At 41.1% G+C, this 946703-nt stretch overlaps 6 protein-coding genes, 7 long non-coding RNA genes and 1 other non-coding gene across 59 annotated transcripts; 10 read left to right on the top strand and 4 right to left on the bottom strand.

The window, feature by feature from the left end:
- The first annotated feature begins 38200 nt into the window (after nt 1–38200).
- ACTC1 (actin alpha cardiac muscle 1) lies at nt 38201–43535 on the top strand. Its single transcript, XM_086318982.1, has 7 exons — nt 38201–38248; nt 38836–38986; nt 40118–40442; nt 41213–41374; nt 41503–41694; nt 42476–42657; nt 43205–43535. Exons 2-7 carry the CDS (start codon nt 38858–38860, stop codon nt 43346–43348), a joined length of 1134 nt encoding a protein of 377 aa, XP_086175108.1. The 5' UTR covers nt 38201–38248; nt 38836–38857; the 3' UTR covers nt 43349–43535.
- A 31078-nt stretch (nt 43536–74613) lies between these two features.
- On the top strand, nt 74614–78640 carry GJD2 (gap junction protein delta 2). Its single transcript, XM_086318983.1, has 2 exons — nt 74614–75360; nt 76347–78640. The coding sequence occupies exons 1-2, from the start codon at nt 75290–75292 to the stop codon at nt 77239–77241; spliced, it is 966 nt and encodes a 321-aa protein (XP_086175109.1). The 5' UTR covers nt 74614–75289; the 3' UTR covers nt 77242–78640.
- A 48351-nt stretch (nt 78641–126991) lies between these two features.
- TRNAY-GUA (transfer RNA tyrosine (anticodon GUA)) lies at nt 126992–127063 on the top strand. The gene has a single exon. It is a non-coding gene; the product is annotated as a tRNA-Tyr (tRNA).
- A 6867-nt stretch (nt 127064–133930) lies between these two features.
- Nucleotides 133931–136330, top strand: LOC147364819 (uncharacterized). Its single transcript, XR_015133560.1, has 2 exons — nt 133931–134064; nt 135341–136330. It is a non-coding gene; the product is annotated as an uncharacterized LOC147364819 (long non-coding RNA).
- A 108198-nt stretch (nt 136331–244528) lies between these two features.
- ARHGAP11A (Rho GTPase activating protein 11A) lies at nt 244529–267110 on the top strand. Of its 5 annotated transcripts, none has more exons than XM_086322023.1 (12): nt 244529–245500; nt 250529–250599; nt 252306–252402; nt 252909–253162; nt 253815–253978; nt 254138–254284; nt 258042–258116; nt 259183–259347; nt 261482–261611; nt 262071–262179; nt 263964–264102; nt 264636–267110. In XM_086322023.1, the coding sequence occupies exons 1-12, from the start codon at nt 245363–245365 to the stop codon at nt 266216–266218; spliced, it is 3072 nt and encodes a 1023-aa protein (XP_086178149.1). In that variant the 5' UTR covers nt 244529–245362; the 3' UTR covers nt 266219–267110. The 5 variants fall into 5 exon arrangements, 3 of the variants coding, with proteins under 3 accessions (XP_086178149.1, XP_086178150.1, XP_086178151.1); XR_015135035.1 differs by having other exon boundaries at nt 244589–245500; nt 253815–253944; XM_086322024.1 differs by lacking the exon at nt 258042–258116 and having other exon boundaries at nt 244589–245500.
- Nucleotides 267111–269518: 2408 nt separating this feature from the next.
- On the top strand, nt 269519–325943 carry SCG5 (secretogranin V). Of its 8 annotated transcripts, none has more exons than XM_086322027.1 (7): nt 269519–269550; nt 269989–270109; nt 271054–271286; nt 308242–308391; nt 313000–313112; nt 319644–319697; nt 325567–325943. In XM_086322027.1, exons 3-7 carry the CDS (start codon nt 271061–271063, stop codon nt 325660–325662), a joined length of 639 nt encoding a protein of 212 aa, XP_086178153.1. In that variant the 5' UTR covers nt 269519–269550; nt 269989–270109; nt 271054–271060; the 3' UTR covers nt 325663–325943. The 8 variants fall into 8 exon arrangements, with proteins under 8 accessions (XP_086178153.1, XP_086178156.1, XP_086178158.1 ...); XM_086322030.1 differs by having other exon boundaries at nt 313003–313112; XM_086322032.1 differs by having other exon boundaries at nt 308242–308337.
- LOC147364822 (uncharacterized) lies at nt 274584–279629 on the bottom strand. The gene is made up of 3 exons (XR_015135038.1): nt 279448–279629; nt 278974–279130; nt 274584–274713 (listed from the first exon to the last, which is right to left on the bottom strand). It is a non-coding gene; the product is annotated as an uncharacterized LOC147364822 (long non-coding RNA).
- On the top strand, nt 279980–280793 carry LOC147364823 (uncharacterized). Its single transcript, XR_015135037.1, has 2 exons — nt 279980–280179; nt 280547–280793. It is a non-coding gene; the product is annotated as an uncharacterized LOC147364823 (long non-coding RNA).
- Nucleotides 325944–326571: 628 nt separating the features above from the next.
- Nucleotides 326572–330474, bottom strand: LOC147364824 (uncharacterized). The gene is made up of 2 exons (XR_015135039.1): nt 329459–330474; nt 326572–326877 (listed from the first exon to the last, which is right to left on the bottom strand). It is a non-coding gene; the product is annotated as an uncharacterized LOC147364824 (long non-coding RNA).
- On the top strand, nt 327744–343714 carry LOC147364825 (uncharacterized). The gene is made up of 3 exons (XR_015135040.1): nt 327744–328264; nt 340541–340628; nt 342987–343714. It is a non-coding gene; the product is annotated as an uncharacterized LOC147364825 (long non-coding RNA).
- A 6644-nt stretch (nt 343715–350358) lies between these two features.
- Nucleotides 350359–366453, top strand: GREM1 (gremlin 1, DAN family BMP antagonist). The gene is made up of 2 exons (XM_086318984.1): nt 350359–350943; nt 362316–366453. Exons 1-2 carry the CDS (start codon nt 350777–350779, stop codon nt 362869–362871), a joined length of 723 nt encoding a protein of 240 aa, XP_086175110.1. The 5' UTR covers nt 350359–350776; the 3' UTR covers nt 362872–366453.
- Nucleotides 366454–369681: 3228 nt separating this feature from the next.
- On the top strand, nt 369682–393742 carry LOC147364827 (uncharacterized). Of its 7 annotated transcripts, none has more exons than XR_015133726.1 (4): nt 369682–369750; nt 384640–385166; nt 385432–385642; nt 393516–393742. It is a non-coding gene; the product is annotated as an uncharacterized LOC147364827 (long non-coding RNA). The 7 variants fall into 7 exon arrangements; XR_015133725.1 differs by lacking the exon at nt 393516–393742 and adding an exon at nt 392027–392365; XR_015133724.1 differs by lacking the exon at nt 393516–393742 and adding an exon at nt 390444–390576.
- A 45104-nt stretch (nt 393743–438846) lies between these two features.
- Nucleotides 438847–936057, bottom strand: FMN1 (formin 1). Of its 27 annotated transcripts, none has more exons than XM_086322036.1 (22): nt 935843–936057; nt 935241–935321; nt 920408–920472; nt 917844–917875; nt 893592–895583; nt 796578–796756; nt 775317–775434; nt 717366–717427; nt 678086–678852; nt 670694–670844; nt 628407–628494; nt 610654–610715; nt 608379–608467; nt 598921–599050; nt 597331–597477; nt 596178–596237; nt 591800–591920; nt 538825–538917; nt 475220–475271; nt 470138–470287; nt 442040–442124; nt 438847–440883 (listed from the first exon to the last, which is right to left on the bottom strand). In XM_086322036.1, the coding sequence occupies exons 5-22, from the start codon at nt 895450–895452 to the stop codon at nt 440839–440841; spliced, it is 4260 nt and encodes a 1419-aa protein (XP_086178162.1). In that variant the 5' UTR covers nt 895453–895583; nt 917844–917875; nt 920408–920472; nt 935241–935321; nt 935843–936057; the 3' UTR covers nt 438847–440838. The 27 variants fall into 27 exon arrangements, 26 of the variants coding, with proteins under 26 accessions (XP_086178162.1, XP_086178163.1, XP_086178185.1 ...); XM_086322037.1 differs by having other exon boundaries at nt 935241–935375; nt 935843–935988; XM_086322059.1 differs by lacking the exon at nt 796578–796756 and having other exon boundaries at nt 893592–893878; nt 894415–895583; nt 935843–935970.
- A 2730-nt stretch (nt 936058–938787) lies between these two features.
- LOC147364829 (uncharacterized) lies at nt 938788–943106 on the bottom strand. 3 transcript variants are annotated; one of them, XR_015135044.1, is made up of 3 exons: nt 942435–943106; nt 940844–941407; nt 938788–940066 (listed from the first exon to the last, which is right to left on the bottom strand). It is a non-coding gene; the product is annotated as an uncharacterized LOC147364829 (long non-coding RNA). The 3 variants fall into 3 exon arrangements; XR_015135043.1 differs by having other exon boundaries at nt 940819–941407; XR_015135042.1 differs by lacking the exon at nt 940844–941407.
- Between the last annotated feature and the right edge of the window lie 3597 nt (nt 943107–946703).

Here is a 946703-nt window from a genome sequence, read left to right on the forward strand (position 1 = left end):
CATCAAGGAAATGCACATCAAAACTACAATGAGATATCATCTCAGAACTGATAAGATAACTGTCATCAGAAAGACAAGAAATAGTTTTGGCAAAGATGCGGAGGAAAGGAAATCCTTGTGTACCATTGGTGGAAATGTAAATTTGAATAGCGGCTATGGAAAACATTATGGAATTTCCTCAAAAAATTAAAAATAGAATGACTGTATGACCCATCAATTCCACTTCTGGGAATACATATGAAGGAAACAAAATCACAATCACTATCTTGAAGAACTATCTGCACCCCCATGTTCATGGCAGCATTATTTACAATAACCAAGACATGGAAATGGATGAATGGACTGAGAAGATGTGGTGTATACATATATGGAGTACTATTCAGCCATAAAAAAATACGGAAATCCTGCTATATGCAACAACATGGGTGTGCCTTGAGGGTATTATGCTAAGTGAAATGTGCCAGACAAAGACAAATGATGCATGATATCATTTATACATGAAAACCAAGAGAAAATGAATTCATAGAAGCAGAAAACAGAACGGTCATTACCAGAGATAAGGGGCAGGGGGTTGGTAAATTGGGGGAAGGTGATAAAAAGATATAAATTTCAAGTTATATGATAATTAATTTCTATTGATATACAGCATGTAAACTACTTAGAAATATACAGTAATTAACTATACTACTGTATACAACTATAGTTAACAATACTCTGTATTATACATTTGAACATTGCTAAGAGAACAGATCTTAAAAGTTCTCATCACAAGAAAAAATGTTGTAACTATGTGAGGTGATGGATATAAATAAACTTGAATATTATTTCACAAAATTAAATAATTATGTTGTACCTTAAACTAATTAAATATTTACATCAATTATAGCTCAGTAAAACTGAGAAAATAATAAAAATGCAATTCTATGCCCCTCAGATTATTTTCAACGTGTCTTAATTATGAGTTTTATTTCACCAAGTCCGTGATACCTAGGAGATAATTCCAAGTTAATTTATTGTCCATGGATGTGTGAAATATATAAAGAACTCCCAAATGAGATCGGTGGCTATTTTTTCAGAGCTGTCTATAGTAAGGGACTCACCACCTTCACTGGTGTTTAGCAGAGACTCAAAAAACAGATGGGCAGTGGAAAAGTTTCATAGTCCAAAAAGGAGAAGGCCTGACTGAAGACTGTTGACCTGAGGAAGCTGGAGGGAGGCTGACTAGAAGCAGGGCATCTCCCAGGACTGGTCTGGGGAGCATATTTGACTTTCTCTGATTGGTCCTGCATTGGAAGCAGGGATTAAACATAGGAAACCTGGCAGTCATTATCCAAGTTCTTAACCATTTTAGGCTCGTTGCTACAGGGGTTGAGGTTTGGCTTCCTGGATTGGCTGCTACAGACCTGTGGGTCAGAGTTTTATGATCATATATACTGTCTTACTTTACTGTTGTCTGTTTACATACTCATTCTCTGACGTTTCAGAGTTTTGGCTTAGTAGCTATTTGAATCAGACTCAAGAATGGCTGGTAACCAAGACATGGAAATTACTGAAGTGTCTATCAGTGCATGAACAGACCAAGAAGAAATGGTGTATACGTATACAAAGGAGTACTATTCAGCCATAAAAAATAAGGAAATATGAGGTGGGTTCACTTGGACATGGCTTAGGAGTTGGGACAGCTAAAGGAGCATCCTCACATCTGACAAACCAAATTCTACACAGCAGACTATGGGTAAATAGCATGGATGGGAAACACATGTAAGGATTCCAAAGACTTCCTTTAATGCTAAGAATCTCAAGATTCTATGAGATCGTTGTTGAGAAATGCAGTCTTTCAGTTCCTGCTCTGCTACATGAGAATGGGCCTTGGCCCTGGAAACCTTAAGAAAATAAACAGCCCTTACGTCCTGTGCTGGGTTTATTGCCTTGTGTTTAAATATCTTTTCCTGTTCTAGACTCAAGTGTACTCCTTCTGTTCTGTGTAAGCCTGTGTGTCATATGGCATTTGGCTGACCCCACTACTATATCCATTACTGAGGAGGAGGGAACCGGGTCCCTCTCTTGCAGTACAAGAGGGATGTGTGCGGACCATCACCCTGCATCAGCTGCAGGGTGAGACCCACTGGCTGTGGGGGAGCCAACACCCACCGCTGAAGTTGATGTTGCTCTGTCTCATCTCTGTTTGAGTGAAATGTTTTTCCATCCCGTGCCTGTGTGCATTGTATCCTTCTTGGTGACCTTGAACCATGGAGTGGATTGACATCTGAGGGCTGCCACTCCTGGTGGACTGGGACTCTTCCCCTTGAGGTGATGCTGGGTGTCACTTGCCTGACAGTTGTCATCAAGGAAATCTGGCTGTAGAAAGAGGGAACTCAGACACAAGACTAGGATTCCAGAGGAAGATTTAAGCCCTAGGTTCTAGAGTACTACCAGGTCCCTTGTAGGCAGATGAATGAAGGGAGGACTGAGAAGAAGATACAACCCTATCCAGAAACTTACCAGGATGAAAAAATGGTGCTAGATCTGGAAAATAAGGTTCTCTGCCAGAAGCCAGGCACCATTAATAGAACAAGGACATAAGGTCCTGCTTGATGCTGAGTTACTCAAAATTGCTCACGATAAGAAATTAAATGGGCCCCAGACAACTTTATGTGAAATGGCAGCTGCCTTCCAGGCAGCATCACAAGCCATGGGTTTCCTTTAACCCAGGGCCGAGCTGACTGCAGCAGGCTGTTGCCTGGACTGTTCATGCTGTTCCTCCGAGCACACACCCTCTCTCCTTGCCTCCTTTCCAGAGTATTCCTGTGCCTCCAGAGCACCCACCAGATCCCCAGTTCCCTCGGACCTCTGATTCAGGACTTCCCTGGCGGTCCAGTGGTTAAGACTGCGCTTCCACTGCAGGGGCATGGTTTTAGTCCCTTGTCAGGTAAGTTTCACATGCTGCACAGTGAGGGAAAAAAAAAAAAAACAACTCTCATTCAAACACCTCATCCCTCCACCTCCTCTGGCTCCTCTCTGAGGTCTTTGGCCACCAGCTCATCAGAAGGGCCCCTAGCCCTCCTCTCACGCTCCTCCAAGTCCTCTTTTCCCACCTGTCACCTCTGTTGCTGTCTTTTGTAAGAAGCATCCTTCTTTGAAGCTATAGTATCCTGTTCCTGCCTCTAAGTCTATCATTTCACTGTTTAAATCCTTTTGATACCTTTCAATTTCTCTTAAGATAAAGACCAATATCCTTAATAAGGCCATGGAAGGTGCTAAGTGAGCTGGTCCTTGCCAACAGCATGATGAATACGTTCCCACAAGGCATGTGGATCTATGTAGTAGAGAGTTTAACCTAAATGAACTTGCTCCCTACCTCAAAGTACAGACTTCACCTCAGATTCTTGAGCATTACACTCATCCAACAAGTGTTTAAGTCATACGTGCCACAGGGCACTGATGCAGACACTGAGCAGTCAATAAAACAAAACAAAAAAACAGCAGATGTGATCCTTGCCCCTCAAGGAGTTAAGACTCTCTCCATTGGCTCTCAAACTTCAGAATCACCCTGGGGGCTGGTTAAAACCTGAAATGCTGGGCCCCACCCACAGAGTTTCTGACTCAGTAGGTCTGGAGTGGGGCTGGATGATTTGCATTCCTACCAAATTACCAGGTGATGCTATCAGTCCACAGCATACACTTTGCGAACTCCTGCTCTAGCAAGGCATAAAAATAAAACAGTTAATTACACAATACTTTACTTACTATGTATGCCAAGGAGAAGTATAGGGTACTATAATCTAGGTTAGCCAAGGCCTCCTTGAGAAATCATTGAGCAGAACCCTGGGAATGAACTCAAATGGGATGGAAGAACAAGGAGAGGGAGTAAGATCCTTCTAGGCAGAAAGCCTTTGTGAAGTTTTGATGCATTTGGAGGAATGAAAGAGGGCCTCGGTTGGAGGTCAGAACAAGAGAAAAGGCATGCTTTCAGATGAAGCTGGACTCATCTCCCTTTACTTAACAGGTGGTGTTCACTGTTGATTAGCTAAAAGAGCGTGTCTCCAACCAGGGTGCACACTGGAATCACGAGGAGGAAGTTATAAAACTACTAATGCCCAGAAATTCTAATTTAACCAGTCTAGGATGAGACCTGGATTTTAATAATTTAAAAAAATTTCCCCAAGTGTTTCTACTTTGCAGACAGGGTTGAGAATCTAATAAGATTGTAATTTCCATTTTTCCTCTCACTTCTCCAAAGGACTTGTTTCATTGTTTTCTTCTTTTCCAGTGGGTTAACATTTCTATATTCTAATTCTCCACCCTCCCCTTTAAAATATATCCTCTGGGATTTACTGTAAGATGAGAGAAACCAGCACAAAATTCACTAGTAGTCTCTCCTTTTAAGCAATAATCAAAGTAAAAATTGAAACAGGAGAGAAAAAGACTGATTTTAATCAGCTAGGAATCTTAAATTGGGCTCATTGACTTTTAGGTGATAGAATTTCTGTTTGAAGGTGAATTTTTGAAGGTGAATTTTTGAATTTTGAAGGTGAATTTCACCATGTAATTTTGTATTCTAAGTAAAGTGGAGTTTTTTTCACTCATATATGTAGAGCTATAAGCATCTAGATAGAAGGATTACGTCTTATTAGTGAGACATTTCCCACAGAATCTGGTTTGCAATGACTGAATAAAGAGCTAAGGTAGAATTAGTCATTATTTTGTATTTTATCCCTATCTACCTATGGGCTCAGGCCTCCCTGGTGACTCAGTGGCAAAGAATCCTCCTGCTAAGGAGACTTGGGTTTGATCCCTGGGTCGGCAATATCCCTGGAGAAGAAAAGAGCAACCTACTCCAGTATTCTTGCCTGGAGAATCTCATGGGCAGAGGAGACTGGCAGGCTACAGTCCATGGGGTCCCAAAAGTATCGGACGCGATTTAGCGACTAAATGACCACCACCACCTATGGGCTCATGATTTTTCCCCATTACACTCCTTTAAAAGAAACCAATATTCTTCCACTCAGTATATGTATGTCTGATTCATTTTTATTGTACAGTTGAAACTGACACCACATTATAAAGCAACTAAACTCCAATAAAAGTTAAATTAAAAAATTATTCCACTCACCTTGTCACTCTAGTCAATGAATACTTATCAAGGGAAAAGACAGAAGGAAGGAAGCCTGAGAGAATGGGAGCCGGGGGAGGAGAGAAAAACACCAAGATCAAGACTGACCTCAGGAATCTGCCCACATAGCAGAAAAGAAGCAGCAAGGGGCCACCTGTGGGTGGTGTGCCCTCCACACACACTGCTTCATTTTATCCTCCCAAACACCCTGGACAATGGTCCTATCATTCTTATTTTGCTCACAAGGAGCCAAGACTGAGAGAGCTTAAGCTTACAGATTTTTTCACTCTATGCTAGACACAGTGTTAAGTATGTTCTGTGAATTATTTTTTCAAACAGTCACAACTACTTGAGTTTGGCACCATGATCCCCATTTTACAAAAAACCATTGGGGAGAGACAAAATCACCTGCCTGGTCATACACACCTAATCAGAGGTGCAAGTGGGACCTGAACTCAGGCAGGACCTTCTCACCCCAATTCTGGACTGTTCACACAAAGCTGCTTCACAAACTGAAGCAGGAAGGAAGTGGTTCTCCGTGACCCCAAGTCCCTGGCTTTCTCAGTGATCCCACACTGCCAAGGAAGAAGTTTATGTCTGCAGCACAGAAAAAGGAGAGTCAGTCAAGAATGGACTTAGGAGTGGGGACATGAGACACTAGAAGACACTGGTTGAGGGACTTTACTGGTGGGCCGGTGGTTAAGACTACGCACTTCCACTGCAGGGAGCACAGGTTCAGTCCTTTGTTGGGGAACTAAGATACTGCATGCTGTGCTGTGCGGTCAAAAGAAAAATAGAAGACACTGGTTGATGCTTATTTGTGTTGTCTTCCTGGGACAACCTGTATGGAACTCCATACCTGTATTTGGGCAGAGGACAAAAGGGAGAAAAGTCATGACTTCTGTTCTTAAAGACTGAACAGAGGATGTAAATAGATATAATGGGCATGAGGACACAAATGGAAAAATGACACTGTGTGAATAGACCCAATTAAAAATACACATGTGCTAGGGGCCCTGCTAAAACTGGACCAAGGATCTGGAGCCAGGGAGGGTCAATCAGGGCAGCAACTGTGAGCTGGAATGGAGGTGAGTTGGTGGGAAAGAAGGGGTGGGCAGGAGAAATGCTTTGAAGGTGACCGTGTGAGGAGCAGAGGATGTGGGCTTTGCCAGGATGGGACGTACTCATCAAGAATTGAGCCAAAATGTGACAAAAGATGAGGGCAGTGGGGTCACAGAGTTGAAGGGTTGGCAGACCTCACTAGAGTTCTTAAACCTGCTGAGTGTCAATGAAAAGTCCTACACAACAGGCCAAGCAAAGTTCTCCAGCCAGAGCTGGATAGGACCTTAGAGGTCATTGGGTCTGATGCTACTCAAAGGTGGTCTGGAGAGCTTATTGGGCTGCCTTGGTGGCTCAGATGGTAAAGAATCTGCCAGCAATGCAGGAAACCTGGGTTCAACCCCTGGGTCAGAAAGATCCTCTGGAGAAGGAAGTGGCAACCCCCTCCTGTATTCTTGCCTGGAGAATCCCATGGACAGAGGAGCTTGGAGAGCTACAGTCCATGGGGTCACAAAGAGTTGGACACAACTGAGTGACTAACAAACACACACACAGAGCTTATTTAACATGCAAACTCTCAGCACCCTCCCAACTCCTGAATTAGGATCTACATTTTAACAAGACCCTCCAGTAACTGTATGCACACTGAAGTTTAACAAGCACTGAAAGAGAGTGCCTAAGGGATTAAGAGTCCTTGCCTCTTGTCATTGTTGAAAAGAACTAGGTCCAGAATGCTAAGAAATGATCATTTCCTGGAAGAGGGATGTGGCTTTTTAATGCTTCTTATCATTTAATGCTTCCCTGGTTCTGCAAGAATATTGAACTTCTTGAGAGATAAAAGGTGAGCCCTCACCCCTTGGAGCAGTAGAAGATGTGGTTTGGCCTCCTACAGGTCTAAGTCAGTAAGTTCAGAATGCTTCAGTCAGCTGATCCTAGTTGCCCTAACTCTATTATCAGGCACAAAACCCCTACAAAGTCCAGGGAGTCAAGGCCCCTGGGAAGAGTGGTCTGAGGAATGAGAAGGGAGCTTGGTGCGATGCAGGAGATCCAGAGAGCCAGACGTGATTCCCAGGTTCTCGGTGGCTGTCAAATATTTCAAGCTGGTGGTAGCTTGAAATCAGATGTGGCAGGAATCTTTATATCACAGAAGTCAACAAACAGTACAAATCCAGGCTTTATTTTTTTCAGAGAGCCAGTTTAGCAGCACTTGGCTGTGGGAAAGTACAGGTGGGAAGAGAGAAAGCCCAAGAGTCAGTATGTGTAAAGTGTGGAGGGAGAAATTCAGCGAAGAAGACAAGCGAAATCCTAGAAAATGATGCTACTAGGGGACCCTCATTTCAAACTCCTGGTAGTGACTGGGATTCATCAATAGCCTCACTTCTAAAAGCCCTTTTCAGAGGTCTATCTTAAAAGTGGGAATTCACTGAAGCTTTGACAAGCATGAAAAAGAGTGAACTAATGTGGAGAATAACACCATAAACTGACTAGAGAAACATATAAAGATTACTGGGCAGCTGCTGCTCTATGGGGTGAAAGGTCCTGGTAAGTTTTCACCTGCTAGGGTATAAGCCTAGAGAAAGTGCCTGGCAGGTTCATCTGGGCTGGGGGCTTTTCATCAATCCCCTGGATATGTGTTTAATTCTTATTATGTTTGCACCCAAACCAATCTTTTCTGTGACTTACGTTTATCCTTGTGCTTCTGATATTATCACTACTTTTAGTTAAAAAACAAGTGTCTGAAAAAGAATCATGTCATAAGAATGCACCTCTCTCTCTTTTTTATTTAAACTGTCAAATGCATTTAATAAATTATATCCACCAACATCTCTGCTTCAGTCAGGTCATGTTTCTTAGTTTCCATTGAAAATGTCTTGAACTCTTCCACTTCTATGGCTTTGGTTTTTCCGTGCCTCTTGTTTGGGATGCTATTCCTTTTCCTGTCCTCTTGGTCAACTCTACTCGAAACTTAAGACCAAATACTACCTCCTCCAGGAAGTCTTCTTGGATTACTCCAGCCTGTAGTAACCTCTTTCTCCATTCTATGCTGATTGTCTGAACAATGTCCTTGGGATTGTGTCTTGTACTTTCCCAAGTGAATTTTAGGAGGTATGGTCTATCCGGGCTTCCGTGGTAGATCAGCTGGTAAAGAATCTGCCTGCAATGCAGGAGACCCCAGTTTGATTCCTGGGTCAGGAATAACCCCTGGAGAAGGAATAGCTACCCACTCCAGTTTCTTGAGCTTCCCTGCTGGCTCAGTCAGTAAAGACTCTGCCTACAATGCGGGAGACCTGGGTTCGACCCCTGGGTTGGGAGGATCCCCTGAAGGAGGTCATGGCAACCCACTCCAGTTCTTGCCTGGAGAATCCCCATGGACAGAGGAGCCTGGTGGGCTGCAGTCCATGGCGTCGCAAAGTATCAGACACACCTGAGCGGCTAAGCACAGCACAGCAGGTAGTCTATCCACTGCAGAGTTCCAGCTATGGAGGTAGGGCCCCTGATAAAAATACACATTTTTCCCCTTCACATATCTTCTCTCCACTGTCAAATTCCTCAGTAGTCTAAGTATGCCACCTTATGCCAGTTAGCATTCTTGTCTGTCTCTTTGTTCTAAAACTAGACATTGTGACAATACCAATGGCACCACTGCCCCTCCTTCCATCCTACCAGCCAGCTCAAGTCGGTAAAAAGGATCAGCTGACTTTGGTTCTGATCTAAATCTTTGCTTTGAGATGATCGAATTGCATAAAACCTAATTTAAGTAAACAAGAATAAGTGCATAAATAATATAATAGGCTTACCCTTACTGGGACAAAGGGAAAAAAATAGATATCTTGATAATCCTAAATGAGTCTCTTATTAGCTAAATAGAAAGGGATATACTTTTGCGAACTGGGAGAAGGGAGCAGGGCAAATGTTCCCAGCCTTCCTCCCTGGCACCCCAGGAGACCCATGGCAACACAGTTGCGTAGTAGGGTGGCCTGATCATGTGGGTACCCTTCTTACACATACACAATATTTTCCTTGAAGAGAGGATTTTTTTTTTCTTTTTTTGCCTCCTGATGCCTCATGAAAAGCTTAGACTAGCTCGTGTCACACAGAGACGTGACCAGATCTCTAGAAGAGCTTCTAATTATAAACATGTTGTTTATTTTCCTGGCTTCGTGTCATCTGATTTTCTTTTCATTTATATGAAACAGGAGACATCAGCTTTGAAGACTTGCTGACACTTTAATGAAAAGAACTTTGGTTGTGAGTTGGGTGTTTTTATTTGTTTCCACATAGTCCCTAAACTGAATATCTCAAATTCACTTTGGAGCTGAGATTCACATCCTACTTTCTACTAGAGAAAATCCATAAATTAGCACAAGATAGGAATCTGGCCCTGACTCCCAGTTATTATACTCATATTTTTGGGGTTTACAATTTCATGTGATCCTTTCTCATAGGTTCCAACCCTTTGATGAAATTCTCTATTTTGCCATTTATTTTCTTGAATATATTCATCAGGTTTTAAAAAAATATATCTCACATCCTTGTCAGGTAACTTCAGTGTCCGGATCTCCTGGTGCTCTCTTTCCATTGTCTATAAGTTTTTCTCACAGATTTTTCAATTATTTGGTCTTGCCAAATACTCCTTTATTATGTACTAGTCAGTATGCATGAAAAAGTGTAGAGATACTTTAAAGCTCTGTAGGACATCTTTGGGCTTCCCAGGTGGCACAGCGGTAAAGAATCCACCTGCCAATGCAGGAGACCTGGTTTTGATCCCTGGGTCAGAAAGATTCGCTGGAGAGGGAGATGGCAACCCACTCCAGTATTCCTGCCTGGAAAATCCCATGGACTGAGAAGCCTCAGGGCATACAGTCCACGGGGTCACAAAGAGTCCAACATGACTGAGCACACATGCAGGCAAGGTATCTTCCTCCAGAGGCAATTTACTTTTGATTTTGACTGACAGGGTAAGGCCAATTACTCTAAATTATCCCAGGATTGAGCTGATTCAAATCCTGTTTACTGTCAGTCTGTCTTTATTCCTGGGGTGTAACCCACTTCAAACAAATGTTTTTGTATAAATAAATGCTTTAAATACATACCTTCAACTAAATGCCTTTTTAAAATGCTTGGGGCTTCCCTGGTAGTCCAGTGGTTAAGACTTTGCCTTCCAATGTAGGGAGTGAGGTTCAATCCCTGGTTGGGGAGCTAAAATTCTACATGCCTCATGGCCAAAAAAACAAAACAGAAAACAGAAGCAATATTGTAACAAATTCAATAAAGAATTTTTTAAATGTCCCACATTAGAAAATTTAAAAAAAAACCTTAAATAAATAATTTTTAAAATAAAATCTTTATCCAACTTTTCTAGTTAGTACTGGATGGGGGACATGCTAGTCCATCGTAGCCAGTGGAGGTTTATGTGAGTTAACGATTCATCAGCAACTTAGTGTTCACCAACCACTTAGGGAATGGTTTTCTATGAAATATCACTGTGTCAATAAACTTTATGTTAAGCAGTCTTATCTACTCATCTGTTTAAACTAAGAAAATACAACTCGAGAACAGGATGGCAGAGGAGTAAGTGGACATGGAGTACGTCTCTCTCCACAGAAACATCAGGGATACACTTTCAGACACAGAAGTGCATGCACAACACCAGCTGAGAGCAGACAGGAATGCTTGGCCAGAGGAAAAGAATGTATAGAACCACAAAAACTCGGTAAGAAGAAGAAACTAGGGGGGAAAACAGGAGTGTTAGTAGGACTGGACCTGCTCGGCGGGTGGGGGACTGATCAGATCAGATCAGTCGCTCAGTCCTGTCCGACTCTTTGCGACCCCATGAATCGCAGCACGCCAGGCCTCCCTGTCCATCACCAACTCCCGGAGTTCACTCAGACTCACATCCATCGAGTCAGTGATGCCATCCAGCCATCTCATCCTCTGTTGTCCCCTTCTCCTCCTGCCCCCAATCCCTCCCAGCACCAGAGTCTTTTCCAATGAGTCAACTCTTCGCATGAGGTGGCCAAAGGACTGGAGTTTCAGCTTTAGCATCATTCCTTCCAAAGAAATCCCAGGACTGATCTCCTTCAGAATGGACTGGTTGGATCTCCTTGCAGTCCAAGGGACTCTCAAGAGTCTTCTCCAACACCACAGTTCAAAAGCATCAATTCTTCAGCGCTCAGCTTTCTTTATAGTGCAACTCTCATGTCTATACATGACTACTGGAAAAACCATAACTTAGACTAGAAGGACTTTTGTTAGCAAAGAAATGTCTCTGCTTGTTAATATGCTGTCTAGGTTGTCATAACTTTTCTTCCAAGTAGCAAGTGTCTCTTAATTTCATGCTGCAGTCACCATCTGCAGTGATTTTGGAACCCCCCCCCCAAAATAAAGTCTGTAATTGTTTCCATAGTTTCCCCATCTATTTGCCGCAAAGTGATGGGACCAGATGCCATGATCTTAGTTTTCTGAATGTTGAGTTTTAAGCCAAGTTTTTGACTCTCCTTTTTCACTTTCATCAAGAGGCTCTTTAGTTCTTCTTTGCTTTCTGCCATAAGGGTGGTGTCATCTGCATATCTGAGGTTATTGATATTTCTCCTGGCAATCTTGATTCCAGCTTGTGCTTCATCCAGCCCAGCATTTCTCATGATGTACTCTGCATTTAAGTTAAATAAGCAGGGGGGCAATATACAGCCTTGACGTACTTCTTTCCTGATTTGGAACCAGTCTGTTGTTCCATGTCCAGTTCTAATTGTTGCTTCATGACCTGTATACAGATTTCTCAGGAGGCAGGTCAGGTGGTCTGTTATTCCCATCTCGTTCAGAATTTTCCACAGTTTGTTGTGATCCACACAGTCAAAGGCTTTGGCATAGTCAATAAAACAGAAGTAGATGTTTTTCTGGAACTCTCTAGCTTTTTTGATGATCCAACAGATTTTGGCAATTTGATCTCTGGTTCCTCTGCCTTTTCTAAATTCAGCTTGGACATCTGGAAGTTCACGGTTCACATGTTGTTGAAGCCTGGCTTGGAGAATTTTGATCAATTTTTTACTAGCTTGTGAGATGAGTGCAACTGTGAGGTACTTTGAGCATTCTTTGGCATTGCCTTTCTTTGGGATTGGAATGAAAACTGACCTTTTCCAGTCCTGAGGCCACTGCTGAGTTTTCCAAATTTGCTGGTATATTGAGTGCAGCACTTTCACAGCATTATCTTTTAGGATTTGGAATAGCTCAACTGGAATTCCATCACCTCCACTAGCTTTGTTCGTAGTGATGCTTCCTAAGGCCCACTGGACTTCACATTTCAGGATGTCTGGCTCTACATGAGTGGTCACACCATTGTGATTATCTGAGTCGTGAAGATCTAGCTCTTCTGTGTATTCTTGCCACCTCTTAATATCTTCTGCTTCTGTTAGGTCCATACCATTTCTGTCCTTTACTGTGCCCATCTTTGCATGAAATGTTCCCTTGGTATCTCTCATTTTCTTGAAGAAATCTCTAGTCTTTCCCATTCTGTTGTTTTCCTCTATTTCTTTGCATTGATCACTGAGGAAGGCTTTCTTATCTCTTCTTGCTATTCTTTGGAACTCTGCATTCAAATAGGTATATCTTTCCTTTTCTCCTTTGCCATTCACTTCTCTTCTTTTCACAGCTATTTGTAAGACCTCCTCAGACAACCATTTTGCCTTTTTGCATTCCTTTTTCTTGGGGATGGTCTTGATCCCTGCCATCTGTACAATGTCATGAACCTCCATCCATAGTTCTTCAGGCACTCTGTCTATCCCAGATCTAATCCCTTGAGTCAATTTCTCACTTTCATTGTATAAATGTAAGGGATTTGATTTAGGTCATACCTGAATGGCCTAGTGGTTTTCCCTACTTTCTTCAATTTCAGTCTGAATTTGACAATAAGGAGTTCATGATCTGAGCCACAGTCAGCTCCTAGTCTTGTTTTTTCTGACTGTATAGAGCTTCTCCATCTTTGGCTGCAAAGAATATAATCAATCTGATTTCAGTATTGACCATCTGGTGATGTCCATGTATAGAGTCTTCTCTTGTGTTGTTGGAAAAGGGTGTTTGCCATGACCAGTGTGTTCTCTTGACAAAACTCTATTAGCCTTTGCCCTGCTTCATTCTGTACTCCAAGGCCAAATTTGCCTGTTACTCCAGGTAGTTCTTGACTTCCTACTTTGACATTCCAGTCCCCTGCAATGAAAAGGACATCTTTTGTGGGTGTTAGTTCTACAAGGTCTTGTAGGTCTTCATAGAACTGTTCAACTTCAGCTTCTTCAGCATTACTGGTTGGGGCATAGACTTGGATTACCGTGATATTGAATGGTTTGCCTTGGAAACGAACAGAGATCATTCTGTCGTTTTTGAGATTGAATCCAAGTATTGCATTTCAGACTCTTTTGTTGACTATGATGACTACTGCATTTCTTCTAAGGGATTCTTACTCACAGTAGTAAATATAATGGTCATCTGAGTGAAATTCACCCATTCCAGTCCATTTTAGTTCGCTGATTCCTAAAATGTTGATGTTCACTCTTGCCATCTCCTGTTTGACCACTTCCAATTTGCCTTGATTCATGACCTAACATTCCAGGTTTCTATGCAATTGCTCTTTATAGCATCGGACTTAACTTCCATCACCAATCAAATCCACAGCTGGGTGTTGTTTTTGCTTTGGCTCTGTCTCTTCATTCTTTCTGGAGTTATTTCTCCACTGATCTCCAGTACATATTGGGCAACTACCGACCTGGGGATTTTATCTTTCAGTGTCCTAACTTTTTGCCTTTTCACACTGTTCATGGGGTTCTCAAGGCAAGAATACTGAAGTGGTTTGCCATTCCCTTCTCCAGTGGACCACATCTTGTCAAACTCTCCACCTTGACCCGTCCATCTTGGGTGGCCCTATATAGCATGGCTCATAGTTTCATTGAGTTAGACAAGGCTGTGATCCATGTGATAAGATTGGTTAGTTTCCTGTGACTGTGGTTTTCAGTCTGTCTGCCCTCTGATGGAGAAGGATAAGAGGTTTATAGAAGCTTCCTGATGGGAGAGACTGACTGAGGGGAAAACTGGGTCTGATAGGGCTGTAACTCCTGTGGTAGAGGCAGTCTGTGTCCCTGCACACTTGGCACCTCCAGGGGCACTGCAATCCAAGCAGCTGTGCCACCTTCACGCTCAACTCTCACTGGGGTAGAGCTGCCACAGACAAAAAATGTCTTGCATCTATGTGCTCAGGGTTGCTTCAGTAGTGTCTGACTCTTTGTGACCCTGTAAACTGTGGCCTGCCAGGCTTCTCTGGCAGGGAGGGGGGTTCTCCAGGCAAGAATATTGGAGTGCATTGACCAATACTAGTTGCCATACCCTTCTAGAACTCTATATTTCCTTCTGCCCTAGCCGCCAACTCCCCGAGTACCTGGTGCTTCCAGAATCCCTGCAACCGAAGCAGCTGCACCACCTCCACACCTGGCCCTCACAGGGGCAAACCCAAGTCCTCCAGGGTAGCCTCAGGAGCAAACCCCAGTGGACGACCCACTTGCAGAGGTGGAGATAAAACCACAGTTGAAATCCAGGGGCAGAGTGGCTAAGGAAGAAGATCTAAAACCTTCCCACCAGCTTTTGAGCTTTTCTCTCAGTCATTTTTTTTACTGTCATTATAAACCTCTGCCTCTACATTGGGCTTTTGCAGTTCTGGGGAGTTTTCATTTTTTTCTCTCTCTTCTTTTTTTGATTTTAATTTTTAAACCTATTATTATTTTCTCTACATTTATTCCTTTCTTTTGTTACCCTACTGCTCTTTTGCCCTTGCAGTTAATCTTTAACATATATAAATCTTCTTTATCTATCTCTATTTAACTTTGCATATCTATTCTTTTTTTCTTTTCTTTCTCTCCTTTCCTCTCAACATATTTATTAGTTTTATTTTCATTGTTTTATTCCCCAATTGGCACCTTGCTTTAGTTTTGTTTTCTAGTTTGTGCTTCAGTTAGTTTTGTTCTGGTAGATATAATTTTTGGTTTCCTTTGTTCGCCAGGTCAATCTACTATACTTAACTTTTGTTGGACTGTTTTGATTTTGCTTATGGGCGTATATGTATATGTGTATATTCAGTCACATTTTTATTGTTGTTATAAACCTCTGCCTCTACGTTTGGTTTTTGCAGTTCTGTGGCATTTTCCTTTTTTCCCCTTTTTTCTTCTTCCTTTTTTTTTTCTCTTTTAATAATTTTAATTTTAATATATTTTATACATTTACTCCTTTGTTTGCCTTTCCTACTGTTCTTATCCCCTTGCAGTTAATCTTTAATGTATATAAACCTTCATCTACCTATATTTAACTTTGCATATCTATTCTTTCTTTCATTTCTTTCTTTCCTTTCCCCTCAACATATTTGTTACTTTTGTTTTCATTGCTTTATTCCCCACTTGGCACCTTGTTTTAGTTTTGTTTTCCAGTTTGTGCTTTAGTTAGTTTTGTTCTTAACTGGTAAACAAAAATATCGATTTGCTTTGTTCACCTGGTCAATCTGCTGTAATTTATTTTTTTGGACTGTTTTGACTTTGCTCATGGATATATATGTTTAAGTGTGTATATTCCATTATTTTAATTATTACTTGCCTGGTTTTGTAACTGCCATTTGTCTGGGGTTCATCTTTGGCTTCTCATTTTTGGATATTTGTTTTAATCTCACTTAATGTTATAACAAACCACTAGTAGAATCTTTGTTCTTGACCAGAGATCAAGCCCTGAACCTTTGGAGTGGGAGCACTGAGTCTAAGACCCTAGACTATCAGAGAACTAACCCTGGGGAGTATCAGAAGTGAGAACTCACACAAAGGAAACCACTTGAATACAAGACCCAGCATCAGCCAACCACCGGTAGCACCCTGTGCAGGATGCCTCATCTAAACAACAACAAACCAAAAAACACAAACCCAGTCATCAGCAGACAGGATTACCACCTCACTCAGCCTTGCCCATCAGAGGAAAAACAAACAAACAAACAAAAACTAAGCACAAATCTCACCCTATATGAAGCTGACACAAACCACTGGACCAACCTTAGGAGGGCAGAAACCAAAAGGAAGAAAGAATTCAACCTTCTTCAAGGAAAGAATTCAACCTTAAGGAAAGAATTCAACTTTCCTTGAAGCCTGGGAAAAGGAGACCTCAAACAAGATAAGTTAAAAAAAAATAATGAAAAAGCAGAGAAATATTACACAAATGAAGGAACTAACTAGAAACACAGAAATCAAAATAAATGAAAAAGAAATAGGCAAACTACCTGAAAAAGAATTCAGAATAAGGATAGTAAAGAGGATCAAAAACTTTGAAAACAAAATGGAAAAAAATGCAAGAATCAATTAACAAAGACTTAGAAGAATTAAAGAATAAACATACAGAGACAAACAACACAATGATTGAAATTAAAAATACTCTAGAAGGAATCAATAGCAGAATATCTGAAGCAGAAGAACAAATCAGTGAGCTGGAAGATAAAATGGTGGAAATAACTTCTGAAGAGGAGAATAAAGTAAAAAAATGAAAAGAACTGAGGACAGTCTCAGAGACCTCTGGGACAATGTCAAGTGCACCAACATTTGAATTATAGAGGTCCCAGAAGAAGAAGAGCAAAAGAAAGGGTATAAGAAAATTTTTGAAGAGATTATAGTAGAAAATTTCCCCAACATGGAAAAGTAACTAGTCAATCAAGCACAAAGAGCCCCATATAGGATAAACCCAAGGAGAAACACACCAAGACACATACTAATCACATGAACAAAGACTAAACACAAAGGAAGAATATTGAAAGCAGCCAGGGAGAAGCAACAAGTAACATACAAGGGAAACCCCATACGATTAACAGCTGATCTTTCAGCAGAAACTCCGTAGGCCAGAGTGGATGGCAGGATATATTTAAAGTACTAAAAGGGAAAAATCTACAACCAAGATTACTGTACCCAGCAAAGATCTCACTGAAAATTGATGGATAAATCAAAAGATTTTCAGACAAATCAACAAAATTAGAAATGAAAAAGGAGAGGTTACAACAGACAATGCAGAAATACAAAGGATTATTAGAGACTATTATGAACAACTATATGGCAATAAAATTGATAACCTGGAAGAAATGGACAGATTCTTAGAAAAGTTCAATCTTCCAAGACTGAACCAAGAAGAATAGAAATCATGAACAACCCAATTACAAGCACTGAAATTGAAACTGTGGTCAAAAATCTCCTCAAAAACAAAAAGCCCAGGACCAGATGGCTTCACAGGAGAAGTCTATCAAACATTTAGAGAAGAGCTAATGCCTATCCTTCTAAAGATCTTTCAAAAAATTGCAGAGGAAGGAACTCTTCCAAGCTCATTCTATGAGGCCACCATCACCCTGATACCAAAACCAGATAGAGACAACACAAAAAAGAAAACTAAAGGCCAATATCACTGATGAACATAGATGCAAAATTCCTCAACAAAATTTTAGCAAACAGAATTCAGCAACACATCAAAATGCTCATATACCATGATCAAGTTGGGTTTAATCCAGAAATGCAAGGATTCTTCAATATACACAAATCAATCAATGTGATACACCATATTAACAAATTGAAAGATAAAAACCACATGATCATCTCAATAGATGCAGAAAAAGCCTTTGACAAATTTCAGCACCCATTTATGATTAAAACTCTTCAAAAAATGGGCATAGAAGGAACCTACCTCAACATAGTAAAGGCCATATATGATAAGCCTATAGCAAACATTATTCTCAATGGTGAAAAATTGAAAGCATTCCCCCAAAGATCAGGAGCAAGATAAGGGTGTCCACTTTTGCCACTATTATTCAGCATAGTTCTGGAAGTCCTAGCTACACCAATCAGAGAAGAAAAAGAAATAAAAGGAATATAGATCAGAAAATAAGAAGTAAATTCTCCCTGTTCACAGATGACATGATACTGTACATAGAAAACCCCATAGATAGTATCAGAAAATTACTAGAGCTAATCAATCAGTGAATCTAGCAAAGTTGCAGGATACAAAATCAATACACAGAAATCATTTGCATTTCTATATACTAACAATGAAAAATCAGAAAGAGAAATTAAGGAATCAATCCCATTCACCAACAAAAAGAATTAAATATCTAGGAATAAACTTACTCAAGGAAACAAAAGAACTGTACACAGAAAATTATAAGACACTAATGAAAGAAACCAAAGATGACATAAACAGATGGAGAGATATTCCATGTTCCTGGGTAGGAAGAATCAATATTGTGAAAATGACTATACTACCAAACGCAGTCTACAGATTCAATACAATCCCTATCAAATTACCAGTGGCATTTTTCACAGAACTAGAATGAAAAATTTCACGATTCATATGGGAACACAAAAGACCCCAAATAGCCAAAGCAGTCTTGAGAAAGAAGAATGGAGCCGGAGGAATCAACCTTCCTGACTTCAGATTATACTACAAAGCTACAGTTATCAAGACAGTATGATACTCATGCAAAAACAGAAGTATAGACCAATGGAACAAGACAGAAAGTCCAGAAATAAACCCACGCACCTATGGGTACCTTGTATTTGACAAAGGAGGCAAGAATATACAATGGGGCAGAGACAGCCTCTTCAATAAATGGTGCTGGGAAAACTGGACAGTTGCATGTAAAAGAATGAAATTAGAACGCTTCCTAACACCATACACAAAGATAAACTCAAAATGGATCAAAGACCTAAATGTTAGACCAGAAACCATAAAACTCTTTGAGGAAAACATAGGCAGAACACTCAATGACATAAATCAAAGCAAGATCCTCTATGACCTCCTCCTAGAGTAATAGAAATAAAAACAAAAGTAAACAAGTGGGACCTGATTAAACTTAAAACCTTTTGCACAGCAAAGGAAACTGTAAGTAAGGTGAAAAGACAACCTTCAGAATGGGAGAAAAATAATAGCAAAAGAAACAATCGACAAAGGATTAATTTCAAAATATACAGCTCATACAACTCAATACCAGATAAACAAACAACCCAATCAAAATGTGGGAAAAAGACCTAAACAGACATTTCTCCAAAGAAGATATACATGTGGTTAACACATGAAAAGATGCTCAACATCGCCCATTGTTGATGCTGCTGCTGCTGCTGCTGCTGCTGCTAAGTCACTTCAGTCATGTCCGACTCTCTGCGACCCCATAGACGGCAGCCCACCAGGCTCCCCCGTCCCTGGGATTCTCCAGGCAAGAACACTGGAGTGGGTTGCCATTTCCTTCTCCAATGCATGAAAGTGAAAAGTGAAAGTGAAGTCGCTCAGCCGTGCCAACTCTTAGCGACCCCATAGGCTGCAGCCCACCAGGCTCCTCCATCCATGGGATTTTCCAGGCAAGAGTACTGGAGTGGGGTGCCATTGCCTTCTCCCATTGTTAGAGAAATGCAAATCAAAACTACAGTGAGATCTCACCTCACAGCAGTCAGAATGGCCATCATCAAAAAGTCTACAAACAGTAAATGCTGGAGAGGGTGTGGAGAAAAGGGAACGCTCTTGCACTGTTGGTGGGAATGTAAATTGATACAGTCAGTATGGAAGATGTTATGGAGATTCCTTAAAAAACTAGGAATAAAACCACCATATAGACCCAGCAATGCCACTCCTAGGTATATACCCTGAAGAAACCAAAATTGAAAGAGACACATGTATCCCATTGTTCACTGGAGCACTCTTTACAATAGCTAGAACATGGAAGCAACTTAAATGTCCATTCACAGATGAATGGATAAAGAAGTCGTGGTACATATACACATGGAATAATACTCAGCCATGAAAAGGAACACATTTGAGTCAATTCTAATAGAGTGGATGAACCTAGAACCTATTATACAGAGTGAAATAAGTCATAAAGAGAAAGATAAATATCGTATTCTAAATCTGTATGCAGGTCAGGAAGCAACAGTTAGAACTGGACATGGAACAACAGACTGGTTCCAAATAGGAAAAGGAGTACTTCAAGGCTGTGTATTATCACCCTGCTTATTTAACTTATATGCAGAATCACATAAGCTGGAATCAAGATTGCCAGGAGAAATATCAATAACCTCAGATATGCAGATGACACCACCCTTATGGCAGAAAGTGAAGAGGAACTGAAAAGCCTCTTGATGAAAGTAAAAGTGGAGAGTGAAAAAGTTGGCTTAAAGCTCAACATTCAGAAAACAAAGATCATGGCATCCAGTCCCATCACTTCATGGGAAATAGATGGGGAAACAGTGGAAACAGTGTCAGACTTTATTTTTGGGGGCTCCAAAATCACTGCAGATGGTGACTGCAGCCATGAAATTAAAAGACACTTACTCCTTGGAAGGAAAGTTATGACTAACCTAGATAGCATATTCAAAAGCAGAGACATTACTTTGCCAGCAAAGGTCCGTCTAGTCAAGGCTATGGCTTTTCCTGTGGTCATGTATGGATGTGAGCGTTGGACTGTGAAGAAGGCTGAGCACCGAAGAATTGATGCTTTTGAACTGTGGTGTTGGAGAAGACTCTTGAGAGTCCCTTGGACTGCAAGGAGATCCAACCAGTCCATTCTGAAGGAGATCAGCCCTGGGATTTCTTTGGAGGGAATGATACTAAAGCTGAAACTCCAGTGCTTTGGCCACCTCATGCGAAGAGTTGACTCATTGGAAAAGACTCTGCTGCTGGGAGGGATTGGGGGCAGGAGGAGAAGGGGAAGACAGAGGATAAAATGGCTGGATGGCATCACTGACTTGATGGACGTGAGTCTGAGCGAACTCTGAGAGTTGGTGATGGACAGGGAGGCCTGGCGTGCTGCGATTCATGAGGTCGCAAAGAGTCGGACACGACTGAGCGACTGAACTGAGCTGAACTGAATGCATATATACAGAATCTAGAAAAATGATACTGAAGATTTTATTTACAGGGCAACAACGGAGAAACAAACATAGAGAATAGACTTATGGACATGGAGAGGGGGATGTGTGGAAAGAGTAACAAGGAAACTTACATTACCATATGTAAAATAGATAGCCAGTGGGAATTTGCCTTATGGCTCAGGAAACTCAAACAGGGGCTCTGTATCAACCTAGAAGAGTGGGATGGGGAGGGAGATGGGAGGGAGGTTCAAAAGGGAGGGGATATATGTATACCTAAGGCTGATTCACTTTGAGGTTTGACAGAAAACAGCAAAATTCTGTAAAGGAATTATCCTTCAATAAAAATAAATTAATAAAAAAACAAGAAACTACAACTCATCTGTTTAAATTAATCTATTAAATTAAATTAAGAAAGTCAGAAATTTAGCCATGCTTTAAAAACAAATGATGTGCTTATTTTATTTGTCAAGTTGGGTTCTCAAGTCACCACATATGGCAATGCTCTAGCTTTTAAATGACACATTTCATGCATTATTTTGTTTGCACACTTATGAAAGCTTAAATGAGAGACTTCATACTTTTCTCAAACTATAGCCCATTGTATCTGAGCTGCCCCAAATAATATATTGTAAATTCATAAAAAGTAGCAGTAAGAGGAACACTGGATCAGTCTCAGGAATTGGAAAAGAGTAATGACAAACTATGTTTTATTTAAAGCATGTGTCAGTCCCCTGCCCCGAGAGCCTGTGACTCCTTAGATTTGAGGAAGAAAATTTCCAGATGATTCCTTTGCAGATAATCTGAGAAACACTAGTTAATAGATTTGATTCCAGGAATTTCCAATGTCTATTCTTACTCAATTGTATCTGTATTTCATGAAAACCAGAAACTGATCTGAAGTTTTTGGAGTTCCATGTACATTTAATTTTTAATAAATTATATCCATGACCACCATAAAAAAATTCTACAAATAATAAATGCCAGAGAGGGTGTGGGCAAAAGGGAACCCTACCACACTGTTGATGGATTTGTTAATTCATATAGCCTCTATGGAGAACTGCATGGAGTATGAGGTTCCTAAAAATCTAAAATTAGAACTACCGTATGACCCAGCAACCCCACTCCTGAGCATATTCTCAGAGAAACCATAATTCGAAAAGATACACGCACCTTAATGTTCATTGCAGCACTGTTTACAGCAGCCAAGACACAGAAGCAACCTAAATATCCATCAACAGAGGAATGGATAAATAATATGTGCTACATATATACAATGGAATATTATTCAGCCATAAAAAGGAACAAAATGTTAATAGTGCCATTTGCAGCAACACGGATGGACCTAGAGACTGTCACATTGAGTGAAATAAGTCAAACACAGAAAGACAAATATCATATAATATCACTTATATGTAGAATCTAAAAAAAAATGGGTACAAATGAACTTACTTACAAAACAGAAATAGAATCACAGATGTAGAAAACAAACTTATGGTTACCAGGGGATGGGGTGGGGGAGGATAAATTGGGAGATTGTGATTGACATATACATGTGATAGATAACTCATAAGAGCCTGCTGTATAGCACGGGGGACTCAGTGCTCTGTAATGGCCTATTTGGGAAAAGAATCTAAAAGAAAACAGTGAATATATGTTTACGTATAACTGATTCGCTTTGTTGTACACCTGAAAAGCATACAACATTGTAAATTAACTGTATTCCAATAAAGATTTTAAAAATTATATGTAATTACTATCCAAAGCAGTGAGTATTTATTGCATTGCTGCTGCTGCTGCTGCTGCTAAGTCGCTTTAGTCGTGTCCGACTCTGTGCGACCCTATAGATGGCACCCCACCAGGCTCCGCTGTCCCTGGGATTCTCCAGGCAAGAACACTGGAGTGGGTTGCCATTTCCTTCTCCAGTGGATGAAAGTGAAAAGTGAAAGTGAATTTGCTCAGTCGTGTCCGACTCTAGCGACCCCATGGACTGCAGCCCACCAGGCTCCTCTGTCCATGGGATTTTCCAAGCAAGAGTACTGGATTACATTAGTGTAGTGTATGAGTTTGGGAGTTTCCCTAATGTTTAAATTCTAGTCTCATCCTAACTAGCTATGTGACTTTGGAAAAGTAATTTAACTTTTCTGAACCCTGTGCAGGGATTAAATTGTTATAATGTATGAAATGTGTTTATCAGTGATAAAAAGCACTTTTTAAATACTGATTATTACAACAACCTTCTGAGTAGATGGCATAAGGTTTTTTTTTTTTTTTTTTTTGCTTTCCTGAAGGGAAAGTTTAAGTCTAGAAAATTTGAGTAAACTATTTAAGATCATGTAGTTGCTGAGAGGCAGAGGCAGTGGTGAGGCTCAGGTCTTTATGAGCCGATTCATTGGCTCTTACTCTAAACTGCTTCCCGCTCTCCAATGTCGCCAGCACCCTCACCACCTGGTGGGTATAAATGTTATTTCAGCAAACATTCACCCTAGGTCAGCACCACTCAGAGTGTGTTCCTTCAGCATCAGCATCTTGCAGGAACATCTCAGAAGTGCAAATTATCATGCCCACCTCAGACCTACTGAATCAGAAACTCTAGGGGTGGGGCCCACCAATTTGAGGCTGACCAAGCTCTCCAGGTGATTCTGCTGTAGGTTTAAGTTGGAGAAGCACACAATTAGATTGATGATTCTCTAGGGACTTCCCTGGTGGTCCAGTGGTTAAGAATCCGTCTTCCAAAGCAGGGAAAGCAGATTCGATCCCTGGTTAGGGAACTAAGATCCCACATTCCACAGGGCAGCTAAGCCAGAGCACCACAACTACTAAGCCCACTTACTCTAGAGCCTGTGGTCCAAGACAAACCAGCATGCAGCAACTAGAGAAAAACTGTGTGCCGTCACAGAGAGCCTGCTGCAACGAAGACCCAGCACAGGCAAAAACAAGTAAATGAAAAAATAAAGAGTGCTGAATTATTCCTGTAAAAAATTTCCCAAATGCCAGGTGTACCCAGACCAATTAAGTCAGAATCTATGGAGGCACGACCCAGCTATCAGCTCCCCAGTTGATTCTATGTGTGGCTGAGATTGAGAACAACTGGCCTAGATTTTTGTCTGCTAGATGCCCCTATCCGCACAACTGATGGTTCCCATCCCCATCCCTCATACACTCCTGCCTTTTTTAGGTTCCCAAAAGTCCCTGGGGATACTTCATGGATGCTCAGGGTAAAGAGTGGGCTGTGCCTTTTGGCTGCAGCCATGCCTCGTCCACTCTGGCCATCATTTGAGCATCCTGTGCCACTTGCTCCTTACTGCCAACATTCCAGCCCCACTGACGCCTTCTCCTGGTGCTACATCTCAGGCTAAACACCATTCACTGCTCAGCTGTGGATCTGGACCAGCTCAGGAAACTGGATTCCCATCCTTGAAGTTCTGCTTTTTTACTCTGGGATGGCTCTCTTTGTTGGCAAAATAGGCCTTCCAGTTCAAGTGTTTACCTGCAGCAGCAGTAGCTCGGCTGGGATGTTTTAAAGAGCTACCATGCTATTAATCAGGAGCATCATCCCTCTCCAGTCTTCCAAGTCTGCTGAGTCTGTTTGTGGTACCAGATTCCACCTTCAGTAGGTGTAAACTCTCTCTCTGGGGTTCTTCCATCACGCTGTGGTTTGCCTACTGTCATCAGGACCTGATTCGTCAGACTTGCCCATGGATGTTGGAACGTCTTCAGCCTCAGTGGCGCCTAATTGCACCTGCCAGATCTAAACTGGGCCAGCCAGTATTCTTGCTATAAATACAGAAAAGGAGATATATTTAATATGACTAGTATTTAAATTTCATAACTACGGCAACCTGAACATAGGAACTAATTCATTCAGAATCTGACTGAATGGAAAACTGAAAACACTGGATTTTAGAGAGCGTACCTTGTGTTTTATTTTCAAGACTTTTATATTTTGAGATAATTGTAGATTCATATGCAACTATAAAAAACAATCCAGAGATCCTGTATACCCTTCACTCAGATATAACTATGAAATCCTTTATTCTTATTAAACCATATCATAGCTAAGAAACTGGCACTGATGCAATCCATCAGCAGCATTCAGATATCACCAGTTTTAATTTTACACGCACTCATGTGTGTGTCTATATGTGTATTTGTTGTTGTTTACTCACTAAGTCATGTCCAATTCTTTTGCAACCCCCATGGACTGTAGCCCGCCAGGCTCCTCTGTCCATGGGAATTCTCAGGCAAGAATACTGGAGTGGGTTGCCTTTTCCTTCTCTAGGGCCTCTTCTCAACCCAGGGATTGAACCTGCATCTGCTACATTGGCAGGGGGATTCTTTAACACTGAACCACCTGGGAAGGGCATGAATGTATTCAGTGCTATGTAATTTTATCACATGTAGAGATACATATGGCCACCAAAATACAGAACAGTTCCATCACAAGGATCCCTCATGCCATCCTGCTGACACCACCCTGGTGGGAGAATAGGAGCATTGCCCATTGATAACAGGCAGGAAAGATTAGATCAGCTCCCAGATCATCCTACCAATACCACCAGGCAAGAGAATTAGAGCACCACCACCTGCCTCTGCAGAGATGGGGTGGGGAGAAAAATCAACTCCCCATTCTGCCCCACTGAAATGAAGGGATATTGGGATGCAATTTCCTTAGTGTTTGGCTGGAGTGGGGTAGGTATTGCCACAGAGGCTTTCCACTGTGAGGCCTCTCTTTTGTTGGCCCCTTGACCAGAGCCCTGATGGTTCAGACAGTAAAGAATCTGCCTGCAATGCAGGAGACCTGGGTTCGATCCCTGGGTTGGGAAGATCCCCTGGAGAAGGAACAGCCACCCACTCCAGCGTTCTTGCCTGGAGAATTCCATGGACAGATGAGCCTGGCAGGCCTCAGGCCATGTGGTCGCAAAGAGTTGGACACGATGGAGCAACTTTCACTTCACACTGACCAGAGGAATTTTTGTAGAGCTTCCTTAGAGCTTTTCTTGGGCTTCCCTGGTAGCTCAGTGGTAAAGAATCTGCCTGCCAATGTAGGAGAGGTGGGTTATATACCTGGGATGGGAAGATCCCCTGGAGAAGGAAATGGCAACACACTCCAGTATTCTTGCCTGGAGAATCCCATGGGCGGAGGAGCCTAGCTGGCTACAGTGCCTGGGGTCTCAGAAGAGTCAGACACAGCTCAGTGACTAAACAACAACAGAGCTTTACTCAGTGCTTCCTTTATCCGTGCCCATTGGCAGTTCCAGGATGGAGGCCACTAGAGTTCCTGTCTGGGGTCTATGGAAGGCGATAGGGGAAACTATAGAACTCATCACTGTCCCCAGGTCCCTATGAGTCCACCTCTTTCCTCCTTTGCGTCTTCCTCTGCTTGCTTTTTATATAATGTCCACAGTTATAAGAGGGAGGATCTGGGAGGAATAGTATGCTTTATCTTGGCCAGAACTAGAAGTCAGATCTATATTTGATTTTTTTTAAAGTCTTTATTGAATTTGTTACAACATTGCTTCTGTTTTATGTTTTGGGTTTTCAACTACAAGGCGTGTGGGATCTTAGCTTCCTGACCAGGGATCGAATCTGCATTCCCTGCATTGAAAGTCAAAGTCTTAACCACTGGACCACCAGGGAAGTCCCTATACTTGATTTTTAAGAGGAATAACCATTAATAGATAACAGGTATGTTGATACCAACAATTATTTCATATAAGCGACTTTTCATGATTACAATTTTAGTTCAGCTCAATATTCTGCATCTGTCATATATATTATGCCATAGTATTTAACAAGAATTCATTTTCAAAATGAAACCATTCTATAAATAACTCCTGAAACATCAAAGAAAATTAAATTATCTTCTCTGTAGTTTTGTGTAGATGTACTTAGATGAGTTTAATTCTCCAAACAATGGTTGTTTTCCACTTAACAAGAAACTCAATACCTAACCAATTTAACTAAAAGAGATTTTTATTGCACACAGAAAACTTGGAGCAGAGTGAGATAATTGACCAAATATGAGGACAGTTTTAAAAATAGCATTACTGGAGAAAAAGATCCTAAACAACACTCAGAGATGCAATATCTTTCTTCAAGTATGTGGAGGCTATTAATGTAGAAATCGCCACTGGCTAAGCAAGACAAAAGCGTTGATTGAATCAACAATATCTTGATGTTAATGGCTAACCCCATTTAGCCACAAAATTGGACTCTTCCTCTTGTTCATGTCTGTATTTGCAAAATAAGCATCATTCTTTTGATCCTGCTTAGTTAGAAATAATGCTTTTTCAAATCAGAGGGTTTATTCATTTAAAATATTTTGCTCAGTGACTTGCAAAATGACAGACTAAGAAAGCATTTAAGCATACACATAGGTGAAAGCAAGCCTGAATGTCTCAAAGAAATTATTTGAAGCCCTTTGTTCAAAATCAGTCATTGAACTGAATATCTTCTTGGTTGATGCTGAGAATTTAAATAGTATTCAGAGACACTAGGAGGGTAAAAAATATTTTATTAGAAATGACACAAACTCCAAGAACAGGGTACCAAATTTTCCTAGCATGACACTTTTTTGGATGAAAGGTATATTGCCACATATCAGTCTCAGAGTGGTGACATTATGAAACGTTATCTAGCCCTTCTACTCCCACAAATACCTAAGGAAATAAAGAACATTAGTTCATTCTTAGCCACTGCCCAACACCAACCTTTTAAAAAATTTATTTTTTTAATTGAAATATAGTCGATTTACAATATTGTGTTAGTTTTAGATGTACAGCAAAAAGATATAGTTGTACACATATTCATCTTCAGATTCTTTTCTAAGTTATTACAAAATATTGAATACAGTTTCCTGTGCTATAATACAGTAGGTCCTTGTTTTTCTATTTCACATATAGTAGTGTGTATATGTTAATCCCAAATGCCTAATTTGTCCCTCCCTGTCACCCTTTCCCCTTTGGTAACCATACATTTGTTTTCCATGTTTGTGAGTCTATTTCTGTTTTGTGTATAACACCAACTTTTTAAACATTCTGTCTGTGTGATTGTGGTTAAAGCAGATGCTTTGGGAAGGTGTGCTTGGTCTCGCTACAGCAATCTTTTTACTAAATAGAGGAAACAGGAGCAAAAAGATTTTTACTCAGAGTCTCTCAGATTCACACAAATATGTTCCAGGTGAGCAAGTAGGCAAGCTTAACATTTAAGCTTTCATATTCAGTCAGAATAAAGGTTAGTTTCCAGGCAGATCAAAGAAAACTCTTGAGTACACGAAGATATAAACTATGAAACACTATTTTAAGATCTTTTCTTTAGGCCTGAGGGGCTTCCCTGGTGGCTCAGTGGTAAAGAAGGTAAAGAACCTGCCTGTCAGTGCAGGAGACCTGGGTTCAATCCCGACCCCCTGGAGAAAGAAATGGCAATCTATTCCAGTATACTTGCCTGGAGAAGCCCATGGACAGAGGGCCTGGTGGGCTATAGTCCATGGGATTGCAAAGAGTTGGTCACCACTTAGTGACTAAAGAACAACAACAACTTCAGATCTGAAGTGTGGGTACTTCTAGAACATTGGAGCAGTTCTAATAAACGTTTTGTGCCTCTTAGAATCACTTTTGCCGTTTCCATTACCATTCTGGGGTGCACATCCCTGAGCAGGACAAGATGAGCACAGTTTACCTAAAATTTTCCACTGCCCAGTGTGAAAGCAAAGCATCAGGGTATATCCAATGTTTCCCATTTATCATTTTTCATTTCCTATTCAGACAGAAACTAATGGGGAGGGTGGAGGGGGCATAGGTCTGTACCCCCACCATCTCCCCACTTGTTTCCCTCTTTCTCCACCACCACCTTTGGCAATACTTGAGTGAACACAGAAGGAACTGGTTGTGCCTGTCTAAGGGATCCCTTTCTGCACCCTCAGGAGTAGGGCTCTGAGCAGAGGATACAGAAAGAAGATAGCTGTACCTACGATGGAGAGGGGAGCCCAGCATAAATCTACAGATGTTGAGCTACAAAGTTATATAGCAACTGTGAACTCCCTGGAAAACAGCATATTTAAATAGAGTTTACAAAAGGGTTAACTGAACAGAGGGCACCCTTCCTGTTCATCCATAAAGAATATTCTCACTTGAGGGCTGTCTAGTCCTTGCAAGTGTTTCTTGGGTGATGTGATACTTTACGTGGTTACACCCTGTGGGTCATGCTCAAGATTGTTCTGATCACTTTTCAAAGTCACATCAGGGCTCAATGGTGGATTCTTTTCTCAGCTCTCAAAGACTGGCTCATCTCTCTGAAATGCCATATACGTGGAGACCTGGTTACATGTGTAAGTGCCAGCATCTTCACTCAAGTAACAACTCAAGAAGACTTTTCAATTGTTTTTTTTAATTGAGTTGGCCAAAAAGTTCATGCATTTAGTGAATACATTGTTCAATAAAGTTCTTGGCAAAAATAAAGAGTATGTCTCTTATTTGTACTTAAAACTGAACAAACTTTTTGGTCAATCCAATATTTTGGAGGAACAACCTCAGTTTCCTATCTCTGGTGAACACAGGCTTCAGGCAAAGCCTTTATTTTTATTACTTTTTAATTTATGAAATTAAGTTAGAGGCTATAAAGGAAAGAGGAGTTGGTTATTTGTAGTCCTAAGAAGAGTTTGGAAATATTGATCATAAAGTAGCTATAAATATGCTCCCTAAAAACAACTGTTTTCAGACTCTTCACAAAAGGACAAAGCCTTCAGCAATACAGTTGCACCATTTAATTTTATGTTCATGATAGATTCCTCCTTTTAGACTAATTTTGAAACAGTTCAACAGCTGGGTTGGCAATGAAAACCCACCCTCGAAAATATAAAAGTGAAATGTAGATTCTGTAATCCTAAGGGTAGAGCCTGTTCCCGGTTTGGCATTCTTTGGTTCCAGCTGTTGACTAGAGATAATTTAGATTAATATAGTAAAACCAAAAAAATGCTTTTAATGCAAATTCCTTGCATTGCTTGTCTCTCTTTAAAGAGCAAGTGGACATTCTTACAAACGACCAGAATAGGAGGAATAGATATGGAAACCAAGGCCTCATGAATTTTATGTCACATTTAATTTCATTTTAGGGAAGTTAAAATGGAAGGCTTTAAAAACTCAACCAGACATGTCATTTTCTTTGTCCTTCTCTGTTTAGTGTTTCCTAGTTTACCACAATAAGCACTTATTATTTTTATAGTGAGGGAAAGGTTATTTTAAATTGCCAAGTAGATTTACCATGATGTTAAGAGGAAAATAAAAAAGATACAATCCCTCACAGGCAAAGGGTGTTTTCATGAAGCATATATGCTTGCATTTGGAAGGAAGAAACCAGCAGACATATGCAAGATATCTTGGATTCTTGGTTACTTGATCACCCCAATTTCAATTTCAAATATTCTCTCCATGGTCCCATGAGTTCATTTTTATCTATTTATCCATTCATCCTTTGTTATCTCTCATAAAAGATGCATGGCAGCTTCGCTTATAAAGATAGATGGACATAGAAAAATTTAAGGTGGAAGAAAAAAGAAAATGAAAAATAGAAGTGGATGTGCAAGACAGATCATAATGAAAACTGGGCCACAAGTATAGTTTTCTGAGGTTTTTCTTGTGCTGTGCTTAGTTGCTCTGTCATGTCCAACTCTGGGTGACCCCATGGACAGAGTCCATTCTTCAGGCAAGAATACTGGAGTGGGTTGCCATGCCCTCCTCCATGGGATCTTCCCAACCCAGAGATCAACCCAGGTCTCCCATACTGCAGGTGGATTCTTTACCATCTGAGCCACTGGGCAAGCCCAAGAATGCTGGGGTGGGTAGCCTATCCCTTCTCCAGTGGATCTTCCTGACTCAGGAATCAAAGTGGATCTCCTGCATTGCAGATGGATTCTTTACCAGTTGAGCTTCCAGGGAAGCCCTAAGGGTTTTCTTGGCCACTGCCAAAAGAAAAATCTGATCAGTCACTAGATTCAGGATCTACAGGATCAAAACAAACCAGTTACTTGGTAGAAATCCTTTGTTCTTGGTACAAGAACCAGACAGGAAATTCTTCTAAGAGGCTCATAAAGACCATACTCTATGTATTATTGCTGATTTGCATTGTTTATGGCAGAAAACAACACAACATGGTAAGCAATTTTCCTCCAATTAAAAAATAAATTAAAAAGACCATATCCTATGAAGAATACCCATGGCAACATCCTTGCAATGGTGTGACTTGTTTCCTACACAGCCTCTTCATATAGGCTACTAACATCATATTAAAGAGTAGGTCTGTAAAAATGGAATAGCGGTCAGTCCAGCTTCATCTAGAAGCTTACTATGTTGATCATGTACACATATGAAGTCTCAGTATAGTGCACGGACCCAGTATATACTTTAAAAATGTTAGCAGTCTTACCGCTACTTCTGTTGCATGTCAGATGTGTGCCTACTTTTTAAAAAAAAAATTTATTTGCAGTATAGGTGATTTACAATGTTGTGTTAGTTTCAGGTGTACAGTAAAGTGAATCTGTTATGCTGCTGCTGCTGCTGCTGCTAAGTCGCTTCAGTCGTGTCCGACTCTATGTGACCCCATAGACGGCGGCCCACCAGGCTCCGCCGTCCCTGGGATTCTCCAGGCAAGAACACTGGAGTGGTTTGCCATTTCCTTCTCCAATGCATGAAGTGAAAAGTGAAAGGGAAGTCACTCAGTCGTGTCCGACTCTTAGCGACCCCATGGACTGCAGCCTACCAGGCTCCTCCGTCCGTGGGATTTTCCAGGCAAGAGTACTACACATATGTATTACAGAGCATTGAGTAGAGCTCTTTGTGCTATAAAGTTCTTATTAGTTATCTATTTTATATATAGTTGAGTCTGACTCTTTGCAACCCCATGGACTGTAGCCTACCATGCTTCTCCGTCCATGAGATTTTCCAGGCAAGACTACTGGAATGGGTTGCCATTTCCTTCTCCAGGGGATCTTCCCAACACCCAGGGATTGAACCTGGGTTTCCCGCATTGCAGGCAGACGCTTTACTGTCTGATCCACCAGGCAAAATCCCTTGGAGAAGGAAATGGCAATCCACTCCAACACTCTTGCCTGGAAAATCCCATAGACGGAGGAGCCTGACAGGCTACAGTCCATGGAGTCGCAAAGAGTCGGACACGACTGAGTGACTTCACTTTATATATAGTAGTGTGTTTATGTCAATTCCAGTCTCCCAATTTATTCCTCCCCTACTTATCCCCTGATAACCAAAAGTCTGTTTTCCATATCTATGACTCTATTCCGGTTTTGTAGATAAGTTCATTCATACCCTATTTTTAAGATTCCACGTATAAGCAATATCATATGATATTTGTCTGTGTCTGACTTATTTCACTCAATATGACAATCTCTAGATCATCCATGTTGCTGCAAATGGCACTATTTCATTTCTTTCGATGGCTGAGTAATATTCCATTGTATATATGTACCACATCTTCTTGAGAGATGTGAGTGTTGGACCATAAATAAAGCTGAGCACCGAAGAATTGATGCTTTTGAATTGTAGTGTTGGAGAAGACGCTTGACAGTCCCTTGGACAGCAAGGAGATCAAACCAGTCAATTCTAAAGGAAATCAGCCCTGAATAATCATTGGAAGGACTGATGCTGAAGCTGACGCTCTAATACTTTGGCCACCTGATGCAAAGCACTGACACATTGGAAAAGACCCTGATGCTGGGAAAGACTGAAGACAGGAGGAGAAGGGGATGACAGAGGATGAGATGGTTGGATGGCATCACCAACTCCATAGACACAAGCAAGCTTCAAGAGTTGGTAATGGACAGAGAAGACTGGTGTGCTGCAGTCCATGGGGTTGCAAAAAGCTGGACACGACTGAGCAACTAAACTTGTCTGACCACATCTTCTTTCTGCATTCCTGTATTGATGGACATTTAGGTTGCTGCCATGTTCTGGCTATTGTAAATAGTGCTGCAATGATTACTGAGGTGCATGTATGTTTTTGAATTGCAGTTTATTTACTCTGAGTGTATGCCCAGGAGTGGGATTTCTGGGTCATATGGTAGTTCTGTTTTTATTTTTTAAGGAACCTTCATACTGTTCTCCATAGTAACTATACCAGTTTACAATCCTACCCAGTTGTGCCTACTTTTGACAAGGCAGAGATGGACTCCACACACACAGCTGAGGGAATGTGGCTGGCAGGAGGATTGCTGAGATCACAGCTCTCACCTCCCACACAGACCCCCTAGCTCTTGTGTGATCTCAAAACTTAGGCTTGGGTTTGGGTGATGCCACATTTGGGCTCTCTGGGGAAGACAGGATTGCTCCAGGTAACACTTGAAAAGTCGAAACTCCATAAATAGTTACTGCCAGTGTGGGGAGCAAGCCAAATCTGAGCTAAGAGGAATACCTTCCAAGCAGAAACCTGCGAGCTTCAGCACTTCATTCTAGAAGGATTCAAACTCCTTTTAAGGAATTCAGATTAGAAATCCTTTGTGATTTCCCAGGATAGAAGAGAGTAAAGATTTGGCTTTTCAAGCATTAGTCCCAGGTGACTCAGACTCAGAAGGACGCCCTTCTACATGATGTTCCCCTTCCCTCATCGTCTTTTCTCTAAATCTCATTAAATGGTTCATCACAGTTGCTCCTATCATGTCAGAAGGCAGTGACTGCCAGAATCTGCCTAGAACAGAATCCATTTGGAGTTGAAATACCCTCCCCCTGGGTTAATCTTCTCGGCGGTTGCATGTAAAACATGGGGCAGCATGTGGCAGAGATTAGGCATGCCCCGGTATTGAATTCTGAGCGCCAGGATGTGTGGGGGCCTGCATCCCTCACAACCCCGTCACTTTCCTCTTTTAATGAAAACTGAAGCCCAGCTCCTGCCAGAGGGCAGGGGGAGTGGACAAATGTGTAGGAAAAGAAAATAGAAATGGTTAGGAAGGGTGGCTCCCTGACCCCTGGTCTGGGCTAGAAAAAGCACCTCCCCACACTGCCTCCTAGCACGTGGAATGCAGGAGGGGCTACAGAAGGAGCTAGGAGGGCTCCTGGGGAGGAATTAAGTGTGGCTCAGTCTGTTTCTGGCTTCTCTGTAAATACTGTGACACCTCCGAATGGAGGAACAGCTGAGATAAGTGACTGTTAATCCCCCAGTGCCGGGAGGAGGCCGGCCGCTCCCTTGCAGATCCCAGCAGATGGTGGATGAAACAGGCTTCCCTCGAGGCAAGGGCAGCAGGAACTGTCCCACCTTCTGTTCCTTCAGCCAGCCCTGCACGTCTCCCTCATGGCCTGTCCCTGCCCAGAAGGGCCTTGCTGGCCCTCGAGAGCCTGGGGACATGCCCAAGTTTGGCTTTTGCCATCCCGCTGGGATGTTCAAGGTCAGCCAAGCTGGATTCAGGCCGGTGCTGGCAGCTTGGGCAGCCTTCAGCACAGCTCCTCGGGCCTGGGGAAGAAGAGCCAGGCAGTGCCTGCAAGTTTGTCTGTGAAGTACCTGGGGAAGAGGGGTGGTGACTTATTTAAAATGCAGATTCACTGTTCCAGGGTGAAACCTGGGAATCTGCATTGCTATTAGGCAGTCCGGGTAATTTGGCTACAAGTGGTTGCAGCATTCCACTCGGAGAAACAGCAGTCTGAGTGGACTACGTGGCATTTGAGGTGGTGGTTAGGATTATGGAGTGGTCTGGTGCCTGGATTTGAAGCCTCACTCTTCCATCTGCTCACCCATGTGACCTTGGGCAAAGCAGGCACAATGGTTCTCTACCATGTAAAAGACAGTCTTTCTCAAACTGCAGGGCACAGTCATTCCTGGATTTTTGAAGTCAATTTATTCACAAGTTGCATCAAAAACTGGGAGTTTGTCTGGCTGCACAGTAATGTGAATGTACTTAACACTACTGAACTGTGCAATTTTAGAGGATTAAAGTGGTACATTTTGTGGTATGTATATTTTACCAAAATTTTTTTAAAAGTCCAGAATGCACCACAAAAGGTAAGTCACTTTTCTATACTTAAGTAGACACTATCAACTTTCAAATTAAATGGATCCATGAAAAATGGTGTCAAAGGAAAATCAATCTTGGAATCTTATATTCCCATTGACTTAAATTTTAAAATATATAAAAACAGGGTTTAGAGTTTTAAAATGTGGAAATTGAATAGTATTACAATGAACAAAGATCGAACCATCATGTCTTGAATGGGAAAAAGTGTTCTTACCATAAGTATAATGCATAAGAAAATATGTTTTGTTCTAAATGGGAAAACATGAAATTATTTTTTAAACATTTTAAGGATGATGATTATGAAACTGGTTTCAGTACTCCACCGACCTACTCCCAGGGCAGACTGATCCCTAGGTGGGTGGGGTGGAATTGGTGTCCTGAGCCCTGGAAGTATTTACAAAGGGTTCAGAAATAACCATGGTGTTTGGTGATCTGCTAAACTTTCCAGGAGTTCCCTTTACACAAATGGCAGTGAATGTGGGAATGTGCCATCAGTCACTCCCAAGGAGAAACTGTTTCTTTCACACAAAAAGTCCTACTCTACTTTAAAAGTAATGAAATATTTCCTCAGGAAGCCTTTCTCTGAACTCTTTTTTTGGTGGGGGAGCGTACCACGAAGCATGCAGAACTTTCCCTGTCCAGGGATCGAACTCATCCTCTGAAGTGGAAGCTTGGAGTCTTAACCACTGGACTACCAGGGAAGTCCTGAACCCTCTTTTTTTTTTTTCTGAACCCTCTTTTGAATCCCCATTTTTGTGACGATCCCAGTGATTCTTTGTCCTTCCCAGCACATACCATAAATAACTGTCTCTGACTCCTTTGCAGTTGCTCTGCAGTATGAGTCCTGCTCTGTTTTATTGCTCACTATTTCCCAGTGACAAGCACAGTTCTTGTCCCAAAAATATTTGCTGAATCAATAAGTGAATGAAATTGACCCAAAATTTCAAGAGTGAGAACTACAGCTGCCTGTGTTATTATTACTGAATTGTAATAGTTACTATTTGCTTTCTATCTTCTGTGTGGCTTATATCACTTGTCTCTAGTTATTACTATAACTAGTAACCCCTGCCGAAAAGAATTGTATCCGTTTTCAGAGGGTAAAATTGGGGCTTAAGACAGTGAAGCGATTTGCCCAAGAGCAAAACAGGTAATAAGTGATAGAGGTGAGGGTCAAACCCAGGGATATTGGCCTGTATCACCAGTCACATTTCTGCTTTTTCTTGGTTCTTCTGCATCTGCCTGAGCCCAAGCAGCTCTGCTCTTTGCCTCCTGTCTATGGGCATTTTCACTGAAAAAGGCTTACCGCATTGGCAGAACAAGCCCAGCTGGCATGACCCTCACCTGGCTCCATCACCCAGCCGCCCTCAGGCTTTCTTCTCCAGACCAACCCAAACATGGTTGGGGAGCTCAGAGGGGAGGACCCAGCATTCCCCAGTCTGGACAAGTATCTAATCAGCAGGCCTCCTTAGCATATCAATCCAAGACCACTCCAGAGATGGATGCCTGTGCCCAGTTTTCTATTTTTAACTGGTGTGAACGGGAGGAAAAACACAAGCATTAAAAATCAAAGTGCCGGTCAAGAACTGAGAATACAGGGCACCCCAGGGCAAACCAGGGATCTGTGTCCTTCTATCTCTCTGTTCCTTTCTCGCCTCCTTCATTCATGTCATCCCTTTCTCCAAAATCCCCAGATCCTCCACAAAGGAGCTGATATCGTTTATACCTGGGCTTTTTACACATCGACATACATATGAATCAACCAAGCATCTTGCTAGAAAGCAGCTTCTGCTTCAGTAGTTCTGGGGTGGGGCCTGAGACTCTGCTTTTCTAATTCATGCCTGGTTATGATGATATCTCTTTGGTATGTTCATAGGTTGAAGTTGCTGCTATCTTCTTGACAAGAATAGTTCTCTTTCAGTCTTGTCTTCACCTGGAGTAAAGGCCTTGGCCCTCAGTTTATGGATGTTCCCCTGTGTGCGTGTGTTAGTCACTTAGTGGTGTTCGACTCTTTGTGACCCCATGGACTGTAGCCCGCTAGGCTCCTCTGTCCATGGAATTCTCCCAGCAAGAATACTGGAGTGGGTTGCCATTCCCTTCTCCAGGGCATCTTCCCAACCCAGGGATTGAACCCAGGTCTCCTGTATTGCAGGCCAACTCTTTACCATCTGAGCCACCAGGGAAACCTTCATCCACCAGCTAATGGACAAGTCACCTTTGGCATTTGTTCCTTCATTTACTTTTACAGCAAGGAGTCCTTTTCTGGCCTAAAGACTGGAGTCTGAGTTTGAGCAAAACCCTGGAGACATGGAGGAAAGCCACCTGATGTCTGGGCCGGGGTACACCTGCTCTGTCCCCCAGCAAGACTAAGCAAGCTCTCAGAGCAGCTCTGTCTGGCCTCTTCCTAACCAGCCCCTGGAACCAAGCATAAATCGGGGACCAAGGTGGCCTTGGTTAATCTCGGCTTTCTGCCACAAAAGAGTACAGATCTCTGAGCTGTCATGCAGGTTGGTGGGGACCAGCCCAGGAGGGTGTCCTGTGCCATGCGCCCCTTTTCTGGCCCCCAATTGTGCTGCTGGGGTGCCGTTAGGGCCCATGAGGATTCCCAGGGCTCTGCTCCTCCAGCTCCCAGAGCAGGAGGATGACAAGCTGCCGTCACTCCCCGGCTGCCTTGGCCCAGCTGTCAGGACCCCTCAGCAGAGGGCAGGGCGCCAAGCCTTCCCACTTGTATGTGGCTTATTGTCTCTTAGGCTGGCGGGGCTGCGGAGGAACCAGTCCGACGCACACCCAGGGAGCACCCCCACCCAGGAAGGGGGTGGGGGTGGGTTGGCGTCACTCAGTCTTCCCCTGCCCCCTACCCTTCACGGTCTGCCCCTCCCTAGCTCCCTATTTGGCCATCCCCCTGGTTGCCCCCTCCCCTTCCTTACATGGTCTGGGGGCCCCCTGGCTGATACTCTCCCCTGCCCTTGGCTCCATGAATGGCCTCGGCGCTCCTCAGTGGTGCGAAGGCGACCAAATAAGGCAAGGTGGCCGACCGGGCCCCCCACCCCTGCCCCCGATCTCTCCAACTGACCCCGTCCATCAGCGCGCTATAAAGCCGCGCGCCGCGCGCGGGGCACCAGCGCCTGCAGCCGTCTGAGCAACCGAGCAGATCCCGCCCCGCGGACCGTGAGTCAGCGCCGCCCGCTTCCGCGCCTCCCTCCGCCCCGCGCCCTGAGCCAGTGCCCCGCGCTCCCGCCGCTCCATCACTTTTCTTCTTTTAAGACCAAACTTTCCATTTGGTTCTAACTTCTTTTGTCCTGGGTCTCGATCTTCACAGGAGAGGGGCTCACAGGAGAGGGGCTCGCAGAGGGGGAGCCTTGCGCCCCACTGGGGGTCCCTGTTGTCTTGTGCTTTTCTCTCCCCCTGGGGCTGGAGCATGGATGGGAGTGTGGATGGAGCCGTAGTGGGTTCCCAGTTTGTGAAAAGGCGAAAGTGTGAAGGGCTGGGGAGGACCTTCTAAGGGATGGCTGTCCCTCTTGCCCTGGGGCAGAGGGTGAGCCTGCTGGCCGGGGAGCCTGTCCGGGTCCTCACCCTCTGCTCCGCAGCTTCTTCTCACTCTTTTTCTGCCCCAGGGGAAGGGAGATGGCAGGCGTCCCCCGCCCCCGACTCCCGCCCGCGGAACCCCCTCTGCTCTGTCCCCTCCTCCGGGGGAGAGGACTAGGCCAGCTCCGCAGGCACTGAACTTGGGCCGCCTTGCTCTGCTCCACCTGCAGACCCCGCTGAAGCTGTGCCAAGATGTGCGACGATGAGGAGACCACCGCCCTGGTGTGCGACAACGGTTCCGGGCTGGTGAAGGCCGGCTTCGCGGGCGACGACGCGCCCCGCGCCGTCTTCCCTTCCATCGTGGGCCGCCCGCGCCACCAGGTAAACTTCACCCCGCTTCGTAGTCCCCAGCCCTATTGCACACCCTTCTCCTGCCACCTCTTCAGCCCAGCAACCAAGGAAATGACTCACTTGACCCTCCTGTTTCGTGAACTTTTTAGGTCAGATAGAAAAAGATGAATTAGCTTCAAATCCGAGCTGACAAGTAACAACTTACAGCCGCCAACAGACCAGGAAATGTGCATTCCACACCCCACCCCAGTCCACTTCAGGGACACAGCTCGCCAAGGGTCCAACTCCCTGGTGTGAAAAGGCAGCAGCTTCTCTCAGTCCTCTCTTCCTCTTATACATTTCACCTTACTCCTTGGCCTTTTTTTTTTCAGTCCTGTTCAAAACTCATAATAATACAACTTCTCCCAGCCAACCAGGGGCCAAGCCACATTGCTCCCTCTTGTTCACAGCCAGTTTTTAGGGCTCCCAAAAGATGCAATCTATCTGCTTCCTGGCCATTGCATTTTTAGAAGCCAGGCGTGACAGAGGCAGTAAGTGCGTAGTGATAGTGACATACCACCTTGTTTATTAAAAGAGACACGATGCTCTCTGGCTGTGCCATAATGCCTGGCCAGACAGACTGCCAGGGAGGAGAGGGTATTCCTCAGTGTGGGTGACCATGGGTACTCCAGGACACTCTAGATTTCACTCAGGCTGGATTTCACAGACACAACAATAATGGCATATCTGTCCTTCTTTTTAGGTTCACTTGATGAATGTCAAAATCTTTTCTGAGGAGACATACAATGTGTCATTAATACAGTCATTCCACAATGTAGTCATTTATATTCCAGTTGACATAGGTGATAAGCTTAATAATTTAATGAAGACATTATGGCAATTTAAAAATGAGATGAAGCTCAGCTTCTTCAGTGAAATAGCTTCATTCCTCCTCACCCCCAGTTATATTCTAAACAATAGAATTATGCCTCCTGAGAGTGGGGTGGAGAAAGGTGCAGGACTGATTTTAAATGATATTTCTGAATCGGGGTAAACTATTGTTTATTATTTCTGGTATTCATAAGATGCCCCTTGATTTGGGCAGTTAGACAAATTAATTAGGCATTGAATACATTCCTGACATGGAGGAAGCTTGATTTTCTAATCTCTTTCTTCTTGTAGGGAGTCATGGTGGGTATGGGTCAGAAGGATTCCTATGTAGGTGATGAAGCCCAGAGCAAGCGAGGTATCCTGACTCTCAAGTACCCCATTGAACATGGCATCATCACCAACTGGGATGACATGGAGAAGATCTGGCACCATACCTTCTACAATGAGCTCCGTGTAGCCCCAGAGGAGCACCCCACTCTGCTCACCGAGGCTCCACTGAACCCCAAGGCCAACCGTGAGAAGATGACTCAGATCATGTTTGAGACCTTCAATGTCCCCGCCATGTATGTGGCCATCCAGGCAGTGCTGTCCCTGTATGCTTCTGGCCGTACCACAGGTGTGTTTGGATTGTAAGGTGTGCGATCATGAGATAGTCTGTCTTAATTACACTCCCAAGTCACTGACCTTGCAAGGTGTGCGATCATGAGATAGTCTGTCTTAATTACACTCCTAAGTCACTGACCTTGCTGTGAATCAGTTTCCCCAATGAAAAAAGAACGATCTCTTTCCTCACACTCTCTGGGAAGGTGTCTGTGCCAAGAGAGAGAGGTAGCAATAGTACCCTGAGCACGCTTATTTCTAAGAGCGGAAAGAATATGGAGTTAGAGCCTTGCCTTGCCTAAAATATGTGATGTCAGATATTGAGGCTCTGCACAAACTAGTAGCCTGGAATGTAGCAATCGGTGTGTGTTCACATTATCTCAGCCCCTGGGCAAACATCTCCAGTAGAGACAACCCAGAGAGAACCTACATTCCCTACGAGGTCTGAGTCAAAAAAGAGAAATGTGTAAATTAGATGTGAGGAAAAACAAAAAAACACACCTGGAGGCTTGCATAATATGCTAATGACTGGTAAGAAGGATGGTCATTTGAAAGTCTCCTGGGGAAATTCTTCTACCACAATATTTAAAAGGATGAGCTGTCGCTGGCTTTAGGCTTAGCATTCATTATGCTCATTTTTATTCTTCACGTCTAAGGGATCTAATTTTATCTGGATCTTTGCCCAGTGCTAGTATCTCTTAGCCAAGAGTGAAAGTAGGCTTTGACATGGCGAAAGCAGTGGTGTCCTCAGAGATTTACCTTGTTTTTGCCTACTTCCTCTGACAGGCATTGTTCTGGACTCTGGGGATGGTGTGACCCACAACGTCCCCATTTATGAGGGCTATGCCTTGCCCCACGCCATCATGCGTCTGGATCTAGCTGGTCGGGATCTCACAGATTACCTCATGAAGATCCTCACTGAGCGTGGCTACTCCTTTGTCACCACCGGTGAGTCTGTGTGTGTTTCATCTGCCACAGTAAGTGTCTGGTTTTCTCCTCCACCGGTGACCCCACCTACCTCTCCAAAGCTGATGTCATTCTTCAGAGCTTACCTGTGACCCCCTTTATTTCTGCAGCTGAACGTGAGATTGTTCGTGACATTAAAGAGAAGCTGTGCTATGTTGCTCTGGATTTTGAGAATGAAATGGCTACGGCTGCTTCTTCCTCCTCCCTGGAGAAGAGCTATGAACTGCCTGATGGCCAAGTCATCACTATTGGCAACGAGCGCTTCCGCTGCCCTGAGACGCTCTTCCAGCCCTCCTTCATTGGTGAGTTGGATGGTCTGGTGCAGAAACGCAGCTTGGGGCTTCCAGAGAAAAATCTATTATAATCAACAATGATTAAGGGGCCCTTGTGTTGAAAGTAGTCATAGCTTGGAGACCCACACAGTTCAGCCTCAGGTCCTGATGGCTTTTGCAGGGATGGCCATTCCTCCTCTGCAGCAATGATATGATAAAGCATGACACACCGGCTTCATCTTGAAACAAGGAATGAGATAGAGTAGTAACGGAATAATCCATATCTGCAAGGAAGAGCTGATGACTCAAGAGTGCTGACTTATTCTGGTAGATTCCATCACCAAGTAGTTAGACCTTACTTCTGAGTCACTCATTATTAAGTGTGATAACAATCCTACTTATAGTAATAACTGGACACTCACGTGTCACTGAACATCTTTCCTAAGCAGGGATTTCCAAGAGGAAGCTTGCCAGTATCTTATTTTAGTCCATAAATAAGAATGGCATTCATTTCACATGAATGTGTGTCTCATGCTTTTCTATTACATCTCCATAGGTCTGATGGGTACAGCGCGTGTTCCCTCCAAACAGGTGCTAAAAGCAGTTGTTTGTGTCTTGGCAGTCTGTTGTAGATTACTCTCAGCACTTTTAAGACATCTGTTCCACAAAACTCTGCAGTGTATCTTATAGAGGAACATATGTTTCAGAGACAAATGGTGACAGTTTACCAACACAGAGGAGTCTTGTTCTCTTCCCTCCACCCTGGCCCCATGGCCTGAATGCACTGTGACTTTTTTAAACTTGCTCATAGGTATGGAATCTGCCGGCATCCATGAAACGACTTACAACAGCATCATGAAATGTGACATTGATATTCGCAAGGACCTGTATGCCAACAATGTCTTATCCGGAGGTACCACCATGTACCCTGGTATTGCTGATCGCATGCAAAAGGAAATCACTGCCCTGGCTCCCAGCACCATGAAAATTAAGGTAAAGAACTTCTGTGGTGGGGTAGGGGGAACCAAGGCAGGTCTCCATATACCAAGCAGAATTCCTAACTCCTTTCCCCTCACACAAATAGCTTCCTGTTCTCACAGAAACCTTTTGCTTTTATAGCACCTTTTCTGACTTTTCTGGCACTTTTCCCAAGATAGGAGATTTTAAAACACTTTGAAGCAGTGGATAAAAATAAATCTTTGAGGAAAAAAAAATCTAAATCTTTGAACACATTTTAAAAGACCCCAACTTTCAAACTAGGCTTCACCATGCCTATAGCTTATTGCCACATATTCTCTGGTTCAGAGAAGTGGGGAACTTCTATTTTACAGAGTCTTTGATCATGGAATTGATGAAATAGAGAAAATGCATTCATCGTGAGTCAACCATATTCATTTGTAGGATTACTGAGCTTATTCATTTGTATCACATTATAGCAACTTGATCACCAGTGTATTTTCTGTGAATCTCCCCACCATGTTGCTTTCTCTGTTGCTTGGAACCTCAGAGTTCACTGGCAGTTTTCGCTTTCCTTCTACAGATTATTGCTCCCCCTGAGCGTAAGTACTCTGTCTGGATTGGGGGCTCCATCCTGGCCTCCCTGTCCACCTTCCAGCAGATGTGGATCAGCAAGCAAGAGTATGATGAGGCAGGCCCCTCCATCGTCCACCGCAAGTGCTTCTAAGGTGCCTTCTCTCTTAGTCTACATTACATTCAGGATGATGGTATGATGCTTTTTGGAGTCTTCTGAACCACCCTCCCTCATCTCTCATCAATCATTGTACAGTTTGTTTACACACGTGCAATTTATTTGTGCTTCTAATATTTATTGCTTTATAAATAAACCAGATCAGGACTTGCAACCTACAAAAGCAAGCATTTCTTATTTCTGTTTGGGGTTTGGGGAAGGGGTGGGATGGGGCCAATGTTTGCTTGCTCAGTCTGTGAGCTCGTATACTGATGGCCTTGATACCATGAGCTTTGTAATATCACAGCACCACATAAGTTCATCAGTGTGACTTTTAGCTGGGAGCTACAATATTAAATTTTGATTTTACCCTTTGGGACTGAATCATGAAGATAATTTATATCTGAAAAGCAGATTCGGTTTTCAGTTCAGTTCAGTTGCTCAGTCATGTCCAACTCTTTGTGACCCCATGAACTGCAGCATGCCAGGCTTCCCTGTCCATCACCAACTCCCAGAGATTGCTCAAACTCATGTCCATTGAGTTGGTGATGCCATCCAGCCATCTCATCCTCTGTCATTTCATTAGTGTGATTAGGTTTAGGTCCACATAAATGAGAAATGGATTGGAGAATACAGTTTGTGAAGATTAGTTTCTATGATAACACTGAAAATTGTGGTTTTAGCACATGTTCCAGTTATTTTTGTGACTTTGCTGAAGCCACATAGATATGGGTAATGAGAAAGTCAAATGTTATTTTAAATAGATTAGTATAAATTCTCAATTCACAGTCTTTTCCGTTGTCTTCCTGAGGGCCAGGCATGTTAACAGTGAAACACTGAGGCCAGCTGACAGAAAAGCCCAGCCATACCCCATTCCAAATACTCCCTAAGCAAATCAAGACCACTGTGAACGTTCAAAACAAACGTGAGGATGGGGAATTCTCTGGAGGTCCAGCTGTTAGGACTCCGAGCTTTTATTGCTGTGGGAGCAGATTCAGCCCCTGGAACTAAGATCACACAAGCCACATGGTGTGGCCAAAAACAAACACCGAAAGAATGTGAGGAAACAGGCACCAGATACCTCCGCCTAGTCAGTGACTGACTTGTGGGACAGACATCTTCAGGCTCTTCAGTTCTCTGAAATCTTGGGATCTTGGGTTGAGTAGAGTGAAGGCTCTAAAGTCCTGAGGAGTTAAGGGGGCAGAAACGCACAATATTCCCTTCACTCTGTGCTGTACTCTTTGCAAAGGACGTTGGGGATAGCACCTCTATCATACTCTGTCTTTGAGGGGTTCACATACACACTACTCAGAAGCTCCCAGTGTATGTGGTTTGGGAGGTTTCAAGGAAATGGACATATGAGTATGGGTCTTGAAGGGTGGTTAAGAATTAAAGAGGTGGGAAAAGGAGGGAGAAAATCTCAGCAGGAGACAAGGCAGACACCATCACACAAAGTACAAGGCAGGCTGGTGGGAACTGATGAATTTTAGGCCATCAATTTGGAAAGGTAGATTTCAACCTGATTGCAGAGCTTTAAAAATTTTCACCTTCAATTTAATTGTTGATGAACTGTTAGACCATTTGTATGGGTATGTGTGTGTTTCCACTCAGTCGTGTCCGACTCTTTGCAACCCATGGACTGTAGCCCACCAGGCTCCTCTGTCCATGGAATTTTCCAGGCAAGAATACTGGATTGGGTTGCCATGCCCTTCTCCAAAGGATCTTCCCAACCCAGGAATTGAACCCAAGTCTTTTACATCTCCTGCATTGGCAGGCAGATTATTTACCACTAGTGCTACCTGGGAAGCCATGTAAGACCAATTGAATGAAGTTAATTAAACTTTTATCTATTGATGAGAGAATTAAAACACAGATTAAGCAATGGGTACAATGTTATATGGGCTTCCAGGTGGTGCTAGTGGTAAAGAACCACCTGCCCAGGCAATAAGAGACACAGGTTCGATCTCTGGGTCGGAAAGACCCCCTAGAGTGGGAGATGGCAGCTTACTTACTTACTTCTTGCCTGGAGAATCCCATGGACAGAGAAGCCTGGTGACTTATAGTCCATGGGTTGCAAAGAGTCGGACAAAACTGAGTGCACATGCCCACACAAACACACACACACACACACACACACGATGTTATATAGCTTCTTTGCGGAATACCCAAGGCAGGAACCCAGATTTTTTGGCATCTAATCTAATGATTCTTCTACAACAATCTTTTCTAACTTAGTCATAGTTTATCAAAAGTAACCACATTCTATCACACACTCTTTTGAGAGTCTGGGTTCAAAATTCAGAGTATTTATAGCTCATCAGACAATCTTAATAAGTTCCCAATGTCATTATCATTCAAGGTAGTAATTATGTCTTTATGTTCATTCACTTATAAAAACATCTCTTGATCCTTGATTGTGGGCCAGGCACAGTAGTAGGTGTGGGGGACACAAAGATGGAACAGAGCACATTGGCTGCGCTTAGAGCTCCATATTTAGCACAGCTAAATGGAAGTCTTTCTTTGCATTAAGGGTTAGAGAATAAATAATTAGTGACATTTACATAAGATACAATAAACTTTACTGTAGATTTTCCTTTCTTCCCCCAACTATTTCTTGTAGCACAGATAGATTGATTTAAAAATTAAGTATCAACCAGAGACAGATTTGGAGCATGTATGGGAAGATACTATTTAGCCAGTCTCTGTGTCTCTTTTTTCTCAAATTGAAAAGGTTGTAAATTATGAATTTTATTCTCTAAATACAGTATTAATACTTTAGGTTTAGGCAACTGGCTTCTGTATCACCTGTGGTTCTTTCTATGTGTGAATGTAAATGAAATGGGTATTGTTTCTGCTTAAAAGTGGAAGTTTTTGGAATCAGTTTCTGATATTTGTATCAAAAGTGGAAAGTACACAGGTTCTTATTGAATTTTGAGGTTTCCTCATCTCGGCTTGATAGGGTATAAGATATTAGAACAAGTGACTCTTCTAATAATCATACTTAAGAAAGGTATTAAGGCAATAAGATTTTTCTTAAGGCCACCCTCACATGTATAAATTGAAATGTCTACAGTAAATAGATCTTGGTTAAGATGCAATGTAAAACAACCCATATTGATCATGATATTTTTCTCAGTCTAAAATGAAAGAAGTAGTTGGATTTATTTCTAAGATTCTAAAACACTGTGTCTTTATTTTCCTTAACAATGGTCACTTCTTAGCAATGGTTATTATGTAGATGTGTTTAAATAATTAAAGTGCAGAGTTGGAAAAGGATAATAACTGAAGAAAATGGAATAGAGAGGTAGGATCAGTTTACTATACCCTGAGCTAGATACAATGTCAGCCTAAAACTGGGTCTCCACCTTCCTCTCCACTTCTTCTATGGAATCCGTTATGGCCTGAATTATGTATGGCACTCCCAACCCACCTTGACCCCTGCCACAATTGCAATTCATATGTTGAAACCCTAACCTCCGCAACGTGACTGTGTTTGGAGACAAGACCTTTAAGGAGTCATTAAGGTTAAATGAGATATAAAGGTGGGGCCCTAATCCAACAGGACTGATGTTCTTATAAGAAGGTGAGCTACCTGGAGTGTGCCCATACACAGGAAAGGGCAGGTAAGGGCACAGCAAGAAGGTGACTGTCTGCCAGCCACAGTGCAAAAAGAAAGAAGAACACAGGATCCCTACACCTTTGTTCTTTATCTCCAACCCCTGACTGCAAGCTCCAACTTGATTCTCCTAGATTCCCTATGGAGGGGAAACACAGTTCTTGAGGCATGAGCCTACTATGTTCTCTCCTCTACTGGCTTGATGATTAAAGCCATTTTTCTGCTTCCTCCAAACTGTCTCCGTATTTTCATACTTGGCTCCGGTGGGCAGAGAAAGCCAAGATTTTGGCGGCAACAATCTCTCCAGACTCCACTGTGGCCTGGGGATCCAGAAACCCAACAATCTCTATAAGACTTGATTAGCCAGATGTTGAAAAGGAAATAAAAAGTCAGACTCACTTTATGATTAAAATTACATAAATACCATAAATATTTCCTAGGAACTAATAGGTAGGGAAGAAATTTCAAGTCTTTTAGGCCTGAAATAGCAAAAGTTGTCTATATTCAACTTGAGCTCTTCCAGGCTCATTATAGAAGGAGTCTCTCCTTCAGGCAGAGCTTGGCCATTGCTATGGCAACCAAGCCGATATTAGGAAGAAGGGGGAAAATGCAAAAGTCTGCCTCTGGTCACTGGTGAACTCAATGCTAGACAGTAATTTCTGCAATTCACACAACGGCTCTGCATGCAACAGATGTAATCAAGCTTCCTTTCAGGCTCTGTGGTAAAGAATCCCCTGCCATTGCAGGAGACTAGGGTTCAATCCCTGGGTTGGGAAGATCCCCTGGAGAAGGAAATGGTAAACCTCTCCAGTATTCTTGCTGGGGAAATCCCGTGGACAGAGGAGCCTGAGGGGCTAGAGTCTATAGGGTTGCAAGAGTCGGACACGACTTAGCAACTAAACAGCAATAACAAAGATTGACTAGTAGGATAAAGAGCTTCAGTCAAGCATAGCTCTCTTGAGTCCTCTAGTCCTGGGCCATCTCTCCTGCCAGGGAAAGGGAGCTGAGTCAGAAGAGATGTAAGCAGGGGTGGTCTGCAGTTCCTCCATGGCATTATTTGCTAATTGCTGTGCACTGTTTTACTGCAGCTTCCTTGGGAATCGGGGTTGGGGAAGAGAGGCAGAGAGAAAACAGACCCAAGGGAAGATTGCAGTAAAGCTGAACTAAAATGTGGCATCAATAGTAAATGAAAAGTGAACTCTGGAGTCAAGGGTAAGCAAGAGATTAAGTCAGTAGGTTTAGTGCTGAACACAGAAATGATTTGAGGAACTCTGGAAATACTACTGGATGGTGACATCATATTGGGTAGGATATGATAGAGCAGGCAACGTGTGGGAAATTTAAAAGCAAACCTGCCTAAGCAAAATACTTAAATTTTCCCAAGGCATCTTTAACTCTAGGATCTACGCTTTGGAATTCTTTTCCAGTGCCTTGAACCAAGGCTGGCCACCCAGGAAATTCTTCCTACTACTCATATGGTGATGACACTTGCCTGACCTTTATATGCATTCCTCAAAAGCAGGCTATGCTAATTAACATATTAGTTACATAATTACCTAATCTGTTCCTGGGGAAAAGTTAGAACATATATTCCCACTAGAAAACACACTCATAATTTAACAATAATTTTTGGCGTTGCATGGGCTTTCAGTCAAAAAAGATTTGAGTGCAAATCCTAGTTCTGCTGTTGACTAGTTGCCAACTAGTGAAGTAAATTAATTACCTAAACTCTCTAAACTTTAGAACAGAAGGAGTAACTAAAATCATGGTCCAAGAGTTGTCATGGGAATGTAATGGTATCATGCATTTAAGACACTAAGCACAGTGCCCCTCAGGAGGGCATTTAGGCTCCAGATAAACAACAAAGTTTACTTCCCTCTCTCCCCTTTTTTTTGTTTCTAGCATAGATTTTGGGGGCTTGGGTTGGGTAGTAGACAGGGAGGTGAGCTGTAAATGTCTCTTTACATTGCAGTGGTTTCTCTATTCGTTGCTGTTTAGCCACTCAGCCATGTCCAACTCTTTTGTGACCCCATGAACGGGGGCCCACCAGGTTCCTCTGCCCAGGGACTCTCCAGGCAAGAATACTGGAGTGGGTTACCATGCCTTCCTCCAAGGGATCTTCCTGACCCAGGGGTCAAACCCACGTCTCTTATGTCTCCTGCATTGGCAGGTGGTGCCAGGGGTCTTTACCACTAGTGCCATCTGGGAAGCCTGTATTTCCTGGTAAGATCTTTTAATTCTATTACTTAGAACTTTTCTTCATTCCTCTGCCCTCCAGACTAGCTCCTATATGTTTGAAACTCAGATCCAAACTTGCCCAGATGCTCATGTATCCATTTTGGGAAACATATCATCAGTCACAGAGAAAGCATGAGGGTCAGGGGGTGTCTCTTCAGTGTTTTCACAGTGCCTTGTTTCTGACTCTACAAAGCATTTACAGCACATGACTACAACAGTTGGTGCACTTGTGAATCTCCTTAGACTGAGCTCGGGGGAGAGGTCTATGTTATTAATGTGTGTGTGTGTGTGTGTGTGTGTGTGTTAATCGTTCAGTTGTGTCCGACTCTGTGAACCACTGTCTGGAGGCAGCCAGGCTCCTCTGTCCATGGAATTCCCCAGGCAAGAATACTGGAGTGGATTGCCATTCGCTTCTCCAGAGGATCTTCCCAACCCAGGAATTGAACCTGGGTCTCCTGCATTGCAGGCAGATTCTTTACCATCTAAACCACCAGGGAAGTCCATGTTACTCACATGAGTATCCAATCCTATTACTCAAACAGGGATTGCTGATAATAAGACATTAAAGTTTTCTTCATTAAAGACATCGAAAGGTACTTTTATTTACACATTACTCTGGGCTGCTCATCCCAACTAACCGAAAAGTATGATGATATTTTCTTTTTTATAGTAAACTACGGATTTGGCTCTGTGCCCTCATCCTTGCTTTTGCATAAGGAAGAAATTATTCCATTCCCAGAGCTTATTAGGCAGCTGGCCAGACAGTTTTATCCCCTGAACAACTGCAAATAGAAAGCAAGAGGGGTCAGTCTCTGGCAGTGTGATGGTGGGTTGAAATGTCCTTTGACCCCAAACCTTTGGGGAAACATTTTCATCTCTAGCATCAGATACATGGTGCATAGTCTTCCTTTGTTCCTCCCTTCTGACTAGTTCCTACAAGCTATAAGAAGTCAGTGTTAGTTGCTAAGCCATGTCCAACTCTTTGCAACCCCATGAACTATAGCCCACCAGGCTCCTCTGTCCATGGGATTCTCCAGGCAAGAATACTAGAGTGGGGTGCCATTCCCTTCTCCAGGGGAATCTTCCTGACTCAGGGATGGAATCTGGGTCTCACACATTGCAGGCAGATTCTTTACCGTCTGAGCCACCAAGGGAGCCACTTAAGGTGGCTACAGTGGCTAAGTTCCCACAAGCTGTTAGAACAGCCAGAGTGGGTGAGAAAGCAGGCAGCTGCAGTGCGGTAGCAGCCTCCCACTGCTCTTCCCAACCCTCTTCCCGAACAATTGCTTATACACGCTCTTCTGCAGCCAGTGGATGTCCTCAGCAAGGAAAGCAGATATACAGGATATACTTATGTTTTGCCGAACTAAGTTGGGTTAGAAACTTAGCTTACGTAGTGGGAATCCTTACTGCTCCCTGGAATGAAGTAGACATGGCTTCTTCTTTCGGGAGGCAGCTTTTTATCTTTGTGCTTCTCACATTGGCCACCTTTAGACCAAAGCAACTTGACCTCACCAAAAGGTTGGGTGCCTAAAATAATGATGAGGATACTAATGTTATTATTTAACAATGACTAGGCCCTTACCTATGTCCTCCACTGCACTTAAACCCTTCAAATCTATTATCTAATTTAACCAAACAATGAATTACTATCCCCCTCCCCACCCTTTTTGATGAAAACTGAGAGCTGAAGAGGCCATTTGCCTTAGGTCAGGCTGCTAGTAAGTGGCAGAGCTGAGCATCAGCACTCTTGGGGTGTGGCTCCAAGTCCCCCGTCAGCAGTCCAGACAGTCTCAGCATCAGTGAGGACAGCTAGAAACCAGAGGACACCCTCTCTCAGCATGCAGTCAGATACTAGTCCAGTAAGGAGTTTCTGAATTCCGGTCATATTCTCTGTGTTCAGAAAGGATACATATGTTTTTTCTTTTTTTAGAAAGGAGCTTTAAGGAGAAGGGGGGGAAATGGTGGGATGAAGTGAGAGAGTAGCAGCGACATATATACACCACCACATGTAAAACAGAGAGCTAGTGGGAAGCAGCTGTGTAACACAAGGAGCTCAGCCCAGTGCTCTGTGATGACCTAGAGGGGTGGGGTGTGGGGTGTGGGAGGGAGGCTCAAGAGGGAGAAGATGTACGGATATACTTACAGCTGACTCACGGTGTTGTACAGAAAGAACTAATGCAACATTGTAAGGCAATTACCCTCCAATTAAAAAAACATAACCTGCCAAACAGTTTAAATCTGGCTAGGGGAATTGACTGATTGACTAATTGATTAGACCAACGTTTACTCATTGAGATCTGTCTACTGGGTGCTGGGGACAAAACAGACATGGCCACTGTACTCACGTGGCTTACAGTAGAGTGGTCCAGGGCGCATGTGTGTGTGTTGTGGGGGGAGGGGAGACAAGCAATAGATAAATCTGCAAATACACAGCTACCCAGATAGAACATGATCTCAGCCCATGGAAGGAATAACAGAGTGCAGTGAAAGGAGATTCTAGTTGAGAGGAGGGTTTTACTTAGATAAGGCTGTCAGGAAAAGCCTCTTTGAAAAGGTAACATTTAATCTGAGAACTGAAGAAAGGAAAAAGCAAGCAGGGGAAACAACCCCTGCAAAGACCTGGAGGTAGGAAAATCTATCATGTTCAAAGATGTGGGAGAACCCAAGTGATGGATAGTGATGGGGGGATGTGGGGAGTGGGGTAAGTGATGCTAGAGAGGTGATCAGAACGCCCATCAAGGGCTTCCCTGGTGGTCCACTGGCTAAGACTCCATGCTCCTAATGCAGGGGGCCCAGGTTTGATTCCTGGTCAGAGAACTAGATCCCACATGCTGCAACTAAGAGTTCTTGGGCCACATCTAAAGATCTCGCAGGCTGCAAATTAAAAAAGAAAAAAGGATCCTGCATGCCACAATTAAGACCTGGCACAGCCAAATAATAAAAAGAACACCCGTCATACAGAGCCTTTAGACCACTCTGAAAGTTTAGATTCTAAGTGTAACAGAATGATCCTAAAAGGTTTAAAACATAGAAATAGGAACCATATATTTTAAAAGCTTGTTCTAGGTACCAAGTGGAGACAGGATTTGAGAAGCAAGAATAGAGACAAGTAAACCACTGAGAAGCTCTTTGATGCAGGTGGGATATCGTGGGTCTCAGACCCAGAGGAAGCTGTGAAGATGGAGCGCAGTGTGGACAGGGTCCAGATGGATCTCCTAGGAAGCCATGACAGGATGTACTAGTGGGCTAGAGAGGGCCAGGCAAGAAGAGAGAGTGCCACGGAGGCTGCCCAGGCTGTGGTCTTGAGTGGACAAAGAGTCTTCAGGGAAATTAAGATTTCAAGGTAATTCAAATGCAGCTTCAGCCCAGCATTGGAAAGGAACGTTTTGCTCTCTCAAACCTCAAAAATGGGATCTGCTCTGGGTCTTGGAACTGCTTTCTGGGAGAAAGGGAGAGAGACTGAATGAGCAGGGGGTGGTTTTGGGGACAGGGAGGTGGTGAACCGAGCGGGGAGTGTGTGTTGGATTGGGACCTGATAGGGTAAGGGCCACAGCACGGATTTTACAGGCACAGGTGGGCTGTGTTCTTGCCTATAACACACAAATGATGATAGGACTGTCCTTTGAGGTTGCTGGTATGGGGTGAGGTCAGCACTATGCTCAGGCCTTGGCACACACTGGGAGTTTAACTAATGCTCAGTAATTATAGTTATTGATATTGTTGTATTTGCATATATTTATATTTGGCACATATATATTGCATGTTAATATACATGCATATGTATGTGTGTGTGTGTTGTAGAAGAATTGAAAGACAAATGTAGAAATTTGTATTTGATAAGAAAGTGTGCGTGGTTCTGCTGATGACACTTCCTGAGAAGTGGTTGACTGAATGATATTTGAATTCTGGCACCTGGGCCCAGAGCAGTCTAGTGATTAGAGAACCTTACTGAACCACCCAATAGTCCAAGAGCAACTAGAGAAAGTAGGGAGCGAATATTCCAAAGACTGAGACTGTGGAGTTAGATTCTCCTTCATCTATCAAAGAAGAAAGTCAGGAAAGTATGGCTTCATGATACAGGATATAAAGAGTTTGATTAACAGTCATCATGGCCTTCCATTATAGGAACTGTTAAGAAAATCTAAATTGGCTTCCTGAATTCTCAGTGCAGGAAGAACTTTTTATACACTTTTGAGTCTCCTTTCAAGTTGAAGGAATTTATTTTAAAACTGTTTAAATCCTACAGCAAAGGGCAGCCATATTCTCTTTTATACCCATTACCCTAGAGTGTCAATTCCATTGTGTTCTAATAACTGGTTTGATTTTAATACATAAAAGGAAACTCCAGCACTGAAATATAGTCTAAGGATTCCAGTCTTTAAAAAGAAAAGTGTAGGTTGGTAGGGAAAAGAGATTCAATAGGAAGAATTTGATTAGTGTTTACTCCAAACATAAATCTTAACTTGGAGGATATAAAAGTATGCATCCAAACTCTGAGAATAAAGTACGATACAAGGAATAAAAAATCTACTGTAATGTTCACTTGCTGATATTGAAGCCTCCATCAGCCTGGGTCCTCACAAGATTAGAATGAGCAGCACCCTCTGCAGACTGAAAGCATGACTCAGACACAAACTGACCACTGAGACTGTGCTTGTTACCACTGCACAACTCAGCCAGTTCTGGCTATTATCACCAGCTTTTCACTCACCTCTAGATGATTTCACTTTGCGCTGGGGCTCTGAGGTGACTGAATGCCAATGATGAGCAATACATTTCGAATAACAAACATAATCCTGGACGGTTTTTATTTCAGTCAGGATGGTTGTTCAGGGTGTCCAAAGTGCCACACTTGTCAAAAATGAGTTTAGTGTTGGGCAATTTTATTCCATGTTTGGAGGGAGGGCATGGAATTTTGTTTTTCTTTGGCATGTGAATGAAATAGAAAATGTATCTGAAGTTACCCCACATACATCTTGTAGGAGATGAGTAGGAGGCTAAAAATGAAGAGTTTCATCCAGGTTACTTTGCTTAATCTATGTTTAAAGTTTGCATCTGAACTGGCCTCATCTTGGAATTATATAACCTTATTGTTTTACAGCTTCAAAATATCATTCACATATACAATTCACTAAGATTTGGACACGACTGAGCAACTGAACAACAAAAAAAAAACAATTCAACTGTTTTTTAGTAGTTTCACATGTAAGTGCTACCATGGCCACAGCCAACTTTAGAATGTTTTCATCACCTTAAAAAGAAGACTCAGTACTAAAAACTAAAAAGGGAAAAGAGAAGAAAAGGAAGAAGCCTCAGACTCTATAGCTCTCACTCCATCGTAACCCACCCCTCTTCTCTCACCTCCACAAGGAATTAGTGGGATGATCTGCTTGCATGTATCTTCTCTCCATGGGAGAGTAAAATTAGGATTCTTGTCTTAATAAAGTCCTCTATTGCAAGAGACATAAAAAGAATGATCAAGGTTTTTGCTCATGTGATTCTTTCTGCATCAGCCTCTTTCCTCCTGGTGGCCAAGAACCTCCTCTGCAGAGAAGCCTTCTTGAGATACCCTTCTTGGTTGCACTCCTGCTTCGCCTCCACTCTTTGTTTGCTTGTTTTATATCTCATATTATGTTTGTTTCAACTTAACTTGATTAACGTGTAATTTAAATAAAATAAAATGTGCCATCCTAAGCATGCAATTCATTTTGCCAAATGCTTATAATCCAGTAACCACCTCAATCAAAGTATAGTACATTCCATCAGCCCCTAAATTACTGCTCCTCTTCCAGATTTAACCCTCTCCATCTCAACGCCAGAGAACCTTTTTTGTCACTATAGATTAGTTTTGTCTGTTCTCAAATTTCATAATAATCATAATAATTTAAATTGTTCATTTCTTTTCAGTTTCTACAACTAGATCTTTTTATACAATTCTTTTTTATTGAAGCATAGTTGATTTACAATGTGTTAGCTTCAAGTGTATACCAAGGTGATTCAGGTGATATATACACACATATATATATATTCTTATATATATATATATACTTTTTCAGATCCTTTTCCCTTATAATTTATTGCAAAATTTTAAGTATAGTTATCTGTGCTACACAGTAGGTCCTTGATTATCTATTTTTTCTGTAAATTGATATTAGAGTAGAGTTGTTTAACAACATAGATTATTTTTTTACTCACAATTTTCTAGCACAAGGCCAGGCAATGCCAGAATGAATAAATGCCAAATCATTCTATTTATCAGCTTTAACTTAAAAAATTGAAGCAGCTAAATATTTGAGAGTAACAGTGTAACAGTGAGGATTTGATTGCAAGGGTTAGGGAACAGGAGTCTTATTCATCTTGTTTGCTTTCTTTCTTTCCCTACCTTTCCCCTTTTCATCACAACAAGGACAAAGGAAGCCTCGGATGGGAGAGAAAGCTGTGTTAGGAGTCACATTCCTTTGCCTTTGGGCAAAATGTGTTACCATTTTGAATGAACAGGTAGAAATAGTTTCATTCATTTGTTTTGTAACTTTCAACTTTGAGCTTTCAATTTCCTTGATGAAGACATTTTAAGTCTGTGCCCTTGATAAGATATGAGATTCACTCAAATGGGATCTCAGTTTCTGAAAATACAGCTGAGATTTGTGTTCTATCAGCAAAATCATAGCAGCTCTGTGAATTTTCGGCAAGATATTTCTCTCAGTGCATTGTAATCAAGCCTCATCACATACCTGTGAACTGGCCTCTCTCATTCAAGCACAGGAGAGGAACGGGTCATGCTCAGTGTCTCTTCCTCACAGAGGCAAGAGCTGAGGCAGAGACTCCTAAGGGCTGCTTTTCCTTGCTTCTTTCCGTGCATTCATTTCCGGTTTGGCAGTGTCTGCATCCCCCTTCAGCCCAAGTTCTAAATCTCTTTCTCTCTCACTATCTAGGACACATGAGAATTAACCTACTCATGTAGATTACAGGGCCCCAGCCCTCATTAACCTTAATATTGAAAGAAATACAGCTTTTGCAGTAGGAGAAGTGAAAATGCATTTCCTTTCAGCATAAATAGTGGCACCAGTGTGAGCCAAGGAGATGGGTTTTTTAGGTGGTAGTTCATGCCACACACGCATTTGCATCCAGTCACTGATAATTTCACATGGATGATATTTCTGGATTTGTGGGCACCTTGATACAGCCTTGTAAAATTGCAGCCCTGAGGTGATTTTGGAGGAGCTCAAGATGCTGTCTATTTTGTGTTTTCTTCATGTCCTTTGAATTAACAATTCTGTCCTGAAATTCTCATCTTCCTTCCCAGTGGATATTCAACTGGTACCTGCTGCAGGACAGAAGAGCTGACATTTCTCTCTCAAACGCTGTAGTCAATGTTCCCTTGACCTCTTCTTTGCCAGACATCAGGTGCTCCGTCTGTCCCCTATTTGCCGGGCCTGACCTTTGCTTTAATGAGATTTGAGTGCTGAGCAGATCTCAGCCATGTCCTCATCCCTCCTCTATGGAAGATGCAGCTTTGGTTGATGACCCTTGAGTTTGGGGAGGACAGTAATGATTATTCAGGGATGGGGAAGAGGCAAGAGGGGACAGGATATAAATTCATAACTCAGACAAGGTTAGAGGAATGCCGAGGATGGGCTTGAACCTCAGAGAAGGCAAAACCAGAAGACAGGTGGAATGAAAAGCTGTTTAGAGCAGCCCAGGCCATGACCTCTGGCTAGCAGTACAGTTTCTAGAATCAAATAGAGAAGGTGGGCAATGGGCTGATGTACAAAGAAGTGGGAGCTTGTCAAACTCTTTCGTTTCTAAGCCCGATGACACCAGAGGAGGGTCAGGCTTTCCCAAGAACACTGGGAAAATTTTCATTCATTCTCTTCCATTGCTCCCACTTGTCTCTTGATTCAGGCCAACAGGAAAATATTGATTTGCCTCCAGAATGATCTAATACCATTTAGACCTGTGTTCTTCAAACTGTGGATCAAGATCTATTAAATGAGTTTTGAATCAGGTGAGTAGGTTTCAGCTAGCACATACACTCCCAAAACAAGCAGGGCAGAGAACAGAAAATATCAGAGTATACTGTATGTAGTGAGAGTAAATAATATTTTGTGAAACTGTTTTAGTCTCTATGTGTATGTATTAAGTTGTAATATGGAATGTATTTTGTGGATCATGGTAAAAAAAAAGTTTAAAATCAATGGTTTACAATGATCAATTTTCATATATTATTAAAAAACTTTTTAGTAGGAAAATATAGATAAATAATAACAATAGCAAATTTACCTAAAATAGCAATATAGTAAGATAGACCCTGTACATCATCATCTAGTTTCCAAATTGTCTTTTGTAGATACTACAGTTCTATTTATTTCCTTCAGTAATTAAAACTTTTTTTTTCTCCATACTACTAAATTCAGGGGAGGTTTCAGGTAGAACTGAAGTTATCTTTCCTAAAGGTTCAAGCTGTGACTATTTCAAGTCAATTAGGAGCCTTCCTGAGAGGTTAATTACTGGGGAAAACAAGTTTGGAAGAAAAATGGAGGCAAATCTCACAGATGCTGCTTGTACCCAGGGCTCTGTGCTTTTCCTAGAGTCAGTGATGTCTCCTGGTTTAGTTCAATGTTCTCCTTTGTCCCCAGCCCCCTTACAGAATAGAGAAAAGTAGAGCTGGGTGGGACTGGAGAACACTCAGTCCAACTTTTGTGTCTTATAGATGAAGAAACTGAACCCTAGGAGTGGGAACTGGGTTATTACCCAAGAGAGCCTCTCATCTCAAGGCCCTTATCCCCCATGCCAGGAGCCATGTATATTTCAGATACAGTGAAAAGTTTTTTTTTTTTATACTCAGCCTTAACCTCCTTCTCTGTTTTTCCTCCAATCTCCTGAAATGGGCTCTTGCTCTTCTAATCCACGAATTGGTATTCTTTATATATTTGTGCAAAGAAATAGAGGAAAACAACAGAATGGGAAAGACTAGAGATCTCTTCAAGAAAATTAGAGATACCAACGGAACATTTCATGCAAAGATGGGCTCGATAAAGGACAGAAATGGTATGGACCTAACAGAAGCAGAAGATATGAAGAAGAGGTGGCAGGAATACACAGAAAACTGTACAAAAAGATCTTCATGACCCAGAAATCACGATGGTGTGATCACTGACCTAGAGCCAGACATCTTGGAATGTGAAGTCAAGTGGGCCTTAGAAAGCATCACTACGAACAAAGCTAGTGGAGGTGATGGAATTCCAATTGAGCTATTTCAAATCCTGAAAGATGATGCTGTGAAAGTGCTGCACTCAATATGCCAGCAAATTTGGAAAACTCAGCAGTGGCCACAGGACTGGAAAAGGTCAGTTTTCATTCCAATCCCAAAGAAAGGCAATGCCAAAGAATGCTCAAACTACTGCACAATTGTACTCATCTCACATGCTAGTAAAGTAATGCTCAAAATTCTCCAAGCCAGGGAATGCTCAAACTACTGCACAATTGTACTCATCTCACATGCTAGTAAAGTAATGCTCAAAATTCTCCAAGCCAGGCTTCAGCATTACCTGAACCATGAACTTCCAGATATTCAAGCTGGTTTTAGAAAAGGCAGAGGAACCAGAGATCAAATTGCCAACATCCGCTGGATCATTGAAAAAGCAAGAGAGTTCCAGAAAAACATCTATTTCTGCTTTATTGACTATGCCAAAGCCTTTGACTGTATGGATCACAAGAAACTGTGGAAAATTCTGAAAGAGATGGGAATACCAGACCACCTGACCTGCCTCTTGAGAAACCTATATCCAGGTCAGGAAGCAACAGTTAGAACTGGACATGGAACAACAGACTGGTTCCAAATAGGAAAAGGAGTACGTCAAGGCTGTATATTGTCACCCTGCTTATTTAACTTATATACAGAGTACATCATGAGAAACGCTGGGCTGGAAGAAGCACAAGCTGGAATCAAGATTGCCAGGAGAAATATCAATAACCTCAGATATGCAGATGACACCACCCTTATGGCAGAAAGTGAAGAGGAACTAAAAAGCCTCTTGATGAAAGTGAAAGAGGAGATTGAAAAAGTTGGCTTAAAGCTCAACATTCAGAAAATGAAGATCATGGCATCTGGTCCCATCACTTCATGGGAAATAGATGGGGAAACAGTGAAAACAGTGTCAGACTTTATTTTTTTGGGCTCCAAAATCACTGCAGATGGTGACTGCAGCCATGAAATTCAAAGACGCTTACTCCTTGAAAGAAAAGTTATGACAAACCTAGACACCATATTGAAAAGCAGAGACATTATTTTGCCAACAAAGGTCTGTCTAGTCAAGGCTATGGTTTTTCCTGTGGTCATGTATGGATGGGAGAGTTGGACTGTGAAGAAGGCTGAGCACCGAAGAATTGATGCTTTTGAACTGTGGTGTTGGAGAAGACTCTTGAGAGTCTCTTGGACTGCAAGGAGATCCAACCAGTCCATTCTGAAGGAGATAAGCCCTGGGATTTCTTTGGAGGGAATGATACTAAAGCTGAAACTCCAGTACTTTGGCCACCTCATGCGAAGAGTTGACTCATTGGAAAAGACTCTGCTGCTGGGAGGGATTGGGGGCAGGAGGAGAAGGGGACGACAGAGGATGAGATGGCTGGATGGCATCACCGACTCGAAGGATGTGAGTTTGAGTGAACTCCGGGAGCTGGTGATGGACAGGGAGGCCTGGCGTGCTGCGGTTCATGGGGTCGCAAAGAGTCGGACATGACTGAGCAACTGAACTGAACTGAACTGATACATCTGCCAACTATCTATATACCTACTAAATATTCCTGTACAAAGTATAGGCTACTGCTTCCTATGTTTTACATTTATACGAATGGAGTTATAGTCTACTTACTATACAGCATCTTGCTTTTTTCACTCAATATTTAGTTTTTGAAATCTATCTTTGTTGAGATATATAGATCAATTTCATTCATTCCTCACTTCTGAGTATTATGGTGTGAGATGACTAAATCATAGTTGGATACTTCTATCACTGAGTTTTGTGTTTTTCACTTACTATGTTTTTTGCTTTGCTTTGTTTCCTTTTCTTCTTTTACTGACAGTTATGGGTTGAATGTATCCTCACAAAATTCATATGTTGAAGCCTTTAACTTCACTGTGATGGAGGCTGGGCCTTTGTGAGTAATTAGAGTTAGATGAGCTCATGAGAGTGGGACCTTTATGATAAGATTGACTCAGACAGTAAAGAATCTGCCTGCAATGCAGGAGACACCAGTTTGATCTATAGGTTAGGAAGATTCTCTTTAGAAGGAAATGACAACCCACTCAAGTATTATTGCCCACAAATCCCATGGACAGAGGAGCCTGGTAGCTACAGTCCATGGGCTTGCAAAGAATCAGACACGACTGAATGATTAACACTTTCACTTTCAAGAAGAGACACCAGAAAACTTGCTTTCTCTTTTCTCCATTTGAGGACATGGCAAGAAGGTGGCCATTTGCAATTCCTGGACTGCAGGAAAAGATCCCTCAGACAAAGCAGCTGGCATTTTGATCTTAGACTTTCAAAAACTGTGAGAAAATATATTTCTCTTGTTTAAGCCACCCAGTTGATCATATTTTATTTCGGCAGTTTGAGCAGACTAAAACACTGACCTCTACTGAGTTGATGTTTTCTCTACTAGTCTGGAAGTTTTTACATTCTATTTCTATTCTTTCTTAAATTTTCTCTAAAGCTCTTAATATACATTAAAATAAATACAACCTAAAATTAATTTCTATGCCTCTCCTATTATGTGGGCATTCTTAGTCACTCAACTGTGTCCGACTCTTTGAAACCCCATGGACTATAGCCCACCAGCCTCCTCTGGCCCTGGAATTCTCCAGGCATGAATACTGGAGTGGGTTGTCCTGCCTTCCTCCAGGGGATCTTCCCAACCCAGGGATCAAATCCAGGTCTCCTGCATTTCAGGCAGTTTCTTTACCATTAGGGGTAAAGCCACCAGGGAAGTCCCTCCCGCCTTGATTTATCCCCATTCTGCCCACATTAAGTATTTACAGTAGATACTTACCTTTATAAACAAGACTATCTTTCTTTTTCATATTTTTTTTTCTCATACCCCGCTCTAGGTTTAATTTCTTTCTTGACTGTTAGTTCTTCACTATTCTTTCAGTGCAGATGTGTGTATCAGAAACTCATTCTTTGTCTGAAAAAAATATCTTGCTCTCCCTCTTTAAGATAGTTGGGCATATGGGCGAAGAAAAATAACTGCAAGGTAGTGCTTATATCTAAATGGAAATACCACTGGCAGTTTTCTTCAGTTACTTGAGCATTCTAATTTTTCTAGGTTGAATATTTGTGTAATTTCTCAAAAGTTAAAAAATACACACCAAGATGCAGTAGGGTGTGAAAATCCTTTGATTGGTGCCTCATCCAATCAATGCCAAATCTTCAAGTATTCTGATCCTGTTTCTGCAAGATTTTCTTCAGGGGAACCATTGAAGGTGATGCTGTTGCCATGGCATCATAGAAGTCGTCCCCTGAGATATTGAAATGGAGGAGTCTCCTCATTCTAGGCTCAGGTTTCAGCTGCTCTGGGCTGGTTTTATTTGCATACCTTCAATGCAAATGTGCCTTTAATCTTGCTTTCTACTTGACATTAGAAATTCTTCTTCACAGTGATGGAATGTAATGTCTGTCTTCATGCAAGACTTGAAGCTAGAGTGTAAAAGAATTCAGACCAGCACCCACTATACCTGGAAAGTGTGGCTACATGCCCTCTCTGCTTTCAAAGCAGGCGCTTTTTTTCTCTTTTTTTAAAATGCAAATGATGCTCCATTTGGCCTTGAGAGCAGCATCTGTGCATGAGATGGAAATCCAGAGCACAATCCAGGTCCTCTCCAAAGTCACCGAATTTCAAAGGACAATAGTGAAAATTAGATTTCTAGAGAGCAACAGATCTTGAGTGACCTTGAGCTAAGATCATTTTCCAGCTGCTCAAGGAGCTGGTCAGCTGGAGAAATCTGAATTCTTTTCACACAGAACTTCAGTTAGTCAATTAGTCTACACTGCTATTTTATTTTTAGTAAATTATGTTTGGATTCTTATTTTCTCTTGGGTTTAGGTTTAAAAAAATGTTTTTTCCTGGCTCCTATCACACTGCATCCTACAGATTAAATGGGCTCCAAATTAGCTTCTCCTCACATTTAGTCAGTAGATTTATTTAAGAAAGAAACCACGTGCATTTACTTTCATTTGCTCTCTGTCCCTTCAGAAGTCTCACGAATAAGATACTAAAAGGACTTTTAAGAAGTCATAGTCTATACAGGCAAAGAGAAAAGGAAACTGGAAAGCAGATAGATACACAGTGACAATAATTAAGCTCAGATATAGAAAAAGCTGAGCAACAAGTATTTTGTTTAGTAGAAACCCACCTCTGCCCACAATGAAGGTTTAGAAACTGGGCATGAAGGGGAGGTAAGAACGTAGCTAAAATCAGGATGATTGCTTAAAAATCTATTTAAGAAACTAAAATTCTATGTTTCCATTTCCCATTTCATACAGCCAAGTGACTCCCTTTCCTCCAGCCTAGAAGAAAACTGGATGCTTAGCCTCTGGAGGGGGTTTCTCTGGACTGAGGGAACAGTGGCTATAGTTGATGGTAAGGAGACAATATTGTCAACAGAGTGATTGCCCACCAACTGTTAAAACCATAAGCCCACTATTCCTGGTTTTTGGAATACTGGAAGACTGGACTATCCCCACCATGCAGGAGGCTGGTAGGTTCTTGTCTGCAGAATCTGACCAGACCAAGAGGAAAAAAAAAAAAACAATCAGGAATTTTCCTAACTAACTGGTCCAACGAGATACTCTATATTAGGATTTCTCAACCAAAACTAGACATTCGGGACAGGGTAACTCTGTTGTGGAGGCAGTCCTGTGCTTTATAGGATGTTTAATAGCATCCCTGGCCTCTACCCACTATATGCTAAATGCACCACTCTTCACTGAAGCCCACGGGTAGCGGGCCCAACTCATGCACTTGGTCTTCAATCACTTCCTTAGTGCTTTATTCACTTTCCAATGTGAGCTGACACTCAAAAGTCAGAAGACACCTGAAGAGGAAAGCCTTTAATGTGAAATATAGACATGAAAACAATGGAAATGTTTTTCCATTGGAGGATGGTGGATTGGGGAAGTGCACAGAGATCTGCAGGGCTGGAGTGCAGACATTGTGTGGGAAGAGAACAGGCCTTTAAACTAGAGAAGTGAAGTGAAGTGAAGTCGCTCAGTTGCATCTGACTCTTTGCGACCCCGTGGACTGTAGCCCACCAGGCCCCTCTGTCCATGGGATTCTCCAGGCAATGGAGTGGGTTGCCATTTCCTTCTCCAGGGTATCTTCCCGACCAGGGATCGAACCCAGGTCTCCTGCATTGCAGGCAGATGCTTTAACCTCTGAGCCACCAGAGAGGCAGGTACAAACCAGATCTGAGGAACTCTTATGGGTTTGTGTATGGTCAGGCCACTAAGACGGCTGTACTCTTGCTCTCTGTACATCCCCTACTTGACCAGTGCCTTCTTTACCTGCATCCTATTCACATGAATGTGTTTACCCCCAGCTCCAGCCAGTGATTGTTCTAATCCTTAGGCCAGAATGGTTCCACCAGCTAATTTATTAAAGGGAAATATCTGCCCTTGTGATGATCGTTAATCTGAGGGGCTGTGCAGGTTTCCCTGCCCCAGCTGCTGGTTTCCCTGGTAACGGATAAGCCAATCTGAGGTCGTGCTACATGCTCAGAGGCTTCAGTCATGTCCAACTCTTTGCGATGCTACAGACTGTAGCCCGCCAGGCTCCTCTGTCCATGGGATTCTCCAGGCAAGGATACTGGAGTGGGTTGCCGTGTCCTCCTCCAGGGGATCTTCTTAACCCAGAGATCGAACTTGCATCTCTTTTGTCTCCTGCACTGGCAGGCGGGTTCTTTACTACTAGCGCCTGCTGGGAAGCCCAACTTGAAGTCAAGTCCCGCTAAAAACAGTTGCTGCATTCTCTCCAAGGAGTGAAGACTGCTGTCATGTCACTCCAGGACCCTGTTTCAGACATGTAAAATCCCCTCTGATGCACCACTTATGTCACCATCACCATATCCAGGCTTTTCCACGGGACTTGAGGCTGGGTGATTGCAAGGCGTGCAGCCCTACAGGGTGGAACCCAAGAGTTTGCTAAAGAGTCTGACCTACCCAGAAGGCAACAGGAAGCACTGTAGAACTGTAGTTGGCTTGTTACTGTAATAATATTCCCAGTAAACACACTTTGAGTCAAAGGTTAATCTATCCAGTATGACCTATCCATTCATCAAGAAAAGCTATGCAGTCTCTCACCTCATATTATCAACACACAGACTTGACAGTGTGAACCACAACGTATTTCAAAGTAGCTCCTCTGTCTACTACTTGGAAGGTCCCAAGTATGCTTCACAGCATGCCCCAGTACACAGAATATTTCAGGAACTTGCTTGATGTTATTTGCTCTGGAGCTGGCCAATGTGTGTATGAATATTTTCAGAGATGGCAAACCCACACTTCGAAGGGGAGTTTGATTTTGTAAATAGCTGAAAGTCATTAATGGACAACACAAGGAAACCTTCCAAACCTGAATGCTGAAGAAGCAGAAGGAACCTGAATCCCAGCTCACAGTTGGCAAGAAACTCTATATGATGCAGGTGCAAATCATTTTGTCTCCCTTTTTTAAATTTCACTCATTAAAGTATGTATTTTAGAAGCTACTAATGAAAATAAATTGGGTAATCAAAGTGGCTCATATACCTTGTAGTATAAAACAAGGGGTGATTTTTCAAATATGATTTTCTTACATGTTAACAAGGGGTGATTCAAGTGCATTATGTTTATTGTGCACTTTTATTATTACTTCAGCTCCACCTCAGATCATCAGGCATTAGACCCTGGAGGTTGGGGTCCCCTGCCCTAGATCATTTCACTGAGAGCAGACAGGCTTAGATACTGGAGGCGCTTCCCTGGTATAGCCACCCACTCCCACAGGAAGGCAGGCAAATGCATATGGGTTTTACTGAGTGTAGCCCATCAGCAGTGGTGGTGTGGTCACTGGTTTCCCTGCATCCAGCCTTGCCCAGCCCCTCCAAACTATTCTGTCTACAATGCAAATAGACTGAGCTTTCAAAAACAAGCCTAATTATGTCAATCTCCTCTAAAGCCTTCAAAAGTGGCACATTATTTTTATGGAAAAAGGCAACTGCTTTACCCTGGCCTGTGGGTCTTTCTTGGTGGCTCAGAGAGTAAACAATCTGTCTGCAATGCAGGAGACCTGAGTTTGATCCCTGGGTCGGGAAGATCACCTGGAGAAGGAAATGGCAACCCACTCCAGTCTTCTTGCTTGGGAAATTCCATGGACAAAGGAGCCTGGTGGGCTACAGTACATGGGGTCACAAAGAGTCGGACACGACTGAGTAACTAACAACAACCTTACTCTGGCCTGTAAGGTTCTGCTTGATCCGATTCCTACCAGTATCTCTAGCCTCCCCACTCCCTACCCTCTTGCTTCGTGGACCACCATATTAGCTCTTGCAGTTCTTTGAAGATGCTACTTTTCTCCTGCCCCAGGGCCTGTTCACTCCTGTTCCCCCAGCCGAGAAGCAATGCTTTCACCCTTTGCCCTTGGTTTACTCCTCCTTCTTTAGATCTCAGCTATAGACTACCTTCTACCCCTACCCTTTACCACAAAGTAGGTCAGCCCCTCCCTGCTCCATTCTTTTTTTAAAAAATTATTTATTTATTTGACTATTTCAGATCTTTGTTGAGGCACTCGGGATCTTCATTTCTATGCTCCAGCTCAGTTGTTCTGTGGCCTGTAGGATCTCAGTTCCCCAATCAGGGATTGAACCTGTGTCCTACGCATTGCAAGGTGGATTCTTAACCACTGGACCACCAGGGAAGACCCCTTGCCCCATTCTTTACTCAGGGCTACAGATCTATCTCAGAGTTATCTAGTAGCACTTAGCTCAATTTTAAAATTATACATTAGTATTTGAGATTATTTGATTAATTAGTTTGTCTCTCCTAATAAACTTTAAATTCCATGAGGTCAAAGTCCGTGTTGTTCTACTCACTTTTGTATCCCCCTGGCACAGAGCAGGAAATGAATAAATCTTCACTCAAATGACAGGGCCAAGAATCTATGTGCAAATAAAAAAGGAATCTATGTGCAAAGATGAAATGTAATGGGTTGGTAGAATTTGGTTGTAGCATAGCATATATTGCTACATGGTAGATACACTTGCATCTCTGTCAGTTTTTTAAATGTATGTTCTAGGAAGGTAAAGGGGCAGGCGAGGACATGACTAGTTAATACAGGATGAAGTGAAGAGTAAAAGTGTTAGTTGCTCAGTCAGGACCAACTCTTTGCGACCCCATGGACTGTAGCCTAGCAGGTTCCTCTGTCCATGGAATTCTCCAGACAAGAATACTGGAATGACTAGTCATCCAGAGGATCTTTCCAACACAGGCATCAACCTTGAGTCTCCGGCATTGCGGGCAGATTCTTTACTGACTGAGCCACCAATAAAGAGTGAATAGCATGTTAATTAATCCATTCATTCATATTTCACTCATTTTTGTTCATTCAGATGTCACAATATGGAAAGACTTCCTTTTTATTTGAACAGTTGGCACTCAAATTTCCCTTTGGAAAAGAACTGTCTTGATTGCAACAACACAAAAGACTATGGTAAGTATTCAGGTTAAGTTGGTCCCCCCACCCTCCACAACCTGCAACCCTTTCCTCCTCAACTGAGAAGGCAAAAAAATATAGTCTAAGCATGTGACTTTCTGACCATCTGTACTGTTGCAGAGGCAAAGCCTAAACAAACTAAGAAAAAGTTATTAACTTAGCTCTGAGGTGATCCTTCTTGTGTACCAACTGTCACAAGTTAGTTATTAATATGAAATATATGATGGATATTTAAAAACAGAGACTACTAACAAGTGGTTTATGCTCTTCACTGAAATATCTATATCACAGATACCAGGCAGCAAAATTAAAAGTTTATTGAAAGCAACAATATTATTTGATTTATACTCTTACCTTAATGGAAGACCATGCCACCTCTGCCTGAAGTAGAAAGGATAACTTAATTAGTGACATCATGACAGAAACGGTGATGCTGGAGAAAACACACGGACTCTTCCTGTGCTCTGAATAAAAGATGTAATCGGATGCAATCATTTCATTAATACACACATGGCTCTGTAATGGGAAGACAGGGGACCAGATGGCCAGGAATGGACTGAGATGAAATGAGATGGGTGCTTGCAGTTTAGCAACTAACTACTTAGCCTGTATGGATTATACTAAGTCCTTACAGAATCACAGGAACACATTTTCAGAATGAAATTCTGGCTTTGTCTCCAGAAGCACCATTCCCAGCACAAGGAGAAAGCCCATCTTATGGGAGTCCTATGGGGCAATTGTGTATAAGTAGTTGATGGTGGTTATAATTGCACTAGTGCGCTCGTGCTCAAACTTAACTGCATATTAGAATCACTTGGAGAGTTCTTTAAAAAAAAATACCAATGCTTGGGGCTCATCTCCAGAGATGCTGGTTTAATTGGTCTGGGGTCCAGCCCAGGCATTGGAATTTTTCAAAGCTCCCCCGGTGATTCAAAGGTGCAGTAAAATTTAAGAACCATTGCATTAGTGTAATTCCTGTATTTATACAAATAAGCCCACTTCATAGATCAATAAAAGAAGCCAGTTCTTGCATGGTATGATTTGGGACAGCACAGAACATCTCTGGCCCTCAAATAGCTATTCTCTCCTTCAGTGTTTGGAAAACTCCCTAGAAAAATTCATTTCTTTGAATGAAGGCTTTGCAACTTAAATGAGGATAATTCCTCTGAGAAGGATAATACATTAAGTGGTTATCAGTTATTAACACCCTGGTGTGCCTGTTTATCGGATTACTTTCCTTAATGGTGGGGGAATCAGGGGGCAGGGAATGAGTGAAGCATGATGGTGGGAAGCTCAAAGGTCAATAGGATGTGGATTCAGGGTGAGTTCCAGGGCTGAGGGATATGACCAAAGGCAGTCTATAGGCAAGAGGGAAGGATGAGTCTAGACCAAAAAGATAAATCTTTGTGTGAGATTCTGAAGGTCAGAGAAGACTGTGAACCAAATCCAATGGACAAGTGGGAGAGTTGCCTTGACAAACCCTTGGCTGACTATCCAAACACTGCAACCAGGGAGCTGAACATGTGAGTGACAAGAAAGTGGGAGCCCCTTTCCAGTCTCGCCCATCTCCAGAAACAGGAGGTTCTCTGGACCAGACTTGGATATTCAAGAGGGATGAGAAGGCAGGTAGATTGACAAGAACTGGAACATCACAAAGGCCTCTGGGTTGATCATGCCTGAGTTGCCAGAATTCTGACAAAAATGGGAACTGGCTAAATTTCAGGAGGTCAAGATACCAGGCAGCCAGGAGTATCCATGCATGATTGATTGAAGAACCTTGAAAATCAGCTCCAGGTCTTAGAGAGGATTCCTTTGGGGACAAATATCAATTCAGCATAATTATCTTGGCTGTAGATATGAGGCAACAGGATGAATCCAGCTTTTAGCAGCCTACTCTGATGTGGCAAAAGTGCAGGAAGGGCACCTATGGGAACTAACGTATATTCTCTCAGCTTAACGATTGTGTCCAGGTCCTACCCATGTGCATTTCCCCTACAATTTCCTCATCTCTTCTAAATAGACTGGAAATGCACTCAGCAGGAAGCCCAGGTATATCCCTTGTGGCTGGGATTCTATCTGGACCATGACAATGACAGTGTAAAGAGGCGGATGTTCACCACCCAGGCAGGCTCTTCTGCACTGTAGCTGAATGACTTTTGAATAATGTTGACTTAAAAGAAATCTCTTCCTGCAGGTTTAATGAGCCCCCCTGGGAAGCTCCTGATGTGAATGGGGATCACGACTTGACATAAACATGAAAGATTATGTGTCAGCAGGCCTGATTTGATTCTTAATGAGTGTTAATTTATTTGCTGTGATTTCACACATCTGCTTTGGCCACAATGTCATATTACATTAATCCTGAGATATTACTACACATACTATATTTTCTATACACAAGGTGGGGAATGGGAAATTAGTACATGTGATGTTTCTTAAAGGGATACACACCCTTTAATGCAAAGGACTAGTAGGCAGATGTTAGATTTCCCCACTATTTGGATATACAATCTCTTGAGGCTAAAACATAACTTGGCGTTTGTGTCCGTGACATTGCAGAATAGTTTCCATGGTAACAGGCTCAGGGGAATCCTAAGGTACACAGTAAGCTACCATATTTAGGGTTACTTATGATTGGTGGATTGGACAGTTCTACTTCTGTATGGAATATGATTTTCTATTACTTTGTCTGGACAATAAAATCCAAAAGGTGTTTCCCTAAACATATAAGCCAGGGCTTAAACAGAGGGAAGGAAACACACACAAAAGACGAGAAAAATCACTTTGCGGCATAAAGAGTCTGTTTCACCTGCCACTTATGTTCTTTCAAGTCTCACAAGACAGTTTGGGTTTGTTCTGTCAGAAGACAAATTTGATGGCTTCATTAGTAAACAGATGTATGTAGGCCACTGGGGGAGATAAAGCTCAGTTAATCCTAGTTGTTTGTGAATGAAATGTGGAGGACTTTAACACAGAGACCAATCCCAAACCGAATGCAGTCCCTCACAAATCCCGGAGGCTACAGATGCTGGCGCTTCCCAGAGGCTGTGTATCCAGAGCTGAGATCAGCTTTCTGAGGCTGCCTCTCTGATGCTGAAGCCCAAATCTTGCACACTCAGCAGCATTTTCCGGGTTAGTTCAGTGGGTGTTGGGATCACACTGAGTAAAAGCAGCACAAAGGTGAGAGCAGGGGACTAGTGGTCAGCAAGAAAGCTTTTTAGTGAGGGGTCTGGCTGCCCTAAGTGTGTGGGATTTTCACTGAACAAAGGGAACTTCTTTCTTTTCTTGATTTGAATGTAATCTATAGTTGTGCAGGAGCCAGGATCTGCCTCTGTTCAAAGAACATGCAACTTTCCCGGGTTGATGGTAATACAGAGCCAGAATAGCTACCCTACTCCTCCAACAAACTTTAAGTTTCCATAATGCTAGTTTCCACAACACTATGGAAAGTGCTGTGAGGTATAATGCATGCCCTCTGCTCTCCAAGAATTTATGATCCAGGAGAGGACAGATCAGTGGATTCACTATCATTCTTACACCTTACAAAGTTCCTAGGGGGTTTCATTTACCAAGTATTTGAAGCTACTAAGCTAAGCTACTAAGCTACTATACCTGGGAATCTGAGGTTGAAAAGAGAATGAATCTGGATGAAGGTGCTCAAAAGCTACAGACCTCCAATTGTAAGATAAAAGTACTGGGGATAGAATGTACCTGATCAATTTTATTAACACTGCCGTATGTAACATATGAAAGTTGTTTAAGAGAGTAAATCCTAAGAGTTCTCATCACCAGGAATAAATTGTTTCTATTTCCTTTATTTTGTATCTATATGAGATGTGAACTAAATCTAAACTACATCTAAACTTGTGAAAACTATTTCATGATGTATGTAAAGTCAAATCATTATGCTCTACACCTTAAATTTATATAGAACTGTATGTCAATTATATTTGTAAAAAACTAGAAGAAAAAGAATAAAATTCTAAGCATATATAAAGATAAGAGCAAATCCAGATATATCCATGTAGAAAATTGGATTATTCTTAGTAACTCTTCATTTCCACCCTGTATTAGAATATTTAACTAGGCCATTTGCTATGTGTCTTTACAGTTTTTTTCCCACTAGACATGGAGAGTCTTTGCTTCGTCTACCAAGGGACATTTCTGCTTGGAAAGACCTAGCTTCAGAAAGCCAACAATCCAGGTATGATTTTACTTTAGATGCTTTCAGGTGGCTATGTCCCCATGACCCAAACCATGTTTAATTTCTTCTTCCTTTCTTAAAAGTCACCTTTTCTCATCTTTTGAAATTATTTATTCCTCCTCTCTAGGACCCTTAAATAGCACTTTATTCATAGCTTTTTCCTTAAGTACTTGCATGACTTTAGGTACCTAATCTTTGGATCAGTTTTAACATCTATCAGAGCTATTGGTGAGAACTTGATAAAAATGCAGGTACCTAAACCTCATTTCTATAAGATTTTAATTTAGCAGATCTGGGAGAGGACTCCAGTATCTGTATTTGTATTGAGTATCCTTAGATGGGCTAAGATACACCAAAGTTTATTCTTCAAGTTCTTTTTTTTTCATGCAAAACTATTATTTTAATAGAGTAGAATGAGTTTTAAATAAGAATTAAAGAACTTCCCAGTTGTCTTAAATGGGGATCTTCAATCAGGTGGGAATTGAGTCAGAATCCAGTTGTTTGAGACAATGTACTGAGGAAACAGATTCCCAGCTCTACACAGAAGCTTTTCATATAATTGCAGCACAACCAGGAGAATTTATTAATTAAGAGTATTGGGCTCAAAAAAATACATAAAAAAAGAATGAAATATTATTTGCATTGATAGGGATACACTTGGGGGACTTTATGCTAAGTGAAATAAATCAGAGAAAGATATACTGTATGACAGGGGTCCCTAACCCCTGGTATCTAATGCCTGATGACCTGAGGTGGAGCTGATGTAATAATAATATAAATAAAGTACACAGTAAATGGAATGCACTTGAATCATCCTGAAACCAACCTCCCCCACTCCACTCTGTCTGTGGAAAAACTGTCTTCCACAAAACTGCTCCCTGGTGCCAAAAAGGTTGGAGACCGCTGCTATGTGATATCATTTACATGTGGAATCTAAAAAATACAACAGACTAGTGAATATAATGTAAAAAGAGACAGATTCACAGATACAGAGAACAAGTCAGTGGTTACCAATAGGGAGTGGGGAAATGGGGAGAGGCAATGTGGGACAAGAGATTAAGAGGTACAAACTATTAGATATAAAATAAATTATAAAGATATACTGTACAACATGAGCAATGTAGTCTGTATAGTAACTATAAAGGAAGTATAATCTTTAAAAATTGTGAATCATTATATTGTATACCTGTAATGTATATATTGTATATCAACTATATGTGAAAAAAAATGTTTAAAGGTTAAAAAAAGGAAACATAGCACAGTAATGTAAGACAACTTATAAATGATTTTTAAAAATAAAGAGTTCATTTTTTCAAGGTGTAGTGGGGAGAATAAGGTTTTTATCTAAAAGAAGACTACTGAATCTAATAAATGAGTCTTTTAAAAATACGGATTCTGTATATAGGTGTTTCTGTGTGTTTACACATGTATACACATGTGCTCATGTGTTAAATCTATATGTCATGTTAGTGTAATTTTAAAAGTTAATTAAATGATAAACAATTTAGTCATAGCCCAGAATTTCAAAACTGCACTGTGAGAATGTTTGAAACGTCTCTCCTGTGATCTATGTCCTTAGGATCACCATCTTAAAGGGTTTGGGAAAGCCACATGTATAGAACATCATGCAGCCTATTTTGGGGACATTTAAATATGTGAAACAGATTTCCTTAGGGACTTTCTAATTCATTCACTCCTTGTCTGAGACCCTTCACCCCAAAGAATCTGCTAGGGAAGGAGGAACTACAGGGAGCTAGAGCCAAAGGGAGCAGATGGAAGTCTGAGCAAACACACGAAGTCCGAGTTGGGGGATCACCATTCCATCTGGAGGCAGATTAGGTAATAGGCTATCCAACCACTCCCATCTTTGTACCTCTTCTCTACCCTGCAGGAAACAAGGAGCATTTGCCACAGCCTTAATGTTCCATTTTCAACCTACAACCTTCTCCATTTTCAGTGGACTCTTTCCTTCTTTGCAGTGAAAACCAACTTCTTTGGTCTAAAGGTGTCAAGTCTAGGAGAGATCTCACTGATTCCTCTCTCACTGAAGCTTAGGTTGTGCCTTTAAATGTCATTTTATGTAGAGGTGCACTGTGAGTAGACTCAAGCCCATGCCCTGTACCCAATTCTTCCCAGTCTCTGCGCCACCAACTAGCCAACTAACTTGTATGGTCACAAACTGAAGGCTCATCATGATGTAGCTTACATAATACATACATAATAATATGTGCGATGATCCCTGTGGATAATTAAGGCTGCGTTACCTGTCTAGAAGGGAGCTAGCAGCTCTTTCACAGCTGTGTTTTTTAAAAGGGTGACAACCACTTACTGTGCTTTTTGTACATATATATAAGAGAGTCTCAACTACTATGTCTCCTAATACCTAGTTCTGTGCAGGCATGCTCAGTCACTCAGTCCTGTCGGACTCTTTGTGACCCCATCGATTGCAGCCCAGCAGTCTCCTCTGTCTGTGAAATTCTCCAGGCAAGAAATACTGGAGTGGGTTGCCATTTCCTCCTCCCCAGACTGAACTCACATCTCCCGAGACATCTGCATTGGCAGGCAAGGCAGATTCTTTACCCCTAAGCCACCTGGGAAGCCCCTCCTAATACTGACCCCTGAGCTAATTAGTATCAGTGTGATTGTCTTAATTTTCTAGCTACCAATTAAGCAGTTGCTCCAGAGAGAACTGTCAGCAATATGTAAATTTAAAAACAGAAACCAGGAGCTGCTGGTTGACAGTATAGAAAGTCAAGGTTGGAAAACAAAAGTGATGGTGGAGTGAGATTGTGAGTGGCTCTTCTAGCTAGTTGAATACTGAGCTTCCTTATGATCCGATTAGCTCACAGTTTACCCGAGAAGTACCCACTCCTTCAAATAAATAAGTAAAAGATAGATACAGAATAGCAGAGCGTCTGGGTTTGCGCTGGGGTAGCGAGTCCTTTAACCATGGCCATCCATTCGCTCAAACTAGGCACCTATTTGGTAGTCTTGCACAAAGACTTTGAGCATTTGAGGATGATCAAACCCCATCCTCAGAGACAGCTTCACTCCTACATTTAAGCTTCAGCCTAAATGGACACGCATCGAGCCTTCCTCATTCCTGTATCCGATTCACGATGGCACCGACCGCGGACTCACTCTTAAGTCACGCAGTCCTCTCTTAAGAGAGACTGAAAAACGTCCTATTGTTGCCCCCGCTTTCCTTCCCCCAACCAGCATCTTCATTTAGAGAGGGAATTTCAGTTGCATCACCAAACACGAAAAGCAAAAGGTGAGGGATGCAGGGAGAGACGATAACTCCCTACTCAACACCCCTCCCCACTCACCCACGCGTCGGCTCCCGGCTCCCCCTCCTCCTGCCCCGGGCTGGCGGTCAGGTGAGGTTACCTGGGCGCCCCGAGAAGCCTCGAGGGGCGCAGCGATCCTTCCTTTCGAAGTCGCCCCATTCCCCACCGGGCCCCCAAGACTCTGGCCCCTTCTCCCCCTGCGCGCGTCCCCTGCCCCTCGGGCTCCGGCGCGCAGCGACAGCCGCACGCAGCGCTCGGCTCCCCTCCGCCGACCTGGCGTGACGCAGGCGGAGACTACTTAAGGCCAGATTAGAGGCGGCGGCCGCGGATTCCCGAGCCCTGCAACCGGCTCCGCGCGCTCCGCCCCGGCTTCGCAGGCGGCAGCGCGGGAGCGCCCGGTGCCCGCTGAAGTGCCAGGCGCGGGGATTGGTGCCCGGACCTTTCCTCGGCCCCTAACCCCCGGGAGTGAGTGGCGCTCAAACACCTCGCTCGGGCGGGCGAGAGCTCGCGGACCTGCACGCGGCCACCACCGCTCCGCCCCTCCCCTCGCCCGGCCATCCCCCGGCTCCAGACCTGACCCCCGGACGGCGCCCGAGGTTCGTGCCCGCTCTCCGGATCGCGCCAGCTGCCCATCAGTTGGACGCGCTTGGGTTTCCTTCCCCATTTTCCCTGTTTTAAGTACAATAAAAGGGAGAGGGGGATCTTGGATTTTTAAAAATTTTGTTTGATTCTTTAATTGGGGGGCATTTCGCTCCCAGTCGGGAGGTGCGGCCCGGGGAGGGGCCCGAAGCGGGAACGTGCCCTGTGCTGCCCCGTCTTTGTCTGCTGCCTCCGGATGCACAGCGATGGGGGAATGGACCATCTTGGAGAGGCTGCTGGAAGCCGCGGTGCAGCAGCACTCCACTATGATCGGGAGGTAAGGGCGACGAGCCGGCCATCAGCGGGCCCCGTCGGGCGGCTCCCGGGAGTCCTTTCTAACGTCCAGACCGAGCCCCAGCAGCCCTCAGACCATCCTCTGTCTCCTTCCCATCATCCTTGGTCCATGCGCCTGTGTTCCCAGCATTGAGGGATTGCCTGACGCCCAGTGAGGCCCCCCTCCTCCAGCTGCTCCTCATCAGGAATCCATCCCTTCCCTATGAAGCACCACCAGGGGATTCACTTTTCTTCCATTAGCAAAGGAGTTATTGGCTCAGTCGTGGTACCCCCACTCTCTGGAGTCAGAGCCAATCTTCATCCAGTTCCCTAAATAGAATCTACAAAGAAGGCAGGATTGTATTTGGACAGAGAAGGGCAAATGGGGAGATGGATTTGCTCTTCGGAGCAGATATATCTTTCCCCAACAAATATTTAACAAGCTAAACTGATTTGCCTGTTAAGACCTACAGTGTCAGAAACCTACATGCCCAGTTGATACATTTTGTCTCTATATATACTAATATATTCGTGTATATATGTGTATATATAATTATAACTGTTTATGTAAAGCTTAAGTTCAGTATTCATATTGAGGATAAACTAAATATCCAGTTGGAGTACTTACATATACATACTCTGTGTGTAGACTTTGTATTTGCTGTATTCAGCTATTCCATGTGCATTTGCCATATCCAGAGGGAAGTTATATTTTGTGCCTCTCTACATTCCATCTGTTGCAAATACACCACGTCCAGTGTATGGAAATACACATGCTTAAGATCCCTGTAGTATGAAGTGTTCCCAGACTACTAACACCCAGCAGAAGGGGAAGAGACCAAAAGGTTTGCTGAATTCCCAGTTCAGGACCACGCTGGATGGATAGCTCCCCAGTCAAGGACAGAGCTGGGAACTGAGCAATAGGGCTTTTCTATTGAGTCAGTGACTTAACCCTTGAGAACCTCTCTCCCTCCATTTTCCCCTGCTCAGGATCCTCTTGACTGTGGTGGTGATCTTCCGGATTCTCATTGTGGCCATTGTGGGGGAGACGGTGTACGATGATGAGCAGACCATGTTTGTATGCAACACACTGCAGCCCGGCTGTAACCAGGCCTGCTATGACCGCGCCTTCCCCATCTCCCACATACGTTACTGGGTCTTCCAGATCATAATGGTATGTACCCCCAGTCTCTGCTTCATCACTTACTCTGTGCACCAGTCTGCCAAGCAACGAGAACGCCGCTACTCTACTGTCTTCCTGGCTCTGGACAGAGATCCTCCTGAGTCCATGGGGGGTCCTGGAGGAACTGGGGGTGGGGGCAGTGGTGGTGGCAAACGAGAAGATAAGAAGTTGCAAAATGCCATTGTTAATGGAGTGCTGCAGAACACAGAGAACACGAGCAAGGAGACAGAGCCAGATTGTTTAGAGGTGAAGGAGCTGACCCCACACCCATCAGGGTTGCGCACTGCTTCTCGATCCAAGCTCCGAAGGCAGGAAGGCATCTCCCGCTTCTACATTATCCAAGTGGTATTCCGAAATGCCCTGGAGATTGGGTTTCTTGTGGGCCAATACTTTCTCTATGGCTTCAGTGTCCCAGGGTTGTACGAATGTGACCGCTACCCCTGTATCAAGGAGGTGGAATGTTATGTGTCCCGGCCTACTGAGAAGACTGTTTTTCTAGTGTTCATGTTTGCAGTGAGCGGGATCTGTGTTGTGCTCAACCTGGCTGAACTCAACCACCTAGGATGGCGCAAGATCAAGCTGGCTGTGCGAGGAGCCCAGGCCAAGAGAAAGTCAGTCTATGAGATCCGCAACAAGGACCTGCCCCGGGTCAGTGTTCCCAATTTTGGCAGGACTCAGTCCAGTGACTCTGCCTATGTGTGAAAGGGCAGGTTTTGGGAAGGCCTAGGGGATGACAAGTAGCCCCAAGGCAGATGACTATGGAGGGTGGCTCTATCGGCCCTCATTTTTGTGACTGTCATCATTGAGATATAGAATGAGGCTGGTTAAGAGAAGATCTTGCATCAGTTGGAGAGGAGAGAAAATAGAACCGTTACCACATCACACCACTGGTTCCAGAGACAACTGGACAAAGTGATGAGACTGATGAGTTGGACTCCTTTGGGCCCTTTTCTTTTGTGGTCCAGTTTGATCCCATAGTGGACTTGAACAGCTACCAAGTAGGACTTAGCTCTGCTAAGCTCTGTATTCTGGTGAATGGCATGAGTCAACTATTTTACTGGTACAAAATTTGTGACCAGCTCAACACATCCCTTCCTCCTGGGCTGCAGGACAAACATCCTTGGGGTATCCTTCATGTACCTCCCCCATCAGCATGCCCCTCTCCCTCAACCCAGGACAGCATGCCAGCTTTCTCCTCAATCTGGCCTTACAGTAAACCTAATATGGTTTATCTGCAAGCTAGAGGGAATTCTGTGGGGTGCTTTTCAGAGAATGGCCATGGCATAGGTTTGCATCATAGCCCCACCTGATTGGCCCTTAGTCATTATGAAAACCTTAGGAATGTCTCAATATTTCCAGTTTTCTAACTCAAACTGCACTGGTGCTGTTTATTAGGGGCAGGGGTTGGGTGGGAGGGACGGGATTGCAATATGCAACTATAACAGTCCTATGGGATGGTCATTGCACTGTTAGGCATGTGGTTATGAGCTTTGGGATATTTCTGCCTTCCAGATTGTGGACTTTGGACATTAAAAACAATTTTGTTGTTCTTGTTAATATCAAGGGTGTCTACCCAAGCCACAGAATCTCTAACTGGTGTATTTAATTCATTTTCTTATATAGTTTTGTTGTGCAACACAGCTGCACTTCATTTTGCCATGGTTTGAATTGACCTGTGTGCTCACACCAGAGACCTTAATCAGTCCATGTCAATCCTGATTTATAATTTTATCAGTTATTTTTGAAACACATGCAATCACTGGCTTAAGAAACCTGAAACTAAACACTATTGGCTAACATGCGTTTACGGATACTTATTTGAGACATATACATATACCAAAGGTTCAAAAACCTGTTGCTTTGGACTGTGAATATGTTTCCTTCTCTTTGCTCTTATTTATTTAAGTGCCATACTGTACCTTTCATATCCACTGTTTATTTAGTTAAAGCATTGGCCAAGAGTAATGTTTGGATAAATGTGCTTTTATGAAGCCCTCCATTTCCTTTGCATTATCATTATGATTTTTGGTTTAGGTAACAGACGTGATGTAATACACAACTGAGGATATGTTTAAAATAAAGTTCTTGCCTTTTTTTTTAATGGGAAGAGTCTGCAATTTTATGTTTTGATTTGGATTCTATTTATTTAAATATATGTTCAAAAATGTTTTGTCACATATTTAAAAATCGGAACTGTGAGGGCAGGAAGTGATGGATGGTTGAATAGTACTTGGGGGATGACTGATAATGTCTAGTCACTAACAGATGAGACAAGACTGGTACATTTTGTGAAAGTTTAGAAGACTGTGATGAGGTATTCAAATAGTGGTGTTTACTAACTCCTTTCCATTTTAGTCCAAGATTTCTCTGCTTGTCTAAGGATATTTCTTGTAATAAAATGTCAATGCTGCAACATATTAGTTTATTCCAGGAGTGGAATTATTTTTCCCATTTTACCATACTTTCCTGCTCTCAGCTGTCACATTTGGCAGCAGGCCGTGCTCCCTGTGCTCATCTATTTGAGACCTGATGTTTAAATGATGCTAATCCAGTAGTCAAACAGAACCTTCTAGACCAGCATTGTTCAATACAACTTGGTGTAGTGACAGAAACTTCTGTTGTCTTTGCTGCTTAATATGACAATGACTATTGAGCTCTTAAAATGTGGCTAGGACAATTGAATAACTGAAATTCTAATTTTATTTAATTTTAATTAATTTAAATAACCATATAGGGTTAGTTGCTACTGTATCATAAAGCACAATGATAGACTTTTAATCAAGCACTTCTTACTGGGTTATTCCAAAAGAGATTAATCCTTTGCTTATGTGTCCTAAGATATTACTTTTTAGCAACACATTTTACTAACATATTTGGCATTTTCTTTCTTTTTTAGTTTTGTTTTTTTTTTAAAACACCTTTTTATTTTATATTGCAGTATAGCTGATAAACAGTGTTTGTGATAGTTTCAGGTATACAGCAAAGTGATTCAGTTATAGATATACACATATCTGTTCGTGTTTGGCATTTTCTGTCTACATTAATGGTCCCCTTAGTTCCGTAAACTAATGCTCTTCCTCAGTTCTTAAATGCTATTCACCTTCTAATTCCAATACGCCCTTCATCTGAATATTGCAAAGCAACGTGAAATTTCTTGGATGATTGCTTTTCAAACACGATTGTTGCATCCTTTAACTATGACAGTGTGGATGCCAATTTTAGAATGAAAATCTGTTTATTTCCATCTATAGGTTTCCATCTGCAGTATAAATAGGCAGTTGAAAAGGATTATTCTTGAGTAAAGAAACAGATCCTCCTCTGTTTTGTGTTTGGTGAGCTAAAAATGTTTTAAGATGCCTCCCAGAGATGGAGGAAGAGTGTTGCTTGAAAGCTCTTAGCATATGCTTGGGTGTGAAAGAAGTAGGAAGCTGTGTGGAAAACAAGGGCTGTTGTATTTATGCCACAATGTGAGATTGGGAGAACGATAGTGTTTCCTGGTAGAAATGCATCCCGTATCAGTGGAGCTCTGTGATGTTTCCAAACACCTGCAAATTCAAGATTAATTCACTTGTTGGTAGTAGAGAAGGGAACACGCCTTCCACTAGGCTTATAGAGTCATTCCTCAGATTTACTGAGTGTCAGTCTGATTCTTTCGCTTTCTATTTAATGAAGGAAATACACTGATGATTTGATGGTTCACATAGCTATGTGATGGGTATGATCTTAATCTGTACTTTTGAGAGGACAGAACCAATCTCTTCTTATAAATTTAAGAGCCCTATAGTGAACCACAGGGCTTCCCTGATAGCTCAGTTGGTAAAGAGTCTGCCTGCAATGCAGGAGACCCTTGTTCGATTCTTGGGTTGAGAAGATCCACTGGAGAAGGGATAAACTACCCACTCCAGTATTCTTGGGCTTCCCTCATAGCTAAGCAGGTAAAAAAATCTGCTTTTGATGTGGGAGACCTGGGTTCAATCCCTGGATTGGGAAGATCCCCTGGAGAAAGGAACAGCTACCCAGTCCAGTATTCTGGCCTGGAGAATTCCATGGACTGTATAGTCCATGGGATTGCAAAGAGTCGGACATGACTGAGTGACTTTCACTCACTCAGTAGTGAACCATAGGCCCTTTTGGCCTGCGTGTGCATAATGTGTGTATGTGTGTGTGTGCGCATGTTGGTGGGGGTGAGGGGTGGGTGCTAAGGCATAAACTGAGTCTAAAAGTTTGAAGAATAGCCTGGAGAGACTGAAGTTACTTAGCCTGGGGAAAGGAAAGCCTGAAGTACAGAATTTGTCATTTTTAAGTCCTCAAATATTTAAAGGGTTAAAAAGTATAAGGGATAACAGCTGTACTTACTGACCTCTGAGAGCAGAGGAAAAAGACTGGATTCAAAATCAAGGGTGTAGAAAATAAAGTACCAGAAAGAACATGGTTTCTCTTTCACCTCTGCTTTTCTTTCCTTCTTCTTCTTCTTTTTTTTTTTTTAATGCTGTTTCTTCTGCAGTGAATACCTGTCTCACCACCTTCTTTCACTAAGTGTGTTCCTCTTCACTCCCTAAAAATTCTCGCACAGGAACCTATTCTAAACTCTCCTCCAGGCTGGCTTAGTGTGCCTGTGGTGAGCCTCCATAAAAGTCTCTCTGTCGCTTACTGCTTGGAGGTGAGATGTTTCTAGATCAGTGTGTGGGTCCTTGAGGATGGGAACTGTGCCTTAGCCATTGTAACCATATGTGGCATTTATCATCATCGCTACATCTACTACAAGAGAGATGGATGCTCAGTGTTCCATCTGGCAACAGCCTTACAGACTCAGTGTATGGAAGCTAAAAGCACCTTACAGAGACATTAAGTCAAACTCTTTATTATATGGTTGAGAAAACTGAAAGATCTATAATTGGGACATGGAGTTTCTTGGAAAATGATGTAACTGTTCATCTTGGAGAACTGTAATATTTAGGAAATCAATATTTATGTTGGTTTTACTTACTTTGTATTTTACAAGGTGTATTCATCTACTTGGGCTGCTGTAACAAAATATCACGAATGGGGCGGCTTGAACAAGAGGAATTTGTCTTCTCACCACTCTGCAATCTGCAAGTCCAAGATCAAGATGCTGGCAGGATTAGTTTCTTTTTCGGCTTTTCCTGGTTTTGCAGATGGTCACCTTCTCTCTGTGTCCTCACGTGGTCACCCCTCTGTACATGTGCATTCTTAGTGTCTCTCTTGTGTCTTAATCTGCTCTTCTTATGAGGACATAAGTCACATTGAATTAGGGCCGACCCTAATGGCCTCCTTTTAACATAATCACTTCTCAAAAGACCCTGTCTTTAAATACAGTAGCATTTTGATGCAAGGGACACAGTTTAGCCCATAATACTAAATATTTTCAAACCTTTAGGTACCCTTTTGCTTGGGAGTGGTTACATAATTTACTGTACAAAATGGGTTATCTTTGAGAATAAAAGGGGCAGGATATCTAATTGAATGGAACACCAGACCTGGGAATGTAAATTGGATCTGTCCTTAAGCAAACCAAGTTGTGTGGCTGCTTTACTTAAGACAATCAACAATCATTGAGCTCTTGCTCCAGGGCCTGGAACCCTGGAGATAATGACACCTAAGTCTCAGCTCTTGAGAAGGGCTATGAACTGCTGTCAGACAGAGATAAAAATTTATGTCAGTAATAATCAGGTGGCACTAGTGGTAAAGAACCTGCCTGCCAATGCAGGAGACGTAAGAGACGTGGGTTCAATCCCTGGGTCAGGAAGATTCCCTGGAGGAGCGCATGGCAACCCACTCCAGTATTCTTGCCTAGAGAATGCCATGGACAGAGTAGCCTGGCGGGCTACAGTGCAAGTGTCTCGAAGAGTTGGACATGACTGAAGCGACTTATCACTCAATAACGGGAAAATAATATTTTTAAAAATACATATGTCTTTGCCCTCCAGACAACCTAACTTAGAATCTCTGATGCTGTAGCCTGGGCATTTCTTTCCCTATTTCTAGGGGATTGAATGTGTAGTCAGGATGGAGGGCCACGACATCAGAACCTACATCAGCATAAAATAACGAGAATCAGATATTTGGAGAAGTTAGGAAAGGGGGAGAAGAGAAGTGTGAGGTTCTCAGTGCTGCCCTTGCTTATGTCATGTGAAAAGTTAGTGATGAGAAGCTCTAAGTAGAGGACTAACAGCAATTCTCAGGGCTTTAAGAGTAGAAACAGTGGCCTTGGTGGTAAGAGAGGCTAACCAAGGATAGAGCCTGGAGTGAATGGAAGAGGAGAGGCCCAGTTTAAGGGCTGACAGGGCAAGTTGCAAAGTGGTTTCATAAAGTTCAAGGAGGTGGAATCTCAAGGAAGAAGGTCTGTTCTGAGTATTCAACTTATAGTAAGCATTCCGTTAGACTAAAACGCTAAATTGAAGCTAGTTAAAGCTTCCAAACCATCCACTAAACTTGGTGAGTGAGTGGGAAGTGATAAAGCAGTGAGCACAGACTGTCCTTTGTTTTGGATACTTCCCAGACCTCCTGCGGTTTCACTGAAACAGTTAAAGTCAGAGCAGGTGAACAGAAAATTATCCATCCCATCCAAGCCAGGGCTCTGAGACTCAATCAGGCATGGCAAGCCAGCTTTGTGACTACTCAAAGCTTATGTTCATTTAGGGCATATTATACACCAGGTTATAATGTACTTTAGCTCAAACAGACCTGATAGAACACAGCCTAAATGAATATTGTGGCTAAAATGTGTTTAGTGGCTCTTGTCATCTTAGGATCCTGGGGCTGTAAGCAAGGACAGTGTATAAATATAGAGGCCTCTGGGAATTCCCTGGCTGTGGCTAGGACTCCACGCTTTTTCTGCAGGGGACATGGGTTTGATCCCTGGTTGGGGAATTAAGATCCCACATGGTGTGCGCCATGGCCAAAATAAATTAATTTAATTTAATTTAAAATATGAAAAAAAGGAAAAATAGAGGCCTCTGAGAGGATTTTTGTTGTTGTTCAGTCGCTAAGTTGTCTCTGACTCTATGATCACATAGACTGAACCATGCCAGGCTTCCTTGTCTTTCACTATCTCCTGGAGTTTGCTCAAACTTATGTCCATTGAGTTGGTGATGCCACTCAACCATCTCATCCTTTACGGCTCCCTTCTCCTCCTGCCCTCACTCTTTCCCAGCATCAGGGTCTTTGCCAATGAATCAGCTCTTTGCGTCAGGTGGCCAAAGTATTGGAGCTTCAGCTTCAGCATCAGTCCTTCAAATGAATATTCAGGATTGATTTCCTTTAGGATTGACTGGTTTGATCTCCTTGCAGTCCAAGGGACTCTTAAGAGTCTTTTCCAGCACCACAGTTTGAAAGCATCAATTCTTTGATGCTCTGCCTTCTTTATGGTCCAACTCTCCCATCTTTACATGACTACTGGAAAAACCATAGCTTTGACTATATAGATCTTTGTCTGAGAGGATACTGGTACCAAATATCTATGCAGCATTTGCTGTTGTGAATCAGATCCTTGGTTCACCCAGACCAGTATTCTAAGTCTCTAGCATCTGGGGCTGGAGAAGGCAATGGCAACCCACTCCAGTACTCTTTCCTGGAAAATCCCATGAACGGAGGAGCCTGGTAGGCTGCAGTCCATGGGGTCGCTAAGAGTCGGACATGATTGAACGACTTCACTTTCACTTTTCACTTTCATGCATTGGAGAAAGCAATGGCACCCCACTCCAGTGTTCTTGCCTGGAGAATCCCAGGGACAGGGGAGCCTCATGGGCTGCCATCTCTGGGGTCTCACGGAGTCAGACACAACTGAAGTGACTTAGCAGCAGCAGCAGCAGCAGCAGCTGGGGCAAACCCAGTTCTGAGGAGTGGGCCAGTTCTCTCTGACTCCAAAGACTAGGATGCTCTTTAAGTTAGATAAGTCTATCTAACTTAAAAAATAAAGGACCTATCATCTATAACTACACCCCAGCTCCCCAGTCCCCAGTCCCTTCCTTGAAAGTCTCAGTCCCTCCAAACATCAAGCAATAGAAATTCATTCAATTCAATTCAGTGCTTTCTTGAATGCTGATGGTATGCAAGGGCTTGGATTAGGTATTAAAGAAAATTTACAGATAGGTGTGATGCCCTCCCTGCCCTCACAGGTCCTACAGTCTATCTGAGGGGAACAAATCAAGTTCATAAAGAACATGAAGTGTCATGTTCAAAGCTCAAAGTTTTCTGAGATCTAAGAAGGAAGCCATCGCTCCAGTATGTGTGTTTGTTGAAGGTGGGAAGCTACAGAAAACATCACCAACAAACTGGTATTGAGTTGGGTCTCCTTGAAGAATAAAAGAGGTATGGACCAACATAACCATTTATCTCTCAAGTGGTGCTAGTGGTAAAGACCCTGCCTGCCAGTGCAGGAGAGAAAAGAGACAAGGGTTCTATCCCTGGGTTGGGAAGATACCCTGAAGTAGGAAATGGCAACCCACTCCAGTATTCTTGGCTGGAAAATTCCATGGACAGAGGAGCCTGGTAGGCTACAGTCAATGGGGCCACAAAGAGTCAGACACGACTGAACACCAGCCCACTGGGACATAGTGGAGAATTGGGAGATTGCTGTTTTGTTTGGAGTTCACAGAGAGAAGTGGTGGGAAGTGAGTTTGGAAGGTGAGGAGAGTGGACCACGTGGTATATTCGGCAAAGAAATCTGCACTAAACTGGGAAAAAATGTGAAGAAACACCTTTCAACAAAGCCCCTTCATGCCATCATTTTGAGTACACTTAGGTCCCCAGGCATCAGCCACACTGTCCCTTTCTGACCATGCAGAAATTCCATCTCAGGATCAGCCTTGATTTGGAAAACACATTTCAATCTCAACAGTAACGGATTGGAGCAAATATCCAGGGTGAAGGTTGGGGATTTGGCAGCATGGCCCCATTAACATTAGTGGGAGTTAGTCTGCTAAATCCTAGACACTGAACAGAATCCTCATGTTTATTCACCAGGATGACCTTTCTGCTGTAAATTGATACAATATTTCAGAATCACTTAGAACCGATTAAGCTTTGTAGCATCTCTCTCCTAAAAGGGAAATCTTTTTGAAAATTGCTGTTCTGTTCACTGAAACGTCTGTATTTGTGGGCAACTCTGACCAGCAGGAACATATGGGCACCTAAATATAGAATTGGTGAATTTTTATACCTCTGAGACGCTTAATCTGGGGAACTTTGTCTGTTGTACCTGTCTCCAGGTAGGGGCCAAGCTTTTTGCAAATGATTGCTTTCTCCAAAAAACTTCTTTTTTTTGCATAATTTTCTACTTTCTTCCTTTCATATTTTTAATTTTCTTAAATATAATTTTTTAAATTCTGAAGGTTTTTTATTATGAAATTCTGATCTCAATAATAGCAAAGACGTATTAAACATTTCCCCCTTAACCTTCACAACGGCCCTGTAAGAAGAGTGCTAAGTATGAGTACATCCATTTTTCAGATGAGGAAACCAAAATATGTAGATGTTAAGTCAATTTCCTAGGGCATATAGCTAGTCCACAGCTATGTTTAGACTTCAGCGCATGCAATGCGACCTTGAAGCCAAGTTTTAACACTTCTTGACCTTGCAATTAAGAAAGCTCTGCAGGATGAGGTCTCGAGAAACCTGACACATTGGTCTGTTACTTTGCTCTCAGTACATTTTTCTCCTCCCCAAGGAGGACGTTTCTCCTCCCCAAGAAGAATGTTCTTTTCTTGGTATGTCTCAGTGCAATGTGAGACTGTGATGTTTTCCAAGGTGTTACCACATCATAGTCACCTTTGTTTCTGCTGGTACAGATAGAGCAAGACTTCATACATGTCTACTGATTGGATAAATAAATAAAAATATAGATTTACAGGACCTTGAGGTGGGATGGGAAAGGTCTTTCCGTTCACTCCTTCATTTTGTAGAGACAACTTAGATCCAGAGAGAAAGCCTAAATAAAGAGCTCCAGGTTAGAAAGACGTTGAGGCAGGGTGTGATTAAGATGTAGCTCATCAAATTGTCAGGAAAAGACATCCTGGGTGGACAAAGGTCACTAGCAGTGGCTGGCAATGTCAGAGCTCCTCTGATTCCTAGTCCAGTTTCTCCAACCACAGGTCATGGGAACCATGAGTTGGCAACGGTGTTGGAGAACCATGAACCATTGTCTTGGTTTAGCACATAGCCCATCCAGCTTCTAGGCACCATATTCCTGAGCTTAGTCCTGGTCAGAGGATAACTCAAGGTCACAGACTCATGGCCTTGACCCCCAGTTATGCACATGAGTGTGTGTCTATCTCTGGGAACACTTTGGGCAACTTCACACCCCTTACTCTGAGAAACCATCTTCTTGAACATTTCTTCCAGACCCCTGGTAGTGTATGTGTGTGTGGCGGGGGCGGGGGGAGGGGCAGGGGGCATTCACAGATGGAACTCAGGCTTCCCTAGCTAGAAGAAGACCCCTGACCCTCACCCATCCTAACTGCAGCTTCTCTGCAGATTTTTCTCTGTTTCTTCCAGGAGCCCATGGATAGATAACCAGTGCTGCATGCTCATTAGCTAGTATTTCCCAGTTCTGTGTAGAAGCTTCTCTTTCTGCCCCATTTTGTCCCATCACTATGCTTTGCCTGAAGCCAGGCACTCAGGGACTTCCCTTGTGGTCCAGTGGTTAAGATTTCACCTGCCAGTGTTGGGGAGCTGGGGTCCCACATGCCTCACAGCCAAAACAAAAACAAAACAGAAGCAATGTTGTGGCAAATTCAGTAAAAATCTTGAAGATGGTCCACATAAAAAATCTTTAAAAATAAAAGGTACTCAGAAAATTATTATTTTTGCACATGTAAGCTAAATGTAGTGTTTATACATGTTCAGTTCTGAGCTAGGCACTAAGGATACAGAAGACATGTCAGAGAAAACCAAAGGAAGCAGCTTGGGGCTGGTCTTGCTTTATAAGAAAAAAAATCAGAGGTGAGAGATATCCAAGCACAATGGGAAAGAGCATGAACACTAGAGTTCCAGGCCCTTCCTCCAGAGAAGCAAACAGACTATATGCATCTGAAAACATAAAGGCAAGTCTTTTCTTTTATTAAAATATATAATAATATAACCTCAAATGATGCTATAGGCCAAAGGTAACTTGGTGAGCTGGGCATGGAGATACTGTTTCTCCTTTTCCAAAAACTAAATTCAAATTTTAAGATCAGTGACTGATTTTCTTCAGTTATAAGAACTGTAATAGTGATACTAATGACCATGATACAATCATGCTAGTGAGAATAAACATTTGAGTAGATACGTTTTCTCACTTCTTCCTTGTGTATTGTCTTATTTGGTCTTTGCAGCCCTGTCTAGGAGTGGGCAGAGTACAGAACAGGTGGTACTTGTTTCTCCTTAAAGGAACAAAATCGTAGAACTTCAGTTTTCGTGGTTTGTCCAAAACTACAGTTAGTTTTAATATGGTAGGACAGAGCCCTTTTCTCTGCCTTGTAATCTGATACAGTCAAATGTTAAGCTTTAACTTGTCAAGAGAGAGATCTAGAAATGATAGGAGGGAAATGAATATATTCTTAGAAAGTGGCTTCCTATATTTTTAAAGAAGTTTCAGGGAAATGTGGCAGACTAGTCTTTAGGGAAGGACATTGCCTTGGTCTCCTGGGAACTGCAATTCATTCAGGAAAGTTAGAACTGAATTTTTCTGGACCTTGGACTGCAAACCAGAGAAAGTGAAGTGAGAATCCTGGCAAGGCAGCCAGGTCTGACATGGTTTCTTCCTCTTATCTATTTTCCTTGATTCCAGAGATGAGAGAAGAAATAAAAAGCAGCACTTTTTCTTTTAAAAAAACACTCTGCACTTATTTCCTCTAATTGCCAAAATAATACAAATTCAGGGCAGAGAGAAGCACAACAAAAACATTTTGTTACTCAAAGAGAATCATCATTTGTCCTTTGGTATAAGACTTCTGTTCAGTAGCTAGAGAGATGGGTGCACATAAGATCTTGGATATGGAGTTCCTAGAGGTAACATCACAGGGTCCATACTGTTTGGTAGGCTTTTTTCCACTTAGAAATAGATAGCCATTATTTTTCACATATCAAATAGCTGGAAACAAGCTTTTGATTAGTGGATACATGTTTTGTAATACGGTGGAACCACAATTTACTTGGACAATTCCCTAGTTTTGGACATTTAGCTTGTTACCAGTTGTCTCTGTCTTACACAATAGTGGGGTAAATTTACACACACTTCCTAGATTGCTTCTTCAGGATAACTGGATTACAGAGCAGGCATTTAACATTTGCTGCTGTTGCTGCTGCTGCTAAGTCACTTCTGTCATGTCCGATTCTCTGCGACCTCATAGATGGCAGCCCACCAGGCTCCCCCATCCCTGGGATTCTCCAGGCAAGAACACTGGAGTGGGTTGCCATTTCCTTCTCCAATGCATGAAAGTGAAAAGTGAAAGTGAAGTAGCTCAGTCGTGTCCAACTCTTTGCAACCCCATGGACTGCAGCCTACCAGGCTCCCCCGTCTGTGGGATTTTCCAGGGAAGGGTACTAGAGTGGGGTGCCATTGCTTTCTCCAAACATTTGTTGCTACATTTTGCCAAATTTTCAAAAGATGAATATGAAAATGTTAGTAGATATTGGTAGCTAATGAGAAAATTTAAGAAGCAGATATTTCTGAGATTCAGGCAAAACTAACTTACAAGACAGGAAGATGCAGAAAATCTCTTCAAATTTGTTTTGGCGGGGGGAGGGGGTGGGGAAGGTGAAGGAAAAAGTTAAGGCTCATTTTTGTCTCTTATTGAGAACAATCAGTATGTGTGTGTGTTCAGTCACTGAAGTTGTGTCTGACTCTTTGTGACCCTATGGTCTGTAGTCTGTCCGGCTCCTCAGTCCACAGGATTCCCCAGGCAAGGATACTGGAGTGGGTAGCCATTCCTTTCTCCAGGGAATCTTCCTGACCCAGGGATCAAACCGATGTCTCTTATGTCTCCTGTGTTGGCAGGCAGGTTCTTTACCATTCGTGTCACCTGGGATGTGTTAATAATGGGAGCTAACCCTTTAAATCAGGGATCCCCAACCTAATGCCTGATGATCTGAGATGGAGCTGATGTAATAATAGCAGAAATATAGTGCACAATAAATGTAATGCACTTGAATTATTCTGAAACCATCCCCTCATCCCCAAGTCTGTGGAAAAATTGTCTTCCACAAAACCAGTCACTGGTGCCAAAAAGGTTGGAGACTGCTGCTCTACATGTGTGTTAGTTACTCAGTCGTGTCTGACTCTTTGCAACCCCATGAACTATAGCCCACTAGGCTCCTCTGTCCAAGGAATTCTCCAGGCAAGAACATTGGAGTGGGTTGCCATTCCCTTTTCCAGGGGATCTTCCTGATCCAGGGATCGAACCTGGGTCTCCCACATTGCAAGCAGATTCTTTACGGTCTGAGCCACCATAGTCTCAGCTGCTCTAAATACAAGATGTCAGTACTGAGACTCTGGGAAGCTGTGACTCCTGAGTTTGAGACAAAAATAAGGTTGAGGAAGAGCATAATGCCCAGCCAGATCAGGGAAGCAAATTGGAGTATCCATAAAAGGATGGCAAAGTTGTGAGTGAGAAAACAACAGATAGAATTAAATACTGAAGGCCAGCTCACACATTGGACCATGAAGCAGTCTTCGGTAAAAGAATCATACAGTTTGAAAACCATTGCTGAGTGATCAAAACCCAGCTGGGGAATCCCAAGGAAGGGGTGAAGCCCTAGCTCCTGGTCGCAGAGGTGGCATTCCACTCACCCACCAAGGTTTCACATGCCTCCACTCAGGCCTATGCTTGGGCTAGAACCCAAATGGACAAATGGCTGAGATGGAGATTTGATAAGGGAACAAGTGTCAAGACTTACATGTTACATATCTGGGGATAAAAAGCAGGCTAGAAAGGGCACATAATATAACCAGTCCTTATTAAAAGGAAAACTTATTTCAAAAGAAACCCTTTTTCTTTATCAAATCACTCTGGAATTCATTTAAATGTAGGTGCACTTGATAAAAATAGCAGTTTCCTTTTCTGTGCCTGGGTGCTAATGAGCTCGACAGGCATTGATTCTTCACTTTGATAAATTCTCTTTCCTCACCACACCTCTTTCTGGTGCTCTGAGGGTCCTAGGGTGTTGAGATGAGAGTGGCTGGTACTTAAAAAGACTTTCTTAGGTGAGAAAATACAGTGACGTAATGACTTCTTTTTTAAGGACAAGAGAGGGAACAAGAGAGGTGAGTGGTGGGTAGAAAAAGTATCGTTTTAAATAAATTGAAAGTTAAACTAACTTCACTTGTCTGCATACTTTGTATGTGGGGGTAGATTTCATATCTAGCATGTGCTCGGGGGCTTTCTAGGGTCAAAGGAATAATAATAAATGAGGAATATATAGGAGAATGACAGATAGCTGACAAGTAGTTGCAAGCGCAAGCTTTAGAGTCAAATGCCCTACAAATAGAATAGTAACTTGCAATTTAGTAGCGTCCCATGACCATCTTTGATTAATAGTGACATATTCATTCTATGGGCTTCCCTTGTGGCTCAGCTGGTAAAGAATCTGCCTTCAATGTGAGAGACCTGCGTTCCATCCCTGGGTTGGGAAGATTCCCTGGAGAAGGGAAAAGGCTAACCATTCCAGTATTTTGGCCTGGAGCATTCCATGGATTGTATAGTCCATGGGGTCACAAAGAGTTGGACACGACTGAGCGACTTTCACATTCATTCTATAAGTATTTACTGAGACACAGCTGTGGATCAGACACTGAATTAGCTTCATGAATCTTACTTTCTAGTTGTGGGATCTGGGCCAGTTACTTAACCTTACTAAACCTCAGTTTCCAGGTCTGTGAAATGGAAATAATAAAGCCATCTATCTCATTGGTTGTTGGGAGTGACAAATTTGATTACGTTTACAAAGAGCTCTTTTCATTGTTTGATAACCAATAAGTACTTAAAAAATGTTATTGATTTATTATAATAATGGTCAGGCTTTTTTGGGGGGGGGCTCCAAAATCACTGCAGATGGTGACTGCAGCCATGAAATTAAAAGACGCTTACTCCTTGGAAGGAAAGTTATGACCGACCTAGATAGCATATTCAAAAGCAGAGACATTCCTTTGCCAACAAAGGTCCGTCTAGTCAAGGCTATGGTTTTTCCTGTGATCATGTATGGATGTGAGAGTTGGACTGTGAAGAAGGCTGAGTGCCGAAGAATTGATGCTTTTGAATTGTGGTGTTGGAGAAGACCCTTTGAGAGTCCCTTGGACTGCAAGGAGATCCAACCAGTCCATTCTGAAGGAGATCAGCCCTGGGATTTCTTTGGAAGGACTGATGCTAAAGCTGAAACTCCAGTACCTTGGCCACCTCATGCGAAGAGTTGACTCATTGGAAAAGACTCTGCGGCTGGGAGGGATTGGGGGCAGGAGGAAAAGGACGACAGAGGATGAGATGGCTGGATGGCTTCACTGACTCAATGGACGTGAGTCTGAGTGAACTCTGGGAGTTGGTGATGGACAGGGAAGCCTGGCATGCTTCGATTCATGGGGTGGCAAAGAGTCGGACACGACTGAGCGATTGAACTGAACTGAACTGAACTGAGGTGACTGGATGTGATTATTGGTATCTGGAGTTCATCACAGCCCTATCTGAAGAGGATACTGAAAAAGGAGAAAAGAAATATAGAAAGAGGGATCTGGCAAGGACATCAGCTTCTTCTCATTCCACAGTTTGTCTCAGGCCAATGCCATGACTCCTAGAGTCAATTTGATGGGAGGAGAAGGTGATGTGTAGGCAGCACATGATGCAATCCAGCTTTGACACCAAAGAAGGTGGGTCACACTGCCAAGACACGGGGCTCCTTGCTGAAGAAGTAGTTAGAAAGCGATATGGAAGATCTGGAAATGCCTTTTTATTTACCTAGAACTCTGCTTTGTTGCAAGATCTAAATAAGCAGCTTCTGTTTGTGTAGACTTCTATGTTATCCTACAAGATGCTATCATCAGCATTCTCCAATGAACCTTTGTCAGCAGCCTTGTAAGACAGAGTGGAAAATACCCTATCTTACACATGAGAAAATGACATTTAGAGACACTTATTCTTTTTTTTTTTTTCAAACTTTTTATTTTGTGTTGGGGTATGGCCAGTTAACACTGTTGTGATAGTTTCAGCTGAACAGCCAAGGGACTCAACCATACATTTACATGTATGCATTCAGTTCAGTTCAGTTCAGTCACTCAGTTGTGTCCGACTCTTTGCCACCCCATGAATCGCAGCACGCCAGGCCTCCCTGTCCATCACCAACTCCCAGAATTCACTCAGACTCACGTCCATCGAGTCAGTGAAGCCATCCAGCCATCTCATCCTCTGTCGTCCTTTTCCTCCTGCCCCCAATCCCTCCCAGCAGCAGAGTCTTTTCCAATGAGTCAACTCTTCACATGAGGTGGCCAAAGTACTGGAGTTTCAGCTTCAGCATCATTCCCTCCAAAGAAATCCCAAGGCTGATCTCCTTCAGAATGGACTGGTTGGATCTCCTTGCAGTCCAAGGGACTCTCAAGAGTCTTCTCCAACACCACATTTCAAAAGCATCAATTCTTCGGCACTCAGCCTTCTTCACAGTCCAACTCTCACATCCATACATGATCACAGGAAAAACCATAGCCTTGACTAGACGGACCTTTGTTGGCAAAGGAATGTCTCTGCTTTTGAACATGCTATCTAGGTTGGTCATAACTTTCCTTCCAAGGAGTAAGCGTCTTTTAATTTCATGGCTGCAGTCACCATCTGCAGTGATTTTGGAGCCCAGAAAAATAAAGTCACACTGTTTCCACTGTTTCCCCATCTATTTCCCATGAAGTGATGGGACCGGATGCCATGATCTTCATTTTCTGAATGTTGAGCTTTAAGCCAACTTTTCACTCTCCACTCTCACTTTCATCAAGAGGCTTTTTAGTTCCTCTTCACTTTCTGCCATAAGGGTGGTGTCATCTGCACATCTGAGGTTATTGACATTTCTCCCGGCAATCTTGATTCCAGCTGGTGTTTCTTCCAGTCCAGCATTTCTCACGATGTACTCTGCATATAAGTTAAATAAGCAGGGTGACAATATACAGCCTTGACGTACTCCTTTTCCTATTTGGAACCAGTCTGTTGTTCCATGTCCAGTTCTAACTGTTGCTTCCTGACCTGGATATAGGTTTCTCAAGAGGCAGGTCAGGTGGTCTGGTATTCCCATCTCTTTCAGAATTTCCCACAGTTTCTTGTGATCCACACAGTCAGAAGCTTTGGCATAGTCAATAAAGCAGAAATAGATGCTTTTCTGGAACTCTCTTGCTTTTTCGATGATCCAGCGGATGTTGGCAATTTGATCTCTGGTTCCTCTGCCTTTTCTAAAACCAGCTTGAACATCTGGAAGTTCACGGTTCACATATTGCTGAAGCCTGGCTTGGAGAATTTTGAGCATTACTTTACTAGCATGTGAGATGAGTGCAATTGTGCGGTAGTTTGAGCATTCTTTGACATTGCCTTTCTTTGGGATTGGAATGAAAACTGACCTTTTCCAGTCCTGTGGCCACTGCTGAGTTTTCCAAATTTGCTGGCATATTGAGTGCAGCACTTTCACAGCATCATCTTTCAGGATTTGAAATAGCTCAACTGGAATTCCATCACCTCCACTAGCTTTGTTTGTAGTGATGCTTTCTAAGGCCCACTTGACTTCACATTCCAGGATGTCTGGCTCTAGGTCAGTAATCACACCATCGTGATTATCTGGGTCATGAAGATCTTTTTTGTACAGTTCTTCTGTGTATTCTTGCCACCTCTTCTTGATATCTTCTGCTTCTGTTAGGTCCATACCATTTCTGTCCTTTATCCAGCCCATCTTTGCATGAAATATTCCCTTGGTATCTCTAATTTTCTTGAAGAGATCTCTAGTCTTTCCCATTCTGTTGTTTTCCTCTATTTCTTTGCATTTATTGCTGAGGAATGCTTTCTTATCTCTTCTTGATATTCTTTGGAACTCTGCATTCAGATGCTTGTATCTTTCCTTTTCTCCTTTGCTTTTCGTTTCTCTTCTTTTCACAGCTATTTTTAAGGCCTCCCCAGACAGCCATTTTGCTTTTTTGCATTTCTTTTCCATGGGGATAGTCTTGATCCCTGTCTCCTGTACAATGTCATGAACCTCATTCCATAGTTCATCAGGCACTCTCATTATCAGATCTAGACCCTTAAATCTATTTCTCACTTCCACTGTATAATCATAAGGGATTTGATTTAGGTCATACCTGAATGGTCTAATGGTTTTCCCTACTTTCTTCAATTTAAGTCTGAATTTGGTAATCAGGAGTTCATGATCTGAGCCACAGTCAGCTCCTGGTCTTGTTTTTGTTGACTGTATATAGCTTCTCCATCTTTGGCTGCAAAGAATATAATCAATCTGATTTCAGTGTTGACCATCTGGTGATGTCCATATGTAGAGTCTTCTCTTGTGTTGTTGCAAGAGGGTGTTTGCTATGACCAGAGCATTTTCTTGGCAAAACTCTATTAGTCTTTTCCCTGCTTCATTCCGTATTCCAAGGCCAAATTTGCCTGTTACTCCAGGTGTTTCTTGACTTCCTACTTTTGCATTCCAGTTCCCTATAATGAAAAGGACATCTTTTTTGGGTGTTAGTTCTACAAGGTCTTGTAGGTCTTCATAGAACCGTTCAGCTTCTTCAGCATTACTAGTTGGGGCATAGACCTGGATTACTGTGATATTGAATGGTTTGCCTTGGAAACGAACAGAGATCATTCTGTCATTTTTGAGATTGCATCCAAGTACTGCATTTCAGACTCTTTGTTGACCATGATGGCTACTCCATTTCTTCTAAGGGATTCCTGCCCACAGTAGTAGATATAATGGTCATCTGAGTTAAATTCACCCATTCCAGTCCATTTCAGTTCGCTGATTCCTAGAGACACTTATTCTTTAATACCAAACAGCCAGGCCCAGAGTCAGGATTGAATCAAAGCTGCTCGGAACCCAAATTTCCTGTTACTAGAATGTTCAGCTATTCCTAATACTGACCCCTTTACAGTTTACGTGAATATTTGTGCTCTTCTGAGGCCTTCTCTGGGCAGAGGGAAGCTTAGTTTAACCTTGGCCAGAGAAGAACATGATAAAATTAGCACAACTTTTGTAGACATAGCAAAGCATGTAGAGACTAAAGTCTAAAGTCATAGAAAAATTTGAGCATTACTGTTACTTATTATCCATGACCTTGACCTTGGCTTTTGTTGAGGCACTACTCATGGACTCATTTATTGAATTAACAGATGTGAAACTTTTATGAACAGTGTCTGGCATGTAGCATGTCCTCAATGGAGTCCTGTATTGTTGTGTAATAAGTTGTGTTTTATTTATTGAATGCTTATTAGGAATTTTACATGTAATAATGAACTTAGTAACCAAAACAACCCAACGAGCCCATTTTAGAGAAGAGGAAGCTGAGGCCCAGAAAGGTTCCAAAGCACTAAGTGTGGTATGAACTCATTTTTGGCTGTATATATTTGCATGTAGAGAAGTCAGCAAGGAATGTGCTTCTCTTTGCTCATGCTTGTGCATGCTGAGTCTTGTCCAACTCTTTGTGACCCCATGGACTGTAGCCTGCCAGGCTCCTCTGTCTATGGAATTTTCCAGGCAAGAATACTGGAGTAGGTTGCCATATCCTTGTTCAGGGGATCTTCCTGACCCAGGGATCCGGAAGGGTCTCCTGCATCTCCTGTGTTGGCAGGTGGGTTCTTTATCACTAGCACCACCAGGAAAATCCCACTGTTCCTGAGTGGTAGACAAATTTAAATTTAATTCCACTTACAGATTTTCCACAAACAATTCTAATATATGATACTTTAATAAGATATGACTATGATATATTTAATTTTATAATTTTCAGGAATTTTTGCTTACTGTATTTAGAGAAAAGTATGAAGTTTAACACTGTCTGGTCTTCTGTGGCTTTTGTCAATTGTTTATTCATGAAGTCTTCTTAAAACACTCAGATTAAATATGCCACCAACATCCAATCTGGGCCCTGACTGACACAAGCATCCATTCTATGTTGTGCTAATGCAGTGTCCTTGTGAGAAAGGTATTTTTAGACTCAGTTTACAGGTGGAAAAACTGAGGTAAGTCGCTATCTTGCCCAAGGCTACAAGGAGAGAATGTGTAAGTGCTAAGTCACTTCAGTTATGTCTGACTGTTTGTGACCCCATGAACTTTAGCTGGCCAGGTCCCTCTGTCCATTGGATTTTCCAGCAAAAATGCTGGAGTAGGTTGCCATTCCCTCCTCTAGGGGATTTTCCTGATGCAGGGATCAAACCCAAGTCTCCCGTGTCTCCTGTATTGCAGGAGGATTCTTTACCAACTGAGCCAGCAGAGAGAGGGTACCTCATTACAAAGCCTTTTGCTGATTTTGTCTTTACTAGACTCTTATAATGGGCTTAAGGGAACAGTAGGAGATGGAAGGGCAGAGGTAAAAGCGCAAGTCACTGACCGGTAAAGAGAGGAAGGCTCTTGGTTGAAGTTACCCTCCCGCTGAAGATCTTAGGATTCTGACACTGAGCATGGCCTAGTTGGGTGGAGTAAGGGGTAAGGTCAGGGAGGCAGTGCACAGCTGTGAAGGTTGGAATCTATATTGAAAGTGCCCTGGTAAAATTGCTAGATGTTTGAGATGCTGGGGCGGAAATATTTGTAAGAGATACTCTACAAGTATTTGAGAAATTCTAAAGATGTCTCAGCCCATGTCAGACTTTGTCCCAAACGATTGTAGTGTGGGTAGATTTTCTCATAGGTCTGCTTTCCACCCTCCCTCTCTCCTTCCTTCCTTTTTTCTCTCTGTTCATAATTTTATGGGGCCTCCATCTTTTCTCTCTTGGTAGAGGGGGCAGATTTTTTTAAGTTCTTTCACTCCAAGGATGAAGTTTTAAAATTACTATTTCTTTAAAAAAAGAAAAACACCTTAGTAAAAGAAAAATATTTGACCCCAAAGAAGATATTACTGACGATGGAATTTCAGGTGTCAATGAAGGTCTTTTTAAGCAGAATTTTCTAACTCACTCAAACAATACCACAGGGGCCTCTCCTACTTTTATTTTTTATTTTATTCAAGTACAGTTAATTTACAGTATTGTGTTAATTATTGCTGTACACTAAAGTGACTCAGTCATATATATACAAAATCATGAAAGAATGCATGTATATATACGTATATATATATATATATATATGTGTGTGTGTGTGTGTACATATATACATGCATTCTTTTTAATATTCTTTTCCATTATGGTTTACCATGGGACATTGAATACAGTGCCCTGTGTGATGCAGCAGACCTCGTTGTTTATCCATTCTATGTATGATAGTTTTCATCTGCTAATCCCAAACTCCCAGTCCAACCCTCCCTCACCACCCCACCCCCACGTGGCAACCACAAATCTGTTCTCCATGTCTATGAGTCTGTTTCATAAATAAGTTCATTCGTGTCAGATTTTAGATTCCACATATAAGTAATGCTAAGTCGCTTCAGTTGTGTCTGACTGTGTGCGACCCCATAGACGGCAGCCCACCAGGCTCCCCTGTCCCTGGGATTCTCCAGGCAAGACCACTGGAGTGGGTTGCCATTTCCTTCTCCAATGCATGAAAGTGAAAAGTGAAAGTGAAGTCGCTCAGTCGTGTCCGACTCTTCTCGACCCCATGGACTGCAGCCTACCAGGCTCCTCCATCCATGGGATTTTCTAGGCAAGAGTACTGGAGTGGGGTGCCATCGCCTTCTCCGACATATAGGTAATACCATATGGCGTTTATCTTTGTCTTTCTGACTTACTTCACTTAGTATAATAACCTCGAGGTTCATCTATGTTGCTGCAAATGGCATTAGTTAATTCTTTTCTATGGCTGAGTAGTATTCCATTTTATACACACACCCTATCTTCTTTATCTACTCATTTGTGGATGACAATTTAGGTTGCTTCCATGTCTTGGCTAATGTGGATAGTGTTGCTGCTAGGAAAGGGGGCTCCTTCCGGGGCCTGAGATGGGGTTCTTGTCTAACACGTAGAAATGGATTGTCGGAGGAGACACACACGCTGACCAAGCAGGAAAACTGCCATGTGGCTCACAGTCTCAGGTTGTATGGTCATTGGGTTAGTTTCTGGGTTGTCTCTGGCCAGTCATTCTGACTCACAGTCCTTCCTGGTGGCATGAGCATCTCTCAGCCACCGTGAGGATTTCTGGGAGGTTGGCAAGATGTACTGTCTCTTCCCTCTTGTGGGCTGGCATGTTCCCCACCTCCTTTCAGCCCCTCCTGAATTCTCCCGGTTAGTTTTCTACTGGCAGCACCTCCTTCTTTATTGGGACCTCCTGTTGTGAGACAACTCAGGCAAGTTGTTATCATTGTGCCTGGCCAAGGGGGGTGGTTTCGGTCAACAACTCCCTAAATGTGCTATGAACATCAGGATGCATGTATCTTTTTGAATTATAAGTTTTGTCTGGATATATGCCCAGAAGTGGGATTGCTGGATCATATGGCAACTCTATATTTAGTGTTTTGAAGAACCTCTATACTGTTTTCCAGAGTGGGTGTACCAATTTACATTCCCACCCACAGTGTAGGAGGTCTTCCTACTTTTTATCAGCCATTCAGAACGCTCATAGACTCACAGGCTCCCAGGGTGGCAGTGGTATTGTATGCAGTTAGTCCAGCCTATTCTCAGATATTTGAATTCCCTGCACAGCATCCTTCCTCAGTATTTGCTCACATCTGCTGGTGAGGGACTGGTTTCATTCAAGAGAGTCCATTCTGCATCTCTGATTGCTTCAGAGTTCTTCCTTGTGTTGAGTTGAAATCTACCCTTTCAGACAAGAGCCCAGCAGAAAAGGTGCTTGTTTTTTCTTCTCTAGTTTCTTCCCATTCAGACTCACATGGTTCACTGCTAGTAGTGGAGTTAATAGCTACATGCTTTCCACTGGAAAAAATTGTTATTGAGATGGTGCCTGATACAATGCACTCAGGAGGGAGGAGAAACTCTTGGAGTTGAGGGTTTGAAATTGGAAAAGGCAGGGCATAGAGCTGTGTTGGAACATCAGAGGTCGTACACACTAGATTCAATGGTCGTCTCTCTTTGCCAGGAATACAAATAGTTCATTCTGAGGAAAATAGAGATAATGAAATGCAAGTAGCAAGAGCATAATTTACCCCCCACACAAGCAGTAATACTTGTACCAGGTTCGCATTTGGAAAAATAGACAAGTTTGTTCATTCAGATCGAGTTGGTACCAGATAACTATGAATTCCATATGTTGCTTTTTCTGTTTGGGTTGCTGGGCACAAGGAACTCATGGGAAGCTTACTAAATATGCCTGACACATTTTGCATGTGAATTATAAATATTGATGGATTCTTTTCAGGAGTGACTGTCATTTAGAAATAGATCCTGAATGAAGCTTTCTTCCCCAAGAATGAGACCTGGATTTCAGGCTGAAAAAGGCCTGAGTGTGGGAGGCTGGTTCCCCGGGTATGATGTTAAACCGTAGTAGAAATGTCAGTCCTTTACAGTTGCATGGTATTGTGAGGTTCACAGAATGCCTCCCCATCACAATCTTATTTGATCTCCTAAATTTCCTGTGAGATGAGTATTAGGGCTGTCATCTGCCTCCATCCCAGGAATAACTTCGTGGGCCCAAAGAGTCGTGATGGGGAAGAAGCCCCCAGCATGGGAATCTCCTGAGAATGACTCTAGCTCATCTTGGCAGTTCTGGGGCTGGGCTTCTTAGTGTGGGAAAACACACTCCGCTACCCTGCTGAGTCCAGCCATTTCATTTCTTATCTTGGTTTACTCAGTACCCAGCCAGTGGCGCTTACATAAATGTCCTTCTGGCAAGAGGGAGAGAGAGAGAGAGAGAAGGGAAACAGCAGCTGTCAGCAGAGTGTCAGGCTGTGGAGCTGCCATCTCATTGAACAAAGCTCCGGTCAGTTCCTACAGTGTCCTGGGTGCATCTCTAATCATGGGTGATGGGATTGTCCCCAGGCTCAGGGTTACTCCCTGCCCTTAACGAGAACAGGGAGAGAGAGTCCTTTAGCTGTTACCAAGGTGTCGCTTGTAAATCATTAACCAGGGCAGAGAGGAACCAGAGCAAGATCAAAACAAATGAATCCTGATCCTGAGGCCTCTCAAGACCTTATCTCAGTGGTAACAATTGAGCATAAATCATACTTGGCTATCACAAACAGGCCATATGTTTAGAAGTGGGGCGGGGTCTACATTTTGCATTTCTTTTAACTCTAAAGGGTCTTCCAATATGTAGCATTTTCCACTGAGGCTGGAAAAACACCCTCTGGGGTGATGCAACCCACCTTCTTGCCTCTGACAGCACTGTAGACCTCTCTACTCTTGGCAGCCGTGCTTCTTTGAGTTCAACACCTCTTATTTTTCTGCAGTTCTCCACGGAGGATCACTGCACAACCATACTGTGGACCCCACTCCAAGGCCTCAAATCCTAAAGAGTTCTCTTCTCTTTGACAGCCCCCAGCTTACAAGGCAATCAAGAAACAAGTGTGGTAAACGTGTATAATGGTTGAAGTTGGTCAATCAGTTCATGTGGGAATCATACTAGTCTGTCTGCGTTATGAGTGTAAAATCTATAGAATAAAATTTTTAAAAGACAAATGGACTTGACAGAATCACAAAGTGGAAATCTTGACTCAAGCTCTGAAATCTGTCTCGTCTGGGATCAAATCCCAGCTCTGCTACTTTCCTGTAGTGATTGGACATGATACTTAACCGTCCCAAAACTTCATCTGTAAAATCAGAGAGAGATTAGTTACCCCAACAGGTTTCTCTCAATATTAAATGATGTAATAAAGTTTTTTTTTTTCCAGTTCTTTAAAAAAGTGAAGTATAGCTACTGTATGGGCTTCCCAAGTGGCACTAGTGGTAAAGAACCTGCCTGCCAATGCAGGAGACAAAGATATGCTGGTTCAATTCCTGGGTTGGGATGATCTCCTGCAGGAGGGCATGGCGACCCACTCCGGTATTCTTGCCTGGAAAATCCCATGCACAGAGGAGCCTGGTGGGCTACAGTCCATAGGGTCACCAAGAGGCAGACACCATTGAAGCGACTTAGCACACACACATAGTTGCTGTACAATATTACAGAAGTTACAGGTGTACAACAGAGTGATTCACAAATTTTAAAGGTTCTATCCCATTAGCTTCTACAAAATACTGGTTGTATTTCCTGTATTATATAATACATCATTGTAGCTTATTTATTTTATTCATAATAATTTGTACCTCTTAATCCTCTACCCTTATCTTAATGAGTAGTTTTCTTAATAAGGGACAGAAATCACCTTTAATGAGCTTTTAAAAAGAGAGAATGCAGTATATGGATATAAGGGTATTTTTAAAATTCTAAGATGGGAGTGTAGCTGATTCTCAAGAGTACATTGAAATCAGGGACTCCAAGGGCATCAGGACCACGTTTGGTCTGACATCTCTGTGACTCTCTGCATGATCCGTCTACTCTTCTCTTTACTGCAGACCAGCTTTCTGTTTGCCAGTCTGCATAACTGAAAAGGTGGTCGCTCTCAGTAGCTCCCAGGTTTCTATTTTCTCAGTTCATTAGCACAACCAGCCTGAGTTTGGATCCCCTGGTCTGGATTCCAAGTTTTCTGGGGAGATCTTTTGTCTAGCTTGAACAAGAAGTCTAGTCTACTCCTATACCCAACAAAATGAGGGCTGGATCTAAGGTCATGCTGTGTTAAAATGGAGGCTCCAAGGTGGTCAGACAGATGGAGCTGGCCTGGTGAAGTTTCCAGAGGAAGGGAAAGCAGTCTCCAAATACTGCTCACGGTGGGTGTGGGGATGGTGGGTGTGGGGATGGTACTGGGCAGACAACACAGTGAGAGTCAAAATGCAAAATGCTTAGAACACAGCCATTGAAACCTAAGTACTGGTTCCTACTCCTTTGAATCGACCCATTTTTCATGCCTCAGGGAAAAGTTGTAGGTTAGCCCATCTAACATGAAGGAAGGAGAACTACACAACTGTTCATTCATGCCTTCATTCCAGAGTGCCTACTCTGAACCAGACAAAGAGGATACAGCAGGGAACAGACACAACAATCCCCGCCTTCATGGAATTTACAACGAGAAGAGAAGACTGTGTGCTCAGTCATGTCTGACTCTGTGACTCCATGGGCTATAGCCCACCAGGCTCCTCTGTCTATTGAATTTTTCCAGGTAAGAATACTGGAGTGGGTTGCCATTTCCTTCTCCAAGGGATCTTCCTGACCCAGGATCAAACCCACGTCTTTTGTGTCTCCTGCATTGACAGGCAGATTCTTTACCCCAGCACCACCTGGGCATTCTTTCAGTTCAGTTCAGTCGCTCAGTCGTGTCCAACTCTTTGCGACCCCATGAATCGCAGCACGCCAGGCCTCCCTGTCCATCACCAACTCCCGGAGTTCACCCAGACTCACGTCCATCGAGTCAGTGATGCCATCCAGCCATCTCATCCTCTGTTGTCCCCTTCTCCTCCTGCCCCCAATCCCTCCCAGCATCAGAGTCTTTTCCAATGAGTCGACTCTTCACATGAGGTGGCCAAAGTACTGGAGTTTCAGCTTTAGCGTCATTCCTTCTTTAGAAATCCCACGGCTGATCTCCTTCAGAATGGACTGATTGGATCTCCTTGCAGTCCAAGGGACTCTTAAGAGTCTTCTCCAACACCACAGTTCAAAAGCATCAATTCTTTGGCACTCAGCCTTCTTCACAGTCCAACTCTCACATCCATACATGACCACAGGAAAAATCATAGCCTTGACTAGGCGAACCTTTGTTGGCAAAGTAATGTCTCTGCTTTTGAATATGCTATCTAGGTTGGTCATAGCTTTCCTTCCAAGGAGTAAGCATCTTTTAATTTCATGGCTACAGTCACCATCTGCAGTGATTTTGGAGCCCCAAAAAATAAAGTCTGACGCTGTTTCCACTGTTTCCCCATCTATTTCCCATGAAGTGATGGGACCAGATGCCATGATCTTCGTTTTCTGAATGTTGAGCTTTAAGCCAACTTTTTCACTCTCTGCTTTCACTTTCATCAAGAGGCTTTTTAGTTCCTCTTCACTTTCTGCCATGAGGGTGGTGTCATCTGCATATCTGAGGTTATTGATATTTCTCCTGGCAATCTTGATTCCAGCTTGTGTTTCTTCCAGTCCAGCATTTCTCATGATGTACTCTGCATATAAGTTAAATAAACAGAGTGACAATATACAGCCTTGACGTACTCCTTTTCCTATTTGGAACCAGTCTGTTGTTCCATGTCCAGTTCTAACTGTTGCTTCCTGACCTGGATATAGGTTTCTCAAGAGGCAGATCAGGTGGTCTGGTATTCCCATCTCTTTCAGAATTTCCCACAGTTTATTGTGATCCACGGTGATCGCTAAATGACCCATTTCTAATGGGATAAAATCTGGAATACGTCAGTTGCTCACTGTAAGAATAACAGGAAATTATAGACAGGGTTGCAAATGGAAGGCCCAAATGTGTGAAAGTGCCAGTACAATCCTCACCTCCAGGGCACTGTTCTCTATCAAGCAACTGATAGCTCACAGTGCTGGGGAGAGAACTGAGGTTTCCATGAAAGTGTGAATGTCCTTTTGCACACATATGGGTCAGTGAGGGAAGAAAATGCAAGACTGGGAAGGAAGAAATTTAATAACCATGTAATAAAAGATGGTTAAGGTAAAAACCACTTAATAAAAGATGCCGACATAGTCATAGTTTCCAGTGCCTTTGATTCTGAATCTTGATCAAGAGATGGTCCATGTCATCCCAGAGAACACCCCTGTTATGTGATTGTGCCCCAGAGTCCTTTTTGCAATGATCATAGCCAAGGATTTGAAGTGAGAACATCAGCTACCAAACAGCTAGGAGTAAATGAAAAGGGAGAGCTGGAAAGATCCTTCCCTGCTCCCAGGAATTTAGTATCAACCCAAAGCCCACAGGGATGTGCTCTTTTCTGGAAACCATGATTTGTACAGCACAAGAATGGCTTGTACTCTTGAACAGAATGTAGTTCACTTCTGAGCCTTGGACAACTACATACAAGAAAGAACATGTGGCGATTGGGTGAGGGACTCCAGAAGTTAAGCACCTGTCAAACATATGGGCGGAATGAAAGAGGAAAATGTAATTTAGAGACAATGAATTACAAAGGAGAAGCACAGTAAATCCACTCCTCCTGTAGCAGGCAGTCCAGGAAAAAGACAGGGTACAGGATAAGCCTCTTCAGTGATCTAGATTAGTAACAATATTCCGCTCTTTAATAAGTGATTTTGATGATTGGAAAAGCGAACTTTTTTCTGTGGTTTGAATAGGTGGTGTCTCAAGAAAGAACCATTTCTAACAGGTAATTTGAATCTATCTTTAAACTCATGAACTTCCTAAGAGGCTCAGTAGGAAAGAATCTGTCTACTAATGCAGGAGACACAGGAAATGTGGGTTTGATCCCTGGGTTGGGAAGATCCCCTAGAGGAGGAAATAGCACCCCACTCCAGTATTCTTGCCTGGAGAATCCCAGGGATGGGGGAGCCTGGTGGGCTGCCGTCTATGGGGTCGCACAGAGTCGGACACGACTGAAGCGACTTAGCAGGAGCAGCAGCCAGTATTCTTGCCTGGAAAATCTCATGGACAGAGGAGCCTGGCAGGCTACAATCCATGGGGTCACAAAGAGTCGGACATAACTGAGTGTCTGAGCATGATAACTACCATTTCTTTCTTCTGGGCACCTTTGTTACCAAGAGCAGAGGATTTCGGGGTAATATATTCCAGATCACACTGTATCACAGAACATATCATTGTTAAAATGTGAGTCTATCTATCTACCCATTCTATCTATCTAATAAGCAATACAAATAAATAGCACAAAATTCAAAGGTTACATACATTCTTCATTTTCCCCAGAGACAAGAGACGTTATGAGCATCTCTTGTTTAATGGTACCATACACACTATTCTCACATTGCCTTTTCACTTAACAAAATAACACTGGGTTGGCTCCATATAGTACTGTGCTTCATTTTCCCCAAAGGCCATATAGTATTCCATTGCATGTTTGCTCCGTAACTTATTTAACCACTCTCCTGTGCTGTCCTATTCTTTGCAACTCTATGGACTATAGCCCTCCAGGCTCCCTTGTCCATGGGATTCTCTAGGCAAGAATATTGGAGTGGGTTGTCGTGCCCTTCTCCAGGGGATCTTCCCGACTCAGGGATGGAACTCACGATTGTCACATCTTCTGTGTTGGCAGGAGGGTTCCTTACCACCAGGGCCTCCTGGGAAGCCCCAAGCTTTCATTGCTAAGTCACTTCAGTCGTGTCCGACTCTGTGTGACCCCATAGATGGCAGCCCACCAGGCTTCCCCGTCCCTGGGATTCTCCAGGCAAGAACACTGGAGTGGATTGCCATTTCCTCCTCCAGTGCATGGAAGTGAAAAGTGAAAGTGAAGTTGCTCAGTCATGTCCGACTCTAGCAACCCCATGGACTGCAGCCTACCAGGCTCCTCCATCCATGGGATTTTCTAGGCAAAAGTACTGAAGTGGGGTGCCATAGGGGATGTCAATTAGATAGCCAGGGAATTTCAGAGGTCTTTAAGATAAGTGTAAATTCTCAGCTGAGATGGCTTAATTGCAATCCTACTTCAAGTGAAGGGATGAATAAATGGTTGTGAGAGTTCTTTCCAGTACTAATGTCATACCACAACCACATAAAGACTCAAGAAATGCCACATTAAGTCAGTTCACTGGTTCCAGCCCATGATTCTTTTTTCTTCCCGTGGCCCTAAGAGCTGTTTGTGGGAGGATACAGTTGTACTCCAGTGTATCACCTAAAGGTGAAGGATGCCCTCCAGCAGCCTTTTCCAAACTCTATGAACATCCTTCTCTGCCTCCTATGTAGTGCCTTTGGATATCATTTCATTGCTGCTGTTTGGAGGACATCCTTGTTTCCCTATAAACTGTTACTTGTCAAAATCAAAGTCTGGAAGTTAAATGTTTTCAATATAACTTTGCTGAGCTAAATACCTGGGTTAAACTTGGCTTTTGGCCTCTCCCAAAGAGTGTTTTTTTTTTTTTTTTTTTAAGTGAGACCTATTGCTGCTGCTGCTGCTGCTAAGTCGTTTCAGTTGTGTCTGACTCTGTGCGACCCCATAGACGGCAGCCCACCAGGCTCCCGTCCGTGGGATTCTCCAGGCAAGAACACTGGAGTGAGTTGCCATTTCCTTCTCCAATGCATGAAAGTGAAAAGAGGACGTCGCTCAATCGTGTCCGACTCTCAGCGACCCCATGGACTGCAGCCTACCAGGCTCCTCTGCCCATGGGATTTTCTGCATTACCCAATTCTTTTTATTCTGTTATTATAATAATATAACATAAGCATTGCCATTTTAACAAATTTTAAGTGTAAGATTTAGTGGCATTGATTACATTCATGATAGTGTGCAACCGTCACCACTGTTATCAAATTTTTTTCATCCTCCCCCGCCCCCATCCCTGCAAATGGAAACTCTGTAACCGGTAAGCAATACTGCTCCATCCCTTCCTCTCCCCAGTCCCTGGTAACCTGGAATCTATGATCTCTAAGAATTTGCCCATTGTACGTATGTCATGTAAGTAGAAAATGCAATATTTGTCCTTTTGCAACTGGCTTATTTCACTTAGCATAATGTTTTTGGGTACTCAATTCTTGATATGTCCTGGGAAAGATTGAAGGTGGGAGGAGAAGGGGGTGACAGAGGATGAGATGGTTGGATGGCACCACGGACTCGGTGGACATGAGTTTGAGCAAGCTCCGGGATTTGGCTATGGACAGGGAAGCCTGGTGTGCTGCAGTCCATGGGATCGAAAAGAGCTGGACACGACTGAGCAACTGAACTGAACTGAACTTCTGTTCAGATTGGATATGTTTTCCTTCCCTTCCTGTTTTAGGAATCATTTTGTGACTTCTTAACTGTCATCCTGGAAGAGAAATTGACCTAAACACACAAGGCCTTCTTCAAATGTGATGTTCTAAAAACATAAAATGATGAAGAAATAAATTCAACTATGTGAAGATACTCTTTTACAAATCTCAATAGCCTTAAAATTTAACAACCATAATTCAGATGAACTATCAATGAGATATTTTCTTCTATCTTTGTATTGAGACAGTTGAGGTCATAGAGCTACTGATATAAATATTTTTTCAAGGCTGCCAAGTCCCTGACTATCTCATGATGGACTATAAGTGTTTAAACACAACCCAGTCCTTCAATATATAAGAGGGCTAACATGTCCATGCATCTTTAATGCATGATTAATCTTTTTTGACATTTCTCTTCAGTGCCGAGGAAGATGGTTGAATTTGCTTGTGGCTGCATCGACAATAACTTATCTCTTCCTCTTTCATTCCTGAAGAGAAATGTCATAACAAGAATCCACCATTAAATAAAACATGTACATCACAGGTTTTTTTGGTTTTTTTTTTCTGAAAAACAAAAGAGGATGACCTCACAGTCAGAATGAATTTATAGTGAGCAGAGACAAAGTGAGGCCTAAATGTAGAATCTGCTTTATTTGTTTTAGCATTTGTTATTAATAATTTTCCTACAGCAAGAAAGCTACTCCAAAGAATAAAACAATTGGAAAGTAGCTACTGCCCACTTAGGTCAGTAGATTGTAAAATTATCTGCTTGTACTAATAGAAAAGTATCAGCACTGTAATGTGTATAGTTTAGAGTTTGGTTCATATAATCACTTATCCATCCTCCCAGCCAATAAATGTTACTATGTGTCTACTTTGTGAAAAAGTGCAGACATTATCTGCTCTGCCCTCCGTGGCTAATGGGAGCCACTAGCCACATTGGACTTTGAAATGTAAATTGGATGAATTCAATAAATAAAATCCCTTTGTTGTACTAGCCGTGTTTCAAGTACCCAACACTCAGGGGTAGCTGGTGGCTACAATCTTGGACAGCAAAGATAGTAGATCATTCTCATCGTTGCAGAAAGGTCTACTGAGCATCACTGTTATAGAGTGTCAAAATGTATAATGCATGGGGGGGGAGGGATAAGTTAGGAGCTTGATATTAACATATATACACAGTTATATATAAAATAGATAACCAACATAGTCTTACTATATAGCACAGGGAACTCTACTCAGGATTTTGTAATAACCTATAAGGGATAAGAATCTGAAACAGGATATATATGATTGAATCACTTTGTTGTAAGCCTAAAACTAACAAAATGTTGTACATCAGCTATACTTCAAAAAAAAGAGTATAAGACAAAGTTATTTCTTTAAAAGATTCTGCAATTTAGTTGAGGAGACTGCATATATACATAAAAGTATAATTCCTGTTTTATTCAGCAATACATGACAGTAATAAAATCAGAGGGGCTGCCCTTTGGGGAGCATGTATGATGTGCCAAGTCGTGCTAAATTCTTTACGCATGTGGCAGAACATAAATAACCCGAGAGTGTTTGGCCTTCTCCCTGTGCTTGTTGGCCTTTCCCCCTTCCTCCCCTCCAAGTGTGTATGTGAAAGTACCGGCCTTTGTCATATCAACTGTGTTTGTTCTGGAGACCTGTAGGAATGGGGAGACAGACACAGAATTGGAAGAGAGGAAAGGGGTACGAGTAATATGCCAGATTATTATGGTCTAAAACTTGGAGTGGAGTTAGTTGAAAGTTATGGAAAGAAGGGTTCTAAGCAGCTATGGGGTGTAAGGGAAACATATAGGGAAACGGGGGGATTATAAAGGGTTTCTGGTGGACTATATATTCCTTCCAGGTATAGAGAAATGTGAGTAAAAAGTTGAGATATTTTGAAGCTAATGTTTTTTAATTGGACCTTGCTCTTTGATAATTACATTCTGAGATAGGGCTATATGAATCACACGTGAATCATATGAATCACATATAAAGTAAGGTTGTACAATCGTTATTCTCGTTAATTTAACCTTCTCTACTACTCTGCAAGGCAGGTCATTATTATTCTTGTTTTCTAATACACAGCCTGAAATTAAGAAAGTTAATTAAACACATGCCCACAGTCATATAACCAGTTAATTGGCAATGTCAGATTTGAACCTAGATGTATTTCACTCCAGGGGCTCCCTAGGTGGCGATAGTAGTAAAGAACCTTTATGCCAATACAGTAGACATACTCGATGCGGGGTTTGATCCCTGGGTTGGGAAGATCCCCTGGAGGAGGGCATGGCAACCCACTCCAGTATTCTTGCCTGGAGATTCCCATGGACAGAGGAGCCTGAAGGGCTACAATCCATAGGGTCGCAAAGAGTCGGACACGACTGAAGCAACTTAGCAGGCATGCACATATTTGACTACAATGTCAAATAAGCTTTTAATAATTCTGACTTACTGCTTCAGTACAAGAAGGATCAGGTAGTATGTGACAGTGGCAAGAAAGCCATACGGACAGTAATGTTGCCTATGAGATCCAACGAAACAGAGATTATAGTGAGCTGGAGTAACTAGTACATGCTTCATAAAGAGGAAATACAAGCTGCCCTTGGAGGACAGATAGGATTTAGACCAGGGGCAGGGAGAGGGAGATGAAGGCATATATAGGGCATAAACAAAAACCAGGAATGTTGGCTGCAGCAGAGGTTTATGGTCTTTTCATGATGATATCCTAGAAGCTGGACCGAATTAGGGGTAAAAGACCAAATGCATACAGACATACATATTTTGATAGAATTCCTATTGGAGGTATTTAAAGATTTAAAGATAATGTCTAAAATAATATTGAGCTGGCCAAAAAATTTATTTGGGTTTCATGTACGATGTTATAGAAAGCTTGAACAAACATTTTGGCCAACCCAATACTTAAACTTCAGTCTCGTTGCAAATTGCTCAGTCCTTCCTGGCAGCTCTTTCTCAGGGAACAGTAAATAGTGGAGCTGGCTCCAGATCCTCTTTTTATGAGATTCTATGTATGTGTGATGGTAAATTTTATGTGTCAACTTGATTGGGCCACAGGGTGATATCTAATTTAAAAATTACCCTAGATATTTCTGTGAGGGTATTTCTGAATGAGATTAATATTGGAATTGGTAGGATGACTAAACCAGATTGCCCTCTCCTCTGCGGGTGGACCTCATCCTATCTTCTAGAGGCCTGAATGAAATAAAAAATGGTCAATAAGGGAGAATTCATGCTTTCTCTGTCTGCCTGTTTTTGAGCTGGAACATCAGCTTTTCCTGCTTTCAGATTTGGACTAAACTGTGGCTCAGCTGGTAAAGAATCCGCCTGCAATGTGGGAGATCTGGGTTCAATCCCTGGATTGGGAAGATTTCCTGGAGGAGGGCATAGCAATCCACGCCAGTATTCTTGCCTGGGGAATTCCGTGGACAGAAGAGCCTGGCGGGCTACAGTCCACGGGGTCACAAAGAGTCAGACACGACTGCATGACTAAGCACACGCACACACACTATCAGCTCTCCTGGGTCTCCGATTTGGGACTTCTCAGCCTCCATAATCCTGTGAAACAACTCAGAGTAAATCTCTTGTATACCTATACATTCTATCGGTTCTGCTTCTCTGGTGAACCTTGAGTTCTCCAGAGAACTTCTGTGGGTTGATCATGATGAAGCAATGAATCAGGGAGTTCAACTATCTTCTCACTCCCTAGTCATACAGCTCCTTGGGGTATGAGTCCAGAGTGAGGAGTGGGCTCTCCTGCCCTCTCAAATCTCTAGGTCTGATCTGGAATGGGAGGAATTCCTATAAATCTGGATCAATAAGATCTGGAGGCCAAGGATTGGATGTGAGTGATATTCCTATGACTGAAGACTTAGTAGTCTCCCCCAGACTTCTAAGAGAAAATTTATTCAAACAGCATGACTTTGGGTAACAAATAAAACAATAAAGGGAAAAACAGACTATCCAAGAAAGGCATGGGAGTCTTGTCACCAGACTTGGGCTTGGAATGTTACATTCATAAGCCTACCTGGTATCACTCTGAAAATCATCGGCAAGTACAGACAAGTAATCCCAAAATAGAAAAATGACCAAGCTTCAGTTCTTCAGCTAAGTAGGGCTTGTTCCACTGAGTCAGACTCTGAGGTTAACTCTGTTCCAGCCAGAATATGGACTTCTTTGTCCAGAGTAAGCTTTGCCACATGAAACACTTAGACCAACAAACCAACAAACTTGGAGCTAGGGCTCTTCCTCCAGTATTAAGATTTAATTATTTGAGCAACAATTTAGCACAAATAAATTTTCAGTACTCTAGTAATTCTAAAATGCAACTGGGATTAAGAAGCACTGGTCTAGACCACTCTACAGTAATATTCCATATAGGACCAAGACATAAGATTAGCCTACAAATTCTGAAGAAAATTAGATTCCTGTAATTCTCTTATATGTAATTTTGCCAGAATAAGACAGCACACATCAGTCCTGTCCTACTTTCCCTGTTTTGTAGCAATTCAGGAGTCTTTTAGGGGGCCGCTCGCCCATCTCTTTCCTCCATATTTGTTTGATCCCTATCACCCTCTTCTTAGACTAAGCCTCTGCTTTTTAAAGTATGGTCCTCAGACAAGTGCCAGTGCCATTACCTGGATAGAAATAGGGCTTCCTTTGGTAAAGAAAGGTGGTAAAGAATCTGCTCAGATGGTAAAGAATCTGCTTGCAGTGCAGTAGACCCAGGTTTAATCCCTGGGTCAGGAACATCCCCTGGAGAAGGGAATGGCTACCCACTCCAGTATTCTTGCCTGGAGAATTTCATGGACAAAGGAGCCTGCTGAACTACAGATGGTGTTACAAAGAGTCAGACACGACTGAGCAACTTTCACTTTCACTGATGGAAATGCAGAATCCCAGGCACCACCTAATGCGTCAAATTCTGCACTTTAATAAGATCTTCAGGTGATTTTTGTGTGTTTTAAAATTTGTGGCCCACTGCTGTACCCCATCTCTACATAGATCCCCTTTTTAGGCATTTTTCCTTTTCAGGGATATATGCCTGAAAAGGCCTTGACACCAGGATATTTATTATGCACTCCGTTCCTTCTTTTATCTCATAAGAAATGAGGTTATTAGTTCTTTACCATAAAGCCTGTTCATGTCATTCACAAAGTGAAATTAATTTATATTCAGAGTCAAATATATATGTGTATGTGTGTATATACGTGTGTGTGTATTTATGGGGAAAGAGAGGGGCCACCAGTTGTCCCTGCAGTTGGCCAGACAACAACTGGCTGATAGAGGGGTGAGGATGGGGGAGGGAGGAGCTGCATCAGATGTCAAAGCTCAGCACTCAATTATGTACTCAATGTACAACAGCTGAATGTGTGAGCTGTTCAGATGCCATCCATGTTTCTTGAGCCTTGTTTTCTCCTTAATTTGGCTGGGGGGGCTCTCTTAGCTTGTGTCAGGTGGGATCTCTTTGCTTTATGATCTAGTGACTGTGGGACAGACCCTGGCAGCTGGGTCTGAGCAATGCCTTAGGTATTTGACTATTTCAACAGGACATGCCAAAGGGCTGCTGGATCTGAAATAAATCTCTTGAGCACATGCTGCTCTTTATCTCCTCATTATTAGTCAATGATGGAGTCTTCTGTTGAGAGTAGAAGTCCAGAGAAGTTTAAGTCAAGGTGAGGTTCCTCTCTCACACATTCATTTTGATCGCCACCATTTAGTGAGGACTGTCTCTGGTTCCAGTGAGGGCAGTGTAACAATACAGTACATAGTGCTGAAATTAAGAATACGGTTTTTGAGAAAGAGACTCACAGACTTAGAAAATGAACATATGGTTGCTGGGGGGAAGGGACAGTTAGGGAGTTTGAGGTGGTTATGGACACACTGCTATATTTAAAATGGATAACCAACAAGGACCTATTGTATAGCACCTAGAAATCTGCTCAATGTAATGTGGCAGCCTGGATAGGAGGGGGATTTTAGGGGAGAATGGATACATGTGTATGTATGGCTGAGTCCCTTTGCTGTTCACCTGAAACTATCACAGCATTGTTAATTGGCTGTACCCCAATACAAAATAAAAAGCTCAAGAAATCAAAAAAAGAATATGGTTTCCGGAATTAGGAAATTTTTGCTTGAATCCCACTTCTGCCACATCTAAGCTTTGACCTTGGAAATGTTTCTTCTTATGTTAAATATACAGTACATAGCATTGCATCAAGTACATAGAAGGGCTCCATAGATATTATTAGGATCATCATTATGATCATACTCTGAGTTTCATGAATTAGCAATCACTACAGATCCAGGGTGAGCCTGGGATTCCCTTAGGGACTGTGGTCTTATTTTTCTTTAATGAAATACAGTTAATGTACAATATTATATGTTACATGTATACAACATAATAATTCACAGATTCAAAGGTTGTACTCCATCTATAGTTATTGTAAAATATTGGCTATATTCCCCATGATGTACAATATATTTTTGTAGTTTATTCTATACCTAAGAGTTTGTTGGAGAAGACAATGGCACCCCGCTCCAGTACTCTTGCCTGGAAAATCCCATGGACAGAGGAACCTGGTAGGCTGCAGTCCACGGGGTCGCTAAGAGTTGGACACGACTGAGCGACTTCACTTTCACTTTTCACTTTCATGCATTGGAGAAGGAAATGGCAACCCACTCCAGTGTTCTTGCCTGGAGAATCCCAGGGACGGGGGAGCCTGGTGGGCTGCCATCCATGGGGTCACACAGAGTCAGACACGACTGAAGTGATGCAGCAGCAGTAGCGGCAGCAAGACTTTGTACCTATTAGTCCCCTACCCCCAGAGCACCCCACTGGTAAACACTAGTTTGTTCTCTATGTATGTGAGTCTGCTTCTTTTTTGTTATATTCACTAGTCTGCTGCATTTTTTAGATTCCACACATAAGTGAGATCATACAAGATTAGTCTTTCTCTGTCTGACTGCATAATGTCCTCCAAGTCCATTCATGTTGCTGCAAATGGAAAAATTTCACTCTTTTTTTTATGGCCGAGTAGTATTCCATTGTGTGTGTGTGTATATATATATGTATATATATATATATACATACATACACATACACATTTGCTTCCATATATTGGCAATTGTTAATAATGCAGCTGTGAACATTGGGGTGCATGTATCTTTTTGAATTAGTGTTTTTATTTTTTTCAGATACATGCCCAGGAGTGGAATTACTGGATCATATGGTAGTTCTATTTTTTGTTTCTTGATAAACTTTCATATTGTTTTCCACAGTGGCTGCAACAATTTACCTTCCCACCAGCAGTGCATGAGGGTTCTCTTTAGTATACGTAGTGTTCTGTGTGAGTTGCTTTGAGACTAAAGAACATAGACATCCTTCTCCAAAGAATAGCAGGTATATTTAATAATACACAGGCATCTAGGCTCCTGAGGAAATACTTTTTGAAGAAAAAGGTACAAGCTGAGGTGGATTCCTGTGAGTCTTAAGAATTCAAGAGTGTACGGAAAAAAAATTCAAGTCCTAATGCAAAAGGATTTAGCACCATGCATGTTTGTTTAAATAAAGCTGCTGCTACCATGGTTTATTCATTGCGTGCCTTTTTTTTTTTTTTTTTTGAGCCATGCTCTAGTTCCAGCCAAGTGCTAGACTGCATTTACTGTCTTCAGCCTGCTGAGTTTCCCTGTGACAGCTCCATCTCAACCCTTACTGGAATGGAAGAGATTTTAGGCAAATGGTTTGAGTCCCTGGATGCTGGGTTATTCTTGGCAATAATCCACCTTGGCCTGGATGGAGTCATGTGGCTTTATCCTCATCGTCTGGGGCTAGAACCAGGAGTAATCACATCTGTGTGGAGTAATGCAGGCATGGAAACCCCACCAAGGCACAAACCTACATATAATGAAAGGGTAAATAGGAACCGCTTTTTAAGTAATAGAATCCCCTATCACACAATGAAGTAGCCCCAGACAGAAAACAGACAAGTTTTTTTTTATTGTTGTTGTTCTGGTTGATAAATATGTATACATGCGTAAGACACTTTCAGAGCCTCTGTTTTTCCATATAGAGTCACCCTTCCATATCTATGGGCTTTGCATCCACAGATTCAACCAACTGGGGATCAGTTGGTAGAATCAGTGGATGCTGAACTGGCAGTTGCAGAGGGTCAGAACTTCGCCAGTTTATGGATGTAAGCATCTCAGGATTCTGGTATCCTTGTGGGTCCTGGAACGGATCCCCTGCGGAGACCGAGGGATGATGTACTTACTGCTGTGAGTACTTGCTATTTCACACACGTGCACATACTCAGTGGCCTCCCCACTGAGGAATCCCCAGGGCTTCTTGAACCTTGTTTAAAAATCACTGCATTAACTGATGTCCAAAGCATACTCAGCTCTTGTTTTCTATTATACCAGTGAACTCACTATAGCTTCAGGGGTGTAAGAAAGGGTTCCTTATGCTGAGGTGGAGGTTGGCTGATAGAGTCTGTACGAAAAGCCAAAGCTCAGAGAAGGGCCTGAGCCTAGGGCTGAACAGAGAAATGGCAAAGGGGCCCAGGGAAGGGCTGAGTGGTACTAATAGAGATGAGCAGCTTTTTAAGAGTGAATGAGGCAGGAGGGGATTATTTCTGGGTTCTCAGGCATGATACACTTGCCCCTAGCTCACCCGAGGCAGTGTTTGTCATCCATTTGCGCCCTGGATTGTTCATGTACCATCAAGGTATCAAACCTGCTTCCTGCACCCAGCTCGCTAAGACATTCCTCCTCTGTGGTCTGCTGCTCCTGTGGGCCAAGGAGGAGGCCTGGGAGGCTAGCAGAGTGCAGAGGGCAGTAGAGGTGCCCAAGCTTCCGTGCATGAAGTCCAGGCAGGACTCCAAATCTCTAGGCCTCTTGAGTTACTTATTTTTATAAACTGTGTGCTTGAGAGCATTTTAGAAGCTTTTTATATCATATTTGAGATCTGTAAGATAGAAGTCTGACATTTGGCCAAATACCCTCATGACTAATTCTTAGAAAGACAGAACCATAGTGAAATGAGTGATCTAGACAGAAACAGGGAAAACATAAAGTAGCCCCTGGGTTAGGCAAACATACTGGCAGGATTAGAAAATTTACAGGAAAAGAATACCAGCCACTTTTTGAAAAACTGAAGTATATATATATGCACATATATATATATATATAAGATTTATTCTATTATTTGGCTGTGCTGGGTCTTTGTTGCTGCAAGGGCTTTCTCTTATCATGGTGAGTGGGGCCTTCATTGTGGAGCATGGGCTCTAGGCACTGGGCTTCAGTTTCAGCACAGAGGCTTCAGTGTGTGGCATATGCAGCTTCGTTGCTCTGCGGCATGTGGAATCTTCCTGGACAAGGATCAAACTGGTGTCCCTTGCATTGCAAGGTGGATTTTTAAACACTGCTGCTGCTGCAGCTAAGTCGCTTCAGCTGTGTCCCACTCTAAGCGACCCCATAGACGTCAGCCCACCAGGCTCCTCCATCCCTGGGATTCTCCAGGCAAGAACACTGGAGTGGGTTGACATTTCCTTCTCCAATGCATGAAAGTGAAAAGTGAAAGTGAAGTCATTCAGTCATGTCCAACTCTTAGTGACCCCATGGACTGTAGCCCACCAGGCTCCTCCATCCATGGGATTTTCCAGGCAAGAGTACTGGAGTGGGTTGCCATTGCCGCACCGGATCACCAGAAAAGCCCTGAAGTATAGTTAATTTACAATGTTGTGTAAGTTTCAAGTGTACAGCAACCCTCCTTCAGTTATATAGGTCAAAAAGACCCACAGAACCAGAGACAAACCCCTTTACCTGCTAGATATCGTCCTGACTTCCATTTTAGATACTTAAAGCTTTAGATTTGTACAACTCTCTCACCGAATCTCTAATGAAACCTGTAAAAATGCTTTTTTCCATGATCCAGAATATGCTTCTTTCTGCCTGGGCGGGACTGATGATACCTACAAAGGAGTTGTCAAGCCATCAAGATTGATTTCAAAGTCAATTTCATTTCAAAATTGGGCTTTCTAAGTTGAAGTGTTCACCCACTGTATTTTCTTTTTTTTCTTCCACTCTCCTTCCTGACCTGTCTTGGGAGTGCAGCTACTAAAGGAATTACTGGTCTGCTCTGTCCAGTTCAATGTAAACAGGGGAACAAATGGACCAAGATTATGGACAGGAGGAAGCAGCAGGACTTGCTCTCCATGGGCACAAAGGGGCTGCTCCACATAAAAAACCGAGGCCTTTTGGCCACTGAAACACCTTGAGAAGGAAGTGTCCTGGGAGCAGTGGCAATGAGTGATTTCCTTCTCCTAATTTAGACACTGGGGTGGTGATTTCCTCCCAGTCATCAATTCCATCCTGGAGTCTGGACTTGGGCAGATTCCCGTGTGGATTTAAAGAAAAACCCACTGTGATGGGAGTGGAAACAGAGTGGTGGGGAGGCTGGAGGATGGATCAAGAAGTAAGGAGTGGGTTGGGGTTGTAAGGAATGGGAGGTAACTGAGGTGGCTTTTGCAGACTCTGAACATAGTGAAAGTAAGAGAGCTGGGTTTCTCAGAAGGGCTCTTCTAAGAAATCCCACTGGCACCAGCCTGTCTGGTTTCGACTGTCCTAAGGCTTTGATGGGGAACTGGCTGCCTCTGTCTAGTCCCTGTCTCCTCATTGGGCAGTGAGTGGAGTCATGGATGCGAAAGGACTTGCGCAGACGCCTCCCTGTACACTGCCTCCGCGATGTGCAGGCGCCCAGCATCTGCTCCTGCCGCCTGCCCGAAATAGAACGTCTATTTTGTGATGGATTAGTCCTTTGGCTCCGATCCTGCCCGGGTCACCAGCTCAGCCTGCGACGCGTGCTGGGAGGGTGGTGGGGTGGGAACAGGGGGGCACTTAACTCGTTCAACACATTCCCTCTTCTCTTCTGCGGGAGTGCCTGTCCAGTTGCCCAGAGCGTAACTTATGTGGAAAGCTGGGGCTGGCAGGTGCTCAGAGGCGCCTCCAACAAGAGGATTGTCTGCCTCGTGGATCCCTGCGTCCAGAGAACCAAATTAAGGAAGATCTTTCCTTTCTCTCAGAACATTTACTTTCTACTTCTCACTTAACCTATTTGTGTTTCAATGTCCTCATCTATAAAATGGGTTAGTAATCCTACCTTATATACATACATACATATATTCGATCAATTGCTCAGTTGTGTCAGTCTCTGCAACCCCAGGGACTGTAGCCCATCAGGCTCCTCTGTCCATGGAATTTTCCAGGCAACAAAACTAGAGTAGGGAGCCATTTCCTCCTCCAGGGGATCTTCCTGACCCAGGGATCAAGGCTGCAGTGGCCTGCATTGGCAGGCAGATTCTTTACCACTGTGCCACTTGGGAAGCAAAATCTTACCTTATGGAGCTAGCATGATAATTAAACAAGTTAAACGGCATGAAGTGCTTGTAACTTCACAAAAGTATGGATACTGAAGGACACCAGTTGTACGAGGTATCTGCTGCTGCTGCTGCTAAGTCGCTTCAGTCTGCAGCAGTCAGATTCACAGAGACCAAAAGTTAGAAAGTAGAATGCAATTGCCTGTGGTTGAGAGGAGGGGGAATTGAAAGTTATTGTTTAATGGGCACAGAGTTTCAGTTTAGGAAGATGAAAAAGTTCTGGAGGTGGATGGTGGTGATGGTTGCATAACAATGTGAGTGTACATAATGACACCATACCCTTAAATATGCTGTAAATGGTAAATTTTATGTATGTTTTACCACAATAAAACAGACACAAACTTTCCCGGGTTTATGAGGAGCTATGGCATTCTAGTTACTATTTATTATTATTATTCCCTTCCCACTTCATTTTATACACATTTTTGTGTGCATATATATATCTATATATATATTCTCAAAACAAACCAAAGAAAAGCCTTTTGCTCATGTATTAGGGAGGTGTCCTGTCTCCTCACTCATGGACAGCTTCATTTTATCCACACAGAATGAAAGAACAGGTTTGGGGCCAGAAAGTAGAGTCTGTCCAAAGTAAATTCTGTTGCCTATAACCTCTTGACTTCAAAGGAGACCATGGTCTCCTCCAGTGGAAATTCTGAAGGCAGCCTAGGTAAGACTCTTGGAGTGATGACTGTTACTGGTTCTCCAGTTTATTTGGTGAATTGGTTTTGGAAAAGTATAGTGAGAGCTGCTCAGGGACTCACCTCAGGACATCCTGTGTTTGGAGGACTGTTTGGAAACAGAGTCAGGATGTCAGGAATTCCGAGGGCCCCGCCTAGGGTAAACTTGAGACTTCATTAAAGATTCTCTGTGTCTGTGTCTCCATTGCCTCCCTGGAGAAGGACAGGGTGGGCCAAATAGAGTAGCATTGAAATATACGCATTACCATATGTAAAACAGTCAGCCGATGGGAATTTGCTGTATGACACAGGGAGCTGAAACCCAGTGCTCTATGACAACCTAGAGGGGTAGGATAGGGTGGGAGGTTCATATGTATGCCTATGGCTGATTCATGTTGACATATGGCAGAAACCAACACAATATTGAAAAGCAATTATCCTTCAATTAAAAATAAATTAATTTTAAAAAAAGATTCCCCATGCCCGTCTCCCAGGACTAGCCCTTAAGCAACCCAGCCTTTGGAAGAAGCAGAGAGTCATGCATCCTGCCATAGTCACTATAAAGGCCATCCTCTCACAGAGCTGTGCTCTCATATTTTCTCACCACCCTATCACCCATCCAGAGTGAGTGAGGACAAGACAGCCAGTCTGTAGTTTTCAGTGAAGTTCCAAACCTGACTGGAGTGAGTCTTATAAGACATTATTTAAGAAAAAAAAAAAAAAGACTAAAAAGCCCTTGGATCATCTCAGAGGATTCTTTGGAAAGATCCCAGAAATGATTGATTGTATCTTGTAAGTCTGGAGGAAAACCAGAGGGAGCAATTTGGGGCTAAATATGTGAAAACTCTTGACTCACACAGTCAGCATGAGGCTATTTCTGTGTGGAATATTTTCACAAGCTCATTGGGGGTGTGAGGCTCCATCAGAAAACAACATTTCACCTTGTGGGAGATGAAAGTGAATTTTCAAGGACCTTAAACAACCTTTGGCCCTGGCTCGGGAGGCTGGGGAAGGAGGGGGAGTTGAGTGACACTGGGCAGCAGAGAGGAGAAGCCACAAGGCTGATGATTAAAATGGTGGCTGGAAAGGGCAGGAGAGCACGACGAGCCAAAGACTTGAAGATGATGAGAGAGCACCAAATGGAAAAAGTTGAGGCTCTGGCCCCAGCCCTCCTGCTGACCTGAATAGTTTCTGCCCCACACTGACCTCCAGTTTCACACACTTGGGTCTTGTAAAGCGGATTTTGCTTAAATTCCCTGTTAGCTAGAGATTACAGATGAGTCACTGTGTATCAAGGGTTGTACCCTCTGTGCCACCTTGGGAAGGCACATTCTGCTGAGTAGGTCCAAATGCAGCAGGTGACAAGTCGATGCCTTGCCAGCCAAAGGCTCCCTTTTGAAGTCTCCCCAGGGGGCCTCTGCAGGGACAAGGGCAGAACAGCCTGTGGGAGCTGGGAACCTGATCCAAGCTGCGTGACGGCTGCTCCCGCACATGGGATCAGACATAAAGATGCCACCCTCACAGGCATCCTGAGTCCATTCAGACCCTCAAGATCAGCTTGATGCACCCACTCACCACGGGTGTGCGTGCGCACACACGCACATCCCCATAGAATCTGGGACCGGCTTCTGAAGCCCATGGAAACTTGTTCCAGAGGGGGATGGAATTGCCTGCTAGAAATAGCAGGCTGCTGCTTCCAGCCATACACAGTCTGTGTGCACTTTGCATGCAGAGGCCCGAAATAAAAATTAATACAAATAAAAATATTTGACATTCATGCTAAAGTGAAGAGAGACAGTGACCAGAGAGAATCAAGAAGTACTTGTTTTTGAATCCAGTTCTGCCGTTGGTGACCTTGAGCAAATAATTTAATCTGTGTTTCTTGATTTCTCTAAACGTAAATCAGGGGCCACGAGTCTGACCAGTGATTCAGCTACACAGAGGAAAATTGGGGTCAGGGTGGTCTGGAGGGGAAGAGAGAATGTTAGTAAAATTTCTTGTCTATATACAAAAGTATGAAGTGTTGAGGAACGCAGTAAAGCCCTTATAGTGACATTGGGTTTACATGTTGTAATTTCCTGTCTCCATCTCATATCTTTGGGCTAAGTGTTCTTACTAACTCAAGCTAAGATACATCCACTCAATGCTGAGCACCCCATAAACACTGCTTGCTCCAGTGATTATGGCGAAATGAAATAGAGCATACAGCCTTACCTTACAACCTTACCTGCCAACTGATCAGGTAAATCTTAGTGAGATTCCTGGCTTATCATTCATGGACGTTTATACTTCAGGCTTCTTGTTTTGCTCAGGTTTCTTAAAAATTTTTGTTTTCCCCATATTCCACAGTTGAAGCCTCCATGTAAAAATGAAAATGTCATCATTTTACTAATTTAAACTTGATGTTTCTAAGAGCTGATCACTTTGGGATTTGGATATGGAAATACTCAATTATTCTGCACTTGTCCGAAGCAGAAATAATGGTTTCTCTTGAGAGTCATGTTCTGTTCAATGGGATTATGAGTTACAAATCAGTCTTCATTCATTCCAACAAAATCTCATCTGCTATGAACCTCTTCTTCATGGCTTACATATTTGGATCTTCACGAGGATAGACTAGGAGAGATAGGCTGAAAAATATGTGTAAAATCTATAACATTCTATCAAGGGATGGGGTAAAGGAAGTTACTGATGTAAATATTTCATCCATGTCTGATAGCCAGTTTGTTGAGACAGTGAGACCTAGCCTTTTTGGTCAGTCTTCTGTGGAGAGACTGCTCTGGTATATTTCTGTTTTAGTTAGATTCTGTGCTCTAAAACTAAACAGTTTGTTGCTTTGAAGTAAAATAAACTAAGTTCTCTTCAGCCAGTGCAATTATTCTCTTTGACTTGAATATTCTGCATGTCTGTGTTATTTTCTGCAGCATTTCAATATAAATGTCTAACAAGGTGACCAGAAATAATAAGCTCTTGACATTTCCCTCCCCCTCGCCAACAGAACCTAATTATTCCCTGACACCAACTTTCCTTGTCAGGAGAGTCCCAGAGAGCCTAGAAGCAAGGACATTTTAGACTTTACAGATTAGCAGAGCTGAGGAATTTGTACATGTAGCTTTAAAATAGCTGAGCTGTTAAGCAGGGGTCAGTTTTCACGTAGGACATTTATGGTGAAGAGTCTGGTAAGTAACTCACACTGCTTAGCATATTTATTTATAGTAAATTAACTGTTGCCAAGTTTAGTGCCAATTTATTTCAGGGGCTGTAGGGAAGTCCACACACACACACACACACACACACACGAGACAGACATCATTTAAACACCTATTTCTTCCAGCTTATTCTATCTTCTAAAAATGATTCAGAGAAATTCGAGAGGAATTGTCAGAATCAAATTCCCAAAGACTTTATATAAAAACAAGACTGTCTTTACAAAGCGGAATTTCCATTAGCTGATTTTGTACATTCAAGTGCATCTTAGCATGGACCTGTCCTTCTCAGAGCAGGAAAGGCTCTTCCCAGCTCCCTTTCTGGGCCTTCTGTTCCCTTTTCCTCACTCTAACCATCTTCATCTTCCAAAAACTGGGAGCTCTTCTGTGGGATCAGGGCTGAAAGCAAGCTGAAAAAGTCATGACCAGTAAGAAATTGGGGGTTTGCATGTTAAAGGAGAAGCCTAGAAAAGACTCACCTTGAAAGAAGTATATCTCTAATGGTGGACTAGTTGGGGGTCTTGGTGGAATAGGGGTGGAAGAAGAAGGGGGTGGTTGTTTCGAAGGGAAAGGCATCTTCCCTGTGACCTTAAAAACATACCAGAGATGTCACCTTCTATTCTCTTCACTTATAACGCCACTGCTTGGCCCTTCTAATGGAATTTGGTGTTTTAACACAAGAAGTTTGGTTCCCACTTGCTTTATTCTTTCCCAGAAGATGTTCCTACAACTGTGAACATGTTTATTAGTAAACACTGTACCTGCTTTTAGCAACAAGCTGTCTGATAAACCTTTCCAGGGTTTCTGGCAGATGGGCCCTGTGTACCCCATGTCTGTTCTTTTTCAAACTCTTTCCTGACACAATTTTCCTGGTCCAGGAAAACTCACACAGTCCTGTCCATCTATTACTGCTGTTCCTGATGAGCCTGGATCAAAGGGTTAAACACCCCTCGTTCAGGGGGGATGGATGTCAGTCCACTGCGCACAGCAACCCGCATGCAAGGACAGCCGACATGACGTGCCAGGTCTGCGAGGTTCCTGCCTGAGGAGCAGCAGGGTCTCGTTCTGGAAGGTGAGGGACAGCCTGGTCACTGCGGAGGGCCGAAGGGCAGGAAACACCATGTACTTTCCAGTCTCTGTCCAAGCTGTGCTGGCAGCTGGATGGAGCAGAGAAGCCCGGAGGCAGCGAGGGCACGTCTGTTCACCAGCTCTGCGCCTCCCGAGCCACAGAAACAGTTCAGTCATGAGGAAGCCTGTGTCTGTTCACACACGTGGCTTCCCTCACCCGGACACAAAGAGCACAGCCCTCAGAAACGATCGTTATGTATGTCCAGCTTTTCAAGCTAGAGCTGGTTTTCATACTCAACCAAACTCTGGGGAAGGGTAGTGAGGTGCTGGGCAACCGAGTTGAAGGCCGGAATTCATTGGTGTTACTGAACACAGTTTACTCATGGTTGGTCTGAAAGGATGACGGCCCTTGGTCAGGCTCCTATTCCACCTTCTCTGCAGTTTAACTCAAACTCCTCTACCCCAGAGTCCTCGAAATGAGATCAACTGTAGCTTCTTTCTGGTAGATTAACTCTGTCTGGCTAACTTGATTGTCCCTAACTTTCCTTCCCACATAATTGATATTTCTCTAACATCTCAGAGATGGCAGGACTTGAAGAACATCGATTGCTGTTATTATCTGTGTCTTGGTTGGAAACCGTTTTCATAGGGTTCCCTATGATGCAGCTCATGGAGCCCAGAATACTGGTTTGGACTCTGTGCTTCTACCCTACTTGAGGGACCAAGCAGCTTGGGATTGGGTGTGGTGTGTAGTCACACAAGCTGTTCTGCAGGTGTGTTTACCCCATGTTGCTTTCTTTCTCTGGGATTTTGGTGCCCAGAAGCAGTTCAACAAGTGCTTGTTGAGTAAATGAACAAGTTTTAAAATGAAAATGCCCTCTTCTGGACTTTCAGTGCAGCGTCTTGTATGCAGCAGCCACTCAGTAAGTACCTGGTTGATAATGTTATATTTCATCTCACTGTATATACAGAACTTAGAGCCTGATGTCAGCTACTTTGGCATTGTGTTGCTTTTAAGATGGATAAGGGGTGGTACTCAAGGTTGCTCATACCAGCACCCTGTGAGTAACGAGGGTGCAGGTATCTCTGCAGTGCAGTGAGAGGCACTGCAATTCTGTGGCTTCACTTGGGAAACCCAAGCAATCAGGAAGATGCAGTGGAGTCACTGTTGACCCTAAAGAACAAGTGGATCCATTCTTCCAAATTCTCATTGAATAAAAGAGCTAGACATAGCCATACCTAGCTGTGCCCAGCCAACACCCTCCCTGAGCTTCTGGTCAGAAACGTAACTCCACTTATGTTTCTTTCTGGGTCCTTGTACCATGAGCAAGCACATCTTGCTTATTGCACAACCTCAGGTCCCCCAGCACCTGTGTGGAGCAGAGGGTGCAGGCCCATCCACCACTCACATGCTTTCCCCAAGTCAGAGCAGAGATGTGCTGTGCCTTTGGTCTCGTCTTGTATGCAACTTGTCATATGTATGTGGTCAAGACAGCGCATCAAGGAAGTCCTTTTCCTTGAACTGCCTCATGTCCAGGTGTGGTTGCAAGTATAGCCATGTTATTTCCGTTAGACAAAAATTTATTGTATTATTAAGTATTAAATGAGTATTAAGTGAGTATTAAGGGCTTCTGAGGTGGCTCTGTGGTAAAGAATCCACCTGCCAATGCAGGAGACACAGGAAATGAGGGTTCAATCCCTGGGTCAGGAAGATCCCTTAGAGGAGGAAAATCTGTTTTCTTCCCAGGAAAATCCCATGGACAGAGGAGCCCAGTGGGTTATAGTCCATGGTATTGCAAAGAGTTGGACACGACTGAGCACGCAAGAGAGTTTTAAAAGGGTTATTCTTCTGTTTGCCGACAAATTCACCAGCCTCAGTGTTTGTTAAAGTGAGTGATAACTGACCATAGAAGTGAGGACTGGGGTGAACAGACAGACCTCAAGTTTCAGGAATTTATCATGAAATGAAGGGGAAAAATAGTACTGCAACTGTGACAGAAGGCAATGGGAAATTGCAACTGGCTGCCCATAAAGTCACACGCACCTGAAAGTGATTATTTCTGAAAAGCTTAAGAGCCCATTGGAATAAGTATTTTACCATCTCTGAATGAGGCTGCATGAAGGCTGTGCCTCTTTCCAGCAAGGAAAGATGTTTGTCTGCATCTCTGTGTTGTGATAGGTATAGAGTCTAGCTTATAAGTGCTTCACAGGAACAATTAATGTCAAATTACTGAAACAATAGTGCATTTTCCATAAGCCCCTTCCACCTCCTATGCTCCATCTGCTAAATGTGCTCGAGGCCTTGTATGGTGCAGCATTTAGAATGTTCCAACCGTCTGAGGACAAAGTGACCTTCCCCCAGGTTGGAGAACGTTGTGCTATGACCCAATGAGGACATTCCCTTCAGATCCAAAAGTCAAGGACACTTTCTCCTCTGGATGCGCTCATGATGTCTGCTGACCAGCTTGGCTTCCACTCCTGTGCATCCCTGCACATAGAATGGCCCGTCAACAATTGAATGATTCCAATATTCATATGGTCCTGTACAATAAGGAACTCCTGTAACTGCCTCTGAAAGTCAGCCTTATTCATTACCATTGTTATATAATATATTGCTGTCAAACCGAGATACTTACAGTTTCCAACGATGAATTCTCCTTCCCTTGTCCACACTCACCCAACTCCCCATCTCCTTGTTTACCTTCTAAAGTCCTCTGTGTTATTTCAGGCTGAGTTCATGTGTCCTTTGCCTGCAAAGCCTTCCTGGTTGCCCCAGGTGTAAGAAAGCACTTCTTCACTCACATTCTTTGTTTTAAAATTTGTGCTATAACATAATTTTCACATTATATAGTCAAAGATTACATATTCAATGTGGACAACATTTTAAAGTTGAAACATAAAGAAAATAAAGATTATTTATATTTGTATCTTTATTCCCCAAAGACAATTTCATCTGAGTAGAGCATTTTGCTGTTTCCACTTACAGTTATTTTCACACACATATACACACCAGCCTCCCTGGTGGCTCAGACAGTAGAGAATCTGCCTGTAATGCAGGAGACCCAGGTTCAATCCCTGGGCAGGGAAGATCCCTTGGAGACGATCCACTCCAGTATTCCTGCTGGTGGCCTACAGTCCATGGGGTCGCAGAGTCGGACGTGACTGAGAGACGAGTAACACTTTATATACATATAATCTCATACTTTCTGTTTCACCTTACTGTTTGTGTTTGGGTATTGTTTTAGAGGGTAGATATATAGTACCAATAATGTAGTGTACTTATCATTTTTATGATTATTTAATGTACAAACAGTGCAATGTATCCCATACTAGACTGGTCTCCCCATAGACCAGGATTCTTTTTATTCCTATGGTGCTGAGCACAGAGCTATACTGAGTACAGTTATGTGTATGTTTGTTGAAAACCAGAATAAAGTAATATACTTCCCTGAACACCTAGAGAAAATCTCAATAAACATTACCCGATAACAATTAAAGAGCTGTCATAAAAAATTTATTTCTTTTATTCAATGAACTACTCTTATTAGTTAATTGTAGTGAAATGTTCAGGTTTTGAATCTTGTAAAGTCATGGGGAACCAATAAGCTAAGGCAGGCAATAGTCAGTTGATTCTGGATATCCAGTAGATTCACAGACTCCCACTCTTACCTTCTTAACGGAAGTGGGAAAGGTATAGGAGATGTAGGGAGTATGTTCTGGAAACTCTGTTCCTAGTCCAGCTCTTCATGTCCCTAATAGGGGTGCATGTTCCACCTCCAGACCTTCCATCATTCCTGGGAAATATGTGGTTTTTAGATGAGAAGCTAAAGAGTATGACTAGCTCAGTGCTCACATTTTTAAAGTACCTACCTGACTTTAGGACTGCCCTCTTCCTGTGCCATAGAAAGCCATTCTTTACCCTGGCCCTAAAGGAAATACCCATATCTTGCTTTGTAACTGAAGCTAGTGTGGTTGCTGAGTGCTTATTCAGAAAATATCTTCATGGGAGTGGAATGACTGTTCAAGGGCTGAGCTGCCCAGTTCAATTTTTCAGATGACTCACATGGTGAGAGCTGCACTGACCTGAGGGAGCCAGCAGGCTGGATGCAGGGCTGGTAGGTGAGGCCCTGCCCTGGCATTGGGGTGGATATGTGAATCTGTGCTGTCACATCCCTTCTTAGGAGCTACAGAAAGCAAAAAGAAAAAAAGTGGCCCTTAGAGCCACTCTAAGCCTTTTTTAGGAAGTAATGGGGTTGTTCAGAGCCTGGCAATGGAAATTGAAAAGGACTACAGTCTGTAAAGATGCTGATGGTGTGTTTTATTGTCCTTGCTGTGATCATGTTTGTTTGTTTTGAAAATAATACTTTTTTTTGTTTGTTTTTACTAATTCAAAGCAAAGTGCAGGGGAAAAAAGAGTAATTCTGAGTTATTAGGAGAAAATGTGTGTTTATTGTGGGTAATAGGTATGTCTCATTATTTTATAGTGATATATAAATATACTATTTTTCATTCTAGAAGTGCTAAGCAGAGTTCAAGATAAACAAGTGGGGAGTTCTCAGTTATTTGGGAGACACACTCTGGTAATGATGATTTGGGGGCAAATTAAAAGAGATCTAAATGAATGTCAGCTCCAGGGACTGGGCTGCTGTTTTGGTCTGAGTAGCTCTGCAAAGGCTGACATATGCTGCAGGAAATCACTGCTGCATCTGCCCAGGTGAGTCAGTGCCTGTTAAGGAATAGTCCATCTTCCTTCAGGAAAGGAAGGTAAGAGGAAGTCTTCAGGATAAGAGTGTTCTCTCCTTGGAGACATTGTAGGCAGGATGTTGTGTTTCAAGAAAACTAATTCACAAAATGAAGCTTTCTGTTTTCATTCAGCTTCCTGATTTTTGTTGTTCAGTCTCTCAGTCATGTCCGACTCTTTGCGACCCCATGGACTGCAGCACACCAGGCTTCCCTTTCCTTCACCATCTCCTAGAGCTTGCTCAAATTCATGTCCATTGACTCTGTGATGCCATCCAACTGTCTCATCCTCTTCGTCCACTTCTCCTCCTGTGTTCGATCTTTCCCAGCATTAAGGTCTTTTCCAATGAGTCGGTAATTCACATCAGGTGGCCAAAGTATTGGAGCTTTAGCTTCAGCATCAGTCCTTCCAATGAATGTTCAGAGTTGATTTTCTTTAGGACTGACTGGTTTGATCTCCTTGCTTAGTTTCCTAATAGTAAGAGAAATTTATAATATTCCAAATACAAAGAGAAGAGCCCCTCTCTGCAAGACATTGTACATTTTGCTGTAAAGTATGTCTCGACTGAAAATCATTTTCATTGGTCTCCTGTGAGACCACAGAGCCCAGAATGCTGGTTTGGCCTTTGTCCATCTACATTATTTGAGAAAACCTCTTCCACTTTTCTGTTTCCGTTCCCTCATGTCTGAGATAAAGGTTTTTCTCTTTCTGCCTCTTAGGGATGCTGTCAGGTAGGGAGTAAAGGAATTGAGGAGGTTCTGAGGCTAAGACTTAAGACCCTTCAAGGTTGCCAGGGGAGAGCTACTTTGGCTAGGAGACAGGGCCATAGCTTTAATCCTACCTCTGCAGCCTCTTCTAACACAGGAGGGATGACACAGCCTGTAGTAGGTTTTGTTGTTATACAGGTTGTCCTCTGGGTGTGTTTACCCCACGTTATATTCTTCATCACTGGGACCTCAACCCCTGGGAAGAGTTTAACAACTGCTTGTTGAATAATCGAATGACTGGCTGGATGAAATGCTCTTTTCTGGACTTCAAGTGCAGTGCCCTGTGAGCCTGGACATTGAATAAATGCATGGTTGATGATAAACTGTTACACTGCAACCCGCTTTGCATACAGAATTCAAGCCTGCTATTGTCTGCTTTGGCATTTTGTCACCTTTAAGATGAATGAGGGGTGGTACTCAGAATACACCATCATCCTATTGGCATCAAGGGTGCAGATACCTATGTAGTGAAAAGCAGTGGCATTCTGTGGCTTCAGTTGGCCAGTGAAAAGCCTGGTTACCGGTCTTTTTTCTACTTCTTCTAGTTTAAGGCTTGGGCTTCACAATGAAGAACTCTGTTGAAAAGCCAGCAGCTAGGACAGTCACATTTAATAAGTCCTGTTGAAATCTGTTAGGATTCTGCCTCATAATGACCCTGTTCATGTGATGACAAAGGAGCCCTCTTAGGTAAGAGCTAATGACTCTGAGCAAATGAGTTAAATACTGGGTAAGCAGCACAGTTGGAGGAGAGATGGGAAAGTCTGACGCCTAGTGGTCATCAGGGAGGGCCTGGAACTAACTACACATGATTCAAGGAGGAAAATGTCTAAACGCATCTCTTAAACCTAGATCTTGATGAGACTTAATGAGAACCATTTCTACCTTAAAAACAGATTTTGGTTTTTGGTTTGCTTTAAAGATACCAGATCTGAGATCCTGCCTGCATCCTGACTCTGGTGTACATGGTGAGGTTGGTTAAAATTGTGGTGGAAGGGACTGGTTACCATAAAAATATAGACCCAATTAAAAAAAAAAAAAATCTAGAGCTTATAGCACTGGAGTGGCAGGATGGCTCCATGTCAAGTTGCACACACCAGCCTCCAATTCAAGGAAGGGCTGAAGAGAGAAGCCCTCTAATCCAGAGGTTACACACCTTCCTTCTTCAATTTGCCTATAATAGACTTAGATGAAGTGATTTCAGTAGGTATCGCCAGCTCTGAAACATCTCAAGTTTTTAACAGATGGATATATAAGTGCTTCCCTGGTAGCTCAGTGGTAAAGAATTTGCCTGCCAATGCAGGAGACGTGGGTTTGATCCCTGAGTCAAGAGAAGGAAATGGCACCCCACTCCAGGAATCTTGCCTGGAAAATCCCATGGAAAGAGGAGCCTGGCGGGCTACAGTCCATGGGGTCGCAAGAGTTGAACATGACTGAGACTGAACAACAACGACACATGTAAGTACATCAGTGAGTGATTGAATCATCTTCAGCAAGCCATTGCTTCTCTCTATGCCATTGTCTATGAAAAGGGAAAAGTAATTCTATTCCCTGAAAACCTTTCTGAAAGGTAACTCCGCTGCAGTTAACCCAGGAGTTTAAAAGTGCAAAATCTCTTAAATCCAGAATCTGGGATTAACCTCCTAAGAAAATCATCAAACAAGTGCTGAAAGATGTATAGATGAGTTATTCATTACAAAAAAATGTTAAAAACAGTCTAAATGTCCATCCTCAGTAAAGAATTGATTGAGTCAAGTACTTTTACATAGTAGGATACTATAAAGGAATTAAAAATATTAAACTAGGTCTATTATTCTAGTATTGTAAGATGTTAAGAATATCTTGATAAAAGCAGTCTACAAGACATGATAATCTTTTTTGGCAGTGAGTCAAAATGTATACAGAAATGTTTGAAAATCTCAACACTCAGTGGTAGGATTATGCATGTTATCTTTTACTCTTTATGCCCTTTTGTATTGTCGGATTTATTTTTGGCAATGAGTTTATACATCACTTAGTCATTTCTGACTCTTTGTGACCCCATGGACTATAGCCTACCAGGCTCCTCTGTCCATGGAATTCTCCAGGCAAGAATACTAAAGTAGGTTGCTATTTCCTACTCCAGGGGATATTTACAATCCAGGGGTCAAACCCATGTCTCCTGCATTTTAGGCCGGTTGTTTACCATTTGAGCCACCAGGGAAGCCCTTCTTATATAAAACTTTGTGACAACAACAACAACAATAATAAAACAACTCAAATTTTTCATTCCTATTCTTGTATCACCAAAAACTCTCATTTTCACCAAGAAAATGAAAAGGTAAGAGGGGACAATGTATATGAAAGCTGTTAAAGCTTTATTCTAAAGCACATGACCATTAGTAAGGCACTTTTACTTATTTATGTTATTTTTCTCTTAGTAGTGATGTGCTTGTAGATTTTAAAAATATTTTCTTGGTGACCCCATGAACTGTAGCCCTCCAAGCTCCTCTGTCCATGGGATTTCCCAGGCAAGCATACTGGAGTGAGTTGCCATTTCCTTGTCCAGGGGTCTCCTTGACTCAGGGATCAAACCCATGTCATTTATGTTGGCAGGCAGACTCTTTACTGCTGAGCCACCAATGGTGCACATGACCAGAAGCTAACTTGGTGCAAATGACCTAACCTCTCTGTCTCTAGTTTCCTCAATTGCAAAACAAGGAATGGAACCCTTACCACACAAGGCTGTTATGAGGAGTCAGGAAGTTAGCATCTAGAAAGTGCACAATAGAGTGCAGCACACAGCAGTAAGCATTTGTCATCTTTATTATGATCGTTCTTAATGTTTAGTATTTTGCATGTGTCATCTCACTGAACCCTAGCAGTAAGTTTAGTCATGTAGGACATTAAGGTTTGGGAGGTTAAATAACCTGTGAAGGAGAAGGGACTAACCTGTGGAAGGGCAGGGATTCCAACTCAGATCAGGGTCCAGAGTGCTCCCTATGCAACTGTCCATGCTGGCCATCTTACCAAGATAATAATGCAATGTCATCAATTTGGGAGGACTGTTGAATTTACTCTCTGCATTGTAGCAAGAGGATTTATTTCAGAGTACAAGAAAATACTCAAGTTTGTTCCCGAGGCTACAGCAATGTGATTATATTTTAAATGTCTGTGTAAGTCAGAACTTTCTCAGTGAGAGTGAAAACAGCCAGTTTATTCACTGACTAAATGAAATACCCCAGGATAGATCTTCCTGATATTCAGATGTGACTTGATCCAAGTGTCAAATGATGTCACTAGGAATATTTCTCTCTCCATTTATTATCTTTCCCTCTGTTGGCTTCTTTTTCACTCAGGCTTTACCCTCTTCAAGGCAAGATGATTACCAAGGGCTCTGGGCTTTTATCTTAATAGTCACATCTATTGGACAAGGGCTTCTCTCTCCCTTTGATGGCATCTCATTAACCTGGAGTCACATGTCCCTTCCTGAACCAAACCACGTGGCCAGGATGGAATGCTCTGACTGTCCAGGCTTGGCTTGAGTGGTAATCCTTTGCTGCCCCCAAACCAAAGTGAGACACATGAACTTAGAGTGGGGATCAGATGAGTTTCTAAAGGAAGCTTAATTTGCTATACTAGAAGAAGGAGGAATGGATGCTGTTTAAGCAGAGAGGAACTATGCCTACTACCACTGTGCTGTTCACTGGTGGAAAATGGTGTCGTGAACTGGAGTGAGGAGACTGGAGTCCATTGCTGACTAACTGAGGAAACTTAACACAAATCCTGTAACTCAGAGCTTCAGTCTTCCCATCTGTAGTAACATCTAACATATACATATAGACCCATTTATTTCTTATAATAACCCCAAACTGCACGTACGTTCACTAGCTTGTAACTTTCATTTTCCAGTATTGAAAAACAAAGTACAGACAAATAAATCACTTGGCCAAGGTCACACAGCTGGAAAGTGGCTAAGCCAGGATTTGAACTCGGCCAGATTGACTTGCTGAACCTCCACTGTTAACCACCTGATATTTACTGTGATGATGAGACTGGAGACGATGAGGTTTTTTTTTTTTTTTTTTTTTTGGCCTCAATGTTTTTGCCTCAGTGAAGAAGGAGAGGAATGGGAAGAAAAATTAATAATAGAATGGAAACTCCTGAAAGCCCCATTTTACAATAAGTGCTAATTTGGAGGCATAATGTAGACCTGGTCTCTTGGTTTCATGTACTCTTATCTTGAGTGGATGTTCTCTGAATCTTTTAACAGGAAAACAGTTGCTCTGTCATTTCCAAATAATTTGGAGTCTATCCTTTATAACAGCCAGCACACCAAGGACTTTATTCATTGTCAGTTTAGTTGCAGAAATACAATGATTTCTTAATGCAATTGTGTAAAACACACTACTTAATGAAAACTTAACAGCTGAATATGACTGTGAAGAGGCTATTTTTCCTGCCCAACAGTAACTTCCTTTTCATTGTTTTCTTTTGATGAATTATTGAGGAAACATCAAGCTGCCTTAAATATTCTCCTGCTTTAAGCTGCTTATCTTCAAAATATACTTCTGGAACAGTGCTTTGTCACCAGATGACTTAAGGTAAAAGCAGTCTATAAATTAGTAACTTACATCAAAGTGAAAAATAGCTACTTAATGTTGAATAATGAATAAGGCAAAGCCTTTTCAGGTTAGCAGTTCATGGTTAAATAAATAAAAATAGCCATAAAATATGAAAAGTTAACTTTTTTTAGACGGTTCAATAATACAAAAATTTAAGCTATAGCCTTTGGTATAAAAATGCCAACATTAAATATATATTATATTCATTTTTAAGTTATCCAGCAAATGGATACTTACCTTACGCTTCGTGGTGCCTTGAAGAAATTTTTGAGTTTATGGATTGCTCTGGTGCAGGGGTGTATGTTCCAAATTTTCTGCTTCTTGTTTGGGATGGTTTGTTCAAACTTCTCCCTTCTGTGACATATTAAGATTTTGAATAGGTTATGACTGGTATCATGATTCTAATTGTCTCTATGATAGTCATGTGACTTGTTCATTACTAAGAAATATGTAGCAACTATGAATAATAATTTTCTTCTGAGCTCCCTTCCTGAAATAAGAGTGGTAAATGTAATAATAACTACAAATATAGCATCAGCAACAACTACTATTTATGCAACATTTTCATTGGGTCAGGCTTTGTGCAAAGTATTTTACTTACATTTAGTCATGTAATTCTAACAAGTCTATAAAGTGGATGCCGTTGTTTAGTCGCTCAGTTGTGTCTCTTTGCAACCCCATGGACTGTAGCCTGCCAGACTCCTCTGTTCATGGTATTTCCCAGGCAAGAGTAGATTGCTATTTCCTTCTCCAGGGGATCTTCCCAATCTAGGAACTGAACCTGCATTTCTTACATTAGCAGGCAGATTCTTTACCACTGAGCCACCTAGGAAGCCCATAAAATAGATATTGCTATATATATTGTTTACAGTGAGGGTAAGAGAAGTTAACTAAAATTTGCCAAGTTACTCAGATGGTAAGTGATAGACATAAGATTTAAACTTTCTTAAAATCCTATTCTGAGGCTAACATCTTCCTCTCAGGTTTAGATAAATTTAAATTCTGAACTCTAACACAGGCCCTGTATAAAATATCCCCTTGCCACTCTGTTGAGATCTTAAGTTTCTGAATATCTTTCATGGCCTCCCAAGGGCTAGATCTATAGACTATTTTGTAGGAAGAGTCTTGATGGTGAAAAAAGGTGACCATGAATTTGGTCCCATACAGATCATATGTTATATTGAAACTGTGCTTGAATCACTGGGAAGTTTTTCTCTTTAAGCCACTGGCATTAATTTTTTTTTTTTTTTTTTAGCACAAAACACCACATGTATTATGCTGTCATCAGAGCCATCCTCGGTGATAATTGCAACATGCCAGCAATAAAAACGCCCAGCCCTAGCTCCCATGGCCTACTTCTGAAAGAAACTGCATGGCTTTACAATTATCACTCAGACTGGTAGGGAGAAGGGGAGGGTGGGAGAGCAGCAGGAGAAGAAATCTTTTCAATCTGGATGAACAGATCAGCTGCCTTGGACACCATGCTGATCTGACCAAGCCAGGGTTCCTGTGACATCATGCCCCACTCTCATACTGTCAGCAAAATTCCCTGAGGACCACAGCTGCCACTGCCTACAAATGAGTGTTTCTGCTCACTCCATTCAAGAATGCATGCCAAATCCTCCTTTCTGTGAGGCTGCTCATCTCCTTTCTATCCCCTAGAGATGCTGAGTTCAGTGAGGATAGGGATGCTGGAAGAACATGTTTTCATGATAGAGGACCACAGGAGAGGTTACCAAAACCCAACAATCTCTAGAGCTTCGCTATTAGAGAGCCACAGATAGGTTCTAGGTGAGCAGAGATGTAGGTCTCTTACCTTTGAGTCAGCAGGAAGAGGCATTGATAGGTCAGAGCCCAGCAGCCTCCTCCATTTTTCCAGGGTGCTATTTGAAGATTATTACTTGTATCAGGATGTGATAGAGTTTGGGAAGTACTCATAAAATAATGAGGGAAAGACTCAACCTTCATCTGTCCACCTGTCTATCTACCAATAATGTAAAATTACAAAGAATCTTATTTCCTGGAAAATAGAGGAAGCATATCAGGTATCTAATTTCTGCCTATTAATAATTTACTTTATAATCTATGTTAAGACTGTAACTGTGTCCAAATAACCATAAAATGCAAATGTCAAGGTTTTCATGGTTCGAAGTGAAGGCTCTGAAGCATAGTCCTACAGTATGGTGGCATTATTAAGGCCTCTGAATTATTGAAGGTTAATAAAGTGTTTCCTGTCATGACTGGGTATTTGTTTATAGTCTAATTCATCACAAAATTGTAATCCATTTATAATGTGACATTAGAATATTTTACAGTTTTATCACTGTAAGTTTAGCTCTTATGAAGTACTTTGACTATGATTAAGGTAATCTACCAAATCCTCAATAATCAAATAGTGATTACACCTTGGTTATGGAGTTGTGACTTTATTGCACAGATTTCCTAACTTCGTTGCTTTGTCAACCAGGTTAATGGAGAGTCTGCCTTGGTCTTCTACTCAATAGTCATTACTTTAATTGTGAAGGAAATTTTAAACATACTATATTCCCAAAAAATGATACATAGGAGAAATGTTTGAAGTAATTTAATCAAGAAATATTTTCTACTAACCCTTAACTTCTATCCATTAGGGCATTAAGTTGACCTTTCTCTCTACATCACAGTGGATTTTTTTTCTTCACTATAAGAATAGATCATTCTTGGGAATTTGTCTACAGGTTCTTAAGATTCTAGATGCATTTGGTATGAAAAGTCTTTGAGATGATTTTCCCAGACAGCAAAGCAACCCACCTCTGTTTCATTTGACTGCTGGTCTTAAACCATCACTCTTGTCATCCTCTTGGGTTCCACCAGTCTTCCTACTTTGTGCTAAGTCACGTCAGTCATGTCTGACTCTGTGCGATCCCATAGACGGCAGCCCACCAGGCTCCCCCGTCCCTGGGAGTGGGTTGCCATTTCCTTCTCCAATGAATGAGAGTGAAAAGTGAAAGTGAAATCTCTCAGTCGTGTCCGACCCTCAGCGACCCCATGGACTGCAGCCTTCCAGGCTCCTCCATCCATGGGATTTTCCAGGCAAGAGTACTGGAGTGGGGTGCCATTGCCTTCTCCGTCCTACTTTACATTTAACTACAAATATCAAGAGAGACTATCATGTTAGCATGCTCTCTGTATGTAATATTCTCCACTCTTATCTTTTTCAATCAAGATTTCTTCTGCACAATTTTCAAAGAAAAAATTTTTCTAGCTCTTCCTTTCTGCATTCAGGAATCTAGTTCTTACATTATGCTTACTAGTATTTTGTAGATGATCATGTTCTAAGTAACCAACTTGCCTGTAACAAAACACTTGTTCAACACAATCTGTATACACCCTATAGATCATTTTCTGAAGAGAAATTTTAGGAAATGTCTCTAATATTTGAGAAAATTGTTAGACAAAGATGGTGGCTCAGCTGGTAAATAATCTGCCTGCAATGCAGGAGACCCCTGTTCGATTCCTGGGTCAGGAAGACCCCCTGGAGAAGGGAATGGCTACCCACTCCAGTATTCTAGTCTGGAGAATTCCGTGGACTGTATAGTCCATGGCGTCTCAAAGAGTCAGACACGACTGAGTGACTTTCACTTTCACACATGGTAAATGCTCCATAAATACTAAATTACATATATACAATTTATTTGATATTTATTTTGCTGGTCAATAATAACATTAAACTGAAACATGTGCATTCTTGGAAAAATGACACAGTATAAAATATTGCCTCTGCCTTACTGAATTGGCAATGAGTAGGGATTAAAAACTAATAAGGGCCAACAAAGAATACAAAATAGTTTGGGGTAGCTGCTGAATGTGTGACAAAGACCACCCGTATTGCCAAGTGTGGAAGGATGACTGAAAACGGGAGTGGTTAAATACAGATTTTTGAAGGGGGAATAGATGAGCCTGGGAGAATCTCAATCATAAGGAAGAAGACAGTGAAAACACAAGGGCAAGAGCACACACAAAACCCACCCCAGATCTTAACCAGTTTCAATTAATTTGGGCTAAACTAATTTAGTGCAACTAAAAAGAAAGAGGAAAAAAGAGAGCCATATTACTCCATTAGGAATGTCTTTGAAAGGCTAAAGCATGTGCCTTCCCGTCTTCCAATATGTAATTTCTTAGCCTATTCCCAGGCAAATACAAGTTAGAGCTATTTTGAAGTTTTCTCATTGTTTCTTTTTTACTTTGGCTATGCTGTGTCTTCATTGTGGTGCAGGGGCTTTCTCTAGTTGTGGTGCACAAGCTTAGTTGCCCTGAGACGTGTGGGATCTTAGTTCCCCAACCAGAGATTGAACCCGTGTCCGCTGCATTGGAAGGTGGATTCTCAACCACTGGATCCCCAGGTTAAGTCCCCAGAGCTATTTTTAAGGACCTAAAGAGGGAGATTTCACAACCTTCTTCAGTGACCTGGCCTGTTAACAGCCCTTGTTAAGAACTAAGCTTGCCTGTAAAGATAATGTTATAGTCTCGCTACCCTATAACCCAGCTTCTTTCTTGTTCTGTCTTCGTGATGTTAAACAGACATGTTGATGACTCTTCTTTTGGTCAGATGCCCTCTGTGGAATGAAGTCTCTCTTTGGTTTTCTCTTCCTTTTTCTTAATCTGTTTCTGAGTTCAGGCATCCCGTTTTCTTCTCTGCCTGGTTTTCCCCTGTTCATTCTGATTTTGGCAGTGAGAGGCCCACATCCCCTTCATTCCCAGTGGGTGTAATGAGAAGTGATGACCTGCCTGGGTGAGGACTATCCTCTCCCCCTGGGCACTCAGGTCACACTGTACTGCCCCTGTGGGCATCTGGGCCATGCAGCAGGTGAAGAGGGTAGTCTGGTTTCCAGCAAAGGCTAGAAAGTGAATAGATTATAGCTGCATCTCATTAGCAGCCTTTGGAACATCTAGCAAACCACATCATCATGATCTGAGAGATGTGGGTTACAGAGAAAATGAGAACTGTGAAAGGGGAGAGAATTGCCTTCCGTTCCCATTTCTGTGCTGTGCATCTAGGCCACAGGAATGTGACTCTTCTACTCTAATTGGAAGTGTTCATTTTCATTAAATTATCTGTGGAAATGGGAGGAAGTGTCACTTTAACTAGTGATGGCCACTGGCTTCTCGTCCTTTTTCTTCATACTGTCCCCCAGCTCAGGATCATGACAATGGCTGTCTCATGCCTGCAGTGCCAACTTGGAATTCCTTTGCCTGATATTAAGAGCATCCAATAACCTGGTCCAATCTATCCTTTCAGTCACATTTATCATGATTTCCTGGGGAAAGTCTTTGCCCTACCAGAAAGATCTATCCACCCACCCTAGCATGGTGGCAGTGGTGGTTTAGGTGCTAAGTTGTGTCCAATTCTTTGTGACCCTATGCACTGTAGCCTGCCAGGCTCCTCTCTGTCCATGGGATTTCCAGGCAAAAATACTAGAATGAGTTATTATTATTATCATTTCCTTCTCCAGAGGATCTTCATGACCCATAGACTGAACCTACATCTCCTGCTTGGCAGGCAGATTCTTTACCACTGAGCCACCTGGGAAGCTGCTATTCTAGCACAAGCCACTATTATTCCTACCAGTGTCCTTCATTAATATGATATGGAAAGCTGTCCCTTCTTGTCTCCTGTCTACAAAATTTGATGAATTTTTCCAGACCCATTTCAATTTTCTCTTAGATTCACTGATTCTCAAAATCAGAAGGAATGACTACTACTAAGTCGCTTCAGTTGTGTCCGACTCTGTGCGACCCCATGGACTGCAGCCTACCAGGCTTCTCTGTCCATGGGATTCTCCAGGCAAGAACACTGGAGTGGGTTGCCATTTCCTTCTCCAATTCAGCAACAAGCTTATAATAGAAACAGACATTTTGTAAATATGTGTAGATGAATTAATGGGCTACATCTCCCCTAGACACTTCTGCTGAAAAAATATTCTGTCATATCTATTCAAAGTGTATTATGAGTCAGAACTAAGGCTAACTAGGTTCTCCCCAACAACTCATCTTAAAAATTTCAGTTCTAATTTTCAAAGATCTGGGAAAAGCCATTTAATGGCTTGTGATTATTTTTAATTCCTTGTAATTATGAAAATATGCAGCAGTTGTTTCAAATGGTTAGACTGAACCATGGAGGGTACCTTGGTTCAGTAAGGCCTCCATCAACACTTTAAGAATTTTAGACCAGGGAGCTCTTTGTTAAGGGCATTTACACCTGCTAATTCATTCTCTTAAACTGGCAGAAAGAAAGGACAGATAAGGAGTAAGGGATGCCTACCAAGTATTAATATGTGTGTGTATGAATAGTTGCTATCTTATCTTTTAGGGATGGTATCACTGACTCAATGGACATGAGTTTGAGCAAACTCCAGGATATAGTGAAGGATAGGGAAGCCTGTCATGCTGCAGTCCATGGGGTCACAAAGAGTCAGACATGCCTGAGCAACTGAACAACAATGACATCTTTTAGGGAGGATAGAGAGGACATTCCAGAGCCAGAGGAGGTACTGGACTTTTCTTATATGTAAAATGAAGAAAATAACAGTACATGGGAGGATTTTTAGAGAAAAGTAAGAATTGCTTCAGTCAAGCAGTAAGCACTCCATCTGATAAAAGGCAACTATATTTTTGTTGAAGAAAAACAATGAAAAGTAAAAGGGAGAATAGTAAGAGTTTTTCACTTTCTTTTTTTTTAATATAAATTTATTTATTTTAATTGGAAGCTAATTACTTTACAATATTGTATTGGTTTTGCCATACATTGACATGAATCCACCACGGGTGTACATGTGTTCCCCATCCTGAACCCCCCGCCCACCTCCCTCCCCATCCCATCCCTCTGGGTCATCCCAGTGCACCAGCCCTGAGCATCCTGTATCATGCATCGAACCTGGACTGGCAATTTGTTTCACATATGATATTATACATGTTTCAGTGGTATTCTCCCAAATCATCCCACCCTCGCCCTCTCCCACAGAGTCCAAAAGACAATTCTATACATCTGTGTCTCTTTTGCTGTCTCGGATACAGGGTTATCATTACCATCTTTCTAAATTCCATATATATGCGTTAGTATACTGTATTAGTGTTTTTCTTTCTGACTTACTTCACTCTGTATAATAGGCTCCAGTTTCAACCACCTCATTAGAACTGATTCAAATGTATTCTTTTTAAAGGCTGAGTAATACTCCATTGTGTATATGTACCACAGCTTTCTTATCCATTCATCTGCTGATGGACATCTAGGTTGCTTCCATGTCCTGGCTATTATAAACAGTGCTGCAATGAACATTAGGGTATACATGTCTCTTTCAATTCTGGTTTCCTCGGTGTATATGCCCAGCAGTGGGATTGCTGGGTCATAAGGCAGTTCTATTTCCAGTTTTTTAAGGAATCTCCACACTGTTCTCCATAGTGGCTGTACTAGTTTGCATTCCCACCAACGGTGTAAGAGGGTTCCCTTTTCTCCACACCCTCTCCAGCATTTATTATTTGTAGACTTTTGGATCGCAGCCATTCTGACTGGCGTGAAATGGTACCTCATAGGGGTTTTGATTTGCATTTCTCTGATGATGAGTGATGTTGAGCATCTTTTCATGTGTTTGTTAGCCATCTGTATGTCTTCTTTGGAGAAATGTCTGTTTAGTTCTTTGCCCCATTTTTTGGATGGGTCGTTTATTTTTCTGGAATTGAGCTGCAGGAGTTGCTTGTATATTTTTGAGATTAGTTGTTTGTCAGTTGCTTCATTTGCTATTATTTTCTCCCATTCTGAAGGCTATCTTTTCACCTTGCTTATAGTTTCCTTTGTTGTGCAGAAGCTCTTAAGTTTAATTAGGTCCCATCTGTTTATTTTTGCTTTATTTCCAATATTCTGGGAGGTGATCATAGAGGATCCTGCTGTGATTTATGTCGGAGAGTGTTTTGCCCATGTTTTCCTCTAGGAGTTTTATAGTTTCTGGTCTTACTATTTAGATCTTTAATCCATTTTGAGTTTATTTTTGTGTATGGTGTTAGAAAGTGTTCTAGTTTCCTTCTTTTACAAGTGGTTGACCAGTTTTCCCAGCACCACTTGTTAAAGAGATTGTCTTTTCTCCATTGTATATTTTTGCCTCCTTTGTCAAAGATAGGATGTCCATAGGTGCATGGATTTATCTCTGGGCTTTCTATTTTGTTCCATTGATCTATATTTCTGTCTTTGTGCCAGTACCATACTGTCTTGATGACTGTGGCTTTGTAGTAGAGCCTGAAGTCAGGCAAGTTGATTCCTCCAGTTCCATTCTTCTTTCTCAAGGTTGTTTTGGCTATTCGAGGTTTTTTGTATTTCCATACAAATTGTGAAATTATTTGTTCTAGCTCTGTGAAAAATACCATTGGTAGCTTGATAGGGATTGCCTTGAATCTATAGATTGCTTTGTGTAGTATATTCATTTTCACTATATTGATTCTTCCGATCCATGAACACAGTATATTTCTCCATCTATTAGTGTCCTCTTTGATTTCTTTCACCAGTGTTTTATAGTTTTCTATATATAGGTCTTTTGTTTCTTTAGGTAGATATATTCCTAAGTATTTTATTCTTTTCATTGCAATGGTGAATGGAATTATTTCCTTAATTTCTCTATTTTCTCATTATCAGTGTATAGAAATGAAAGGGATTTCTGTGTGTTGATTTTATATCCTGAAACTTTACTATATTCATTGATTAGCTCTAGTAATCTTCTGGTGGAGTCTTTAGGGTTTTCTATGTAGAAGATCATGTCATTTGCAAAGAGTGAGAGTTTTACTTCTTCTTTTCCAATCTGGATTCCTTTTATTTCTTTTTCTGCTCTGATTGCTATGGCCAAAACTTCCAAAACTATGTTGAATAGTAGTGGTGAGAGTGGGTACCCTTGGCTTGTTCCTGACTTTAGGGGAAACGCTTTCAATTTTTCACCATTGAGGATAATGTTTGCTGTGGGTTTAACATATATAGCTTTTATTATATTGAGGTATGTTCCTTCTATTCCTGCTTTCTGGAGGGTTTTTATCATAAATGGATGTTGAATTTTGTCAAAGGCTTTCTCTGCATCTATTGAGATAATCATATGGTTTTTATTTTTCAATTCGTTAATGTGGTGTATTACATTGATTGATTTGTGGATATTGAAGAATCCTTGTATCCCTGGGATAAAGCCCACTTGGTCATGACGTGTGATCTTTTTAATGTGTTGTTGGATTCTGATTGCTAGAATTTTGTTAAGGATTTTTGCATCTGTGTTCATCAGTGATGTTGGCCTGTAGTTTTCTTTTTTTGTGGCATCTTTGTCTGGTTTTGGTATTAGGGTGATGGTGGACTCATAGAATGAGTTTGGAAGTTTACCTTCCTCTGCAATTTGCTGCAAGAGTTTGAGTAGGATAGGTGTTAGCTCTTCTCTAAATTTTTGCTAGAATTCAGCTGTGAAGCCATCTGATCCTTTGTATTTCTGTGTTGTCTGTTGTGATCTCTCCATTTCCATTTCTAATTTTATTGATTTGATTTTTCTCCCTTTGTTTCTTGATGAGTCTGCTAATGGTTTGTCAATTTTATTTATCTTCTCAAAGAACCGGCTTTGGGTTTTGTTGATTTTTGCTATGGTCTCTTGTTTCTTTTGCATTTATTTCTGCCCTAATTTTTAAAATTTCTTTCCTTCTACTAACTCTGGGGTTCTTCATTTCTTCCTTTTCTAGTTGCTTTAGGTGTAGAGTTAGGTTATTTATTTAACTTTTTTCTTGTTTCTTGAGGTATGCCTGTATTGCTATGAGCCTTCCCTGTAGCACTGCTTTTACAGTGTCCCACAGGTTTTGAGTTGTTGTGCTTTCATTTTCATTCATTTCTATGCATATTTTGATTTCTTTTTTGATTTCTTCTGTGATTTGTTGGTTATTTAGCAGCGTGTTGTTCAGCCTCCATATGTTGGAATTTTTAGTAGTTTTTTTCCCTTGTAATTGAGATCTAATCTTACTGCATTGTGGTCAGAAAAGATGCTTGGAATGGTTTTAATTTTTTTGAACTTACCAAGGGTAGATTTATGGCCCAGGATGTGATCTATCCTGGAGAAGGTTCCATGTGCGCTTGAGAAAAAAGTGAAATTCATTGTTTTGTGGTGAAATGTCCTATAGATATCAATTAGGTCTAACTGGTCTATTGTATCATTTAAAGTTTGTGTTTCCTTGTTAATTTTCTGTTTAGTTGATCTATTCATAGGTGTGAGTGGGGTATTAAAGTCTTCCACTATTATTGTGTTGTTGTTAATTTCCCCTTTCATACTTGTTAGCATTTGTCTTACATATTGTGGTGCTCCTATGTTGGGTGCATATATATTTATAATTGTTATATCTTCTTCTTGGATTGATCCTTTGATCATTATGTAGTGTCCTTCTTTATCTCTTTTCACAGCCTTTGTTTTAAAGTCTATTTTATCTAATATAAGCATTGCTACTCCTGCTTTCTTTTAGTCTCTATTTGTGTGGAATATCTTTTTCCAGCCCTTCACTCTCAATCTATATGAGTCCCTTGGTTTGAGGCAGGTCTCTTACAGATAGCATATATATAGGGGTCTTGTTTTTGTATCCATTCAGCCAGTCTTTATCTTTTGGTTGGGGCATTCAACCCATTTACATTTAAGGTAATTATTGATAAGTATGATCCCGTTGCCATTTACTTTATTGTTTTGGGTTTGAGTTTATACACCCTTTCTGTGTTTCCTGTCTAGAGAAGATCCTTTAGCATTTGTTGGAGAGCTGGTTTGGTGGTGCTGAATTCTCTCAGCTTTTGCTTGTCTGTAAAGCTTTTGATTTCTCCTTCATATTTGAATGAGATCCTTGCTGGGTACAGTAATCTGGGCTGTAGGTTATTTTCTTTCATCACTTTAAGTATGTCCTGCCATTCTCTCCTGGCCTGAAGAGTTTCTATCGAAAGATCAGCTGTTATCCTTATGGGAATCCCCTTGTGTGTTATTTGTTGTTTTTCCTTTGCTGTTTTTAATATTTTCTCTTTGTGTTTGATCTTTGTTAATTTGATTAATATGTATCTTGGGGTGTTTTGCCTTGGATTTATCCTGTTTGGGACTCCCTGGGTTTCTTGGACTTGGGTGATTATTTCCTCCCCCATTTTAGGGAAGTTTTCAACTATTATCTCAAGTATTTTCTCATGGTCTTTATTTTTGTCTTATTCTTCTGGGACTCCTATGATTTGAATGTTGGGGCATTTAACATTTTCCCAGAGGTCTCTGAGATTGTCCTCATTTCTTTTAATTTGTTTTTCTTTTTTCCTCTCTGTTTCATTTATATCTACCATTCTATCTTCTACCTCACTTATCCTATCTTCTGCCTCCGTTATTCTACTGTTGGTTCCCTCCAAAGTGTTTTTAATTTCATTTATTGCATTATTCATTATATATTGACTCTTATAATAAAATTCTTCTAGGTCCTTGTTAAACCTTTCTTGCATCTTCTCAATCCTGTCTCCAGCCTATTTATCTGTGATTCCATTTTAATTTCAAGATTTTGGATCATTTTCACTATCATTATTCAGAATTCTTTATCAGGTAGACTCCCTATCTCTTCCTCTTGTGTTTGGTTTGGTGGGCATTTATCCTGTTCCTTTACCTGATGGGTATTTCTCTGCCTTTTCATCTTGTTTATATTGCTGTATTTGGGGTGGCCTTTCCATATTCTGGCAGTTTGTGGAGTTCTCTTTATTGTGGAGTTTCCTCGCTGTGGGTGGGGTTGGACCGGTGGCTGGTCAAGGTTTCCTGGTTAGGGAAGCTTGTTTCAGTGTTCTGGTGGGTGGAGCTGGATTTCTTCTCTCTGGAATGTAATGAAGTGTCCAGTAATGAGTTATGAGATGTCAGTAGGTTTGGAGTGACTTTGGGCAGCCTGTATATTGAAGCTCAGGGCTATGTTCCTGTGTTGCTGGAGAATTTGCATGGTATGTCTTGCTCTGGAACTTGTTGGCCTTTGGGTGGTGCTTGGTTTCAGTGTAGGTATGGAGGTGTTTGATGAGCTCCTATTGATTAATGTTCCCTGGAGTCAGGAGTTCTCTGGTGTTCTCAGGATTTGGACTTAAGCCTCCTGCCTCTGGTTTTCAGTCTTATTTTTACAGTAGCCTCAAGACTTCTCTATCTATACAGCACTAATGACAAAACATCTAAGTTAAAGATAAAAAGTTTCTCCACAGTGAGGGACACCCAGAGAGGTTCACAGAGTTACGTGGAGAAGAGAAGAGGGAGGAAGGAGATAGAGGTGAACAGGAGGAGAAGAAAGGGAATCAAAAGAGGAGAGAGCAAGCTAGCCAGTAATCACTTCCTTATGTGTGCTCCACAGTCTGGACCACTCAGAGATGTTCACAGAGTTATACAGAGAAGAGAAAAGAAAGGAAGAAGACAGAGGTGGCCAGGAGGATAAAGGGGAGAATCAAAAGGAGAGAGACAGATACAGCCAGTAATCAGTTCCCTAAGTGTTCTCCACAGTCCGAAACACACAAAGAGATTCACAGAGTTGGGTAGAGAAGAGAAGGGGGAGGGAGGAGACAGAGGTGACCTGGTGGAGAAAAAGGAGAGTCCAAAGGGGGAGAGAGCAGTCAAGCCAGTAATCTCGCTCCCAAGTAAAAATGGGTACTGAAGCTTGGGTTCTTAAAGGTACAAAATTGATAACAAATACCAAAAAGCAAAGATTAAAAATCTAGAGTAGAGGTTGGATTCTCAAAAATAAAATATTAAAGAAAAAAACAAAGTCACAAAAATTATAATATATATATATGAAGTTTTCTTTTTAAGAAATAGGGTCTTTTTTTTTTTTGCAAAGTATGCTATGCTATGCTATGCTATGCTAAGTCACTTTAGTTGTGTCTGACTCTGTGTGACCCCATAGACGGTAGCCCACCAGGCTCCTCCGTCCCTGGGATTCTCCAGGCAAGAACACTGGAGTGGGTTGCCATTTCCTTCTCCAATGCATGAAAGTGAAAAGTGAAAGTGAAGTCGCTCAGTCGTGTCCGACTCTTAGCACCCCATGGACTGCAGCCTACCAGGCTCCTCCGTCCGTGGGATTTTCCAGGCAAGAGTACTGGAGTGGGGTGCCATTGCCTTCTCCATTTGCAAAGTAATAGTAGGTTATAAAAATGAAAATTAAAGGAGTAATGCTGCTGCTGCTGCTGCTAAGTCGCTTCAGTCGTGTCCGACTCTGTGCAACCCCATAGACGGCAGCCTACCAGGCTCCGCCGTCCCTGGGATTCTCCAGGCAAGAACACTGGAGGACTTACAAATTAAAATTTTTTTTTGTAATTTAAAAAATGATAATAGTAAAAATATATCTAGGACTTTCTCTGGTGTTGTTGTGGACAGTGTGGGGTCAGTTCATTTTCATATAGGTCCTTGATCTGGCTTACACTTCCAAAGATCTATAGGCCCCTTCCTATGCAGTCGGTGCTAACTACAGGGTTTTAATCTATTGCACCTGTCACTTCCGAGGCAGTTTCCTCTGTTTGTTTAGCTTCTTCTGTTTATTGGTCTCTTCAGTGTCTAATTTCCGCCCTGACACAAGGGGGCGGTGGTGGACACTTTTTTAGGCTGGCTTGTTCAGTAGTGCTGTGGGGAGGGAGGAATACTCCAAACAAATAACACTGGCGTGTGCTCTGCTCGCAGTGTCTCGGCCACACTGGGTTTGCCCCCGCTCAGGGCGTGTGTGCTTTCCCTGCCTACATTGCTTAGGCTCTAGGTTGCCCTGCCGGGAACTGCCTGAGGCTAGCCCTGGGTCGTGTGCATTTCCAAGATCTAAGCCGCTCAGGTTCAGGTACTCAGGGACTCCTCAAAGGTACAGACCAGGTCCGAGCAGCTCAGGTGACCAGGTGCTTGGCTAGCGTGGTCGCTGCGACTTATCGCCTCCCCCGTCCCTGCCACTCAGTTTTCTGGGTGTGCAACCGGCGCACCTTCTCAGCTGTGCCATGTGTCTCTTCTGGGGAGCTGATCTCTGGCTGCGACCCTCCCAGCGGATGTCGACCGTCCAGAATCCCAAGAAGTCTTGGTTAGCAACAAAGCCTGCTTGCAGTTTGGTAGATGATGCCTCTCTGGGGCTGCGATTGCCCGCTTCTGGCTTTGGCTGCCCTTGCCTCCCTGTCTCCAGCGGGGAATGGGCCGGTCTGCGGCTCTGCTCAGTCCTTTGTTCTGTGAGCGGTCCTGGCGGTGTCTTAGGTTAGGGCTTTTTCCGGGATAGCTATCCCACAGTCTGGTTTGCTATCTAGGCCTGGTCATTACTCTAAGCAATGCAGCCCGCGCCTCCCTGCCCAGCTTGCTAGTGGTGGATGTGGCCGTCTGCGCTGCTTCTCTGCTGGGAGTTACTGTTGGGCACGTAATCTGTGGGTTTTAATTATTTATTTATTTTTCCCTCCCAGTTATGTTGCCCTCTGAGGTTCCAAGGCTTGCCACAGACTCACCAGTGAGAGTGTTTCCTGATGTTTGGAAACTTCTCCCTTTTTTAAGACTCCCTTGCCTGGACGGATCTCCATCCCTACCTCTTTTGTCTCTTTATCTTTTATATTTTTTCCTACCTCCTTTTGAAGACAATGGGCTGCTTTTCTGGGTGCCTGATGTCCTCTGCCAGCATTCAGAAGTTGTTTTGTGGAATTTTCTCAGCGTTCAAATGTTCTTTTGATGAATTTGTGGGGGAGAAAATGGTCTCCCCGTCCTATTCCTCCACCATCTTAGGACCGCCCCTGAGTTTTTCACTTTCTAAAACATCACTTCTTGTTGACAGGGGCAAGGAGAGGAATGAATATTTTTCTATTCATTCAAAACAAACAGAGGGAACCGCCTTGGAAGTGACAGGGCTCAGGTAGAGGAATGAATATTTTTCCAGGGGGAGGGGGTAATAATAAATTTAAGATTTTGTAAATCATGAGACGAGGTCATGTGAAAGATTTTCATGTAGCTTCACACTGAGAGCTCAGTCCTGTACAGACATTACAGAAGGTTATGGGTGTGATGGGTGTGAAGTTAGTAAAAAAGTAAGAATAAGTCCCTTGGAAGCTGGACTGAGGGTTCCAGCAAAACAGTAAGATTGGGAATGCTATGGATGATCTGAGAAATAGGACAATTCCTGGGTATGAGAATATGGAGGAAAAAAATAAAACATTTTATAGACCAGTGGCTGAAAGGCCCAATGTGGAGTCCTCTCATTGACCGTTGCATTGGCCCAGAGTGAATACTTAACCTTCCTGAAAGCAGTCCATAGAGGAGATGGGGCAAAGGAATGTGCATTGAAGGCAGATGAAGGAGGCATGTGGTTGGGAGGCTGAGGCAATCCCGCAGTTTTAGGGACCTGTGCTATCATATTGCTTTTCTGTTAAGGTTCAATATTTGAAAAATGATGTCTTTGGGAAGAAGTGGCCCCAGGCAGGATCAGTATAAACATAATTTGCCTTCCTTGCTTTATGGAAGTGTTTGTCCTAGGGCATGCTGTAGGTAGCTCCAGGAGTTCCAAGCAAGACTTACATGCCTAAATTCATGTTTCATTACTCACATTCTGAAATCACTGACCCTTACTGGTCCATCTTTGGCCTTGAGAGAAGAATTTGCACTGCAAGCTCTGCTTGTGCTGTTCCCCAAAAAGCCAGGAGATCAACGGGTGTCAATGTTGGCTCCTTGAGAGAGGTCACTTTGCTTGGTGAGAGAGTATAAGTAAAAATAGAAGTCCCAGTGTAGCCTCTTGGGCAAATGACTTATTCATGGGTTCTAAATTATTAAGGTCATTGAAGAGAGTGCTATTTTTAATCTTTGAGAGAGGAATAAATGGGGTGAACTGGGTTTTAAGAAAGGCTATGTCTCCATAGGGCAAAAGGTAGATGATGCAAACCCCTCTAAAAGGAGAGGGGTGGGTGTGCTTGCCTGTGATGGGCATGTGCTCTGTGGGTGACTTTCAGAAGCCTTATGTCTGTAGACCAGTCTGCCTCATCAGCGGCCCCTGCAGAGCTGGGCTGGCCCCTGCACTTTAGCTGGAGCAATTGTATAGAGTGCTGGTAAGAGCGCTCTGCCACCAAATACAGTCCCCACCTTTTGTCGCTCCTCTAGAACTCAAAGATCTTGTTTTTCTCTTGAAATGGAAATGCTTGTTGAGGAGCTGCACACATTGATGACTGGTTTATCAGCTGCCACCCTCATTTTTGGTGAACACCTTTGCAAAAAATCAATGAGTTGGTAGTTGATTAAGAGCCAAAATGGAAGGCAGAGAGTCCTTGGGGTGAGGGGAGGGGAGGAGAGTGGCAGTAGGAATGTAGAAATGAGGATCCTGAGATAGGAGGGGAAATTGACAAAACTTGTTTGAAAACACCTTATTTCCACTGTACTGTCTCTAAGCTCCTTAAGGAATTCCAGATGACTTTCCCTTCTATTCATTTTTCATCCTCTTATAACAACTTCTTACCCACATGGATCAATAATACTATAGATAGCCAACAATTGGTCAAGTCTGTGTGTGGATTTGCTGATTCTTCCATTTAATAGTCTTAGAATCCTTCTTTCCTGGTGCCCCCAGCCCCGACCATTTAGCCCTCTTGCTGACTTCCCACTGAGTTTCATTTCTAAAATTGGGAAATCCCCTAATTTGTGAGGCAGAGCTTACCTCCTACTAAAGAAGCTCCCATGCCACTGTGACATGAGCCCTAACCTAGCCCACCCCAGACATGAGTCTGTACCCACACAAAACTTGGAATTGGAAGGTGATGGCCCAAGGAAGCAGGGATACTATAGAATGGCCTCTGGGGAGAATGTGTGCAGTAACCTACAATTCCCAGTGGCAGCATTCAAGGTCCGCATTGTCTCCTTGGCAACCTGCAGTGTCTGTTGTTATCTTTGCCCTTCATGCCTGTACTATCTTCATGGGCCAGCTCTGCCTATCTATTCATCCCAGATATTCTATGAGCTAGACAGTACCCTCTTAATAAAGTCCAAATTTCTTTAAACTGACAAAGATTGGTATTTGTTTGTGCAACTTAGACGTCTGTTTTTTTTTTTTATTTAACTTATACAAAATTTTCTATGTACCAGCACTTTAAAAATACATTAGCTCATTTAATCAATTAAGTCTTTAATCCTAACACTCAGTAGAGACTATTATTCCCATTTTATACATAAGAAAACCAAGATACAGAGATGACACATAATTTACGTTTAGGTAACTCAGTTGGTCAGCGGTAGAGCTGGGATTTAAACCCAAGCTCTCTCTCTCTCACTTTCTCTCTCTCTCTCTCTTTTTTTCTTAGCTGTGCCATGCAGCATGCAGGATCTTAGTTCCCCAACCAGGGACTGAACCCACCCTCTTGAAGTAGAAGCACAGAGTCTTAACCGCTGGATCGCCAGGGAAGTCCAAAACTCAAGCTCTTAGCCACTGTGTTCCCTTGCCTTCTAGGCAGATCTTTCCCCATTGTCTTCCTTTACAGTCTTCCCCACCACTTCTGTCTGCCTTCATGCTTGGGCTTCCCCATCCTGAAGTGAACCATAAGAGCCTGTGTCTCAGACCTGCCTGGTTACTTCACTGATTTACAAACCTAAGTTGTTTTTTTAAAAAAAAAAAGGCTAGATGTTTTCCTCCTGAGACCTAAAAACATTTTATTACAATCGTGAGAAATAATTTCTCCTGAAAAATCTTAGGGTTTGTCTTAACTAAATAGCTGTGGGAATTTCTAATAGTTTTTAGACATAAGGAAGATATATTGCTATCAGTTAAGGAGGAGCAAGGCCAAAAGAAATACTGATATTAATTCAAGCCAATTTATGAGAACTTTCCCTGTGTGCAATAGCTTATGATGAAATTTTGAATAAAGTAGGTTATTTCTATGTAGGATATTGAATAAAGTAGGTTATTTCTTATGCCGTTTCTGATTTTTTTTTTGTTTGTTTTTTTTTGACTTCTGTTTCTCACCATCTTTCTCTTTCCAAGCCTTCTGTCTTCATATTAATTTGCCCCTGATTCTGAGCAAAACACTAATTGGCATCTAAGAGGAAATGTCTTCCATTTGACTGGGAGCCCTGCAAGGAGTACTGTGGCCCCAAAGACCTGTCAGTGCCCTGTTACCATTTATTCCTTCTGGATCTGTCAAAGCGTCCCAACAACTTGATTCATTCTGCTGGCTGTTGCTAAGTGTCCATCATTCCCTTGGAGGAGGATGAAAACCAACACAATTACATTCCACTTAGGTCACATTTACCCTTAAGAGATTTGACAGAAGGCTGCAGTATGCAAAGATATTTTCCACAAATGGGAGGCAATAGCAGAGGACTGGATAAGAGAACAATGGTCATCCAAATCAGCAGTGTATCTGAGCAAAAGGCTGAAAGGAATTCTCAGGTGGCAAAAATACTGAGTTAGAGAGACTCTCAGATTCTCCTTCTTGGGTTTTTTTTTCAGTACAGACAATTGCCAACCAGAAATTAGAGAGTAGTCCTGCCTTAAAGCATGAGTAGCTATCCCGCTTTGTCACCCAAGTGGCCCTGATAGGCTGAATCTATAGGAAGTTTCAGGAGGTCCAGGGAGGAAGAGAAAAAGTGAAGAAAATGGAATTAAGCATGCCTGTAATGCTGTGCTTGTCAACATTCCCAAGGACTTGACAAAGCGTGTGTCTAAATTAACAAAAATGCCAATAAAGGGGTAGCCAGTGCATAGATGAACAAAAATGTTAGGTTCACATGTTCTACAAAGTAAAGAAATACATTCTTTGACCCAAAGAATGCTCATAGACAAAAAAGTAGGACTCTAGGTGGCATTTTAAGGAGTCTCTCCATTTATCTGCCCCAATTGCCTGAAATGCTGTTTATTCCTTCTTTTCTCAAACCTCATTTGGTCTTTATGACCTGACCCAAAACCCATCTCTTCCAGGAAGCTATCAATGGTGACTCTAACCTTGATTAAAATTTCCTCCAAAATCCTGTTAAATTCAGAGTCTGTGGATACTTACCATCTGTATTGGATTGTTTGTCCTTGTATGTTAGTCTCATCTCCCTGTCAGGAGTTAAGCTTCATATGAGACCAGTTTATCCTCTGCTTTTATATCTCCTGGGCTTCCCCTGTGGCTCAGCTGGTAAAGAATCTGCCTGCAATGCAGGAGACCTGGGTTTGATCCCTGGGTTGGGAAGATCCCCTGGAGAAGGGAAAGGCTACCCACTCCAGTACTCTGGCCTGGAGAATCCCATGGACTGTATAGTCCATGGGGTTGCAAAGAGTCGGACACAACTGAGCAACTTTCACTTTCACTTTGTCTCCCAAACTCCCTTCAGAGTAGGAAACAACTTTACTTTCAGTTGCAAGTAACTGAAAACTCCAACTCAAACTAGCTTAAGCACTTAGGACATGTCAGGTAACAAGAGGGTCAGCAGTTGTGTGGGCTCCAAGTGTGGCTTCCAGCTCCACCTCTCTCTGTGATGCTGATGGCTCCAGCTTTCTTTATAAGTTGACCTCCCTCAGCTGCAGGGAAATGGCTATGGCCACTCCCAAGTCCCTTCAATCATGACACTGTCTGAAAGGGGATCATCTCCTCCTGTGCCTCTTGTCTAGGAATGAGGAAATTTCTTCCACAACTCCTTCAGCAGACTTTACCTCACATCTTATTACCCAGAATTGAGTTACATGACCTTTAACTGGGCTTCTCTGGTAGCTCAGCTGGTAAAGAACCCACCTACAATGGAGGAGACCCCAGTTCGATTCCTGGGTTGGGAAGATGCCCTGGAGAAGGAATAGGCTACCTACTCCAGTATTCTTGGGCTTCTCTGGTGGCTCAGATGGTAAAGAATCCTCCTGCAATGCAGGAGAACTGGGTTCAATCCCTGGGTTGGGAAGATCCCCTGGAGGAGGGCATGGCAACCCACTACAATATTCTTGCCTGAAGAATCCCATGGACAGAGGAGCCTGGCAGGCTGCAGTCCATGGGGTAGAAAAGAGTGAGACATGACTGAGCAACTAACAGCTAAAGGTACTATTATCTGTGCTTCTGATGTTATTGATAGCTGTGTATCTGTATGGTGAAAGTGCCAAATAATGGTAAGCTACAGTGCGTCACCCCCAACTCTGCATTCAGTAACATCATGTTAACTATTTGAAATGGCAATGGTGTGAGTACTCAACCATGGAAATAGTCAAATGATAGAAATCATGGTTTGATTTATTGTTTTGCTGATTATCTAGATTTAACAAAGTGATGGAGAAAATGTGTCTAATGAAGATGAAACATAAAAGTGTGGTGTGTCCACATCCATTTTATTGTGAATAGCACAAAACATCAAAGAAGGGTTCTTCCTGTTTTCAAAAGCCATTATTTGAACCAGTGAAGTCATTCACATTGACAAATGAATGACATATCTCTTCTTTGTTTTACTTTCATATTACTTTTATTATTACAGTAACATAAATGAAAATATCAACCAACATTCAGATCAGAATTATGCTCATTTATTAATTGTAACCATAAAATGATTAGGGATACAAGAGTTCAGAAAAAAAATCAACAAAAGGATGCTGTGAGAATTGGCTCTATGGAATTTGCAATGAAAATATTATATACTTAATAATTATATATAAATTGTATGTTATATTAGTAAAACTTATAACATATATAGGTACTAATATATCATATAATACTAAAATATGTAGTATAATACTAATATACATAGTGTAATATACATAGTATAATATGTGTGTGTGTGTGTGTGTGTATCCCCCGAAAGCCTCTTATTACACATTTATCAGTACAACACTGGGACTATCAATATATTTAAAGATCTACGGTATCTTCAATGACCAACCATGGTTAATTTTGTTTGGGTGTCATTTAGAAAATATATTAATCTGATTTTAGATTTCTTCAGTAAGTTAAAAGATAGATTCAAAATGGTTCAGTAAGTTTATTTTGTGGAAGAAAGTCTTGAATGAACAACTCTGCTTTGGTTTAGTTTGATGGTGATTTCAGCAATCAGTGAAGATATTGAGTCCATAGTCTGAATCAGTTCAAGTTCCTGGTAATAATAAGCCACACTGACAAAGAGATTTACCATAATCACATTATTCTCTCTCATCATGATGAATCCTCCAGGATATGGCGCATCTAGGCATTTTAACACCCGCTGAGCCAGTGCTCAGCTCTGAGCTTACACCAGGGGAAGCAAGGAACTTCATTCATAAAATGTTCCTGCCTCCTTTTTGACTTGCTTTCCCTTAGCGAACAGATTAGGGTTCACCTGCAATTCTTTCTATACATAAGTCATGTTATCCAGTGGTGAGAGGAAAGAAGAGGTTTTGGCCCCTGGAAATGCACATTCAAGATTTGACTCTCAGGAATTTCCTGGCAGTCCAGTGGTTAGGACTCGGAATTTTCACTGCTGTAGGCCTGGGTTCAATCCCTGTTCAGGAAATTAAGATCCTTCAAGCCATGTGACATGGCCAAAAAGAAAAAGAAAATCAATTTTTAAAAAAGATTTGAATCTCTTAGGCCAGGCGTGAGTTGAAGATGTGCCCTCTTTGGGGAAGTTGCCCTCTGGGCTTTTTTTTTTTTTTTCAAGGAATGGTTTCTCTTCTCAGTAAATGTGGTGGTTTATGTTGAAATGGGGAATGGTGGGAACCCAGTCATTATAGTTTCCTCTGTAATCTTATATCTCTTTGTTGCTTATTTCAGCAGTGTTTTTCCTTTAAATTCTCAACATAGTTAAACAGATCTCGACACCTCAGGTGTTATTGTTGTTGTTATTAATATAAGGGGAATGGTAGTTCTTATCGATCCTTTGCCATGTTTAAGTCAGTAGGCCAAATGCTTACCCATATCTTCTCTAATACTCAGAATAACTGCACAGGTAGAGGTGTGTGTGCTAAGTCACTTCAGTCATGTTCAACTCTTTGTGACCCTATGGACTGTAGCCCACCAGGCTTCTCTGTCCAAGGGATTCTCCAGGAAAGAATACCGGAGAGGGTTGCCATTTCCTTTTCCATGGATAATCATTGTCTTTTCCAAATAATAAAACTGAAGCCCAAAGAGATTTAATAAGCAAGGTTTTAACCAGAGTCTGTGTGACTCTAAAGCTCTCATTTTCCCCTCTATGTCAGGATTTCTCTCTTTCCTCAATAACTTTTTAGGGCTTAATCCTATCAGAGAAACATACTGAATGAGGAAAGTTTTCAAAAGTTGCATTTGGGTAGTATAGGTCAATAATCCACATTAGGACATTCTTACTTTAAGCTTGACCATTTGCTAATACTGATTTTTTTTAAAAAAAACGCACTTTTGGTGTCCTTACAAGTCTGCAAAGGTCAGGTGGAACCAGAGCAATAAGTGCTCAGGGACACTTCCTGAAAACCTAGGAGACTCTCTGGGGCACAGAGTCCTGTTTCACTGGCTTCATGGACCTCTTGGTATTTGAATCTCAGAAGGCAGGCCAAGGCCACATACAGTTTTTTCATTTTGTAGCTGTAATGCCATGAAGGTCCAGCAGTTTGAGAAACACAGCATGCCTTGTCTAGTTTTCCTTGTGAAATCCTAGCTTTCAGGTCAGAAAAGAAATGCGTCAGGTGTAAGGCCAACCAGATGAGGAGCAAGCAGCCTCTCAACAAGATGATCCAGTTCCTGTTACAGAATATTGTTCTAGTCCTGCATCATACAATCAGAAGAAATGAAAAAGGCCAAAACATCAGTGTAGAACCATGGCAACGCCTGGCACCCACAACCCAGTGGCAGTATGCCTAGAGAGAGAAAGGCTATTGCTGGCATCCTTTTACTTGCATGGATTGCGCCTAAACATCAGAATCAAAAACAGATGGAGATGCTTTACACCATAACAACTGAGGTGCTCCAGCATCATTACAGGCCAGGATAGGCTTGTCCACATTTGTAAGCTCAGCACAGTCCTCAGACACACAAGTAGGTTCAGCCTCATCAAAGAAGGTTCTCTCCAGCCCTCATCAAATCATTGAAATGAGCAACTGGGGTAGCCTTGAAATGAAAGATGTATCACTAAAGGGCAACCAAGCCTATGGCAGTGTATTCAAAATGTTTTCCTCCTGTACCCACTTAACAAATTAGGAAAAACAATATACCCCTGATATACTTTTACGTTTACAAGTTTTATCCTCAATTTTTTATAGTGGCAAAGGATAGTTTCTGACATACTATGCTGTGCATGCACGTTCAAGATCTTTTCAACAAAACTCTTGAAATTACATATTTAAATAGCATCCAATTTATTGAAAAAAATCTACCATATCTAATTGACAAAAGTGCTCCTCATTGTCAAACTAATAAATCAGGGATGCTTTGTGTCAGAAAAAACAAGTAATTATAAGTAATTCAAGTAAATGATTGAATATGCATTTCCCCCTGACAGTCTTCTCCCTTCTGAATAATAATTGTGAAGAGTGTGTCAGTTGGATGACACAAAGTTACTGTTCTCTCCAGTGTCCCTTAATCAGTCCTTCTTGGCTTTCTCCCAGGGTCCTCTCCCTCTAGAATGATGTACTCTTGATTTGACCCTTTGTTTTTACTCCCAGAGCAATGAACCTTGGTATCACTGGGGGTGGTTAGTGTGATTTTCTTTTTAAAGTTGGAGAAGTTCTGCTGTGAAAGTGGAGGTGGGGAAGGAGAACCCGTGGCAGCAGGAAAGTCCTCAGGCCGAGCATTCAGCAAAGGGCTGTAGGGAAGCTGAGTCTGAAAAGTTATTCTCTCAAAGCTCTTAATACTGCATATCACTTGGAAAGCCTCTTTTATGCCCAGCATTAAGCAATCTGTTTTTAAGAACCAGTGTTCCAAGCCATGGAAACAAATATGGTTTTGTTTCCAGGACACTGTGTTTATGAATTTTGAGGGCCTTCTTTATTTCTTTTTCCCTTTTCCTTCCTTTCTCCATCCCTGGTGGCTCAGATGATAAAGGATCTGCCTGCGTTGCAGGAGACCTGGGTTCGATCCCTGGGTCGGAAATATCCCCAGGAGAAGGGAATGGCTACCCACTGCAGTATTCTTGCCTGGAGAATCCCATGGACAGAAGAGCCTGGTGGGCTACAGTCCATGGGGATGCAAAGAGTTGAACATGGCTGACTGACTAATAATTTCATTTTCCCTTCATCAACAGATAGGAGTATGGAGGATGTGTTCCTCCTCAGTATCTGATGTCCCTACAGCCATTAACATTGCTCCTTCCCCCCAAACTGAGAAATCCCTCCCTCCTTGCCGTGCCTTAGTGCTGACATACAGAGTTTACACTGAGACTTGGCACAGAGGAAAATTTACCATGAAGATCATTGTGAAGGTGAAGTGTCAGAGTCCCTCATGTTCACAGCATCTTCCAAGCTCTTGGGAGGGTCCCTAACATGTGTAGCAATATCATGTACTTCTGCAAACTTTTAAAAAATGTATGTCCCTATTCTCTTACTTAAAAAGGATCCCTCCACACAAATATAAGCTTCCCATCCCATTAGAATTTCCAGATTTAGCAAATAAAACTTCAAGATCACAGTTAAGTTTGAATTGAAGATAAGCTATTGATAATTTTTGATTATTCCAAATATTGCATGGAACAGAGTTATACTAAAACACTATTTGTTGTTCATCTGAAATTTTGCCTAGCAGCCAGTTTTGTCTATCAGCTGCCCTTCCTCCCTCAAAACTTTGATCCTCTGCTGTTTGGACCAAAAATGATAAGACAAACCTTGCTTTTCCCAAATCGGATAAAGAATTGTTTAGTTTATGTTGTAAACTCTTCTCAAACTATAATTTGAGACTTTGAAAGTCAGTCCTGACCAATCTTATGCAACCTTATTTTTTGGCACATTTTTTTGCTACAGAAACACAGATTAAAATAATTTCCCAACTTTGTGGGAAAATGAGAAACTCTCCTGTTGTCTGGCGAGAGACAAGAGAACTGTGAAATGTCACTGTTGGGCTTTGAGTTGGGATCCAGAGTGGAGCATGTGTTTTTGGAAAGGAAGCTCTGTAAATGGCTGCAGGAAATCAGTAGCTAGTGGGGGAGGAGAGAATCCTGGCTCAAGAAGATTTGGGTCACAATAAAAAGTACTAGGGGCTTTCCTGGTGGCTCAGCAATAAAGAATCCACTTGCCAATGCAGGGAATGCAGGGTGGATCCCTAGGTCGGGAAGATCACCTGGAGAGGAAGTGGCAACCCACTCCAGTACTCTTGCCTCGGAAACCCTGTCGACAGAGGAGCCCGGCAGGCTAAAATCCTTGGGGCCACAAAAGAGTCAGACAAAACTTAGCAACTAAACGACAAGGAAGTACTGGAGAGTATTTCTCAATCTTACACCCTGATCTACAGGGAGAAACACATTCTCCATCATGACCCCAAATTTGCCTCTCTGTATATGTGATTGAAACCAAAGTTTTATGCAGCATTCACCATTACTACATGTACAATTACTGTGTAATGCACGCTGATATTTTCTACTCTAATGTATATGATTTTTTTTTAAGAGCTAATTGTACTCAGTTGATTTCACAACAAACTGATGGATCATTAACTTAAAAACTGCTTAAGTGGCTTAAAAACTACTGCATGGGAGCACTGCTATTCAAAGGCACTGCTCAGGGCGCTGGCTTTAGTGGTCTCCAGAAGAAAAGGAGCCTGTGGGAATTCCGTGTTTACAGTGGTTAAGACTCTGCACTTTCACTTCAGGGACCTAGGTTTGATTCCTGGTTGGGGAACTAAGATCCCGCAAGCCACGTGGTATGACCAAAAAAAAAAAAAAAGAGAGAGAGCGAAAAGGAGCTTGTGTCACAGTGTAACTCAATGAGCTGCTCTCTTCCTTGAGAAAATCTTTCTCTGAAAACAGTGTCAGCTGAAGATAACACTTAGGGACAGTGGAGTCATCCTCTGGTGAGTTCCTTACCCTCTCACAATGGGTAACAAACGATTCGCAAGTGAGTACCAGTCCTCCAATGACCCTTTGAGAAGCAGTGTGGGCTGGAGTGTGGCACAGAAGAGATGAACTAAACCCGTGGAGCAGGGGTTCAGAGGAGCCCAGAGGGAATGTAGGCTAGAGTGGAGGGGAGGGAAGCAAGAGCAGGCGCTCTGTGCCACTTCAAGCATCCGTGAGAACACATCCCTGAGACCAAGGGGCCTGTTTTGGAGAAGGGGAAGCCCCTTTCCAGGGATGCCATCCACCCAAAGGAGAAAGTCCTTTTCAGACATCTGGTCCAAATACAAAAATATTCCTGCATTCAGAGAGATTCATCAGAGAAAATGTGAAGATTTTACCACAAAGAACAAGATTTGTTTTTTTTAACCCTGAAGAAAGTAAATTTCATCTCTCTTTCTGTCTAGTACCTATGTCAGACCCTTTCCTTTATCCTGGAATCATCATTTCTTTCATTTGGTCTCCTCCCTCTAACTTAATGACCTTTCCTTACACTTCATAGTGAAAACAGAATTTTTTTCATCTTTTCTCCACTAAACCTGCCAGTCCACCAACACAACCCTCCATCTCCCCTCCCAAGGAATGTACTGCCTGGTGATGTGAGGAATTATGAGAACTTTTATTATCCCATTACGGTGGGGGTCTATACTCCTTCAAGTCTAGTATACAAACACTGAATTATATTGCTGTCTTCATTAACAGGGAAAATGACTGTTGACTAACACTTAGCAAAACAGATATATTCTGGTTGTCAAACTTCATTTATTTATTTCATTGCACTCTGTATCTCTGAATTTGAGAAAAGAATAACATGGAATCTTTTGCATTTCCATACAAATTATGAAATTTTTGTTCTAGTCCTGCAAAAAATACCATTGGTAGTTTGATAGGGATTGCATTGGATCTGTAGATTAATTTGCTGTCTCTGCAAGCATCTTCCAGCATTCCCTCTCTACCAGATGCTTTCCCAAGCACTCAGTTTATCCCATCTTTTAAAATATGCCTCCATTGATTCTGTCTATGCTGTCTCTCTACACTATTCACAGATAATTTTCTCTAAAGAATTTCCATCTCCATTTATTTCCCTTTGCTACTCTGCCTACAGCACCTACCACCCTACCAAAAATATTCTGGCTATAAAAGTCATCAGTGGCTTCTATATTGCTAAATCTAACAGAGACTTTTCAATTCTCACCTTCCTCGGCATTTTAGCAGCTTTAGACACAGTTCCAGCTCCCTCCTCCTTGAACTGCTCAGATCTTGACCTCGCTGATGACATACCTACTCCCTGGCTTTTCCTCCTATCATACAGTCATCTATTCTTTCCTGGCTTATCCATCTTTCATTGGATCTTTGCTTGTTGGGAGATCCCCTCCTTCCATCAAGAAAAGGATACTCCTTCCCCAGTGGCTTAGGCAGTGAAGAATCTTCCTGCAATGCAGGAGAGCTGGGTTTGATCCCTGGGTTGGGAAGATCCTCTGGAGAAGGAAATGGCAACCTACTCCAGTATTCTTGCCTAGAGAATTCCATGGACAGAGGCTACAGTCCATGGGGTTGCAAAGAGTCAAACATGACTGAGCAGCTAACACTTTCACCTTGTATCCCTGACTTAGGTAAATGGCAACTCCATCCATACAGTTGTTCCCTAAAACAAGCCCTCTTGATTCCACTTCCAGTACACAACTCACATCTGTTCATTTTGCTCTGTCTCCATTGCTCCTACCTGAGACCAAGCCACCATCATACTTCATCTCTACTCTGCAATCATTTCCTTACTGGTATCCCCATTTTTATTTTTACCCTCTACCCAGAAATCTGTTCTCCATATAGCAATCATCATCATATTTCTAAAACATAAATCAAGTTATGTCACCTTTTTGCTTGGAAAGAATAAATCATTTTCCCACTGAACTTCAAATAGAATCCAAGCTCTTAAACTTGGTTTGCAAGACCCAGAGTGATCCAGCCCCTGCCTATTTCTCCAGCCACACCTTCCATTTCCCCTTCATCTACCACTCTTCTGTAGCACAGCCTTTCTTTGTTTCTTACAGGATCAAGATCTTTCCTGCTTGAGGTTCTTTGTACCAACTGTCCCATTTTCTGAGGTTGATACCCCCTCTACTTCACTTGCTCCTCTCCTGTGACCTCCCTCTCATCTGTCCATTAGGTAAAAGTTGAAATGTTAATTCTTGAGAAAAACCTGTCCCGAGTCACTCATTCCCAGCTCATCATCAATCTGAATTAAGTTCCCTTGGTTACATTCCTTAGCATCCTGCATTTTCTTCATAACACATTCTACAATTTATAATTGAGCAATTATCTGTGTTTTTCTGCCTGCTTAATATCTTTTGTCTCCATTTAACTGTAGGCCTCATGAGGCTAGTGCCTAGAACATTAGGAAGTGCTCAACAAATTGTTTAATTTATGTATTTATTTACTTTTGGCTACGCTGGTTCTTTGTTTCTGCATACCAGCTTTCTCTAGTCACGGAGTGTGTGGGCTAGTCCTTCTTGCAGTGCACGGGCTTCCCATTGTGGTGGCTTCTCTTGTCTCAGAGCACATGGGCTTCAGGCGCACGGCGCATCTCTAGGTCCACGGGCTTCAGGAGTTGCAGCATGAGGGCTTCAATAGTTGTGTCACGCAGCCTTAGTTGCCCCACGGCATGTGGAATCTTCCCGGACTAGGATTTGAACCCGTGTCCCCTGCACTGGCAAGTAGATTCTTAACTACCGGACCTCCAGGGAAGTCCATCAGCAATTTTTAACTGAATGAATGAGGGATATCGTGACTAATTTTTCAAATGTATGCTAAACATTGACAATATTGCTTTCAACCCCAAGGCTGTTGGCAAGTATGATTCATGCAGTGAGTGTGAAATAGGTCAGTTTCCTGTATATTAGTGTCCATCATTGGTGTGCTGGAGCACACCAGTTAAGAGAACCAGTTCTGGGCATCTTTCTTCCCAACTTCACATCGAGTGACAATGTGTTGGTAGCTGTGATAGGAGTATGTATACCACAAAAATAACAAATGCTACAAATCATAGCTTGTTTTTCCCCTTTGGAGAGCCAGGTTACTGGCATACCACTGGTATCTACTATATATCCAACATGTTAGGTATTATGGAGTCACCATTAAAAAAATAAGTCATTGTCCCACACCAGCAATAGTTACCACTCTAGTCTAGGGAATATGACATACATCAAGAATCAAGGAGAATCAGGGTATAGCTATGGCATGTGAGCACATCCATGGTCAGGGAAGGATAAGGTCAGTAGGGACTGGAATAAGTACCAGTGGGCATCCAGGAAGTGGAGCCAATGCTAAAACTGGTGGATTGAGAGGATCTATGTACCTGGACCATGGAAGGTAATCCCAGCAGAGGGACAGTAAGGACCTAGGGCTGGTCATGAGCCAGGGAAATGTAGTTGGAATGGGAGTAGACAGAAGTAGGAAAGATTGTCTTATTAGTTGTAAAGAGGTTCTCTTGAGATTTCTTTGTGCATGTAATTTTGGTAAATCAGATGGTATTTTAAAAATGAATCCAGATGTTCAAGAATTCTTAAGGCAAATTTGTTTCAAAAAGAGAAGTGAAGGGTAAACAATTTTACTTTATTTTTCAGACTTAGGTTTTACTGGAATAATGTTTCCTTGAAGCCATGCACATCTCTACTACATACCCTGCCCCCTGCCCCCCCACCCCCAACCACATCTTCAACCTGCCAGATGCTCTGTCAGGTTGGAGATTTCCCCTATTTTCCCTTGGTTCCTTATCTGTGAAATGAAAGGGTCCAACTTGATTGTCTCTCAGATCCTTTATAGCTCAGAAAAATTGCATTGTTCTAAGTGGTCAGGCACATGAACCCTATTTCTAAATGAGTCTAAGAAGAAGGCCAGGAAAACACTATTCTGAAATGTCCTTGCCTGGGATTAAAGGATGCTGAGGGATTCCATTTGGGGATAACAGGGTGAAGTAACATGGTCCTCTTGCTGCAGAGTTAGGTCAGTTTTCTTTTAGTTAAAGAAGAGATTTGACATCTAAGGATAGTGGGCGATCTCATGGGTTTTCCCTATGAGCATCATTAGGTAAATCCAGTGACCATTTGACAGGAAAATAACGGCACTATTTTTAAATCAACAGGAAAAGGGCAGAGCAGCAAGATAGATGATTTATCCTGTGGCCAGAAGTGCACAAAATTGACTGAAGAAACTAATCGAATCAGACTTGATCAAGCTGATGCTGCCTTACAGCCCCTGTGCCTAGAAGCTTTGTCGGAGCTGGTCTGCCACGGACCCTGATTTAGGATAGAGGCTGACTCATTCATGTCTTCTGAGTAGCAGTGCAGCTGCACACATTGCTATTATTGGTTTTTAAAAAATTACTATTAAGTGTAACATGAGGCTTTGATGATGCTAAGTAACAGCAAAAGGCTAGTGTCTATTGAAAGAAACTGTTTCTAGGCATTTTTGGGACCCTGGCTGGCTGTGGGCTCCTAGGGCCTTCTTTTCCCTCTCCCTCTCTGCCTCCTCCTCATTCCTAAAGGTCGAAACGGCTGCTGCCAGGTTGGCTTGTTCAGTCCACTCCTCTCAAGTCTCCCTAAAGCTGCAGCACAGCAGGAAGCCAGAGAAATGTGCTTTCCCCCATCAGCACAGGCCAGCTGTGGCTCTGCTCTGCTGCAGGTGGCCATGCTGATATCTGGCTCAAAGAGAAGAAAACCTGAATGAAGTCTTCTGAGTCCGGTGTTACCCAACCCAAATGGCTGTGGCCCTGGCAGAAAATGCGGGTCAGTGCTCAGCTACCCCACAGGGCAATTAGATATTTTGGAGGGCCTGAACCTTTTGATCTTTCCAGTTGGAGGGTGAAGACAGTAAAGATCTGGTGCTCAGAATGGTTCAATTCACCATAGATTTAATAAGTGCCTGCACCAAGGGTAGACAGGTAAGTACTGTGAGCCAAGAGGAAAAAGGACACGGTTTCTGCATTTGAAGAGTTCACAGTCTCACATTTTACATGAACAGAAACTTTCAGTGAAACCAGATAAGTGGTAATGTAAACATATGCACAGGTTGCTATGGGAGCCCAGAGGAAGGATCTTAGACCAAAAGGCGCTGTCACCTAAATCGTGTTGTGAAAAATAAGGAAGAGTCAGATAAAGCAAGCTAGTTCCCAGGCAAAGGGAAGTGCACAGAGAATTAACAACATAGCACCACTGGGGACTCACAGGCAGTTCGGTGTAGGAAGGTGTAAAGTGGAAGACAGAGCTTGAGAAACATACAGCTGGGATGGAGGCTGCAGCCAGGTAGAGAGGGACTTGAGAGCCTTGGTAAGGAAACAGAACTGAGCTCTGTTCTGCAGGAGTTTGGGAGCCGTTGAAGGACAGCTAGTAAAGAAGTTATATGATCAGTTTGCATGGATTGATTCCTCTAGTGCATGGAGAGGATGGATTTAAAGAGAGTGAGATAAAAGGCAAGCAAATCCACTAGTTCGTGCAAAGGTATGGGTGCTCCAAGGCATTACTCATATAGGTAGAAAGGAGTGGGCGAGACTGAGAAGCATTTAGGAGTTAAGATCAGAAAAACCAGAAGAACTTGATAAAGGACTGAGTATGTGGAATGGGGTGACGGGAGAGGGATTTGCCTAGGATTGTTGTCATGTTTCTTGCCAAGTATATAGATCTGTGTTTCTCAAAGTATGTGCCTTGTAATACCAGCTCTATTGGGTGCGAGAAGGCATTGTGTCAAAAGCGACTATATCCACAAAAAAGTCTGAGAAATAACAGACTTAAACAAAAGTAAACAGAACTCTTTAGAACTTCTTAGAGCCTTTAATGTGGTACTGCTGCAAATAACAGTAATTGCCATTATTAAGCGTTTATGAGTTCCATTTATCATGTCTTTGAGCAACTGGGAAAGAAGGAAAGCCCCAAGAAAACTATTCTGAAACTTGAAAATAATGTGTGAGCCAGTACACAAATATAAACAAATAATATTGGCTACCAAGCAAGAAGTTCCTAGGGCAGGTGATATGAGCCTGCCTTTTGGGACATGGTCCAGTGCAGGACTAAATATTTGATATACATTATTTCAGGTTCCCATAACAACACTGTGAGGTATGCATTTTGTACCTATTTTACAGGTGGGGAAACAGGGGCTCATAAAGATTAAATAACTAACCAAAATTGCCGCACATGTGGTAGAGTCGAATCTCACTGTTAACACTGATATCATATCATTTCTGTATGCTAATGTATATAGTGAGTCTGCAAGACAGGGAAGGATGTAGCATGCTGTGTCTTCTGTTGAAAAGAAGCAATAAAAGGGCCAGTCATTTTTACCAGCTTTATTCAGGAACAGCAAAGAAATGCAGTTCAGGACATGTAGTCTGTGGAAACCACAGGGAAGTCTGGAGAACAAAGGAGAGGAGCATTCTGTTATAAAGTAGAAAGGGGAGGTGGGATGGGGCTGTTATAAACAGAGTCCTTTGGAGGAAACGGGATCCTTTTCAGTGGCTGAGCTGTGAGTCTCTCACTGGCTGCTCTGTTGCCAGGTGAGAAGAAATTCTTCCTTCCTCCAGGTGGGTAATAAAGTGGTGATTTCTTCCTATTGGAGACGCAAAGGCACATTTCTTCCCTTCAGTCTGCAATTGATGTTGAGTGGTAGGGGGTGACAGTGCCCCCTTCTGGCCTCCTGACTGCATTTTAAATGAGGCTTCTGTTTATTAATTTTCATTCTCCCAAACTTAAATGAATCTTCATTCTCCCAAACTCATTTCACATGCTAGCAAAGTAATGCTCAAAGTTCTCCAAGCCAGGCTTCAACAGTACATAAACCAAAAACTTCCAGATGTTCAAGCTGGATTTAGAAAAGTAGAGGAACCAGGAATCAAGTTGCCAACATCCGTTGAGTCATAAAAAAACAAGAGAATGCCTGAAAAACATCTATTTTTGCTTCATTGACTACGCTAAAACCTTGACTTTGTGGATCACAACAAACTGGAAAATTCTTTAAGAGATGGGAATACCAGACCACCTGACCTGCCTCCTGAGAAATTTGTATGCAGGTCAAGAAACAACAGTTAGAACCAGCCGTGGAACAACAGACTGGTTCCAAACTGGGAAAGAAGTACGTCAAGGCTGTATGTTGTCACCCTGCTTATTTAACTTATAGGCAGAATACATCATGAGAAGTGCCAGAATGGATGAAGCACAAGCTGGAATCAAGATTGCCAGGAGAAATATCAACAACCTCTGATGTGCAGATGACATCACCCTTATGGTAGAAAGTAAAGAGGAACTAAAGAGCCTCTTGATGAAAGTGAAAGAGAAGAGCGAAAAAGCTGGCTTAAAACTCAACATTCAGAAAACAAAGATCATGGCACCTGATCCTATCACTCATGGCAAATAGATGGGGAAACAATGGAAACAGTGAGAGACTTTATTTTCTTGGGCTCCAAAATCACTGCACATGGTGATTGCAGCCATGAAATTAAAAAATGCTTGCTCCTTGGAATAAAAGCTATGACCAACCTAGAAAGCATATTAAAAAGCAGAAACATTACTTTGCCAACATAGGTCTGTATAGTCAAAGCTATGGTTTTTCCAGTAGTCATGTATGGGTGTGAGAGTTGGACTATAAAGAAAGCTGAGTAAAGAAGAATTGATGCTTTTGAACTGTGGTGTTGGAGAAGACTCTTGAGAGTCCCGTGGACTGCAGTCCTAAAGGAAATCAATCCTGAATATTCATTAAAAGGACTGATGCTGAAGCTGAAGCTCCAATACTTTGGCCACCTGAGGCCAAAAGCCAACTTATTAGAAAAGACCCTGATGCTGGGAAAGATTGAAGGCAGGAGGAGAAGGGGACAAGAGAGGATAAGATGGTTGGATGGCATCACTGACTCAATGGACATGAGTTTGAGCAAGGTCTGGGAGATGGTGAAGGACAGGGAAGCCTAGTGTGCTGCAGTCCATTGGGTCACAAAGAATCAGACATGACTGAGTGACTGAACAGCAACAACAACAGAACCTAAATGACAGAATGCTGTGTTAATGAAGTATCTTACAGAATTATTGGTACTTGGAAGACATTTTGTGGAGAATAATGCTTTAACTAAGATCAAGAGTACAGGTTGATAAGAGAGAAGTTATTTTTATGTTAAGTCATGGCAGTTTAGTATAAGGTTGAAACTTGCCATAATAGAAATATAACTGAAATGTAACAGAAAGTCAAGGTGGGCAGAGATTGTTTCCAATATTAGTGTTCAGAGGAAACATTCAGTTAAAATGCTGTAAGCATCAAGTAGCAGAAGACCCAACTAAAAATGGCTAAACAAACAAATTTATTAAAGCACAAAATCCAGAGGTAGAACAATCCCACTATTGGTTAACTCAGTGTTTAAACAAAATCATCAAAGATGCAAGGTTTTTTTTTTTTTTTTTTCCTGTTTTTCTGCCTTGCCATTTTCAATATGTTAGATAGTCCCCTGAGGTCCCAAGGTGGCCGGCACAGTTCCAGGTGTTGGATGCCAGCAGCGCACAGCATGTCAGGACTGATAGAAGAGTACCACGGCTGCACATTAGGCTCTCAGAAAAGAGAGGTTGAAGAGGTGGCTATTAAGTGATGCTACTAAGAAAACATCTCCTCATGCTGCAAGAAGAAAGTGACGCTTCCTGCTAAAGAGCATTTCAATCATTTTTTGAGTCCATCGCACAAACAGATTGAACTGGGCAAAGTTCACCCAGTCACGGGGCGCTTAGGTTGAGAGAGACAAGCTGCCATGAACAAGCAAGATGCCGGTGCTGCCCTGAGCCAAACCTTGGTGAGTACTGTCCTGAAAGTTAACTGTGAGTCAGCCCAGAACAACTATTAATTTTGAAATTAGCGGCCTGCTGCCGAGAGCCTGGGCCAGGGCACTGTGGACCTGAGACACAGAGATGATCAAAGTTGATTATCAGTTCCCTAGTGGATTGGGTGATAGACTGTCACACGGGGCCTCAAACAAAAGGAATGTTGGGAGTGTGCCTTCTGCCGGTTCTCAAAAGTCCTATTATTATTTTCACAACTGAGTGATCAAGACATTTCAGGGCTTGTTATTTGAGGTATCTGGACTAGGTGAGACCTAGCTCTGGCTCAGACTGATTCTAAGAATCAAAATGATCACAGTTAAGGAAGTCTGTCTTATGGAGGCTCGTTTCTGAATTACAAAATCTCTTGGTGAACTGTAGGTCCCTATGCAAATAGTAGATCTGTTATTAGGAGGCATATTGAATGAGTTCTTGGCATGCACTTTGGAGGACCAAAAAAAAAAAAAAAACGCACAAAAAAGGGAGGGATGGGAATTCTCTGGTGGTCCACTGGTTAGGACTCATGCTCTCACTGCCAAGGTCCTGGGTTTGATTCTGTAGTTGGTGAATTAAGTGCCCACAAGTCTTACAGCATGGTAAAAAAAAAAAAAAAAAACACAAAGCCAAAAAATCCCATAAAAAATGGGGGGGGATTAAAAGTAAATAAAATAAAATGAAAATAAATGTGGAATAATTTAAATAATAGAAAACAAAGAAAATCTAAGAGAACCATCTCTGGTGTCAGTTTTCTTACAGATCATTTCCATTTTTCAATAGCCTCAGAGATGTGGTAGAACTGATAGGTTCTCATTTTATGAGAACTAATCATGGTGTGATGGAGTATCAGGGCAAAAGCTATCAGGAGGCATGTCACACGGCAGCCTTGGGAACAGCTCTATTGTTTAGTCCCTTGGAGTTTCAAGCGTTAAGACAGGAGACAACAGGAAAAGTGTACCTGGTTCACATTTCATCTCCAAGTGTTGCAGAGTGGTGAGAAAGGAGTGCTATGCTGAAGAGCAAAGTTTTCAAAAACAGAACAGCTCAGCCTACAAAACGATATCAGAAGGAAGTTGCAGAGGAGCATGTGAAAGCCAAGCACCTAAAAATGAAAAGCAGGCATGGGTGAGGCTGGAGAGGCAATTGACATTTATGGGCATGCAGCTGCTCTGCTAAGTGCTTTCACACCTCAAAACATTTAATCAGGAAGGTATCATTTCAAGGCCGTATCAAATAACATTTAGACTTATAAAACAGAATTTATGTTGCAGGCTAAAAGCACTGTCAAGTTCTGGAGGAAGAGACACAATGTCTGCCCAAGAGACAGACATGGGAAGAACAGCAACAATTCGTTTCAGAATGACCCCTAATAACCCATCATTGGCCAGGGTTATCAGGAAAACCCTGGATGTGCTGTGGTCAGAAGGAAAGATTTATTGGGGGTCTTATTGAAAAAGCAGGTATTGTGGGATCTGGAGGATTCTTTCTCCCAGTTTCATGTCACTATTTGGAGAAGGCAATGGCAACCAACTCCAGTACTCTCACCTGGAAAATCCCATGGACAGAGGAGCCTGGTAGGTTGCAGTCCGTGGGGTCACACAGAGTTGGACACGACTGAAGTGACTTAGCAGCAGCAGCATGTCACTATTGGAGGGGGCTACAGCTTCTTAATCCATCTCTTCCTCTCTAAGAAAGGAGGGATAGCTTGTATAATTGATGAGCTTGGGAGAAGTGAAAAGTGCCTATCTCAGCCCCATTCTCCTTGCTCTTTGGAGATCTGCCATCCCTCAGAGCACACATCCTGCCTTGGCACCCACAGGGGAGACTTGGAGACCTGGCACCACCATGACCCATTGAGGAGCTAAACCTGAATGAGGGTTGCACACTGCACACTGAGGAACCCATTTTTGCTGCACTCAAATACCATGTCCTCCAAGTCCAACCAACCCTGTAGCAGATCCCTGGTCCTCTCCTTACTTGCTGCAAGTAAAAATAAATCCCCTCCTTCTTACTTTTGGCTTGGTTGTGTCTTTTGGCTCAACATCCACCAAAAGGTGAACCCAGTTGTTCAGTAGCAATGCTAATATATCCTTGCATGTGATCTAACACTGCTTTCCTGTATGTGCGCCACAATCCGATTTTGCATCATGCAGGAGCACACGAAGTGCTTGTCTGTCTCAGTCCCTTCACTCCGGGTGATCCCCCCAAGTGGAAAATTTTGCCCATTTTTTCACACCTATATTCTGACCTGTTCTTCAAGGACTAACCCAAATTTCACCAAATCCATACGTGCTTCTCTAACAGGTTCTATTTAGAGGTTCCCTACCGACACTCATCCCACTTTCTTCTTTTTCCACAGAGTCTCAATTTTTCTTAGTTCATAGATGACTATATACTTCCAACAAGGCAGTGCCTGTGACTATCTGAACCAAACTAGGGAGTGCCATTCCCCTTGCCAGTGACTGATTTGGGAGTGAACATGTAACTCAGTTTTGGACTTGAGCCATAGAAAGACATTGTCAAGACTGAGAAAGTACTTTCCACCCCAACTTTGGATACTCTGGAAACACTTTAAAAAAAAAAGAAAAAAGGTTTATTTATTTATTTTTATTTTTCACTGTGCTGGGTCTTTGTTGCTACACACGAGCTTTCTCTAGTCGTGGAGAGAGAGGGCTACTCTTCGTTACATGTGCAGGCTTCCCATTGGGGTGGCTTCTCTCATTGCAGAGCATGGGCTCTAGAAACACAGGCCTTAGAAGTTGCAGTGCGTGGGCTCATTAGTTGTGACACATGGGGCTTACTTGCTTCGTGGCATGTGGGATCTTCCCGGACCAGGGGTCAAAGCAATATCCTTTGCATTGCATTCTTAACCATTGGACCACCAGGGAAGCCCCCTCTGGAAATGTTTTTTGTTAAAACTTCTTCAATGCTAGAAGTTTCTCTTTCAGCAGCATTTTCACCTCCCTCCTTTTTCTCTCAGTAAATCACCCTGTCTTCTTTCCTTTTCTTGTATTCTTGAGGACATTCTGTTTTATTCTTCCTTGCCCTCCCTTGACTTTCTTTTCTCATAACCTTGACTCCTGACTTCATTTGGCCTACCACCAACCCTTCACCTCTCACCAATTAAATGTATTCCAGTGAATTCTCTCCTAGAAATGTCTGTTTTGGTTTGTGAATCCTTTGGCTCTACTCTCCTGCTTGAAAGATTTCTACATATTATACAATCGTCCGTTCCACCTCTTGGATACTTTTAATTTGCTTCCTGTTAAGAAGTGCACCACTGTTTTCAGACGGAATTCACTTTAGCAGTTTTAGATCTTTATCTTTCACTTTACATCTGACAATGTCTAACTTTTCTTGCATACGAATTATATCAATTCACCAACTTACTCCCCTTTCACTGTAAAATACAAATGTCCAAACTACAATAAATAAGTAATCTTTAATCTTTTTTAAAATCCCAATTCTAAATATTTGGTTTCCTGGCTGCTACTGCTGCTAAGTCACTTCAGTCATGTCCGACTCTCTGCAACCCCATAGACGGCAGCCCACCAGGCTCCCCTGTCCCTGGGATTCTCCAGGCAAGAACACTGGAGTGGGTTGCCATTTCCTTCTCCAATGCATGAAAGTGAAAGGTGACAGTGAAAGTGAGGTAGCTCAGTCATGTTTCATGGATCACTTCCTTAATGCAACTCCTTCTGCTACCAACCCTCCTGAGTGGATCCCCAACAAGGGTCCATCTGCCCAGTGTTGCTCAGGCAAATAGAACAAGACTGAGTTTGATACAGAAGCCAAGGAAAGCTTTATTCTTGCATCAAAGTATGGAGAGATACAAGCTTGTGCTCTAGAGAACACACTGCCTCCCCGCCCCTCACAGGCCTTGGAAGGGCTTCGTCACAGGCCGCTGGTCTGCAGGGAGGGGGCGGAGTTCTGGCCTTCCTTCATTTGCATGTTGCTCACAGTTTCACCCCCATCTTGCATTGCAGTGTCTACTGCAGCTTCTGCACATAGCCTGCTGAGCCTGAATGTCAGTGCAGCTTTTTCATATGAGGAACTCTGGTCTGAAGTGAAGTGTACAAGGCCCCCTGCACACCACCCTTATGAGCAAGTGACACTACACTCAGCACAAAGGAAAACAAAAATGTTAGACTTTATTTTTGACCCAGGTTCTATTTTTATTTCTCAGGAATTGTTAATGGGTTCTGCCAGTGACACTTTCACTTTTGCCCAAAGTTATGTTTAAAATTTTGTTCTAAAACCCCCTTCCCGGTCTCAGTAGGAATGGCTCCCAAAACATAAGAACCTGGGATCATTTCCTCTCCTAGCTTTCCTTATGCATTGTGGGTAGAGGTGTTTCTTCCTAATTCACATGGCAATCCCACGTTCATGGAAGCAGGGTAATGAACAGATAAATGTATTAGTATCTTTTTTTCACCAGCTTTCCTATGCCTTTCTCCCTCTTGCCTGCTAGGACAAAGTAAATGACAATCCTTTTCTAAGAGAGAGACAGTTAGAGATGGGAGTCCCTGGTAAAAGCTGGAGAAAGGTTCTAGCAGAGAAGCCAAGGTGCTTCATAGAATAAAAATCTGGGTGAGAAGGAGAGAAGATTCTGAGAAAAAAATTAAAGGAGAGGAGGAATTGGGGAGGGGGTGCAAAAGAGAAAGAGATTTGTGTTTAAGAGGCCCTAGAACATTCTCCATCATGAGAAAACTAAGGAGGAAAAGGACTTTTGAGAAGCTCTTGGGAAGAAATTGCTGGCAGTGTAAGCCCATGTGAACAATGAGAAGCCAATAGTTTTGCTCCTGGTACCATCTTTTCATCTATTTCAATTAAAATTAAAAATCAACGGAGATCTAATCAGAGCAGAAAGAAATTGGCCTCCCCACCAAATCCTAAATTTCTATGAATGTATGAGGCTTAGATTCATTATTTTTAACAGTGAACCTTGAGACTTTTAACCATTATTTTTAACAATGAACCTTACCAGTTGGTAGATTTGGTAGTAGTGTAATCTGCCTTCAGGTGTTTGCTGAAGTCTTCATGGATAACTCAGTGTCAAAAGTATTATTTCTTCCATCTTTAACTCTTCCATCCCTTTGATATGTTTAATTTAGAATGAGTGCAGTATATTAATGTGGCTTCCCTGGTAGCTCAGACAGTAAAGAATCTGCCTGCAATGTGAGAGACCTAGGTTCAATCCCTGGGTAGGGAAGATTTCCTGGAGAAGGAAATGGCAATCCACTCCAGTATTCTTGCCTAGAGAATTCCATGGACAGAGGAGCCTACAGGAAAACATATATATGATTTATAAAGAAAATATGAGTATATTCGGAGGGCGAGTGCTTAAAATCTTTTGTTGATGGGGTTCATAGTCAAAATTATTGAAAGACTGCTCCTTTATATTCTATACTAGGTACAGGTCCGGTATCCACTGCGCAGCCAGGACTTCCCTGGTGCTTTGCACTCTGAAAAAGAGGTGGCATGGGGACATTAGATAATTAAGAGGCAATGAAACATGAAGAGACTCTTGCCTGACCCTCCTATTTAAAATACTAACCCATGCCATTCTCTATGCCTCTCCTAACCTCATTTCTCTCTGTAGCACTTATCACTTATCATATTCTATTAAATTCCCTTACTCCATTTGTATCTATCTCCCTCCTACTAGGCTGTGAACTCTTTCAAGGCAGATTTTTTTTTTCCTGCTTTGTTAATTGCTATATTTCTGGTGCCTGGAACATTTCCTGACATATAGTAGACCCTCAATTAATGTTGGTTGAATGAAAGCATAAAATATCTATTCATCTCTGAGAAGCAGTTCCAAGAGCACTCAGGTTGGTAGATTTGGTAGCAGTTTTTAAAATTTTTGTTTGTTTATTTTTTGCTGTGCTGGGTCTTCATTGCTGTGAAGGCTTTTCTCTAATTGCAGAGTGGAAGCTATTTCTAGCTGGGATGCGTGGACTTATGTGGATGGCTTCTCTTGTTGCTGAGCATGAGCTCTAGGGCATGTGGTTTCAGTAATTGTGACTCCTGCGTTCTAGAGCACAGGCTCAATAGTGGCGCATGGGCAACTAACTAAGTGCTCCATGGCGTGTGGGATCTTCCCAGACTAGGGATCAAACCCATGTCTCCTGCATTGGCAGGAGGATTCTTTACCACTGAGCCACCAGGGAAGTCCAATTTGACAGCAATTTTAAGCCATTGAATCTTCAGCAGGATAAGCCTTACGTTGATAAAGTTGCCAAGACGGGAAGTCTTCTCTGGTTTATTTCCATCTCTTTTGTCCACATTCTTATATTGCTTCCCTGCTGCCAAGAAGGGATGTAATGTTCCCCCCACCCCACCCCAACTCGGTGCAGTGTTTATGTGCTGTACTTTTATCTCTCCTCCCTGTCCCCTGATTCACACACACCTTAGGTTTCTGTTTCAAATATAATTTCTAAGTGAATTGGTATGCTGCACAGAGCCATGGCTGATTTTTGATCAGGTCCATACCTGCATCACGACTTATAACTAATGAAGGAATGCCCCAGCTGGGGAGCCTGACTCTAACGGGAGCATTTCAGAATCCTGAGCAGAGAGGTCTTTGGTACTTTACGGTTTCTTCAAATCACCCTTTTGGGGCAACTGCCTTGGGGTCAGCCTTCACCCTTACTGATATACAGATCACCCTCTTCTTGCTGCTCTTAGGTTTCCAGGAATTGCTGAGTTGAGAAATGGGCTGGTGATAATGATCAGTAGGCACTGATTAGGTGCTCCTTGCTGGCCAGTGAATCTTTCAATGGAGGGCCTGGGTCTGAGATTCAGATTGTTTTGTGCTCTGGGTGGGTGGTGTCAACAGAGGCAGACAAAGAGGCTCTTGCTGTGCTTCCTTCTGCTCTAGTTGGTACGAGTGTTGCAGACACTAATCAGGACTGAACAAACATGGTGTTCCCTAACTCAAATCTTAAGGGGAAGCCATTTGAAATCTCCACAAGCCTAAAAACCAGAGACTTGTTTTTCTAGCACATGCTAGGTTTTTAAATAAAGCAACAGATGTTCGGTTTTTGCCTCTTTCTTTCCTGTTCATGGCTCCTAATGTGGGTGATATTAACCAAGTGTGACAGGTTTCAGATTTTTATTTATAGCAGTAGAAAATGGTTTTTATGTCTTTGCAGAGTTCTGGGCCTCTGAGGCTGTCTTTCTACAGTCTCAGCTTAAAATCCTGAGGATTGAACACAAGAATCTTAAAGGCTCTAGAAATTAGAAGTTGCATTCCAAGTGTGGGAGAGAGCATGAGGAGTCAGGCAGGATTTTTAAATCTTTATTTCCAATGTCTAGCATGATGCCTGGCATAGAATATGTCTTCTATAAATCTTTGTTGAAAGTTGCATGAATGAATGAAGAGTATAGCAGAATTGAGAAAACCATATTTGGAACTACTTGTAGTTGCTACTTTACAAAATTATCATATGACTCCAAAGATTTATATTTTGCATATCTTGCCCAGATCAGTTCAGACGCTCAGTCAGATTTGACTCTGCAGCCCCATGGACTGCAGCATGCCAGGCTTCCCTGTCCATCACCAACCCCTGGAGCCTGCTCAAACTCATGTCCATGGAGTCAGTGATGCCATCCAACCATCTCATTCTCTGTCGTCCCCTTCTCCTGCTTTCAATCTTTCCCAGCATCAGGGTCTTTTCCAATGAGTCACTTTTTCACATCAGGTGGCCAAAGTATTGGAGCTCCAGCTTAGGCATCAGTCCCTCCAATGAATATTCAGGACTGATTTCCTTTAGGATTGACTAGTTTGATCTCCTTGCAGTCCAAGGGACTCAGTCTAGAAAAGCCTTCACAGCAATGAAGACCCAGCACAGTTCAAAAGCATCAATTCTTCAGTGCTCAGCTTTCTTTATAGTCCAACTCTCACATCCACACGTGAGTACTGGAAAAACCATAGCTTTGACTATATGGACCTTTGTTGGCAAAGTAAGGTCTCTGCTTTTTATTTATTTTTAATATAAATTTATTTGTTTTAATTGGAGGCTAATTACTTTACAATATTGTATTGGTTTTGCCATACATCAACATGAATCTACCACGGGTGTACACGTGTTCCCCATCCTGAACCCCCCGCCCACCTCCCTCCCCAAGTACCAGCCCCGAGCATCCTGCATTGTGCATGGAACCTGGACTGGTGATTCATTTCATATATGATATTATACATGTTTCAATATCATTCTCCCAAATCATCCCACCCTCGCCCTCTCCTACAGAGTCCAAAATACTGTTCTATACATCTGTGTCTCTTTTGCTGTCTCGCATACAGGGTTATCATTACCATCTTTCTAAATTCCATATATATGCATTAGTATACTGTATTGGTGGAGAAGGCAATGGCACCCCACTCCAGCACTCTTGCCTGGGAAATCCCATGGACAGAAGAGCCTGGTAGGCTACAGTCCATGGGGTCGCAAAGAGTTGGACACGACTGAGCAACTTCCCTTTCACTGTTCACTTTCATGCATTGGAGAAGGAAATGGCAACCCACTCCAGTTTTCTTGCCTGGAGAATCCCAGGGATGGGGGAGCCTGGTGGGCTGCTGTCTCTGGGGTCGCACAGAGTCAGACACGACTGAAGAGACTTAGCAGCAGCAGCAGCAGCAGCAGCATACTGTATTGGTGTTTTTCTTTCTGGCTTGCTTCAGTTTCATCCTAATAGGCTCCAGTTTCATCCACCTCATTAGAACTGATTCAAATGTATTCTTTTTAATGGCTGAGTAATACTCCATTGTGTATATGTACCACAGCTTTCTTATCCATTCCTCTGCTGATGGACATCTAGGTTGCTTCCATGTCCTGGCTATTATAAACAGTGCTGCGATGAACATTGGGGTACACGTGTCTCTTTCAATTCTGGTTTCCTCGGTGTGTATCCCCAGTAGTGGGATTGCTGGGTCATAAGGCAGCTCTGTTTCCAGTTTCTTAATGAATCTCCACACTGTTCTCCATAGTGGCTGTACTAGTTTGCATTCCCACCAACAGTGTAAGAGGCTTCCCTTTTCTCCACACCCTCTCCAGCATTTATTGCCTGTAGACTTTTGGATCACAGCCATTCTGACTGGTGTGAAATGGTACCTCATTGTGGTTTTGATTTGCATTTCTCTGATAAAGGGTGATGTTGAGCATCTTTTCATGTGTTTGTTAGCCATCTGTATGTCTTCTTTGGAGAAATGTCTATTTAGTTCTTTGGCCCATTTTTTGATTGGGTCATTTATTTTTCTGGAGTTGAGCTGTAGGAGTTGCTTGTATATTTTTGAGATTAGTTGTTTGTCAGTTGCTTCATTTGCTATTATTTTCTCCCATTCTGAAGGCTGTCTTTTCACCTTGCTAATAGTTTCCTCTGATGTGCAGAAGCTTTTAAGGTTAATTAGGTCCCATTTGTTTATTTTTGATTTTATTTCCAATATTCTGGGAGGTGGGTCATAGAGGATCCTGCTGTGATGTATGTCAGAGAGTGTTTTGCCTATGTTCTCCTCTAGGAGTTTTATAGTTTCTGGTCTTACTATTTAGATCTTTAATCCATTTTGAGTTTATTTCTGTGTATGGTGTTAGAAAGTGTTCTAGTTTCATTCTTTTACAAGTGGTTGACCAGTTTTCCCAGCACCACTTGTTAAAGAGATTGTCTTTTCTCCATTGTATATTTTTGCCTCCTTTGTCAAAGATAGTGTGTCCATAGGTGCATGGATTTATCTCTGGGCTTTCTATTTTGTTCCATTGATCTCTATTTCTGTCTTTGTGCCAGTACCATACTGTCTGGATGACTGTGGCTTTGTAGTAGAGCCTGAAGTCAGGCAGGTTGATTCCTCCAGTTCCATTTTTCTTTCTCAAGATTGCTTTGGCTATTCAAGGTTTTTTGTATTTCCATACAAATTGTGAAAATATTTGTTCTAGCTCTGTGAAAATACCGTTGGTAGCTTGATAGGAATTGCCTTGAATCTATAGATTGCTTTGGGTACTATACTCATTTTCATTATATTGCTTCTTCCAATCCATGAACATGGTATATTTCTCCATCTATTAGCGTCTTCTTTGATTTCTTTCACCAGTGTTTTATAGTTTTTTATATATAGGTCTTTTGTTTCTTTAGGTAGATATATTCCTAAGTATTTTATTCTTTTTGTTGCAATGGTGAATGGAATTGTTTCCTTAATTTCTCTATTTTCTCATTATCAGTGTATAGGAATGCAAGGGATTTCTGTGTGTTGATTTTATGTCCTGCAACTTTACTATATTCATTGATTAGCTCTAGTAATTTTCTGGTGGAGTCTTTAGGGTTTTCTATGTAGAGGATTATGTCATCTGCAAACAGTGAGAGTTTTACTTCTTCTTTTCCAATTTGGATTCCTTTTATTTCTTTTTTCTGCTCTGATTGCTATGGCCAAAACTTCCAAAACTATGTAGAATAGTAGAGGTGAAAGTGGGCACCCTTGTCTTGTTCCTGACTTTAGAGGAAATGCTTTCAATTTTTCACCATTGAGGATAATGTTTGCTGTCGGTCTGTCATATATAGCTTTTATTATGTTGAGGTATGTTCCTTCTATTCTTGCTTTCTGGAGAGTTTTTATCATAAATGGATGTTGAATCTTGTCAAAGGCTTTCTCTGCATCTATTGAGATAATCACATGGCTTTTATCTTTCAATTTGTTAATGGGGTGTATTACATTGATTGATTTGTGGATATTGAAGAATCCTTGCATCCCTGGGATAAAGCCCACTTGGTCATGGCGTATGATCTTTTTAATGTGTTGTTGGATTCTGTTTGCTAGAATTCTGTTAAGGATTTTTGCATCTATGTTCATCAGTGATATTAGCCTGTAGTTTTCTTTGTTTGTGGCATCTTTGTCAGGTTTTGGTATTGGGGTGATGGTGGCCTCATAGAATGAGTTTGGAAGTTTACCTTTGCAATTTGCTGGAAGAGTTTGAGTAGGATAGGTGTTAGCTCTTCTCTAAATTTTTGGTAGAATTCAGCTGTGAAGCTGTCTGGTCCTGGGTTTTTGTTTGCTGGAAGATTTCTGATTACAGTTTCAATTTCTATGTTTGTGATGGGTCGGTTAAGTAAGGTTTTCTATTTCTTTCTGGTTCAGTTTTGGAAAGTTGTGCTTTTCTAAGAATTCATCCATTTCTTCCAACTTGTCCATTTTATTGGCATCTAGTTGCTGATAGTAGTCTCTTATGATCCTTTGTATTTCTCTGTTGTCTGTTGTGATCTCTCCATTTTCATTTCTAATTTTATTGATTTGATTTTTCTCCCTTTGTTTCTTGATGAGTCTGGCTAATGGCTTATCAATTTTATTTATCCTCTTAAAGAACCAGCTTTTGGCTTTGTTGATTTTTTGCTATGGTCTCTTTTGTTTCTTTTACATCTATTTCTGCCCTAATTTTTAAAATTTATTTCCTTCACTAACCCTGGGGTTCTTCATTTCTTCCTTTTCTAGTTGCTTTAGGTGTAGAGTTAGGTTATTTATTTAACTTTTTTCTTGTTTCTTGAGGTATGCCTGTATTGCTATGAACCTTCCCCTTAGCACTGCTTTTACAGTGTCCCACAGGTTTGGGGTTGTTGTGTTTTCATTTTCATTCATTTCTATGCATATTTTGATTTCTTTTTTGATTTCTTCTGTAATTTGTTGGTTATTCAGCAGCGTGTTGTTCAGCCTCCATATGTTGGAATTTTTAATAGTTTTTCTCCTGTAATTGAGATCTAATCTTACTGCATTGTGGTCAGAAAAGATGCTTGGAATGATTTCAGTTTTTTTGAATTTACCAAGGCCAGATTTATGGCCCAGGATGAGATCTATCCTGGAGAAGGTTCTGTGTGTGCTTGAGAAAAAGGTGAAATTCATTGTTTGGGGGTGAAATGTCCTATAGATATCAATTAGGTCTAACTGGTCTATTGTATCATTTAAAGTTTGTGTTTCCTTGTTAATTTTCTGTTTAGTTGATCTATCCATAGGTGTGAGTGGGGTATTAAAGTCTCCCACTATTATTGTGTTGTTGTTAATTTTCCCTTTCATACTTGTTAGCATTTGTCTTACATATTGTGGTGCTCCTATGTTGGGTGCATATATATTTATAATTGTTATATCTTCTTCTTAGATTGATCCTTTGATCATTACATAGTGTCCTTCTTTGTCTCTTTTCACAGCCTTTGTTTTAAAGTCTATTTTATCTGATATGAGTATTGCTGCTCCTGCTTTCTTTTGGTCCCTATTTGCATGGAAAATCTTTTTCCAGCCCTTCACTTTCAGTCTGTATGTGTCCCCTGTTTTGAGGTGGGTCTCTTGTAGACAACATATGTAGGGGTCTTGTTTTTGTATCCATTCAGCCAGTCTTTGTCTTTTGGTTGGGGCATTCAACCCATTTATGTTTAAGGTAATTATTGATAAGTATGATCCCGTTGCCATTTACTTTATTGTTTTGGGTTCAAGTTTATACACCCTTTTTGTGTTTCCTGTCTAGAGAAGATCCTTTAGCATTTGTTGGAGAGCTGATTTGGTGGTGCTGAATTCTCTCAGCTTTTGCTTGTCTGTAAAGCTTTTGATTTCTCCTTCATATTTAAATGAGATCCTTGCTGGGTACAGTAATCTGGGCTGTAGGTTATTTTCTTTCATCACTTTAAGTATGTCCTGCCATTCCCTCCTGGCCTGAAGAGTTTCTATTGAAAGGTCAGCTGTTATCCTTATGGGAATCCCCTTGTGTGTTATTTGTTGCTTTTCCCTTACTGCTTTTAATATTTGCTTTTTGTGTTTGATCTTTGTTAATTTGATTAATAAGTGTCTTGGGGTGTTTTGCCTTGGGTTTATCCTGTTGGGGACTCTCTGGGTTTCTTGGACTTGGGTGATTATTTTCTTCCCCATTTTAGGGAAGTTTTCAGCTATTATCTCCTCAAGTATTTTCTCATGGTCTTTCTTTTTGTCTTCTTCTTCTGGGACTCATATGATTCAAATGTTGGGGCATTTAACATTGTCCCGGAGGTCTCTAAGATTGTCCACATTTCTTTTTTGTTTTTCTTTTTTCCTCTCTGATTCGTTTATTTCTACTATTCTATCTTCTACTTCACTAATCCTATCTTCTGCCTCCGTTATTCTACTATTTGTTCCCTCCAGAATGTTTTTGATCTCATTTATTGCATTATTCATTATATACTGACTCTTTTTTATTTCTTCTAGGTCCTTGTTAAACCTTTCTTGCATCTTCTCAATCCTGTCTCCAGCCTATTTATCTGTGATTCCATTTTAATTTCAAGATTTTGGATCATTTTCACTATCATTATTCAGAATTCTTTATCAGATAGATTCCCTATCTCTTCCTCTTTTGTTTGGTTTGGTGGGCATTTATCCTGTTCCTTTACCTGCTGGGTATTCCTCTGTCTCTTCATCCTGTTTATATTCCTGTGTTTGGGGTGGGCTTTCTGTATTCTGGCAGTTTGTAGAGTTCTCTTTATTGTGGAGTTTCCTCGCTGTGGGTGGGGTTGTATGGGTGGCTTGTCAAGGTTTCCTGGTTAGGGAAGCTTGTTTCAGTGTTCTGGTGGGTGGAGCTGGATTTCTTCTCTCTGGAATGTAATGAAGTGTCCAGTAACAAGTTATGAGATGTCAGTGGGTTTGGAGTGACTTTGGGCAGCCTGTATCTTGAAGCTCGGGGCTGTGTTCCTGCGTTGCTGGAGAATTTGCATGATATGTCTTGCTCTGGAACTTGTTGGCCCTGGGTGGTTCTTGGTTTCAGTGTAGGTATGGAAGTGTTTGATGAGCTCCTGTCAATTAATGTTCCCTAGAGTCAGGAGTTCTCTGGTGTTCTCCAGATTTGGACTTCAGCCTCCTGCCTCTGGTTTTCAGTCTTATTTTTACAGTGGACTCAAGACTTCTCCATTATACAGCACCATTGATAAAACATCTAGGTTAAAGATGAAAAGTTTCTCCAGTGAGGGACACCCAGAGAGGTTCACAGAGTTACATGGAGAAGAGAAGAGGGAGGAGGGAGTTAGAGGTGACCCAAATGAGATGAAGTGGAATCAAAAGAGGAGACAGCAAGCTAGCCAATAATCACTTCCTTATGTGCGCTCCACAGTCTGGACAGCTCACAGATGTTCACGAAGTTATACAGAGAAGAGAAGAGTGAGGAAGGAGACAGAGGTCGCCAGGAGGATAAAGGTGGGGAATCAAAAGGAGAGAGACAGATCCAGCCAGTAATCAGTTCCCGAAGTGTTCTCCATCGTCTGGAACACACAAAGAGAGTCACAGAGCTGGGTAGAGAAGAGAAGGGGGAGGGAGGAGATAGAGGTGACCTGGTGGAGAAAAAGGAGAGTCCAAATGGGGAGAGAGCAGTCAAGCCAGTAATCTCGCTCCCAAGTAAAAATGGGTACTAAAGATTGGGTTTTTAAAGGTACAAAATTGATAACTAATACCAAAAAGCAAAGATTAAAAATCTAGAGTAGGGGTTGTATTTTAAAAAATACAATATTAAAGGAAAGAAAAAAAGAAAAAAAATCACAAAAATTACAAAATATATATATATATATATGGTTTGCTTTAAAAAATTGGGTCTCTTTTTTTTGCAAAGTAATAGGTTATAAAAATGAAAATTAACTAAGTAATAGAGGACTTAAAAATTTTTTAAAATGATAGTAAAAATAGTAAAAATATATCTAGGACTTTCTCTGGTGTTGTGGGCAGTGTGGGGTCAGTTCATTTTCAGCTAGTTCCTTGGTCTGACTTATATTTTCAAGATCTATAGGCCCCTTCCTATGTAGTCAGTGCTAACTACAGGGTTTTAATCTATTTCACCTGTCACTTTCAAGATGGTTCCCTCTGTTTTAGCTTCTTATGTTTGCTGGTCTCTTCAGTGTCTGGTTTCCGCCCTGACACAAGGGGGCGGTGGTGAACACTTTTTTAGGCTCACTTGTTCAGTCGTGCTATGGGGAGGGAGGGACGCTGCAAGCAAGTAACGCTGGCGTGTGCTCGCAGTGTCTCAGCCACACTGGGCCTGCCCCCACTCCCGGCGCGTGTGCCCTCCCTGCCCACACTGCTCAGGCTCTAGGTTGCTCTGCCAGGAATCATCCGAGGCCGGCCCTGGGCTGCTTGCACCTCCCAGGTCTAAGCCGCTCAGGTTCAGGCACTTGGGTAGTCCTCAGAGGCGCAGACTGGGTTGGGCCTGTGTTTTGTGCCTTTCCCAGGTCCAAGCATCTCAGGTGATGAGGTGTTTGGTGAGCGCAGTCGCTGCGACTTATCACCTCCCCTGTCCCTGCCGCTCGGTTTTCTGGGTGTACAACCAGCACACCTTCTCAGGTGGATGTTGACTGTCCAGAACCCCAAGAAGTCTTAGTTAGCAAAGAAGCCTGCTTGCAGTTTGGTAGATAATGTTTCTCTGGAGCTGTGATTGCCCTCTTCAGGCTCTGGCTGCCTGTTACTGGACAGGGATGGTCTGCAGCCGGCTATCTCTGTTCAGTCCTTTGTTCTGAAGCGGGCCTGGTGGTGTCTAAGGTTAGGGCTTTTCGCATGGTAGCTATCCCACCTGGTTTGCTAGCCCAAGTTAGTTCCCTCAGATTGCCCTCAGGGCATTTAGGCCCAGTCCTTACTCTAAGCAATGTAGCCCGCACCTCCCTGCCCAGCCCCTGCTTGCTAGCGGTGGGTGCAGGCATCTGCGCTGCTTCTCCGCCAGGGGAGTTACCTTTGGGCTCGTAATCTGTGGGTTTTAATTATTTATTTATTTTTCCTCCCTGTTATGTTGCCCTCTGTGGTTCCAAGGCTTATCACAGACTCGGCAGTGAGAGTGTTTCCTGGTGTTGGAAACTTCTCTCTTTTTAAGACTCCCTTCCCAGGACGGATCTCCATCCCTACCTCTTTTGTCTCTCTTTTTGTCTTTTATATTTTTTCCTACCTCCTTTCGAAGACAATGGGCTGCTTTTCTGGGTGCCTGATGTCCTCTGCCGGCATTCAGAAGTTGTTTTGTGGAATTTTCAAAAGTATTTAAATGTTCTTTTGATGAATTTGTTGGGGAGAAAGTGGTCTCCCCATCCTATTCCTCCTCCATCTTCGAAAACACCTTCTCTGCTTTTTAATATGCTGTCTAGTTTGGTCATAGCTTTTCTTCCAAGGAGCCAGTGTCTTTTAATTTCAAGGCTGCAGTCACCATCTGTGGTAATTTTGGAGCCCAAGAAAATAAAGCCTTTCACTGTTTTCCCACCTATTTGCCATGAAGTGATGGGACCAGATGCCATGATCTTCATTTTTTGAATGTTGAGTTTTAAGCCAGCTTTTTCACTCTCCTTCATTTTCATCAAGAGATTCTCTAGTTCCTCTTTGCTTTCTGCCATAAGGGCGGTGTCATCTGCATATCTGAGGTTATTGATACTTCTTCCGGCAATTTTGATTCCAGCTTGTGCTTCATCCAGCCTAGCATTCCTCATGATGTACTCTGCATATAAGTTAAATAAGCAGGGTGACAATATACAGCCTTGACGTACTCCTTCCCAATTTGGAACCAGTCTGTTGTTTTATGTCTGGTTCTAACTGTTGCTTCTTGACCTGCATACATATTTCTCAGGAGGCAGGTAAGGTGATCTGGTAATTATCTCTTTCAGAACTTTCCACAGTTTGTTGTGAGGCACACAGTTAAAGGCTTTGGCATAGTCAATAAAGCAGAAATAGATGTTTTTCTGGAACTTTCTTGCTATTTCTATTACCCAACGGATGTTGGCAATTTGATCTCTGGTTCCTCTGCCTTTTCTTTTTTTTTTTTTTTTCACGTACATTCTCTGTCAGATGCAATTTATTTAACTGATTTTTTTTTTTTTTTTTGGTTTGGGGAAACAAGGTAATATTTTTTATTTTTATTTTTTAAATTTTATTTTATTTTTAAACTTTACATAATTGTATTAGTTTTGCCAAATATCAAAATGAATCCGCCACAGGTATACATGTGTTCCCCATCCTGAACCCTCCACCCTCCTCCCTCCCCATACCATCCCTCTGGGTCATCCCAGTGCACTAGCCCCAAGCATCCAGTATCGTGCATCGAACCTGGACTGGCATCTCGTTTCATACATGATATTTTACATGTTTCAATGCCATTCTCCCAAATCTTCCCACCCACTCCCTCTTCCATTGAGTCCATAAGACTGTTCTATACATCTGCCTTTTCTAAATCAAGTTTGAACATCTGGAAGTTCTCTGTTCATGTACTGTTGAAGCCTGGCTTGGAGAATTTTGAGCATTACTTTGCTAGCGTGTGAGATGAGTACAATTGTGCTTTATCTTGTTAAAGATCCATAAAAATGAAATTCCTTTAGCACTCCTTTGTGGTTGTTTCGTTGCTAAGTTATGTCCAACTCTTTTGCAACCCCATGGACTGTAGCCTCCTAGGCTCCTCTAGCCAGGGGATTTCCCAGCAAGAATACTGGAGTGGGTTGCCATTTCCTTTTCCAGGGGATCTTTCCAACCCAGGGATCAAATCTGCATCTCCTGCGTTGCAGGCAAATTCTTTACCTCTGAGCCATCAAGAAAGCCCTTAGCACTTTTTACCCAAAACATATTAACTATTAGACTATGATTCTTTCCCTATGCAAAGCTCTTAATTTTTTGAGACTTCACTTTTACCATCTTATTCTTATTTAAATTTCAGTCATAGGGACGTCCTCTTAGCTGTTTCTATGCAGTTACTACAGTATCCCTTTCTTTCTTGATAAAACAGATATGGAAGTATAACTTAGAATAAAAGGAGAAAAGTCAGGGCATTTTTTTTTTTTTTTCTGTTTCACAAGCTACTCATGCCCATGAGATTTTCTGCCTTAGAATCATTCTACTGGTCTCTTAAAAATGTTCTCTTGCCTGGGGCAGGTATTCTGAGAAGGGAAAGTTACCCAAAATCTCCTGAGCAAGTTGTAGAATGTTGAATAATGAATTACGAGTACCCTTCTGGCCTGACCAGTTGGGGTTTATCCCAGGGATGCAAGGATTCTTCAGTATTCACAAATCAATCAATGTGATACACCACATTAACAAATTGAAAGATAAAAACCATATGGTTATCTCAATAGATGCAGAGAAAGCCTTTGACAAAATTCAACATCCATTTATGATAAAAACTCTCCAGGAAGCAGGCATAGAAGGAACATTCCTCAATATAATAAAAGCCTCCCTCCCCATCCCATCCCTCTGGGTTGTTCCAGTGCACTGGCTTTGAGTGCCCTGTTTCATCCATCGAACTTGGATGGTCATGTGTTTCACATATGGTAATATACATGTTTCAATGCTATTCTCTCAAATCATCCCACCCTCACCTTCTCCCACAGAGTCCAAATGTCTGCTTTTTGTATCTGTGTCTCTTTTGCTGTCTCATATATAAGGTTGTCATTACCATCTTTGTAAATTCCATATATAGGCATTACTATATTGTATTGGTGTTTTTCTTTCTGACTTACTTCGCTCTGTATAATAGGCTCCAGTTTCATCCACCTCATTAGAATTGATTCAAATGTGTTCTTTTTAATAGCTGAGTAATATTCCATCATGTATACGTACACAGTTTCTTATCCATTCATCTGCCAATGGACATCTAGGTTGCTTCCATGTCCTAGGTATTGTAAACAGTGCTGCAATGAACATTGGGGCACCTGTGTCTCTTTCTGTTTTTCTCCATGTGTATGCCCAGCAATAGCATTGCTGGGTCATATGACAGTTCTATTTCCAGGTTTTTAAGGAATCTCCACACTGTTCTCCATAGTGGCTGTACTAGTTTGCATTCCCACCAACAGTGTAAGAGGCTTCCCTTTTCTCCACACCCTCTCCAGCATTTATTGCTTGTAGACTTTTGGATAGCAGCCATTTGTGACCAGTATGAGATGGTACCTCATTGTGGTTTTGATTTGCATTTCTCTGATGATGGGTGATGTTGAGCATCTTTTCATGTGTTTGCTAGCCATCTGTATGTCTTCTTTGTAGAAATGTCTGTTTTGTTCTTTGGACCATTTTTTGATTGGGTCATTTATTTTTCTGGTATTGAGCTGCATGAGCTGCTTGTATATTTTTGAGATTAATTCTTTGTCAGTTGCTTCATTTACTATTATTTTCTCCCATTCAGAAGACTGTCTTTTCACCTTGCTTATAGTTTCCTTCATTGTGCAAAAGCTTTTAAGTTTAATTAGGTCCCGCTTGTTTATTTTTGCTTTTATTTCCATTACTCTGGGAGGTGGGTCATAGAGGATCTTGCTGTGATTTATGTCAGAGAGTGTTTTGCCTATGTTTTCCTCTAGAAGTTTTATAGTTTCTGGTCTTACATTTAGATCTTTAATCCATTTTGAGTTTATTTTTGTGTATGGTGTTAGAAAGTGTTCTAGTTTCATTCTTTTACAGGTGGTTGACCAGTTTTCCCAGCACCACTTGTTAAAAAGATTGTCTTTTCTCCATTGCATATTTTTGCCTCCTTTGTCAAAGATAAGGTGTCCATAGGTGCGTGGATTTATCTCTGGGCTTTCTATTTTGTTCCATTGATCTATAGTTATGTCTTTGTGCCAGTAACATACTCTCTTGATTACTGTAGCTTTGTAGTATAGTCTGAAGTCAGGCAGGTTGATTCCTCCAGTTCCATTCTTCTTTCTCAAGATTGTTTTGGCTTTTGAGGTTTTTTGTGTTTCCATACAAATTGTAAAATTGTTTGTTCTAGTTTCATGAAAAATACCACTGGTAACCTGACAGGGCTTGCACTGAATCTATATGTTGCTTTGGGAAGTATACTCATTTTCACTATATTTATTCTTCTGATCCATGAACATAGTATATTTCTCCATTTATTTGTGTCATCCTTGATTTCTTTCATCAGTGTTTTATAGTTTTCTATATATAGGTCTTTTGTTTCTTTAGGTAAATTTATTCCTAAATATTTTATTCTTTTCATTGCAATGGTGAGTGAGATTGTTTCCTTAATTTCTCTTTCTGTTTTCTCATTATTAATGCATAGGAAGCAAGAGATTTCTGTGTATTAATTTTATATCCTGAAACTTTATTATATTCATTGATTAGCTCTAGTAATTGTCTGGTGGTGTCTTTAGGGTTTTCTATGTAGAAGATCATGTCATCTGCACACAGTGAGAATTTTGCTTCTTCTTTTCCAATTTGGATTCCTTTTATTTCATTTCCTACTCTGATTGCTATGGCTAAAACTTCCAAAACTATGTTAAATAGTAGTGGTGAGAGTCGGCACCCTTGTCTTGTTCCTGACTTTAGGGGAAATGCTTTCAATTTTTCGCCATTGAGGATAATGTTTGCTCTGGATTTATCATATATGGCTTTTATTATATTGAGGAATGTTCCTTCTATGCCTGCTTCCTGGAGAGTTTTTATCATAAATGGATGTGAATTTTGTCAAAGGCTTTCTCTGCATCTATTGAGATAACCATATGGTTTTTATCTTTCAATTTGTTAATGTGGTGTATCACATTGATTGACTTGTGAATACTGAAGAATCCTTGCATCCCTGGGATAAACCCCAACTGGTCATGATGTATGATCTTTTTAATATGTTGTTGGATTCTGTTTGCTAGAATTTTTGGGGGGATTTTTGCATCTATGTTCATCAGTGATAGTGGCCTGTAGATTTCTTTTTTTGTGGCATCTTTGTCTGGTTTTGGCCTTAGGGTGATGGTGACCTCATAGAATGGGTTTGGGAGTTTAACTTCCTCTGCAATTTTCTGGAAGAGTTTGAGTAGGATAGGTGTTAGCTCTTCTCTAAATTTTTGGTAGAATTCACCTGTGGAGATTTCTGGTCCTAGGCTTTTGTTTGTTGGGAGATTTTTTATTACAGTTTCGATTTCTGTGCTTGTGATGGGTCAGTTAAGATTTTTTTATTTCTTCCTGGTTCAGTTTTGTAAGGTTATACTTTTCTAAGAATTCATCTATTTCTTCCAAGTTGTCCATTTTATTGGTATCTAGTTGCTGATAGTAGTCTCTTATGATCCTTTGTATTTCTGTGTTGTCTCTTGTGATTTCTCCATTTTCATTTCTAATTTTGTTGATTTGATTCTTCTCCCTTTTTTTTCTTGATGAATCTGGCTAGTGGTTTGTCTATTTTATTTATTTTCTCAAAGAACCAGCTTTTAGTTTTGTTGATTTTTGCTATAGTCTCCTTTGTCTCTTTTTCACTTATTTCTGCTCTTATTTTTATGATTTATTTCCTTCTACTAACTTTGAGGTTCTTCCTTTCTTTTACTAGTTGCTTTAGGAGTAAAGTTAGGTTATTTATTTGATTTTTCTCTTGTTTCTTGAGGTATGCTTGTATTGCTATGAACCTTCCTCTTAGCACTGCTTCTATTGAATCCCATAGGTTTTGGGTTGTCGTGTTTTCATTTTCATTTTCATTTGCTTCTATGCATATTTTTATTTCCTTTTTTATTTTTCAGTGATTTGTTGGTTATTCAGAAGTGCGTTGTTTAGCCTCCATGTTTGTATTTTTAATAGGTTTTTTCCTGTAGTTAACATCTAGTCTTACTGCATTGTGATCAGAAAAGATGTTTGTAATGATTTCAATTTTTTTAACATTTACCAAGGTTGGTTTATGGCCCAGGATGCAAGCTATCCTGGAGAATGCTGTCTGTGCATATGAGAAAAGGTTGAAATTCATTGTTTTGGGGTGAAATGTCCTATAGATATCAGTTAGGTCTAACTGGTCCATTGTATCATTTAAGTTTGTCTTTCTTTGCTAATTTTCTGTTTAGTTGATCTATCCATAGGTGTGAGTGGGATATAAAGTCTCCCACTACTATTGTTTTACTGATAATTTCCCCTTTGGTTCAGTTCAGGTCAGTTGCTCAGTCGAATCCGACTCTTTGCGACCCAATGGACTGCAGCACTCTAGCCTTCCCTGTCCTTCACCAACTCCCAGAGCTTACTTAAACTCATGCCATTGAGTCGGTGATGCCATCCAGCCATCTCATCCTCTTTCGTCCATTTCACCCACATTCAATCTTTTCAGCATCAGGGTCTTTTCCAATGAGTCAGCTTTTTGCATCAGGTGGCCAAAGTATTGGAGTTTCAGCTTCAGCATCAGTCCTTCCAATGAATATTCAGGATTGATTTCCTTTAGGATTGACTGGTTGGATCTCTTTGCAGTCCAAGGGACTCCCAAGAGTCTTCTCCAACACCACAGTTCAAAAGCATAAATTCTTTAGCGCTCAGCTTTCTTTACAGTCCAGCTCTCACATCCATACATGACTACTGGAAAAACCATCGCTTTGACTATATGTACCTTTGTTAGCAAAGTAATGTCTCTGCTTTTTAATATGCTGTCTAGGTTGGTCATAACTTTTCTTCCAAGGAGCAAGCATCTTTAAATTTCATGGCTGCAGTCACCATCTGCAGTGATTTTTGGAGCTCCCAAAAATAAAATCTCTCACTGTTTCCAATTATTTTCCCATCTATTTGCCATGAAGTGATGAGACCAAATTCTATGGTCTTGATTAGCTAAATGTTGAGTTTCAAGCTAACTTTTTCACTCTCCTCTTTCACTTTCATTAAGATGCTCTTTAGTTCTTCTTTCTGTAAGTGTGGTGTCATCTGCATATCAGAGGTTATTGATATTTCTCCCAGCCATCTTGATTCCAGTTTGTGCTTCATTCAGTCCAGCATTTCTGATGATGTACTCTGCATATAAGTTAAATAAGCAGGGTGACAATATACAGCCTTGATGTCCTCCTTTCCCAATTTAGAACCAGTCTGTTGTTTTATGTCTGGTTCTAACTGTTGCTTCTTGACCTGCATACAGATTTCTCAGGAGGCAGGTCAGGTGATCTGGTATTCCCATCTCTTTAAGAATTTTCCACAGTTTGCTGTGATCCACACATTCAAAGGCTTTGGTGTAGTCAATAAAGCAGAAACAGATGTTTTTCTGGAACTTTCTTGCTTTTTCTATGATCCAACAGATGTTGGCAATTTGATCTCTGATTCCTCTGCCTTTTCTAAACCCAGCTTGAACATCTGGAAGTTCACAGTTGACATACTGTTGAAGCCTGTTGGAGAATTTTGAGCATTACTTTACTAGCATGTGAGATGAGTGCAATTGTGCAGTAGTTTGAGTATTCTTTGACATTGCCCTTCTTTGGGATTGGAATGAAAACTGACCTTTTCCAGTCTTGTGACCACTGCTGAGTTTTCCAAATTTGCTGGCATATTGAGTGCAGCACTTTCACAGCATCATATTTCAGCATTTGAGATAGTTCAACTGGAATTCTATTACCTCCACTAGCTTTGTTCATAGTGATGCTTTCTAAGGCCCACTTGACTTCACATTCCAGGATGTTTGGCTCTAGGTGAGTGATCGCACCATTGTGATTATCTGGGTCTTGAAACTCTTTTTTGTACAATTCTCCTGTGTATACTTGGGACCTCTTCATAATATCTTCTGCTTCTGTTTGATCCATACCATTTCTGTCCTTTATCAAACCCATTTTTGCATGAAATATTCCTTTTGTATCTCTAATTTTCTTGAAGAGAATTCTAGTCTTTCCCATTCTGTTGTTTTCTTCTATGTCTTTGAATTGATCACTGAGGAAAGCTTTCTTATCTCTGTTTGCTATTCTTTTGGATCTCTGCATTCAGATACATATATCTTTTCTTTTCTTCTTTGCTTTGCTTCACTTCTTTCCTCAGCTATCTGTAAGGCCTCATCAGACCATCATTTTGCCTTTTTGCATTTCTTTTTCTTGGGGATGGTCTTGATCACTGCCTCCTGTACAATGTCATGAACATCCATCCATAGTTCTTCAGGCACTCTGAAAGATCTAATCCCTTGAATCGATTTCTCACTTCCACTGTATAATCATAGGGATTTGATTTAGGTCATACCTGAATGGTCCCCTTTCATACTTGTTAGCATTTGACTTATGTATTGAGGTGCTCCTATGTTGGGTGCATATTTATTTATAGTTGTTATATCTTCTTGGGTTGATCCTTTGATTATTATGTAGTATCCTTCTTTGTCTTTTTTCAGTCTTTATTTCAAAGTCTATTTTATCTGATATGAGTACTGCTACTCCTGCTTTCTTTAGGTCTCCATTTGCATGAAATATCTTTTTCCAGACCTTCACTTTCAGTCCGTATGTGTCCCTTGGTTTGAAGTGGGTCTCTTGTAGACAGCATATATAGGGGTCTTGTTTTTATATCCATTCAGCCAGTCTTTGTCTTTTGGTTGGGGCACTCAACCCATTTACATTTCAGGATGGGGAACACATGTATACCTGTGGCAGATTCATTTTGATATTTGGCAAAACTAATACAATTATGTAAAGTTTAAAAATAAAGATAAATAAAGTAATTATTAATAAGTATGATCCCTTTGCCATTTACTTTGTTGTTTTGGGTTCAATTTTATAAGCCTTTTCTGTGTTTCCTGTCTAGAGAAGATCCTTTAGCATTTGACAAAGAGCTGGTTTGGTGGTGCTGAATTCTCTCAGCTTTTGCTTGTCTGTAAAGTTTTTGATTTTTCCTTCATATCTGAATGAGATCGTTGCTGGGCATAGTAATCTGGGTTGTAGGTTTTTCTCTTTCATCACTTTAAGTATGTCCTGCCATTCCCTTCTGGCCTAAAGAGTTTCTAATGAAAGATCAGCTGTTATCCTTATGGGGTGTTATCTGTGTGTTGTATCCCCTTGTGTGTTATTTGTTGCTTTTCCCTTGCTGCTTTTAATATTTGCTATTTGTATTTGATCTTCATTAGCTTGATTAATATTTGTCTTGGGCTGTTTCACCTTGGGTTTATCCTGTTTGGGACTCTCTGGGTTTCTTGGACTTGGGTGGCTATTTCCTTCCCCATTTTAGGGACATTTTCAACTACTAACTCCTCAAGTATTTTCTCATGCCCTTTCTTTTTGTCTTATTCTGGGTTTCTTTTTCTTTCTAAGATTTTTTGATGTGGACCATTTTTAAAGTCTTTATTGAATTTGTTACAATATTGCTTCTGTTTTATGTTTTGGTGTTTTGGCCATGAGACATGTGAGATCTTAGCTCCCCTACCAGGCATCAAACCCATACCCCCTGCGTTGGAAGATAAAGTATTAATCACTGGACCACCAGGGAAGTCGCCATCCCCTAGTCTTTATTGATGACCCAGCCAGTCCTTTCTGCATTCACACTGCAGTAGTCATATATGCCTATGACAGCTGTACTTCCAGAAGTCCCCGATTTGGCTCAGTCATTTCAACCAGGGATCACCAAAACTGAATTACCACTCAAACACTCTGAGAATACTTGAACACAGCTCCTGGATCCCTGGGTGCTTCTAATCATCAACCAGGGGGAGCAACCATTCAGCTAACCAACAGCAAGAAGGTGGAGAAATCACAGACCCAAAGCTGAGGGAAGGGGAGAGTGAGAGCTAGCTGACCTCGGGCTCTGAGAGCCTTCCCTCTTACACCTTCCCACGGTACATCTCAGTTTCCTGTATCACCTAATATTGATGTTACAGCAGCATCTGGGCTACTTCAGATTGACAACCTTGAGGGCTGCAGCATCATGTCAGCTGTCACTTTGAATTCACCCTGGATCATCGGAGTAATTGCATAGAAAGGCAGCAGAATGCTCAGGCCCCACCCAGCCCCTCATATGGTTCTCTCTTCTGACTTCTCTCATTCAAAATACAGCTTCTGAGCAGAATCACCCTTTTCTCCCAGCTCCCACCTCCATCCTGTCTTCAAATCCACTCTTCGAAAATCCTCCTTCCTAAAGTGCACAGTTGTTATAGAATATTTTTAAGTTACAAAGGGATTGTACATATTCCAAAAATTTCCTTGTTGAAATTTCTTTGGAACTCAAAGCACATTTCCCCAAAAAAATGGTGTCAGACAGATTCTTAGATCACCCATAAAGCTCTGTTTAACATATGATTAGATTAATTCATCATACTTTACTCTTTTAGTTACTGCTTATGTGATGGATGAGTAAACCAAGGCCCAGTGAAAGTGAGTTGCCCAACCCAAGGCTCTCAAGGAGATTGGAGTGAGGACAGAGAATACTTGGAGGTTGTGTGACAGGTGGCTTTGATGGGCTGGAGCTCAGGCAGTGGAGAACATGCTGGAGACAGGGTTGTATGGACACAGTTCGAAAGGCATTAGAGGAAAAGGGATGGAGAGTCTCTGAAAATGGATAGAATTTCAAAACTGAATATCACAAACTTTAGTCTCCAGTAAAGACATAAAAAATAACCAAAGAGTGCAGATCTAATATGTGGAAATTGTCATGGCAACTCATTCCAGGGTCAGGGAAAGCAAGCATCTGAGAACTGCATAACCCTGTCTTCTGACTCTTTATCAGGGGACTGGGCGATTAAGGAGAATGAGAGGGCAGCTGTCAACACAATCACAGTAAGTGTCTCCCTTTCTTCACTGCCCACACCACCTCCCCATCAGTCATAGATATCTCACAGGTGGGCCGTCCATGATAGAACATAACCCTCCTTTAAGGAAGGGAGTAGTGTTTCCCACGGAGAAGGCAATGGCAACCCACTCCAGTACTCTTGCCTGGAAAATCCCATGGGCGGAGGAGCCTGGTAGGCTGCAGTCCATGAGGTCGCAAAGAGTCAGACACGACTGAATGACTTCACTTTCATTTTTCACTTTCATGCATTGGAGAAGGAAATGGCAACCCACTCCAGCGTTCTGGCCTGGAGAATCCCATGGACAGAGGAGCCTGGTGGGCTGCCATCTATGGGGTCGCACAGAGTCGGACACGACTGAAGCAACTTAGCAGCAGCAGCAGCAGCAGTGTTTCCCATTCTTGCCTTGATTCAGGCCTAGTATGTAAGTGTCCGGAAAGCTGGGAGGCCCCTCAGTTTCTGGACACACCATGGGCCTTGGAACGACTCCAACACTGGAGGGGAGGGGACCTGGGGAATGTCTTCACTTGCCCCTGGCGAGAAGTAGTGTGGTGAACTTGGAGCAGTGGCTCTGTCGCAGTGGTCCTTTAATTTAAGTGAATCTTCAACATATATTGAGCACCTGCCATTGTGTGAAATATTTCCACATATTGATCTTGAAGTTTGCTTTAATTTGACTCTATCTATATAAAAATAAGTAAATTGAGGGGGCAGGAAAGGTACTCTTCCACTCCTGCTTTCTAAGTGAATATTTATTTTATAGTTTTCCTGTCATAAGCATATGAAGAAGGCCCACTCTGTGTAAAACCTTGTGATCAATTGTATGTGTGGCAGGAAAGTTTGCAAATGTAAAAACAGTCCTTCAAAATACTTTGCAGTTTATATGGGAAATCAAATGTGCCTCAATCATATGTGGAAATTAGGTAAAGGAATGCTGATTGTGGAAGAGGTGTACTAAGGGTCAGCCTTGATATTCCAAACTGGGGTTCTGCTCTTATGAATCCACTTTTTCATAGTTCATTTCTTTTGAATAAGTAAAGCATGCCTGGCAGGCTACAGTCCATGGGGTACTCCCAAAAAGTTGGACATGACTGAAGCGACTTAGCACACATACATGCATGCTCACAGTACAAACTCCAGTAGGGACAAAATGATATTCAATGAATAGCCTATCTCCCCTTCTTCCCAGTCTTCTCATTTCTGTCCCCAGATGCAACCATATTTATAATTTCTTATACAACCTTTCGGAGTTTTCTATGTATTTACATATGTCTGTTATTTTCTTCCTCTTTGATTTAATTAACAGCATATCTTAGAATACTTTCCAGAGTAGTGTTTACATAGACTTCCTTGTTTCTTTAAATTAGGATGGGCAAGATGCCTACAGCATCATATCTAGTCTCTGTCTATTTTTGTAAGTGAAGTTTTATTAGAACACGATCACCCCCATCATCCACACATTGTCTGTGGCTGTTGTTACACCACAATGGCAGAGCTGAGCAATTGTAACAGAGAATGTACGATCTGCAAAACCTAAATGCCCTTTACTGAATAAGGTTATGACCCCTGTTTTAAATGACTGCCTAATGTTCTATGTATGAACTGTCAAAACTTAAATAGCCCCCTATTAAAGGACAATTCAGTTATTTCTAATGTTTTGCTATAAATACAGCTATAATTGACATATTACTATTTGTGTTATTCTCAAATATGTGAGTATATCTCTATAATTACAGGAGGAGACTACTGGGAAAAAAATGTCATAGATTTTTCATGAATATATGTGTTAATGATGTGAAAGAAGGCTAAGACCAGAATATAGACCAATAGCAAGAATGAACTGAGAGCTCTGGGCTGCTAGGAGATAAAATGAAGAACACTATTTCAAAAGAGAGTAAAGGTGGTTGCTTTCATCCATTTCCCTGAAATGGGACTGTGGGAATCTGATGGATAGAAAGTACATTGTTGTTGTTGTTGTTTAGTTGGTAAGTGTCCAACTCTTTTGTGACCCCGTGGACTGTGGCTCACCAGGCTCCTCTGTCTATGGAATTTCCCAGACAAGAATACTGGAGTGGGTTGCCAATGTCTTCTTCAGGTGATCTTTTCAACACAGAGATAGAACCCATGTCTCCTGCATTGCAGATGGATTCTTTACCAATGAGCCAACTGAGAAGCCCACATAGAAAGTATGTGTCTCATTCACATAATCTACTGATGTATCACAACCGTGGAAACCAATGCAAGAGCATTCACTCCTGTGAAGGTCACTCTTTGTCCTGATTGCAAACTCCTCTCCACCTCCCTCCCTCTTCTCATTGCCCAAAAAGAGCTGCGTCAGAGCCTTGGAGGCAAACACGTTTGACTGTCAGAGCTGCCGCTTTTGGGGACAGCTGCATAGATCACTGGGGTCAGGGAGTTTGACTTTGTGTGGACAAGTTTGCTTGGCTTTGCCTTTACTAGACTGAACGGGTCTCGATGATGGGGCTCTGGGTTCCCCAGCCTAGGAAGCCAATTTGAGTTCATGTCCTTGGAAATGTGGATCAGGAGTCAACGAGCTTTGGGAAGAAAATCTCTCCAAGAGACTCAGAAGAGTTCAGATCTTCTCTGTAGAGAACAAGAGGTGGATCCAAGAACTAGGAGCAAATCAGGCTTCTTCTTTCACCCACTAATGCCCTTCTGGGTGCCAAGCCATATGCTAAGAGTGAGCATGTAGGGATTAAGAAGAGAACTTGGATGCCTGGCCAAGGGCTCACAGCCTAGTGAAGGGAAACAGGAAGACTTGCAGTTCTCAAACTGTGTGCACCTTTTAAATTTTCAAGAAATACACATCAATGCCTCTGTCAGACATGGCACAAACAGCTGACTCAAAGTAGTTCACAGCTTCAACTTTAGATTGAAACAATCCTTTCAATAATGCCATATCTTTGCAAAGCTAGGCTGTTGGCGGTTATTGTAATAAAAAGAAAATAACACATAAAATTCAACATAGAAGAGAAAACATGGCACAAACAGCTGACTCAAAGTAGTTCACAGCTTCAACTTTAGATTGAAACAATCCTTTCAATAATGCCATATCTTTGCAAAGCTAGGCTATTGGAGGTTATTGTACTAAAAAGAAAATAACACATAAAACTCAACATAGAAGAGAAAATGAGGGTGGTAGTATCCAGTTTGACTTCAAGTTTGAGAAGCTATGTATGCCAAGTGGGTACACACATCCCACTGGTAAGTGAATGTGGTTAAGAATGAAATAAAGAATGACTTTTTTTCTCCCAATTTATACATATATATTGTTTTGTGAAATGGCTACTAAGTTATCAGGACAGAAATATTTATAAGTAAATGGAACTATTACTACATTTTTTTTGGCCTTTGTGCACTAGGAAAGAAGTTCAGGAAACACTAGGGCACTGAGAACTGAAAATGTTTAGGAACTCTGAAATGGACATGTAACACTACTTCCAATATTGTGGCCTAGTGAAAGTTAACACTCCAAGCTCAACTACCAGTTCCTCAACTATAAAATAGGGATAATAAGACTGAATACCTTTGGGAGGCTATTGTGAAAGTTAAATGAGATAATGCAAGTAAAGAAACACTGGCAAGCCTAAATCCACAGAACCTTGGGTACCATAAGAGAAGTAGAGTTTAGCCCTAACTACACTGACCTACACGAGCTTCAATCCATTTGTAAGCCTTTGGGTTCTCAAATCAAGTGCTGTTGCCATGGTAACTGTTGTAATGTCTGTAATATCTGGTGTCAATCAACTCATTCTGAAACCAGAAAATTAACAATCCCCCTGAGATTTGTCATGGTATTATGTGAATGATTTCACCATCAGTCTTTCATTAGGGCTTTCCTCCTAACATTAGTTCACAGACTGCTTATTCTGTTTGAGAAGCCTAAGGATCCTTGAAGAAACAAATTTAAGACAAATTGTATCAAAAGTATTCTCAAGAGTCTCTGAAATATTTCTGTTTCAAAAAGCTCAATTGGCTTGACTATGGTACGGTTTTATTTTGGTTTATACCTATTAAAAACCAATTTTGTGTCTGAGATCTTATTTCCCTCCCAAAGACAACTATATAGTAAGATTTATTTGAAAAAAGAAACGAACAAGAAAATCCTTCCATTTTGGATGCCACCCTAATTCCAAAGCATCCGTGAGGATGGCTGTTTCTATCATTAAACAGAGCCTTCCAAACCTTTCAGCAAAGCTGGTAACTTTTCTGCTAGTTACAGATGGGTTTTAAGAACTTAATAGACGTGTAAACTTTAGGAAAGATGATCTGATTAGATAAAAGAAGAGAGAACATCCACACTCTAATTGTCTAAATCAGTTGTTCTCAAATGGCGTGGGGCCGGAGGGGGAAGCGTGTTCACACATTAGAAGACATTTGGCAATGCCTGGAGACATTTTTGATTGTCACAACTGTGGAGGGGACATTGCTACTGGCATAGAAGCCAAGGTTGCTGCTAAATTTCTTAACAGTGCATACTGGACAGCCCCCACAACAAAGCTTTATCTGACCGCAAATGTTAAGATGACTGAGGTTGAGAAGCCCAAGATGGCCTTGCTATTATTCCTTTTCTTCATTGAATCACACTTTTTGATTCTTCCTTCTAATACCTTTTCTCCTGACCTTATGGATTTCTTTGAATAATTAGCTTCCGAAATTAGGTTACAGTAGCTGTGGAAAAATATCAAGTTTTCCTCCAAATCAGTGGTCCTCAACAGTTCTGCACATTAGTATAACCTGGGAGAACTTTCAAATTATGTCAGTGTACAGACTCCACCTTGACCAATTAAATCCATATCATCAGGGTTAGGACCTAACTGAGTATGTTTTTAGTTTCCCAAATGACTCTAATGGGCAGCCAGGGTTGAGCACCAGGAATCTAAATTAAGAGAAAGGTTATTTACTATACTGTTCATGCACCCATGAAGAGAGAACTCAGTTACAAGAGGGTGGGTAGTGATATCTTTATCAATGTAGAAATGCTTTTTCCCCCCAGGGCTCAGGTTGACTATTGGAAGGAAGGGCTGTTTGAGATTTTCACTCATGAGGCTTGATCACCTGTAATATTTCACTTTTTGGTGGCTAAACTATGCATGACCAAAATTTTATGTACTTATAAGTTCTCAAAGCTTTCTTAATCTTTTTAAAAAAATTACAAGTAGAAGAGAATTATATAGCCCTCTTACAGTACCCCCAAAACTTGACTTTCACCGTTCCCCGAGTCTAAAGAAGACTGGAGTATTTTTTCCCTTGGATCTCATTCACCAGTGGAACCTGGTGCTTCTTAGCATGCTGAAAGGCCAAAGGAAGGTTTTCCGATTTACCCTTTCTCTGTCCCTTTCACCCTCACCCGCAACCCCCTTAGCAAATGCTGCTTGAGCAGATGGTTTTGGTGTGATGCCCCAGAGGTTAACAGATGTTAATTCTGATGGAACAAGAGGACAGAACTTTTCCATTGCCACATTCAACCTAAACTTATGGTGTTCCCCCAACAAACAAATGGTGCTTCAGATGGCTGACTTTAAAAATCCAAGCCAGGGTCAAAGAATTCCAAGAACAAGGGGAGAAGTAGAAGTCATCAAGGGAGAACTGATTTCAGCATCACAAGAAATGAAAAATTTTTAGTAGGCAACCTACTTCTAATTTCCCAAGGATTACCACTGTCTGGCCCTGCCCAGTGTCCTCCTTGAAGGACACCAGATATTTAGGGAAGTAGACCTCTTTCTCTTGATGGACTGTGATAAACTATAAGTGTTCTATCAAAATGGAGCAAAGGCCCATAGATATATCCTCAAGAGTTCAAGAGTTTCTTTTGATGAATATTTTTAGTATCATGCTGTCATGTCATTCTAAACAGTATGCGTTAGTCTCTCAGTCATGTCTGACTCTTTGAGATCCCGTGGACTGTAGCCCACCAGGCTCCTCTGTCCATGGGGATTCTCCAGGCAAGAATACTGGAGTGGGTTGCCATTCTCTTCTCCAGTTCTAAACAGTCTATTAGCACAATTCTGATCATCTGAATAACTACTTTAAAATTAAGATGCCACTCTCTATAGGTACCTGAAATTGTGTTTGTGTTTATGTTCAAACCCCGCAAAGGGTCAGTAATGTTGCTGAGTGTTGCCCTAAAGCTGCAGTAGTGGTTTGACTACAGAAAGATAGGATAATGGAGTTATCACCTTCCCATAGCATAACAATCCTACAATATTTGTTCTATGAATGGATACCCTGCATGGATACCAGTTGTGAACATACCACCTCGAGCCAACAGTTATTGACAGTAAGCAGAGTAACATATAGACAATAAAGCACTTTTTGTTCAATTCAATAAAAATATTTTAATTATTACTATTAACACCATTTTATAATGTCTCCTTATGATAACCAGTGTTCACTACTTTAATGCTTTTATTTTGAAGTATAAAATGACTAAATTTAGAATTGTACCAGAGGCTACTTCTTTCTAGCATTAAACTCCAAATCATCTTTTTTGCTTCTGCAAATCATTATTTATCATATTTAATTGGTATTTTAAATTTAATTTGCATTAGTCTTATATTTTGTTTATCCTTAATGTACACATTTGTCTGTGCTTTGTATTCACATAAAAGCCATAAGTATATACATGTTTATATTTAGGGAATATTAAAAATGTTAGTTCTTACTGGAATTCTATGAGCACTCATTTTTTTTCCTTAAAGATTTGCACATTGGTCCATTTTGAGAAATGCAGGACTAAAATGTTTCTTTTGAAACCAAGGCTGGTTGAAACCTCAGATTTAGACTAGATCTGAACTTGGAGCCTAGGTGAGCCACCAGATTGACGTTCTCCACTCTTTTGAGAGGATATTAAGACAGATTTTACCCAATTTTCCCTGCCTTTACCAGAAGATAAATAGCCATATTTTCTTCCTTCCTAGGTAGACTTGCTGAATACTTGTTCAATAATAACGGGAAGGAAAAAAGAAGTTTAAAAATAGACAAAAATGAATAAATCTGAAAACAAGATTACCAACAGGAAGAATACAGATTGTAAACTTTACTTCCTATTGGTATAATTTCAAAACTAATACCCTTAATCCTTTTATCTAAAATCTACTGTAACCTATTTCAGTGCATGATCCCAGACCCCGGCAAAGTCCTCCTGATCATAGAGCTCAGTGTTCTCAGTCTCACAGATGCTCATGAAGGCATCTGGTCAGATACCATGAGATGCTGACCGCTTCTTTCCCTGCCCCTGCTGGCAGCTCTGTAGTGGCCAGTCCCTCTGTCTCAGTTACCATTTGCTGAACACTGCCCCTGATGCCTGTGCTCTTGAGTTAAAAGCATTGGGAATATCCCCCGCCTCTTTTTTTATGTAACATTTTGTTAGCAGGATACCAAAGGTCTTGTGCTTTTGTGTCTTACAGATTTTCTATTTAAAGGGAAAAAAACACAGTTTTTATCTTTAGCTCTCTTTCCCTAGGACCAAGAAGTAGAATTACTAATACAAAGGGAGAAGGGAAAAGACAGGTATCTACAAGGCAAGGTGAGAGTCCCCAAAAGATGCTAACTCTGCTGACACCTTGACTGTGGATCTCTAGCCTCAGAATTATGAGAAATCGATTTCTGTTTAAGCTACCATGTCTGTGGCACTTTGCTGTAGTAGACCAAGCAAACTGGTACAGGCAGAAAGAGCTTGGGGCTTTCAGAAATCCACAAGTACTATGGAGGGGCCCGTTATATGGTGTCAGTCTTACTTTTCTGCAAATTTCTCTGTGTGATCAAGTGACCTGTCAATAGATTTCCTTAGTATACAGTGAAACATTAGTTCCCACTCTTTCCATTCCAGGTTATAATGTTCTCTGAGCTCTCACAGACATCTTACTTGCACCTTTATTATAAAGCTATGTCTTATGTTTAAACTGTCTGTTTCAACCGTTGTCCAGTTCTCCAGAAGATAATGAGTCTGAAGAACAGGGACTGTGGCTGTTTTTTTGTCTTCTAGTAGATAGTAAGTACTCAACAAATGTTTATGGAACAATGATTTAATAAATGAATATGACAGGGATTTCCCTGTCAGTCCAGTGATTAAGAATTTGTTTTACAATGCAGGGGAGACAGATTTGATCCCTGGTTGGGAACTAAGATCCCACATGCCATGGGGCTGCAACTACTGAGCCCATGCACTCTAGAGCCCATTCTCCACAACTAGAGAAAGTCTAAGTGCTGCAAGGAAGACCCAGTGCAGCCAAATTAAAATAATAATAATAACTAAAAGTAAATGAATGAGAAGTATATTTTAAAAGAACAACAAAAAAATAAATACATTAATAGAAAAAAGCCACCTTTTTATAATTTATTTATTTTAACTAGAGTCTAATTACTTTACAATATTGTATTGGTTTTGCCATACATTAACATGAATCTGCCACGGGTGTACACGTGTTCCCAATCCTGTACCCCCCTCCCACCTCTCTCCCCATACCATCCCTCTGGGTCATCCCAGTGCACCAGCCCCAAGCATCCTGTCTCATGCATCGAACCTGGACTGGCAATTCGTTTCTTATATGATATTATACCTGTTTCAATGCCATTCTCCCAAATCATCCCCTCTCTCCCTCTCCCACAGAATCCAAAAGACTGTTCTATACATCTGTGTCTCTTTTGCTGTCTCACATACAGGGTTATCATTACTATCTTTCTAAATTCCATATATATGCATTAGTATACTGTATTGGTGTTTTTCTTTCTGGCTTACTTCACTCTGTATAATTGGCTCCAGTTTCAACCACCTCATTAGAACTGATTCAAATGTATTCTTTTTAATGGCTGAGTAATACTCCATTGTGTATATGTACCACAGCTTTCTTATCCATTCATCTGCTGATGGACATCTAGGTTGCTTCCATGTCCTGGCTATTATAAACAGTGCTGCGATGAACATTGGGGTACACGTGTCTCTTTCAATTCTGGTTTCCTCGGTGTATATGCCCAGCAGTGGGATTGCTGGATCATAAGGCAGTTCTATTTCCAGTTTTTTAAGGAATCTCCACACTGTTCTCCATAGTGGCTGTACTAGTTTTCATTCCCACCAACAGTGTAAGAGGGTTCCCTGAAAAAAGCCACCTTTATCCAAAAGATAACTTGAAGGAGATTTTTTTCCCTGGGAGACTTAGACTAAACCAGTTAAAATTATTTATCTAGCCCTTAAGTCAAAGTTGTGGTGACAGCTGGGCACCAGAGTGGTGCCACTTTTTGGAAGCTACCCAAAAGCCACTGCCTACGTGCCCAACCATGGAAGAGGTCATCTACACCCTGCACGTTCTCTGGAGGGAAGAGGCCCCCAGGTGCTCTGCCCTGGGAAATCTGCAATGGCCTCCTATCCCTGGGAGGGACCTCTGTTAAATGCTAGCAAGGGAGAAGCTGACTGAGGTAAAAAATTTGCTCACTCAGACACATTTGTTGTTGAAAGGGTTTATCGCTCCCCTTCTGAACCACTTTCTTTTTAGGAGCTACTTGATGCTGATCAGTTTTCCTAGGCAGCATACATTTTCTGTAAAGGGCCAGATAATCAATCCTTTGGCCTGTGTGGACCATGCAAATATGCAGGTAAATATTTCTAGAAAATAATGGACACTCTACTCACTCATTTCCAGCTCACTGAGAATGAGCAAACATCAAGGGCTGTCCTCAAAGACTGGAAGAAAATGAAGATAAAGGATACTGGAAAGGAAATAAGATAAAGCCACGTTTAGCCCAACAAAGCCTAGGTTGCCACCTGCAAAACAGCTCATTTAGGTTACAGCTCAAGTTATGTTGATTTTTCATTGAAAAAGGATGAGCTTATTTCTCTCATCAGAGTAAATGCTCTCATTTCAGACAAACCAAGGAAACTGGTGACTCGCTGACCTCAAATTCAGTGAATGCCCATGAGGGGTTGGCCTGGTCCTCGGTACGAAAGAAGGAGAACTCACAGCTGATATGACCTGGTGTTGTGCCAGTCTGTGCAGAATTAGAAGATGGATTATTGTGGATTTGTTTTCCTTTAGGAATTAGGGCTGGCACTGGCTTAGCTTCAGTGCAGCTGAGGTATTAACTGAAATGCATTTCTATCTTAACAGCCACATCCCATTTAGCCCAGTGACTTTGGGGTGACTTCCAAAACAATCTCATCAGAATGAGTTGGCAGATTAGGGCTAACTTGCATGTCAGAACTGCAGGCAAGGAGAAATGAAATGCACGACATTGGTCCTCCTTCTGCTTGCTGCAGAAGATGAAACTGCACAGTATGAGGTAGGCAAATGAGTATTGGTTGAACTTTCAGATGTATCTCCTTTAGTCAGCTAGCTTCAGGAAGATTCAAAGCAGTGTAGAACCTTCACGACTAGGTAAAAATATGCCACCATGTCTGGCCACGCATGATGCTGGAAGGCTTTCTAGGTTCCATGTCAGCTCTGATTTGAAGTTTTCCCCTATCTCCTTACCTGTTTGGTGAATTCATGCAGTTCAATCAGAACAAATATGTGCACATGTACTGAGCATAACTCCCTCTAGATGGCCCTCCCCTTAACTGAGAAGTCTCCTAGCTCTGGAAGGCTCAGTTTTCTTATCTGCAAAATAAGGCTTAGCCTCCACATCTCACGATTGCTGTAAGGATTAGAGCAATAATGTATGATAACACATGTGAGGATGGCTTATAAACTCTACCAACATTGGCTTTCATTTTACCCTCTCTCCTTGCCTAGAACCCAAACAGAATGTGTTCTATTCAGCTGCCTGGAAACTGGGGAATGGACAGCTGAGTCAGTGACCCAAAAACTTGATCTCTCATGGTCTTCTTGCCTTTTGCTTCCATCAATCAGCTCTTATCAAAAGAATGTATGCATTAGAGCAGGAGACATTTGCTTTACAGAAGCATGTATTTCTTGAAGGATTGGGACTAAAAATATTTTTTCAGATGCAATTCAATTTGTTAGTAGCTCCTAATTTTTACCTGTCCATCCCTGCCAAGCCAGTTCTGCACAGATCTGTCCTTTAAACACATATAGAAAATCCCTAACACAGTACCATGCAAATAAGCACTACATACACACAGAATCAGTCTTACAAATGGACAGCCAGGTGATCACCCATATTCTGTAATATAGGAATGCTGCTGAGGTTTCTCTGCTGTAAAATACCTCTCTACTAACTTGGGCTATATTCCCCAAATGCCACCATTATGGAGTTGTTCACTTAAAAAAAAAATTTTTTTTTAATTTGTATATATTTGGCTGCAACAGCTCTTAGTGGCGGCATGCAGATCTTCATTGTGGCGTGTAGACTCTCTAGTTGTGGCACAAGGGATCAGCAGTTGCACCAGATAGGCTCAGTTGCTCCACAGCGTGTGCGATCTTAGTTCCCTGACCAGGGTTAGAACCTATATCCCCTACATTGCAAGGTGGATTCTTAACTATTGCACCCACCAGGGAAGTCCCTGGAGTTGGTCACTTAACTACAGAATTGTCCCTTTTAAAAAGCAAATATTTCTTAGAAAGGTAATATTTTGCAACAACCAGATATTAACAAGTTCATGTAAATTTCTTTATATCTTTTCTAAAGTGCAGCCAGGAGCTTCCTTTAATCTAGTAGAACAGAGAGGGGTACTGGGGACACAGAAAGGGATGTAGCATGTATCAAAGAAAAGAATATTCCCATTTCATCCCATGTACTGTTCTGTAGCACTTTCCAGTGGATTCTTGACTATCTCCTCAGCTTTGTGTCAAATGCACCCTAGGGAGTATTCATTTGATTGGTCAACCCCAGGTGTCATGTCCATTCCCTATCTGCAGAGTTGGGGATGTAAAACTGCCAAGGTTTCCACTTCTTGAGTGGGAGAGGTACTCTGTCTTATGTTAAAAAACAAAATCCCACTGGGTAAATTTTAAAAATCTTACTGGCTCTATTCAGCAATTCCTGAATCAGGCAATATCCAATCTGGCAGAGAGGAAGGAGCTCTGAAGAGCTGAACAAGGAGAGATTTTTATAGGCCAAAGTGAGCAGAAACAAAGAAGTTATCCTGTGTATTTGCTGATTGGTCGAAGCAGAGTTTGTTTCCGTATATGGAACAAAGAGAAGTCTTAGAGCCAGGTCAGGTAACTTGTGCTAAGTAGACAAGAGCTAATTGGCTGACCTAGGCCTGCCTTTTCTGGGAGAGTAGCATATAGAATCTTAGTTTGGGCTTGCTGATGTGGGGCTTAGCATGAGTGAATCCATCTGGGCTTGTTGATGTAGGGCTTAGCATGAGTGACTCCATCTCCAGGGCCCAGTTTGGTTACACTGATAGCATCAAGACTCATATAGTGAATAATTCCCTCAAATATAACAGGAGTGAAATGGTAGACAGTTTCCAAAATGACAAACGCCCTTTATTCACCTTTCATATGTCAAGTACTGTGTTCAATTCCAGGGATAAAACACAGCCACTGTCCTTAAGTAATTGATAGTGAAATGGGAGAAACAGACATGTCAGGGGACAGCTACACAGCTGTGCCCATTATAACAGTACTTAATAGGTTGCAAAAAGTACTATTGGATCCTGCTGCAGAGAGCGACTAAAACCCAGAAAACTGGAAAAGGCCACAGTGAGGAAACACCATTTGAAATGAGTCTTGAAGGATCAGTAGAGTTTGCTTCCTGCAGAAGAGAGGGAGGTAACTACCTTTCTTGTGTGGGGAGGACAGCTTGTAGAAAGGTGTGGAGTCATAAAAAGTGAACCACTCGGAATTCTTTGTTATAATCAACTTCCACTGATTTAGGCCAACTTATTTTTTTTTTTAGTTTTTATTTACTTTTTTATTTATTTTTGGCTGTGCTGGATCTTCATCGCTGCATGCAGGCTTTCTCGAGGTATGGTAAGTGGAGGTTACTCTCTAGTTGCGGTGTACCTGCTTTTCATTACGGTGGCTTCTCTTATTGCAGAGCACAGGTTCTAGGGCACGCAGGCTTAGTTGCCCTGTGGTATGTGGAATCTTCCTGGACCAGGGATTGACCCTGTATCCCCTTAATTGGCAGGCTGATTCTTAGCCGTTGGTCCATCAGGGAAGTCTGGTCAACTTAATTGGAAAATGAATTCATGAGATGTTAGGTGATAGCTCAGAGTTAATAGAAAGTCTGGAAAACTGGTAGGAATCAAGGGATTGTAGCTAAAGGGCTGGATCTTGCCCTAGTAGCAGCTTGTCAGGGTCTCACCACTGTCCTTTAACACGGAATGTTGCTGCCACTGCCACCCGCAGAATGGATTATCGATGGCCTTTGCATCTTTCAAAGTCCTGGGCCAGAACACTCAAGTCACCAAACCAGAGGGTACACCCATACTTTCACCACTCCCCAGTGAGAATGCCCTTGGACTCCCACCCAAACTCACCACTTGGGATTCTCCCCAAATACGAAAAGGGTTTGTAAACTGAGCAGCCAAAAAAGTAATAAATAAACTAACATAGGTTCTCAGCAAAGAGTATGGCCTAGTCTGAGACTATTCAGAAATTCTTATTGTTAGATTCTAGGGTAGTGGAGGAAAGGGATGATAGAGGAGGTTGGAGAGAGAAGAAACCAAAATTTTGAAGACTTGAATGACCACCTCATTAATTTGAACTTTCTCCCATAGGCAGAGAGGGTCAGCAGAGATAGTAAGAGCCAAATGACTGTGTGCAATTCTTGTCTTTCCAGAAAGATAATGTTGGTGGCATTGTGGACAGTGAACAGAAATGGAAAGAGATGGAGAGGAGGGTCAGTCAGGGCTTGTTGCTGGATTACAAATGAGAGACACAGAGAACTTGGGCTTAGACAGTGGTGGGGCTGGAATTGAATGACAAGTAGTGGGATTTGATCAACTTGAGGTTGCACAGATTTTACCAGCTTCACTCCCCTGCTCAGTGACTTCAGTGTGGAGAGTAATAGAGAGCCAGGAAGCAGCTGCAGATAAAGAAGCCTATCTTCCCCACTTATCTATGCCTACCCCAGGAGCCAGCCGAGGTACTTGTGGGTCAGGGCAGAGAGGAGATCCTTTGTGTTTTCCTCATCGAGGCAGGACCCTGTATTCTGAGGCTCCTTAAACACTCTCTACTGCTGGGCCTTAGGGGCCTAGAAGAACTGAAGGTGTGATGATGTCCTGGTACCCTGCTGAGAACTCAATATCTGCTCCACAGTCAGCTCATTTTAGAAGTGTGGACCTTAAGTTCTCAGCAGTCTTGATTTGTATGTTGTCACCCTGCTTATTTAACTTTTACGCAGAATACATCATGTGAAATGCTGGGCTGGATGAATCACAAGTTGGAATCAAGATTGCAGGGAGAAATATCAATAACTTTAGATATGCAGATGACACCAACCTTATGGCAGAAAGCAAAGAGGAAGTAAAGAGCCTGTTGATGAAGGTAGAAGAGGGGAGTGAAAAAACTGGCTTAAGACTCAACACTAAAAAAACAAAGATCATGGAATCCAATCCCATCAGTTGATGGCAAATAGATGGGAAACAGTGACAGACTTTATTTTCTTGGGCTTCAAAGTCACTGTAGATGGTGACTGCAGCCATGAAATTAGAAGACGCTTGTTCCTTGCAAGAAAAGCTATATCAAACTTAGCATACTAGAAAGCAGAGCTATCACTTTGCCAACAAAGGTCCATATAGTCAAAGCACTTCCCTGATAGTTCAGTTGGTAAAGAATCCGCCTGTAATGAGGAGACCCTGGTTTGATTCCTGGTTCAGAAAGATCCACTGGAGAAGGGATAGACTACCCACTCCAGTATCCTTGGGCTTCTCTTGTGACTCAGCTGCTAAAGAATCCAGTTGCAATGCAGGAGACCTGGGTTTGACCCCTGGGTTGGGAAGATCCCCTGGAGAAGGGAAAGGCTACCCACTGCAGTATTCTGGCCTGGAGAATTCCATGGACCATATAGTCCATGGGGTCACAAAGAGTTGGACATGACTGAGCAACTTTCACTTTTCATGTTTTTTTCTAGCAGTCATGCACAGATATGAGAGTTGGACCATAAAGAAAGCTGAGCACCAAAGAATGAATACTTTTGAACTGTAGTGCTGGAGAAGACTCTTGAAAATTCTTTGGACTGAAAGGAGATCCAACCAGTCCATCCTAAAGGAAATCAGTCCTGAATATTCATTGGAAAGACTGATGCTGAAGCTGAAACTCCAATACTTTGGCCATGTGATGGGAAGAATGTGACTCATTGGAAAAGACCCTGATGCTGGGAAAGATTGAAGGCAGCAAGAGAAGGGGAGGACAGAGGATGAAATGGTTTGATGGCATCACTGACTCAATGGACATGAGTTTAAGCAAGCTCCAGGAGTTGGTGATGGACAGGGAGGCCTGGCATGCTATAGTCCATGGGGTCACAAGGAATTGGAACAACAACAACAATTCTTGAGAGCTTTATTGCCTGAATTAATTTCACTCTGTCATCCATTCTATGGGCTAAATGTTATTATAATACACATTTTACACGTTACTAAGCTGAAACACAAAATTAAGTAAACTGTGCAAGTTTAGAAAACTGACAAATAGGAGAAACAAGACTTAAGGCCAGAAATCTGGCTTCAGAGGCCATACTCAGCAGCCCCTCAAGAAAGGAAAAGGCAAGAAGGAAGTGATCCAAGAATACTGTGCCTATTAGCCCTACAGTTCATATGGATTTGACTGAGAACACCATGGTGTCCATGTTCTGGAGCAAGGTCAGCAGTGGTCTTCATACCTGAAAACAAGTGCCCCCCATACATATGCAGAGGCTTTCCAAGTGTATTGAGGGTGCAGTCAGTTTTAAGGGGACTGATTTCCATGTCCTCACCTTCCATGTGTTCTTTCCTAAGATGGATCTTCTTCAGAACTTACCGGCATAGACAGGCAGGCTCTCCTTCCCATCTCCCTTCCATTAACACCCAAAAAGCACACCTCTTGTCCTTCCCAACTATTGACTATCCCAGATTGTAGGGCCTCAGACAAAGGGACAATTGGAAATTCTGGAGCTGAGAAAGCAAATAACTCTAATAATTGGACAACACAGTCTTTAGAAATAAATGTTTCCAATGCTTGGCTTTCAACAAGACTGAAACACTACCTAATAGGGATAAGAAGGGGACGACAGAGGATGAGATGGTTGGATGGCATCACCGACTCAATGGACATGGGTTTGGGTGGACTCCGGGAGTTGGTGATGGACAGGGAGGCCTGGCGTGCTGTAGTCCATGGGGTCACAAAGAGTTGGATGTGACTGAGTGACTGAACTGAACTGAATAGAGATAATGGATCACTAAAAATACTTGTTGATGCTAGAGCACTACAGGACTTCTGGCATATAATTCAGGAGTCTGAATATTGGATGACACTCCTATAGAGAAGGGCTTCCCAGGTAGCGCTAGTGGTGAAGAACCCACCTGCCAATGCAGGAGACATGAGATTCGATCCTTGGGTCAGAAAGATCCCCTGCAGGAGGGCATGGCAACCCCTCTGGTATTCTTGCCTGGAGAATCCCATGGATAGAGGAGCCTGGTGGGCTACAGTCCATAGGGTCACAAAGATTGGACTAGAACAACTTAGCATGCATGGATGCTTATAAAAATACCTCTTCAGGTATGCAAATATGTGAACAAGATTATTTAGTACTCATATCTGTTAAAATGGAACTAGGAATATAATTTTACCTTCATTTGAAATATCCACCCATGGGTATATAGCACTATTCAGCCATGGATATACGATTAATTGGAGGTTGGAGGTGACACCCACTAAAGATGTATTTCCCAAAGTTTTACTTTTATACTTCTTTTAATTGAAGTATGGTTGATTAACAATATCATGTTAATTTCAGATATACAACACAATGATAAAGTTATACACATACACACACATTCTTTTTCAGATTCTTTTCCCCTCTAGGTTATTACAAAATATTGAGAATAGTTCCCTGTGCTATACAGGAGGTCCTTGTTGGTTCTGTATTTTACTTATAGTAGTGTGTATATTTTAATCTCAACTTCCAAATTTATTTCACCCTCCTTTCCCCTTTAGTAACCATAGTTTGTTTTCTATGTCTGTGAGTCTCTTTCTGTTTTGGAAATAAGTTATCTGTATTTTTAAAAAAATTTTTTAAAGTAAGCCAGGCAAAGAAAGATATCATGTGATATGGCTTATTTGTGTAATCTACTTTTACCTTTAATAATCATCAAAATTTATAATATAATTATATTGTCTTGATATATTACACACCAATAGTCATTTTGATGATACCTCAATGCAGAAAACTGTTTTTAACACTTAGACAAAAGGTTCTCAAAGGTTTTATTGTGTCATAGCCCCCTTATTGAACCAGAAGTATTTCCACTTAATGATATTTATATCCTAATAACATAGTAGACATTTGCAAAAATTAAACACATAAAGTGAAAGGAAAAATAATATTTCTATTTCATTCTTAAATAACCACAATTACTTAATAAGACATGTGCACCTGTTGTACTCTGCACAGCTGCTTAAACCTGGTGGTCAGATTGGGCACCACACCCTCATCGCCTGTCCCACACTGACTTTGTGCTGACTTGCTTTCAAATCAAAGCAACTCCCGAAAAAACAGTTTTTCAAAAATGTAACCTCATCAAAGGAATGTAGAAGCTGTAACTACTTCTAAACTGGCAGTTGACACAGTGTTTCCCTTGCAAATTTAAAATATCCCACAGTTCCCCCATGAATTCACTGAAAAGCCCCTGGCACACCTCTTAAGTAGTTTGGGAGTGGCTGTCTTAGAGCCTTAGAGTCACAGGAAATAATTCCTTTAATTTCAATTTATGCATCTCTTTTGTTGCAGAGAAAATGATTGTATAATTAATAAGACTTACAAGCATAAACTACATTTTGTTGGAATAATATTCCATGGAGGAGGTAGAATTTAAATACCCTTTTTCATGTGTCTTTTTAAAAAGATGCTAATATGTGGCAATTTGATATGGTATTTAAATATCACTGGATACATTTAAAGGAATGATATGACCCTTATTTTAAAATATTTATTTTTCAATTTCAGAATTAATGACATATCAGCTGTTAATATGCTTTGCCACTGTTTAAGTTTGTGATTAAATATTTACATGTCAACCTATGTGTGAAGGGGCTACATTTTTTCAAAATTCCTTTAGGGCAGGGCTTCTCAACTTTAGCACCATCGGCACTTGGGGGAGCTGTGGAAGTCTTTGCTGGAAGGGCTGCTCTGTCTGGTAGGTTGCTTATTAGCAGCAGTCCTGGCCTCTTTCCACTATAGCCAGTAGTATTTCCCCTGACCATTTTGACAACCAGAAATGTTTCCACTGCTGCTGCTGCTGCTAAGTCGCTTCAGTCATGTCCGACTCTGTGCGACCCCATAGACGGCAGCCCACCAGGCTCCGCTATCCCTGGGATTCTCCAGGCAAGAACACTGGAGTGGGTTGCCATTTCCTTCTCCAATGCATGAAAGTGAAAAGTGAAAGTGAATTCACTCAGTCGTGTCCGACTCTTCGAGACTCCATGGACTGCAGCCTACCAGGCTCCTCCGTCCATGGGATTTTCCAGGCAAGAGTACTGGAGTGGGTTGCCATGGTCTTCTCCGGAAATGTCTCTAGATATTGCCAAATGTCTGGGATGAGGGTGGCAAAACATCCCAGTTGAGAGCCATTGTTTTTGTGATATTTAAGTAAAAAGGTACAAAGACCATAATCTAGACTTGACTTACGTGAGAAGCAATAAAGCATAATCCTTAGGAATTTATGTTTTAGAATTTCTGGTCCTACTCTTACTTGTCTTGGGTGAGAGACCCGATTTCTCTAAACCCATCTCTTCATCTATAACCAGAAACAAATTTTATTAGCACTCCAGAGAGCTGTTGTGAGCCTTAGATGAGAATATTTGTGTGAGAGCCATAGTGAATCTGACACACAGTAACCTGTTGATAAATCTTAGGCATTATAAATAGTTATGCCCAACACTTCTTCAGAATGTACTTCCCTATGGAGGCTCCTTGTCTATAGCATCATTTGCCTGAACTCCTCTGTCTAGATATTCAGAACTTTTATCATCTGTCCCCACATTCTCAAGCTAGCCTTACGCCCTAGTGAGGAAAACATTGCACACCAGACTCAACATGATGCAGTCTGATTTTTGTCTGAGTCTAGTTTCTGATTTTGTCACCAAAGACCACTGTGATCCACTAGACCTATTTCCTGGTGTATGTGTGTGTGTGTGTGTGTGTGTGTGTGTGTGTGTGATGGTGTGTGTGTTTGTGTGTGTGTTAAGAAGTCTGCAACAAGATATCAGTTCATTTCAATCACTCAGTTATGTCCAGTTCTTTGCAACCCCTTGGACTGTAGCACGCCAGGCTTTCCTGTCCATCAACTCCTAGCGCTTGCTCAAACTCATGCCCATCGAGTCAGTGATGCCATCCAACCATCTCATCCTCTGTCATCCCCTTCTCCTCCTGCCTTCAATCTTTCCCAGCATCAGAGTCTTTTCCAATGAGTCAGTTCTTCCCATCACATGGCCAAAGTATTGGAGTTTCAGCTTCAGGATCAGTCTTTCCAATGAATATTCAGGACTGATTTCCTTTAGGATGGACTGGTTGGATCTCCTTGCAGTCCAAGGAACTCTCAAGAGTCTTCTTCAACACCACAGTTCAAAAGCATCAATTCTTTGGCACTCAGCTTTCTTCACAGTCCAACTCTCACATCCATACATGACCACTGGAAAAACCATAGCCTTGACTAGACAGACCTTTGTTGGCAAAGTAATGTCCCTGCTTTTGAATATGCTATCTAGGTTGGTCATAACTTTCCTTCCAAGGAGTAAGCGTCTTTTAATTTCATGGCTGCAATCACATCTGCAGTGATTTTGGAGCCCAAAAAAATAAAGTCTGACGCTGTTTCCACTGTTTCCCCATCTATTTCCCATGAAGTGATGGGACCAGATGCCATGATCTTCGTTTTCTGAATGTTGAGCTTTAAGCCAACTTTTTCACTCTCCTCTTTCACTTTCATCAAGAGGCTTTTGAGTTCCTCTTCACTTTCTGCCATAAAGATGGTGTCATCTGCATATCTGAGGTTATTGATATTTCTCCCAGCAATCTTGATTCCAGCTTGTGTTTCTTCCAGTCCAGCATTTCTCATGATGTACTCTGCATATAAATTAAATAAGCAGGGTGACAATATACAGCCTTGACGTACTCCTTTTCCTATTTGGAACCAGTCTGTTGTTCCATGTCCAGTTCTAACTGTTGCTTCCTGACCTGCATATAGGTTTCTCAAGAGGCAGGTCAGGTGGTCTGGTATTCCCATCTCTTTCAGAATTTTCCACAGTTTATTGTGATCCACACAGTGAAAGGCTTTGGCATAGTCAATAAAGCAGAAATAGATGTTTTTCTGGAACTCTCTTGCTTTTTCCATGATCCAGCAGATGTTGGCAATTTGATCTCTGGTTCCTCTGCCTTTTCTAAAACCAGCTTGAACATCAGGAAGTTCACGGTTCACATATTGCTGAAGCCTGGCTTGGAGAATTTTGAGCATTACTTTACTAGCGTGTGAGATGAGTGCAATTGTGCGGTAGTTTGAACATTCTTTGGCATTGTCTTTCTTTGGGATTGGGATGCAAAGTGACCTTTTCCAGTCCTATGGCCACTGCTGAGTTTTCCAAATTTGCTGGCATATTGAGTGAGCACTTTAACAGCACCATCTTTTATGATTTGAGATAGCTCAGCTGGAATTGCATCATCTCAACTCTTTTGTGTGTAGTGATCCTTCCCAAGGCCCACTTGACTTTGCATTCCAGGATGTCTAGCCCTAGGTGAGTGATCACACCATCGTGGTTATCTGGGTCATTAAGATCTTTTTTGTATAGTTCTTCTGTGTATTTTTGCCACTTCTTAATATCTTCTGCTTCTGTTAGGTCCCTACCACTTCTGTCCTTAATTATGCCCATCTTTGCATGAAATATTCCCTTGGTAACTCTAATTATCTTGAAGAGATCTCTAGTCTTTCCCATTCTATTGTTTTCTTCAATTTTCTCTATACCAAGCTAGACTTGTTAATCTCAAATTGTCTCATTGAACTTAAGTGAAAGTTGTTCAGTTGTGTCTGATTCTTGGCGAGTCTTTGGACTATATAGTTCATGGAATTCTCCAGGCCAGAATACCAGAGTGGGTAGCCTTACCCTTCTCCAGGGGATCTTCCCAACCCCGTAATCGAACCGGGGTCTCCTGCATTGCAGGTGGGTTCTTTACCAACTGAGCTATCAGAGAACTTAAGAAAGAGGAGAAGGAAAGGAAAAGGAGAGGAAGAAGAATTCAGAAAGGAGAATTCTGTAGACCATGGCATGAAATTCTTTACTTAAGGCAAAACTCTCAGTTTGATGTCTTCCAGGCCACACTCCCTGCCTTTATCTGTGCTGTCCCTGCTCCTCTCTGCCATTGTGATTCCCTCAAGCCAGTTTAGATTCCAGTCTCCTAAACCTGCTCTGCTCACACAGTTGTCTCTCACCTCTCTAAACTCCTTTAGCACTGGTGATCTGTATCACACAGTGTAATGCTTAATACCCTTGTAGTACCCACTGTAATACCCTGTAATACCCAGTGTAGTGCTTATACCCTTGGGTCACGCCCCTTGTTCTTTATGTCTGTTGCATGGCCCCATTGAGATGAGTTCTTTAGGGCAGAAAGTACCTTACATCCTTTTTAGTATGTGTGTGTGATGCTCAAATGACAGCACACAGCATTGAGTCAAGACCGGTTAATCAGTTAATTGTCTGGATCATTATATTTTGGCATGTGCTACTCATGACATGTGTGTCCTAGGAAAGTTTATTCAGAAATTATCGTGGGATTTGAAAATAAATAGCTCCTCAAAGTTGTGCATGCATAGTCAGACGAGGCTATGTTGTGGAAATCCCCCGGTTGTTTCAGATTTAATATGTCCTTCTGTGATTGAACGCTGATGGGAAGGACAGGGAGCATTAGACACCCAAGCTCCTCTTGTTCATGTACGTTTATAGTCTCTAGTGTGCTCTCCTAAGTAATTCCCTCAACTGTGCTTCATTAACAGCCGTTAACAGCCCCTTCTGGCCTTAATTAATTACCTTGCTTTGGAGTTAAAGAGGGAGAATGCTTGTCAAGGGCATTATTTGCTCAATTACCCGAAAGCCATAGATAATGTGTGGTAATGAATTGGAAGATGGAACACCCAGCCCTTCTCCAACCCCATAGTGGTAAAACAGTTCTGCCCTTCAAGGTGTGTAACGTCAGCCCTTAGAAAGAACTTGTATTCAGGACGACCCTAAATGAAATGAGAGGACATAATATCTTCATTTTCCTTCCAGCAGAAACACTAAAATTCTACATTAATGACACGGCTCGGTTTTTTAGATGATTCAAGGACCAATTACCAAGGCTTCTTGCTTTTCTTTCATTGCCTACTCCTCCTCATGGTCTGCTTTTTTGGTCATTTCATGGCTATTTCATAGCTGGCTTCATCCCTAGGCTAATTATATATTGTACGGTATAATTAGACCTCTTTTTGCAGGGGCTTCTGTTATAAAACTACATTTTACTTTTGTTTGCTTTTTAAAAAGCATATTCTGTTAGGCTTGGGTTTTAAACTATAAAAGGAATACTTTCTCCTTTATTAAAGAAAGAGTGATCTTCATCAGACTGGAGATAAATCTGATCCTCTTTGAGATAATTGCTCAGGAGATAGTTGGTATTATGTGGAAAATAACAAGGCTTCAGTGGGTAAAGAGCTAAGGTGAAGAGAAGGAAGACAGAAGCCAACCACCTCTTCTCTAATAGGAAAGTGAAATCATGGCATTTTCCTTCTCTAATAGAAAAATTATATATTTTATGTCCTTGAGATCTTTATCTTTGTACTTGAACCAAGGGAATCTGAAAGCAAATTTTTTGATTGGGTCATGAGTTGTCAGTAATTGTGACTTCCTTCTATCTACCTATAGCAGATTTTGAACTGATATTGGCTTGGGGTCCTGAAACTATGACAGTTCTAGGATCAGTGAAGGGAGTGAGTAGGGATGGGGTTGGATTAAACAGTGGTTGCAAACCACTTGGGAATTCACAGCACTTGAAATGTTGTGATTCTGTACAGTATTTAGATATAATTATTAGAAAATGTAAGGGCTTCCCAGGCAGCACAGTGGTAAAGAATCCACAGGAGACACAAGAGACATGGGATCAATCTCTGGGTCAAGAAGATCCCCTGGAGGAGGAAGTGGTGACTCATTCCAATATTCTTGCCTGGAGAATCCCATGGACAGAGGAGCCTGGTGGGCTGCAGTCCATAAGAGTTGCAAAGAGTCAGATATAACTGAGTGACTGAGCATAAGGAAATTATTGTTTAAAATTGTAAGATATGTGTAACAACAGGGGTATATCAACTTGCACGGCTAGCACTGAGAAAGAGTCTCTAACTTTCTGGTGGTGGAAGGGGGGCTCTATGAGGTGTGTGCGCATGGATGTATGTTCACATATGTGGTTGGTGCATGAGTGTGCAGTATGTGTAAGTATCCACGTTGTGGTATGGTGGGGTGTGTGTGTGTGTGAAGGCTTCATTCAGAAGGTAACTCCTGAGCTGAGTCTTGAGGAATGAGTGTCCCAGGTGGATAGAAGGGTGAAGACCTTTCAATCAGAATAAACAGCACTTCAGCAGTAGAGAGACAATGAGGAAGCAGAAGCTAGATTCAGCTAAAGTGGAGAGTGCAGGCTGGAAGATGAGACCGTATGAGCGGCTACACACCAGCTTACAAATGCCTTGTCTGCCCATGTGCTGTGTTGTGCTTAGTCGCTCAGTTGTGTCTGACTCTTTGCAACCCCATGGATTGCAGCCCATCAGGCTCCTCTGTCCATGGGGATTCTTCAAGCAAGAATACTGGAGTAAGCTGCCATGCCCTCCTCCAGGGGATCTTCCTGACCCAGGATTGAATCCAGGTCTCCCACATTGCTGGTGGATTCTTTACCATCTGAGCCACCAGGGAAGCCTAAGAATACTGGAGTGGGTAGCCTAACCCTTCTCCAGGGAATTTTCCCCACCAAAGAATCAAACCAGGGTCTCCTGAGTTACAGGCAGATTCTTTACCAGCTGTCATATTTGGCCTGAGCAATACTCAGGCCAAATATGACACCTGAGGAGAGGGCAGCTAGTTGATCATTGATCAGATAACTATTAAGCTGGCAGCATGGAGCTCACCCTTTTGTGCTGAGGCCTGGCCTCTCTGCTCCTCAGCCATCTCCTCAGGTTCCCTTGTCCTCAGAAGCTAACCTAAGCCAATTTGTTTAGACTCACTGGATTCAAACTTTGGTCTACTCCCTGAGTCAGCCTGTTACGGCCTATGTGGCAGACACTTTAGGCTTTGACTCCACTTGCCAACTCTGAATCTGATTCTTTTCAGCTGAAGGGCACATCCACATCCTTCCTTAAAATGGAGGTTCCAGATCGTTGCTTTTGTACATACCTCATTTCTGTACCCTTCATATCCACCTCCTCAACCAAGTGTTTATCTTATTTTTATTTATTTATGGCTGCGCCGAGTCTTTCACTGTTGTGTGCAGGCTTTCTCTAGCTGAGCGGAGGGGGCGCTACTCTTCATTGTGGTGCGTGGGCTTCTCATCCCGGTGGTTTCTCTCGTTCAGGAGCATGGGCTCTAGAACTTCTGGGCTCCGGTAGCTGCAGTGCATGGGCTTAGTTGCTCCATGGCATGTGGGATCTTCCCAGACCAGGGGTTGAACCCATGTTCCCTACATTGGCAAGTGGATTATTAACCACTAGAAGTCCCCAAGTGTTTATTTTGAACATTCTTTTCAGTTCACGACACAAACTTCAAATATCTCTTCTTACCTATTTGAATAAAAGATTTATTTTGTTTTGTTGTGTCTTAAAACACCATTGACTGAAAAACTATATGCCATCCTTCCCCCCACTGTGGCACAATAGGAAATATATTTGATCTTTGTCCTCAGCAACTTGGGATTTCCTGAGTAATAGGAATGTCTTTTGTCATTCATAAGGAGTGCCTTTGAGCCTACCTGAGTTTATGTTAATGAGGTCACTTAGTTTTGATTCAATAGACATGAGTTTGAGCAAACTCCCAGAGATAGTGAAGGACAGGGAAGCCTAGCATGCTTCAGTCCATGGGGTCACAAAGAGTCGGACACTACTGAGCGACTGAACAACAAGTGGCCCATAGGTAGCCTCAAGATGCGGCTGGTCACCAGAAATCCTAAGAGATTAGAAAGCTGGAATTTTTAGTCCCACCTACTGACCACTGTAAGGAGTGGCTGCAGATTAAGTCCTATAAAAACTCTTGAACCACAAGAGCTGATGGGACTCCTTGCCGGTAAGGGTGGTACACCTCAGTTTTGTGAGAACAGAAACTTCTGTGCTCGGGGTGCTTCTGAACCTTACCCTATGTATCTCTTCATCTGTAGCTTTTTTAATATCCTTTATAATAAACTGATAAAAGTAAGAAAATGTTTGACTTCTGTAAGCTGCTCTAGCAAAATGTTTTAATCCAAGGAGGAATCACAGGAACCACCAATTTAGAGCCAGTGGGTCAGAAACACAGGGAACAACTTGCACTTGTAAATGCCACGGGAAGTGGGCCAGTCTTGTAGGACTGACCCTCAGCCTGTGGGGTCTGACACTCTCCTGGTAGATAATGTCAGAGTTGGGTTAAATATGCAGTACACCCGTATGACCACTAAGAATCGGAGAATGGCTTGGTGATGTTAGACAACATACACCAAACCCACTAATCAACCCCATTTGGCCATTTAGGCCAAGAGGTCTCATTATCACTGTTTCCCCCATCCTTCATCAGTCATGGTTTGGCACAGTCCTTCTAGAAGATAGAAAAACAAATTTGGAATCTACCAAAGTTCTTCCAGTTCTCATTACTTCATGATTTTATCCCTAGGTTTATTTGCAGCTCATAAACGCAAACAATGAAAGCTAAATAATACTTTTTGCATAATTTCTTTTTCAATTTCTCATCCCTGTATATCACTTTTCTGTGTCAGAGGAAAGCATGTTGACACTCTGTCTCACAGAAAGAAGGAAATGTCCCCAGGAGCTCCCCAGCTGCCACTCCTGATGCCAGGATAATGAGTGCTGATACCCTCACTAGTATCGAGGCATCATCAGCCTGGAATTTTTGCATGGGCTCCCTCATTCTGGGAGGGAAACATAATAATGTTTAATTATTAATGTTTAAACACATAATGAAAACAGACAGAATTCCTGATTTCAGTAGGCACTTGACATCCAAGAAACTTGACTGTAGGACTGTGAGATGATTTTAGCTCACATTTGATCATATCTCAGCGCCTGGCTCAGTTTGATGGTGTCACCACTATCTCTGGAGGTCTGGCACACCTTAGCACCTCATCCAGATTTCTTAGTAACTCCACATATTTGCAGTTTGTAAAATGATCAGATCTTGTCTTTGTCGTTTAGGCTGCTATAACAGAAGTATTAATACCATTGAGTGGGGGCACCTAAACAACAAATATTTATTTCTCTCAGTCTGGAAGCTGAGAAGTCCAAGACCAAGGTGCCAGCAGATCTGGGGTCTGGTGAGTCCTGTTCCTGGTTTGTAAATAAATGTCTTCCTGCTGTGTTCTCACATGATGGAGAGCTAGACTGAGAAGAGACAGTATTACGGACTGAAGCGTGTCCCCCCAAAATTCATGTTGAAGCCCTAACCCCAGTACCTCAGAATGTGTTTGGAGATAGGGCCTTTAAACAGTGATTAAGTTGAGGACTTAAGAGTCAGCCCTAGTCCAGTCTGATCAATGTCCTTATAAGAAGAGGAGATTAGGATACACAGAGAGACACATGGATGACCATGGATGTCATGGTCCATGACTGGATGCACACAGAATGACCATGTTAGGGCATGGAGAGAAGGTGGCCATCTGCAAACAAACAGGCCTCAGAAGAAACTAATCCTACCAACATCTTGATCTTGGACTTCTAGTCTCCAGAAATGTGAGGAAATTAATTTCTGTCTTTTAAACCACCCAGTCTGTGATATTTTGCTATTGCAGCCTGTGTGGTCAGGCCATTCAAGACGGCTGTTCTCTTGCCCTAGGTGCATCCCCTTGCTCAACTAGCCCCTTCACTCACATGACTATTCAATTCTCACTTGACCTTCCAATCCTCTTAATTAGAGGGCATCATCAGTAACTGCCTATGTACTTGCCCCCTGCCCCAGCCACTGGTTTCCCTGGTAACTGATGAGCCTACCTGACAGTAATTCCCCCTGTAAATGGGAGCCTCCTTCTCTCCTGAGTAGCGTAGACTGCTGCCCAGGCCTGCCTGCTGTCTGTCCTTCACAGTGGGGTGTTGCTCCAGGACCTTTTGTTTCAGATTTGTAAGATTCCGTATTCAACAAACTATTGATGTCTCTATTGCTGTCTCTGGGCTCTTTCTTTTGTCTCGTGGCTGGGCAACTGGAAGGCCTGTGAGATGCAGCGAACACAGCCTTAGCAAATTAACACATATCCCAATAGACAATTGTTAGTAAGCATTTAAACAAATAAAATAAGAAACTTCTTTTTGCAGTCATCATGTAAAGCAGAAATAGAATGACCTAGTGATTTTGCAGTCTTATCCTTGTTTCCAGGGTGTTTGGAGGAAAGCAGCAGCACCATAAGCCCACTGAGAACTGAATTGGGCTGATTCTGGGTCTGAATTACTGCCACTACTCAGGTGCCTGTGCGTGCATGCCCATGCTCAGTCATGTCTGACTCTTTGCGACCCTATGGACTATACCCCACCAGGCTCCTCCGTCCGTGGAATTTTCCAGGCAAGAATATTGGAGTGGGTTGCCATGTCCTCTTGTGGGGAATCTTCCTGACCCAGAGATCGAACCTGCATCTCTTGAGTATCCTGCATTGGCAGGCAGACTCTTTACCACTGCACCACCTGGAAATCCCTATTCAGGCGCGTAGTAGTGAACTATGGATCATATGTTTTCACCTATTGTAGATCAGTTACTGTCTACCGCTTCTTTTCAGTGCCCACTTTGACTTTGAAATGTGTCCTGACTTATATGAGCAGTGATATAGTCATCTTTATAGGTAAGTTTAGGTAACAGGCTTTTCTACAAGAAATCTCTTTTGAGCTTGGATCAGATCCATTATACTGTGGGATCTCCTCCATAGGCCCATATATATTTATGCAGATGCAGCAAGTAAAATTGAATGCCTTTATTTTTTTTAATAAATATGTCAGTTTTTAAAAAAATATTTTTTTACAACAGTTTCCCTGGATGATCTGCTGAGGGAGAAAAGGTGCCAAGTGTCAGTGGCAATGTGGCAAGCTCATACCACAAAACAAATGAGCAAGCTAACAAATAAAAAGCAAGGTTTGTTAATGGTACATTGTTATAGGCCTCAGTAACTGCCCCCCACCACGCCATCAGCCTAGAAACACACCATCAGCCTAGAAACCCTCCACCACCCAAGTGCATGCATGGGGTTGCATTTCACCTGACCTCTCTTCCTCCATGTTCTTTCAAAGGGTTTCTAGAGGATTTTAGCTTTGATGATTTCTCCCATTAAGCCTGCTTTTTAAAGAAATCCAGTAACTTCCACTGATGGTCCAGTCTAAGACTCCGCACTCACAGGGGCTCAGGTTTGATCTCTAGTCAGGGAACTAAATCCCACATGCCACAACTAAGACCTGGCACAGCCAAATAAATAAAAATATTCTTTTTTAAAACTGAAATATTTATTAAAAAAATAAAGGCATTCAATTTTACTTGCTCCATCTGCATAAATATATATGGGCCTATGCAGGAGATCCCACGGTATAATGGACCAGCTACCCTTGACTTCCTGTCTCTGCACAGAGAGCGGAAGGATATTTTCCCTTCCTGCAAGTAAATTTGCTTACAGGCAGAATGAATGCAAATAAAATTTTTAAAGAGTAGCTGTAAAGAAAGAAGATCCTAAGTGTTCTCAGTGCATATGCACACACAATGGTAATTATGTGAGGTGATGAATGTGTTAATTAACTTTAGTATGGTAATCATTTCATAATATATACACATATCAAATCATCCCCTTGTGCATCTTAAATTTACACAATATTATATGTCAATTATATCTCAATAAAGCTGGAAAAATGAAAGAGCAGCTATGATGAGGAAGATGGCTAGCAAGTAACAGTAGCTTAAGGAAAAATAAAATCTTTATATGAAATAACAGAAAGCTTGGGAAGTAGCCTCCTAGATGCTATTTTTATTTTCAGCATTTCAGGTTAACACAGATTGAGTTAATGATGTTTTCCTATAGCTCCCAGGCAGCTCAGCAATGGCAGGGCTCAGACTAGCAGAGATGCACTTCATGCAGATTTGGAAGAGAAGAGAAGTCAGGCCTGGGGGGTGTGCTGAGTCTCCAGACTGCAGACATAGAGGAAAGCAGTATTATGTCAGGGATTTCCTACTGCACCCTAGACACATGGCAATTTTCACAGGTCTTTTCCTTGTCAGTTTAACCAGTTTGACTCAGCTACCCAATTTCAATGGCTAACAGGCTTTTTTATTAAAGTAACCCCAGAGGTTCAATGATGGAAAATGAGCCGTATTAGAGCAGAGGATCATTTAAGAATCCTGAATTCCATTTCACCCCTGGTGTTTATGTTTTCCAAGGGAGAGATAAAATTGTGTATGTTCAGAAAAAGGAAATTTCTGAAACCCTAATGGGAAAGTTTGAGATGCTTCCTGCTGCAAATGGATTGTTAAAGACTAAAGAATCAGCTCAAACTGAGGTCCACTTTTTGGTTGACTGGTGATTGCTACTTAGAGACTTTATGTCAATCTGTTTCAGTCAATGAAGATTGGTTGAGACATTTTGAAGTTCCAGTTCCACTGTCTTTAGAAACATTTTCTCAATATATGCCTTTTATGGAATTATTTTCTCAACATTATTCAATTATTCAAAAACCTGACTCATGAATGCTTCATGAGTTTCAGCAAGTTGTGTCTGTGTGTGTGTGAGTGTGCACACATGCTCACATGCATGTGTATATTTCCATGTGCACTCTTTGGGCAACTCTCTTAAGTTTTCTGGACAATTGTCTGCATTGGGGTCATATTCTTTGAATCATAAGCTCCAATAGGACTACTCCTAGATCACTGAGTATTGAATTCTATTATTGTATGATGCTTAAAACATAAGCATAATAGAGATGGTGTAAGATAGAGGGTTTTCCTGAAAAGGGAATTGGAATTTTTTGGATATTCCTATCATATTATAATTCATATTATCAATGCACATTGTCATATTTTGTTATTAAATTAAAATGGTATAGGTTTCGTGTATCCTTTTTTGCCCTCCCCGGCCCCAAAATGCATTCAAGATAAATGAGATAAAGACAATCAGCCTGATGTGACCTATAAAAACAGACGTCATAAATGTTTGGTCTTCCTATCAAACTCTTGACCTTTAGGCAGCATCTGTTTCACATCAAATGCACTATTGTGTTTTTATTGACTTGTTTTATTGTGGCAAAAGCACAGAACATAAAATTCACCATGTTAACCATTCTTAAGTGTACAGTTTAGTAGGGTTAAGTATATTTCATTGTTGTACAAAGGATCTACAGAACTTTTTCATCTTGTAGAACTGAAAGTCTATACCCATAAAACAACAACCCTATCTTTCCTCTTTTTCTCAGCCCCAAGTAACAACCATTCTACTTTCCATTTCTAAGAATTCAATTACTCTCATGTAAGTGGAATAATAGGTATCTCATGTAAGTGGAATAATACAATATTCATCCTTTTTGTGATTAGCTTATTTCATTTAGCATGATGTTCTCAAAGTTCATCCATGTTGTAGCATCTGACAGGATGTCCTTCATTTTTAAAGGCTGAATAATATCCCATTGCGTGTATATGTCACATTTTGTTTATCCATTCATTCATTGATGGACATTTGAGTTGCTTCTACCTCTTGGCTATTATAAATAGTGCTGCCATGACCGTAGGTATGTAGATATCTATTTGAGGTCCTGACATCAATTCTTTTGCATGCATACCCAGAAGTGGGAATGCTGGATCATACTATAGATGTATTTTGAAATTTTTGAGAAACCACTGTCTGTTTTCCATAGTGGTTGAATCTTTTTACAGTCCTACTAACAGTGCACAAAGGTTCTAGTTTCTCCTCATCCTCACCAACAGTTGTTGTTTTCTGTTTTTCTGATATTAGCCATCCTACTGGCTATGAGTCTTATTGACTTTTGATTAACAGGTTCCACAACTTTTTTTTAGGATACATTTCAGTCGCCTATAATCCTCACTATTGAAATTTCTTGGTTTCTGTTTCTTCACTCAGCCTTCATTTAGCACTGACTTTGTGACAGGGATAAGGGGATACAAAGACTTTTTTAAAAGACACCTTACATGCCATCAGAGAGCTGACAGTCTCATCAGGGACAGACCCGTAAATATATAATCATGTATTTACATGTGATAAACATGTTACATGTACATTACATGAGCAATGTGCCAAGTGTCAAAATACACTCAGATACAGTGTTACATGGCAGTGTTAAGGAGGGAGTACTTAACTGCTTGGGGAGAGAACCCCAAGGAAACAGTGGTTGAGCTGATTCTTGAAACATAAGACAGAGCAGGAGACAGTAAAGGCTTAGGGATTTTGCACGCGCAGAGGTACAAAAGAATGGAAGAACATTCCAGCTTAGGAAACCAGCAGGTGTTTCTTCTGGATATGGTCAGAGCGGCATATGTAGAGAAGTGTGGAAAGGCACGAAGGAATGTGACAGAGGGAATGGCAGCGTTGACACTAAAATGTACGCAAGAGTCATATACGAAGAGTCTGTGTGTCACGCTCTGGAAGAGGATGTCACTTCCATGATTAGGGAAGTGACATGGTTGCACAGTGCAGTGGGGCTGGAGGAGGGTTGGGGGGGGACAGGAATGAAGATAAGGAGGACACTTCAGAAATTTCAGTTGTCCTCTACAAGTTAAATTCAATAGAGATGTTGATGTTGGGCCAGATTCAAAAGAGGCTTAATGGTTGAATACACGGGGTCTGATGAGTCTTTTGAAGTGATGCGTAATGGAAGGTGAGGAATCTTGTATGGCTCAGATTTCTGATATTTCTCATATTTCTGAAGGGTGATGGCATTAGCTGAGAAGAGAAAACAGGAAAAAGGACAAGCAGGCTGTTGGTGTTTGTCAGGGTGAGACTCTAGGAAGATGACAAGGAGATAGAGCGGTAAGAAGCACCTGTGAGATACAGAACAAAGATGCTTAAAGACGTAATTGGGAAAACTAGGCTGGAGTCCCAGAATGAGGTCTGAGCCAGAATGGCGTAGATTTGGAAGTCACCACTGGTGAGTTAGTAAAGCCATGGGAGGGGATGACATTATTTAAGCAGACCATGCTGATCAGGAGAAGGTTGAGTACAAAGCTCCAGGGAGCCCTGTATTCACAGGGTGAGGACTTCTTTAGAAGAGCCAGAAGGAAAGGGTTCTCTGGTTAGCCAGAGAAGTGACATAATGACTGAAAATTGTCCAGTGAACTTGGTAACCAGGTTATAGTTACCTTGGCAAGAGCATGTTCAGTGGATTAAAGGCTTCAGAACTCAGATTGCAGTGACCTGAGGGAGGTGAGGACTGAAAACCCTAAAGGCAGAATACTCTTTCAGGATTTTTGTAAAAAAGAAGAGGAGAGGGTAGGAGAAATAGCTGGAGAACCAGAAGAAAGTTTTTTATTTTTCACTTTTTTGGTTGTTAGTTTTTCTGAGGTGCATATTAGGAACCAGTAAAGAATAAAAAGTTGGCAATGGAAAAGAACGGGGAAAATGGATGAATTGAAAATTTGGATGGATTCAAAATAATAAGTAAAGACAGCATATTTGACCAAAATAGAGTCCCTTCTTCTTCAAGAAGATAAAAAAAAAAAAAGATGTTCTAGAGTATACATCTGTATATGTAAGTGGTATCATTCCTATTCTTTATAGAAAATCTCTTAATTCTCAGCGAAGATAGAGTGGATCAACATTTTTCTCCATTTGTAAAACAATAACAGAAATACAAATCCTTCTATCTAAATTTCTACTCCTCTTAGTCATTAGAACTCCAAATAAATCTTTTGTAAAAGTCACCTTTGATTTGAATGATCCAACAACAAACAAAAGTTTTCTCCTAGGCATTACTCTTTAGGATTTCCTAGCAAAAGAGGGATCCTGAGTTCATTAATGGTGAGGTTACTATGCAATGATGGCACTATCTAATATCTACCACAATGGCCCTTCAAAGCTTCTAAACCAGGTAAGTAACAATGTGGCCAGTATATTCATTAAAGGACAGGGGATGGTATTACTCCTAGATCCTGCATAGAAAACTAATGAAATTGATGAGTAGATATTTCTTGAAATGAGATCTAGAGTTAACACTTCTCTCACCTTCCAGATTAGAACTCTCTGGTTAAGAGCACAAAACTCTGGTTACCACAGTTCAATTAACTGAACAAGGAGGCCATGAGAGTGGGGTGGCTTTACTTCTATTGTGGCCCATGTAAGCAAAGCACAATCTCAGCCTATAAATGCCTCCAGGTTACAAAATTGAAGCCTGAGGACAACCAATCACAAACAGCCAAATTGCTTAAACTATACTTGATCAACAATTTCCTTGCTCTGTTCCACGCTTTCTCTAAAAGTCTTTCCCTGAGCTCCTGTTTGGAGAAGGAAATGGCAACCCACTCCAGTATTCTTGCCTAGAAAATACCATGGACAGAGGAGTGTGGCAGGCTACTGTTCATGGGGTCATGAAGAGTCGGACATGACTGAGCGACTTCACTTGAGCTCCCGTTAGTGGAGCACTCCTCACCACTTCAGATTTGGCACTATTTCAAATATATTTTTGCTCAGATATGCCTCAGTTTATCTGTTAACACCACTCTATAAAAACTATGGACAGGATGAATGAGGAAAAAACTTGGTGAATGATACCTGGATTCGATTTTGCAATTCACATCTATTCGAGCAAATGGTCTTCTCTTTCCCCTAAGGGCTATTTCACTGCAAAATATACTCTGGTCTGCCTCCTCAGTGAGATGTTCCCTCCCAAGGTAATGGCCTCTACAACACTGCTGTGTCTCTAATGCCTGTCATGGGAATCTACTCAATATTTATGTCAGGCTTCTGGCAATGATCCCTGCTATCTATTCCTTCTAGAAAGCGCTTCAAACATTCTAATCTAGTTGCCTTCCTTCAAGATCTGGAGAAAGAGATTTTGGAATATTAACCACCATCTACCTAGAAGAAAATAACTGGCTTTTCAAAGGTGAATGTGTGTGTGTATGTGTGTAGCACACAATTCTGGTACATTTTGAACAGGCATCAGATTGTGTTACTACATCCGCTCTTCATATGAATAAAGACTGTAGGTCTGAGATACAATCTGTGAGAGTCAAATTTCCACCCATAAAGACAGAGCTACCTTGAAAAATGCATATCACTGAAATTTTATTCTAAATGAATATTCAGAACTGCTGCTGCTGCTGCTGAGTCGCTTCAGTCATGTCCGACTCTGTGCGACCCCATAGACAGCCTCCCACCAGGATCCCCTGTCCCTGGGATTCTCCAGGCAAGAACACTGGAATGGGTTGCCTTTTCCTTCTCCAATGCATGAAACTGAAAAGTGAAACTGAAGTCTCTCAGTCATGTCTGACTCTTAGCGACCTCATGGACTGCAGCCTACCAGGCTCCTCCGTCCATGGGATTTTCCAAGCAAGAGTATTGCAGTGGGATGCCATTGCCTTCTCCATTCAGAACTAGACATGCAAATTAATAAATTGATTTTAATACAGTAAAATTGATTTCACCATAGTTCCAAGAAACTTGGAAAATAGAACTTCACACTTGGCAAACTTGGCCATAAAAATGCACTAAGGTATTTCATTCTTCTCATCAACCATAACTTTTGATCAAAAGTGAATGCCTTACCAGAAAAACAAACGACCCAATCAAAAATGGAAAGAAGACCTAAACAGACATTTCTCCAAAGAATACATACAGATGGCTAATAAACACATGGAGAGATGCTCAACATTGTTTATTATTAGAAAAATGCAAATCGAAACTATAATGAGGTATCACCTCATATCAACCAGAATGTCCATCATCAAAAAAAAAAAAAACACACAAACAACAAATGCTGGAGAGGGTATGGAGAAAAGGGAACCCTCTTCATTGTTGGTGGGAATGTAAATTGATACAGCCACTATAGAGAACAGTAGAGAGATTCCTTTAAAAACTAAGAATAAAACTACCATATGACCCAACAATCCCATTATTGGGCATATACTTTGAGAAGGCCATAATTGAAGAATACTCATGTACCCCAATGTTCATGGCAGCACTGTTTACAATAGCTAGGACATGGAAGTAACCTAGATGTCCATCGACAGGTGAATGGATAAGGATGTGGTACGTATACACAATGGAATATTACTCAGTCGTGAAAAGGAACACATTTGAGTCAGTTCTAATGAGGTAGATGAACCTAGGGCCTGTTATACACAGTGAATTAGGTCAGAAAGAGGGAAACAAATATCATATATTAACACATATATATGGACTCTAGAAAGATAGTACTGATGGACCTACGTGCAGGGCAGCAGTGGAGACAGACTTGCAGACACAGTGAGGGAAGGAAAGGGTGGAATGAATTGAGAAAGCAGCATTGAATCATATACATTACCATATGTAAAATAAATAGTGGGAATTTGCTGTATGACACAGGGAGCTCAAATCCCGGGTTCTGTGATGACCTAGAGGGGTGAGATAGAGTGGGACGTGGGAGGGAGGTTCAGGAGGAAGGGGACATATGTATACATACGGATGATTCATGTTGATGTATGACAGAAACTAACAATATTACAAATTACAATTATCCTCCAATTAAAAATAAATTAAAAAAATAAATGCCTTTGTTATCTACAGATTTGTTTGTTTACCTCTGTCAGAGACTCAAGCTGTCCATAAAATTTCATGTGTTCATGTGGATCCATATTGGCTAATTTTTCTTAAAAGGCATGGATTTGAGGACTTTTCTGCCCTGTTTAGACACAAAAATTATCCTAAACTGAAAGATGTTTTGTGTTCCTTTACTCCCCTCTGCTGGTAAGTTCTAATATAGTGCTTAACTATTGAAAAGTTGATAGAAAATGTTCACTGTGTTCTTAAAACCATAAGAGAAAATAATGTTGAAAATCATGCAAAAAAGTTTGCAATTCTTTCAGTTTTATTAAACATTATTTTCTAGAATAAATCATTGGCCTCAGTTCAGTCATTCAGTTGTGTTTGACTCTTTGTGACCCCATGGACTGCAGCACGCCAGGCTTTCCTGTCCATCACCAACTCCAGGACCTTGCTCAAATTCATGTCCATCGAGTCGGTGATGCCAGCCAACCATCTCATCCTCTGTTATCCCCTTCTCTTCCTGCCTTCAATCTTTCCCAGCATGAAGGTCTTTTTCAATGAGTCAGTTCTCCTCATCAGGTGGCCAAGTATTGGAGTTTCAGCTTCAGCATCAGTCCTTCCAATGAATATTCAGGACTGATTTCCTTTAGGATGGACTGGTTGGATCTCCTTGCATTCCAAGGGACTCTCAAGAGTCTTCTCCAACACCACAGTTCAAAAGCATCAATGCTTTAGCGCTCATTGCCTATATAATTTGTTTCTAGAGTCCACATATGGTTTTCCCCCATACTTGTATTTAATACATAGTCAAGAGAATGGAGGACTTCCCAGGTGGCTCAGTGTAAAGAATCTGCCAGCTAGTGCAGAAACCACAGGAGAAATGAGTTCAATCCCTGTGTTAGGAAGATCCCCTGGAGTAGGAAGTGGCAACCACTCCAGTATTCTTGCCTGGAAAATCCCATGCGTAGAGGAACCAGGAGGGCTACAGTCTGTGGGATCACAGAGCCGGACATGACTGAGCAACTGTGCATGCATGCACCCAAGAGAATAGAGTCACATGGAATAATAGAAAAAGGGCATTTAGCCATAAGACAGAGTGCATTTACAAACTGAAATACTCCCATACCTTGTTTGTATAAGCCATTTAGTTTACAGAACTTCCTCGCATCAGTCTCATTTATTTCTTACAACAGTAGCATTTGATAGATACGCACATTCTAAAATATAGAACTTATTCTTCCTAAAAAGCAAAAAGGATCACTGGGTTGGCTACAGGTAAAATTCTGAAATAGACTCAAGTACTTGGCACCTCCAACTGTTCCTTTTTTTTCCTTTTCTTTGGCCATTTTCTCTGTAAAGTCCTCTTTCTCTTCTTCTGGTGATGCATGATCTAATATTATCAAGGTCTTCCTTTAGGAAACAAAGTATGTCTCTCAGTGTAATTTGAGTTTTAAAAGAAAGTCAGAATGAAAGCTGAAGCGATCAGCCACTAACAGGAAATTACAGAGGATAGGAGGTTTTCAGTTGCTACTCAAATCAAGATGTGTGATGGCTTTTGAATCAAAACCAAAATATATAAGCAGCTCATGCAGCTCAATATCAGAAAAACAACCAAATCAAAAAATGGGCAGAAGACCTAAGCAGACATTTCTCCAAAGAAGACATACAAATGGCTAATAAATACATGAGAAGATGCTGAACTTTGCTCATTACTAGAGAAATGAAAGTCAGAACTATCATAAGATATCAGAATGACCATCATCAAAAAGACTACAAATAATAAGTGCGGGAGAGTGTGTGGAGAAAAGAAAACGCTCTTGACTGTTGGTGGGAATGTAAATTGATACAGCCACTATGGAAGACAGTATGGAGATTCCTTTAAAAACTAGGAATAAAACCACCATAAGACCCAGAAATCCTACTCCTAGGCATATACATTGAGGAAACCAAAATTGAAAGAGACACATTGTTCTTTGAAGCACTATTTACAGTAGCTAGAACATGGAAGCAACCTAGATGTCCATCGACAGATGAATGGATAAAGAAGTTATGGTACATATACACAATGGAATATTCAGTTCAGTTCAGTTCAGTCACTCAGTTGTGTCTGACTCTTTTCGACCCCATGAATTGCAGCAGGCCAGGCCTCCCTGTCCATCACCAACTCCTGGAGTTCACTCAGACTCACATCCATTGAGTCAGTGATGCCATCCAGCCATCTCATCCTCTGTCGTCCCCTTCTCCTCCTGCCCCCAATCCCTCCCAGCATCAGAATCTTTTCCAATGAGTCAACTTTTTGCATGAGGTGGCCAAAGTACTGGAGTTTCAGCTTTAGCATCATTCCTTCCAAAGAAATCCCAGGGCTGATCTCCTTCACAATGGACTGGTTGGATCTCCTTGCAGTCCAAGGGACTCTCAAGAGTCTTTTCCAACACCACAGTTCAAAAACATCAATTCTTTGGCTCTCAGCCTTCTTCACAGTCCAACTCTCACATCCATACATGACCACAGGAAAAACCATAGCCTTGACTAGATGGACCTTTGTTGGCAAAGTAATGTCTCTACTTTTGAATATGCTATCTAGGTTGGTCATAACTTTCCTTCCAAGGAGTAAGCGTCTTTTAATTTCATGGCTGCAATCACCATCCGCAGTGATTTTGGAGCCCCAAAAGATAAAGTCTGACGCTGTTTCCACTGTTTCCCCATCTATTTCCCATGAAGTGATGGGACTGGATGCCATGACCTTCGTTTTCTGAATGTTGAGCTTTAAGCCAACTTTTTCACTCTCCACTTTCACCAAGAGGCTTTTTAGTTTCTCTTCACTTTCTGCCATAAGGATGGTGTTATCTGCATATCTGAGGTTATTGAGATTTCTCCCGACAATCTTGATTCCAGCTTGTGTTTCTTCCAGTCCAGCGTTTCTCATATGTACTTTGCACATAAGTTAAATAAGCAGGGTGACAATATACAGCCTTAACGTACTCCTTTTCCTATTTGGAACCAGTCTGTTGTTCCATGTCCAGTTCTAACTGTTGCTTCCTGACCTGCATATAGGTTTCTCAAGAGGCAGGTCATGTGGTCTGGTATTCCCATCTCTTGAAGAATTTTCCACAGTTTATTGTGATCCACACAGTCACTCAGCCATAAAAGGGAATGCATTTGAGTCAGTTCTGATGAAATGGATGAACCTAGAACCTATTATACAGAGTGAAGTGAGTCAGAAAGAGAAAGATAAATATCATATTCTAATGCATATATACGGAATCTAGAAAAATGGTACTGAAAATTTTATTTATAGACCACCAATGGAAAAACAGACATAGAGAATGGATTTATGGACATGGGGAGAGGGGAGGAGAGGGTGAGATGTATGGAAAGAGTAACATGGACACTTACATGACCATATGTAAAATAGATAGCCAATGAGAATTTGCTATATGGCAGGGGCTCTGTGTTAGCCTGGAGGGGTGGGATGGGGCAGGAGATGGGAGGGAGGTTCAGGAGGGAGGGGACATGTGTATACCTATGGCTGATTTATGTTGAGGTTTGACAGAAAACAGCAGAATTCTGTAAATCAATTATCCTTCAATAAAAAATAAATAAATTTTAAAAACAAAACCTATGGACAATAAAGATTGGAGAGGATGTGAAGAAATGGAAACTCTCCTGCACTGTTGGTGGGAATGTAAATTGATACAGACCCTATGGAGAATATAGGGAGATTCCTTAAGACACTAGGAATAAAGCTGCCATGTGTTAGTTGCTCAGTCATGTCAGACTCTTTGCGACCCCATGGACTGTAACCTGCCACGCTCCTCTGTCCATGGAATTTCCCAGGCAAGAATCCTGGAAAAGGTTGCCATTTCCTTCTCCAGGGGATCTTCCTGACCCAGGGATTGAACTCCAGTCTCCTGCATTGCAGGCAGACACTTTACCATCTGAGCCACCAGGGAAGCTATGACCCAGCAATTCCACTTCTGGGCATATATCCTGAGAACACCACAATTCAAAAAGACACATGCAGCCCAGTGTTCATTGCAACACTATTTACAATAGCCAGGACATGGAAGCAACCTAATTGTCCATCGACAGAAGAATGGATAAAGAAGTTGTGGTACATATATACAATGGAATATTGTTGTTGTTCAGTCACTAGGTCATGTTTGACTCTTTGCAACCTCATGAACTGCAGCATGCCAGGCTTCACTGTCCTTTACTATCTCCCTGAGTTTGCTCAAATTCATGTTCATTGATTCAGTGATGCTATCTAACCATGTCATCTTCTTCTCTTTCTGCCTTCAATCTTTCCCAGCATCGGGTCTTTTCCAATGAATCGTCTCTTTGCATCAGGTGGCCAAAGTATTGGAGCTTCAGCGTTGGTCCTTCCAATGAATATTCAGGGTTAGGTATAGTAAAGTGGATGAACCTAGAGCCTGCTGTACAGAGTGAAGTAAGTCAGGAAGAGAAGAACAAATATTGTATACTAACGCAAGTGTGTGTGTCCTTAGCTGCTCATTCGTGTCCGACTCTTTGTGGCCCCATGGAATGTAGCCTGCCAGCCTCCTCTGTCCTTGGGGATTCTCCAGGCAATATCACTGGAGTGGGTTGCCAAGCCCTCCTCCAGGGGATATTCCTAATCCAGGGATTGAACCCAGGTTTCCCACATTGCAGGCGAATTCTTTACCATCTAAGCCACCAGGGAATGGAATTTAGAAAAATAGTACAGATGAACTTATGTGCATGGAAGGAATGGAGATACAGATGTAGAGAACAGACCTGTGGACTCAGCAGGGGAAGGAGAGAGTGGGACGAATTGAGAAAGTAGCATCTACATATATATATATTATCATGTGTAAAACAGATAGCTAGGGGGAAGCTGCTATATAACACAGGAAGCCCAGCCATGTGCTCTGTGATGACCTAGAGGGATGGGATGGGAGAGGGCAGGGAGGCTCAAGAAGGAGGCTCAAATCATTACAGATGATTTGCATTGTTGTATGGCAGAAACCAACACAACACTGTAAAGCAATTATTCTCCAGTTAGAAAACAAAATTTTTAAAAAGTACGAAAAACAAAAACAAAAAAAGGCTGTTCTCAAGTTCACCGGCATTCCCTGCAGAAAAAGTGCTGCAGTCCAGTTGCGTGTGTATCAGACTGAGTATGTATTCTGGAGCCAGGCTGGAATATTAGCTCTGCCATCTAACAGTTTAGGACCTTGTACAATTTTCTTAACCTTGCTAAGCCTCATTTTCCCCCTTTGTAAAACAGGAATAGTACCTATTTCTGAGGGCTACTATGAGGATTAACGCCTGACATGTTGTATACAATAAACACTAGTTCCTTCTGCCTCTTCTCTTGGTGGGACTTCTCAGATGGCAGAGTAATTAAGTTTTGCCAAAGGTGAGACAGGAACACCATCGATCATTTCAGTTATGAGGTTGAGAAGGTGAGTAAGCTCTTTCCAAGGAATTTTTCTTAAGAACTATTTCCTAGAAATATTTACCAACCAGGCCCCATAGCTGCCTCACCCAGAGTTTCTGTAGGTATCAAGGATCCTCTGTTGAATGTGAGAGATCCATGGAGCTTCACGTTTGCTTCTGTATACTCTTTCTGGGCTGCAAGGCTACTATCTACAGTGAACAACTGCTTCTACTTGTTACAAAATTGCTTCCATTTTAAGTTTTTGGTTTTTTGGCCATGAGGCACATGGGATTTTAGCTCCCCGACCAGGGGTCGAACCCACACTCCCTGCATACCACTTCTGCTTGGAGCGGTGCAGAGGGACAGATCCATGTAGGGCTGACCCTGCTGCATGGATAGTGGATGAACAGGTCATGAATTTAGGCTGCTGCTACTGCTGCTGCTGCTAAGTTGCTTCAGTCGTGTCTGACTCTGTGCAACACCTGAGACAGCAGCCCACCAGGCTCCCCCGTCCCTGGGATTCTCTAGGCAAGAACACTGGAGTGGGTTGCCATTTCCTTCTCCAATGCATGAAAGTGAAAAGTGAAAAGTGAAAGTGAAGTCGCTCAGTCATGTCCGACTCTTATCGACCCCATGGACTGCAGCCTACCAGGCTCCTCCGTCCATGGGATTCTCCAGGCAACAGTACTGGAGTGGGTTGCCATTGCCTTCTCTGGAATTTAGGCTGATCAGCATCATAGACCCAGGGGGTTAGCTCCCCGGTATCCTTGAGAAACCACCAGCACTCGTTTAACCATCACTCTGGTCTCAAATGTGTGAAGATGTCTCGCCTGCTCGCCTGCTGGTCCTGTGATCTATCACCCACTCTTGTCTCACCTTTCAACTTCAGGGAAAGTTCCAAAGCCATAAGAGTTCCCCATCACATTGAGTTCCATAGAGACAGAATTCTGTGGACACCGAAGGTGGTTCAATGAATTTAAGACTGCTGGCAGGGCTTAAGAGAATACACTTGTTTTAATTCTGGCCATAAAAATGTACTGAGGTAGTTCATTCTTCTCATCTCCAATAAATTTTGATCAAAATCAAGGCATTTGGATTTTAAAGCCTCATATATTCTGTGGATTATAGTAATGTACTTTACTGCCATGACCTTTTCAATTTTCTGGAATTTGCTTGACTCAGTCTGGAGCTCTTCTCTGTTTACAGTATTATTGACCTCTCTGCACGAGGCACACAGAAGACACAGATGAACACACTAAACTCTTTGAAGGACACTTGCAAAGGGGAAGTCTCACATCAGCTTTGTCAGTCTAACAGTGAAATGGGGATGCTATTCTTTCCCCTTGTGTTCAGCATTTGGGAGTGAACGCCTTTGCTCTAAGGAGTAGGGAGAAAGGATCACATTCAAAAGATCCCAGAGAATTCTACACACCGTACGGCACACAGAGGTAAACTTCTCCTATGGTTTGGCATTTCCTCCAGCTGTTAGAATTCCCCAATGGCTGAGACTTCTGAGTTTGTACCAGCTACAAATACTTGCAAGGAGATCCAACTAGTCCATTCTAAAGGAGATCAGTCCTGGGTGTTCTTTGGAAGGACTGATGCTAAAGCTGAAACTCCAGTACTTTGGCCACCTCATGCAAAAAGTTGACTCATTGGAAAAGACTCTGATGCTGGGAGGGATTGGGGGCAGGAGGAGAAGGGGACGACAGAGGATGAGATGGCTGGATGGCACCACCGACTCGATAGACATGAGTTTGAGTGAACTCCGGGAGTTGGTGGTGGACAGGGAGGCCTGGCATGCTGCGATTCATGGGGTTGCAAAGAGTCAGACACAACTGAGCGACTGAACTGAACTGAACTGAACTGACAAATACCTGTAATACTTATTAACAGTTAACATTTATTGAAGTCTTCAGTACACTGGGCAAGACACTAATAATTTCATGAGTCATGTAAGTCTTATAAGAGGTGGATACATTAATAATTTCTCACTATAGGTGAGGAATCTGGGGCTCAGACAAGTTAGGTAACTCTTCCATAATTACATGGTAGAGCTGGAATTCAACCTCAGGTCACCTGACTTCACTCTCTCCTAAGGGTATTCTCAATGGGCTTACATGAACACCGTGAACATTCCTCAAACATCCACCACCAAGTGCTTGGAAATAATGAGAGAAAAAATAACTTACCAGTCAAATGCAGGAAGAGCAGCCCCACTCCCTCCTCTTATTAGAAAGTCCCAGTGCACAATGACGTTTTTAAAGCCCCCGGAGTCCCTGTGGTGAAGAAACTGTTACATTTGTTTGACAGGAGACCTTTTTAACACTCCACACAACTAGAGATCAGGAGTCTGTGCCCACAGACGTGCTGGCCTACGGGACCCCTGCCTTCCGCTCCTCCCAAATCCAGAGTCTTTCCGTTCTCATCCTCCAGGTGCTTTGTTGCTTTTGTTTGTCTGATTATCCTATTCTGTAAGAGTGGGAGGGAAAGCTTTTCTTGCTAATAGGAATCCCTTATTCAATAATTCAAAAAGCATTCATTGAGATCTTTAGTTCAAGTTCAGAGCTACATTTTATGGGAAGTGAACATGAACCTGGCCCCTGCCCTCTCAAGGGAATTTAGACCTGGAGGAGGAAAGTGATGCGTGCAATTAGCTGCTCCCACCAAGGATTCTAGTGTTGCCTCTCTGAACCTTCAGGGAAGGTTTTGTGGGAGAAATCACCTTTGTGCAGGCTGATGAGTGTCATCTTCCTTCAGATCAATTACAGCTCCATTTAATTTTCAAAATGGCAATGACTATACTTTTTAATGCTTGTCAGGTAACATCTGTATTAATTTTCTAGGGCTATCTTAAAGAAGTAGCACAAACTGGGTGCCTTCAAACAACAGAATTTTATTTCCCATGATTCTGAAAACTAGAAGTCAAGGTTGGTGGGGCCGTGCTCCCTCTGAAAACTAGGGGAGAACACTTCCTTAATTCTTCCTAGCTTGTGGCAGGGGCCACCAATCTTTGGTGTTTCTGGGCATGCAGATTCAGCACTTCAATTGCTTTCTCCATCATCACACAGCATTCTTACCTCACATGACTGTACCTCCTCTTATGATAAGTAAAATATTTATATTGGATTAGGGTGCCACCCTACTTTGGTATGACCTTATTTTAACTAATAATGTCATATTTTGAGATTCTGGGGGTTAAGACATCAACATATCTTTTGGAGGGACACAATTCAACCCTCAACAATATACCCATTATAAATATTCACGTGGTGCCCATTATATCCATTATAAATATTTAAATATTATCACTTCTGTAAAAAGTGGTAATAGAAGAAAAGCACAAAGATGAATGTAAAAGTCACTTGGCTATGTTACCACTCGGATGTAACTACTGTTAATATCATTCCATTTTTCTTTTCATATACACATATAAAGCACAACAATCATACTATTCATATAACTTTGTGACTTGCTTTTTCTCAAATTATATCTTGAACACCCTCCAAATCAATAAACTTATATCACCCGTGTATGTATGTATGTGTTAGTCGCTCAGTTGTGTCTGACTCTTTGTGACTCCATGGACTGTAGCCCACCGGGCTCCTTTGTCCATGGGATTCTCCAGACAAGAATACTGGAGTGGGTTGCCATTTCCTTCTCCATGTAATGGTGCTCATTAACCTATCAAGCCTGTATTGTGGTTGAAGGCACTATGAAACTGCCCACTTTGTAGTTTTGTGAAAGACAGAAAAATTCTTAAGCTTTTCTGTACTTATAGCTTTTATCTAATCATTTTGGCTTATCTATCATTGTCTTTTTCCATTCCATTTTCCCTACCTTCCCTCAGACCACTGCAAAAAAACCAGCTTGAATTTCTTGCTCTAGAACAGAACAGAAATTTGCATGTGTCTCTTCCACTCACAAGTCTCAGAAGGCTATTATTCTATGTTTGACACCTTTTGTCTGTCATTTCAGAGTTGTCACAAGTCCTGGACTATTCTTTTGGATATCAGAACACCATACAAGGCAACCTCAAAAGGCAAGAGAAAACCCTGTGATCTGAGATTAAAAGACCTAAACTTGAGCAGTCAGATGATAACATTTACTCTCTATTTGTATAATATAAAATACAACAAAACATGTTGTTGAGTTTTCCCACTTAATAACCCACAGGAAGAAATATTTTTGAGTTCAGACCATTGTCCTTTGAGCCTAGTTCAGAGTTTCTTAACCTTTAGTGTACAGACAACTCATCTGGAAACCTTATAAAAAGGCAGATTCTGATTCAGTAGATCTGGAGTGAGGCCTGAGTTACTTCTTTTCTAACTTTTCCATGTTGACAGCAGTGGTGCTGATTCATGGACTGCATTTTGATAGCAAGGCTCTAGCTGAGAGCACAGATTAAGGAAAGCATCAACCCTATGCCTTAAGTTGGGCTGCCTGAATAACAGGCCCTGAGATTTGTGAGCAGGGGGCTTACTGGGGCAAACTTTTGGAATAGCAAGAGCAAATGAGTTTGGAAAGCAGGACTGGACAGATGGAAAGGCTGAGTTGTGATACAGTTGCCACATAGGCCTCAGCTCATCCTATAAGACTTTCTAAGGTTGGAAGGCCCTTCAGTTGTCCTAAACTGAGGTAAGGGACAGGTCTATGTCCCCCCACATGGACCAGACATGGCGCACAGACTGCCCCCAGGAGGAGGTGTCATCTCGGGTGAGGCAGCTCCCTTCTATGAGAGCAATTCTCTGTCCTCAAAGGAACTTGGCTATGAGCTGTCTGTAGCCAATACTCCTGTAAGCAAAGAAGAGCAAGCATCTCAGTCTTGGAGGGCAATGTAGGTGAAGCATCGCTGTGCCATTATTCTGGTGAGAACTCCACTGACCTGAGAAAATCACTAAATTATTTTCTGTTAGTCAAGCTGAATTTTAGACATCTTCCCAAATGTTTTGGTTTATTAATCAATGAAATCATGTCTGTGCAATGTGCCAAGCCTTGAAGGCAATGATTTCAAGGCCGATCACTTTGGCTTTACAGAGAATATCTCCGGATCTGATTTGGAAAGCTACTCAAGTCACCTTCTCCCAAGCGGGGGTGCAGGAAGAAAATGTAGGGAAGAATTGTGAGAGATACTCGATTAATTTCACAGAAAAGAGAGTGAGATAGCTAAAGAAAAAGATGTGTGCTGCCTAGTGGTGCTAACTAGAAGCAAAGTCTAGGGAATCCCCTTGCCATCTAGTGGTTAGGACTCTAGGGACCTGGGGTTCAATCCCTGATCGGGGAATTAAGATCCCCACAAACTGCGGGGCATAGACAAAATTAAAAATAAATAGATAAAAATAAAGGCAAAGTCTAATGATCCAGTCAAGGTACTCTGTGGGGCATTCAGTATAGTGTATTGTTACTTCTAGAGGTAGGTGTGGGAGTTTGCTGAAGTGAGACAAAATGTCTAGGGATGAGTAGCCATATGGAAAAAGATAAAGCTTGATCCAGCCTTTATTCTACAATGGATAAATTCCAAATGGATCAGAGATCTAAATTTTTCAAAAATGAAACCATACTGGTATTTTTTCAAAAAGAATAAATGAATTCTTTTATAACTTGGAAGTGGGAAAAACATTCATACCTATCATTCAGAGTCTCATTAAGGGAAGAGGTTGATTATTTTAACTACAGTTTAAACAGACAACAGACAAGCAAAGCAAATAGTCCAATAAGGGTTAGTTTTTAAAAGTGCAACACAGGACTTCCTTGGTGGCCTAGTGGTTAAAGTTTCACCTGCTGATGCAAGGGACATGGGTTCGATCCCTGGTTGGGGAAGATCCCACATATTGCAGAGCACCTAGGCCCCTGCACCACAACTATGGGCCTGCCCTAGAACCACTCTCTGTACCAAGAGAAAGCACCTCAGTAGAGGTCCGGCTGAATAAACTATAGTACATTCATAATAACCAAAGAGAAGGTGTATAACTAGCTCATTTTAAACACAGTATTTTTTCTGTACATTTCCAGTGGGACACTAATATGGAGGGAAAAAACACACATGCAAATTTAAACTTCATTCAGTAGTCTTATGTTAGTAATACTGCTATTCTTATTCTGTTAATATATATGTATTATTTATACATATATATTTATATGCGTGTATTTATAAATATGAATAAAGAAGTAAATAATTGTGTCAATACATTAAGAACTAGTATTTTCATCTTAAGAGAAAGGACAAAACATAAAATCAAAGCACTCAGCTTTAAAGAAAAAGCATTAAGATACAGTTAGAAAAATTAATATTCAAGAGATACAGTGGGTCCTAAAACCCAAAACAAAGGGAAGTTTGGGTAAAGGAGGAGGCTAAAAACCATGTAAGTAATTTTTTATAGTTATGTCTGAAGCAGGAAGAAAAGAGAAATACGTTTAGTAGAGCTTCTGATGCACTACTCCTATTAAAACTGATGGCTTTTTCTGTAGTGTTTTTGTCTTCTGAATGCTAGGCCCAGTCCACCATTCCACCTTCACTTTTTATTAAGTTAATTTCTGCTGATTCTTCAGATCAGTTCATTGTTACATCACCCCTCCCCCATCAAGGATCTTTCATTGTACCCTATCATAGAATATTCCTTTCCTTAGGGCATGTCTCTTAGTTAATAATTATGTCCCCATTCATATAATTACTTGGTTGATATTCTCCCCTGCTCCCTCCCCCCTTGGAGGGCCAAAATCGTGTCTGGTTTCACTCATCCTGTACCAAACTGCACGTGTGTGCTCAGTCGCTTCAGTCCTGTCTGACTCTGTAACCCCATGGACTGCAGTCCGCCAGGCTCTTCCTTCCATGGGATTCTCCAGGCAAGAATACTGCAGTGGGTTGCCATGTTTGTTTCCATTTCAGGGCATCCTCTTTAGATTGGAAAAGGTAGAATATCTAAGTACATGAACTCCAAAAGGAACAAAATGCTTCTAAGAAAACTGTTTCCCATTTAAACCCTTTCAAGTCGGGCAAATGACGTATTTGGCCTCTGGCACTATTAGGCGATAAGCACACAACTGGATACGGCAGATACAGTTTTGTATTTTGTTTTAGTTTTTGCTACTCTTGCCAAGTTTACATGGGACTGAGGAACGGTGGTAATAAACGTATGCTGTATTGTCTGTAGTATTTGAGTCCACATCTCCAGCCCTAAAAATATTTAATCTCCGATGGGACTGCTGACGTTTGAGAATGGAAAAGCAGCCCGGGACGAGGGCTGGGTATGTGCGGTCTTGCCTGTCAACAAGATAAACCACGATCTCTGCACCGTGAGGGTCAGGAACCAGTCTCCTTCGTGGTCTAAGTCCAGACCCCACCGAATGAAGCTTTTGCAGCGGCCGCCTCCCCTAGACTTTCCTCCCGCACTCCACTCTCTCGACAGGTCTTCTTTGTTGTATTTTAACTACCTAAACGCAAAGATCTGGGTGTCATCATCAGTCCCCTAAGTATGGACCAGTTCCCAAAGCCGAAGTTTCCACCAAACATTCCCGCTTAGGGTTACTAAAATCAGCGTTGATGAATCCCGACCAAATGGTCTCCCTTACGGTTCAGTAGAACCGGTTTCTCCGTAAAAGGGCCTTCGGCCTCCGCCGAGACCTAAAAAAAAAGAGAGAGAGAATGAGGTGTCTATTACATTTCCCCAAATATATTATCTCGGGTTCAGGCCAGGTGTTTTAAAATATATAATAGATAGTATTTCCCTGTAAATTATGGCTAAGAAGGAGCAAGTAGAACTCATCTTTCTTTCCGTGTTTCTTAGTTTTGCCCTCCAAACCTTTCGTGCCCAACCCCGTCGCCCGCCCCCGGCCGGTAACCCGGTAACTCCATGGACAGGCAGCTCCTGGCCACCTTCCGGGGTCCTGATTTTGAAAAGAGGAGCGGACCAATCAGAGTGTGGAGCGCTGTTTGGCGCTGCCATTTGAGCTTGGGTTGAAACCGAGGGTGGGCCGGCCGCGGCGCCTCCGGTGTCTGCAGAGGCGGTGCGGGCGGAGGAATGAAGAGGGTCGCTTGACTTCAGTAAGCGCACCGGGATGTGTTGGCCGGGGCAGCCGGCAGGCTGATGGGGGAGGGAAGGAGCAGCCTGTGAGACGGGGTGACGGCGGCCACCAGCCCGGGCGGGGACCGGGACTGGGAGAGGCCTCTGAGCAGCCGGCTGGTCCGGTGGCTGGGCTAGGGTGGGGGGCGTGGGGTCGCAGGGATAGACGCTCAGCTGAGCCTGCTGGGGTCAGGAGGGCGAGAAGAAGGGTAGTCTTTACTATTCGGAGAGAGCCGAGGACAAAGGGAGGTTTGGAAGAGAGTGGCTGGAAGTAGTGAGAAGCTGGTAACAGGCGTGCTGCAAGGAACTGAAAGGATCTGAGAGAAAGAAGGGAAATCTGTGTAAGTAGCTGAAAGAATTAAGTGACAAGAAAGGCCAGTGAAAGTGAAGGAAAGGTGAGGGGTGGCACAGAGCTAAGAGAAGGGTCGGTGAAAGTGTATAGAGGATCGAGGAAAAAGCCGTGGAAGTGGCTGGGGTCCGGGGCCAGAAGAGTGTCAGACGGGGCCGGAAGGCAGCGGAGCTGAACGCAAAACTGAGAGTGTTTGGAAACTGGAAGACTTGGTGGCGAAAGAGGGTCAGGACTCAGATCGCACCTCGGAGAGTGAGCGACATGTCCGGGATGTGGGATCAGAGGCTGGTGCGTTTGGCGGTTGTACAGCAGCTTCGGGCTGCCTATGGAATTAAGGTCAAGGGTGGCCGTGCTCAGTGCGATCGCAGGAGACAGGAAACAGCAACCACGGAAACAGTGGTAAGTTCTGGGGAAAGAGGTTTAGATTTTAAAAGGGGCCGGGGAGGGGGGGTGCGCATTCTGTACCATCGCTTATTACTAGGTCATGCTAAAATGTTCATTCTGTATGGATCCAAAAGAGAATATGTTTAACTGTGTCAACCGCAGCAACATTGACATTTTGAACTAGATAATCCTTTGAGGATTTCCTAAGGGTCAGCTGTCGTGTACATCATAGGATCTTTAGCAGCATTGGCTTCTACACACGAGAGGCCAATAGTGTGTCCCAATTGTGACAATTAAAAATGCCACCAGAGATTGCCAACTTACTGTATTTTGAACAAGTTGCACGTGGGAAGGGAGACAAACACTTTCCCCACTGTTGAGTAACATTTGGAAAGGGGCAAGGGATACCAGTCCATTTTCTAAATGAATCAGTAAATGAGGAGATGTGATAGCATTAGGAATAGGGAAATGAGTAAATTGAGAAACCACAGTAGAATGGTTCAGAAGCAGTTGATTTTTGGGTGGTTGAGGTAAGGGGATTTTGAATGAGATTTTAATATTTGTACAGAATCCTGAAGAATTTCATTGTGAAAAATAAGTTGTATATAAGGATTTTGTTTTAGATTTATATCTAAATATAAATCAGATCAGATCAGACCAGTCGCTCAGTCGTGTTCGACTCTTTGCAACCCCATGAATCGCAGTACGCCAGGCCTCCCTGTCCATCACCAACCCCCAGAGTTCACTGAGATTCATGTCCATCGAGTCAGTGATGCCATCCAGCCATCTCATCCTCTGTCGTCCCCTTCTCCTCTTGCCCCCAGTCCCTTCCAGCATCAGAGTCTTTTCCAATGAGTCAACTCTTCGCATGAGGTGGCCAAAGGACTGGAGTTTCAGCTTTAGCATCATTCCTTCCAAAGAAATCCCAGGGCTGATCTCCTTCAGAATGGACTGGTTGGATCTCCTTGCAGTCCAAGTCTTCTCCAACACCACAGTTCAAAAGCATCAATTCTTCGGCGCTCAGCCTTCTTCACAGTCCAACTCTCACATCCATACATGACCACAGGAAAAACCATAGCCTTGACTAGACGAACCTTTGTTGGCAAAGTAATGTCTCTGCTTTTGAATATGCTATCTAAGTTGGTCATAACTTTCCTTCCAAGGAGTAAGCGTCTTTTAATTTCATGGCTGCAGTCACCATCTGCAGTGATTTTGGAGCCCAGAAAAATAAAGCAGTTTCCACTGCTTCCCCGTCTATTTCCCATGAAGTGATGGGACCGGATGCCATGATCTTCGTTTTCTGAATGTTGAGCGTTAAGCCAACTTTTTCACTCTCCACTTTCACTTTCATCAAGAGGCTTTTTAGTTCCTCTTCACTTTCTGATATCTAATATATATATATATATATATATACACCTAATTATATGGTACTTTATTTTAAGATCACAAATATAGTAGGTTTGTAAGTGTGTGAAAGAATTTGTGTGCATATTTCTTTTTTTTACTTCTAAGGAAAACTGACACTTTGCTTTTAGAGTCAGATAGACTTTTTTTAGGCAATGGCACCCCACTCCAGTACTCTTGCCTGGAAAATCCCATGGATGGAGGAGCCTGGTGGGCTGCAGTCCATGGGGTCGCTAGGAGTCAGACACGACTGAGTGACTTCACTTTCACATTTCACTTTCAAGCATTGGAGAAGGAAATGGCAACCCACTCCAGTGTTTTTGCCTGGAGAATCCCAGGGACGAGGGAGCCTGTTGGGCTGCCATCTATGGGGTCACACAGAGCCGGACACGACTGAAGCAACTTAGCAGCAGCAGCAGACTTTGATTTGTGTTTGATTCCTGCTCTCCTCCTATTTGGGGTGTGATCTTGGGCTGCTTGTCCTAAGCCTCAGTTTCCTACTCTATAAAATTGGAATGATATCTCTCCTTGAGTTGTTTGGGGGAGTTAAAAAATAAGATTTGTAGATAAGACTAGCACACAGTGCCTGTCACATGCCACTTATTTATTCAGCCAGTTGTTATGATAATCAGAGATCTACATTCTAATTAGTAGTCATGCTAGAAACCCTAATAAAGTAGAGAAATACAGAAGATCGTTGTGTTATGAGCTCTAACATGTTAGGTAATTATTTAAATACTAGATTTCTTTAGTTCTTTGGTGTTTATTATCTAATGAGAGTTTTGAGCTCTTTACGAAAAGTGCTAGGCATCTTTTTAAAGATGGTATTGTAAGTGGTGTTCTAATAAAATTTTAAAAGCGTGTTATTAGTTTTATTTTATGAGATTAAATTATAGCACTTATTTGTGAAGTCAATTATTGAGTGTAATGAACAAAAAAACACCAACTCTGAATTCTAGGTATGTGTGATATTTGTAAACTTCAGCTTCGGCATATGATTTATTTTTGCATTTTGTTTGATTGTGTAGTATCAAGAAAATTCTGATTTACCCAAATAAGGGGTTGCCTATACTAACATAATTTTTTTTTCCTTTAAATTTTTTTTGGCTGCGCCTTGTAGCATGTGGGAAATTAGTCCCCGACCCGGACTTTTTCCAATGAGTCAGCTCTTCCAAATCAGGTGGCCAAAGTACTGGAGCTTCAGCTTCAGCATCAGTCCTTCCAATGAATATTCAGGGTTGCTTTCCTTTATGATTGACTGGTTTGATCTCCTTGCAGTCCAAGGGACTCTCAGGAGTCCTCTGTAGCACCATTTTGAAAGCATCAATTATTCAGCACTCAGCCTTCTTTATGGATCATCTCTCACATCTGTACATGAATACTAGAAAAACCATAGCTTGACTAGACGGACCTTTGCTGGCAAAGTGATGTTGCTGCTTTTTAATACGTTGTCTGGGTTTGTCATAGCTTTCCTTCCAAGGAGCAAGCGTCTGAATTTCATGGCGGCAGTCACCATCTGCAGTGATTTTGGAGCCCAAGAAAATAAAATGTCACTGCTTCCCCTTTTCCCCTTCCTATTTGCAATGAAGTGATGGGACCAGATGCCATGATCTTCGTTTTTTAAAAGTTGAGTTTCAAGCCAGCTTCTTCACTCTCCTCTTTTCACACCCATCAAGAGGCTCTTTGGTTCTTCTTCACTTTGTGCCATCAGAGTGGTTGTTACTGTTCAGTTGCCCACCCCTCTTCCATCTCCTTCATCGGCTCCCTTTTTCTTCTATTCCTTAAGTGTGGATCTTCCCCAGGGTTCAGCTCTCTGTTCCTCTTTTCTGCTCTGTCCCTTTTGTTGTTGTTCCATCGCTAAGTCATGCCCAACTCTTTTTGATTCCATGGACTGCAGCACTCCAGTCCTCCCTGTCCTTGACTGTCTCCTGGAATTTGCTCAAACTCATGTCCATTGAATCCATAATGCTGTTCCACCATCTCATTCTCTGTCACCCTCTTCTCCTCCTGTCCTCAGTCTTTCCCAGCATCAGGGTCTTTTCCAGTGAGTCGGCTCTTCATATCAGGTGTCTAAAAATATTGGAGCTTCAGCTTCAGCGTTAGAGTAGTATCATCGGCATAGCTGAGGCTGTTGATATTTCTCCCAGCAATCTTGATTCCAGCTTGTGATTCATCCAGCCTGGGATTTCGCATGATGTACTCTGCAAAGAAGTTAAATAAGCAGATGACAACATACTGCTTTGTCATGCTCGTTTCCCAATTTTGAACCAGTTAGTTTTTCCATGTGTGGTTCTAACTATTGCTTCTTGACCCGATACAGGTTTCTCAGGAGACAGGTAAGGTGGTCTGGTACTCCCAGCTCTTTAAGAATTTTCCATTTTGTTGTGATCCACACAGTCAAAGACTTTAGCATAGTCAATGAAGCAGAAGTAGATGTTTTTCTGGAACTCTGTTGCTCTTTTCTATATTCATCTACTAAATTGAACCAGATGCTTGAGAAAGGACTAGTAAGATTTTGTCAGATCATTAAGAATGTAAATGATTTTGCCATGTCATGCAGCTTGCAGGACCTTAGTTTCCTCCACCAGGGATGGAACCCTGACTCAAAGCAGTGAGTCCTAACCACTGGACTGCCAGGAAATTCCCTGAATGATTTATTATTGTAAATAATAGTTAAATGTTAATAACATGCTTTTAAAATGTTAAGTGCTTCAAGAGCATTCAGGGAGAGCAGATGTATCTAAAATAAATTAACATATATGTGATTAGGTATGCCCACTTAATCTAATTTTATATAAGCAGACATGTACAGGCTTGAATTAAAACTAAATTCAAGTCTAAGGTATTGCTACAGCCTTCTTCAACAGTGACTCATTTTTGAAGTTTGAATATACGCCCAAAGATAGTGATAGATTCTTTATTCAGAGGTGTGCACACTCAATCAACATATGGATATACTCTTGGGATCTTCAAATGTATTAACATTTGAACATAATACACTCTATTGTGACTTCTTAAAAATGGTTTTCAAAGTGTGAAATAAAATTTAAATTGTTTACAAAATCCTTTCCTTCGATATTCAGAGCAGTTTGCTTAGTACTCTCCAGTAATGTGGAAAGTGTTCCCAGATGGCACAAAGACTCTGCCTGCCAATGCAGGAAATGCCAGAGATGTATGGGTTCAATCCCTGGGTCAGATCAGTCAATTTGACCTTCTGTTCAAGTTAGTAAATATTTATAAGGTGACCAATAGAAAGTTTAAGGTCAGTATTTATATGTAGTTACTGAAGGAGCTTGTAGTATTTTCCAGAAATGTTAGTATTTGGGGCCAAATTCTGTATAAGAATTTCCTGACCGAACACTAAATGGATTAAAAGATTTTCCATTATGGGATTGGAAACAGGGAATGTGCGTCCTTGCTTAAGGGCAAAGTGTTTTTGCACTCCCAGCACCTAGCATCTTAGTATACAGTAGTTACTTTTTAACAAATGCACTTGATGTAACTGTTTTCTATGTCTTGACTAATAGTTTATTTTTGCTATCTTGTTTTATTTTTTTCAATTTTTAATTTACCTAATATTTAAGACAGCTTATATTGAGCCTAATATTTGTGTTAGAGTAACTGAATTTGTCATTCTAGGGTAAAATATTTGGAGTACCACTAAATGCATTGCCCCAGTCCGTTGTACCAGAATATGGACATATTCCAAGGTGAGCAAAGTTTGAAATGAAGAGTAAATATTTCAAACTACTATTTGAATGTATGAAAATAAATAATTGATGCACACAATTAGTTGGAACTAGCAAATGATTTTTATTTCTCAACATTTACTCAGATTAAAAGTTGTTTATTTTTAATTTTGCATATTTTAACTTTTTAATTTGTATTCATTTTCAGGATTGAATTTTAAGGTTCAGTAATGAATAAATGTTAGAAACAAGAATTTTTGGTTCTCTATCAGTCTTTTCACTGCTGTTCTGATTATACTCAGTGATATACTAAACTACCAATTCAGTTATAATTTTTATTATTTTTTGTTTTAGAAATGTTGGATAAAAGAATATTTAAGCTTTTGGGGTATTTGTGAATATAAATTATGTAACCCATGAACTTTTTTATATCATTATTTGTAAATAACCTTTTGGACTAACCGCATCAGAAATTACTAGGGAAGTTTACATCTTAAGAAAATAGTTTAAAAGTGTGTAATATAAACAAAATACCTTAGCTCTTACTAATTCATTTCTCCTCTATCCAAAATAGGGTTCATTCTGGTTACTATTGTCCAATAACCTAAGTTTTTAGTTGATGTATTCTCTAAAAGCTTTTGAACTCCTTTTTGCCTTAGGACAGTTTTCCCTCACTCACACTGTAGATTCACAGTCTTCATGAGGTAACCACTTAGTATTTTGCCTTTTAGATGGCCTATGAAAGGCCTTTTTATGATGATATTCAACATTTAGAATTGCAGTCATAACCCTAATGTGTGTATGTGCATGCTAAGTCGCTTCAGACGTGTCTAACTCTTTGTGATCCCATGGACTGTAGCTCACCAGGCTCCTCTGCCCATGGGATTATACCAGCAGGAATACTGGAGTGGGTGGCCATGCCCTCCTCTAGGCATCTTCCCAACCCATGGATCAAACCCACCTGTCTTATGTTTCCTGCATTGGCAGGCGGGATCCTTACTACTAGTGCCACCTGCGAAGCCCCATGTCCCTAATAATAATGACTAAATCTTTGTTGTAATTTGTTTGCCTGCTTTAAAAAGAAAACTTTTCTGTCAGTAATTCTGCAATCTTCTGCCACTCTACATCAGTAGAATGCCTTCATTTTCTTGCAGCTGACATCCATTCAGATTTGTGTTACCAGCTGTTAACTAAGCATATAAAGCCAATATTGATTGTTAAAAATTATTCAGTATAAAGAAATTAAGCACACACCTCTAAAAACATGAGAAGGGTTGTAAAGACTGGGATCAATTTATCCGACTTTCTGAGAGGTAATATTGATGAGGGGAAAAACCTTCACTTATTTTGGGGCAAATGTGCAGATGCTAGGTTTTTTAAGCTATGTGTGTTGTGCAAGATCACCTGTGGAAAGAGAGTAGGTAAAGAAAAGAAGGAGGCCTTGGAGCCCTGGGTGATCTTAGGATGGAGAAGTCTGGCAGAAAAAGAAGAACCAGAAAAGAAGTTTGAGAAAGAGCAGTCAGGCAGACAGCAGGAAATAAGTGTAGTGAAAAAGAGTATTTAAAAGATCATCAGGAGTGGTCAAGTATCAAGCAAGATAAAGACAGTGACTTGACTCTGGATTTGGCAAGGCAGAGGCCATTAGTGACTTTGATGGAGTAATGGGGATGAGTTTGATTGCAGAGGATTTGTGCATCTTGCCACCTGAAAAGAGTTCTGTCTTTCAGTTTCCTTGTTGATGCTTGCACGTCTTTAGAAGAGCATGTTCATACAGAAGGGCTTTTTAGGAAATCAGGATCTGTTATTCGTCTAAAAGCACTAAAGGTAAGCATATGCTTGAACTCTGTTTGTACCACTCTTTGATTTGGTTTTTAGGATTGAAATATTTAGAATTATTACATGAATTATTGACAGAAATTGAGTTTGCAAACAGCTTTTTTTCATGACAGAAGAACCTTTTTCCAAAGTGTGTATCATTTATATAATGCTTTTTTAAAAAATTGAGGTCTAATTCACAAATATATTTAAGGCATACAACCTGATGTTTTGATATACATATATGTTGTGAAATGATTTTCACAATCAAGCTGTTTATATAATGCTTTAAAAATTTACAGAGTACTTTCAAACTCATGGTCCTTGTCCCTCTGTATGATAGGAAATGAAAGTTTGTTTAAAATTTTGTTTTTAGCCTTCTAAAAAGTACTGATATATACTAAAGAGTTAAGAGAAATTCGTTCAAGAAAGCTCTTTAGAGTATAAGGAAGGATACTTTATTTGTGTTAAACCCTCAAACCCCAGAGTACTCAAAATGATTATATTTATTTTAGAATAAACTCGATCATGGTGAAAGATGCCTGTCTTCTGCACCTCCTTGTGATACCGCAGGACTTCTTAAGCAGTTTTTTAGGGAATTGCCAGAGCCCATTCTCCCAGCTGATTTGCATGAAGCACTTTTCAAAGCTCAACAATTAAAAACAGAGGAGAAGAATAAAGCTACATTGTTGCTCTCCTGTCTAATGGCTGACCACACAATTGATATATTAAGATACTTCTTTAACTTTCTCAGGAAAGTTTCTCTTAGGTAAGTAGTAAAAAAAAGTTTTTGGGAAATGACAGTTTAATTTCTCAACTAGCTAGATATACCCTTATGATAATAAATTTCATTTGGAATAGAAATTTTTCTTAAAAATATTATATTTTTCCTTACTATAAGAAGTATATCCTGTATAATGAAAAATATGTAATATTTCCTTGCTGTCTTGGGGTTGCCATTGTGAATGCCTTAAAGGCTTATTAGTGTTACAGGATTCTGAGGCCATTAAATGGCTTCTAATGATTACTGTGTTTTTAAAATATTTGTGGTTTGCTTTTCAATTTGTCCCTTCTGCTGGCTGTCATTGAGCCTGTTTGTTCTAGACATACTTACTGCCTTCAGTACTTTGAATTTTCTGTGTGTGAAAATCAAAGAAATGTGTTCAATTTGTGTGGGGGGAAAAAAGTGTGGACTCTAGGGGTAGCAGTGTTTTCGTGACATATATTTAAGCACACAGAGGCTGTGTATTTCTGATTCTGTCTTATTTCAAGTCAGTCATGTAGATGGGTAGGTGAGGGGTAACTGTATCTTGGTTTGTGTTTAACTGGTAAAGTGAGAGGTCTTCAGAATGTGCTCAGTGTTATTTTAACTCTGTATTTTTATCTTTGACTCCATCTTATAAAACTTTTTTTCATTTAAGGTCCAGTGAGAATAAGATGGATAGCAGCAATCTTGCTGTAATATTTGCACCAAATCTTCTTCAGACAAGTGAAGGACATGAAAAGATGTCTGCTAACACAGAAAAAAAGCTACGACTACAGGCTGCAGTAGTACAAACTTTTATTGATTATGCATCAGATATCGGTAGTTGCATTCTTAAGTAATGGGATTTGTTTAAATGAGGGAGATCCCAGCTTTTTCTAAGTGAGCTACCAAGACAACTGTTGGGAAGTAGTTATGTACTATTTAAACATTTTGGGAGGGGGTAGAGGAAAAATCTTGATTGTGAACATTTTCATTTAGGGCATGTTCCAGATCTTATCCTAGAAAAGATACCAGCTATGTTGGGTATTGATGGTCTCTGTGCTACTCCATCGCTAGAAGGCTTTGAAGAAGGCGATTATGAAACTCCTGGTGACTATAAGAGAAAACGAAGACAAAGTGTAGGAGGTAAGTGGTCATAGCAGCCCCATATGTGGAGGTATGGCAGTTTGCTTTTGCCTGAAATGTGTTTCAACATAAAAAAACATAAGTTATTAACTGTCCCATTGCTTTTTTGAATCTTTTGGCTTGTATGGTATTCCCACCTTCTGTTTCTTCTTGCCTTCTTTAGAGGTTTTCCTTGTGCCTTCCTTGTAGATTTTCCTTGTACCTTCTTTGTTCTGTAACAAAATACTTATGGTCCATCCCATATCAAGGTATTTATCCAAAGAATATGAAAACACTAATTTGAGAAGACATATGCACCCTTATGTTCATCACAGAATTGTTTTCAATAGCCAAGATAAGGAAATAACCTAAGTATCCATCAATGGATGAATAATAAAGATGTAGTATGTACATATATTATGAATACTACTATTGTTAATTTTTTGAGGAGTCTCCATAATGTTTTCCATAGTGGCTGCACCAATTTACATTCCCTTTTCTCCACATCCTCTCCAACACTTGTTATTTCTTGCCTTTTTGATAGTAACCGTTTTAACAGTTGTAGTGTCTCATGGTTTTGATTTGCATTTCCCTAATTGTCAATAATTTTGGACATCTTTTCATGTGCCTGTTGGCCATGTGTGTGTCTTTAGAAAAATGTCTATTCAGTTCCTCTGCCTATTTTTTGACTGGGTTGTTTGTTTTATTTGGTTGTTGTTGTTGAATTATATCAGTTCTTTATATATTTTGGATATTAACCACTTATCAGATATGTGATTTGCAGATATCTTCTCCCATTTAGTAGGTTGTCCTTTCATAAAACTGATGTCACATAGGCTACTGCCTATGTTTTCTTCTAGGGGTTTTATGGTTTCAGGTCTTACATTCAGGCCTTTAATCCATTTTGATGATTTTTGTCTGTAATGTAATACAGTGGTTTAATTTCCCTCTTTTGCATGTGACTGTCCAGTTTTCCCAACACCATTTATTAAAAAGACTATTCTCTCTGCATTTTATATTCCTTTGTCGTAAGTTAATTTTCCGTATATGTATGGGTTTATTTCTGGACTCTTTCTGGCTTCCCTGCTGGCTCAGTGGTAAAGAATCTGCCTGCTAATGTAGGAGACGTGGGTTTGAACCCTGGATTGGGAAGATTCCCCAGAGAAGGAAATGGCAACCCACCCCAGTATTCTAGTCTGGGAAATCCCATGAACAGAAGAGCACAGTGGGTTACAGCCCATGGGGTCGCAAAGAGTTGGACACGGCATAGCAACTGAGCATGTACATATACCTACATTTATCCACTTTGTTTTGGCTGCCATTTGCTTGGAGTATCACCTTTTATCCCTTCACTTTGAGCTTATCTATCTTTAGAGCTGAGGTAAGTCTCCTGGAGGCAGTGTATAGTTGGGTTTTGTTTTTTAATCCATCCAGCCACTCTGTATCTTTCGATCAGTGAATTCAGTCCATGTACATTGTGGCTCAGACAGTGAAGAATCTGCCTGCAAGGCAGAAGACCTGGGTTCGATCCCTGGGTTGGGAAAATCCCCTGGAGAAGGGAATAGCTACCCACTCCAGTAGTCTTGGACTTGCCTGGTGACTCAGATGGTAAAGAATCTGGCTGCAATGCAGGAGACCTGGGTTTGATCCCTGGGTCAGGAAGATCCCCTGGAGAAGCGAATGGCAACCCACTCCAGTATTCTGTCCTGGAGAATTCCATGGACAGAGGGGCCTGGCGGGCTACACGTGGTAGCAAAGTCAGACTTGACTGAGTGACTAACACTTTCACTTTCACATTTAGGATGATTATTAACAGATGAAAACTTAGTACTGCCTAAACTAAAACTGTTTTCTGGTTGTTCTCTTTGTCCATTGTTTCTTTTTCTTTGTGTTTCTGTCTTCCATTTTGTTCTGTGGTGTTTTTCTGTTTTCTCTTTCATGGTTTGTGTCTCTGCTCTAGATTTATATTTTGTGGTTACTGTGAAGTTGGTATAAATTGTCTTGTAGATGAAATAGTCCTTTTTCTGCCAACAGCGTCTTATTACCTTCACTTGCTTATATGAGTTTCATCCTTTTCCTTTTCCTCTTTTGTGTTTTTGTTGTCTCACATTATGTCTTTATGTTGTGTGTTCACTACCAAATTGAAGTAGCTACTGTTTTACTGCTTTTTTTCCCTTTAACCTTTAATATAGAATTGTTTGACAACTTATTCTGATACAGAGTTGCAATTTTCTGATACTGTTTATCCTCTTATTCAAAGCTTTGTTTACTTTTGCCTTTTGTTTCTGGTAGAAGAGTTCCTTTCAACATTTTTGTAAGGCAAGTCTAGCACTGATGAACTCCCTCAGCTTCTATTTCTCCTTCTAATCTGAATAATATAGCTGACAGTTTTTATCTTTAAATATTTTGAGTATGTCATGTCATTCCAATCTGTCCTGGCTTGTTGTCCTGGCTTGTCCTTAGTCATCAAAATTAGAATTCTGCGTGTTCTTATCTGCTCTTTTCTCATTCCTATATCCTACTGTCTACCAAGTCTTATCACTCTGATCTTGTAAATACCTTTATAACTGCCTGTTTCCACAGGACCTACCTCAGTTCAGAGCCTCATCTCTTGCCTGGCTAATTCCCATTCTTCCTTCAGGTCTTACCTTAAATACCACCTCCTCAAAGATACCTTCTCTCACTCCACGATTTAAATCTGTTGTTAATATTTGTACTTCATGCTATTTACCCATTTTTCGATAGGTATTTATTTGCTTGTTATATTTAATGTTTGCTTCCTCCAATAGAAAGTTTCATAAAGGTCACTGTTTCATATTTTGGCTACTGTTGTATCTTCATTGTGTCTGACACATAATAGGTATGAAATATATATTTGTTGAATGACTGAATAACATACTTAGAAGAACCTTTAGCTAGTTTGCCTATCTCCGAGGAGGCTTACACACACACACACACACACACACACACACACACACACACCCTGCTGCTGCTGCTGCTAAGTCACGTCAGTCGTGTCCGACTCTGTGTGACCCCACAGACTGCAGCCCACCAGGCTCCTCTGTCCCTGGGATTCTCCAGGCAAGAACAGTGGAGTGGGTTGCCATTTCCTTCTCCAATGCTTGAAAGTGAAAAGTGAAAGTGAAGTCGCTCAGTCGTGTCTGACTCTTAGTGACCCCATGGACTGCAGCCTACCAGGCTCCTCCATCCATGGGATTCTCCAGGCAAGAGTACTGGAGTGGGTTGCCATTGCCTTCTCTGACATACACTCTACCCCCAACTAATCTATTATACTGCTGTCAAAGCGCAGAAATGATGGTTTTGTTCCTTTTTCCCTTTGAAGAAGTTCAGATTCTTCAAAATTATATACAGCCTTGTTTTCCTAACACACAAGACTTCTCTCTTAACCATATCCACTGTTCACTAGTTGCTCTAGCTGTATCAAACTCCTGGCTTCTAGTATGCATACATTCTGTTTTGTCTTACATGTCTTTGCATATGCTAGTCACCTAGCCTGAATTCTACCTTCTACCTAATCAACACCTACAAGGTTTTATTTCCCTTTCCAAGCTTTCTCTCTTGGTGCCATTTCTTCCCTTCCTCAAAAGGTAATGATACCCTCTTCTGTACTCTTTTATACATTGTATTCATTTTATACATTGTAGTTAATTGTTTTACGGTTCATTCTGTATTTAATGTTTTCCTATTTATTTATGTGTTATTGATGAAAGGTAAATGTTGTTATAGTTGATTATATTATATATGCCTTGCATTTCAGATTTTGTTAGTGGAGCATTAAATAAATTTAAATCTAACAGGACACCTTCTATTACACCTCAACAGGAAAGAATTGGTAGGTATTATATATTTTTATTTAATTGTACATTTATATATGTACATTATGGGCTTCCCTGTTGGCTCAGAGCATAAAGAATCTGCCTGCATTGTGGGAGACCCAGGGTCTATCCCTGGGTCTGGTAGACCCCCCTGGAAAAAGGAATGGCACCCAACTCCAGTATTCTTGCCTGGAGAATCCCATGGACAAAGGAGCCTAGTGGGCCACAGTCCATGGGGTCACAAAGAGTCAAACATGACTGAACAACTAAGTTTCACAGTTTCATGTATATTATACAGAAATTAATTGTGATAATAATTACCTGATTTATTTTGGTTAATCAATTCCAAGTGTAATTTTTAGTGGAGATATTGTACTATAATACTATATTATGACATTGGATATAAATGTGTTTACATATATAATTACATTGGATATGTTGAACTTAATATTATAGGTAAGAATTGATTTTAGTCTGTGTTTGTTTGTTTTCATTTTCTTGTTTTTCTTTTGAACTTTTAATTTTGTATTAGGGTGTAACCAGTTAACAATGTGATAGTTTCAGGTGAACAGCTAAGGGACTCAGCCATACATATACAATATTTTAGTCTGTTGTTATATCTGTGATCTTCTAAGTCATGTTCTTCCATTTGCAAGTGGGATGCTACTGAACATGTGAGACTGAAAAACTCAATCTCATTTTTATTCAGAACCAGAAAATTATTAGTGTTCCAGTTTTTTATTTTGATTTGCTTGTAGCTAAAATTATTTAACCTGGTAATAGAAAATTTGATTGTTTTCATTTTCCAGATTGAAGACATTAATTGGTTAATAGTTACTATGAAAAGCAAAAATATTTAGATTAGTTTTTGTTTCAGCTGTTACTAAGAATCTTGCCTCTTTACAACTTGACTTTTTAAGTAATTGCATAGTGTTAATTTAGTTATTAATGTATTTTTGATAATACTAATGTAAACATCCCCCCATTTTTGGTTAGTTTTAAGTAATAGCTTTATAGGAAGAAATTATATGAAGTGTTTGTATTTTATCAACTCTGGGAGAAAAAACAAAATTTTTTTTTCAGCCCAGCTATCCGTTTCACCAACAATTCTTACACCAAATGCTAAGCGTAAACTGCCGGTAGATTCTCATGGTCTCTCAAGTAAGAAAAGGAAGTCCATCAAGCACAATTTTAACTTTGAGTTGTTGCCAAGTAATCTCTTCAGTAGCAGTTCTACACCAATATCAGGTAACAAATAGAATTTGTATAACTGGATTATAAACATTAACAGGAGTGCTTATTCTGGACAAAGTGCTATTTCATAATAATTCCTTTAGGAGGCAGATTTTATTCTCTATTTTATCAAATCTCTGGATTTTGTAAAGTCCCCTAACTTTTAAAATAGACAGTGTGGTTCAGTGTAGTTAATGTGTGTGTGTGTGTGTGTGTGTGTGTTTTACCGCCTTGCCTGTTGAAAGCTATGGGTCACTGTGAATAGGAATAGTACTGGCGCTCAGGTTTTACCTGATTGAATAGCCTGAATTCTGCTTTAGTTGCTTCTGGATCTATGGCTGTGACTTGATTATTGCCTTCTGTTGAATTGAGGTCACCAGCATTAGAGTGTCTCTGAATTCAGAGTTGGGGTGTTACCATTAATGTAATCATTGTGGGTTAGTTGTGGGGGCTTTTATAAAAAGCCTTAAAAGCTTTAACACTATTCCTTATGACATGGTTTCCACATCCCTTTACCAGCCCGGTCATTTTATTCTGAATGAACTGCAAGTTTCTAATGTGGCCAACCAGAGCCTCCAGAGAAAAATAAAATCACAGTAATTTGAATACCAGGTTTTTGTTAGCATGATCTTGGATTGGCTTGGCTCCTTTAACATGTACGTGTAGAATACAAGTTGGCTCGTATTAAACTATGATCAACCCAAAATGAAATGAAGCTCTAAGCCCAGAGTCTTCCATCTCATATTTGTCTCACATTTAGTTAAAATTTGAGTGGTCTCAGATTCTTTTAGATTTTCTTTGTTTTCAGACAATGTTAAGAGTTCTACTTTGAATTTGTTAGCTGGATTATGAGGTCTTCCCAAAAGCCTCTGTTTTGTTTCTGTTATCCAAAAGCTTTACATTTTACTTGTCTGTTTTATTTTAAAAGATGAACAGAATAGCAACTTGTTCTCTATGGTTCATTAAAGTATAATAATAAGAACTCTGAAGCTATGTCTGTAGTTCTTCCAGTGTTTACAGGTTGGAGATACAAACTTTAACTTAGTATATTTTTAATGTTCAGAGTTTTCCACTTTGGAGGACTATTTCCAAATGGCAGATGTGCATCGGCGTTCTTCTTGCCTTTGTTTATATTAGCAATACAATGTCTTCCTCAGGAAACAAACCTCCTTCTCTCCACGCTCCTGACCCTAGAATAAAGCTACCTGAGTCACATTTGATATATCATAGTGCCTCCAAGTTTTTTTGTTTTTTGTTTTTAAAGGCAAACGCACCCAAAAAGTCACTGTAATGGAAAATTCTGGGGACCTGTGTAAATTCTTCATCAGTACCAGTGGGAAGTTGAGCAGGTTCATGTTCGCTGAGTGTATCCTGGGCAATATTCAAATACAAGTCAAATGTATATGGAGCCTTTGCTCATAACTCATAATACTTTACCCCTACTTTTTTTCATTATAGTTGGTTTCATGATATAGTGTTAAATAACTTTATCAAAATGAGCTATTGTAACCTCCAGTTGTTAGCATGGAACATGGCAGTAACCATGTGGTTATATGTGTGTTATGGGTCATCAGTTTTTGTCAAAAATATTGGACAAATTACACTCTAGAGTCAGATAGACAGGAGGTTGGCTAGCAGGTGCATACTGCATACTCAGACACTAAATTGTTTTCAGTAGTTCATTTTTGATAATGGCATTAATTAATCTTATTCACCAGGTTCTGTGCTAGACGTCTTATATACATTATAGCAATACTTATATTCACCATAAAAATCCAAATTTAGAGCCTAAAGCCATTTAGTAAGTGGTGGACAAACTCAAAGTCTGTCTCAAAAGCTTATTTCTCTAAACTGCAACAGTGCCCATCTCTCCCTTGTAAGCAAGTATTGAGTTTAAAGTAAAACTCTAATATAAAAATAATGTTTAATCTGACCTTTAATTGGCAACTAAAGAGAAATTGATACTTTTTTTTTTTCTTTTTTGGTGAACTTGGGTTATTTGACCCTTGAAGAGTCTAACCAGAGATTATGTGATTTTGTTGTTGTTTAGGGGTAGAAGTTAAGACTTTAGATCTAATTGCTGTTAATATTTTATACTTTGAAAAGCAAGTAAATATGTATGGTCCATCACATGTGGTTGTTTTTATAGTTCACTGTGATACAAGCCCGGAAGGGTCATCTCAGAGTTCATTCTCTCCTGTCGCCATCAGTGGAAACCATTTGATCAGTACAAATGTGCTAAGGCGAAGTAAAAGGCTTGCAAGCAAAAAGGTTTGCAGGTAAGTTATCCAGGTTGGGTAAAAATTTGATATATATACTTAAAAAATATTTTGTCTTTCTATTGAAAATCATATTTGAATAATAATTTTTTAAAATCCCCTTTGCCTATAGTCTTATTAATCTAGGGCCTATCCTCCAGAGAAAGATTCCTAATTTGAGTCCATTTTGCCTGTTTAAAATCCTATTTTATGTTGATGTGGGTAATTTTTAAATTTCCTGAATATAAAAAGCTGGTCTAATGATTCTGGTTTATAAGTGACTGAACTCTTGTGATCAACAGGAAAGATCATTTTTTATGCATATACAATGTGTTCATGTATGGTATCTTAAACCTGAAAAATTATTACTCTATTCAGTTACTAACAATGTGATTTGCTCTGGGCTTTCAAACTTTATTTTGTAGGAATTCCTCTAGTTCTTACGCTGTAAACTGATGTTTTTAATTTCACTCTTTCTAGGGTGGAATCAGGAAAAGCAGGCTGCTTCTCTCCTAAAATCAGCCGTAAAGAAAAGGTTCGAAGATCTCTTCGTTTGAAATTTAATCTAGGGAAAAATAGCAAAGATGGAGTAAGTGTCTTTCACCATTTCCCTGCTATTTATATTAGTGTAAAGCTGAAGACTTGATGCTAAAAGACCCTCCCAACCCTGTCTCTCCTCCATCTACTGCCCTGTTCAAGCATTTACACTTGCATTGTTATCTCCAGTTCCTCCTTTTCTATCCTCCTGAAATCAATTCCAGTGACGCTTTCATCCCAATCTCTCACTGAAATAGATCTCACAAGATTACTCATGAATTCAGCACTGCTCAAACAGGTGGACTCGATCCATCAGCAACATGTAACCCAGCTAATGACTTGCTCTTCTTTGGCATATTTTCTTTCCTCGCTTCAAGGACATTTCCTTGCTTCAAGGACATTTTTATTTTCTTCCTTCTTTGCCAGTTAATTTTCTAATTCCTTTATATTGGAGTACCCAAAAAGCTTTGCCCTTGTATTTCTCATCCCACTGCACTCACTCAAGGTGATCATCAGCTCTAACTAAATATCATGTATTTACTTAAAACTTCAAATTTGTATTTCTAGCCCACATTGCTCTCCTGAAAACAACTTGACTACTTAACATTTACCTATTTGACCTCCCAGTTGGGAGGTACTGACATCTTAATAGAGCTCCTGAGATGCATTTCTTCTTTGCTGTTATTTCTCCACTCCTTCCTCTCTCCCCAACCCACGCTTCTGCCTGCAGTCTTCACCATCTCAGTTATGGCAACTTATTCTTCCAAGCGCTTAGGCCAAACCATGCAGACATTCTAAGCCATTAGGGAATCCTGTCTAACTCTGCTTCCAGAGTCTATCCAGACTGACCACTTTTCACAGCACTTTATTTCTAACTTTTTGAGTTATGTCATTTAAAACTTAGATTACTACAATAAGTTCCTACCACCTGCTTCTATTTTGCTGCAGTACTAGGACCAAAATTATCCCCTAAAAAGCAGAGTTAAGTCATGTCACCCCTCTTTTCAGAACCCTCCAGTGGCTCCCTGCTTCACTCTCAGGAGAGAAATAAAGTCAAAGTCCTTACATTGACTTGCAGTGCTCCACATGGTCTGTTCCTGGCCTCCCTCTTGGAGCTCTCCTCCCACCACCCTCCCCTGCTCCTCTGACTTCATTCACTTTTGCCTCTTTGTGATTTCTTGAATGTGCCAGACCTTGCGTCAGCATTAGAGGCTACAGTGGCATTTTCCTTTCCTTGGAATGTTCATTCCCCTTATATGTTCATGACTCTCACTCTGTTTACTTTACTCACAAATGATCTTCAGATCAATGTATTTAAAATTGTACCTCCCCCCGGCCACAAAAAAATTATACCCCCACCCTTCACCAGTCCATATCCTTCTTACTCTGTTTTACTTTTCCTTCTAGCACTTTTCATCTTATGTATTGTATATTGTACATTATAATTTATTGTCTATCTTATTCTGGTCTGAATCTCCCCATCAAGAATGTAAATTCCATGAGGGTAAGATTTTGGTCTGTTTTTGTTTTCTTTCACTCTTGTGAACAGTCCTGGGCACAGAATCACCACACACAAAAAATTTTTAAGTTAATGTATGAGGCTGTTTTATTTTAGATCATAATATATCCATTAATAGCCAGTCAAATGCTTATAGTTTCCATCAGCATGCATGCAAATATATTGTTTGCTATAAAATTATTCCTAAATTATATATATCTACCTTTTAAAATTAGCTATAGAGGATTTTGATAACTACAAAACAATAGTCTGTGTTAATATTTTGAATTAACTAGGTTTATTTGTTAACCAAAACTTTTTCAATTTTTTCTGTACAGAATGAGTGTTCTGGTGTCAATAGATCTGAAAATGTTGGTCGACGACTTGCAAATCAACAAAGTTTAAAAAATAGGATTGACTCTGTAAAAACAGGTCTGCTTTTTAGTCCAGATACTGATGAAAGATTAACACAGAAAGGTATGTTTACACGATATTGGTAGAGTTTTACCCCAAAAACCTACTTTAATTTTTTTTTTAGTTTTCTTTACATTTTATTGAGATAATTGACATATAACCTTTAGTTGCTTTTTTAGTGATAAAATGTGTTAAGTACTTTACTGTTCTAGAAATTGAAAATTTATGTTTGAATAGTGAAAATATTTGAATTAGAGTGTATGTTTCTATGAACAATTGGATCTTTACAATGTAAATACAAAAATGTTTAGTATTTATACATTAAAAAATTACTTTTTTTGTATTGACTTGTCATTTTTTATCCACACTTTAAACTTTTTATTTTGTATTGGAGTATAGCCAGTTAACAATGTTGTGGTAGTTTCAGGTAAGCTGCAAAGGGACTCAGCCATACATATATATCATAAAAAATTATTTTTAATACAAATCTAATTTATTGGAATTAAATGCTTAGTGTTTCATTTATCATGTATTTGAATAACACTTCAAAAGTAAGTCAAATATAAGTTTAAAAACACTGAACTGCTTTATTTTAGGTTCGAAAAAGATCAGTAAGTCGGAGGAAAACTTATTAACTCCAGAGCAACTAAGTGGAACAAATTACCGGATATCTTGGATAGGACCTAGTAATTCTGATTTTCAAGAAGTAGATGGAAATGAAGCTTCTCCAATAGATGGAACTCTTGAGGTGGAGAACTCTTCTTTGGAGCCTGATATGATGGTTGAAAAGTCCCCTGTGAGCTCATCCGGGCTCACCCCTCCTAATGTACACAGTCAGCACAGTAACAACACAACTGGCAGCTCTCTTAGTGGTGATGAAAATAACTTGACCACAGAGACTGTGGTAAAAATTCAGAAAGCATTTTCTGAATCTGGAAGTAATCTTCATGCATTGATAAATCACAAGCAGTCATCATTAACTAATGTGGAGAAAGTAAAATTCAATGAAACATCTTCTACCAAAGGTAGCCCAGAGAAAAATCTCTTGAAAACTAATTTGACTGTGATAGAATCAAATGGACACCATACCAGTAACAATGAAGATAGCTTTTCAGAAAGAGACTTCTCACTACATCAGCCTCAAAAATCAGATAGAGAAGCCACTGTAAAATGTTACTCAACTCAGTTGAAGATACAACTAGAAAACAGCATTCATTTCAATATACCAACAGATTATTTAATCAAGCAGGAGTTGCCCAGTGATGAACATGTAAGGAAACAAGAGTCCCCAAGGGATACCCTCAATACTAAATTAAAGGAGAATGAAAATTTGATTGAAGAGAACTTACTGAAACACACAGCTTCTAGGGAGGTTGTGGCTAGCACCTCTTCCTTGGGACAGAGCACATGCAGTAGCACAAACTTGTCAAAACCTAGTCCTGGGGGAATCATTAAACAGCAGTCACCAGTGGAGACACGTGATGAAACGGTTTCTGAATGTTTACAAATGACAAAGCATGGAAGGGTTTCAGACCACATACAGTGGTTTAACAAGCTGTCTTTAAATGAACCAAATAGGACAAAAGTTAAGTCACCTCTTAAGTTTCAGCGTACGCCTGTCCGTCAGTCAGTGAGAAGAATCAGTTCTTTGTTGGAGTATGGTGGACAACCTCCAAGGCGTAAATTAGCAAGTCTTGGTGATACTGCTTCTCCTCTGGTTAAATCAGTGAGCTGTGAGAGTGCTCTTCCCTCTTGTGTAGAAAGTATGACAAAAGATTCCTCCCATCCATGTACCAGATCAGGTCCTAAAGAACAGAAGTCTTCATCTTGCAAGCAGTCAAATATTGATATGATTTCAAAATCAAGCATGGAGGTAACTTCTACATCTTTCTTACAAATGAAGAGGCACCCAAACTCTGTGAATGCTTCTCTTGGGTCCACCAGAGTTTGTAAACAAGAAGTGATATCTAATAGCCAAATTAAGCTTCCCTTGGATGATCTAACAAACCATGATATAGTAAAATCTATTGTAAGTAATGATAAGGTCTTTCCCCCTGGCGTAAACAGCAGGGTCCTTAGAAAACCATCAGAAAAAGAGCGGATCTGGTATAAAGGTTCTCCCAAAAATCCTATTGGAAAACTTCAACTACTACCAACAAGTAAACCTGTAGACTTATAGTTGGTAAATGTTGTACTCGTCATTAACGTATATAAAATTATCAATTGGTGATATGACTTGCAAGGTAATTGATGTGTTTGTAGCTCAGGATGATTGTTATGTGATGAATTTAATTTCATTGCACAAGCAACTTGAATTCTTATTTTTCTTAATTATGGCAATATTTAAGCTGTCTTTAATTTTATTGTGATCTCTTAAAGCAGAGGTTACACTTAACTTTTTTAAAGAAATTGTTGACTGGGTTTGTAAGACGTTAATTTTTGAGAATTGGATGAATTTTATTTTTTAACGTGTGATAGAATGGAATGAGTCGTGCTGATTTCTTGTTACTCCTAGGCCAGATGAGGTTTCTCCAAGAAATCTTAACACATAGAGGGAGAGATAAGCCCTGCAGATCTTATTTCTCAAATTCCATTAATGTTCAGTGTCTTTAAAAATCCCTAGAAATTAATTTTCTTCAATAGCATTTTAATCCTTTGTTCCTTTTGGGTGTAATTAGGTTTATATTGCCTATAGATGTGACAGTGTGTTCCCTTGAACTAAGAATAATGGCCGATGCAGAATGACGATGACTCAAGTGTGCTGATATAGTATGAGGCTGCAGAAATAACAGATGACTTTTAAGCCATACTATATTTTTAAAGTTAATTTGCACAAATACAATTGTATCTGTTTTGTCCAATATAGAATTTAAAATTTTTTAAGGAGTAATTAAGCTTGGGAGATTTTAATCAAAGTGATTGCTTGTATGCAGATGCTTGGTTTTAGACTTTGTAGTAATTGATGCGCCTCTGTACATTTACCTTGGATTCTTAAAAGAACCTGTGATGGTTTGTCATGTGTGTAAATGTTATTTATTTAGCATAGACATTAAAGATAACTTTCTGGAAAATGACTTGCCTGAGACTCTAATGAAATTCAAAGTACCTTTTAGAATTTGATCCAGATTGTCAAGCTAATCTGTCTAATTATTAGAAATAACAAAGTTTTAAGGACAGAATACTATCAACAGTAGAGTGTATTTAAGTTTTAGAAGAAGGAATAGGTGTGCAGAATCCATCACTAAAGATAGTTTTGCAGGCCAGGTGTTAGCATGCCTCATTCAAAGGCGAGGGCAGGACAGAACCACACTGCACACCACGCAACAACCAGGCAGTGTGAGTATGTGGGAGGAACTGAAAGTCATCAGAGGTTTGCTTTACCAAGTCCTCCTTGATAGTGGTACATCTTATTTAAAAGCTATTTCCTATTTCTATAATCACTACCTAGGAATTGACCCTTTCTCAGAATTAGGAAGTATTACTTATTATATATAAAGACTAAAATCTATAGATAGAAACATCATGTTTATCTGACATCAAAACAGGTTTTTAATACAGGTATGCATTTCTGTTGATGGTATTTCTAATAGTAAATGGATATGGAAAATATTCATAAATTCTGAGATGTTTGTTGCTGCAAGCAGTTTTTTTTAACTTTATTTTAAAAATGTATTAATGTCCTTTGATTTCCATGGGAGTAGGTGAAATGTTGAATTGGAAGCCTAATTCAGTAAGAAGACAAGAAATTAACTGTACAAATCACCTGGATCAGTGGATTTTCTAAGAGACTAATCATTAATAATAAAAGATGTTTACTAAGGAAAAAAAACTACCCACATGTCACTCCGTTTTTTGTTAGCTGAAAGCTGCAGTGCAGAGTAAAGGATTATGAAGGTGCAAAGCTTGGAGATGTGGGAACTGGAGAGTTGGGAAAGTTGAGTTTTAGACTTGATTTCGTATTCATGTTTTCATTTTTTCTTATACAATATAGAGATAATATTTTTAACCTCATGGGGATATTTAATCATATGATATACAAACATACTTAAAAGTCTGGGCATGTGCAGTAACTCCAAAAACTATTTTCATTTTATTCTTACAAGTAAATAAAAATCTAGTATTAATTTGGTTATTATGGGCAACAAACAACACAGTTATGCATAGAACTTAATAGATAGCAACATTCTAAAATCACTAAAAATTTTTGATACAAGATTTTGAAAATCATCAAGCCCAGGATGTACAATGTTTTGTTTTTAGAATATAAAATTTCACATGAAGCATAAACAGTGTAGTTTGGTCAGATTTCCATTCAACACAAAGGCAGTCAATTATAATGGCATTTCTGTTTTTCCAGGCACAAAATGAAGATAATAGTGAAACAGTAAAGTAAAATTTAGAATTGGAAAAAGCCCTCATCATGTGTGAATAATAAATATTAAACTCCAGCATGGTCTTTCAGCCTAGAACCAATGGACAATATATTTGTTATTTTGTACTGTTAGCATCCACTGAAATAAAAAGCTGGAAGCATAAGAGCATCCACAGAAGAAAAGGTGCTAGGAAGGAGGTTGGCTTCAAACTAAAAGGTCATGGATGAATTTTGCAGGCCCCCTCTTCATTGCGTAAAATTGCTGTAGATGATAATGGATTTGGGGACAGAACAAGGATACAGAATTCTGGATTCTAACCTCATCAGGGTATTCACTCTGGGATCTCCAAGTACTTTACTCATCCCCAGTCTTGATGAAAGAAATTGAAATACTTATATTCATCCTATGGTTTTACATTTCAATTCTTGTGTTTGAAAAGAATAAAAATGGATACATTTTCCAATGTGCAGAGAGTATGATTTCTCTTCAGGCAAAAGAAATCTTACTTGATAGCTGGTGTGGAAGTTTAGAAATAACAATCAGAACTAATAGTCCTAGAGGTTTTCATGTGGTTTTGGTTTATCACTTTAACAGAAATTTAGAGTATCTTGTATTAAATATCTCCAAAGTTTTCCTGCTCAATGAAAAGTCTTCTGAAAGCACTCAATATACAAAACCTTTAATGATCACTGCCATCATTAAAGGTTCTTAAGGCCTCAACTTTTGTCTCTCCTATCAATGCCCCAGTGCCTGTTTCCTCTTAAAGCTAAAAGACGTTTAAAAAGGTGAAAGGTGGCAAAATGAAAGGTGTGCTATTGCGAATGAAGGACAGAAGTGGGGAGGCAATCTAGCACGTTGTTTAGATAATTGCTTGAGAAAAGATTCATTACTTCCATAGGGGTCGAGAGAGGAAGGGGGCGTCGGGGAGATGTGTATGTGGAATGCGTGGCCGGAAGGCCCCCGGCTTCTGGGTCGCCTTCTGGGGAGTCCTGGCCAGGCAGCCTCCACCTGCTGGAGGAGGGACGGGGCGGGGCTAAGACGAGGAGGGAGGTGACGCACGAGCGACCCACATCACCCCACTTCTCGCCCGACCCCCACCGAGGCCCAGACCGCGGCAGGCTCCTCCGATTGCAGCTCGGTGAGTCCTTCGCTGATGCCAGCTTAGACCCCCGCCTGACGCTCACCCGAGACCGACGGGTTCTTCGCGATCGGGAGTCGGGGAGGGCGTCCTGCTGAAATCCTTGAGCCGGAGGCTGGGGGCAGACAAAGGATGGGTAGAAAATCGGAGGGTCGGCTCTAAATGAGAGGGAAAGAGTCGGGAGGAAGAAGGTTGGGTAGCTCATCAGATCTGAACGATGTTGGCTGGGGGTGTAAATGAAACAAAGACATCCTGCGTGCAGAGCCGGGGAGGGAAAGACGGAGATGGCCGGAGAGGCGGATCCCTGCCTTTTGGTCAGATTGCGGGCTCTGCTGTCTCAGCTCTTTGTAGAACAAGGTTTTACATCTGAGAGTGGCTTCTTAAAAGCCTTTCCTTTACAGAAATAGAATTGGGGGGTTATAAATATTTCCTTTTCAGGGGAGAAATGCACGCCGCCTCCATCTCCGCCGGCTCCCAGAGAAGGATGGCAGAAGAGGGTTTGCAGGGCCCCTGCCTGAGATGTCCGCCCTAAGGTCCAGCAGCTGCAGAAGGAATCTGTGTGAATATTTGTTCTCTTGTTCTGCAGGCTTCTGGTTGCATAGGAGCCAATGTTCAGGACAGGTTGACTCCCCAGACTTTCACCTCTTTCACTTGTTCTCTCTCATCACCTTTCGATTCCCCCCAATTCCAACCTCCAAAACAGTGAGGTAATATTGCCAACATAATAACAGCAATCTGGGGGTCTCTGTGCCCAGCACTGTTCCCAGTGCTCTTGCACATGCTCCCACACGTATCCTCACAGTGACCCTAAAAGACAGATGCTTTTCTCGTCCCTTTTTGCAGAGAAGGAAGCTGAGGCTTTGCCTACGATCCCCTGCTCTCATTTGGTGCAGCAAGCAGCCCTCATCTTCCTTCCCAGGTTGCAGGGCAGTGTGAGCTGTGTGTATCATCATCCCCACCCAGGATCTCAAGTGTATCCCATGTTTGCTAAGCTAAGATGGTCTCTTCTACCAGCCCCAAGCTTTCTGTGCTTCTTTACCATGTATGTCTTCCAACGCCTTCCCATGAGCCTTTTCTTCCCCAGGACTAGAAAAGTCAAGATGTCACTCTCCCTGTCCCTTTCTCAAGATGGAAGCAAAGTTTTGTTGTTTGTTTCTGTTTGTTTCAAAGCAGGAGAGAGTGGTGGAGTAGGAATGGTGCAGAACTTCCAGAGAGCTATGACGACAGTAAAAAATGACAGAACTGCCATTATAGTCTAGTCTTCCCCAGGATGTGAGGACACAGGGAACTGGCCATCTCGGACAGTTTTGTTTCTTTAATACCTTCTCACAGCTGATGTCCTGGGTAGCGTGGACACGTAAGGCCTAAGCAAACCCTTAAAATTTTTCATTGCAGTCTCTCCCTGGGTGATCCTTGAATCACTCCCTGGAGGGAATCACATGATTGCATCATCACAGTTGACGATTGTGGCCAATCGATCTGTGTGTGGTCTTTTATCTGCAGGTTAAAAATGGTCTCCAGGATGGTTTCTACCATGCTGTCTGGCCTGGTGTTATGGCTGACGTTTGGATGGACTCCAACAGCTGCTTATAGCCCAAGGACCCCAGACCGGGTCTCAGAAACAGATATCCAGAGGCTGCTCCATGGCGTGATGGAGCAGCTGGGCATTGCCAGGCCACGGGTAGAGTACCCAGCTCACCAAGCCATGAACCTTGTGGGCCCGCAGAGTATCGAAGGTATTTACTGTGTTCTGCCAGTTAGCAGTTTCTATCATTGCTGTTGTTCGGTTGCTAAGTTGTGTCTGACTGTTCGCACCTCCATGGTCTGTAGCACGCCAGGCTTCCCTGTCCTCCACTATTAGCAGTTTCTATTAGCAGTAAAATAATTAATCCATATTGAAGAAACTCCACTTTCTCCCTGTTTTCCCTTTCTTCTTATACTATACAGCATATACATGCAGACACATAAGAATATGTCCTGTGAGAACAGTGACCTTATCTAATTCACAGCTGTAGCCCTAGCATCTAGCACAAAGCCTGATACATTAGTATTTATCAAGGGAATGAAGAAACATCTAGTGTTGTCACTAAAAAAAGATTAGAACCCAGATGCCACATCTTCTCCCAAACTGATCTTTAGGAAATTGTATCTCCAGCTGCCTACCTCTGAGCTACTGCCAGCCGGTATTTGTAAAAGATCTTCAAAATGTAGGACCTAAAGGATCTGACTTGATTCTTAAGGAGGACATCAGATAAACCCAGAAGGAGCCAATGACGTACTGGCATTAAGAGTTTAGGTCAAAAACTTTAAAAATATATCTTCAAGTATAACGAATGTTAATTTAATTGTTTCATGGTGGTAAGACCATTGCCCCCTTGAGTTTTCCTGAGTTTCTGGCAATATACTTTTAATACTTTTGTTAGAAAGTGGTACTTTTTTGCTTAGTGCTTTATTTATAGAGAATTGGAGTCTAGGTCTTGAGCAGCTTTTAAGAGCAGCTGCCTTATTTCCATGCCTGGCTTTATAGCTCTGATTCTGAATGTTCTCTTTCCACTGAGGTGGAGCCCTAAAGCCGGAGCGTGGTTGATTTCATTTGAACACAAGAGAACACAAGAGCACAGGAGTGGGTCTGAAGAAAACATGTGAATTCTTTCTCTGAGTCTTGTCAAAACACACATCCAGCAAATGCTATGTCCTGTGCATCAATTTTGTATAATTTTGCCTAAGTCTGTAAATTCTTACAACAGCTATCTGCCTTGGGAGTCCAGAGAATGCCATGGATATTGCTGACATATGATTCTCATTTCTGTCGTGTTACCCATAGCTCTAAACCACTGAGTAAAACTAACTCCATGGGATTGTTGTCTATGTGGCTAACATTTGATTTCAGGAATGAATTAATGCAGATGACTTGAATCAAAAGCATGCCAGCCTAGCACAGGGCTTGAGGTGGAACAAATCAGACAGAGCTTCACACCACCCCTTCTGGGCTGAATCTAAATCCTGCCCAGCACCCGCTGCCACCTCTGGCTTCAAACACACCTACCCATTTCAGACCAGCTCTTTCAAGACAGTGAATATCTGCCCCTTTAACCGTAAGTGCTGTTTAGTCACCCAGCTGTTGTCATGGAGATGGTTTCCCAGGTTTCCGTTAATCCTGGAAGCCTGATCATCTGTGCAGAAGAGAAACAGCAAATCCCTGGACATCAGCAGCCTGCGTTTATCCAGAGCCTCCTTACCTGCACTCAGTAGCCAGCTGTTTGGCACCTGCTCTGTGCCCGCCACCGTGCAGGAGGCTCTGAGACAGCTCTGTTCTAGAGGATTCTTGTCTGGGAGTAGGGGCGAGGCGAGGTGATTACAGTGTGTCAGGGCCAGTGTTTTGACAGATATGCAGGCAAGGTGCTACCATGGAAGTGAAGAACAAAGTGTAACTTATTCTGCTTGGTGTAGATGGAGGTGGTGGCTTTAAAGAAATGCTTCTTTGAAGAAGCAATGTTTGAACTGGGTTTTGAAGTTTGAATAGGAATTCATCAGGGAATGGCAAGTGAAAGGACACAGAGATGTGAAAGCGTGGCTTAAAACAATTCACAATCAGAAACTGTGTTTATTACCCTTGGGGTAATGTGATGTTATGAGCTTCCCGGGTGGCGCCAGTGGTAAAGAACCCACCTGGTGCAAGGGATATAAGAGATGTGGCTTCCATCTCTAGTTTGGGAAGATCTTCTGGAGGAGGGCATGGCAACCCTCTCAGTATTCTTGCCCGGAGAATCCCAAGGACAGAGAAGCCTGGTGGACTATAGTCCACAGGTCACACAGCGTTGAACCTGAATGAAGCGCCTTAGCATGCGTGCTGTGTGATGTCATAGCCATGTTGGATCTCTTCTAACAGTGTCTGTGGATGGTATGAATATCAGCTTGTGTTCTAGATTTCTGTTACTGTGTAGAAATTATTAGACATTTAGCAGCTTAATACAATACTTGCTTGTTACGTCAGAGTTTCCTTTCGTCAGGAGTCAGGCACGGGTTAGCAGGGCCCTCGGCTCGGGGTCTCATTAGGCTGAAATCTCAGTGTTGACAGGAGATGCAGTGCTGGCTGGAGCTTGGGGTTCTCTTCCAAACTCATCTAGGTTGTTGGCAGAATTCAATTTTTTGCTCTTGTGGGACCAAGGCCCCTTTCTCTGGTTGGCTGTCATTGGGGTCCCTCAGGTTGGTTGTAAGCCTCTTGCAACTTGGCAGCTTACTTTCTCAAAGCCAGAGGGAGAATGTCCCTTTAGTCTGCTAATCATCATACAGTATAATTATAGGAGTGATGGTCCCTTTATCTTTGTCATTAAGTGATAGTCCTCTATGTTCCCAGGTCCCACCCACACTTGAAGGATTCATGCAGGGCATATGCACCAGTAGGTGGGAATCTTGGGGGAGCAGGGTTGTCATCACAGAATTCTGCCTATTACAGCTTGAATGCAAACTAACGGAGAAAATAATCCAAAGACTTTAGAGGGAAGAGGAAACAAACTGACTTTTTACCTGTTGTGGACTTTGGCATTTAAGTTATTGTGTGGTCTAATGTTTTCTTATGTGAGTGTATAATTGTTTCAACTCACTTGTTTATTTGAATTGTCTCTGCTCAGATGATCATTCCTGCTAATTCCCAGGGGTCTGTCAGATGCATGGGTTATCTTCTATATACCTTCAACATTTATTTTAGTATTTTGTTATGAAAGACCAAGTTAGAAAGGTTTTCTGATTTTTATAGGAAGAATACCAAGAATATAAATACAAAAACCTCAAGATGAGAGCAGGGAGGCTGGTGTGGCTGTAGTTTCAAAGTCATCCGCTCAGAGAGGCTTGCCCAACTGCCCAGAATAGCTCTCCCCATTCTCTGATATGGTGCCCTTTTGTATTTTTTAAACTCTAGCGTTTAAAAAAAAATTATAATGAATGTTTATTTCCTTGCTTGTTTTTTGTCTGTCTTCCCGCTGGAATGTCAGTTCCACGAGGCCGCATGGAACATGGAACATTTTTTGTTTACTGCTTTATACCCAGACACATCGTAGGCACTTGGTAATTATTTGAAGATGAATGTGTATTTGAATAAATATTTAAAAACTCGATGTATCTGGCAGTGGGCTGTCTGGGTGGCTCAGAGGGTAAAGAATCCACCTACAACAAAAGAGACATGGTTCAATCCCTGGGTTAGGAAGATCCCCTGGAGAAAGAAATGGCAACCCCCTCCAGTATTCTTGCCTGGAGAATTCCATGGACAGAGGAGCCTGGAGGGCTACAGTCCATGAGGTTGGAAAAGAATTGGATACAACTTTGAACAACAACATATCTGGCAGCAGTAAGCATATGAGTATAGAATTTATATTCTATTTGACATCTGGGTCTCTTGAGACTTCTTCCCCAAGGAAAATATTCCATTTCTATTGTCTCTTTTAAAAATCAGGAACTAGTGATAATGTGCTCGTCAAAAGGTCTGTTTACTTTGACTATGACCGACCAGCAGGGTGCAAGTTTCCTACCTTCTGTGCAGGGGCGTATTGAGAAATGGAGACTTTTTGCAGTTATGGCACGAAACCAGCAGAGGGCCTACTAGACCTGAAGCATATAGATGTAACAGGATTCCTGAAACCTGGTACCCAGCCACCGGGTTGTTAAGCCAGTCTCCTTGTTGACCTGCTCTAGATGGTCACTGGAGAGGAATCATTTGCCCAAAACATCAAAAGGTTGGAGGTTATTTTTCACTTCTCCATAGGTACCTTAATCATGACTTAGTAAGGAATATCTTTCAACTGTGTAAATTAGTAACCCAAAGCAAAACAAAAATACAGAGTAAAGACAAACAGGCATCAATGTATTGTTTTATAGAGAAGAAAACGCGCTTTAATGGAAAGGAAAACCTGAGTTGAGTCTTTTTTTTTTTTTTGGATGGTAGTTTATTTTTCCAGAGGCTCCAGCCTACTCACATGCGAAAAGCAGGTGCTATTAGTAACTGAATGAGGCCAGCCTTTTCTCACTTTGTGGAGTATCAGGAGCACAGCTGCAGTCTTTACTGGCCTTCCCTGGTATTACTGTGGATGATTCACCCAGTGAGCAGTACAGCTCAGCAGTGCTACTGTGCATCTTGCATCTCAGCAGCGTCCCCAAGCTCAAATCGGCTCATTGGTCAAAATGACACAGATAAGTGGCTACTGTTGTTATATTTTCCCCAGAAACAAGGAAAGCCACCAGCTGTCCAAGAGATTAGTTCAGAGAGCCATTAGCTATGAGGTAGAGATGCTTGGGAGTCAGAAGTGGCTCTGCCAGCAGACACTAATGTTAGCTTTTGATGAATCCAATCAGAAAATGTGCTTCCGTTTTCAGGATAGCAGCCTCAGGTAGAAAGGGGTCTGCTCAATGCCACGGGTTCATTTCCCCCTACCCTCCTAGACCACCTGATAACACCAGATATCAAACCACTGAGGGATTTATATATATTGGCACTTCATGGATCCCAAATAAATTTAAACTAATAATGCCAAACATAAAAATACCAAAATTCCTTTTCATAACGCTAAATTTGGGGCTTTAATTTTTTTTTACTTTAAAGAGAACAAAAAGTGTTTACTTAATAAATGTCAGGTAGAGAAAGAATCCGTAAGGTAAGGTTTATTTAAAGGGGTGGATACTAAGGAGCCTCTATTTCATCAACCTCTGGCCTCGTAAAGGAACCGCAGTGCCTTCATTTGACCACAAGGGGGCACCAGTTGCCTCCTATTTGAAGGTTGATGGTGGTTTAGTTGCTAAAGCATGTCTGACTCTTGAGACCTCAAGGACTGTAGCCCACAAGGTTCCTCTGTCCATGGGATTTCCCAGGCAAGAATACTGGAGTGGGTTGCCATTCCCTTCTCCAGGGGATGTTCCTGACCCAGGGATCAAACCTTAATCTCCTGCATTGGTGTGGTCTCCTGCACTGTAGGCGGATTTTTTACCGACTGAGCCACTAAAGATGCAGGTTGGAGAGAAGAGTCTTAAACATTGATCAGCTGACCTGAGCCTCTCAATTTCAGGTTAGCCTCTGTCTGCAGTTGGAGGAAGGGGTGGGGGCTGAGACAGATATCTTGACTATAATCTGTTTCTAGGTTATCCTCATTCTGGGGGAGCCAGTGAGAGCAATGGGCTTGCAGGGTTGTCTTTGAGTGCAGCAGGGCCTCCAGTTTGGCTCATGTCCTTTGGGGTTCTGTTGAGCTCACCCTAAATTCAAATCCTTAATATTTCCCTGGATGATTTTCAGTTTTTTGTCTTAGGCAATGACACCAATGGTGATAAGAAATTGAAAAGGAATAGGGGGAAATTTGTTTTTTTTTTCTGGTGGTAGGGGAATAAGGAGATAAAAATGATGACTTATTTTACTGTTGCTTTTAAGGTGTCCTGGGACATCCAGGTGTAGGTGTCCAGATGGCACTTAGATGTATATGACACAGGAGAGCTCTTTGGGTGAAGGAAGGGGTTTGAGAGCCATTGTCATATTAGTGGTAGCTGATGTCATAGGAATGGATGAAGTTTCCTGGTCAAGTATTAATTAAGAAGAGCAGACACCTGAGAAAAAGCCTGGAAGACTCCATTTATAGGGTCAGGTAGAAGAATCTGCAAAGGAAACCAGAAAGATTGGGCATTAAGGAGAACCAGACAGGTGCAGTGTAAACAAAGAATGAGAGTTTCAGGAAGGGGCCGTGGTCACTTTGTCAAGATTAGCAGAGAGTTTGTATGAAATCAGGACCACTGGTGCAGAGTGTACCCTGAGTGTAACCGCCCTGAAGTTCCTGGGACTTTGGGTGGAACAGGTTCTGCAGAATAGTGGGGGCCAGAAACCACAGTGTGGGAAACAGAAGACACGGTATAGAAGCTGTTCCCAAATGTCGGGCTGTGGGACATTCCCGAATGTCAGGCTATGGGGGAAGACTGTGAAATGGTTGTGGAAGGATGAGGGGGTTGGTGATGGAGAGATGAGGAAGGTTTTTGTGTAGGTTGCTTTAGAGATTTGAACTTGTCAAAGTGCTAACTGGCAAGAGCTGATGGAGAGAGGGGCTTCCCTGGTGGCTCAGACAGTAAAGAATCTGCCTACAATGCAGGAGACACAGGTTTGATCCCTGGGTTGGGACGATCCCCTGGAGAAGGAACTGGCAACCCACTCCAGTATTCTTGCCTGGAGAATGCCTTGGGCAGAGGAGCCGGGGTGGGCTACAGTCCATGAGGTTGCAAAAGAGTCAAACATGGTTGAGCAACTGAGCATGCATGCACACACGATGGAGAGAGAGTTAAAGTTACGGGATAAAGGGCAGATGACTGATGGGTAAACGTTCCTGAGGATATGAGAGGAGATGAAACCAAGAGCTCAGGTGGAGGCCGGGGTTTAGGTCTTTCCACAACTGGGAAAAAAGGGAAGAGGCAGAAGTGTGTCGGGATGCAGTGAAGTTCATGATTTGTTGTTGTTATTGTTGTTCAGTCGCCAAGTTGCGTCTGACTCTGCAAGCCCATGGGCCGCAGCATGCCAGGCTTCCCTGCCCCTCACCATATCCCGGAGTTTGCCCAAGTTCATGTCCATGGAATCAGTGATGCCATCCAACTATCTCATCCTCTGTCTCCCTCTTCTTCCCCCTTCAATCTTTCCCAGCATCAAGGTCTTTGCTAATGAGTCAGCTGTTCATGCTCACCCCCCACAATCACTCCCTCAATTCAGTTGAGGAGGGCAGGTATTCTTTGCCACACTGTACAGAGGTGGAAGGCAAAGTTCAGAGAAGTGACTTCTCTAAGGGATGCAGTTCGTATTTGAACATGGTTCAAACACACTAGACCCTGGTGTACCCTTCTTCTATTCTGGTCTGCTGTACGCAGCATGCTACTTCTTAGGCTAGTTGATTAATGGTATGGTAGAGCACAGGCTTGATCTTGGGCCAAACTGGGAAACAGATTTATCTTTAGGGATAATCCTTGTTCCTGGGCTCATTGTTGCCCTTTCTTTGAATTTGCTGCTCCATATAGACTGCCTGTGAAGTGGCATTTATGATAAAGGGCTGCTTCCCTTCCCCACCAAACTATGAGATCTGCAGGAGCAGATGCAGGGTCTGACCTGCTTTTTCTGTATGCAGGGCCTAGACGGGGCTGGGCATGTAATAGATGCTCATGAAACGTTTTTTGAAAGAACCTCTCACGGTATGCGTCCTAGAAACATTGACCTCTGAGATGTCAGCAGGTGAAACTGGTATTATTTTAGCTCAGATCATCTAGCCTGTAAGTATATTTTGAGCATTTAACCCTGACAATCCAATACTCACTGGCTTTCCTCCTACCCGCTTATTTAGGATCTCAGCTCCTCAAAGTGTCTTAAATACATGCATGATCCAGAACACAGAGGACTGGTCCCTACCCCGGGGCACCTACCCATGTTCCCCTCTTTCCTCTCCTTGTCCCCTTCAGCTGGGCACCACCTCATCCTCCAGACTCCAGTTGAGCAGTTGCAGCCTCAGGGAGTCTGTCATAAAGTGTTGGGTGGCGAGGATAGGAGGAGACCCCTCTGAGTACCTTGTGTCCCTAAACCCTAGAGAGGTTTAGGAAAACAGAGCTTTCCATTTTATTTCTCACTGTTCCCAACAACCCCCTACCCCACCCCCACCGTGCTCTCCATAGATTCACAGGAGAGGTTGCATAGGAGAGGTTGCACAGAGAGACAGGCCTACCTGGGCATCAGGCACCAAAGGGGTGAGGGTGGAAGGGGCTTCCCTGACAGCTAAGTTGGTAAAGAATCTGCCTGCATGCAGGAGACCCCGGTTTAATTCCCGGGTTGGGAAGATCCGCTGGAGAAGGGATAGCCCCATTTCCCTCCACACCCCCACTGCCCATGAAGGCAGAGCTTACCCCTGCCTCTGGTTGGCCAGCCAGACTCCTTCTTCCTTTAGTTTGAGCTTTTCTCCAGGAGAAGTCTCATTCCTGGTGCACACAGGCTTCTGGCGGGTGTCCTCCCAGACACGCTGTCCCGTCTGAAGCCCAGAGCAGGTTCAAGCTGGGACCTCGACCTCGTCCCACATCACCTGAGACTCACCATCTGGAGAGAGGGTGTGGCAACGGCAGCTGCTGAGTCACGGCAGGGCGTGATGTCCACAGACAATGGGAAAAGTGGGTCACACACGTATGGGAAATGGGAAAATGGTAACCAAATCTTACATAATACTCTATGGTTTGTAAAAAATCCTTTCCTGAGCCCTGTCTCATTTGATATAACCTTTCTAACCGTTAAGAAAAAAAAAAGATGTTGCCTACACCGCTTGAGCTTTTCAATTTAGCTGGCAAGACAGCTGTGTTAGGTTTGATTGCATTTCTCCAGCCAGCTGTCTTCCATCCCCATCGACTTGGCTAATCCTGTGATATTTAGCTGAGAAGCTGTAATGACGCTGGGAGTGGTGGTAAACCACAGGCGAGTTGGGGCAGATGGTGTTCCCAGGATAGGAAGCTTCAGAAAGCAAATTGTCTGACAAAACTGCCCTCTTGGAACAAATTTGTGCAAATACCTTGGGCACCGTGGTCATAAAGAAAGCTATGGAAACCGGCTGGGAGGGTTTAGCAGATCCCAGCATGGCACTACAGTTAAAAGTAAGCGTGACTTAAACCCATGGCAGGCCGTGGGATTGGAGTAGCAGAAGGGGCATGTGGTGTGCATGGTGGGGGACGTGGTCACCGTGGAGCTGAGCAGGAAGAACGGTGAGGCTCGAAGCCCAGGGGTTTGGGTCCTGGCTCAGACCAGCTGCGTGGCACTAAGTCAGTCCCTTAAACTCTATGAAGCTTAGTTTCCCAGTCTGAAGACAGAGGTGAGCTACCCAGACCGTCTCTCGGGGTTGATATAGTAGTCATGTTAAATCAGGTATATAAAAGTGTTTGGGGCACTATGAAGCTTTACTCATAATGGGAAGTACCACTGTCATGGCCATTACTGCTTTCATTCAACCATATGTATTTCCAGGTGTAAATGGCTCCAGGGCTGGAAGATGGTATGTCTGCAGTGGTATCCTGTGTTTCCTGTTCCCCGTGTCCTTGACTTGGCCTGGGGAAAACTGCCTGCAATAGTTAGACTTGGAGGAACCAGTTGACCTCTGGCCTTATGAACAACTATGCCGCCTGTTAGTGTTACCTTAGGAGTTAGGGTCTGTGTCTGCAGTGAGGATGGATGGTTTCTGAAAACCAGTAAAGAGTAACTTTTCCATACTCAACAGTGCTCCGTTCTGCTTCTTTTCTGGGTGGCTATATAAGCCTTGTGTTTGGCTGTGACGTGGGTTGTAGAAGCATCTTAAAAGTCAGGAAGACTGGCTGTTTAGTCAACTGCCGAGCCAACAGCATGCCCATGTGCATGTAGGAGACACTGATGTGAGGATGGTGTGCACATGGGTTGGAAAGCGTGTTCTCAGGGGCTTGAGAGGAGGCTATCTACATGTCCGTGTTTCCATGGACGTGACTGGCAGGCCAGGATCAGTACGCTTCCCCTGAACCATGCACTCTATCAAAATGCCATTTAACATATTTCCATTTTTATTAACTTCCTAAGTAATTATTGCGTGCCTACACATTCGGGCTTCCCAGGTGGTGCTAGTGGTCAAGAACCTGCATGCCAACACAGGACGCGAAGGAGACAAGTGCTCGATCCCCGGCTCAGGAAGATGCCCTGGAGGACAGCATGCAACCCACTCCAGTATTCCTGCCAGGAGAATCCCATGGACAGACGAACCTGGCGGGCTGCAGTCCATGGGGTTGCAGAGTTGGACACAATTGAAGTGACTGAAGTGACTGAGCAAGCATGTTACCACGAGCCAGGAACTGTGGCCTGGACATTTGCAAACCAACCAACATACATCTAATGTATTTACAAAGGATCTTTGTGAACTAGTTAAGAGTCAGCCATTATCTTCTAACCTATTAGTAAAGGTTAAACTCTGACCTGAGGGACTGAGGCGTTTTCCCGAGAACCGGGGCTGCGGCAGGACTGGACAGGTTTTCCCCTCACTTTCGCATCCCTTTTCCATCGGCGCTTCAGTCTCGAGGTCTCCAGAGGAATGTGTGTGTGCTGAGTCGCTTCACTCGTGTATGTCTCTTTGCAACCCTGTGGACTGTAGCCCGCCAAGCTCCTCTGTCCATGGGCTTCTCTAGGCAAGAATGCTGAAGTGGGTTGTCATTTCTACTTCAGGGGATCTTCCTGACCCAGGGATAGAACCCACGTCTCTTACGTCTCCTGCATTGGCAGGCAGGTTCTTTAACGCTGGCACCACCTAGGAAGCCCTCCTGAAGGATAAGAATCAGAGAACACAGGCGAGACCAGGAATAATGAGCTGTGTTTTCATACACCTGCCAACTCCAGTGGGGTGGGCAGGCTAAACACAAGCTCATGTCCAAGGAGCTGCTGGTTAGTGGCTGGGCCCGTGGTCTCTTACTGTAACCAGAAGCCCTTGTTTAAGCAGCTTGAAGTCTAGGTGAGGAAAAGGGATGTAAAAATGGAAATGCATGCTTTCCACAGGCTGGGATAGAAGCTGGGAGTCCAGGATATAGTTCTCATAATCACCATGACAGGAACTCTGTGGGGAGTAAGGTGATGTGCCCGCAGCCTGCCCCCCACCAGTTGAAAAGATGTAGCAGGCCAGTTGAACTTGAGCTGGGCTTCCTTGAGGAGGGAGCGTGTGGATCAGGGGGACTCAGGTTCAGGAAGGAAGAAGTAGGAGGAAATAGACTTTTTTATCTAGATTGTGTTGAGTGCAGGATGGTTGGGGGTGGGGAGGAGGTGGCAGGAAGGCTGGACACTTTTAAGGTTGTCACTGAATTTCTTTAAGGGGATCTGGGGGGACTTAACCTGGCGGTCCAGTGGTTAAGACTGTGTTTCCACTGCAGGGGGCATGAGTTTGAGCCCTGTTTGGGGAACTAAGATCCCACATGCCAAGCAGTACAGCCAAATAAAGAAATAAAAGCTCTTAAAAAATAAAAAAAGATTTATACAAAGAATGTTGTAAGCACCTCTGGGGACAGGGACACGTGGTCTGTGAGGCTCAGGGCCCTGAACTCCCCCAGGGAAGGACCTGCCTCCCCAGCCCATCCCCTTGTCTGCAGAATGTCCAGTGAGCTCTGTCTGCTGGCAGATAGGTCACCCGAGTCTGGAGGTGCCCTGGAGGCAGCAGTAGGCTGGTGGTACTGGGTGGGACGTGGGGTGGGTACTGCTTTATGTTTTGGTCAAATACATGCACACTCAGCACAGCACTGTTGGAGTCTCAGGGGCTGGAGGTGGATGTCGCTTCAGTCACTCAGCACGTGTGGACGTCAGAGAATAGAGGGAGCCTGCCTCCCACCACGCTCAGCATGGGCGGATGATCTACCTGCATACCCGCTCATTCCTCTAGCGGCTTCACTATCCTGGGTAGTTCTTCCCTTGGACACCCTAGATTGTAAGCCCCCAGGGGAGCAGACACTGACCCTTCCCAGCACTTCAGAGGACACTGATGCCCTGTGGGAGGTGACACTGTGCAGTGGGAAGAGAGCTTTGGCGTAGCATCTGGCCTGAGCAAGGCAGAGCGATGCTCCCCCAGGGCCCGTATTGACTGTGGTGATAGGCCCTTCCCCTGGGGCTCCCCGGCAGGCTCAGGACACCACTGGCCCCCTCCCATGGAGGCCTGTCAAGAGTTTATCTTTGCACGAGACATTGTGGCCGAGGAGACAGTCAGTCCAGGAGACTGGCTGGCCCTGCAGAGGCTCAGGGGACCTGCCTGGTACCATCCTCCTGGTCCAAGGACTCAGCAGGCCTGTTGTCAACAAGCCCAGCCCAGTTTGGATGAGATGCGGGTGACTAACGTTTTCCTCCCGGGCAGCAGGAGGGGACCGGCCGGCTGGGAGGAGTCCCTTTGCTGTAAACTACCAGAGACGCCCGTCTCCCGAGCTGAACCAGTGGGTGTCTTGCTTTCTTCTTTTTTCTTAATCCTTCAGCAGATGATGGGAGGGGTCATCTGTTGAGTTTGTCCAGACTCTGAATAGCCCTTGGTCACTGGAGTGTGCAAAAATATGGCAACAATGCAGGTGCTCTTGTCTGAAAATGTTTCCGAAAGGATGGGAATAAGAGCAGTTCTTCTGACAGTAAATGATGCATTATGCTAATATCAGAAGGACTTTTTTTTTTTTTCCCTCCCCACATGTGTGGTCAGTGAAGAGAATTTTGGCAGTTGGTTCTCATTGAACCAGGCCTGTATACAGCACTCTGGAGCCCGGTCATCGCCTCTAGCTTTTTTTACAGGCAGGGTTGCAGTGCCTAGGGGTCTGGGCTGTGACGGCAGGACGTGCCTGCAGCAGGCAGGGAGTGGTCAGCCCACTCTCAGCTCTCCAGATCCAGGCCTTGAGCAGAGTAAGCTGTTGATACCCACACAGCTGTCTTTGCAGCCTGCCCGCCCACCCAGGCTTCCCGACCCTGCTTCAGGGCATTCATTTGTGGTTAATGATGAGTCAAATCTCATCCTTTACCCCCAGTTACAGCACTGAGGAGAGCACATGGGGACCATCAGCCTCGCTCCAATCTAAGCAGAGGAGCTGAGAAGCAACTAGTGGGATACATAACAGTGTTCTTTCTTTAAATGTGTTAGGGGAAGAGAGCTAAGATTTATTTTGTATCTACTATGTGCCGGATACTATATATATATGTGGTGGCGGTGGTGATTTAATCGCCAAGTTGTATCCAACTCTTGCAACCCCATGGACTGTTGCCCACCAGGCTCCTCTGATCCTGGGATTTCCTAGGCAAGAATATTGGAGTGGGTTGTCATTTCCTTCTCCAGGGGATCTTCCCAACCCAGGGATTGAACCTAAGCCTCCTGCAATGCTGGTGGGTCTCCTGCGTTGCAGGTAGATATACATATGTATGTGTGTGTGTGTAGTGTGTGTATATATATATATATGTGTGTGTGTATTTTTGTCCTCAGAAATCCTATGTGATGCTTTCCTCTTGCAAGGACAAGTTGAGGTGGAAAGTCGGTGAGTAATTAATCGGGCAGGACTGACTAGCTAAGGGGGATATGGGTCTAGATTCAAATTATGTGAGTTTGACTCTAGAGCAGGGTTTCATTCTCAGGACCTGTGATATTGGCCAGAGACTCCTTTTGTTGTGGGGCACCTCTAGATGCTGGCAGAACGCCCTTGCTTATAACAACCAGAAATGTCACCTGTAGATCATATTGCCCCCTATGGAGAACCAGTTTTCTACAGGCTTTATTATTCCTGCCACAGCACATTTCAAAAGGATATTTGGGGCTACCTTGGTGGCTCAGAGGTTAAAGCGTATGCCTGCAATGCGGGAGACCTGGGTTTGATCCCTGGGTCGGGAAGATCCCCTGGAGAAGGAAATGGTAACCCACTCCAGTATTCTTGCCTGGAGAATCCCATGGATGGAGGAGCCTGGTGGGCTACAGTCCACAGGGTAGCAAAGAGTCCGACATGACTGAGCGACTTCACTTTCACTTAAAGACTCTCTAGATGGTATGGACTAATTATTTATATTAATTTTTATTATAAAAGTAATAAAGGTCATTATGGATGATTTGGAAAATCATATATAATTGCATATATTTCTATGAAAAGAAAAATTAGGTCAAACTCCATGCATATTTTTAGGCTCCATTTCCTACATAGTATCAGATTGATTTCTGTAAATGTTCGACTAATAAAGTTGTTCTCTCTCTCTCTGTTTGTGGGAATCTTATTTCACTAGTTAACTACGAGTATTACCTTAGGAATCCTTGAATTTAACAGGCACAAAAGATGTCTCTTTGTTTCAGTTTGTATTTATTTGATTACTAACAAAACTGACCATCTTTCTATTATGCAGCTGTTTGTTTTTCTTATTCTCTGAAACATTTGTTAATAATATGTGTTTTTGTTTAGTAGATCGAGTTGTGTCTACCCACTTTCAGAGTTTGCCTTCTTCACAGCGCAGGCTCATAACTTAAGTTCCTTATGCTTTTTAGCACTAATTGAGGGATTGGACTCTGGGAAAGGATTGGGAGAAGAGAGGAAGGGAATGCTTGTGTATAAATAATTGATTACCTAAATTATAATGAATCGAACCCTGAAGTTGGAAGCAGAAAAGAGGAGAGAATGGCTTATGTCTGAGGTCCTCAGACTCTGTGAGAGAGAAGGGGAGAGCCCAAGTACCTGGTCAGAGAGTTCCTGTGATGGCCACCAGGTGGTGCTATCGGCCTGGGACGATTTTGGTGTCTGGTAGGGGAGGGAGCACAGAGTCGGACAGGACTGAAGCGACTTAGCAGCAGCAGCAGCACAGGGGATTGAGGTGATAAGGAGGCTGAGTGTCCAACACAGAGGCTTGTTGGGTGTTTGGAGTTAACCTGCCAGTGATCACAAGTTGGCCTGGTGTGTGTATGTGTTTTTATATGTGTGTACAGAAGAGGAAGGGAAGGTTAGGACTGGTTATTATTTATTTATTGAGATGTAATTCATATACCATAAAATTTACCCATCTACAGCATACACTTTGATGGTTTTCAGCATATTCTCATCACCATAATCAACTTTAGAACATTTTTATCACCCCTAGAAGAAACCCCCTTCCCCTTAGCTATCACTCCCCTCCATCTCTGCCCCCCACCCCCTCCCTTCACTTCGTGTTCCCCTTTCCCAGTCCCTGGCAACCACTAATCTACTTTCTGTCTGTCTGGATTTGTGTACTCTGGACACTTCATGTAACAGGATTGTACACGGGTGTTCTCTTGTGAAAGAGTTATTCTCTGGCTGTTACTACTTGTCCCAGCCAACACTACCCCAGTTGACTTTGTAGCAAGAGGCATCAGAGTAGCTGGATAGACTATTTCAAGTGCTGTGGCATTTCCAGGCCTATTAGGATAGAGAAAACGACAGACAACAGCAAGATTCTCATTTGATAGATAAACAGAATCACCTGGGAAGCTTATGGAACTAAAGATTCCTGGCTCCCAATCTCTCCAGAGGGCTTCCCACGTGGTACAGTGGGAAAGAATCCGCCTGCCAATGCAGGAGATGTGGTTCGATCCCTGAATCAGGAAGATCCACTAGAGAAGGAAAATGGCAACCCACTCCAGTATTCTTGCCTGGGAAATCCCACGGACAGAGGAGCCCGGTGGACTGCAGTCCATGGGGTTGCAAGAGTTGGACACAACTTAGCAACTAACCAACAACTTCTCCAGGACTTTATATTTGGTAGTTCTGGGGAGTTGAGGCTGCTGAGGATTTTTTTTTTTTTTTGGTGCCCCAGGTGATTCCAATGATTGTCTAGCTGTCGGCAGTGGGCAGTCAAGTAGTGGAGAAAAAGAAATCTGGTTTGGAATATGGAGGCATGAGACCAAAATGACCTTTTCCTGCAGACCGTCTCTTTCAGCTGCAGCCTCAAATCCAGCACCTCTCGTGGGAAGGGAGCTGCATGCTTATGGTCTCCACAACCGCGTGCTACAAGGCTGGTTCATGTCAGAGCGTCATCTTTGACTCGGCGTGACAAGAGTGCATTTTTGAAGGCCATCAAAAACAATGACATCAGCCTTATTTAAATACTGCTCGGCTGGCAAATAGCTTTAATGGGGTATAGCAGAAAGAACACTGAATTAGAAGCCGGAAACTTGCCAGAATTCTCCACTGAATACTCCCTGGAGCTGTTGTGAGCATCTGGTGAGAGTGGGTGAGAGGTGTGGCCCCTGGCTTAGATTAGGGAAGCGCATGACCAGAGGGGGCTTCAGAGAGCATCTTGTCCACCTGTCTTGTTTCATGGTAGAGAACACTGGTCCTGAAGTTCCTTGCTGAGGTGACGGATGTACCAGCTACAGCAGTGCAGCCAGGAGTGGAGCTGAGGGCCAGGGTCCTCTGCCACCTACTTTCCCCACTGCGTCTCACTTCACATCTCTCTCTTTGGGGATCTGAGGAATCCTATTGAGTCACCTGTCATTTTCAGAAGTGAGGAAAACCAGGCCTAATTTGTCCAGGGTTCCGGAGCTAGATGATTTATATTTGCCTTGGATAAGTAGGAGTTAAAATAATGGCAGATGAAAACTTCACGATGGCATTCATGGATGGCTTTTAAGAACAAGCCCAGAACAGATCTAAGCTTTGTGAGGCCTGAAGCTTATGTAATTTGGAAACCCTCTTTAAGACAAATAATACCAAATTACAAAATTAGGTCCAGGGCCTTGGAAGCAGTCTATGCAAACGAAAGACTTTGAATCTTCAGCTTCATTCACTTCACTGTCAGTTCACCTCTAGGGACAGTTATAGCAAGATCCCTGGTCATGTGTGTCCTGCTAGAATTTTTTTATTTGTATAATAACATATATCCTGCTTTGAACCACTTAGTTACACCAGTCTCACAAAATGGAGGCCATTCTATCAACAAATACATCTTGAGTAGCTGCTGTACATAAAGAATACTGAAGGGGGCGAATTCCCTGGTGGCCTAGTGGTTGGGATTCTGGGCTTTTACTGCTGTGGCCTGGGTTCAATCCCTGGTCAGGGAAATGAGATCCTACAAGCTGTGTGGCCAAATTAAAAAAAAAAAAAAAGAATACTGAAGGGGACAGAGGCTACGGTAAGGAGAAAGTACAGTAAGTAACAGGAACTTCCCTGGTGGCTCAGACAGTAAAGAGTCTACCTGCAATGCGGGAGACCTGGGTTCAATCCCTGGGTCAGGAAGATCCCCTGGAGAAGGAAATGGCAACCCATTCCAGTACTCTTGCCTGGAAAATCCCATGGATGGAGAAGCCTAGTAGGCTACAGAGCATGGGGTCGCAAAGAGTCGGACACGACTGAGCGACTTCACTTCACTTCACTTCACAGTAAGTAAGGTGTAAGTACAGTAAGGAGACCACAGTCTCAGGATATGCAGTTCCAAAGTATATAATAATAAATCCCGAGACCACTCTTTTCTTCCCAACCGTGGGCTGGGCCAGGGATGGATGCCTACGGGATCTCAGCCTCTATTTGTGTCTTCAATTTTGGTCTCAGAGAGCCTTCTTCCTTTCACAGTCATTCCTCTCCCTCCATCATATGGGGAACGGACATCAATATGAGTGAAACTCTTGGGGTTTTTGAATGAAAACCTTTTCATGATTTAAATGACATCTCTGTGGTTGGGCACCCCTTCCCAAGCCACTGCAAAGTCCCTTAAATCTAAAATCATTGTCTTCAAATGAATTAAAAGTACATTCATCCATCAGGGTCCCCTTTCCCTAAAACGTGCCTGATGCCATTGAGATTGTTAGAATAACATGAGTATCCTGAAAAATCTCTGTGAAGATTCTCAGGATATTTATTTCCACTTTGGTAAGAAGTGCGTGCATGCTAAGTCACTTCAGTCCTGTCTGACTCTGTGTGACCCTATGGGTGGTAGCCTGCCAGGCTTCTCTGCTCATGGGATTCTTGAGGCAAGAATACTGGAGTGATTTGTTATGCCCTCCTCAGTATCTCTTATGTCTCCTGCATTGGCAGATGGGTTCTTTACCTCTAGTGCCACCTGGGAAGCCCTTTGGTAAGACATCTGTACTCATTTCTGTTTATTTAATTGATCATATCAGCATTAACGCCTGTATTTTTTTAAAGGTGTGGGTTTTGCCACTTTCTGAGAGAAAGAACATGGTGATAGAGATATGTCTGGGTCAAGAGGGGGCCTAGGTCAGTGGAGGGTGTTTTGTGATGTTTGTTTTATTTCACTTTTTAACTGTTACCCTTAGTTTTATTGATTTCCCTGGAGAAATGGGGAGTCAGAGATGTGAATCCATTTAGGTAGAATCAAGTACTGTTCACATCTTACTGAATTTCCCTTTCTATTGGTGGGAGGAATGGCTGAACCCTTGGTGTCACCTAAAGCTCACTGTGATTCTCGTGGCAGTTTTATTATTAAAAAAAAAAGCCTTCTGGAACATTAAAGCATGAAGGGACATTAAAACCTTGGGAGGAGTTACAACATTTTGAAGTGCAGGGTGGAAGGTTCTGAGCCCCTGGGTAGAGGAATGGCTGGATCCTTCTGGTGTCATAAGCAATCCCATCACTCTTGGGACCCTCCCTGTTTTGAATCATGGATTTCAAACATCCTCAAAAGCTCTTCTCTGGTAATTCCAAAACTCTTAACAAATCAATCCTAAGAAAAAATAAACAAATATGCAGAGGAGGAGAAGGATATTTAGGATATGGTTCTAATTAAAATTTTTAAGTTTTCCTTCTCAAAATCTTGTATAAGCCATTAAATATGAAAAAAACAAACCCCAGAGTAGGAAAGCAGTCAAAGCCATTACCATTAGAGATTTTGAATTTTATAACACACGAATAGTTTGTTTTTCTTCTTATTAACACCAAGAGGATCAAGTCAAGGCTGTAACTTTAAAATACTGAATGGCCGTCTATTGAATTGGGCATACATAGGGACACAGCACAGAAGGTGAAACTCCATCCTCCATCAGCATAGGAAACAGCGAGCCTGCTTGCTGTCAGACGGCTTCTAGTACAGGCACCAGAAAAGAAACGCGTCTTGTGGGCCCTCTCAAACTGCCCGAGGTAGGTTGGAGCCATCTGGATGTTTTCCTGCAGTTCCCTTGTGACGACCGAGTCTGCCAGTTACTTCTGTTGCTGTTCTGTTGGCCTTTTGGCTGTTTCTCTGTTTGGTGACACCTGAAGCCAAGGGGAAAGAAACGAACGTTTATTAAGTCCTATGTTTGTACCAGTTAATCTTCTTAATGAAGCATTACTATTACCCTGTTTTACAGAAAAGGAAAATGAATATTTTAAAAGGTAAAGATATCTTGTCCAGGATCACATAAGTTTTAAAGTATGGCATGCATGCATTATTAAAATGACAACCACTTAACATTTGCCAGGATCCTGCAAAAACTTTACAAAGTCTATTTTATTTTTATATTTTTTTTACTTTATTATTTTATTTTACTATTTTTAAAAAATATGTTTAATTTAAAAGTTTTTTTATTATTTTCATTTATTCATTTATGTTATTTATGCATTTCATTATCCTATTATCTTATTTTTTAAACTTTTTATTTTGTATTGGGGTGTAGCTGATTAACAATGTTATGCCAGTTTCAGGTGTACAGCAAAGAGACTCAGCCACACACACACATGTATCCATTTTCCCCTCAACTCCCCTCCCATCCAGGCTGCCACATAACATTGAGCAGAGCTCCATTCTAAGTATAACGGTGTGTACATATCCATCCCAAACTCCATAACTATCCCTTCCCCCATCCTTTTTTATTTTATCCTCATACCAACCTCTGAAAATTGACATAATTTGTATCCGCATTTTATAGATGAAGTCATAGAGTAGTATGAGGAGCCAAGATTCAAACTCAGGTAGGCAGACTGCAGGGCCCCTACTTTTGCACAGCATACCTCACCTCCTCTAACTTGAGCTGCCCACGTAGACCCCAGCCACAGGTGGCTGCCACACACTTGACAGATGCCTGGTTTGAATTATGATATACTCTAAATATAAGCCACACACCAGATTTTGAAGGCAATACCATAAATAAATAAAAGAATGCAAAATATCTCATCAGCCCTTCTTATTTATGAAATGATAGCAATTTGCATTTATTGGGATACATTTTTTAAAATTAAGCTTCATCTGTTCTTTATTTTTTTGAAATAAGGCTACTAGACAATTTAAAATTAACTATGTAGCTTTCATCATATTTCTGTAGGACAGCACTGCTATCTACTATTGCAAGTAAAGGAGGGGCTATGAAATTTGTTTCTCATCAGTAGTTCTAGTCAAAATTTTGGTTAGTAGAGTGGGTGGGGAGGTTGAAGCCATTTCAAAATTTTTTTAATTGTTTTTTAAGGCTATTTTAAAATGTAAGTCTGGGTTTATGAATGAATTTGAATTATGCTTTCTTCACTCTCGGGACCATGTGTGGGTAAGGAAGACTGCCGTTTCTAAGGTTCAGAAGGAACTTGTGATCTATGATTTCAGTGTTGCATAGCTTATGTCTCTCTTGTGTCCTCCGTGGTGGGAGCTGCTTCCATTTCCACACACTTTGTGACAATCAACTTCGTGTCTCCTCCAGCATGCCAGGGGGCCCTGGCTCTGGGTATGGCACTTGGCACTTAATTTATACTAAGTAATGAAGATAGAATAAGTAGCTAAGCATTTTTTATTGGTTTTGATGTTGTCGTATTATTTTTTAAATTGACACTTAGTTTAAATTTCTATTTTTTAGCTATTATGGATTAACGTCTCTCTGAACATTGAGTACAAGCTTTTGTGGGGGGATATGTTTTCATTTCTGTCGGGTATATATCAATACCTAGACCTGGAACAGTTGGGTCATAGGATAGCTCTGTGGAACTGTTTGAGAAGCTGCCAGATTGTTTCCCAAAGCAGCTGCCTCCTGGTATTGATACATTCCCATCGGCAGTATGTGAGGATGTGGTTTTATTCTTAACTATTGCCAGGAAGAGATTACATGGATACAAAAGGAAGAAGTTGGGAATATTTGTGTGAGATAGGAAGACTACAGATCAGAAACACTATATACGGAACGTTTGCAGGAGATTTAGTCCAAGTGTCCCTCCTTCCTCCAACACACATACCACCTGCCCTCTCCTCCCGAGGCTAGAATTCAGAAACAATAAAAAGAAAGAAAAAAGGTAACAGCTGCTTAGAAACTCAGAAAAGAATGTCCTGCGAAGAGATCACTGTTTGTCCAAAACAAATGCTTATGCTAGCTCTTTATAAAAATGCTTAGTTACTTACGGCAGCTTTGGATGGAGAAAGGGAAATAGGGACTATATCATGCAGGTACCAATTAGTAAGACTAAGTGGGAGTGTTCTTTGTCATGGCCCAAAAGCCTTCTCTGACCCCAATTCAGTTCCTCTGTCTTAATCTACTGACAAGGGGGCTGCCATATGAAATGATTAGATTCCTGAGCCAGGTTGCTGCTCCTCTGGCCAGTGCAGAACCTCAGAAAGTTGACGACTCCAAGCAAGTGGAGTGCCAAGCCCTATCACCTCTCCCATCTCCATCCCATTCAGAATGGACCCATCATGGTCTCTGCTGCCCCTTATTCACACTTCCTTCTCAGTCTGTTCCCAGTGGCCTGCTTCCCCTATAACACTCCTGCTTTATCAAAGAGCTTAAGTCCGGGGCAGAGGACCACCTCCATGATCATGAGGACTTGCTGTTGATTTCACCTATTGGCTCATCCATTCAGTGCTTCCCTATTTTATGCTTCTGCAGACATCCTTCCCTGGTGGCTCAGACGGTAAAGAATTTACCTGCAAGGTAGGAGACCCAGGTTTGATCCCTGGGTGGGGAAGATCCCCTGGAGAAGGAAATGGCAACCCGCTCCAGTATTCTTGCCTGGAGGATTCCATGGACAGAGGAGCCTTGTGGGCTACAGTTCATAGGGTTGCAAGGAGTTGGACATGACTGAATGAATAACACTTTTGCTTCACTTTCAGACATCCCTTATTTTCTTTTGTGTTGGAAGCTATTTCCTTGGGTGCTCAGTCTCTAACTGTGAATGTTGTAGCCATTTCCTTGGTTCTGGTTTGGCCTCTGAGGTCTTCCTTACATTGATTTCTGCCTGCCTACCTAGATCATCACTGCCATTGCCCTTTCTCCTGACCTGAGAACCTGACATAGCCTGCTTGTTTCTTTGGCTGGTACCCCAGGGAGCCGGGAACTCCTGTTAGTGAAGTCATGAACGTAAGTTAAAATAATTATCCCAGGAATTCTATAATGTGCAAAAATGTTATACAGGAGCAGAGTACCATGTGTTAATTCATACTCATTAGAGACCTCACCCACAGAAATGACACCCAGGACTTGTCACATCACTAAGAACGGAAATGTGGGGCCCGGATTTTGGACAGAGGATGTCTTCAGTAAGTGAAGTTTCAGAAAGGAAGATGTAGTTGGGAGCTTTGAGTAATTGGAGACAACAGGACTCTAGGTGGAACCAGGTGCTGGAGGCTCCAAGTTCATAGTTTGCCTTTTTTTTTTTAAACCAATATCCTCACCTAATACCCATCCCTACCCCAATTTTGTGTTGTTGTTGTTCAGTCGCTAAGTCATGTCCAACTCTGCACCCCCATGGACTGTAGCACCCCAGGCTTCCCTGTCCTTCACTATTTACCAGAGTTTGCTCAAACTCATGTCCATTGTGTCAATGATGTCATCCAATCATCTCATCCTTTTTCACCCCCTTCTTCTCCTGGCCTCAATCTTTCCCAGCATCAGGGTCTTTTCCAATGAGTCGGCTCTTTGCATCAGGTGGCCAAAATATTATAGCGTCAGCTTCAGCATCAGTCTTTCCAGTGAATATTCAGGGTTGATTTCCTTTAGGATTGACTGATTTGATCTCTTTGCAGTCCAAGGGACTCTTCAAGAGTCTTCAAGAGAACAATTTGAAAGCATCACATCTTCAGTGCTCAGCCTTCTTTATGGTCCAACTCTCATATCCATACATGATTCCTAGAAAAATCATAGCTTTAACTATATGGACCATTGTCGGCAAAGTGATGTCTCTGCTTTGTAATACACTGTCTAGATTTGTCATAGCTTTTCTTCCAAGGAGCAAGTATCTTAATTTCGTGGCTGCAGTCACCATCTGCTGTGATTTTGAATCCTGAGAAAATAAAATCTGTCACTGTTTCCACTTTTGCTCCATCCATTTGCCATGAAGTGATGGGACCAGTTTTGTTTATATGTCCCATTATTTTTTCAACATTAGTTGATACCTTAACTTAAGCTCCACTACCTCCCAATCAAGTCACATAATTTCAGCAAGAATCACAGACTACAGGTTTTAAATGACCCCAAATTGGCTCTAACCTCAGTACAAAAACATACCTGGTCTCCATACAAATTGCCAAATAGAGACTTCATTTCAGGCAGCAAATAAATTTACATGAAGGGACTGGAAATGCTACAATGTAAATTACCTGTTAAAACGATTTTTTCAAAACCCACAAAATTCACAGCTATCCTGAAAATGCCTCATTTTCAAATTAATGCATTTTACTTTAATTTGGGGTTTGAGGTGTACATGTTGGGAAGGGGCGGGGCTTGTGGCGGCTGCAGGCAAATGAGTTAAATTCACAGAATAGAATTTGAACTTTTGCAAATGAGTAAACAGCCAAAACAAACACCACTTTGGAAAAAAATACACATTTTCTCCTTTTGAAAAGCAAGCAATGCCTAAGCAAAATACCTTAAAAGTGAACTAAAAAGCTTTTCTAAAATAAACAACTCTGCTTGTGATCCTAAATTGGGACCATATGGACATGTGAAAGCTACAAATGCACTACATTTCGACTCCGAGTTTCTGCCTTCACTGTTTGCGTGCCTCTGAGTAGATGCTGATAATGTTGCCTTTGGTCCCAAAGGAACCTGAGATTCTTAGCTCCTAGGATGAGGGAGCAAGCAGAAGAAAGAAAAGGAATGAAAACAAATGCCTTTCAAGACAAAATATCTGAACAGTGAGTTCTATTTTTGCTTCCTTGCCAGCAGGCGCAACTCAATTCAAATCTCTCCAGCACATATAGGATGATGCCAGCAAAATGGAGTGCATTTTCCAGGGACGCTGGCTACGTGGGGAAGTCCCTGTTGAGGAATCGGGCTCACACTCAGAGCATTAGGATAGCTTTAGCAAGCCGCCTGGACTAGCCCCCTGCCCTGGGGCAAATCAATGAATAAGCCAATTCAGCATAGATAGAATCATTCCTTTGTTTTTCTCAATTACCAAATGTTGTGTGCTTTGGGGTCACTTGTCATGAGTTTAGAGAATGTGAATATTGCAACATAAGTCCTCACCATTCTAAACAGCTTAAACTGAATTCCATTACTAGGGAGGAGGAGAATTGAAGACATAGCATCCATCGCTAATTGTACATGATTAGAGGCTATTTTCTCATCCTAGGGTGCGTCTTTCTTTTCTCCCACAGTGCTCATGGTCTGTTCCATGAAACTGGCACTTAAATTAGGTGTGTATTTATGTGGACATGTTTTGTTTCCTATAACTGGATAGCAAATCCTTGAGAAAGAGTTGATGCCGCCTGGTTGGGGAGGGGGCTGTGTGCTTGAAAACAATGAGTGAAGTGAGTTCAAGCATTAATTTCTTAGTTTTAAGTGAATGAGGATGCACTACTGTTTAATAATAAAGAGTTCAGCTGTTTTTGAGCCCTTGTTGCTAACTGCCCCAGGTACAGAACTGTGGGCATCAGAATGAAAAATATGTAGGATCGTGAATCTGGTCTCCGTTAATTGTGCTATTAGGAAATATTGATTGGATAATGGAAGGAGTTTATATTTATTGATTGCTCATTACATTCCAGGCACTTAGTTATGCATTTAGCATCTTATGCCCAAGTTAAAAAGGGTTTGGGATATCATCAGATGCCTGACAACATGTGGATTTGAACCTGAACAAAGGGAAGCTATAAAGTTTCTTAATATATAAGGTGTTCTTTTTGTGTGCATGTGTGCCTAGTCGCTCTGCTGCTGCTGCTAAGTCGCTTCAGTTGTGTCCGACTCTGTACAACCCCATAGACGGCAGCCCACCAGGCTCCCCCATCCCTGGGATTCTCCAGGCAAGAACACTGGAGTGGGTTGCCATTTCCTTCTCCAATGCATGAAAGTGAAGAGTGAAAGTGAAGTCACTCAATCATGTCCAACTCTTTGCGACTCCATGGACTGTAACCCAGCAGTCCCCTCTGATTATGGGATCTTTCAGGCAAGAATACTGGGTGGGGTTGTCATTTCCTTCTCCAGGGGATCTTTCCAACCCAGAGACTGAACCTGCATCTCCTCTGTCTCCTGCATTGCAGGCATATTCTTTACCCAGGCTTGTCTGTGGATCCTCAGTAAATGAAAATTAGTTGCTTTTCACAACTACATTTGACCTTTAGGACTCTCATTTCTCACCAGGAATCAAGGCAAAAAAGGCTTTAATGCACAGAGTTAATTTTGAGAATGGATATTTACAGAAACTACTTTAAAAAATTTATTAAAGTGTAAATACAGTAAATATTATAAATCAATATTGTATTAATTTTTGTACAGCAAAGTGATTCAGTTATGCATATAAATCTATTTTCTTTTCCATATTCTTTTCCATTTTGGTTTTCTCATAAGATATTGGGTATAGTTCTCTGTGGTATACAGTAGGACCTTGTTGTTTATCCTTCCTATATATAATAGCTTGCATCTGCTAACCCCAGACTCCCAGTTCTTCTCTCCCCTACTGCTCTCCCCCTTGGCAACCGCAAGTCTGTTCTCCATGCCTTTATGTGAGTCTGCAGAAACTACTCTTAATCATTTTCATTTCTTCCTTTGAGCCCACTGAAATTACTGGGTTTGAAGGAAGAAGAAACAAAGGTTAGACATTAAAAATTTTTTAAATCCCACCCCTTAAGTTGGCCATTTCTTTCAGGTGTTTCCCCTCTTTAATAAGGGCTAAGTTGTTTCTTTCCAGCCCTTTCTCCTTGCTTCTACTCTTTGCTCTAGTACAGACAGTCCTGTGCATTGAAACTGCCTGAATGCTATGCTGAGAAACCCAGGCATGATTGTATAGGAAGTGACAGATTACAGGCATTCTCACTTTATTGCTCTGCACAAACGATGCAGGGTTTTGTTTTACCTTTTTTTTTTTTAAACAAATTGAAGGTTTGTAGCAACCCTGCATTGAACAAGCCGATCAGCACCATTTTCCCAACAGCATTTGCTCTTTTCTTGTCTCTGTCACATTTTGGTGACTGTCACACTGAAAGGGAAAGTGAAAGTCGCTCAGTCGTGTCCGACTCTATAGTCCATTCGATTCTCCAGGCCAGAATACTGGAGTGGGTAGCCTCTCCCTTCTCCAGGGGATCTTCCCAACCCAGGGATCAAACCCAGGTCTCCTCCATTGCAGGTAGATTCTCTACCAGCTAAACCACAAGGAAAGCCCAAGAATACTGGATTCACACTACTAGAAGCTTTTTCATTATCATATTTAGTACAGTGATCTTTTTGACCACTATGACTTTCTGAAGGCTCTGATGATGGTTGGCACTTTATAATAAAAATGTGTCTTTTTTTTTTTTCAAATGTGCCCTGATACCCACTCCAGTGGAGAATCCCAGGGACGGGGGAGCCTGGTGGGCTGCTGTCTATGGGGTCGCACAGAGTTGGACACGACTGAAGCGACTTAGCAGCAGCAGCCCTGATACCAGTTTTTTTTTTTTTTTTTTTTTAATTTTGTATTGGAGTATAGCTGGCTAACAATGTTGTGATAGTTTCAGATACACAGCAGAGAAGATCCATGATACATAGTAAGAATGTATGTATCTTCCTAATGAAGGTATGTACATTGTTTTTTTAGACATATGCTTTGCACACCTAATAGACTACAGTACGGTGTGAACATCACTTTTATACGCACTGGGAAACCAAAACATTTGTGTGACTGGTTTCATTGTGATATTACTTGATGGCGGTGGTCTGGAACCAAGCCCACCACATCCCCAAGGCCTGCCTAGCGTCCTCCAAGTTGAGAAGGGATGGCACTTTTTGTAAAAGTGTGTGTGTTTACAGGTTGTGAGGTAAACACCACAAACCTTCAGGGCCAGCCAGCCCTTCCTCATTAAGGCCCCCTGTGTCCTCTCACGTCCAGCCGGTGCTGCCCTGTCACAGGGTCCACACCGGCTCTGCAGCCTCAGAAACCACTCTCAGGCGCCCTGCCCGCCTCACTTTACCTTCTTCCTCAGCTCCTGGGGGAGAATGCCCAGGTGACTCAGTGGTAAAGAATCCACCTGCCAGTGCAGGAGAGGTGGGTTCCATCCCTGGGTGGGGAAGATCCCCTGGAGGAGGAAGTGGCAACCCATTTCAGTATTCTTGCCTGGGAAGTCCCATGGACAGAGGAGCCTGGCGGGCCACAAGCCATAGGGTTGCAAAGAGTCAGACATGACTGAGCCTGCACACCTCAGAAATGTCAGCCCCGCCGGGGCCTTTGTTGTCTCCACTTTCTTTCCTCTTTCTCTGCTGCCCCCTCTTTTGCACCTTTGAAGGGAGAAACACAGGAGGGCTACACTCATTGGAATCACCTGACTGCTTCAGTCTCCCAGACTGTGAACAAAAGGAAAGCTGGTCATTGCTTTATAAATGATGTATGGAGACACGCGGAGGAATGAAGGCCCAGACCGCAGGGTATTTTTAGCGTCTGCTGTTTGTGGTAACATAAGTGAAAACTGCTGGATGCCTTCCCTTCAGCTGAATGGCTGGTATTCAGGCGAGTGTGCCCGCTGCCTGCCAGACTCTCCTCACGGAACTCCCTCTTTATGAGGTGGGTGACTGGCTCCTTGGCACCAGGCTGCCCCACCACAATTCTCCTTTATTGCCCAGTCGCATGGCTCCCCAGGGGCCCCAGCATGGGGCTGCGGGTGAGACTGCTGGCCGCGAGCTTGTCAGGGTGTTACCAGATTGCAAAGCAGAGTCTGCAGGGCAGGGGCTGTGTCTGGTTGCTCTAAACCTTCTGGCATGAGGCTGGCACTCAGACACGCAGGAACCACGATGGTGAGGCCTGTGGCTGGCGCCCCATCTCAGAGTCATTCTGCTGGTGCCTGGCTCGAGTAGGATGTCGACCCCCACTGGTCGCTGACACTCTGGAGCCTCAGAGTGAGATAGAAAATATGAGAGAGGCCTCTTTTATGCCGAAAGGTCATTCTACCAATGATTGCTCTCGAGCTAATCTTTGCAAAGGGTCCGGATGGGCTGCCTGAGGCCCCATGGGGGCATGGAAACAGCCCTGGGATCCCAGGCTGCAAATAGCACTGACTGGCTGAGCAGCTTTAGGCAAGTAAAGGTCTCCCAGGACTCACTGCTCACAGTTATGAGTAGTAACTCTTGTCCTACTGACCTCACTAAAACTTTTTAATAAAGATATTAAAGTAGTCTGAAACAATTGAAACCATAATGTTACAAAAAGGCAGGGGAGTGGTGCAGTCCCTGTTTATTGTCTTCATTTCTGACCAAACTTGACGTCTATCAAAACCATCCCCCTCGGATCCCAGCTCTTGCATCATGGGGTGACCCGTGGGGCTCCACTTATTCCCTGAAAGGACGTTGCTTATTCCACGAGAACATACCTTCATGCTTCATGAGCGAGGTCTTTGCTTCCAGTCCCTACAGGATTAGTTTGAATGAAGAAGGGTGCAGTGGGCTCCTTTTCTTGTGAAATGTGTGAGAGTGCCTCTATAATTGGAATAAAACCGTCTGTAAAGGGACTTCTGCTAGCTATAGTTCCCTTATCTGAAACCTTAAGTGACTTTCAAAAAGCCTCTCAGCGGCCACACTGAATGTCACAAACTCCACGAACCAAGATGGTCATGCCAACGTTCTCGGTGCTAATTTACTCTTAGTTTGCATCTAATTTGAGTAAGTCTGGCTCTCCTTTTCTAGCCCTTGATACTGAATGTATGGTTAATGGAGCAATAGCATCAACATCACCTGGGGGCTTGCTGGAAATGCAGTGTCAGGTCCGTCCCTCGTTTGTTGAGCAGAGTCTACATTTTGACAGGATCCTCAAGTCATGCATATGTGTGTGGTAAAGCAAATTAGAAGACAAGACTTGCAGGACCTAGACCCGCTATTTATTTATGCACTGTACTTTATTATGAAAAGGATTGAGGATGACTAGGATTAATAGCTTACAAAGAAGGAGAAGACAAAGAACTTTAAAAGCCCTAGCAGCTGGGACCACTTATTACAGTTGTATTACTGTATACATTTTAATGCTCTGAGAACACACTGCTACAGCACTGTAGAGTCACGGATATTCCCAATAATAGTCCCAAAGTATCAAGAAGAGGTAAGGTCATATTCCGAAGTTGCTGTTCATAGAAGCAAAAGGGCTTAACATTTATTTGGCAAGAATGAAATATTTTCAATCTATTCTAGAGACATTTGTGGAGTGATATGGCCATGATGGAAACAGATAAATAAAGCATCATCACCAGATAGAATTAATTAATTAATTGCCTGAAATAATTTAAAAGCTGTAGTGAAAGATCCCATCTTTAACCAATGGCATTATTTTCCCAAATAAAGGGGCCTCTAGATTTTGGAAACTTCATGTGAAATGGAGCAGGACCCCCATGGTCCCTCCCGCCACCCCACCCCCACCATGACCTCTGCCTGCCTTTTGTCTGTGGAAAACTTTAGTCAAGGGATAAGTTTAATCAGAGAAATGAGAACTTGCAGAAACAAAGGAAAACAGTCAACGGAGACCAAATAATAATAACGTAGTCATTCAGCATAGTCAAGGACCTTTATTTCTTTCTCAAGGGCTGTAGATAATATTCTGAGCCATATCCTGTGAGCTGTCTTATAGATACTAAAACATCAGGTGGAGAAGTTAACTACATGATGACCAGACTGTACCCAGGACATGAGTTGCTACAATTCTAGGAGCTGGCCTCAAAGAAACGGGAACAAATGGACCCTGGAACTGAAGGTTAACTGAAGCAATCAAGATGACACTGGTCAGAGCACCGATGACCAATTTGAAGATGACTGGCAGATCAGAGATGACTGTGCTGTTTCTGCATGTAGCCCCCTCCTTCTGTCTGTCAAAGCTCGTGCCCCACTAGTTGCCAGTTGGGGGGCAGTCGGCCTTTGGACAGATGTCCCGCCCCCAGCCCCCACCCCTGGTTACCAGCATCTGAAATGAAGCAAACTTCCCTTTCCACCAACCTGGCATGTTTATTGCTTTTGGGCAGTGAGCAGCCAGATCCCCTCCTCACCTGTCAGTAGCGCATGGACTCTTGACTCATCTCTCCCTTCTGCACTGTTTGAGATTTCTCTTATTTCTGCTTGTGTTGTGGCTGCTCCATCCCAATCTGTGTCACCTCTCCCCTGAGTGTCAGCAGTAGTGTGTTATGAAGGCTTCTTAACTTCCTTCCCGTCTACCTTTGTACAGTGGCCTTCAGAAAGATGCTTGAGTACAGTGGATCTGGGGTAGAGGGCTGGGATTTTTAAAAATTCCACAAGTGATTCTGATGTGCACCCTTGGTGGGAAAGAGGGTTTTAAACTATCGATAAATTAATGCTCTACACAACATCCTATTATTATATCACTCTTCTTCCCATACAGCTTTGGTTGCTGTTTGTTATTATATCACTTCATAATTTTCTGCTTGGTGTTGGCTGTCTCCCCTTCTATCTAGCTCCTCCCTTCCAAGCAGTGCTCATTACAGATGCTCAAATATTCCTTGCTCTCACCTACCTCTGTGCCCTACGTGTGGCTTTTCCTTCACTACCAATAAGGATGGATCCTGCCTTTCCTGCTTCAACTCACGTGTCACCTCTTCCATGGAAGTTTTCCTGGAAGGTTCCCTATTTCCTGAATTTCCACATCATTTATAATACCATAGTGAATTCTATCAAGGAATGTATCTTATCATGGACCACTGGCTTGTTGTTTTGGTGCTAAACAACCAACTAGAATGAATAACTAAGTAGGCAGCAGGAATCCTGTCTTTCACATTTGTATTTTCTATGGCCCAGAGCATAATCATTGGTACGTTGCTTCTTGCAGGCAATCCTTCACGTCGTAGATCTAGGTTAGATATTGCTTCTCTGCATACCTGTGACACCTCACTGTAACCCTGTCACATCATAACTCCGCATCTTCAATGTATTTCCTTTCTTTTTATTGAGGTATAGTTAATTTGCAACGTTGTGTTAGTTTCAAGTGTACAGCAAAGTGATTCAGTTATATATATATATCAGAGAAGGCAGTGGCACCCCACTCCAGTACTCTTGCCTGGAAAATCCCATGGACGGAGGAGCCTGGTAGGCTGCAGTCCATGGGGTCTCGAAGAGTCGGACACGACTGAGCAACTTCGCTTTCACTTTTCACTTTCATGCATTGGAGAAGGAAATGGCAACCCACTCCAGTGTTCTTGCCTGGACAATCCCAGGGATGGGGGAGCCTGGTGGGCTTCCGTCTATGGGGTCGCACAGAGTCAGACACGACTGAAGCGACTTAGGAGCAGCATGTATATATATATATATATATATATATATATATATATATATATACACACACACGCACACACTTTTTCAGATTCCTTTCTATTATAGGTTATTACAAAATATTGAGCATAGTTTCTTGTGCTATAGAGTAGGTCCTCGTGGTGTACCTATTTTACATACTGTACTGCGTATGTGTTAATCCCAAATTCCTAATTCCTCTCTCCCCTCCTCCTGCTCTCCCTCTTGGTCACTGTTAGTTTGTTTTCCATGTGTGTGAGTCTACTTCTGTTTTGTAAGTAAGTTCACTGTATCATTAAATGTGTGTTTCATTATGTATCCCTTACAAAACTGTAAACTCTGTACGAGCAGGGGTCATATTTACCTGGTTCATCATTGACCCTCTAGTCCATGTCTTGATGGTCATATATACTCAAGAAATATTTTTTAAGCTGACTGAATAATAATTTTAAAATATGTTTGGTTTTTAGAGACAAATGGATCAGATAGTATCCATGGCATCCTAACAGTTTGATTGACTTGGTTTCAGGCGCAAAATAGAACAGCATAATCTAAACATTATACTGAACCAGTTAACTAGCATTGGATTGTATACTCAAGTATATAATTTTCTAGTTATTTTCTATACGTGGTTAGTTTTCTTGGCTGGCTTCCCTGATGGCTCAGGTAGTAAAGAATCTGCCTGCGAGATGTGGGAGACCTGGGTTTGATCAACCCAGGTTTTATCCCTGGGTTGGGAAGATTTCTTGGACAAGAGAATGGCAACCAACTCTAGTATTCTTGCCTAGAGAATTCCATGGACAGAGGAGCCTGGCAGGCTACAGTCCGTGGGGTCACAAAGAGTCAGACACAGCTGAACAACTAACACTTTCACTTTCTTATCTATAAAATTCAAGCTCTTGGAGAACAAAGGATAGCATTAAAATTTTTTTTTTTTTATTTTGTACTGTGGTATAGTCGATTAACAATGTTGTGATAGTTCCAGTTGAAGAGCAAAGGGATTCAGCCATACAAATATATGTATCCCTTCTTCCCCAAACTCCCCTCCACCCATCCAGGTGCAAAAGATAGAATTTTTTTTTTTTTTTAATTTCCATTTAACTCTCATAGTTGCTCAGTGAGTATTTCTTGATTTGATGTAATTAAATGCAGTTTTAAAAGAGCCTGTGTTATATCTGCCTGGTGCTAAACATCTGTTGCTCCCTAACAAGTGTGCCATTCATTCTAATGGCACTGGTGCACAGAGGTAAACAGAGCCTTGGCAGGCCTTCCAGAAAGGAAACTGTGTTTGCTTCCTTCATTAATTACTAGTGGAGCATTAAGACATGCATCTCCCTGAAGCCAAGTTGGATAATTCCTGGCACTTAAGCCTAGGGTGCTTTCAAAATTTGAGACATGTATGGACACACCAGAAGGCATGCCCTATAGCAATCACCAAGGTGACTCTAATGCCAAGATGGTATAAAGCCTCAGATATATCAATACCAAGCATACTGGTCTGTCTCTCTAAATTTTTGTGGGTCTTTCTTGGGTTAATGTGAGATAATAAATGTGAATTTCTAGAATGTCTCTGAAGGCAGGCACCTCAGTATGAATTGGAAAAATCTTCATAGAGATACAGAAAGTTTAAAAATAAAATGATCAAAGGTTCACCGAACAAAACAGCAGAATGAAACTGGCAAGGCTAATAGCAGAAATATGTGTCAAGATATGATTTGTCAATTGTTAATTTTACCAGTTAATGACAATTAAAATGAAGAATTTATACTCTTGGACATAGCAATTAGCATAGCATCAAAATGCTAAAGCAAAAACAATAAGAAATAAAAGATACTGACAGACACTTATGGGTAGTAATAAATTTTAACACAGCCACCAGATTATGATAGATAAAATATGAATAAGGTCATAAAAGAATGTAATTAATACTGTTGGATAATTGGCTATATTTAGGTATTTATGGGTTATATAAGAATACATCTTAAATATTCACATGGAAAATTTATAAAAATAATACCTTTCTTTAAAAATGCAGAAATTTTGTGTGCTACTCACTCAGTTAGCTATAATATAAACATAAACCAAAAAACCCAGTTACTTTATGGTGTCTATATTTGGAAGCTAGAGGAATTTGGCATTAAAGGAGGTACAATTATCCTTTTAAGAATTAAGACTCCGCACTTCCACTGCAGGGGGCATGGGTTTGATCCCTGGTTGGGGAACTAAGATACCACAAGCCATGCTATGTGGTCAAAACAAAACAAAAAAACAAACCAAAAGAATAAATGTTAAGCATAATAAATTAAGACAGAAAGATGCAATGTGACTTCAAAGAGACAATAGTATTCCCAGGACACTAGGAGCTAACCATGATCCTACTGAATATATTAATATTTCCAATGGAAAAATATGTGTTGATCTAAATGGGAGTTGATTCAACCAACAAAGAGGGAAAAAAGCAAGTGTCAGAGATTTATGCCTTGGCACAACTTGTCCAGGGGAAAAGGGAGACTCACCTAGCTCGACTTAAGTAACATAACCCATTGGCAAGACCATTCTTCCTGTGAAGGTGGAAGTATGGTTACTTTATGCTGTACTGTGATTAGTTACTTTAGTCGTGTCTGACTCTGTAACCCCCAGAGACTGCAACCTGCCAGGCTACTCTGTCCATGGGGATTCTCCAGGCAAGAATACTGGAGTGGGTTGCATGCTCTCCTCCAGGGATCTTTCCAACCCAGGGTTCAAACCCAGGTCTTCCACGTTGCAGGCGGATTCTTTACTGTCTGAGACACCAGGAAAGCCCAAGAATACGAGTAGATAGTCTATCCCTTCTCCACGGAATTTTCCCGACCCAGGAATAGAACCAGGGTCTCCTGCACTGCAGGTGAATTCTTTACCAGCTGAACTACCTGATTTTGTTTCTAATTTCATGCACATCAAGCAAGCACATTTTAATTTTCCCTTTTGTGTTTAGGTCTATGTACATAGTGATTACGCAGCAAGGCAGCTGTGTCATGATACAGCTAATAAATAGGAATTCATTCCTGAAATGGCTGCTGTGGTGTCAGAAGAGTAAGATTCCTGAGCCTTATAGGATATTAAGGCTGCAAGACAACAGTCTGGAAATCGACATACATTATATTTAAGTAAGGGGCTTCCCGGGTGGTGCAGAGGTAAAGAATCTGCCTTCCAATGCAAGAGGTGCAGGAGACAGAATTCGATCCCAGGGCTGGGAAAATCCCCTAGAGAAGGAAATGGCAACCCACTCCAGTATTCCTGCCTGGAGAATCCCACGCACTGAGGAGCCTAGCAGGCTACAGTCCATAGGGTCGCAAAGAGTCAGACATGACTGAGCGACGGAGCACAAGCAGGATATTTAAGTAAAGCAAGTTATACAACATGAACGTACTTGTTCTTATTCACTGCTGTGCCTTGGTGTTCAGAGCAGGCTTGGTATCTACGGGGCAACTAAATATTTGTTGAAGGGATGAAATATGTAGAGAAGGACAGAATCACTGAGCAAGTGCTGATAGGGTAATTGGTTAATTATTTTACATGCCCTAAAACACACAGTGTATATATATCAGAGTTAACTTTTTTCTTTTTTTGGAAGTATAGTTGACTTGCAATATTATATTAGTTTCAGGTGCACAACCTAGTGATTCCATATCTTCATAGATTACATGCCATACAAATTGATTACAATGCTATTGACTGTATTCCGTGTGCTGTATATTGCATACCTTTGACTTATTTTATAACTGCAGTCTGTGTGATTCCCTTCCTCTACTTTCATTCAACCCCTTGCCACCCCCATTCCCCTCTGGCAACTATTAGTTTGCTCTCTGTATCTGAATCTGTTTCTATTTTGTTATTTTTTTCATTTGTTTTGTTTCTGAGATATCATATATAGGTGAGAGCATATAGGATTTCACTTAGTTTAATACCCTCCGGGTGCATCTATGTTGTCATATGGCTGAGTAATATTCCACTGACTGACGTTCTCTCTCTCTCTCTCTCTCTCTCTATATATATATATATATATACACGTATATACACACACACATCTTCTTTATCCATTCATCTGTTGATTCATTCAGTTGCTTTCGTATCTTGGCTATTGTAAATAATGCTGCAATGAATATTGGACTGCATATTTCTTTTTGAATTAGTGTTTTCATTTTCTTTGGATAAATACCCAGGAGTTGAATTGCTCGATCACATGGCAGTTCTGGTTTTCATTTTTTCAGGAACCTCAACAGTGGCTGTACCAAAGAGTTAATTTTAAAAATAGAAAACTGAAATATCTAAATACTGATAATACCTTTGTGAAGGGCCAATAGTTTAGTAAGTTTAGAAGGTGAGAGGAGATCTTGAAGGATAACAACAACAAACCTACATAAGTTTTAAAAACGTATGTTAGCAAACTATTACAAATATATCCAGAAGTCAGTCAGACAACATGGAAAGTGTTTGCAGGAAATGTAATGGCCAAAGACTTGATACCTTTATTATGTAAAATGTCCTTGAAAGTTGATAAGAGAAACACTAAAATTCCAAGAGCATAAACAGACAACTCACAGAAAAGAAATTAAATCGGGTAAACAAACATGGAAAAAAATCGACTGAGCTAGAAATCAAAGACATTCAAAAGGAAACAGTACTTTTTCTAAAAGCCTTTAAAATTAGCAAAGAAAACATAAAACTTTATTTTTGTAAAACCCAATACTGGTTAAGATGTATAAATATAGAATTCTCAGATTTTGTTGATATTTTATAAATTGGTACCTCCTTTCTGGAAAACAGCTTGGCAATATAATATAAAGAGTCATAAAAATATTTATAGCCTTTGACCCAGTAATTTGACTTCTGGGAATCTTTTCTGAGGAAAACTAATCCAAAATATGGAAAAAATTAAATGCCTAAGAGCAAATTGGGAAACACTAAACATCCCACAATGGGGGAATGATTAATATGTTGTGGTGGAATCACTGGATTGAAGACTACATGGTCATTTATAATCATGGGGATAGAGACCGTGCAGCCACATGCTTTAATAGTAAATGAAAAATAAACAAATGGATAGAAAAAGATGCACAGGGAAGAAAAAACTGAAATAAATACCCCCAATTTTAAGTGGTTGATCTAGAATGGGAGAAAGTCAAATATTTTTTTCTTCATCTCCCTTCTATTGGTAATTGGTTGTCATTCAGCCTGTTCTTTTATCTGGATGCCAGTTGCACCCTTTTCTCTTCCCTGAGCCCCTTGCCCAACTTGCAAAGCCCAGCTCTTCTATGTCAGTGCCACTCAAGCTCCAACTTGTCCAAAAGTCCTCCCGTCCTCTCAGCCTAATGGAACTCTCCCTTTCCTCTGTTCCAAGTACTGTATTTTAACATGTCCAGCATAGCACATATATAGTGTGCCCTGAGTGGAAATGATCTTTGTGCAGTTTGTGCCTGTTTCCACAATGAAAATTTTAACCCCCTAAGGGGCAGGAACTATTGTATTTCCTTTTCTCTCTCCACAGCATAGAACACAGTACTTTGCTTGTATGGTATGCCTGAATAAATAGAAGTTGAAATGAATGGCATTGCCCTGAAATGATCTACTTTTGATTTCCTGGCAGGTGGAGCTCATGAAGGTCTGCAACACTTGGGTCCCTTTGGCAACATCCCAAACATCGTAGCAGAGTTGACCGGTGACAACATTCCTAAGGACTTCAGTGAGGACCAGGGCTACCCAGACCCTCCAAACCCCTGTCCCGTTGGAAAAACAGGTAGTGGGCATTAGTGGGCATGCTCCTGGGTTCCTGTGAAAGGTAGGAGCTTTTGGAGGAAATTAAAAATGCTAACGTTGGCCACATATGTTCGGAGAGATAGTATTTCTAGTCCCATGAGCCCCTGTGAATTTATTTGTAGGTGGATTGGAAAAGGAAATTGATTCTAGAACTCTTGGTGAGTTCTGGTGTTCAGATATACCTGCAGAGGACTCTCCTGCCAAGGCTTCATCTTCTCTCTCCCTCTTTGGGAATTGATGCTCTTTTCTGCATGTGCTTCATTTTTTAATAAAAGAGAGGGTTTTCTCTTTTTTCCTCTCTTCTTTGATACAGTTGCTGCCCACTTTGGAACTTGTTTCCTTTGTGGATGATCCATGTCCATTTGTTTTCCTCACTTCTCGTGACAATTGACATTCCAACTGTGTTGTAACCAGTGAGCATCTATTCTGAAATATTTCTTTGGGAGTTGGGGGGTGGCATGAGAGAGAGGGGACCCAGGAGGGTACGTTGGTTAAGGAAGTAGGTTGAAACCTTCCTTGCTGTTCATGTATTGCTCCCAATTTTCTACCCCCCAGTGCCAAAGAGGATGAATGGTGAGTGAGCTTCACTTATGCTGGGCTTTGAGCAGCTTATTTTGCTGGTTCAGAGGAGTTGCTCTAGACAGAGGACTACCTGAATTCAAACCCCTGGTCAGGAGATGTGACCTCGAACAAGTTAATAAACTACTTGCATCTCAGCTTCCTTATTTGCAAAATGGGGGTTATTGGGGAGTTAAATGAAATTATCCATGTTAAGCACTTGGCACATCACCTCACACAGAGTAAGGACTGATTAAATATCATCCAGATTGTAAATAGCTTTGCCACTGGTAAGCAACCAGAGTAGTCTTTTCCCTCCAGCCCAATAATAATAATGTCAGTATTTATTGGGCTTCCCTGATGGCTCAGATGGTAAAGAATCTACCTGCAGTGCAGGAGGCCTGGGTTCGATCCCTAGGTCAGGAAGATCCCTGGAGAAGGAAACAGCAGCCCACTCCAGTATTCTTGCCTGGAGAATTCCACGGACAGAGGAAACTGGCGGGCTACATGGGGTCGCAAACAGTCGGATACGACTGAATGACGAACACTACACTTAGTATTTATTATCCTTACTTTACATATAATGAACCTGAAGCTTCCGAAATAGCTTGCTCAAGGTTATTCATGTAACAAGTAGCTGAGCCAAGACTCAAACTTGGGTCTATCTGATTCAGGACCATGGACCCAACCACTAAGACACGCTGCCTTGCTCTGAAAATTCTGCCAGTGTTGGTACCTCAGCTTTTCTTAAACACAATACAGGCTCTCTTCGAAAGACGATCCCTCTGAAAGATAGTCCTCTTTTCATTTACGGTGAGGTCTTTGTTTCCCATGGGGGACAGAGCCTCCATCCTGGGATGGGACAACCAAAATAGTTGGACATGGCCAAGCCAGTGTGGGGATGCTGGCCCAGGATAGGAAAACCTAAATGACTGCACAGAACCAGTGATTCAGCCACTTTTCACTTGATTGTGAGGCTTTGGATGAGCAGGAAGAAAGACCACTTTGGAGTCTGAAGAATAACAGTCTCCATGGGGATTTGGTTAAACTGATTCAATATCATATCGGACAATAGTTCTTAAAATGTAGCCCTGGCAGTATCAGCGTTACCTGGAGACTTATTTGAAATGCAGATGTTCACCTCTATTCCAGAGCTATTGATTTAGAAACCCTGGGGGTAAAAAATAAAAAAGTAAAATGTTAGTTGCTTAGTTGTGTCCAACTCTTTGTGACCCCATGAACTGTAGGGAGCCCAGCAGGCTCCTCTGTGCACTGAAACAGAAACCCTGGGGGTAGGAGGCAGAAATCTGTATTCTAAGCGGCCTTTCCTGTGATTCTGGAGGATCCTGAAATTTAGAGAACTGCTGTTAGAGGGGAACGGAAAGAGAGGCAGAGTTTGCGCCAACAGATCTGCCATCTAGTCCTCATTGCAGTCTGTCAGTTTACCTCCTTGGGCCTCAGTTTCTTCATCTGTAAAATGAAGACATAGTCAGTGCCTTAAAAAAACATTCAGTGTAGTCCTAGCTAATCCTTGAAACAAGTAATATAGAGATCTATGTAATCAAGCCCTAATCAGTAGCTCTTAGGAGCTCTGAGATGGAGCAATCCTGGCTGGCTGAAAGAGTTGGATAAAAACCTAGCTCCCAGGCCCTTTCTTGTCTGCCGTTATCTTCCCCTTCCCTCCCTGCCTTTTCATTAAGCTAACATACTTCTTCTTCTTTGTTCTATCATAATCTGCATTCTACAAAAACCTCACTTGCTAAATTTAGCCATTTTTTGTAAGAAATTGCTTGAGACATGCCTCATTGAGAATCATGACACCGCATAATCCAACCATCCAAGAATAACCTTTACTTCCCTCCCCAAGCCACACTCACCTCTGAATCATGGCTCACTCAGCCCGGTAGAGCAGCAAACAGAACTCACAGTCTGTCCTGGTCTTCAGGGATGTGAATTCCAGGGAGCATTTTCAGGCTCCAGACACCTTGGGTTCCCAGAGCCACAGGGCTCTATCTCTGCATCTCAGTTTGGGCCCACTCAGAGGTACCTGAGAAACAATTAGGAAGAGGTTGTAAAGCTGCCATGTGCAGACTACCTGACCTCTTTTGCTTTGCTCTCCCTTTCCTCCATGTTAATTGCTCTAGATGAAGAAATCAGATAACCAGTTCAGTGAGAAGTGGGGAGCCATGTTAGAGTCACATTAGGGTCTTTTCCAAATGCTAGTGCTTTCCTCACAAGCTTCATGCTGCTAAGGACTGAGATACTGGATGCTGAAAGCTGCTGGTAGGCGTCAGAGCACTCTCAAGAGACCAGACTACCTGCCTGATTGCGTTAGACCGCTTTTAGCATTGACTTTGATGCTTCACTCTCCCTTTGAAAGGAAGTCTCTTTCATTTCCCTGCTGCTGCTGCTGCTAAGTCGCTTCAGTTGTGTCCGACTCTGTGCAACCCCATAGACGGAAGCCCACCAGGCTCCCCCGTCCCTGGGATTGTCCAGGCAAGAACACTGGAGTGGGTTGCCATTTCCTTCTCCAATGCATGAAAGTGAATAGTGAAAGGGAAGTCGCTCAGTCGTGTCCAACTCTTAGCGACCCCATGGACTATAGCCTACCAGGCTCCTCCATCCATGGGATTCTCCAGGCAAGAGTACTGGAGTGGGGTGCCATTGCCTTCTCCGTTCATTTCCCTAGTTAGTAGTAGTTTAGTTGCTAAGTCGTGTCTGACTCTTGCAACCCCATGGACTGTAGCCTGCTAGGCTCCTCTGTCCATGGGATTCTCCAGGCAAGAATACTGGAGTGGGGTGCCATTTTCGTTTCCCTAGTCCTGCACAAACCACCCTCCCAACCTCCCCTCCCCTAAAGCTGTTGTCTATAAAGCACATTAGAGACAGGAAAAAAAGGACTCCGTTTCAGAGCACTGTGACTTGTAATGACGGGGCTTAGGTAAAAGCAGCAGTCAAGAGGGATAACCTTTTTCTGTGTTTGAATGGAAGACTTGCTTTATTTCAAAGAGCACTGATAATATGAACTGTCATTTAAAAAGAGATGGTGAGAAGGGAACTAAAACATAGAGGAAACCTATTATGTGCCAGATGCTCTCTATATGATCATCTCTATTCTCCATAGCTACTCTCAAAGGTAAGGATTTGATTATTCCCATCTCATAGGTGAATAAATGGACTTAGGCTAAGTTAACTCTCCCAAGGAACTAAACCCATCTATCAATCATGAGCTAAGATTTGAACCCTGAGCTCAGGTCTATGTTTCTGACTCCAGACTTACCCAGTTACCACTACAACACACACCATCAAGTTCTGTCTAATAATTATTTTTCTTATATAATGGACTTTCTCCAAGAAGCCAAAATCATTTCTAAAGAGCCACCCAAGAGAAAACAGAGTAAGTCATGTGGAATGGAAGTATATCAGTAAAGGAAATAATTGCTGTTATGACAGACAAAAAATAACACTGGCTTAACACAATAGAAGCTTATTTCTTATTTGTGTGAAGTCCTGCCAGAGGTGGGTGAGGGTGTTGTGGAGGTGGATGGTTCAGCAACCCAGACTGTCATCTTTCATCTTTACACTTGACATCCATAGTTGCCCTGGTCGGCAACGTGTAGCAAGCAGACCAACAGATGCTGGGGGTGAGGGTGGGCTTGGGAGAGCGAGAGAGGGGGTCCTCTAGAGGGTTTTTATGGACCAGGCTTGGAGGTGGAATACATCACTTCTGCCCACATTCCATCAGCACAAATCCAGGCATATGACTCCACCTGATTGCATAGCAAGGCTGGGAAATTAGCCATGTGCCGACGGGGAATGGGAAGTGGGTTTGGTGAGCAGCCAACCATTCTCTGACATGGGTAGGAGAGGAATGGGAATCTGGGATGAGCAAATCCCAGAAGTATATTGATTTAGAATGACTGATGTGAATACATTCTGACCTTTGGATGTCTAGTTGTTTTTAATAAATTAACTCTTAGAATAACAATAGATACTTGGCTGTTCCTCAAAAACCTTTTGTTGTTTGCAGTAGATGATGGATGTCTAGAAAACACCCCTGACACAGCAGAGTTCAGTCGAGAATTCCAGTTACACCAGCACCTTTTTGATCCAGAACATGACTATCCAGGCTTGGGCAAGTGGGTAAGTCCAATCTTAATTGCTAGTAGGTCATATACTGTGGTACTCTGAAGGTACTGATGGGAGAGAAAAACAATATGGGTGGGGAGAGAGAAGGAAAATTGTTTAGACTCTGATTTTTTTTTTTTTTTCCAGAAATCTCTAGTTGAGAGGGACTTTTAATTCTAAACCACACTCACTGCCTAGAGCACAATATACCAACCCATTTGAAGAGTCAGTGACCTGAACCAATCTCATCAGCTCTTATCTCAAGAGGGTTCTACTGTGGTCTGCTCCATAGGCTGTGTCATAACACATCCTAAAATCTCACCAGTGTTTCATGCACCTCTTACAGGATGTATATGAAACTTCTGTTTTAAAAAAAAAGGATACTAAGAAAATTTGCAGGTTTTTTCCCCTAGACTGAGAGAGGTGCTCTCTGCAGAACTAAAGGAAAACCATGCCAGAAACTGAGAAACAGACATACAATTCTGCTTTATGGAAAGAGAAGAAAAATTCCAAAATATGTGGCAGTGAACTTGCCATCAATGGCAAGAACCTATAACTGCCAGTTAAGGAAATTGTTTATATGCACTTGGAAAGAGAAATCATGACCATTTGGCATAGGTTTGCTAAAAACAAGTTTTGTCAATCTAATTGTATTCTTCCACTTGCCAGCATTATTCATTTACTTGCCAGCTTGATGAGGGAAATGAAGTGAGCATGGTGTTTTTGGACTTTAGCAAAGTATTTGATGAGCTCTTTCATGATATCCTGTTGGAAGAGGTGGAGAGATACAACCCAGGCAGGAAAACATCACCAAAAGGGAGCTTATTAAAGAGTCATGTCGAGAGGGAGAGCAGTTTCACATGTATCCTATGTCTTAGTGATATCCCACTCCACATTTTTATAAATGTTTGTAATAAAAGCTATAGAGCATATGCTTATCAGATTCTCAAAGAAAGACACAAAGTTGGAAGGGAGAGCATTGAATGACAGAGTTGGGATTCAAGAAGATCCCAACTGGCTGAAATAATGAATCGAACAAGATTACAATTGAATGGAGATAAATCTATTTTCCTGTGGTTTGGATGATGTAATCAAATGCAGAAGCCTTGTGAGCAAAGTGGAACACTACTAAAGAGGGTTAGTTCACGTATACAGAAGTGGTCAACACACCTGTAGGAGTGAGTGAATGAGGAATGAGCAGATACTCCTAACTGCCTAAGCCTATCTAAAGCTATAGGTCTCCATCACTGGCAGCCAACTTGCTACCTACTTTACTGGGAATACTGTGGTCTCAGAACTACACTCTCTCTCTTCCTTTTTACATTGTTTTAGAGAGAGAGAGGTCCCTCCTCATTAATGACCACTTCCATTTTTTCCATCATCCAAGCACTGAGTTTGATTCCCTCTCCTATCAATATGCACATGTTTCCTGTCTTAAAATAACAAAGCAACGATGCCCTCTAAGTTAATTTTGCTTCCTCTAATATGCATTATTCTATTTCTCTTCTTTTTCATGAGCGGTTATGTTAGGGAGAATTTGTAGAGCCATCCTGAAGCCTACTAGCAGGGTTTAAACATGTTGAATTACATAGGCAACCATCTATAGGTTCTTGAATAAGAGGCAAGTGTTCTATAAAAGTTATTCTGGTGGCATATGGAAGGAGGAGATGTAGAGAGAAGAAACTAAAGGTGGGAAAAAAATAAAGGAGATAATTCTAGTTATGAAGGCTGTGAACACAGAGAATTTAAGTGAATCTCACTGAAGCAATAAGAATCCAGGACATTTCAAAGGGAACTAGGGAACTGACTAGATTTGGTGTATGGCATAAATATAGCATGAGAAGGTAAAAAGAGCTATGTCAGGTTTGTAAGAAATGGATGGTATGAGCGTTTCCTCTGAGGAAATTCTTTTTAAAAGAAAGGAAGAAGAGGGGGAAGTAGGGCTGAAAGAAAGGAGCAGAGGAGCACTAGGAAGGAATCTGCAAGAGACGGGCAGAAGTGCCGCCTATCAGAAGCAAGGGCCTGGACAGAGCCTGCTGTGCTCCAGGTACTGTGCTGGGTGCACGATATACAGTAGTCATTGGCATGATATTGGTCTCAAGGAGCTAACCAACTTGGGATAAATTGCATGCAAATAAAATGAACCCACCTCAGCATGATTCAGCTTCCTGATCAAGCTCTACCAGGTGCAGTGACTGGGGGAGATGGAAGAGAATAGTCAAGGGAGACCCAGGACTGAGGACTCACATGGCCAATTGTACAGTAACCGTTGACGATGCCGAAGGTGCTAAGAAGGGCAGCGCTGAATTCTACGGTGACACATCTACCTTGCATGACCGCCAGTCTGGAGATGAGGGGAAGGTGCAAGGGGAAGACAGAGACCAGTCTGAGTGAGGATGTGAGAGAGGGAAACTTCTCTCTTGCCAACGTTCCTCCCCTCTTCTTGAAAATCTTTACAGATTTCTCTCGTCATGTTCCACTCACTCCCAGCACTCCAGTATGAAGTCAGCCACCATCTCATTGTTTTTGCCTCTTTTCAATACTGATTTCTTTCCTTTGAGTCACTGCCACTCATTGTCTACATCAGAGCTAAAGACTGGAAGTTTAGGACTATTACAGATCAATGACCAGGAGCTATGTTCACACACCTTCCTCATTTGTAATTATGTGTCTGTTTAAACTTGTTTCCTTCATTTATTTTCTCATTACCACCTAGCAGTTAAGCATGGGTTCCACCTCATGTGGAAGTGTGAATTGAGTATGTCTTGCTTTTCTAAGCTGGGGTCCCCAAGCTTTCCTTAGCATTCATAAAGAATGATGGTCTCAAGCTCCACCGTCCTTTAAATTAGCAAAGGGATCATCTTTCACAAGAGAGCTAGCACAAGATCCTGATTCCTTTTTTTTTTGCTGGTAATGTTTCCCTGTGTTTGAGCTGAGCTGGAGCTCAGCTGAGTCTTGAGTAGTGATTCACATAAATATCAGCGTCTGTCTAATTTCCTGCATTTCTCTCTGTTAATGCATCCAGACACATTTATTAAATACACATCATACACCTTCCAGGCCCTGCATTAGGTGTTCAGTTCAGTTCAGTCACTCAGTCATGTCCAACACAAAGATGATAATAGTCATTGTATTTTATAATAAGACAGCAAATAGTCATATTTGTTGAGCACATACTCTGTGCCAGACAGTGCCAAATACTTTATGTGACTTATTTCATTCTATCTGCCCTTCCCTATCATGCTCATTTTACAGATGAGAAAATACAGGCTTAGAGACTTCCCTGGTGGCTCAGACGGTAAAGCGTCTGTCTACAATGCGGGAGACCCAGGCGCAGTCCCTGGGTTGGGAAGATCTCCTGGAGAAGGAAATGGCAACCCACTCCAGTATTCTTGCCTGGAAAATCCCATGGACAAAGGAGCCTGGTAGGCTACAGTCCATGGGGTTGCAAAGAGTCAGACATGACTGAAGCGACTAAGCAGGGATGCAGGAAGAGGGAGTTTAAAAGGTCTGCCTAACCCCATGGAGCTGATCATTGACAGAACTGAGATTTGAACCAGAACACTGGACTCTAGGAGTTCTCTAAAAAATGGGTAAATTCCTTTTCTCTCCATGGCTCAGCACTCAGAGTGTGTCCTGTACGGTGGTTCTATCGAGTCTTGTCTACAACTGGTTCTTTCCGATGATATGTCACCTGGAGCTGCCGTAGAAAAAGGCTGGCTACCATAGGTGTCAGCCAACCCCTCCTTCACACGTTCGTTACTGAGTGTTACTTAGGAAGAAGTTGTCTTGAAAAGCACATGTTTCTCCTTTCCAAGTGCTTTTCACATCTTTTCACCAGCAGCTTGGGTGACTAGAGGCTCCTCCTTAACCGGATGCAGCTGTACTGAGCCTTGAACCTGAGCCATGGGAGAAATGAGACACAGGACCCTCTGCCTTTCTTTGTCTTTCACGCCCTCATTGTGTCTGAAGAGTCAGATGGTCTTCAGTTTGGGTTTCTCTCATGTTTCCATGTCATTAGTCATGAGCTATGCCTTTCTGATATGTTCTTCTTAGTGTTTCCCTTGGGCAAAGTGGTGTCTGCCAGGTTTCTCCAGTGTAAAGTTACTATTTTTCCCTTTGAAATTAATAATTAATCTGTGGGGATTTACTTCAAGACTGTATAAATATTCTGTCCCCATTAAAGTTTCAACTAACAGTTTTAGTATCCATTGATGGCACTCACCAGAATAATGATAACTATGGTAGTTTTAAAATGGTGATTTATTTAAAAACCTTACTATTCTTTGGCATTTCTTGGTTGGCATTCTATTCTAAGCAAGAGTTTCCCCTGTTCCCCATTAAAAAAAATTTTTTTTTATCAGTATAGATTCATTGTTTCCTATTATTATTTATTTTGCTGTTCAAATTGTCCTAGATTTAGCCAGTGGGAGTCTCTGCAGGCTGGCTTTTCTTTCCTTTCACGGTGTCTCATCACTTTTTGAGTACTTCCTTACTTTCTGGCCCAATTAGATATCCCAACTTCATTCATCCTTGTACTTTCCCTGCCCTAGCTCTGGAATCAGACATTTCTCCAAGAAGCCTCCCTGGTTCCATTTAGGAATGGAATTTGAAACCAAGATCTAGGCAGTTGTCCAAAATCTTGATGGCACAATGGAAAGCCCTCTTTGTGAACTCAGACCTGCTGCTCACATGGAAAACAGGCTCAGTGCTCCCCCTCCCCACCCTATCTACAGGGAATGGGTGTCAGGAGGGGGGCTGGTCTCTTTGCATTGGCTTTGTGTACTTCTTTCGCCCACTGGAGACCTGTCAATCCCTGCCTTCAAATCCATACAATAGCAGGGCTAATCAGGAATGCCAAGGTCACTGGCAGGCAGGGGTAGGAAAGCATCTGGCTCACCCTCATCTGCACTCTTAGGGAAATACAGGGACCATCTTTGAGAGGAAGGCTTGCAGTATCTTTCCTTTTCTCTTTGAATGAAGGCCCTTATGAGTATAACCCTGGCCTTCTAAAGGGGAGTAACTAAGATGCTGCTGTCTTTACCCTGCTGGTGGCAGAGGACCTTGACCATGGCTGATTGGCTGTCCCACCCCATGGCACTAGCTTGAGGGCCCTGTGCCCTCCCTCCCGCTCAGGCAACTGATCCCAGTGATGCACAGAGCCTCTTTCCTGGCCCTCTATCTCCCAACCCCTGTCCCCAGCTTTGGCATGAATTCCCAGGACTTTCTCTGTCACCAGAAATTGTTCCATCTACAGAAAGGCAAGCACAGACAGAGGAATGAGCCTCACAGCAATACCCTCATTCCTCGAGTGAATGATCTGCACTTTTCTCCCTTCTGAGATGAAACTGATCAGTTCTCCAAGTGAGCATGAGATTTAGGCTGTGGCCAGGACCGATCTTTGGGGCTGTGGAGGCTCCTTGACACTCTGGCACGGCCTCTGTGCATAGTTGAGGTTGGGCAAGAGATACACATTGTAAATTGTGGGTGGAGTAGATTTTAATGAACATGAAAACTATGACCTCGTTCTTGGTATTTGTCATTTTCATTCCCAAATCTATCATGAAAAAAAAAATAACTTGATATCCAAACAGCTCAGAAGATACAAGGGTTGTATAAACTTGTTCCTTACCAGAACTCTGTCATCTTCTTCTTTTAAAAAATCAATGTCAGGGTATTTTAGAGTAAGATGAATCACCTCTTTTATATGTTATCTCCCTTCTGATGAAAAAAAATTTTTGAAAAAAGTAAACAGCTTGAGAAAGCCCCCAGTTCCCCATTTCCCATTCTCTCTTCAGGTTAAGTGTCCTGTCTCTTATAATCCCAATAGAAGGGAAATATATTCAACGTGCATGTGATATTCTAGAGCTCATTTAAATTCACTGTGTGTTTGAAATCCAGAAATATGTGGAAACACTTATACAAACTGTGGTAACAGAGCCTGTCCTGCACCCCTCTCAACAACATAGCTTTTCTTCTGCCAAGAAGATTTTTGGCAGTTTTTAAAAGGTTCACTCTATTAAAAATGTTATAGACCAAATGGTTTTCCGATTGTCTTGACTGGGGGCACTGACTCAAGCCACAAGAGGAAGGGTTGCAGAAGTCAGATGTCTCGTTTATTTACATAGAGGATTGTTGCTAATAGTCAGACACTCCTCTAGAGAACAGTTTATGTGTACAGCTCATAAAAAGGGAGTTAGACACTAAAGTAAAATAAGATAAAATTGTTTGTTTTAAACAAAGGCTGTTCAAAGTGAGGAGATGGGTCTCCAGTGCCCCTTGTGTGTTAGAATGTCGTATTTTCTGATTTATATGATTGTTGATGACATGGGTGTGCCTTGGGGCATCACAGAGAACTTTATTAAAAGCTGCACAACACTGGCTTTTCTCTTGTGGTCTATCTTTCTGACACGACACTCCTTTCATCTGGTTTTGTTTCTAAAATATGTGTATGCAAATATCCAGGGGGACACACCGAAGATATAATAGCCATTGACCAAATGTGATCCATACTTCTGCATTTGTTTTCTTTTCTCTCAACTCCAGAACAAGAAGCTCCTTTATGAGAAGATGAAGGGAGGACAGAGACGCAAGCGGAGGGTAACGTCTGACTGGCTGTGAGGCTGGGGGATGCCTAGAGCTTTCTGAGCGGGGCAGTTGACAGGCTGTTACCCTCGGGCGGTAACAGAAAGTAGCAGAGTCCTTTCACGTACGGTCCTGCATGAGGGCGAGGCTGAACAGTGGTTCCTAGTGATAACTGTGCCTAGAAACTCTGCCCTTGGCTTCTGTGATGTCTTCTCCAGGCTATAGCGTGTAATTTTTAGCGGCATACCAAGTTCTTTTTCAATCTTGTTATTTTGTATCAGAGTATAGCCATTACTGTACAGTATGTGATAGTGTCAGGTAGACAGCAGAGGGACTCAGCCATACATATACATGATTCCATTCTGCCCGAAACTCCCCTCCCATACAGGCTGCCACATAACATTGAGCTGAGTTCCATGTGCTGTGCAGTAGGTCCTTGTTGGTCATTCTGGAATTTATTTTTTATTTTATTTTTTAATTATTATTATTATTCATTTTAAATATAGCAGTGTGTACATGACCTTCCCAAACTCCCTAACTATCCCTTCCCCCATCCTTTCCCACTGGACAAGCTTATTTTTTTTTTTTAACTTTAAACTTATTTTGTATTGGAGTACAGGCATTACTATACAATGTTGTGATTGTTTCAGGTGGACAGCAAAGGGACTCAGCCATACATATACATGTATCCGTTCTTCCCCAAACTCCCCTCCCATCTAGGCCGCCACATAACACTGAGCAGAGTTCCCTGTGCTATACAGAAGGTCCTTTTTGGTTATTCATCTGGCACAGTAAGTTTTGTGGCAAATCCACCACCATCATTGCACTCACAAAAAGTCAGTTGCATCCCACCCGTGGATGTAGATAGGGATGTGGGGAGTACAGGAGTATATGTCCTTCCTCAAAGGATCTATAGGCCACTGGGGGAAACTGCCCACAAATCCATCCGCATCAGTTACATAAAAACTGGAACCAAGAACCAGGAAGTGTTGAACTGCCTGCTCCAGGCAATAATTTTGAAGAAATGTCAGGGCAAAAGATGACATGAACAAATCTCATTCCTTCTGCATGCTGCTTTTTCTTGGTCCAGCCAGATTGATGTAAAAATCCACTAGATCCATTTCATTTGTTTACTGACTGGAATTTGCAGGGTTAGTTATTCACCATCCCAGGGCTGCCCAAGGTGCTGTTCACTTAGCCACTACAGTGATTCCTCTTGTAAAGCTGATGTCACTTGACTTTGGGCTTCCAGTGTAGTTGATGGTGTTGAGACTGAACAAGTGGCCGGTGGTTGGTGCCTTTTTAGACAAAAGTGCCGGGCCACCTGCCATTTAGAGGCAGAATTTTGGCAGCACTGAACAGCATGTGGGATCTTAGTTCTCCTACCAGGCATTGAACCTGTGCCCCTCCCACAACCTGCTTCTGCCTACAACATTGGCAGCATGGAGTCTCAATCACTGGGCCACCAGGGAAGTCCCACCTGCTTTTTTTTTTTTAATCAGATTTTAAAAGTTAAAGTCTGCTTGTTCCATAATAAAATGCTGCCAGATAGTAACCATCTTAGTTAAAATATACAAACCAAACCATACACGCAAGGCCACTGACTATTTATTTAGAATAGGAAGTACCTGGATCCTGGCAAAATTGGGGAGTTTGGACAGTGGTCATTGTGGCATTTCTGAATAGTTTTGCCAAATCTAGTCAGAATGCTTGAAGAGGTGTAGGTTTTCTGGACTCAGCATGAATTCCTCAGGCCCCCAAAATGGAAAGTTCCAAGCCCCTGTGCTGCCTGACAAAATACAGAAGACTCATGGCCAGTTTTCTATTCAAGAAGCAAAGCTTTGCTTTGGAAACAGATGTTCAGAGAGTTAATGGGGTTTTTCAGAGATTTTTCTTGGATAATTACAGTTTCCAGTGGTAGATGGTGGCAGGGAAGGTCCGAAGGGTGTAATGTGGTCTTGAGAGAATATCAAGAAATTATATTCCAGGAGTTCAGAATACACATAATTTACCAGTAAGATGGCTTGAATGTCTCCCCATGGTGCAATAAGGACATTTCCAAATAAGAACAGTGACCATACTGAAATGGGTGTCTTAGCATGAAGCTTTAATTGTCTCTACTGCCTGGCTCACTATTCCTCCTGGCCTGCCTTGGTTAATGACTGCAGGTCATGATTTAGGTCATTTTGGTATGAGACCAGTGATGACCAAAACTCAGTTTGGCTAGGACACATGTTATAAAGGATTTTACTTTGGCTTCATCTTACTCCACATAGGAAAGGCTGAGAATTTATGAAAATAGGGTCATTTTGACCCAGAGGTATCAAGTTCTTCCTATTTTCAGACATCTTCAAAGACCCATGCTCATGCCATAAACCAGGGGCCTCTCAGGCCTGGAGGAGAAATAGAACTTACCTTCCCTGTCATCAGACCTCAGATTGTGTTCCCATCTTGATTGATGACTTTGACGGCTCCCTCCAGTATGCAAATCAATATGAAGAAATTATGGGCTTGCTATTGTGAAAAATCAGGGCTTTCTCCAGTGAAGCACAGCATCTGCTTTGGGTTTCCAGAGGTCATCAGAGGCAGGGGTCCAATCCCAGTGGTTCAATCAGTTGTGAAATAGCAACTGTGTGACCTAGCGAGTCTCTCACCCAAGAGAGAAGGTAAATATCTAAGTGCCTTGAGTTCTTCAGAAGGTATTTAAAACCAAGTACCATCACTATTGGGCTTCCCTGGTGGCTCAGTGGTAAAGAATATGCCTGCTGATGCAGGAGACGAGGATTCGATCCCTGGGTCAGGAAGATCCCCTGAAGGAGGAAATAGCAACCCACTCCAGTATTCTTGCCTGGGATAATCCCATGAACAGAGGAGCCTAGCAGGCTACAGTCCATGGGGTCACCAAAAAGTCAGACACAACTGAGAAACTGAGCATGCACACACATCATCATTATTATTAACCTTGTATGTAGGATTCAGTACTCAGACATTTATCAAAGAAGTTCAAGTGATTGCTCCTTTTACTTCCTCATTAATTCAGTTCCTTCATTCCCTGCTTCATTTGTTGCGGCCTAGGTCTGGGCAGAAGGACTTGCTCTCATGACAGTCCCTTACCAGGAAGGCTTCTCCCCAGAATTACAACAGAGCCTTGGGTGGTTTTATGTAGCTTTCTAAATTTGCTCAAATCCAGTTGAATTCCTAGTTGCTTCAAGAAGAAAAGGTCAATAAATGACCTTCTAAATGGCAACAAATTTTTAATTCTTAGGAGGTGTCTTGTTAATATTTGAGATCTGCTATTTATCTTAAAGAGTTTGTCAACCCTATATTTCTGTATTTGATAAACATGACTGTCATGAAGGGATACATGTATATGTATGACTGAGTCCCTTTGCTCACCACATGAAACTATCACAACATTGTTAATCAGCTATATGTCAATATCAAATTTTTTTAAATGCTCAAAAATCATATTAAAGAACATAGCTTAGAAAAAAATATTTTAAATGAATATTTCATATCCTTTTAAATATGTTAGAAATTTCAGAATATATTTTTACTAAGAAAAAAATATATTTGTAGTACTGAATATATTTTTTCAGTCCATACAAGCTCCACCTAGCCAGAGATTCTGAAATGATTCTCTGGGTTAAACAGGCCATTCTAATTGAAAATTCCTAATATAAAAAGTAGTTTTAAAAAATATTTCAGAGATGCTTCCCAGCAAAGTACTGTTATTTGGTGACATAGCACTTTTCAGATCAATGAGAACATTGCATACTTTGTAATTCTCAGCTTGTTTGTGATGCATTTTTGCAGGATAAGTTGGGCCTTTCATCATTCATACTTTTACCTATCAGAATGAGGAAGAACATTTTTAAATACTAAATTCAGATTCCAGGCCTTCTGTTTAGGAGAATGTCTGCTCAAAAGTCATAGCAGACAATGTCCCATGGGCAAGAGAGACCCCTTGTGAAATGCCTCCATTCATCCATGGGGCCTAGAGGTGCCATGGGATTGCAGATACGTTGTAACTACAGTTTCTTTCTTATATTTGTGTTTAGTTATTGGAAGACAACTTCAATAAACAAATACCTTTCAAAACTTGAATTTTTGTCTGCTTGCTAAATACTGTTGTAAAACTCCAATTCCTAGTTCAAATCCAAACCTCAAAAAATAGATATAAAATAAGGAATGGAAAAACGTTGACTCATTCAGAATACAAACAGATGAAAAGAATTTCAGACAGTGGAGTCTTGAGTCAAAAATAAAGGAGTTATGTAAATAAGTTCATTTGCACTCTTTTTTTTTATTCTACATGTAAGCGATATCGTGTGTCATTTGTCTTTATGTGTCTGACTTGCTTCACTCAGTATGACAATCTCTAGGTTCATCCATGTTGCTGCAAATGGCATTATTTTATTCTTTTTTATAGCTAAATAATATTCAATTGTATATATGTACCCCATCTTCTTTATCCATTCCTCTGTTGATGGATGTTTAGGTTGCTTCCATGTCCTGCTATTGTAAATAGTGCTGCAATGAGCTTTGGAGTGCATGTATCTTTTCAAATTATTTCTCTGGGTATGTGCCCAACAGTAGATTGCTGGATCATATGATAGTTGTATTTTTAGTTATTTTAAGGAACCTCCATACTGTTCTCTGTAGTGGATGTACCAATGTACATTCCTATCAACAGTGTAGGAGGGTTCCTTTTTTCCCACACCCTCTCCAGCATTTAGTGTTTGTAGATTTTTGATGACCATTCTGACCAATAAGGTAATACCTCTGTAGTTTGGAGTCACAGATGTAGAAAACAAACTTACGGTTACCAGGGAATAAGGGGGAGACAGAATAAATTGGGACTGCAATATACACATTATGCTTCCCTGGTGGCTCAGCTGGTAAAGAATCTGCCTGCAATGTGGGAGACCTGGGCTCAATACCTGGGTTGGGACGATCCCCTGGAGAAGGGAATGGCTACCCACTCCAGTATTTTGGCCTGGAGAATTCCATGGGTTGTATAGTCCATGGGGTCACAAAGAATCGGACACAACTGAGCAATTTTCACTATACACATTACTATATATAAAATAAGTAACTAGTAAGAACCTGCTATATAGCACAGGAAACTCCACTCACTACTCTGTAATGGCCTATATGGGAAGAGAATCTTAAAAAAAAAAAGAGTGGATATATGTATTTGCTGTACTCCTGAAGCTAAATTGTTAATCAGCTATATGACAATAAAAAATTTTTAAAGTAAAATATCACAATTTTATACATCCTAAAAAATAATAATAAATAAAGAAGCTTTCTGTATAATTTCCTTTCCTTCTGCTTTTGAATTTGACTGAGAGAAGGTGACAGTGATAGCTAGAGCCCTTGATGAGTCCTTTTTAAGTGGAATGCTGCTTTGGAAGAGTCAGTCGCAGCAGCAGGTAATCTGTGACCACTCTTCCCATTTGGTTACATTCTGTCCTCTTCTTTAGAACACTCTTCTTGTAAAATGGTTTAATTCAGTTTGTATTCTCTCTTCTCTAAGGCCATGGGATAATAATTCTGTTTCGTGTGAGGCTTTGTATCTAAGTTAATAGTGAGGGTTTATTAGCTGGTTCACTTCCAATCTTTATTCCAAAAAAGGGAGTGGGACCAAACTGCATCTGATAATGAGTTGTGTGAAAGACGTAAGTAGACACATCTGTCAGTCAGTGTTTCTCTGCCTACTGAGGTACTGATTAGTGCGCCGAAGTCATCAATTGGTAGGTGGTAGGCTCCACTGTTACCTAGTTAACCCAATAGGTGAGGAGGAGTTCTCGTTCACCTCTTCTGTGAGATGTCTGTATCTGTTATTCACGTATGATTCTAAACCATATATATTTTTCAGAGTGTCAATCCATATCTACAAGGACAGAGACTGGACAATGTTGTTGCAAAGAAGTCAGTCCCCCACTTTTCGGATGAAGATAAGGACCCAGAGTAAAGTGAAGACTCAGTGTGGAATTCATGTGACCTGCTATCCCTCCTTGGTACTGCTTCTGCCCATGTGTTGTTAGAGCCCCTGTGAAGGACAGCATGTTTCTAATTTAGATAAGTATGGATGAAAAGCAAACGTATTTTGTTATTGTGTTGTCCTTCATGCCGATAGCTCTGCTTTCTGCTAGATTAGGATAAGAGCCTTTTTTCCCCTTTACATGTGGATCTGCAATGAGCATTAAAATTGAAGTGTATGTGTCAACAACAATAAAAAGCAAATGAATGAAATGTCCTCTGATTTCTTGCAATTTAAAATGGTGTTTTGGGTGGCACTGTTTTGGCCAAGTCTATAAAAAGCTGGCATTTGATTTTTATTATGCAGTTCAGTCAGCTCTTATACATTGTTACACACCAGTAAAGGAAACAGTATCCAGGAGGAGGAGCTGACACATTTCACTTGGGTACATCTTAATAAATGTGCAAGCACAGGTATGTGGGTTTTTTAAAATTTGAGGCTCTAAATTTTTAAAATTAAAAAAAATTAATTTTTAAAATTAAATTTAGAGCATTATACAAATGATTTCTTTGCTTACCAGGACAAAATCTCAAACATGATCTTATTTTAACAACAATGCTGCTGCTACTGCTGCTAAGTTGCTTCAGTCGTGTCCGACTCCGTGCGACCCCATAGACGGCAACCCACCAGGCTCCCCTGTCCCTGGGATTCTCCAGGCAAGAATACTGGAGTGGGTTGCCATTTCCTTCTCCAGTGCATGAAAGTGAAGTCGCTCAAATACTGTGAAATAAATATGGAGTCAGTATTATCATTCCCATTTTACAGATGGTGGGACTGAGACTCAGTTTCCATGAAACGCTGAAAGTGGCACAGTCAACAAACAGGAACTAAGGTCAACGGACTCTGAGTTGTTTTATTTATTCAGCAGACTTTGGGTTTCCACCATGCGTCAGGCACAGAGCTGGGCTCGGGGTTGGGGGGTGCGGAGAGGGGCACGGGCAGTGCACTGGGGACTCAGACTGACACCAGCAAGGTCCTCAGGCAGCAAGCATCCAATCCGTGAGCTCCAGGTAGGTCAGGCGGCTCCACACTACTTTTAAATCTTGGAATGCAGATGCAGATGTGCTTTCCTGCATGTGTCTGAAGAGTCGTGCCATCTTCTCTCAGCTGAGTCCTCCCAAGTCAGAAAATCAACTCAGAGAAAGGCTGGTGGGAATTAGTTCATTGGTGAGATTATTTTTGTGCTCTTTATACCTCCTCACTGTACAACTATAAAGGAGATGATGGTTTCAGGCTTTGATATCATTGCCCTCAATATCCTTTTCTATAGAAGGGAGATGACAGTGAGAAAGCACTCAGGGACAAAAATTATTCTTTTTTAAAAAATTTTTGACTGCACAACACAGCATGTGAGATCTTAGCTCCCTAATTAGGGATCGATCCTGGGTTCCCCTGCATCCGAAGCACAGAGTCTTAACCACTGGACCCCCAGGGAAGTCCTAGAATGATCATTTTTCATTTTAATAAGTGAATGTGTGCTACATGCTAAGTCGCTTCAGTCGTATGTGACCCTTTGCGACCGTATGGACTTTAGCCTACCAGGCTCCTCTGTCCATGGAATTCTCCAGGTAAGAATACTGGAGTAGGTTGCCATGCCCTCCTCCAGGGGACTTTCCCGACCCAGAGGTCAAACTCATGTCTCCTGCATTGGCAGGCAGGTTCTTTACCATTAGCACCACCTGGGAAGCTCTAATATTTTGATTGCTCAGTCGTGTCTGACTCTTTGTGACCCCGTGGACTGTATGTAGCCTACCAGGCTCTTCCATCCATGGGATTTTCTAGGCAAGAGTACTGGAGTGGGTTGCCATTTCCTCCAGAGGATCTTCCTGACCCAGGGATCGAACCTGGGTCTCCCACATTGTAAGCAGATGCTTTACCATCTGAGCCACCAGGGAAGTCCTAAGCTCTAATAAGTGATTATTAAATCTAAATGTCAATGACTTGTGTAACAGAAATAGCTTGTCCATATTTAGTTAGCACCTGAGTAACAGAAATAGCTTGTCCATATTTAGTTAGCACCTAATCCGTATCACTTATACAAATTAGGAGAGGTATTGGCACCTGTTTCAGAGTAGGAAGCATTTTTCCTAAAGGGTTTCAGCAGCAATTTCTCCACAATCCATAGCATCATTTCAAAAGAATCATTAACACCTGATTTTAAAAGATAATTCATTCACATTCTAGAGATGTTTAGAGCTGGGAGGGTCTACCCTAGATATTCTGTGTTTCATAAGCATTTTAATTACAATTTATACCAATTTCAGCTCTCTTAGAAAAAATAAGAGAGACCTTTTTTCCAGGATTGACCAGAAGGAAGGAAAGGTGGCCAAAGACATATTCCGAGGTCAGGTGGAAGGAAGTATAAGCGAAGCAGGAGGAGGAGGTGGCTGTTTGACTCATTTGCCTTTCAATGCCTTTTTTTTTTTTTTGCCTTTCCCCGTTTCCTAGGCTCCCTTGTCAGCTGACATCTGGCTGGGTCTAACGTGAGGTGGCTGAGGGCAGAGTAGAAGGTGAGAAAATGAAAGAAAACAAGGTAATTCATTTTTGCATCCAGTAGTGGCGTCTTCTCTGAGGCTCCATCTCCTGCTAGATAAGCCTGGTCTCCCCGGGCACCAGTCATGTCACCTCTTCCCCTGGTCCCGGCAGCCTACGGAGGTCATGGCTTCTGTCATATTGTTAATCTCTGGTTTATTTCACCAACTCCTGTTTGGGTTCCTGGCCCTACTATCACCTATATAAACCACTTTCTATATTGAATTATTTCTGAATTATTTCTGAAATCCTTAGGATGGTTTCTATTTTCCCAACTGGTCCCTGACTGATACACTCATCCACAGAGGAATCAAGAATGAAGTATTATGGAAAAAAAAAATTAGAACAACTCCTGTGGGGAACAGACAGGAGAGTGTTTCTTGATCGTTCATGATTCACTTAGGGATATCGTTAAAACTGCACATTCTGATACAGTAGTTCCAGAAGAGCCTTCTATTTTGCATTTGTTTAAGTTCATAGGCAGTGCTGTCGCTGCTGGCCCTTGAACAACATCTTGAGTAGCACAGAAATAGGGAATTAGAAAAAGGTGAAGAAAGTGTGTGAACTGCTCTGAGAGCCCAGTTTAGTAACTTACTCTGAATTTGTAAGCACCCTGCCAACATGGTTTAGCAACCTTATCCAGTCACTCTCAGCACCTTGAGGGGAAGAGCTGATAGGGTAGACATGAGAGTGAGCCCTCCTCAGCTGACACATATACAACATTAAGGAGTCGAGATTCTAAGACACGAGGAAAAGCAACCCTGAGATGCCCCATTGTAGACATGAGGCTCTGTGAAGGGTCAGGTTGGCTCAACTGATCTGAGAAATGTCAAAAGAATTATGGAAATGATGTGACCCAAAATAAGCTTCAATAGATACAAAGGGGGATGAGAGGGAAAGGGAAAAGGGTTAGCAGCCTGGGAGAAGCTGAGTTTGGATTCTCTGCAAAGGAAAAATTTCAAGTAACAATGAATGACGTCTCTGTTGTGACAACTACAGCAAGTAGAGTTGAGTGGAGCTGACGATCAATAGGCTTGAAGTAGAAGGTCAGGGGAACCAAAGACAGAATCAGTAATGTAAGAGGTAAAGTCTTATAGGGAAGGTCACGGGAGCAAGGTTCTGTGCAAGGTCAAACTTGTACACAAGCTTGTAGATTGCAGGCTGAATCTGAGGTTGAAGAACCTCTGATACTCACTGGAATTATACGCCTATGCATATCTGGAGGGGTGCTTTTCCTTTTATGAAGGAGTTCCAGATTCTCAAAGGGATCTGTGACCCCAAAAACCTCAGAAATCAATGCTAAAAGTAGTACTGTGCGCCATGTTGGTTGTCACTGAGGAGTAGAAAAGTCTGTTGAGGAGCCCTTGAAAAAGGCAAGAGGGTGGAGTAAAACTTATGGGGATTTCAAAAGGAAATGTCATGGCCAATCATCATCAATGCCCTCTGACCACCAGGTGAAAGACCAAAGAGTTAATTGCTAGTAGATTCATCAGGCCAGCAGCTCCTGAACCCACTGGTCAATCAGATCAAACAAGAGACAGATATTATGGGCCTCTAGACCCTAGTAACTGCAGAATTGCCATAAAATTAAAGTAGACCAATACAAAATAATACTGCACTTCCTCTGACACTTAAGAACTGTATCCTATTTAGCCAAACTCACCGGGAGCACTTTGGGAGTCACCAAGCACCTATTTAAGAGGGAAAGATGCTCCATCAGAGCATCAGAACTGCAAGGGGCACCTGGTGGGCTACTGGGTTCCTCACCACTTTGCAGTCAACACCACTCTCCATCAACTGCAGTGTTCTATGTTCAATAATCATTCAAGCACACACCAGCCAGGTGGTCCAGAATCCCTTTTCTTAGGGCCCCTCCAAGCAACAGTTTAAGAACCCCAGGACACTCCATCTGCTGAAGTCAGGTGGGAAGAGATTATTACATCCTTGTAGCCTCCTGTGCCATCTTGCTGCCACACAGCCTTGTTGGTAAAGTTGGTCTTGCCTGATGCATAGACACTTGCCTAGCTGGGTGGCTGACGTGGGGCTCCACGATTGGGATATGAAGTTAAAATTCTCTCCATTCACAGTCATGGCTGCTTTCTAGAGCACAGTCTAGCTCTAAGAGCATATAGAGCTGTTCTAACACCTGCCACCCTGTCACACTCTCCCCTGCCCTCTCTCCAAAGGACCACACTAACACAGAGTAGGTCCAGCCACACCCTTTCCCAGGACACTTAGATACCCAAGAAGAGCCAGTGGCCCTTCTCCCTCTCACTTTAGTCTCTGCTGCAGATGGTATTCACTGCTACTGCTACTTCTAAGTCACCTCAGTCATGTCCGACTCTGTGTGACCCCATAGATGGCAGCCCACCAGGCTGCCCCGTCCCTGGGATTCTCCAGGCAAGAACACTGGAGTGGGTTGCCATTTCCTTCTCCAATGAATGAAAGTGAAAAACGAAAGTGAAGTTGCTCAGTCGTGTCCAACTTAGCGGCCCCATGGACTGCAGCCTACCAGGCTCCTCCATCCATGGGATTTTCCAGGCAAGAGTACTGGAGTGGATGGTGTTCACACTCTGCCCCTAAACGTAGAAGAGGCTGGCATCTGAAGCGTGTGTGTGTGACTCCTCGGGCTCTTTATGACAGTCTCTGCCTCCCTCACTGGACTCCTCTCTCAGCTCTCTTCTCCATGTTACCCCTAAAACTATCACCAGACGGGGCTCCCCCATGCACTGCTGCCTCTCTCTTCTCTGCACTTTCATTGGGCACTTAGTTTATAGTCTCTGGGGAGGGCATTCCTGCACCTCCATGTATGAGGATGGCTGAGATTCTCTCCAGGGTTCTGTGATTCCATCCAAACATTTCAAGAGTTGGGGGTGAGCCAGGTGGGGAGACAGAAAGGATTTCTGAGCCCAAGGAACTCACCATGTAGAGGGGCTGGTAGGAGGACAGGAGTCATGGCAGAGTCTGTGTAGATATAATGAGGACCCAGAAGAGAGGCAGCTGACCCAGACGGAAAGGGTCAGGAAAGGAAATCAGAAGGTCACATCCAAGCTGAGTGTCAAAAGAGTTTTTCAGGGCTTCCCTGGTGGTCCAGTGGTTAGGGATCCACCCTCCAATGCAGGGGACTCAGGTGTGATCCCTGGTGTGGGAAGATCCCACATGCCACAGGGCAACGAAGCTCGCAGGCCTCGGCTACTGAAGCCTGCACCCCTAGAGCCCATGCTCCACAACAAGAGAAGCTGCCACAAAAAAGTCCACTGCGACTGGAAAGGAGCCCCACTGTCCGCAGCTAGAGGAAGGCTGCATATGGCAATGAAGACCCAGCACAGCCATAAATAAAGTAGACTGTTTTTTAAAGGGATATGTTTTTAATAAATTAAAAAAAAAAAAGAGTTCTTCAAAATCAAGAAGGAGAATGGAAGGGAGAATGTTTCAGGCAAAGGAGTGTATGTTCAAAATTTCAGAGGAAAGTGAGGCGACGGTGCTTGGGGGAGCCCCGTCTGGTGGTAGTGTTGGGGGTAACACGGAGAGAAGAGCTGAGAGAGGAGTCTGGTGAGGGAGTCAGAGGCTGCCAAAGAGAGCCAGAGGGGTCACACGAGAAAGGATGGGTTTTATCTTGAAGGGTGAAGAATCTCAAGAGGATTTCATCAGAGGTGGGAACATTATCATTTCTTGTTTTAGAAAAATCACTGGCAGTAATGTATAGACCAGGCCAAAGGCTGTTCAAGTTTCTAATCTACACAAGAAAAAGAAATAGGAGATGGTGGTAAGGAAGCTAAAAATACTGAAATGTCAAGGCAAATAGAAATTCCATGTCTTGTGAGCCCTGGGAGAGATTTGTAAAGCTAGGTGGACTCAGGACTGGGCGAGTATACTATCTCCACCTCATTATGTCAGAATAGTTGAGGCTCAGTCGTAGGGAATATGAACTCCCACATATGGGGTAGATCTTCCTAGCAACTTTCACCTGGAAAGGTAGGAGGTCACAGCCATGTAGGAGGTCACTGTTTCCCCCAACATCAAGTAGTGTTGACTCTTTTATCACTCTTCCTAGGAGTGTGTCTCTAGGAGACCTCCACGTATTTCCATTCAGTCCCTGTAACCGGGCATAATAATATGAGTTACTATGTATGCAAGCGTCTTTTAATTTCATGTACTTTGGCCACCTCATGCAAAGAGTTGACTCATTGGAAAAGACTCTGATGCTGGGAGGGATTGGGGGCAAGAGGAGAAGGGGACGGCAGAGGATGAGATGGCTGGATGGCATCACTGACTAGATGGACGTGAGTCTGAGTGAACTCCAGGAGTTGGTGATGGACAGGGAGGCCTGGTGTGCTGCAATTCATGGGGTCGCAGAGTCGGACACGACTGAGCGACTGAACTGAACTGAACTGAACTATGTATGCAGAGCTGACAAAGGTCCATCTAGTCAAACCTATGGTTTTTCCAGTAGTCATGTATGGATGTGAGAGTTGGACCATAAAGAAATCTGAGCACTGAAGAATTGATGCTTTTGAACTGTGGTGTTGGAGAAGACTCTTGAGAGTCCCTTGGACTGCAAGGAGATCAAACCAGTCCATACTAAAGGAAATCAGTCCTGAATATTCGTTAGAAGGACTGATGCTGAAGCTGAAGCTCCAATACTTTGACCACCTGATGCAAAGAGCCGACTCACTGGAAAAAGACCCTGATGCTGGGAAAGATTAAAGGCAGGAGGAGAAAGGGACGACAGAGGATGAGATGGCTGGATGGCATCACCAACTCAATGGACATAAGTTTGGGCAAGCTCCAGGAGATGGTTGATGGACAAGGAAGCCTGGCGTGCTGCAGTCCAAGGAGTCACAAGGAGTCAGACACAACTGAGCGACTGAACTGAACTGTGTATGCAGAGCAGGTTTATGTATATGTGGATCATTTAATTCTCCCTTCTTACATTTTCTAGATGAATAATTAAGGCAGAGACATTACATAACTTAACCAAGACTCTGTGACTGTGGCAGAGCTGGAACTTGAATTTTGGTCTCTTGATCTCTGCAGTTAATACCCGTCTTTGTACCACACTCTAGCCAATACTGGAGAAGGCAATGGCACCCCACTCCAATACTTTTGCCTAGAAAACCCCATGGATGGAGGAGCCTGGTGGGCTGCAGTCCATGGGGTCGCTAGAGTCGGACACGACTGAGCGACTTCACTTTCACTTTTCACTTTCATGCATTGGAGAAGGAAATGGCAACCCACTCCAGTGTTCTTGCCTGGAGAATCCCAGGGAAGCCTGGTGGGCTGCCGTCTATGGGGTCGCACAGAGTCGGACACAACTGAAGCAAGTTAGCAGCAGCAGCAGCTAGCCAGTACTTAGGTTTATAATGTGTCTGCCTCACTCAACTAGGTTATAAACTCTTTGAGGTCATGGACTGTGTCTCATTTTGCATTCTATCCTGGTACTTACATAGGGCCTGATAAACACAGTAACTGCTGAATGAATGACCATCATGAAATGTTTTAAAGAAGCCATATGAGTTTGAATATCTTAGAGTATGTGTAAAGAAGGAAGAATGAGAGAATTCCCTGGCTGTCCAATGCTTAGGACTTGGAGCTTCCATGGCTGGGGCCCAGATTCAATCTTTGGTCTGGAAACTAAGATCCTGCAAGCTGCATGGTGTGGCCAGGGGAAAAAAAAGAAGATTACCATTATTACCCCTTACTTTATGTTGAGTTGACAGATTGACAATAAGTTGTGTATATGATTGTCAAGTTCTTTTAAATATCAGAAATAGAACCTCACCTTACTTTCCTGAATCATCATCCAGATATTGGCAGCTAAGGTGTTCCAGCTACATACCTCCATTTGCTGTACTCAAACGATGGCTGTGCATGACTTAATCATCAAGGAAATAGACCAGACTAGGGGAGTGGTCCTTGCTTACCATGAAGGCAGATCTCTGGGCAGCCTCAGCATTGGGTTACACTATGGCCTTTCATCTTTGGGTGTTCCTCTGGCCAGGGGAATATCCAGTAGCCATGTGGGAAGCAAACAGGGCATATGTTGAGTCTTTAACTATATCGTGCTATGGCAACTGCTTTGGGAATTAGAACAGTGAGACCTTGGGAAACATTGGCCAATCCATGGGAACTTGCTTAGTGCACAGAGGAGTCCCAAGGAGAAGTCAGAAGGGTGGGTGAGTTCCATCACCCCTCAAAAGCAACTCCCAGGACATTCATCAGGAGAACTATTGAAAGCCAGAGCTACTTAAAGAAGTGTCTATTCTGAGAAAGTAATATTTCCTGAAGCCACTTGAAGCCTCAGTTTTGTGAACAGCCTGAGTACAGCAGGATTCAGAATGCTTGTTCTTCACATTCGTGACTTCCATTTCTAAAGGATAAAAGAGTCTCTACCAGGACTCTGTGGCTGTCAGGCTGCTCTCCTCAGTTTGGTGACTTCATTGTAGATGAATCAGAAACAGATGGATCAAATTTCCTCCTAAAATACTCATGGGTTTGGCAATTGAAAGAAAATATGTAGAATATAGCAGATCTGGTGGGCTTCCCTGGTGGCGCTAGTGGTAAAGAACCCGCCTGCCAATGCTGGAGACACAAGAGACCCGGGTTCCATCCCTAGGTCAGGAAGATCCCCTGGAGTAGGGCGTGGCAACCCACTCTAGTATTCTTGCTTGGAGAATTGCATGGACAGAGAAGCCTGGCAAGCTACAGTCCAGTCCAAAGGGTCGCAAAAAGTCAGACACAACAGAAGCGGCTTAGCAAGTAAGCAAGGATAGCAAATCTGGTAGCTCCCGGCCCTTTGAGAAAGCAGAGGCCACTGAAAATTGCCATAACTATTTAGAGGGGAAAGAGGAAACCCCTGAAAAAACTAGCAAGAGCTTTGTGGCTGTCTTACCTTGGCTTCTGAGGTTTGTAAGCAAAGGCAAGGTGTTTGCAAAGATTCTACTAGGAACATGTCCTTGAATTTGGGTTCAGAAAACTTACTTGTGAATTGTAAAGAAAGAAAGTTTTAGAAAAGAGATGCAACAAGATGGGATGGAATATATAGATCTAAAAGTCCAGCCTAAGAGACTGCATGTTCTATTGTTTGATGACTTTGATGTGGCAGTAGAACTTGTTGATAAGCTATTCCTCCCAACAGAAACCAAGTGTGTGTGTGTGTGTGTGTGTATGAAACAGAAAAATACTTGTAATCACTTTTAGTGGAGGCATGGGCTTCCCGGGTGGCTCAGTCCATAAGGAATCCAGCTGCAGTGCAGGAAACCCGGGTTCAATCCCTGGATCAGGAAGATCCCCTGGAGAAGGAAACGGCAACCCACTCCAGTATTCTTGCTTGGGAAATCCCAGGCATAGAGGAGCCTGGCAGGCTACAGTCCATGGGGTCACAAGGGTTGGACATGAATTAGTGACTGAACCACCACAACCTTAGCAGAAGCAACTGAACACATGAGGAGTGATAAAAATACTAATAAAACCAGTTGGACAACTTCAATAAAACCACAAGCAGGCCATCATATAAATTGTTGTCTTTGGATGTCACTTTCCTTGGTCAGAACTCATCACAATGCCGTCCATTTATTCATTTATTCTTTCGGCAGTCATTTCTCAAGGACCTAACCTAGGCATCAAATACTGAGCAATGCTCTAGGATTTGAGAACCTCAGAAAAGCTACGTAAGATGTAGACTCTTCCTTCATGTGCTGTACAGAAAAGCAAATAAAAAAATCTTTGGCTCTTTGTACATAATTATTCTGTATTGATCCCATACCATCAGCGTAGTTAGGCAAAAAAAACTTTGTGATTAGATTTGCATTTGACCTTGGATTCTGCTACTAACAAATTGAGTGACCTTGAATGTTATTCTGTCTCTATGAATTTTAATTCTTTCATCTGTCAAGTGGGAAAGGTAATACTTAGTTCATCAAACTGATGTAAGGACAAATTCCCTGCACCACCACACCTGTATTCAACCTTGAGGTAGGTGCCAAATTCAGAATTAGTCAGATTACAGTGCACAAAACAAATTCTTTACTCTGGATATTTCCAGATGAAAGTGATTTAATGCAAAGAATTAGGTGCTTAGAAAATTATTTGAAGATGTGGAGGAGCAGGCAGGAAGCCACAGCTGGGCTTAACCAGTTCAAGGTCACCAGCATAACTGGAATCCAGATATCAGGAAGTGGTGACTGATGTCACTACCACCACCACCCTGCTATGACAGATGATGATACCCCCAAAGCCATTGTCTTGACACAAGTGTGCAGCTACTCTCTCTCATAGCAGAAACAGCAGCAGAAAAATACTCTCTTTCAAAGCGTATGGGAGTGCATCTATCTGATGTTTTATTTTCTTCCAGAATCCTGCTGGCCTCAGGTTAGCAAATGCAGTTTTTAGTTTTCCAGGCCTTCTGTGCAGGAAGGCACGTAGAAGGTGATAGGAGTAAATATTGTGCACCAGTTGACCATATCCAGTGTTTCAGCTACTTAGCACAGTGTCGACAAAGAAGATCCTAAATGTTAATCATCATTACTAATAGATTTACAAATTTAAGCCAACATTCATAAGCTATTACTCTTAGAAGTGACCGTAGTCTGTATCATATCTTCCTGCTCAACTCTATCAAGTAAATCATCAGGAAATCTCTCTTTTCCATCTAGGAGTGGTTGAAGCACAGGTCAGTTGAATGCTCTGTCAAAGGTCAAAGTAGGGCCCGTTGACCTGATCTCAGTTTAGCCATTATTTACCGTTTTATAGTAGCTCCACAGGAGAAAGTATGGGCAAGTTGTAGACTGGAATTTCAGACTCCTTTTTAAATGATAATATTCATGTTGAGTAATTGCAGCAAAGGTATAATCACACTCAAGCTTTATCATCGGCATTGACATAGGAACCATCTTCCCCTGCCCCATTTGTACATTGGCATGAATGAAGAAGGTGAAAATGGAGGTTTTTTCTTTTTTCTTTTTCACTGTACTTTGCTCTTTTTTGATTGAGGTTTGGATTGGGCTGTTCCCTAATTTATCCTCCGTGGCTTTTGGAAGTTTTCAGATTGGATGATGCTATTTTGGAGTGTCTGGTGGGGAATCATCATCATATCCAGGTGGCACCCATTATCCAAAGTGGTCAGATTACTTTCAACTCTGAATGTTCACTGGAAGGACTGATGTTGAAGCTGAAGCTCCAATACTTTGGCCACCTGATGCGAAGAGCCGTCTCATTGGAAAAAGACCCTGATGCTGGGAAAGATTGAAGGCAGGAGAAGGTGACAACAGAGGACAAGATGGTTGGATGGCTTCACCGACTCAGTGGATATAAGTCTGAGCAAGCTCTGGGAGACGGTGAAGGACAGGGAAGCCTGGCATGCTGCAGTCCATGGGATCACAAAGAGTCGGGCATGATCAAGCAACCAAAAGCAGCAACAACTTTTGAATTAGGCAACCATACCCCCAGAAAACTCTGAGAGAGTTTGGCATCAGAGAGAGAGAGTTATTTTTATTGTGACAGTAGATGAACTTAGAGAGTGAAAGGGGCCAATGGAAAAGCAAGAAAGAGTATGGAGAGATGCCCCTACGCACCCCCTCATAACCCAGAGAAAATTTTCCAAATCACTTTTTACATATGCCCTGACTGTTGATTCATCAAAGCTGTCTTCAATAGATTCACAACTCAAACCACATTGCAGTAGTTTTTTAAATAAAGCAGAGAATTGAAAAAGTGAATAGAGTATTTCTTTTATTTTTACAAATGGATGTGTTCAATACAAAACACTGTCAGCACGTAATACCATGCTTGTTAATATACTCAGATCAAGCGGGTACATTCCCAAATGAAGTATGTATAATCAGATGCTCTTACATGCACTTTGTCTTCTTCCTCCACATCATAAGAGGAAAGGGCTTTTTTTGGACAGATTTTGTCAACACTAAACAGTGTAACAGCTTTTCTCAAGACGCTAGAGTGCTTTCCTCCTGATTCATTGTGGATGTCTACAGGAGTATTTCCTTTTAAGTTAAAGCATTTTACACATTCTTTCTCCTGAATCAATTTACATACTTTTCTCATCACTATTTTTAATAAGTAACTTTTCTTACTAAAAATGAATTTCCTTTTGTCCCAACCTTTCTGTGATGCTTGGAAGAAAAGAAACAGTTCCTTTAAAACACTCTTGTTTATGATGGAGGAAACCACAAACTTTTTGTGATGTTGACCCACTCACAGACAGAGAATCTGAACTTTAGAATATTTTGTGTTTGGAGAGAAGGCACACCAAGGAGAATGGGCTCATTTCAATTCAATATATTATAGGAAGGAAAAGATCAAGGAAGAGCTGGTCTTAAAACTGTCAAAATATGAAAATTTGATGGGAAGAAAGAAGGAAAACAGAGCAGTTGGAAATGTAAAGATAAAAGAGTTGGATCCAGACATGTAATTTCCCAGAAATGGAAACTGTACTGGCAATTTGGAAAGAGATAGCGAGAAACAATATGCATTAAACGTTGAGCATTTCTTACAGAAATGAACTTGGAAGGCTCTTAGAACACATGGCATGATGGTCTTATGATTCATCTACATATGGCCTTGTTCTTAGTGACTGAGAAAGGGAGAAATGAACTTTCATAAGGAATTAAACATAGAAGAAGAAGCTAAACGCTGTTTCAGAAAAAAGATTCTGGGAAGCCAGAATCACCATCGGGGTATTAACTAACTTGGCCTGTTAAATACTCACAGGGATTGATCACATATGTAATGTCCTTTAGATTTGCCACATCCTTGTTATGTAGGTATCATTTCTTCTGTTTTCCTGATAGTCCAAGAGGTGACTTGTCTAAAGTTGTTTAGGCAGTTGCTGGTTGAGCTTAGGTACAAATAGAATTCTTTCCCCTACACCAGTGATTTCCAAACCTGGTTACTTATAAGAATCATCTGAAGAGTGCTGTAAAAATACAGATTCTTGGGCTCTAGCCCAGGAAATTTTGATTTAGTATTCTAGAGCAAGCTCTGAGAATCAAAAAAAGTTTAAGTCCCTCCAGTGACTCTGATGCCGAGTCCATTTGGGAAAACAATTGTGGGTATTGTTGTGGGTATTGTGGGTATAGTTACAACCAGAGACAGTGTGAGAACCAGTGACGATAAGAGATCAGGAGAGAGTGGGTGGAATGCAGGCACTCCACTGCTCTCTATTGTTGTTATTGTTCAGTCACTCAGTTGTGTCCAACTCTTTGCAACCCCACGGACTGCAGCATGCCAGGCTTCCCTGAACGGTGGGCAGAACTACACCTGACCACAGTCAGTCTTGCAAAATTCTACCAGATCTGAAAAACATGACTTGGCATCACCTGAATTGATTTCTGAGACCCCAGACCTTTCTAACCAGCCTACTGCTGCTGCTGCTAAATCGCTTCAGTTGTGTCCAACTCTGTGCGACCCCATAGACGGCAGCCCGCCAGGCTCCGTCCTGCCAAATGACAATCAGATACTCCTGTGGTTTGGAACTGAGCTTTCAGAAGCCACAACAACCATGATAAAATGCTGTCACTATACCCTGTCTCCTCAAGATGAATTAGGATGAGATATGCAAGCCTCCATCAATAAATAGTAAAGGAAAAGGCATCAGGAAATATGGACACTCTGAAAGTGTAGTTTGACCCTGCTTCAAAGAAAAAGAGTAAAAAGTAAAATCAGTTGACAACATGCACATCATTCCTGGGCATGTACATATATGTTCCTTCTCTCATTTAATATCGCTTTCTTCTTTTGTGCCCTGTTTCATCAGGCTAAGAAAATGAAAATACCTGCTTACCGCACATCTTTAAGGTCTCCCCAAAGACAAGAGCAACAGTGCATTATTAATTTCTCACAAGACTTTACTGTGATATTTTTAACGGAGTGGATGCTATCCTATCTGGCAGGCAGTGAAACTTCCTCACTTCTCTGGGGTCTTTGGAATGTTGTTTCCTGATTGGATTTACAAGGGGACAGGATGCAGTTGAAGTTCTCCAAGTGAGTCTGTGCCACTGGCTGGTCTTCAATGGGTGAGGCGCACAGAGTGTAGAGATGTGCTCTCTGATTCCACTAAGAAATAACTAAGAATTGAGGTTCTACAGGAAGGCTCAGATCCAGGGCCATTCCGTGTTCATTAGTCCAGCAAGTTCTAAGCAAAGCGCAAAAGCCAGGAAAACTGGAGATAGAGCAAGGCTTCTAACGCAAAGGAGAATGATAACAACTCTGCACTTTTATCTATTCATTTAACAAATGTCTGTGAGAATCTACTATATTCTAGGTACTCTGCTAGAGCCTGGGGAGACAGGGAACCAGGCAGAGATGATCCTTGCCCCCCAGAGCTTGTGGAGGAGACAGACAAAAATGAGGTAAGTTAAACTGAATAATACGACTAGTAAGAGCTAGGAAGAATGGGTCTTAGGCAAGGGAAGGACATCATCCTTCCCTTTTGCACCTCCTGCATTGGCAGGCAGATTCTTTAAAGGTGATTTAAGAAGCTGACTCCAGCAGCTGCATGTCCATGTCAGTGGAATTGAGGAGAGCAATCAGTAGAGAGATCCCACATCCATCCAGATGAGAAATGACCATGACCCAGACTGGGGTGCTGGCAGCAAAGAGATGGGGTGGACTTGAACTCAGCACCTGAATGGGCAACACCAGCATCTAGCTGAAGGATCAACACTTGTGCTTACTACTCCTGATACAGTTTCCACAGGTGATAGGATAAAACAGCAGACACACATATATACCTGTGGCGGATTCATTTTGATATTTGGCAAAACTAATACAATTATGTAAAGTTTAAAAAAAAAAAACACAGCAGACTAAAGCAATAAGATCTGGGGCAATTTTGTTACCATTCAATTCAGCCTCCTTTATTTTAATTGAAATCTAGTTCAACAAACATTTACTGAGTGAGCATCTTCTTTGCTCAGGACACACAGTGAACTCAGGATGAAGAATGAAATGATGCCAGATCTCAAAGTCTACGTTCCATAGACAAAGATAAATCAAGTAGATGTGCAACTAGAACAAAGTAACATATGCTCCTAGAATCATAGAAAATGCTCAAGGGTCTGAAAGGAAGCAACAATTTAAAAGAGGTGAGGGTGGGAAATTCTAAGTGGAAGGAGTGGCAGGAGCGAAAGCCTGAAAGTGGGGCTCTGGGAATATGCTTAGGGATCAGCCATGGTCCAGTTCGGCTGGAGCACTGGATTTGCAGAAAGTGAGACTGAGAGTGTCCCCAGGTTCGGCTGGAGCACTGGATTTGCAGAAAGTGAGACTGAGAGTGTCCCCAGGTTCGGCTGGAGCACTGGATTTGCAGAAAGTGAGACTGAGAGTGTCCCCAGGTTCGGCTGGAGCACTGGATTTGCAGAAAGTGAGACTGAGAGTGTCCCCAGGTTCGGCTGGAGCACTGGATTTGCAGAAAGTGAGACTGAGAGTGTCCCCAGGGGTAGGAGCAACCACTTGTAGCTCCTTTCCCATCTTCCTCCAGCTGTATTTGTGCAACTTTATATCAAATGTTTTTATCAAAAGCAAACTCTAATTCGTCTTCCTAGTGGCAAGATTCTTTTCCTTAGATTGACAGCACAGAGCTCACATAGCAATCATGACTATTAAAATAGACACTTAGAGAGACAAAGCCAAAGTTTAGGTACCAATTAAGGGAAGCTGTTGTTTGATCCCTTTGCTCCTTCTCCCTCTCCCTCCCACCCTTCCATCCTTTCAAGGAATATTGGAAACATAACAAGGGGCTCAGGCTAGTGTCCTGAGGTTTTGGCTAGGCAGGCTTTTTGAGGCTGCCCAGGTAGTACAGCTGTTAAAGAATCTGCCTGCCAGTGCAGGAGGTGCAAAAGATGCGGGTTCAATCCCTGGGTTGGGAAGATCCCCTGGCAACCCACTTCAGTATTCTTGCCTGGAAAACTCCATGGACAGAGGATCCTGGTGGGCTACAGTCCATAGGGTTGCTAAGAGTTGGACAAGACTGAGTGACTAAGCATGGTGTTGAGAGGTGGCCACAGAGATTTGTCCAAGGAAAGTATACCCTAACCTGCCCATGAATGTTCATGAATCTCTCTGGCTAGCAGAGTAGCTGCTGCAGGAATCATTGTGATGTATTTCAGAAAGTTTTTCTTCTATGGCTCTATGTAACAGTGACTAAGAGCCATGCTTGACAGTATTTATTTATTTTTATTGAAGTATATTTACAGTTATTATAAAATATTGACTGTATTCCTTGCATTGTACAATTATTGCTGTGGCTTATTTTATACCTAATAGTTTGTACCTCTTACTCTCCTGCCCCTATATTGGCCCTCCCCACTTCCTTCTTCCCGCCGATGTTAGTTCTTAGTTGCTCAGTCATGTCTGAGTCCTTGCAACCCCATGGACTGTAGCCCGCCAGGCTCCCCACTGGTAACCACTAGTTTATTCTCTGTATCTGGAGTCTGCTTGTTTTTTGTTATATTCACCAGTCTGTTGTCCATACATTACAGTCTTTAAGAGCCTGTGCCCAGACCTGCATTTCCCTACACCATGGTGGGTGTGTAGGCAGGTAGACGCATGCCCCTGGGAGATCCCAAGACCTCCTCCCACTCAGGCTGATGGGGTAACCAGTGATCAGGAACCCCCCGGGAGATCATCTGAAAGCTAGTATGTGGGGATACACTATCTCGCTGTCCAGTCTGAAGTACGTCCTCTGTATTTTTCTCTCTCTTGTCACACAGACAACTAACATAGGATCTAAAAACCAACATTAAAGGCCAAGCTACCGAATCTCCTCGGAAGGTTCTACCTTGTGTCGTGGCCGTCAACACAGCGGGAAATGCAATTTGCTGCTCATCTTAGAGATTTCCTTTCACACTCTGGGTGTGAGCATAAAGGGATTTCTCTTTACACTGGTTTCATCCTTGTCTGATCCTCTTTCCAAAGGCACCACATTTCTCTAGAGAGTGTCCCAAATGCCGTCTGTCTACGAAGCTCTTTACAAACATTAATAGACAAATGGTTAGTTTATATAAAGCACACATGTATTGCTCTGACATAAGCAGCGAGGAGCCCACGGTTTACATTTTTTGTCTTTCTTTTAAAAAGGAATGAGAAATCATATTCCAGATGATCCAACCTTTTAAGCCAGGGAGGGAACGAGTGAAGAAGGAACCAAGACTTAAAAGAGATTTAAATTTGAACCCTTTGTGAGCCCAGTGCAAATTGACATATGAGCGCCTGTTGTTCTTTAGATGGGAAAGTAGATCTTGAATTTACTTTCCCACCTTCAGCTCTCCACTTCTCTGCCCTGAGCAGATCCCCAGCACTGAGGTTATTAATGAGCACCTATTTTAAAAACAGACTGATACTGTCTCCCACTAATAACAATTGTAATCGCAATAAAGCAGTTTTTGCATGAAGCCCCGACAAAACAGCATACCTGAGTTTTCAGTGTTCACGTATTCAGAATTTTTTACAATTAAAGTCATGGAGAATATAAACTTGTATTTCTCATACATACGTTCACATCTTATACAATTAATGTCTTGACAATACCAGCTACTGACTTATTTAAATTACTTGGCATTTAAGGTGCTTTTTTGTGGTGCAATCATGGTGTTTGAATACCAGCTCTAACACAGTGTGCAGTAGAGACTCAACTACACAGTGTATGGTGTGGAAGGGGTGTCGATATCAACCGACTGTGGATATTTCCTCTGTCTCATATAGCTGTGTGCTCTCGAGACAGTTACACAACCTCTCTGCACATCCATTTTCTCACCTTCAAAGAGAGCAAATAATAGCAGCAACTTCACAGGATTGTTATAAAGATTAAATTAGATGTAAAGCCTAGGGTTTGGTACACATTAAGCAATTAATAAAATCAACTTTAAGATATACATACACACTTTATATCACTGAAAGTAAATCCATATATGTATATATATATATATATATATATAGTGTGTGTGTGTGTGTGTGTGTGTGTGTGTTGGGTATGCATAAACAGTGGTTTGGTGGGATGAGATTATGGGAATTTTCATTGTATTTTCTCTATTTCCCAAGTTTTGTTGGATGAATTAATATTTTTGTAATGTTATCAGCTCTTTTAAAAAATGTAATGAGGCAGAACAAGTTACTTATTAGGACAGTTATAGCAAGAGCAAAATCAGATGTAGATGTCCACGCCTTAAAAAAAGATAAAGCCGTAAAATATAGCTCCTGCTGCTGCTGCTGCTAAGTCGCTTCAGTTGTGTCTGACTCTGTGTGACCCCATAGACGGCAGCCCACCAGGCTCCCCCGTCCTTGGGATTCTCCAGGCAAAAACACTGGAATGGGCTGCCATTTCCTTCTCCAATGCATGAAAGTGAAAAGTGAAAGTGAAGTCACTCAGTCGTGTCCAACTCTTAGCAACCCCATGGACTGCAGCCCACCAGGCTCCTCCATCCATGGGGTTTTCCAGGCAAGAGTACTGGAGTGGGGTGCCATTGCCTTCTCCAAAAATATAGCTCCTAGTAAACAGCAAATGTCTCAAAGGATCAAAGGCTGTAAGTGAGTTAAATTGAGCCAAAAGTAAAAAAAAAAGGAACGGGGCAGTGAAAGACAACGGGGGTAAAGCCAAGAGACCTTCAGTTTAATAAGCACCTTCTGCAGATCTTCTCCAAGGTGCCGACATTTAAAATTTGCAGTAGGATGAGCTTTTGGGGGAGAAGTGTCCCCCCCCAAAAAAAGATTTGGAAAATGAAGACCCACAGCAGTTCAAATACTAAGGGAAAGCAGGAAATCAATGACTGATGAAAATCGCCTCCAATTTTTTCTAAGAGTGAGGTCACATCAGAGAGGTCAAAACAAATGGAAACTTTTCAGACTGAACAAGAGTCACTGAGTCTACACACAAGGATGGGATCTTCATATCCATCAGGTTCTGTTATATTCTGGCACTGGGGATGTGAATTTTTGCCGAGTGATACATTTCTGTCTCTGTCTGTCTTGTTTCAGTCTCATGTCTCTGCCAGTAGACCCCGGCTGGCAGAGCTTCAGCCTGTCTTGTTATGTGTTCAGGTATCTTCTGGTCTCTTTTTCTCAAGTTTTGTCACTGCAGTGAAAACATCCTGAGGATTGTAAGTTTGGGTTAAAGTGATTCTTACGACGCAGACAGAAGAGAGCCAGAAGGGTTTGCTTTTTTGCTCTGCCCCTCTGTGGGGTATTTATACTCTTCACTGGTTTTACCAAAAATAGAAGTTGCTGTGCCATTTACTGAAACAGGACTGCTTCTTTTCATTTCTTTTTCTCCTTTCCATTTCTTCTCCTTTCCTTCCTCCCTCTTTCCCCCTTCCCTCTCTTCCTTCCTCTCTTTCTTCTTTTCCCCCTGCAAGTACTCATCGAGCTTTATCAACCACCTACTATGTGGCATCCATTGCATTACGCACTGTGAAATTAAGAGTCAAAGACATGACTTATGCTGATATTATAGTTTTGTTGTCTTGTTTTAGCTACCAGTTGAACTCTAGTATGCATGCAGATACCATTGTTTATTATGTGTTTGTTATGAGCCTGGCACTTTCACGGAGCGTATGTTACTTAGTTCCATCACCCACCTAGAGGTTGGTATTATTACCATTCCTATAATCCTGATGATTGAATTCAGGCTTAGAAGGTTTAAATATCTAACCCAGGGGCACTTGGTTCCTATGCTGCATCAGAAAAATGAATTTCTGACTCCCAGTTCAGTGTTTTCCACCATGTCCACATATCTACTGGGAAGGACTTTCATGCTTTGGTCCATATTTTTTGCTTTCGCCTTTTATGTACTGCACTGTACATGTAAGGTGAACAATAAATACTTGTATAGAATTAAGTCCAAACTGTATTAAAATTTGCATGATTCAGCCTTTCATTTGGCAGCATTGTTCAGAATTTTCACATGAACATGCATTTTTGAATATACAGAAAACCAGTCAACAATTTACTGCTTATGTGTGAAGAACAAGGTAACTAGGCAGGAGTTGACTCTCAGACAGATCTGCAGACAGACAGATACCAGTAAGGGCTTGGATGTGTTCTGAAAGCCTGCCTATCTTGATTAGAGCTGGTTACAGAGGACACTTAGAAAGGAAGAGTCTTCAGGGCCCATATGAGGATCAAAATCACTCTTGAAATCATGATAGAAAGATCAAATCCTTTTTTTTTTTTAATTTTGAGAAATTTGAAAAAATAACCAAAATACGAAGAGAATAGTCTAACAGATATCCATGTGCCCACACCCAGAGATGAAAACTGTCAACATTTTTTCACATTAATTTTAATATTTTTTTAAAAAGAAAACTTTCAACAGCATTATAAAGTTGAAATTTCTTTTGTCTTTGAACCCCCAGTTCAACTCCCTCCCCCACTCTATTCTGGTGGGCACCATCAAGGGTCTGGTTTCCAAGTCACTATTTATATATTTACATGAACACATATGTTTCCATAAACAATTTATACTATTGTTTTATATGTTTATTATAAAATATACATAATGGTGTCATACTGCTTGTATCATTTTACAACTTGCTTTTTTTCAAACATCCCTAGGTTTTTGAGCTGTTGTGTTGAAATAGAAAAATCTAGAACATTCTTTTTAGTAACTGTAAAGCATTTTGTTGTATGGATAAAATAATTTATTATGCCTTCTCCTACTCTTGTTAATAGGCACTAAGATTGTTATAAACAAACCACAATAGAAGTCCTCATATAAGTTTCTATTCCTCATACATGCGCTCAAGTTCTTCTAAGGTGTCTGCCTAGAAGTGGAATGGCAGGGTGGTACACTAGGTCTGTGCTTTCCTGGTGGTTCAGATGGTAAAGAATCCACTTGCACGTGGGAGATCTGGGTTTGATCCCTGGGTTAGGAAGATCCCTGGAGGAGGGAACAGCTACCCATTCCAGTACTCTTGTCTGGATAATCCCCATGGACAGAGGAGCCTGGTGGGCTATAGTCCTTTAGGTCGCAAAGAGTCAGACATGACTGAGCAACTAAGCACAGCACAGCATACTGGGTGCCTGTTTAATTTTATCACATTTTGACAAATTATTCTCTGAGATGGTTGTACCAATTTACAGTCTCATTGGCAATACATTTAATTACCAAGGGCACCTTCTTATTTCTATTTGCATTTCACAATTTACTAGTATAATCTGCATCTTTTCATGTTTATTGGCTGTTCAGTTTCCTTCTTTTGTGAAATGCCTGGTCATGTGCTTTGCCAACTCATATCGAGCTATTTGTGGAATTGTTTTCTTGTTACTTTATAAAAAGAATCTATTCTGAATGTAAATTATTTAACTGTTATTTGACCATTGCAAATATTTTTCTCTGTAATCATTGTCAGAATTACTATCACATTTTTTTAAGGAGGAACACATAACTCTGTAGCTCAGTTAGTGAAGAATCTGCCTGCAGTGCAGGAGACCCACGTTCGATCCCTGGGTTAGGAAGATCCCCTGGAGAAGGAAATGGCGACCCACTCCAGTATTCTTGCCTGGAAAATCCCATGGACAGAGGAGCCTAGCTGGCTACAGTCCATGGGATATAAGAGTCAGACACAACTTAGTGACTGTACCATCACCACATAAGGTCAGTTCCAAATGGACAAAGGGCTTTATTCTTTTTTAAGCCAATGCAAGATGGCATACACGGTCTCTGAAATTAAGGAAACAGACATAAATAGCTTTAGCAGACCTAAGCAAAAACTTCCATGCAAAGGCCTTCAAATTTCTTCTCCAGATTGGGAGAGTAGCCTCCTCTTAGCATCTTGTGAGTTAGATGGAGAGAAACACGTTTTATAGATAGGTGAGCAAAACAAGAGAAATGGACTTTCCTTTTATAAACCAGTAGCTGAGCAGCACTGTCACTTCTCTCATAACAGCCTCAAATTAATTTGAGAGTGATTTCTGTAAGTGAAATTTATCATTTAGTGATTATTGTTTAGGCATCTCAGATTTCAAATTTTAAGTTTGCCTACATGGAGTCATTCTTCTTCTTCCCTCTCTTAGTAAGAGCAGGTTTCAATTATGTAATTATGGTTAAAGAGGTCTGAAGAATTTTTACTCTTATGCCTTCATCTAGATTGGATAATGGTTTGCAATGACTGGTTGAGAGCTGTGGAAACACAAATGTGAGGCAGAAAGCTTAACTTTCTATATAAATATTTACAAACAGAGTAGACTATAAACTCTGCAAGGGGAGGGCCTATGATGGATATATCCTCAGGATTGGTTCAGCTGATAATCATACCAAGTGGGCATATGATGAATATTCCCAATCCACAGCTACTTATTGAACCCCAAGTCTGTGTTAGACGCTCTGTATTCTACGTACTTCGTGGAATCAAAGTGACAAAGACTGACAAAGTGCCCACTCTCATGAAGCTTACATTCTAGTGGGAGGGAGAGAAAATGGCAAAGAAGAAAAATGATGCAGTGAAATGAGGCAAAGAGCTGTGGGGTAGCGGGGTGGGGTGGGGGTGTTTCTACTGTAGGGAGTGTGATCTGAGAAGCCTCCTGAGGAGGAATCCTAGCAATTAACAACATTTACTAGATAGAGATAGTGATGGAGATAGATTGAGATATACAAAACCAGAGTGTTGGGGCTCTAAAACAATTACTTCCAATGTAGGAGGTAAACTCTGTCCCTGTAGTTTTATTTGGATCAATTTATATGAGTCTTGAAAAAAAAAAAAAAAAAAAACAACCCATGACTAAAGCGCTGATTTTAGATTAGAAGGAGTTTATGAATCTGTAAAATATGCTTCCTTTTCTTTGGTGGAATAGTTTACACACGCAGAGAGCAGCTGGCTCCTACAGCTTGGTGGGCTTTGGCTGGGCTGTTAATTGCCTAAATATTTTGTATATTTCTGTGTATCTCTCCTGCAGTCCACTTGACCAAGATAAGTCTTTGAGCCCTGTTGAATGTTTGAATCTTGCAGGCAACTAGAAACTATGGGTCAAACTATGGCTTTTTTTTTTTTTAAACAAAAAATTACTGAAAACATTTAAAGTGCAGCACTGAGTTCATGGGTAGAAACTGCCGTCTGCACAAACAAAACATGCAGATTGATGAAGATTCTCTAGATAGTGATTTAATGCAGACTTCCTTCTTGTTTCATTTATTTTGAAAAATCGATTTCAAGTTCCTAACATCATCTAGAAGGAGTTCAATACTTCTTGCCCTCTCCCCCTAATGCCTGCCTAGACAGAAAAAAAAATCCAGGCTGTTTGGGGGTTTGTTTTGTTTTCTTAAGCTAAGTACTTAAATCACGAATGTTTCACAAGTACCTTTTGATGGGTTTCATTGTTTTGTTTATTTTGCTGTAGTCAGTACAAACACCTTCAGATTTCCTTCTGTAACAAATGTTTTTCAACGTCATCATCTGACCTCGCTGTTGGAGCCGGTCTGCAAACCTTGCAGCCGGGTCGATTTTTGCACGGACTTCTAACGTCGACACACAAAAGTTTACGGCCTCTTTGAGGAACCGATTTCCAAGCTAAGAGAACAAATCAAAGTGTTCGCTCATCTTTAAAAAAAAATTTCTGCGCTTGATATGTTCGCCACTCTTCATCGGGTTCTCAGTAATGAATACAGAATGTGACATCGGTTTTACACATACGTAGGTTTTTGTCTTCCATTTCTAGAGAGTTATTTCCTCGTCTGACGTTTTATTTTCTTGATTTATTCATCTTCAACTTGCTACCGAAAACCTCTTCTCTCCTAGCGACTGTTCTCTCCCTTTTAAAAGTAATCTGCATGGAAACCTTGACTTTGCATTTTAGATTTTTAGGGTCCTTTTCGGTTATTCTGCCCCCCGTTACTCCCTCTGTACACTCACAGCCGAGGCCGCCGGCATCTGAGCTGAAAGCGCCCGTGGCGGGCTAGGAGAGAAGGGTGTTATGTTGGCGACAGGCTCCTGCTGGCGGCCAGCGAGCCCGCCGAGGTTAACGGGGGCGCCGGGGTCAGCGCCCTCGAAGTTGGGGGCCTCGGGCGGAGCCGCACCAGAGCCGCGGCGACCGCTCAACCCGAGCTCCCGGCAGTCCCGCTGCCTCCACCGGAAAAGAATCGCCTCATCTGTCGCGATCCCACGGAGATCTTGCTCTTCCCTGTGCAGTCTCCGCGAACGAGCGCGTCGCGGGGCCGACGAGAGGAAAAGCCCAGGCCTGGGGCGGAGGAGGAATGAGGGGCCGAGAGCCGGGGGGATTTCCTCCCGCGCTTCCCCCTCCAACGGGAGCGGAAAATGTGATTTGCTGTGCATTCCAGGCGCAGTTCCCTGGGGTGACCTCTCCCAGCCGGTCCGGGCGGGGGGAGCAGACAAAGAGGCGAGGCCGGCAGAGAGAGGGGACCCCGCGGGGAGGCAGGAGGGGTGCGGGGGGCGGGGGCAGTACCGGGAAAGGGGGCGGATAGCGGGTCCCGCGGCGGCGGCGGCGCCTGGCCAATGAAGAGGCGCGGCCCCGGGCGCCGCGCTCCGCCGCCGGCATTTAAACGGGAGACGGCGCGATGCCCCTCACTCGGTGCGCCCTCCGCGGACCGGGCGACCCAGTGTGCCGCAAGAGCGGTACTCTCTGTCCCGCTGACCCCACGCGGAGCCCGGGCGGCTCTGGCCGCGGCCGCACACCGCGCCACGCGTCGAGAGCGCAGGCCCCGAAGGCCCGCTGCATTGACAGGTGAGCGCGGAGACGCAGGCGTGTGTATGTGTGTGTGTGTGGGTGTGTATGTATATGTGTGTAGGGGTCGGGAAACGACTCCCGCGTCCCGCTCGGTGCGCGACATCCCTTCCTGCGCTCAGGCCGAGGCCCCGCGTTCCCTGGGTGAACCCTCAAGAACCATCGCGGGGTCCTTCGTGCCCAAGGTCTTGGCTGCCTTGACCTCACCTTGTGCAGTGTGCAGGGCATGCATGACTGGGAAAGAGGATGTTAAGAGCAAGAACCCCGCATCCCATTGCCACCTCCCGGAGCTCCGCTAATACTCTGCTAGTGTGCGTGGCAGCCACGCTTGCCAGGCGTGCCTGCTGGGTGAGGGCGCGGAGACCGTGCGTACAGAGCGCAGTAGCAGAGGGAGAATGAGCGCCGGGGAGTAGTGGGGAGCAGCAGGAACCTTCGGCTCGACCACAGACGACGGGAAAAGTTGCCACGAGAGGGTCCCCTGTGTTTGAGGCGGAACTCTGGGTCTGGAGACTTCAGGGCGCGCCCGTCGGAGGGCTGTGACTGATCCTGCCATGGGGTGGAAGATCCTGAGAATGAGCGATGTATCCATTTGCTTATCCTCAAGGTGAGATGGAGACTTGGGCAACGGCGGAGCCGCGGAGTTCAGCCGCGGCGGAAACCCGAGGGTCAGGTAACCGGACCGGTGAGGTACGGTGAGCGGTCCGGGACGCCGAGGCCCGCGAGCCCATGGTGCTCACACCGCAAATAGCACACACCAGTACTTGCGGGCTGCGCACTCTTGGGTGCTGCGTTTCCTCTTCTAGGATTCTTCCTGCCCCATGCGCGACTCGACTGAACCCCGGACGTCCAGGCGCTGGGCAGTGACAATCCATCGGATCCTAATTCCGCGAGTACCTCCCTAATTTGTGTCCGAGTGGACCCTGCAGCGTATCGCTGCGCGGACGACGCGGGACTGGCAGCGGGAGGCTGGTCCCCCGCTTGGAAGCCCAGGTCATCCTTCGTCTTCACCCGCCTTCTTTGCTGACCGCTCTGCAGCCCACGGAGCAGAGTCAGGGGCTGGTAGGGTGTCGGGGGCCGTCACCTTGCCAGTTGGAGTTATTTGTAGATTTCTGGCTTGGGAAAAACAGACGCGCCACCGTTCTGACTTGGCTTTGTCTTCGGATCCCAGCACCGCCTTGGGGGCGCCCCAGCCAGGCTTTTCCCAGAGCGGGGCGCTGATAAGGTACCCCGGGCGAGGCAGGGGGCAGACAGGAGTCTCTCCAGTGAAGCCCTGCCAGCGCGCCCAGAGCTGGCCCGAAGGGGCTCCCGTGTAGAATCTGGTGACTGCTGCCTTCTCCTCCCCTTCCGTCTCTGAATCCCGACTCTTTTAGACAGAAATACAGCCTCGAAATTAGGGGTTAAAAGTCTCTTCTTAAATGGTACAAGGGCAGAGAGGCGACCATCGGTAGGAAATTGGATCTCCGGCTGCAAAGAGCAGATCCAAGCGGTGAGCGCGTGTTTACGTTCCTCTTCGAGATGGTGCCAGGACACGAGTTGATTAAAATAATCTATTGTGTTAAGTGGGTCACCAGGGATTTAAACTGCCCCAGGGACCCCAGAGTAGTGGCTTTCTCTGACTGTACACACAAGATAAATAAATAGCGGAGAAGAGTTTAAGATAACCCCCATCCCAGGGCAAGGAGTCTTCTTTCACCCCAGGGCTTTTCAGCCCCCAAGTCTTTTTCTTTTTCTTTTTTTTTGAAAGAGGGGGACTTGAAAGGGTGGACTTTTCAAAGCAACGAGGGAAAGAAGTATTTTCAGAAAACCACATATTCGTTCTCCTCTCTGGTACACTCCAGCTTACAACAGTAGGTGATCCAGTAACCATCACTGAATAAATTGCACACTCCAAATTGTTAGTATTAATTATTTAAGGGCTCTCTAGAACTTGGTTGCTGGGTGTCGTGCTGAGGTGTGTGTGTGTGTGTGTGTGTGTGTGTGTGTGTGTGTGTGTATTTAACCCCCAGGTCATTGTAGGAATTAAAGTGTTTTGTAAACTTTGTAATTTCACAGGTTTCCTATTTTCTTAAAAGTTCATTTTGAGAGAAATGTTTTGCTAACCCATGCACGGATCTATGGGAAATTCAAGTTGGCTAACCTAGTTTTAGGTGAAGGGCTACACGGGGGAGAGTAGAAACCTATTACATCCCCACATCTCTGAATGAAAGCTGCCTGCCTTGTCTTTATACTGAAGCTCTTAAGGTTTAAGCATTAAAAATGATATAATGCCAAGAAATTTTAGGCCACAAACCCCTCTCCCAAGAAATGCTTGTCAGCAGCAAAGCAGTGCAGAACAAAGTGAAGGACAGATGGAAAACCTAAATGTATGTAAAAGGCATGGGACAGGTAGGGGAGGTGACTTAGCATCCAACTGAAAGGCACACACCAGGCCAGTGTTATCAGCCTATGTTTTGCATCTGCAAGGAATTGTCTTAGTTTTAACACACGCACTTAGAAATGTGAAGTACAACAGTATTTCCTGGGATCAGAAAGGTTTTTTTCTTCACGTATGAGCAAAACAGAGAATTATTTGAGTTACAATATTCCTCAAATTTGATTGCATTAGAAACAAGTCCTTGTGTCCCTTATTAAACATTGTGCTGTGTGTCCTTAGAATAGTTCTTAAGGACATGTGTTTGGGGGCTCAGAAGAATGGGACTCAAACCCCGATTTCCCCATGAGGAGTTGTGTGACCTTGGATAAACTCCTAACTTTTCAGAGTCTAGATTCCCTGGTCGGTAAAAGGAAGACAATATTATCTACCTCCTATTTTGTTGTAAAAAATCAATTATAAAGTTCTGTCAGAACTGAGTATATTGCCTCACATAGGGTTTAAAAATATAGGTTAGGTGGTGTAATGCCACCATTCTTATTATGAGTGGTGGCATTTGGAGAGGCAGTAACATTTTAGGACCTCATGGTGTACCATAAGATGGTTTTGAAATTAAATCCCAAGTCCTGCTCACACAGAGATCAACACACACCTTTTACTACAACATAGAACCTATGATTTGGCTGTCTCTCAATTGTGCCGCTTAGTAAACATTTAACATTGATTACTTTCCAACTTGTTTCTTGTTGACCGCAAAAAATTGTATACTATCATTAACTTCACCAAAAAAAAATCTTCCAAGAGCCTGGAGAGCCCCTGAGATGCTTCTCTATGCCCTCTGTGATGTTGGGCCCCAGCCTGACTTAGCCTGAGTGGTCTTCAGTATAGAAAAGACGCACTTGGTGTGCTTGCAGTACACACAGGTGAGATTTATCCTCCACTAGTTTGCCAACCATCTTGGTACAAATTGTCTGAAAACAGAAAATCAACCCACTAGATTCTTTAGAACATCACTGCTCAGTTTCTAAAATTTGACTATCTTTCTAAAAAGTAAAGATCCAATTTAAAATGTTTGTCCTTAAAGATTTAGTCCTAAGAAAAAGAAATAGGGTCTTCTATAATTGGGCCTGCACTTAGAGCCTTTGCTGTCATTTCCATCTTTTTCTTTTTTCTTTTTAATGCTGGTGAATAATTTGCTGTCACGCCTGTTGAATAGCTTTCTAAAACATTGATCAGACATTCAGCCACAGACATCTGGCTTGCTGATCATTGTCTCCTCACTGTTAATCCCACTCAGCACTCCATTTAACTGATTACAAGCAGGTTGGTTAGCTAAAATGAGAAATACGGCGAGAAGAGTGCTGAAAGGAGCTGGCCTAAACTTTCCCAAAGACACTGAGGATATTAGAAACAGGTTACACACAGCACTTTTATTCCTCATTCCCAAGAATTAGATGATTGTATTCTTACGGCCGGTGAAGGTTAGAATAAATCACCGTGACCTGCACAGGACAGTGGTGGCTGATACGGGTTATCTTTGGGCAGATGTTTGCTTTTGATCACTCAGAGTAACCTGAAGGAAAGCATCAGGGAGAGAAGACATACTTTGAGAGTATCTATGTCCTCTGGGACAAGTGGATTAGAGGGGAGGACCGTGGTAAAGGGGAAAAAAAGGTAGGGGTGGGTGGGTCTTGCTGGTGGGAAACAGTTGCAGAGAAAACTCACCATGAAAATATAATCACATGATTTGGTGAAGCAGAAGTGCATTGAGGGGCAGACTTTGGAAAGAAGAATATTGTCTGCAAAGGAGAAATAAGGGAAATCTTTGTAGGTGTCTGCTGCACTCTGGGTCCATGAGTTGCAGCTTTAATTTAATAATGTGAGTGGGTCATTTCAGAATGCAAGTTACCAGAAATGTTTCCAGCTCATGGTTGAACATGGGTGATAATCCATAAGACCTAAATTTGGGTTGGCCTATGCTTCTATTTTTTATAATGGGGCACTCTGCTAGATGTCAAGGTGAAGAATTTATCTACAAGAAATTTATAGTTTCTTGGTTTCCCTCATGTCTAGATATTTATAGATTGTAATTTAGTGACAATACAATTGGAATTTCAAGAACACATCAGTCCTATTTCCTTCAATGCATGATCAAGATCATTTGGTGTGGGGGGAGGTTGAGTGATTGATCACGATGACTTGACAGAGCCCTGGTACTACCACTAAGTATAGTTTTCATCCCCCTGGTGCCCCCACCTCCCACCATACTCATGTGGGATATGCAGAGTTCTCAGAGCATTGCTCTAAGAAGTTGAGGTCTCTGTTGACTGAGATTCATAAAGTTGTTTTTTTCCTTCTCTCCAAATAACTATTATAAGATTTAAGAACTCAAAAGCTGAAGATATTTAAGAGTAAGCTTTAAATTTCTGTGTAGCCATTTCATAATATTTTTTCACACATAATAAATCTTATTTTGAGAAAAAATTTACTTTTCTTAAAAACAATCTATCACTCTAGACCCCTTTTTCTTATGGGGTTTGCACACTCCCATAGGAACAGGAAGTTGGTCCAAATTAAAACAGAAAACCACAGTTGACTAATTTTGAATTTACTGCTTTACTCTTGGTTTCTGCCCAAGTGAATCCAATGGCTTCAATGGGAAAATAAACCCCACGGTGTTCTCCAGGGACCTGGTAAAAAGTAGTGGGTATTTGGAGTTTTCCTAGAAAAAGGAGAAATATTAAGAAGCTCCCAAGGCTAGAAGGAGACAGAAATCGAAAGTTGGCTCTGCTCATCAGCTTGTGGGAATGCATTTTAAATGCAAAGAACAGAAGTTTTGCTGGTCAGTGTGGTCCATAATAATCATTACTGAATAAAAGAGAGCCCACTCTGCCAGGAATGAAAGAGGAGGTAATGAATAAGCCCTTAGAACTCTCAAACTTGGTTTTATTTAATGACAGATGGAAAAATGCCAGATAGGAAAAGATGAATATAAAGAAGGTCCTAAGAGGTGAAGAGAAAGAAAACTGCATTTTTTGGATAGATGTTTGTAGGTAGGGCTGGCCCCATGACCCCATGACTTGAACCTGTCCTGTGAGGTCATCATACATTCCTGGTCAAGTCTCAGATTGGCCTCTGTGATCCTGGCTCTGCACTCTTGCTCTGGAGGCTTCAGTTTTTCTGGAGGCCCCTTTTAGGAACGATGGGGAAGATAAGGCTGTCTTATGTGCTCCTCTTGGAAATGGGCAGAGACTGAATTTTAGTTTAGATCCTGGCCTGGAATTGAGTGAAGAACAGAAACTTTGAAAGCTTCCCAAATTCACACTATATTTGCTCAGGAGACTGGATTGTCATGGCTCAAGTTATCCTGGTCTCTGGAGAAAATCAGACTGTTTTATAACTGGGTTGTCCTCATGAGCGATTTTTTTTTTTAATACAAAACAAAGAAATTAATTTTTTGTTGTTGTTGAGGCCAAAAAGGCTCTGTTTAAAGAACAGGGATGTTGTAACATAAACTGACAAAAGCCAGGGAGTCTGCAGTCAGAGCGGGAGCTAAATGTCACGTTATCAGCTCCAAACTTGAACTTGCCCAAAAGTATTAGGTTAATGTTTAAAAGGTGCCATTTAAGAATATCTTGATTTTCATAGTGTCTTAATTTGACATTATCCTTAGGGTTGCATGGTCTTTACTACAGGACTTGCCCCTTAGAGGATGTAGATTCTACCCTGCCTTTGTTTTTGAAAGGTAACTGTTGCTACTAATTCCAGCCTGTATTGTTCCTAGGGGGTTGTGATGAGGTTACTATTCAATTGCACTTAGTGGTCATCCTGTTTCACACTGGTGGTCAGAAGGGAGCAGGCAAATGTGTGCTTCACAGCTGTGTCCTTGGGTTCAGAACCATAATGGTGGTGCAAGACAGGGAAAGCCTCAGGATCCATCAGGCTCGCTGTTACAGCCTGAGGAGGGAGGCTGTGAATTTGAAACTGCACTCATTGAAAAGAAAATCCTTTCACATTTTCATAGCACCTTCCATGCCCCATAGCTGTGGATACCACAGACCTTGCTGTTTCAAGCTTGTGAGAAAGGCAGACCTTCCATCAGCAGATGAATGGATAAGAAAGCTGTGGTACAAATACACAATGGAGTATTACTCAGCCATTAAAAAGAATACATTTCAGTCAGCTCTAATAAGGTGGATGAAACTGGAGCCTATGATACAGAGTGAAGTAAGCCAGAAAGGAAAACACCAATACGGTATATTAACGCATATATATGGAATTTATAAAGATGGTAACGATAACCCTGTATGCAAGACAGCAAAAAAGACCCAGATGTATAGAACAGTCTTTTGGATTCTGTGGGAGAGGGAGAAGGGGGGATGATTTGGGAGAATGGCATTGAAACATGTGTAATATCATATAATAAATGAATTGCCAGTCCAGGTTTGATTCAGGATACAGGATGCTTGGGGCTGGTGCACTGAGATGACCCAGAGGGATGGCATGGGGAGGGAGGTGGGAGGGGGGTTCAGGATGGGGAACACGTGTACACCCGTGGTGGATTCATGTTGATGTATGGCAAAACCAATACAATATTGTAAAGTAATTAGCCTCCAATTAAAATAAATAAATTAAAAAAAAATCAGTAGGAAAAAAAAAAGAAAGGCAGACCTACTGAATGACAATCTGCATTGTAACAATATCCCTGGGTGATTGTCTGCAAAATCAGGTTTGAGAAATACTGTCCCAGGACAATCTTAATACTCTGATGCTTCTCTCTTGCACCCTCCTTTTGAAAAATATACATCTCCTGTTCTTCCTTCTCTGTCTGCCCCACCTTCCCTGAATATACTGCTTTAAAATAGTCTTCCTTTCTCTGATTTACACTCCTCATTCCATTCATTTTTCTCTCTCTCCATCTTTGCTTTCCTTTTTTTTTCTTTTTGGTCAGTTTTCCTATAGCCTCCTCTTCTCTTATTTTAATTTTTTGCCATTGTTCATATGCCATTGTTCCTGCTGACCCATATCTAACTCCAGACCCAGTCATAATAATTCACTATCATAAACTTATTCAACATATCTCTGGCACTTACCTATGTAAATATTTGCACACACCTGTTTTCTTGTGCCCACTTTCTACCTTGTAAATTTCATATATACATCCATGCACATACACACATATATGTGAAGGACATGTTTCATCATTTGGAAGTGCATCATGGTATTTGTTGTTGTTCAGTTGCTAAGTCATGTCTACTCTTTGCAACCCCATGGATTGCAGCACACCAGGCTTCCCTGTCCTTCGCTGCCTCCCAGAGTTTGCTCAGATTTATGTCTGTTGAGTCGGTGATGCTGTCTAACCATCTCATCCTCTGCCAGCCCCTTCTCCTTTTGCCTTCAAACTTTCCCAGCATCAGGGTCTTTTCCAATGAGTCAGCTCTCCAGTGGTCAAAGTATTAGAGCATCAGCTTCAGCATCAGTCCTTCCAATGAATATTCAGGGTTGATGTCCCTTAGGGTTGACTGGTTTGATCTCCTTGCAGTCCAAGGGATTCTCAAGAATCTTCTCCAGCACCACAATTCAAAAGCAGCAATTCTGTGCTCTCCGTTCTTTATGGTCCAACTCTCACATCCATAAGTGACTACTGGAAAAACCATAGCTTTGACTATATGGACCTTTGTCGTCAAAGTGATATCTTTGCTTTTTAATATGCTGTCTAAGTTTGTCATTGCTTTTCTTCTAAGTAGCAAGCATCTTTTAACTTCATGGCTGTAGTCACCATCCGCAGTGATTTGGGAGCCCAAGAAGAGAAAAATCTGTCCCTGCTTCTCCTTTTTCACCTACTATTTGCCATGAAGTGATGGGACTGGATGCCATGATCTTTATTTTTTTAATGCTGAATTTCAAGCCAGCTTTTTCACTCTCTTCTTTCATCTTCATCAAGAGATTCTTTAGTTCCTCTTCACTTTCTGCCATTAGAATAGTATCATCTGCATATCTGAGGTTATTTCTCCTGGCAATCTTGATTCCAGCTTGTGATTCATCTAGCCCGGCATTTTGCATGATGTACTCTGCATATAGTTAAATAAGCAGAGTGACAGTACACAGCCTTGTCCTTCTTCTCTCCCAATTTAGAACCAGTCAGTTGTTCCATGTCCAGTTCTAACTGTTGCTTCTTGACCCACATACAGGTTTCTCAAGAGACAGGTAAGGCAGTCTGGTACTTCCATCTCTTTAAGAATTTTTCACAGTTTGTTGTGATCCAAACTGTCAAAGGCTTTAGCATAGTCAATGAACCAGAAGTAGATGCTTTTCTGGAATTCCTTCCTTTCTCTATGATCCAACGAATGTTGGCAGTTTGATCTCTGGTTCCTCTTCCTTTTCTAAATCCTGGTTGTACATATGGAAGTTCTTGGTTCATGTACTGCTGAAGCCTAGCTTGAAGGATTTTGAGCAGAATGACCTTGCTAGCATGTGAAACACAGACAGTTGTGCAGTAATCTGAACATTCTTTGGCAATGCATTCTTTGGAATTGGAATGAAAACTGACCTTTCCCAGTCCTGTGGCCCCTACTAAGTTTTCCAAACTTGCTGACATACTGGGGGCTTCCCTGGTGGCTCAGTTAATAAATATGCCTGCAATGCAGGAGACCTCAGGAAGATCCCTTGGAGAAGGGAATGACTACCCACTCCAGTATTCTTGCCTGGAGAACTCCATAGCCAGAGGAGCCTGGCAGGCTACAGCCCATGGGGTCTCAAAGAATCTGACATGACTCATGACTGAGCAACTTTTTTTGAGTGCAGCACTTTAACAGCATCAACTTTTAGAATTTTAAATAGCTCAACTGGAATTCCATCACCCCCATTCGCTTACTTTACACTTCAGGATGTCCAGCTCTAGGTGAGTGACCACACCATCATGGTTATCCTGGTCATTAAGACCTTTTCTCTACAGTTCTTCTGTGTATTCATGTCACCTGTTCTTAATCTCTTCTGCTTCTGGGAGGTCCTTACCATTTCTGTTCTTTATCATGTCCATCGTTGCTTGAAATGTTCCCTTTATATCTTGAAGAAATTTCTAATCTTTCCTGTTCTATTGTTTTTCTCTATTTCTTTGCATTTTTCTCTTAAGCGCCCCCCCTCTTTTTTTTAATCTTCCCTTGTTATTCTCTGTAACTTTGCATTCATTTGGGTATATTTTTCCCTTTACCCTTGCCTTTCACTTCTTTTCTCAGCTATTTTAAAGCCTCCTTAGACAACCATTTTGCCTTCTTGCATTTCTTTTTCTTTGGGATGGTTTTAGTCACTGCCTCTTGTACAATGTTATGAACCTCCAATCGTAGTTCTTCAGACACTCTACCAGATCTAATACCTTGAATCTATTGATCACCTCCACTGTATAATCATAGGGATTTGATTTAGGTCATACCTGAATGATATAGTGGTTTTCCCTACTTTCTTCAGTTTAAGCCTGAATTTTGCAACAAGGTGCTCATGATCTGAGCCACAGTCAGCTCCCAGTCTTATTTTTGCTGACTGGATAGAGCTTCTCCATCTTCAGCTGCAAAGAACATAATCAGTCTGATTTAATTATTGACCATTTGGTGATGTCCATGTGTAGAGCTGTCTCTTGGGTTGTTGGAAAAGAGTGTTTGCCATGACCGGCATGTTCTCTTGACAAATCTGTTAGCCTTTGCCCTGCTTCATTTTGTACTCGAAGGCCAAACTTGCCTGTTATTCCAGGTACCTCTTGACTTTACTTTTGCATTCCAATCCCCTGTGATGAAAAGGACATTTTTTTTTTTTGGTGTTAGTTCCAGAAGGTGTTGTCAGTCTTCACAGAACTGGTCAACTTCAGCTTCTTCAGCAGCAGTGGTTGGGGCATAGACTTGGATTACTATGATGTTGAATGGTTTGCCTTGGAAATGCACCAAGATCATTCTGTTATTTTTGAGGTTGCACCCAAGTACTGCATTTCAGATTCTTTTGTTGATTATGAAGGCTACTCCATTTCTTCTAAGGGATTCTTGCCCACAGTAGTAGATAATAATGGTTATCTGAATTAAAGTTGCCCATTCCGGTCCATTTTAGTTCACAGATCCCTAAGATGTTGATGTTCAATCTTGCCATTTCCTGCCTGACCATGTCCAATTTACCTTGATTTGTGGACCTAACATTCCAGGTTCCTATGTAATATTGTTCTTTACAGCATCGGAGTTTACTTTCACCACCAGACACATCCCACAACTGAGAGTCATTTCTGCTTTGGCTCAGCCACTTCATTCTTTCTGAAGCTATTAGTAATTGCCCTCTGCTCTTCCCCAGTAGCATATTGGACACCTTCTGACCTGGGCAGGTGGTGGTGTGGGAATCATTTTTTGGTGTCATATTTTTTGCCTTTTTGTATGGCTCACGAGTGGGCTTCCCTGATGGCTCAGTGGTTTAGAATCTGCTTGCAGTGCAGGAGACTCAGGAGATGCAGGTTCCATTCCTGGGTTGGGAAGATCCCCTGTAGGAGGAAATGGCAACCCACTCCAGTATTTTTGCCTGGAGAATCCCATGAACAGAGGAGCCTGGTGGGCCACAGTCCATAGGGTCGCAAAGAGTCCAACACGACTGAGTGATTGAACATACATGCACATTGTTCATGGGATTTCCTGCTGCAGGAGATCTTCCCCTACCCAGGGACTGAACCTGTGTCTCCTGAGTTTCCTGCATTGGCAAGCAGATTCTTTACCACTCAGCCACCTTGGAATTCCCAGTTGAGTCCATATCTTGGCTTATTTGCTGTATAACTCTGGATGAGCTAATACATGGCTTCATGGGTCAGAGGGTAATGAGAATAGCAGTACCTAATTCCTGGAGATATTGTGAAAACAAAAGAAATCACTTACATCAAGTGTTTACCAAGTGCCTGATAAAATACTGGCTGTTTTATTAATGCTTTTGTTAATTAACTTTTACGTTTTTCATGCCTCCTCTCTCTGTCTCTTCTCTTTAGCATGAGCCGCACAGCCTACACTGTGGGAGCCCTGCTTCTCCTCTTGGGGACCCTGTTGCCAGCTGCTGAGGGGAAAAAGAAGGGGTCCCAAGGGGCTATCCCCCCACCAGACAAGGCCCAGCACAATGACTCCGAGCAGACTCAGTCTCCCCAGCAGCCTGGCTCCAGGAACCGGGGGCGGGGCCAGGGGAGGGGCACTGCCATGCCCGGAGAGGAGGTGCTGGAGTCCAGCCAGGAGGCCCTGCATGTGACCGAGCGCAAATACCTGAAGCGAGACTGGTGCAAAACCCAGCCGCTGAAGCAGACCATCCACGAGGAGGGCTGCAACAGCCGTACCATCATCAACCGCTTCTGCTACGGCCAGTGCAACTCCTTCTACATCCCCAGGCACATCCGGAAAGAGGAGGGCTCCTTTCAGTCCTGCTCCTTTTGCAAGCCCAAGAAATTCACCACCATGATGGTCACTCTCAACTGTCCTGAACTCCAGCCACCCACCAAGAAGAAGAGGGTCACGCGTGTCAAGCAGTGCCGTTGCATATCCATCGATTTGGATTAAAGCCAGGCACACCCAGCCTGTCTTTGGGATGCAGGCCCCAGGCGGGCCCAGAGACAGACCTCAATCAACCTTATTCTTACTTGGCTGAAACCTAGAGGCAAGAAAGACCACCAGCTGCCTCCTCCCAGGAGCCTGCTAGTGCGTAGTTTGTGTGCCTGAGTGTTTGTGGGTGCCTGTGGGTGTTTGCAGACACCAGAGGAAACACAGTCTCTGCTAGAGGGCACTTCCTAGTATGTAAATGTATCTGCTTCCTTGCGGGATGACACAGAAAACCCAAGCTACTTACTACCCCAGGCACTTTGTAGGGAGGGGTTGGTGGGCAGGCTGTGGTCTGGGTCTGCCTCAGTCTTCCTTGTGCCCTCCTGGGGACCAGATCCTCCCTTCCAAATGAATATTAATGGAGAGGCTTCCCTGGGGGCATGAGACCTGTTTTGTGCTGCCTTGGCCTTGGAAAAGATGTTTTACCCTGTGCTTGCTTCCCTCCTTCCTCTTCCCTCTCACAGTCCGTCCCCTCTTAGGATCTCAGTGACTTTCTGTCCACCACCTTCCCTGTCAAGGGTTCTAAAGCAACTTGCTTGACCATAGATGCAAATGTTTCCTATTTGGGGAAGACCTTTCAGACTCTGGGGGAAGCTGATGGTGCAAGGGCAAGAAGGATAGAGGGTTGAGAGAAGAGGGAGATTGCAGGTGAGGACCAATTGGTGCAGCAAAATTCAGGCGGGAGATGGGCAGAGTGTGGAAAGGCCAACCTCCAAACACAGTGAGACCCGTGCTTTAGCAAATTTTCCCTTGATGTTTAAAGAAGAGAAATAGAATTGCCAAAAAATCATTAACTTTGGCAGTCACCGTGACTGTTGAAATTAGCTGTAACTCAATACCAAACTTAAAACATAAATACTGACCACTCCTATTTTCAGAACCAAGTGAGTGAAACCAAAACAGCCCCTCCTGCTTTGCCCCTCAGATGGACAAAAGATGTAATTCAGAAACTCCTACACAAGAATAGGAAAAAGACAAAAACCTCATAAGAAGAAGGCCTTATTATCTGTCCTTTTGGCTGGGTTATCATCACCTTTTTCCTGGTTCATTGTTTCTGTGTGGTGCTTCTGAGAACCACAACCCTGTTGGATAAAAACATACTGTCTCTGCTGAGTGTACCTGACAGTCAAGGACCCGGCTGAGATAAGAGAGTTTAGGGCCTGCTCCTTTCCACTCATTCGGGGTCTGTCTTAGCCATCGTTAGGAGATTGAGCCGGAGAAGGCAATGGCAACCCACTCCAGTGTTCTTGCCTGGAGAATCCCAGGGATCGGGGAGCCTGGTGGGCTGCCATCTATGGGGTCGCACAGAGTCGGACATGACTCTGCAGCAGCAGCAGCAGCAGCAGAGACTGAGCTGGAGAGCAGAGCAGAGTAAGGCAAGGAAGGCAATTGCTTCTGGCTAAGGAGTAGTTAAAAGGCAGGGAGGAGATGTAAGGCATATAACCTGCGCTTCTTCCTTCACCTTCTGAGAGTCTAAGGGAAACCCCGGTTAAGAAATCAGAGCATTTGTGTGCATTAGCTGTCCTACTGCTGGTAGGATTTATGTAACATTATAGCCACTCGGAACCTAGCGATAGTTGCTGTTCTCTGATTAAACTTGGGTTATTTGCAATGCCTATGTAGGATTTATCTAATGGCCAAAGTGCAGGGTGGGGAAACCTTCCTGCATGTTGGATTTGGCCAACCTGCTTTCTTCGAGCCTAAGGTTTTATATGTAAACCACCCCACCCCGTACTCTTTTTGCCTCGCATCTTCTCAATCTCACCAGCCAAGTCATGTGTAACATGGGAAACAAACACCAGGACTTGCATTTAGGTTTGCCCACGAAGGCTCTAGCGTTCAAAGAATCATTGCAACTAAAGAGGCTGCTTTTATTTTATTTTTGTTTTGGTCCAGTGCTCTCCCCACTAACAACTAAATAGGAACCATACTTTGAAGCAGAAAGTTATCTTGAACACCCAAAATATTGAGTCTAATTTTAAAACGTTGCAACTCACTACTGATGATTCTACACTAGGAGAATTTGTGCTAACACATAGTCTGTGCATTTCACATCCACGGTAGCCCCTGCCCTAAATCCTTCTATCGTCCACATCCCCCAACAATAAAGCACAGAATGGATTTAATTAAGCATGCAAATACTAAGCTAGAATTTTGAGGGTGGGAGAGAAGAAAGGAGAAGGAGCTGAAAATATACAACCACACTAGAGAGGAAAAATGACATTCAGAACCAGCAGACACCAAATCTCTCTTGTTGTTTTAACTGCCACAAGTTTGCAATTTGGTTAAAAAGAGATGACTTAAGTTGGCAGCAGGAATCTTCTTTTAGTAGCTTGTACCACAGTTTTGCATGTAAGTTGGATTTGGCTTAAGTGAAGAGAATTTGCTCAAAATGAACTTCACTGGGATAATAAGCAACATAATTGCCCTAAAAGCACAGCACTACCCAAAGAAGGGGATGTCTGCTTTTCTTTTTGTGCCTATATTAAAACTAGCCCAAGTCCCATGCATCTTCCAACATTTATTGAAAGTGCCATATCTGTTAATATTGTATTGGAATCACTGATGATGTAATGATATGTTTTTTTCATTACTATAGTAGAACTTTTATGGCAAGATATTTGTGATCTAGATCTTTCCTATTAAAATAATGCCAAACACCAAATATGAATTTTATGATGTACACTTTGTGCTTGGCATTAAAATAGAAAAACACACATCCTGCGTCTGTAAGTTGTTTTTTGTTATTGTAGTTCTGCAAAGTTAAAAATGTAAGCGAATAATCTGGAGGAAAGGATAATTTCCACTGTGTGGAATGTGAATAGTTAAACAAAAAGTTATGGTTATTTAATGTAATTATTAACTCAAATCCTTTGGTCACTGTGATTTCAAGCATGGTTTTTTTTTTTGTTTTTTTTTTCTCCTTTATATGACTTCCTCTGAGTTGAGCAAAGAAGAAGCTGGCACATTGTATGTTGTTGGAGGTTTTTATCAGGTCAGAGGGAAACAATAAAATCTTGACACATCTGAACTTGCTTATAGAGTCAAGACCTGAGCTTTTATTTTTATAACTGAATGTTCCTTAAAGGTTAACATTTCTGAGGCATCCTAAGAGAGATCTTAAATGTTATTTTGGAAGAATTAAATGTGCGTATACTAATAGCAAATAATAATGAATTGTCCACAAGTCCTTTTATGGAGAAAATCTAAAATAAAAAATGTATGTACAGAACATTTATAAATGACAAGTTAATGCTAAAGAGTGAAAGTAGTTCTACTGATTTGTCATTCTCAATATATTTAATATCAACTGCATTATGTATTATGTCTGCTTTAATCATTTGAAAAACAGAGAATTATGAAGACTATGATCAAGGTCCTTTGCTGTCTATGAGGATAAGGGGGGATTTGGTAGTTTCATAAAAGCTAATTTGGTTGAAAGCAAAGTTTTATGAATCTGTAACTAGAATTTAACTTCACCCCAATAATGTTATATATAACCTTTCCCAAAGAACAACCAATAAATTGAACCTGTTCTCTGTTTGTGTGTGTGTTTCACTGGTAGTGTTCACAGGATAGAGCTGGGGCAGGGATTCATTTGTCATGGGAAGTGAGGTAGAAAATAGATCATGAGATCTCTTGTGATCTTAAAAGGAATTTATTCTCTATTCACACTTTCCAGATCTCACTGGATTTCAGGACACCTCCGGCAATGGCAGTTGGAGGTAGGGGAAAGCTGGTGAGCAGTAGAAAGTACCAACCTCTTCCCCAGAGCTAGAAAGAAGAGTTAAAATGCTTCTGAGAAGCCTTCAGATAGTGGAAGAATCGTCGCACTGAAATGGTAATAGCTTTATTCTTGAGGTATTCAAGGGAAAATGGGGAGAAAGATTTGGGGCTCAGTAGAAGAAGGAGCTTTCTAATGATGAGAGTGATTCAGCAATGCGATGAGCTATCATTGAGATAGTCAACTCCCTTGGAAATATTAAAACATATGCTTGATATCATTTGATAGGGATTTGAGCCATTGTGAGTTATTGCCCTGGTTATGCAACTGAATGAGTGGATTTCTGGGGTCCCTTCATACTTAGGTGTGCAATACAGGATTGCTGCTACGTTTTGGTGCTCTAACAGTGATAATGAAAATGCCTGTGCCAGACACTGTCAAGGATTTTATTTTAATTATTTTCCACTTAATTTTCATAGTGACTCAACAATGTGTGTACCATTATGATCGCTGCTAGGAAATAGTGAATTCTTGTCTTACTACAGCACCTGTGCTCTTAAACACTATGGAAAGCTGTGAGATTTTTCAGCTTACCAGTTTGTTCTTTTAAGGATAGAGTGCAGCAGTTTAAAAACTGATCCAGTCTTGACTTTTGCATCTAATGATCAAGGCCACCCTGAAATTGTATTGGCATCATCAGGAACTCCTGTTCTGAAGCATTCAAAGTCTCTTTGCCACCTCTTTTTGTCATGGCCTCCTTGGACTTAGAAGGGGAAAAAAGTGGCAAGTCCCCAAAAGACAGTGTCCTCAAAAAAATCACATGCACACCTAGGAGATAATATGTGGACAGGGTTTGAAAAGGTAGTGGGACTAGAAAGAGAAATACATTCTAGGTTTCAAAAAAGTATGTAATAGGACATCAGCAAAAATGTTGGAGTGAGAGGCATTGAAAATTCTTTCCTCCATAAAATCTTTGGAAGTCTGCAAAAATAGAAGCAGATATTTAGAGCTCTGGAAATTTACCTGAAGACTTGCAGCAGTCTGAGGAGTGCTTATTGAAGAGAAAGGCTGAATATCTGTAACAATAGTGAGCCTTGTCATACTGTAACTTGCCCTATTCTCATCTCCCTCTCCAGTTCCATAGGAGTCTTGAAACCAACAGCCTGCAATTATGATAAGCACCAGCAGTCTGACAGTCACTGGGAGAAGTAGAATGGGATTTGAGTTCTTTGAAAGCCAAATACCCAGAGAATTGTAATTATTTGACCTGTCTGTCAGGCCCTGGAGGCCCCACTTGCAAAGGTATCTTTACTTGACCTAATTGGAAACTGCCTAGTGTGAAAAGCCCTGTTGAAAACAATTAGAGGCAATTGATTATTTTTGTGGCCGCCTGAGGCAGTGGATAGCAATTGGGGCTCACAATAGGTTAAACAAAAAGCTTAAAAAGGAGACTGCAGAATGACATTTTGGGGGGCTTTGAAAAGCTTCAACATATTACTGGGAATCTAGAAAGCCAAATCATGTATAGGGCTGTGTGCCTGCCCAAGGCTGGGAACAAGCTCAGGAAGAATCTGAGCAGGCCATAAGGTCTTAAGCTGACCCTGAGGCTCTGCACAGAAAGCAAAGTCAGGGCTGTCAGTTGCCTGGCTGAGTGTTGAAGGTATGACCCAGTGTTCACACAGAGCCCCTCTGCAAAGACTGGAAGACTTATTGGTTCCAAGTATTTGAGGAAATTACTGTTCAGCTATTAGCCAAGCAGAGGCTTTAGTGGCCTTTAGTGGCCATACACAACACAAAATATAGACTTTACACAATTAACTTGGAAAAGTTTCTAAAGAATGAAATAAATATTAACAAACAGCAGCAACAACAAATCCTGGGGAGAGAGAGAGACTGATTTCAAAAGTCACCACATCATATTATTTAAAATGCCCACTTTTCAACAGAAAATTGAAACATGCAAAAAATAAAAGCCAAGAAAGTATGGCCCATACATAAGAAAAAAAAGAAAGAAAGAAACAGTCCCCTAGAAAGCTCAGACATTAAACAAAAGCTTCGTCAACTTTTAAAATGTGTTCAAGAACTGAGAAAAACCATTTCTAAAGAATCTAAGGCATATATATGGAATTTAGAAAGATGGTAACAATAACCCGGTGTACGAGACAGCAAAAGAGACACTGATATATAGAACAGTCTTATGGACTCTGTGGGAGAGGGAGAGGGAGGGAAGATTTGGGAGAATGGCATTGAAACATGTAAAATATCATGTAAGAAACGAGTTGCCAGTCCAGGTTTGATGCACGATACTGGATGCTTGGGGCTGGTGCACTGGGACGACCCAGAGGGATGGTATGGGGAGGGAGGAGGGAGGAGGGTTCAGGATGGGGAACACATGTATACCTGTGGCGGATTCATTTTGATATTTGGCAAAACTAATACAATTATGTAAAGTTTAAAAATAAAATAAAATTTAAAAAAAAAGAATCTAAGGAAAATAGAATGAAATCTCACTAAATTTGTAATGTCAGTAAAGAGATAGAAGTTATTGTAAAAAATAGAAATTTTGAAGCTGAGAAGTATTATAAGTAAAATAAAAATTTTACTAGAGGGGCTGTACAGCGGATTTGAGCTGGGAAAAGAAAATTAAGAAACCTTTACCTAGACTGATATGAGAGAAAGACTACTAAATCCAGGGAAAGAGGGAATAGTACTATGAAACTTACAGAAATAAAAAGGACTATAAGAGACTACCATGAACAATTGTATGCCAACCAATTAGATAACTGAGGAAATGGACAAATTTCTAATATAAGAAAAGTCTGATTCCATTTTTTTGATGTTTGACTACTAAAATCTTTTAGGCCTCACTCCTCTCTCTTCCTCTTATGCCCCACATCTGATAAAGCTGATAAGAAAGCCCAGGTTCTCTTTCATTTGCCCCTGATGAGATGATTAAACTCAACAAGGGCCCATCTCCTCCAGGTGGGAGCTCTCATCCCAGCATCATTCTCTAACCACCATAAAAACTCCACGTCAGCTTCCTTCTCCTCTCTCTCAAGCCATTTTTCAGACCAGGTTGGGAAGCCTGCCCTGTTCTCTACAGAAAGCCTCTTTATGTAAGTAATACATACTTTTCATATACTCTTGGGATGTTTGTGGTGTTATCAGTCTGAACCAAACTTTAGGTAAGGTCCAGATGAGATGGCTGGATGGCATCACTGACTCGATGGATGTGAGTTTGAGTAAACTCCGAGAGTTGGTGATGGACAGGGAGGCCTGGCGTGCTGCGATTCATGGGGTTGCAGAGAGTCGGACATGATTGAGCAACTGAACTGAACTGAATTCTGTTTATGCAGGTGTTCACAACACCTAGAAACACACAAAACTCCTGAAACTGATTCAAGAAGTAATAGATATTTGAATAGAATTATTACAAATAAATGAGGTTGAATTCATAATAAAAAAAAAAACTTTCCACAAAAAAAAGCCAAGACCATAAGCTTCACTGGTGAATTTTACCAAATATTTAAAGAATTAATACCAATTCTTTATACCTCTGCTAAAAAAAAAAAAGAAACATTTTCTATCTCATCCTATGTATCCTGACAACCAAAACCAGACAAAACATCATAAAAGAAAACTATAGACAAATATCTCTTATCAGATCAGATCAGTCGCTCAGTCGTGTCCGACTCTTTGCGACCCCGTGAATCGCAGCATGCCAGGCCTCCCTGTCCATCACCAACTCCCGGAGTTGACTCAGACTCATGTCCATCGAGTCAGTGATGCCATCCAGCCATCTCATCCTCTGTCATCCCCTTCTTCTCCTGCCCCCAATCCCTCCCAGCATCAGAGTCTTTTCCAATGAGTCAACTCTTCACATGAGGTGGCCAAAGGACTGGAGTTTCAGCTTTAGCATCATTCCTTCCAAAGAAATCCCAGGGCTGATCTCCTTCAGAATGGACTGGTTGGATCTCCTTGCAGTCCAAGGGACTCTCAAGAGTCTTCTCCAACACCACAGTTCAAAAGCATCAATTCTTCAGCGCTCAGCCTTCTTCACAGTTCAACTCTCACATCCATACATGACCACAGGAAAAACCATAGCCTTGACTAGACGAACCTTTGTTGGCAAAGGAATGTCTCTGCTTTTGAATATGCTATCTAAGTTGGTCATAACTTTCCTTCCAAGGAGTAAGCGTCTTTTAATTTCATGGCTGCAGTCACCATCCGCAGTGATTTTGGAGCCCAGAAAAATAAAGTCTGACACTGTTTCCACTGTTTCCCCATCTATTTCCCATGAAGTGGTGGGACTGGATGCCATGATCTTTGTTCTCTGAATGTTGAGCTTTAAGCCAGCTTTTTCACTCTCCACTTTCACTTTCATCAAGAGGCTTTTGAGTTCCTCTTCACTTTCTGCCATAAGGGTGGTGTCATCTGCATATCTGAGGTTATTGATATTTCTAGCTTGTGTTTCTTCCAGTCCAGCATTTCTCATGATGTACTCTGCATTTAAGTTAAATAAACAGGGTGACAATATACAGCCTTGATGAATTCCTTTTCCTATTTGGAACAAGTCTGTTGTTCCATGTCCAGTTCTAACTGTTGCTTCCTGACATGCATACAAATTTCTCAAGAGGCAGATCAGGTGGTCTGGTATTCCATCTCTTTCAGAATTTTCCACAGTTTATTGTGATCCACACAGTCAAAGGCTTTGGCATAGTCAATAAAGCAGAAATAGATGTTTTTCTGGAACTCTCTTGCTTTTTCCATGATCCAGCGGATGTTGGCAACTTGATCTCTGGTTCCTCTGCCTTTTCTAAAACTAGCTTGAACATCAGGAAGTTCACGGTTCACATATTGCTGAAGCCTGGCTTGGAGAATTTTGAGCATTACTTTATTAGCGTGTGAGATGAGTGCAATTGTGCAGTAGTTTGAGCATTCTTTGGCATTGCCTTTCTTTGGGATTGGAATGAAAACTGACCTTTTCCAGTCCTGTGGCCACTGCTGAGTTTTCCAAATTGGCTGGCATATTGAGTGCAGCACTTTCACAGCATCATCTTTCAGGATTTGGAATAGCTCAACTGGAATTCCATCACCTCCACTAGCTTTGTTCGTAGTGATGCTTTCTAAGGCTCACTTGACTTCACATTCCAGGATGTCTGGCTCTAGGTCAGTGATCACACCATCATGATTATCTGGGTCATGAAGATCTTTTTTGTACAGTTCTTCTGTGTATTCTTGCCATCTCTTAATATCTTCTGCTTCTGTTAGGTCCATACCATTTCTGTCCTTTATTGAGCTCATCTTTGCATGAAATGTTTCTTTGGTATATCTGATTTTCTTGAAGAGATCCCTAGTCTTTCCCATTCTGTTGTTTTCCTCTCTTTCTTTGCATTGATCTTGCATTGATCACTGAAGAAGGCTTTCTTATCTCTTGCTATTTTTTGGAACTCTGCATTCAGATGTTTATATCTTTCCTTTTCTTCTTTGCTTTTCGCTTCTCTTCTTTTCATAGAGATGCAAAAGTCCTCAGCAAAATAAGTAGGTGAGTCCAGCAACATATAAAAAAGATTGTATACCATGATTGAGTGAGATTTGCCCCAGGAATTTTAGGTTGGTTTAATCATAAATCAATGTAATAAAACATTAATAGAATATAGGAAAAAAAAACTCATACAGTCATACGGAAAAAACACTTGACAAAATACAACATCTTTCCATGATACAATCACTCAAAACACTAGGAATAAAAGGGAATTTCTGTAACCCGATAAAAAGGCATCTATGAAAAACCAACAACTGACGTTAATTAAAGGTGAAAGTAAGACTGAAAACTTTCCGTGTTAGGATATATTTACCACTTCTTTTCAATACTGTACTTGAGGCCCGGTAATTAGGCAAAGAAGGGAAAATAAAGTCATCCAGATTAGAAAGGAAGAAGTAAAACTATTCGGAGAAGGCAATGGCACCCCACTCTAGTATTATTGCCTGGAAAGTCCCATGGACAGAGGAGCCTGGTAGGCTGCAGTCCATGGAGTCGCGAGGAGTCGGACAGGACTGAGTGACTTCACTTTCACTTTTCACTTTCATGCATTGGAGAAGAAAATGGCAACCCACTCCAGTGTTCTTGCCTGGAGAATCCCAGGGACGGCAGAGCCTGATGGCCTGCCATCTATGGGGTCGCACAGAGTCGGACACGACTGAAGCGACTTAGCAGCAGCAGCAGTAAAACTATTTCTATCTTCAGACAACATAAACTTGTATGTAGAAATCCTAAGGAATTGACACACACAAAAAATATTAGCATTGTCTTAGTCCATTCAGGGGCTTCTTTTGTGGCTCAGTGGTAAAGAATCCTCATGCCAACTCAAATTGATCCCTGGGTTAGGAAGATCCCCTGGAAAAGGAAACGGCAACCCACTCCAGTACTCTTACCCGGGAAATCCCAGGGACAGGGGAGTCTGATGGCTCCTGGGGTCCATGGAGTCGCAGAGCCAGACACAACTGAGCAACTGAACAACAGTCCATTCAGGAACTATAACAAAATACCATAGACTAGGACAACAGAGGATGAGATGGCTGGATGGCATCACTGACTCGATGGACATGAGTTTGAGTAAACTCTGGGAGTTGGTGATGGACAGAGAGGCCTGGCATGCTGCGATTCATGGGTCTCAAAGAGTCGGACACGACTGAGCGACTGAACTGAACTGACTGAGGTAGCTTATAAACATCAAACATTATTTCATACAGTTTGGGAGGCTGGAAATCCAAGTTCAGGGTGCTGTCATGGTCTGGTGAGGGCTTGCTTTCAGGTCCCCAATTTTTCATTGAGTCCTCACAGGGGGAAAGGGGCTAGGGATATTTCTGGAGCCCCTTTTATAAGGTGCTAATTTCATTCATGAAGTTTCCACTCTCCCAAAGGCCCCACCTACTAATTCCATTATATTTGGGGATTAGGATTTCAACCTATGAGTTTGGGGTGATGGGCAGACACAAACATTCAGATCATAGCAAAAACTTATATTAAAGTTATGGGTACAAGATCAATATTCAAAAATTAACTGTCACCTATACACTAGGAATATAAAATCTGAAACAAACTTAAAAACTAATTCCATTTGCAATAGCATCAAAAGAATAAAATACATAGGAATACATTTGACAGAGGAAGTTTTATAATAAAACTATAAAACATTGTTTAAAGAATTTAGAAAACACCTAAATAAATAGAAAGATACCTTGTGTTCATGAATTAGAATTAATATTGCTATACCAATTCTACACAATCTCTATCAAAATCCTAACTGGCTTCTTTGCAGAAATTAACAAGCCAATTTACATGAAAATGCAAAGGGCCCAGAATAGCCAAAACATTCTAGAAGAAAGGACAAAGTTAAAGGACTCACACTTTCTGGTTTCAAAATTTATACAAAGAATTGTTACAAGGTGAACACTCTTTTTTAAAGGTCATTAGGTTAAGAAATAATAATTTTTCCAGTCTCCCCAGAAGCTCTCCTAGGCCCCAGCCCACCTTTACACACTTTTTCACATCACAGTAACAGTCCAACTTTTACAGTAATTTCTTCTTTCCATATCTTTTGAGCCAGATACATCCAGCTTGAATGTAGAAGTTTATTACTATGCACAATGACAGCAGAAGGTTAAACATGGGAATGACTTTTGAGTAGATAACTATTGTTTATTTCTTTCATCTCTTTTCCATACATTTTTAAAGAATTACCCTTCCCTCATTTCATGTGGGGCCATCTAGGCTTCTTATCATTGTATGTTTTGTCCCTATTCCCTCTCTAGGTGTAGGGGTAGATAAGACCTCAGTAGAAAATCAGAATACTCATTCCACTTGGCCATCATGATTGGCTTTAGAAATGGGCTTGAAACCAAGCCGAGTCCATAGGATCTTCCTTAACATTTGAATATGGAAGCTGGGAGATCTGTTTCCTTTTCTAGGATCACAAGTCATAATAAGCCTGTAGAAAAAAATCTGCTGACAGCCATCTTTCCCAAATGTATGGAAATTCTGAAGAATGAAGCTTCCACACAGAAAAGTAGAGCCAAAAAATGCCCCCTCCTGGATGAGGCTATGACGGAAGTCAGGCCAACCTCTGAATCATCTCATATTAGTTATATATTGCTCTATGAATTATGCCAAAAGTTAGTGGCTTTAAACGAACATTTACTATTTCGCACATGTTCAGATAGGGATCTAGGAATGACTAAGCTGGATGCATCTGGCTCAAAATCTTCCATGAGCTTGCAGTCAAGGTGTCAGCAGGGGCTCAGGTCATCTTAAGGCTGACCAGTGTTATAGAATCTGTCTCCAATACGGCTTACCCACGTGGCTGGAGGCTGGAGGCCTAAGCTCCTCACAATGTGGACCTCTCTTCACAACATAGTAGTTGGCTTCCTTCAGGAAAGTAATCTCAGAGAAAGCAAGGGAGAAGCCACCACACCTTTCATGACTTAGCCTCCAAAGTCATATACCTTTAATTTTACTTTATTCTATTAGACAGAAGCCACGCCATGGACTGTAGCCTGCTAGGCTCCTCTGTCCCTGGGATTTTCCAGGCAAGAATATTGGAGTGGGTTGCCATTTTCTTCTCTAGGGGATCTTCCCAATGCAGGAATCAAACCCGGGTCTCCTGCATTGCAGGCAGATTCTTTACCAACTGAGCTATGAGGGAAGCCCCTATTAGAAGCAAGTCACTAAATTTGCCCTCAATCAAGAGGAGGGTTTTTAGACTTCAACATTTTAAGGGAGAAGTATCAAGGAGTTTAAAAACCAGCACACTTGCAGGTACCTAAATAAATTCCTCTTTTTGGTTTAATTTGTATTGGATTTACATCACTGAAAACTCAAAGTCCTGGCAACATCTGTATCTCAATCACTCAGAAAGATTTAGATGTTTTAATCCATTGCTTTTACTCTAGCTGGTTCATCTCTCATGATCTAATGCAATCACAGCAGTGTTACTTTCACTGTCTTACATATGTATCACCAGTAAGTAACAAAACGGGTCTACAGAAGGCTAGACCATAACATATAGCAGAGGAAACTTACTTTCCAGCAGGTCCAGAGAATGACCTTTTTCATAGGATCTAATGTTTAGTGCCATGGAGAGATCTGCTATATTACCTTCTGATTTATTCTCCAAATCTCAAATTCAGGCATCCTTTTTGTAGAGTAAAATTTGGAAATCAATTTTCAATTAGACGAAGAAAATGCCTTATTAGCACTTGTTCACCTTTAAGGGTTCAACAAGAGAATATTAATGTTGAAGATGCTAAATATCACATTTTTGAAAATTTATGCCAGTAAAGCAAATCGCGCTTTGAATGGAAGGGACCATCAGTTCAGTTCAGTCGCTCAGTCATGTCTGACTCTTTGCAACCCAATGGACTGCAGTTAGGGAAGGGACCATAAACCATAAAAAAAATTGTACTTTGAATTACATTTATAAACTAGTTGACTAGAACAATTATTATAAAAATTTAAAACTGATTTTTAAAACATATATCAGTGAATGTTCTTGGTTATAAATAACAGAATCCACTCTAGGTAGCTTAATCATAAAAGACTATATAAAAAATTATCAGATAGCTCACAGAATCTCTGAAGGGTCAAGAATATAAAATCCAGAAATGATCTAGGTGTCTTCAGCACACCATGGGGCTATTGTAGAAAAATGCCACTGGTTTGCCTATTATTCACTTCTTATGTCACTAGGGACCTATGTAGAAGCTGCAACCAAGTTGCCCAAGAACCCAAGGACTCCCTCTCCATGCTTAACAGAAGTTATGAGTCTCTATGAATGGTTGCTGACTCAGGGTGGTTGCCTCTGCCTACAAGTCTAGTGTAAGATCTGTTCATTGGGACCTAGCGCAAATTATTAACTTCTTGGGAGTCTGAGAAGTACAAGTGTTTAGCTTTCTATGCTCTATAGTATAGGAGACAATCTAAAAGGATATTGGAATAGATATCCAAGTAATTCATAAACACAGGGGTTGGAAAAAAAATTTTAAAGGCTTCTATTGAAAAAAAAAAAAAAAACTTGTCTCATCTTTTCTACCTAACTCTCCTCATTATCATTTCTCAGGATCAACTCTTTTCAATTATTTTTGTCTGTTTCTTCTGCATCCATTTTTCTTGTTTCTTATATTTAATTTTACATATTATCTGTCGTCCAAGTGTTGTGGGAAGGAATCTTCAGCTCATTCATTCTCCACTTTGCTCATTCCATCCTGTTGCTGTGTTGTTCAGTTACTAAGTTGTGTCAGACTCTTTGTGACCCCATGGACTACAGCACAACAGACTCCTCTGTCTTCCACTATCTCCCGGAGTTTGCTCAAATTCAGGTTCAGTTAGTCAGTAATGCTATCCAACCTACCAACACAATTATATCACAAATTTTGCTTACATCAATAACCAGAGTTCATATTGTTATGACAATTATTATTTACTGCTGAAATTACTTTTCCTTGTTTAATTTTTTAAGGTGTTTTTTTATAATATGGACCATTTTTAAAGTCTTTATTGAATTTGTTACAATATTATTTCTATTTTACATTTTTGGCTTTGTGACCACGAAGCATGTGAAATTTTAACTCCCCAATGAGGGCTCAAACGCTCAATCCCTGCATTGGAAGGCAGAGTTTTAAATGGACCACCAGGGGAGTCCCATCCTTATTCAATTTTTTGATCCTAGAATTATTTTATCTTTCTTCATTCACAGGGTATTCATATATAAGCATATACTCTTATCCGTATTTTTATATACTCCATTAGTTTTTTTATGTGTATGATAGTGATTTTAGGTGTTCAAATATTTCAAAGAAAGAATGTATTAGTTCCATTTTGTTCACTGAAGAACTCCCTTTCAGGACTCTCTACATAACCAGCCTCAGTGTGGACTGGTTGTTCTTTGCGGGAGAGTTCTCTGAGTCCTTGTGCTTTTTTAGATGTCTCCTGTTTCTCCCCCCCTTTATTTATAGAGTCAATGAGCATAAAATTTTAAGGCCCTCAGAATTTTTAAGACATTCCTCCATCATTATCTATGTTCTGCCATGCTTTTAAGAAGTTCAATGGAATTCTAATTTTTCTCTCTGGAAACAATTAGAGTTTTCATCTCTTGTGTTCTAAAAATTCACACACAAATGATGTGCTTTGATGTTGAGGTTCTTCTTAATTTTTGATAGGCACTCCATGTATCCTCTTAATCTATAGAATCATGTCCTTCAGTTCTGGTACATTTTCTGGTGTTACCTCTTTTTTAATTTCTTCTCCACATTTTCTTCTGGTCTCTCTAGAATACTATTAGTTGGATATTAGACATCTTAGACTAATCCTCTTAGTTTCTCATATTTTTCACTTCTATTTCAGAGCTTTTTGTTTTTTAGTGATTTTCTCAATGCACTAATAAAACTCTTTTGTGGCAAGCACATTTGTAAGTGGCCCCTATCATGTTTTAGGTCATTCCACCAGAAAAACTATTTACTGATATTCAAGTGTTTTTCTACATGGTACCCTCCTCTTCAGCGTGGCTGGGTCCTAGAACTTGATTCTAACCGATGGAATGTGACTAGGTGTATAGAATCCATATGATCATCACGTGAGTGTGATGGCATAAAAATGCAGCTCCCATCTTTCTGGGATCTTTTTTCTCTTCCCACTGGTGACTTCAAAGAGACAAGCTGCCATGAATCCTACAACTGTAAGGAAATGAATTTTACAGGCTACTTGAAGGAGCTTAGAATTGGATCCTCCCCCAGTCAAGCTCTGATCAGAACCTAGTCCTGGCCAACACACTTACTGTTGCGTTGTGAGACCCTCAGCAGAGGACACAGCTAAATTGTGCCTAGACGCCTGACCCACAGAAGCTGTGAATTTAAAAATGTGTGTTCTTTTAAGTCATTGAATTTATAGTACTTAGTTTTGTAGGATATAAAATTATGTATTTTCCTATGAATTTTAAATTTGGGCTATTCATGTTTATCATTTCTAAAGTCTCTCTTTTGCTTATTATTCTCTCTCTCTCTTAAAGTAACATCCTATTCTTATTTCACGGATGTGATATCTTTTCCCTTTGTCAATTTATTTCTTGTTCTCTCTATTGTTTCTGTTTAACTCTAGCTTTTTGGTATGTGTGTGTTTAATTTCTAGCTTTCCTAAGATGTTGGTTGATCTTTAGTGGTATTTCATATTTAAGAGTGACACTCAAATAAGCTGATGAGAAGACCTGTATGCGGGAATGGCCATTAAATTGGTATCCTTCACTGCAAAGTAATTTACTAGTGAGGCAACCTTTTCATTGGCGAACTCCCAGATGTCAGTATTTAATAATTTTTTTTTCTGGGGCCATTCAGTTTCCCCAAAGAAGACCCTGTTATATTTTTCTGGACACTACTAGTCTTCTGTGAGGGAGAAAAAGGATGGGTGAGTTCTTTATTTAGCACAAAGTTCAGTTCAGTCTCTCAGTCGTGTCCAACTCTTTGGGACCCTATGAACCGCAGCACCCCAGGCCTCCTTGTCCATCACCAACTCCTGGAGTCCACACAAACCCATGTCCATTGAGTCGGTGATGCCATCCAACCATCTCATCCTCTGTTGCCCCCTTCTCCTCCTGCTCTCAATCTTTCCCAGCATCAGGGTCTTTTCCAATGAGTCAGCTCTTTGCATCAGGTGGCCAAAGTATTGGAGTTTCAGCTTCAACATCAGTCCCTCCAATGAACACTCAGGACTGGTCTCCTTTAGGATGGACTGGTTGGCTCTCCTTGTAGTCCAAGGGACTCTCAAGAGTCTTCTCTAACACCACAGTTCAAAAGCATCAATTCTTCGGCGCTCAGCTTTCTTTATAGTCCAACTCTCACATCCATACGTGACACGAAGACTTTCATTTATTTCTTTTCTTTTTAGCTCCAGTCTTTAGTTGGTCTAGTTTCCTGAATGCAGAGGTTTCTAGGTTACTTTCTTAAAAAAAATAAAATTTTAAGGGTTAAGTCAGGTATTCCTGGTGTTCCAATTATCTCTTGTTGCATGAAAAGACACTCTAAAACTTAGTGGCTTTTAAACTTATTATCTCTCATTGTTCTGTGCATTGACTGAACCCAGGTGTTTGTATGCATGTTCAGTCACAAAGCCATGTCCAACTCTTTGAGACCCCCTGGACTGAAGCATGCCAGGCTTCCCTGTCCTTTACTATCTCCGGAGTTTGCTCAAACTCATGTCTATTGAGTTGGTGATGTCATCCAACCATCTCATCCTCTGTCTCTCCTTTCTCCTCCTGCCCTCAGTCTTCCCCAGCATCAGGGTCTTGGCCAGCTAAGTGATTCTTAATTGGGATAGAGGTTTCTCATGCTAAAACAGTCAGATTGTACTTGGGACTGGAATCATCTGAAGGCTCAACTGGTGTAAATGCCCCAGTGACTTCCTCAGATGTTTGGCAGTAGATGCTGGCTACAGCTGGAAGCTTAGTTTCAAGTGATCCTTTAATGTGTCTTGGGCTTCTATGAATGTAGTGGTTAGGCTCCAAGAAAAAAAAAGGAGAAAGCTGCCAGTTTCCTGAAAACTACACTGTGTGACTCCTACCATCGTCAATTGGTCAAAGCAAACTAGACTTGCCCAGACTCAAGAAAGGGTGTGTCCCTAGCTCTTGATGAAAAGATTGTCAAGTAATTTGTGACCATCTTTAACTTGCCACACCTGACTTTCCTGGCTGGGAAGGGACATGGGGGTTCAGCCCTTCTGCATATGGACTTAGATTCCATCTCCTTGTGTTCAGACTTGCAAATTGCTGTGCCATCTCTCTTCTGATGTATCTTGCCTCAAAGCCTTGATTCTCTGAGGATTTTTAATTCAGTTTGAAACTTCTTGCATTGAGATGTCAATGTTCACTCTCCTGTCTGCCACCCATTTCCTAAAAAATTTACTGAAATCACTCAATTGTTATTTTTGTCTTATTCTTTTTTTTTTTTTCTTATTCTTTGTCCTTTTATGGTCATACACTTTTACAGTTTTTACTTTCATTTTAGAGGATCTCCACAAGAAAGAAATGATGTGGTGCATTTTTCTGAGTTCAACAAAAAATTATACCCCTTGTTACTTGTTAGCAAGTTGACTTTGTAGAGTGCTTTAAAATTTACAAGTGTACTTTTGCATACATCATATTGCTTGATTCTCATTAATTTTGAAAGAAAGGCAGGACAGATACCTAAATTATCTCTATTTTAGAAATCAGAGACACAAAATGATTTGTACAATGTTGCACATGTGATTTGCTTTCATTTAAATCCTCTAGGGAAATGTTCTGGAATTCAGTCTAAAGGACAAGGGCAAGCCAAAACTTGTTTTTGTTTTTTTTTTAATTTGAGGGGGAGGGTGCTGTACATGGAGTTCAGAAAAAATAGAATTTGTATAGCACTGAAGCAGTCATGTCACAATCCAGAACTTTTATATAAATGGGTAGCTGTGGTGGGTGGGTCAGGAACCTATTTAGTAATGAAGAAGGAAGATTTTCACGACCTAGCTCAGCTTCCTATTCACGTGATTTTGTTCACTTAATCCACATGCTGGGATGTGAGAATTTTTTCCCACGTCTCTTCACAGGAGCCCATTTTGGCTGTTCTTAGGGTAGTGACTGAGTTTCAAAGAGGAAGACCCTATAATGTCTCCCAGGCATACTACAAAGGAAATATAAGTCAGCAGACAGTTGGATCTGGATCTGGGCCAGGATAACTCGACTCTTCTTGTAGAAGGTGCCATGGGATCTTTAGTGATGGCAGGTGATGGAAGAAGAGGGTCCCCTAAGCTTTATGTCTTGCCTGAAAGATGATAACCATGCTAATAAATTTAGTGCCACATTCTTTACAGTGTGCTCATCCGACCCCTAGAATAAGGCCATAAACCATAATGGGGTCCATGATGCTTTCAATTATTAGACATTCATTTCTGCTCTTCAATTTCTTTCTATGCTGCCCAAATTTGGCTTTATTGATGTGCTTTCTGGAGGCATGGGAGAGGGCAGGAGTGGGAAAAAAAGGTCTACTTTTTAGAAATCTGAGCAAAAGTATATGTTTATCAATATAAAACATAGGCTCTCTAATGGGGGAAAACATAATATTTTGTCATTGTATCCACAATAAATACATAGACATATCATAATGAACAGAGCCTATTTGTAGGCATTCCTGGGTCTTTTCAGAGCCATAGGCTATTTTATATTATCACCACCCCCATTAACAGAAGTATTAAGTTTTTCTTTTAGTAGATAGAAGTTAGGATTTGTGTAACTCTATTTCTCAGGCTTTTCTGAGAGCAGGAAGGAATCCAGAAAAGAGTTTATGGGATGTGGCACAGAGCCCCAGAGAGAGGCTGAGTTTGTTAGGAAAAAAGCAAAAAGAAAAGTCAGTGCTAAAAGAAGATACTTTATTTGGGTTTCTTGCCCTGATATTCAACACTGAAAAATTACCTTTCCAGTTCTTTGAAGCAAGGCTGGAAAGGTTAGTTTCATCCCTGCTGGTCTCTCTCTCTACATTTTATTAAACATTTCAACTCTTCCTTGCCTTTCCAGACACACTGTCAAAACTTGAATATCAGATCCATCCCACAATCTCACTTCTGATGTTCACTCATGATTCAAGTGAAACTGGGCAGTACTCTCAAAACAGAATTAAAGAACCATTAATGTTAATGAAATACTAAATGTAAAAATTCCAACTGCCCCCAGAAACTGAAGACCCTTTGATATCCTATTCTGAGATCTCGTTGTGCAATAAAATTAAAATTTCCCCATTTACTCTTATCTCTCACCCAGGATTCTGTTTATGAATGACAATCTTTCATCAGCAAAAAAAAAAAAAAAAGCGTACTCAGGACAAATGAACAAAAATTACAGAAGAGACTCTAGTCTCTTGGAGAAGATTATCGGCTAGGATTACTCCAAATCTCTTGATGATTCTCTTCTTTTTAACTTTTGGTTGGCCAAGAATCTTTCACCTGAAAGACTGGGATAGGGGAGAATAGATGAGAAGAGAAGACAAGATTTTGATTTGTTTTGGAAGTTTCCAGAAGGCCCTCAGTGGAGAAGACCAAAATTAGAAGGACATTGGGGTAGAAGGGAAATAGACAAAGGACTGAATAATATCAAGCAATCTGTGGGGATCCTTCAGTAGAAACCTAGTCCATTACTGGAAAGTGAGTGGGGAGTTAGTGTTTAATGGGGACTGAATTTCGGTTTAGGAAGGTGAAAAATTTGGGAGATGGATGATGGTGAGAATTGCACAATAATGTGAATGTACTTAGTGTCACTGAAATGTCCAGTTAAATATGGTTCAAATAGTATGTTTTATGTTGTGTGACTTTTACAATGATTTTTTTTTTTTTTTTAAGAGAGTGAACCATGTTAGTAGTTGAAGAATGCTGCTGGGAGCTTTGTGTGATGTACCCCACACAGAACACCTGTTGCCATTTCTATAGTTGTTTCTAGACTCTTGGGGGTGATGAACAGGAGAGGGGAGAGAGGGTGGTGTTGAGGTGCCAGAGAACCAGAAAAAAATTCTTAATTATGGTGCTTACCTCTCTACTTACTCCCCTCAAACAATCTGGGAGAAAAATATCCTGAGTTTTGTGTTATTAGCTCATGAAAGCCAATGAAATTAGAGCCAAGCACCCAGGTGGCATAGTGGTAAAGAATGTGCCTGCCAATGAGGAGACCTAAGTTTGATCCCTGGGTTATGAAGATCCCCTGGAGTAGGAAATGGCAACCCACTCCAGTATTCTTGCCTGGAAAATCCCATGGACAGAGGAACCTGGCAGGCTACAGTCCATGGGGTTGCAAAGAGTCGGGCACGACTGAGCACAAGCACTGACTGAGTGAAGAGTTCCTAGTTTTGAATATTAATGGTGGCCTTTAAATTGCTGTAATTCCCTCAACAATGCTACAAGGGAGATCTTATTCATGTAATTTAGAACTGAATCTTGTATAGAGTTTGTACAGATATTAAGCAAATTGCACAGTCGACAATTGCAAAGTTGACCTTTCTTTAGAAACTGTTTTTATGAAATATTTATGGTAGGCTTCCCTTATGGCTCAATTGGTAAAGAATCCCCTTGCAATGTGGGAGACCTGGGTTCGATCCCTGGGTTGGGAAGATCCCCTGGAGAAGGGATGGCTACCCATTCCAGTATTCTGGCCTAGAGAATTCCATGGACTATATAGTCCATGGGGCCACAAAGAGTCGGACACAACTGAGCGACTTTAACTTCACATAGTAGGACAAACCTGTGCTTTTATAACCAAAATGGAGGAAAATAAGCACATGAGTTTTCAACTAAACATTGTTACTCGGTTTTAAACCGTGACTTGGGCAAAACAGATTCGAATAATCTAACGTGGATATACATCCTCAATTATGAAGTTAGCTTTGCAAACTGAAAGTTCTCGCTTTGGGGGAGGGGACCACATGATGACAATGTGGTCATGGCTTTGAGCCCTTGAAGGCCTCGCACGTGACCAGAGAGGCGTAGGGTTGAACTCAGTACATATTTAGGTGATCCTGTGGAACTTGTTTATTTTCAAAAGTACCAGGTTTGACTGATTCATCCAACATGCTTCCCTAGGAGCTAAAAAGCCCTGTTCTCTAGACCCCAAATTGGAGAGAGTGGGTGTATCTAGTGATTGGTAGGTAACGTGATCTGCCTTTTGTAGCAAGCCAGAAGCCAGATGTCCCCTCCCCTTTGATCTGAATAACACTTTAGGCTGCAGACAATAAGATTGGTTTTAAATTTATTGTCTCTTTGATTTCTGCATTCTAATGCTTTTTAAATTCTTTACACAAGACAGGGCTATATATAGGCAACTGGGGTGGTTCAATGGAGGCCAAAAAAATGCCAGTAGCTTTTGAGAAGTGCTGGGCAGAGGCTTGTGCATATTTCTCTGCAAGGAAACAAAGACAACTTACTTGCGGGTAGGAATCTTTTTCTTTTCCAGGCGTTTTACTCCAAAAGAAAGTTTCCCACTCCTGGTTCCAGCCAGATTTGTGGAAAAGTTCCTTGCCGAACTCTCCTCTAAGCAAAGCACTAAAGCAGAAGAATCCAGTTTAAGTGAAGAAACCTAACATCAGAATGTCTTCCTCCGCGGAGCTCTCTATAACTTTCACTGCAATTAGTGATTTATTCCTGTCCTTGGTGGTGGAGCCTGTGTGAGCCTGTCAGCTGAGGCCACGGGCTTGATTACATTAGTTCTGTTGAGGGTGGAGATGTAAATGTCTGAATCCAACTTCACTCCCTCAGAAGGGTTAAATTGTTAAGTATTTGGGAATCTACTTCAACTAAGTGAGCAATACCGACCAGGTCATCAAATGGGTAAAAATGCTTGGTCCAGTTCCTCCCCTCAAATGTATCAAACCACAGAAAACTGCCCCAAGAAGTCTGCCTGTTCTAGGAAGAGCACCAACAGGATGGCAGTGAAAGGGGTTCACGTCTCCACATGTTTGCAAAGCAGCTTTGTGATCTTGAGTAAGTCATGGCTTGCCTTCATCTCTATTTTTTGAGCTAAAGGGATGAGGGTGTTCTTAGAAGCCTTATAACTAGTCTGAAATGAAGGTGAAACCAGGACTGAGATCTCACAGGAGCTGCTCCAGTGCTCTGTCTGCCTGGTAAGACCTGCCCTTGTTGCTCTGCTTGTGAGTCATGAGGACCAGGGCTGTTTTTTTTTTTTCTGTAGGGTGGTTTTGCAAATAGATACAGTCATTACAGCAAAATTCTGATTTTTCTTCCCAAGAATCCTCTGTGAACTTCTCCACGAAGAAAGGACAAGCCATGCAAGGACTCAGTGAGGTGAGGAGTAAGAAAACATCAAATGCTCATTTTCCCTGCCTTCTGAGACTGCAGCTTACCTTTGCAGCGTGGGAGCAGAGTCCCAGAGAATCCCTTTTGTGTAGCACATCCATCTGATTTTCCAGGCCGTCTTCAATCAATTCCTTGGATATCAGGTATTAAGCTAGGAAGCATTTTTTTCCTCTCCTTTATGGTTATGAAATATGAAAGATAGCCACAGCTGAAGCTTTTAAGCCTGATGGGGATGGCTCCCTAGAGAGGCTGTTACAAACTTAGAGGATAGTCAGGAAGGGCTGTGAGGTTGGAAAAGCACTTCAAAAAAAAAAAAAAAAATCCTGTGAAGTCAGCAACTACAGGATAATATCCTAACAGGCATACCTGGAGACAGACTCAGGACCAGTTATGGAACTGTTGATGTGGCTGGATTCGCTCATGTTTTAAAGAGAGGGTCTTAAAGTGACTGCTTCAAGGTGTCATTTCAGACCTGTCTCTTCTCTACACTTTCATCCTTTCTCAATAAATCTTAGAATTCTTCCTATCTGAATGAAGACTTCCAATATGTTGAATGAATGACTAGCAGGTTCCAACTACATGATCAAATTGCTTTAGATGGCCTGAGAAAAAACGACATCCGAGGCCGTGGGATTTTATCCCAAAGGCTCAGAACCTGTTTTTACTCATTTTCTGAGAGTGAGCCCCAGTTCTTCCCTCTAACTCCCAGTCTGGCAGATAGAATGGGAGAATTGGGTGCCTTCCATGATAGGGTCTGGGCTACAGGTGACATGGTTTCGTGAACAGGGAAGCAGGGTGCCACTTTAATTCTGCGTGAGGGAGAGATCACTGCTGGGAACGGAGGTTTACAGTTCAGGATGGTCTGTCCAGTCGGTCCTCGGATTCACATGCATACAAGATTGCAAAGGAGCCTGGAAATTCTATTCTCAGGCCTTGTCCCAGTCAAAGCACGAAGAAGGTAGCTGGGGACACCATTTAAACTGAGATCCCCTGATGTATGTAGATAGCATGGGGATATTTAAACATGAAATTTAAAGTGTAAAGAATACTCTAGTTCTACTGTCTTACAGTGTATAGCAACTTGTTCTTTCTAAAGTGCTGATGTCTGATCCCATTAGATTCTCATCACTCCATGAGGTAGGGAGGTGAATGCACCTTCGGCAGATTGAGAGATCGACATTCTGAAAGGTCCAGTGACTTGTCTGAAGTCACAGTGCAGAGATGTGACAAGAACCCAGCCTTACAAATTAGCCTTGAAGTGAAGTGGCTCAGTTGTGTCCGACTCTTTGCGACCCCATGGATGGAGTGGGTTGCCATTTCCTTCTCCAGGGGAACTTCCCAACCCAGGGATCAAACCCAGGTCTCCCGCATTGTAGGCAGATGCTTTACTGCCTGAGCCACAAGGGAAGCCCAGCCTAATTTAGCACTTTTGAGCATTTTTACCAGTTTATTTTTGCCTCATAGTAGGAACTGTGTTAGCCTCCAAGATTCCCTGGATCGGAATGAAATTGTGGCTTCTGTGCTTTGTTTCCTTTTGGTCCTTTTTAAGATGTCTTATATACACACAGAAAAACACACAGCGCAAACTTAAGTTTATCGGATCATTAGAAAACAAAGAATTACATGACACTGCCAGCACCATGGAGGCTTTCTGTGCTGCCTGGGGAAGCTGTGTAGGTATGAGACAGGATCCTGTGTTTATCTGGGCTCTACTCAGCTGGATGTTCTGCTGTCACTGTTGTGAAATTCTTAATAATTTATGAACAAGGGACCCTATATTTCATTTTGCACTGGGCCTGTAAACTATGTTTCTGGTCATGCTCCTACCTAGTCATGCCGCCTCCTCCAAAGTAACCATTATCCTAACTTTGATGGGCTAACTCTTCTGTATAGTTTTATCACCACAGTATGCATATATTAACATTATGGTTTATTTTGCTTCTTTCTGAATTTTATATAAATGGAATAATATGGCATATTATTTTGTGTGTATGGCTTCTTTCAGTCAGCCTTGTGTGTGTGTTTTATCTGTTTTATTTGCAGCTGTCATTCATTCAGTTGTATCATATTCTAACATTAATATATATCACAGTATTTCATTATACTTTGTATGGAAATTGGAGCATTTTTTTCCAGTTTTGGCTATTATTAATCAAGCTGCTATAAACATTGTTGTGTATGCATCCTTGTACAAAAATACATTCACTTCTGTGAGCATTTTCCTAAGATGAAATGGCTAGGTCAGAAAGTATGTTTGCTCAGCTGTAGCAGATAATGCCAGACTTTTCCTAAAGTAGCTTCTCAATTTACATTCTCTAAGAGCATAAGAGAACTTCCTCGCTCTGCATTCTCATCAGCAATGGGTATTATCTATCTTTTAATTTCAACCCTTCTTGTGGTTGTATTAAATCATAGTGATAGCTCATTGTGATTTTAATTTGGATTTCCCTGATCAGTAATGAATTTGAGTATCTTTTCATAAATGTATTGGCCATTTGAATAAACTCATTTGTCTAGTTTCTTACTGATTTTTTTAAAATATTTGTTTGGTTGTTTTGGGTCTTGGTTGAGACCTGCAGGAGCTTTAGTTGTGGATGTGGGATCTAATTCCCTGACCAGGGGTGGAACCCAGGCCCCCCTGCATTGGGAGTTCAGAGTCTTAGCCACTGGGCCACCAAGGAATTCCCATTTCTCACTGATTGTTGTATTATAATATTTGGGGTCTTTTCATATGAATTTATTATGGGAGATCATTATATATTCCAGATGGGAGTCCTTTGTCAGAAATATGTACTGCAGATATCTTCTCCTGGTCTATGCCTAAAAAATATTGAAACCGTGGCTTGAATCCATTTCACCTGCCTTCTCTAATCAAGGTAGTTTTAAGACTTGCATGTCCTCCAGGCAGCACATAGTCTAAATAAGATGTTTGTTTGAGTTATTTTTCAGAAATTAGGAGTGAGAGCTCGGAAAAGGCAATGGCACCCCACTCCAGTACTCTTGCCTGGAAAATCCCACGGGTGGAGGAGCCTGGAAGGCTGCAGTCCATGGGGTCGCTAAGATTCGGACACGACTGAGCGACTTCACTTTCACTTTTCACTTTCATGCATTGGAGAAGGAAATGGCAACCCACTCCAGTGTTCTTGCCTGAAGAATCCCAGGGACGGGGAGCCTGGTGGGCTGCCGTCTATGAGGTCGCACAGAGTCGGACACGACTGAAGTGACTTAGCAGCAGCAGCAGCAGGAGTGTCAGCTGCATCTAGTTTGACCTGAGCTGGTTAAGATTAGATGGGACCATCTATCCTCCAACTGGGCATGCGCTGAGTGTCTGCTTGGTAACCTTTTGCACGTGTAAAGTGCTCTAGCATAGTTACACCTGGGCATAATGATAATTACCACACCTTTTTCTTTCTTTAAAAATTTTTTAAAATATTTATTTATTTGGCCCTGCCAGGTCTTAGTTGAGGCACATGGGATCTAGTTGCCTGGTCAGGGATCGAACCTGGGCCCCCTGCATTAGGAGCACAGTCTTAGCTGCTGGACTACCAGGGAGGTCCTGCCACACCTTTTCCCTGTCTCCTTTTCCCATGCTCCCCACTGCCCAGATCAACCTGCTTCATTATTGTTCCACAAATACCTCAGCCCTTTGCCTGCAGGGAGGTGGATTTGAAATTTGTTTTCCCATTTCCTCACTTGGCTGTCTTATGAATAAATCCTGTCTTTGTTGTAAACTTCCATGTCTCAGCAAAGACAAACCTCGTTTGGTAAGAAATTTAGTGAGCCAATCAGGATGTAAGTCCAGATGGTCATTTTGCCTGTGGTCTCTCAGCTCCTTGGTGGTATTGGGACTCTGTGGTTGAGTTTAAGCATCTGCCTGGTCTCTTTGTTCCAGGGACTGTCCTCAGGATTTCCCCAGTGAGGTGTCATTGACCTTGGGTGCTTAGTTTTGTCCTACAGCTGAGAGATGGGTTTTGGGTTTCTGTGTTGGGAAGACGTCTTTGGATGAGTAACTTGGTTAAAAAAACATCTGTGCCTAGATTATTGTTGTGATCCCCATCAGACTGTGGGTTGGAGGCGCACCTGGTGGGACTTTGGTAGATGACATAAAAGGTTACATCTGCTGAGGTACTCTGTACCCGGGTCAGAAGCCAGGGGCTCTGGTTTTTGGTTTTGCTTCGGTGTTCTTTGTCCATCTGTGTCTGATTATCTTAATTGTTAAGAATTGGCTACTGGGGATATAGCTTCTTGGTGCTTGGAGCAAGGACCTTTAGAAAGATTTCGTTGTGACCACCTGGAAGCCAAGCCCCTTCAAAATGGGAAAGTTTAATCCTCCCTTGAAGCCATCTAGGTTGCGCTCTCCAAAACTGGGTGACTTTCAGTTATGGTATCGTGCAAAAAAACAAAAATACGATACACACACATACATACATACATATATATATATGTTTTTGGCATCATGGCATGGCCACAATATCATTTAGACTTGGAGCAAAATGGCCTAAAAATGGATCCTTAAATTACAATACAATTTCGCAACCAGACTTATTTTGTAAATGAGAAGAAAAATGGGATGAAATATCTTATGGATAGTCTTTTATACAATTAGAATACGTCTGTTTTGGCTGATTCTAATGAAATGGAGGCCAGCTTGCTGTTAATTCAAACAGTTTGTTTCTTCTCCACTCTTGTGTGATAGTGCTGCTGCTCCTTCCCTGCCCAGTTCCTGAGCCACAGCCTTAGGCCTGTCCTCTTCCCCCAGTCTCTGAGGATTAAGAAATAGAAATAGTCTCCCCTCTCAAAGATGCAAGGGCACTTAATCTGGCCAGAGAGTTATCTAAACTTAGATGGGGTAATATCCACTTAAGGCAAATAATACACATTGGGGGTATGAATGCTGAAGCTGGGCAGCCACAGGATTGATCTGGGTCTACACCCCTTTTTCAGCTTTGGATTTATTTAACTGGAAGAACCATCTGTTGACTCACAGAGAGTGGAGCATCTTTTTTGATCAATTTTTGCAACCCAGAACCCAACCTGTGCAAATGTTCAGAATTCACTAAAGACACTTCTCACTTGAGAAGTATACAGAATGGTGCTGGATAAAACTAGGGAGGCGGCAGATCAATTTCATACAGAACCCCCTGGCAACACAGTCTGGGCTGCTGCAAGCATGGCTGTACCAACAGCAGATCCTAATTGGGTGTGATGTTGGGGATAGGGCCAAAGTTGAAAACAGTCAAGATTGAATTGTGAAGAAGGGTACAAAACCCAGAAAGACTTAGTAAAGTACAGGAAGCAAGATAGAAACTGACTGAGGAGCCTTCAGGATTTCTAGAAAGGGTCTTTAAATCCTATAGGCTATGTATAGATACAGACCCTGAAGCCCCAGAGAATTTAAAGATGGTTAAGACTTTCATTGGTCAGAGCACTCCTGATAAAGAGAAGAAACTGCAAAAGGTGGAAGGAGCTTTAAGAATGCCTCTGTCTCAACTTCTTCAAATTGTCTTCAAAGTTTTTAATGGCAAAGACCAAGTTTAGGAGAAAAGGGAACAGTGTAGAGTGAAACAGTACTCTCCTGGCAGCTTCCTTAACGTGAGGAAGAGCTGGACCAAATTGAGGACCCCCACGAGGGGCTTGGCAAGAGGTGGGCGGTTCCAAACCCCAAACTTCCACTGAAATAGGGCACTGAATAGGGGGACCCCCCAGAGTGCATATTACAAAGAGGAGGAACGCTGGGAAAGGGACTGTTCCAAGTAAGACTCTTGAAAGTAAACAAGAAGCCTGAGCTGAGGATGGCAGTCACCTCTTGGTCATTCCTAGGACAGGGCCCAGGGGCTCCTCTAAATTCTGTTGAGTCCATCAGCAACTCCAGGTGACTATGACAGTGGGAAATCAACTTTTGAATTTTTTAGTTGATATGGAGGCCATTTACTAGGTTTCAGATACCTGCTTTTCTAAACTTTGTTCTGAGACTGTGGGATGTCTGGAGAAACCTGGAAAAAGCCTTTTCTCCAGCTGCTAGACTGTCAGATGGGAAAAACCTACCTGAAGCATAGCTTTCTATACAATTCCCCATTTCCCTTCTGGGATGAGATTTACTAAGTAAATTAAATACCATGGTTACCTTTGCACCTGGACAAATGGACTTGAAAGTACCAGGAAAGCAGGCTTGAGCACTGCAGTAACTGGAGGTTACGCTAACCTCCAAAACAACAGCCTGCATCCATTCTGGAAGAGATACTGCAGAAGGTGAGTGTGGAGATACAGGCAGATGGGAACAACAAAGACGACTATGCCTGCACAGGTTAGGCACTGGCTTAAGATGGTTTGTACCCCACTTACAGAGCAATTGATCGAATAGAAGATGAGATATTCATCCAGTCCCTAATACATACACTCTGCTCACTACTTTGTCTAAAAATTTTTGTTGGCTCACCATATTGGATTTGAAGGCTATATGTGTGTGTGTATCAGTTCAGTTCAGTCGCTTAGTCGTGTCTGACTCTTTACGATCCCATGAATTGCAGCACACCAGGCCTCCCTGTCCATCGCCAACTTCCGGAGTTCACTCAAACTCACGTCCATCGAGTCGGTGATGCCATCCAGCCATCTCATTCTCTGTTGTCCCCTTCTCCTCCTGCCCCCAATACCTCCCAGCATCAGAGTCTTTTCCAATGAGTCAGCTCTTTGCATGAGGTGGCCAAAGTACTGGAGTTTCAGCTTTAGCATCATTCCTTCTAAAGAACAGCCAGGGCTGATCTCCTTTAGAATGGACTGGTTGGATCTCCTTGCAGTCCAAGGGACTCTCAAGAGTCTTCTCCAACACCACAGTTCAAAGCATTGATTCTTCGGTGTTCAGCTTTCTTCACAGTCCAACTCTCACATCCATACCTGACTACTGGAAAAACCATAGCCTTGATTAGACCTTTGTTGGCAAAGTAATGTCTCTGCTTTTTAATATGCTATCTAGGTTGGGCATAACCTTCCTTCAAAGGAGTAAGTGTCTTTTAATTTCATGGCTGCAATCACCATCTGCAGTGATTTTAGAGCTCAAAAAAATAAAGTCTGACACTATTTCCACTGTTTCCCCATCTATTTCCCATGAAGTGATGGGACCAGATGCCATGATCTTTGTTTTCTGAATGTTGAGCTTTAAGCCAACTTTTTCACTCTCCACTTTCACTTTCATCAAGAGGCTTTTTAGTTCCTCTTCACTTTCTGCCATAAGGGTGGCGTCATCTGCATATCTGAGGTTATTGATATTTCTCCCAGCAATCTTGATTCCAGCTTGTGCTTCTTCCAGCCCAGCATTTCTCATAACACATACAAGTTAAATAAGCAGGCTGACAATATACACCCTTGACGTACTCCTTTTCCTATTTGGAACCAGTCTGTTGTTCCATGTCCAATTCTAACTGTTGCTTCCTGACCTGCATATGGGTTTCTCAAGAGGCAGGTCAGGTGGTCTGGTATTCCCATCTCTTTCAGAATTTTCCCCAGTTTATTGTGATCCACACAGTCATATATATATATATATATATATATTTTTTTTTTATATCCTTGAACTTTGAATCCCAAGAGCTGTCTGCTTTTGAAAATGAAGATCTAGGTACACATTAAACAGTATTGCTGAATAGCAGTTCGTTAGGGGTCTAAAAGTTTCCTCACAGTATTTAGAGAAATCCTAGGAAAAGACTCAAAGGCACAAAAGAACCCTGATCAGTATGTAGATGATACTCTGAACACCAGTAAAACAAAGGATGCCTTAAACCAAGTTACAGTTTGACTTGGAACTTTTGGCTGAACAAAGTATCCAAAAAGAAAGCCCAAATCTTTCATCCCTCAGTTAATATTTGAGTTTTGAACTTTCACAAGGATGGAGACACTAAATCCCTGACAGAAAGGAAGCTCTAACCATGGGTGGGGTTTTAACTACCAAGGTAAAATTGCACAGAGTCCTAGGAATGACTGGCTTCTGCCCTATTTGGGTCACTAACTTTGGACTTGTGGAAAAAGCACTTTCAGAAGCTCTTAAAGGAGGAGACATTGAACCTCTAGAATGAAATCGTGGAAGGATGAACATTCAGAAGACCAGCTGCACCCTCACTGGACCAGACTTTATGAGGAACATGATGGAAAACTAAACCATGCTGCAGAAAAACCACAACTGATATCATCCAAATCTTGGCTGGTTCCAGAACCCTATTACTGACTTGTCCAAGAGGACAAGTGAACCCCTAACAGATATTAAGTTCCTGTTTGGAAAGAAACCGTAAGAAAGAAATTAGGTGAATGAGATTCTGCAGTGGTTTCTTTTGAGGAGCAAAGTAAAATTCTTCAGAAGGCTATTTAAATAACTTGTTAGGCTACCAGAATGATTGATTTTTTAGGCTTTGTTCCTAACTTCGCAGGCTTGGAAAGAAAACTCAATAACTAGGATTTCTCAAATTTTGGCAAAAGCAGGTAATCTCTCTAGTGATGGGATATGTCATCCGAAACTGTCTTCCGTATTTGATCATTCTGGCCCTTTGATTGTGGCTGTCATTAATTCTTCAACCACTCCTTACTTGACTGTGTCTTCAGAAGTAACATATTGAGTAAGGCTAATCAACAGAATTGCCCGTCCCTGTGTTTTTCTTACTATGCAGAAATTTGGTTCTATCCTCATGTCTCCTGTCAAGGTTCTACTTGGTCAGGATATTGTAGACACCATACTTAGCATAAGAAAACATTGTCTCTTCCATATTTAATACCTAAATATTTCAGCCAAACAAAGTGATTGAGGCACTCCAGTATGTAAATAGGTAAAACGCTGGTCCTTGGCTTGACCGTGTAAAATTTAACAATATGTCCTGCATTCTGTGTGCTCCCTCAGGGTACATCTTTGTCTGTGGTTTCCATTACCGATCTTGGGCCTGTGAATGCCTTGACAACTGGCACAAAGGTGGTGTTTGTTTATTGGGATCGAAATGTTAACTTGAAACCGGGAACAGGAGAATATTCTCAAGTGATTGCTAAACAGTTCCAGTCCTCAAGGCCTGTTGGGTCTATAGCCCTATAGACCCACAGCAGTCACCCCTCTTTCTTTCAGACTGAGAAATAAACAAAAGTTAGGGAGGTACCAAAACCGCAGGTCAAATGGATTTGAGACTTACATGTGCTCCAGGGTCAGGTGGGGCAAGGTAAAGAATCCACCTGCCAAGGCAGGAGACGCGAGGGATGTGGGTTCGATTCTCGGGTCAGGAAGACTCTCTGGAGAGGGAAATGGCAACCCACTCCATATTCTTGCCAGGATAATCCCAAGGACAGAGGAGCCTGGTGTTGCAAAGAGTCGAACATAACTGAGCATGGAAGCACGCGTGGGCTCCATGCAGCATGTATCCTAAACAATAAGATGTTTGCCTGACTCATTTTCCAGGAACTTGGAGTCTAAGTGGCATCTAGTTCAAGCTGAGTTGGTTAGTTCTGAAGAGAACTCCTGATCTCCCAACTGAGCATGTTTGAGTATCTGCTTAGTGACTTATTGAGTATGCAGAGGCCCATATCTTGTTTTGCCTGTACAGAATGATGATTACTGCATCTTTTTCTAATCACTTTTCCCCACACTCCCCACTGCCTTTGTTCCTTATTCGTTACTCTAAATATGCTGAGCCACTTGCCTTCAGGGATGTGGATTTGGGATTTGTTCTCCTGTTTCCTTGTTTGGCTGCCTTGCAAATAAACCCTCCTTAATGCAAACCTCTGTATCTCAGTGTTTTGGCTTGCTGTGTGTAGGGAAAGACAAACCGGGTTTGGTAACAATAGCTTTTGATGAACAGGTGCTCTTAGTTTTAATGTAGCAAAATTTATCAATCTTGGTCATTGGTAGTTTTTTTACACACTGTTTAAAAATCTTTCCCTTTGCTCAAATCATGAAGATAGACTTCTAAAGCCTTGACTGCTTCATTTGCCTTTAACATTTAGATCTACAAAAGATCTTCAAGGGCTACTTGTGTATATTATTAGCAAGAGGTCAAGTTCTTTTTCCTATATAAACACACCACTATTTCAGCACCCTTTAGAGCAAACAGCCTTTTTCCATTTCTTTGGAGTGCTACCTGTGTCATAGATCTTGTGTCTGTTTTGAGGCTCTGTTCTACTTTTCTGTTTATCCTTGCACTAATATCATATTGCTATGATATTTGTAGTTTCAAATTTTTATATCTGACGACTTTATAAAATACCTCTCTTCAAGAGTTTCTTGGTTATCTCTTGACACGTTGCTTTTACATTCAAATATTAAATTCAGCTTGTCGAGGCCTTCTTTAGTGGTCCAGTGGTTAATACTGTGCTCCCAATGCAGGAGGCCCAGGTTTGATCCCTGGTCAGGAAACTAGATCCCACTTGCCACAACTAAGACCCTACAGAGACAATTAAAAAAATAAGTAAATAATCAGCTTGTCAAGTTTTACAATGAATGGGATTGCACTGAATCTGTTACTGAGTTATGAGCGACTTGAAAATCTAAAATATCCAATAAATAGATATGATTACCTCTACTTTTTAGATTTTTACTCACAATGGTAATAATTGTGTAGAGGTGGTACAGATTTTGTTAGATTTGTTCCTTGGTACTTGGTATTTTGTTATGTTATTGAAAATGGTATTTTTAAAGTTTTATATTTATCTGCAACAAATTTTATATAAAATATATTTATGTTGTATCCAAAAACTTTATGTGATTATTCTAATGACTTATCTATAGGTTATTTCGGATTATATATGTAATATATGTATATTTTATTTCTTTGTTCTAATTTCTAAAATTTTCACATTTTAATTTTTTACATTATTATACTGTTTAGGTTCTTCATCCGGAATAAACATGATTAGAGATGATAATAGCATTCTTGTTCTCAATCTCAAAGGGGAAAGTTTTCAACATTTTACCACCACGTATGTTTGCTTAGATTTTAAAAAATATATGTCTCTATCAGGTTTAGGAAGCTCTGTTGTATTCTACTTTGGTAAGAGTTTTAAAATTTGGATTTCATCAAATGCTTTTGAGGAACATCAATTGAGATTATCATTATTCTCCTTTATTCTGTGACTGTGGTGGATTAAACTACTTGATTCTGTTCCCTCCCCAATATTAAATAACCACACCATTTCTAAAATAAACTCAATTTAGCCATGGTGTATTTTTATATATTAGTTAGATCCAGGGGGCTTCCCTGGTGGCTTAGATGGCACAACACCAGATGCTGAGGTCTAACTCCTCTGGTTGTTGAAAATAATAGGTTGAATGATAATTTGGGCTTCCCTGGTGGCTCAGCTGGTAAAGAATCCACCTGCAATGCAGGAGACCTGGGTTTGATCCCTGGGTTGGGAAGATCCCCTGGAGTAGGGGATTCTGGCCTTGAGAATTCCATGGACTGTATAGGCCATGGGGTTGCAAAGAGTCCGACAAGACTGAGTGGCTTTCACTTTCACTTTAGATCCAGGTTGCTAAAATTATTAAGAATTGTTAAAGTAAATATTATGCCTGAGAGTTACCTGTAATTTTTCTTTGTATGCCTTTGTTAGATTTGCATATTAATTTTTGTCATTATTTTGTATTTTCCTTTGTTTATTTAGGTACAGTTGATCTACAGTATATAAATTTCAGGTGTAGACCATAGTGATTCATAATTAAAAAAAAGTATACTCTATATATAGTTATCATAGAATTTAGGAAATACTCCCTGTGCTGCACTGCATCCTTGACGTTTATGCATAGTTTGTACCTCTTAACCCTGTCCCTGACTCTCCCCCTTCCTTCTCACCACTGGTAAATACCGGTTTCCTATATCTGTTTCTTTTTGTTGTGTGCACTAATCTCTTAGAATCCACATAAGTAATTGTCTCTCTGTCTGATGCATTTCACTAAGCGTATTCTCTAGATTCATCTACATTGTTACAAATGGCAGTATTTCATGCTTTTTTGTATGACTGAGTAGTATTCCACAACAGGCCTTAACTGTTCATCTGTTGATGGACACTTACGTTGCTTCTCCATATCTCGGCAACTGTAAATAATGCTGCTGTGAACACTGGGGTGCATGTATCTATTTGAATTAGTGTCTTCATTTTCTTTGGATATATACCCAGGAATGGAATTGCTGGATCATATGGTAGTTTGCTTTTTAGTTTTGAGGGATAGCCATACTGTTTCCCACAGTGGTTTCACCAATTTATATTGCCACAAGTGTATATGGGTTCCCTTTTCTCCACATACTCACTAAAATTTGTTAGGGTATATTTTGTAGCCCTTCTGACAGGTATGAGGTGATATCTCATTGTAGTTTTGATTTGCATTTCTCTGATTAGCAGCATTGAGCATCCTTTCATATGCTTGTTGACCATCTGAACGTCTTTTTTTTTTTTTTTTTTTAATATCTATTCAGGTTTTCTGCCCATTTTTTTTTTCTCATGTCTTTTTGATGTTAAGTTTATGGACTTTTGATAAATTTTGGACATTAACCCCATATAGGTCATATCCTTTGCAAATATTTTCTCTCATTCAGTAGATTGTCTTTTGATTTTGTTGATGGTTTTTCATGTTGTGCAAAAGCTCTGGTTTAATTAGGTCCCGTTTAGTGTGTGTTGCTTTTGTTTCCCCTGCCTTAGGAGACAGATACAAAAAGATGTTGCTATGGTTTATGTTAGACTATTAAACCTAGGTTCACTTCAAGGAGTTTATGGTTGCTAACCTCTAAGATTTTGATCTGTTTTGTGTTTATTTTTATATATGCTATGAGGGAATATTCCATTTTTTTTCTGCATGTGGCTGTCCAGTTTCCCCAGCAGCACTTACTGAAGACGTTTTGTCCACTATGTATTCTTGTCTCCACTGTTGTAGATTACCTGATCATAAGTGCATGGGTTTATTTCTGAACTTTGTTTTGTTCCATTGATCTGTGTCTTTGTGCCAGTATCACAGGTTTGATTACAGTAGCTTTGTAGTATAGTTTGTGTCAAGGAGCATGATGCCTTCAGTTCTGTTCTTCTATCTCAAAATTGTTTTGCCATTTTTGATCTTTTGTGTTTCCATACAAATTTTAGAATTCTTTGTTCTAGTTATATGAAAAAAATGTCATTGTTATTTTGATAGGGATTGCATTGACTTTTTATATTGCCTTGGATAGTATGGTCATTTAAAAAATATTAACTATTAGTAGCAATCCATGAACACAGTATCTTTCCATTTATTTGGATATGACACAGTTTCTTTCATCAGTGTCTTAGTTTTCTGAGTACAGGTCTTTTACCTCCTTAGGATTATTCCTAGGTATTTTATTCTTTTTGATGCAGTGGTAAATAGATTTGTCTGATACTTCATTGTCAGTGTACAGAGATGCAACAGATTTCTGTATATTTTGTGTCCTGCAGCTTCACCAAATTCATCAGGATCTAGTAGGTTTTTTTGGTAGCATCTTTAGGATTTTCTATGTATAGTATTAAATCATCTGCAAACAGTGACAGTTTTACTTCTTTCCAATTTCTATTATTTTTCTTGATGGACTGCTGTGGCTAGAACTTTGAATACCATGTTGAATAAAATTGGCAAGAGTAGGTGTCCTTGTCTTGTTCCTGATCCTAGAGGAAATCTTTCCAGATTTTCACTGAGTATGATATTAAGTGTGGATTTGTCATATTTGACCTATATTGTGTTGAGGTATATTCCCTCTGTGCCCACTTTCTGGAGAGATTTTTTTTTTAATCATAAATGGATGTTGAATTTTGTCAAAATCTTCTTTGCATCTATTGAGATTATATGGATTTTACTCCATTTTTAAGTGGTATATCACACTGATTTGTAGATCCTGAACCATTCTTGCATTCTTTGGAAAAAAAATCCCACTTGATTAAGTTGTATGATCTTTTCAGTGGATTGTTGGATTTGGTTTGCTAACATTTTGTTGAGGATTTTTGCATTTATGTTCATCAGTGATACTGACCTGTAATTTTCTTTGTAATATCTTTTTCTGGTTTTGGTGTCAGAGTAATGCTGGCCTCACAGAATGAGCTTGAAAGTGTTCCTTCTTCTGTAATGTTTTGAAATAGTTCCTTCTGAATGTTTGGTAAAATTAACCTGTGAAGCCATATGGTCCTGGACTTTTGTTTGAGAGTTTTAAAATTACTGATTCAAATTACCCTACTGGTAATTGGCTTGTTCATATTTTCTATTTCTACCTGGTTTAGCCATGGGAGAATATACATTTCTAGCAATTTGTCCACTTCTTCTCGGCTGTCAATTTTATTGACTTATAGTTGTTCCTAGTAGTCTCTATGATCCTTTTTATTTCTGTGGTGTGGGTTGTAACTTTTTCATTCCTGATTTTATTGATTTGGGCCCTCTTTTTTCTCCATGCCTCTGGCTAAAGGATTATCAATCTTGTTTATCTTTTCAAAGAACCAACTCTTAGTTTCTTCTTTTCTATTTTTAGTCTCTATTTCCTTTTTTTCTACTCTGATCTTTCATGATTTCTTTCTAACTTTGGATTGTTTTCTTCTCTTTAGTTCTTTTAGGTGTAAGATTGGGCTGGTTTGGGATTTTTCTATATTCCGAGGAGAGAATGTGTTACTATAAACTTCCCTCTTAGAACTGCTTTTGCTCTGTCCCATGGTTTTTAGATCAGTGTGTTTTCATTTTCTTTTGTCTCAAAGTATAATTTGATTTCATCTTTGACTTCATCAGCTAGCCATTGGTTTCTTAGTAGCTTATTGTTGAGTCTCCGTGTATTTGTGTTTTGCAGCTTTTATTTCCTGTAGTTTATTTCTAGTCTAATAGCCTTCTGGTCAGAAAATGCTTGATTATGGTTTCAGTTTTCTTAACTTCACTGAAGCTTGTTTTGTAGCCTAGCATTTGATCTATCCTGGAGAATGTTCCATTTGAGTTTGAAAAGAATGTGTATTCCTCTGTCTTTGGATGAAATGTTCTATATATATAAAACCCAAGTCCATCCTGTCTGAATCATTTTAAATTTAGTGCTTCCTTAGTGATATAAATATGTATATATATGTAATATATGTGTATATATTATATATATTTGTTTGAATGATCTGTCCATTGATATAAATGGGGAGTTGAAGTCCTCTACTACTATGTCAATATTAGTAGTCAATTTCTCTCTCTATGTCAATATTTGCTTTATGTATTAAGGTGCTCCTATGTTGGGTACACATATTTATAATTGTTACATCTTGGATTTATACCTTCATCATATGTACTGTTCTTTGTCTGTTATAACAGTTATTGTCTTTTAAAGACTATTTTGTCAATACAAGTATTGCTACCCTAGTTTGTCTGGATTTCCATTAGCATCAAATACTTTTATCCATTCCCTCACTTTCCTCATAGCTCAGTCAGTAAAGAATCTGCCTGTAATGCAGTAATCTGCCTGCAATGCAGGAGACCTGGGTTCCATTCCTGGGTCAGGAAGATCCCCTGGAGAAGGAAATGGCAACCAACTTCAGTATTCTTTCTTGAGAAATCCCATGGACAGAGGAAACAGGTGGGCTACAGACCATGGGGTCACAAGAGTTGGACATGACGTAGTGACTAAACCATAACCACCACTTTGTTTTTAAATCTGAAGGGAGTCTCCTGTAGGCAGCAGGTCTTGTTTTTATATCCATTTAGCCACTCTGTCTTTTGATTAGAGCATTTAGTCCATTTATGTGTAAAGTGGTGTGTATGTTCTTATTGCCATTTTGTTAACTGTTTTGGGGTTGTTTGTTATAGTTTTTTGGTTTGTTTGTTTTTTCTCTTCCCTTGTGAGTTGATGACTCTTTAGTGTTCTGTTTGGATTCTTTTTCTTTAGTTTTTATCTATCATAGATTTTTGCTTTGTAGTTGCTGTTGTTCATTTACTCAGTCATGTCCAACTGTTTGTGACCCTATGGACTGTAGCATGGCAGGCTTCCCTGTCCTTCACCATCTCCTTGAGCTTGCTCAAAGTCATGTCCATTGAGTCAGTGAAGCCATCCATCCATCTCATCCTCTGTCATCTCCTTCTCCTCTTGCCTTCGATCTTTCCCAGCATCAGGGTCTTTTCTAATGAGTTGGCTCTTTAGAGCAACAGCGTTAGGTGGCCAAAGTATTGGAGCTTCAGCATCAGTGCTTCCAATGAATATTCAGCATTGATTTCCTTTAAAATTGATTGGTTTGATCTCCTTGCAGTTCAAGGGACTCTCAAGGTTTGTAGTTACTGTGAGATTATATAAAGCCAGCTATATACACAATGTAAGTTGGTGATCTCTTAATTTCTAGTACTTTTTAAACAACCTTACATTTATACTCTTTCTCTTAAAGTTACTGTTTTTTGACATTATATTTTACATCTAATTTTTGTGTTTATCCCTTAACTGCTTACTGTGGATATAGACGATTTTCTACTTTGTTTAACCTTCCTACTAGCTCTGTCCATTTGGCTTTTCTACTTTTACTGTATGTATGCCTTCACCAATGAACTGCTTCTTTATGTGTAATTCCCATGTTTCTAGTTGCAGCCTCTCTTTTGCTTAGAGAAGTCTCTCTAACTTTTCTTACAAACTGATTTGATGGTATTGAACTCAAGTTTTGGTTGTCAGTAAACCTTCTGATCTCTTCAACAAACCTGAATGAGAACCTTGCTGAGTAAAGTATTCTTGGTTATAGGTTTTTGCTTTTAATCACTAAATACATCATGCCATTCCCTTCTAGCCTGCAGAGTTTCTGCTGAAATGTTATGTGATCACCTTATGGGAAACTCCTTTGTATGTAACTTGTTTTTCCCTTGCTACTTTTAATATTTATCTGTGATTTTTGCCATTTAATTTCCATTTTATATTGGAGTATAGTTGATTTGCAATGCTGTGTTAATTTTAGGTCCACTTCAAAGAGATTTAATTATGCATGTACATATATCTATTCTTTTTCAGACTTCTCCCCCATAGAGGTAATTACAGAGTATTGAGTAGAATTCCTTGTGCTCCTTGTCGATTATCTATTTTATATATAGTAGTGTGTATATGTTAATTCCAACCTCCTAAGTTATCCTCCCCCTCACCTTTCCCCTTTGGTAGCCATAAATTTGTTTTCTCAGCCTGTGAGTCTGTTTATGTTTTGTAAATAAGTTTATTTTTATCATTTTTTTTTAGATTCCACATATAAGTGATATCATATATTTGTCTTTCTCTGACTGACTGACTTCACCTAGTGTGAAAATCTCTAGGTTCACCCATGTTGTTGTGAATGGCATTATTCCATTAGTTTTTATGTCTTGGTAATATTCTATTATATATATGCTTTTTCATCTGTTGATGGACATTTAGGTGGCTTCCATGTTTTGACTATTGTAAGTAGTGCTCCAATGAACACTGGAGTGCATGTATCTTTTCAAAGTATAGTTTTTTCCCAGATACATGCCTAGGAATGGGATTGCTGGATCATATGGTAGTTCTATTTTTAGTTTTTTAAGAGACCTCCATGCTTTTGTCCATAGTGTCTGTACCAATTTACATTGCCACCAACAGTGTAAGGGGGTTCCCTTTTCTCCACACCTTCTCTGGCATTTTACTGTTTGCAAACTTTTTGATGATGGCCATTCTAACTGGTGTGAAGTCATACACTGTAGTTTTGATTTGCATCTCTCTAATAACTAGTGATGTTGAACATCTTTTTAAGTGCTTTTGGGCTATCTCTAGTTCTTCTTTGAGGAAATGTCTGTTTAGAGTTTCAGCCATTTTTTGATTGGGCTGTTTTGTTTTTTGATGTTGATCTGCACGAGCTATCTGTATTTTGGAAATTAATCCCTTGTCAATTGCATCGTTTGTAAACATTTTCTCCCATTCTGTGGGTTGTCTTTTCATTTTGTTTATGGTTTTCTTTGCTGTACGAAAGCTTTTAAGTTTAGTTAGGTCCAGTTGTTTATTTCGTTTTTATTTTTATTATCATTACTCTAGAAGGTGGATCCAAAAAGATACTGCTGCCCTTTATGTCAAAGAGTGTTCTGCCTATGTTTTCCTCTAAGGGTTTTGTAGTATCCAGTCTTAAATTTAGGTATTTAATCCATTTTGAGTTTACTTTTGTGTACAATGTTAGAGGATGTTCTAAGTTAATTCTTTTACATGTGGCTTTACAGTTTTCTAGCACCATTTATTGAAGAGACTCTTTTCTCCATTGTTATGTTCTTGCCTCCTTTGTCATAGATTGACTGTAGGTGCACAAGTTTATTTCTGGGCTTTCTGTCCTGTTCCATTGATCTGTAAGTCTGTCTTTGTGCTGGTACCCTACTCTTTGACTACTGTGGCTTTAGTGTGTGTGTGTGTGTGTGTGTGTGTGTGTACTTACCTGGTAGCTCAGACGGTAAAGAATCCACCTGCAATGCAGGAGACCTGGGTTCAATCCCTGGTTTGGGAAGATCCCCTGGAGGAGATCTGAAAAAAATGCCATCAGTAATTTGACAGAGATTTTGCCTTGGGTAGAACAGTCATTTTGACAATATTGATTCTTCCAATCTAAGAACATGGTGTATCTTTCCATCTGTTTCTGTCATCTTCTATTGATACTTCTTTCATTAGTGTCTTACAGTTTTCAGAGTAGAGGTCTTTTGACTCCTTAGGCAGCTTAATTCCTAGCTGTTATATCCTTTTTGATGTAATGATAAATGTAATTATTTCCTTAATTTCTCTTTCATTATAAGTGTGTAAAAATGCAAGAGATTTCTGTGTTTTTAATTTGCATCCTGCAACTACGCTGAATTAATCTGGTAGCATCTTTAGGACTTTCTATGTGTCGAATCATGTCATCTGCAAACAGTGACAGTTTTATGTCATGTTTTCCCCCCAATTTGAGTTCCTTTAATTTCTTTTTCTTCTCTGATTGCCTTGGCTAGGAAATTCCAAACCATGTTAAGTAAAAGTGCAAGAGTATAGACATCCTTGTCTTGTTCCTGATTATAGAGGAAATGATTTCAGATTTTCACCATTGAGTATTATGTTAGCTGTGGGTTTGTCATATATACTTTTTATTATATTGAGATGTGTTCTCTCTATACCAAATTTCTAGAGTTTTTTTTTTTAATCATAAATGCTTGTTGAATTTTGTCAAAAGCTTTCTCCACATCTACTGAGATGATCATATGGTTTTTATTCTTCAATTTGTTAATGTGTTTACCACACTGATTAATTTGCAGATATTGAAAATTCTTGCCTCTCTGGGATAAATCCCACTTGATCATGGTGTATGATACTTTTAATGTGCTATTGGATTTGGTGTGCTAGTACTTTGTTGGAAATGTTTGTGTCTATGTTCATTAGTGATATTGCCTGTAACTTTCTCTTTTTGTGTGACATCTTTGGTTTTGGTATCAGGGCGATGGTGGCCTCATAGAATGAGTTTCAGAGTGTTCCTTCCTCAGCAGTTTTTTTGGAATAGGTTCAGAAGGATAGGTGTTACCTCTTTCCTAATGTTTGATAGAATTTTCCTGTGAAGCCATCTGGTCCAGAAATTTTGTTTGTTGGGAGTTTTTTGTTTGTTCGGGGGTTGTAATTTCTTTTTTGGCTGTGCTGCAAGGCCTGCAATATCCCAGGTCCCTGGCCAGAGATCAAACCCAGGCTGCCAGCACTGGAAGCACTGAGACCTAACCACTGGACCACCAGGGAGTTCCCGTTGGGAGTTTTAAAATCACAGTTTCAGTATCAGTGCTTGTGTTTGGTCTGTTCACATTTTGAATTTCTTTTTGGTTCAGTTTTGGGAGACTGTACCTTTCTAAGGATTTTTCCATTTTTTCTAAGTTGTCCATTTTATTGGCATATAGTTGCTTGTAGCAGTCACTTATCAGACAAGGCAATGGCACCCTACTCCAGTACTCTTGCCTGGAAAATCCCATGGATGGAGGAGCCTGGTAGGCTGCAGTCCATGGGGTGGCTAAGAGTTGGATACGACTGAGCGACTTCACTTTCACTTTTCACTTTCATGCATTGGAGAAGGAAATGGCAACCCACTCCAGTGTTCTTGCCTGGAGAATCCCAGGGATGGGGGAGCCTGGTGGGCTGCCATCTATGGGGTCGCACAGAGTTGGACACGACTGATGGGACTTAGCAGCAGCAGTCACTTATGATCCTTTGTATCTCTGTGGTGTCCATTGTAACTTCTTTTTCAATTGTAATTTTATTGATTTGAGCCCTTTCTCTTTTCTTCTTGATGAGTCTGGCTAAAGATTTATCAGTTTTATCTTTTCACAGAGCCAGTTTTTAGTTTCATTGATCTTTTCTATTGTTTTCTTCATCTCTATCTCATTTCTGCTCTGATCTTTATGATTTCTTTTCTTCTGCTAACTTTGGGTTTCATTTGTTCTTTCTCTAGTTGCTTTAGGTGTAAGGTTAGGCTGTTTATTTGGGATTTTTCTTGTTTCCTGAAGTAAGATTGGGCTGTTATAAACTTCCCTCTTAAAATTGCTTTTTGCTGCATTGCAAAGCTTTTGGATTGTTGTGTTTTGTTTTGATTTGTCTCTAGTTAATTTTTTAATTTCCCCTTTGATTTCTTCAGTGATCCACTGGTTGTTTAGTAGCATATTGTTTTTCCTCTATATATTTGTGTTGTTTATAGTTTTTCCCTTGTAGTTGATTTTTCATCTCATAGTGTTGTGGGAAAGAGGCTTGATATGATTTCAAATTTTTAAAATTTAACTCTGCCACCAGTGTTTTGTCTGCATTGAGGTACAGCCACCCCTGCTTGCCCAGGAGACACTCCTAACCCAGCAGGTAGGTCTAGCCCTCACTCCTATGAAGTCATTGCTTTTTCCTCTGGGTCCTGGTGCTCATGAGACTTAGTGTGCACCCTCCAGAAGTAGAATTTGTTTCCCCTAGTCCTGTGGAGTTCCTGCAATCAAGCCCTGTTGGCCTTCAAAGTTAAATGCTCAGGGTGCTCTTCTGCTTCCTGATAGCTTGACCGGGGGCTCTCCAGATGGGAGAGCCTGACCTGGGGCCAGGAACTTTTACTTTTGTGGGAGAACCTCTATGATATGATTATTTCCCAGTTTGTGGGTTGCCTATCCACTGGGTGTGGGATTTGTTTGTATTGTAAATGTACCCCTCCTGCCTTCTCATTGTGGTGGCTTCTTTGTCTTTTCAAATAGAATATCTTTTCTGTAGGTTCTAGTCTTTTTTCAATCAATGATGGTTCAGCAGTTAGTTTTGACTTTGGTGTTTTCACGAGTAGGTGACCTCAGGTGCTTCTACTCTGCCATCTTGTCCCTGGCCCTGATTTTTGCCACTTGAATTACAATGTATCTTGGTATGGTCCTCTCTGTTTAGAATCTGTTTCCTGGACCTGAATGTGTTTCCTTTCCCAGGTTATGGATGTATTCAGCTATTAGGTCTTCAGATACATTCTCTGCCCCTGCCTATATCTCTCATATATGACTACCTCTCTCTCTCTTTAGTCGCTCAGTCATGTCTGACTTGTGACCCCATGGACTATAGCCTGCCAAGCTTCTCTGTCCATGGGATTCTACAGGCAAGAATACTGGAGTGGGTCTCCATTTCCTTTTCCAGGGGATCTTCCCAACCCAGGAATTGAACCTGGGTCTCCTGCATGGCAGGCAGATTCTTTACCAACTGAGCTATGAGGGAAGCCCCATATATAACTATAGAGACCCCTAGAATGTAAATGTTTGTATGCTCAATACTATGCCTGAGGTCTCTTAAACTGTCCTTATTTCTTTTATTTCTGTTTAGGAATAGTGATATCCACTACTGTCTTCCAGCTTGCTGATAGAAAGGAACGTATTATTTAGTTTATTAATACATTCTAGTGTATTTTTCATCTCAATTATTCTTCATATGTTTGGTTCATTTTCCAACTCTTTGTTTAAAGAGTTGTTTAAAGCTATCAGGGCTTCCCTGATGGCTCAGATAGGAAAGAGAATCTGTCCACAATGTGGAAGACCCAGGTTCAATCCTCGGGGTCAAGAAGATCCCCTGAAGGGAATGGCAACCCACGCCAGTATTACTGCCTGGAGAATTCCATGGACAGAGAAGCCTGCAACCATGGGGTTGCAAAGAGTCAGACATGACTGAGTGACTAACACTTTGTTTAAAACTTCTAAGTTTTTAATCTGTGCATCCAGTCTTCTGAGTTCTTTAAAAATCTTTCTTCTGGGTTTTTGCCTCATTCCTTTGTTAGTACATGTTCCTCCGTTCCCTCATTTTGAAGTAAGTCAGAGAAAAACAAATATCGTTTATTAACACGTATGTATGGAATCTAGAAAGATGTTACTGATGAACCTATTTGCAGAGCAGCAGTGGGGACACAGACATTGAGAACAGACGTGGACACGGCTGATGTTGGGGGAGGATGGAGAGGATGGGAGTATGGAGAGAGTAACGTGGAAACACATTCCCACGTATAAAATAGACAGCCAGTGGAAATTTGGTATATGACTCGAGGAACTCAAACCAGGGCTCAGTAACAACCTAGAGGGGTGGGGTGGGGACTGAGGTGGGAGGCATGCTCAAGGGGGAGGGAATATTGGTAAGCCTATGGCTCATTCATGTTGATGTTTGGTAGAAACCAACACAATACTATAAAGTAATTATCCTTCAATTAAAATAAATAAAGTTTTAAAAAGGGCAGAATATCTAAATAGACATTTCCCCAAAGAAGATATATAGATAACTAAAAAGCACATTAAAAGATGCTCAACATCACTAGTTATTAAAGAAATGCAAATCAAAACTATAATGAGGTATTACCTCGCACCAGTCAGAATAGTCACCAAAAAGTCTACAAACAATAAATGTTAGAGAGCGTCTGCAGAAAAGGGAACCCTCCTATACTGTTGGTGGGAATGAAAATTGACACTGCCACTGTGACAAACAGTATGGAGGATTCTTAAAAAAATAAAAATAGAACTACCATAAGATTCAACAATCCTACTATTGGGCATATATCCTGAGAAAACCATACTTTAAGAAGACATGTAGCCTAGTGCTCATTGCAGCACTATTTATAATAGCAAGGACATGGAAGCAACCTAGATATTCATCAACAGATGAATGGATAAAGAAGTTGTGGTCAGATCAGATCAGATCAGTCGCTCAGTCGTGTCCTACTCTTTGCGACCCCGTGAATTGCAGCACGCCAGGCCTCCCTGTCCAACACCAACTCCCGGAGTTCACTGAGACTCACGTCCATCGAGTCAGTGATGCCATCCAGCCATCTCATCCTCTGTCGTCCCCTTCTCCTCCTGCCCCCAATCCCTCCCAGCATCAGAGTCTTTTCCAGTGAGTCAACTCTTTGCATGAGGTGGCCAAGGTACTGGAGTTTCAGCTTTAGCATCATTCCTTCCAAAGAAATCCCAGGGCTGATCTCCTTCAGAATGGACTGGTTGGATCTCCTTGCAGTCCAAGGGACTCTCAAGAGTCTTCTCCAACACCACAGTTCAAGCTGTGGTACATATATACAATAAAATATTATTCAGCCCTAAAAAGTAATGAATTTGAGTCAGTTTTAGTGAAGTGGGTGAACTTAGAGCTTGTTACACAGAGTGAAGTAAGTCAGAAAGAGAAAAACAAATATCATATTAATGCATATATATGGAATCTAGAAAAATGATACTAATGAACATATTTTCAGGGCAGGATAGAGACACAGATATAGAGAAAAGACTTGTGGACACAGCAGTGGAAGGAAAGGCTGGGGTGAACTGAGAGAGGAACACTGAAATACATTTTCTAGTGCAAACATTTTTGATTGGCTTGTTTTGTTTTTTGATATTGAACTGAATGAGTTATTTGTATATATTGGTGATTAATCCCTTGTTGGAAGTTCTTGATGGGAGAGACTGATCACTCATCTAGAGCCAGACATCCTGGAATCCAAAGTCAAGTGGGCTTTAAGCATCACTATGAACAAAGCTAGTTGGAGGTGATGGAATTCCAGTTGAGCTATTTCAAATCCTAAAAGATGATGCTGTGAAAGTGCTGTTCTCTATGTGCCAGCAAATCTGGAAACCTCGCCAGTGGCCATAGGACTGGAAAAGATCAGTCTTCATTCCAATCTCAAAGAAAGGCAATGCCAAAGAGTGCTCAAACTACTGCACAATTGCACTCATCTTGCATGCTAGCAAAGTAATGCTCAAAAGTTCCAAGCCAAGCTTCAATAGTACATGAACCATGAACTTCCAGATGTTCAAGATGGTTTTAGAAAAGGCAGAGGAACCAGAGATCAAATTGCCAACATCCACTGAATCATCAAAAAAGCAAGATAATTCCTGAAAAACATCTACTTCTGTTTTATTGACTACACCAAAGCCTTTTTCTGTGTGGATCACAACAAACTGTGGAAAATTCTTCAAGAGATGGGAGTACCAGACCACCTGACCTGCCTCCTGAGGAATCTGTATGCAGGTCAAGAAGCAACAATTAGAACTGGACATGGAACAACAGACTGGTTCCAAATTGGGAAAGGAGTACGTCAAGGCTGTATATTGTCACCCTGCTTATTTAACTTATATGCAGAGTACATCATGAGAAATGCTGGCCTGATGAACCACAAGCTGGAATCAGGATTGCTGGGAGAAATATCAATAACCTCAGATATACAGATGACACTACCCTTATGGCAGAAAGTGAAGAAGAACTAAAGAGCCTCTTGATGAAAGTGAAAGAGGAGGGTGAAAAAGTTGGCTTAAAACTCAACATTCAGAAAACTAAGATCATGGTATCTGGTGCCATCACTTCATGGCAAATAGACGGGGAAACAATGGAAATGGTGAGAGACTATTTTTTGAGCTCCAAAATCACTGCAGATGGTGACTGCAGCCATGAAATTAAAAGACACTTGCTCCTTGAAAGAAAAGCTATGACCGACCAAGACAGCATATTAAAAAGCAGAGACATTACTTTGCCAGCAAAGGTTTGTCTAATCAAAGCTACAGTTTTTCCAATAATCATGTATGGATGTGAGAGTGGGACTATAAAGAAAGCTGAGCACCAAAGAATTGATGCTTTTGAACTGTGGTGTTGGAGAAGACTCTCGAGAGTCCCTTGGACTGCAAGGAGATCAGTCCTGAATATTCATTGGAAGGATTGATGCTGAAGCTGAAGCTCCAATACTTTGGCCACCTGATGTGAAGAACTGACTCACTGGAAAAGACCCTGATGCTGGGGAAGATTGAAGGCAGGAAAAGAAGGGGACAACAGAGGATGAAATGGTTAGATGGCACCACAGACTCTATGGACATGAGTTTGGTCTCTAGAAGTTGGTGATGGACAGGGAAGCTTGGCTTGCTGCAGTCCATGGGGTTGCAAAGAGTCAGACACAACTGAGTGACTGAACTGAACTGAATCCCTTGTTGGTTACATTATTTGCAAACAGTTTCTCCCCTTCTGTGGGTTGTATTTTCTAATTGCTTATGGTTTTCTCTGCTGTGCAAAAGCTTTTACATTTAATTAGGTCCCATTTGTTTATTTTTTGTGTGTGTGTGTGTGTAGTAAAGTTTTATTAAAGTATAAAGGAGATAGAGAAAGCTTCTGACATAGGCATCAGAAGGGGGCAGAAAGAGTAGCCGCTTGCTAGTGTTAATAATGAGGTTATATAATCCAAAGAATGTCTGGAGGTTGTAAAGACCTCCTCCGACCTACTCCCATAATTTACATTTTAAGATAACACTGTCCTCAGGCAAGATACATCCTTGTAAAGACCAGGTATACTCCCATAATTAACTTTTTAAAATAACAGAAGGTTGAATCCAAAGACTGTCCTTAGGCAGGATACATTATTGGTATATAATCCTAAGGAATGTGGAGAAAGAAAAAAAGTTTGTCCTTTTTTCCTCGAGAATTCCAGACCCCTCTCTCCTTGGGGTCCCCATTTGTTTATTTTTGTTTTTATTATCATTACTCTAGCACATGGATCCAAAAACATACTGTTGCAATTTATGTCAAAGAGTGTTCTGCCTGTGTTTTCCTCTAAGAGTTTTGTAGTATCCAGTCTTACATTTAGGTCTTTAATCCATTTTGATTATTTTTGTATATGATTTTAGAGGATATTCTGAGTTAATTCTTTTACATGTGGCTGTCCAGTTTCCCAGCACCATTTATTGAAGAGACTGTCTTTTTTCCTCCATTGTATGTTCTTGCCTCCTTGGTCATTGATTAATTGGCTTCAGTTGCACAGGTTTATTCCTGGGGTGTCTATCCTGTTCCACTGATCTATAACTCTGTCTTTGTGCTAGCACCCTACTGATTGATCACTGTGGCTTTATAGTATAGTCTGGAGTTGGTGAGCCTGATTTTCAGCTCCATTTTTCTTTCTCAGGATTCCTTTTGCTATTCAGGATCTTTGGTGTTTCCACACAAGTTTTAAGATTTTTGTTGTTGCTGTTCTAGATCTGCAAAAAATGCCGTTAGTAATTTGATAGGGATTGCATTGAATTTGTAGATGGCCTTGGGTAGTATAGTCATTTTGACGATATTGATCCTTCCAATCCAAGAACATGGTATATCTTTCCATCTGTTTCTGTCATCTTCTATTTCTTTCATTAGTGTCATGTAGTTTTTCGAGTACGGGTCTTTTGACTCCTTAGGTAGCTTTATTTCTAGGTATTATATTCTTTTTGTAATTGTTTATTTTCTCTTTCACTGTAGTGAATAGAAATTCAAAAGATATCTGTATATTAATTTTGTATCTTGCAACTTACTGAATTAATAGTTTTCTGGTAGCATCTTTAAGATTTTCTACATGTACAATCATGTGACTTGCAAACAGTGACAGTTTTGTGTCTTCTTTTCCAATTTGGATTCCTTTAATTTCTTTTTCTTCTCTGATGCCTTGGCTAGGAAATTCCAAACCATGTTAAATGAAAGTGGTGAGAGTAGACATCCTTATCTTGTTCCTGATCTGAGAGGAAATGCTTTCAGCTTTTCACCATTGAGTATTATGTTTGTCATATATGCCTTTTATTATATTGAGGTATGTTCTCTCTATGACAACTTTCTAGAGTTTTCCTTTTAATCATAAATGGTTGTTGAATTTTGTCAAACGCTTTCTCTGCATCTATTAGATAATCATACAGTTTTTATTCTTCAATTTGCTAAGCGTATATCACACCGATTGATTTGCAGATATTGAAAAATCCTTGCATTCCTGGGATAAATCCCACTTGATCACGGTGTATGATCCTTTTAATGTATTGTTGGATGCTGTTCGCTAGTATATCGTTGCAGATTTTTGTGCCTGTGTTCACTGGTGATATTGCCTATAATTTTCTTTGTCATATCTTTGTCTGGTTTTGGTATCAGGGTGATGATAGCCTCATAGCATGAGTTTTGGAGTGTCCCTTCCTCTGCAGTTTTTTTTGGAATGGGTTCAGAAGGGTAGCTGTTACCTCTTCTCTAAATGTTTGATAGAATTTTCCTGTGAAGCTGTCTGGTCCAGGATTTTGTTGGGAGTTTTTTGTTTTGGGGTTGTGTGTGGTTTTTTTTCCTGGCTGTGCTGCACTGCCTGTGTAATCCCAGTTTACTGAACAGAAGCAAAACCCAGGCTCCCGGGAGTGAAAATGCTGAGCCATAACCACAGAACCACCAGGGAATTTCTTCCTGGTTTAGTTTTGGGAGATTGTACCTTTTGAAGAATTTGTGCATTTCTTTTAAATTATCCATTTTATTGGCGTATGGTTGCTTGTAGTAGTCACTTGTGATTCTTTGTATTTCTGTTATGTCCAGTGTTAATTTTTTTCATTTCTAATGCCATTGACTCGAACCCTTTCCCTTTTGTTCTTGATGAGTCTGGCTAAAGATTTATCAAGTATATCTTTTCACAGAACCAGCTTTATTTTCATTGATCTTTTCTATTTTTTTTTTCATCTCTATTTCATTTACTTCTGTTCTGATCTTTATGATTTCTTTCCTTCTGCTAACTTTGGGTTTTGTTTGTTCTTTCTCTGGTTGCATTTGGTGTTAAGTTGTTTATTTGGGATTTTTCTTGTTTCCTGAGGTAAGATTGTGCTGTGATAATATTCCCTCTTTAACTTGCTTTGCAAAGGTTTTGGATTGTTGTCTTTTGTTTTCATTTGTCTCTAGGTATATTTTGTATTTCCTCTTTGATTTCTTCAGTGATCCACTGGTTATTTAGTAGCGTATTGTGTCGTGGTTGAAAAAGATGCTTGATATGATTGCAATTTTTTTAAAATTTACCTCTGCCACCTGTGTCTTGTCCACTGTACGGTCCAGCCACCCCCTGCTTGCCCAGGAGACCCACCAAGACCAGTAGGTAGGTCTGGTCCTGGCTCCTGTGGAGTCACTGCTTTTTCCTCTGGGTCCTGGTGCACAGGAGACATTGTGTGCATCCTCCAAAAGTGGAGTTTGTCTCCCCTGGTCCTGTGGAGTTCCTGCAATCAAGCCCTGTTGGCCTTCAAAGCCCAATGCTCAGGGGGCTCCTCCCGATGCCAGACCTCCAGTTGAGAGAGCCTGACTTGGGGCCAGGAACTTTCACTTTTGTAGGAGAACCTCTGAGATATGATTATTTCCCAGTTAGTAGGTCACCCACCTACTGGGTGAGATTTGTTTTGAAAAGGCACCCCTCCTGCCTTCTCGTTGTGGTGGCTTCTTTGTCTTTGGAAGTAGAATATCTTTCTTGGTAGGTTTCAGTCTTTTTTTCAGCTAATGGTTTAGTATTTAGTTGTGATTTTGGTGTTTTCATGAGAGCAGGTGAACTCAGGTCTTTCTACCCTTTCATCCTGGTCCTGACCCTGATTTTGTCACTTTAATTACAGTGTGTCTTGGTGTGGTCCTCTATGAATTGATCTTGTTTAGATTCTCTGTGCTTCTTGGACCTGGATGTCTCTCTCCTTACCCAGGTTAGGGAAGTATTCAGCAATCAGGTCTTCAAATACATTCTCTGCCCCCTGCCTATATCTTTTCTTTTGGGACCCCTAAAATGTAAATGTTAGCATGCTTGATATTATCCCAGAGGTCTCTTAAAGTGTCATTCCTTTCCCTTCTGTTGAGGAATAGTAATATCCACTACTGTCTTTCAGCTTGCTAATGGAAAAGAATGTAGCATTTCATTTGTTATTACCTTCTAGTGTCTTTTTCATCTCAATTATTCTTCATATGTTTGATTCTTTGTTTCCCAACTCTTTGTTTAAAAACTTCTAACTTGTATATCTGTGCATCCAGTCTTCAGAGTTCAATAATCTTTCTCCTCCTGAGTTTTTGTTTTGTTCCTTTGCTAGTATGTGTCCCTCTGTTGACTCATTAGGCCTAACTTTGTTTTTCTTATTTCTAGTTATCTGGTAGGTTGGTTACATTTTCCAGTCTTCCAGAAATGGCCTTTGGAGGAGGTGGCCTTTTCAGGAGATGACCTATGTGTTCAAGGATCACACTTCCCTCTCATCACCAGAGCTCTGTGCTCTAGGGCTGCCTTTTTATGTGGGCTCATGACTGTGGGCAGTCTGGTAGGCTTGGTTGGTACCCCTGTCCAGTTGATTGATGTGCCTTACATTTGCAGAGGCTGCTGACCACTGGCTGGCAGGGCTGGGATCACAAGTTGGCTGACTGTGCTACCCTAGGACTAGTGCTGTTTCCTGGGTGAGCAAAGTTGAGGTCCAGGAGAGCCTAGGGCTGGTTCCCCCCCCAACTAGTGGGTAAAGCCTGGTCCTGAGGTCTAGTGTCTGGCCACCAGAAAGCAGAACTGGGTCCTGTGGTCTGATTGTAGGGCTCAGGGGACCTAGAGCTGGTTTTAGGCTGCTGGTGGGTAGAGCTGATTCCCGACACAGCTGGCTGTGGGGTCCAGGGTGTCCTGAAGCTTGTGTTGGCCTGATGGTGGTTGGTCTCAACACTGGTGCTGGCTTTGTGGTGGGTAGGCTAGGTCTGCAGCTGTGGCTACTGTTTCCTGGGCCCAGGCTTCTGCCTTGGTGCCTATATGCTGTCTGGAGAGGGTGCAGCTGGGTTCTGAGGCTAATATTGCTAGAGGGAGGATTCCAAAGTGGTGCTTTCCAGCACCAATGTCCACATAATCGAACAAGTTTCACCAGAATGACTGCTACCAGTGTCTGCATCCCTAGGATGAGCTCCATTTGCCTCCTGCCTCTCCAGGAGGTTCTCAAGGATTGGCAGGTAGATCTGATCCAGGTTCATTTCAAATTGCTAATATATTCCTGGATCCCTAAACAAATGAGATTTACATGTGGAGTCTATTTCTTTCAGCCTCCTGGGACTCCCAGAGTATGCCCCACTAGCCTTCAAAGCCAAACATTCTGGGGGCTTGTGTTCCTGTTGCAGGATCCCCGGGGTTGGGGAGCTTGATGTGGGACTCAGATCCCTCACTCTTTGGGGAGGACTTCTGGAACAAAACTTCTGCTTGTGGGTCACCCACCTGAGCGTAAAACACTTGACTATTCAGTGACTCGGACCTTCCTAACTCATCTTGTTTTGGCTCTTTCTTTATATCTTTAGTTGTAGAAGATCTTTTCTGGTTAGGTTCTGGTCTTTTTCATAGATGGTTGTTCTGTAAATATTTGTAATGTTGGTGTGTCCATGAGCAGAGATGAGCTCAAGGTCTTCTACTCTGTTATCTTGGTCCATCTCAGTCTTCCTTTTTTTTTCCTCTGGAAGAACACCAGTTTGTCTCAAATTGTTGTTGCAAGTGAAAGCTGAGTTTGGACTTCTAATTATGTTCAACTTTATAAATTTAAAAAATGCAGATATTTTATTCTTAGTTTTGGTTATTGGATATTACATCTTCCATTTTACTTATGTCTTAAATATATTGGCATACAGTTTTTAAATAATTCTCTCAACTTCTGTAGACTCTGTAGTGATATATCATGTCCTTTCTTTCATTCTTTTTTTTTTTTCCTATCACTGTGAAAGAAAAGTGAAAGTGTTAATTGCTCAGTCGTGACTCTCCGCGACCCCATGGAGTGTAGCCCAACAGGCTCCTCTGGCCATGGAATTCTGCAGGCAAGAGTACTGGAGTGGGTTGCCATTCCTTTATCCAGGGGATCTCCCTGACTCAAGGATCTCCCCGACCTAGGGATCAAACCCAGGTCTCCTGCATTGTAGGCAGATTCTTTACGATCTGAGCCAAATTAGCTGGCGCTATCTTCTATCACTATAGATTAGTTTTGTTTGTTCTTTGCTGTCACATAAATGGAACCATACAATATATATCCTTTATATTTGCCTTCTTTTACAGTACATAATACCCCTAAGATTCATTTATGTTAGATATATCAGTAGTTTCTTACATTTTGTTTTTGGATATTGTGTTTATCCATCCTAAATACACACTATTTCAACTGTCGAGTGACATTTAAATTATTTGGTGATCATGAATAAGACTGCTGTGTATATTCTTATGAAATATTTTTGGGGACAAACACTTTAATTTTTATTGGATAAATGTTTAGGAGTAGAATCGGTAGATCACATGGTGTAGGTATATGTTTAACTTTAACAGAAACCACAGAACTACACTCCAAAGTGGTACCATTTTACATTTTACTTTGTTGACATACTTTATCAACAAAGTATGACAGCTCCAGATGCCACATACCCTCAGGAGTGCTTGATATTGTCAGTCTTTTAAATTTTATTCATTCTAGTGAGTGTCTAGTTATATCTCATTATGGCTTTACATTTAATTATCTGTTGAAGATCTTTTCTATATGTTTATTTGCCATCCACATGCCATCTTTTGTGAAGATTTCTTTAAATATTTTGTCATATTTTGTTGGATTATTCATCTCACTGTATTAGAGGCATTTAAAAATACATTTTAGATACCTGTTCTTTTATATATATATATATATATATATATATATATGAGAGTTAGAAATATTTTCTCCCAGTACGTGACTTGGATTTTCATTTTCTTCATGGTGTCCTTCAAAAAACAAACATATTAAAGGTTGATGAAGTTCAAGTTATCAATATTTTCCTTTTGTGGGTTGTATGTTTTATGTCTTATCTAAGAAATATGTTTTTGTTCTAGGGCTATGGATATTTCTCTCCTAATTTTTCTTCTAAAAATTTAATTGTTTCATTCAAGTGATTAATTTCAAATTAGCTTTTGTATTTAGATTTTGGTGAGAATTGAGGATCATTTATTTCCACATTGATATCTATTTGTTCTAGCATTATTTGTAAGCAGGGCTTTCCTGATAGTTCAGTTGGTAAAGAATCCGCCTGTGATGCAGGAGACCTGGGTTCGATTCTGGGTTGGGAAGATCCCCTGGAGAAGGGAAAAGCTACCCATTCCTGTATTCTGGCCTGGAGAATTCCATGGACTGTATAGTTCATGAGGTCACAAAGAGTCGGACATGACTGAGCAACTTTCACTTTCACACTTCACTATTTGTAAGCCAATAAACAAATAAAAATATACTTTCCTATTCCCATTGAATTCTACTTGGTAGTTTTGTTGAAAATCAATTGAAAATATATGTAAGTCTATTTTTGAACTCTGTATTTTGTTCCTTAGTGTTTGCCAAATTAGATTATTATTTTACTAGAATACTTAAAAAATTTTTTTAATTGGAAGATAGTAGCTTTACAATGTTGTTTTGGTTTCTGCCATACAACAATGTGAATGAGCCATAAGTATACATATTTCCCCTCCCTCTTGAACCTCCTCCCAATCCCCTACCCCATCCTTACCCCTCTGGGTTGTCACAGGGCATAGGTTGAGCTCCCTGTGTTAGATAGCAGCTTGCACTCGCTATCTGTTTTATAGATGCTAATGTATATGTTTCAGTGCTCCTCTCTCAGTTTGTCCCAGCCTTTCCTTCCATTGCTGTGTCCACAAGTCTGTTCTATTTGTGTCTCTATTCCTGCCCTGAAAATAGGCTCATTGGTACCATTTTTCTAGATTCCATATATATACATTAATATATGATATTTGTTTTTCTTACTTCACTCTGGATAACATGCTCTAGGTTCATCCACCTCAATAGAATTGACTCAAATTCATTCCTTTTTTATGGCTGAATAATATTTCTTTGTATATATGTACCATAACTTCTTTATCCATTCATCTGTTGATGAACATCTAGGTTGCTTCCATGTCCTTGCAATTGTAAAGAGTGCTACAATGAAGTTTGGGCTACATGTGTCTTTTTGAATTATGGTTTTCTTAGGGTATATGCCCAGTAGTGGGATTACTGGGTCATATGGTAGTTTTATTCCTAGTTTTTAAAGAAGTTTCCATACTCTTCTCCATAGTGGCTGTATCAATTTACATTCCCATCAGCTGTGCAAGGGGGTTCTCTTTTCTCCACACCCTCTTCAGCATTTACTGTTTGTAGATTTTTTGATGAAGGCCATTCTGACCAATGTGAGGTGATACCTTATTTAGATTTGCATTTCTCTGATAAGTGATCTTGATCATTTTTTCATGTGTTTATTAGCATCAGTATATCTTCTTTGGAGAAATGTCTGTTTAGGTCTTCTGCCCATTTTTTTTTTTGGGGTTGTTTGTTTTTCTAATATTGAGCTGCTTGTATATTTTGGAGATTAATCCTTTGTCCATTCCTTCATTTGCAGTTAGTTCCTCCCTTTCTGAGGATTGTCTTTCCACTTTGTATATGATTTTCTACACTGTGAAAAAATTTTTAAGTTTAATTGGGTCCCATTTGTTTATTTTTTATTTTATTTCCATTACTCTAGGAGGTGGGTGATAGATGGTCTTGCTGCAATTCATTTCAGAGTGTTCTGCTTAAGTTTTCCACATAGTTTCTGGTCTTACATTTAAGTCTTTAATCCATTTTGAGTTTATTTTTGTGTATGGTGCTAGGAAGTGTTCTAATTTCATTCTTTTACATGTAGCTGTCCAGTTTTCCCAGCACCACTTATTGAAGTGACTGTCTTCTCTCCATTGTATATTCTTGCCTCCTTTGTCAAGATAAGGTGCCCATAGGTGCATGGGTTTCCTTCTTTCATTCTTGATACTGGTTGCTTGCCTGTCTCTGATTTGATTCAGTCTTGTCAGAAGTTTAAAATGTTGATTAGACATTTTAAAGAATCAAATTTTGGCTTTAACATTTTAATCCTTTAAATTTTATTCACCATTTCCCTAATTTCTTGATGGATATTTAGCTCATTAATATTTATGTGTCTTGTATTTAGAAGTTAATATCTTAAATGTGTAATACGGATTTTGCTACATCCCACAAGTTCTTTTCATAAAATATTCAGCTCAAAATATTCTCTAATTTCCATCATGGTTTATTTCTACCTACTGGTTATTTAGAAGTGAATTTCTACATTGATTGAAATATTCTAGCTGAATTATATTTCAGTTTAATTGCATTTTCACAAAGCATATTCAGTAGATTCAATACTTTTTGAAACTTGCCTTATGGCCCAAGACATCAATCAGTTTTTGAAAAATGTTTTGTTCAAATCGTATTTCTTCTGTGTTATATCACTTCCACAATGTATGAATCTATTTCTCCTTATAGTTCTATGTTTCCTTTAAATATTCTGAGGCTGTGTCATTAGAGGACTAAAATTTAAGATTGTCTTATTTCCCCAGTAAGTCAAGCCTTTGATCATTGTGAAGTGTCAGTTTTAATCTACAGTAATGCTCTTCACCTTCAAGCATTCTTTAAATCAGTGGTCCCCAGCCTTTTTGGCACCAGGGACCAGTTTTGTGGAAGAGAATTTTTCCATGGACCAAGGTTGGGGGGATCGTTTCAGGATGACTCAAGCACATTAAATTTACTGTGAGCTTTATTTCTGTTATTATTACATCAGCTCCACCTCAGATCATCAGGCATTAGATCCCAGAGGCTGGGGACCCCTGCTCTAAATGATACTAATATAGCTACATACATTTTAGGTCAGGGCTTCCAGTGAAAATTCTTGTGTTTTTTTTTTTTTTTTGAATACTGAATAAAGCATGTCCTTATCTTTTGGATTTCATTGCTTTGCTTGAGAAATTAGCTGTCTAATTCCTAAAACTTTAAATAAAGTACACATTCTTTGACTTTCACCCTTTTGGAGTCCTTATATATCCTGTCAATAACTACAAGGGCTACTTTTTTCCCCCAAGAGATTCAAGTGACAGAATTTAAATAGGGTAAATCTATTTACTTAATATAATTACTAATGTAAGTTTAAAGCAATAGTAGTACCCCCTCATTTGTGATTTGACTTTCCATGGTTTCAGTTACCCAAGCATGTTCAGAAAATATTTAAATGAAAAATTCCAGAAATAAATCATCAGTCTTAAATTAGGCACTGTTCTGAGTAGCACTTTAATCCAGCACTGTCCAGTTCTGTTTTTCTCAGGATTCCCCAACCACTGATATTGTCATGGATCAGTGATCCAGGATCACCTGAAGTGGATGATGCTCCCTCTGACTTCCCATTTCACTTCATCTCATCTCCTCCTGAAGGTATTGTATCATCACATGTCATCACAAGAAGGGTAAGTATAGTACAATAGGGTATTTTGAGGGAGAAATAGACTGCATTCACATAATTTTTATTATAGTACATTATAACTTCTCTATTTTACTAGGACCCTGATGCTGGAAAAGACTGAGGGTGGGAGGAGAAGGGGGTGACAGAGGATGAGATGGTTGGATGACATCATTGACTCAATGGACATGAGTTTGAGCAAGCTCCAAGAGATAGTGAAGGACAGGGAAGCCTGGTCTGCTGCAGTCCATGGGGTCGCAAAGTTGGACACGACTGAGTGAACAAGTCTTAATGTGCCTTATTCATACATTAAACTTTATCATAGGTATGTAGAGGAAAAAAAATATCATGTATATATAGAACCTGGTACTATCTGTGGTTTCAGGAATCCAGTGGGTGTCTTGGAATACATTCCCTGCAAATAAGGAGGGACTATTATTGAACCATTCTACTACAATGACCTTTTTATTTTCATGTCTTTTGTCCATTGCATGTGTGGAAGATTTAAAAAATTTTCCTAAAGTTTAATTATGATATATCTAGGAATAAATTGTTTTTAATTTATATTGCTTTGGTTTCTTACACCTTCTCAGATCCAGTAGTTCATATCTTTAGCTTTAGAAAATTGTCATTGACTCCAGTATTTTTTGTTACTTCTGTTCTCATTGTGTCCTCTACTTTTTCTTAGTTTCTTGTCAGTGTTGAATCTCTTGAGTTTTATTTTCAATACTTCCTTCTGACTTGCCTTCCAATTCTGTTAAATTATTTCTAATTTGCTATTAAACCTAGTCATTGTATTCTTAATTGGGATTACTATGTTAGTTCTAGTATTCTTTTCACCAAATCTGCTCTGTAATTTTGTGATTTTCTGTTCCTTGGAAATGCTGGCCATCTTATTTTTACTTCCTGAACATGGTAAGCTAGCGGTCCCAATATCTGGAGCCTCTGCATCTTTTCTTCTTCTGACCGTTTTCCTGGTTCTCATGTATGATTGTCTCTTGTTTATCCTTGTGTGACAAGACTTTATTTTTTAAATTAAACAAAATTGTATTGGAGTTTAGTTAATTTACAATGTTGTGTTAGTTTTAGGTGGCCAGCAAAGTGAATCAGTTTTATATATATATATATACACACACACACATATATATACACACACACACATATGGCCACTGTTTTTCAGATTCTTTTCCTAGATAGGTCACCACAGATCACTGAGTGGAGTTCCCTGTGCTACACAGTAGGTCCTTGTTAGATGTCTGTTTTAGTAGTGTGTGTATGTCAGTTCCAATCTCCCAATTTATGCTTTCTCCCACTCCTTACCCACCAGTAAGCATGTTTGTTTTCTACTTCTGTGACTCTGTTTGTTTTGTAAATAAGTTAATTTGTACCTTTTTTTTTTTAATTTAGATTCCACATATAAGCAATATCATAGGATATTTGTCTTTTTCTGTCTGACTTACTTCAAGACTTTAAAAATGGGTTTGTTTGTACAGGTTTACAATGATACTCTTCAGAATCTGTTGCAGTTACCTGAGAGTGCTAGCGATCTGGCTAGTCTTACCTTGGCAGTATTGCCATTTCAAGCTGGATAATTCTTTATTGTGAGAGCATGTCCTGTGTTTTACAGGATGTTTAGTAGTATCTTAGCCTCTTCCCACTAGACACTATAATATTTCTTCACAGTTAAAATGTCTCCAGATATTGCCAAATGCTCTCTGGTACTTAAGCCACTGTCTTAACCCCAAAGCAAGAGAATTTTATCAGGTTTAAATATAGTAGTCCTTGATCTTTACTTTTGTCCCAATTCAAGTATTATCCTGCTTTTCCAGTTGTCCTCAGTGGAGACTAGATCCAAATTTGACATAGGGATGTATAAGCACACACCCATTCCTGCTGCCTGGACAGCCACGTATGTTTAGAATCCCAGTATCCACAGTAGCAGGTAAGTTCTATCAATACCACGTGGTTCTCACATGGGCCATTCTGCTGATTGTAAAGGCTTTTTCTTTGGCATGCCAGCATGCTTTATGCTATTGAGAAATTTGTCTTGAAGAATATTTTAAGAATCAGTCTTCAGTTCGTAACTCAATGACTGAGTCTCAGAGATTGTTGACTGTGGGTGCCCATCCACTTTCACAAATGCAGTTAATTCCTTCTTGGTATATTTGTGTGTCTTGAAGACCAGGGCTTAGAGGGTGCTTTCTATGGTAGCTGCTCAGAGAGTCCTAAACTCTCTGGGATTTAAAATCGGGAATCCTAAAAAGCACCTGGTCCAAATGGATATAGAAAGTGAAGCACAGGAAGTCTGTGTAACTACGTTGTCTTGTGATAACCAGAACTGAAGAAATGTGTCCCCTCTAGAGAAATGAGAAGGGCCAAAATGAATCTCATGTACTAACAAGGCTGGGGTTGAGGAGGTGGGACAGTTCTACCCCATTGTAGAATCCAACAGGCAGTGGTCCCAAGAGAAGTAAAGCTATCCTGATGTTTCTTATGAGAGAAGGAACATATTTATTTTGTATCAGGAATTTCTGCATTATTTAATTTTATCCTTGATAAACTTAGGCAGCCAGATTCTTTAATGTCCATTTTTAGAGGAGGATCTGAAGTTTAGCATGCTATAACTTGCTTCAGGTCATCAGGCTAAAAGACTGAGTCAAACCTTAAAGCCCATGATTTTTTTTTTTTTTTTTTATGGTTTGCTGTTCTCTTAGGGTCATGACTTCTCATTCAAGGGCCTGTGGATTAAAATATTTATAAAGTGATGATCCAAGTTACCACTGACTCTTAGGTGGGAACCCAGTGAAAAGAGGGACTCATATCAGAAAGGGTGTCTTTGTATATTTATTTGGCTGTGGCAGGTGGTATCTACTATCTTCATTGCAGCATGTGGGATCTAGTTCCCCAACCATGGACTGAACTCAGGCCCCCTGCATTGGGAGCGCTGAGTCTAAGCCACTGGACCATCAGTGAAGTCCCAGAAAAGGCCTCTGTGGTGGGACTGTAAGTAAGATGGCCACTTGGAAAGCCTTGGTGGGGGCAGTGTTCTCTTACCTGCCACACAAACCAGAAGTAGGATCTGAAAAGCCGGGGTGCTCTGCTTGCTAGGTTAGCACTCTCTACTTCTTACACCCACATTCTTTCATCTGTGGGACAGACTCTCCTAAATTCAGTAATCCTCAAAGGTGGCTAAACCATTCTATTATTTGGAATTGGGCTTGAAGTCTTAGGAGATCAGGTAAGTAATGGATAATTTGGTAACTCTGGATGTCTTCTAGAACCTGAGGTGTGAGTGAGGACATTTTCTACTTCTGGTTCTGGCCAGCATTAGAAAACTGAGTACAATCATTTAGTGATTCTTTCACTAACAATAAAATACTCTGAACAGAAGGATTTAATTTCAACAGTAAATTTCTTCAAAATGGTTTCAGTGAGGTCCAACTGGGCCTCAGTTTGACCTCAAATCAAGCAATGGACATACCACAGTATTGGTAAAAGGCTCTGAGAAATTCTAGCACTATATGATCCAGTTTGTTTAAGCAGACTTTTCTGTGGCTAGGACACTTTGTCAGATATTTTTCCAGACTTATTCATTGCAAGGTTACTCTAGGATAACTATTCAGACAGATGCTGCTTTTCATCTTACACTATTCCTCATATGGTTCTCACCAACTCTTACTCATTTCTGCCTTGTGTTATACCCTACTATAGAATTAAGAAAATTCCAGAAGGTACCTGTTAGTTCCTTGAAGGTTGAACATACAGCTCCATTGCATTAGTTTCTTTGGCTTTTATAGAAGTGCTGTTGGCTCCATACTTTTGGGTTAGATACTTGACTTTTTTGTCAGGATTGAAAGAGCAGTGATGTATTATAATCTGTTTGTACACCTCCCTTTCTCCTGTATCAGCTAATTCTATGATTATAGAGACAGGGCAGTCGTTGGCAGTCTTTCTCTGGAGTGTCAGAATTTTCCACTTAAAATTACATGGGCAAGTTAACTTCTCCAAGAGTTAGTTTTCTTTTCTGTAAAATGATATGAAAGCAGTGTCTCTACCTCATAGTATTATCAGGTTCAAACAAAGCCATTCATATAATACACTAAATACAGCACCTGTAACATACGCTGCCCTTAACTCACAAATTAGTTTTCATTGTAGAATATACATAAAACTTACACATTAACCACTTGTAAATGTACAGTTCTGTGGCACTAAGTACATTCATATAGTGCAACCACTGGCACCTTTCATTTTCATAATCTTTCCATCAAAACCTCATTTTAAACAACTACTCCCATTCTATTTCCTGGCAACCATCATTCTATACATATTTCATGTAAATGGAATCATATACTATTTATTTTTTTGTGACTGAAGAACACTTAGCATCTTGGGTTCAGCGTTTATCCATGCATGTTAGAATTTTCTTTTTAATGGCTGAATAATATTCCATTGTGTTAATATGTACATACTATTATAAGAGTCAAAGCTCTATTATAGCTATTTAAAAAGTGATTTCACTTACTTGCTAAGACATAGCTTTAGTGAGGGTCAGCATCTCTACTACTATAATAAAAAATGCCAGCTTACACTTTTGGAGTAAATTCCCAGACTCATCATTGATTCCTTTTCTCTATCAGTGTTTACAAAGTCTCTCAGTTAGGATGTCCTCACTTTCTTCAAAGGTAAAGAGTGCCTGGAGAGGGGGATTGAGATGGTGGAGCTCACCTCCCCACCCGACTCCCAATACCTCAAAAACACATCTATATGTGGAACAATTCTCATGGAAAACTGGAAACCAGCAGAACTCGTATGTAACCAATGCTGCAAGAAAGATTTCCTCATGACCAGGTAGGGTGGGGGCGGTGGGCGGGGGGAGCGGAATAAACAGTGGGTTGGGACCTGGGCCCCTGAGAGGAGACTTAAGATCCCTGGGGCAGACCCTCACCTGGGGATCAAGTGGGTTAAGCCACAATTGGGTATCCCTGTCTCACATGAGGAAATAAGTCCGCTTGGCCACTAGGATAGTGCTGTGACAGACAGAGGGGCTGAGAAGTCTAGACGCACCGGAACAGCGCGGATGTACTGCCTTACCAACAGACAAGCCAGTGAGAACGCTGCACTGGTGCCTGCCACCTCACACTTTCCAACCTGAGTGCAGTGATCACCCCAGCCTCACTTACTGCACACTCGCTCTAGTGATGCAGAGATGGCCAGGAGTGTGGTTCAGATGGGGCGGCAGCAGTGGGCATGGCTGGTACTTGCTCAGGCAGTGCCATCTAAGCAGGGCCAACCCTGGAGGGCAGAGCAGCCATCCGGACCCTTGTGACCAGCACACCACAGTCCCCACTCTCAGCAGAGTTTACACACCACACACCCACTTTATGCCATAGCCTTGCACTGGATCTGAGGCAGAAAAGACTTGATCTAGGGATGGAGAGGAGGCTTGGGATGTGGTTCAGGTAGAGCAGCTGGTGTTGGCACTTGCTCAGAGATCAAGAAGCAGCCCAAGCCTCTGATGGCAGCACAGCCACTTTAATTCCTGCAACCGCAACACCCTGACCCTCACTCCCAGCCTAATGAATGCTCTGGCTCTGCCTACTGCATGGCACAATCTGAACACTAGATCTGGGCTGACCACTGAAGAGAAAGGATGCCACTGTGAGCTGATTCTAAGCAGAGTCATAGACACTTACAAAGGGGGTGTATCAGACCTGGATGAGTACATGAATCTTACTTCACTACTCACCTCCTTTGGGGCAAAGGTCACAGTACAGGGACAAGGAAAAACACACTTAAAGGAAACAGAGGCTGCTTGAGCCCAACCCTCAGGACTTCTCCTCTAGCAACCGGGGAACAGATTCTGCTCCTGACATGACAACAGCCATGGAGTACAGACGAAGTCCTTTTTTACACCCTGTGCAGGCTTTAGCCCTTCTTACGCCAACCATACTCTCAAGGTGACAGCGGGCACTAACACCCCCTGAAGAAAGACATGGTTGGCATCCACAACCAATCTAGCCCTCACACCAAAGATATTAGGCACACACAGTTTACCTAGGAATGTTCCCACATAAAAATCCAAAAGGAAAATCCCTGAAAAGTAACGAAACAGTCTTTGAGATCGTAAGTTACAAGGTTGGTTTGAAAAATGCTGATTGAATTTAATAAGATTATCAAAATAAACCTACATCATTTAAACAAGGAACTAGAAACTATAAATATGACCCAGTCAACAATAGATAATTCCATTTCTGAGATAAAAAGCAATCTAGAGGCAATGAACAGCTGACTAAATTACACAAAAGAATACCTGAGTGATGTATAAGATTGAAAAATGGGAATTGCATAATCAGGACAGCAGACAAAGATAAAAGAAACATATAAGACCTATGGGATAATATAAAATGTGCTAACCTATGCATAGTAGGAGTTCCAGAAGAAGAGAGGGAAGGGGATCAAAAATGAATTTGAATAAATTATGGCTAAAAACTTCCTAAACCCAAAGAAGGAAATGAATTTCCATGTACAGGAAGCATAGAGGGTTTCAAATGGACTTACACCAAGACATACCATAGTTAAAATAGCAAAAGTTAAGGCAGCAAGAGAGAAAGTTATTTACAAGGGAACCCCCATAAGGCTACCCGCTGATTTCTCTGCAGGCCAAAATGGAGTGGCATGAGACATTCAAAGTCCTGAAAGGAAAAATACCCACACCCTAGGATACTCTAACCAGCAAGATTATCACTTAGAATAGAAGGAGAATTTCTCAGACAAGCAAAAACAAAGATTTCAGCAATACTAAGCCTACCCTAGAGAAAATGCTGGAAAGTCTTCTCTAAATGGAAAAGAGGCAAGAATCTATAGAAAAGGGAAAATCCCAATAGAAAGGCAAGATATAGTAAGATTGGAGATCACTTAAATAAGCCAGTGTGTAGATTTTAAAAAAAAATTGTAAATGACTAATAAACAGTAAAGGGATAAGCATGAAGATGTAAAAGAGGTCATCAAAAACACAACGTGTGTGTTTCAGTGCTAGTCTGTCATCATCTCACCCTCCCTACTCTGAGCCCTAAAGGCTGTTCTTTATGTCCGTGTCTCCTCTGCTGCCCTGCACGTAGGATCGTCATGTACGTTACCATATGTGAAATAGACAGCCAGTGGGAGTCTGATGCATGACGCAGGGCACCCAAAGCCCGTGGTCTGTGACAACCTGGAGGGACAGGGTGGGTAGGGAAGTGGGAGGTGGGTTCAGGATGGAGGGGACACATATATGCCTATGGCCAATTCATGTTGATACACAGCAAAAACCATCACAATATTGTAATTATCCTCCAATTAAATAAACACAATGTAGATCTTTTAGAATGTGTTTGAACTTAAATGATTATCAGTTTAAAGCAAGTAGATATAATTATGGGTCAACACATATCACATCAAACCTCAATGGGGGGGAAAAGAAATGAACAGAGAACTATAAAAAGAACTAGAAAACAATAAATTAAATGACAGTAAGCACACGCATACTGGGTTTCTCAGGGCTGCACAGAGTTGGACACGACTGAAGTGACTTAGCACACACGCATGCACTATCATGATAGCCAGGACATTTTTCATAGAACTAGAACAAATAATCCTAAAATTTATATAGAACCACAAGAGAACTCAAACTGCCAGAGAAATCCTGAGGATAAAAAAACAAAGCTGGAGTTTAATCCTTCTAGGCTTTTTACTACAAATCTGCAGTGATCAGAATAGTATGGTATTGGCACAAAAAAAGATACATATATCAGGGGAACAGAATATCACAGAAATAAACCCATGTACCTATGGTCAATTCATCTATGACAAAGGAGGCAAGAATATTTATTGGGGTAAAGACAAGTGTCTTCTTAAAACTGAATGCCACATGTAAAACAATAAAATTAAAACATTTCCCCACACCACACCATATACAAAAAATAAACTCAAAATGGTTTTAAAGACCTAAATGGAAGACCTGAAACCATAAAACTGCTGAAAGAGAACATAGGCTAAACCTCTTTGACATAAATTGTAGCAATATTTTCTTGGATCAGTCTCCCAAGGCAAAGGGAATAAAAGCAAAAATAAACAAATAGAACCTAATCAAAAGACTCTGCACAGCAAAGGAAGCCTTTAAAAAGGAAAATACAACCTACGGAATGGGATAAAATGTTTGCAAATGATATGACTGACAAGAACTTAATACCCCAAATACACAGACAGCTCACAAACTGAACATTAAAAACAATTCCAATCAAAGAATGGGGATAAGACTTGAATAGACACTTTTCCAAAAAAGACATACACATGATCAGTAGGTACATGAAAAAATGCTCGATATTGCAATTACAAGAAAAATGCAAATTAACAGTGATATAACACCTCAAACTGGTCAGAATAGTTGTCATCAAAAACTCTGCAAATAAATGTTGGGGAGCATGTGGAGGAAAGGGGACCCTTGTACACTGGGGTAGGAATATAAATTGGTACAGCTACTATGGAAAATAATATGGAGGTTCCTTAAAAACCTAAAATGGAGCTACCTTATGATCCAGCTGGGTGTATACACCCAGATACACCATCCTGGGTGTATATCTGGAAAAAATGAAAAATTTGAAATGATACATGCACTCCAATGTTCATAGCAGCACTACTTACAATAGCCAAGACATGGAAGCAACCCAAATGCCATCAACAGATGACTGGGTTAAAAAAATATTTCACATAATGGAATATTATTCAGCCATAAAAAGAATGAAATAGTCCCATTTGCAGCAACATAGATGGACCTAGAGAATATTCTGCTTAGTGAAATAAGTCCAACAGAGAAAGACAAATATTGTATAACTTTATGTGAAATCTAAACAAGAATACAAAATAAGTGTATACACAAAACAGAAAGAGACTCACTGGCATAGAAAACAAACTTGTGGTTGCAAAGAGGAGAAGGAAGGTGGGAGAAGGACAAATTAGGGTTATGGAATTGATAAATATAAACTATTGTATATAAAATAGGTAAGTGGTGGTCCCGTGGCTAAGAATCTGCCTTCCAATTCGGGGGCTGTGGATTTGATCCCTAATTGGGGAACGAAGGTCCCACGTGTCATGGAGCAGCTAAGCCTGTGAGCGCATGCCCCGCAACAAGAGATCTCACGTGACACAACACAGATCTGCAACTAAGGCCTGACGTGGCCAAATACATATTTTTAAAAATTTAAAATAGATAAGCAAAAGGGATTTAAGGTATAGCACATTATCTAATAATCTATAATGCAATATAATCTGCAAAAATGCTGAATCACTATGTTGCACACCTGAAACTAACACGATATTGTAAATCAACTATACTTCAATAGTAATGGGAGAGAATGCCTGCATTCAGAGGAGTAAGACAAACATTTCTGTGCTGTGATAGGTGGGCAGAGAGAAGATGTGGGGAAAACAAGTAGGGAAAATTTTGAAAATAATCTGAAATTTAATTTTACAACAAAAATAGGAATAAAACCAAATGGAAAGAACAGGGCAAGTTACTGAGGCAAACTGTATTATCCAAAAATGGTTGTACCAATAAATTTCTCATCTCACAAGCTCTTCCTATAGTATTGACATTCCTCCATCAGGAGGTGAGTCCTTTTTGTCCATTCCATGGGAAGAACTTCATAAATGCCTCAATCAATAGATACAATGAAAGTAACTTTAAAGCCTTGGTCAAAGAAAGTACTACCTATTTCACCTTGGACATTCAAGCAGACCTGTAGAAACAAAGGCCCTGAGGCCCCCAGCCTAGAGCCACCAACAGTTTGGCAGCCAAGTGAGTCAGCCACCTTGAAGGCTTATGTTCCAACCATCCAGATGACTGTAGACCCAATGGATACAGCACTAAAACAATATGAGATTCCAAGTGAGAATTGTCCAGTTGAGTTCTTCTCAAACTAACAAGAACCATGAAAAATAAGTGATTATGGTTTATTAACACTGAATTTGGGGTATTTTGTCATGCAGCAATTGATAACTATAACATTACCTTATCTTACCTTTCGTCCTCACACAATGATGGGCATGAAGCAAACCTTACCTGGAGAAGACTTAGAGGCATACAAGCAGGCGTGGCTGGTGCAGGCCAACATTAATGTCTTATTTCCATGAATACATCATATCCAGGTGAAAGGAGACAGCTAGACTCTAAAGGGGAATAGTTAGTCCCAGGAATTTATGGCCTATTAGTTGGACCATTGGCATACCTGGAGTATTTAAAGAATAGGCAAATATGTATACTTAAAAATTCAACAGGTACCACTATGCTCTGCAAGGGAGAGTAAATCTCAGTAAATCAAAGAGGAGATTCTTCCTAAGGTGGAATATTTTTCCTAGGTCTTTATGACACAGAAGTCTTCAACCTCTACTAAGTACTTTAATTCAAGGTACAACTTTAATAATGGTTTCTCCAAACCCTTAGGAGCATTTGGACCCTACTTTCCAAACAACAGTTCTAGAACATTTCTCCATAATGGGGTCTTTTGAAGAAAAGAACTTAATGTGATGAATGAGTTGAGCAGGTAGAAGGGCTTTGGCCTTAGGGTCAAGAGATGTGGATTCTAGTCTTGATGTATTTACTAATGCTGAGTATAACTTTCAACAAGTCCCTTGAATTACAGTGGTTTTCAACTCTGTGAAATGGAGATTTTTATCCAGTGTCCGAAGATTTTTGCAGCTCTATGACTCTAATTTTAAAGCTCTCCTAGTGATAAAATATCTCCCCAGATGATAACTATGTGTGTTCATTAAACCCATTAGGGCATATTTCAGCAAACTTCTAGAACTCAAGAGTGCATGGCATTCAAGTATACTGAACAAATGAATCAGTTAAACATGCAATCACAAAGACTGCTCTTCTATTTCACAGAGCAGTGTTTTGCTGAAAGTCTTTTAGTTTTTTCATAAATACCTGCATTTATCTTATCATCTGCCTGAAAAGAATTTGAATGTTGTATTTAGTGTTAAAATACGATTATATTTCTGTTCTGTTTCCATACTCTACCAATTCATAACACAAAATCACCAATCCTTGTGGTTCTCCACCCCACACCCAACCTTGGGCAATTTATGTTGAAGCAGAGTTGCTTTCAGGTCAGTACGGTTGAGACCATGCTCGGCTGGGTTTGCCTGTTTGGTGTTAGCCTTGAATGCCTAGCCAGATTTCCCACTGTTGGTGTGGAGGACAGAGGAGAAAAAAGAAAATGCAGATGATGGACTTACCGAGATCCAGCTTTTGTAGTTCAGCAGTAATGCTACCCTCAAGCAGTAAGGCAAGTTAGAAATGATTGTATTCTCCACATTATAGCACTGCTGGGATACTATCTTAAATGCCTCGTGGAAACAGATCTGTACTGCACACCAGACAGACATGAAACCAGAATTTATTAAAATACCCTTAGCATATTTACAATTGGAAGCCATGAATGCAGTTCTCTGCAAGTTCCAAAAAAATAGAATTCTATCTCTTAAAACAAATTAAGAGAGGTATCAACAGTAGGATAAATATAATCTATCAGAGACAGAGGTCTTTGAACAGACAATCTACATTTTCTAACCAATATATATACACTGTGTACAAAAATACAATTGATGTGAGGACCAAGTAGTGTCAGGAAGGAAAAACATACACACACACACACATATATTCATTATGTACAAATCCATATTGATTCCTTCACCTTTTCTTTTTAAAAATAAATACTTTATTTGGTTTGCAAATAACATTTACAAGTTCAACTAGCGAGCATTTCTCAGTTTTGACAAAATTAAATATGCAAAAAAATTAGAAATACATATTTTTAAAAATTTAAAGGGAAAAAAATACCTGAATCCAATTAGCTTATTAAAAAATATCCACGAGTGTATAATACAAGGTTTCACGTCTTTAAAGTGCCTTCTCATTTCTCAAACTGTCTTCATTATTGCATAAAAAACCCTTTAAGATTACATCTACAGATTGGTCTAATAATTAAACAGAAAAGCCAACTTTTTTCCAGGTCAAATGGTTGAATATTTAAGATACGCTTAACTTTCTTTTTAAGTGCTTTCAAGAGGGTAAGTTACTGTTGATCTGAAAATAACCACAAATTGTCAACATCCTGACCCAGCTTCGTGAAGATGTTTGAATCATGAGTAGTAGTAAGAACCGAGGGGCAATAAAAAGCCTATGATTCAAAATATTTGCACAGAATTTAGTCACTTTGTCCAGCAGCACAGAGATTCAACACTGGAGTCTTACGCATCATAGCTGGTGACCTGGGCTGATTTATACATTTATCAAAAGAATGGTCCTTCCTTAGACAGTTGTAAAGTAAAACTCTCTGGGAAACTGAGAAGGACTGGAACCACCCCTCTTCTCAAGCCTCTTAAAATAAAGTAGAATAATAATAAAAAAAGAAATGTATTTTCCATCTCTTTTATGGATTTTTCCCTCTTTGCTTAAGTGATGAGGTGGTGCTGACATTAACAAGAAGCAGTCACAAGGCTGTGTCTCTCTTGGTGACAGCCGAGCTCCCTGTCCACAGGGCTGGGGGATGGAGCATGGGTGTGGGGCGATGGAGTGAGGGCTCAGGGGCACTTCAGGTGTCTGTGGGGGAAAGAGGGACAGAAAGCTGGGTCCTGGAGAAACAGTAAAGCGAGGCAAATGTCACTGTAGGATGTGAAGGAAGGGGACACAATGCAGAAGTACTGAAAGGAGAAAAATGAAATGAAGCTTGATGCCAAAATGAATTTTAAACAGGCAGTGAGGAAACAGGAAGGTTCATGGATAACTGATCCCATGGAAATTAATCTGAAATTCAATGAAGTTATTTCAGCAAGCACAGGCCAGTCCACTGGTATGTATCTGCTTTTCCAGCACACTGTCAAGCATGGACCAATAGGAGATACTGGGCACTCCCACTGCCCTCATACATATGCCCTGAGCTTCTGTTGAAAGGCTGCCCATGATACAACCATGGCAACAGTCACCAGCTCCCTAACAATGCATTATATCAGCAAAACATTACACCCTGGCCTTGTTCAAATTTTCCTTTTCTACTGTCTATTTTTCTCCATCATCCCATTGCTTGCAATCTCATAACACCAAATGAAGACACATAACTGCATGGATCAAATTAATTTTAGGAAACAGGGTCAAGGGTGTTGCTAAGAAAATTAAACCCTAAAGGTCTTGAAATAATTTACATTTCTGTTAGGCCTGATTCTCATTAGGACACTGACTGACTTCATTTGGGTTCTGGGCATGCAGGCCAGTACTGACTTTCCAGGCCAAAGCACGATCCCCTAAATCAAAGTCCAGGGGCACTCTGCTTCCCATGCTAGTCTAAATTAAAACTCAACGAGAAGGAAAAGACTATGATGAATCAATGACATATTTTCTCCAAAGAATCTTAAAAATTATTCAATTTCTAATTTTAAAAGTTTCTGTCTTCTGAGGAATATCTTCGATTGTTTCTTTAAAGAGAAGTCCTTTTTTCTTAATGCTTATGTTCTTCAAAGATTTTACATCCTATTAATAATAATCACATTATTTGCATCTTGAGAAATTAAAAAATTGTAAAATTAATATTTGGTATGGACTTAGCCCAAAATCCCATGTGTGACACCCTGGGCTAAGAGAATGGTCACTAGACTTTCCCCTCTTACCCATGGATTTGTTTCTAAAGGAAATGGACATCTTTAGAGGATTTTGCAGAGGGCGATATGAGTGGGTTGACACTTCATGCCTTGGTGGTCAGATGTGAAGGAATAAGATTATAGATAGGAACAAGTTGCCAAGAACAAAGGGGGTAAAATGAGCTACTTACAGTTTGCTGACATCTATCTAAGATGTATAGATTATAAAGCTCTTAATCTCTTATGGGGACGACAGTATAATCTTTGTATGCTATGTACCCAATTTTATATACGTCATGGAAACCTGGAATTCAAAAATCCATCCCAAGATATCCCAGAAAGCTTTGCATTCCTAAACACACCTATCAACCACGTCATGGGGCAGTGGAGGGTAACTTCCTTTATACTCAGTGGTCCATGGGACTAGCCTCTCATTCTAGAAAGCTGACCCAGGTGAATAAACAAAAATACATTTGTTTCATGAGACAAGAATGGAAGCAAGTCTTAGAAGAGAACAGGGAAAGAAAGTATGTATAATTTTGCCAAAGATGTTGATAGACCTCTGGGAATGCATGCCTGAAAACATTAGATTTCTTACTTGATATACTAACTATAAAACACTGCCAGCTCACACTATATATGGGGAGAAGTACTCATTCTCTTTTAAGACATTCTTACAGCTTCAAAGACAGAAGAACCCCTTGGTGTCTGCACAGGTAGAATTTAGGCAAACAGCCTACAAAACAGCTTAAGGGTGGTAGAAGGTTGCTTATTCCATGGAGAAGAAGGCCAAATTGCTGTGGGAAATTGGGCTCATTTGCATTTTGCTCACCCAGTGCTACTGAATTTCACACAAAGCATTAAAACAAAAACAAAAACAACAGCCCACAGAAGTCTATGAATAAGCTTTCAGAAAAGGAGATACAATGGCGATTCTTAGTATATTTAAGAAAATATTGAAAAATAGAAAGTTATATGAGATGGAATGTAAAATAATGGCTTTAGCTACCACTCTATATAAAAACTTGAGATTAAACCAGTCTTTCCCAGATTGTAGCATGAAGAAGATATTCATGAACAAGTACTCTAGAGACATAATACGCAAGAATGAGTTTGAGCTCTGGCTAATGTGAACCATCATATCAGAGAAGGGAGGACGAGAAGAAAAAGGTCCTCTATGTTACTATTTATCACCAGGATGACTGAGAGAGGAGCTGGGGGTGGAGAGGTAATGAATCCAGAAGCTCCAGTGAGGACAGTCTGACCTACTAGATGCGGCTTTGCCCCGCTAATCTCTTCATTGGTAGGAACCTCATGGGCACCTTAAGAGACAGAGACACCTTGCTGACATTTGCATATCTTCACATTTCCAGGTCAGCTGTCAACTACAAAAACTTCTCAAATGCTAAGTTTATATCACAGGGTTGATTAAGGGTCTTGGAAGAAATAAAACTACTGAACTGGCTTCCAGTCTGACATGTTAATAATACTCTGGAATTCACTACTTCCCAGCAAAGCACTGATCTGGGAGGGTCTGGTAGATTGCCTGCTCCCTGGGAGGGGAAATGAAGAACTGTGAAACTAAACTTCAATGCCTCTAACAAGGTGTCAACAACCGACGGGTTTGCAGACATGACACAAAATGAGCCTCCGAGTCACATACAGCGGTGTAACTGAGCCCAGTGATGCCTGGATTCAGTCACTAATGGAGTTATAAATACAATTATGTGCGTCTCAAGGAGCCAGACCCGCTGAGGCCTGTGCCAAAAGGTGCCTTTAAATGACTTCTGCACCAATAACAGACAAGGTTCCGACCAGCCAGACTGTCTCTCTCCATAGCTGGAAAATGGAAATATGTTCAACAAAGTTATTTACATTTTGGAAAAGTTAAAAACTAGCCATTCATTTCAAATACTGTAAACTTGTCTGCACAGACTTGTTTCTCTTGTAGATTTCTTTATGATAACAAAGTAGCTGACTTGAATGAAAGTTCATTTCTTTATTCAGTCCACCCTCTTTAGCTGTGTTTCTATGGTAAAAACCTGATATATGAAGTGTGGTATTCATGCTTTTCTGGATGGTCCATCCATTTATGAACTGCTCTTACAAGAGAATCAGAGAAAGGAAATTTTAATTGTCTAACACTTCTTTCTCTACATACCACTTCTCTTTGTATGTGATTTTTCCAAAAATAAATTGTTCAGAGCAATACTTCACTCTCTTGAACCCACTATGAAAATTGCCTGGTTTAGGCTGAAGTCTCAAGTGGGCAGTTAAGAGCTTTACTTTGTCCACACTCATCAGTCCTCACAGCTGTTCAAATTCTTATATGCTTAGGACCTCTACAACCCCAGGTTTCACAATATGTCCTTCTTTTGTGATTCAGGAACTAATTAATTCGTTGACTTCCAAATCTGCTGATGCTTCTTTTCCCCTTCTACCTTTTGGTCTTTTTGTTTTTAAATGTGAGAATGGGCAAGATCAAAGAAAAATGAAGCTCAAACCTAGTGGAGAGTTCTTGTTAGCAATTTTTAGACTATTTAAACTAATTATAGAATTGGATATTTGATATTTGCATCAGTTATTTTGGGGGTAAAAGCTATGTTTTTTTTGACTTCTTCCTCCTCTTCACACAGAAAGCTCCAATTTGGTTTTATCTTTGTTTGGCAAGGGTGGCAGTACTACAAAACAGACCAATTTAGAACATCAGGGAATGAAGTTCCCATGTCAGTGTTACAGTCTGGTTATTGGGAAAGAGCCCACAGGTCTGCAACGCTAATTCCCTTTCATATTCTGGCTGACTAGGTGCTGTCTGCTGTGTGCAATGATCTATGTTAGTGACACCAGGCAAGAATGAAATAGAAATAAAATATGTTGTCCAACAAAGAAGTAAAATTAAAATTTCCCCATGCAGATGGTATAATCTAGAGAGAGATGTGTAATCCCAGTCCAACAAGCAAATCTTTACCAAAAATACACTTACATATCTTTTGATACATCTGATCACGGTCTTGGAAGGACTGTACCAATGACTTCTTCACCTTGCTGAATACTACCAAAGAGTTTTATTCCTTCCTTTAATTTCTCCACCAGCAGCATATGAGCATTTGGGAAATGCCTTTCCTTACTGTACTTATGAGAAAAGGACGTGCCTAAGAGCGGTTGAGCAGGTGTGCAGCGTACACTATTCTTACCGGGAAGAAAAGAGGACTGAAGACCGGGGTCCAATCTGGCATCCAGTTTCTCATCATGTTGCCCACTGTTTTGGCTAAAACATTTAAAGATGGAAGAGCATGACTGGATCTCTTTATTCTACTTCCCAGATTTCACTTTTTCCTCCATAGTTCCTGGGTAGTTGCAATGAATGTTTAAAGAGATTTCATAGACATCAACCCAAGGATTCAAAAGGTAACTTCTGAGCAGCAGGTGTATCACCTGTGACTCCTGGGCCTTGCCTATCATCATATCATTCATTTCTTCTTGGCTACCTTTTCCCTTCACCGTGTCTCCGTCCATAAACTGCCTCTTGGGTTAAAAAACCATATAGCACACCTCCGCCTCACTTGACCCTCAATACTTCATAGGCCTGTTTTTCACCTAACATGTTTATATAATGCTTTTATGTCATATATGATATACTTGTGTGCTTGATGATTATGCAGGTTATGTAAGAATCTGAACTGCTATCCACTGTGCCCTCAGCTTCAATGAATCTTAACTAGGCAGAGATGATATTGTTATAAGTTAAGGTTTCTCTGAGTCTGATTAGTGAGTCAAATATGTCTGGTTAAATGCAGGGTAGAAATACTGGCCACTGTCCCTCTTGTGCAGGCAGGGCTGGGCTAAGAACAGCCAGACATGCCCCAGCTGCTAACTACTCACCATACCCCAACTACTTAACATACCCCAACTACTTACTCATGAAAAGTTTAGTGACACCTGCTATAGTTAACACAATCTCGGCTGCATATTGGATAGGTGATTCTCTCAGGGCCTCTGGGTTGTTTAAGGTGATCCACCTTGGACAAAGTCTTGTGAACTTTTACCAAGCATCAGGTCAAGTTACAAATGAGGGCACCGTCGCACTGCAGTCCACATGCGGACTTGGGAGGGGTGTCCAGATGCCGAATGCAGGATGCAAATTGGGTGAGTCATGGGGATCCTGCCACGGTGTCTTCACACATTAACAGTACATTGGACTCCCTAGGTTTTCCCAACAGAGGTAGGCAAACTTTGCTCTTTAGAAAAGGTTTTATTTTACTGCCAAATTCCGGTCTGTCTGCTATAATGAAATCCAACTTGAGCGTGGGTAAAACAGGCGCTTTTTCTTTTGTCCGTTAATACTAGAAGGACTGTCACAGAGTACAGGGTAGCTGTAAGTAGGATTTGTTTCAAATTGAGGAATTTCTTAGGTCCTCACCATTAAGTGAAAATGAAGAGAAAAACAATCTAAGAAAGCAGTAAGAAAGGCTTGCTCACAAGCAACTATTATTAGCCATATAAGTTCTTACCAGCTCTTCTGTTTTGCTTGTCTTATTCTTTTATTTTTTTGGGGAAAAAAAACAAACCATGTTATTACATTCCTTTTTTTTTTTTTAATTATTAGAAAGATTGGCTAGCACCTGCAGGAATATGGCCTTGTGACTAGATTTGATCCTGACTCTGCATTCCTGGGCATTGTATTAGGATATGGTGCTGCTGTAATTGGCTGTATCTATTATGGGGTCCCTGTGGGGGCTGATAACTAGCAGGCAGGTCCTGGGTAGACACTCAGGTACCTGGCAAGGTGAGGGATTCTGGCAAGATGCTGGGGCAAGGGGCAGCTCACACATGACCAGCAGATGGGGAAGGGTGTTAAGGTTTCTGCTCTTCTTTAGATGGTCTTCCACCAGTTGGGAGGAGAAAGCTTGGACCTCTTTCCTTTCAAGACTGAAACCTGATAGGCTTTGATCCTTACCTCAGTTCACCCCAAGTCTCCTCTCTTCTCCTCTCACAGCATAGGAGAGTGGCGAGAGGTCCAAGGTGGTTTTCCTGTGACTCTAGAGGCAGTAATCACACGGGCTTCCAGGGTCAGAAAAAACTACCTATTGAACTCAAAATTCAATATCAATGTAATCACCCTCTTCCCATTTTGATGTAAAGAACTTTTTTACTACCCTCTCTTTTTTGGACATTAAACCCCCCTGCTTCAACCATAGGTCACATGTCTGTCAGTCAAGGTCATGATAAACAGCTCCAAGTAGCATTTGCTCTCCTGTCTAGACACTGCCTCCCAGGGTGCATGGGAGAGGTCCAGCCACATTCAGTCCCAGAACCTGGTGTACAGCTCAGCTGCAGTTCAACATGGTGTATCCACTCATAGATGATTTGAGGTGTGAAATGAACTCTGGCTGATACTGGGTCACTCATCAAAGCAGATGCTTTGACCCCAAGTCTGTTGCTGCTCAGTTATCATAGTTTTTTTTTTTTTTTAAATAAGGGGTAGAGAATTCCTAGTGGCCTAGGAAACCTCAATGAACTGATATGAAAACAGAGGAATGGGTCTTGCTAAATGGCTAATGCCAACTACCTGTATTATAATTTGTTCTCCAGAAAGAAGTTTATGACTATTTAACCTCCTTCTCCATCCATGTATAATTCCATGTTCTGTTCTTTCTAACACGTGAAAAACAATGAAAAAATAACCATTTCTTGAGTGTGGGGCATACAGTCTTGGGCCTCTTAAAATAATTCTGGTAAGTCTCAACATTTTTGGCAAGAAGGGTGCTTCAGGATCTTGCTGCAATAGAATCAAAATTAAGATCAATAATCAAACCAGCAGGCTTGATTATTGTAAAGATCAAGGCTTGAACTTGCTCAAGGCAGCTGTCACAAAAAATCCATCTCTTCTTCTGTCACAAGTTTACATATATCATGCTTGGGTTAGAAAGCTTGAGGTCCCTGATTTAAAAAAAGAAAAACTCAAAAATCTTGGTAATTCTCTGGTCTTGTAGCGAAGGAACTTTGGACCTCTAGAAGAAACAGTTCTCAAATACTTTTTCAGCAGCATTTCATTGTTCCTATGGCTTAACAAGGGGCTTCTTTAAGAAGGCACAGGGTTCTCGGAAAGAGATGAGCAAAATAAACATTGAGTGACGTATCTTTTGAGGGCTTCTTGTAGCACCGGTGTTACAGAGGGTCATGCGGGTGCTATGCCTCACCATCACTGCTCTCCTGTGTCTGTGTTAGTTGGTGCTCACGCTAGCTTCCTTCTGACGCAGTCTTTCCTTCTGTTATTTGAGACAAAATTGAGTTTATTATTATTCCTTTTCCTAAATTTTCACCTTTCTCAAATTTTGATATGTTTCTCAAATGTTGGTCTATGATGCTGAATAGAGTTGTACCAAATGCCCTAGAAATGAGAGGATAGAGGCCTGGGGAATGAGCAGTGGATAACGAGGGAAGAAGACAAAAATCTGAGTTGAGCCCACTGCCACCAAAAATATAGATACACCACATAAAGATGAGTGTACCAAATACACCACCAAATGGGCACAGAATGTTTCCATTCAGGTAGGAGCTCTGTAAGCCAACCATGGCTGTCCCTGATGAAGTCGTATAGCCCTGACTTCCCCATTTCTCATTCAACATTTGCTGAGCTGCTGATAGGGTTGTTAGGAGAACACTGTCGTTGGTTAACAGAAATCATCTCACTTACTGACCACTTAGATGGTCAAAGAATTTAAAGCAACTGGCAAAAGTACTAGGGAAGAATGAAGTAACTTCACAACTGGTAAAATACAACTAGTAAGTGGCTAAGCTGGGACTTGAACCTCTATACCTTGGGTTCCTAACCATTCAGCTATTCCAACTGTATCGTGGAGATTCCTTGTGATCAGTATTGCCAGTGGGACTGTGGAGGACAGCTTCCCTTCCTGGCTAGGAAGACACACTACTAGTCTGCTAGTTTCTATCCTAGGGCGAGCAATCAGGGGACCAGTCAGCAGTCTGAGAAGTGGTCTTAGGTAGGCTGTATCTTTCTGCATCTCAGTTTTACCAACTAGCAAAAGAGGCTACTCCCTGCCCCTCTCTTTAACAAGGAAAAGGAACTGGTGAGGGCAAAATTCTCCATCAAGTTCAGGAAAAGGGTACTTTGAGATGAAGGGGATCTTTGTGTGAGGTGCAATGGGCAAGGGTGTGAAATGGCAAGTGACTACATTTGGTTTATCAGGAAAGGACCCTGTTTGAATTTGCTAGAAGAGCACACAGGGCTGGGTTTTGCTCCTCACCTATGTCCTTTCTCACCATGTGGTATCCTGGGATGGGAACTGAGAATATATACACTACTCATCCCTCTGAGTTTTATCCTTTAAATTTAGGCCCACTCCTGGGTGCACCTCAGGTATAGTGAAAAGTCTTGAGGTTATGATGAAAAATGCATCTCACCAGACTAGCCGTGGGGTTGATTTTCTTTGTCTCCACTTTCTTCTCTGCTGTTAACTTGCTGACTGATTCCTGAGCCATTTTCAATCTGAAATCAAAACAGGGAGTGGGGAGGAGACAGGAGGAAAAGAAAAGAGGAGAAAAAAAGAAAGAAGAAAAAGGTCAGGTTAAATAGAAATCCAAATGCTGCTGAATTAATCAGTTAGCAGTCTGAAATATAAGGGGTGGCTTTTCCAGTGCTTTTCATGATTAAATTCAGACTCTGTGAGGGTATCTCCTCTTGGGTATCAAAACTGATCTTCCTTCACTGACTGAGAAGCTCACTGAGATCTGCTTGGGAAATCTGTGCTTTTGTGACCAAGGTAAGAGTTTCTGATCTATGGAATACTGGATGGACTCCCTGTACTCTAAGGGCACACCCCAAGGCTATCTGGCTTGTGAACCACTTTATCCTATCAGCAGACAGGATAAAGGCAATCTGAAAAACTAAAATTTTGGAGAAACATACAAAACTGCAAATATTAAAATCCACCAGAGAGTTCCCTGGCTGTCCAGTGGTTAGGACTTGGTGCTTTCACTGGCTGTCAGGGGCTCTGGTTCAATCCCTGTTTGGAGAACTAAGATCCTGCAAGCCATGTAGCACAGAAAAAAAAAAAAAAAAATCCACCAGTTCACATCAAGAAAGTCAAAAGCCAACCTACAGAATGGGGAAAATATTTGTAAATCATGTATCTGATAAAGGACTTACATTCAGATTACATGGATAGCTTACAAACTCAAATAAAGAGACAAATCACCCAACTTAAAAAATAGGCAAAATATTTAACTAGACATTTTTCCAAAGACAGATGGCTCATAAGCACATGAAAAGAAGCTCGACATCATCAGTCAGAAAAATACAAAGCAAAACCACAAGGAGATACCACTCCTAGCCCCTAGGGATGGATAGAATTAAAAAGAAAGACAATAACAAGCATAGAGATGAGGATGTGAAGAAACTGGAATCCTTATACACTGCTGATGGAACTAGAGAATGGTACAATCACGTTGGAAAACAGTTTGGCAGCTTTTCAAAATGTTAAACATAGTTAGCATATGACCCAGCAATTCCACTACTTGGTATATTAATATATGTATACCCAAGAAAATGAAAATTTGTCTATAAAAAATATACATATGAATTTTTATAGCATTATTTAAAATTATTTAAAACAGCCAAAGTAGAAACAGTCCAAATTTTTGCATTAGCTGATAAATGAATAAACAAATGGTAGTATATTAACACAACAGAATATTTTAAGGAATGAAGTACTGGGCCATATTAAGGAATGAAGTGCTGAATGAAAGCTACATCATGGATGAACCTAAAAAATCCATTTTCTTAAGATAAATTAAAGAAGCCAGCTACGAAAATCCACATATTATATGATTCCATTTACATGCAATGTCCAGAGTAGGTAAATAAAAGAAACATGAAGTAGATTAGCAATGCCAGGGGCTGGGGGCAGTGGAGAAGTGGGAGTGACTGCTAATGAATAAGGGGTTTCTCCTAAAACTAGGTATCAGTGATGGTTGCAGATCCTTGTGAATATATGGAAAACCACTGAATTGAACACTTTCAAAAGGGTAAATTTTACAGCATGTGAATCATATCTCAATAAAGTTGTTATTGAAAACCCAATTCCACAACATGACATTATTTCTTACTCAGCTTATCAATTCAACACGGCAGTATTTCTCAACCATCAGATTGGCAAATCTAACAGAGAATGTCAACTGACATTGAGGACAATAATGGGTAATAGGAACCCAAAACATGTATGAGGGTGTGTGAATGTACACAGCAAGCTTTGGCAGCATCAAGTGAAACTGAACACATACATACCCTATGAGCTATCCATTCCTCTTCTAGGGAGATACCCAAAAGAAAATTTTAAAATTAGACACAGGGCTTTCATTGTTGCAATATATGCAATAATGAAAAATTGAAACAACCTAATAATCAGGTTCAAGAGGAACAGGATAGATGATAAGAGCAAATAGTAACAGCTGACATTTACAGGGTGCGTACTGTCTGCTAGGTACTAGTCTCCCTGCTTTATTTGAATTAAGCCATTCAATTCTCCCAGTAGCCCTGTGAGATGGAAACCTTCACTGTTTGCATTTTATAGGTCTTAAGCACTGTGTTGTCCTGTGTGTGCTCGGTTGTGTCCAACTCTGCAATCCCACGGACTGTAGCCCATCAGGATCCTCTGTCCATGGAATTCTACAGGCAAGAATACTGGAGGGAGTTGCCACTGCCTATTCCAGGGGATCTTCCTGACCCAGGGACTGAATTGGAGTCTTGGCATCTCCTGCACTGGCAGGCAGATTCTTTACCACTGAGCCATCTGGAAAGCCCAAGCACAGTGCACACACACACACAGAAGTCGCTCAGTCGTGTCCGACTCCTTGCGACCCCATGGATTGTAGCCCACCAGGCTCCTCAGTCCATGGGATTTTCCAGGCATGAATACTGGAGTGGGTTGCCGTTTCCTTCTCCAGGGGATCTTCCTGACCCAGGGATCGAACCCGGGTCTCCTGCATTGTAGGCAGGTGCTTTACCATCTGAGCTACCAGGGAAACCCATCAAAAACACAGAAGAGTAGTAGTAAGTTTCAAAAGGATGCCAGTTGAGATCTTTTATAGATGAAATCTACTTCCTAGAAGTCAACTCGCCAATTATATGCATAGCTGGAGACAAGAGTTGCCAGTCCAGGTTTGATGCACGATACTGGATGCTTGGGGCTAGTGCACTGGGACGATCCAGAGGGATGGTATGGGGAGGGAGGAGGGAGGAGGGTTCAGGATGGGGAACACATGTATACCAGTGGCGGATTCATTTTGATATTTGGCAAAACTAATACAATTATGTAAAGTTTAAAAATAAAATAAAATTTAAAAAAAAAAAGGTCCAACTGGAAAATATCTCGGGTACCCAATTAGATCCAGTTATTCTGCGTCTGTGGATTTAAAATGATCATCAGTGATGCTTATATATTATATTCATTTAACAGAATACAGTAAAACTGTGAAAATGAATAAACTAAATCTGTGGACGACAATTGTGGATATCAGAAACATGATGTTGAAAGAGTGACAGATTCTGAAGGGTGAGTGAGTGAAGAGGCCATCCAGCCTGGTGGTCAAGTGCTCAACTCCAGAGCCGGACTAATTCCGGCTTAGAGTGGGGATTAATTCTCAGCCCCACTACTTATTAGCTGTGTGACCCTGGGCAAGTGACCTCTCTGTGCACCTAGAAAAGGAGGTAACAACAGTGTGGGCTATGCTGAGTCACTGAAAGGACTGAGAAAGCGCTGCTCCAGGCACAGTGTAACCACGCAGCATAGGTTCACTAGTGCTGTTACTGTGTGTGCGTTATGCTACTTTGTGTAGACGCTGGGGAGTAGTGCCCACAAAAGACTGTTCACAGATGCCTGCACCTGTATGTAAACATCTATTTATACTTACATGCAGACTGGAAAGAGACTAATTTCATGATAGAAGTTATCGCTAGAAAGATGAAAGAAGAGAATGACTTTGGGAGGTGATATGTCTAAAGGAGAAGAGGGTGGCAGAGGATGAGATGGTTGGATGGCATCACTGCCTCAATGGACATAAGTCTGAGGAAACTCCTAGAGAGAGTGAAGGACAGGGAAGCCTGGCGTGCTGCAGTCTGTGGGGTCGCAAAGAGTCAGACACAACTTAGCGACTGAACACCAACAACAAACGTCAAACAGAATTCCATTTTTATCCACAACATTTCATTTTCAATTATAAAATCTTAAAGAATATGTGGCAGAATGTTAACAATTCTAGGTGGTGGGAATATGGGTGTGTTGCGATCTTTAATATGTTTACTTAAAAATTTCTTCAGAAATGTTTTATGTTTTTGAATGTCTGTGTTTTAAATGTCTGTGTTTTAAAAATGTCTTCACATCAAAGACATAAAAAAACGAACATGCTTTTTTTCAGGGCCTCAAATCTGAATCTTTCACTCATTACTAATCCCATACTTGCTTAATACTGAAGAAGTGGCTGAGCGCCTTAGCTTGTTACTTCATTTTGCACAATTTGTTTGAAATACACACTTCATAATCCAATCTCCCTGCCCACATGCACAAGTTAGTTCAATGAATTCAACATGCTGACTTGTGCATCAGAAAAGAAAAATGAGACAAAGATGAGCAATGTTTTATGTAACCCAAGAAATGCATCTGCAGAGCTGCCGTGAGAACAAGCTCTGGCATAGGTCTGACATATATACCACACTGCCTACTAAACTTTTCTGCTTGCAGCAGTAACTGTCACCATACCCACATAAGAAAAGAATGCACCAGAAGGAGCAAATCCTGTTCAGACTGCATTGGAGACCAATCAGTAAGGGATCTGCAATCAAGATGAGGCTGTGGCTTGTAGCACCTTCTTTCCTTGGTTTTCTCCAGCAAGATTTGTTTTCAACAAGAGCACCTATTGTTCATCCTTTAACCTCAATTCCAATGGAATTGCTTGGAATTACTATTCCTCCTGCAGCTCCCTAACTTTTAGGAAATTTGGGGGTCATCTTTTGCCTAAGTAGTTCCTTTTCGCCTTAGGATTCTGATCTCTTCTCCCGGAACTGGTCTTCTACCATGATGCAGGCTCAGCATTGCCTCCCCCGATTCCCGTATTTCTTAGTAGCTCTGCAATCACTTTCCATGTTCTCTCCGTATCCGGGGGTGGCGGTGGTGGGGGGGATGGTGATTGGAAAAGGGGAATTAGGTAAACTGGGAGATAACCTAACATCCTGTCCCCACTGTCAACCATTTCCTATTGCTCTGTGACTGTTCTGTAGACTGAGGTTCTCATGCACACCCCAGGTTTTCAAGGACAATTCTGATCTCGGTGATTCTATCTTGCTTTTCTCTAAAGATTCTCATTCAATTATGATGTCTCCCTTTCACAGGGCACTCTAAAAATCAGAAAGGACTGAGAGGAATCAAAGCTTGGTGCAAAGTAGCTTCAGCATCAGTGAGGCTTGATTTTAACTCCAACTCTGCCAGTTATCAGACAACTTGGAGTGAGTTAATCAACTTTCAGTTTCTTTATATATAAAATGGTATGATATACATACGTATTATATGTGTGTGTGTGTGTGTGTGTGTGTGTGAGTCTGTGTTAACTGCTCGGTCATGTCCGACTCCGTGACCCCATGGACTGTAGCCCACTGGGCTCCTCTGTCCATGGAATTCTCCGGGCAAGAATACTAGAGTGCACAGCCATTCCCTTCTTCAGGATCTTCCCAACTCAGGGATCAAACCTGGGTATTGTGCACTGAAGGCAGATTCTTTACAACTTTAGCCACACAGGGAAGCCCCCAAACAAACAAAAAAACAACAATCATATATGAAGTGAAGTGAAGTCGCTCAGCCGTGTCTGACTCTTTGCGACCCCATGGACTGTAGCCTATCAGGCTCCTCCGTCCATGGGATTTTCCAGGCAAGAGTGCTGGAGTGGACTGCCATTTCCTTCTCCAGGGGATCTTCCCTTACATGGTGTTACTGTGAGGATTAAATTAATTAACATATCTAGATCAAACTGCCAACATCCATTGGATCATAGAAAAAACAAGGGAATTCCAGAAAAACTTCTGCTTCATTGACTATGCTAAAGCCTTTGACTGTGTGGATCACAACAAACTGTGGAAAATTCTTTAAGGGATGGGAATACCAAACCACCTTACCTGCCTCATGAGAAACCTGTATGCAGGAAAAAAATTAACAGTTAGAATTGGACATGTAACAATGGACTGGTTCAAAATCATGAAAGGAGTATGTCAAGGCTGTATATAATCACCTTGCTTATTTAACTTATATGCAGAGTACATTATGCAAAATACCCGGCTGGATGAACCACAAGCTGGAATCAAGATTTCCAGGAGAAATATCAATAACCGCAGATATGCAGATGATACCACCCTAATGGCAGAAAGTGAAGAGGAACAAAAGAGCCTCTTGATGAAGGTGAAAGAGGAGAATGAAAAATTGGCTTAAAACTCAACATTTAAAAAGCTAAGAACATGACATCAGTCCTATCACTTCATGGAAAACAGATGGGGGAAAAAATGGAAACAGTGATAGACTTTATTTTTTGGTGCTCCAAAATCACTGCAGACAGTGACTGCAGCCATGAAATTAAAAGATGTTTGCTCTGTGGAAGAAAAGCTATGAAAAACCTAGATAGTGTATTAAAAAGCAGAGACATCGCTTTGCTGACAAAGCTCCATATAGTCAAAGCTATGATTTTTCCAACAGTCATGTATGAATGAGAGTTGGGCCATAAGGCTGAGTGCCAAAGAAATGTTGCTTCTGAACTGTGGTGTTGAAGAAGACTCTTGAGAGTCCCTTGGACTGCAAGGAGATCTAATCAGTCAATCCTAAAGGAAACCAGTCCTAAATATTCATTGGAAGGACTGATGCTGAAGCTGAAACTCTAATACTTTGGCCACTTGATGCGAAGAGCCAACTCACTGGAAAAGACCCTGTTGCTGGGAAAGACTGAGGGCAGGAGGAGAAGGGGGCAACAGAGGATGAGATGGTTGGATGGCATTACTGACTCAATGGACATGAATTCGAGTAAACTCTGGGAGTTGGTGATGGACAGGGAGGCCTGGCGTGCTGCAGTCCATAGGACTGCAAAGAGTCAGACGTGACTGAGCCACTGAACTAAACACTTAATAAAGGATAAGCATAATGGAATCTTCCATCACAGAGATAAAGGAACTCTTGAAGAACGCATGACAATAGTTTCTGACTATAAATAATACTAATGGAGCTGCTACTAGCTAAATACTATCTTGCAATAATACTATTTACATGTGTTCTGAAAGCAAACCAAATCAACTAATGCTATTATCCAGAGATTCAGCAAACCAAGGAACTCACCTCAACTTCTTCTGATCTGAACACAGATTTTAAAAGTCATAATGAGAAGCTATACTTTGATACAGACATGACATACGTTTCTCAACCAAATAAATCAGTTCAGTTCTGCTCAGTTGTGTCTGACTCTTTGTGACCCCATGAACTGCAGCATGCCAGGCTTCCCTGTCCATCATCAACTCCTGGAGCTTGCTCAAACTCATGTCCATTGAGTCAGTGATGCCATCCAACCATCTCATCCTCTGTTGTTCCCTTCTTCTCTCGCCTTCAATCTTTCCCAGCATCAGTGTCTTCCAATAAGTCAGCTCTTTGCGTCAGGTGGCCAAAGGATTGGAGTTTCAGCTTCAGCATCAGTCCTTCCAATGAACACCCAGGACTGGTCTCCTTTAGGATGGACTGGTTGGATCTCCTTGCAGTCCAAGGGACTCTCAAGAGTCTTCTCCAACACCACAGTTCAAAAGCACCAATTCTTTCACACTCAGCTTTCTTTATAGTCCCACTCTCACATCCACACATGATTATTGGAAAAACCATAGCTTTGATTAGATGGACCTTTGTTGGCAAAGTAATGTCTCTGCTTTTTAATATGCTGTCTAGGTTGGTCATAACTTTCCTTCCAAGGAGTAAGCGTCTTTTAATTTCATGGCTGCAGTCACCATCTGCAGTGATTTTGGAGCCCAAAAAATAAAGTCTGTCACTATCTTCATTGTTTCCCCATCTATTTGCCATGAAGTGATGGGACTGGATGCCATGATCCTAGTTTTCTGAATGTTGACTTTTAAGCCAACTTTTTCATTCTCCACTTTCACTTTCATCAAGAGGCTCTTTAGTTCCTCTTTGCTTTCTGCCATAAGGGTGGTATCATTTGCATATCTTAGTTACTCTTATTTCTCATGGCAATCTTGATTCCAGCTTGTGCTTCATTCAGCCCAGCATTTCGCATGATGTACTCTGCATATAAGTTAAATAAGCAGATTGACAGATGCACTCCTTTCCTGATTTGGAACCAGTCTGTTGTTCCATGTACAGTTGTAACTGTTGCTTCTTGACCTGCATACAGATTCCTCAGGAGGCAGGTAAGGTGGTCTGGTATTCCCATCTTTTGGAATAATTTTCCACAGTTTGTTGTGATCCACACAGTTAAAGGCTTTGGTGTAGTCAATAAAGCAGAAATAGATATTTTTCTGGAACTTTCTTGCTTTTTTGATGATCCATTGGATGTTGGCAATTTGATCTTGGGTTCCTCTGGCTTTTCTAAACCCAGCTTGAACATCCAGAAGTTCATGGTTCACGTACTGTTGAAGCCTGGCTTGGAGAATTTTGAGCATTACTTTGCTAGCGTGTGAGATGAGTGCAACTGTGCATAGTTTGAACATTCTTTAGCATTGCCTTTCTTTGGGATTAGAATGAAAACTGATGGGGTCGCAAAGAGTCGGACACAACTGAGCGACTGATCTGATCTGATCTGACCTTTTCCAGATAAATAAGTAAGAAACTATTTCAATTTCAAAAGAAGATTGAATCTATTTCCTCACAATTTTCCCAAGTTTCTTTGATGTAAGTATCATAAATAAAATTTACATTTCAAATTATAGAATTTATGAGTAAATATATTTTTTCACGTTAACCTTGTTTTTCTCATAACCAAAATGACACTTGTTCTTTATAGGAAAATTCTATATTTATACATGGAAGGATTATATTTTCAAATTATTCTATATAATTAAAAGTATAAAGAAAAGGCAAAACTTACTGGCCATTTAAATGCTTTTCTGAGAATGTAATTAAGACACAATGGGACAGTTAAGAAAAATTATCATATATAAATCTCTCAGCTAGACAGTAAGATACATGAGAGTAGAGATTGTGGCTATCATTTTTATTGCTGTGTTCCTAGCCCTTGATACAGTAGCTGGCACACATTTACATGCCATAAAGAGACCTACAGAACAAATTTTTTAAAAAATCCTTTACTTCCTTAAAATACTGCTCATCTGAATTTTTTAAAATGCTGAGCCCTCGAGGCTGCCTAGGCACACACACGCACAGTTGCATGGGGCTTCTTCATTTAATGCACTCCCACGTTCTTGAGATTCCCAGTTTTTGAACAAGGAGCCCCGTAAATTATAAGGTTGGTCCTGTCTAAGACTTTCTAGGACATTTAAGGTTATTTTATTAATAAAATGGAATGTTTTCCAATCTTTTTTTTCCACTGCACATTTATTACATAAAGAAAGAAATCTGGTTGGATAAAGTTCATACCTCCTGTCAAGGTTAATTTATTTCACTGTGTTGCAATCATGTTATGCACCTGTTTTTTACACAAGACCAGAGACTGAGCGACTTCACTTTCACTTTTCACTTTCAGGCACTGGAGAAGGAAATGGCAACCTACTCCAATGTTCTTGCCTGGAGAATCCCAGGGGCGGGGGAGCAGGCTGGGTTTATCGTGGGCTGCCGTCTATGGGGTTGTACAGAGTCAGACATGACTGAAGTGACGTAGCAGTAGTAGAGCTTATCAAAAGCAGGGGATAGGACTTTACCTTCTTTCCTTCACATTTTACACTGTAAAATGGCATATAGTATGTGACCGTAAGACTGAGTTAATGAATTAATAAATAATTATAAGTCATTAACCTCCAAACTGTAAAAACTTAGGTCTCAAGAATGGTTATGGGGAAAATATTCAAGTCCATTCTGGCGCATGAAAATATAAAGTCACTTTCTCTCACCATAACATCACCAATACTCAATGCTCAATGACACCACCCTTATGGCAAAAAACAAAGAGAAACTAAAGAGCCTCTTGATGAAAGTGAAAGAGGAGAGTGAAAAAACTGGCTTAAAACTCAACATTCAAAAAACGAAGATCATGGCATTGGGTCCCATCACTCCATGGCAAACAGATGGGGAAACAATGGAATAGTGACAGACTTTATTTTCTTGGGTTCCAAAATCACTGCAGATGGTGAGTGCAGCCATGAAATTAAAAGACGCTTGCTCCTTGGAAGAAAAGCTATAACCACCTAGACAGGATATTAAAGAGCAGGGACATTACTGTGCTGACAAAGGACTGTATAGTCAAAGCTATGTTTTTTTTTTTTTTCCAGTAGTCAGGTATGGATGTGAGAGTTGGACCATAAAGAAGACTGAGCACCGAAGAACTGATGCTTTTGAACTGTGGTGCTGGAGAAGACTCTTAAAGAGTCCCTGGGACTGCAAGGAGATCAAACCAGTCCATTCTAAAGGAAATCAGTCCTGAATATTCATTGCAAGGACTGATGCTGAAGCTATACAATACTTCCGCCACTTGATGCAAAGAACGGACTCACTGGAAAAACCTTTGATGCTGGGAAAGATAGAAGACAGGAGAAGGGGACAACAGAGGACGAGATGGTTGGATGGCATCACTGACTCAATGGACATGAGTTTGAGCCAGCTCTGAGAGTTGGTGATGGACAGGGAGTCCTGTGTGCTGCAGTCCATGGATTCGCAGAGTTGGACATGCCCGAGTGTCTAAACAACAACAACCATGCTCAAAGCCAATCCTGCAAAATACAGACCAACAAGCTCTCATGAGATTCTCTAAATATCCTTTCCATTAGAGGGCAATGTTAATGGTGGAGGGCAAGGCTATTTGTCAATAGTTTTTGTATCATATGATATGAAACTTAATTCTGACCAGCTAGCTATGTTACATATATTGTCATAACAGAGCATGTAGGCAGGTCTTGAAAACTGCCTTGACCTGACAAGAGATCGATTTTTTTGGATAATTGGTCGGTCAGTCAGTTGGTCAGTTTGCCTGTCTGTCTCTCAAAAATGTCCTTTAAAAACTCTGTTCAAAGTGTCCTATACCTGCTGAAGAAGTGACAGCAGCTGCTGTCATTGATCACACTAAGTTCACTTCAATATCAGTGTTCTGGTCATCATGTGGGAAGAAACTGAAGAGAAGAGGCCGGCAGTGTGATTGGCCAAGGGGGATTTAAACCAATGTAAATCCAGTTTCCATCAACTCCAGGAGGTTTAAACAAATGTGAGCTAGCGTGGGTAATACAGAGACTTCACATAGAATCCAAAGTTCTGGCCTCCCTTAGAAACCTAGAAGGTACAGTAACACTGAGTGGCACTTGACCGTGACCACACCTCAGTCTGCAACACTTGCCATCACTGCCCGTCCCGTGCTCAGCCCTGAGGCTGTGAGGTGCTGCCAGCTACCAGCTTGTTTGCACTTACCTGGCACACTTCAGTCATTTTTGCTGCCTGCCTGGATTCTCTAAGCTTCCAAGTTTTGGTCAGAAACTTGCTGGAAGGCTACTGTGATCGTTTGAGAGCACAGGGGCGAGGGCCTAGATTACTAAAATAGTCTTTGAAATTATCTAGTTCCCTCCGATAGATCCTACTGATGAAAATGATATCAATGAATAACACATCACTCTAAGAATGTCATCACCCTTCTCAAAAAAAGTCTCAGTGATGCCCAATCAACCACAGCCAGGGTAGCAAAGGTTTCCTGTAAAGAGCCAGACAGTCAATAGTTTAGACTTTGTGAGCCATAGGATCTCTGGGACTACTCTGTTGTAGCATGAAAGGAACCCTACAATGATGCGACTGAATGGCAGTACAATGCTGCATTCTAAGAAACGGATTTACAAAAGCTGGCTGTGAGGTGAATTTGGCCCTCAGGCAGTAGCTTGCTGCTGTTGTTTAGTCACTAAGTCGTGTCCAACTCTTCTGCGACCCCAAGGACTGATGATGTCTGTCAGGCTCCTCTGTCCCTGGAATTCTCACATCAAGAACACTGGAGTGGGCTGCCATTTCCTTCTCCAGGGATCAAACCTGCATCTCCTGCTCGGGCAGGTGGATTCTTTATCACTGAGCCACCAGGGAAGCCAGAACTACAGTATAGGATCCAGAAAATTCCTTACTCTGGCAATCAATGCTCCCCCTGTTTTAAATGTAGTTTACTGGTCTATCTTACCTTTTCAGACCCAGATCTAGTTTAATACTATCCTTGGGCAAATCACTTAACCCTTTAGAGCCTCAATTTCCTCATCTGTTAAAAGTGGAAATAGGGACTTCCTTGGAGGGCCAGTGGTCAAGACTCAGGGCTTCCACTGCAGGGGGTGCAGTTGTGATCCCTGGTTGGGAAACTAAGATCTAGCAAGCCAAAAAAAAAAAATTTTTTTAAATGGAAATAGTATCACACCTAAAGAGCACAACTGCTATGAAAACTGAAGAAACATATTACCTATGATTCCTTATCAAGCATCCTTTCCTTCCCTTCCCTTCACTCCATGTGTTCCTGTCCTGGTCAAACTTCTCACTCTTCTTTGTACCAAGGCTCTTCTCTTCCCTGCATCTTGCTCTGACTGTTCCCTCAATGACTTTTTTACTCACTTCCATGTGTTCAAATTCTTCCCATTCTTCTAGTCCCAGCTTAAGTGCCAGCGTCATGAAAGCTTCCTTCATCTCTCTTAGTCAGAAGTAATTGCTCTTTTCTCAAGCAAAGGGGCACTTTGCCCCTCTCTTAAGGCACTTAGGAACTTTTCCTCTTAGGACTGGAGAGGTGTCTTATTTCCCTTAAACTACTGGAACCGCTTGAGGACAGTCATTACGCCTCTGCATATCTGAGTGTCCTCCCTGATCCCACATTCAGCAGTGCCAGGCACCAGTCAGTTGTTAGCAAACGTCTAAGTGACAAATGACTTGCACTGACAGTTTTCACCCCCTTCCTTAAACAAGCCTGTTTAGTAAATATCCAGAAGTTGTAGAAAAATTATTTTCTGCGTTTAGCTTTGGGGGAAAAAATAACACATAAAAGCATTTAAAAATCTAGCTCCAGTAAATGTAGCTGGTTGAGTCCTATATACGGAAAAGGAAAGGATGCTCAAGGCCACCCAAATGTGCTAAATATTTATACGTATCAGATTATGTACACATTCCAGGATTCCTGAAAGTATCCACACTGCTTTGTCCCCAAGGAGATTGAGGCTCCGTGAGGTTATACAACTTTTCCCAAGTCTGGAATCTGCCTCTCTCACTTACGAGGTAAGAACTTTTTTGCATTCATTCAAAGAACTGGTTAGACAATTTCTAACCTCCCTGGCTCCACTGCTCATGGACTTATTTTTGGTCCTGGCCTAAATCTTGGTTCTATTTTTGTTTCTTGTCTAAATATTTACTCTATCACACACAGTTGCTCATGATTACTCATAGGAGAATACCTAGACTTGATTTCAAAGATTACATCTCACACCCTCAAAAAAAAAATCTGAAATATAGGGAGAAAAACAACCAACAAGTTAGAGAAAGAAAAGAACTACTTTGAATTTACAAATGCCTTAGTAAAATTGATTTTTGAAACCTTTTCTTCCTTTTTGTTATAATGTATCTCTAGAGACTTATCGAGGGCCCCAGTAAATTTCAGTTGCTGTCAAAGTTTACTGGGGAAAGATGTGAATATGAGACAGGGTGGTGACATGTGTCCTCTGACAGTCCTGCTCAGTCTTAATTCCATAGAAATAATTCACAACCTTGGATAGTTGGGGAGGGAATTCTGCTTCTACTCCTTGGTTGAGGAGGAAATTCTGCTTCCATGTAGAAAGCGCCAAGAAAATATTATTCCCATCCTAAATGAAAAGATCTGAATAAGGGACAATTTCATTCTTTTTCTTTAACCCATCAGACAGCTGGGATCATAAGGCAGTTGAGGGAACTGCATTCCAAAGAGTGATATGTCTTTCCATTCAAAGGCTCAGATTCTCCATACTACAGCCTCCTTTTCTGGAAGATCTTAAAACTGGGCATACTTTGGAGTTTCTACAGGCTAGATGTATAGAAACATCTTCATTCAGCTTCATTCCTGCAGCTGAATGAAACCAACTCAGAACCCAGACTTTTGTGAGACTGAAGAAGATGTCTTTATTCTTTTGACATCTAATTTTTCATTGGTTCACAATGTACAAGGCAGAATATACTGAAATCATCCTGAACTTTATAATAACAGATGTGCCTTCATTTTTAACCATAGGGATTGGGCATACTAGCCAACCAAGAAGTAAATGAGATACAGGAGATGGGGTAAAGTTTCAGGCTGTTTCATACTCCATGTCACTAATGGAATAACCAATGACTTAGAGGAGCATTTTCAAACTGTCTTCCAAAATACCTTAAAACTCAGCAAAGGTGCCTCAGGAAAAGAAGGAAGAGTTAAGGATTCTCTTAACCCCAGCATCTGCAAGACTGCTTCAACCAGAAAAGTTAAATTTTATTTGTTTAATATATTGAGGTTCCATGAATGTTTTCATTTGTATAAAAAAAAGCTCTTAAAAAAACAAAAAGTTGGAAAACCCTATGTATGGAACTCAGTGGAACCCACTGAATCTCCTGGGAGAAGGAGAAAAAAATGACCTTCTTGTCCAGGAGAATGAGAGCCAAGAGAAGTCTTCTTAAAGAATTGTCCAGGGATCTCTGGGAGATAAAGAGCTGATTAAGAAGACAAAGCCTCTCAGAAGAATGATTCTTCTGACAGCCATAGTCACCAGATTCCAGCTTTGGGGCTTTAATAAAATATCAAAGCTTTAAAAATCACAACACAGCCAGTTCTGCACTCTCCCCTGCTTGATACTTTCCAGAAATGTCCTAAGCCTGGAAGATCAACAGCCTCTGACAAAGACTCACAGACAGGCATTGTGGGGACAGATTCAGAGGAGCTGAAATGTGGGAAAATTAAGTGCCCATGGGAGCATCCACTTACTTCCCTGTTAATAAAGACATTACATTTCATTATGATTCATTTTCTTTGTGTTTTTGTGCTGGAAATTTTAATTGATCTTCCTGATTTCGGCCCTATTCTACTTTTCAATTTCTGTTCACTTCCTTTGCTCTTAATACCTTAGACTGGAGATGAAATGAATCCAATAGATTATACCCTAAGATTCCTTCCAATTTAATTGACTGCAATTAACATTTTCTTTGGGTCATCTGTACTTTTTCTGTTTCCTTTCTTTCCCATTACAAATAACTGTCTGAATTGTAATAAGACTGTCAGCCTATTAACCTCTGAATAACTCTTATGTATAAGCCTAGGTTCTATTTTTAATTTAAAAAGTCACATAGGCAACTCACTCGTGTCTGGACACAACTGATCTCAAATCATAGCTTAGGTTGAAATCTACACCATAAAGAGTGGGGTTAATTTCAGTACTTAAAAATGAGTAAATGTTCTGGAAAAGGCAAAACCATGGAGACAATAAAAAGATGAGTGGCTGTGGGGCAAGAAGGAGATCTGAATAGACAAAGCACAGAGGAGATTTAGCGCAGTGAAAAATACTCTGTATGATGTCAGATGTTATAATAGATTATATTACTACACAATTTGTCAAAACTCAGAAAATGGACACTACCAGTGAACCCTAAGGTAAAAACTATGGACTCTGGGTAGTTATGGTGTGTCAATATATTCCTCTTTGGTTAAAAAAAAAAAATTGTCTTTATGATGAGTGACGTTGATAATGGAGGAGGCTATGCATGTGTGGGGACAGGAGGATATATGGGAAATCTCTGTAGGAAATTCACCTCTCAGTTTTGTTGTAAACCTAGACTGCTCCAAAAGAATGAAAAAAAAAAAAAACCAGGTAGATGGCTCCCACAAATTACCATTTTGTTTTAAAGACTTATTGGTGTGATTTGTTAGAAATTCTCTAAATGATGATGAATTCATTTCAGCAAGTAGAAAACAGATAATCTGGTTATATTAGCAGGGCATACTTGTTAATAGCTCATTCAACTCTTGTAATGTTCACTATGGGACTGAGGAAGTGATGCAGGATTACAGGGGTACAGTTTTACTTATAGTGCTGCTAGCTTCAAAGAGGAAGCTCTGTTATCCATCCAGGATGGTGTGACCTAGAAACATTAATCACTGCATGACCCACACCATCTACGCATCCTCACTGATGATTTTCAAAGTCAATGGCTTTGGGAACATGGGTGGATGAAGGCAAAGAAAAGAGCAGCATTACAGGAGCACAGTTCATGAAATTGAAATGCATGTTGGTAAAAGCGTGAAATCTGACCAGCTGTAATGTAAACCTGTTTAAAGAAGACTTAATATCACTCATCACTAAAGAGGTCAAAATAGTCTAGAAAGGGAACACAGCAGGCTCTGAGTGCCAGTATGTGTAGTAATGAGCGTCTGAGTCAGTGTGCTGCCGTGAATAACACCCAGAAAGACAGGATAATAAAAGCTAAAGATCCAAACAACTGTGTCACTAGGCTCATGCTAAACTTCAAAAACATGTGAACCAGAATCTACCAAGTATGAGAGCTCTTCATTCTGGTGGCTATTCTGAAATACACAGAAGAACATGATCAGCAAAGGAACGTGAGAAAAACATTCCCTTGTCTGTGGCCTCGTAAATTCCAGCCTGGACCTCTTTGAAGGGTGGATAAGGTTTTTGTGGGATGGAAAAGGTATTGGCACCTACTGAAGATCATACTTCTAAATAAATGTCTTGCCAGTCTGGCTCCCCAAGGTGGGCTGGCCTTTTACCAGTCATTATTAGGGACACCTTCTTCTATAAGTAAAGTGTTATTATAATAAAGCGCTATTTTTATGGTTTCCCTTTAGGAGAAAAAAAACAAGAGACACTGTATAAGAAGCTGCAGAGATGAAATACCAACAGATTATTCACTCCCCTGCCATGATCTCCTTGCAGCCTTGAACTAAGTAGCGTCAGGTCAAGGAGCAAAGAATACTATTCAAAGAGACTTTGGGGAAGCCTGGGAGTGGCTTGATTGCTTAAGAAAGTTCAGTTGCACATAGTTTCTGGTACTTTAGATGGAGAAGGTTGAGGGCAATATCCTGGTATTTTCCTCATTAGGCTTTCCTGCAGCACAGATGGTGTTAACATCATAGGGGTTGTTTTTAACGTGCTTTTAGGTGTTGCTATGTCAGGTTACCCTTCTAACCACTGCCTAGTACATGAGAAGGAAAGTATGGGCACTCTGTGGGATTTCTCTACATCTTTTGACACTCCTCAAGTGTCCATAGGTACTGTCCTCAGTTCACTGAGTCAGGATATTTCTCCACACGGCGGATTGGGGCGGGGAGGAGAAGGCAAAGGTCCAGCTTGGGTTCTAAATCAGGGGCTGTAGGAACTGCCCTTATTTCTACCTGCCTTGAGAACACTCCATGAAGTGTGTTTCTGAATTCTTGATAAAACTACTACACAGAGATAATAGTTATGAAAGCCAATGAAATAGTCACTCTTTATTGTCAGTAAGCAACCAAAAATACAATATATATATATATAACTGAAGCACACTCCACCTGAAACTAACACGATATTGTAAATCAACTATACTTCAATAAAAAAAAAAAACCTACAACACAAAGATTAAACTCATCATCTCCTCAATGTAAACAGACATTTCTCCCTCACTGTAGCAGCTGATGGAAACATCATAAACTCGTCTATGTGGAATGTTTCCAAAGGGTAAGAAAATAAAACTCCAAGAAGACAGCCAGAGACAATATGAAATAATGAAAGTAAGTGAAAGTGAAGTCGCTCAGTCGTGTCCAACTCTTTGCGACCCCATGGACTGTAGCCTGCCAGGCTCCTCTGTCCACGGGATTTTCCAGGCAAGAATACTGGAGTGGGCTGCCATTTCCTTCTCCAGGGGATCTTCCCAACCCAGGGATCGAACCCGGGTCTCCCACATTGTAGGCAGACGCTTTTAGCGTCTGAGCCACCAGGGAACTAGGAACTCATATGAAATAATGGGTAGCCTCAAAATCATTTATCTCAGGCGGGCTAACAGGGCTACAGACTTGGGATAGGCACACACTCTTCTATGCTTATTCCCTCTTCAGAGTCTGACCCTTGACCTTGACTAACCCTTCTATCCCCATGGCACCCAGGCCAGTCTCACTAGCAGCCATGGTAAGACAGACCAGCCAGAAAGTAAGGCAGGTCTTAGACTTAAAAGACAGCTCCTTACACATCAGAACCACCTCTCAGTGATTCCATGATAAATTAGCCCATCACTTCCACTTCCTACATTTGACAACTTTCTCTACCTCATTCCTAAGATATTTTTCTATTTACAATGAAGGAAGTTCTCCTAGACACCGCATTTCACCAGCTACACAATCAGTCACTTGATAGCTTTTGTGGGTTATCACTAGTAGTACGCAAACACACTTTGACTTCAAATGATTAATTGCAGAACAAAGGCCGCTTCCGTTTGCAGAGTGTCTCCCCTAAGACATAAGGGAGTGGAAGTAGGGGGGTCCTGGACTTGCAATGGAATGCAATGATCAGTTAAAGCCAATCACTCTGCACTTGGTAGACGAAACACCCTGAGCCGCCTGGGCGATTTAGGTGCAGAGTGAAAGGTAACAGCATTGTGTTTCCTTGTTCAGGGAGAGGCGTCTGGGAGACAGCTTGGGAACTCAAGCCGGCCCTGGGACATAAATCTGCAAGTTTAATTGCAATGCACTGCTAGTCCTTGGAAGACATTTCCAATCCTGATAATGAAGACATGCACGTGCTTGTAGATGTCCCCTCCTCCTTTGGTTTTGAAACCTTTACCACCAACAGAGTCTCACCAAAAACTGGAACTGATCAGAGCCTGTTTGCAGGGTGACTAAAACAAAAAGGGGAGGAAGCAGGGGAGATTGGGTGGAGCAGGCAGTCTTTCTGGCGCCCCTCAAATTATACTACCCAGGCAGCCCCCCATTCCATCCATTCTCTGCCCAAGGCAGGAGCTGTCAGGAGTCCCACAGATAAGCAATTTAGAAATATTCTAGCTGAATGAAGGAGACTTACTTTGGGTTTCCATTGCTGTCTGCCAAGCTAGGGAAATAGAGTGTGGACAGATGCTCTCAAAGGTTCTTATGTGAGCTCTAAAGAGGTTTGAGGCTTGGCACAGCCATGAATCCTAAAGATCTTCACTTCCTTTTTTTTTCTTAGTTTTTTTTTTTTTTTTTTTTTTAAGACAAATTGAAAGTAATACAGTCAAGAACAGAGAAGGTGATTGTTTTACCCCGATAACTAGTCTTTCTTGTTTTGAACATGTCTATCCTCTTTAACCAAGCTATAAAGATTTTAGATACTTGAGCAAAAACAACCCATAAGGGATATGTTTGGGGAATTCTACCACCTAAGTCTAAATAAATAAGATCTCTCATCTATCAGCAGTCGACAGCAAATTTTGTAATCAATTTCAACATGCCAAACGAAAACACAATGATTGTTTATTTGTTCAACAAATATTAACTGAGCACTCACTATATATGAGGGAATAGAAGATGCCAGAGAGAGAACAAATATGTATGGAGGCATTGCTCTTGTCTTCAGTGTGTGCTAGTCACCCAGTTGTGTCCAACTCTGAGACCCCAAGGACTGTAGCCTGCCAGGCTCTTCTGTCCACGCAATTCTCCAGGCAAGAATACTGGAGTGGATTGCCATTCCCTTCTCCATTGTCTTCTAGGGCTTATGATTTATTTGAGGGGAAAATGTCTATAATAAAATGAATGGAAAAGAAATCACTAATACCCAAATTAAAGAGACAGTAGCCATCTCTTTCCTCCCTCCCAAATTTTGGAGGAAAGATAGCTCACAGAGATCAGAGAAAGCTTCATGAAGGAGGCATTACGTGATCACCAGGTTAAATTCTTTCAGAATAGGAAGCTTCAGAGCACTTAAGAAGGAATAGATATTTTAAAAGTATGTGCTTAAGTCAAGCTGATTAAGTGGTGCACGTTTATGTTAGGGGATTGGTTGAACATGGTAAGACTCCCTGGGAATATGAACTTCTTCCTCCCATCTCCAAAGCTGATCTGATAGATTTCATCAGGGGATGAAGCCAAGGCATGTACTGAAGCAACCAAACACAAACTGTATTCTTGCTCATCCTCTCTATGAGGAGCTTTCTAAAACGGCAAGTCCCTAGGGTCTACCCTCCTGGGATTCTGATTTGGTAGATCTGACAAAGCTCTCCAGGTGATTTAGAAGACCTGCCAAATTTGGAAGTGACTGATATCCAGCATTCCCATACAGGCTTCTGAATCTCTTCTACAACTTTTACAGAGGGTGGCCCTTTTGATGGCTAACCATCTTCCCAAAGTGCCCCCTAGCCCCCTCATTTTTCCTAGGAATTCACTTCCTCCTCCACACTCACTCTGCCCAGGATTCTTAATGCTCACTCAGCATCATTTTGTACTATGTTGGAAAGTCCTTTCTCTATCAATAAACAATTATCAGGCTCTGCACTGGAGACGTACCATAGAAGATATGACAAGGAATGGGCTTATATCCTAAAGGTGGAAAAAGACATGTAAAGTGCCACAATAACAAGTTGGAATGAATTAAGTGCTAAAGCATAGTAAGAAAAATATGCTATCTGAGAGCAGAGGAAGATGTAATTCCTTTATTTAGGGGAGAGATTTTGGAGGTAGCCCTTAAAGGATGACTGCTTTGATCAGCAAGAAATAACTGGGAACAATGCAGTTTAAAGAAAGTACACAATGAGAAAACAGGCAAGGATGTGCAGACGTGAGGAATAGAGTCAAGGTCCGGAGTGAGGCAGATGAGGATATGGGAAATGAGGCTGGAAAACAGGCTAAGGAAAGCTAAATATGCTCATGCTCTAAGTTGGGAGAAATATGGAATTATTGAAAGAGCTCAAGCTTTAGTTGTCACATAAGACCTAGGTTCTTATCCCCATCCTGTACCTTAGGAGTGAAACTGTGATGCTGGCAATTCATTTACTCTCTTCTCTGCTTAGCTGTACAACAGTAATACACCTTTTCAGGGCTGTTGTAAGGCTCTCAGAGTTAATACATATAAGAACCAATCATGGCTGATTTTCTTCCTTTTATTTCAGAACAGAATACGCTTAAATAGGAGTATGTTTAAGGAAACAGGTGAGAAGTCAACATTGTTTATCAGCTATACCCCAATACAAAAAGTTAAAAATATATATGTTACAGCCAAGTATAAATAAAAAGAAATAGATATGGTCTAACTTCTGTTTTAAAAAGATAACTGGATACAATATTAAGCGCCAATGAAGAGGAAACAGAAAAACTACAGGCAGAGAGACGAGTCAGAGGATGTAGCAGTAATCCAGGGAGACATAAGGTCCTGAACTAGGGCAAAGTCACTGAGAAAACAGGGTGGAAAAGAAGCCACTGAGGAGGCAAATCTGAGAAGTTTGCAATGGGTGCAAAGTGAATCTTGTAGCATTAATATGATTCCAGTTTCCAGCCTGCCACTGAACTAGTAGGAGGAGGAGAGGGAAATGAATTTGTTCCCTAACCAAAGAAAGTTAGGGAGCCTCAGAGGAGTAGGCATACTGAGGTGCAGATGAAGGCTGGGCAGCCTGTGGGAATGCTCAGTGTGAAGTAGGAGATTTGAGTCCAATTAAGAGGTTGGTTCTGGGTAGGAGGACTGGGCAAAGAGGTGATCAATGAAGTTGTGAGAATTATTGGGATTAACTAGGGACAGAGTACAAAGAAGAAAAGAGGAACTGAGATCCGAACCCAGGGGAAGATCCACAGAAGAAAAAGAGGAGCTGATGAAGGAGATGGAAGAAACGAGCATCAGTGTCAAAAGCTAGTAGTGGCAAGAAGTCAGCTGCTTGGTTCCGCAAATGGGAAAGGTGGCCAAGTCTGCCAATGGTCTCAACATTCATTTCTCCTGCTCTCCTTAGTAACAGAAATCAGGGCTTCCCCAGTGGTTCAGACAGTAAAGAATCTGCCTGCAATGTGGGAGACCAGGGTTCGATCCCTGGGTTGGGAAGATTCCCTGGAGAAGGAAATGGCTACCCACTCCAGTATTCTTGTGTGGAGAATTCCATGGACAGAGAAGCCTGGTGGGCTACAGTCCATGGGGTCACAAAGAGTCAGCCATGACTGCGTGACTAACACTCATCAGTCTTTAACTGGGCCCTGGCTCCTAGAAAAACCTGCATTACCTGGTCTCCCTTGCATAGAGCTGTGAGACTAAGTTCTGCCTAGTGAAATCTGCATACCTTTCGGGCCACACCCTTAAAGCAAAGGGTGTGCCAGCCCCTTTCCACTGACAGGAACTCAGAGCTGGTGGACATCATGTGAGCCATCTTTGGCCTTGTGAATAAGGACCACGCCTAATGATGGTGGTCACAAAAGTAAAGGAATCTGGATCCAGATTTCTAAACAATTTACACTCAGACTGTTATGCAAAAGTAAAATTTACTTTGGTCTTTGTTATGGCAGCAGAGGCTTCATCCTTACACAGAAAAGAGTGAGTGTTATGGAAAAGAAAGTGAGGAAATGAATATAAACTCTTCTTTTAAGAAGCTGGAAGGAACAGGAAATAGTTAATTTCCAGAGGAAAGAGGATCAAAAGAGGTGTTTTAGTTTTTGAGAATCAATGATCCCATAATTTTTACCATTTAAAAATCTACTATCTCCTCTCCTTATTCATGACATATTTTTAACTTTGCATAGTAGTTTTAATGTTTTAGCTTGGGAAATAAGCAGGTTTAATTCTTTGTGACTAGGATAATCACACATTCTGTTTGTAAGTGAACTCGTTGGGACATAAGCTGCTGCCGCTGCTGCTAAGACACTACGGTTGTGTCTGACTCTGAGACCCTATGGACTGTAGCCCACATTTACCGTTTCTGTATTTGTAAAGAACCGTTCACACACGTGACTTAGGAAAATTCAAAGTTATGCCAATAAACTAGGAGGTGATTATGTGTATTATTAAAGGGGTCCTTTAAAATATGAAGTTTCTTAGCAGTTGTGTATATGTGTTCAGTCACTTAGTCGTGTCTGACTCTACGACCCCATGACCCCCTGTAGCCTGCCAGGCTCCTCTGTCCATGGAATTTTCTAGGCAAGAATATTGGAGTGGGTTGCCATTTCCTTCTCCAGGGGATCTTCCCAACCCAGGGATTGAACCCGGGTCTCCTGCATTGCAGGCAGATTCTTTACCACTGCGTCACCTGGGAAGCCCCTTTATAGCAGTTAAGTGTATATAAATCATTTAACCACATAACAGAGGGCTGGGGAAAAGCAAGTTAACTTGTTAGACATTACTGTAATGATCATGATTCAATAAATAAAAATTTTAGCTTATGGAACTTTTTCCAGGAATAACTTTATCATATAAAGAGAGGAATTCTTGTGATGTCTACACTACAATCAACAGCTTCTTTGTGGGTTGAGTGATGGCCACTCCAAGTCCCCAGCTCCTGGTCCTAAAGTGACCTGAGCAGTGGGGCCCTGAGAACAGCTCTGGGATAACCCCACAACAGCTCTGAACCATCTGCTGTCAAGGGTATGGCAGTTGCATAATTAACCATAATTGCTGCAACTAGTACACTTAAAACAAAAACTCTGTTGTTATTTAGCTGAACTTAAAACACCCCAACTAACAGTCCATTCCCCCCTAGTGTAAATTATAGTTATGTATATAACAAAATGTCTTATTTGCATTTCATATAAAATTTACCAAACTCCTTATTCACTCATTACTCAGCCATTATGGGTTTTTAAATGGTACTTTCAAAGTTTGCCTTGGCTCAGGGTTGAATTATTTGTCAAGACTTTATTCCTGGAGTCATGACTCCCCTGGGACTTCTTTACCTTTTGCAAATTCATAGCTCATTTTGTGGATAGCAGTGGTTTGTGGCCTCTATGTATGCATGTGTGGGCACATGTGGGGAGCAGTCTTAACATATCCTAGAGAGTGGGAAATTTCATAAGGAAGAGTTGTATATGCCAGAGTAATTAAACAGGAAAAAAGCAAAAAAGCAGAAAGTGAGTAAAGAATAGTCAATGGAGATAGCAGCAAAAATTAAGTTACCTCCTTGCCACTACGCATATGGTTCAAATAACCCATTGATTTAATAAGTGGAAGAAATGTGTGTTACAAAAATTCATTGAATGTTTGCATGTCAAGAGACACAAATACAAAAGTGAATGAAAAAGTAAAATTGAACCAAAGCTGCTTCTGAGAATAAAAATCTTGATGAACTTTCATAAACCAGCTAATGCAATGTTGGATGCAGATAAGCAGAGGAAAATTTTGTGTGTGTGTACTTTTAATGAAAAAAATGTGGTCTTCAAGACCAACCTTAGTATTTTAGGGGAGGAGCAAAGGGTATGAGCCAAGGTAGCTGTTGACAGTTACTAAGGCCAAGAGGACAGTGGAAATTCTGCCTGTCTCCAAAGCTCTCCCCAACTCGCCACCAGACCTTGGCTTGAAATGTATTTTGGTCTAGTCCCCTATGAGCTCAGGAACAAAGGTAAGGGACATTATCTCAGAAAGAAAATGCACAGTTTCTCAGAATATTACAATGAAATAGTTTCTTGATTCATAGAGATTTCAAACGAGAAAAGATCTTAGTAAGCATTTAGTTCCTGCCTCATCCCAATATATACCTTTTACAAATGTGATATTTGGGTCCCCCAGGCAATAAGTGACTGGCCCAAGATCATAAAGCAGACTAATCGCATAAAAATGCTGGTTTTCAACTCTCTATCCAGAAGTCATTTTTTATACTATGGAATGCTGCCAGTACTCAGGAAGGGTAGCAGAGTCTGGTACATTTCACTAGAGGGTAAGTTCTAGTACTTGGGAGGCATGAGGACTGGGTGGGTCACAGACTGAGGTCCAGGGAGCGGGGCACTCTGAATTTGTGTCCAGTTTTAGAAGCTTGCCATTTTGGCCTAATAATGGCTTTCATGACAAGCAAAGTTTAATGCTGTTATAGGACTTCCCTGGTGGCTCAGACGGTCAAGTGTCTGTTTACAATGAGTGAGACCTGGGTTCAATCCCTGGGTTGGGAAGATCCCCTGGAGAAGGAAATGGCAATCCGCTCCAGTACTATTGCCTGGAAAATCCCATGGACAGAGGAGCCTGGTAGGCTACAGTCCATGGGGTCAAAAAGAGTCGGACATGACTGAGCGACTTCACTTTCATACCATCATATAGTAGCTTGCTCTTCCACCGACAGAGTAATCTACAGGTAAACCATACCCCCAGTTAAGTACTGTCTCTTCTACTAAAATACCAAATTGTGTCCTGACATCAGCTTAATAATAGGGTATATCATTCATTTGTAAGGCACAAGCATATTGAATGTTTCAATCAGTCGTCTGTGTGTTTAGACATTGTTCTGGGTCTCATGAAGAGTACTTGTTACCCTGCAATGGAGTTGCATCATTCAGTTTTGCATCAAACTAATGTGCATTCAAGGAGACCACGTTAAGCAGAATAAGAAGCAAATATTGTCTGTCACCTAAAATCGACTTCAAGTGGCTTAAAGTCGTTTTCAAAATTTCCATTTCGAGTCGGGGTGGGGGTTGGGGGGAAAAAAAAAAAATTTCCATTTCATTTGGAAGTGACTTTGTCCCTTTGAAAACACTATTATTGATCCTTAGGTTTTCCCAATGATTTTGGGGATTTTAGTTGGCCTTCAAACACATCTGAAAATGAAGCAGGATGAAGTTATTGGATCCCAAATTATAGTTTTTTCCCCTAATAATTACAAGCTATTAAGTTTTCATTTGGTTACGAACTTAATTTTTGAGGATGTTTTCATATTATGTTATGCTGAAAGTGAAAGTATTAGTTTCTCAGTCATATCCGACTCTTTGTGACCCCATGAACTGTAGCCTGCCAGGCTTCTCTGTCCATGGGATTCTCTGGGCAAGAATATTGGAGTGGGTTGCCATTTCCTTCTCCAGGGGATCTCCCTGACTCAGGGATTGAACCTGGGTCTCCTGCATTGTAGGCAGAATCTTTTACTGTCTAAGCCACCAGGGAAGCCCCCTGACATTTAGTGTTGTTAGGATTTATTGGATTTCTGGGAAAAGTACTACAAAAATGATAACATCAAACATCATTAAATATAATACTAGAGCAATCATATTGTTTCCCATCATTAAAGCAGGCATATTATTTCTCATTTGATTATAATAGAAGAATTTGAGTTAGTTCTCTTATTTCACCATAATGAATGTGATGTCAATAGTTTGAAAGCTAAAACCCTTAGCAGATATAGAGAACAATTGAAAAATCCCTCATTTCCTGAGAAAACCCCAGATTATTACCAAGTTTGTTTTAAACTGGATGAGCAATAATACATATAATGTGCTAAGGTTTCTTAACAAAATGATTTTTGTAAACAAGCTGATTCCACAAATATTTTATGAGCCACCATTAACTTTCAGAGATGTTTTAGGTTGGAAACCTTGGTGATCCATCTCACAAAGCACGGCTGGAATGAAGAAACTCCTGAAACTGCTAAATGAGATCTGAAAAGGGTCCCGGGAAGTCATGACCCTTTAAAGGTGTTGGTTTACAGAGTGTGAAGTGGGCAATTCACCAGCTATACCCAGGAAGCAGCACAGCAAGTGCCCATCACTAGGAGGACAGGTCATTCTGAAGGGCAGTTGGAACCACCACAGGCTCAGAGTGAGTGTGGTCTAACTTCTGTGATAGGGAAAAACTCCATTTGGAACATGGTTCAGTATTTCAATAGTAGTTTATTCAAATGAAAAGCGATTCATTACCCTCTCTGCTGGTTTTCTGGGACTATTTTCAGGGCTCCAACGAAAAGGATAAATTCACTAAGGGCTATGATTAAAATCTAAGATGTAAAATCTCAAGCAAAGGCATGACATTCAGGGCCCGCTAAGGAATTCCCTGGCCTTCGGGTGTGGACATGGAAAGCTGACTGGCCTGCTGCTACCTCCTTAGAGACAGAAGAACTTGCCTCTGTCACTTTTCTCTGAGGCTCACAAAACACAGAATGCATTCCACAGAAGCTTATTTTAGCTTAAAGGGCTAAATAAGAGATTGCAGGATGAGAATGATGGGTTGGATGTCAAGATTTTTAGGATTTTTTTCATGCTGTTATCAACAATCTATTTGCTTAACAATGTCACTTAACTTTTTTCTGCTTTCACTCTATAATGGATATACTCGGTTTAATTCCCATGTTCCAAAAGAGGTATGGTGGGAAGAAGATATGTTGATACATTTTTAAAGCTCTGTGACTTCCTTAGAAAGCAAACATATTAAAAAATTCCTGGAGAAAATATTTATAGATTTAGTAGAACTGAGTCAAGAAATCTCTAAATTATGAGTCCTTTGAGGTAGCTTTATAAGGTAAAGTATATTAGTGTACTGTGTGTGTGTGTCTGTATGTGTATAGATATTTTATATATACCTTTTCTCTGATTCCAAAGTAAAGAACAAAAGTACTGAAATTCGGACTTTAGGGTCTCAATGTTTAGTGAGATATAGATGCTACAATTAAGCCACTTCCCTTCATTTGTTGAATTTTTGTCTCCAACTTCACTTTGAATGACACTCTCATACATCTGTTCTGCAGGAGTAGTAGCAAGACCTGTTTGAAGTTTAAATCCATGACACCCTTTGTAGAACAGTGGCAACCTGATCAAAACACTGATCAAGCAGAAATGCCTTTTTTTCCCCTGATCAACAGGGCCAAATGCAGTCTTTCTCTAAGGAGAACGAACACACACACCCTCCCTATATTCAGTGCTGAGGTTTTCCTCCTACCCCCAACTAATAAAATCAGGAGGCTGCAATGAGGCGAGCGGCACGCAGTTTGATGTCCTCAGCAGGATGCGGGGAGTCAGAAGTGGCGCTGTAAATCCAGAGCGGGGCTTCCACACCGTGTTAAGTGTGGCCCGACTCTCAGAGACTTCCCTTTGATGCAAGTTCAGTATATTAATGGGAAAAGCATTCACTTTTATTTGTCTGTACTGTCTGCGACAGCAAGGCTGCCTCATTTAGCTTGGGCCGACATGAAAATACACAGAGAAGCAATCTGTTGCAAATTAGCACAGCTCCCCTTTCATTTACTAGCTAGTAATTGGAAGGGGTTAAGAAAGTGTAACTTATCAGATCACGTGAGAGTATCTGCCTGTGTGGACAGCAAGCCCTCCCACCCCCACATTTCCTTATAAACTCTCAATAATCCTTCTCTGACGTTCACTTGATCAGAAAGGCAATACTGACACGGGTGAGATGTACACGCTTCGTTAGGGTTGAGAAGGTGGTTTCCTAGACTCCCAGCGTTAATCAGTCTATTAGAACCTTACCTTTCTTTAGATATGTTTTTACTCTCCCGTTTCCAGATAGTCTTGAAGTCACTGCAGAACTCGTACCACACCATAAACACGTAGTTGGGTGTGATCTCCTTCTCACCAGACTTTGGCTTCATCCCAAAATATCCTACTGTTGTTTCAAAACTGCAAATGTAGAGGAATAACAAACTGTGAGGTGGAGGGTGAGAAGCTGTCAATGCCAAAACCCATTAGGAGAGAAGACACTCAGAACTCCTCGCCGCCCCCGCTACCCACACGCCTTTTCTAGCTCAGAAGCCCAGGCCTAGCGGTCACGGTGGCTTATGCTAAGCCTAAGTATTGAAGCCAATTTTCTAAGAAATTCAACATGATTGGGAATACTCTTGGACACATCTTATCTGCATAAAATCAGCATGAATAGTTTCAGGGTGTACATAGGTAAAAACTTGGGGTTTGTTCTTCATCTCAAATCCATGTCATTTACCCACTCTTTGGGTTATGCTGAAGGATTACATGGAACACTGACGCCATGTTGGTTCTGTACTACTACCAGTGGACATGAGAGAGCTTGCAGGGAATTCTCAATCTGCTGAGTGCTTCATGGACGATAAAGAGCCTGTTTTATCCTTATTCTGGCATCTGCTGGCTTTGTAGTCTTGGGTCAATCATTCAACACTTGACTGTCAATTTTCTCAAGGGTAAAATAAGAGACATAGACTATATGATCTTTAAGAAGGCTACACTTTAAAGCTTATCATGATATAAGAATACAAACCACCAATGTACAAAAATACATATAATTGAGGATGTAGCAAGGATTGGAGGAAAAACCATTTTTGGTCTTAAAAATAATCTCTAATCTGGGTTGGAAAAGAACCCAGGTTTTATAAGGGTGATTCCCAGATATCACTAAGAAACTCCTGACCAACCCCATGGAGGCTTGTTCCCAGATGACTACCCAGGCCCCCCAAGCAGCCCTTCTTGGAGCCACCAGCTTTGCAGCAATTTATAGCTCTGCACTCAATCCTTCCCCCCACCCACTCCAAGCCCCACAAGCTCATTTGCCATGAGCAAGAACACTTAAATAAATGGCCCCCTTTTCTAGGGTGTTGGAAACTAATCAAAGCAAGAATGACTGGCCAGGGTTTATTACTCAATGCTCTATCATCTGTTCAGACACAGTGTTTTTTTTTTTTTTCTTGTGGCCATCCCGAATACGGAGTTTCTAATGGAACTCTATTCAACAACGATTGTAAAACCCTGAAGCCCCGTTACTATTATGGAGCATACTTTCATCTCGTTCTCAGTTATTGGGCAATATGTATCTCATAAGATTTTATCACATTTCACAGATGAACTGTTAATTGATTCCATGGCTATGATTAGGCGAGATCCAAGCTGGAACTGCAGCTCTGAGTCCCATAAATTCTTTGTGCTTCTGTAAATAATAAATCTGTTTTTAATGCAAATTAAAACTACTGGTCAGGGAATTTTGGCTCTCAGTTATTAAAAGACTAGAAGTGCATAGGTGGAGAAAGGCAATAACTGCAGTAATTTCTTAAGGGACTGTCTTATAATTCCAAACACACATATTTCGGAGCAAAATCAGAAAGGAGCAATGTCCGCTTTTGCTCAGACATGATTCCTAATTCTACGGCAGTCAAAACAGTGATAAAACCCAATGTACACTCTACAGCATATATTTTTATTTCATTCAAAATGTAAACTACATCAATTGTATTATAGCATGGAAATATGTACGGAGAGAGTTCTGCAACCTAACGAACAGTCCATGAATTTCTTATGGAGACACAGGGCTTTAAAACTGGAAGGGATTTTGGGTCAGTCTGTCCAATGTTCCCATCTTACAGATGAGAAAACAGAGACTAGAAAGACTGAATGACCTTATTCATTGGCAGAATTGGGTCTACAGAATCATTTCTCAATGGAATGAGTTTTCTGTTCTATCCAGCCTTATGTTGTTCATACTGACACATGCATTTAAGAAGTAAAACAGTCAAGTTTTAGTTTGTTTCCACTTTTGACACAGTTGCTGCTTGTATGACACATAACATGCATTACCCCCAGTGGAACACATCATTATTTTTCTCTCTTCCTTATGGGGACCTTCTACACAGAAACATATTTACTTGTGCACTGAAGAGAGAAGAGAAAGTCTTTCATGCTTAGTATTCAGAGGGACAAATTATCTTCCTACTTTTCCAGCAGGATATAGTGAAACTATATATCCACAGAAACTCCAGTTACCACTGTGCTTTAACCCCAACTCTGGCATTCTTTGGAGTGTAGATGGCGAGATCAAGACACTGCAAGTATGATGCTGCTTCAGAGAATGACAGCATTGTGTGGTGGGTTATTACAGAGCTTGGGAAAAGCATTTCATCATCCTGTGGGCCTTGCTTTTCCTAGCTCTGAAATGAAGCTAACCATGTACCCTTACCACCTTTCCCCTGGGACGGGGGAGCCTGACTTGCTAACCCTAAGAGAGGATGAAAACTAAAGGAAAGAATGAATTTCAGCAGCTTTTCCCCTATGTGATTAAGAAAGCAAGTGAACCTCTTCAGAAGAACCAATGCAAACAGAGTTGCAAAGGATGGCCTGGCTTTGGCACTTGGCAAGTTTAACGAAGACGAAGCCACTCTGAGGGTGTGCCTTATTGGATTTCATCATGATCCCTTTGTTCCAGGAAAAGCCAAATGCTAGAATATAAACCCACAGCTATCTGATAAGGTCTAGACTATTCCCTCCCGTCCCCAAACACAACTCTCTCCCTTTCAAACTCAATTCTGATTCACAGAAGACTGATTATTGAAAACCTTCTGTAATTTGTGCATGAAAACTGCTGCTATTTGACAACAATATTGGAATTTTCTTTTGTTTCTCAGTAGGTAACTAACATAGTTTTCAACTTTTAAAAGACAGGTTTCTAACTGTATATTAGGTTCTATAAAACCTCTCTACTCCACTCTCAATTGCTCCCTGATTCTTTTTCTCTCTGCTGTAACTCCTTGTCTGATTTCCATCTTTTCTGACTCAGATAAACATTTTGAGAGTTCAGACAATGATTCTATCAAAGAGCCCGTGGCAAAGGGAATGGTTTTTCTTTTGCAGCGTTGAGATGCCAGGGTGGAACATATCCGCTTATTGCCCCTCATGCATGCCTTCAGAAAATGCTGAGGAAAAGCAAATATTCCTTAGCCTCAGAGTAAATTGTTTCTCTTGAGAATACAACATAAGAATTTCCTAAATCTCACACGAATGTTGCAACACTGACCACCAACCTCCTTCAAGAGTGTAACCAAACAACTGTGGTTTCTACATTAAAGATGGGATCTAACATATTTCATGTATGACATGAAAGCTAGACTACCTTCACCACAAAGTCACGGAAAACGCTGACAACCAAAATTTATGACCCCCCTCAGCATAGCTAATGCACAGCAGCAACATCAGCCCCTCTCACAAGGGCCCCCTTTTCCTGGAGCGAGAATCTTGAAGAGGATTAGATATTTGACATCCACCTTGGAAAGTGAAATTTTGTTTGGCCTGATACCCATGTGCCCTTGTGAATGGTCTTTTTTTATGCTTGTGGGATATTTATATAACACAGACACACCAGCTTGACATGCTGATGAAGGGAAGCTTAATACAGGGGTAATGTAAAATATATATAATACTTAGGGGATAAAGCCAATAAAGGGGCACAATCTAAAAATCTATAAACAGAACCATGTGATCATCTTGGTTGTTAAAATTATCATGCAAAGATGATAATCATGATTCAAGAACATGTCTGCACTTAGAAAATCGTGAGATTAGCCTTCACCTTGCTTTTATCTGCATTTTAATTTTATTGGCACTTAAGTGGGAAGAAGGGCAAGATGTCAGCATTCGTCAATGCAGAGCAGAAACAGCACTACTGACTACCGACTTTCAGAACTCTCAGAAATTGTGCTGAAACAGGAGGAAAAGGGTTCATTTCTAGAGCTTGTTCACTTGCATTTAGTGAACTCTTCTCCTCACACGTTTGTAAAGTTCATTTTACTTTATATACTGTTTCCTGTCCTTATCTAACTTTCTGGTACTTTTTAGAATGGGTCCCAGCAAAATTTATCTCAGATTTTTTAGCTCTGAGTATGAGAAAGCCTAAGTGTATTCCCCCTCACCTTCCTAAGAGTGGGAGAGGGCCAAGCTGACTAATGCTGGTCAACTGCCAAAAAGAAAAACCACCGTAAAGCGAGGGGCTCCAAGACACCACAGCCGATCCTTACTGAGCTCTCACAGGTGAGGGGATAATTTCACTTGGGTGCCTATTAAGAGAAACAAGCACACAGAAGAGGTCTGCGGTAGGTAGAGCTTGAATAGAAGACCCCTGAGGTCTCTTTCCCAACTGCTGGGGGAGTTTTCTGGGCACACCGAGAGATGAGTCCCTACTCTCCAGTTGCCCCCTGTTTACCACATCCTCCAGAACCTGAGGAGAAATGTACATCTCTTAGGTACCTGTAATAATTGGTTTATCTAGTTGTACTACTAAGGGTCCCCTTGTTCCCATCACCCACGGAGTCTTTAGGAGCAGAGTAACGGGGGAGAGGCAAACAGATGGAAATTGTGTCAGACCTCGTGAGGCAGGTGGGTCACTTCTGGAAGATTCCCTGATTCTCGAGGAAAACTATTCCCAAGGGCTATTCCTGGAGTTTTTCACTCCAGCTCTCCTTAGACTCCAACTGCTCCTGGATGCACAGTCTTCATGGGGGGGGGGAGGGGAGGGGCGGCGGGGAGGCAGTCGAAAGAATGGCTTATCATTCATTACGCTAAGTGAAATCACCCAGTCATAAAAGGAAAAGTTCTGTAGGATTCCGCTTACATGAGGTACCTAGAGAAGTCAAAGTCACAGAGACAGGAAGTAGGATGGTAATTGCCAGGCTGAAAGAAGGAGAGAATGGGGGAGTTATGGTTTAGTGAGTACAGAGTCTGCCCTTGGAGTTGACGGTTGCATAGCAGTGTGAATGTTCTTGATAATAATAAAAAAAGAACGGATGGTCAAAGAGAGGCTCGAGGCCAGTCAGAGCTGCTTACCTTTTCTGTGCATTCTCCAAGTGACCTTCTTCCATTTTATGTTCCTTTTTGGCTGTGAAAGAGAATTAATTATGAATTAGAACAGCATTTTCTTCCATCATATATCCTTTGTGTAATCTGACTTCGATTACATCCAGTTATTATCAAAATAAGTCCAAATTCAGGGGTTGGCAGCCCCTGTGACATGTCCTGGTGATTGTAGTCAATTCTCTCTGTCCACTGTCCTGCTTTCTTGTTAACAGCTACGGCTAATGGCGACCGTAAATACAATGCATTTTTCTTTCTGGAATACTTTTGAAAGGGGTGATATTGTTAATTATGCTGAACAAAGGCTTAAAGTGGAATGACCTTGGCCAGATTGGAACATGTGGTCATCCAAGCTACAGCTGGCCTCTTTGTGACCCTTTGGTATGTGCTCAGCAACCCCACTCCCTCAAAACAACATAAACTCAGTACCATTTGTAGCAGTTCTGCTCAAATTCAAAGGGATTCACCGGAATCACTACATACGCTGTCTCTATACCCATGGTCTAAGGATGCCTATGGTCTCTTTTCTTAGAATAATGTTTTAAATGCATTGGAAAAAAATACTTATGATTACTAAAGAAATAAATGATACTGAGATAGAATTCTGAATTTACAGATTAAGAACTTTTGGGAAGGTCACATACATACTCCTATATTTAAAATGGACAACCAACAAAAAACAGTTGTATAGCACACGGAACTCTGCTCAATGTTATGTGCCAGCCTGGATGGAGGGGGGTTTGCGGGAGAATGGATATACATATGTATATGTATATGTATGGCTGAGTCCCTTCACTGTTCACCTGAAACTATCACATTGTTAACTGGCTATACCCCAGTACAAAATGTTCTTGGTGTTATAAAATAAAATTAAAAAAATAAAATAAAATGGATAACCAACAAAAACCTATTGTATTTATATATAAAAGAACCCATGTTCTGAAGGGCCACAGGGAAACTGGGAGGTTTCATTTTGGAGTGGCTCTTTTATATATTTTCTCTTTAATCAGAAGATAATACTGTCATATATGATAATACAAGTCGTAACACTTCAAATATGTCTAGAAAAATCATCAAGACAATCTCTACGAGCCTTAAGATTTCTTTCATTTAGATATGCCATACCCTTGGATTGGAAGAATTAATATTGTTAAACGGCCATACTACCCAAAGCAATCTACACATTTAACATGGTCCCTATCAAATTTCCCATGACATTTTTCACAGAGCTAGAATAAATAATCTTAAAATTTATACGGGACTTTAAAAGACCCAGAATTGCCAAAGTAATCCTGAGGAAAAAGAACAAAGCAGGAGGCATAACGCTCCCAGACTTCAGTCACTACTACAAAGCTATGGTAATCGAAACAGCATGGCACTGGCACAAAAGCAGACATATCAATGGAACAGAATAGAGAGGCTGAAATAAACCCATTTACCTATGGTCAATTAGTCTGTGACAAAGGGGGCAAGAGTATACAATGGACAGGAAGTCTCTTTAGCAAGTGGTGTTGGGAAAATTGGACAGCTGCATATAAATCAATGAAGTTAGAACACACCTTCACACCATGCACAAAAATAAACTCAAAATGGCTTAAAGACTTAAATATAAGACATGATACCATAAAATTCCTAGGGGAGAACACAGGCCAAACATTCTCTGCCATAAACTGTACCAGTGTTTTCTTAGGTCAGCCTCCCAAGCAATAAAAATAAAAGCAAAAAGAAACAAATAGGACCTAATCTAACTGGCAAGCTTTTTTGCATAGCAAAGGAAACCATAAAGAAAATGAAAAGACAACCTATGAAACTGGAGAGAATGTTTGCAGAAGATGTGACCAACAAGAGCTTCATTTCCAAAATATACAAAGAGTTCATACAATTCAGCAACACAAAACAAGTAACCTAATTAAAAAAGTGAAGAAGACCTAAACAGACATTTCTACAAAGAAGACATACAGATGGCCAACAGGCACGTGAAAAGATCAAAACTGCCACGAGATCAAAGATCAAAACTACCTGACACTGGTCTGAATGGTCTTCATTAAAAAGTCTAAACATAACAAGTGCTAGAAGGGTGTGGAGAAAAGGGAACCCTTCTGCACTGTTGGTGGAACTATAAGTTGGTGCAGCCACTATGGAAAACTGTACAGAGGTTCCTCAAAAAATTAAAAACAGAGCTGCCATGTGATCCAGCAATCCCACTCACGGGCATGTATCCACACAAAACTATAATTCAAAAAGATACATGCATCTCTGTGTTCATAGCAGCACTATTCACAGTAGCCAGAGCATGGAAACAAATGTCCATTCACAGAGGAATGCATGAAGAAGATATGGTACATATTTACAATGGAATACTACTCAGCCATAAAAAGGAATGAAATAACGCCATTTTCAGCAACATGGATGGATCTAGAGATTATCATACTAAGTAACTCAGAGAAAGACAATCATCATATGGTATTACTTATATGTGGAATCTAAAATGTGACACAAATGAACTTATCTATGAAACAGAAACAGATTCATAGACATACAGAATAGACGTGGTTGCCAAGGGGGAGCTGGGGATGAGGACAGTGGAGGGTGAGTTTGGGGTTCAGTTCAGTTGCTCAGTCATGTCTGACTCTTTGTGACCCCATGAACTGCAGCACACCAGGCTTCCCTGTCCATCACCAATTCCCAGAGCTTGCTCAAACTCATGTCCATTGAGTCTGTGATGCCATCCAACCATCTCATCCTCTGTCATCCCCTTCTCCTCCTGCCTTCAATCTTTCCCAGCATCAGGGTCTTTTCCAATGAGTCAATTCTTCACATTAGAAGGCCAAAGGATTGAAGTTTCATCTTCAGCATCAGTACTCCCAATGAATATTCAGGACTGATTTCCTTTAGGATGGACTGGTTTGATCTCCTTGCAGTCCAAGGGACTCTTCAAGAGTCTTCTCCAACACCACAGTTCAAAAGCACCAATTCTTTCACGCTCAGCTTTCTTTATAGTCCAACTCTCACATCCATACATGACCACTGGAAAAACCATAGTTTTGACTAGATAAACTTTTGTCGGTAAACTAATGTCTCTGCTTTTTAATATGCTGTCTAGGTTGGTCATAGCTTTTCTTCCAAGGAGCAAGGGTCTTTTAATTTCATGGCTGCAGTCACCATCTGCTGTGATTTTGGAGCCCCCAAAAATAAAGTCTGTCACTGTTTCCATTGTTTCCCCATCTATTTGCCATGAAGTGATGGGACTGGATGCCATGATCTTAGCTTTCTGAATGTTGGGTTTTAAGCCAACTTTTTCACTCTCCTCTTTCACTTTCATCAAGAGGCTCTTTAGTTCTTCTTCGCTTTCTGCCATAATGGTGGTGTCATCTGTGTATCTGAGGTTATTGATTGTTTCTCCTGGCAATCTTGATTGGGGTTAGCAGATGCAAACTAGTATATATACAACACAATGAATAAATAAGAAGATTCTACTATGTAGCCTCGGGAACTATATTCAATATCCTGTGATGACATAATGGAAAAGAATAAAAAAAAAGAATGTATACGTATGTATACCTGAATCACTATGATGTAGAGCAGAGACTAACAACATTGTAAATCAACTATACTTCAACTTGAAAAAGAATTTTATTTAATGCTTATGATGTTAAAATGAATGAGAAAAGAAAATCAATCATAACGAGCTATGTTGTGATACCTCATGAAAGGTATTAAAGGATCTTAAAAGCTAGGATATTTAAAAGGATATTAAAAGATTTTAATAGCTAAGATATTTCAAAGGATATTAAATAGCTAGGCTATTTAATAAGCCTAGCTCTGCCATTTACTACCTGTGTGACTGGACAAGTCACTCATGATGAACTGTGTAGTTATGGCCTGATCTGTACCATGAGCATAGCCACAGAGACTATCATCACACAGATGTGATAAAGATTAAATGAGATAATACATGTAAAGCCCTTAGCACCTAAGATATGCCTGATAAATGACAGGACAGGTATTATTAGCATCTCATCATTATTTACTTAATCAATGTAAATTTATTAATTTATTTCCCTGACCAAAACAGCTTGCCATCTCTTCTGACAAAGCCTCTGAAGCCTTTACAATGGCCCAAAGGTCCTGCCAGCCTGCCCCCTGGCTTCCCTATGATGTCATCTCCTCCTTCTCACGCTTGTTTCTTTCCAGCCTAGCTGGCAGGATCGCTGAAGGAGCACACTGAGTGTGTGGACTGGGGACCACTGCACCTGCCTTTCCCTCCTCCCTGGAGGACACTGCCCGCAGCCCCTGTGTGACTGGCTCCCTCTCTGCATTAGGTCTCAGCTCAAATATCACCTTCTCTGATCCTGCCACATTAAACATTATCCCTTGCCACGCGTGCCCCGCCTCTTTTCCTTAGAGCCTCTATCTACCCGACAGACTATCCATTTACTCATTTATTACACAACATTGAATGTAAGCTTCAGGAGAGCAGCCCCTTCATCTGGCCTTAAACATGGAAAAGTGTCTACATGTTAAATAAATTACTTTAGCTAAAAATGTATATACTTGACAATAGTTGCTTAAATAGACAGATACTAAGTTTCCTGAACATGAGACTTTATATTCAAAATATGAACACAGGCTAAAGAAGAATGTCAGGCTAAAACTGGATACTAGTGGCTCTAAGTTCAGTAAATTTCAACAAAATCTTTTTACATTAAAATGATTTAGATAGCTACATCATTTTAGGTAAAGTCACAGTCATTGCCATTTTTTTGTGCTATGATTTCTCTAGTTCTTCAAGCAGGAATCTCTGTGAATTATTTGAGTTCTTAGCCAATCAGACACAGAGAAGTGGCTTGCATCTCTCCTAGGCTACCAAGTTCCCCCAAATATGAAATCGACTAGTGGTTTGTTCTTATCCAGTGATTATTAATTATGTACATGATCAAATAAGGGGGAAAATTCCTTTGAGGCCTGAGTGATCTTCCTGGAGCTTACGGGTACTATTCTCTGTCACTAGCTGTTTCTAACTGGCTACTTCCACTCTGTGCTAAGTAGACTGTGGTCAACCCCATTGCTGCATATAAACTGAGTCACGAGAAATACCCTTCCCAAACTGAATTAAGCATGAGTTGAAGACTGTGCAAGAACTCTATGAATATAGTTATTTGGGGGGGGAAAAAAAAAAACCAGTATCCAAATGTAAAAAGAGGTATTGCTAAGTGGCAATGCATACTGCAGAACCTCTGAGGGTTGTGGGGATGAGAGCCTTCAAGAAAAGTAGAAGAACCTAGAGATCTCAAGCTTTCTTAAGTCAAGGGTCACTGTTCAGACAGAAAAGGCAGCCACTTCCCTGTGTGACCCTGAAGTTCCACCAGCCTAAAGTATTTCTCCTGCCACAATGTGTGAAATTTCCAACCATGTCATTATACATTTTAAGTCCTCAATGTTCTGAGTAAAACAAAAATAACATTACCCAGGAGAAGGCAATGGCAACTCACTCCAGTACTCTTGCCTGGAAAATCCCATGGACAGAGAAGCCTGGTAGGCTGCAGTCCCTGGGGTCGCTGGGAGTCAGACACGACTGAGCGACTTCACTTTCACTTTTCACTTCCATGCATTGGAGAAGCAAATGGCAACCCACTCCAGTGTTCTTGCCTGGGAAATCCCATGGACGGAGAAGCCTGGTAGGCTGCAGTCCATGGGGTCACTAGGAGTCAGACACGACTGAGCAACTTCACTTTCACTTTTCACTTTCATGCATTGGAGAAGGAAATGGCAACCCACTCCAGTGTTCTTGCCTGAAGAATCCCAGGGATGGGGGAGTCTGGTGGGCTGCCGTCTCTGGGGTCGCACAGAGTTGGACACAACTGAAGCAACTTAGCAGGCAGCCACAGCATGCCACAGAGGTACCCCACACAAAAAGGGAGAGACAAAGTTTAAATTGAAGATGGCACATCTTAGACAGAAACTGTCCTTATCCTACAAATAAGACGAGCAGTGGTCCTGAGTCCAGGTGTGGAATTTCCTTTGTTTTCTATTGTACAATTCCATGGATAGAGCATAAGTATGCTTCTTTTTCAGTTTAATTTGGTAGTAGATATGGGAGAGGGGGTTTCCCTGGTGGCTCAGTGGTAAAGAATTCACCTGCCAATTCAGGAGATGCAGGTTTGATCCCTGGGTCAGGAAGATCCCCTGTAGGAAATGGCAACCCACTTCAGTATTCTAGCCTGGAAAATCCCACGGACAAAGGAGCTTTGTGGGCTACAGTTCATGGAGTCACAAAGAGTCGGACATGACTGAGCATGCATGAATGCATGTAGCTAAGAGGAAGGTGGGTAGGCTTCCAGAAGAGTTTAAGTTTGGAGACACTGTCAGATACTGACACAGCACTAGGGGAGGTAGAGAAATAACAGGCATCCCTGACCCGCCTTTTTTCTCTTTTCTTTGCTTTTGCAAAAAGTTGTCTCATTGTCTCAACAAATTATTTTTCAAATCAAGGGACTAAAACAACTGCTTAGAATGGTAACAGTCTCACAACTTAAGATAATAAAAGCAATAAGAAAAACAAACCAGAGTACTGAAAATGAGATATTTTGCTTACCATCAATTCTGTCTTCCAAAGTTCCTTATCAAGACCAGGTATACACTGTAATGATGGTAATTTAATGGAGGGGCCAGGAGAGAGTGCAGTGGTTTTTGCTTGGTGACCTGCCTACAGCATCCTATAATTTCTCTATCACAGATAGAACTGTGTTGCTTTTCTTATGTTTTAATTTTCTCCCTTAAAGAATGATATTTATTTCTTATGTAACTCTATGTCCCAGAGAGAAAGCAACACAGCTTCTTTGGAAGTTTTTTATTTAAGAGATAATTTTGTGGATTTTATTTAGTGCAGCCTTTACTGAATAAAGGCCATTTGTGTTTGTGTAAATACTTAATGCCTTGGCATTTTGTTTCCTGGTTCATTGGGTGGCCATTGTTTCATTAGTTTTCATAAAGTTGCCCCACGATAACGATTCTGAAATTCATAAGTACTGTGGTCGACCAACTGAAGCAGAAATGATCCTTTCTATTCACTGGTTGCGGGCCCAAGGAATGCAAATCAGAACTCAAGCTACTTAAAGGCCAAGTTTCAAGCCCAGCATTGCCATGCAATGTCATGGACAAGATGCACATATCCTGTATTCCAGATTCCTCCTCTAGAAATAATGACCTACCTCCTACCTCCCAAACAGTTATGAGGGCTACATGAAAAAAGCACAGTTCTTGGTTGAATCAGAATCATTGCAGTCAGATCTTCAATGACTCAATGCCATGCAGAGGCTGCTGGGGATCCAAGCTTCCAGCTGGATGGCTGCTTGACCAAGTTAAGTACAGGTGTGGTAGAGTGGAGAGCGCTTGGGCTTTGTGTTAGGTGGACTTGGCTTGAATTTCTGCTCTGCCACTTATTAATCGAGAGACCTTGGGGAAGTCAGCTGACTGCACTGAACCTTGCTCATAAAATTAGAATGATAAGATCTTGCAAGGTGGTTGCGAGTATTGGACACGCTGAACGTGAAAGATGAACAGTGACTAACACACGCCAGGCACCCGTGGATGGTGGCTATTTATTGCTGATTGGCTAGAAGCAAATGCTAGCAGTCACCACTCCAGCTCTTTGACATTGGGATGAATAGTACACAATTTCAAGCAAAGTGTTTTTTCGCTTGAGAACGTTAACAACCATTCTCAGTAGATGTTAATTTTCCTTGATGTCATTTTCACATCAGATCAGGTGTGCTCAGGTGCTTAGTCACGTCCAACTCTTTGCAGCCCCATGGACTACAGCCCACCAGGCTCCTCTGCCCATGGCATTTTCCAGGTGTGAATACTGGAGTGAGTGGGAAGTGGGGTGCCATGTCCCACTCCAGGGGATCCTTTAAACCCAGAGATCAAACCCACATTCCCCACTTTACTCACAAAGCTGATGCTGCCGTTTTTTGTTGTTGATGGTCTGCTTTGCTGTACAAAAGCTGTAAAGTTTAATGAGGTCCTATTTTTAAATTTTGCTTTTATTTCCTTTGCTTTGGGAGACAGATCAAAAAACATTGCTGTGATTTATATTTAAAAAAGTTCTACCTAGGAGTTTTATGGTTTCTGGTCTTACATTTAGGTCTTTAATCCATTTTAAGATTATTTTTTAATATGGTGAGAGAAAATGTACTAATTTCATTCTTTTATATATAGCTATTAGTAAGAGAAGTTAAGGAAATAATTCTAATTTACAATCACATCTAAAATAATAAAATATCTAGGAATAAACCTACCCAAAGGTGTAATGATATGTACTCTGAAAACTGTAAGACATGAGGAAAGAAACTGAAGATGACACAAACAGATGGGGAAAGATATACCATGTTCTTGAACTGAAAGAATATTGTTAAAATGAACATACTATTCAAGGTAATCTACAGATTTAATGCAATCCCTATCAAAATATGAAGGGTATTTTCCACAGCACTAGAACAAATAATTTTAAAATTTGTATGGAAATAAAAAAGGCCCCAAACAGCCAAAATAATCTTGAGAAGGAAGAACAGAGCTGAAGGAATCATGCTTTCTGACTTCAGACAATACTATGATACATACAATAGTATGATACTGGCACATACTGATCTCTGAGTCTACAAAGATCAATGGAACTGGATTGAGAGCCCAGAAATAAACTCACGCACTTATGGTCAATTAATCTATGACAAAGAAGGCAACAACATACAATGGAGAAAAGATAGACTCTTCAATTAGTAGTGCTGGGAAAACTGTTTCCTCTGATTTGAATGCCTCCTTATCCTGCCTTTCTCCCTCACCAAACATGCCCACTATAAGAGTCTTTTTCTCTCTTCAAAAACCAAGCTTTAAAATGACCTTGACTGTGAAGCCCTCCAAGTGGGCCTCTCCTCCATGGAGTGGTGAACGCTCTTTCTGTGGAGCTCTAACAGCACTGTGTTCACATACGTGGGTCACGGTACTGGGGTCCTTGGTTGGCAGTCTGCATACTCTCTCAGACTCTGTGCTTCTTCAGGACAGTGACCTAAGCTATTTCATAGTGTTTCTCTCAACTACCTAGGAGGTACTCCACTTATCTGAGAGCAAGGAACCCATGCGAACAGAATACACTCTCTGCTCACTGTCTCTCCACTGCGGGACCACATGCCATTCCCTGGCACAGCAATTTCAAATCTTCCATTTTCTTTTTGCAGCAAAAGAGAAGACTGCCATAGAATCAAAGGGTAAGACAGGACTATTTATCATCCTGTTAAATCCTGTTTTAGACTGATCCATTATTTAGATTGATACATCACAGGCACAAAAAACATTAACTCTTTGAGTTTCATTTATATTGGACTGAATTTTTTGAGTATAGTAATTACAAAAAATGTAAAGTTTTTATAAAGAAAATGACACTTCCAAAAATAGACTAAGAACATTCATCATCTAGATAACTGAAATATCCAAAGTTTTATCCTCAAGAGGGTTGCATTCATGCACTAAAAGTGGCAAAAGGAGGAGGGCACTCTTCAAAGAAAGTGGGAGTTTTATGCCAAACATAATTAAGTCATATTTATGGATGCCCATCTGGGAGGCAGTAAACTGTGAACTGAGGGAAAGGGATAGAGGTTGGAATATCTTCCTTGGTATTCTTTACACAGTCTATTACACTTTAATATACCATGGTTTATGGACCTGACATGGTTGGTATAAACCAACAGGACACACAGTAAAGAAGCTGTTTTTATTACAGCTCTACAAATAGAGGAGCTGGTGATGCTAATAAGGAAACAAAGGGACCGCACTCCACTTCATGTGGTATCCATCTGACGTGAGCACAGCAGTCATTTTTCATTTCTTAGAAAATCAGCCCATCATGTACTTTCTAGGAGAAAAGAATGCTTTCACCCACAGAGACAGCAACAGCACATTGACACTGGAAAAGAGGGATAACTTCTTAACATTTATGAGAGGGGAAAATATAAATATATAGAATCACTGAGTTATGGAGAGGTCTTAGCCTTACATTTTTTCTTTTGGCATGCTTGCCCACAGAGGATGATATCCTCCCATTTAGTCTTTCTATTTTATTAGTTTTCTTGGCTGTGATTAAACTAAAAGAATCATTTTTGGGCTGTCACAGTTTACATTTGCAAAGGTCCTGTTGGTTGGTAAAGTTGAAGTGCCTAAGAGATCATTTAGAATATTTTCTGTGTAATCTGGTATGAGCTGTGCAAAGGCATGGTATGAAGGTTCTCAATATATGGGTATAATTTGATTTCTAGGTCACCTGTCTAAGGCTAAAGCTGACTAGGAAATTCAGGCTTTTGATGAAAGTACCAAGTAAAACACACTGGAAAAGAAGGCATTGAAGAGGTCTGGAGAGTCATAAAATCAAAGGGACCCAGATAAAAGGAGTGTGAAAAATCATCTCGTCTAACCCTCAGGCTTATGTTTGAGCTGGGATCCTCTTGTGTTCAATTAGACTTGCCAGATCTCATTTTCTTCATCATTTTGATCTGCCATTTTCAGTTGCCTTTACAACTAAATCTGAATATCTTTATGGGGGACAAAGGAAAGCAGAATAGGGCTTTCATGTAACTCCTCGGGTACCTGGGGCCTTTCTCAACCAAGGTTCTTCATTTGAACTGCAGAACGTAGAAAATGATTTGGGAGGCTATTTTCTCAGTCTCTCCCCACCCCTCATCTCTTGTGCACATCAGGAAAATGTTCTAGATGAATGTGGTGGTGGCATAGGGATATGCAAATTCATTACACACAATGGTGCCTTTTTAGGTCAATAGGGCTTAATTCTCTCATCAATGGTTGGAAAAGAGACAGTCTTGATGAAATCAAGATTACAGATGACTCATGATTTTAAGTCATTTACATTTTAATATTTCTAAACCCAGGCAATATAATATTCAAATACCTCATAAAATATCATACTGGAGTAAGAATTTGAATTAGAAAAATCTCCCTGGTTATATAAGAATTATACTACTATTTTATATTCTATGATGACTCTAATAATTATTTGTATTGATGATGAGTACAGTTAAACAGACCACAAAAACCACAATGTAAATCTAAGTGTTCATCAGATTATGTATGTTTTTTTTCTCTAGTAACTATTGTGATAGTAAACATTTTATCCATTTACAATTCTAGGAATTAATCAGATTATGAGTATCACCAAGATCTAAATGAAATAAATTTATCCACAATTCATGAGTCAACTCCCTGTGAAAGCTTTATGATTTTTTTTCAATATATATCCATCTTAGATGAGATTTTGCCCCAATAGGTAAGACTTTCACCACTCACAATATTGACACAATACTCAACTTTAGACTTTAGAAGGAATTCTGCTTATTATTTTTAAAGGCAACCATGTAATTAGCTGCTAATATTCTACTATCTTTTTTCCTCTACTTCTCTGTAGTCTAGCGAAGTCCCTAAAGACTGTAAACTATCTGTACACAGCAATTTTTTTGTTTCAGTGTGATGCAGATGCAATTACTTGAGAAAGTTGATAAGACAGTATCACCTACAACCTAGATATAACCTACTCCAACAATTTAATTTTATAGAAGTGAGAAAATGGATACCTGAGTTGATAAAGTTACTTTCCTGGGTCACGTTGATAGTGGCAGAATCCAAGTCTCTTGATTCATAATCCAATATACTTTCCAGTGCCCCCTGCTGCTTCCCAAGATGGTAGGCAATGTTTTTCTCCAGAATTTTCAAATACCAAGGTATATTGGGGCTGCACTGTATTGTACATTTTCCATAGGAATATATACATCAGAGAGGAAGTGCCAAGATGAAATTTTAGCTTTCACTCTAAATTTCCTGACTCTTGATATTTTAAAACAGACCATGGGGTAAAATTTTAGAATGATCTGTGAGAGGCTCATTAACATTAATGGGAGACAGGTGGTTGCATTCTCAACATGACCTGAAATTCTCCGTGTTATCTCATCTTCTGGGACCATACAATACCTTTAACTTATCAACATTAAAAGAAGTGACGAGTCTATTGTAAGGATTTTTTTTGTTGTTCTTATTTTTTCATGGATACTTAACCATGTATATAATATGATTCTTATCTAAGAAAATAATTATACATAAATCCTGTTTCCCATTAGATCAGATCAGATCAGATCAGTCGCTCAGTCGTGTCCGACTCTGCAACCCCATGAATCGCAGCACACCAGGCCTCCCTGTCCATCACCAACTCCCGGAGTTCACTCAGACTCACGTCCATCAAGTCAGTGATGCCATCCAGCCATCTCATCCTCTGTCGTCCCCTTCTCCTCCTGCCCCCAATCCCTTCCAGCATCAGAGTCTTTTCCAATGAGTCAACTCTTCACATGAGGTGGCCAAAGTACTGGAGTTTCAGCTTTAGCATCATTCCTTCCAAAGAAATCCTGGGGCTGAGCTCCTTCAGAATGGACTGGTTGGATCTCCTTGCAGTCCAAGGGACTCTCAAGAGTCTTCTCCAACACCACAGTTCAAAAGCATCAATTCTTCGGCGCTCAGCCTTCTTCACAGTCCAACTCTCACATCCATACATGACCACAGGAAAAACCATAGCCTTGACTAGACGAACCTTTGTTGGCAAAGGAATGTCTCTGCTTTTGAATATGCTATCTAGGTTGGTCATAACTTGCCTTCCAAGGAGTAAGCGTCTTTTAATTTCATGGCTGCAGTCACCATCTGCAGTGATTTTGGAGCCCAGAAAAATAAAGTCTGACACTGTTTCCCCTGTTTCCCCATCTATTTCCCATGAAGTGATGGGACCAGATGCCATGATCTTCGTTTTCTGAATGTTTTAAGCTTTAAGCCAACTTTTTCACTCTCCTCTTTCACTTTCATCAGGAGGCTTTTGAGTTCCTCTTCATTTTCTGCCATAAGGGTGGTGTCATCTGCGTATCTGAGGTTATTGAGATTTCTCCTGGCAATCTTGATTCCAGCTTGTGTTTCTTCCAGTCCAGCGTTTCTCATGATGTACTCTGCATATAAGTTAAATAAACAGGGTGACAATATACAGCCTTGACATACTCCTTTTCCTATGGAAACAATCTGTTGTTCCATGCCCAGTTCTAACTGTTGCTTCCTGACCTGCATACAAATTTCTCAAGAGGCAGATCAGGTAGTCTGGTATTTCCATCTGTTTCAGAATTTTCCACAGTTTATTGTGATCCACACAGTCAAAGGCTTTGGCATAGTCAAGAAAGCAGAAATAGATGTTTTTCTGGAACTCTCTTGCTTTTTCCATGATCCAGCGGATGTTGGCAATTTGATCTCTGGTTCCTCTGCCTTTTCTAAAGCCAGCTTGAACATCAGGAAGTTCACGGTTCACATATTGCTGAAGCCTGGCTTGGAGAATTTTGAGCATTACTTTACTAGCGTGTGAGATGAGTGCAATTGTGTGGTAGTTTGAGCATTCTTTGGCATTGCCTTTCTCTGGGATTGGAATGAAAACTGTTTCCCACAGTATCTACCTTATCTCACTACCATTTCATTCTCAATGGGAAGGCTCAGGCCTTCTACAATGCTTTAGGATTTTTTTAGGGGTTATGGAGGAATAGTGAACTCCTTCTGTGGGCTCATCACTTGGGGAGCAGACACTAAATGAATTATCATTTAGGAACTATTAGGAATTCCAAAGATGTTAGCTTTGTAAAAGAGGCTGTCCCTCTTTTGTTTTGTTTCATCAAGACCCTTGGTGATATTTCAAAGACACTGGGGTCCAGAGTTTCAAGCCTTTAATAACTATCTGGTGACAAAATGCAGGTGTACTAATATTGGAAGAAGATCTTTCAACTTTGTCCCATCTTTGTATTAGCACTAGCTTAAAGATGCATATTCAAAAGCAGAGACATTACTTTGCCAACAAAGGTCTGTCTAGTCAAAGCTACCGTTTTTCCAGTAGTCATGTATGGATGTGAGAGTTGGACTATGAAGAACGCTGAGTGCTGAAGAATTGATGCTTTTGAACTGTGGTGTTGGAGAAGACTCTTGAGAGTCCCTTGGACTGCAAGGAGATCCAACCAGTCCATCCTAGAGGAAATCAGTCCTGAACATTCATTGAAAGGACTGATGTTGAAGCTGAAACTCCAATACTTTGGTGACCTGATGCGAAGAATTGACTCATTGGAAAAGACCCTGATGCTGGGAAAGATTGAAGGCAGGAGGAGAAGGGGACAACAGAGGATGAGATGGTTGGATGGCATCACTGACTCAACGGACATGAGTTTGAGTAAACTCCGGGAGTTGGTGATGGACAAGGAGGCCTGGCGTGCTGCAGTCCACGGGATCACAAAGAGACATGACTGAGCGACTGAACTGAACTGACTGAAAGATGCATAATTTTGTGAAGACATGGACTGTGTGTGTCTGTGTTTAACTTTGTAGTCAAAATGCTTAGCACTTGAGACTATAAGCTTAGTGTTAACAAATCAATAACTTTTTGGCTCCATTCACTGGTGAGAAGGAGAATGACTAGAAAAGCAGATGCTAGTTTGAATTTGTAAGCAGATTTGTGAGCAAAGCGGGAACAGGCTCCATGCTCATTTTCTTCCTGATTTAAAAGTATTGTGCTCAAAAGCAAGGGCCTCATTTATTTGTTTATTTCATAGAATTTTCACACTTGGTTTTCAACAAATCTTTCTTTAAGCCCACATTAACAAATCGGGAAACAGTTCATCAATTGGCTTCTTTGGCTAGCCTGTAACTTCCTTTGATGACTATCGATGTACTTAAAAGTCATCGCTTGATTCTTGGTACTTCAGCTTGCCCATCTGTACACTGGATAAAATGAAACTTTACACTTAAGAACCCTGGAGCAACGAGAAACCTAAGAAATTCATGTAAGCCTCTCATGCTATAGTTTAAAAGTGAGCTAAGTTAAAACAAGAGGATAATGAATAAAAATAAAATTGGATTGTATGCAAATAGTGTACAGGACTGTGATCCCATCAGCCCACCAACCACAGCTAGTGGGGTCCAAGGACAGTTAATCCCCTGGCTGATTAGCTGCTGAGGAAGCAGTTTAATACAATGGACTGGTGGTAGCAATGATGATGGTGATAATGATGAATATTCACTGAGGCATATTCAGCGTGCTCCAAGGGATTTTCATTTATCATTAAACCTCTTCACGTATCAGGTGGGTTCTATACTGTGGATAATACTGGAGCCAAAGCTTCACATTGTTCTATTACTTATGAGCTGTTAGTCATGGGCAAATTGTTTAACTTGGATACGAATGAGTTTTCTAATTTATAAATGGAGGTAATAATAGGACCTATATTAGGTGGTTGTAATAATTAAATGAGATGTTTGTAAGATACTTAGCCATTGCACCTGGCATATTAGCTTGGGAAATGACAGTTATTACAACCATTTCTATCACCACCACAACAATGATTTGTCCAAATGACACTTGGTTGTTCAACTTTTCTTGGGTTCCCAAGAGACTTGTCTGAATAGTTAAACATCCTGTTTTTCCTTTAGTGACATTTGTATTACCCACAATAAGTTCCCTAAGATCTGAAGCAAAGGGGTTAGATTCAAACACCAAAATCATGCTTTCAAAGGATATCATGGAAAAAAGCTATGACATGGTTACAAGAAATTCAGAATATAAAGCAGTAAATATGTTACGACTAAAATTATATTAAAATACATATCACAGAAATACATATCTAGCAAAAATATCAGAAAGTAATATTACAGTTGCTATTTCTGCCTCTCTGGTTGATAGGTCTTTTGTTTTTCCTTTTTAAAAATTTTTTAAAAAAGAATTTGCATCACTTAATACAATCAGATATGGTAACAATAGATTCTATTTGGAAGCATGACACATTGAAAGTAAGTGACTTGCCTAAGGTCTTACAGATGGTTTGGGGGATAAAAAGAAACAATTTGCTCCCTTATTACAGTTTCTTTTCCACTGTTTCACACTGTTATTCCTTATAGGTTCCTGCTTAAAAGCTATAAAACTGTTGTATCACTACAGAGTGGGAAATGAGAGAAATAAGTCATAACTGGAAAAGAAGCATTTGAGTGAATAGGTTAAATTTAAATGTATAGTCACCTACATTAAAGTCATTTATATATATTTTTTTTTAATAAATTTATTTATTTTAATTGGAGGCTAATCACTTTACAATATTGTATTGGTTTTGCCATACATCAACATGAATCTGCCACAGGCATACACGTGTTCTCCATCCTGAACCCCCCTCCCACCTCCCTCCCCGTACACACATACACACGTGAAATTTTACCTTCTCTATAAAGTAACCATCCTACATATTTTTATGAACTGTCCAGAAATATATCCACTATAAAGAGTGGTTTTAATCATATTTTAAAGACTAAAATTCAGATAAAAAACTGTTATGCATAGTCAGGGAGCTTAACAGCTTAAGACTGATCTTAAGTATTCAAAAACAAAGAGAGGGAAAAAAATCCATACTCATATTATCAGCTAAAATATAACATGGTACCCATAACTTTACAAAAGAAATTTTCTCTTTGTCTAGATTTATTTATATGGAACCTCTGACCTCTTAATGGCAAAAAAGGGATGTTTGTTAAAGAATAGACGTTCTCCCTCTAGAAAAATAAATGCTTAGATGTTTAGTTATGAACATGAATAGACCACCAGAATGTCCAGTAATCACCACAAAGCACCCATTGTTACTCTTGAGCTGGTCTTCTTTTAGAACCTTGGCAAAGCTGAGTATACTAGGGAGTCTCATTCACAGGGCCACATTAGCTGAAAAAAGGCTCACTTCCCTGATAACTTTTATTGCTTTAAACATTAAAATACTTTCTTATCTACTTTGTTATCATGTGGTCAAGAATTTGTCCTAGCTGGGGATATAAACTGACCCACTAGAAATGGTAGCCAAGAACTACCATAACTTCAACAGTTGTGACATTACCAAGAATACAGGTGCAGGGAAGAGAAGCAACAGTCTGTTTGCGGAGAGATATTTCTAAGAGGAAATACTTGGAGAACTAGGATTCCCTAAAAAGATACTGTAGAAGATATGTTTTCATATTAAAGCACATTTAATTTGTTCTACCTATAAAAGTTATTCAGAAGGACCATTAGCACAAGTGATGACTATCAAGGTCAGTGTGTTGTCACTTAGTCGCTACGTCACGTCCAATTCTTTTGCAGCCCAACAGGCTCCTCTGTCCATGGGATCTGCCAGGCAAGAATGCTGGAGTGGGTTTCCATTTCCTTCTCCAGGGGATCTTCCCAACCCAGGGATCAAACCCGTGTCTCCTGTGTTGGCAGGTGGATTCTTTATCATTGAGCCACCAGGGAAGCCTGAGTCAGTAGAAGCAAACAAAGAAATGAGGTTTGGTTTTAAGACTGACCATAGCACTTATACGGAGAAGGCAATGGCACCCCACTCCAGTACTCTTGCCTGGAAAATCCCATGGACGGAGGAGCCTGGTGGGTTCCTGTCCATGGGGTTGCTAAGAGTCGGGCACGACTGAGTGACTTCACTTTCACTTTTCACTTTCATGCATTCGAGAAGGAAATGGCAACCCACTCCAGTATTCTTGCCTAGAGAATCCCAGGGACAGAGGAGCCTAGTGGGCTGCCGTCTATGGGGTCGCACAGAGTCGGACATGACTGAAGTGACTTAGCAGCAGCAACAGCACTTATAAGGCTGCTGAGGTGAAAGTGCTGATGGGTGAGGTTAGCAGAATTCCAAGTGGTTCCCCTGGAGTCATCGTTCAACAACAACTGTTATTGTTATTGTTGAATAACAATTTCTTTCCCTCATTTTTAGACAAATCTTTATATTTTCCTGAGATTTTAAATTAATAAATCCTCACTGTAGAACATTTGAGGGAAAAAAAAAAGAATAGTACATAAGACTTTCTCTAAGCGAGATATTACTGATATTCATTTATTTTCCATAAATGTATATATATTTATGATCACATTTACTCATTTGTGCTTTTTTATATAGTTGAGATCGTATTGAATATACAGTTTAATTGCTTGCTCTTCCATTTAATGTGTCAAAACATAGGTAATTTTTAAATGAACATTTTTACAGATAATTTGTGATTATTGAAATTAATTGTTAAAAAACAAGTCTCTATTCCAAAGCAGGTATGGACCCTATTAAACCAAATAAATTTCTAGAAACCCAAGACAACATTTCAAGATAATTTTCTTACAGTATCTCTTACATAAGATAGTGTAGGAGAAAAATGCTTGGTTTATGAAGCACTATTAGAATATTACCAAGTACAATTAAAGCAAATTCTTATCTTTTGATTCAACTTGGAAATAATCTATTGCTTTACCCTTTTGTCTTCCCCTTTTTGTAGCTCATTAGAGAAATGTTTTAGATGGCCACAAGTATTAAAATTATGTCAAATGCTGCAAAGTAAGTTAAAATTTCTGTCCACTGTACTTAAACCTAATATACCTATTCTGTATTTAGAAAATACAGGATAAAGAAAATATCCTCAATAGGAAAAAATATTGAGGGTCAGTATATGCTTGGAAGCAAGCGAGAGGCCTCTTAGCATATGAAGAGACATACACACACATACACACACACCCCTTAAGTAAGGGGTCTCCCTGAACACTGAAAGAAGGGGAATGTTCAAATATCTGGTCAGTTGAAGAAGTGTCACTGTCTGCCTTAGTCTGAAACTAGGCATGCCACTGGCACAAAGCTCATCTCATGACAGGAGGAAAAAAGGGGAAAAAAGAGAGAGAGAGATGATGAAACCAGAGGCTTGAAATGTTTTACTGGAGAAAAACCATGGCATTACCTCCTCCTGTGGGATGATAACAATGATTTATGAAGCTGAAGTCATTTCTTGTGATTGCGTTCAGGGGAGATTGGTTTCACATGAGCTGGGAAGCCAGGCAATGCAAACTGAAGAAGAGCCCCACATGTTCCACTGAGGCTGGGATCTGCCCTTTTTAAGGGGATTCCAGGGCCCATCAGAGGGGGAGGAAAAGCTATTGCTTTCTGATCCATGAACCCCCTTCTTCCCTCCCACGAGCTCATTAGGTAGGCACACGGCTCTCTTATTCTCTCTCTCCTTTTAAAAGTATTACTACTTCTGCTGTGTGGGAGTGGAAGCTCATTGTAAATGCGCAGCAGGATAGTAGCAAAGCCGAGATTAATTCCCCATGGATTTATAAGGGTCGTTCTCACCCACGATGACTTGTCCCGTTTCAAAGGTGCTTATGCTGCTGTTTTTATGGCTGGTCACTAACTTTATTCTGGCATATGGCGGCTGGCGCCATGACACGGAGTGAACATTTTATACCTGAATTAAAGTGGATATTTGACAGTTTCTGTCAGAAAGTTCAGAGCAAAGAATTTGTGGGACAAGATTTATTGCATATTTTATATGGGACACATCTGTTTCTTTGCTCGCTTTGTTCCTTCCCTTAAAAAAATTTAAAGAAGTTTTCTAAAGAAATATAATGATGGATAGAAAAAAAAAAGAATTCCAAAAGCAGGAGAAAAATATGGTCAAAAGTTGTGTGCTTAGGAGCTAATTTAGAAAACAAAGCAAAAAAAACAACAAAAAAACCCACTTCTCATTTGCAGTGGGAAAAATGACTCATGGTCACAAATAAAAGCTCAGTGAAACAATGCTGTTATCACTGGCAATTATTTTATGGTTGGTTTAATGCCATTTATATAATGAAGTTAAAAATTAAAGTGCATAACCTACCATTTTCTGCATACTTGAAACAGGACTAGAAAGAATAATCTGCCTTTGATGTACTTGTAAAGATTTCGACATTTCAAATGGTGGACTAAATAATAAAAGTACAACCACGTCGGTGTTAAAAAAAAATTGCAGATATTTAAACATTTAAAATGGATATGCTTAAAGATAAACGCAGACAATTTCCAACCCAAATCCATCAACACAATGTGAAGCTCATATGTAAACTTCATCGTCATCTAGAAACTCTCCCCATTGTAGCAAGTGAGTGCCATAACAGAGATTTGTGATTACATAAACACTGGGCTCAACCTGGAGCCTTGTATTAACAGACAGGCTACTTTTTTCTTTTAACTGTGACTAGAGAGCTTTTAATTCTGTATACTGCTAAACTGAAAACTTCCAGTCCTAAAGATTTTGAAAAATTAATTTTAATTGCTTTACGTATTAAGCATTCTCCCTGTAAAAATATTAAACATTGAAGATAAAGTTCTCTTTGAGAGCCCCTGCATCCCATCCTCAGTCCCTCCCCACCCCTTCTATTTTTGTTACTTTCTGAGATTCCACTATTGTTATTGGTCTGCAGTATATTCTTCTAAAACCTTGAGTGTCCCTGTGCAAACGTACAAGATTTTTCTAAGACAGAGACAAGACTTGCTTGCTTATCAGGTACGCATGGTTCTAATTTTAATTGAGACTGTCAAACAGTCCTCCACAGAGAGAGTACCATGTTATGCTCCTAATAGCCAGTAACTCATATCTTTGAACTCCAATTTTTGCAAGTCACACAGGTTTTGGTACAAATCCTTATGACTTATATTGGAAATACTTTTTCTTATACTTTTGCTTGCCTTTTGACTTTGTTACAATACCTTTCATTTATCAATTTAATTCTGAAGAGGTCAAATTAATATTTTCCTCATGTCGTTTGCCTTTTAAATTAAAAAAAGACCTTTGCCACTCCCAAGGTCAAAAAGCTGCCCTATATTTCCTTATATATATTTTGCCTTTTGTCTTTTTAGATTTAGTCCCTTAATCATCTGGAATTGTGTAGGGCAGGACTCTTATTTTGGAGATAGTTAGAAACTGTTCAAACAGCACTGATTTCCTAAAAGATAATCAGTGTATGCAAATAATGGTAGTTTTGTTTTGTCTTCTCTTATATTTAGATGTGGCATTTCTTTTTCCTTTATACTGCCCAGGTTAGAGTTTTCAGCCTCCGGGTAGAGTTGACCCATTCATGATTCTTGTGAGTACAGATGTATTTGGATTGATCTCTGTCATATTTATTTTTGTACTTTTATTTACCAAACTTTCTAGCTATTTCCTTTTCTGCCTTTCCTGACTTTTTTGCTGAATTCATCAAACTTTCATTTTTCCTTTACTGGTCTGAAACTGATTAATTTTAACTTTTTGATGGGTGACTATGTTTAAATTTCAATACCCATAATATACGTATCTGTGATTCTAAGAGTATTCAGAGTTTATTATAGCTCTGCACCCTAACTCTGAACAATATGAAAGTGGCCTGTTTTTCCTTTCTCCCCCTGCCAAACTTGATGGCCACATGCTATGCCAAATCCTCTGTTGATATCATCTAAAATTTTACTTCCAAATTACCAAAAAAGAAATGTTTTTACAATTAATATGAAACCACCATTTTACAAATCTATTTATTCATCATACCCCTGCCACTCCACTTCTTCCTGGATTCATTTTCTTATTGAAGAAATGCAACCTCAAGAGTCGATTTATGAAGAGTAAAGTTCTGAGGCTCTTTGTCTCTCAAAAAATTTACTTTTGTCCTTCACTTTGACGATGGTTTGGCTAAATGTAGAGTGAAGGCGATGGCACCCCACTCCAGTACTCTTGCCTGAAAAATCCCATCGACGGAGGAGCCTGGTGGGCTGCAGTCCATGGGGTCGAGAAGAGTTGGACGAGACTGAGCAACTTCACTTTCACTTTTCACTTTCATGCACTGGAGAAGGAAATGGAAACCCACTCCAGTATTCTTGCCTGGAGAATCCCAGGGACTTGGGAGCCTGGTGGGCTGCCGTCTATGGGGTCACACAGAGTCAGACACGACTGAAGTGACTTAGCAGTAGCAGCAGAGTGACTTAGCAGCAGCAGCTTTAAAAGTATTTTCCTTCAGAACTAAATGTATTATTTCATTGTTTTCTTGTATCTAATGTTGCTGTTGAGAAGTTTGTTGTTTAGCGCTTAGAATTTTTCTAAATCCTCGTTTCTCAGGGTTGATTATAAAAACAAAGGTTGCGAATATATGTGTGGATTTATCTTCTGTTGCTCTGAAGAGCTCTTTCAGTAAAAAAAAAAAAGAAATGCAATGTCTTTCTTCATTTCTAGGGAATAATCTCACATTATTTCTTCCTCTCTTAACTTGTATTAAATAGATGTAAGATTAAACATGCAATTTCTAAATATAATTTCCATATCCCAACATTTATGCATACTTTTCATTGCTGTTGTTCAGTTGCTAAGTTGTTACCCCATGAAATAATTTTTATACATTTCTTTTTATGTTATACTCCAGAAAAATTCCTTGATTGGATTCTTTCAATTCACTGATTGCTCTTCAGTGCTGACTATTCTTCCGCTGTGTGCATTTACTGATTTAAAAAAAAAATTCCATCAACCAAAACGTTCATTTCTATGTTCTCTACTGGATTCTTTTTTATGGAGTGGTGGCCTCTCGAAATTCTCTGAGATTATAGAGCGCACATGCTCTGAAGACCTGCTCTGCCTACTTGTGGATTTTCTTAGGTGCCAGTTCTATTCGCTGAGATTGCTGCCTTTCCTTAATAGCTGACCCTAGATAAAAATCCATTCTTTGCAGTTGAGTCTCACCACTGGGTGAAGAGTGGGATACTGTGCTGCAGCTTGTATTCTAGCTGTTTTGAGGAGAGATACACAGAACAGGGTAAGTGTATCTTCATGTTCTGAGAGATCATCAGTTACCCAGGGCATTGCTCTGTCTCTCCCACCCACAGGCCCCTTTCCTGGTCCTGTTTCAGAGGCAAATACTTCCTCCTCCATGGTGTGGTCAAAGGGGTTGCCTCTGCAGAATGAGAAAATTCCTCCAAGGGCTGTAGTTCTCAGCAACTGTTTACATTTCAAAACTCAAAGTTTTACATTTCTTCCCCCATAGTTTTATGACCATAGAATAGTTCATGCATGCTGTTCTTCGATTTTTTTAAAACCAAATAATATCCCAAAGAAGCAATTATAGGATTATTACTATAGGGAATGACGTGGGAGTGTAAATAATCATAATTAACCATGTAAAAACAATACCTATTTTAAAGGCGCTACATGGAGACGAAGCCCCTGAAACAAAACTTCTACTCTAGGCTTACAAATGGAAGTCTGTTCACAAACATAGTACAAAACACTCTGCTGGTAACTTTCACATTTGCAAAGTATTCCTCACAGAATGAGCTTTTCTGGACTTACAAGAGAGAAGGCAGAGAGCCTGGAGCTGTAACATTCTATTGCAAAAACAGTGGAAGGCTATGCCGGAGCTATGTTCCCCGACCAAAGCCCATGTGCTTCCTTTTTTACAGTTCTATAAAATGGCATCTGTGAATAAATAAGATTTCATTTAAGTGCTGGAAGCCACACACAGTTGGAAAACAAGAGTTTGGGGATGGCAGCACACACCGTCACCAACAGATACCATACTGCATTTGCAGGAAGACTGGGATAGGAGTTGCTGCTGCTGCTGCTAAGTCGCTTCAGTTGTGTCCGACTCTGTGCGCCCCCACAGACGGCAGCCCACCAGGCTCCCCCGTCCCTGGGATTAAGGCAAGAATTAAAAAAAAAAAAAGCGTTGGCCACACTATTATTAATTTTATTATTAAATAAGTGTGAGTACTATTTGAAAAGGGACATGTCCCATTTTCCTCATGCCATGAAATGTAAGTGTCCTTGGATCTGGAATCCAGCAATGATTTGTAAAGGCTCAGATTCCTACATGGTAGTTTCAAAATATCATACAGTACTCACGCATTAGCTATACACAGGTAATGCTTTGTACACATAGTTTCAGAAACAGGTTTTTCCCCCCCCTTTAATTATCATGAAAGAGAAAGTACATATCAGAGGCAAGCTAGACAGATTCATGTTAAACACTGATCAATATCCCACCTACTCTGATCATTTTCTCCATTCCTTCCCTTGGCTTTTCTTCTTCTCCTTTCTCTTACACACTAAATATATTCAGCCCCCAAGACTGTCTCGTGGCTCTCTGCTATTCTATCTTAACAGAATAAACTAGACACACAGTTTCCTACCATTCATCTGCTGATAAATTCCAAGTTTATACTGTCAACTCCAAACTACATTATCAACATGAGTTTTGTATTTCTTTTGCCCTGCTGGACCCCATGACATGAATAGCTATCTAGGAATTCAAATGAGCCCCGCCATAACACAAACCTGTTCCTCTCATAGTCTTCCACATCTCAGTGAATGGCACCACCATTGTTGAAGATGATCAAAACCTGATAATTATTTTTTGGCTCCTCCCTCTGCTCCGAGGCTGAAGTTGTCAAATCCCTGTCTTTTCTACTTTCAGCTCATATCTTAAATTCATCCCTATTTTTCCATCTCAACTTCTACCATTCCTGTCCACAGGGCTGTTGTTTGTCACCTGAGTCACTTCGGTAATCTTGTGTCTATTCTTGCCTCTTCCATTCATTTTCCACAGAGCAATCCAGATCATCTTTTAAAACACAAATACAGCCATGTCATTCTCATTTGATAAACTCTTCTAAGCCTTCCCTGGAGAAGGCAATGGCAACCCACTCCAGTATTCTTGCCTGGAAAATGAACAGAGGAGGCTGGCGGGCTACGATCTATAGGGTCGCAAAGAGTTGGACACAGCTGAAGTGATTGAGCGTGAACACACACAGAAATACTATTTTGTATGCCCATCCCAGTCATCTTAGTGCCAGCTCTTTTCAAAGTTACTCACTCTTATCTCTTTCAACTACTTTCTAGAGAAACCAGCTCAGAAAACCCAGATGTCTGCCTATAATGAATGCATTTGCTCTGTCCTAAAGCTAAATAAAAGTGAGAAGAGAATGAAAAGAGAGGCTGAAGGCATGGCATTTGCCTCAGGCTTGTTGCCATATCTCCATTAGATTCTGGGTTTGTGTTTATTTTTATAGCTCTCTTTTGTGAATAAATGGTGTGAGACAGAAGTCTTATTTCCAAGGTTCACTTTACTGAGTGGCCTGTAGTCAATCTTTCCAAGAAGAAAGATGGAAAATTCTGGCCCAAGCAGCATTACTGTCCATCGAGGGACCAAGGAGAATCCTGGACCTCATCCACTCAACTGCTTACACTACTATTTATGAGCCACAAAATGACTGTCCTTGGGTCTCAGCAGTATTTTTTTGGGCTGAGTTTATGGCCCTAAGGTCCTCACTAATCACAATTATTTAATTTTACATTCCCATCACTTTCACATATGGATGACAGCGATTACACTATTTAAATAGGAAAAAAAGAATACTTGAGGAATCTTTTTTTTCCAAATGTAAAACACAATGTATATGAATACAGAATTAGTTTTAATGTTTGTACCACTTCATAACTAAAGAATCTTATTCATTTCATGCTATTATCTTGTTTATTTTCCCAAAGTCCCAGTGAATAGGAAGAAGGGATATACAAATTCCTGGCTCTTTTTTATAGTGAAGTTCCAGATGGACGTGACTGACTTTATGATAGAAAGGGAAAGGGCTGTGGATAAATAAAACGTGGTTCATTCACACACTGGAATTAGTCCATAACCGTTAAAAGAATTAAATCCGTATTTACTAATATGGATAGATTTTTCAAACAATCCTGAATGAAAAATCAGGATGCAGAATGATATTATAAAACCCAGTCTGAGGCATCCTTTCCATTGTTCTTTTACTGCCTTCCTGAACAAAGTCAGGATTCTTCTTATTTCTTACTTTTCATTTGGTAAATTCTGATCACTAAAAGTCATCCAAAGGGAAATTCAATTCTCTAAGTGAATGCAGCCAACAACAAAAATGATGTCTTAACTTTTATCATTTAGGATTTTCTTTCTACTGTTTGTGCAATAGTGAACGGAGTCTAGTCTGGCTGCAAGATCTAACAAATTGGACAACAGTTCCTCAGCATCGATTGAATTCTGCAGAGTATGATCCAAAGAGGCTAGCCATCTCCTCTGAGAATCAAAGATAAATATTTGTGGTTACAATAGTGTCACGATTCTCAGATAAAAGGAGGGATTTAGGTCTACCACTTGGCTCATGCTCCCTCCCAACCAAACCACAATTTTTCAGTAACCTAATAACATTCTGGGGAGAGAAAGCATGTTCTTTGACTACTAGGAGTATCGACACAATAAAGGGAACAATTTTGCAATTTTATTTTGGTCTTTAAGGATTTCAGAATTCCTCCCTATGCTACTTGATGGCAATTCCAGTGAAGAGGGAACTGGACAGGTAAAACTTATTATTTCTTGGGAGGTGACCTAGAGCAAACTTTTTTATTGGCTGGCACCTTTATACATGTTGCTGCTGCTAAGTTGCTGCTAAGTCACTTCAGTTGTGTCTGACTCTCTGTGACCCCAGAGATGGCAGCCCACCAGACTCCCCCGTCCCTGGGATTCTCCAGGCAAGAACACTGGAGTGGGTTGCCATTTCCTTCTCCAATGCATGAAAGTGAAAAGTGACAGTGAAGTTGCTCAGTCGTGTCCGACTCCTGGCGACCCCATGGACTGCAGCCCACCAGGCTCCTCCACCCATGGGATTTTCCAGGCAAGAGTACTGGAGTGGGGTACCATTGCCTTCTCCATTTATACATGTGCTGTGCATCAAATATTCTGTTGTCTCTTAGAGGAAAGGCCTAGTGGATGATAGCAAGCATGCCAGTAATTACCTTCTTGTACCAATAGTTAGCTACATGGTCACAAACTCAAAACACAATTTGCAAGAACACAAGGAGGGCAACAGAACTCCAGTCAAATTGAAGAAAACTTCTTTGCTTCCTCAAGGCTTACTCTTAGTATTGACGTAACTAGTCAAATATCCTAGAACAAAAACTTGTTATGCAACATCTAGTCTAAAACTACACAATTTAGGAGACTCATCGATTCTTCCCACCAAGTTAAAAAAGAGACTGAGGTGAAAGTTCTGTCAACCTCTGGCTCTTCAGAGCAAGGAACCAGGAGGACTAGGTTTCTACTCTCCAGCTGCTAGTGTTTCTAGCACACTAGGTTAACACAGGTTCTGGGAGAAGGGAGTGGGGAATTATTTTCTAAGAATGAAAATTTCTTTCTAATCTAATACTTTTATTAATATTAAGAACTCCATACATGGCTATTGGGGAAGACTGGTGAGAACCAAGTCAGCAGACTATGCCTTCTCTGAAGTCAGTTTCCTGGGCCTATTTTTTTTGTTTTTTTTTTGTTTTTGGTGTGTGTGTGCCTATATTGCATGAGCTGAAAGCAGATGGATGCAATCACATTCCAAGACACCTTATTTGCTGTGTTATGGACTGGGCCTATTGTCTCAGCTTACAGAAGCAATAAGGATCCTTAGACCCCTGCCAATCCATGTAACTCACCCTTTCATCTGCTTAAAAGCTGGGATCCATGACTGATGGAAATAGTTACAACTTTTCTGTTGCTGGCATATAAAATCAGGTTCTACATCTAGATCAAGCTCTCAAAGGTCTGAGACCTCAGTGGTAGGAAGACACCATCCATATACTTCTTCATCTCTGTTTTCTCTTTCTTCTTGCTCAACCTCTCCAGTCCAAGCTAGCAAACCCCCACACTGAATTCTTAAGTTGTCCTCACTGGGGTCCTCCTTTGACATCAAACAAACCTGGACTGTCTGAGCTCAGTTTCCTCATTTGTAAAATGGACTTAATAATAGCTCTTTCTTCTTTTTTTTCTAATGAGAACTAGAAGAGACTACAGTTAATATCAAATCTAGGATGAGGGCATTAAAAAAATGTTAGTTAATATTGTTTCTATTATTCTTAATAATATATCACAAATATCAGAGGAGGTTGGGAAGTTTCTATAGGAGAGGGAGGACTTGAGGGCGAGTTTTGGAAGGTAAGGAAGCAGAAAGGCAGAGCTATGCCTCCAGGCTCAGGCTGAAGCTTCTATTTCTTCATGCTGCTGCTGCTGCTAAGTCGCTTCAGTCGTGTCCGACTCTGTGTGACCCCATAGATGGCAGCCCACCAGGCATGAGCAAGTGCCTAGATGTTGGAGAGGAAGAGTGGCTGATGGGGGTGTGTGCCAGGTGTTGCAGGGGTCACGGGGACAGGCATGGGACTCACTAGACTAGAGGAAAAATCTTTTGTGGGCAGTAAGCTTGGACAAGTGGAATGGAGACCATGACTATAGCCTTTCAGAGAGTGACGCAAATAATCCACTCATGCAAATAATCCCCAAGAATGCAGCATTCTTACTGACTTCTGATTCCCTGGGGGGTGGGGGTGGGTGAAGAAGCGGGTAGGGAAGGAAGGCTGGTTCCTGGTGTCAGTAAATACAATCTTCTAGTGGGGAAATGTTTTGAATACATTTGCAAGAGAAGTTCAATACTCTCTAATGCAGGAAAAACCAGCACCAGGGATTTCCATGTACCTATCTGGAAATGCCGGACCTCAATTTATGGCCAACTTGAATTTTTGAAACTCTTTAAAACAACATCATTCCTGAGGGATTTGGGGCTCTGTTGAAAAAGTTTTTCTGTTCCATAGGTTAGCCTAACAATATCAAGAGTTCCTGAGACCACTTACAATTTAAAACACATACTCAGCTTTTGCATGTTTGTAAAACATCCCTACAACCATGGGTTGTTTAAAAATAGCTATACCCCAAAGAGTTTATTTCCAACATCTGACATGATTGCATTTCGCAGTGATTTGTTATGTAAATAATGGTAGCAGAGGAGAAATATGAAAAAACATTGCCCCTTCTCAAAGCCTGATGGATTTAATGCTTTTGTTAACTCTGGATTGCAAGTCTGGGGGTTGTTTGTCTGTTTGTGGTGTGTAAAATAAAATACTATATGCCTGCCTCAGCTTTTCTTCTGATGTACAGCAATTTGTAAAGGAACTATTGTTCCTCTATGGCTTCCCTAAATTTTCCTCACTGTGTTTCCGTGTGGAGAGGGGTTTCACAGGGGTGGCTGTTGAGATGATAATGTGAATATTTTCAAAGCTAAGGGGAGGCCTTTTTGAGAGGATGACTCAGTGTTTAAAACTGCTGATAATTCGAGGCTTAATGGTAAGTAAGTCACTTACTAAAGATTCCATTTCTCCATCTCTGAACTCTGTTTCAGTTACCTGAATATGGGATGCTTTCTGTGTGTGTGTGTGTGTGTGTGTGTGTGTGTGTGTGTGTGAAAAGCAGAAGGTAAAGCAATTTATTACATTTAGATTGGTCAATGGGAGAAAAGGCAAGGGACATACTGTTTTGCCTTGGTTCTGTTTTCCTTCTAAAACTTTACTTTGTCATTCCTCTAAAGGCTGCTACCCCTTTGAGAACAATTCTACTCTATAATTCTTCTCTTAGGGGATAAGTAGAAAAGACACAGTGAGGAAAGATAAGTTTGAGTCTTCAGGTAGTGTAACTGATGGCAAGGAAAAGGCTTGGGTTACAGGAATGGCTTTTGAAACAATGGCTGTTTTGTAAGGTGTTCATCTGGAAGTGTGGGACATATCCCATATTGGTGATGGAGAAGACTCACAGAAGGCCAAAACCAGCCTTGAAAGCCAAGGGCAGAAGAAGTGAACCTTCTGATCCAGATTATCCAATACACTCTGAAATTACCCTATAGAAGAGATAATGCCATAGCTCAGAGAATGGTTTGCCACCCACATCAATGATCTAAAGGTGTAAAGGACTTTGCTGTATAATTATTTGTGAGTTTGATCAATGATTAATGACTTTGAATCTTTCTCTAAAACCTGATGAATTATCTGAGCATCTCCTTTCTGAAGGTCTCCAGATCTTCTTTATGGAAGTTAGTACAAAGCAGAATTTTCATACTTCTCTGTGTAATGTGATAAAGGAACTGCTTTAAAAAAAAGAAAAAAAAGAAAAAAAAAAAACTTAGGGTGAATAATCTTAGACTTTAACCATATTAAAAGCCTAACTCAAGTTCATCCTCTGAAATCAGTAAGGAAAGAAATGTGGGCATCTTCATTTAATTAAATATGAATTTTCTTCCTCTATTCTCATTTTCTCAAATTTCTTCATAAGCTCAGATCTCATACTAAGAAGCAGATACTTCTCACACTGTAGCAGCATTTTGAGAGTGAAAACCCTCTGTAATCTCCTGAACTTTCCCATGTTTTCTTGGATCTCAGAACCTTCAGAGATTTATTCCCAACCCAGTTCTATCTCTGTTAGTTGTGCCTAGACCCCAGCACACCTGTTTTGCCATCTCTGTTGAAAACCAAATTAAACCCTTAGATGGTCAACTCCTCTCCTTAAATTCCTATTTTTTTTTCCTACAGGAAAGCTAGAAAAATTATATTGACACCATATCAACCATGATCTTGAGTCCAGCTCAGGAGCCTCTGACCCTTGACCAACACACTGATGAAGCTGCCTGACTGATTTGAATCATCTCCTCTCCCAACTTGGCTCTGGCCTCCACTGGGGTTCAGTAGTAGCAAACTGAGGAAGCAAGACTTTAATCATATACAGATATGTTTCTCATCCTATATTAATTCTGCTCCCTTGCCTTTTTATTTCAGACTGCTTCAAAGAGAAAAGCTATACAAAACAAATCAAGAAACACTGAAGCCAAAGGCTCAAATCAAGATTATTAATAGTTACCCCAAAGAAACTCAACTGCCACTACTTCGGCTCTTAGCTGGTTCCCCCTCTCCACTAAATATGTCTGAAATTCACTTCCCTCGTGGCCCTCTCCCACTCCCATCATTGTTATTTTAACCCATACCCCCCCTTTTTTTTTCTTTAAAGAAAAGGCAGCAGCATAAGCAGATAAGATAATCCAGGTAGCACCTTTCTCTGAAAAAACACTCTTGCATCTTTCTGTTCTATAGTCAAAGCTATGGTTTTTCCAGTAGTCATGTATGGATGTGAGAGTTGGACTATAAAGAAAGCTGAGCACTGAAGAATTGATGCTTTTGAACTGTGGTGTTGGAGAAGACTCCTGAGGATCCCTTGGACAGCAAGGAGATCAAACCAGTCAATCCTAAAGGAAGGCAACCCTGAATATTCACTGGAAGGACTGAGGCTGAGGCTGAAGTTCCAATACTTTGGCCACCTGATGGAAAGAGCTGACTTGCTGGCAAAGACCCTGATGCTGGGAAAGACTGAAGGCAGGAGAAGGGGATGACAGAGGATGAAATGGCTGGATGGCATCCTTGACTTAATGGACATGAGTTTGAGCAAGCTCTGGGAGATAGTGAAGGAAGGGAAGCCTATCATGCTGCAGTCTATGGGGTTGCAGAGTCAGACACGACTTAGTGACTGAACAACAACAACCGATCCTAAAGAACCATTCAAAGGCAGAATGGTGGTTATCACTGATTACTTTGTTTATGTTAGGACAGGGGTCTCATAGTTATTGCATAGAGAAGTCTGAAGCTTTTACTCATTTAAACCGTTCAAAATGATAACACTGGTACCAAAAATACTTAAAAGTTTTGCTGTACATAAAGTTGCCATGCAATTGGTATTGTGGTTTTTGGGCATCCTCGTAGGAAAGGCATTACCTTAATTCAAGCCTGAGAATCTGAATTATGTAGGGTTGGTTTGGAAGCAGAGTAGAATCAGGGAATCCATTCCCTTTCTTCCTAAAATCCACGGGTGCTAGAAAGCCCATGAAGAAGAACTGGAGGAGAGGGCAGGACACACGGACATCACCCAGCCTGACTGGGATGCATGTCAGGTCCTTACCACGTAATCACAGACACTCAAGCACAAGGGAAGCAAATCATTCAGAGAAAATGTAAGTCGACTGACTTTAAATAAAAGGCATCCCTTCTCTTGGTTTATTTTTTCTAAATCATGACTCTAAAACAGTAAACTTGGAATGATTTTTCTCTCCCAAACTGAAATATCACTTTCCTTCCTGGCTCAGACCACCAACCAGGTTTCTGCCACCGGAAGTGGGGAAAGTAGTAGAGATCCAGTGAGGAAGGTTGATCGAATGCCCTATTCTTCCAGTTTCCAAACCAGAGTCACTTGGAGACACAGACACATTTTGTTTGTGTGGTCTAAGTTGCAACCTCAAAAAACTTGGCAGTTTTCTCATCATGGGCTGTGATTTCCATGATGTGATGGTTTGCAAGGGTTTTGTTTTCAAATAGATATTATGGGTAATTCCACAGGACTCCTATTTCAATCCCCCTGAGTTGATAACCTTTCCTTCTTAAGTGTGACCTTGGTGTTCAGATAACCTTGGGACACAGACAAGGAGGATTCCCAGTGGTAAAAGTCTGTCTGGTGCAAAGGGGGAAGGAATAAAGTGAAACTTGCAAAATGATGGAAAGAGAAATCAAAGCTTTTCACATGCTGCTCTGTTCACTGTTTTTTTTTTTTTTTGAGGCGTAATGTTCACATCTTCTCCCATTTCACTGGTTCTACTTATTGTAATTTATAGCAACAATAATTCATACTCTAACTTAGCTTTACTTCAGCAACTCTTTCTTCCTTACTTTTGGCTTCAATATTACAAATGGCCAGATCACAAACTTTGGACTTAATGAAAATCTCACAAGCTCTGCACTTAATGAAAATAAAACTATATCTATTGTTTGGTAAAGAAGATGACTCACCCATTGTTTGAGACATATCTCTCCTGATCTCTTTATTGTACATTAAATATGAAAGTTTCAAGCTTTTATCCACCTCAGAAATACTGATGGAGAACTGAATAGACATTTCTTCAAAGAGGAAATGTAGATGACCAACAGGTACCTAAGATGTTCAATGTCACTAACCATCAGAGAAATGCAAATCAAAACTACAATAAGATATTACCTCACACCTGTCAGAATGGCTGTCACCAAAAAGAACACAAAAATAACAAATGCTGGGGAGGGTGTGAAGAAAAGGGAACCTTTGTACACTGTTGGCAGGAATGTAAATTCCATGGTGCAGCTACTAGGGAAAACAGTATGGAGGGTCCTCAAAACCCTGGATATAGAACTACCACGCATGTGTGCATGCTCAGCCACTTCCGTCGTGTCCGACTCTCTGCGACCCCACAGACTGTAGCTCTCCAGGCTCCTCTGTCCATGGGATTCTCCAGGCAAGATAACTGTAGTGGGTTGCCGTGCTCTCCCTCAAGGGGATCTTCCTGACCCAGGGATCAAACCCATGGCTCTTACTTTCCTGCACTGGTAGGGGCGTTCTTTACCACTAGAGCCACCTGGGAAGCCCCAGAACTACCATATGGTCCAGCAATTCCACTCCTGGGTATATATCCAAAAAAATCCCCCCAAATGCTAATTCCAAAGGATGCATACGCCCCAGTGTTCACAGTGGCATTATTTACAGTTGCTAAGATATGGAAGTACCCTAAGTGTCCATCACCAGACGAGTGGGTAAAGAAGATGTGGTTACACACATAATACACATACAGTGGAATATTAGCCATAAAAAAGAACTAAAAGCTGCCATCTGAAGCAACATGGATGAACCTGAAGGGCATTATGCTAAGTGACGTAAGTCAGACAGAGAAAGACAAATATTGTATATCACAAGACAAATAGTATATGTGGAATCTAAAAAATACAACAAACTAGTGAATAAAACAACAAAAAAGAAACAGATGCAGATATAGAGAACACACTAGTGGTTACCAGTGGGAAGAGGGAGGTGGAGAGGAGCATGATAGGGATAGGGGATTTGGAGGTACAAATTATTAGGCATGAAATGAGCTACACGCATATATTGTACAACACAGGGAATATAGCCAATTACTTTATGAAAACTATTTTGTTTGTTATTTTTGCTTTTAGTCACTATGTCATGTCTGGCTCTTTCCCAGCCCCATGGATTGTAGCCTGCCAGGCTTATCTGTCCATGGAATTCTCCAGGCAAGAATACTGGAGTGGGTTGCCATTTCCTACTTCAGGGGATCGTCCTGACCCAGGAATCAAGCTCCTCTCTCCTACATTAGCAGGCAGATTACCACTGAGCCAGCAGAGAAACCCCATAATAACTACAAAGGGAGACTATACTTTAAAAATTGTGACTTTCTGTATTGTACACTTGTAACTTATACAATATTCTACATCAACTACACATCAATTAAAAAGAAGAGAAATTCTGATGATAAGGCAACAGAGCTTAATTGAAGCAACATGAGAAGCAGAAGAGCTGTGTAGGTCCTGCTGTGCTAGGGCACTGTGGGGACAGGATGAGCAATGACGGGCGCAGCCAATGCCCAGGCTGCAGGGCGATGCTCCAGAACACTTCATGCCTTTCTAATCCCCTACTAAGCCCCTCACAGAAGAGAGCACTCACAAAACTAAATCAAATGGCAACTCGGTTTGCTCTCCTCACAACCCGCCTGGCCCGGGCTGGAAAATAACACAACAGTAGTAGACAAATGCTTTAACGTTGTAAAAAGTAGGTGTTGAGATTTATTTCTCTCTCCAAGTAGAGAGACAGTCTTCTGGGCAAGCTTGGGTCTGACATAAACATGTGGTTGACCAGGATACAAGAAAACGGCGATGGAAGTAGTAAGGAATGATGTGATTTAAACACAGAGGTCTGACTCCTCCTCAATCTACTCTCAGTCCTGCAGCAGCAAATGTGTCGCCCCAGGGCCACTTCTGATCCCCCGTCTCCATTTACTTTATGTGTAGATTAGCTTTGGTTGACGTTCAATACTCATCCTCTTCAGCCTCTTTCCAATAGTTCACGCTGCTTATACCAGCTCCTTGGACTTCTCTTCCCTTAGCCTTAGTGCCATATACTACTTTAGGTTGTATCATTTCCCCTCCTCCTCTGTCTCTTACGGTGGGCTTCCCAGGTGGTACAGAGGTAAAGAATCTGCCTGCCAACGCAGGAGACGCCAGAGACACAGGTTCGATCCCTGGGTTGGGAAAATCCCCCGGAGTAGGAAATGGCAACCCGCTCCAGTATGCTTGCTTAGAAGATTTCATGGACAGAGGAGCCTGGTGGGCTACAGGCCATGGGGTGGCAGAGAGCCGGACACAACTGAGCACATCTCTTGTAGTACGTTGCTGCCCTCCCACAACCTACTCCACTGCTTTCTTTCTCTCCTCTCGTTCTCCATTTTCAACGTCATTACAGCTTTACAACTCAGTATTTTGATGTGACTTTTTTCCACTGACAAGCACTAGACTCAAGTATCCATCACCTGCTACACATATTATTCAGGTATATTCCCAATATGTTCCAGAGTGAAATCAAGATGTATGGTCCAAGTTCATCTTCCAGAGTTCACTTTTTCTTTTCACGATACCCTGTTCTTTCTGCAACTAAAGCTGAGTCTGTCATCTGAACCTCCCATATTCAATGACTCACATTCACTCACTGACAAATATTTAGTGTCTATTACATGTCAAGTGTTGGGGATACAGTAATGAATACAACTGAGGTGGTCTCTGCTCTGCCTTCATGGACTGTACATTCAATCAGTGCCTGAATCCTGGGGATCTGGCCTTTGTAATGTCCATACTCAACTTCTTATACCTTTCCTCATAACATGCATCCTAATCCAGACCCTCGTCACTTTTCTCCTAAACCACCACATTTCAGTTCAGTTTAGTCGCTCAGTCGTGTCCGACTCTTTGCGACACCATGAATCGCAGCACGCCAGGCCTCCCTGTCCATCACCAACTCCTGGAGTTCACTGAGACTCACATCCATCGAGTCAGTGATGCCATCCAGCCATCTCATCCTCTGTCGTCCCCTTCTCCTCCTGCCCCCAATCCCTCCCAGCATCAGGGTCTTTTCCAATGAGTCAACTCTTCGCATGAGGTGGCCAAAGTACTGGAGTTTCAGCTTTAGCATCATTCCTTCCAAAGAAATCCCAGGGCTGATCTCCTTCAGAATGGACTGGTTGGATCTCCTTGCAGTCCAAGGGACTCTCAAGAGTATTCTCCAACACCACACTTCAAAAGCATCAATTCTTCTTAAATCATTACTTCTAGTCACTGTCACTTCCGCCTGCAGGTCACTGTACATGTGGCCAGTATCATCTTCCTATTTCTTAGCTCTCAGCACATCACTTTCTTACTTAAATCTTAATGGCCCCCTAGCACACAGAGGGTCAAATACAGACCTTTTAGCCTCGCATTCTAGACTATTCATGATCTAGACACATCTTTCCATCTCCTCTACTACTTTTGAAAAATTCCCGACTTTGTTTCCTACTACTGGTAGATACACAGAATGGTGAAGCTAGATGGGGCATTTGGGATCCCAGTATCTTCATTTTATAAAGAAACAGATGCCATAGCTCAGTTGATAAAGAATCTACCTGCAGGAGTGGATCCAGGAATGCAGGAGACCTGGGTTCAATTTCTGAGTCTGGAAGATCCCCTGGAGAAGGAAATGGCAACCAGTCCAGTATTCTTGCCTGGAAACTCCCATGGACAGAGGAGCCTGGCAGGCTACAGTCCACGGGGTGGCAAGAGTTGGACATGACTCAGGACTTCCCTGGTGGCTCACAAGGTAAAGCGTTTTGCTTACAATGTAGGAGACCTGGGTTCAATCCCTGGGTCGGGAAGATCCTCTGGAGAAGGAAATGGCAACCCACTCCAGCACTCTTGCCTGGAAAATCCCATGGATGGAGGAGCATGGTGGGCTACAGTCCATGGGGTCACAAGAGTTGGACATGACTGAGAGACTTCACTTTCACTTAGCAATGAAACCACCATAAATGCCCAAAGAAGTCAAGTGTCTAAGAGTTTCAATGGAAGGAAAGTTCAAAGTGGAATGGAGCTCAGAGGTGGTGTTGATGGTAGATGGAAAACTCCTGGTCCATCCAGCTGTAATGCATCATTTTTGAGTTTAGTTTTTAGACTATATGACTACAAACCATCTCTACCAGGGAATGCAATCTTTACTGCTTCTCTTCATATACTTCCTTTGTATCTTCCTCATACTCTCCCCAAAGTGATTCTGCAGGTGACTGTACCAAGAATGTCTCCCAGTTCCACAAGCAGCCTCTCACTTTGTTCTCTTCCTCTGGGTCTAGCACTGGCTCACCAGAAATCTGATCTCAACAAGACAAGTGAACCTTGGGCAGAGTGGTTGGGGGCATGGTTAGAACTGCCTTGCCTCCTGATCACTCCTGGGCAACTGGGACACTGGGTATAGAATGCGCCAGCTACAATCTATTTACTGCAATCTGTACATGCTGCTTGGAGTCAATCTAATCCCCCTGAAATATTCTTCATGTTCTACACATAAATTCTTAGCTCATAATCCACCTTCTTTCCTGATTTCTCTCTTCTCTGAGTTACATGGCACCTTTTATGCACATTCTTGAAAGGATCTCTTTTCTTCATTAATTCAAAAATATCCATAGGGTGCTTACAGGCACTGTAAGTCATGAGCAGAACAGAATCTCTGACTTAAGGAAACACACATTTTATGGGACCAAACAGAAAACAATGAAACACATCATAGTTTGAATGCAGATACATTCTAAGAAGCTATATAAAGCACATAAAGGAGAAGAGAGAACACTAAGGTTGGAAGAGTTGTTATTTTACCAGGATATTCTCTTTAAAATTTGTGCAAGGACCAGAATGAAGTGAGAGAGGCAAGCCATGTGAATATTTGAAGGAAAGTGCATTCTGACCAGAGGAAGAGCCAGGATACTTCCTGCAGCCCAAGGAAGTGGTCAGGCCAGGACTATGCTGGCCAGATTCAAAGGTCAACAGGAAAGCTAAGGGCATTAGAGCTAAAAAGAACAAGACAAGGAATGATAAAAACTGAGGACAGTGAGGTGGCTGCAGTCAGATGACAAAGGGTTTAATAAGGGCTCTGAATTTCATGATGATTAAAATGGAAAGTCTCTGGAGGTGTTTGTTTGTTTTTTTAAATGAGTGATAATCTTACATTTAATTTTAAGTATTACAACAGTCCAGGCAAGAAAGAATGATGGCTTGAACCAATGCGGTAGCAGGAGAAATAGAGAGTTGTCAGATTCTGGATATATTCTGAAGGAAGAGGTGACAGGATTTGCTGATGGATTGGTTGCTCATTGAGAGATCAAAAAGGGTGTAAGTGTCCAAGATTTCTGGCTCCAGCATCTTGAAGAATGACAGTTCTATTTATTAGAGGAAAGCAGATGTCTGAAGGCGATGGGTGGAGTGGGAAATCAAAGTTTGGTTTTGGATACCAGCTATGAGACACTTATTTGGCGGTCAAGTGAAGACATCAATGAGCAGTGAGACATGCAAATCTGGAGTCCAGAGAAGGGGTATGGCCAAGAGACATAAATTTGGGAGCCATCAGAAAAAGATAACAGCTATTTAAAGGCTTGATGAGATCACCTGGTACCAGTGAGCAGAGCTAGAGAGAGACCTCCATGGACCAAGTCTTAAAGTCCTCTGAAGTTCAGAGATCAGGAAGGTGACGAACCAGCATAGAAGACTCAGGAGCATTCGTGAATTATTAGGTTGGCCAAAAAGTCTCTTCTGATTTTTCAGTGACATCTTCCATAAAGAACTTTTGGGCCAACCCAATAGAAAGAGGACAAAAGAGAATGCTGGCTGTAAGCTAAATTAAAAAAAAAAAAAAGAAGAAGGCATTTTCTGAAGCGTGAGTTACTCAGTTCTACCCAATGCTGTTGAAATGTCTAGTGAGATTTTGTGTTAAAGCTACAGGGCCCTTGAAACTGAAATTCATACCTGATTCATCCTTTTTTCTCAGGGTCTACCCACAGTAAGGCCTACAAATGCTGAACAACTGGAAAAGAATAGTTACAATCAGTCACAGACGACTTCCTGGCCCATGAGCAGATGTCCAGAACAAAACGGGGGAAAGACGGTCGCTTTCACAGTCATCACACTGAAAACATCACCCAGTGCTCTTGTTCCCGCTACACAGCGCAGCAGGACCCGGAGACACCCCTCCTGAAGACTTCAAAGGTTCTAGGAGGTGGTAGCGGAGGGTCGGGAAAGGAATGAATGCAAGACTTCAAGCAGTGAGAAAAAAAGACCAGAATGATTGGAATGATGCTGGGCCAAGACAGGGATTCCTGAATAAGAAAGAATCTGGAAAGCGTGTTACCAGAAACCAAAAACATAAGAGGGGAGGGGGATGCGGAGAGAAAACAGAAAGCTATGAAAGAAGGCAGAGAAAACTGAGGTAAGAGGGAAAAGAAAATTAAAAGCAGAAGCAGAGAAAGAAAAAAAAAAACCTGAGGAGGTGATGCCAATGTCTGGGGAAAGAACAAAGGAAACGCAAGGCCGTCAGCTTATGCTGAGGACGGCCTGGGCACCGAGGGAGCGGTGTCTGATTTCTGCGCACCTCAAGAAGAGACAAATGGTAGATTGTGGGGTGGGGGGTGGGGAGCCTCCACAAAGCCTCTGGGCATTTTGAATCCGAGAAGAAACACTCTGGCCAAAGTGAAATGCTCAAGTAAACATGAATGACAGCAGCCCCGGGGTTACAAGGGACCTGACGGCATGTTTGACAAGGCCATGGGCGGCCAAGCAGCCGAGGAGGCCCCAGTCCCATCCTCCCTACACTCCCCCAACCTCTGGTCTGCATGCATGACACATACAGCGGCTTCAAGGAGCAAGGAGCAAACTGTGCTCAACTGGGTGACCTCGCTGTCAGCATTTGGCTAATTAAGGAAAGATATTACCTACAGATCTCCATGTCTTGGTTCTATTTCCTGCTCGTTAAAAAATGGCTTAATGAGAGAAAAAAAAAAATCAAGGCGACAGAATCTAAATTATTCTTTTTTTCCCTCCCAAATTAGCTGAGTGGCAGTGGTTGCTGTTGCCAAAGACGCTTGAACAATAGGATTTTGACACGAAGACTGAAATCTAAACAGCATGAAGAAATCTCGAAAGCTGGGCAGTCCCCATTATCTCATGCCTGCACGACTGTCGTCCAAGAGATGAGGGATGGTTCTCCATCGGTGCCAGCGGCGTGGCGGGCCAAAGCCTCACAGAGCCACTAATTGCCCATCTGCTTGTTTACACAGCCTGGAGATGGTGACTGGACAAACAGCTCATTTCCCTTGAAATGGGACCAAACTGGGGGGAGCCTGTCATATGTGACAGAGGAGGAGCGGGCAGAACTCTCATGGGAACACGACTCCAGATCAAAGCCAGGGACCAGCGAGCCCAGCTCGAGTAGCCGGCTTTCCCTGAGTAGTGTCAGGACTGTCACTTTCTTTTTATTTTTTCAAATTGAAGTATAGTCAATATACAATATTGTGTTAGTTTCAGGTACACAGCAAAGTGATTCAGTTACACACACACACACGTGTGTGTATTCTTTTTCAGATTCTTTTCCCTGATAGGTTATTACAAAGTATGGAGTATAGTTCCCTGTGCTATACAGTAGGTCCCTGTTGGTTATCTATTTCATATATACTAGTGGATATTTGTTCATCCCAAACACCTCTTTCTACATCCTATTCCCCCCAGGTCACCACTCCCTGGGGTTGGGAGATGTGGAGATATTCATACGTAAGAATCAACTGGAGATAGTCAACTGTTAAGCAAAGTTCCAAGGCTTCTGCAGCTAAGCAGAGTCTGTTCCAGTGAACTTCTGGCCCCTCTCAGATTTCACTGGACACTTAGCATTGGCCACACTGGACAAGAGCTCACTATTTCAGTGTCTTCGTTGTCTCCTAATCTAGACAGTGACTTACGTGAGGTCAAGGACTGGAAGCCCCCTGGATTCCACAGCAGAACACATCGTATGTGAAGAGCTATTAATTGGGAAACGCCATGGTGGTGAAAGGTGATGAGCAACTCTTAGTGTGGTTTATGTATTTTTCTCTTTGCCTCCATCAGAAGGTCTCCATCAAGAGACTCAGACTTGGGCTGACTATGGAAATCAGTAATGCCTGGTGCCTATCAGAGTCCCAGAAACAGAACTGAGAGGATTCTCTTGAGAACCTGTTCCTCCTCAAAATGAGAATGAGCATCAAAAAGAATTCTCTCTACTGTGCAGCCCTAGGTATTGTTTTAACATGCAGTGATACAGCCATGAAGCGGGCAGCAACAGTAAAAAATGTTACCTCTAATTATTGGGAACTTTCTATAGGTACATGGAGAACTGTATGTGTAACATGGGGAAAAACTACATTGGTAAGTCAACCAAATTTCAGATTTTGCCCTCTGAACAATCAGGGCAACACAACTTAGAAACTTGACAGACTCACGTTGAACAAACACCCAAGGGAGGAGAACCGCAGTCCTGTCATCCAAAACAGATCGCGGGAGACCGGGACGCTGGTGAAAAACAGCCTGAGATTTGTGGGTGAAACTTAGGGTCCCTGCTTAGCGTGATACTCACCTTCTGTGTGTCCCTGCTGTGTCCCAGCTCTGTGGCTCAGGGATGCCCTGTCCCTGGAACAGCTGTGGCAGCGAAGGAGAGGGGCAGAAAAAAGCAAGAATAGGCGATACCTCTTTTCTGGAGAGGGTCGACAAGTAGGTCACTTTCAGGATTAACATATCCTCAGGAGGAACCATGGGACTATCTGAAAATCTAGCTAGCGGTAGCTCTCTTGTCCCCAGATCACCAGTAGAAAGGTGGGAGCATTTGGTACCATCACCTTAAGGATTCTACTAAGGAGTTAACAGCATGGCATGAGCCTCTCATCTCTGCAGATAATTACCTGTAAATGATTAAAACCATTTCCCTTCTAAAGTATAATAGCCAGGTGAAAGGCATTTTAGATCACGTGGGATCAACATGCAGGCAAGTTACAGGAATCCCAGAGGCTTGGTTACTTCATTCAGTACCGAGGCAAAGATGGCTGCTTTTGGGGAGAGGCAGATGTGGGGAGCACAGCAATCCTTGGGATGACGAGGACAACAACCCAAGAGGGAGGTGGGATGTATAAAAATGGTGCAAACACGAGGAGGACTTGTGTCAGGGGGTTTGCACTCCCCATATATAGAGCAGTAAGTGGACAGCAACTTGTACAACTGGAGTACTGGAAAGAGAACGGACACATTCTCTTTAGAGAATAACCAGTTTAGAACTGGTTAAGTTCTAAACAGTGTGAGAAATAGCTGTTTAAAGAAGAAAAGATGACTCCTCACTCCACCCTCCCCATCTTTGGAAGACACACACAGACAGGAGTGTCACACAGCACAAAGGGCTTGTATTACACAGAAACTGTTGCTCAAAGAGGGACTTACACATAGGAACAAAATTTAAAAACAAACAAACCACCGCCATTTATCACAGTTTATCCAGCCAGTGGTTTTCTTTATCCCTTTGGCTATTACTTGAGATATTTCTGCTTGGAATGTTTGTTTCCTGTTTCCCGGCAGCTCATTGATCTTGCTTGAGTTTGGATTATCACAGTTTGTGGGAAACAATCTAGGCTACTTTTCTAGCTTGTTCCTCCTTAGATGCCTCTTGGATGCTGTCCACTTAATTCTTATGAGAAATACAAACATGCACATTATGTGGTATTCTAATCTCAGAGTATACCTCGTGTGTCCTGGGAGAAGAGGTTATATACATCCAGGGGAACAATGTCATTAAGTTAAGACAGGTGGTGTTGCAAATCAATCCACCTGGAACATGTAATCAAAACTCATAAACTTGAGCATAAATTTCAGATTTTTGGTTTCTCATCTATAGTTTTGGGAACAGAAAACTGGCAGATAAAATAGCAATAGCAAAAATATTTTCAGTGTGATTTTTAGAAGTGGCTCTTAAACCTATATATCGCATCCCATCTTGAGCGGAAAGCATTTTTATTTATTTTTTAATTTACAGTCTTTTATTTTTAATTGGAGGATGATTACTTTACAATATTGTGATGGTTTCTGTCACACACCAACATGAATCAGCCATAGGTAGACATGTCCTCTCCCTCTTAAACCTCCCTCCACATCCCACCTCTCTAGGTTGTCACAGAGAACCTAGAGCCATTTATACTAAGTAAGTCAGAGAAAGACAAATATCACATATTAATGCATATTTATGGAATCTAGAAAGCATTTCTAAGCATATCTAGGCAGAGCACAAATGGTCATACGTACTTTGTCTGTTATTCAGTAGTTCATAGTTAAGATAGTAAATGACGAGAACCCTGATAAGCACAGAAAGAGCTCACTGAGTACAAAGGGTAAATCCTGATCCCACGTGACCACAATTACCTGCTGTAGCTAGGAAAAGTCTTCCCAGGTCTGTCTTTAAAAGGTTGTTTACCTTCTTAGGGAAAAATCGAAACTCTATGGATTCATATTAGATTAAAATATTCCAGCAGATGCTTTTCTGGCAGTGGTGGGTCACTCCATCTTCTGTCAGAGACAGCATCATTAACCTGGCCACTGAGGGACCAGAGAGCAAAACATAACTCACTAGAGAAAGGCATACAGAACCTATCACTGGGCTTTCAGAGTGGACGATTTTATTAAAGACAAAAGTTCAGTTCAGCTTAGTTGTGTCTGACTGCTACCCCATGAACTGCAGCACGCCAGGCTTCCCTGTTCATCACCAACTCCTGGAGCTTGCTCAAACTCATGTCCATTGAGTCGGCGATGCCATCTAACTATCTCATCCTCTGTCATCCCCTTCTCCTCTTGCCTTCAATCTTTCCCAGCACCAGGGTCTTTTCCAATGAGTCAGTTCTTTGCATCAGGTGGCCAAAGTACTGGAGTTTCAGCTTCAGCATCAGTCCTTCCAATGGATATTCAGGACTGATTTCGTCTCCTTGCAGTCCAAGGGACTCTCAAGAGTCTTCTCCAACACCACAGTTCAAAAGCATCAATTCTTTGGTGCTCAGCTTTCTTTGTGGTCCATTCTCACATCCATACGTGACTACTGGAAAAACCATAGCTTTGACTAGATGGACCTTTGCTGGCAAAGTAATGTCTCTACTTTTTAATATGCTCTCTAGGTTGGTCATAGCTTTTCTTCCAAGGAGCAAGCATCTTTTAATTTCATGGCTGCAGTTACCATCTGCAGCGATTCTGGAGCCCAGGAAAATAAAGAAGACAAGCGTTCAGGAAAGGAAATACCCAAGTTCCCAATTTGGTCAATTTTCTGATAATTTATTCTTTAAAAGTTGTAACAGTTAAATTTAGACCTTAAATCAAGAGGCAATTACACTGACAAGAACATGGCAGCTTCAACTTTCTTTCCTCTCTCATGTCTATGCTGGGGAATTTGACTTCTTGGTTTCTATTTTAGTGCACTGAACCATATTTAAAATGAAAAGATGATAAGGTTGTAGGAAAGAGGCCTAGGAGAGTAGGTTACAGGTCATTTGTCCCTGGGGCAAGGAAGGAGGACAATCTTCACAGCATCAATAGCATGAGGTGTTGAGTTCTCAGAAGACTGATGCTTTAAGGCTCCAATTCCAAGGAAAACACCATAAACAATGTTGAGTAGAAACTATACCAATGGAAATTGATACTGAAACCCAGGAAATACATCCTGATGGTGATGGTTCTCATGCGCTGAAACCAGTGCTAGAACATGTGAATCACTTGGTAAGGTGGATTCATGTGGCTACTATTTTTGAAGCTATTTCTTCCCTTGTAGTAACACAGAGAAATAAGGATGTTTCTTCAGGAGACTGAGGAGAGTGATGAAATCTTATTCCCTGGAAATACCATCGTCCTGAAGGATTTATAAAGGACCAGAGGAAACATATTTCTATTTTGCGAACTGTCTGACCCCTAAAGGCAATACTGATTCCTGTTCCCAGGGCAAGCACTAGCAGTCAGCTTCACAAATCTTGGTGGACTCAGTTAAGTAAAAGCCAGAAGCTACTAGTTAAGAGTCTAGACAACAAGGGACATAAAACTGGAGAACAATCAGTCACACTCTGTGGTCGCTTGCCTCCAGGAGAGCCACCATCAGTTCTTTCCTTCCTCATACGTATGAACTGTTCTCCACCGAGAGGCGGGGTCTATTGCTCTGCTCTGTTGAAAATGATCTGGCTTGTGACTTCTTTGATCAAGTGACAAGATGTCTTATCCCTAGCCTTTAAGAGGATTAGTTGTTTCTGCTTTGAGGGGGAACATTTGTTTCTGGAAAGAGTCAGCCACTATGTAACAAATCTAACCACCCGCAAGACCCTGTGCTGTGAGGAAGCCCAGGACAAGCGGGGAGACTGCATGGACTAGGAGATGTTCAGTACCTCCCACCTGTGCTGTCCATCCCAGCCCAGGATCCAGACATGTGTATGAAGAAGTAATCAGATGATTCCAAATCCAGCTACTTTCTGACTTCAACCTCATGGAAAACTCAGAGTAAGAACCACCCGGATGAGTCAAGTCAACCCACAGAACAGGGACAGATGGTAATAAACCTACTCAGTTTTGAGTTTATCTATTACAGATAGCCAGAATATAGTGTGTGGATTCTTAATGCCAGTAAGCTATAATCTCCACGTGCAGACATATATTCCAGAAGCAAAGACTGTGTTCATCTTGCTCATCATTAACAAGTAGCACAGTGCCTAGAACGTAGTAAGACCTTACTATTGAAAGAACAATTTGAACAGCTATATCTATACTAGGATGGTAGGATGGCAAAAGAAAAAAAAAAGACCTGTTATCAACAAAGTATTGTAGATGGAACACAATCTGACTCTGTTTAAGAAATATAAGTCACAACAAAACACAAGGGACACACAAGGGAACATAATGGGAGGGTTAAGGGAAGGCAGAGGGCAAATATTTATGCATATTACTTGCTGAGATACTGTACTAGGTGGCTGACACATGTAAGCTGATTTGATCATTACAAAAACCTTACGGTGTTGATGTTACTACCTCTATCTTTGAGATGAGACAACTCAGCCTTGTTTGGATACAATAACTTTCAAGGTCAGAAAGGGAAAGGATTTGAACTCAGGTTTGTGTAATTCTAAAGCCAGCCCTCTTTTCACTACGGTCTCCCAGGAGACTACAACAGAAACAATAAGAAAACAATTTGAAAGAGATGCAAAACCCATCCCTTGAATCTTACCCAGGACCAACTAGCTTCATTAATTGCTGTCAACATGCTGGAACCTATTTCACCACATGAAGCTCAGACCAATTACTGTTAATGCCACAGCCATGACTACAAACTGGAAACCAATGCCAGAGGAAGCTTAAGTTTAAGAAAGCAGATGATCACGCACATATATTATGTTAGCAATTAGGCTTAATCCTAGAATCATGAAACCAAAGGGAAGATATTGAGGAAAGAATAGTGCCCTCCTGGGAAGAACAGCAATTTCAAATATATTTTTAGTGGATTTCCGCATTCAATCTATTTGAATATATTACACTCCCTTAGAATTATTATATTACAATTACTCATCCTACATTTCATTTATTTCAGCAAGGAACTGGGATGGAGTGATGATCTCAGTAGGCAGATGGTTTGTTCATTTCAATGAATAATTTGAATGTCAACACGTTCGTAGATGATAGGGAGAGAGGGGAAGTGGTAAGTAAAAAAAAGGTCCTGGTGCCAGACTCTGAGATGGTGTGAGGATGTGCTATCATGGATCAGCACTTCAAGAAGCTAAGCACTTAGCTTTTGCTAATTTTATTAAAGGACATAAACTAACACTGCATATTTTCTATAGTGGAAAAACCATTGTTTATCCCTATTGAAAACAGTTATGATCTACTCAAATACACACTTTTTTTATTTGCAGAAGAAAACTAATAGAAATCAAAACTTGAATATAAAAACTGGTGGAGAAAGGTAGATACAGTTCTCAATTCAAAAGATTAATAAAAGGATCAAGGAATTAAATGATCACATTCTCTAGCTTCAGCTTGCAAACTTTCAAAGTCTCATCTTTCTCCCATCTGCTAGAAAGCAGAGTTTGAATGTTCCGGTAATTAACAGTGTTCAAGGATAGTTAAAATCATTTACTCTAGTGGTACTCAGTGTCATTTTCAATCACTTTTAGCCAGTGGAACAAGGCAATCAGACTCTTTGTGAGTCCCAGGGATGATGTGTTTGCAGTTCAACTTGGTGGCCACTAGGTGGTGATATTGTTGACTTGAGTAGCCATGAAGTTAGATCCACAAGGCAAGTCATATTTAATAGAATTATGGAAACACTTTCTATAATTAAAGTATAACTATAGACATTACAATTATAATTTAAAATGAAATATTTTAATATTATAGTAAAAATACACTACTGTAGAAAGGCTCAGGCGTATCTGGTACCTGATTTTTCCTCTAATCACATATATCAGTTCAGTTCAGTCGCTCAGTCGTGTCCGATTCTTTGCAACCCCATGAATTGCAGCACGCCAAGCCTCCCTGTCCATCACCAACTCCCGGAGTTCACTCAAACTCACATCCATCGAGTAGGTGATGCCATCCAGCCATCTCATCCTCTGTTGTCCCCTTCTCTTGCCCCCAATCCCTCCCAGCATCAGAGTCTTTTCCAATGAGTCAACTCTTCGCATGAGGTGGCCAAAGTACTGGAGTTTCAGCTTTAGCATCATTCCTTCCAATGAACACCCAGGACTGATCTCCTTTAGAATGGACTGGTTGGATCCCCTTGCAGTCCAAGGAACTCTCAAGAGTCTTCTCCAACACCACAGTTCAAAAGCATCAATTCGTCGGCACTCAGCTTTCTTCACAGTCCAAATCTCACATCCATACATGACTACTGGAAAAACCATAGCCTTGACTAGACGGATCTTTGTTGGCAAAGTAATGTCTCTGCTTTTGAAGATGCTATCTAGGTTGGTCATAACTTTCCTTCCAAGGAGTAAGCGTCTTTTAATTTCATGGCTGCAATCACCATCTGCAGTGATTTTGGAGCCCAGAAAAATAAAGTCTGACACTGTTTCCACTGTTTCCCCATCTATTTCCCATGAAGTGGTGGGACCAGATGCCACATATATAGTGATCTACAAATTATTCTTAATGGAAATCAACCCTGAATATTCACTGGAAGGACTGATGTTAAAGCTGAAGCTTCAATACTTTGGCCACCTAATGCAAAAAACCAACAAACTGGAAAAGACTCTCATGCTGGGACCTACTGAAGGTAGGAGAAGGGGAGACAGAGGATGAGATGGATGGCATCACCGACTCAAAGCACATGAGTGTGAGGACACTCTGAGAGACAGTGACGGACAGGGAAGCCTGGTGTGCTGCAGTGCATGGGGTTGCAAAGAGTTGGACATAACTTACTGACTGAACAACAAATTATAACAAATAAAGCTTCATGTCCTAGGGAAATTCAGTTTATTTTCATTGCTTTTGACTTACTTTTAGAAAAGATGACAAGTTGAACATGATTTTCCCTCTGGTATGTAAGACCTTTTACTATACTTATTTATTATTTGCCATTTGATTTTGGAACTGCAGTTATTCGAATCATTAAGAAGTAACACTTCCGTGATTGATTCTCTGAGTTCCAGCCTCTGAACCTTTTGATCAGATTGTGATAAAATGCCTGAGAATATAGCAGTAGCTGACATATATATAGTGCCAGGCTCTGTGCTTAGCTCTCCACCTACATTATATCATTCAGTCCTGGGTTCCTATTGGCTGCCACAATTCTTCTAAAGCAAAATGAACTCAACAGAAGAAATAGACCTGTAGGCAGGTGGAGAAGGGGACAACAGAGGATGAAATGGTTGGATGGCACCACTGACTCAATGGATATGAGTTTGAGCAGGCTCCAGGACAGGGAAGCCGGGCATGCTGCAGTTCATGGGGTTGCAAGGAGTTGGACACGACTTAGTAACTGAACAAAAACAACAATTATTTGAAAGAATGAAGAAATCATTCCAGAGTTGTACATTATCTGCAAAATCACATATTATATAATATGTATTCTGGACAATAACTCCCAGAAGGCAGTATAGGTGTTAGGTTCTTCCAACATGAAGACAATAACTAAGTAATTCAAAGAGAAGTCATCTGATAGCAATTGCAATCAATCACTGATGAAAACCTCAATGATAGTTGTCAAGAATCCAAAGAGGAAGTGGTGGCTGAGCCAACAATTACACAAAGCAATTTATCATGAAAACACTATTATGCAAGAATGTAGAGTTCAATACTGATTCCATAAAATACTGAACTACTTGTCATTGCAATTCTTTCCTAAGTACAAATGAAACTTCTGTTGTTATTGCTGGTTGGGGTGGGAGGTGGGGGAGAGGGGGCTGGCGCCTAGAATGGAGTCTCTATTAGGACTCCAGGAATGGGAGTTGCTGGCATTAAACTATGGTGGACAAGTCTGCTATTTTCATGTTTTTCTCATTTAGATGGTAAGAGAAAATGCTTATTTCTGGTTAGCTACCAGGGTCTTGGAACATAGGAAAAAGAAATTATTTTCCAAGTTATTACAATGGCACAATACCAATACTAGGATTAAGATCACACTGACCTTGAGTAAGTTCCTGAAATTCTCAGGCTCAGTCTCCTTACCTGGAAAGTTAGGGATAATAAAATCAGCCTCAAAAGACTGCTGCATTAAACGAAGCACTGTTTTAACTGTTGGAAGTCATGATGCATTCTGGAGATCAATCAAGATGGTGGAGTGAAAGGACATGGAATTCATCTCCTGATAAGAACATGTCAAAAATACATATACCTGTGGAGCAATTCTTACTGAAAACTAACTGGAAACTGGGAGAAGGACTATGTGCAAACAACCAAGGCTGAAAGAAAGGTACACGTGTAGTTGGGTAGGAAGTAAAGAAAAGTGACTGGGTAGGGAACCTGTACCTAGGGGATGCAGAGGGAAGTGGGAGGTTTCACAGGTGGACACCCACCCTGAAAGGGAATGGGTCAAGCCACAGACTGGATGCCCCACTCCTAGGGTCCTACTAGGGGAGAGGAGTCCCTTGGGCTCACTGGAGGACTTCTGGGATAACAGGAGCTTGGCACTGGATCTGGGGCAGCCACAACTGGGAATACTCAACTGTGAGATGCAGAGGCAACCTAGTCCCAGGGCAGAGCCCACTGTTGGTGCCTACTTGAGCAGTGAATCAGCAGCAGTCCGTATCTTTGACGGCGGACACTCTACCACAGCTCACTCCCCGACAACACACACTGAGAATCTGCTGTGGGCTCCAGTCTCCGGGCACTGTGGCTCCACGACAGGGTGCCAGAGACTAAGGTCAGTGACTGGCTGTGAGGGAAAAGGGGACTTGGACCCAAGACTGTGTCGAGTGGAGGGAGGGAAACAATTTAGGGCATCTACACAAGAACAGGGATTCCCCGGTGGTGCAGTGGTAAAGAATCCTGCCAAAGCAAGAGATATGAGTTTGATCCCTGGGTTGGGAGGATCCCCTGGAAAAGGAAATGGCCACCCACTTCAATATTCTTGCCTGAGACAGAGACCTGGTGGTCTACACTTCATGGGGTCACAAAAGAGTTGGACACGACTTAGCAACTAAAAAACAACACCAGCACAGCATCAGAAACAGCTGGGACCTCTGCAGCTGACATGGGCTTAGAGCCTGCACGAGCCCCCCTTGCTTCAGCACTGCCCCTCTCTGAGGCAAGGGTCTCCATGCAGGGATGGGACACACTTAAAAGGGACAGAGACAGTGTGAGCCTGAACCTCAGGACTTCTGCTCCAGCAGCGTGGGATCCAACCCTGTCCCTAAAAGGGCAGTGAGGGTCACTGAGCAGAGGGGTGTCCTGCCCCATACCTGGTTCCAGCTCTAGCCCCTCCATCTCCAGCCACACCCTCTACCAAGGTAAGAGCTAACAGCACCCCCCAAGGAAAGACGAACTTGTGTCCGTGTCAAATCCAACTCTACCACTGAAGGCATCGGACACATGCAGTCTGTATAGGGATGCTCTCACATAAGATGTGTGTAACGGTTTCACCTAAATACACAGAGGCAGAGAAAGTAAAATGAAAATGCAGAGGAATGGCTCTCAAAGGAAAGAGCAAGAAAGAAACCCCTGTAAAACAAAACAGTGAAATAGAAATAAATAATTTACCAGAAAATGAGTTCAAAGCACCGGTAGTAAAAATGTTAGCTGGATTAGGGAAAGAATAGATGTACAATGTGAAGATTTTAACAAGAAAGAGGGAAGCTTACCTATCCTACTGTACTGCCAAGAGTCTGTTATTGAATTTTTATAATTTTGCCAGTCTTGAATGTGAAAAAATGGAATTTCAAGGTAATTAATTTTGCATTCCTCTCCTTTTGAAAGTGTTATTTTTCATATGTTAAAAAAAGCAGTTTCTGTTCATATTATCTGTCTTTCTTTTTAATGGGTGCTGGTTATTTTTCTTCAATGTCTAGAAGCTCTTATATAGAAGGTAGATTGAGCTCTCACCTATGCTAAGAGTTGCAAATTTGGGGTTATGATGGATTTATTTTTATTATATTAAGAAAGTATGTGCTAGTTAATTATTATTGAGCTTTTAAATGAAGAATGGATGTTGAGTTCTGTCACCTGCATTTTTTTATCACCTAAAAGAGATAACCCTGAATATTCATTGGAAGGACTGATGCTGAAGCTGAAGCTCCGATACTTTGGCCACCTGATGCAAAAAGCCAATTCATTGGAAAAGACTCTAATGTTGGGAAAGATTGAGGTCAGGAGAAGGGGGAGACAGAGGATGAGACGGTTGGATGGCATCACAGACTCAATGGACATGAGTTTGAGCAAACTCTGGGAGATGGTGAAGGACAGGGAAGCCGAGTGTGCTGCAGTTCATGCATTCACAAAGAGTCAGACAAGACTTACTGACTGAACAACAACAACAAAGAGATAACCACATGAGTTTTCTTGTTAGAGCTATTAATTGATGAATTGTATTAACTCACTATATTAGCAAGATGAGACTTCCCCATATAGTCTCATCTTTACATTCTGGGAATAAATTTCATTTGGTCATAAGATGTGCTGTTTTATTTAGAAGTTTTAAACTATCAGTTTTCTTTTTCTTGGGGGGGCAATATTTTTCAGGTATTTATATCAGTAAAAAGAATTTAGACTTTTTTTTTTTGCAAAACTTTTCATTGGAGAGAAAGGGGGAAAAATTTACTGAAAAGAGAATTTATTGGATGCTTAGCCAAAAAAGAAAATTAAATATTGAGGAAATATTGAGTAAATATTTGAGTAAATACTTGAGTAAATTAAATATTTAAAGGGGGTTGAGTGGAAGGGAGAAGAGAGGAGGAAGAAGAGGCAGAGAGTGGGTAGGGAGACGACAGAGAGGAGGGAGAAGAAGAAATACAGAAGTTGTTGGGGCATGAGGGAAATACATGCTCTTGACAGAAATTTCTGGGAAAAAAAATGGATTCAAATTAATCCTGTCAGATAAGAGTCTACTTGATAAACCTATGATAAGGTTTTCTCCACCTTCCAAGGATTACTGCTCTGTTACTTCAGTGACCTGGAAATCACAAGACTGACTTAATTCTTGGCTATCTAATGTTCTCTGGAGTCACCCCCACGGGTGCTTTTTTGAGTAGTGATGTATACAAGAACTCATTTTGGCCCATGTAGAGTATGTGTTTCCCCTGCCACAGTCCTTCCTTCTGGAAGTTGTGTAAAGAATATAAGAATTATATCCTTTCACAGGTCTGACGGTCCAGATCAGTGACCTGTCCTGATCTCTGTAACCTTAAAGTCTGAATATAGTGGCTCAGATGGTTTTCTTTCTATATTCTGGGGGCTGAAGTGAAGAGATTACCTAATAACCTGCTCTTATTCCACAGTTTCCAGAGGTTCAATTTCAGCCTTTATCAATCTACTCTAAGTATTTATGAAAAAAATGGATATCTGCAACATAGAAAGATGCTTTGATATCCAGGAGACCTAACCACAGGTGTGTGATGTAGAACAAAAACGCATCTTACCAGATCCTGGCACAATTTACCAACACTAAAAGGACTTAAACAGGAAACCCATGTAGGGGGAAAAAAGTCTGCAGGCACTTTACAAGACACAGGTTTCTTTGTTCATTAATTAAAAAAATAATTATTAACACCTATTATTGGCCAGGCTAAGCCTATATTATATTGAGACAAGAAAATGAACAGAACCAGACAGACATAGTTTCAGCTATCACTGTGTCTGCAACTTAATAGATAAACCTTTTTGCTTTCAATGCTTAAAATCAGAATTATTGTTATTTTTTTTTAACTTGGTAAACTTATCTACTTAGTTTTTATTAGAACACAGTTTCTTGACATTAAGTGTATCTTTAATCTCAGATGGTCAAAGAACCTCAGAAGATAGTTGGATAAATTAAGACTAGCACAGTTCATTCAGATTCACTTTAAGATTCCACTCATGGATGCCAAGTAAAACTAATGGAGAATGAGATAAGGCCAAGTGTGGGAGAGTGTTGGTATTAGCACCAGGTTAGATTCCAGCCCTCCCTGCCAAAGCTATAAATACAAATGACCAATTTAACAGCATGAAAAGACCACCCTAAAGATCTATACCTGAGATCTAATCAGTTGTTCTGCGCCTTCTTTCAATTACAGGATCCCTGCCACGTTTATGGGGACTTTTAATACAAGCATCACATTTTTGAAGGCCATATCATTATGACCATGTTTGATCTGCGGGTGGTAAAACATGAGCTCAAATAACGCCTGCACAAGGTCACTCTGAACGGAGCTGTAAACTGGAACCAATAAGAGCCTACTGTGGAAAAGCAAAGCGAAGTCAGGGAAAGGGCTCAGATTGTGGAGGATGCAACTCTGAAAAGGGGTGCCATTAAAAGTACTTTCGATTCTGGGTGGAAAGCGAGATTAGTTAAGCACACGCTTTGTCAAACAACACTATTTAAGGGCATTTGGAGAAGGGAAGGATGATAAAAGAAAGAAGGACAAGCACATCATCTCCACTTGAGTGTGGCAACAGGATATGATTTACAAAAGAAAATTAAACCATCATGAGGGCAAAAAGAAATGAACTGCAGCTCATATGAAAATTAGCCTAACCATGAACCAACCGAGTCACAATGCATGCGTGTGACTCCTCAGGTGTAAAGAACGTAATTGCTTAAGGCTTTAGGAGAGATGAATCTCTAATAGAAAACTGGCTTTCCAGCCAGAAATACTCAAATACTACAGAAGTATAGAAGTATGTTTTCTCAATTATGATTATTATATTATACCTTGTACTCAGATATTCTGATACTCCAGGAATTTTTCATTCTCCATCCTTTCTTGGGGGATATCTCCTTCATTCCTATGATTTAAACTGCCATCCTCTGAAGTCTCACCCAATGCTCTCCTCTGAGCCCATATTCTATTTGTGTCTCAAATTTATGTCAAGTCAACGTGTCCAAACTTTATGCCACCGTATTCTACCTCAAGTGAGACTTCCAGATCAGTATCCAGCCAGTTATTCAAGCAAGAAAAAGGAGAGTCATTGTTTCCCCTCTGTGTTTGTACTTCTCATAGGTTATCCAGTTTTGTAACTTCTAAAAGCTTTATCAATATGTTTCTTCCTTTCTTATTTCTACTGTGGTTGCTTTTGCTCAAGTTCTTACAAAATCGCTCAAGTTCTTACCATCATTTGGCTGCACAGCTACAGAAGAGCTTGATAGACTGACTTCCAATTATTTACTATCCCAACTCTTCTTTATATTGCTCTTAATTGCAATGTATTTCTTTAAAAAAAATTTTTTTTTCTTTTTTTTTGGCCATGGTGCACAGCTTGTAGGATCTTAGTTTCCCAACCAGGGATTGAACTGCACACTGCACTTTCATCAGGGAGAGTGTGAAGTCCTGACCACTGGACCACCAGGGAATTCTCTATAATGCATTTCTTAACAACAAAAAGCAAAATGATTCCAACACACCAACATCACAACAAACAAGCCCAACAGAACATGTCACTCCCACACACATAATTTTTCAAAGGGCTCTCACTTGCCCATAAGACAAAGTTCATATTTTTAAGCAAGTCACTGAGATTCTCCTCTCCTTTGGGGTCTTGAGTTCTTGCCATATGCCCTGTGATACAATCACACCAAGTCTTCTGCCACTGCCCAAACAGCATGTCTTTCATCCTGAGATTTGCAGTGTTTTCCTTTGCCTGGAACACCCTTCATAATTTGTCTGCAGAGAATTTCTAATCTTTAATTTCCTCATCTGTACAACAGGGTGATAATAGTGTTTACTTCAGAGGGTTGTCATGAAGACTAAGTAAAATGACCTACTCCCCACAGTGCCCAGCCTACAGAAGCAATCACCAAATATTAGCTGTCACTGTCACTGCTGTCACTGTCATCACTGTTATCTTTGTTTGGTTTTGTTTTCAAATCTCAACAAAAATATCTCCTTCGCTCAGTCTCCCCTCACTTACCTGGAACATTAATCATTCCTTCTCTCTGATCTGATATGCCTAACTATGGTACCTAACAGAAGCAGAAGATATTAAGACGACGTGGCAAGAATACACGGAAGAACTGTACAAAAAAGATCTTCACAACCCAGATAATCAAGATGGTGTGATCACTCACCTAAAGCCAGACATCCTGGAACGTGAACTCAAGTGGGCCTGTGGACGCATCACTACGAACAAAGCTAGTGGAGGTGATGGAATTCCAGTGGAGCTATTTCAAATCCTAAAAGATAATGCTGTAAAAGTGCTACACTCAATATGTCAGCAAATTTGGAAAACTCAGCAGTGGCCACAGGACTGGAAAAGGTCAGTTTTCATTCCAATCCCAAAGAAAGGAAATGCCAAAGAATGCTCAAACTACTGCACAATTGCATTCATCTCACATGCTAAGAGTCGGACACGACTGAGCGACTTCACTTTCACTTTTCACTTTCATGCATTGGAGAAGGAAATGGCAACCCACTCCAGTGTTCTTGCCTGGAGAATCCCAGGGACGGGGGGGTCTGGTGGGCTGCCATCTCTGGGGTCGCACAGAGTCGGACACGACTGAAGTGACTTAGCAGCAGCAGCAGCACACGCTAGAAAAGTGAAAGTGAAAGTGAAGTGGCTCAGTCGTGTCCGACTCTTTGTAACCCCATGGACTGTAGCTTACCAGGCTCCTTAGTCCATGGAATTTTCCAGGCAAGAGTACTGGAGTGGGTTGCCATTTCCTTCTGCAGGGCATCTTCCCAACCTAGGGATCAAACCCGGGTCTCCCACACTGCAGGCAGATGCTTTACCGTCTGAGCCACCAGGGAAGCACATAAAGGTTGTCAACCCCTGTCTTATTTGTTTGTTTGGGCCGCACCACGCAGCATGCAGAACTTCCCTGCCCAGGGATTGAACCCATGCCCCCTACATTGGAAGAGTGGAGTCTTTACCACTGGACCACCACAGAAGTCCTGTGAACACGCTAGTAAAGTCATGCTCAAAATTCTCCAAGCCAGGCTTCAGCAATATGTGAACCGTGAACTTCCAGATGTTCAGGCTGGTTTTAGAAAAGGCAGAGGAACCAGAGATCAAATTGCCAACATCCGCTGGATCATGGAAAAAGCAAGAGAGTTCCAAAAAAACATCTGTTTCTGCTTTATTGACTATGCCAAAGCCTTTGACTGTGTGGATCACAATAAACTGTGGGAAATTCTTCAAGAGATGGGAATACCAGACCACCTGACCTGCCTCTTGAGAAATCTGTATGCAGGTCAGGAAGCAAGAGTTAGAACTGGACATGGAACAACAGACTGGTTCCAAATAGGAAAAGGAGTACGTCAAGGCTGTATATTGTCACCCTGCCTATTTAACTTATATGCAGAGTACATCATGAGAAACGTTGGGCTAGAAGAAGCACAAGCTGGAATCAAGACTGCCGGGAGAAATCTCAATAACCTCAGATATGCAGATGACACCACCCTTATGGCAGAAAGTGAAGAAGAACTAAAGAGCCTCTTGATGAAAGTGAAAGAGGAGAGTCAAAAAGTTGGCTTAAAGCTCAACATTCAGAAAACTAAGATCATGGCATCCGGTCCCATTACTTCGTGGGAAATAGATGGGGAAACAGTGGAAACAGTGTCAGACTTTATTTTTCTGGGCTCCAAAATCACTGCAGATGGTGACTGCAGCCATGAAATTAAAAGACCCTTACTCTTTGGAAGCAAAGTTATGACGAACCTACATAGCATATTAAAAAGCAGAGACATTACTTTGTCAACAAAAGTCTGTATAATCAAGGCTATGGTTTTTCCAGTAGTAATATGGATGTGAGAGTTGGACTGTGAAGAAGGCTGAGCGCCGAAGAATTGATGCTTTTGAACTGTGGTGTTGGAGAAGATTCTTGACAGTCCCTTGGACTGCAAGGAGATCCAACCAGTCCATCCTAAAGGAGATCAGTCTTGGGTGTTCATTGGAGGGACTGATGTTGAAGCTGAAACTCCAATACTTTAACCACCTGATGCAAAGAGCTGATTCATTTCAAAGGACCCTGATGCTGGGAAAGATTGAGGGCAGGAGGAGAAGGGGATGACAGAGAATGAGATGGTTGGATGCCATCACTGACTCAATGGACATGGGTTTGGGTAGATTGCGGGAGTTGGTGATGGACAGAGAGGCCTGGCATGCTGCGGTTCATGGGGTTTCAAGGAGATGGACACGACTGAGCGACTTAACTGAACTATAGTACCATATTACATCAATTTCAAAATTGATGGAATTTTCATATTTCAGCATCTTTGATACTGGGGTACATCTTGGAATCTATGACAAGTCCTGGCTTAATTGGCAGCAATTTTTGTTTCTTTGGCCACCTGATGTGAAGAACTGACTCACTGAAAATATCCTGATGCTGAGAAAGATTGAAGGCAGGAGAAGGGGATGACAGAGGATGAGATTGTTGGATTGGCATCACTGACTCAATGGACATGCGTTTGAGTAAGCTCTGGGAGTTGGTGATGGAAAGGGAAGCCTGGTGTGTTGTTGTCCATGAGACGGCAAAGAGTTGCACACGACTGAGTGACTGAACTGAGTAGCACTTGGAATAATGTTGCTACTTATATTGAGTAGCATAGTAGATGACACCTAAACTTGTGATAACTGCCATAAAAACATGATTATCCAGGGTGGATAATGCATATTTATAGTAGACAGGAAATCCCACATTTTCTGTGAATCAATGAACCATCTCCAGAAGAAAGGGACTGCTATGTGGAACTCTACAGTAGCCAAGAGCTATTTCATTTGTATATACTGCAATATAGCAAGGACCCACCCCCTGAACCACAGACAGGCAGCCTGATGAAGCAGCAAGCTATCACCTCCTTCAGTTAAGCACTCACATCTGAGAGCCAAACAGCCAGATCCAGAGAATGAGTGGGGAGAGGCGAGTTTGTGATCCTGGGTCCCAATAACCCAGATTCAATAAGCTCAGAAGGTAAAACAATTACGTGGAGAAGAGAATGAAGGAATATGGTGGGAAAGGCCAAGGGATCATGCTTCTAGACAGCTTGTCTAATTGAGTGCAGAGCAAGCCACAGACATAATTTTAAATGGTCTAGTATCCATGCTTTAAAACAAAAACAAGTCAATTAAGATTAATAATATATTTTATTAGTTTAACCCAACATAGGAAAAAAATGCTATTTACCATGAAACCAATATAAAAAAGAAGAAATATTTTGGGGGACTGTCTTCAAAATCTGATGTATGATTGATTCCTATGGCACATCTAAGTTTGGATCAGCCACATTTCAATTGCTCAGCAGCTGCACGTGGCCAGCGCCTACCATCCTGGGCAACACAAATCTAGACTGCTTTTTTGACCAACTCAGTTAAGTAATGAGTCAACAGTAACAGGTATTTCAACAGCGGCTCTATTTCACCACATGATATTGGGAATGTTTAAGGTTTATTTTTATATTTTAAAATTCTTTTTAGAATAGTAATTTTCCTTCAAATTCTTTTCGTGTCTCATTTTGGCTGACTTTGTTTTAACCATAATTTGAGGTTATTCCTATGTCCTTCCCAACTGCCCTTCATTCTGCTGGATAAAGAAGAGGTGACTTCTTTATTCAATTATAGACCTTTCCCCAGTGAGTCGATCCCTGGGAGAGGGACAAGGGGTCTATGGTTCATCTTAGGGTTGTCAGCTTCTGTCACAATGCCTAACACATAGTGGGCTCTGAAGAAATATTTTTGAAGACGCATTAAAAGATAAACCAAGGTTGACAACAGCGGTTCTCAACCTGGGCTGCATGCTGGGATTACGTGGGGAGTTAAAAAAAAAAGAGTCCTGACGCCTGGTCTCGCCCCCAGAGATCCTGGAAGTAGGTCTGGAATTTGGCTTGGGTGTTGAAATTTTAAAAATCTCCCCCAGGCAATCCTAGTATGCAGCCAGGGTTGAGAACCGCTGCTCTAGGGCTTTCTTAGGACAGCTTACTCTGGCCACATCCTTGCTTTCTTGACACAAGGTTCAGTTTGCCTCAGCTCCATTCCTACTCTCAGAACAGATCATAGTTTCTTAAGAAACCTTGTAGAGAAGAAATTAGGACAGAATTCCCAAGAGTGATTTGCAAATCCTTTCCAAGGCATTGAAGAAGATTTTCAATGTTCTAAATCTATTCATATTTATATTTTTCCAACCAAAGGAATAAAATTCACAATGTAAGTGTTTTAAAATGCTGCTGCTGCTGCTGCTAAGTTGCTTCAGTCGTGTCCAACTCTGTGCGACCCCACAGACGGCAGCCCTCCAGGCTCCCCCATTCCTGGGATTCTCCAGGCAAGAACACTGGAGCAGGTTGCCATTTCCTTCTCCAGTGCATGAGAGTGAAAAGTCAAAGTGAAGTCGCTCAGTCGTGTCCAACTCTTAGCGACCCCATGGACTGCAGCCTACCAGGCTCCTCCGTTGATGGGATTTTCCAGGCAAGAGTACTGGAGTGGGGTGCCATTGCCTTCTCTGTTTAAATGCTAGCTAATTTGAAAACATCATAAGGCCATTATAGCATACAGACTGATAATATCCAGGCATCCTCACTGCAGAATTTTTTAGATATAAAAGAACAGCAATTAAAAATAGAAATGGACAGCCAAGACATGGAAGCAACCTTAATGTCCACTGACAGACAAAAGAATAAAGATGTGGTGAGTGTGTGTGTGTGTGTGTGTGTGTGTGTATACTGTGCTTAGTCACTCAGTCATGTCCAGCTCTTTGTGACCCCATGGACTGTAGCCTGCCAGGCTCCTCTGTCCTCAGTGATTTTCCAGGCAAGAATACTTGAGTGGGTTGCCTGCCATGCCCTCCTCCAGGGGATCTTCCCAACCACCCAGGTCTCCCACATTGCAGGCAGATTCTTTACCAACTGAGCTACTCAGGAAGCTTACATATACACATATATACACATACATATACACACCATGGAATATTACTCAGCTATAAAAAAGTGAAAAATCCCATCTGCAGCAACATGGATGGACTTGGAGATTATTATACTAAGTGAAATAAGACAGGTTAAGACAAATATCAAATGTTATCACTTATATGTGGAATCTAAAAAAATGATACAAATGAACATATTTCCAAAACAGAAAGAGACAAGGAAAATAAAGTTATGGTTACCAAAGGAAAAAGGAAGGGCAGAGAGAGGGATAAATTAGTAGTTTGGGCTTAACATATACACTCTGCTGCTGCTGCTGCTAAGTTGCTTCAGTCGTCTCCGAGTCTGTGCGACCCCACAGATGGCAGCCCACCAGGCTCCCCCATCCCTGGGATTCTCCAGGCAAGAACACTGGAGCGGGTTGCCATTTCTTTCTCCAATGCATGAAAGTGAAAAGTGAAAGTGAAGTCACTCAGTTGTGTCCGATTCTCAGTGACCCCATGGACTGCAGCGTACCAGGCTCTTCCATGTCTACTATATACAAAATAGATAATAAGGACCTACTACATAGCACAGGAAACCTTACTGAATCTTTTATATTAGACTATAAGGGAAAAGAATCTGAAAAAGAATATAAATATTTATATATATATATATATATATACACACACACAGATACATACATACATTCCACCTGAAACTAACACAATACTGTAAATCATCTAGACTTCAATAAAAGAATTAAAAAAAATCCAGAAATGGGGGAAAAAGGAATGAAATTTAAGCACACATGACCTCATTTCAAGTTTCCTATACATATGTCAAAAGTAGAAATTATTAATTTGAGGTCAGCAAAAGGAAATATTGTGTGCTCTTCTTTAGGCCATTTAGGCTATACATGAAATAAACATAAAGCAATGTATCATAGCAAATGAAACAACTACCAAAGGATTAATTTCCAAAATATACAAGCAGCTCATATAACTCAATGCCAGAAAAACAAACAACCCAATCAAAAAGTGGGAAAAAAGACCTAAACAGACATTTCTCCAAAGAAGACATACAGATGGCTAACAAACACATGGAAAGATGCTCAACATCACTCATTATTAGAGAAATGCAAATCAAAACCACAATTAGATATGACCTTACACAGGTCAGAATAGCCATCATGAAAAAGTCTACAAACAATAAAAGCCGGACAGGGTGTGAAGAAAAGGGAACGCTCTTGCACTGTTGGTGGGGAATGCAAATGGATACACCCACTATGGAAGATGGGAGAGATTCCTTAAAAAACTAGGAATAAAGCCACCATATGACCCAGCAATCCCACTCCTAGGCATACACCCCGAGGAAACCAAAATTGAAAGAGACACATGTGTCCCATTGTTCTTTGCAGCACTATTTACCATAGCTAGAGCATGGAAGCAACCTAGATGTCCATCAACAGATGAATGGATAAAGAAGTGGTGGTACATATACACAATGGAATACTACTGAGCCATAAAAAGGAACACATTTGAAAACCTATTATACAGAGTGAAGTGAGTCAGAAAGAGAAAGATAAATATTGTATTCTAACACATATATACAGAATCTAGAAAAATGGTACTAAAGAATTTATTTACAGGGCAACAGTGGAAAAACAGACATAGGGAATAGTCTTATGGACATGGCGAGAGGGGAAGAGAGGGTGAGATGTATGGAAAGAGTAACATGGAAACTTACATGACCATATGTAAAATAGATAGCCAACCGGAATTTGCTGTATGGCTCAGGAAATTCAAGCATGGGCTCTGTATCAATCTAGAGGACTGAGATGGGGCGGGAGATGAGAGGGAGGTTCGAAAGGGAGAGGATATATGTATACCTATGTCTGATTCATGTTGAGGTTTGACAGAAAACAAAATTCTGTAAAGCAATTATACTTCAATTAAAAAAATAAATTAAAAAAAAGCAATGCATCTACTTTATAAATCACATATAAAATCTAATTTTAGCCATATAACTCATAAATGTTGGTATTACTGTCCTCAAAATGATACCGTGGCCTGGTGCCAGGACTCCCAACATATTTGAGGTTCAGCTGTGGCCAAGAGAGAACTCTGACTTCTGCTTCAACACAAATGAGACCTCATCCAGGAGGAGGGAGCAATGAACTCTGTACCAAGGGGCCAGTTGGAATGAAGTTTCTCTGACTCATGGACTGAGAATTTCCCTGCCAGTTCCCAAGGTGGTTTGGCCATACTTGATGGATTTACTCTGCTTAAAGGTCTTTTGTTGATAGTTTGGTATCATGTGGCCTTATTAATAAATAGAAATAGCATGCTAATAAACCACTAAAGGTTCCTACATGCATTTCCCCTGGCTTTTGAGCAAAGACAAAAGCCCCCTCTTACTACCGCACACTTTTTTTTGTTTATTTAGATATAATTGATGTAAAACATTAGCTTCAGGTGTACAACATAATGATTACACATACACACACACACACACACACAAATAGTGAAATGATCATCACAGTAAGTCTAGTTAACATCAGTCCATGTAGAGCTACAAATTTTGTGTGTGCGATGAGAACGCTTTAAGATCTACTCTCTTAGCAACTTTCAAATACACAGTACAGTATTATTAACTACAGTCACCATCCTGTACATTACATTCCCCATGAGTTATTTCTTTTACAACTGAAAATTGCACCCCACACTTATTTTTGTTTCACATCATAAGTTGGATTTGAGAAACCAGAATAGGAAATATCCAAAAGGCATTAAACTTTCATACTCACTAGCAGGGCTCAACAAAAGTTCCCCAGTCCTGCCAAAACCATGGAGGAAGGAACATAATTCGGTACGATTTTTAAGTCAGTACTGGGTCTCATGTATATCACTTCCATCTGCTAACCCCTGAGGGCCGATGGGTGCCAAGTGATTGGATATGTGACATTCACCTGGCCCCAATTTTCCTTTCTGAAAAGGAATGGAAAATACAATACCAGTTTCCAAGTTGCTACGCTCATAAAACCAGAAAGATAATCACCACCCGCCTACACGACTGCATAAGCCTTGCATGGCCGTCACTTGTCAGTTCACAGGTATGGAGAATCCTCGGGGGAACCATCAAGAGACAAAGAGAAAGCTTTCCCTCGCGAAGTTTATAGAGACAGGAGTAATGTTAAAGGATTTAAACTATTACAGCACATTTGAAAGGTGATATAAAGGTTACAGGACAACTTCATCTACACTGTGCACAGATCCACCATGGGAAGATGGTCTATGGGATCCTTGGTGCTGCCGGGGCTCAGGCAGGATGTGCAGAGTGGTGGGGCTCAGAGAAGACGGGGGACAGGAGGACGTTTCAGAATGCCACATCTCCTACCTTTCTGGAAGAACTCTTCAAGGCTGTCCTTGAACGGCTGCAGATACTCCTTTGGAGACTCCTTACACACGACTGCCATCTGCTTCTCACTTGCTGTGAAGAGAAGGCGGCAGTCAGACTTCCTCAAGAACACAGATCTGCTGAACCCATGCTCTGTGCTCTGCATTAAGTGTGGAATCCTTACCCATCACTATTTATCCAAATTACAGGGCAAGAAGCAAAACCAAAAAACAAAAATAATTACTCATTCTATACCTTTCTTCAGGAACAGGGAAATGCATCACCTTCAACCTTTTTTAATTTTTTTAAAGAAACGCAGCAAAACTTCCGACTTTGCACAGGTGAAAAACTCTGCTTTTTGGTCTCTCGAAAAGAGAGGCAAAAGCAATGTAAGGACTAGTCCTAGCAAATTAAGAGCCCAGATCCTCTTCAGATTCATAGTCCAAAAGCTTAAAATAGATGTTGCAAAAATTCCGAGGTCTTGAACCACCACACAGCATGAGAAGCCAGGTTGGGGAGGATCAAACCTCTCTTCACTTTTGTTCACCTACCCTTCGCATTAATATTTTACTAAATCATGTGAAATCATTTTAAATATGATTTACTACAGACAGGATATCCAGAATTTACCATATGTTGTTTTTTGGTAATCAAGAGCCCTCAGATCAGATAGTTTTCATTTGGTGACATGGAAACTACAATTACCTGTAACAAATCTGTCACAAAAGGCAGTTAACCTAGACAAGGGGCATTTCCCTAAGTTTTGATATGTTTGTACAGTGGCAGAAATGCATTGGGTAGAAGAAAAGGCTTCATTTCTCCCAAGCTAGAGCTGAGTCATGATCACTTTTGTCTGTCGGTCACGGCCATTACTGGCGTGCCATTGTTCAAGAGAATATATTAAAGCACCAGATATTCACCATAAACACATCACCATAAATGGTTCAAAAAAACAGAGAAAGGTATACTCTTGGAGGAATTTACAGAAGCACAAAGGAAGGTATTTTGGAAGAGTACGGTTAGAAAGGATGCCTTTATGTCGGGAAATCTGTATTCAAGAACTTGGTGTTTCCAAAACCAGCATCCCAGAATGTTTACTATGAACATGTGAAGTAATCCAGAAGCACAACAGCCCTGAACAGAAAAGGCAAAAGAGGTCCTTCGAAATTAGTTACTTGACATTTTCTCTTACAATATTGCCACCTAGATTGCTGAAATCCTAGATGACTCTGGGAGACTATCAGATTGTACTGCAGATGAAAGCATGATGGCAGGGAATTCTGTCAAGTTCAGCATCAGCTGCAACCTCAGAATCACCTCCAGGGATTCCCTCCTGGGATCATGAGGCTGATCACAGGACACGAGGGCCTAAATGCAGGCTCTTCCCATTGACATAGTTATTTTTCAAAAGTTTTTAATAGAGTTTATTTTGAATATCTATGATGAAGTATTCTGATAATCACTCTAGTGCTATCTAGGAAAACTTTGTCTGCTGGGATGCAAAGGTTCATTTCTTTTTTTTTAAATGATCCATCTTATCTGGAACAAATACCTTAAAACCAGTCCATCATTATTTCAAAACATTCCTCCCCCAACTCCTACACTTTTACCTTTATTTGTCAGTATGTCTGTCCTCTCCACAATACCTACTTAATAATTTTCTACTGTTGTATGATTTTCCTTTACCTCTTTGCTAGTTCTCTCCTATGAACCTAATACTCTACCAGTGTTTCTCAAATGTATGTTACATCAACATGTCCAAAATTTGTGGTGGTGGTTTAGTCGCTCAGTTGTGTCCAACTCTTGTGACCGCATGGACTATCGCCCACCAGGTTCCATAGGATTTTCCAGGCAAGAATACTAGAGTGGGTTGCCATTTCCTTCTCCAGGGGATGTTCCTGACCCAGGGGTCGAACCTGGGTTTCCTGCATTGCAGGCAGATTCTTTACCAACTGAGCTACCAGGGAAGTATGTCATTATATTTTATCCCAAGTGGGTCCTCTACATCAGTATCCAGCCAGTTATTAGCGCAAGAAAAAGGAGAGTTGTCCTTTTCTCCTCTGTTTTTGTATGTCTCATAGGTTACCTAGTCATGTAACTCCTAAAAGCTTTATCAGTACATGCATTCCTTTTTATATTTTTACTGTGACCAAAATGATAAGTACCTCCCCTCCCATCACTATTCTATTATCAAAATAATGACTTTGGGTTAGAGCTATCAGAGAGGGAAGAGGGATAGTGTATATAGAGCTGGAAGAGGTGAATGTATTGTTTTTATTCTGTTCTTTTTTGTTTTAAGGGAGAGGAGATCAAAACTTAACTTTGAAACTTAAGTTTTTTGTGGTCTCTATGGATTAAAATGCAAGATCATCCATTGAAAATAAAAAGGCAAAGGGACAAAAAAAAAGATGAAACTAATGGATTCTTGTTGCTCATTCAAATGAATTCAAACTTCCAGGCTGAAATTTAAGGCCTTTTCCTTTTTCAGCTTTATATTTTCCCATATATTTGACTAATGAGACCAAAATTACACGTTTCCAAACTATATCAACCAGTATTGCCAGCTCCATGCCTCCACTCATGCAGTTCTTTGTCCACCCTGCTCTCACTCCCTACATACTTTCTAGTGCATTTGATAAAATCCTATTCATCCTAATAAAGTTTTTCTGAGATGCCACCACTACCATAAAACCCTTCCAATCCAAAGTTTTTGAATCTTTTGAACATCTATCTTCCAGAGAGCATTTATGTTTTACCTTATATTATATTTGTCTATTTATATTAATCCCTGCAAAATCACCATGCAGGTTTCATTTACTCATCCCCAAACTTGTCCAGAGACCTCCATGCATCTGGCCAAAGCATCAAGATTCTTATGTGTAGGAAAGTGGAAAAAAAAATTTAGCAATTTTGACCCTGACTGAGTGAGCTCTCTAGGGACGTAATATGATCTCCTTGTCTCTACTTTTTCCTTCCTTCCTGGGGCTTCCCTGGTGACTCAGATGGTAAAGACTCTGCCTGCAATGCGGGAGACCCGGGTTCAATCACTGGGTCATGAATATCCCCTTAGAACAGTGAATGGCTACCCATTCCAGTATTCTTGCCTGGAGAATCCCATGGACAGAGGAGACTGGCAGGCTACAGTCCATGGAGTCGCAGAGTCAGATGCGACTAACACTTTCACTTTCCTCCCTAGGTACATCAACAGGTCCCAGTGAAACACTGTGACTGTCCCAAGCTGATGTGAAAGTGCTTAGTGTGAGAGTTGGACTGTGAAGAAGGCTGAGCGCCGAAGAATTGATGCTTTTGAACTGTGGTGTTGGAGAAGACTCTTGAGAGTCCCTTAGACTGCAAGGAGATCCAACCAGTTCATTCTGAAGGAGATCAGCCCTGGGATTTCTTTGCAAGCAATGATGCTAAAGGTGAAACTCCAGTACTTTGGCCACCTGATACGAAGAGTTGACTCATTGGAAAAGACTGATGCTGGGAGGGATTGGGGGCAGGAGGAGAACGGGACGACAGAGGATGAGATGGCTGGATGGCATCACTGACTCAATGGACGTGAGTGTGAGTGAACTCCGGGAGTTGGTGATGGACAAGAAGGCCTGGCGTGCTGCGATTCATGGGGTCGCAAAGAGTCAGACATGACTGAGCAACTGATCTGATCTGAAACATCTACCACTTCATGCTGGAAGGCACAGGAAAGTAGCAAAGATTGTTCTCCTGATTGAATAGTTGTGACAGCAGACTAAGATGCAGGAGACTGATCAGACACACTTTGGAAGAGTTCTACTTTCAAGAATTGACATTTTCCAATGAACTTTTATGACCACATAAACTTTTCTGATGATACCAAACTATGATTCTGAAGCCATATTTATTCTCACAATATAAATTGGGAGAGGGTTTCAAATTAAATGGTCTTCTATTGCATTCATATTCCAACAGTTTCATTTATAGAGAACTATGTTACATGAATACAAATAATATACAGTGAGGCAGGCCTGTATTTTGGTAAAAGGACATAACTGAAGCCAGGACAGTAATTTCTTCAAGGTTATTTCTTCCTAGGCAAAGCAAAGCCCAATGTAGAGCTTCTTTTCTCAATTACACAAACAAAACCTCTGTCTCTGTCTGAATTAAAAGGGTTGATCACTGTGGTTCTCCCTTTGTGCTGGCTGAGATGACAGAGCCCATGGTGTCCATCAAACTCCCCAGATTGGCCAGGTAGTGGTGTGGTAAAAGGCTGGTGCTTGGATCCACACCTACCTGAATGCATGTGGGTTGTGGCTTTTCTCATTTGCAAAACGGGGACCCCCTTACTCACAGGCACAATAGTCTTTCCCTTCTCCAGGGGATCTTCCTAATCCAGGGATCAAACCCAAGTATCCCGCACTGCAGGCAGATTCTTTACCAGCTAAGCCACAAGAGAAGCCCAAGAATACTGGAGTGAGTAGCCTATTCCATTTCCAGCAGATCTTCCCGACCCAGGAATCGAACCAGGGTCTCCTGCATTACAGGCAGATTCTTTACCCACTGAGCTATCAGGGAAGCCCTACAGGCAAGATACATGAATTAAATGAGCCAATGCATGTAAAGTGGTTTGCAGAATGCCTGGCACTATCAAGTGGCATCCAATATATTATCTGTCACTTTTATAACTTTGTAAAATTGGTTGGGAAACATGTCATATGCAGAACAGCAAGAGAGTCATGGCTGGAGATTATGAACTACAAATTCTACACACTCTATTTATGAAAATACACCTCAGCGCAAATCTCCTGTTTGGAACAAAGAGATAATGATTTTTGTTCCCTTGCTGATGATCTACCACCCACTATGAGAATTCAAGGAAGCAACTCCCGGGGGAAAGATGAAGCAAAATGTGAAGTAAGTGTCTGGGGCCTCCGAGCCTCATGGGTTTGAAATGAGAAACACTGAAACCAGTCCAAAGGACAGCAGCTTCCCTGCTGGGTCCCGAGGTCCTCTTTGCACCCCAACGGGCACAGCCTCCCACGTGGCCTGTTAGAATTAAACTTTTCCACACGATCAAAGCACAGGGCTGCCCTCTGACTGTCTGGGTGCAGTGCCATATTCGATGGCCAGGCAGCTGGCCGGCTCCCACTTATTAATTTGGCTTATCCAGGATGCATTCGAGCAGACAAACAGGAGACCTGAAGACTAATTAACACTGACACTGGAGACTGGCAGTGCATAAAGGAGAGAGGTCCCTGACAAAGCCCCAGTGCCATTCATTGTCCAAGCAGGAGACACTTACACAATGTTGCTGGGCCACCAAGGCTGCCTCACATAGGGCTGTGCCGGGAGTTCCAACATCAGAAGCCAAAGTCACCCAGGATTCTTTCTCTCTCTCTCCTTCTTCTATTAAGTTTGACGAATTAAAGAATATATTAATTCCTGAAGTTAGTTACTAATAGATCATTGTGAGAGAGGAAATATTGAAAGCATTCTCTAAAATACTTGATAATATCCTATCCTATCCTTTCTCTGAGCTCCATGCTCAAAGAACTACCTCAGAGAATTGCTAAAGCAATACAAAGAACAGAGACAGTATGAAAAACTATTAATGTATGCCAATAAAATGGGCAGCCAAGAAACAAATGGACACATTTTTAGAAATGTATAATCTCCCAAGGTTGAATATATATGTATATCTTATATAATAAAATTATTGATACTAAATTGAGATACTAACTAAAGGTTAAGTACTTATGAAGCATTTAAAATATAAAGTATAGCCAATACTTTATAATAACTATAAATGAAGTATAATATTTAAAAATTGTGGATCACTATGCTGTATACTCAAAGCTTATATACTATTGTACATCAAATATACCTCGATTAAAAAAAACCTTAAAAAATAGGTTGGTTGTCAAATATTTTAGAGGAAGGAAAGATATAGCTTTGAATGTTTTGAGATTTCAAATATTAGACTGTTAAGTTTCTAAGTGGTTGTCTGTTTTTTTGTTTTTTAAACCTTTAAGAACAAGGAAGAAAGCTTATTGAGTCGCTTAAAAAGCATGGGTAGGTTAGAAGGATACAGAGGCAAGGGCGACATATAATTCATCAAAATCTGATACATTTTAATCATTTTAACAGATCAAATGTACACAGGCATTTCTAAGGAAAACAGGGTACAAATTTTTTTCTGTATGAGTGAAGGACCTATGGTCTTTGTAATGAAGTCAGAATACAGTTTCAGAGAAAAAGAAGGATGCGTCTAGGCTTTGCTTTTTAAATCTGGGATTCCCTCTTTTTCCCCTCTCTGTTTACCTAATTCCTACTCAACCTCTTCTTGGATCTGGGCCAGTTTTACTTGTTCTTCAGTTTTATAAGATCCTTAGCTTTTCTCTGAGCTCCATGCTTAAAGAACTAACTCAGAGAATTGCTAAAGCAACACAAAAACTGAGAGAGTATGAAAAACTAACATATGCCAATAAAGTGGACAACTGAGAAAAAATGGACAAATTTCTATAAATGTATAATCTCCCAAGATTGAACCAGGAAGACAGAAAATATGAACAGGCCCATCACCAGTAATGAAAGTAAATCAGTAATAAAAAGTAATTCCTGACAAATGAAAGTCCCAGACCAGACAGCTTCACAGACGAATTCTCCCAAACATTTAGAGAAGAGCTAACACCTATCCTTGTCTAACTATTAAAAAAAAAAGAAATGAAGAAAAAGGAATGCTTCTGAACTCATTCTATGAGGCCAGCATCATTCTGATATCAAAATCAGACAAAGACATAACACACATGCAAATTACAGGTCAAAACCACTGATGAATATAGATGAAAAAATCCTCAATAAAAAACAGCAAACTGAATTCAACAATACATCAAAAAATGTCTTATACAGACATCTAATGAATTTCTAAACACTAACAATGAACTCTCAGAAAGAGAAATTTAAGGAAACAACTGCATTTATAATCACATTGGAAAAAATAAAATATTTAAGAATAAACTTAACTAAGGAGGTAAAAGAACTATACTGGGATAAACTATAAAACATTGAAAAAAGAAATTGAAGACAACACAAACAGATGGGAAGATAGACTGTTCATGGACTGGAAGAATGAATGATGTTAAAAATGATCACACTACCCAAGGCAATATAAAAATTCAATGCAATCCTTATCAAAATACCAAGGGCATTTTTCACAGAACTAGAACAAATAATTTAAAAATGTGTATAGAAACAAAAATAGACTCCAAATAGCCAAATAATCTTGAGAGAAGAACAAAAAGCTGCAGGAATCATGCTGTCTAACTATACTACAGAGCTTCAGTAATCAAAATATTACTGTGCTGTCACATAAACAGATACATAGATCAATGGAACAGAACAGACAGCTCAGAAATAAGCCTGTGAACTTACTGTCAGTTAATCTAAGACAAAGGAGGTAAGAATATACAATGGAGAAAGGACACTGTTTTCAAAAAGTAGTGCTGGGAAAACAAGACAGCTACATGTAAAGAAATAAATTTGAATATTCTCTAACACCATATACAAAAATAAACTCAAAATGGATTAAAGACCTAAATATAAGACTGGAAACCATAAAACCCCTAAAAGAAAACATAGGCGGAACATTTCTTGACATAAATTGTAACTATATTATTTTTGGATCTGTCTCCTTAAAGCAAAGGCATTAAAAACAAAAATAAACAAATGGGACCTAATTAAACTTAAAAGCTTTTGCACAGCAAAGGAAAGCATCAACAAAACAAAAGGACAACCTAATAAATGGGAGAAAATATTTGCAAATGATATGACTGATAGAGAGTTAATCTATCTATCTATCTATAGATACATATATAAACAACTCATACAACAACATCAAAACCCAAACAACTCAATTTTTAAAATGGGCCGAAGACCTGAACAGACAATTTTTCAAAAAGAAATACAGATGGCCAACAGGCATATGAAAAGATACTCAATACTGTTAATCATCAGAGAAAATTCAATTAAATCCACAATGAGACATCCTCCTCACACTTGGCAGAATAGCTATTATCAAAGAGATCACAGATTATAAACGTTGGTGATGATGTGGGAAAAAGGGAACCCTCATATTGTTGGTGAGAATGTAAATCAGTGCTGCCACTATGGACAACAGTATAGAGGCTCCTCAAAAATCTAAAAATAGAACTACCATATGACCCAGCAATCCACCCCTGGGCATTTATCCAAAAAAACCCAAACACTAATTCCAAAAGATACATGCACCCCAATGTTCAAAGCAGCATTATTTATAATTGCCAAGATACGGAAGCACCCTAAGTGTCCATCAACAGATGAATGAAGATGTAGTATATATCACAGTGGTATACTACACGGCCGTAAAAAGACTAAAAGTTTGAAATCCTGCCATCTGCAACAATACGGATGGACTTGGCGAGGGTTATGCCAAGTGAAATAAGTTAGATGGAGAAAGAGAAATACTGTATGATATCATTTACACGTGGAATCTAAAAATATAAAACAATTTATTGAATATAACAAAAAAGAAACAGACTCACAGATATGGAGAAAAAATCAGTGGTTACCAGTGTGGAGAGGGACACAAGGGCTGGCAATATAGGAGTAGTGGATTAAGATGTAGAAACTGCTGCTGCTGCTAAGTCGCTTCAGTCGTGTCCGACTCTGTGCGACCCCAGAGACGGCAGCCCACCAGGCTCCCCCATCCCTGGGGTTCTCCAGGCAAGAACACTGGAGTGGGTTGCCATTTCCTTCTCCAGTGCATGAAAGTGAAAAGTGAAAGGGAAGTCGCTCAGTTGTGTCCGACTCCTAGCGACCCCATGGACTGCAGCCTACCAGGCTCTTCCATCCATGGGATTTTCCAGGCAAGAGGACTGGAGTGGGGTGCCATTGCCTTCTCCAGATGTAGAAACTACTATGTTTAAAAAAATAAGCTACAGGATATACATATAGTACAACATAGGGGGTATAATCAATATTTTATAACAATTAGAGATGGAATATAACTTTTAAACATTGTGAATGTTGTATATCAACTTTGTATATCAACTATAGCTCGATAAAAAGAAAGTGATTTTAAAAAAGAACTAAGAGACTAAAACAAATGCTTATATTACACCAGTGGGGTTTATGTGAGAGATACAAGTCAGAGTTAGATTATAAAGAGCATAGACTGCTGGGTTAAGGAGTTTATTCTAAAGAAATTCATTCAATAAATACATCAATTCACCAAATAGTCACTGTATGCCCACTGTCTGCCACAAACTGTATTCAATACTAGGGATACATCAGTGGGAAAAAAACAAAAAAGACTAAAATCTTTTAGTCTTTGACATTGTAGTGAATGGATCCCCAACAAAAATTTCTTAATGGGAATGGAACACAGTAACTTGCTTCTCATAATCTGAACTGCATGTAAACATATGGGTTATTTACTTTAATGCTGCAAGGAGATCAAACCAGTCAATCCTAAAGGAAATCAATCTTGAATATTCATTGGAAGGACTGATGCTGAAACTGAAGCTCCAATACTTTGACCATCTAATGTGAAGAAACGACTCGTTAGAAAAGACCCTGATGCTGGGAAAGATCGAAAGCAGAAGGGGACAACAGAAAACGGGATGGTTGAATGGCATCACTGACTCGATGGACATGCGCTGAGCAAGCTTTGGGAGATGGTGAAGGAGAGGGAAGCCTGGCGTTCTGCAGTCCACGGGGTCACAAAGAGTCAGACAGCACTGAACTACTGAACAGCAACATACTGCACTTCAAGGCTTCTCTTTAGTAACAGCAGGACAGTATACAGTGCTCTTCCCAGTGCCCGTCACATCAAGCAACATATACACACACAGAGCTTTAAGTTATCTAGCCCCAAACATACTTTTATTAAGATAAATTTAAAAACAAATTCAGAAATCAAAATAGCAGTCTTAGCGTGATGAACCAATACAATACCTTTTCATGGTATTGGCCTTGAACTGAATGGCTGGGGGATTATATTACATCCAATGCATTAAAAAAGATATAAAAAACACTGAGCTAATTCAAATCAAGGACTTCTATGGGGGAGGCAAATCATACATAAAATCAGCAAAATGTCAGTAATTTTAAAAATTTGCTTGTTAAAGGTTTGGCACAAATGAGAATGCTATTTTGTGGCTACTTTCTGCATGTTCATTTTTTAAAGAAGGCTACATAAAGGAAAGTATCAACTTACACTTTAAAGTTGAAAGTTTAAAGTAAACAAGTTAAAAATAAACAACAAAAGCTGCAAACAGAAAGTGCCTATTTCATGTTCTTGGATTCTGATGCTGGAAATGGGAGTATTTATGGCTTCACTGGTGACTCATGGAACAACAAATAAGATAAAAAGCAGAGTATGGGGTTGCCCAGGACTGGGAGAAGGAGGGATAGAAAGATTACTGGGATGATGGTTAAAAGACATAAGGCTCCTTTTTGGGTAAGGACAATTTTCTAAAATTGAGTGTGTTGATGGTTGCACAACTCTGCAAATATAACAAAAATCACTGAGTTGTACACCTTAAGAGGGTGAATTAGATGGCATCTATATGTATCTCAATAAACCTGTTAAAGAAAAGTTAATTAGAAACTCTGAGCCTTAAACTGGAACTATAATGAGCATGCAAGTAAAGAATATCCAATCTGTGCTTCTTTTACAAGATAGAATCATTTTTCAAATCTCAGGTCCAGTTATATCTTCATTATAACTGTTATAATAATATTTATTCAACCATTGATGTGAAGTGGAAAATGAGTTTGGAATATACATGTATTTGAGAAATCAAACATATTAGTCTTCAGAAATACCAATAAATGTTATAAAAATACAAGACTTAGTAAACAAATAGTTATATTTAAGAGAAATACAAGCAAGGGACTGAAATAATTTTGTTAACTTTTAACAAATTAAAACAAGAGCTTTGGCATATTTTTTCATTGTGGTAGACCACTGTCTATATATCTGTAATATATATACACACATATAGATAATTAATATATTAAAAATTTTTTCTTTTTGAACTACTCTTAATCTAAAGATATATTCACTTATTCTTAGTTTTCCTCACTCTTTATTGGCTTGGAAAGTTATTTAATACCTCGCTGATTCTTGGTTTCTGATATATAAAATTCTTGAGGACTAAATGAGATGTACATGAAAAAGCATTTTGTATACTGAGCAGTAAAATGCTATTCAAACTATTCTTTATCCACTTAAAATATTCAAACAGTCCTAAGCCTAGTTAGAATACATACTGTACATGGCTTTATTCTTCTCATTTCCAGGAACAATGAAACAATAACAGGCCCACAAATTCTTTAAACAAGTTGACTTTCCTAATATTTATGTGTTTAGTAAACAACAAATCACTATGTTATAAATAGTCTGATTTCTTTCACAGCCAAACCATCTTTAAAATTTGCCCGTACTCACTTTTTCTGTTTCTCATTTACCACTTAGTCCCAGACCCACTGAAATTTACTTCACCCCAATTATGACAAGGGAAAGAATACCCTCAAGTTACCAGTGAATCCTCCCTATTGTCACTGTCTTAAAAAAAACTTTCACCACCCCAGGATTCCACTCTGTCACCCATGCGCCCATCTTGAAATAATTTGTCCCTTGGCTCTGGGTCCAGCATCCCTGACTTTCTTCCTACCTCAATTGCTCTGTCTCCTTTGCAGCCTCATCTTTCTATACTCAGCCATTAAATGCTCAAATTTTTGAACATTTCTTCTCTCATGTGGTGGTCTCTTGCTAGACAATGTCTGCATAAACATTTCAGTCCCATCTGTGGGACTCTAACTCCTGCATGCACATGTCTATCCCATAGCTCCATCTCCACAGGCGCTCTGCAGTCCATCACTCTGACCAGACTGCTGAGACACCCTCTTGGCTGTTTCTCCCATACCCTTGCTTCCTCTGGATTTGTCCTTCACATTGGAGTCACAGTGATCTTCATAAAATACACATCTGATTATGCCAACCCCCTGCTTAAACCCACCAGCTCTTAGAGACTGGCCACTGCCAGGCCCTGCATAAGCTGACTCTTGCCCCTCCCCAGCCTCACTCTGTCCCCACATCACACTCTGTGCTCCAGCCACAGTGGCCCTCTCTCAGTTCCTCAAACTCCATCAGTTCCTTCCCATCACCAGGGTGTTCTTTTAGCCAGTGATCTTTCCTCCAGGTTCCCCAGGTGGTGCTAGTGATAATGAACCCACCTGCCAATAAAGATGCGGATTTGGTCCCTGGGACAGGAAGATCCCTTGAGGAGGGCATGGCAACCCATGCCAGTATTCTTGCCTGGAAGTACCATGGAGAGGGGATTTTTGGGGGGCTACAAAGAGTCAGACATGACTGAAGCAACCTATCATGCATGCCTATGTACACACTCTCCTCTATCCTCTGGGTAACCAGGGCCTGGTTAGTGGTTAGTCATCATTTTCATCTCGGCTCTAAGGGCACATCACTGGGGTTTCTTTTTGACTCTCCACTCTATATGAATGAGGTCTTCTCCATTACACAATCTCACAGCATGGTGTACTTTCCCTTTGTAACTATGATTTTCCCGATTATTTGGTTGTCTTCTCCATTAGGCAGGAGCACTGTACTTTGTTATCTCCCTGGCACCTGATATAATGTCTAATCTAAACAAAACACTCAAAGAGTAGTTGCTAAATAAATGAATAAACGACCAAGTAAACTACAAAATGAATACACTTATATGCATGCAGTATAGTTATTAGTGCCCTGATAGAATCTGTCTCTCAGATCAGATCAGTCGCTCAATCGTGTCCGACTCTTTGCAACCCCATGAATCACAGCACACCAGGCCTCTGTGTCCATCACCAACTCCCGGAGTTCACTCAGACTCACGTCCATCGAGTCAGTGATGCCATCCAGCCATCTCATGCTCTGTCGTCCCCTTCTCCTCTTGCCCCCAATCCCTCCCAGCATCAGAGTCTTTTCCAATGAGTCAACTCTTTGCATGAGGTGGCCAAAGTACTGGAGTTTCAGCTTTAGCATCATTCCTTCCAAAGAAATCCCAGGGCTGATCTCCTTCAGAATGGACTGGGTGGATCTCCTTGCAGTCCAAGGGACTCTCAAGAGTCTTCTCCAACACCACAGTTCAAAAGCAGCAATTCTTCGGCACTCAGCCTTCTTCACAGTCCAACTCTCACATCCATACATGACCACAGGAAAAACCATAGCCTTGACTAGATGAACCTTTGTTGGCAAAGTAATGTCTCTGCTTTTGAATATGCTATCTAGGTTGGTCATAACTTTCCTTCCAAGGAGTAAGCGTCTTTTAATTTCATTGCTGCAGTCAGCATCTGCAGTGATTTTGGAGCCCAGAAAAATAAAGTCTGACACTGTTTCCACTGTTTCCCCATCTATTTCCCATGAAGTGATGGGGCCAGATGCCATGATCTTCATTTTCTGAATGTTGAGCTTTAAGCCAACTTTTTCACTCTCCTCTTTCACTTTCATCAAGAGGCTTTTGAGTTCCTCTTCACTTTCTGTCATAAGGGTGGTGTCATCTGCATATCTGAGGCTATTGATATTTCTCCCGGCAATCTTGATTCCAACTTGTGTTTCTTCCAGTCCAGCGTTTCTCATGATGTACTCTGCATATAAGTTAAATAAACAGGGTGACAATATACAGCCTTGACGAACTCCTTTTCCTATTTGGAACCAGTTTGTTGTTCCATGTCCAGTTCTAACTGTTGCTTCCTGACCTGCATACAAATTTCTCAAGAGGCAGATCAGGTGGTCTGGTATTCCCATCTCTTTCAGAATTTTCCACAGTTTATTGTGATCCACACAGTCAAAGGCTTTGGCATAGTCAATAAAGCAGAAATAGATGAATCTGTCTCTGCTGCTGCTACTGCTGCTAAGTCGCTTCAGTCGTGTCCGACTCTGTGTGACCCCATAGACGGCAGCTCACCAGGCTCCCTCATCCCTAGAATTCTCCAGGCAAGAACACGGAGTGGGTTGCCACTTCCTTCTCCAATGCATGAAAGTGAAAAGAGAAAGTGAAGTCGCTCAGTCGTGTCTAACTCTTCCCGACCCCATAGACTGCAGCCTACCAGGCTCCTCTGTCCATGGGATTTTCCAGGCAAGAGTACTGCAGTGGGGTGCCATTGCCTTCTCCGAATCTGTCTCTAGTATATACATATACAACCACACAAAAATACATCTCTATATGTATAATAAACCTAGACAGATAGAGGCAGGGGCTAGGGAAAACACACGTAGACTGGATACCATGTCATTTTCATTACTATTCTTTTATTCAGATATGAGATATACGTTTTTTAAAAAACATCTCAAACGCTAGATTCAGAATTCTTGGAAAGGGGACAGTAATAATTAGAAACAAGTCTCTGATACATTCTTGGAGTCAAACATCTCAGGATCTCCAGATGAGGCCTCAGGAACATTCTGGCTTCAGGGAAATGGGATTCTGTCTTTTGTAACAGAGGAAGAGGAGTTTGGATCTCTCTCAGAAGGAGAGATGGATACAGACCTTTATGGGTAGGAAGAGAATATAAGTGAATTGGAGAAGTCTGGCCTCTGGGGCATCCCCATAGCTTCAGTAGAGCCTCACTGATCTCACAGTGCTTGCGATTGTGAGTGACTGTGGCCTGTGAATAATGAAGACGGAGCTCAATTTTCACAAAGTTTGGACCTAGTGCAGAGCAGACACTTCACAAGAAGGCAACCCTCCAATTCCCTGGCCTTCCAGTCCTATGGACATCTTTGTTTTTCAACATGCATGCTAAGTCGGTTCAGTCATGTCTGATCCTTTGCAACCCTATGGACTGTACCCTGCCAAGCTCCTCTGTCCACAGGATTTTCTAGACAAGAATACTGGAGTGGGTTGCCATTTCCTACTCCAGGGGATCTTCTCCACCCAGGGATGGAACCTGGGTCTCCTGCATTGCAGGCAGACTCTTTACCACTAAGCCACCTGGGAAGCCCCTTCTTTTTCCACAGAGATGGGATTTTAGAGTGAGCTGCACTTCGATCACAGGAGACAGGGTGGTTTCTAGCCCTACAAAACACCTTTATGGGTTTTACAAATACTCATACCTTCAAAATATTGAGTATCTGCACTTTTGTCAGTGGTAAGTGTTGGAGACAAACATTTAACCGGACATACTGGGTGAGCACTGGCTGCGCAGCGCTGGAGCGGTAAGTGGCCGAGAGGAGATACCCCATGTCCAAGGTCAGTAGTGGCAGCCATGAGGAGATACCCCACGTCCAAGGTAAGGGGCAGCGGCTGCACTTTGCTGGAGCAGATACCACTGTGTGAAGAGATAACTCACAGCCAAGGTAAGAGAAACCCCAGTAAGAGGGTAGGCACTGAGAAAGGGAATCAGAGGGCAGGCAGACTGAAACCACAATCACAGAAAACTAACCACTCTAATCACGTGGACCATAGCCTTGTCTAATTCAGTGAAACTAAGCCATGCCGTGTAGGGCCACCGAAGAGAGATAGGTCTTGGTGGAGAGTTCTGACAAAATGTGATCCAGTGGAGAAGGGAATGGCAAACCATTTCAGTATTCTTGCCTTGAGAACCCCATGAACAGTATGAAAAGGCAAAAAGATAGGACACTAAAAGATGAACTCCCCGGGTCGGTAAGTGCCCAATATGCTACTGGAGATCAGTGGAGAAATAACTCCAGAAAGAATGAAGAGACAGCCAAAGCAAAAACAACCCCGGCTGTGGATGTGACCGGTGACAGAAGCAAGGTCCGATGCTGTAAAGAGCAATATTGCATAGGAACCTGGAATGTTAGGTCCATGAATCAAGGCAAGTTTGAAGTGGTCAAACAGGAGATGGCAAGAGTGAATGTCGACATTCTAGGAATCAGCGAAATAAAATGGACTGGAATGGGTGAATTTAACTCAGATGACCACTATATCTACTACTGTGGGCAGGAATCCCTCAGAAGAAATGGAGTAGCCATCATGGTCAACAAAAGAGTCTGAAATGCAGTACTTGGATGCAATCTCAAAAATGACAGAATGATCTCTGTTCGTTTCCAAGGCAAACCATTCAATATCACAGTAATCCAAGTCTATGTCCCCATCAGTAATGCTGAAGAAGCTGAAGTTGAACGGTTCTATGAAGACCTACAAGACCTTCTAGAACTAACACCCAAAAAGATGTCCTTTTCATTATAGGGGACTGGAATGCAAAAGTAGGAAGTTAAGAAACACCTGGAGTAACAGGCAAATCTGGCCTTGGAGTATAGAATGAAGCAGAGCAAAGGCTAATAGAGTTTTGCCAAGAGAACGCAGTGGTCATAGCAAACACCCACTTCCAACAACACAAGAGAAGACTCTACACATGGACATTACCAGATGGCCAGCACCGAAATCAGACTGATTATATTCTCTGCAGCCAAAGATGGAGAAGCTCCATATAGTCAGCAAAAACAAGACTGGGAGCTGACCGTGGCTCAGATCATGAACTCCTCCTTATTGCCAAATTCAGACTTAAATTGAAGAAAGTGGGGAAAACCACTAGACCATTCAGGTACGACCTAAATCAAATCCCTTATGATTATACAGTGGAAGTGAGAAATAGACTCAAGGGACTAGATCTGATAGATAGAGTGCCTGATGAACTATGGACGGAGGTTCGTGACATTGTTCAAGAGACAGGGATCAAGACCACCTCAAGAAAAAGACATGCAAAAAAGCAATATGGCTGTCTGAGGAGGCCTTACAAATAGCTGTGAAAAGATGAGAAGTGAAAGGCAAAGGAGAAAAGGAAAGATAACCATTTGAATGCAGAGTTCCAAAGAATAGCAAGGAGAGATAAGAAAGCCTTAGTGATCAGTGCAAAGAAATCGAGGAAAACAACAGAATGGGAAAGACTAGAGATCTCTTCAAGAAATTAGAGATACCAAGGGAACATTTTATGCAAAGATGGGCTCAATAAAGGACAAAAATGGTATGGACCTAACAGAAGCAGAAGATATTAAGAAGAGGTGGCAAGAATACACAGAATTGTACAAAAAAGATCTTCACAACCCAGATAATCATGGTAGTGTGATCACTCACCTAGAGCCAGACATTCTGCAATGTGAAGTCAAGTGGGCCTTAGGAAGCATCACTCTAAACAGAGCTAGTGGAGGTAATGGAATTCCAGTTGAGCTATTCCAAATCCTGAAAGATGATGCTGTGAAAGTGCTGCACTCAATATGCCAGCCAATTTGGAAAACTCAGCAGTGGCCACAGGACTGGAAAAGGTCAGTTTTCATTCCAATCCCAAAGAAAGGCAATGCCAAAGAATGCTCAAACTACCACACAATTGCACTCCTCTCACACGCTAGTAAAGTAACACTCAAAATTCTCCAAGCCAGGCTTCAACAGTAAGTGAACCATGAACTTCTAGATGTTCAAGCTGGTTTTAGAAAAGGCAGAGGAACCAGAGATCAAAATGCCAACATCCTCTGGATCATGGAATAAGCAAGAGAGTTCCAGAAAAACATCTATTTCTGCTTTCTTGACTATGCCAAAGCCTTTGACTGTGTGGATCACAACAAACTGTGGAAAATTCTGAAAGAGATGGGAATACCAGACCACCTGATCTGCCTCTTGAGAAATTTGTATGCAGGTCAGGAAGCAACAGTTAGAACTGGACATGGAACAACAGACTGGTTCCAAATAGGGAAAGGAGTACGTCAAGGCTGTATATTGTCACCCTGCTTATTTAACTTATATGCAGAGTACATCATGAGAAATGCTGGGCTGAAGGAAGCACAAGCTGGAATCAAGATTGCCAGGAGAAATCTCAATAACCTCAGATATGCAGATGACACCACCCTTATGGCAGAAAGTGAAGAAGAACTAAAGAGCCTCTTGATGAAAGTGAAAAAGGAGAGTCAAAGAGCTGGCTTAAAGCTCAACATTTAGAACTAAGATCATGGCATCTGGTCCCATTACTTCATGGTAAATAGTTGGGGAAACAGTGGAAACAGTGGCTGACTTTATTTTCTGGGCTCCAAAAGTCACTGAAGATGGTGACTGCAGTCTTGAAATTAAAAGATTCTTGCTCCTTGGAAGAAAAGCTATGACCAACCTAGACAGCATATTAAAAAGCAGAGACATTACTTTGCCAACACAGGTCCATATAGTCAAGGTTATACTTTTTTCAGTAGTCATGTATGGATGTGAGAGTTGGACTATAATGAAAGTTGAGTGCCAAAGAATTGATGCTTTTGAACTGTGGTGTTGGAGAAGACTCTTGAGAGTCCCTTGGACTGCAAGGAGATCCAACCAGTCCATCCTAAAGGAGATCAGTCCTGGGTATTTATTGGAGAGACTGATGTTGAAGCTGAAACTCCAATACTTTAGCCACCTGATGTGAAGAGCTGACTCATTTGAAAAGACCCTGATGCTGGGAAAGATTGAGGGCAGGAGGAGAAGGGGATGAGAGAGGAAGAGATGGTTGGATTGCATCACTGACTCGAGGGACATGGGTTTGGGTGGACTCTAGGAGTTGGTGATGGACAGGGAGGCCTGGTGTGCTGTGGTCCATGAGGTCATGAAGAGTTGGACACAACTGAGTGACTGAACTGAATTGAATTGGGCATTTCAAGGCTTCTCAGTTGGCCAGAGGTAAAAAATCTACCTGGCAATGCAGGAGACGCAAGAGACGTGGGTTTGATCCCTGGGTTGGAAAGATCCCCTGAAGTAGGAAATGGCAACCCACATCAGTATTCTTGCCTGGAAAATCCCACGGACAGAGGGTCTAAGACCCATGGCGGGTTATAGTCCATGGGGTTGCAAAGAGTTGGACACAACTGAGCATGCATGTATCAGTCATCTCTCCTTTAAAATTGTTCATAAGAGTCTAATAACATAGAGAGACAAGGAAATCAACAAAGTGTAATACAGTAGAGTGTCATAGGACACTGGATAGGAGCCTCTAATTCAGATTGGAATTGGGTAGTGGTAGCCAGGGAAGGTTCTCCAAAAGAGGTAACTTATGAGTAGAATTGCAAAAGTCAAGGAGTCAGCCAGTCAGCCAAGGAGAATGAAGGAAGAGGGAAGTAGTTTCAGAAACAGGAAATGTGAAGAGTAAAATTAAGGTATTATGGAAATGTATGGATCTTTGGGGATAAGTTAGGGCTTCCCTGGTAGTTTAAACAGTAAAGAATTTGCCTGCAATTCAGGAGAACCAAGTTTAATCCCCAGGTCAGGAAGATCCCCTAGAGGAGGAAATGGCAACTCACTCCAGCATTTTCGCTTAGAGAATCCCATGGACAGAGGAACTTGGAGGGCTACCATACATGGGGTCGCAAAGAGTCAAACATGACTGAGTGATAACACTTTCACTTTCTTTAGGGATAAGTTAAATGGTAATGGGCTTCCCTGATAGCTCAGTTGGTAAAGAATCTACCTGCAATGCAGGAGACCCCAGTTCAATTCCTGGGTCAGGAAGATCTGCTGGAGAAGGGATAGGCTATCCACTCCGGCATTCTTGGGCTTCCCTTGTGGCTCAGCTGGTAAAGAATCCACCTGCAAAGTGGGAGATCTGGGTTCAATCCCTGGGATGGGAAGATTCTCTGGAGAAGGGAAAGGCTACCCACTTCAGTATTCTGGCCTAGAGAATTCCATGAACTGTATAGTCCAGGGGGTCGAAAAGAGTCGGACACAACTGAGTGACTTTCACTTTCACGGTAACAGGATGACTGAACCTCAGAGACACAGATCTCTCTCTCCTGGATCTGTAGTGTCCTGATTCAAAGGAACTGGACTCAAGGAACTGAGTTAAAAGGAATTGGAACTACTTTGATTAGGGAAAGGAGAACAGAAAGTACCATAAAAGTACGAGGCCTGTAATTATATACAAAAAAGTCTCACTTTTAAGATGTTTGACTAGAGAACCTGACCAGAGCAATCGAGGGGGCCGTAAGTCTGAGGAGAAAAGTCAACAGTGTGATTTAGGACATGTTAAGTTTGAGATGTCAATTACACACCCACATTATACATAATAGTCTGCAGTCCAGGCTATGTGGTTGGGATACAAATCACACCAGTGAGTCACTGGCATAACACTAGTATTTAAAACCATGGAAATAGTTGAAGTGTTAGGCAAAAAAGGGAAGAAGTTACAAGCAAGCAGTAGAGGAGAGGCCAGTAAAGGAGGAGAATGAACCAAACAGGATGCTGTGAGCTTCTGGGCACTGGGCAGAGAAGCCTTTCTGCCCTACTCTAGCCTCTGTGACTTTCCCTGAGTGCCAAAGGGCAGGTTTGGAACAGTGCTAATCCAGGAAGGGAAGGGAAGGGCAGCCAAGACACAGTAGTGCTGCCTTGGGGCAGGATCCTGGTTCTTCCTCAAGGGATACACATGGTGGTGGTGGTTTAGTCCTTAAGTCCTGCCCGACTCTTGAGACCCCATGGGCTGGAGCCCACCAGGCTCCTCTGTCCATGGGATTTTCCAGGCAAAAATACTGGAGTGGACTGCCATTTCCTTCTCCAGGGCATCTTCTGACCTAGGAATCGAACCCAGGTCTCCTGCATTGCAGGCAGACTCCTGCACTGCAGGCAGATTTTTTACTGACTGAGCTAAGGAGGTAAGCCCATAAGGGATACACATAACAATATCTTTAAATTCTTTAAGATGGCAGCTTAAACTCTTCATACCAGAGAAGACCACATGAGGCTAGGAACCAGAGAAGCTCATCAAGAAGAGCTGAGACCAGATTAGAAGAATGCAGTCCCTGCAACCCCACCCTTGAACTATTGCTATAAAACTCCTCATCAAATCCTCCTGGGTTGGGACATAGTTTTCGGGGGCATGAGTCCACTGTGTCCCCCTTTGCCTGGCAAAGCAATAAAGCCTTTCTTTTCTATTTCACCCAAAACCCTGTCTCTGAGACTTGATTTGGCACCATTGTACAGAGCCTGAACTTTCGGCATCAAGAATGAGCAGGAAAGTAGAAAATCATGAGTGGGGAGTCACAAGATACAAGAGGAAACCATTACTGCAAGAAAGAACAGTTAACCCTGCACAATACTGTTGAAAACAGAGAAAGGACCACTGATTCTAGCAATAGGGAGGTCACTGGTCATCTCAAAAGCAGTTTTAGGGTATGGGGGGGTGTGGAGGGCAGAAGCTAAATAGGAGAAGGGGTGAAATAAGGGAAGACAGATTCTATAGCCATTTGTTTAAGAAGTTAAGCTAGGGGGGAAAAAAAAGCAAAATGAGGAAGATCCCTTCATCCAAGAAGATATTTTCTCAGGTCTACTCAGACCAGGAGTGGGTGTCCCTTTCCTCAGAGAAATGCTCTGTAAAAATAAACCCACCAGGAAGCTTAGGCTCCGGGGAATCCCATGATGCTGATTCACCTCACAGAGGGAGGCTGCCCAAGATCAAATTCACCTTAATGTCCCATGATCATGAGTATTCTCCATGAGAAAAATTAAGCAGAAGTGAAAAGGCCAAATGAGGACATGCCAACATGCTTTAGGACTTTTGGAAAGACTTGCAAAGCTGCACCACCAGCTACAGCTTTTGCACGGAATTGTCTCAAGCACTATTCAAAGGTCCCTCCTATCAAACATCACAGCTGAGTCAGAATTTCCACTGCAATGATTATGTGGTTATAGACGCTGCCTTGGCCTGTGAGACATTAGCATGAAAAATACTCATTAATCACCTACCCATGACCAGGCCTAAATATAGATGGATTGGGCATGCTTTGATTTATAGAGTGTTAAGTGATCCATTTGTTTGAAAACATCCCGTCCCGTGACCTCCATGAAAACTGCCATCATGAGAAGTCTTCTCTTGAACTAAAGATGCTAATGTCAGAAGAAATGCATATATACATTAGCTGAGAAAGCAAATACAATCACACAAGAATTCATTAATATTAACAAGAAACATTAATTTCTCAGAAGAGTTTGGAGAGGGTAGATTTCAAACAAGAGACAAGGAGGTTGTATTATAATGGAAGAGAAAGTCACCATCAGCAGGGTTCCATCTCTGAGGAGATGGTCTAATGGGAAGTCTCAGGCAGCAAACACAAAGTTTCTGGGCATCTGAAGGGGAAGGGAACTTGAGGAGAGCAGCAATTATCTTCAACTAAGTATTATGAGGGCTTCCCTCATAGCTCAGTTGGTAAACAATCTGCCTGCAATGCAGGAAACCCTGGTTCAATTCCTGGGTCGGGAAGATTCGCTGGAGAAGGGATAGGCTACCTACTCCAGTATTCTTGGGCTTCCCTTGTGGCTCAGCTGGTAAAGAATGTGCCTGAAATGTGGGAGACCTGGGTTTGATCCCTGCGTTGGGAAGATCCCCTGGAGAAGGGAAAGGCTACCCACTCCAGGATTCTGGCCTGGAGAATTCCATGGACTATATAGTCCATGGGGTCGCAAAGAGTCTGACACAACTTTCACTTTCAAGTATTATGAAGGTAAACACATATAAACAAAGGCAAAACACACTTACAAAAAATGAAGTAGGAAAAAAGTCATTCATGGTACCACGAACACAACAATCACCATTTAAAACGTTGATACTTCTTTTGTTTTTCAGTATCTCAGTCTCGGCATCACCACCACCCTCCCACCTCCGTAATTTTATAGAGGTTGCTTTTATATGTTATTTTTATATACTTTTACCTGATAGAGAAATGTATGTACCTTTATTATTTCTATTAAACATATCAGGCACACTTTCTCATATTATTTCACAAAATTCACAAGCACTGTGTTTAACAGCCACATAAAATTTCATCAAATGGATGTGCCCCAGTTCCTGTAACAATTCCCCTGCAGTTGAATACCAGAATCCTTTCTACTTATCCTTATAGTGCATTATTCTGGTTGTAAGTAACATCTGTGCCCATAAAAACTTATTCTGAGTTTAAGATTACTTCTTTAAGATAGATTTTAGAAGTGAAATTATAAAAACAAAAATTTTAGTCCATGATATAATACATAGCAGCCAAGCTGCTTTTGGTACAACATGGATTGTACCAAACTGGGAAGAATTAAGGAGGGAGATTTTGAAAGTAAAACTGTACCTTTCTCTATCACTCTGCAGAGGTGGTTTTATATGCTGCTGCTGCTGCTAAGTCGCTTCAGTCATATCCGACTCTGTGCGACCCCATAGACGGCAGCCCGGCAGGCTCCCCTGTCCCTGGGATTCTCCAGGCAAGAACACTGGAGTGGTTTGCCATTTCCTTCTCCAATGCAGGAAAGTGAAAAGTGAAAGTGAAGTGGCTCAGTCGTCCGACTCCTAGCTACCCCATGGACTGCAGCCTACCAGGCTCCTCCATTCATGGGATTTTCCAGGCAAGAGTACTGGAGTGGGGTGCCATTGCCTTCTCTGGTGGTTTTATATATAAGCTAGAATTATGTCTTTCACTGTGATATAAGTACTATGGTTCTTGAATTTGAAATGATTACACTCTAGGCTGGAAAACAGTGAGATGACGATCCACCCATTGAGGTAATTTATTCAAAGGTGAAGATAATTGGTGACATAAAGAAGTTAGTAAGGAATTAATCACAGAATAAGACTGGGGTTGAGGCCTGTCCCTGTCAGCAGTTTTGAAAGGCCCCTGTATCACATTTATTCTGAATATCCATTATACTGCTGTCAAAGGCAGTGGAGTGATCTGAATTTGGGGAGTGTCTACAAGCAAATTTAAAATTTACATAAGACACTCACATTTTGGGAGAAATATACATTTATATGGGCTTCCCAGGTGGTATTCAGATCAGTCACTCAGTTGTGTCCGACTCTTTGCGACCCCATGAATTGCAGCATGCCAGGCCTCCCTGTCCATCACCAACTCCCAGAGTTCACTCAGACTCACGGCCATCGAGTCAGTGATGCCATCCAGCCATCTCATCCTCTGTCATCCCCTTCTCCTCCTGCCCCCAATCCCTCCTAGCATCAGAGTCTTTTCCAATGAGTCAACTCTTCCAATGAGGTGGCCAAAGGACTGGGGTTTCAGCTTTAGCATCATTCCTTCCAAAGAAATCCCAGGGCTGGTCTCCTTCAGAATGGACTGGTTGGATCTCCTTGCAGTCCAAGGGACTCTCAAGAGTCTTCTCCAACACCACAGTTCAAAAGCATCAATTCTTCGGTGCTCAGCCTTCTTCACAGTCCAACTCTCACATCCATACATGACCACAGGAAAAACCATAGCCTTGACTAGACGAACCTTTGTTGGCCAAGTAATGTCTCTGCTTTTGAATATGCTATCTAGGTTGGTCATAACTTTCCTTCCAAGGAGTAAGCGTCTTTTAATTTCATGGCTGCAGTCACCATCTGTAGTGATTTTGGAGCCCAGAAAAATAAAGTCTGACACTGTTTCTACTGTTTCCCCATCTATTTCCCATGAAGTGGTGGGACTGGATGCCATGATCTTCATTTTCTGAATGTTGAGCTTTAAGCCAACTTTTTCACTCTCCACTTTCACTTTCATCAAGAGGCTTTTTATTTTCTCTTCACTTTCTGCCATGAGGATGGTGTCATCTGCATATCTGAGGTTATTGATATTTCTCCTGGCAATCTTTATTCCAGCTTGTGTTTCTTCCAGTCCAGCGTTTCTCATGATGTACTCTGCATATAAGTTAAATAAACAGGGTGACAATATACAGCCATGATGTACTCCTTTTCCTATTTGGAACCAGTCTGTTGTTCCATGTCCAGTTCTAACTGTTGCTTCCTGACCTGCATACAAATTTCTCAAGAGGCAGATCAGGTGGTCTGGTATTCCCATCTCTTTCAGAATTTTCCACAGTTTATTGTGATCCACACAGTCAAAGGCTTTGGCATAGTCAAGAAAGCAGAAATAGATGTTTTTCTGGAACTCTCTTGCTTTTTCCATGATCCATTGGATGTTGGCATTTTGATCTCTGGTTCCTCTGCCTTTTCTAAAACCAGCTTGAACATCAGGAATTTCATGGTTCACATATTGCTGAAGCCTGGCTTGGAGAATTTTGAGCATTACTTTACTAGTGTGTGAGATGAGTGCAATTGTGCGGTAGTTTGAGCATTCTTTGGCATTGCCTTTCTTTGGGATTGGAATGAAAACTGACCTTTTCCAGTCCTGTGGCCACTGCTGAGTTTTCCAAATTGGCTGGCATATTGAGTGCAGCACTTTCACAGCATCATCTTTCAGGATTTGGTAAAGAATCTGCCTGCCAATGCAGGAGACATTAGAGATGTGGGTTCAATCCTTGGGTCAGGAAGATCCCCTGGAGGAGGGCATGGCAACCCACTCTAATATTCTCGCCTGGAGAATTCCATGGACAGAGGAACCTGGCGGGCTATGGTCTATAGGGTCACAAAGAGTTGGACGTGATTGAAGTGACTTAGTATGCATGTATACATTTATAAATTATGAACATATAAATTTAAGATGCTCAGACTTGTAGATCCACAATTTCATATAATGATCTGGAAACATGATTACAGTTAAAGCTATTTGCAGAGAACAGATGGAATCTACATTTTGGGGCAACTGAGTATTCGGTGAAGGCAATGGCACCCCACTCCAGTACTTTTGCCTGGAAAATCCCATGGATGGAGGAGCCTGGTAGGCTGCAGTCCATGGGGTCGCTAGAGTCGGACACGACTGAGCGACTTCCTTTTCACTTTTCACTTTCATGCATTGGAGAAGGCAATGGCAACCCACTCCAGTGTTCTTGCCTGGAGAATCCCAGGGACGGGGGAGCCTGGTGGGCTGCCATCTATGGGGTCACATAGAGTTGGACATAACTGAAGTGACTTAGCAGCAGCAGCAGAGTAAGTATTGCTTTAAGAAGCATCTTTAAGTGGAAATCAGTGGATGAAAATTAACAGGTTGTTGATGGGATCGGGAAAGGCAGAGCCAAGTCCTGGTGGGTAGGATGCCTAACTCTCAAAGCAGTGACACTTGAGATGGAACCATCCATTTCACCCAGCGCTCAACTCAGGAAAATGTTTTTCCATGGAAGTGTTTAAATAAAAGATAACTTCCTCTGGAGGCAAAATGCTGAGTGCATGCAATTTTCATTAAAATTTAGTGATGAATTCACTAACACATATAATTCTGGAAGGTAACAGCAATTCAAAGAGATTGGTATGTGGAAGAGGTAGCAATGCTTGCTGATCTTAGGATTATTTTCCTCCAGCAGTACAACAATCAGCTGGCTACAGAGACTAGTGATGATGATACACAAGCCCATTAGCCAAGAGGAACCTGTTTCCATGTTGCTCGACTAGGACAGCTGTGAGCCTTCTACAGCTTCTCTGACCTCCAGACCCATGTTCCCATTTCAGCCTTCATGGGTTAGTCACACTAACTGTAATTTTTTACTCTACAAAGTGTTTACATCTAAATAAATCATGAAGAAATAAAAGAGAAAAGACAGAAAGGAATAAAGAGAAGGGAGAGAGAGATGGAAAGTTATTTTAAAACATACAACCTCAACTGGTAGATGAATTCTCATATCTAGTCTTGGCTACAAGAATCACTGGCAAAGCATGAAGCTGGCAACTCCTGCTAATCAGTTTGCCACTGTCTTCAGATTTAATGCAATATTTGGCTCAGACATTAAAAAATTAAATTCCCTATTCCAGCTAAAATATTTACACAGCCCTACGTGTCTCACTTAATGCCGGTTAAGCAATCATCTTTTAAAACTCCGCAGACACTTGTAAATCTGTCGGGAGAATTGTGGCCTGTTCGGGAGAATTGTGGCCTGTAAACAAGGCTTCATATAAAGAAGGCTGTATTGTCAATTTGCTGGGAGTCAAGACTTCTTAGGATGTGTCTGAAAATAAAGCTGAAAATCAGAAATAGTTTAGAGTGGGTAACAAAGTGGCCAATCGTCTCGGCTGGTGGGATGCTGTTAGTGGTATTAACGGGAAGCCTCCAGACACTGACCTCAGCTATTTAAAGGCCCGCTCTCCTATAAACCTGTCATTGATCCTACCTCTCTGTTGAGTTATGGCACAGGGAAAGTTACTAGTCCAGCAGCCCTGGTCGTCTGCAGCCCAGGGCCTGTCAAGATGGAGAAGGTGAGCTGGTGAGGCTGTCACAGGAGGCTACTATATGGTTACATGTGACATGAGTGTGTGTTAAGGGGGAAGGATGGGGGACACTTAGAGGAAAGGGGGAATTCTGACCACAGCTAGCGCAGGGAAGAACAAGACAGCTGAACAGTAACAAAAAAACAGTATCCTCTGGGAGAGGCTGGGTATAACAAGTTTTAAAATGTCTATTAAACTCCCCAGCATCTTCAGTCCTGATGTTAATGAAGCCTAATAGATAAAATTCAAACGCAAAGGAGGCCCCTGTGAACTATCCCCTGCTGATCCTGGCAGGATCTTATCCCTTATCCCTCTCTTCAAGATGAGTCAGGTACTTGTGATAAGATTTTGAGCAAAGTGAACAATCATTTAATTCTTCCTATCAGATTAAATACCTTTTTATTCCATGTCACTGACTTGAACATGTCACTGATTATGATTCATATTTTTATAATAGCTTTAAAGAAGAAAAATGATACATTAAAAGTACACATCAGTTTAAAAACCTAGTCTCAGGGAGAAGGTTCAAGATGGCAGTGTAGGAAGATCTTGAACTCACCTCTTCCCATGAATATAGCAGTCTATAGCTACAAGAAAAATAATTCTCTAGGAAATGGACATGAAAAATGGAATTACCACAGTCTCCACAACAAAGGGTAAAAGGATAATATCAAGATAGCATCTTTTCCCGGAGGAGTGAGGGATCTGAGCTCCCCGTCAGGCATTCCAGCTTCTAGACCCTGCATAGGACAGACGAGCCCCCAAACATCTGGCTTTGAAAATCAATGGGGAAACAGTCCAAAAAACTGTATGACCACATGGAACAGGAAAACCTGCTCTTAAGGGATTTGCATGCAGACTCACAGGACCCGAAAATCAGTGAAAACACATCAGACTCAGTAGCACACGGACCACAGGTGAAACCCATGTACTAAACTTGAAGTGTCTTCCAGAGACAGAGGAACCGCTTTAAATGTTCCGCTGGGACTGAGACACTGGCAGAAGTCGTTTTTGTGAACTCAGCCTACCATGCTCATGCCAGTGCGGGTGGCTCCATTTTTGGGATTCCCCCTCTAACCAGTAAGCACCAGGGAACGCTGCCTGGTGAGGCCTCAGACAGGCTTCACAGTTGGCTGAGTGATCACCCTGCCCACCAGCAGCTGCAGCCCCAGCACCACAGGAGGGTACGTGCAGCCCACCTACAGGATGCCCCTTGAGTACCAGACTATGCTTGCGGGGTGGGACTGTGCTTTAGAGCTCCACAGGACATCTCCTAAATAAGGCTACTTCTTCAAGACTAGGAAAGATAGCTGATATAACCAATACAAAGAAACATACACAAGTATTAGGCAAAATGAGGAGACAAAGGAATACGTTCCAATAAAAATAAGGCAAAATTGCTGGGAAAAAAAAATGATGAAACAGACGAGCAATCTACTCAATAAAGAATTCAAAGTAATTAAAAGGCTGACAGAACTCAGGAGAAGAATGTATGAACATAGTGAGAACTTCAACAAAGGGATAAAGAATACAAAAAAAGTACCAAACAGAAGTTTTTGCTGAAATGAAAGATAGACTAGATGGGTTCAATAAAAGATTGGGTGAGGCAGAAGAATGAATCAGTAAGCGGTAAGACAAAACAGGAAACTCATCCAAAAAGAGCAGCAAAATGAAAACAAAGAATTTTAAAAATAAAGAGACGTTTTGGATAATGTGAAGTGTAATAGCATTCACATTACAGGGCTTTCAGAAGGAAAAAAGAGACATAAAGGGCCAGAAAAATTGCTTGACAAAATAGTAGCTAAAAACTTACCTAATGAGACATTTAGGCCAAGGAAGCCCAGAGTTCCAAGTAGGATGAAAAAAGATACACACGAAGACACACTGTAAGACACACTATGATTATAGAGTGCAAGTGAGAAATAGATTTAAGGGACTAGATCTGACAGACAGAGTGCCTGATGAACTATGGACGGAGGTTCATGACATTGTACAGAAGACAGGAATCAAGACCATCCCCAAAAAATGAAATGCAAAAAAGCAAAATGGCTGTCTGAGGAGGCCTTACAAATAGCTGTGAAAAGATGAGAAGTGAAAAGCAAAGGAGAAAACCTACAGAATGTAGCAAAAGAGGTTCTATCGAGGAAGTTCATAGCAATAGAGGCCTACCTCAAAGAACAAAAAAAGTCCCAAATAAAACAATCTAATCTTAAACCTAAGGGAACTAGAAAAAGAAAAAAAAATGAAGCTCAAGATTAATGGAAGAAAGTATATAAACAATAAAAATAATGAATGAAACCAAGAGCTGGTTCTTTGGAAAGACAAACAAAATTGATAAACCTTTAGCCAAATTTATTAAGGAAAAGAGAGAGTGGGCTCAAATTAATAAAATGAAAATGAAAGAGGGAAATTTAAAACTGATATTAAGAAATACAAAAGATCGTATGAGACAACACCAACAAACTAGACAAGATAGAAGAAACGGATAAATCTTAAAAACATACAATCTTCCAAGGCTGAACCATGAAGAAATAGAAAATCTGGCCCGCACCTGACCCGCCTCCTCTCCCCAGGAGTCTGCCTTCCGGGAGATGTGCCAGGGGCTGCTAGAGGAGTCTGACGGGGAGGGCGAGCCGGGCGAGGGCCAGGACGAGGGGCCCGAGGCGGGAGACCCGGCCGCAAGAGGGGAGGCCTCGCCCGCGCCCGGCCGCCCATAAAGTTTCTTTAAAAAAAAAAAAAAAAAGAAATAGAAAATCTGAACAGACTGTGTACTAGTAAAGAGATTGAAATAGTAATCAAAAATTTTCCAACAAACAAAACAATCAAACAAGATTTAATGGCCATCCTTCTCAAAATATTCCAAAAAATCAAAGAGAATGGACACCTTCCAAATATACTTTACGAAACCAGCATTACCTTGATACCAAAACCAGACAAAGATACCACACAAAAAACAGAAGACTATAGGCCAATATCCTTTATGAATACAGATGAAAAATCCTCAACAAAATATCATCAAACTGAATACAACAATACATTAAAAGTATCATATACTGTGATCAAGTGGGATTATTCCAGGAATGCAAAATGGTTCAACATTTGTAATTCAGTCAACATGATACACCAACATGAACAAACTGAAGGATAAAAACTATATCATCATCTCAATAGATGCAGAAAAAGCATCTGACAAAATTCAATATCCATCCATGATAAAAACTCTCAACAAAGTGGATATAAATAAAATGTACCTTAACATAATAAAGGCCATATATGACAGTACCACAGGTAACCCCATATTCAATGGTGAAAAGCTGAAAGCATTTCCTCTAAGATCAGAAAATGGTTACCCACTTTCACCAGAGTAATCCAACATAGCACTGCAAATCGTATCCACAGCAGACAAGATAAAGAAATAAAAGGAATCAGAATTGGAAAGGAAGAGGTAAAACTGTGGCTGTTTGTAGATAACATGATACTCTTCATAGAAAATTTTAAAGATGTTACCAGAAAACTACTAGAGCTCATCAATGAATCTGGTAAAGTTGCAGGATACAAAATTAACGTAAGAAATCTGTTGCATTTCTATGCACCAACAACAAACTATGAGAAAAAGAAGTTAAGGAAATGAAGAAAATAATCCCATTTATAATCATATCAAAAAGAATAAAACACCTAGGAATAAACCTACCTCCAGAGTTAAAGACCTATACTCAAAAAGTTATAGGATGCTGATTAAAGAAACTGAAGACAATACAAACAGATGGAAGGATATACTGGTTTCATAGATGGGAAGAATTAATCTTGTCAAAAATAACCCTACTGCCCTAGGCAATGTACATATTCAGTGCAGTCTGTATCAAAATACCAAAGGCACCTTTCCTAAAACTGCAACAAAAAATTCTAAAATTTACATAGAACTATAAAAAGACCCCAAGTAAACAACCTTGAGAAAGAACAAAGTTGAAGGTGACATGCTCCCCGATTTTAACTGTTGCTTAAAAAAGATACACAATGTGAAAGCTGCAAATTTTGGGGGGCGGGAATGAGGACTGGTGCCCAGGAGATAGTACCTCAGATAGCTCCAAGAAACTGCTCCAAATAAAACTAAACTTACAATTCTGTTGACTTAAAAAATATGCACAAAATGAGAGTTGCAAGCTAGGTTTCATTTGGGTCAAAATGAAGACATGCCCAGGAGACATCATCTCAGATAGCTATGAGAAACTACTCCAAAAAGGTAGGAGAAGAAGGTCAATATATGTGATTCTGGTAAACAGGGAGTTCATACAATCAAGCACTTATCTTACAAAAGGTTTTCTGTTACAGTCACAAGGAGCTGATGTCACCAAGAAGGGATTTAGTGCTTTTCCAGATATGAGGAGATGTAAGGATTGAGGCACTGGCATCCCACTCCAGTACTCTTGCCTGGAAAATCCCATGGATGGAGGAGCCTGGTGGGCTGCAGGCCATGGGGTCACTACCAGTCAGACATGACTGAGCGACTTCACTTTCACTTTTCACTTTCATGCATTGGAGAAGGAAATGGCAACCCACTCCAGTGTTCTTGCCTGGAGAATCCCAGGGACGGGGGAGCCTGGTGGGCTGCCGTCTATGGGGTCGCACAGAGTTGGACACGACTGAAGTGACTTAGCAGCAGCAAGGATTGGGTTCATGCAATCAGTTCATAAAAATATCTATCTAAAGACCTGTTCTGGGTCGTGAAGATCTTTTTTTTTTTTTTTTTAAACAGTTCTTCTGTGTATTCTTGCCACCTCTTCTTCATATCTTCTGCTTCTGTTAGGTCCATACCATCTCTGTCCGTTATCGAGCCCATCTTTGCATGAAATGTTCCCTTGTTATCTCTAATTTTCTTGAAGAGATCTCTAGTCTTTCCCATTCTGTTGTTTTCCTCTATTTCTTTGCATTGATTGCTGAGGAAGGCTTTCTTATCTCTTCTTGCTATTCTTTGGAACTCTGTATTCAGATGCTTATATCTTTCCTTTTCTCCTTTGCTTTTCGCTTCTCTTCTTTTCACAGCTATTTGTAAGGCCTCCCCAGACAGCCATTTTGCTTTTTTGCATTTCTTTTCTATGGGAATGGTCTTGATCCCTGTCTCCTGTACAATGTCATGAACCTCATTCCATAGTTGATCAGGCACTGTGTCTATCAGATCTAGTCCCTTAAATCTATTTCTCACTTCCACTGTATAATCATAAGGGATTTGATTTAGGTCATACCTGAATGGTCTAGTGGTTTTCCCTACTTTCTTCAATTTTAGTCTGAATTTGGCAGTAAGGAGTTCATGATCTGAGCCACAGTCAGCTCCTGGTCTTGTTTTTGCTGACTGTATAGAGCTTCTCCATCTTTAGCTGCAAAGAATATAATCAATCTGATTTCAGTGTTAACCATCTGGTGATATCCATGTGTAGAGTCTTCTTTTGTGTTGTTGGAAGAGGGTGTTTGCTATGACCAGTGCATTTTCTTGGCAAAACTCTATTAGCCTTTGCCCTGCTTCATTCCGTATTCCAAGGCCAAATTTGCCTGTCACTCCAGGTGTTTCTTGACTTCCTACTTTTGCATTCCAGTCCCCTATAATGAAAAGGACATCTTTTTTGGGTGTTAGTTCTAAAAGGTCTTGTAGGTCTTCATTGAACTGTTCAACTTCAGCTTCTTTGGCATTACTGGTTGGGGCATAGACTTGGATTACTGTGATATTGAATGGTTTGCCTTGGAAACGAACAGAGATCATTCTGTCATTTTTGAGATTGCCTCCAAGTACTGCATTTCAGACTCTTTTGTTGACCATGATGGCTACTCCATTTCTTCTGAGGGATTCCTGCCTGCATAGTAGATATAATGGTCATCTGAGTTAAATTCACCCATTCCAGTCCATTTTAGTTCACTGATTCCTAGAATGTCGATGTTCACTCTTGCCATCTCCTGTTTGACCACTTCCAATTTGCCTTGATTCATGGACCTGACATTCCAGGTTCCTATGCAATATTGCTCTTTACAGCATCGGACCTTGCTTTTATCACCAGTCACATCCACAACTGGTTATTGTTTCTGCTTTGGCTCCATCCCTTCATTCTTTCTGGAGTTCTCCACTGATCTCCAGTAGCATGTTGGGCACCTACTTACCTGGGGAGTTCCTCTTTCAGTATCCTATCATTTTGCCTTTTCATATTGTTCATGGGGTTCTCAAGGCAAGAATACTGAAGTGGTTTGCCATTCCCTTCTCCAGTGGACCACATTCTGTCACACCTCTCCACCATGACCCGCCCATCTTGGGCATGGCTTAGTTTTATTGAGTTAGACAAGGCTATGGTCCTAGTGTGATTAGATAGACTCGTTTTCTGTAAGTATGGTTTCAGTGTGTCTACCCTCTGATGCCCTCTTGCAACACCTACTGTCTTACTTGGGTTTCTCTTACCTTGGATGTGGGGTATCTGTTCACGGCTGCTTCAGCAAAGTGCAGCTGCTGCGCCAATGGACTGGAGATCCAACCAGTCCATTCTGAAGGAGATCAGCCCTGGGATTTCTTTGGAAGGAATGATGCTAAAGCTGAAACTCCAGTACTTTGGCCACCTTATGTGAAGAGTTGACTCATTGGAAAAGACTCTGATGCTGGGAGGGATTGGGGGCAGGAGGAAGAGGGGACGGCAGAGGATGAGATGGCTGGATGGCAACACTGACTTGATGGACGTGAGTCTGAGTGAACTTCGGGAGTTGGTGATGGACAGGGAGGCCTGGCGTGCTGTGATTCATGGGGTCGCAAAGAGTCGGACACGACTGAGCAACTAAACTGAACTGAACTGAAAGATCTGTTCTACCAGCTTTCCTGGAATACCTCATTCTTTACCCTGGACTCCCTTCAGGGCATGTCAAAAGTCAACGGCTACAGCAGCTCAGGATTTAATCCCTGCAGAGGCAGATGGCAAATGTGCTTGGGAAGCACCAATTTGTCCTTGACACAAACTAGTACAAAGCCACAGTAATCAAAACAGCATGGTATTAGCAAAAAAAAAAGAAAAACAGATACATAGATCAATGAAACAGAAAGGATGACCCAGAGATAAACACACATATGTGGACAATTAGTTTACAAAAAAGAAGCAAATAACACACAATGGAGAAAGGATGATCTTTAAAAAAAAATGGTGTTGGGAAAACAGAGCAGCCACATACAAAAGAATGAAACGTGACTCTTATACCATGTACATAAACTAATTCAAACAAAACTGAAAACTTGAAAAAAAGACCTGATGTCTAGAAGAAAATATAGGTTGTAAACTCATTGACATTGGTCTTAGTTATGTTTTATGGATCTGGCTCCAGAGGCAAGGGGAACAAAAATAAAAACAAACAGATGGGATTATGTCAAACTAAAACCTTTGTACAGCAAGGTAAGATCATTAAAATGAAAACACAACCTACTGAATGGGAAAAGATATCTGCAAATCACATATGTGATAAGGGCTTAATAGCCAAAATATATAGAGAACTCATACTACTTAATAACAAGAACACAAACAAATTAAATAAAAATGGGCAGAGATTCTGAATAAATATTTTTCCATAGAAGAAATGCAGATAGGCAACAGGCACATGAAAAGATGTCCAACAGCACTAACTACTAGAGAAATACAAATCAAAACCTCAATGAGATAAACTTTACACCTGTTAAAATGGCTATTTTGGAAAACACAAGAAATAACACATGTTGGAGAAGATGTGGAAATAAGAGAAACTTGTACATTGTTGGTGAATTATAAACTGGTGTAGGCACAATGGAAAACAGTTTGGAGATTCTGTATGGATAATCAAAAAATTAAGAATAGAAATACTGTATGACCTAGGTATTCCATTTGGGGGGGTTTATCTGAAGAACACAAAAACACTAATTCAAAAAGATAAATGTACCCCTATACTTATGGCAGCATTATTTACAACAGCTAAGACATGGAAACAGTCTAAGTGTCCATCAATGGATGAAAGGATAAAGAAGATGTACTACATGCGTGTGCACATAAACACAAAGAATACAACTCAGCCATAAAAAAGAAAGAAATTCTGCCATTTGCAACAATATGGATGGACCTTGAGGATATCACACTAAGTGAAGAGAAATCAGACAAACACCATAGGATTTCACCCATATGTGGAATCTTAAAAAACAAACAAACAAACAAAACGGAGCAATCAAAAACAAACTCACAATACAGAGATTAGATGAATGATTATCAAAGGGGAAGGGAGCAGAAAGTAGGGGAAATAAGTGAAGGGGATCAATAGCATGGTGATGTATGGTATAATAACTAGATTTGTGATGGTGCTCACTGTAGAGTGTATAATGCTGTACACCTAAAACTTATATAATTAAAAAGCTTCATCCCCAGCTTAAAACACTCAATACTGGGGGCAGGTTTAGGGAATTCACGGGAAGTGTTTCCTACACTGCAACAACAAATGAGGTATTTGTAATTTCAAGGTATAGTGCCTTGAACACAAGGTATCATAGCAAATACCTATTGATTCTTTTTACAATGTTGTAATCAGGAAGGGTTTTGCATATACTTTTGTGAATCTGTGGAACATCAAACTCTGCTCACTTTTCACCTCTATCAGACACTGGGAAAGTTTAATCACTGTCCTTAGGAACAGATTCCTGCTCCTAGGCAGAAGAGAAATCAGAAGAATAAGCAGGAATAAATTTCTCCTCTAGAAAATGAGGGTAACACTTGTTCTTAAAATGTGTTTACAAGTGAGTTGATATTTCAGTGAGTTTATTTAAAATCAGCAGCTAACTCAGTGCTTTGAATAAATATTTGCTGAACAAATGAACTGACGGAAAAGGTCAAACAAGGCCCTTCTCATATTTTAGAGAATTTTTTCTTTTTGGATACCTGGAGATGTGATGGTGTTTTTAAAGGCCATCAAAATAGTCAAGAAAAACAGTTTAAAAACACAGTAAAATTAGCTGTTTTAGCATATTAGCCATTATAGATTTTCCTTAGATTTTTCTCTTTCTGTAAGTTACAGCACAAGGAAAATTACTGGTCTAACAGTGCCTGGTTATCTACACCGATTTGGACGTAATTGTCTTTTATTTCTGCACCCAGTAATCCATGAGAACTATCAAGCTCTCAACCTACATGATGAAAAATAAATGGCCCTTAATGGTCAAGAGTGTCTTGAACTTCAGTCTGTTTCATGCCTGTTATCTCATTTTACTCATCATAAGAACTCCATGAGTTTGGCCCTGCCATTACTGCCGTTTATTTGGGTGATGGTAGGTAAAGTCATACAAATGTTAAGTGGCTGTGCCAGAATCTGAACCCAGGGGTGTCAGATCTGCTGGCTTTGTGCTATCCTGTCTCCTACACTAACCATCTACAGGTGTACATCAGAGATACTACAAGCTCGGTTCCAGATCACTGCAATAAAGCTAATATCACAATAAAATGAGTCACAAAAATTTTTTGGTCTCCCAGTACAAATTTAAATTATGTTTACATAGTATACTGTAGTCTAGTAAGTATGGAATGGCACTATGCCTGAAACAATTCCTCTGTAGCATGCAATGCTGTTTGATAGCATTTTACTCACAAAAGAATTTCTTTCAAAATCAGAGTCAATCCTCTAAGGCCATGCTGCTACTTTGTCAACTAGGCTTCTGTCATATTGTAAATCCTTTGCTGTCATTTCGATAACATTCATAGCAATTTCACTAGAGGTAGACTCCATCTCAAGAAAACATTTTCTTTGCTCATCCAGAAGAAGGTACTCATAGGTTAAAGTTTTACCATGAAAAATAAAAAAGTGAAAGGGAAAGTCACTCAGTTGTGTCTGACTCTTTGCGATCCCATGGACTATACAATGCATGGGATTCTCCAGGCCAGAATATTGGAGTGGGTAGCTGTTCCTTTCTCCAAGGGATCTTCCCAACTTCAGGATCGAACCCAGGTCTCCCGCATGGCAGGCAGATGCTTTACCAACTGAGCCACCAGGGAAGCCCAAGAATACTGGAGTGGGTAGCCTATCCCTTCTCCAGTGGATCTTCCTGACCCAGAATTGAACTGGGGTCTCCTGCATTGCAGGTGGATTCTTTACCAGATGAGCTACCAGGGAAGCCCATGAGATTTACTATGAGATTGCAAGTTTTACCATGAGATTGCAGCAATTCAGTCAGATCTTCAGGCTTCACATCTTTAATTCTAGTTCTCTTGCTATTTCTACCACAACTGTAGTGACTTCCTCCACTGATGTCTTGAACCTCTCAAAATCATCCATGAGAAATTGAATCATCTTTTTCCAAACTCCTGCTCATGTCAACATTTTGTACTCTAACCATGAGTCACCAATGTTCTTAATGGCATCTAGAATGATTCCTTTCCAGAGGTTTTGAACTGACTATGCCCAGATCCATCAGAGGAATCACTACCTATGGCATCTATGTTATGAAATTTTTTTCTTAAATGGTAACACTTGAAATTATTCCTTGATCAGAATGGATGTTGTGTTAGTAGGTATGAAAACATCAATCTCATTGTACATCTCCATCAGAGCTTTTGGGCAACCAGGTGCATTGTCCATGAGCAGTAGTATTTTGAATGGAATCTTCCTCTGAACAGTAGGTCTCAACAGTGGGCTTAAAATATTCATTAAATCATGTTGTAAACAGATGTGCGATCATCAGGGTTTTATTGTTCCACTCATAGAGTAAAGGCAAAGTACAATCGGCACAATTTTTAAGGGGCCCAGGATTTAGGGAATGGTAAATGAGCACAGGCTTCAAATTAAAGTCACCACCTGCATTAGTCCCTAACAAGAGACTTGTCCTTTGAAGCTCTGAATCCAGGCACTGACTTCTCGCTAGTTATGAAAGTCCTAGTCGCATCTTCAAATAGAAGGCTGTTCCATATACACTGAAAATCTGTCATTTAGTGCAGCCACCTTCATTAATGATCTTAGCTAGGTCTTCCAGATAACTTGCTATAGCTTCTTCATCTGCACTTGCTGCTTCATGTTGTACTTTAATGTCACAGAGATTGCTTCTTTCTTCATGAACCAAACCCTGCTGGCTTCAAACTTTTCTCTTTCCTCACCTCTTTAGAACTGAAAACAGTCAGGTTCTTGGTCTGGGTTAGGCTTTGGCTTAAGGGAATGCTGTGACTGATCTGTTCAAACCACTAAAACTCTCTCCCTATCGGCAATAAGGTTCTCACTTTCTTATTATCTGTGTGTTCACTGGAGCAGCACTTTCAATTTCCTTCAAGAAATTTTCCTTTGCATTTACAATCTGGCTAACTGTTGGGTGCAAGAGACTTAGCTTCAGGCACATCTTGGCATTTGACATACCTTCCTCACTAAGCTTAATTATTGCTAGCTATTGAGTTAGAGAGAGAGAGACTCTTCCTTCCATTTGAAAACTTAGAGGATATTGCGGGGTCATTGATTGGCCTAACTTCAATATTGTTCTGTCTCAGGGAACAGGGAGGCCCGAAGAGAGGGAACGAGATGGGGAACATCTGGTTGGAGCAGTGAGAACACACAGAACATTTATTAAGTTCCTGTCTTATATGGGTATGGTTCATGGTGCCCCAAAACAAACATCAAAAATCACTGATTAAAGATCACCACGAGAAATATAATAATAATGAAAAAGTTTGAAATATTGTGGGAACTACCAAAACGTGACTCAGAGACATGAAGTAAAGCAAATGCTATTGGAAAAGTGGCACAAAAGTGGCCACAAAACCTCAATCTGCAAAAAGCGCAGTATCTGCAAAACGTAATAAAGGGACATGTAAAGCAAGAGATGTCGGTGTAGCAAAGTTCTGGAAACAATGTGGAGTACCTATGAAAACACTTTGTAAAAGGTAAGGAACGGGGCTGTGCAAGCTAAACACCACCAGTGCCGCTGCTTCATTCTGAATGGAGAAGTAGAAGGTCAGGGGAGGCCAGCTGAAGGTCAGGTTATTAAGTGGCATGAAGGGGATAGCAACCAGGGCTGCTGCTGTCCAGGGGGTTAACTGATCTTTGCATGGGTTACCTAAAAAGGAGAGTCATTAGTCCATGACCCCAGTCTGCCTATGGGCCACACTGAGGCCCAGAAATCTGGGAAGAAATCTGGGAGAGATATGAAGACCGACAATAATTCCAATCCCCTTTCCAGGAGTTAGAGAGGTCTTCCTCTGACTTCACTCACTTGGTTGTCTGACACCAAAATTTGTGAATTGTGACTCTTCCACAGGGTCCAAAATACACAATTTACTCGGGCAGGAAAATATTTTGATATTCACAAAACCACCCACAAATCTATTTCTGTGAAGAATATGTTTTGACTTAACATGAGTTTATGGTAACGTAGCTTGAGCACTGGCTTGGTAATCAAAGAACTCAAGTTCCAGGCCTGGGTGGGCGATCCTGACCACACTCTTCTTACTTGGAGACCTCTCTTCTCTACTACTTAGGCCTGCCCTACCCACTCCAAAAGATGGAGTTCTATACACATAAGGTACCACTGATGCATTAATTTCTTTTTTTTTTTTTTTTTTGCAATGGGAAATACAAAAAACACTCCATTAATGGACTTTCCAAGTCAATGTTCTTTTCTATTCCTCCTACCCGATTCCTACAGCATGCTGGAAGTTTGCAGCTAAGAGGCTGTTCTCTGGTTTCTCTGGGCAATTCCTCCCACCACAGAGAAGAATCCCTATTAAGAAGAGTTGTGCCCTTTCCAAACCTCTTTATTCTAGTGGTTCTTTTTATTATAATTACATAATTCAATTACTTGATGGTAAACTGTAGAAATACGACTGAGAGAAAGTACTATTTCTATAAATTTAAGTAGAAGAGGTTAAAATACTGCTGTTACATAGAGGGTGGGAGACCAGTGGAGACTGGACAGATATGGTAATTCAATGCAATGTGGAACCCAAAGATGGATTCTGGAACAGAAAGAGGACATTAATTGAAAAACTGATGAAATCCAAATAAATATTAGAGTTTATTTAATAGAAATGGGTCAGTGCTAGTTTCTTAGTTTTAATGAATATGTCACAACAGCTTAAGATATTAATAATGGGAAAACTTAAGAAAGGCTATATGGGAACCTCCATACTATCTTGGCTGTAAATCTAAAATTATGCCAGCCTCAAAAGAAAGTGTTCATTTTTTAAAAGATGTGGGCAAGATAGTTTTAAAAGATTGAGAACAATTATAAATATCTAGAAAGATTCGGTGGTGGTATTTTTGAAAGCCATGACTCCACTTTAAAAATATGAAAAGGAAATCACAGGTGGTCTACTTATGGATGTGGAAGATGGAGAAGACCCACAAAACTCTATTCACCAGACCTGTGATTCAAGAAGAGGTCCCAGTCCTGCATCAGAAGACAGATGATGATATATTTAGCTTGTTTTAAATGAAAGGTTAAGGGATGGAAGTATCATTTTCTGTGATTCCTGATTTGGGTCAATGTTTTTTTATATTAAGTACCCACAATGAATAAGAGTTCTACTCTGTACACCTTACTTCTAGATAATATCAATGATAGAATTTTTGAGGCATGGATTAATTCGAGAGCAGATCCTTGAGTATCATTTAGACAGAGAATACCTGAAATCCAAACTTCATATAATTTTACAGTTGACTTTTATAGCCTATAAATGGTCAGAAGCCCAAGGGTTTTTAGCTGTTCTAATTAAGTCTAAGGAAGAACCTAGTGACTCTTACTAAATAAAGAGAATAGTAGAATGCACAAAAATAGCAAAGTATTATTCATTATCTTAGAAACCCTGAGTTCAAATGTGCTTTCAAAATCACCTAGCATAAACCCTTTTGCATGGCACCTATCTTACCCATCTACCATAACACAGTCTTCCAACTGGAAGTGTGTGGAGGACCCACGTTCTCTCAGGCCATTGGTTCTCCTGCGAGTAGCTTTCAAATGACTTCCTAAAGGTTCTACTTATTTGATTGTTTGGCATCTTACCCAGAAAGACGTAAGTGAGCTGAATCTTTTCTACCACTCATTCATTCACTCATTCAACAATTATTGGCTGAGCAACAACCACGTGGTAGCTACTGATCAACACAGTAGATAGAAATACCATTAGATCCCTGCCTTCATGGGTGGAGGGGGAGGGGTTTACAAAGAAATAAGAAATAATAGTAATATCAAAACTGAAGGCTGGAACAGAGAGTGACTGTTCCAAGTAGCTGTTATAGATTGGGTGGTCAGGGAAGGCTCAGGGCATGGGAATATCCAGAAGGGCACTCTAGTCAGAACGAATAGCTACTGCAAAGGTCCTAAAGCAGAAACGAGCTCCCTGGGTGGAAGACAAAGGTCCATGAGACTGGGGTTTAGTGGGAAGGCAGGGATGTGTTGCATGCAACAGGACAGGAGACAGGAAAGGTAGAAGTGGTCAAATCTTGGAGACACTTGCAAGGCCCAGCTACATGTACTGAGGTTGGATTTTATTCTGAGAGCAACATGCATGAAAAAAAAAAGTGGCCTGATCCATCTGCTGTTCGGAGACCAGATTAAAGGGAGGATAGGCAGGGAAGCAGGGGAACCCATAAGAGTCTGTTGCGCTGGGCCAGGTGAAAGAAGAGGGTAGTGTGGGCTAACATTGTGGTGTGGAAATGAAGAGCCTTACACGATTCAAGGCATGTCTTGAAGGAAGAGTCAGCAGGATTTGGTCATGGACTGGATGTTGGATTTGAGGACACAAAAGGAATCAAGAATAAGTATTATGTATCTTGCTTATACTCTGCCAAGGGATTTCTTTCATACGATCCTGATTAACCCTCTCAAGCAACCAGGGTGGAAGGCCGGGGCACTCTCCTTCTTATGCAAGGACACAGAAATGGGAGGGTGAAACCTGCTAAGGCTTACACAGCTTCTGAAGCAACGATTTGAATTCGTGACTTATGACTCAGACTTCAGTATTTCATTGCTTGTCCAAGGAAAAGGAATTTTATTAACAGTGTTGATTTATAAATAAAGGATAGAAACAAGAGTGAAAACTGAGAAGAAGAAACCAGAACAACATAAGTCATCCTTCCCACCTAGAGATGTCACAATCATGGCTTCAAAGAACAACACAGACTTCTTCCATTAATTAAACGGATGAATCAGGTTTCAGTTTCCGCATCCTCTCTCCTTTCTGCACAACTTGTCTTTGAAGGCATTCCATTTGGGAAACGCGTGACCTTTACCCACGGTGCTGCGCTTAATTGAATGCTTTGCATCAGAAGTCACCATGCTGATCAACATCTTACACCCATTGCCTTTCTGAAATCCTTACCCCAGTTCCTGGGTCTGTTTGGTTGAAATCATTTTACAAAAATAAATCATATCAAAGTTTTTCTTTTATTATTTCAAAGACTTTGCTTGCAAAACTAAATATTTTTAACACCATGGCAACACAGTCAGGACTCTGGCTAATGTATCCAAGCCTGTACCAGAGTTCAGACTTCGCAAACTTCTGCTGCAGACAAATGGGCTTCGAAGGAGGAAAGAGCCAATAAATTAGGCATGGTCAATAATCACTCCAGCCGCATTTTCTGGAGCTTCCTAAAGAGTGATAAATTAGCCAGGCTTGTCCTAATGGATCAATTCCCCTCTCTCTACTAGGACACACCAACACAAACTGAGCAGATTGCAAACTACTCGGCTTCTCAATGAGTTCAAATAATACCTCCCACACCTTCCCAAGTACTCTCCTCACCCATCTGATCCTCTGACCCTTCCGATTTCCCTCTGAGTTGGACTGGGTTAGCAGCTCTGCTTTTTCCAGGGGAGGCTCACAGAGGTTAAGTGATTTGTCAGAGTTGCAGGACTGATTCCATGGTTAGGAAGAGGCAGAAATAATATTTTCAACTGCATCTCTTTTAAACCCTGGCCAGTACTATCAACACACCAGCCTTTGCTGTTGAAATTGAACTAAACTACCACCTACAAATGCTTTGGTTTATTGTTATCTTTGGTTCTGTATATTTATCAAAGTTATACATGCACAGAGTTAAAAGAATAAATGGATGCTATGCATTCTATGAATATCCAGCCTAACGACTTCACCCAATTCTTCCTCTCCAGAGGCAACCATTTATACCGATTTTACCCGCTTAGTTGAGCATTTAACTGCATGTCTCTAACAAGCTGCTACTGGCATCTTTTGATTTTTCTCTTTATGCACTGTAAATGTTGGTCCTCTTTCCTCCCCTCACATCCACCACACACATGAGCTTCCTCTTGATGTAGTACTTAATACCATGACTTGGTTAGACTGATACCCAGTTTTGCCATTACTATAAACTTACAAAAACAACTTCCAGTCCCAGCTGAGATATGTAAATTTTTATTAATTTATCTGTCCTAAACATCCCCCTTCCAACTCTCTCATCCTCAGAATGAATGATTTCCCTTCTAATTTATGTTCTCCATGCCTGGCTGTCATCTAGGCTCTCTGTCTACCCTGGAGTATTCCATCACTTCCCTTCTCTGCTGGACTTCTAATTTCCTATCACCTCTGCATTCCTATTTCATTGTAAAGCACATTCTCTGGTAGCATCCTGAGGATGGATGCATGGGAGATGTGTTTTTTGATATCCAATAAGTACATGGAAAGATGCTCAATATCGCTAATTATTAGAAAAATGCAAATCAAGACTGCAATGAGGTACCACCTCACACCAGTCAGAATGGCCATCATTAAAAAGTCAACAAATAACAAATGCTGGAGAGCATGTAGAGAAAAGGGAACCCTTCTACACTGTTGGTGGGAATGTAAACTGGTATAGACACTATGGAAAAGAGTATGGAGGTTTCCTAGAAAACTAAAAGTAGAGTTGCCCTATGACCCAGCAACCCCATTCCTGGGCATAAATCCAGACAAAACTATAATTCAGAAAGACACCTGCATCTCTATGTTCACAGCAGCACTATCGACAATAACCAAGACATGGAAGCAACCTAAATGTCCATTGATAGATAAATGGATAAAGAAGATATAGTATACATATACAATGGAATACTGTTGTTGTTCAGTCGCCCAGTCATGTCTTATTCTTTGCAACCCCATGGACTGCAGCACATCAGACCTTCCTGTCCCTTACCATCTCCCAGAGTTTGTCCAAGTTCATGTCCATTGTATTGGTGATGCCATCCAGCCATCTCATCCTCTGACACCCTCTTCTCCTTCTGCCCTCAATCCTTCCCAGCATCGGGGACTTTTCCAATGAGTCAGCTGTTCTCATCAGATGACCAAAGTACTGGGGTATCAGCTTCAGCATCAGTTCTTCCAATTAGTATTCAGGGTTGATTTCCTTTAAGATTGACTGGTTTGGTCTCCTCGCTATCCAAGGAACTCTCAGGAGTCTTCTCCAGCACCACAGTTCGAAGGCATCAATTCTTTGGCACACTGCCTTTTTTATGGTCCAGCTCTCACAACCATATGTGACCACCGGGAAGACCACAGCCTTGACTACACGGACCTTTGTTGGCAGAGTGATCTCTGCTTTTCAAAATACTGTCTAGGTTTGTCACAGATTTCCTACTAAGAAGCATTTGTCCTCTGATTTCACGGCTGCAGTCACCACCTGCAGCGACTTTAGAGCCCAATAAGAGGAAATCTGTCACTGCTGCCAACTTTTCCCCTTCTATTGCCATGGAGTAATGGGGCTGGATGCCATGATCTTAGTTTTTTTAATATTTAGTTTTAAGTCAGCTTTTTCACTCTCTTCCTTCACCCTTATCAAGAGGTTCTTCAGTTCCTTTTCGCTTTCTGCCATTAGGGTGGTATCATCCCCGTATCTGAGGTTGTTGATGTTTCTCCTGACTATCTTGATTCCAGCTTGGAATGGAATATTACTCAGTCATAAAAAAGAACGAACTATTTGCAGCAACATGGATGGACCTAGAGATTATCATACTAAGTGAAGTAAGTCAGAAAGAGAAAGACAAATACCATGATATCACTTATGTGTGAAATCTAAAATATGACACAAATGAACACATACATGAAATAGAAACAGATTCACAGACATACAGAACAAACTTGTGCTTGTTATGGGAGAGGGAGAATGGTGGAGGGAAGGACTGGGAGTTTGGGATTAGCAGATGCAAGCTAATATACATAGGATGGATAAAAAAGCAAGGCCCTACTGTATAGCACAGGAAACTATACTCAATATTTTGTGATAAGCCATAATTTTTAAAAATATGATAAAGAATATACATTTATATAATTGAATCACTTTGCTGTACAGCAGAAATTAATACATTGTAAATCAACTATACTTCAATAAAAGGAACTAAATTTCAGTTGGTTTTATTATTGCTTTTAAACTCTCTACTGAAATGTCAGATAAAAAGCTGGGACACCAAGTTAAATGTGAATTTGAGATAATCAAGGAATAATTCTTTTAGTGTAAGTATTGTGCATTATTTGAAACACACTTTGTAAAAGTCTGGTTTGTCTGAAATTCAGATTTAAATGGGCCTTCTGGATTTCATTTACTAGATTTGGCAACACTAAGGGTACCCCCATATTATATGCATGAAGCACAGAATGCTACCCTGAAATCCCCTCCACCCACTGCTTGGTAGGCTCCCAACCTTGTCTATTGCAAATTCAAGGGAACAGCCACTTCAGACCTTCTTTAACTGGTCTTTTTTGCTTCCTGAGATAATATCAATAGGCCATCACTTTTCTCAAGTTCTGTGTGGGGCTCAACAGTACTAAGTCCGCAAAATACCATACTTTCATCCAAGAGTTGGACAGACCCTGGCTGGGGAGGCGCCAACATGGCCGTGAGGGAGACAGGATCCTTCCTCCTGCCTCCAGTGGAACAAACTGGAATATTCATTAGATTAACAACACTGGTTATTAGCATTTCTCTTCATCTCTCAGTCAATTCTTCAGTAACTATAGTAATAGGAAGAGGGATGGATACCACATACTATTCCAAGTTAAACATTTACCAAGTTAAAAAGTAGTCAAGGGCAAGATGAAGTATAAGTTCTGGTAACTCACTGTCTGCCCTCTCTTTATCACTGGGGACACCAACTCTCCCGCAGGCAGGTTCCCTCTCTGATGCTATCAGTGCTCAGAGTTCCAAAACTCATCTCACCCTCATCACCTCACTAATACTATCTCATCAATGTATTTGCCCAGACACTAATTTGTTTATGAAGTTAAGTGAGTTAAAGATGAGGATTGTTTCCACCTTGCAGGGAAGGCGGTCTACTGCTTACTATGTAGTTTCAAACAGGGAAGGTCTTCCAACATGTAAATAGTAGAGCTGACTCAGAGATTACTGTTAAAAATGATGCATTAATGTTTTATGGACTATCATTGATCCTCAACTTCACTAATCTAGCTACCTATCGTTGACAGTTGACTATAACTTATGTTTTTGAAAGTAGTTTTAATTGTATGATTTCATATTCATATCCAAATTGTTAAACTATCGCCACTACACTGGTCTGTGTCCAGGGCCATACGCAACTTACCACGTGAAAATGTTCTCATTTCCTGTTTATATGTGTGTATGTGTGTGCTCCCTCCCTAATTCCTCCTCTTTAGCTGATTATATTGGTTTTGACTGTGTGCCTCTAAATGTTTTTGTGTGGGCTTTTAGAAAGGAGTGAAGCTAAGTGAATGAGTTCAATCTACCAACTTCATCTGGAAGACATGCTGACTATAGTTAAAAAAAACTACCAAAAACAAAACACATCTCTTTTTAAAGTTGTTACTTTCATGTATGTATGAGTTTACATCCTTCTGTAACTTAGCTTTAGAGGTAGAATATTCAGATACTAATTTCATACAAAACAGAGGCTCATTTGGATCCTTCTGGGCTAATCTGGTCACTCTACTAAAATAAGGACATGGGGATTGAAAATGTCCGAAGAAGTGATGAATATATTTCAATGTCAAGTTAGATATCATACTACTATTCAAATTTAGAATAAAGACTTCAGTGTTTATTGAATGCCTGGACTACACATTTCACACAGCATCTCATTTACAGAAGGCTTAAAAGAGTTAACATTTCAGGATAAACATTTGAAGGATAAACATTTATAGAGTGATAACAGATATCAAAAAAGTTAACAGACTCTTTGCCTCTCTGAAACTGTGTAAGTGTATTTCAAAATATTTCTAAGTGATACATAAGAAAGGACATGTTCAAATATAGTCTAAAATGTTTAGAGAAAAGAACATCATCAGAATTATCTTAAAACACACATGAACACACACATACTCACTTGCATCTCTGCCAACATTCTCAAGCAAGTTAGATTATCTTACCCTGAGTGTAAGAATATTGGAGTGGGTAGCCGTTTCCTTCTCCAGGGGATCTTCCTGCCCCACGGATCAAACCTGGGTCTCCCTCAATGCAGGCAAATTCCTTCCCATCTGAGCCCACTAGGGAAGGCCTAACTACTGATTACATATGCGGTAGCAGGGTTAATAATGCATCATTTTCAAGTCAAGATTTAGTACATAGTTAGTTGATCAAATATCCTACCCTTAATGATAGGGGATACCAAGTACGTTTTCTTAGCTATTAAGGGCAATTTATTTTTATCCTTAAACTTTTCATAATAGGCTGACTTCTCAACACCTATCTGAAGAGTTCCTACCCTTTTCAACAACAACAAAAAAATTGGCTGTTCTACTTTGCAACCCAGAAACAATTTTTATAATTATTTAAATAACAATATAATTATTTAAATAATAATAATAAAATTGGATCATGTCACACAAATGTGGATTTGGGGGCAATGATATCATACTAGAATAATTTTGAATAATACTAAAGTTGTTCATTTTGGCTTTCAAGCATCAAGACATCAGAGAGGATGTGACCTATTCTACTATATTTGTTTATGTGGATAACAAACCCATGTAGAGTAATGAGGCTAGGGAGTATGAAGCGTGCTTGTATAGGGCTCTTTATCACAGTTACACCTACAAAGATCATCCAGGAATGACCATTTAACCAACAGCTGTGTTCTTTATATTAAGAAGTAACAGCAATATCAACATCCATTCTTCTTAAACTGTATTTAACAGAAAACATATTCTATGACATATACTAAGTATGTTCAGTGAAAGAAAAAAAAATGTTTGACGTTTTGAGAAATCTTGCTTCAAACAGGACTAAACCTATTTGTTTTTGTTTGTTTTTTTGAAAATTGCAGGACTTCCAAGAACTTTGAGTAAGTTCATGTGACTGTATCCTTGTGATGTGTTTTCAGTATGCAGCATTTCCAGGTTTTTTTTTAGAGAGCACCAATTCACATTTCATGCAATACTGGTGAGAGTCACTAGCTGGGGAATCCTACATCTAGGGCCTCAGCAATGGGGTGTGTGTGTGTGTGTGTGTGTGTGTGTTCGCGCACGTGCATGCGTGCGTGCATGTGTGTGTGACTGGTTTTAACAGGCACAATCAGAAAGAATGCATTTCATGGCGTGTTTGTTTCTTATTGCTATTATGACAAATTGCCGAAGACTTAAATGGCTTAAAACAATACAAATATATTACCTCATAGTTTCGTATGTTAGAAGTCTGACATGGGTCTCACTGAGCTGACATCAAGGTGTTGACAGGGCTGCATTCCCTTCTGGAGGCTCTAGGGAGAATCTGTTCCTTGCCTTTTCCAGCCTTAGAGGCTTCCCACATTCCTTGGTTCACTGCCCACTTCCTCCATCTTCCAAGCCAGCAACACTGCATCTCTCTGATCATTCTACTGTAGTATCTCCCGCTGACCTCAGAGAAAGTTGTCAGCTTTTAAAGATTCATTTAAAGATCTGTGTGATTAGATTAGGCCCACTTGGCTAGTCTGGGATAATCTCCCCATCTCAAGGTCGGCAAAGTCCCCTTTTGCCATGTAAGGTAATAAAGTCACAGACTCCAGGGAGCAGGGTTTGGACATCTTTGGGAGCCATTACTCTGCCCATGACAGATGGGTTTGCAAGAGTACCTTCAAACTGCTAGCTAGCAAGCAAGGTCAAGGGATGAGACAGAGAGCAGTTATTCCTGTTGCTTGCTCCCAGGTATGACTTACATCAACAAAGTATCAGGGAAATAAAAATTACTGTTTGATTAAGGGGTGTATGACAATAAGCAAGACAAAGAACACATTCACGATCACCAAGAACTTGTTCTGTAGTGCTCTGGGAATTGGGTTCTCCACGAACACAGTCAGCTGGCCCTCAACACTATGGGCCTGTTTCCACAAGGTATCTGTTTTCCAGTAAAAGGTGTGTACTGTTAATCAGCTATATTGAAGCTTTCCTTACTAAGGGACTATGCATTCATTACCTCTGATGATGCAGGTGTTAGAATTGCCCTTAAAAAATAAAAATTCATGTGAAATAATACTTTTTATCTGGGCTTCCCAGGTGGCACTAGCAATAAAGAAACTGCCTGCCAATGCAAGAGACACAAAAGATGTGGATTCGATCACTGGGTTGGGAAGATCCCCTGGAAGAGAAATGGCAACTCACTCCAGTATTCTTGCCTGTGAAAATCCCATGAACAGAAGAGCCTGGCAGGGCTACACTTCCTGGAGTTGCAAACTTGGGATTTTCCCAGGCAAGAATACTGGAATGGGTTGCCAGTAGAAAGTATATCTCTGACTCTAAAGTCTGAGTTCCTAATCCTGCGCAGTACTGTTCACCTTGATAACCCATCTCTCCTCTGTCTCCTCCAACCATGTAACCCCAGCCCACACACAAAGCTCTTTCCCATGTCTCTAAGTGATCTGAGGGTCTATCAATATGTACTTAGTTGGAGCAGGTTCTTGGGCTCACACACACACTCACCCACTAATTCTGCCATTTGTTTCCTTATGAGGCTCTATGCATCTTCTAGGAATATGTATCTTTCTGTTGTGACCTCTGACCAGATTATGGAGACTTCTGGGGCAGCAGCAGGATAAGTTATGAGTAACAGACCTCAGAGGCATATCTAGTTTCAAAATACGACTAGGTCATCAGCTGTGAAGTAACCTGGCAGGTCACCTTAGCACCATGAACTTCCGTTTCCTCCTCTTGTGAGGACTGTATAACGGTATCTGCTTCACAGTATCATTGTAAAGGCTTAAAGAGATGCTCTATGGAAAGTACCTGATAATAATCACACAATAAATTGTAGCGTATACTACTGTCCTCAATTCCCTGCTATGTCTTCCTACATAAAACTGCTGGTGGAACTTCTGGTCTCTAGGAAAGAGACAATAATCTCATTGACAATCTCTACTGCTATCAGCAACATCTATACAACCAAAAACCATCATTTAACTTCCACTCCATTGTTAAGGTGTGTGTGGTTCTTGCTACCCAAGATGATTTTCTTTTCAAAGTCTATGGCTGCCCAGAGAACTAAGGCCTGAGCCTTCTTGAGATTTGCTAATCACATCTGGTTTAGCTTTAGACATTTTCTGGGGTTTTGCCAGCAGCCACGACATTTTAATGGCTACAATAAACCTCAAAGCCTCATCAAATCTTTGCTGTATGTGTGAAAATTATGTCCTTTTCAATTAAACATTCAATCTCGGCTCACACCCAGGCCTTATGGAAACGGAGCTGAAGCCTGAATGGGGACGGGAGATGAAACGGGCCGCCACGACTCTGGCCATCTTGCCAGATGGGATTTAGAAGAACAAGAAATTCATTAGAGAACCGATGGTCTGTATTTTCTTTAAATATTTACTAGGTACCTTTCATGTATTAAAAACACTGGCATCTCTAAAGATTAGCAGGGCATTTTTGTTTAAATATTCAATGTGTGTGGGGCAGCCCCGCTTTCCTCATTTGCCTTGGTGGTGAACTTGATGTCTTCTGATGACATGCCATGCAAAGAAGAAAAATAGCTGAGGTATTGTTCAGCTTTCCTGCATAAGGCAGCTCCTCCAGCTTCAGAAGTTCCTGTATGTCCTTAAAATTGCCTGAGGAACCTATCAGTTGAGTCCTCAGAGATCTGGAGTGACACCACGGATCACCCTAGAGAAAGAAAGGTACATTCCTGCCTCTCCACTGTCCTCTGAATTCACTCTTCTTTTCCTTTTGTTATTTATCATCAAATACACAGAGAAATCAAAGGCAGGGGGCCGAGCCAGGATGCCTGATAAAAGAGAGCGCATGGAGGGAAAGCAGGCGAAGAGGAAAGATCCAATACAGATCAGGTTTCTGCTCAAAGACCACAGGAGAGGGCAGGCCGTGGTTTCACAAGGACCAAGAGAGAGAGAGGATGGGCAGTCAGGGACAGCCCTCGTGGCTCAGATGGTAAAGAATCGGCCTGCCAATGCAGGAGACACAAGAGATGTGGGTTCGATCCCTGGGTCAGGAAGATCCCCTGGAGAAGGAAATGGCAACCTACTCCAATAGCCTTGCTTGGAGAATTCCATGGACAGAGGAGCCTAAACATCTAACATACACATGTACGACACAAGCATAGGTCCTCTCTGCTACTGCAACAGCTACCTTGAAGACTGGCCTGGCCCTAATTCTGCCATTGTAGAGGGACAGAAAAATACTGGTATGTGATGGCTTACTCTGCTTTCTTACAATAAGAATCAAGCTCATCTCAGTCAAGGAAAAAAACTGTTTTTGAGGAGAGGAAAAAGAATGATCATGTGTTCACAGATCACATTCCTGGACAAAACGTCCATTTGGTTGAATTCACGCTCTTGACCACATCAACAGGAGGAAAAAGAAACTCCACATGTTCCTTTAAAAATCATTTACAAGGTAAAAATATTCAGTTGTAACCACCATCCTTATTTAAGTAAGTTTTATGCCTAAAGTAAAAATAAATGGCTCGCCCTGCCACCGGGAGCAGATCTTTCCCACTTTACTTGCATTTCCAAGCTGTCCTCCGTCTAAGACTTAGATTTCTGAGTACTCTTTCACAATAAACATTTTTAAAATGTTTATTTTATGTCTTAGTGTAAAAATATTCCTGGTGCAAGCTCTTCATTTCCTCAAGCTCTGCTTTTGGCGCTCTGGGCTCCATTTCCACATTAACACGCTCCCTAAATCCTCCGCAGAGCTCTTCAATAGGAGTTATACAAGCTCTGAGGCAAGTATTTATATTCTTGGACAAGGAGATGTCTCCACTGTGAAAACACAAGACTTGAGAGATGCCAAAGGAAAATTCCTGCCCAACAGAGACATATTTTCACCTTTTAAAAAAGCCAAAAAGGGCTTTCAGCATTTTGTTTTGGATAATTAAAAATGTAAATTAAACTAAAATAGACTGTTTACTATGGGTCTTGCCATCACTTTTAAACTTATATACATAAACAAAATATATAGGAATGTGAGTGTGCATTTTGCATGACAGCAAGAGAGAAGGAGAGATAAGGCAGCATAGTAAACTAGCTTAGAAAACACAAGGCATGAGATTTTCTAATTAGATTTAATCTGCCTCTGGCTGTGTGAATATAACTTTTCTAAGCCTCATTTTTCTCATCTATAAAATGGAGTTAGTGTAGTTCCTGCTTATTTGGGTTACCTTTACCTTCTTACCCTAGTTAGAAGAATCATATAAGATCACAGTAAGAATTAAAAAAAAAAAAAGAGTTGCTGTAATTATTATTATTAAAATTATATCTATTACATGTTGGAAAACATAGGTAACAAGATACATATGTAGTACCCACTGATTAACAAAAGAGAAAGATGTGTAAATAAAGTGACTCCAAATGGTACACAGAGATGCGAGTGTCCCGAAGACTGTGGTAACAGAACTCTCACCAATTCCATTCCACGAGCCAGAGAGATATCATCCTCTTCAACCATTTAAAAAATATCTATGATCATAATAACAGAACAGTTCCCATTACCTTCTAGTTGCCTCTTCAGTTTTCTCAAATCTTTTATAAGGTCTTCAAATTTGACTTGAGAAGCCAAGAAGAAATCCTGTGGTTCAGGCAAGGGGAAAACGCTCTTTTCTGTTCCTGCTTCCTAGAATAGATGGTAAACAAAAGTACATTATACTTCTCAATTGTCACATTCAGTTGAAATTCCAAAACATCTTTTTTTTGGATAGTCGGATAAGAATCATAGCAAAGATCCCCTGCTATTCCTAACTTTGGACTGGTTACTTTGAAGTGCTTTTATGTCTTTTGTACTATCATTTTGGTCTTACTGGCACTGAGGCCAAGGCTACGGCTATGGCATGGGCTGAGGTTTTAATTTTTTTAATTAATATATTTTTTTGGCCGTGCCTCACAGCATGTTGGCTCATAATTCCTGAACCAGGGATCAAACTCGTGCACCCTGCAGTGGAACCTGGGAGTCCTAAACACTGCACTGCCAGGCAAGTCCCTGGGCTGGGTTCTAATTTGACTCTCGAATCAAAGAGAAAATAGTCAGATAGGTCCTGATCTTAGACCCTCTATTTCCATGGAAAAAAGGTATAGGAAGAACACATGAAAGTGCTTAAACTGAAAGTCCCTGTTGAGCTTCACATGGTAGCAATTAGATAACTCATCTTTGGGGTATGCCCGTGGGTGTGAATTAGAAGCTACTGGACTAGGCAGCACTGAAGTGGGAGAACAACTGCACTCATTTATGCTCTTACCTACCTTCCTCTGCAGTTTAAAGCTCGTGCATGTGTTTGTGTGCACATGTGTGATCAAATTCTTCACACATTTGTAAAGATTCTCCTAATGTTGCTTGCCTTGGAAGTATAAAGTTAGTTGTTCAGTCGTGTCCAACTCTTTGCAACCCCACGGACTGTGGCCTGTCAGGCTCCTCTGTCCATGAAATTCTCCAGGCAAGGATACTGGAGTAGGTTGCCATTTTCTTCTCCAGAGTATCTTCCCGACCCAGGCATTGAACCTGGGTCTCCTGCATTGCAGGCAGATTCTTTACCATCTGAGCCACCAGGCAAGAGCTATCTTAGTAGGTATTTACAAAGGCGTGGCTGTGTAGAGTGCTGACAAACGTCACAACTACAGCTAAGAGAGGATCTCAGCAGAGAGACATCCAGAGGTGCACAACCTGTAGGCACACAGGGAGAAGCAGAGCCTCAACTATCTGTTCCAGTCCAGCCTGCTTTCTCCCGAGTTGTTCAACGTAAGCTTTGTGTCCTACATATCTCAGGCCGTCTTCGCTTATGCTTCTCTCCACACAGAGTACTCTGCCAGCTCTCCTTCACATTCCATCTTCCCTACTGCCATTAGGACTAATTCCGAACTCTACAACTGCTTTACAAGGCACTTTATGATCTGGCCTCTGTCTCCATCTCCAGCCTGATTTCTCCCTTCTCCTATCTCTAACTCCCTCACTTTCAAAAAATAAAAGAACAGGCCACAATCTCTTGCTTGTAGACTTTTGTCTACAAAACTGTCTCTTTCCAAATCCTTCCCCAGGCCCTCCTCAAACGTCCTGGTTCATACTTCTTCAAGTCTCAAAACAGCATTTCCTTAAAGCTCTCCCCAGAACTCCAGCACCTGGATGTTTCCAAGAGCCCCCGCTACTTCCCGTATCACAGCACTTATCAACATTAATTTAAAAATTGCCTTGTTAGCTTGGTGTCTTCCCCAGTAGACTATGAACACTTTGGAGGCAGGAATTATGTCTTGTTCTCAGTTGAGTACTCACCATCAGGTCTACCAATAAACTGTGGCACTATTACAGACAGCTTACAGAACACTGTTCTGGGAAGTATGCGTCTTGGACAGGGGTCATCTACCTTCTTACCCTCTTTTCTTGTGATTTCAAGAATTCCCTGGGTCCTTCCCTCTTCCTTTAAGACATCTGGCCCCATTTGTAATGCTAGAAGAAAGTGGTTTTCCTCATTTGATCAGAGCAATATTTTACATGATCAGTGTACTATTTTTTACTTTCCTTATGTTACTGCTCTAAAAAACAATGGAAGCAGTGCCCTAGTATGAGTGCCAAGATGGAACAACATCTAAGATGCTTGCCACAAAATTCCACGGTAATCAACATTGGAAGAACTCATGCATGTCTCTTTCTAGTCTTCAAAACTTTTTATCAGATTCAGTCTCAGTTTCTTCTTCTTTTTTTTTAAGGTAGAAAAAGAGAAAATGCTGCTGAGCAAATCAGCTTAGTAGTAGCTCTTACGCAGAGGACGCAATGGCACGCCACTCCAGTACTCTTGCCTGGAAAATCCCATGGACGGAGGAGCCTGGTGGGCTGCAGTCCATGGGGTCACGAAGAGTCGGACACGACTGAGTGACTTCATTTTCACTTTTCACTTTCATGCATTGGAGAAGGCAATGGCAACCCACTCCAGTGTTCTTGCCTGGAGAATCCCAGGGACGGGGGAGCCTGGTGGGCTGCCGTCTATGGGATCGCACAGAGTTGGACATGACTGAACTGACTTAGCAGCAGCAGCAGCAGCTCTTATGAAAATTGCTCAATTAAGAGTTCAAAAGACATGGCCCTAGAAGGGTTTCTTTAAACTTCACATAGACCTCAACTTGAACCAAAAATCATCCATGAGTAGAAGGAAGCTTGAAGCAAGAGTCACCTTTCTTCTGCTAATTGCTCTTCACCACTAACCACAAACATCATCACTTAGGCTCCTAAGAGGGAAGGGATCATTTTATAAATCACATAATCCTACACTCTTGAGTGATATTCATTCTGCTCAGTGAAAAACTGGGAGAGCACCACACAGTTGTTGACTTCTTATTTTTCCTAAACTGGACCATCCTATTGTTCAGTTGCCAAGTAGTGTCTGACTCTTTGTGACCCCATGGACTGTAGCACACCAGGCTTCCCTGTCCTTCACTATCTCCTGGAGTTTGCTCAAACTCATGCCCGTTGAGTTGGTGATGCCATTCAGCCACCTCATCCTTTGTCACCCCCTTCTCCTGCCCTCATATTTCCCAGCATCAGAGTCTTTTCCAATGAGTTGGCGCTTCACATCAGGTGGCCAAAATATTGGAGCTTCAGCTTCAGCATCAGTCCTTCCAATGAGTATTTAGGGTTGATTTCCTTTAGGATTTCTGAAACTAATCTTATTGGATTTTAACATTTTCCTCTGTGAAGCTGATTCCACTGGGTTCAGCTCTCTTCATCAGGAGCCAAATTCCATAGGCAAATGTTATCCTTCCTACACAGTGCATCTGTGTAGGAAGCATGGCTGAGATAGAGACTATGCATAAATCTGCTCATGTCAACTTTGAACTGTCACCCCAAGATTCTTCAGGAGAGTTCTTCTGCCACTTTGGTACCTATTGTCAGAACTGTGGGTGCACAAACATTGCCTCAAGCTCAACACACCTGTACTGCTCTACCAGAAAACATCTGTCACCTCCATTCATCTAATTCTTCACAGATGCTACTGACTACATGCTTGTGGATATTTACAGTACATTCAACTCAGTAAGTATGTATCAAGCACCTACATTACAGTCAGTCAGATAAACCCACCAGGAGGGGAGGACAGATGATGAAAGGCTTCATCAGCGCTTAGCTTGTCCTCTGCATGAAATTGAAGGCCTTTTGAAAAGGACGCCCTGGAATCTTGACTTTTCTTCCCTCGCTACCTAGGAAAAACTCTGCCTTTGTGGATAGTTAAGTGGGACTCCTGACAACATTTTCCCAAGACTTTTTCCATTTACTGACTGCTAGGTTTCTCAACAACTTACAATAGTACCTCTTTCTTCTCAAAGCTAGGACTCCTTGTTCTCGATTTAATGAGAAGGAATAAAACATAGAAAATGGTGCTCAGGTGGATTCTCACAGAAATTTTTATTTCTAATGGCCAGTGTAATTTAAGCAGGGAAGATGGATTTAAATTCCACATCTTTAACTTGTTCACCAATGAACACTGCTGATAAAGTATTGGGTATTACTGCATATTAAGTTCCTAAATTTTGGTCTGCAGCCCAGAATCTAGTTTCAAATATAACCAATTACTGAATGGATATAGGTTTCACAGGAACCCTCACAACCTGGTCAGAAGGCGCTGAGATGACTAGGGATCTCTCTGAAGCTGTGTTACATAGTAGATTAGGAGGCAGTAGATTTGTACTGAATAATGCTTCCCTTCACAAGAGTCAACTAAATTCTCTTGGCTTCAGTGTTCCCATCTGTAAACCAAGGAGGCTGGAGAGCTCTCAAATTCTATGTTGGACTTGAAATTCATCCATCCAGCCATCATCCAATTTCTGAATGCCAACGATGTGAAGGAGTTGAAACTCCATTAGGTGCAGTTTTCCACATAATGCCATTTCTTACCTGATCATAGTAACGCAGGTAATATTTCACCACGTAGTCCACCAGATTAATCCCATTATCCTAGGTTTAAAAGAGAAGCTTAAATGAATATCCTTCACATGAGACTCTGCCATAGTATACAGTCAAAGAACTGAAATCTCATTTTGTAACTCTTATACTTTTCTGATACCTAGTCTTGAATCTGTTTGATACTGGTGAAATTCTCCTCCTTGTCCCATTCATTTTTAATGGCATCTATAGAAAGAAATGACACTACACTTTTCCTTTGAGGGGGAGAAAACCCAAACAGATAATCAATCCATAAGACCTCTGAGGTAATGGCTAAGACATGCAACCAACCAACCAAAAGACTATCTCAATATTTTCAGGCATAAAGCCAAGAAAGGAGGAGGAAGGGGAGTGCTAAAGAGAACCAGGGAGCAGAACAGAAAAACCATCCCTCCCTTCCCACCTCTCAAAAAATGTGTGTTCTTAATGGCATGAAAAACAATCAAGATGGCTTAAAAGGAACACCCTGCCACTTTATGACCCTGGGACTCCAGGGGAGAGCGAGCCCTCCCACAAGGCAGCCTTTGTGTCTTGTTCACGTGGGTCTAACTCTAATTTGCCTCTGTGTTTCCCCTCCCTCCATTCCCCCTCCCTGCCCCCTGACAGGGACGCCTAGCTATGGGCTGCTTGTTTCTAAAGAGAGCTCTGCAGGGGTGTGGAGCCAAATGATAATCAGGCTCAGAGGGGTTGACAGTGGACCCCCCAGTCCAATTGTTGTGGACCAAAGGATAATTCAAACGCTCAGCTCCCTTGGTGATTCGGCATCGCTCCTTACTCAGGGGTGAGTAAATTACAAGTAGCTAACACCAAATTCAAACAGATTCAAGTCTTGTGCTATGGCTAATACTGTACACTATCTGTTTTATCCTCTCATGGTAGTTCAACATCTAACTGTGTGCTTTCAAGCAAATGAATGTTGGGAATTTTTCGTCAAAAGAAGATCAAACACGAAAAACCTGTATTCAAAAGAAAGCAAAGAAAAAAATGTACTGCTAGGAGGAAGATAGAGATGAATGGAACAACTAGGGATACTTAAAACAAAAAAATTGAAAGGGTAGAAGGAAAATGATGGCAGATCACAGAAACTCATATGAAAAATAAATACCCGACTTTTGACGTCCTTGAGTTTGGGCAGAATTTCTAAGCTATATCCATCTGCTTGTCCCCGAGTCCTATTTCCTCCATTCATATAATTTCCAAAAGCCAGAATGAGAGCTAAAATATCTTTTACACTCTTCATGTGCAGCAAACCCTGGGAAAAAAATAATAATTATTATGAGGCTGAACTCCAAAAGCACCTATGTTCATTTAACAACAAATGTTCACCAAGCACCTGATAGTCTGTTTGCTGGCCTGTTACCAATAGGATTTACAATTGGTGAAACAGAAAATACACTTCATTAAGCTAAGTGTCTTAAAAAAAAATGTTAACAGCCATCATGTTTTATCCTTTCAATGAATTACAAACTGTACATGTTTTAACACTGAATATTAAATATTACATTTCTATTTGAGCCAATTTTATTTTTTAAATACTTATTTTAAGGGATTCAGAAATTTAAACAAGAGAGTTGTTACAGTTAGGTTTTGTATTTGATGGCTTCTAAATACAAAAGGTTTTAAGATCATTTGAGAATCTGGTTTTGGACACTGTCTGTATATAAACAGCATAGTTAAATGTTGGATAGATACAACAGCATGCCTATTCTTCCTTATCCCTGGAAATAACCCTCAGAGGTGAACTACAATAATGTATTTCGAGGTCACAGGCTCTGTTTATTAAGCGCTTGCTGATTTGTCTGTTAACTATTACAATTTCAAGCTTCTTGGGGTTTCTTCAGCTTCCTCTCTCATTTGTTTCACCTCTTTCTCTCTCATTCTTTGGCTCCAAGTGCAAATTTTCAAACTGATACTTTTCTCCCTTCTCTATAATTTCAGTTGACTTTATTTTCCTTTATTTCAGGGTAAAGACAGAAAACCAACTGCAGCTCCAAGTTGACCTCTGTTCCTGCTTTTTAGGGCATTATTAGAAGGTGCATATTATACACCTTGGTGATATTTATGCTTTCTTTATTGAAATCTTTTATGTCTTAGAAGGGGAAAAAAAAATGCCTTCAAATAAGCAACTAAACTCTACAGTATTTATGGAGGATCATCATGTGGTTAAGGATGTAGGTCACTGGGAGAAAATGCCAAGTTGAAGAATTTATAAAGAACACCAGTGGGATGAAGCCAGCAAAAATTTATTGGCCCATCACTCATTGCCATAATTATTTATTTCATTTATCAAGTCTCTGGAATCTTCTTACAATATTTCACTATGTAAACACATTTCAGATGATCCAGTGCATTGGTTTAAGGCAAATCTCTTGCAATCTTAGAGTAGAAAACACACTATACTATTAAGGTTGGTTTTAAGTGGCCAGTATGTATATTGGGAGGTATTTGGAATAGGTGAGAAATCTGTAAAAGTGTTATTTTTTTCTCCCTCTTTATCCTCTATCAATCTGCATCTCCTTTCTTACTCATTCACATACATGCACACAAACTTATGGGATAATCGTCACAGGGAAATACACAATCTTAAGGCAAAAAGTTTTCTACAAAGGGACTCAAGTTGATCTTTCCCACTCTCCACTCCCTCCTCCACCCCCAAGAAAGGCAAAGTTATCCTTGAATTAGGTAGCAAACATACCTTAGAAGCTCGTGTGATGATCTCTACCTTTCGGTGCAAGGCGGTGATACCCTCAGAAAAGACAGATCTGAAGATTATGCACTGGGCACGTTCAGCAAAATTAGGGATCTGGGCTAACTCATGTAAAAATCTGTAAAAATTAAGAATGAATCAGCTGACTTCATATACAGTCACACAGGAAATAAAAAGACAGCAGAAAAAGATTCACCATGAAAGCATTTCTTATTTGACAATGTCAATCGAACCATCATAAAAGGTATCAAATAAGCAAACTCAAGGGATGTGCTCTACTGTGGACAACAAAACCACTTTTCAAAATGGGTTTCCGTATAACACCTCCCACCCATCAGAATGGCTATCATCAAAAAGAACACTAACAAATGTCAACAAGGATGTGGAGAAAGGAGAATTCTCGTACACTGTTGGTAGGAATGCAAATTGTTGCAGCCACTGTGGAAAACAGTATGGCGGTTTCTCAAAAACCTAAATACAGAATTACCTTTTGACCTAGAAATTCCACTCCTGAGTATACATCCAAAAAAACTGAAAACACTTCTTTGAAAAAATATATGCACCCCAGTGTTCAGAGTGGCATTATTTATAACTGCCAAGATATGGAAGCAACCTGTGTTCGTGAATAGATACACGGATAAAGAAGATGTACACACAACGGAATGCTGCTGCTGCTGCTAAGTCGCTTCAGTCGTGTCCGACTCTGTGCGACCCCATAGACGGCAGCCCACCAGGCTCCCCCGTCCCTGGGATTCTCCAGGCAAGAACACTGGAGTGGGTTGCCATTTCCTTCTCTACAATGGAATACTACTCGGCCACAAAAAGAATAAATTTTACCATCTGCAGCAACATGGATGGACTTGGAGGGTATAATGCTATGCTAAGTGAAATAAATCAAAGACAGACAAGTACTATATGATATCACTTATACGTGGAATCTAAAAAATATAACCAAATCATGAATATAACCAAAAAGATGCAGATTCACAGATACAGAGAACAAACCAGTGGTTACCAGTGGGGGAGGAGCAATATAAGGCTAGGGGAGTGGAAGGTACAAATGACTGGGTATAAGACAGGCTCAAAGATACACTTTACAACACAGAATATAGACAATATTTTCCGATAGCTGTAAATGGAAAGTAATATTTAAAAACTGTATACAATTTTTAAAAATTAAAAATACATTAATGGGTTTCTATAATGGTAAACAAACGTATGATGTATAAGAACAGAAAGTTAATGCAAGTATACTGAACCACATCAAGTAATCTATCTCCTGCTTCCCAAATAAGACTAAACCCAAATGGGAAGCATTAATCTTTACAGTCTGAAAAAAAAAAAGAAAAGAACACAATCAACTCCCTTTATAGTGCAGTATTGTCTAATGGTGTATTAACAAAGGCTAAGTGAAGACGAGGCAAGTGACTAAAAGAAATCTATTTCTGAAATGAGCTTACTATTATTTTTCTGTTCAATCAATTATAATAGTCATAATGATTCTATTCTACAGGTGTTTACTTTTCCACATGAACTTACTTACACAGACAAGAGTTCATAGTTCCATGCTTGGAACAAGGCAGGCACTCATTAAGCGAGAACAATCTAAAGTTTCTTAAAAATTACAGCAAGACAGGTCTTAAAAGCTAAAGGTGAGTCCTGACCCACACACAGAAGCTCACTGTCTGAGCAGCTGGGCACTGGAGCCCCTTGCAAAATTAAGTTGGAAGAGTTACATATTCTCGAAGCCAACCACCCGAGGAAGGGGTATAAACCAAAATGGATGGAAAGAGTTGGAAATGAATCCAGAAGAGGAGAGAATCCACTAACAGCTATTAAATCCATTCTGGGGTTGAAATGATGATTAACTGATAGTTCTGAAAGTCTTAGTCAAATCGTAACATCAATACCCTGACATTTTGTAACCTCTTACCAAGAATACTTTTACACAGGAGCAAAGCTGGAGCCCCATTTTTTCCATAACCCCCCAACGTTTCTTAGTTAATACTCTGTGCCTCTTTTAGGGACACTTGGGTTTTAATAATAATTCTAATAATCAACTGTTTTTCTTATTCATCCTACAACCAGGTCATAATCCTTTTTCTTTTTAATCGCACTGAGATGAAGCAAAGAATGCTCATAAAAGAAAACATACCTTTGTTTTAAGGTTTTGTAACTTTTGATTATTATGAAAACCATGTGATGGGATATAAAAATGAAAACCCAAAGGAATTCTGAATCAGAACAAGATGAAAAAATTACACACTATATGTAAATTGCTTCTTTGCTAAAATTAGTTTCAAACCACTGATTCATTTATGACTGAAATCAGGGGTATCACCAGTTTTCACAAATGCGAGCCATAAAAAGCTTATGGGCCGGGAGGCATCTGGTCCTGTGAGTGAATCTTGGGAAGTCTGACATATTCAAATGCTGCCGAGAGATATCTCAAGGGTAGCACCCTCCATTTCTCCCTTTCCAAACGCAACCATGAAACACTACTCCCAAAGCAGGACCTATATCCCAGAGAAGGTACACTTCCTTATTTAAGTGGACACAGTGAGTGAAGAACTGATGGCAAGAATATACAGATCAACACCCCAGCTCACCAGCAAGGACTTAGAAGAGAAGAAGGAAATGCTGGATAAACAATCATTTATAACTAGTCTCCAGAAAGGACGTTAGGATCCACAGAAGGAGATGAGCCCATAGCCTCAACTAATTTGTGTTACCCAGAAAAAAATGAAATAGAACTACAAGGTTCCCTGGGCTCAAAGCTTTACTGGAATTAGGGTTGGCACTAGGAAGGCTTTCAGGGAATCTTAAAGACCCCATGTTCTGTGTATGGAGAAGGGGCCAAAACACATATCCAGAGTTGAGTCAGGAATGAAATTCAGAAATTTCACATTACTTTCAGATTGGACTCTAGGAAATGTGTCACCAAAAATACTAATAGCATCAGTCACCAAGAATTTTACTGTTTTTCGATGTGTATGAAGCACTTACAGTGTGTCAGGCACCATGCTAAGACCTGAGAACCTAATTTAACTTATACATAATTGCTTCTTGATCACCTGAGAAATAAATCCTCAATTACCATGGAGTTTGATGAGTGATCTTGGTGATGGGACCTAAAACAGGAGCTATGGATGTCACATGCCGGGCATCGAAGTCAGAGCCCTGGAAGGACCATGTCAGCCCAGATCTCTGGGAGCCCTCTGGTGCTTGCGCAGGTCATGTGTGAGAAACTGCCAGTGACAGCCTAGACAGGGTGCCTGATATTCATGGGCAAAGGGGAGAAGAAGCTAAAATGGAGCTTCATATTCTAAAACAAAGATTTCAAGCTTTTTCTGAATGAATGAATGATTTGAAACAGAAGAGTGACACTTCCAGCTTTTTGTTTTATAAAATTGTCCTGGCAAGGCTTGGATGATTGACTGGAGGTTATCTGGACTGGAGCGGATCTGAGGCTGGGAATACCTGGAATATTCTAATGGGGTAGGTGAGAGGGCCACCAGTGTGGATGTACAGGGGCAAATGGTTAGAAAGCAATTGAGGGGGCCAGACCCAGAGAAGCTGACCCATCCCCTGAGATACTGAGAAAAGTCCAGGATGATTTGTGGGTTTGGGGTCTGGTCACCTAGCAGAAGGTGAAGATGAGAAAAACTAGAGTAGCAAATATGGGAAAAATAAAGACTTGAGGAAAGCACCATTTCCCATCTACCTGAGAAAGTACCAGAGGCATGTGCTGTACTGTGCTTAGTCACTCAGTCGTGTCCGACTCTTTGTGACCCCATGGATTGTAGCCCACCAGGCTCCTCTGTCCATGGGGATTCGCCAGGCGAGAATACTGGAGTTAGTTGCCATGCTCTCCTCCAGGGTATCTTCCCAACTCAGGGATCAAACTCAGGTCGCCTGCATTGCAGGAGGATTCTTTACCATCTGAGCCACCAGGGAAGGTTACCTCAAAGGCTATGAAATGTCTAACATCTTATCCCCTCTCCTCAACTGGGTTTTATATTCTATCCATAAGGGAAGGGATAAGCACTCTTTTACCCATCCCCAAAGAGGGGGTCTTGGGCATTATTAGCTCATGGTACTCATGAATATTTATGGACTGATTTCCTTTAGGACTAGTCTATGCTAGGGCCAGAGATAGGAAGGACTAAATATCCCCAAAGAGCCACAGACTAGGGACCTTCCCCTTCTGTCCTTAAGGCCGGATGGTCTTGCCAGGGTGGACTGTAACTACAGTCTGTATACAGGAGAGATATTCTGCACCTCACAGAGAATGGGTCACACATGTACAGCAGTAACTCAGCTCATAGCAGAAATGACACAACAGGCCACTGTTTTCAAGGAACTAATATTTGGTTAATGATCCGTCGGAACCCTGAATGTTAACATTTCTGTCTGTGCATGTTGTAACCTATGTTCCTCCACAGAGGAAAATGCTAACAGAGCCTTATTTCAAAAAGTCAACGTGTCTTCATTTGGTTGGGGCGGGAGGGCAAGGCAGCTATGGGCATAAGTGAAAAGTGAAAGTTGCTCAGTCATGTCCAACTCTTTGTGATCCCATGTACTATACACTCCATGGAATTCTCTAGGGCAGAATACTGGAGTGGGTAGCCTTTCCCTTCTCCAGGGGATCTTCCCAACCCAGGGATCGAACCCAGGTCTCCTGCATTGCAGGCAGATTCTTTACCAGCTGAGCCACAGGGAAGCCCAAGAATACTGGAGTGGGTAGCCTACCCATTCTCCAGGGGGTCTTCCTGACCCAGGAATTGAACTGGGGTCTCCTGCATTGCAGGTGGATTCTTTACCAACTGAGCTATCAGGGAAGCCCGTAAGTAGAGCATCCCAATAGGCTATATACAGTATCCTCACTTCAGGCCAGAAAAAGCTCACACCAGGCCTAATCAAATGCAATAGAAGCTCCCAATGCCTCACTACCACCCCAAGCAGAGTGTGAACAGAGTTGAGGACCATCGCTGGAGAGAGTGGTCCTCAGAGAGCCTAGTCCCAAGCAGATGACATCTCTGTGGGAAATGGCTTTCTACATCTGGCCCCATGGCTCAAGAAAGTTGATGAGGTGAGTGATGAAGCCAGCCTCTCCAGACTCGAATTTATGGGACCGGGCACCACAGGAATCTCAGGAAACTGCAATGTTGAAACTATAAATGATTCATATTTTCCAGTATGTAAAACATGCTTATAGTCAACTCACTTGGCGCTAATGGCAAGTAAGTGGCCAAAAAATCAGACTCTGGCATAAATCAAACAAATGCTGTGCTGTGCAGGAGGTTGGGAGCAAAGGTGGAATTCACTTAGGGCTGGAGGCCCTACCTCTCTGGGCCTCACCCTCTAGCAAGTGAGTCCAAACACATCACCAGGACAATATGGCCATCTTCTTTGCTGTCAGTAAGAGCTTAGCATGTTAAGGAAGCCATTAAAATGACCACTTACAAACTTTAAAAATGCCCTTCATCTGCATCTCTATTTCTGCCTTGGAAATAGGTTCATCAGTACCATTTTCCTAGATTCCACATGTGTGCACTGATACATTTGCTTTTCTCTTTCACACTTACTTCACTCTGGGTGACAATATACCAATAAACATTTTTTAATAAATTAAGATAATAAAAATGCTCTTCTATCCAGATCCTCAGTAGAGAAAGCAAGAACAAGAAGTCATTTTGTTAATTACCTGCTACCATTACTTTTTGTCTTGGCAATTAATCTTGTAAAATGATACCAAAAAGGCATTAACACAGAAGGAAAAGGGGACCCCTTCCAGGAGCAGGGGCCCACTGTTCATTTCAGCAGGTTGGCCATTCCTGTAGCTTAGAGCAGGGATTGGTGAATTATAGACTCCAGGCCAAATTCAGCCCATCACTTGTTTTTGTATGGTCTATCGGCTAAGAATGGTTTTCACATTTTTAAATGGTTGGGGGAAAAGGCAACAGAGGATAATATTTTATAAGGTGTAAAAATGATATGAAATTCAAATTTCAGCATCCATAAATAAAATGTTATTGGCACACAGGCACGTCCATCATCTATGGCTGCTTCTGGACTGTAACAGTCGACTTGAATAGTTCCAACAGACTGTCATGGCCCACCAAGCCTAAAGTACTTACTGCCAGGTCCTTTACAGGTAAAGTTTTCCAACTCTGAGCTTAGAAGATCATTGCTTAATGTGGTATAGTTAGCACTACCCAAATGCTTACTCACATGATGCAAAGAGCCAACTCACTGGGAAAGACCCTGATGCTGGGAAAGACTGAAGGCAAAAGGAGAAGGGGGTGCAGAGGATGAGATGGTTAAACAGCATCACCGACTCAATGCACATGAATCTGAGCAAACTCTGGGCGATAATGGAGGACACAGGAGACTGGCACGCTGCAGTCCATAGGGCCACAGGGTCGGACATGACTTAGCAACTGAATAAGAACAACAAATGTTTGGTATGTCCTACTGTCCCTATTATGGACTGAATGTTTGTGTCCCCCCAAATCCATATGTTGAAATCCTGACCCTTAATGTGATAGTATTAAGGAGTAGGGATTTGGGGCAGTAATAAGGACATGACAGTTAATCCCTCATGAGTGGGGTCAGTGCCCAGCAGAAAAGAGACACAAGAGCTTCTTTCCTCTCTCTGTTCTCTGCCACGTGAAGACATTGGCAGTCCACAGCGTGCAAGAGCATTCTCACTAGAACCTAGCCATGGCTGCAGCTGGATCTCAGACTTCTGGCTTCAGCAACTGTGAGATACACATTTTTGTTGTTGGCAAGTCACCCAGTTGAAGGTACCTTGTTAGAGCTGACTAAGTCAGTCCTCAAATATTTCCATGGCCTTTTTCTAAATATCTGTTATTATTCTTTTCATTTTCGGTCATTAGCACCTTCAGTTCAGTTCAGTTCAGTCGCTCAGTCGTGTCCAACCCTTCTCGACCCCATGAATCGCAGCACGCCAGGCCTCCCTGTCCATCACCAACTCCCGGAGTTCACTCAGACTCACAGACATTGAGTCAGTGATGTCATCCAGCCATCTCATCCTCTGTCGTCCCCTTCTCCTCCTGCCCCCAATCCCTCCCAGCATCAGTCTTTTCCAATGAGTCAACTCTTCACATGAGGTGGCCAAAGTACTGGAGTTTCAGCTTTAGCATCATTCCTTCCAAAGAAACCCCAGGGCTGATCTCCTTCAGAATGGACTGGGTGGATCTCCTTGCAGTCCAAGGGACTCTCAAGAGTCTTCTCCAACACCACAGTTCAAAAGCATCAATTCTTTGGCACTCAGCTTTCTTCACAGTCCAAATCTCACATCCATACATGACCACTGGAAAAACCATAGCCTTGACTAGACAGACCTTTGTTGGCAAAGTAATGTCTCTGCTTTTCAATATGCTATCTAGGTTGGTCATAACTTTTCTTCCAAGGAGTAAGCGTCTTTTAATTTCATGGCTGCAGTCACCATCTGCAGTGATTTTGGAGCCCCCCAAAATAAAGTCTGACACTGTTTCCACTGTTTCCCCATCTATTTCCCATGAAGTGGTGGGACTGGATGCCATGATTTTCGTTTTCTGAATGTTGAGTTTTAAGCCAACTTTTTCACTCTCCTCTTTCACTTTCATCAAGAGGCTTTTTAGTTCCTCTTCACTTTCTGCCATAAGGGTGGTGTCATCTGCATATCTGAGGTTATTGATATTTCTCTTAGAAATCTTGATTCTAGCTTGTGCTTCTTCCAGCCCAGCGTTTCTCATGATGTACTCTGCATAGAAGTTAAATAAACAGGGTGACAATGTACAGCCTTGACGTACTCCTTTCCCTATTTGGAACCAGTCTGTTGTTCCATGTCCAGTTGTAACTGTTGCTTCCTGACCTGCATACAAATTTCTCAAGAGGCAGGTCAGGTGGTCTAGTATTCCCATCTCTTTCAGAATTTTCCACAGTTTATTGTGATCCACACAGTCAAAGGCTTTGGCATAGTCAATAAAGCAGAAATAGATGTTTTTCTGGAACTCTCTTGCTTTTTTGATGATCCAGCGGATGTTGGCAATTTAGTGGAAATTAACTCATTATATTAGAAAGCATGACATGGGATTGATCACGTGATGGGTCAGGGGTAGGGTTGGTAAGGATGGCGACTCAGGGTGATGGAACTGAAGGGGACGGGAGCCCACTGAGTCACAAAATTCCTAGGCTTCATGAACTAACTAACTTTGGGTGTGTTTTGGGGAGAGTCCTGGCATATGCTCCACATGAAAGCCAATCAATGAAGTGTGCCCAAATTACCATAAAGGTTTGTCAGTAATTGAGTAAACCTAAAAATCCCCCACCCAGTCACTGGGAGATGATTTTTGGACCTTGCTATAACAAAGGAAGTGGGGTATTTTAGAGGAACCAAGGGCAAGGTATGAAGGTTTCAGGACAAGCCGTTCACCTATCTCTGGGGCTGACTTATAACCCTGGTGGTGGTTTAATCATTAAGTCATGTCCAGCTCTTTGTGACCCCATGGACTATAGCCCACCAGGCTCCTCTGTCCATGGGATTTCCCAGCAAGAATACTGGAGTGGGTTGCCATTTCTTTCTCCAGGGTATCTTCCCCAGCCAGAGATCAAACCTGGGTCTCCTGTATTACAGGTGGATTCTTTACCAACTGAGCCACCAGGGAAGTCCTACTTACTCTAAACTCGATTGATTTCCTCTGTTTCCTATCCCTCCCCTCCTCTCCAAGCTGAGAAGGGTACCCTTCCTTGGGCAGGAAGCACTCAAAGGAGCAACAGGCAAAGGAGCCCTCTGTCCACTCAGGACCCAGCCCACATTCTCAGAGTCCTGGGTGGAACCTGGGGGGCTGCAGATCCCAAGAGCCCAGCAAAGAACAAGAGTGTGTGGAGTACCTCAAAACAGAGAGCAGACATGTCTAAACAGTGACTGGAGAGCAGCATAAGCACGTGCAAATGAAGGATGAAAAGTCACACTGAAATTAGGAAGAGCAGGTGGAGAGTGTGGGGAGAAAGCTGGCACATGCAGGCAACATTTACTGGATACGATATTTAGGAAAATCAATTTGAATCCTGTGACTCTGACATCATCTCTTTCAACTGCATCAGCAGAACCTTAAACGGAGCAGTAACTTCTTCCTTCCTCAGTTACCCTTTTGGCCAGAATGTTTAGTCTAGGAGGAATTAACGATTTGCTAGGACAAGAAAAGGGGAGTCACGAGGGGTGGGGTGAGGGCTTGAGACATGCTACCCAGCAGCACAAATCTCCCAGCTGCCTTTCCCGGCAGTCAGGTCATCCTGCTGCATGCAATAGGTCACGGGAATGACGCTGCTGTGACTGAGCTTGGCACAGCTTAGATGTGGTTATTCGGAGCTGGAGGCAGGAAGATAGGGAAGGCCCTTCTCCTTTTATTAACAGAAAAGTGTTCAAGCATCCTTACTGCTCAGGTTTATCCAGCAGCTTCAATTCTTCCTCTTTGGATGTCTCATAATACTTTCTTATTTTAACGAGTTCATCCTCTTGGGCTCTCTGTGTTGAAATAGAAGCAAAACACACACAAAAATGAGCAGTGAGAATCTGTCTAAAGCAATATGTCTCAAAGTATGGTCTCTGGACCATTAGCATCACCTGTCACTAATTAGAAATGCCAATTGCAATTGTTGGCCCTATCTTGGGCATAGGGCTTCCCAGGTGGCTCTGTGGTTTAAAAAACAAAAAATCTGCCAGCCAATGCTGGAGATGCAGCTTCAATTCCTGGGTTAGGAAGATCCCCTGGAAGAGGAGATGGCAAACTACTCCAGTATTCTTGCCTGAAGAATTCCACGGACAGAGGAGCCTGGTGGACTACAGTCCATGGGGTCACAAAGAGTCAGACATGACTTAGTGCAACTGAGCACATCTTGGACATACTTTATGCAGGAAGTAGGGCCAACACTCTTAAGAGTGGGGTTCAGAGAGCCCTCCAGGTGATTCTCAGGCTAACGTTTGAGAATCACTGGCTAAAACCCAATGGTCATATAAGTAACCTGAGCTGGATATACAAGCCAGGAATTTAATTGCTACCTTAAATCCCTAGTGTCTTTCCCTGTAAGATCAGATATGGGTCAAGCTTTCCTTAGCATCTGCTTCCTCATCCTCAAAACAGCCCTCCTAACTTACATAGGATCCTGATTTTTAAATTTCTGGTCAGCAGGTTCTCTCTGAATTTTCTAAGTATTTGCTGTCTGCACTACTTACTTTGGCATTTGGTCTCATACTTTCTCAATGTATCCACCTATGTCAATCATATGTGGCTTACTGCTACTGTAAGCTAACAAGTACCCGCCACGCACACAGTCCTGAGCCTGAGGTACAACTAAAAGTCCCTAGAAGGCATTTTGCCTTTTACGAAGTCCTCCAACATCAAGCATTGCATCCTTGTGTTATAGATGACTCCACCGAGACTTAGACTAACTACCTGGTAAAGAGCTTGACGTGAAACATCTTTATTCTATAATTCCATGCTGCCCTCCAGGTATTCCACACATGTGCCAGGATGGCCTAGGATTCATGCATCTTCTTACCTATTAATGAAAGCCTTCCCAATAGAAACATGGGACATTCCCACCCATCATATTATATTAATACTAAACAATTCCTGATATACAAAAAGGATATAAAAACGTGAAGGGAATCAGAAATCCTGCTAGACTGGATTAACACACTATTCAAATTTTCTGTGAGAGGTTTAAAGTCCCTGGGAACCGAAGTATTGAATCATTTTCTGAGCCTGGTAACCAAAGCATGCTATACAGCTCTGGTAAATAGCATTACTCAGTAAAGAGAATCTGGTTCAATCTATATATTCAAATCTAACAGAGTCAGTGAACCAGAGCAGTTAACAATTATGGGAACTGGGACTCTCTTGTGTCATGTTCTCAAGAAAGCCTGTCAATTACTCTGGTTATTTACACATATAATCCACATTTAAAGACCATATATGTATACAGTGCTGCTCATTTTCAAAATACAGTGCTACTGCTATATATATATTGAGCTCTATTTTAATAGTCACAGAAATCATGTAGAGCCTATTATAATCCCCATTGTACTGAGGATCAAACAGGTTTAGGAGTTTAACTGACCCAGAGCCACTCAGTTGTCCATGACAGAGCTGGATCTCAAACCTGAATATCTCACTCTAAATCCAAAACACACACTCACCATCCGATACTATTTCCTACATTCAATGCCATCAGCTTCCCTGGACTAAAAGTAATCATCCAAGCTGGAGACAACATCCTCATTCCTCAGAAGATGACACTGGTTATACACCAATATTAAGCTGGTAACTTAGCTTCATTCACTCTGATTACAAATCACAGGGCCGCGTTCTGTGGCATAGATGTGGCCTCCCCATTGAACCACCCTCCCCTGTAGAAGAAATCTACTAACCCAGATATCACAGTGAGGGGGAGGGATGTCAAGACATCCCTCACTGTATTGTGAGGGGGAGGGAGGTCAAGAGCCTAGTGTTTCCTCATGTTCACTCTCATTTGAGCTGGCTTTTCTGTACCTTACTCTCTTCCACGCAATGTCAAAATTCCCACTGCCAAGGAACATGAATGGATCAGTGATTTTTTGGGTGGGAGGAGTCACATACAATGATTTTTTAGACATTAACATATTTTTTAAAGTTAGTTAAGATACAAAAATCTGGAAACTCTGATACTCACGTTTTCATATAAGGCTGCCAGGGTTTCCAGATCAACCACAGAATCGTCCACATTAAAAATGGCTGCCGAGCACCCAAAGAGAACGAGAAAGGATAAGAGGTTAGACCGGACTCTGCTGCACTAACGTTTACTCCATGTCCAGCTACCAAGCAATGTAAACGTTTGCCCTCTCTCACACAGGTTGTCTTCTGACATGCTCTTGCCCCCTCTCCTTCTGCACCAGGGGGGCCCTGTGAAAGAAACCAAAGTGGTTCTGATTGCTGGCCTAAGCCTTGGCCCTGCCTGGTTTAATTCCTCAAGCTCTGCATCCTTTCTGCAGTTTAATTTAGGCTCCGCAGGAGAAGTGTTTGTGTTTTAAAACTAAATCAGTTAGTAGGTTTGAAACACAATTTTAAATCTTTCTTCCCGCCTGGTAATTGAAGAGATTTAATACCTAATGCACCAGAACTGACGCTTGCCCATTACCAGGAAGAGGGAGAGAAAAAAGACGATGTTGGCAAATTAAATGAATTCAGGCATGTGATTTCAGGCACCTTTCCATGGCTGCTGCAAACATCTTGTTTGGATTAAAAAGACAAGAAAAAGCAATAATTGCATCAATGGCAAATTAAGATTATGGAAACCTCCCATGAGCAAGTCTTAAGGCAAGTTCTCGTTCCCATGGTTTTATTTGGATTCTACTTGTTGTTCTGTATCTTAAATAAGTCATTTAGCTGTTAACTAATATGCCTGTGATTTCATCTAAAGAGATTCCTTCCCATATATACCAGCATACAAACATGGAGATTTTAAAGCCTTAATGGATTTGGCAATCAAAGTGCCTGAAATAGGCAGCTCCACATCTTTAAATAATTATTCAAAACTAATAAGGTTTGTTCCCTCAACCCCACCTCCCTTCTCTGACTTTACATTGTGAAATTAACCAGCACGCTAGTAAATTTTCTACGTGGCAGGCTAATTAATTTTATTAAACCAACCAGTGATATTTAGAATGCCTTAAAATTCTGCTCGTCAACCATTACTCTGTTGGTTGGCATTACACCATGGTTTTGGAGAAGGTAGGGATCAAGGTAAAGGGCAGGTTGCTTTCAAATTGTTTTGCTTCTTCTATGGTTTAGAATTGTATGAACCCCTTTATACAATTTTAATAAACTTAATTAACTGAGCTAAGATCATGTAACTTCACAGAATACTGAGAAATGTACTTAAAATTCCTTCACAGGGCACCTTCTCTAATTCAGGAGTTAATCAGCAAGCTGTTCCTCAGCTACATGGAGTAGTGAGAAAAGAAGCGGTTAATACGCTAGTGACAAAGTCAGTCATCTCAGATTCCACCAAGACGAAGGAAGATTACACTCCTGAAGAGGCCAATCTAAAACCACTAAAGAAAAATGTCCTTTGAGGAAAGAAGGAAAGAATTTACCCTCCCAGGACTGTTATACTATGCATGGAGATAAGATGATTTCACTAACTTATTAACAGGACCACGCATTTTTAAATTTCTGATGCTTTAAGGAAACAAAAAAGAGCCAGGAACAATGTCTATTTTATGTAAATTATAATAGTTTCCTATAAAAATCAGCCAATGAAAATGCAGTAAGACAAGGCAAAATTCTAAAAATAATTTATCAGAGATGTTCATTTCTAAACTAGGTACTGCATATAACTGCAAGTTTACATATAATCAAGTGATCTTAACTAATGGGAAAGAGAAGGATCTGTTGGCTTCCTTTCCTGGTGAGTAAATATTTGAGTTTCAGAAGTTAATCAGTCTGGGTCCCAGATATACAATTTGATGGGTTATATCCTCAGCCAATTCCCCTCCAGTGTGCTAGGAAACGGAGGAAAACACGTAGGGAGGATGGGACTGGAGAATGAGCGTGGGCTCTGGCAACATTTATTCATTCATTCACCCAGCCCTTGAATAAATATTTGTTGAATGTGCACCAAGTTCTAGAAACTGTTCTAAAATGCTGTGATTATATAAATCAAATGTGTCTAAGACATTGAAGGCACTTGGTCTCATGAGACTTATACTCCAGCTTAGGGGATAGAAAATAAACAAGTAAATAGTTACAGATAATGATGTAAAGAAAGAGTAGAGCAATAAGCAACCTTAGAGAGGCTGATGGATGAAGGCTTCTTTGAAGAGGTGACATTTAAGCTAAGAGCTCAGCAGGTCAAGTTCTATGAGTGGGAGAAAAGCCTGCCAGTGAGAGGTAAGGACAGAAAGAGGTTTCTTATCTTGGTGAAGGAATAAGCCCAAGATTCAGAAAAAGACCAAGATGACTATTATGGATGGAAGCAAAATTTACCTACATGATCTGTCACATTCAGTTCTATTAGGTTCAGTGTACTGACTCCAGTATTCTTGCCTGGGAAATCCCCTGGACAGAGAAGCCTGGCAGGCTACAATCCATGGGGTCACACAGAGCCGGATATACCTGAGCACACACACACACATTCATAGGATGGGTCTAATTTCACTTACTGAAAACATTAAAGCAAGATGCATGCTAAACCGAGCTCATAGAGCATTATGAGAAATCAAAATAGAACCTACAAATAGTGACTATGTGATGTTAACTATACACACTGTGTACGTGTTTTAATGCTTGTTAATGCCTTATCTGCTTTAACATCTGGAAAGAATTAGAGAAAGAAGACTACCACTTTCTGGAATACTTGAGTGTTTCCAGTAGGAGCAGTTGCTATTTAAACCCTTTTGGTCCTTTAAAACCCCACTCAAGGCCCACCTTCAGAAGTGTTAATAGAAAAGGTATATGTGTAACTCTAATTATGAAAAATAATGTATTGAACGTCTTAAGGGAAATATTAGATAACTTCGGGTCCATTTGGGCTTCCCTGGTGGCTCAGACAGAAAAGAAATGGCCCGCAATGTGCGAGACCTTGGTTTGATCCCTGGGTTGGGAAGATCCCCTGGAGAAGGGAATGGCTACCCATTCCAGTGTTCTTGCCTGGAGAATTCCATGGATAGCCTGCAGCCTGGAGGGCTACAGTCCATGGGGTTGACCAAGAGTTGGACACGCCTGAGTGACTAACACTTTCACTTTTCGGGTCTATTTAGAAAGCTAACCTAATCTTAACTTCTCATTTCCATCTTGCCCATCAAAGCACTTTTCTTCGTACCACCCAAGTTATTATTATTTTTTTTTAATCAAAGTTTTACTTTGATGTTTGAAATACCTTAGATGTCTTTCCTTTAAATATTGGGTAAAGTCCAGCCGATAGGCCTAATTTTTAAGTCCATTCCTTTCCTGGCCCTGAGTGACACTTCCAATCTCATCCTTTACCATTTCCACTGCTCCCAGGCCCCCTGAGCTCCAGCCACACACCTCTCTACTCCTGAACATTCCATAGTTTTTTCCCTTCCTGCCCCTCACCCTCCTAGGCCTTGGTGAAAAGTTTCCTCGCCTGGAAGGATGCTCCTTGATCTTTGGATCATTGAGTACTCATTCTTTACCTCTTCCATGGGACCACTCATATTTTATACTGGGTGAAAGAGTCTATTTTAAGAAGCCATATTAGTAAGTTGCTTAACACTTGGTCGTGGAAGGTCTGTAGTCAGGGATCATTTCTACACATCTTGATAATCCCACCATCCAGCATAGTCCTGGGGGTAGTAACAGGAATAAGATAAATGTCTATAGATAAAACAGATGTCCCAGAAATCCCAAAGAGCGAGTCTTGCTGCTACGTGTCAGGAAAAGTTCCTCGATAAAGACAGCGTGAGGTTTTGAAAAAGAGACTTTTAAAAGGGATAGGACTGATGAATAAAAATAATATGCATATCTGAATTAAGGTTGTTTGCCCACCCTTGTTTGTTTCCATTTAAAAAATCAAAGTATGGTGAGTAAAGCTGCACAATCATGCCCCATCCATATACTCAGTACAGATACAATGCTGGCCTGAATACTCCATACCTCAAAATCACTAAATTTTACAAGCAAATCTTCTCATTTTAAAGGAAAGAATAACGAAACTATCTTTCCTCTCATTCTTAACCTTCAAAGATGTTTTAAACAGTGGTATCCCCATAGGCAAAAAGCCATGAGTAGAAATTCAACTGTTATACTGCTTTAGGCAGACAGCTAAAGCACCCATTTATTAATCATCATGAATCAAGCCAAGTCCATTCCAAGCACTCACAATCTGTAATGGACAAGCGCCAGCAAATGTCAATGGGAAAGATGTGAGACATTCCCAGGATGAAGAAGCGAACACATACAGGCCCAGAGAACACACAGGCAATGGTGGAGAGTCCAGATCTGGCTTGAAGAGAGCATTCTTTACATACAGTTTGGAGCAAGGGCCTGTGGAATCCTGAAGGCCAAGGTGAAGAGCCTGTGGCACATCGCAGGGAGGCCATGAGCACTGATGAGTAGGTGAGGCAATGGGACAGAGTTCTAGTACATAGGATAGAGCAAAATTTGGAAAGAATGTTTTAGAACTTAGTTCAGCACGGCAGAGGTAGTGAAAGCCAGAGTACTGTGGACAGAAAGAACAGAACAGGAGAGAAAGACTGCAGAGCTCTGGGGAGTGCTGTCATCAACTGAGCCCAGGGAAGCAAGTCTGGTGTCAAATCAGCCTGAGGTTTTCCATTTAGGTGTAGAGGGAGGGCTTGGGCCACCACAAAATACGCAGAGGAGCTGACAAGGTGACATACGCATATGCGTATGTCATGGATATGCATGGATATGCAAGGTGCTGTCCCCTTAGGACCTGGGGGAGGAGTCGGGGAGAGGAAGAAGTCAATGGAGAGGTTAATTTAGGGCCAATGCCAAGTATTCCGCTGAGGTTTCTCCTCTTCCACGTGAGGAGCTTAAAACTGAAAAAGTAAAATAAAGTTCAGAGGTGGAAGCAGCACTGAAACGACATCATCTGGTTGAGCCTAGGAACTTAAGAAATTAAACACTTTCTATTATTTCTATTTTACAGGGTGGCCAGGGAAGGTTAGGCTATTGGCCAAAGGGGTCAAAAGTAAAAAGAGCCAAAGTGCCGTGACTCATAGGAGAGACATTTTGCATGTACATAGTCCTGCCTTCTATTTACCATGAACAGTTTAAGTTCCTACAAGGGCCAGAATCTATACATGATCCTGCTAGTCCCCAGATACGGGACAGTGTGTTACAGAATTGATACTTGAAAGTGCTCACTATCAAATTTAGAAGCAGTCTATGAACCTATTCTGTTAGTTAATTGACAAATACATCAAAGAAATAAATCAGTCATTGATTAAAATATTTTTGGAGTTACCTAGGACCAGGTAGCCCCCTCCACTTTGTACTTGCAAAAACATACTCTATTTCTCTCTCTTATACACACAAAACCCTTTATATCATATAAGTTGAATAAGCAAATACCAGCCTACACAATTCTCCAGCACACCTCCAAGCCCTGATACAGTATTCCAAGTAACTCTCTAGCTTTTGCTCCCATCTGTATCAGGCTCATTATACCAACACTCCCGCACACGGTGTCAGAAAGGTGAAGTGCCAAATTCACAAAGGGGAGACCCCAACAACTCATTGCTACTGTGATATCAATCACGGCTGGTGGGTTTTACTTTTATCTCCCTCTCTCCTTAGTTACCCCTGCTCCCACTGTCAGTTCAGTTAGAGTATTTCACCTACACCTCACAATAGGTCGAGAGGAAATAGACACACGCTGTGAAAAGCTGGTAATTTTATTGGGTTCCTTTACCTTTAAAAATCTGTTACTTGGTCAAGTCTGGTTTCTGGGCTCCTTTTTTGCAGGGAAATTGAGGCAAACATTTTTATGTGGTCCTCTGGTGCCTGCTCTGTACTCTGAGAGTTATATACACAAGGATCATTAGAGTAGGGTTTCGCCCATTAAGATATAATAACCGTCAGCAGGGACAAAAAGCAGATCAGTATCACAAATTCAAACTAACAGGCACACATAAAAACTATGCGCCTGCTTCAGGCACAGGGACGGGGGTCAAGGTCTTACACAATAGGTAAATTCCCTCTCCACTTTGGAGACAGCTTTTTCACAAGAGCGGGGTAAGGAGAAAGAACAGGCAGGAATTCTCACAGCCCTCTAGCCATTTTTAACCCTGAATGCTTTTCTATCCCAAAGCGCACCTTGTCGGAATAAAGAATGGTTGTGTTTGCTGTTCTGAAGGGTTTCTAATTAGTAAAAAACATGTACTTACTCAAGAGAGCTGTTCTTGATCAAAGTAGTATCTTTGGGCAAGAAACACATGGCAGACTGAGGTAGGAAAGGCATACTCCTTTTATTGTTGTTTAGCCGCTAAGTCGTGCCTGGCTCTTTGCAATCCCATAGATTGCAACACAGCAGGCTTCCTTGTTCTTCACTGTCTCCTGGAGATTGCTCAAATTCATGTCCATTGAGTCAGTGGTGCTATCTAACTATTCTTAGTTTGTTCGGTTAGACCAAGTAAATCTGGTTGTCCAAGGTGTGAAAGATGTCACATGGGTAGGGTTGGGTTGCTTTAGCAGGCTTTGGCTATCGCTGGTTTTAAAACTGGAGCCTATCATACAGAGTGAAGTAAGTCAGAAAGAAAAACACCAATACAGTATACTAACGCATATATATGGAATTTAGAAAGATAGTATGTATGCGAGACAGCAAAAGAGACACAGATGTGAAGAACAGTCTTTTGGACTCTGTCGGAGAAGGCGAGGCTGGGATGATTTGAGAGGGTAGCGCTGAAACGTGTGTATTATCATATGTGAAGTGGATCGCCGGTCCAGGTTCGATGCGTGAGACAGGGTGCTCAGGGCTGGTGCACTGGGATGACCCTGAGGGATGGGATGGGGAGGGAGGAAGGAGGGGGGTTCAGGATGGGGAACACATGCACACCCATGGCTGATTCATGTCGATGTATGGCAAAAACCACTACAATATTGTAAAGTAAGTACCCTCCAATTAAATAAATTAATTTAAAAAACAGCCTCTATGTAGCCCATTGTATGCTTCTTTGCATTGCCTTCAGTACATGACATCTTTTATAAGTGGGTGTTTAAAGATCCTTTTCAAGTGGAATATTCTCAGTCCAAGAAAGAAAAGGTGAATATTTGATTATCAATAGAAATTATTTTGTTAGCAATGTTAGCTTCCAAATAGCCAACATAAAACTCAGCTCTTTCAACCAAATTATAATTTTTTAGGGCTTGATAAATAATTTGTAAGGAAAAGAGAATGGAATGGAGAAAGCAACATGGAAGGCCTTGGGTTTTTTGTCTTGTTTGTTTGTTTTGGCCATTTTGATCATGGCATGTGGGATCTTAGTTCCCTGACCTGGGATCAAATTTATGCCCCCTGTCTTGAAAGCATGGAGTCTTAACCACTGGACCACCAGGCAAGTCCCAAGCCCTGGGGTTTTTAAACTCTCAGGTAATCTAACCCTCAAAATTCCCACAAACCAATTCCTCTGACCTCTCTTAAGAGAAAGGCAAGGATGTGGGGTCCCAGAAAGAAGGTGGTCTTAGCAGAATCTAAAAGCTGAAGAAAGGGAAAGCAGGACTATTTCCCCACAGTCTCACCTCTCTATGAGGCCATCACTGAGAATGAAGACCAAGCTTGTGACAAAACTGGGCAAGAGGTGAAAAGAAGGGGGCCAGGCAGAGACAAGTGTCAAAGAACCACACAGGGGCCAGAACAAGAGCTGCAGAGCCTGCCCCACAGAAAGCTCAGTAGCCAGGTCTCTTCACAATGGCCAGAACACTCCTATAACCTTTCCCTACTGACCACCGTGCTTCTCCTCCGATGGCACCAGGCCCACCTGTGCAGACACAGGTATAGGCCAAGCCTTATTCCACGCACATATCCAGAGCAAATGCTGAGGGCAGCAATTATTTAGCAGCTTAAAGGCATCTCTGTGCACTCCACCAGAGGGTGGGGAAAGCAGACAGGCAGTACTGGGGATGAATAGTTAATTAGTAGCTGGCTTTTATTGGCAACTTGCTGTGTGCAAGGCATTGTTCTAACCATTTTACATTTATTCATACAAGGAAGATTCTACTGTTGCCCTGAGTTTTACAGGCAACGAAACTAAGGCATGAAGAATGGTTTCCCAAGCTCAGTTCCATAACCAAATTGACTGGACCATGATTGTACTTCTTTTATCCTTTGTAAGTGTCAGTCTAGAAATAATCACTCCACCGAAAGGAGACCTGGGAAGAGGAAATGGCAACCCACTCCAGTATTCTTGCCTGGAGAATCCCACGGACAGAGGAGCCTAGTAGGCTGCTGTCCATGGGGTCACACAGAGTCAGACGTGACTGAAGCGACTTAGCAGCAAAGGAGACCCGAGTTTGATGCCTGGGTTGGAAGATCCCTTGGAGAAGGGAATGACTAGGCACTCCAGTATTTTTTGCCTGGAGAATTCTTGGGACAGAGGAGCCTGGTGAGGTTCAGTCCAAGGGGTCACAAAGAGTCAGACACAACTGAGCAACTAACATGTTCACTTCTCAAAATTCTCACCACACACACACACAAAAGTGCTAACCAACTACCTGTTAAAAGTCTACACAGAAACCTTTGCCTCTGAATGGCATCACATGTTTTATACATCAATCAGCAGTCTCCCAGTAGGAACCATAGATACCCAGGCCACAAAAATGTCATTTGTGTATTATACACATCCATAATGCCAGCATTATTTAATTATTGCTAATACTTAATTCATTTCTATGGTCCTTTTTTAAAATTTGTGGCCACACCCCATGGGCATGTGGGCCCTTAGTTCCCCAACCACAGACTGAACTCGAGCCCCCTGCATTGGAAGGTGGAGAATTAACCACTGGACCACCAGAGAAACCCCTCAAATATGCTATCTTAATATATGTCATAAGACAATCAAACTTTGTTAATTATTCACAGTTACTGACAATAATCAGTATTGTGGTTCCCAATCATAGCAAAAAAGAATGTCTAAAAAACAAAAGGAGACCCAGAACTTGAAAAGGCATTATCTTAGTAGAAAAGAAAATCTAAGAAGAAATCAACAGTAATATAAAATCCAGTTTACTTAAAAAGATATTACTAATTGCAATTTCATACTGCATGCCAGAACCGACTAAAAAGGGAAGCGAAGGCACAAAAAATGAAGAAACACAAACAAAAGTTTCCCCAGACACATAAAGAATAGCAACTGTCAAGGGAATATATTTTATGATACTATCTACATTGCCAAACACTTGCTGGTGTATCATGTAAGTTGGCACAGACCTTTATTCAAGCTTTGTTGGAGACAGGAGGCAAGAGTAAATGACACAGTGTAAACAGGAGCCAGCTAGCAGGTGACAGAAATAAGCATCCCGAAAGGGACACATCTAGTCTGTCCCCAAAGCTCCAAGTCACTCAACCTGATCAAGCAAAAATCCCAATTCTTGTCTAAGTTGAGGCATGTACTCGGTCACAAGGTGCCTTTTATAGGTGCAATTAAAATTGTCCAGGGTTCAAACCTCAAAGAGGGGCACAAGCATAGAATTCACACAACTTCCGCTGCTTCATCCCCTCCATTCTCTAGGGCAGTGGAATGAGAAACAGTCTGGGTTAAGCTGCTTCTGTTCTTCCTTTGGTTCCGGTTCTTTTAAGCCAAAATTACATTCCAGGCAGATTGGATGGTCTCAGCCGGTTGCCTGAAGGTAAAGGACAAAAGAAATGCCACCCTTGGCTTTCTGGACCCAGCTCCGAGAGGGGAAGAATGCTCAGGGGTTCAGAGAGAGGTGGGTGGGACCCTGCTGCTCAGGTGTCTTAGACTCAGCAGGAAGAAACGAGAGCTGGGAAAGGATATACAGTAGCATTAGAGCTACTGTTTATATTCATGCCCAAACTGAGCTCTGCCCATGCTTAATAAGCTGATTGACTCTGATGCCTCCCTTTGGTACGTCAGTAGGTCATGACTACCTGTCACCATCGGTGGGTAAACTCACACGTGGCTTCCTCACTTGTTCCTTTACTTCCAATGTACTGTGATTTGGTAGCAGTGGCAGCGGTGTTGGGGGGGTATTAAATAACATTTTCTGATTCTAAAATCTAGTTTTAACTAAACTCGACAAAATAAACCAGTTGGCTTCAAAAGATTCCTGAAGAGAAACCCCAGACTGAAGATAATCCATCAACAATAAGAAAAATGGCAGAGCACAGGCTTGACTGCTAGTATAAGTTCTTCATCAATCGTGGAATGAATTAGAAACGGGGACAGTTGAATTAGATCTGCCAAGATGCTGACCTCCATACATTATAGTAGAATTTATCAAGAGACTGTTTGAAATGTGGGTTTAAATCCACTATTTTTAATAATAAACTTCATTTTATGTATATACTGAGCTGTGAGATACTAGCTGTTGAGAATTTAAAGCTATCAAAATCAGTAACACATTTAAAAATATTAATCTCAATTTAATTTATATCGTTGCATTCATTTTATGATGTGAATATTAGTTCTGTTGCACATTTACATGATGTACCAGTTCTTAAAAACATGTCTTGAGAAGCATGCTCTAAAATTTTTACTGGCAGAGGTGCACAATAAAAATTTTGCCTTTTGAGTATAGGTCTTCCAGACCAGAATTAGAATGTTCCTCAGGAAGGCCCTGCAGACAGTGACTGCAGCCATGAAACTAAAAGATGCTTGCTCCTCGGAAAAGAAGCTATGAAAAACCTAGACAGTGTATTAAAAAGCAGAGGCATCCCTTTGCTGACAAAGGTCTGTATAGTTAAAGCTACAGTTTTTCCAGTAGTCATGCACAGATGTGAGAGTTGGACCATAAAGAAGGCTGAGCGCTGAAGAACTGATGGTTTCTAACTGTGGTGAAGACTCTTGAAAGACCCTTGGAAAGCAAGGAGATCAAACCAGTCAATCCTAAAGGAAATCAACCCTGAATATTCATTGGAAGGACTGATGCTGAAGCTGAAGCTCCAGTAATTTAGCTACCTGATGAGAAGAGCCAACTTATTGGAAAAGACCCTGATGATGGGAAAGACTGAAGGGAGGAGGAGAATGGGACAATAGAAGATGAAGATGGTTAGATGGCATCACCAACTCAATGGACATGAGTTTGAGCAAATAGGTGGTGAAGGACAGGCAAGGCTGACATGCTGCTGTCCACGGGGATTAAAGAGTTGGACACAACTGACTGAACAACAGGAAAGCCCAAGACAATTCACAGTGAATTTCAGATGCCTGGAAATTCATTATGTTTTAGACAACTGGCATAAACCTTGACAGAGATTTCTATAAATTATTAGGCAAAAAGGAGCAAAGTCCAGTCAGCATTCTCAGATCTGAGTTTTAGACTCTGGGTATACAACTAACTTACATTTTGATTCGAGATTCCTAAACAGGAAGATGGTCTTTGATACAACTGAACTCTAAACTGAGATTCTGGACTAGTTAGAACTAAAGTGAAAAATGTTTTATTTTGATGTTAGATTAAATATTATAAATATGAATTCTGAGAGTGTACGGGAAATTCCAAATGGATGCCAGGAGGTTTCTGGCACCTAATCTGTTGCAATGCATATGGAGGTTTATATCAAGAATAGTCAACAGCAATTTTCCATCTCCCCTGGGGAAAAGAATAAGAGGAAATCACCAACATGGAATGAAAACACTAATTTGCAATCATTTAGGAAGTCACTGTAGCCAAGGATGCCAAATGTTTTTAAATATAAGTCACCCTAGTTAAGTAGATGGAAAATCAGCAAGGAGTAAATCACTTGTTCAGGATATCTCCTGGACCAAATACAAGTGATGTGGTGTTATGGTCAGTGTCCTCAAGCCATTCTTCCTCCACAACCAAGGTCTCGCCTTTAGTCACGCAGTGCTTTAAACTTCAGTCAGAACAGAGACTTAGGTTTCCCCTATGAGATCCTGCACACCGCCTGGGGTGGAGAGAAACACACACGGGTGGCTATCTTTGTGGGGATGTTCGCTCTCTAATCTAGCCCTATTTCCTTAGTATCAAGCTAGAATTCTCAGACGTTCTCGAACACTTCAGCTGAAATGTCACCAGTCATCTCCAACTCAAATCATGCAAAACAGAACTGACCTTTCAGCTTCTACCCACGCTTTCCCCCCTCTACTTTCATTTTATGCTTTTGGCACCATTATTCCCATTCTTGTTGAAACCAGCAACCCCAAACTTCTCCATCATCATACGAATCTCATGGGGCTAACCATAACAATCTGCTCTTCAGACATCCCTTGTACATGGTCCCCTCTACATTTCCACAGACACAGCCTTAGTTCTGGCCTCTGCCATTTATTATGTCAACAATCACAATCCCTTTCTATCAGATCTAGCCATGCACACATGCTAAGTTGCTTCAGTCATGTCTGACTCTTTGCAACCCCATGGACTGTAGCCCACCAGGCTCCTCTGTCCATGGGATTCTCCAGGCAAGAGTACTGGAGTGGGTTGCCATTTCCTCCTCCAGGGGATCTTCCCAAACCAGGGATCGAACCCGCACCTCTTATGTCTTCTGCCTTGGCAGGCAGGTTCTTTACCGGCGCCACCTGAGAAGCCTAGATCTAGTCACCCACCTGACTATTTCTGTTTATTCATTCAACAGACCCTTGATGATCCTCACCTCATCGCCAGGTACAACAAGGTGTGAGGGACACATCAGTGAGCATTATCCCTCTTGCAGTTTATCTTCTGATGACGGATGTAAGTCAGAAGTATATGAACAAAGAAAATATTAAGTGCTGAGTAGAAAATAAGAGAATTAACTTAGAGTGACTTAAATTAGGGAGGAGGATCTGGGAAGACCTCTTTGAGATGTTTAGCTGAACCCTACGAAATGGTAACCCACTCCAGTATTCTTGCCTGGAGAATCCCGTGGACAAAGGAGCCTGGTGGGCTACGGTCCATAGGATCACAAAGAGTCAGACATGACTGAAGCGACTTAGGAGCAAAGAAAAAGAGTGTGCTATTGAATGGGGCTGGAAAAGCATTTCAAACAGAAGGTACATACTGTGCCTTCAAAGACACGGAGGAAGGAGAGAACTTGGCCTGTTAAGGAATCAGAGGACCACTGACGCTGGAGAACAGTGAGAGAGAAGTGAGCACAGTCGAGTACAGGAGAAGATAGGTCTGCCGCCAGAGCATGACTTGGAAGCCAGTCTTCTGTGATTGGAGAAGTATTTCTGCACTCAAAATGAGATCACAGCACTGCCCCTTTTAACTTCTGTCTCCGTGTTACTGATAGGATAATATTTGAATTTCATCTGATGACAGTCAGGATCCTTCCTGGTCTGGATACTACTTGCCCTTCGAGTACTTTGTTCTGAAACCACCCACATTCACATTCAACTTGTAGACTCTAGATTTGCCTCCTTTTCACATGCCTCCTTTCATCAGCTGGAAAAGCTCCTTCTCTGTGTGATGACCACCACCATTTCATCCTCTAAGACTCATCTTAAGTTTTACAGGAGGAGCCGGTACATTGATCTCTCGTTGTTTCACAGGTATCTTTATTCTGTGATCTTAGGATACTCTGTACATCTCTCCCACCATCCTGTGAACTCTTGAGAATGTGAAATTCAGGATGTTATATGTTGTGGTAGTCACGGTGTCTGAAACAGAGCTGGCATTCAGTACATGCTTATTGAGGGAGAGAGGGAAAGAGGAAGGGAGGAGGTAGGCAGGCAGGCAGAAGTTTTGTCCAAATGCACTAGAATGAAATTTATGACATTCTGATGCCATCTAGTCTAAGGTTTACTCTATTCTTTGAAACCAAATTAAAATTTAAAAGATTCTTTATTGAATGACTTCTATATACGATAAACTAGCCCAGTTCATGGTAAACAATGCTTAATTACCAGAGAAATTCTAAGGAAAGTAATGCTACATGTGATAAAGGACCATACACTGGCTCTGTTACTTGCTATCAGTTAACAGACCTGGAGGTACTGAGCCCCCAAATTCTACTTCTTCAATATACACTATAGGCAGTATCAAACAGACAACACAGAAGGGCCCACTTTACAAATGAAGAAAGTAAGGTTGCTTTTAAGAGTTGAACAAGTAAAAACTGGATTATCCATTACCTCTGTGAGAGGTAACGGTGGGCTGAAACAGCCAGAACTATTATTAAGGTGACCAAGCTGTTATCTCAGCAAGAGGAGCAATGGCATAAGCAAATATCTAATGCCAAGTAGAGATAAGTGAGGTGGAAGTAACAGTGAATAGATATTATAAACATTTTTGTCATGCTGAAGGAAAATTCTCTATTGTCCTCTGAGTGGATATACTAGCTTTCTGGTTTATTCATCAGCTTCTTATGAGTCTGCATGAAGCGCAAGTTACTGTACCTACCTCTGTACACTGACAAAGCTGAATATATGACTGAAAGACTGAAGAACAGTCTCTTAGCTGTGGTCACTTCACCACGGTTAACATGCTGTGTGACCCTGCCTGCCTGCCAGCTGGTCTGTTCCAATCAGATCTCATGACAGCTACTTCTCTCACATTAAAACAAATGTTTTAGGTCAAGGTCAGCACAAGGAGTCCTTTCATCAGGATAAGAACACAAGGCCAAGTGCATTCCATTCATGACCAGACATGGATTCCGAATGAAATGTAACCGACACAGCTCAGGCTCCTAAGTGACCTTCAGATGCCAGTGTCAGTCAAATGCTTCTAAAAAGAAATTAAGCGAGAGTTATACTGTTAGATTCATCTGGAATGTATTACTAAATGAAAACATGAAGTGGAGATAATCGTTTTTTAGAACTTAGGATCCAACTCTGGTGGATAACAGAGATGCTTGAAGCAAGAGAAAGAACTAAAATGGTGCCCATGAGTCCTAAAGTCTGTGATGCTACAACCAACATTTCCAACGCTAAAATTTAAGTTCATGTCTACTTCATGAGAGCACGTTCCTATCCAGGGTAGACTGTTGAAAAAGGTCTGGGTGAACTAATCTCTTATTCAACTCACCATGAACATTCAACATTCATTCAATGTTAGAGTGCCAAGGGATGAAGGTTTACAGTCCTGAGTTGATAACTGGAATAGCACACTGTTGGAATGAGTCTTATCCATACGGCAATCTGATGTACACTACAACCGAACAAGCCTAAAGAGAAATGAATCAAGTGCCGTTGACACTGACACTATGGATAAAGACTAATATCCATAGTGCTACTTGTTATGGTAATGAAACCAAGCATGCTTGATTTTCACCAGGCTTAGAACGAGCACTGTGGTTTAGGATAAGACTCTGCCACTATATCTGAAAAATTCCTTTCTAATTTCAATGACTGCATCAAAAAAGGGAGTCTCCTTGACAAAAGATTATAAACTAACCTGCCAATATTTGTTTTCTTTTATTTTTTTCATTTGCCTTAGTATCACAGTTTTCTGTGTGAATTTCAGAAATTCCATCCTAGAGGATCTAATACCTAAAGCCACTGACGTATCCTTTTCTAATTTTGACAGTGGACCTTTCCAGCCACCCTCTGCTCCAATCTCAAACCAACTACTGCAACGCTGTTTTGAGGTTTAATATTTCACACTTATGTATTCAGTTCTACTACTAAGCTAAAATAGTAAAGACAAGTTTATTTGAATATTCTGCAACTGTCATCTGATTCAGTATATGTTTAGTTTTATGTGGAATTTTAAATGTTTGCAATAAAGCAAAATTTCAAGCCTTTAACAAAGCTTATTTCAGAGGAAAAATAATATATGCAAGTTTCTTAAGTGCTTTGCAGTTTAGGACCTCCAGGGGGGACATGTGGGGTCCTTCTGCTGTGTCCTGGAGATAACTTGAAGACATTGTCAACTAAAACCTGAAGAGAAGTGTGACTTAAGAGTGTCTCCATGGTTACACTGAACCTAGATTTCCTGAAGCCATCTATGAGAGATTGTATTACCACTTAGAAAATATTATCAGTGATATGTCAAAATGAAGATCTACATTTAAATGATGGCTGAGAAAGGAGCAGAACATCTTCACGTAAGACACAGATTTTAAAAATGTTGGAAGATTTTGGGTTTACTTTCCCAGGGCCTAAAAATAGATATAAAAGTAAAATGTCCTTGCTTTCAATGTCTTTCAAACTGAGCCAAAGATAACCAAGTTGAAGAAAAAACAAGCAGGGGATGAAGAAACAATGACATAACTAAATGTATGAAAATGGAGAGTGTTTCTCTGTAGAGGCATTCCTGCTAATGAAGAAGAAATGTCACTTCAGTTGTGCCCGACTCTGTGCGACCCCAGAGACGGCAGCCAACCAGGCTCCCCCATCCCTGGGATTCTCCAGGCAAGAACACTGGAGTGGGTTGCCATTTCCTTCTCCAATGCACCAAAGTGAAAAGTGAAAGTGAAGTCGCTCAGTCGTGTCTGACTCCTAGCGACCCCATGGACTGCAGCCTACCAGGCTCCTCCATCCATGGGATTTTCCAGGCAAGAGTACTGGAGTGGGGTGCCATTGCCTTCTCCAATGAGAGGACTAGGAGATCATTATTGGGCAAACTTCAAATGAAGTAACGAACCTAGGCAAAGATCACTAGTGCCCACAAACATCATAAAGAGAATATTACGTACTTAACAGAATAAAGAGAATATTATGTAATATTACAGAATATTATGTACTTCTCAATAGAATATACAGTAGCATCTATGAACTATTTTTTCTCCACTGAGATTAACTTTCTAGATCAAAGTAAAAGTTTGCAAGAATCACAGGAGACAGAAGAACATAATAAATAAAAACATGGCAATGCAATCATCAAAACTTAAAATGTAGGAAATTTCACAGGACGAGTGATCTGGGTTCTTTGCAAAAACAATAACTGCAAAGAAAAAAAAAATAGAGGATAGAAACCTCTAGATAAAAAGAAACCTAAGAGATGGACACATTCAAGGCAATGCATGAAATCTGTATGATTCCTCATTTGAACTAATTGTACAAGAATGGATAAATTTACAATCAGTGATATTAGAATTATATATTTGATGACATTAGGAAATTATTGCAAATGACTTTAAATGCATGATAAATTGCAGTCATGTATGGATGTGAGAGTTGGTCTGTGAAGAAAGCTGAGGGCCGAAGAATTGATGCTTTTGAACTGTGGTGTTGGAGAAGACTTTTGAGAGTCCCTTGGACTGCAGGGAGATCCAACCAGTCCATCCTAAAGGAGATCGGTCTTGGGTGTTCCTTGGAAGGACTGATGTTGAAGCTGAAACTCCAATACTTTAACCACCTGATGCAAAGAGCTGATTCATTTCAAAAGACCCTGATGCTGGGAAAGATTGAGGGCAGGAGGAGAAGGGGATGACAGAGGATGAGATGGCTGGATGGCATCACTGACTTGATGGATGTGAGTTTGACTGAACTCCTCAAGTTGGTGATGGACAGGGAGGCCTGGCATGCTGCAATTCATGGGGTCGCAAAGAGTCAGACACAACTGAGCAACTGAACTGAACTGAATGGCACTAGAATTATGCTTAAAGTATCCTTATCTTTCATGGTATATTTCATGGTATATTGCCATTTTTAAGGGAGGAATTGTAAAATATCTGAGATTTGCTTCATAATAATCTAGTAGATGGAGTGTTTTAGATGAAACAATCTAGTTAATGAGTTAATGATTTTGCCTCTAGGTACTGGATATTTAGTATTCACTGTGGCCATTCTATTTTTGTATATGTTTGACATTTCTCACCATAAAAGCTGAAAAGTTTTAAAGTCAGGGGAAAAAAGTATGGATAAGACTTACCCTGCTGGATATCCTTCATTTCTAAATGCAAACTAGAGATCAAGATTCCCACAGTTTGAGATCGTTTTCCATCCAATAACTTGATGATCTAGAATTAAAAAAAAAAATCAATATAAGCCTAAATGACCAGGCAATCTTTCAGAAGCATAACAAAAACATTCATAGCTTTAGATACCCTGATTGGCTAACTGAACTGATGCTACAGTTACTGCATTTTAAAACTTTAATTTGACAAAGCAATCTATAGATTCAATGCAATCCCCATCAAGCTACCAATGGTATTTTTCAGAGAACTAGAACAAATAATTTCACAATTTGTGTGGAAATACAAAAAACCTCGAATAGCCAAAGCAATCTTGAGAAAGAATGGAACTGGAGGAATCAACCTGCCCGACTTCAGACTATACTACAAAGCTACAGTAATTAAGACAGTATGGTACTGGCACAAAGACAGAAATATAGATCAATGGAGCAACATAGAGAGCCCAGAGATAAACCCACGCACCCATGGATACCTTATCTTTGACAAAGGAGACAAGAATATACAATGGAGAAATAACCTCTTTAACAAGTGGTGCTGGGAAAATTGGTTAACCACTTGTAAAAGAATGAAACTAGAACACTTTCTAACATCATACACAAAAATAAACTCAAAATGGATTAAAGATCTAAATGTAAGACCAGAAACCAAAAAACTCCTAAAAGAAAACATAGGCAAAACACTCTCTGACATAAATCACAGCAGGATCCTCTATGACCCACCTCCCAGAGTAATGGAAATAAAAGCAAAAATAAACAAATGGGACCTAAGTAAACTTAAAAGCTTTTGCACAACGAAGGAAACTATAAGCAAGGTGAAAAGACAGCCTTCAGAATGGGAGAAAATAATAGCAAATGAAGCAATTGACAAAGAATTAATCTCAAAAATATACAAGCAGCTCCTGCAGCTCAATTCCAGAAAAATAAACAACCCAATAAAAAAATGCGCCAAAGAACTAAACAGACATTTCTCCAAAGAAGACATACAGATGGCTAACAAACACATGAAAAGATGCTCAACATCACTCATTATCAGAGAAATGCAAATCAAAACCACAATGAGGTACCATCTCACACAGTCAGAATGGCTGCTATCAAAAAGTCTACAAACAATGAATGCTGGAGAGGGTGTGGAGAAAAGGGAACCCTCTTACACTGTTGGTGGGAATGCAAACTAGTACAGCCACTATGGAGAACAGTATGGAGATTCCTTAAAAAACTGGAAATAGAACTGCCATACGACCCAGCAATCCCACTGCTGGGCATACACACCAAGGAAACCAGAACTGAAAGAGACATGTGAACCCCAATGTTCATTGCAGCACTGTTTACAATAGCCAGGACGTGGAAGCAACCTAGATGTCCCTTGGCAGAAATGGATAAGAAAGCTGTGGTACATATACACAGTGGAATATTACTCAGCTATTAAAAAGAATGCATTTGAATCAGTTCTAATGAGGTGGATGAAACTGGAGCATATTATACAAAGTAAGTCAGAAAGAAAAACACCAATACAGTATATTAACACATATATATGGAATTTAGAAAGATGGTAACAATGACCCTATATGAGAGACAGCAAAAGAGACACAGATGTAAAGAACAGACTTTTGGGCACTGTGGGAGAAGGCAAGGGTGGGATGATTTGAGAGAATAGCATTGAAACATGTATTTTATCATATGTGAACTAGATCGCCAGTCCAGGTTCGATGCATGAGACAGGGTGCTCAGGGCTGGTGCACTGGGATGATCCTGAGGGATGGGATGGGGAGGGTGGGAGAGGGGTTCAGGATGGGGACACATGTACATACATGGCTGTTTCATTTCAATGTATGGCACAAACCACTACAATACTGTAAAGTAATTAGCCTCCAATTAAAATAAATAAATTAAAAAAAACTTTAATTTGAAAGATATCTAGAAAATAAAGGAAAAATACCACCCCAAATTCCACCAATCTAATACAAGCATGCAAACCTCTATAATATTTAATTTACTGCTATCTTTTTTATTCAAACACACTTCAAGTTGTAACTGCACCACACATGCAAGTTTTTAATCTAACTTTGCCACTTATCACTGGCCTGTTACCATGTGGGACTTTGTAAGTCACTTCATGGCCTCCAACCTCCTTGGTTGCAGACCATCCACTGAGTGGCTCAGGGGAAAGATCACTGTGATCTGGACTCCACTGTTGACCAGTCATACGACCTTGGAAAAGTGACTTAAATTCTAGGAATTCAACTTTTCATCACGAGTAGGCTTCACTGTACTGAGTGTGTGTATTTATTCTAGAAATTAAATGACATAACATACATAAAGCACCTAAAATAGTTCCTGATGTAGATATTATTTAAATAAAATTTTTCTATTCAAGAGGGTTAGGTTGCTCTGTGGTTGTGCTATGATTAATAATACTTTGTACATACAACTTTAGTTTGAAGTTGTTTAGAAGTACTCTTTTATAACAGTAATATTATATATGTATATAAAAACTTCTATAATCTTTTTAGAAACTCTAAATACCTCACTGACAATTATTTCAACCCTCTATGAATGTTCCATGGAGAGCTCATTATAGTTTCATTTCTCTCTAAATCTAGTAAATCAAATCAGCTCCAAAGAACATATCACACAGTGACCACTAAGGGAAAAAAATTTCTTTTTCTTTCCTGTAGCAGGGCAACAAAAATCAATATGAAATCACCTAAAACATCATCAAATCTTATGTCTTTAATGCATTTTGTTGGGTGAAATATAAACTAAAAATCTATGCTTCCTCTCCCACCTATGAGCATATAAACTTACCAAAAACATAGTGAAGATAAGATTAAATAGTAATAAACATCTACATTTACACTGGTACTAACTAGCTGAGTTGCTTGCTGGTTGAACAATAAGGGATAACATTAGTTTGTTCCAACCAAGACTACTGTCTACCTATCTATCAATCAATACTGAGTCAATTACTGCCAGCCCCTTATCATCCCCTGCTCAGCATGGCTACTGTTATATATACTGTTAGGCCAAAAGTACTGTAAACATTAAGCTTTCATCAAGATAAAAGTAAAAACTGATGATCAGCTTAATGTGTTTAATCATTTCAACATTAGCCTTAGAGAAAGATTCTTGGAGGATACAGAATTTCAGTTTTTAAGAAATAAAGAAGATACTTGGTATTTTCATTAATTTTTTTATATAAAAGCAAAGGAAGAAGAGATTATATATAATCAAACATCTTCTTTAAAAATGAAATTTCTGGCTTTTTCTTAGAGGACACAAATTTAAAGTGAAACCATCATTAAAGTCCAACACAAAATTAAGAAAATCCAAAGTTTTGTGTATATATTCAGGCATGTATTCATTTATTAACAAACATCTGCCATGCACCTGTTATGTGCCTGGCACTGCTTTGGATTTGGAGGATGCAGAGGTGACCAAGACAGATCACGTCCTTGATCTTATACATTTTGTAAAGCTTAATGATTTAATACTGCTGAGAAGAACTAAAAAGGCAAATAAAACTATCTGCAAAGCAAATTCAAAGGAAGAAAAGCTTTGAGAAAGGACTGGATTTACCCTTAAAAGTCCAAGATAGTGACTGAGATACAACCTTGGTTATGGCATACACATCAATGTCAAGGAGACAGGCACAGGAATCAAATGTAAGACAAGAGGACAATTTGGTTGTAAAACATGTCTTCAGACAAATATTCACCATGCTATCCAGTTAGGGTTCTGAAAACCCTGGATAACACGGTCTTCCTACAGGAAAAACAAGGTTCAAATTCAAGGTTTTCTAATAGTTAATTAAAAAAAGACAAGAGAACAACCACAAGAGAACAGAGAGGGAAGGATTGAAATTGAAACTGAGATTCTGTCATAGGATAAAAAACAAGCAACTACCATCAAAAAGTCTACAAACAATAAATGCTGGAGAGGGCATGGAAAAAAGGGAACCCTCCTATACTGCTGAAGGGAATGTAAATTGGTACCGCCACAATGGAGAATGGTGTGAAAGTTCTTTAAATAAAAAAACAAAAAACAGTTACTATATGATCCTGTAATCCCATCTCTGGACTTATATCAGGAAAAGACAAAACTCTAACTTGAAAAGATACATGCACCCCAATGTTCATTGCATCACTATTTACAATTGCCAAGATACAGAAACAATCCAAGTGCCCATAAACAGATGATCAGTTTAAGAAGATATAGTGCATATATACAATGGAATATTACTCAGCCATAAAAAAGTGAAATAATGCCATTTTCAGCAACATGGATGGACCTAGAGATTACCATACTAAGTAAGACAGAGAAAGAAGAGTATCATACATCACTTATATGTGCAATCTAAAAAAAAGATATAAATTTATTTACACAACAGAATCAGACTCACAGGTGTCAGAAACAAACTTACGGTTTCCAAAGGAGAAAGATGTAGGGAAGGATAAATTAGGAGTTGGGATTAGCATATGCATACTATATGTAAAACAGATAACCAATAAGGACCTACTATGTAGCACTGGGAACTCTACTTAATATTCTATAATAACCTACATGGGAGAGAGTCTGAACAAGAATGGGTATATGTATAATGGAATCACTTTGCTGTATACCTGAAATCGACAAGACACTGTAAATTAACTATATTCCAATATAAAATATAATTTTTTTAAATAAACAGAAGCAAGCAAATTCATTCCCACTTCATTATTCAACCAGGCTGACCTGTGGAAACAATGTTACTACTCCTGCAATTCTATTAACTGGGCACAGTAGGTGTTTGGAAGAAAAGTGTCTGTTACTTTCAGCTAGCTGGACTAAAAAATTAAATTTCCTGAAATGCATTGCTACTTCCTAAAAAGGGAGTCAGCAGTGCACAAGTCAGAGCATTTGTATTCTCTTCCTTATTTGTGTCAAATTCTTTGTCTATCTCTAACTAGAGCTTTAAAAATGGACCTGTATATGTTTCCATGTAGTCTCTCTTCAATTGTGGAATAATACCATGTTTCTCAAAACCAGCTGAACTGGTAGGAACAAGGTGGACATAGAATGGATATATGCTCTAAGCCCTCTTCATTTCTTTCATTTTCATAATTGGAAAGGTTTGAAAGACCTTGAAAAACCATAATTGGTCTTTGAAATTATTGTTTGAAAGACCATAATTGAAAATAAAAGGTTTTCTTCTCTCCACACCCTCTCCAGCATTTATTGCTTGTAGACTTATGGATTGCAGCCATTCTGACTGGCTTGAAATGGTACCTCATAGTGGTTTTGATTTGCATTTCTCTGATAATGAGTGATGTTGAGCATCTTTTCATGTGTTTGTTAGCCATCTGTATGTCTTCTTTGGAGAAATGTCTATTTAGTTCTTTGGCCCATTTTTTGATTGGGTCATTTATTTTTCTGGAGTTGAGCTGTAGGAGTTGCTTGTATATTTTTGAGATTAGTTGTTTGTCAATTGCTTCATTTGCTATTATTTTCTCCCATTCTAAAGGCTGCCTTTTCACCTTGCTAATAGTTTCCTTTGTTGTGCAGAAGCTTTTAAGTTTAATTAGGTCCCATTTGTTTATTTTTGCTTTTATTTCCAATATTCTGGGAGGTGGGTCATAGAGGATCCTGCTGTGATGTATGTTGGAGAGTGTTTTGCCTATGTTCTCCTCTAGGAGTTTTATAGTTTCTGGTCTTACATTGAGATCTTTAATCCATTTTGAGTTTATTTTTGTGTATGGTGTTAGAAAGTGTTCTAGTTTCATTCTTTTACAAGTGGTTAACCAGTTTTCCCAGCACCACTTGTTAAAGAGGTTGTCTTTAATCCATTGTATATTCTTGCCTCCTTTGTCAAAGATAAGGTGTCCATATGTGCGTGGATTTATCTCTGGGCTTTCTATTTTGTTCCATTGATCAATATTTCTGTCTTTGTGCCAGTACCATACTGTCTTGATAACTGTGGCTTTGTAATAGAGCCTGAAGTCAGGCAGGTTGATTCCTCCAGTTCCATTCTTCTTTCTCAAGATAGCTTTGGCTATTCGAGGTTTTTTGTATTTCCATACAAATTGTGAAATTATTTGTTCTAGCTCTGTGAATACCACCGTTGATAGCTTGATAGGGATTGCATTGAATCTATAAATTGCTTTGGGTAGTATACTCATTTTCACTATATTGATTCTTCCAATCCATGAACATGGTATATTTCTCCATCTATTAGTGTCCTCTTTGATTTCTTTCACCAGTGTTTTATAGTTTTCTATATATAGGTCTTTGGTTTCTTTAGGTAGATATATTCCTAAGTATTTTATTCTTTCCATTGCAATGGTGAATGGAATTGTTTCCTTAATTTCTCTTTCAGTTTTCTCATTATTAGTGTATAGGAATGCAAGGGATTTCTGTGTGTTGATTTTATATCCTGCAACTTTACTATAATCATTGATTAGTTCTAGTAATTTTCTGGTAGAGTCTTTAGGGTTTTCTATGTAGAGGATCATGTCATCTGCAAATAATGAGAGTTTTACTTCTTCTTTTCCAATTTGGATTCCTTTTATTTCTTTTTCTGCTCTGATTGCTGTGGCCAAAACTTCCAAAACTATGTTGAATAGTAATGGTGAAAGTGGGCACCCTTGTCTTGTTCCTGACTTTAGAGGAAATGCTTTCAATTTTTCACCATTGAGGATAATTTTTGCTGTGGGTTTGTCATATATAGCTTTTATTATGCTGAGGTATGTTCCTTCTATTCCTGCTTTCTGGAGAGTTCTTATCATAAATGGATGTTGAATTTTGTCAAAGGCTTTCTCTGCATCTATTGAGATAATCATATGGTTTTTGTTTTTCAGTTTGTTAATGTGGGTGTATAACATTGATTGATTTGCGGATATTGAAGAATCCTTGCATCCCTGGGATAAAGCCCACTTGGTCATGGTGTATGATCTTTTTAATGTGTTGTTGGATTCTGATTGCTAGAATTTTGTTAAGGATTTTTGCATATATGTTCATCAGTGATATTGGCCTGTAGTTTTCTTTTTTTGTGGGATCATTGTCAGGTTTTGGTATTAGGGTGATGGTGGCCTCATAGAATGAGTTTGGAAGTTTACTTTCCTCTGCAATTTTCTGGAAGAGTTTGAGCAGGATAGGTGTTAGCTCTTCTCTAAATTTTTGGTAGAATTCAGCTGTGAAGCCGTCTGGACCTGGGCTTTTGTTTGCTGGAAGATTTTTTATTAGTTTCAATTTCCATGCTTGTGATGGGTCTGCTAAGATTTTCTATTTCTTCCTGGTCCAGTTTTGGAAAGTTGTACTTTTCTAAGAATTTGTCCATTTCTTCCACGTTGTCCATTTTATTGGCATATAATTGTTGATAGTAGTCTCTTATGATCCTTTGTATTTCTGTGTTGTCTGTTGTGATCTCTCCATTTTCATTTCTAATTTTATTGATTTGATTTTTCTCCCTTTGTTTCTTGATGAGTCTGGCTAATGGTTTGTCAATTTTATTTATCCTTTCAAAGAACCAGCTTTGGGCTTTGTTGATTTTTGCTATGGTCTCTTTTGTTTCTTTTGCATTTATTTCTGCCCTAATTTTTAAGATTTCTTCTCTTCTACTAACCCTGGAGTTCTTCATTTCTTCCTTTTCTAGTTGCTTTAGGTGTAGGGTTAGGTTATTTATTTGAGTTTTTTCTTGTTTCTTTAGGTATGCCTGTATTGCTATGAACTTTCCCCTTAGGACTGCTTTTAAAGTGTCCCACAGGTTTTGAGCTGTTGTGTTTTCATTTTCATTAGTTTCTATGTAAATTTTGATTTCTTTTTTGATTTCTTCTGTGATTTGTTGGTTATTCAGCAGGGTGTTGTTCATCCTCCATATGTTGGAATTTTTAATAGTTTTTCTCCTGTAATTGAGATCTAATCTTACCGCATTGTGGTCAGAAAAGATGCTTGGAATGATTTCTATTTTTTTGAATTTACCAAGGCTAGATTTATGGCCCAGGATGTGATCTATCCTGGAGAAGGTTCCATGTGCACTTGAGAAAAAGGTGAAATTCACTGTTTTGGGATGAAATGTCCTATAGATATCAATTAGGTCTAACTGGTCTATTGTATCGTTTAACGTTTGTGTTTCCTTAAGGGACCTCTCTTGGACTGTTGGTGGGAATGCAAACTAGTACAGCCACTATGGAGAACAGTGTGGAGATTCCTTAAAAAACTGGAAATAGAACTGCCTTACGATCCAGCAATCCCACTGCTGGGCATACACACTGAGGAAACCAGAAGGGAAAGAGACACGTGTACCCCAATGTTCATCGCAGCACTGTCTATAATAGCCAGGACATGGAAGCAACCTAGATGCCCATCAGCAGATGAATGGATAAGAAAGCTGTGGTACATATACACAATGGAGTATTACTCAGCCATTAAAAAGAATACATTTGAATCAGTTCTAATGAGATGGATGAAACTGGAACCTATTATACAGAGTGAAGTAAGCCAGAAAGAAAAACACCAATACAGTATACTAACGCATATATATGGAATTTAGAAAGATGGAAACAATAACCCTGTGTATGAGACAGCAAAAGAGACACCGATGTATAGATCAGTCTTATGGACTCTGTGGGAGAGGGAGAGGGTGGGGAGATTTGGGAAAATAGCATTGAAACATGTATAATATCATGTATGAAACGAGTCGCCAGTCCAGGTTCGATGCACGGTACTGGATGCTTGGGGCTGGTGTACTGGGACGACCCAGAGGGAGGGGAGGGGAGGGAGAAGGGTGGAGGTTCAGGATGGGGAACGCGGGTATACCTGTGGCGGATTCATTTAGATATTTGGCAAAACTAATACAATATTGTAAAGTTTAAAAATAAAATAAAATTAAAAAAAAAAGAAAAGGTTTTCTTTTATTACAGTTAAAAAAAAAGGAGAAATAAAATCATGAAATCTTCCATATCAACACAATTTTAAATGTACAGTAAGCACTGTTAACTATATGCACACTGCTGTACAGCAGATGGCTAGAAGTTTTTCATCCTGTAGGATGGATACTCTAGACCCCTTGAACAGCTTTACTCCATTTCCTTCTCCCCAGCCCCTACACAGCTTTCTGCTTCTACAAGTCTGACTACTTTAGATACCTCATATAAGCAGAATCACACAGTATTAGTCTTTATGTGATTGACTGATTTCACTTAGAATAATGTCCTCAAGGTTCATATACGTTGTAGTGTGCGATAGAATTTTCTTAAGGCTGAATAATATTCCATTGTGTTTGTGTATCAGTTCAGTCGTGTCCGACTCTTTGCGACCCCATGAATCGCAGCACGCCAGGCCTCCCTGTCCATCACCAACTCCTGGAGTTCACTCAGACTCACGTCCATCGAGTCAGTGATGCCATCCAGCCATCTCATCCTCTGTCGTCCCCTTCTCCTCCTGCCCCCAATCCCTCCCAGCATCAGAGTCTTTTCCAATGAGTCAACTCTTTGCATGAGGAGGCCAAAGTACTGGAGTTTCAGCTTTAGCATCATTCCTTCCAAAGAAATCCCAGGGCTGATCTCCTTCAGAATGGACTGGTTGTGTGTGTATATATGTGTGCATATATGGGAGAAGGAGTTGGCAGCCCACTCCACTATTCTTGCCTGGGAAAGCCCATGGACAGAGGAGCCTGGCAGGCTATAGTCCGTGGGTCACAGAGGAGCTGAACGTAATTGAGTGACTAAACAAAAACAACACACACATATGTGGAGATATATATATATCCTATTGCATATGTGTATCTGCATGCATATATATAAATACATAGGTCAATGAACATGTAACTTATTTCTATTTCTTGGCTATTTTGAATAATGCTTCAATGAAAAGACGAGTGCAATATTGCTTTGAGATCTTGTTTTTAATTCTTTTGGATAAATACCCAGAAATGGGACTGCTGGATAATGTGGTACTTCTATTTTTCTAATTTTTGGACGTCTTTACCAATATTTACTATGTTTTTGTTTTTGACAATAGCCATCCTACTAGATATGAGGTGATACATCATTGTGGTTTTGATTTGCATTTCCCTGATGTTAGTGATGTTGAATATCTTTTCACTTACCTGTTGGTCATTTGTATGCTTTCTTTCAAAAAACATCTACACAAGATTTTGCCCATTTTTAAATCAGGTTTTTATTCAACTGAGTTGTAGGAGTGCCTCACCTATTTTGGGATATTATACCCCTTATCAGATATATGTTTTGCAAATATTATATCCCATTCCACATAATGCCTTTTCACTCTGTTATTTCTTTTGCTGTGTAGAAGCTTAATTTGGTATCATCCCACTTATTTATTTTTCTTTTGTTGTCTGTTCTTTGGTGTCATATACAGGAAATAACTTCTAAGACCAATGTTATGAAGCTTTCCTCACATTTTCTTGTAGGAATTTTATAGTTTCATATCTTGCATTTAAGTGTTAAATCCATTTTGAACTGATTTTTGTTTATGCTGAAAGATCCTGGTGCAATTTCATTCTTTTGCATTTGGATATCCAGTTTTCCCTGCACCATTTGTTGAAGAGATTATCCTTTTCGCATTTCTTAGTCTTGGCACTCTTGTTGAAGATCATTTGACCATGTATGGGTGGGTTCATTTCTGAGCTCTCTATTCTGTTCTATTGGTCTCTGTCTGTCTTTATATCAGTACCATCCTGTTTTAAACACTGTACAGGCACACCTCAGAAATACTACAGGTTTGTTCCATACCACTGCAGTAAAGTGAACTGCAATAAAGTGAGTCATGCAAATTTTTTGCTTCTCAGTGCATATAAAAATTATATTTATCCTGTAGTCTATTAAATGTACAAGTGTACTATGCCTAGAAAAGCAGTATGCAGTGAAAGTTGCTCAGTCATGTCTGACTCTTGGCAACCCCATGGACTATATAGTCCATGGAATTCTCCAGGCCAAAATGGAGTGGGTAGCCTTTCCCTTCCCCAGGGGATCTTCCCAACCCAGGGATTGAACCCAGGTCTCCCACATTGCAGGCAGATTCTTTACCAGCTGAGCCACAAGGGAAGCCCAAGAATACTGGAGTGGGTAGCCTATCCCTTCTCCAGAGAATTTTCCTGACCCAGAAATCAAACCGGGGTCTCCTGCATTGCAGGTGGATTCTTTATCAACTGAGCTATCAGGGAAGCCCTATAAAATATATTTTATATATATACAAAAGCAATATATATATAGAAAGAAATATATGTATATATATACGTGTATGTGTGTATATGTGTGTGTGTGTATATATATACCTTAATTAAAAATAACATTACTAAAAATGCTATCATCTGAGCCCTTCAGCAAGTGATAACATTTTTGTTGGTGGCGGGTCTTGCCTCAACACTGATGGCTTCTGACTGATGATGGTGGTGGTTGCTGAAGGTTGGGTGGCTGTGGCAACTTCTTAAAATAAGCCAACAATAAAGCCTGCCATGTCAATTGACTGTTCCTTTCACAAACAATTTCTCTGTAGCATACAATGCTATTTGATAGCATTTTACCCAGAGTAGAACTTCGTCAAAACTGAGTCAGTCCTCTAAAACTATGCTGCTACTAAGTTGATAGCTACTATGCTATCAACTAAGTTTCTGTCATATTCTAAATCTTCTGTTGCCATTTCAACAATTTTCACAGCATTTTTACCAGGAGTAATTCCATATCAAGAAACCATTTTCTTTGCTCATTTAAAAGAAGCAACTCCTCATCTGTTAAGATTTATCATAAGGTTGCAGCAATTCAATCAGATCTTTAGGCTCCATCTCTACGATTCTAGTTCTCCCACAATTTTTACCACGTCTTCAGTGATTTCCTCCACTGAAGTCCAAATTGAATCTCTCAAAGTCATCCATGAGGGTTGAAATCAACTTCTTACAAACTCCTACTCATGGTGAGATCTTAGTCTTTTACCATGAGTCACCAGTGTTCTTAATGGCATCTAGAATGATGAATTCTTTGCAGAAGGTTTTCAATTGACATGATCCATCAGAGGAATCACTATCTATGGCAGCTATAGCCTCATAAAATGTATTCCTTAAAGAATAAAACTTGAAGTGAGAAATGACTTCTTGATGTATGGGTTGCAAAATGGATATTGTGTTAGCAGGCATGAAAACAAAGTGAATCTCACTGTACATCTCCGTCAGAGCTCTTAGGTGACCAGGTACATTGTTCATGAGCAGTAATATTTTGAAAGGAATCTTCTTCTTGAGTAGTAAGTCCAAACAATGGGCTTAAAATATTCAGTTAACCATGTTGTAAACAGATGTGCTGTGATCCAGGCTTTGTTGTTCCATTTATAGAGCACAGGAAGAATAGAATTAGCACAATTCTTAAGGGCCCTAGGATTTCTGGAATGGTGAATGAGCACTGGCTTCAACTTCAAGTCACCAGAGGCATTAGCCCATAACAAAAGAGTCAGGCTGTCCTTTGAAGCTTTGAAGTCAGGCTTTGACTTCTCCTTCTCAAGCTATGAAACCCCTAGATGGCATCTTCTTCCAACAGAAGGCTGTTTCAGCCACAATAGGAATCTGTCCTTTAGAATAGCCACCTTTATAAATTATCTTAGCTAGGTCTTCTGGATAACTTGCTGCTTCACTTTGCACTTTTATGTCATAGAGATGGCTTCTCTCCTTAAACCTCATGAACCAACCCCTGCTAGCTTCAAACTTTTCTTCTGCAGCTTCCTCTCCTCTCTCGGCCTTCACAGAATTGATGAGAGTTAGGTCCCTGCTCTGGATTAGGCTTTGGCTTAAGGGAATGTCGCAGATGATCTGATCTATCTAGATCACTAAAACTTTCACCGTTTCACTTTCTTATCATCTGTATGTTCACTGGAGTAGCACTTTTAATTTCCTTCAAGAATTTTTCCTTTGCGTTCGTAACTTGGCTAACTGGCACAAAAGGTCTTAGCTTTGGGCATATCTCAGCTTTCAGCGTGCCTTCGTCACTACACTTAATCATTTCCAGCTCCTGATTTAAAATGAGAGATGTATGACTCCTCCTTTCGCTTGAACACTTAGAGGACACAGAGGGGTTCTTAGCAGGCCTACTTTCAATACTTTGTCTTCAGGAATACAGAGGCCCAAGGAGGTGAGGAGAGATGGTGGAGTGGCTAGTTGGTGGAGCAGTCAGAGCACACATCACACTGATTCAGCTCTCCATCTTCAATGGTATGGCTCATGGTGCCCCAAAACAACGACAAGAGTTATGTCAAAGATCATTGATCTCAGATCACCATAACAAATAATAATAATAAAGTCTGAAACATTGTGAGAATTACCAAAGTTTGACAGAGACATGAAATGAGCAATGCCATGGGAAAAAAATGGCACTGATAGACTTCCTAAATGCAGGGTTGCTACAATCCTGCAATTTGTAAATAATGCAATATCTGCAAAGCACAATAAGTCAGGGGTGCCTGTGGTTTCTAATGCTCTCAGTTTAGGAAGCAGAGGACACTACCAAACAAATTACAAGAAAAAAAAAATCACAAGTAAAAAGGAGATTAAAAAACCCCACAGAGAGTAGAATAGATAAATATTTTAAAATATCTTTAAGTCCAATATGCAAAAAGACTAAAAAAAAAAAAAACCACATGGAGGAAAACAACACATTAGATTTAATAAATAGAATCACTGAGAGTTCAGTCCGCTAAAAAGTCTGGTCTAAGACTTCAGTATCTATTCAAATCATTCCTGAGGTCACTTGAGGTCGTATTTCTATAGGAGGGACTTACAGAAATTGTTCAACCATGTCCATTTTACATTTTGATAAATATTGTCACGTTGTTTCCAACAAGAACTATCAATTCACACCGCTGCCAAGTATTTGAGAGTGACTGTATGCCTGTTCCCTTACCTACACTGGGTATCACTGGTTTTAAAAATGTTGGCCCACTGGATAGGTAGAATTTTTTTTTCACTATTTTGGATTTTTAATGATTTAATAGTAAGGTTAAACAGTTTGTTATTGGTCATATGTTCTTGTGAATTGTCTCTGTGTCCTTTTTGCTATGTTTTTCAATGACTATCTATTGGACTGGTTCAATGCAAAGAAATTTAAATAACAACATGGGTGAACAGCAGGAAGTAAGACTTACACAGAGATGGTGGTGGTAAGAGGCATTGTCTAAGGGAAGAAGAGGGAAGGGACTTACCTTTTACTGCACCTCTGCTAAGGTTTTATGTGCCTCTGCCCACAAGCCAATCCAAATGGACAGTTGTGAATTGGGGGCAGTGAGCACCACGATACTGTAAACTTTTATTCCTTTAGTGGCCCCCTGTGGATTTCCAGAAAAGTAACAATACTTCATGCTCAAGAGCCCTATAAAGTCAGTGTGGTCACCTCACTGCTAGGGCATTAAAGCAAGGGGCAAAGAAACAGAAGGACACTTTGTTCTGCTACCCAACTCTCCTTTCTGATCAATCTCTGATTTGTGCCCAAATCTCATTAACTCCTTACTCAGATTAACCTCTTACCTGAAGCATTTACCTTCACAGCAGAGTAGGTAAGAAGAAAACATGGAATAAAAGACAAGATTAAGAAAACTGATGGAAAGAACAAAGGAAAGAAAGAGAACAAAGATTTTTTTTAAAAGATGTTAGTTATCAACCAATGATTATTATATTGCTTTTAAAATATTTTTTTATAATCATGGTCAAGTTTCAAATAACCAGATCCATTGTATGTAGAACCTTTCACTAACTGAAAATAGCTCATTTTTCTTTTATTATATGTTGTCTTGATAAGCTAACTTCTACATAGGTTAAAGTCAACTTCAAAATTCCTCTTTGAAGAGAAAGAAAATACGACAGGAAGATAAACTAATCTTGTGTATTCTTCCCCATTCACTAGCTTCTCTAATAAATCTTGGGCTTGAAAGAAACCACAATCACCTACACCTTCCGTATCTGCCTTACTGAATAGTATGAAGTGGCGATAATAATGGTTATCTGGAAAACTTTTACAATCCTAAACTGCCTGAGGCTGTCAGATATTCAATAGTCTTTTATTCAGTCTTATATACTTTACTATTTAATACATTTAAAAAATTACCACAGGACTTTAAATACAAAAAATCCATAACACGTCAAATCATTTATTAACTCAAAAATTTAACCCATTATTAAGCATTCATCTTTAAGCATCCTGGCTGCTATTATCCTGTTAAAACTTTAAAGTTGTCTGGCCCAAGTCAAAGGTTCCCAGCAGTTCAAGAATCTAAGTAGAAATGCAAAGAAAACTAAGAACCTGAGCCATAAATACAACGGTCCTTCCCTCTAGCTTTTAGCTTTAGCCTTCCAAGCTGTCACAGTCCCTTGGCTAGCTATGGAAAGTGATAGCCATCATCACCAATGACTAGTTGTTGAGAGAAAAATCAGGAGACCAGCCTTCTATTTCTAGGCCTGCCTTCACACACCAACCCTGAGACACAGTCCAATTCAGCAGCACTCACAAAATGCAAGCTCCTATGTTGGTGCACTGCAGGAGTATAAAATTAAAAATAATAGATATACATTATGTATATAACACACACATATACATATACACACATACTTGTCCAATGGGAGTTCAAAGATGAGTTTAAAAGAGAAACTCACATAAATAACTCTGACATAAGGGAGCTATTTACAAGAATCAGTTAACATGAAGAATTTCTAACTGTTCTTATGTATATGATCCCTAAAAAAATGCCAGAGCTTTTTGAAAGTGGGGGTTTTAAGTGAAATGGCTGTTTGGTGCATAGTCTTCCTCCGGGTAAACTGAAAAGCATTTCTGGAAGTGCGACATTCACTACCTTTTTCCTGAAACAAAAGTCCAGGTCTCACCTGTGGAAAACCTCTCCACAAGGGAGAGTTGAGAAATAAAAAGTTCTGCAGACCAGGGCCCCCAAATGACATTGTAACTTAAACTTCATCTACCTATACAGAAAGAATTCCTTCCATTCTGTGTGGCCACTAGGTGAAGGCTCTGCATTAGGCATAAGCACCATCCACAGAGGGGCTTTCAAGCTGAAGACCTTTAGGTCAGTCTTCCACATTTGACTCTTGGATACTGGTAGGATTCCTGACTTTACTAGTCCATGGTTCCATAACGTGAATGTCAGATTAATAGTTTTCTATGTGGATATGGAGCCAGTAGGCAGAATTATGCCTTGAAGCTCTCATTGTGACTTCCTTCCAAGTGGGTCCTTGGAATAAAATGCCCATTTCAGGCTGTTTGAGAAAGATATTTCAGAAAACATTTATAAGAGAGTATGAGTACTTATAAAAGTTTGCTCACCTAATGAATATTCTGCTTTAAGTGGATTCTGGAATCACTCAGCTGTTGGCATTGAAGAAAACTGAAAATGATTTATCCTCTTTCTTTGGAATGGCCCAGATATTTAAGGACGGACCTTACTTTCCCAGGCTTCCCTGGTGATTCAAACAGTAAAGAATCGGCTTGCAATGTAGGAAACCCAGGTTTGATCTCTGGGTTGGGAAGACCCCCTGGAAAAGGGAATGGCAACCCACTCCAGTATTCTTGCCTTGAGAATTCCATGGACAGAGGAGCCTGGTGGGCTCCAGCCATGGGGTCACAAAGAGTCAGACACAACTGAGAAACTATTACTTTTACTTCTCTGGTGGCTCAGATGGTAAAGCATCCGCCTGTAATGCAGGAGACGTGGGTTCGATCCCTGGATCAGGCAGAGCCCCTGGAGAAAGAAATGGCAACCACTCCAGTATTCTTGCCTGGAGAATTCCATGGACAGAAGAGTCTGGTGGGCTACAGCCCATGGGGTTGCAAAGAGTCGGACACAACTGAGCAACTACACTTACTTTAGAGGAAAGTTCATACTTTAAGAAATCATTGTTTTTTTTTTTTTTTTTTTTTTTTTAAGAAATCATTGTTAAAGGCTTGTAACACATACATATTTATAGCCATTTTCCATCAAACAAATAAAATACAATCCCTCCTCAGCTAACTATCAACACAATCTAAAATTCCCATCCTATTCCTATTCTATGACTGTTCCCAATACCCGTTCTTTATTCTTCTCTGTCCTCAGGTGCATATTACTTGATTTGTTATAAATCCTCAAAACCATTTTCTAGGATTAAGTAACTTTTGGCACCAAAGCATTTCACTTTGTGTCTGACTTGAATTCTTCATGCTTCCATTTCAAACAACCTTTTTCTGCTCTCAGGGAAGGCAGACAATGGCTGGTCTCACCATCCCCTACACAAAGCTCCTTCATAAACCTCAAGACCATCATTTTTTTTTTTTTAAACAAGAGATGCTTTATATCAAAGCCTTAAAAATCACCTTTTGAGAAGCATTAGCAAGCCCTTAGTTTATCTTGGTCCTATCTGAAGTCAGCTGAACTTGGCAGCCCCTGGTCTTCTCCGAGGTGTAATTACAGTCTGGAGGAGAATGCAATTTGTGCAGCATTCCGCTGACCTACAAGCTGACCTCGTGCAGGGGCAAACTCACAGGTTGCATTAAACCCTATTAGACATGCCTAGTTTAAGGCAAAGCCTTTCCAGACCCCCGCCGCATGCTAGGATTAGGGCCTGTCACACATGCGCACTATCACCTCGCCTAAAGAACTCTCGCCATGCCTTCCAGAGAGGGGAAGGCAGGCCCATACCCCACCCTATCTAAGCCCGCACCTTGAGCCCGTGCATCCAAATGATCATTATTTCTTACATATGTGGATTTTTAGAAAAACCTGCCTCTCTGAATAAGAATGAAGACAGGAATGGGAAGACAGATCTGCTCCAGTGGAAAAACCACACCCTGGCTGCTCAGCTAGAAGAGTCTTGCCAGACTGACCGAGAAAGAATTCCTGCCAGCTCCGGTGGGATTTTCACATCTACATAAAATCCATATATATCTTCAGCTTTCTGCCTGGGCTTGGCAGATGTGGCCAGAAATAAAAATAAATGGTCTGGATAGGCCATGAATGCTGGAAGCATGCTTGGCTGTGTGAGCTCGGCTCAGCTACAAAATAAAGAGAATCACAGAAGCCTTCTTCCAGGGAGCCCTCCCTCCCTGTCTGAAAAAGAGGATTCATTCCCACACTTACACCTTAGCTAGACACCAAACATGCTGAAACCTAAGGTGGAGGAAGGTGGGTATTCTGTTCTTTGGCTTAGTCCTCACATTTGAACTTTCTCAGTTTCAGTCACAGGATCTCCATCTTAAGTGAACTCGGTTTTATCACAGAGGCCAGAGGACAGGCTCCACGTCTAGTTAAATAGAGCCTCATGTGTTATCACCCGTGAACATCAAAATTTGGTCACTTCCCATAAATTAAGTACGTGTGAAATTTGCTGCCTTTCCCTTCCTCCATCAAAAACAAACAAATAAATGAAGGATCCATATACACGGGTAATAGTTACTTTCAAGATAATGAGATATATCAAATCTCCACATCCACGGGGAGGACATTTTCGACTGTAGAGCACAAATGAGTATGTGGCTGCCTCTCTCAGGGAGATCAAACAACACAATGGAGAATACACAGAAAGGAGACAAGCTGACTCTCCAAAGCAAAATTCTGAAAAACATTATTTCTATTTTTGTGTCTTCAGACTGGCCATATCTTTTGCTTATGCTTCATATCAACACTCACCAAATTCCACTACTTGGCAAAACTACAGATATTAGGAGGCTGGCATGTAGCACATGCGTTACTGATGACGAGTCAGCTTGTCTCATTAGCAGTGATCCTTCGAATTTCTAAGTCACCAGCTTCCAAAGGGACCAAGATGCTTTCATAATGACTGTTGCATTTACCCTGAAGACATTCTTATGGACTAGGTTGAAAAGCAGGTAGACCCCTATGCTGGAGATGCAGAAATTGATGCACCTATCCTAGGGGCTTTAAGCTCAGATGATTGAGCTGATCATTTCTCCAAACCACAAATATAAATAGTATGGAATCTGAACTTTGGCTGGATTGAGGAACCCCTAGGCTTAATTTTTACTCTCATTTAATTCTCACCCATTCACATACCTCCTACATTGGAAATCCTTATTTTTACAAGAAACGAAAATCTAATTTGGAAAAGAGTATTTCCCAATGGAAATTCTAGAATATTCACTGGAAGAACTGATGTTGAAGCTGAAGCTCCAATATTTTGGTTACCTGATGTAAAGAGCAGATTCATCGGAAAAGACTCATGCTGGAAGAGATTGAGGGCAGGAGGAGAAGGAGGCAACAGAGGATGAGATGGTTGGGTGGCATCACCAACTCAATGGACATGAATCTGGGCAAATGTGGGAGACAGTGAAGGACAGGGAAGCCTGGAGTGCTGAGTCCATGAGGTCATAAAGAGTCAGATACAACTAAGCAACTGAACAACAACAGAAGATGATGGGCTTCCTAGGTGGCTCAGATGGTAAAGAATCTACCCGCAATGCAGGAAACATGAGTTCAATCCCTAGATAGCGAAGATTCCCTAGAGAATGAAATGGCAACCCTCTCCCGCATTCTTGCCTGGATAATCCCATGAACAGAGGAGCCTGGTGGGCTACAGTGCATGGGGTCGCAAAGAATTGGATATGACTGAGCATGCAACACTCACTCACAGTACAAGACGAAACAGGGCCATGGGGCATGGTAGCCCACGGATGCAGGCCTTATACGCCACCTCCTCCCCACCCAAAATCATGGAAATAAGCAACTGACTCAATCCCACTTTATAGCTGTGGCCATCCTTGTTCTCTCCTACACACTGCTAGTGTGACAAAGACTGGAGTTGGGACAGGTAAGCAATTACTTTCCCATCCAGTACCAAGAGCCAGGGCCAGCTGGAGGGGAAGAGCAAGACCCCAGTTGGCAGCTGTCTTGCTCTCCTCAGGGAGAATGAACATGCATTTGTTTATTGGCAGGTGCCTGGGAAAAATAAATGCTGACTCAGGCTCCTTGTCCCTTCTTCTCCACCCCTGGCACTCTCTGGCATCACACCCACAGGAGCTGGTTGGCTGGCTCCCTGGTGCCATATTATGAAATGTCACCTGACTTGGTATAAACAAGCCCTCGCTGCTGATGGCCAGCACGGCCGGGTACGCTGCTGGGTAGTAGCCTCTGTCAACTGGCCTGATAAATGTCATTAAAATAAGCTTTCCACATGCAGCCTGATTATCTGTCCCACCAAATGTTTCAACGAAAACTAAGCTTCACTGTTCTGTCAGACTGTTAGGTCTGAACTTCTTCCATGGCCTCATTTCTGGGGACATGTAAAATTGCTCAGATGAAGTTTACTTTAAGGATTTAGGCTCTTCACCAAGAAATGTGAAAAGGCAAATTGTCATCCTGTCCTGCATCTGAGAACATATTTGGCATCCTGTTCCCTTACTGATGAGACAGAAAAACCCTTTTACTGCTTTTCAGACCAGTGGATTCTGTTCAGAAAGCAAATGGAGAGAAGGCCACAGCAGGTGAAGGCTGAGGCTGGGCTGGGAGAGGAGGCACATGGGATCAGGGGTGGGTGCGACAAGACATACTTCTGTTGGTTTGGGAGTTTCCGTGATCTATAGAAAACCAATTCTAAAGATAAAACCACATGCATTTTCTCTTGATCAGAGACTCTGGAGAGAAAATGACCAAGAGACATCAGTGTATTCATTGTCCAGTCTTCAAACAGGACCAAAGCTACTGTTATACCCAAGATACAGATGAGAAACATCTGCTTAGTATTTCTTAGTGTTCAAGGTCCCTGAAAGAGTGCATGTGTGTGATGAACATGAAAATTCTAAACCACTGAGAAGCATCTAGATAGAGGGCTATACAGCAGGAAAAAAAAAAAAGAAGAGTATGAAGATAATGACTTTTGGTAAACATAAAAACAAAACTAAATATTCAAAAGTTCGACTTTGAAACTGATAGTGTGTACACTAAGCTATGGTGGTCAGAAAGTGGGGGGAAATAAGAACTCTCTGGAACAGACAGTAACACCAAGATAACCTGGAAAAACTCAGTTTCTACACTTTCACATGGTCTCCAATCATCATGACTCAACTTTCCCAAAGCCAGGAACTTACTCCATACATGTAACTCCCAGTTTAACAGCAGGAGGAAGAATTTATTTACTCTCTTTTAGGAGGGATGGGAGCACAGTGGCTCATTACTCCAGATATACCAGAGGTATGATTCTATGGGACCTATGAGTCATGTTTCACTTGTTTTCTGTTTTACATTTATTACAATCTCACTTCAAATTCCTGGCTCAATAATCAATCGGCATGACTATCAAAGACTGGGAGAGTAAATGTTCTTTCTCGTCCCCTTTCCACCCTACTGAACCTAGCATTGAGGAGCAAAGGGAAAGCTTTCTCGCCAGTACTCTTAAGTTGCATGGGAAACATCTCTATCCTACATACCTCTACATCCTGTAGGCAAAGCCCTCAGAGAATTCTGGTGGAGACACTAAAAAACTGTCTATGGTACATATGAACAACCCATGGGATATTCTCCTGGAAATTAAGTGTGCCTGTGAATTACTGGGGCCCTCAATAAAAATACAAAATTTCATTCACTATGTATGGATGAGATGGTATTCCCCCTTAAAAAGATATGTTTATGTCCTAACCCCCAACACCTCACAGCGTGACCTCATTTGGAAATAGGGTCATTGCAGATGTAATTAAAATGAAGACCATACTAGAGTAGAGTAGTGAAGTGTTAGTTGCTCAGTCGTGTCTGACTCTTTGTGACTCCATGAACTGTAGCCCTCAAGGCTCCTCTGTCAATGGAATTCTCCAGGAAAAAATACTGGAGTGGGTCGCCATTTCCTTCTCCAGGGAATCTTCCCAACCCAAGGATCAACTCAGATCTCTCAAACTGCAGGCAGAATTCTTTACTGTCTGAGCCACCAGGGAAGGCCCGAACTAGAGTAGAGTATAGCTCTAATCCAATATAACTGGCATCCTTTTAAGAAGATGGCTATGTGAGGACCCAGAGACACACAAGGTGAAGATGAAGATCATGTGTTGATGAAGGCAGCTATATGCCAGAGACTAACAAAGATTGCCAGCAAACCACCAGAAGAAACGGAGAAAGATTCCACTGCTGGTTTCAGAAGGAGAATGACTTGGCCAACACCTTAATTTCAGACTTTCTGGAACTGTGGAGACAATAAATTTTTGTTGCTTTAAGCCACCCAATTCGTGGTAATTTAAGCTGGCCTTAGGAAACTAATAAAAGGAGTGAGAATGTTTAATTTCTAATAAGCTTCCAGGTGATACTTCTGCTGCTGGTACATGGATCACGCTTTTGAGTAGTCAGGTGACTGCAAATAAATGAATGAAGTACTTTGTTCATTATCACTCACATTTAGCACAATGCCTGATATATGCTTGTATGTTTATATAATCCCTAATTCCTAGAGTTTTTTCTGCTAACTGGAGATGTACCCTTTTTCTATCAGTATTCATGGAATCCTCTCTCAAAGCTATGTGCTCAGTCAAGGAGTACAGCTTTCTCATATAAAGCCAATCGCAGGTATACAGATAGCCATATTGCCCTCTGAAGGATTATAAATAACAAAGCTTATCAGGGGTATGGACTTCCTGCCTTACCTACGTAATTTCTCACTTAGTATTAAACCACTGAATCTAGCCTCTTACATATACTTGGTGGCTCAAATAGTGCTTCTCTCTCCAAAATTTAGAGTGTTAGGCTTTTGAAAAGAACACATGCTAATAATTACTCCAAGCTGGTTAGAGATAATGGGCAACAGAAAAGTTATTATCTTCAATGTCATCGCATGTCTTTGAAATGATAATCATTGCATTCAAGGTATCAGAAATGATGGATGGCCTTTGATTTTGCATGTACCATGATGCAAATTACCTGGCTCTTTCTCACTCCTGCTTGGAAGGTGAAGAGCCAGTGACAGTGGGCACTCCTAGCTTCAGGGCCTTGAGCCACTGGATGGCATAATCTGTGACAAAACTCAAAGAGAAACATTTCCTCTTTAAAGATACCTAAGGCTACTTTCAGTTTTCCTTTTATGGGCATACTTCATCCAGAACAACCTCGCACATAGTTCTAATTTGCAGCCATTGCTGTAACATATACTATTTACAACCTAAGTCATTCTACCCTGTTAATTTTCTGGGTAACAACATTTGACTTAAGTACCACATTGTTTCAAGAAGGCTCCCTGAGCTCCTTCTATAAACATAAAATGACGATTCCGGGAAATGTTAGTAAGAAAGGAAAGATGAAAGAGCACTGTATACACAGATTTTAAAACTGCTACAAGTTTTTGTTAGGGCTTTCAGTCTATACCCCAGCACACTTCCCCTATAATTAGTCTTTATCATCCTCCTTACTCTCACAGCCCATCTATCATGGAAAGCAAATGTATATTATCTTCTTCAGTCATCATGGGAATAGAGTAACCCTGTGATCCAAAATATTTACTCGCCATCATCCATGAAGTGTGAGCCTCTACATCCATCCTGTGCAGAATCGAGAAAATAAATATGTTCCCTGAGGTTCTCTCATACAGACAAGTCACCTTCTGAAAGTATGACAGCAACAAGCACACAGGAAGTGATTCATTCGTCCAAAGTCCTCCAGATGGCCTACTTCAGTCCCGTGTTCTTTCCCTAGCAACACATCTCATCCCAGCAAGGATGTGCCTGCCTCATCAATCATGTTACAACAAGGCAACAGCCTCTCAAATATGAAAATCACAACTACTTTGAGTTTTAAAGCAGCAAAGTAAAGGCCTGTTCACTTCCTTTTCTTAAAAAATCAACCTCCAACGGTAAGATTCAGAAACAGGAAATCTACCTGCAGTGAAACTAGCTATTGTTGTTTAGTTCCTCAGTCACATCCAACTCTTTGTGACCCCATGGACTGTAGCCCTCTAGGCTCCTCTGTCCATAGGGTTCTCCAGGCAAGATACTGGAGTGGGTTGCCATTCCTCTCTCTAGGATCAGGGATCAAATCTGTGTCTTCTGCGTTGGCTGGCAGATTCTTTACCACTGAGCCACCTGGGAAGCCCAGTGAAACTCGTAGACTCTTCTTAATTTCAAAATAGAAATGTGAAGGTAGAAGTTATAGGAAGAGTGGTGAGTTACATGGCAGAGTGACAGAAGGACAAACCTAATAATCTGCAGGGGAAGGCATAACCTTGGACACACATAAATTAGAGTCATCACTTGCTGGGGAAGGGTGAGGAGCTAAAAACTAGCGGATTATTTAAAAGTTGGTTCATAGGTGCAACTGAATGCCAGGTGTACACTTTTAGACAAATTCAATGAGACAGATTGGGACTGAGATGTCTTGAACTAGAGTCATTTTTAGAATTTCATATCCTTTCCTGGATTGTCACTCAGAAAACTAGAAGTCAGAATGAAACCCCAGCCCCCAGAGTCAAGGGTCTGGAGAAATTCCACCTGGAAAAATAGATCAATCTAAGAGCAAAGACAAAAAGATCCTGTCATCAAAGCCTACCCAAATGAAATGGCTGGTCTGCAACTCTTTACCCCACTGAGAGCCCCATCACTGGGCATACGTCATTAATTCACGCTAAGTTTATCATGCTTCAATCCTGTATATAAAATAGCAGCTAAGGATTACCAATTCTTTGAGATAATCCTCTAACATGAAATACAGAGGTCACAACCAAGAAATATAAAAAAGAAACTTGGAAAAAGGGACAGAAGGAAAGTAGGAAGCAAAACAAAATATGAAGAAACTGTAACTGATAACTTCAGAAGGTAACTGTATTTCTTTTAAAAATGAGCTTTTATGCATTCATATAGAATTCTGAAATACAAAAATCTTCGTCTCCCAAAATAGGAAGCACATGGTGACTGTCTAAAACTCTATTCACAACAGATAGCAGAGTATCAGAGCAACGCCCAAAGGTGTTGAAAACTGGTGCTGCAGGGGGCTGGGTGAGATTGGAATGGTGGCGGGAGGTGGACAGGAAATCTTTTTTAACACTTTTAAAAGCTATGAAATACTATACAGAAGTGTAGCACATGCATACAAAAATCATACAAAAAAGATATTCATGACCCAGATAACCACGATGGTGTGATCACTCACCTAGAGGCAGATATCCTGGAAAGTGAACTCAAGTGGGCCTTAGGAAGCATCACTACGAACAAAGCTAGTGGAGGTGATGGAATTCCAGTTGAGCTATTTCAAATCCTGAAAGATGATGCTGTGAATGTGCTGCACTCAACATGCCAGCAAATTTGGAAAACTCAGCAGTGGCCACAGGACTGGAAAAGGTCAGTTTTCATTCCAATCCCAAAGAAAGGCAATGCCAAACGATGCTCAAACTACCGCACGATTGTACTCATCTCACATGCTAGCAAAGTAATGCTAAAAATTCTCAAAGCCAGGCTTCAACAGTACGTGAACCGTGAACTTAACAGATATTCAAGCTAGATTTAGAAAAGGCAGAGGAACCTGAGATCAAGCTGGATCATAGAAAAAGCAAGAGAGTTCCAGAAAAACATCTGCTTTATTGACTACACCAAAGCCTTTGACTATGTGGATCACAACAAACTGAAAAATTCTTAAACAGATGGAAATACCAGACCATCTGACCTGCCTCCTGAGAAATCTGTATGCAGGTCAAGAAGGAAGAGTTAGAACTGTACATGGAATAACAGATTGGTTTCAAATTGGGAAAGGAGTATCTATTTTTCCAGGTGGAATTTCTCCAGGCCCCTGACTCTGGCGGCTGGGGTGTCATTCTGACTTGTAGCTTTCTGAGTGACAATCCAAGAAAGGATATGGAATTCTAATATAAGGCTGTATATTGTCACCATGCTTATTTAATTTATATGCAGAATACATCATGGGGAATGCCGGGTTGGACAAAGCACAAGCTGGAATCAAGATTGTTGGGAGAAATATCAATAACCTCAGATACGCAGATAGCACCACTGTTATGGCAGAAAGCAAAGAAGAACTAAAGAGCTTCTTGATGAAAGTGAAAGAGGAGAGTGAAAATGTTGGCTTAAAACTCAACATTCAGAAAACCAAGGTCATGGCATCATCACTTCATGGCAAATAGATGGGGAAACAATGGAAACAAAGACTTTACTTTCTTGGACTTCAAAATCACTGCAGATGGTGACTGCAGCCATGAAATTAAAAAATGCTTGCTCCTTGGATGGAAAGTTATGACTAACCTAGACAGCATATTAAAAAGCAGAGACGTTACTTTGCCAACAAAGGTCCATCTGGTCAAAGCTATGGTTCTTCTAGTAGTCATGTACAGATGTGACTGCTGGACTATAAAGAAAGCTGAGTGCCAAAGAATTGATGCTTTTGAACTGTGGTGTTAGAAAAGACTCATGAGAATCTCTTGGACTGCAAGGAAATCAAACCAGTCAATCCTAAAGGAAATCAGTCCTGAATATCCATTGGAAGTACTGATGCTGAAGCTGGAACTCCAATACTTTGGCCACCTGATGCGAAGAACTGACTCATTTGAAAAGACCCTGATGCTGGGAAAGATTGAAGGTGGGAGATGAAAGAGATGACAGAGGACGAGATGGTTGGATGGTATCACCGACTCAATGGACATGAGTTTGAGTAAGTTCCAGGAGTTGGTGAGGGACAGTGAAGCCTGGCATGCTGCAGTCCATGGGGTTGCAAAGAGTCAGACACGACTGAGTGACTGATCTGAACTGAGCACATGCATGTTTATGTATGCATAGTTTGTTATTGATGTTGTTTAATAGCTAAGTTGTGTCTGACTCTTTGCCACCCCAAGAACTGTAGCTCACCAGGCTCCTATGTCCATGGGATTTCCTAGGCAAGAGCTGGAGTGGGTTTCCATTTCCTTTTCTAGGGGATCTTCCCAACCCAGGGATTGAACCCGGGTCTCTTTCATTGGCAGATGGAGTCTTTACTGCTGAGCCACCAGGGAAACCACACATAGTTTAAAGGACTATGAAAGTAAACAATGTACGGACACCCACCTTAAGAAACAGAACTGTTAACACCTTTGAAGGCCCTCTACTTTCCCCTATAGTTTTCCTCTAAAGGGACCATTTTTTCTAAATTGCATATTTATTATTCCCCCAACAATATGCCAGCAAATCTGGAAAACCCAGCAGTGGCCACAGGACTGGAAAAGGTCAGTTTTCATTCCAATCCCAAAGACAGGCAATGCCAAACAATGCTCAAACTACTGCACAATTGCACTCATCTCACAGACTAGTAAAGTAATGCTCAAAATTCTCCAAGCCAGGCTTCAGCAATACACGAACGGTGAACTTCCAGATGTTCAAGCTGGTTTTAGAAAAGGCAGGGGAACCAGAGATCAAATTGCCAACATCTGCTGGATCATGGAAAAAGGAAGAGAGTTCCAGAAAAACATCTATTTCTGCTTTATTGACTATGCCAAAGCCTTTGACTGTGTGGATCACAATAAACTGTGGAAAATTCTCAAAGAGATGGGAATACCAGACCACCTGACCTGACTCGAGAAACCTATATGCAGGGTCAGGAAGCAACAGTTAGAATTGGACATGGAACAACAGACTAGTTCCAAATAGGAAAAGGAGTACGTCAAGGCTGTATATTGTCACCCTGCTTGTATAACTTATAAGGAGAGTACATCATGAGAAACGCTGGGCTGGAGGAAGCACAAGCTAGAATCAAGATTGCTGGGAGAAACATCAATAACTTCAGATATGCAGATTAAACCACCCTTATGGCAGAAAGTGAAGAGGAACTAAAAAGCCTCTTGATGAAAGTGAAAGAGGAGAGTGAAAAAGTTGGCTTAAAGCTCAACATTCAGAAAATGAAGATCATGGCATCTGGTCCCATCACTTCATGGGAAATAGATGGGGAAACAGTGTCAGACTTTATTTTTGGGGGGCTCCAAAATCACTGCAGATGGTGATTGCCGCCATGAAATTAAAAAGATGCTTACTCCTTGGAAGAAAAGTTATGACCAACCTAGACAGCATATTCAAAAGCAGAGACATTACTTTGCCAACAAAGGTCCATCTAGTCAAGGCTATGGTTTTTCCAGTGGTCATGTATGGATGTGTGAGTTGGACTGTGAAGAAAGCTGAGTGCCAAAGAATTGATGCTTTTGAACTGTGGTATTGGAGAAGATTCTTGACAGTCTCTTGGACTGCAAGGAGATCCAACCAGTCCATTCGAAAGGAGCTCAACCCTGGGTGTTCTTTGGAAGGACTGATGCTAAAGCTGAAACTCCAATACTTTGGCCACCTCATGTGAAGAGCTGACTCATTGGAAAAGACTCTGATGCTAGGAGGGATTGGGGGTAGGAGGAGAAGGGGACGACAGAGGATGAGATGGCTGCATGGCATCACTGACTCGATGGACATGAGTTTGAGTGAACTCAGGGAGCTGGTGATGGACAGGGAGGCCTGGCGTGCTGTGATTCATGGGGTGACAAAGAGTTGGACACAACTGAGCAACTGAACTGAACCCCCTCTTTTTTTAAAAGTTTAGCCACAAACATATGGTTTCATAAAATTTTTTGACTTTTTATGCTTTTAACTTCAGACCAATGGAATCATTATTTTGTCACTTGCTTTTTCATTCAACATCATGTTCAAGAACCATCAATGTGGATGCATGTAGCGGTCACTGACTTTTTTTAAGTTGTATAGTATTTTACTATGTGATATACAGCCACTCTAATGATGATGGAACTGTTATCACTTTCAGATTTTTGCTATTATAAAATACTTAGCTTTTACAAAGTACTCTTATGAGTCTCCTGGCATAAAGGTGCAAAAATTTCAGCAGAGGGTGTACATGTGTTCACGTGAACTAGACAGTTGGGTAGTAATTCTTCATTTAAATATGTTAAAAATGTTTCCTCTAAGTTTGTGGCTTATCTTTTCTTACTCTGTGGTATCCTTTGATGAGCAAGAGTTTAAAAAATTTTAACGTCATTTTACTTAATGTACTTATTTCTTATTTGACTTAGGCTTTTTGTGTCTTTTCCATGTGAGGTTAAAGGATATGCTCCTATATGCTTTTTTAAAAAACTATTAACTTTTTCCTTTCTCATTTAGGAGTCTGAGACATCTGGAATTGATCTTTATTCATAATGTGAGGGAGGGGTCTATTTTCTTTTGGAGATATATACATATAAATATTTTCCAATTTTTAAAGTACTTTTTCAATAGTCATTTTTGCCCACTGATCTGAGAGACCACATTTGTTATATGTTAGTTTCCATTATATGCATGGATCTGCCTCTGAACCCTCAACTCTTTCCACTGATCTTTGTTTTTTCTGTGCAAATTACTATTGCACTATAGCTATTATACTGCCTACTGCTTTATTTTTCTTGATATGAGGGACAGGAAGTATCCTACCTGGCTTTTGTCAGAATTTTTGTTTGAATTTTATGTCTATCACTCCCTTGCTTTTTAAAAAATAGTTTGCCGCAAATGTATGATTCCATGACATTCTTCAGCTTTTATGTTTTTTTTTAACTTCAGATCAATGGAATAATTTTTTTGTGTGACTTGCTTTTTTCACTAAACATGATGTTTAAGATAGATTTTGTAAGGTTATTTTTGAAAATTTGCTCTTCTATACAAATTTTTAGAATAAGCTTACCAAATTTCAAATAATCCTATTTAGATTTTGATTGGAATTATTTTGAAACTGGAAATCAATGTGGGGTTAACTGACCTCTGTTATCTAGGTCTACCTAAATGCTTTCAATGTAATAATCTTTTATTCATTGCTGGATTCCATTTACCAACACTCTGTTTAGGGCCTCCACAGGTAAGAGGACCTCCTTCTGTGTGACAGAAACTGACCTGTAACTTTTGTTTTACTTCCTGCCCTTGTCTGGTAGTGTTATCAAGAGTATATGATAGTTTTCAGTGTATTTTCTATACTTTCAAGTATTTTGTGTAAGAAGGAAAATGCCTGGGGTAATAAAACCAACTGGGTCTGGAACTTTCTTAGTAAGACGACTTTATGGATCCAATTTCCTTAATATTTATAAGACATTCCATTGTTCTATTTCTTATTGACTCTGTTTTGGTAATTTATATTTTTCAAGAAAGTTTCAAATTCCATGTTATTTTCATTTATTGCCCAAAATTTGGTTATGGAATTATCTTATACATTTCTATTGCATCTATAGTTACATTCACTTTTACTTTCCTATTATTTTTATTTATGTTTGCTTGTTTTGCTTAATCTTGCCTAAAGTTTCTGAATTTCAATTTAAAAAACAAACTTTTGATTTTATCAATCTTCTATATTGCATTAAAATGTTTACAAAAATTTCCTTCTCATCTTAAAATGCATTTAGGGTGAACCATATGAAATTTTAAATCTTTGATCACATTTGATCTGCAAAAATGGCTTTTATTGTTGTTCAATCTAATTTTTCCTTCTAATTTCCTTGGTTTGTTTTTCTTTTTCTAGCTATTTATTTTGAATGCTTTATTTCTGACCTATCTTTTTTCTAATATAAACACTCAGGACCATGCATTTTAGCTATATCTCTGAATCTTAATAACCAGTATTGTTTGAATTGTTTCTCAACCCCATTATAATTTCATTCTTGATCCATTAGTTATCTTCAGGTGTGAATATAAATTTTAAAAAGCAAAGGAGATTTTTGTTATTGATAAATTACCTCTAACTTAATTTCACTTTAACCAGAGGATGTGGTCTGTACAAAAAATGGCCTGAAGTTTGTTGAGACTTTCAGGACCTTTGCTTTTCTTACATCTTTTAATATTGCTTGACTCTTAAAATTATATCCATGCGTGATGTTGATAAAAATAAAAGTCAATTAAATTTTATTATTAACATAGAAACCAATCTAAACTAGCACACTTTAAAGGGTGTCATCACCTGTATCAGTGATCCTAGACATGATTATATTATTTATTTATAGCCTATCATATTCTAAAAGGATTTAAGGAAGCACCCTTATGTTGCCTCCCTAGAGCCAACAAACTTAAAACCTGTACTGCTGCTGCTGCTGCTGCTGCTAAGTCACTTTCAGTCATGTTCGACTCTGTGAGACCCCATAGATGGCAGCCCACCAGGCTCCCCCATCCCTGAGATTCTCCAGGCAAGAACACCGGCGTGGGTTGCCATTTCCTTCTCCAATGCATGAAAGTGAAAAGTGAAAGTGAAGTCACTCAGTTGTGTCCAACTCCTCACGACCCCATGGACTGTAGCCTACCAGGCTCCTCCGTCCATGGGAGGAGGACCTACTATGGGATTTTCCAGGCAAGAGTACTGGAGTGGGTTGCCACTGCCTTCTCTGAAAACCTGTACTACCAACATAGAATACTTATGAAAGCCAAAGTAAAAATAGTACTAGAAAATGCAGGCAAATGTATCATCTTTTTGTTTTAATGTACAGTTTTCTCTTAGCACATCTTGAGGACGTGCATCTCTGAGCGTCTAGCTTAAGCTCATTTACTTTAATTACACAGCTGTGTCCCAACGGGACACGGACACACGGACGGACACACACACACACACACACACGTGCGAAAGGATGAGATGGATCTCTCCTAGCCCTCTGGGGGTTCAGGAATCACCCCTGCAGGAAAGATGAGGCTTCTGGTTGGAATCCACCTCCCCTTCTCGTTTAGGGTTCACACTAGTGGGGTTTTCATTGTTCTTATTCCTACTCCTGATGGTCATGATGATGGTGGTAATAGTACGGTGGCAGCAGCAGATATGTAGGCATCAGACGTGCAGCTAAACACGTCACAGATTATTTTAATTCTCACAGTCACCTTTTGAAATAGGTACTATTTGTTATTGTTATTCTCACCTTACAGATGAGGGAGCTGAAAAGAAGAAGCTTAGCAAGATGAAGGGACTTGCCCCGTGGATGAAGTGATGACTCAAAGAAAAAGAAAAAGTGGAGCCTGTGTGGTTTCCAGAAACCCCTGCTGAACCATGACATGACCACCTTCCATACTTAGATGAGTTGTGACTCTTGGTGCCCTGGGTTTGCTGGAGGAAGCGACTGATTGGAAGCCTTGAAACTGGCTTCTTGGTGGGTCTGAGACAAACACACACCAAGATCTCAGCCAACTGGTGTGACCTACTATGCTGGCCTGTGAGTCTAACTTTCTTTTCCGCATACCTTCAGCCTCTGAGGCTCAACCCTTCCGCTGGTGGTAAATGAACGGCTGTGTCCTACACAGCTGAACTTGACAGACCTCCACAGCCCAAGAGCGTAAGTAACACAACAAAAACATCATGTGGCCCGGTTTCTCCAATGCCTTCCTAAATCATTCTAAACATCGCATGCTTTCGGCATCTTGCTGCTATTCTGAATTACATTCTCTAAGCAACCATCTCCGTGTCTCATTTTTTCCATTAGTAAGATGATTATAAGTACAGAGTGAACTATTTATGATGAGGCCCAGCTCAAGCACTGTGGCTTTTGGTTGGCTTCATTTTAAATACATCTTTCTTTGTTAATTAATGTACCTTAGCCTAGGGTTGTAAGTAACACTCATTTATGTTTCTGAATTGAACAGGGAGGAAGAGAACCACACCCAGAGTTGAAAGATCCAAGATCTTCAGAACCAATACGCACACCACAACCATTTGAAAGTGAAGTTTAAAAGTTAGTATTTGTGTTTGCTGTAAACTAAGGAAGCTGTACAAGATGGTCTACAAGAGAGTCAAAAGTGATGTGATAATTAGGTCATGAATTAACCCCGTGGTCCTTGCAGCTCTATACCATTTTTAAAGAGCCCTCCCACCTTCTCACCTCCTAGGATATTTTACACATGAAAAATGTCTAATGTGACTAATACGGTACCTAGCATAAAAGTTAATGAATGAAAATGAAAACACTAAGACTCAGGTTATTTAGTAACCAGGGCCTGGAGCCAGACCCCAATTAAACCACTCTTGTGGTGAAGGAAGGGATCAAAATGCCCAATAGGTTCCATCTGGCTGCTCCTGTGGGTCAATCTAGAGCCCCACAGCCTCCCCACCTTCTCTCCCCAGCGACAAGGGACTGGGGCAGTCCTCTTCATGGGGTATAGAGAACTTCATGTAAGGGGCTTGGCAGTGAAAGAAATCAGCTACAAGCAAGCACCACTCCCCAGCCCTTCCCAACCCAACTCCTTTTGCCATCCATTGCCCTGGAGGGGCCATAGCCTTCCAATCCCATTTGTACCCCACTGAGGAGATCTGATAATGGTCCTGGCAGAGCCATGGCTTTTCAAAACTTCTGGCAGGGGCCTCGCTGACCCATAACTTGCCTACACACATGATTTCTTCTCAAACTGTCTTTGTAAATTGACCATGGCTAACCTTGTTGCCCTAATCAGATCAATCAGAATAACATTTCTTTAGCTGCCGCATGCTGGCAGCCTCCTGGGCTGAGGCGTGACTGTGAGTCAGGCTCAGATACTGAAGGCAGATTTTGGAATTTCCAATGGTCTCGGGTTTCCTTTGCTTTTATCACAGTTGGTGAGCTTTGTCGGGTTGTGTTTACAGCCATGCAAATAAGCCTCAGCTGGAGAGAAATCTGGTCAGGCTAAAGGAAATCAAGCTCTGGGACAAAGGGCATTTTATAAAAAATTATAAGTGTAGCCACAGTCCTGGGGTCAAGCCAGACTGTCCTAGGAAACACGTGGATGGCTTTGTCTGGTGTAACCTGAACTCTGGGCTTGGCCTCTGTACCCTAGAAACTCTATCAGAAGGTGGAGGGGAGGCTGGAGGGCCACACCAGCTGATAGGAGCTGGTCAGCTCAGCCATTGGCTGCCATCACCAAAGATTTCTTTATTAAGTGGAGACAAGTGTGAGAAGGGAAATATTTCATCTTTGGGGGAAGAAACATTGTGTTTGAGAGGAGTCGATCCATGTTATTCACTGACTAAACAAGGTCCAAATCCGTGGTTTCATTCTACTCACACACTTGTACAAACTCAGCTTTCAAATGTATGTGTGAAGGTGTCCACATACAGGTATGATCTGATACTTTGCATCTGGAAAGCATCTTTCGAAATATCTGCTCCAGAGGCCATGACAGTTATCAAAACTAAGGCCAGAGAGGTTACATGACTGGACACAGTGGCTAACCAGTTACCTTCAAGACCAGACCACTGGAGCCCTTCCACTGTAGTTTTCCCCTATCAGACTTCCAGTCCTTCAAAACCCCAATACACAGAGAAACTTTATTTTCAAGTAACTCTCCAATACATTTCTGTCTCTTAAGACCATTGCTGTTTAGTCGCTTAGTCGTGCCCGATTCTTCGTGAACCCATGGACTCTAGCCTGCCAGGCTCCTCTGTCCACGTGATTTTCCAGGCAAGAACACTGGAGCAGATTTGCCATATCCTTCTCCAGGGGATCTGCCCAACCCAGGGATCGAACCATGTCTCCTGCATTGGCAAGCTGATTCTTTACCACTGAACCACCCAGAAAGGCCCCTTTTAAAATTAGGGGATTATTAAAACCCTAACAATTATTCCCTGAGCTCCCATATACCTGTGGCTCATACAACATGGTGCTTATGGTGTCAGGCAGTTTGATCTATGGGTCTGAGCACAAACATGTTGAATCACATGCCTTTGTCTTGTTCAGTCACTCAGTCATGTGTCACTTGAAGGTCACTCTTTGCGACCCCATGGACTGCAGCATGCCAGGCTTCCCTGTCTTTCACCATCTCCCCGAGTTTGCTCAGATTCATGTCCATTGAGTCAGTGATGCCATCCAACCATCTCATCCTCTGTCGCCCCCTTCTCCTCCTGCCTTCAATCTTTTCCAGCATCAGGGTCTTTTCCATCTGTCCATTTGCCCTCTAATAAATAAAACAAAAGTTGGTGACTCTTGAGTGTCCCCATCTGCAAAGGAAAAGTAATGACCATATCTTTGGAATTTATCTAATCAAAGTTTATCTTTTGATAGATGAAAGACCTAAGACCCAGAGAAGTTAAAGAATTTGCCCGAGATTCCATAGTTGGCTAAGTTCAGAGCCATAAGTAGAAACCAGGCCTATAGACAACAAAGCCAGCACTCTTTTCACAAAACAAGGACCAGAAAATACAATTCAGGCTTCTCCAAGTGAATATAAAGTCAGCACTTGTCGTTAAATTCAGACCAACAGACCTTTCGTCAAGTAATTAAGAGCACAGGTTGTGGGATGGTTGGTGGATTCATTTCCTTGCCACTTCAGAGCTGTGTGATGATGGGCAGGTTACATAAACCTCTAAACTCCAGCTTCCTCACCTACAAAATGGGAATAATCATAGAACGATCTCACTGGGTTCTTATGACAACTGGATAAGTTAAAAAATGCTAGGAGCATTAACCATTATTATTGCTATTGAAATCTTGTCACCTTCGCTTGAAAGATTCTACATAAATACTAGATTATTAAGGCTTCTGTCCATGTTAAGCACATATTTATGAACGTGTACACGTGTGTGCATGTGGCATGGGGGCTGTTTTGACCTTTGACTATATCAGAGATATGTATACTTTGCAAAGCATTTATGTGTTCAGTTTTGCAAGCATCCATGTGACTTGGGTTTGTGACTTAAACACACATATAAGATCTTTGCTCATTCTTGTTATTTCCTCACATACTTCTAGCTTAGCACTGGAGGCCAGAGAAGTCACTGACACCATCAAAGTCCCTTCACTAATACTCATTCTCAAACCACTGTCTAGCTCCAGCCAGTTACAATCTTAGAAAAGGTCTAAGTATAAATATAAATGTGTTAAGTACAAATGAATGAGGTCCAGAAAAATACAGGTGAGATTTCAAAAATTTTACTCTACTAGGAATAAAGGATAACATACTTAAAAACAAAACAAAACAGATATTTAGAAGTGTTCTCTCATAGTACATCTTGTAACATCTAATCAATTTCTTTATTTTCCAATCAGAGAACCCTGAGTCCATATTCAAATACATCTTCACTCCCTTTAGGTATGGACAATGTAAAGAACTCTGTGTGTGTGGCAGCGGGTGGCGGGGGGGGGGGAAAGAAGGTGATCCCAGGATCAGTCTCAAAGGGGCTAAATCTAATACTTCATAAATTTTTATACTGCTGTCATTCATTCTAAGTACTGGAACTGTGCCTACTAATGATTTCTATTCTACTAATACCTATAAGTCTTTCTAGTATGCATTTGGCTCCCAATACTTTGAGTGGATAATTTGCTGTAAAATCTGGCCTCATGGTCCAAAATAAAGAAATTTAACAAGAAGAAAGGTAGTGCTGAGGGGCAGTTAACTTTCCTGTAGGTTCTACTGCCCCGGCTCTAGGACAGAAGCCACTTTAGCTCTGGAGCTCAGCATTCGAAGGTGCCCTCTTGTGGTGTGGGTAGGAACTGAACACCCTACAATCCTCGAGCTGGCTTGAGGTATAAATCCAGATTAAGTTACTGTTTAACAGCCAACAAGAGAAACATAGCTGAACTCCAAGAATAATACTCAAATTCAACATTCTGAAAGAATCATTGATATCCATACTTGACAAGTTCTAACAACCATTAAAAAAAAATAAGTAAATAAAGTAAAAGTACAGCTTAACTTTCTGGGCTGTCTTATTTCCAAATAAAATTTACAAGACAGAATTTTTGTAAGCTGGTGCTTGCCACGGAATAGAAGCTCCAGTTTGCTTTCAGTACATTTGGCCAGTCAGAGATCTTTAAACCGAAGAACAGGAAAGCCCAGATCATTCCAGGTATCACTCAAAGAATCTGGACATAGCTCTAATGACCTCAAGGTCATATATTGGTGTAATCGACACACGGGGCAAGTGATTTCACTCACTGCTATAGATGATAACCCCTAACCTCACTGCTCATTTTTCAAACACATGAGAAATAGAAAGGGCTGGGCAAATGCATTCCCATTCCTGGGCGGAGGGGGACGGGGAATAATGCACATACCTTACCAAGGCGGTCCAGAGAAATTATCTTTGTACACAAAAGCTGAAATTATATAAACTTGGAAGGCAACAGGTTATGAAAACCCTATAAATTTACGTTCAGAATTCCAAATGATGTTCTCCTTCCACTCTTCTCCCCTCCCTACTAAACTGAGACACCAAGTCTGGGATTTGAGAGTTACAGCTACAATCCTGGCCAAAGTGACCCAATTACAACTGAAAGCTTTTGGCTCCAAGAAGTTTCAACAGACAAGCATCTGAGGGACCATCACCACCCCTCCCTACACCATCACCCCCACCAATGATCAGGGAATAGCCACTATCTCATTAATTCTTAAGAAATCGCTATTAAAATGGCCAAGGGAGAGGAATGATTTTTATGTATCTTACAGAGGAGGGAACAGGCACGAACATTATTCCTAATTCAAAGTAAGATCGTGCCATTTCGACAGAGGAAGAACACTGGCAGGTCACGCTAATTTTCTGAATGCTGCTGGGCAAGTTTAGAGAGCAATTGGAAAGTTTATCGGGGCAGCTACTTCTCTGACAGGCACCAGGACAAAGAATCTCAGACGATGAAAGCAGGTTTCTGGCTCCTTGTCAAGATGCTGACCTGCCTTTCCCCAGAATACATGTAACTTAGAGAGAGTATAAATATGGGTGTACTGACGGTGAAAACTCTTATTTCACAGTGCAAAAAGACATACCAACCACTGTAAGATGAACTACTAGATGTCTGTAGTATGAGCCATTAAAGGAAGCTGTGGAATTCTTCCACAAATACTGAAGAACAGGAATGATCTAGAGATGACCATTTGCAAAGTTTCAGGAATGGACACACTTAGATTTGAAGGCCCTCTAACAGTGGTTCCCAACCTTTTTGGCACAAGGGACCTGGTTTCGTGGAAGACAATTTTTCCATGGACTGGGGAGGGGTGGGGCTTGGAATAATTCAAGCACATCACATTTATTGTGCACTCTATTTCTATTATTATTACATTAGTTCCACCTCAGATCATCAGGCATTAGATCCCGGAGGTTAGGGACCCCTGCTCTACAAGGTTGCGGGAATCAGTGATGTTCAAGAATTTCTTTGCAAAGTTTTCATATTTGTTCATAAACTAAGAGATTATTACATTTCTAGAGAATACTTAAAAGTACTTTCACAATCATGATTTCATTTTATCCTCAGAACAACCCTGAAGGGTTGTTATTCCCTATTTTGTAGAGAAAGAATTAGTGTGTACAAGTTATACAACTTGCCCTGAAAGCTATCCGAGAGCAAAAAAATAGGAGGTGGTATTAAGCATTAGTGGTACAGACAAGAGATGATGTTTTGAGCTCTGGTTCTCAATTTGGTAAATGTTACGTTTGTCAGGGCACAATGGTCTCAGGTCACAAATGAGGAAGGCTCATGTCTGAGTATGCAATTAAGAATTTGTCATAGTTAGGGTCAAAGGAAAACAGTTCCAATTCTCCATATTCTTTTATAGTTGGACTTATACCTAAAGTGTCTTTTTATTCAAAGATTTGGATTCTTATTGAAAGACCCTGAAGAAAACTCTGGATAATTTTACCATGTAGGACACATTTTAGATTTGCACAACTGTAGCTGTATCTTGTTGATGATTCTAACAATGGTTATTCTCATTTATAAATGTCAAAATCAATTACTCTAGTAAAATCTATCATCTTTAAGTATGGCAAATTACTGTTTAAATTAAGGAAAAGTGGAGGCACATACTGAGGCTCTTCTACATCCTCTCAAGGTTCTATCATTATCGATGACTTCCTGTGAAAAGCGTACAAACCCTAGAAGTCATCTTTATCTTTCTAGATCTCGTTTCTTATGGGCCAAAATGAAGGTACTGAATTAGCTGATCAGGAAGGCTCCTTCTAATTCTTGGACTGTGTCTAATTAGAAAACAGGATCCTGGCCCAGTTTAAGAAGATATGTATCAAAAAGAAAAGAAAAGAAGCTATGTATCTGTTTACTTAAAACTACTGCCAGTGGTGGGAACTGTTATAAAAGATGGAAGTAGAAACTCATATCTGAGTTTACCAGAACCATGACAATTTGAACAGTTCTCAACTAAAAATGTGGGATACATAGACGGATGCAAACCAGCTCTACTTAAGAGATGCTCACGTAGATGTCTCTGTCTAGCACAGTCCGAGAGGCCGAGGTTCAGAATGCTGAATTCTTAAAACTCCAACATATACTCCACCTTTGGTCACCATAAAAAGATATATTTGGCAAGTGTTTCCTGGTCATATTGTATGAGAACCATTCTGTGGTTAGGCTAACAAAGCTGGCCTCCAGTACTCAAAGTCCCAGTTGCTCACAATTGCTAAAATTCACTTTCATCTTCATTCTCAGAGAAAAGAAAAAAAAAAAAAAATCTGACTTTCAGAAGAGACTGAGGGATCCATCTTAATGTTGGAAATCTGGTCATGGGCACAGAGGGAAGGCGTATAACAGGCAGGTTCAGAGTTTTCTGGCATTGACTCATTATTTTCTTTAAAACTTAGAATATCTCAGCTCTAAGGTGGGACACAAGTTCACTGCAGACTTCAGGCAGCCTCAAGACCATCAAAACCCTGTAGTCATTTTATTGTTTAGTCGCCAAGTTGTATGCAACTCTGCAACCTCATGGACTGTAGCCCACCAGGCTCTTCTGTCCATGGGACTTCCCAGGCCAAAATACTGGAGTGGGTTGCCATTTCCTTCTCCAGGAGCTCTTCCCAACCTAGTGATCAACCATGTCTCCTACTTGGCAAGTGGATTCTTTGCAACTAAGCCACCAAGAAAGCCCAGTAGACCTACCTTTAAAGAAAAAATAGTGACTTCACATGTGCACAGATTCTTTGGGGGTAACAGCAACCTCACTGTTCAGAAAGAGTAAAGAGCTTGAATGAAGGATATTTTACCCCTCAGAAAAACAAACACATCAAGTATTAACTGCCTTAGTGAAAATCCTTTGTTGACGAGGCAACCAATTATAAGAAATAAGAATAAACTAAAAAAATAATGCTTTCATGTTTCAAAAACAAATGCTTCAATGCTTTAAAAATTCTCATTCACCCAAATAGAAAGAATTAGCTTTATGAATAAATAACATGTAATCAAGCATCCAGAGAGAGGAAAACACAATGAGTAACAGCAATCTTAAAAGAAGAAGAGAACAAAAGTAAATTTTATATGATATTGGGTAAGAAAACATTCAGTGGATTTCCTGGATGGTCAGAGAAAACTTCCTGGAAGAGGCAATAAGATTTCACCTTTGGAATACAGAGATTCTGGTTCTGCCCTTTGTATAGAAAAAGTAGTCTTCCGTTCCTATAGACGGCACTTAAAAAGCAAGCTGGCCTGCAAAGCACATTATTTACACGTCATAGGATTCTAACCGCACATGTATATATTTCATACTCTATCATTTGACTTCTTGCCTGTAACTAAGTTGTTTCATGCCATGTGTCCTCTTAAAAGATTTGTTCTGATATTTAATTATAATTGGGATCACATTTTTTATCAGGAAAACTGATAAATTCCATCAAACAAAACAAAAAATCCCATCAAACTTAAGAGGTAAAAAACTTTGATCATGATTTTCATGTATAATTCAAGTCAGTGGTCCAATCTGACTTGATTAAACAGAAAATTACATTCAGACTTTTGCCATTTCCCCCATTATGAGGCATAGCAGATTTCTCAATCATAATGGTATTTGAGATACCAACCAATGCATGCACCTCAGTGTATAATTTAAGAATGAAGAGTTGATGAAACTCTCATTCGACATTACACACTTTGAAAACACTTCTGCCAATCCTCTTAGATTTGAATTTCACAACAACCTGATAGCTCAGGTAGACTCAGATATTGTTAATCCTGTCTTAAAGAGAAGGGAAAATATGGCCTGAAGAAGGGAGACAAGCTGCCCAAATCACATCATAAATCAACAGCAGAACCAAGTACTGCAAAGCTGACCCTTGAACAACTAAGGAGTTAATTTGCATATAGCTTAGAGTCAGCCAACCATGGACTGTTTAGGACTATATTATTTACTACTGAAAAATATCCACACCCAAGTGGACCCGTGCAGCTCAAATGCACACTGGTCATGGGCCAACTGATTTTCCTCAATACCATCTATGTTGTCATCACAACACAAAGGCAGAGAGAGAGCAGCAGTGGCAGCAACAGTGGCAAAACGAGGGCAGCAATCACCAGTTGGGGGCTGACTGGGTGCCAGGCATCGTGGTGGCACGCTGTGTAGGCGACCTCACTTGATTCTTTCTTAGAACAATATGGATAGCGGGGCAAGGCAAGTGAAGGGCCTTTGACTTGGGTCACACAGTCAGTGCAAGGCACACTGGTCACTCGGCTCCACACCTGTCTGCCTGCTTGGTCTTGCTCTCTGATGGGTGGCTCATGGCCTCAGATTTTTAGCCCTCAAGCCTGCTCAGAGGTCACCTTCTCCATGAGGACTACTCTGAACATGCTGTATTCAAACCTGTAACCCATCCTCCCACTCCTCCCAAAGATGATCCTCCTTATGCTGCTCTTATCACATGACTTGACTTTTTGCTTTTGATGTTGATTATTAATATAATGTTTGTTTTTGATGTTGATTGTTCATATAATGTTTTGTTTTTGATGTTGATTGTTAATATAATCTGCACAGGGCAAGGCAATATAATCTGTTTTGTTTTTTATGTTTACCGTTAATATAATCTGTTTTGTTTTTTCACCAACATACCCAGGTGCTCAGACAGTGCTATCCAATAGAACTTTCTATAAAAGCAAAAATGCTCTTTAATCTGCTGTATGGTAACAACTAGCCAGAAGAATAAAACTGAGAAGTGGCAAATGCCACTTGAAGAACCAAATATTTAAATTTATCTAATGTTATGACTTAACCTTGTCACATGTGGCTAAGGAATACCCTACTGGATAGCATGGGCCTAAAACAAAATCTAGCACAAATACACTCTCAATAAATAGTTGTTCAATGAATGAATTTATAAACAAGTAAGGCATATTTTCCACATAGCCTACAGACCACTTTTCACTAAATTAGTTTTTTTTTTTTTTTAATAGAATTAATGGCTGGAAAAAAGTTCAGATTAAGAAAACAGTTTGAAAATTCAGACAATATGACCAAAATAGTAAGTACAGATTTCTCAAAATATTGGCTCCTTGATGTCATCTGTGACTCAAAACCTTCCAAAACATTTTTTTGAAAACAGAGGGAAAGCAAACCAGTAGCACATAATGAAACCCCATTAGGACAAAAAACAGTGATATAGTTATGATTACTATAGCCAGGCAATACCTTTTTGACCTTGTTTTTTTTCTCATAGGTCTCTGAGAGAGGTTTTTTCTTCTGCTGAGGTGTGTCTTTGGAGAATAAATACTCAAATTCGCTAGTATCCCGAATATCAGGTTCTTCTAAGGAATCCCATAAAGTTGGCGTAGAATTTTGGCTTAAAAGAGAAAATGGCAAGTTAAACGTAAGAACCAAAGAAAAGAGAACAGAATACAGTGACATCCTTAATTCATTTTTTAACTCCTTTAAAAACTCTAATGAAGCTTGAAGAAAAGCTTTTTATGATTATACATTTTTAAATCAAAATATACTACAAAGCATTAAAGCAAACAGAGGTTTCCAAAAAAGAATGGTCCTTGTGCGAGTACATGTTGTTTCGAGAAAGAACCAGAGAAACCCCGTGGGGCCAGAGCGCCTGGGGTGTGTGAGCTGCCCCTCCCTCAGTCTGTGGCATTTTCATGATGGGTAAAATGGGCATCGTATAAAGGCTGGAAGTGAAGGGAAAGGGAAAGTGTTAGTCGCTCAGTCCTTTGCCACTCTTTGTGACCCCACAGACTGTAGCCCGCCAGGCTCCTGTGTCCATGGGATTTTCCAAGCAAGAATACTGGAATGGGCGGCCATTTCCTTCTCTAGGGGATCTTCCTGTTCCCTGGGACTGAACCATGGTCTCCTGCATTGCAGGCAGATTCTTTACCATCTGAGCCACCATTCTGAGACATTCCATGGGATAATTCCCAAATATAATGAAAATGGAGTCATAAAGTGAGGATTTATCCTCTTGTAGATTTTTTTCTATTTATTTCAAATATGGTTTTCGGGTTTAGCTCACATCAACTAAGTACAGGACTCAAATACGTATATAAATTCATATATATATATATATATATATATATATATGAATAGGCTGTGCTCATTTAAAATATTTGGTTTAAAATACACTATCTCAACAGTAGTATTATTAAAAACAAACAATGCCATTGCACCAGCCCCTACGGAGATCAGCTAAAGCACCCATGTGGAGACTGTTTTGTTTGTTTGCTTTTTTCTCTCTCTAAAAACAGATACAGCCTAGTTTTGAAACAAAGGGCAGAAAGAAGATATGGGAAATCAAGTTCAAAAGAACTGCCTCTGAGAATGGCCTTAGATGGATTACTATTCAGGCTCCTTTTAGTCAGAACATATTTTCTAAATATCTACTTCCTTAACGTACTTTCTCAACTTACTTTCTCACCTTATTTTTAAACACTTTTAATGCCCAAAGACAGTTTACAACAAAGTCTTATCTACACATCAAATAGACACATCAAATGTACATGTTTGTTATGATCCATAATATCTACAAATACTTATTTTTGTTTCAATATCTATTTTCACAGTGAATGAAAAGGAAAGAAACTACTATTACATAGTGTGGTCCGTACAGTTTTTTGATACTAAATGACAATTTTTTTTGCATTTGAAACTGTTGGCAACACTGTCTTTTCAGGCCTGAGTGTTCACATTTTGCTGTGTGTCTGCCTTTCCTGTGAAATATGACATTTGGCTTCTTGCCCATAACAAAACTGAACATTTGCTTTTCTCCACTTTTTGAGTTTTCCTATTACAAATAGCTGTGAAAAGAAGAGAAGCGAAAAGCAAAGGAGAAAAGGAAAGATATAAACATCTGAATGCAGAGTTCCAAAGAATAGCAAGAAGAGATAAGAAAGCCTTCTTCAGTGATCAATGCAAAGAAATAGAGGAAAACAACAGAATGGGAAAGACTACAGATCTCTTCAAGAAAATCAGAGATACCAAAGGAACATTTCATGCAAAGATGGGCTCGATAAAGGACAGAAATGGTATGGACCTAACAGAAGCAGAAGATATTAAGAAGAGATGGCAAGAATACACAGAAGAACTGTACAAAAAAGAGCTTCATGACCCAGATAATCACGATGGTGTGATCACTGACCTAGAGCCAGACATCCTGGAATGTGAAGTCAAGTGGGCCTTAGAAAGCATCACTATGAACAAAGCTAGTGGAGGTGATAGAATTCCAATTGAGCTATTCCAAATCCTGAAAGATGATGCTGTGAAAGTGCTGCACTCAATATGCCAGCCAATTTGGAAAACTCAGCAGTGGCCACAGGACTGGAAAAGGTCAGTTTTCATTCCAATCCCAAAGAAAGGCAATGCCAAAGAATGCTCAAACTACTGCACAATTGCACTCATCTCACACACTAGTAAGTAATGCTCAAAATTCTCCAAGCCAGGCTTCAGCAATATGTGAACCGTGAACTTCCTGATGTTCAGCTGGTTTTAGAAAAGGCAGAGGAACCAGAGATCAAATTGCCAACATCCGCTGGATCATGGAAAAAGCAAGAGAGTTCCAGAAAAACATCTATTTCTGCTTTATTGACTATACCAAAGCCTTTGACTGTGTGGATCACAATAAACTGTGGAAAATTCTGAAAGAGATGGGAATACCAGACCACATGACCTGCCTCTTGAGAAATTTGTATGCAGGTCAGGAAGTAACAGTTAGAACTGAACATGGAACAACAGACTGGTTCCAAATAGGAAAAGGAGTACATCAAGGCTGTATATTGTCACCCTGTTTATTTAACTTATATGCAGAGTACATCATGAGAAATGCTGGACTGGAAGAAACACAAGCTGGAATCAAGATTGCTGGGAGAAATATAAATAACCTCAGATATGCAGATGACACCACCCTTATGGCAGAAAGTTAAGAGGAACTAAAAAGCCTCTTGATGAAAGTGAAAGTGGAGAGTGAAAAAGTTGGCTTAAAGCTCAACATTCAGAAAATGAAGATTATGGCATCTGGTCCCACCACTTCATGGGAAATAGATGGGGAAACAGTGGAAACAGTGTCAGACTTTATTTTTCTGGGCTCCAAAATCACTGCAGATGGTGACTGCAGCCATGAAATTAAAAGACGCTTACTCCTTGGAAGGAAAGTTATGACCAACCTAGATAGCATATTCAACAGCAGAGACATTACTTTGCCAAAAAAGGTTCGTCTAGTCAAGGCTATGGTTTTTCCTGTGGTCACGTATGGATGTGAGAGTTGGACTGTGAAGAAGGCTGAGCGCCGAAGAATTGATGCCTTTGAACTGTGGTGTTGGAGAAGACTCTTGAGAGTCCCTTGGACTGCAAGGAGATCCAACTAGTCCATTCTGAAGGAGATCAGCCCTGGGATTTCTTTGGAAGGAATGATGCTAAAGCTGAAATTCCAGTACTTTGGCCACCTCATGCGAAGAGTTGAGTCATTGGAAAAGACTCTGATACTGGGAGGGATTGGGGGCAAGAGAAGGGGACAACAGAGGATGAGATGGCTGCATGGCATCACTGACTCGATGGACATGAGTCTGAGTGAACTCCGGGAGTTGGTGATGGACAGGGAGGCCTGGCGTGCTGTGATTCATGGGGTCGCAAAGAGTCGGACACCACTGAGCGACTGATCTGATCTGATTACCATTTCTCTAACGTAATATTTGAGGCATTTAAGAATATATATGTGACATATGTAAGTTGTATAACAGATAGTGAGTACCTGTGAAATCGTCGCCCGAGGGCTAGCATATTCCCAGTGAGGTACATGCATGTGTGTGTGTTCCTTCCTCAGCACCACTCCTGCCCACACTCACTCAACTTGAGTTCAAAACATGAACACCTTTAATGTTAAATGCTTTTCTCAGCTGCTCTTGGCAAAGGGGTTCTTGGTGGGAGAAGACAACCAGGAAATTTTGGAGCATGCTGCCTCAGAGCTGCTGGACAGGGCTTCAGCAAGGTCTGGGAAGCTAAGGAGAGGGTGCCAAGAGGGAGGTGACGTCATGCACAAGGAAGATTATTCAGACCCATCCCCCCATCTCCTGCACCTGTACCATCTGGCCCCAGCTCCAAGGACTCTGAGTTCAGGTCAGCATGATGAGGGCGGTACCTCACTCATATACTGAAGTAAATTGGCTTTGGAAGCCATGTTGAGCACCTCATGACCATTTCCAACATTATGTCCATGGGAAAAGGCATTTCCAAAAATGAATCACAGAATTTTGGAATACCACTTCTCAGCAGGTTGCAGGCAACTGGGTTGGTGGGACAGTAACAAGGAGCTGCTCACAATGGACCATCTGCCATCATGGTCAACTTTTTCCTGACCACTGAATCAATTTTAGCTCAAAAGAAGAGGAAGAGGAAGGCAGAAGGAGGAGGAGGTGAGGGGAGAAATAATGGAGCGGGGAAGCATGCCGGCATAAGCAGGAAGGAGGGTGGAGCAGGAAGAGGGCAGAGGGAGAGGAAAGATGCTTTCTCATTAAGAAGGTACTTATGAGGAAGTCCAAAAAGGTGGCTGGATGAGTGTTTTTCTTTAAAAAAATAAAATAAATGGCTTTTCCCTACTCTAGAAACAGAAAACAGACATCAAAGAAAGCAAAACAACGAAAGTTTAAAATCCCATTAGCTGGAGGAGAGGCAGTGTGTATATAATAGAGAAAATTCATTTTTTATTCCTAATTCCTCAGAAGACAAAGATCAAAATTTACCATGTATATTATGAAGTACTTACTCCTCTGGTGATACAAAATAGCACCTCTTTCCAAAGAACGATCCCAAATAATTTTACTTCTGTCCATAATGAGTAGTACACAGCATCTTCAGACCATTTTAATTTAAAAGATGTAGTCACGCTCTGAGGTACAAAGATATTTTGAGGGACCCATAATAAGAGACTAAACCCCTGTGCCTAGAACTCAGGCTCAAAGCTGACATGTTCACCAAGCAGGGATTTCCTTAAGTCCCAGGTCAGGAAAGTGGGTACATTCATCTAACTTTTCATTTAGCTCAAAATGGACCTGCTGGTGGCAGCAGGACTTCAAACTCCATAGGCCAATTCTTCCTCTGCAGCCAGCAGTGTCCACATTTCCCCATTTTATAAGAAAGTCGGTCGTTTTGGATTAGAGGTCGGTCCTACTCCAGCCTGAGCTCATCTTAACCTACCTAATTACATCTTCAACACGCCTATTTACAAGTAAGGTCACAGTCTGAGGGAAGGGGGAGGGGTCAAGGCCATTAGTAAATCAATTTGGGGGGAAGCAATTCAACTCATAACAAAACTGAAGCCCTAGATTTATGGCGCAGCTGATAAGAGCTTGAGCATTCAACTGTTTTCTCTCTCAAAATGTCCAACTATAGAAGGACAGAAAAAATGCAATGATTACCTCCAGCTTGTCTTTGTTGTCTTAAACAGTGAAGGACTCACATCTCCTAGTTGTTACTATTACGCCACTGATATGGTCCAGGCTATTATTTGCTCATGAAGTCTTATGGGAATGAAGCTGAGGCAGGTTAGGGAGACCCAAGTGTGGAACAGCTCTGTGTGCCCCCAGAACACACAATGCCAGGGCTGATGGGTGAGCTTCATCACCCTGGAATGACTGCACATTAATTTGACAACACTAATAAGGGAACACAGCTCCAAATATTCTGAGAAATAGTTTCTTAGGAAATGTCAGCTGAGCCTTGAGTGGGAAAAGAGGAATGCTAGCTAGTACACTGGTTAATGGTAGGAGCTATTTCAGGACTATTTCATGGTTTTTTAATCATTCATTTGGTAAGTTTAAATATAGAGTATTAACATTAAAAAAAATACATTCGTGGCTCTTATTTTTTGATGAGAGGAAAGGGGCTAAATACAAAGTATACAGTCAACTTGGTTCACCATATGCTAGTATCAAGGTGTGCCCCATCCCGCCCAGAGTGATTTCCATCTACTTGCTCACCGAATTGCATGTTATTTTGTTCACTATCCTGCCGTTTCTAAGCAGAATGTTACAGAAATAGAAAAATTTTATAATTTGGGGAATAAGTTCAAAAATTTAAGTGTGAAAATCTATTCTATATTTGCTGTTCTTTGCCAACAAATGAACTTCACACCTAAAGAATAGTCAAGAAGCCACTCAGTATCTTTCTTATTGTCCTCCTGATGGGCTCCAAAATGAGGCAGAAGAAATCCAATCAGATCTGTCTGAGTGGGAATTTTCAAGCAAGCATCTCTTGCTGCCTTACAGATCCACCATAACAACCTATACAAACCGAAGATGCTTTTTAGCTACCTATCCATTGGCACTTTCTCTAAAGGGCAACAAAGTATAAAAATGCGAGGGCGCTCAGTGGCGAGGGGTACCAGAGTTCAAGCAGAGAGAACTGATATTTTAATACTCCCCTCTAAACTCAACATTCAGAAAACTAAGATGATGGCATCTGGTCCCATCACTTCATGGCAAATAGACGGAGAAACAGTGGCAGACTTTATTTTTCTGGGCTCCAAAACCACTGCAGATGGTGACTGCAGCCATGAAATTAAAAGACACTTGCTCTTTGGAAGAAAGGTTATGACCAACCTAGACAGCATATTAAAAAGCAGAGACATTACTTTGTCAACAGAAGTCCATATAGTCAAAGCTATTCATGGTTTTTCCAGTAGTCATTTATGGATGTGAGAGTTGGACTATAAAGAAAGCTAAGCGCCGAAGAATTGATGCTTTTGAAGTGTGGTGTTGGAGAAGACTCTTGAGAATCCCTTGGACTGCAAGGATATCCAACCAGTCCATCCTAAAGGAGATCAGTCCTCAGTATTCATTGGAAGGACTGATGCTGAAGCTGAAACTTCACCTGATATGAAGAACTGACTCATTTGAAAAGACTGTGATGCTGGGAAAGATTAAAGGTGGGAGGAGAAGGGGACGACAGAGGATGAGATGGTTGCATGGCATCACCGACTCAATGGACGTGAGTTTGAGTAAACTCTAGGAGTTGGTGATGGACACGGAGGCCTGGCATGCTGCAGTTCATGTGGTCGCAAAGAGTCAGACACAACTGAGCAACTGAACTGAACTGATTTGAAGAGTTAATGACTCAGCTATGTCTGGTTCTTTGAATACAAAATGAAAAATTACACCTACTTGTTGAATATACACATCATAGGGCTGATGATACTATCCTAAAACAACACAGATGTTCTAAAAATCTTCAGTGAACCTGAAGTATAGACTCAGGCTCAGTGTCTTTATGATTTTTCACTAATTTCAGGGATACAGGAGGAAACCCTAACATAGCTCTGGGCTCTTCTCTAATCTAGCAAATGAATATATGCCTTTAAGAAGGGTCTGACATAGAATATGTCATTTCTCCCAGTTATCAGTCCATAGAGAAAACAGAGAAGACCTGGTGGAGACATTCTTCCCAAAGCATTCTAGTCTCATTTATCCAAGGCATTTGCTACCATGTTTGAGAATGAGTGCCACACTGCAAAGACACTGAACGCATAAGAATACAACATCACCTGTGCAAAACCCTGCAAACTCACAAGCTGAGAATGGACCAGGGAGTTGAATTTACCTCTTATCACTTATTTGTATCCTAGTCCAGTACAGAGGCTTCATTGGACAACTGGGTTCAATGGCTGGCTTCCGAGGACACTGGCCAGAAGAAGGGCCAACTCCGAAGAAGAGTCCAGGCGGAGGTGGGGGTGCGAGTCCTGGGGGTGCTGGAGCAGGAGGAGGACCCCCGTTGTTGGGCAGAGGGAGAGAAGGAGGGGGAGGCAGGGGAGGAGGAGGAGGGGGAGGTCCAGCACTTGGAGGCAGAGGAGGTGGGGGAGGTGGTGGCGGTCCAGTATTCACAGGTGGCGGTGGAGGTGCTGGTGGCAAAGGTCCAAGTCCAGGTTGGAGGGGGGGCGGGGGAGGGATGGGTGCTGGTAGTGGTGGGGCAGGAGGAGGAGGGGGAGGGGAAGGAGTTGTTTTCTGCTGATTCAGTGAGCTGCCTTCCGCAGGTGGTACACAGGTGTCTTTGTTGTCATTTGGGGGAGAGAGTTGGCTTAAAGAGGAGATGTTCAGCTTTTTAGGTATTATTTGGTTACTTCTGGTTGTCTTGCCTTCACCTTCGCAGGGTTTGAGGAAAGTCTCTCTGTCTGTCTGGATGCACACATTTCTGAAAGTCTTTGGAGGGCAGTCATCATCCGTGGAGACACATACATCTCTCATCTCTTCGCATCCTCCTTGCCATTGGTGTTCTATCTCGTGTTTGAGATTCTCAATGGTTTCTTCTAGTCTTGCTGTTATTGCTGCATGCTCACCCCGGATGTGAAAGGCTTGAAGTTCAAACTGAGCCTGTAGAGATATCAATGGGAAAGGAAGCAAAAAATTTATAAAAGATCAATGATCAGAAATAAAATATTGAATAGCATCCCCATACCACCAAAGCATAAGGCCGCACAGATATGGAAAGACAAGACTCATTCTTCTGAGAATGAGTGTAAATTTCACCTTATGAATTTTCCCAGGATTTAAATAGCTGGAGTAAAGACATAATTTCATCCAATCTGAGCTCACAGGCAACAATAACCATGGATTAAGGATAAAAGTAAAACAGTCATCTAAGAACTTCTACTGGTTTTAATATCAAATGCAAAAGAAAACTTTTAATAAAGATTTGAACATGACTGAATATACCTTTCATTACTTTTGGTTTGAGAAAAAGAACAAAAAAGGTCTGGAGATCCTTTTGGCTAGGAGCTGATACTCTCACGGTCATCCATAGAATGTCTCCCCTCTGGAGTTTCCAAAACAACACAGCAGAAAGAAAAAACTCAGGAGGAAGTTATGATACATGTGCTCTTTTTTTTTTTTTTAAAGTTTCCTTATCAAAGCTGCCCATGATCAGTATTTGTGTCTGTTTATAATCATTCATAATATAGTAATTAAAAAAAAAACAATTTAAGTGCAAAGAAAATGAACCTATTAAGATACTCTATATTTTAAAGTATTTTATAGGATACCTGTCTTTTTAATGCTTATCTTTTCAGTTATGTCAATGCCTTGAATCCATTACTTTTCACTTACCAGCACAAACTAGCATACTCTTGGTTCTTAACTAGTCCATTTCCCAGCATTCGAAATTATTTAGTGTTTACAGTTAACTGGGATGCAATCATTTACAAGTTTATTAGTTTTTCTAAAATTCAATTTAATAGTAATTAAATATTTCTGGTGAACCTATTTAACTTCTTTCTTCCCCAATCAGACAGAAAACTCCAAAAGAAGAAATCAGGGCCAGTATCTGTGTCTTTATCTCTGTACCCCAGCAGCTAGAGAAGGAAATGGCAACCCACTCCAGTGTTCTTGCCTGGAGAATCCCAGGGACGGGGGAGCCTGGTGGGCTGCCGTCTATGGGGTCGCACAGAGTCGGACACGACTGAAGCGACTTAGCAGCAGCAGCAGCAGCAGCTAGAACAGCAAATACATGGTACTGATGAGATGGATGGATAAAAACCACTGTAATAGTTATATTCAGTCACTGTCCCAAGAGCCTTCATTATGGCTTATAAGATGTAGTCCACAAATATCTAGAACACCAAAGGATATAAAAGTACAGTTATATCTTACATTAAAAAGGTGAAGAAATATTTTCAATGGCCTAGTCTGTCAAGGTCATGACACAAGAAAAGGTGGCATTGTTTGGAACATTAGTTCTGAGTAAGCGTTACTGTTGCTAAGGATAATATTAGAGGAAGGAGATGAATAGATTTCTAATCATTCTTAAAAATTTCCAAACAATGCCATCTTTGTGGAGTCATAGGCATAAAACGAGGAAAGCTTCAGCAGTCAGGAGGAACAATGTACTACAAATACAAAAACAAAAATACAAATACAAATACAAAAGTCCATCCAATCTTTCATGAGTTCTACTATCTGAAAGGAACTTCACGCTTCATTCAACTATGTGATCAAGATCATCTTTGTTTGGACATCCTACCCATCTCCATCTCCCTCTCCCGCCTACCTCCACCCATATTTCAGCCCTGATTACCATCCTAAATTATCACCAATATTTAAATTTCATTTTAGTGCCTACTTTAGTTCTGCCATAGCAAACTAAATGTTGAATGTTGTTCCTAACTTGTTCACCTAAGAAGGTGAACAGTCAGATAATATTCATTCGTTATTTATTTGGCTGCACCGGGTCTTAGTTGTAGCATGTAGGATCTTTAGTTGTAGCACATGAACTCTTAGCTGTGGTATGTGGGATCTAGTTTCCTGACCAGGAATTGAACCCAGGCCCCCTTCATTGGGAGAGCAGAGTCTTAGCCACTAGACCACCAGGGAAGTCCCAACAGTCAGATAATGTTGATGAGCCAATACTTTTACACAATCTTCACCTTCTTAATAATATGAAAGAGTTACAAAGACAAGCTCCAAAAGGAAACTTTCTTCTCTCACACAACTGGATGATATCTACCCAAAGGTCCCCACCTCTCCCATTTCCCACCTCTCAACCAATGATCTTTTAAGTTGGCTGAATCTGGTGAACACATCTATACAGACCATTTTGATGGCTCTGTAATTCATCTGCTTAGTGTAGTGGGTAGGCTCCTCCAAATTGGCTAGGCTCCTTAACCTCTCTGAATATCATTTTTCTCATACAGACATTGGGGGTAATAACAGAACCTCACAAGGTTATGAGAAGTACATGAGTGAATATATGTAAAACCAGAGAGGAGTGTCTGGAACACCAGAGGAAATATAGAAGTTTGCTACAATGGTAGTATTAATGGTATTACTACCAATGGTGTTACTACTTATGGTAGTAATAATACAATGGTATTGTTTTGTCTCTTTGCTGCCTGACAGATCACGGAGGCCAGGGGCCATGTCATCTTGCTTTCAGCTCTCAGCACGTTTTCCAGCACCTTGCTCTATCCTTCTAAAGCAAAAAATAGATACAAAAATCCTCCTTTAATCTCTTCTAGCTGTTGCTCTTTCTTTTCTCACCCTCCCTCTTTTTCTTCAGAGTTTTTTTTTTTTTTTAAGAAAACACACAGCTCTTGCTTTATCTATTTTCTTATCCATGCTTCTTTCAACCAGTGACACCTTGATGCTAGCCCCACTATATTACTGAAACTCCATGATTTGAGTGTTACATTTGATCAGCATCTTTCAGTGATTTTGCCCTCTCGGCTGCACTGTTAAAGTTGACTGCTGCTTTGCCTTGAATTTCTATTTCCCTGATCGTCAAAATTCTCCACCCACCCCTATTTTCTTCCTATTTCTTGGCTCTCTGCAGTCAATCAGTGGACTCCTCTCCCTCCATTCATCCCTTAAATGTTGTTCCCCAGGCATGCTCCTTCCCATTTTACCTCACACTACACAATCTCTCTTGGTCACCCTGCATACTCATGAGGTAAATGACAGTCATTGACTCTATCGCAACTTCCAAACTGGTATCTTAAAACCATAATTCCAACTATCCTCTGAAACTGGTCTACCTGAATATTTTTAATCAGCCACCGCAGAGTCAGTATGTCTGAAAATGAAGTCATGATGTCAAAGCTTAGTCTCTTCGTCCTCTGAAATTCTTCTTTGCAATTAGTAGCATCAACATCCTCCCAATGATCTCTTTCATAAACCTGGATATCATGATAGATTCTTTGTTCTCTCTCATTCCTAACAGATTATCGATGAGTTTCATTAACTTCTCTGATTCATTCCTTACCTTCTACCCCCAATGCCTCAACTCTTCATTGGGTCTTAGTTACCTGGACAGTGACAAGAGTCATCTCAATAATATTCCTGATACTGGTTTAGACACATTCATTTTTAAAATTCATATCGTTATTCCTTAAAATCCCTTCAACAACTGGCCATTACTTATAAGCTAACATTAAATTTGTTTAACATGGCCACATTGAAAACTCTTCTGTGTTTGCCCATTTTGTCCACTCTTGGCTCCTGCCTCTTCTCCAAATATGCCCTAGATTCTAGTTCTATATAACTTCTCTCTCTCCCAGGACCATACTCATGCACCTGGCCTTTGTAAATACTGTCATCTCTTAACACCTCTTCTGTCTGCTGCAAACACCCAAGGTAAGGGGACAGATTATCAAACACAGATTCCATGGTGGCTTCCTCACAAACTGTACTTACTAATATAAAGAATAACCATGAAATTTCCATGTACTCCATATCAATATGCTCTAATAGCCCAAATAAAGAAACCAGTTACCTTTGTTCTTCCCTGCTTCACAACACGTTTTGATCATTTCAATTTCTTGTGCAGAAGCTCAACATGACATAGTAATTCAAAGTGATTAAATAATAAGCACCTTATTCATTCTCTATCTGTCCATATGTAATTGTCTTTAGTCACTCAGTTGTGTCCTACTCTTTGCTACCCCATGGACTGTAGCTCCTCTATCCATGGGATTTCCCAGGCAAGAATACTGGAGTGAGTTGCTTTTTGCTTCTCCAGGGATCTTCCCAACCCAGGGATCAAACTCATGTCTCCTGCATAGCAGGTGGATTCTTTACCACTGAGCCACCAGAGAAGCCCCTCCATATGTAATAGGGAGGAACAAATCTGACTCCATATTAGATCTGTTCCTTTTGCTTTAACCTGTGTCCTTTTTGCCTGTGCTTAGTCATGCTGGCTCTGTACCTTTTATAAAAGAATGTTGTCTATAGTCCGAAATATATAGGACAGCTTATTCTCAGGGATCTGACCTTCAAGAGTCCATTCATAAACAGAAAAAAACTTGCAGTAACAAAGAATAACATGTCTTGTTGGAGGTTTACAGGAACATTCCACCTAACAACTGATCATGCCCATCCCTCACCTTGCCTATAAGAGTGCTTTGCTGAAACCCTTTGGAGAATCCGGGGCTTTGGGGGCATGAGCTGCCTGTCTCCTTGCATGGTCCTGCATTAAACCTTTGATCTAAACATGTCTGGCCTCACTGTGTGCTGGGCACAGAAACTTGCATTCAGTAATACATATCCTATCAATTAGTTCAAATTGTTATTGGCTGTATTACAAATGGGGCTTTTCAGGTGGTGCCTGCCAATGCAGGAGATGCAAAAGATGCGGATTTGATCCCTGGGTCAGGAAGATCCCTTGGAGCAGGAAATGGAAATCCACTCAGTATTCTTACATAGAAAATTCTATAGACAAAGGAGCCTGGCAGACTATAGTATGAGGTCATGAAGCATTGGGCACGAATGAGCACGCAAGCACTATTACAAATAGGCATCTCAAATCTGTGCGTATTATAAATCAAGCCTTCGGGAAAAGTATCTTTTAACACTTTTTCACTCTACTTTCTGTGCCACTTTTACTTTGTACCTGGAAATCATATACTGTTTCCCGTCCTTTATCTACAGCCATAGCTAGAAGGACTGTTAATGATTTGATGAATCAAATACACAGAGTAGAATTTTCTGTTGAATAATCATGTACTCCCAGGCATGACCCTGAATATCTTTATGAAATGTCAAGTCCAGACCCTCACAGTCAAAATTACAGATAAGGATGGATCAAGGGAACATAACGCTTTTAAACCCTACTGACTCTCCTTTACTTTTGCACTGAATGTGCTGTTTGTACACGGTAGACAAAATGACTGCAAACCTTCCAATTATTTTAAAATAAATGTTCTTTAGGACACAGGAAGCATTACAAGTTTCCCTTTCCCCAACCTTCTCTGCTAAAAGTCTGTTGTTTTTCTGCATTTACCCTAACATCATTTGAAAGGAGGCAGGTCTAAGTTTTGACATCTTTCCAATCTCCCCTAAGTTTTATCTCCAAATTGCACCTGAATTTTTATCTATCTTCCATTATTTTTAACTTGATTGCTTCTACTACTTTCATTTTCAATCACATTCTCTTCCCACCTGCCATAGTCTATTAGTCTATATCCATTTTCTTCTAAGCAAGATGCAAATTCACAGTCTTTAAGAGAGCAATCCCAATTAAAACACTGTTCCAATCACCCTTTTCCTTGATTGATACTTTTTATCTGTTTAAGGTAATGGTTCTCAGGATGCTACCCATTAGAAATATCTAGAGAGCTTTGTAAAAAATTCTGATGGGGCCATCTCAAAAGATAATCATTCAATTGATCTGAGATGGTGCTGTTACACAGATGTCCTTAAAGCTCCCCCAAAGGGTTCCTGGGCAGCCAGAGCTGAAACCAGAAATAACTATTCTAAATCTTTATTCTGCTCCAAATATAGCTGAGATAGTATGGCATTACAATATTGGTGGAATTTTTTTGGCAATGACTTTTAACTTGGGTCATTGAAGAATCTCCAAAGGAATATGTGTTACTTGAAAAAGTCCCTTGGTAATTCTGATATATCCCCATAAAGAGACTATCCCTTCATTACCCATATTGAGAATAGTTATTTCATGCAGCAGATAAGCCTAAATTCTTTTCATGACACTCATGGCTCTTTAAAACCTGCCCTCTGCTTACTTTTGCAGATATTTCTTTATAGTTTCCCTATGGTGCACCAGTACAGATTCAAACATCCCATCAACTCCCACATCTTTATGCTTTTGCACATGCTGCTTCCTCTCTGTGAAACACCCTTTCTCTCCATTTTTGCCTAGTGAAAGCCCTGAAGGAAAACTCACTCCATTGCAACTGAACCTTCTGGCTTCAACTATTCTTGATTCTTCCTGACAAAAGTTTTCCTTTGACTCTGTTGCCAAAGAACTTCCTAGGTTCACATCACATTACAGTCACTTAGGTTTATCTTCTTTGCAAATCTAAAAGCTCCAGGCAGTTGGGGACCATGCCTTATTCATGCTTGAACTTTCAGAACACTGCGCACTACTTGGCTAGTGATCCTTAAATGCTTATTGAATTGAGTTATTTCTTTAGCTTTAAATATTAAGACTTCCTTGTACCTCTGTATTACCCAACCAACTAGACTCAAAAGCCTAAGGAAATGTAAAAACAGAGACATGTGGTCCCCTTCCTTCCCTGGTGGCTAAGACAGTAAAGAATCTGTCTGCAATGTGGGAGACTAGGGTTTGATCCCTGGGTTGGGAAGATCCCCTGGAGAAAGAAATAGCAACACACTCAGTACTCTTGCCTGGAGAATTCCAAGGACAGAGGAGCCTAGTGGGATACAGTCCATGGGTCTGCAAAAAAGTTGGACACGACTGAGTGACTAAAACAAGCACAACATAAACTATGAGATTTCATTGTTGTTATTACCTAGAAAATTCAAATAAAACCTCTAGATTTTTTTAAGTGTGGGTCTAAAAATTAATATTGATACTACTTAATTTTAACAATTCAAAATATTTAGGGTCAATAAGCATTCTCTTCACAATAAGCTTAACGGTTATTCCCATAAGTATAGTGAACTATGCAGTAGAATCCAACAGTATTTGTCATTCTAATCTGATTAGGAATTGGGCTCCAGGCAACTCCTGCAGTCTCCCCATGGACTGGTCCTCCCTTCCCCTACCAAATTCTCATTTTTAAAAAAATATCCTCCACATTACCACTGCTCAGAGATATCATCAAAGGAGCACACTGTCCTGAAACCCAAACAACAGAGGGAGATTTTGCTTGCCTGGCCCCCGCAAATATGTCTGTCAGAAAGAATTGGAAAAGTGCCTACTGATGAAAGACATCATGGTGGTACTGAGCACCGTGCAAAAATCACCCATTAACATTTTGTTGTTATGAACATCCTCTCCCAGTGGTGCTGCCAGGGGCCATTAAAAATTCAGGTTATCTGCTATACAATCTAAGTCAATTTTTCCCAGGGACTCTTGGAAATTCTACATTCTTCCAGGTTAGGGGAAGCAATTCCAAGGGACTGCACAGAAGCACAATGAAACTGCATCACTTCAGGCAAGTTCTAAGATAGTAGCCATTTCCACAGCCACAACTTCACCCTATCTCTTTCTCTTCAACTTTCCACAATACAGACAGTCCTGCTCATGAAAGCTGTATAAAGAGGCAAAGCACAGTATCATCTAAGCCATACAAAGAAAGAGTCCCAGCTCTCATGAATGCAAATCAACACGGGAGGTCAAGCAGACTCAGTACAGCTCTGAAACCATACCAGTGGTTCAGCCTGCAGTTCAGATAAAGTTGGGCATTACTTCTGAAATGTGATAGCTATTCCAGACAGGATTCTGAAATATACTCTGAAAATAAGCAAATAAAATTATGGACAGTCATCCAAGGAAATAGGAAGTCAAACAGATAAATCTTTGAAATCTGTACTCAAGTTCCTACCTGGGAAACAAGATAAAACCTCACTGTAGCTAGAGTGTTCTAGTGAAACAGAAGAAATAAAGTCATGACTCATGGGGGATTCTAATAATGTTTTCTTTCTAAGTTATTAATATCACTAAATCAGTGTAAGTCACAGAACGGGTATACCTTTGGACATCCATGGAAATGACTTTCAAGGTTTTTTCCTCTAAAAAATAATTTGAAATCTAATAAGCAAATCCAAGACTGCATATTTTTAGGCAAAGAACCAACATACTAATTCCTTCTCGACCAGGAAAGAGGACTTGGGAGTTTTATGTTGTGTTATTATTGTCACTAATGAAGCTACATGTAGCTCAATAAGGTATGTATGACATATTCCAGAATACATATGCATTTAGAAGCAACAGATGCTAAACCCTGGTCCTTAATACTATGACAAATTGAGGTTCTTCAAGTAATCACAGCAATCACATACTGTTTCTTTCTCAATTCACTCATTGTCTATGAGGAGTCGTTACCCTATGGCCAGTGCCCATCTGTCCACCAGTATCATTTTGGTAAGTAACTGTGAAGTAGGTTCCTCAATTAGGTTTGCTTCACATATTCTCAACTTTGTCTTTTTCTTGTTTTAATTGAAAAGGGGGGGAAATGAAAAAAATGTCATTTAAATAGCATTATCAAGTAGGAGCAAGAAAGGGCTAAGTTGCTGAGTTCTTTCTGGCATTAGAAGTGAAATTTATGCTTAAGACTGTAGGATTACTTATTGGAAAAGTAGTCTCCACATCTTTTACCAATGGAATAGAAAGCTTTCTGCTAGCAAGAAGAAGTTCAGGGGAGTGGTTGTAATAAATTTCCTATTTGTAGGCTTACTTTTCGTAGTGATGTTGTATGAACCAGAGAGACTGAACAAGTCTTCACTATAGCAAATGAGATGAGACTCTGGTCTCTCTACCATCTAACTTTCAATCTAGATTTAATGAGCATCTACAATGCACTCAATCTTGCAAATGTATATATACAGAAACAAGTCAGACTTTGAGAGGCTCAAATTCCAGCTGAGAAAAGGTATTTGTTTGAGTTGTTTTTAATTTTCAGGAAAGCTGAGCTGGTGTGGATTTTACACTCTTATTCAAACATGACGTTTTCATTGATAACTGAAGAAAACCAATGACCACAGAGGCCAGTTTGTCCGGCAAAGATATCCCCGGTTCTTTGTGTTGCTTTTATTATCCAGTAAAGAGTCACTTCAGGGCCCACTCCCTGAATGTATTTTCATGAGTAAGTAAGGAGGTATTTGGCTTCCCACCTTAATATTTGAACAAATGACCGATGATGTGTGCCTAGGCCACAATCACCTTCTCCTGGCCACTTCCAGTCTTCCCCGGGGATTAGTCACTTGATAAATCTGCCATTGAATGGGTTTTAAATTATAGACTAATCGACAGGGAAAACAAACAAGATGGTTTACGTGTTTTTTATTAAGATCTGGGCTCTGGCCTAGGACGCCTCCTTTGGAGGAAGCTAGGAAGGGAAATGGCTTAAATTTCCAAATATTGCTCACCCCAGCCAAGAGACGTACTCATTATACAAGACATAAGTTGAGATGCCAGAAAAGGGCTCACAAAATTGAGTATAATCTTCATTTCTCTAAGTAATGAACCCAAGGAGAAATATTTTCTGCTCCAATTGGAAAGGCCAGGTCAAGTTAATGGGGTGGGGGGAAAAAAACAACAACACTAAAATAGTAATCAAAATGACTGGATTTAGTTTAGCATAGGACTGTTGTATGACTTTAAATTTGCTTATCTCTGGCCATCTTCTTCATTTGTAAAACAAACAGGTCAGAAAAAGATCAGCAGCTTACCAACCAGGTTTCTAGGGATCCATAGAGGTATTTCAGCAGTTCTGCAAACAGTTGTTGTTTGGCGGGGAGGGAGGGGGCTGTTTTTTTTAATTTAAAAAGGATATTTTAAAATAACCTTAAAAACAATGGATTTTAAAAATACATATAATTACACCAAAACCTACATATGTGGATACCACCAGCACACTAAGTCCTAAAGTACTTAGATTTTGGTTTGCTTGTTTTTTAGAGCCTTTGAAATACAAAGTTTTCTCTGACATCTTTCTGAATCTATTCAGATGATCTGAAAATGTACTGATCAGTACAGTAATAACTTTGTACTGGTCTCTCTCCTTTCCTTTCTTCCTCCCTTGTTTTAAATTCAGGTTTGTACACATACAAGAAGCAAATGGCTACCCACTCCAGTATTTTTGCCTAGAGAATCCCATGGACAGAGGAGCTGGTGGGCTACAGTCCATGAGGTTGCAAAGAGTTGGACAAGACTAAGCACACACACACACACACACATGTAAGTATATTCTACGGCACACATGCATCATATGCCACTGTGCATGGCCAGGGCTCAGGCTAGTCTGCTCTGTGCAGGACCCTATTTTGGCAAAATAGTCCATTGTTCAATGACAAGCACATGAATGGGCAGAGTAACAGATGATTTTAGCATTTAATTTTATACTTGGGGCTTTCTGACAGAGTGATGTTTATGATTAAAACGAATTCCAACAGTTCTTAATTGTTAACTGGTTCAATTGTAAAGTAAAAATTTCCTACAATTCATGTTTCAATCTTAGGGATTATTTTAATTGAATACAACCCTAGGATAGTAAGGGAATTTTTTCCAAAAACTGTTTCCATTTTTAACTATATATTTTGTAAAATGTGGTTTTTGAGATTTTGTTAGTAAAATAAAACATAGAAAGTCACTGGGTGCTGTGGCTAAACACGTGTACACTCGTGGCGGATTCATGTTGATGTATGACAAAACCAATATCGTAAAGTAAAAATAAATAAATAAAACACTTGTTAAAAAAAAAAAAAACTAAAAAAAAATAGAGAGTCACTTTGAAACCCAGATCTCAAAGTTCAATCAGCATTAGAAATTGTAGTGCCTTATGCTTTTTCAATGAATAAGACCCATAAAACTGTGAGATGATAATAATAAAATTGTGTTTTAAGTTGCTAAAAAAAAAAATTAAATAAATAAATAAAAGAGTCGACATTGAAAATCCCTAAATTTACATTTGTGCTCAAATTTTTGCAGAAAATAGCTGTAAAATATGTATCTTGACAAAAGATTTGTACCCAGAACACAGAACTCCACTACAATGAAAATAAGAAAACACCTCCCCTCCCAAAATGGGTAAAAGATATGAGGGACAGTTCATGAAGATGATACATGGATGATATATAAACACATAAAAAGATGCCCAATATGTTAGTCATTAGGGAAATGCATATTAAACCACAATGAGATACCACTGCATACTTACTGGAAGGGAGGGAGGAAGAGAGAGAGCAAGAGGTAACCTGGCCCATCTGATAACACCAAGTAATGGGGAGCACGTGGAGCAACTGGAACTCTCAGTTTGCAAACAGGAATGTAAAATGGTATAGCTACTTTGGAGAACTGTTTCTTGGAAAGTTAGATACACACTTTCCATATCACCCAATAATCTCACTGCTATTTGCCCAAGTGAAATAGAAATGTATGTTAACATGAAAATCCGTATGCAAATATTTTAACAGCTTTATGTTTACTTGCCTGTGATGGTTAATTTTACTAGGCCATGGGGTGATATTTGGCCAAATATTATTCTAGGTGCCTCTGTGAGGGTGTTTTGAGATGAGATTAACAATTGAATCAGTAGCTTGAGTAATCTGCTCTTCTTAATGCAGGTAGGTTTTATCCAATCCAGTACTCTTGCCTGGAAAATCCCATGGAGCCTGGTAGGCTACAGTCCATAGGGTAGCAAAGAGTTGGACAAGACTGAGTGACTTCTCTTTTATCCTATCAGTTAAAAACTTGAATGAATATAAAGCTGATGTTATTAAGAAAAAATTTCTCCAGCCTAAATACCTTTAAAGTGAGGCATCAGCTAATTTTCTTGCCTGAGGTCTGAAATATCAGCATTGGCTTTTTCTGGGTCTCCAGACTGCCAACTCACCCTACAGATCATGAGACTTATCAGGCTTCATGACTGTGTAAGCCAATTTCTTATCATCTCTCTCTCTCCCTCTCCCTCTCCCTCTCTCTCCCTCCCTCCCTCCCTCTCTCTCTCTCTCTCTCTCTCTCTATATATATATATATATATATAAACCCTATTAGCTCCATTTCTGTGGAGAACACAGACTAATGCATTACCTCAAATTGAAAGCCACTCAAATGTTCTTCAGCTGCTGAAGGGTCAACAAGCAGTGGCAAATGCACAAAGAGGAATTCTAACCAAAAATTCTAAACAAAAGGAATGGACCACTGGAAGATCCAACAACACAGATGACTCTCAAATGTATTAGGTTAAGTGCTAGAAGCTGGACTCAAAAGGCTACAAACTGTACGATTCCATTTATTTGACATTCTGGGAAAGTCAAAGCTGTAAGGGCAGAAAAAATATCAGCAGAGGGGGACAAGGTTCTGAGTTCAAAAGAGGAGCTGTCTTCCAAAGGACACAAGGGCATTTTCTATGGTAATGAGAATATTCTATGCTTTGATTGTGGTTTGGTTATGTGACTGCATGCCTTGTCAAAAATCACTAAAGAGTGATTTTTATTGTATGTAAAATTCTAGCTCAATGAAAAAAGCATCTTGAAGACTGGCATTATGGCAAGTCATATGCACACATTTCTATAGACTTAAAACTGCAAACTAAATGCATTATAAATAAAATGCCACTCATCAATGGGACTTCCAAACAAGATTTTGTTTGTAACCAAATCTTTCTCTTTTAAGAAAACACATGTCAACAGACAGTAGAGTGAAATGAGTCCCCTAAATGTCCAGAGTTGCCTAGGTCTTAACAAGACACAAGTGTACAAATTTCCTAAGACAAAAGTTTAACTTTTTTTCACTGATGCTACAGAATTTTCACTTCTATGGCCCAATTTCCAGAGCTTTCTCTCCCAAGGTCAGGCTTAGGAGGGAGTGAGTGGCAGTCATCCAAGATGGCCACATTCAGCAGCATTCGAAACCAGCAGCTTGTGAGCACATGGCCAGGGGAGAATGAATGATTGACGGCTCACAGTCCAAGGCAGGATGTTACGGAGCCTTGAACACTGTGATGTCACATCTTCGGTGCTTTCGCACAGCCTATTTTCTATCTCATTACTCATAAGGAGTCCAACTTCCTCATAGTTGTTCATTAATAAGCACGTCCAAGGAAACAGGGTTATGTTTTTCACTTATGTAAGAAAAAAAGTACTTAACATCTATTCCCAGGCTACCATGAGAGTTTTATGTCTCTAAGGCAAGGATCAAAGTATTGCCTTGGATTTTCATTTTCTTTTAAGCAATAGACTGATGGTTTTCTTTTTTCTCTTTAGTTGCAGAGAAACCACCTATCAACAGTCTGTTACACAGTGCAATTAGAGCAGTTTCTTCCTATACCCAGTGGGTCTCCAAGACACAGGAGGCCTTTTATTCTATCAGTGTTTGTAAGCTGAATATCACCCTCCAGGTTTCTATTCTGTAAAATAAGGATGATATAACCTGTCTTTCTCCCTAATATATTTTTCATGGGACATAAAAGAAACTAAATAATATATTTGGAACAAATTAAGAAATACACTGACTGAAAAACAATGTAGAGTTTTAAGACACTGGATAGAACTAACAGCAACTAGTTAGATTTACAGCATACTGTCAGTTTGAAACTATGAAACTAACATAACCCATACAGCTCCCCATGGGTAAATATATATCTACATTCAAATGACCTTTAGAGGACAGAGTGTATATAATGTGGTTAAAATCAACCTTTCTTCTAAATAAACTGCATTAAGTGGAATCCATATACCATGAGAATACACAGAAAAATAAATTAGCATTGTATCATACAATAAAAGTCAGGCTATGACTTATATACAAGATACACTGATATTTATGACAAGATTTTTCTCAAGCAATTTAAACATACTCATTGATAAATACCTCATTCGCCTTTTTACCCCCTACTTGAAAAGTGCTCAAGTTCTCCTTTGTTTTCACCTCTAACTAATCCCCCCAACAAAAATCAGAATAATTGCCTTAACTCTGCCCCCCTCCTGAAGAAAAACATCTCCCATTATATTCACTGACAAACATCGTTCTAAAACATGTGCAGCTAGCTACTTTGCATCTTTATAATACCTTTGTGTATTAGGTTGCCACCATTTTACTGAAAATGCTGGCAAAATTACTGATGGCTTCCTAAGTTACCCAGTTCAGTGGATTTGTCCTCATTCTTCCTCTGTGACTTTGCAGCTGAACTTAAAAATGGCCTCTCTTGCTTTCTCTGACAATATCGCTCCATAGTTCTCTTTCCACCTTTGTGATTTTTCTACCTACTTTCTTTCCCCATTCCATCCTCTAAGTATGTCAATTTTATGAGGGCTCACATTTTTGTCTCTCTTGTTCACCAGTGCATTCCTAGAACCATAAGTACAGCCTGGCCTGTAGGGCCTCAGATACCTGTTGAATGAATAAAGGCATGCCTTTTTCAGGATCCCTGACTCAAGGGCTTCCTCGGTGGCTCAGTGGTGAAGAATCTGCCTGTAATGAAGGAGACGTGGGTTCAATTCCTGGGTGAGGAAGATCCCCTGGAGGAGGAAATGGTAACCCACTCCTCTATTCTTGCCAGGAGAATCTCATGGATAGAAGAGCCTGGCGGGCTACAGTCTGTGGGGTCACAAAGAGTCAGGCACACATGCACACATGCAACTGATTCTCAGAAGTCCTTAAAGCTATTGTGCCTGTGATTACCATGTTCAGCTATCAAAAAGAAGGCAAAGGGGAGGAGCTATTGAGTAGTACCTACATAAAGCCTATTGACATACATGATGACAAACCTTCTGATGTCTTTAACCACTGCTATTAAACCCTCAGTGATGTCCTCGTTGACAAGGGCAAAGCTGATGGAGACCACGTTCTTTCCAACAACTCTCATGAAATTCATAAGCACTCGTAAATCCAGTGTCACAGGTGTATCTCCATTCAGACCTGGTAAGTTTCTTTCATTCAGTGGACCTCCAGACTGAGTTATCTTATAATACACACAGGGCCTAGATGAGAGCTAACAAATGTACTGACCCAAAGTGAGTCAGAACAAACATTCTACATCATAAGCATTCATAATACTATCATTGTGAATACCTATTACTAGTAAAGGATTTTTATAGTTCCAAACAAATCTCCATTTCAGAATAATTGAGGAGCCCACAAACATGTTTTATTCCATGTGTATCCACGTATTATGAGTTATTTTCTCATCTTCCTTGACTGGGACACACACCAAAATGGTTGGAACTGGGTCCACAGAAATGCCTTGATCAACAAAAAAGAACCTTGAAACAGCACCAATAATAATGTGGGTGACCAGTTTGTTCTTCATAATGGCTAGGCCTCTTTTTTGAGTTTCTATATAGTCATCCCCTGTATCTGCCCATATATGGAGGGCTGAGTGTACTGTACCATTTTGCATAAGGGACTTGAGCATCTGTGGATTTTGTGATTTTGAAGGGGTGCTAGAACCAATCCCTCAGATACGAAGGGATGACTATATAAGCAGTCAGACTTACAGAACATCTCCAGTCACAGACCCATCTAGAAAGAGGCTCAAATTTCTAGAACTATGTTTTCTATATTCGGAATATGTGCAATTGAGGGTGTAGATGGACTGACAGCATACAAGTGATAAAGTTCATCTGTAGCACCTAAGCTCCATACCTCTAAAAGCAGAGAGACCCAAAATAACATTCATTTTGAGTAACTAGAGAATTCTAAAACTCCGCAAAGGAAGTTTCCTGACCACAAGGCATCAATACTCATCATTTTTGGAAAGTTTTGGCAAAGTATCACACTGATTTATTTGAGCTCACGAAGATCTGATGTAATATTTAAAAACAGATTTCTTCTTTGTGTAAACATGAATTAGGAAAAATGTAAATCCCCCATCTAGGTTTATTTTTTTAATATGGATTTTAATTATATATTTAGAAATCTGGGGTGCTCAAAGCCTTAAACAGTTAAGATAATAAATGGAATTTGGCAGAACATTTGTTCTGATTACTAGATGTTTAATGATACTTGGAACGTCAAGATGCATGTGAAATTACACTCAAGTATGATGCACACAAAGTAACTTGGAAAGGATCAGATCTCATTTTGACTTGATTCTTTTCTCCTGGAATACAGACAAACCACATTCTTGTTTTCTTCCTGCATTCTCCCCCTTAGATTAAACTATATTACTTTTGACTGATATTCATCTCTGTAATTTGTGCTTTTTGAAAGGATAATTGTTACAAGAATTACATTTTCAGTTTTTTCCAGTAATTGGAAGATACAGCTTTAAATCAGTAGTCTTATTTCCTAGCTGATCAAACGTGGAACATAATTCACGAATTGTTTTCAAAACAAATTTTAACTACTCTACACAAAGTTTAAATGTCACTTTGAATTGAGTTTGACACTCATCTATAAACTCAGGTTTATAGATGACTATAATTTTTTCTCTCCAAGAATTCTTCCATGTTAAATGTTACAGCTATTCCAATTTAAAGTGTGAAAAGACAGGGGCACTATTACCTAAAAATGAATACATAATTTCTACATAAGTCATTCCAAAGTTAATAACTAAATATGAAGGTTAATGATGATATAGGACCAGCTATATAACATCTGTATCAGACCACATACCTGCTGCAGTATTTCATGAACATGCTGCTGTCTCATGGAATCTGTCTGCTACAAGAGCTTACATGTGCCAATTTTGTGCCATGCACCCTTCATGAAAAAATGAACGGCTCAAGTATCTACACCAGTCATCCATTCTAAATAATAACAAAATACTTGCATTCTAAATATTTAGATTACTAGGAGTCTCAGTGTTGGGCCATCACCTTTCCTTCACTGCACTTCAGAGCAATGGAAGGCTTTGTGATTGCATGTCCTTGAACATAAAATTAATACACATATGAAATGGATTAGAATGGTTGAGGTGTTTGAAAGGAAGGAATTTTGATTTTTATAGAGATTGACGCAAAGATCATTTTTCTTGGTCCAAATTTACTTTGTTAAACATACTCTGACCTCAACTGTAGTTGCCAAATGTAAAAGCAAATGCCTATTTTCTTTTGAATCATTTTCTTTTTTATATTTTTTTCCTCTCATATGTCTTTCAGATTTTGCTATCAAAACAGCATAGGTAAGATTAAAAATGTAGAATTAAATCCAAACACGATGTACCTATAAGGAAAACAGTTAACAGACCAGTACTAAAAATTGGGGTCTCATAAAGGAGGAAATATTTAACTTTATTTCTGGGTGTTATCGGTTTTAAAAGCTGGGCTGGGGGGCGGAGGAGGGCAGTTAGCCATGCAAAATCCTCTAGTAACACTTAAAACTGCCATTCACAGTTATGGTGTTTTTAAAATTCCTTTGGTATGGGTGGTGCATGGTTGCAGGTTTTAGAGAAAAAAATGTAAAATCACTCCAAGAGGTATTTCTGACAGCTGGTAGCTTCTATGTTTCAACCTTTATTATTATCATTATCATCATCATCATCATTATTATTTTGGTAATTAGGTTGCTACTGAGCAAAGAATGAGTGATGCTGTAGGAGTCCAACGTTTGAGTTCAAGTTATAATAGAACAGAGTCCATCTGAACACAATGATCCATATCTCACAAAACTAGACTATCTCATTTGAAAATAATAAAATTCTCTCTCAAGTTCCTATTTATAAATCCTGAATGCAGCTCTTACCCTTGCAGAGATAAGGAATGAAGACAGGAGAAAAAAGTATTAAACAACCTTCTGAACTTAAAAAGCAAACAACTTAAAAAGTTGAAATTGAATGAAAATATTTGGAAGAGGTGGCCTTATTTACCTCTAATTGATTTGTACATTTCTAAAAGAATTGTGTTTAATTTTGCTCATGTGCCTAAAGATTTTGGTTTTGAACAAGCTATGTTAAATCTCAAATAGCATATGCTTAATACTGCACATCATTGTGGAATATATGATGTTTATACTGCCTATCGCAAATTTCAATTAACACTTGCTCTGCCTTTAGCAGAGGACTCTGTGTATGGATTAAGTGATGGAACACTAGATTGGGAAAACACCTGACTTCCAGTCAAGGTGCGTCTATCAGCTGCCTTCATGGGCTTGGGCTCTATTACTGTTAGTACATAGTATCTACAAGGTGAGTCTCAATGGGTGATCAGCTTCCTTGGTATAAGGAACCTTGTCCTATTGGGAGCATGTTTTTCCCTTAAGGGCATTATGGAAGAAAAGGCTGAAAAGCATTAAGCTTGATTCAAAGATCAGATCTTTCAGGCTTTCAGACTCATCTATAAAAGGAAAGGGTTTTACGAATTACCAAAAATTCAAATGAGTCCTTTTTGCTTTCACTTAAACTATTACAAATGATCAATCACCATAACCTGTCTAGACATACAAAGTCTGCTAAATGTTCATTTAAGATGATGAGAAATAAACACCATTCTTCCAGTAGAAAGTCATAAACTTTTGAAACTATCTTTAAGAATCCTCGTGGGAACATAGTTTTCCTACTAGAGTCCTCCTATGTCTTTGAATCTGAAAAATACTGCCTGTAAAATCACTTTGGTTTAAACCCAGTTTCCACTACAGAGAAAGAAAATCAACCAGTGGTTAATTTACACATTTATGTATATGTCACTGTGATGGGAGATTCAACTGTTTGCTGTTCATTGAAGGTTTTTATCTATCATGGGCTTTGGTACTGGGGGTTGGAGGGAAGGGGATAGAACCTCTGCTTTCATGATTATAATAGTAGAGTCTGCCAATTGCCTAAGTCTGAGATAAAAAGCCTAAGGTTTCAAAAGAGGGAGCCTTTGGAAGTCAGAGATATGAAAGTTTCATGTATCACAAGAACTCTTGCTGGGCCACAAAGGATTGAGAAGGTAGTGGGGCAGTTTGTAAGCAATCAAAGTGAAAGAAAAAGGCAGAGTGATGGGAAAGTATTAGGAGAGAGTAGAAGAGCAAGCTAACTAAAGTTGTAAGACTGAATATGACTTCAGAAAGTCTTAAATATCATGCCAAGGACTTGAACTCAACTAATTAGCAAAAGTGAGCCATTAAAGGTATGTATGAGAGAAAATTGATGCTTTCAAATTGTGGTGTTGGAGAAGACTCTTGAAAGTCCCTTGGACTACAATCAAACCAAAAGGAAATCAGTCCTGAATATTCATTGAAAGAACTGATGCTGAAGCTCCAATACTTCGGCCACTTGATGGGAAGAAACGACTCATTAGAAAAGACCGTGATGCTGGGAAAGATTGAGGGAAGGAGGAGAAGGGGTGACAGAGGATGAGATGGTTGGATGGCATCATCGGCACAATGGATATGAGTTTGAGCATACTCTGAGAGATGGTGAAGGAGAGGGAAGACTGGTGTGTTGCAGTCCATGGGGTCGAAAGAGTCAGATATGACTTAGCAACTGAAAAAGAAGAGAGAAACAACAATCTCTAAGCAATTCATAATACGGCCTGAATATAGGCAAGATAAGATGAAAAAGCAAGAGTTCCAGAAAAACATCTATTTCTGCTTTATTGATTATGCCAAAGCCTTTGACTGTGTGGATCACAATAAACTATGGAAAATTCTGAAAGAGATGGGAATACCAGACCACCTGACCTGCCTCTTGAGGAACCTACATGCAGGTCAGGAAGCAACAGTTAGAACTGGACATGGAACAACAGACTGGTTCCAAATAGGAAAAAGGAGTACATCAAGGCTGTATATTGTCACCCTGTTTATTTAACTTCTATGCAGAGTACATCATGAGAAACGCTGGGCCGGAAGAAGCACAAGCTGGAATCAAGATTTCCGGGAGAAATATCAATAACCTCAGATATGCAGATGATACCACCCTTATGGCAGAAAGTGAAGAGGAACTAAAAAGCCTCTTGATGAAAGTGAAAGAGGAGAGTCAAAAAGTTGGCTTAAAGCTCAACATTCAGAAAACAGAGATCATGGCATCCAGTCCCATCACTTCATGGGAAATAGATGGGGAAATAGTGGAAACAGTGTCAGATTTTATTTTTGGGCTCCAAAGTCACTGCAGATGGTGACTGCAGCCATGAAATTAAAAGACGCTTACTCCTTGGAAGGAAATTTATGACCAACCTAGATAGCATATTCAAAAGCAGAGAAATTACTTTGCCAACAAAGGTCCGTCTAGTCAAGGCTATGGTTTTTCCAGTGGTCATGTATGGAGGTGAGAGTTGGACTGTGAAGAAAGCTGAGCGCCAAAGAATTGATGCTTTTGAACTGTGGTGTTGGAGAAGACTCTTGAGAGTCCCTTGGACTGCAAGGAGATCCACCCAGCCCATTCTGAAGGAGATCAGCCCTGGGATTTCTTTGGAAGGAATGATGCTAAAGCTGAAACTCCAGTACTTTGGCTACTTCATGTGAAGAGTTGACTCATTGGAAAAGACTTTGATGCTGCGAGGGATTGGGGGAAGGGGACGACAGAGGATGAGACGGCTGGATGGCATCACTGACTCGATGGATGTGAGTCTGAGTGAACTCCGGGAGTTGGCGATGGACAGGGAGGCCTGGTGTGCTGCAATTCATAGGGTCGCAAAGAGTCAGACACGACTGAACTGAACTGAACTGAAGATGAATCAGGACAAGGATGGCATGGTGTCAAGGGATCATGGAGATAAAAATCAGCATCATTTGGCAATCAACTGGATGCAGAAGCTGAGGATGCAAGAGCTGCAAAGATGCACCCAAGATTTCTAGTCTGGACTTTAAGAACAGTGGAACCTTGAGCTAAGAAAAGACTGTTCTGTGTTGTGTTTACTGAATACACTGTGTAGGGGGAGGTCAGAAGTGGACAAGGAGATGAGTCCTTTCAACCGTGGGATTATTGACATTTTTGATGCTGAGACTTTGAAAAATTATACTAAAGACTTTTCCCAGTCTAGGATTTCCAGCAAAAACTAGAACTTTCCTGGAGCTGGAACTAGAGTAAACACTTGAATCTGAAAAATAGGTCTGAAAAGCCTTTACATAGATATAAACTTGCAGCAATTAATGAAATCTCTAAACACAGCATACAGGAAGGCAGGAAACTCAACGCCACCTTTTGGAGGATCACATTTAGGACTGCTGCAGAGACAGAGCTAAGGCAGCAGCAAAGAAGATGAAGAAAACACATTCAGAGGAAGAGGGAAAAATGAGAATTCAGTGTCTTACATGTTTCGGGAAGAGACTGAGGATTTCAGCACTGACACACTGGAATCAAGGCCAGTGGAGACCCAGAGGCGACCAGGACCATGATCACTTCTCCGTGGTCTCAGCTTCTTCAGTACGGGCAGCAGAAGGCAAGTGGCAGAGAACCTGAGACATGTAACCGGTGTTCGAGAACTGTGCCATCGGGAGGACAGAGCGAAACTCCAAGATGTAGGAGTCAGTGAAGAGATTTTAAAGTAGAGGAGAGCTGAGTACATTATTACAAATGGGGGAAGGCACCTGCCAAAAAGGGAACAATGAAGGAGAGAAAGTGCAGAAAGGATGGTAGAGGGTAACACAGAAGGTGGGAGGAGGGACTGCGTGAAAAAATATCAGGGGTCTCAGTTTCTTTCCCTAGGTACAGTGGCCAAAATTTAAAAAGAAAAAGGGGGAAAAAAGGCAAAGAAATAGAGGCATTAATAGTTTAGAGACAAAGGCATTCAATCTGTATTTTCCTCTTGTCTTAAAAGAAGTGCCCCTCCCGCCACTATATGTACTATATATACGGTTGAGCCACTCTGCTGTCCAGTGGAAACTAACAAAACATCGTAAAGCAACTATACTCCAATCAATTTTTTAAAATAAATAAAATTCTGAGAGAAAGAAAAAGAAATTCCCCCTTTACCCCTAGAGCTAATTTAGCCTCTTGGGTCCCTGATTTCACCCTCTCTCACATTCTCAGGAACATGTTCTCATCCCTTTGCTGCTCTCCAGCCAGGCTCTTCCCTTTACCTACTCAGGTCTCCTGTTGACAATGCAAGGCTGCTCCTTGCATCTATTATTCCCCACATAATAGATGCCCAGTGCATGTCTGTTCTTACCACAGGAGATGAACTCCACAACCATTCCCCTATATAATCAGAGCATCACCATGGTGAAGGCAGCATCCCCATTTTGCGGACTGTCCAAAGCCACGACCCTACAATATATCCAGGCTAAGACTTAAAGACTGGGTCCGACTCTCAAGCCTTGTGTTCTTTCTCCTGTGCAGAGCTGTCTCTACACACTTGTCAAGATGCCGGCAGTAGACTCTGTTTTTGTCTCAACATTACAAAGTACCTGGCTTGCTGTCAGAGGCCAAATTTTAAATGGCTGAAATAGCTTGATAGATTGTGTGAAAATTTTATGGTCCTTCCGTCAGACACCGTAATTTATTGTCACATAATACACAGTTAGAAGAACCAAAGAAACCATCCCACAAGGGCAAACAATGTGGAGGGGGTGGCCCTTTGACACGCTCAGGCCACAGGCATTATATGGATCCAATAAGAAAGCTGCTTCTACGAGCGAGAAAACAACCTCTTGATCTTGCAAAATGTTTTTGGACACCTAAAGGCTCTTTTATGACTGTGGCTGATTAAAATGAAAAGCTTAAACGACTAAAATGCTCTTTTTGATGAGTTTTTGCCATGAACTATGGACCTTGTGGTCTAGTGGGATTCGAGCCCTTTGATCCTGGGCACTCACATAAATTCAGTCATAAAACAACATTGGATTTGATTTTACTAGTGTGGCTGATGTTGCCAGATTTGTAATGCAATCTTGTTTTCTCCCCTCCTCAGTTTTAGGCCCATCCACCATTATTTTATAGCAAAAGCAAAGGAGTTTCCATTTGTTTTGGCAATAATCAAGCCTCACAATTGAGACACTACTCTAGGATGTGGGAATTTCATAGGAAAAAAAATGATTCTGTATTATGAATATATGAAGATTGGAATGAATGTCATTTTATGTGCTGAAAATGTCAAAACGAAAAACCCTTTTCTGCATGAAAATAATTACAGATTTTCATTACCTAGGAGGGTTAGAATATGATGGGGTCGAGAATCACAAGTATAAAATAGGAAAAATATGATCAGATTTTAGTATCCATAAATTTCCAGCAGGACTAATTGAAAATGAATTTTTAAAAAAATCAAAAGAACCTCCAGATTATTTATTAATGAGTGACAGATCATATCTTAGTTCTAAAATTTCATTTACCTAAAAAAAAAAACAAAAAACTGGTATCGGTGGAAGAGGTAAAGGAAATAATAGTCAACAAAACATTTGTTTAAGAAAAAGATATGCAATAACTAAACTTAAGATGTTTAACTCACTTCCCTTCCTCATCTTCTAATCATTTGCCTTGGAATGTGTCTGCACCACAATATAATATTCTTATAACCTCTAATTTTAGAGGTGAACGTTTTTCTATGAAAGGTCTATGAGGGAGCCAAAATACAAATAACTCTGCAAAGACCTGCATTATGGAGGCCAACATGATCAATGGTGGGGCAGCATTATTCATTTTTTAGGGAGTAAAACATCAGTTTGGGCTCACTTAGGAAGAATCATGATACCTTTAGCCTGTTCACTAGACCAGGAAATACTAATTTAAGTTGGATAAACAGTTGTCAAAAATTTTTTTTTCATGGATTGCTTGAAGGCTGGGAAATTGCTCACCAAGATTATTCTGGAAGTGATATGAGCACTAGAGTCATGAGACTTCTCAACAATAGGTCTCACTTAAACACAACTGCCATAGAATATACAGAGCACTATCCTTTGGGAACTAACAACAAATCCTTCAGGCAATGCCTTAGGACGTTTTCAGTGCCGTCTCTCAGTCCCTGCTGACCCCAGGGAGCAGCTCAGCCCACAGCCCATCCAGAGGAATGTCACTTCAGCACACGTTCACCCCCACGACTTCTGATGCTCATACCCGGATTAAGCCACACAAAACTGCTGTTTTAGAGTCAAAAGTGACCAAGTATCAACAATTTCCTGTGATTCAACTTATAAGCCCCATTCAAATTTGGAAAAAAAAACAACAAAAAACACTTTGTTCTATGTCTTCTCAATTATGTGAGACAACTTTAAATGTGTGTATTATGGCTATTTGCAGCAGATAGGGGTCAGGCTATATACAGTATTAATAAACAGAACATTATACAGATAATCCACAACAGCTTCTAAAGACTACATAAGTAATTGTCACTGACTTGTTGAGAAAAGTAATTGTCCTGGTTGTATGCATATATTGAGTTATGATGACAGAAGAGTATGTAGATACGAGAAAGAGCTTTCTCATGTCATGCTCAAAAGGGTAATAGAGTGTCAGCACCTTTCTCCCACTCTATTAGTTAATTCATTGAAAAAATATTTATTGTGTACTTATTATGTTCAAATGGAGCTTCCCTGGTAGCTCAGCTGGTAAAGAATTTACCTGCAATGCAGGAGGCCCTGGTTCGATCCCTGGGTTGGGAAGATCCCCTGGAGGAAGGACAGGCTACCCACTCTGGTATTCTTGGGCTTCCCTGGTGGCTCAGATGGTAAAGAATTTGCCTGCAATGTGGGAGACCTTGGTTTGATCCCTGGGTTGGGAAGATTCCCTGGAGGAGGGCAGGGCAACCCACTCCAGTATTCTTGCCTGGAGAATCCCCATGAACAGAGGAGTTTGGTGGGCTACAATCCATGGGGTCACAAACAGTCAGACACAACTGAGTGACTAAGAACAGCACATTATGTTCAAATAGTGGTCTAGGTAGCCAAGGAAAAGAAAATCAAGCTGTACAAAACAGAGAAGCAACAGTGGTAGCTTTAGTAGTTCCTGTTTCAGCAGAAGCAACAATCAATCAGCACTGGGAGAAAGTCAATGCTTTTTGTCAGAGTGTGACTTCTCCCACCCATGCTCCTGCCTTCAGGAGGTGTCTTTTGAAAACACAAATCTATTCGTGTCACACACTTCTCTGCTCAAACTTAGCAGGTTCCTACTGTACTGAGGACGAAACTGGAAAACTTTAAAGAGACCAACAAGGACAAGGCCCCTCCAGAATCCAGCCTCTTGCTCTCTGCCACAGCTAGGGTTTTCAAACTGTGGTCTGTGATCACAAGCGGGATAACAAATCAATTTATGCTTTATCACCAGCATTTTTAAAACAAGAGTATTGAATATACCAAAATACATCACATGAAATTACTTCTGTTTAATAGAACTCCTATTTCACACACAAACAGTCACACACAAACATGTAATGTGGATTTTGATATAAAACTCATTTCTTATTCCAGGATGCAGCTTAAGAAGTTTGAAAAATCCTACTCCAGAGCTTCACCCCCAAAGCCTCTGCTATTTGTCACTCACTGCCCTGTGGTCACACTGAGCTCCCAACAGCCCTCAAACCAACCACACTCCTCTTCACCCTTTGGATCTCTGCTCAAATGCCACTTCCTTAAAGTATATTTCCCTGACCCCTCAAATCTAAATTATAGCCTAACTGTAGCATCCCATACTGTATTTTTCCTAATAGCATCCATCATATTATATCAACTGATTATTTTATCAACATCTGTCTCTAACTGGACTATAGGCTTCCCTACAAGAAAGTAGGGACCATGTCTGTTCTGGTTCCTCCAGCACCTAGTACAGTGCCTGACACCTCATAGCCTACTTCGATATAGTGACAGGCCTCTAATTTCTTTTTGCTGAGTCCATTATTAGAGGAAGCACGGATGATCCATTTCAAAAGGCATTGTTTTCTGGTGGCTTTTTGTCTTTTGGCATATAGTATACGCATGTATATTTATGGACATAAACACATGACAAACTGCATCTATAATTACATTAAACATTTATGCACAGTATAGAACTATACATACCTATGCGTATATGCCTATGAGTACAGAACTATGCATACATATTTGTGGAAGCTGTTCTGTGAATAAACTAAGAGTGATATTGTTATTCATGTATTTAAGGCAAAGCTCTAAACTGGAAAGCTCTTTCAATAATCAACAAAAAACCTGGAGCTTTAACAGAAAAAGGGTCAAGCTGACCTCCAGTGGTGAAATTGGGGAATGACTTCTAAAATAATTGTACAGTGTACACAGGTTACCGATCACACAAATCCACAAGACCACAAAACGGCTTTCTCAATTAACACTTTAAATTATGTGTATTATATATATTTTAAACACATAGGGGTCATGTCACACAGACTGTTATCAGAAACTAAGCAGAACTGTATTACAGAGACACCCACAGCAGCCTCTAGAGACAGTCAAAAACAATCTCTAAAACATTTAAAAATATTTCATCTAAATTTAAACTAAAACATTTAAAAGCATTTAAGATAATCAGAACATCTGAAACTTGAGCATTCTCTTAGTTGAGATCTAATATCTGAAATTTGCAAGCTCCATTAAAAGGAGGTACTTTAAAACGAAAACACTCACAGAATCTTTCCATTCATCAGGATCTGGGTAATATTAGGGACTTAGTTTAAACTGCCTGTTATCTAGCCTTCATGGTATAAATTCTATTTTCTAACTAAACAGTAAATCATCTGAGAACATAATCCATGCAAGTATTAAATAAGCCAGGGTATGTGCTAACTGGAGTTTCTGGCATATAGTAATACTCAATACATGTTAGCTGCTATTATTATCAAATGTTTTATTTCTAGCACATTTCATATTTGAAAGGTGCTCAATGAGTATTGAATATTATTAAAAAGTGTAAAAACCATAGCTATGTATATAAAGTCATATAAGTTCTCATTTTTTGGCAATAAAAATTTTTGAAATGCAGTATCTCACAGTACAAACTTAAGGAGCCCTAAGTCCTGGGATGTTTTCCCATATCAGATTTTTTTCTCAAAATCATGGCAGCAGCAATATTTTCCTTAACAGGCAGTAATGGAAATAAGAGCATCACACTTAAATCACAAAAATGTTAAAAGCGATGCTTTTGGGAACATTATGACATTAATTACAGAATATTTTTCCTTTATATAGGTACATGGTTTATATAAAAAAACTTCACTGCCAAAAAATACACATCAACAGCCACTGACATAAAGTGAACTAAATATGCTGATCCTCAGAACAAATAGTTATTTATCGGTCATCTACCACTGCCATTAAAGTTATGACCAACCTAGATAGCATATTCAAAAGCAGAGACATTACTTTGCCAACAAAGGTTCGTCTAGTCAAGGCTATGGTTTTTCCTGTGGTCGTGTATGGATATGAGAGTTGGACTGTGAAGAAGGCTGAGCGCTGAAGAATTGATGTTTTTGAACTGTGGTGTTGGAGAAGACTCTTGAGAGTCCCTTGGACTGCAAGGGGATCCAACCAGTCCATTCTGAAGGAGATCAGCCCTGGGATTTCTTTGGAGGGAATGATGCTAAAGCTGAAACTCCAGTACTTTGGCCACCTCATGCGAAGAGTTGACTCACTGGAAAAGACTCTGATGCTGGGAGGGATTGGGGGCAGGAAAAGGGGACGACAGAGGATGAGATGGCTGGATGGCATCACTGACTCGATGGACGTGAGTCTGGGTGAACTCCGGGAGTTGGTGATGGACAGGGAGGCCTGGCGTGCTGTGATTCATGGGGTCGCAAAGAGTCAGACACGACTGAGCGACTGAACTGAACTGAACCACTGCCACTGTACCTCCAGTCCCACATTTAATTATCACTACAGTTGCCATCAGCATCCTACTAACCAAGTTACAGTGTCACCATGATCACAGTTTCAGATGAGAAACTGAAGCTCAGAAAGGTTTAGATAATTTGTTCAAGACCACACACGCGGGTCTTTGACATTTTTGAACTGTGGTGTTGGAGAAGACTCTTGAGATTCCCTTGGACTGCAAGGAGATCTAACCAGTCAATCCTAAAAGAAAGCTAGTCCTGAATATTAATTGGAAGGACTGATGCTGAAGCTCCAATACTTTGGCCACCTGATGACAAAAACTGACTCCTTAGAAAAGACCCTGATGCTGGGAAAGATGGAAAGCAGAGGAGAAGGAGGTGACAGAGGATGAGGTGGTTGGACGGCATCACTGACTCAATGGACATGAGTCTGAGCAAGCTCTGGGAGTTGGTGATGGACAGGGAAGCCTGGCGTGCTGCAGTCCATGGGGTCGCCAAGAGTTGGACACGACTAAGTGACTGAAGTGAACTGAACACATGTAGGATTCAACCCAAGGAAGACTGCACAGCCACTCAGTTGTTTCTACTCAGTTCTTCTGCCTAGAGTTGTGTTACATTTCATCTAATGAATTACTTAAAGTCATTATGTGGGTTAGTTCTTCAGCAATTTCTGCTGCTAAGGTACTCTGCTCTTAAGGACTGATATTTTACCCAAGGAGAGATCAAAGGCAAAGGTCAGTCCAGAAACAAGGTCATGTCACAAATCCTTTCTAGGAAAGGACCTTCAAGGTGGGAGAACTTCCAGAGGTTCAGTGTAGATGCTGAGTGCCACTTTGTAAGGTTGATGTAGTAACTCACTTAATCATCATGCAAAAAGATTAGAACATAGTAAATGATCATTAAATAGCAGCTATGATTATTATTAATCCTTCATGAGAATCAGTGGCAGTGAAATGGTCAAAATGCAAAAACACACAGACATCATAAATTCACACTCTGGATTCCAAAGCCCACATGAGGCGGGGCTTGTTAGAAGAGGTCAAAGCGCCACCTATCACACGTGAGCCCATCCTACAAACAGATGACAGCACAGAGAACAGTCACATCTCCCATTTGCTTAATGAATCAGTAACCCTGGGACTCCACTGGGGAAGGTCTGAAAACAGCTGAGGAACTCCTAAGTTCAAACTGTAGAAATCAGTGAAGTGAGTAGCTGGCAAGAAGCAGAAAAGTTCTGCCACTATATTTTCTCAATGGTCTCAGGAATTAATTTGTCTGAGACTCCAGGTATCAAATCTCTAAGATGAATATAGACAACTATCAAGATTATGGTGATAAATACCAGAGGCTCTTCCTCAAGCTGGATTCAGGACCTGCTATGAGAAATGAGGTTAGAAAGGGCAATCTTCAACGTGCTCTTTTCTTCTATACTTAGGAAGAACAGCTTGTCATTTCTGAAACCTGTGAACTAAGAGAACTCTGTTGCTATTTTTTGTTTATAAACATCATAGAAATATCTCCATCTTGTCTACCCAATAAAGAGCTTGTATAGGATAATAATAAGGGATGATCTGCAGAGATCTTGTCACAGGATGAAGGGAAGAGGGGAACTGAAAAGTTAGAAAACTATTGTACTAGAGAAAGTGCATCAAATCAGCTGATAAATTGACAGCAGAAACAAAGTATATTTAGAAACCAGACAGGCTGGTTAGGAGACCCTGCCATTATACTAGCCAGTTATGAAAACTCAGGACAGCACTTAACTTCTGAGCCTCAACTGATTAGATATCATGTATACAAATAAATCATCAGGCAGAATGCCTGGAAGTTTGTACTTCATATTCAATAATGATGATCATAATCATCTCCAATTAAAGTCAGAAAGCAAAGGGTACTCAGCATTTAAATTTTGAAAAATAAAGCAAAAATGTAGTAGAACATTCCTTAAAATGTAGCAGAACACCAACATTACTCAATTTTCTGCCCTAAGAACTATCTTTTGCTCACCTTTCCAACATGGCTGCCCTCTCTATTCCATCAATAACGCTTTCAGCGAAGGACAAGAGAAAGAAAGAAAGGAAAGGAGGAGGGAAGATAAAAGAAATATAAAAGTCCATGAAGTTATAAAAGCAAAAGGGATGTTTGCTTGTTATTCAGGAGGCCATGGAGAAAGAGGATGAGGACATTCTTCCTCAGCTTCTCCAAGCTCAGTATCAGGAGTCACCAACATGGATGTCCACAGGATCAGGCAATTAACATCAACAATTGGATAGGGAATGGGGGGAAGCACTGTGGAAATTAGACCACAGGTGTTCATCTAAATTGATTGAAGGGTGATTTTTTTAAATGGCATTATTATGATCAAACAAACTTCTTTGGATTGTATTTGACAGCGCCATAAAGTTAAGAACTCTTTGGCCTCCTAATGCTACCTCCAAAATAACATAAATACTGAAATACCATGAATCATGAAGGAATTTCTAGCCAACATCCAGTCAGATCACTCAGTAACTTTTCATATTTTGACTCGCCATTCAGCACTGCTTCAGGTAATGTAGAACAAGGGTATCTCAAAGACTTTTGGATTGAGTTGAGGCAGACACATGGGCCCACTCTGCCCAGGCCAGAAATAATTCAGAAGAAAACATAGACTACCTAGTTCTATACTCTTACTTTATTGCTACAGAGCCCATTATTCACCCAACGGCACAGGACTAACAAACACACAGCATTACTGAGCAAAGTAGGACATATCAAGGGAGAAGGAAGCACTCCCCATGGGATCTAACATACTTCATTCACTTTCTCATATCTCATGAAAGGTCAAAAGAGCAAAGGTCAATAACTGAATCATGTTGCTGTATACCATAAACTAACACAACACTGTAAATCAACTATACTTCAAAGTTTAAAAGTTTTTTAAAAAACAAAGGCCAACATTCAAAAAGTCACCATTCCAGCATCTGCTTGTCCCCTTCCATCAAAAACTATAGAAAAAAGAATCATCATCTTGGCTCACATGAGTGACTCAAGTTCAGAGTTTAAGACTCAAAGGGATTCACAGCAGCACTATTTACAACAGCCAAAACTTGGAAACAACCCAGATGTCCACTGACAGATGAATGGAGAAAAAAGATGTGGTACATACGTACAATGGAATACTACTCAGCCATTAAAAAGGAATGAAATAATGCCATTTGCAGCAGCATGGATACAACCTGAGATTATCATACTAAGTGAAGTAAGTCAGAAAAAAGAGACAAATACCATATGTTATCACCATATGATATTACTTATATGTGGAATCTAAAATATGGCACAAATGAGCCTATCTACAAAACAGAAACAGGCGCACAGACACAGATCAGACTGTGGTTGCCAAGGAGGGGTGGTGAGAAGCGGGATGGACTGGTTGGTAGATGCAAACAATTACATTTAGAATGGAGAAATAACAAGGTCATACTGTATAGCACAGGTAAGTATATACAATCTTCTGGGATAAACCCTAAAGGAAAACAGTATTTTAAAATACTACTCTTCTGTACAACAGAGGTTGTGTACAACACTGCAACTCTACTATGCTTCAATTAAAAAAAAAAAAAAGACACAGTGGGAATGTTTGGAGCTGATGGTGCCTGAAGGAGGCAAACAAAGCCGGCATCAGCCTCAATGATACGAATTCAAGTAAAGCACACAGTCTTCATTCTACAACCAGCTTCCTTCTATCAGCAAATGCAACTTGAAAAAATAGTGGAATTATATGGGGCGAGACAGCATCTTGAAGGCTGAGACAAAGGGTTCCTGGGCTAAGTCAGCCAGGGAATTAATCACTTTTTGTTTTTCATCAAAGTTCAATCCCAAAGTTACTTGCATGCTTCTACGTAGCCAGGGAGTCTACAAGGCACATCAACAGGGGCAAACCAGTAAATCCACTAAACTCCTAACATTATACTATATGCACACAATGAAATAATAAATTAAGATATTTCCCAACACTCTCTCATCTTTCCTGGCATCTCAGTAATGAAATATCAGCACTTAGGGGAATGCCATAAGGGTTTAATGAAATATTTCATATTTGCAAAAGTTTTGTTTATCAATCTACAAATTATTTCCCTTCCCTCAAAGTATTCGCCAGGAATTAACAGATTTAAATGTGTTATGTTGATAGTAAAGAACATAACAAATGGGCTAGGATCAGGGTGTGCATGTCTTTGTAAACTTAGCTGTATCAGCTCAAGTGTAGTTTGTACTCAATTTTGTTTCAACAGCAATGTGTTTACTATTAGAAATGGACCAGTGGGGTGGGTTAGAGAGTGGAAAGTAAGGACGTCTTCAAGTTTCTCATAGTGGAGGCCAACATACCATTTAGTTCTCTGGGGGCCCGCAAGGTACAACATAAGTTAATTTCTAGTTTGGCACCCATCCCTGGATCATTTCACAGTAGGAATTACCATATTAGAAATGTGCCTGCATTGCACAATGAGCAGGGGCCTGCTACAGGCCAGTTTTCAGTCAAGTTTCCCCTCAGTGAGGACTGTGGCTGTGATGAATGGGGTAAACGGAAAAGGTTCCTGCAAAGGAAATGTGACTGTTGGCTAGTTTTCTTCTATCTCACAACTCAAAGAACATTAGTCACAAACTGATAAAACAATGTGTCATTTCTAAGGCACTTACTTCTGAACTGCTGCAAGTGCTGGTCAAAAAACAGGATTTTTACATTATCCAAGCTCCTCAAAAGCCAGATATGGGGCATGCATTTTTTTTCCCCTCCACTTTCAAAATTGAGGAAGTAGAGAGCCAAAGAAGTCCTACCCATCTTTATGCTTCCCTCCCGTCAGAAAGCAGAGCTGGCCCTCCTATGGAAGCTGCATTTGCCATTCTGAGAGCTGTGCTCCCTCACTGAGTCATGCATCCTAATCAGCACTGGGAGGACAGAAGACTGTGTCCCAAGGAAGCAAGGAGAGCTGGCAAGAGAACCCCCTGGTTAGAAAGGGGAACCTCCAAAAGGAGGAGGAAAACAAGGGAGAAGTGTTAAACACTTCCAGGGTTTACAGATGCTGAGTTAGGTAACCCTAAGGCTGAAAGGACAACGCGGTGGACAAACTGAACTTTTTTTAAACTGTGGTTGGATCAGTGATAAAATTCTAAGCTGCTATTAGTATATAGCCTGGTTTTTCATTTTGTAAATTAGAAAAATGATTCAAAAACATTGCCTGAAGGTCACACAGTTCATTGTCCCCAAAGTGAGACCACACTCCAGACCTTGTATTTCTAGATCCAATGTTCTTTCCATTAATGTTGCATTAATAGAAAGACATTGGCTTCAAAGTCAGACACATCTAGATGGATTCAAATTCAGGTTCCCTGGCAACCTACTCCAGTATTCCTGTTGGGATAATCCCATGGACAGAGGAGCCTAGTGGGCTACAGTCCACTGGGTTGCAAAGAATTGGACACGACTGAGTGACCCAGCACACACACATACTAGGATTTCTGACAATTCACAGTCTCTGAAAGCCTCAGGTTTTAAAATCTGAAAATGGGGACCAATCTTTGTTTATATTTCTACATTTACTCTTTCTAATACTAGTACCAAATGCATAGAACAAAGGTTGGCACACAGTGGTGATTTGATTACATTTTAGTCGCTGCTTGTTTTTCAATCATAGGTTGTTATTTTAAAAAATATTTCTGCATCATCTATGTGCCAAGAAATTTACTAGGTACTTTAAAAAACAGAGGAAAAAAAATTAGACTAATAAGCAGGACTTGGTGGCACAAAAAGGTTAATAAAATCACTCAAAGAACTCAAGACTAAGAAAGTAGATTGTGCACTGAGATAAGATTATACAGATCAACACAGAGCAGTATTCAGAAACATCGGTTACTAGGAGGAAGAAAAGAATTATGTGAGAAACAAGCTATAGAGCCCTCCCTTCTTCCCTCCCTCCCTCGGCTCTTCTCTATTCACGGTAAAGCTCTAACAGGGGAACAAGATATTTATCAAACTTATTAGACCATGAAATATTTTTGTCAAGGAGCATTTTGGAGGCTCACTGTTCAGCATAATGACCTCTGGGAAAGCCTGGTTTAGACCCCCTGATATAGAGCACAGAGGCTAGTGGACAGCTGGAAGACCATGGAAAGAATAAGTCAAAGTCCCAAAGAAGTCCTCAACCAAAAGGGCCTGAGGACTGCTCTAAACTCAAGCTGCCTAATTACAAGGAGACTTGAGCAGAGCAAAAGGAATGAGAAATGGTATTTACTGAACATGTGTTCAGGTATATATCATATCGAACAATCCTAGAATGGAGGCATCATCAAAATGACTACATTTTTAAAAACTGAGCTAGAGTTAATGTATAATATTCTATGTTATAGGTGTACAACACAGTGATTCACAATTTTTAAAAGTTATATTTCATCTAGAGTTATTATAAAATATTGGCTATGTTCCTTGCACTGTACTATATACCCTTGTAGCTTATTTATATCTTTATCCATTCATCTGTTGATGGACAGTTAGGGTCCATCCATATCTTGGTAATTGTAAATAATGCTGCTATTAACATTGAGGTGCATATAGCTTTCAAATTAAGTGTTTTTGTTTTTTTTCAGATATACACCCAGGAGTGGAATTGCTGTCTCATATAGTAGATCTACTGTAGTTTTTTGAGAAACCTCCATATTGTTCTCCATAGTAGCTCACCAATTTACATTCCTACCAACACTGTAAGAGGGTTCTATTTTCCCCACATCTTCTCCAATATTTGTTATTTGGGCATCAATATGATTATTATTGAACAAATGCTGAAACTGAGAAAACTAAATGCCAGAGAAGTTGATTAATTTCCTAATGTCACAGTGCAAGAAGCTGAACTGAATCCTAACTCAAAAACCTGAATCCTTTCATACTGTCATCATGCATAAAGTATCATCACACCTGGTTTTCTGACTACAATAAGACAAAAACCAACTATATAAGATTTTGTACAAGGGCTGTGATAGTGATTTTCAAACTGTGCTCCTAGACAATTCCAAAGCAAAAAATCTTTATTTACACCATGGGAGAATTAGCTTTATCACATGCCTTGAAAGGGCAGGTGTGAACTATGTTTCTACATAAAGCATGAACTTGTTGTGCAACGGCTACCACAGGCAAAATTTTCTCAAATAAATACTGTAAAGGTGCCACTCTTCCAAAAATAAAATCAGTAACACAGACTTATTCAGAACTGAAAAATGAACTAGATGATGCTGAATATCATGAAGTGATCAGATACTCTTAGGGCAAAGTTTGCTAAATGAAGGGCATACTTGAACAAAATTTAAGAATTTTTCTGGCTTTAGTATTAATGAAATAGCTAAGCCATAGAAAATGTTGGACCTGCCACAACTCTCCTACTGGAGATTTGAGTAGAAAAGTCAGTCAAGGGCTTTGGGTAAAAGGTATATATAAATTGATGGAATTTGGAAATGAATTCATTCCAATCATCAATAGCTTTTTGCTTTTGAATTACAGGGAGGATATGTATCTGAGTTGCTACACATTTTGAAAAGCTGGTCCCAGGACCAAGCCCCTTCTAGATCACAGCCTTCCACAAGTGTGGGCTACAGAGCATGTCTGAGATAAAAACTCCCCACTTTTATAAGCCTTGAGACTCTGGGCTAAAAGTTCCAACCTCCAATCAAAACGGATTCTATTTTGTAGGTGGGGGAATTTAAAAATTAAATGACTTCCCATGAATTTACAGTCAAAAACAGAATAGCAAGCTGACATTAGGTTCTCCACTTGTTGAGTCAGGCCATTTTTTTTTTTTTTTAAGTCTATGAAAACAGTCTCCAAAAACTAAATATGACACATATCAATTCTTACATATGGTGACAGAATGAATCACTTTCCCTATGTACTTAAGCACAGACTCTTTCTTACTTTAGAAAGGCATTTTGAAGAGGTCCTGAAACAAATCTGATTCTCTGTGACCTGTAAGCAGAGAAAGAAAATCTAACAGGCCGTGAAGGCTGCCAGTTGAAATCCATATAAAGAAATGAGTAACAAAAAAGCTGCTCACCAATTGTCTTCCACCAGTCCTGTGACAACAGACGTGACTTTGTCACTTAGTGGAATAAAACAGGTGGGGATGATGTTCAGCGAGTGCCCACAAGTACAGCCAAATGGGGTTACAGATTTATGAACTTGCATCTCTTCTGACTTGGTCAGAATAACATCTAGTTATTTTCTGCATCTCCCAGGGGTTAAAGGAACTAGGCAGAGGAAATGGCCCAGAGTGGGGACAGCGGCGAACTAGAGACCACCTGTCCTAAGTTGAAGCGATGTCTGTTCCTCAACCCCAGCTGGTTAAAGTCATACAGGAAAATAAGTGCACCATTACTAGTTTTTCCAACTGTTTTTTTAGACGCAGCTAGAAATCTCTCCCTACTTTAAACTATTTCTAATTCAATCTTTAAAATGTTCTACTTGCCAACAAGACACTTCTTTAGGTCAGATGAGGAGTAAGAGTTGCCAGTTTCCACATACACTACCATGTATAAAAGAGATAGCCAGAGGGAATTTGCTGTATGACTCAGGGAACTCAAACTAGGGCTCCGTGACAACCTAGCAGGGCCGGATGGGGAGGGAGGTTCACCAGGGAGGGGAAACACGTGTACCTATGGCTGATTCATGTTGATGTATGGCAGAAACCAACACAATATTGTAAAGCAATTTCCTTCAATAAAAAATAAATAAATTGAAAAAAAAAGGGACATATGTTTAAGTTTACCAATAGCATTAAAAGAACAGATAATTATTTCAGATATACTTAAAGAAAACTTAAAGTATAACTAGGAACACTTTTTAATGTTTAATGTCAATCATACCTTGGTCTGCTGCTGCTGCTAAGTCGCTTCAGTCGTGTCCGACTCTATTCGACCCCATAGACGGCAGCCCACCAGGCTCCCCCGTCCCTGGGATTCTCCAGGCAAGAACACTGGAGTGGGTTGCCATTTCCTTCTCCAGTGCATGAAAGTGAAAAGTGAAAGCAAAGTCGCTTAGTCAGGTCTGACTCTTAGCGGCCCCATGGACTGCAGCCTACCAGGCTCCTTCGTCCATGGGAATTTCCAGGCAAGAGTACTGGGGTGGGGTGCCATTGCCTTCTAACCTTTATTTTAAATGAAGATCATGATTACAATATACTTTTTTCTTTTTCATTTATTCACCCTTTCCCTTCTCAAAACTTCTCCTAGCTTGAGATATAAGATCATGAGACTTTTTTGTGGAGGGAGATGAAAAGACATGAAATAATATATGTAACATGCCTAGAAAAATGCCTGGCACAAAGGAAGAGCCCCAAGATTGCAAGTACCTGTGGTCACTGTGAATATTATTAGCTGTCAAAGTACTCCCAGGGCTGATCTATAACTTGGGGAAGGTTGTATTAATTCTTATGGCTGAGCTATTATAGAATGCTTCTGCTCACGGACTCACTTCTGTACCACCCTCTTCAGCAATCTGCTTCTTTAATTAATTCCCACTGCAGCTTCTCTGAGACAGCTGGCAATCTTTTACACATCAGAACAAAGAGCAAGGTCTCTGTAGAGCATTTTGCAACAAAGGAGATAAGGGCCCCCCTCTCTCCCCTACTTTGTCCCCTAGGAGTCAGAGGTACTTTTCCACTTTTTTGTTTCTTTGTGAAATGGACTTATTCCCTCCCCCAAACTATTTAAGCCAAGCTGTTCAGGGGTGGCCTGAATTCATACCCCATAAGGCTGCCCTGGTAGCTCAGACTGTAAAGAATCTATCTGCAATTCAGGAGACCCAGGTTTGATCCCTGGGTTGGGAAGATCCCCTGGAGTAGGAAATGGCAACCCCACTCCAGAGTTCTTGCCTGGGAAATTCCATAGACAGGGAGCCTGGCGGGCTACAGTCCATGGGGTTGCAAAGAGTCACACATGACTTATTTAGTGATCTTTCTGCTACCTGCAGTAGTTTCATATAAAATCAAATATACAATCTCAGTTATTTAAAAAAGTATACTATCACCTAATGGAAAGAAGAATATTTGATCCACAAACTCACTGAATTAGCATGTAATGACCTAGCACTATACAACCACCAAGTCTGATTTCAATTTCACTAATGTTCTCTCCTGAGATATGGGGTCAACCCCAGTTATCAGTAAACTGGAATCAGTGCCTGATTCAATATTTACTTATGTCAAATTATGACTGTGAAACTTCCTGTTATAGCCCCAGCAAGTAAATACCAAACATAAGGGAATGATAATTAGTGGGACAAAGGAAACGATCCCTCAGACTTTCTGGACTTCACAAAGGAGCTCAAGTCAGCAGCATCCAAGTGCTCTCTGGGGATATGGAATGGCTGATCCAGCACAATTCTTCCTCCTACTAGGTCCACTTCCTTAACTGCCTGACATCACATTGCAGACATGTGCTAGGCAACACACAGAAACGAACACAAGGCTGGGAGGACACCCAACAAAATAATTTGCAATGTGCATAGGAAACTATTTCAGAGCTTTCTTATTTACAATGAAAGTCTAAATACTCGATCTTCTTCCCTGCATTCCAAATAAAACCATCATTTCTCCAATCAAATCTTTCCCCAAATGCATCTGTGGTATTTTTTTAAAAAATAGGAATTCAATTCTACTAAAAATGGCATTCAAGACTTTCATCCCCAGGATAAACTCAAGACTTGGTGGCAGGTACACAGTGGAGATGCTGTCTTGGTAAATGTGTCAAAAAAGCGGAGTATTTACTTCAACACATGAGAAAGCCAAGCATCAAATAACCAGTTCAGTGGAATCAAAGAAATATACCTGCAGGTTTTCAATTTCTTCTTTGTGCTCCCTCTTCAAGTGTAAAATAGCAGCTTGGTATTCTGTAAGATCACAAAAGAAGTCAATTACAAAGAAGCACAAAATTATGCACAGAATTCTAATGAGTAGCTCTAAGATTCCATAAGCCCTCCTACCAGTCAACTGAGTAAATAAATACCATAGTTTGACATTAACCTGACAAAAGATGATAAACACTGGGGCAAAATACAACTAGAAACTCAAGATAGAAGGGAGATTTCCCCCCCGATTTAGCAAATCCTGGAATATGAAATGTCCAAAATTAAGCAGAGAGGATAGAGTTTAAAAAAAAAAAAAAAAAGACACGAGTGCCCCAGATAAAGACTGATCAGGTGTTTGTCTTAAGAAGGAGTTGGAAGCTAAAGACCCACAGAGAACAAATATAGTCATGTTAAGAGAAGACACACAGGAAATAAAAGAAAATGTCTCCATGTGAGATCAGAGAACTCTATTTTTAACTGTTTCCAAAAAAAAAAAAATCTCCATTTGAATGCAAGACTAATAAGCCAGCACCCAGGGCCGACTTTAATCTTTAAGATAACTTCAAAAAGTCAAGACCATTTGTCATGTGGATGAGAGACTCGAGGGTGAGTTGAGGTTGAAAGGAGGATGAAAATAAATTTCTGGTCCAATTTTAGTCCGAGTCTAATACTGTTTATTCCAATAGTCAGTCCCAAGTGTACACAGGAACTCCTGCCAACCACTAAAACGACATCCCACTGGCGAATCAAATTCCCTTCCAGCAGGATGACTTAGAACGTGGGGTCACAGCACTACACAGGCTGTAGACAACCACAAAGAAAAACACTCGGAGAAAACACTGTCGTGGGATAAGTTTCCGTTTTTATTTTATTTTTTTTTTACAAATGTGTTTGGGACTGTGATTATGAGTAAGAAAGACATCAGATGTCACTTAAAAGTGTATGAAAAGGCAGGCTATTTCTTCAGGTGGATTCCAGAAATCGGGCAAGAAAGTTTAAGTTTCCAATCAAAAGTAGATGACACACTACTATACATAAAATAGATAACTAATAAGAACCTACTGAAAGGGAACTCTTCTCAGTACTCTGTAATGACTGGTGAGGGAAAAGAATCTAAAAAAGAGTCGATATATGTGCATATGTATAACTGATTCATTTTGCTGTACAGCAGAAACTAACACAACATTGTAAGTCAACTATATTCCAATTTTTTTTTTTTTTAATGCATGAGGAAAATCTTCAGGAAAGCTGTAAGAAAAAACAGTGTTGCTGTTGATAATTAAGACTAGCCACATCACTACTCTGATGGGGAATGTGTTCCACTGAACTACAATCCCTCAGCAAGTTCTGTGGGTTCTACCTCCAAACCCTACCTTCAATCAAACCACTTCTCACCAACCCTATAAGCACCACTATGGTCTAAGCCACCACCATCTTTTCTCTGGACTACCATGGTAATCCTCTTTCACTCCCACCACCTCCATGACTCATTCTCAGCCTAAATGATCTGCTAAAGTGGAGGGTTCAGGATGGGGAACACATGTATACCTGTGGCGGATTCATTTTGATATTTGGCAAAACTAATACAATTATGTAAAGTTTAAAAATAAAATAAAATTAAAAAAAGAAACAAACAAACAAAAAAACATAAACCAGATCACGTCTCATCCCTGTGCTTTCCACTGTATTTGGACTAAAATAAAAACTCCAGGCTGTAGCCCATTAAGGTCTGACCCTGCTCCTACACACCTTCTACACGCCACCTTCCCCTCTCGTTATACACCAGGCACGCTGGCTCTCTTCCTATTCCTTGAACTTGTTAAGTTCTTTTCTATTTCAAAATCTTTACTAACAATGTAGACAGTAATAACGGATTGTATTTATTGAGCACGTACTATATATCAGGAATTACCTAAGTATTTCATAGCAATTAACTCATTTCATCCCTACAATAACCCTATGATGTAGGTGCATTATCCCCATTATCCAAAGAAGCAAAATAAGTCGCATAGCTAAAAAACGTGCATAATTCATCTGGTTAATATATACATAAACTGTGGCATGTCCATAGAATTCAATACTACTCAACAATAGTAATAATACATCAACAAAGACAAATATCAAAGGCGTTATGCACAGTGAAGGAAGTCAGCCTCGGGTTAACCGTTCTTTAATTTCATATAACATTCTGGAGAAGGCAATGGCACCCCACTCCAGTACTCTTGCCTGGAAAATCCCATGGACAGAGGAGCCTGGTGGGCTGAAGTCCATGGGGTCGCTAGGAGTCGGACACGACTGAGCAACTTCACTTTCACTCTTCACTTCCCTGCATTGGAGAAGGAAATGGCAACCCACTCCAGTGTTCCTGCCTGGAGAATCCCAGGGACGGGGGAGCCTGGTGGGCTGCCGTCTACGGGGTCGCACAGAGTCAGACACAACTGAAACAACTTAGCAGCTTAGCAGCAACATTCTGGAGAAGGCAAAACCACACAGATGAAGAACAGACCAGAGCAACGGTGGCCAGAAGTTAGACACAGGGGAATGCTGGACTACAACGGAGCAGCATACAAAGGAATTTTGAGGGTGACTATCCTCGGTCGTGATTATGGTGGTGCTTACATGAATCTACACATCTGGTTAAAACTCAGAATCAGAATTCTTATACAAAAAAGAAAAAAGTTAACACTATAGTACATTAAAATTCTTTAAAACTTACAAATATTTAACTTCTGAATGCTTTCCCTAGGAGAGTCACCATAACACAAGAATACTTGTTACTACCACTTCTATTCATGGTTTTCCTAAGGGTACCAGCAGATGCAGTAGAACAAGAAAAAAGAAAAACACGTGCACACACACACATACACACACACATATATAAAAGGGAAACATAAACTCATTATTCACTATGACTGCGTATTTAAAAAATCCAAAAGATTCTATAGGTAAAATATTAGAATACATGAGTTTAGTAGAATTGATGGATGTAAAATTAGAATACAAAAATCGTGATATCACCAACAGTTTAAAGAAAAAAACTTGACATTTACAAGTACCTCTAAAAATATAAAGTACTTAAAAAGAACCTAACCAAAAAATGCAAGACTTCATATGAGGAAATAGAAACACTATATATAAATGTATTACAAAGAAAGACATAGAAAGTAGCAAATCATGTTTTGGGTGATTCCATAGTGTAGAGATCAGTTCAGTTCAGTCGCTCAGTCGTGTCCGACTCTTTGCGATCCCATGAATCACAGCACGCCAGGCCTCCCTGTCCATCACCAACTGCTGGAGTTCACTCAAACTCATGTCCATCAAGTCGGTGATGCCATCCAGCTATCTCATCCTCTGTCATCCCCTTTTTCTCCTGCCCCCAATCCCTCCCAGCATCAGGGTCTTTTCCAATGAGTCAACTCTTCGCATGAGGTGGCCAAAGTATTTTCAACATCAGTCCTTCTAATTAACACCCACGACTAATTTCCTTTAGGATAGACTGGCTGGATCTCCTTGCAGTGTAAAGATGGATCTTCCCAAATTGGTCTAACAATCCAATGCAATCTCATTCAACATTTCTCAGGGTTTTTCTTTTGTTCAAACTTAAGGACCTCATTCTGAAATGTATATTGAAGCATGAACATGCAAAAAGCCAAGAAACTTCACAAAAATATAAAGGTAAGACAACATGCCTTATTATGTAACAATAATTACTTTTTCCTATCACAACGCAATTATGGTGGTGTGGTACTAAAAGAGGAACTAATAGACTAGGAGACTAGAAATACAACATAAACTTATGGTTACTTGGTACAACAGAAGCAGCACAAAAGATCTTTCTTTACAATAAAGAGCAGTCTTTTCAATAATTATTGGTTGGGAAAAGTGGATAGTCACAAAAACATGAAGCTTGATCCCAACTTTATACCATGGAATAGTCATTCTAAATTGATAAAGAGTTACACTGTACAAAACCAAGTATCTTATAAGCAACACAGAGTAAGAGTTTTATAACTTCAGGATAGGAAAGAACTTAAGATTCAAAAAAGCATTACATATAAAGGATAAAAGTAATAAACTCAACTATATTAAAATTAAGAACTTTTCATCAATATACTATAAAAAGAGAGAAAAGACAAGCCAGAGAGTAGGAGAATATAATTGGAACCCATAACCAAAGATCTAGTATAAATATATGTGTGAATAGTTCCTTAAAAAACTACAGAAAATGAAAAATAGCTAAATGCGTTAATAGGCACTGTGAAAGAGGACATGCAAGTAACAGATACATTCAGTTCAGTTCAGTTCAGTCGCTCAGTCGTGTCCGACTTTTTGTGATCTCATGAATCACAGCATTCCAGGTCTCCCTGTCCATCACCAACTCCCGGAGTTCACTCAGACTCACGTCCATCGAGTCAGTGATGCCATCCAGCCATCTCATCCTCTGTCGTCCCCGTCTCCTCCTGCCCCCAATCCCTCCCAACATCAGGGTCTTTTCCAATGAGTCAACTCTTCGCATGAGGTGGCCAAAGTACTGGAGTTTCAGCTTCAGCATCAGTCCTTCCAATGAACACCCAGAACTGATCTCCTTTAAGATGGACTGGCTGGATCTCCTTGCAGTCCAAGGGACTCTCAATTGTCTTCTCCAACACCACACTTCAAAAGCATCAATTCTTCAGCACTCAGCCTTCTTCACAGTCCAACTCTCACATCCATACATGACCACTGGAAAAACCATAGCCTTGACTAGACGAACCTTTGTTGGCAAAGTAACATTTCTGCTTTTGAATATGCTATCTAGGTTGGTCATAACTTTCCTTCCAAGGAGTAAGCGTCTTTTAATTTCATGGCTGCAGTCACCATCTGCAGTGATTTTGGAGCCCCCCAAAATAAAGTCTGACACTGTTTCCACTGTTTCCCCATCTATTTCCCATGATGTGGTGGGACCAGATGCCATGATCTTTGTTTTCTGAATGTTGAGCTTTAAGCCAACTTTTTCACTCTCCTCTTTCACTTTCATCAAGAGGCTTTTGAGTTCCTCTTCACTATCTGCCATAAGGGTGGTGTCATCTGCATATCTGAGGTTATTGAGATTTCTCCCAGCAATCTTGATTCCAGCTTGTGCTTCCTCCAGCCCAGCGTTTCTCATGATGTACTCTGAATATAAGGTAAATGAGCAGGCTGACAATATTCAGCCTTGACGTACTCCTTTTCCTATTTGGAACCAGTCTGTTGTTCCATGTCCAGTTCTAACTCTTGCTTCCTGACCTGCATATAGGTTTCTCAAGAGGCAAGTCATGTGGTCTGGTATTCCCATCTCTTTCAGAATTTTCCACAGTTTATTGTGATCCACACAGTCAAAGGCTTTGGTATAGTCAATAAAGCAGAAATAGATGTTTTTCTGGAACTCTTTTCTTTTTCGATTATCCAGCGGATGTTGGCAATTTGATCTCTGGTTCCTCTGCCTTTTCTAAAACTAGCTTGAACATCTGGAAGTTGACGGTTCACGTATTGCTGAAGCCTGGCTTGGAGAACTTTGAGCATTACTTTACTAGCGTGTGAGATGAGTGCAACTGTGTGCTAGTTTGAGCATTCTTTGGCATTGCCTTTCTTTGGGATTGGAATGAAAACTGACCTTTTCCAGTCCTGTGGCCACTGCTGAGTTTTCCAAATTTGCTGGCATATTGAGTGCATCATCTTTCAGGATTTGAAATAGCTCAACTGGAATTCTATCACCTCCACTAGCTTTGTTTGTAGTGATGCTTTCTAAGGCCCACTTGACTTCACATTCCAGGATATCTGGATCTAGGTGAGTGATCACACCATTGTGATTATCTGGGTCATGAAGATCTTTTTTGTACAGTTCTGTGTATTCTCGCCATCTCTTAATATCTGTTAGGTCCATACCATTTCTGTCCTTTATCAAGCCCATCTTTGCATGAAATGTTCCCTTGGTATCTCTAATTTTCTTGAAGAGATCTCTAGTCTTTCCCATTCTGTTGTTTTTGTCTATTTCTTTGCATTGATTGCTGAGGAAGGCTTTCTTATCTCTCCTTGCAATTCTTTGGAACTCTGCATTAAGATGCTTATATCTTTCCTTTTCTCCTTTGCTTTTTGGTTCTCTTCTTTTTGCAGCTATTTGTAAGGCCTCCCAACAGCCATTTTGCTTTTTTGCATTTCTTTTCGATGGGGATGGTCTTGATCCCTGTCTCCTGTACATTGTCACGAACCTCCATCCATAGTTCATCAGGCACTCTATCAGATACATTACCTGTGCCTATTCTCATTTAGCAATCAGGAAGAAAGTTATACAGAACTGACTGCTGGTGAAGATGTAGAGCAATGGAAACCCTCAAGCCCTTGCAGTAGGAATGCAAATTGGTACAATCACTATGGAAAATGTTCAACAATTTCTAATAAAGTTGAAGATATCCATACCTCCTTATCCCAAAATTCTATATCTAGGTTCACAAATGAAAGACTATACAAGAAAAGCAAACAATATTAACAAAATCAGGAAAATGGTGCCATCCAGGAGAAGAGGAGCTGAGACGGGTTATGAGGGAAGAAGGGCTTTCAATGAAAATATCTTCTTTAGCCTCCATGGGGATTCCCAGGTGGCTTTAGTGGTAAAGAACCCACCTGCCAATGCAGGAGATGTTAAGATGCAGGTTCAGTCCCTGGTTTGAGAAGATCCCCTGGAGAAGGAAATGGCAACTCACTCCAGTATTCTTGCCTGGAGAATTCCACTGACAGAGGAGCCTGGCAGGCTATGGTCCATAGACTCACAAAGAGTCTGACAAGACTGAAGTGACTTAGCACTAGCACTAGGTTCTATGTCTTTTATATTATTTCCTTTATGCATACCTAGCATTAAAGTTGAAGAAGGTAATGGCAACCCACTCCAGTACTCTAGCCTGGAAAATCCCATGGACGGAGGGGCCTGGTGGGCTGCAGTCCATGGGGTCGCTAGGAGTTGGACACAACTGAGCGACTTCACTTTCAATTTTCACTTTCATGCATTGGAGAAGGAAATGGCAACCCACTCCAGTGTTCTTGCCTGGAGAATCCCAGGGACGGGGGAGCCTGGTGGGCTGCCGTCTATGGGGTCGCACAGAGTCAGACACGACTGAAGCAACTTAGCAGCAGCAGCAGCAGCAGCAGCATTAAAGTATAAGAAAAAGATTGCTAAGGTTATATTTATATATATTAGCTTCTTCACATGTCATAAAAAGAATATTAAAAAGCAGAGACATCACTTTGCCAACAAAGGTCCGTCTAGCCAAAGCTATGGTTTTTCCAGTAGTCATGTATGGATGTGAAAGTTGGATCATAAAGAAGGCTGAGTGCTGAAGAATTGATGCTTTTGAACTGTGGTATTGAAGAAGACTCTTGAGAGTCTCTTGGACTGCAAGGAGATCAAGCCAGTCAATTCTAAAGGAAATCAACCCTGAATATTCATTGGAAGAACTGATGCTGAAGTTCTAATACTTTGGCACCTGCTACGAAGAACTGACTCATTTGAAAAGACCCTGATGCTGGGAAAGATTGAAGGCAGGAGGAAAAGGGGACGACTAAGGATGAAATGATTGGATGACATCACTGACTCAATGGACATGAGTTTGAGCAAGCTCCAGGAGATGGTGAAGGACAGGGAAGCCTGGCATATTGCTGTCCTTGGGGTCGCCAAGAGCTGGACATGACTGAGCGACTGAACACCACCACCATGTCATAAAAAGAATATCATATAGGTATAAGAGAGTTGTTGTTGGGTCGCTAAGTCGTGTCCAATTCTTTGCGACCCCACAGACTGTAGTTGGCCAGGCTCCACTCTCCATGGGATTTCCCAGACAAGAATACTGGAGTGGGTTGCCATTTCCTTCTCTAGGGGATCTTCCAGACTCAGGGATCAAGCCCATGTTTCCTGCATTGGCAGGCAGACTCTTTACCACTGAACTATCTGGGAAGCCCCTAAAAGAGTCTTCTAGGTGGATCAAATAAGAACAGTTTAGTAAGTGTGAGTCTTGTATAAGTGTTGAGCCCTAACCAAAGTGATGATCAACATTTAAACCTGAATCAATTCCAAGTCTCCACAAAGTAGGCAAAGGAAGCTTAGCCAAACCAGCCTTCTTTCAACACTGGTGCCCCTTGGGAATAATACCTATTTACATCCTAAAGAGAAACATTGTAGAATATATTTTGAAATGATTCTTTTTTGGTAAACTGTACCTGGAAGGGCGTGACATATAGTTCTGACTAATCAACAGACTGATGAAGATCACTGCAAAGCTAATACCCAGTAAATCTTGATTCATCTCCTCTTCAAACAACAGTTTTGTGCCAACAGTCCTAGTGTGACAGGTGGCAAGAAAACACATTCCCATTCGTGACAAAGATGATAAAATACAATAAGCGGGCAGCACGCAGAAGGAGGAAGTTAACACCCTTGCTTGTGGAATACTCCCTTTGAGGGTTCATAAGAGAATGGTAAGAGAGGATAAAGGTTACAGAAAAATGAATTATGGTTGGTGGTTTTCAACTGTGTCCTGCTAGTGGCAGTCCCCTCCCTCCACACTTTTTGGGTTTGCAAATACCCTGGAGAAGACCAAGGCAGTCTCTTGGGGGCAACGATGGGGAGGCAGTGGTCTCTGTTCAACACAAAGGATGTTTTTGTTTCTTAAAAAGAGAACTTGACCCTAAAATTCAGTAGCTTTGGGACTCTAATCAATGTGTGAAAAAGAGGAATAGAGGTTCTGAATATCAGGCCTTGAAAACGGTAGACTTCTCTGAAGCCTCATTAGCCTCAATGGAAATTAACAAATGGATTTAAATAATCTAGCCCACAAAAGAAGCAGTTTGAATAATGTCTTTTAGGGAAATAATACATGATATGGAAAGACAGAAAAAGGATCCTGACTTGCAGGATTCAACATTTTGGGAGGAGGTAAGAACTTCCCTCCATAAAAATAGAGCTTTTTCTAGTCAAGTACTTGGTCTAATTGGTAGCAACCCCTTTTACTATACAGACCTTTCTTTTTGATCAGTTCCCAACAACAAAAGGTACTTTCTGCAGGTACCATCACAGGGGTGTATTCTTCAACTCACCAAGAACAAAATTAAAGATGACCTCTCTAACATGGGAGTAGTAACCACTACTACAGTTTATCACTGACTGCATGAGTTTCTCTTAATCACATACATTATACACAAGTACAGGTGACATTACGGAGTGCTATTTCTCAAGAACTGTTCTAAGCACTTTACATAGGTTAATTCATGCCATCCTCACACCACACTTATAAGGTCGATCTTATCATATCAATACCCATTTTACAGATGGAGAGACTGAGGCGAATGGTTAAACAACTACCCTTAGACCACATGCTGGTCAGTACCAATGATGTCATTCAAGCCCAAAGAACCCGTCTTATTTCCTTAACAGAGTTTTGTTTGCTTATTTTATTTGTGAGTTACTGTTGTTCTTATGGTTGGGTAAGCATCAGGTATAAACAAAATTCCAAATGCCTGAGAACTTAAAGGTTGTTGACATTATCCAATTTCAAGAATCACTTGTAAAATTGGGACAATTTTCCCCTAACTCTTTAAAAGAGGCTGCCGCTGCTGCTGCTAAGTCGCTTCAATCGTATCCGACTCTGTACGACCCCATAGATGGCCGCCCACCAGGCTCCTCCGTCTATGGGATTTTCCAGGCAAGAGTACTGGAGTGGGGTGCCATTGCCTTCTCCGTTAAAAGAGGCAGGGGTCTTTTTAATCACAGTGAGGTTTGATGAGTGTGGGGTCAACATGAACAGCGTGAGTTACAATGGACGGTTCCATCAAGTTATATGACTGATCCGTTCGTCGTCTCCTCGGAGACTTCCCAGCCTATAGTCACCAGTGTGTGGTTAAATCTGGTTTTCATTTATACTCTGTGTACACACACATCCAATATATCTCAGCCCTCCCCAACATACTCACATGACACTGACAGAACTAGATTATGCACACAGCTGGGGGATTGGAGACTTTCTGATTTCCCCCCAAATGAAAAACAGCTCTGTTTCTGCCCACAGACTCTAATGTGTGCACTGCGTGTATCGCACAGGGGCTTTACCCATTGTCTTATATTGTTCAGAAACGTGTTCAAGTACATATCTTCGGTTTTAACGGAAAAGGATGCTTCCTCCGAATTATGTTTGGAGACTATTCAGTGTTCCAAGGCTTTGCACACACACCAGTGAGGTCATACTTTCAGTAACAGACAGCTGGACTTTATTTTAACAGTTGAATACTTATTTTATGTGCCTTAGAAAAAAGTCAAACTAGCACATAAAACCTATGCTACTGTGAGTATTACTGCTATAAGACACTGTTAGAAGATGCAGTTTAGTCCTGGACCCACAGCATCAGTGTCACCTGGAACTTCTTGTTCAGTCACGAAGTCGTGTCCGACTCTTAGCAATCCCCATGGACTGCAGCATGCCTGGCTTCCCTGGCCTTCACTGTGTCCCGGAGCTAGCTCAAACTCATGTCCACTGAGTCGGTGATGCCATCCAACCGGCTCATCCTCTGTCGCCCTCTTCTCCTCCTGCCCTCAATCTTTCCCAAGGGTATTTTCCTATGAGTTGGCTCTTTGCATTGGGTGGCTAAAGTATTGAAGCTTCAGCTTTAGCAACAGTCCTTCCAATGAATATTCAGGATTGATTTTCTTTAGGATTGATTGTTTGATTTCCTTATAGTCCAAGGGACTCTCAAGAGTCTTCTCCAGCACCATAATTAGAAAGCAACTTCTTAGAAATCATCATTCTTAGGCCTATCCTAGACCTACTGATTAAGAAACTGAGAGAACACTTTAACAAGCTCCCCAAGTAATAAGGCATGCTAAAGTTTGAGAATCATTGCTTTAAGATAAAGTTAATTTTATTTAAGCAAAAAGAAAACAAAAAATCAATTGGTTTAAAGAAGAAATTAAAAAATAATAAAAGTAGTCTAAGGATATACCCCAAATTAAGGAGCTGGGGAGAGCTGGGACCTGGGACCCCTAAGTGAGTGCTCCAGTGCATCCATCCTCAGTCGCTCAGTCATGTCCAACTCTTTGTGACCCCATGGACTGTAGCCCACCTGGCTTCTCTGTCCATGGGATTATCCCAGCAAGAATGCTGGAGTGAGCTGCCATTTCCTCCTCCAGGGGATCTTTCCAACCCAGGGATTGAACCTCAGTCTCCTGCAATTCCTGCCATGTCAGGTGGGTTCTTTACCACTGAGCCACCTGGGAAGATAGGCTACAGTGCTTCAGTTCAGTTCAGTCGCTCAGTCGTGTCCGACTCTTTGTGACCCCATGGATCGCAGCACGCCAGGTCTCCCTGTCCATCACCAACTCCCAGGGTTCACTCAAACTCATGTCCATTGAGTCAGTGATGCCATCCAGCCATCTCATCCTCTGTCGTCCCCTTCTCCTCCTGCCCCCATCCCTCCCAGCATCCGAGTCTTTTCCAATGAGTCAACTATTTACATGGCCAAAGTACTGGAGTTTCAGCTTCAGCATTAGTCCTTCCAACGAACACCCAAGAGTGATCTCCTTTAAGATGGACTGGTTGGATCTCCTTGAAGTCCAAGGGACTCTCAAGAGTCTTCTCCAATACCACAGTTTAAAAGCATCAATTCTTAGGTGCTCAGCTTTCTTCACAGTCCAACTCTCACATCCATACATGACTACTGGAAAAACCATAGCCTTGACTGCTGCTGCTGCTGCTGCTAAGTCGCTTCAGTTGTGTTCGACTCTGTGCAACCCCATAGACAGCAGCCCACCAGGCTCCGCCTGGGATTCTCCAGGCAAGAACACTAGTGTGGGTTGCCATTTCCTTCTCCAATGCATGAAAGTGAAAACTGAAAGTGAAGTTGCTCAGTCATGTCCGACTCTTCGTGACCCCATGGACTGCAGCCTACCAGGCCCCTCAGTCAGTCCATGGGGTTTTCCAGGCAAGAGTACTGGAGTTGGGTGCCATCGCCTTCTCCAAGCCTTGACTAGATGGACCTTTGTTGGTAAAGTAATGTCTCGGATTTTGAATATGCTATCTAGGTTGGTCATAACTTTCCTTCCAAGGAGAAAGCATCTTTTAATTTCATGGCTGCAGTCACCATCAGTAGTGATTTTGGAGCCCCCCAAAATAAAGTCTGATACTGTTTCCATGTTTCCCCATCTATTTCCCATGAAGTGATGGGACCAGATGCCATGATCTTCGTTTTCTGACTGTTGAGCTTTAAGCCAACTTTTTGACTCTCCTCTTTCACTTTCATCAAGAGGCTTTTGAGTTCCTCACTTTCTGCCATAAGGGTGGTGTCATCTGCATATCCGAGGTTATTGATATTTCTCCCAGCAATCTTGATTCCAGCTTGTGCTTCTTCCAGCCCAGTGTTTCTCATGAGGTACTCTGCATACAAGTTAAATAAGCAGGGTGACAATATACAGCCTTGACGTACTCCTTTTCCTATTTGGAACCAGTCTGTTGTTCCATGTCCAGTTCTAACTCTTGCTTCCTGACCTGCATACAGGTTTCTCAAGAGGCAGGTCGTGTGGTCTGGTATTCCCATCTCTTTCAGAATTTTCCACAGTTTATTGTGATCCACACAGTCAAAGGCTTTGGCATAGTCAATAAAGCAGAAATAGATGTTTTTCTGGAACTCTCTTGCTTTTTCCATGATCCAGCGGATGTTGGCAATTTGATCTCTGGTTCCTCTGCCTTTTCTGAAACCAGCGTGAACATCAGGAAGTTCACAGTTCACATATTGCTGAAGCCTGGCTTGGAGAATTTTGAGCATTACTTTACTAGCATGTGAGATAAGTGCAATTGTGCGGTAGTTTGAGTATTCTTTGGCATTGCCTTTCTTTGGGATTGGAATGAAAACTGACCTTTTCCAGTCCTGTGGCCACTGCTGAGTTTTCCAAATTTGCTGGCATACTGAGTGCAGCACTTTCACAGCATCATCTTTCAGGATTTGAAACAGCTCAACTGGAATTCCATCACCTCCACTAGCTTTGTTCGTAGTGATACTTTCTAAGGCCCACTTGACTTCACATTCTAGGATGTCTGGCTCTAGGTCAGTGATCACACCATCATGATTATCTTGGTCATGAAGCTCTTTTTTGTACAGTTCTTCTGTGTATTCCTGCCACTTCTTCTTAATATCTACTGCTTCTGTTAGGTCCATACCATTTCTGTCCTTTATCGAGCCCATTTTTGCATGAAATGTTCCCTGGTATTTCTAATTTTCTTGAAGAGATCTCTAGTCTTTCCCATTCTGTTGTTTTCCTCTATTTCTTTGCACTGGTCGCTGAGGAAGGCATTCTTATCTCTTCTTGCTATTCTTTGGAACTCTATATTCAGATGCTTATATCTTTCCTTTTCTCCTTTGCTTTTCACTTCTCTTCTTTTCACAGCTATTTTTAAGGCCTCCCCAGACAGCCATTTTGCTTTTTTGTATTTCTTTTCCGTGGGGATGGTCTTGATCCCTGTCTCCTGTACAATGTCATGAACCTCTATCCAAAGTTCATCAGGCACGCTGTCTATCAGATGTAGTCCCTTAAATCTATTTCTCACTTCCACTGTATAATCATAAGGGATTTGATTTAGGTCATACCTGAATGGTCTAGTGGTTTTCCCTACTTTCTTCAATTTAAGTCTGAAATTGGGAAGAAGGAGTTCAGTGCTTATACCTGGACAAACATCTCCTCAAGCAACAGAATACAACAAACTACAAGGGACTAAAAATAACTGTGTACATGCTCAGTTGGGGAAAATTATGAACAAGATACAAAAAGACCAAAACCCCTATTGCCACTTTGCAACAGTCAGAAATAAAAGCAGGATACTGTACATGTACCCTGCATACAACATGAACCATCAGGCGGTGGGCAGACCACTGGAGCCACTCCTGCATCCTGACCCACCAGTCTACCCCGACCCTCACACTATTTAAGATGCCAGCTCACCACCCCTCAGAGACAGAGCAAGGGAACATGTCACTTGTTCTCACTCCCTCGTGTTGTAGCACGTGTCCCAGTCAAGACTTGCCTGAATTTCTCGTCTGGCTTCTGATCAATTTCTACTGATTTAAGGAAGCCAAGAACCCTGGTGGGTAACACTGGCACATACTAGATGACATGTTGGGAAAACATGCTGGTTATTGACAGATTAATAAACATTCAAACTCATCCATGAACAAACGCAGGAACTTCCTCCAATTATCTCTTAACATGAATGAAAATAGTACTGGTCATGGAAGGCAAACTCACAGATCATTAGCTCTAATATAAAAGTAAACTCAAATTTGAGCTCTCATGTTTAATAAACAAAGTGTGCCACCCGGTCTGGATGAAGAGTAGATCCTCCACGTCCATTTCTCACCAGACACCCATCCACAATGCACTCCGCACAAACGATACCATTTGGAGCAGGGATGGCTGCCCGTACTTGTCAGAAATAGTAGAAGTCAAGAGAACAAAGTTGGGTGAAATCAAATTCTGCAGTTGCCAGCCAGTCCACACAACAACACAATGTCAATACAACACCTTCCATCAATGAGCCATCAACAATCACACACGTGGTGGGAAAAGTATAATGCAGAGTCTAACTTCATTTTCTAATCTTTAATTGCTGACAGTTTTTAAGCTTCACCTCTGCCTCTTCCTCTGTCCTCCATATCTTGGCACTCTGGTTACAAAGTTTTTGCGACTGGCAAGTAAATTGAACACACAAGCCACTGCCCATGAGAGGAATCCTCAGCCCACTCCTAGCCCCAAACCCTGAACATCATAAAACTCCATGCCACTCTCCTGTCCTTCCTCTCTCAAGGCATCTCTCAGTCAGCTTGAGAGGCCCTGCCCTACTCTCCCCCAAAGTTTCATTATGCTAGTGATAAACCTTTCCATACATGTGTGTGTGTGAGAGAGAGGCAAAATCATCTTGGCATCTGAATCAAATTTCAGGCAGAAGATCCATCCTGCCTCTTTCAAAAGGAAGAGTGTCATGGTCCATGCGTGAGTTGGCAAAGAATTTCCAGACATGAGACAGGATGAGAGGAAAATAAAGTTTATTAGAGTAGGAGATGCTGTTAGAATGCTGGCCAGCTCAAGGGAGAACCGACGTCGAACAGGGGTCCTTGGTCCATTTTTATAGCCAGGGTACAAGGAGCAGGATAGGGGTCTTGAGGGTCATTTGTGGATTGGATGAGGCATATATACTGGGTGGGGGGAACTGTAAGGCAGAAACCTCCCTATACGGGGTAGAAGGGGAGACAGGTTATACTGCTCAGGAGGACCTGAAATTCTTTAATAGTTACAACAAGGGGGAGAGAAGGACGATAAGGTTCTGTTGGTTGTTTTTTTTTCTGTTCCTGCATTCTAAGACCTTCCTTGGTTTCATCTATTCATGCATTCCAAGACTGCCCTTGGTTTTTTCTGGTCTTTCATCCTTGGGACACCACAAAGAGGTCATGTAGAAGCCATGTAAATCAATGGCTCTATGTAGTATGTTACATACTACGTAGTACATACTACATAGAAGGGAGATGACTAGTTCCTATGTCAGAAAAATACAAGATTTGACAACAGAAATTCCATGAACTTAGAATTATCATTTTCCAACATCTCTCAGAAATATACAAATAATAATATTAAACAAATGGGAAAAAAACCCAATTCAATCCCACCGGTTTGCTTGGAAGCTCTTTCATCCACGTGTTTAGTATCTCGATAAGCCCGGCCTGAACTAAGCATTAGGTAAAAGAAAACAAATGGTTCACACTTCCAGTCTTAAAAAGCTTCTCAAGGTGTACATCTTTGAAATGTCTAAGAAACTTCCAGCACTTATAACTTAAGTATTCATACATTAAGACTTTATTTTCTTAAATGACTTCATCTGATTTCATTCAATTATTTTAAATGTAGGTGTGGAAAACTGGAGTACCCTTCAGCAAATATTCATGCACTTCCACCTCCCCTTTGTGCTTGGGATGCAGAATACTTCTAGGGCTCTAGGCTCTGGTAAGCAGAACAGGAACTGACAGGGTGTAAAGAATATTTGCATTTGCTTGCACACTGTTCGGCTTGCTTCTGGCACTCCTGCTATTTCACACGAGAGAAAGGCGCACCCTACACAGCCACTACTGCTCAGCCTGGGTCGCAGAGAGCGAGAGCTGGTGCAGACCCAAACCCTTGCCAGAGTCCCCAGCCAAGCCCAGCCTATGCACAGCCTGAGAGAGCCCAGACTAGCTTACCGGAACCGCATTTGACCTTTATACCTATGCAAATAAATGTTTACTATTGAAAACTACTGGATGTCAGCAAGGTCTGTACACCGCATTATTGCAGCAACAGCTGATGAACGCGTTTCCAGCCAAGTGTACTGTTTAGAGGCTCATACCACTTTGGAAGCTTTAAGTAACTGGAATGTAATCTTACCAATCAACATAGACAGAAGAGAGCTCAGGTTGGAAAGATAAATGGTGGGGAGGAACACACACATTTCTATTCCTTCACACACAAAAAATGAGCTCAGACAACGTGAGTCTCTATGTCCTTGGGTGATGATGTAAAATAGGTACAAAGGTCAGTGAATTTATGGTTATGTTTCTTTGATAAGTACCTGGGTTCCCAAGGTAGGTATTCAGTACCAGGCACCACAGGCATCTTACCATAGGGAAAAAAATCAGTTCAAATTCCAGTTGCCAATGCTTGGAAAATTTGCCTTTTCACTTTGCCCTTTTCTCTTACCCTTATTTTCTGTACTATTAAAATGGAGCTATCAAGTTCTTTTGAACTCCAGGAACACAAGCTCCTCAAACCTTATTTCCCCCTTCCTATCTCTGTAGTTTTAAAAGACACACACAGATAAACAAAATTCAGAGGCTCCCAACTTGTCAGTCTAAAACTTAGGATTCAACTGAAAGTACCCAACGCAAGCCACTAGGTGGCAGTCATATTTCATATAGAAACTGGAAACCTGCTAACAAAAATAAAGCCTTAAAGATTTGGTGGGGGTCAGGGGATGGGGGCTGGAGAAAGAAATGGCAACCCACTCCGGTGTTCTTGCCTGAGAATCCCAGGGATGGGGGAACCTGGTGGGCTGTCGTCTCTGGGGTCGCACAGAGTCGGACACTACTGAAGCGACTTAGCAGCAGCAGCAGCAGCAGCAGGGGATGGGGGCGATGAGGGTGAGTCAAAACTATGAAATGAACATTCTTCTTTGCCATAAAAGATGGACTAGTATGGATATGGTACCTATATGAGAAAAATTAGAACAAGTAAGAGGCATTTCACACGCTAGCAATGATCAAAAGTCTCCAAGCAAGTATTCAACACTATGTGAACCGAGAACTTCTAGATGTTCAAGCTGGATTTAGAAAAAACAGAGGAACCAGAGACCAAAAATTGCCAACATCATTGAAAAAGCAAGAGAATTCCAGAAAAACATCTACTTCTGCTTCATTGACTATGCTAAAGTCTGTGACTGTGTGCATCACAACAAACTGGAAAATTCTTCAAGAGATGGGAATACCAGACCACCTGAACTGCCTCCTGAAAAACCTGTATGCAGGTCAAGAAGCAACAGTTAGAATCGGACATGGAACAATGGACTGATCCAAAATTGGGAAAGTACGTCAAGGCTGTATATTGTCACCCTGCTTATTTAATTTATATGCAGAGTACATCATAGGAAATGCTGGACTGGATGAAGCATAAGCCGGAATCAAGATTGATAGGAGAAAGATCAACAACCTCAGATGTGCAGATGACACCACCGTTATGGCCAAAAGTGAAGAAGAACCAAAGAGCCTCTTGATGAAGGTGAAAGAGGAAAGTGATAACACTGGCTTAAAACTGAATATTAAAAAAATGAAGATCATGGCATCTGGTCCCATCACCTCATGGCAAATAGATGGGGAAACAATGGAAACAGTAACAGACTTCATTTTCTTGGGCTCCAAAATCACTGCAGATGGTGACTACAGCCATGAAGTTTAAAGACGCTTGCTCCTTGGAAGAAAAGCTATGACAAACCTAGACAGCATATTGAAAAGCAAATAAACATTACTTTGCCAACAAAGGTCCATCTAGTCAAAGCTATAGTTTTTCCAGTAGTCATGCATGGATGTGAGAACTGGACCATAAAGAAGGGTGAGCACCAAAGAACTGATGCTTTTAAACTGTGGTTTGGAGAAGACTCTTGAGAGTCCCTTGGACTGCAAGGAGATCCAACCAGTCAATCCTAAAGTAAATTAGTCCTGAATATTCACTGGAAGTACTGTTGCTGAAGCTGAAACTCCAATACTTTGGCCACCTGATGTGAAGAACTGACTCATTAGAAAAGACCCTGATGCTGGGAAAGACTGAAGGTAAGAGGAGAATGGGATGACAGAGGACAAGATGGTTGGATAGCATCACTGATGTGATGAACATGAGTTTGAGCAAGCTCCAGGAGATGGTGAAGGACAGGAAAGCCTGACGTGCTACAGTCCATGGGGTTGCAAACAGTCAGATACAACTGAGTGACTGAACAACAATTTCAAAAAATTGAGAGACCCAATAGACTTCAGTTGTCACAGATTCACATTTTTTCAAGTTCAAGTTACAGTTGGTCAGTCGTGTCCAACTCTTTGCGACCCCATGAATTACAGCACACCAGGCCTCCCTGTCCATCACCAACTCCCGGAGTTCACCCAAACCCACACCCACTGAGTCAGTGATGCCATCCAGCCATCTCATCCTCTGTCGTTCCCTTTTCTTCCTGCCCCCAATCCCTCCCAGCATCAGAGTCTTTTCCAATGAGTCAACTCTTCGCATGAGGTGGCCAAAGTACTAGAGTTTCAGCTTTAGCATCATTCCTTCCAAAGAAATCCCAGGGCTGATCTCCTTCAGAATGGACCGCTTGGATCTCCTTGCAGTCCAAGAGACTCTCAAGAGTCCTCTCCAACACCACAGTTCAAAAGCATCAATTCTTCAGTGCTCAGCTTTCTTCACAGTCCAACTCACACATCCATACATGATCACTGGAAATACCATAGCCTTGTCTAGACAGACCTTTGTTGGCAAAGTTATGTCTCTGCTTTTTAATATGCTATCTAGGTTGGTCACAACTTTCCTTCCAAGGAGTAAGCGTCTTTTAATTTCATGGCTGCAATCACCATCTGCAGTGATTTTGGAGGCCCCAAAAAATAAAGTCTGACACTGTTTCCACTGTTTCCCCATCTATTTGCCATGATGTGATGGGACCAGATGCCATGATCTTCATTTTCTGAATGTTGAGTTTTAAGCCAACTTTTTCACTCTCTTCTTTCACTTTCATCAAGAGGCTTTTGAGTTCCTCTTCACTTTCTGCCATAAGGGTGGTGTCATCTGCATATCTGAGGTTATTGATATTTCTCCCGGCAATCTTGATTCCAGCTTGTGCTTCTTCCAGCCCAGCCCTTCTCATGATGTACTCTGCATAGAAGTTAAATAAGCAGGTTGACAATATTCAGCCTTGACGTACTCCTTTCCCTACTTGGAACCAGTCTGTGTATCCCCATGGACAGCAGAGCCTAGCGGGCTGCAGTCTATGGGGGTCACAAAGAGTCAGACATGACTGAGCGACTCAGCACAGACTTAACCTGTGTAACAACATCTGAAATAAAAAGCAAGAAAGTTAAGAGTCACTGGTGAGTACTAAAACAGGGTAACACCTTGGAGAAACAGAAATGGACTAGAGCAGCACAGTGGTGCTTTGGGCCTGAAGCTTGGGCTGGCTGAGCTCAGGTTCCAGTGACGGGCATGACGGCCTGGAGTTTGGAGACTGCAGAGAAGCTGGGCTAACAGGGCCCTCTGTGGGGCAGGAAATCAGGGCTAGGCTTGCATCTTAGAAAAAGGGACAGGGGTGGTGTTCCTAAATGGTCAAGAGAATCCAGAAGTATTAATAGTTGCTGTCAACTGCTGCCTGGGGGCTTAAAGAGGAGGCTGTAGACAAGAATTGAGACCAGATTTCAAGTATATCCATCCCTGTTCCAAGTGACTAGAGCTGCAACGTCCCAACCACACCTAGGGCTGGGGACCCCAAAACACCATTGTTAAACTAGGTTCTGGTCTGGGAGTCTTGTAAGGACCAGGTGAGCCAACTGTAAAACAGACAAGTGTCAAGGGGAAGGGGAAATTTCTTTTTTTAAAAAAAGCATCCCATATACCATGAGACTTCAAACCAAGCAAAACCTAAATATCAAGACAGACAACAAAATAACAATTGGAAGAGAAAATTACATTAATACAAATTTTAAACAAAAATGTTTAAAATATTTTAGCAGTGTTTAGAATTGTTACCAAGGTGAAAGAACAACAACCACTATAAACAATAATAAGAAAAGTAATATAAACAATATTAAGACAAGAATATACAAAAAGAAGTAACAGCAGGTAACTACAAACTTTAGAAGGCTTCCCCAGTGGCTCAGTGGTAAAGAATTCACCTGCCTACGCAGGAGATGCAGATTTGATCCCTGGGTTGGGAAGACTCCCCTGGAGAAGGAAATTACAACCCACTCTAGTGTTCTTTTGCCTGGGAAATCCAATGGACAGAGAAGCGTGGTGGGCTATAGTCCATGGGGTCGCAAAAAGAGTCGAACACAACCCAGCAATTAAAAAACAAACAAGAAATAACAGAAATGTAAAATAGAGTAATTGAAAAGTTTAAGAGTGAGATAAACTCTGACACTGTCAAGGTAAGAATCTGTGAATAAAAGATAATACTATATAACTAAAAATGCAGCATGAAACAAAAAAGGATAAGAAAGAATCACAATTAAGAAACTCTGACCCCAATACATAAATAACAAGTTAGACCATAAAACAGTACAGAAAACAAAGTCTGTAAACAGAGGCATGCACATATGGAAACTAAATGTGAGAACTGAGCCTGTTTTGAAATTTGTGATGGAAGCCTAGACTATTTCTAAATCCAAATTTAAGAAAAATATTTATATTTCATACCATACACAAGAATAAATCCCTGAGGCTTAAAAAACCCAAATATGAAAAGCGAAACAGAAAAAAAAAAATACTTTGGAAGAACATTAGGATATCTTTATGACATTGGAATTTGAAAAGATTTCTTAAGACTTTTGTTTTCTTTAAGGAAAACATGTTTTAGATTCGGTTTCATTAAAATTACCAAAATTACTTATGCTAAAAGATGCCACCAGAAAGTGATAAGCCACACTCCTGGAGAAGACATTTGCAAAATATGAACAACAAAAGATGAGCATCCAGGACAAACAAGTACTAGAATAAACAAGTAGAAAGAAATAAGAAAAGCAACCGATAGAAAAATGGACCGTGCATTCATGGAAGACTACTAAACATATAAAAAGACACACAATCTAACCTGTCCTCAGGATGAAGCAAATTAAAACTACAGTGGAAGGTCAATTCACACCTAACACACTTGAAAATATTAAGAAGACTGGTAATACTAACTACTGGTGAGAAATAAGAATTCCACACTCTATTGATGAAAGTATTAATTGTTACAATCACTTTAAAGTTCATTTTGACATCTATTAAGCTGAAAGATACACATTAATATAAACCAGAAATTCTACTGTAAAATTTAACCCAAATGGGGTGTTTACCATGAACACGAATGTTTAATAGCACACTAGACGAAACCCCATTTCCAGCAGTGGAAAATAGGAAGAAACTTACATCTCCAATACAGCAGTACAGATAAATATTGAAAAGTATATTCACCCAAAGTGATACTATACAGACATTAAAATGAATGACCTGGAACCATACATACCAACACAGATTAATTTAGCAACTATAATTTTGGGAGAAAAAGTTGCCAAAAAATACAGTTGTATGTCACTTTTAGAATATTAAAACACACAATCGTATTATACATATTTAGGGATTTTGTACCTAAGTATAAAGAAGTACATGGGATTAATAAGCAATTTCACATAAGGGGAAGGTAGAAGGAGCACAGGAGGGTGCAAATGTATTTCTAATGTTTTATTTCTTAACTAAGGCATTGGGTATAGTAATGGTCTTGAATGTCACTAACATCTTAGCCTTAAAATACATAAAGTAAAAACTGACAAAATAAATTAAATGATAGATAAGCAGAGCCCTTCTATTAGAACCTATAGATCAAGCAAATAAAAACACAAGTGACTGGCACAAGAAACAAACTTTACTATCTATACCCCAGAACCCAACAAAAACAACATGCATCCTTTTCAGACACATGATGTATCTGCTAAAACTGATCACAGAGAAAATCACTCCAAAACGTTTAAATATTACTATACAGACCACGTTCACTTTCTATAATACAACTAAAATCAATAAGAGGATAAACTAAAAAGTAAAATTAAAATTAGCAAATCTAATTAGCCAACATATGAAAATAAGCCATGTAACTAAGCAGGGTTTCTTCTAAGAATGTAAGAATTATATATCATCTGAAAACCTGTCAGTGATATCTAACATATTAACACACTAAAGGAGAAAAGGCATCATATCTAAAAACCTCAAAATGATACAGAATGAAACAAAAAAGTATCCTGATAAAGCTCAACAGTCACCCTCCATTTTAAAAAGAAAAAGACTCTGAAATAATTTAGAATAGAAGGAAATCAAATTCAGGACATTAAGAATTTTTCAGCAATTTTTCACATGTCATAGTAAAACCTCAGGAAGCCAGCTTAAGAGTACCCACAGTCACTCATGTTTCCCTATGTATACTAGAGGTCTGGAACTATGCAGTAAGAAATGAGATGTGAAACTGGAAAGGAAAAGACAATACTGGCATTATTTACAGTGATATGATTGTCAAAGTATATATGGCAATACCGTTTATATAGGGTTTAGAAAACCCATGCTATATACTGTCTAGAAATACACAGAGGATGCCATTCACAACTGACTTTCCTGTAATGGTGGTGACCCCCACACAAACCAGAAAGTGGCTGGGGAGACAAGCAGAGAAATTGGATTAAGAGGCGTTATAAAAGTGGTCTCAGCCCTGGCTTCACAAGTCTGAAGAAACTGTGGCAAAATGTTTGCATATAGATGATAAAGTGCTCATTCTCCTTCTCTGTTTTCCTAGTAGTTTGAAATTAGGCAGGACTCTCTTCCACAAAAGACAACGAATGTGTTCCAAATCTCACACATATGCTTTTTCTACATAAAACTTGGTTTAAAGTCAGTGAGAAAAATTAGAAAGCATACACAGAGTCCTAGTGAAAATACATTCCTTACGGGGCACATACAAGCATTAGATGATCTGACTGAAAACTCTGGGGGAAGTTCTTCACTCTTCAGCGTGTGCCTGGACTCTGTGGCTGACAGAGCCCTTTAAAGCCAGCAAAGGGAACCTCAGGAGAAGGGGAGATGAAGGTCAGTCCCTGGAGACGCAGGTGAAAGCCAGCCAGCTTTAACTTGACTGAGAGTGGAATTTTCTAGTAAACCAGGCCAGACAGGTACCCAGGAGGCCAGGCTACCTGCCCAGATTTCTAAAGGCAACAGGACACTTGTTTCTCCCACATGGTGGAAAAGTACTCCAAAATACAACACATTACACCTGCCACCATGAGCATTGCCTGTTAAGTGTAAAGTCTTGACTTTCATTGCTTCTCCAGTCAGAATTTAAGACCTGATTTTTCACATATATATCTATTTTCAAGTCTCTCTCAATTCTAAAACCAAAGATGAGAAAACCTATTAGACATCTAAGAAAAACCTCCAATGCACGGGGCCCAGGTTTGACTCCTGGTGGGGGAACTAGATCCCTCCTGTTGCAAAAGCAAGACCTGATGTAGTCAAATAAATAAATTTAAAAATATATATATACATATATATAATTATAAAAAAGTAAAATAAAAACTCAAGATAATTCAGTTAAAAGTGAACTTCAGATAACCAGCAGATCATTTTTTAGTGTTAATGTGTCTCAGGCAATATGTGGTATTTAACACAAAAAAATTATTGTTTATCTGACAGCCATATTTAATGGGACATCCTATATTTTGTCTGGCAACCCTACTTCAGGATCTCTTGGCACTCAGGGAGAACTATGCACAACAGGTCAAGAATTTCTAAAAACTGGAGATTGTGCATGCACACAGATGGAGTTATAGTAGAAATCTTTTAGCTACCTAGAAACACTGATTCCAGACATTTCAGTTGAGCTTGCTTTCTTTAAAATCTCTTGGATTTTGTTGTTTTAGTTTTATAATGGCAGTTTGAGTTTTATTTTTCCCCCAAGTAATCTGATCTTTTCATATGATTTTTCACTGAAAATTACAAGGAAGTCAGTTATCTACTTTTTAAAGTGAACACAATAAACAATGATGTGACATGAAGGCAACACAGAGAACACAAATGCACACACCACCCTCTTTCCCTTCTTGTAGAGAGAGAGGAATGCCATTGTTAAGAGCGTATGAAGACAGATACAGTGATTCAACATGGTGGCCCCTCAAACACACACTTCTGAAAAGTCAGTTGTGCCCAGCTGCCCACCTATGAGCTTGCTCCAGTGTTACTACAGTCAAAAACCAGCCAAGACAAACTGGAGACACAACCAGCTCACTTGTGAAAGCCAAACTTCTGCATCAGCCAACCAATTTAATCCCTCCCTGTAAAGCCTCTATTCAGTGGTTCTCAGCCGTGGCTACATATTAGAATCACCCAGGGAGGCTGAAAAATCACTGAAGCATGAATTCCAGCCCAGAGATAGATTTTGTTGGTATGAGATGCACATTAGGCATTGGATTTTCTAACAGCTTTCCAGGTGATTCAGACAGACAGCCAAGGCTGAGAACCACGGCTATTCTTAGGGTTATCCTCAAACACTGTTGTCGGGGGACACTAGAAGGTGACACATATATTTAGATTGTAAAAAGAATGCGTCTCCATCTGCTGCTGACTCCAAGCTCTCCTCCATCCAAGCTGATGAGCAAACAGCCAATGCACAGGACTTGGGTTCTTCCCTGCCCTCCTGTGTTTCCTCTGAAATTTTAGCATCCTGAAGTAATGTTCAAAAGGCAGGATGATATAGAAGGGACTGCAGATGGGAATAAAAATGGCAAGATCTTCTGGTCAGTTACACTTTACTAGTAAACCCAATGTAACCCTCCAGATTATCGTGCTACAAGTGTACTATCTGAGCAGTATGCAAAGGATATCAGCTCAACTGATAGAAATGTGCAGCTTTTTAACTGAAGTATTTAGTTGTTTTACGATATTGCATGTATTTCAGGTACACAGAAAAGTGATTCAGTTTTATATACATACACATACACACATATACATATATATTTTTTCAGATTATATATACACACACACATGTGTCTCCAGATTATTGTCCATTTCATTCCAATCCCAAAGAAAGGCAATGCCAAAGAATGCTCAAACTACCGCATAACTGCACTCACCTCACACACTAGTAAAGTAATGCTCAAAATTCTCCAAGCCAGGCTTCAGCAATGCATAAACTGTGAACTTCCAGATGTTCAAGATTCACAGGGTCATCAAAAAAGCAAGAGAGTTCCAGAAAAACATCTATTTCTGCTTTATTGACTATGCCAAAGCCTTTGACTGTGTGGATCACAATAAACTGTGGAAAATTCTGAAAGAGATGGGAATACCAGACCACCTGACCTGCCTCTTGAGGGACCTATATGCAGGTCAGGAAGCAACAGTTAGAACTGGACATGGAACAACAGACTGGTTCCAAATAGGAAAAGGAGTACGTCAAGGCTGTATATTGACACCCTGCTTATTTAATTTCTATGCAGAGTACATCATGAGAAACACTGGGCTGGAAGAAGCACAAGCTTGAATCAAGATTGCCGGGAGAAATATCAATAACCTCAGATATGCAGATGACACCACCCTTATGGCAGAAAGTGAAGAGGAACTAAAATGCCTCTTGATGAAAGTGAAAGAGGAGAGTGAAAAACTTGGCTTAAAGCTCAACATTCAGAAAATGAAGATCATGGCATCCGGTCCCATCACTTTATGGGAAATAAATGGGAAAACAGTGGAAACAGTGGCTGACTTTATTTTGGGGGGCTCCAAAATCACTGCAGATGGTGACTGCAGCCATGAAATTAAAAGACACTTACTCCTTGGAAGGAAAGTTATGACCAACCTAGATAGCATACTCAAAAGCAGAGACATTACTTTGCCAACAAAGGTCCATCTAGTGAAGGCTATGGTTTTTCCAGTGGTCATGTATGGATGTGAGAGTTGGACTTGAAGAAAGCTGAGTGCCAGACTTGATGCTTTTGAACTGTGGTGTTGGAGAAGACTCTTGACAGTCCCTTGGACTGCAAGGAGATCCAACCAGTCCATCCTAAAGGAGATCAGTCCTGGGTGTTCATTGGAAGGACTGATGCTGAAGCTGAAACTCCAATACTTTAGCCCCCTCATGCAAAGAGTTGACTCATTGGAAAAGACCCTGATGCTGGGAGGGATTGGGGGCAGGAGGAGAAGGGGACGACAGAGGATGAGATGGCTGGATGGCATCACCGACTCGATGGACGTGAGTCTGAGTGAACTCCGGGAGCTGGTGATGGACAGGGAGGCCTGGCGTGCTGCAATTCATGGGGTCGCAAAGAGTTAGGCGCGACTGAGTGACTGAACTGAACTGAACTGAAGAAAGAAAAAAAAAATGCTGCCAATCTTGATTGTACAATGCCAATTATAAAATTGTCATTTTAGATGCAGATAATGTACATCAGACATTTGATGATATATTTTAACTCAATTCTCATAAAGTTGTATGTGTTTTATGTAAGCTGTATTATTACTTCCTCCATATTGGGGCTTCCCAGGTAGCGCTAATGGTAAAGAACCTGTCTGCCAATGCAGGTGTGTAAGGGATGTGAGTTCGATCCCTGGGTTGGGAAGATGCCCTGGAGGAGGGCATGGCAACCCACTCCAGTACTCTTGCCTGGAGAATCCCATGGAAAGAGGAGCCTAGCAGGATACAGTCCATAGGGTTGCAAAGAGTCAGACAAGACTGAAGCCAATTAGCACGCACACAAGCACACCCCCATTTTAGAGATAAACTGAAAGCCAGAGAGGTGAAGTCCTTGCCCACATTCACAGGGATAATAAGGAATATAGCCAGGATCTGAACCCAGGAAGCCTGGCTATACTCTGTATACTAGTCCAGCTCTATAAGTATCCACTGATGAGGACAAAAATCAATCATGGTAACACCAACCCAAGCTTTCCACTCACCACCAGAAGGAGCCAGCATTCTGAAGGGTCTGCTGCTGACTCAGCCTGCAGACACAGACTTTCTCGGAGGACTCATCCCACATAACAGATCTGACTCAGGCCCAGTCCCCTGCAGAGGATCCACCCCAATTAGTGGTTTCCTGAAACTCACCCCTCATGGTACCAACTAGTCAGCACGAACTCATCCCCACACGTCCACAGGTTTTTTCCCACTTGGCCATTACTATACCCATTCATCTTTAGTAATATTTACTTTTCCTCCTCCAATTGTTATCATGTGCTTCATTTTGTAAGGGCGACTCCAGGAGCCACATTCCCAGCTGCTCCTAATAGAGAAGCCACAGCTGAATAAGTACCAAGATGCATCAGCCATCAGATTTCTACAGCTTCCAGCTCATCCAGCCCCTTTGGCTCACTCAAGCAGCAAGCTGGCAGCCAGGCTCGTGGATTCACACACTCCCTCTCCAGTTCACTGCCTTAGTTACTGTGGCAACAGATGTCGCAGAAATACAAAGTCAGAGTCACTGTTTCCATGTCCTCTAAACGTAGGAGCAAACACTCAACCTTGCTGGTAATCAAATAAATATTAATAAAGCATAGGATACCATTTTTGTTCCTCCAGTTGGAAACCATTTTTAAACCATGAAACCTAATGTTGTCTAAAAAGCAATCAACAGAATCATAAACCATTAACACCTTTATCAACAAAAATGAACTGCTGTTAGAACATTTATTGACTGTTTTCTGTGAATCGGGTGTGTGCCTCACTTTCTCTCATCCTAAGATGGTGACATTCTAGTATTTCATTTTGTAGGACACTGAGGGTCACTGGTTAAGAAAGTAAAGTGGGTACTATCTTTGAGAAGGTCAGTTTCGCTATAGATACGGAGAGCAGACTCTGGACTTAGGATATCTAGTTTGCATCCTAGCTTGGGCACTCACAAGTAGTAGCATCTGGGTCAAGTTATTTCACCTTCTGTGCCTGTTTTCTCATCCTTAAATACGGATAATGACGATTCCTACTTTACAAAGTTGCTAAAGAGATGAGTTAATATTTGTACAGCACTTATAGCACTGTTTGGTGCATAGGTGTATAATACATATTTTCAGCTGTTATTACTATTATTAAAAAATAATTTTTTCAATAATTTCATTTTCATTCCAAACTGATAACTTTGCTTCCTACTTCACTGACAAAACTAAAGCTGCTGGAAGAACCTCCACATCGTTCTAAGGGCACTGATACCCATATTCTCTGCTCTTGGGATCGGTTACTAGAGATGACTTTTCATACTCTTATCAAAGCCAACCCCTCTGCTAGTACCTAAGATCTCTATCCAAATCAGTTTTCTCAATGATACCATTCCAGGAAGACTGCCTTCTTCCTACGTCAAATTTCCCCGTTCTGCTAGAACCTTCTCTCTGGCATACAAAAGAACTATTACATCTCCCATCTTAATTAGAACAAAATGAAACCTTTCTTTTGGCCCCACATGCCCCACCAGCTACTACCCCAATTTAGTTCCTTTTGCAAAACTTCTCAAAAATTTTCCCACATACTGTCTCTGATTGTCATTCTCTTAAAGCCACTCAGAATGAGGCTTCTGCCCAAGCCCCCTCCACCAGGATCTTCTACGCTTCTAAATTCAATGGTCAATTCTCGATCCTTATTTTTTTCTGCTCTAACATTTGGCACACTTCCCCCAATCCTTCATACTCCTTTTGGACTCAGCATTCAGAATTCCACGACCTCTTGGTTTTCTGGCTACCTCACTGGACACTCATCCTCGGTTTACTTTGTTGATTCTTCCTCTTCACCTCAATCTCTTGCTACTGGCGGTCCCTAGGGTCGTGCCCTCCTGGTTTCCCTCTTCTATCTCCACTCAGCATCTCAGCAATCTGAGTTTTAAATATCAACTTTTAGATGTGCAAATGACTCCCCAATACACATCTGCAGCTCAGAAGCCCTCCTCACCCCAACTTCACACTCACATAGTATCCAAATGCCTGCTAGCACTTCCTCGTGCATGTCAAATTGACACCTGGAGTTTCACATCTCAGAAATAATGCTTCATCCTTCCCCTACCACCAACAGTCTTCCCCTCCTGTCAATGGCAGTTCTATCCTTCCACGGCTCAAGTCAAAAACTCTGTGGTCATCCCTGACTGCTCTCCCCTACCTCCAATCAAGAAATACAGCCACTGTGGAGAACAGTGTGGAGATTCCTTAAAAAACTGGAAATAGAACTGCCTTATGACCCAGCAATCCCATTGCTGGGCATACACACTGAGGAAACCAGAAGGGAAAGAGACACGTGTACCCCAATGTTCATCGCAGCACTGTTTATAATAGCCAGGACATGGAAGCAACCTAGATGTGCATCAGCAGATGAATGGATAAGAAAGCTGTGGTACATATACACAATGGAGTATTACTCAGCCATTAAAAAGAATACATTTGAATCAGTTCTAATGAGGTGGATGAAACTGGAGCCTATTATACAGAGTGAAGTAAGCCAGAAAGAAAAACACCAATACAGTATACTAACGCATATATATGGAATTTAGAAAGATGGTAACGATAACCCTGTATGCGAGACAGCAAAAGAGACACAGATGTACAGAACAGTCTTTTGGACTCTGTGGGAGAGGGAGAGGGTGGGATGATTTGGGAGAATGGCACTGAAACATGTATAATATCATATATGAAATGAGTCACCAGTCCAGGTTCGATGCACGATACTGGATGCTTGGGGCTGGTGCACTGGGATGACCCAGAGGGATGGTATGGGGAGGGAGGAGGGAGGAGGGTTCAGGATGGGGAACACGTGAATACCTGTGACGGATTCATGTTGATATATGGCAAAACCAATACAATACTGTAAAGTCAAAATATATAAAAGAAAAAAAAGAAAGAAATGCCAATGGTTCTGCCTTCAAAACAAATTCAAAATCTGATTATTTTTTACTGCCTCCTTTTCTACCACCATAGTCCATGCGCCTGTGCCCTAAGCAAGTACAATCTCTTGCCTGGATCACCATGAAGGTGAAACTGAAAGTTACTCAGCCGTGTCCGACTCTTTGCAACCCCATGGAATATACAGTCCATGGAATTCTCCAGGCCAGGATACTAGAGTGGGTAGCCTTTCCCTTCTCCAGGAGATCTTCCCAACCCAGGGATCGAATGCAGGTTTCCCGCTTTGCAGGCAGATTCTTTACCAGCTGAGCCACAAGGGAAGCCCACGAATACTGGAGTGGGTAGCCTATCCCTTCTCTAGGGGATCTTCCTGACCCAGGAATCAAACCGGGGTCTCCTGCATTGCATATTACATAGGAATCAAACTGGGGTCTCCTGCATTGCATATTATGTTATGATAACATAATAATCTGATAACTGTAACCTGGGTCTGCTGGGGCCCACACCCTCCTTCCGTGCCCCCAGTCCCTAATTAAACACAGCAGCCAGAGTGGGCTTTTCTAGACACAAAGAAAATCATGTCAAGTCTCTGTTCAAAATTCCCTCACAGCTCCCTACTTCACTCTCAACAAAAAAGCCGAATTTCACTCTCAACACTGGCCCGCAAAGCTGTTCATCAGAGGTTCCTCCATGCCTTTTGTGCCACAGGCCTCTTTGGCAGTGGCAATGCCTACTGATCCCTTTAGGCTTCCCAGCTGGCACTAGTGGTAAAGAACCTATCTGCCAACACGGGAGACATAGAGGCAAGGGTTCTTGCCTCTATGAGTTGGGAAAATGCCCTGGAGGAAGGCATAACCTTTTTCCAAAGAACATATTTAGAGTATAAAATGAAATACCATAGATTACAGAGGAAACCAACTCAGTGTTATTTTAATTATGATATATAATAGTAATACATGTACTCCTTTATTAATACATTAAATAATTATTTAGGATTATTATTTATAATTATTATTATTTATAATTAATATATTATTATATTATAAATAATTATTTAGGATCCAGTGGCAGGTCTAATGACTAACAGAACTTTGATGCGATGTGGTGATGAAAATAACCCTATTTTAAAAGGTATACAACAACCATCATGTGATGTGATAATATCTGTGACTTCCATTGCTGACAAGGTCATCAGTTCTATTACCTAGGTTTGGGACCTGATGAAAAACATTAAATTCCAGTTGGGAACTGATAAAAAAAATTGGATGGAATTTTTTCCCATCCAAATTAACAGACCCCCTGAATTTTATCCTTGAACTCCTCAGAGGTCCTCAGACTCCAGGTTAAGAGCCTCTAACTACATTTCTCTTGAATTTCCATTTCTGGCTAACAGCTGCAGCTCCCCAGCCCATGCTACACCCATTCTGTACTCAGAGACTTTGCACTGGCGGTTCCCTTCCCCTGCAGTCCCTTACTTCTTTCTCTTTTCTTATTTCTTTGCTCAAATGTCACAGTCTTAAGGAGTCCTATCCAGATCATATTATTTAAAATGGTAACCAAGTCTTCCACCACAATCCCAGTGCCTCTTATCCAACTTTTCTTTTCCATAGCATTTATCACCATCTAATACACAGTCTACTTATTTTATGTCTTCACTATCTGTATTCACCACTAACATGCTCCCCTTTTCCCTTAGAAGCAAGTTCCTAGAAGGCTGAACTTTTTTCCCTTGATTCACTGATGTATTTCAATGCCTCAAACAAGTCCTGGCATGTAGGAGGTGTTCAGGCAATATCATTTAAATAAATGTTGCATTTTAACTAAAATTAACATTGAATGTTTATTATGTGAATTACCTCCTCTATACACAATTTCATGTAAGAACACGTTACAGGATTTTATCCATTCATCATCATGCCATATCCAATATTTTTTTCCACTCATTTCAAACTGAGCTCTCATTTTAGTTCCTAGAAATGTTCCTATATTTACTCAGAAAGGATGGAGCATGGTGTCAGCTGGCATGAGCTGACATGTCTGTCAATTTAATGATGCAAAACAGTAGTCTTGGAACCAGCTACCAAGGTTCAAATACTAGCCTCTCTCTTTATTAGCTATGCAAAGCCCAAGAAAAGGACATAATTTTTCTAAGCTTCAGTATCCTCGTTAATAAACTATGAATAATGATCTACCTCATAGCATTATACTATGGATTATAGTTATCTACTCTGCGTGTAATATTTAGTTCATTTCTATAGGGCTTGGCAGATGTAAAACAGATTCATTATTAGTTGTTATCACTGAAAAATGGAAATATTCTCTTGGAGAACAAGTGACAGAGTAGTCACTTGTGTTACTTATGAGTGTCTGGTATCCCACCTCTTAGAAAGGATAATTAAGAACAGATTTCTAAATTGTAAAAGCAATATAAGCATGCTTATATTTAAGAATGATAATTTAGAAAACAGGCAAATCCACTCCTCTGAGACACCACTGTTAGCATTTTGCTGTACTCCTTCAATTCTTTGTTCTATATACCTTATCAGGGTTGTAACCATTCCACAACTAGTTTTAAAAATGACTTTGAACTTTGTAGCAACTGACTTATTTCTGGTCCTTATCAAAATTAAGAATACTGAATAGCCAAAACAATCTTAAGAAAGAAGAACAGAACTGGAGGAATCACTTTCCCTGGCTTCAGACTAAATAGTACAAAGTTATGATAATCAAAATAATATGACACTGGCCCAAAAACTGACACACAGATCAATGTAACAGCATAGAGAACCCAGAAATAAACTCACACACTTATTGTAGTTAGTCTAAGACAAAGGAGGCAAGAATATACAATAGAGAATAGTGGAGATTAGTGGAGCTGAGAAAACTGGACAGTTACATATAAAAGGATAAAATTAGAACATTCCCTAACATTGCACACAAAAAATAAAAATCAAAATTGATGAACATTCTAAATGTAAGACTGGATACTATAAAATTCCTGGAGGAAAACATAGGCAAAACATAAATGGCGGCAATATATTTTTGGAACTGTCTCCTAGAGTAACGGAAATAAACAAATGAGACTTAATTAAACTTAAAAGCTTTTGTATAGCAAAGGAAACCATACACAAAATGAAAAGACAACCTATGGAATGGGAGAAAATATCTGCAAGCAATGCAACTGCCAATTAATTTCCAAAATATACAAACATGTCATACAGCTCCACATCAAAAAATAAGCAATCCCATCAAAAAATGGGAGAACACCTGAACAGACATTTCTCCAAAGAAAACAGAGATGGTTAAACAGGCATGTGACAAGATAAAAACTACAATGAAATCAAAGATCAAAACATACCAGTAAGAACGAGCATCATCAAAACATCTACAAATAATGAATGCTGAAGAGGGTATGGAGAAAGGGGACCCTCCTATCCTGTTAGTGGGAATGTAAAATGTGCAGCCACTATGAATAACAGTATGGAGGTTCCTTAAAAAACTAGAGTTATTATATGACCCCATAATTCCATCTCTGGGCATACATCAAGAAAAGACAAAAACTCTAACTCAAAAAGATACATGCACACCATCATTCACTGCAGCACTATTCAGAACTGCCAAGATACAGAAACAACCCAACTGCCCGTAAGCAGATGATTGGTTTAAGAAGATATGGTGCATATATACAACAGAATATTACACAGCCATAAAAAAAGAATGAAATGACGCTATTTGCAGCAACATGGATGGACACAGAGATGATCAGACCAAGTGAAAGAAATCAGAGAAAGACAAATATATGATATCACTTATATGTGGAATCTTAAAAAATGATACAGATGAACTCACAAAACTAAAACAGACTCACAGATGTAGAAAACAAATTTATGATTACCAAAGGAGAAACAGTAGAGAGGGATAAATTAAGAATCGGGGATTAACAGATACACGTTAATTGGGAAAGGAGTATGTCAAGGCTGTATATTTAACCCTGTTTATTTAACTTCTATGCAGAATACATTATGCAAAATGCTGGGCTGAATGATTCAAAGGCTGCCACCAAGACTGCTGGGAGAAACAGCAACAATCTCAAATATGCAGATGATAACATGCTAACGGCAGAAAGCAAAGAGGAAGTAAAGAGCCTCTTGATGAGGGTGAAAGAAGAGAGTGAAAAAGCTGACTTAAAGCTCAACATTCAAAAAACTAAGATCACGGCATCTGGTCCCATCACTTCATGGCAAATACATGGGGAAAAAGTGGAAACAGTGACAGACTATTTTCTTGGACTCCAAAAGCACTGTGGGTGGTGACTATAGCCATGTAATTAAAAGATGCTTGCTCCTTGGAAGAAAAGCTATGACAAATCCAGACAGCATATTAAAAAGCAGAAACATCACTTTGTCTACAAAGGTCCGTATAGTCAAAGCTATGGATTTTCTAGTAGTCATGGATGGATGTGAGAGTTGGACAAAAAAGAAAGCTGAGCACCAAAGAATCAATGTTTTCAAATTGTGGTGATGGAGAAGACTCTTGAGAGTCCCTTGGACAGCAAGGAGATCAAATCAGTTAATCTTAAAGGAAATCAGTCCTGAATACTCATTGCCAGGACTGATGCTGAAGCTGAAGCTCCAATACTTTGGCCACCTGATGTAAAGAGCTGATTCAATGGAAAAGACCCTGAAGCCGGGAAAGATTGAGGGCAGGCGAGAAAGGGGTGACAGAGGATGAGATGGTTGGATGGCATCACCAACTCAATGGACATGAGTTGGGCAAAGTCAGGGAGACAGTGAAGAACAGAGAAGCCTGGAATGCTGCAGTCCATGGGGTTGCAAAGAGTCAGACATGATTTATAGCAACAATTACTATAAACAAAACATATAAACAACAATGATCTACTATATAGCACAAGGAACTATATTCAGTAGTTTGTAATAACCTGTAATGGGAAATAATATGAAAGATAATAAATATACAAATATATATAAATCATATATGTATGTATATAACTGAATAACTGCTGTATATTTGAAACAGTATTTTTAACAATTATACTTCAAAAAATTAATAAAACAAATAAATAAAAGCAGTGATCCACTTTAAAGAAAGAAAAGGAACAAAGCCAAACAGAGACCACACTCCCATCTCGCTGATCCCCCAGAGATCTGGCTCAGTGTGCTGGAAGCTCAGCTCATACCTGACACAGAAGCGGGAAGCTCCTCCAGGTACGGCACAACAGGACAGAATCTGTTTGTTCCTGGTAGTGACATTGACCATCCCACTCTCCTTCAAACACCCTACAGCTGATCTGAGTTTGGGTGAGAAGAGGAAAGGTTCGAGGAGGTTGGGGAGAGAGTCCAGAAGCTTCTTCTCTGAGACTGTCTACAGATGGGCTGACTCCACAAGTGCACGGGTGGGAAGGGAGGGGAGCAAGTTCTCTGAGCAGGCTCATACTTGAGGGAATGGGCTGTGTCCTCTGTAACCTTAGGCTCTGGTTATGGCCACTGAGAACCAGGCAGTAAGCCACAGGGAATACAGCTCTGCCATGCCCTCAGGAAAGGCAAACAGAATTGACACGTTTTGTAGAAATGAACCTGCCGTTTTCACTTGCTTTGGCACACGGAACTAAATAAATGTCAGCTATTATCACACACATGATCATTCCTGGATCAGACCCAGGGAGCTACATTTTTCACATGGTCACTGGTGATTCTGATGCAGCATTTTTCAAAGTACAAACTAGAACAGTCCTCTTCAAACTCTTGCTCACGCACCCACTACAATTTCTCTAAAAAAATAAACTCACACATTCTAAACTGACATTTGAAACTTGTCACTGTAAGTTTAAACAGGACAATTTATAAATACTGATCTGAAAAGTGAAACTACTAATTTTTTAAATGTAGTTAATGGAATCTAATAATATCATAATTTGCCACTCAGCATTATCTGTTTTAAAAGGCTGTGAACAAATGGCCTTAACATTCAGAAATTTTACCTGGTTCTTTTTCTTCCTTTTACATATTTCAGTTACTTTTAACAGAATTTAGTAATAAAGCAAGTATCCTCCAATAAAAAAGGAACACCCCCAAATAAACAAAACAAAAGTAATAGCTTTTTTATACTTGAATGACTATCATTCACCCTCTTATAATTTTCAAGGAATACAAATACAAAAATGATTTTTAAAACTTTTCTCTGATCACAATCAGTTTTAGGTTTTGTTGTTGTTGTTTAGTTACTAACTCGTGTCTGACTGTAGCCCTGCCAGGCTCTTCTGTCCATGGGATTTTCCAGGCAAGAATACTGGAGTGGGTTGCCATTTCCTTCTCCAGGGGATCTTCTCAACCCAGGGATCAAACCAGTGTCTCCTGCATTGGCAGGCAGATTCTTTACTACTGAGCCATGTGGGAAGCCCAGTTTTACATTTACTTTTGGGCTAAGTTATCAAAAAAATTTTACTATCTAACCTATGAAAACATTTTGAAATGTGATCATTATTAAACAATAAAATTCATTTGGAAATATAACTCTTATTGGAATGGATAGGCTGAAACTTCTGGTGCTCTAATAAAGAAGGCTTACTTGGAATTATCCTTTGACACCCTGGTAGTTTTTACACCTGAACAAGTAGAGCCAACTTTGGGAATAGGTTAAATACTTTCCCTTTATAAACTGGTTAGAGATCCATTTAAATTAAGAAAGTACTAATTTAAGAAGGGCTTCCCTGGTGGCTCAGTGGTAGAGAATCCATCTGCCAATGCAGGAGCCTCAGGTTCAATCCCTGATTGGGGAGGATCCCACATGCTACGGAAAAACCAAGTCCGTGCACCACAACTACTCAGCCTGTACTTTGGAGTCCGGAAGCCACAAGCACGGAGGCCTTGAGCCTGCGCTCTGCAACGAGAGAGGCCACTGTAATGGGAAGCCCACACACCGCAGCTGGAGAGCGGCCCCGCTCACTGCAGCTACGGAGGCCTGAGCAGTAACAAGGACCCGGTGCAGCCGAAAATGGATGGATAGATAAACTTAAAAGAAAACACTACTCAAAGTTGAGGATATGGAAGGTAAATTGCTCAAAGTTATCCATGCCGCCCCCTCACCCCTTGGAGGGTCCTTCTGCATCCCCCATTTGAAGACTACTGACCTAGCACTATATTCTAAGTACCTGTGCATCATGTGAAAAAGGCAGATTCATGGACCTACTCCAGATATCGGTATTATCTGAATTAACAGGCTCCCCTGATTACTTCCTGCCTCACTAGAGTCTGAGAAACAAATTGGGACACAAAACAAACACATAAAATGTTAAATGATGTGTGATTTGCATAAAAATTCAACAATAGAAGACCTACCACAGGTAGTACCTAGTGACCAAGGGATGCAGAGATGCTCAGGAGAGGGTGGGATAGTCAAAGGCTTTCTGGAACTGGGGGAAGGACAGGTAGAATGTGATGAGAAAGCAGCAGAGGTAAATGGTTTTCTAAGTTTGATTGCAAGTATTGACTTTGTTGACCAGGAAGGAGCAATTGATGTCCTCAGGAAGAACATGACTTATCACAGAAAGTCCCTGGTGGGTCAGCAGTAGGGTTATTGTGCTTGAGTGTTGCAAACATAATTAGTTGCTGTTGAAGACAGAAGTGTGTGTGTGTGTGTGTGTGTGTGTGTGCACGCGCGCGCGCTCAGTCGTGTTTGACTCTTTGTAACCCCACAGACTGTAGTCTGCCAGGCTCCTCTGTTCACGGAATTTTCCTGGCACAAATACTAGAGTAGGTTGCCATTTCCTTCTTCAGGGGATCTTCCTGACCCAGGGATCCAACCTATGTCTCCTGAGTTTCCTGTACTGCAGGCATTCTTTACTGCTGAGCTACCAGGGAGACCCTGAAGACAGAAATAAGTGGTTGATAATACTAATCCAGGTAAACTGGTTTTAGACAACTAGTTTTGTATGTTTGTTTCAAGCAAATTGACCTAGAGCTGAACACATATTTTATCCATGTATTGGACAATCCATAATCAGTGGATTCTTCAGCACTGAGCCACCAAGTAAGCCATAAAGATAACTATATATTGCTACTAAGACACACATTCATTCCAGGCTTGACAGGCAATAAATTCAAATTATTAGGGCTTACAAAAGGTACAAGCTATCACCTAAAATGCAACCAAGAGTATCTAGAATTTTTTTATTAACTCTGATTACATTATCACTGAATATCAAAAATAACATTTTTTTAAAATGTATGTGTTCACAAGAAAATAGAAATCATTGATTGCCTCTATCATCTATCCTCTGGGTCACTACAAGGACCACACCAAACTGGTCTACTTCCCTCAGTAGCCACTCACCTCCTTCCCAGATCCATACTCATCCTCAATATCTCTAAAGTAGTCCTACAATATTTGCATTTGATTCTGTTACTCCCCTGCCTAAAACCTTTCAACAGTTCTCCCCAGTGTCTATGGCCCGAGGTCCTCAGCACAGCATAACACCATATTTTTCCCTCCCCTAAAGACCTGGCCTCCTCCAAGTTTAAAGGCATAAAGTCCTTGCATATCTTTCTCTTTACCTCTTATCTATCAGTCAAAGTAAACTATCCACTATTCTTCAAACAAGCTCTGCTCCATCTTTCCTCTGACGGTTTGGTCTACCTTACTTCCCCATGACTTATCCAGACTACTATTTTCCATGTCTGCTCAAGAGGCCTGTCCTAGTTCCCCCAAATAGCATTGATCATGCTCTCCTCTGTGTTCTTTGATATGGTAGACATACTTCAATAAGAGCATTAGACTATTTTACTGCACTTATTTGTATACATTTCACCTCTCTCTCCCCTAGGTTACTCTCCATCACCTACCTTCTACCTCTGAGCTGCTTGAGTGAAAGGATCTTGCCTCATTCATCTTTGAACTCCAAGCATCTATCAAACTCACCAGTATATAATAGACACTCAGTAAATATTTGCTAAATAAATGCACGTATATTAATTGGAATAGTGGAATTGATAATGAATTAGACACTTACAATGTGCTGCTGCCGCTGCTGCTAAGTTGCTTCAGTCGTGTCCGACTCTGTGTGACCCCATAGATGGCAGCCCACCAGGCTCCCCCGCCCCTGGGATTCTCCAGGCAAGAACACTGGAGTGGGTTGCCATTTCCGTCTCCAGTGTGCTAGATGTTACTAAATAAGAGTTAGATATGATCTAGCAGAGAAGGCAATGGCACCCCACTCCAGTACTCTTGCCTGGAAAATCCCATGGATGGAGGAGCCTAGAAGGCTGCAGTCCATGGGGTCGCTGAGGGTCGGACACGATTGAGTGACTTCACTTTCACTTTTCACTTTCATGCATTGGAGAAGGAAATGGCAACCCACTCCAGTGTTCTTGCCTGGATAATCCCAGGGACAGGGGAGCCTAGTGGGCTGCCGTCTATGGGGTCGCACAGAGTCGGACACGACTGAAGTGACTTAGCAGCAGAAGCAACAGTAACTCTGATTTCATTGACATTTACCTGCAACTTCTAAGATTACAATACAAGATAGAACATGTGCTCTAACTAAGTCAAGGGAAATCCCCCAGGAGTTGTCCTAGCTGTGCCATGTAACTTAACACACAATAGAGCTGCTTTTCAAAGTTCACTTCCACTTAGTTTGATTGGTAGTACACTGAAGAAGGAATCTTAACGCTAAGGAAAAAATAACATCAGAGAAAAACACAAGGAGCAGATCTAAAACCCATTTTGTTGTTGTTTTCATCTTAATAAATCCATTGCTCCATTGCAGTCACTGCACACTTTGCTACTTAAAATATGAAGAATGTCTCCAGAGTTTCCTTTAGATTACCTTATCTTGAATACACAAAATTTATTACATTTGGCTAAGACTTTTCTTTCTTTAAAATGACCAGAAAATCAGCAAATCAAATTCAGCCTTTCATCATGATGAGATAGTACAGAGAAGATTCCACACTAATGAATTTAAAATGTAATTACTGGATATTCAGATTTTTTAAAATAACATGAATCACACAGTCATTTCAATAAATATATCCCTCACATATAAAACTCAAACTACTTTTTGTGATTTCAACACTTAGAAGCCCATATATAAAAATAACATTCCTTAACTTGATAAAAGCTATTGACCAAAAAGTGTCCAACAAACATAATGCTTAACCGGAAAATATTAGATGGAAGTCAATAAAATCAGGAATAGCACAAGGAAGTCTACTAATTTCTATGTTTCTAGCTTTGTTTTGGAGGCTCTAGTCAATAGAAAAAGTCCGTAAAAAGAGATAGGCAACAATCTGTTGGCAATAGTATTTAAATAGACATTCATCCATAGAAGATACACCAGTGACCAATAGACACATAAGAAGACATTCAACAGCACTAATAATTAGAGAAATTCAAATCTAAACCCAATGAGTCAATACACTGATTGAGGTGGCTACTACTAAACAAATAAAAAAATCAGAAAGTAACAAGTGTTGACAAGGTGGATAAATTGGAACTTGCACAATACAGTAGCAATGTATCATTTAGCAGCTATGAAAAGCAGTATGGAGGCACCTCGAAGTAAAATAACACTGTCATATGATCCGGCAATCTCACTTCTAGTATATACTCAAAAGAATTCAAAGCAGGGTCCCAAGGAAATCAGATCAGATCAGTCACTCAGTCATGTTCGACTCTTTGTGACCCCATGAATCCCAGCATGCCAGGCCTCCCTGTCCATCACCAACTCCCGGAGTTCACTCAGACTCACGTCCATCGAGTCAGTGATGCCATCCAGCCATATCATCCTCTGCCGTCCCCTTCTCCTCTTGCCCCCAATCCCTCCCAGCATTAGAGTCTTTTCCAATGAGTCAACTCTTCGCATGAGGTGGCCAAAGGACTGGAGTTTCAGCTTTAGCATCATTCCTTCCAAAGAAATCCCAGGGCTCATCTCCTTCAGAATGGACTGGTTGGATCTCCTTGCAGTCCAAGGGACTCTCAAGAGTCTTCTCCAACGCCACAGTTCAAAAGCATCAATTCTTCGGTGCTCAGCCTTCTTCACAGTCCAACTCTCACATCCATACATAACCACAGGAAATACCATAGCCTTGACTAGACGAACCTTTGTTGGCAAAGTAATGTCTCTGCTTTTGAATATGCTATCTAGGTTGGTCATAACTTTCCTTCCAAGGAGTAAGCGTCTTTTAATTTCATGGCTGCAGTCACCATCTGCAGTGATTTTGGAGCCCCACAAAATAAAGTCTGACACTGTTTCCACTGTTTCCCCATCTATTTCCCATGAAGTGATGGGACGGGATGCCATGATCTTCGTTTTCTGAATGTTGAGCTTTAAGCCAACTTTTTCACTCTCCTCTTTCACTTTCATCAAGAGGCTTTTTAGTTCCTCTTCACTTTCCGCCATAAGGGTGGTGTCATCTGCATATCTGAGGTTATTGATATTTCTCCCGGCAATCTTGATTCCAGCTTGTGCTTCCTCCAGTCCAGCATTTCTCATGATGTTCTCTGCATATAAGTTAAATAAACAGGGTGACAATATACAGCCTCAACGAACTCCTTTTCCTATTTGGAACAAGTCTGTTGTTCCATGTCCAGTTCTAACTGTTGCTTCCTGACCTGCATACAAATTTCTCAAAAGGCAGATCAGGTGGTCTGGTATTCCCATCTCTTTCAAAATTGTCCACAGTTTATTATGATCCACACAGTCAAAGGCTTTGGCATAGTCAATAAAGCAGAAATAGATGTTTTTCTGGAACTCTCTTGCTTTTTCCATGATCCAGCAGATGTTGGCAATTTGATCTCTGGTTCTTTTGTCTTTTCCAAAACCAGCTTGAACATCAGGAAGTTCACAGTTCACATATTGCTGAAGCCTGGCTTGGAGAATTTTGAGTACTACTTTAACAGCGTGTGAGATGACTGCAATTGTGCAGTAGTTTGAGCATTCTTTGGCATTGCCTTTCTTTGGGACTGGAATGAAAACTGACCTTTTCCAGTCCTGTGGCCACTGCTGAGTCTTCCAAATATGCTGGCATATTAAGTGCAGCACTTTCACAGCATCATCTTCCAGGATTTGGAATAGCTCAACTGGAATTCTATCACCTCAACTAGCTTTGTTCTTAGTGATGCTTTCTAAGGCCCACTTGACTTCACATTCCAGGATGTCTGGCTCTAGGTCAGTGATCACACCATCGTGATTATCTGGGTCATGAAGATCTTTTTTGTACAGTTCTTCTGTGTATTCTTGCCATCTCTTCTTAATATCTTCTGCTTCTGTTAGGTCCATACCATCTCTGTCCTTTATTGAGCTCATCTTAGCATGAAATGTTCCTTCGGTATCTCTGATTTTCTTGAAGACATCCCTAGTCTTTCCCATTCTGTTGTTTTCCTCTATTTCTTTGCATTGATCTCTGAAGAAAGCTTTCTTATCTCTTCTTGCTATTCTTTGGAACTCTGCATTCAGATGTTTATATCTTTCCTTTTCTCCTTTGCTTTTCACCTCTCTTCTTTTCACAGCTATTTGCAAGGCCTCCCCAGACAGCCATTTTGCTTTTTTGCATTTCTTTTCCACGGGGATGGTCTTGATCCCTGTCTCCTGTACAATGTCACGAACCTCATTCCATAATTCATCAGGCACTCTATCTATCAGATCGAGGCCCTTAAATCTATTTCTCACTTCCATTGTATAATCATAAGGGATTTGATTTATATGTACTCTGCATATAAGTTAAATAAACAGGGTGACAATATACAGCCTTGACAAACTCCTTTTCCTATTTGGAACAAGTCTGTTGTTTCATGTCCAGTTCTAACTCTTGCTTCGTGACCTGCATACACTGAATGGTCTAGTGGTTTTCCCTACTTTCTTCAATTTCAGTCTGAATTTGGCAATAAGGAGTTCATGGTCTGAGCCACAGTGAGCTCCTGGTCTTGTTTTTGCTGACTATACAGTCAGCTTCTCCATCTTTGGCTGCAAAGAATATAATCCATTTGATTTTGGTGTTGACCATCTGGTATGTCCATGTATAGAGTCTTCTCTTGTGTTGTTGGAAGAGGGTGTTTGTTATGACCAGTGCATTTTCTTGGCAAAACTCTATTAGTCTTTGCCCTGTTTTATTCTGTATTCCAGGGAAATATTTGTACATTTATGGTCATAGCAGCATTATTAACAATAGCTCAAAGTAGAAGCAACTCAAGTGTTTATTGATGGATGGATAAAGAAAATGTGGTACAGACCATATATAGTAGAATATTATTCAACCTTAAAAATGGAGAAGAATCTGATACATTCTAACACAGGGATGAATCTTGAGGACATTATGCAAAGTGAAATAAACCAGTCACACAAAGACACATACTGTATGATTCCACTTATATGAGGCACCTGAAATAGTCAAATTCATAAAATAGAAAATAAGATAGTGGTTGCCAGAGTCTGGGAAAACAGGAGAAATGAACAGTTGCTTAACGTGTACAGTTTCAGGTATGAAAATTAAAAAGTTCTAGGTATCTGTTACACAACATAAATATACTTAACACTACTGAACTCTACTTAAAATGGCCAACATCTACTCACCCTTAGGTAAACCATATGTGCTACGTATACAGAGTGATAATAAATGTTTTGAGTAAGTGATAAAAAAATTTTCATGGTTAAGATGACAAATATTATATCCATTTTACAACAAATGCAAATTGTCATCATTTGTCTATAAAAAAAATTCTAAGACTCTCAACTGAAAAACTAGAACTAAGATGGAAACAAAATCAAAAGCAGATTCTATAAGCTAAGCACACTGTCACCCATATCATATCTTTATGTGTGCCACACACAGAAACAAATTGCAGACTGAATAAAAATCTAAATATATATGCATAGGAGTTAAATACATATATTGTTCAAGTTTAGGTTGGGGAAGGCTTCCTTAAGACCAACAACAATAAAAACAACAACTCCCTGAAAAGATATGACTACACAAAACAAAATTTCCATATAATGAATGACAGCAAAAGGTAAAAGAAATGGCAACCTAAAGACTAGGATTGAGATATATATTTACACTTGTATATATAAGGAAATCAAGGACTAATTCCCTTAACATATAAAAGTGAAAGTGAAGTCGCTCAGTCGTGTCCGAGTCTTTGCGACCCCATGGATGTAGCCCACCAGGTTCCTCCATCCATGGGATTTTCCAGGCAAGAATATTGGAGTGGGTTGCCATTTCCTTCTCCAGATCTTCCCGACCCAGGGATTGAACCCAGGTCTCCTGCATTGCACGCAGACACCTTACCATCTGAGCCACCAGGGAAGTCCTGGTGGACTTATAAACATACAAACACCTTCTTTTAAATCAGTAAGAATAGAGAATGACCCAATTTACAAAAGGGCAAAGAACACAAGCAAACAAGTCACAAAAGACAATGAAAAGACGTCCAACTATGCGAGTATCGGAGAAATACAAATTAAAAATAGTGGTATGCAATTTTTAAACTTAGACTGGCATAAATTAAATGAATATTGGTGAAATGTGAGTAAAGGACATTCCTGTTTTAGCTGAGTATTAATGAGTTTCATATTTTGAGAGGGCAGCTGTGTAGTATCTATCAGCATTTAAAATGGGCAGGAACTCTTAAAAATTCCACTTCTATCCTATTGAAACACTCACTGGTATGCACAAATAGATATATAATAATTTCATTAAAGCACTGTTTGCAACAGTGAAAGATTCTAAAAGTTAAAAGGTTCATTAATAAGGAAACAGTTCAATAATTACAGTAACTATTTTATTGAGAGAGACATTCTGACAAAAAGTCATAAAATGGAATTTTTTTAGATGTGCACAACTGCATCAAAATTTTAGAATACTTAGGAATCGATTTAAGGGACATTAAAACCTCCACAAAGAAAACTGAACAGAGAAATCAGAAAAGACAATATATAAATATTTACAGAAAAGATATACATACTATATGGAATTAAAAACTCAGTATTATTATAAAGATGTCAAGGCAATCAAAACCACAATGTCCAAGTTAATAAACTAATTTTAAAATGCATATGAAAATACAAACCGCTGAGAATAACCAAGGTTAAAGGACATACTCTAGTAGATCATGATTTATTATAGTTGTCATTAAGACAGTGCTACACTGTTACAAGGTTAGATAAATCTAGAGAACACTGGAACAGAATACAGTGTCCAGGGGAGGAAGGTGGGTTTCTCAGTAAATAATTCCAGATAATTTTGATATAGAAAAAACAAACTTGATCTCCACCTCAACTTGTACACAAAAATCAATGCCCAGTATATTGTAAGTTTAAAGACAAATGAAGAACATTAATACCTTTATAAGAGAATATTTTCATGATTGACTTAGAAAAGGATTTTTTAAGAAGGCTTAAAATACCCTAATGATAGGACAAGAATGATTATAATAAAAGTGAGAATTTCTATTCATCAAAAGGTACCATTAAGATAATGAAAAGCTAATCCAGAGAGTAAGAGAAAATACTTCAAACATATTTAACCAAATGGCTAATATCCAGCATATAAAAATAACTTCTGTGTAAAATAATAAAAAAGAATCTACTTATTAAAAATGAACAAGTGATTTGAACAGGCACTTTATAAAACAGGAGATCCAATGGTCAATAAGCATATGAAAAAGTGCTTAACTGGGAAACACCAGTTAACAACAGACTGGCTTGAATTAGAAAAATCAACCAAGCCAAATGTTGGCAAAGATGTGGCACAATCAGAACTGTGATGTTTTGAGATGGGAATGTAAATTGATACCATCATTCTGGAAAAGTATTTGGTATCATCTACTAACACTGATGTTCAAGCTGGTTTTAGAAAAGGCAGAGGAACCAGAGATTAACTTGCCAACATCCGCTGGATCACTGAAAAAGCAAGAGAGTTCCAGAAAAACATCTATTTCTGCTTTATTGACTATGTCAAAGCCTTTGACTATGTGGATCACAATAAACTGTGGAAATTCTGAAAGAGATGGGAATACCAGACCACCTGACCTGCCTCTTGAGAAACCTATATGCAGGTCAGGAAGCAACAGTTAGAACTGGACATGGAACAACAGACTTGTTCCAAATAGGAAAAGGAGTACGTCAAGGCTGTATATTGACACCCTGCTTATTTAACTTATATGCAGAGTACATCATGAGAAAGGCTGGGCTGGAAGAAGCACAAGCTGGAATCAAGATTGCCGGGAGAAATATCAATAACCTCAGATGTGCAGATGACACCACCCTTATGGCAGAAAGTGAAGAGGAACTAAAGAGTCTCTTGATGAAAGTGAAAGAGGAGAGTGAAAAAGTTGGCTTAAAGCTCAACATTCAGAAAACGAAGATCATGGCATCCAGTCCCATCACTTCATGGGAAATAGATGAGGAAACAGTGGAAACAGTGTCAGACTTTATTTTTTTGGACTCAAAAATCACTGCAGATGGTGATTGCAGCCATGAAATTAAAAGACGCTTACTCCTTGGAAGGGAAGTTATGACCAACCTAGATAGCATATTCAAAAGCAGAGACATTGCTTTGCCAACAAAGGTCAGTCTAGTCAAGGCTATGGTATTTCCAGTGGTCATGTATGGATGTGAGAGTTGGACTGTGAAGAAAGCTGAGCACCGAAGACTTGATGCTTTTGAACTGTGGTGTTGGAGAAGACTCTTGACAGTCCCTTGGACTGCAAGGAGATCCAACCAGTCCATTCTAAAGGAGATCATTCCTGAGTGTTCATTGGAAGGACTGATGCTAAAGGGGAAACTCCAATACTTTGGCCACCTTATGCAAAGAGTTGACTAATTGGAAAAAAACCCTGATGCTAGGAGGGATTGGGGGCAGGAGAAGGGGACGACAGAGGATGAGATGGCTGGATGGCATCACCAACTGGATGGACGTGAGTCTGAGTGAACTCCGGGAGTTGGTGATGGACAGGGAGGCCTGGCGTGCTGCAATTCATGGGGTCGCAAAGAGTCAGACGCAACTGAGTGACTGAACTGAACTGAACTAACACTTAAGAATTGATGTTTTTGAATTGTGGTGCTGCGGACAACTCTTGAGAGTCCCATGGACAGCAATGAGATCAAACCAGTCGATCCTAAAGGAAATCAACTCCAAGTATTCACTGGAAAAATGATGTGGAAGCTGAAGCCCCAGGACTTTCGCCACCTGATGCGAAGAGCCAACTCCCTGGTAAAGACTGTGATGCTGGGAAAGATTGAGAGCAGGAGGAGAAGGGGGCAACCGAGGATGAGATGGTTGGATGGTATCATCAACAGAATGGACATGAGTTAGAGCAAACTCTGGGAAATAATGAAGGACAGGGAAGCCTGGGGTGCTGCAGTCCATGGGGTCGCAAAGAGTCAGACATGACACAGCAACTGAACAACAAATGACGCTGAATACAGACATATCCTATGATCAGAAATTCCACTCCCCAGTATGTACCAAGCAGAAATGTGTTCCTTTGTGTGCCGAAAGACACACACAAGAAAATGAATAGCAACATACTCATAACAGCCCCAAACTGAGGACAACATGAAGGTCCATCATGGATGAATAAACACATCACAATACATTCATACAGTGAAGTGGTATAGAACAGTGAAAACAAGTAGATTACAGGTACCTACGATTACATGTTTGGTTCTCACAAGCGTAATGTTGAAGGAAAGCAGCCAGACACAAAATGAATCCACTTAGGTTCAGAAGCACTGAAACTAATCTATAGTGTTAGAAGTCAGAACTGTGATTTCTTTGGAGGACAAAGGTAGCTGTGATAGGAAGGGGGCCAGATAGGGCCCTCGGGGTTGTAGGCAATGGACTATTTCTTGATTTGCATGGTGGTTATGTTCACTTTGTTATAATTCATAGAGCTATTATACTATTTGTGATGAAATAAAAATTTGTATTCTAAAGCAAGTCAAGGAAAATTTACAAATTACATTTTTTGTTTGGACTTTGGCTTCCTCTCTCCCCTCTACTGTATATTGTGTATATGCATTACACATTGACCAAACCTTTCCATCAGAAGAAAGAACTACTCAACCATATAAATAACATTCTCCGAGCATCAACAAGATTACTCCTTAGGAACACCCTTACTTAATCTTGTAAGGTGGTCATGACTCAAGATCCACTAATCTCTCTAATGGACAGAACAGTTCTTGGAGAGTTCTGAAAGTCTATTCCCAGGTGTTAAGTTTTCAGTTCAGTTCAGTTCAGTCGCTCAGTCATGTCCGACTCTTTGCGACCCCATGAATCGCAGTATGCCAGGCCTCCCGGTCCGTCACCAACTCCCGGAGTTCACTTAGACTCAGGTCCATCGAGTCAGTGATGCCATCCACCCATCTCATTCTCTGTTGTCCCCTTCTCCTCCTGCCCTCAATCCCTCCCAGCATCAGAGTCTTTTCCAATCCTTTTAATTTGGCTCAAATAAAATTTTCCATTTCTTTCTGAGGTTGAGTGATTTTTTCATCAGCACTTGTAATATGAGCAATTTTCCACATGTATGCTACACTTCAACATAAACTGCTTTTTTAGAAAGCCAACTGTGGGAATTCCTTGACAATCCAGGCTTCCCAGGTGGCACAATGGTAAAGAATCCACCAACAAATGCAGGAGATGCAAGAGATGCAGGTTTGATCCCTGGGTCGGGAAGATCCCCTGGAGTAGAAATGGTGACCAACTCCAGTATTCTTTCCTGTAAAATTCCATGGACACAGGAGCCTGGTTGCCTACAGTTTATGGGGTCACAAAGAGTCAGACACAACTGAGCATACACGCATGCACACACACATACACACACACACACACACCCCTTGGCGATCCAGTGGTTAGGACTCCATGCTTTCATGCCATGGACCCAGGTACAATCCCTGGTTGGGGATCTAAGACCCCGCAAGCTGCTTGGTGTGGTCAAAAAATAAATAACATAATAAGCTAGTTGTGATGCTACTGAATTTCATATATTATCTCATTTTATCTTTACAATAATTATTTTAAATTATCATCATTGCTCTTTTTAAACAGTTAGTACATGGAAGAGCCAAGCTTCAAACTCAACTCTATTTGATGCCCAAACCTATGAAACCCAAAGTAAAGGAAACACCAAACTTAAGCACATCCCTAAGATTTCCCTGGTTCAATTTCTTTCTCTCTGAGATCATCTTCTACTTTTCCCATCTTACATTCTCACTCCTTCCTCTGGTAAAGAGTGCTCAAGAGTTTAGCCATGGAACCTTTGCTTTAGTTACTAGTCAGAAATACAGTCATTTGTTCTTTCTATCAAAGAGGAAAACACTCACCATGTCCCAACTGCTGTTTCTGGGAGGAGGGATCTGAAAGAGTGAGTGCCCTTTCTTGGCTGAGCTGGTGGGTGATCCCAGAACAGTAAAGGTGGACCAGAGGAAAGAATTCAATGCAAGTGAAAGATGTGTGCTGTGGGGGGAGTGGTAGAGGGGAGGGTACAGAGGTTGGAATGGTAGAGTGGTGCTTGGTGGAGGATCCAGAGAATAAGCACTGGGCAGCTGGCAATAGATTTGAAGAAGAGAAGAAAAATGAGGTCGCCTGGATAGAAATTTTCAGTAAAAAAAAAAAAAATAGTGAAAGGAGGTATTTGTGAAAATGTGGCACAGGATATGGCATATCAAACCTCAGCCTCACCTCCCCAAAAGAAGCTTCTAAGTGGATTTTAGTGCTTGTTTTATTTTCTCTAAAACATCATAAGACTACTGAAATACACAACCATTAAAATAAAAACATTTGTTCCTGTACCTCCTAAAATCAAATAACATGCACCCTGCATTTCAGCATACAAACTGAGCCCCATGAGCCCCACCTGAACTTTGCAAGAATTCACAAACCAGAAGCATTTTTATTTGCTTTACATTGCTTAAGTGAGACTAGACCATATTAAAGATATCATTAAAATTCCTATTAACAATTTTTATGAGTCAAAAAGCAGCATGAAATGACCCAGTTAATTTCTGTGGATGTGTCTGGTGAGCTGGCATGGTACCCATATCTCTCCTTTATTATTCAGATGGACTCACTCCAGTGCCATAATACTTTGTTTTTTTTTTTTTTAATAATCAGCATAATTCTTAAATGCTCCTATTCCCATGTGCTTTCCTTGCTGGAGCTTTAATTGTTGTATGTTGGCAGGAAAAAAAAAAAAAACATTACTCAGTCTCCAATGCATTCCACCACCCCGATCCCCGACTTGAAGCTGTGGTTCTTCTCTTTCTTCTGTCATTTCAGCTCTCTTATTAATTACATGTATCTTTCAGTAAGTCATAACCTCTCTGGCTCTCATTTGTAAAACTAATAGGATTAATCACACAATTTCTGAGATGCTTGCATCTCTAAATTCTTAATATTCTAAAGTTTCAGATTCTGTATTTTAATCTCTTGCTTTTCGTCCTCTGAGCTAAAGACCTTTACTAATATTTCCTAGGACACAACATACGATTCCTGAGTCACTGGTCCACATTTTGGAATTCCCTCTGCTAAATATCAATTCTTAGTTCCCATTTGTGTTCAGGAAGTCAGTCTCCCTCCCCCACAGCTCCCAGATACATAGTAGAAGCCTGTAACACTTGTGTCACCTCTGATTTCTCAGTATAAGATGCAAAGTTTTACTGGGCCATTGGCACAGCTTCCAATTTCTGGACCATCACCCTAACTCCATGCAAGTGATGGTAACATGTTACAAAGGCCTGTGAAATATACAATGAACTAACCTATTGCCTAGACCATGAAAGAAGACACTTAGGAAAATCTGAATGGACATATGATATTAAAGGAAAATCCATTCATGGCTAACATAGCTTGTTAGCTATGAATGAAGTTTTTAAAAGTACTAGAGGCCAATGAAATATTCCAAGATATTTATAGCTCTCCCTGGCTGGTGGAGACGAGAACGTCTGACTCACCAGGAAGGGTGGCAAACAGCTCTATCACTTTATAACCAAGGGAACCTAAATTAGAAACAAACCAGAAAGTAGGCGGATCTTTATCATCAAGCTGAGAAATGGGTTACCTAAATTACTCCAAATAGGGACGCTCCTGAGCTACTCCAAGGTTCTGGGTGGTGTGAATAAGCCCAAAGAGATGCCATACACACTGACAACTTGCCCACTCACAGTAACCCTGGTGCCTGCTGTTAGGTTCTATTTACTACATAACCACAGTGTTCCTTGAGTATGGTGGTCCTTGTGCCAGCCCCCAGTCCCAGGCCAGCTCTGAGGTACAGCCAGGGGAGAGAAGGGCAGTTCCAGATGCACGCTGAAAGAGAAACTAAAGACGCATAGTTCATTTTATTTTGGGAAAACATGAGGGCTTGCTTTCTTTGTCCTTTTTTTCTCCATTTTTTTCTTGGGTAATTAAGTGACTGACAGTTTCCTAAATGGTACCATTTTAATCTCACACACATTAGCTTCATTTCCTCTTCGGATGTTGAAGTACACAGTATGATGGTGTACTTTTTAAATATCCTAATACTTAAATAATAATGAAAGAAATGTTTCAGGTCATTCGTTATAACACAAAATAGGAGATGAAGAGGAAAGGAGGCCCAGCTCTAGGCTGAGCATTTGCAGCAAAGGTTCTTCATCTAAACCTGGGGATGTGGCAGGAGGTGGGGCAGGGTGTCCACAGATGGTTGTGGGGTGAGGAGGAGGGTCTGAAAGACTGTAGATGCAAAATTAACTGCAATGTCTTCTTCCATAGCTTTCTATCATCGTTAGCCTTTTAAGGGGTCTCAGATACTAAGAATCACCAACCAGAGTAAAACTAAGGAACAGTACCCCTGAGATCAGATGGTCCAAACGTGCCCTTCACTCAGGCCAGCCCTGACCTCAGGAGGAAAATCTGAGTATCCAGTGTGTGTGACTCACTAGATTCAAAGGAATGCATTTGACTTTAAGGAAAAGTAATCACAAGATACAGTTTCACATCAAGTTTTTTTTTTTTCCCCAAAAAATAACATGCCTGGGAATACATTTAGACAAAATACAAGATATACCCCTATGTATCCATTTATTTAGTTTATTAAGTCAGAAAAGAAAACTTAAATAGGTTTAAAGATATGTTCCTGGTAAGAAATATTAAGCATTTTAAAGATCTCAATTCTCATCCCCACCTTCACATTAATTTATAAATAATGCAATTCCAATAAAAGTCCCAAAGGGAGTCTTTCAAAATAAGACTAAGTAAGCTAAAGTTTTCTGGAAGAAAAAAATAAGAAACAAAAAAATTTTTGTAAGTATGCCTGGGAACTTGAACAGATTCTGAGATATATTATATAGGTACAATAATGAAGATACTGGTACAAAATCCAAACACAAAGAGAAAAGAAAGCTCAATACTGTCCTAAACTTAGCCTGGAGAGGAATTGTTACTCCAGAAGCTTGCTATACAATTAGCTACTTAGAAAACCAGAAGCTGCCATTAGCTCTCTACTGCAGGCTAGGCCTTGAAATAAGTTTTCAATATGAAATGGACAAAAAGAAGAGAAGGAAAGAAGAGGTAGAAAGAAATCACTTAAGAAATTTAAACATAAAGCTGATATTTGAGTAGGGGAAGTCCTCTGAAGCCAAAAGAAAGGCCATACAATAAAATGAGAGTAGATTTGATTATATAAACATCTTAAATTTCTATACACCAGAAAATACAAGAAAAGTAGAAAGCAAATAAGAGGAAAAAATAATTTCAGTGTTTTAAAAGTATTGATTTCATACTGAACAACTTTAGATAAGAAAATTAAGTTTGGCAATTAACATGCATAAAACCCTTAAAAAGGCATAAACACTTTTATTTAGCCATTGCACAAGCAATGTATCCTAAATAAAACACTGATAAACTATTTATTTTCATCATTATACATTTCAAAAAATGAAATCTACAAATTAATTATTGTTCAATGCAGAAATCAAAGATAAGTCACATTTTCAAGTATAAAAAGCAATCTGTACAGTGTGATAAAAAAATTTTAAGTATTAAATTCACACAGGACTATCACCATTCAAAATGGTGGAAATGATATCTCTATGAAACTCAATTTAGAGATTCCGTTTTACTCTGTGTTATTTCTAGATATTTCCAAACTTATTTTATTTTGTAATATTGGGAAACCACTGAAAGCCTATGGAAGATTTTCTGAGATCAGTAAACAAAGCCTCTATACTAAGGTGAAGTAGGAGTGCACAGGGCAAGGCTCTGAGTAATAGCCATTGTCTTTTTCTATGAACTGATTGGAGCAGAAAACATACCCTCCCACAGGATACAAGGGAGGAGCTTTTCTTCACGCCCTATGTGGTCAGGTACGATGTGGTACGTGTGTGCCAATTCTTTGCACAGACTGTCGGGCTTCAGAACCTTCTTTCACCTGGAGTCAGCCAGCAGTGTAACTGTGCTGGGTATCTTTCATTTGCCTCCCAGATCCACTCTTGCCCCTTCTGGGTCTTTTTCTGGGCTCTGCTGTCTGGCCTAAAGCAGATCCCAGTCCTCTAACTTCTCTTTGGATTTGGCCAAGAGGAGAGATGGCAGGAGACCAGAGAGCAGGAGAAGAAAGTCAGAGCATTCATTCCCCCAGCTCCCTCCCACGGGCAGGTTACCATGGACTGGCTGCATCCCTCCACTGAAGGCCACGGCTCCTGTTGGGTAGCCCCCTCCACACCACTCAGCCTCCCTCTGACATTATGGGTTTTCTAGCAGCTTCACCTGGCCCTGCCTGGGCTGTAAACACCTCCCATGATTACTAGCCCCAGAGAGCTGCTCCATCTCTCCTGCTTTTCCCAAACCCCATCCACAACCATCTCCATCTCCATCTCTTTGTAAACCATCTCCAACAAACTGTCAATCAAATCATCCTCACTTGATCCCTGACAAGACCCTGGCTGATACAGTAATAGTATACAGAATTATCCAAAGACAAAATAAGTATAGCTAAGTGCATTTATTCGCCATAAAGCAAAATGGAAAAAAAAAAAAAAGTAGCCTAGTAGGGTCTATAAAATTCTTTCAAGTTTGAGATAAAAGTTTAACCCCATGTTACCTCTATGATTTGACTATTCTATGATACCCAGATCTTTATTATGTCCAATCTTTTTTTTTTTTTAGAAGACGTTGGGCCTGTTACAAACCCTTAAGTAACCTCACCACAGATAGGACAGCCTGTTAGAGGAGGAACAGAAGAGATCCCTGGGGATCTATCTCTGAAAACACAAACAGCTTTTGCAGCATTAAACTTAAAGGTAGACATTGACTTTTTTTTCATTTAGGTTCCCCTTGTATTGTTTCATACCTTTTCACTTGGTTGTGACTTGGTTTTACTTAGCCCTGGGCTTCACAAGGTAATCAAGTTTTCTCCACCCAGATGTTTCTGGTCTGCAGTGCAGGAAAGCAGCAGGGACTCAACCTGACTTAACCATTTAAGAATGTGATGAGCCCACTGAAAAATTCCTCCTAAAAAAAGCCAGACTATCCCACAAGCTTGTTTCGAGAGCAAACTTCTGTACTCAGGAGGAGGAGGAAAGACAATTCTGTGAACATGAGGGCTGTCACCTAGATTATAGTCCCCAGTCCAATTCCAAGGAATGCTTGGGGGGAGGAGATGGGGGGGGAGGGGAGAGAGAATGCTCTTTTCACTCACAATAGCTTTGAGGCATCCCAAGCACAAAGCAGAACTGCATTGCTAATAATGTATGAAAGGACAGTACAGGGCTTGGGAAAAGGGATTCTTTCTCATTTGAGCAGAGTGATTCAAATACTGTGTGAATGAACACAGGGGACCCTCCCTGGTAGAAGTCAACTCCAACCTGCGCAAGTCCCTTGAGTGACAGCTCTGGTGAGCGCTAGTGCCCCTCTCAACTGGCACATCACCTGGGCTCTGAGAGCTCAGAGACTGGCAGTGGAAGGGCCCTTGATGGTGGATGCAGCGTCATCAGAATGGCAGCAGAGGCTCCAGTGGGAGCCAAAAGCTTTAGCTGCCAAGGGAGTGAGTTTGTTGCCGTGTCAGCAGCTATACATGATGCTGATGGCTTTGGCAGTGGCAGAAGAGTGCACCCTTGACAGTTGGCACCAGCAACAGTGGTCAGCTTCTCTCACATGGCTACGAGGGCTCCAGAAGCCATAGTTTAAAGGGACAGCTTCCCCTAGATCAGCTCTTTCTTTTTATCCTTGAACAAAAGTGATCTGACTATATCAGATGACCACCTAAGCCCTCAAAAAGACATCACTGAACGATGAACTCTGAACAGAGGGAAACACGAGCAGCGGCACATCCAAAGTAGCCAAGGGCAGCACAAGGACAGTGAGAGATTCAAGATGAAAAAAAACACCTCTGGGCCAGCCCTGCTGAGGACTGGGCTCCCATGCTGACAGCACAGAACTCTTACATCTGTGTGCTTAAACGCTCAGTTGTGTCTGACTCTTCGTGACCCCGTGAACTGTAGCCCATAAGGCTCCTCTGTTCATGGGATTCTCCAAGCAAGAATACTAGAGAGGATAACCATTCCCTTCTCCAGGGGATCTTCCTAACCCAGGGATGGAACCCAAGTCTCCTGCATTGCAGACAGATTCTTTGTCATCTGAGTCAATAGCATACTTGAAATACGAATGCTAGACTCCTGCTATCCCATTTCACTAAATGAATTATACATGCCAGGAAAAATTAAAAGCACTTCGAACACCCTAAAATATTTTGGATCTAATTTTTCTATCTCTGTGCTCCCTACTTCCCTAAGGGCAGGGAAACCAATGGAAATACCACAAAATGTATTAAGTTATAAACTATGTGCTTATAAGACTCCAGATTTCTCAGAACTTAAAATCACAAGGAAAGTGTTAACTTCCTCAAGATTAGCAATAAATGACAAGGCAACCATATGTTGGTATTGAGTCATGAAGTAAAAAGAAGTTTCCTGCAGGCATAGAGTATCTGCTTTAATACTCCGTAAAGTGTTATCAGCAGAGTAATTACTGCTACAAGGTTCATAAGAAAATAAGCACCAGACCTGGGAGCACAGAAAGTGAGCCACAGGACTGCCACCCATGGGAACCAGCTGGGGACCGAGATGCTTTCTCCAGACAACAGTCAGTCTTCTCTCTGTAGCAAGCTGTCCTTGTGCCAGCAGAATGCACCCAAGAGGACTGTTACTATTCATTGATTCCCCCCTCCTTTTCCCTCATCTAATCCCAGACCTTAGATTGCTCTGTGAACACACATTTCATGACCAAAAAAAGAGAGAGAGCTTGGAAAGCTACTGACTTTGGGTGTAATTACACAGCAAGGTAATGACAGGACTCCTCTGAGCTTCTAGAAACAGAAGAGGAGAGAAAGCAATACTCGGGAATCTCTATAGAGTATAAATGCCCCCAAATGTGATTTGACATAGACTGAAAAGTCATTTAGGACCTTTCTTTCTCTACTCAGCAAACGCTCATTATCACAAGGAAGACTGCCACCCCATTATACACTAGGAATAAGAACTCATAGGATTCTGGTTTTTCACTAAAGGGAGCTTCAGGACTTTTTGACTGTTCAAACTGTGCCAGATTATAGAAAAGACAACTTGGTAGGTGGTCAGTATTGCAGTCATAAGCATTCTGATTTTGGAAAAATCAAATGTAGGCAAGAAGAACGAAATAGTAATATACATTTTCACCAAGGCTATGATAGCTTTCACTCTGTAAGTCAAGTAGGTCAGAAAAAAATGTCATCAAGTCATTGTCTTGGGGGTAGTCAGAAGTTTGCAACTGTGTAAGTGGAGGCTAGAACTGAGATCCATTTGTGAAATCACTTACTGATTGTAACTTTATCATCTTTCAAAAAGCCTATGGATTACTAAACCATCCAAACTTTGATCCACTTATGTCAACCAGTCAACCAATAAGAACTGAAAGAAGTACTTCTTTTGTATAGCCATACAGACTGGTAATATATACAGATACCTAAGACAATCAGCAAAATGGAAGCCTATGCAAGAAATCTTCAAATATCAGGAAGAAGACAAAGAGGTTTCCTCAGAGATACATAAAAACACACATATATACAATTAAGACATAACCTCCTCCCATTCTTTTCTTTTTTAATTTCATGTGAACCTTTCACTTAAAAAGTAAAAATATCTAGATTCCCATTCTATTTAAATACGTTCAAGCAAAGCTCTGGGGAAGATTTCCAGGGAATTAGTTTGCTTCGAAATTGGCTACGCATTAAATAAAGCTTTGTTTAACAAAAGTGAGAGAGTAACTGATGGTATCTGTACATTCACTCTGCACAAGGTTCCTGTGGCTCAAAAGCATTACTTGAAGACAAAGAACAAATCGTATTCCAGCTCTGGAGACTCACACTCTGCCTCTGCCAGAAGCCCTGTCGGCTCACACACTCTCTGAGGGCCAACCACCCGCTTCCTGAAGAATCTGTAATCTACCTTCTCCATTAGTTCCCCCAAGGTTCTCCTCCTTTACACAAGTGCCCCCCTTCATTCATTTCACTGCATTCACCTTTCATCTCTAAGAGATTCATTCCTGATAAGTGTGCCAGGGGTCAATGTAACATCGAAACCAAAAAGAAAAGCCTTGAGCATTGCATTTTATAATGAAACAAAAACTCCAATTCTCAGAGTCTACTGAGCTAGAACTAAAAGCCAACGCAGCAAGAGATTCATTTCTGAGACCTGGCTTCTTTTCACATCACCTGCTTCAGTGTACTTCAATCCCACTTTTTCTTCTGTGTCCTTTGTCTTCGGTGGTGGCCAGACAGCCTGGAGTCTGCCAGGAATCCTATCATCCTGCTCAGTGGGGCTGTGGTCAGGCTGTGGGAAAAGCGGGCAGAGAAAAGTTTAAGTTCAATAAAATGTGACCAGAGCCAACTAAACCCTGAGTTGCATACTGCTCTCACTCGCTGCAACTGAAACAACTCACTACAATACAATCCTTTTCCAGAAACATAAAGTGATCAGCTGGAGTGGAAAAACGAAACAACTTAAGGCCAAGTATTACACAATCTTCAATAAGTGATTTTCAGCATGTAACTCTTTTAAAAAGCCATAAATACACTCTGAGCTGAAGATACAGATGTACTATAACTTGGTACATTTATACTATAATTTGGTACATTTATAGGTATGTTTACAAATATTGCCCAAACAACTCTAGGGTTAAAGTTATAAACCAGCTTTGCACTTTCCATGAAGATTAGTTCTAGGTCAAGATAACACTTCTCTAAGACATTCACATTGATCAATTCTTTTTTTATTTCTTTCCTACCAAAAAAAAAGAATGATATGGCTGTCACTTTCAAGCTATTTTTACAGGGGTTGATTTTACAACCAGAAGAATGCTATATTGTATTTAGTTTTTAACTGCAACCCAAGCTAACTTTTCTAAAGACCTTAAATTTAACATTTTAACTGATCAAATGTATGAGGGAATGATAATTATATTCAAGGTGAAACTAAGCAAAAACTTCTACTCACTGCCCTTATGAACTTTTAAGATCCACTGAACAAGTGCTTGCTGCTGCTGCTGCTGCTAAGTCGCTTCAGTCGTGTCCGACTCTGTGCGACCCCATAGACGGCAGCCCACCAGGCTCCCCCGTCCCTGGGATTCTCCAGGCAAGAACACTGGAGTGGGTTGCCATTTCCTTCTCCAATGCATGAGAGTGAAAAGTGAAAGTGAAGTCGCTCAGTCGTGTCCGACTCCCAGCGACCCCATGGACTGTAGCCTACCAGGCTCCTCCGTCCATGGGATTTTCCAGGCAAGAGTACCGGAGTGGGGTGCCATTGCCTTCTCCAAAGTGCTTGTTAGTCCTTACAAATTTCCTGAATACTTTTTTAAACAACTGTAACAGTTTTCACAAATTAGATGGTTACCATGTGCTAACTTCATTTATTCTTCAACACTACCATATAAAATTATTTTCATCATTTTGCTGATGAAGAGATTGAGGCTTAGAGAAGATCAAGGTCACCCAACCAGTAATTGGTGGAGTTAGAATTATAACCCAGGTCTCATTCTAAACCCAGTCCTCAATCAGGATATCTTATAACCAACACAGAACATTTTAATCACATCACAAACATGGATTTGGCCAAGTGACCAATTTTCAAAGGAAAAATACAGTTTTCACAAAGGTATAATTAATTAAATGGGAAGGAAGTCTGGGCTACATTTCCATATTGCATTGATTCTGATGCTGCCTGGTTTTTATAAGCACATTTACTATTAATGCTTAAACTCAGAGTGACAGTTTCCCTTTTTGATCTGCACACCTTTCTTACAACAATCCAGAGAAATATAAGAAAGAAAGAAAATACTCCAACTCCAAAATGTCCAACTCCAGACTCGTTATAAGGACCACTTGATTATACCATGTTTCACCTACAGGAGGGTCACTGAGAGTAGGTAACTAAGACCCTCTTTGACAGGAAACCTGAAAAGAAACATGGCCGCATAACACTTTATGACAAATCACACAACCCAACTGCTACGTACGCTTTTGGAATCTGAGGGGCCATCCGCAGGCCTTGACCTTGACCGCTCAAACACAGCTCTTAGGGACTCCTTCTCATGCCTCATCTTGCGCTTGAGAGCTTCCAGCTCAGAGGTGTCAGCCGTGGTCCCCTTTTTGGGGGGACGGATGAATAAGGCTTTAAAGGCCTCCAAGGCTGTTTCTGGAGGCTTTGGCTTGACCTCTCCTCCCTGGGTTTGGGCTTCTCCAGGGTTGCTCTGGCTCTCCTGAGGTGCACCACAGCCCATCTCTTCCCCCTTGAGCTGTTCAGGGTCTTCTGGCTTCGGTTCGGCTTTGGGGACGTCAATGTTGAGCAGCTGAGACAGCTGCTCCAGGAGAGTGGGAGTGGCCTTTGGATAGCTTGTTTTCTCTCCCATCTTCACTGCTGGAGGCCCTGCCTGCGCTAGGGACCGCTGGACTGGCTGGGTCAACTTGAGCAAAGCCAGGTCCCCATCCTTCGGTTTAATTTCAGTGATGGTCTCCCCGCCCTCGGTTGTGGCTCCCTTCTTCAGCACACGAAGCCCACTGAAAAAAGCTGGAAGCTGGAAGGACTTCTCTCCAGGGACTTCTTTTTTAGAAGAGGTGTTCTCGGTGACACCAACACTTGAGTCCTGGTCTGCTACCACAGCTGGAGCCATGGAACCTTTTTCTCCCGCTTCTCGCTGGCAGGGGCTGTGCTCTGTCTGAAGGCCACCTTTGTCGGGTTCCAACTTGCAGCTTATCTCCTGCAGAGTTCTTTGAGGACTTTCTCCACTGAGCTCTGCATCACCCCTGTCACCAGGGGCGGTATTTTCCCTTCCACCTCCTGGCTTTTCTTGGGGCTCCTCGGATGGCTCAGATAAAACACCACCAGTGGATCTGGGGCTATTGGTCTTGCTTCCCTCTTCTGGTTCCTGGCCTCCATCATCAGAATCAGAATCAATGGTGGTGTTCACCAGGGTCCCTCGAACCAAAATGACATTGTCTTTGTTCATATTCAAAGCAGCGAGTGGAAGCAGCTCTTGTCCAGGGAGAGAAATCCTGGCCTCTGTTCCTGCCCTAGGACTTCCCTCCAACTCCGTCTGCGTTTCCACCTTTGTCTTCCCATCATTTCCATGGTCAAGTGGAACCTGAGCCTCTGCCTCCTGCAGATCCGATCCACTACTGGGCTCCACCACTAAATTACGGAAGGCTTTCAGCACCGCGTCTTCCTCTTCGGGTTTCACAGATTCCAATTTACTCGTGAACCCAAAGAGGGATTTCATAGAGAACTTGGTAAGGATCGACAGCGCCGGGTCAAGTCCGGCTTCAGGTTGTTCTGGTTTCGAGCCATCACTGCCATTCAGAGCGTTTCCAACTTCCTCCATGTCCCAGCAGTGCCCTGGGTGGCAGTTCTCACTTCTGCTACCTTCCCCTGCTCTCTCAGTTTCTGCACTCCATCGGCTCTTAACTTCCAGAACGGAGAGCACAGGACCGGCCGGTGGACTCAGCCGCAGCGCGAGCACACTTGGCCCGGCCCTGGTCCCTCCCAAGCCCTTCTTCCGGTTTGCGCGGGGATGGGGTGCCCCGGGCAACTGTAAAAAGTCGGCGGGGCTTTATGGCCAGAAGCAGCTGAGGCTGCGCACCTTACTACACACGGACTGGGAGGCTGCTCCTCTGGGACTTCCGTATTTATTCCCCGGGACAAAAGGCTTTTTGTCGTAGGGAAAATCAGCCTGCCCCCACTCATCCCAGCCCAGGATTTGCCACGAGCTCCGCCCTAGTGCCCGCGGTTCTCCTGGTGGCTTTCAACTTCCTCATTGGTGAGCAAGGGAAGCTCCAGAGAGTGCTGAGCGGGCAAGCTGTTCCTGACAGCCTTCAACCACCTCCCCGCCCCTCCACTCCCAGAGCAGCCCAGGAAGTTCAAAAGTGAATCAGCAGAAAATGACTGAAATACGTCTTGCGGGCTCTCTTTTGCCATCTAAATCACGGTCAGAAGCCTGTGCCATCCAAGCAAAAAAAAAAAAAAAAAAACACCCCAAAACTAGCGCTGCACACAGACTGACAGCCACTTACAAAGCCCGAAGCAAAGAAATATTTAAAAGTAAAGAAAGAAACAGATCATCTCACAAGTGCCAAGGACTCCAAAAAGCAGTTAATTTACTACCCCTGAAGCTTTTTCTTTCTTTTTTTTAAGTGCTTTCTTCCGCTTCCCTGCAGGTTTCATCTGGAATGCAGATTTTAGCTTCCAGGGAAGGAAAACCAACAAGACTGGTTTCAGATTACTGCTGTTTTAGCTCTGCCCTGCTGCCACAGTGTTCTACAAACAGGTACTTAGGCAAGTACGCCCACCACGCCCACTGTCCACCAGCCTCAGGGTGGTAGAGTAAACAGCCCCAGTCAGGGAGGAATAACCCTTCACTCTCTTGGGCTAACCTTGGGCTTCTGTTCAGCAGCTCTGACTTCCTAGCTTTCTTAGGAATCCTGCTGCCAAAAGGGCACCCCTCTGTGCTTCAGCCATCCAACCAACAAATTGAAACCTAGCATGGTACAAAGTAACACACAACCTGCCTTGTTAGGCAAAGCAATTCATAAAAAAGATCCCCAAGAAGCCACATTTCCCTACAGGGAAAAACATCTGAAAGGTCTCTATCAGGGCTCTGTCACAGACCCATTTGCCTAAAACAAAAACAGGAAAGACAAAACCACCACCAAACATCAGCTCAGTGTAGTTTCCAATGCTGTACAAGCTGGGAACCTGGCAATGAAGGACATGGAAAAATTGCAGCTCTGTTTCCTAGCAGCATACCTGCCTCTTGGGGCAGCTTCCTGTTGTACCTGAAGGTCTCAGTGTTTACCAGATCCTATTGAGTCAGCAGGCATTTAGTAAGCACCTGGAATGGATAAGGCACTATGCTGGATCAAGAGAGCCAAACTGGCTTAATAGTCATCACAGGTTAATAGTAATCACTGACTCTCTGAATAAAGCTACAAGAAGATTGAGCCCAAGTGTTAAATGCAAACAAATTTATTCTGCAAAACAGAAGCTGTAGCCATAAGCAAAACAGCTGTCTTGCTTTATCTGCAGCAGGGAATGGCTGTGGCTTCCACACTGCTAACTTGAATTGTGTTCTCCACTGAGAAATTCTGATCACAATAATAAATTTCCAGTGCGATATGTTCAAAAGAAACCTTCACACAAAAAGCGTACATATGATTATAGCCCATCAACTCTTATAGGAAAATTAAAACAGTGCTTCCTCATCCCTGATTTGACCTTGTGTCTAAATGGATACTTTCCTGGTTGCTCCTGATCCCAGCATATTTTGAGATTATTAAATAGGGCACGGTTAATCAAAAGGCCACCACAACACTCAGGAAAATTCACTCATGCCATTTAAGCCTTATAACAAGCTTCCTATCTAAAGGAAATGCCTGTTGATAAAATCATACTTCTGCTTCTTCAGGACAGAGAAAGAAAAAGGAATCATTACATCAGATCGTAAGATCAGTCTTCTGAAGAACCATGTAGACCAGTCAACATATGGGTGAGGGGAAGAGATATGGCACATAGTTGTTGTTCTTTAACCGAGAAAGCTCCATTTTCTCAGACATAATTACTGATTTCCAGAATAAGTTGCTAAGCACTTTCAGCAGATATGGGCAAAATGGGACATAAACTAGAAGACTCTTCTACACTACAGCATGGAGTGGAAATACAAAGTTCTAGCACCTTCTCAATACCCACGGACATGAATACAACGTCGTGGGAATCTTGGGTCCCAGGGAGACAATTTGATTCCAGTCCCTCGGCTTAGGGTAGATAAGGTGTTCTTAGGTTCATTTTAAAAATGAAGCAACCATGGCCAAGAGAATGCAACCAAGCAAAGGCGCACAGCTAATAAGTGGATGATACTAATAATACATAACATTTATTAGGTGTTTACAAGCACTGTTCTAGTTGCTCCATGTGTATTAACTGATTAGTACATCTAACTATGGGCTTCCCTGATGGCTTGGTGGTAAAGAATCCACCTGCGAAGCAGGAGGCACAGGTCTGATCCCTTTGTGGGGAAGATCCCTCTGAGAAGGAAATGGCAATCCACTTCAGTATTCTTGCAGGGAAAATCCTATGTACAGAGGAACCTGGCAGGTTACAGTGCATGGGGTCACATAGGAACAACTTAGCAACAAAATATCAACAACATCTAACTATGAGGTTGGTATTATTTTCTTTTTCCTGTTTGGAAACTGAGGCATGGAAAGATGATGTAACTTGCTCATATTCACAAGAAGAACTGGAACTTGAATCAAGGCAATCAGGCCACAGAATCCACAGTCAGTCTTCTAAAAGCCTGAGCCCTGCTTCCTGCCATAATAGGACTCCACATCCACCTACATCTTAAAATGTGCAGGCATGTCAGCCCGGTTAGGTGGTGGTGTCTCACTAGGGCATGTATTGTACCTTACCCTCTGAAATGATACCGAAGACTGACTTCATGAAAAGAAAAAAAATATGAGCGGGACCATTCTTTTCCCTTGTAAATTTAGAGGGGAAATCTAGACGGGCTACTTAGAAAAAAATCAAGCAAAAATTCCCTAGCTGGCTTGTCTACTGGTCACAGACAAGACACATAATCCTTAGGACTCAGATTTATCAAGAGGCTTTCCATTTACCTATACAATTCTCCTTCATTTAGCAAAGTGAACTATCACAAAGATGCATTCATCCAACAATCATTGTCAAGCACCAACTCTGTACGACATAAAGATGAAGAAATTCCAGCCCTCCACCTTGATGAAACATGAAGTTTAATATGGGAAATCAGCCAAGAAAGAGGTGATTCTTGTTCAGGGACTGTAACTTAGTACTTTATACTCCAGACTCAGTTTAATTAGCAATAGGTGGACCTAAGACAATTTTGAATGAAAGCAAGTTATGACCATAAAAATATGAAGATAAGTAAGAAAGGGCAGCATGGTAATTTAAAGAGATTTTTGAATATTGACTCTTTCAGGACACTCATTCTCATGACCATGAGAAATGTTACAACATCTGGTCATTTAGGGAATGGAAAAATGTTTCAGACCATAGTAGTTTTCAAACAAGCAGCCTACAAGTCTGATCTTAGTTGGGCGGTCTTGAAAAATTCATCTATTTAATGCTCTAACATTCTCAGAGGAAAAAAGAATTACCTCTTTTGGACATTATTTTTGTCTTATTCTATGAAAGTGAAAGTGGAGAGTGAAAAAGTTGGCTTAAAGCTCAACATTCAGAAAACGAAGATCATGGCGTTCGGTCCCATCACTTCATGGGAAATAGATGGGGAAACAGTGCAAACAGTGTCAGACTATTTTTCTGGGCTCCAAAATCACTGCAGATGGTGATTGCAGCCATGAAATTAAAAGACGCTTACTCCTTGGAAGGAAAGTTATGACCAACCTAGATAGCATATTGAAAAGCAGAGACATTACTTTGCCAACAAAGGTTCGTCTAGTCAAGGCTATGGTTTTTCCTGTGGTCATGTATGGATGTGAGAGTTGGACTGTGAAGAAGGCTGAGTGCAGAAGAATTCATGCTTTTGAACTGTGGTGTTGGAGAAGACTCTTGAGTCCCTTGGACTGCAAGGAGATCCAACCAGTCCATTCTGAAGGAGATGAGCCCTGGGATTTCTTTGGAAGGAATGATGCTAAAGCTGAAACTCCAGTACTTTGGCCACCTCATGGGAAGAGTTGACTCATTGGAAAAGACTGATGCTGGGAGGGATTGGGGGCAAGACGAGAAGGGGACGACAGAGGATGAGATGGCTGGATGGCATCACTGACTCGATGGACGTGAGTCTGGGTGAACTCCAGGAGTTGGTGATGGACAGGGAGGCCTGGCGTGCTGCGATTCATGGGGTCGCAAAGAGTCGGACACGACTGAGCAACTGATGTGATCTGATGATACATGCTTTTAAAGTACCTACTACGCAAAAACAGCCAAGTTAATAGCCAAGACTTTCTCCTTTACAACCTCACCTGATTCTCTTTTATTCTAACCTCAAGATACTTAATAATAGCTACCTGTGCAAAAGGCCAGATTAAAAATTATCTACTTTGGACAACTAGTTGAAATAGGCATGATCAATATCAGGTAGGATAACTCACATGTTCCTCTTTGTAACTATTTGGTACCCAGCTTGTGAAAACTGAATACAGAATTTATGTGGAGAATTTACTACTAATGAATTCTCCACGTTCCTCCCATCTCACCATCTTCTCAGATTGAGGCTGGAGTTAACTGAACCTCATGTCAATAAACATTCCAATAAACATCGTTCCAATAAACAACACCTGGTGAGATAAGCCTAAAAAAAAGGTAATAAACAAAAAAGAAGGGCTATCATTTCCTGGAAGTAGTAGAACCTAGCTTCTTGATTCTCATAACAACTAAAGGAATGAGCATTAAAAAATTTTCAAAATCAATTTGCAGAAATGGCATACTGTCTAAAGCAAAAACTTCCTAAAGCCCCTCGCGCCCCACCTCACACTCGCTTTGCAGCACTCTCCCATGTCACTCAGCTTAGAGAATTCCTTCCCACACATATTCTCATAAAACCCTCTCCGAGCACTCTCCCAGAAAGGCAAGGGAAAAGTGAGATTAGTTTCATGGTATTAGGCTAAATTTCTCATGTTTCTCCTTATCCAATATGCTCCAAGTTCTGGGCCTGATTTTTCATGACTGCTTCCAGCTTCTAGGGATTCAACTAGGTTCCTGGAATGACTGCTAAAGAAAAGTAGAAGTTAAAATTGGTAAGAGTATGTAAGATTGTAGAAACTATTTCTGTGGAAGGAAAGTGTTTAGAGCAATGGACTGGGAAAAGTAAATAAGCAGACTATGAAGAAAGATATAAGTGAGGTAATGGGGTTTTGGAGGTTCAAGAAGCATGTTTTAAATAAGTGACACTTAACTAAGTGAGCTCTGAGGAAATAACGCCATACAAGTACTCAAAAAGACATTTGTTAAATGAATGAGGCGTCAGATGAAAGAAGTGTAAGATAATGGACGAAGATGGGTAGAATCAAGTGGTTGGGAGGCTTGAGAGGATTTCAGAAGGACTGGAAGTCAATCAGCTCAACATTCATGTTTTAAAGATGGAGACATTTGGAGTCAAGAGAAGCTAGCTAACTGTACCAGTTCACGAAGCTCAAGTACAACCATAGGATACAGCATCTTCTTTAAGTTCATTTTCCACGTCTTGAAAATGGAGTTATGAGGCCAAACTGAGGCCAGAACTGGAGGCCTCCCCAGGCTTCTCCTTCCATGTCAGGCAGTGCTCTGCCAGGCTTCACTATGCGAAATCCCCCTGCTATCTACTGCAGTGCTTCAAACAGCCCCTCTAACTCAGCCTCAGAAAAGCTAGCAGCTGTTTTCACTGATTGAAAACAAAACAGGCTGCATCTGCTGACAGCAACAACCGGACTCAGGGATTAAGGCCTTCTTCCGTCGAGCTGTCTTGGTGCTAAATGTTTCTAAGACTGGTTCCACTGAGCTGTATTCAAAGTTTCTGTGGAAGTGGGTTGAATGTTGGTAACAAACATTCCCTTCTCCTCTGAAAAGGAAGAGGAGAGGCCAAGGCATACTCGTGAAGCTGTAGAAGAGTTAAGAACCTGGCCTTGGGTTCTGGGCTCACATCCTACCCTACTCCTGCAAGAAACTTGACCTTGGGCAAGTTATATAAGCAACCTGTGTCTCAGCTTCCTCTCCTAAAAGCTTGGAATAAAAAAGGCTCCTTCTGTGTGGGTTATTAGAAGGATTAAATAAATGAATATGTGTTTCGCATTCCATCAGTGCCTGATACAAAATAAGTCCCATATGGATGTGATATGTTTTCAGAACATATCACAGGAACAGCTTTCTTAGGGGCATCAACTAATATCTAACAATGTCTTTTAACCTCGTCAATATGAAGCAAGTATTTACCCATGAAATGAAGGCCCAAGCAGGAAACTGGCCCGCCCAGCTCGCTCTTACCTATGCTCCCGGACAAAGGAGCCATTTGGTCTGAAAAAGATTATTCCCTATAGACTGTTGTTATTGTTGTTCAGTCGCTAAGGCATGTCCGACTCTCTGTGACTCCATGGGCTGTCCCGCCAGGCTCCGCTATCCATGGGGATTCTCCAGGCAAGAATACTCGGGAGGGTTGCCATGCCCTCCTCTAGGGGAGCTTCCTAACCCTGGGATCTTCTCCTGCTTTGGCAGGTGGGTTCTTTACCACCGAGCCACCAGGGAAGCCCTCCTTATAGATAGGCCTACTAAATACCACGCCTCCCCATACCACATCTATGCCACGAGTGAGTTGAGCTCCAAAGAAAATTCTTTCAAGGGGTCCCTCTGGGTGTTTCGGGGCCAGTGCTCTCTGGATTGTTTTTTTTTCCATCTGAAGAGAACAATTAGCTTGAAATGTTCCCAGGTGGCTACTATAGACGGTGACAAAGTTCACCTGTTTTTATTATAATACTTTTCCTCTGTTCCACGGTGATTTTTAAATCAGCTCAGTAATTTCAGGGGGGGAAAAAAATCTATGAATTTGGATTTTTTCCAGAAGATCCTTTGCTTAAGAGTCTGTTGACACATGCTGATGCTGTGTGTTCCCTTAGCACTGAGACTTCCCTCCCTTTAGGGAAGGGTGTTCCCAGACAGTGACTGGCTTGGGAGACCGCCCAAAGTGTCAACAGCAGAGCAAGGACCATTTTTTTGTTGTTGTTTTTAGGCCAACTCATTATACTTCAAAGGTGTACCGAGTTCACTGAAAATGTCCTTACTCTTACAAATACAAAAATCAAGTTTGAAATAGTTATTGCATTACTGCTTAGGGTCTTGTGTGTGTATGTGTGTGTGCATGCTCTTTGTGGTCTTGTGGACTGTAGCCTGCCAGGCTTCTCTGGCTATAGGATTCTCCAGGCAAGAATACTGGAGTGGGTTGCCAAGCCCTCTTCCAGGGGATCTTCCCGACACAGGAATTGAACCCGCATCTCTGGCATTGTAGGTGGATTCTCTACCCACTGAGCCACCTAGGAAGCCCACTTAGGGTCTTACTGTCAGATATTTCTAAGATTGATTCCAATAAGCAGTATCAAAGACTCTTTGGAAATGGATTCAATGTCCATGACAAAATACTGTAAGGAAAAAGAAAGGCTGTGACTTACTTGTGAAGCTGGAGAGGAAGGGAAAAAGAAGCATTCTTTAAGGTATAGAATTTCCTGGGACAGGTTTTTGAAGAGTTCTGTATTTTCCTCAAATGACTAATAGTTTTGTCCCGCAGAAATAACCACTACAGGAGGCAGGGGGTCCATGGAGAAAGCATTTCACTGTGGCTAAAGTTGTTCATGATACAAGTTATAGATACAGATCTGGACTCTAACAAACCATATGCATCTCCTGAAGCTTTTATTCTCCTTCTTCCTGGGTATGAAGCTAGACAGCCATAACAAGGTATCTTTTTGTCCTTCCTTAGTTTTTAAGGTGTGAAAGTTATCTTGAGAATACTTGTTCCAACACCAAAGATCTAGTTATCAATTTAAAATATTTTTAAATTTTAAAGGAGACAAAAGAAAAATTAGGGACAATGAGGATTTGCCCAAAACAAAACAAAGGTAGATAACAAAGATGCATTAGGGACATGCATTATTTTAGGGTGTCATTGTTCCAAGTAGGCACCATGTTAGGTTCCTTATGCAAGCTTTCTAATACCTTAATCCTCCCAGTAACTCTAGGAGAAAGGTGTCAGTGACCCCATTTTATTAGTGCTGTTCATTGCAAGTTTCTGTAATGATGGAAACCCCTATATCCGTGTCATGCAATGCAGCAGACACTAGCCATAGGTGGTCTTTGAGCAGTTAAAATGTTCCTAATGTAACTGAGGAACTACATTTTAAATTTTATTTCATGTTAATTAATAGCCATAGGTGGCTAGTGACTACTGTTTGGTTACTGCTTTTGATGTTAACACTGAGGTTCAAAAAAATTAGGACACTTCTAAGATTACACAACCAGTGAGCAGCAGAGTCAGGATCTGTACTGGATCAGCCTGATTCTAAATGTACCTTCTTTTCATTACAATAAATCAAAGAACAATAGAATTTTGTAGTAGTTCTCTTTCACACTGAAACATCAGAATGGGGGCAAATATTATAGATGATCACCTGATTACCAGACCCAATGGCCACTGCAGTTAGAAAGAGCTGGCAGAGAGCAGAAAGGACACAGAATCATTACTGATTCCTTGACATTAATACTCACATCACTTAGTCATTTTTAAAGAAAAATATGGAAGCCGATATAAAGGCATTAAAATTACAAAGGAGAAAGTAAGCTAAGCGTTGTCACAAAAGGGAACGCGCTAGTTGCTCAGTCCTGTCCAACTCTTTGCAACCTCATGGACTGTATAGCCCACCAGACTCCTCTGTCCATGGATTTCCCCAGGAGAGAATACTGGATTGGATAGCCATTTTCTTCTCCAGGGGATCTTCACAACTGTGATCCTATTCTTAACCACAGTTAAGAGAGGACAAAGGAAAAAAGAGGGGAGCATAGCCATGGCTTTGAAGTGAAACACCTTTGGGTTCAACACAGGATCTTACTAGTTACACACAAACTGTGACACTTAGGCAAGTTCTTTAGCTCTATGAATCAGTATTTACATACATACAATGGGGAAAATATTTAACTCCTCGGATTGTTCTAAGAATTAAATGTGTTAATATCCCTAACCCAGTGCTTGCTCAGTTCATCACAGCCGCTCAATAAATAGTGACCATTATTACTGTGGAACATGTACAGCTACAGAGATCAATAAAGTGGAAAAAAGAATCATAGTTCCATAATTCTGAAATATAGTCACTGTTGCCTCCATTTTGTACACTGTTTTAATTTGGGACTTAAACCAAACAAGTATATATAGTGCTACTGTCATTTTCAGCACTCTAAGAATTATCATGAAATATTCTGGAAAAATCTTACAACAGTTCCTAGAATCACGGTCACTTACTTCCTGTAGCTCGAAAGGGACATTTATAATGCTCATACTCAGGACAGTTATAGTGCTGCAGTTCTTAATGAAATTCAGAAGCAATAATAATCATATATTAAGATGGCTTAATTAAAACGTAAAAATCAAAAGGCAAGACAAAAATAATCGGGTCATAAAAACTGGAGCCTTATGTTAGCATAGGAGTACTCTCAAACATTCTCTAGGCAAAGGCTTCTGTGTTTCAAATTCTAAATGGGTCATATTGGATGTAATTTTTTAACCACAAATTCCCATTTCTGTCTTAGAAAAGACAGAAAATACTTTTCTGAAATTCACACATGGAACATAAATGATACATGTAGAGAGACCAGCTTTACAGAAATAGTGTGAAGCTCATAGTCTAAGCAATGCACACAAAACTGCAGTTTTGGGGGCAGAAAAGGGAGGCTTAAAAAAATAGAACCCATTCTAAGGGAACAAAAAAGCAATCATGTGAATTTTAGAGAAGCTAAATGAAATATTTCAGTGCAACATTCTAATCATTTAAATAAAATTCATCTACACATTTCTCACCAATTTTATAAAACTCAGTTCTAATCTGTGGTCTTTCAGGGTCTGAGAGTATAAGTGTGTCTATGTAGACACTTCAAGACTTTAAGACTCCAGTTTTATACGAACAGCTATTCTGTTTCATGTCAGAACAGAGGAAATGAGTACAAGTGTTATCAAGATTTTTAAAAAAAGTGAATTTCACAATTCCATTAACCACTAAGGTGTCCAATGGTTAAGTCAAACTTACTCTTTTTGTTTTATAAAGAAATCTGGGATGTTACTAGGTTTGTTGTGATCTTGCCATTTATAGAGCAGACAAGTACATGTCAAGGGAAGTGTGAGAAATGGCCTAAGAACTGAGCTCTATGACTGGCATAAACTAGGGTTTCTATTTAAATGTATACCAGCTTTCCACACCAGTTGCAACTAATTTGAAAGAGATAACTGATTAAATTTCATGGGCTTTAGGAATAAAACCAGATAACTTTTTTTCAACTGCTTTGTCATGACTTAAAGTGCTGAGGAGTTTATAAGAAGCAAGCGTAATTTTCCAGTTCCATCAATAATTCATCCCTTCCAACTATCCTTTTTGCCTGAATCATTTCTTGATCATTTATCATACAGCCCACAGATACACAATCTCTGTCTCTCTTTCACACACTCACACATATGTACACACACATGTGAATAAACACACTCGTCCAGAAAACAAACTAGTTGGCTAATTCTGAATTCACTTCACTTGCAAATGTAAGCCCCATTGTCACGAACATGCTAATGGTTTGGGGAAGTCCACCTGTGGCCTTTAGCTTTAAGCAGTAGGCTCTCATTGGCTTCCATGAAAGACGAGACCAAGATGTGGTCCTTTCCATGTGCCGCGTGCGTGCATGCTCCGTCACTTCAGTTGTGTCCGACTCTTACAACCCTATGGACTATATAGCCCACCAGACTCCTCTGTCTGAGGGGTTCTCCAAGCAAGAATACTGGAGTGAGTTGTCAGGCCCTCCTCCAGGGGATCTTCCCAACCCAGGGATCGAATCCATGTCTCCTGCATCACCTGCACTGCAGGCAGATTCTTTACTGCTTGAGCCACCAGGGAAGCCCATGTACTGCAAAGACAGCATATCAGAGAGCCCTCTGCATTCATTCTTTGTGGTTGAAGCTAATTGATGGCCGTGGAGTTTGTCTTTTAGGAGTGAAGGAATGTGGAGGGACTGAAATCTGCTCATGTTCCCACCAGTGTTCCCCCATTAGCTGTAAAGACCAAAGGTCTACGGCATCCAGTGCTCCATGTGAGGATATGTTACAGAATCTTCACTGGACTGAGTTCTGTGGGGTGATTTTGGCTGTGGTTTTAATTCTCAAGCCTTCTCACTGGTTATGGGGGCTAACTCATATCTATACAATGAATTTGGTTCTTCAATTAGAAACAAAACAGAAACAAACAAACAAAGCATCCAACTAATAGAGAGGTAGAGAGGCTTACCATTTAAGCACCTGGGTCCATACTCAGACAGACTTGGGTTCAAATCCTTGCACCTGGCTTTACTGAACCTCTCTCCTAACTTGTACAATAGGTACAAAGGGTGGTGACTGGCACTGAGCCAGTGATCAATACATGGCAGTTTTGTCAGTGGTGTAGACACTTAAGGTTGGGTGTGGACTTGGTAATTATATCCTTCTGTTCATCAGATGTAACTACCTGGAACCCGATGCTGTGTCCTCCCGAGACAATGAACCCAGTTCAGCAAGGAGAACTCCAGGCCCCACAGGTGGGGTGACTGAGATGGTCCTTGGAAACCAGTATCTCCAAGAAGAGTGCAAGGTCTGTGTTTTAAAAACTGCATGCGAAACCCTACTTTCAGTATTCAAGCCACCAATACAGAATCTCGAGGACTGTTTACCTTTTCTGCTTTTCGTACCTTGCGGCCCATCTCAGGCCACACCTCTAGCAGCATCTTTTTTCCACCCTGCCCATATCCCGTGTTTACAGACATTTTACACAGTATCCTCCATGGTGAAAAGTCATCTCAAATGGAATCTTTAAGAAACTGCACATGTAATAAGAAGTTAGACTCCATTTGCTCTCTAGTCTGTTCAGATTCAGTTGCCTTGACATGTCTGGCTCAAAGCGCACTAGAAAATGAGAAGCATAGCTAATGATAGTGTCCTATAGTGTAATTTAAGAAACTGCCCTTTAAGGCTAACTGGGTAATGTTCATGCTCTAAACAGGCACTCTTGGGCGACTGAGGATTTCTCATGCATAGATACTACCTTAAGGCAATTCACACATTTGGTTTGTTTGGATGGTGCTCCCAAATTGATACCTAGAGTTGCCAGATTTAGTAAATAAAATACAGGACAACCAGTTAAATTTTAATTTCAGACAAACAATAAATAATTTTTCACTATGAGTATATCCTATATAATATTTAAGTCAGCAACTTCATGACCTAAAAGTGGAACTGACTGAGCAACGGGTTCTTCTGAGAACCTTCTAGATCACCCAGAATGGTCTACATGGTTTGCTACAGCAAGATGATCACCCAAACAGAACCTCTCTACGTAACAGTCTGGCTGACATGCAGCCAAGAGGCACCATGTTGGCAGCACTGGTCACTTAAACACTGAAATATATACTGGTTGGTAAAAGATGCTGCTCAGAACCTCCCTGGTATGTACCTTCTACCAGCTCCACCTCCTGCCACTCTCCCAGGGAACCCTTGCACCCTCTCACAGTTCAGTAACTACATGATGAATGTGACAGGCAACAACATGGATGGACCCTGAGAACACTGTGCTGATGGAGTAAGTCAGACACAGAAAGATGAACACTGTATGCTCTCATTTATAGGTGGAAGCTAAAAATAACCAAACTCATAGAAACAGAAAACAGATCGGTGGTTGCCAGATGAAGACAGAGGAAAATGGGTGAGGTGATCAAAAGGTACAGACTCCCAGTGTAAGATTCTTAAGTCCTGGGGATGTGAGTACAGGATGGTAGCTATAGCTAACAATGCTGTATTGTGTATTTGAAAGTTGCCTAGAGAGTAGATTTTGAAAGCTCTCACTGTAAGAAAAATAATTGAAACTAACGAGGTGATGTTAAATTATCGTGGTGATCATTTTACAATACGTATGTATATCAAATCACTATGTTAAACATCTGAACACTTGAAACTTATACAATATTACATGTTAATTATACCTCAGTAAAATGGGAGGGGAAGAAAGGATAGCATTGGAGAAACAAGTGGTATGAGCCTTCAGAGTTAGGAGACTATAAATTTTGGTCTCGCCATCGGAGTGGTGACATTGTTCCTCATTTTAAAACAATAATTCACATTGAGAATATTAAGATGTCTTCCATTTAAATAATCGCCATTTCTTTCTTTACATTTCTTTTAAATAATTTCCACTCTCTATACATCACAATCTACCCTCTAACATTGCTTAGGTTGATTTATACCCCTTTAACAGAATCAGGAAATTTAACATTATAACAAAAAGGAACTTTGTTTTATCTGTTCCTGTTCGTCCCATTCTGTCAGCATATATTTGATAAAGACACTGAGGCCCATGGAACTTAAGGCGGTACCCAGAGTCCCATAGCTAGTTAGTGGTTGAGTCAGCAGTAGAGGTGAAGTAAATGAGATTTCCATTTCCTGGTCCAAAGCAGAGGGGCCCAGATCTGACCCACTGCTTGTTTTTGAATGACTTCTTTAAAAATGATCCTTACATTTTTTAATGGTGGAGGAAAAAAATCAAAGATGAACAATGTTTTCGATAGGTGAAAATTATATGAAATGCAAATTTCAGTGTCTACAGACTTTTACTGGAACACAGGCACACTTACTATGTATGCATTCTTTATGGTTACTTTTGTCAACAGAGTGGTTGCAATAGAGACTGTATGGTCCCCAAAGCCTGAAATATTTCCTCTCTGGCTCTTGACTTAAAAAAAAAAAATTACTCTGCAGCTAAATAAGGGCCTTAATAGCAGTCCCAGCCTGAATGCCTGGGGTCATTCTGATTTGTGGATGCCAAATTTCCACCAATTAGTAAATGTTATAGTTATCACCCCTACATACTAATGAAAAGCTACATCTCCACTGAAAAAGCCTGATAAAAGTAACTTCCTGATGGTGACACTGCAAATCAGATTCAAAACTGAAAACAGAACAGTCCTGCAACATTTAAGACTGATCAAAATATCATGCAGCAATACCCTTCTCCCTGACCTTAGTGTTCACAACCCCCAGAGGAAAGAAGTCCTTCTGAGCTGCTATGGTGATCAGTGCGTGTATGCGTGGATGCTAAGTCACTTCAGTGGGACTTTTTGCGATCCTATGGACTGTAGCCCGCCCACCTGGCTCGTCTGTCAATAGGATTCTCCAGGCAAGAATACTAAAGTGGGTTGCCATGCCCTCCTCCAGGGATCTTCTTGACCCAGGGATGGAACCCATGTCTCTTATGTCTCCTGAACTGGCAGGTGGGTCCTTTACCACTAGTGCAAGCTGGGAATCAGTAACAAGAGGCAAACTTTTACTAAATCAGTAGAACCCTCCTCCTGAATGGACGTCTTACTTAGAATAACAATATTCAAAACATAGGAATCAAATTGTAGCGTCTAAGGAAGGGGGAGGATTGGAGGTGGGGAGACTTATGGTCCAAGGTGTAAAAACTGCTAATGCAGAAAATAATCTAAAGGAACTATCCCAATGTTTAAAAATTATAATTTAAAAAACTAAGAAGCATGTAAATATTTATATATTTTATTGTGTTTATATAAATTTTATATAAAAATACATGCTATTTATATATGATATATGAACATATTTATAGTATAATATGTATAACCATGTGTATCCATATATATACATACACAAACACATATACCCCATTAAAGGTTAGTTCAAGATATAGGCCTTGTTTATGTGATGATATATTTCAAAAGCCTAAAAATACTTATAGATAATAAACCAAAGTTTATCCTAATACTGGCAGGGAGGGGTATAAGAAAAATTATATATGTAGTAGTGCTATTTTTGTCCAAGTTGAAGTACTATTTCAAATTTTAAAAAAACCAACTCTAACTCCAATAATAGAGAAATTATTAAATAAATTTTAGGACACAATATTAAAGAATACTACACATTCACTTAAGATACATCCAGAGGAATTGTAAAACCATGAACAAGCAATGTAAGAGTAATAAGTAAAGGAAAAAAAAAAAGGTATAAAATCTATGCTTACAAGTTAAAAATAATACCTCACTGAAAATAAGTCATACATAGTGAAAAATACAAAGATAATTTATCAAATTTTTACAGTTGTTGTCTTTGGTTGCTGAGGTTATGAAGTATTTTTTTTTAATTTCTTTCAATTTGACTACATATTTCAAATTTTCTAAAAGGATTGTATATGATTTCTATAATTGAAATAAAGTAAAATTAGGAAATAATTTAATTTACAGGGAAAAGGAAAACCAGGAATATATAGTTTAGCCAATGGGTTAAAAAACACATAAACCCAGAATTTTTTTAAAACACAGAAGAAAAAGAAAGACTTTCAAGTTCATTTCGGCACTGTGACATGCCAGACATCCTGCTGCAGCAAGCTCAACTTAGCCTGACCAGTAGATGTCGCTGTTACACTTCTTACTTTGAGTGAATCTCAAGATACACAACTGCTTTTTAGAGCCAGTACTGGGAGGGAGGAGGGAGGACGGTTCAGGATGGGGAACACGTGTATACCTGTGGTGGATTCATTTTGATATTTGGCAAAACCAATACAATATTGTTAAGTTTAAAAAAAAAAAGTCAAAAGGCTTTGACTGTGTGGATCACAACAAACTGGAAAATTCTGAAAGAGATGGGAATACCAGACCACCTGACCTGCCTCCTGAGAAATATGTATGCAGGTCAAGAAGCAACAGTTAGAACTGGACATGGAACAACAGACTGGTTCCAAATAGGAAAAGGAGTATGTCAAGGCTATATATTGTCACCCTGCTTATTTAACTTATATGCAGAGTACATCATGAGAAATGCTGGACTGGAAGAAGCACAGGCTGGAATCAAAACTGTCAGAAGAAATATCAATAACCTCAGATATGCAGATGACACCACCCTTATGGCAGAAAGTGAAGAGGAACTAAAAAGCCTCTTGATGAAAGTGAGTGAGGAGAGTGAAAAAAAATTGGCTTAAAACTCAACATTCAGAAAACGAAGATCATGGCATCTGGTCCCTTCACTTCATGGCAAATATATGGGGAAACAATGGAAACAGTGAGAGACTTTATTTTTGGGGGTTCCCAAATCACTGCAGATGGTAACTGAAGCCATGAAATTAAAAGATGCTTGCTCCTTGGAAGAAAAGTTATGACCAACCTAGATAGCATATTAAAAAGCAGAGACATTACCTTGCTGACAAAGGTCTGTCTAGTCAAAGCTATGGTTTTTCCAGTAGCCATGTATGGATGTGACAGTTGAACTATAAAGAAAGCCGAGCGCCGAAGAATTGATGCTTTTGAACTGTGGTATTGGAGAAAACTCTTGAGAGTTAGTTCCTTGGACTGCAAGGAGATCCAACCAGTCCACCCTGAAGGAAATCAGTCCTGAACATTCATTGGAAGGATTGATGCTAAAGCTGAAACTCCAATACTTTGGCCACCTGATGTGAAGAACTGACTCATTTGAAAAGACCCTGATGCTGGGAAAGACTGAAGGCGGGAGGAGAAGAGGACAACAGAGGATGAGATGTTTGGATGGTATCACTGACTCAATGGACATGAGTTTGAGTAAGCTCATGTGAGTGTGAGTAAGTTGTTGATGGACAGGGAAGCCTGGCATGCTGCAGTCCATGGGGTCGCAAAGAGTCAGACACGACTGAGCGACAGAACTGAACTGAGGTTAAAAAAAACTACAAATTTCCAGTTCATCTCATGAAGGCTTGTAGTTTTTACATCTCTCAGCTTCATTCCACACCTCCTTTTACAATAACTGAGATGTCCAATGTTTTTCTAAAATGACATACGATGACTGTGGTCTTATGATTATGAAAAGTACAAGATTCTTGTGCTCTTGGATGCCTGAGAAAATTGTCACCCTGAGAATATTACAGGCCACAACTCATCAAAAACATACTTCCAGGCTTGAAAGTAATGAATTGGAAGGTGTTAAATGAAATCAGGAACACAAAATTGTCAGTAAGTTTTAAAGTTAATGGCAGGGGTGGTGGGGAGGGTGCGGTGAGGAAGCCTCTCTTGGATTCCTAATGCTCACTCCCGTCTCTCACAGAAAATGGGGAAGTGAAGGGGGGCGGGGACAATTGTGACAGTCTACAATGTGCAAGTAGGTAAAACCCAGCCCTCTGCTTTGTATAGGTCAGTCAGTGCTTCTGTGTCACTGAATCCGTAAAAGAATGGGAAAGAGAAGGCTGTTTTTTCAACGGGTCATCCTGCATTTGGCAGATTTCCTGCCAAACTGTTCACCTGTTACTTGAGTGGCTGCAGAGAAAGGAAGGTGCAGGAATGTGGAAGACAGGCTATTTGAATTTCACTGGAGGATCCAGATCATATCAGTCAGTTACTGTATGTTCTCAAATTTTTAGAAAAATATTAGGAGTGACAAATGGCGTCTCCCACAATGAGGTTTAGGCCACAAAGTGATATTAGCAGAATACTCTGTAAATGCTCAGGTATTTCCATGACTGTGTAAACACAGTCACTTTCTAGTGCACAAATTTCAAATCAGCAACGTATATCTGTTTTCTGCAGCTGACTGATTTTTAGACAATGACCCTCACACAAAAGACAGCTTTAGCAGCCTCGCAGACACACTTTATGTTAAATGCATAGTAAATGAGTCTCTATTACATACAAAGAGTCATAGCCCAAACACAAAGGTTTCTACTCACATGGAGATCCAAGTGCAATTCATTTCTGTTGGGTTTCTCTCTTTCCTCGTGGAGCAGAAATGGACAGGCTGGCCCTGCTCTGTAAGCCAGGACCCATGCACCTCCATCTTTGCTGGGAAGGTCTTTAGCTGCTGTCTGCTCACTGAAGCTGTCCTGGGCAAAGGCCTCAGAGGAGATGCCTAGACCAAAGCAGAGAAGTCCATGAGTGACACAGTGGTGACAATGCATCAAGCCAGCCACTTCTGGGGACTCCTATGTGGGCCACTGCATAGCACCTCTTCCTTCCCTTCCTAGGTTATATTTTTAGGGTTTGCTTTCCTCCAAAAGTGCTTATCTTAAGTATTCTTTCTGCATCACACTCAGAATGAATTAAAATATATGCCCTCATATCCAAGGCATATAAAAAATAAGTCTATTAGTTGTACTCAGTGCTTCCTATTCCTGCTTACCAATCAGGCTATATAGATGATTCTCTTTCAGAACAGAATCAGAGGATGAGCTGCAGGACAGAAGTCAGGAGTCCTGGACTCCTGACTTACAAGTTGGCTTTACTTGCAAAAGGTATCACCTGAACCAAGTCACTTGTGTGTATTCTTCGAGGGCAGGAACTGCATCCAGTTCATCTTCATTTCTGGGGATAGCTGGCCTTTGGTCAGTGTGTTGAATGAGTGACACCCACGTGAGTGCACTAGGAACTCACTTTCCTATCTCCAGAATGAGAGTATTAAGCTAGCTCTTCTTTGAACTATGTTAGGGTGATAATAGTCAACTATGTGACAGGCACGGTTCTTAACCCTGTTCGGTTTTCAAAATAACTCTATAGGTAGGTATCATTAGGGTTCTCATTTTAGATGAGAAAACTGAAGTGCAAAGATTTTCAGTGAATGGCTTAAGATCAGTAAATGATAAAGCCAGGAATTGAACCCAGGCAGTCACACACAGGCAGGTGTGCTCTTAATGACGAGACTCCATGGTCTCTGCCTGACATTTTTGAGATGGCGATACCTGTCCTACAATAAAAGGACTTTGTGGTCAAGTAAGCATGTAGCTTTTATCCCCAGAGCCATGACTCATGTTAGCATACTAAAGAATTTGAGATGTCCTTTAGCAAAGAAACTTAACTCTATATAATAGCATTTTCCAAACTTAGTTGACCACAGAATCCAATTAAAGGGACACCTGTTAAACATGTCACAAGCCACCAGTGTGTTCCACTTGAATAGAGTTTAGAAACAACGAGATCACCCCTAATGTCCCATAGAGCTCTCAGGCTCCTAGACCTATTCTAGTTCCTGGTAAGCAAACTTGGATATTAAGCAACCAGGCAGAAGTTAAGAGTTTAGGCTCAGTGTACTTTTGCAATAGAGATGACTGCTGGATATGTGACAGGGTGTTTATTACACATAATCCTTGTAATAGTGTCTCTTTGGCAGGGACCCAAAGCCAGCCAATGACTTCAGCCATGCTGAACACCTGACTTACAAGTAATCTGAGCCGAGAGTAAGTCAGCAAACAAAAGGACTGTGGGATAACACACTTCTCCTTTATATTAGTGTAGCATTTCAGGAGAAAATTTGGAAACACCCAAGGTTTTGCTTTTTGTTTGCCTGTTGGGTTGGTTGGTTTCCAATCACACTTTAAAACTGAAAGATGATACAGGTCACAGTGTCTCTATGGTTGCCCTCTGGCAGGCTGTCCACAAAACACTGCAGTGAAAACCAAGAAAATGAAGGTCCAGGGCCTTGGGCATCTACTCTGCATCCAGAAGGTTACACGTAAGCCCTTTCTTCACCTGAGTTAGGTGTCTTAGAATGAGGGTTTTTTCAGGAACTTGGCCTCATTCTTTCCACTAGCCTCTTTGTACCTACTGTCTCCAGACAGACTTTCTTCTGGGCTCTTGTTTAGGGCTTCGTGTGCTACAGAGTGGCCCCCACTCCTGCTCAGAAGACAGGGAGGAATAATGCCTAAAAGAACCTCAGAGAGGAGACAGTCTACTAAGCTCCTCCTGTATACTCATGGTGACCCCAAGAAGAGTGCAGTGCGAGCCATGCTTTAAGAGATGAAGAGACTAAAGTGTGGACCCCTTTTAATTTCCATTTATAAAGCTTATCCCTCTCCTAGAATATTTCTGTTTAGATAACTTCTATTTATTTAGCTCATCTCCCCTCATTTTTGGCAAGAAAAGAGAAAATAAGCCTTTTAAAATTTATGATGTACTCTAACCTAGTTACTTTGTCTTCAAAATGTATTCATTACTAATCACACCTCTCATTTCAACCCCCTCCACTTCCCACTTTTATTTTGGAATAGCTTCTGGCTTTGGGTACAGTTTACACAGATTGACAAAACAACATAAAACATGCTGTATACATCACAAAGAGCATGCTGTGCAACACCTAAGGGAAGACATCTTGATCCTCAAAGGCACATTGTCTGGTGAGTGGTTCATCATTTAGGTATAAGACAGTGGTAAATTCCCACGGGGATAAGGACCTCGTGTCCTTAGCTAAAATGCAGACGCCCATGGAAATGCATCCACACACCTTTCGTGGCTGTCCACCACTACATGAAGCAGGTGTGGGGTGCGATCTAGCTGACTTAATGCAGAGGGAAAGACAATGCGAAGTTTAGGCAGAAACAATGAAAAGTAAGTGCATATTAGAAACAGTTTTAATTATGAAGAACCCGTTTCTAATACCTAATTTTAACCAGACAATATCCCTATGAAGCAAACATTTAAGGTAAAACTATGGTGGGTAGTAATCTGGGGAAAGGTTGTTAGGACAGGAAAGACCAAGGGCAGAAATAAGTAACAAAACACTTCTCAAAAGTCTGACAAAGTAGGCGAGGACACAAGACAAATGCACCATTGGAAAGGACATAAACTAATAAATTCTTTTATTATTTTTATCAAAGTATAATTGATATACAATGTTGTGTTAATTTCTGCTGTAGAGCAAAGTGATTGAGTTATTCATATATGTATATATTTTCTTTTTTTTTTCTTGTCAAAGAACACAATAGTTTAATGAAGAACAAACTTTTATTTTGGACCATCTATTTTCTCATTCATTCATATAAAAACACTCTTGAAATGTCTGTTTTCTGTCCAGCTAATTGATATTAGAAGTCTCACTGATTTTATCTTCTATGGTTATAGGCTTATTTGTTTTTGCATAATATCCCTGGGGATTCCCTGGTGGTTCAGACGAAAAGAATCCCCTCCGCCCCCCAAAGCAGGAGACTTGGGTTCGACCCCTGGGTCTGGAAAATCCCCTGGAGGAGGAAATGGCCACCCACTCCAGCACTCCCGCCTGGAGAATCCCATGGACAGAGGAGCCCAGCGGTCCACAGTCCCCGCTGTCACAAAGAGTTGGACACGACCGAGGGACTAACACACACTGCATTTTCATATATTCTAAAAAGTATACTAGTTTGAATCTACTTACAAGTATCGGGAACCACTATTTAAGATGTCTCACAAATTTGCCATTTATCTATTTCTTATTTATGTATATGTGCTCAGTTGTGTTCCACTCCCTGCGACCCCATGGACTGCAGTCCGCCAGGCTCCTCTGTCCATGTAACCCTCCTGCAAGAATACTGGAGTGGGTGGCCACCTCCTCCCAGGGATCCAAACCCGCATCTCCAGCATTGTAGGCGGAACCCTTACCGCTGAGCCAGCGTGGATAGCCCATTTATTTGTCATAGTAGGAAAACTGCAGGGAGGTTGGTTGGTTGCTGGCATTGATAAACAGCTTAAGGATGCATCCTTCTGGCTTTCTATTACATCATCATCATAGGCTGGCATTTTGTTTCTTGCCTCCAAGATTCCTGTTCCATCTCCAGGCATGAGGAGAAAAGTCAGTGCCAGAGCTGTTGTTACCATTGAGCAGGAAAGAGAAACATTTCTAGAAATCTCTTGTCAGGCTTCTGCTTTAGTCTCATTGCCTAAAACTGAAAATATTCTTTTCCAATGTGGTTTGTTACAGGATATTGAATATAGTAAGTACCCTGTGCTATACAGTAGGATCTGTATATCCATTCTGCATATAATGGTCTGCGAACCCCAACCTCCGATTTCACTATATATATTATAGAATGGATAAACAACAAGGTCCTGCTGTATAGCACAGAAAACTGTAGTCAATATGATAAGCCATAATGAAAAAGGATATTTAAAAATAATGTATATATATATGTGTGTGTGTGTGTGTGTGTATAACTAAAGTAAGTCTTTGAAAAGTTTTAATAATATCAACTCATTTTTTGAACAGTCAAAAATAAAGCATATGTCTATGCCTACTAAATTAGGTAGTATCCATACTACTCTCTTCAACTGAATATATTTAATAAAGAGAGATAAAAATTATCCGAAATTAGGTAAGCATATTCTGTCACAACAGTCAAATATCATTTAAATTTCTAATGCAAATAGATTTTGAGGTGTTAGATTTTCATGGGAACATTTTACGAAAAGCTTAAAACAGCCTTATCAACATAATCATGTCTTCCCCCTTTCATGTGCACAGACTATAAATCTAATTTTTACTCAGTATTTATTAGTTATTTTGTTTCTCAGAATCATTTCAGCAGCTTGATGGACCACATGTACACACACAGGTTAATTCCACAATTGACCATCTGTTAATACAACATACAGCACAGTCACAGTACAGGAAGGGCAACTTACCTTGGGACCACTTTGAAAGTCTGTGTTTTTCCCATATGAGCTGCACTTCCTGATGCTAACCTACAACATCAAACTGGGATTTTGCTGTCAATTATCAATACAAAGGAAGCAGACGGAAAGGAAACGTGATGTGCCATTTAAACCTGGAGGCAGTCTCCACAGCCCAGCTTCCCCAGTGGAGTTAGTCTCCCTACCTTAGATATACTGGTTTATTGTTCCCACATCTTTACTCTCTCACTTCATTGTGATTATTCACCCAAGGCCTTTCCAGTTGCTTTTGTAGCTTCTCCCACCGATGTAGATGTCATACATTTCCCCAGGTCCATGGACTCCGAGTCCCTGGATGCTGGGTGTGGCCCTGTGACTTGTCTGGTGAAACTGAATGTGGCCAGTGTGACACTGTGCCAGTCCTGAGCCAAGACCTGGAGAGGCGTTGTGTGTTTTAACACCCTGCCTTGTGTTTCTGCCATTACCACAAAATAAGCACGTCTAGGGAGCCTGGACTTAGACACAGGGCAGACCCAAACCCTATCCTACCTCCCTGAGCCAGCACAGCTGAACTCAGATCAGATCAAGTGAACCTTGCCAACTCTTAGACCAATGGACAAAAATAATACATATTTGCTCTGAGCCACTAAGATTTGAGTTTTGTATGTTGAAATAGCTGCCTTATACACTCTATCATCTGTCCCCACCAGAAACACCATACCTATTCAAAAAAAACCAAACCATTTCAGCTGAGAGGACTAAAAGACTACAATATGTTTCATTTATAATTTGTACTGAAAATATTCACTGTGTTAGGTTTTGAAAATATTAGGTGAAAAATCACAGCATGCCCATATTCTTATTCATACCACAATCCACACACAAACTACATTTCATTAAAAATGATAACCTTATTTACCAGGCATTGGTTTTAATTATCACACACACACACACACACACACCAATGTCCAAAGAGAAGTATGCAAGCATACTGTATAATCAGATCTGGACAAAAATCTCTAAGGAACAAAATTACAGTGGCTTTCAGCCTTTCTCCTCTAATTTTCACATCATACTGAGCCCTCACTTGACAGCAATGATGGAGTATTATGCCTCCAAAAGGAGAAGAGAGAAAAAAAAAAAACCCTCAGCCTGAAACTCTCATGAGTTTTGTTCCTATGCTGTAGCTCCCAAGGCCATCCATCAAACTTGACTTAAAATAAATCCAAAGAGGTGAAATTTTCTCAACCGTGAATATCAGAACTGATATGTAAAGAGAGACAGGTTGTCTTCCGTTATGTTATTCAAACATGTACTTACAAGCAAGAGAGACAGCAATCTAAATGTGTAGCTAATGGAAAGTGACATTGTTAAGTACTTGTAAAGAGGGTGTGTGCCTGTGTGTAATTATTCATGTCTATGTCTAGGAAGACGGAGCTTTGGCAAAAGTCTCATGGCTGGTATCTGTCAATTAGAGATCAACCCTCGGCAATCCCACTGTCCCAATTTTCATTCCTTGTGATATTTAAACCAGCCAGGCAGACACAACTTTGAGAAAGTATCTTACTAATCCAGCTCAGCCTCTAACTCTCCTCATAAGAAGTACATAGAGAGAGAAATGATGAGCACAGACAGACAGGTGGACAGTGTCCAGAGGCAGAGAAGGCTGTGGGTAGAACCAGAAGTAAGACAGATGGAGGGGTAGGCATATCAATTTCAGAATCTATGAAGAAAGCATCCAATTCCATAGAACAAATGCAACGTTATTTGGATTTTTAAGATTATGTGCGAATTCAAACAAAATATAATTTAGAGTTAGAGGGGATCTTATTTATCTCCCCTCCCTATTGCTCATTTTATAGTTCAGGGAATAGAAACCCAGGAAGATTGTAATATTTCTGACATGCCCAGATAGTGGCAAAGGCAGAACTAAAATCCAGGTTCCAAGGAAATCTTTCATGCTGTTTAGAGGAGGACATTATTGTCAATTCCCAGATGGGAATACTGAAGTCTGAGGAAGAAGGAGATGTGAATGGTTTGATAGGTGGGATCGAGTCTTAACTGTAACCTTTACTAATTGTTTTGATGTTGGTGGAATTACCAGACCTCCTTGAATCTTTATTTCCTCATTAGTAAGATGAGCATAATAAAAATATGCCTAATATTGAGCTGTGCTCAAAATCGTTTTCCTGCAGAAAACTTTTCGTGGACTCAGGGTGATCAATTGATGGAGTATGAAAATAAGATCCTATTTTAATTAAAAAAAAAAAAAGAAGAAGAAAGCTGTTTACAACAAAAGCATATTACACATCACATACTTGTGTTAAGGACTATTTTTTTTTGTCAAAGAAGATACAGGGAAGAAAAATTAAGCTCATAAGAATTCACAGTAGCACTCCAGTGCAGCAGATCCCAAATCTGTTCAAGTTCTAAAAATAGAATTCACATCATCAAATGCAATAGCTCTCAGAAAGTGGCTGATCATCTCTAGAAAGTGCAGCTCCTTGGGGCACTTTAGAGACACACTAAGACACATTTTCCCGAAGTTCAAACACAGGAGACTAGAGCATGAATGAAACTATTTATAGGCATCACTATAGATGAAATTGCTTTTTAAAGAGGTACATCAAATCTTTTTTTATGATTATTACATTAACCTCCTTCCATGATCTTTTCCTGTAGAGAATACAAATGTTAGATGAGAGGCAAATATTACTCATTTCAGGAAACTGAACTGTGGCTATAGTTATATTGGATATTTTAACACCTGAAAACAGGGATGTGTATTTAAAAAAGCGCAAATGCTGCTGAGTCACTCTGCTTTAGAAATGATACAAGGGAGGAGGAGGAGAACCTAAGTAAGGTTTGGTACAGAAAAGACCAAGAAACGGTCAAATCTGGAAGGCTGTAATGTTCACTGAGATATTAAGAGCCCTCTGTCCATTTGCATATAGTAAATGCTGAAGAAATTGATATTGGTACTTCAAATGCCTAGGTTATCAATACTTTTGGTCTGCTTGGTCATGAGGAATATACTTGCTTATTGAAAAAAATTACTGAAGAACAAGAATAAATGTGTTTCTTACAGTATTCATTATAAATAAATTTGAATAACCTTTTTTTCTTTTTAGTCACATTGCCCCAGTTATTATGGGGATAATTCCACCAGTGGGAAACCCAACTCTTGAAGAGATATGACATAATTACTAATTATCTTAATAGCCAAGGTAGTACAAAAAAAAAAAAAAAACTAAGCCTTGGATGATAAAATATATAATCAACATGTTTTCTAAAAATCTCTCTAAAAAGAAATGATCTTAAGAAATTCACCAAAAAATGAATACACATAAAAGAGTGATACAAAGAAAAAAAGAAGGCACATATGCTAATTCTAAAGGTAAACATTTGAGATACTAAGAACAAAATACGGTTTTGAGTGTTCTTATAAAGCAAGGATGAAGCTGTATTTAGTTATTTCACCTCTATTACCAAAAAGAAGAATCACTAATTCTGTGGGCGGACAAAAGTTTTTCTAATATTAAATTCTGAGAGAAATTGCTAGATTACAGAATTCCCACCTAAGCCTTTTCACTGACTATACAGTCAGCAAAAACAAGACTGGGAGCTGACTGTGGCTCAGATCATGAGCTCCTTATTCCAAAATTTAGGCTTATATTGAAGAAAGTAGGGAAAACCACTAGGCCATTCAGGTATGACCTAAATCAAATCCCTTATGATTATATAGTGGAGGTGACAAATAGATTCAAGGGATTATTAGATCTGGTAGAGAGAGTGCCTCAAGAACTATGGGTGAGGTTTACAACACTGTACATGCTGTGGTGACCAAAACCACCCCCAAGGAAAAGAAATGCAAGAAGGCAAAGTGGCTGTCTGAGGAGACCTTACAAATAGCTGAGAAAAGAAGAGAAGCAAAAGGCAAAGGAGAAAAGGAAAGATACATCCAACTGAAGGCAGAGCTCCAGAGAATAGCAAGGAGACTGAAGAAAGCCTTCGTAAGTAAACAATGCAAAGAAATAGAAGGGAACAATAGACTGGGAAAGACTAGAGGTCTCTTCAACAAAATCAGAGATACAAAGGGAATATTTCATGCAAAGATGGGCTCAATAAAGGACAGAAAAAGCAAGGACCTCACAGAAGCAGAAGAGATTAAGAAGAGGTGACAAGAATACACAGAAGAACTATACAAAAAAAAAAAAAAAAGGTTTTAATGACCTAGATAATAATGGTGTGGTCACTCACCTAGAGAACACATCCTGGAGTGTGAAGTCAAGTAGGCCTTAGAAAACATTACGACAAACAAAGCTAGTGGAAGTGATGGAATTCTAGCTAAGATATTTCAAATTCTAAAAGATGACGCTGTTAAAGTGCTGCATTCAATATGTCAGCAAGTTTGGAAAACTCAGCACTGGCCACAGGACTGGAAGAAGTCAGTTTTCATTCCAATCCCAAAGAAGGGGAATGCCAAAGAATGTTCAAACTACCATACAATTGTGCTCATTTCACATGCTAGCAAGGTAATGCTCAAAATCCTTCTAGCTAGGCTTCAGCAGTATGTAAACCAGGAACTTCCAGATGTACAAGCTGGATTTAGAAAAGGCAGAGGAACTAGAAACCAAATTGTCATCAACTGTTGGATCATAGAAAAAGAAAGGGAATTCCCGAAAAACATCTTCTGTTTTCATTGACTATGCTAAAGCCTTTGACTGTGGATCACAACAAACTGAAAAATTCTGAAGGAGATGGGAATACCAGACCACTTTACCTGTCTCCTGAGAAACCTATAAGCTGGTCAAGAAGCAACTATTAGAACCAGACAAGGAACAAACAATGGTTCAAAATTTGGAAAGGAGTATGTCAAGGATGTATATTGTCACCCAGTTTATTTAACTTATATGCAGAGTACATCATGTGAAATGCCAGGCTGGATGAATCACAAGCTGGAATCAAGATTGCCAGGGGAAGTATCAACAACCTCAGATATGCAGATGATACCACTCTAATGGCATAAAGTGCAGAGGAACTAAAGAGCCTCTTGATAAGGATGAAAGAGTAGAGTGAACAAGCTGACTTAAAACTCAACATTCAAAAACAAAGATCATGGCATCTGGTCCCATCACTTCATAGCAAATAGACGGGGAAAAAGTGGAAACAGTGGCAGCTTTTATTTCCTTGGGCTCCAAAATCACTGTAGATAGTAACTGCAGCCACAAAATTAAAAGATGGTTGTTCCTTGGAAGAAAAGCAATGATAAGCCTAGACAGCATATTAAAAAGCAGAGACATCACTTTGCCAACAAACATCCATATAATCAAAGCTGTGGTTTTTCCAGTAGTCGTATACAGATGTGAAAGTTGGATCATGAAGAAGGCTCAGTGCCAAAGAATTGATGCTTTTGAACTGTGGTGCTGGATAAGACTCTTAGGAGTCCCTTGGAGAGCAAGGTGATCAAACCAATCAGTTCTAAAGGTAATCAACCCTGAATATTCATAGGAAGCACTGATGTTGAAACTGAAGTGCCAATACTTTGGCCACCTGATGTGAAGAGTCAACACATTGGAAAAGACCCTGATGCTGGAAAAACTGAGGGCAGGAAGAGAAGGGGATGACAAGGATGAGATGGCATCACCGACTCAATCAACATGAGTATGAGCAAACTCCAGGACACAGTGAAGGACAGGTAAGCCTGGCATGCTGTAGTCCATGAGGTCGCAAAGAGTTGGACATTACTTAGCAACTGCACAACACCTGAGCCGTAGCCCTATCCCAGCTGTTAGACCAATAGTTGACTTCAAAGAGCCAATTGGGCTGGTCTAGTCATCTGTCAGTGACCTTTGTCCTTCTAGCTAGAAAGCTTTGGAGATTATCTTGACCACTCAATGATTTGGAACTGAAGCGATGAGTTTTTCAGCAGATCAGCTAAATAGCAGCATCCTAGAAACAGCAGGCTTGTTTAAATGAACCCCTTTTTCTGTGTCTTAGGAAACAGAGTTTTTCTATCTCCCTTCTTCTCCCAGGCATTAGTACTGAACAGAAGTCCAGCACTTTATCCCAGCAACCTTAGCTGAGGCCTGATTATCACTTTCTCTCTCCAAAAATTCACTCTCCTAAGGGTAAGGTATGTCCTACATATGGCATGTTTACTATGCATCACACACTTTATGTATTTTGCACATTATTGAGAATCTTCACAATAATCCTGCAAGTTAGATGTAAAACTAATGAATACAGACATTAACTTTGCCCAGGGTCAAACAGCAAGCACGAGAATTAGGTTCTGAACCCAAAGCCTAGAATTAGCCTCCTGCCATAAACAACTGAAAACTAAGCAAAATATAGGAAATTAACTATTTTCAGATATTTGCTAGCAAGCAATGCCAGAGAAGGCAATGGTACCCCACTCCAGTACTCTTGCCTGGAAAATCCCAGGGACGGGGGAGCCTGGTGGGCTGCAGTCCATGGGGTCGCACAGAGTCGGACAGGACTGAAGTGACTTAGCAGCAGCAGCAGCAGCAAGCAGTGGAAGTACTGTAATCCTTGAGAGAGGTACAACAAATGAAGTGAGCTTCAAAATTGCCTAGGCCTATAGCTAAGAGGTGATTTTTGGACTGAAAAATAATTAAAAGGGCCCCAGTGGCCTATGGGACACTGTCAAGTAGTCTAATGTACGTAAAATTAGAAGCAGGGGTCCAGGAGAGACAGAATATATTTAAAGGAAAATTGACTTTCACAAGCACTCAGAGCTCCCAAAAAGTTTTTAAATCTCCAGACCTTAAGCATGGACAACCAATGACTGTGAGATGTGGGAGCAAAAGGAGAAAGAGGTTGTGTCACTTTTGACCTGCTGGATCAAGACTTTTAAAGGTGGCTACTTTTTTTAGCAACCATATCTTTGCCATCTGGCCCTGTTCCATATCTCCAGTTCTTGCCAGCTTACTATAACAGTCTCTGCCATTTCCTCCTTCATTCCCCTAGGGCTGATAATGGTTTTTTGCTAGTGTCTAGGAACCTCACAAACTCATGCTGGTTTTCTTCATTGATCTGGACATAATCTCTTTATTAAGTTTACTTTTGAATATATACCCTCTGTTTTCTGCCAGGACTCTGATAGAGTAATTTGAATCAGGAATGGTGTTTATTTCCTACCTTTTAGCATGCTTTTATTATTAAGGCATTTAGGGCACTTGCTATCTGATGCTTGCTGTATCCAGACGAAATAATAGCAGCAATGTAATGGGTCAGCATAATATTTTAAGAGCTATCAAAATGATCAAACTCCTTTCAGACTTTATGACAGAGAAAAAGTAAACTGTCATACCTTAAAGTAAGGCAGTGACAAGTACACTGCTATCCCTTCCAGATGAAGATGAATTGGTTGCTATGAAAATAAAGCATTTTCTGTATCAATAAATGAATATTAACTCCCCCAGGCTGTGTTGATATACTCAGGAAATATACCATATCTGAAACAGCACTTGCAATTTGTATCCCAATGTAATTAAGTTTAGAATAATCCAGACATTCTCTAAAAACCATCTGTTTTCTCACGAGCCAAAAGAGAATTTAAATGGGAGCGCAGTATGAGTCACCACCCCTGCATCTTTCAAAGCTTTGATGGTGTCACAAATCTCTGCAATTACCCCAAAGATATAGTATATGCTTTCAACTAGAAGGACAATTTTGGTGCTCTTTCTCCTAGAACATACGGACGTGGAGACCAAAAGTAGAAGTGAGAGGGGCCCCCTCACATTATTAGATTAATTAATCACTTGCATAATTTTAACTTCTTATTCTTGCAACATTGGACTTGGGGGGTTCAGAGATCTTAGTGCCCAGAGGAGGGAGGCTTCCAACAAGGGAACTCAGTCATGGTGCATTAAACAGGAAGCTAAGAAGGATCCCCGACCACTTTAAGTTTTCATACACTAAAGATGCGTCTATTTCATTTCAGTGCCTCACCAAGTGAATGTCTTCAATTGAATATTTTGAACTGGGCCTAGAATATTAAACTTCAGCAATCAAAGAAACAGGAATCAATGTTAAAGCTGCACATTTTGAAAAATAGTCTAGAATGAATGTCCTCACATCAATATTAAAATGATACAAAGAATGTACTGTGAAACAAATACTCTCAAAAATTCCGTGGTGAGAGAGTAAGTTGGTGTTCATCCTTAATAAGCTATTTGGCAATATGTATCTGAAATAGGGGTGGACAACTCTGGCACAAGAGCCAGATACAGCACACAGCTTGTTTTCCTACAGCTTGTGAGCTAAGAATGGCTTTTGCATTTTTTTCCATTTTTAAAGGAGGAGAAGGAGGAGGAAGAGGCAGGCAGAGGAGGTAGTGGATGAGGAGGAGAATGGGGGAAAGAGTAGGGGGAGGAAGAAGCCACAGAGAAGAAGCCTTAGCCTACAAAGTAAAAAATATTTACTACTTGACTCTTGACAGAAAAAGTTAGCTGATACCTACTTAAAATGTTAAACACATCCTTATCCTTTAATCACTAAATCCTGACTTGTGTGAATCTATCCTAGAAGAATAATCATTTTGTTATTCAAGCTCTATTATAGGGCATTCCCGGTGGCCCAGTGGTAAATAATCCGCCTGCCAATGCAGGAGACATGGGTTTGATCCCTGATCCAGGAGGATCCCACGTGCCTGAGAGCAACTAAACCCATGCACCACAATTACTGAGTCTGTGTTCTAGAGCTGGGGAGCCACCACTACCGAGCCCATGTGATGCAACTACAGAAGCCCGTTTACCCTAGGGGGCATGCTCCGCAACAAGAGAAATCACGGCAACCATTTCCTTCTCCAGGGGATCTTCCCGACCCAGGGATTGAACCCGGGTTCCCCTCATTGTAGGCAGATGCTTTAACCTCTGAGCCACCAGGGAAGCCCTAATGAGAATCCCACTGTCCATAACTAGAGAAAAGCCCATGCAGCAACGAAGACCCAGCACAGCCAAAACTAAATAAATAAAAGATCTATTATAAAGATATATTACAAAATATCCATCAAAGAATAATTTATAGTTTAAAAAGGGAGAATATTTATTTGTCCAAGCTGTATAGAATCTAAGTTTACCAACCAGAGATCAAACTCACACCCCTTGCATTAGAAGCACCGAATCTTATCCACTGGACTTCCAGGGCAGTCTCCAAGAACTGAGGAACTAAATGTTGAAAACACTATATATACACTCGCTATTAGAATGATTTCTCTTTACTTGGTGCTGAATTAGACCCCACAAGGCAAAAAGGAAGAATGGGGCAGAACTCCATTTCTCCAAAGGGTTCACTTTTAAATTCAAATGAATGGTTCAATAATATGTTTTCATGTTCCATTTGATTCATTTTGAAATATTTCAGCTGTTTCTCATTTTCCCTTCAAGCTAGTATATGCCCAAAAGGAAAAAAATATTAAAAAAAAAAAAAAAAAGCATGCAGCAGCAAACAAAACCTAAGCCACCAAAAAGAATTTAATGTTCTTCCTCAGTAGAGTATTATAGGAGTCAGGGTCTTTTCAAAATGGTTTGTTTGGCTAAGTTATCATAGTTTTTTTTTCCTTTATATTTAAAACATAAAATTAATCCTAATCATCTTCAATTTAATAACTTGTTTTTCATATTTTATCACTATCTGAAAATTGCCTCCCCTCCTCCCACGAGGAGACTATTATCATCGCAAATGTGATTTTACTATGCCTTAAGGCTATTGTTTACTAGAAAACACAGCTCCAATTTAAAACGCAGTAGAAAAATCAATTTAATAGAAGAAAATTAATTTCATTGGCAAATCTTTCAGGAAAGCAATTGATCCATAAAGTGAGCTAAATCTATACTAAGAAGAGAATTGAGCTCACCATATATTTTTCACCTAAGAAGAACTTATCAATATACTCAAGTTCATGATTAATATTCCCTGGAATGATTCCACCAAACAAATAATAGAATTGGAACCTCTGAGTCTAGCACTGCTGAGAAATTATAAATAAGCACAAGGTTGTCAATAATGGCTTCAGAAGGACAAGAGGATTAGACTGAATTGTGCTGAGAGGTATTTCAGGTGTAAGGTTTTTACTGTGGGTTTGCATTTTATTTACAAACATAGATCTAGATTTTCTTGACAAATTTTCACAATTTATGATTTAAAATAATATGAGGCACTGCACCGACTTGTTGCTAATGAGCAAAAGCACCAAATCATTTCTTGTCTTTCATTTGAAATGACAGCCGTATCTATCAATGATAGTGATGCAGAAAATTCCTAGGGAAAGCCACAACCACCCTGGTATGAGGTTAGGGGAGATAATACATAACCAAATTCAGCACGATTAAAACATGAGATATACCCATGATGGCTTCAGCCTTTGAGAATAAAAGGAAATGAAAACACAATTACTAGGGAAACGAGTAATATGTATCTACTCCTGCAGCAATGTTTACCAGCTAATTTAATTCTCAAATAGTTCTATAATTTTCCATGGAATCAAGGATAATGTGAATTAACTGAAAAGAGAAAACAATAAAGGAAAAGTTGGATATCTTGATTTAGATTAACAAAGGTGTTACTCTGCTGAAGGGATCTGATGCTGTTTTTCTTTGCACAAATTTTAAAAATAGTTTCTATTTTTAATACAATGTGAATTTGAGCCTTAACATTTGCTCCATTAAAAGAAAAGAAAAACAGTAAGAATGTTGAAATCTCATTGTGATGGTTTCTGTGTTAAATGAGTGAGACCCTTTCCAAAGATTCTCAGACAGTGGAGCTGCCCTGGAAGGCAGCATTTGTAAGCTGGGGAGCTGTCCAAAAACACCAAGTACATGCTCTGTTCTGATGATCGATAAAAAATGCCATCTGCCTCACATCTGCCCATACAAGGGACTAGGCACTGAGGGGTTCATAATAAATGAGTCTAGGCCCAAAGGTCTGAGTGTTCAGACTGTTTCATTGCCAAATGCACCAGGCAGGTGTCCGGGGCAGGAGTCATTTCCCAGAATTAGAAACACATTTTCTCTGGACCATTTTGAGCTTCTTCTACCAGAAAAAGAACAAGCAAAAGGTGGTGGGGGTTTTGCTTAACAGCTAGCATGATTTATCCCATTAGATGGAAACAGGATTGCTGGAGATTCTGTGGGTAATAAGAGGAATCTGGGGGACAGGTTAGTAGGTGACTCTTGTAATGTTATCTAGGCTGTACTGGCAAAGGTTGAGACCCCTCAGAAAAAAAGGTTCAGACCCCAGAGGAATTCAGACCTGCTGAAATGCTGGCTGAAGGCAAGCATAACTTGAAACGGGAAATGAATGGGGAAAGACTGAGTGTAGTTTATGACCTTGTGATTAGGTAAACAGGGAATCTTGACTAAACCTCTATTTTCTTACATACTGTTGGGATATCTAGAGACTGATTAATTCTTCCTATTTATCCTTTCAATTAATACTATTAACTTTTTCTTTGTCTTCCCCCTCCTTTTTGAGGGGTTTCTTTTCTATATGCATGATATATTAATTGAATATTTTTATTGCAATTAATATAAATAAAATATTCATTTGATTGCAATTATTTTTATTGCAATTAATATAAATAAAATATTCATTTGATTCATAAGTTGCAAAACATTTAAATGGAGTATGATGGGACAGGAGGAGAAATGAACACTATCCAGTGACTGTGAACTCAAAGAATAGGGTTCCCATGACATCACTTCTGGATCCGGTAACTGTCGGTCTGTGTTATCTCCAGTGAAGGAGGAAGTGTTTGTGGTTATACATGATAGAACTAGAGCAAAGCTGCCAAGGACCTACCTGGATGCACAGATGTTTACATCTATAGGATAAAAGAGAGATTTCTAGAAGGCATCTCTAGAATGTTGGCCTGTCCCTTCACTCTTCTCCCTTTTCTGGGAACAGCTCCCAGAATCTAAGGGGGAGCCTCTGAACAGCAATTGTGGTCGGGATTTTTCAGAAGTGACTGGTCATAAAATAGCTACCTGTATGTGTGTGTTAGTTGCTCAGTCGTGTCTGACTCTTTGAGACCCCGTGGTCTTCTCTAAGCAAGACCATGGATTTCTCTAAGCAAGAATACTGGAGTGATTGCCATTCCCTTTTCTGGGGGATCTTCCGGACCCAGGGGTTGAACCCAGGTCTCCTGCATTGCAGGCAGATTCTTTGCCATCTGAGCTACAAGGGAAGCCCAAAATAGCTACCTGACCCAAGTTAATGCCAATGTATTTTTTTTTTTTTTTGCCAAAAAGAAAAAAAAAAAAAAGGAAACAAGAAACTAAAAGAGACTTTAAGTCGTTGGATCTGGGTTATGTAAATGATAGAAAAGACCCATGAAATCTTGCTTACAAGCAGAGCTTTGTGGTTGCCACCTGGCCCAAGCCTCAGTTATTCGAATCTTCCTTAACTTCATAAAGTACCATCGTATTTCCAAATAAATTCCTGTCTTGTTTAAGCTAACCAGAGTCAGTTGGTTGAAATCAGTGCTTCACAAACTAAGGCTAAGAAATGAAAATAAGAAAAATTTCATTTGGAATTGCCTCTGTGGCTAAACAAACAAACAAACAAAAAGAGTAGGGGTCAGTTTTCTTTAACATGTATTTAATTTTAGGAAAACGTATACTCTCATCATTTGACTCTATTACCCTTCAAAGGAATCTTGAATCCTACAGATACACCCCCAAATCCTGTCTTACTGGATCAGTGATCAAGTCTCAGTCTTCATCTCATGAACTTTTCCGTAGCTTTATGCAGAAGTGAAAACACATTTTTCCTCTTGAAATTCCTTTCTAGAAACCCAAAACCCCATCCCTAGCACTCTTCCAGTTTTCCTCCTAGTTCACTACTCACTCTTGCTGGCTTCTTGGCCCCCGACCTCCACTTTACCTCCAGGTTATTAACCTTAGTACCACTGACATCTGGGGTCAGATAATTCTTCATCGTGGGAGAATGTTCTGTGCACCATAGGATGTTCAGTAGACTCTCTGGCCTTTGTCCACTGGTTACCAGTAGCACCCTGCCCTCCTCCCTCCTGTCAGTTGTGACAACTAAAAATGTGTCCAGACATAGCCAGATGTCACTGTGTTGAGAACCAAAGCTCTAAATGTTTCAACATCCCAAAGATCTGTATTGAGCCCTCTTCTCCATCATCACCCACTCCCTTGATCACCTCAATTAGCCTCAAAAGTTTAAATGAGTGTTAGCTGCTTCAGTCGTGTCTGACTCTTTGCGACCCCATGGACTGTAGCCTGCCAGCCTCCTCAGTCTATGGAATTCTCCAGGCAAGAATACTGGAGAGGATATTCTCTTCTCCAGGGGATCTTCCTGATCCAGGGATAGAACCCAGGTCTCCTCCATTGCAGGCAGACTCTTTACCATCTGAGCCACCAGGGAAGCCCCACTGAAACTCTAATGACTCCCAAATTAATGTATCCAGCCAGACCTATCACCCTCCTGTCTCACAAAGGCATCAATGACTCACCGCATGAAATATGGATCCCAAACTCATGATTTTCATCCTAAACGTGCTCCTTCCTCAGTCTTTCCCACTTAGTCAAATGGCATCAATATCTAATCTTTCTAAAATTAAGAACCTGCTTCATCCTTGAATCCTCTCTTCCTCCCACATACCACAATAATGTTAGGAACAAGACTTATCTGATCAGGTATTAAATAGTACCCTGTATCTGATCACTTGGCATATTATTACCACCCAGTCCAAGCCACTATCTACTCTCATATGGGCAACTGACATAATCTCCCAGCTCTTTTCACTTCTTCACTCCTGTTCCCCATAATATTATCCCAAAGCATCCAAGGGATCTTTTAAAATGTCATCAGTTCAGTTCAGTTGCTCAGTCTTGTCCGACTCTTTGTGACCCCATGAATTGCAGCACGCCAGGCCTCCCTGTCCATCACCAACTCCCGGAGTTCATTCAAACTCACGTCCATCGAATCGGTGATGCCATCCAGCCATCTCATCCTCTGTCGTCCCCTTCTCCTCCTACCCCCAATCCCTCCTAGCATCAGAGTCTTTTCCAATGAGTCAACTCTTCGCATGAGGTGGCCAAAGTACTAGAGTTTCAGCTTTAGCATCATTCCTTCCAAAGAAATCCCAGGGCTGATCTCCTTCAGAATGGACTGGGTGGATCTCCTTGCAGTCCAAGGGACTCTCAAGAGTCTTCTCCAACACCACAGTTCAAAAGCATCAGTTCTTCAGCGCTCAGTCATACAATTCCTCAAATCAACATCCTACAATGGCATCCCATCACAGTTTTAAGAAAAGGCAAATTCTTGGCTTTAAAGGACCTCGCCTGATCTGACCCCTGCTTACCTCTTTCTCCACCCACCTTCTCCCCTCTCCCTATTCACTTCATGCATTCTGCCATTTCAACCTTCTTGCCATTCTATAAGCCAACCACATTCCTGCCTATGGCATTTACACTTGGTGTTTCTTCTGCTGGAATGTTGTCCCCCAGATCATCACATCATTGCTTTCCTGACATCATTCAGATATATGCTCAAATATACTTCCAACAGAGAAGATTTCTTGTCACTGCCCCTCGGCCAACATTTTCTCTCTGAAATATTTTATCCTTAACACTTAGCATTTCCTGAAACTATATAACTCTCAGACAAAGTTGGTTTTTGCCATGCCAGTTTTCAGATCAGATTTTATTCTCTACAGATGGCATTATGGTAGTCCTTCTTTTAAGAGAAAGAAAAGAGAAACGCTAGTATATGACAGATATTTTATGTAGGTTACTTCTCAATTACAGTTAACACTTAAAGCCTTAGAGGTTTGTTTGTAGATCTTACATTCAGTTCAGTTCAGTCCAGTCACTCAGTCATGTCCAACTCTTTGCGACCCCATGGACTGCAGCACACCAAGCCTCCCTGACCATCACCAACCCCCGGAGTTTACTCAAACTCATGTCCATTGAGTCGGTGATGCCATCCAGCCATCTCATCCTCTGTCGTTCCCTTCTCCTCCTGCCTTCAATCTTTCCCAGCATCAGGGTCTCTTCCAGTGAGTCAGTTCTTCACATCAGATGGCCAAATTATTGGAGTTTCAGCTTCATCATCAGTCCTTCCAATGAATATTCAGGACTGATTTCCTTTAGGACGGACTGGTTGGATCTCCTTGCAGTCCAAGGGACTCTCAAGGGTCTTCTCCAACACCACAGTTCAAAAGCAGATCTTACATCAAGGAGCCAGATCTTACATTAAAAAAATAAAACAGGTTTCAGCTTGGGTGCCCTGATATTGGGAGTGAATGACTAGAATGCAACATTGGCAAGAATTCTAAGGCCATGGTCAGGCTCAGTAGGAAACAGTCTTGTGGCTGATTAGCACTGCTTTTCCTGACATGGGAGAGAAGAGTGGTGGTAAGCATGCCATGTGTCTGCCCATCCTTTGACTAAGCCCTCTGATTCTTTTGTCAGCTCATTTTGGGGCAGCTTATACTCACTGATGTCCTTGTCAACTTAAAACAGGAGATATATGAAACTCAATCTTTGGTAAAAGATCTGAAGAGGGGGGAGAGCTAAAAGATATGCTGAAACCATCAGCAGGCGCGGATCGCCCCTATACCTTTTTTTTTTTTCCAACCCCTATACCTTTTAACTCTTGTAAGTAGAGAAAGGAGATAATGGCAAATAGGAGAAAAGGGAATGAATTCAAAGATCTTTTTCATAAGAGAATGTGATTATTTTACTTTCCTTGCTCTTCAAGAAAAGCCAGATTCAAGGATGAAATCATGTGATACAATGTTGAAAATTAAGCAACAGGCCTGGAAAAACTGAAGATAAGGAGAAAAGAGGGAAAAGGGGGGGTAAGGATTAAAAAAGCTCCCTCTGCAACAAAAAGTTTTCCCAATTATCCAAAGTCCTCTCCCCAGGCTTCAGAAAGGTCAACTGATAGCCCTTGGCTCCTAACATGTAACTATATCCCATTCCTCTTTTGATCTTCTCACTGAGAGGGATTTAACTGCCCTCTTCTTGATTCATTAGATGGCCACTTCAAAGAGACGCCAAAGAGGCATCACTTGCCCAAACAACTCCTCTGTCTTAGTAAATCTAGGCAAAAACCCAAAGGCAATTTATCCTAAATTTCACAGATTATCGTCTTTGGCCCCGTCAGTGACCTCAGCCTACAGTATTGATTACCCTTTCTGCCTCCCAATACGACTCTTCTAGATGATCAATCAGTTCTCAGAACAAGGAAAGAGTTATCCAGTCTAATACTGAAGAGGTCCTAAGATCCACAATTAGCCCAAGGAAAAAGCCAAATAACCTAGTAAACTCGCCATAACTCTAACACCATTTACATCTCATTTCTTACCCCCAAAGTCAAGAAGGGATCATTCAAGGAGTATTAACACTCAGTTTTAACAGCGCTTCCTTCAAGATGAAGTTGGGTACTCGATTTATCAACAAATGGACTAAAATATTTTATTTAAATTAATAAATGTCTCTAGCCACTCTAATGTAAATAAGACTTGTGCAGTCCTTGTGAAAAGACAACATAAAAATCCATGAGTTTTCATGTATTTTTTAAAAAAGACTTTAATGGATAAATGGGCAAACAGCAAATAAGAAAAATGACCAATGAATATGGAGAAATTCAACATCACCAGTAAAGAAAGAAATGCAAGTTAAAAGAACAATAAAATACAACATTCTCACATCAGGTCTGGAACTTGAAAATAAAACTCTGAAAATATGCAGTGTTGGTAACAGAGCAGTGAAATTGGCCACTCCTCTCTTAAAAAACAGCATAGTGCCTGCCACATTCATTAAATCAGCCCCAATACTTTACATGGTACCTGGATACAGCAAGTTTCTGTTAAGTATTTGCTGAATAAATAGATGAAATAAGTCCATGCATACTCTGCTGGTGGGAGCATACTGAACACAACTTGGAGGGACAATTTGATAATAAGTATTGAAATGCACATTTAACAGTCATACTTTTGATACTGTAATTCTTGTAGAAATCCACTATAAAGAAATTCTTTTAAAATGCAAACATCCTATGCAAAAATGTTTGTCACGTTATTCAAATATCAAAAAATTATAAGCCAAGGACCCAAAATTAGGTAGATGATAGTAAATGGATGACCCAATTCTCTACACAGAATAGTTCATGATAATTAAAACAATATTTACAAAATGTTTAAAAATATGGGAAAAGGTTTATAAAATGTTAAGCAAAAAAAATTATATATCAAGTGTAGGAATTTATATAGTAGAAAAATTGAACAGAAATGTAAAGTTTAACTGTAACTTTTCTATGAACTGTGATGATAGAAGGTTTTCTTTGCTTCTATCCCTACAAATCTTTTAGGATTTTCCTATAATGGTTATAGAATATTTTTAGAATTTTTGTAAAAGTTAAAATTCTATATTAACAGAATAGGAAGATAACTTTCTGAGGAGGGTTATCCAGTCATGTACCCCAGATAACATCAAGAGGACGAGTACACACAACCCATCACATTGGGGTTTCTCTTCTCATTTCTTTTTCATTCTAATGTTTGACAATATTCAGGATCAGTTCAGTTCAATTCAGTTCAGTCACTCAGTCGTGTCTGACTCTTTGAGACCCCATGGACTGCAGAAAGCCAGGCTTCCCTGTCCGTCACCAACTCCCGGAGTTACTCAAACTCATGTCCATTGAGTCCGTGATACCATCAAACCATCTCATCCTCTGTTGTTCCCTTCTCCTCCTGCCTTCAATCTTTCCCAGCACCAGGGTCTCTTCGAATGAGTCAATTCTTTGCATCAGGTGGCCAAAGTATTGGAGTTTCAGTTTCAACATCAGTCCTTCCAGTGAATATTCAGGACTGACTTCCTTTAGGGTGGACTGGTTGGATCTCCTTGCGGTACAAGGAACTCTCAAGAGTCTTCTCCAGTACCACAGTTCAAAAGCATCAATTTTTTGGCACTCAGCTTTCTTTATATTGTCCAACTCTCACATCTGTATATGACTATTGGAAAAACCATAGCCTTGACCAGACAGACTATTGTTGGCAAAGTAATGTTTCTGCTTTTTAATATTCTGTCTAGGTTGGTCATAACTTTCCTTCCAAGGAGTAAGCGTCTTTTAATTTCATGGAAGCAGTCACCATCTGCAGTGATTTTGGAGCCCCCCAAAATAAAGTCTGACACTGTTTCTACTGTTTCCCCATCTATTTGCCATGAAGTGATGGGACCAGATGCCATGACATTAGTTTTCTGAACGTTGAGCTTTAAGCCAACTTTTTCACTCTCCTCTTTCACTTTTATCAAGACACTCTTTAGTTCTTCTTCACTTTCTGCCATAAGAGTGGTGTCATCTGCATATCTGAGGTTATTGATATTTCTCCCGACAATCTTGATTCCAGCTTGAGCCTCATCCAGGCCAGCGTTTCTCGTGATGTACTCTGCATATAAGTTAAATAAACAGGGTGACAATATACAGCCTTGATACATTCCTTTTCCTATTTGGAACCAGTCTGTTGTTCCATGTCCAGTTCTAACTCTTGCTTCCTGACCTGCGTACAGATTTCTCAAGAGGCAGGTGAGGTGGTCTGGTATTCCCATCTCTTTCAGAATTTTCCACAGTTTATTGTGATCCACACAGTCAAAGGCTTTGGCATAGTCAATAAAGCAGAAGTAGATGTTTTTCAGGAATTCTCTTGCTTTTTCGATGATCCATGGGATGTTGGTAATTTGATCTCTGATTCCTCTGCCTTTTCTAAAACAGCTTGAACATTGTGGTTCACGTATTGCTGAAGGCTGGCTTGGAGAATTTTGAGCATTACTTTACCAGCATGTGAGATGAGTGCAATTGTGTGGTAGTTTGAGCATTCTTTGGCATTGCCTTTCTTTGGGATTGGAATGAAAACTGACCTTTTCCAGTCCTGTGGCCACTGCTGAGTTTTCCAAATTTGCTGGCATATTGAGTGCAGCACTTTCACAGCATCATCTTTCAGGATTTGAAACAGCTCAACTGGAATTCCATCATCTCCACTAGTTTTGTTCGTAGTGATGCTTCTTAAGGCCCACTTGACTTCCCATTATAGGATGCCTGGCTCTAGGTGAGTGATCACACCATCATGCTTATCTGGGTCATGAAGATCTTTTTTGTACAGTTCTTCTGTGTATGGCACCCCATTCCAGTACTCTTGCCTGGAAAATCCCATGGACGGAGGAGTCCCATGCAGTCCATGGGGTTGCGAAGAGTAGGACATGACTGAGCAACTTCCCTTTCACTTTCCACTTTCATGCATTGGAAAAGGAAATGGCAACCCACTCCAGTGTTCTTGCCTGGAGAATCCCAGGGATGGGGGAGCCTGGTGGGCTGCCGTCTATGGGCAGAGTCGGAGTCGCACAGAGTCGGAGATGACTGAAGTGACTTAGCAGTCTGTGTATTCTTACCACCTCTTCTTAATATCTTCTGCTTCTGTTAGGTCCATACAATTTCTGTCCTTTATTGAGCCCATCTTTGCATGAAATGTTCCCTTGGTGTCTCTAATTTTCTTGAAGAGTTCTCTAGTCTTTCCCAATCTATTGTTTTCCTTCATTTCTTTGCACTGATCAATGAGGAAGGCTTTCTTATCTCTCCCTGCTATTCTTTGGAACTCTGCATTCAAATGGGTATATCTTTCCTGTTTTCCTTTGATTTTCACTTCTCTTCTTTTCACAGCTATTTGTAAGGCCTCCTCAGACAGCCATTTTGCTTTTTTGCATTTCTTTTTCTTGGGGATTATCTTGATCCCTGTCTCCTGTACAGTGTCATGAACCTCCGTCCATAGTTCATCAGGCACTCTGTCCATCAGGTCTAGTCTATCAGACGTCCACCAGATGGTCAACACCAAAATCAGATTGATTACATTCTTTGCAGCCAAAGATGGAGAAGCTCTATACTGTCAGCAAAAACAAGACTGGAAACTCCTTATTGCCAAATTCAGACTTAAATTGAAGAAAATAGGGAAAACCACTAGACCATTCAGGTATGACCTAAATCAAATACCTTATGATTCATACAGTGGAATGTTCTGGATAGACTTTTATAAATATATATCAATAAGGCATTTTGATGATTATGATTAACAAGTCTTTTCTTTTAAAGTTTATTAAATCTCAATAAAAATCCTTCTGCCACACTTTTAGCCATTTTCTATTCACCATTAATGAATATAGAGACAACTTATCAGTATTTTTGGTCAGTTAAAATTGTCTATATTAAAATAATTTTTAATACATTGGCCATACAGTATATTTTTATTAACTTTAATGAAGTTTTAGAAATAAGCCCTTTACATTTTATTAACGTTGTCTTTGTATGGCATCTAAAGTAATACTCAGAGTAAATTAGATAATATGTATGAATAAGTGCTATGTAATTATAAACTGCTATTCAAATAGTTTTAAATTTCTCATGCCATGCCATTTCTCCCTTTTATGTATTTCTGATGGAATATTTCCCTCCCAATCTATGAACTGTTTCACTCATGTGTGTTTTCCATGGTATATGCATGGTATATGCCCTCTATGAATTATACTTTTTTTTTTTAAGTGTATGTTGTAAAGTGCTTTGAATGCTACACAGGTAATTTAAAACACCAAAAAAAATTTAACAGGCCCTGTGACATGCAAACCAAACCACAATGAAATACCATTTTAACATCCAGCAGGGTGGCTATGATAAAAAATTGTAGATAATAACAGGTATTGACAAGGGTGTAGAAAAATTAAGACTCATACATCACTAGTGGGAATGTAAAATGGCCATCAGCTTTGGAAAACAACCTGATATTTCTTCAAAAGGTAAAACAAAGAATTTAAATATGACCTAACAATTCCACTCCTGGTATATATCCAAGTGGAGAAAGAAATGGCAGCCCACTCCAGTATTCCCACCTGGAGAATCCCATGGACAAGGAACTTGGCAGGCTACAGTCCTTGGGATAGCAAGAGTCACTATAGCTAAGACACGACTTAGTGACTAAGAGAAGAGAAATGAAAACATATGTCCACACAAAAACTTGCAGACAAATGTTTATGGAAACATTATTAAAATCCAAAACATAGAAAACAACCCAAATGTCCACCTACTTCCAAACAGATAAACAAAATGTGCTATATCTATACAATGAATGTTATCTGGCAATAAAAAGGCTAAATCTTGAAAACAGTATGCTAAGTCAAAGAAGCCAGTTACAAATACCACATATTGAATGATCCCACTTATATACAATTTTCAGGCAGGAAAATCAACACAGGAAACAAGTAAATTAGTGGAAACCTAGAGCTGAAAAAGCTGGCTAAAAACTCAACATTCAGAAAACTAAGACAATGGCCTCTGGTCACATCACTTCATGGCAAATAGATGGGGAAACAATGGAGACAGTGAGAAACTTTAATTTTGGGGGCTCCAAAATCACTGCAGATGGTGATTGCAGTCATGAAATTAAAAGACACTTGCTCTTTGGAAGAAAAGCTATTACCAACCTAGACAGCATATTAAAAAGCAGAGATATTACTTTGCCAACAAAGGTCTGTCTAGTCAAAGCTATGGTTTTTCCAGTAGTCATGTATGGATGTGAGAGTTGGACTATCAAGAAAGCTGAATGCTGAAGAATTGATGCTTTTGAACTGTGGTGTTGGAGAAGACTCTTGAGAGTTCCTTGGACTGCAAGGAAATCAAGCCAGTCCATCCTAAAGGAAATCAGTCCTGAATATTCACTGGAAGCACTGATGCTGAAGCTGAAACTCCAATACTTTGGCCACCTGATGTGAAGAACTGACTCATGGGAAAAGACCCTGATGCTGGAAAGATTGAAGGCAGGAGGAGAGGGGATGACAGAGGATGAGATGGTTGGATGGCATCACTGACTTGATGGACATGAGTTTGAGCAAGCTCTGGGAGTGGGTGATGGGCAGGGAAGCTTGGCATGCTGCAGTCCATGGGGTCACAAAGAGTTGGACACAAAGCTGAAACTCCAATACTTTGGCCACCTCATGTGAAGAGTTGAGTCATTGGAAAAGACTCTGATGCTGGGCGGGATTGGGGTCAGGAGGAGAAGGGGATGACAGAGGATGAGATGGCTGGAAGGCATCACTGACTCGATGGACATGAGTTTGGGTGAACTCCAGGAGTCGGTGATGGACAGGGAGGCCTGGCATGCTGCAATTCACGGGGTCACAAAGAGTCAGACATGACTGAGCAACTGAACTGAACTGAACTGAGGGCTGAAGGGAATTGTGGGAAATGAAAAGTGACTGCTAATGAGAATTGAGTTTGGGGGAATGATGAAATGCCTAAAATTGATTGTGGTGATAGCTGCACATCACCATGAATATAGTAAAAACTGTGGAATTATATAGCATGTATATTACATCTCAATAAAGCTTTTTTTTTTAAAAAAAGATAACATCCATGATTTATTGATATATTAATATAATGTTGGGGAGAAAACTGTGGCAGTAACAAGTTATTCGTGTCTTTTTACTAATACTTCTACGAATTTACACTAAAGAAATCATTTAAGTAAATGAAAGGTTATGTGAAGAAAGATTTTAACCACAGTATTTTATATTAGTTTCAACTTGGAAACAATTTAAATAACTAACAATGGATTTGGTATTATGGTTCATCACTATGACAAAATATTATTACCCATTAAAATTACAAAATTATAATTTAGAATATTGTACAGAAATATAGAAAGTTCAAAAATAATCTTAGGTAGATATGGAAGTATGTAAAATCTAAAATAGGCTTACTCATTTAACAATACCTATCTTTATGAAAAGGGTTGAGGTGGTTGGATATTGGAAGATTTTTATCGCTGTCCTTTTATCTTCTGTAGTAGTTTTCTTATATAATCCCTTTAACTTAAAAAAATTGAAATTGCTTTTCTCCATTAAACCAGCGGTAAGCACAGTAATACAATAAAATTAAAAAGTTCCTTGGAGATGCCGAATGAAAGACCATTGGGTTCACGTCGGGGAGAATTTCAGACACCTGTGTTGAAACTGTCACAAAAAAGCAATCCAGTGATATTCAGGGCAACAAGCTGCTTATAAAAACTCCAGTTCATTAAGTGACTGACACATACTCTAGCTATACATCTGGGAACTTCTTTGCCAGTGTTTATCTGGACTGTTTTCAGTACCTGGTAACAGTCATCACTCCTCAAGCACTAGAAACTTAAGATGTCATCCTTGCTCTCTTAGAGCTCACACCTGAAGTTAAGTAATAGCATAATACTTAATTAATACTTAATAGGAGTATGCACAAAGATGCTGTGCATGTGGGTTGCCAGGAAGTGGTGTGTGGAGACGGCAGGAAATCAAGCACAGTCAGAGCAGAGGTACACCAATCCTATGAGCTATCACAACTGTGCTTACCCTGTCGGAAAGGTTTATCTTCCACACCACAGCTGCCCTCATCAGGTGTACAGCAGGGTATACAAGAAATGACCTGAAGACAAAGCTACACTAATACAACTTTTGTTTTTCAATACATTGACTATATATATATATTCACAGTGCTTCAGAGTGTACAAGGCACCAGGCAACAAAATTCTTATGAGTAAAGTACAATCCAAATGTTAAATAAGTTATGTTTTAAATGCCTGCATTTACTGGTGTAGGGGTACAAGTCCGTAGGCTGTTAGGAACTGGGTTACACGGCAGGAGGTGAGCGAGCAAAGCTTCATCTGCTCCCCATCACTTGCATTACTGCCTGGGCTCCACCTCTTCTCAGATCAGCAGCAGCATTCGATTCTCACAGAAGCATGAACCCCACAGTGAACTACACATTCAAGGGACCTAAGTTGAACGCTCCTTATGAGAATCTAATGCCTGCTTCCATTTCTAACATCCTATCTTTATTAAGCAGGGTTTTCTGTAGTGACAGCAACCAAAATGAGATTACAGAGTAGACTGAATATAAACAACAATGGAGGGTCTCCAGTCACCAGATGGGACCGTCTAGTTACAGGAAAACAAGCTCTGGGCCCCCACTGATTCTGCATTATGTTGAGTTGTATAATAATTTCATTATATATCACAATGTAATAATATTAGAAATAAAGTACGCAATAAGTGTAATGTGCTTGAATCATCCTGAAACTATCCCTACCTCACCCCTGCCTGGGTCTGTAGGAGAAACTGTCCTCCACAAAACCAGCCCCTGGTGCCAAAAATGTTGAGGATCACTGTACTGGTGTACATGCTTCACTCCCAAAGCCTGACCTGTATCCTGTGTGATCATTTGTTAATGGATTGTTTACCTTCTGACATATTCTTTCCCAAAGGACAGCTGACTCCATCGCATGGATTAAATCATTCCTTCCAGTAAGGAATTGAACAAAATGAGTGTTCCCAGGTATTTATGACTTATGTCCACTATACACCGAATCATCTGTTGTTTTGAACTACCCAAGCATATTATCCTTTCAACTAGTAGTTAATAAAATGAAGCAAAGCTTTGAGGCAGGTGAATTTAAGATCCCTCCCACCTATCCTTTATTAAATGTATTGTTTTATTCTTCATTATCAAGGTAGAATGTGCTTATATTGAAGACTTAAAAATATCTATGAGTAGAAGGAAAACCAGGCAGTCACAGTCCCCCTATTCAGGAATGATTATCACACTATTTCAAGGTTTCCCTCATAGCTCAGTTGGTAAAGAATCTGCTTGTAATGCAGGAGATCCCAGTTCAATTCCTGGGTTGGGAAGATCTTCTAGAGAAGGGATAGGCTACCCACTCCAGTATTCTCAGGCTTCCCTTGTGGCTCAGCTGGTAAAGAATCCGCCTGCAATGCTGGAGACCTGGGTTCGATACCTGTGTTGGGAAGATCCCCTGGAAAAAGGAAAGGCTACCCACTCCTGTACTCTGGCTTGGAGAATTCCAGGGACTATATAGTCCATGCAGTCACAAAGAGTCAGACACAACTGAGAGATACAGTATTTCAGTGGATTTTATTCTAGGCTTTCTTTCTATGTAAAATTTCTGTTGGTATCTTGTTAATTTCTTTAAGCAACATAGCTAGGAACATACCACCTGCTGTTACTCCTCTCTCCCTTATAGATGGGAGCCCCTTGGATAATGACACGAGCCACAGTCAAACCCAAATTTGCCACATTACATTTAACACTGCCCACTGGACACGAGTCACGCTACCTCATAATCAGCTCCACGGCCAGGTCAGTCCCTCCAGCCTGGATTCCTTCCAGACCATCTCCCTGAGGTACCAGCTGACTTCAAAGCAGAGCCTTCTGTAATAATAAAACGCCCACAGGAAACTGCTTCTACTGTCCCTTTAATTACTCTCATTACACTTTGACAGCCAAGTGTGAGAAATCAGATAAACGCCACCTGCCTGCTCCTTAGCTCAGGAATTGCTCCAGGCTTGGCTCCTCAGGACCAAGTCAAGCTCCTCCCTTGGTGGCTCTCCATACATGGTCTCCTAAAGTGATTTCCTGCCTTCCTTCCCTTCTTGCAGTTCTGTTTTAGAAGGTCAGCCTGGTTTCACTCTGAAACTGGAAGTCCTGCAGGACGCTCCTGCTAATGCCTGCCCTTCAACTTGATGTTCTGCCAAGTGTGGACAGGAGGCTTCACATGCTGTGTGTGAAGTGAAAGTCGCTCAGTCGTGTCCGACTCTGTGACCCTTTCAACTGTAGCCTTGCCAAGCTCCTCTGTCCATGGAATTCTCCAGACCAGAATACTGGAGTGGGTAGCCACTCCCTTCTCCAGGGAATCTTCCCAACCCAGGAATCAAACCCAGGTCTCCTGCATTGCATGTGGATTCTTTAGCACCTGAGCCACCAGGGAAGCCCATGCCAGGCCTGTGGCTATTATCCCTGGAAGTCCCTGCTTGTCTAAGGAAGGAGAATCAAGAGTCCCAGGACATTAAATTAAGCATCCTAAGCACCTGATGTCAGGGCAAGGACATAAGCAGAGATAACTGCTCTCTTGCTTCCTGAACATTTGGACCTTGACATAAATATGTAGAAATCATGAAAATCTGAATATTTTTCAAGCAATGTTCAGAAAACAGTTGAGCATGTAATGTGTGGTCCTTGACTCCCAGATGTCTGTCTCTGTCACATCTGTTCTGGAACAAATCATTGCTGGTTCAACCTTTTGAATCATCCAGCTGCTTGTTTGTATACACCCTAAGAATACTACGCAAATGTGAGTCTCTCCCTGCCTCATGACAAAAGCACTTAGGCTTTCCCTCCCTGCCACGTGAGTAACAATGCTTCCTTTCTTGGACACAGCCAGTAAATAAAGAGTAATGGCTGCTGCAGTGTCTCACCTAAATTATTAAGTCTGTCTTGAATGCACACCCCAAATGCCCATAAAGTACAACAATTAAGGAATGAAAATGATCCTATGTCAGCTGCTAAATGGAAGATCTTTCACTTCTGGAAATTATCCTTTTTTCTCTCCCTATTTTGCCATTTGTGTGAGATTAAAAAGATGCAAAACCCCTATGGTTACCATTCAGCCAGTCACTGGAAAGTTTAAGGATGTGATTGCTGAACATATTTTGGAAGGAAAATGACCTGCACTCATCTTTAATTCAGTGTATGATCAGTGTATTGATTTCACAAGTAACATGTCTACTATCATTGAAACATTTATCCATTCAGTCAAAATACTGAATAGTCACCTACTGAATCTTGTGTGATACAAAGATAACTAAGACAAGTCCAGGAGTCCAGTATCCCATAGGGAAAAAGAAGAAATAAATTCTTGGATTGTAAGTATTAACAGGAGAATACTAAGGGAATTAATGCAGTCCTAAAGGGCAGGGTAGTGTAGGGTTCCTCAGGAATGGGCTACTTCTCAGGGACAATAATACTTGATGCTTGAGAAATGAATAAGATTTAACCTAGCAAACCAGAAGGGACAATATGTGTAAAGGAACACATGTGCTCAGCAGATGGCACGTGTTTCAATGTGACTAGAAGATGTGCCACTCGTGGAAGAGGCAGGCAAGGACCAGGTGGTCAAGGCCCTGGCACACAGCCTTGCTAAAGAGATTGGTATTATACACACAATGGAGTGTCACTCAGCCATAACAAAGAATGAAATACTGCCATTTGCAGCAACGTGGATGGACCTAGAGAATATTAGCCGTAGTGATATCAAACAGAAGAAGCCAAATACTACATGGTATCACTTATATGTGGAATCTAAAAAATAATACAAATGAATGTATATCCAGAACATAAACAGATTCACAGATACAGAGAACAAACTTGTGGCTGCTCTTAGCTCATTGTGGGCAGGTAATTTTATCAACCTTAGCTTCAAGTAACATGCGTGTATGGGTGCTCAGTTGCTCAGTCATGTCTGACTCTTTGTGACCCCATGGACTGTAGCCACCAGGCTCCTCCATCCATGGAATTTTTCAGTCAAGAGTACTGGAGTGGGGTGCCATTTCCTTCTCCAGGGGATCTTCCCAACCCAGGGATCGAACCCAGGTCTCCCGCATTGCAGGCAGATGCTTTACCATCCAAGCCACCAGGGAAGCCCCTTAGTATCATTTAAATCCCCATTTTATAGAGAAAAAAAAAAAATGGAGAGCTAGAATATCTTTCTTACTAGAATTCAACCTATAGAATAGGAAGCCTAACTTTCTACTTTTCTTTACATCTGGTTGGGAAAACCCTCTAGCTATTGTAAAGTGCAGTTGGCTCACACTAATTCTTGCTTCACCCAAGGATAAAACTTGGAAAAATCTCCCAGGGTTAAATTATTTCTGCTCACTATTCAGCACTCCATTCCAACTTCTCCCAGAAAAACTGCCTATGATAAAGCAGTTAATAGAGGGAGAATTCATATTGAAGTCCAAATATGACCATAAGCTGCAAAGACAAATAATACCAGATACGATTTTTTTTTCTCAAACAGAAAAGTGAGAAAAGTAGAGACTTTGGATTCAGAAAGGTTACTATTCATCCATCTGGGCAAGTTCATCATCTATAAAATGGAAATAACAGAGATCCTCCAAGAGTTTTGTGAGGATTAAATAAGATGAAATATTTAAAGTACTTTATAGAGCACTCAATAAATGGTTGTTAACACTTTTATTACCGTCAATACTACTACTATTAATTTTACTACCACAACGCAATATGGCACTAAAGTCAATGACCCAACTATAAGATAAGTTAATGATTATACTACAGGGACTGAGAAATATTCTATTTGAAATTAAAGTCAGTCTCAGATCCAGGCATATAATTTACACCTGGAGGAATAACTGTGGTCTTAGGAGAGAATAGAAGATTTAATTTGGGGACTATTCTAGCACTCAAAGGGGACAAGTCTTTACTAGTAGAGTTTCTGGATGATTAATACATGAAAAATGTTTTAAGTATTGAATGTTGGCAAAGAGCTTACTACCTTCCACGAGCTCTCATCAGCTCCCACCGCCAACCCTCAAAGAGGGAGAAAGAAAACAAACCCAGGTGCCACTGCTGGAAGCTATACGCCCTCAGATTCTGGCAATAACAACAAAAGCATTTGTAATTTCCTGCCATAAAGAAGACAATGCAGAATCCTCCATCGACTTGAGAGAAATTTAAAATCTGGAGGTTGAAGAAATCATAGCTGCATTTTGATTACTGGCGTTCTGGGAAATACAGAGGCTGTGAGACTTACAAGGTGCATTCAATTCTTGGAGTATTCTTATTTAACTAGGATATGCTTTTGAACTTCTTTTCCCCGAAACAAATGATTTAACCTTGAAAACTGCTGTTGGAAAATCTCAGCTATGGATTGAGCTGAATGTTTGCTTCTTGCACCTGGAAAAAGTTATTGAGTCTACTTCAGAGACAAAAGTTTATAGATTCACAGAAAAAGAAAGTAATGTTTTGCAAGTGATTCCATACAAAAACAATCTTAATTTAATATGTGTTTCACCTACATCTACTAAAAATAGTCATCACATTACAAATAGTGTTTTTGTACCATTTTGATGAGATAGGACACACTTTATATCTTTAAAGGAAGAACCATTAAAGCAAACAATAGTTATAAAACATACTCAGGGTCAAATAGCAAATTAGTGTTTGAAGTAGGAATAAAATTTGGATTTACTCTGCACTGTAATGCCTATTCTTCACCTGTTCTAGGTTGTTGGTGATGGGATGGTAGTGGGGAAGAAGAATAAACAATATTCTCTTTCCTGTTCCTAAATAGAAAGTCTTTGCCATCCTAAATCAAAATAATGATGTAACACGTTGTAAATCTGGACAGACCTTTTCTAAAGCTGATTCTGATTTTGTAAGATGAAATCATATGAATTCTGAGTAAATGGGAACACCTGTGTACATATCTCTTTAAGAAATGCTTGTCTCACAAAACATAGCTTGCAAACTTAAAATTATTTGATTCATTGCCTAATATCCTCTATGGGAAACTTTAGCCTTTTCTGTTTTAATTATTAGTTCTCTCTAAGCAATTATAATGAAAGAATTTTTTCATTTGCTTTACTAACAACTTTCCTTATAGTTTAGCACTGACTCCATTTGGAAACATTGATAATCCCAAATCTAAAGATAGAGATTCTCAAGGGCATACTAAGAAGTCCATCTAAAAGATTAGAATGAATCAGAAAAATAGAGATTATGGCATCAACTAAGCACCAGTAGGTAAAAGCAATAGAACAAAAAGGAAAAAAAAAAAGGTCAGTATCTCCCTTAAGGCTGAAATTACTTTGTTTTACATAACTTATCTTTCCTCGGTAACTTCTCTAATTTGAATATAAAATTAGAAAGTACCCCATTACCACAAAACTTGTTTGGTAGGAAAGTGGGAGAGTTCTTGTAGGAAAGAAAGTCAAAACCTCTCACATCCTAACAAGGTCCATATTAAAGTTTAAACGTAAAGAGAATTATTTAAATAATGTCCATAATAAGGATTAGATACAAAGTGTTTTCACTTACTTTGGCTAAATAAATTAAATTTATCTGACATCAATACAGCATTTTATTACAGTAACCCATCTTCGAAGAACTCTATGTTATGTTATGTTATGTTAAGTCGCTTCAGTCGTGTCCGACTCTGTGTGACCCCATAGACGGCAGCCCACCAGGCTCCACCATCCCTGGGATTCTCCAGGCAAGAATACTGGAGTGGATTGCCATTTCCTTCTCCAATGCATGAAAGAGAAAAGTGAAAGTGAAGTCACTCAGTCAAGTCCGACTCTTAGCGACTCCATGGACTGCAGCCCCCCAGGCTCCTCTGTCCATGGATTTTCCAGGCAAGAGTACTGGAGTGGGGTTCCATTGCATTCTCCAGAAGAACTCTATAAAAGCTTCATATTTCAAAAATACAAATTGTCACATTTATACTCCCAAGCCCTTATGATGAAAATAACTTATCTAGAGGAAGACTATTTTTAAATCTTCCTTTACTGAGAAAATTAAAAAAATAAACAGTGCTAATCCTTAGTTTTATTCAACATAAATTAAATGAACATATTCAGATTTTACATAGATACATAAAATTCAGATTACGTGATTTTAAAAATTTGAGGTCAGCAGCCTTGCAGGTTACAATTGGAAGACACCTGAACCAACATGTCAAGTGCCAAACAATGACCCTTCACCAAAAATTCTTCTTTCATAGTTTAGCCCATCAGTTCTGATCATCTAAATAGACCTCTCTCTTTCTCCACCTTCAACCCAAAACATGGGCTCTTGCTTGCAAGCTTACCTTCTTCTGGGATTACTGACCTCCTGTGTCGGCACTTCCAAATCTTGGGGACTGAAATTGACTGTCCATGTCTTGGGTTATAATGGTAGCAAGCACCGATGGTGCCAAAGGGTGGGGAGCCTGCAGCAAACATGATGGGTTCTCAGGAAGGCTGGAGAAGAAGGACCAGGTGGGAAGAGGGTGTACCTCCCCTGCTCCATCGTAGGAGCAACTGGTACAGAGCCACGGGAAGAAACTCCACCCAGCACGAATGAGTCACGTTCGGTCCCCACGCACAGTGGGCCAGACAGGTCTCACCACCTTACAGTAGTATGAGTGAGACTTTTTTTTTTTTTTTCACAAAAGGCAGGAAGAGAAGGGGGCACAAAGGATGAGACGGTTGGATGGCATCACTGACTCAATGGACATGAATTTGAGCAAGCTCCAGGAGATAGTGAAGGACAGGGAAGTCTGATGCGCTGCAGTCCATGGGGTTTCAAAGAGTTGGGCATGACTCAGTGACTGAACAACAGTAACAACATTCTTGAAGAGCTTCCTTTAATTTTCTTCTTTCAGGGGCTAGGAGAAGTGATCCTTTTGCTTTTTAAAGACATTTCCAGTTAAACACAGAAACGATTCTTTTTTAATTTTCAAGTTTTTGATTCAAAACAAAGTCCTCCTATTCTTAGAACTAGTGATTCTGTTATATTTGTCTTCAACATGGGTTAAGAATTTTATTTTCAAATTTTGAAAGCTAAGCTCCTTCCCTGCCTCCATAAAATGACCTTGAATGTAAACCCATACTATGAAAAAGCAATTACTGTATAATTATCTTAATGGGACTTCATGTTTGCATCGCATTTTTATCTGAAGAGCTCAAAGCATTTGGCTAATACGGTCTTACTAAGCTTCATGACACCCTGCTCAAGAATGTGATGGTAAGGATTACTACTATCACATTTAACAGGTGGGGAAACTGAGAGATTAGCACTTAAATGACTCAATTTGAGGCCACAATGCTGGCTGAAGGCACAGTTTGACTCAGGACTCTGACCTTGCTTTCCAAGGACATACCTGACCTACCGACACAGAGCTTCATGTGGAAATGAGAATTCAATTCTCAGAAAGAATCTGTTCTTCTGTTCTAAGGCTTTACAGAACATAAAAATAAGACAAATAGAATTTAGTTTATGTTCGCAAATTATGGCACAGGTGAGAAAAATAGCAGATGTCATTTTATTCCTCTCCTTATTCTTTCCAAGGGCCACCATCATCTTCCCCATCAAGGGACCAGGTCACAGATGGCGCTCACTCTCTCCATACAGAATATTTACTTAGCGGTGCATTTTTGTCCATGCACGAGGGCAAAGAAGTTGTGGATGTTGGCCACTGTGTGCGTGTTCGTTGTAAGCCAGTCAAACAGTATGGAACTGTTCAGCGTGAAAGTGAAAAAAAGCTCATACTGCCACCTCCAGAGGTTACCATTGTTAAATGCAGGGATGTATGAATACGCACAGACATAATGCTCTCCAGCTTGTTTGATTGTTTTTTAATTTCCCAACATTCCCCCTTTGTCAGTGCAGGTACATCTACATCATTCTTTTAAGTGGCTACAGATCCATTTTATGGATATATGCACAAGGACACATGAAAATTCACTTACTCAATCCCTTTTTACTGGACATTTGGGTACTTCCCTTGTTTTTCCACCTTATGCACGGTAATAAATATCCTTGTGTGTATAATTTCATGTAATTTTTAAATATTTCTTTTGGCTCTACTACCTATTTTTTACATGATCCAGAACTCTTACTTGTGAAAATATACATACCACACTGATAGGGACAGAGTAAAGGGGCAAAGTAGGTGATTAGTTAATCCCACTAGGAGACTATAAGTAGGAAAAATATGGGAGACCCCTGTAAGTTAATGATTACTCAAGAAAGCAGGTTTGTTTAACCACAAAGCCAAGCAGGCTTGCTTAGCAACAGAAGCATGAGACCTGCCCCTAAACAATCAAACCATGGTAGCACGAGACCCACGTTGTGCCCAGTGAGCACAATAAGTTACTGATCCCCAGGACATGCTCTCTGTACACATAAAATACAATAATGTGAGGACCTAGCTTGACAGTGTAGGGACAAGCAAACTCCCCTGTACAACCCGGAGGAAGAGCTGATGATGGAAACATGTCTACTCAAGAAAGACAAGGAAATTCTTCTCCCCCTCCCTACTTTTCCTTTGATTATAAAACTGTAGCACAGTAAATTCTCAGATGGGGCACTCTCTTTCCCACCCTCTGGTAAGCTTCACAAGCACCCTATTCTAATAAATCACTTATTTATCACTTTGCTTCTCACTGAATTCTTTCCATGCTGAGACATAAAGGACGGTGGTACCAGGAGTTCTTTGGAGCCCCTAGTGCCTGCCTGCTCAGTCATGCCTGATTCTTTGTGACCCTATTGACTGCAGCCCATCAGGCTCCTGTCCGTGGGATTTTCCAGGCAAGAACGCTGGAGTAGGTGGCCATTTCCTTCTCCAGGACCTCCTCCCAACTCAGGGATAGAACCCGAGTCTCTTGCGTCCCCTTGCATTGACAGGTGGATTCTTTACCTCTGAGCTACCCAAGAAGCCAGAAACACCACCAAACAGTTTCAGCTCTACACACTGAGCTGCTGATTAAATTGTGAGCCTGAAGCCTTGAACGGAAAACTCAGTTTCCCTCTTTCCTCCTATCACTGCTTGGCAGACGTTTTGGCTTTATCTTCAGGATACTACCCTCTATCCATATGACCCCAAAAAGTGAACTGGAAAACATTCCATGTGGGGCAGATGGAAGGAGAGCCAGGTGATGCTGTAAGAAAACAATTTACAATGACCCATCTATGACTCACAGCCTACATTCTCCAAGGCCTTAGTTCAACAGAAATCTAAAACGCAGCTTTTTACCAATAGATGGAGTGCTGGGTCCTATGTTTTGGAACAAAAAGTATTTTACCAGTAAGACTCAGATCATCTGCCTAAGTTTGAGTGCTCATGTGACCGGATACTTTGCGCCTCTTCTCCCTCAGACCACATGGGAGATTTAGGGTCATATGAAATTCAATACTAAAATCATTTCAACGTTTTGGATCACCCATAAAGTGAGAGCCCAAAGGAGTGTGTTCCTCCTTCGTTTCTAGTGGAATTTACACTAGTGTCTCATCTATTTCCACACAGATACCCTGTCTGTTATCTTACTTCTCAACAAAGTACATAGTCGACAGGGATTTCTATTTTAAAAACTGATGAAGGAAAAGAAAGCAATAGACTTAGAGCCTATTTGAGGTCACCATTACTTTTTTCCTGTTAGTTCATTTATCTATTTACTTACTAAATATGTACTGCAAGCAAACAATGTGAGTAAGACACAATTCCTGCTTTAAAGGAGCAGACAGTAGAGTCAGGTGAACAAAACAGGCAAAAAAAAAGAAAAGAAAAATTAACATTCTGGAAGTTCAGTTAAGGGTTCCTGGAAACTTTTATAGCTAACTACACAGAGAAGCAAAACAAAAGAAAACAGAACTGTCTTGTCAACAGAATGAAGTGCAGTGTTTTTGGTCATCTGAAGCCTAAAAGATTCTGAAAAACCTTAGCTCTTCTCATTAAAAAAGTGAATAAGCTGAGACATGAATATTCTTGTCATATTCCAATTGTTTCCATCCCTTCTCAAAATACAGTTGTATTCTCTAAGTTCAAGTAATCAAGTAATTGTGCTCCTCGAGAAGAAAAAAGATGTTTTAATGTAGTCATTTATTAACAGATTTCTGCCCCAAAGGTACATACTACAGTGGAAAGGTGAGGTAGTTTAGAAGAGGTTTTATAAAATTAATATGGGTTTTAGAATATACACATTAGGCTCACTCTTTAAATGCTTATCTCACAGTAAATTTCTTCCATGCCTTCTAGGTGTCCTGAGTTTATAAAGCACAACAGGATAAGCAACTAGGTCAAAATCCTGTTATTACCTAAATAATAATTTAGATACACATTGCTCTACATATGCTTAGTCGTTCAGTTGTGTCTGACTCTTTGCGGCCCCATGGACTGTCGTCCACCAGGCGCTCCTGTCCATGGAATTTTCCAGGCAAGAATACTGGAATAGGTTTCCATTTCTTACTCCAGGTAATCTTCCCAACCTAGGGATTCGATCCGGGTCTCCTGGCATCTCCTGCATTAGCAGTCTTCACCACTGTGCCACCTGGGAAGCACAACCCAGCAATATTGGAATCCAGTGGCCACTAGCAACACACACAGCATGAGACAGAGCAATCTTAATGTCTCTGCCAAATCCACAAATGCCAAACTGACCCCTACTGGACTGTCCTACTCCAAGTATGCTCCTCCAAAGAGTCAAGAACTAGAGTCTTTGTTCTAATTGCTGCCATAATTTTGCTACATAATCTAAAAGGAGAGGAAACTGCTGATATTTCTTATATGTAGGGATGGTAAAAGATGGGCATGGTACAAGCTCTCCAACTTTAATAAAGGAAACTAATTATTTATTTAGCCTGTGCTGTGTACCAGGGGCTTCCCAGGTGGCTCAGTGGTAAAGAATCTGCCTGCCAATACAGGAGATGCGGATTCAATCCCCGGTTCAGGAAGATTCCCCGGATGCCCTGGGCAAAGGAAATGGCAATCCCCTCCAGTATTCTTGCCTGGGAAATCCCACGGACAGAGAAGCCTGGCAGGATACAGTCCACTGGACTGCAAAAAAGTCAGACATGACTGAATGACTGAACAACAAGGTACCAGACACTGAGCTAAATGCTTTCCAGATGTTGCTCTAAATTCTAGATCCAGGAGATAAGCCTCATCCCTACCACATAACATGAGGAAGTAGGAGTAGGTCCACAAAGGAAAAATGAGTACTATTACTAGACAAAGGGGAAATGTGGACAAAGGATACCGTGTGAGAAAGCACACGGAAGCCGACCACACACGTTCTTACACTCAAGACAGGAGACAGAGATAGTCAGCTTCCGACTTTGCTGTTACAGCTTCTCTGTGCCACTCATGGCTTCTGCCCAATGAAGGCACCTCTCCGCACACTTCACCGCCTCCGTCATTTGCTTCTGTATCAGTAATGCTTTCCATGGCCCCACTACGGGGCAGGAGGACGCAGTGCAGTGGCTTTGTGACATGGCACCTGGGCTGACTGGGATTCTTTAAAGCTCCCAGATCCTACTATGTAGCCAGGGTGGAGACTCACTGGAGTATAAAAGACTTTGGTCTTCACCATCAACACACACAAATAGTGCTTAACTCTTAGAGTATCTGCTTGTGTGTACTAAGTCGCTTCAGTCATGTCTGACTGTGACCTTATGGACAGTAGCCTGCAAGGCTCCTCTGTCCATGAGATTCTTCAGGCAAGAATACTGGAGCGTTTTGCTACGCCCTCCTCCATGGAATCTTTCTGACCCAGCGATGGAACCTGACTCTCTTACATCTCCTGCACTGGCAGGTGGGTTCTTTACCACTAGCATCTAGTCTAACAATCTGTGTTCTGAAAGACAGATCTGAGATGGTTGCTTCCCTTTTCAGAAACTGATCCACAAAGTTTGGAGGGCGAGGGAGTAACATCCATAAATCAGACACTGGACTCAACAGCACTCTTCTGCCCCCCTCATTATGTCTTTGCACCATATCAGTTCAGTACTAGAGAGGACAAAAGTGGGCTTAGTTTTTATTTCTTAGATTTTTAGGGGGTGAGGAGGAGAAACAAATAATGGAGCCTTGTTTGACACAAAGGAAATTGTTAGAGTTCTCATCTACTGAGGCTCTGATTTTGAAATCAGAAGTGATGTAATGAGGTTATATCGCTGGAATATACCAAATGCCTTCTCAATCTCACTTTTGCCCTATCAAAGGATTCTGAGATAATTTAAAGGGACCAAGTTTCTCTATATCACTGTCTTTCTAAAACAGCATGACAGCAGCCTGCATGCGTACGGAGTCACTTCAGTCATGTCCGACTCTGCAACCACCAGGCTCCTCTGCCCATGGGATTTTCATGACAGTATGACACCCTACAATAAGATTATAGCCAGGGAAGCCACATGCTTTGGTGGAATGTAGAATTTAAATCCATGATCCAACACTGTGGATAGGTAATCAGCTTAAGAAAGTTAACCTAAGCCTAAGTTTTATCATCCATAAAATGGAGACAATAAATAACTTTTCTCAAAGGCTCCTGAAGGCTTTAGAAATACACAGAAAGCATCTGACATATAATCAGTTGTCATTAATTGTTAGCTATTACATTTGGGAAAGAAATTTTCTTTTAAAATCCAATCTTGAACATTAGTGCTAAATGAAGAAAGTTAGAGTCTTCCTGGATTGTAAATACCAAGAGACTAGGACAATAAATATAAATGAATATTCAAAGGAAATATCAAATGGGGTTTACAAATCAATAATGTCTACTGTTCAAACAAATAGTTCTTGAATTTAAATATATAAATTATAGCTAACTGAGTATAAGAGGGACTTTCCTGGTGGTCCAGTGAAGTTCATTAAGAATCCACCTGCCAATGCAAGGGACATTGGTTCAGTCCCTAGTCCTGGAAGATTCCAAATGTCATGGAACAACAAAACCCATACGCCACAAGTGCTGAGCCCATGCACCTCAACTACTGAAGCCTACGCACCCTACAGCCCGTGCTTGGCAACAGGAGAAGCCACTGCAATTAGAAGCCTGCATACGGCCACTACAGAGCAGCCCCTGCTCGCTGCAACTAGAGAAAGCCTGCACGCAGCAACAAAGACCCAGCCCAAATAGTTCAGTTCAGTTCAGTCGCTCAATTGTGTCTGACTCTTTGCGACCCCATGAACCGCAGCACACCAGGCCTCCCTGTCCATCACCAACTCCCGGAGTCCACCCAAACCCATGCCCATCGAGTTGGTGATGCCATCCAACTATCTCATCCTCTGTCATCCCCTTCTCCTCCTGCCCTCAATCTTTCCCAGCATCAGGGTCTTTTCCAATGAGTCAGCTCTTGATAAAATATAATAAAATAAATAAAAAACTTTAAATAAGTAAAATAATGAGTATAAGATAGGCTCAAAGATGTATTATCTAATGTGGGAAATATAGCCAATAGTTTGTAATAATTGTAAATGGAAAGTAACCTTTAAAATTGTATAAAAATTTAAAAAAATTTTTTTAAGAAACACTGTTAATGTTAGAGGCAAAATGATCATCATAAAAAGCACAGATTTTAGGGCAGTAAAATTATTCTGTAAGATACTTTAATCATGGATATGTATCAGTATACACGTGTGCAAACCCATAGAATGTACAACACCAAGCATGAACTAAGGTAATCTGTGGATTCTGGGTGATCATGAGGTATCAGAGTCGGTTCATCAGTTGTAGCAAATGTTCCGCCTCCAGTGGGGGATGCTGGCAGTGGGGAAAGAGGCAGTACATATGGGAGGGCAGCAGGTTAATGACAAACCTATCTTCCCCTTGATTTTAATGTGAACCTAAAATTTCTCTAAAACACTGTCTGGAAAAAAGGTTCAGTACTAAAAGCTGTTACATGTCAGAAGCAAATATGCAATTAATTAATTATAGTTAAAAAGTAAGAATAGGGTTCATTAGATGGCCAGTAACCAACTTCACAGGTGAAATTTTTGTTAAAGCTCCCACAGCTTTAGTGGCTGAGGCTGTCTTCATGTGAGTTTATCAAGGAAGTGTTTCATTACAATTAAACATCTAAATGTTTTAACTTCCTAAGAACAATCGATCAGTTATGTATATAGCCCATTAAAAATGCCAAATTTCTTCCTAAAAACCATCTCTTTTTAATAATTCATGGTTAAAGGCTCTCCTTTGCAATAAGTCACTAAGCTGGGACAGCAACTTCTAAAGATCTGTATACGAGACAAAAATAATAATAATACCAACCTCACAGTGCAATTCTGAAAAACCAGATTAGATAGCAGAGATGAGAGGGCTTTACAAATGATAACGCACCATGTAAATGTTATGTTTCTGTAGCTGCTGCTGCCATAACTGCTGACTAAAAGGAGTTTATCCCTGGTCATAAGGAGCACTCATCCTCATTAGAGACACTGGGTGTGATTAAGCACCATGAAGAAATATTATACAAACAGTTCTAGATTCAGAGGAGGACAAGAAGGTGGAATGATCGAGGAAGTAACACCTTGAAGGAGACAGGATGGCGGCTTCCACCTCACCGATGGGCAAGACTGGATGGATAAGAAGTATACAAGTACCATGGACAGGCAGTGTGAAAAAGCAGCACAGAATATTCACAAATAATAGGAAGCCTTGAGGCACACAATCTGTGTCAGGGAACTGAGTGTGAGATAAAGCTAGAAAGGAAGGTGGGCACAGATGGTCGAGGGTCGATGCCTAGAATGTCCAGAGTTCTTTCACGACATCTACCCTACATCTACTCTTATTCACAGAGTATGTATATTACTTATATTCAATGTTATCATATATCAACCTCTAAAACTCATTAAAAAGGTCCATGAATCTCGCTGAGGGTTCTTACACCACTTCTGTTCATTCTGCAGCAGGTCTGAGACAGAAAGGGAAGAGCAGGAAATGGGCTAAAAACAGCCACAAACCCTGGCAGCCTGCCCAGACTGGAGGCAGTTCAGCAGACAGGAAGGGAAGGCAAGAAAGGAGCCGTGTAGGCTGCAGGCAGGTTGGAGCAGAGACCAGGGAAAGGGAGGAAGACAAATGACTGTAACCACCAATTTGCAGGGCTGTGAAACCTGAACTCTTCTGGATCCGCCTTCCTGGAGAGTCCTCTGGCTCCGAAACTTTGGGAAGGAAAACTGATACCCGTAAATAACTGGCTGTGTAACTGCAGAGTGGGGTAAACGCTTCATCTTGATTAAAGGCAAAGTGGTTTTTCTGACAAAGAAAAACTGTGACTGGCTGACTCTGCAGAGAGGTTACCTACATGGTTACATGTGGGAGTTCAAGAAAATTGCAAGATGCATGTTGTAAAAAGATTTGTGGAGCATTAGGAGCTGGGTGGGGAGAGGCAAACAAAATACAGTCCTGTCAACAAGGGGCAAAGAGGAGACTTGACATCTTATGTTCCCTCAAATAGGAGGTCAAGCTGGATCCGCTTTCCTTTGGGACTATGGTCTCAAAATGAATCAAATGGTTGGCTGGACCATCATTAACCAACCACAAATAGCCACTGTTTTCAGTAATGCCATGGTCAATGCTCATCTGGGTCCAACCCAAACCCTGAGACCTAACAATGCGATTCAGTCCTCACATGGACCATCGACTTAAACCACAGTCTCAAGGGAGGGGCCAGAACAACTAATAAGCTGAGTTAATAAGTGAATCCAAATATGTTAACAAAATAATGAAACAAAGCACTATTACTTATTAAATGAAATTCAAGTGTAACCATCTCTATTAAAGGGAATAAAGATTTTTTCAAACACTTGTGAACCTTTTAAAATAGAAGCCAAATCTGCAAGTATCCTAAAGTGACTCAACCAGGGTAGAAGTGGAAATGAAAATATTTTCAAATCAAACGCAGCTCCATTCCCACCAAAGCTCCCTTCTCATTCACTTGATCAAGCTCCCCATTGGGGCTGTGGAGCTTCCTCCTCAGATATAGGCTATGTCAAGCCCAGGAGATGATTTCAGAAAGGTCTTATTATAGTGATGCTTATAAGGACGCTGATGCTAGGTCCACTAGCAGTTTCTGTGGAGAAGTAGGTGCCACGATTCCAAGACCCTCTCCTCAGGTCTCCTGAAGATAAAAAGGATGTGCCGCGGAGTGATCTCACACCTCTGCTCATTCGAGAGGAGGATCTGGAGAGAAAAGGAGAAGAGGCAGCAACAGGATAGGAGAGAGAGAGAAAATGAGAGAAGCAGATGATGGCAAAATGCCCAGACATGGAGGCAGGTCTGGAGGCAGAAGAAAGGAAATAGGAAAGATGGAGGCTGCAGGCTTGCTGGAACAGAATCCAGGAATGAGGCAGAAGGAAGAAGGAAGAGGAGGACACGGTGATGGGACCAAGACAGAAGCATAACGGAAGTAGGATGGAGCAACAAGGACAGCAAGCAACTTGCCCTGGAAAAAGAGAGTAAAGGGAAGATTAGTGAACAACTAAAGACCACAACTTCAAACAACTACAGAGACAGGCGATGAGAAGTAGGTCAAGGGAAAATCTGGTCATGACCGTTGCTTAGACAAGACCAGCAATGAGGGGTCTGATTCTTGACCATTGATTCTTGAAGGGTCCTAAAGATTCACCAGTCTCTGTCCGTAGTCCCACAGCCTTCCATTTGCTCATCAGTGAAAATGTTCTTTCCACATCCTAAATGGAGAATTTATGTTGCTGTGACATTTCAAGGTCTATTTATAAAACATCTCACTGAAGTTATCATGGTCGTTACACTAAGGCATCGTATTTTATGTAAGGACATATTTTAAAGCTCGAGAACACAACTCTCAGTGAAAACAGCAATTAGACACCATCACAGTGCAATGAGCTACTAGAATTCTGGAGCAAGAATTGAAATTACTTAGTGAAATTTGGAAACCGTCAGTCATAAATAAGTGCTTTACATGTAAATAATCTGTCGTTTTTTTCAAATGAGAAAAGATTAGTAAACCACTCATCTTAACTGAACTGTTCCCTGGTGGCTCAGATGGTAAAGAATTTTCCTACAATGCAGGAGACCGGGGTTCGATCCCTGGGTTGAGAAGATCCCCAGGAGAGGGGAATGGCAACCCACTCCAGTATTCTTGCCTGGAGAATTCCACAGACAGAGGAGCCTGGCAGGCTATAGTCCATGGGTCTCAAAGAGTCAGACAAGACTGAGTGACTTAACACTACAAAGATATAAAAGATAAAACATCTTAACTGAGCTGAAATAAATGTAAAGCTGGAGTAGCAGTGTGTATGAATAACCATGGTGAGATCACTGAAACTCTATTTTAAAAAACTCAGTAACTGTCAGAGATTTCTCAGTATCTGTGCCATGCCTCACAACTAAATGGAAATACTTTTTGTTTCCAACATGCCTTTCAACTGTTAGGTCAAATCGACATTTTCTTAGGTCTACTTCGTGGCATGCATTATTCTAGGCACTCCCACATGCATGACCTCATCTAGTCCCTCAACGGTCTACTGCAGTAGGCGTTATTATCCCAATTTTCCAGATGGGGAGACTGATGCTCGGGGCGGGTAAGGTCACACAGCTGGGAGCTGGCAGAACCAGGATGCAGATTCAGGTCTCTGACTTCAAGTCTAGCACTTTCTGTAAGATACCAGGCTGCCTCTGTTCCTATCTTTGGCCAGAAAGGAGTTGACTAGCATCCAGAAGGTAGGATGCTGGAAGGTAAATGTTATCTTCTTATGCATCTACAAGCATGTCAAATATTTTACAATAAACACATGTATAGAGTAATGGAAGGGACTGAATTATGCTCCTCTAAATTCATATGCTGAAGCCCTGACCCCTGTGCCCTGTGCCTCAAAATGGGATAGTATTTAGAGATGGGACCTTTAAGAGAGGATTAAGTTTAAAAGAGGTCATTAGCATGGGGCCTAACCCAATCTGATTGGTGTTCTGATAAGAAGAGATAAGGACACACTAGAGGCAAACAGGTGCACAGAGGGACAACCATGTAAAGAGGCAACAAGACCCCGGCAAGCATCTGCAAGCCGAGGAGAGAGCCCTGAGGACATCATTCCTGCCAGCACCTTGATCTTGGCTTCCAGCCTCCAGAACTGTGAGAAGAAATTGTCTGCTGTTTAAGCCACACAGCCCGCGGCATTTTGTTATGGCTCCTGAAGCAGACTAACACAAGTTCCCACGATGTGCCACACACTGTGCCCGTGCAAGAATGCTACAGTAAGTAAGACAGGGTTCCCACTCTCAAGAGTGTGTAGTCTTGTAGGGGCTTCTTGGAAGCAAACAATTAAAATGGACAGAGCAAGATAAGTACTACAAAAAGAGCAGGTGCCGAGTGCCAGGGGCACATGAGACCTTCTATAATCTGATGTGTGGTGGGTATGTTGTTGTTCAGTTGTTAAGTCCTCTATGACTCTTTGTGACCCCATGGACTGAAGCACACCAGGCTCCTCCATCCTCCACTATCTCCTGGAGTTAGGACGGGCAGCAAGACTTTAAAGAAGGTGATGTCAAAGAAGAGATATCAAGAGATTTCCCCCTTATATCTGGAAAAGCCTCCAATTTCCATTGACCAAAAATCTTTCTATTCTTGATTGCAATTCCCCCAAATTCAGAAAACATTCCTCTTATGCAAGTCAGCAACTGCTCTGCTAGCATTTTGTTTCTACTTCAAAAACTAAACATACATACCCTTTAAATACTTAGGTCCAGAATGGGCTTTATGAAAGTATTTGAAATGCAAACAGAAGTTTAGATGAAGAGTTGTGTGGTACACTAGTCTCTGATAGTAAAGGCTGACACTTAAGAATTTAAGAAAAGAGTAATTTTAAAAATTATGGTGAAGAAAATCAATTTTGTATAGTTTATTTCAACCTAAAGAAAATGTGAATTTTGTTTAAAAAATTATAGTGAATTTATTCAATGAAATATATGCAAATATTAAAGTTGATCTTAAGAATATTCAATGGCATGGGAAAATGTTGTGATACAATATAAACTCATAATTTTGTTAATGTAGATATGCAGTTTTAAAAGTTCAAAATATTAAGTGGCTACTACAGGCTTACTTATAGAATTGATGCAGCTTTAATTATCAATTTTTAAAATAATTTCTATGTTTCCAAAGTTTTCTAGAATTATAAATATAATTACTATAATTATATATATACACACACTCATACATTTTTTAATGAGAGAAAAGAAATATTTTTTTTTCCAGAAGGCTTGGGAAATTATCTGATTCTTTCAACCACACTAATAGAACCAAACTACCCACATTAGCTCTATCATATATCAACAAACTGTTATCAGTTTAAAAGCTTACACTTGTACTAAGAAAACCTAGATCCAAATTTTGGTTCCATCTCTTACTAGCTGTATTTCTCAAAGGAATTTGCTTAAATTCTGGGCCTCAATTTCTTCACCTTTAAGGCAAATAATAATTGCAGGGACCATCTCAGGGTGGGTGGGAAGATCAAATCAGATGTGTGGGAAAGTACACTGCAAACTATAAAATGCTATAGCAAAATGAGGATGAGGAGGGTTATTATTTTTACTGACTTATATGGTGCTGTTTCTGAACAAGTCAATGTCAGCTGAAGATGGAAATAGGTTTTGAAAAACCTCTAATCATAACTAGTCATCAATGTATTTGTTCAGTGCATGGCAGTGTGGCCCAGACCACATCAGGTAGACTTTTATGGGGCAGCGGTCACATATATTCCATACAGATTCTCACAGTCCGTGAATGGAATACACAAGTGCCAAGCCCAGGAAATACCCGCCACAGACACACGACCAATGTGAGTGTTACACAGGCAGATGTAAGTCACTGTAAGTCACCTCCTCAAAGCGACTGCCTGAGTGGCCAGAAAGACAGGTCATCAGGAAAACCGTGAAGGTGGGCAGGTCAGAGCATGGACAATGGGGAAAATGCAGTCAACATTTAATAGGTAAAAGCCCCCTGGGGGTAATCCAGCTTCAAGTGACAGAAACACCTCTACTGTAATGCTAAGTGTTAAATAGATGTGAGAAAAGCTCTTTCAGATCCCAGGAGAAAGATACTGATGTGATCAGATGTAGCGTGCTATCAAGATTTTCACAGACCCTCTCAGAAAGAAAGAATGGAAGTAAGGACATCCAGGACCTCAGAAGTGCCCTGTGATGGCCTCTGGCATCCAGGGCCATCGTCCAGACCAGGGAGGCAAGGACCTGCAATCACATTTTCCATAGCTGGGTCAGAAGAAAGAAGTCTAGAGTTTTCTTTTTCTTTTTTTTCCCCCACCACCACTACCTCTCTGACTTTCAAACTTTCCCTCCTTCCTTTTCTACCTTTCTCTCCCTCTTTCTTTCCTGGCTGTAAATACTTTTTTCAATTCTGATAGCCCAAAAAGTGAGCAGGTGAATATTTTCAATAAAATGACACTTCTCCAAAATTATTCCACAGCTTCAGCTTCTCCAGCTAAGATGACATTCTCCTTCCTGCTCTTCCGTACTCTGTTCAGGAGAAGTAGGTGTCTCATAGTTTTTTCTTTTTTTAATATCAAAGCAGTTTAAAAAAAATTACTGCTTAATTTGTCTTTTGAGAGGCAGTGAATGAAAATGGGGGAACAAACATAAAAGCAACAGGGGCCTGAGAATAGTTTCATGCTGCTGCTGCTAAGTCGCTTCAGTCGTGTCCCACTCTGTGCGACCCCATAGACGGCAGCCCACCAGGCTCCCCCGTCCCTGGGATTCTCCAGGCAAGAACACTGGAGTGGGTTGCCATTTCCTTCTCCAGTGCATGAAAGTGAAGAGTGAAAGTGAAGTCGTTCAGTCATGTCCAACTCTTAGCAACCCCATGGACTGCAGCCTACCAGGCTCTTGCATCCATGGGCTTTTCCAGGCAAGAGTACTGGAGTGGGTTGCCGTTGCCTTCTCCGAGTGCTACATAGTTCTATTTCCTTTTCACTTCATGATGGGATCATCACAACCAGCGATAACTGGTAATAAATAGGTAGAAATTTAAAGGAAGACTGTAGTGTTCGTCTTTTTTCTTGAGATTCTATCTTGACCCATGGCCGTCTACCATCTTTACTAAACATGAAGGAATCTGCTGGTCTTTCTCAGGCCTCAGCACATAGGCTTCAGGGGTGCAGAAGATGCCTGTGTGCAGCTGGGTGTCCAAAGGAGATCTTCTATCTCCGCCTAAGGCAGCCTCATTGTTATCATCTGGAAAAGGAGCTGTAGACCAGAACTGGCACCATATACACACATTACTCCCAGGGTACCCATCACACCTAAGAGCAGAGGATAACTTGGAATATCCAAACCTGGAGCTTCTCAGTTCATCATTCTCCTTGGTGTGGTATTATCATAAAAAGAATTTCTGGGGCCCTGGAGAGCTATTTTCTAGGGATACCTTTAATTTCCTTCGCTAACTCCCAGTTCCTCCATCACTGTCTCCAGCTTCTCCCACATGATGTCTTGCCCAGATCTGCATCTCCTACACTACACCCTCTAGGTGTTTCCAAATAATCCAACCTGGAGTAGCCCAAGGGGCTTAGTCTGTGAGCACACACCCCCCTCTACTGGACAAAACACTAAGACACACGCACAGTTGGGAAAGGATCACAGAATTCTCCAGTACAAATATCCTATTCACTACCCTCACTTTGCACAAGAGAGAGACGTGACAAAAACCAACAGAATCACAGAAGGAACTGAAGGCAAAAGCTCTAACTCTGCACCATTGTTATCCTGTGCTGTTCAACAGTTCAACTCACAAGAACAGACGACTACATGACTGAGCTCATGGAGGTCTCTGAGTTGAAACATTCTCCAAGGTGCAGCCATCAGTGAAGAAGTAAGGTATTGGTTGAAAGAGTCAGAGGAGCTGGTCTCTAGTTCCAGTTCTAGCATCTACAATCTCTGTGATGCTAAGCAAGACATGTAAAAGTCTCTGGGCTTCCCTGCCCTCATGTGAAAGAGTTAGAAGTGAAAGAATTAGAAGAGATGATCTCTAAAGGAGTCTCTCACGGTATGAACCCATAAAGTCTATAATTGTACATAAGCGGGTGAAAGAGCACAAACAGGATTCAAGAAATAGAGGAAAAATGCATTCATCGGAGTGCTGAAGACCCCATCCTAATCCCGAGTCTGATAACTAGCAACTTGACCATAGGAAAGTCACTTCATCTCTCTGGAATCCTGTCTTTGGCATAAGGATGAAGCTAGACGATCTCAGCAGGAAGATTATAGCTTCTCAACCTGCAAGTTTCTACAATTATGAGTAATGATAACTGGGCACTGATGCTTTCTTCAAAGGATCCTGAAGCCATGGGGGTGTGTTTATACATCTTTGGATAAAGGAGGGAGCCATTAACCTTTCTACTTGTTTTATAATAAGTATAGCTAAGAATAAATACATCAAACTTCTTGTTTAGAACTCAGAAGAGCTCAAGCAAATACGCTTCCTTCCAACCTGTACAGTGGACAAGACATGAGTCCAGGGCACTACCATCAAATCCCAGAGCTTACATAAGCCATGCTACAAAAGAGCAAGGAAGCCACTGCTTTCTGTGAATGACTGTGTGCTTGCGTACTCAGTCGCTTCAGTCTTGTCCAGCTCTTTGCAACACTGTGGACTGTAGCTCTCCAGGCTCCTCTGTCCATGGGATTCTCCAGGCAAGAATACTAGAGTGGGTTGCCATGCCCTCCTACAGGGGATCTTCTCCACCCAGGAATCGAACCCAAGTCTCCTGTCTCTCCTGCATTACAGGCAGATACTTTACCTACTGAGCCACCTGGGAAGCCCCTGTGAATGATTATGTAGACCTAATAAATTATCTTTGGAATAAAAGTTATGACCAACCTACACAGCATATTAAAAAGCAGAAACATTACTTTGCCAACAAAGGTCCATCTAGTTAAGGCTATGGTTTTTATAGTAGTCATGTATGGATGGGAGAGCTGGACTCTAAAGAAAGCTGAGTGCCAAAAAATTGATGCCTTTGAACTGTGGCGTTAGAGAAGACTCTTGGGAGTCCCTTGGACTGCAAGGAGAGCCAACCAGTCCATCCTAAAGGAAATCAGTCCTGAATATTCATTGGAAGGACTGATGCTGAAAATGAAACTCCAATACTTTGGCCACCTGATGCGAAGAACTGACTCATTTGAAAAGACCCCGATACTGGGAAAGATTGAGGGCAGGAGGAGAAGGGGACGACAGAGGATGAGATGGTTGGATGGCATCACCGACTCAATGGACATGAATTTGAGTAAACTCCGGGAGTTAGTGATGGACAGGGAAGCCTGGCATGCTGCAGTCCATGGAGTCGCAAAGAGTCAGACATGACTGAGTGACTGAACTGAACTGAATGAATTATCAAACCAGATCACTAATTCTATTCATTTTAAATGGGGTTGTAGGAATTGACACAAAGTTTAAAAGAAGAGTTGAAACCAAACAATGGTAAAGATGCCTGGGTGGCCTGAATATGGCTCTGGAAGCAGAGGGAAAGGGTGGTACTGAGCTAAGAGTTCCAGTCTACAGCACCCCAAACCATGCAATAAATAATATAAAAAGAGTGTGCTTGCCATACATGTGCAGTTACTAAACAAGTTCTCTAGCAGCCTCAGCAGCCTACCATGCACCTGGCTACTCTTATCCAGGTTTTGAGGATCCACTGAGGACATTAGGGAAAACAGCAGTGGCTGGAGAAAGCTTCATGACCAGCTACTGGACTGCTGGCCACAAGGTCAAGTGGAGGCTCACTGAAAGGAAAAAGAAAACCGTGACCCTGGAAGAACTGCTTAACCCTTGACATTCAGTTATCCTGCTTGACCTAAAAACACCTTAGAAAGGAAATACATTTGAGTCACAATGTTTTACACTAAAATAAAGGTAGCCTATGCATTTGAAATATCTTGTTTGCCGAGTTTTTACCTTCAGATTACCTTCCGATGCTCCCCCCTCTTCTTTTTGATCCCTTAAAGAATTTTTTTAATTTAGTTTTTATTTTACATTGGAGTATAGTTGATTTACAATGTTGTGTTCGTTTCAGGTGTATAGCAAAGTGATTAAGTTAAACCTATAAACGTATCTATTCTTTTTCAGAATCTTTTCCCATATAAGTTATTACAGAGTATTGAATAGAGTTCCCTGTGCTATACAGTAGGTCCTTGTTGATTATCGATTTTATATATAGTAGTAGAATGATGCTAAAGCTGAAACTCCAGTACTGTGGCCACCTCATGCGAAGAGTTGACTCATTGGAAAAGACTCTGATGCTGGGAGGGATTGGGGGCAAGAGGAGAAGGGGACAACAGAGGATGAGATGGCTGGATGGCATCACTGACTCGATGGACGTGAGTCTCAGTGAACTCCGGGAGTTGGTGATGGACAGGGAGGCCTGGCATGCTGCGATTCATGGGGTCGCAAAGAGTCGGACACGACTGAGCGACTGATCTGATTTGATCTGATCTGATCTGATATATATGTCAATTCCAAACTGCTAATTTATCCACCCCCCCACTTTTCCCAAGGAATTTTTTTAAGTATTAAAATCCAAACAATGTGCTATTTGACCCATACGCACCAAGACCAATAAGCGCTTTAGATGTTAAAGAAAATACTTAACTATTTGAGGACCCTGTCCTAGAAGTTTCTCAACATTTTTCATTTCTAAAGGCCAGTGTCAAGTTTCGAGAATTTTCAGAATTTCCCCCCTTTCCTTAAGTCCTCTTTTTTAGGGATGTGTCCTTGAAAAATCAGAATATTGATTTTAAATGTCGGTACAAACCGAACACCAGTAGGAAGATCTCATTGGAAGATAAGCAGAGCAAAGAATAACCCAGTTAGAGAGGAGAATGCGTGCTCTGTCTGCCGGCCTTCCCTGGTGCCGCTTCTCGTTGGCATCAAGCAGGAAAGATTCTTTTCACACCTGACACAAGCATGCACTGTCCTTCTGAAATACGAGAAAGCAATTCCCTGAGGAACAAGGAGGCCTCTTGGCAGAGGTGAGTGAAGCTGAGAAGTTGAAAAGCTTAGCTGCAGTAAGAAGTGACTCTCTCCATGGAACAGTATTGCAATCAGTTAGTTTATCTTCCCAGGGTGGTGCAATAGTCTATATTACTTAAAACTGGACAGAATTATCATGGTGCTTTATATACCATTATTAAGTTCCTCTGCTATGGACCATAAAAACACGGAGCTGACTTGGGCTCTATAACTGCCTGAGGTGCCTCGTTTTTGCCCATCACACACAGGCCCTGCAAACATAGAATTTACTGATGACTTTATATTCGGGTCCTCACCTCTGTAGGATGGATATGAGCTCTGTAAGAACAGGGATTAGCTTTTCATTTTGGTCTGTTTTGTCCACTGCTGTGTCCACTCTACCTAGAACAGTGATGAATCCATGATAGTATTCAATCAATATTGTTGAATGAACGAATGATTTTTGAGTGCCTCCCAGATATAAATACAGATTACTACAGTGACAGAGCCGTGTTCACTGTCACAGTTCAGAGAAGATGGGCCCGTGGCCAACAGGGGACATAGCAATGTGGTGAAGCGGGAGGACAGGTGATTCAACACCGAGTCTTCCTGTGCCATTTACTTAGCAGGTTACCCTCTCTGAGTCCCGGTTCCATCCTCATTCAAAGGGAGCTGGAACTCCCTGCCTCGGGAACAGGACTGTCAGGAATCACACAGCAAGCACATAGTCTTGACGAGGTTTAAATCTCTTGGGAATGTACCAAAAAATACACATTTTATGCAACATAATGTGCACCCACCAAGACGAGGACAGAAGCATGAGCATAAACCAAGATGGAAGGGTTTGGGCATCATTTCAAACAGGAATAAAAAGCACCCACTTCTCAGTCTCTAGATCATAAACTGCTGCTTCCTAATTGTATACAGTGAAATTTTAGGATGAACATGTCTAAGCAATTGACTTCTTTGATGAACAATTTTATAGTTATTTCCTTCTGAAAACAGAACAAGGGTCATGTTAAGGTTTCCACACTGTTTCAGATTCAAAATTTGGGAAGGTGCATACAATTCTATCAAAAGAGTGCTTTCTCTCTGATTCTTAACATCTATGTTAAATGTAGTTTATCTCCTACACTGAATGCAACTCCCTTAAATCTTTTCTGGGACAAAGTAGGAAAAAAAAATGATTTAAACCAAGAAAAGACAGAAATATACCCACCCATTTCATGGGGGCTTTTATGAGGCTCTGACGATAACGCACGTGGACATTCCGTGTAAGCAATCACGTGTACCCACAGAGGTGACTGCAGTTGGTGGTTCTTGTCCTCAGCTCTCTTTAGCCGATTCCACCCTTGCCTTCTCTGCTGCAGTGAGCCCCTTCACCGTCACCACCACCCTGCACTGAAGTTGCTCTCCCTCTTCCAGTTGAGAGGCAGAGACAGGCAGGGTAGGAGTTTCAGAAGCATTCCAGAATTCTACCTTCTTTCTCTCTACCCATTTTGAATAAGAAGGGATAGCTCCACATTTCAAAGAAGAAAAAAGAAACCAACATGATTCTGAACTAATGTTGGTCCCAAAGACTGAGCATGGCACCAATCAGGAAAGTCCTCAATTCATGAGCCCAAGGGCAATGTTTACTGATGGACATGTCCTAGCATCCAACATTTCTTCCCAGCGAAGGAAAGAATCAGAAGAATCAGAGAATCAGAATCAGAGGAAATTCTGATTTTTGGTCATAGTCCACCCTACTAAGGGTAGACAAAGCATTTCCTTCCCATGTACCATGTGAGATGCTCGCACATTTCTTTCCACTGGGGGGTGACTTCTCCATGTGATCGGGGTCTTCGGGAAAGTAGTGGGGCCCCAGTACTGCAGCCTCTTAAAGGACCCCCCTCCCCCACCACATGGCCCACTCAGGAGCTTGCCCTACTGCGCTGGCTGCAGTTTCCCACTCCCTTCCCTGCCACCAATGACAGAAGGGCCAGGGATGAGAGAGGCTGATGAGGGACAGCAGTGGCAGCCGGTCAGATCTGGGTTTAACTCTGAGTCCTGCCACTTTCTGGCTGAGTGACTCTCTAATTGGCTTCCCTTCTCTGACTTTCTGTCCCTCATCTGTAAAATGGGGATAACGGCTATGGCTTGAATTAAAAGTAATATTTATCAAGCATCCAGTTCAGTGGTGGGTGCTGAGTAGTATTAGGCACTCAGTCATGTCCGACTCTTTGTGACCCCATGGACTATATATAGCCCGCCTGGCTCCTCTGTCCATGGAATTCTCCAGGCAAAAATACTGGAGTGGGTTGCCATTCCCTTCTCCAGGGGATCTTTCTCATCCATGGGTTGAACCTGGGTCTCCTGAATTGCAGGCAGATTCTTTACCCTCTGCGCCACCAGGGAAGTGGCTGGTGCTTAAGTTTTCAACAAAACTATTGTTGCAGTTACTGTTGTCTTCAGCCAGTGTCCATGCTCCATTTGCTATGGCCCAGGAAGGGCCAAGACGCTGGAGGGAAATGAAAGGGATGGAGGAACATGAGAAGAGAAAATAAGCAAGTGCCAATACTGGGAAAAGACCTCCAGGAACAGCTCAGCTGGTGGGAACATGATCTATTGATCACCCGCACTGTGGACTTAGGTTTCTATCAGGTAATCAATCTAAAGGGGAGGAGGTGGAGGATGTATTACCTTCGGCTGGCGGTGGACCCCGCAGCTGTTGCTCCCTCTCCCCGCGAGCTACTCTTGTTTCAGTCTTCATCCCTCTTGCCAATGCAACGTGCAGCCTGTGCACACATTAGGCCCCTATATTCCCCTCACTCCCTCCTTTACCATCCCCTCCCCAAGATCAACCCGTGTGCCCCACCCTCCCACCCAGAGCCTCCCTACTGCCTTCCTCTTGTCTCATGCTCTGAAGTGGACATCAGGACCTTGAATCTGCCTGGAAATTCTGCACTTTCATGGTTTACTGGGTAACCTGACTCCACCTAGCAGTGAGGACACCATTTCTGTCCGTCAGACCGGGAACACGGCTTTGATATTCTAATCCCCAGAGCTCTTGAAGTATGAGAGCTATGAATCAGGGCTCCCGAATCCACTCAGAGTTTACCCCGCTGTGGCTAACTGGCCCCTGCATGAGGAGGTGATGGCCATAGCAGTGGGGGAGACAAGAGAAGGGGCTCAGGCCCAATGTTAGGAGTGCAGGTCCCAGCTCTGCTCTGGGCCTTGGCCATCTCTGACCTAGACTGAAGGGCACTTGCCACCACAAGTCCCCAGAGATCTTCTTCATGAAATTCCACACCTCATCTACTCTGTCAGAGGGTGATACCTGGGCTTCTGTCATCCCGGAGAATGTCACTGTCCTCTGACATGGCAAATGGATGGAAACCAGAGGAAAGGGGAGGCACAGGAGGTGGGTGGGCAGGAAGACAGTGCTCACCCCGGGGCACAGCGCAGACCTGAGAAATGCTGAGGAGTCGACTGCTCACCTGAATGCTCAGAGAATTAAGAACAGCAGGCTTGAGAGGGCCTTCACAACAGATCATATACTGAACCTGTTCATTGAATAGACAAGATTGATGAGATTCCTGGGAAATTGAATTATTGAGACCACCCAGCAAAGTGATCAGTGGCCGTCAAGACTAAAACCCAATTTGTTCTGGGTAAACTGGAAGCTTTTATAAAATTTAAAACCAAGTTTTTGTTTGTTTTCTCAAATTCCTCCATGAGTGTGTGTGTGTGTGTGCGCGCGCGCGCGCACGCCTGTGTGTATTGTAAGGTCTCCAAAAGTTTCCCTAATGAATATTCCCAAATATACACAAAAGTAGAGAACTAAATAATTCAGCCTCACAAACACACAACCCCTGACAAAACCATTATCAAGATGTTGCCACACTTGCTTCATCAAACATTTAACCTATTTTAACTCAAATATTATAAAACTATTCTGTAATTTCATTTCAGTCCTGCACACCCCAGTATGTATCTCCTTTAGAAAAATGCATATTTTTCTTATACCAGTGATTCTCAGAGTTTTCCAGGGCCCCACTCCCCAGAGTTCCTTATTTAGTCAGTTGGGAGCAGTGCTGAGCATTTCCATTTCTAATGTATTCCTGGATGCTGCTGCTGACAGATACCAGTCCAAGGCCACACAATGAGAACCACTGTCTTATATACTCACAATGCCATTGTCAAACCTAACGGGTTTAACAGTATACCACAGTATTATCAAATATCTATCTATATTCAATTTTCCTGCTTGTCTCAAAAATGCCTTTTTACAGATGGCTTATTTCAATCATATTTCCAAATTCCTATATTACATTTGGTTGCTGTGTCTCTTAACTTTCTTATATATATTTGCCAGACCCATCAATCTTCCCTCCCCCACTAAACCTGTCTCCTTTGTTTACTGCTTTATAAACAAATCAAAGTTGCTAAGAAACTAGACCTTAATGGTTCTCACCACAAAAGAGAAACAATAATTATAGGATACAACAGAGGTTTTAGCTAATACTGTGGTGGTAATCATACTACAGTATATAAATATATCGAATCAACATGCTGTACACCTTAAATTTACACAGTGTTCTATGTCAATTATATCTCAATTTAAAAAAATAAAGAACCCAGTATAGCTCCACCTATGGGCTTTTCTGTTTGCCTGCTCATGGTGTTGCTTAATTCATTCGTCTAGTTTCCATATTTCCTGTGAACCGAAAGAAGCCCCGAATGTCTGATTACTTATAGATTCAGTTCCCCGAAAAGAATATGGCATAACCCCATAGACAGGGCTACGTGTGGTAAAGTCAAGGTTTACATTTTAAACTCAGATCTGAATATACACATACATTTTAATGGGGCTTCCCAGGTGGTGCTAGCGGTAAAGAACCTATCTGCCAATGCAGGAAATGCAAGAGAGGCTGGTTCGATCCCTGGGTTGGGAAGATCCCCTGGAGGAGGGCATGGCAACCCACTCCAGTATTCTCGCCTGGAGAAATCCATGGACAGAGGAGCCTGGTGGGCTGCAGTCCACAGGGTTGCAAACAGTTGGACATGACTGAAGCGACTTAGCATGAATGCACACATGTTTTTATACACTTGGAATGTACATTTTAAATTCCACCTTATCTATTTTTAAACCACTTTATAATAATTCATGCTCTTTATACTAAAGCAACCTCCTTCCCTTGAAACTTTATGGACCCTGTTTTTTCCTGAAGAAAAGAAATAAGTTCTCAGACTCCTCAGTAAGCCACACACCTGGGACCTAGTTCTTGACCACTCTGGTCAGTTTAATCCAAGTATAATAAAACCGTACATAAGCATTCCATGAAATGCCTGCCACCTGACAAGGAAAATCATTTAGTTGCTAAACAACCAAGGCTGCTATCTGTAGCTATTACCTGTCTTGAAATCCATCTCTAAGCCACTCAGATGCCACCAGAAGTGTCCTCTGGCACACCAAACAGGAGGAGCCCATCTCTCAAACCAACAGGCAGGGGGTATTCTGATGGTACCCGTAGCCAAGGGAAAAACAAAACGAGCTGTTTGGAAATGAAAAGGGACCTAACAGATAAAAGTGTTGAAAATAGGCCAGCAAGTAGAATTCTCCTTGAGAATAAATTTGGATTCCGAACATCTAGAAAACATAGATGGTCTTGAAGGCAGATTAGACGTTTATCAAAATGTTTTCTACTGACAAAATGACCTTCTCGGTCATGAAAGAACACTTACCTAATTAAGCAGTTTTTTAAAAACTCAAAGGATAAATACACAGAAGTCCATATTATACAGTACTGGAGCTGTACTTTCAGTGAAGTTCATTGCTTTTCACATAAAGAGGTGGGACAAGCACACACTCCTAAGGGTTAAATGAAATGCTATGTAATCAGCCTAGCACAGTTGGGGATGCTGTAATTAACATTAATTCCCCATGTCTCATTCATTCTATTTTATGAACCTTATTGCTGAATTTTCTAGAATTCTATGTTTAGGAATGGGATAAAGAAGAACTGGCTTCTGGCCGTCAATCGGTTATTGACAAACAGATTCTTCTCATCTCTTCTCCTGTTGAAATGGAGAAACAAGAGAGGTGAGAGGACACAGTCGTCAGTGTAAACAGAGATAAAATAAACTGTGTGTGCTGGAGATATTTTGTGCAGTCATTAAAAAAAAAATAACCTTGAGTTGTAATAATCAACTTTGAGCAGCAGTGGGGCATTGATCAAAAACTTCATTTTAGATAAGAATTTTCATGGGCAGGAATGAAAACGCTTCAGCAATGCAAGGTCATTATTTGTTGAACCAGTAAACAGTACTTCTAGAGAAAAAAATATTTCGATATCAGCATTTTTTAAATATTTTTATATGCGGTAACAAAAAATTGGTACTGATGTAATGCATAACATATTTGGACGGAAATAATCCTTGCCCCAACCAGTAACGCTGAAGAAGCTTAACGGTTCTATGAAGACCTACAAGACCTTTTAGAACTAACACCCCAAAAAGATGTCCTTTTCATTACAGGGGACTGGAATGCAAAAGTAAGAAGTCAAGAAACACCTGTAGTAACAGGCAAATTTGGCCTTGAAATATGGAATGAAGCAGGTCAAAGACTAATAGAGTTTTGCCAAGAAAATGCACTGGTCAAAACAAACACCCTCTTCCAACAACACAAGAGAAGACTCTATACATGGACATCACCAGATGGTCAACACCAAAATCAGATGGATTATATTCTTTGCAGCCAAAGATGGAGAAGCTCTATACAGTCAGCAAAAACAAGACCAGGAGCTCACTGTGGCTCAGACCATGAACTCCTTATTGCCAAATTCAGAATGAAATTGAAGAAAGTAGGGAAAACCACTAGATGATTCAGGTATGACCTAAATCAAATCCCTTATGATTATACAGTGGAAGTGAGAAATAGATTTAAGGGACTAGATCTTAGATAGATAGAGTGCCTGATTAACTATGGAATGAGGTTCATGACATTGTACAGGAGACAGGGATCAAGACCATCTCCATGGGAAAGAAATGCAAAAAAGCAAAATGGCTGTCTGGGGAGGCCTTACAAATAGCTGTGAAAAGAAGAGAAGTGAAAAGCAAAGAAGAAAAGGAAAGATATAAACATCTGAATGCAGAGTTCCAAAGAATAGCAAGAAGAGATAAGAAAGCCTTCCTCAGCAATCAATGCAAAGAAATAGAGGGAAACAACAGAATGGGAAAGACTAGGGATCTCTTCAAGAAAATCAGAGATACCAAAGGAACATTTCATGCAAAGATGAGCTCGATAAAGGACAGAGATGGTATGGGCCTAACAGAAGCAGAAGATATTAAGAAGAGATGGCAAGAATACACAGAAGAACTGTACAAAAAAGATCTTCACGACCCAGATGATCACGATGGTGTGATCACTGACCTAGAGCCAGACATCCTGGAATGTGAAGTCAAGTGGGCCTTAGAAAGCATCACTACGAACAAAGCTAGCGGAGGAGATGGAATTCCAGTTGAGCTATTCCAAATCCTGGAAGATGATGCTGTGAAAGTGCTGCACTCAATATGCCAGCAAATTTGGAACTCAGCAGTGGCCACAGGACTGGAAAATGTCAGTTTCCATTCCAATCCCAAAGAAAGGCAATGCCAAAGAATGCTCAAACTACCGCACAATTGCACTCATCTCACATGCTAGTAAAGTAATGCTCAAAATTCTCCAAGCCAGGCTTCAGCAATATGTGAACCGTGAACTTCCTGATGTTCAAGCTGGTTTTAGAAAACACAGAGGAAATAGAGATCAAATTGCCAACATCCGCTGGATCATAGAAAAAACAAGAGCGTTCCAGAAAAACATCTATTTCTGCTTTATTGACTATGCCAAAGCCTTTGACTGTGTGGATCACAATAAACTGTGGAAAATTCTGAAAGAGATGGGAATACCAGACCACCTGATCTGCCTCTTGAGAAATTTGTATGCAGGTCAGGAAGCAACAGTTAGAACTGGACATGGAACAACAGACTGGTTCCAAATAGGAAAAGGAGTTCGACAAGGCTGTATATTGTTACCCTGTTTATTTAACTTATATGCAGAGTACATCACGAGAAATGCTGGACTGGAGGAAGCACAAGCTGGAATCAAGATTGCGGGGAGAAATATCAATAACCTCAGATATGCAGATGACACCACCCTTATGGCAGAAAGTGAAGAGGAACCCAAAAGCCTCTTGATGAAAGTGAAAGTGGAGAGTGAAAAATTTGGCTTAAAGCTCAACATTCAGAAAACGAAGATCATGGCATCCCGTCCCATCACTTCATGGGAAATAGATGGGGAAACAGTGGAAACAGTATCAGACTTTATTTTTGGGGGCTCCAAAAGCACTACAGATGGTGACTGCAGCCATGAAATTAAAAGACGCTTACTCCTTGGAAGGAAAGTTATGACCAACCTAGATAGCATATTAGCAGAGACATTACTTTGCCAACAAAGGTTCGTCTAGTCAAGGCTATGGTTTTTCCTGTGGTCATGTATGGATGTGAGAGTTGGACTGTGAAGAAGGCTGAGCACCGAAGAATCAATGCTTTGAACTGTGGTGTTGGAGAAGACTCTTGAGAGTCCCTTGGACTGCAAGGAGATCCAACCAGTCCATTCTGAAGGAGATCAGCCGTGGGATTCCTTTGGAAGGAAGGATGCTAAAGCTGAAACTCCAGTACTTTGGCCACCTCATGAGAAGAGTTGACTCATTGGAAAAGACTCTGATGCTGGGAGGGATTGGGGGCAAGAGGAGAAGGGGACAACAGAGGATGAGATGGCTGGATGGCATCACTGACTTGATGGACGTGAGTCTGAGTGAACTCTGGGAGTTGGTGATGGACAGGGAGGCCTGGAGTGCTGCAATTCATGGGGTCGCAAAGAGTCGGACAGGACTGAGCGACTGATCTGATCTGATCTGAATCCTTGTTAAAACAAGATTCTATAAAACCAATTGTTTATTCTGGTTTCACTTGTTTTAGCCATCAAAATATTACTTACAATAATTATGTAAGGTCTCTTAATCTGTTATAACATTGCCCAGGGCAGGAGCTACTCTTTAAGTTATGAGTTTGTGGTGACAATAAAATAATTCACTGACAATGAAGAACTCTATACAATTCAGTTGCATAAATATATGTAATACATTATAAATGATACAGTGGGTTTTGATGGAAAGTTCTAAATGCTCTTTTTAAAAAATCATTTGAAAACCCATCAACACTATGTCTAAGAGAAGAGTCTCAGTTATGGGCAAATCTGCTTTGGAATCCACTTTCTCCATTGCTTATGTACTGTGATCGTACATGTAAGCACTACCACCAGCACGGTAGTAGTACCACCCATACAAGCCTTCACTGGTTTTTGTTGCTCCTTTATACCAGAAACATTTTAAATATGGGCAGAAAATGATCAGTTTCTGTTTATGAAACTGATTAAAGTGCCAGTTAAGTACCAAATCTTTACTAGAATTTGGAAGGAAGTTTACTTGCTCCCATATGCTCTATAAAATACTCACTCACTACTGGATTTATTCATGCTGGTTGGGTACTGGAATGCAAATATGAAAAAGAATCTGTACTAAAGAAATTCACAGTATACTGATTCCAGCTTCTAAAGAATCTACCCATTGTTCTTTTCTGAACACTTATATAGAAATCCAACTATCCTTTGGTTATGCTATTTCTATAAATAAGTGTGGTGGGGGAAAAAGGCAGAGGAATTTGCTGTGGAACTGGGAACCATACACCTCTATCTACCAGCCCATCAAATCATGACCAATTGTTTTGAATATACAATCAAAAAGTGCGTTTTTGAAAACACACACCTCAGGACAGTAACAGCAAGTAAAGCTTCAATGAGATCAACAGGAAAGGTAGATGTCAGCACCAAAAAGAAAACTTTTCCTAGCTGTCAGTTTCTTTTGGTACACCTCAATGCCATGATAGCTTACAGTGTGCCTGACTGTGCCTGGCATCTTCTTCCTAAGAACCCTGTGAATCGCATCTTCTTATTATTTACAATGCAGAGAAGAGAAAACTGAGACTAAGAGACGTTGTACAATTTCATTAGAGCACAGCAGCAGAGTTCAGACTCAAGTGTAAATGTGGCTACCCATGTTCTTGCACGATGCCTCCTTCAAACTGTACATCCAGCCAGTCGAGTATCATGTAGTTTGAACAACTATAATTTATCTGCTGCTACTGCTAAGTCACTTCAGTTGTGTCTGACTCTGTGCGACCCCAGAGATGGCAGCCCACCAGGCTCCCCATCCCTGGGATTCTCCAGGCAAGAACACTGGAGTGGGTTGCCATTTCCTTCTCCAATGCAGGAAAGTGAAAAGTGAAAGTGAAGTCAGTCAGTCAGTCATGTCTGACTCTTAGCAACCCCATGGACTGCAGCCTACCAGGCTTATCCATTCATAGGATTTTCCAGGCAAGAGTACTGGAGTGGGGTGCCATTGCCTTCTCCAGTACAACTTTCTACAAAAGAACCAGCTTATCTGCTATCCTCTTTAATTAAATTGAGGGTGGAGACCACATTTAATCATATGCTCCGCTGCAGGTAATGAGAAATCAAACACTCTTTTCAAAAGTAGAGTTTATCTCAAATTCACTTTAGTGGATACATCAAAAAGAAAGCAAAGTAACTATTGCACAGCATTTGACTTCTCAGCCCTCATTTTGAAGGGTTCTGATCTTCAGAAAAAGCCACTGGAGCAGGGAACTGGTGCACTCATTTATCTAAGGTCCACATAGTCAAAGCTATGGTTTTTCTAGTAGTCATGTACAGATGTCAGGTTTAGACCATAAAGAAGGCTGAGTGCCAAAGAACTGACGCTTTTTGAATTGTGGTGCTGGAGAAGACTCTTGAGAGTCCTGTGGACTGCAAGGAGATCAAACCATTCAACCCTAAAAGAAATCAACCCTGAATATTTATTGGAAGGACTGAAGCTCAAGCTCCAATCCTTTGGCCACCTAATGCAAAGAGTTGACTCATTGGAAAAGACCCTGATGCTGGGAAAGATTGAGGGCAAAAGGAGAACAGGGCAGGCAGCAGAGGATGAAATGGCTAGCTAGCATCACCAACTCAATGGACATGAATTTGAGCAAACTCTGGGAGATAGTGAAAGACAGGAAAGTCTGGTGTGCTGTGGTCCATGGGGTTGCAAAGAGTCAGACATGACTTACCAACTGAACAACAACAACAAAAATATATATATATATTTACCAGTCAAGTGCCAGGCACTATCATAAATGCCAGAGGCACACAGACAAACATCCTATGATTTTTTCCTTCCAGGGACTCATAATCTAGTTAGTGTCACAGACTCACATGCACACAAATGATCATGACAATGCCAAGTGTTTTGAAATGAAAGAAACACAATGTACTACTGAAATATATAATCCTGCTGCTGCTGCTAAGTCGCTTCAGTCGTGTCTGACTCTGTGCGACCCCATAGATGGCAGCCCACCAGGCTCCTCTGTCCCTGAGATTCTCCAGGCGAGAATACTGGAGCGGGTTGCCATGTCCTTCTCCAATGCATGCATGCATGCTAAGTCACTTCAGTCATGTCTGACTCTGTGTGACACTCTGGACAGCAGCCCACCAGGCTCCTCTGTCCACAGGATTCTCCAGGCAAGAATACTGGAGTCGGTTGCCATTTCCTTCTCCGAAATATATAATAGGAAATGCTTAACTCTGGAAATGCTTAACTCTGGAAATGCTTAACTCTAACTAGGAAGGTTAGAAGAGCTTTGTGAAGAAGATGACATTTGTGCCAGGTCTTGATGGATGAGTAGGTAGATTTTCATGGAAAGAGCACATGCAAAGACACAGAAGTAAAGAAATGAAGGCAGGAAGGAAAAGAAGGGAAGAAGTAAAAGTATCATAAATTTAAAATAATATTTTTACAATCTGACATGTCTGAAATAGGATCTTATTTTCATTGTCATTTTCCTAATTGCTTATAAGACTAAGCATATTTCCACTCATTCATAAACTCACCCATCATTCAAATTTTATCTTAAGTGAATTGACTATTTTTTTCTCCTGAGTAATTTGTCTTTTATTTACTAACTTATATGAATTCTTTATATATTCTTTGTTAGTCGTAAGTGCTGCAAATATCTTCTCCCAGCTTTCCATACTATTTTTTAAAATAATATCATTTGTCACAGTCAAATGATTTTCATTTAAATTTTTAAATTTCAGATTATTCTAATACAAATTATCTAATAATCTTTATGATTTGTGTTTTTAGGCATCCCTTCCCTATCTTTGCATATTTTCTACTAAGAGCTCTCAAGTTTTGCTTTTTACATCTCAGTTCTAAAGCCACCTGAAATAGATTTTGTGCATGGCGCAAGATTTATTTTTTTCTTTCCATATGGCTTACCAATTGGCCCAGCAACGTTTATTGAATAATTTATACTCTTCCAGTCTTTGTAATGTCAGCTGTTGCAGGCAGGATTTACTGAAAGGAGACTTCCTCTCCAAAGCTTTAGTGAAGGGAGGGTGCTCTTAGGGAGTCAGGGATGCAGGGCTGGGCGTAAGGAGTTGCAGCCACAATAGAGGCTGCAGCTGGTCACACAGGGAGCCCTGAAGCTGGATGGCTCTTCAGAGTCATTTGCTGCACGAGACAAGGATTGGGTTTTGGTACCCTCACACATAGACCTGCCATCGTCATGGGATAGGGCTGCCCCTGTGGAGTGGGTGGAGTCTTTGGTGAGGCAGCTCCCTTAGGCAGAGGGCAGGGTCTGAGGAAGGACTCAGATGTCATCCACCACATTATGATTCCAGCATCTGGGTAGCTGAGGGAGCTAGGGCTTTGATCTTGACAAGGGGATCTGGGTGGCACACACAGCATTCACTACATGGCCTTTGTCATGTACCTCCTCTCCCATTTTACTGTCTCACTCTTCTTTTGGATTCTTTTTCCTACGAAAACATTTCCAGGTAGGTCTGTCTCCTGGTCCCACGCATGTCATCCAATATGTCGAAAGCTCCCTTCAAGTAAGCCCCCTTCAAATGTGTACATCTGATCACATCATACGCTTTCCCGGTGGCTCAGTGACAAAGAATCCACCTACGATGCAGGAGGCCTGGGTAGGATCTCTGGGTCGGGAAGATCCCCTGGAGGGCATGGCAACCCACTCCAGCATTCTTGCCTGGAGAATCCCCATGGACAGAGGACGCTAGTGGGCTACAGTCCATAGAGTCACAAAGAGTTGGAAACAACTAAAGCGACTTAGCACACACGCATGCAAAGGGTACAGTAGCCCATTTTCTCCCTTGATATAAATATATATGAATACCTATCACTAATGTAGCCTGGCTTTTTACTTTAAATAGCCACCTTCCCCAACGGGCTTAAAGTCAGTATGTTGTCAACCAAAGTTGAAACCAAATTCTCCTGTGTCCTTTACTTGTAAAGAATATTTTACTCTAAATGGAGGATGTTTCCATTATCCTCCTGAATCCTGTTCCATTTAGCATAGGAAAAATTTAACATACCCTGATTCTGTCATGTAACCTCTCTTCATTTGCATTTATCTCCAAAGTTAATTATGAATGCCAACAAGATGTTGAAGAGAAAAGATTTGAACAGGACAGGGAGTAGTGACAGGGAGAGAGACCATGACATGACAGTGATATTTCTCTACATTTTGACATAGGTGCATTCATCAACACTCTATGACTTTTCATCTGGTTGCAGACCCACCGAGTTTCACTAGAGCAGCTATCTTCCCAGTCACTTGGGGCAGGAACCTTCTAGTGATCCTTTACTCTGTTTTCTCCCTCAATTGTGGATCCAATCAAATTCATCTAGTTTTGAGTCCACGTATTTTGGAATCTATTCCTTGTTACCACTAACACCAAGGTCATCATGGAGCTGTTTGATTCTTCAGTTCAGTTCAGTTCAGTCACTCAGTCATGTCTGACTCTTTGTAACCCCATGGACTGCAGCATGCCAGGCCTCCCTGTCCATCACCAACTCTTGGAGTTTACTCAAATTCGTGTTCATTAGTTGGTGATGTCATCCAACTATCTCATCCTGTGGCCCCCTTCTCCCACTTTCAACCTTTCCCAGGATCAAGGTCTTTTCAAAAGAGTCAGTTCTTCGCAGCAGGTAGCCAAAGTATTGGAGTTTCAGCTTCAGCATCAGTCCCTCCAATGAACACCCAGGATTGATGTCCTTTAGGATGGACTGGTTGGATCCCCCTGCAGTCCAAGGGACTCTCAAGAGTCTTCTCCAACACCACAGTATGGCAAAACCAATACAATATTGTAAAGTAATTAGCCTCTAGTTAAAATAAATAAATTTAATTAAAAAAAAAACAAAAGCATCAATTCTTTCATGCTCAGCTTCTTTATAGTCCAACTCTCACATTCATACATGACTACTGGAAAAACCATAGCTTTGACTACATGGACATTTTCGGCAAAATAATGTCTCTGTTTTTAATATACTGTCTAGGTTGGTCATAACTTTTCTTTCAAGGAGCAAGTGTCTTTTAATTTCATGGCTGCAGTCACCACCTGCAGTGATTTTGGAGCCAAAAAAATAAAGTCTATCACTGTTTCCATTGTTTCCCCATCTATTTGCCATGAAGTGATGGGAACAGATGCCATGATATTAGTTTTCTGAATGTTGAGTTCTAAGGGAACTTTTTCACTCTCCTCTTTCATTTTCCTCAAGAGGCTCTTTAGATCTTCTTCACTTTCTGCCATAAAGGTTGTGTCATCTGCATATCTGAGGTTATCGATATTTCTCCTGGCAATCTTGATTCCAGCTTGTGCCTCATACAGTCCAGCATTTCTCAGGATGAACTCTGCATATAAGTTAAATAAGCAGGGGGACAATACACAGCCTTGATGTACTCCTTTCCCAATTTTGAACCAGTCTGTTGTTCCATGTCCTGTTTTAACTGTTGCTTCCTGACCTGCATACAGATTTCTCCAGAGGCAGGTCAGGTGGTCTGGTATTCCCATCTCTTGAAGAATTTCCCACAGTTTGTTGTGATCCACACAGTCAAATGACACCACCCTTATGGCAGAAAGTGAAGAGGAACTAAAAAGCCTCTTGATGAAAGTGAAAGTGGAGAGTGAAAAAGTTGGCTTAAAGCTCAACATTCAGAAAACGAAGATCATGGCATCTGGTCCCATCACTTCATGGGAAATAGATGGGGAAACAGTGGAAACAGTGTCAGACTTTATTTTTGGGGGCTCCAAAATCACTGCAGATGGTGACTGCAGCCATGAAATTAAAAGACACTTACTCCTTGGAAGGAAAGTTATGACCAACCTAGATAGCATATTCAAAAGCAGAGACATTACTTTGCCAACAAAGGTTCGTCTAGTCAAGGCTATGGTTTTTCCTGTGGTCATGTATGGATGTGAGAGTTGGACTGTGAAGAAGGCTGAGCACTGAAGAATTGATGCTTTTGAACTGTGGTGTTGGAGAAGACTCTTGAGAGTCCCTTGGACTGCAAGGAGATCCAACCAGTCCATTCTGAAGGAGATCAGCCCTGGGATTTCTTTGGAAGGAAGGATGCTAAAGCTGAAACTCCAGTAGTTTGGCCACCTCATGCTAAGAGTTGACTCATTGGAAAAGACTCTAATGCTGGGAGGGATTGGGGGCAGGAGGAGAAGGGGATGACAGAGGATGAGATGGCTGGATGGCATCACTGACTCGATGGACGTGAGTCTGCATGAACTCTGGGAGTTGGTGATGGACAGGGAGGCTTGGTGTGCTGCAATTCATGGGGTCGCAAAGAGTCAGACATGACTGAGCGACTGAACTGACTGACACAGTCAAAGGCTTTGGCAAAGTCAATAAAGCAGAAGTAGATGTTTTTCTGGAACTCTCTTGCTTTTTTGATGATCCAGTGGATGTTGGCAATTTGATCTCTGGTTCCTCTGCTTTCTAAAACCAGCTTGAACATCTGTAAGTTAACAGTTCACATACTGTTGAAGCCTGGCTCGCAGAATTTTGAGCATTACTTTACTAGCATGTGAAATGAGTGCAATTGTGCAGTAGTTTGAGCATTCTTTGGCATTGCCTTTCTTTGAGATTGGGATGAAAACTGACCTTTTCCAGTCCTGTGGCCACTGCTGAGTTTTCCAAGTTTGCCAGCATATTGAGTGCAGCATTTTCACAACATCACCTTTCAGGATTTGAAATAGCTCAACTGGAATTCCATCACCTCCACTAGCTTTGTTCATAGTGATGCTCCCTAAAGCCCACTTGACTTCACGTTCCAGGATGTCTGGCTCTAGGTGAGTGATCACACACCATCATGATTATCTGGGTCATGAAGATCTTTTTTGTATAGTTCTGTGTATTCTTGCCACACCTTCTTAATATCTTCTGCTTCTGTTAGGTTCATACCATTTCTGTCCTTTATTGTGCCCATCTTTGCATGAAATATTCCCTTGGTATCTCTAATTTTCTTTAAGAGATCTCTAGTCTTTCCCATTCTATTGTTTTCCTCTATTTCTCTGCACTGATCACTAAGGAAGGCTTTCTTTTTTCTTTTTTTTTAAAATTTTTATTATTTATTATTTTATTTATTTTAATTAGAGGCTAATTACTTTACAATATTGTATTGCTTTGCCATACATTGACATGAATCTGCCATGGTATACATGTGTGCCCCATCCTGAACCCCCCTCCCACCTCCCTCCCCATCCCATCCCTCAGGGTCATCCCAGTGCACCAGCCCTGAGCACCCTGTTATCATGCATGAGGAAGGCTTTCTTATCTCTCCTTGGTATTCTTTGGAACTCTGCATTCAAATGGGTATATCTTTCCTTTTCTCCTTTGCCCTTCGCTTCTCTTCTTTTCACAGTTATTTGTAAGGCCTCGTCAGACAACTATTTTGCCTTTTTGCCTTTCTTTTCCTTAAGGATGGTCTTGATCCCTGCCTCCTTTACAGTGTCACAAACCCCCATCCATAGTTCTTCAAGCACTCTGTTTATCAGATCTAGTCCCTTGAATCTGGAGAAGGCAATGGCACCCCACTCCAGTACTCTTGCCTGGAAACTCCCATGGATGGAGGAGCCTGGTAGGCTGTAGTCCGTGGGGTCACTGAGGGTCGGACACAACTGAGTGACTTCACTTTCACTTTTCACTTTCATGCATTGGAGAAGGAAATGGCAACCCACTCCAGTGTTCTTGCCTGGAGAATCCCAGGGATGGGGAGCCTGGTGGGCTGCCGTCTCTGGGGTCGCACAGAGTCGGACACAACTGAAGCGACTTAGCAGCAGCAGCAGATAAATTATAGTTGTTCAAACCACATGGTACTCGACTGGCTGGATGTACAGTTTGAAGGAGGCATCGTGGAATAACATGGGTAGCCACATTTACACTTGAGTCTGAACTCTGCTGCTGTGCTCTAATGAAGTTATACAACCTCTCTTAGTCTCAGTTTTCTCTTCTCTGCATTGTGAATAATAAGCAGATGCGATTCACAGGGTTCTTAGGAAGAAGATGCCAGGCACACTCAGGCACACTGTAAGCTATCGTGGCATTGAGGTGTACCAAAAGAAACTGACAGCTAGGAAAACTTTTCTTTTTGGTGCTGACGTCTACCTTTCCTGTTGATCTCATTGAAGCTTTACTTGCTGTTACTGTCCTGAGGTGTGTGTTTTCAAAAACGTACTTTTTGATTGTATATTCAAAACAATCGATCATGATTTGATGGGCTGGTGGATAGGAGTGTATGGTTTGCAGTTCCACAGCAAATTCCTCTGCCTTTTCCCCCCACCACACTTATTTATAGAAACAGCATAACCAAAGGATAGTTGGATTTCTATATAAGGATTTCATGATCTGAGCCACAGTCAGCTCCCGGTCTTGTTTTTGCTGACTACATAGAGCTTCTCCATCTTTGGCTGCAAAGAATATAATCAACCTGATTTCGGTGTTGACCATCTGGTGATGTCCATGTGTAGAGTCTTCTCTTGTGTTGTTGGAAGAGGGTGTTTGTTATGACCAGTGTGTTCTCTTGGCAAAACTCTATTAGCCTTAGGCCTGCTTCATTCTGTACTCCAAGGCCAAATTTGCCTGTTACTCCAGGTATTTCTTGACTTCCTACTTTTGCATTCCAGTCCCCTATAATGAAAACGACATCTTTTTTTGGGTGTTAGTTCTAGAACATCTTGTAGATCTTCATAGAACCATACAACTTCAGCTTCTTCAGCATTACTGCTCAGGGCATAGACTTGGATTACTGTGATATTGAATGGTTTGCTTTGGATACAAAGAAAGATCATTCTGTCATTTTTGAGATTGAATCCAAGTACTTCATTTTGGACTCTTTTGTTGACTATAATGGCTACTCCATTTCTTCTAAGGGATTCTTGTCCACAGTAGTAGATATAATGGTCATCTAAGTTAAATTCACCCATTCCAGTCCATTTTAGTTTGCTGATTCCTAAAATGTCGATGTTCACTCTTGCCATCTCCTGTTTGACAAATTCCAATTTGCCTTGATTCATGGACCTAACCGGAGAAGGCAATGGCACCCCACTCTAGTACTCTTGCCTGGAAAATCCCATGGATGGAGGAGCCTGGCAGGCTGCAGTCCATGGGTTGCTAAGAGTCGGACACGACTGAGCACTTTTACTTTTCACTTTCATGCACTGGAGAAGGAAATGGCAACCCACTCCAGTGTTTTGCCTGGAGAATCCCAGGGACTGGGGAGCCTGGTGGGCTACCGTCTATGGGGTTGCACAGAGTCGGACACAACTGAAGCGACTTAGCAGCAGCAGCAGCAGCAGCAGCAGCAGCAGCAGCAGCATGGACCTAACATTCCAGGTTCCTATGCAATATTGCTCTTTACAGCATCGGACCTTGCTTCTATCACCAATCACATCCACAACTGGGTGTTGTTTTTGCTTTGGCTCCATCTCTTCCTTCTTTCTGGAGTTATTTCTCCACTGATCTCCAGTAGCATATTGGGCACCTACCGACCTGGGGAGCTCATCTTTCAGTGTCCTCTCTTTCTGCCTTGATTCTTACCTGTTTGATTCTTTTTTATTCTTACTTGTTTTCAATTGATCACATTCTCACTACTGAGAAGCCTATTTGCCTTGAAATACAAAGCTGCGAAAGTTAGAGCATGAGTTTGAGCAAGTTCCGGGAGTTAGTGATGGACAAGGAAGCCTGGTGGGCTGCAGTCCATGGGGTCACAAAGAGTCGGACATGACTGAGCGACTGAACTGAACTGAGAAAGTTACGGCCTTTTATGGGTTCCTTAAACAGAAGAAATGACAGTAAATAGTGCCCCTGAGAATAAGAAAATAAATGCAGTTTCCCAGGCTGTAGTCGGCAGAGAATGTCCTTTTAACTTTGGGCCTCTTTGGCATAGAGACTATTAGGCTCACTAAGGATAAATGAAAAGTGATTGCTCTTTTCAAGGCAGCTATTTGTAATTATAGAAAGAATCTCTTATATTTATAAAGCACTCCCATGTATGCTTTCTCACTTAATTCTTTCAGCAACTCTGAAAGGATGATGCTATTAATCCATTGTTCAGTATGAGACTTGACGAGGTTGTATCTTACAGTCACACTGCTAGTAATTGACAGAGGCAGGATTTCAACATGGGTTTCCTGATTCCAAGGCAGGGTCTTCTTCCCCAGCCCAGCTCAACCAAATAGCTGTGGGAATTACGGTCTGTTTAGCAGGAAAAGGAAAAAGGCATCAAAAGGCAGGTAAGTCCTGAACGGGCAGTCTCTGAAAGGAAAATATTGCCCAGAGGACATAAGGAAGTGATTTTCCTCCAATAACACAGAGGCTACAACTTAGCCGCAAAGAGGCAAATGCTTTCCTGATTCAGGCTCTTTGTGAGATTAGTCATACATTATCATATGATTTTCTCAGACATTCTCATAAAGGAATTAGAAAGATGGCAACAAAATAGTAGTGCTTCTCTTTGGAATAAAGCAGCAGATGTGTGATTGTAATATCTTAATTACTCAGTAAATGAAACCCTCTAACTCCAGAAATATTTGCTGATAACATAAAACTGGTTACAAAAGCTCTATACTGAAAATCTAATGGACACTTAAATACAATTTGGAGAAACAGCATCTTGGACCACATGACAGCAGCTGGTCCTTGGCAAGCATCAGTAGTTATTTGAAGACATCTGTATTGAGGCCATAATGGTGAATATTATGATTAACAGGGAAAAAGTTGTGATCACAGCAACAAATGTTAGACGGGGAAGTATTCAAGAATAGCATTATACCTTTCTGTATTAAAGCAATGCACAAGAATGGTTTGTGAGGAAGCTAATAAAGAATATTAAGAATTTTTTCATATTTATAAGTATACAGGCTCCTATATCTGATAAATTCTATAACAATTATTCAAAATCATTACAGAAATGGCTAAATGGGAATTCAGTTATTTCTCAAGGATAACTCATCTATATAATTTCCCTCTAAAAAAACCAAACATAAAATATTTTGAATTCATATGGTAGCAATACAGTAGTAAATAATTTATGTTTTTAATTTTGGTCTCCACTGAAGTGGTTAAGCACAGACAGCTTGGCTCTAATTCTCAGAATTTCTGATTCAGTAGGTCTGGGACCCAGGGAACAGCATTTTAACAAGTTTCCACTTGTGGCTAATAATGCTGCTACTGTTCTACACCATGCTGACCTTCCTATAAGTTCCTATCACCACAGTTCATTTTGCTACTGGTGAATTTCTTGTACACAATTAATAAAAATTTATTTGACAATTACTTATTGAGCCGGTATTTATATAATTTGTGCTATAAACAATACCAGATGTGATACCATACGTTAGAGAAAAAAAGACGAATAAAGCTAAGTCTTTGTGTTCACAGAGTTTACATTCTGGAAAGATACATAAACAAATAATACGATAGAATGTGATAAACATCATATGTAGAGTTCCATAGAAGTAAAATGAAAGTGTTTATTCTACAATGAGGGGAATCAGAAAGATTTATAAGGGAGGTAACATTTAGGACTTTTAAAAAAAACTTTCTATTTTGCAATAATTTTAGACTTATAGAAAAGTTGAAAAATAGAGAGTCCCGTATACCCTTCATTCAACTTCCCAGCATTGTGCACACACTGACATTTTGTATAATCAAGGTTAGGGTGAATTTTGAAGGATACACAGGAATCTATTAGGGTATCTAATGTGTAGAAATAATAAATGAATAAAACCATTGATACAGGGTATATTAACAACTATATCTAAACATTTTTGGAAAATTATATGTTAGACACTGTGCCAAGCCCTTTAGATTGTAGAACTAAAATGTTCTACTTTAGCACACACTCTTAACCAATATACTAGGATTATTATGACCCAGAAGTAAGAAGAATCTATTATGGATATGGATCAGGTTCCATGAGGGAAAGCTGTAGGGACAGGGTTCTGACAGCGGAAGCAGGAGACAAGAGGAGACAGGAACGGATGCTTCTAGACAATGGAAGGACACTGCGGTAGGCAGAATTTTAAAACAGTCTCCTCAATTTCTGTCTCCTGCATGACCTGTCCAGAATAATCCCCTCTCCTTGAATGAGGAAAGAACCTGTGAAGATAATGGCATATCACATCCACGACTCAGTGAAGTTATATACCAGAGGCAGAGGAATTTACTGGTCTAAATAAGGTCCCTGGTGCTATCATACTGCCCACTTGTTCAGGGCCTCAAGCTCTCATGTCATTTTCTAGGTCTGTTCATTTCTTTCCTAGCCTTGACTTCTGCTTCCATTTTTGGAACCCCATTCTATGACTCATCCTTTAAGAAACCTGTTCTGCTAGGTAATACCAGGAGCTTTATCAGCAAATTAATCTCTTCAGTTTTGTGCCTAGCTTTGGAAATCAATCACATGGGCTCTGCTTACATGTGTATTACACACAACTATTCTAGCAACAATGTTTTCACTGTTTGAAGCTTCAAGGCAAACTTCAATGGTGGGCATCAGACACCCAGCAAGCAGGTCTTTTAGGAGCCCTGAATCACAGTCTAGAAGAGTGACATGTACCTGCCCAGCCTTCTGGCTCACCAGTGTATTAGGCAATAAAGTGTATCTTGGTGCAAATGTGCTGGCCTTTGATCATGCACAGTGAAACATGGTTAATCTGTGACCAGCAAGACACACGAAACAGTAAGTGGCCTCTGGCTTCCATTTCGGGTTTGGTCACTCGACCACCTCTCAGCAACTAGTTCTGACAATAAAGTTAAGACTCATTTAAAATTAAAACAACAAAAAAAGGTCTGTGCTGGTAAAACTGATCATGTAAAGTTATTCCAAGAAAAATAACAGTCTATTTGTTCACAAAAACATTTGCTTTTGAGGATCCAGGTTTCATTTAATTTCATTCCTGTCCTCTGAGTACATTCAGATTCCTAAACCTGTGCAGAGATTAGCAGTTTTAAGGTTACTTTAAAAATAAAAAAATCATCCACCAAAATAATATGATAGTAATCACAAAATAGGGTATGAAACCAGTTTCATTCTGTTTAACTTGAGATAAATGGGAAAAATTTGCCCCTCTTACCAGTTTTCAGAGCAAATTTCCCCATTTTTCATTCATTCATGTATTCATTCATTCAATAAAAACATTCATTGAATACATGCCATATATCATTTACTAAACCTGGTTCCAGGGAAATGACGAATGTGACTCCATTCCTAAATTTGAGAGGCCTTTTTTAAAAATAAAAATAAGGAAACATCTGTTTTAATTCTGACATGTTCTATCATCAGCAGAAACAGATTCCAAATGAATATGAGACACCGAGAGAATGGCATAGACAAACCCACTCCACTCTGCTATATTATGTGACACACCAGCTGAAGGAGTTTCCAACCATTCTGTCTAACTAGTCTTAGGGAAATTTGTCACTCATAGTCACTTGCTTTGTCACTTTAAACTGAAAATTGCTTTTAATTAAAGTAAAAAACCATAAAAATTTATTTAATACATGCTGACTACCTTGTGCAGATGGTGATTGCAGCCATGAATTTAAAAGATGCTTACTCCTTGGAAGAAAAGTTATGACCAACCTAGATAGCATATTCAAAAGCAGAGACATTACTTTGCCAACAAAGGTTCATCTAGTCAAGGCTATGGTTTTTCCAGTGGTCATGTATGGATGTGAGAGTTGGACTGTGAAGAAGGCTGAGTGCCGAAGAATTGATGCTTTTGAACTGTGGTGTTGGAGAAGACTCTTGAGAGTCCCTTGGACTGCAAGGAGATCCAACCAGTCCATTCTGAAGGAGATCAGCCCTGGGATTTCTTTGGAGGGAATGATGCTGAAGCTGAAACTCCAGTACTTTGGCCACCTCATGCGAAGAGTTGACTCATTGGAAAAGAATCTGATGCTGGGAGGGATTGGAGGCAGGAGGAGGAGGGGACGACAGAGGATGAGATGGCTGGATGGCATCACTGACTCAATGGATGTGAGTCTAGGTGAACTCTGGGAGTTGGTGATGGACAGGAAGGCCTGGCGTGCTGCAATTCATGGGGTCGCAAAGAGTCAGACACGACTGAGTGACTGAACTGAACTGACTACCTTGTGGCATGCTATTTAAGGAACTGCAAATCTTCCAACCAAAGTATAAGATAGGAAAAATCCTGATGGGAACTCAAGATTGATACAGAACAATGAGAGAACATTATGAAATATATGTAGTAACATAATAAGATGCAAGTAATTGAGGTCCAAAACCTACTGTCTTCACAAAACAAGATTACTATTAGTTGCAGAAACTAAAAAAGCTCAGTAGTGGAGAGCTATGACTTCAGGTGATTCAGAAGAAATTGGTAGAAAGAAAGGGGACCTTTGTTTTCTCTTGGATTTCATTCTTTAATTTTTAATTTCACATTGGAGTGCAATTAATATTGGAAATGCAATTTCAACTTCTTTGTTAATTAATTTAAAAATAAAACTTCCCTAATTCAAAAGCTATTGAGTGGACTATTTTTAAGCTATATTCTGGGAAGTGAAGCACAGGTATCATACATACATACATACATACATACATAGCACCTTCAAGTTTTTTGCATATTAGGTGAAAATCCATGATTGACCTTCATAAAACAATAAGAGACTGGAGGAGCGGACACGATGGCAGAGTTGGAAGACCCTGAGCTCACCTCCTTCCATGAGCATACCACAATCACTATTCATTTACAGAACAACTGTGAATGAGAAAGACCAGAAGACTAGCAGAAGAGATCTTCTACAACTAAAGATTAAAAAAAGAAACCACAATGAGATGGGTGGGCAGAGTGAACATCTGGTATAGTCAAGACTCATATCCCCAGATAGTCAACACACAAATGAGAGGATAATTACAACTGTATAAGTTCTCTCCAAGGAGTGAGGGGGCTGAGCCTCACATTGAGACCCACACCCTGGGGTCCTGCACCAGATAGATGAACCCCTAGAATATTTGGTTTGAAGGCCAGTGAGGCTTGCTTTGAGGAGAGCCAGAGGCCTTTAGGAAATAGAGACTCCACTCTTAAAGGGCACACACAAAATCCACATGCTCTAAGACCCAGGGAAGAAGCAGGAATTGAAAGGAGCTTGTGTCAGACCTACCTGGTGATCTTTGAGTTTCCTAGAGAGGCAGAAGGCAACTGGAACTCACCTTGGAGACAAGAGGACTGGAAGCAGCCATGTGGGGAGCTTGTTCTCCTACAAGGACACTGGCACTGGCACCATTATGGAATCCTCCCTCCAGCTTGTTAGCTCTGAGACCTGACCCTGCCCACCAGCCTGTAGGAACCAACACTGAAATGCCTCAGGCCAAGTAACCAGCCAGGGAGAGGCACAGCCTCATCTGCCAGAAGGCTTGTTATCTTAAGACTCTGAGCCTACAGAAACCCTTGGACCCAGCCCTGTCTATCAGAGGACTCAAGACCTGTGTCCACCAGAGGACCACACGCCAGCGTGGGGTCCACAATCTTCTGAACCTCAGCTCCACCCACCAGCAGGCAACACAAAGTTTGGGACCCTCAGGGTCACGTTGCAGAGACCAAAGAAACCGGTTCCACCCATCAGTGAGCAAGTACTAACCCTGCAATGCCCTCCCTCTGCCACACACACACCCTGGTCCTACCCATCAACAAGCCAACAATAGATCCAGAAACACCAGTCCCACAGCTATGCACCCCAGAACCTGACTCTGCCTATCAGTAAGCCAGCACTAACCCTGGGACCCCTTAGGGCTCAGCAGCCAGTTGCCTCATGACCCAGCCCTGCCCCCCAGCAGAAGTGAAGTGAAGTGAGGGAAAGGCGCTCAGTCATGTCCGACTCTTTGCAACCCCATGGACTATCCAGTCCACGGAATTCTCCAGGCCAGAATACTAGAGTGGGTAGCCGTTTCCTTCTCCAGGGAATCTTCCTAACCCAGGGACCGAACCCAGGTATCCTACATTGCAGGCAGATTCTTTACCAGTTGAGCCACCAGGGAAGCCCAGTAAAAACACCTTCCATGTAAGACAGGGCCTGGCAACAACCCAAACTAGGGGACCAGACAGCCTACGAGACCACCCACAGTAGTCAGTCCGCCACATCAGAAGGACCCACATAGGGAGTATCCCTGGATCATATAGTGCTGGTGACCCGAAGGGAGTGTGCTGCTGGCATGCTTTCACATAAAGCCACTCCTCTGTGGTCAAGAAACATAGTCCACCTAACAAATACATACAAATATACACATAAAGAACTAAATGAAATGGGAGACAGGCAATCTACCTGATAAAGAGTTCAAGACAATGATGGTAAATATGTTCAAAGGATTCTTGGGAGAAAACTAAATGAACAGAGTGAGAAATTAGAAGGTTTCAACAAAGAGTTAGAAAATACAAAGACCCAAACAGAGACAAGAAATACAATCGATGAAATGAAAAATATACTAGAAGTAATCAACAGAAAATTAGATGATGCAAAGGAATGTATCAGTAAGCTGGAAGACACAATAGTGGAAATCACTATAACAGAAAAAAGAATAAAAAGAAATGAAGACAGTTTAAGAGACCTCTGGGATAACATCAAGTGTACTGACCATCACATTACAGATTTTCCAGAAAGAAAAGACAGAGAGTAAAGGGCAGAGAACATATCTGAAGACATAATAACTGAAAAGTTCCCTAACCTGAAAGAAAACAGACATTTAACCAAAGGAAGCACAGAGAGGCACAGGAAGGATTAAACCAAAAGGACCACACCAAGGCACATTCTATTTAAAATCAAAGATAAAGAGAGAAACAAATAAACAAACGAAAAAACAATAAAGAGAGAATATCAAAAGCAGCAAGGAAAAAGCAACAGCTATACACAGGAACTCCCAGAGGCTATCAACTGACTCTTTAGCAGAAACTGCAAGCCAGAAGGAAGTGGCACATGTATTTAAAGAGATGAAAGCGAGAAATCTACAACCAAGAATAACCTACCTGACAAGGTTTCTGTTCAGATTTGATGAACAAATTGAAAATTTTACAGACAAGCAAAAGCTGAGAGTGCAGCATCACCACATCAGTTTTACAAGAAGTGTTAAAGGAATTACTCTAAGCGAAAAAGGCCACACTAGAAACATGAAAATTACGAAAGGAAAAAGCTCATTGGTAAAGGAAAATACACAGTAAAGGTAATAAATCGCCCATGCACAAAGCTAACAGGAAGGTCAAAAGACAAAAGTAATAAAATAATTTATAACTACCATAAGTAGTTAAGGGATACACAAAACAATTAGATGTAAAATATGATTCAGTTAACAGTAAACGTAGTTTGAGGGGAGTAAAATGCAGGGTTGTTCAAATGTATTTGAAATGAAAAGATCACTGGCTTAAAATCATCAGATAGATGTAGACAGATCAACAGATAACTATATGTAAGCTTCGTGATAACCACAAACCAAAAATCTGTAATAGATACACAAAAACCAGAAAGGAATCCAACAAACAGAACAAAACAGAGTAATAGATACAAAGAACAAATAAGTGGTTCCCAGACGGCAAGGAGATGGGGGAGGAAGAAATAGGTGAGAGAGATTAAGTCGTACAAAATAAGACCAGGGTGTGAAATGTCCAGTACGGGGAATATACTCAGTAAATATGTATTATCTTTGTATGGTAACAGATAATAACTAGACTTAGGGTCGTGATCAGCGTGAAATGCACAGACACACTGAATTGCTATGCAGAGTAACAGGAAATGACATAGTGTTGTAGGTTAATTACACTTCAAAAACCAAGAAAATCGAGTAAGAGAGACCAGATTTGTGGTTACCACAGTGCGGGGTGGGAAATGGGAGAAGTGGATAAAGGTAGTCAAAATCAAAACTTCCTGTTGTAAGATAAATAAGTACTAAGATATAATGTACAACTCGATAAAAATAATTAATGCTGCTGTATGTCATATATGAAAATTGTTAACAGTAAATCCTAAGCATTCTCATCACAAGAAAAAAATTATTTTTTCTATTTCTTTAACATTGCATAGATGTTGTTCACTAAATTCATGTGATAATCATTTTATAATGTATGTAAATCAAGTCATTACACTGTGTACCTTAAACTTATACAGTGTCAATTATATGTCAATAAAACTGGAAGAAAAAAAATAAGGGAACAATGCCACTTTAAAAATAGCATGTGACTTAAGAAATAGAGGCAAATGTAGAATCTTTGAGAGCAAATTGGGAAATTCACATAGAATAACCCATTGTGACCTATTATTGTAGCATCATTTTGTCACTGGAAAACACCAAAGGGAGTACCTTATTAAAATCTCTTCTGCCCAATGAACCAATAATGGTCTATAATTGTAATAAAGCTAGCACTTCCTAATACATTAGGAAGTATTTTCATCAACATTATTTCATTCAATTCTCAAAAGAACCCTGTGAATTTAATATTCTTCCATCCTTCAAATGCAGCCAAGGGAGTAATAACAGAGTGTAAAGTCAATATTCTGGAGAAGGGCATGGTCACCCACTCCAGTATTCTTGCCTGGAGAGTCTCAATGGGCAGAGGAGCCCGGCCAGCTGTAGTGCAGAGTGTCGGACACAACTGAAGTGACTTAACACGCATGCACGCAAAGTCAGTATTTCTCTGGCTCGACCAATTTACCAAAGTCTGCAAATCATTCCAGGAAGCACAAGCATGCATGGACCTGATGCCCCTCATTCCTCACTGACACCACCATCCTCACTTGTCTAGAGGCTGAAGGTGCCTCTGGATGCTGCTAGAACTGTTGCTGGGGCGCTGCAGCTAAGGTACCAGGTGCATTGTTTACGCACTCCTGCCCACCTCCCCACCTCCCCTCTCCTCCCTGGAACCAGCTCAAATCTAGTTCCCCGCACTGTGCTCCCGGTCACATTCTGCCTCAGCAGCACCAGGAGCAGGGCCCCTTCACCCACAGTCTCTTATGAAGACCCTGCCTTCATTACTGTCTTAGGGATATTTTAGTAAAATTACTCTAAATTTTCACACTACTTTCTTATTGCTGTCCTCTCTCCCTACAAGCCAGGTGCAAGTCAGCAGGCATCAGGAGGACACATTATGCTGCTTCCAACGCTGTTTCTCCTCCAGGCTTGGTACCCTCTCCTGTGCCTTGAATCCTGCTTTCCTCTGGAGGGGCTCTACCCGGTGACCATCACTCAAGCAAAAGACAGGCATTTAGGCACTCGAGCAAAAGACTCATGGCAGCTCTAACCATCTGATTATTTGGACATGCCCAGACTTGTCTGAATCCTGGGGAGGAGACCATGCGTAGACTCAAGCCTCATGTGGTATTTACTCTCTCCGCAATTTCTCTGGGCTAAACTGGAAATCAACAACTTTCATCAGCCATAGGATTATTGGGGGTTTCTCCCTCCAAATGCAAAATTCCACCTCAAAACTTTAACTTAGGTTTCAAACAGACAAAAACCCCACATCGGAATATCTTAGGAAAAATGTGTGAATCCTGGATGATCCAACTTATTGCCTCAGAGTAAGACTGTGTCATATGCTGCACAAAACATCTGAACCTCCATGTCTGAAGCTTTTCCTCACTTGGTTGGCATGAAGCCCCGTCTTTCCTTAGGACCTTCCTCTCCAGTTATGCCCTCCAGAGGTCCCTCAAGATCTCTGTATGTGGGGGCCTACTGCCCTTGCCACCCTTCTGCTCTGTTGCTCTGTCACTCTAGTGCCTTTGGATAGCTAATAACTTGGGACCATGGAGGCCATGAAATTAAAAGATGCTTGCTCCTTGGAAGAAGTTAGGACAAACCTAGACAGTGTATTAAAAAGCAGAGACATCACTTTGCTGACAAAGGTCCGTATAATCAAAGCTATGATTTTTCCAGTAGTCATGTATGGGTTTGAGAGTTGGACCAAGAAGGTTGAGTGCTGAAGAATTGATCCTTTTGAGCTGTGGTGTTGGAGAAGACTCTTGAGAGTCCCTTGGACTGAAAAGAGATCAAACCAGTCAATCCTAAAGGAAATCAACCCTGAATACTCATTAGAAAGACTGATGCTGAAGCTGAAGCTCCAATACTTTGGGGACCTGATGCAAAGAGCCAGTTCATTGGAAAAGACCCTGATGCTGGGAAAGACTGAAGGCAGGAGAAGGGGATGACAGAGGATGAGATGGTTGGATAGCATCACTGACTCAATGGACATGAGTTTGATCAAAATTCAGGAGATAGATGGTGAAGGACAGGGAACCTGGTGTGGTGCAATTCCTGGGGTCATAAAGAGTTGACACGAGGCTGGGGCTTTACCCTGCTTCTGGCCAGCAAGAAAGTTTCTTCCTCTCTTTAGACTCATAGAAAACAAAGTTGTGGTTGCTGGTAGGTAAGTGGGGGGAGGGCAGAACTGGGAGTTAGGGAATAGCAGATGCAAACTATTGTACACAGAATGGATTAACCACAAGGTCCTACTCTGTAGTACAGGGAACTATATTCAATATCCTATGATAAACCATAATGGAAATGAATATGAAAAAGAATATGCATATGAATAACTGAATCACTCTGCATTTTTCAAAGCAGAAATGAACATAACATTATAAATCAACTATACTTCCATAAAATAAATATTTAAAACAAAAAACTTTCTGCTTCTCTTGAATAGCTCTTCCATACTGCGAAACTGCTGGGCTCCTGATTTCAAAGTTCTTCATTCCCTTCATGGTAAAGCTCCTTCTTCCTAGAGTATAGTGAAAGTGGAGTCGCTCAGTCGTGTCCGACTCTTTGCGACCTTGTGGGACTGTATCCCACCAGGCTCCTCTGTCCATGGGATTCTCCAGGCAAGAATACTGGAGTGCGTTGCCATTTCCTTCTCCAAGGGATCTTCCCGATTCAGGGATCAAACCCAGGTCTACCGCATTGCAGGCAGACGTTAACCTCTGAGCCACCAGGGAAGCCCAGGAGAACGAGGAAATGTCTATACACAGACTTTTGGTCCAGACTTGTTTTCTCGTCCACTGTTCCTCCCTATGGTTCAATAACCTTCAAGGTTCCCACAAGTCCCTCTCCATCCTATACATATCTGAATCCTAACTCTAGTTCTGTCCTGGAAAGCTCTGGGCCAGATAAAAAGCATCGGGTTCAATGCAGTGGAACAATCCAGGAATGAGAGAAGGAAGGAACTCCAGAACTTGCTGTGGCAGGAGGCTGAGCTGCCAGGCCACATAGAGGAACTCCAGGAGGATGGTGTGGCCTAATATCACAGCCCCAAGACCACAAAAATGTACTAAATACGGATTTAAGTACATTCAAGAACTATCTAACAGAAGCTGCTTTCTTGTACATAATGAGGAATTTGATGAAAGAAGATGGCCACTAACAGTCATTTACTTGATAAAAGCCATCAAGAGGGAGAGAGTGGCCCAGAGTAGTCTTCACAGTTTTCAAAACATACCCTCTTCCAGAAGAGCCCATGAGGAATGAAATAAAACACAGAATCTCAGTATTCAGAATTCTGCTTTATCAATTTGATAAAAATGCTTCTAATCCAATTATAACTTTAAAAATTTGAGTATTTTATATCCCACAACCAATGATGTTATGAAATAGTATGGTTGAGTTATTAAAAGGAAGGAAGGAAGGGAGGGAGGGAGGGAAGGAAGGAAGAAAGAGAGAGAGAAAGAAAGAGGAAAAAAGAAAGAAAGGGCAGAAGAAAGAAAATTTTCTTCAAAATTTAGTGTCTATTTATTTATAAAGATTTTTCAGCAGCTGTAACTTTTCATCACATTATTAATGCTTCCATTTCTAAATCTTAGGAATGACTTTAGATGGATAAGGCCTAGGTAGGGCCACAGATTGCCACCCATGCTTTAAATATTGTGCTCTGACTCCAAGAATAGAAAAGAGACAAGTGAAAAACAACTCCACAGAAGGTGCTATCCTCAAAGCACAATTGGACTTTAATTTGGAAAAAAAAATTCACATATATAGAACTAGCTTGAGGTTTTAAAACATCAGATCGTGGTCATGGTCTTGGCTTTTGAAACTTATTCTTTTTCAAAAGACAGAACTTAAATGAGAGAAACACTCAGCATTTATTTTACAAGGAAACTGACCTCAAAATACAAATTATTCATTAGTAGAAAATCCATTTCATATTTCATATGCTATTAGCTATTCTTAACTTGAGATAATTGGGGAAGATATTTTAAAATTCTTTTTGTGCTTTTCACAGAAAGCAATCAAGCACAATGGGCTATCAATTGATGTTAAATATAAGAGTTTTGTTTTTTAAAACCTAGATGATTTTTTCTCAATCCACAGACAGAAAACTGAATCACAAAATCTTTCAATTATTTCTTTCACTTCCTCTAGTTTGTACTTTATTGCAGAAGGAAATGGCAACCCACTCCAGTGTTATTGCCTGGAGAATCCCAGGGGTGGGGGAGCCTGGTGGGCTGCCGTCTTTGGGGTCGCAAAGAGTCGGACACGACTGAAGCGACTTAGCAGCAGCAGCAGTTTGTACTTTAGAGGTAGAACAGTCATATGACAAAGGAATGAAATGCTGTAATAATCACTTATTATCAAGATAACCATGGTTCTATATCAAAACACACCACACACACACACACACACATTCTTTTTCATCCTGTTCCCCTTTTAAAATTCCACTCTATTTTTCTGCATTTCCTAGTCTTCATGGTGCAGCCTATCTGCATCCTCTTGTCTCTCATTTGCCCCTCCAGATCGACTCGGACCCTTCTCCATTCTTCCGTGGGCCCTGGAAGGCTGAGCTTGGAGACACCCACCCACTTCTTACACTCTGCCCTCTGGGTGGTTCACTTGGAGGATGTTCAGGCAGAAGTCCAACAGAGAGTGAGGCCATGGTATTTATTCCACAGCTTCCTCTCTGCTAAGTACCTCCACAACAGAATACCATCCCTGTCATGTGGTCCTCCCCTTTAAGCTCCCCTGTTTGAGTTCCATTGATCCCCACTTCCTTTGCTCCTTCAGGCCTGGGTATTTGTTCCCTGTTAAGGAAATGGCAACCCATGGCAACCCACTCCAGTGTTCTTGCCTGGAGAATCCCAGGGATGGGGGAGCCTGGTGGGCTGCTGTCTATGGGGTTACACAGAGTCGGACACGACTGAAGCAACTTAGCACCAGCAGCAGCAGCAGCAGGACCCTGTCTAACCCAGAAGACTTTCTTTTTTAAAAAGTTAATTTTATTGAAATATAGTTGATTTACAATGTTGTGTTAATTACTGATGTACAGCAAAGTGATCAGTCACACATATATATACATTTTTTCATATATATATATATGATAATTGGGGAAGATATTATATATATGTGTGTATATATATATATATATATATGATGTACATATATACATTCTTTTCCATTATGGTTTATTACAGGATACTGAATATAGTTCCTTGTGCTATACAATAGGTCTTCATTGTTTACCCAGTCTATATATACTAGTTTGCACCTACTAATCCCAAACTCCCAAGCCATCCCTCTTCTACCCTACCTCCCCTTTGGCAACCACAAGTCTGTTCTCTATATCTGTGGGTCTGTTTCTGTTTCTTAAATAACTTCATTTATGTCATATTTTAGATTCTACATATAAGTTATGTCATATGGTATTTTGTTTCTTTCTGATTTACTTCACTTAATATGATAAAATCTAGGTCCATCCATGTTGCTGCAAATAGCATTATTTAATTCATTTTTATGACTGAAAGGTATTCCATTGCATATACATACCACATCTTCTTTATCCATCCCTTTGTCAATGGACATTTAGCATGTTTCCATGTCCTGGCTACTGCAAATACTGCTGCTATGAACACAGGGATGCATTTATCTTTTTGAGTTACAGTTTTGTGCAGATATATACCCAGGAGTGAGACTGCTGGATCATACAACAAATCTAGTTTTGGGTTTGTGAGGAACCTCTGGCTTGAAACTCAACATTCAAAAAACAAAGATCATGGCATCCAGCACCATCACTTCATGGCAAATAGATGGAGAAGCAATGGAAGCAGTGATAGATTTTATTTTGGGGGGTTCCAAAATCACTGCCGATGGAGACTGCAGTCATGAAACTAAAAGACGCTTGCTCCTTGGAAGAAAAGCTATGAAAAAACTAGACAGCATATTAAAAAACAGAGACATTACTTTGCCGACAAAGGTCTGTCTAGTCAAAGCTATGGTTTTTCCAGTAGTCATTATGGATGTGAGAGTCGGTCCATAAAGAAAGCTGATCACCAAAGAATTGATGCTTTTGAACTGTGGTGATGGAGAAGACTTGGACTTGAGAGTCCCTTGGACTGCAAGGAGATCCAACCAGTCCATTCTAAAGGATATCAGTCCTGAACATTTATTGGAAGGACTGATGCTGACGCTGAAGCTCCAGTATTTTGGCCACCTGATTCTAAGAACTGACTCATTGGAAAAGACCCCGATGCTGAGAAAGACTGAAGGCAGGAGGAGCAGGGGATGACAAAGGATGAGATCGTTGGATAGCATGACCAACTTGATGGACATGAGTTTAAGCAAGTTCCGGGAGTTGGTGATGGACAGGGAAGCCTGGCGTGCTGCAGAACATGGGGTCTCAAAGAGTCGGACACAACTGAACAACTGAACTGAACTGAATTGAGGAACCTCTATAGTATTTCCACAGTGGCTGCACAAGCTTACATTCCAACCAACAGTGTAGGAGATTCAGTAGCCTTTCTGAACTTTCTTCTTCTCTTGGTTTCTGGATATTGCTCCCTTTCATCTAATCCTGCTTTCCTGACTAGTCCTTCTGGAGCATGGCTGTCATAGCTCACTAGCAACCTGCATATTCCTTTGTAACAGTGCTCTAACCTCAATACTGAGCTTCTTGCTTCTTTAAAGAACATGGGGAAGACACAGAAAATTGTGGTATAGCTTCACCACTCACCCCAAAACATACATACACACACACAACCCCTATAGGTGGTGTATATTTTTCTTTAAAAATTAGTTCAGTAACACTTTAAAAATTGTAACAGTGACAGATTTTATTTTCTTGGGCTCCAAAATCACTGTGAACAGTGACTGCAGCCATGAAATTAAAAGATGGTTGCTCCTTGGAAGAAAAGCTAGACAAACCTAGACAGAATATTAAAAACAGAGACATCAACACAATAATAGTAGGAGACTTTAACACCCACTTACACCAATGGACAGATCATCAAAACAGAAAATTAATCAGGAAATACAAGTCTTAAATGATACATTAGATGAAATGGATTTCATTGACATCTCCAGGACATTCCATCCAAATGCAGAAGAATACACCTTCTTCTCAAGTGCACATGGAACATTCCCCAGGATAGGCCACATCTTGGGTCACAAATCAAACCTCAATAAATTTAAGAAAATTGAAATCATTATCAAGCATCTTCTCCAACCACAACTCAATGAGACTAGATATCAATTACAAGAAAAAAACTGTAAGAAACACAAACGCATGGAGATTAAACAACACGTTTCTAAATAACCAACAGGTTACTGAAGAAATCAAAAGGGAAATTAAAAAATTTCTAGAAGCAAATGACAATGAAAACACGACAACTTCTTATAGCAATACAATCCTACCTCAAGAAACAAGAGAAACATCGAATAGACAACCTAACTTTACACCTAAAACAACTGGAAAACAAAGAACAAAAACCCCCCAAAATTAGTAGAAGGAAAGAAATCATAAATATCTGAGCAGAAATAAATGAAAAAGAAACGAAAGAAACAATAGTAAAGATTGATAAAACTAAAAGCTGGTAGTTTGAGAAGATAAACAAATTTGACAAGCCTTTAGCTAGACTCAAGAAAAAAAGAGAACAATCAAATCAACAAAATTAGAAATGAAAAAGGAGAGGTTACAACAGACAATGCAGAAATACAAAGGATTATAAGAGACTATTATGAACAATTATATGGCAATAAAATGAATAACCTGGAAGAAATAGACAGATTCTTGGAAAAGTTCAATCATCCAAGATGGAACCAGGAAGAAATAGAAATTATGAACAACCCAATTACAAGCACTGAAATTGAAGCTGTGATCAAAAATCTCCCAAAAAACAAAAGCCCGGGACCAGATGGCTTCACAGGAGAATTCTATCAAACATTTAGAGAAGAGTTAATGCCTATCCTTCTAAAACTCTTCAAAAAATTGCAGAGGAAGGAACACTACCAAACACTACCAAACATTCTATGAGGCCACCATCACCCTGATACCAAAACCAGACAAAGACAACACAAAAAAAGAAAACTACAGGCCAATATCACTGATGAACATAGATGCAAAAATCTTCAACAAAATTTCAGCAAACAAAATTCAGCAACACATCAAAAAGCTCATACACCATGACCAAGTTGAGTTTATTCCAGGGATGCAAGGATTCTTCAATATATGCAAATCAATCAATGTGATACACCATATTAAATTGAAAGATAAGAGCCATATGATAATCTTAATAGATGCAGAAAAAGCCTTTGACAAAATTCAGCACCTATTTATGATTAAAAGTCTTCAAAAAATGGGCATAGAAGGAACCTACCTCAACATAGTAAAGGCCATATATGAGAAGACCACAGCAAACATTATTCTCAATGGTGAAAAACTGATAGCACTCCCCCTAAGATCAGGAACAAGACAAGGGTGTCTACTTTCACCATTATTACTCAACATAGTTCTGGAAGTCCTAGCTACAGCAATCAGAGAAGAAAAAGAAATGAATCCAGATTGGAAAAGAAGAAGTACAGCTCTCATTGTTTGCAGATACTGTACATGGTATTGTACATAGAAAACCCTAAAGATAGTGTCAGAAAATTGCTAGAGCTAATCGGTGAATTTAGCAAAGTTGCAGGATATAAAATCAATACACAGAAATCACTTGCATTTCTATACACTAACAATGAAAAATCAGAAAGAGAAATTAAGGAATCAATCCCATTCACCATTGCAACAAAAAGAATTAAATATCTAGGAATAAACTTACCTAAGGAGACAAAAGAACTATACACAGAAAATTATAAGACACTGATGAAAGAAATTAAAGATGACATAAACAGATGGAGAGCTAGTCCATGTTCCTGGGTAGGAAGAATCAATATTGTGAAAATGACTATACTACCAAATGCAATCTACAGATTCAGTGCAATCCCTACCAAATTACCAATGGCATTTTTCACAGAACTAGAACAAAAATTACACAATTCATATGGAAACACAAAAGACCCCAAATAGCCAAAAGAGTCTTGAGAAAGAAGAATGGAGCTGGAGGAATCAACCTTCCTGACTTCGGATTATACTACACAGCTACAGTCACCAAGACAGTATGGTATTTGTACTAAAACAGAAATATAGGCCAATGGAATAAGATAGAAAGCCCAGAAATAAACCCATGCACCTATGGGTACCATATTTTTGACAAAGGAGGCAAGAATATACAATGGGGCAAAGATAGCATCTTCAGTAAATGGTGCTGGGAAAACTGGACAGCTACATGTAAAAGAATGTATGGCAAAACCAATACAATATTGTAAATTTTTTTAAAAAAGCATAAAAAATGAAATTAGAACACTTTCTAACATCATAGTCAAAGATAATCTCAAAATGGATTAAAGACCTAAATGTAAGCCCAGAAACTATAAAACTCTTAGAGGAAACCATAGGCAGAACCCTTGATGACATAAATCAATGCAAGATCCTCTATGACCCATGTCCCAGAGTAATGGAAATAAAAACAAAAGTAAACAAGTGGGACCTGATTAAACTTAAAAGTTTTTGCACAGCAAAGGAAACTATAAGCAAGGTGAAAAGACAACCCTCAGAATGGGAGAAAAAAATAGCAAATGAAACAACTGACAAAGGATTAATTTTCAAAATATACAAGCAGCTCATACAGCTCAATACTAGAAAAACAAACAACCCAATCAAAATGTGGGAAAAACAGACATTTCTCCAAAGAAGATATACAGATGGCTAACAAACACATGAAAAGATACCCAACATCACTCATTATTAGAGAAATGCAAATCAAAACCACAATGAGATATCACCTCACACCAGTCAGAATGGCCATCATCAAAAAGTCTACAAACAATAAATGCTGGAGAGGGTGTGGAGAAAAGGGAATGCTCTTGCACTGTTGGTGGGAATGTAAATTGATACAACCACTATGGAAGACGGTAATGGAATCTCCGTCTAGGAATTCCTAGGAAACTAGGAATAAAACCACCATCAGATCAGATCAGATCAGATCAGTTGCTCAGTCGTGTCCGACTCTTTGACCCAGCAATCCCACTCCTAGGCATATACCCTTAGGAAACCAAGTATTCTATTGTTCACTGCAGCACTATTTATAATAGCTAGAACATGGAAGCAACCTAAATGTCCATGGACAGATGAATGGATAAAGAATTTGTGGTACATATACACAATGTAATATTACTCAGCCATAAAAGGTAACACATTTGAGTCAGTTCTGATGAGGTAGATGAACCTAGAACCTATTATACAGAATAAAGTGAGTCAGAAAGAGAAAGATAAATATTGTATTCTAATGCACATATATGGAATATAGAAAAATAGTACTGAAGAATTTATTTACAGGGCAGAAATGGAGAAAAAGACATAGAGAATAGACTTATGGACATGGGGAGAGGGGAGGAGAGGGTGAGATGTATGGAAAGAATAACATGGAAACTTACATTACCATATGTAAAATAGATAGCCAATGGGAATTTGCTGTATGGCTTGGGAAACTCAAACAGGGGCTCTGTGTCAACCTAGAGGGGTGGGATGGGAAGGGAGATGGGAGGGAAGTTGAACAGGGAGGGAATATATGTATACCTATGGCTGATTCATGTTGAGGTTTGATAGAAAACAAGAAAATTCTGTAAAACAACTATCTTTCAATAAAAAAATAAATTAAAAAAAAAAACACACACACACACAGACATCACTTTGCCAGCAAAGATCCATATAGCCAAAGCTATGTTTTTTCCAGAGAGTTGGACCATAAACAAGACTGAGCACCAAAGAACTGATACTTTCGAACTGTGGTGCTGGAGAAAACTCGTGAGAGTCCCTTGGACAGCAAGGAGATCAAATCAGTCAATCATAAAGGAAATCAACCCCGAATATTCAATAGAAAGACTGATGCAGAAGCAGAAGCTCCAATAATCTGGCCACCTAATGTGAAGAGCTGACTCACTGGAAAAGAACCTGATGCTGGGAAAGATTGAGAGCAGAAGGAAGAGAAGGTAATAGAGGATGAGATGGTGGATGGCATCACTGACTCAAAGAACATGAGTTTGAGCAAACCTAGGGAGATAGTGAACGACAGGGAAGCCTGGCATGCTGCAGTTCATGGGGTCACAGAGTCAGACACTACTTAGCAACTGAACAACAACAACTCTAAAAATCATGAAAGTGACACATTCATTACAACCAGTGTTAAAACATGTAAAGAAAAGTCAATGCTCTTCCTCAGGACTTCTGGTTCCTTCCCCTTCCCCTCACTCACCTTCACCTTGCCTTGCCCTTAGATAAAGAATGTGAACACCTTGGACTATCTTTCTTTACACTGTTTCCATGATATTCAAACCCATATCAAACATATATACTCAGATATAGAAAGGAGTGTGATTTGTTGTCTTTAGAAAAACAGAGCATACTCTACCTTATTTTTCAACTTGCTAAATATCTAGTTCCATTCTTTAGAGATTAAATATATTTAAATTTATGTAGCCATTTCTCTATTGATTGACACTCCATTTTTCTTTCCAGCTGCTTTGGCTACTACACACAAGGTTGCAATAAACAACCTTATACATATATTCTTACTAGTGCATCTATTTCTGTGATCTAAAGTCCTAAAACAGGGTTGGTAGGTCAAAGTTACATATAGTTTCAATCATACGTGGAACCTTCCCAGATCAGGGATCAAACCTGTGTCTCCTTCACTGGCAGGCAGATTCTTTACCACTGAGCCACTAGGGAAGCCCTGATCTTACTTTCTGTCAACATAAATTACAGATCATTTTCTATGTGTTACATACTTTTAGTAGTCAGCTTCAATGGCTGGATATAGCCATTAGTGTTGTGGAGCTTCTTAAAAATTTTATTGGGATTTATCAAACCTCAATATCAATACAGGGGGAATTGATATCTACTTCCCATAATGTTGTCCAAAAAGAAATCAAAGCTTTGACAGTAGCATTAGATACAACAAAATCTACTATAAATATGCCTCTCAATCCTTAATCAGTTGACATTAATTACATCTTCTGACGGGCACAAACACTGGTCAAATGATTCACAATATCAAAAGGAACTATGCCTGGGGCATGTGGCTCCATCACCACCTCAGTAACTTCAAAGGAGAAAGATCATGAGATTGCTGAGCAGAGCACTGCAGCACTGGGGATCTTCCTGAGTATGGTAACCCAAGTTCCATGTGATTCTTCCGGCATTAAAAGGGTCTATTTCAGATCAAAGGTAAAAGAAGGCCAGAAAAACAGAAGGGAATCCTGGCTCCAAGGATATCACTATGCAGGTCAACACAACTAGAGTCCCTCAGGCTTGAGAAAATATTACATTCCACAAAGGCTTGGGAACATAACATACAGCAGTTTCCATAAAACCAGGGTGGGAGTGAGGGGAGGATGAGGGTGTGGGAAGAGGAGGACCACAGAAGACAAATCTGGCCACCATCCATTGTTAGCATATTCTCTGTTTGATCATATCACCATCAGACAAGAAATTCCTGTGCACAGACCTGGGAATGAAAAGTAAGGAAAATTACAAAGCCAAGAGGAGTTGGACCAAGAGCGGTCATGCTATTTCCTGTGTGGATGGTAATGTTGGCTTTCACTGCCTGGTCTTGTGAGAAGGAGAAGCAGGTTTCAGTCTTTCCTGGGAATTACTACTTGCCCATAACACTAAAGAGCCCTCCAACTGGAAACAGATCTCATTATTTTGCCAGACTTAATCTCTTACTTGAGTAGTTAATAAGCACTTTCAATAACCTTAATCGCATCACTTCAATTAAATGCCTAGATGCTATTTCCACAGGAAATACATGTCTACAGACCATAAACTTGACTTGGTTAATAGCTAACGTGGGAGAAAGGTGGGAATTGGACTCAGATAAAGGGCTACTGTTGGCTGATGGTAAATGAATGACCCACCCTCACGTGGGGCTGTCTGAGGCCTCCGTTGGGATATGGAGGTAGAAGTGAAATGAAACACAAAGGCAGCTGGAAGCAGGAAAATTCTCCCTGTGTGGACCCACCAGCTGCTGAAAATCACTGAAGGATCCATAGAACAATGAGGACTCATGGCCACAGAGAAGGGGGACTGATGGGAGCCAGGAGACAGGAACACAAGATACAGATTAAAAATAGTATCTGGAGAACTCCCTCCCTTCACACTTTTCAAGAAGGATGATGATAAGAAACAATGTTTGGATGTCCCAGAGGAAGGTCCCAGCAAAAGAGAAGTTACCCATGCCAGAAAAACAAGGTTTTTCCTGCTCCCATTTTTCTGCCTTCCAATGCCTTTTTTAAATAAAATGTTAGAAGCACAGGCAGTCTTCCTGCCAAGGAATTCACATGATTCTAATGACTGGATCCTAAAGTGCTGTGAAGATCCCAGCAGAAGGCTGGGGCCAAAGAAAAGGGAATGGTTCTGAGAAATCATATGGAGAGGTCTTGTGAAAGGGTGACCATCTGTTGAACTGGCCCTTCAGTGAGTTCAAGGTCAGTCATCAGAGAAACTGAATGTCCTCTGTGTGCCTACCTTGACCCAGATGCAATAGAACTTTTATAATATCTTTTTTTTTTAATAGAAAAAGGACAACAAAATAAAAAGATAATTCTAAGTTGGGATGGGGGGACATTTACTGAAGTTCAGTGTACTTAATGCAGTTTCTGGAGAAGTGGCACACCCAGTCGTAGGATTTAGTGTGACTTTTAAAAAGAGCCTTTGGGGTTGGGATGGCTCTTGCATGCCCAGTCTCTAGAAGTCTCTGTCTAATAATTGCAGAGAGCTTCCTTTCCCAGTATTTCAAAGGCTCCAGCATTCACACAGAGAAAGGATTTTCATCACTAGTGTTCTATGACACATGATCTACATAGAATCTACAATTCTACGACTCTGCTGATGAAGCAGTTTGGTTCTATTAGGAAGTAGCAAGTTTCATCAAACCAAGAGCAGTATACCACAAACACAAAATGAAGAACATTTACTACACTTTAAAGAATCACACCCCGGATCAGTGATTTAGAGAAATTTAAAAAATGGCAAGAGTTCAAAATGAACAGAAGCTTTTTAAATTCCTCCTTCCTAGATAGATATTTTTATCTCAGAAATTTCACATGATGTTTCCTCTAACCTTTAAGTGACTCTATGTTACATTACAAGCCTAAACAAAGCATTGACCATGTGCTGTGAAATGACTACTGAAAAAGAACCTATTACCTACACAAAGGCATGCAATACCCTGAGCACCTGGCCGCACTGGACCAGAACATTGTGTGAATACAGGAGTGGCACTTAATAAACTGTCTTTTGGGGTCTTATTGAACCCACTTATAGAACCACCAGAACTATTTTCATGTAAAATTTTAAATCACATGAAACATACAAGCCAAATTAGCTCTTTAGCACCTTCTGCATAAGACATGATGTTATACCAGTAACAGCAAAAACTCATATATAAAACATAACTTCAGGATAAACATTATTTTGTGCTTATTTGAGAAATAAAAAAAAGAGTTAAAAAAAAAACCAGAACATCTGAACCAAGTTTCTTCAAGTTAGAAAGAATTCATCCCTCTTCTAGTATTAAAAAAAAAGTTTTTGTCGTAAAATTAGACCACTTACAAAAGAGATCACTATAAAGAAGCAAAACCAAACCCTGAGACCTCTGACAATAGAGGAGCAGAGACACAGTATGCTTCCACTCTTAGAGAATCCCAACAAATCCAGGCTACCCCAGCAGAGTGAAGAGCAGAATTTAGGTCAAGGGGCCAATTAGCATCAAAGGCAGTGACAAGTTGCTACCTCTTTCTGCCCAGTCCTGTTTCCTTTGAGAGTCCTATGTTCAGCAACCATGGAGGCAGCTTTAGAGCATGCCAAAACAAATGAAAAAATTTAAGGCATTTACAAAATATTGCTTCTAGAAGCAACTACACCCCTAACCCCATAAGTCAACACCACCTCCACACTCCTTAATAACACTCCCAGCTGTACTGTTACAAGGTGAATTGACTTGGCCAAGGAATATCAATTCATTGTTAATTAGCCAGTCTCTGAATAGCACAATCAGATTACCTGTGGGTCGCCCGTGAACACATGTAAAGCATTTTAAACCGGGACTAACCTGGAGGTGACTGGTGCTGGGGCTGAGCTGTGGTCCTCCTGGGCCCCAAGGTCTCTTCCAAAGGTTCCCCGGGCACCAACCGAGGTTGGCCCACTCTGAGGGAGGTCGAGCTGGCCCCTTTGGTCTCCGTGACCTTGGCAGAGGATGGTGGCTCCAAGGTGTCTGCAGAGAGGGACCCAGAGAAAGCACGGCTCCTTCCAGAAAGAGAGTCATCAAGAGCGGCTTCCCCCTCTCCAGGCAGTGAGGAGAGCCGGAGGATCCTGTGATGCTGCTGAGGGCTGGGGAGCCTTGGAGAGAGAGGTGAGGGAACAGGTGACATGCGTTTGCGCGTGCTGGGTGGAAAGGCTGAATTATTAATTACTGTGCCAAGAGCAGCCAGCGCTGGTGGGGGCAGCCTTTTCTCATCACTTCCAGGGTCCACGCCACCACGGGGCAGATCCAGAAACAAGGTTTTACGGCTGCCTCTTCCAAGCCCAGCTCCCCTCCTGCTCCTGGTTTCTGGGAGGGTGTGGGCGCCAATCGTGCCAAAGGGAAAGCCCAGCCGTTTGCCTTCAGCGGCATCATCTAACTTCTCGCTCTCTATCACCTTCAGGAGGACCTTGTTCACAGCCCCCTCAGTGCTGGCTGGGGGGCATTCCCCAGCTGATGGCTGCCATGACCTGTCCCTTTGCTGTTCCTTGTCCAGGTCCCTGGCTCCCCAAGCTCCAGCCTCAGCTCCCGGGAGGGTAAGCAAGTCTGCGCCTGGTATAAACTCAGCTGGGGCTGCTAGGCCAGGGGCAATCTTTCCCTCACCCTCAGGATGCGTTTTGACTACTCGCTGTACCTGAGTGGACAGATCCTGGACTCTGGCCACCACTCTGGAGACAGGCTTCTTCCTGTGAGTCCACTCAGCAGCCTTCGCTCTCCGGCCTCTCTCTGCCTCTGGTTCTTTCTCAGGCTCCTTGTGACGTTCACTCAAGCCTGTTTGCTGATGCACCAGCCTGCGAGGGGTTCTCTTCAGCTCTCTAGCTCTATCATCCCCTGGCTCCGTGGAGCTGCAGTCAGGGGGCAGCCCGCCTCTTCCCATCCCCGCATCTTCAGAAGGCTTCTTGATGCTTCCGGAGCCAGAGTCAGCATCCAGTGTCCTGGGGACCTCTAGGGTGCATCTCTCTCTCCTCTGCAGGGATGAAGTAAGCGCCCCATTGAGGAGCAAGTTGCCTCTCTCCTCCAGAAGCCAAAGATGAGGTCTTGTTCGAGAGAGAGGAAGGGAACTGCTGGAATAGACCTGGTCCTTCCCCAGCAGAGGAACCAGTTCCTGTCCTCCATGCCCCTTTCTTCTTGTCCTCTTCTGCAGGGAGCTTTGAGAGAGCCCCTCAAAGCTCTCTCTCCTTCCACCAAACCTCCGGGCCTTTTTGTTCCTGTGGGAGCTCCTCTTGTTGAGACAGCCCACGGCGGGCTCCCCCAGCCAGTCACCAGCACTCTGGAAACAGTCATCCTCGGAGGCCAGGCTCACAGAGAGTTCAGGCAGCTTCCCCTCCTGGTTCCCCATCGTAATCCCCAGGATGTGGTCTGAGCTCAGCAGACCAGCCAGCAGTCTCTCCCTTTCAGCAGTGAGTTTGTACAGCTCAGTCAGAATGTCTTTCGTGGGAGTCGGCTTGAAAAAGATGTCGCCTGGATGTTCGTTCGGCTGCAGACTGAGGCTGTGGATGTCGGACCCCTCCCTGACTTGGTAGCAGTTATGAAACCCTTTACTGGCTCTGTCTAGAGTTACAGTGTCCTTGTACGAAAATCCTCTGACTTCACCCCTTGGAAGATAGAAGCTGATGTAGCAGAGTTCGGTAATGGGTTTACGCAATTGGAGGGTGCAGTGAGTGCCTTCCATTATGCCTACCTAATTATTCATGCCTCGGAGATGCTGGTCTGTGGTCAGGCTTCTGAGGCTTCAGTGGTGGGGCATGTGATGGTGGCAGTGTGGGGAAAGCAGCTGACAGTCATCTCCAGCAACGAGACTGCCTGTGAGGGAAACGGGAGGAAAGTGGCTAGTCTAACAGTCTGCAGGAATCACATACCGACAGAAATCAAAGCATTACTGGTCTTACCCTTCCTCTCTGACTGACCTCAATCAACTCAAGACATCAGCCAGAAGGCTGATTGTAACCTCTTCCCCGCTCCCAGCCCACCCTTGACTAGCAAAGCTTTTCTACAGCTGAGAATAGGAGAATGCTCTAATATTAGCCCCAAGACAAAAGTCCCTTTGCTCCTTTGCCCTATGTGGGAACTTAATGTATACCCTAAGCAGGTCTCTCAACTTCTCAAGGTTTTGTTTAGGTTCTTCTATAAAACAGAGGTAACATACCTCCCAGAAATCCTGAGGAGAGAGGTCTTTGAGATCCTTAGAAAACATAGCCACTTTAGTAACTCAGATTTGGAAGGTTACTTTGCAAAAATGAGTCAAACCTTTTTACTCCCCAAGAAGCACCTTCTAAGATTTGAGATTATGGATCAGATGGTAAAGAATCTGCCTGCAATGCAAGAGACCTGGGTTCCATCCCTGGGTCAGGAAGATCCCCTAGAGTAGGAAATGGCAACCCACTCCAGTATTCTTGCTTGGAGAATCCCATGGACAAAGTACCTGGTGGGCTACTGTCCATGGGGTCACAAATAGACATGACAAGCAACTAACACACATTCTATTTAACTTAAAGAAATACGGAGGAAAGATATTAGCCACAAATCTGACGTCTCTTCTGGACACAATTCATGAATTCTGCTAAAAGAGCTAAAAGTGAAAATGCTTAATTTTAAATTTAAAAGAAGTAACTCAGGCATCTTAATCAGGTTCTCTTTGTTTGTTTTTTTTGTTTTCCTACTTTTTGCCTATCTGAAGTCAAATGGAATGGCAGAGAAAAAGGAAAAATCTGTAAGCCATTGCTGGCCCTGTATGGACTTTCAATCAATGACTTCACCGTCAAAGTGGCTGAAATGTCACATTGATGGGGAAGGCAGCTGCTCTCTCCTGTGATGTGAAGTATCCCAGGGGCATCTCTTTGGCTAACATCCCTCCACACAACCATGAGCTTAAAATTCTATATTATGATACTTCATTTTCAAATGAAGGCACTGCCCAGTCTTCAGGACTTCCAAGCTTAAAAACAAATCCCCTGGGAAGGGTAACACAATAACCATTTATTAACCATTGATATCTTCAGTGACATCTCAGGTCGGTACACAAAACTACATTTTGAGTGTAGGAAGAGAGAAAGGAGGAAGATCCTTTTAACAGAGACTCCTTACTGAAGACATATGAAAATAAGAAGGATAAAATGAAGGTAAAAAGAAAAAAAGTAACCATCTGGTCAACCCAGAAGTTCCAGAAGGACTTGGGGTACTCATAGGGGTTAAAGGGCAAGAAGAGAGGAAGCAAAGAAGAAATGGGAGGCCAGCTGAGGCCTTGCCTCTCTCACGGCTTTCTATGGGATTGTTCTCATTCAACTATAATATCTCTGCTGCTGCTGCTGCTGCTGCTAAGTCGCTTCAGTCGTGTCTGACTCTGTGTGACCGCAGAGACGGCAGCCCACCAGGCTCCCCTGTCCCTGGGATTCTCCAGGCAAGAACACTGGAGTGGGTTGCCATTTCCTTCTCCAATGCATGAAAGTGAAAAGTGAAAGTGAAGTCGCTCAGTCGTGTCCGACCCTCAGCGACCCCATGGACTGCAGCCTATCAGGCTCCTCCGTCTATGGGATTTTCCAGGCAAGAGTACTGGAGTGGGGTGCCACTGCCTAAAACTTGTCTAAAATGTTCATTCCTGGCCTTTCTTAAAGGTGCCCGTGTATATAGATTCTTAATACTTAATAGTACAAACTCTCTGAATATATCTAAGAACACCCTTTGGAGGTGGTTTTTTTATTCAGAAGTGGTAAAACAGTCATAAACAACCAGTTATAAAAGCAACTGCATAGCTGCCAATACCCACTCTTAATGATGCTGAGCATTGAGAGTTCAACTTAGGAACTGTCAAAAGAACTGAAGTGAAGCTGTGGAAGTGCTATTATTCTAAGTTGCACAAAGATGGGAAAGGTCTTGTCTTGCCTTCAAGCATCACTCTCCTCTAGTTCTTACCCTCTCAATTTCCCTGGATTAGAACAAGTGTGTGATGTGGGAGAAGGGGAAGAGTCAAATTTTTTTTTAATATATATATATAATCTGTTCACGGAGAAGGCAATGGCACCCCACTCCAGTACTCTTGCCTGGAAAATCCATGGACAGAGGAGCCTGGTAGGCTGCAGTCCATGGGGTCGCTAAGAGTCGGGAACGACTGAGCGACTTCATTTTCACTTTTCACTTTCATGCGTTGGAGAAGGAAATGGCAACCCACTCCAGTGTTCTTGCCTGGAGAATCCCAGGGACGGGGGAGCCTGGTGGGCTGCCGTCTCTGCGGTCACACAGAGTCGGACATGACTGAAGCGACTTAGCAGCAGTAGCATAATCTGTTCAAAGTAGCAGCACAAAGTTCATGCTATGATTTCAGATGAAACCATGACTGCCTATTTTAAAAGTCTATGCCCTGAGAGGGAATTTTATGTATATATTGAATATACACGTGTGCACACTTTTATTTTGCTATCTCATTTAACAAATATATTTCCCTTTTACAGATGAAGAAATTAAAATTCAGAGAGATTAAGGACCTGGTCTAAGGCCATATGGCTCAAAAGAAGGAAGAATAAAACCTAGATCTGTGTCATTTCACGGCTTTGTAGGTAAAGTGGCTCCTTATTCACTGCCTTCTAATGCTGAACTAATTTTTCAAGAAATTTGAATAGAAGAGTTCCTTTATTTTGCTAGCTTGGTATTACTCACATTATTTCTTCAAATATATCTCACTACTTTTACAACTCATGTTTTGGCATGTCTGATCAGACAAAATGCTGTTCTCTAAGGCTGTCCCTTAAGCAATATAATTCAGGGTCAGGGCACCAGAAACTCATTGCAACTGTACCTGTCAAGTAGAACTCTTAAAAATTCTAATACAGAAAATAAAGATGAACAGACTCATATGAAGGCTGTATCTTTTGTGAAAATTATAGACATACAGTGCTCTTTTATAGGGTTAACTACTTTTTTCTCCTTGTCTTTATAAGTCTTGATTATACACATGGAGAAAATGTCATGGTTAGTATTATGTATATTAGTCATGGTTAGGAAACTAAAGCCAAGTTTTAGGAAATTATGAGATTGGATTTTATAGCAATAAAACCACAATTCAAGGCATAAAGCTACTATTTAAAAAAAAAAAAAAAAAACACTTACACATAGAAATTTCAATACAGAATGCTCTTTTTGGTGCCCATGTCTAAGGCCAGGGAGGCGCAGAACAGAGAGAGGGGAAAAAAAAAACAGAAACAGTAATTTGTTCCATGCTCTTGGGAAACTATATTTTCTCCAATCTGGGCACTGGGGACTAGACGTGTGTTAAAAGACTGTACTGAACACAGGCTAAGGAGCCGGAACATCCCAGGAGCCATAGCGAATCATTAAAGAATCCTAAGCAAGGCATGCTGCTTATTTAGATTTGTATTATAGAAAGATCACTGCAGAAGCAAAGTGGAGACAAGACGAACAAGGGCTAAGACTAGAGTTATAGGGCTTCCCTAGTGGCTCAGATGGTAAAGAATCTGCCTGCAATGTGGGGGACCCAGATTGGATCCCTGGGTCTGGAAGATCCCCTGGAGAAGGAAATGGCAACCCATTCTAGCATTCTTGCCTGGAGAATCCCATGGGCAGAGGAGCCTGGTGGGCTACAGTCCGGGACCTGATCCTAAGCAGCATTCAAAAGACTTTGGGAAAGAAAATAAACAAAAAACTAACAGACAGACCTTTGGACTAAGAGATAGAGCTCCAGGACTTCCCTGGTGGTTCAGTGGTTAAGACTCCATTCTTTCAATGCTGGGGTCCCAATTTGATCCCCAGTTGCCTAGAGAATCCCAGGGATGGCAGAGCCTGGTGGGCTGCCGTCTATGGGGTCGCACAGAGTCGGACACGGCTGAAGCGACTTGGCAGCAACAGCAGGAAACTAGGATCCTGCATGCTACCCTCCTACAGGTGCAACTGGGTAGCATGTGCATGGGAAAGCCCCAAAGAACACTGAAAAAGCTCTGAATGTTGACATTAAAACCACAACCAACAGAAGACTGATTGGAACTTTCAGCTTGAACTAAACCAGGTTGGCTGCCTGAAAAGGGGAAAACATTACTCAGAGTGTATAATATTCCAAATATTCAGGATGCAACTCAAAACTACTCAGCAATACAAAGAACCAGGATGCAAACAGTATGGAGTTTGGATGGGTCATGGGTTTGGATGAAGTTACTCAAGGAGAGTATGCAGACTGAGAAACGGTTACAGAGTATAGCACTGGGAACACAGATATTAAAGGAATAAACGGAGGAAAAAGAAACTGCAAAAGAGGCTGGAAAGAGATAAGAAGTAAGTTAACTCCCAAATTTTGTATCTAAATAAACTAAAGTTCAGTAGTCTAAATTATTATGCTTTTATTGTAAGTTTATAAACTCTAGATTTAAATCTTTCAATCAGTGTAGCCAAACTAAAACCCACATCTCAGAAGCTAAAGCTATATTAAACCATAGGGTTTCCATAATATTGGTAAGGTGTTATGGAAAAACCTGTAATACAGATTGAACTTTTGGCCAACCCAATCCTATTAATGGCAAAAGTTTCTTTCTCCCTTCTCTGAGAGTAACAGAAGTCACATATCCAGTTGCATCCATAAATTCTTAGTTTCAGCTTTATCTATCATCCCTTCTCAAAGACCTGCTACATTTTCCTCTACAATTATCTTTACTACATTTCTTTTGCAGAGAAATACCATAAAAATAGTAAAAATCACATGGTATCATACCATGATGGAGACCATTTCAACCAGGGATCAAAACATAGGGCATAGAAAATGAAAGGTGTGACTTTGAGGTTATAGATCTCAACACTGGCTGTGGTGCATGGCAGGATACTTGGCAAAAAGAAGTCCCCATGAATTGTCAAAGAGAAGAGTTTCATTCTTAGAGTCCTGAAAAAAAATTTTTTTTAGCGTCACAGAGGCGTTGCTGCTTCCAAGATGAAATATTATTCTACCAGATTCTGGGGGTCCAAATCCAGATTTAAATGTTCATACCATGTGTTCAGAATTCCTGAGCTTCCAATGATCATAGAGAAGGTGTTCCTATTTCTTCTCTCTCTGGGCCTTATCATTTAACAAAAAATTTCAGGCAAAAATCATTATCTGCAGTGGAAGGTAGGGACTGAGAACAATAGTTTAATAATAAGGGAGAATTCGTTGAAAAGAACAAGTACTTCCACTGAGTGCACAAGAACACACGTTTTGATATCCTAGTGGCACAAAGACAATCCAACTTGCTTGAATTTGGCAACCACAGTGCATCTTAGAGGAAACTCATGGAAAAGAAAAGATAATTTCATGTTTTCTGGTCCAAGGATGAATTTTAGAATCATTGGAACATCCAAATTTAAGATAGATTGTTGCAAAGAAATACAAACATTTTCAAACTTACTTCCCCATTCTCTTCCACAGTTTGAAATTATTTTTATCAAAAAAACTCATTGTGTACATCCCCTACTATCATCAGTGAATAATTATAGAACTGCTTTTGGAGCATGGAGTAACTATCTGTGGTTCTCCCTAAATCTCCCTCTCTCAGTCAAGAACAGACGATCAGAATTCAGCCATCAGTCTAGCATCCCTGCCAGTGTCTGGATCTGGATAAACATACCTCATGTTCTTTCTTCCTTCAAATTTTAGGTCCTCTGTAACACAAGAAATTTAATTTCTAAGCTTCCAATCCACTAACCAAAAATACTACTTGGTGATACCTACAAGATGACCAAAAAACTACAAACTGCTTCCTTTTTGCAGAAGTCTGCCTTGAACAAATGAACTTCAACCTCAGCACTCCAGGATGCTCCACATCAAAAGAAGGCTTCCTGAGCAGGGCAAAAGCGTCTCTGGGACAATCCATTAACAAGTCAGAGTACAGTACAATGTCGGATCATTTAATGTATTTTCCATCTGAGAAGCCAGAGAAAAGGAACTGTAAGTCTTAGGAGTGGAAAAAAGAAAAAAGGCAAAATACAAGGAAAGGGACTTCCCTGGTGGTGCAGTGGATAAGAATCCGCCTGCCAATGGAGAGAACATGGGTTCGGTCTCAGAAGATCCCACGTGCCACAGAGCATCTAAGCCCATGTACCATGACTACTGAAGACTGCACCCTCTAGAGCCTGAGCTCCACCACGAGAAGTCACTGCAGTGAGAAGCCTGTGCACCACAACGAAGAACAGCCCTCACTTACAGCAACGAGAAAAAGCCTTTGCAAAGCAAAACGAAGACCCAGCGTAGCCAAAAATAAAATAAATAAAATTTAAAAAAAATAAAGAAAGGACTATGAAGTGGGATTATACACAATTCCATGCTGAGTTCATAGACCTATTTCAAGCAGCACTGCCTCACTCTGCTTTGACTAAAACACAGCAGCTCTGCAGATGCCACACACTAAATTATACATCTTAATCTGGTCTACCAAGTGACCTTCTCTGCTTGTGCCCACTGTGAAAGCACTTTGTTCCCTGGTAAGTCTTCAGGTCTTTCATTTCCTCTAGCAAACTCCGGGCAGCCAGTCTCTCCAAAACAACACTGCTGGGCTGATTTCTTCCCTGACTCTTTTTCCAGTAAGCAAGTACATGATTTTTCTCTACCCCAAAGGGAAAGATCTGTTGTGCCTCATCATAATAGGAAATTATTGCCTTTAGCAGATGCTAGTCAATGCTCATGACATTATTTCACCAATGCCTAAAATTAGATCCAAGAATTAGCTGCAGTCATTCTGTCTGTTTACTGTAGATTTCCTAATTGATTCTGGGCCTAAAATGCCAATGCAAAATCTTTTTTTTGCTCAGTCATTGGCCCAGACATGCCCTGTGACTCCATCTGAGTCCGATATGACCAAGATAGATTATCTATAACTTCCATTTTTTAACTGGAAATTGTCCCTCTCCATACAGATTCACACTCTGTCCTTTTACACACCAATTTAAGCACCAGGAGACTGACTTTTTTGGACTCAGTCTCATCTGGAAAATCCCATGGACGGGAGCCTGGTGGGCTGCAGTCCATGGGGTTGCTAAGAGTCGGACACGACTGAGCGACTTCACTTTCACTTTTCACTTTCATGCATTGGAGAAGGAAATGGCAACCCACTCCAGAGTTCTTGCCTGGAGAATCCCAGGGACGGGGGAGCCTGGTGGGCTGCCGTCTATGGGGTCGCACAGAGTCGGACATGACTGAAGCGACTTAGCAGCAGCAGCAGCAACATCAACAAGCTCCCCTGCACTCTACCACTAGGTTTAGCCACTGTGGCACCAGGTTAGAAGGCAGAATGGGGAAAGGGTCGGGATATCTACTTCCTGGCTCCCTCCCTCCTAGACCATGGCTTTCTAACAGGTGGGTCCTCTACTCACAAAGACCACAGCGGCTCTTGGGGAGTCGTCCTTCAGCTACAGTTACTGCTTTTGGATACCGTTACTGGTCCCTCCCACTGCTCATTCAGGCCTAGGTAGTTCTGAATTCTGTCTCTCCCATGTGATTTTGGACACTTTAGTGCCTGCCTGTCCACCTCCTACCCACCCTAGGTTGGAGCAGTGTCACTGTTCTTCGGATAGAAGATACAAACACAAGGGTAGGTCTGCAACCGCTTCCTAGCTCTTCTCTCCCTGAAGGAATTTTTCTTCAAAGAATTTAAACACAGCGGGAGTAGGAGTACAGGAGTCACAACTAAATGACTACAATACAAAGCAGAAAGAGATCCATTCAATAGACATCAAACAAAAAATCAGAGGTCAAAGAAAGGAGAAAGTACATTAGATTTGCAGGATCAGAAAATCCTTCAGGAGAAGCTTTTGAAACTCTCATAAAGGGTAAGATCTCAACAAGCAGAGATTAAGAAAAGGGAAACACAAGAGGAGAAGCATTATATAAGACTGGGAAACTTGCTAACGTGCACAAAGGGAAAAACGACTTTCTTTTTTAGATGTGTATAAGGATGTATGAAGTGATGCCACATCATAAAAACAAATGAATCCAGATTGGTAGGAAATTAATGCTAACTTCATAAAAAAAATGAGAAACCACTGATGAGTTTTGATCAGGAAAGTAATATGTCCAGGATTAAACTTAAGAAAGATGAATCTAGCAGTAATATCAGAACAGAATAGAGTAGAAAGAGATCAGAAAGCATCAAGAATGAGGAACTCAGGAGAATAGAAAATTCTGCAAAGAAACTGAAAAAGAAACCAACTAGAAGGGGAGATTAGAAGAACAGCTTTAGATAGTAGTTTTAGCAAAGTAATAGAACACCAAAATATACTGCAAAAAGCAAGAGATAGGCAGATAGTTAAGAGAAGGCAATAAATAATAACCTGTACAAGTATTACGGCTTTGACTTCGTGGTTACTTTTGTTTTTGTTTTTTTAAGACAGAGGAAACTTGAGCATGTTTTTAGGCTGAGAAAAAAGTAGTAGTGAAGAGGGAGCTATTGATGATACAAGTGAAAGATGGGATAAAGTAAGGAACAATAGATGAAGGAAGGCCCCAAAGGATGAAGACATGGGCTTGAGGATAAATGAGGAGGATAAGCCTTGACAAGAAAGAAAATCATTTCATGGTCAAAGAGTAGGTCTAAGTTAAAAGGAAAAGACAATGATAAGCAGAAAGTAGTGAAAGTAAGAGAGTTTACATATCACCTTCCCTCGATGGCTCAATTGGTAAAGAATCTGGCTGCAATGCAGGAGATACAGGAAATGTAGGTTTGACCCCTAGCTTGGGAAGATCTCTGGAGAAGGGAATGGCAACCCACTCCAGTATTCTTGCCTGAAAAATCCTATGGACAGAGGAGCCTGGGAGGTTACAGTCCAAAGGATCTTAAAGAGTTGGACAAGACTGAGCATATATGCATGCACACATATATCACCTCATTTAATTTTTTCTTCATAAAAACTGCAATTTTATGATTTTCTTTGTATTCCTACAATGTCACAAGGACAGCACTATGCTAGACTATTCTATAGAAGCAAAACCTCTACCTTTAAAACTCTGATTTGACTAAGAGCCAAAAGCATTCCAAGCTGGGCCTTATTATAACATACTGGAGAATCTCTGAAATAATTATATAGAGGCGAACTTCTGTTCAGTAGAATTATTTTTGTCAATAAATTTCTAGCCAAAGTCACAGCTGGTAATCAAAGAGTAAGAAAAATGGCTCCTTCTTGCAATTTTTACAAAATCAGTTCAGTTCGGTCACTCAGTCGTATCTGACTCTGTGACCCCATGGACTGCAGCACTCCAGGCTTCCCTGTCTATCACCAACTCCCAGAGTTTATTTAAACTCATGTCCATTGAATCAGTGATGCCATCCAACCATCTCATCCTCTGTGGCCCCCTTCTTCTCCCATCTTCAATCTTTCCCAGCATCAGGGTCTTTTCCAGTGAGTCAGCTCTTCATAGCAGGTGGCCAAAATATTGCAGTTTCAGCTTCAGCATCAGTCCTTCCAATGAATATTCGGGACTGATTTCCTTTAGGATGGACTGATTGGACCTCCTTGCAGTCCAAGGGACTCTTAAGAGTCTCCAACACCACAGATCAAAAGCATCAATTCTTCAGCACTCAGCTTTCTTTATAGTCCAACTCTCACATTCATACATGACTACTGGAAAAACCATAGCTTTGACTAGATGGACCTTTTTCAGCAAAGTAATGACTCTGCTTTTTAATAGTTGGTCATAACTTTTCTTCCAAGGAGCAAGTGTCTTTTAATTTCATGGCTGCAGTCACCATCTGCAGTGATTTTGGAGCCCAAGAAAGTCTGTCACTGTTTCCATTGTTTCCCCATCTATTTGCCATGAAGTGATGAGACCACATGCCATGATCTTAGTTTTCTGAATGTTGAATTTTAAGCCAACTTTTTCACTCTCCTCTTTCACTTTCATCAAGAGGCTCTTTAGTACTTCTTTGCTTTCTGCCATAACGGTAGTATCATCTGCTTATCTGAAGTTATTAATATTTCTCCTGGCAATCTTGATTCCAGCTTGTGCCTCATCCAGCCCAGCATTTCTCATGATGTACCCTGCATATAAGTTAAATAAGCAGGGTGATAATACAGCCTTGACGTACTCCTTTCCCTATTTGGAACCAGTCTTTTGTTCCATGTCCAGTTCTAACTGTTGCTTCGTGACCTGCATATAGATTTCTCAGTAGGCAGGTCAGGTGGTCTGGTATTCCCATCTTAAGAATTTTCCACAGTTTGTTGTGGATCTGTGATCTACACAGTTAAAGGCTTTAGCATAGTCCATAACGCGGAAGTAGATGTTTTTCTGGAACTCTCTTGCTCTTTCCATGATCCAGCGGATGTTGGCAATTTGATCTCTGGTTCCTCTGCCTTTTCTAAATCCAGCTTGAACATCTAGAATTTCACAGTTCATTATTTTTAAAAATAATTTTACTTATTTATTTTTAGTTGTACTAGGTCTTCGTTGTTGCATGGGCTTTTCTTTAGCTGCAAGTGAAGGATACTCTCTAGCTGCAGTGCCCAGGCTTCTCACTGCAGTGGCTTCTCTTCTGCTGAGCATGGGCTCTAGAGCACAGGTTCAATAGTTAAGGCGCACAGGTTTAGTTGCTCTGGGGCATTGGGATCTCCCTGGATCAGGGATCAAATCTGTGTCTCCTGCATTAGCAGGCAGATTCTTTACCAATGAGCCACCTGGAAAGCCCTGTTTGTTTGTTTTTTTAATCCATGAACCTAGCCACTCTGATACCCATACGTGCTAAAAGGTGTGAGGGTTGAAGATCCCCCCAAAGACTTCAGAGAATCTTTTCTTCACCTCTCCCTTACCTCTTTAAATCTTCATGACACAAAGATAAATTCCAGCCTGCTATACGATCTCCAAGAAAATATCAGATATCAAGATCCTCAACACATCTCTGGGCTCATGCCTCTACTTGGTTTATATAGTCATCTATTGGAAGTATATGAGTATATTAAGGGAAGAATCCCCTTCCTTGTGATTTTAAAAAAGAATCTGTACATATGAGATACTTACACATTGAATACTTAAGTTTCAAAGGTCAGTGTATGATTGCACAGCATCCCATAAAGATGGGCTTGGCACATTCTTGGTTAAGACAGGCATAGCTTTCTTTTCAAAAATCAGAAGTGTCTTTTTAAATATGTGAACCCATTCTGTGGAGTTTGCTTTTATGAGAAGTTTAAATCAGGAACAGTCATTGCATGTGTTAAGTCAAGTTTGCATTTCCTAATTAAGGACACTGCTCTCAAATAATGACTTTCCAATTATACAGAATAAAGGATTTAAAATAGACTTTTACATTTTATAGAGGAGAAAAGACCGTGGGAGGGGGCTTTAAGGGCACTCTCTTGTTTAAAGATTCACCAGAGACCACAGACCTCACGGAGGAAGGGAGAAGGATGGGGACTCTCAGAGATAAAGCAACTCTGCCATCTCGTTTCCCCTATAGTCCCTCTGTTATGGAAAAAAGAAAAAAAAAAAATGTCTTACATTATGCATTCTAAATTTATAAAACATTCCCAAATACTTCCATGAATTATTGTGCATGCTAAGTTGCTTCAGTTGTGTTTGACTCTTTGTGACCCTATCGACTGAAACCCACCAGGCTCTTCTAATCATGACATTCTCCAGGCAAGAATACTGCAGTGGGTCACCATGCCCTACTCCAGGGTATCTTCCTGACCCATGGATCGAACCCGCATCTATTTTGTCTCCTGCACTGGCATACAACACCATAATATGAGATTTGTATAAACTTCTGTAAAAGAAGTTGTGTGGCTCCAATTTCCATTGGAAACATACAACCACTCTCCAAGGCCAGTATGACAGATGCCGTCATTGTTGTTTATGTACAGAGAGGCTAAAGAGGACCAGAAAGTTTAAAGTGACTTGCCCCTGATTACACAGCTAGTGAGGAACAGAAGTGGGACTCAAATCCAGGTTATTGGATTCCCAGTTTGGTGGTCTTTCTACTATTCCACTATAGCTGAAAACCATTTTAAGTGCCATAAAAAATTTATTGCTGGATAGACTTTTAAATGCAATGTAGTACTACACAGGATGAAGCAAGTGGGCTCAAAGCCAGTCTTTGGTAAAGGTTTCTCATGTAAGTGTGATCTTTAGAAGACTTTTATGTCTGATTAAATATTCAGAATCCTACAGAGGTCAATAATTTATAGGAAATGGCTTCATAAGGTGTATCTGCTTCTTTTTTGTATTGTTGCTTTTGAAGAAGACATATTGGTATTAAAGATTCACAAACCTTAATCTTACCATGGTGATCAAGATAGGCCCTTATTCATCTTAAATCTAGTGTCAGTTCATAAAATCTGCCATGTGAGTTAGTTATTTTGAAGTGAATTTTGCACAATACCAGTAACTCTGTATAGCAATGTTTAAACAGAAGGATCTTCCAAGAAAGGGATAGGGTAACCCACCACTCCATTCCAACCCAGTGTCAATGTCTGTTTCGGCAAAGATAGTTAGAATCTCCACTGTTGTCTGGCAAGCTCATTTTCCTTGGTTGACTAAGAGCCAGGAAGGTAACATTTTAAAGACAATCAATAAGAATCTACAAAAATTTAAAATAGGTGGATTCATATTTGGTTGAGAAGGAGGAAGAAAAGAAAGCAAAGGAGGAAGAGGAAGATGAGGTGAGGCAACATCTCATGAGGTTTTAAGCACTGCTAGGCCTCAGTTAAGTGCTTCCAATGCCTCATACACTTAATTCTCATAGATCTATGAGATGAGTACTAACAACACTCCCTCTTTACCCATGAGAACCATATAAGCCTAAGTAACTTACACAAAGTCACAAGAACTAGAAATAGAATCCAAGCCTAAACGTCTTAAAAATGTGCACGTAGAAGTTACAAAACAATGCATTTTCTTTCTTTTTTTTTTAAGTATTATATCTTTTTTTTTAATTTTTTTAAAAATTTTATTTTATTTTTAAACTTTACATAATTGTATTAGTTTTGCCAAATATCAAAATGAATCCGCCACAGGTAAAAACTTCAAGGAGAGAGGTTTCCCAGATGGCACAGTAGTAAAGAATCCACCTGCCAATACAAGAGATGCAGGAGACCAGGATTTGATCCCTGGGTCAGGAAGATCTACTGGAGGAGTAAATGGCAACCCACTCTAGTATTCTTGCCTGGAAAATCTCCTGGACAGGGGAGCCTGGAGGGCTGCAGTACCTGGGGTTGCAGAAAGTCGGACACAATTTAGCAACTGAGCATGCACACACTGGGGAGAGAAAATAAATCTGTTATGGGACACTCGCAGGAGACCTCTAACACTTCTACATAAGGATTATTCTCTTTGATGGTTAAGGCTTCCCTGGTAGCTCAGCTGGTAGAGAATCCGCCTGCAATGCAGTAGACCTGGGTTCGATCCCTGGGTTGGGAAGATCTCCTGGAGAAGGAAATGGCTGCCCAATCCAGAATTCTGGCCTGGAGAATTCCATGGACAGTCCATGGGGTCACAAAGACAGTTGATGGTTAAGACATTATGGCAATTACGCAAGTAAGGCCATGATCTACATGCTCCTTAGCCAGCATGTTAATTATCCATCTGGCAGAAAGGAAAAAGCACATGTAATGTTTACAAAATTCCTGCCAGGAATTCTTCTCTGTTCTAAAAGTATGCAAGTGTTCAGTCTAATGTTTTCAACAGGACCTAGAGAAAGATTTGTCTCACAATGCCCCAGAGCAGTGAGGACAGTTAAGATTGGATATCACCATTAAATCTGCTTAAGTGAAGTTAACAGAATTATGATTGAATATTGATAAGTTTTGACTTCAGAGACTTCCTGGGCAGTCCAGTGGTTACAACAAACTGGTTCCAAATTGGGAAAGGAGTACGTGAAGGCTGTATATTGTCACCCTGCTTATTTAACTTATACACAGAGTACATCATGTGAAATGTCAGGCTGGATGAAGCACAAGCTGGAATCAAGATTTCTAGGACAAATGTCAATAACCTCATATATGCAGATGACACCACCCTTATGGCAGAAAGCAATGAGGAGCTAAAGAGCCTCTTGATGAAAGTGAAAGAGAAGAATGAAAAAGCTGGCTTAAAACCCAACATTGAAAAAAAGAAGACCATGGCATCCAGTCCCATCACGTCAAGGCAAATATATGGGGAAACAATGGAAACAGTGACAGACTTTATTTTTTGGGGCTCCAAAATCACTGCAGATGGTGACTGCAGCCATGAAATTTAAAAAGGCTTGCTCCTTGGAAGAAAAGCTATAACCAATCTAGACAGCATATTAAAAAACAGAGATACTACTTTGCCAAGACAACTGAGTGACTGAACAACCACCACCATCACCAGTGGTTAAGACTTGGCACTCCAACGCAGAGGGCGAAGGCTCAGTCTCTGGTCGGGGAGCTAAGATCTCACATGCCATGTAGTGCGACCAAAAAAATAAATTAACAAATAATTTTTTAGAAATAAGCTTTGACTGTAGGTATAACAAAAAATGTCAGAGCACCCCCAGACTTTGAAACAGTTCCCCCTGTGAGCAGGAGCTTAGTTGTGGGTATGGACACTTAGAACTATGTCTACTCAAACATTTAAATCCATTCCACCTTTGGCAGAAGGTTGGAAGTTGTAATGGGACTGTCTAAACAATATCTAACTAGTTTTTACCTTCTGATACCTGAATTTAAAAGAATTAAGTCTCATCGCTAATTTCAACAGGTCCTAAGACAAACACCTTCCATGTCACAACAAGTATAGTTGGACCCAAAGGTTTGGCAAAGAAAGTAGTATCAGGCTCTAAACAAGTCTTCCTTTAATAAACTGTGCTGCTCTGAGAATTCCCCATTGGACTGCTACTCACAATATCACTACTTCATGCAAAATGCTCATGTCCACAATTCCTATAGCTGGATATGTCACATGGGTGTCTAATAGTTCTCTCACACCATTTACACACAATTTTAGAAGCATTTCCAGATGATTTCACAAGCTCATTCTCAAAAATCTGTTAATTGACCTCAACTGAAAGGTAGAAACATTAAAAGATATTATATGTCAGGAGTCAAAGATTGCACCTATCCAAATGGCAGGTTTAGAAAGAATAAAGGTGAAGATAAGTATAGACTCATGAAATTGATGGAAAAGCCCAAGTTTTGAGGCATAGATGGTTACCCAAGATAACCTGTTATAGCAGTCTCATGCTGTTTCTAGAAATCTCTTGTGTTCCTAGAATTCAAATAACATCCCCAAATAATCCTTTGAAAAATATTTGTTGTTGTTCAGTCGCTAAGTTGTGTCCAGCTCTTTATGACCCCATGGACTGCAGCACGCCAAGCCTCCCTGTCCCTCACTATCTAGGAAAAACATAAAACAACTTAATAAGACCATTCCTGAATTTGAGATGGCTAAAACTCTGGTAGAATGAATACATAAATACATGCCACAAAAAAATAGTAATTGAATTTTGAAACAAATGGCTATTGTTCTGATTCCTAACTGAAACTGTGATAGGTCTCTCCCCCTTCTCAGTACACAAGGGAACTCCTGGGAATTCAAGAACTCTGAGCACAGCTTGGATGTCAGGGAAGAGTTAACGTTGTCTGTGACAAGTTTCAAAAGCAAATATATAATAAGCACAGCAAACAGGCCTGTGATGGTAATAAGAATGCAGAATTAGAAGGACATGAAGGCCTGGGGTTCCGTAATTTTTTGCTGTTGCGCAGTCACTCAGGCATGTCTGACTCTTAGCGACATGAACTGCAGCATACCAGGCTTCCCTGTCCTTCACTGCCTTCCAGAGTTTGTTCAAATTCATGTCCATTGAGTTGGTGATGGCACCCTACCATCTCATCCCCTGTTGCCCCGTTCTCGTGGCTTCAATCTTTCCCAGCATCAGGGTCTTTCCCAACGAGTCAGCTCTACTTATCAGGTGGCCTAAGTACTGGTGTTTCAGCATCAGTCTTGCCAATGAATATTTAAGGTTGATTTCCTTTAGGATTGACTGGTTTGATCTCCTTGCTGTCCAAGGGACTCTCGAGTCTTCTCCAGCACCATGATTTGAAAGCCTTTTATAAAAAGTTGCAACTGACACACATTTCTGTCATACAAATTACAGACTAAATCTGTGCATCAGATAAGGCTTTTAAATGCTTCATCATCAGATTAGGCAAAAAGGTACTCTAAAGTGGACATGTACTTGCATGAAAAATCAGTTTTCAGTTGGGGGAATTCTGTGTGGATTAAGAGAGAAGGATTTACCAAGAAAATCCTTCTTAAAGGGCCTGACATCATCAAGAGAAGCATTTGTTTGGCTGCCCTGGGGGCCTATGTGAGCTAAACAGATTTACAGCATTCAAGTTATTCTTCTAAAAAGCCTGTTTTGCAACCTTAAATATTTCAGTAAATACCAACATTTTATAATAAGTAACTTCTGGGCACGCAAATTTAATTCTACCAATGGGTCTGGGAGACAGGATACATTCCCCCATTCCTTTTCTTCAGTTGCAACTGCCTTTCCAAACTCAAAATGTCACTCTTACAACCTTAATGACAGCTAGTTCTTCTTCAATTCTAAGGTGTTTCCGTAAAATCTGTACGATGAACACATTCACAAACAAAGTTAGACATGTGGTCATGTATGCAATTGTGTGTTAATATCACCAGCTGTCATCACACTGCACGGATTTGCATAGTGTGCAAAACACAATGATTCAAATTTGCGACATGAATGATACACCTAAGCTGCCCAGGTAAAGAGCCCACCTGACAATCACCAGGTCCGGAAGGTCCCCTGGCAAAGGCAATGGCAACCCGGTCCTGCATTCCTGCCTGGGAAATCCCATGGACAGAGAAGCCTGGCGGGCTACAGTACATGGGGTCACAGAAGAGTCGGACATGACTTAGTGACTCAACAATAACAACAACTAAGGCACAAAGACCAAAGGATCAAGACACATACTAACTCGAGGTTCCATGGCAAACTTGATGCAGAGGCCACTGGTATACTGAGGAGTCTGGAAGGAGGACGGCAAGATGAGGAAGGCACTCGACATGCTGCAGGAGTGTTATGTGGATCAGCATGCAGTGATGGACCACAGCCAGTGCACTGCTGCTGCCAAGTCGCTTCAATCGTGTCCCACTCTGTGCGACCCCATAGATGGCAGCCCACCAGGCCCCGACGTCCCTGGGATTCTCCAGGCAAGAACACTGGAGTGGGTTGCCATTTCCTCCTCCAATGCATGAAAGTGAAAAGTGAAAGTGAAGTCACTCAGTCGTGTCCAACTCTTAGCGACCCCATGGACTGCAGCCTACCAGGCTCCTCCACCCATGGGATTTTCCAGGCAAGAGTACTGGAGTGGAGTGCCATTGCCTTCTCCGCACAGCACAGTGCAACTTGTCACCAAGCGATGGGATGGGAAAGGGAAGGAGACTGATACTTGTTATGTGGTTTGATACTGAATTAGAAATTCTGCCTTTGTTATCTCATTTAACTCTAGCAATTATCTTCTGCCTCATAAGGTTGTTGTTTTTCATTTTATACATCATAATAAATGAAGTTCACAGAAGGACATAGTAAAGTTGGGCTTCAACACAAGTCCACACTCCTTTCAGTACAGAACATTCGAGTAGCAGGGGCTTGAAGACTGGCTCTCAATTCTCTAGCTTATTAGAAAGGATATCAAACATGTGGAAAAGGAAAATAGAAAGCAAACCATTTAAATAAAGCTGGAGGAAAATAGAAAGGATGGAGAATGAATGATTGTGACTTTGAGGAGGAACAGAATAGGGTGGGGGTGGGGAGTCACATCACTGAAATAATGCAGATAGTACAAGAATGACTTTCCCAGAGATTTTTCAATAAAAGAACAACATCGTATATCCCACAGGAAAAGGATGGAGCAGCTGAAGAAAACCAGTCTAAAACTGTCATGTAGCAGAGTGACCTACCTGCATTGGCCTGGGATATCTAGGCCACCTTTTTGTGAAACTGATAGACAAGGAACCCTTCATGAGTTTATTATATATGCAGATATACAGGAGAAGTTTGGGGGATTGGAAGGACAAGAGGCATGAAGGGGACCTATTTGGTTGCAGGAATCTGGAGAGAGAGGGGAAATTGTGGGTAAGGGATAAGTGGAGATAAAGAAGAGAACAATGGACAGAATAGGACAATATCTGATACACACAGAAGAAAAAAGGTAGGAGAATTCCTTGTGTTCATAAAAGATTTTTAAGACTATGAAACCAAGCACTGCTGCTTCAAGGCCCAGTGAGAGAGCATGGCCAGGGGTGGAGAAGGAGCTGTTCTTTTCCATCCATCATCTCCTCTGGTGACCTAGGAACTTCAAAAGACCATCACAGCAAACTATTGTGCTCAACAGGGTGTCATTTTAACAGAGGGTTCCTGCAGAAGAGGCCAGAATAAAGACAAGGTGCAGTGAGGACAAGGCTGGGGGACAGAATGACTAGTCTGATGGCTGAGCACATATGAGGCTCCAGGAAATAATGGGAAGTTTAAAGGGGTGGATGAAGTCCTATGTAAACAGCAAAAACTAAGATTGATCATATTAAGGTGTTATTATTAATGTGTCTTGACTTCAACCCATAAACAAGTGATGGCCTCCACACAGTTTGAAGAATAAGGGGCACAAAAAAGAATAAGAAATAGAGGAAATGCAATGATAAACATGACTCCCACCCCAAAGAAGAGAAAATCAGTCATCCAAATGGAATGGGTTTCTTTGAAAGGTTTGCTATAACTGGACATTTTTAAGTGAATGTTGATGACTATTTGATGGAGATTCTGAGGAAATTATTAACCATTATCTATCCAATTCCACAGACCTAATAGTCTCCCTTAATATCTGCCCCTCTCAGAGTTCAATCCATTACTAGCTCCTCTTGGTTTTACCTCCATGATGACTAGGTGCTTGGATGAGCTGGAATTCAGAACACTTCCATCCCAAGCTAATATAATTTTTTGAATATGTTACGGTACATACTCTTCTTGGAAAGACAAACAGTGTTTGATCTCTTAATCTATGTTCCATAATATTCCATATCATAAAATTTTCATTCCCAACAAAAATAATTGATCCCAATAATTATTAAAATTTCCTTGGTTCAGTTAATTAGACAACTGAATTCCACAAATCCTAGAATTTTTGATAATTTTTATCTATCAGTATTTGAGGGATCAATCTAGTGTGTCTAGATTCTTGGGAGGCTCAAGATCAAATGAGCAAATATCATGTGTAATAGTTTTTCATGTTCCCAGCTCCCCTATGATATGAACATTATCAATGACAACATCCCTGTGTATGACTGACCCATATTTGGACTTATGGAATGTGGGCAATCAGAAATATTTCCACATTCCACACTGTAGTTTTTCCAAAAACAAAGTGTAATGGTTTGATTCCACCGTGATTTCTGTTTCAAACTCTGGGAACTGTCCCATGGAGCTAGATCAGGAGCCCATGAAACTGAGCAGGTCTTTCAGATGGAGAGAATTTTTCCTACTACACATCAAGTTTAATTAATAAAACTAGATTCCTGGGGCTTCCCTGGTGGCTCAGTGGTAAAGAATCCAGCTGCCAATGCAGGAGACATGGGTTCGATCCCTGGTCTGTGAAGATCCCACATGCCATGTTATGGTCCATGTGCCATAACTCTGAGTGTGTGCCCAGAGCACGGGAACTGCAAGTGATGAAGCCCATGTGCCCTACAGCCTGTGCTCTGCAACAAGGGAAGCCACAGCAATGAGAAGCCCCCACTCACTGCAACTAGAAAAAAGCCCATGCAGTAATGACCCAGCACAACCACAAATAAATAAGTTAATAAAATGAAACTAGATTCCATTCAGAGGAAAGAACTATTTTTTAAGGACTAGAGTCTCAGTCATAGAGGTCGCCCACTACTACTACTACTAAGTCACTTCAGTCATGTCTGACTCTGTGCGACCCCATAGACGGCAGCCCACCAGGCTCCCGCCCCTGGGATTCTCCAGGCAAGAACACTGGAGTGGGTTGCCATTTCCTTCTCCAATGCATGGAAGTGAAAAGTGAAAGTGAAGTCACTCAGTCGTGTCCGACTCTTAGCGACCCCACGGGCAGCCTACCAGGCTCCTCCGTCCATGGGATTTTCCAGGCGAGAGTACTGGAGTGGGGTGCCTAGGAAGGAAATTGACATTGTAGAAGAAAGTTTCTCAATCTTCTAAATGCTTTCTATTTCTTCCTTTCATTATTTCTTTTCATAAGAAATTCAAGAAGGCAGGTCACCCTTATTTTGCCACATCTTTTCCTCTCTTTTCTTTTTAAATAAAGAAAGGAGTCCTCAAAGGCTAAGCTTAGATACTTCATACAGAGCTTGCTGTATATCTACTGGCCTGGGAACTGGAAACCAAAAGTATGGCCCCAATGAGGTCAAAATTTAGTACAAATCAAAGCAGAGAAGCTCTGAAAATACCTACATTCTCCACCCACCCACCCCCAACCCAGACACACACACTTAGCAGTACTCTCCCACAGATGTAAAAAGAATCAGGACTTCCCTGGTGGCACAATGGATAGGAATCCACCTGCCAATGTAGGGGACAGTTCAGTCCCTGGTCCTGGTCCAGAAAGACTCCACATGCTGCGGGGCAACTAAGCCCATACATTGCTACTACCAAGCCGTGTGCCGCAACTACTTAAGCCTTCGTGTCTAGAGCCTGTGCTCCACAACAAGAGAAGCCCCTGCTGGCTGCAACTGGGAAATCCCAGGCAAAGTAACGAAGACCCATTGCAGCCAAAAATAAGTGAACAAGATTATATATATACGTGTGTGTATATATATACATATATATATGTGTATATATATAAAGAATCAAGAAATTCTCACCCATATAGCATCCTCCTCAATTGAGAAGTCCTGTCCTGATTGAAATGTTTATTTATGACTGTCAGAGTTGAACTGAGGCTACAGTGCAATAAAATCCCATAATGTCTCATACTTTTTGAAGAAATCTCACATGCATATTCTTTTTAAACAAGCAATTTATCTGATCAGATCTGAGAGATAAATGGACATTGCTGAGAGAGGTTTGAGAAAATATCTGGCTGGAGGGCCCCCAGAGCAAATGGCACATTTCCCATTTGAAAGTTGTTCCTTGAAGGCCAACTATATATCAAACATTTTCTTCTTCACTTTTCTAGATGGAGAATTCGTCTTTGGCACTTCTAACCAACCTCCTCTACCTCCCTTCCCCTTGCCGGTAACACATTCTGTCTCCTACCCCTAAGAAAAGTCACTTTCAACATATGACCAGATATAAATCATTCAGCTTTTGATGACATGAGTTAGCCGTCATAGAAGTATTTTCATTTGCTGCGTTGCCCTGTCAAAGGGAATGACAGGCCATGGAGCCAATTTAGGGAATTCAGCTTCACTTATATAGAAGAGGGAGTGATTTGGTCAGAGGTCTCCCCAGGACTGACAAAATCCTAAAGCTATTATCCACAGCTAAGACACAACTTCTGAGTACCCAGAATGTTTCTAAGCTTTGGTTCCCAAACTAAAACTGTAGATACCTAAGGTAAACAGCTTTAGTTCTTTAGTTAATTAAATAGGTGATTGCTTGTTTAGGGATCACTCACCCCATGTTGGGCACTCTTCTTAGAGCTTTTACCTGTTTTAACACATTTGTTTTAACACATGCAAAAAAGTCTATGAGGCAGGTACTATGATTTATCCCTGTTCTATAATAAAGATCATGTCACGTGCATGTGTAGCCTGTCCATGGGATTCTCCAGGCAAGAGTACTGGAGTGGGTTGCCATTTCCTCCTCCAGGGGATCTTCCCAACCCAAGGATCAAAACCAAGTCCCCTGCATTTGAAGAGGGACTCTTACCACTGAGCCACCTGGACCTGAGTCACAGAGAGGGTAAGTAATTTGCTAAGAGTCACATAGCCGCCAAGGGGCTGCGATGGGATTTGACCAGAGATGGTTTTTTCCTAGAGGGGCTCTGAAAATCTCTTACAGGACTAACCAGGGGAACCAAGTCTCATTCTTCTGAATGAGACCCACTCATTCACTAATTCATCTTCTTAAGTCATAGGATATGAGCACTCACCCCATAGTATGACTGATCCAGGACTCATCAATCTTCATATGAGAAAGTTTCCACCCGAGCAGCGCAGACCGAAGGAAAAACAATGAATTCAGAGTCAGAAGGCTTGGGCTCAACTCCAGCTCTGTCAGTTGCTAAAGCAATGATCTTCTGAAAGTCACTTAGCCTCTCTGCACCTCACTGTCTCCATCTATAAAATAGCTTTTTATTCTCCCTATTTTCAATGCAGTTCTATAGTCCCTTCTGCAGAAAAATGGAGTCCACTCTCCAAATTACTTTTCTAGGTAGAGTAAATTCAGGGCACACATGGGATCAGAACCTAGACTTCTGGAACCAAAGATACCACAGGACAATAAGGGGTGGAAGCAGGTAAAGGAAACGGTATGAGAAATTCACAAAAGAACCAAATTTTCATCAGTAATGCAAGACCCAGAAGGAAAGCAAGTGAAGTGTAGGAAACAAGTAAAACTGAAAATTAACATGGGTGAAAAATAGGTGAATTAATCAAGGCTCATTATTTCCACCTCTATTAGAAAAGAAAATTCATTATTGGCTTGAGTGAGACCCAGGACACAGTGATCTCTCCACTTCAGCACTACTACAGCGTTTCCTCCTTTGGTCCAAACCCTTGATTGACACTTAACAACTACCATCTGAAGAAGTGCTGTGATTGCTCCCTCCTGGCCCATGCACAAAGGAAAAAATCTTCAACTTGAGGCCCTTCTTGAGCTCTTATCAACGTATGATGCCTCCATGTCCTGCACTGGGGCTCAAATCCGTTTAGCCTCCTCTGTCAGAATGTTTAGCGTAATCCCAATGGTACCCATGAACCCAGACTTCAGATGTCCTTGGACTCCTTGCCTCATCTGTCTGAGGGTCAAAGCATCCCTTCCTTAGCATAACTTTAGGACGAATATGAACTTGGTTCAAATTCCAGCTCTTCCACCCAGCATGGCAACCTTAGCTATGTCATCTCTATGAACTTCAATTTCTTGTCCCTAAAATACAGGTACTAATGACACCTGATAGACCTATCAGCAGTGAGAACTGGGTGTCTGATACTTAGCAGGGACTATAAAAGTAATAGCTATTATTTTGTGTTCCAGACCCATGTTATCCAGGAAAAGACTCCCAACACACACTGCCTCTGATGGCCAATTGACCTTCTGTGACTTATTTTTCCTGTTTGATCAAAAGCTCCCTAAGGGAAAAGACTGTCATCATCACCATCTCTGTATTCCCTATAGCATACGACTGCAAGATGGCAGACATTCAGTCAACAGTAGACTAAAGCATCATTATCTGAAAACACAGGTCCAAACTATGTCTCTGCCTAGAAATTCAAGCATATTATTTTTCTAGCCATAATTAATGATCAACGATGGCTTGAGTTTTACTTTCCATCAAACACAACATTTAAAATGGACCCAAAAAATCATTAAAAGGAACAAAATTGGCTTTCCATCATTAAAATGTATATCAAGGAGAGAAAAATATGAAAAATGCAAAAAGTCAAATTAGAGAGTAAAAGATTCGTTAGGACCAAAATTTCCATTAAAGATCAAAGTGATAGTAGGAAATATAAAAAATGAAGAAAAGAAAAATTGTTTTTAAATGCTCCAAGATTTTAAACAAAGGGGAAAATGTATTTATGAAACCTTGACTAGTGCCTGAGAGAAAAATGAAAGGTGTGATTTCAGAATTTCACCACAAACCATATATAGATGCTATGTGGTTTATATATATATATGTATATATATACATACAGCATATATATTGTTGTTGCTCCCTTTGCACGAAATGTTCTGGAATCTTTGTGACTCAGTCTCTGGCTGTCTTCAGGCATCTGCTCAAATGACACCTCATGAAAAGGCTTCCTAGGTTATTTGACATGAAAAAGTGCCCACGGCCAATGTCACTCTCCAGTCCTCACCCGAATGCCTCTGTCCCATGGAACTTACCATCTGCCACATTACATATCCATCACTCAGTCTCTCCCTACACAGTGTAGAAGATAACTACTATGAAAAGAGGAGCTTTGTTGCTGGTTATGCCCTGTCCTTGAGCAACTGACTAGAAAACCATGGGTACTCAATAAAAGTCTGTCCAGTGAGTAGTCTCTTTATTAATACAAATATTAATAACTATGCATGTGAAGCATTTAAAAACAGTGCCTGGCACATAGTGGGCCCAGTTAGCCATTGATAGTGAGAGCAGGAGTTGCAGCAGTTCTCTCGGACGATTTAGTAACAAACACCTTCTGCCTCTGGGGACTACAAAAAGTTGGAAGATTAAGCTAAGGGGATGGGGGAAGCAGCTTTGAAGTCTCAGCACGGAGCTATTAACTCTGTTGAGGGTGCGCTTCGGAACGCTCAAAATGCTCAGCAGTACAGCGTGCTCAGAAAGCTAGTTTTAGTGGGATTGGGGGCCTATCTGTATAGGCTGGAAAGCACAGCTGGAATCAGGAAGCTGGGGGTGAAGAGACGGCACAGAAGTCTGGGGACAGGGTGTGGCTTGATCATGAGCAGAGGTTCAAGGTGCAGCAATGACTGAGTCCCCCTTCTTACCTCTATCGACCTTCGCTTGGGCAGGCTCCAGGCTTTGAGATGTCAAAAACGTGATGCCACCCAGCCTGTGTAGGAAAAATAATCAAGGCTCACCTAAAGCAATTTGCACGTTAGGCAAGTGTGTGTACCCCTGTGTTGCCTGTATATTTAAGGAGGCCAATTCGAAGGGGCTTTCAGAAATAGCGATTCATTGTGCTGACCCTTTTGCTTCTAATGTGGGTCCAGGAAGAGATGCTCCTGCATCATTCATGAGACCATCGTAATCTCTTACCTGGATGACTACCCGGCACTGGGTGACCAACCAGGCAGGCTTGCCTTTAAATGGAGAATTTCCCAGATGCAGGCCTTTCTGTGATAAACCCAGCCAGGTTCCTGGGCAAACCTGCACCAGTTTGCCACCCTCCCACTGCAGTGCCTCCTGACTGGTCTGTGCTCACACTGCAACCAGAGCAACTTTTTCAAAATGAAATCTGACCTTGTCTCCTCAACCAGTCACACAATCAACACCCCCCAGTGGCAATCTCCCTTTTAAGACAAACTGCAGTCCTTAACATGCCTGGAGATGCCTATGTGATGGGGGTCCTGCCTATTTCTGCAGCGGCAGCTCATATCCTGCTGCAGCCATGGTTCCCTTCCAGTGGCTCACATGCTGCCCACTCCCTCCCGTTGTGGAGGCTCTGTGCATGCTGTTCCCTCTGCTCAGACCACGACCACCATCCTCTTTCACCCAGTTAATGCGTAATCATTTTTCATGTCGCGGTTCCATTACTGTCACTTGTTCTGAGAAGTCTTTCTTGACGTCTCTGAGCACACAAATCCCCTTCTCTCTGCCCTTCCGCTGTTGTATCCACTACTGTCCGTGCTTACCCGTATCCTCACCCACACCCTCTCAGCAGTCACTGACACACACCGAGAGCTTGTCACTGCCAACCCCTGTGCCTTTGTACCTGATAGCTTCTGTCTGTCCACAGAGCATCCTCCCTAGCATGTGGGCTGGCATGGAAGAGACCAGAGTGCTCGGAGAGAGACCAGGCTGACTTTGGGGGCCATGATATAAAGTCCAAATTTTATTCTTAGTCCAGTGGGAATGTATTTGAGAGTTTTAAGCAGAGGACAGACACGCTCTCATTACATTTTTAAAAGGTCACTTAGGCTGCTATATAGAAAACTGACTGTGAAAGGGCAGGCAAGGAAACACAGATAGACAGAAACCAGTTGGGAAGCTGGTGCCGTAGCCCACGTTATTTTTCTAGAATGGCTCATTGCAGAAGTGCAACTGAAAGCATAATAAAAAAGTGGCTATTTGTAGGCACAGCAGTTAGAGCTTTCACGTTTAGGGTCAGCTCCAGACTGGCAGCTTTTCTGAGAAGGCCCTCTGAAGTCTGTTTCATACAAGTTGGTTCTTGGGGAGAGGGATAAATTTTACTCTTTTTATGTATGAAGTAGGGATGAACACATAGCACATAACCTGATATGCAGTCTGTTCTATTAACATTTCATGGTGGCGGTGGGGACAGCAATTAGAGACAAGTCTAATGGAGAAAGACAATGAAAACAAGGGTGAGAAACACTCTTCTAGAATATCAGACAGGCAGCTATCCTTCTGAGGACCATCAAGCACTCTTAAGCTGGCCTGGGATGGCCCCTGGCCTCCTGGACCATTAGGCCTAAAAATGCCCCGTCAACTCACATTTCCTCAGAGCGGTACAGACACTGACTAATTCTCCCTGGGAAGATGGTCCAGTAAGATACGATGCTCTATTTGCTCTATCAGCCTTTCTAAACACAGATACTCCTGTTTGGATGCTCCCAAGACGTACAAGTGAAGGAAGTTTCCGGAGTTGAATAGGGGAATGCAAATACTCGGCAGGATCCCCAGTCCTGTTTCATGTTTTTCTTTCTGCTAAGACTCCATCTACCTCAGCCTGGATGAATGCTTATGCTGCCAGTACATCCCAAGCATGAGTGTCTCCTCCCCTGAAAATCCAGGGGGGAAAATGATTCCTTCCATTGAACTTTCAGAGCACGCTGTAGACATAATATGAAATGCTACTCTTTCTTGAGCACCTGTGGCAAGTAATATGCTAAACATTTACCTGAATCATTTGATTTACTCTTGCCTATTTACCCTTAATCCTATTTCACAGATAGAAAACAGAGGCTTAAAGAATAGGAGAAGCAGACTTCTCTGGTGGTCCAGTGGTTAAGAATCCAGATTGCAGTGGAGGGACACAGGTTGGATCCCTGGTCTGGGAAGATTCCATGTGCTTTGGGGCATCCAAGCCCACATGCTGCAACTACTGAAGCCCAAATACCTAGAGCCTGTGCTCGGCAACAAGAGTAAGCCACCACATGAGCTGAGAAGCCCAAGCACCACAATTAGAGAGTAGCCCCTGCTCACTGCAACTAGGGAAAGCCTGTGTGCAGCAACAAAGACCCAGCACAGCCATAAATAAATAAATAAAATGTTTTTTAAAAAAGAGGATGAGCCTGCTCTATGTCATAGAGCAACTGGATGACAGAGTGGAAATTCACCACCAAGAAGCCTCTTAACTGCTGGACTGTATCTACACTATTAAACCACTCACACCACTGAGCGGTGAGTGTGATCAGGAGTTCTAACCAGTAGTTCACGTGCCTCTTTCCTCTATGACTTCCAACATAAGTGACCAGGTGTCATGAAAATAGAACGAGTTCTACAATTAAATTCTGTTTTATAACTTTGGGATATTATTTCTGTGACTCAGCTTCCTCATCTACAAAATGGAGACAATAAATGCCTACCTAATATGTTTGGTGTCAAGACAAAATTAGATATAACTTATAACACACTTAACCACAGTTTCTGGCACATAAAGGCCCACTGAATTGAACAAATATTAATTGCAGGCCTAAGGAATACCAGGTGATTCCCTGGTGGTACTGGTGGTAAAGAATGCGACTGCCAATGCAGGAGAGGTTAAGAGACCAGGGTTTGATCCCTGGGTCGGGAAGATTTCCTGGAGAAGGAAATGGCAATCCTCTCCAGTATTCTTGTCTAGAGAATCCTATGGACAGAGGAGCCTGGCAGGCTACCATCCACTGGGTTGCAAAGAGTCAGACATGACTGAAGCAACTAAGCACAAGGAATACCGGGCCACATGATGGGCTCTGATGTTAAGAAATAATAGCAGTGCTCTCAGGCATCCAACACACTAGGACTTTAAAAACGCTTTGGTTGCTCTCACTTCTTGAGAGTAGGGACTATGAGCTCTCCAACCCTGAATTTTCAGCATTCCGCAATGCTTAGCATCAAATGGTACTCAACAACTTTTCAGTGATGAGTGATAATGGTTTACATAGCTTTGGAGACCCTACGCATGGGGGATAATGAATGATGGTGCCAAGTCAGCGAATGTTGTTTATCAGACAGTTGATATAATAACTGAAAGTAAAGCACAAAGCTATCACTCCCAGAGGTTTATGCCTTCAATCATTTAAGCACAGAGCCACTACTAAGTAATCCTCAAAATACATCCCCATAGCAAAATTGAATATATAACCTGAACAATGCAGAAATAATAACACCTAAAAACATTCCAGAGGTGAGGAGGAGAAGAACTTTCAGAAGTGTTAACTTTCAAAAAAGGAAGTCAATTGATACTGTCTGAGGAAGAAAGCTCATAAAAACAATAATATAATTCATAACAAGGACTCCGGCTTCTTAATAGTTTTCATGATACTTCAGCCATAGAGAGATTTTTTTAAAAGAAATAATGTATCTTGAAAAGGGGTAAACTTATTTGAAGTTTGACTCTAGTTTCAATTCTGTTTATTTTAACTGCTTGAAAAATTTTTTTTAATTAATCATGTTTATTATACACATCTCTATTCAACTTTATAAAAGTATTTCTACCTAAATATCCATTCATGCTAACAGATAGATGTCTGAAATGAAGTTCACTAAGTTTAATGATGGAAATTGTTAAGAGATAATTTTTTAAAAACTGTTATCTTCATAACTTTCTGCCTTATTTGAAATCTTGATAATCAACATATAGGATATTTTTAAAAGTGTGTTCCTTAAAATAAAGGGAGAGAAAATACCAAGGTTTAGTTCCATTTTTCCTGGTGGCAATATCAATCATTGTTATTTTCTTCTTTGTACCTTTTCTATTTTTTTACATTTCCAAAAATGAGTTTTAAAAGGGTTTTACAAGAGTCTGCATTCATGATTATATTTCTTTCAAGTTAGACTTTAAAATAGGTAGAAAGCATGTTTTTTACTTATGTTGGAAATGGTTATCTTTAAGATGACTTGAGAATCCAATTTGCAAAGCAGAAGAGGCTGGATTCTTTTGAATGCTCTTTATAAATGTAATCCACTTAAATAAACAGAGTAGAGAGCTAATGAATGGTTATGTGTGTGTTTACGTTTTCAAAGGTTTTTACACGGAGAACACGAGATTATGAAAGAGATTATGCAAAGCTTCATGATGTCAGATTCTGTCTGGTGGAGTCTGTAAGACCAGGATTTCAAACTAAGTGGCTTTCCTTGTCCCTTCTTGTTTAAGACATGATTACTGAGTATCAACATCTGCTTGCTATGTACATGATAAACTAGAATAACCTAGTTCTTACCCTCTAGTTAAGAACAATAATCTAAAATACACAAAGGGTCTCAGAGTTGTGAAAGGGACTAGTTTCTGTGAGTGTTCTGGGGAGTGGTGGATAAAATATCTGTTTAGGTTTAATAGAATGTGCTCTGGTGACATTCTTTTCACTTATAAAGGTTTGGGAGAAGAGTTCGGATTCTGATTTATTCCTTAAAATAATTCAAAGAATCTACTCAGTTTCTTACAGTTTAGAAATTTAGAGACAGTGGAATTCAGTATTCCCTGGGTTTTGTATGATTATGTTAACATCACAGAGAGTTTTTTCAATTCAGTGAACCACCTGGCAGTGAAACCATTAATCACTGTCAATTCCATTTAGAGAAAATACATTTTTGTTGCCTTATTTTTTGAAAATGTCTTCCTTCAAAGACAGTTTGTAGCCAACAGGGTTTTTTGTTTTGTTTTGTTTTTTTAATAAAGGAAGAAATTTTTCATAAAAACTGTATTTGCAAAGTGCTTTAAATCCTATTACATTCTGTCAAAATGTGTGTTGGCATTTTTCTAGTTGAGGAGTTAGTAATATTTATATGGAAAATGATGAAATCTAGAATTTAAAGTAAATTTAGAAGTTATCTGTTTCATCCCAATTCTGGATTCTCTCTTTCATTGAACCTTTGTGAATGGACATCAAAGTTCAACTTGAACTCTTCTACGGCATATTGTTCTCTACCCTCCAAGGAAATCATAGAATGTCAGATAGCTCTAAATGTTAAAAACAACAACAAAAAAATTCCCTTATTTCAAGTTAAAATCCATCTCCATTAATATCTCTTCATGGGGGCTTGTTCTTACTTCTGGAGCTGAAATGAGTAAATTCAACTTCTGTTCCATCCATTTGTCCTTTAAACACCTGAAAGACAGTCCTGTTTCCTAAGACATCTCATCCTGACTAAAACACCTGAGTCTCTTCAAGTCCTCAAATGCAAATGCTTTCATCCTTGAAACCCCAGTATACCATCTGACTGTCCCTCAGTGTGTCAAAGTTTCCACCACAAAGCCATGAGCACTGTTAAAAACGACTCCTCAAAAAAGGCCAAAACTTGTTCCAGGATTCCAAATACAATTCTTGCAATGGTCACTTTAAGTCATTAGATGGACACACACTAAATATCTAACTTCTATCTTACTCTTTGCCTATTCTGAGTTTCAGTTTCCTTGTCACCATGTTTTTCTGCCTTTGTTATTCTAAGGACAATTCTTAAATTACTCTTGGATGCAAGCAACTGAAACTAATTTTGGCTATGTTAACAAAAAGAGAAGCATATCCAAGTTCATGAAATTCATGGACAATTTCATGAAATCAGAAAAAGAGCAGGAAACCCAAGAGCAAGAAGAATAGGAAGCAGAGACTTCCAAAGGCCACTGGGACAGTGTTCAGGGGCTGTCCTTGGAGCACTCTCTGTGACTTGACTCTCTCACTCTTAGTCACTAACACCCTTCAACCCTAAACTCAAATTTTTGGGGAAGAGGCTGCAACTGGCCCAGCTTGGATCAGAATGCTATCCCTGATTTAAGTAGCCCTGTACAGGGGCAGGGTCTTATGTATATGAAGCCCATGCTTATATATACACTGGGGTTATTTTCAAAGAAAGGAAAATGAATGAGAACAAGACAGGTATACCAAACTACTGTGCTGCTAAAGGAATGTTCAGAGATACTAATCGATGTTTCTTTTCTCCTTGTATTTTTCCCTTTTGTTTGACCCCCAATAAGGCAGGTGTCAGAAGTGGGATTCACTGCATCAGAAGAGGCATGTGGCATTGAGAAAAAAGAGAATAGCCTGAGAATATTTCTGGGGTTTTGTTTCCCAAAATCCCAAACACTTAGAAGAACACTAGGAATTGCTTGAAGGAGGTAAGAAGGAATAAGATTAATGGACACGGAGAATCTTGAAGAAACATGGAATATTAGTTCCCAGGGCTGTTGGGAAAGGAGAGAGGTAGCTTGATGGATTCTGGAGGAAGAGGGGCCAGGCCCTGCTTCCTGTCAGGGTCCCTAAGGAGGCCACATGCCCCTGACCTGTGTGTGGTAGACCTAGGCAGAAAGAATCATAGGAAATGTCACCAAAATAATTCTGTGGACTAAAGATGACCTGAGCATCAGCCCCTGAGAGAGCCACAGGAGCAACAACACAGAGTGCTGCAGTGTAAACTGTGTGATCAGATGCCTCAGTGACCAGAGGGTCCCTTCTCCCCACGCTGCTCCACTGTGTCAGCTTCCTGGAGCCTTGCCATAGCTCTGGGATTATGTGTCCATGACCCTAAGGAGGACTGAGAATAAGTTTTTCATAAGACTTCCTTCCTCCCAGAAGGAAGAGGCTTGAAACAGACATGAACATGGTTTGAAAAAAATATAATAAAGAGATGAGATATTTTTATATACTTGTCCCTGTAGATGGAGACTCTCATCTGCTCACTTGAAAGGAAAAGACAGGAGCAAAATGAGAATTGAGTAGCTCTGCTTCTTCTCTCTCTGTGAACTCTGACCTCATTCAAGCAGCAGCATCTATACATCATGCACTGATTGCACTGTTAAAAACCTTCTCTTATAAAAACTGCCTTAGCAACTTTTTTTCAAATCTTCTTGTTCATGACCTTGGTTTTCCTGATGCTATTCTCCTGGGTCCATGCCATACTTCTATATGTGTCATCTTAGACAACATACCCCTTCTCTCCTCTTCTGTGAATTTCTTCCTTCTCAGATGCGAATTGAGCACAAGCTCCTAGCAACCACTTGGGAGTCTTCAGCTATCTCCCCTTTTCGTTTTGTCATTTGCCCAGTTTTTGACTGTGATGTCAGAATTTCGTTTATCTTTTTTATAATTTTTAATTTATTTTGATAAGAACACAATGAGCAATCTACCTTCTTAAGTGCACAGTACAGTATTATTGATTATAGATACAGAATTCTGCTTTTCTTAACTAATTCTGCCTTAGTTAAGATAGTAAATCCTGCTGTCAGTGCTGCAATTTAGCAGCGATTGCTGTATGATTTAATTCAATATAACATTTTTAAAAAGACCAAGCCCCCAAAACAGAGGCTGAGAGTTGACTGTCTTCTCATTTTTGTGGTTGGCAGGGCTGTCTCTTCCTGAAGAGAGGTTGAGTGATGTAATGAAGAAAGCCCAGGGAGTCTGCTGACCTGGATCTATTCTTGGCTGTGCGGCTGACCATGAGTGACCTTGACCAAGTCACTTTTTATCTCCCTATCTCAGTTTTCTCCATTGTACAACTAGAAAAATATCTTGTCACTTGCCTAGAGAACAACCTGGGTACAAGATTTGTAAAGGAGACAGGACATGTTGTTGTTTTTTTTTCAATCTGTCAACTTTATGACACTAAGGTATCATGGAGTTTTGGGTCTTCAAATCATCATGAAAAGTAAAGTTAACCTTTGTTTTCAGAGCTTTAAAGAAATCAGAACCAGCTTAAGACAGATTAGAAAGTGACCTTAACACAAGGATGATATCCCCTATTATATGAGATGTGCTCCCTTCATATTTATTTGAGGGGTGGTAGGTAGGAAAGAGTGGTTTCAGAAGCCCAGCTGATCTCCTGTAGTGGAAGGTAGAAGATGCTACAGCAGAAACAGAGATAAAGGGAGACAAGGACGTTGGCAAATGGGGACAGGATGGATGCCAGTTCTGCAGATGAATTCTGTTTTCTGCAGACTTGTGGGCTTTTAACAAAATTATTTGCAAAGCTTTTTGAATATGAACTAGGCTTAGAAAATTTTCTAAAGTGGCTGCTTTATCTAAAAAGAGAAGGAAAAAATAATTTTAATGCCTAAAAACAGCAACTGCTTTTTACTGAATCCATACCCAGAAACTACACTATATTTATGGTTTGTTCTGCTTTGAAAGTTAAAAAAAATTAAAGCTAGGAATGTTCTCTGTGGCTTAGAAGACACAGACAGAAGGTAGAATGCAAGTCCAGCAAGTAGGGTAAATACTACCCTGTTCCATTAATAGCCATATCCTTCAAAAGTATGGTAACCTCTCCTAACCCTGATTTGCTCCTGTATACACAGAAGTATAGCACACTTACCTACTGCCCAGAGGTAACCAAGGAAAGGAATTTAAATGCCCTGTATTAAGCACAGGATGGGCACAGAGGAACACACACTCATACTCACTGCCTGCTCTTGGAAAAGACTTTGATGATATTTTTCCCAGAACAGAGCATCAGCAAGCTATATGACCTCCATGGTATAATGGTGAGATATTGGCTTTATGAGTACTCACAAATCTAAGATCATAGGGATGAGCTTTCAATCAGTCAGTAGATCAGTGCGACAATGTACCCTCTGAAAAAGGTTGACAAAGATTTTATTTGTGTCTCCCAGGGACTGAACACATTCAACATAACTACATTTGCCCTATAAGAACAAGATTATGCAACACTAAGAGAGCACTTGTCATTCCACAATATGTTGCCCACTCTAGCTCAGCAATCTTTACAGCACTGAAGAGCAGAAAACCAGAACGTAAGACTCAAGAGAATCCAGAACACTGCAAAGAGCTCTCGGGGAGCAGGAGGCAGCTCTGTGATCCTCTATGTGCTGCTCTGAAGGGTTTTCTCTTGGCCACAGGTGATGCTGCTCTTTCAGAGAATCTCACTGGATCATTTGTGCAAATGTCCACGTTTGGGAAACTGTGGTTTACCAAAACTACCATGATCAGTGGACCATGGGGGTGAGCTTCTCCTGAGAAGTAGACACAGTCTCCTCTCTCTGAAACATACATGTTTTTCCTACCATGTTTCACAGAGGAAATCACTGAAGAAACCATCTTAGCCTGGATGAGTGTGAACAGACACTCATATGGGCAAAAACAGAACAACCAAAAAAAAAGAAAAGAGAGACAGAGAAAGAGGAAAAAAATCAACAAAAACAAGGCAACCATAGCTAAAGAAGAGCAGCCATGTCCTTCTCTGTTGGTTGGATTTTTAAATACTAGTCTGCAGGACATCTTGAGTTCTTTGTGCTTCTTTCACAAATATGTGCTAGAGAGCTCCTACTGGGATGGCAGTACTAATACCTTGACAGAATTGTGGTGCCTGAGAAGACTCTTGAGAGTCTCCTGGACTGCAAGGAGATCAAACCAGTCAATCCTAAAGGAAATCAACTCTGAATATTCATTGGAATGACTGATGCTGAAGCTGAAGCTCCAATCCTTTGGCCACCTGATGCGAAGAGCCAACTCATTGGAAAAGACTCTGATGCTGGGAAAGGTTGAGGGCAGGAGGAGAAGAAGGTGACAGAGGATGAGATGGGTGGATGGCATCACTGACTCAATGAACATGAGTTTGAGTAAAATCCAAGGGAAGCCTGGTGTGCTACAATCCATGGGATGGCAGAGTTGGATACAACTTGGCAACAAAACCACAACAACAGCAAGCACCATAATGTGTCTCCTGCCCTGCACTTACAGCCTTATCTACCACCTGCCCCTTGGTCAGCCTTCTGACTGCATTTGCTGCTCATCCTTTAATACCTACATTCTGATGACCCACATAAATATTAAAAAGTCCTACCTACCAATCTTCATTCTGATTGCTGGATAGGGTGCTCAGAAAATTCCCTGGAACACACCATGCCATCACCAGGGACGCAGAAACTGCAAACCAGGAAATTCATCAAGTTGCCACTGCCTGTCCTTGCTCTACCATCAAGGATGCTTCAAGTCCAGTATCTGGAAATCTTTTTGACCCAACTGCCCTCTGGACTCAAAAATTGGGTTAGAGTTTGTTCTAACCATTAATCTTTGTTTTCTCGTTTCCAATGAAATGCCCCTTATTAAGTGGAGCATTTATCACACCGTATAGAGGCCTAATTCAGGGGGTCACCTTACTCCCACCTACTCTACCACCTCCTGAAATAAGACACAACTGTTAACTGAACTGACCTGTTTCAGGACTGAGAGAATGACTCAGTGAACCAGGGAAATGCTTTAAATCTGTCCTTTTCTTCTTTCTCATAGATTGTTCCAATCTGTGTTGTTATTTTTGTTTTCTCTCTCCCTTTGTGCATCTCTAATCTCACAAACCCTAAGCAAAATCTCCTACAGCTACCAGCTCAATTTTTATATATAAAACCTCTTCAGAAAAAAGAAAGGAAGTGTTAAAGGGCAGAATGAGGGGTACCAGAATATGCTACTGCAAAATATACCTCTTTGGCATATGGATTATTTTGAGTTAAATACCACTGAATAAAAATAAATAAATAAATACCACTGAGCACCAGCAGATGCAGGAAAACTCTGAAACCAATACACATGTTTTCCTTTTATAAGGAAATTTACATTTATAAAAGAAATTTCTATTTGAAAAAGGTGTTTCCTTCTCTCACACACTAGAGAGGACTCAAAAAAATTTTTTTTCAATATTCATTTGATTAGTTGTAACAAATGTACCATAGTGATGTAAGTAATCTAAGATGTTACTAATATGGGAAACTGAGTGGGGCCTATGGGAACTCTCTGTATTACCTTTATAATTTTTCTGTAAATCTCAAATTGTTTCCAAATAAAAAGTTTATTTTTAAAACAATGCTTCAGTTAAATCATCCCTAAGGCCATTACTGTCTGCAGTTGTTATTTAGTCGTGCCTGACTCTCTGCAACCCTATGGACTGTAACCTGCCAGACTCCACTGTCCATGGAACTTCCCAGGCAAGAATACTGGAATGGGTTGCCATTTCCTTCTCCAGAGAACTCAACTATTATCAGTGGAGAAATAATAGACTGAAATCTGCATAACCTAATTAAACAACCCTTGTTTACCGTAACTTTTCCAGGTTACTTTCTCATAACTTGCCTCACTCACCCAGAAGCCCCAAATTCCTTTTCCTTTCACTTAAAATGATCATAAGCCCAGGTTCTAACTGCCCCTTGGGGTAACTCATGTCTGAGTCTTCCCACATGTAAGCTCCACACACATCCTAATAAACCTCTGTTTGTTTTTCTCTTGTCAAAAAAAAAAAAAAAAAAATCTATCTCCCTCCAAAACATTACCCCCAATAATCTGTGACTCAGAAGACCAAGGTAAAATGCATTTAATTGGAAAGATGTTGGTCCTCAACAATGATCTGACAGTTTAGAAAGGAGAAACAGATACAACCCTAATAAGACGGAACACAATACAGGTCAGTTTCAATTAAGGTAAGGATACAGATGAATTGGTTTAAAAAAACAAAAACAAAAAACCTCGCCAATAGCCTGCTTTCTGCAGAGGTGAATTACAGAGGACATTTCAGGAAAGCAGAGTTGAAGTGGCCTAAAGGAAGACCAACTCTCTGGCCTACCCTAGCCTCATACAAAACTATGGTATTAGGTGTTCAAAATCTAAAAAAATATAGAAATAAAGTTTGTTCAGGGACTCATTATACAGCTAGCCAGAGAACTTGAGACACCTAAGTGGGAGGGAATAGTCCATTTCCCAGAGGCTTGCTTTCATATGTTGACAAGGTAAGGAAGTTCTCAGCCTCCTTTCCATCTTTCCACTCTAGTAGTTATATTACAGGGCATACAGACGACTGCTTCGTTAGCACTTCTACACAGACACTAAACACAGGGGTGTTTCAATTCCCTGCCATGGCCAGCCTGTTGGTGCAAGCTCATATTTGCTCCGTAAGGATACAATTCCCATGGTTTAGCATCTTTACAAGATCAAGCAAATCAGATTAATGGCTATAACTTCAACAACCCACAGGCTGGGACCTGCTGAGAACAAAGGTGATTTTTAACACAGTGCGTCTAAAAATAATGCTCCTGTTAAACAAAGTCCCAGCAAGAAATTATGAGTAATCCCCAAACATGATCTATCAACAGTAGAATCACTGTATAGTATTAAATATCTCTGATAAATTTTCACAATTATACACATCAGGTTTTAATAAGAAAACCATTAAGGGCAAGATCATCTAAAATGCCACTGCCTGGGATGACAGGCATGAGTCCAAAGCTTTAACATAAAATGATTTTGAATCGGCACACGGGAGGCAGGAGAGGAGTGTTTCTGAATCCTCTATCAAGGATGTTTACCTTCATCACATCAAGCTCTAGTCTGTTCCCATCCTGTCCAACCCTCCTATTTTGGGGACAGCTCTACAAATTTCTACAAATGTCTAGAGAGTAAAGAAGCCGATACACCCCCAGCCAATCATAGGTAGGACCCAAAGGACCCCATCCTCTTAGCCAAGACCTTCATTCTAAACAGTTAAGTCCGTTACCAAGGACTGATGAATAACAGTTCTTCCGTGTGGATTCACTATGGAAATAAGGAGAAGGGATTATCCTCAGGTTACACAGCGAGATGGATGTGAATGTAGACATTATGAAGGCACTGAGAAGACAAGGCCTCTGATAGGAAGGAATAAAGCCAAGACAGAAATAAGGGCAGAAATAAAAGAATTCAAAGGTATAAAGAAACAGAAAGCAAACTAGCAACCAGAAAAGCATTCGAATCTCAGAAGCTGGGGGTAGACCAACTTCCTCACCACAACATTAGAGTCTGGTCATGGCTCAGTTATATTAGCCACAGTGTTCATTTTTGCTTACAATTCTTTCTAGCTGGGTTTCCATCCTATGCAACAGAAAATACCCTAATGAATATTGATAATATACTCTAAATTTCAAAGTATCCCCAAGAGCAGTTAAAACTGTTAACTTCTCCTTCTACATAAGAAAACTAAACCACAAAGATGTTCATGTTTCCTACATGAACAAAGAAAAACACATTAGAGAATAAAAGTACTGTAAAATACAAATTCTTCCATGCTGGCAAGTTAGAATTTCTTCTATTCCCAGGGGCATTTTTGAAGTAGTTTTGCTTCTTCTGGGCAGAAGCCAATATACTCACTAGTGATTCTGTGAAAAGCACAATTTACCAAGTCAGTGCACTGAACACCCTGGGGAGAATGAGCAACCTAGGATAGGCCCAGAGGTCCAAAAACCTTCTCTAAAGTTACATCTCTAATGTGTCTTAACAGAGCTTGCCAAGCATCTGCTCAGGTGGTGAGAGAAATATCTGTCCGAACACATGCCACTTCTCTAAGAGTCTTATGAGGAGCCTGAAGAGTGCCATCCCCCACTGGGATCATCTCTGAGACCAAAAAAGGACGGAGAAAGACAATGGGGTAAAAATGTACTTTTTAGGGACAGAACACTGGCCTTTATTATCCTTGTTGGTAAGTATTATTGATAAAAGTTACATTCATTCTTCACTCAAAATGTTTCAGGAACTACTGAGCATTTTAACAACAGCCCCTATGAGGCAGGTAATATTATCCTCATTTTATAGACAAGAAGCTAAAATTCAAAAGGATAGTGACTTGCCAAAACCCACTCAACTAGCAAGTGGTTGAATCAGGACATGAACCCATGTGACAGGTCTCTAAGTTTAACCATTGTGATGTACTGCCTTCCGACTTTTATCCATTGTTTTCCTCCAGTGATGACCCTCCGCTCCTTTGTTCCTGCAGATATCTAAAGGAGCTTAATTCATGGGTCCTACTGCACTATAAACACAGGTGAGAAAAACAAGACTAATGATTATATATGGCTGACCAAGACGATCTAGGGCTTTCATGATACTTTTAAGGCGCTGTCTTCCATAATGAGTTAATCTGATATGCAACCCTTAGCTTTGCTGTCTTTCCTCCTAATGGTTAAGAAGCATGAGAGCCAAGTGATCTTGGGGTTAGCCCTAAGAACAGCTGAGCAATGATTGTTGAAAACCAAAGGTGTGCCCATAACATAAATCTCTCCCCAGGAGTTTCAATGCCCAAGAAGACACAGCACATGATGGCACATACCCATACAGAGCCACTGCAGAAGAAAGTCAGATGCTAAGCTACTTGACCTGGTCCTCCTAAGGGATCTGAGCATTCACCTCTCCATGACCGAAGCCCCCATACTGCACAGGCCTGTATCACTGGCCTACAGTGATTCAGCCCATCAAGAATGTATGAATGCCAGTGCCAATGTCAAATTCTCCAGGAGCCAGCAAGCAGTAGTGTGAATGATTAAAACAAAGGGTTTTCAACAACCCAAAGTGGGGATAAAGAAACTCCTCCCATTCAACCCCGTTCCCAGCTACTTGTCCTTGAGTTAAAGGAGTACTTGGCTCTGGCCTCAGGTGGGGCAAGCTCATTGCTTATTATTTGGGGGTCAACACTTACATGCCTGAACAGAGTCTGCTTTTGCAGACCTTGAAGAGCTCTGATGGAGGAAGAGAAATGTTGATGGCGGTGGTCGTGGTGCTGTTGATGATGATGATGATAATGAAAGAAGAAAATACTGATAGTGAATGCCACCTATAAATATAAGCACAAAGCAGCAACAGATAGCCTTCTAGTCACTCCCAGTCAAAACCAGGAAGCAACTTCCATCCCCAAACCAGCCCCATTTAAGTACTCCCCCTCAGAACTAAACACACCCAGCTTCAAAATACAGCGCTGCATCGCTCCCTCCCCCACCCGCCCTTCCACCCTTCCTGTGCCAAGGTGAGAATGAGACTGCGCTGGCAGGTCGAGAGGGCTTGGAGTTAACAGTTCTGTAATGAGGAGCGTTAGAAAGACCCGGGTGGAGGACCCAACAACGCACTTTGGAACCTCTTAGTTGCGGAGCTGGAAGAATGGACGCAGTAGGGAAGAAAGATAAGGTAACCAGGCAAAACAGATTTGACGCCTCTTTCCTAGAGCCCTACGGAACAGGCAACCTTTGGTCGGGAAGGAGAAGAGGCGAGGCAGACCGCCAGCAGGACGGACAAGGCTCTCTTTACCTGACCAGGTGCAGCAGCCGTAGCCGCAGCGAGGATGCTGCGCTTGAGTCCGAGAGCTAGAGCCTGAAGCTGCCGCTGCGCCGGCCTCCGTCGAGGCCCCGCCCCAGCCCCACCCCCAAACGTGAGGCCCCGCCTCCCTAGCACGCGCTCGCCCGACCGGCTGTTTGGGGGAGGTAAGCTACAGACTGATCGGCAGGGCTGATGACCAATGGAAACGCTTAGCGGCTCCTGGGAGGGCGGATAGGAAGGCGGGGTGGAAGGCGACGGCGCCCAATCAGGAGCAGAGCGGCAAGATTATTGGGCAACGGATATCCAAGCTGCTGGGTAGGAGGTGATGGTCTCAAGGCGAGATCTAAGGTAGACCGCAAGGGCAACAGCCAATCCCTGGCCCCGTGCCCCCAGCTTGCCTGCTCTGGGTTGCCTCTCAGATGCACGCCCTAGACTGATTCGAAGCAATGCGGGGAAGGGAGCGGGTCCATGGCAACCACGGTTTCTGAGATTCCCACGCCTCGGAGACCCCACAAGGCTCTGCTGCTCCAGTGATCAGGTCAATGGCCACTGCCCTTGCAACCCTAGCAACCCCAGATCATTAGTAGTGCTGCTGCTGCTGCTGCTGCTGCTAAGCCGCTTCAGTCGTGTCCGACTCTGTGCGACCCCATAGATGGCAGCCCCCTAGGCTCTTCTGTCCCTGGGATTCTCCAGCAAGAATACTGGAGTGGGTTGCCATTTCCTTCTCCAATGCATGAAAATGAAAAGTGAAAGTGAAGTCGCTCAGTCGTGCCCGACTCTTAGCGACCCCGTGGACTGCAGCCTACCAGGCTCCTCCGTCCATGGATTTTCCAGGCAAGAGTACCTGGAGTGGGGTGCCATTGCCTTCTCTGAAGAGCTAACCAGGTTTGGGCAAAAATCTGAACAAGGGGACTCGGCAATTCGGGAAAGAAATGCTGAGTCCGGATGTCAAGAGGCCTCACAATGGGGGGTACCTGCTTGCTGGCATTGTGTGCTGGAGAATCAGTGTACTTGATGCCAAGATAAATTATTTTTCCCCTAAATAAATGTAATTATTACTGGAATGAATTACTCTAAAACGTTTCATAAGAGGATTTGAAGCCTGAATGATACAGTGATTCTGTCTGTGATTTGGATGGCCTATCTGTTCCAAGTGGGTGGGCAAGAAGGGGCATTGCCTTTAATCTGCTTCCTGATAAATGCAAAAATGTATCATCCTTCTGGGACTTAAGAAGAGCATTCAATCCCGAACAAATTCTGTGCAGATAATATTCTGTTCAAATCATAAATAAATGTGAAAAAAATTGGAAAGATATTTTAAAGTGATTTTTATTCCTCAAATTTTTTTTCTAGATAATAGTTTATGGATGTTCTGATGTATTCTTACTTATATTAGTCAAATACTGATAGGCACTTTTTAGTTATCTCCTTCAATCCGTACATCTATCTTGTGTAAATTCCACCTTTTAGATAAGAACACCAAGGCCAAGATCAAGTAACCGTCCCAGGATCTTATAACGAATTAGGAATTGAGTCAATACTTCTTTTTAAAGCCCATGATTATCATTTAGAAGAACAGAAAACGTTAACACCACTCATTACTTTAAAACTTTTTTTAAAAACCTGAAAAACTATCTTAGAGGGACCCAATTCTCACACTTTTTGAAACTGCGTTCAGAAGCACTTCCAAGAGTGAAGCATCACCTCTGAAATGTGTTAGGAGCAATTGCAAAGTAGCTTTGCTCATAGAACACAAATGGATTTGATATTGATGCTGCTAAGTCGCTTCAGTCGTGTCCGACTCTGTGCGACACCAGAGACGGCAGCCCACCAGGCTCTCCCATCCCTGGGATTCTCCAGGCAAGAGCACTGAAGTGGGTTGCCATTTCCTTCTCCAATGCATGAAAGTGGAAAGTGAAAGTGAAGTCGCTCAGTCCTGTCCGACTCTTCGCGACCCCACGGACTGTAGCCCACCAGGCTCCTCCGTCCATGGGATTTTCCAGGCAAGAGTTCTGGAGTGGGGTGCCATTGCCTTCTCTGTGATATTGATGGGGAGGGAGTAAATTTTTCCAGGGCTTGAACCTAACTAGATTTTAACTGAAGTAGGAAGTAAGGATGGTGACTGCAGCCATGAAATTAAAAGACGCTTACTCCTTGGAAGGAAAGTTATGACCAACCTAGATAGCATATTGAAAGCAGAGACATTACTTTGCCAACAAAGGTCCGTCTAGCCAAGGCTATGGTTTTTCCAGTGGTCATGTATGGATGTGAGAGTTGGACTGTGAAAAAGCTGAGCGCCAAAGAACTGATGCCTTTGAACTGTGGTGTTGGAGAAGACTCTTGAGAGTCCCTTGGATTGCAAGGAGATCCAACCAGTCCATTCTGAAGGAGATCAACCCTGGGATTTCTTTGGAAGGAATGATGCTAAAGCTGAAACTCCAGTACTTTGGCCACCTCACGCGAAGAGTTGACTCATTGGAAAAGACTCTGATGCTGGGAGGGATTGGGGGCAGGAGGAGAAGGGAACGACAGAGGATGAGATGGCTGGATGGCATCACTGACTCGATGGATGTGAGTCTGAGTGAACTCTGGGAGTTGGTGATGGACAGGGAGGCCTGGCGTGCTGCGATTCACAGGGTCGCAAAGAGTCAGACACGACTGAGCGACTGAACTGAACTGAACTGAACACAGCATTGTAAATCAACTATTAAAGTGAAAGTGTTAATCGCTCAGTCATGTGATCCCAAGGACTGTAGCCTGTCAGGTTCCACTGTCCATGGAATTCTCCAGGGAAGAATATTGAAGTGGATTGTCTTTCCCTTCTCCAGGTAATCTTCTCAACCCAGGGATTGAACCTGGGTCTCCTGCATTGCAGGCAGATTCTTTACTGTCTGAGCCACCAAATCAACTATACTTCAATTAAAAAAAAAAATGAGTTGATAACACACAAAGAATTGTATTTTTGTTAATGACCACATTTAGCAAAATAGCTGGCATACCAGTATCACAGTAACAAACACATTTTTCTTTTGCTGTCAGTTCAGTCACTCAGTCATGTCCGACTTTTTATGACCCCATGGACTGCAGCACGCAAGACCTCCCTGTCCATCACCAACTCCCAGAGGCTACTCAAACTCAAGTCCGTTGAGTCAGTGATGCCATCCAACCATCTCATCCTCTTTCATCCCCTTCTCCTTCCACCTTCAATCTTTCCCAGCATCAGGGTCTTTTCAAATGAGTCAGTTCTTCATATCAGGTGGCCAAAGTATTGGAGTTTCAGCTTCATCATTAGTCCTTCCAATGAATATTCAGGACTGATTTCCTTTAGGATGGACTGGTTGGATCTTCTTGCTGTCCAAGGGACTCTCAAGACTCTTTTCCAACACAACAGTTCAAAAGCATCAATTCTTCAGCACTCAGCTTTCTTCATAGTCCAACTCTCACATCCATACATGACTACTGGTAAAACCATAGCTTTTTTGTCTCTGCTTTTGAATATGCTATCTAGGTTGGTCATAACTTTTCTTCCAAGGAGCAAGTGTCTTTTAATTTGATGGTTATAGTCACCATCTGCAGTGATTTTGGAGTAAAAAAAATAAAGTCTCTAACTGTTTCCACTGTTTCCCCATATATTTGCCATGAAGTGATAGGACCAGATGCCATGATCTTAGTTTTCTGAATGTTGAGTTTTAAGCCAGCTTTTTCACTCTCCTCTTTCACTTTCATCAAGAGGCTCTTTAGTTCTTCTTCACTTTCTGCCATAAGGGTGGTGTCATCTGCATATCTGAGGTTATTGATATTTCTCCTGGCAATCTTAATTCCAGTTTGTGCTTTATCCAGTTCAGCATTTCTCATGATGTACTCTGTATATAAGTTAAATAAGCAGGGTGACAATATACAGCCTTGAAGTACTCCTTTCCTGATTTGGAACCTGTCTGTTGTTCCATGATCAGTTCTAACTGTTGCTTCTTGACCTGCATAGTTTTTGCTGTAGTAGAAAGCTGAACCACCTGCTGGTTTAGAGGTGGCAGGCCTTTGTAGGAAGTGTGGATAGAAGAAAACATCAGATCCTCATTAGGTGGTCCTTGCTCTTATTTGTCTTTTCCCTTTTCTACAGGGAATCTAAGTTCCAGCTCAATCACTAGCTTTGTCTTCTTCCTGGCTGGGAGCATCCTCACATCTCATGTGACTCCAGTGTCCAGGCATTAGATGCTCCTGTGTTAAATGAGAAAAAATTAATCTGAACAGCTTATCTGAAAGAAGGTCCATTGTGAAATCCAGCCAAAAATCCCAAATAAGTAGGAATGATATCTGTCAGTGAACGAATTATGTTATCCGAGATGAGGCAAATCCAGAAGAAAGGGATCTGGAAGGTTGTGAATGTGCATTTTGGTTCCTAAAAAGCTACATTACTGTGGGTAGAACCAAAGCTGGGTGGTGTTACACAAGAATTGTCATGTAACACAGGTGTAACACAGGGATTGGGGTGAGGTGGATGATGCTGGGGAGTAACTTGGGGGCTCAAAATCCATTTTTTGCCTAGATTCAAATCTGGGAGTTAGACTTTCAGCCTAAAGCAGAGAATAAAAACAACCCTGTCACGGGCACAAAAAGAATGCAAAACGCCAAATGCGGAAAAAACCCAGCAACAACTTGCTTAGGTAACAAGGTGGGCAGAGCACTGAGGCAGATGGGGATGGAGAGAGGAAATACACACCATCAGATAAGCTGTTGCTTTGGCAATTAGGGGCAAATACTTTGCTAACCATATTGGAAGGAAGCAAAGTCTTCTTATAATAGCAAAATAGATACACAAAGTTAAAGTTAATTGTGTATAATCCTGATATTCACGCATTGTGCTGAGCAGAGTACTAAATGCTTTGTCACATTTTAATTAAAAAAAAAAAAAAACAACAACAGAAAAGTCATATTATGAGGAAAGCACAGATAAGAAAACTGAGGTTTACCAAGGTCTTGTATCTCCAAAATTACCGTTCAGATCAGATCAGATCAGTCGCTCAGTTGTGTCTGACTCTTTGCGACCCCATGAATTGCAGCACGCCAGGCCTCTCTGTCCATCACCAGCTCCCGGAGTTCACTCAGACTCACGTCCATTGAGTCAGTGATGCCATCCAGCAATCTCATCCTCTGTCGTCCCCTTCTCATCCTGCCCCCAATCCCTCCCAGCATCAGAGTCTTTTCCAATGAGTCAACTCTTCGTGTGAGGTGGCCAAAGTACTGGAGTTTCAGCTTTAGCATCATTCCTTCCAAAGAAATTCCAGGGCTGATCTCCTTCAGAATGGACTGGTTGGCTCTCCTTGCAGTCCAAGGGACTCTCAAGAGTCTTCTCCAACACCACAGTTCAAAAGCATCAATTCTTCGGCGCTCAGCCTTTTTCACAATCCAGCTCTCACATCCGTACATGACCACAGGAAAAACCATAGCCAAAACTAAGACATAAACCCTGGTCTCTCATTGCAAACACGTCCTCTAACCACACAATTAAACTGAATCCACTGAAGTGTGTTCGCTTTGGTCACTGCTGTGCACCTGAAACTATCACAACATTGTTAGTCCACTATGAAAGCCAAAGTGTTTGTCAGTCCTGTCCGACTATCTGTGACCTCTACGGCCTGTAGCCCACCAGGCTTCTCTGTCCACGGAATTCTCCAGGCAAGAATACTGGAGTGTGTTGCCATGCCCTCCTCCAGGGGATCTTCCCTACCCAGGGATCCAAACCGGCCTCCTGCATTGCAGGCAGATTCTTTCCCATCTGAGCCACCAGGGAGGCCCAAATCAACCATACTCCAATATAAAATAAAAAGTTAAAGAATAAATAAAATGCGTCAGTTTTGGAAACAAGAGCCTTGGGAACAGGATATGACTAGGATCAGCTACAACATTTATGGGACTCTGTGCAAAGTGAAAATGCAAGGTCCCTTTTCTAAAAATTACCAGAAATAGTGAGAGAGGCAGCAGAGCGCTATACAAAGTGTGAGCCTTCCTCGCTGGGGCCCTGTATGACTATGCAGGTCACATGCCCATGAAGCTGTACTTGGATTTGCCATTAGAAAATGGAACTGAGACCCAAGAACATGAACTAGACAAGAGAAGAGGAATCCAGTGCATCCATAAGAGAGAACAGTAGCCTCCCCTTTCCCAGCCTCTTTCATCAGCTGAAAGTGGAAACGTATATAGGAAGTACTTTTCATTGTATTTGTAGTTTGTGACATATAGATTACACAGTAAAATAAATGTATAATTCAATTTCTCTCCTTGTTTCATAAAGTTCTCAGGTTATACAACTATTCCAGTGTTGTTCTCTGGACTAAGTCCTTCCTGACCATGGCTGTCAAGATTTTGGTGACCCAGGTGTGTGACTCTAGGTAAGCCGTCCTGCCCCACCCCCACACCTCGCTAGTCCTCTCCCACAGGTGTGGCTTTTGTCAGCCATGTGGTGTGATTTCAGTCCCAGAAGATGCCACATATACTACATACAATTCATGGGTAAGCCCCTGCAGCCCTCACACACCTTCAGTTTGTGCAGAAGGGACTGAAGGACAGAAGGGAGGCAGTCTCGTACCTAATGCACTTTCATGAACGCAGTGCTCCCTGGGCAGAACCATGAAGCTGTCGAACTTGGGTACAAATCGCTTCTCTCTGCAGCTCCTCTCACCTACCAGCCATCCATTTCTCCTTAGTGTGCAGCCTCCTCAGGGGGCCCTTTGTTCCCACTATTCCTTTACCTCCTTCAGATTCGCTCATTTCCCCATCAAGCCCAGACCTGCCTCTTTCCTTCTCTCAACAGGTCGCAGCTGACTTCCCTTTTACTCTCAGGGCTGTCCTATGTGATTGGCCAGGAGGAAATTAATCTCCTGCCCTCATTTGTGCTAAGACTAATGGTTAACACTAATTTGATGGATTGCTTTCACCTTTCAATTCCTTAGCTCAAGGATGAGTGATGAGGGCCCGTTAGGTACCCAGGCTGAAGCTTTGCAAGCAATATCTTCAACAGAGGGGCTATTCCTGCTGCCTTTGACTGACATTGACAATAGCGTACTTATTTCACGGACAGGAAAGTCTTGCTCTATGAGTGGCAAATGAAAAATACAACAGGCAATAAACATTTGTTCACTGTTAAAGGAAAACCTCAATGATACATGGTTTGCTTGCCAAATGTTGAAGGTAAAAAGAAAGATAATTAATGTTGAAGAAGAAGTGAAACTTACACATATACACTGCAAGAGAATAAACTGGTACACATGTTCTGGAAAGAAGTTTGGCAGTTTGGTGGTCATGATTAAACTATACAAATACATATATGTACACACATTATATAAACAAATGTTGTATATATGTATGCGTGTGAGCATGCTCAGGCACTTCAGTTGGATCCAACTCTTTGTGACCCTTTGGACTGTAGCCTGCTAAGTTCCTCTGTTCATGGGATTCTCCAGGCAAGAATACTGGAGTGGGTTGCCATACCCTCCTTCAAGGGAACTTCCGGACCCAGGGATCGAATTTGTGTCTCTTGAGTCTCCTGCATTGCAGGCAGATTCTTTACCCACTGGCCACCTAGGAAGTCCATGTGTATATATATGTATATATGTATGTATGTATGTATATATATATAATGTCTACACACATACATGTGTATATATATGTATACACACATGTATATATACATACGTAAAAATACTTGAAGGACTTAGATGCCAGCCAACAATGCCCTGTGGAGTCTGACCCTGTCTGCCTCTCCAGGCTCATGTCCCCTCTCTCCTTCCAGCTCTGAGTCTATCCACACTGGCTTCTCTCAGCTCCACAACACACCTCATGTTTCCTGCTGCATGTTATTCTTTCTGCCTAGGTGGTTCTTCATCCATGTTTTCACCAATCATTTCTTGCTCATCCTACAGACCTCAGTTTAATAAGAGTCACCTCCCCAGGAAGCCTTCTCAGACCACCACTCCTCTCCCTAGACCCTCTAAGACTGGGCAGACTCCCTTATACTCTACTTTTAGGGACTAGATTCCTTTCCTTGTGCTACTTAGCCTAGTAAGTCTTGATCCTCTCCTTTTCGTGGTTATATTGTTCATGTCTCCCCTGGTCAACTGTAAGCTCAAAGAGAGCAGGTTTGCGTTCACCTTTCCATTCTTGGTGCTTAGAAAAGGACCTGGTATTTAGGAGGGGCTCAAGAAATACTTGTGGAGTAAATAAATGAGATTAAAATCCACTTTAATATTCTCCTTTGTGCTTTCTTGAATTTTTCAAATTTCAACAATCATGGGATACTTTTATAATAAAAAGACAATCATTTTTAAAAAGCTTTTCCTTTCCTTTGAGGCTGCAGCTGTTCTCTGCAGAGCCTGCTGCCTTTGGCACTGATTCCTCTGACTACTACTGTTCTAGGCTAGCCTGAGCCATGGAACAGGATTATGCTGCATTGTCTGAAATTCTTCCCTAGCTGGAGACAGTCTTCCCTGCCCATCGCCTCTGAGTTATTGGCCACAAAGCAGAGGCTTGCTCCCATGACTCAGCAGATGACTCTTGGATAAAACTGTGTGCGAAGCGTGTCTTGCCAGCTAACAATGAGGCAGCGGGGTTTGACTGAGTGCAAGCTCTACTCTAGTGTCTGAGGATATATCTCTTGGCATGAAACCATCACACATCACTCCACTCCACTCCCCTTCATTAAAACAAAACAAAACAAAACTACAGTTATTATGACTTTTCCTGTTGAGTCAAACCTTATCTTTTCCAGGGAATTAATATGAGAGAGTTAATGGTTTCAGTTTGAGACTCAAGTTCCTACTTTCTTCCTATAAGCTGACAGCATAAATGCAATAATTGTTGTAGCTTAGTGAGAGTAATTTCTCCATATGGCACTTCAGGTGGCATTTGAGATATTTTTAATACTTCTGGCAGGCAAGTTAAAAAAAAAATCTTTCCAGCCTGTTAATATTTTACCAGCCTCCACACATGCTCACCTATACATGGCAACATTCCAAGGATTATTTGTCATTTCAAATCCTTTTTGGAACGAGTTGGAGAATAAATAAATACGGATGATGCATCAGAAGGGATGGAGCCCCCTCAGTCTAAACAGCCATGATTCTAGTGGTCTGAATGGGAGTATAAATATAATATCACTGTTATTTAAGTTCTGGCTTTTCCATGGCTGACTGATGTTTGCTCAGACTGTGAATCCACATCAAGAGACAAAGTTGCAGCACAAAGCCTTGTTTTTCTGTGTCTGAGATCCCTGGGTGTGCTACAGAGATTGGCATCTTAGCACCATGGAGTATTTTCAGGAAATTTGGGGGTGATGAGCAGTTATCAATTGACAGAATAGCATCTATATTAGGATGAATGTGGCAGCAGGCATGATGCATTTATCCGGTGTTGAGATGAAAAGCTGATTACACAGCCGAGGGCAAATGAGGTGGAAACATCTTGGAGATTAGGTTTGCTCCCTGTGTCCTACATTTCAGAGGGATGCGATCATTGGTTTAATGTTTCCCATGGACAGCTTTTCTCGGGGTTGAAATAAACAGAAAATCTATCCTGGAGAATGTGGCATGTAGAAATTCAGCTCAGTCAGGACAAAGAGCGACATTAAAATCAATGGTCCTATGGTTGGCATTCTCGGATAATTGTGTCACCCCCTGTCTGGGACGGGGGAGAACACTGAGATTCAGACTGATTAGGGTGGTTTGGGCCACATTGTGTACTGAAAGTGTAAACCCTTTCTAGAATGATGTGATGCTGCTGTATCCTGTCACAGCACAGTCCTTCTGTTGAAGGGCAAATACATTCCCCTGGGAATGCTCACTGGGGGGCTCTTCCTGTCTGTGTTCCCGTGACATTTTCCAGAATGCACTTGCAGTGTCTAGTCCCCAAGTTCACTCCAGCTGGTTTCCCCTTGGCATCCACACAGGAGATCTACAGATGCCTGTTCGCTGACATCAGTTCTTCAGTACAAGACACTCCTTGCTTCTGCCTGGACACATAATGGGAAGGTGGGATGTGGGACTCGAGCCACAGATGATGCCACCTGCCACATCTTATCTCTTTGTTCCCTGTCTGGAGTGGCATCCCTCCAAAGGGAGCAACCAAAATGTCCGTGTCCTTTCCTCTGCACCTGGCTTCTCTGCTTCTTTTTCAAATACTTCTGATTTTTCTTTGACACTGAAGTCACCTACCTCAGGGAAAGAGAGAGATGCAATTAAACATAGCAAATCACTTATTTTATGCAAGGCATTATGGTGATAAAGGATTTCCCTGGTGGCTCAGGCAGTAGAGAGCCTGCCTGCAATGCAGGAGGCTTGGGTTTGATCCCTGGGTCAGGAAGATCTCCTGGAGAAGGAATGGCTACCCACTCCAGTATTCTTGCCTGGAAAATTCCATGGACAGAGAAGTCTGGCAGGCTACAGTTCATGGGGTCACAAAGAGTTGGAAATGACTGAGTGACTAACACATGGGGATAAAGAGATAAACCACTGCCAATCCTCTCCCTCAAGTTGCTTTGAACCCAAAGGAGGGAACAAATATGTCTGAAGCCCTTTATGAGGGACAAGGAGATAAGAGAAGGGCAAACAACGTGCTACAAAAGCATAGAGCTGGACATGAACTCTGACAGGGAAGGAAGGAAGGCTTCAGGGAGGAAGTGGCTTGTAAGCTGAAGCATAATGGAGGAAGGAATTGCTTATTTCATTCTCTGAATGGAAGCACTTAGTGGTTGACCTGACATTCATGGTTTTCATTGACATAGCAGGTCACAGTTAGACTGAGAAGCATCAGGTATATGGAGGATCCATCTGAAGATCCATTCATCTTTCTTGTAAGAAAGGGA

This window comes from Bos grunniens, chromosome 10 (assembly GCF_055505025.1).
Source record: "Bos grunniens cultivar Pamir isolate PY7600 chromosome 10, Bosgru_T2T1.0, whole genome shotgun sequence".
In the NCBI taxonomy this organism is placed as follows: Eukaryota; Metazoa; Chordata; class Mammalia; order Artiodactyla; family Bovidae; genus Bos; species Bos grunniens.

What these genes read in the sequence shown, in the direction of transcription:
- ACTC1 (XM_086318982.1), top strand. Translation starts at nt 38,858, where the DNA reads ATGTGCGACGATGAGGAGACCACCGCCCTGGTGTGCGACAACGGTTCC. An exon ending in TGGGCCGCCCGCGCCACCAG is followed by an intron (nt 38,987 to 40,117) that starts GTAAACTTCACC and finishes TTCTTCTTGTAG; the next exon opens with GGAGTCATGGTGGGTATGGG. An exon ending in CCAGCACCATGAAAATTAAG is followed by an intron (nt 42,658 to 43,204) that starts GTAAAGAACTTC and finishes TTCCTTCTACAG; the next exon opens with ATTATTGCTCCCCCTGAGCG.
- GJD2 (XM_086318983.1), top strand. Translation starts at nt 75,290, where the DNA reads ATGGGGGAATGGACCATCTTGGAGAGGCTGCTGGAAGCCGCGGTGCAG. An exon ending in CACTCCACTATGATCGGGAG is followed by an intron (nt 75,361 to 76,346) that starts GTAAGGGCGACG and finishes TCCCCTGCTCAG; the next exon opens with GATCCTCTTGACTGTGGTGG.
- ARHGAP11A (XM_086322023.1), top strand. Translation starts at nt 245,363, where the DNA reads ATGTCCGGGATGTGGGATCAGAGGCTGGTGCGTTTGGCGGTTGTACAG. An exon ending in ACCTCAACAGGAAAGAATTG is followed by an intron (nt 258,117 to 259,182) that starts GTAGGTATTATA and finishes TTTTTTTTTCAG; the next exon opens with CCCAGCTATCCGTTTCACCA. An exon ending in GCAAGCAAAAAGGTTTGCAG is followed by an intron (nt 261,612 to 262,070) that starts GTAAGTTATCCA and finishes CACTCTTTCTAG; the next exon opens with GGTGGAATCAGGAAAAGCAG.
- SCG5 (XM_086322027.1), top strand. Translation starts at nt 271,061, where the DNA reads ATGGTCTCCAGGATGGTTTCTACCATGCTGTCTGGCCTGGTGTTATGG. An exon ending in GGGCCCGCAGAGTATCGAAG is followed by an intron (nt 271,287 to 308,241) that starts GTATTTACTGTG and finishes ATTTCCTGGCAG; the next exon opens with GTGGAGCTCATGAAGGTCTG. An exon ending in GACAGAGACGCAAGCGGAGG is followed by an intron (nt 319,698 to 325,566) that starts GTAACGTCTGAC and finishes TATATTTTTCAG; the next exon opens with AGTGTCAATCCATATCTACA.
- GREM1 (XM_086318984.1), top strand. Translation starts at nt 350,777, where the DNA reads ATGCCCCTCACTCGGTGCGCCCTCCGCGGACCGGGCGACCCAGTGTGC. An exon ending in AAGGCCCGCTGCATTGACAG is followed by an intron (nt 350,944 to 362,315) that starts GTGAGCGCGGAG and finishes TCTTCTCTTTAG; the next exon opens with CATGAGCCGCACAGCCTACA.
- FMN1 (XM_086322036.1), bottom strand. Translation starts at nt 895,452, where the DNA reads ATGGAAGGCACTCACTGCACCCTCCAATTGCGTAAACCCATTACCGAA. An exon ending in AATGAAGGATATCCAGCAGG is followed by an intron (nt 610,716 to 628,406) that starts GTAAGTCTTATC and finishes GGTGCTCGGCAG; the next exon opens with CCATTTTTAATGTGGACGAT. An exon ending in TGAAGAGTTCTTCCAGAAAG is followed by an intron (nt 475,272 to 538,824) that starts GTAGGAGATGTG and finishes TCTCTTTCACAG; the next exon opens with CCAAAAAGGAACATAAAATG.